Source organism: Falco peregrinus, chromosome 2 (assembly GCF_023634155.1).
Source record: "Falco peregrinus isolate bFalPer1 chromosome 2, bFalPer1.pri, whole genome shotgun sequence".
NCBI classification, from domain to species: Eukaryota; Metazoa; Chordata; class Aves; order Falconiformes; family Falconidae; genus Falco; species Falco peregrinus.
Window position 1 is genome coordinate 2,220,989 of NC_073722.1, and position 1,153,433 is coordinate 3,374,421.

At 36.1% G+C, this 1,153,433-nt stretch overlaps 1 long non-coding RNA gene across 2 annotated transcripts; it reads left to right on the forward strand.

Moving 5' to 3' along the window:
- Window positions 1-325,880: 325,880 nt before the first annotated feature.
- LOC114010315 (uncharacterized) lies at window positions 325,881-957,719 on the forward strand. 2 transcript variants are annotated; one of them, XR_008745521.1, is made up of 7 exons: window positions 325,881-326,231; window positions 386,042-386,158; window positions 530,779-530,831; window positions 682,309-682,374; window positions 797,531-797,570; window positions 865,556-865,721; window positions 886,278-886,364. It is a non-coding gene; the product is annotated as an uncharacterized LOC114010315 (long non-coding RNA). The 2 variants fall into 2 exon arrangements; XR_008745520.1 differs by lacking the exons at window positions 797,531-797,570; window positions 886,278-886,364 and adding an exon at window positions 957,637-957,719.
- The last annotated feature ends 195,714 nt before the right edge of the window (window positions 957,720-1,153,433 follow it).

The window sequence follows — 1,153,433 nt, forward strand, 5'->3', positions numbered from 1 at the left end:
TCTCAGTTTGTGGTTACACATAACCATCGATCACAATACTGTGCTACCTTGCCTCAAAGCAGCTATCCTCATTTTAGTCATAAAGCAACTGTTCCTGGTAACTATTCAAATCGTGGGCTAATAACGTTTTAAGAAGGAATTCCCACAGATTTTCCTTTAACCAGAGATTAAACCTGTATCCAGAAGTACATGAGTTTGGGGGCATGAAAGAACGAAGGCATGTGTCTGTTATAACTTCATTTAATGAAATTATAAGAAACTTTCTGTTCCCTTCTGGAAAGGAGAGGTGGGGGAGAAAAAAAGGAATAATCACTGAAACCCTTCTGTGATAAAAAAACTAAAGCAAACTAAAAAACTTAAAAAAAAAAACCCAACGGTAGAAATCTGCCACACATGCTGCCATCATATCATTTGGCATCTGAGGGATTTTTCGCAGAACGATCCTTGCAGGAACAGAGGCAGGATGCTGAGCCGGATTCACTCGGCTTGGCTGCTATATTCTGGGTCGAACCGAGTGCCACATCTCATATCTGAGGTAAAGGATGAATCCAAGTCTCACACAGTCATAACCACTGGCATAATAAATGCCATCTCCTACCTTTGCAGCTTGGAGAGACCTGTCTTGAGGATTTTGTTTGTTGATTTCATTGCCCTCACAGGTGACACTATTCCATAGATTCAACATGAATTGATTACTGCATTTGGAAGAACAAAACTGTATTTTCAAACAAATATGCCATTCATTTAAAAGAGAACCTTCAAATCTGGCTGCAAGGCTTACATTACATTTAGACTACCAGAACCCTTGAATTTCATGGGTTTTTGTTTACCTACAAGCTATTTTTCCTTATTAAAGTGTATGATAAGACTTAGAAGAAGAAGGAATAGGTGACTTAGGTATAAGAAAACAAGGAAATCAAAGGAAAAAGACCTTACCAGAAAACTTTCAACCTATCTCTACTTTTTTTTCAGCATCTACTGATGTTTCTCACTGTTAATTCATATTGCAAGGTGTAAGTCAATACACTGAATAAGAAAACAAAGAATCAAAATTAAATACTCCACTACTATAATAAAAACTCAGGAAATTGAAAGAACGGCAAAATGGTAATCTCTCAGAACAGCCATTTTAGCTTCAGCAGCATAGACATCTCTTGCTAATTGACCTTTTCTGATAAGGAAAGAGCTACATTGCTTTACTAAAATGACACTTTGGAGCATTTTGCAATGGGTAATTACAAGAATCCAGGCATCACTTCAATGAGGCTGACAATCTGTGACAAGGAGATGAAGATTTTTTTTTTTTTTTTTTAAGCTAGAAATCAAAATTCAAATGCTTGATTGATACATATGATACCTTTACAAAAGTAGATTAATTGAATTTTGATTACAGTGCAGATTAACAGTCCAGATGAATGATATCAGATGAACATCAAACATTTTTAGATCACTTATAGGAAAAAAGTTTCAGAAGAGACTAAGAAGGGGTTTTTTCTGCCATACACTTACAAAATATCATTTAATTCTTAAGGCTAAAGATAGCCTTGCTGTTTCAGTGACAAGGTATAACACTGGGCTTGCAGCAAATGATTGTCAAGCTGCTTCTAGTGTTTACTGTCAAATTCTGTAAAACACAAGTACATTGTGTCTTACAAGTCTTGAAAAGAAACAACTGTGAAATGTCCAGAAAAGGAAGAGGTTTTCCTTCTAGACTTACTAAACATCATCACTATGTGAAATTTTGTACTGAAACATACACATACTAAATTTCTCCATCTTCCCGCTAGATGTTAGGCTAAATAATTACAATATTATGCTAAAATCCTTATTTAAGCTTTCCAGAACTGGCCAGAATTTTCAAGAGAAAAACATATAATGTATTTACAGACTATATAGATGCCCAAAGATGAAAAAGAGTATGTTTATTACTTTCCTATATATACTTCTAAATTTTATTACATAGTGAAAATTGTTTTGAGTCCTTTCTTATAGAAATCTTTTGCATGTTCAAGCATAGCACAAGATGGATATCAAATATGAGTAGCTAAAAATATAGATACTTAAGGCCAGACTAAGTCTGAAGGTTTTCAGAGCAAGCAAAAGAAACCTATTTCCCTTTCCATTCTGGAAGAGCCAAAAAAACCAAACCAAACCAAACCAAACCTCACTTCTTTAAATTTCCTAGGTGTTATACACCTGGAATCTACATTTATTTCATCTAACTCATGTGTATAATTTCATAGTTATGGGATAAATATTGGTGAAAAAAATGCTATTGTCATTCAAAGTGAACAAAGTGACTTCACTGTATTATTGTTTGGGAAATAACAGCATCACATACTCGTTTTAACAGTATGATGCAAAATAAGATTTATTGCTTTGTTTTCTGGTAAGAGTAACTGCCCATATTTTTACTGAAATCACTGTAAATCTAGATGTTAAGGAAGCAACAGAAATCTGGGCAAAGGTAGAATTTAGTTAAGGGAGTGTTATGGTGCCAAGTTCTCAAAGACAAAAATGTGGCAGCCACAGAGATTTTTTTTTTCATTCTTGAAGATAATTGAGGGAAATAATACAGCTCGTAAGAAGCTACAATAAACTCTAAAGTTCCATTTGTAACAATTATCTTGGTATCAAAGAAAATCTTGGAAGCTGTCATTCACTCTTTCTTTTCCTGCTCTTTCTGATGAAAAAAAAGTGTTAGAAAAAATAGTGCAAACATGCAGAAAATAACTACATTTCTTTTTTTACTGACAATCAATTGCACAGAAGATACTTATTTTCAAGGGGTATTTTTTTAAGGAATGTTTAGAAAACACATCTCAAACAGCAAAGGAAGGTGTTTTTTTCTTTTTCTAGTTATTAATGGATTTTGAGTATCACTAAGAGTGAGTCAACAGAAATATCACATTTCCAAGTGGCAAATTAATCTCATCTTTACAGAATAAATATAAAGCATCCATAAAAACTGTACATATAACACAATTCCATGAGAAAAAAGGAATACTAGATCCTCTTATGTTGTTAGAGATCAGATTAAACTTTGTTCTATCTGAAAATGTAACCTCTATGTGTCACACAAAATAACTAAAATAAATCAGTAAACTGAATGAAGATGAAGCCTCCACCACAAAGATAGGCTGACATCTTTGGTGAAACAACAGCAGGAAGGAATTTAACATAGAATTTGAATAAAAAAACCTTCCTTAACTAATCTTTTCCTAGCTTTGTATATTTAACAGAGTCAAACACAGTAAACAGGTTAATAGATAAATCTGTGGAAGCGCTAGCTAGTAGTTTTGACCAAGTGGTAGTATTGCTTACACAATGTTAAAGACAAAGACATTTAAAAAGCAAAGACTTTTGCAAATTAAGCTATATAGAAAAAGCTTGGCAACAGCTGGCCTGGATCCACAGTTAGTATTAGCTAATGTGCCTATTCTAATTTACAGAAGCTGAAACTGGCTGATATTAAATTTACCTGTGCAGTGATTCTAAGGGCAACCTGATGTCTTGGTTTCCAAATGCAGAAGGCTGGATACTATGAAACACCCTTTTCATCCAGGAAAATTCCTATTCAGTCTATAGACCCGGACCTGGGACCTCAGAGGCTGTTTGGAAATATCCTCTCTATTCTGAACTACAGAAATCTCAGAATATTGTTACTTTTTGGACAAGGACCACATATATCATTTATGGCTGCCTTTTTAATATTTTACTTTTATGCCAAACACTTCAGAGGAATCTGCTACCAGTAAGTTTTCCCTAGTTTGTTACAGGCGATGTCATTGCCTTCCTTTAAATAATTTTTTTTTTAATCTTATCCTCAAAGTGTATTTTTGCACAAGCTAGAAATGTGTTATTAAGCTTGTTGATCCTTTAAAAAGTCATTATCCTGATGGTCTTTATCACAAATGAGAAATCTCACTCTGAAGTCTCCCTATAAAGTTTTAAAATACTGGATATGACAACAGCCTTATTTATTAAAATTTCTTCCCCTCTTCAGTGGGGCTCTGGGTGGATTCATGAACTAATCCACTCAAAATCAATTGCATAGCCAAAGCATAAGACAATACACAGTAAGAATGGAGGGAAATATTAAAATATAGACATACTTTACAGAAACAATATCTGTGTAGTAGATATACTTATAAATTATGATTCACAGGAACATTTTTTGGTTATTTCATGTATAATTTACAGGAGACAGACCAGATGAAAGGAAGTATTGAAAGTATCTTATCCAAGTTTCAGGCTCATGGATAAGAATGGGAAAAAAGTATTGTCTTTTGGTTTATCACTAATGAAACAGAAGAGTTGCAGCATACAATAATGAGTGTCAGAATCAGAGAAGTCAGAAGAGCAGATTTCTGAGGGATTAAAGCTTTTCATTGTTTATGTATAAAGTAAGCGATTTATTAAAAAGAGTTGCTGAAGAACAAAAGCATAAAAGACCCATTCTTTTGAAATGCATTTTCCATAGCCACCCTAAAAACATATTTGTAGACCTGTACAATAAATAGAAAGCTAAGCAAAGAATAACATTAGTATGTGCACTTATAAAAAAGAAAAGAAGTGCAAAAAAATCTGGCCAGCTGGTAAAAAAGTAGAATTAATGTGCCTTTGTGTATCAGATTTGCAAGAATGCAAATATTGCAGCTTTTGGTCAGCTGGTTTAAAGATTAATTTCAAACAAGTAATTTTTTTTTCCTTAAGGAAATGGACTAATAATAGACAGGTCATAAGTATGCAAACAGGGCTGACTCTGCCATAAAAGCAGAATAGGTTGCCAACTTGAGCAGCAAAATATTGAGGCCAGCAAAATTAATTGTGAACATGGTTTGTGTGTCTTCAGGTCTTTTTCTGCATTATCTTAAACAGCAAGACTTTTGTATTTGTACATAATTTTATCGGTCAACCAGTAGATCCAGTGAATTCTATTCAATTGGTGTTTTAAAACTATCGAAGTATACCTAAAAGCCCTTAGTATTATTATAAAATATATTACAAGCAATGTAATCTTATTTTAAAATGCATCCTTACCTAACATACTACAGTTTTCTTTCACATTTCCCTAAATTTTTGCCTAAAAGAAGTGTTAAATACAAAACTGTCTATCTTCTTTTTTAAAAGAAGACTTCAGATGAAAAGAAAAGAAAGCAAAAACAAAGTAACACACACACACACACACACACACCCCCCAAAGAAGCAAACCAGATGATTTATCTTTGGATGCCTGCCTTCAAACATCTTAAAGGACTCAAGCTATCAGAGTTTTGATTGACAATATCTTGTCTTGATCAAAGTGCATTAGTTTATATCTGCCATTTACCACTTAGTATTGAGTTTGTTCTGCAACTCTTTGTAATTATTTTTACTTTTAATTTGATATCCTCAATAAACTTTCTTATCTCTAACTTGTCCCCTTTCTAGAATGTATCTCTTGAACCTTAAACCGATATGTGCTCCAATAGCTCAGCGTAAGTCTGAGTAGTATAAAACTTTATTTATGATGCAAGACTTGGAGTAAGAATCTCAGTGTAGGAAATACTGCAGAGGTATAGTTCAGACCATCAAAAGAAGTGTAAAAAGCAAAGTGATATAGAAAAGTGCAATACGTTCCGAGTTAAGGTAGTGGCACCCAGATTCCCGTTGTCTAAACTGAGGATGGAGCAGAAGGGCAAGCTTGGACTAGAAATGGACTCCAGATCTATGCATAAACAGCACTGTGGTTTAGCCATAGAAATAACTCCCTTTCCTTGTAGTTACAATATTTCATTTTCATCTGTTGCCATGAGTTAGTGACAAAAAGCCAGCACTAACCCAGATTTCCCAAGCTTTCTTGCTCTTTTTAGGTCTACGACCTTGAATTTTTCAGCTTTCATAATGGAAATACATCCTTTGATATCTCAAACGAGATGCTACTTTTGTCTGGCAACAAATTCAAATAAATTAACTGGACTTGAAATTAAAAGCTACTGTATTACAAATTAATCACTAGAAACTTTAAAATCACTATCAGCTCACATCATGAACCTTTTCTATTTCCATGTGTTATGACTCAGCCTTTCATAGGATGAGATGTATCTACAACTTTGCAAACTGACCTGAAAAGCTTAAGGTTTACATGATTTAAAGACACACATTCTACTAAACACTAGGAGCTAAAAATCTTTGGAAAGAACATATATGGGATATGAAGGAGAACAGCTGTATGCACATGCATTATTATTTGAGAAAACCAAAAGATGAAAGGGAGGAAGGAGGGAGGCAAAAAGTGGAGGGAAGGAAGGAAGGAAGGAAGGAAGGAAGGGAGGAAGGAAGGAAGGGAGGAAGGAAGGAAGGGAGGAAGGGAGGAAGGAAGGGAGGGAGGCAGGAAGGAAGGGAGGAAGGAAGGGAGGAAGGAAGGAAGGAAGGGAGGAAGGAAGGAAGGGAGGAAGGGAGGAAGGAAGGGAGGGAGGCAGGAAGGAAGGGAGGAAGGAAGGGAGGAAGGAAGGAAGGAAGGAAGGGAGGGAGGGAGAGAGTGAGGAAGGGAGAAAGGAAGGAAGGGAGGGAGGGAGGGAGGGAGGAAGGAAGGGAGGAAGGGAGGAAGGAAGGGAGGGAGGCAGGAAGGAAGGGAGGAAGGAAGGGAGGAAGGAAGGAAGGAAGGGAGGAAGGAAGGAAGGGAGGAAGGGAGGAAGGAAGGGAGGAAGGAAGGAAGGAAGGGAGGAAGGAAGGGAGGAAGGAAGGAAGGAAGGGAGGAAGGAAGGGAGGAAGGAAGGAAGGAAGGAAGGAAGGAAGGAAGGAAGGAAGGAAGGAAGGAAGGAAGGAAGGAAGGAAGGGAGGAAGGGAGGAAGGGAGGAAGGAAGGAAGGAAGGAAGGAAGGAAGGAAGGAAGGAAGGGAGGAAGGAAGGAAGGGAGGAAGGAAGGAAGGAAGGGAGGAAGGAAGGGAGGGAGGGAGGGAGGAAGGAAGGAAGGAAGGAAGGAAGGAAGGAAGGAAGGAAGGAAGGAAGGAAGGAAGGAAGGAAGGAAGGAAGGAAGGAAGGAAGGGAGGAAGGGAGGAAGGGAGGAAGGGAGGAAGGGAGGGAGGAAGTGATTTAATTTTGTATAGAAGGGGTCATATCATACACAAGGTATGAAACAGAAAATGATGCCTGGCTTAAGAAAGAGACTTCCCTACCTGCCAGAGAGAAATGATGACGAAAGGACTGCAGAATGAAAGCAAAAGCAACTGCAGAGCTGTGTTTTTTAAAAAAATCTAGTGTTTACAGTTGTTACTGTGTGGTTTAAGTTGGCAGTGACATATTATTTTGGCACATTGTCATTTTTACTTTCATTATGGTTAAGACTCAGCAGAGATGTTATATCAGTGCTGTAAGGGACTATGTTTATTAAAGGAGCTCCAAGAGCACATTGTAGTGCTGCTGTATAACATGATTTATAAATGCTTTTACATCCATCAGTGTCATCTGGGGTTAGTATAAAACACAGGTTCTGGGATTTGGACAGTTTGGCATTGTACAGACAGTACACCATGACATGACAATACTAATTTGCTAATTAAATCAACTTTATCTGCTTTAGGTTGTAATCACCTTTCCAGACAATGTAGTTAGATGCACATTGTATTTCCAGTTCTATATGTAAATAAAATAAACAACTTCTGCATTTTCAAAGCCCATTTCATCTTTACATATCCACATACAATTTTCAGTGTCACACAGCATGAGTATTCAAAATAATAGAGACTCATAAAATCCATGTGAATATACATTTAGAGTGGCTACACAATCAAAGGTACTTTTAACTGCTAGCCTTCTTTTATAAGATGTAAACCACAATATTTATAAAGAAGGATATTTGAAGATTTATTCCTGGCTTTGATCAACTTGCAGCAGAGTACTTTTGTCTGTGAAGAGCCACAGCGGTACACATGTCAATACAACTAATGGTTATTAATACACATGACTTAGTTATTTCACTTGATGTCAATATAACTATGTATGTGTGTGTATAAAAGAATATATATTTATCTATAGATAAAAAAATCCTCACACCTGATCTGTATTTTACTATGTGAAGACTACATCTTTCTAATAACAGAAGAATTTATGATTTTTTTTTTTTAAAATTAAAAAGTGGGTCTTTTTTTCCCCTGTTGTTTTTAATTATCCTATAAGCTAGCTTTTACTTTCCTCATCCAAAACTGGAAGTAAAATTGCTGGTAAAATTACTGCAGGAAAGAAATTTTCCAAAGTTTCTAACACAATTTTGATCTTTTGTCCCACAGGAAAAACAATTCACTTGATAGATGAAGCACATGACTGATACCAGTAAATAAATGTCAATAGAGTGTTCAGACCCTTCAGGAGTTGTTACTAACAAACATGAGTAAAATATATATGTTAAAACATCAGCTTCTAAGAGCAAGTAAAAATATTACTCCTTTGGCATGTTTTATTTCCTGATGCTTTTCCATGAGAAGAAGTTGTTGTAGTCCATCAAATTATTGCCAATCATTATATCTCTACTTTCATACTAACAACTTCATGCCTTGCCTATGAACAGGACGTGTATCCACTTCCCTCACTCTGCACAATTTGGACAAAAGTTATCCAATTATTATGGGCCCCAATGAAATCCATCCCCAAGTGCTGAGGGAGCTGCAGATGTTACTGCCAAGCTACTCTCCATCCTCTTGGAAAGGCCACAGAGAACAGAAAGGTGCCTGAGGGCTGGAGGAAAGCCAGTGTCACTCCAGTCTTCAAAAAAGGTAGGAAGGAGGACCAAGGAAACTACAGGCTGGTCAGCCTCACCTCCATCACTGGAAAGGTGATGGAACAGCTCATCCTGGAGGTCATCTCGAAGCTGGTGGTGGAAAAGAAGGTCACCAGGAACAGTCAAAATAGATTCGCGGAGGGGAGTTCATGCCTGACCAACCTGATAGCCTTCTGTGATGGAATGACTGGACAGATAGACAAGGGGAGAGCAGTGGATGTTGTCTACTTTGACCTCAGCAAGGCTTTTGGCACCATCTCCCATAACACGCTCACAGGTAAGCTCAGGCAGCATGGGTTAGACGAGGGGACAGTGGGGTCATTGAGAACTGGCTGAACAGCAGGGCTCAGAGGGCCGTGATCAGGGGCACAGAGCCCAGCTGGGGGCCTGTAGCCAGCGGTGCTCCCCAGGGTCAGTGCTGGGTCCAGTCCTGGTCAGTCTACTCATCAGTGACCTGGATGAAGGGACAGAGTGTCCCCTCAGCCACTTTGAAGATGGTACAAAACTGGGAGAAGCGGCTGATACACCAGCCGGCTGCACTGCCGTTCAGCAAGACCTGGACAGGCCAGAGAGTTGGGTGGAGAGGAACCTCATGAAGTTCAACAAAGGAAAGGGTAAGGCCCTGCACTGGGAGGGACAACCTCACGCACCAGTACAGGCTGGGGCTGACCTGCTGGGAGGCAGCTCTGCAGAGAAGGACCTGGGAGTTCTGGTGGACAGCAAGTTGCCCATGAGCCAGCAGTGTGCCCTGGTGGCCAAGAAAGCCAAGGGGACCTGGGAGTGCATTTGGAGGAATGTGGCCAGTAGGTTGAGGGAGGATATCCTCCCCCTCTACTCTGCCCTGCTGAGGCCACGTTTGGAGTGCTGTGACCAGTTCACGAGAGAGATAGGGAACTGCAGTAGAGGGTCCAGCAGAGGGCTATGAAGACGACAAGGAGACTGGAGCACATCCCTTATGAGTAAAGGCTGAGAGAGCTGGACCTGTTTAACCTGGAAAAGAGAAGACTGAGAGGGGATCTTACCAATATCTACAAATACCTTAAGGGTGAGTGCCAAGATGTTGGGGCCAGGTTCTCGTCCATGGTGCCCAGCAGCAGGACCAAGAGGCAATGGGCACCAATGGCAACACAGTAAGTTCCATCTGAAAAGGTAAAAAAACTTTTTTACATTAAGGGTGGCATATCACTGGGACAGGCTGCCCAGGGAGCTTGTGGAGTATCCTTCTCCCGAGGATATGACTCTGTGCAACCTGCTGTAGGTGAATCTCCTTTAGCAGGGGGTTGGACTAGACGATCTCCAGGGGGCCCATCCCACCCTGACCATTCTTTGATTCGGGCTTGTTCCCTGGCTGATCATTGTGTTTCTTGGGACTGAGCTGTTACTTCATGGTCTCTGATGCCTATTTTAGATTTCTGTGAGCCATACAAAAACTTGTCTTCCAAATCAGAGAAGAAATTTTTGCAAGATAGTTGCTTTGTATAGCTGTTGGGAGCAGTGCGTAGCTAAGCTTACAGCAGTGCGAAATGGCCACCCAAGCGCCAGAGGAGTTCATCACAACAGTGACTCAAGTCTTACTGTAGTGGGACAGCTCCCAGAGCCCATGTGTGATTTAGAGAGACGTAGAAGGTGAAAGAACAAAAGTTCACTGCTCTGGGAAAAAAAAAAAAAAAAAAAAAAGAAAACAATCAGTGTGGAAGCAGATATTATTGATTTGGATGACATGATGCATGCTGCGATTTATTGCCCTGTACTGAGGCAGAATGGCAGCCCAAGTTCTGTAATTGAAAACCAAGTGGCGGGAAAATTGCAGGGGTTTCTTCAGTGCAGAAGTGGTTGCTATCACTTTGGGAACTGACTGTCCCAGGCTTTTATAGTTTTATGTTCCAGTTTAACTGTCAAGACAACTGGTGAGATTCTTATGATGCTGCTTATCTCAATATCTCAAATGCATCTAAACTTGTAGCCGATTTTCATTGATTTGAGTTTTCGAATTGTGTTAAAAACAGTGACTTCTATAAGCTGACCTTCAGTCCTTTGTTGCTGAAAACCTTACAGAAAAATAGCACATACGGAAAGCAAGTGATATAAGAACTATTTTTCCCTACCAGTGTGTGAAATGACTAATGAAAAAAACCTTTTCTTTCACATAACATTGTAATGACAATGATGTGCATCACATGATTATCAATCAGTGCTGATATACATGATGTACATGGATGCACACAGATGTAAAGTGATCAATCAGGTGTGAATTTCGTCGTGATCTTCTACATGAAACATTTAAGGACAAAATGGAGCAACATTACTAGATCCCATGAGTTTTGCACAAAATGTTTTGCAGGACGCTCCATAACACTGGTCTTTTGATCATTCAGATCAGGCACAGGACTAGAATATATTTTTCCTCCTTTCACTGATAAGCACAACCACTTTTCCTTAGTGAGAAAAGTGGAAAAAAATGCAGGGCAGGGGACGAGTCTAAGATATGTATGGAAACAAGTCACTGACCCATGACTGGAAAGCTTGTCTGTATCCCACAGGTTAGACATAGTCATAGAAATTTGTCATCATTTTTAAAGAACAATCTTTCTGAATATGGATTGCCTTCTCCTTTGTTGCAGCTGCACAGACTTTAAAACCAGGTTCAACCACTGGAGAACTTTATCAAACTTGCAAACATGAAAAATTATTAACAAGAATGTGGTCAGATCTGCAGGCTGTAACCAATAAATAAATGAGAGGTTTTTAACAGAAGAACAGTGTGCCAGCCAAAGCCCTTCGTCAGACTATAATTACAACCTACTTCTAAAAAATCCAAATATGTGAAGTTAGAATGCAATTAGACCAGGGATAGGAACACCTGCTGATTAGCTCACTTGTCTTATCTTTTCAGTTCTATCACGCATGGTGTTACACAACAGTGATCTTGAGTGAGACACCTGGTTGGCACCCAGCATTCTGTAAACTTCTCAGCTTTTTCTGCTGTCTGCTTTGCAGCTCTCTGCAGAATTCAGGAGATGCTGGAGGAGCTGAGAAGTTACTCCCTTACTAAAGGAGGATGGATTTACATGTGCTGGACCTTTGCAATATACTACTTCGCAATGTTTGCATAAGCATTATAAGTATTTTCTGACTGCCCAAGGGCATCCCTCTACCTAGCCCTTTCTACAGGCACTTGCATTGCTGCCTGCCTGAACTCATAGTGGTTTCTGATCTTGATCCTCCCAGCTACGTGTTCGATGCAGCAAGAATTGAGTACAGTATATCTAGGTGCTTTAAATGTTATTTTTGTGCTTTTCACTGATCTGGGCATATGTAGGGGGGGTGAGGAGAAATTCAGTCTGCAATGGCATTCTTTGTTGTACTCTATAAAAGACTCTCCCTGTTACGGACTGTAATCTTTCTTCAGGTGCAAGATGGAGGTATTGTGACTGGTCTTCTGATGGACCTCGCAGCAATATGTAAACACCTGTCTATTACACAAGTATGAAAAAATGGCAATGATGGGAAATGATAGAAGGTGTGGCTGTAAAACTCCTGAGGAAAAAACTGATCAACCTCTTCACAAACTGGTATTGGTCAATGGGATTGGTTTACCTCAGGAATGAATAATTACAGTCAACTTAGGCTTTCAGAACCTTCCCATATTAGTAGATGTCAGATGGCAGAACAGCCCAAATAATTTGTAAACGAATTAATAATCTTATTTTATTGAAACACTTCATTTACTTTTCTAATTCAAAGTGATCACATGGATCATAAAAATGTGTAAGGAAAAACATTTAAGTTTTGTGTAACTGAGGGATTCATATGATTATCTGATGCCAATCAAGATTGCAAAGACAAAATTACACAAAGTTTATTAAAGAATTTGAGATGCAAGAAATATTTTCAAAATGCCTTTTAGTTGGTGACCTTTATTTAAGAATGGGTCATGAGTAAGGGAGTAAGGAAAAGTAGTAAGGAAGAGGTTGGTGTGAGGCTCTGAAGCTGAAGTAATATTGAGAGAAAGGTAAAACCCTAATGTCATCCTCCACACCTGTTCCAATGGAGCAAGTCTGAGCTGTCCTGTTTCACACATAACAGCCACTTTAAATGCACCCCCTATCAGCTCTGTCTCGTGTTCTTCCACTTCTCTGTATGTCACATAGCGGCAGCGACACTCACTTCAGAAAAGCTGTTTGAGTTCCCCCAATGAAAACTCATGTGCATCGTGAATATCTGCGGTATAATCCACTTGCGTCCTATTTAATATTCCCTCAGTCTGTTCTCACCAATACAGTGGAAAGATAAGCGAGACAGCTATGCACAATTTCTCTGTAATATCTTCCAACATAATACGTTACATTTGTTTTGAATTTTACTACTGTGTTACATTAATTTTTCAAACCTTATGTTCCTCTTTTTCCTCTCTGCTTCCTTTTTGTCCTTATCCACAGCACCCCAAGAATGAAATTTTCATACCCATGTAATTTGGAAGTGCCATCTACAAAAAACAGTGCACATTAACTTTCTTACTTTACTTCTCAGTGGAAAAAAGAATTAGGAACCAATAGGAAATTCATACCAGGTTTACTATTTCCAAAATGTTTCTCTCTGATTTAACCATCTGTAGAAATAATAGTGTCCCTCTAGGTAGACCTAACAGGTTTTAAAGTTTCTTTCAAATCTTCATGCTGTAGAAAAACCATGATGAGATTACAAAGAGAAGTTCCACACAGAAGAACTTTGGTGCTGCCACTGTTCTTGCAATGCAGGAGTGGACTTATCTCAGGAATTGCTCTAATCTGTCCTTTATATACATACACAATATAAAAAATACGTTGATCTTTGTAAAGGATTTTGTGTTTAATACTTTTTCCCATTATTGTATCATCCATTCATTCACAATAGGTTGCCTTATTCATGTACTGGATTAAAGTGTGTGATGGCATAATTGTTATGCAGAAATAAAATACCAGTTTTTACTACAGTTGACAGCTTTCAGCTAGAATGATGCTTCACTGAATAAATTAAATCATTCAGGATGAATTAATCTTATCATAGTTTGCCTCGTTTCCTCTTTGATGACCATAAATAGATATATCTACGTGCATAAAAAAAAAAGAAGAAACTACAACATACATACAATCTATGTGCAAAACATGAAGAGGTGCACAAGAAGCATTTTTTCCTTACACCTTCCACACAACTAATTAGTACACCAAACCCCAACTTTTCCTCTTTGCAATTAAGAAGACATTTAGATTAATCACCTCACTCTTTCCTGCTTGAGTAGGAACACAGAGAAAACAACAGTTGTGAAACAATCTTAGAAGATCTTTGCTAAATAGTTTCTTTGCAGTTTTTTTAAGGTCTCCACTTTAACGGCATAGAATAAAAATGATCCAATTGTATTTGTCTATTTAGAGAGGGACGATGAAGTTTAATTTTTCTCCAGGTCACTCATATAGGAAAATGGGTGGCTTACATTCTGACCTGAAGTGGGATAGATATACATTCAAATAGTTGAGTGATATCAACTAAAACTGCACTGAATCACAATTATTTTTGTCTTCCTGCCCATAGGAAATAAGTTTTCACCCTGAAAAGCCAGAGGAAAATCAAACATGAATGTTCAAATTTTTTGATGGTACCAATTTGGGGATATGCTTGATGTGATGTACAGAGACATACATGCTTTTACCCTCACAGGAACTTAAGATACCACCATATGACCGAAGCACAACATTCTTGTCTGTCTTGCTGAGCCACACTTAGACATTTGACTCAATTCAAAAACTGAATGGAAAGTAGTTCAGTGATAGCCGGGGATTTCTGAGGAACTTAGGGCTTACTGAGGGCTTAGGTTTTGGTTTTGGGTTTTTTTTCGTTTTTTTTTCTTCTTTTACATTTTCTGAAGTTATATGTTATCAGTGAAAATAACAAACGAAAATGTGATTTCGCATGTTAAATTCCACAGTGTCCTTTGCTTCAAAATTTAAAATATGAGAGAGATTTAATTACTCTTAAGGGACATTTGTAACTTCTGTTGAGTATGTGGAGGAAAACAATAAAAAAGGTCTACAGATGAAGAAATCAAGAATAAAACCTACAGAAAACAGCTTTATATGTGCTAAATATATCTTGATCAAACAAGGGTGACCAGAACAGTCTTACTTCTTTGTCTTGTGATTAAGGTGTCAAAGACACATGTGGTAAAGGAGGCTATAAAGCAGTTAGATACTCTTGTTATCAAAGCAAAATGTTAAATAATAGTTTCGTATATTGCACTGCAAAATAATAATTCTGATTCTATTGATCTAGTAAAAAACACTGTTAGTTTGCATTTTTCAAGCATATTTCAAAGTTACCAGCTTGTCATAAATTGTGAGGACTGATGGTGTACCTCAGAATCCTACAATGAACTCAATGTATGTGTTGCACTTCGTCATATTTTTGGACTGGTAAAGAAGTTTTTAGAGTTTGAAGACAAACACAGTGGACAGAAATTTGGGGAAGACATGGAAATGGCTGTAAGATGGAAGAATGAGAACAAAGATCCCTGCAAATACATGAGGTCTGGTGTCTATTTCTGCTTTACTCACAACTCTGCTTTCTTCAATTTTATGTACCTGTTTGTAGATACTTGAAAAAGAGTTAATTCTAAGCAAAAAAATCCAAAGGAAATCAAAGTATAAAAAATTTAAAAAAATTAATAATTTATATTAAAACCTGTTACAACTCATCAAAATGTTAACATTTATACCCACTTTGCATAGATACAGTTCAGATAAATATACAAAGCATTATGTATGTTGACATTTTTTATCTACTAAACAGTTATTTCTTCACTTATCAGAAACATGACCTGTACTTGTTTTTGGTAATAAATAAATAAATATTGTTTCAATTAATGCACTGTAGTGCCAGGCTTAACCTTTTTCAACAACTCCTTTTAGCAGTATTCTGCTCTCTCCCTTACTTCCTCCGTGCTCTGGCCTCTGAAATCCTTAGATATTTTAAATCTCTACAACCCTAACTCATAACCTTGAAATAAAACTTCTCCCCTCCCCATCAAAAAAAGACAGAGATGGACACACCCACCCACCCTGTGCACCCTCCCACCCCCCAAAAAAACCCTGTTTGGTTAAACCCTTTCCCAGATCCTGATGAGACCCAGCAGCACACATCCACTCAAACTTTTGAACTCTGGATTTCAGCAAGGACCCCTTCCTCGTTCCTGCTCTTCCCCCGTTTCAACAGCACTGGCTCCAAGGAGCCCCCATGCCCCCAGACGCCCCCATCCACCCTCCGGTCTGCCCCCACCCTGCTCACCTGCCCTGCTCTTGCCGAGAGCTTCACACCATATCAAAGACACAGCTTAGACAGCTGCCCTGACGTGTGCCCCTTGCACAGCCCAGCTTGCTCTGCAGGCATAGAGAAGGTTTGAGGGGGAGGCGGACCACTTCCCAACATGTTGTGTGTGTGAAGCCCTCAGCAGCCTGTGCCTTTGGTCGCCCTGCCTCTGTCACCCACAGCTTCAAGAAAATGTCTTCTGGAATGCCAAAGCAGCTGGAACTTCCAGAGAGGTCAGACACAGGGGAAACAGAGAGGAAAGGTGGGGAGGGAGAAGGCAAAAGCTTTGCCTGGTTTTCTTTCAGGCTCTGCAGATTCATTCTGTATTTCCCAGAGGGCTCAACCTTCATTTGAAAATGGCTGTGTAATAGTATGTCTGCCACTTTCTACAGGTCAGTGACACAGTATTAGCACTCAGATTAAAAAAAAAAAATAATCCAAACCGATAGCTTTTTTCAAATTGCAAACAAGAGTTGTAGGAACCCAATGAGACCTGGTAGATTTCTTACTTTTAAACAAAAGCAATTTTAATTGAGACAGGAAAAATTCCAAACCTGTTTGAGTCACAACCTTACAATAAACATATTATAACAGCAAAGTGACAGCTGTTTTGTCAGCATTTATACTTAATACACTTTTTAATGTTTCTGTTAAAAGATTGCTATTTTAACAAAATTGCCACAGAATGAACATATGGTACCACTCTGTATTCTGACCAAAATTGTTAGCCAAAACTTGGGGCCACATAGACGTAAATGTTAAAAAAGTGGCAGTTTCCTCAAAGGACAAATCAGAAAGGAAAAAAAATAATGTTTTCTTCTGCTCAGAGTTCCATTTGCTATTAGGAAAAAACTCAATCAACAGCTCACCTAAATCTCTTCTTTGCCTTTTTTCTGGTATGTTACCAACGGTTCCTCGTGTTACACCTGGTGCTCTCTCTTCAGTTTTGATCTACTGTACAGTTTGCAGTTCCATAGGATTTCCCCAAAAGAACTGGTGAAATAATTTCCCCCACATGTGCCTTGCCTTTACTTAAGCCCTGTTTTTTTCCAAATCATGGTGTCATGGTTTAATGCAAACTGGCAACTAAGCCCTACACAGCCCCTCGCTCGCTCCCCCCATAGAAGGATGGGGGAGAGAATTGGAAGAATAAAAGTGACAAATCTCGTGGGTTGAGATAAAGACAGTTTACTGGTAAAGCAAAAGCCGTGCACACAAGCAAAGCAAAGCGAGGAATTCACTCACCACGTCCCATGGGCAGGCAGGTGCTCAGCCATCCCCAGGGCAGCCGGGCTCCATCACACGTAACAGTGACTTGGGAAGAAAAACATCATCACTCCAAACATCCCCCCTCTTCCTCCCCCTTCCCCCAGTTTTATATGCTAAGCATATATAAAACACCGCTTCACCAAACCCCAGATTTCTCATTTTCAACAGCCTTTTCATGAGTTGGCCAGAAATTTAATGTCGTTACCAGGCTTCCTCCTCTACAGCTCAGGGGTAGGCTTTCTGGGATGTCACAGCTCCAAAGCAAGCCCCATAATCCATTAAAGATTCTATAATTTCCAGAACCTCAATACAATTGATGGTTCCTCTGAGTCAGACCCCTGACACCACACACCTAGCAAAGCTGCTAAAGAACTGCAAACCCCAGAGATACAACAATTGCTTCATGCAACTGCCTTACCAAATTTCATCAGCAGATCCCCTTCCTACTTTCCCATTAACTTTTCTGTGACTATGAGAAAGGTTTCACCAGTCTAATAGCATAACCTTCAAATAAAAGCAGGTTAGCCTAAATATTGCCACTGCAGATGCCAGTGTAAATCCAAATTTGATTATGTCAGTAGATACCTTTTATGTGCACTCCTGTGCTAGTGAAGATTAGGGTTGAACTCTCTCTAACAAAGACAATCCATTTGTGCTTTTGAACATTTTCATTTCTAAATCCTTGCCATATTGCCTAATTCTAATTCTTCTGTGGACATGCATGTTGCACTTCTGCCACCCAGCTTTGATTGCAATTTTTCTTATCATTTGCCAAGTACAGCTCTGATTTCCACGTACAACCTTGCTTGGTCAGGACATTCAAGCCTGTTATTATTTCCATTTCAAAGCACCTTCAGCAAAGTAGCAGCAGCAGCAGCAATTCATCTCTGCACAGGATGCCATCTCTGTCTGTAATGACTGTTTCATCAATGTCCAGGACAGAACATCTATAACCCCGATCAGTGTTTTTCTTTCCTTCTTCCTTCACATTCTCCTGATCCCGAATTTTTACTTCCCACCTGAATTCATATTAAAGATACGGTTTTATTCTAAAGGTCTTCGCTTTGCTAAGATACAGAAACTTGCTTGTTTTAATTCAGCTTTCAATCAAATAGGGATGTTACACGTGATGTTTGGTACCAGTATGATATTTTTTAATCTGCTAAATGTCCAAACAAATGTTACTGCTTCAGTATATTTTTTCCCTGCGAAAGGTATGAACTCTGACACACCGTGCTGCTAATACAAAACAGGTACAAGCAAAAATTTCAGGTTCACTAAATGTAATATATATTTTTTTTGCTTTATTAGCTTGATGACTTTCCTTGTAATACACTTTATTAAAATATTATCATGTTGTGATGATATTATATTTTGATAGCACACATTAATCATAAGAGGTTTTATTTATATCCATATTTACACGTATAATTTCTAATTTAATCAATAGGTGTTTTGCATATTATACACATACACTAACATATTATTTTAAATGCTATCATCACCACTGATTTGTACTTAGCTGGGGAAAATGCATTCACTGGTTCTGTCTTGCAAAAGTGATCTAACAGTTGAAATATTTTAAAAGATGTTCCACTGAATATGAATATCTAAAAGTGAAAGTACAATGACTGTGAATATATCCTATGATACAGTGGATACAGCAGTGAGGATTAGATCAACAAACTGTCTTTTATATTCTAAATCTAAATGTCTAAATATATTCTAAACAGGAAGATTCTTTATCAGGCGCTTGAGTTTAATGAAGTAAACACATCAATGACAATACCATAACAGTGTCAAGGGTCAGTTGTATGCTTATTGTCTTTTCTGAAACAGAAATGTTTCCTGCTACTTTGTTGGGGTGGGGTGGGGGGTGGGGGTGTTGGTGGTGGGGGAGGGACAGGATGGGACAGCTAGTTTCTAAGGATTTACAAGGTGCTGCGCTGGAAAGAATGAGAAAACAAGATTTAAGGAGACAAAGTGGGAGGGTCTCAGTCTGGTGAGGGTACAGATAAACCATGTTCACAAATATTTGTTCAGGGCAGCTATTTGATGCTAAAGGTACTACTTACAAGCCACTTTCCTCATCAAATTGTCAGGCCTGCATTTGCAGATGTCACCTTGTGAGAATATCACGGTGTAGAATTCTTATGGGATAGTTAATCAACACATTTCAATGTAATTAGTCATTGTAATATGACATATTAATGTATATTTATAATTGAAGCACTTGAACTACTGTCAGGTCAATGCATGTCATCTACTATTTCTCAAACCATTCATAAGTCTCAAAAATGACAATAGAAAAATGTTACTGCCTAGTAGAAAAATTATGTTAATCAAGAAAAACTTTGTAAAGATCCAGAAAAAGTATAATATAATGTGATTTTTCAGGCTTTAAAACTATTCAGCAGCAGGTTTAAGTATTCATTGTCACAAATTTAATTGACTCTCCAAATTAAAGCATAACCAGAAGTTTTTCCCAGTGTGCTGGTTCTGGCTGGGACAGAGTTAATTTTTTTCACAGTAGCTAGTATGGGGCTCTGGGTTCGGTTTGTGCTGGAAACAGGGCTGGTAACACAGGGATGTTCCCCTTATCGCTGATCAGCGCTTACCCCGAGCCGAGGCCGTTTCTGCCCCTCACCCCCCACCAGCGAGCAGGGGGGGGCACAAGGAGCTGGGGGGGCACAGCTGGACACAGCTGGCCCAAGGGGCAGCCGATGCTCAGCAGATACACCTGGGGGCAGGAGAAGGAAGGAGATGGAAGGGGGGGATGTTTGGAGGTGATGGTATTTGTCCTCCCAAGTCACCAGGATGCATGGTGGAGCACCTGCCTGCCCATGGGCTTGGTGAGTTAATTCCTTGTTTTGCTTTCTTTGCAGAAGCAGTTTTTGCTTTACTATTAAACTCTCTTTACCTTAACCCACCAGTTTTGTCACTTTTGTTCTTCTGATTCTCTCCCGCACCGTGCTGTGGGGGGAGTGAGCAAGGGGCTGTGTAGGGCTTAGTTGCCAGCTGGTGCTAAGCCATGACACCCAGTCATTGCTGAAAAGGATAAAATAGTTAAGTAAAGAATCCATGCATGTAGTATTTTAGCATATTCATTGTAGGAGTTACTAATAAAACATCAGCATTTGCCAACAATTTTCACAGTTACCAAAGATACTTCAGTTATTTGTCATTCTAAATTAAATTAAATTAAATTAAATTAAATTAAAATAAAATAAAATAAAAGTCTTATAAGTGTTAGGAAATATTGACATCTTTATTGATGACTATGGACAAAATCTTACCCCTCTGAAGGTCAATAGAAATTACTCCTGTTAAGTTCAGTGAGGCCAGATTTTCACGCCACGTATGTGACATTTCATACAACAGACAAAATAAATTACTTCAGACTATAAAGTCTAAAACCTGAATAATATTTTTTGTGTGATGAATGAAACTTACAAACACATGAAATAGAAAATTGTTGACTAAAAAAAAAAAAAAAAAAAAAAAAATCACCAGTTTTAATATAGTACAACTACAAGGGAAGATTAGTACGTTGTGGGTAGTGAGAATTTACCATTAAACAGCCTCCAGGAAAGTAAGTACCCAGAAACTCATTTGATGATTCTGTAAACAAAACAAATCTTACTAGAATCACATGCTTGGGAATCTTTGAAGGAAAGATACAGGCATCATTTTTTGGAATTGTATCTTTTGATCAAGATACTATTTCTATGTATCTCCTTGTTCTGTAGAGAAGAATAATATTTCACTCTATTTTTAACAATATTAGCATAAATTATACAGTCTGAATGTTTTTCAGTCATGCAACTGATCATAAAAAAACCTTTTTATTGGAATTTTTTTCTCTTTTACAGTTGTCTGTTTTTCTTTCTTGACTCCTTCTATTCAGAGCTATGTTGCTGGGACATACTTTCACTCAGTTTTTATGAAAATAAATATTGCTAATGTAATCTGTCCCTCAGAAAGAAAAAAAAAATCAGCATTATTTCCGTACAACTCTCACTTGAACTTGGGGACTTGTATTACACACTTGGCAGCAGAACCGTAACAGATGCCATCTGTAAGGTCTTGAACCTCAAATTTTGGAATTTATGCCTTTCCAAAACAATAAAACATTTGGTTTGTCACTACAGTTTCATACGGAGACTCTTTTTAGCCAGTTTTTCAAGCAATAAACTAGATATTCTTTTTTACTCTGACATCCATCATCTTCATGTAAATCCTCTGCAGTCTGTTCTTAAGTAGCTCTGTGCTGTAAATTTGAATCCACTTCAAGTTTGTATTGATCTTTTTACACATTTATTCCCCGGAACAATATTGAAACTCATGCTGGAACTTCATGCTACAGCACATAATAAATGTTTGAAAGGCCTCAGATCTCCTATCAATTCTTCAGTTTTAGGTCTACATGTTACTAACCTGCATTCTAGTGTGCTTCCTACTTTATGTGAACTTTGGAGATAGGCCACAGCACTAATTGAAACTGTAGTTTTACCATCTGGACATGATTTGTTTAGAAGTTTAGGCAAAATTAAGCTGTTAGGAGTATGAGACACAATCTCAAAGGTTAACCTGTGCCAAGCAGTAGAGGTTTGTCAAAGAGCTCACCAGCTGGAGCTGCCACTTCCCTACCTGTTTCATCCCTCTACCTCCAAGACCTAGTCTCAAATTCATTCACAGAGATAGAAATTTGCACAAGGTTAAAACACCCCTTTCATGACTTCTTCCCCCTATCTCCCGACAGTTTTATGGAAAATAGATGTCAAGTGTGTGGTCAGCTCTTATTCTGGAGTCCTCTACTATTAACAAATCATTTCTATTTCAGATCAAGCTGCTTGTTACCCAAGTCAAAATATAGCTATGCATATCTCAGGTTATGGTTCCAAACTCAGCAGACACACCATTAGAAATTTGTAAATCTGGTATTCAGTTTTTATCCTGTAAAGGCTGTATTTCAGGGCACAAGGTAATCTGTCATGAGTCCCAAGTAGTGGTGAGATTCCTCTAATTATGTTTCACTGGAACAGCTCAGCAAGCAGATGGTAGATCCTTACTGAGTCAGTAATGAAACACTCATTGACCTCAGTGGTGCAAGTAATGCACTAAATTAACTTTTAAAATCTATATATCCCTTGTAAGATTCTGCATCTTATGCAAAAAATGGTCCCAGTTTTGCAACATATTTTAGGACCCACAGATGTTCAATACTGATTATAGAACTGAAATGTATTCTGACAGCCAAGGGATTGCCATACAATGCATTTAGAAATACTACCAGCTCATGAACGTTGTCTATATCTGTAACTTTCCGAGGAGGTAAGGAATGTTTTCAGTGCAGAAGAACACTTGTGTAATGTAAAAAACCCTCTGTGTACTAGGTCATACTTAAATTATTCTATGTCTGCATCTAAGTGAAGGAGGGATCTATTTCTCTAAACAGACAAATGGCATGCTTTCTTTCATGGTTTCTGGAGCTACAGTGTTACAAAAGGGCTTTTGTTTTCACTTTTAAAAAATTCCTTTAAATGAAAAGGAGCTACCTGATATCTGGCAAGATGGGTTTAATATCAGCATTTACTCCCAAGGGAACAGGTGAAGTAGAGAGATCATAATAGCCAATGTCTTTGTAGAAAGTGTAGCTTGAGCAATACTAAGACAACCACTACTGTTCAGAGTGTATTTGATCTTGGCCTGTTATCCATCACGTGTTTCTGCTGTTTCAGCATCTAGTCTCAAACATATTGTAAGCAGAGTTTGAATGAATTGGATATATTTGCTTGAAGAGTAGTTTTGCCAGCTCATTTTCATACTGCAGCTGGGTCAAAATGTTTTGGCTTTCAAATAAGGGCTGAAGTATCAACAGATTCTTCAAACCAGATCCAACACAAAGCAACAGCTGCTGAGTTTATCTACTAAACCATGGAGCAAGTGGCAATTAAACTACCAAATTCCTGCCATTCAGCTGGAAAGTTAATGCACCAAAACTATGTTAGTATCCAAGCAAAAGAGAATTATACTGGAAAGGACATTGATAACTTTGGCATGTTGAGTTTATCTGAAAGCAAAAAAAAAATCACAAGAGGCTTCATATTTCAACAAGGGTGGTTTTACAAATAGGAAACACTGGTTGTTCATAGCTCTGCATATTTTCAGCTACATTATCCCTTTTATTATTCTCAATCACTAGTATTTTAAAAAGAACTCAGCATCAATATTCTCAGCCAGAATTTTCCTGGAATTTGTGTCTCCTTTTTAGCATCAGAATAAGTGGTCTTCAGCAAACTGGATGTCTAGCAATTTTGAGAAATCAGACCATAAAAATCTAGCCTATAATAGCATTGAATCATTTCAAAATATTTTCTCAGAGGATAAATCCAAGTAATTGAAAATCTGTCCCAACCATTTCAGAAGATACTTCTAACTATCTGGTGCTGACTTCTAGCATTACACTTCTACAATTAGGGTAATAGTACAGTAAAGGATGGAAGTGAAAAACCTAGGCGACCAAGATGTTTAGCTATTTTCTTAGTAGCTGGAGAAAAAAAAAAAAAAAAAGAAAGATTGGAAATAAATATCTTTTAAGTTTGCCATACAGCTACTGAAGATGAGATTCATATCACTTAACTTTGTCTACCTTAGGGATACATATCTGGCTCCAGCTATAGGTGGTGAAGGGAGATCCACCATAGTATAAGTGCCTAACATAGAAAGGTGGTATAATGTATCTCTGAAAGTATTTTTTTCCCTGTCTTGATTATAGAAGGGTCCTAGACTCTGAGCTTCTATTTGACATTTAATTTTTGGATAGATGATGTCAGAGAAAATAAACTTGTATACACTGGTGAGCAGGTTGCCCCTGTGTTTTGTTCTTGTCTGTTCACAAAAGTGTCACGGATTTTTTTTAATTAATGTTTTTAAATGACTTAAGATTTTTACATGAAAGTTGTTAAATAGATTAGGAGGAGGAGGAGGAGGAGTACACAGCTATTACATAGTGTTGGTATTATTACACTAAATTTACATTAATGCAATGTTTTGCATCCCACATTACACAAACAGGTCTGAGTTGCCTAGAGAAAGTCACTGAATTTGGGATACTATAATATGTGATAATGTACAGAGCTGAAAGACAAAAACCTGACGGCATTCTGCAGACATGTTTGTCCTCTGTCAAGTGAGATGGCTGCTGACCTTTCTATACTACTGATTTTTTTCCTACTATGCTCTTTTGTAGGAAGTAGTTGCATATATATGAGCACTAATGAAAAATGGTGCCATTTCTGCTATTCTCTTTTCCTAATCCTCATTTGACAAATTCAGAGTCCTCCCATTCATTTTTTTCCCAAAGCTCAAACACAACGAGAAAATTATGGAGATTGGGGTATTTGAGTGGAATAGGTTCTAGTGGTGGTTAACAGAGAATAATGTGGAAATATAAGAGAAACTTTCTACATTTATACTCAATTTCTGAATATCTGTACTGACTTAAAATATATATATTTTTTTTACTTGTATCTTCTCCTTAAGATTCACTGTGCGTTGAAAACAGCATTGCTCTCACATCATTGCAACACCTCCACAGTCATGACTTAACACATTAAAAATTAAATGGAAAAGGGAAACTGGAAGTAAATGAGAGGAGTGCATTGTATACGTTCCCATTTCTTAGGGAAAATTTTAGCTAAGCCTTTTCAAGAAATCACATCCTCTTCTTAAAATGGAGGACTTTTCTATGCAAAGGAATCATTCTGCCAGAGGGAGATGTGCAATATTATACAACCTTTAGCTTCACTTGCTATGGTCAGCTGAAACTAAAAATTGCAAAAAGATAAAGTGCTCCATTAAATCCCTGTTTTATTGTGTAAGTGCCCTTATGAAATTGTATGACTATACAATAGCATTATATCAGGCTAGAATTAAGGCTTACAACAGACGTTAAACCACAGCATTACAGTGACCAGATGTAAGGCTTATTTAAACCTGATTTTAGAGTGAAATATTTATGAACTGATTTAAATACTAATGAACAGACACTCCTACAGCTGTCACAGTACCAGAATGATAAATGTGTTACATAGGAATCTCTATGTCATATAGCTGGCCGTTTTTCAATAGTCGTGGACACATGTTTCTTAATAATACAGACAGAAGACAGGCAATGAACTAGGCAAAAGGAAAAACAGTTAATCAATTGGAAAGTTTCCTTCCCTTTTCCTCAGTGATGTGGTAGGCTTTCTGAGGATTTTTCCACTGCTTTCTTATTCCACTCCTCTTTTTTGGCCTCTTTCAGAAACTCACAGTTCCATCTGCGGAGCTGTCAATATCGTCAATAGGACTTATCCCTGGGTTTGGTCAAGGCTGAAGTTTCCTTATCCACAGCGCATGTTAGTTCACTCACCATCTCCACTGGGACTTCTTCCCTCCAAGAGGAAACTGGCGCAGTGGACAGGAGAGCTGTCTACTAACTGCTACCATGATTTTTTGGTATTTCCAAGAGGGATAGTCCTCCGAAATCCCAGAAAATCTTGCACTTCTCCAGCAACATCATAACCCTTCATAGCACGCCCCACACTTCTCTATACATACCTAAGATTTCACCCTAAAAGCATTTCTCTGGACCACCTCAATCCTACCTTACGGTTATTGCTGGCATTTAGTTCTAAGCCACTTGTAGACTAGTAATTATGCCTCAGGGTCCAGGGCAAGTCACCTGGGACACAGAACAGTCTCCAGTCTACATTTTATAAAGTTTTCAGGCAGCCAGTTTATGCTAGAGAGTGTTAGGGAATGAGACAGCCTGCCCCAGTTTTCCGTCAGACGCAGTGCACAAAGACAATATTGACATAGCAGTAGACCAGCAAGAACAGAAAGTCTAGTACAGCTGATCCAGCGGCTCTACTGTAAATCTCATCTTTGATTATGTTCCACTGTGGTAGGGGTAGGTCAATAAGGCCAAGTCTCCTTTGTCTTTTACTGGTTTTACTCTTAATCTTACTACTCTAAGTAAATATTAAGGTGATTTCTTTTCAGTTGTAAAAGTAAGCAAATACATAAAATGTAGTGTAAAGGATAACCTCTATGTGCTAAATTATTCAGGGAAAAATTTCAATTAAACTTATCATTTTTTCTGCTGTCACCTCTTCAACATTACCCATCTTCGCATCAAAGATCATTATTCTTGAATTATAAAATTAAAGTTTTTTCTTTCAAAATAATGGAATATAATTAAGGAATCAGCTAAATATTACAGCTGCTATTAAATGCTTCTTCAATTCTACGATGCATTCTACTAACAGAAACTAATGAATTGCTAAAAATAGCAAAGTAAGCAAAGAGTTTACAAAACATATGCATGATCTGTCAAAAGTGCTAGCAGACTAATTTAAAAATTTTAAGTCACACCTGGTGTCAATGACAATATACTTATGATTCAGAATAATTTATTTGTCATGTCCAGATCATTTCCATCGTAAAAATAGCTACTTTATTAAATAATGAATATATGTAGTTAAGAACATCATCATGAGGATAATTCTTAGTGATAGATATACTGGATAAAGACTGTTAAGGAACCCAAGTGCCTTCCTAAGAGGAAGGTAATATCCCTGCTTAAAGAAGGGTATAAAAATGTTTTAATTACTGGATTTGAAATATTGAGCAAGGTATTTTTATATTGATCGTCACAGAGATTTTGAAATAGATTTCCATAGTGCACAGCACTGCACGCAGACTGTGTGCAGGTTGAGAGCAATGTGACCTTTGAGCAGATGTAATACTAAAGTCAAAATCTCTAACAGGATGGTTTGTCTTCAGCACTCTCACTTATTAATCTTATGAAATTCAGTTTTATTGTTTAATAGAAGAGAGTGGCCTATGATCAATAAAGTGCTTGTTTCACTTTAATTGTTGAGTTTTCCAGGTTCCTATTAACTCAGCTAACAATCTCAGGACGAGTTTGACATGCCTTACCATTCTGCTAATAGCATAGGTTACATCAGTACCCTTACAACATACTTTGTTTAGACATTGCGGAAATGCTGCATTCTGTTGTCTCTCCTGAATATGGTATGAATGCACTTTCTTTATGCTAATGTTTTGCCTTTAACAGTTTTTTATCAGTCAGTAAGCAAACACATCTTTGCGCAATGCGCAAATGTCCATATGCAAACACTTTAATGGCATCGTGCAACCATTTGCATGGTTGCAAAATGGATGTGAAATAATATTGTTTAATATTATTTTGGCTATTCTGTTTACAGGTGTGAATGAGTATGCAAGGGGCTTAGAAACTCACAGACATAGAAATACCTACTTTTATAAATCCTGATTTTACAAACCAGGTTTATTTAATCTTTCTGATACCTGCATATTTAGTGAGTTCTTATTAATTTCAGGTTAACTTCTTTGATCTCATGAAGTGTTCTTGTAACCATTTCAAATCAAAACTGCACACAGACTTCTCTGAGCAAGTCAGTCCCTATCTCCTCTGCTAACTGCTAGAGTGAAAATAAATGTAGTGTTGGGAAGGAGACTTGTGAGTTTCTTTGCTTTTTAGGAAGAATGGTGATGCTTCCTTAAGTACTGTTATAGAGGAAGGGGATAAAGTACAGTGCACCTGTGTGAAATGGGTCTATCTGAACAACAAAGATGAGAGGATCCATCAGGAAGCTGAATGTCTCATCTAAAGGAATATGGGAAGGAGGAACCAGATCTTAGGATTGGAAAAGTTTGAAGGATGTAAGAAAGGACTAAAGGTAGAGAAATACGAGGAAAAATAGAAGTCACTACTGAAGAACTAGTTAACAGGACACTGAAGAAGCATGGAAAAAAGAAATGAGACATCCAGCTCCTGAAAGGTCAAGGGATGCTTCAGTGGAAGCCACTCAGGCTGAAGTGCTCCGTTGTATTTATATTGCTTTATCTGCAAAGTATCCCAAAGCTACTCATAGTGCGTGCTGAACAGTACATGTTTTGGCACTGACCCCCGTCAAAAACACCCATTTAGCACCCTCAAGGAAAACACCTCCTCTTGTACATGGGACATTGACATGCCTGTTTCTTTACCAGTCTTTGAGAAGAGCTGCCGTCCATCACCCACTTTGTCCCACAATGGATGTCAAGCTCATGTATGTGGTTGTGGTACAGCAAGAGGGACTTCGAGGAGCTTTCAACAGAGGAATGGGAAAACTTGTCACCGCTGAAGCAGGGTCTTGATGCTCACAGCAGAACTATCAGGCTGCCTTACATATTTTGCTGTACTCAGCCTCATGGCAGTCAATCAACAGCAGGCTGTGAATAAAGTGGAACTGCAGGCACAATCCTTTCCAAGATCAGGCACACTGCCACAATGGATTCGTATCACCATCCAGTGGTGGAATTACATTGTCATTCCATGTAGGGTGGCCAGCAGCTGGCCTACTTATTTCATGGCAGAAATGGGTATTTTTAGTTACGTGAGACCTACGTGGATGTTGGACACTTCAGGTAACCAGAGAAATGCAGCAAGTTTTCCGTTAACAAATCCGTGTTAGCCACTGGCTGTGAGAAGACACGAAGGGCTACATGTTAGCTGGCTCACTTGAGTCTGGTTGTCACCTAGGATGTCTGAACAACTTTCGCTGCTTTCCACAGAAATATTGCACCAAGCTGTGCAGAAATCATCGAAGTACACACACAGCATCCACTAGAGAGGTTCAGAACTGTTACAGGTTTAAGGGGCATGTAAGTTACCGGCAGTTATGAATGGGCAATTTATAGAGAGCAGCATTAACCCTGTGGCTTTTTCAACGAATGAGATATGTTCTGAAAATTTATTCAGTTCCTTGTTCCATGCTGTCACCTAATTCTGATGCAGTGATAGATGGCTGTCAAGGCAATTCAGTGGAAGTGGATCTTGTAAAGGAACTGTCATATGTAAGGCCATCTGCAGCTACACTGTTACTATAACCTCCCTCTCCAGATCCAAAGCTATTTTCACCTATTCATGCTTATTAATGTGAATCTCAAATCCTCTTTACCACCTTTTTTACATCTCTTTCCCTCCCATTTCTATATACTACTCCGGTGTTCTATCTTCCTCTCCTTTCTAAATTTATTCTGCTTCTATAACTGTATGTCACAGTTTGGCCATTACGGCTCCTTTTGTCTGTCTTAAAGGTCTAATGTACACTCCATAGCTTAAGTGTCTGCATGGCCTAAAATCAAGTCCTACCGTGCTATTTCACTTACACACACACACACACACACACACACCCCTCCCAGCTTTGGGACATATGTTCAGTTGTTATTTTCTTTTCTGTAGGGACCAGGGGCAAATTTCAGATTTTGCAGCTGCTCCTTATCCAGGGAAAAAGACCTAGGCAAATCAAAATTCACATTCCAATAGAAAAGCTATTGCACTGCAGCAAGTTCTGCTGGTCAGGTGCTTCATATCTGGCCGTTTAACTATTTATCTGCTAAGCATATAAAAGTGTTGTAAGCATGTACAGGATTATGTCCAGGTCACTGGGGGATAAATCTTTATCTTTCACTAAGTTACTGCACCTGGCTTAGGATCACATTGCAGGGACGGCATATGCTGAAGTAATGCAAACAAGGAAGAAGTCAAAACATGCTGCCGCCTTATCTTAGCTGTAGTTCAATCTATTGCAGCCCAATATAATTAAAAGAAGTCTCCCATAAGCAGTTAAATATTTATGAACAAATTCTGGGAGCGTTACATTCTTGTTTTATTTGTGAATATTTCCAGACTTGAATTCATTGAGTAATTATCTTTATTAAAAAAACAAATATGTTTTGTTCATTATCTGTTTTTCTGGAAGTATACCTAAAGCTTAGAAAAGAAATTGTGTAAGTAATATACTATTATAAAATGGAAACATTGTAGTTTCCTTGCAAATCTTCTGTTATAAGTCAAACTAAGGTTCTCACTTAATTTTTCTGTCAGTGTCACACTATTTTTCTCACCTTATAACTTCTGGTATTTTTGAATGATGAATGCATCAAAACAAATCTGTGTTGGATAGAAATGAAATAATTTTCATAATTTTATGTGTCAATAGGTTTAAGGGCAAATGTCCTTTCTCATTTTTTTTTCAATTCCTAAATGCTAGTTCTTAAAGAATATTATTTAACTCAGCTTCTCTTATTACAGTTATTCCACTATTAACTGACTCCTTGAATTTAACACAAATTTAGCTCACTGCACAGCAGATCTGACAGTATCTAACTTGATCCCAGCTGAATTCAGTTCCATTTTTCTTCTCTGCTTCAGAAGAATTAGAATAACAGCTACTGCAACTTCTTTAGCATCTAAGATTTCTGTGAGTTAACAAAAACCTGACTCTGGAATCAACTCCATCAAAGAGAAATACATTGAGTACTTCACTGTTTCTCAGCTACTTGGTGAGCTGCCTCACCCATGAATACAAAAGGCTGTGGGACAGAAGACATACACTTCATGAAACAATTACTAGGAATATCTAGTGAAAGGGAGAAATAAGTGACTTATTTAGTTTTCCAGATTAAGTTTTCAAAGATTATCGCAATGCTGAGTTGTATATCAATCACTTGATTATTTTTCAAGGAATGCATTTTAAAATGCGTTCTTTGACGTCTTGTTCACTGAATGTATATATCTCAAATATTCATGAATATATATGGCCTTTGGAAATATGTCATAAACTATCTATTTTTTTCCCTCCATTTTATTCATTGACTACAAGCTGCTCTGCAATGTCATTGGAAATCTTATGATCGCCAAAAAATGACAGGTCATAATCTTTGAGTCTGAATTACATTCAGCAAAGGACTAGAAGATTGAAAGAGGCGAAGATCAGCAAAAATAACAGAACTCTCTAGGTCCCCCAAGCTACCAAGGAGTCTGTCACTCCTGCACAAAGCAGGGGAACCTCTGAAGCTGCTCTAGTTTTAGAAATCTGTAATCATTGGTTGTTGGGAGTCCACGGGGAATGCGGTGCTTCTGACACAGTATGCCCTCTTTACTAGGGAACCGTAAGGCACGGGTAGCGTGCAGCCCGTTGAAGATTTCAGCAGAGACACTGTTCCAGCACAGATGCCTTTTCTGGTCCTTTGGGTTGGACTGCATCCTTTTACAGTAGTGCAAAAGAATCCTATCAGGATTAAAGACCTGCTTCATTCACTTTAGTGTGTCTTTATAGTTTACCACATTTCATCCTTCCCAAGCTAGTACAGGTGCCTAGGGCAGAAACTATATCTTTCTGCTCCATTATGTCATTTTCCTGTGCTTTCAGCTGTTCTGTGTTGTTGATATTGATTGCTGCCCCTGCCAGCTAATACTCTTTTTCTAGTTCTCTTAAATGGCTTTTTCTGTATACTAGTTGGTTTCCATTGACAGCTTAATTGAGAGTGGGTATCCTAGTTCTGTAGTGCCCATCCCAAATGTTTTGTTTCTGTTGTAGACACGGTGGTAATTTTTTAAAACTCTTCATTAGTGACTGGTATTTTCTATATGATGCTCAAAAAACTTTATTGATGCTTCTACCTGCAGTTGTCTCCTTTTGTCCTGAAACAGAAAACTTGCAAACATTGCACATCTCATACATTGGCACTGAGATAATATTTAGGGCATGTAATTTTTTTTTTCCATTCCTAAAATCTCCATTGGCTAGCATGCTGCAGAACAGGTAGGTGAACTCTTCTGCTTTCTCTACTTTTTTTTTTTTTTTCCTTCCACTGGGATATTGGTGCTTAATCTGCAAGTTGCAAGATCTGTTTCAACTTAAATGATTTAGAGCTTGCTTGGTCTGTTAGTCGTGTCAGATTGTCTTTGTTTACAACTTTTCAGGGATGTCACTTACTGGCGTAACGTTTTCTAGGCACTTGCCTTTGGCTCTGCCTTTCCTTTCTTCTTTTTTCTTCTTGTTTTTTAAAAGCCTACACTCATCTTCATTAGTCACTCTGACGGTTAAGGGTGACATAGTCCTATTAAAGATTTCTTTGTAACAATCTTACCAAATTTTTGCTGCTGTTATGGTTATGTCTACCTCAATTCTAGGTATTTGTTTTCAGTTTTAGGGTTTTAGTCACCTGATCCATGGTTTCCAGTACTGAAAATACACTGGTTTAATTGTGAAGGCCATAATTTTTTTTTTATATTTAGTTTTTTCTTATCACGTAGTTTTGTTTTCTTACTCCCTATATGCTTTCTCTAGTATTCACTTATTTTTTTTAACATTTGAAAGGCTTCCTTTTAGAAGAGAAGCATCTTTTCATATTTTGCACATTTACAGCTTAGCCTATTTTAATACACGTTGTTTTTCCTGTAGCCTGACTCCTATCAAGGTACATGTTAAAAGTTATGTGTGTAATAACAGGATAATTGTTGGCTTTTCCTTAGCACCTTCTCCACTCCATAAAACACCTGTCTGTCTAATTAAGAAATTAACTAGAGCACAAGCGCAAAACAGAGTCTCTAAATAGTTTTCTGACCAGAGGTAGCATATATATTGCTTTATTTTTGGGTCTGGATGGAGTTAGCTGCCACCCTGTACAAGGTATCATGGGTTGGGTCTCTGAGGAGTATTTTGGCTTGTTTTTTTTTTTCTAATTTTAAACCAAATTTCACCTTTATTGCTAAATAAAAAGAGAACACCCACCCCTGGTGGATGCTTACCATATCTATTTTGAGAAAAACACTGCAGTAAGTTGCTTAAAAGGTTATGACTACATAGTGATTTTACTGTGACTGCAGAATTTCATATGAAGAGCAGTAGACAATGGAAAAGTTTCACATACAATAAACGAGCTTTGGATCTACTCTTCAAATGGACTGAGTAAAATTATACTGACTTACTAAGAAGCTAAGGAATATAGTAATAAAATTAAGTACAATGTCCAGTTAAAAATTCATTAGGTACAATTTCTCACTTTTTAAAATTAAATTCTCTAAATTATCTGTGTTAAAGCTGGGGGTATGCCATAAACTGTATTTATGTAGATAGTAATAAAATTAGAATTATCAGTTTTCAAATGAAAGTAAAAAAACCCAAAACACCCAAACATCATTCAAAATATAAAACTTTCATTAAAGAACTCAGCAGGCTGGGCCTCTTTCATGTACAAGAAATCACATAAAGAAGCTTCTAACCATCCCAGTTATTTAATCTCACAAAAACACCTCAAATATTAAAAATTGGTTTTGATAAAAACACTTCTATGAGTAAATGCTTGTCCCTACGGGTTATACTTTGTTAGGGACGGGTTCAAAAAAATGGTTTTTTATTAAAGAACTTGTGACAAATACAAACTTTACATTGTTTTGTCTTTCTTACTGCTTTGCAAAGTGGAACTGATTAATTTGACTTTTACAAGCAGTTAAAAAAAATAAATAGAATTTGTTGCAAAGCAGTAAACTGTTCATAACATAAAACTGCATTTAAAGAGCTTACAATAAGAATATCTTGAGTAATTCATTAAAAACAATATATCCTTTGAAATTGGCCTCTGAGTATGGTTGCAAATTTTTTACATATGAATATATTTATGCATATAATTTATTTGTGAACTCCCTGATGTATCAATTTATTCAAATGTTCATGATGCAGATTTTTTTTTTTCCCTTTGGTCATTTACAAACACCATTTCCTGTTGTCTTTTATTATTGTTGAACAGCATTATAATTTGACGTGCATTTTGGAAGATTCAGAATCAAACTGAATGAATCCATAAACCTCCTGTCTTATACATCAAGGAAATTACTTACCTTGTCTGGTTTGCTTATTTGCTTCTGTATTTTAAAATTAAAGATAATAAAACTTCTTTACTACGCAAGGTTTACTTATGACAGTGACAGAATGCCTGTATTATTTTTTAAAGAATAAAAATACTTTAACTATAGTTGGAGTGAAGATGCCAAAGAAATATGCTGCAGTCTTTTCTCTTTCATGAGAAGATGGGAAGTAATATAAAAAGATAGCTGTAATATGGCAAAAAATATACACACAAACATAAAAAAAAATAAATATCCTCAAACCCACAAGTGATGGGATTTCCTGGTATGTTTGCCATCAACGTTTGGAAATTGAAGGCTGTAAGAAAGAAAAAAGTATATACATGTCTTATGTATTCTATTTCTGTGAAACTTTCAGTTTCTTTTTGTAAGAGCAATACAGATTTGCACCACTTATGTGGCAGACAGCCGTTTGCTTTTGTTTCCATTTGCCCATTAATGTGAATATACAGTCTCGTGGCCAAGACGATAATGGAGCTACAGACTTTATTTTTTCTTACAAACTTCATGAATTGAAATGAATTTGATTTTTTTTTTTCATTTTTTATACTTTCACTAACCTTTTGCCACAGTCATTCATCACATAAAGTTAAAGCATTACTGTTTGTGAAAGCTGTGCTTTCCTAGCCTTCTGAACATCCTTGACTGTCGTACTACCAGCAAACAGGGAGCTGGGACCTCGCTATGCTGTGTTGAGCAGTGACCAAACAGGATTTCAGACGCTGAGCATTCACTGAACTTCTGAAATTCTACTTTCTGTCAGTATTCTCTGTATTTACTGTGAGTTACAAATTTTGGTTGTGTTACGGGTCTTAGTTGAAGAGTAATGTAATTCTTTGTTAAAAGCTGTCATCTAAGCATTCGAATTCATTATTTTCATATTTTCTAACATGGTATAGTCATGACATTGTGTATCTCATTAAGCAATTAAGTTTCCAGGTTTATAAGAAACTTCTGATAAACATCATGTGTGACATATTTCATATTTCTACAAAACAACATTTCTTTAACCAATTTATCTTTGCATTTGCCAACATCGGTCAGTATTATGTCAAATTATCAACACAGTGGCTTTGTCTGTTTGTCCATTTGTTTTGTAGAACCATTGGATTTATAACACAATTAGCCTCTTTTAAGGGGTTCTGTCCCAGTTTTCACGATCATTCACAATGCAGGTATGCACTTGCTGCTGGATCATATACATTGTCCTGTTATTTGCAAGTCATCAGAGGAAAGACAAGAATAAAAAACTATTTATTTATGCCCTCGATAGACACTGTCAAGTCTCTGTGTTGCTGTGTGAGTACTGTATATATTGATGTTTATATTGTTTATATAATACTGCAGTTAACTAGATAATATTTTAAGAATTCAGGTCTTTCTTAGTACAAAAACTGAGTACAGAATGAATCCCAGTAAAAACCACTACTTAGTCTATACAATTGCTCTAGTCACTTTAGTGGAATCAGTCCCTCCAGAGATGGCCATATGGATGTCTCTGGTATGTGCATTGAATGAGCACTCTTTCCCTCCCTCATCATAAGTACATGGCTGAAATAGAGGTGAGATATACAACATACGTAAGATTTTGTGTATACTTTCATTATATCATACTACAACAGTTGCAATTTATTTCTGCCTGGCCTCTCTAACAAATGTGTGGTCTCCTCACCTTCTGTTCAGTACACTGCCGCCGCAACAGGTAACGAGAGCTCCCTGCCCTCCATGGTTAAAACTGCTGAACTCAAAAGAAATAACAGAATGTCATTTCCCAGCCACCACCTTTAAATTTTTGCTAGTGCTGGGATGTTTACAAGATATTCTTTGGGTTTTGGTTTGTTTCTATTTTATTGTATATTTTCCAAGATATTTGAAAAGTACTGTGTTCTTATCAGAGGATCTTGGGTCAGGTTAGAATTACCTACATTATGCTGATTTTAGGAATTGGAGCAGGCATAATGATTCCTGCATTCCTTCTTTATCTACACTTCCATTTATCTGATTTTAGTTTGCCTTCCTCCCTCCCCACTCTAACATGTTCACAGTGACCTGGTGTCACAGTCACTCCAATCTAAATATTTAGATTTGTCCACAGTGTTTTCTAGCAACTGAACTGTATTCCTTACTGATGCACTTACTCTGCACAGGCATAAAATAAAATTTATAAAGTGTTTGGGGTTTTTTTTTTTCTGTGAAAATAGCAATTTGAATCTTTTTCTATCTAGCAGTTTTTACTTAAAAGCAGAAAATAAATTTGGGAAATTAAACTACCCGGTGCTTCATGGAAGACTTTGATTTTATGGCCATCTAGCATTTTTTAACCTTTTTTGTTTGTTTGTTTGTTTTTCTTGCCAAGTCTTTCCCTGAGCCACAGATGCCATTTTCTATTCAGCTGTTGCTCTGTTTCTTGCAGGCACCCTGCAGATCATATGGGTAACATTCCAAACCAAATTGGATCATTTGAGTAAGAAATAGCTTCTCAAAATCTGTTACTGTTTCCTTTGCATTCTTTACTTTATTCAGTTTGTTAGCTGTTTTGTTGGTTTTAGGGTTTTTTAACCTATAGTTCAGATCCTTAATACACACTAATAAATAAGTTTGATTTTAAAACTGTAGACTCAAAAATGGTGATGCATCTAAAATGATAACCAATATCCAGCCCAGCCCAGGCATTTCTGACTTTTATTGTTTCACGCATGATGCTATTGGAGTTGCTTATTGCTTTTGTTCATTGAAAATAAATAAATAAATAAGTAGAAATCTCAATATATTACTTCAGTGGTGATTTTTCCTTCTTAAACAAACTGAATATTACCACTGTAATGTTCATTGTAAAGGAAAATCTTTGAGCTTTTCCCCTTCACAGTACTTAGAATTTAGAATCAATAGCACCTTCTCATGTGGCCTGAAGACAATTTATTGGAACCTTTTAAAACTCTCAATGCTTTTTTCAATGCAAATAAATAATTCAGTGTGGTAGAAAGGAAGCGATTGAAATATTGCTGGCCAAGGGCTTCCAATTATCTTAGGGCAGGCTTGAAAACTGGACTTGTGCATACTACTTTATCAATGAATCTTTAAACCCAGCAAAGGTTGACGTAAATAAAAACACCTTAGGTCTTCATGATTTTGTTCATTTTACAGTGTTAAACAAGTTAGGAAAGAGATCTCCCGCAGTACACAATAAGGCCAAACATGGTGGTTTTGTCATTGTCTTTCACAAAAGCCTGCTCCTTCCCCATCATGCACACATACTTTTTCACACATCGTTATTAGAAATATTCCCAGTGCTAGGTTGTATACTTAAACTTTAAACAAACATAAGCATATTTCTTATCTTATAAAAAAAAAGGGTTTTTTCTAGCCTCCCCTTCGATGATTTTGAGCCTGCCCACTTTTGTTGTCTGCTAGAAACCCTAGAGGGCCTCTAAAAGAGAACACGACAGAACTTTGGGGACCTGAGCAATCTGAAGATTTGTTTTCCCTTATTTTCTTGACTTTCCAAGAGCTTCTAAAGCAGTGAAGTTGTTCAAAGGCCCTACAGAAAATGCTGCATCTCAGAAGATTCCTGCTGTGCTTTAATGGCTTAAATTTACCACAACAGTGTCTGCAATTAGTGAACACAATCTAAAATGACCTAATTCCATAAAACTGTCTGATATATATAAATATTTTTCTAACAAACTGACCTCTGATCTGCAAAAATCATATTGCACTCCAGTATGACACATAATAAATGTTGTTTATACTCCTCGTTAGACTTTTAAGTACAGTATTTTAACTTGTGCACTTTTTACTTGTATGGACATGCACTTTAGATGAATGAATCCTTGTAGGTCATTTCAGCTTTCTGGTCACTGCTCTGTCACGTAGTATCCCTGGATTTCACCTATTTTCTATATCCTCCTTCTGGCTAGGGTTTTGTAAACTGGAGAATCCTTACTCTCATCTGCTCATTTCTTTGCTGTCATAACAATCCCACTTTATTTTGAAAATTGATCTACTCTGAAGCTTAAATATTGTTTTATGCTTTTTATGGTTTCTATATTCCAGGTGAAAACCAAGATTTATGATGCCCCGGAGAGACCACTTGGTTTCAGTCCTTCAAAGAGAAATGTTACATTAAAGACAGTGTTGGTACCCCTGCAGCGTATCAGGAATTTATTATGGAGTATAAACTGCACAAGAAACAAGAGATAAGAGTGAACAGGGGCAAGAAACTGACATAGTGTATTTATTTTTCGTTTTAATGTGGAGTTATGAATATTTATTGCATTTGTGGAAATTGCCGTTTCTGAGCATAAAACTATTTTTAATAGTAGAGCTACTTTTGCCAAAAAGTAACCCTCCAACTCACATCAAGTTCTCGAAGCATCCTGTGTATATCACCATTCAGGAAGTTGCTAAATACCTCCAGGGTGTTCATCAGCTGTCTTGCAACAGAAAGATTTATCTTTTTTTTTTATATATATAATGCTTTAATAAATTCCACTTAATAAAATGCAGCACATTTTTTAGCATCACTGTAAGCAAAAGCAGCAAAGATTTTAAATCAGTTGATACTGTGCAGTTTATCTTTCTCCAGCAAAGACAGCTGCTCATGAGCATTCTTTGATTAATATGAGAAATCCCTGATAGGGAGCTTTCATCTCTGGTATCTATTAAATTACAGGGCCATGTAGTTGGAATTGTGTCTCGTCATCTGACGCTCAAATCTGGGCTCTCGGCACTGCATCTACAGATGGACAGTCAACAGGTGCACAAATAGAAAATATCAAAGCAAATGGAAAACAACGGCCAGGCCAGATCAAATTGGCAAGTGCATCTGAAAAGTAACATGTTAAAGTTTAGAGAACAGGACGGCTAGGCATCAGCAGAACAGCCACAAAGAGAACAATTGGACACATCCGTGTAACATTTTGGAAAGATCCGACATGGCACAGTCACAGCAAGAATCGCAGCTCAAAAATGTTGATGAGGACAGTCGGTGAAAACGGATGACTGACAAGAATAGGCCAAACTGTGTCTTTTATAATTATGTGAAATACTGATTCAGGCATATATGTAGGAAGATAACTGTCAATGAATTATGAAAATGAGCAATCTTTAAAAAAATACCACAACAGCAGTCTAGACAGCAGAGGATGTTGAAAGCCAGTGCTACAAGAAATAAAAAAAAGACATAAGGTAAACAGACATTATTTTTAATAGTATGGGAAAGAATAAGAGGGGACTGTTTTGTAGATATAAGATTTTAAAAATCTTATTACACTACTAGCTCTGATTATAGTAAATTACTGTATTCAACTAAACCTGCGTCAGCACCGAAATACCCAAAAAGCTTTCTGGAATGTAATCATTGCAAGCTGGGTCTGTAAACTTCAGCACCCCCTGAGGCAGTCTTACAAAAAAAAGGGTGTGCGTAGTTTTGATCATCACTAAGAAAAGATTATTTGTATATTTGACAATTGTTTCTTACATTTCAGAGATATGTTTATGAAGTAATGATGACTTTCACATAAAAAAAGCTGAATAATGTAGCCTAATATGATGTGACCAAATAGTACCAGTCTGCCAGGATTCTTCACCTGTTATCCCCTTGCTATGCAGCTATAAAATGTATCTTAAATCAACATCACTTTTAACTAAGACATGGTTTTCCTACTAGCGTTATTTTATTTCTTTATTATAAGATTAGAACTCCACTGCTTTCAGATTCAGTCATAATGCTGTGAAGATGCTATACAAACAAACAATCGTTTGCCACAGTATGAAGAGATCCTCTGGCCTAAAGGGGTCCTCCAAAACCCACAATGAACTTTTCTGGTTGAACACTGATTAGGGCCTTTATATAAATGCAGTTATGCTCAGTGAATCAGAGTTCAATTAAAATAGCAGACAAAGGATTACTTTGCTACAGGAAGAATCTAAAGAGAGTGCCTTTTTTTTTTTTTTTTTTTTTTTTTTAGTCTGGTTTCTTCCAAAAGTATCTTTGTAAACCTGGACAAAATGGAGTGATGCTAAAGAATCTCAGTTCTGTTAAAATACCTCTGATTAGCAGCCTTACAAATCCCTTGCATAATGATAAACTTTCCCAAGATAATAACAAAATACCCTGATGGCATCTGGTCAGTCAGCTTTTACTCCCCGGATCTGTTCTGACTCACAGAGGCACTGTGAAAGTCTTCCTTTCTGCACTGGAGTGCAATTCTGGAACATGTTTCCATTATTGCAGAACGAATTCTGCACACACAGTGCCTGTAGCCAGGCTAACATTAGTATTTGTAGCAATTAATCACCATGATATTTAATGTCTCAAAATAAAGTGTTATTTAGTATCACCATCAAAAATACAAAAGGCAAAAATGAAGAAACCAGGCAAGATTGTCACAAGACTGTCCCCACACAACCTTGTATGGCTGCAACACGAAAGTGTTTTCTCACAAGAAAAAAACAGGACAGGACCTGGGTCAGGGTAATTCCCCTTTTTCCAAATGCTGGAAGCAATCCCCTGAAAAACTGACGTGGCCCTAGGACTTTCCTGTTTGTGTCCCTTCTGAGAAGATGCAGTACCTGAAGGGCGCAACAAAATCTCTAGAACTGGTTGAAACAAAGGTGCAGAGTAACAGTAGGAAATTTCAGTGGTTTTGCCACCTGCTGTCAATCAATAAAGCAAGCAGTAACGCTTTCTTGTTTGAGTGATTACATGCCTCAGAATTCACCTTAAAATGTTCTGCTACTTTCGCCAACATGCTATTTGTTTCAGAGAATTTTAAAAAGCTGTATTTTTTTGTTGTTGTTGCATGTTTGCAGAGTTTCCTTTAATTTCTCATCATGTTTAAATTCAGATACTACAGCAAGCACAGACATTTTGCTGTTTTGTATTATTCATATAGCCATTCAACTGTTTGAGATGATGCTATTTTGTATGACCTTACTACATCTCATGACTCAATACTGTCTTAAAAGCAGTTACAGGAATTTTCATTTAGTGAAGAAGTGCAGACTGTATTTCTTTTATTTGACTAAGCTGTTTCCTATTACTTATTGCACTCTCTTGACAGTAATAAATTTCATAATGGTTGCTAGATCTCAAATCAACTATTACACTATCTAGATGGAACAGTAAATCAATAATGGATGATTGATATACAAATCATATCTAATAGCTGGAACGGGGGGGGGGGTGTTGCCTTAAGGTGTCACACTCAGTAATCACTAATATTTATTTTAAAATAGCAAAATGTTATAAAATCAATAATAAATTGGCTTGAATATATGAAGATATTTTCATAAACAAAGAGAACAGATCTGGGAGGAGAAAATGTACTGTTGTTATGCATGCACTTACAGATCCTCATGTTGAAAACCAGATTAATTATTGTGCTTTATCACAATTGTTTTCTACATTTCTTTTAAAGCTCCCACTTTTGAAACCAGATAAAACTGGATTACAACTTGGTGAAAATACTTCAACAATAGATGTCAACATTTGTGTTTCAATAGATCTGGCTTCTTCATAGTTTTGCTTAGGAGAAGTCTCTAATGTGATAATTTCTCATGTATTCATTTTTATATACGCAAAGAGAAATAACTGAACAGTAAACCTTGACATTATGGTCAACAAGACTAGAAAAATAAATATTGGCATAGACACAATAAAAAATAAAGCTCAATTCTGATTCTGTGCTTCATGCTGTGTTTCTTGTTCTCATTGGGTAAATAGCAGATTGGAATTTAAAAGTCTTGCATAATTAAGCCCTAGATTGCTTAATGAAAGATGATACCTAAGTATAACCCACTTTCACAAGTTCGTATAACCCTAGCTTGAATTTTACTGAAAAGTATTGAAAATGCAGCAACATCCTATGAGGTTCTGTAGTTAATTGAAGTTTTAGTCATCAAATGTGTATCTTTTCTTTCCCTTTTTCTTTTCTTTTCTTATTTTCTTTTTAAAGGAATAATAGGTAGAGGTATAATACTTATTGCTTCATTTTCCACACATTTTGATCAAATAAATTTGGTAACAAAACCCACAAATCAATCAATCAGAAGTTAGTTGAGGTATCCATGAGGTATCCAGGGAATGAACAGAGAAATTTTTCATGTCCTTGAAATGTTTTCTTCTCATCTGGCTAAGGTTCTCCCAGCCTCCCAGATTAGTTAGCTGAACAAAATGAAATTAGGATGGATATAAAGCCTCAACAGCTTTCTGCTACTCTTCAAATCCCTGTTTCTCCACAAAGAAAGAAGGAAGAGGTGTGATGCGTATGTTTCTTTTTGTGTCTGGTCAGAAACGCCATAGAAGTCAATGAAAATCTCTCAGCACAACCTACAAGTTTGTTTTCTAAGACACAGAAAAAAGGAGGGGATGTAATTTTTGCAAATCATGAACTGAAACATTTTCATTGGTATGTGTCTTGGAGAGGTATTGGTCTATTTCAAGGAACCATCGTTTTACCCTTGCTATTCTGTTCTAGAAGCCAGTGACTATTATCACATACTAGCATCAGGGAAATTAAAGCAGAAAAAGGCACCTGTGACTAAGCAAAGAGCAGAAAAAGTCTAATTGTGCATTAAATTGATTAAAATATATCTAATTTCCTCAAATATGAAATATGTGCAGAAATTTAGAAGTTCAATGACCAGTGATGACTTTGTGGGGTTTTTTTCTCCTTTAGGGAAAGTAGAATAAGTATCTGCTAAATTGATTTTTAAAATTATACACCTATTATTGCACAAGATAAACAAATACCATTTCAAAGAGTTCTTACATCATTTGATTATTACCTTGTTAGTCCTTTCAAAATATTTTATATTGAAAAAATGTATGCAAAGTTCTGTGTATCATATTATACTTGATAAAGTCTCGGAAGTCTTTTTCTTTGAATAATCTTCTTTAGATTGCACAAATGAAAGCTGCGTCTCACCTGGCAAAGGAAGCTTTGAATCCTTAAGTATACATTTCTGTCCTACAAGTATCATAAAAAGAATCTGCTTTTGTAAATTGTTTGCTTCATGATATAATGTACCAAATGGCTTGCTGAAAAAATTGGACACATTCCAGTTGAACAGCCACTATTCAAACTGATAGTGACAGCTCATTCTGAAAAAAACCCCACGTTATTTTCAAATGATTGATATGAACTCAAAGGGGTGTGAAGAACTGTGGTGTTCATATTGCTCATGAGCTGTTGACAGTTTGGCACATCTCTAGCGCTGATTAGAAACAAGCCAGGACACCACAGTTTGCATTCCCATTAAGCTTACAGACCACATTAAATTATTTGATTCACAAGAACACTCAATATACTAAAATATGCCAAAAAATTCAAAATCAAAGGACCTTTGTATCGAGAATCGTAGTATCCATGAGGACAGTATTGAGTGATAAAAAGTTAGGAGAATATTAACAGATATTAATTAAACTCAGAAAGTAACTTGGTGATGATATTCAGTTCTAGTGAACTGCAGACATTTTCAGAGATACAATATGTTGAAAAATGCGTTTGAAAATGGAGTTTCCAAAAGCTTGTCTACATTCTTCACATCTGACCTGTAAATAGAGGAATTGGTACTTGAGAATGCTTTTCTGATGTTTATGTATTCCTTATTTCACCTGTGCAAATGTTAATGCTACTAGGATTATTTTTTTAAAAGCCCCTTGTCTGTCACCATCTCTCTGTGACAGTGCTGGCATAGGCAACGAAAAGGAAGTGTTAATGTAACTTCTTCATCAGGCCATTATTTCTCACGTGGGCTCTGCAAAATGTCATCGTCAGGAAAGGCAGCTCTCGCATCCACCCTACAAAAACTTCTAGGATTTCTGTGGCTGAAGGCCACTGTGACATATTCCTGTAAGATACCCGCTAGTTATTAACAGATCACTACCATTATTTCACATTGCCCATGCACCCCCCAAACTATGATGATCGCTTCCAACCTGCATCTGAATTCCAGGCTATTCCACTACTAACTCCATACCAGAGAGGTTCAAAAATATTTATTTTTCTAGATGCCAGTTTTTCTAGTTCTCAGTCATACAGGAAAAGAAATACAGAGAAAATGAGATGTTTCCCTAGGCTGAGAAAGAGAAGAGAAGCAATCAGTAGATAGAAACTAGTCCCCAGGAGTTAGATGACAAGCACAGGACCCTGTTACCAGATATTGATAAGAGTTCAGGAAGAGAATCTCTGTCTTGTCTTCTTAGATGCCAGGTGGTGAAGGTAGCCATCTTTCCATCTGTCAAACCTTCCAAAAAACCCCAAGTGTACTTCTGTGTCCAGAGAGACAATGAATGGAGTATACACTACAGGACAGCAAGCTTGCACACTTTCATTAAGTAACAAAAGTCAGTCTGATGCAGGAGAATGCAAGGGAAAGTGGACTTCCCTGCTTGAACAAGCCAGTATCACAACCATGTTCTGAATGTCCCCAGTGCAAAATGTGCACTGTATTCATTATCAACTTCACATTTACCAGTAAAGGAAGGTTTGGTTTTGTTTGTTTGGTTTTGCTTGTGTTATGGAGCATGAAACATGGACTGATCTCAGCGCTGGCAGACAAGGTTCAAGTTGAAACTGGCTCACAGATTCACCAAAAGGGGAAACTATTACAGAATAGGAATGCTCACTCACAGGTCAAAATCCAGAACTAACATTAAAAGGATAGCAGGCATGTTACATTGACCCAGGAGAAAGTTTAACCTGCATTTCCAGTTTTTATGCAGCAGGTAGCTCAAGCTCTCACTGACCCCGGCAGAATTACATGGGCGCTATGGGCACTAGGGTGAAGAGCCAGAGAGTATTTTTCAAAGTACGGTATTGTGGTTTCCTTTTCAACATTAGCTGTTCTATTGCTTCTCTGAATATTGTATAATTGAGTGAATTTATACATTTTGCCACTGCATACACAATGCGTGCACACACAATCATATCTTGGCTGAATTCCTTGACATAATGTCCCTCAGGTAGAATATAAAAGCAGTGGTGAGACACCGCAATTCCAGATCTTATTAGTACCCCTCTGTACTCCACTAGCAAAGAGGAGCTTTGAGTGTAAAGTGACCTTCTACACCAATACTTCTGTCTTGAAAGCTGACTTTATTAACTTTATTACATTAAGATTCAAAGTACATAGCACTCTCTGCCACTTCAGTCTGAACAGTAGCTCCAGCTTTCAAGGATATGTGAGTAGCAGTGCAGCTTTTGTGAATTTTGTGGTGCAATATCTTGAGAAGCAGGAACAAACTGTTAGGACAGGAGCAAAGAAATGGTAAGGCCAGACTGTTCCTATTTGATTCAGTGCCAACCACAATAAAGTCCATCAGAAAGATCTCACAGTAAGCATTACAAAATCATAGATTTATTTGTAAAGTGTTATCACTTCACAAGATGAGATCTAAATATTAAAAAAAAAAAAGGTAGCTAAAGCCAATTTAAAATTCTCTCTTTTTCCTTCATTTAATAATTGCTATCATCTCTTTATGGCAACGGAAGATAAGTAGTGGTAACAGGCAGGTTACTTCTCTGAGAACGCCTTTGTGTTAGATCCAGGTGCCTAAATAAATGTTTGGCTCTCAGGTCCCACTGAACCTTCAGTTTAATAGGTGATCTGCGTGTGATGACATTCTGTAGCTATTGTCCACCTAGGCTGACCAGTGTATGTGGTGTACCACAATGCGTATGGTGGTCCTAAGTTGTGTAAACAAACTACTTTTGATACAAATTAACATCTAACATCTGCAACAAACTGCGACAGACTGCAACAAACTGACATCTGATATTGATGATTGGACATCTGATATTGATGATTGTTGTCATTTATGGCTCAATCAGATTTATGAGGGTAAGTTCCAAGAATAATTTATATAAGGCTTCTTGTGTATACAGAGAGTAAATGTACATTTGTATTTCAGCCTATTGCATCCTGAAAAAAATGTTACTTTTCCAATCAGGTGTGCTTATTCAAAAAAAAAATAAAAAATAATACAGTTAACTTACACTTTGCAGGTAATACGAATTTATTTATTTATTTATTTATTTTTGCCTCCTGCAGATTCTTTCATTTTTCAGTAAGAAATCACTCTACAGCTTTTTTCAAAACTGAATGAAAACACACAGAAGCTGTAACTAAACACAGACTACAAGAATGGCTGATAGCTAAATATACCACAGCTGCTTTTATTTGTTGCTAAAAAAAAAGAAAATAACAGAAGTCTTTTGACTGCCTTGAAGATATCTGATGTGTAAAAAAGCAAAATAGGTCATAAAAATGTGAGGTTTATGTTTTCTAATATTTTTCTCTCTTATTTCATAGGTAGTGGGAATATTTTCCACAATATTTTGTGCTGAAGAGTCCTCAGATAATATTTCATCCTAGTTTTTCTTTTTTTGCAATTTTTAATTACTTTTACTTATTATCAAAATATTTTTGGAGTGGCTGGGGAAAATAAATTAAGTATAGAAAAACACATATTCACAACTTTTTAATGTTTCTCAAGTTTTCCTAAAAAGAACACACCAAGAAACCTTGACATAACTTTTCCCTACTTTGGTTGTTTACTCCCTGCTTTCTACAGGTTAAAAAAAGAACAAACAATTTTTTTTTAAAAAAAAAAAATCAATCCCCCATACCTATTCCCTTAATTAAGGAGAATGACAATTTTTATTTCTGGTGGTTGTGTTTTTTTGGTTTTGTTTTCTTTTAGAAGTGTTTATTTATTTTATCATATTTCCTGGTAAGGGTTTTTATTTGTATTTTGTTTGTTTGTTTTGTCTGGTAATAAATTGTATTAACATTTTTTTTTAATTCGTCTTGAAAAACTAGTTGTTTCTTTTCAAAAAAGTGGAAAAAGGCTTTCTATATTTATTTATATTTTTAACACAAAAGTAGATATAATTTTAATACAAAAAGAAAAATGGCTTTCTTTTGCTGAAAAGAAAGCGGTTTTGCTGGAGAGAAGTATTTCAGTGGAGACTAGTTGTCTCCAGCTGACAGATTAAGATTGTTTCTGTGTTTGATTACTGTGGTGGTTTGACCTTGGCTGAGCGCCAGGTGCCCACCAAAGCCGCTCTGTCCTTCCCTTCAGCCAGCCCCTCGGGGGAGAGAAAATGTAACAAAAAACTCCTGGGTCAAGATAAGGAGAGGGAGATCACTCAGCAATTGCTGTCATGGGCAAAGCAGACTCAACTTGGGGAAATAATTAGTTTAACTTATTACCATTCAAATCAGAGTAGGATAATGGGAAATGAAAGCAAACGTTAAAACACCTTCCCCCACCTCTCCCTTCTCACCAGGCCTCAGCTTCACCCCCAGTGTCTCTACCTCCTCCCTCCAGCAGCGCAGGGGATGGGGACGGGGCTGCCATCAGTCCCTCACACGCGGTCTCTGCCGCTCCTGCCCCCTCACGGGAGGGCTCCTCACACCCTGTCCCTGCTCCAGCGTGGGGTCTCTCCCACGGGACACAGTTCTCCATGAACTTCTACAACACGAGTCCTTCCCATGGGCTGCAGTTCCTCACACACTGCTCCCGCCTGGGTGCCCCACAGGGACACAAGCCCTGACAGCAAACATGCTCCAGCGTGGGCTCCTCTCTCCATGGGGCCACAGGCCCTGCCAGGATCCTGCTCCAGCAGGGGCTTCCCACAGGGTCACAGCTTTCTTTGGGTGCATCCACCTGCTTTGTGGTCAAGGTTCTCCCCGGGCCGCAGGCGGGTACCTGCTCCACCATCAACCTCCCCAGGCTGCAGGGGCACAGCCTGCCTCACCGTGGGCTTCACCACAGGCTGCGGGGGAATCTCTGCTCCGGCGCCTGGACACCTCCTGCCCCTCCTTCCTCACTGACCTGGCGGTCTGCAGGGCTGTCGCTCTCACACACGCTCACTCCTCTCCTCTGCTGCAATTTGTTTAGCAGATTTTTTTTCCCCCTTCTCAAATATGTTACCCCAGAGGTGCTACCACTGTTGCTGATGGGCCCAGCCCTGGCCAGCAGCAGGTCCATCTCAGAGCCAGCTGGCATTGGCTCCATCAGACACAGGGGAAGCTTCTAGCAGCTTCTAACAGAAGCCACCCCTGTAGCCCAGTATAATGACATACAGTACATGGCAATATAATATTCCTTTAAATTATCACAAAATATTTATTGCAATCTGAATGCTTTTATACCCTGTTATTTCATCCAGAACTATCACAACTAAACATCTTAATTGTACATTTTTCTAGGAAGTTAAAACAAAAGAGTTTATAAATGATGACCAAAAAAAAAGTATGTTTGTAGATCAGATAAGAAAATTAATTTTTATAACACAACATGCAATTTCCTAAAAAGTTATCAAAAGATAGCCAGCTATACAGTGACTCTTCTGTGGTTCAGCATTTCATAGGAAAAAGAGGTGTAGCAGCTTTAAGGCAATATGAAACATTTTCTTTTCATTGTAATTCAGTTATGTATTACCTAGCACCTTACTCAAGCACTACTCTGCAGTGGCACTACTCTGCAGTGGGCGAAATGAAGAGGCAAATTGAGATGTCACTAATAGTTCCAATTACTGTTCTTTATGCTCTTCATTGTTGGGTTTATGTCTTGAAGTGTGTCTTTAAAGCTGGACTTATAATAATATGGGGGATATATGCATTTTCATTAACTAGAAGTCCAAACAGATTTACAAATATATTGCTACTTTTTTTTTAATTTACTGTACTTCAGAGTTCTCTATGCTTTAGAGTTTGTGTATATGATTTCAGGTGCTTTTATTTTGGGGATTCCAGCTTTAGACAATTTACCAATACATTAAAAAAAAAAAAAGGAACATTAAAAATAGCAAGTTTGTTAGTATAAACGAATATATTAGCGCCATACTGTGCCTAGTGGTACCTGATCGAAACTCATGTCTTGAAATAATTGTAGTGGCAGATTTCTGGAGTGAAGGAAGATCCTCTCTTTTGTTGATGTCTTTCAGTCTGGAGACAGACAGAAATTCTTGGAGTCTCCAGAGCATGGGCTGCCCTAATTTCTGTACTTGTGGCAGAAACCATAAAACTCTAAAATACAGTAACAGCATTTTAACTTTTGTTGTAGGATGTACTATAGTCTTGACACAGAAGGAGCCTCACTTCCTGAATCATGATTTCCCATCTTACATTTGGCTGTTGCTTTTAAAACTCCTCAGATGGAAGAAGATTTTTTTGATTGACTTCACCTTAATAACCAAAATTTTGACACCACTGGTGACTTTGAGCCAAGAATACGTGTACAAAAATAAGGACTAAATAAGATAGGCATAGTAACTGCTTCTCAATGGTGGTTACAACTAAGGGAAAAAAAAAATAAAAATAAAAAAAAATGTAGTGGGACTTACCTAAATATGTATGGCAATAAAACATTGCTATTACATCAGTTTCAGAATTTTTCACTTTTATTTATTAATAGCTGGGATCATACTATGCATAAGACCTATCTTTCTTCATGATGGAGAAAAACTTATTATTTCTAATTTAATGCAGAATGAACCACTTTCTGCTTTCCACATTGTTCTTTCCCCTAGTTAATTATTTCCCAGGCACAATGAAATTACATCACCAAGCAAGATTTTTCTCACAGAAGTTGTGTCTAAATGACAGCTTGTCAGTTTTTCTGAGAAGGGTCAGACCACACCTTTGATGATAAGGTTTATAAAAAGTTTTCTAAACAGGTTTAGTATAAACTTATTGTATATAGGGTATCTAAGGTTACTTGACTGCTTCTGTAGTGCATCCTTAGTATGTTGTTAATGCCTCTACTCATTGCTTGTTCACTTCATCCACCCTCCTACCGAGAAACTCAGGCATAGCTTGGAAGGAAGCTGTTGCATTCTGCAGATGTGAGCTATGTGCGGCTATAGTTACTGAATGGTCTAAAGTGGAAAATGGAATTATTCAAATATTGTGAAAGCTAATATGCTTAATTGCAGTCATGTTACTTATTTACAAATAAATAAGAAACTTATTTATAAAGAAATCTCAGCATACCCCTGCTACTGATTACCACACTACTATTAAGAAGTAGTTGGGACAAACTCTTGCTTTTTTAAATGTCCTTGAATACTGCTGAAGTCAAAGGGAATTAGGTATGTAACCCAATACCCCCAGAAAGGAGTTTACGTATGTTAAGAGCACTTTAACAAGAAAAGTTTATGGTCTTTAGGTTCACAAGGTCTGTAGTAGTTTCAAGCTTTGTCTAGTAATGCTTCTGAAGGACAGTATACAACGATCCCTTCCCTGTCTTAAAAGCACAGGTTTTGGAGAACTATGATTTCCAAAGTAGGCAGTCTTCTTTCTTTCCCTCTAAAAGTTTGATCTGTTAGACTGCTCTGAGAACAAATACAACATCCTAAAAGCACTGAACTCTGGACAAAACATGCAGCTAAAGATACTTGTACTGAAAAAAAAAAAAAACATCCTAGGAGTAACTATGCGATTTCCCTCTTCTGGTTAGAGAATTTGACCTGGCAGGAGACAACCTAGATTCACTGTTTTCCTCAGCTTTGGACAGTACAGACTAACAGCTGCCATCTCCCCAGCTGCAATGCCTTCAGCTGCTCAGCCGTGGGGAACGTAGCTAACCTGCCTTCATCTAGCAGGGAGATCCTTGGCCCCAAACTCTAAGAGTCTCAGCTTTTGATTCTTCAAACAAATGTATTTTGGTCTTTTATCAAATGTATATTTGATGAAAAATCTCACAAACTAGCTTTGGGGAGAAATCCCAATCTAAATCTATCCTTCTCGCAGGTAAGCGTCCTACTCACTGAGCTAGAAAGTTATGGTCTGATGAGTCTTAAATTATTTCTGCACAGTGGCACATCTTTCAGAGGAAAATCACCTGAAGTCTAATCATTAAGTACTCTCCTAGGAATTGACAGACTGTTTTTTTAACATCCTAACACAGAGAAGGGCACTGAAGTGCATGTGAGAATGGCCTGACACAAGCTTGTTCTGCAGAAGGGTAAGTTACACTACCATCCCTCAAAATCTTTGAAACAGTGACTTTCTGCTTTCCTGTGGAAGAAACAGATTTACATCAAGCCCCATGAAGCTGTATGAACTCTGAGCTAATCTAACAACTCTTTACAAGGTCTTGCAAGGCAATAAAGTCAGCCACAGGAAAGTGAAATTGAAAGCCTCCTCTGCCTAACACCTGTTCATATTTCCAGATAAGATAGCTTAGACTTTTAATGCACTGGATCTGAATAAGAATTGCCTTGTGAGGTCTCACAGTTCTCTGCATGAAGGTCTAGGACATTTGGAAACTTAACCTGGATGTAGAGATTCCTTTTTGGATAATGTTTGACTGAGAGTCAGCTGTATGCAGTGCTGAAGTAGGTAATTTAAAAATGTTGAGAGATGCTAATCTCAGATGACTCCTTTTTACAAAATCTGGTTCTTCATTTTCTAGGAAATATTTCCACTTGTTTTTGTAGTTCTTCTACCTTGAGTGGGACATGGTGTTTATTTAAACAAAAAATAATTTCAAGATAATGCTATTATATAATATTTTATTAGGCATCTTAGGTACTTACAATAGGTTAATGAATGTGTCCGTAGATACATTTCAATTTCCTCTGACTATAAAGTACCAGGATGAAATTAGAGGCAGGAAGAGATCAAGTCTTTGATCTAGTAATGATTTAAGTGCTGTACTTTCAAATCACCGTGTGAGTTTTCTCATTTTTTTCCAAAGGTTACTGTGCATTTTATGTCTTCTTAAAGTAGGAGAATATTTCAAGAGAAACAGAATGTGAGTTAAAAATGTGCTTTTGGGAGAAGAAAATAAAGATCATTAACTACTGTATCATTTGTTCTATCATATTTCCAGAATCTATTGCAACTAGGGAATTCATTTCTAGGAGGACAAAATCCTGCAAGAGGGTTGCCATATTGCTATATACTTGCAAAATATACATTTTGCCTTTTCCTTAGAAATAATGCATATTAATGTTCCTGATTATATGCATATGCAAAGACACACAGATCTATACAAAGAAAGAGACATTTCCTGAATAAAGGTTAAAACAAGGAAAACAAGATCAGAGTTCATTAGAGATAAACTGCTGCTGCCTGATTTAGGTCTTACTTTTATAGTTACAGCAATTGGATTATTTTAAAGCCTAAAATGGACCCACAACTTCTTTTTGCAGATTTCTTTAGTATTTATGCTCTTTGCATTTTCTTTTCTACTAAGAACCCTTCCCGGCTAAAGCCGGCAAAAAGATACTTTCTCACATACTCTATCATATGGGTATGGCCTCACACTTGCCCATGCCTCTAACATGAGTGTTATCTTGTTGCCTTTCACACCTCTTCAAAATAATATATAGTTGTACTGTTTGGAAAGTGTTCCTGAGTTCAACTTTAAGAATGCTACATAAAGTGATGAAGTTCTCTCTTAATCATTTACCCTGAAAACTTTTTCATACAAAAGCTAACAAATAAAAAACATTTTAAAATGTAAATTTACAAATTAGGAAATAGTTAGCCAGACCTAAGCCACACCAAAAAAAACAAAAACCAAAACCAAAAAGCAAAAAACGAACAAACGAAAGCAAACAAAAAAAAACCCCAAAAAACAAACTAAAAACAAGGAAAAAGAAAACTGGTTTTATTCTGCTTACATCAAGATTTAATTTGAAAATATTTATTTTTCTTTCCTTTTTTTGTACCTTGCTGACAAACTGCACATGCTTGCCAAATGTAGAAGATAAGGTTTAGGTCTGGTGTATGTTCAAATTCTCCTCTATGTCAGATTCCATTTAAAGGAGATAATTTTAGGCTAAACCCATATTTTAGGCTGAAAACCACAGTAGGAAAGGCACTGCTGATTTTGTTCTTTTAATATAGTTACAACTTTGTATAATGGTTTCTGGTGATTCACATAAATGCAAACACCTTCCTCCAGGATCATTAATCCTAACTTATCCAAGAAGCAGTTTTGACCTTTTCTTCTTGGTCTAGACATTATTGCGTTTACTACAATGTCTTTCCAGCTATGTGAAGTTATTTCTTGAGAGTCATTTAAATATTATGAAATTGTTAATCTGTTAAAATTTCAATATCATTTCATAACTATTAAGGCAACAGTCAGCTCTTAGCATGAAAACTTTCCCTATAATAAGTTTTAATTTTGAGTAAACATAAATGGCTAGCAAACACATGAAATGTGCCTGCTGCTCATTACTGATTTGCAAATGATACAAGGTACAATGTCATAAACATCAACACAGATATCAGTCCTTTGTGGTAATGAAAGTCTAGAAGTCCCTGGAGATGTTCTGAACTGCAATAACTTTTCTTTGTAGTAAACATTTTTAATAAAGAGCAAGAGGATTTTACACCTGAGGAAATCAGATGCTGTGCAAACATAAGTTAGACTATTACATATTTTTCAAAAGTCAATTTGAAAGAACATTGAAAGACAGAACAGAAAAAAAAAAAAAAAAAAAAAAAAAAAAAAAGAGTTTAAATCTGTTTCCTTCCAGGGAGGGCCTATTTTTCAAGGCCTGGTTTTGGTTAACTTGTTGACTTTCTGAGTTTCAGAAAACTCCACAGAATCCTCCCTTGTTCTTAGGCACTTTTCTTTCCATCATAACTGAGGTCACTCTCTGACACAGTCTTCTCTTGGCAAGGATGCTGCATAAACTTCTGCTTCCAGCTCTGTACTCTGCCATCCTCACACCTATCAGTATTTTGAACCTTTTCTTTCCAAGAATGTGCAGCTGCTCACGGCTGGAATTTCTCCCTCTTTCCACTTGACCTAATCAGTCTTCCTACTTTTCTTTTTCTATGTTCCCATAAGGGAAAAAAGAAATAAATACTGGTAGCAACCATCACAACAATACAGGGATACCATGAAATTGCCAAATCTGAAATCTAATCTAAGATCCATGTATTCTGTGACTAGAGAAATACAGATTGTGTTGCAGTAATAGAAAGTTAAATTTTTATTCTATGCTAAACCAATTTTTTTCACCATTTTTGTAGCTAAACACATGAAATTATACATTGCTTAGAAGATACATCTTAGGAAGTGTGTTATATTTTAATTTTGTTAATAAAATTTGCTTTAATACAATTCAGAGAATGTTTAAGTAACACATGTAGAGACAGAAGTAGTGAATATTATGGCACAAAGGAGGTGATACAAAAAAATTTTGGAACGAGGTGGTTTTGGTATCACCAAAACAATGTATGTTGTTTGCCTAGTGCAAGAATCCCCCTGAAAATATCTGATCCACTAGAAATATAGTGCTATAACAATTCTGTATTATAACACAAGAAGAAGACAGTATGTATTGTTCTTAGAAATGCCTATTCATCTTTGTATTTCCTTCTTACAACAGTCTTAGCTACATTTTATATACTCGAAAAGGAAAAAAAAAATAATTTCTTTATTCTCTGGTAAATGTTCAATCTGTAGTGTCACCCACTGTGTACAATGACTGGTAATTTCATGCGCTATTATTTGTAACAGTGTGGTGGCATAACAGTACAAAAAGTTTTTCAGCCAGTAGAACATCCTTAACACAAAATCCAAAACTTACTGTGAAGAATTCTTCTGTCTGTTTAGAATTCCATATTTCAGACCATACTAAAGTTTTACACAGCCTTCTAACACACTTATACTCATTTTCAGAGATACCTCTCCTGTGAACTTGCTACTGAAATGTTCCTGTGTATCTCATCCTTGACAAACTCCTGGCAAGCTTTCTGGAATGAGTATAAAACCATAGGAGTTGGGTAGATATAGGCAATATAAAACTGGGGTTTGAAGATACCTTGTGCAAATGTAGCTGCTTTGTCATGGCAGCTAACACACAGATCATATACAGAGGTTACATGTCATTGCCAACCTTTTCCAGTAACATCTCTTCCCAGGAAATCCCAAATGGTGCCATTATTCAACTATAAAGACAACATAGGTACTGTTGGCTAACACAACTATTTTAATGATTATCTGAACATAATTTCATAACACTTTTAGGCACAATTACAGTTGAGAAGCCAGGAAGCACAAAACGCGTGCTTGTAGTAATGAATTAGGAAATACATCATCAGACTGTCTTCTGCTGCTCTGACAGATGTCATGTAAGCTAAGAAACAGGCTATTTTGTAATATCTTACAAACAGCACATTTAAAGTGTATGGCATAGACAAGGTTGTAGTAGCATGGAAGGGGGGAATTGTAGTAGCATAAGGATATGGCAATGTGGAAGATCACGTGTTGTGACGGAAACATAGGAACTAAGCAGAAAACCGCCCACGAAGGGGCTGGCTCTGTTACTAGTATGTAAGTGCCTGTGTCTTTCAATAAACTGCCATTTTGCCTTCCTCTCCCTGAGAGTCTGAGTGCTGATGGTCCCTCAGGTGCTGCGCTGAGGTTTGGACACGTCTTGAGCTACAACAAGTGGTGACCCCAACGTGAGCCTGGGAGGCAGCACGCTGGATGACGCTGGACCTCCGGAGGGGTGATGAAGCCCGAAAAAAGATGTCGATGTTGATTTCGTGGTACAGGTATTGAAAAAACGGGTGAAGGAGGCAGGGGAAAAATGTCTGCAGAAAGATATAACAGAAATCATCCTATGGATGAGGGGCAGAGGGCTGATTGTTAACCTGCAAGATATTATGCGTTGTGAACTGTGGGAAAATTTTGAACAAGAAATTTGGGAATCTGAGAAAACGGGCACGATGGCATGGGGTTCAGCCTGGGGTAAGATATGTCGTGTTATGAACAAAAAACGTGAAGGGGCTCAAATATGGGCTGCGGTGGGAGCATCTATGTTTGGTACAGAGTGTCTTTGGCTTCTGGGAATAAATCAGGAAGTACAGGTGGGCACTTCATTAGCAGGGGACTCTAAACCTTTTAGTCCTCCTCCTAGTCCACCGGGTAATTTACCAGACAGCCCACCGTCAGAAAGAAAGGCGGAATGCTATCCGGTAGAAGATAAGAATGCAAAGCGGGATCAAAAGAACTTATACCCGACAGATGACCTGGCAAATTTACTGCGGAGATTAAAAGTTGAGGAACAAGAACTGCAGGAAAGGGATAAGGCAAAAGAAAGTAGTGTGAGGGAGGCTATTAGGCAAGGTGAAGACAGATTGCACAGAATAGACAAAGCAGGGGACAACACCCAAACATGGCGCTGGCGAGAACAGCTGCCGAGTTATTCGGACGTGGCAACCCCCCCTTCATCTAGTTCAGATGAAGAGGAGGATTCAAAAAACTGTGATAACGCAGCCAGCAATGAACTACCTGACACAAACTGGTTGCCTAAATACATCAGCCCAAGGGGGGGAGGAAATTGTAGAATTGTACGGAACAGAGACAGTGGGTTGTTTTGACATTGATGTGCAGTTTTGGCCTTGCTTTGACGATGTGCAGCTGAGATCCTGCAGCAAAGAGTTAAATAACTTTAAGGGAGTGTGAGAAGAAACTAGGATGAGACAGAAACAAAGGAGGAATGTGATCTCACCTCTAGAAGATAAGGAAACAGCATGAACAGTAGAGAGTAGCCTATAGTGAACAGCACTAAGGAAAGCATATGAATTTGACTGATCACTCAAACTGTATTCATAAGCAGCTTGCTGAGTCAAGAAAAAATGTACAGGCCATAAAGACTGCGAACGGGTTAACGGACTGGCTACAGAGTTTTGGAATTACTGGATGGTTAAAAGATTTGTTTCTGCACGGGATAACGGTACTAATTGCCATTGTAATCTTTTTAATGATATTGGGCTGTGTGTGGAATTGCTTTATGAGAATTATGAACAGAATAATAAAAGGGGTCTGGATCGCTCAAAAACAAAAAGAGGGATTTGTGGAATGGCTGGAAGTCAATGGGCATATTTTGAGCAATTCAGACCAAGTAACTTTGTTGTAATAGCAGGCTGAGCAGGCCAAAGGTGTAACAAGCTGCAGCTGTTATGAAGGACGTATGCAAGGCCAAGGGAGACAAAGAAACTGTATTCGCAGAGAGATAAGAGAGTTGGACAGAAAGATGAGAAAAAACAGGATGCCTGCACAAGGGGGGAGCAGCATGTGGGCACCACACCGGGACCAAGCACAGGGGAGGTGGAAGCGTGTGAATGAGTAGTTTTAACCTATCACCTTTTACATAACAAAGCCTGCGTAGCGTGTGTATTTTTAGCTGGGGGTATAAATTGGTGTGAGTCTATTAATAAAGTGGCCCTAACTTGGGAAAAAAAAAAAAAGGGAATGAAGGGAATGACCCCAGAGGCACGATTAAAGAAAGCATGTTATGTTTTGAACTTTCTGAAAATCTCTGCCGACCATGTGGTGCCTTCCATTGTGTGACATTTTGTGTCAATTGGTAACAAGGTGTCTTAGTACGCATGAAAGACCCTCGTACCGGACATTGGTCGGGACCGCATGAGTTGTTAACTTGGGGGAGAGGTTATGCTTGTGTTTCTACAGATGAAGGTCCGCAATGGATGCCTGCTCGCTGTGTACGGCCTGAGCTTAGCGTGCCGGACCGTGGGAGCGCTGCTGCCGGCAGTCAGCCCAACAACTAATGTGTGGCCTCCTTGCTGAACCAGTCCTTGTTTGGTGTGCCCTTCCTTGAAACTGACTTGCAGACATTGTCGCAAAAAAGTGAATGTATGCGGGGAATGAAGAATCTTACCGAACGTCTTGATATTTTCGATAATTGATTACCTCTGTATAATGTTAACCCAAAAGAAGTCAATATTGTTTGCACTTTGAACGTCGATACCTTGTTTGTTAGGCAGTTAAGAATGTGAGTCAAATTTGCCACCATTATATACAAAACAGAACAACTATTGGTTTTTATTGTTGGCTCAAGAACATGGCTATGAGAATTTTGATGGTATGTGCTGCATGGATTTTAGGCCCCCCATTGCAGCAACATGTTACCAAAATCTGAGAAAATGTCAGCCTTTTGGGGATCAATTCACTCAATTGGCAGTATTGCTTGTTTGCTATTGCCTTGGTTGCTGTCATGTTTGCAAGGGCCCTGCAGAACATGACAAACCTGGTACTAGCTGTTCAAAAAACAAAAAGGGGGAATTGTTGGGGTCTGCAGCGGGTCTGCAGACAAATTAGTTGACTTCAAAGAGCTTAGGAAAAACTACAGGGATATAATTTTCAAAAGCTCGAGAAATTGTGGCAATGTGTCCACACTGTCAAACATCACCACTCTGGCAAATGGGAGTCAACCCACGGGGATTGGCTCCATCAGCGGCTTGGCAAACAGATGTTACAGTCTATGAACCTTTTAAACCTAATTCTAATCTGTTTGTAACTATTGATACCTATAGTGGTGTCTTAGTTGTTACATCTAAAAGGAGAGCCCGTGCGAAAGAAACGATAACACATTGGCAGACAGCTATGATGTGGCTAGGAAAACCAGATAACGTCAAAATGGACAATGGACCAAATTTTGTGGCCCAATCTGTAAAAGCATGGGCAGATCGTTGGAATATCACTATCACACATGGTATCCCCTATAACACAACAGGTCAGGCGATTGTAGAGCGTGCTCACCGTACATTGAAAGAATCTTTAAATCGCATTATAGAAAAGAAAACACATGTCCCTTTAGATCAACAGGATGTTGTCTTAATGAAAGCGCTGTATCTCTGGACTCAATTTGATAGGCATGGAACAGATTGTACACCCATGAGAAAACACTATAATCTTCCCATGACTGATGTAAAAGCAAAAGTGTTAGTGCGTTTTCCGGAAACAGATACATGGTTGCCTGGGTGGTCACTGGTAGTTTTTGGTCGGGGATACACAGCTGTATCTCATCCTGATGAACCAGAAGTTAGGTGGGTCCCCGCGAAATGTATCAAACCTGACCTTAACCGTGATAATAATGCATGATTTTAGATCCTTTTACAGGGAGAAGGAAGTTTTTAGCACTGCTACTGGTTTTGGTGTCCTTGGTCAACGCTGATTGCCCGTACAATGGGACACTGATACAACTTCAAGAATTGCAAATACCACAATCTATAGTGACTCTGGGTGCTCCCTCCTTCAATGTCATGGTCTGTCAGCTGATGGGCCCAGATCTACTGGACGGTTGGCGAGCCCTGAATTGTGCTGGTAACAGTAGCAGATGGGACACTGGGGGTGGGAATACATATAGATGCCCAAGTTCGAATCCCGGTAGAAGTTATTGTAATTCCCCTGGTTATTTTATTGTGCCTACTGGGGCTGCAAAACTATTGCCATAGCGTGGACCCCGAGTCAACCTGATAGATTTCTTATGGTAGCGTGGGGTCCCTTTGGCTGTAAGACCCCTTCTAAAACTGATGGTGGGACAGTACGGCACCGTGGGACTTGTAGGTACCTCTAGATAAACGTCACTAACCCGTCCGATCCAGCTTGGTTTATTGGCAAAACTTGGGAAGTAATGCTTGGGACATCAGGTACTGATAGGGGCACCCTTATTAAAATAATAAAAGAACGCCCACGGTACACTCCTCAATCTCAGCCCCTAGGCCCCAATGTAGTAATCTAAGGGCTTCTACCCCCACAGACCCACACCCCTGAAACAACTCCCGAAGCGACTAAAGGTACAATTCATGTCCCTCAAAGGACTCATACCAAAAGCCCTGACCCTTATCCCCTTTGGTCCGTAATGCAGATGATGTATTTGACCTTGAATGAATCTAATCCGAACTCACTAACCCCTGTTGGTTATGCTATGGCATCAAACCCCCGTTTTATGAAGGTATTGCTTGGAATGGCACCTATAATTTCTCTATGGTGGATAACCCCGGTTCATGTAAGTGGGAGAAGTCTAATATTGGCCTCACGATGTTAATGATCGGGGGCGGGGGGGCAAATGAGTCTGGGCCGGGTGAAAAGGAGCTGGGTCTCATTGTGTGCTTATAACGTCTCTCAACAGCCCTTTAGTGGAAATGTCAGATGGGTTATTCCCAAAGAATGAGGGTGGTGGATTTGTTCCAGGAAGGGCCTCATACCGTGTGTATCACTTGAACCTTTTAATAACATCACTGATTTTTGTATCCAAGTCTTAGTTATGCCAAGGATTCTGTATCGTCCTTCGGAGGACATATATGCACACTGGGAAAAACAACCACCACCTGCCTGGGTCAAGAGGGAGCCGATAACGGCCATAACGGTCACAACCCTCATGGCACTTGGAATCACTGGAATGGCGACTGGCGTCACCTCCCTAGTTCGACAACGGAACGGCTGGACCTCTTTGCGCGCAGCAGTTGATGAGGATTTAGAAAGTCTTGAACGATCTATCTCGGCCCTAGAGAAATCCCTATCCTTGTTATCAGAGGTGGTCCTACAGAATAGGCAGGGCCTAGACCTTCTTTTCTTACAACAAGGAGGCCTCTGTGCAGCCCTGCAGGAAGAGTGCTGTTTTTATGCGGACCACATGGGCATAGTTAGAGATTCACTAACAAAATTGCATGAGGGTTTGTTACAGCATAAACGAGAACATGAGGCACAGCAAGCATGGTATGAATCCTGGTTTAACCAATCACCCTAGCTAACCACTTTATTATCTAGTCTTGCTGGTCCTCTTCTTATTCTAATGTTTCTTTTAGCTTTTGGACCTTGCATTTTTAATAGATTAGTAGCATTTATTAAGTCTCGCTTAGGCACAGTAGAGGGATAATATGTTTTGTTAGCTCACAGGACTGACCATCATCACCAATGCACTTAATGTTGTATCTTTCTTAGCATGGAAGGGGGGAATTGTAGTAGCATAGGGATGTGGTGATGCGGAAGATCACGTGTTGTGACAGAAACGTAGGAACTAAGTAGAAAACCACCCACGAAGGGGCTGGCTCTGTTACTAGTATGTAAGTGCCTGTGTCTTTCAATAAACTGCCATTTTGCCTTCCTCTCCCTGAGAGTCTGAGTGCTGATGGTCCCTCAGGTGCTGTGCTGAGGTTTGGACATGTCATGAGCTACAACACAAGGTGCTGTATTCATTAATGATTATTAATCTAGTAAATGAAAATCTAATCTTTAGACAGTTCTATCATGGTAGATGCAATGTGCCTTGTCTCCTCTTGACTACTAAGATTGTTTCCCCTTTTAGATTTTTGTCCCTCTGTATCTTCAAAGCCAACAAAGCCCAAACATCTGAGTCTGTCTTGGGGTTAGAAGCTTTTACTTAAACCCCATGCTCGGAGTCATAGCTTACAAGAAAATAATTTTATTTGTCTCATCCTTCCTTAGTCGTGGGTTGTCTTCTGACCTGAAATAATTCTTCTTTTCAAACGGCTACCATATTGTCAGACTAACCTTCTCTGAGGAGCATGAACATACATGTATTTCATGTTTACAGTGTAGAGGTTTTCAGATACACAATATCAGAAGTTGCCTAATATTACATACATACTTAGAAAAATGAGATCTTATTACCTTTAAAAAAGAATCAAAGAATGAAAACATATTAAGGGATATGCTGATAAAATTAGGGAGTTCTGAAATATTTTTAAAATAATCAGAATTTTGCACAAAGTAGCATCCTCATGGTTAATATCTCTTCGTAGTGCATTACAGTGCTTGGATTTTAAGGCCACAGACTGAGCAAGCTGATGACTGACAGGGGAAAAGGAAACAAGTACACTATGTCATGTTCTGTGATAGCTGTCCACATGAACTTGTATACGTACATCAAAAATTCCTTAAAGGAGAAAAAAAAAACATTTTAAAAGTTACTTTTATTCCCTAATGCCATCTCCTTTACTCAAAAATTTCAGTCTTTAAGAGTACCTATAAAGAAATGTGATCAAAAGACAGAAAACACAGATTTACTGGGTCTAGGAAAAGTAATAAATATAAAAAATGTGAAAAGAATAAATATACAATAGGTAGAAACTCAAGATGCAGTGAGCTCAGCTATGATGGATAGACTTTTTTGGAAGTCTTTTCCATCTGAAAAAAGCAGCTTTTTTTTTTTTTTAATAGGAGCATGCCAGATGGTTTAGCAGAACATCTATTAGTCAATCTGATAGCAGACTGTGTAATTTACTGCCTGTGATGCTAATGATAGTGCCTAGATCTATGAAAAAGGTCTGAATCATTTTTATGCAGAAGCTTGGTGGGCACTGATTCCAACACAAAGAGAGGAAGAAGTCTTGAGATTAATCGTGTGTACCATTCTGTTCTTTCAAGAGATAATATGACCAGTGTGGTCCCATTGTACTATACTTAATAAACCAATTTATGAATTAAAAAGTTGAAGTATGAAGAAGCAGTTATTAAATACAGTATGTGTTAATCAATGATTTAAGAAAACAGTTGTGCATGTGTAGAGTTCCATTCATAAAGAGCAAATCATTGAGGTTGAGTTGTCTGAAGGAAGAGATAAGTATCTTTACATCTGAGTATTCATCTTTTCTAAGATGCAGGAAGAAAATGCAAAATGAATGTAGGTACACTCTGTCAATCAAGTGATATTCAAAAACCAAATAAAGCGTGGTCTTGTTCTAGGAACTCCACAGTGTGGCATGGTAAAGTTGCCTACATGTAATTGTTATGAAAGCTTCAGCCCCCATTCTCCTCACTTTGATCAGTCTAACCTCAGGGCCAAAAAGCGAGGGAAGGTATAGATGCTTCCCACCCCCGCTCGCAAAGGCCCATGAACAGTGTCGGTTGGGATTTGGTTAGACCCTTGTCTGTTTTACAGCTGTACAGTAATAGCTATAAGAATACCTGCTGCGGAAAAAAAAAATAAAAAAAAAAATAAAAAAAAAAAAATGGATAATTCTATTGAGTAATTATGAGAGTGGGAGACTTATCATATGATATACACCTTCCGCTACTCCCTAGGAAATGAAGGAATCTGTCCTGCCTTAAACATCACAAATAATATAATATAAACAAAGATCAGCTGTGCTTTAAAATATTTCAGTTCTTTGCAAAATTGGCAAATCATTGCAAAAAATCACAAATATTTTCTCCTACTCATCAGTATTAAGTCAAAGCTCTTTTTTTCTCAAAAACTTAGTTCAACATTAAAGATAGCCATAAAGTGAAAAATAAAAATTAAAATCCCATGTCATCCATCTATTTCTACATATATGACTTCTGCTGAAGCGAATAAGCACTGTACTTACATAACTGATAAGGTAATTAAAATTCTGCGCGCTTTTTTTCTGCCTTTTCCCCTACCCCCTCTGTCTGCTGGTTTATTCTAAGGTTAGTGTTCAGTTTCATTTTGAGCTTCACACAGCATTCATGCTGTAGAGAAATTGTTGGAGTCCTAAACATTAAATCAATAGGTCTTCTGTCTTGTTCAAATAATCAAGTTTTCCTTTGGCGAGACCCATGCTGATCCCCAGTGTGAAAGCCATTATGTTTCCTTTGGACTAAAATATGACATGTTATCTAATAAATTATTAATATCACATATCATAAATACAAAGGCGTTTACTTAATGAAAGAACAGTTCAATTTTTTACTCCCTTAGAATCCAGTTATAGGTAAATATTAACTTAGGACAATGAAAGACATTTGTATTAAAAAAATAAAATAAAGTAAAAAAATTAGAAAGACCAGATTGGATAATGGAAAGTGGCTTACAAGAAATATATGTAAAATTTAGATGTGAAGATAGTGGTTGTGCATGCAGATTAAAATATTCCTGTATGGAAAGCAGGTAGAAGAGAGAGAGGAATGGAAAAAATTACAGCTAGAGGCAAGCTCTCATGCTGAACTCCAAATCTGGCACAGACTGTCATGAGTAGTGCTTACTGCAATCAATAAATTTTGAAGAATCAGGCCCTAGCAGAGTAAATTATTACTTCAATTATGATTAAAATAGTACTCTAGGGAGAACAGACTAGATTCTTCACATTATTGCTCCAAGTTGGAATCCATTTGAAAGCCTGAATTTTGTCAGTACTGCTTGCTCTGAACTCTACTAAAACTGCACTATCACCCCTCAAGTTTTGACTTGAATATATTTATTTCTTCAAAGTGTGAAGTGAATAAGATAGTTTCATGGAGAGTTGAGGGTATAGAAGAGAAACTACCCACTAAAAATTGGGAAGATGGTTCAAGAAGAGAAGCCCTGCAGAGAGGTGATTATCAATCAGAAAATACATAACTGAAAAGTAAAGAAGCTTTGTGATGATATTTGGTATGGAAAGAAACCTTTTTTTTAGAGACTGCTCATAATGAAAATCTGTGTGAAACACTTCTACATCTTTTTCTGCTCTATTTAAGAAGTAAATTGCAAAACAGAGAAAATTATCCATAGGGAACTATCAATTCCCTATGGAAAGAGAATCCTTTCCACAGGAAAGGATGTGCATCCTTAGCAAAGACTAAGGATAAAAGGAAATAGCTCACAGGAATCAATGGGAGGTAAGGTCTTATCCTTTTACCGAAATCACTCAGATTTCTCATGCACCTTACAAAGCCTACAAGAATTCCTGCCCATGCTCGATTCTTAAATGTGTTACATATTCAAAACATCCAAGGAATTATATGCATATTTATCATTCCATCAAGGTAAAGTATATGAAAGGACAACAAAATATTGTTTTAGTTAAAATCAAAACTGTTAAGAGGCTGGATATTGTCAGTGAAGATCACCTTAAACAGCCACATATATGAACAGATTCCTCCAATGTTTTTCCATGTCTCCACCTACTAAGTACTAGCCCAACAGCTATGCCCTTCATTGTAGTCTCTGACATCCCTTCTAAATTAGTGACCACTCATTTTCATCCAAGAAGCCATTGTGAATGGATTTAAACTGTACTGTATATTTTCTAGTAGACACAAGTCTCACAGCCTTTTTCGTCCCCTTGTTTCCCTCCTCTTAAGTTAAAGACAATGATGGACAATTCAAAGTTGGGACTGATTTTCCAATTAAATGGAATTATTTTGTCTGAGTTTCAAAAAGAGAGTTGTTTGGTACAATATTAAGTGTGATACATGGTCTGTGATTTCTTTTGCACTTTATTTTTGTTTACCTTTAAAACAAAAATGAATGTAGTGTACAGTGTTTTGCTCTCACAGGAATGACTATAACATTTTCCGTATTACATAATGCCTAATGAATCCTGGGTTACATTACAGATTTGATAATAAAACCCAGTTCTGCCAATTGCATGCATGAACAACCCTATTAAAGTCAATAAAATTATTTAGATTGAATTTATACAGAAATATTTGGAGAATGACAGCCATAGACTGCAAATCTTATTGAACAGAAATTTCACAAAGGTTTCCTTTTGCTTCTACCTTAATTGACTGCTGTCATCTTAAAAGTCAAGCTGGTAATACATACTACTGTATTTCAAATAATAAACAAAAGTCTTTGATGTTTTTACTTCTCCTCCATGAGCAAACCTCTAAAAAAGAAACAGTTCTGTCATAAGTTTTCCACTTTTCATTTAAAAAGAAACAGAAATTGTCTGAGATCAACATGAAGGTTGTATTTGCAAGCTGATACAGGTCTTTAAAGACCCAAATGATGTTGCCTATGCCGAGTCAAAATGCTGCCTTCAGCTTCTTGCAATTAAGTCGTTATGATTCTTCCTCCCTGCTGATGTGTGACTTCTAATTGTTTTCTGTCCATTCTATGAAATACTATATTGGTATATGGAGATGCTGGTGATCATAATTGGACGTCAACCCAGTAAAGGCAGATGCTGGGTCCATAAGCTGCTTTTCGCCCACTCTGCTGACAGTGAAGGAATTGTTACTCCAATAAGATCTTGTGTGCATTCTCATAGCTTACTGCCTACAGGTCCTTGATGAAGTAGCAAAGGTAGTTGGTGTTAAAAAAAAAAAACAACAAAAACAAAAAAACAAACCACCAAACAAAACAACAACAAAGATAAAACCAACTCTATAGTCACAGAGTCCCTTTAGAATATCTGTTGGTACCAAGCAGTAAGAAGGGGATAATTTATGGCCAGAACAGAAGAAAAACTATTTTCCTTTATATTGAAAGCTTTACTTCACTGTAATATTTTAGACCTTTTTTCCATACAATGAAAACTTGCCTTATCTCAAAATGGCAGTATTTCTTCATACCTTGATAAATATTTACAACTTTTACTATGATTTAATAGAGTGATTGGACTGGGATTGCAGCCAGACTCTGATCAGGATTACATAGGATCAATAGTTCCATGTTGCAAAATAAAACATATTTCAGAATTCTACTCCATAACCTGATGAAATACTTCAGAAAGAATCACCTGTTCACTTTGATCTTTATTTTTTATTGTTTACATTAATTAAATATCTTCACAGAAGCCATCTTTTAATATCAAGGCATTTTTAATTGGCTTTGAAAGTGTATTCTGATGGAATTTTCTCAGATAACCTTTAACAGTTTAAACAGGTTAAATTTTAATGTCATTTATGTTGGGAAGGTGTTCAAAATATTATACTATTAAATATTTAATGATATCATTACAGAAAATTTAGCTATTTCTAAACTAGACTCAGGAGGCCAGAGGTATCATTCCACACTAGTTCTTGAATTGTTAAACAGGTCTACTGAGATTTTCAAAATTTAATAATACGTTATATGTTGCTGCTAACTTTGCAAAATATAGTATTCTTGCACAGATGCAACTGTTAATTAAAAAGTCTCTTGTGAGTGTGAATGAGTTTCAGGGTGGTGTTTTTGTTCCTGTTTATATCATTTAGGAAAATTTTGAGTATTCAAGTATTTGTGTATTCATAAACATAATGTACATGAAAGACTACAGCCAGTTCTAAGTACTGCACAGAACTATAAGAAAATCATATTTACATGTAAGTGCCTTCAGTGGCTTATATCTACAATGTTGCCGTCACTAAAAAAATTAAACTGTGATTTGTGTCAATCAATTCAGTAATAACAGTTGTACTGTAACTCCAGTGAAGTACTCATTTTTTGAAATAGCTTCAGACTGTATCGGGTATCCCAAAGGGGGGAAAAAAAAAAAAAAAAAAAGTAGTTTATTTTGTGAGTGATCGAGAGTACTTTAAACAAACCTTCCCATTTTCAAAAGGGGGTGGAAATTGACACGCTGTTAGCAGAAATCGAAAGAACACAGCTATGTTATAAGCAACCCTCCATTTCCTTTGAAGTGAAGCAATATTAAGATATTTAAAATCATAATATAGGAATGTGAGTTAAACATGCATTGCCACCTTAAGTAATTATTGTAGAATACAGAAACACGTTTTATATGTTACAGTGATTGCTAAAGCAGAAGAGAGAGATGACACTAGTTTCTTACCTCATCACAATGTACTCTGAATTTTCCTCAAAATTTACTTCAAAAGAACAATTCATTCTCTAGGTCCCACACTACTATGTTGAAGCATAAATCAAATGTAATAATTGTAAGGCACATTCTAGTTTACTCCTTTCAGATTTCTCCCTTCAAAATTTATAGACAAAAGCACCGTAATAATAATACACTGTTTAAACTCATCTAGGTAAGTTCTCCTATGTATTGATCCTTTTAACTTGATCCACTGCCAAAAGATGTGATTTTCATTCCACTACTCTAAAAATAAAAATCCCCAAACACTATTTTAATCACTATTTAGGGAAGTATTGAAGTAATATAATGAAAACTATATAGAAGAAAATATAGAACTCATGGGACTAGGGAAATTTTAGCTATTTACAAACTCTCTTTTCCCCCTTTTGTATTTCTTCTTCTCTAAGTTGAACTGTAGATTTTAGAACAATTACACATAAACCAAGTTTGTAGATTTATATAAATAGTTAAATCAATAAAACATCTGTGCTTAATATGCTGCCAAGTAATATACACTAAATAATAATATATTATCAACTGCAAATACAAACAGAAGCCTGAGCAGTCTCTGAAAAAGTCAATTTATATCTGACAAATACTGGAACAAGGGAAATGAAAATTTTTCTGTAAGTTTTCTGTTAACCACCAGACTGATATTCCTATTGCTTATACTTTAGCACCACTTAGATTACTATTTTAAAAATATTTTTTATTATTTCCCCCACATAACCTTTGTGAGTCCAGAAATGAAACAGCTTAACCTCGTCAGAAGAAAACATAATTGAAGATGTATTACTGATACTCGTTTTACTTTGATAACCACCATTGTGTCTACATATGTGGGAATATGTATAATTCAGGAATTGATGACATGGGCAAAAAATGCACATACCTGTCTGTAAAATTAGTGCACTATTTTCAGTGATGGAAATCTGATAATCCCATACCAATGGCCAAGATCAAAGAAAGAATATGCCATATACAAAAGGATGAAGTCTATCATCACAACCAATAAATTTATCAGATACATGTCTCAGCTAAAGCTGCAGTCCTGTGTTATAGAACCGATAAGCTGATGACAATCTGCAAAATTTTCTCATCTTTTTAGATTACCTTGCAAGGATTCCATCTGCAACACAGCTTCCTCTTCCTTGCTTCAGGACAATGATGTGTAGATCAGTACTTTTGCCTGAAAGATTTAGTTACAGGCCACAAAAAATTAAAACATTAGATATCTTACTACAGCCGTCAGATCCGAAAATCTGGTTCTGTTAGAATGTGTTACCAGTGGCAAAAGTTTTTCTTCTTGCATATATTTATATATATAATATATTTGATAAATTAATAGAAATCCCCAAAACAGAATAATTTGCAAGTAAAATATGCAATCATCCCTTCTTCAAGGACAAAAAAATAACAAAGACAATATTCCTGTGGGTTTATCAGTAATTAAGGTGTATTTGTTTGACCTTTTGTTGCTTTTTTCTTTATATAAGTAACCAACACAAATGTCCATGCTAACTCATATATTTTATACCAAAATTATACCAGAGAGTAAATGAGAAATTTGGGGATTAACACAGAAAGAACATTTACCTTAGAAGCCTCAGTATCCTTTAATGTGTTAGGTGTCAGTTGTATAACTACATTAACAGTTTGATAAAATACATTTTAAAAAATTACCCTGAACAAGATGCTGGCAAAAGATAAAGCAGTCTTATTAGCCACAATGATTTGTTAGTCTTAGATTCATTAGACTCTTTAGAAGTACAGAAAATAGAAAAGACTAGAAATATCTTTCACTCTGATGTGCTTTCATATAATATTTTAAAATTTATTTTATTTTTAATCTATTTATCCACAATAGAGCTCTAATCTCCATTGAAAAGTGTTGATTTATGTCTCCCAAAGTGTTAAATCCAAGGCTGTATAAGCATTTGGTGGTGACAGTTCAAGATTTGACTATTCCTTTTTCTCTAATTCAGTTGATCACAAAATAACTGAATGAAAAAGATGAATAACCAATATTGCAATTGATCAGGAATACATGAAAAGTGTTGAACAATTTTGAAGTCTAGTGATAGTAAGAATACGGAATTGTAAATTGGGGCAATCGATCAATAAATAAAGCAACCATACTATTTCAGACAAAATTAGCCAATGCAGACAACTACAAAACCACATGAGAACTAAAAGATGACGTTACTGATGTATAAAGCAGAAATATAGCTTTTGATTTGTAGTGCCTACAAAGGCAATTAAATGCTAAATGAGTGATCAAGGTTATACTTATGGAAATATGAGGGCAGATGTTAGACTGTTATTTACTATGCAAAAAAATACAATGTTTGCATGAAGCAGACCCAGAAATATGTAGGATTCCAGTTCATGTAGCACATTGAAAACTGCTGAAGAAAACTAAGCCATAGTCTCCGGAAAATAAAATTAAAGGTATAACTGAACTGGGGAAAACCTGGGAAGAAGTTTAAGACTGGGCAGGAGACTAGCTTCTAAAGAAACTCTCTCTGCCTTTTTGCCCTACTGCCCAAGAAGAAACACAGCAAGATAAAAATTTCTGCAGAGCAGTGTAAACAGAGTGTGTTAGACTGAGCCCACTGCATGATAACATTAAAGTTTCAGTACTCTGCTACAGATTGTTTTATTTATAAAAAATATTTCTGAGATTTAAATTATTAAAAGCAGTAGAAACAAATTCAAAGGTATTTCCTTTTGACATTTTGGATAGATAGGAAAATTCTGCGGTTGCAAAGAAAGGTAATACAGTTTTTTGGATAGTGATTCTCAATTTTTTATCAAGTCTGCAGGGAAAACTACAATTGTTCCCAACCTATTCTTCAGATGTTGATATACACTGTAATGACTGCACAACTCTGGGCTAAAAGATAGGAAATGTATCAAAAGACTATCTCATCAGAACCCTTAAGCAAACAATTTCACCAAACTTTCACAATAACATTACCCAGTCCTAAAAAATTACTGACTAAATTTATGAGTTCGTTTGGACTTTTTTTTATGTTTTTTTTTTTTTTTGTTTAGTGAACTGGGTAATTCCATTTTCTATAAGTAACCATCGAGTAAAACAGTGCAATTTCTGCTATGTTCTAAATGTGTAACATTTTTTTAGCAATGGTGTTCCCAGGTGGTGAGGGTGAATGAAAGGACCAAAAGTCCTAACCCCAGTCCTTTCAGATAAAAGAATTGAAAGCTCTATCAGGACATAAAAGGCCAGTGTTAATACATTTTACTCAACACTGTACTAGAAGGAATAGCTCTAATGAGTTGACCAAAAACAGAGCAACAGAAATGTGCCATTTGTCCCTTGGCCGTCCTGTGTCGATGGTATTTCCCCACAACACACTTACTACATCTCATGGAGTGGCTAATACTTCACTGTGTGTCTGCACAGCTCCTCTAGTAAGTGCTAAGGGTTTTTTTTTCTGCCTCTGTCTTACTAGTTCAAGAGGCATTTTTTCTTCCAGGGTCAACCATCATCTCAAAAGGGCTAAAAGTCACTACCCCTGACATAGCTCGGTAAGAAGTCTCGCTTCCTGACCCTAAGTCTTTTTGATGTAACACTTCTCATTAACACTATCATAATTAAAGCCTAACTGTATTTCTCTTGTAAACCTTATTTCAATAATTTTATATAAATCTCCATTTACCATAATTATTTCTCTGAAGTAAGGTAATTTTCATTTCCTGTACCATCCAACAACTTGACTTTCCAACTTTCTCATATATTTCAGATAAAGTTCCAGCACTGTGTGCTAAAGCCGAGTATGTAATTTTAAGCCTAATTGAGTGAATTGTATATTAAAATCTATAGATCTTACTCCCTCATAACAGAAATTGGTTATATATAGCTAGCATATATTAGAAGGTACAATTACAGAGCAAGCTAAGATGCATTGCCACATATCAAGAGGCAAATGTTCTTAATCTGCTCTTGAATGTGGGCATAGATTTCCCCAAGAACTGTGAGAAAAAAAACATTGCCTCCACCTCACTATCCATCCAGGTATAGAGATACATAGTGGTCATTGGCTTAAATAAATGTTTATCACACATTTTTACCATTTTACAGACAACACCTTACCATTTCAAATCAGTTAGTTGAAAGAAAATTGGGAGGGAAATTCTTTCAGAATTTTAAATTATAGTTCCACACTGCTCCTCCCTTTAAGACAGATGTTAATTTCAACAATACTGCTTTTGTGGAGTTCATCTGCCATCAGTCAGTGGTGTATGATTATTTCTGCTTTTAGGTCATGCTCTTTTACTCGGCTCTCTCTACAGCTCAGTAAGACATTACAGACTTTCTGTTGCCATTCTTGCATCAAGGTTGTAAGACTGCATTGTAAATCCACACAGAGTCTAAAATTGGAGGTGAAGACATCCAACGTTTTAAACAGCTTCACACCATGTCACATTCATTTCTTAAATTACCACAGGGTTTTTTTTTGTGAACATTGAGTATTTAGTATAGATTTAGGATGCTGTTAGGAGCTACGCAAGTGTATATGTTTTGAGAGTTGCCTCTCTGAGACCTGTGTCTTTACCAGCATGATGCTTCTGGAGCTAACATCAGCAGAGTTGTCTAGAATAATCTTGGCAGAAAAGGCGTCTTACTAAGCCATTTGTTGGTAAAATCTTTATGCATAACACCATGCCACAAAACAGATTAAGAAAGTGAGTTCTGGGGACTACGTGTTACAAATTTCAAGTACCAGCATCACTGGCTAAAATATTCTACAAGGATAGTTTCTGCTGCCCTGTATTCACACTCCTCTGGAAAGACTGGATAAACTCCAGCATCCTAGCTTCAAATTCTACCATGTCCCATTACTTGGGCCCTGCCAAGAATTGACAAAATAACAAACATAAATAACATGAAACAAAGCCAGCTTCCAGAACACAGCAATGTCTCCCAGCCAACCAGAACTAATAGAAAGCATTACTTTGGAGTGCTGCTTTGCCTTATGTAAACCTTAAATGAAATTAATGAGCTGCTCCTTGTGCTTTCCAAACAGGGTTTTAGGCCATTTCTGTAATTTTTCTTTCCTTTGTCTTCCACTATAATCACTGTCTTGCTGGGTCAGTGCTTCAGTCTGCCATTCTTCATCAAGAAGAGCTTTTCAAGCACTTTTAACCATTCTTGTGATAGTGGCAGTCTTCTTGTGAGATAAAGACAAAGCAGAGTTATATGTTATCATTATAATGTGGGCACTTGACTGAATGTCACTTGAATAGTTCTTCTACTGCCTGCATGTAGACATTCAATACAACAGCCTAAAATCATCAGCCTAAAATCAGATCTCACTTCAGAGTCCTACAGAAGAGTCTAGTGGTAGTTTTGCAATTTCTCATACCTGCACTCTCCTCCCTCTAGGGAGGCAAAACTCACAGCGCTCTGTAATATTTCCCAGGGTCTTGGACAGGGTCTGAGTCTTTCAATTACATCACAAGTACAGCTTGAACAAAATTGTAAAGCATAAATCATCTATGATCATCTAATATTGTGATATTATAGCATCTTGTATGCTTTAATAGAAATTTGTTATATATATAAATACATATATATTGAAATATATATAGAAAATATATATTTCAATAGAAATAAAAAGTTGATATTTTGTGGCAATTAGCCAAAACCAAATACCACATCCTTAATGTGCATATCAGTTTGTACTGGAAAGAAGGGTCAGAGGAAGAGGAAAACCACCATCCCTTTGGGTTGAACGAACAACTCTAAAAGAGGGAACGAAGCCGGTCTATTTGGTTTCCAGTTTAGGGAACTGAAACAGATCTTTGTCAAATCTTTTCCATTCTGTTCAGTGAAGTAGAAAGATCAGCACCAAAGATTCACTCAGCACCAAAAACTAGTAGTACAGTTTAACCCTATAGTTCACTGGCAGGTTTACTTGAATGGCGAGGGAAATATTTGTAAGGTCTCAAGAAAAGTCATAGGAAAGGAATGTGCATGATTTCTTCACATTTCGCTACGTCTGTATCAACCTTTTTCCATTAGCTTGAATCCAAATATTACCCTTCTTTGTTCTGGAAGGCATAGCCAGCTGGCTTCTTGCATTTAAAAACCCAGTGTACAGAAAACAGAATAATGGCATAAAAATAATTTCTTGATTTGCAGTGTCACATTTCTGAAACGGCTCATCGTTTTACATAACAGTTCCTTCCTCACCACATGTTTTCGAATAGAAATCTGTTCCTCCTACAATAAACTGAGGGTCACTTCTTTTGTTTGAATTTATCTTTCTACAATCAGGAATAAGAATGGCTAATTTTAAATCCTCTCAAAATCAATTGAAATTGTCTGTTACTTGTTTCAGCTAGTCTGTATTAGCTACTTGCAGCAATATAAAAAGTGGATGAAAAACCAAGTCTGAGCAACAACATCTAAAATCATTTTTAAATATGAATGACATTTTATGTGATATACAGCATAATTACAGTATATGGTTACACAGTATTTTAAACCCCTACTTGCATTTACATTTTTTAAAATTTTACTGGAAACATCTATATTTACAAATTACAAAACCTAAGGTACTAAACATGTGTTTAACACACACCATACAGAACACTTGTCAGTTTAAGGTTTGAAGCCAATTTAAAGCATGTAATGAATTTTATATCTGGGGTACAAAATAGATATCTAAAGTGACATCCTGAGGCACAGTTAATGAGATTGTTTTATGTAAGGATATCTGGTAATATGATCATCTCTAATGACATTACTCTGAAGTAATCCCTTTACAAATTAAATTAATGAATGATACACTTTCACAGTGCAAGAATACAGAACTGAAATGTGCTCACAACATTTTAAGGTTAATATCAAAGGCTTTCTCTAACCCTCTTAGGGCCAACTTACGTATGTAATAATGTATGTTGTTAAATCAGAGGAGGAAAAACCAAGAAGACACACAGAAAATTATTGCCAAGAATAATACACTATTTTTGTGCTTATTGCATGTCTTTTGAAAATGATAACCAAATAATCAAACAGAAAACGGCTCCTGCCTGGGTCCCAGTACTGGATACTGCAGGTACGAGAATCAACAGGAATACTAAAATTTAGTATTGAAACTGCTGAGCTGGAGAGGAAGGGCTAGGGAAAATGATTTCCCAGCCTGCTGAAAGGCAGGCACACAAGTGCAAGAGAAAGCCTCAAGTAAGTACATTGTAATGAGAGGCTGCATTCAGCTCTATAAATCAGAAATGGAGGTAGGTGGGACCCTTAAAATGGAAGGTTAAATTGGAGGTAAGGGGAAATAGACGTAGGTTATTACTGGTTTAAACCTTTTATCTACATGCTGTTTGCTGTTATGAAAAATAAGCCTGGCTATAAGTAGCTCCTTTCAGCCACTTGATTGTTGTGCTATTAGAAACTGTAGAAGATACCAGGCACGCTATGATAGGGATTTTCTGAAGATCTTGTGTTTATGTCATTGATAAACCCAAACAATCATTAGGGCACATAGCACAAAGCTTATCTCTTGTATGTTTTCTGTAATAGCATTCAGTGATGCATTTAATTGCCATAAAGGCAGAAGCCAGCGCACTGTGAATAACCTGACTTGCCTCCAGTTTTGCCTTACTGGGACATGTTTGGTAGCAGTGTTGTTTTTCCATGAAGTAACTGCACAAGAGCATTTCTGCCTTGTTGGATAATGTTTATTCTCTGCCTGTTTCTCTCAGACTGATCCAAAAGTGCTTGGTACTAGAAAATGTTTTCCCCTAATGCTAGAGGCATTTACCTCAGTGAGTAAATTAATTTTCCCTGAACTTGAATCGTTTGAAATATCATTTAATCTGGCTTTGAAGAACTTAAACCTGAAGTGTTGAAGTGACCTGTATCATATAGCCAGATTCAGACATCTAACAATGTTTTGCTTCCTAGGGTACAGATCCCTCTTTCTTCTCCTTGTCTTCCTCCCGGCTACTGCAGAACCCGTGTTCTTCCCAATGCAGGTAGGAGCACCGACGACAAGCAGAAAGCCTTTTTTGCATCCACTCAAGATGCATCCAAAAAGGATGATATTTTGCATCCCACTCAAGAGCCTCTATGTAGGTGTCATTGCCCTGCCTTTGAAATAACTTTATCTTACATCCTCTGGTGACTGCTTGATCAGAGAACATTGTTTGGTACTACAAAAAAATGGAACGTTTTAAAAATCTCCAAGTGAAAGAAAAAGTAGTTAATAAAAGCAGCCCAGGGTGACAGCAGAAAAGAATATATGGGGGATAGTACCTTTTTTACGTGCCAACTTCTATAGAATTTGATATGTTTAATCAGTCTAAAGGGCAGACAGAAAAGGCTAAAAGCAACACTGCAATTTGGGAAGCTGAAGATACTGTTCTCCACATGAAGTGAGAGATTACATGGAGGGAAAGTTGTGAAATCTGATGGTGACTCTGAGATGTAACTTATCCAATTGGGCAAGAGACTTTAAAGCCTTTGTCATTGTGGAATACCATCTGAAACCAGGCAGTAGGCAAAGAACATTGCTTTTTCACACATTGGCATTTGGTAAAAAGGATTCTAAAAGAATACTAAAAGCATCAGATTTTACCATGTAACTATGACACCAGAGAGGAAGCATTAAAGCCAGTAAAAGCATTATAGTGAAAATGGACTCAAATTAAATCAAACTAATGCCTGGCTGGTCCTGTGGATGGACTGCCTGTCAAAGCACATTAGATGTGCTCCTGAAACATTTCCTCAAGTCCAGTTTCTTCCCAGAAGAGTCCGGTGCATGTGCTCTCCGGCTTCTGGGTAAGGTGAGACAAAACACAGTACATGGGATGGTGGGGACAATTGCTTCGTAACTGCACTCCTAGTCTCAGCTAAAACATGAACAACCAGTTAGGTTACCTCCTTTTCTGATTTCAGTGTATTAGTAGAAAAGAAAAAAAGCACAGCATTACTCCTAGGAAGGGGAAGTGACTGACTATACTCCCCTGCAATTACAGAACTATTCTGAAGTCAGTTGTGCCTAAATGCTACATTAAGCAATTTTCAGACCTCTAAAGCTGACTCATAAACCAATTTTGTATATGATTTTTTTTAAAAAAGAATCAGTCAACAGTATTAATTTCAATTAAAGAAGAAAGATTATAAGAACCAAGGCAGAATTTTTCATGCTTTTAAAAGGATGTTTAATATGACAGGGTGGAAACATCTCCCTGAATAGCAGGGGAAAGGACTAGGCACACGCTCTGTGTGTCTGCAGCCTATTAATAGTACTTGTCAGTCATGACTCTGCAGATGATATTTGTATCAAGTGAACTCAGTAGTCAGTAGATTTTGTTCTTATTCAGTCCTAGGCAATAAGATACTGAGTAACGGATTCTGAAGGATGTGTTAGAAAATGATATGACCTCTCTGCTCAGCTTCCTTATTTACTGCCCATTCTATAACAGTAAAATCATGGCAGGCATGTAACAAGACTTCTTGTCTGAGAGCTTTCTCTATCCAAACTATTACAGCTTGCCACAAAGCAGTTGCCCAAACCAATTATATTTTACTTCATTTATTTCCCCTTGCAACTACACAAAAAAATCTAATGAAAAGTGACTGTAAAACAAAAAATATCTGTGAATGGCAAAACAATAGATAAATGGCTCTAGGTAATAATCAAGAATCATCTACTTCTCTGAGAAAATCCAGGTCAAATCTGCATTACTGGGAACCACAAAAAATGTGGTCCATCCTGGTATCATACTGGGTTAAATAATTACAGATACCTTTGGTCATATTTATGGCTACTGACCATTGACGTAAGGATTCCTGCACTTAGAGAGTGGCCAGAAACAGGGCTGTATCTCAGTTCTCATTGACTGTTACTATAAAGCAGTCGTGATTAGAGAGCAAATGCACGTCCTATAGCAACTGGAGAGCCATTCAACAAGTTGGGTATCTTTTGAATAAACAGAAAGCAAATGGCATGCCTATGTTTCTTTAGAATGAACTAATGTTACACATTATAGGGGTTTAATCCCACTTGCAGACGTTTCTTCTCAGTAGAAACTGAAATCAGGAAAGAAGGGGTTTATTTCAGTGTGCAACTTGATGACTGGTGTCCCCAAATTTCTTGAATGTTCAAATGGTACAGCAGTCATCTAAACAAACACTTTACTGGCTCGTATATACTGCTAGAAATTTGTATATCTGATAAATTTTCCATTGTTGTGCATACAAAAAACATTTACACTCATGGTTCTGCCCAAAACATCACTTGCCAATAATATTGGAATCATGGATGGAGTGATCAAAAAATATGACACTCAAAAATACAAGTTACATTAAAAGCAAAATGGAATAATATTGTTTTCTGCTATAGTTACAGGTAGCATTCATGCCTTTAATACATATTTGCTAGGTGTTCATCACTGTATGATGAATTTTGTCTCATTCTTGTGCCCACCGCTTTGGACAGGAACTTGCAAGCTGGTTTTGAATCGCTGTCCCCAGGAGGTGTCTGAGAATGCCATCATCAGACACAACAGAAACAGAAGGATTACGAGTACCCTCAACAGACTGAAGGTTGCAAAGCCTTTCTGTAGGATGTTGGTCATGCAGTGTGTTACCCAAAAAGGAAACCCCACTACAATTCTCCTTGCTCTCTAAATTTCCAGACCACTTCCATGCTGGATTATTGTCGCAGCACTCTCCAAACTATCAAGCTGAAACAAGGTCTTCTACCACCACATACCAACATACTCTTCATACCAGTCCCTCTACTACCTTCTCCTCACCTCATCCACGGCACATGTTCTCTCTTGTCTTGCTTCTTCCTCAGCTGCTCTCTCTTATTGGCTCTCAACCACTTAACTTAACCAGCTACAGCTGCACCTTATCTACATCGACCAACCCGCTGCCTCTGAAGCCAGCCCACAGCTGTATATTATCAATGCTAATTAACCCAGCTTCATTCCTTTACAGATTATTCTCTTCAGTACTCTTGGAGAAGACTCTGTCTTCCAATGTCACAAGATTAAGCTCATTCTATGACTGTCTGGACACTATGTTGGGATCTTGGCTAGCTTCCTGCCATCCTGAAAGCAAGGTGAAAGCATCTGCTGTGCCATTACCCAGTCTTGGCATATGCATCGCTTAAGAAAGGATATTGTGACATAATCAGTGGAGCACAAAAGCCCTTACTGACTTAAGGACCCGCAGGGTTATTGCCATCTGTTTATTAATTAGGTGCACTAGGTTGTGATTGTTACATATGGAATGAACAAAGCTGTTGGTGGCACAGTCCACCAGAATGCTGTGGTTAAAAGGAAAGGGTTTTCAAGAAATAGGAAATGAGTGTACTTCCTGAATACCATGTCTCCCAGTGTTTTAAATCCAAAAAGTTATTCCAATCCCTCTACTAAATACAGAGGGCTCAAATAAGCCCTCTGTTCCTGTCTTGCTGTAAAATCTATATTACATAAGGGACCACCACTATAAGGTAGATTGATAGGTTTCAACATTCTTCCTCATATTTTCATGTTTTTATTCACCATGACATGTTCATGGTTTTATTTTGTTTTAATCAGTTGAGGCCATCATTACTCCCTGTGTGGAATCTCCTATGAAAGCAATCATTCAGCAAGCGAAACATAAAAACTCCCTAAGAGCATCATTGGATATTTTAGTATATATCATTATATATTCTTTGTTTGTTGGAAAGACATGCCCAGCAAAGCCACAAACAATCTCTGTGTCTCTCCTGGAACACTGTAAAACTGGCAGTGTGATTATTGTTAGGCTGATTATTATCAAATTTTAATTCATTATATAAGAATATAATTCCCACAGTTCATAATATAGCCCCTTGGAATCTTACATCTTCTATCCTTTAGAAGAGGTGATCCTCTATTGAAAAGCATGTATCTTGACTTTTGAGTCTTTTTAGGAGCACCTTTTAGTACAACAAGAAGGTAGTGGGAATTTCCAGTTTGCTCTTCCTCTCCACCCCGCCAGATCAGACAAAACTTCCATGTTGCCAGAAGATAGATCATAGAATCATAAAAACATGGAATGCTTTTGGTTGTAAGGGACTTTGAAACACAATCTAGTCTGACCCCTGTGCCATGGACAAGGACATCTCTAGCTAGCTATTGAGTATACCTCTATCCTACAGTATAAACCTAAGAAATACCACATTTTTTTAATACTTTAAATAGTACTTCCTTAACACACTTCACTAGATCATAAATAGATGTGATCCTCAACTACAGTTGTTTAATTCCCAGGCATCAGCTTTTCCAGGAAAAATATTTCTACATCTGAAAAAATATAAGTAATATGTCAAATATCACAGAAAACATACATGTTACTGTAGAAATCCCTAGACAATTCCTTCAGAATGAAGGCAATTTTAACTATTTCAATGTAAAAGCATTCTGTCCTCTAAAAATGGGGTGGTTGATGACTCTTAAAGGTGTTTCTTAACTACCCCACTATATTATTTCAGGTAGGACAGGTTATTGAACAAACTGAACCATACTGCTACCTACAAAGGGGTTATTTTTTTTCAAGATCTAAAATAGTTCCATGGACCCTGGAGCAAAACAAAAGGAATTTTGCAATGCAGCAGGCTTGAACTTTTAAACCTCTATGGAAATGAATTATGCATATGGATTGTATGTACAGTTTAAAGCTTCAGAAATAGTCTTGTATACTGCTATTTATGATAGAGACACTGCTCCAAATCATTAATGTGAGTCAATATGAGTCTAAGGGAGTTAACATTGCTAAGGAAAAGGATGAGACAAATAACGGAAAACTGGTAATAGACAGGCATAAGTTTTATTCCTTGTAATTGGAATAGGAGATACGTGAAAATAAGGAGCTTTAAACAACATATCCTGCTCATTCATCAGCTGCTCAACATGAGCAGGGAAAAGTCTGAACTATCCAGTCAAAAGAAACAGTCAACATGCACTCTAATTTCGAAAAAATTATATTACCAATAAAGAAATAAAATACATGGGGTTTTTTTTCTGGAGATTTTTGCAGTGAGGGAGATAAAAGTATCCTCAACAGATTTGAATAATGCCTTTTGCTGTAAAATGGATGGAACTGAAATTTTTGCTTTCTAGTAAAATATGAAAGCTTGTGTATTGTTGTCAGTACATTGAAATTTGAATAATAAATCCTTTCAGGATTAACTGTCAGCCTCTCATTGCTCTATTTAGCAGGTGAAAAGGATTTTTGTGCAGAGAAAGGTTGTTGTACAAACTGCTTGTTCAACAACTTCCTTGTCCTAGTATACATTTAGAAAAAAATACAAATGTTTGGTTTTTTGAATGTGAATCAATGCCTCTTTTAATCAATGTGAGACTTTTTATTTTGTAAAATAACTTTTGTTCAGGGACCAGGAGTGATTTTGTGCAAGGAATAAAGGCTAGGTGCCCACAGCGTACAAAAACAGTTGTCTCAGGATGTGCATGTCAGTAAGAATGTGGCACTGATTTATTTTGTTATGATGTACCTGTAGATGTACCTGTAGACGATGTTTTCACTAGTCATACTTGATCATATACTTCCTATCTGTAACCTAACTACAAAAATCCATTAGTGCTCAAGATTTGTCCCCTGCCTTAGACCTTTTCCCAGACAACTGAAGATTGTTCTGTGTCAAAGAAACTTTCCATCTTCAAAGTACTTTTAAAGAAACATTCTTAATATCCAGCAATGATTACTAATTAAACAAAAAAGCCTTATATGGCCATGTCATGATATGTTTGAGTATAATGTTGTAAATTTAAAGGCATATTCTACACCATTGAATGCTTTAGGAAGACTTAAATTATTAATTTTACTTGTAACTATTTATGCATTTACACACATATATATATATGACCCCTTGCTGTTTTAAAGTAGACTATTTATAAAACATTGCCACCTTAACACAAACTAATGATTCCAGAAAAGTACATTTGCAAACCTTCTGAATAAGGAAAGCAGTTTTAAAAAGTGTATTGATTTGTCTAAAGTGTTAAATGACATAATAACCATGCACTAAAGCATTGAATAATTTAAGTAAATCAATGTTTTCTGAATTTCATACAAGTACAAACTGTCTTGGGTGATAAAATAAATCAATATAATAAAAAAATTGAGTAGTATATAATGATGAATGTATGTGCTGATAATAACCAGAGGTAAAAACTAATTTTATCATTGTAACAAACAACTTCCAGTCATCTTTTCTCTATTATTCCCATCAGAAAATATGATACTTTATAGTCAATTGATTTTAGCTCTTTAAATAACTTTTCATTTGAAAGACACCTTACTGAAGTATAACTTTTTTCAAATTATCATCCTGGACATGGAAGAGTTATGCAGATTTACTGCTGTTAAAGTTATTACATACAGTTTATGGTTCCTAAACAATGGCTCATTCTGTAGACCTAAAAGAAGCATTGCTTCCATTCTTGAACGACTTTTTTTTATTATTATTTTAAAGAAAATAACATTTTCTTTAACTAATGCCTGCAGGGCAGAAGGAGACTGTTTCAGATGTTATGACTTTTTAAAAGTTACAATTTTTTTTCCTTTTTTTTTTTAATTAACAATACTTCTGGCTACCTTTCAGAAAGTTGAGTTACAAAACAAAGCATTAAAGCATACATTCTAAAACTGTTCATGACATTTAACATAAAAAGGTGCAATTAATTTCTAAAGTGAACAGAGATAGTATAACTGTAGAATACAGTTCACGGTGTTCGTTATAGCCGTAGTTATGAAACCTATTCTTGTTCAGTGGTAAAAACACTTAAAGGAAACTTCTAATTATAAATTGCATAATACTGTATTCACTCAGAGATTTGTGGATTCAAAAGTCTTCCAGAAATGTTATGATGAACGTATACACCTCTGAATACAGGTGGGCATGTTACCAGGATAAGCAGAGTATCTTGCCTTTAAGACCCACATCTGAAACCATGAGAAAAACTGAATATCTTATTCTGGGAAACCATATGAAGGAGAACATTTAGTTCATTTGTTGGTTGTTTTTTTTAAAAACAGACTAAATAAAGAAATCTTCAGTATTAATAGTAGAAGTAAATATAATAGCTAATCAGCCGTATTTTATATATTTGCATCCCAAGCTGTATAGATGATATAAGAGGAATAGGTGGGGTTTTTTTCCCCCAGTAAATTTTATTTTACAAAATTCTGATTCAAAATTGGTTTTACAAAAATCTAACTCATTCACAATAATTGAACGTTACTTCTAAATACGGATCATACTTTCTGCATCTTCTGTCTGTTAATCTTACAGGATTCAGCAGTAGCTAGTCACATCAGTTTGAGGAAAGAGCTCAGTTTTGGCTTTGTTTGAAAGGAGGGGAAGAAGTACTATATAAACACGAGGTCTCTGCATTCAGAGAGAAGTTACATCAGTAAAGATGTTATATAAGAGGCAAGATAATGATTCCGCTTGAAGGGCTTTGAAGTTTATGTTATATGAAATGCACTACCTATAAAAACACAATACTTGTATCTACCATTACTTTTATTAAAAAACACTTTTAAACAAAATACCAAAAAAGATAATGCTAACCATGTATGGCAAAGTGTTTTAATCTATAATCTACTTTCTATGTAGTATTATACAAAATTTTTATTGCCTTCTGAATAAGGAAATAACTCTATTTTTGAAGTTGAGGATAGTCAAAACACTCTGTTACAACCTTTCTGCTGAGAAAGATGAACAAAGTAGTATTAGTTACTTCTTGGTTTAAATTCTTCCTTTAGCTAAGTACATTATGCTATGTATGGCTTTGAGAGGTAGATGAACTTTTTCTATAGATACGTAATTGCAAACATATTGCTGAAGGATCCTATTATCTATTTTCCCTGAATGTCATCATATTTACTTGTAACTCTATAATATGATAAACTGTGAAAAGCATTTCTTGTTAGTTTTGGATTATTGCCAGCAAATTGCCATTCTTCCATTTTCTTAGCTAATTCTGTAGCCAAGTTCATGTAATTATATGGTGAATTTCATGCAGTTACCTCACAAGGATTTAACATATGTATGCAAATATGGAACTCCATTGCAGAAAAGGTAGAAAGTCTGTTCATTGGACCCAATTGGCAGCAGAATCAATATTACAATTGTCAAAAAAGTTACGTACTTCTTCTAAAAAGGCAGCAGAAAATCAAGGTGTTTCAGAAGTGACAGATTATAGATCCTACTTGCTTTACCTCATCATGTAATCCTTCATAATCTAGTGTTTCAAAATCAGTTTTTAACATGGATCTAACTGAAATTCGCTGTTTAAAATAAAATTTTAAAAATCTGTAAAAATCAAAACGTCAGCATTTCCAAATTAGCACAGACAAATGGCTTCCCTGGAGACCCACTATTGTAGTCTTCAAAATATGTTTGTCCTCGACAATAGTGGGGCCAAACATTAAGATTAGTGACAGGACAGAAAAATGTGAACAGTAAAGATTGTTTCAAAGACAAAATGAGCCATATTTCTTTGTCACTAATTTCCATACATTCTAATGTATATAGTTTATGGGTTTTTTTTTACTTTGCATGTATTTGTATTACAGCCTTAAAATGGAATTTGAGTTTACCTTTGTTAGAGAAATATCTAGATTAAGCAGCCGCAAATAGTAAGAAAGTCCATCAAAAACATCAGTTTGAAATAACCTAGGACTCCATGCAAAGCAGAAATGTACTTGAGTTATTTGCTGAGAAATTCCCTTTTCAAGTGAAAGTACTTGGTAGTAGTAAATGAGTTAACATGGAAAAGCAATGTTAATAAGAGAACATAAAACCATTATATCTATTTTATATGCCTTAGATCTATTTTTATATGCCCAACTGCACAGATAAGAGTCAAATCTGTAAATATTTTTTATGAATATGACACAAATTGGACTAATAAATTTTACATTTATGATGTATGGGTAAAAAACAGGGATGCGAACTTTACCATTCTAAATGAAAGTGGCTACACAGGAGGTCTTGTCTTCATTGTCCGGCCTGTTCTACAGCTACTGACGAAGGCTGTGTATGCCTTGGACAGAACAGGGGAAGTACATTCTGACACAGATCATCTTTGGAATATTCTGCCTTGTTCTTTAATTAAACCAGCATAAAATTACCAGACTACTATATAAGATCTTCTTCACACTGAATGAAAGACATTCTGACTGGAGATATGCAAATGATGCTGGTGACAAAAATTCCTCTGAACATTCAGGGCAAAATTTTCAATGCACTATAAAAAGGAAGTGTGCAAACAGAAGTGAACCTTTCTGTGAGGTCACTTTCACTTAATGGAGTATCTAAATGCACAGAATGGTAGCCCTAATTTATTGCGTTAATGCAATTGCTTGATTTCATGAATACACCTCTTCACTCAAGGAGTAAACCTGTAGAGGTCAGTTAGTGTTTCCTATACTTAACTTTCTGTGCACAGGCTGAAAATTAGCACACCGTGTATATGTTCCTGCTCTGTGTTAGGGAAAATTGCCCCTTTGCATTTTCCTTCCACTTCCTAGGGCAAATGCCTTTCCTCCATGTTTCTCCTCAGCTTCACCAATATGTCCTAGTTCCCTGCATTTCGGTCCTGAACTAATCAGTGTAGAAACTGTTACCTTAGTAAGGGGATGCTGCTTTAATTCTGTCTCATTTCAGCCTCTTTCCTTGGTTCATGCTGGTACCTACTGGAACACAGTCTGTGTAAAGGACAGTCAAAACCATCCAGAATAAAAGGAACAAGCAGTACATGGCTGGCTTAGAAATACTCTGGAACTACGAGCGTAACTACAATAACATGAGTAAAGTTCTCAGTTCATATAAAGTTGTCTGAGTCCAGAGTCTTCCCACTAGGAATGCAAGTTCCGAAAGGATACTTTGAAAAAAATGAGATGTGGGCATTTTAAAATGTAACCCCTAATAAGTATTCATTGACAGGCTTTGGTGAAAACACTGCCATATGTAATGATCTATAATTGCCAAATTTTTACTACTTTGTCATTTAGTTACCCTAACACTGAATTTTAGCATTTTCCTCTGATTGGCATGTAGACTTCCACCAGGAAAATCCAAATTATTTTGGTACCTTTTGATGTTTGACCCATAATTTTGGTATATGCTGTATGATACTAAAGTACTGTGCAACAATATTCCTTCAGTCTTCAGCTATATGTCGTTCTTCTATTAATGCTAGAGTTATTTTTGAAGTGGTACCTTGAATTTGAAACTTCTAAGTGGGGAACTCATAAGCCTCTGTTTCATGAAATTCCGAGTTTTGGAATCTTCAATTTACCACGTCAATAATAAAATGTGTGCTAATTTGTGATTAGACCCTAAAATGACCACAGTGATTAAACCCTAAAATATTTTAAAATATTTCATTTTTCCTTTTTCATTTTTTTCTCCCAAGGTTAACCCAGTTCTCATATCCTGGGTTTGGGTCTCATAGTAGAACTACACTGAGTTACGGTCATGAATTTTCTCTAGAAGAAATCTATTGATTATTATATTCATTCATTACATGTTCAGGTGTGTCTAACCGAGGTGGTCTACGAACATGTGTTCACACAGCTCAAAATTGATCTAGGGAATAATTAAGTTGACTTCTCAGAGGCACCGGTGACATTGGGGGCTGACAATAAAAGTGGTGCTCAGTAGCAGCTTTGAATCTTTTAGTAGTTGTTAGAACAGATGAACTATCAAAAGCTGCACTAATAGACAAAAAATTCTAAACCATATAAAACTAGGAATGGGCACAGTTGTAATTTTTTTTTTTTAAATATACCAGTCCATGGATGAAAGAGGGATTTGTTGCCTGCAAAATGGAGATTTGCTTTTTTTTTTTTTTTTCCTAGCCTTTTCCTAGTCCCTGATTGTCAATGAAGGTTGAGTATATAGGATATTAAAGCTACTGGAGGTTCAGGAGGGTGAGAATTGTTAAAAAGGAGTGACATAAAATTCAACCTTTGTAAATAAACCCAAGCCATAAGCAGCTGACAATGACAACAGGACAAATAGACCATGTTAGTGTTAAATATTCAAGAGGAAGTGTAAAGGAAATTCATATCCAAAATTGTAAATATATGCTCAATAGATCACAGCTATAAATCAACATTTGCTTACTCAAATGTCTTTTTTCTGTCACAGATTATAACCAACCATATCATTTACCATAAGTTTCTTTTCTTAGGAGTGGTAATGGCACGAGCAGTTGTCACATAGAAATGAGGAAATCCTGAACTGAAACTTGTATGAAAAGAAGTAAGGAGGTATGCAGGAAACAAAAGGAGTTCTCTCAAGAAAGCATAACAGTTATGGCCTGTTGCCAGTGGGAGTGTTGCCCATATTGTTCTGGTACTTTGATTAGGTTTAAAGAAAGACTGTAGAGAAATAGATGAATATTAAATTATCTAAGCACATTCATATCATTCAATTAAGGGAGACTTCTAATGATTCCCAAGCGAGCAATGAAGGAAATAAGTATACTTACGATTTTTCTTCAGTGAATAAAAGAAGACCAGTTTAGGGCAGGAACTTTTGTTGCTGCCTTAATCTTCAAAGAAATCCTTCAAAATATTCTCTGAATTTACCAGGTAGAAAAAATGCATATGGGGCATACCAAGAACACATTCAGTCCATAAAATGGCTTATATGAACATACACAGAGGTTAAACTATTTTTTTCTGGTTGTACTCAATGATATTATTACAATCCTCAAGAAAGGGATTCTGATTTTATTTTTTGGTGCCAGATTTTCATGAGAAAAAATAATTTATTTTACAATACATATAATTCCTAGTTTTTTTATAACCAAATCTATCAATATCATTTAAGGTAGGTTAAATATTTGGCAATATTACATCACAGAAGAAAATGCATGCAATATTTTCCTGCACTGCCACAAAAAAACTTTAAAATTTGCATCGTTTAAAATATGATTACCAAATTGTTTGTAACATAACACAGCAAATTGAATCCCTGATGTCTGTCTCAAACTTTGCTGGAAAAGAGAGGTCAACGTCTTCTTTGGAAATATTGAAAAGATGCTAAGACATATTTAATTTTTCTGTCTTGCTTGGATTTTTAAGAACATTTGTCATTTGGCAAAAATTCTTTGATGACTAAGTTCTGAAAAGGTTAACATTTAATTAGCTCATTTAGTTTAAGAATAATAATATGTCATTAACAATATTGATTTCTTTCTCATTTTTCCATTTTTTTCACATGGCACATACATTATGTTTTTCTAAAGAATTATGTAGGTACCACTGACTTTGTTATATGAGCTCTACAGTTATTGGATTCTTCAGATGCAAAATTACAGTGTTCCTTTATCTATACTAGATAAACTTGATAGCAATTCTGTCACAAAATTCCTGCATTCAAACCTAGACATACTTTCCTATAACTAGTCATCCGTGTGACTTTGAAAGTTTGTTTCGGGCAGTACTCATGGATCTTGATCTGGTTGCACTGAAAGGTAAGATGTGATCATTTTATGATAATGAAACCAATTACAAAAATAATCATAGGACAATGTGAACAATGATGTAACATTTCATATAGAAATAAGAAAAAATATTTATGAGCCTTTATGCACCTGTGATGAACCCAGTATCTATTGCCTTTTAGAGAGTTTGTCATTTATTTTTCACAATCCCTTTTCTGGTACTTTTAAGTACAGAATCATTCATCAACTGATTTGACTTCTTATTATCTTGGATTTTCAAATCGCACATTCAAATATGTTATCCTAATATTTTTTTTAAACAGCCATTTTAACACAAATACTACCAAAATCTTTCGGCTTTGTTTTCCAAATTTAATCCCCTTAAATGCTTATCACATCTTCTTGTGCATATCTAAACTTTTTCTGCAGATGAACATGGAAACAAAAAAGGCTGCATGTTATGACCATAAAAGCTTTCTGGCTCCCTTTTTGTTTGTTCTGTTATGCCTTCCCTACTTATTCTTTGACTCTTTACTGGGGTATTTTATGACTTAACATTATGAATATATATTATGAGTTAGAAAAAGGATTGTAAATTATGTTATTTACTTAATAGTTTTTCACTTCTCAGTCTTTTACATGAAAAGTTGAATGTGTCCTTTATGACTTTCTTTCCACAGATATTATTATCAAGAGGATAAATATGCAAGAGCATACCTGGGTGCTTTTTAGGTGCCTTTTATGTTTATAGATTCCTATCTGTTGGTAGTCAAATGATAAAGACAAGCTAGGTGATTAATTTTTCCACTGTGGTAATCACATTGATTTAGTTCATATTCATGACATTTCATATTGTTAACAGTCAATGACCCCAAATTAATATAGCAACAGTTTTGGCAAACCAAAGCACAATCTGACAATGCATTTACAACTGTGATTGTGTTCTCACTGTGCTGAGACTGAGATGTCAATTATACTGGGAAAGAGGGAATAGTGCATGTATAAGAGAAAAAAAATTAACATATGTGATTATACCTGAAAGTTAAACTACTGTCACTGACAATCAGCCTTCTAATCATAGTGCATACAACCACTGAGAAGAACAAATAAATACTAAACACAGGTATTTTAGGAAAAGAGAGAGAGCATAGCACAAGTACAGAACACCTATCAAAAGCTGTAAAATTAACCTTAAAGAACTAATGAATCAGGGTGCCATCACTTATCTGATGATTTGCAACCATAAATCACACTAATGATGGTGATAGTTCCACTGTTCAGAAATAATCTTTCTGTTGAAAGTTTTTGGAAGTTGAAAACTGAAATATTCAGTTTAGAAGTTTGGTTTTAGAGCAATGAGTCAATCCCTTTGCAACCAGCAACTGTAGAGCAGCTACACCTGATTTTTGTACATTCCACTGTGGCTGCTGGTTGAAGGCTGAAATAATGTACTTAGGTTTTGTGTGCATTACACACCCATCTGTTCCTCCATCTGGCAAAGAAGGAAAAAAAAAAAGCAAGAAAAGAAAAAAAAAAGCATAGAAGTGCTTTATAAACTCTTTTCACCAATACACCAGTTGTTAGCTTCCTTCTGGTAGCCCTGGTATAGGCTTCATTGGGTAATTATTTCAAGCAGGAAACAACCAACCCACATGTTTAAAAGTAATTACTAGTTCAATTACTATCCATAAGCAGGTAAATTTTTTTCCTAGTATGCAGAAACAGAAGTATTATAATATTTGTTTATCTTTAATGTAAGTGTTAACATCTGTGCAATTTTATACCTGCACATATTTTTGTAGTTGAAACAAAAATTTGCTAATAGAAATGCTTTATAATAGATAATAAATCATGAATAATCACATGAACTTTCCTAGGTTCTTTTTATGTTGGGTCTAAGACTAGGTCATTGTTATTTAGCGTTTTCATTAATGATTTGAAGATAAGCAAACATCAGAAATAAATTCACATAGGGAAGTACTGTATACTCAACTGAGGACAACAGCAGGGACACAAGCAGTCTGAGAGGCCCAGGCAGAAAATAACAAAATAGACATAGAAGAGCACAGGCTAATACATCTGGGGAAAAATAAACCAGAACCAGGACAGCTTGCTGGGGAGGAACTGTGAAAGCTGGCACACTGAAAGAGATTTAGGGGTAGTAGCGGACAGCAAACATGAAAACAAATCTGAGTCAGAGACAGAACTAATAAAGATGCACCTTATGAAGGGCTGCAGTAATCTACTTTCCTTCTTTGAACAGTTAATTCCCAGAAGATGCCAAGTTTCTCTCCATCTACTTACTTCTATTTTTTGCATATTACTCTGAAGGATAAAGTAGCATTATTAGCAGAATATATGTACCCATAAGGCCTTGTCTTGACTGATTCACACCATTTTAAATGGTGCAAGCTTCAGTTTGTGGAGTCTGCCCCAAACAGCAGGAGAATGAGCCAGATAATTGTACGGGGTCTGGCCGAGCCCCACAGCAGCCCTCCCAGTGCCGTGCTGGTGCTGGTGGCTAGAAAGGCGGTGACAACACAGCAGCGTTGCGATGCCGCTGAGCAGCGCTGGCACAGCATCACGGCTCTTTCCAACCTGCCCCCGCCTCACCTGTAGGCTGGGGGTGGGCAAGGTCTTGGCAGGGGACACAGCCAGGGCAGCTGACCCAGACTGACCGATGGGATGTTCCATACCGTATGGCATCTGCTCAGGTAGAGAAGCTGCGAGAAAGGAGGAGGAAGGCGGGGGGGGGGGCATTTGTTATTCACCATGTTTGTCTTCTGGAGCAAGCACTATGCATATGGAAGCCCTGCTTCCCGGGAATTGGCCAAACATCGCCTGCTGATGGGAAGCAGAGAATAACATCTTTTGTTTTCCTTCGCTTCTGCATGCCTGACTTTTGCAAGTGCTTCATTAGACTGCCTTTATCTTGACCCACAAGTGGGTTTTTTCAACTTTTCTTCTTCCCCTGCTCCTGTTCTGCTGAGGAAGGGAGTAATAGAGCAGCTTGGTGGGCACCTGACACCCAGCCAAGGAAAACCCACCACAATAATTCACTCTAAGGAACAATGCACTATCAATAGAGATGGTCTTATTAGCCTATCTCTGAAATCTACAGGTCTTCATTCAGCACTTCCCCGCTTCAGAAACCTGAAAATACTGTTCAAATTCATTTGCTTTGCTCAGATTTAAAATTACTTTCAGATTCTCAATCTCAGAAAAAAAACTTTTCTAACTTCTAATATATTATTTGGGTTGAATAAATATAGAAAGACACTCGGATGTGATGCTGTATGTGGCACAGAGTCGAAAAAGTTTTGATCCTTGAGAGAATTTCCCTTTTCAAAGCTGTTTCTTTCTAATTACTATACAATTATTTAAGCCTTCCTATTCTGCACTTCAGCCAGCGAGCAGTCAGCACTTCAAAACACAGTTCCATGTCTTGGTATTTTTTGAACATTTAATTTCTGTGTGATTATATGTAATATATTCATTGACCTTACCTTCCTAATACTGTGTAAGATAGAAAGCAGCTGCTCCAGTTACAATATGCTTTTATGGTGCTCTATGCTGTCTATCAGGTAAACAGATTTAACAGTTGATACACACCAAACCAAACAGTATCCCATAGAACAACCTATTTTTTATTTTAATAGGTGAGCCAAAATATAGCTATGGGACATGATTTCAATGAGATTTGTTCTATGACATTAGGAGAAAGGAGTTTCTTCATACGTCTTCTAGTAATAGAGAAAGCTAGTAAATGTCTGAATAACAGATCTGGTGCAAGCTACCACAATCATCCTATATATTCTAAACCCTCTGAATGCAAGCAGCCTCTCATGCAGGAGGTGATTAGATTACAAGTATGTAACTGTGCCCATAATGGTAGATCATGTCTCCCTATAAATGATGAGAGATAGCTTACTATGGACTAAAATTCACTTCCTAGACATTTATAAGACTTGATTCACACCTTTCTCATGTGAACAAAGAATTTTATAGATAATTACACTAATGCTTCTATGAGCTGAACAAGTAAGTATCTGAAATCTCACTGCAGACATGCCTAAATGTTTGGCTGCAACATAATGTAGGAAAGTCCAAGTGGCTTCTAGTGTAGCAATTTAACTAATTTGGTTACTAGATGAAGTTTAGCTATAGGACTGCACAGATTCATGTGAGATATTCTAGTGAGAAAGAACAGAATTTCAGCTGTAACATCAATAGCTTATAACCCACAAGAAAAAAGATGAAGGTGAAAATGTCTTCTCAATTAATAAAAAAGTCCATGGTGGAATGAGAAGATGAAATTGTCATTATTAATTGGTATTTTAAAATTTGATTTTTAGCTCAGATATAAAATCTGAAATGGACCTTCTGGACTAATATCAATCCTGAATCAGAAAAAGAACCCTTTAATTTACTGATGCACCTTTCTTGCATTCTGAACCTTTCTAGAATGTGTATGCATGTGCGCGTATGTGTTTAGAAAGACATGGGTTTACTTATATATTCATGTCCCTATTTTTCCATATATTTCTTACTCTGGGAAAAAGGAGTATGAATAAGAAAGGTGAAAACTAAAAAAAAAAAAAAATCTTTCAGATAATAAGAGTTTCAAAGGGATTTTGAGAAGGTAGGCTTGGAGAGAGGGAACATTTGGAAACCAAATGCTAACCGAACACTTGCAATAGCTTTAAAACAGATCTAAGCTAAGGTTCCATTCTCTTGCTTTCCTTTCTCCACATACAGATTAAAAAACATTTTCATGTACGAGGAGAAGCAATACAATTTTTTGGTACATCCATCTTTATTTCTGGCTGAGGTATGCTACTACATCCTAATGTGAATTCTCATTTGAGAGGTGTGCTGTTCCAAGAACCTCTCTGTTTTTGCGGATTCATTTGTTTTTCCATAAATACTTCCCTTCTCATCATAAAAGCTTCCTTTAGAAATGGAATCTCTGATCTTAGGACTGAAGGTTTTTTTCTATTCTGTTTATTACTGAAACTAGGTTGTTAATAAAACATCTTTTGTTACTACTTTCACTGTCAATTTCTTTGCAAGACTTCACTATGGATTTATCTTTCCTGATGAGAAAAAATACTTTGTAAAAAATCTCATGTTGCAAGCCACAATCTAGCATGGCTTTTTTAGCTGATGAAGCCAAATTTGAATCTAAGTTACCATCTGATGCTTTTAGTGTTTTTTAATAATCTGTAGGTATAGCCCTGCTTTTTGCCCTGCTTTTCCAGTGGATCTGAAGACATAATTACTGATATTTCCAAAGTTGCATAGAATATGTATGTGTCTGTGTGTGCATGAGAGTGAGAGAGAGAGTGTGCATGTATAATTTCAAGTTCATCCATTCATTTTTTGTTTCACTTGAAACAGGCAGGTCTTTGCAGAAATACAGAAGAAGGTAATGCTAGAGAAACCATTTTCATCATAATTCCTCCAAGAACAGACAATAAGGACAGCAAGTATATCCTGCTAATCTGTTCAATTAATCCAGGTTGAGATTTAGTTATTGTATAATAAAAATGGCAGCCACAGTGAGACATCATCCTTGGTTTAATAGGCTGGTTATGGCATGCACCACATTTTGGGGCCTGAATAAGCAGACTTGCTTTGCTCTGTTTCTTCTGAACTGCACATTGGGTTTCTCTGGCTGGTTTTGTCTGAGTCACCATGTATCTTGCAGCAGCAGACAGAACATATCCCTGCCATGATCTGTGCCCTGGGAAGAATTCAGTGTGACTGGACTAGATGCCATCTCCTGTCAGAGAACAGTTAGCTCTTGCCTGAGCATCAGCTTTTCCTCTCCTGTCCTTTCCCTTCACACCCAACTGGCTGTTCCGTTGCCAATTGATGATCAGATACAACATGAACCGGTGGCCAAATTCCAGTCTTCATATACAGTGCCCACAGGGTGAAATCTATAGCTTTGTAGAGGAACCTGAATGAGACCCTTGTGAACAACCTCAAAGAAAAGGCCCAAGACCAATTGGACTCAGAGGTTAGTCTTCCCTCTGCAGAGAAATTGGCCTCAGCTCTGGCTGAGGAGGGAGAAGGTTTCATTGTTAGTGCTATTGGACTTTATTTCTTACAATGTCATTCTTCTGACTTCAAGGAATTGATTTGAAGCTCATAGTGCCTTTTCAGAGTCAAGATTCTATGCATGGATTGAAACATGAAGAGGTTTAAAGTATAAAATAGTAACAATATGAAGAAGGAAAAGATACTTAACTTTTGAAAAGTGCCAATTACCTTCAGCTTCCTCTCATTTCACAGGGAACCTTGGGTCCCTGAGAAATTTCATCAAGGAGGCTTTGGCTTTGGTGCAGGAGATAACTGGTCAAAATAGACAATATTTTTAAATTTAAAGAAAAAAGGAAACGTATGCTCCCTATTAGTTGGTATCACTACAGTATCTGTTCAGTACTTCAGTTGCAATGCTCTTCCCTTTGCCAAATGCTACATATCATATGGTCCACCTTGATGAGGTCGAAACAGAACATCATAAAGAAAGTTTAGAATAGTGCACTGAAAAAAAGCATAACATTGTATAATTATGAAATTGCTTAAAAATTTGATTGTGTAATTGAGTAATTGAAATTTTATTTGTGACAAATTTCAAAGCATAAGTAGTGAAATTCATTGGCTTTTTATAAGGAAATTTATGAATGGTTGTTATTATATATGCTTTGTTGTGATGCCTGAAGTGTTAAATATTGCAGCTGGCAAGAACAGAATGTTTAAGAAGGCATTTAGAGAAGACTAAGTGCATTTAAAGTACTGTTTTAGCTTGACACTACTAGGAAGATGGCTTAACTGGAAAAAATTTTTTCCACTTTACAAAGCGTTTACAAATTCTATTCAATTGTACTGCTTTCTGTGCCTATCTTGCACAGAAAGATTACATTCTTTCTCACAGGCTTACAATTATTAGTGATATGTGAGTGAACTGCCAATGTGGTGAATATTCTAAAGGACACAGCTCCTGTTCCAAAGGACAAAAAATCTCAACATTGTATTGCACCTTTTAAATAAGCTCTCCGTGGAAAAATGTCTGAGTGCACACAGAAGCAAAGCAAACTGAGATGACAATGAGGGTCTGTGGAAGCAGCTCAGCTGGACCACAGTCCCTCAGCTGGAAAGATCATGCTTCAGATTTCTTCAGATCATGTGGAATGTTTCAAAGGAGCAACTGAGGACAATACTGCAGTCAGTTCTTCCACTGTTAAGGTGAATTTAAATAGTTTCTATAGTGCAGTCTGCTGTAAAACAATACATGTCTTGATCTTAGCTCACCGTTAGGAATGTACTTTTCACATCGAGGGTACTGCAGCAATGTCCAGGTTGCCCAAAGTCTGTGGAACCTCTGCACCTAGGAATTTTTCAACACTCATGTGCACAAAGGTCCAGTTGACCTGCCTGGTGTTGACAGTGCTCCCACTTCAGGAGTTAGTCTAGAATAGGAGACCCCAAAATGCGCCTTCCAAACATTTATGGGATACCATAATCCTTAAATACCTGCCTTCAGGGTAGGTGTGCTATTCCAAGAAGACTGAAATACATGAACCATTCTTTTTTTTATTTCCTTTTAAGTAGGGGGAAAAGAGAAAAAAAAGAAAAGAAAAAAAGAAAAAAGTAGAACTATGTATTTGTCAAAAAATATAAAAATACAGATTGCTTTTACTTCAGTGTCTTTAGGAAAGTCCAAAATAGCATCCAAAGGAGAATTCTGACAAAAAATGTTGAATCAAAACAATATCTATTTTACAATCACAAAACAATTAACTCTTTCATTAGTGTTAGTAGTGCTTTATGGTTTATTACAGTGAGACAGATACCTATTTTAATAATATTTCCTCTTTCTAACACCACTATTGTGGGATTAAAAAAAAGAGTCATACTTCTTCTGCCTACAAAGATTTTTTTTGAACACAGATAAATGCAATGTCTCCCTGACTGGACAGATGAACACACTGAAACTATAGTTCAAATGACTCTTTGAGCTATCTGAAAGGATTATCAAGTCTATTACTCTAAACCCTTGGACATAGCCATCTTAACTTGCATTGGCTGAAGTACATTTAATTGTGGAGAAAACAGGTGCAGATCCTACGAATCTGCCACTGTGCTAACTATGTGATCCATCCACTCTTTACTTTATGGAAAGGAAAAATATAATTTGACAACAAAGATTATAGCTACAACTGTAATTTCATTCTATATCAAAAGAGTAACCTTAAGGCCAGATTCTTCCTCCTACTCTCATACTCAAAATAAATAGATGTATACCCAATGGCATGCACAGTGATCTACATCTAGATGACACCCTTTACAGCATTACGTTAATGACAGCCTTAAGCAACTTTTTAAAAAGCAACTGTCAAATATATGATTTAAAAATAAAAGTATTTCTTTTTCTTCTTGTGGGTTTTTTTTTTAATTTTTTAATTGTAGATTGATGGATCCATCTGGGTATATTAGAAGTTCACTGGACAAATAAAAGAAACTCTTTTAGATGAAGCTGAAAGTTTTGCATAATGTTACAAATTTCATTGGCAACGTGCAAGTTAGGGAAATAATTAACTCTACCTCTAGCCTAGTCTGGCAAATAATAATTTTATTCTTTGTAGTGTACTAATTTTATTTTAACTAATTAATTAGATTTAATATGAAATTTAGGACAGTAACATTCATGCACATGATCCACTGAATCTGGTAAGATTAACTATTTCTAATTTAAAATTCCTTCAAAAATCATGCTACCAACATGTCACTTTACTCTTTATTGCTCAGTAATAACAGACTGAAGAAACACCTTTTCATTTATAATTCTAAGGAGGCAACATTTAAAATTAGTATATTATTTGAAAATTACAATTGAGAACACCTGGTAAAATAATGCAGGTGGATGTGACATGATAATAAGGTCAAAGTTATAGATTTTGCCATAAGTCCTTTATATCAAATAAATATAGCATTTATTTATATATAGTTTAAGTATAGTTTAACCTATGACTAAAATTTACTGTATCTTAATACCTTTTGAACTTTGCAAGAAGGCTACCATGGTACAGGAGCAACTTTGAAAATAGTTATGCCAAACTTTGCATAACATTACAGACTGTATGATTTATCATGTACTATTGTAACTTGTCTTTCTATGCAACAAGTATAAACATTTAAAAAAGAAATCACTGGTCATCTCCATTTTTATCCAGAATTATTAGAATTCATAAAATGACTAACCAATAAGCTTAATTTATTATGATCCAACAATATGAACATTTGGCATACACTAGTAAGCTTTATAAATAAAACTTTGGGACTTAGCAGGAAAAATTGGTAATTAATTCTCAAACCTCAATATATTTTTTGTGCTAAACAAGAGCTGGTATTTGGTTGATTATGAGATCAAAACCACAGTTTTATGACAGCACAGGTGACCACGTTATGACCATACTTCACTGATGAAATTTTAGCATTAAATAAGAGGGGAAAAAACCCAAACACTTCATTACCACCTGCTGTTATTAATGTTTACCTAACAAAAAAACAGCCGTAGCTAAAAATAACTTTTACCTATCCAAAGCTATGTTATTTTTAAAGGTTAATTTTCATGGAAAAAAATCAATAAGTAGAAATATATTCAGCTGTGCTTGTTAGGTTCATGCTGTCACTTTTTGAGCAAACTGCTCAATAGGAAGTCCCTTCTTACAGAGATCATTATCAGCATGAGCTACATGTTGTTAGTGTTGTTAGCAAAAGGTTAAAGTAATCCTTAACCTTTTTGGTTATTTAAGTAAAAGGAAATATTTCATACAAAGACAAGGTTTCCACCAAAAAAAGTAAATCAACATACTTATACCAAAACCTAAAAAATATGCCATTCTGTTAAAATTCTATCCATTTACAAGATACCTAGGGGTTTCAATATTTTCAATGTACTGTTATGAGTAACGGTAAAGCATATGATTTTTAAATGATTTAGTAGGAATCCAGAGAGACAGGAAAAACAAAGGATGCAATTAGAGGTGGCAACTATTGATTAAAAATCTTTATCCAGTTCACTTAAGGAATGAAAAATGATAAATGACATGATCGTATCATTGGACAGAATGGCAAAAAAAGTTGTTGTTTCTCATATATCTCCAGTGCGAACTTCTCTGAAGAAGCTCGATAGGCTTTTTGATGTTTGAGAAGGAGGATAAATAATACCATTAGTGTTTCATAATGGAGGTGTGCAACAGTAATGTGAGATATAAAAAGAGGGGAAACTAAAGGCACAGTGAAAAATCCATCTGATTCTATGACCTTCTCTGTTGCGGCCCCTTAAATAATATTTAAAGAAATATAGTGGTGAAAAGATGGATTTTGCAAAGTTATAGCTAAATATTCATTATTTTATTCTATGTTACAATTTTACTAAGAAAGGTGTACAGTTCCAAGAACACAAATCTTAATAATTTATTTTCCTTGCCAAAATAAGAACTCAGGAGGCCAAATTAATCTCTGGCACAGCACTAATGAACACAGTGAAATCACACGAGGGGTGATTTTAGCTCATAATGTTTGATGGATTTCAAATTCTGGCAAAATAATTTCTCCCAAACCTCATTATTTAAACTGCAAAGTGGAAAAAAACCAAAAAACAGAACAACAACAATAAAAAACCAACCTCCAAAACCCCCACAAAAACAAGGGAATTAGGAAATGAACCAAACCTTTATTTTTTTGACTACATTAAAGCAAAACAAACAGAACAAAACACGAAGCAGACAAACTCCCCAATTCTAGCTTCTAAACAACAACAAAATGGTAAAAGAAAAGAAAATAAGGAAAAAAAATCAGGTAACTTTAAATAGAAGTCTCGATACAGTGATTCTCTACTCTAGACTACTGTTAATCATGAGCAACTGCTTTGCAGCCAAGCAATAAAACCAGTGTAGTAGGGCAATAATCCATAAAAGAGGTGAACTGTAAATCTCTTATGCATAAGTGAATCAGCTCCAGATTAAGACTGTCAAAATATTTCTCCATGTCTAGCTTATTAATAGTGAAGCAACCTTTTTCTGGTTTTTTTACGTACCTCTTCTGCATGACAAGGAACAATGCCAGAGTTAAAGCATAACCTGCTTCATTTCCACCTCATCTAGTGCCAGAAACCAGGCAGTCACTGGAACATACAACAATCCACTCTTCCTTGAAACCTCGGTTTGAAAAAACACAAAATAATATAAAAATAATCGTGGTCAAGACTTACGTAGAATGAAATAAGGTTTGTTGAGTGGATCAGCATTGGGTTGGAAACTAGATTTTGTATTTGCAGAGCAGCAGAGGAACCAGTTTTTCCATACTGTGCATCATTCTTTACATAGTTTATATCTACTTTCTTTTTTTTTTTTTTCCTGATCCGGACCTTGATTCTGGAGACAATGTAATCTGACACCACAATCAATGCAACTCAGCACACTGATTTGAAAAATAGTTGTTAGTGGCACTGAAAAAGCTAATGGAGGACTCAAAAAATCTAATTTTAGTTTTATATTCTAGCAGGGGGTTATGTATCATTTCAGCAAAGTGTTGGTGTTTCTGTTATCCAATTGTAAAATGGAGATAATAATACTTCTTTGTGTCCTTAGAACATTATGCAAAATTCTGAAGTGCTACTACACTAAGGAAAGATATGTTAAACCAGTTGGGATTCCTGTTTTCAACAGGCATTGCTGTTAAGCAAATAATATGGGAGTCTGAATATTACTCAGCTGGGGCCAAACTTTTATCCTCCTTCCATCAGAATTCAGGAAAAGATAGAAACATCGATTTTCACCTGCTTTATATTTGCCCTTAAGAGATGTACCACTTCTTATACCCAAATCTGCTAAAACAGCCTCCTGGCATCTCTGTCTAAAATCAAGGCCTCAATATCCATGAAGTACAGTGACCACCAGAAGAGGAGTGAAATTTAGAAATCTTTCATGTATACAATGTCAAAATGCATTATGTCCTTTTAACTCATGCTTAAACTACCCCTTTCCCCACTGACAGGGAGCAGAAAATCATCATAGCCCCTGTATTCAGGGATAAAATTGTGTGGCACTGTAACAGGCCCTAGAAAGAGAGCATATTAGGAACCAGTGTTCGTTGTACTTTCCAGAAGAATTTTCAACATGATCTAGTCAATGTTTTTAAGTGTATGAAAGTAGGTTTAAATGCATATAAGTGAAATGCTTATGGTAGAGTGAAAGTCAGTTTTGATCTTGCGTTTACCAAATTTAAAGTATTCATAGTGCTTTTCAGGGAGAGGCTTCAACAAGAATAGGAATGAAATGGAAATATTTCAAAAAGGAGTAAGTTGCTATATTGAAACCTTGAAAAATATTTCCTCCTCGTTGTTATCTTTAGTACTTAACTAGGATCAGGAAGAGTTTTCAATGACTTAGAACAGAATAAAATTAAACTACTTTCATTATAGTTAGAAAAAAATATTTACAATATTTGGTACCTCTAAAAATATTTTTTTAAGTACTAGGTTATTTATTATAATAATCTATAAAATATGCCATGTGTGATGTAGTCATATAGTTACTACACCAGTTATGCTGCTCAGTAGGTTTTACAGTCAGATCCTTAAACCTCAAAACGTTGTCCACAGGCAAAGAAGCAGCACACTCTCTATGCGAGTAAAGGCCAAAATTTAGTTAGAATAACTGAAACCTGAAAAGTCTAATCATTATTAGCACAGATATAGTTGTAACAAGAAAGAATAATAATGCAGTTAAAATTGTTGTATGCATTTTTTTGAGTTTCTAGTCTTTTTCTTGGTGTTATGGACCCTGTGACTGTGCTCCTTCGTGCCAAGCCCTTGGACTCCTCAAGGCAACCGATATCGTACCAGGTCTGTTTGTCTCTACACTACATCGTTGCGTTAGAGCAGTAAATCCTTTGTTCTGCCTGCCACAACCGCTTGTTACTGCTGCCTGCATAAAACTAACTGCATACGCTGTTAACCATATAAAACCATGTACGGCTGTAACATACACAGCTAAAAAGTAAAGGAAATTAGCCTTGGACACCTGGCCAATTAGCGGAATTGCTGTCACAGCTAAACCAAGTAAAATGAAGCTGCAGGCAGGTCAAGAAAAGTTCACATGGAGCAAGACTAACAAATGCAGTCCTGAGGGCTTGCAAACTCCACAAAAACCTTACAAAAAACTTACCTTACATAGCTTATACCAAGCCATGGCAGCACTGTGTTACGTACGGCATCACATGGTTACACATTGCGTATTTTTTCAGGGGCTATGTCTCTCTCTGTTCTTTACACTAGTTTATTAGAGAACTTCCATCACATCTCAAATGGTAAATTGATTTTTTAATTTTTTTTTATTGTGTCCCCAAATACTGCAAAGTTGATTTGGGTTGGTTGTTGTTGATTTGGGTTGCTGATTGTTTTATTTAAAACATCAAAAGGAATGTATACACTTGTCTGTACACTTGCCTTTCGTGCCTATACAAGAAATCTTTATCCTCAGTCTCTGCTGATTTTAAGGCCCAGGCCAATAAGTTTAAAAGAGTCAAACAATCTTAAGAGTACCAGAGGCATCTTTGCTGAATCTAAAAAATAGCATGACCAGCACTGGAACATAAATGCTACTTAATTAAACTTTGAAAGGAAATTTTGCTGCCAGCAAGACTATTAACTGTTAATAAGAAAGGTGAAGGAGGAAGGCAGCCGTGAAATACTTCACAAAGATCTGCAAAATAATGTCCACTTTTGGAAAATTCAGGTTTTCTTAACTTGAATTAAATCTGCTTCATTAGTAACAATTCTTACTTGTAATGTGTAGGCTAGACAGTCATGCTGCTCTGTATTTCAGAAAGAGAAAAAACAGTCACAAATCATAAAACTCTGGAAAATTTGGTGAGTGCTTAAGTTCTAAAGAAAGCAGTTTCACCACACAGAATCAGAAAGATCTCTGCTAAACTGTCAATACAAAATGCAACCAAAAAAGTAACTTTTTCCTCTTTCTTCGCATAATTTCTTTTTTAAAATGAATTTATGATAAATAATCATTTAGTTTTGACTAATTTTTATGTGGGATCTTTATGCCCTATTATGTCACAAAAGAAATTATCTACCTGTAGTTTAACATGCCAGCCTTTCCCCCGCAATCAAAATTCTTTTTTGTTCTCATTCTTCTTCAAGCCTAGAAGACCAAGCAGAACATTGACGGCCATCCTTTTTTCCTGTCTAAAAAACTTATCTTTGAATTTCCTGTAGCACCTAATAAATTTTATTTTGGGCACCTTCCTCTTTCCCAATCTATCATCTGGTTATCACCTCTATTGCTAGCAGTTTATTTCAGAAAAACAAGCTAAAGAAAAGGACATATCTGCTAGTAAATTGAACATATTTTCTAATTTCAAAATATATACACAAGGTAATCTCAATATATGCTTTACTTCATCCAAGGATAAGAAGCAAAAACCATCTTGGAATAAGGAAATTAGCCTGGGAATATGTGCTAATATTCAGTCTTATTATATGTTTTTATTATTTCTATTCTCCCAGGTGTGCACTGCCTCTTTCAGATAGAAAAAAACTGACAGACCTCTGTCATTCAGAAGTTAGACTTTAAATTAAACATGGCAAAGTTTATACTGCATACTAGTGTTGAGAGAATCTATGGGGAAAAGGAACATGAAGGTTAAAGCAGTGATAAATTATGAGCTAAGAACTTAAAAATCATTCTCAGGAGTATATTGAAAAAAAATGGAAAAAGAGAGATCCTTTTTACTTCTATCATAATATAGTAAAATGTCCTAGGCATTAAAGAAGAGTAGAGGTTTCAAAGGACATATTGTAAATGTCGTATTCATAGGTTTTTAATAGTAATAACATTAATTTCTTAGTCTGGCTACTCTAAGATTCTCTGACAATGCAGTAAGGAAAAGGCTGGCAAAACTGGGTGGGCTCAGGTACAGCAGGCTGAAACTGAGGAATGCAGTGTCATGACACCTTCTGGTTTCTGATAGAGAATCCTCCCCAAGTCAAACAGATTTTCTATCAGGAATACTCCTTTCAGCTTATACAAAGTTTCTAAAGAACAGAAATCCAGATCAGCATGCACAGGATCTGAACACTGCTGTGCTGATCAAACTGAGCAGCCAATTTACAGAGGACATCATGGCAATATAATAGGATCTCCTACAACAGGGCATCATTAAAGGTTATAAACTGGTATCTGCAACATTTGACTGCCTTTTTAGAACTCTCCAAGTAATTAATAAGAAGTAGTTTAATTAATGTGGTTCAGTGTTAACAATTTATGTGTTTGCATTAAGGAATAATCTAAGATAATATATTAATGGTCCAAATTATCTTCTCAGGAGTATGTGTGGTTATGCTGGCATAAACCTGGAAGACCTTGATTGACCTGACAATTTAATAACTAATACTTGCTGAAGTATATTAAGTGCAGTTATAATTTTTGTTAATGTTTTCCTATGTCTACTTAGAGAATTCTCATGCATTCAGTCTTAGCTCTCTTTCACATAAAAATCAAATGTCCCCAGTGTGACCAAAGGACGGGGGAAGAGGCCCCAGCTGAATACGAACTGGAAAGAATACAGCTACTCCATGCATGTGTTTCTTCCATTGTGATGGCTTTGAGAAATTGTAAGAGAGCTTTTCACAAGAACACTTTAGGCCTCATTTTTATTTTCAAAGTTTATTATTATTGTCTTAATTTGGAACTAATGTTACAGTGAAAGAGAAATTATGTATTTACGTCTAGAGATAGAAGTTGCTTTGGCCTATGCTTATTCTGGAAGGTACAACTCCACGTATCTATTCCTCTGTCTCATTCAGCATCTTTTTTTAATAACACTTAGCAAGCATCATGCAAACAGTCCGTCATCTGTATTGACTATAAACTAAATGAGTTTATTAACTAAATATAACACAACAGAATTTTAAAAAGGCATTAATGCCTCAGTGTTACCTGGAGCCCATTTGACAAGTAGCTTCATAAACAAAAGCCTCAGCTGTATTGATCTGAAACTCAGAAGAGGGGAAAAGAAAGGTAAACTTATCGGAGATTTCCGGTAAAAAGATGAAAAAGAAAGGCTAGCTAACCATTGGACAAGTATTAGTTAGATACATACAGCCTGAGCCTTTCCACAAACAGAGTTGTAACCTTTTCCAACCTTGACTGTAACAGAAGAGAAACAGAACGCTGGATCATCCTGCAGAGCAGCTTGCCATCCTTGGAAACGGGAGCACCCATTCTTTCAGTTTTAATAATACCTCCAGTACAAACTCCTCCGCTTTCCAAAGGCGACTTAAAAGGCTCCTAAAAGCTTGACTAGCTTGACTTCTTGCTATTAAATTTCTGTCTAGCTTGAATTTAAAAACTTGCAAACTAAATTATAACCTGAATAAATCTAGAGTATGAAAAATGTTTTGGTCAAATCCCTTTTTCAGAAGAAAGAAAAAGGTTTACAATGCTGAAAAATTATCTTATTTTGTTCTGATTTTCAGTTGTGTTTTATACGGGATTGATCAAGGAAAAGGAAAGAAAAAAGAAGAAAAAAATATGTTCGTGTCATTTAGGTTTTTTGGTTTAAAAAACATTTAAATGGGAAAATAATATATTTGGAGATTATTATCACACTAATAGTTAAGTTAAATTATACAATTATACAATAAAACAAGAAGAATAAAATATAAATTGAAAATAATTAGATTAAAATATTATCATCAAAATTATCTAATGATCCTAAATATGAAAAAGTAAATGGGCTCTATAAAATATTTCATTCAGCTGCAGTCTATTTTACTAAGGAAAAAAAAAATAAAGAAAATACTTTGGATTAGCCTGAAATGAATGTTTAAAAACATTTGGAGCTATATTGAATGGAGTTCCACAAAAAACAGTAATAAAAATCTATATTTATGGAAGGTACTCCTCTAATCTGAAACATGAGAGCTATAGGAGGTACTGCTTCTGCACGTACTCTAATATAAAATCAACTATACTCTCAATCAAACTCTAAATTTGTCTTTGCATGTGTGTGGCTTCATCTGCCTGCCAGCTGTCTCTGTTATGCCTTTTCCTGCTAAATTAATGAATCTTATATTTCCTTTTATTATCACCTCTGAAAATATGTATGGATTGTAATTAAATCATTTCTTCACTTTGACAAGATAGATAACATGCTTTCAGTATCTCCAGATCCACCAAATTAATGTCTGTATGTCTTCTTATTTACCTCCATTTATTCTTTTAATGGTAATCATCACAAATACTTTTCAATATTGGCCTGATCAATACTATATAAATGTAGTAAGCCAATATATAGTAAATATTTATATATATAAAACCAGCTAACTGCCTTCCTGTTTATACACCCCAAGATTGTGTTAGGCCATACCTATGCAATGTGACACACAAACTGTTCTATGTCCTGGCTGACCCTTAATTTAAATTTATGTTATCTTCACCTCTAAAGTAGGACCACCATTTCTGTGCATCACAGCAGCTGTGCATTCATCTGCTTTAGACGTGCACTTGGGTTTGTTTGGTTCTTTAATCAAAAAGATGTCACATGAGAAGGCCCCTGACATTGCTGTGAATGTCATGTCCCAAATAAGGTTTTTGTCAACAAGCAGTCACAGCCCAAAAAATGGCAAACTGAAAAATTTCACAAACTGCTGCCTGACCAATTCTCCTCAGATTCTGAGAACAGAGTGTTAATCCCTGAAATGCCATGGTTGATAATCCAAAGGAGTTACAGACAAATACTTACACATCATCTGATTTGCAGGAAATTCACCATTACCAATGCAAACTCCCTTCTGAAGATTGCTTACTGACATAATTTGCTGACATTTAAAATTACAAGCATAATACAGAATTGTCACTCTTTTTCACCAAAAGATTTCAATTAGAAAATGCAGTAGGAGGGAGAGTGGAATCTCAGTACGAAGAGATAATATGTGCTGCAATGTCTCAGAACAATAGAATTCAATCTGAATAGTCTTTATTTAGAACATTCTCCCTTTTGTGTGAGTGTCTTAAGAATGTTATTTAAATGTTCCTCCAAAAAAAAAATAATTAAAAAAAGCTAGATTGGGCCAAAGCCTATTTATTCTATTCACACAAGGATAGTTGTTCCTCTGGAAGCCAAGAAAACTCCTCAGATATGAATGCCGAATACAACATAGTCCATAATTAATTGATTTGTTTTATTATGGTCACCTTAGTGTGCAAAGAAGTATGTTTTGGATTTAAAAAAAAAACAACAAACAAACCCCACAAAATTCAGTGTTGTTGCATAATCTGCTGTAAATGCAGAAACCGCACTGAAGTCAAGGATCTCCTCTGGGTTTTACTTAATGTAGTTCTGGACTGGTGTAACTGGCCTTCCATTTCCAAAAATGTTTGGTGGAAAATGGAAAGCATCAATGATAGAAATAGTGGAAGAAACAAAGAGAGCAACTGAGTAAACTTAATCCAGTAAATTGAAATTTCATTAAAATCTCTTTTTCATTACCTGGACACATAAAAAGTTCAATTTTCTTTTTTTTTTTTTTTTTTTTTTTGGGGGAAATACTGGTACCTCTTTTATGGAGAAGCAGTTAAGTGACATCTACCTACGTAGGTAAAGCACCATTAACTGGAAATTATTGGCAGAACAAAACTTTCAGCCTGTTTCTCTAAAGCTGTGTCTCCAAGACCACTGGATGGTCACTGCAATACTGACAATTAGCTCTGTCTATATGGAGAGGGAGAAATAAATGTTGGGAACTGTGGCCTTTGTTTTTATTGAAACAATCTTTACTTCAATACATTTCAAACTGTTCTAAAATATGGTAATTCACCTATTTAAATATGTAACTTCAGTAGGCCCTTCCACATTCTGTGTTCAGATTCTTCTTCATTTTTCTCTTTCCAGTGATAAATAAAACTATGTAACTTTGTATGTCAAAACTACGCTCTTTGTTATGTTTCTGTTTTTCTCACAAATATTTTGCTATTTTATTCAGGAAGGACCTGTTGTCTCATGCTTTTTTCTTCAGAAGAAAAACCAGAATGAAGTTATGATGAAGGTGAGGCATGAGACCAAGAAGCATGGGACTAAATCTCACAACTGTTTCGCTGGAGAAATACTTTCTGAGCTTATGTGAATGGAATGTAACTGGGGAGGCAATGCAACACTTCAAAAAGTTTACATGATTTTGGCTGACTGTCTTTAAATAAAATTAGCAAGGAGTTATTTGATGCTTTTTAAAGTTTTATGAGCTTTTTTTGGGGAAAGGTGCAGTTATGGTTTTTTGGAAGGGTGTATAGAGTCCACTGAATCTATTTTAGCTGAATTTTTCAAACAGGTAAGATCCTGCAGAAAATCAGTTAAAAGCTCAATGGCTGACTTCTCTTTTTAAAGACTTTTGCAGATTTTTCATCACATGCTGATACTCACTGTTCTGCAAACACTTCAGCAAGTGATAATTACATCTTTGTTAGGTAGATCCTTTAAATATAGAAAAATAGGAATGCCCGCATCAGAGCAGAAGTTTACATGACCCATAATATTATGTTAGCCAATGGGTAATGCCTAGGAAAATGTGCAACAGGACAAGCATGTAATTATATTCCCTCAGAATATTCTCTCAGCCTCCAGAAATTCACAGTTCATTGATTCCAAACAATGTCATCCTTTTTTTTTTCCTTGAGAGATTCTTCTTCCATAATTTTAAGCTCTGTAGACTGCTAGCATCCACATTGAGCAGCTTTACATTTCAATCACATGTTGTGTGAAGAACTCCCTCCTGTTGTTTATTTTGAACTTCTCCCTTGCTATTTGCATTGCCACATAGCTCCTGTATTGAAGAGTCAATAAACAGTACATCCCTGTTCTCTTTCTCCACAGCTTTCACGAGTTTCTAGCTTTCTATCACGCCCTCCCGTTAATCATCTTTCTCCATATTGAAGAGTCCAAACCTATCTATTCACTCCTCACAGAAAGGTCTCCACATTTGATCATTTTTATCTATTTCAGCACCTTTTTTTTTTTTTTAAACTATTATTTCTGTTTTGTCTTTCTATATGGCACACATTAGTCAAGCTGCAAATGTACTATGAATTTATTCAGTGATATAATCTGTTTTCCTGTACTGCTCTCTATTTCCTTCAAGCCTTAATATTACATCAGCTTTTCAGCTACTATTAAAAGCCAAGCCTATGTTTTCAGCTTTGAATTGTATATTATTCTTCTGTCATGAAGCAGTTAGTGTTTTCTCACTTTTCTAATATTTGCTTCTCTTTCTCCATAATAAATTTAAATTAATCTCAAAACAACAGAGGCTAAAATTTAGCTAAATGAAATCACAAAAATTGTCTCTTGTTAACCCTGAATAATCCTCATTTTAAAAAAGCCCTAAAATATAGTACTGAGCTAGAAAGTGCTACTTTAAAATTATGCATTTGGATTATTAGAAGAACACACCATGGTAATAGGTTTACTAAGTATAAAATTTTTTTTCTCATTAAGTTTGCTTTCAGATGTAAATGTCCAGAAGTTATGCAAATGGTTATTTATTGAAGATACTTCGTACAAACTTAGTTGAAAATACTTTTAGAAAGCTTTTTAAATTTTCAACATTATTTAATCACTACAAAAAGAAATGACAGTCTGTTTTATTTGATATGACAGTTATGGCACCTTAACTTAAAATTGTTGGTTTATTCCCAAGTGCGATCATTGTAAAGAAGGACAGAAGAAAATCCCACACAGAGAATAAACCACAGGCAAAACGTTTAATCTGATACCACTGGCTTCATCGTTAATTACCTCTCAAGGGGCTAGGATGTCAATAGATAGTGATCTGGTATCTTGGAGTCTTTGCTGTTAAATGCATGATCAATACTAAATAGAATTTTAACTGCCCATGATTTAATTAGAAGTGGTTCCTTTTATCCTGCATACAATACCAGAATCTCGTTCAAAAAAGTACGAAGGAAAATTGCCACACTGGTTGTGTATGGATTCACTACAGTCTGGGACTTTGCAAAGAAATTGGGAAAGGAGACTGTGTTGTTACGAATTAGCAATTGGCCTATAAAACAGGAGGAGTCAGTCTTCCCTTCGATCTAAATTAATCTCGACTTTTGAAAGTACAAAAGACTGAGACCTACAGTTTTATATCCTTAATACTTTGCAGCCCCAAGGGAAAAAAAAGTAAATCAAGTGGTATTTTAGATGGTGATGAATTTTAAATGGAGATTAGATGCATTTTTAACTGGAAATAGCAGATGCCCTTGAATATCCACCCTGTTCCTCTGCCCAAATGGGCACTGGAAAAATAAAACCATATTACTAACTGTGGAACATCTTGTCTTCTACCCTGAGTAATACAAATACATCTAAATAAGTCATTTCTCTCATCCTGCCATATGACTTACCTAAATACCTAGACTGTTTCTGTATAAGGTAAATGCTACAACCAAGCAAAAAAGAAATGAACAAGAGTTACAAAAGGGAATGTTGTTATCACTTCAGAAAATTGATTAAGGGAGCACATGCTACCAAAAAGAAATCTATGGACTGGAGGACCATGGAAAACAGAGAGAAGTGTGTGAAGAATATGACAGCAAAAACATACTAACAAAGACTAATTACTAGAACGTGATGGTAATGCAGTTAATGATGGAAGAAAATAGAAGAGTTCAATATATGTTTCTATTCTTTAATCAGAGGGAAACAGCGTGATGAATCCTCTTATCACACAAGGAAGATAAAGTACTTTCTAGTTCATTAGTAAGTAAAGAGGTATAAAACAATATCTAAAAATTGTAAAACATTTAATGACAATATAAATTTTTAATAAATCTTGGAATACCATGGAATTTCCCGCAAAGACCTATGGTATTATACAACAACTTAAAAAAGAAGGCAAGTGACCCAAGTAACTGCAGGCTGTTACTCTTCCATCAAGTCTAAGGTAAAATGATGAAAAAAATGGATCTGAGATTCAATTAACAAAGATTTAAGAATAATAACATTATTAATCTTATTCAACAATGATTTTTTTGGAAAACAGCTGAAGTGAAACAAAGCTAAATATGCAATAGACTGAGAATGCCACAATGCACCTAAAAACATTCTGATTTAAAAATAAGTACTGTATAGCATTTCCAGAACATTAAAAATGTAAAATCTGTTAAGAGCTTCTGACAAAACTTAACAATTTTTCACAGTTATTTCAATGAATTTATATCCTAAATCTTTTAAAATAAAATATAAAAAATCTAAACTGACTAAAACTATATTTTTTTTTTCATAAAAGTACCCACAATGTATTTTATTTTGAACAGAACAAAGAAAAATAATTTCTAAGAATCTAAATTTTTTTAGGTCTGGGGGTTTTTCTTAAGCTTTTAAGATTTGAAAACTTTTCAGTATTTCGTGTTCTGTCAGTGAAGGTGGTACACAAGCAGCCGGGAGGGAGCAGAGCCAGGACAGCTGACCCAAACTAGCCAAAGGGATATTCCATACCATAGAATGTCATGCTCAGCATATACATTGGGGGCAATTAGTTGGAAAGTGTGGATTGCTACTTGGGGACTGATTGGACATCAGTGAGCAAGTGTATTTTGCATCACAAGTTTTTCTTGAGTTTTATTCCTGTCTTTCTGTTTGTCAACTCCTTTTCCATTACTATTACTATTATTATTACTATTATTATTATTACTATTATTATTATTACTACTATTATTACTATTATTATTTTAGTTTACTTCAGTTCTTAAGCTGTTCTTGTCTCAACCCATGGATTTTACCTTTTTTGCCAATTCTTCTCCCCAGCCCACCAGGGGATGGGGGAGTGAGCAGCTGCGTGATTCTTAGTTGCCATCTGGGGTTAAACCAGTATGTTAGAACTTTATGTTAGAATAACTTCTGGAGGTTAAACAAAAAGTAAGAAAACAACAAACTTTGAGCTACAATGTGGCTCATGATTGATTAATGTTTTCTATACCTTTTCTGAACTACTGGAAAGCTTTTATTTTTGTATGATCCCTCAATGGAACGGCAATAGTTGAAACCTCTAGTTACAGTACACATGGAATATATTGTAGGGCTGCTATGAAGTTACACTTAACAGGATTAAGTTATACATAAAGGAAATTACTTTTTCAGATAGCATTTTGATGCATACAGGAAAATCTGCAAACCTTTTAAAGGAGTACTGAATTTCTTGACACCTTGCAAAAATGAGAGATACAAAAATCACGAGTACTGTTTTTCTGCTACTCATCCTTTTACAGTTATGAGATAATTACTTCTGTAGTACAAGCAATTTTAAATACCTATTTCAGAATCAGATAAGTCACTTGGGATGTCTATTTTTTCAATTAACTATAATGGAACCCTAAGATAATTTAGTATCTGCAGAGGTCAAAAGAGAGTTAAGAGGACCCCTACCTGCTCTGCCTGCCTGAGGTGTAACCATTAGTGCTCCCTTATAATAATAGTACAGGAGTACACTGACTGTTAGAGACATACACTGCTCTTAAATTCTGCATACTGTCTCTCCATGTAAAATCCTGAAGTTATTTTTATTGGATGCTATTGAATATTAATAGGAAACAGCTGGTCTAATTCTATTGAGATTTTTCATGAGATTGTGTTCCTCACTTCATCTGTCACATTCCCCACGGAGCCAAAACGCTAGCAGCAAGCACTGAGCTCCACCTTGGTGGTTCTGGAGCACTAGGCACTATATTAATATTATTATTATGGTTTTAATAATATGAAGCACCTGGGAGTCCTAGTTATCACCACGTACTTCAAAACAGGAGAAGGAACTCCATATTTCCAGCAGACAACTGCAGAGTTACTTCTTAGCTTTTTCCTAATTTGTCAGGGATCTGTGTGACCGCTGCCTACAAATTCTTATACATTTTCTAATTTCTTTGCAAACATTATAGAAACAAAAAACAAATCAAACCAAAATGACAACAACAACAACAGTGTCCTATGCTCTTTAGCATATTTTGAATTAAAATAAATAAATGATAATTTTAAAGAAATCACTAGCATTGTACACTTTTAAGAGAAGACAATGAAATTCTACTGTTTATCACCAAGACCTATAATCTTGTAAATTGGTTGATTCCAATATTAGGGACTGAATGAGAAAAAGGATGTAGATTGCTGCAATCTCTTCATGTGAAAACATGTTATTTCTGTGTAGGTCCTGGTATTTATCGTTTTTAGCAAAGCGTATTTGTTATTAATAAAAGGAAAATTTCTTTTTAATAAAGACTTTGAGAGGAGCTTGAGCCTGGAAATCACCATTATTGTTGCAAAATGATGCTATCTACTTCCAGAAGGTCACACCAGACCATTTTCTTTACAGATACATTAGCTGTCGGCCAGAAATATTATTCCTGTTAAGAAAGCAACACTGCATCCACATTAACAGCCTGCCCTCCAGATCACAGATACCAGACCAAACTCATGGACAATTTTAAACAAAGTCAAGAATTTACTGTTAGTCCAAGTCTAAACATTCTAATCATAGTTATTAGCAGTCTTGTTACAATTACATTAACATTTATACTTCGGATTGCCCAACTATTTGGCTCATTGCCAGTAGTGGCACAATGAAATGCACAGACTTTCTAACATTACCCCTTTCTCCAAGGTTTTCACCGTTCCTGCACTCCCGGGTCCCAGGAATGCTAGAAGGAAGGGCAACAAATCAAAGTCCCAAGTTCTTCTTTGAGGAGTTTGCAGTGAAATATGCTATGGCTCAGGTGGCCTCTTTGCCAGGAGGAATACGCTTTAATGTTAATGGTTTCTTCCTTCTCGCTCTTGAAGTCGGTGTCACTCAGTCTCATCTTTTGACAATGGCTACACAGATGGCATAATTGCTTTGACTTCATTAGTACATAATTCCATGTTGTATCTGAATTTTGTGTGGCATGGTTTACATTTCCTTCCTCTTTACATTATAAAAGACCCCAGCACTAACACCCCCACCCCTACTTCCCCTCCCAAAACAACCCAACCCCCCCAAACCCCCAACAAATCCAACAAACAAGCCAGCCTCCAGGGTTTTATTTCTGTAATGACACAGTACTGACCATTTTTGAGCTACTTATATCCTTGGGGCCCCTGACACTACCATGTGCTTGCACTTTTGTTTTGTGCTATCATTTAATGTTTGTACTTTTGGAGATCCTATTTGCAATGGCCTGGTTTTCTTCAACACCTTTTCAATCTGTGGTTTTCCAACAGCATAAATATTATTTTTTACTAGCACAGCCTCATCATACATGCATCCTTTCTCTGAAGCCATTAATAGCTCCCTCTACCAGAAATGGTGCACTACAAGACACCCATACATAAAACGAGCACATACAGACAAACTCACAGTGCTATCAGCATTTACTACCAAAATGTCCTGTTCTCAGTTATGTCTGTTATATGACCAAAATGGCTCGACACCGGTAATTATGACTATACACCCAATACTTATGACTCTATATCTAACGTGCAGAGCATAATGTTCAAGGCACTTTAAATGTTTCTCGGGTTTCATAGCTTTAAAGAAGATGCATACAGGAGGATGCTGACTACATCAATATAGAAGATCATACAAGATTCATAGCTATATATCTTTTACTGGCAGTCACCTCGAACCAACATACTGAAGTAAATCACATTTTCCATTGGTGGGGAAATTGTAAGTAGATTGTGAAGACTATTTGAGAAAACCTTATCAAATGAACAGTTTTAATGAAATGTACAAACTTGGTTTCTCATAGGAGATAAAATTAACTGCAACGTTACTCTTGCTGATTGCCAGAAATAAATTCTATATACTATAAGGACTGGCATTTCTCAGAGGAGGGCCTACTCAAAATGAACTCTCTCCATGGCAAATACAGTGCCAAACCCATTATAAATTTTATTATTTTATTATGGTCACACTCTTGAGTGAAAAAAAAAGTTTTGAAAAATAAAAATAATTTGAATTGACAACAGACTCATATGAAACAGAAAGCATTGCATACCAGTAATTTAAAAGCATGCATCATAGTGGGTTGTTGTTTTGGTTTTTATTTCAAAAGAAGTAGGATTATGTTTAAGAAAGTGAGAAAGAACAGAACAAAGTCCAGGAAGGAAATGCATGAGAACATAAGTTGAAGGCGAGAAAAAGAAAGCACAAGTGAAAAGCAAAACTTTGTGATTTGTCACATTTTGTTATTGAAAGTTTCGAAAACCGCTTCTGAGTACCAGATTAGCAAATTCTGTATGTAGCCTTGTGAAAAGACAAAGAGAAACCTGTAACTCTGTTTAAACTCTTATTTCTTCTGGGCGAAAAGAAAGAAAGAAGAAGCAAACAAAATTATTTATATTGAGGCATGGCTTGAAGGCTGAATGATTTTATCAGAGGAAAGTTATGATAAGATTTAACTAAAATAGAGATGAAGTATATACTGGAAGAAATAAATACAAGTTAAATAGAAGAAATCTTTATTGCTGATGTATATATGACTGTTTTTATAGTAATAAAACAATAAGTGCTCTGTAATAAGTGCTAAAGAAGCTTTAAAAAATACGTTTTGAATGATGGTAAAAATTTCAATGATTTTTCCATTAAATTTGAAAGACCTTGGTGTTCTTAATGCCATTCATGATATTTGATGAAAATGACTCATCCTGCACACAGCATTTTGTAATATCATTATGCAGTAACCTCATTACACCTTTGTAGGGAAAAAAAAGCCTGTTAATTAATTAGGTAAGAGAAGTTGGAATTTTAAAGTCGAAACTATGGAGAATTTAATGAGCTTAATCTATTTGGGAATTCCATTGCAGCAGAAGCAAAAATCTGCTGAATAACTTCCACCTAAACAAACCTGATCAGGAAGAAGTCAATATATAATATGGCAACTTGGCTTTGAGAAAGTAGTGCTTATTATGGCAGCTAGCATAGTTTTTCTTTACCTATTCTCAAAATCTTCTTGGAAGATCTGTTATTAATACTTAAATTTGCAATAGATAGAACACATAAAACTATATATGCCTGCTTCCCAAGATTCTAACAGACTCTACTGATATTCCAGAATTTTCCCCTGGCTCTATATCTTAAGAACTAATTATGACTTTTATCTGTTTAATTAGTTCCCATCCTTATTACAAAATGAAATACCCACTTGAATTAATTTGTTCCATTCTCAATATATTTTCCAGTTCAGGATATCACAACTTCACTTTGCAATTTTGTTACTAATCAAAAGTCTAACAAGCCAAAATTCCAACTTCAGAAAAATATCCTCTGTTTAATTTCAGTCAACAGAAAAGATAATAACTTTTCTGGGTAATAGACTTACGTTTCAGTCTACCAATATCTCAATTCACTTAGCTCAAGGAAGCTTTTCAGAAATAGCAGCAGTGAATTGTGAAGGTTCAAAGTCAGTAGAACTCAGCAGCCTAAACATACTAACAATATTTATGCCCGTAGATGTGCTTACTTCCATTTTTCAGTACAGCCTGTTTTGTTAGCAAAACTTTCAAACACTGCTGCTGTTTAGAAAATGCATCTTCTGCTTGAAAGTACATGGAAAGGCAGCTTTCACTATCCTTCATAAGTTTTGGTTGGAAAGAAAGTTTTCTTAACTGCAGCTGGTTTTGAAAAACACTGATAATAAAAGCTTGCTTTACTTTTAATGGATTGTGCATCTGGTTTAACAGTCTGCCAGTCCCTTAATTCTTCAAGACAGAAGTGGTTTCAGTTTTTCCTCTAATTAGAATTCTCGCATTTTGCTGGTTTTACTGTGATGACAATGAAAGAAATGCAAAGAATTCTTTGGAATAGGATCTACCCTGGCATAATATCTGTTATTCTATGAGTGTATTCCATCCAAAATTGAATTATAATAAATTAACCAAAGTTTAAGAATTATACTCTGGGAAAAAAAGTATAAAGTATGAAAATTTTTGTCAAGAATTACAGCCATGCCTATAGTGTCAAAAAATACCTCATTCATACTAAAAATTAACACATCTGTTAATGAACACAGTACAAGCAACTGACCGCTCTCTTACTGCACAAATAAGCCTGTAAACCCACTTCATTGTACAGTTTACAAAACAGATAGAAATAAACACACAAAATAAAAGTGGGAGAGAACATCATTAAACAGTACATTTAAGAAGTATGCATCACATCAGTATGTCACCTACTGTCTCACCTAAATTTATTTTTTAATACAGGCCAGTATTTGTGTAATTGCACAAGTAGAAGAATTCATGAAAAAAAGTGAGTTTACAGCGAGTTTAAGTGACAGTCCTCAAGAGGTTAAAGGGCAATTTAGTTACAGGGTTCACTGCTAGAGGTCTCTGTAGATGACAGGAAGGTGAGAATGGGTAAAAAGCTACAAAGATTACATAGACAAGTAAGAACCATACCGTAGAGCAGTGTACAACTTAGTGATTTTGAGAGCCTGAGGGTATTAGTATTTAACAGAAATTCAAGATGGTAAATATATTAAATGAGGCATGAGAAACCGGGTAGAATTCCCAAGAAAAAACACTGTTGTTTTCAACACCTACACCTATCATCACCAAAGCAGGAGCCTGTGACTGCTCTTTTTGCAGATGCAGAGAACAGAGCATATAGAACACAGGGGGTGACTGGACTGTCTCAGAGGGGTATGTAACAAAATTGGGAGAGGAATGCCTACAACAAAATGGAAAGCTTTTACTTTCAGGCCATCCAAAATACCAGGTTTATGTAAAAAGTTGTGTTTGACTGATTTACATATTTTCTAATAATTCCTTTTTTTGGTCAGTGTACATTTTGCAAGAGAAGTGCGTGCTACATCACAAAGCATATTGATGTGATGGGAATGGGAAAGACTGATGTAATGACAGGACACATTCTAAAAATGTTTTGTTCTTAAAAAAAGATTTTAATTCCCACAGCTTGTACCACATATAGATAGATAAATAGTATCATGATATATGGTAAGATATTTCAGAAATACGGAGAGAAAGGAAGATTTAAAGTACCTTAATTGCTTTATGCTCTTGTGTTTGAATACCTTCCATACAAAGGAAATAATTTACACAGTCATTTTCATGTGTAGAGTCTGAACTATACCCACAAAGTCTAAAAGTCCAAACACAAATCTACAGAAAGCATTATTTCTGCAGCCAATGATTTTTAGAGATAGCCAAATTTCCAGGAAAGCCTTTGCAAGTATTAAATCATAGAGGAAAAAAAGTTCCTGAAAGATATGAAAGACATTCTCTACAAATGAAATGCTTTTTCAAGATAGAATGACAGCTATTTAAGGAAAAAGAAATTAGTCTGAATGAGAAAGCAAATGAGGCTGTGCTATTTTAACAGAAGCTCAAACAGAAGTTGAAAATACAAAGAAAAATCAGATCTCTAAACTCAGTAAAGAATAGCTTCAATAGAATGGTAAATAGAAAGCTTCAAACTTCAAGAAAACAGTCTGGAAATACTGTGAAATGAAAACATTTAATGGAATGAGCTAATTCACTTCATATTAATGTATATATAGAAGATATTTCAAGATACATAAAAAGGTATGAAATCCCTGTGTAGATTTCTATGATGTTTTGCTCATCCTTCCAGACCTGTTTTCTGGACTTTCAGACCTACTTTCTGGTTCTAAAAGTTGATGGTCTAGGAAGGGGTTGTACAGTGAACTGTGAACATCCCAAGTCCTTCACCAAAGGAGTATCATGTCAATGGTATCTTCTTCTTCACTTTAGGACTACTTGGAGTTACTTTCATATTTTCGCTGATATGCTCTATGGCTTGCTTTTTTCCGTTTGTAAGTCTTTGTTGTATCCAAATTTATGTATGATGTATATGTATGTGTATGGTTGGGGGTGGTGGTGGTAATTTTTTTTTTTTTTCTGACCTTACACAGCTCTTAACACTGCATCTCTTGGACGACTAGTAATGTCCATTGGTGAGGTCTTGGGTCCTCTGGTATTTTAAAGTTCCAGCAAAATCCCACCATGCCTGTACTACTCAATGCTGTATGGTACTCTAGCTTACACAGGTAAATACTTGCTATTACTGTCTGTTCATTACAAAATATATGTAACGAGTCATTACATCACAAAGTTATACCAAAGTAAGCAAAAGCTAAAAGCAAGTCTGCAGTAATCACTTGGTCATTAGCTCATTGCTATTACAAGCTAAAACACAGCTCCAAGCTCGCCAAGACCAGTCCTGATGCATTTGAAGCCTGTGGTCTCAGTTCAACACAATCCTCTACGCTTGTTACAATTGTACCTCAATATTCCCTGGGTTACAAGGCTATGCCTGTGCTCTTGTCAAAATAGCAAAGGTCACTAACAGCAAAGGAGATAACAGGAACAAGAAGAGAAACATCAGCAAGCCTGCTTTCCTCAGGAATTAGCTCTCAGTAACAAAAGTCTCACCTAATGCTATACTGCATTACACTCAGAAACACGACTGCAACTGAACATGAAGAAATTTATTTCAGAAAAATAAAGGGAAAAATTCTGATAAAGTTGTTTCTCAGGCCAGCAAAACCTATAAACCAACAGGCAATATTTTTTAAAAAAATAAATTCACTGTCATATAGGCAAAACTATACCAGATGACTGACTGATAATAATGTTGCTACTTCATATATATATATATATATATATGCCTGAATTTTTTTTGGCTTTACGACACCATCACAGTAAACCTACTAAACTGACTTTTCAGTTGAAGTCATTTAAGACTTGCTTAAATCTAAAGTGGATCAAAACTTTGCGGTGAAAGTGAATAAATCATTACAAAGGTGCGTTGGAAGGATTTACCCAGAAACTTAGAATTCCTAGAAAAAAAAAAAATCTTAGAAAACTGGTTGAGTTTTTTGAACTCTGAGATAATTAATCTAACAGCAAAGACTGTATTATAATCTTAGTCTTACAAAGATAATTTACCTTTGAGAGTTTTATTACATCATCTAAAGAATACTAATCTCTCATATATTTACTCTCAAGATTATTTTTTTTTTGTCTGAGAATTTCAAAAGTGACCCTTCTGTTCATAGAAAAAGCATTTCCCACATATCCACTCAGTGTCTGTTCCATTCTGAACACACTTCCCTTTAGTCAGCTCACCAACCAACTCCTTTTAAGGTTAAATTTAATTTCATAAGAATGAACACCTTTCTTTGAAACTTTAATAATAACATTAGCTAAACACAGCTCCTTTCAGTGCTTTCTAGAAATGTATACAACTTTGCAAAGAACTGTCAACTTTGACATGTGAGTTTCCTTTCACTCCAACCAGTTTTAGGATGATTGGGAGTATTTTTTACAAAAATACTGCCCTTAGGTAAAAGCGTATTCTCCAAACCTTGTCGGTCATATTTTTCAAAGAGGCTGGGTGCCAGTGCCTTTCCCTGTATGCAGCATCTTCTGACTCTTCATATCAGAGTTGTGGGCAATGCTTCAGTGCTCTAGATACCCATAAACACTGTTCACAGTTCATAAGCCTGAAACAAGGCCACACTGGGAAATGACACAGTAGGGCTTTTCCATCTTTTACCTGTGCAGTTCATCACTTTTCTATCTGTCTTGTGTTGCTGTCCTAAGTCTAGTTTTGCCTTCTGCCTCATCTTAAGCCTCCTGAGTCTTTACTGGTGTTCAACTTAAATTTTAAAAGCCTGAATTTGTTAACACCGGAAACATATATAATTTCTTCAAATTTCTATACAATATTATCATATTTCCATACTCTAGAACATACAATGCCCCCATCATCCTCAACTGTATAACGCTGATCTTTCAAAGTTATTTCAAATGTATGTGTAATAATTTTCCTCTTACCCTAATAACTTGGTTATTCATACAATACCAAACCTTCAAAGACATACAGGCTGATTGAATGTATTGTGAATCATTTATAAATCCAAAGTGAAGCCAGAGTTGCAATGCAATACATATGAATGTTATCTCTGTGTGCACAGGACTCAAGCAATACATAAAAGCAAGAAACACCAAAGAAACAAAGACCTACAGTACGAAATAACATGGAGTTTCTGCCATAGCAACATTGACGATGTTGCTTTGTCAGAGCTGCCAACAGTTTAATGATAAAATGGTGACATTTCTGGTGGCAAACCTTTCCCCTCAAAACTCAGTTTTGTTGACTGCAGGACCACAGTCATGGTTAAGGGGAGGACAGACCAAAGTTAAAAGACAATAACACAACAGTAATTAAAATACACAAACACAATCCAGGGTAACTTTTGAAATAACAGTCAAAGGTTAAAAACCCCCATCAATATAAATGTTGAACTAAATGCAGCTTTAGCTCTGATAAAAAAATGTATTCACATGAGTATAAATTGAGCTTTATCTGACTCTAGCTAAACAGGATGCCTTGAATTTGGTGGGGTTCTCCACTAAATCAGAGTTCACTGTTGCATGATTTCACAAAAATATTTTCTACTGCTGAATTGTATCAAGAGGAACTCAGAGGCATTCTTATCTCTAAAATCTGCTATCTTGAAACCACAGATGATGAAGTATGTTATAAGAATTTATAGAAGAATTCTATGAATCTAGAAATTAAATGCACAACTAGTATAAAATTGAAATTTGATAATAGCTGATGGGTTTATATTGCCTCTTTGGATTTTGATAAATACACTAACAACTTGAAAGACCTTGTGATGTCTCTACACTCAGTGAGGAAATGAGCAGGAATCGCATTGCCTGAAGGGAAGTATCAGGAGTTATACTGCTGTAGCAAAGGGTATAGTTCCTAGGCCCTAAGAAAGTATGATGAGTTAGTGAGTTTTCTACTCTTTTTTAAAGAATATACTCAGGTCTTGCTATTTTAAAATAAGCCTTCCTCAATGCCCTTATTTCAACTTTCTAAAGCGTTACTTTGGAAACAATATACCTTGTAACACAGTTGGCCGGACATTTTTTCTTCTAGTCCTGTTCTCCTTTTGTCTCTACCTTGAATTCAGTTACAGCTCTTTCCTTCATGGGTGGGTGGAACACCAAGTACTTAAAAAATATCTAGACCTCTGCTTTGCACATATACACACACATAGACTCGTACACACATGTATACATAAGATGGGTTACACTAAGAAGCAACAAAGAATCATCCTTAAGTTGTATTAACAAAATGAGGAAAACCACAGGGTGCTTAAAACTGAACGGAACTGAAAATAAAGGTCTCAGCTGAAAAAGAGTGTCCATTGGAATGTATACTATTACAGGTTGTGCACCTGCTATATTATTTCAGTGATAAGCAAATGGCTATAACAATATCCCAGATGAACTTCAAATCTGGATCAAAGCTTTGACAAGGAAAACGTACAGTGTGGCACTTCATGTACCGCAAAAAGTTAGTCCCACCAACACAGAGGATTGTCCTTTGGCAAAACAGTAACATGTATGTCACATGTATTTTCTGAAGAAAGGCAACAGAATTTGTCCATGAAGGAATAAGCAACTGTCAAGCTGGCTATGTAAATTATGACTTTCATATTGTCTACCACCACATGAAAATAAATGCTGGTGGTTTTGGGGTTTTTTTTTGTTGTTGGGTAGGTTTTGTCATTTGCCTTTTTTTTTTTTTTTTTTTTTTTAATACTGTCATTAAAAAACCTTACCAGTCAGAACTTACATTAGATTTATAAAAGATCCCTGCTGGATAATAATTTGGTATCAACAGTACAAGAGAAAAAAAAATGAATGATGAATTCTGAAGTGTTTTGGGTGCTGAAAATGGATCCTCTTTTATGGTATTCAAAGATATAACTCATTTTTCTTTGAAATATTTGATTACAGCTTTTGCTTTTTGGCATTTTTTTTTCATAATGGTATATTTTATGTGAAATTAATAACATGAGTTGTCATGGATAAACAAGCACCATCACATACGCTAAATGAACCAAGCTGCTCAAACGGATGGTAAATGAAAGTAAACGATGAATGAAAGGGAGAATCTTTGCAGGAGTTAAAAACAGATGATGTGAAAGCCTTTGGAAAGCAGTATAGCTCATATTTAGCAACCTGAAAATACTTTTGATCAAAAAGACCAGCACTAAGATATAGTCTATTATTAGGTGTTCTAAACTAGTTTCAGAATCGGATAGAAATTCAACATTCTGCTTATCTGTTTCTGGAGCATCTTCTTTCTTCATAAAAAAATGCTTTTAATCATTTGGCACACTTATCTCGAGTACCCAGTAAATGCAGAACAGAATGCAACTCAGACATATATCCTGTGCATGTGCTTGCACTACAATTCCACTTAAGTAAGTAAGATTAGTTCCATGATTTAGACCACATGTCTCAATAAAGGAGCAAAGCGGTTTGAAGCAAAGGACCATGATTCTTGAGTATCTAAACAGTATCCATTATGGAAGCTTTCGAAATATGTATAATGAGGCTAAAACATTTTTGGTGCAGTAGGTTACCATATAATTCAGACAAAGTCATCATTCTGTCATTCTGCAAGACATAAGCAGAAAAATACTGAAGGGAATTAATTGTATAGAAGATGTGTACATAATATACATTATACATTATGTACATAATATATATATGTACATATATATGTATATATGTGTATATATATGCACATAATACATTATGTACATATAGTACATAATGAAGACACAAAAATATCTAATTTATTTACTTTTCAATACAGTAAGTTGTGCCCTATTTTATTTTAGAAAAAAACATAAACTAGCCCCAGCAAAAGAAAACAACCATCCATAGAGGCACAGAGGAAAAAGTCAGTGTTAGTGGAGCTTGACTCACAATGCTAGCAATGAAATTTGATATTAAAAAAAACATATGCATGTGAGATAAAAAATTCATCTAATGTGAAAAACCAACTCAAGTCTTTCAGGTTACCTACAGAAATATTAATCATAAATGGCTCAAAACGATTTTCAAAAAAGCCTATAATTTTTCATTAACTCTACAGCCATCATTTTTCCCCAAGGTCAGTCGTTCTTATGTTAATAATTTATTGTCAACCTCTAACCATGGAAACCAGAATTAGTGCTACTTAGTTATTTTTTCATGAGGGTAAAATAATAATAATAAAATAATATAACAACAACAATAATAATAATAATGGCCATTTGCTTTCAGTATAAACCAAGGATCAAATATGAGTTTCTGAAAAAGGAAATGAATGTGCAGTAAGCAACATGATACCTATAAACTATTTATGAAAAGAAATTTAACCCACAAATGAAAAGCTAATGGGTCAAACATTGCTAAGCTTAGTCAGGTGAGTAATGTCATCTATTTCAGTATAACTCATATAAGTAGAGCTATACAATTTGCCTAAAATGAAATCTTAAGCAACATCCGTAACAGCACTAATGTGTGATAGATGCTCACCACAAGAGCAATTAAATACTCTGCAGATAATCTAGTACTCTGAATATCTGCTTTATGACTAGAAAACAAATGCGTTCATTTTTGTGGTCCATCTACTTTTTTTTTCCCCAATTGCTGACTCAATTGTAAAGGCTGCACTAGTGTGGTTAATTTGAGTACAAGTCGTTTTCCCACTCTCTTCACCTCTGTAATTACTTTTCAGGATAGAAACCTTTTTGTGTGGCTCTAACATCAGTCCCGAATGGTTGCATGTTTGCCATCTTGTCCATGTTAGACGTGAGGTGTTAATTACAGACAGTTACCACTAGCACACTTCTAGATATAAATCCAATCCTATTTTTGCCTAAAAAAACCCACCCTCCTTTGCTACTTTTCCCAGAGATTTTTCTGTGATTTAATTTTTTAGTGTCATTATAATTTCATTGTATTGTTTGATAAAAAATAGTATCAAGCACCTGACCAATAAACCTGTAGTCAAGCTTCTTCCTCTATCTGCTTTTGCTTAAAAATACAGGATAAAAACCTAATTTTGTTGCCAGTGTCACTCTTTTTACTGCTGAGTTAGACCCACTTTCCTGTTGAGCTCCTTATCTAATGGTTCTATTATACTTACTTAATTTCATTTTTGTTTATGTACAGTTCAGGAGTGTTTTGAGAAATATCGTGCTGGTTTAGTTTCAGTGAAATTAGTGGTTGAGGATTTTGAGACCTCAACTGAAATTCTGAAAAAAAAGTTTTTAAAATAACTGCTAATTTCAAGTTTGCTTTTTTAGGAATCTTCAGGTCCGTGTACAATATTAGTTTAAAGATTGCCATCAAACTGTTCAGACGATATTATCCGGTCACTTTAAACCACAAGAACTGTTCTGCCCAGTCAGTTTCAACTGGATTTGTCATTAGTGAAGGTCCTCAGAACCTAACTGGCTACAATAATATTCTGATATGACAATTACTGTCCTTGATACGTGACAAGTTTAAAGCAGTCACTCCTGTAAAAAAATGTGTAAAAGCAGATTGGAACTTCAGGCAGCGTGCACTAAATTTTGTAAACAAAACATAGGCTTGTAGCATGAGAGGTTGCATTGGTTGTCTAAAGGTTAGACGGACACATCTACATGGTTGCTCGTTGCCTCGATAAGCTGAATGTATCTATTACTACCCAAAGGTATAGTGTTTGAATAATCATCCTTTTTCTTTAGAGAAGCAAGAATCACATTCTATATATAAAACCAACAGCAATAATAATAATAGAAAAGATAACCACAAAAAAACCACCACAAAACCCCCAAACCCTAACAACACCACCCCCAACAAACAAACAAACAAACAAAACAAACAAACAACCCCAAACCACAAACCAAACCAAACCAAACCAAAAAAAAAAAAAAAAAAACCAAAAAAAACCCCAGAAGCAAAATACCAAACTGTTAGTTTCTAATATATTTGGAGAATCAGCACTCCAGGACATATTTCACTTTTAACTGACCTTAGTGCTCACAGTGTCTCTTAAATAGCTTAAATATTACAGCGTCTAGTGCATCTTCTTTTCTTTATTTTCCTCATGGCTTTTATTTTCCTGATGACTTTTATCAAAACTATTCATTACTGCAATACAAACCAGAAATCTATACATAATAGCAAGTCAGACTCTCACATTAATGCAACAGCAAGATTTCAAGTGCTCTTGCTTGTGAATATTTTAAGATGTCTTTATTGTTTCCTCACTTTTTTGATAGTTTTTCACAGGTGGAAGGTACAACCTACAGTACACCACCATTTGTGCGTAAAACAAAACTTAAAAGATGAACCCCCCTGTAACAAGCCTGGATAGTTCTCTTTTTAAGTAAAGCTGTGACCTCTGAGAGATAAACATTAGTTCTACGAAGCAATTATTTCCTGACACCTCAGCCTGAGTGTTTTCAATTCCCTCTTCAGCCTGCATCTTTGTCAGTGCCAAGGTGTCTGCTGCAAAGCCAACTAAAAGTATGAGGTTTGTTCAGTTTCATGAAACTATATTGTCCTCTTATACAAACATTTTTTTAAATTGCATGTATTAAGACAATGCTGCCCTTTTCTTCATTTTAACAGATGCAACATTGTAGCCGATATCTAATATATACACATAACTACACATTCTGTGAAGTTTGATGGCTGTATTTCCCTAATATTGAAGTCAAATAGACAATTTTACTGCAATGAAAAATTATGACTTCTTGTTGTGAATTCAAAATATTGGCATCTTCTGCATTTGGTTTATCCATGCATGACTGTTTTTGATAAGATGGCTGTGGATATCAAGCTGACAGGTGCATAAATCTCAAAGTGCTGATTGAGACCACTCAGACACAGAGTAATTCAGAGGCAGCTTGCCCCCAGCTCACACGCAGTAAGAAGTCTGGGAACACAGGACATTGCAGGGAGAGGACTCAGAATTCTTTTTTCTGCACTTCTGCCTTAGACTTGTTCATCAGTGACACACCAGGTTTGTGCTGAGCTAAGCCTTTGAGACCTGGAGACACAATTACCCAAGTAAGACATCCCACAAGCATGTGATGCCCAAATATTTCCATTTAGTGGGCTTTAAAAAATTATTCAGAAATAACTTTATCAAGTAAGAGATTATGGAAACTACTTTGAGTTGCATTTCCGATCTTCCTACCTCAGGGCTCAGATACTTTTTGTTTAATAATGCAGTAAGAGTCTTCATGATCAAAGAATCAAAGAACGTCTAACTGCAATGAACAAAAAGGTTTTCAGTCTGATAATACTGAGTCATTTACAGTTTGGGATTCTAGAGGATCAGGAACTTAATGTCTGAACCAAAATTTTTGAGAAAACAGATTTCATGCGTCATCCAGATTCTTATAATTTTTTTTTTATTATTTTGTAAAACTAAGAAATACTTTTCAAAAATTTTCAATGTTGACTTACAGTGAGGCTTATTTATTTATTTATTTATAATCAGATTTTTAGGGTGGTGTTTTATTAGAACTTTTAGAGAAACAAGCATTTATTAGGACTGTGGTATCCTGTTTAGTAGGCATAACTGATTTCCCAAGGTCAGAACATGTAATAACCACAGACAGTATTCAGTGATGTCAAGAAATTGTCCTTTTAAAATGAATACTTATCACAAAGGATTAAAATTACCAAGATAAAACCTTCCTGCATAAACTAGAATGCTCTCCTTACACGTCAGTTGCTGCATTTTGTGTAATTCAACACAGAAGCGTTTTCTTACACCGTGTCCCATAAACAAGAAAACGAGGAATAAGCAACAGGTAGTCACGGAGAGGGGGAAGGTTTGGGCAAAGTACAAAAAGATTCTAGTGGGACTTGAACCACAGGAAAAAACTTGGAGGGAAAAAGAAACCTATAATATTCAGAATATGAAAAATCTACTGCTATCGAGTTTACATAACAGTATAATAATTATGAGTAATCCTCTATAGATCGATATCAACATAATGCATTTATTTCATACCTACATTTCTGCAAGGCGAAAATAAATTTTTCTGGTGTTGCTGAGCTGCAGCTCTCCTTGGACCATAATTGGATTATTAAATGTATTCATTCATGAATGATTCGTCACAAGCTGAAATCACAGAGCTGAAACCCAGCTCCACAGCCACATGTAAAACCATTCTTATATTATTACTTTCAGACAAAACATTCAAAAGGTGTCAAGTGGTTGTAAATTTATATTTTATAGATATACATCTTATCACATATTTATGTTCCCCTTTGTACAAGATCTCACCATCTGAAGAAAAAAATAGATTAATATAAATATGATACATACGATAATGCTGTGCTTTTCACCATGAATTTTGGCCACTGGAGTTATTTCTGTTTCATGGAAAAAAGCCAGCCCTTTACTTCCTCTTCCTCATTTACTCTGCATGTCTGTGAAAAATTTCAAAAGTCTTGTATTAATTTTTTTGTTTGTCATAACAGAATTTTATTACTTTAGCAGGACAGAATCTGAGAAGAGTAAACATAGAAAGGTTACTGTCACTCTTTTCAGAGAGATTCATAAATCTAATGTTGGTCTTTTAAATGAGTAATGAAAACTGCTTCTGAATGCAAATCGAGGTTCTTCTTTTCATTAGGAAAATGATTTAAAAACAGTGGTGAAATGTGTTGCTTTTCTTTGTATATAGTTTCATTATAGAAACAGTATCAGCATAGGATTTTTGTTTTATTAGTTTTACAAGGCATTTTACTCAAAATGATTTATTAAAATCTACAGTACAAAAAAAAGAAAAAAAAAAAAAAAAAAGAAAAAGAGTGCAAGCTGTGACTTAAAGAGATAGAACGGAATGTGTCCTAATCTTTTCATTAGATGCTCAGAAAGTAGTTACTGAATGACTACAGCAGTCAGGAAGTTCAGTGTGAGCATTGTTAATGGAATCAATCTTCAAAGTATTCATGAACAAGTTAATTTAGGTGTCTGACAAATGAACAGACAGCCCCAAATCAGAGGTAGAATTTTATAGAGAGATCTGATCAGAAGATATCTGAATTAACAGCATCACAAAATCTGATGCATGTTTGTGGTCATGGGTTACCAGTACTGAGTTCATGGTTTGCTCTTTTGGGCTTAGGTCAGGACTCACGCCCCTGCCACTACTAGGCACTACATTGTTGATTAGCGTCGCTTCTTGCACCGCAGCCACTGCAGTTCAGCTCCTGAACTGTGACAAAAGGAAGTTAGGTCAGTCTTCTTGAAGACAAACAGAATTTCATTCCTGCTGTTTTCTTAATCTAGACAACAATTTCAGCTACCCAAGGAAACTGGCCCTTTAGAGGCTTGGGCTGAATTGAAATAAAGTGTTTTGACTGAGACACGGTTCATTGGTATGTGATGGAAGTGTGAGACTCTATACATCAAGTTGTGCAGACCAATGACAGTGGCTCTGTTGAGACAAACACAGTGCACATTTCAGGATTTTGTTTGCTTGTTGCTGGGCTTCATTTGTTTTAAATGAGCTATACTCATTGACTGCCTGCCCATTTGCAACCAGCGTGCAATGCGCCTTCTGGAGCACAACCCAGTTAAGTTTCACACAAGACATATCCAGTTCATATGTTTCAAGACTGTGCCATAACGTGTATCAAAGCACAGAAAGTGAGAAAAATCAAGAAATCTACTTGAAAAGTGCTCTCTGAACAGTAAAGACGCATCCTTCCCATTTAATGCAGACATCCTTCCTCCTTCACAAAGACATTTCTTTGCTGTATGCTAGGTTTACATTATATGACTAGAATGAGTTAGTAAGTACCAGCCCACAGTTCTCATTGCTAACTGCCTAAAACCAATACTGAGTTCATTACGGAAACAAAAGGAAAAGTCTATTCAGAAAGGAATCTGGCACTCTTATTTTTCAAAATACTTTTAGCATTATTTTCCAACTTTCTCAGCCCATAAAACATCCCTAAATGCCTGGCGCATTCAGATGTGTAAGAACTGGGCACATGAATTCTTTTGCCAAGGGCTGAAATGGAAATCTGTGCAGACTGTTACGACAGAATGGATACAAGTGCCAGAGTTGCACCAGTATCATAGAGACTGGTTTATTTTCAGATTAAAACAAAAACTTTGGCTGGAAGTTTGGTGCTCACTGAAAACAAACAAACATATGTAATCACTCCCTGACACATGCTAAATCCCACTGAAGAGTTTTGTCACCAAACTGCCTTTTAACCACAGAGAAAAAAGTGTCTCAAGACAATGGTTTAGGTCCAATGTTTTGGAGTGATATAAATACTTACAGCTTTTCTGGTTCTGGAAAGTAGCATGTTCTCATTGCATAAATTCTTACTGTTGCTGTTCTAGTGCTGCCTTTCACATCGTGCCTAAAGCTGATCTCTCTCTCCATTCTACTTTTCACCCTCCAGCACACGCTATTGCCCTTGCCCAAATCTCTCTCTGTTCAAATGTATTCCAAAATCTAGCTGTCTTCTCTTTTGTTCTCTGTATATTTTCTCTCAAGCACTTGTTTTTTAAACCCATCCACTGACCTCAAGGGTATAAAACAGCTGGTTCCCTCCCCAGACTTTTATTAGGAACTTTCCCCCTCCTCTTATAAGAAAGAGATTTGACATCAGGTCTAGTAATCAATATTAAGAAAAGCAAGTATGGTGAAGAACTGCAACATGCTCATTGTGCCTTCCCACCCCGCTCAATGAGACTCAAAATGCTCAGGAAATACGGGAATTGTACTGTACTCTAACACCTACTCCCAAAATCATAAAACATGCTTACATTTAAGTTGTGTTCCTAGCATGTTCTTTTCTGTTGCAGCGGGTGCCAAGAGAAAATACTGGTAAGTACTGAATCCCTCCTCCAAAATCTGAAGCTGCATGCTTTCAAAGAAAGATTTGCATACATACATACATACATATATACATACATACATACATACATACGCACACATATATTCCATTCATCATAACAATTTCCCTCTACCTCTTTCCCAGAGACAGAATAATCATTCAATACTATATCCTGTAAATAAAATGATTTATCCTACTTGGTAAAGACTACAGAATGAAATATTTACAGAAGTTTTAATGTTTGACAGCTAATTTACAAGATATATATATATTTTTTTTTTTATAATGCAGCAGTTGGATAACTTACACTACAGACAGAGCATAACCCCCAGCCCCTCTCAACCCCAGCGCCACTTCAGTGCAGCGCAGCCGGATGACCTTGGCCCAGCCTTAGCGAGAAGGTTGTTGTTAGCTTTGAGAACGCGCAAATGGGAGCCGCATGAAATAAGTAATAACACAGGCAGAAGAGAAATTGTTGCAATGACGATAGCTGGCAGCTCAGGGAATCACAAGAAAAAAACACAGACATTGAAAATGCAACACCTTACAGAAAAAGCAGGCAACTTGAACACGAGAAATCAGCAATATCAAAGGTCAGGCGTTTCCACGATTATGGGAGGTGACGCTTTGCAGCTGACTGACCACTTTCTGGCCAGCACAGATTGTTCAGGAGTCTCAGAACTGATAACTACATTAATGCTTAACCTGGTATCGTGTCTATCTACTATACGTATTAGACACACACACAACTGCTGTGTGTTTTTAAGCTGTGCATATCCTCCTTGCACAGGGCCTCTTTGGATGCAGTGGACAAAAGCTCAGGAAGGCCTAGAGGAAAGTGTCTCAATGTGAAGGGCTACGGAACTGGTAGAGAAGGATTACAACTGCTTTGGGCTGAAAGCTCGAAAGTTCAGAAGTAGAATAATGCAACTTTAAGGAAATTCATGTTTTGGCAGCCTTCCTGCGCTTGTGCAGCATTATACAGCAATTTGCCTCTGTGAAATTACCAATCTCTATTGTCTTAAATCAAGACTTATTGGAGAAAGGGTACAAAGAAAAAAAAAATCAATGTAAATACAAGCTAAGCAGATTAAAACACGTCTGCTAGATGCTATAAGGATTTTTGCTAGAGAGGAAAAATAGCATAATCCTCCTGTGTTGACTAAAGCACAGTTTAAATTCTTGAATTTCAAACACCCTTTATCACATTCATGAAAGTGAGTCCCTCCAGATGCCGACAAGTCATTAGGCTGCCATGTTTTACCCTCTTGGATTAAGTATGGAAATTGCTGAACACTAATCCTCCTTTAATTTAAGTATCACTCACACAAATTATGCTCAAAAAATACTGAGTTTGATTTGTCACCATTCTTTTCAATCCTAATAGAGATTATCTTGCAATATTGTATTCTGTTCTTTGTACCAAGCTTTTTGCTGAGAAATAGCCTTGCTTTGATAAGTGGTTATGGTTTCAACAAGACTGTTCTATCATTTTTGAAATGTCTAATCACTTCTGAAACACTAGTATACACAGTTACTTTAAAGAAAAAAACCAAAACTAAGCCTTTTTCTTCTTGTCTCCAAAAAGAATTGTGTTCCCCAGATTGCTGAAATAAGATATGCCTAGGCTAAATGGTTCATCAAACCCTGCCAGATCTTATACTCAGGGAACACTAATTAAGTTTTCACTGGGTATCTGCAGGTGAGAAAGAAAGATTCCTGTCCATCTAAGAATTCCCATTCTAACTTCTTCACCCTAAAAGTAAAAGTGCTTGTTATACAGGAATACTGGATAAACAGTTGGGAAATTAACCATTTAAGGCATATCTTTTCATGCATTTACAAACTGATTGCAGATTTTGCAATATCTGACACCAAGGTAGAAGTAATGAATTCAATAACAAAAAAGAGTTAGACATATTTTGTATTCTTTTTTTGATTAGGAAGTGAAATTTGGGAAACAAAAAAACCACCACAAGAGGTTGTTTTGTTTTGTTTTGTGTTTTTTTTAGCCTTTCTTAGAAAAGATAGGAGTTCCTTTGTTACAGAAACATAATTCTGTCCAACAGAATACACGGAGCCTCAGAATTTTACAGTTTCCACATAAAGTTTTACTAACTAGTGAAATAAAAATATGCACAAAAGTTCATTGTTTCTGTGCTAAACAAAACAAGGCTTTAAGAAAATTGCTTTCTGGCTTTACTAAATGAGAAGTCATTTACTTAAAGTTGTATAGGAAAAGGAAGTCTTATTGACTCCAATTTCTAGACTCTCCTACATGTTTTTCATGCTTCGGTTAGGAGATTTGTTAGTATAACAGACATATTCAGTCTGGAAGCATGTTGGTAGCGCTTCTTACTGAAGAAAGCTGCAATACTATTAACAGTTACATAATAAAAATTCCCAATAATTAGTCCAAAACAATTAGGAGGCACTTAAGATTAACACTTACCTGGTCTGTATCTCCTCTTTTTAAATTTGGCTTTCTACCAGAACTAATGTGTTTGACAAACATGGACTAATTATTTAAATGGAGAAGTCCCCTACATAATGTGCCCTTTGGAAGTCAATTTAATTAATGCCAATTAAAACTCCTGACTGAAAGCTATAATAGTCCGCTTATTTTATTCCACCCTAATCACTAAAGCTTATGGCAGAAAATAAGCTGATGTTAAGCAGCTGCCTAATGCTTCTTGGCAAGTGCAGAACTATGGAAAGGACACAAGACCATTTCAGTATGTGTGTATCTGAAGTTTGTGTGGGTGCTTACATGTGTATGCACACATGTGCGTAACTGTGTATGAATGTATATATACATATACATGCACAAATATAAAGCATTTTGTCAGACTGAGAGTTCCTGTAAACCAGGACACTTGAAAGTACACAGATCTTAAATCAAAGAGATCTTCATCATGCATACTTTCTTTCTTATTTTGTTAATATCATATTTTAACTATAAATGAACGATATTTTTCAGGAAGAATCACTGTGTATCTGCTTTTGAATATTGTTCTTTTAGAGTGTTAAAAGGTTTAAACACCAGAAAGAAACTGTGGCAACATCGTTAGTTATAACCTTGTTTCCTCTGACCCAACTGACATTTACACAAGGTGAAGTGAGTTGAATGAGAGAGCTTATACGCAAAAATAAGGGTTTGAATCTCTGCTTTTTCACATCCCAGGTGAGACCTAACTATTAAACCATTGGCTGTTACCCAACAATTTAATGTTTACCAGGAAAAAAAATAAATACCTGGATAACCTTATTCTTCAATGATATTCAATAACCATCTATATAGTATATATAGAAACCTCACTGCTCTTAGCTATATATTATTCCATAAAAAAATTTCTTCTAACTCATCATCCTTATTCTTGTTTATCCAAATGCCACTTCAATTATTTTGGCTATTTAAAGCATACATGGAAATGCTTATATATTAAGCTTGTTCCATTTTAAAAATATCTTTTCCTTATAAGAGCTGTATAATTGTCCTTAATGGTGATGAGAAGTCAATCCCTATAAAAATGAATAGAATGAGAACTGGTTTAGCACAGACCCATAGACTGCAGGTTCATCACTAATTCATACAATTACTAAATACCTGATTTCCATAGTGCTTAATATTAAGCCACTTTAACTTTTTTCACTAGGTTATCCGGAGGTGGGGAGAGTGGGAGCCTATATTCATAAGAAAGATGATTGTGTATATTGACCCTCCAAACAGAGCTTTAGAGACACTGAGAACAAGTATCAAACCTCAGCCAGCAAAAGTATCAGAAAATTTGTCCATGAGCTTAAATAATATTTGTCCATCGATTTAAATAATTGCATTTCTGCTTGATGTGGTAGCTATGTGTATCCACTGACAGGTGGGTGCCTTTAGCTCAGGTCTAACTTTTTGCTTGTCTTGAAAGCAAAGGAGTGAGTCAGCCATCCTGCCTACACAATTATCCAAGGCATCTAAATTAGGAAGAAAAGATACCATCAGCTCCATCCCCCTCTTTATTGGAAATAGATAAATATCTCTAATAGTTAGTAGAGATCTTAAATGGGCCTCGTTGTTCATGTATATATTCCATCCTTTTTCCATTAATTATACAAGAAGTAGGCTCTTAATTTAGGTTAGCTACATCAGAGTCCTAAAACTGAATGTAATGAATGAGGACCTAAGAGTCCCTTCACTACAGTGGAAGGAGTGACAAGCAGTTTCCTTAAAAACAAATCCATCTTGTAAAACACTTATAAACAAATGTGCTTCTTCTCAGTCTTGGTTTGCTCAGTGCCTTACATATATAGACATAAAAATGTCTACATGCATACATAACAATGTCTATGCTTTGTATCAAGTTATTAAACTTAAAGAAAAAAATATATAGGCAAAAATATACCTATTTCTTGTTCTAATTGGGGTGTTCCATTGTTTATGTTTTTATTTGAACATTACTTTTCTCTCAAATAAGACAAGTCTGAGATGTAAGAATATGGAAGTAAAGTTTTCTTCCCCACTCAGCACAAACATTAATGAGTTTGTCAAGTATTAGAAAGTAGGCAATTTTTTTCTGTAACAATGGTGTCTACTACATTTTTCTGTACAACCAAAAGAGGAAGCAATTATGCTTCATAATATGAAAAGCATAATAAAAGCAGGTGAATGGATTCAATCTTAGGTCAAATAATATTATAAGCTTACATTGCTATTCCTGCTGCTATCTATTCAGTAGGACCTGATAAATTTTATAAATGTGCCCTTTTTTGTTCATCCTGTTCATTCTGTTAGGGTGGTCACTTTCTCTTCCCTTTCAATCCTTCGAGCGTTTCATTCTTGAATGTATTGGTTTTCAAGGCTCCCCTTCACTCATGCTCCCACTATTTCTCTGCTCCTTGAAACCCTGTTTGTCACCCAGTGTAGGGCTTAACGAGAACTCAAAGCAGTGCTGACGGGCAGGCCTCAAAACAATAATGGTGGCCAAGAGGTCACTGACTTCCTCTTTGACTTCAAATTGTAAGGCCTGCTTAAACTTTAACTTATATCTAAGCAAGTGAACAAAACTAAATCACCATTTCCTACCTTTAAACTGCTTCTGAAGTGCAACATTTCAAAATGGAATAATTTAAAAGTAGAATTATAAATATATGATGATGTACAGAAATGCCTTACCCATAATTTTAAATGCAGTGATCGACTGATATTTTCTATCTTATGCTTTCTACCCAACACAGGAACAACACAAGGTTTGTCCTAACACAAAAGATGTTCCTTTTTGTTTCTATTTTTTAACTCAAAAAGTATTTTTTATAAGTGATCAGATATCTAAAGAACAAAAAGATTAATAATTAAAACATAAGAAGTTAATTAATTAAAAGACTTAACACAAGCATGACTTAAAACGGTTTAATAAAGCTCAGCTTTTTGTAGATTGTCTGACACAAGGAAAATATAAGCCACAAGAAATAATATAATTGAAGTGATGGATTTCTTTTTATATGCACACTTCTGCAACACAACTATTACTGTTCTTGACTCTTCATGCCCTGCATTCTCTTATAACAGCATTAGTCATAGGCTTAGCTGCTCTCCTATTTTTTCCTTGACCTTCAAGCTGAACAAGCACTGTTGTCATTTCTTTATTACTGTCTGCTCCTAACTTTATCCCCTTGGCCAAGCCCTGGACAGCTTGCTCATTTTTATCACTGGCTTGTTTTCTTTCCTGGCTTTGGACACATCATTATAAATGGGATAATTCTATTTACACTCAATATGTAAGGAATTAAAAAAAGGTGGCAAAGCCCTCTAGATTCAGCTATAGGTAGTTCTTTCTTCATTTCCCTTCCTGTCCCTCAAAACACATGGATAAGAAACAAACACCTTAGCATCAGCTTGTAACAAGGATTGAATTCCAATCATCTTCTAGATAAAGCCAAGGCTGTGGTAAAAGAATAAAACTGTGGCTTCAACAAACAGAATTCTGAACAGTGCCATATCTTTCTTGGACAACATCCTGCATTCATGTTCCTCTGTAAAATGGAGATGACTTTTGTGTCTGGATCTTGTGACTTATTTCTGTAAATTAGTTCATGAGGTAGAAAGTGACAGCACCACATATGGTATGGAAAAGGCTTTATGAATGCCTGACGCAAAAACTGTGAATAATTCAAGAGTGGGCACTGGAACATGATAGCCAAATTTGGCTGGCAAGGACACCAGCAAATGAACATTTTTTCATTTGAAGGCAATAGAAACAGCATGAATAAGACCACACCAAAGCATCTGTGGCTGTGGTTATGCCTGTGCCACAGCAGGTATACCTGTGGAAGGACTGTGGCCCAAGAATAAGTCCACAGTGCAGAAGGTACATCATAATTTGAGTTGCATGTTATAGGAATTCCTATAGCAGGAACCCCTGGTTACTAGCCAGACTAGGAGCAAGGGGAGGGCTTCATTGCAATGTTAAACCCTATCGTCTGGCCCAAAGGTCCCAGGGGTGGAGATTGTGATGGATACACCTTTAAATTGTTGTAACCTATGGTTTGAGTTGCATGTTGTGGGAATTCCTATCCCAGGAACCACCTGACCCAATGCAGGAGAAGACTTACAAGAAGCAGTGCAAGCACAGCAGTGACCTGACCTGAGATGGCTTCGGTGCCCAGTAACTCTATAGAACACACCACCTGTCCTGTCCTGAGTGACCACCGTAACAGATGGACCCCAAAGTCATGGACCAAATGAACTCAGTGGACATTTTGTGGAGATTTGTGGGCATTTTACAGACATTTTACAAGGCCAGTCTGTAGACTAAGGGATTGATATCTGTGTATCATGTTAAATAATGGGAAGAGGGGGATGGTTAATCAGGTTGTATTGGATAGCGTGGTACCTGAGCATGACGTAAATGGTATGGAAAAAGGGTGGAAAATGTGCTGGGTTTGGCTGGGATAGAGCTAATTTCCTTCATAGTAGCTTGTATGGGGCTACGTTTTGGATTTGTGCTGGAAACAGTGTTGATAATGCGAAGATGTTTTTGTCATTTCTGAGCAGTGCTTACACATAGCCAAGGCTGCTTCTGCTCCTCATGCTACCCCACCAGTGAGTAGGCTGGTGATGCATGAGAAGTTAGGAGGAGACAGAGCTGGCATAGCTGACCCCAATTGACCAAAGGGATATTGCATACTATATGATGTCATGCTCAATGTATAAAGCTGGGTGAAGGAGAAATGGGGGGACAATTAGAGTGATGGCATTTGTCTTCCCAAGTAACTGTTATGTGTGATGGGACCCTCCTTTCCTGGGGATGGCTGAGCACCTGCCTGCCCATGGGAAGTGGTGAACGAAGTCCTCAGTTTGCTATGCTTGCATGCACAGCTTTTGCTTCACCTATTAAACTGTCTTTATCTCAACCCACGAGTTTTCTGTTTTACTCTTCCAATTCTCTCCTCTACACTACTAGGGATGGGAGGGAGTGAGCAGCTGTGTGGAATTTAGTTGCCAGCTGGGGCTAAACCACACCGATAAGGTAGAATGGATTTTCTGGCCTGTTTTCCAAGCATGAGTGTGGAAAAGGCCAATTAAGACCTAGATGAAGGAAGGGAAGAACACCTGAAGACTGAGATTGCCTGGTATGTTTCACAGTATACTACCCTGATTATTTGGACAATAAACTTCGGGCGCTTTTTTCCCCAAACTCCATCCTTTCTTTTTGACTTAGATGCAGCCAATGAAGATAGTCTACTAATGACAGCAGTATAGTGTCTCAGACACTAAATAATTAGAAAAATATTTTTTAGAAAAGTAGTAGAAGAAAAGCTTGACCCTAGATTGTAGCAATCAGGTATGCAAAACCTGGAATAATGAAGCAGGCATTCTTTATTAACATCTTAGCTTTCACCATCATAGAGATATGAATAATAATGACAAGCTATTTGACTTATTCCCTATGTAGGAACCATTTTTATATTGTAGGTGATGACCTCTGCAATGGACGTTACATTCTATGAAATTTCAGACATTCCAGGATGTGAAAAGTCTTTGTTCATGTCCTTGAAAGAGTATGGTAAATGAAGGCCGAAAAGATATAGGAATCTAACTGTCACTGAAAATTACTGATACTTTTTTTTTTTTTTCCTAATTCCTCATCATCATCACCTATGGTCTTATCTTTACTTTGCATAGCTGCATTCTTGATCTTTCCATGCAATAGTGTCTTCTTCGTTGTTTTAGAGAAGACAGACTTTTTTCTAGCCATATACTTTTTACTATGAAGTAAAATCCCAGAAACAGTGACCTGGCATCTCATCAGCAACATGTGATCTCTTGTTCAGACAGCACCAAAAACTACCAGCATGTCCACTGACTTTGCCATCTTTCTGCTCGATAGAATTCACTGTGGTGCTACTGGAATAGTTTTATTTATGTTTTATGCACAGCACCAAGCGATGCTTTCTTGCTACAGCAGAGGCTAGCCATTTATCAAATGTCAAGCTTGGTCTATGTCAATACTCCCCGAGTCTGCTGTTCCTGCAATTGTCAATAGGGTAAGTTTTGACAACCTCATTTTGCAAAAGTGCCATAACACAGTAACGTTTCTGAGTGTGCTACAGTTGATTTTTTTATGAAAGAATATATAGATTTTGACTCCAACTGTCTTGCCTACAAAAAACAGAGTTTCTCAAACACTGCTGTGTTTTCGAATGTAAAATAGCTATATAGATGGTCCGTGGTAACTTTCAGGTAAGAAATTGTGTCTCTATTTTCAGTGTTTTGGAAATCTCTTGGACATCTGATTCAGCAAGCTACAACAGCAGAGAGTCCTGCTGGCTATCATTTGTCACTTCTATTGCTTCTGTGAAGTTTAAAATTGGCTTTTACTACTTTTCTGCATGTTCCTTCTGATGACAGAGCTTTTGTGACTATACGAAGTCACCAGAAAACTTCATCACGTGTCTGTTTTCCATGGTATTTATAGTTTGCACTTTATGTATCAAATGGCTAATTTTATACACACACTAAGGTACAATTTTTTATTATTATTATTATTATTATTATTTAAACTAATTAAGAGCAAAGTTTGCTGAAATTTAATGAACACTCCCTTCTGTGACCTATTGTTGTCTACCAGAATTTGAGTTAGAATTAGTTAGAATTCATTTTGCCTTTATTTTACATGTCATTATTTAGGTTTCCACCTTCTACAGTGACACTAACCTCTGGAGCACTGTGCTTGCCTTAACTCCCTTTCAATTATTCAGGCAACAGCTGATTAACCAGGCCTCTGAAAGTACATCTTCCATAACACTGTGTCTACTTTGAGCTTAGGTTACATATCTATATCTAAAAACTCCACTAGCTAAATAGATATAACAACTATGTTTCTTATAGGAATTTACTTACCAGTTACAGCTCCTAAGCTCTTTCTTTTAGGTGACTTAAATCTGTTTCTGTCAGTTTAAATCAAATTAGAATAGTGCTACTTCAGCACTGAACTAGACCATCCAGGCTAACTTCTGCAGTGGTTTAAATAAACAGTTTACTTTCAATTCTTCATGGAAATGGGTGCAAATATTCTCATAGTCTTCAAGACAACTCAATAGATAAAGCTTTCAGGAGTTCAAGGCTCTAACAGCAGTCATGAGGAAGATTAAAAAACTCTGCTTTATATATTCCATAATTACTTCTTCCTTTTATATATATTATACCTTTTTCCTAATACTGCTTCCAAGGATTCCCAGCTCATATTTTGAGTTTGATGCTGTTTGTCTATTAACTCCTGATGGATCTTGCTTGAACCCAGGTAAATATTTTGCAAGCTTACCGCACTTTGGCAAGAAGGTCTGTACGGCTATCACCTACTTGATGATAAACCACCTCCTTTTTCTAGTTTTGTGTATTATTATGATGGCACCTAGTTTTAGTGAATGGTTGCTCTGTAGCCTCTAACTCCACTAAAGCCCTGTTTTGTAAACAGCCATGATACCCTGTAAGTCATATCTGTTCCACATGGCAGAGTCTTAGCTTACTTTGTCAGCCCCTGTATGAAAACTCTTCCATTATTTTGTAGCCTCCCTTGGATCATCACTCTTTTCCAGATCTGTTATATATTCCCCAAGATAAGAGGAAAGAATAGTACAGAGTCCTAAAAGTGTAAGCAAGTCAAGAATCTGTGAGGAGGTGACATAAATACAGTTTGAATATGATTCAATAACATTAGGTATGTTGAGCCTTTATATTCTAAAAGCCTATTCTAAAGCCCCGTGAAAAAGTTATGACCAAAATGGTGACGCTGGTCATCTTCCTGTTAGTTTATCCCTGTTAATTTATAACAAAGGTATAAGTCAAACTTTACATTTCAGTATTTTATTTGTATTCCTCAATTTTCCTCATATGCCAAGAAGCTCAGGGTAGCATTTATATTTGTTGAATTTCATAAGCCCATTCCTCCAGCTCACCAAGGTTCTTGTTATGGATTGACTCCAGCTAGCACCTGCACAGCCATTCATCCACTTCTCCATCCCCAGAGGGATAGGGTAGAGAACAGGAAGACCAAAAGTAAGAAACCTCATAGGTGAAGAGAAAGACGGTTTAATAAGTGAAACAAAGAGGGAAAAAAGACCAAAACAAGCAAAACAAATAAAATGCCAACAAGACAAACAAACAGTAAAATCAAGCGATGCAAAAGCAAACACTCACTGTTCCCCACAAGCAGAATAATGGCCAGCCAGCCTCTGATCAATAGCTGCCCTGGAAGAAAGATCCTCCTTTACACATCTTCTTCCTCTACCCCCAGTTTTTATTAATCTACTTAATATCCTAAACAAACATCTAACCACTAGTCAGCCATTAAACTGTTGTTCAGTCCCTAAGCCCAGACACATAGCTAGCCTACACCCTACAGTCAAACCATCCAAGTCATCTCCCTAGTCTGTTATGTTTTGTATGTCCAGTATAACTCCCTAGTTACTGGAATGGTTTCAGCTATATGGCTAAACTCAAAGTAACATCCATCGCTCACCCTTTGCTTACAGGGCCAGTCATCCCAGGGACTGAAAAGCTGACACAGGCTATAGTTCCCTAGATAATCTTTCTTTCCCTTTTTCAAGAGGGGTGTGACATTTATGCCTTTTACTCTCAGTGACATTACAGATCCCTTTGATCTTTCAAAGTTAATATATTGAGAACAGCCTTACAATGACATCAACCATCTCCAACAGTCCCATTCCATCTGTTGTCTTGTGTATGTCCAGTTTGTTTAAGCTGTCCCTGAATCAATCTTTGCCTCTTTCCAACAGGTACTAAAACCAAAGTATTAGCATATTTCAACATGTTATTCCTCTGACTTTTGAAATGCTTCCTCCATCTCCAAGTAGTTTTGGAATTATTAATTGAGCAAAGTATAAAAACATTTTATACACCACAAATACACAAAAATCTTCCTGTAAGAAAATATTATATGGAACATCTCCATCATTCACTTCTAAATTGTATCAAGAACAATCTGTAGATGAAAACAGTTTTGTAAAACGAGAGCCCACTTGAAAATCAAATATAAACAAATGCTGATAACAGTACTAAATTCTTAGCTTCAAAACATATTTTCTTAGAGTAACTATGGTTTACAAATACAGTTCTGTTTACATTTAGGGAAACTTTACATTTTAATCTGTTTAAAAGCAAATAAAGATTCTAGCTGTGGACACCATTCTGAGAGCTACATGATTAGTCACTATATTGATTGCTAGAAATGGACACAGCATGGCAGCCTTTTTTTTCCCCTAAAAGCAGTTTATTAGACTTATGTTGCAGTAATGTACTATTGATAATTGTTGTCCAATCCAATTTTTCTTCTTTATTTCCTTTAAGTCAATAATTTTCATGATGTTTAAGAGTACAGTATATTTATCTTCACATGCAATCTTATTAACCAAAGTGCTAAACCTAATCATCATTACTTCTGTAGATCTCATTATAAATCTGTTTTGAACTTTTCAGCACCATTGCAGCCTGCAGCTACATCAGTGATATTTCACATCACAGCTTCCCCACTTCAAAGTAAACACTTGTAAGTGTAGGTAAAAATCCTCTATGAGAGCGCAAAGATCACTCTTTGGAAGAACATCATTACTTGGCAAATTGTCAGCGGACAAATTAAAAACTCAGAAGATGGAAAGCTAGGACACTGCTGACACTGAAGAGGAAGATGAAAAGTAAGGAGGATAACACAAAATTGTCACTTGGTAAAAGATGCCGGTAAGAAGCCTCAACATTGTTTAAACTGACTAGTTGGACTTCAGGAGCATACCTGTTGTGTCCATACGATTCCTGCGGCTAAGATGTCACAGGAAAAGCATGGACTATCTACATCCAGAGCACTAGATATGGAAATTTTTTTTTGATCTGTAAAAAGACTGAATCAGAAAAAAACACACAAAAAAACTTCCAAAACCAAAGCACTGCTTTCTAGTCTGCAGCACGGTATTTGTCCCTGACATAAAGAAAAAGGGGAAAGTTCATCTCTCTTTCAATTTGCATTCTGCCATCCTATTCTGCCTATATTTACTACAATCTTTTCTGTGAAGACTAGCAAGTAGAGATAAAACCATTGATAGATAGATAAATACATAAGTAGGAAGACAGAGAGAGAATGAGTAGCAAATACTGCAGAGTCAGGCATGTGGTGCTTTTTGTCAATGCACAACTCCTGATATAGTTCCTCAGGAGTTCCAGAACAAAAGAACAAAACATCTTCACAAATCTTACTTTTGATGGAAACATCAGCGAAGGAGATGAGGAATGAAGTAATTTCACCCATCCTCCCCTCCCCCCTTTTTTTTTTGGTTGGGGGGTGAGGGGGTGGGCGAGAACAGGAGGTAGAGGTAGGTGGTAGAGACCAGCTGTTCTGAGCTGGTTTGTATGGGATATCACTATATTACTCTTTTTGTGCTAAATCTATAGACAGGCAAGTTCTTGTCTTCTAGTCCTATGAGTGCAGCACAACTATGATGAACTGTATGCTCACATTTCATTTTGTAAAGCAGCATATAGAAAAGGATATGCACTACTTGTGTAAGGCGTATGTGACTCGAATTACGTTGGCCTGAAAAATCTAGACTGACTGATACCAGTGTTCACTTCTGTGTTTGCAGTTCCAACACCATATAGTAGGGTTATGCAAATAGTTCAGTTGGGACTGGTGCTAATAAAGGAGTAATCTTAATTCATGTTAGACTCAAGACACCTGTAATGCCACTGGAATTCCTGATTATGGAAATACCATTAAAACCTTTAGTAAACTCTATGTGAAACTTAGTTGCTTTATTTCTGAATGTACCTAATCCACATTTTAGGTCAAGTCAGGATTTTCGTTTTGATCATGTCCAAATGCCACATTGGCTGTGATTTTGCAGCACAGAAACAGATCTCTGGAACCTACACTGAAAGCTGTGCTCCAGGAGCTCTTAATATGCTTCAACTTGTGGAACTAAAATACAATTTAACCTGCAGAACTGAAATAGAACGAGCCCCAAGTATAGCTTCCCTTCTCTCCTCCAAAATACAGATATTGTGAATGGGAGTTCCTTGTCACCAAATTCTCTCTCCATAGATTTCATCCTGCTGCACTACCCTACATGCTAATGTAGATACAACCTCACTTTAAACAACTAACCAAAACCTTTCTGCCCTGATGTTTTAGGTTGTTCTTTCGCTGCTTTATCTTCCCACTGTCTGACTCCTTCTCTTGTGGTGCCCGGGGTTTGCCAGATAATGCTTTTTTCCAAGATTTTAGATGCTGATTGATATATGAACTAACTTCAAATATGCTGTCAGAACTCATAAAAAAAAATAGACACTACCTCCCCACTCCTGGCAACAGCAGAACCAGAAAAAGCTTTTTCACATATCAGCAAGTAATTTGAAAAAAAGACTCATGTTCATGTTTAAAACCAAGGAGATTATTAAAGATCCAAAACATTATAAACAATACGAATACACCAACTTTTGGAAAAATATGACAGCAGTGAAAAGGTAAAACATTTTCTTGTAGTTGATTGCAGTAAACTTAGTACATGATCAACTCCATTATGGCAGATGAAAGATGGTAACTTTCTGTTGAAACATCCATCATATTATGAAACAAAAAGATGAATCATATATTTAAAAATTCCAAGACAAATAGGAATGCCATACAATTTTTAAATGGAAGGAAAAGAAAGTAAGCATTATAAACTATCTACAGAAGCAGGAGTACTTGTGGAAAGCCTAAACTTCTGACAGAAATAAATGTTGCCAACATTATTCTGTAAGAGAATAAAACACTGTTTCTTGTGGCTTACGGTCAAATTACAACACTTACAAGGTATCAGCATTGCTTGGATTCTTTAAGTACTTAATTGTATAATTGTTCATAAATTACATAATTGCACATAAATTATCTTTAGGAAATGATAAGCAGATTTAGAAGGTGGCAGGAGCAGTATAAAGGTAGCATCCATGAAGTGAGAGGGTAGGATCAGCAGAATTTTAATTTTGACACCCAGCAGGCCCTTATTCCATCAAAGCGTTTGTAAATTATATCAGTAACTTAAGCATGAGCCATACCTCTAAAAATCGATAGAACTATGCATGATCTTAAAAGTAAAGCTACTTAATTTTTTTACTGTGGATTATCCTAAACCTGAACTTTTCCATATCGAAGTTATTAATGCTAACCTTCTCTAAAACTCCTCTGAAACTGGGAGTGTAGTGGACCCACCAGGTAGTCTTGAAAATAGGTTTTAGCCTGTAATGACTTCAGCAGGAGGTACTGAGTTCACAGAAGGCCCTGTGCAGCCCTTGCTAGCCCAGGTTATCACTGGAAAACTCTGAACTTCCATTGTGTAAATTCCCATGGGATGCATAAAAATACAGATGTGGGGGACAGGAAACGATCCGGCTATATACTCTGAGTGCCTTTCAGTACTCTTTCTACTTGACGATTATAGAGATTTGCAGCTATCAATTCTTGGACAAGAAAGGCTCCTGGAAGCGGTACACAAAGAATTTCCTCCCAAACTGAACACTGAATAAGCTTTTAGGATGTTTTTTGCTCCTGTTGAAGTTTTTTATTTGTTTTTCTCAATTTCTTCCCATATTGTCTAAACAGTCTAGCATTTAACCCTTTGTACTTTGTAACAGAATCAAGAGAATAACGTTTCTTAACCTGAACACTAGCCCCTCTATTTTTTTCTTATTGTAATTAAATAGAGAACTATTTTGCAGCCTGTAATTCTGAAGTAATTTGGTACTTTACATGCCAAAATCCAGTAAGAGTATTCCTTGATTTTGAATTGCTAACTTCCTTTTTCTTACATCCCTGTGATGGTTTTTGTGGAACCCTATTTTATGTTGAAAGTTACTGTAATTAAAAACAGATATTGTAAGATTTTTTTTTGATGCATTTATCCTACTGTTCCTGCATGCCTAAAAATTTGTAAATACTTATCAATTTATGTTAAGAAAAATAGGAAAAACTAATTATTTACAGTTACAGTTAAAACTGTGGGAATTAAATAATGGAATATAACAGCTTTGTACAGACTGGCCCCAGCAAGTAGAAAAAAACCCTGAGATACTACAGACATGAAGATTCACTTCATGTCATATGGCAGGATATCTCAGCAATCTAAAGATTAAATTATAGTTATGGAAAAAAATCCATAAGAAGACTCAAGAGTGTTATGCCGTACTTATAATGAATATATATGTACTACTAAAAATTAAGCCTCAAACCTCATGAAAGGAAATAAAGTTGTAGCTTTGACAAAGATTTAGCTCACATTATAAGGTGATACAGATCCATTGGTAACTAAGTTCTTTTTCATTGTATTTATGACTTTATGCAAGTTTGAGATCTACTGATTAGCTGCATATCTAACCACACTGAAAGAATAAATTTAACAAAATAATACAAGTTTGAAGGTAGTCAGAGAGACAGAATTAAAAAAAAAGATGCTGACTAAGAAAGGTTGAAGGTAAGGATAGCAACCAATAGTACAAGGTGTCTAACCCAACCCAAATCTCTGACACCAAAATAGATCTAGGTGTAAGTGTGATGATACTTTTAGAGTAATTGAATATTAGGCATAGAAATGTAATAAGTTTTAAAGACTTTCAAAAAAATTACCCTATACCAATAGTAGAAACAATCTTGTTACTTAAACACATTTTAAAATATATATTGGCCTTTTTCTCCTAAAAGATGCAGCTCTCTAGGCAAACTTTCACCTGAGGATTTTATATTTTAAGAAGCAATGCAAGGAGCAGAAGACTTCCAGTGCCAGAAATCTATACAAAAATAGTTCTAAATCATTGATTTTCATTCAGAGATGCAACACTATTAAAAAAAAATAAACAAAAAAACCCAAACAAACAAACAAAAAGTGTATGTATGTGTATATATATATATGTGTGTGTGTGTGATTTACCAAAACAGAGAGACTAGATTACTTTTTGCATCAGTATACATCAATGGTACACTGAGATCATGATAAAAGTTATTTTATGTCAATAATAGAGTGCTACCAGAATTGTCTACCAAACATGAAATCATGAGTAAGAAGGCGAAAAAACAGATTCCAAACATTGCACATTTTCCAGCTGGTTTTGATTTGACATACCCTGTCCCACGCTTTGTACACTGCAGATACCCTTTTATGAGGCATATAGCTTCTTATTAAATTTCTTCTCTCCTTTTTACTTGCTCCTTGTTTTCTTACACAATTCTTATTGCAAGAAAATTGCTCATTCGTGTTTAGATATAGTTGGATGCAACGTGTTCAGACATGTTCTGAACATACCTGTATAATTTTTCTCCCCTCCTCACCATTTTTTTAAAGGATTAGACCATGGTCAGCAGCATGAGCATGATGAAGGGCATGATGAAGGGCCTAGGTACAGTTTTCTTGCTGCTCAGAATTTTGTTTGGGGGAAAAAAAAAAAAGTAGAAGAGGTTCTGTGAAACCTGTCATTGGTAGAAGTCCAGTGAAGGAGATTTCAGGAAAGTATAATACAGACAAAGTTTCTTTATTTTCCCATTGGGATGTTTGTTCTTTGTGATTCTCAGGATTATGATTCTGAAGATGTAGTTTGCTATTTGCATACCTAAAAGCTACACATATGACTTCTGAATGCTGAATAATTGAATGCTGAATAATAAAAAGTCTAGACACTAAATGGGGGATGGGATGGGATGGGATGGGATGGGAATCACTGTTCCAAAAAGACCAAAAAAAACCCCCCTTATCTTTATTGGATATTTGTGTAATGGGTTGTCATCTAAAGGTTTATTTGAAGATGCCTAAAACAGTCAGTTGTTGCTTGCTTTTCTCAGCAAGAAGAGCAGCAAAATCAGCAAAGAAGGTGAATTCATATTTGTGTAAGTGCAAGCAGCTTAGTCAGCTGAGATATCTATATTTTTTAGAATGGTGAACTTTGCCTAGTATCGTGCTATGGATCTTTTGGTAAAATACACTGCAGCACTGCAGCAGTAATGGCCAGCTATGAGTGGGAATATTATGACACTGAAGTGGTCTGAAGAAAAGTGGCAACACTAAAACAAATCCTTCAATGCAGTGTGAAGTAGTAATTGACAATCATCTCATTTGGGTGTTTCTTCTGCCACTGAAGTTATCTGTGTTTGTATTTCCCTCCCAAGACTAGAAAACCAAAAATGTTTTTATTTAAAGCTGTTTATGCCTCCAGTGTTTCATGCTTTAATCTTCTTGTCCAAAAGCTCACTCAGTGACAACATCTCTCCCACCCATGCTACTTCTTCACTACCCTTTCACAAGTCCTGTTTTTGTTAGCCTTTTTACACATGATTTTTCCATTCATCGAACTGTTATATCAGTAAAATTTGATAATACTGATCATCAAGGTAGCTTTTTCCTTTGGGCTACAGCCTGAAAATTTGCTTGCAGAAATGCTGAGCTATTTGACATGCATTTGATCATGAACTCAAGGACAAAGAATTTCCAGGCGTACATCCAAAGTACATCCTGTTTGCAAGCAAACCGCATTTTGCTGCATGTCCTGTCATGGTCAACTGGAATTGATAGTCCACCTCTGATGCAAATATACTCAGCTTCTCAAACTGCCACTCAACATATTCAGTGAGATTATATTCTTGCACAATATGCACATAACTGCATGGCTAAGGCTATCCAAATGGCACACAGGTGGCATTGAAATATCTCACATTGAAATTTTGTTGTGTTTTAAAATACTGATAAGTATACCATTTTCCTGAAAGATACTACAGATTATTTATTACTTTGTGTAAGCATCTTGCTTTCAAGGTCCCTCAAAATGTAGTGATTTCCACTGCCAGTAAAATCCTGACTGTTCTACAAAAGATGTATTGTGACTTTTTTTTTTTCTTGATTTGTTAAATTATGAAATAATACAGGCAGATTAATGAGTCCTTTCCTAAACAAAGCCTAATGAAATATTCAAATCCTTCCTCAGTGCTTGGACTGGGACTGGTGATCAATAGAACTAATGCCTTGGGTGAGTTTTATCATGAAGATTACTGACAAATTGATTGTTAATCTACTGTTCTTATGCAAAAAGGAGACAAACACAAAAATATCTGGAAGCTAACTGCAGGAGATTATCTATCCCACCTATTATGCAGAATCAAATATATTTCTCAAAGATGTTTGCTAAATTCCAGCAAAAAATCATTGTTGAAAGACATTTCTCCACCTCCTTTGAAAGTCATAATGAATTGATCTCTTTTCTTATCAGACCTAACCATTTTTTTACTTTAAAAAACCCAAACCCAAATTCCAACATAAAACACACCCTTTCCCCAAAACACCCAACAAACTGACTTCCTCTTGTTTCATTTTTAGGAAAAACAGTTAATCAGCCTCTCCAGAACTCTGAAGGAGTTATCACAGATCCTTCCCCAGACCTAACATTTAAAGAGAAAAAAAAAAAAAACAATCCATTCTTTCTTCACACCTCATGGTTTAAAACGTTAAAATTAATTTCACACTTCTCTGGTGGAATCTCTGCAGCCTGTCTGCCTTACACCTCCAAACCAGGCAGTATTTCAGTAAAGGTCTAGCTCGCTCAATGAGTGGAATCTCCTCTATCTTCTATACTAAACCCACCTTTCAGTGTGAAATGTCTCTCTCATGCAACTGCAAAATAACATTGACTCAAATTAAATGGCTTGCTATATTACCTCGCCTGCTGCCTTTTTAGCTTTTACTCATTTTACACCTGTGATTTTCATTATTTATATCTTTGGGGGATGTAGCATTTTGCATTTGTCCTTGCTGAGTTGTTGGGGTTTTTTAGCAAATTCTCCAGGTTCATTAAAACCACTTTAGTCAAATCACTTAATATTCTGTTCCACAGTGTTTGCCATTCATCCTTCTTTAGTGCAAGGACAGGTTTTATAAGCACAGTATCTATTCCATCTAGTTTTCCCTGTCCCAAGGTTTAGAAGTTGAAATATTTAAGATAAGGGCACCCAAGAAGAGTATGCTGAGGGGGTGTCATAGTGTCATGTAAATTATCTAACAGGAGCTATAATGTTGAGTCACTAAATCTATTGCTTTGCATTACTTAGTTCTCTTATGTGACGTTCCAAGGAAAGCTAGCTTTAAGCAACATTTATAAACTTCAGTATATGCTGAAGTTAAAGCAGTCCTTCGTTACAAGTCACTGCCAAAGCAGAAGCCAGCAGTCCTCTACCTTACATCAGTCACCCAGAATGCATTCATTTTCACTGAGTGAATCCAGATTCCATTTTTATTTCTGCTTAAGAGAATTTTAATGCTTTTTCCCAATCCACAAAGAGTTTCCTACCCAGTAGGTATGCTTTGAGAGTGCCAGAGGTAAAATAGTTGGGGAAATACTTGACAGGATTAGAGATGAGATCCAAAGTTCCTGGCCACACTATATCTGATGCACTTGTGGGCGTAATGAGGGGAAGATCATCAAAGCATCAAGATTTAATGTGGAACTCCAGACATCCAATGACTGACAATCTAAATTTTGCCTCTTATGAGGTCAAATTTCTGCAATGATCTGTTGACATATGCGTGTTTGGGTACCTGCTGCCTGGGATCCAAAGTCTATGCACCATTCTGTGTTACATGACCAACTGACATTATAGGTTCCTCCAATCATTCTGTGATCATGCCCATTAAATCGCATAAAACATAACTGGAATCCAAACTTCCAGGTGCTGAATATGCGTCTTATTAAGTAAGTAGTCAATATTCTCTTAGGGGAAGTGAATTTTGTTTGCAAGTTGCAATCCTTTCTAATTAGCTCTGAATCTAGGTCTCTAACAAATCTTTTGGCTTTTATTTGTGACTAAACTCAGTCAATACATGTTACAGGTTTTTGTTAGCTTATAGCGTACATTTTTTTAGCTTAGTATTATTATTAAAAATAGCAGTTCTTTAGAATGGATGCAGGCTTGCTTTGGGTTACTTTTAAAAAAATATAGTCATCTACATTTATTCAAATACAAAATAGCAGTTTCATTGAATTTAAAGATCACTCTAAGTGATCTTAAATGAAGATCACTGCAAGTCTGGTGTGTTCCTCTTTTCAGATGGCAGTGTTCTTTGATGAGTAAATAAAAATTTTCATATTTGAAATAATAAAAATAATAATAATAATACATCTCATCACTAGAATACTAGGAAACCTGTCAGAGATCTTTAGGCAGACAAATGGTGTACAGAGAAAAGATAATTATATACATCTTATTCAGGATGGGAAACAAATTGTCCTCCCAACCCCCTGTATAGGTTCTTTTCCTTGCATCTCCAAAATGATGGAAAAGACATATGAGACCACAATGCAAAATAAATTCTATGTGATACAGTCCTTAGGCATATGTGGTCCTTCAATATGAAAAGATACATTGTCTAAAATGAAGAGCTTGCCATACTGCAAATATAATAAAGGAAAGGGATGCTGATGCAATATGATAGATTATTACATTTCCTTTTTCCCTAGAATTTCAGCTTAAGTTTTTACTGATACACATACAAGTACCCTTGTAATGAAAAGGCATTACAGAAACTCAAGGTTCATCTTTTGCAATGTCCAAATAGAATGGACTCAGAGGTTCTCATATACTTTTTGGAAACAGAATGCCACACTGTTTATTATCAGAACAATAATATTTAATACACATAAAACACTAAAGTAGTGTTTGACATTCTCCAAGGAAGAGTAAAAAGAAAAGCTGTTAATCTGAAAGTCTGCTGACAGTGACATGGAAACTTCCCACTTTATTGCTGCTACTTAAAGCTCGCAAAGCACACTGAGTTATAACATAAAACACTGAGTTACAACATAAAACACCTTTGAACTTCAATGCAAACGTAGATACTTCCCCTCTTGCTCACCTCTAGCAATTTTTGTTTAGAGATAGGAGCTCAGCCTTTATGATGTTATACTTCAAAACAGTATGTCATTTAGCATCTTTGAACTTTCAGAAAAACTGGAATATACTCCAGAGCTCACAGTTACTTGTGAAAAAGCAACCCAAAACTTCTGTGTGAAATCATTCATACTGGCATCGGTATTTAAAATAAAAAGGTAAATACAGTCTCAGGATCTCCATACAACACTGTCCCACCGCACTCCATGGGACGAAGGAAAGGGTATTTTTAATTCTTCATGCAGTAACAAGGAATAACTACAGTTACTCAGAGACTTAGTGTAATGCAATGACTTTTATGGGTCATTTTGCTTATTGCAATTGGTACACGGCAAAGAAGAGATTTGCAAACATGAATTCTTAAACATGGTATGAGAAAACAGAGTAACCAATAAACTTTAATTCTTTAACTGCAGACATAGGTATCTGTAAATTGAAATAAAATTGAAATTTTATATCTATTGTATGAGAAAATAGAGGGAGGGAGGGAGGGAGGGAGGGAAGAAAAAGTGTTCAGCACCTTTAGGTCCTGTGTTGTCTTGATTCACAGTCTTCTGTGGATCATAGGGAGTGCTCTGATAAGGGACAAGCACCTGCGTCTACATGGGGTGTATTTGTATACCCTCGGTCCCTGCCCAGCTCCTCCTCTGAGGCAGGCCTGTGCGTATTGATGCACATGCACATTAGGCCTTGTGGAAAGTTCTCTAAATGAGTCAGGGGGTGATATTGGATCCAGGGTGGCTCCAAACCAGTGCCAGAAGACACCTTTGATTGACCTTGCCTTCAGAGCTCAGGCACTTTGCCTCTTAGCCGACATGACCCCTAGGCTAGGTTGTGGGCACAGAAAAGTGCCACCCCACCTACACAGTTACCTCAATGTACTTCTAAATTCTTAGTATGCTCAGGCAAGGCGGATATTTAAGACATTCTGAGAACTTTACCATGGTCAATTCTGAAGAGTCCCTCATAAACACTCCCTGTATCCAAGCACCACCTCTTCCTTTTACTCAATTTGATCTCTGATTTCTCTTTCGCAGAAACAAAATCCCCCTTTAAATCAGTCAGCTAACTACTTTCCTGAGTTTTTATGAAAACATAACACTTAACAGTTTCTTCCTTCTTGCACATAAAAACACAGTGGTCTACCAAATAGTCTCTTCATGGAAAGTAACTAAAGCTTTAATAGCAGTTCCCTTTGAGGAGAATGCTGTAGTTCTTGGAAGCAATCTGTTGATGCTACATAAATCAGTTACGATTCCTCTTTTTGTAATTTGCCCTCGGTTCTGATTGACTCAGATCTTAGAAGGTGGCTGAATGTAACTTGTTAGATAATTTCCTCACACTGAGGTTTTTTGTACAGTGTCAACTGTAGTTGAGCTATACTACTTCTAGGTGACTTGAGGTGTACACATGAATTGCTGTTCTGTACTCTATGCAAGTAAAAATACAGAGTAACTGCAATAAAACTAATATCCTGTTTTTTCACATGTTCCTTTGACTCAACTTCACACACTGTTTAGAAAGCATGTAGATCACAGGATGAATAAGATATTATTAGCCAGCCATTACTAAATGTTCATCTTTTTTAGATGCTTTTACAACTCTCAGGGTGCTCAGGTTTTGCCAATAAATTAAAGGCTTCCTAAACTCATTTTATTTTTCACAACTTCTGTTAGTAAAAATGGAAGAAGCAGTGGTTTCTGTTTACATGCCCGTGAAGAAGATGTTCACCTACTTGTTTGGTTTTTGCCACCCACTATGTCAGACATTCCAAATTCAACATTACCAAAACAGCTGAGAATGTAAATTTGAGGAAAGGATGCAAGATTAATTTTTAAATACATTTACAATTTATTTAATTTGTCTACTGTGATATCTTCTATTTTAAAATTTTGATTAACTGAATTTGAGTTGGTAAATTCAGCCTTACTTACAATGTTTAGACTAGAAGCACATGGGAAGATAATTAGTAACCAAACCCAACCAGTTATAAAGTTGTTCAGAATGAATTAGAACTTAAAATTCATATACTAAAGTTTGGTAATGATTTTTTACCATGTTTATACTTTAGTTTGCATACCATGAAGAAGTTTCAGAAATATTTCACAAGTAGTGCTTAAGTTGTTTTTTATTTTAAAAAATCATTTTGTTCTTAATTTTATAGGCTGAACTACAGATGTAGAGGTGGTTTTGCCTTCAAAGTTTTGGTTTTATACACTCCTTCACTGATAGAAACCAATGGGAGAATATTTTCATATTTTTCAATGTGGTAGAAGACAGATTTCCTAAGGTTGCATATAATTGTGATTTCACTGATTCTCACTAGAGCAGAAAATATGAAGCCAACTTTTAAATATGTTTTCTTTTAACATGTACAGAACAACAACAGAAAAAAAAAAGGAAAATATCAATGAATTCTGGAAAAGAGGCTATGGACCTATAGAATGAGAAGTTATTTAAGGAAATCTGAAAGAGTAAAAAGGTGAAAAATGGAAAAACAGTTCTAGAAAAGGTCATATATATAATCCACAGGGCAGTGGTGTAGCATTTGTCTCCATTTACTTTGACAAGACTAATTAATTGGCTAAGTGTTAGGGGGATTATATTAAGGGAACGGTTCATCTCAACACTTAAAATGAGGCTAAACAGTGTCAATAATTGTTAGGGTTTGATAGTACTGTCTAAAATTAGAAATAGCTATATAGATTTCCACAAAAATATTGCGTCTGTATTTGATCAACAAGAGAATTAGTAAAGGAGATAACTGTTTTCTTCTTTTAGTAATTTACATTGCTCCTAAAAATAGTAAAGCCTGATTCATGTTTCAAAACTTTGAACATGAGCATTTCCTACTTTAAATTTAATCAAGTACTTGAAGAGTTGAGTTTAAAATTGCTACAAATTCAGTGAAATTCTACAAGAAGAATGCTGAGTACATATCTTACTCCAGTTATTGCAATCACCTATAAATGTTGAGGATTTAACTCAGATTATTTATGTACCAGATCATTATGGACCTAAAGCGTGAACAATTTCTGTGCAGTATGGTTTTCTGTGCTATTGTACTTCATTAGTGGAGTCTAAGCACTGATGTAAATTGTAGCTTTTAGCTTTTTACTTTGTAAAATCATTCACATTTTCTTACTATATGTGCTATCAAAAGGGTATGCAATAAAAAAAAAAAAAAAAAAAAAAAAAAAAAAGGTATTCATACAGGCTACTCGGCAAGGATTTTATTTTCTGAAATCTTCCCAACATCTTGGTAAGATAACCAAATTAAAACCCAATAAATTTTGAAACTTTTGAAATGTGTTTCTTGCAGTCTCAACATTTCTATTTTACCTTACTTCACATTTATTCGTACCATTTTGACACTAAACAAATGTACTACTGAAAAGCACTGCCAGTGAAAGGATAACGAAGTAAGCTGCTGTAGCAAAAGGTGGATTTCTCTGTTGGTTTTGGTTTGTATCCAAGTAACCTTTACAACGGTTTACTGTTTTGTGTTTGTTCCACAAAGGTGCCAGAAAGAGAAAAAAATCCAATACCAATGCCAAATCCTCCACTTCAGTCCAATGCTTCATATAAAATTTTTGCGGGTGGTCACTTGTGTCCCTTAAACTACCATAAAGAGAATCTGAGATATTTTCATTAAGTATGTCCTGGTAAAAAATGAAAGAAAGGATAAAAAACATACATGGATAAGAGTAGAAAGAAAAGAACACAAAATAATTTGATTAATTTACAATGCTATATGACTACACAAAACTGAAGCTTTTATTCATGGAATTATTCCCTTTAGCTTTTTCTGTTTCTGCCCTTTCTAATATAATTAAGGACATTCATTTGAAGTTATGCTTATTGGACTATTTGTTTAAAAATCAATACCCTTTGAAAATAATATCTCTAGTTTCTGCATAGGTTTCTTTTGAATGAGAATTGCTATTTGTAATAGGAAGAATGAGGAATGGTCAAAAGGCTTACGTCAAATAATGGACACTTCTGTTTTTACAGACAGAAATGGCCAACCAAAAGAAAGGCGGTAGACAGTTTAAATGAGTGATTAAATGCTTCTTTATTTATCTTAATCCATAGTTTTGTTTGAACATGTTAACTCCAGAACATTTCTTTTAAAAATGCATTTTCCCTGCTACCTAGTATGTCTCAGTTTAAATTAAATGAGCTTACTCTATTTGATAAATTTATGTTTACAAGTGAAAACAAATATGCAGAATTTCATAAACCTAAGCAATTGATGATTTTTTTTAAGCTACTGTGTTAAAAAAGAACTATTTGGGGATGGTACAATTAATATAATCTTTCAAGTGAAGCATGTATTGATATTTGTACCTCCTAAAGAACACATAAATTTTTCTTAGTGTTATTCATTATTTCATACTCAAACAGGACTATTTACTCCCCAGGAATCATAAGATTACCTTTAAAATCCATGAGTCACAACCACAGAATAAAGAAGTAATTTATTCTTTGGTTTATTTCTGGTTTAGGACTGGTATCTAGTCTTCTCATTCTTGACATATTCCACTTAATTCAGACCACTTTATAAAGCTTTCCCAATCTATGTTACAAGTATTCATGTCTTTAATTTAGTTTTCAGAAAGAATAAAAAAAATGTATTCATTTTTCACCTAATTTTATGATTTCTGGAGAGGTGATTGGAAGATCATTTATGGAATCAGCTGTGGGTCTATTGAAGCAGTTCCCCTTCCCCAACAATTCCATACCTGTTAAGGTTTTATCCAGTTTTGAGACTCTGGATTGAAAATTGTGTTTTTAATATTTTTTCAGACTTTTTTTTTCTCATACTGACTTGTATGTATTAGGAAGTTCAATAATAGGTTTCCTGCCTCTTATAACAGCATCTTATTCCAATAAAAAAATGTAACTACAGGGTTTTCAGTACCAGTTTTTGAAATGTATTGAACATTGTAATTAATGATAAATAACAATATAATATTCAGTAAATAGAGCGTGTGTTCTGTCTTGTTTACTTGCACAGTTACACAACCTTCAAGCTAAATCATGGTCCTGAATAGAATTATCTATAGATATTGTAATGAGATATCAGTAGTTTAATAGCTTTCAATCGTTCTTGAGAAAATCACATTCCTAGCTGCAATCTCTAACTTTTAAATACTATGTGTCTGCAATTCAGTTACAGAAAACCTGTGACTGAAAGCAATAAGTAAACTACTGTAATACCTACTTTTTTAAAAGCAAAATCTGTTTCAGGTTTATAAGTACTTATCTTACTATCATAAGAATTACCAGGATAAAGATATTAAGAATTGGTAATATTTTAAAACAGTTTTCATTTTCAATATAAAATGTGTAGGTGTTTGGTTCTGAATGAAATGTATGGGGTGTAAGTCTGTATCATGAAGGTACTTACCCAAAATCATTGAAATACTGTGAAGTTTTTGGGCCAGCCAGGGCTAGCTTTTTTAAGTAGGTGGTTTTGTTTTTAAGAGAAAAACTGTATTAGACTTAATTAGAACAAGAAATACAACTTATAACTGTTAACGAACTATACATGAGTCAAATACTTCTGTTTGTAAATACTTCATTTTCTAGGTATTAATTTTAAGTCATCTTGAGGTGGACTTGTGGATGTTCAGAAATATTTGAAATATACAGTTTAGGGTTTTGAAAGTCTCTCTTACTAAGGCCTATCTCATTCAAAAGTGGCGTTCCAAAACCAAATATGGCCATTTTTTGACAGCTATAAATTTGAGGCAGAAATTCCAGGTTCTGTCATGTAACAAGAAGTAGTCTATTGAAATGTTTCTGTGATCTGAAGTCACTGAGGCTAAAATTCACTAGTACTGATTTGAGTTACTTCTGAATAAAGTGATTTGTGCTCATAAGTGAGATATTTTGTCATGATTTTTATAGCATAAATGGTTTTACTGAAAATTATAGTAAATTGCCTGTTGTAAGTCTGCCTGTTGCTAATACAATGTCTTTTATTGGTTTGGAGGTTACTTAGGCTGGTCAGACAGTTGCATTACATCTTTTGCTCAAGGGATATGCTGAGTACGTCTTATTTCATAGATTATCACAAGCATGGGGTTATTATGAAGATGGCCTGTGGAAAGTTTAGCTACATTTGACTTCTGAAGCTATTTCATTTGTTGTTTAAGCAGGGCCATTTGCTGAGATCGTGCATCACAATCAGAGAAGGAAAGCATATATAAAACCACTTGACTTCTAGCTGAACAATTAATCTAAAAGAAAGTGAAAGAAAGTTGGAAGAGATGTCTGGTCTTGTCTTCTGCCAGTCAAAATAGAAATTATCACAGCTAATTTAAAGTGTCTTATTCATTTTTGATTTACAATCAATGGAAGAGCCAGACAATGATAACTCCATCCTAGTAACAATGGAAATATTCCTTCAACAGGAAATAAAAAAAAAACAAACAACAGAGTAAAGGAGCACATCCAATTCTTCCCTTTGGGAGGAATTGGTTGTAGTTACAAGGCACCAGCAAATTGCTACTGCCTACTCCAGTCTGCTTACTACCGTTATTAACTCTATTTTTTAGCATCATGCTTCAGAATAGCATCCTGAGCTACGAAGACAACCTGCAGAACTCCAGATACAGTTACAATCCTCTCTCTGCTGTCCTCCATCACACTCTTCAACTAGAAACCTTTTTATCACAGAAGTCAGGGAAAATCTGTAAAGAACCTATCTGTTTTAAGTTGCAAGTATTTCTTACTACCATCAATGCAAGATTCCATCTGATCCTCTAGTTCCAGTCTTTGCGATACACATTGTAGTTATTTTGCTATTCTTATGAGTCTAGATTAAAAACCAAACAAACAAACAAACTTTTTCAAGTTATTTTTCTATCAATACACTTCATAAACCAGTGGGGCCAAGGATAAGACGGGTCTTTCAGAAGGACCAGACATATGGGAACATCATCAAAGAAAAGATCACCACAGAAAGGAATCGGAGAAAATCAGTCCTTTTTGAGCTCGTCATAAAAAATGAAGTTTCTGCAGTACTGGAAGAGGTTTACCAACACCAGGAGAATATATCCTATTTAAGCCAGTGCTTCTCAAGATAATGAGAGGAACTGGATTATCTGGAGAACCAAGTGGCCCCCAAATCTATGGGGAATATTTAGTAATAAGCCTTAGTTACTTGTCCATCTTTATGACTCAAGAGAGGATTTGGAAAAGACTGTACATTATTGCTACAATGTACATTTCTCTCAGGTTCATAAATTTATTTATTGATCTGTATTGATTTTGGGTTCTCGCTATGTATTGCAGAAGTTGGCTTTGAGTTTCTGTTGTCATTATTTTTCTCAATACTTTTTCATGGTGGACTGAGCCTAAATGCATTAGTACATAAAAATATGTAATTTTAGTACTAAATTATAATCATAGTAGTGTTATTTTTAATGACTCTTTCACCAGAGTCTAATATGGAAAATTATACAAAACACAAAGTGACAAGATACTTTCTTTAAAAAAAAAACCCCACAACTATACATTTTTTCTACAATTTCTCCTGTAACTTTTTTTATTTCTGCTGTCAGACTTTCTGAAGATTGCTCCACAGATCATGCTACTGTCTCATATGTTCTCTCTGTGGAATGAAGAATGCCTTATGTTAGTTTATAGACAGTTGCTTGATTACAAAAAACCTTAGTCCAGACAATGGGCAACTGTATTCCTTAAAATTCACAATAGACTTCCATAAATCAGTAACTTCCTTATAATCTTCCTGTAAGAAAATATACACAGAAATTATTTTATTGACATGTGAAATTAAAATCCTTTACACTTCTTAAAATCTCAAGAAAAAACAGATTCATTGTGTGGAATCTTGTTTGTTTTCAGAAATGTTGACTCATTAGCTGTCTAGGTATTCTGCTCAGGCACCCACAAGCCTGTATGAGGTCCCTCATTATTCATAAAAAAAAATAAGACAATCAGGCAGTTTTAGCAGCATGCAATCATCAGAAACCTAATTTCAAAAAGAATATTGATAGATAATTAATTGGAAATTATTTCTTTATTCTTCTCCCTTCAAAAAAAAATAATCAGAAGGGGAAGGTTAGATTGATTACTAATGAAAGTGACTGTGATTGATATATATACATCAATCATTTAACACAACTGTAAAAAACAATCATGTTTGACAGCTGAAGAAACATCAGCCAGAAAAACTTTTCCAAAATAACTTAAACCAATTGGTTTATGTTAAGAAATTCAAGGTGGGAAAATATAATCACTGACATTTAATATAAGTTTTATTAGTCATCTTAGAGCATATGGATTCTGACTAACTTCCAATAAATTGCAGTAATGGTAGTATATTGTCCTGTATCTGAATGCTATGAATCATATTTCCCTCCTTGTAATTATCACAATGGCATGTTACTGCTTTTCTTAATTTCAGCAAAAAACAACCTTCAAAATTGTTATGAATTTATAAAAGATCAGGTGGTACCTGCTACAAAAGGAAAAAGACAGTGTAAAATTTAAAAAGACAAAGAAAGAACACAGCTCAGCAAAATGTGGTAGTTTCATTTCCAAGAGGCCCTTGTAAAATTAAGCCAGATATACTAGTATTGCTGTATGCTCCAATAGTTCTTGAAAATTCTAGTGAAGGTTGATTTATCTGGCCAAAGTATACTAGAAAGTTACTATCATTTACTTTGGATTATAGCTTCATGAGTTTGTTAGCCCTGAATTTTCCTGACTTGGAGTTCAGAAGTTGAGAGAGTAGTTCACAATGGCCAAGTTCCATTCTGTTTGAGTCAAAGTACCTTTTACATAATTTAAATGAGAAACTATAAATCAGTATTAGTGTACTAAGAAAATGGACCCAGAGTAACTATAAAGATTCCTGAAGCATAGAAAATGTTTTGAGTATGGTCCAGAGGGCCTTTACTAATGGCTCAAAGTGAATAGGCTACTCTGCTAACTTCAATTTGGTGTTGGGAAGGCCAAAGTCATTATATGGGTTTATCACACTAAACATCCTAGACCTGAAAATGCCACCTTGAAGATGATTGAATATTTGTCTGATAGGATTCAGGACACTGTTCAAATACTATGCACAACCTTTTTTTTCAGGACAAACCCAAGCGTGTTGGTGCCCCAAAGTTAACATTATTGTTGGAGCTAGGTTGCATTAGAGACTCACAGCTGCATCTCATTTATCTGCTTCTTAAAGTCAGGCATCAAGTAGAGTCATACATATAGGAAGTTCTGAACCAAAGAATTTTCAAAGATAAAAAGAGAAATCAGTGGAACAAATGACTACCATGAGATACTTATTTACTAACTAGCCTGGGTGATAGATATTTAGACACTTATAGCTGTGTAAGAGTAATATATTGTATAGATCCAACTAGTGACCACACGTTCGCCTTTCTTTTTCCAGCACGCAAAAAAAATCACTTAACCTTTCTTTGTCTCCTTTCCAAACTTGTAAAATGGATATAATGATACTTCCCCTCTTTACAAGAGCTAAAAAATATGCAATATTGTGGCCATGGGACATTTATAACATTGATAAAAGTAACATAAAACTCATTAAAATATCTGTACTAGTATCTTTAGCCATAATCTTTCAAACGATTTATATGTTATGAAAAGTACTTCAGTATTTAACTTAGAATCATACTTGGAAAATGGCTTGCATGGGAAATGTTGTATAAAACTTTTTCTTTTTTTTTTTTTTAATAATAAAAATGTGTTTCTGCTCAGTGTTCATTTTTTTCCTAATGTTCCATTTTTATAATGTTTCCACATTTTGAATTTCTGATCTCTGATGATTTCCAGCAGGAGAAGCAGGGATTTTTGGTTAAGAAGAACTGAAATATAATCATCAGAAAAAGCCCACAGTTTGCCTTGAAGTCTGTTCTCAGGTTTGTCTTTTGGTCTACATTTGAAATTCAAATTACTGTCAAAATGACCTCATGTTCTTATTTAGCAAAATCGTTTGTGCTAAGAAAGTGCTTCCTCTGCTTTACTGTAGGTTGCTAAAGCAACTGTTTCACAAGATATGGTATAACCATATTGGTTAATGGATGAAGATTAGGTTGTGACTGTTCTTTTCTTCCTTTTCATTGTTTTATTATTGAAAATCTGTCATGGCATTTAAATTTCCCATCTTCCTTGGCATGGAAAAGTTTGTGCTAATTAGTTTGTATAGGTAAGAGTCTTGGGTCCAATGGGTACTGTGTGATTCACACAGAAGAATGAGGGAGCAGAGACACATCCCTGACCACAAAGAGCCTTGGAATGCTAGTGATACTAGCGGACAGATTGCCAGAGCACAGAAGAGTCCCCTGTGACACACATTATTACATTTGGGGCCAAAAAATCTCCATACACCATTTGTAGAGCTGCAGTGATACAAAAAAGGCTGAAGCAAGGAGCAGGACAAGCGTTCAGGAAGCCTATAACATTCCTCAAAATGCTAGTAGATGGTATGTGAGAGCTTTAACATTCAGGTCATCAAAATACCTTTTGTGGTTATCACATGTACTCAAAATATAAATGTGCCTCCCCTGGCCTCTGTGTTCTTTGCTTTCCAACTGTTTTATGTGTTCTATGGAGGCACGTGGCATTATTCTTTTAACACAGTGAACAAGGGAATCAAGCATCCGATAATGATCCCTTGTCTACTTCTAATGATCTCCACAGACACAGTTGTGAAATTTCTGTTTTCCAGGTGAGAAGTCAGAGATAACTTGCTCACTAGACAGGATTTAAAGATCATAATATGTTTAGCAAGAAGCCCAGCTTCCTGGTAACAGGACTGTTACCAAACTAAAATGCAAAACACATTAGAATTATATATAACAATAAAAATCTTCACCTTTTTTGGTATGTCAGCTAACCTCTACTTCTCTTTTAGGTTAAGTTGGAATCTTTCTCTAGCAACTTAAGAAATGCCTTCCTCCACTGATTCTGTTGGCTAAAATGGTCATTGACTTTCCTCTTCCCGTCTTTTATAAGAGCAAAAGGTCGAACAGATCTGAGACTTTTCCTGTATCTAGCAAAAAAAGTAGCTTCCTTCCTGGTGTGAAGACTTTCTTCCTTGATCCCTGTTTAGTTACTATGAGGCATCGTGGACTTCCAGGGAATTACATTTTACCTTTCACATCCACTGCTTTTATTGTATAACATGTTATAGTCCTGACTTTGAATTGCTTACCCCATTGCATTATCCCTACAATCCGTGCTATCAGTACAGATGTATCAATAAAACATCTTATTTGACTTCTTGGATTCTTCCTCTCTGCTCGTCAAATAAAGAGAACGCATGATTAACATATACACTGAAACCAGCAATAGGGTAATAGCTACTACTTCCTGGTGTAAATCTTCACTTCACAGATTTGTTTGTTGTAGAAAACTGAAAAGAAAAAAAACTCCTAAACCTTGAAAACTGTTTGATAGAAATGTAACATGCACTAAATAAGTGCATATAGTTGTTTCAACTTTTTCCCCTACTAGAAAAAACTAGTGTGTGGTTTTCAGTTAACACATCACCGATTTAAAAACAAAATAAATAAAACAAAAAAAGAACACTTCTCAACTCCAAAGAATATACAGGCACTTTCATGACACTGATTTTCAAAAGTGATGTTAATGATCATTACTGGCTACAGTACTTTAAGTCAATGACAAGTGAAGAAGCATCAATGCTAAAAAACCAAGTCCTTAAATGTACAAGGAACATATTTTCAACAGCTTTATGCTAGACCAAAAAAAATATTTTCCCAGTCTCCACTTTCTGAACATGCTGCTTCCAACTTTTTTTTCGAAATCAGAAGTTAACAGAAGTATTATCACCATAAGAAAAAAGAAATAAAAGTCCAGAAAAAGTCTAACAGCAGAACTTTGAACAAATCTCAAGTTCAATTAACAGGAAAAAAGCAGGGAAAGTAATAATTCCTTGTTTCACTTAAAAGGTAAACATAGCAGCTGAACATTTAATGCTAACAGCCAAGCGCTAGGCTGCCACCCCTCCATCCTCCTCCAGGATATAAATTCTCCCTATCTCAAAATTTAAGAACAATGAAACATTCAAATGAATAATTCCAAAGGAATTATAGCTTTGTGATCATAATTGGTAATTAATCTATGTCAAGTTTTGGCACTGAAACCTGTTAAGGCAAAGAAATATGAAAAAAAAAAAAAATGTTAAGATACTTATTTAGCATATCCAGAATAGTCAGATATGACATTTCCTGTAGTATTTTTGAAACAGATATTAAGCTACATATATAACTGGTAGATTAATATATAAGCATTTAATCCTGTCGGCCAATTTTACCCAAGTTATTCTCTGAAATAGCAGCTTCTGGTCATTATTAAAGATACGGAACTAGACAAGCTTCTAATCTGCTCAAGCATGGCACTAATCCTGTTCTTTTTTCTCATTGACTTAAAGATGGTATAAGATTCAAAAGAACTAATTGAAAAATCCTTTTAAACTACTCTCTCGAGTTAAACTTTCCAAAATTGTGTGGAGTATTACTCTTTCATACTAATCTACAATGATGTCAGTTTGCTTACATCTTCAAAGCCTATGCTTGCTTTTTTTGTTTTTGCCCTTTTCAAGGGCTTTCTTCTTTTAAGAGATATACGGTGAGAAGATCTGTCAATGTATCAAACACAATAAGTCTATGCAGAAAAATGTGTTTGAGCCTTAGTTCTCTGTGGTCTACATTGTTTATAAGGAAAGACAGCTCATATATTGCTTGTTATTAATATCCAAGAATGCTGAATAGCAAAGAAGGAAACTTTCCACTCACAGAAACCTTTTATCTTGACTCAGCTGAAAGTTAATATACTATAGTCTCAGTTAATAGATGATCAAAGACATAACCTAGTGCGAGGATTAAAGAGAGTTCTGCTGTGACCATCTTCATATATTCTGCACAGCAAGATATTAATGCAAGCAAAGATAAGTCCAAAAAGCCAATATTGATTTTTAAAATGAAACCATCTTTTCATCTAAAATAGGTGAATATGACAAAATGTCACCATGCACTTGAGAAACAACAATGAAAAGATAACAGCAGGAAATTAATTAGTTTACAGAAAAACTGAGAATTTATTATATCTCAGGTTCTGATTTAGGAAGCCATTCCTAGTCAGCAAAATGCTTTAGTGTATGTTTAACTAGAAATATATTCATAAGTTCCATGAACTTTGATGGGCTATAACACATTCTTAAAGTTTAATATTAATCAGTGATTAATACACAATATTGTCCTTGCTAAACTCATATTTTTTGTTATGAACTTCAGAGAAAAAAGAATTATACTGCTTGATTCTTGCTTATTATTTCCTTTAGAAAGCTAGTGTGTTTCTACTGTTTATGCTTAGTCTTATTCTGTTATTATTTCTGTTATCTGGATAGGAAAATAAAGTATTACTGCAGTATTATTTTTTTTATCTTTATTTATCTCTAGATATTAAGTTTCAAAAAATAAGAGCTGACAGGCATGTATGTAATCTTGAATGTGGAATGTATATATTGGCTTGTTAGAAGATCCATGTTTTTAAATAACAGCCTAAAATTCTTTTAGTTCTAAGAATTATTTCCTCCTTTAGGTGTTTTGTAAAGTTTTCTTACCACTTTATTAATAAAACCAGGGAGGGGTGTTGGAATTAATTAGGCTATCAAATACTTTTGATGCACATATCAAGGACATATATTTGAATATGTATATTTTAGAGTAGTTGTACTGTGGATGTAATTATTGTAGAGAAACACTGCTGTGTATGGAAAGCAGAGAAGTCAGATTAGAATATTGAGGGCACAGCGCTATGAAAAAGTTCACATGAAGAAGTTAAACTGTGGATGGATTTACAAGTAGCACTGACTGTGCGTAATTATGTCATGGTGAATGAGACGTTCTTTGAGGCAGTGAATTCCTCACTGTAAGTGTAGTGTGCTGTCTTTCATTACTGAAGAAGATGAGCATATGGAAAGACAACTATTCTGAAGTAGCCAGTGTGCTGGAAATACTTACAAATATCAATCATATTTTCAATGACTTTGTCACAAACCCATCATCTAAGTATTGTATGTCAAAGATTAATACTCTAAAGAATGCAGGTCTTCCAGTCATATTCACGTGACTAATAAAAGTGTTCTGAACAAGTAGAACTTTGTAATTTTTTTCTTTTAATTTTAATGTTTATGCACATTGCATATACATATGTGTAGATATGTATTATGTAAATATTTATGGCTTATGTTGTATCATGATATTACAAAAGATGAGTTTAAGCAAGTAGGAAAATCAAATAAAAACTGTAGAGGTACTTCTATTTGTGACTATATGTGTAATGGGCATTTCAGCATCAATATACAGCAGTGATAGATGGAATACACTAATCAAATAGACAAATTGAGTATACTGAAGAACACAGCCACAAAACAGCTATATCTTGGACCGCCTTTCTTTTTAAAAGCAAGAGAGGCTCAGATTGGTAGTAATATACTTTAAATTAATCATCCTTTGTACTTTGAATTTCTCAGTGATGTGGCAAAGCTTCAGAGAAGTGTAAAAGTTGCTGGAATTTTGCCAGAGAACAGCTATTGGAACAAGTTTAATGTGTATGAATTTCTTCCTCCACAAGACAGTGCAGTTGCTGGAGACTGCCAAAGGAAAGCAGTGTACAGAACACGCAAGGCTGCTTACAGACCTAAACCAGGACACCTGCTGACAGGAAAAGCACAGTATCTTTTAATTCAATCGGCATCCATACTGCTTTTGAATACAAAGGTACCTGGTAAAATTTTTTGCAAGAATTGATTCCTAACAAATACGACTAATTTTTCATTTGATATTGTCCCAGTTGGTTACTTTATTGTAGCCTCCATTTTCTATATCAAGCTTTGTGATTTCTATTATTTCTTTTCAGTTTTTCATTTCCCTTCTTTTACACACATTTACACAAATCATAACATGAATTAATGGGCTTAGATAATCACAGCAAGAAAATTAAGTATTCAGAAACATTTTTTGTCTTCTCTTTAGATAAATATTTTGAGCTGTAAAATACTAGGCCTCATATGTATTTCATCCTTTGTTCATTCTTCTGTTTTGATTGGAGACATGGGTTAAGATGATGAAGATTACGTGAGATATTTTAGTAAAATCATAGTAAAGCTGACTTCTGTTGCATATATGTTGACTGAGTCTTCCTAGGAGTCTCACAAAATTCACATCGTATAGAGAGGCTCTAGTATATGGTGTAATAAGCCTATTCTCTTATAAGACATGTTAAATCTATAATATACTATGTTATCATTCCAAGGAAAACTTACAGTTTTTACTCAGTTACTCAGTTTTGACTTGTTTTCTAATAAAGATTCATACACAGATGTTTGTTCTAGATTTAAATGGGGCAGCTTAAAAAGGATGGAGTCCAACTGCTAGTTGACCTGGAGAAAGCCCAAATTTAGTTAATTTTTACACTGAAATTGATAGAGATTATTCAAATAATTGGTTACTGTGGCTCAGCTGCTGAGAAAGAAATCTTGAATTTAAGTCATTACAGGTATTATCAAAATGATCTGCATCATATCTTAGATTTAAATTATTAAACATTGAAAATATTTTAAATACAGGTTTGTTCCTATACATATGTAAATACACATACATATATATACACATATGCTGCTTGATTTTACTCATGAAACATTTTCACAATTCCCTACTAATTGTAGCTCTGGCCAATAAGATCCTTTCTGCATCAGAAAAATACGTTTAACATATCAGCAATGGAAATCCTGAAAGTTCTTCTATCTAACCTGGTAAGGTAACATATTGACAGCTTTTTCAGAAAAGTTAGATAATTGAACCCATCATATTCTGCCTGTGGAAATCGCCAAAGCACTAGGGAACTTCTTATAAGAAGAACTTACTTCAACCCAAGTTACACCATATGTGGTACTTAGTCTTTTACTGTAATTCTTCAACATAGTTTTCATGTTCCGATTAGAAGTCACAGACCACAAGGGCTTTTCATTTAGTAAATCTGTGAGAAAATAGCTGATGATATCAACACAAACATTGGGAGCCTATTCCCTTTTGTGTGCCATGACCCATGCCAAGCCTTATATAAATGAGATTTACTATAGAAGTCACAAAACTATCAAACTCAAGACAAGGAAAAGAACTATCTGTCATATTCCTTTAAAAACAGTATTGTCCCGCATGAACTACCACTTACTTAATATAATTCTGAAAGTGTGATTTCCATGCGAATAGCATGTCACAGACTATTTTCACAGCTTTTTAGTTAGGGTGCTTTTCTCTAAAAAAAAATCACCTGAAATTGCCCTTCTTTCCTACCAAGACTGTGAAACCTCCATTTAAAGTAATTGAATATAAAGGTTTCGTTTGTCATTTATGATACAATTAAATCACTGTATTGATACTGCGTACTGCCTTTCCATATTTCTAGGTACTTGCGATGTTCACAGAGTTCTGCAGACATTTTGGACCAACTCTCTGTTGGCTGTGTACTAATGAAAATTAGAAGCAAAACCTGACCTCTCGGAATTATTGTGCTTCATAATCTACTGTCTATTCTGAAAATTACTGCAAAAATGAAAAGAATGAAGCTAAAGTTGTCAGAGTGTAATCAAGACTGTATGTGTGTTCTCTTGCACAGAATTTCTTTTTTGTTCCCCTTGTTTTCTTATTCTTTTGCCCTAAAATATGATTCTGACTAAGCCTGTTTCCTCTTTGTGTATATAAGAGCAAAGAAACATCAGCATGTGGCTGCATAATAGAGGTACTATAAAATAAAGAAATCCTATAAATAGTGTCAGAATAAAGAACTAATTGTTTGGATTCAAACAGAAAGAAAAATATCAGGTGACTATTTGCGGGAAATATGAACAACTAAAAATCAAAAAAATATGGCTATATGGGAGCTTTGGATTTTAAATGAATAATCCACCTCCTCAAAGCAGGCCTAGTAATTCCTAGATGACTACCAAGGAAGTTTAGCTAGTATGTAATTGAAAATTCTAATTATGTGATTTCAACAACAACGATAGCCTATCTAGTTCAGTGCTTAGAAGCATTTTCCCAATGTCCAGCCTGAATCTCTTTACAGGAATGCAAGATCATCATTTAATGTTCTTCCTATTTTGAATTAAAAATAAAGTTTTTTGCTTTCTCTTTGAAGACTGCTATCACATCTCTTCCCAATCTTCTCTTCTAGCCTAATATAGCTACAGAAAATTATAATTTTGCACAAATTATTTCAGAGATTCAGAGATTACAGGAAATATGCCTTTTTCAACCGTGATGCAAAAATCATACAGAATTTCAGGACTTAAATCCAAGCATATGCATAAAAGAACTTTGATAAAGATAGGCATTTTGAAAAGTCCCTGTATTGTGCTTGATATTAAGCAAACGCATAGATCTTTTTATTACATAAACTGTATGACGGTAAATACAGAAAGAAAAAAGATTAAGTAACAACTTGTTGTTGAAATTAAAGGTTATTATTAAGAATATAAAAGGGACTTCAACGTTTGCCATAAGCACACCAATGAAAATTATTGTATTTCTGTATATATTTTTATATTTTATTTAATAATGCCTATTTATTGATAAGTATTTACTTTTTTAACACTAAATGCAGTGTTGACAAGTTGTGCAAATAGGGGACAAGAAGACAAGTAATAAAAGCAGTCATACAAGACTGAGTCAAGGGTTATATGTATTTTATTTTCTACAAAGTGCCTTGGATTATCTCTCTCTATTTTATTGCATTTAGGTAATTTATGAAGATTGGGTTGGTGCTAGACTGCAACCTTCTTAGAGCAAATAACTTCTTTATAAGGCTGTTATTTCTCAGTCCTAGTCTTGCAGTACATTTTCCTTACTACTATGCATTATATTAAACACATGCATTTACCTTCACTTTGAATAACCATACATGTAAGTATTAATATATTAAAAATGTCTGCATAACTGTTCACCAGGTTTTATCTTCTGTTATCTTACTATGAGAACAATGATTTGTGGTCAGCTAGTCAAATACTACCTCATTCAGCCCCCATGTTCTCCAGGAGGCCCCTGAACTGAGTTATTGTAAATTAATCCTGTTATTTCACTTCAGGGGTTTTTTGTATAATAAATAAAGCTTTTTAAAAATCACATACCAATAGTTCTTTAAAACAGTTCTTAAAGCAAGACATTAGAATAGCCAACTTAAAACATTCTTCCAATGCAAATTAGGAGCTTCATTTAAAAATTTTGGGCTTAAAATACTTAACATCTTTATTTGCTACCTAAGTTCTACTGTCATATTGCTATTGCAATATGTTGCTAAATAATAGGCATGGATACATTTTTATAAATTATTCACTGCCAATACAGAGTTATCAGATCTTATAATATTATGAACCAATAATTTTGCAGATATGAAATACAAGAAGAAAATATTCTGGCACATACTGTTGACAAATATTACTTCTCTGGAAAGGTGCTCACAAAAATTAGTATTAACTGACATAATTTTGGCTGATATTCAAAAGCTAATATTAAAAACTGAAACTTATATTTTTAAAATCTTAAATCCAGATACTAAATGTATACTAAATGAAACACATACTAAATGAAAATTTCTGTTGTAAAGACTGCATTGAGCGACTAAGAGTGAAATGATTTTCAATAATTTGGAGGTTATATATCTTGCCAGTTGCAAGAGATACCAATTCACTCGAGTCTTCTCTAGATTATGAGGGTACAACTGACTACCTCAAAATACTATTTGAATGTCCTCTCCATGACTGTAGATACTGATCATTTAGAAGCCTGCTGTATTTTCATAACTTGCACTAAAGTACCCATGGAATGATAAAAACAATTCCTGTTTTCTAGACACCTAACAAAGAAAGATATTTTCCACGTAATAACGAGTTTTAATTTAGGGATGAAAATGAGGTTAGAATTCAGACTACTGTTTTGCATTATCAACATAATTCCAAGATTGAGAGCATAGGGTGGACTTACACTGACATGTGACTGATGAGGTGGAAGTATGAGTGTGAGAGACATTGAACACCACAAATTTTCATAATATATCATCATTATGAAAACACCTGTGCTGAAGGACATTGTGCTGATACACAGAAAATCTCTTTTCTTTGGTTGTCAGAATTTTCATTTTGCCCCACAATGGTTAGAAAGAAGGACAGTAACATCTGTTATATAGAGTATTTGTAGACTACGTAAAAGCCTTCTACACTGATAAATCATTGCAGATTTTTCTGGCAAAAATGAAGCTGGAGGAAATCTTCCCCTTCTTTCAAGTCATTGAACTGAAAAAGAGCCACTTCAGCAGCTATTTTTGAATGACTTTGCAGTTCTAATCTTCTGCCTTTCTGAGAGATAAAAGGAGTGTAGGCATTAAAAAAAAAGCTATTAATGATCTAGACGGGACAAAGTACATCCTGAGGAAGTTTGCAGATGATACAAAGCTGCAAAGGATAGTTGTGCTACCATTTGGAAGGACCTCAACAGGCTGGAGAGATGGCCACTAGGAACCTCGAAGTTTAACAAAGGGAAATTTGAAGCCTTGCATCAGGCTGGTAATAACCCCGTATGTGCACGGAGGCCACCTGACTGGAAAGCAGCTTTGTAGAAAAAGACCTGCTGGTACACTTGGACACCAAGTTAAACATGAGACAAATGTGCTCTTGCAGCAAACAAAACCAAGACAATCACCAGCAAGTTGATCCTTCCCCTGTACTCATCCCTGGTAGATCCAAATCTGAAGTGGCTTGTCTACTGCTGGGCTCCCCAGTACATAAAAGGCATGGACATATTAGAGCAAGTCTAGTGAAGGGCCACAAGTACGATTAAGGGATTGGAGCATCTCTGATACGGGGACAGGCTGAAAGCAGGGGAAAAGAAGGCTCTGGGAGGACTTTATCAACATATATAAGTTCCTGACGGGGGGGTAAAGACGACAGAGCCAGACCCTGGCAGTAGTCCAATGACAGGACAAGAGGCAATAGGCAAAAACAGAAATAAAAGAAATTCAAACATAAGAAAAACCTTTTCTGTTTTCAGGGTGGTGGAGACACTGCAGCAGGTTGCCCAGAGAATTTGTGGATGCCCCCTCCATGGAAGCGTTCAAGGTCAGGCTGGACAGGGCTCTGAGTAACCTGATCTAGTTGAAGATGCCCTGCTCATTGTGGGGGGGGATTGGAACTATATGATCTTTAAGGTCTCTTCCAACCCAAACCATTCTATGATTCTGTGATTCTATGAAACACTGGCACATAATCCTGGGAAACCTTTTGTACCTGGCGCTGGTTTGAGCAGGTATATGGAGCTATAAAATCTCCAGAGGTCCCATCCAACTTCAATTATTTTATGATTCTGTGAAAAATAGCCTCACAGGCCAGCATTGACTGGTGCCATTGCCCTGTTTGGGTTCAATGCAGTACTTATGTGGACTTAAACAAACATTATCTACAGCTGTACATGTTGAGCCCTCTGTGTTGAAAAGACGACTATGAAGTATTCCGTTTTCTTCCAAAGTACATTCAACAAAAGGATCACAATTTAGGAAGCCAGGAAGAAAAGTAGAGACAGCAATATAAACACACATATCCATTCTTCAGTTTATGGCTGAACGTGCACATCTATTCCCTATTTGGGTACTACAGTGATCAAGAAACTACATAGCTTCTTGGATATTCTGTTATTTGTAGTCCAGTATCTGTAGAGAGCACTGTAGTGAAGATCACCCACTGCTTTGACACTGTCATTGCTGGATACAATTATGTATTAAGTGAAAATATTGTCCTTTAGACTGAAAAAGTTGTGCTGGTGCTTCATAGAAGGCATCTCCTTTATCAGTCATCAGTAAAAAAGACATATCTTACTTTTGAGGTGTTCAGCAAATACTTTCCAAAAATAATTTCTTTCACAGACTGTGAAACGGATATAGAACACCCTATCCTGGATATCACAGTTTTATAGACCAGGAACTCCCAGCCATAGTACAAAAAGGACACTAGTTTAATTGCTGTTCTATTTTGTGTACCTACTATATTCAAGCAGTTTTGATTGATGAACTGGTCAGGAAAACAGCAGAGTTATAAGGACAACAGAACAAAAATCCTCAAACAATTTCATATTTCATCACTGATAGTGCTTAGCTGTTAAGGATAGCTATAAAACTGGACTGAGGGGAATTAAAAGATTGCCTAGCTTAGCACTGCATGTGTATGCTGAAAGCAAGACAGTAATTGTATACAAGCTCAAAATATATTATGGGTACTTATCAAAAATATTAAAGGATTATAAAGCTTTGCAGTCTAGAATTTAAATGCCAACAGAGATACAGATGACTGTAAATATTCACCACAGTCCAGTACTTAATTAGACAGTGACAGACTTTTTATTGTTTCACCCAGTGCATAGCATGACTGGCTCTAGTTCTAGCAACAAGTATTTCATAGTTTTGCTTCTTTATGTTCAAGGTATAGCCCTATCAATGACAGATAGCTTAATTATTTGTTTCACTTAACTTGTTATGAATATAGAATTATTCACTTTTCGTGGTTATTTTATCATGTCCATTGTCAAAGAACCCAATATTTCTTAAACTTCCCACCAGCTTGAGCTGACTATATAAAATTATCCCATCCTCAAAGCACAGATGTATTGAGGTTGTCTCTATAGAAGCAGGATCCTCATGTAAGACACCATAGATAATTTGTAAAATACTTAGCCATTTTGCTGTTCACAGCTTCCATATTTGCATCATAAGGAGAGGGAGGGGCACACTTCATTGCTATTTCTGACATACTTAGTGACATACGGACACTTTCAGAGGCAGCAATAAATTGCAGTTTCCTGCCAACAATCGGTACGAAGGTGAGAAACTGCCCCTGTTCAGTTTGTTCCATAGCTTGGTAAGTCCAAATACACAATTCCTCCTGGAAAGTCAGCCAGGTGTATTTGACTCCTTTCAATTTAAAATGAGCTTAGCAACCAGGTCCTTCCCTTCCCAGCTTAGTGCTCTAATGACTGAATGCTTGACAAAAGCTAGATTCTGGACTGCAGGAGCCTGCACCCTTGGTGGAAAGAGGTGCCTACTATTTTAACTGTGAGTCAAAAGTTTGTCCTTCAGGGGCTGTTTATAGGCCACCTGTACTTCTACATAGCTGCCAAATTAATATGGATACCTGAGGATCTTCCTCCTGATTGGTAGAGCTCCTTTAATTCACTGTAAATTACTCTATTGGGGCACTTTCTTCCTTTGACTATTTTGGAAATTTAACCTCTTTCCTTTATTTGTCCTACTGGCATAAGTCATTGTGCCCCACGATTTACAAATGCCAGCAAAGTAATTCTGTAATTTTGTGTAAGCCAGTCCTTAATTGTACTACCTGGAACTTCTCTGAAATCAACATTCTGCTAAAGCAGAATCCATTGCTTTAGACAAACATATAGCATCATTCTTCCTGAAACATGGTCAGCAGTGAAGTTATTTTAAAAATAAAAGTTGTCAACATAACTGTATTTGGTGCTACCTGTTTTGCTGAAGCCATGCTGATTGATAGTTCCCCAATTGTGGTTTTTACAATTTAAATACCTCATTCACTCAGAATAGGTTTATAGGTTTAAGTGAAATGACTTTTTTTCCTGTGGCAGAGATCCAGCATATTTTACAACCGATTCACAATAAAAGCTCAGAACGCAGCTCACCCACATGCCACATTTCACAGTGTTTACCTCATTAGTGCCAGCAGACAAAGCCCAAGAGCCAAGGCATTTTCAATATACTACTTTTCAGTAACTTTACACAAACAGATATTTGACTAGTATAACATGTAGAATTAATGCATGTTGATAGCCAAAATATATCATTAATGATTTCCTAACTGTTCCTTCCTTATTATCCTAATGAGCTAACTTCTAGGTAGGTTGCTGACTTTCCTTGCCATCACACAAGCAATTCTAGCATCACAGATTTATATGATTCTCCAGCATGACAAGCTGATTCCATTGATAGGAAGAGAGAAGAAAGATCAATCATGTACCAAAAGATGTTGACAGAATCATTCCCACTTGGTATGAAGGTTATTTGAAAAATAGAATTATTTCTTGGCTGAGTCAACCTACTTCTTTTCAGTTTGTATCTGTAACAGTCAAGCCCAGCCCTGCTAAACACATGTTTTACTTCTCCTGACTTCAATGTTCAGCATGTTTCAGGATCAAAACACCAGGTAATAGAATTAAAGATTCAATCCAACACAAAGTTGCCTTTTTTTCCCCCTTTTTCTGTTTTGGGCTTTCAACAAGGATTTAAATCTGCTTGAACCCATTATTCATGTCATATTTTATATATTGGTATCTCTATCTAAATTAACCCCAGAGTGACATTTCTTAAACACGCATAGATAATAATGTAGATAAGTCCTTGCTGGCTAATACATTGAAATTGCAGTAGCTGAGGAGACCAAGCAAGAACACAAGTCACTCCTGATTTAGACAAATAGTTAAACAGTCATTCAGACAAAAGAAGACTTTTCATTGAAAAGGACTGTAATCTTCTAAATCATATCCATTGTGATAGTCTCAACCCAATTTCTCATTTCAGCTATTTCAACCTTGTCAGCTGACTGAATTAAGCATGTGTCTCCAGGTAATTGACAATAATGACAATAAAAACTGGATAAAACTGCTAAAAACACAAAGAAATATGGATTTTTTTTCTGCCTGACATTAAATAATACCATATATATACTGAACACCTGCTTTATAGAATAATACTTTTAGCATATTACCTTTTACAGATAATTGAGTTTCCTTAGGTCCATGCTTTCTTAACTGAGGCCTCTGAAAATATAAATGATCACATTAATACAAAAATTCATGATTTTTTTAATTTAAACTACAAATCATTGTTAGCCATGTATCTTTTCATTTTTAAGGGAACTTTTTTATACTACACAGAGTCACTACAGAAAGTAGCATGGTATGCAATAAGAGCATCTTTGGGTGGTCTGGTTTTTATGCCACATCAGTAAAACAAAGAAAATGGAAAAAAACACACAATACCCTCCAGAATAATTGTTGTCAGTCATGAATAAATTAAAAAACTTTAACACTGTCCAGGGGAATATGAAAAAAAAAATAAAATAGAGCACTGAAGAGTATTTGGGGTTGTTCTACATGAAATCATACCTGAACAGTTAGTCATGTCTAGTCAACAAACTGGCAACATATCTCAGAGCTTATAAAGTCAGCAGAGAAAAATGTTTCTTTAAGCAGTTTTCATGATAGAGGAGACCCAGACTTCCTCTGTCTCTTTCTATCCTTTTTCACTTTTTATCTTCTAGTTTCAACATTTTCTTAACACACTTACTTTCTCTTTCTTCATCCTTTCCATAAGATCTGCAAAGAAATTTGAAATGGTTGAATATGACTCCGGTTTGTTGAGAACGTCTTTGAATTGCATCTTCAAAGATTAAATTTTCAAGTAAGGGATGCTGACTGCAGAGAATACTTAGTTCCATCAGATCTATGCTCCGTATAAAACCTCAATGATGGAGGGCAGGGGCAAAGTTCTTCCATGAGCAAGCAAGATATTTTCAGAAGAGTTCATTCCATCTTCAGAAATAGCCACTGTCAGACTTCATAGATCACCAATATTAGTCAAGTTAGAAAGTCCTGAATTACACTTATGTGAATCAGTGTGCAAAACAAATGCAAAAATACTTTTGCTCAAGACCAGTCTCAATACATTATAAAAAAGGAATGTACATTCTAGCTCATGTACTATTTCTACTAACGCTAATTCAAGACTACGTGAATTTAAATGGCATCTCGTAGTGTTCTCTGAATTATTTAACAACACTGTTTGGCTGCAGAATGGCATGATTATTTAAGTAATATTGAAATAATGAAGAAATAGCAACTTATTACATTTGGACCAATTAACTTAAATATGCATTCTTCTGTTATAGACTTCTGAATATTTTTTTTTCCGAGTGGTAATTTTCCTAATAATATATAAAATGCTGAAATAATTATGACTTCTTAGAGAAGCCAGACATAAATTTTCTTTCAATTTTTATTGCAATGTATAGAAATAATAGATTTCTAACAGCACTTAAGTATCAGTTACTTCTAAGGATGCATAAAATTTCTCATAAGAACAGCAGCCAAATAGCAGTCATTAAGACAATTTTAAAAAGATGGGTTTGATAAAAGAATTTTAAAAAAAAGAAATTAAAGAGATTGTTTGTATAACTGTTAAACTCTGTTTACAAAATATATATCCTCTCTGCAAAGCTCTTCAGATAGTGTATCATATGGGTCTGAGAACTTATCCACACAATTGCATTGTAGGACAAGGCCTCAAGGAGAAGAGTCCAAGTACTGATAGCCTGATAAATAGAGACTTGTTAGAACTTGTAGGGCACAAGCCCTGGGAGCAAAGGAACAAGCTAACTGCAGACCCCTGAGCCGTTACAGTTGAGGAGGCAACCAGACGGACAGAGAAACAAGTAGCCAGATAAGGGAATGGATGGCGCCGATATGTTATTAAGAAAGCCGCGTAGAAAGAAACTCCCTAACCTTGGAATAGAAATTATTGCTAGGTCAAGATAAACTAGTAAGTATCTATTGTTCTAACGGTGTGCCTTAAAAATTAACCAATTAGTGTTTTTTTACGCTTAAGATTTAACCAATCAGTGTGTAATATGTAGAAGGTAGAAACATATATAATTGTAAGAAAATCACTAATAAATGGACACTTGCTTGCATCAAGCTGCGTCCCGTCTCTTCATTCACCGCATTGCATGAAGCTGGGGAACTTTTATGAGAGAGTTACAAATATTATCTGTATTCTTGTGGACTTTACTGTATTGACTGTAGCATTTAATTAAAAAAAAAAAAATGCTGCTAAAAACCTGACTATATTTTCTAACAAAGGTTGCAATTTTTTAGAATAAATCAACCATGAGGTTTATTCTTTTCTCTTTTTGTTCAGATATTTTTTCCCTCTAGTTTACATGGCTAAGGAAGTATAGTCTTCTACTTCAAATGTAAGGTACAGTCCCTAAAAATGTAATACATCAAAGTAAATAATGTTTGGAATTTTCCCAGTACTCTACTAGCAGCATAGCTGTTGGAAGAAACCTAGAAAATTTGATAAAAATCATTCCATCTTTTCTCTTAATACTCAATCTTATGAAATCTTTCTTCTTTCTGGAAATAAAAATCATGCTAGTATTTTCCTTTTGTAGAATCCATTTTAAGCCTATAAATTTAATTTATTCCCTTTCTTCTCCCCAATATATTTCTATGGATACTGAAGCTAATCTGGAAGGAAATTATCTTTGCTTCAGAATTTTTACAGTTCCTAATACAGGTGCTATACAAGTAAGACAACCATTAAAATGAAGAAAACATTTACAATGCCTGTTGCACTTTTAGCATTATTTTTTTTTTAAACAGATGGGAGGGGACTCCTATGGATGTCCTGAAAGACATTATTTTCCAGTTTCCTAAAGCTCACACTCAAGTGCAGCCACAGAAGTAGCTCCTTGTCAATGTCATTCCATTGAAGATCTGATATTTGAGATTTCTTTATCTACCCATCTTTTTAACATTCCTTGTGGAAGCTACGAGCCATAAAACAGGTGTTCTAAGATTTGTCTGTGTTTGGACTTAAATGCTAGCATGATGCTATATGCATTATATTCTACTTGAAATCCTTCAGGCCTTGAGTATGGACTCTCAGCCCTGTAGAAGGGAGGAGAAACCTATCTGGATCTGTGAAATTATTACACAGATACATGCAAATGTACACAGATTACATGTAAATAACAGAACTTTATCTATAACTTCATGAGAAAGTTTGATTCTGATGTGATTGTGGTTTTGCAGAGCCAGGAGTTAGAGAAGGATTTTGTTCTGCTCAATAAAAATTTGGAATGGATTGTATATCAAGACCTTATTAAAGTCAAGAATCCTCATGTGGGTTTTGTTGATATCATTACTCTTCAGAGACTTACGAGTCAGTGACAGCGCAATCTCACTGTACCAAAACTCTGCCGCCTTTTCTGTGGGACTGGTGAATTAAACATTATATTCATCTCCTATAACAGTCTGGTTAGGTTAAGTCCAACAGCATTTCAGTAAATCACACTACAAACAAATTCACCTGGAATATTTGTGACTTTCCTTTGAATAGATGTTTGCACTGGAAGCAGAATAGCAGTAAGTTTCCAGTCTGACAACTGATCCACATCATTTTTGCTATCTTAATGGCACTGGTTATGGCTGAAACTTAATTTTATGCAAGCAGCATTTCAGTCTCTAATATATTACTAGTAAAATAAAAAATACTGTGCCTTAACAAATAAAAAGATATATCTACTAAATAATGGGTTTAAAACTGTGTATTAAGCTAAATATTAAAACTGGAGCGTATTACTACTCCAGATCTATCACTTTGTATACTGAATAAAACCAAAGAAAAAGAAAATATAAATTATGAAAAAAATTCAATAATAATTGGTTTGTTCATTTTTTTAAATCTGTGCAGGCTTGACAGATTAGTTCTCCAGTCCCAATTGCTGACGCTATGGAAAAGTTTTAACTGTTGGCTTTGCCTCAGGAAAAATACTTTAACAGATAAGGCTGTCTCAAAATTCATTTTTTTTCAGTTACCACTGACTATATATTTTTATAGTCATATAGGTAACACCAAAAAAAGGTTCAGACGTTTAATGGTTAAAAGTTACTTTATAGCAGTAAATGAGCAGGAAGGTTCTTAAGCAGTGTTTACGCTAATAGAGCTCCTGGAAAGGTTGCAGTATGGTTCTTGCTGAAGAGGAATAAACACTGGAACCTATCTATGCAGACTTAATGCTATTCCTTAGTATAAAACCCCACAGTGAGTTTCTCTAAACTTCTAATTAACTGTAATGAAACAGGATCAAGTTTCCTTACATTTGAATACAAAATACATTTGAATGTATTTTGAAAATTTTTAAGAAATACTACATTTTCAATGAGGACCATTTTTTTGGAGGTGTTCACTTTTCTCTTGTGCTTTTGGTTTGGGATTTTTTTTGTTTGCCCAAATGACTTTTTCATACAATTAAAACATACATTGGTCCCACTGCATAGGAAAAGTACTGAGTAATTCCTGATTTATTAAACAAATGCTATGAATTAAAGGGTTTTTATTTTTGCATTTTCATGCAACATCTGCACCATCTACTGCCCTATACTTAACCCTGAGTCATATGAATATGCCTATTAAGTTGTACAAAATTTTTCAGAAGTAGCAATTTAAGATTACAAAAGCACTCAAGATAATTCTTCCTGAAAATAGTTTAAAAAGGAAAAAACAATATTAAGAGACTAACATGTATATGTAGTTCTATTTGTTCACTTCATAATTTTTGGACACTTTGCATAAGGCCAGTTTGTTTTTCTAAAAGCCTCAAGGCCACTATAATATGCACCTTAAATATTATTTCTGCTATGATACCGATCAACCACTTCATAACACTAAAATTATAAGCACACCAAGCCTTACTGAAAATTTATTTTTGCACTTTACACTCATCCTTCTACAATTTCTTCCCCTTCATTTTGCACCTCTCATGATATATTTAGATACAAGACCACCCACATACAGACAGTCTTTATTTTTTAATCCATATAACCAGTACAATGGAGTCAGCAGGACTAACTGAAATAATATAGGTAAACCAATAATCATCCCTTGCTGGTCCGTTGATTGCTTTCTTCTTTGAGAGAAAGTCATGTCTGTTTTGTAGGTGGTTGTTTGTTTTGTTCTGTTTTTTTTTAATCAAGCCCTTATTAGTTTTGCCTACTCTTAATAAATTTGCTATGTTTTAATCTGGGAATTTGAAAATTATAGAAACTGAAAATTGTCCCTTGAACTGATATGTTTGATTTTCTTTCTAAAGACTTATTTCCCACACTGCTTTTTACTGTTTTCACTGTCAAAAACTATATCACTGAGTTTGGCCCAGGAAACACAGAGGGTTTTGTCCCACTTTGTTGTCACTGCTGGAAAAAAGTCTTCATCTCTTGCCTGCTACAGCAATGCCAAAGCAACGGTAACAGCTTGGGAAAGACAGTGGCCACGTCACCAACACAGCAAACTCTTTCAGTGTAACTCTGGCAAGACACACACTCAGATTTCTTCTAGGCTTTCCAAGCTTAAAGCTTGCATTAGGAAACCCGCCTGATCAAAACTGGTGGTAACAGTACCAGTGCCGGTCCTGGAAGCATACATACTCAGGCAGCACAAAGGTAATTATAACCATCTGCCTTGGAAATGTATCTCCATGCATGTACAGCTGCGGGACTGTGTTCAACAAAATTTGGAAAAAAAAAAATATTTAAACGGGTTCAAGTTTTATGCAGCTACAGAATCCATTGAATTGTATTCATAAAACTTTCATTTTTCTAGGTATCTAAACTTCTACTGCTAGAGAAGCACCTTGGGGTCAATCTCAATGTTTCCTAAATCTGTAATGCAAGCATTTTTCCCCATTCTTAAAAGCAATGTGGAGGAATAGTCCTCCACCTCCTTCATATTCTTTCCATTCAGCGCTTCAAGTGGGTCTTACAATGACATTCGCTGATTCTGAGTCACAGCTAGATTGCTCACTTTCACACTGTTAGATAAGGCATATAGAAAGGATTAGATATAGATGGGTACCTCTAGGCTCCTCCATAGGTGACATTCACCTTTTCTTCAGTAGATGAATAAAGAACCAGGGTTCAGAAGAATGTGAACATCTTAGCAGATCTGTACTTTCTCCGCAAACAGGATCCATAGTAGCAGTTTTGGTCAACTCTCTTCTGAGACTGTTTTTTTTTTTTTTTTCTTCTCTTTTTTGGGTTTGGTGGTTGTCTTTTTTTTTTCTGGTATGCTTCATTATGGACCAATAGCCTATGGAAGAAAATGAAAAACTGAAAACTCATGGAGCTATGACAGTTATATAAGTAAAGCAGTACTGAGTCCTTAATGTTTACATTCACTTGTATTTTTTCACAACATGAAATCATTAAAAAAGGATAAAAGCCTGCAAATAAATTTGTATTGTAAAATAGATTTAAATAATAAAATTTAACTACATCTTTAAATTAGAAATAGATTTAGACTATAACATTTACATCATAAAAAAAATTGTGCTAGATCCTCAGTAGCTCTAATCCAGTGTAATTTCAGTACACTATAAGGGGACTATACTTAGATGATAAACAAATGACAGCTCTTAATTTCTTTAGTTAAGCACTTTCCACACTAAAACAGTAATAAGCATCATGGTACATACTGTCTTAAGAGGTGAGGATTTGTAATTAAAACTATGCAAGATGAATAGATCCACCTCTTCTTCAAGTGAGCACAAGTTTTACGTGTCCTTCCTATTACATGGTAATATGAGGATCCAGGTGCTAAGTCACAGAAATATTCTTCCAGCATCCACATCGCAACATCCAAAGGTTTCTAATGTACAGCCAGAGGGTACAGCAAAGAGCAATAATAGTTTATTTAGCTGTCCTTCTGTCATGTTAAGAGTCTGATGAAAGGCCAGATGGGGGCACAGACAGTTCCCTCATTAAGTCACGAAGTTTAGAGAGGATTGCCTTGCTTTCTAAACTCCTCAGAGAGCAGTCTATGTGTGGCTAGATCCATTCCTACTCTCAGACCTGGACAATGGGTTTAAGTCTAAAGGAGTATGTGTGCAGCCACTCATCATGCGTAATAGTTGCCTGTCAGAACCTAGTTTAAGGACTTACACTGAAACAGTTTTGCAAAGTTAAAAAACCAGATTATTTGTTAAGTTGACAGATAAAAATTCAGAATTGCCATTGATATGACTTACTGCAAAGATTGAACTTGAGTTAACAGTGCAGCACTTTTGTTAGTAATATTGTCCCAGGCAACAACCAATGTAGTTGGAGGTGCAAATCTTATCAAAGAGGCATCCCTGCATGGGGGGAGAGAGGTCCAGGCCCACTGAACCATCCTGTAGTTAGAATTTTTGCCCTTCGAGAGAAAAAAAAAAAGATTCAAAAATACCAGATTTTATACTCTTGGCAAGGTGGGACTAAGTCAATTATGTGCTGATCAGGTGTTAACAAGGTGTCAGTTTGGGAAGGTCAGTTGGGCCTGATGGCTTAGCACAGAGTGAGGAGGACTTAGTACAGATACAGATTTACAGTTACAGATGTGGAGAAGCCTTCCTGGCCTTCACTGAAACAACATAAGTCTGTGAGCCCCCCCCACCTCACCCCAGGCATCACTCAGTTGGTTTGCTTGTTAGACTACATCCATTACCTATTCTGTGAGATAGACATGCTGCTGAAGTCAAACCTCCAACTCCACTTTGAGCTGAAAACAGTTGTTCCTTGTTAGGTCAGGGTAGCAGGGGGAGGGTGGAGCACACCACCACACCTTCCTGACAATGATTCCATAGGTATACTTTTCTTCAATTTCAGAAAATTATCATAGAATCACAGAATGGTTTGAGTTGGAAGAAACCTTTCAAGATCATCTAGTCCAACTCCCAATTTCCTATTTTTACCTTCATCAATGAGAATAACATTTTGTTTCAGGTTATAGTAACATATACTAAAACCAGAACTGCAATTTTGTCTTTCTACCTGAATAAAATGTAGAGACATTCCTTTAGTACATCTCTAGATGAATATATTTCAGTACAACATATGAGAAATCCAAAGAAGAAAGATGTTCAGTGTTATGTTTTCTTTTTAAAGTTCATGCAATACTCCTTGAGACAGAGATAAAAATACTGTTTGTATCATTATGGGACAACACTCATTGTTTGCACCATAGCTGGCTAGGAAGAGAGATGTTTTCAATTTATCACAACTTTTAGGGTTTTATTCATATAGGAGAACATGAGGAATTATTTGTAAAATTAAAAAATATGCATAAAAATAAGGTAAGAATTTTTATATCCTCAGGTTATCTTCTGAATTGAGAGAGAGAGAGAGAGAGAAATAACCGTAGCAGTTAACAAAAGGCTTTAGGAAATGAACAAAAGAAAGAAAAGATGAAGGAAGAGGTGAGAACAGAGTCTGAGAAGTGAAGAAATTAAGCAGTTAGTGCAATCAAAAAGGAAAAACTTAGCTGACTGAAATCCAGAAGTGGTGCATGAAACAGAAAACAAACACTTTTAAATGTACCTGCTTAGGTATCTCAACAGACAAAGAGTAGGATGATTAAAATACTGTGCCCCAAGCAGATGTCTTCCAAGATACAGCTCATTCTCTCTTTTCTCCCTCTTATCTATCCATCATCCATACACAAACATATCTCTATTCATCCCTATACAGCATTTTTCAAATTACTATGTGAATATTTTTTGCTTGTCTTTTGAAGTTAAAGTAATTAAATAATAGAGACTATAGTTTTAGAACGCCTTAGCATTCAGGAAGGGGTTAAAAGGGCAGAATCTGGTGCTATTTCTGGGAAGGTAAAAGAAGAGGGAGGAGACTTTGTCATCATTAGGAAACTGGGTGAGAATATTCTAAAGCATAGAATACCTGGAGAATTACACTGAAAAAAAAGTAAAATAATTTGGCAGAAAGTGAAACTACTAACATCTGCTTGGCAGTGTAGCCATAGTCTACTTCTAGTCCTTTAATTATTTAATTCTAAGCTTTATTCTATGAAAAAACCCACAAAACAAAAAAACCCACCAAAACAAAACAACTGTCTCAGTTTTTATTGAGACCAGCTAATACCTGGTCAAGGCAAGATTTCTTGTTAAATGTTATATTATTACACCTGCTTAGCACTAGAATTAGAATTTTTAAGGACTATTCTGTGGATGCTCTGCAGAACAGAATTATCACATCTGTATATTAAAAACACTGAAAATTCTGCAACCCTTATCTTGCAACCAGATAAAACCTATTTTACCACAGTATGTTTAGTGATGTATGGTATAGCTCAGTATAATCTCTTTTTGGTATAATATGTACTATTTTTATTTGCAGAGGTAATTATGTCAGAAACACAGTATCAGAGGGAAAGATATGACTTGGAGACCATCACAGTCCTGACAGACAAGACATGACAGGAAATCTACAAAGTAGATAAATTTCATAGTTCTTTGGTCTGTCTTTCTTAATGCTGACAAATTTCTTTGCAACATTTATTGTTTTCAGGGGATTAAGAACTCCACAAAGATGCAGACTCCACTTCATTGCATGCTGCTGCTAGGACTCCATAATGACATGAAATAATTAGCCATTGCTATACACACATTTTTGTATGTTTTGCTTCAGAACACCTGTTGCAGGCTACAGTACTGTACAGACATTAGACATTTAGAAATAGAATAAATGATAATAGCAATCCAAAAAAGGCTTTCCATATAACTGGATGATGCATGTTCTTTCCAAGAGTAGATAATACAGTAACACAGAATAGTTATACCCTTTTGAGGCAATGTCCTCTCAAGAAGCCCAAGGAATAAGCTCTGAAGCACCAATAAGCTTTGTGAAGTTAAGCAATCTAGATGACAGTCCGTAAGGGATCATATCACGGTGAAGACCCCTCCTGAAAGCACCCTGCTAGCATTCATTTGTCATTTAAGAAGACAAAGTAAATGGCTTGAAGTCACTCCATGGCATTTAGGAAAAACTAGTTTTATTTTTGCATTTATTTTAAATAATGCTTTTTAAAACCCTCAAACAACAACCCCTCCTATTTTTAATTCTCTAATAGGAAGCAAAGAACCCCCAAAACAAGATCATTTAGGCTTCCTGAATAAATACTCACTACTCATTGGGGGTGGGGTACATGACACAGCAACAAACAATACACAAAATTCACTTTCTGGAACACAGTCTAAGAGCTATTGCCGACTCCCTGTTCTGCATCTGTTTCAGAGCATGTCACAGACCAACAGTCATGGAGCTCCCACAGATCCTGCTGAAGGAAGGGATTTCAAGGCGTCTAGACTCCTTCCTGTCCTAGGCCAAGTCCTACAACCTGCAGGCTGTGAGGGAAGCAAAAATTTTGAAAGCTTGTTAATAGCATTAGCTACTTGTTTTAGTAGTATAAATAATAAAACGCTATAATTTCTAGTAGCATTAGTACCAGTGTACTGGTGAAGCTCACCTAAGTCTTGTTGAAAACTCCCTACAACCTATGAACATCTAATAAGATTGTTTTCCCAAGCTTGACACGGGAATGAAAACCTGCTTTATCATTACTTTTTCTTGGCCAGTCTAGATGGTAGAGAAGAACGGAACCAAAAATCATTGTATTTCCAAATCATGCAAGAGAATTTTACAATATGTGATCCCTTGGATGCGAGTAGCTTAGAGTGCACTATGCAAAGAAGTGGCTTCAGATCTTAAAAATAGTATACTTACATTCATTCATATAGATTAGGACTTTCTGCATGTCAAAAGCATGTTAAAAACATCAAAAGCTACACATCAAAGGATGTTATTGTTACATAGAAGTAGGAGGAGACAGATTTAATCTAATGTTTATTAGTTTTAATTTGAACTGAGTTTATGTAACCTTTTTTTTAACCATTACAAAATATTAAGGTATTAAAAAAATGCTTCTGGTTCATCACTATTGGTACTAATTTTATAAAACATGTCATTGCTAATGTGTCTGCAAAATTCTGTGGAGGCTGTGAGTGACCAATAAACTGCTAAAATAGAAGAAGGCTCAGCTGAGATGGGCAAGGGTGACATGCCCCGTGGAGTTCAGAGAATAATGCAGTGTGACTGACCACAGCTGCTGCAAAGAGCTGACTATCTCAACACAGAGGGGACAGGAGGGTGGCCTTTGTTTTAGATAAACAGCTATGTCAGTCAAGTGGAGTAACTGACTATCTCATATCTGAGTGGATCAGCTCATGGTGTAAACACTTCTCCTTGAGTGAGGCCAGCTTATGGGGATAGGGGTGGTGAACGCATGGCTCAGCTGAACATAAGAGTATAAAATGTAAACAGCTAACAAGAATTTTGAAGAGAGCAACTGTCTTGAGCTTACTTCAACCCACATTATTTCTTCCTGGCAACTGTGCTGTGGCAGTTATCACATTAGAGACACCTGTAATGGGAATCATGTTGGTATTGTGATTAAACTGTGTATTGCAACTGCTGTATTTTGCTGTGTAACTTATATTTGCATTGCATTGTATTTTCAGTGTATTTTATATCTCTGCTAAATTGGAAATCCTATGTAACATCATCTATCACCAAATAAGTATAGAATCATAATACATATGATATGAAATATTATACCTTTCACACATAGAATATCTAGAAGAAGCTGGTCAGAGTATTAGACTGACAGAGGCATGTATCTATAGGCTTCTTTCAGAAATGCACCTACTGGCTACATCCAACCATTTGAAAACTACTGTGAAATTTCAAGTTATGTCATTCCTTGAGTGGCTATATTAACCAGACAAGGGAATGCCTACACTTTATCATGTTGCTCTATAGTCATGTTACTAAATAACATAGCACCACTCTATTTTCCTTCCAGAAAAAGCGGTTATAGTAGCATGCATGTTTAGTGCCTTTTCATGGCTTGATACTATGGAGGAATATGAAGCTCTGCATGTAATCTTATTTTTATATTCTGAAACCAAGAAAGTGAAGTGAAAGCTATATCACAAAGTTATAAATGGAGCTTCAGAATGATAGATCTCTCAAATCAAGAAAGAGTTCCATGCTCTTATTTATTGCAAAGGAATATAAAAAGCAAGATAAGTAAAAGGGGGTACTGAAGTTAAGAAATAGTTATTATTATTAGGCACACATTCACATACTATCAGACAAAGATAATCCTGTTAATTCACTTAATGATGTAATATTTTATTCTCATATTTTTGCCTCTTTTTATATTAATTATAGCAGAGCATCAGAAACAATATAATATTTATGCTTGGAATATTTATGAACAGTAGAGGTTGCCAGACAGTATGCAAAACCACTTCCTACAACTAATGATTTAAAGTGATGGAGAATGGATGTTAATGTAAAAATATTTCTCAGTTGCAGCTATGTTTCCTAAGGAAAGAAAAGAAGACTTAATTTTCTGTTTGCTATCTTTTAAATCTCTACAGCCAGCAAGTAAAACCGTCAGATTTTTAGGACATAGATTTCAGACATTTTTGGTGGCTGCATCACCACCTTTTTTTCCAGACATGTTATAGCATGACTGCTTTCTCTATTCTATTGTAACACTAAGTACAGAAGTTACTAGGAACACATAATAATCTTACAACAATGGTTTGTTTCTGTGGAGAAAATACTGGATTCTATGAGAATTGCACTGTAGTCCCAACTGAGATTCTATTTATCTTGCTGTTCTTCCTGGAGATTTTTAAGTCATAAACCCCAATTTTAATACAGAGTTCAAATAGTGTGTGGAATAACTTTTTCTTCTGGAATTTTTAGCCATGCTGAAATCTCCAGGAATCAAGAAACAGAGACCTCTAGGTATTCTGAACTCAAAGCTTTTGGGACCCAAGCTATCCTAAGGGTAATGACTCAGCCTGTTCTAAATATGAACCCATGACCCATTCTAAATTTTTAAGCAATTCATATTATACAGGAGGAGTTCAAGTCAATTTGTAAGATTAAGTCCCACACTTCTCTCTGGCAGAGTAAATTTAGGATTCAAGTAACCTGTGCTGCATGAGAGATATTCAGACACTGTCAATGATACTCCCACAAAATAATTTCTTATTTGCTACGTATGCTGTATCTTTGCCTTTCCTACAACCACTCCTACTCAGTAATTTTATTTTTACAAGACCTACAGACAACTGCTGTATCTCAGCTCTCTACTTAAAATTTGAACATTAAAGGACATTTATTTCTGATTACATATAAACCTTACTTCTGAAGTAATAGTATGGATCCCTCTGTGTTGCTATATCACATGGAATGGAAAAACAACATCCACATCTGCTTATTTTACAACCACAGCTATGTCTATCTTTTCTAACAATCCTTCACCTTTCAGTGTAATTACACTTTACATGAAAGGTATAGGTGTAGAGGGTGCAGAAAACTGCTGGTGACTATTCCCAGAGTGAAATAGGTGAAAGAAGAAGGCAGGGTTAATTTTGTATTGCTATATATTTTAGCTCTAAATAATACAAATTAGATTCTCCATATTTGCCACACATTTTAGAAGATAAAGGTCTGGAGGAGGACATAAAGAAAACATTGATTTGCAAAAAATTATCAGACTAGCTTAATGCACACAAATATACTATAGCAAATTTCTAAACAATCTGTAAGCATCTAGCAGACAATGAGATGATAAGAATCATTCAACAAACTTTAAAATTGTATTGACCTAATTTCTCTTTTTGTGAGGTTATTGGCTTATGGGAGCAGAGGAATAACAAATCTGATTAAAACAGCTTTGTTAACATCAGTGTAATACAATCTGACATAGAATTGCCATAAGAATGAATAAAAATGTGATCTAGATCAAATAACTTTTAAAAGGTTGAATGACTACATAAGAGCTGAAAATGCATTATTAGTAAATGTGTCTCAAACTATTAATAAATCAGTGGGACTACCACAAACTTTAGCCTTGGATTTGTAATATCCAAAATTATTTAATACATTTATAACAACGAAGTTGAAACCTGCATTTATAACATCAACAGATTCTGCTAAGCAATTTGGAGAGCAGTGTTTAATTCAGTTTCTTAATGAGCTTGTGAAATCGTCAGAAAGAAAACTATATTATATAAAAAAACCACATCCTACTAAAATGCATTCTCTCAGAAACAAAAAATTTTTGGAGTAAAAAATGGGAAGTAACAGTTCAGTAGAAAGGTATCTAAGGGCACAGTTATACTGGATCACATATATTAAGAGTTGTATTACGCTAAAAGAAAAAACCCAAAAAAACAACAGATCATGGATTCTGCATCTTTATATACATGAAGATTAACATTCGAGTTTACTTTCCACATGAGGCTTTGGCAAAAGTATGTTGCAAACCTTCAGCCATAATTTAGAAATATACAGGCAATGTAAGGAAAATCCAGAGGAGAAAGAAAAAGCCAGCTAATCTGATCAGATTGATTCATCAGAAAATACACTTTTGAAAAGCAATTAATTTCTCTGAAGCACTGTAAACAATTATTGTTCTATGAAACTGTATGTAATTAACATAACTTCATTGAGAATTATTCAGAATAAAATGTTTAGATTTTACTTTAATGAATTGGTTTCTAAAAGGAATTTTCATAAATGGGTGAAACAATTTATTTCCCCGTTCCAATATCCATTTTTTGTCAATCATACAGCTGATGGAACTCTTGCAATGCAAATTCAGCTTCTTGTTCCCAGACATTCTGCAATAGTGAATAAGCTGTTGGAGGATTTTTTTAACTTTGTTCAACATTTATCATTATTGACTAATGTTTTACTGAGACAAATGTCAGTCTACAATTGACACAGCTTCTGACTGATCTCAAGAACTATTCACTTTTAGGAGTAATTGAATATTTATTATGCATTATTTAGCTTAACAGTTTATTCTTCTAAAAACCTAGAAGTTTATTCTTCTCACTGGCTAGTTTTAATTTTAGTTCCAATAACTTTTTCTTTGCATATTTATTCATGAAATATACTTGCATACACAAATAAGTATGTCCTTTCATGTGTGAGTGACCTCCAAATATTTATGTAAATTAAGTCAAATTGAATTCAAATACTTGGAACCTAAATTTATTTTTAACTGATCTTTATTCTTCTTCTTGCCTTAAATATTTGTCATTATGTATTATTCCTATTGTTAACATGAATTAATGACAACTCCCTGCTATTCAACAAAATTTCATAGATAAGTGTCTATGCACATAAATGTACTTTAAAAGGTTTAAATAATTATAAGGATGGCCAGTTCTGTTATTTATCATATTGGAAACTGAGAATTATCATTTTCACTCTTACTGTTTGAGTTTACCTGTGCCTACTGTGATGGTAAAAGTACACTAAAAAAACCTGAAGCATACTGAAAGTATGCACATTTTTGCTGCATAATTGGCAGGCACAATATCACATTACCAGTACCACATGAATTTTGTACTTGCAAATTAGCTAGATACTATTTCTCACCACAGACATAGAACTATGCTACCAGTTACCCAAAGATCAGGGCAAAAGTCAGGGCAAATGTATGCTGCTTCTAACATGTTCTTTTGATTGCCATGCAGTCAGTCGTTACTTGTTTGAAGCCCATTATCCAAAGTTCATTCACACACACGCAGCCGTTCTCCCAAATGTTAGGAAAACGTGCTGTTACAACAACCCTGCTCCAGGTCTTATATTGATTCACATTCTTTCTATACACATTCACCTTTGTGAAAATCTCCACCCCCACCCCCTCCTACTTTTTTGACAAGTAAAGGGCTTAAAGGTAGAGAGGTAGCTCTCACAGCACGTACAGAAATGTGTACATGCTTGCAGCAAAGTGTAAACCAAAAGGATTTAAGCCAGACACTTCTGCAGGAAGTTGTTTCTTCTGCAGGTGATGCATACTCCCAACCTCCATTATAATACAGGAACCGCATACATGCACTGATTAGTCTCCTATGAACTGGATGAGACAAGGAAATTAAACTCAAAAAATCTATACTTTTTTTTCCCCTCATTAATTCTAAAAATAATTGGGAGGCACTACAGTTAGCATTCTGTGCTCACCTGATTTGCTAGGGGTAGCCAAGACTGGAAAGAGACTTTTCCGAAGAGGTTTGGTTTTGTTATATTTAATCTGTTCCTTCAAGGAAAACTTCAAGAAAGGAAAATGACAAGAAACTCAAAGCTCTTTCCATAAAATTCAAGCAGTTCAGTCAAGCTTCAAAGTGTCAGCATGTTGACTATGCCAGCTGCATACCGGTGCAAATGAAGCTTGAAACCAGAAGTAAACATTCAAGGTGATAAACACAGCATCCTGGTTCATTGGCAAGTACACAAAGAGTGTACCACCTATGAGTGCTATTTTAACACTTAAGCACAATTCCTTTCTGATATGTAAAGACACCCTCTCTAGCATGGCTGATAAATCCCATGGAAGGCTTTCTTTTCTGAATGGAGAGACATTAAATTTACAAATGTATTAGAAATTTCTGTGATGAGATAATGCAAAAAAACCAGGGTGTACAGTTGCATCGTCTATTCTTACTTATCAATTTGAAGGTAACATGGATTTTTGCAATGCCTTTAATGAAACCTTACTCTTTAATCTTTGCTGGGGTTCTACAAATAGAAAGACCTGAAAAAATATGAAGACAAGTATTGAAATTATGAGAGCTTCTGTGTAAAAATAATTTGATACAGGGCAAGAGCTTGTACCATTTAAACTCATAATTACCCTTAACACAACAGTATGAATTGAACGCTATGTTCCGGAAGTAATGATAGATTTATTGCTACTTTAGTAAGCATTTTATCTGAGAAAGTTTACCTTCCCAAGCCTCCGCCCACACAGAAGTGCTGCCTTGCTTTTGAGTTCCTTCCAGACCAACATATTACATATTTAGTGAATAACTGGATTAAAATGTGCATCAGGGCATAACGACTGTAGTCATTTTGATATACTAAAACAATGAAGAGAGGAAAATGTCTGTTATTTGAACAATAACAAAATACTTGTTACGATTCTTTAGGAAGGTACTGCAGGAGAGGTGAGCTCAAACTAAAAATTCAGACTCTGATTCAGATATGTACCAGAACTTCTTCCAGTTATGGTAGCAGCTGAGCCTAAGATTGAGTTTGTCATCTTTACCAAAGATACACAAAAAATCCCAACAATATTCTTTAGACTAGAATGCTTTGTTGCCAGATTTTTGTTCCAGATATTTAAAAAGATCAGAAACCCCTCTTTACTGATATATGACCAAAGAACAGCAGTTGGTGAGGAAGAGATATTTGGCAACTGTCTCAGCTTAGGGACTGAAAGGCCGTGTTTAAAAATTATCTCTGGAGACTTAAGCATTACCCATCAAAAAGGGCACATTTAAAGGTAATTCCTCTGACACTAGAAAAAGCTTAGCAAGAAACTGTATTATAAAGCTTTTCTGTACATTAACAGAAATCTAAAATTCCATGTATAGGACAGGAAAAAGAAAATGCTCCTTCTCTATAACCTTGTGCCAGTTTCAAGCTTTCAACTGAACAGTCTCAATATCTTTCCTGTCATTTGCTGAAGCTATGAATGACAAAAGCTAATTAGTTAGGATATAATTACATTACTCCTGGGCTTTTGGAGGAGTTTCTTCTGTTTTGGATACAAAGTGGGATTAAAGACTACCTCCCTCCCTCCACCCAGCTGCTTTTTTGGGAAGTACAAATGGACAATCTAATAAGTACTTTCTGTGGAAAATATCTCTCACAATTCAGTTTTCATATGACTTCATTTCAGTGCTGAACAATGTGGACTTCTGGACTGAAGTCAATGGCATTATCTTTCAAGTTACATAATAGAGCAACAAGAAGTGCTGATGACTTATGTTCTCAACATACTGACCAGGATGTACTAGTTTTGGTGTGTGGCAGTGTACCCAAGCAGTCTAGAAAAATTGTTTAGCACCACAGCTGAAGAAACATACATAATTAATTCTAAAACTCTGGTTAATATATGGGTGATTTGAGACAGTCCGTTACAACCTACACTGAACTATTTTAACCAGGCAGAATAATAATTACTATTTTTAAAGTCAGATATGCCTGCATAGCATTGCAATGTATATAACATGCAAGATTTTTTTCTTAGTTGAAGTATGGAAGATATATTTTACTGAATTTGTGACTTTTATAAAAAGTTTTAATGATGAAATAGCGACATTAGCAGACAGCAATAAATTATATACAGTAGCGTTTTAAAAGTTTCCTTCTATAGCAGCAGTAATTCAGATTACAGTGATTGTGCTTGTAATCAATTATTTAGAAATGTCTGCAAGGAAATTAGAACCTTTTGCTTTTGAAAGTCAAATCTTTGTGACACATTAGAGTATAGCATGGAAGTACTACCCTTTCTTGAGGAGGGAACAATGAAAAGTCCTGAATTAACAGGAGGAACAAGTAGAGATAGTGTGTAATACAGTTATCAGTTTCAAGAAAATATGTAGACTTTGCTAAACTACTTTGTGGAATTTATATTGTTTCCTATTTATGTAACATTGGATGACATATTTCCTATGTAGAGCGTAAATGTCAGCTTTTGTTTACTATTCATGTTTATAAAAAGCCTTTCATCACCCATTCACAAAAAAGTAATAGCATGTGAATCAACTGATGCTAGTGCTGGTGTCTGCTATGTTCTTTTATCCCTCAGTCAATGACGGGACATCAATTAATGTATCCTCAACAGATGCAGAACTTCTGAATGCTATTGAAAATTAAAACAGTTATCACTGTCTACACACTACATGCTGCTTTTATCTAGCTTTAACAAATCATTAAGATATTAGTATAATCACATGGCTTATTCAAATTATATGGCTTCCATATATTCTAGAATGCAGCTGTAAAAGTGTTTCTTCAGATTAAATTGTCACATTGGATAAATACATACGCCAGATATAGTAACAAGCATCCAAAACATGGATATTTAAGTCAGTGAGTAGCAGTGTGCTAAAATCCGGTACGAGATCTGAATTTAGCGTCTCCAAATCATCATAATAATAAAAATGCTATTAGACTTGAATGGTTGTTAAGAAATTCTCATTGTTCAAGTTGAGAGAAATATGGAAGTTAAACAATCTTTAACTTACCTTTTAGAATACTTTCTTATTTACCATTGGGTAATATTTACAAGTTAGAAAAAACTATTACTAATGATGTTGCTTTTAAGAGTGCACAGTTATAAAAGTAACAGTATCCCTCACAGCAGGATAATTGTGAGCAGCAAAAATTCAGTTGACTTACACAGACCTATTCCATATCTTATTTAAAAAATACTGAAATTATACAACATCTCCTGGGTGGAATATCATTACATATCAGTGTTATTTCCAATTTTTTCATTTTCTTTACCTAGGAATATGTGATTAATCAACTATTTAGATTTAGCTTCTGTTATCCAAGTATAAAGCACAACAGAATGTGATGACCCTGATGTGTTTGCCATTTATTTGTCCGTATTTGTTGTCCAAACCAGTGTCAGATTTGTTTTCCAGTGGGGTCTAGTTTTACATAATTGCTTTTATCAATTTCACAGCTGGGCTGGCTGAAGAACAAGGAGGTCAAACATCTTGTCAAAGCTTACAGTCTGTGGCTCAGTTAGGATTATAATTTGCTCCAGGCAACTGGTGCCTCTGTGGTTTGTACTAAATGTTAGATAATGGGCACCCAGATATTTTGAGATGCCTGGATATATTTCTGGATTGTAACAGGATACTTTTATGCTAATTACTTGCTACTATTGTACAGTAAGCAACTTTGTAGTTGGTCTAACTCCATTCCTACTGAGCTGTAATTTGTGCATACATGCATTGTTCACTGTGACTAAGATTCATGTCAGAACTTCAGTGTCTTCCAGACCAAATAAAAATGAAATTATTCTAGAAAAACATGTCATTTAATAAGAGATTAAAATCCTGCATAGACTACCCTTAGGGGAATAATTAGAAGAACTTATTTTTTCAGAATGTTAGTTTTTATTCCATGTTTGAGAAGTTTCTCAAATATTCAAATAAAAACATACTGCTGCTCAATCAATATTTATAGTTTGAAAACATTATTGTTACATTTTTTTTTTAGGTCAATGAAAAATACCCACTTACAAAGGGAGTACATAATCAAGGGAAACAGAATGATACAATTTATTTCTACCACCAACTGAACTGTCCATAAGTAAGCAGTGTTAAGGTCATACCTCTCTACATAAGAAAAAGCTAGATTTGCCTGGACCATTGTTTTCTGTTGTGTATTTCATACACTGAAGTTTTTTTAAAACTGTCATTCTTGTGCATTTCTGTATTACACACGTCCTAAACCTGGAACATGTATGTGAAGACTACTGCATAGACTTTATTACTCAAGTGGAATTGCATTCTGCAGTTCCACTGAGTCTGCAGTTATGTATTGTATAAAAAGTTATTTATTCTGTTCTAAACCAGCTACTTTTCATATTACCTAATATCCTAGTTCTAGCAGTCTGAAAAATAGCAAATAATTATTCTCTATTTGGTCTCGTCATGCATTTCATGATTTTACAGATTTCTGTCACATCTTCTCTTAAAAGTACTATTGTATTTTTTCCAATAATGTAAATTAAAAGAGAAATGAAAAAATATTTTCTATTAAATTTAGCAGTTCCTTATACTGACACATGATTTTGGGAAAAAATCCTCAGACATATCTTTCATCAGTGGTTGAAACACCTTTTATCTGCTCTCATTAAGTCACAGAATTAATCTAACTTTTCTGGAATGACCTTACCGTTCTTGGATGAACTTTTTATGACACATTGAGACCTATTCACCACTCAGGCCAGCATTCAGCTTTCATAAATATTGCTAATATTTGAAATCTTAGCAAGCAACTCAACTCCTTTTTGATGTGCCCTGCTGAGACTAATTTTATCTTGCTTTATATTCCTTCTTCTCTTGTGCATATGTATCACAACACAGTCTTAAATAGCCACAAACTATTTTCCTCAGAAGGTCTCTACTTCACTCAGTTCGTCCTTCAGCCAGGCCAGTACCTATTCCTCTATACCACCTACAACAGCACGTGTAGTGATCAGCAGAAACTGCTTCTCAGTCCTCAATATATCTTTTGAACTTTTACTTGACTCTAAAGCAGCCAGAAAATGTCAAAAACCTGTTCAGTCCTTGACTGGAGTCATCCAGAGAAGAGCTGTTTCTTAGTTTGACAACTTCAAAGCAGTAGAGTCCAGAAACTCTACTAAGTAACATAATTTGACAGAACAAATGAACAGCAAAACTCGCACCCTTGGTAAACACACTTAATTTTTATTCAGTCCCTGAATGCCAAGTTTCAAATCCTTAATTTATAGTACCATGGCAGCAGTGTCTTTTAAAAAATGATTGCAAGGATTTAAGGTGGACTAAAAAATATTTTCTCTCATCAAGCTTTTCCTGAAAAAATAATATTTTGGTCAAACTTTGATAAAATGTATCTATCCAAATGATTAAATATCTGAAAATGTAAAAGCTGTTGAAAGCAGTTTCCTAAACTGGAAATACCAGACTAAATTTGTTACAGACCATAAAATAGTTTATACCTTGAACTGACATAAAATCATGTGTCCTTCATTCACAGACACAATAATCACCATTAAAAATAGAATAATCATGTACCTCTAACTGTGCTTTTATTGATTCACTTTGTCACTCACACTAACTGGATGAAGGCTAGGCTCTAGCTTCTTTGCTCAGTGATGTCAAAGTAGCAACAAATCTAAACAAAGAAGTGAAAGATAGCACAGAACTGCCACCATCTTCAAAATATACACTTTTTAACCCCCAAATTTTGCAGTATTGTAATTGGGAAAATTGAACTTTTCCTAGACTTTTAGGACAAATTCCGATGCTTGTTTATATCACATGGGGTATTTTGTTCTGTTTGGTTGGTTTTTTTTTTTTTTTTTTTCTAATTTATTTTATTACTTACAGTGGATAATTCTTTCCTTTCTTGGGAGCTTCATCTGTGCTGAAATAGAACTTAAAATTCATATAGCTCTTTATGACTAATACCATTTGATGAAAGAGTACATAAGGAAAAAGGAGTATAGTTAAGCAGAGAATGGCATGGAAATAAACATATCAAAAGCTAGCTTTATTTAAGCTCATCTTCCAAAGTATTTGCTCTGTTGGAGTTATACCCAGAGAAGAGGGATCTGTTGTCTCATAAATCACTGATGAAATGCCAGAAAGACCAATGATATGCTGCATTAATATTGCAATATTAATCAACTCACTAGATTTGTATTTTTGAGTGTAATATGAATAAGTATTCTGTATGAGATGCAAATCAAGTGGATATTAAAGTTGCAGAAAAAAATAATCAGTACTTCTGAAAACAATTTGGAGATATGCTTCAGGAATTCCATGAGCAAGATTTAATACATTATCAAGAATGGCTATTATAAATAGTTTAATTCCCTACAATTCTGTATATCAACATACAATTATCTATCAGAAATCCACTGTTCAATCATTTTGATTGAATACAGTCCCATTAAAAACTAAGGATCTGAATGCAGAGGTTGTATAAATCATCTCAATTCATCCTTTGCATAATTTAAGAGCTTTGAAAAGCTAAATATTGGATATTTACATAAGAATGAATCCCCCTACTCATCCCAGGAACAGTGATACCCTTCATGATGTTCAAATATTTCCTTACTTAATTTCTGATGTTTTGTTAAATTCCTTATTTCTGTAGGAAAAAAATTAGACTGGCAATGCAGTCAGCAACTCAAATCCCAAAAAATCATTGAAGGAAGTATCCTTGACTATTTGTTCTTTAAATTCAGTTTATCTTTTTATGATCACTTTCTGAAAGTACTCAATTGTTCATAGTTAACTGCATATACTTTTGGCTTGATTGCTGGAGTATTTGCTGAAAGTAAATTTTAAACTGAACATCTGATTATCAAATTTGTATTTTGCCTTCATGCTGGGTTGGTTAGTTACCATGAGTCATGTGATATCTGGATTTTGATTGCCTGGCATACATCGCTAACACCTATTATAATCAAACACAGTTGGAAATTCAAACTGAATTGCTTAAGTTAGTCAAAAACATGTGTTGCTGCACAGAAGTTAGAGCACAAACTGATTGTAATATTCATAATTCACAATTAAATGACACACCAAGATTTATTTGCTAAAGGAATTACTGAATCACTCTGAATAATGAATAAATTTGAGAAATGAATCACTCAGAGAAAGGTGGAATTCATCAAATTGTTTGCTCTGAATTGCTTTTAATTTTCAGTATTAAAACTTCATGATAATGATATAGGCCAATCAAATAAAGGGTAAAGGATTCGCTATACACTATGAAGATAATACTTTGAATACTCCAAAGTGCAAGAGCAGAAGGCAGGGGTTGACAGCAGAACCACAGCAAATCATAAACATGATTCCCTGAGCTACAATGTAGATGTTTCAGTAATTATCTATCCTGTAGTGGTACTTTTCAGTGGGGGATGGATGACATTTTGTAGTCTTGTATGCTTCCAAAAAAAATGTATCCGGTGTGTAACTAGTTAGAAATACATGCGTTATGTAGTTTTACTTGATAACCTATAATGAGTGTGTAAATACTCCTTTTCCAGAATTGTCTCATGGAATAGACTAAAAACATGGTAAATACAATCATCAACTACTCGTTGTCTCATGTAATACACTACGTAGATACTTCATGCTATGTAAATATGTTTCAAAAGTATGTAATGGAGGACACAAGATCAGTTATGAATCTCATCATCCTTAATAAACTTTTTCTCAGTCGAACAGACTATCCTAAATTAGATTCCTTCTCTCCACTGCCTAACAGTCACCTACAAATCACTACTGAACTAAAAACCAGCAAATCTGCCATTGCTGTCTTCAACAGAACTGGATAAACTTTTATGATAGAGCATCTGAACAACTGGCAACTTGGCCAGAATCCATAGAAACCTGTGGCTCTGTCTTTCAAGTTTACAGATAGAGCCAATAGAAAGAAAAAATAATTCAGTCTGAATCCAACTGTTAGCTGACAATTTGATGGTTAATCAAAAATATAACACTTTAAAGCAATCCATGCCCATTCAACTTTATACTGAGGCTACACAGATGACAACTTCCTCATCAATAAAAATGATGTACAACATTCTGTGGAGTTATTCAATCAACAATTCCCAGAGATCATCTTTGCTATAAAGTAGGAAAGATCTGGGAATCCTTTTCCAGGATGTTAGGTTTTATGGAGCAGCACCAGCATATTTGTAAGTACTTGATATGAAAATGGTATTCCTTCAGACACGTCAGGGAGCATTTTCAGTGCAACACACTGAGATTTAGTTGCTTGATTCTCAGTAATGTTAATAGGAGTTGCATGGCTGCATCCCAGTGGACTTAACTAAAACGTTGCCCCTTCCAGTTCACATCTGCGTACCACATGCCTATTCAGTGCAGTCTGACTATTCAACTAGTTCTTCACAGAAGATACAATACCAGGACCTTGCACTGCATTAAGTAATTGAACTGAGATAGAGCTCCCATGAAATGAAACGTTAAAAAAATCATTTAGCACATAAACCAAGAATAATGAAATGTAATAGAGACTTCTCCAAAAGATGTAGATAGTTGTACTTTAAACAAAAGTCATTATGTGACTCAGTGATTATGAGTGTATCTTGGCCACTGTGCACAGCAACACACTAGGGCTATTCCTAAGTCTGTGTGACTTGGGATAAATTGTTTCATTTTCTCTGCCCTGGTTTCCCAGTAGTGAAACAGGAACAGTGAAACTCTCCTCTATTACATCGCTCATCAGACAACTCTGTAAAACAAGAATTGTTTATCCCTAACTTAACTGAATGGTTGTGTTCACTGATGTGGTAACCTATGACAAAAATTTAGATATATTTAACATTAAATATACAGAGTCATTGAAACCAAACTGCTTTCCAGTAAAATTCATACACAGTGGACACAGAGTTAGGTTTAAATACATGCTTTTAGCATATCAAACAATTTCTATTTTTAACACAGCACAAAATGAATGTCTCTACTAAAGTTGCACACATTCCTTAATTAAACTGTTTAAGGAGAGGCAAAGCACTTAAAAAGCTTAATTTGGCAAAAGTAATCTGGAAAAATCTAAAAATTGGAGAATTTAGAAACAGCACTAAGTATGTACAGTTCATGGTCTTGAACATATCAATGCCATGTTTGAATTTTTGTAACATTAGCAATGTTGTGTCAAGAATGAGTGCAAATGAACTTTAGACCACTGTCTATTCTTCACCATGTGACTTGAGCCTGCTCTGCAGTTACATCTTTCATTACACATGACCTATTATTTTGACTAAGAAACTACTGTCGGTTCTGTTGGGACTTCAGACTTTCAGCTGCAGCGTATTCTAATTCCTGTTGTCTGTAATAAGTGCCAATCACCATGCACAGTCTGATTCTTGAATATTAATTATTAATTTTTCAGCTTCAGGGAAATTAGGTATTTAGACAGCAATTCAAAATTACATTTATGGACTTACAGCAAGTCCTTCTAAAATAAGTACTGATTGTTCAAACACAGGTCTACCAAAACAAACGATCAAACAATTAAATCATTCATCATTAATCAAATCAATAATTCTGGAAAATACTTTGGGGTCCCTTCCCCCATTTTCTTGGAATACATGGGAAATCTTACAGGTTCTAGTTTATATTAATTTTGAATTAGTCATAGCTTACCATAAAAAAGCATTACCCAATTTGTTGTAACATGATTTTAATACTGGTGTTACCAAGCTTACTAAATCCTGCAGGAAACAGCTGAACTTGAACAGCTACACAATGAACAAACAGTGGGAGGCAGGTATACTTCTGATTAATGAAGAGAACAGAAGTGCCCCAGGAGTCTTTATGAAATGCTGTAAATCTACTGTAAAAAAAACTTCATGGATTGAATAGGACTTTGACCTATCAGATCTCATTATTCCTCCTCAGTTAAACTGTTCTGACTTCTAACTTAATTTGCATCGATTTTCAACTGCTTTTGAACCTGTGCTGATGACCATAGCTGTTCCTCACATGAGAAATTTACAATAAGGATGCAACTATACTAAAATTATTCACAAAAAGCCATGTTTGCTAAATATGCTTTTTTTCCTCAAAATTAGGCAGATTCAGAAATTTAATTTTTCATTCATGCTGGTGTCACATACATAATATGCATTGTATGATATTTTTCCCTTTGCTGACTTGCTGCCTAGAATTCATTGATGAAGCTAAGCAACTATGATCTTCTTTTAGGAACAGAAGAATTTACTCCTGTCCAACTGTACAGGAAGCTCCTCCATCTCATATATCCCCAATTTCCATACACACACCACTTCATTAGTTCAATGGCAAGAGTTATTGTCCAGCATTTAGGTCTCCATTCAATTTCTTCCACTGCATGGGTTCATCCTCCCCTAGAATGCTACCTTGAGGCTGTTATTGTAGGGGCAGCTGCCGTAGTATTATATTTCCTTTTTCTTGTCTTCCACTTGCATTCTACTTGTATTCATTGCATCTTGTTCATGCTCCCAAAACACCCATCAGCTGAAGCCTTCCATGTTCATGTGAATAAAGTAATACCTGCTTTTCTGATCAAACTTTGGCCTGAATGTAAAATAAAACTGCTCAGCTCAGCAATATCATTTCAGGACTGAAATGATTCTCACTTCTTGCCCAAAGAGGACATTAGACTCCTGTAGAATTCTAAATTTGAAAAATAGCACAGAATTACACCCTAGATTTAGTTGCCTGCATTCCACTATTTTTTGGGGGGGTTGGGTTGTTTTGGGTTTTTTTGTTTGGTTTTGGGTTTTTTTTTTTGGGGGGGGGTGCTTTTTGTTTGTGGGGTTTTTTTTAATTTGGTATTATTTATCAGAGTAAGGTATCATTAGGATAGTTAGGATACGCTAAACCTTTCCTATTCCTTCTTGAAACCTCATTGCAAGGAAACACAACCTATTTTAATACCTTACTTGATATTCAGGATAAAGTCTGGCTTATTGTGCCCATCCTTTAATTGTGCATGGAATGTATATGCTTTATAAAACAAACCTCAAAAAAGTTCTGTCTTGACAATAATCTGCCCATCACAGTCACCTTAATACAGTAAGGTGTTAAATAAAATTTTGCCTTTTAATATTGATGTGGACCTCCTACTGTCACATTAGCCCAAAAGACAATGAAGATTTTTGATCTGAAAAATCAAGATACAAAATCATGTGACATATTAACATGTACTCAACATTTAGAGACCTAAACTATTACCAAAATAGAAGTTACTTTTTCCAAATCATTGCTTTGGGAAGAGCATGACTGTTTTCATTAAGTTCAGGTGAATCAAGATATACCAAGAATTCTCCAAAGGATAGGTAAATGTCATATCAAAATATCTCTTCTATTTAATTTAAATGAAAACTATGAACACCAGATCTATAAGACAGTATGTTGGGGAACAGCAAACTATTTTGGCCCTGAGCTTGTACATATCATGCTGTGATGTCACTATAGTATTTTCCCTCCTCAATTTCCTCCTAGTTTAAAGATCTGATTACATTTTGGAGCAGTGTATTCATTTAAGGTCAAGAAAAGCCTTTTAACATGTTAATCAAAGTGCATACTTATTGTCATATCTAAATTCTGACATTTAGAGAAACTTCATGTAAATGAGATACATGACTGAATCACTAGAAAAACACTGTCAAATACTGAACACAGAAACACAATCAACCCCACTGTATTGACTGAAGTCCTTCATGTGCCTCCTCTAAAGTGCAAATTAGACTTAGATTTGTGAATTTTGAAGTTTAGGGACCCTTGGATATACGTTCCTTTGTGCATACTGATGTCTATACTAAATCAAAATTTAAAGTGTATCATTAAACAAAATTTCCTGCTGTTGCAAGTCCTTTGCTTGTAGATTTGGAACTGAAGAGCTGGTAAGTTGAACGGAGTTGCTGATAACCCCAAAGATTGTCTTTTAAAAAAGAAAACATTATTTTGTGGTGGTTTCCTTTTTAATATTTGGCTTTACTACTTTCTTCTTATCTGATTTTGTTGAAAAATAACATTATTTAATTCACAGGCCACTTTTTTCTATTATTGAAATAAATATTTTATCAAATATGGAAGCTAGCCTTCTCATTTCAGGAATGACTATGTACTGAAAATGTAAAAATAATATTTGTAGTAGCTAACAACGGGTGACATTAGTGAAGACATGTAGCATTATACATTAATGAGCTAACTTTACACAATTTTCTTATTTTTAAACTCCAAGAAATTTGAAAGGCAGATGCAATTTGAATTTAGATGGACAACAAATATTACAACACACTCATATTGATTAGTTGCCAACAGCTGACCTCTCACTGTGTCTATTACGGGTTGCAGGCTTTCCCACTTGTCTTGGCTACGTTGGGTGCCAGTTGTTGTAGTCAGAGCCCAACTCAGGCAGCCTCACATGGGGCACCCATTGCTGCAGCACAAACTAGAGGCTGCAACAAGGCTTTTACTGTTGGTCAGATTCTACTGCCCATGCTGTTTCTCCTCCCCCAGAAGTCAGAACACACTGCTCCCCCTCCATCCAACCACCCCTCCCACACTCCTTAGGTCTATTTAACTACTTAGCGGAAGGAGCTCCAGCTGCACATCATCCATGTCAATCAACCCACTGCCTTCGTGGCAAGGCCACAGCTGCATGTTATCAATGCTAATCAACCCACTGCCTGCATTCCTCTACAAAAGGCCATTCTAAATAGATGGAACTTTCAATTTTGATCCCATAGATATTTCATTTGTACAGATCAAATCTGCTGGATTTTTACAGATGCAATCAATCAGTTGACAAAGGGAGAGCTGTGTTTAGCGTCTACCTTAACTTCAATAAGGTTTTTGATGCTCTCTGCCATAGAGCCTTATAAAGAAGCTGAAAAAGTATGGCTTGGATGAGTGGATGAGCAGACAGTGAGGTGGATTTAAAACTGGCTAAATGACTGGGCCCAGATGATTATAATCAGTAGCATGATGTCTAGTTTGAGGCCAACCAGGTGCGGGGTACCACAGGGGTCAATACTGGGTCTAATCCTGTTCAGCATCTTCATTACTGATGGGGTAAAGTGTACCCTCAGCAAGTTTGTGGAAGACACAAAACTGGGAGGACTGGCTGATACACCAGAGGGTCATGCTGCCATACAAAGCAACCTTGACAGACTGGATAAATTATCTGACAGGAACCTCATGAGTTTCTAGGGCAAATGCAAAGACCTGCATCTCAGGAGGAATAACCCTATACACTAGTGCATGCTGGGGGCCAACCACCCAGAAACCAACCATGCAGAAAAGGACCTGATGCTCCTGGGGGACACAATTTGAACATTAGCCAGCAATGTGCCCTTGGGACAGAAAGGGTTAATGTTATCCTGGGCCGCATTAGGAGAAATGCTGTCAGCAGGATGAGGAAGGTGATCCTTCCCCTATACTCAGCACTGGTGAGGCCACACCTGGACACAGAGCTACTAGACAGAGTCCAACGAAATACCACTAAGTTGGTTAAGGGACTGGAGCATGCCACAGATTAGGAGAGGCTGAGAGAGATGGGAAAGTTCAGTCTAGAGAAGAGAAGGCTCCAGGAGTTCTCATCAATGTGTATAAATACCTGAAGGGAGGGTGTAAAGAAGATGAAGCCAGGCCCTTTCCAGTGGTGTGTACTGACAGGAGAAAAGGCTATGGATGCAAAGGAAGGTTCCATCTGAACATCAGGAAACACTTTTTTGTTCGGAATAGGTTGCCCAGAAAGGTTGTGGAAGCTCCACCTTTGGAAATATTTAAAAGCTATCTAGACATGGTCCTGGAAACTTGCTCTGGGTGGTCCTGCTTGAACTAGATGAACTCCAGGGGTCCCTTCCAACCTCATCCATTCTGTGAGTGTGCGTGATTCTGTAACTGTGATCCTGTAATTCTGTTTTACACCACAACTAATGAAAGTAACAGCAATTAAGAACTACCTTGTAATGAACTACAAGTTAAACATAGTATGGTCTGAGACGTGGACAGTCAATTTAATGTCAAAGCCACATGCAGATTTGGTTCTAGATCAGGGAGCAGAGGAATCTAAGCCTGCATTTTGCAAGTCCTAGGTGAATTCTTTAAATTCTGGATTTAGGGTAAAAAGGTGGCAGTGACATTGCATTTGTCAGGTAAAAAGGCAGCAGTGACATTGTATTTGCTCTTTGATAAGATAAGACTGACCAAATTTCTGCTGTTAAAAGCTTACAAACTCCTGAATTGTCAGCAGGATTATTAATGATAATATTCCTGTATCTCCCTTTCTGTCATCTAATCTTGCAGAGTGCAGAAGACCTTGTGCTGAACGTTCCTGCCTTTCACAGGTGCCAGTGGTAGCTGATAGCTGCAGCAGTTCACAGACATGCACAGCGGCAGAAATACTTCACAGGTCCGGCTTCCAAGCCAATTTCAGACAAAACAGAAAAAAATACAAATCAAATAGTTACATATAATTATTTAGGCACCTACTGGAACATTTTCATAAATTAAAGATCCTTAATGCTACTAATGCTCAGGCCAATATATTCAAAGATCTACATTCCTTTGATATATAGACCCTTCTTTTTTGTGCTGCGTATGGACCAAAGAACTATACTGAAGACTTCCACATCAAACAGCTAATTTAACTGAGAACTAATAACTAAGTTCAAGTTTTCTTCAATCGTTACCTCTAATTAATTACATAAATTATTTACTTGTTCTGAAGGTTTTATTAACAGGTAATAATGAATGCCACTCTTTTCCTTAATTAAATTATGCTTTAATATACTTCAATATCAATTGTTGTTAACTATGGTCATATTACCAGTAGTAAATTAATTACAGCTAGGTTTTTGATAATAGTTTAACTTATTTACAAACAGTAGAAAATATCCAATAAAATTAGTGTCAGTTACATAAGAGTGTTTACTATAAAAATAGTTTTCTTTTTCCTCGAGGAATCACAGCTTTTAAATAGAAGACTTCTACTCCTTCAGGATTATAAAAACTTATTTATTAACAATATGGTTGTGACAGAATTAGAGCTAGCACACAAACAGAAGCAGACAGAAGTGAACCTGTAGGGCTAACAGAGGGCTCTGACTTAAAAGCTAACTCTTTCTTCAGTACACACTCACAATCTACACAGTTCAAGATTGTGAATGTGTATACCCTGGGTTTTATCCTAAGTGAGTTATCCATATTTAATAGTTGTTGTTGAACCAAAGGAATTTATTTCTATTAAGATTTACACAAAAGTAATCTATTGTAAATTACAAAACCTATTTCACCAGTAAACACTTGAATTTCAACATGAAATAAATTAGGTTAACAAAGAAGGTTTTGGAAAAGCATTGCACTGAACACATAACCAATAGGAAAGTCATCAAAAACAGAGCTCCAGTATCATTAATAACAGATCTTTCTAGTAAAGCAAGCAAAAATATTTTTTAATATATTCAAAGAACACTAAAGCAATCTAATTTCTTACCAGTTTTACATAATCTAAGAGCAACAAGTATTATTATAGTCCTAATTCTAAAGGGGAAAAGATTTGTATAAGATGAGAGAAAAAGGCCATCACACACACACACAAAAAGTGAGAACATTCCCATGAGTCACTAATCTGCTTGCTTTTGATGAATCTGAGTTGCTCATTTGTACATTTACAATACAAAAATGCTTCATATAAATTCATTAAAATATGGCTAGCAAGTTCCTAGTGTGGTTATCTTTTTTTCCATTCTTTTCAGCCAATAGTTTCAGGAACAGATAAAAGAATTGCAGAGGTGATGGGGGAAGTTAATTTAGAAGACAGAATCACTGGCAGAGACAGACTGAGACTTTAAGGCAATATTACACAGATGGCTGAACATTGCACCAGTATAGACATGTTCTCACCAACTCTGCAAATTGATAAACATGTTCATCACATAAAGATGATAGAAATCTGGGCCAGTATGCCTATTTCACTCAATATCTAGAATGACATAAAATCCTGGCTTTAATTAAGTATCTGAAGCATTCCATTACTAGCACCTTTTTCCTTTTGACTGCCAAGAGCCTCACATAACCTTAGTCATCATGATTTACAATTATAAAAGCTTTTTTTTGTAGATCATTCTGTGATTCTGTAAAAAGTATACATCTACAAAATGTAACATCATGATGTTTCTTGTAATAAAGGCAGAAAAAATCTAATGGTTTTAACTGGGTGTACTAGTTTTGGCTGACGCAGTTAATTTCCTTCATAGTAGCTTGTATGCTGCTGTGTTTTGGATTTAGGCTGAAAACAGTGTTGATAACTCAGGGATGCTTTAGCTGTCGCTGAGCAGTGTTTACACAGTGTCAAGGTCTTTTCTGCTTTTCACCCCACCCCACCAGCAAGCAGTCTGGGGGTGCCCAAGAAACTGGGACAGGACACAGCTGGGACAGCTGACCCTAACTGATCAAAGGGTTATTCCATACCATATGACATCACGCTCAACAATAAAAGCTGCAGGGAAAAAGGAGGAAGGGGACAGGGACATTTGCAGTTATGGAATTTGTTTTGCCAAGTAAACATTACATATGATGGAGCCCTGCTTTCCTGGAGATGGCTAAACATCTGCCCAGGAAACAGTGAAAGAATTCCTTATTTTGGTTTGCTTGCATTCACAGTTTTTGCTTTACCTATTAAACTTTTTTTTTCTCAACTCAAGAGTTTTTGAACTTCTGCCCTTCTGATTCTCTCTGCCATCCCAATGGTAGGGAGTGAGTAAGCAGCTGTGTGGTGTTTAGTTGCTGGCTGAGGTTAAACCAGAACACCATAATAATTCTGGAGTTGTGGGTTATATATGTTTACATTTTTGTATGTGAAAGGTAATACAAGTTACGTTGGCAATAATCAGAAATATTCATAGCCTTCAAAATAGGAGGAAGGTCAGATTTGGTTCTACCAAACAGAAAAATTCTCATTTTTCATTAAATACTTTTAAAAAGTGAAGTCTATAAGAAGGAAAGCAATAATGAGCCAGATCACTAGTCATAAAACTGTATTCTCCATGCACACAGCTACCTGTGAAAATGACATATTGAAATGTTTTATAGTTCCACCTTTTAAAGTTAGGTATAGAACCTATATATAATTATATGTGAACAACTGTTTCATATAAACACTGGATAAATCAAAGACAATCTTACTAGATCCATTCAAGAAGAGGGGTGAAGTAAATGGCTTGCCAAAAAAAGCCCAGCTCCTGTTGCAGAGGGCTTTTAGTGTCTAGTAAACTGATCATTTAAAAAGAACTGAATTACCTTGGGAGTAACTGTTGACAAGGCAAGATTTAGCAGAAAGAGCATCATCTTTGAACTTGTGTTTCTTCATATTTCTGTTCCTCTGCAAAAGAAAATGATACTTCATCTAAGTAACAGATCTGATATCAGTACAATTTTACATCAATGATGAAAAACATTGCTGCCTCAGGAACCAAAGATACTTTTCTTAATTGCTACAAGGGACATGTGATATTCACCTCAAACATTTTCACATATTCCAAGATACTTAGGGGAACTTAGAACTGATTCAGCTGTTTCACTGCAAACACAAAGAATCAGCATTTTAGTCTAGAATATTTTTTCAGTACTAACTAGCAGCTGCCCTTCATGATTTAATAAAAAAAAACAACAAGTAAAAATGACAGAATCTATTATGTTTAATTAGTTGTGCACCATTGCTACTGTCATGTCATAATACAATTTTTGACAATTTATAGTATGACATGATTGTGGAAGAACACCATCAGCTAGATCAAATGCACTGCACAGAAAAATAAAGACAAAACAGCATCACATAATTCTTTAAATTTTTAAGACATAGTGTTATAGAAAGCAAAAAGCCATGATTTAAAAAAGAAATGCTTTCTGCGCAAATTTCAAAATAAAATGCATGGATTTTAAAATGTTGAACATTTTAATGGAAACAGAATTTTTCATGGGGAAAATCTCTAACTTTCTGACACACAAAACCCCCAAACTGCTCCATGAGAACCTCTTTAGGGTTGATATGTTGACTGCAATCAACAGAGTACATGTTGTTTTACACACAAGGTAACATGCATTAATTAGCTGATGTAATATTATGACTAACAGATGGGATGCATAAAACAGTGCCAACAACACTTCAGCAGTTCTTATTTAATACATTCACCTTTAGGAAAGTCATGAAGATTCAAGGATAATGTCATTACCTTTTGCTTTTATGTCTTCAAATGCCCTGCTTTGATACTGACGTTTAACTCTGAGAATGATGTTATTCAGGACATTGCCTTCATTTCTTCAGTCTAGTTGGTAAATTATGCCTGCAGTATAAAAATATCAGTTATTCGGAACAAAAATAAGTGTGTTAATGTAATGCACTAATTTAAATTTATATCTTTCTAAGAACATTGCTTTCCTCTTCATTTCAATCATCAATGTCAGTATAGACTTCATATACAGAAAGGAGCCTGAACTGTGGAACTTTAATAGATGTCTGTGCTTAGTCTACTGCCCCTTGAAGAAGTTTCTGATATTTTTGAATCGAAAAATGCCATGTTTTTACTGGCAGCTATTGTTGCCTTACAGATGGTCAAGGACATGTGTGGGTAACAGAGAATGAAGTGAATTAACAGAAGAGATTAAAAGCTACAAATAAGTACTTTTCTCAAAAGCTGTAGGTAACAAGTAAGCTCCATGGATGATTTCCAAACGTGTTTATCACATAAAATATTTATTAAAATGGTTCATACAAACATTTGGATTTTAGAGAAGTAGAATTCTGAGAAAGTCTGCAAAATCTTGCAAACTATGATCTTACCCAGTGACTACTGGGAAAATCAAGCATATAAAATAAAACCTGGGAATGGAGATCAGATGTTTCCCTTCCAAACTGCAGCCCACAGACTAAATGCACGTTCTGACTGGGCTCCGTGTTCCAGCCCCAGTTTGCACATTGACAGAGCAGGGTGAATGGAATGCTCCTTTGTTTTCTTTTTGCTAACTGAGAAACTATGATAGTATCACCAGCCTCTTGTACCCGAATTACAGAATAGGCTGCTTGAGTTACCACTGACACGTTACATGCAGTCTTGCTTTCAATAGAAGGAATGCACATTTACCTGCAAAGGCACAAATTTATTGTCAGTCTAATTAAAGTCCTGGTAGCCTAATCAAAGAATTCTTATTAATTCTCTTGTAAGAATACTGACATTGATACTTTAAATTACACAGAGTTAAAATGACACAAACATAAACTATCTAGTGTCTACCCCTTCCTCTGATTATATCTTCTATCCCTACAGTATCCCGTTGGATTTTAAAGTAAATGACCAGTCTAGGGGAAACGGCTGTATAGCTTGTCATCAGCATCCTGATTCTACGAGATTACGTTATGAAAGATGGAACAATCTCTATTTCTTTTTAATAAGGTATTTTCTGCATCTAGATATCTTTGTTTCGGGAATCTACTCACATTTAGGTTTGAGCTAGGCACCTGTAACAGCTGTGGATATGCAAAAACGTTTCCAGAAATCTAATTACAAACAAGGATGAAGATATTTTCAGCAGCTGTCAAGTTTTGACTATTTCTTAAATCTTGTTTTAGGCAACTTTGCTTTTGTTGGATCTACTCACCAATAATTTCCTGTCCAAGATAGGGGTGTTAGATGCTGTATAAATGTGTTTAACTCATCCTGCATTTGAATAACAAGCTATAATCAATTGTAAAGATATTCTTAGAATGATAAAGCTTATTTTTTTACTGGTATCAACCGGTACTGCATCCATTTCCCTGGATTACTGCAATCCACAACCAACATTGTTCTACAAAGTTCTGCATGTTTCACTCTGATGTCCTTTTAACATGACAAAGCTATGTTCATTTAAAGATTTATGTGCTTTAGAAAATGTTTTTTCATGAAGACATGCCATAGAACTTCATGCATAAACTAGTTCCATTAAGCTGGTCTTGCACATCGACTTATTTTTTTTAAAACAAAAAGGTAAGGAAACAAACATTTGAGGTGATCAGTATAGTTTACAAATGTTCATTAAATTCTTAGCTTTTTGTAAACCAGCTTTTTGAGCATTTCACGTTGTTTTTCAAATAGAGGCAAATTATTTCAACATAAGTACTGTATGAATGTTAGAATCAGTACTCCATTTCACTGAACAGCCTCTTGAAATACCATTTAGGAACTTTAAATTAGGTAGAATGTAATGAATTACATCATTTATATTGAGTTAAATAACTGCTTTATGTATACATTTGGTTTTTTATCCCTTTAATGCTTATCACATTAATGAGGATAAAATAGCAGATCATTGGGAAAAAAAAAGAGAGGGAAGGTGTTATTTGTCCCTCTTAATGCTGAAGAATGTATGTATTTTAAAGTATAAACCATACTGTACAGCCATAATTTTGATTAATGATTTAGACAGTCTTGAGCAAGTTGAAAAAGTAAGTCAGATGATTAAAACATTTATTTAAGGCATATTTTATGCCTTTTTCTTAATTAAAAAATATATAATTGGATTAGAATGGAAGACAATACAAATCAATAGCTATCATATATTTCATGCAAGTCCCAGTTCAATTTTCTGTTATAACCTGAATCCTTATTTTAAAGGTCTGAGGTCACAGATCATTCCAATTAACCGCAATGTGCAGGACATTTCCCAGTTCTGGCTAAAATTTGCTTGTATCTTTGCAGGTTAAGCTTCTAGCACTGGTTCTATATGAGGGCAGCATTTGGCAATTTCATTGATTAATATGTGAAAAATAGGTCTGCACTTTCTATATACACTTCCTATATACAGGAAGAGAGCTTCAGATGGATGAAACCAATGGAGTTCACAATACGAACTCATAAACAACAAAGTCGGTGTTCTCTGTGCTATTACCAGTGAATACCTTGTTATCTAAAAATTTTATTTACATTCAAAATTATCACTTCTCAGAATTTACTTTAATGCCAATATCTCGCAAGGATTTCTGGATTCTGGTTGATAACTTCTTATTTTGTGCATTTGATTCCTTTCAGTTGTTATGATATCTAAAAAATAAACATATACTTCAGACACCTGAGATACAAAAGTATTTTCATTTTATAGATGCAAGAATGATGCACAGGGAAATTAATGACATGTCTAAAGACACATGGGAAGTATTTGCCAGACATCTGGGAAGCATTTCCCAGACTTCCTGAGCATCCTGCCACCAAAGTAAAATGGTTACTAAAAAATACAAAACAGCCTAGGAGAAGTCACCAGTAGCCTCAAGACCTGAACTTCAGTCCATGGAAAATGCAAGCTTTAGGACTATGTGTTTAGACCACATCATTCATGAAGTTCAGATCCAAAAAGATATAATTCTTTAAAACTGAATTTGAAGTTTTTAACATGCACCACTCCCCAAACAAGTTAAAAGTCTTTAAGGAGCTCTATTTTTGAAATGTGGTAAATACCTCAATGTTTGCTTCATCAGATACATCGATTTGCCACGTGAGACCTACTACGGGACCGAGATCCCAGAATCACATCTTCTTCGACCTTGAGAAAGGAGAGCCGGATCTGAGGGAGCATCAGTGAATGTGGCCCTGCACAAGCATGGCAGCTTCCAGGACACTTCCCCTCAGGAGGATGCCCTGAGGGAGTCCATTTTTTTTCTAACCCAGTTCATTTCCCCATAAATGCCCTCAGTTCTCTTGCTTGCCCAATGAATCTTCCTTATATTTATTTGTGTGGGGTTGTGGGTTTGTTTTGTTTGGGTTTTGTGGCACTGTGAGAATTAATGCAGGCCAGGGGTGAGTGAGAGCTAGTCAGCTCCCTTTGCTACTGGCCGCACAAGCACGCACTTGATCTTTTTTTGCAAAGTCAACTACAGCACTTAAAAGATTTTTTTTTTTTACCTCAGGAGATGCCTGAGACTTGGGAGTATCCAGGCAGAGTAGTGGGGCATGATGCCAGGGGCAGCAGAAGCAGCGCTGCTCTCCGGGGCAGGTGTCCCTGAGGCAGCCAGGCCACCGCCTCCCCCTCAGGCAGGGTCCCGCAGCAGAGGCAGGCAGGCCGGGCACATGGCTGCTGGCAGCAGGGCCGATGAGCCTTGGGAAGGGCGGGAAGAGGCTACATCCATGATCAGTGCAGGAAATCAAACTGCCCAAGGACATGACTAGGGGCAGGCAGGCCTGAGGCACTGCTGGGAAGGAGCTGAAGGCCCTGTCTGGCCCAAGCTGGCGTCCTGGGCCTGTGGGTTTCAGAGCAGGCGCTGAGGGAGGCCATCCAATGCCATGGAGGCTGATTACTGCACTGAGGGTCCTGAGGCAAGAACAAAAGTCTTGCATGTTTATCTCTGCTGGTCCTACCAGAGAATTTATAAAAAGATACAAAGTCGAAGCATCATGGAGCCCATTTGCTCAGCTGGTAGGATTTCTCCTTTAGGTATATGTCTTTTTAACACAGATATTGTCAGTCAGACAATACAGCTTTTCTTCTTTTTTGTCACTCAAAAGATCATTTGCTGAAATAGGGACTTGCCTTACTTGCAAACAAAAACCTTAATTATTTTGAGAGAAATCTTCATTAGAAGTACATTAATGTATTTCCTTCAAAAAAGACTTTTAACAGTCTTACTATTACTTATCATTATCTTTAACTTCTTCGTTTAGTTTTTAGTTTAACAAGCCTATCTTGAAATATTTGTTTCCCAAGGAGTGTTAAGACTAAAATATTTGGCCATGAAATGTAGCAGGATGAAAATGTTTGCATTTTTTTCACCAATAGAAATAACAAAATCACTGGAATGGAGACATGCAAATTTCACATCTGCTTTACTTTTATTTGAGTTCAGAGATATAGTGCAAATTTGAAGATCTTTAAGAATGCATGATTTTTAACTGTATATGTATTAGTGAGTTACTTGTAGATAAGATAAATTTGTAATATTTATTGCTTGTGTATGAAGATGACAAAGCAAATAAACTCCAATGAAATATTAGACCAAAATAAAAGCCATGTATTTTATCAGCCATAAAGAACAGAGCACAGGCAATATCCCATAGCACTGCAGAAAGGGGAAGGGTTAAAGTGTGGTTCTTAATTACACCACACTTCTGTTTTGAAAATCAACATATCAGTCTTTTGCAGAAGGGCCTGTATTCAAGAGTGCTTCTAAGAATTAGACAAGAACTATCATCACAGAGAGAGCTGCCAAAAGGGCTTGCTTGGGGTCTGTTGACTGAAGATACAAGTTGCAGAGGTTCCTGATTCATAGCTTTTGCTGAGGCTCCTGAAGAAAGCAGAATTTATATTCGCTACTGAACTTACTTAAACTGCTATCCTTACATTTCCACCCACCCACCACCACCCCAAATGCCAAGAAAAGGAGGTTTTAGAGCAGGATTTCAGGAAAGAAGACAAGTTTCTTGTTAATTAAACAGGCAGGTTTTGAAATACCATTTCCATGAGGGAATGTTTTAAATTAACAACACTGATTTTACTGGAACTCAGAACATCACCATGTCTTCACATTCCTATTTAAAATGATAAGTGGCTAATTGTATTTCTCTTTGACAAGGAAAACCTTTAAACATATGTATCTGAAGAAAAATATAATGAGTTAGAAAAATCAGTTACTCTAATTGGAAACATATTATTGGTACTTACTCAAATACAATTTTTCTTAATTGCCATATTTGTATTGTAATTTCAACTATTAAATCAGTCATCCAGATTTACAAACATCCCTTTCTGTGTTTGGTATATCCATAATTTATAGTCTCACTTGCTTCTGTCTTTATGCTATGCAATGCTTCTGTCTTTTTTTTTATAGCCTGAATCAAATGGGCTGACTCAACTATTAATCTAAGACAACCCACTCACCTGCAGAAGATGAATAGCTGTCGAAGCTTCTCCACATATTAAGGTTTAAACTTTGATCCTGGTTTAACAGCTCAACAACCAAACCAAGCCAAAAAAGCCTTGTGCACCAGTCTAGGAGGTATGACCCTATCTGTCAACAATTAATGATTATCCTAAATTCCTTCCTTTATCTTCCTAGCTTCAATATGTTCATATTCAGACCGTATGATGAACACTCTTGTCCCAGTTGTTTTACTTCTACATGAAAAGTACTGCCTTACTAGTAGCCAGGAAAAATTCTGCACTGTGACATACAGTATACTTCTAAAAATGAAGATGTTACATACAAATTCTGTAATAAAATTGATTGCCAGTATTTTCATCTTCACACCTGAAGTACTGTGTTATATCTGGAATAATATGTCCAGTTCTGGACTCCCCGGTACAAAAAAAGATATGGAGAAAGAATTCAGCGAAAGACCGGTAATATAAGTAAGGGACTGGAGCCTCTGCCATAATCAGAGATAAATATATTGTACTAGTCTCTCACTTTGACAACTCTACAGTTAAGTGTCTCTCAGTGCCCTTCATTCTGAACACTGATGTGAGAAAACTATAATTCACATTAGGTTAAAAATCTAGCATTAAATTATTTCTACAAGAGATAAATTATTAAAAATATTATACAAACTACTGTATACTTTTAACAACAGGGAGGATAGCAAGGTGGCACCAATGTATTTTGACTCTAAACTATTAAGAAAATCTTGCAAGAACATGTATTTTATATATAATGTACTGTTTATATTAGCAATATATGCTATTAGACAAGTTCCTTTTGATTTTCTTAATGCTTCAGGGTCAAAGAGTTGGCAGGGTGCAATAGAGCTGCAGATCTAATTGTGTATTTTATCTGCTAAAGGTACAGAATTGTTTTTACGTATCTGAGATCGATTTTTTTAAAAAATTCTAATTCTGTGGTAATTGTTCTTCATATACAGTATAAGTGTGTATGTACTGATAACTGCCCATTAAAATCTTCATTATCATGTTACAGTCTTTATACGAGTGGCTTATTCTATACGACCAGTGTAGACAACCTTATGAAAACAGACAGATGTTTATCTGTATATGTATCGTCCAACTGCTTTTAAAGAGGACAATTAATTTGCATATATTCAAGAAAAATAATAAGTGTGACAGAGAAATCAAGATAATTAACATTCTCTATCAAAGGAATAGAAAACCTTATGAGGCCTGGGAGTCTGGATTTCTTTTCTTTTTCTTTTTGTTTTTTTTAAGCAAAATTCAGACTGAGAGGGGCTATGACTGCTTTTTTAAATACATCATTGGGTAACCACTTAGGAGGAAAAAGAGCTGTAGAAGACAAAGCATATTGTTGGCATGAAAACAAATGTGTAAGCACTAACTAAGAATAAATTTATGCTGGAAATAAGGGAAAAAAATCTTTACTCATCAAGGAAGTGATTCTCTGGAACATTCCAAGAACAATACCTGGTGACCCAGCAGATCACTCCTCATCCTCAGTCTTCAGTTTTCATATGTTTAAAATGTTGTGGGCTGTGGTCTCCCAGCCCTCCCAAACAGCTGTGACTTCTTGCTACATTAGCTAAATGTCACTTTAAAGACTACAGAGAAAGACAAAGGGAAAAGAATTCATGCAGTACAAAAGCAAAATATATTTTTAAAATAACACTAAAGCTGAAAACTTCATTTTTATGGATTTCCAACTACAGTTTTTCAAGCTTTTTAAGTATTTTGCCAGTTTGTCAAAGGTAATGTTGTCCTTGAGGATTTGCCCTGCAGTTTTATAGCTACTAGCTTTTCTTATTTACAACTGCATTAAGCAGGTCACCTGATAGTAGCATAAATGGGTATGAAGCAGTGGTGATATTTAGTCATTCCTAATAAGAATGCTGGCTAGGAGGTATGTGTTCCAAGGGGCCAAGAGAATACCGATGAATTACGTTAAGGAATACAAAGCATGGAAAACCCAAGCTATCAATTAAATTCTCACCATTTCAGTGGAAAGAACTGTAGATTATCAACAGGATTAATTATTCTGAAATGCTAATGGTGAAGTCTCTGGTAGACTATTAGCTCTTGTCTGTGTTACAGACAAATTTACTGGGACAAGGAATATGTTTGTGGGAAAAGGAGATGTTTATCCTACACTAGGACTGGCTTTTAACAGGGATGCATAGCTGTTTATGCCTATGTATCAGTAGCTGACACACCAGTCTCCTCTTTATAAATAAGCATTACTGTTATTGTAATCACTACTATTTCTTTTCCGTGGTTTGGTTGCATATTTCTACATAAGAGGACACTTGAGCTCCAACAGGATGCTGAGAAGCAAAAAACCTGAAGATTGCCTGAGCTAAGGCAGCTGCACTGTAAGGGCACTGCAATGTCTCGGTCATTCCAGCTGTCTAGGAAAACACCCACAAAAAATGACAGGAGTGGAGTTACAGAGCAACTCAGTGCAAATCCAAGAAGGACAAAGGCTGTGTGAAAGCACTTTTATGTTCCACCTACATACATTTCTGGCAAGAAACTCAAAAGGATGTTAGCATCACTAGCTTGTTCTAATGTACAGCATCCACAAATTTGACTCCCTGGGGTCATTGTCTTAAAGAATAGTTTCCCCACCACCCACCATGTACTTGTATTTTCAGATATAGAAATGTGCAATAAGCACTGTAGTTGCAATTCTTAATTGGCAGTCTTTCAAGTGCAATTATATCTAAAAGATTGGCCTTTAGTCTTGCTACACTGCTACTTAAAATGCCTGATTTTTTTTTAATACACTGACCATATTCACTCATTTTAAATATCACTCTGACAGCTCTATACAACAAAAATCACTGGGTTTGAGAAGTTCATTCAATAAATGATTTTAACATTTAGAGTAATACAAAGTAGATATTTTCCCTGTAAAAACTTAAATTATTTGGTTCTTTCACCTAATTAGCATGAAGTCAAGGAAAATAAAGAACTGAAAATATACTTTGTCCTTTATCTAGCTGACTTTTGAAAATAGCTATTTTATTTATTTTCAACTAACTTTATCATGATTACCTATTTCAGAGAAGACAGTTGCTGGGAAGATATCTCCTGTGGTTTTTTTTCCACTTGAGGGCAAGACAGATAAAATATGGCTGCTAGTCACAGTCTTGCAGTTGCTAGAAGATCTGTATCTTGGCCAGATAAATCATAAATACACTATCTCTATGTTTCTTGAGTAATATTTACATTGGACTTTCAGTTTTCTTTAAAAGGAAAAAGGACACCTGCAGCCCTGAGTTTGAAGATTTGTTTTCCACCCTAGAAAACATATTTGAAGTAAACAGCTGATTTCAACTGGAAGACAATAGCTTTAATGAAACCAAAATATTCACTTCCAATATTAAAAAAAAATAAGACTATAAATTGGGAAAAGAAAGCATTGCTACAGATCCAAAATACCCTTTAAACATTTTTCAAGTCAGGAGAAACAGTCTTATTTGGGTTTATTCATGAAAATATAAACAATTAAAATATTGCTGAAATTTCTAAAAAAATACAATTTCATATTCTTTAACAGCTCAAAATAATTTACATGACTAATGCTCGGCTATGTTTACAGAAAGATAAACCCCAGCAATTCTGCAAAGTGCAAACTGGCACACTTATGAGTATGTTAATTCCTTAACATATCAGAATTCTTCAACTTATTACAATGTATTACAGGCCTCCATAAAATTCCAATAAACAACCCAATAATGATAAAAAGAATAAAATGAAGATGAGTGACCTGCTTAAACAGCATGCTCATACCTCTCTGCCTTTGCAGGGTAGAGACAAACATGTACACCAGCAGCTGAGAAGAAAACTGGAAGTTCTTCAGAGATAGACAGATGCATGTCTGTGCAAGTAGTATGGTAAGTTTAATTTAACATTTCCAAATCTTCAGAAACTGAAAGAGAATTTATCTATTATCCACAAAGTTGTTGTGGTTGTGTGTTATCACCTTCGGTTCGTTTTCTCTTTTCAGAGGCTTTATTCTGGCATTTTTGTCACACTATGCCCAGTGCAAGATTATTGTGACACCTGTGTTATTTTTAAGCATAGGGGGAATGATAATTTTAATGGACAGTATGCATGAAATAAGGGATCAGCAATGGTGGTTTGGTTTTGTGCTGGTTATTCTGCATAATCCAGGAAGTACTAAGAAATTCAGATTTAAAATGAAGAACCCTAACAGGGAATGGGGGAGAGAAGAAGAAAATAAATTCTATATTTTGAAAGAGCAGGATTATATAAGAATGAAAAGGAAAATACTCTTAATTTGGTAAAAGTGATTTATGAAGTTTTATGAGAATCATTAACAGCCTCCTAACATACTAATTTTGCCTTCCAAATAATGTGTACAATGATGAGCAAGATATGTGGAACCACTGGTTTTACTCCACATATTACCATTCTGTTTCTTCTTAAATCAAATTGTTTAGGGACATAATGAAACTGTGCTAATGGAGTGCCACAATTAAAAATGAAAATGCCACTTTGCAGTTCTACTTCACACATTATATTTTCTATGAAAGTCTTAAACTCTTACTTCTTGTAATCTTATTTATTCCTTTTCTGTGTTGCTTAAAATAATTTCTCCCAAGGCAGACTCTAGTCTGTTTCAAGAAGTCTGCTGTTAGAGATTTTGACAGGAAAGTGGGAAAACTTAAGAAATAATAAGAATCATTAAGCCTATCTGTTCATCTGAGAACTGGCAATACATGATTTTCCTGTGATCACGTATGCTTGTTCTCAGGAATTATGTCTCTCTTGAAAAGCCATAGTCTTTATTAAAAGCACTCGTCACTCTGTATTCTACAATTTAACCATATTTAGCCATATATTAGATATACAGAAACATTTCCTCATAATGATTCCAAATGTAATGCCATGTAATGCTATTATGATATCCTCTTGATCAAAGAATGAATTAGCCAAGAAGACAGGCTAGCTGACTTGTAAATATCTCCAGCTAAGTTTAATATAGAAGCTGTTCTTGAATAGTTTCCTAGAAAGTATCAAAATGTCCTTGTTTTAGAGAGTTAACCAGTCTAATACTGTTTTACTCTTTTTAATTGTCTTTCATTCTTTACTGTTCTTGTTGACATATCAGTAAGAACAGACCTCACATCCTGGATGACATGATGCAAGTAGTATGACATAATGCCTTCAAGGCTCTAAGTGCTCTTAGAGTTCATAAACTCAGGAACAGCAGCTTAAACTTGTCAATGGTGAACTGATTCAGAGAAAACAGAAAGGGTTTTATTTATCTGCAGTACAAAGAGTAAGATGTAAAATGTAATATTTTTATCTTCCTTTAAAAACAAGCAAACTGCACACTGTGATAACAAAAATCAATAAATGATTATAAGATGAAAAAGCATGCTGAGAACCAAAATAACTGGGCAATGTTGTCAGTCTGGGGCATTTCATTTCAAGTTTTCCAGTATTTGACATGTTTCATAAATGTTTGAATCCTGGAATCATGCTGTCATAAGAGTCTCTGTTCTTAAACTTTTTATTTATTGTAAAATAAGCTCTGAAGTTCTAATGATTGTGAAAACAAGCTTGAAAATAGGACCATGAAGGATTAATAATAGAAACTGCTTTGAAAAGAGATGGTAAATAAAAAAGATCTGGACTTTTTTATTGTTTTCAGTGCCATGAGAAGTAAAATGTTTTCAAGAATGCAGGGACTTGCCTTATGTGTTGAGCAACAAGTCAGTGATGTGAATACTAGTAAACTTCTTCCTACGTACCTCTTACAGATGGATAGGTTGGAGGTTCTGTTGAGCTTTTAGGAAACAAGACTGTCTGAAATATGTGGGTATATAAACAATCTCCCACCTCATCCCAGAGCTTCCTGGTCCGATATTTTGCTTCCCTCTTCATCTGTTCAGGAGGTAAATTCAGTAAACCCAGGGAAAGCTCAGAGGATGAGGCTCTACATAGTTTTTTCTAATCCTTCTCCATTTCATTAAACTTCTGAATGTAACAGCATCTAGAATATTGAAGAGACGTTAAAGTTGACTGTACTGAAGCTAACAGCAAAACCGATTGTTTACTGCAGAAGTGATTTCTCCTTGCTTTGCAATTATTAAGTAAGAAAAAGGGTATTTCACAGATTAAAAGATACTGCGATCACTTCACATATTATATTTTCCTGGACAGTGATGATGATGATGATAAAATGGCCTTAAAAAGAGGATTTGCTTAGTATTATTTACAGAATACATTATTTAGATAGTACTGCAATTTGTCATAGAATAAGACATTCGCTTCTAATTAAAAAAAGTGTGGTCAGCTTGGAAACTGTTTGAGCACTTTTAATCTAATGGTGTATTTAAGAACAAGAGAAGGCACCACTGAATATTTTTATTGTCAAAGTATTCAACCTGTCACATTTAAAAACACTCAGACTCCAGAGAGCATTTTACATATGCAATAACTGCTGTCGTTGCTTCTGTTACCTTTTGATTTTTTTATCAATAATCCAACACAATATTTAGCTAGAATGTGAGTCCAAAGGTTACCCATAAAGAAACACAAGATTTTTGTAATAATTACTCACCAATTCAACAGAAGAGAAGAAATAATAAGTCTTTTAAAACCCTGAAAATTTCAATGATGTAATAAACCCAAGTTTATTAACAGTATACTTAATATGTTTTCTTCTATAGCTGCCAAAATTTCTTTTAGAAGTCACAGTACAGTATACTCTTAAAAAGTAAACCACCTGACCATAATCATACCTTTCTTGTCTTGGGAGATTCTTTTAATTAATTAATAATTACAATAATCCATGCTTCAATATTACTTTCCCTCTATGATTAATGAAGTGTTTCTTAGGCATTATTAAATTAAGTCTCCTAATACCCTGAGAGATGAGTAAATACTATTATTTCAGCTACAACATACAGAAGAGAAGTTAGGTATGGAAAGGTTAAATAACTTGCCTAGCACAGTGTGAATAAGGATAAACAGTAAGAAATTGGGAGTAATTCCCACCCCTAGAATTATGAAATGGGTTTAAAATCATGTGGATCATATTTCTTAATGTTATTTTTTAATTTGCTTTTGTTCTCCTGGATTTTAGCCTTCAGTTGTTTTTCTAATAGTTCTTTTTAAAGGTTCCTCCCTACAACCAAAGTCTAGAGACTTTTTTTTTCTTAAACTAGACAGAGAAAGAGATAGATAAAATTCTCACATAAAACTCATCCCCAGGGGCTTAGATTTCAAGCAGAGCAACAAATAATTTAAGATTGAAAGAAAAAAAAAGCAAACAAGAAAAAAACCCCAAGAATCCAGTGCAGCAGAACTGAAAACAAATAATTTCTTAATTTATTTTTTTTCTTGGATAGGTCCTAAAGGTGAGCTTTTATATCCACACTCAGGTGCCTACAGGAGCAACATCACTTTTGCCAGCTAATTATACACACAATAGTTTTCCTTGAGTTAATTAGAATTTAATTAAGGCTTAGAACAATTGCACACCCAGGCCATTTTTAGGTGTATAATTGAAGGGTTCTGGGCTGAACTTTAGGTTCCAGTTTCAAAAAAATCTTAACCTGTATCTACTGACTTTTACTCTTATCTTAATGGAACATTTTTCTTCCTCATATTTTTATTTATATTGCACTTGTCACCATAGCAGATTAGGGCAAATTAAATTCCACAATAATTCACCAAAAGCTGTGTGTTCTATTTTAAGATTAAGAGCAGTTGGTTCATTATAATACAATATTTCCATGTTAACTGCATAGTGTAGGAAATGATGAAATTATTTTACAACAAAATTAACACTTTTGACACCTATATCACAGAAACCATAAGTAAATGTGAAGTTAAATAATAAATGTTCTTCCTGAAGCTGTAGATTCTTTTTTATTTATTGCTTTTTCAGAATGTTCTCTAATTAAATTCACGGTTGTCTTCTGCAGTGTAAACAAAACACATGTAAATTCAGCAGGTTCATAATACCACCTTTGGCAGAATTGCTCAGCATGATGATGTCCTTTAGCCTCAGTATTCCCTTCAGCCATTCTAAGTTCTTGTGAAATGAGGAGCAGATAGCCTAATATTTTCGACCTCCAGCAAAAGTTTGAGTGGAAACTACATGAGCTCAGGCACAATTAAGGACTAATATAATTGTCTTCATATGGCAGAAATAAAGTGTCCTTTCATTGCAATACTTTTGTTTTATACTTGAGAGAAAGGCCAAAAGGAGATAAGGAATGATTGCTTCAATGGCCATATAGATCAAATATGAACTTTAGCATATAAGTAAGCACATATCTAAAGGATTGTGCTCTTTGATTTACTCCCGAACCTAGCACTGTCATAAATATAAGGTCAGTCTCCTTTTCAGTGTCTGAACCAGCCATTACTTCTTACTTTATGAACTGTATACTCCATCTCTGTACTGTACAGGACTAAACCTCATTTTTCTCTCTTTCCTAAATAATTGATACACAACCATTATCACAACAGAACTGTTCCACGAAAGTGTTTTCCAGTGTAGCCTCTCCACAAGCAATTTCACCTGCCCTTGCAAAATAGTGAGTGTAATCTACTGGGGCCCTTTTAAACTAAAATTACTTAAAGACAACATAATCCAGATGAAAAGCAGCAACATCTGGTGGTTAAAAAAAAAAAAGTGCATTATAAATACTTATAATTTCTTGAAATATATATATCTTAACTTGATTTCATTTGGGAAAACATGCTGTACATAATGACTGTAGAAATCAGAGCTGAATTCTTTTAATCACGATTTAAACAAACTTTATTTAGGGATATCATGATTATCTTCTAGAGTTTGGGGGGGGGGGGGGGAAAGGTTTGCATTTCAGGAACTTTTTGCAACTGGTTGATATTCCTAAACCATCTATTTGTTTCTTGAATGTATTTGTCAGTGGGGTTGAAGATCTTGCATTATTATAATTTTTTTTTGGTAGGGACTATGTGGCAGTGAATAGCAAACTGTAGGGGTAAACTCCACTGAAATCAAAAAGATTGTCAGCAGGCAACCTTTCAAATAAATAGGAAGACAATACACTTGAGTGAGTGGCACACATAGCACTCTCTTCTGATCTTTTCCCCTTCCCATGCAGTAACTATTGATTGCTTCTTCCTTTTTTTCTTCTTTCTCCACCTCTTTCCCGCATTGCTGTTGTTCCTTTGGTCATGCATTTCTTCCTCTGCATCATTCTGCAGAATTGTCTACTTCCTCCAAGCTTGGTGATTTACCAAAAGGAATAGTGAAATATCATTATACCTCCATTTTAGAAATTATTCTAATTTCACTGCATAAAGCTCAAACAGGCCTTCCTGTGATATTATAACATCACCATACAACTTGCAAAATCACCTACTACACTGGCATGCACATGTAAACACAAAATATCTTTCCAAGATACAGAGATGCATGCTGCATAATGACCTCAGACAACAGAGTTAAACACTGTAACTTTAAGTTCTGTGAGTGCTACCATAAGGGAAATTTTAAAAGTGAAATATTTAAGTGTCTTTAAAAGTCCCTAAACCATGTTCTTACTATCCATACTGCTAAGAATTCAAATAATTATTCAGCTTTTAGCCATATATACATATATTTGGGTTTCTTGTTTATGTTAAAGTTTCTGCAGTAAAAATCCATGTGTGGAATGGTAATACATGTAACAGCATCAATAACAATAACTCTTGCATTCTGCTAAAGGCCAAACCACTGTCAAAATGAGATTTCAAATTATGCTTTCGTCTTCTTTCAGATAAAAAAAATATCCATTTCATTTCTGTAGCACATTTATTGTCATTCGTTACAGCTCTACTGTATGTGCTACTGGTGCTGTTTAAGCATCATCTTTTACCTCATCAGCTAGAATGGGATATATGTACATATGCTCATAAACTATTTTACTGTGATTTAGCTATAATTTATTTCACCCAGCATAAGAGGAAAAGGTAGAATGTAGGACAATCTTATAGATGTATCAAAAGTCTGAACTAGATTTGAAGCTTATATATTTCTAAGGCTTTTCCTTAAAAACAAAAAAACCCAAAACTTTATATATAGCCCGATCTTCTCTACAGAGGGTAATATCTATTATTAACCATCAGTGTTTTTAGCATGGAGTTATGCACAGATGATTCAATCAAATTAGCAACCTCACTGTCTTGGATGTTGTGCAAATATACAGCGAAGATATACTTCAGTCCTATATAACATAAAACTGATCGTCTATAAACAGAAGGTGGAGAACAGGCAGTTTAGTTAAGCAAAACAGTTGGGATATAATGAATACAACCGGGATGTAATTAATAATTTTCAATGCATTTGTTTTCTTCTTTGCATAATTTATCCATTTATTTTGTTAACCCTTGATCAAGACTGATGGAGGAAAACTGGTAATTGTAATAACAGATGAGCACAGCAACAGCAGATACTGTGAAAAGAGGAAGGAGAGAACCAAGTCTGGCAGCTGGAACTGGTCTGTTGCTGTATATCATTCGAGTTGTAGTTTATATGCAGAGTAAATTTTTCTATTTTTATTATCATTGCTTTTCAGTGTTGCTAGATAAACTCAAATTCTTTGAGATTCTGCCTTAGTAATGTGGATAAAGACAAAATCTATTCCTAGGTTAACCAGCTTTTACCTTTCCCACAGTCTTAGTACACAGACAAATAAAGTTACCCTCCACAGTGTCTAGACAGCAAGGAAATGCTTTTCATGACTACCTACTGTCATTATGGAAGAAATCTGAGATACTTAAGACTTCATATAAACTACAAAGAGTGGTTTCAATGTGGTTTTTGCGGACAATGCAATTATTTCTTATTTTGACCAACTGTTGACATTAAGAGAAATAGCCCTCATCCTTTTCCATGTTATTAATATAAAAAAATTGCTATTTCTTTCTACGACCTACAGCAGATGCTCCTCACTTCACAAACTTAATTAAGCTTCTTTCTAGTACCAGCATGCAACAAAAGCCATTCTGTGCAGCTCTTACAGTATACCAAGACAATGGCATAAAGGGATTATTTCAGAAGCACCAAACACAGCAATACTGGTCAGTTTAAATAAAATTATTAATCATCATATAAAGCCAGAAATGATATATAATCTGATGAGTCCTCATGGATTACATTAATTGTTTAAAACAAGAGGGGAAAAAAAAACCTCAAACTGAGAAGCAACACACAAATGAAAGCTAAAAAGCTTTGATGTGTATAGGTAAAGGTACATATAGGTGTGTATAGGTATAGGTACGTACAGGTGTGTATTGTCTTACTTTAAAAATATGCTTGAATTCACAGTGATAACTCAATCAGCCCATTCGGTGTCACAGAAACCAAGATAGACCAGGCAATCAAAGACCACATTTCATTATTAAAGCATGAACTGTAAAAATTAAAATAGGTTAGTTAGAATGTCTGCTTTTACATGTTGACTTTTATGTAGTGGACATCTTGGAAAATTGTTGGAAGGATATTAATGAGAGAATGTGATTCAAGGGAGAGAATTATGTAACAATAACAGACCATTTCACAGGAGTGTTAGACTAACACTGTCATCTAAAGATTTTTCTGAATTACTCCTATATAGTTTAACAGCATTTACCAGTCACGCAGAGAAATTAGATTGTTCAGTTGAAAACGGATCCAGAAGCAAGAAAAAAATGGCAGCCTTGTAATTTTCTACCACAGCATTTTCAGAACATCTATCATGTTCACAAAAAACTTGTATCTCTTAACAATTCTAAGCTTTTCCAAGACATGGTGGATGTCTTGCACAAATCTATAACATCTGTCAATACTCTCTGTCAATATGGATAATATAATTTCCATATTAATATCTGACATCATGGCAGCATCATTACCTGTCTGAAATACTTGCAAAAGTAAGACCAACCCAACCTTCAGATTTTCAATCCAAACATACTGAAGCCAGTAGTCCAAAATTAACTCACAAATGTGCCATCACCAAGCAGTATTTTCTCTAAACAATCACAGCCGTGAACATAAAGATCGATTCATAATGTGACAGTATCTTCATGAGTTCCCTCAATAATTCCATATACCTCAGTACCAAAATTATTCTGTATGTAAGACACTTAGATGACATTTTCATGATCTGAACTTAAAATCTGGAATTTCTCAGTCCAGTAGAAGTTCAGTAATTATGATTTCCCTATGTAACTGTCTCTGGAGCACTCTTAAAATAATGTGACCTTTCAAAATATCCTAAGTCATATCAAAATGGGAACCTAAAAACTTAAATATATAGCAAAAGTATAAAATCATAGGCCAATAGACGAAATGCAAGATGAACAATGTCAGGAAAAAGAGTACTGTATACAGAAAACATACATCAAAATTGACTCTAAAGTAACTTTTTTGTCTGTGAAAACGTATTTTGGGATCACTGTGGACAGTTCTTTGAAAATGTCTCCTAAATAATCCAATTTGATATCTAATTTGATTGGTAAACTCCAATTTGAAGTGATGACAAAACCACCACCACCAAAACATCCACAAACGAAAGCTGTCTAGATTTGCTTAGCTGGTTTGTTTGATACTCTAGCTAAGAGCTTGCCATGAGTATTTCACAGAACATTTAGTGACATGGTTTTGCAGTTTAAGCATGACAATTTTCAGTTTGTATAATTTCTGTCACTCAGTAAGGTTTGTCCTGCCTTTGACATATATGAAGGAACTAGAATTTCTGCTGTAGTAATAGGCTGTCTTAATAGCTGACATTTAGTTTAGTTTTGTTCAGAATTCATGTCACCTTTTGTCACGACCCTGTCTACACACATATAGCTTACTGGTTCTGGCCCTGGCCAGCCTCCACTGTGGCTGCACCCACACCTTCTGTCCATGTACCCCGTGCCCCATTTCAGCTCAGCCCAGGGAAGGGCTGTCTCTGGTCTTGTCTCCTCAGTGGACCTCAGCCCTGTATTGTAGGTACTTGTCTCCTGGATGTTCTTGTCAGAAGTACATGGTAGCCTTGTCTCCAGCTCTGTCCTTGGCCCCATCTCCTTTTGCTCCTGGCAGGGAGCCCTGGACGTCCCATGGAGCTGTTTCACCACTTGCCATATCAAGGCCTGGGTCAACCTCAGCTCTTGGCTCACCTTCCTTGGAGAGCAGCCAGCCCTCAGGGCTCCCTGGCAGTGTCGGAAGACTGTCGACCAACTTGTATAGATGCCAGGATTCTTTTTCTAGGTGTAGAACCCAGGTATTGAAGAAAGATTTAACACAGTCTAAGAAGTATTTGTATTTATATTTTCAGTTTCATTCTAGTTCAGCTTATTAAACTAATCCTGGATTTATTCAACTTCTCTCTTGAAGCTGAAAAAATAAATCACTATCAAATAAATGGCCACTGAATCAGCAGCAGATTTATGTTCACCTGTATTTGTTTATTTTCAGTACAAATTCTCCAGAAGTCACTATGTTGACCTGAATGTATGCACTAATCATATGTACTTAATAATGCACAATATTTATATGTACTTAGTGTACTCTTATATGTGAATATTAAACTATCTAAAATTTCTGAGGAAAATGTTAAGCATGTAGATGAGTCTTTAGAGTGTTTCCTTGTGGACCATGATAAACCTAGAAGATTAATTACTTTAGTGTGCCCATATCCTAGAAAATCTTAATGTCAGCATTTTTCCCCCCGAGAATATTCCTTTTAAATTGTTATTGCATTTTTTATTCTGTCCTTTCTCCAAGATCCTTTAAAGTCTGCTTTTGTTTTACCAATCTCTACTATTTCATCATCTTCTCTGCAGTTGATACTGACCCTTACAATTCTACACCTTGTAAGCAATATAAAATTTATTTTATACAGATAATTGAGCTAAAGCTGAATGTACAGTTACACCTTTACACAGTTGGAAAAGCTGAGAGCAGGGAGGTGGAAAAATAGCTCTTCCATCATAGTTTTTCGTATCTCATGCCCTTCTCCAAAATATAATGTATTTCAATATTTTCAAAGTCAAATGTAAGCAAAGCCCTTTTGCAGTATCTTTCATGTAATTCAGTTTGTAGTGTGTTGCTAGGCAGGTAAATCAGTTTCCTCAGCCTTTACTTGGTCTAGTCCAACAGTAACAGCAGAATATTTTACCTCACCATCTTCATTACACATACCCTGAATTTAGTCCATTGTTCATCTTCCTAGTCTTTGTATATAATATACTTATCCCCATTAATATGTCCAGAAAGATTTCCTGTGCTTACAAAACATAAATTGAGCAAATTTCTCTCCATCCTCCAGATAATGCCATGAACCCAATTAACCCTCTGAGCAAAAAGGAGGGGGGAAAGAAATCTATCTGAACATTAAATATTATTTGAATTTGTTTCTGACTGGACACACTATTCTCATTAGTTTTCAACTGAAAGGCTTTGTTTAGTTTTAATTATGTAGATATCCAGTTCTACTAACAGCTACTGTATGAATGTTAAAAAAAAAAAATATTTCATTTCACATTTTTATAGGTATTCTACTAATTCTCTTCATAGAAGAATGTTCCAGATTGCACCATTCTCTAAAGATGAGTCTTTTTCCTTTTAGTCTCCTTCCCACTCATTTTTCTATTCACCAGTCAGATGTCATATAATCTACTGCCAGGTTCTGGGGAGGGAAAAAAAAGTGGACTAATCTTTTGTTTGAATCATACTGGGAAATCATTATTGATACTAACAAATTTAATTATCTCTTCCCCAAATAGAATAATAGAAACATATTAAAAATTAGTTGCATACCAGTTATGATTGGAAACAAAGGAACACCAACAGGCCTATAGGCAGATATAATATAAATTATAAATATACTTCTGTAATTAAGGGATGGTCATGAGGTTACAGTTACTGGTCAGGTGGAAAACATGTGCCTTTCACACATCAGGGGAAATGGCTAGATGAATGGAATGCCTGTGCATGATCTACCACACAGCCTTCTTACTGCCTGCTGCCATCACTGACAACTTGGAAAAAGTCATCTTATTCTGTTTCTTCCTATCTTCTGTGACAGAATTTTATGTATTTCTGCAGACATTTTCAAGAATGCAATAGGAATATTTGATCTGCAGTTTTAAAATTAACAAAGCTTATGTTAAAATAAAAATACAGGGAAAAGGGAATGGTGGGCACAAAAAGAAAGTATAGAAAGACTTTTCACAGAGTAGCAGGGGAATGCCTAGAGCGGAAACAACGGACTGGGAAATGGGCACAAGTCTGGCATATGTGACTACATCTGTGAACAAGGATGTTGTCTACGCAGAATTCTGAAGGCCTTTGAAACAGTCCCCCACAATATCCTTCTCTCTAAATTAGAGAGCGATGGATTTGATGGGGGAACTGTTTGGTGGATGAGGATTTGATTGGATGGTCACATCCAGGGGGTAGTGGTAGCACGATTTCCAGATGGAGACTGGGGAGAAGTGGTGTCCCTGAGGGGTCCATACTGGGACCAATACTATTTAATATCTTCATCAATGAAATAGACAGTGGGATCGAGTGCACCCTCAACAAGTTTGCAGACATCAAGCTGAGTGGCGCAGTTGACATATCTGCGGGATAGGATACCATCCAGAGGGACCTGGACAAGCTCAAGAAGTGGACCCATGTGAACGTCATGCAGTTCAACAAGGGCAAAGAACAAGGTCCAGCATGTGGGTTGGGGCAACCTCTGTTATCAGTGCAGGCTGGGAGATGAAGGGATTGAAAGCAGCCCTGAGGAGAAGGACCTGGGGATACTGGTGGATGAAAAGCTGGACATGAGCTAGCAACGTACGCTCACAGCCCAGAAAGCCAATCATATCCTGGGCTCCATCAAAAGAAGTGCGGCCAGCATATCGAAAGAGGCGATTCTGCCCCTCTGCTCTGTTCTGGTGAGACTCCACCTGGAGCACTGCGTCCAGCTCTGGAGTGCTCAGTACAGGAAAGACATGGACATATTGAAGTGGGTCCAGAGGAGGGCCACAAAAATGGTTAGAGGCATGGAGCACCTTTGCTATGAAGAAAGACTGAGAGATGTGTCACTGTTCAGCCTGGACAATAAGGAAAACCTGATTGCGGCCTTTCATTACTTAAAGGGGGCTTATAGGAAAGATGGTGATAAAATTTTTAGCAGGGCCTGTTGCAGTAGGACAAGGGGTAATGACTTTAAGTTAAAAGACAGTAGATTTAGACTAGATATAAGGAAGTGTTTTAGAATGAGACTGGTGAAACACTGCAACAGGCTGCCCAGAGGGGTGGTAGATGCCTCATCCCTGAGCAACCTGATCTAGTTGAAGACACCCCTGTTCACTGCAGGGGGCTTGGACTAGATGACCTTTAAAGGTCCCTTCCAACCCAAACCATTCTATGATTCTATGATTCTAAATGTTAGAGACCCCGAATGAATTGCCATCAGTATTATAGGTCCTGTTGAAATGCATCTAGCAGCTAGCATATCTAACAGCATTCACATTTAAATGGAATTACTTGCCTGAATGCTTAAGAACCTGGTTTTACTTGCATAAATGAGTAGAAGAAGTTTAAATTCTTTAGAAGCCTGGGCTTTTATATTTGTAAAAATGTATTCTAGTAATTATCAATGACTCAGACCTTATGAATAATAACCACTTCAGTTCAATGAAACCATTAACTATGTTTTAAAATTTGAAACAGTTTCATGGATTTGAATACTCCTATACTTTACCTAAAACTTTAAACTTTTGTTAAATTAAGCCACAAATTAAAAAAATCCTTAAAGTCAAACAAGCAAAGAATTGTTTTTAAAATATTTTTTCCAATTGATACAAATTTCTGATATTAATTGAAAAGTCACTTCCCTTAAAATCAGATTCACTTTCTAACAGCACTGCAACTGAGAATTGGTGACATTCCAGACTAAGATGTGTTTGCTGCTTTTTCTCAGCTCACTGTCTTTTGACAGGTTTTTGGTGTAGTTTCTTGGCTTATTTTCACTCACAATACATCGTACCAAATAAAGAGGGTTTTTTTGGTAAAGAGATCACCAGTATACTCCCACTAGAATTGTGCAGGGACATATGCTGTTTAGCATATTCATAAATTATCTAGGGAAGGAGATGAATTGCAAAGTAAGTTTGCTGATGCTAGAAAGTTACTGCAGGTAGTGAAAATGAAACCTGACTGAAATACTGCAGAGCATCTCATGCTATTGAGTGACCAAGCAAGAAATCCAGAGTTGATAAGTGATGAGCATGTGGAAGTAGCTGAAGCCCCCAGTTCTATATGCATAGAATCATAGAACTGTTGAGGTTGGAAGGGACCTTGGGAGGCATGTAGTTCAACCTCATGCTCAGAGCAGGGTCTGCTGTGGGATCAGAGGTCAGCTACAAGATCAGTCACTCAGAGTCACTACCCAGATCATCCAATCATTTGTCTTGCCTATTAGATATTCAAGACAGGAATCACAGTTCTGTTGCTCCTCTTGGGATTCTAGGAGTGTGCTTCTTTTGTCGAACAATGTTGTGTTATTTGAAACTATTGGTTACGTTCTGTTGTCAAAAGGGTCTGACACAACATTGTAGGTTTAAAGTAGGTACATTGAAACTTTTCCAAATCTTAAATAGGATGTGTAGAATTTCCTGTAACTTTTTTCACATTTCCATTTGGATATTAGGGGGGTTGTCTCCCTTTTTTTAAAATTTCATCATGAATTCCATAGCATAAAGCACAATTTGCTACTCATTTATTTCAGTGAAACACTGACTACTAGTGCAAGCATTTCTTTTGAAAGCACATTTGAACCCAGTATGCACAGTGCCTAAATTCCTGTCAGGTCTCAAAAGTCAAAGTATTTTTTAGGAAATCTAACCACTTTAAATATCTGTAACTTAATATTCATAAAAACAGAAAACGTGACAAGGAGCTTCAATATGACACAAAGTGAAACTTCACTCATGTTGTTTCTGCTTTCACCAAACATCTTTTAGTTTCCAGCATCAATGCAATCTATGCCAGTCAATGCCATTGATAATCAGTTGTATTAAAATGTAAAAATGAAGGTCACATCAGTCTGTTTAAGAAAATAACTGAGTGATGTATGTCAAATGAAACGAACACTTCAAAACGTGGACTAAATGTTGCTTGGCAACAAAATGCTTGACTAATGCTGGGTGTCTATGAGACTTATGCAGTAGTTGGAACAGTGCTACTTAAAAACAGGAGGTAAAGCATGATAGTAACAGTAATGAACGCTTCAATAATTATTTAAACATCCCATACCTACCCATTACTACTGAAAAAACACAATAATTATGAAATTACAGCAACTTTAAATCACAGTCTATTTTCATTAAGATAGCAGCTGCATTCTTGGCAAGTATTAAGGTGGACATAATAAGAATTCTATTTTCTTTTATGTTTTAGATTAATTTGATTATTCAGTTTACAAAAATAACTCAAATAACCCACAAACATGAGCTCCATTCAGGTGCAATACAGGTAACTCACTTCTTATCCAAATGATCTAAAGATAAGAAACCTGTGAATAAATACAATATTCTGTCCAGCATTTTACATAAGATACATTTTTAGAGCACACACCCACAAGTTACATTTAATTTCCAGGCAGAGAAAAGAAATCAGGTCATTTTTAATGTCTTGAGCTGTTGGTATATTTGCATTAATCTGAGAAGGTGCTGGGTCACCCATAACCAAAATGAACACTGAGTGAAGTTCTCCTGCAGGTCCAAATCCAAAGGAAAACATTTTTAATGGACAATTTAATTAATTTTAAATTGACTTAGCTCAAGAGATCAGAAAGAATTCACTACAATTTTTTGTAAGACATTTTATCTACCTTGCCTTCTAGAATTTAAGATAAAACTCTAGCCCTAGGGCACTGGGATAGCTGCCTGTGTAGAAATGCTAAAATTAGAATAGTTCTCCTAAAATGTATAATCTAAATTTATCTCCACAATAGTGAGTTTGTGTATTTCTAGCTGCCTGTCTTGAGATAACAAATTATGATCCAATTTAATAAGCTAAGAACATATTGAACAATTTCCCTCTTTAGAGTATTTTAATTTGGGTTAAAAAAAATCGAAGTTGCTTTTGAAATGAGATTGTGTGTGACTTCAGAGTAATGCTGTTCTATGGAGTCGTAAAATATATCAAAACACAATGTGTTCCTATACATGGTAAAAATACGCTTTGTATACTGTGACACAAATTTCAGGGGGGTTACAGCCCCTGAGTTTATTTAGGGAAAATTGTTTTGCACTTCTTAATATCTCTTTAATATTTCTTCATACTTCTTTTATGTATGTCTTAATTAAGGAGAAAAAAAGCATCCAAATGCATTTCTGGAGAACCTAGCAATTCAGGGCTAAAATGGAAAAGCCATTCTTATCTAACGCTACATCATAAACTCTTCTACAGTGATACTTACCTTAGGTGAAGCATTGCAATACCTAGACACAGCAAGATCACTAAAACCTTAAATTTTGGTTTCAGCTCTGAACTTCTTACCTGTTATAGGTTTGTATTAGCCAGGGTTCAGAATTACTTTGATGTATTGTAGGTATTTTTGGTCCTTCAGTTGTTAAGTGACCATATGTAAGTGCATGTATATACAGCAGAACTATCCAGTCACAAATTACACACATCAGTCACTCCAATAGCTTCACTTCCAACATCAGTAGGGAAATGGAATCATCACAGGGAAAAGCAATAATCTGAGGTTACAGCAAATGTTCTACTCTAAATACAGAACTTTCTTGTCATACACACTAATCTCTTCTTTCATAGGAGAAGGAACGTTTTGCCTAGGTGTGTTACCCTCCTTGCTTGGGTCATTTTTCAGGCATTTCTAGCCCTGCACAAAGAGCATCTGCCAGCAAGATATATATAGCTTAAAAGTATAATGCAGTTATTTATTGGCTGATGCACACAGAGATATCTAGGATTAAACAAGCTACTAGACTAAGTATTAATATACACTCTGGCATGATAAGGCACTCAGAGCCTCCGCTGGCCAGGCAGGCACCAGCCTGGAGAGGAAGAGCCAGCTTCCATTGCCCCTGAAACAGATACTTTTTCACTGACTCTAGTTTTTTCCTTCAGGATTTTATACCATTTCATGCTGATGTTCTTCCTCTTGAAACCCTGAGCTACTAATGATCCAGTCCCCACAATCCTACTCTCTGCAGTTTTACCTTTCTTATCTTGCATACCTCTACTCTGCAGACTTCCTCGCAACTTAGCAGTTTCCTCAGAGGTCTGAGCCAAGGTTATGAAGCTGAGCCATATCCAATCTCGGTCGTCACAGGCAGCTGCACCCTGTGGAGAGTGTGGCCGCGGTTACAGAAGGGGTCACAGAGAAAGATGGGTATAGGTGCAATTCAGTTCATGACCAAAAACAGCAGGAAAAGTGGGCCTGACCTCAAAAAGCTGTTAAAACCACACAGTTTTCCAAAGCCTTCTGACTCCACTTTTATACCCTCCAAATCCTCAAAACAATCAATGCTATACAGCACTCCCCAACCTTGGTGTCATCTACCCCTGCACACACACTGAATCTCTTTCAAATGTGAGGAAACACCTTGCCCACAAGCCCAAACCTCAGGTTTCGGCATAGCTGATCTCTTACTGGATTATTGGATTCTATTATTTCTGTTTCAAATAGTGCTATGTGCACTACAGTACCAGAGATTAAAGTCCGTATGGGAAAACATGGTTTCATTCCTTTCCATTTAGAGAAGAAAAAGAGAAAATAATTATTTTTTTTTTTCTCTACCCTCCATATGGCAAAGAAAGACAGTTTGGAAGTAATAAGATCTTTCATCCTTTCACCTTTTTCACCTCTTTCACCTTTAATAGGAGGCAGGGATAAGAACAAAAGGAAATTCTTTTTCTTTTGGCAGAGATGTCAGTCATCTCTGAGACGACTGCCTATGTGGAGTTGCTGCAAGCAGCATAAACATATCACTGTATTTCTTGCTAAAAATTTCTAGCTAGTGAAGGCCTGTCCAGCAGTTTATTTTCTCCTATTAAGTTCTGCAGTGCCCACCTTTGAAAACTCATAAGAGCTTGACCGTGAGGAGTTTAGCAGAGGGGAGGTAAGTTGATCGCATTCCCCAAAATACAGAGTTTAAAACAATCATATGAATTCCATCAGGTAGTTTTCATGCTGATTCACTGTAGTCAGTTCCGGTGCAAACAGAACACTGTGTCCCAGGTATACATGCCTGTCTGGGTTTGAGAGTCAGAATACAGTTTGGAGACTGAAGGAACTTTGTGCAGCTATTGTGCAGTTAAATTACCTTCATTAGATAGGAAGCAATTTTGCTTGTTTGTAGGAATATCTAAGACCACAAAAGAACTACAAAACAGACCAATTAATTTTCCATACCTTATCCCTTCCCAGTTTTAGCAAATGCCAGACACTTCAGACAAAGATAGTTGTACAGACAGTACTTTCCCAGAGGAAAACAGCAACTTTAGTTCATGTGTTTAGCTATTCTTATAGGCAATCAAATAATTATTGTATTACACTTTATTTTATGTCCATCCAATTAGGGTTGGTTTGGACATGAGTAAGTGTTTATTGACTAAATCAATAGTTTTAGCTATGTTACAGTGCACATAAAATAGTTACAAGACTAAAATCAGTTGTTACATTAACCACTTGCAAAAAATAGTCAGGCTAAGCTTTGAACTTAGATTGCTTCATTAGGTTATATTCAAATTAAGAAGTAGACAGGAACAAAAGGAAGTAATTTTTTTAAAAAAATTAGTCTTCCATTTCCTTTCCACACTTTAGATTAATTAGAAGTTGCCACTAAAAGAGCCAGACAGTACAATTAAGTTTTACAGCAACCATATTAAAGTTTTTAAAAATTGAGCTTTGACTTCCCCATAAATCCCAGGGGTACTTACAATTAAATTAGGCTTTGTCATTTGAAATAACAGAATGAGATACATAATATGCCACACACTCTCTGGTACGTGAACCCAGCTGATCAACAGAGCAACCTAGCATATTGCTACTTAAAAAATATAGCAGCAGAACAGCACTAGTCATATATCTGGAATCACCACTCTACAGAGAATGTATGAATGTACAAGTTATTTCTTGTTCCTTCTCCCTGACACAGCACTGATCTACAGCAGAATGAATGATGTATGACAAATAAGTTATCAAACAGATTTTGCCTCTTTTCCTCTTCCAGTTGTGGCATATCAATGAAAGGATCCAGTTTCTTCCACATGTATTAGGTGCTAAACAGAATGTGAACAAAACTCATTGCCAAAAGCCTGCATCGTATTTTTAGTTGACAGCTCTTCTCTTTATGGACACAACTGTTAGAATAATACTGTATTTCACAGACAATATCCACATTAATAACTTGTTAATGGAATCACTTTAGAAACTTGGTATGTCATTTGAGAATCTTTTGGGTCATTGACCAGACCAGAAGAGACAAATCTTCTTGCATCTGCTTTATACATAGTGGGCTGCTGCGGGCATTTCGGGCGAGCGGGAGTCAGATTCAAATACTCACAGAGTTCAAGATCTGATCCGTTTATTGTACAAACCAGGTAGACTTTTATAAGGCATTCTATAAGCGTGCAATAATGTGATTGGCTATTTTACAAGCGTATAATAATATGATTGGTTAACAATTGTTTACTGGGAAGATTTCTGTTTCTGCTTGTTCTGGCATGTAGGCTCCTTTCTGCAGTTTCCCAGCTCCTCTTATCACGTCCCGTTGGCCTTGGTTTTGAGCAAACATCTGCAATTTGCTCCTTTTTCTTCATCCCACTGTTCTGGCCGTAACCTCGTCTTATTTCTTCAGTATTTTTCCACTTGCTTCAGAGTTCAGTATAATCATTCAATACAGCAAGAGCCCCAACAGTGGGCTATAACCTCTCTGAAATAAATTCATATGGATGCTGGAGTATATCTTGGCCTCTACAGCAGAAAATTAGTTATAGGAAAGGATCAAGCCAAAATGATGAGCCCAAGGAAACCAACACAAAGCACTCTAAATTCACATCAAATCCCACTCCCCTCTGGGAATTAGGTGACTTCACCTAGTGGTAGGAATCTTTGCATTTTCCTTCATAAAGACAGCAAGAAACATCAGATATTTCTTTCAAAATATGACCAGAAGATGACTGTGGGGATAGTGAAGCCCCAAATAGTATTTGTTGTTTCCAAAGGTGAAAGCTAGAGCTGCTTCTTTGTCTGATGAGATATTTCATACCTCACAGGAAAGTAATCTACCTTTCAGGCTAAATTATTCAGAAGTAAAGAGGTCTGAGATTAATACGCTCCTGTTATTCAATTAATGTTCTATTGATTAAGCTATTCAGTTAATATTAACTTAGGCATAGAGAGATATGAATGAGAGTTAAGCATGATATACCTGTGGTGACCTGATCATCACAAGCAAATCTAAGGTATGTCTCAGTGTGCCCAGAAATAAACCTTTAAGCTTCTGGACAAATGTAAAGAAATTGCACAGTGACTTCTGCAGTAAATTCTACAAACTTGAAACAAAGCAACAGCTCTGGATTTGAGAAAAGTAAACAGGACTTAGGAGAGACAATCTCCATCTTGAACAATTTCTAAGAAATCAGGAACTGGAAGTGCTAATTAGGTACTGTTTAAATACATTCTGATCTGGTTAGTTGGTTGGTCTTGGGTTGCTGGGGGTTTTGGGGGGTTTTGTTTGTTTGGGTTTGCTTGGGGTTTTTTTGGTGAGGGGAATGATTTTTGTTTGTCTGTGATGTTGTTTTGGTTGGGTTTTTTTTCTGAATCACTAACATTTATGCTTGTGATATTGGTCACGGAATATTTCTAGTGAATCATTTCCAAACTTTTGGCACTATGTAATTGCACATTGTCGAGTGCTCATGTCCACAACCTCCACTCAGCTGCCTTTCTAGGCACTTTCCTTTTGTCTCCAGGTTATCAGGAAATAAGCACTCAAATCATGCATTCCTTGAGCATCACTCTGTTATGCATGCTTCAGAAACAACTATTTCCTGAAGTTGCTTTTGCTGCTAATGCAAAATAAATAACAACAGGGCACAGCAAAGGTAAGTTAGCTGCCTGTGAGCTGTTAATATAAATTTCCCAAAAAGTTCTTACAAAAGGACATTTGCTTGCAATTTAGATGCTAAACATTTTAAAGACAGACGGTTGCAAAGAAAGTTTTCCAAAGCTGGCAGTGGGTGAGTGAAATGATAGCTAAAGACAGCAGAGATTCAGTGTGTTTGGTTCCTCACAATGGCATTATAGTCCACACAGATGCAGATACCTGATTGTTTTAAGTGGAAAATGAGAGATTTATTGCTATGTTACATATTTTTCCAATTCCATAACTTGGAGCACAAACAGTTTGACCTAGGCAGCTCTCATTCCCACAAAATATCAGCAGAAATCACTGATTATTGGTATTAAAATTTAAAGAAAAAAGTTATTGTGATCCCTTCTTCAACAAGAAAAATATAGAATATATGCATCTTTGTTTTCATTCATTTCAGTATGAATACTTGACACGTCACAGATTATGGATTTTTTTAAAAACAGTTAATATCTATCACCCTTGAAATTATATTTATCTTATGGCATCTGACACACCTCTCATGCTTTTCAGTAGCTATTTTAATTTCTGTAGTCTCTGCGATGGATGGCAATATACGATCAGTAATACGGCACTTTCAAAAGAACCATAAACAGGCACTTAGGAACTCAATGAAAGATTATACCATTTTCTAGTGGACAGAGTGCTTAACTCCATTAGTGTCATAGGTTGATTAAATCATCCTACATCACATTTCAAATGCACTGCAACCAGTTAAGTCAGCCTCTGGTAGCTCACTACACCCTTACATTTGTATGGTCCTAAAGATGTGAAAAATTTTCTGAGCTAGCTAGCCTGTAAGTGAAATGAGTTATTGTGCTACAGTTATGCCTAACACAATTTGCTTAACACAATCTTCAATCAGGTGGACTTTGTATAGAAAATAACTGTGAAACAAGTCTTAATTGCACACTTCAGAGGGTTTTTCTGAACTATAGCAAGAAAGTAAAGGACTATGTGAACCAGCCAACTGGAACAGAGAAAGAAACAGGCTACACTCATTTTCATTCAGGTCTCTATTGTGGCCACATCTCCTTGTAACTTTAATATTTCACCCAAATGATAATATTGCCAAGAAGACACTGAAAAGGGTGAATTTGACCCCTAGTGTAACATCCAACTCAATCAATCTAGCCAGAACATTTCAAAAGCATTTCTGATTATTTGGTTGTTTGGTTTATTGCCACATTTCTAACACCACACAGATGCCACACTAGTATCAGAGAAATTACTGAATGCTTTCAGCAGTATCTCCAGGATTCAGCACATGCTCACAATGGCTGTTATTTATCACAGGTTCCTGACTGAAATAAAAAAGCAGGTCACATCTGTACACCCCAGACAGCAAAGATAGAAAGTTTGGCACTAAGAAATGTTCATTTTTCTGACAAAAAACCCCACCCAATTCTTACACTCAATAACCAAATTTTTATGTGGGCTAGAAATGTTTGGTCTCTCCACTCTCTCACCTCTTGCCATTTTGCAAGAATCTGTGAAGAATCAGCATCTAAGGCATATCAGGACACTATACCTCCCCTGCTCAAAACAGAAATAGAATAAATCCTGTCATTCCCCAGTCTGACTTGCATTTTCTTATCAGTCTTCCACCATTATCCCATTATTTTTTGAGGTCTTTGCAGTAGGATCGCTGGAATATACTGTATGCAGGCTTTTCATTCACAAAGTTCTTTAATCTTATTTTGACAGAAACTGGATGTTGCGATGGTTAAAATGCCATTGCTTGATTCACATAAATGCTTTTGTTACACCTTTGCTTTTTATAAGTAAAAGTTTGATAGATGCCAAGCATACTGGGTCTGGCTGGGATAGAGTTCATTTTCTTCATAGTAATCCATATGGTGCTTTTTATTTTACATTTGTGGCTATAACAGCACTGATAATACCCCAATGTCTTAACTGTTGCTGAACAGCACTCACACAGCATCAAGACCTCTGTTTCTCACTGTGCCCCCCCAGCAAGCAGGCTGCTGGTGTGGAAGAGGTTGGGTGGGGACACATCTGGGAGAGCTGAGCTGAACTGGGCAAAGAGCTAGCCCATGCCATATAACATCTCTCCTAGGAATAAAACAGGGAGGGAGTGAGCAGCTCACAGGGGCTTAGCTGCAGACTGGGGTCAAACCAACTGCAAAACTCCTTAATCTTTGCACCATATTACATAGTTCTGTATTTTAGCAGAGATGTTTACTAGGAAGATCTTATCCTTGGATTACATCATACCCTACCCAAACCCATCACATTCTCAATTACATTGTGGTAGACATATCGTTTTACACATTAACAGCAGAAATGAAAAGGATGAGGAAATATACAGGAAAGTGAAATATGCATGGATTAGATCCCTGATACCATCAAAGTGAAATGCTATCATCCTTAAAGTTAATGACAACGTTCAAATGGAGTTGAATGAAGCCAATATTTCAGCTATGAAATTTCCCATCATTCCTATAATTCTATTCAAATATTATTAGAAGCAGACAAATAGGGGGAAATGTCATGTCTACTGATGCTAATTCCTGTGTCCTGGGTGAGAACAAGTAATCATCTCAATTTCCGAGATGCACAGTAGCTTGGGCAATATTGGGATTTAGTAATATGATATTGCCTGACACTTTAGTGGACACAAAAAAGTATCCGATCAAAGTATCAGTAGTCAAGCAGAACTATCATCAGGAAAGGACATTTTCATGTTTTATTTAAGTACTATTGTGTCAGTAGTGTATAAGGAGGTCTTGGTGGAAGCTAAGAATGCTGGAAAGTGTGTTCTTTGTGGAGAAAGGGCTTTATTCAGCCTGCCCATTTTCCCCATGATTTTTCTGGTTTTATGACTGGATGTGCACAAATGAATGTGCTGCAAAGGTAGTGACAGTTTCAGGGCAAGACTTTTTTAGTTTATTATTTACAGTTTGCACTGTGGGCCAGGAGAGAGAAGGAAAGAGAACTTGCATACCAAAATCAATACAAATAATAATAGCCTCTTACAAGAGAAGCCTCAGGGGCTGAATATCTCTGGGTTCCTTTTTTTACATAAATGATCTCAGTGGATTATTGTTTCAATGTTTTGTGCTGTCAGTCACAGTCAGCTACGAGCTCTCTTTTTGTCCCATGGAAATCTTCTCACTTCTGTACGCCAAAATAAAACAAAATTACATAGCAGCAGGTAGCCCATGATGGCTTTTCTGAATGTCTTCAGCAGAAGAGTGTTACAACAGAAGCAGTAACCCATGGTGTTCATAGGCTCTTTTTCAGGCACACACTCTGTCAGTCAATGCTGAAGCGGCCAAATGTGTCCCTACATTATGTCTGAACTTTCTCATTCCAGAGCAATTTGGGATTGTAGCTAAATTATATGTCTCTCTTTTTTTCACTTATTTTTAGCAAGCAAAACAGATGGAAAAACCAAAAAGATATTAATTTGGGCCATAAGAACATTCATATTTAATAACATTACCGTCAGTTTAATAGGCATGTGCATTAGGATTCTAAATACCTTGATATTAGGTAAACCAAAGACATTCAGATATCTCTGTATTTTTAGCGTGTGCATATAATAACAATACTTAGTGCCTATATTTTTCCACAGACATTTTTTTTTTCCTGAGCAAACCACTTACTTTTGTTATTCTACTTACTATTGTACTATGTACAGAGGAATGACAATTTTTCATATTTTTTGGCGTTATCATAATAGTTTTTTCCTATTAGTCATCTTCATTTGTCTACAAAAATATCCAGTGAATATACAATAAAATATTTTAAATGTTTATAATTTTTATAATTGTACAATTTATTTAGAGGGTACAAAATCTTGCATAAAATAAATTACATCTTTTTAAAAAAAAATAGATTACCATAACCCTGTTTACTGATTTATTCAGTGCTTATAGAGAACATGTTACAGTCTCTGCATTTTTGCATTTTTATTTTACTATTTTACTAAAACAATAACAGTATTTTGCAAGTAGAAGCATATTTTCGTTGAATTCCTTTTGATTTTTTTGTTCCCTTTCATACTCAAATAATTTAGGAACATAGAAGGGAAATTAGTTATGATGTCTGCACTTTCTGGATCCTGAAAGAAGCTGAGAACTTGGCATTTTGACTCATTTTTGACAAGTAAAAAGGTGTTTTCTCTCCAGGGATCTTTTCATAATAACTATTCTGCTTATTGTGCAAGTTGTGGGTCATATGCAACAATGGCAGTCTTACAAACCTACCTTAACAGAAAACGGACAGAAGAATAGAGCTTTTGACAAAATCCAGAAATGTTGCTGCGAGACAATAAAATAAATAAAACAACGACTCTTACTGTATCACCCACCTGTACATACTCACACAGTGTTACTTCTTTAAGATCACATCAGCTGCAGAAACGAGGAGTTTACTGCCAGCAGCTACACAATCAAACTAAAAAGTAGGGAACAGACCAGCACATCAAAGAAATTTTGGTACTTTTGCCTAGCTCCTCAAAGCTATTTTAATACCTAATTTCCATTGCAAGCAGTACCTTAAAAACAAACCCAAAAATCTTAAAGCAACAGAGGTCCTGAATGTGTTTCAAGAACAAAGGTAGGAAACTAAAAGTTCTAGCCCTTAATGTTGCAGTGTTTAAAGATTAGTATTTTCCTTTCTTCCTTAAAAGGATCCTTGCTTAGTTCTAGGAAAAGAAAAAAACCCAAACCTTCTTATCATTGCTATGTGACAGACTATACTGATTGATGTTTACGTCAGTGTCTGCTTTGGCAGAACTGCACATGACTTTTGAAACACATGATGCTTTTTCTGTCTACATTATCATTGTAGCTAATTACGGAAAATCTATTTTTTCTTGATATTCAATTCCTCTTCCACTTACTGAAATCTTTTTTGCATGCAGTGTATTTTGTGCTACATTCAGGAGTCATGACAGACTTTCTGTATTGTTTATAGTAATCAAAATTACTAATGTTGTCACAAACTTTTCCTCTGCAGCACAGTTTGTATTTTATGATTATATACTATTTCAAATTATTGATACTTATGTATTTGTTTACATTTATGAGAAATCCAGTTTGTCATGCTTTGTACAATATTATGGAAGTTGTATGTACAAATCAGTAAAAGGTAAATGTTGTTTTTTTCTGACTTAATGACAATATTAAAAGTAGGAAGAATAGCATTAATTTAGAGACATGATTTTAGCCAAGCTAAAACTAATGACTGTTACTGTAACTTAATTGAAATATGAGCTAATGGCTTTACATTTAAAGCCTTTAGTTACATATTTAACACAATAAACACAATTTTCTTCCAGCACTTTAATTTTTAAACAAGAAGTGATACTAATTTACCTTATCCCAAGATCAGAATACAGAATGCCAAAACCTTATTTATTACAGTAATATTGCTTTTAAAATTTTTGTACTCTTACCAGTAAGTTAGTATAACTAGGTCATCTCATTTCCTAAATCTGTAACACTTCAGGTTTGTCAGATGGGAATTTAGGAGTAAGAGAGGCACAAGAACAGAACCACACCACTTACTGAGAAGTCGTTTTCGGATGCTGTAGCTGAAGTCCAGTTTCTAATGTATCACATGCACACACATATGATCTGTACAGAAACACACACTAGTCAAGGCCTCCACTATGTGACTGGCCCCATGAACTTCAGGGACATCTGCAGATGCATCTCAGCCCACTCAGGGTTATTGTTTTCATTACTTATTGTTTACAACTGAGATGGTTGCAATGAACTGCCAATAGCTTTGTCAGCCCTATCACCCCAGGACAGTACTATGATGTTTTCCACATTTCAAGCCAATTTACCTGTTGTTAAACTTAAATTAATATCACCTTCTGGCTTCCCGCCTCAAATGCATTATAGGGATGTACTTGTCAGAAGTTCATCTGTACTTCTTTGGTTTTTCCCTGTGCATAACTAAACCAATAGAAATGAGCAGATGTAGTTGAGAGCTTTTGGACAATCCTCTACCATAACCACTGTATTTGGTTTGTTTTCCCAGTCCATCCTAGAATCACCTGATGAGTGAAGAGGTGGGCAGATGTAGTCAAGATACCACTTACCTGGTAGAAATTTTAGCTGGAGTTTGCCCCCTGCAAAGCCTTTGCCAAATCAAGGAACAATCTGAATAGTTTGAACTTATAAAACTATTGGCCTTGGAATTTGAATTTTTTTGCTAATAATTTCTTTAGAAAGTTCTTTTTGTCTTAATTGTGGGTGTCCCAATCTGCACCTTTGAAAAATTAATCTTTACTCAAAGGTCTAGATCTAGACCAGGTCATATTTTATATACCTATGAAAGAAATAGTTATAACAAAGCATCATGGTTTATCAACTCTTAACCTCAAATATTTTGCAACACAGCTGAGTGTGGCACAGCCATCCTCCCTGGTGGCTGCGTGACTACACGCCAGGTTTCAGCTGTTATTTTGCATCTTCAGTCAGGGCTTTCTATGGGTGAAGAAACAGCTGCTCAGGAGATTATTTCAGTGAAGGTCACTTGTGCGGACTCTTCCTCCTGTTTTGCCTGATTTTGAGGTACCTGTGAAGCAAGATTTCCAGGGGAGGTCTCACCCGCAGACACTGACCAGAGATATCTACAAGGCACAGACTCTTCCTACAGCTCACTTCAACTAATACATTTTGTATTCAGCTGTGCTTAGCAGACAGATGCCTTTTGCTGCAAAGGCTCAACAAGTGGCCTGACACAGCTTGTTAAACGTATGAAGTAAAATGGAAACAGGTACCATGCTAATTACACTGACTGATGGCATTAGGCTTTTCTGAGTTCTGGGCTATTTAGGATACAGTCCGCCCTGTGTGGGCTCCGCCATCAGCATGTACACACTGACCTGCTGGCAGCTGGGGGTTCTGGGCCTGGTGTCCCCAAAGGCGACACACAAAGTCAGAGCTGCTGCCTAACAGTTACTGATGAAGTATGCACACACCAACGTTTGGGGGGAGGAAATGGGACGGACACAATATAATTGAAATTTTATATATTTTCTGCATCAACAACCTTTACTTTTCCATTTTCAGCACTCAATGAATGTAAAATACTTGTCGCTTAGGACCTTTCATACTCTTGGTGACAACACAAAAGCTAATAGTGTACCAATTTACACTCTACCAGAAGAAAGACTTCAGAAAGAGCACATTTTAATCTAAAGTAGGAAGAAAACCTTTTTTTCTGTCTCTTCAAGACTTTGAGGTTTATGTATTTGCATTTTTGACAAAGAAAGATAAACACAATGACTGGAACACTTTAAGAACGAGGCTACTTGGTAACCTCATGCAGCTAGTTCTCTGCTAAAGGTTTTAACTTTTAACATTTTTTGTGCAGTTTATACATGAATGGAACTGAAGATGGTAGCTGTCTCCTCAGCTCCCACTTGTTTCCTGATGTCTAAGAGATACTGAGTTCCTTACCACTAATAAAGTGGGTAGCATTCTTATTTAGTCAATACCACGTATTTAGAAAGGTAAATAAATATTAGACAAACTGCCTCTATTAAGTTGTGTCTCTTAAGTAGCCTGCCTGCATGTTTTCCTCTTGGCTTACTGTCTGTCCTACTTTTACTCAGAGAGTTATTTCAGATAAGATTATAAACCCTTAGAGAAAACGTCTTCATTTCCACAAAACTAATACAATGAATCTCTAATCCTAACTACAGTTGTTTATTTATATATAACACAACAGTTTTAAGCTGAAACATGCAATTCAGCCACGGATGGCTTAGCACTATCTGTATATAGTATCTCTTTATTTTCACTCATTATTCTTAATTCTTAAAAGAGGTCTCGTGACATGTGGAAGCAAAGGTAAACAAGGAGAAAAAGTAAGGAAAGAAGCCTCACCTGAGCTATCCTAAGTTGACATTTATTATGATAGTTACATGTGATTACAGCCAGCCACCTGTAAATAGATACTTTGGTGTTATTATAATGTTTATTGTGGATGTACAATTCCAACTTAGTATTTGGATACTCTTTGCTGGAGGAAATACTCTGTGCCTCAGAGATGACAGTGTCTGGCCCCAAACATGGGACAGATTCATACTTCCGTGTTGTGGCATACAAGAAGTTTAAGAAGTTTGTACACTTCACCCTTTCTTTTTTTTTTAAACACCATCCCTCCTAAACATTTTTTCTTTAAGATTTCCTCAGGATTTCCCATCAATTATCTACTGTTTTGTAATTTTCACTTTCATATTAAAATTTTCTTTCCAAACTTTAAAAGGGGTAATTAAAATTGCATAAATAACGAACACCTTTGTCTAAACATGATCTGTTATGGATGATTTAATACAAAAATATATTTAACAATAAAAAGTAAAATTAAAACTGAACAAATAGTAACATATGCTCTTCTGAGCAGAATAATAAGAAAACTGAACCTATAGAAATATGGTTGTAAGGTGGAATGACTGGATGTTTCTCCTTAAGGACATTGCAATGGGCTTGCTGTTTTTTGAATTACAAACAATTAACATATTATAGAAAGCAGTTTTCTTGCTGCACCACCTTATCTCCAAGTGTCAATAGGATCCATATCTAATTTGAACCAGTCTGTAAAGTTATACAGCAAATTCTTTCTAAATGATAAAATGTCACTTCTCATGACATTGGAAGGCTGCTAACAAAGAAACTGCATAACAGTTCTTTCTTATGCAGTTCTCAGCCTTTGTGGGTTGCTGAATTCAGAGGAAGATGAGTTCTAGAAGCAGGCACTGGAATTTGCAGATCTTTAAAAAAATAAATCAGCAATTCAAACAGTTGTTTAGATTTCTATACAATCTGCTGGCTCAGCCTTGCAAAGTTTGAAGTTCACCCAGGCTCCTGTTAGAAAGCTGCAGATATGCTATTGACAATTGCTTTTTTAAACCCCTACCAAGACATCATCAACACACTTTCATGCTATCCTTCGTAACATTTTGAACTTAGAGAAAATATAATGAGAATAATAAACTATTTTATTTCCTGAATGCATTTTTTTCCTGTACTGTTATTTTTTCTTTAGCACAGTGTACTTGGTGTAAGTGCTACTCTTATTAGAGCATAAACTAAGTCACACAAAGCATATTCTTTTTTACAGGATAAAAATTCAAACTCAGTCATTTGTTGGAAAAAGTCTTGTAATGTATTTACTATTACCTCATTGTGACCATTTATAAACTGTGATCTAAAGTATTTCTTTCCATTTTAATTCAGACTATAATCGTAAGCATGAAAAGCATTGTAATACATCGCATTTAGCACAATCTTTACAGTGTATTAAGTCCCACTCTTAAGTCTAACAATCTTTTTTGGCTAACTCATTTGTGAGTATGGTTTCTGTGATCCCTACCCTTTCTGCCACTCAAATTACAGCAGGCAATATTTAGGTGTGTATAGATTTTCTTGAGAATTAAAGCATTGTGAAGTTCTAAGAAAATGCTCAAGCGTGATTAGCAGAGTTATATTTACCCCTAATAAAGACAATTTTAATTAAAAAGAAAACAGAATATTTGAAAAAAAAAAAAAGAATAAATTATTAGAATGCAGTGGATATTGTACTTGAAAAGGCAAAAAAATAATTCCGTAGAATTTTTCACTATTTGTAACCATTTACCTTGAAGACAGGATGTCTACATTTCAAATGAAGATAGAATATCATTTTTTAAATGATTGTTTAAAAACAAGCATTTTTAAGTTCTGTGTTGTGTCCCTTCAAGCTCTCATCATAAAGGCTTCTGGTTCCTCTTTCAAAAATACCAGCACTAATGAATTAAGGAAAATTTTTGCTTAGGAAGCAGAGAGCTGGGCTAATAAATTGATATACTAGCTCATGTCCACAAGTCTTCTATGAGATCAGAAGCAGCACCTACGCAGCTTAAACATCTATCCTACTGTCAGATAAAACCCCCATTTTTCTCAAACCCATCTTCCCCACCACCTTTCCCACCACCTTTCTCAGGAAAACTAGAATTATATCACCAGTGATTACAAAAACAATTTCCTTGACTTTAAGAAGAAACTTTATTAAAATATCCAAACAATTTAAAAAAAAGTGGCTTTAAACACAGACTAATAATTTTTTTTATATTTTAGATTGAATATTGAATGAGTAGTCAGTATGAATACTGAATATTTAAGTTACAAAACACTGTTGACAAGAAGGTGCCAAAAACATCTATTTTTTTTTTAACTATTGTTTCTGAAAAGCTTCTTTCCTGATGAAATGGGAATTTTCAGGAAACCGGTTACCCATCCACAGTAAATCTGCTAAATCTCAACCGTGTCCACATATGGCATCTGTAATTACTAAGGCAACTCATTTCTTTATCACTTCATATGCAATGCCAAGAGTCCAAAATGCATCTGATATACAAGTAACTACATTTGTCAGATACGCTTTCAAATGAGCGTATTCACTACATACTAAGTATAAATTCAGTTTATCTATGCCCAAATTAAGTGAAAACAAAAGATGCAATAGGTTACACACAGTACTAACTAGACTGCAAATGTGAAACTCAGAGATTGGGCATCATTGCAGATAAAACTGGAAACCTATGGGAAAAAGAGGATGATTGAACTATACCTGAATTTTAACCTTCTGTAATTCATACAGAAGCAAATTCAACATGTGCAAACTTCCACCCAAAAGAAAAAACAAGTGGAGGGTAGTGCAGATATCCGGCAAATGACTGTTGTTCTCAGCTTTCAGATGTATCACACGTTAGTTGTCTTTCTTACTTTCTCCCCAGAGCCATTTCTTTCCTATTCCCCCAGACCTAATCTTCCTTCAATTTTTACTCTTGTTATTTTCCTCAAATATTAATTCTGTACAATTAATTTAAAAGTAAATTTTGTCTGCTCTCTGTACTAAAATAGTTACAATTTACCTTTTTTCTGAAATACCTCCTTTTCCTTCACAAATTAAAGATGCAACATTCATCTACTTCAAATATATTAATGAACAAAACCTTATCCATTATGCCTGCCTGTATTTTATTATTTTTAAACTTGTAGTTATTTACGAAAGTACATTACTCAGGCAAAATGAAGGTAAGAGAAGGAAAGCTTGAATGCAGGCTGGGAAGAACTTTGGAAGAATGGTTGGTTAAAGTGATCTCATACAAGGTAAAGGTGACACCCAGAAGTTTCCCCACAAGACAAGAAATTAAATCCATCTTATATTTCTCATATTACAATAGTGTTCAACCTCTTGCACTCAGTTTTATGAATAAATGAATAGAGTACTTACAGATTCATATAGACATGGTGATTGGTTGAGAAAAAAGTTTCCGCACAATGCTTATGTAGCTTTCTTCCACAGTTCTGCTTATGTTCAGGAAGTGTCTCCACTGAGTGCTTACATACAACTGAAATGCGAAATATATCAATTCATGCAATTATTTCAAAGAAGTGAAGTTTTCCTAATTAATTCTGAAGATAATAAGTGTTCAGATATTGGAAATTTGTATTTTTAAAAATAATTTCCTATTTTAATCAATCTTTGCTACCAGAGGTTAAGATTTAGAATTCCAAATTCGCGGGGGACAGTTTAGAGAAAAGTAAGGGAACCAGAGAGTCTAGATCACCTTGATATAATAATGATTCAGTGGACAAATCATATTCTGAATTGCAATAGGAAAGAGTTTCTTTTTAGTCTCAGTTTTTCCATACATGTCTACTAGCAATATCAGACATTCTACCTGTTGCAAGAAAAGTTACAGTTAAATTTCATTGAGGAGCTGCAGTTCAAGAAAGATTTTAGATCAGAGACAAAAAGAATATAAAAGCATTACAAAATTTTTGCACTAATTATTTTATGTTCACAAAAAGGAATTTAATTTTTACTCAAAATGGAACAGGTGTTTTGTTTTAGACTCACTAGAAGAATTAAACAATAACTATGCATCATAGATATAATATATGGTTAATGTCATAATGCAGATTAAATATGAAATCAGAATGAGAAATTACTACAGCTGAAGCTCTGGCTACATTTGGAAAAAAAATCTTAGTTGTAAGGAAAGGAAGGCAGAGACCATATGAGGACACAGAGCCTTCATCTGCTGCAAGGGCAAGTCTCAGTACCTGTATCTGGAGTAAAATGAAAGCCAGACTTACACATTTCACATGATGAATCCTCTCAAAGAGAAATTTGTAAGGCTACCCTTTTCTCAGCTCTTTTTAGTTTATCTAGGCTTACTAGATGTAGTAGTATCTTTTTTTCTTGACAAAATATGTTCCAAGGAGAAAGTATTTAATCCTTGCTGTTAACATTTAAAAAAATAAACGGTAAATCATACACATTTTCACATGATAAAGCTCAGGCTCGTAAAAATCTGTAAGATATACTAAAAGCCAAGGATCTTAACAGGTCAATAGTTTGATTTTGGTAAGTCATAAGCACCTAATTTTTTAGCCAGATATTTATACGTAAAATAATTTTATCCAATTGTATCCATCACCAAAAGATGACAAACTCTAAAGTAAAAGACAGCAGCTACTGCTCAGGATAACAGTGTATGAGATTTCAGAAAGGAAAAATCTTTTTTAAAAAATAGCCAAATGACAAACAATCAAATTTGCGTATAAACCACACTAATGAGGATAATATAAAAATTATACGAGACAAGTTAAATATAGGCCAAAAATATGTCATTTTTCAAATGCAACATTAATCAGGATTTCATGGCTAGAACTTCCAGTTTTTATTAAATGTTTCAAGTACTCTTACAACAAGAGGTCTTCTTGGTTTCAGCTGGATAATCAAGCAGAAATCATCTTTAAGACCGTGTAATAGCATGCAAGCATAGTAACTCAGAAACGTTATTTTCTCATTGAAATTTCATTTCTTGAGACATTGTTCTTCTCTTGATTTTCTCTTGGTTTATTATGTTCTGTAAGCCTCTATTTGTATTTCCTTAATCAGTTTCTAGTTTGCAGAACAAAAGCCATTGTCAATACTAGATTTTTCTATACATTGTGCCATTTCTGTCTACTACTTAGATAAGCAAAATGAAGATAAATTGTCCCCATCTCAGGATAGCCTGAGATATAAGAAATTATCTTCTTTTTTTCTGGAATTTAGCTTTTGTTCATTTATTATTAATAAAATTCTCTGAACATTCTACAAATTATAAATGTGATCAATAAACCTTTACCGGTATTTTAGGAGAAAAGGTTAACTTTCCTTTATAGGCGTAAAACTTTAGGACATTGTTTGTAGCCTGTATTGGCAAAGGTAGCACAGGAGCCCGAGAGGACAAATCTAGCTTGGAGCATTGATGATGATTTTCAATGGTATTTTACTAAAAAGTTAGTGCATTAAAAGTTTATGGCAAGTAAGATTGCTTAGCGTATCAGGATACTGTATTATCCTTAATACATTCACGGAGGCTACTTGAAGGGCACTTTCAGTGCATGGACCTGTATACATAATACAGCTTTTTATTGTTGACAGAGTATAGAGCCCTGTGAGTATTTTTACAGTACATTATTTTTTAGAACCAATAAATTACTCATCTGAACTATCAAAGTATAAACATGATGACTTTTTGTCAGGCTTGACTATGATACTATTACAATGAATTATGGATTTTAGCGGTTATCTGGTTTTGATGTGGTGCAATAAATCATGATCACTTATGATTGGTTCTAAACTTCATATCAGTTTTTCATATAGTCTGTCCTGAATTTGTAAGGTTCCTCAGAGTTATAGTTTTAAAGATGTCAGACAATTTCAAGATAGCGTTGGACCAATTTACAATTTTTTGAAAAGCATAGACGATAAATAAATTTAAACATATTTTCAGACTTTCTTTCTATTCCATATACAATTATAAGAAACTCACAAATAGTGAACTCAAAATTTATACATTTTTGTTAAAGGACAGGAGAAAGTGAAATTTAAAAAATGAAGAAATAAAAATTGGCCTATATGCTTCAGTTACAGAGTAAATTGGCAGCTACTGGCGGATGATTAATCTAACAGCAGCCTCCAGAATTTTTAAAAAAAAACAACCAAAAAAACCCCCAAAACAAACCCAAAACATATAAAAAAAAAACACCACCAACATGAGTATACCTATACTTCATATCACAAACATACCCCAGAGGGAAAAAAAATAAAAATCTCTTTATCTCACCTTCTTTACATCCAGTCTGTCGTCTTTTCCTATATCCTCTGTATTATGCAGAAATGGCATCACTGGATAAGGAGTTGAGCCAGTCCCCCAGTGGAACTAAGATTTTACCCTAATTCTCTTTCATCCTAATTAATTATACTCCTGTTCTATTATCTACCACTGAATTTCTGGGGTTTTTTTCTCTCCTGACCTTTTACATAACTTCTGTTTGGCAGGATGTATCTTTTTTTCTTTGCAATTCTTCTTCCTCATTTATCTGTCTTCTCTTGTGTTATACTGTACTTTGTTATGAATTGCTGCTGAGGCTAGGCCCTTCCTTCTCCACAGCGCTGAAGTTAGATTTAAGGGATACATCTGGTCACTACACTTGATGAAAGATTTTTTTAAAAAAATCTTATTTTAACAGTTAATTATTCATAATAAAAATAATTACTTAAAACCTTTTAAGAACAAAAATTGTAAAATTTTTCCCGCCCCACCCAAGGCTGAGATTGTATGTATTTAAAATCTTGTATGATAATCTTGTATAAACTTGTCCATATTTAAAGTTATACAGGACACATAGGACACAAAAAGAGTGACTTCTTTCCCTTAGGGAAGCATTTGTGCAGGCACAAAACAAAATAGTTGTCTGCTTGTCTGGCATCTCAGAATTTGCAAGAAAACTTGTGTTTTTACCAGCACCAGTAGTATCCATCTCAGGTGTTTTGATGCTTTTCTTTTCAAAGAGTACTGGCTGACTCAGTCACCATGACAGTCTCATTGCACACATCTGTTCAACACAGCTAAATGCATTGAATGCAGATTAGCAGCTTCTCAGTTACAGTTTATTCCTGCTTTACTTCTACTGTACATTAGCATAAGCTATCCATGGAAACGTGTTACCTACAGGTTCTGCAAAGCACAATTCTTTAAGGAAGAAAAAAAATAGGATTGAAGGAAACCAAGTAAAGGCCTAACTCAGTGAATAAGCCTCTTTCCTGTTTCCTTAATGTGATTGCTCTAATAATCAGAGATACGTTCTACACTCCAGAGAATGTGTAGGCTGTAGATATGCCTGGATCCTACATCAAAGGGAAAGGAGGGAAATAAAATTCTTCTTAATGCTTCTAATACACGTACAGGGTGGGGTTTTTCTACTGCTAAGTTTGAGTAGAAAATTGTGTGTTGGTAACCTTTTGAATTTTGTTTCATGCATTTTGTTTCACAGTAACAGAATGACAGATCTGCAGTTTTCACTTCTCTTTAGTCATATATTTCAATAACCCTTATGAAAGAAGGGTTTAGTTTATTGAAGAATCTCAGGAAGAATCCTCTCTAAACAAGGCATTACATTAAAATTTACCCCAAGGATCCAACTAGGTCAGAAATAGATATTAACCAACAAATGCTTAATCTCCTTAGTTACGCATTAAATCTTATTTGTTAATATTCCATCATTACAATAGGAATGCTTCTCTGTGTTGTGTCTTACCTTAGTTTTCCTTACCTTTGTAAGGTAGTAACACTCCTTGCTTGACCACTGCCCTCCCTGCCCCTCACCCACCAAAAAACCCCACAACAAACCAAAAAAACCAACCAGTCAAGCAAAGGACCACAGTCACAAGCAAGGAGAGGAATAGCACCGGTACCAGGAGAGGAACAGCACCGGTACCGTTATGTACCATTCTCAGCTGGGAGTTAGAGACAGTGCAAGAAGAAAAACCAACTAGTTTCTACCTGGAGCCTGTTTCCTGGCAGGATCAAGCATAGCAAAAGGACTAGCGCAGTTAAGCACATTCCCCGTTCTAACTCATTCCACTGTTGAATACTTAGCACAAAACCACTGAGAAAACAAAACATAGCAAAAGGAAAACTCATCCAAGCAGACCCCTGCCTCAGCAGAAAGCCAGTCCATATGACCATCGCCTCCAGCCTGCAACTGATACCCAACTACAATGTTAAGCTAAACCATCTGGCTGCAGGGAATAATCTCTGCCGAGAAATGGCTGAGGCTATGAGCTTCTGCCTCCTAGTGAGCCTGGTGTTTGCTCCTTCCCAGCTGGAACACGAGCCCTGCCAGAGACCCAGCTGCTGTATGTCAGGCACAGGCTAAGAAGGCAAGTCAAATGCTCAGTGGGAGTGGATGAGGCTACTGTAATTATTGGCAAGCTATTCAACCTCTCACCTGTGTAGGCTTGAAGTCTGTTAGTGGTTCAACAGCCCGAGATTCCAGCCTGAGGAATGCAATGATTCTTTTAAAGTGGTAAGTGCCTGAACAGTCATTGAGCACTTTGGTTGTGGTTTAGATTATTCTACAGTATTTTCTCACACAGAATCTGCAAAATATTGTTTTACCAGCTTGAATGGAACCAAGTAGGACCATTTGTTAACCGATAGCCCTTCTCAGTGTTTCCTTAATATGATTTAGCTCTGTCGATACTAATTTTAGCAGTCTCCAGGATTTAACTCTGCATTGTCAGGCAGATATATGTAGATGATTAGAAATGTATGTGATACTTACAAAGCATAATAAGCACTTTTTTATTCTCTTCACGATGCCATCAGACTTATTGCAATTTCTTGTAGTGAACTGATGGGTTTGCAAAGCATTAATTTCACAAAAATCTGAAGCTAGAAAGATAGTGGAATCCAAATTTAATTTTAAAAATCCTGTAAAACTGTTTACAGTACCCCTGTTTCTTCATCCATATAAAACAGACACTGCAACAATTTCCCCAAAGTAGCACTCAAACATGTGACTTGCTTTGGCTCATGATTTTATTAGATTAAATATTTAAAGCTGACAATAAGCTACTGTCAGTAATTCCTTAGAAAGCTCAGATTTTATATTATGGTTTGTATTACCAGGACCTCTGATTCCCAGCCTGAGCCTTCCTGACATCCATTGCCAAATAAACAGCACCTGTACCTCTAATAGCCTCCAACAAAGGTTACCAGCAAAAATTGCTTGCAGCTCACATCTAAGATCCAGTGTGAGTTAAGAAAAGAGCTGAAAGATTCTTTAGCATTCTGTTGGCACTTGCAAAATATAACACATCTAAATCGCTATATTCCCTTTGGAAGAAAACATGTAGATTATTTCACAGTTTTCAGTGGCTATTGCAATATCTCAAATTCGAGTATAAAACTAGGAAATCTCATGGCCATGGGCATTGTCACTTCACACACTGTTAAAAGATGTTTACTAGCTCTTAAATAAATACAAATAATGAGATTTGTATTATACATAACTTTTGTATGCTGCTCTGAATTTTGTTCTTATTTGCTAGCAGGTAGCCTAAGGAATGTGAGTGTGCCAAATCTACTTCATCTCCAGCTGATGGATGCTTCTACCAGCTTTTCTTTTTCTCTGACTGGAAATAAGTAAAAAAAAAAAAAAACAAAAACAAACAACGCAACAACACCCAAAACCAACCAACCAAACAAACAAAAAAACCAACCAAGCAAAGAAACAAACACATCAACATCTGAATCCCATATGGGGGCACAGAAAACATCACGATGATTACATAGTTATGGCACATATGGAAACAAATTTAATAATCCATGACTAAATGAACTACTGGGTCAACGTATCTTACGGCCATTAGGGGCCCTCTATGGCACTACAGACTCACATTAAGAGCCTGGGCCAAGATTTTAGTTCCTTTATGTGTCTGCAAAACTGATGCAGATGGGAAAGGTTGTTTTTCCTCCCCTTACAAAAGAGCTGCTCCTGCTTTTGGAAAAATGTCAAAACCTGAAAGCACACCTAATAAATATGAGCCAGAACAGCAGCAGCCTTGTCTTCTAAGAATCTATCAAATGTCAGTTTAGGCCTGTAATGTATGGCTACTTCTTCAACAGGTCCTGCTGATTTCAGAGATGTGCATACATTCCCAATTGTACCTGTTGTGGAAGCTTAATTTTTTCAGACTGCGGCCTGAAAATAAGCTTATTCTGTGTGCGGTAAAAAGATTATATCAGGCACATCCTGGAAATCATAGGGTGAAAAATATGCAATGCATATAGATAATAAAATCCACTCTTTTGTGTTGCTTTTATATATATTAAAAAAGTCAAGAGTGATACTATTTCTTTATATTGTGTATCCACATGTACAAAAGGTTAATAACTGAACAAGCTCTAAACTATTCTAGAACTGTAGATATAATAAACAAACTTTATTATAACTCTATAAGGACTTCAAAAGAAGTTTGGAAACTCAAAGACATTGCAGAATGCATTAATCTCAGTTGTCAAAGGCATAAACATGAGTTTCCTGGCAAAGTATTTCCGACTCACTCATCAACACTTGCCACTACACAGACAAACAGCTTCTTGATGCTAAATTCAGCAGTGCTAAAGCTAAGAATAGATAGACTATGCTCTTTCCAAACCATCAGTGCTCAGAAGTTCTTGCTCAATTTGTACTCATCACCTCTCCTAGTCGTTTACATGGAAATTATTTCAAGTAGGGTGAGTAAAGACCCAACAACAAGTTCAGAATAATTAACATTTCTCCATACTGAATGGCAATGATATATTATGAAGAAGAGGAAATGCTCCTTCTCCATGAGTCCTTCACGGACTCATTAAATAGAAAATGTTTTGCAGATGAGCAGAGAACAATAATGCATGCAAGCACAGGAAGCAACAAGAAAGTACTGCATTAGAAAGTTTGAGAAAGGTTGCAGCATACCAGCAGCACAGCAAGCGAGGTTACAGTAATTCTGCTTTTTTTCTGTTACCAAAACCATGTTCTATCAGAACAGGATTCCATCTCCAAGCTATTCTTCATAAACAGAAAGCATTTCAGGACTTTTAGGGTTACAGTTATGGCAATGTGGACTGAAATCCTAGAGATATTAGACACACTGAATTCTCAGGGGTCAAGGTACATGCCTACCTAGCAATTTAGTACCTTAAACAATTTGCATCCAAGCTCATACAGGAGAAAAACAACAATGGCTTCCACATTTGTGGCCTTTTTCCTTCAGGAAATACATTGTAAAACCCCAAAAACAAACAACAAAAAAAAAAAACAAACCACCCCAAAAGCCCACCTCATAGAATAAGTAGGTAAATAAGACAGTACATTAACCATTAGTCATTTACAGGGTTTTTTTTTAACTTGTCCTTTACACACACACCAGGAATCCACTGTGTTCTACTAACCATACATTTTAGCTGACAGCTGTTACATTTAGTCAAACTTGCTTGTGATTTATTAGTCATGTTCTCAAACACCCTCAGAGAAGCTCAAAGATTCATCTGAATGGTTGCTGAAATGACATTTGATAGTATAAGGAGTGTGTTGAACATATATAGATAAATCGGATGCTATGTTATTATAATGCTCTTACAAAACTTGTAAGATATTTTATGACTAGTAAGATGCATTTTATGCAGACAGTCATCAAACATAATTATCTTTGGAGGAAAAGGTAAAGGCCAAAGTATGACAGAGCAAGCTGATTTGCTGCAAAATCTGACTTAAAACATATTGCCCATGGAGGACTGGCAAGATGTTCTACAGCCCAAAGTCATAGGAAGCTGTCTTATCAATCAGAGTTAGTAAGTGATAGGGAAGGAAGCAACTCATATGAAACAAAACAAGCTGTTTATATTCAGTGCTTATAGTGTGAAGTGGTATGAAAAAGTTAATGTCATTTCTTTACTTGCTCTCCCTCTTTCAAGGCTTTTCTCTCTTTCTGTGAAATGTTTGTCTCTAGCCAGTAACTTCCATGGGTAGAATCTGTAAGAGTATCATGCATGTACAGAGTTGTATCTCATGTTTCTGTCCATACAAGCCTGTACAGAAGTGTAAGTCTGTATCATGCTTAAAGGGTAGGAATTGAAAATCTCTCTAAAAGACTGCAGAATTTTTTTAACTTTCACAGGCCTCAGGTCTCTAATATGTTCAATTTCTTCAATGCCCAGGATAATCTCTGTGTGTCCTCTTCCAAACATGCATGTCTGACCTTACTTATACATATAAAAGCCTTATTTCCTGTTAACATAGATATGGATAAGCATATGATTCAGTTCAATCTTTGAACAATTGTTCTCGTTATTACTTCCTGCATCTGCAGATGAATCATGGCCCTTGCTATTCCCTTGCATTGGACAATGAAGACTGGGAAGAGCTTTTAGTGTGGTTAATGGTCTAAGAATACAGAAAGAAGATAGAACTTCTGCATATTTGTGGATTTGAAATTTCCTGAATCATCACCTCGAATATGGCAAGGAAACGTGAGCAGTGAATACGATGGCAACCTAGGGGGTGCAGCATGAGAAATCACAGCATGCATTTTATGTAGATCTATTTCTTTAATTACATAGATTTAATAGTATTGCAAGATAATTATATATCAGCAAAGTAATAATGGTAAATTATATAAAATTGGCCTTTTTAATGTTATTGGCATGACATAACTGTAAGATTCAAGAAGACAAACTCTTCTTCAGCTACATATTTCAGTAACTTCATACTTGAAATTCTTTTTATTTTAGAAATTATTTTGGAAATATTCTAATTTTGAAGTTTAATGGGCAGCTGGGGTTTGGACTACATTTAGTTGGACTCAGCCTCCTTCTGAAGTTTGATCTGCTATAGCAGAACTGTTTTTAGCACTTTATAGACCCAACCTTTTCAAGCAGTTACCCAATAGATAACTGCATGAGGAGTATTTGCATGTATAATTATATATGCCTATCTACAATTGTATTTCTATTTTGAGCACCAGTCTAGAAAAATTAAAAAAAAAAAAAAATTCTAAATACTTCAGGGAGAATTGTGCTCTTCTCCTATTGGAAATCTGTTCCGTGTAATTTCTTTACTCCCTGCTACCTCTTATATATCTCCATGTTCTCTGCTTGCAGCACAGGAAAGCTATTTTCATTTAGTTTAAAATTCATCTGTTAGCAGACAATCTTAATTCCCAGCAATATGGCTTGCAGAAGCACTGTTGGATGTATACTTCTGTCAAGTCACAACCAGTTCTGCCCTGCTTCAGATCCCACCATTCAGAGCCAAAAAAGAAAAATAAGAAAATCTATGGTTCATGTGGATTCATGAATAAACCATCTTCAAAATAGTTTGGAAATCATCCTGTTCAAAATCAATTTAAATTTTAGTGTACAGAGCAAGGCTGCTAAACCCAGCTCTCCAAGATCAATATATCACTATTAATCAGCACTAGAACACATGCTCCAGAGGATGGAACATGTTTTGAGTGGTGCAATGTCTGCTGAGTAATGGTGAAACTGTAGGTGGATAATAGTAACTAGGTATCTTGGGACAATCCCTCCTCTTTATATTGTTAAAAGGAGAAAGGTGCAATAGAGTCATTAATCTGCACTAGCTATGGAGTCTCGCAATACCCGATCCATTACCAGAAAGGGTTTTTTTTCACAACAATGATCTCTAATGCTACTAGCAACACTTCATTGTGTATCTCCAGACAAATGAATTATGAGCATACCATAATTGCACTAGTAATAATAAACTCAACTGATAATCATACAATAGTCAAAATTACTTCTAAAGAAGCTTCATTTTAATTCAAAATTCATTAAGCTGACATAGATGGGCACTTTGTGTAAAGTACTTCTGCTTAATAATGAAAACAATTCCTGATTTTGACCAAGCCTTTTGCCAAGAGGGTTTTTTTTTCAGAAATTACTGGTTTTCTTATACTGAACATGTTATTCAACAAGATGTTGTTAGTAAAGTGGTAGATATTTAGAACCTCAGATAGACATTTACAGAAAAAATCCTTGGAATTTTGCCAGAAAAATATTTGTCTGAGAGAGGAGGATGGAAAACAGAAAAAATCTAGATTCTCTTTGGTCACACTCCATGCTAAGCAGCATCCTAACAGAAAAACAATCATTAAAGGCACATAATTAAAAACAGTTTTGATATTACATTATGTTATGTTACATTACATTATGTTATGTTACATGTTTGCCTATGCAACCTATGCTACGTGCCCAGTAGAATAGAATTTATTTTTTTTAAGCTTGAGCTAAAAGCATAATCTTTAAAATAAGGAAACTATCTATAAACACATCTGGTTTTGCTGGCACAGGTATATTCCTTAATGGAAATATCTGCTCGCGAAAGGAGCGGCAGCCGTGAAAAATATATTACAAAGAGAGTTACTAGCCAAACAAATAATTTAGTTATCAAAATATCTAAACAAGTTAACTCTGACACACTGAGCATAATTAATGATTCTGAAACTAGATAGGCAAATGTACAGATTATGTCTGGTTAGAAACTAAATTGCCTGAAACCCTTCTGGAAGCTAACAAGTCGTAAAGTGTTGCACTCTTTTTGGTTTAATCAAGCAAGTAGAAGTAGCTGTCTGTAAGTATTTATGGAGAATATTATTACAATTTGCTCTGGTGACAGACTGAAAGTACAAGGATCAATTCTGTATTGATGTATTCAAACTATATCTAGTAACTACCCTTTCAATGGCAATATAACTATCTGCTTCTGTTGATAATAGTGTTTCTTTTAACCTTATAATGAAACTCAGCCTAAGCATGAGATTATAAACCTGGTTGCATACGACTGTATTGTGTAAATTAAGCTTAGGAAATTATAATATCTTATATAAATGCAGAGGTGGAAATGTTTAAGCTTAGGCAGAAGCCTTCATGGTTAGCAGATTTTGGGCAGGGACGGATTTTTCCTGTTCCTGAGAAGTTCTGGAGGTAAAAAAGTCTTCTGAAAGTCAGGCTGACAAGACAAAGAAATATTTTATTAGGAATAGTAAAATAAAAAGAAAGTTTAAAAAATGGATAAAAACTAACTCTTTCCCACAAAACACTGTTTTTATTAATTTAAATCTCAATGTAAAAAATTCTGGACAGTTAGCACAAAATAGGCATTAAACTGTAAAACTTAAAACATTAACTTGTCTCTAGGTTCTTTTCTTAGAAAATATATTGGATTTACTTTGAACTTGTACTTAAGTCACTAATAATAGAAGTAAAATGTAATGGTAGCTGGGATATGAGAATGAACTGAAGACTGAAAAGTCAAACACTAGTGCAGTTAGTGGTTTATCATTTTGTACGGGGTCTGGCCGAGCCCCACAGCAGCCCTCCCAGTGCCGTGCTGGTGCTGGTGGCTAGAAAGGCGGTGACAACACAGCAGCGTTGCGATGCCGCTGAGCAGCGCTGGCACAGCATCACGGCTCTTTCCAACCTGCCCCCGCCTCACCTGTAGGCTGGGGGTGGGCAAGGTCTTGGCAGGGGACACAGCCAGGGCAGCTGACCCAGACTGACCGATGGGATGTTCCATACCGTATGGCATCTGCTCAGGTAGAGAAGCTGCGAGAAAGGAGGAGGAAGGGGGGGGGGGGGGGGGGGGGTGCGCATTTGTTATTCACCATGTTTCTCTTCTGGAGCAACTGCTACTTGTTCCGAAGCCCTGCTTCCCGGGAAGCGGCCGAACATCGCCTGCTGATGGGAAGCAAAGAATAACATCTTTTGTTTTCCTTCACTTCTGCACGCTTGACTTTTGCTATTGCTTCATTAGACTGCCTGTATCTTGACACGCAAGTGTTTTTTTCCATCTTACTCTCTCCTCCGAATTCTGCTGAGTAGGGGAGTGATAGAGTGGTATGGTGGGCACCTGGTATCCAGCCAAGGTTAACCCACCACACATTTCTTTTTTCTAGATTTGTGATGATCTTTTTTTTTACTGAAAACACTGTTGCCTTAATGAGATCCTTTGTTCACAGAATCACAGAATGGTTGAGGATGGGAGGGACCTCTGGAAGTTTTCTCGTCCAGCCCCCTTGTTCAAGCAGAGTCATTTAGGACTAGTTGCCCAGGACCATGTCCAGTTGCTTTTTTAATATCTCCAAGGATGGAGACTCAACAACCTCTCTGGACAACCTGGTGCCAGTACTCTATTACCCTCACAATAAAAAGTGTTAGCTGATATTCAGGCAGACTCTCCGGTGTCTCAGTCTGTGCCCATTGCCTCTGGCCCTGTCACTTGGCACCATTAGTAAGATCCTGGCTCCATCTTTTGTATACCCTCTGTTCAGGTATTTGTACATATTGATGAGGTCCTCCCATAGCCTTCTGTTCTCCAGGCTGAACAGTCCCAGGTCTCTGAGCCTTTCCTCATAGGAGAGATGCTCCAGTCCCTTAATTATCTTACTGGCCTTTCACTGGATTCTCTCTTGTACTGAAGAGCCCAGAACTGGACATAGTAGTCCAGGTGTGGAGTTATTAATAGCAGTTTCATGAGATTTGACAACTTTCACAGGCATAAATGCTTCACAATATTATCTGATCATTGAGAAGATTCAGGCTTTTTACCATCAGTAGCTTACCCAGCAGTTGCAGATTTGTACCATTCCACCTTTTCCTGTTCAGAAATAAAATAGAAATGAACCAGCGCAGCAGTAGAGCTGAAGCATCTAGTGTTGGGCATGGATGCCAGAGGTGCAGTGCCAGAGTTGGTACAGCAGTGGTCTCATCACCTGCCTGACCAGCACAGCATATCTTATCTGCTCCTGAGGCTAGCTGACTGTACAACCAGATCTGAAAACATTTTTATGTTGGAAAGGTCACAAAGACACTTTCAGAGTCTATTGCATCAACCTGAAAAATCTGGAAGTATATTGATGGAGGCAGTCAAGGACACTAATCCTTTAAACTGGGAAGGTTTAAGTGTCTTTGGTTTACTATGGCAAGGAAACAAGAAGGCTTTCTTCCATATTATTTGGGGAAAAAAAAGGGGAAAAAATATTCAGGAGCAATGGAAATATACAGGAATTAGGATCACCAAACCTAGCTCCTGTTCCTGTTTGCAACCATGAAAAACATTTATTTCAGAAACTTAGCACTTTCTAAGATTAAACCTCATAAGTTTCTTCCCCTGGAAGATTACCGTAGAATGATTTTCAACTCATTTGTCATTAGTTTTAACTATTGCTTCACAGAAAGAAACTCCTTATACATTTTCTCAGGGTTCCTTAACTTGAAGAGTTGCCTCATCCCCAATGGATTATAAAAGATACCCTTCTGAACTCCTACCCTTTACTTTGTGAATGTAGTTGTGTTCTATTAGACCCTTCATATAAGATATATTTTCTATTCCTCTTGTCATCGTAGCAGCATCTATTGAAATTTGAACTTGAACATCAGTAATCACAATTTCTACTTGATATTGTAATTATCAGAATAGATAGGCCTGAAACTAGAGTGTTTGGGTAAGAAAATCTGAATTAAGCTTTTAATATGCATATAAGAATAGATGAACTATTCTGAAAAAAATCTGAAGCACCAGCTTTACAAACTGTGGATTACATTATTAGTTGTTCTCTCTTCAGCTATAGACAGCGTATGGAAAAGCTGTGACTAAGACCTAAGTAATTAGTGAGAGACAAATTAGATGGCAAAATGGTATCAAAGGAAAATCATGGCTGTAATAAAATCAACTTCCATAGGTTCAATAGTGCATAAATGTATCACATGATCATAAGAACAGTGAGGGCATCAGCACAGGATGGCACAAAATCTGTCAATAGCGCTAATGAGCTCAGCATAGGTGCTGTTAAGTTGCATATTGTTAAAGTGAAAAAAGGATAGTTAAAACTATTTAACTTTTTGACATTCAAGCTGTTAAAGATGATTAAATGTAATGTAGCAATAGATATAGGGCATGTAAAGATCATAAAAAGATGAAAGAGACATGGCGTGATAACCCAACAGTGCATCAGCAGTAATGGCAGAACAGTATTAGTCTACATATTCTTCATACAGCTCTCTTGCTGCTCAAAATCCTCTCTGTCATGGACTAGATTGATGAAACTGAGAAGAACTTTATAAAGGTAGCACTTTGCTGCTAAAAACTGTTAACTATTTAATCTTTCTGTGACACTAATCCTACTTTTTTACACTGTAAATTCTTGCCTGGAAAAATTCTTCATTTTCTGTGTACCTAGAGACCTTGGTTGTTATACATTGCTTATGCTGTTTACTTGGTAATTTTGTTTAATCCGAGCTACTTATTAATCTTTCAGTTGACATGAACATGAACACCTGCCCCACAAAAAAAAAAACCAAAAAACAACCACCAACCCCCCACAAAAGCAATGAACAACAACAAAAAAGCCACCATGAAACCAAAAACAACTGAAAAAAGACCATGCAAAGGAAAAGACACATAGGGCTGGATTCAGACATCTTTTTCCCTTTTAACCAGAAAGTCGCAGCCTGTTTCTGTGCACTGATTTGAATTTTCTGGACATCTATTTCCTCCTTAGAATTTATATTTGATTGAAAACACTATGTCCCTATTGAATTGCTTGAAACCGGTCCCCCAACATTTCTGCAAAAACTTAAAAACTTTAATGTTAGAAAATTATTTGCTCACAAAAGTTTAGTGGATGGCATACATGAATTTCATAGATTTCTCCAAAATTAACCAGATCTTCTTTAAACATTATTAATTCTAATATGCCACTGTGGTAAACAGGTATTTTATAAATCTGTTAAAAGTCCTGTAATACTTCCTCAAAATCTATATATGTTCATGGACTCTGACATGAGTAGTCCATTTGACAACAACGGAATTAGTAGTGTAAAGGCACTCTCAAGAATCCAAGTTTTGCAGTGCCAGCCATAAATTCTTGTAATACTAAATCTCACTAAATACAGAAGGCATTTAAAGGATTGACCTTAAGAATAAAAATAGAGAACCAGAATTGTCTTCCATGAAGAACTGAATGTCAGCATTTTGTTTTCACTTAATTCTCTCTTAAAGCCAGAATCTTTTCTACCATTTTTTCTCTATGAAGATTATATCTGTTAGAAGCTTCTTCATTTCTTGTGTCCTGTTCAACCTTCTCTACCCCAGTATTTGACTTTCCTGTAAAAGCCCTGGTTACATACATATTTTCTTAGGGAAGCATGTCTGTTGTTTCCTCGTAAGGACTTGGCTGTACTGTAAATCACTGCCAATTTCAGCAAGTATTGTGATTCAGAGGGCACACTGCTGAAGGCTTGAAGGAACTCTGGTCTTCCACTAATTTGTCTGTGAGTCCTTGCCACATCTTCTTTCATCCACAATATTATTTTTCAGTACCTAATGGTACTATGCATGAAAGTGCTTTATTTTGCCAAGTCTAAGCAATGCATTACATCAGTGCTACCGGAACAAGAGACTGTCTTGTAGTTTCTGAGTTACCTATCCAGTTTAGCATGATAAACATAGATTACTGAGGGTTTCATTCAGGTTTTAGAAACAATGAATATTTTGAGTTCACAAATATATAGTAAATACATTCCCAAAATATGTTCTTAGAATTTCTTCTCAGAGGCCAGGGCCACTAAGACAAATCCTCCATTGCTGCCTGCACTTACAAGTCTTGAGACTGATAGAAATATCTACACAAAGAGGAAAAAAAGTCCCCAAGGAATATAGCAACATAGGAACAAGGACATGAAAATAGCTGTATGATACTTTGCACAATGATACACTGCATAAGGATTAAATAAACGTACAAAATTTAAGAGTATCCCTTTGGATAAAAATTCCAAGTTATTTACTTAGTCAATCTTATGGAAAAAAAGTCATTATAGGAACACTATTTCCATCATTTTTTGTTTCAGAAATTTATTACTGAGTACCACGCCTTTACTGTAGCTAAAGCAGTAAGAGAGGGTTCTGGGAAATGGAAATGTATAAAACCATTACAGAAACATGGCCAAAGCATCTGGTCAGATAGGCCCTCTGATTGAGTCATGTCAGTCAACAGTGGTACAAAGGGTAAGTTATCTGAAAATCACAGAATTTACTCTAAAGTCAGTATGTATGAATAGCAAATGCATTTTACATTCCAGACCTAATTGTGTACACAACCATACAACTGTAAACACAAAAATGTAATTTCAAACTTAGAGTGGTTATTGATGTTTGCTTTTTATGAGAAATTAAATTTTCCACAAATGTTTAAATGTGTTGTACATGTTTGATTAGGTGAGTTTTATAGCTCCTGGGTGAAATTTCTGGATAAGAAATAATAGTACAACAGTATGATGTTTTAGCACACGAAATGCAGGAAATCCAAGTTTAAGTCTTTGTTCCAGATCCTGTAAACTCGGGACTCTTTCATATCTCAGAAAAGGTGTCTTTACCCAATAGGCTACTGCAGAATGGATTATGGTTTTGAGGGTGTAAAGGTATAACTATTTTGGAAAGATCTTGGATTTCACTTTGCTTTAGAATAAAAACAACCCCCCCAAAAAAATCTGAGGGCAAGTTTCACACACACAAAAAAAAAAATAATGCTTTTTTTCCCGAAAACACCTTCTTCCCACCACTACCCCATTCCAGCCAGTATTATTTACAATTCAGAAGAAATTAGTTTTGAAACACACGTGAGGGCAAGGTGCATATGCACAATTCTAAGAGATTAATCATTATTCATGCAAGTGAAGTTGGCATAATTACTTTCAGACTTGATTACTGCTCCTAGAAATCCACCGTTTGATACAGAAAAGGGTGGGAGGTTCATTAGTTTTCGTCCATTCCTAAAACTGTAGGAGTGCTTTGGGGTTGGCATAATATCCTTTCAATAGGCCATGATTAAAATATTACAGAAGCACAATACATGGGTAATTCTATATTTAAGATTGAGATGAGGTTTATGCTCAAGAAAGTATACAAGGACTTTCTTTAGTTATGAATGAAGCATATCCTTCCAAACATTGCATCTTTTATACTACAGTACACAACAATCTTTTTCCTGAGAAGTTACAAAATAAACCAGATAATTACTCTGAGTTAATAGAATTTAAAGAGATTCAGTACTATTTTGAATCATTTGTGGGTCCTACTGGTATTTATAATAGAATAACTCGATCTTTAAAAATAAATGTTTACTGAAAGTCTGTGCTATGGCAACCCCTCTCTCTTCCACTCCCCCATCCCCCATTCTCCCCATCTCTCTGCATTTATATTAAAATGACTGCTATTCCAAGCTTTACTTGGAATGAATGAAAGTTTTTTAAAGAATAGAGAGCAAACTGTAAAAAACAAACAAAAAAAATAATTACAATTTTGCATCATTTTTAGAAAGTTATCAATAAAAACAGAAGGTTAGGAATTCACAGAGATCTTTTCTTCCTTCCAGAGATAACTATTTACAATCATTTGGAAATGAAGTAATGCTTTTCATCTGAGACTGAAACCTGAACTTCTGAAAATATCAGTATTTTAAATCAGTTTATTTTTGCCTTCTATTCTATATTCCATGTAATAAATTTCATTGTGAAGTAAACTGCAAAATGAACTTCTAGTTTAGTAAAAATCATATCTGAGCTTGCCAAGGTAAAGGCTATCAGCTGCAGAACGTGGAGGCTGGCCAGAACTAAATAGTAACTATCACTTTCATAATTTTTTCATGTTTCACAGGCTGTAATGCCACTGTTTTGCTTACAGCTCCAAAGTTACCACTTTGGTTACACTTTACTTTTTAGATTTACATTCTTATTAACTTTTAACATGAAAACCTGTAGTTTATGGTCTTTTCTAAGAACAATTCAAACAGTAGGTTAACAAACTAAAGGGATAAACAGAAGCTTGTTTGGACAGGGAAACTTACTATTGCTGTTGTGCTACATTTGCTTTGTTGCATTTTAACGTTAGGTGGCTAACAATGTGTAGCCATGAGATACTGTCCTGCATTTCAATTACATATGCTGAGCGGTATGAATCTGGATTATGTTTAGAAAGCCAGCCTCTAAGACTGGACCTACTTTCAGGCTTTATGTTTGAGAACAAATGTGCATATCATATGAAAAATTCAGAGCAGACCGTTACTATTTCATCAGCTGCCACAACAGTAAAGTATTACAGATATTTTACACGGGAGGACATGCTGCTGTTGTGCGCAAAGTGCTGAGTACAGTGAATTCTCCGTTTGTTTTATTTTGAGCGAAACCCATTTTTTGGTGTCAAAGTAGCCGTGTACGTGTTCACCTGAGGTGTTGGTTAGGCATTTCCATGCAAGAGTAAAACTACATTGTTACTACACATTCTAGGAGGGGGGAATTAAAATGCCATGAAATGTAAAGAGCTTGAAGAGTATGTGTTCCAGCTTCATTTGACAAGGGAGATTTGTCAAGCTGTCGATTGTACTGATTAACCGAATGACCACACGGTATCACTTTTTACCTTTGCTTTTTTTTTTTACCTAGACTTTTTTTTTCAGTAGTATTTTAAACCAATACTCACTGTTAAAGAGTTTGCACTGAAGTACATGAAAAAAACCCTCCAGATATTACTCAAGAACTGTTTACATGTATTTCTTGATGTTATTTTCCTTCAGAAATAAGAACTGTTTCACTTTGCACTTAAACTGCAGCAAGTGCACTCAGGGTGGCATACTGCGCAATTTAAGTATGAGATGCAGGAAGATAGAGAAAGGTGGTGTTTTCAAAATGGAAAACAGATAACACAGAGTTTATTTATATTAGGTAATTATGCTTCTTATTATCTCTTCCTTTTGGTGCCAGATTGGCTGTTACTCCACAGAGAATATAGGTAAGCACTGTATTTTCAGAATTACCAGTTTGTTATCAGGTTGAACGTCAAGATATGCAGAGCCTAAGCAAGGAATGTTATATTTCCATTGCTTAATAAATGAAATATCTTATTCCCGTTAGTCCTCCACACATTTATGCAAAAAAAAAATTGCTCTTTATTCCATAGCTATGGCTGCTGTCAGTTACCTCGGTGTTTAAGACTTTAGGAAAATTGCAATTGCAATGAGCCAGCGGCTACCCAGAAGCTGTCTTCTAACAACCAGCTAACACACTTATGCCCGTATTAGCTAGTCATCCCACAGACCTAGCCGAGTACCCTTTTTAAGAATTTCTAATACCTATTTTTAGAGACGTAGCAGTGACAGACAATATAGGTCATTTCAGAATCCACGTCTGAAGTCATGTTGCTAGTGTTTTCAAATTTGATGACCTCAAAGCTGGTGGATGTTTCTGAACTAAAGTCAGCATTTCTTTTCCTTCTGGCCTTGCTTTCATGCTGATACTCAGGCACGTTTCCTGCACGCTGGGAAACCTGCACTAAGACAAATTTTATAAATCTCTATAGCGGGTCATCATAGTTGTTACAGCCATAATGTGCAGCCACTCTTTGGTAACCCATGCACCCTTCAGCAATTAGAACAGTAATAATAAACAGAAAGGATTCACTTTTCTAAAGTCCCCAAAAGTTTTGACTTCTAGCATCATTAAATGGCTCAAAAAGATGGAAGAGGTCTGTAAAATAGAAGCTACAGGTCAGGAGCATCCAACCAGTGTACAGGTGTCTAACTAGTGTTCATTTCAAATTGAGTTAATTGCCTAAAGTGTTTTACAAGCATCTGGGAAAATTTTAGTTTCTTGCTGTTGTAGGCTACTTGATCTATGCTAGTTTATGAAGAGTCACTTGAGAGACACATCAGGTATGTGGATTAGAGAAATGAGAATTAGCTCAATTCTAATCAGTTCCAGTTTATCCCATCTCAAACTTAGTCAAAGTTTTAATAATATATTTTCATCCAGCACACTACAGAAGAAAACAATCATATAATTACTTAAAAGGTTATAGCTTCAAGGGGTCTCTCAGCCTCAAGGCCCCTTTGTGTCAGAGGCAACAAAATGCCTTCTAGTAAATATTTTACTAGCATGCTACGTGCAGTCTTATTTTTTGTCATGAACAAAGCACAACCTTAATTTCTCAAAAGGAATCATAATTCTCTTGTTTACATTTCTGTCACTCAAAGAAAAAGTTTTATCTTCCTGCTCTATTTTGTGTTAAGAACAAATTATAATAACAAATACAATTCCCCACTGACTTTTGCCCTCACTTTTTCCTCAATTCTTTCTTGCTTAAAATGCCTGTCAGTACTTTTAACAGTTCCTTCTATCTCCAACAAGACTGGCCTTAGGCTGTAGCTTGACAAAGGCACCCAGGATACCTCCATCACTTCATAGGTGGCAGCTGTCACCTTCCCAGTGCTCCTTTTGTTAGGAAAGTGTGTTGCTATTTGGCCTCTTCTAGCTGTTGTAAAGTTGTATAACCAGGATGCTTCAACATGTTAGTATTACATCATGCAGCCCTTTCACAGCTTAGAAATAACATCAAGAGATGCTCTTAATATTATGTCAACTTTGTTACTTAGGTTTCTGACACTTTTTATAAAAATGTTGAGTTTTAACTACACAATCATTAACGCAGGGTAAAATAAAAAAAGGTGCAAGATGTAGTGTTTAAAAGGAAATTATAAATGCCACTTATACCAATACTACCTCATTTTCCTCACAGCCACCCTTACCGTATATTTGCATTCTTGGAATGACTCACTATGTCATCAAACTTAAAAATAAACAACTCGAGGTCTTCCTGAAGATAAATTTAGTCTAACCACCTAATCCAGCATTAAGAATTCCAAAAACCCCATCCTAAATTATTGCAATTTCTCTAAGACAATGATCAATAATGCCTCATCAATGTTTTAAAAAAGAAATCTCAAAAAAAAAAAAAAGTAAAAATTTGTGGAAAATATAATCATCCTTAGTAAAACAGTTTTCTAAATTAAAATAAGGCAGGTAATTTGAAAAAAGAATATATCCTTGTTTACATTTTTTTCCACTACTTGTGAGACAACCAAAGCTGGCAATGGTTGGAGACAGGATGTTGCCCTTAAAATAGTAGCACATAAGAAATCTCTATTTTCTCACTTTCCCACAGATACACTTAATTATGGGGATATTTAGCAGTATAATTCTTTGAGATACACTTCAGACTTCAAAACGTGATTAAGTTAATGATCCTTAGACTCCATCCAGAGCTGTTTTGTGGAAGAAGGTTCCTGTTATTTATACTTTTAATACTAGAAGCAGATTTATGGCTGCTTATGTTTTAAGGCCAGACACTTTTGTTTTATTATTTTATTGCAGATGTTTGTATTTGTCAACACAAACCTTAAAGGCAACCATATTATTGACAAATAGATGGCTTAAGCTCCTTGAGATCCATTCCATGAGGGTCTACAGACCAACCAAATGACTGTTTTGCCCATGCTACTCTAAACTACAAAAATCCTTACTGTTTCAGTTTAACTTTGAGTTCCACATTCTAATCACTTCCCCCCAAATTATTATTTTAATTGAAAATTAAAGCTGAAGCCCAGTCCTGTAAATCCTTCTGAGAGAATTCTGGCTACAAAGGCTCCTGCCTCCACTCCAGCTCCTCTGTATTCCAGATACAGTCAACTTATACCACTGTTTCTTCATTTAGTAACACTAAGGCATTACTCAAAAGTCAATAAAATCCACAAGGAGAAATCCATATTTGCCCATCTGTGCATTTGGTAAGCATGATGACAAACTTGTTGATTTGATACCATGGGGCAGGAGTGAAATCGGACTTGCCAGTGCAGTCTTTGTACATAACAGACTATGCTAATTATCTTGTAGGACCAAATTTAAATGTGAAGTATTAACTCTTCTTCATCCTAGGTGGGAAAGATGAAACCTTTTTGTAAAAAAAAGAAGCATAAATGAGTAGGTTCCACAGAACAGAAGCACTGGATTTGTAACACTTATTATGTGCTTACAGCTGTGCATCCTCAAGGGGCTGTATACGCCCACCTAACTGAAATAATTGTTTGATGACATCATTCTATAGGAAATGGTTTTCAATAGACACACTGTACTTCTGTGGATGTCATTATGGTATGATGCCATCAACACTGTGTGTTGCTGCAAAATCATACCCTCAGCTGTAATAAAAGCCTTAGAGAACCCCTCATTGCACAGCTTCAGGGTCTTTTTTCCCCCTTTCCAAACCATAATGAGTTACATGCCACATACAAGCTAAAAAATTCAATTCCCCTATTTCAAAAGCATAGGACACTATTACCTGAACTACCACATATTCTCATTTCCATCATGCTACTGGGATTTTAAACACAGAAAGTAGACACGATAGCAGGCACAATGTCTGGACCAGATCTTTGGCCTTCAGCTGTACGGGAGAGTTATTAAACTCACAGCAGTCTAGAACACCTCAAGCTTTGGCACATTGACATTTTCAGAGTCAGGAGATGAAAAGTAATGCCTTGTGGCTTCTGTCTTCTTTCTCCAGATCCTGTGTTTGCCAAATACTTGGATCATCTTAATTTACTGTCTTGTTTCTGTTAGCTTCTCCATTTAAGCCTTTCATTGGCTTTGGTCTTGAAACCCTGAAAAGCTCTTTAAAATCTGTTGTATCAGCCCTCTTTTTAGGTGTTTGGGGAAAAAAAAGAAAAAGAGGCTTAATTTGCTAGGCTCGTGAAGTATCTTGAGTGATTGAATGTGGCTTGATTTGTGGCAATACCTGTAGAATGGAAATAGCAAGGAGGAGAACAATGAGGGAAGGAAAAAGGAATATTCCTAAATTAAGTAATCAACTAAAAGACAAAGCTCTAGCTGTAAGGATGAGGGATTTTATGTGGTGTAGAAAACGGGGACGTATCTTTACGGACTTGCAAAATTATGCATCAATATACTCCTCATTTACAAAACTTCTTTCAGCTGGCCTTGCTGACCTGCCCTATGGCTTTCATTTCTCATGCCATCTGTATAATATCTTTAATTAGATACACTGAGGCCAAAGCCTTACGCTTTTAAAGGATTAGACATTTATATAGATAATGACAACAACTATAGTTGCATTAGGTAAGATTAAACACTTTTTCTGAAGAGACATAAGCTTCACATTTTATGGAACAAGAGAATTTCAACTGACAGAAGGAAGAAAACTTCCCAAAAGGCAAATTATTCCATAATTGTTCACTAAGGGGATTCTCCTGCCTTCTTTAAAGTACGACGCTAGACTGCATCACAGATAAAATACCAGACTCCATGGATCTGTCTAAGTCTTTGATCCTATATTCCAAACACGAACAAGGACTATTTTAACTAACACTAACTTATTTCAGTACTTGATCTCTCAAAACTTTATGACTCTTCTTTTTTCTGCATTGCAGCTAATTAAGGCTGTAAGATCCATTGCCTGAAGCCTATTACTATTTCATTGCCTAACAGTGTTACACTGGTAGTAATAATTAAAAAGTATAATCATGATACTAAAGCCCCATAGATGGTATTTCTACCCATAAACACAGGTGCATAATTTGAGTTTTTAAATATATTTACCATAATAAAAGGTATTAGTAGTAATTGTAGTGCATTTAAAGTGGGATTAATGTAAATGTTAATTATGTTAGTCATGTTAATTTTTGGAAAAAATGGTAAAGGTCACCTCATTTTTCTCTTTCCACCTCTTCCTAAAAACTTTCTTTTGCCAGCATGTCATCAGCTGTTAGGTAGTTGCTTACTGCACTGATCAGGTGTAATTATTATATAGTGCTTACCTTTGTGGCTTTCTCACCTAGTATGTTCAGACTGGATCGGTATTATGAAGCACAGGACAGATCAGTTTACGGATCTGTAATCTGTACTGATCAGGGTTCCAGTACACGTTTTTTTTCTCCCAAATTTCAGGCACGTGGCCATGAAAACAATAAGAAAGCAATGTCTTACTGAGATCTACTTTTGATCTGAGATGCCAGATTGCATACAAGAGAGAAAATGATACATTTCTTGTCTTCAACAACAGGGAAATACATACATCTTGTTAAGTAAGCAAGTATTGGTTACCTGGACTCCAATTTCTCTTTATTTTAAAAAGTTCTGAACTCAAGAAAAAAAAAAAAAATTGATAGAAATAGATCCTGCTTTCCAGGAAGAGAGATGTAGGAGGCTACAACATCCTTAAAAGACCAACTTTCCAAAATTTATGTGGAAATAAGCTGTCATGGTTTAGCCCCAGCTAGCAACGAAGTACCATGCTGTCACTTGCTCACTCCTCCTCCACTCCCACAGTGGGATGGGGAGGAGAACTGGGAAAAAGGCAAAACTTCTGGGCTGAGATAACAACAATTTAATAATTGAAATAAAATAATGATGATACAATAGTAACAATAATGATAAAAATAACAATAATGATGAAAAAGAGGGAGGAATAAAGCCCAAAGGGAAAAACAGTAACACAAGTGGTGCACAATACAATTGCTCACCACCCACTGACTGATGCCCAGCCAGTCCCTGAGCAGTGATCAGCATGCCCTGGCCAGTTCCCTCCCAGTTTATATACTGAGCATGACAACCTATGGTATGAAATATCCCTTTGGCTAGTTCAGGTCAGCTGTCCTGGCTCTGCTCCCTCCCGGCTGCTTGTGCCCCTGCTCACTGGCAGAGCATGGGAACTGAAACCCCTTGACTCAGAGTAAGCTCTACTTAGCAACAACTAAACCAGAAGTGTGTAATCAACATTGTTCTCATACTAAATCCAAAGCACAGCGCTGTACGAGCTACTAGGAAGAAATTTAATTCTACCCCAGCTGAAACCAAGACATACGCTCACTGATAATCTTTTAAACTGAGTTCATCATGCTTTTTCGTGTACTGTTAAATTTAAGAACAGTGTTAGTGCCCAGAAAGATCCAGGGTTGGAACAATTCTCTGTAAGTTTTGTTCAAGGGGCGCAGCTGATTTTAACCGCCCAAGATGGGAGGTGAGCCTTCCCTTACACAGGCCTGAGAAGACAGATGGAGCGTAACTCAGTGGCAAACAGTTAGAGGCATAGCTGAGCTTTCACAAGATGGAGCCTTTAAAAATAACAGATACAAGTTAAGGTCTATGAACACAGTAGTTTTCAGCTTAGTTAAAGTAGAATATAAAAGTGTGGTTTTCATTTTATACAGTATTTATTTCCGTTCCAAGCTATACCATCTTTGTGGTAAAACCTGCTGCATTCAGGTTAACAGTTTCCAAGATCAAGGATACCAGACCAAATACCACATGCAATTTATTTCATCTGAAGAAACACACCTTCTACTCAAAGCCAATATTTCAGTTTCGGTCTTATTAAAATCTGAGCAATCTAACATTCATAATCCAAACTATCCAATTATTACAACTCATCACCAAAAATCGTACAGGCAAAACAGATATACACAAACTTGCTAGTATTTCTTCCCCTTTTTCTGGAGTTAATACTCACCCTTCCTGTGCTGCCTGGGTACTGAAATGGAGGGGAGAAAAGGGCATGTGTTGTGGATGGAGTCATGCATATCACTCATAGAATAGAAGCAGCAACCTACTTTATTGATATTAAAAAGTGAGTTAACAAAGTTTAATGGTAAACGCGACAGTGGTTTAACAAGATTCAATAGCAAGGTAAACTTGATTATTTACTGTGTGGAGGACGGGGTCAGACAAAACTGTCAGTGAGAGCCTCCCTGAGTCATGAGGTTCAGAAAGAACGCCCTTGCTTTCCAAACTCCTTCTCAGAGAGGAGTCTAGGTAAGGCTGGATCCAGTCCTACTCCCAGACATGGTCAACGCTTTATGTCTAAACGATTATACATGTGCAATCAATCCCTTAAGTCACTTAGCTAAGATGTCAAGTAGCATGCATTTAATCACTTAGCAAGAACCTGTTGTGGCAAGGAATCTCTCAGTCTCAAGCAGTAACCTGGAGAGGTGTCCCTACTCATGGGGGTATCGTGGCGTGCAGCAACCGGCCCTGGGCTACCCACTGTTTATGGAGTAAAATGATTGCCTTGTAGTCATATCTGCATACTAGCAAGACATCTGGGTCACCGTTTCAGACAGCCGATGGCTACCATGTTGCCACCCATCCCCCAAAGTCCAGAGTAAGCTGGATGCTGCAATAACAACCCCCACAAAGGGCAGGGGAGCACGAGGGAAGCGCACTGCCAGAGCATGACAAGTCACCAGCATCTCCAGTTCTTTGCAGGATGAGTACGATGATGTCATTGGTTTCTTCCTCCCGCGTACTGGAATAATTCTTGTACATATCCTAACAGGCAGCGTACCCTGCTCTTTCTTCATAGGTTTACAACTCCACATTATAGTAGTGGGTGTAGGGGGACCTGTTGCAATGTCCTGTTAATTCTTCACTAGCCTTCAAGTTGTGGTTTTCTGATAACATAAGTAGTGTTTAAATAAATAGAACATCACATCCATGCATACATCCTTGTTCTAGGTCATTTAAATTTCAATGTACAAAACCAATAATCTCACAGAGGTATTAAGGCAACCTCTTGCCACCAATATCAGCTAGCTAAGCAGTATCAGTTACCAATATTATTTTGCAGAAGGACATTTTTTTATATAGAGAGTGTGGTCTAAAATAAGTGGAATACGGAGATAGCGACCTGGTTATGTTTCGATGCTCTCACAGAAATCTAGTGTCAGGGCACTGAGAGCATTTCTGTGTCACTGGGGAGGTTTGGCTGGCAGATCTCAGGCCCAACATGGAGATAAGTGAAGCCAGCAGCCTTGAAAGAAAGAGAAGCTTCAGTGGAGACTCCCCATGAACAGCGCTGCTAATAGCTGCTGTTAACTTAGGCTTTTGGGCTTGCTCCTTGCCTGAATGACATTGGAAGTGCACTGCAACCATGCCCATGCCTGGCCGCATATCCTGCTGACTCAAAACCTGACTCAAACCTTAGAACTGATCCCCCAGCTTCACCTCAGAGCTGCGTTATCACTATGAACTTCCTCAGAAATCCGATCTTTTGGCTGAGCCTGAATACTTTTGCTTGATCCTGCTCTTCTCACGTTGCTCAGGTACCATCACCTCTGCTGATAAGACAACTGCCTCTGCCTACCTTGCTATGCTCAGCTCCCAGCACCCCTTACCTTTGGAGCAGCCTGCCCTTGCTGCCCCTTGGCAGCTAGGTGTGAAAAAAACCCACAAGATTGCACAGTCTGATGTGTTTGGGGCACCTGCTTAATGAGCAATTTAGCAGATTCCTCTCCCAGCCCAATCTAACGCTTAAACTAAAATCTGCAAATCTTAACTGAAGGACTAAAACTTAGGTTCCCTTTTTATGCAACCGTACTTACCACAAGCTAGCAAGTTCATCCTTCTCCCCCTTCTCTCCTGTATCTCAGTACATCTTTAATTATTCTCTGTAAAGTAAAATGGTTGCAGAGAGCAAGGTTAAGACAGTCCTATAACGTTATTATAGGAGTTAGAATTGGCGTACAAGATAGGATTGGCAAATTCAGATCCCTTTAGGCAGGTATAAGAAACTACAAGTGAATTATCTACCTTTAGCTAAAATGGGAAGGCATTTATTCTGTCTCTTGGGATTAGTCTATTAGATGGTCTTTAAAAATACCTATTGGATTTGAGTTTGCAGGCAGGAAGCCCAGAGCTCTACTTCTATATTCTTATATTCCTAGTAAGATGTGTTTTAATGGAGCCTGACAATGTTTCAGATTTACGTACTCATGGGCATGCATAGGACCAGAATTTCACTGGTTAGGCAACTTTATCAGTAAAAGAATACACAATAATGGGCTTACAGCATCTCCAGGGTTAGATAGTAACTGAAGAGGACTTGTGGATATTTCATACGTGGATTTTATTTTGCTAGGGAAATTGCTAGGGAAGGACAGAAATTAATTAATACACTTTATTTCTCATATGCTTCGCAAAATTGCCCCGGATGACTGCTGAGATTTAAAAGACGTCTGCAGAAAGTAACTTTGCAACTGTAGAACTGTTTCAGGGTCTTACGAATTTTCTTGCCAATACCAAGTATTGAAAAAATATCAAGTTATGTCCTGCAAATCACAAGATTAAATTTAAATAATCAAAATTATACTATACCATTAGCTATTATAATGAGAATTCCTTTATTTCTTTCTTACCGTCTTTAAACTTTTCTGTGTATTTTTGTTATTTTATAGAGATACGAGGACAAAAAAGTTACTTTTTTCAAAAATAACCACTTTTGGAAAAGTGGCAAAACTAACAATGCAAGACTTCTGATTAAAAAAAAAAAAAAACAACAACAATGAGTTGGAGAAATAAAACTATATTCATAAAAAATAATCACATTTCTAAAATGTGGGATATAAAAGTGTTTTATTTATTTTTGGTGACTAAGATGAAAGGTAGTACTACTGACAGAAATAGCACATGATATTTTTAGGTAGAATTTTATTACTGAAGCTGAGGTTTTGTCAGTTGAGCATACTTAGCACTAGTACAACTGCTAGTTACACAGCAAAGCTTCTTAACCAATTATGTTGCACTACACAACCCTATTTGCTTCTGCCAGAAGATCTCTGGTCCTTCAGGGCATGTGCTTTGAACAGCACAAACTAGATGTTTCTGTTCACAGTGGGAAAAAAGAGGTTTTAAGCAACTAGGTTGGGTTCTTGTTTTTTGGGTTTTTTAGGGGTTTTTTTTTGTTTTGTTTTGGTTTTTTTTTTTTTTTAATAAAAGAAAAATAGAAGGATATCTCTCTATGGCCTTTTCAGCCCCTGGGAACTCTACAATCCTTGGATAGGTTCAGCCGAGTTTTGTCTTTGTATGGCAGTACACTGTTCCTGCTCCTTTTCCTTTCCTTGTTGCCTGTTACCCTGCACACCCACTCCAGCAACATGTATGGAGTTTTCTGTAACTCATAACGCTGGGTTTCTAAAAGGAAGAGGAATGGGGCTGAGGAGGAAGGTGCTTAAGTGCATTGAGTTTTGCTGAATTTTGGCTTGCTTCAGCACAAAAAGCTAGGTTTGAGGTTCGAAGAGATTACATACAATCAATCTCAAATTAAGGCCGTAAGGGTGCTAGGCAGAAAGCTGGAAGATTGGCAGGCTGAATGAAAGGGGGAATTAAATCAGCTTCTCAGTAAAAGTGAATTGCTACTTTGTGTTGAATAGTTAAGTAATAGAGAAGTGTGAAAGAAGATGAGGAAAAAGGGAAAAAGGTGAGCCCAGAGTTCAAAGATCATCCAGAGCTAGGGTCTCTCTTTCTCTCAGCTGATAGAAATACGTTGTCTCTGGTAGGCAGAGACTTCAGGCTCCTACCAGTCATCAATACAGTCCAAACTGGGAAACAAAAGCTGGCTTTTCTCACAGGTGAAAGATCAAAGCTCTGTCAGAGACAGGTTTCCCATTTTCCAAATAACTGACTTCCCCAGAAGATTAAATAAAGGGAAACTAGAAATTGAAAGGAACATATCAGATTCCCAGGCAAATACTTTTCACCCCTTCCTGCTCCATACCATGCAATATCCTAGGGTTTCCCTGTGAAAAAAAAGAGCTGTTCGTCCTTTACACTTCTCCCATCACAGTCTTTTTATGCTTAGTAGAACATTTTTCTGATTATACGTCTGCCTTTCATAGTGATCACAACACAGCAAATAGAGAACAGGTTTCTATTAGCAACTTCAAACACACACACACACATCTTTTGTGGCAGAATCCAGGAGCCCTTCAAATACACTGCTAAAGACAAACCAACCCAAATTTCAGGGGAGTCTGATCTGTAATTCTGTTTTGGATTTCATATGAAACCAAAGCTTTTAGCAAGTCTTTGCATGTTAGCCTGTCAAGGGACCTGGTTTACAGTACTTTCAAGAATAATTTGCATCTATGAAGTCAGTACTATTTTCTTCAGCTGCAGGAATTGCCTTGGAGATTCCCCATCCAACTAGCAAGCAGATCCACATATTCAGTGTGTCTGAAACAGTAAAAGAATCTGTGTCAGCCAGCAGGGTCAGCCTCTCTTAACAAACAGCTAACCAATTTTAGCTAACCAACCTTTTGCAGTCCCATCTTTCTGAAGGTAGATACTGCCGTGATCAGCAATGTTCTATTGACCAGCTACAAGTGATGCTCCCTTTCATTTATGGAAGCTCACTGAAGAAAACTGCAGCGCAGAAGTAAGTAGGAAGTGTTTAGAGACCGACATGGATTCTAGGGCGACTTTATAACTGAAATAGTGACATAACCCAGGAGGGACAAAATCAGCATCCCACAGTTCATGACTTTTCAGGTGACATCTGATAGAGCCTTCAATAAATGCTGCATATGTATATTAAAAAAACAAGGCCACTGTATTATTTTTACATCTAGTTTTATAAAAAACCCTCTTTTTAACATCCCTACCAAGCATTGTCCACATGCTCTTCCCGAAGAAGTGTCTTACATGAGTGAGTTAAATGCACTGAGCTATGCTGCTGTTAAACTCAGTGTTATAATTAGCCATTTAAAAATCGCTACTGTGTATGCATGTTTGGTCGTGATATACTTCTTTGTAAATATGTGCGCACACACATACAAAACCGATAATTATAAATAAAAAAGAGATAGAATCCTTTTTTTATGACATGCTGGAGAAAAGTAGACTGTGTGAATGACAAAGAAAAAGAAGAAAGAGAGAAGATAACTCTATTTTGGTATTTATTAAAACAGTTGTGCCTTTTAGTTGCCCCCTTGCACTTTACAAAACCAACATCCTTCTGTTTAGAAAAAAGAACACCAAAACCTGATTTGTGCTTGTTACCTGAGCTAGCCAAAATACATAACAAACTGAGATCACTGCTGTTCAAAGGAGATTAGGATAATAAATTCCAAATTCAAGATTGGAGTTTTGCTGATAAAATTCTGGGTTTTTTTTCTTTGAACGACCTGCCTGTCTCTGAACTGGTGTGCACTGGCAAGGTATTAGGGTGGTTCTGTGAGTCATCCTATTCCATAAGGAAATCTTTCTGGCATGAATATAGAGGATCCAATTATCTTTCACCAAACATATATGTTATTACATCCAGAAAAGAGCAATTGTGATAAAAACCTAGAAACACTGTAGAGCCAAGTCAAAATAGTCACGCAGTGACAAGAATAAAGCTTTTGGTTAAAGCTGTATTTGTTCCCATTTAATGCACACCATGTGACAAGGTTTTATGTTCACACACTGGTTATTCTGAACTGTCACAATGATCATGGGAGCTGGACCCCAGCCAGGAACACAGCACCATGACATAGCCTACATGTAACCACACTGGTGGTTTTTTTCCCCACAAGATAACTGTTTCAGTGGGGGTTTTTATCCTGCCCTTTCCCTTGCTGATAATTTCGTATTTCTTTTAATGCCTAAGTCACTTAAAACCTCTTGTATTTGGTTTGTGTGACAAGGTTTTGGTAGTGGGGGGGGCTACAGGGTTGGTTTCTGTGAGAAGCTGCTTGAAGTTTCACCTATTGTCCACTGGAGCCGATGCCAGCCGGCTCCGAGACAGACCCACCGCTGGCTGAAGTTGAGCCCATCAGCAATGGTGGTAGCACCTCTGGGATAACCTTTATTGGATGTGGCAGGCAACGAGCCCATCAGCAATGGTGGTAGCACCTCTGGGATAACCTTTATTGGATGTGGCAGGCAACGTTGCCACAAGGGATGAGGAAAAGGCCGAGGTAATTAACGATTTCTTTGCCTCAGTCTTAAATAGCAAGACCAGCTTCTCTCTGGGTACTCAGCACCCTGAGCTGGAAGACAGGGACAAGGAGCAGAATGAAGTCTTCACAGTCCAGGAGGAAATGGTCAGGGACCTGTTGCTCCACTTAGACATGCACAGGTTTATGGGGCTGGATGGGATCCACCAGAAGGTACTGAGGGAGCTGGTGGAGGAGCTCGCTAAGCCACTCTCCATCATTTATCTGCAGTCCTGGCTAACTGGGGAGGTCCCAGAAGACTGAAGGTTGGCCAGTGTGACACATAACTACAACAAGGGCAGGAAGAAGGATCCAGGGAACTACAGGCCTGTCAGCCTGACCTCAGTGCTGGGGAAGGTTATGGAGCAGATCATCCTGAGCGCCATCACATGGCACGTGCAGGACAACTGGGAGATGACGCCCAGCCAACATGAGCATGGTAGTAAATGGAGTTACATCTGGCAGGCAACTGGTCACAAGTGCTGTTTCCCAGGGCTCAGTACTGGGCTCAGTCCTGTTTAATATCTTTATTGACTATTTGGATAAGGGGATTGAGCGCAACCTCAGTAAGCTTGCAGATAACATCTAGTTGTAGGAGGAGTGTTGATCTGCTTGAGGGCAGGAAGGCTCTACAGAGGGATCTGGACAGGCTGGATCAATGGGCCAAAGCCAATTGTATGAGGTTCAACAAGGAGAAGCACTGGGTCCTGCACGTGGGTCACAACAATTCCATGCAACACTACAGGCTTGGGCAAGAAGAGTGGCTGGAAAGCTGCCTGGAGGAAAAGGAACTTCGCATGCTCATGGTCAGCTGAACATGAGCCAGCAGTGTACCCAGGTGACCAAGGCGGCCAACAGCATCCTGGCTTGTACCTGAAACAGTGTAGTCAGCAGGAAAAGGGGAGCGATCGTCCCCCTGTACTGGGCACTGGTGAGGCTGCACCTTGAATACTGTGTTCAGTTTTGGGGCCCTCACTTCAAGAGGGATGTTGAGGTGCTGGAGTGTGTCCAGCAAGGGCAACGCAGCTGGTGAGGGGTCTGGAGCACAAGTCTTATGAGGAGCAGCTGAAGGAACTGGGGTTGTTCAGCCTGCAGAGGAAGAGACTTAGAGGGGACCTTCTTGTTCTCTACAACTACCTGAAAGAAGGCTGTAGGCAGGCATGAGTAGGTCCCTTCTGCCAGATAACTAGCAACAGTACAACAGGAAACAGCCTCGAGTTATGGCAGGGGAGATTTAGATTGGATATTTTGGGAAAAAAATAATTTAAGGGGTGTTGAACCATTGGAACAGGCTGCCCAGGGAGATGGTGGAATCACCATCCCTTAAGGTATCTAAAAAATGGATAGATGCAGTGCTTAGCAACATGGTTTAGTGATGGACTTGGCAGTCCTGGGTTAACAGTTGGATTTGTTGATCTCAAAGGTCTTTTCCAACCTAAATGATTCTATGATAAGATATTTAAGAAGGAGAAAAAAACCCACCCTGCTGCACAACAAGAATAGCAGTAAAAGGAGTGAGAATGTGGGAAAGCAATCACTCTGCAGACACCAATGTCAGTGAAGGAGGAGGGGGAGGAGGTTTCCCTGCAGAGATTCCCCCACAGCCTGTGGTGAAGCCCATGGTGAGGCAGGCTGTGCCCTGCAGTCCATGGGGGTTAATGGTGGAGCAGGTACCCGCCTGCAGCCAGGGGAGGACCCCACACCAGAGCAGGTGGATGCACCCAAAGAAAGCTGTGACCCTGTGGGAAGCCCCTGCTGGAGCAGGATCCTGGCAGAGAGGAGCCCACACCAGAGCAAGCTTGCTGTCAGGGCTTGTGAGCCCGTGGGAGACCCAGGCTGGAGCAGTGTGTTAAGAACTGCAGCCCATGGGAAGGACTCTTGTTGGAGAAGTCTGTGGAAGACTGTCTGCGGGAGGGACCCTATTTTGGAGCAGAGGAAGAGTGTGAGGAGCCTCGTCACCAAGGAGGAAGGAGCAGCAAAGACAGCATGTGATGAACTGACCACAGCTCCCGTTCCCTGTCCCCCTGTGCCACTGGGAGAGAGGAGGTAGAGAAAATCAGGAGTAAAGTTAAGTCCAGGAAAAATGGAGGGGGTGGGCGAAGGAGTTTTTAAAATTTGGTTTTATTTCTCATTATCCTACTCTGATTGTTTTGGTAATAAATTAATCTTTCCCCAAGTCGAGTCTGTTTTGTGCATAACAGTAACTGCTGAGTGATCTCCCCCTGTCCTTACCTGGACCCACATGCCTTTTGTTACTTTTTCTTTCCTCTGTCCAGCTCACGAAGAGGAGTGATAGAGCAGCTTTGGTGGGCACCTGACATCCAGCCAGGGTCAACCCACCACATCTCCCCTTCCTTTTCTGTTCCAAGAGTTGCCTTCATCATCTCTTCCTGTTGGACCCATGTATTTTTTTCGCAGTTTCGTCTTTTATCTACTGATACCCTTAGCTTTCACTCCTTGCTGCCCTCCTTTCACATAGCAGGAGAAGCCTTATAAACACAACTGGAACTATGCACCTCATTTTAGTCCCAACTTTGGTGCCAAAATGGTCTCCCAGTAGCAAGCAGATGGAGTGGGTTTTTACTTCTTTCCCTTTTTGTGGCTTCCTACTTGCATATGTTTGTTTGGTACAGAGAGAATCCTAACTGACTTCAGCGCGTCAGAGTCCTATTACTCTCCTTTGATGCACCGAGATTCAGGCAAGGGCATGTTTTCCCAACAGTGGCAAAAGACATCATATGTGATTCAAAACCTGCAGACAATGGAGACAGTAAAGGTTCACAACAAAACAGTTCTCAAATTTCATTACTATTTGATGTCTAGTTAAAGCAGTATTTCCCTATGATCCCTGGAAGCAAACAATGAGTCATTTTGGCAAATGAGGATGGTCTATATGGAATTTCCACGTAATTTCACCTTCATAGATTTTCATCTTCACTTTCTGAATGTTTCAGACCAAAGGTGTCAGGTAATGCAGAAAAACAACCAACTGAAATCATATTCTTATAAGGCTACGTTAACAAGCAACCTTGAAAGTAATCAATCAGTGCTTCTCCAGTCACCTTTGGTATCCCATATGTGCGGAGAATTTCCATGCAGAAGACAGCTTGGACCATCTGTCCTGATGTCCTTCTCTAATCCGTCATTACTTTGCCGCTTATGTATAGTTTACAATATTATTTTCATGCCAATAAAATCTGTAGACCACATCATAAAGCTTTATTCTCTATATATTGATAGAGAAAGTGATAGCCACTGGCAGACTTAAGCATTTTCATGATAATAATCCTTATTTCAGTCATAAACCTTTAACAAATTTTTTCATCCACTTTTCCTAGTGTAAACTAATAATCCTGAAAAATTCTCTCTACATTTTACTATTCATGAGCACGGAAGAATCTGAAACAATGGGTCCCTTCACTTCCAGAAAAAGTGAATTGCTGTCGACATGCAGAAGCCCAGCGAACAAGACTCTGTCTTGGTTCTGCTTAGTTAAAAACAGCTACTTGTGTTAACAGAATAGTCAAAATAGAACTAATGTTTACTTTTCACCAGACAACTATCGACCTTCCACAATATTTGATCTCTGATTACACATGTCTTCAATAGTAGAAAAGATAGCTAATAAAAACCCCATATATTAAAAACTGCTTGCCTGAAAAATATTTGCAAATTCCTACTGATAGAATAAAAAGTTAATTTAATTACTATATTACTCACTTTTATCCATGGTTCCACTTTTCGTTGTAATTTTCACTTCCATGGGTACTAAAACAATGCAAGAACACAGAAAAACAAAGTTAAATTATTTTTTTGTATTGATTAGAAGTCCTTTCCTGTCCCTTTCACTCTCTTAGTATTTATCTAATAATGAATCAATGAAATATTATGTAGTAGGGACTGTGATATTTATCAGTACGTTGCACATAAATAATTGAAATGAGGCTTCACGGGTTGTATTGGAAACAGCCTTCAGAAGTCAACAGCAAAACTTCTGTTGATTTTGATGGGAGCAAAACGGATCCCACGCTCAGCAACTTGCATCAGAAAGTTATCAAGATTGTACCACAACACTGCTACCTTGTGGCATGACATAGAGCAAAATCATTATTGCTTTTGTGACACTCTTCTCACTTCAGGAACGGGGATGTCATATGTCACAAAATGCTAATGCCTCATCTTACACCTGAATGTATGATTCCCTTTCCATTGCAAGCCTTTACACGATAATTAGTGGAAAGCTATGCCCATTTTACTCATGTTAAGACTACAGAGTTTTAAAAGATGATGCCAAATTACTTTTCCGTTACCGTTCCAATTCATAATGTATTCATTCTTAGAGATGCTAATCATCTGGCAAAATTGTGTAATGCTGATGTTAGGAAAATGGATATAGTTTTCCATTAACGACCTGAACAAGTTTGGAACTAGTTTGTATACCGCAGATAAAAATACCCTTCCCTACTCCGTTATATTTATGTCTCATTAGTTTATGGACCTAAAGCCCTCCAGGGATTGTCACTCACAAATCCACCTAATGTTTATGAGCTCTAGATTTTGCATTTGGATCTCTAATTTAGCCAACAGATATGGAAAATCATATAGATAGAAAACTCCCTAGTGACGACAAAGCTCTAGGTTTTAATAGAGAGGGCAGAAATAGTATAAGCATAATGTTTAATATAAGCCTAATGCTTAGCACATTAGTGGTAAGCTAAACGTATCACCTAGGAGGAAAGACATTCACTGTATTTCTGATAAGTGCAACACTATTCCTTCCAGGACTGTTGGCTTCCAATGATACAGAGTTTAATATGGTTGTGTGTTGATCCCAGCCAGTCCCTGTTGAAGGTTTTTTAATGGAACATTTTCAACAAAAGCAAATGAGGATCAGCTATTTTCTAAAGTGGTAGCCCTAAACTTTGGGGACCAATGGGCCACTGTCATTTCTCCAAATTCTTAGAGGCCATCACACATTCTTTACCAACACTCTCTTGTTTTGCAAACCCTGTACAAAGAGCTCTACCATAAATTACAATAGGAGTGAAGCACACTACTCCAAAATTGAAAGCTGTGTAGGAGAGTGAAAATGCTGTACAGTTATTACTACTCTAGTCTCTGAAACTTCTATTAAACATACATAAATTTAACCGTTTCACTTTTCCACAGCATAACACATGGTGCAGTTGATGGATCCTAACACACGTAGAGAACTATCATCTTTCCTACTGGTACATATATAGCTTCAAAACAACTATTGAGGTACCTATGAAGTAAAATATAAAATCGGGTTTTTTCATCCGAAAAGAGAGCTATGTCCTAAAAGAATGCACATGCCTACAAAGTACAGTTTGGGAAACTGAACGGGAAACATGGGATTTTCCTAAGAGAAAAGATTTAGGAATGGATAAAAAGATAAAAGACAGATATTTAGCAAGACTTTTTAAAACGATGGATAGTCAGCAGCATTATCATAACAGTAAATGCTAAATAAAAACCTCCCAATATATGCTACAATTCTGAAATTTGGCTAAACTAATAATGCAGTTTTATACTTAAATCAGCCTGTCCTGGCACGAGGAATTTAGTGAGATGGTACTGTCTCTACCTCATGATTACTTTGGCTTTAACTGTATATCAGATGTTTTTTCATGTCAAATAAAAAATTCAAACTAAATGGGAGGACCTCATAGAAACTGTTCTTTTAAGAGAGTATTATTTACTACAAAGGTGATATATGTTATGTTTGTATTCAGTAGTATTTAAAGATATTTTCCCAACTAAGGTCTCCTCTTCTTTGCTTAAGACCATAATGCCTTATTACCATCTCTTTACCCACCAAGACGTAACTGAGTAGATATTTCCTGAGTGATTAAAGTTCATATTTTTAAAGGGCTTGAATTTTTACAGGGATTATTTTATTCACCTAGATATTTTGAGGTAAAAAATGACATGCCTGGTAAACTGAAACGTATCACTTGTACTCTCACTTGAGGTCTGTGAACCAGTAAATAGATACTTACATTATTGTTCTGCCTGCTCTGTGTTAACAGGAACTCAAATATAGTATTACGACCCTGATAAATATATTCTGAGTTGCATAACGTGCATAATATACACATCTGTACCATAATTCTTTGAACTAATACCAAAGCTATTGGATTAGGTATTTTATAAAAGTAGTATTTGTAATAAAACTTGCTGGCACTAGCAACCTAACAGCAGATGGGGTTTTATAGAGAGCACATAATGATGATTCATTGCAGTAAGTACTCATGGATCCCTCGGATCTTCTTTCAGTTTAGTTCTTCCTTTGGTTTGTACAGTGATTACCTGGCTACGTAATTATTTTAAAAAGCGAGTAAAAGTGATGTCAGCATTCTGCTAAATTATTAGTAGATATAAGCAAGCTTTATCTTTCGGAAGCAGAATTTTTCCTGTAATGCCACTTACTGATGTGAAATTAAATACCCACAGTTAAAATGTTTCACCAGATATGCTCTCTATTGTGAAGTCAGCAAGTGATCCTTGACTGATAAAATATATTTCAGAAATGTATCAGTGGGGAATAGAGGAAGACAATTTAATGATTAAAATACTGAATGGAGTTTGAAAATCTGGGACTGGTATTCACAAACTCCCTATGTGTCCCTAAGCATGCATATCTCTCTCTGTCTCAGTTGCTCCAACGAGGAGGTAAGTCCCATACAGCTCGATGTCACAGAAGTACTGTGAAAAAAACCACCAAAACAACCCAACATAAATAATTGATACTTTAACCTTCAATAAATTCTACTTCACTGTGTTGATCCCACTCCATCGCCTGATACAAATAAGTAAATCAGTTCCCTCTAATTAAATGCAATCACTTATCTCTAGAGGGGAAAAGTAGGAGGATTATATGAAAATGTTACAGTAAGCAAAAGTTCACTTGCACTCTGCATCCAGACCCTCTCATCCTTGAGACTCGCTTTTAACTTCTGAAGCAATGGAAAGTTTCCTGTTGAGCCTCGGCTCCATGAGTTCTGCGGTGGATGCTCTTCCAGACTGCTCCTCATCTACCCGAGTGCTCATCAGTTTTCAGCTCAATCAAACAGGCAGTTTCCCAAAGCAGCTTATACATCCCCAAAACATCTGAAGAAGTCACCTATACAAGACAAACTGTAACGGGAAGGACCGTCTCAAGCATATGTTGTTTTTCTGAAAGAAGTGGAAGACCTTAAATGTGGGGGGTTTGCAGATGCTTGTTTCACTTCAACAGATTTGTGTGCTACCTCTTGTGGGGCAGCGTTCATGGCATCTGTTTCTAGAGTGAAAATGTTCATAAACATATCTTTTTTTCCTCCAGATTAAACACCAGTACATTCTTTCTCTACTTCATTTTTACAAGCAGTTTTAATAGCATGTTTGAATTTATTAAACAGATCTTCCAGACTAAGCTTGTTTTACGTGTGAAAATAAACAATGGCAAGTATGAATAGCGCTTACCATTTTTCACATTTTATACACAAGGCATTAATCAAATTAAATGAAAAGGATTAAACTTGTTGCTAGCTTAAGAACACTGATGTCACCAGATTTAGAGGAAAAGGAGATTGCTCCCAAATTACTACAGTGGTATACTTTTCTGCTTCTGATTGATTCCCTGTATCTCGCTCTGTTTATCTCAGTATAGGAGCATATCACTGAATGAAATGGTAAGTCAATCACAGATTAAAGATTTTATCTGAAGACACAAGGAATGTTTGTGACTTTACCGTGAGAGTAATGTGTAAGAAGGAATACATCTATCCGGAGTCAAATACAAGAGGTTTACATAAATTTGCTCAAAATCATGACAGGTGTCATCCATATAAGATTCTTCAAGTTACAAACTTCTATCTGACTAAGAAAAGATTTTTATGAAATATATATATATTTAAGAAGTATTACAAGTTTAAGAAATAATGGTTTTTTACTAACCAGCATCCTGCTCAGGTCAATAGGACCATCCATCTGAAGCATATGAAGCAACAGATAGGAGAACTGGAGCCAAAGTTAGATCAGGTTTGAGGGTTTAACATTATAGTTTTAAATCTGCAGGAAATCAGACATAAAAATAATTAAATTAAATATCTTCTGCTACTATCATACCTGAAAAAGCTTTTGAAATTCAACTGAAACCCCCTAAAAGAAAGATTTTCATCAAGAAGTAAGTCTGAGAAAAGAAGCCTATTAAAATTCTATCTACACCAACAGTTACTTCCCAAATATTCTAGATACAGCTGGTAGCGTTTCTTATTTTGAATCATAATTTTTCCTCCTGACTGATAAACAAACATAGTGTGATCACACGCTTCTGCTACCAAAGATTTTGCCACAAAGATTATCCCAACATCCCCATTTCATTTAATTCTTGATCTCATAATATATCCCCTTTTATTACAGCGTAACAAGCTCACTTAAGCTAGAAGTATTGCCAGTTTTCCAATGCAAAATAAACAGGGATGCGCACGTAATATCTACACCCCTAAATTACTTGCAGTTCAATGTACAGGATGCCCATAAAATGGTGCAGTACAAATCCCAACTAAAAGACTGTTCCTGTCTCACTTGAAAACTTCACAATCAAACCCACGTATACAGAGCTAACACAAAACCAGAGCTCACAAAGTGATTCCAGCACGACGGCTAAATCATCACGTTAATACCATATTAAAATATTCATATGTTTATTTTTGCATGAGTCCATTTCAGGAGGAACAGGAAAAGAAGTTAAGCTGAGGAGGGAGGAGAATAAATGATGAAGGCGGAGGATGAAACAGAAGTACATTATCTGTGGGGAGGGGAATGGGAGGCAACGGATCTGAGAAAGCAGCATCAGCTGGCACAGGGCACAGAAAATCTACTTAAAGCTGCTGAGAACTCTGAGCAAATCCTTCATAGGGTCCTCAGGACTGCTGCCTCCAGCTGACAGACCAGTTTCTGCTCAGAAGACTAAGTATCAACTGGCTCTAAAGCTCTTAAAACCTCTCCTATATATCTCTGGATCCGTAAACAGTGTGGCCAAGTGGAGAAAACATGGCCCTGGAATACAAAGAGCAGCACTGTTATAGGTCACTGACTGCGTAAAGACTTTGACACGGCTCTTGGTAATAGCTCTCACTTACCTGCCTGTAAAGAGATCTGGTACTATGACTGGACTCATACAGGAAAAAGAAATAGAGTTAAATGTTATTACTATATATCAATAGGCAAAAGAAAAGGCAAAACAGTGCCTGAATTAAAAGGGAGAGACTAACGCAAAGAGGCTTTTTAGTGTTCTACATTAGAAAAAGGAAAAATAAAAAGTTGACCAGGTCGGATTAATTTACACAGTAATCTTCCAGGCACAGCTTCAGAACTCTTCTGCCTCATGGACTGAGCTTTAGGCCACAAGAGACTGACAAATATACAGCTGTGCTGCCAGAACACTGAGCATTCAAGGCATTAAAATTCTGAGGCTGACTTAAAAAAAATACTGGAATTAAAAAAAAAAAAAAAAGTAAACCAGATACTTATGGGGAAAGGGGTTTAACTTACTTATTTTTAAGCAAGTATCTCACGTCCCTACAGAAATCCACATTAACTTCATTTGCTGATTGACTTCCTAAATACCTGGCAGCCACAAAGTCGCAGAGAACTCAGTGCAGGCATGGGACTTACATTCCTGTAGGAACACAAATTATATCCAGCATGGGGTTGTGAGTAGTTGTCTATAAAAACAGTGTTCCGCTATTGTCATTAAAAAGTGCACAAATTAATTCTTCTTCCATGGTAAAGAAATTTTTGGAGTAGCGGCTCTATGGAGACAATCTACATCCTGGAACCTTTTTGCATCGATTCCCTATAAATGAAAGATCCTGCATATGTGTTTGCAGAACTGCTTGCAAACAAGCATTAGCAGAATGTGGTTGTGATTTGTTTCTACCCTCTTAAGAGAAACCAGTGACAATATTACCAGAAGAGGAACAGGCCACCACACGTAAGTCCATGTGCTCTAGTGCACAAGTCTCAGCTGCCCACCCTCAGCCGGACAGTCCAGAGTGAACGGGTAATGTTCCTTAGAGAGGAATGCCAAAAGTGTGATGTTTTAAAATTCTCCAGGGAAATTCAGAACAATGCACATTTTTGCTCTCCAAAACAACTATGACTCCTATAATATTTTTTACAGATTATGTCTATTACACAGCTTTAATCTCCACCACCTTCAACTACAAGTTTTGCCTAAACCATCTCTCAATAAGTCTAATTAAAAAACATGAAGCTATGCAGTTAGAAAATGTATCTACAAGCAACCAGAGAAAAAGGGATTTCCCCATAAATGCATGGCATCATCTTTGTAACTAGTGTGAAAAGGCATTTGTTTCAGCAGCTCTGTAAGCTCCAGCAAAGTAATGGTTAAAGATCAAAGTCCGCATCACATGAAGTGATTGTATATTTAACATTATGTCTTACAATGTTTTACTTTGTGTTTTGGTATGGACTTGACACTTTATTTTCCTATAAGTGTTTTCTGTGAGGTAAGCCTATGGTAGTCTAGCTGTACACTACTATTTGTAGGAGCATTCCATTCTACCCTTACCTTAGAAAAACATAAGCACAGAGTATATGAAGTTTGATAATCAAATAGTAAACCCATAAGTTTCTTAAAACAAAAATGTGCGTAATTGCTTTTTATCAATTGCTATTTTGTTTCCAGATTGAAAATATAAAATGTAGAGTACACATACTTTTTATTCATATCATAAAATCTACAGAAACTACTTAAAATTTTTGCTTTCAATAAAATGTCTCTTTGTAGTAATAAACTTAAACCCCTTCTTTGTTCAGGCTACTTTGACTATTTTTAGTAGTAGGCCTTTTTTATTTACTAATAAGAAAATTTCCCGTACAAAGTACTAGTAGAGCTGATTACAGCTAAACACAGATTAAAAGTTTTACATGTAGAAGTATTTCAGGATGTAATAACAGCTTCTTTAAAACTGCCTCTGTATTTGGGAGTGATAAAAATGTTCCCATTTCCAGTTCTCCTGCACTTCATGGTAAGAAACTGGTGATGCATTCTGACTTGCTGCTTTGGACAATTCATGTGTACTGAGCACAATCCATCACTGCAGAGGGATATGGGAGGTTTTACATCCCTTTCAAACACCGAGTTTTGTGGTGTTCTGAGTAGCAATTGCAGCACTCTCACTCTATTTGGCTAATAGAGATGTGTTCTTTGCTGTACATAACAGCTGAGTTTAGAAACTGAAATATGAAATTTCAGTTTATGAGGAGATATGTTACAATTTCTGGCAGAAAAGTCAATGGTAGCAAAAAGATACCATCCTATTTCAAAAATTTATGTGTGTGGTATATAGAAGTCCATTAGAATGTTTGATTCTTCCTTTTTTTCGTTTTGACAGATGCAATTTTCATAGAGAAAATAATCCTCTGAAGAAAAGAGATGGAGATGAATCTAGTGATTCAAGAATGTTTAGGAAATGTCTTGTGCAATGGGAGTAATTCATATAGATAGGTCCTTAAGGAGAAATCCTTAGAAACATCCATATGTTTAGAAAGACGTTATAAACACCTGTTATAAGAAAAGTTGGAAACAGGATTTTTTTTTAAAGCTACAGCTTATATTCTTGTAAAAAGAATTCCAGATTGTTTCAGGTCAACTGCTGTCCTCTGTTGCCACATGTTTAGTGTCCACTCTCAGCCAGGCAATATGAGCAGGGAAATCTCTTTCTGCAGTTAAAGGAGAAAGCCTGATCTCCACAGGAGGGAATATTAGTGCACTTCAGTTTGGTGCTTTCCCCCCTTCATCTTAATGTGTAACCTTAGTCCCAGTTCAGTTAAGCTGCAAGGTCCAGATCAATCCCCTTGTGAATACAGATACACTATCTTACATATTTCAAAGCATCTGGTAGCTGAGATCCACAAGTGAGAAATACAGTATATGCTTGCATGGAACCTATGATTCAGGAGGAATCTAACTCCCACAGAGACCAATAAAAGTGAAGAATTTAAGTACTTTCTTTGCTTCAGATCCTGTGAGTTAAATCATGACTTAGCTGAAATCTTCAGGAATTTCAGCAAAAATGTTCTCTATCTAAGTAAAAGATAACCACTAACTTCTCCACTGAAAGCTAACCTGCTCTGCAGCAGCTTTCCTTCCTGAAATCATCTATATCAGGATATTTTAATGTCTGTTTTTAAGCAGAACATGAAATCAGGAGTGTTATACAGCTGAAAAACCAATGGACATGCAGACATTTCTTCAGCATGTTACGATTTTAACTTTTGTTTTATTATTACTCTTGCAAGAAAGTACTAGAGTACACTGTCTGTAAAGCAGAAAGAATTTTAGACACTGTAGTTCTTGTAAAAAAAGCCAAGTAAGACAAACATCTGTCAGGAACAAATTGGGTATGACTGACCTTGATTTGGAGGAGGATGAGAGATGCATCGACTGAATAGCCACTTGATGTCTCTACTCATTGTATTTTTCTATGATTTCTATGAGGAAAGAAAGTGAAGCAAACTTTAAGCAACTGCTTGCAGTCATAATAATACTTCTCTACATCTAAAAAGCAGCTGTTGTAGTATTTGAATTACCATCATAAGGCACATGGTTTCAAGAAAATGTAATAAAAAAGTCATCAAAAGTCACCCATAACACAAAGGTTTTCTCTGGGAAAACCTGTTCCCATTACTTAAGATGTATTACTCTTTAGTGTGTGTATATTAAGCTGTTTATATTCACTGAATGTGAAATCTTTTCTAATTCTGGGCCCAAAATACATTAAGAGAATGCTAGGCTTGCAAATACAACATAACTCTGCTTTCTTGAATACCTGCACACAAATACAGGACAAAGTTTGAATTTCTTACAAAGGGACATTCTTCTAATTTCCACAGAGACAGAGTAAGCCACTCAAGCAGAGACTGTAGGCAACTGTTCTGCATCCTTTATTATGTGTCATGTAGGGAAGAATAAAGCAATAGATAAATACCTATTATCTCTCAAAGTATTTCTAATGATTATTCACTTATAACAGCTTACTCACTGGAATGTTCTATTCTGTTTATAAGAGATGCTCACAATGTGATTTATCCCATTACACAATGAGTTTTCTTACCCAAACCCACAATTAAACCGTCAGTGGTGGTCTTGGACTGAAAGGTCTTGTTTGAAAAGTACGGCTAATGTTTGTCAGACTCTGAAAACCCCGTCTAGTAGTGAGGGATATTCAGGTTTTGAAGTTAATACCGAGTTTTTCAGCCACTCCATTTCTGGAGCAGTCTAGAAGTTGATATAAAATGCCAGTAAATGGTCAGAAGCTTTAAACCCGTGACCCCAGAGAATTAAGAACCTTGGGAGGAAAGAGACTGTGCTCACAGTACCCATTTCTGTCCCTGGGGGATTCACGGGAAATAAAGGAGAAAGATCTCACCAGCTCTGCTCCGTGTGCTGAGGACTTTCAGCGCAGGTTAAACTCTAAGCAAATCAGTTCTCTGCCCAATTTCAAGCTTTTTATTTCTTCCAGAATCAGCAGTAGCCTGAGGGGATCTCACAAAAAGAAAATTAGAAGGCAGTGTCTTGTCAAGCATGCAGGACAGGAAGGGGGAAGAGGGAAAAGAGAAGGAGGAAAAGAAAAAGGTGAAGGGTGAAGGAAAAATGTTACCAACTAGCTCTGTGAATTGTACACTACATGATCAATGTGAAGTACGCAAATGCTTCGGGAAGATACATTTATCAATGCATTTTTAAGGCATTTTTTATTTTTATATTATAGCATAATTTATTTTTTTCATACACATAATTTTATGGACTAGGTTTGCCTGTCTTAAACAGTTTATAAACAGAAATAAATTACCTAATATAAACTGAGATAAAATACTTGATCATAAAGTTGAAAATTGCCTGATAATTTCAGTGGAGAACAAAGTAATATATACCTTAACTTCCCATTTCTGCACTTTATACTCACCTTTCTATCAATATAGTTCTTAAACAGAAAGTCAGATTTTGCTTTAACTATTAGAGTAAATCACATAGTATGTCAGAGTAAATAAAAATCTCTATTTTTCTTTTATTACTAAAGTACACAAACAAAATTATATATGAACTATGAAATAAATGCTTACCAAAATACCAAAAAGGTGTAATTTAAAGGGACAAGCTATAAGGAAAAAGCTAAAGAAGACTAAAAACGGGTTCAGCATCTTTTGTGTTCCAGGATTTTCCAAAGCATACAGAAAATGGCTGCAATAGCTCTTTATAGTTTTTATAACTGTTCTGTATCTTGATAGACAGACTCAGCAACATGGACAGTAGTACAAAATGAAAAAAAAGTTTTGGGTTTTTTTTTTCACTATGTGAAACACTACATCTATGCTGTATATAGCATGAAACACCTTTCTTAGGATCTTTTTGGATCTTCCTTAGATTTCACTGCCTTCCTGCTGTCTAACATGCAGTTACCTTGCTAATATTCACTTTATTGTGCAGAAAACTTTCTAACATACAACACACTACAAAACATTAAAAAAATCACCATTGATAAACAGGTCTGAGTAAAATGCTTCACCTTGCCAGTAGACACTGTAAGAAGCTCTGCTGTTATAGATGTGGTAAGCAGTTCATGTTACAAAGACTGTAAAACCAGTAAGAGGTTCCCTTGGTTTAAATTTACTCCACAAAGATTTGATCTTTCATAATGCACTATAGTGAATGGCTATCTTAGTCATAAAAATAAATATATAAATAAGTAACATAGACTTCATTTGTCAAATGAATTGAAAACTGATCAATGAACAATAAGTAGAGTTGCTCTGGATTTTTCCCACATTATCCTGCAAACTTTTGGAAAACTTGGTAAAACGATAAGGTATCTCATGGTTGCTGTCCCATAGTGCTTGAAACTTTTCTATTCCTTCCATGGGCCCTGAAACACTCAGCGTGCCTCTAAGTAGGCACAAATGCAAACTTTGCAGATCACTAAGCAAGATTTTGTTACCATTGCCCTTGAAGATCATCACAAAATAAGACAGAGGTCTCTTGGCAGGCATTTACACCTCTGTGAACGCTACTAGTAATTTTCATTATAGCTTAAGTTAAATGTGCATTTACAAAAATAAAAGCTCAGTGAGGCTTACTACTTGACAAATACTAGCTTTTTACTTCAAGTTCTTTTTGGTGGTGTAGACTAAAAAAAAAAAAATAAAGAAAAATGCTGCAAAACCTGTGTCACACTGTGAAAAGTCTTTTCCTTCACCTACATTGAACTGGAAATCATAAGAACTGCTGTTATGTCAAACGGCACCAGGGAGGGACAACAAACATCTTAATTTCTGAGCAAATGAGAGAGACAGACACAAATATTCCTAAAGATCAAATAATGGGACTGAAAACATGGACTTGAAAGTACCTTCTTTGGCAATGATGTGGTTTCAGATCTGATTTACAATACATCTTTTGATTATATTAAAATTCTTACTGAATGAAATTAGACGCTGCAGAGCACTGCATTATAGCAAAGTGATATACTTTATTTTATATATGTTAAATGAACGGAGCTCTGTTTTTGTAAGGAAGAATGAGTTCCATTCAGTTGTGCAGTATTTCAGGCTGATCTTCAGAAGCACTGATTAAGTAATTGCACTGTAAAAGAACTCATGTTCTGCTTCTGACTCCAAATGAAATTTTCTTCCTAGACTGAGAGAAAGTTTTTCGAAGAGCCTGAAACCTCTCCTAATGATTTTTTCCTCAGAGGTCATTTGAAAAGTTTTTGTCCTTGAAAAGTAACAAAGCCAATATTTTTCTTATTTAAAAAAAAATTGATTGTGCTCTCCAGCACTTTAGCTATCACTGTTTTTTGTGTCATGTTAAAAGGCTTTCATGGAAATTCTAATCCATCCAGTACAATATCACATAAGAATCGCATATAATCTATTATTTTTTTTGCCAAAGGGTATTTTGATTCTACTGAATGATGATGGTAGTCTTTTAAACATTTAGTGTCTTTCTGTATATATTTCACCACAAAGTGTAGACGGCGATTATAGAGAAGCTTAAAAATAGCACATAAATGAAATGGCAAAAAAACCCCCCTCCATTAAATTCTTTTGTATGATTTTGAGGATAATGGGGAAAGCTAAAAGCCATAGCTATGTTTATGTTTTCCATACAGCCACAGGAAATGGCAGAAAGTCACACAGTCTCACTGAAGATTCCGAACAAAAGTGCCGAAATGGGGAGAAAGGAGCAGAGGAAACAATTTTGAAAGGCACAACACTCTAGATAACAATCACGGTAAAGTTAAGCAACTGTGAACCCCATTTTCAGGTGTTAGAACAGCTGAAAGCAACTATTGTTGCACCCCTGGTAAAGGCACTTCCATATATAGGCTCTTAACGCTTAATGGCAATTATTAGGATGGTAGATAGAGGAAAAGAAAGAACAAAAAATAATCAGTCCTTCAGCTACCTGCCCTTTAAGAAGCCACTGTTCTTCGGTGTGTTGATAATCAGAACGGCATTGCAGGGACATATTCCAACACAACAGGGTAGTCACCGCTAGAAGAAAAGTAATCAGAAACTGATTTGACTCAATAGAGCAAATCCTTGCCCGATGTTCCTTCAAACCACTGGTCTTTTCAAAAAAACCCTCATTCGCTAGAAATGCATGTTCCCTCTGTCAAGTGAACATGGCCTACCTGCAGAAAGAATTTTCACAGGCTTATCTCAAAAATAATGAGGTACAAACATTTTGTTTTCCCAGAACAGAATTTTAGACGACTCTTTTCCCAGATGAAAAGAAATAAATGTCGTATAAAACGCGGGATGGGGAGGGAGGCGAAACCGCTGATAGGATTGCAAATGCTGTAATGAAGGTAACAGGACTTCTCTAAACTCAGACCAGAATCCTATTTAATCCCACAAGGCACTAACTAGGAACTAACTACCTGTGAGCTCTAACTTGTATTTTTACCTGCTAAACTGAACGTAAAGTTCTAATCCTTACATAATGGAAAATAACAGGGCAAGTGCAAACACCTGAGCCAGAGTAACTTGTCCGTTGCATGGATGGACAGAACTCATGCTTACATGTGAGCGTACACCGTAGCACCAGCCGGAATGAGACATGAGGAAGCGCTGCGTGTTTACTGGAAGATGACTTGAGTGCTCTAAGTCCGTGGGAGAAACAATCGATCCAAGTACTGCCAGATACTGCTCATGTTTTGCAATACATCAAAACTCTTCAGCTTCATTTAAAAAAAAAACAAGCAATGAGGAAAAAGCCAGTGCAGTCACAAAGCAGCACACTATTAACAGGATATAGAATATGTGGAACGTAAAGGCAGTTCTAGATATTTCCAGTAACAAGGAAGGAAAGGGTTCTTTTAGATACACAGATGAAATACTTCATGCTCTTTAGCATTCTTCCTCTTAAAAAAAAATATTAAATATATATATGCTATTTATTAATTTAGTTATATATTTAAAGCATACCTCTACGCTGTCTCTAAAAGCACATATATATGTAAATACATATAGCTCTGTATGTGCAAATATATAAATGCATATGTATATATGTATATCAATTTAGTTATATATTCATATCCACCTTCATTTTGAATCCTCTGGGTTTTAACAGGTTTTTGCTTATTATTTCTTCTTATCCTTAAGTTACTGATATTCTTCACTAATTATAAAACTAGTTTAATCTAATCACTTGTGAATGGCAGGGGCTGGAGAATTTGAGAAAATTTTTCCTTGATAAATGATCTGCTCACAATGAATGCAGAACACAGTCAAAAGCATTACATTAGATAAAATATATATGCAAACAATGTATTCTTTTTTATGATGGATCAAATCTTACTTCAAATCATTGACCTATGCCAGGATATTGTTCTAAATAGAAATGATTTAATAGAACATTCAGCTTAAGATTGAAAAATACTAGTGTGTTCATAATTACCATCATATAGAAAATCACCCATAAACCAAATTGTGACCATAAATACTATGAACATATAAAAAAAATCTTGCTATTCTCTGTATTTGTACACATGAAAGATTCTAATAAGATTTATTATACAAATTATTCTGCATACATTGTACACATCGTGTGGGAAAATATATTCAAGCTATTTACAGAAATCAGAGATTGATTTAGGCCATTGTGATTTTCCAAGGAAAATGTCTTCATTTAAATACATATATACATACATACATACACATATATATATATGAATAGTAGATTGCGAAACTGAATAATTCAGTCAAGTATTATTGTTCAGAGACAAATTCAGAGCTCTCTAAATGGTCTATATTATCAGCTGGCTGCTGACTGTTAATGCACTCCATCCACAAGGCAGCTTGTTTTTAAACTTAAATAATTTATTAAACTTATTGGTATTAAACATTTTTTTATAAAAAGACATGATAAAATTCATCATGAAAAGACCCCTTATAATACATTATATTTTACAGGAAAAAATAATTTTTCAATATTTTTTCAGCTGGTTGTAAGATTTATAAATAGGACAAATAGATGTGTGAAATATTTTGCTTCTGTCTTGCAGTTTTCTTGTGCAAAGTTCTAAACACAAAAGATTTGAATGACAGTAAGCAAATTCTGACCTATAACATTATCCAAGAATCTGAAAATTATGTAGAGGAATAAATGTCTTGAAAAGTATTGCATACTCAGTGTTTTAATTTACATCTTCAATTTTTGCCTATTTTATTCTCACCAAAAAAAGACAATGGTGATGATGCAATAAATAAGGAAAAATCTTACTCCCTTCTTGACTGAAAAAAAAAAAAAAAAAAAAAAAAAAGGTGAGTGATAAGAGGAAAAAACTGTCCTTTCCCAGCCCTTTGCCACATGTGGGTGTGCTCAGGGTTTTAGCTGGAGTTGACAAGTCACCATTCACTTTCCCTATCTCACTTCAAGACATCTCTGTTGGGACAGACAAGCTTTGAAGCTTCTTTATTTTCCCAAGACGTGGTAGTCCAGGTTTGAAACAGGCTACTCCTGTCAAATTTTAAGCTTGCCACCCCTTGACTGGTAGCTATAATATTATGATGAGATACTAAAATAAATGTTTCATCTTTCTGTATTTAGTTAAAAGTAATACAGATTTTAATTTTTATTCAATTTTCAGACTTTAGCTTACTAGTAAGAGCAAATTTATCTCATGTTTCTTCCTGAAGTTATTATCAATTACTTATTTTGGACCCTTATTCATTAAGAACTGTCAAATGTAAGTCATATTTTACAGACTGGTTCCTGGTTTTGATAGTCATTATTGATCCATTCCATCCATTATGAATTATTTTCCACCTCGTACTACAAATGTTTTCTGTGTGTTTTCATCATTTGCAATCCAAGAATTAACCATCATCTGCTTAGCTGAAGTATTCACCATTCATGGTTTGCAACTGGTCACTTAAGTTGCAGGGATTTGAACAGCTTTCAGAATGAGTGAAACCTTTAAAACAAGACTAATGAAAAGGGAATAACAACAAATCAAACATTTGTGTTTACATGGAATATTATGTTTTAAGATCATTTGGTATATAGCCAAGGGAAAGATCACTGGCACCAAAGGTCACAGAAAGCTCGGTTAATATGCTGGACAAGTACCAGTATATTTTTTTCCTACTATCATATTTTCCCCTAGACCCTATCAGAAACAGGAGACTAGACTAAGTGGATTTGTGCTTTGCCTTTACAGGTATTTTTGTGTTACAATTATACCACCACCCGTTCCCAAATCTTTGTGTTGAACAAATGCCTATGAGATAAAATCTCTAAGTATTGCTGAATAGCAAGTAATGAGTAAACAAAGTAAAACTAAGCAACAGGTAAAAAATGAGTAATTAAAAAACAAAATTTCTCTATGATTTTAAAGAGTTTTATCTCCTCCTTTGAATCTGAATTATTGTGGTACAAATTAAATAATGCTGTGATGTTCACGTGCTAGTTCACATGAACTATCCATGGAAGAAGAAGTGGAAAATATACTGATTTCAAATTATTAAAGATGCTAATTTAATAAGCTAGAAAACTGAATTTTCATATTGCAATGAGTTTTGTCTTTTTCTTAGATAAAATGTTTGTTATTATCCTCTGGGTGGCATTTCTGTAACTTCTGTTTTGATATTGAAGTTATTAAACTTGCCTTTTCTATTCTCATTACCAGAATATTTTATGGGTAAATCCACTTAAGGAACCTATTGTGCTTTCTGATCAAAGTGGAAAATGAAGCCAGGTTATAATAAGCAATTTAATTTTTAATGAGCTGATCGAGGCCCAAGGTCATAACAAAGAGCACAAAACCAAAAAAATACAAACAGCAACAAAATTTCTAGCACAGAACACTAATGATAGCACCCTACACATGACCTGGGCAAAATAGTATTTGGCAGAGTGTATCTAAAAGCTATCCCAGCTGTATTTTTTATTTTCTTTCAGAACTCTGACTAAGTCTAAGTAAGGTGTAGCATATTAAATAATAGAGAAGCACATAAAAATGCATGAGACTTGTTTTCTGAAAAGAACTTAGCTAGGATGTTTACTGAATTTAAATTTCCCAAGCTCAAGTTTAAATGCTACAGCTACAAGCTGAGCATTTAACCCTCTAATATCTCTTATAAGAGCTCAGAAGGTAGTTAACTACCATTCTGGAGTGTAATTCTGCCAGAATCCTGCACGTAACTTCCACTGAAGTCCTTGGGATTTGGCCTTTCAGTCTTCAGAAACAATAAATCAAATGTAAGTAGAATCTTTACATAAACATGGTGTCCTTGCTTTCTTTGCAGTTTGTAAATTAAGTCATGAAACTTTATTATTTTGGAATACAGCCTTGTTTAAGATCTTATTTAGCATATTCTTCCATTTTTACTGAGGGACTTTCTTACAGCTTTCTCTAGCAGCAGAAATATTTATGCCACTAAGCCCTCTAGGAAGCGCTTTATGTCCAAGACACACATCATTTTACCCTGACAAAACTGCTACATGCATTGCAAGTAATGCCCTTATGAAACACACTCTGTCTCATTAAAGGAATATAAAATTTAAAATTAAATTAGATATACCTTTATATCTAGCAGAATATAAGCAATAGAGGAGATGTTAATGAGTTCTGCAGGTTCTACAGGTAGTCCGTGGATCAAGTCCAGCCCACAGGATGCTTTCATCTGCTTTACTAGCTTTTCTCTAGGGAACAGAAGCAACTGTTTGAGCAGTTAATTGCTGCTGGCATAGCCAAACACTCCATCATGGTACTGTCACTGCCTCTACTCTCCCAATGAGAGAGGAAAGAAGCAAAGACGGCAGACGTACCTTTTGCGTTGTGCCAGCCAAAAGTGGTTGGCAGAATGCAAACCTGACCCCATTCAAAGAGGAGAAAGGGTATTCCTGCAGAGCTCCAAAATAGCGGTTCTTCCTAAGTGGTGACATCATCAAACACAGAAGGAAGCACATGCTTATGCCGGTACCACCTCGCAGAGCTGTGAGTGGCAATTTTTACGACAGTCAGAGAGTCTGAATGCAAAAACTGAAGTCCAGCTCCCATGGGTGCTGCACAGACAGTGACCCTGCTTAGAGGTTTTGCATACATCCTCAAAACACTTATATGTGACAATAAAATGTATTCTAATCCCTCCCTTTCTTCCCATTAATAACAACATATGCCATTTCAGTTCCACCAATAATTGGAAAATACAACAAATATAAGAGCTGGCTACCTGGTGAAGTCTTATTAGACAAGTATCTAACGCGTCTCAGCTGCCCTTAGGTTAGGATTGGAGGGCAGGGGGACAGCACCGTTACGTGATAAAGAGGCTTTCTATGGACCACATGAAAAAACTGAGAACCACTGACTTGTGTGGTCACATCTCAATCATGTAAACACACGCTAATGTGGAAAGCATGAAAATAAACGTCATGTTATATCCCATTTTTGTATTATGTCATCCATTTCAGGTGTGTTGCAGAAGTGCAATCCCACTTGTTAACTGTCCAGGAGCTAGACATGGCCCTTCTCTCTCCTGGTAACAAGAACAGCTTGTCATAGCGAGTGCGTACTCTGAATTTTATCAAAAGATGTTGTTTGCTATTTCTTTGGATGTTCCCCAACCCCCCGCCTCTCACCCCCCAGTTTCCTTTAAAAAAAACCTTGTGGGTCGGTGCCCCTGAGATTTTGTCTACAAAATTTCTTATTTCCACTAAAATTGAAGAAGTAGGAAAAAGAAGAAGGAGGAGGAGAAGGAGAAGGAGGAAGAAAGAAAGAGGAAAGGAAAAGGAGAGAGGGAAGATGAGAGGGAGATTGATTCTCAGTGAGGGTGCTTGGTCTGTGGAATCCAAAACAATGAGGGAAGTGGAAATGATAGAAAATATAAAAAGTAGATAACAGAAGACTGAGGACTCAGAGCATCTGGAGATAATAGCAAGTTAACCTATGCCTTTCTATGTTGTTTCACTAGGAAGGGTATTGCGCAAAGAGGTGTTGGGATATGATTTCAATATGATAAACATGCAGACTATCCATTACCTGCACAGTGCAAGCTTCTTTACTGTATTCTGTCTATATGTTATTGTCATAATGTGTTACTCTGCTGCATCGGGAAGGGGCATCATCAGTAACTCACCAGCAATCCAATAACTGGATTGGAAGACTGCTTCAATTTCATTCTTCTGAAAGTGCACAGAGATGGACACTTTGCTTTATACCTTTTGGGGGAAAATAATATAGATCAGACGACTCCAATATAAAGCACAAATGCATTTGTTTTTGCCGAGGTGCTGTAAGAAAAGCTTTACAACAGCTTTACGCTTGCTGTTGCAAAAGCTTTGAAAAACTTTAAGAAAATCAGAACTGATCAGTTTTGAATTGATTAATATTTGAATCAACATATATGGATGATATGTATTTTTATTTACTTTTAATTTGTGCTACATATACTCTGATTTTTCGTTTGTTCATTTCAGCCTGAATTACATTTTGCTTTATTTTGGGGGACTTCAAAAGAAACTCCTTTCCCATTTTGTTTGGGTAGTTATGTAATTGTGGTAAAAGAACCCAGGCGGCTTCCTTAGTCTACAAACCTAAAAAGCAGTACACTGCTAGCTGATATTTTCCCCTCCGATACCTTTAACTTATCCTGAACACTGGTCAGTTTTCAGGAACTGTACCTCTCTTTTCAAGCCCTGTCATGAATTTTGGATTGTCAGCTGAAAACACAAGCAAAACCAGCAGCTGCAGGTAATAAGATTTGATAGTAGCACAAATTATGAACAGGACAGCTGCCCAAGACAGTACTGGACATGATGGAAGTAGATGTCCATTAACATAGAATGTAGTCACAAAATGGTATAAATACACTTTAAATTAACATAAAGACAACATAACTCCTGAAAGAACTCTGGAATGGCATTGAATCTAGAGAAATCAATACCATTTACTAGAGATAAGAAACTCAAAGCTCAACCTATATTTGTCATTATCAGCCTACTCAATGTAGTCTCTGTACACCATTATATACTTCTTGCATGAACAAGAGAGTGACAGCATGCATACCTCTCCACCTATTACAGCACGTAAACTCAATAAACTCAATAAAATATTTTGGCAAGAGAAGTGTAGAGAAAAAAATCCTTAGACACAGTCCTGGGAGTGACTGGTATCTGTCATAGCCTGAAATTTGTAGTCTCCTGTGTTCAAAATGCGAGAGGTGACTTGTTTAATTTTTCAGTTCAGAATGTTCATTCTTTTACAAAGTCTTGACATTGAATCAGTACACTCAGTGATGTACTGCCTTTGTACAATACAGCTATGGAAAAGATCTGATGGCAAATCACATTCAAAAAAGCAACACGAACACCACGTGCTTTTTTCAGATTATCTGAAAGCAAGAGTCAATTTCACAGCAATTCAGACACCAACGATATCTATTACAAATCATCATGATGCAAACTGTGATAATTATTGTGGCATTTCTCTTCTCTTATGCTAGGAAAACCCTAGCATACCTAAACTGAACAACTCAATTTCTGTTTTCTGTAATGTGTTTTACCAAAACTTCAGTGTGGAGTTATTAAGTAACACTACAGACATGACCCTTTACAAATAGTGTCAAGTCAAATTACAGTCTTTGCTTGCTGACCGTTGACCTAACTAAAGGTTTTGACAATGTAAATTATAAGGAACCCTTGAAGCTTTTGCAGACTTGTGAATGCCCTGCAAATTTTATTTCTGACATATTTAAGTCTTCTGTAATAAGATGATGGTTAGAGAGGTGGAAAATAGCAAGATCTCTTTCATATCATAAACGGTTCCCATACCCCTTTCCATTTTGTCTCTGTTGTCCAGATGGAAGCACTCTGTGCCATTGGCAGAGCTATATTTATTCAGTTTCTTACTGATGCAAGTTGTTCAGTCTGCAGACACGTGTGGCTGATTTCTTCATTAGTGAGCTTCTTTTTGCTGATGACTGTGAGTTGGTAGCTCAGTCAGTCAATAACATTCAATTTACTATTGATGACTTTCCTTGTGCATACTATCCCTTTACTTTTTCTGTGAACTTAAAAGACAATGGAAGCACCAAACCAACCAACACAGAGGCATGAGCACGTGTCACGTTTTTGCACTCATAAAAATTTTCACAAGCCTTTTTTCACAAGAATGCTTTTCTAGCTAGACATTCAGATACAGACATATCGTGAAACTGCTGCCACATTGCCAATTTTAACTCTTAATTTGAAATATTAGCATATAGACCATGTAGCCACAAGAAGATCAGTCCCCAAACATGCACTGGGCACTTCTTCTCAGAACACTCCAGCATGTTGGTAAGACACAGACAATTTACTCTTTCCACATGGGAAACTCCGTTTCAGAGGCAGTGCCTCTAGTGTGTCTGGAAAATTAAATGACTACATACTTCTAACAGCAGAATCCTTAAATAACAACAAATGATGAAACTGATGTTCTGATCCCAAGAACTGGCCTAGGGCAACGATTAGACAATATGGCCCGACTCTCAAGTAGTCGTGATTACCTGCTGGTGCTGACTTCTGAGACAGTCAATGCAAACTGCAATATCCTTTGAAAGGTAACGAGAGCATGTGATGCAAAACCAAGCACAAGAAAGCAGTTTACCAAGCAAGAGATTCAGTATATTCTGGCTAAATCTAAGAGCCTATGCTGCCCTTCTGAAGTTTCATAATGATATTTTGTATCACAATGCCATAGACCTTCCCTTTTCCTCGAGAGGAATTGAATAAATTTTCCGTGCTCAGTGGGGTGACCAGAGCAAGGCAAGATCTTGCTGGCCTTTAGACAGCCTGGAGAAAAGTCCAATAATTCTTCCAAATGAAAAAGCTGCACAGAAGCCTGGACTGTGTCCTACTCCTGCAAGTACTTTCTCCTGCTATGATATCTTTCCCGTGACACTGATATGACTTCCAGACCAGGCCGTGGGGTTTTGTTTGGAAGTTCTGGGGTAGCCCAAAGGCTCCTAGTGACCAGCAGCCAGATGCCCAATCATATGTGAAAGTTCTAAGCCATACAGAAGCGCAACACAATGTTCAGTAATTCCCTTGCAGCTTTTCTCCCTCCACAGATCAACCCCTAAGTAATAAACCTTTCTGCTAAGAACAACAGAGCTAATGAGCTTTACTACACCATATGTCCATCAGCTAGGCCGTAACTACCTCCCCTGTCTACTGCTATTAGTGGCTACAAAGCAAGAAGGAACATTATATTTTTTACAAGCTTGAAGATTTCATTTCCCCTGGAATAACTCAGCTAAAATCCATACACATTCTTCTGAGGTCTGTGAGAAAACTCCCATAGTTTAAATGAATAAAGTAATTGTTTTATAAGATCAGACCATTGACATTTCATGAGAAAGGATTTTTATCCAGGTTTATTTCCTAACACTTTTCCGAGTGATGTAATAACATCCATGTCTGATGGATCTCCTTTTTTTTTAAATTTTAAATAAGTTCCCTTTTATTATATGACTTGTCACACCAACTTAGTGACTGACCGAAAAGCTAGATTTTTCTAGTAAGGAATCAGTTTGTCTGGCAGTACTTTTAACTATAACTTTACCCATTATTTTCAGTGAAGTAGAGCCACTTAGGAAAGCAATATTCCTTCATAGAAGATATTTCAGATGCCTGGAAATTCCTAAACAGAAATACATAGAGAAGTTGAAATTCCAAACATTAACATTGCCACATTTAGTACTGTATATTTCATCAACACCTGTTTGTTCAGACTTCAAGATCCAGTACTTGCTGGATACTTCTTAAGTCATTGCAATACCTTTGAATACTGTTTTATAACACTTGAAAATTTGCAAAACGCTACAAAAAATGAAATACCGTTAATGACGGAATTTATATCTTTCAAAAATTAGAAAGACTACAGCTTTCATTTCACAAACAGTCAATACAACCAGACGAGGAGCAGGTAAGGAGCAGGGCTGTACTCGCTGCAGAACAGAAGCATTATTCATGCGAAAACATGCAGGAAATCAATAGAAAATTCAGAAACAGAATTCTTAGTTCCTAGTATCATGTCAGTGTTAAACACATTTTTGCAGTACGTTGAATAAAAGATAATTGTTACATTCTTTAACTTGTATTGACTTGTGTTGACCAGCTAAATAAGTGGACTACAAAAACATGTCAACTGATGGAAAAATAATTTATAAAAAAATTTCCTCCTATAAATCAACTTACTTTTTGCATTAAACAATGAAGAGAAAGACATTATTAAAGTTGTAATTTATAATATCCGTTTTTAGAACAGGCATTTTTCACTTTAATCGCTCTATTCTGTTACAGACTGGTCAACACTTCTTGTCTGATCAGATTTATGACAGATCTTACTGATAGCAAAGATTTGAGTGTGTATTCATTATGACATGATTTATAAAAATGGCATGTTACTTAAAAGTGTTTATAGTAATATATATTCATATATTTCCTGTTTTGAAAAGAGATAACTATTTGGACTTCAAATGTACTGAGAAAATGCTTTCTGAATCTGAAGCTACACTTTGGGAAAAATTACTTACATGAGTTGAAACTGGTGTTTGTTAAGTATAAATGATCTTCAGAGGAAGCATAATCCTCATTTTTTTTGTGCACTAGAGAGCGTCACACAGACAATAAAAACTTGTAAAATATATACCAAAAAGAAAACGGAAGATATCTAAGGAGATGTTTTAGATGAACCTTTGGAAACAACATTCATTTTCCAGTTCTACTGTAATCATATTATTCCATCAACTCTCCAGAAGCAAACCCTAATATTTTCCCTAGTTTTTTGGAATATACTCCCACTTGGAAGCAGAAGAGAAAAAGCAAGGGAGAGGGAATTCCTTACTATGATTCCATTTCATAAACAGAAACTAAAACCAACAAGAGAAACTTCATAATTCTTCCTTTTGAACTCAGACACATGGTGAAATAATAGATTCACACAGATTTTCTTTTGTATTAATTTATATCTTTTCTTTAGAATTTTGTCCTCTGGCAATGTATTTTGGATTGGGGAAAATGTTTTCTTTTGCTAAAATATTCACTTTTTGCTTATTGTTCTTGCAGTCAAGACGTGACATTCCATTGAAGGAAAAACCAAATGACAAAAAAAAAAAAAAAAAAAAAGAAGAAGAAATCAGGGAAAAATTCATTCCATCCCCAAGGTTAGTTTTCTTGTCCCCTTTAGCTTTATCAAAGGCATTTTCATTACAATTGAACATGCGATAAACATTTATTTCTGGATGACTCCCAGCCACAGCCAGATTCTCTGAAGATTTTTGAAATTTTATTTAAATTAACAGCTGTCTGTAAATTTCTGTGAAGATCTCTTTTTATAAGGAACAAAAGTTCAATTGGTAGTGCTTTGGAATGTTCTACCACTGCCTAGGGATGTTCAGAGAAAAAAAAATCCTTCTGATTCTTTGATATTTTTCAGTAAGGAAGGAAGGGAATCAAATTGCGCAGGGGAATTTTTAAACAGACACTTGATAGTCAGGGACAAAAAAGAAAAAAAAAAACACCCCAAAACAACAAAAAACAAACAAAACCCAACACAAACTCCAAACCACATTAAAAAAAGAAAGCACTGAAAAAAGAATCCTACTGAATCAGAAACATAGAATCGAATAGTCTTTCTTACAATCTGCAAAGTGATGACATCAGAAAGCAGACAAGCAATTAAAGAAACATAATCCTTCACATTGTGATGTAGAGATCTAAACCCAGCAGACAGTCTACAAGAAATTATCTGCTTCTAAAACATATATGTATATAGTAACTACTGCACCTTGAACAATCCCTCAAATCTAAGCACAGTTGTCTATTTTTTTAAAATTTTTTTCTATTTCATAAGTTACTGTATAACCTCTTTAATATTCTTCCCTTTTGGTAGGTGCTCCAAGATTTGAACTTTGAAAATGTCTTCTTTTCATTTCTTTCTGTTTTAATCAAACTGTTCTAAAGAATCTTTTATTCTTAGTCATTAAGAAAAACAAACAAACAAACAAACAAGGGCTCACTGAAAACGATATGGAGAAAGTAAGACATATATTAAATGTTAATAAAGAATTATAAACCTCTTTCTAATGAGCTCACATGCAGCTCTGTAGCTCCCCCTAGAGGCGGAGCTCCACCTAGGAGGAGGAGCAGTAAAAAACAGAGGAGGAAGATGAAGGTGTCTTAACACCTGTAAGAACTTGTTTTAGATTGTCTTTTTTTTTTCTTCTTAGTGCGTGATACACTCTGTAGTGTTCCCTATTCTGTGAAGGGAAGAAATACGCTGAAAAACATCAATTCCAGTGGAGACAAAAAAAAAAATCCCAGAAATCTTAAGTATGGTTTCTAAATTCTTAAATGTTCTTAATTATACGATACTTTGATACATTTTGAAAGACAAGTGTTGCAAATTTCGGTCTAAAATCTTATGTAAAAGTAAATTAAAAAGGTTTTAGTCAATAGCACTTTATCTATTGATTTAGATTTGTATATGACTTTGCCCTTTAGCCACTTCTAAAATGGAAAATGTAATATGTAAAATATATACACTTGTTTTGACATGAAGATAAATTATCTTATTTCTGTAATCTATCTCAGCCTTGGACAGATGCAGAAAAAATTCCTGGGAGGCAGACACTGGGTCTTTGAGGCAATGTGCAACATTTTGAAAGTCAGAACACAAATAACCTTGATATAAGGAACAATAATGGTCTCTGCCAATTTATTAAATTGCATCCCTTTTCTACTCACATAACTTCATTGGTCTGGGTTAAGCTTGAAGTGGCTCTTCCCTCAAGTTCTCAATTCATTAGCACATTTGGTCATTTAGTGACAGCTTTGTCTCTTCTTTACAAGAAACACAGAGCTGGGTGTCAATATATACATTTAATATGAACCTCTTATTTTTGTTATCTTGGAGATGTCTGAAGGGTATTTTGAATTGGAAAATAGACAGGTTCAATCACCATGTGACAGCTTTTGAAAGGACTCACACTTCTTTTACCACCTTTAAAAAACAAAACAGAGAGCAATGAAAAAAAAAAAAAAAGTGCATATGAAATATACTGAAAAGCAGTTATTTGAAGGACCAATGTGTAGGACAACGACCAACAACTAATGAATGTGGTAGCTTGAAAATGCTTATACATGTAATGATTTGAGAAAAATCTTGGGGTAAGCAAGAGTGTTTCATTATACTCTGCATGATCATCTGCAATAGTACATTTTTCAATATGTTTTTTTGATATATTTGAGTTGTCTTAACAATATGCCATACAGTACTCAGCAGCGCAATACTCCCATTGTTTCAGAGTACATCTCAGCTTTCAATTTTAATTTTTTGTTTCTCTTGCTGATGACAGATTTTTTCAGAGGCTTCAACACAGTGGAAAGGTGGCAAGGGAAGAAGGGGATAAAAGCAATTAACTTGCTGAAATAATATAATCAACATAATACCGAACAGCAAGGGGTTTCTTATGTAGCTGCGGCATTACCAGTACCTGAGTGAGGAACCTCTAAGCTATCTGTTGCCACATCGCCAAAGTACTGATTGTATTAAAGATGCATCCCAGATGCTTCGTGCTCCACTGATGCAAAGCGGTCAGATGGAACAGTGTACAGCAACTGGGAAAGACACATGAAAAGAGATCCCTCCGAGTGTATATATAAATTCCTGACCTGATAATAGCGGTAGGTGTAGAACAATCACAGCCATTGTAATTACTCCTAAATCCGAGCCTGCTCTTTTATTTCCATTACTGCCAGGATTTTGTTATATTCTCATCGCAGTATATTTAGGTATTACCACAGGGCCTGCTTCTGTAGAACAATAGGAAGCAACAGGCATTGCCAGTGCACTGAAATTTTCGACTAGCTGATCTCAACAGCTTGTATGAATGTTAATAGGGGAAAAGCTTAACAATGTTGTGGGTGATGTACATGTGACACTCCTGCAATTTAAATATGACATATTTGTCTGATGAGTTTTGTAGTGAGACTGAGAAACCTGAACTGCACGTGGAGACTCGTAGTATAAATTTATTTGCATGTTAATACACTTTTATCCTATATGTTTGTTTCAATAGCAATACTATCGCATTGGATCCAGCCAAAAGCTTGGGTACATTTTAGATGAATTTTCTGCTTCGATCTCATTTGAAGTTCATTGCAAGAAAACAAATCAAAAAATCATCAGAAATATAAATATACATATACATATGTATTTCTACATGCATAAAAATATAAACATACATTTTAGAAAACCTTAAATCATTCTCATTCATAGAAAGATCTTACTGTACGAGTACAAACATTTCTGCAGAAAAATGATAGTACGTACCTAGAAAACGTAATTTGTATAAGCAAGTTCTGAATTACAAAATGCAATAAAATTAATTTACGCACAGATAATATCCATAAATAGTGCCAGCTTCTTGCACTTCTCTATGACTATTGAATGTTTGCCTTGGTATGAAAATATATATATTTTAAGCGGTTCATTAATTCAATTTAATATATTATATTCTATTCTATATGTTATGTTTCTTGATTCTAAAGAATATTTATCTATCTATCTATCAATCTATCTATCTATCTAAAGAATACATATTTCGTAAGGTCTATATGGCATAATCCTTAAGTATGGACTAAACAATGTTGATATTTTCTAGAGCTAACATGATCATTAGCAGAATTTCCACTTTTCTCTGAACTTTACCAAAATGTTCTTTAATCCCTATTTTGCTGCACATCAAGCACTGTTCTACAGATGGAGATCAGCTCAATGGAAAAGACATATGTGCACAGGATTATAAAGAAATTGACCAAGGGGAGATGAAAAAGAAATTATTTCTATCCCACAAATGAGGAAAAGTTGTGATACTGCTGACTTTCAGGTGGTTTTCCTCACAAATAGGAGACCTACCTGAAACCCAACTTGCTATTGAAATAGCAAATATCTCACAAGATGTTCTTGTAACTGGCAGACATTTTTCATTTTAGGTTTTTTGAAGTTCTCTTAAAAAACTTTAAAATGTCAGTCCATATAATCTAAGGACAGTTGTGGAAGGATTAGATTTGCACACAAGCTCTTAGGGTACATTACAAACTTTAGAATAATGATACTATATGAATAATATGACTTTCTTAATGCAAGTAAAGATGAATTTACCACATTTTTACTCTTTTTCCAGTACAAAAATCCTGAAGTGAAGCTGACTTAACAAAGTCGGTGAAATCTGAAACAAAAATTCCTCTGATACCTCCTGGAAAAGTCATTTTAATAAGGATGTTCCACAGCCAGATACACACACACACATCTTAATCTAAAGTAAGTTTAGAAAATCACTGGATTTTTGGCAAGAATACCTTATTATTATAAATCAATGAATAAATATGCTGATCCATATGCTATAAGGCATAAATATACTATTTTCCTCTCTCAGTGACAGATACAATCTTTCTTCTGTATTATTCAATCCTTCTTCTCTAGGAAGGAGCATAATTTCTGGCAGGTTAAAAATGTAAGATGTAAATTAGAAGGACTCCAAAGCACACCATGAAAAGTGAGTAGCCAAAGACATAAACAATTCTTGAAAACCTAAATAAAGGATAAAGGAAAGTTAAGAAAGAACTGGTGGAATGGCTGGATTTTAAAAGACCACAACATTCCCAGAAGCAGGTAAATGCTTTATTGTGTCACTTTTCTCCAGAAGACGGAAAAAGTAATGTACAAAGTTTCTGAACATTAGTGGTAAGAAAATACTGGAACAAACAGATAAATTGAAAAGCTGTACTTCATTAGGCCTGCATACGGTTATTCACGAGTTCTGCTGAAGCCTCGGAGTCATCTGGCTGAACTGCGAGCTCTAATGCAGTAGTTAACGGAAAAAGAAAAAGGCTGCAGGGTAGGAAGTCTAGTTATCCTGTGCTAGCTATGACTCCAAATTCATGGATACCAGCAGTCAGAAATGATTGCTTTAAAAGAAGATGATACAGAAAAATGTTAAAAACCATTTATGAATTTCTGTCTCATTTGTACATGGTTAGTGCAACAGGAATATCTTCTACTAAGGAGAGCTAAAATACATACTTTCATAATATAAAATACAAAAATATATTATATTAAAATGTAATTGTTTATTTTCAAAATTTCTTAACAGTAAAACCTGGGAATGCTCATGGGACAAGAGGAAAAAACGTATCATGGAATAAGCCTTGGTTAACTGAAGAGTAGGAATAGAGAAATCAAATAAACTGTTTTAATTCTCTCCAGTGGTTAGCGCGTTAATTAGCATGTTATTTACTATATATTTAATCCTGTAAAGGGTCAAGCAGATACTGAAATTTGCAGGGGACATAGATTTGTACAAGCTGTAATGTCAGGATGGTAGGTGAGTGGAGAAAACAAAACCCAACAACTTACAATGCTCTTTGATGTCATTCTTCCCTCAGCACATGAACTTCAGAACTCATTATCCCATCTTGAAAAAGGTAGGCAACGAACAGAAGGGGATTAGAACTGAAGGTTGCATATTGAAACATTTTTCTTCAAGGAGACACGATAAAGACTGTTAGTACGAGGGCATACAATGAAACCCTACAGAATGACAGACACCACGCAGGCAGAGCAGCATTTCCAAAGACTGTAACCTTTTAAGTTTCATTTTCAAGTATCTAAGGAATTTCAAATGCAAGATTTAAGACTTCTAATTTTTTTTAGGTTCTCTGGCAAGTTATACACAAGAAATCAGGTGTTCTTTTCCAGAAAGAACATGGAAAGATTCACTGACATTTAAGGGCAACAAAATGAAAACACACGGAGCCATTTATATAAATACATTTATATTTACATACGTATGTGTCTAAACAAAATGCATAATTGACTTACGTGACTCAGTGTGTTAGAAATTCATAGTAGAAGAGTAGGAATATACATAAAAGAACAGGATAAACCCAGTAAGATGTAACTATGGATAATGATATTTGTCACAGTTACCGTAAGAAAGGAAAAATATTGTGTGTCAGCCTTGTAATCTATTTAGTGGTGAGCTTGCACAAGCAAGCTGAATCCTCTGGCAAGCAATACAGGCAGAAACTCAGCAGACGACAAAATCCTGTACGCTCAGGGAAGGAGAAAAGGCACCTTCCTCCCTCCTCAGCAAAACAGCTTGTTTCCCCTCAGAGGTCACTACCAGGAATTCCTTCAACCAAATGACACACTATTTCACATGGAACAAATTGGTGACATAACATTTAACATGGCAAGGGTTTCTTTTTGGTAGCAAAACCTCAGATTGCTAAGATTCATGGAAAATGTAAGTGGAAAATTAATGTTTAAGGCTTGGAAATTGACTATGTTGGATTAGAAAATGAAAAATAAAAATTCGAAGCATTGCAGGTTAGCCATGGGGGCTGGACGTCAGGGGTTATCTAGTTCAGTCAAGAAGACCGTCTAGGTAGAAACTCATTTTTTGCTGGTTATCTTAGACCGATTAGGACAGGTACAGTGCCCAGCTGGGTGGTATGAAGAGCAGAAATTTAGAAAATGCAGGGCAAAGATATATTAATAGGAATAAGAAAGAAATACAACTGAGGCAAAGCAAACCACAATTTCACACAGGGCTATGGGGGATCCTTGGCTGTTCATTAGTGAGGGCGAGGTATCAGCAGAATAAATAATGACCTTTATGGGGAACTTACTATGCAACTATCCAGTATGATATTTCTCACTAATGGAAAACGAGAGTGAAAAAAAATCTTATGATGATGATGATGATCTGATCTAATACTCTAATTTTTACTTTCATATTATTAAAAGGGAAATTATAATCCTCTAATACAAGTCCTTGCTCTAAAATTCCAAAATGTAATAAAGTACCTCTCAATTTAAAACTTTAACATATCTATAAAACAATTTAGTATCTATTCTAATGCAGAATATTTAGTACCTCTTTTAATGTAATATTAGAATATATGGACATAACTTTGACCAGTTTTATACATACGAAAGGTTTAGAATCTTCTAAAATCTTTAACAATTAGGTAAGGGAATATTAGAAGCTGAAAGGAGAACATGAGGTGAAAATACTGGTAACATGCATATCAGTACAGGAAAAGTGTGTTACATGCAAATTTGGTGATAAATACCATGAGTTAACACCTTGTTCTACAAATCTGACTCACACAGCCTTATTCTAAAACAAATAAAATTGTTTACTTAAAAATCACATTGATCAAGGTACTTAGGGACAGAAAGAAAGAGGTATATCTTAAATCTATTATTTGGGTAAAGCATAATCTGCACCTCTTTTTATTTGAGTACCTGAGAGAATGCAGAATTTCTCATTTTTGGGGGGAGTTTGTTCTTACAGTTGATCTCATCATGAAAAATACATACTGTATTTACATTTTAAACAGTTCTGATGGCTGTCTCCAGGAAGAAAGACTACAAAGTCTTCCTTCATTAGACTGGAAAATTCACTAGTATATAGTATTTTCCTCTCTTACCAGATAACTAATCTGTTTAAATACCCATTCTTAGACATTTTTTCCAGTTTCCAAGCACTTAGGGATCTTTTCTCTAAGCTTTCTACTTTTCAGCTTCATTTTATTGTCTGGGCACAAGAAGCTGATATAACATTCTCCTATCAGCTTTATCTGTACCGTACATGTGAGAAGTTAATCTCTCGTCTCCGTACCACTACTCATTTCTACATATAACAAATGAAGAGAAAAACCCTTTTACATGGAACATCGGGGCAGGGGGTGGGGGGGACAGGACAGGACAGGGACTTAACTATCTGTTATATGACCACTTAATTATTTTCAGCATAATTATTTTCAAGTGTACAATCCCAATTTTGAAAGTCTCACTTATGTATCTAATTTCTCAGCATACAACCATCCAGGCAGCTGTACAAAAGCACTTACTTTTATCAGCCAAACTTTTCACATTCTGAAAGAAAGAATTCACATTTGTTTGACAGGACTTTATCTTCCAAAAACCTTCTGCCTTGAATTCTAGCAGTAATGCTCTGTATTCAAAGCTTTTGATCAGTTATGTATAGAAACCCACCTCACCATTCTATTAGCTTCTCTTTTGCAGCATGGGTCACGTTGCTTGCTTTTTTTTTTTTTTTTTTTAAGCTTTAATACTACATTCACTGCTTCCAGGAGTTTCTAGAGAATTCCAGGATTCCTCTAAAATGAATAAAGTATGTATCTACTTCTGAATTCAGTCCATATGAATCAGCTGCTTTCAAATATTCACCATAAAAATACTGCTTAATGTTTTCCTTAGAAACTAATTGCTTGGAAAGTACTTCACCATCATTATGGAATATGAGTTTGGTCTCTTACTTCTTTCCAGAAAGAGAAAAGAAACAGATATTGAACATTTTATTTTCTGTCATTACTAGCAATTTGATTTTTTTAAACTTTTAACGGTGCCATTTATATATGTAAGGAGATATTCCTTTTCCCCCCCTAATATAATGTAATACATGTTCTATTGTCCTTTGCTAAGCCAAGGATTGTTCCTTGGTCTCACTTCCACTGTACTTCACAGCTTCTAGTCCATATCAAATTATATTTGCCTTCCCACTTTTCACACTGTGATAGTATATATATTTTTTTTTTCTAACTGGTGTCCTCATATTGTCTACGAAACAAAGTTGGGTTTTTAGATGCTGCTTTTTCCAATCGTGGTAGAGTGGTTATGTGGCTAGTTACTAAGCTTCCTCTTCTTTAACTTACCTTTCGGTCACAATCTCATATCTATTTACACTATTATCTCCAAAGAACGTAATCCAGAACATGTTTAACTTTGAGAAATTAGCCTTTTTGAGGTATCAGCTCTCCATGTTGTTGCTAAGGTCCTTCCTCTGTTCACCAACAGTAAGTACAAGCAACGTAAAACCACTGGTCCCTAGGCAACTTTAAACTTCCATTACAATGATTAATTCATCTTTATCTAGCCCAATAAAGTACAAAATGGAATGAGTGCATGTAGAATATCTAGCTATCTATTTCCTAAATTGAATTCCCAGATAGCAATTCCACTTTTCTGAAAAAGGAAAGAAGTGAAGCAAGTAAATAAATAAATATTCTAACCATCTTTTTTCCCCCCATAGCTATAAATGAATTGTCTAAATATAAAATTTGAGGTTTAAAAGTTGAACATGTGCATAAATGTTTGCGGAGTGGGAAGTTCATGAGCAAGGGATTACTAGCAACTGAAAAACAAAGTTGTTCTGAATATCAGCATTATGCACATTACAGAATGTAGTTCCTCTCTGTGGTATTCCAGTTTTTTTAAAACTTCACTATATACATGGCTCCTGTGTGTATATATATATAATTCTGCAAACAGTTCATTTTAGCAGCTATTTGCCTACATACACTGGAGTAATACAGATACAGACCACAACTCTGTAAAACTTAGTAGTTTCATATCGAGAGTGCTGAATGTAAAAAGTGTAACAAGTGGTTCAATTCCTTGATATGAAGCCAACAGGTACAATAATTTCAGAAGGCAAACCAAAATAAACTCAAATGAAAATTATAACATCTATTTGAAAAGCAGTAGAAACCCAAACATTTTCTTTTCCACCTATAAATATCAAATATCTATCATTATATCAAAACTCCAGTTGTGACATATATTAATTCAGACAAATACTATTAGTAAAGCTCTCTTTCAGATATCTCTATTATATATGAGCTTTCATCTTTAAATTTTGCTTGTTAACATCAGTTCTTACTATTACAGTGACATTTTCCATTGCAACTTCTTGATTTCATAAATTCATAACCCTATGAAGCCTTAAAGCTAACTTTTTATATTTATTTTTTTTTCCTGAAGTGCGTATATTATTACAAAACACTCAGTAGGACCATTACAACGAAATAGTATCATTTACTCCAGTATGAGCTGTAGAAGAGGTTCCAACACCACGTAAGAGCAGACAGACTGGACCAAATCAAAGATGCCTCTCACCCAGTACCCCTCCCTGTCAGAAAGCTGTTGTCCATGTAATGGGATCTCTAAGCATATGCGAGTGCACAGTAATGATTTCCTTGAAAACTCTCCCAACACCTGGCACTACATGGCTGAAAAGAGCTCAAGTCAAAGATGTTGTCTATGTTTTTATACCCTTCACTGTATTCTTCTCCCTAAAAACATTTAAGCACCCTCAAGCTGTCGACATTCACCATGTCCTATTGCATTATATCAACTAAACTGGAACTTATAGCAAATGTCTTTCGCTTTTGGTTATTTCCCTATTCCAGAGAGTTAAAAAGGTTAACTTCATCTTCCCTTAGACCTTTATACCAATTAATCTTTCCAGGTGTGAGACGGTTTTTGTGCCTTGCTTAATAGAGTGTGAACCTTTATGTCAATATTTACATGGCCAGCAGGAAGTACCTGGGTGCCGATTAAAAAGTACCACCAGAAGAAGGCATGGTTGTTTGAACATCTATGGTACCAAATATTTTTAAAAAACAATGTATGGTGGAAAAGACTCAACTGGCAAGACACTGTATAAATATCTGCCCGCCATGCAGGACTGCCAAATCAGAGGCAAGTCATGACAGAAACTGCTGTTCTATTACAGAGAGGATTATAAGCATTAATTCACTCCAAATCAGGAAAAGCACGCTGCTCGGGATCAGCTGAACTTTTCTAATCCGGCTCACATCAGTTTCAGCTTCAGCACTTCAGACATGTTTTGCAGCATTAGACCACCCATCAACACGCTCATAAACACATCACTTTGGAAGTTTTTTGGTTCAGCTAAATAGCTCTGACCCAGGCAGCTGGACAAGTGCCAGAGAATCATGCAAATACAATGTATTGCCACAGTGAATGGTATTCAAGCATCCTCCACATATACATAAATGACTCTTTTCAAATCCCTTTATGAAATACAGCAAAATTTACCAATGCCTTTGACACAGATGAAGAAACTCTTCATGGCTGCTGAGGGACACAGGTGACATGGGGCCAGATGTGAATGTTTTAGTGTTGCAGTAATGATATATCTTCATGTTACATCTCTATCTTTCATAGAATAGAATCACAGACTATCTCAAGTTGGAAGGGACCCATAACGATCATCAAATCCCTGCTCCTCACAGGAGTACCTAAAAGCACATCGTATGACTAAGAGCATCATCCAGACACTCCTCGACCTCTGACAAGCTTGCTGCTGTGACCACTTCCCAGGGCAGCCTGTTCCAGTGACCGACCGCCTTCTTAGTGAATAACCTTTTCCTAATGTCCAACCTGAAACTCCCCTGATGCAGCTTCATTCCATTTCCCAGTGTCCTGTCGCTGGTCACCAGAGAGAGGAGATCAGCACCTCCCTCTCTGCTGCCCGCCTTGAGGAAGCTGTAGATTGCAATGAGTAGAAATAAGACTGTAAACAACTCCCACAGCCAAAGGCAGCTGCTCTTTCTCATTTTCTAGAAGCCACTGAACTCACCTGTGGTTGGATGTTTCCTTAGAAGAAATCATTTTCCCCTAACCAAATAGGAAAAGTAAGCAGTGGTCAGACCCAGACCTTACTATTACAATATATTCACATCACTTCAACTTAAGGGTTTAATTTAGGGGGAAGCAAATCATCTCTACTCCAACACAGTAGCCTGAGGGTATCAATATTTTCTTAAAAGGCTACAAAGTTTATTTCTATTTTCCAGTCTTTGTGATGGTTTTCCCCTCTTCCAGATCTGTTTATTGACATGCACTTCTTTTAAAATATGCAACATTAGCACACTTCTCCTAATCAGTTAAATATATTCACCTTTGGTTACAGAAACTAAAGAACAAGCCAAAGACTGAATTCTCTAGAAGCCCTTGGACCGGCTACGGTAAAATCAGTGCTTTGTCTGTTGTGTCTGAAAAAGGGAAAATCCCTACCTTTTCTTGCTTTTGAAATGCTCACAGTAGTAAAATATTCCCAATTCTGGCTAGCTGAAAAACCTATTCATTAAATCTTCATAAGATTGTAATAATTAGGTAAGATTTCATAATATATTAAATGTTATCCACCCATAAATTTAACATGCCCTCATGGAGAACTCTTGATTCTTCATAATATTACACCAGCATATGATTTTTGACACAATTTAAAAACTCAAACTGCCTGATATGTTCTTGCTAGTATACTCAGAGCTTTGCCTGACATATTTATAAATTGTGATCAAAAGCATTTCAGCTACCTGAAAAGAAATTGAAAAAGGACTGGAAACTTGCCTGTTCAGCTGTGGAAGAAAAATCCATCTTTTTTTGTAAAAAGCCTCCTGCACAGATAAAATAGCTAGGGGTAGAAAACAATGTTTGTTTTGGAGAAACTTCTTACTGATGAGCTGTCTCTCTTGATACTTAAACAGAACTTGCTCAGGTTTGACTGATGCGAATATTTGAAAATATTAACACATGCATTTAATTTTCTGCTGAGATCATTAGATGCATTTCTGAAATACAACATACTGCACATGACGCGTATTAGCAGCTCCATGTAATATTAGCAGCTCTTTAAGCCCTTAGAAGCAGGATTTTAAGTGTGCAGGAAGAAAACAGGATGTTATATTAGAATAAAGCAAGCCAGTTGTAAGGGTGTATCGGTGTTGGTGGGTGGCAGTGGGGGCTGCATTTTTTTTTTTTTTTTTATTTAGCAATCTCAATTTGAAACATTTAAAAACACCAAAATGCCAAGTGTGAGGTCACAGGGACTTAGTTGCTGAAAGAAGCCAAATGAAGGCAAGTCAACAGTACCAGACGAAATTTTAGAAGACGTAGCTTTGCTTTTTCTTTCTTTTTCCTTTCTGTTTTTATGCCTTTTTTTACTCCTGATATTCTTAATTTCAGCTATTTATTTGTAGCTTTCTTGTATATTTTTCAGCTATGACTCCAGAACACGGAATGCTATTCTGCTTGCGTAACTATGGTGAACAGTCAATATACTAAGCAGCCACTAAATTCATTATTAGCTTGACATAGTCATGTCCAAGTCCTGTTGAGGTGGATCCACTTGCCTAAGGTCTTAATTTTGATGGTATGTGATCAGTTTTGTTAGGGGTTTTGCCTTTTTTAGGTAGAGCTTCCTTCTCTTAAAAATCCATATATATAGATAGATAGATAGATAGATAAAAGAGAGTCTTAGTTTACTCATAAATATATTGCTTTTTAAGATCTGTGAAACAGTTGAGATATCAAATTGTGTATTACAGTGTGTCAAAGTATTTTTAACTGAAAACGCTGAGGGTCTTCTCACTGCCTTTGACAAGTGGTTATAGGCCCATCATTAGTAAAGCAGTATCTTCATTAATCTTCCATATTTTGAAAATACAGTAGTTCATTCCAGTGGAAGACACTCTGTGCTCTTCTGAACAAATACTTGCCAAACACTCAAGAGTTTACAGATTAAAATAAGTCAGACAGTCAACTTTTTAAATATTGCTCACAAAATGTTACTTCAAGTTGGTGGCACTCTTTCAGTCATGGAACACATCTGCCATTTGCATTTCATTGACCTTGAAGCTTACTGGTTAAAGATGAAACTTCACCTATTCAAAGTAAGCTGTTTAAAACATTAAAATAGATTTTTTTTTTAAAATATATTCCATTTTTAAATTTCCTACTGTTCTTCTTCCATTGAGAAAGCACTGTCTGAACCCAAAGGGATTTCCACATCTAGCTTTCATGCTTTTTGTTGCTCCATGGTAGTGACCGCTAGATTGGCAAATAAAATAATTGCCTTTGAGAGATTTCTTTAAGGACATTACGAGCATGAACTTCATTCTTTTTAAGTAGCTTCTTAAATAAATGCCTCAAAACAAAGTCAACTATTGATCCAATTCTTTGAATAAAAAGTTCTCCCCATTTGACAACAGGATTTACTACTGAAGACAAAACGTACATTAATCTTTCTAGTTTATCGTCTTCAGTTGACAAAGGTAGAATTACAGAGTTGCTGCACAAAGAGAGATTTGTGCCCTCTGTTTGAAATGACAAATCTACATAAATTCATTGACTGTCCTAGGATAAAAGCAATCTTTACATCTCTACGTCTTGTCACCTGAAGAGAAGTAAGGATATAATTTATGCTTTATTGCCCAGTAATATTGTTGAATAACTGTTTATTCTCTGAGCACATTTGTGATTTCCTTGTTTGTTTATTGTAGTGCTGTATTTTTTTCCCCCCTGGAAGCGAAAAAATTACCCAGAATGTCTATTTACTGTCAGGGTAGAAGGGTGGGAATTTTATCCAGGAAACAAACAAACAAACAAAGAAACAACACCCCCACCCCCCACCAGAGCATCTGGAAGAGTTGGTACCAACTTTACTGATTTTACGCCTCTGCCTTCTACCGCTGGGACATCTAATTCGAACCCTAATTTCTAAAGGGAGAAGGATGGGAGAGAAGACAGGAATGTCAATATTCTGTCTGTCACGTGTGTGTACAGCGGGATAAAAACAGCCACTGTGGGACAGAAACGTTTTTTTCCACTGACAGCTGCAGGGAGAAGCTGAGCTAGGACGGATACTGCAGGCACAGGGAAAGGGATCCTTCATGCAGGCTCACCTCCGCAGCTCGCACCTTACATTCCCTTTCCTTACGATAATGGTAGCGGTGTACTTGGCCCTAAGGAACGGACAGGTGAGACCTACTGTGTTGCTCGAGTTGCATGTGGATTTGGGGGACGGGGGACGAAACGGTCAATAAAAGCAGCAAACAAAGGTTCAGCGGCCGTTAAGACAGGTGAAATAAAGCTTGCTCTGCACCGCTCAAGCATGAGCTACACCGAAACGTAAAAGCGCTGCACACAAAGTACACTGCGGCTGGCGAGCCGGGAGTCTCCTTGAAAACATGCTCCGCGCAGCGTTACGGGAGACACACGTACGTAAACACGCATCACAGCGGCACTTACACACACCCGACCGTGCCCGGAGGCGCCCGCGGCCACAGCCGTACCCCCGGGGCGCGCCCCCCCGCCGCTGCCGGGCGCACCTTCCCGGCGCCGCCGCACCGCGGCCGCCAGGCTCCCCACGGGCGGGGGCCGCAGCCTCGCCGCAGCCGCCCGGTACGCGCCGGCCGCCCTCCGTCCCGGCCGCGGTCCCCGGGCGCCCCCCGCCCGGCTGCCCCGTCCCTGCGGCGGCCGGGGGCGAGGCGGGGGTCGCCCTCCCTCCCGCTCCCGCAGCCCGGCGCGGCGTCCGAGGCGTCCGGGGCCACCTCCGCCCGCTCCCCGCCTTCGCCCGCCCGCGGCGCGGCGGCTGCCCCGCTCCCGCCCGCCCCCGCTCCCGCCTCCCCGCGGCGCGCCCGCCCCTCGCCCGGCACCCGGCGCTGCCGCCGGCCGCAGAGCAGCCGCGGCCACGCTGCGCGGCGCGGAGGGACCGGGGCTGGCGGAGCGGCGTGCGGGCGGGGAGGGGAGGCCGGGGAGGGGGGAGGGAATGGGAAGTAGAAGGGAAGGGAAGGGGGGGGTGCGTGCGGAGGGGGAGGGGGGGGAAATCAAATAAATAAATAACCTCCGCACCAATAAGAGAGGCAGCGGCTGCCGAGCAGGCTGGGATCGAATGGGAGAGGTCTTCCCTGGGCTGTATTTGTTTGTTTGTGACTGGAGCCGCAAAGTTCAGAGCCAAACGTGTTGCTTTCCGGCGGCGGCGGCGGCGGCGACCGCCCCGCTTCACCTGCTCCGCTGACGGGGCGCCCGCCCGGCCGGGGCCGCCCCGCCGCTCTGCGGGCCCGCAGCCCGCCCGCCTCCCCCGCCGCCGCGGCCGCAGGACGGGAGAGCAGCGCGGGGCTGCGCCTCTCGCCCACCCGCCCGCCTTCCCCCCGCGGCTGCCGGGGGGCAACGGACAGGTGAGTCCCGCGTCCCGCACTCCTGCCTCACGCGGCGCGGAGGGTGCCCCTGCACCGGAGTCACCTGTCGCTGCGGGAGCCGCTCGTCTGTCAAACTTTGCCTCCCGTCGGCTCCCGCAGCCCGCGCCGCCGCCTTGCCTTCCGCGGGAAGGGAGCGCTCGGGGTGCATCGGTTTTGCGCAGCGGGATGCGGCGGGGGAGGCGGGGGGTCCCGCTCTGCGGAGCGCCGCTCAGCCCGTAGCGGGAGAGCGGGGTCACCGAGCCCCGTGTCCCCCCACCCCCCCGAGCCGCAGCGCGGCCGCGGAGGCGCCAAGTTCGGGTTCGCCCTGGTGGGAGGGGGCCCGTGGGGCCCGCGCAACAGGCGCCGTCCGGCGGGGGGCGCGTCGCCCGCCGGCGCGGGGGTCCCGGGCCCCCCCGTCGGACCGCTGCCCCTGCAGGTAACCCCGCTTGGTTCCCAGCGCCCCCGGGGGCGCGCCGGGCTGGGAACCGGTGTCGCGGCTGCTCGGGAGCGCCGGGCGGCGCGCTCCTCCTGCGGCGGAGAGAAACTTGCCGATCGGCGCGGGCGGCGGGCGCGGGGCTGCTGTCAGCCCCCTGCGCGGAAGGGGCGCGCCGGGGCGGCTGTGCGCGCGGCGGGGGCGCCCCCCGGGCGGGCGGCGGGGAGCGGGCTGCGCGGCGGGGCGCGGGCGCCCGGCAGGTGGAGCCGTGCGGAGCGGCGGCGGCGGCGGCCCCGGGTCTGTCTCGCCCCCGCCGCGCTGGCGGCCGAGCCCCGTGGGCGCGGTGCGAGGCGGCCCCGGTGTCCCCCCGCCGTGTCCCCCCGCCGTGTCCCCCCGCCGCCGGAGCGGGGACCCGGTGGGATGCGGCGGGCGGGTGCGGGAGCGGGCGGGGACGGCGGGCTGCCGTGTTGACATTGTCCCTGGTCACGCGTATTTTTCTGCCGGTGATCGTCTGCCCGTTCGTCACTCCGTGCCGGGAAACTGATGAGATTCTAGGGGTAGTCTGTCTTAATTATCACAGAATGTATAAAAGCGTAATTGCTAAAATTATTCAATAGCGGTTAACAATTAAAAGATTATCCCGGTACTCGGCAGCTAGCGAGGAGCAGACTGTACTAATTGGATAGTTAATGACATTTAAATAGGCAGGCTTTCTCAAAATAGGAAGTTCCACTCTTCCAGGGAACTGAACAGGGTGTATAGAATATTTAATAATTAGACGGCAAGGGTTGGAACGCTTCGGAAAGGTGTGGTAATTAAGTTGTTAGCTTGGCCGGCAGCACTGGGACAGACTTTGCACGGTTCTAGAGCGCTGGCTGAGGGAAGGCTGGATTTTCCTCACTTTTCCTTGGATAGGCACATTCAGCTTACACACCGGAGAAATTTGTGTGAAGCCAGATCGAAGGGGAGGCAATATTTTACATACCATCTGCTGAAATCTCCTTCTATCTCCTGCTGACGTAACTTGACCGAATTGATAACGGAACCTGAGTTTTAAGTCACTTTACTGCTGGCTACTCGAGTTTTATGTCACTTCATGCCACTTTACACTGGCTGGAAATAGTTACTGTTTAATATTGTGAAGGCTGCATCAGGGATGGTGTAACAACAAAGTCCTCCTTTAAAAAATAAACAGCTGAAGTAGTGCTTTATTTTATTTATTTTTTCTCCCAATAATAACATGCCAGTATAAACACTACTTCAATAACAGAAGTGATAAATAAATAAACTTCTGCAGGGTTTATTTTATAAACTTATTCTCCACACCTATCATGTTCCTCCCATAACTTGAAAACATTCTATGAGAACCTCAGGCAGTAACTGCATAAACTTGTTGCGTTTTGCTTTAGAAGTTTTCTCAGTGTTATGTGTAGTAAAGTTGACATAAGAAGCAGCACAATGTGATCTTCTGCTTGCTGTGGTTTTTTTTTTCCCACTGAAGAATTGTTTCCCACTAGCTTAATCAAAGATGTATACTTAAGGAAAACGCCAGAGTTGGAATTAAATAAGAGAGTACATTAACAAATTAAATGGGATATTCCATTTTAAGACCTACTGTAAAGAATAACACGTAATTAAAATTGCAAAGTGTGCATGGGCTCTTACATACCTATGCTTTACTCAATCAGTGTTAAGTTTTGTCATCAACATAGTTTTGTCTTCCTTTGAGGTAAAAAAAAAAAATCCAGAAAGAAATAATCTGTAACACTGGTCTGCATACTGAAAGGGCTAGGAGCGTGTGTCTCCCAAGTCAAGTCAATGAAAATGCTGAGCTTCACAAAAGTTATATCCACAATTGTAAAACCGGTCTGTTTTCTTCTTGTGCTGGATGCTACAGTTCAAAATCTTTTTGTGTTATACCCCAGTCTTGCTCTTTTCACTATTACAGATATCTTTCTCCAACACTTCCTTTATTCTTGCATGCCAGATTATTCAAATGTTTATGAGCATTGCTGCTGACTTCTGAACCTGAATTCCATGCTAGGCTTTCCCAAATGAGGGTTTCTAAAAATCAGAATAATGGAGCTTATTTTTTTTTTCTCTGTATAATAAAAAAAATCTGTATAAATAAAATCCTATGTCACGTAAAAATGTCAGCTTGAGTGAAGATGGAGTTTAATATTAAGGTTGGGTTTCCTCCAAAACAAAGTATGACTTTCCACACGGCTGATAAATAGATAGCTGAATGTGTTATCAAAGATTTACAAAACACTGATGTCTTGACATCTGGATTTGTGGAGTGTCTTTGATAAAAAATGGAGTGTGAGAAAATGCTGTAGAGGGTTTTTTGAGAAGAAAAAAACCCCAACCCCCAAATAGAAGTAATATTAAAAAAATGTTTTGCATGACATACTGGATTGTATAAAGCTGTTTTGGGGAGTTGTGTTTGTATATATTTTATTATAATGATACCAGCACAAGTTTTCCAATGAAATGAACTCTGCTTGAAAAATCCTTCTAATGAAATACAGATAACTTTTTTTCTGTAACATATACGTATTTTTTTTCCCGATCTTTCCTAACTCTTTAGTGGTAAATCTATGCAACAAGATTCCCCAGCATTAGGAAGCATACTCTTCTGTATTGCTTCCAAACTGTACTGCTTGAAGTCTTTCTTTCACCCTAACATTTGCAATACTAACGTTAAACTTAAATGTCCTTGCTGGGTTGAAAGTACCTTTCTGCTCTTCTGACATTTCCAAAAGATACATACCAATGTTTTACATGTCATCTATCTAGAAACGTTGTATTTACTAAACTCACAGCTCCATATGGATAAACTTAAAAACTTTCATCTCGGAAAATACAGTTGTAGTATTGGGGGTGGGGGGTGGGGCAGGGAGGGAAAGGAGTTTTAAAATCCTGTGTAATTACCATACTCATATTGCTTGTTAACTAAGGGAATGTCAACTTCTGGGCACATGCCTCGGTCATAACAGTAAAATACCCTATGGCTGACTTTGAGGCTTCAGCATACGTTGCAACTCATTTCAGGTAAAACAAATATTTAAGAAACGGATGCAAAATATTTGTTAAATCACTGAAGTGAACAGGCTATAAAATTCAGTATCTGAGAATATTTCCAGTGTAGCTAATAATAATTATGACCTGTGATAGATACCGGAATAAGACTTCTGGAAGCCAGTACTTCTGCTTTTTAAAAAATATGTTGGCTTCATAGAGGCTGAGGGATTTTTTGACGTTATAGTAGCATTTTACTGTATGAAAGATAGCAATTGAAGTTATAAAACAATGAATCCTATAGGCTTAGCAGAATCATGGTCTGCAAATTATCAGAATGACTAAAGCATTAAATTACACTTTTATTTGTGCAATAAAGATAATTTCATACAAGACTTGACTTGCAGTTCTGTTATGTTATGAATATGTTCTTTCTCCTGAAATTGCGTTCTTTCATTCTGCAGAGAAACTAAGTTTTGCTTGTGGACCTGTTACTTCTGAACTATGATGGATGCTCTAGGACTAGGGTTTCTTGAGGACTAACATTTTATCAGACAGAGAAGACTGTTGTTGGTTTAGCACACACGCTGGCGCTGTTACGTATCCAAATGTGCCTATTTCTGTGTGAGAAGCAGTCTTTCATTTAACAAATCTTAGCAAGAGAGAGAATCTGTCTGCTTTACAAACTACTTAATTAAATTAACAAAGATTATCGAGATTTAATTTACCTAGTGCCTGGTATCCCAAACAATACATCTATTATGAAGTGAGATGGAATTTGCAAAGATTCTTTTAAAGCATGGACCTTGTTTTAACTGTAGCACGTAGAAAGATCAGCTTGAAGTATTTGCAAATACTTTTCCTCTGGATACAGCAATGAGTCAAAGATGATGTTAGTTTTGTTAATTCAAATTGCATCTGTGATCTTAAACTGTTGCACTAGAGGCAGTCTGCCTGTGAGCTCTGCTGAAATCTAGAACTCTTGAAAATGTCTCTTCTAATCACTGCTAAACGTTCCACTGTTAATTAAGAGGTAATGTAAGTGGAATCAAATGTTACAACAGTGTAACGGTGTCCTGTTGAATATAAGTTCCATGGCTAAGCTGACACACTTTCAGAAAACAAGCATATTTCAGCATTGTCTGTTCGATAGGAAGTGTTTCTGCAAAAGCCTTAAATAATCCCTCACAGATGAATCTGTTCATCATGTTTCTATTGTGGCAGTCTAATGAGAGCGGCATCACTTTCCTTTCATTAGTTGAATACGGGGATAGCTCACAGAAACCTGTAGGGTCACACACACGGTGGTTGTCTACTCCGGTTCTTGCCTGCATCAATACCCAAGACTTCTGCCAGCTGAAGCTTTTACTTGCTCTGAGGGGAAGAGAAAGCAGAAGTCAGCTGTATTCCAGGATGCGCCATCACGACCCATGGCTGTTCAACCGCTCAGATCTGCGGAGGGCAGCTCCCGGCCATCCCTTGTGTGCGATCCTGACCCGCAGGGAATATTTGGAGTAGGAGCATTGTGAACATAAAAAGGGATGAAGTCAAGCTGCTCTTCCCTTCTGATAGACACCTATGAAGTGACAGTTCTATTTATTCAGGAGTCATTCCATCTTTCAAGTAGTGTAAAAAAATCACATTGATTTAATCTCTGAAAAAATACGTGATAAATCATTCTGGCTGAATCACTGTTCCCACACTGATCTCTACCTTTTTATTGTAAACCTGTTCTCCCTTGGGACAGGGTAACATCGCGATGTAGTCATAATGATGTTCAAAAGAACATGGGCCATTTCCAAGGGCCAGGGAGCAGGGCACCATCGGGGGAGGGCAGGCAGCCAGCAAGGATGGAGCTTGTATTTAGCCCCTTTCAGAGCAAGTGGGGTGAGGGAAGAAAGAAGGATGAAGCATGTGCTAATTGACAGTGCCCCTAGGTCACAGCAAGGGTGAAGCTTGTTGAAGTTTGGACTGAAATACCTCCAGTTTAGCTCTTGAGAGATGGTATTTTGGCAGCTACTTTCACTTTATGGTAGACTGGCCGTTATATGTAGAATTTCAGATGAAAGCATTTGAACTCTTAACAAAATTATCTGAAATTGCGCTGATTTATGCAGTGACAACCAGCTAATATTATGAGTGATAAAACCCATTTAAGCACTGTTCCTGCGGACACTACATACGTGTTTAATCTGACGACAAGTCCTGCTTGTATTTTTAGGACTACAACTTGATATAACAAGAGATATGAAGCATAAGCTTTTAACGGGAGCCAAGTCTGTTTAATACTTTTCTTTTTGGAAACTAAAAACTTTAATTTTGATGGATCTCTGGCAAAGCATCATACCTCAGCAAGTGTACTTAGTACTGTTGCAGTTATATGGTAACACCTGTAAATCATCAGAGTATAACTTGTTCTTGGACAGCAGAGATTGCTAAACCTATTCTTATGTTACACTGAAGTAAAAAACTACACTCAAAGAACATACAAGTCTTGCCACGGTGGTTTTTAAGTATTTCTGTTAGCTGCAGTGAAGGGGATAAACTACAGGGATGAGAATCAAAATGGACTAGCTGGTGGTCTAAGGGGAAATCAAGCTTTGGAGAGAAGAGGTGATAGTTAATACATTCATCTTTTTTTTTTTTTAATATATTAAATTTCAGTAAATACGCTGCTAATTTAGGGTATGGCACAGGATAGCTTGTGAATTAGATACCATGGGTAAGAAGGTACTGTCCAATGACTTAAAAGTGCCTATTAATATAATTGGATTTTTAGCTGCGTTTCAGATTAAACTGCACATGTATTCCTAGTCCATTGCCGTAGGAAGTAAAATATGTGCCTTTGCAAATGCAAGACTAATTAATTTTGCTTCACTTTGCAGAAGATTTATTGTGGCTTATGTGTCCCCAGGAAAAGGAATTGTGGATTGTTGTAAAGTGCTCTAGAATGGAGATTTTATTTTTTTTTTCTTTTTTAATAAAGATTGACTAGTTAAGGCTTATTTCAGTGAAAGCTAGGATTAGCAACACTAAGGCACAGGTAGAATAAGGGTTAGATTTTACCACCATTCCTTAGACTCACTGCTAAATACTTCTAACTTAGTCTTTGCTCAGATACGCTTTTTGATTCCTCATGCTAAAAATGGGGAAGGAACTACAAAAAATGAGAGGAGACTGCATTGGACTGACTGGAAAACCAGCAACAGCTGTTACAGCAATCAAGGGGGGTGGCAAGTAGTTACTCTTTAGTAGGAACCAAAGGAGTGAGGAATGGATTTAACATAAAGAAGAAAAAGGGGTGATGAGAAGAGAGAACAGCTACAGGAAGCCTTAAAATACTGTCTTGTCAGAAGTTCCTGGGACAAAGAGGTTAGTCAACAAGGGGGGGAAATGATTTTTTTTTTTTTTTAATTAAAAAAAAGCCTTACTCTTTTTCTGGGTAAGAAGTTTGTCTCTTGAAGAGCTTGTAAGGTGCTGTAGGGGATATGGAGTGAGTGAACCTCAAACAGCACACAGATTCTTTGGGTTTAAGCCAGATGGGGAAGAACTATTCTCTATATGCACAGAGTTTACTCCATGCTGTGTGGACTCATGTTCTTGGAGGACAGGAAGAGCTTTCAGCAATTTCTAAAATTTTCTGCCCTTGTTTCCTTTATAATAGACTCTCATCCTACTGACTTTTCCTCTGTCTTTGTTTTCTTTACTTCTGTGATTGAAGAACATGAGGATCTGAAGATAAAATTGACCTAAACTGAAAACTTCCTGAACCAGTAGAATTGACTGGGGCTGTGATCACACTCAATTTCACACTGCTACTAGTGTCACGTAGAGTAATACTGTGAAGGATTCTGTCAATTTTTGGTTCAGCTGCTAGTTGTCATAATGGTAAAGAATCACAGAGAGAGCCACTATCGTCAGTCAGTGAATGAGAAACTTTATTAGAGAAAGGAAAACTGGTATTTTTTCTGAAGCTTTCTTTTTTTTTTTCCCCCCTTATTATAAAGCTTCACATAGAATCTTTTCATTTCCTGACTGAATATCTGCAGCTGATTTTCAAAAACTGTACATGACATTTGAAGCCTTGGTTCCATACATATTTTTCCTGTTGGAAAAGTTAAATTGTTCCAACTCTTTGGCTATTCATTTCTATTCTCTAACAACCTTCTCGGCTGAATTATTTAGAGGGCTGCACACACAACCAATCTAAACTGAGTAATTCTGTGGTGCAAAGGGAAAAAAAAAACCAAAGCAAAAACCCCAAGATTTCTTTAACCATATTGAGTCACCACGCTGCCCCCAAATAGTTTTGCTGGTGCCCATGTGGGTGCAGAGTAAGGACAGGATTTTCTCCTCGAGGGAGGAGGAGGAGGTGGGATCAGCTTTAGCCAGCATTGTCACAAGAAGGATTTGTAGAACTTCTGCCTTATGCTTGATATCCCCTATACTCTGTAATTAGAAGGTTTTGCAATGATTTCATTATCATCTTTAATATTCTGTGTTCTGCCATAACAACTACAGACCTACTTGAGATTGCAGGACAGGACTCTCTCATGCTAGGTGGCATGTGCATTTAATGAGTAGAGATTCTGTTCTGTCCTTGTAATGGGCATAAGGTTCCACTGTTTGTCAAGATATATGCACTTGTGTATGCAGCATATCTAATCAAACGTGTAAGAATATTTGTTCCTATTTAGGACTTAAGAAAATGTATCTAAACTTTAAGCTTACTCATGTTTGGTTTTGGTGGTGGGGTTTTTTTTGTTTGTTTTTCGCTAACTCATGGAACGTTCTGCCATCTGTTCTTCATGGGCAATTTATTGGCTTTCAGATCACAGACTGAAAGTGCTGTTTTCTATTTATGTATTAATAACTCCTGGTATAGCATAAGTAGTGTGCAGCTATCTATTGTAAATAATTCTTTGCTAAGGAAATCTTTTATTGCTGCTTTTCCTTAGTCAACTACAATGACAGTCTCCACCCACCCAGCAAGTCTTCCTTTTTGCTCTTCTATTTTGCCTCATCTGTTTCTCTGGTGTGCCTGCATTTCTGCCGTCATTGTAGTTACCTGCGTTTACAACTAGTCATTGAATTCGCTGTGCACAGCCCCGAGTGCTGTATCCTGAGCTTTGTGAGCGGCTCTCCTTTCCTTTCAGTCTTTGACTGTCTCATTGCCCTTCACCTCCCCACAGAAATGCTGCGAAATTGATGCTTCGGAAGCCGAGTCTGAGTCTCAGAAAATCCTTTTTGTGAATAACCTGTAAGCCTGGAAAAAGATCGGTTGTGAAATCTGGGTATCGGCCCTTCTGCCGTATCTTTCTTGTAGAAAGAGGAAAGCATGAGGGAAAGATGCGGTAACGCGATGGTATTTTTAAGAATAAAAATACGATCTATTGCCCAAAATTATACCTTCATTAGTGCAGGTATTATGATCCACTTAAGAGTGCTCAGCGGTCACACCTGCTCAGAACAACACAAGGAGCATATCGCTTGGGTTTTTCTGAAGGCAGGTTGAAGCCAGCGAAAGGGAAGTGAAAAGCTTGCCAACTTACCCAGTGAAAAGCCATGCACTGGGTGCATTGCTATAAGGCTCGATTTGGGTCACTATTGTGGTAATCCATCTCAGTCTTGCTTTTGGGAGGCCGCTTCTGAGTTTAATGTCAATTTACATTTCAGTGAATACCTGGTTTCAATTCAGTTTCTTCGCTGCAGTGAAGGTAGCCTTACTTATTACATGACAGCGTTTCTGAAAATGCCTATCATGGTTGTAAAATGCTTGCAGTGACAAAACACACAGTAAAATATAAACTGTAGAAAATAATATTGCTCACTGAACTGCCAGTACATTCAGCCTCAGTAAAACAAAAGACGCTCCTGAAGTGATCCTACATTTCCCTAACACTCCTTCAGTACTCCAAGATGATGAATGAATGTCTCTATATGTTTAAAGCCTCCGGAGTCTAGACTCTGAGGGGACCCTCAGTAGAAGTTTAAATGTCAGTAGGAATTTTTTTGTTTAAATGCCCTCAATAACCTCAGTAGAAATGTTGCTTCATGGGGAGAAAAATGCATCTCATAAGCAAGATATTTCAGGAATTATGCATTCAAACCACTATCGTGAACTTCATTTTTACAAACCATAATTATTATTATAGTATTATACCTGCAGTTCCTTGAAATCAATAATCATTATGTTATCTAATATAATTTTTGCAAGGAAATATACAAGGACAGCGTGTGACACACTGCAAAGTAAAAATTGTACATACTTTGTTCTCTGCAATTTTGCTACTGCAGCTTGCTCTCTGTTCCTCAGAACTCTGACAAATGCTACCAAATATACTGCATATTATAAGTACAACAGTGATAGGTCCTCAATATTTTATTGTTATCACTGCTGTGGAAATAACTAAACACAAGTATTTTTTTATGATAATTTTAGATCACTGATAACTTAAAGGTTTACATAATTCAAGGCTTTTCAGTGTGTACAATGTATGTACTTTGACTCTGGCTATGCCTGCTGATGGAAAAACTGTTGAAAACATCCTTTTCTTCACGTTTGACACGATTATCACATGCCCTGCTCTTCTCAGTTTCTTTCGCAGAACTACTCTTCATGAAACCATCTCTAGCTAAAAGAAACATCACATTTACTCCAGGTATATAATCCTTCCCTTCTAACGGTAGTTCATAATTAAACCAAAACAAACCCAGAAAACAAAAAAAGTCCATTTGTCTCTTAAAAAATTGTTTTTATCTGTATGTAAATATTTTCTTAGCGTATTGGACCTGAAATCCACTATGAAAATGCTGAATACTAAACTACATCAGACTTGAAGCTAAAGTTTTAGTTTTCTGCTGGACCAGTATTTTTTCTTGGTTATTTTAATCTTGTCAACTTCTAGTTTTTCACATTTTTATCTGAAGTTATTCAAATGTAATTAAATAAAAGACTTGAAGATGTTCTTTAAGTGGAAGATTGCTAGAGATTTAATGCTTTCTTGTTGAAATTCACATAAGCTTTTCTGCACAGTTCTGTAAACTGTAATGTTTTTGTAAAATCAACTCCTAGTTGAACTGTATTAATTTAAAAATTAGCAACTGTGCAATACATCAGTTTCTTGCACATAAAGAATACTATTTTTGAAACAAAAATCTGCTGTTTCTAATTTTGTGGTTTACAAAATGGGCATTCTTCAATTCTACTTATTTATTTTGTATCACTTGTCAGTTTCAAGCTGGTTTAAAAAAAATACCCTAGGACCCAGTCTTGCTAATATTCGTGCATATTCAAGCTAGAGTTAAAAACATATAAATGAGAGCGTGCATAAAATAACTTTCAATGCTGTAGCTCCAATCTAAATCTAAAAATGCATAACTTTCAGACATCTGAAAAAATCAGGTATTTGAAAAAAATGGCATGATGCTAACACTTGTTTTCTTTTACATAGTACATTCTCACCTCTTTTGATAGTACCCATAATTTTGCTGTTAAAACTAAGATTATCATGTGGTTCCTTTGCATTGCAAGATATTTCTTACGACGCATTTGAATAAGTTTAGTTTTAAATCCTTCGTATTTATTTCTGGCTTTGAGTCTTATTGTGTCCATGCAGAATCACAGAAAGGCTTGAGTTGGAAGGGACTTTAAGGATCATCTAGTTCTAAGCCCCCTGGTATGTGCGGGGACACCTCCCACCAGACCAGGTTGCTCCCAGCCCCATCCAGCCTGGCCTTGAACACGGCCAGGGATGGGGCATCCACAGTTTCTCTGGGCAACCTGTGCCTGTGTCTCACCACCCTCACAGTACAGAATTTCTTCCTCATATCTAGTAGAAATCTGCCCTTTTTCAGTTTAAAAATGGTAACTTGTTCTGTATCTGCAAGCAAATGAGGCAAACATTTTAAAATATTAGCTGGCAAATTGGAAAAAGTGTAAATTGCTCTCTACCTGAAGACCCTTTATATAAAGAGCAACATGGAAAAAAGTAATACTCTAGTTTTCCATTGAGAATTAGCTCTAAGGTGTGCACTACTAAGTAGATAATATAACCTGCTGAATACTAAAGGGTTATATCTCCATTCATTGCAACTAGAAAAAAATTATAAAATATATATGAGAACTTAAAATGCAGGAATAGCTGGTAAAACACTTAACTGAATTTCCTCATTTGTTAGCATGTGTTTTCTTAAATACTGAAGAGCTCGTTATTCTTATAAAATAACTTTGACATCTTAGCCTTGTCTGGTTCTTGTGAAGCATGTCTAGGTCCGATTTGGATTTAAATTCAAAACCTTTGTATAGTTTCAAGGTGATAAGTACATTGAAACCCGTTTTTTTGACTCAGTTGTGATTGTCTTATTGTCCCATTTATCCTCCATATTTTAATTTCCTATAATAAAGTTAGTAAAATTTTCAAGTAAATAATATATAACAGTCTTTAAATTGGGGAAGGATCTTTTTTTTTTTTTTTTTTTACTTTTATTTGAAATAATTTTATTTCTGATTTATTTTTGCAGTCAACTTAGCAGAAATTAATGTATTAATTTCTTATTACTTCATTGAATTTTGCATTTACATTAACATTAAATCTTCATGCTTTAAAGTACATGTGGAGCTGATGAGAAACTTAATACTGTCAGTGAATTCCAGATTCAACTAATTTTATTTCCAGTGCACTTTTTTTTTTTCTTTTAATTATCTTTTGGACAGAATGTGAAAAGCTATGGAAAAAGTTTTATCGTTACTTAATTTTCTTGCCATTGTTTGATTATCTGATATACAGGAGGCCAGTGGAAGCCTCATTCTCTTTTACTGTGGATTAAAAGAGCTAAATATAACCTTTGTCACTGGCTCTGGAGAGCTCTTGCACAAAGTAATATTCTACTAAATTGAAAGCTTCTCATAGTCAATAATCACTTTATGTAATAGGCATATATCTTATCTCCTAGCTCAATTATCATATAAAGGTGCTTTATTGGGAGGAATTTGCTTAGGTAGGCCGGTTATTTGGTTGAAATCCAGCAATGTGGTGAATTAATTTCTTGATAGCCACGTGCAAAGCTTGTAGACTGTAGTGACTGGCTCTGTAGCCCTCTTGGTCTGTCAATGATACTTACCTATGGATTAATGGTAAAAGCATTACTCCGTTGGTTTGGGAAGCTAATTTAACTTTGCAATCTGAATGGCTAGCCTAAACAAGGTCTCTTGTTTGCTAGGTACCCTTTATCCCTTTATAGTGCCACTTAACGCTGATTTATAACATATTTTTCTTCCTGTTTGTCTCTGCGGTCGGATACTATGCTGAATTCAACGTACAAATGAGCTGAAGATGCTCTTTCCTAATAAATACGTACTTGTCACTGGCTACCTTTGCTGTATATGGTCTGGATTGTTCTAGATATAGCAGGTACGGTCAGGCACACAATTTAATTCAGGGAACTTTAACAGAATGATCTAGTCCGCCTGGTTAGAGCGCTTTGGCTCTCTGTGCTTCATGGAGAAACTGCCTTTTGAGGTACGGTCAGAGGAGTGCCTGCTCAGTGAGGGGCTGCGGTCAGCCGGCCAGTAGAAAATGCCAGGTGTCCAGTGCTTTGTGTGAAATCTCACGTCTTCAGGGCTCGAAAGGCTGAAGCAGGGCTGTACATCAGGAGCCAGAAATCTGGAGTTCTTTTTATGGGAGTAAACACCTGAGTGCGAGGAACTTACTCGCTCTAGGAGGACAGCAACAGCCACCGCAGGCAGCTCTTGGTGCTTAGGGCACTAGCACACACAGCGAGAACGCCAGTTCTTTGGGCTGCCTGCCATCTTTTGAAGGGACTTCAGTTAATAACTCCTGTGTCCTCCAGAAAACAGCAGGTTAGTTTATTACTGCGCAACAAGTAGTTCTGAGAGGAGTGGGAATAACCAAGAACATTACTCTGAAATGCAGTGAGTGTGAGAGGAGAGAGGAGGTCTTGAGTGTGCCATTAGATTGCTTTTGCTTTTTTTTTTTTTTTTTTTGCATTACATAGTTATTGGGTAAACAGATGAAATCCTGTGAGCAGGAACTAGAATCTGGGTCTCAACTCTAAAGTTTTAAAGCTGCTGATTGCTAAGGTCATCGACGCACAGACATTCAGTGTCAGAACTGGATATAAAAGATCTGGCATTTAGGCATTGTTAGCGAATGTCAGCTATTGTAGATGGAGAATGAATAGCTTTAGAAGTAAGTTTACTGAAGTATATAAGCCACCTTTCTACTATCACAATATTCTTATGTGCTTTACAAAAGCAGAATGTCTTTTTTTATTTAATGTGTTAGAGGGTGTCACAGTTAAAATTTCAGCTAGCAGGGCACTTGAATGGAATTCCAGGATTCAAACTATGTAGATCAGATAACTGTATTGTACCAGATAAAACACTGGGGAAACATTTCTCTACTGTTTTACTGTCAAGCGATAATGTTTAGCAATTTGCTAACAAAAAGAAAATTAAGACTGTGTTTGGGAGCCTGTACAGTGGCAGTCCTAGCAAAGGCTTCTAAGTATTCAACAAAATCACTTTAAAGAAAAAACGCTGAAAAGAAGATGTAAGTCTAAACTCCATACCGCTAATATGTGTCCCCCCTACTAATGAACGCCTTCTGTATTTTGAAAATGTATATTTGGGGGTGAAAATATATCTCCAGTTAACTCTCAGTCATGGTGCATACAGTAGAGTGTCTTACCTGATTTAATATGATCATTTGTTCTGTTACTGCTCATATATTTTTATTAATCTTTAAAGTATTTAGGTCTTAAAAGCTCCTTGGCTTTCTGCATCTGTATACTGATTTTTCTTGTAGTGCCAACATAGTTGTTCTCAATATTATCCCAGTGATGAACAGATTAAATTAAATGGCCAGCTGTCGTCTTCTGTACATTTTTCCTTATTTAATATTCTTATGAATATTCATAGAACTCCTAGATTCGTTCTTTATCCAACTGTTTAACCTGAAACTAAGAGTTCTTTAGTTCACTAAAAACTTATTTGTGTTTGTTATTTGATGAGAGAGGTGGTATGGCTAAAGATTGGAATGCTAATTGTGCTGCATTTCTTTGTGGTATAAATATCTAGACATTTCTATATGCTTAAGCTTCAGATATAAAGCAAGATGATCTAATTACGAAAAAAAGAAAGAGGTTCAGCTCATAAGCCATAACAAAAATGCTAAGTACTGTTTATTTTTCTTTGTAACAATAACAGGCTGTATGCTGCTTTTAAGATGGAGTGTAGTCTTCATAAAATTCATCTGTCATGCTACAGCTGAATGTGTGTAAAGTAAAATGACGACTTGTATTTGTGTAGGGTATTGTGTATTAAAGAAGGCTTTTGAGGCATCACTATGCTATAACCAGAATTATTAGTATTCGTAAGGACAGTGGAATCAGATTTGGAAGTCTAGAAAAGGGTTAGTGTTTCAGATCATGCTTTTTTCTTACATGAACATTACTCTTTGCATAAGGGTTTAGTTAAATGGGGGAAAAAAAAATACCCTGAAACACAGCCAGCCTTAAAGTGTTGCCACCAGAAGTGTGCCAGCCAGTTTACTAGAAGCTTATGTATGTTTTGCAAATGATGAGTGAGGACTGAAAATACAGTGATTATCGCTTATAATCAATAAAAGGATCAAATGCAAAGTGTCCTGGGTATTAATGAGACTATTTACTATCCAAAGCTCCCTGCTTCACGTATTTTTAAAAGTGGCTTTTTCAGGAGCATTTGGAGAGCGGTCCCTAGGTACTTCTGCTTCTGTCACGGGTTAGTTGTGGAATTTAATAAACAGGGAATATAAGGAAAATTCTGTTACGCTCTGTGAGGAAAACATCCAGTCTGTTGTAGGGTGGAATCCAAGTAACAGACTTATAGTTATGGGAAATTCTGATGTATTTGTAGGTACCTACTTTGGAATAGCCAGTGCATGTTCATGTGGAAAATCCACCATTATATTAAGTTCATCTTTCACAAAAATTTGTACCTCGTGTAACTATTTGCAGTAAATAACTGAGGACATGAGGATCTAGAGCAAGAAAGTTTGTTGGTTCAATTGGAACTAAAAATATTTTACACTATCAGTTCTGTGTGTGGTGTTCAAGTGCATCTAAAAATATTTTACGCTATCAGTTCCATGTGTGGTGTTCAAGTGCCTAAATATAATAATATGTAATATTAATAGTTATAATTAATAACACATAGTATTATTGTGTATTGCATAGTTGGCATTTTGCATTTAAAATAGTTGAACATGGGCAGTTTTTTTTCTGAAAAGGTACGTTAGGATTGTTGGGTCAGGATTACGATATGGCACTTAAGCCTCCGGCTGTTTTGTTGCTTTGTAAAAGTATCCTAATAGCATTTATTGTGGATTTCTACTTTATTAGCAGAATCCCCAATGATGTTGGTATGTGCATTTAATTTTACTGTTTGGATGCAAGCTACTCGCAGTACCTCTGTAAATTGGTATAGTGTAAATACCTGCTTTATCTAGCGTCATGTGTATCATTTTGGGATCCTGTTCAGTACAGTGGTCTACAGCTCAGCAGATCTCAAGGAAATGACAAGCTGGGGCAGAAGAAGAAAGGACTGCACTTTCACTTGTTATGTTTTATGGTTCTAGGACAGCATATCTACATTCCATTTTGTGCGTCAGAGGGGAGCTTGTGTGTACTGCAGAACTGCAAGGCAAGATGAACTTGTACTAAAAAAATGTGCTAACTTGGTAATACAGGTGTACGAGAGGATCACCCTGTCCTTACACAGCTGGTAATGCTAAAAGATCAGGAAGACTGGAGAAGGAAACCTTGATGGATACCACTGGCTCCACTGACTCTCAAAGTGGTTTTGGGTGGGGAAATTGGCTGAAAATTTAGTGGTTCTGACTCAAGCATGTAGAATGAAACAAGGCTGGAGCATGCCGTGTTTCAACAGAGCTGAAAACTCAACATCCAAAGAAAGTGTTGCCAGATGATTATTATTATTTTTTTTAATCCAGCCTAGAGAAGAGGCTTAGATCCCAACAAAGGGGAGCTAGACACAGTCTTCCAATACCTGAAAGGTAAAGAGAATGGAGGCACTCTCCTGATGACGATGCATAGTTACAGGACAAGGCAACAGGTATCTAGTGCTTCAGGGAAATATTCTGTCTGGATACAAGACCATGAGAACAAACTCGGTAATAGGTTGCCCAGAGAATTGGTGGGATCCTTCTTACTGGATATGAAATCCAAGACTCGGCTCCGACCTTGGTAGGATTCTGCATAACCTAATCTAGGTTCTGCTTTCAACAGAAGGTTGCACCAGATGATCTCCAGAGGTCCTGTCCAACACCAGATTTTCTGGGATTCAAGACTGCAGTGAAAGCCTTATGTGTTCCTTCCAGATTTCTGCCTAAGGTGAATGAGGAAATTCCCTCCTTTCTCTAAGACAGAAAACACTGAACAGTAGCTAGAGTGTTGAATATTTTGTTTGCTGTTTGCAGTAATTCACGCTCATCTTTGACAAATCTAGATGTGACACAATGTTGGATCACGGTGAACTCTAAAATAGATGTTGTGTGTAGTCGATAGTTCTGCAGTATATGCCAGTATCCTATCACATACACTTTATCATTATTTGGATACTCTTTATATGAGTATATTGAGGGGTGGGGGGAAAGGAGACAACCTTGATCACGTCATGTCCAGTTGCAGAACAGGAAGTGGAGACAGCAAATAGGCTTATAATCGGGTATTTTCTTATCCATAGAGCAAACTGTATATATTTATTTTATCCTATATCTCTGTTGCGGTTTACCCCCACCCAGCAACCAAGCACTATGCAGCCACCCACTGGTTCCCTGCCCCCCACAGAGGAAGGAATGTAAAACTGAATGGTTGAGATAAGAACAGTGTAATAATTGAAATAAAATCAAAACCTGTAATAATTATAATGAAAAGGAGGAAGAGGGGGAAAGGAACAAAATCCAAAGGGAAGGGAGAAAAGTAAGTAAGTGATGTGCAGTACAGTTACTCGGAACCCACTGACCGATGCCCAGCCAGTCCCTGAGCGACATAAGCGAGTATCGGTGGGCTCTGGCCAATTCATGTGTGTGTCCCTCCCCCAGCCCCCCCCCCCCCCCCCCCCCCCCCCATGTATATAGCGAGCATGGTGTCCTATGGTATAGAATACCTTTTGGCCAGCTTGGGTCACCTGTCCTGGCCGTGCCTCCTCCCGATTTCCCATGCCCCACCCCAGCCCTCTCGCTGGCAGGGTCTGAGGAACTGGAAGGTCCTTGATTTAGCATAAACATCACCCAGCAGCAACCAAACCCCTCCGTGTGCCATCAACATTGTTCTCACACCAGATCCAAAAGACAGCACTGCACCAGCTACTATGAAGAAAATTAACTCTGTCCCATCTGAAACCAGGACAATCTGGAAGAATTAAGCAACTGCATGTAGTGACTCGGAGTCAGTATATATAACATTTGGACTGATGGGTAACTCTCAGTTTAAAAGAAATGTATTCTGTATAGTTGTAAAGAGTACTGTTTACACAGTGTACTACTCTAAGGAAAGAACAAGGTCCCTGAGCAGACTGGTGTGTACTCATGTTCCTGTGACACAAGAAAAAACATGATTTTTGGTGGGGGGTGGGTTGGTTTGTTTTGAGTAGCTCTGAGCTGTGGTTTTATGAGTGGGTTGTGGTATTTTGGGGAGTTTGGGTTGGTGTTTTTTGTTTGGTGGTTGTTCTGAAAAAGTGTCTGAGGGTGTTTGAAGGTGAAAGGACTGCAGAGACGGGCAGGATTCCATCTTGTGCTGGCTGCCTGGGGTGGTGTAGGCTGTGCTTGTGTGGTGTGCATAGTCACCGCCTGTCTACAGCGGACTTTGGAGGGATCTTTGTAATGGTGACTGCATTTCCTCTTAGAAGAGGCTAGAATAACCGGATTACCCTAAAATGAACTCCATATGAACATGAAGGTCATTTTCCCACACCTTATCATCACAGCAGACTTTTCCTTTGGCATCCTAAATTTCAAACGTACTAAAACTGTTATAGGTGCATGTTGCGTACTGTGGGAAGGAAACCCGGACTAACTGTTGAGGTCCAAGCGGTGTGAAGCTATGTGTGAACATCTGAAGAATTAGAGTAGGCCTGGTAAGTTATTTGTAGAAATGTTTTTTGGTTTTGTTATGTGTGTGTTTTTTTTTTTTTTTTTTAAACAAAGAAACAGTATGTGTCGTTGCAAGGAATTAAAAATGAATGCGCTGATGAAACAAGCAAAAGATGGCTTCAAAATTATTGCTAGAATTAATCAAAGATCTTTTAAAGATCAGTACATTTATCTTTTAGGGGTTCAGATGATCAGCAATTCAATTTCCTTTTATCTGGTCTTTATTTCTTTTAATGAATGTTTTTTCTGAATTGGGGCACTTGGTTTTCTTTGTTTTCAGCCTCTGGAGAACTAGTGAAAGTGTGATTTATCCACTGTTTCTTGAATGGGTTAACTTAGGATGTGATTATGCATGATAATGTTCAGATGCATTATATGAGAAGGTATGGTCCTTTCATTTCCTTCCTCTGAAATTATTACCAAGTGGTTGACTGATATTATTAATGCATCTGCTGGTTATTTCTTATGTAAATGTCTTAGATCATCTTATATTAAGAAAGGCTTTAATATTTACTAGCCATGTTAATCTTGCTGCCTACTACAGCAGCGTTATATATGTATGCTTGTGTGTGTATATATATATATACGCTAAAACTAAACCTACTATATACAGTTTTATATAATTTGTGATTATTCCTAAAAGATGTCAACAGTTTCTGCCAGCAGTCAAAACTAGTAAAATCATGCCATATGCTTTCAACAGCCTGTTCATAAATTCTGCCATTGAGAGCCTTTAGTCAGTAACAAGTGATATACTTCATGAACATATAATCAATGAGCATTGAATGGTTCTTGCATAAAGCCAACTTGAGTGATTCATGTGAAGAACTACCACTGTATGTGCCTGCATCAGAAGTCCGTTTTCTTCTGCTGCCTCTTACAATTTATTATCGTATATCTGTAAAGCAGAGTGGAGTGATCCGATGTCTTTTGTCTGATACCATGCAGCTTTGCTGGTCAAATTCAGGAGGATGATACTATAATTTCTTTCTGACAGAAACATCCTGAGGGTGCACACTTAATCCATTGCAGTGAGAAATTGGAGTAACTTTTTCCTGAGAGATTGTAATCTGTTTGGACTGCATTAATGTTCCTCAGTTCCTCCTTTTCTATGTCTTCGGGAACTCGGATATCTGTCAGGATTTTGACAGAGCTGTGTATTATGGTCATTGGAGGAAAGCCTGAAGAGGATAGGCTGCTCATCCAGTCCTGATTGACTTAGCAATTAAGAAGAAAAAAAAAATGTTCTTAAATAAATGAGGTAGATGCTTAGCTATGGTGGGATCCAAATTAATGGTAATTTCCCAGCTAGTTATTTAAAAGAAGGCGGTTGTAAATCTGCTGCTGTTTAGTGGTTGATAGTGTTGTAAGTTGCAGAAGAAGATGGTTTATAGGAAGGGTTGCTTATCTGGGGTAAAATAGAAACCCAAAGAAGTTAATTATGCATGAGAAGTATTTTTTTTTAAACAAATAACCCTGAAACCCCAGAGACCAGTTTGAAAATATCCTTCTGAAGATACAGATTTTGTTTCTTATAATATAATATGGAGGTATCATATGAAAAGGGAGACGAATTTGACCCCACTAGCTGTGGACATGCATTGATTTATTTAGCGATGGAAAATAATTGAAAATTTTGTTTAAACAATACTGTTTGAAATACAAAATAAGAACATAGCTTGGCAAATATACATGTGACTTGCTTCAATAATTTCACTGATCTTAGTTGGAATTCTGAAAAGCTTATCTGCTTGGTTATCTTTTCCTTTTAAATGTAGAAATTAGAAAAAGTGTAGTGTTGTTTTTGAGGGGACTTGTTGCCGGTTTTATTTTTTAAGCAAACAGGAGAAATTCTATAAGTACATCAGGAGCAATCTAGACTGGCAGGCAGATCTGAAGGGCTACTTCAAAGTTGATTGAAACACTACCTTCTTTGAAGAGTAACAGATAGTTACTGTTTATCTGTAACATCCGAGGGCTTGAAATGAAAAAAACTAGTGATACTTTTACGTAATTCTGGATTTAAATATAAGGAAGTTCTATTAAAAAAAAAAAAAAAAAAAAAAAAAAAAGGTTTGCAACAGTACTGAAGAGACTACTCAATAAATCAGTTAATATAATAATTCTTTAGAATTGCTAATGTGACGTTTCTAGGTAACTGTGTGTGGAATTACTGCTTGATGAATCAACCAGATAGAACTTTAGTTAGGACTTGGCACCTGCGGTTTGTCCCACTGAATGTGGTGGTGGCTTCTAGCATCGTAGATAAAAGCAGTACATAAATATTTATAGAATAATCAGACACTTGTACAAAAGCTTTTTGATTATTAGCTTACTCTTACATGCAGAAGCTCTCTGAGAACTCTAAAACTTGCTCTCAGTTAAACTTGCTGCTCAGATGTCTGGAAAAAAAACCAGTTTAAACTTTGGCATATGCTAACAGTACTTATGCTTCAGTAACTCAGAAATTGCCAAGGATATGACTGTACTGACCTGGGTATCAGTTTAGTCGTTAGTGATCACTAATACCTTTTTTTTTTATTACTGCTCATAATGTCATGTGCCAGGATTTCAGGAAAAATGGTTAAATGTATGTGCAAGATTCTAGCCCCACTGAATTCCACAGGAAAATTCATAATAACTTCTTTGAAGTTGGACCCATGTATTAACTGTTTTTTCTCATATCTATTGTACTTTCACAAAGAATTCTCAAAATATGAAGATAGAAAATGCTGCAGTTACATAATGGACTTAATGTGGAGCACAGCTGGACTATTTTGATCTATTCATATTTAAGTTACAGCTGACTGCTAAATTGTAGGATGTTTGACTGTGGTAAGCTAAGTGGCAGTTACAGTGAATAATGTGCCTCTATCCTCCAAGTTCTCGTAGTTTCCTTCATCCTCTCTAGTTCTTCCTTTCCTTCCTTCCTTTTTCTTTACCAGAGGCTTGGCTTGCTCAAACAAATGACAATAATGTTAGGACAAATCAAAGGAAGTAATGTTGTCTGTTCATTAAATAATGTCAATCCAGACATCTGGGATAATTTTTCATGCTTTCAGGCAGAAAGATCAATCAGTAGTCGCAAGTTTTTGCTGCCATAGTTTTTCATTTCCCCTCCAGATTCTATTCTGCTAATAGCACAAATGTGTGTTATTGTTTTCCTTCTTTTGTTTGTAGGAAGAATAAAGTGTTTGGATTGCCATTGTAAGTTTCCTGAGAACTTGGAATTTTTTTTTTTTTTTTCAAACAGAAGAGGTCTTTTGCCTAAACTTATTTATTATTTTTTGTACAAGTTAGCTGAGTAGGAAGATGTCTTATCCGTTTATCCATTAAAGTAGAAAAGATGACACTTATGACAAATGATGGATATTTTTGTCTAATAAAAGAGTTTAGGAAGCACACTGCAGTATTTTATATATATATATATCTTCTAGGACTAAAATTTTTCTCATTGAAGGAGAAAGACGGGTGACAAATTTGATCAGTCTTTTGTAGCTTTTTGTTCTGTAGAAAAGCACGGAAGGTGCCTAATGTTTTCAGTTTTTGATCTGAAGAGAGATGTTTGAGTTGTGAATTGACATCACTATTACAAGTATTCATCCTAGAATTGTCTGATACAAAATCAAGATTCAAATCCTATGAAAGGCCAGTGCTATCCAAAAAAAAAAAAAAAGACTGAAGAATGCAAAAATATGTAGTAGAAGAAACAACTGGAAAAACTAAATATTTTGTAGAATGTTACTCTAGGAAGCAAAATACTGAAGCCTTAATTGACTGTAAGGTCTGTCTCAAAGTTTGTATTGTTGCTTGTCAACAAAGCCAGACCTGCTGGGCGGATGGAATCCTCATTATCATGTACTAGTGACACCCCCACTTTTTTCCTATGTTCTGATTTTTTCACCTTTCCTGTACCTCTCTTCCTCACCCACACCCATTCTGTTACTAAATTCAGAAAACAGGAAGGAAAGGTAGAACTTTGCTATGAACATATTTATTGATTGTAATCGTAACAGTCATTCCTCCAGTAAGGCATATCAAATACGCTTTCTCCCCCACTCAAAAAGCCAGCAATTGATGCACAAATACTTTGTTGTGGGTTTTTTTTTTTTTTTTTTCCTTCTGGTTTACCCTCGTGCAATTTTTTTTTTATGATAAAGGCTTTAAACAAAACAAAAAGGCGGGGAAGAAATGTTCCTTGTATTCGTCTTTCTAACATTAAAGATGGGATTCTTTTCAGACTTGAACAAAACTTTAAACTCAAATACAGATATATCTGATTAGTCAATATTTACAGGATTAGAGATGAGTAAAGTGTGTGTGTGGGGGGAGTTGGGGGGAATTGATGGTAAATGCAAGTTTGACAATAATGAAACCCTTTCATGTTGCCTACATGAAACATGGTTGATAACACCAAATTAAATCTTCCTAGCAGGACAAATATGATAAGTCCAAAGTCTGAATTACTTTTGGGCAGCTTTGGTTTTATACCTGTTTTGTCTTGAATGTATTGCCCATGATTGTGATATATTTCTTTAGTGAATTGGGTTTTTTGCTTATTAATTGTACACAAAGGAACTTTGCTTAGTATTCACTTAATCTATTATACAAGATTATGTTGCTCATAAATGCAATCTTGTCTCTATGGAATTTTTACAAAAATACATGCTGTGTAGTTTAGGAAGCTTTGTTCTTCTGCCTTTGGGAGTAAATTGGAGAGTTCAGCCAGCAGAGGTTACTTTCTCAGAGGACGTAACAGGCATTGATAAGGTACTGTAAACTGTAATTCTGTAGTGACATCAGACTGCAGACTGACAGCAGTCTCTTGGGTGCAAGTGCCAAGGTTGTAATGCTTTCTCAGTGCAGTGACGGATGTCTTTAGAAGGTGTGTTTGATTTCAAAGGACATTTTATGTTTCTTTAAAGATGAAAGCACTTTTTACTTTTCTAATTCAAAGTTACGGCTGTATAATAACCGTGAATAAAATTACTACTCTTTTATGAGATTTATTGTTTGAATGTAAAGTCCATCTTGATTTCAACCTAATTACTACATAATTAAATTGGGGTTTTGTAAAAGGAGGCTGCCTGTTTTCTATTAATAAGAATTGAGAGCAAAATTATAAAAATTTGTGTTAAAATATTCTTTTTATTGGGATTTTTTAATAAGCTTAAACTATTCTATAGGCAGCCTTTATTAAGAATTGAAAGACGAGTAAAATTTCAGTTAATGATTCATTATTATTTTAATTATTCTCTAAATGTAAGGGCTCTTGTATGTGGTACACACAAGGAAACATATTTAGTCACAAATACTGTTCTTGACTGTTACAATACACAACTGTTAATAACTAAACGATTCCAGAAATAGTTTCACAAGTAATTTTATTTGCAACTTGAAAAAAAAAATGCAGTGAATGACACGATTGGACTCATAGAAACTACATGATCAGATCTTAGTATTTGAGAAACCAAGGCCTTTTTTTAGTCCAGCTGAGACAAAGCAAAAGGTAAATGGGTTTTTCATAAACTTTCCAAGTATTTATTTGACCTTTACTGCCATAGTTCATGTTAGCACATTACAATAGCATTTCCTGTTTACAGAATGTTTGTTTTCAAGGGGAAAAAACACCAAACCCAACACCTAGATTTCATTATCACTTCTTCTTAAACGACATTCTTCTTTATTTGGTACCTAGTTTCTATCATACTTGTTGAGTAATGTGACAGTTTGTGGGTTTGTCTGAGCAGCATCAGGCTTTATACCAGGTCTTGAGCAACTTTAGTTAGTCTTTGCTTAATATTAAATAATATTTGTTAAGATGTTTTAGAAAGTTGTTTTTCTTCCATAAGAAAATATCTGCATGTTCTGACTGCTTCAAAATTTTTCTTTTGTTTCCATATCTATTCTTCTCTATGGGGCTAAAAGACTTCAAAATGGACATCTGTTGGAATACATTAATCTCAGTTCTCTATACCCTTTCTCAACTGTTTTTTGACATTCATCATCAAGCTGAAGACAAAGCTTCTGTGTATCCCTTTGATATTTTCATCTCCACAGAGAAGAATAACCTGTGTCAGACCTATATATCCTCCTAGCTTTTTGTATTTCTGTGGCGGTTTTGGTTTTTGTTTTTGGGTTTTTTTTTTGTTTTTTTTTTTAAATAATTAAAATGATGAAAATCTGTGTGTTCTGGCTCGGTTTGTCCAAAGCTTGGTCATAAACTAATTTTTGTAATATTTACTGTAAACTTCTGCATGGCAACTGCTCAAAAAATGAATAGCAAAGCATAAAAGGAAAGCAGATGAAGAGAACAAATGAAAGATTTATTGAATAAACATTCATTGAAAGAAATCAGTGAATGTAGACTAGTAAGTACTGGTTGCAGTGTGAACAGCTAGAATTTAATACATTCAAATCTGAGGATGAGAAATCTATTTTCTGGTATTAATAACATTTGTCCTAATCTTCTAGAACCAGCTAGTCAATTAGTGTTACGTTTCTTTTTGCTACCCTGGAAATCAAAAATTCCTTGTTACAAATATATTGAGCTTCTCTGTTTCTCTGTATGTGAAAATCTTAAACAGAAATTATAGGGGCACAAGTGCTCTCTCTATGTAAAAGTGTTTAATCTAATTTTAAGATGGAGATATTTCTAGAACCAGAGAAGAAATCAAAAGATGTCTTCACTCTCTACATTTAAGGTGTTGTCCCTTTTTGTCTTAAAAGATGATTTTTCTTGACGGGCAGCTAAATGGGAATGTATACTATCTCCTCAGAAAGAAGAAAGCAATAGGGTCTTAATTTAAATACAAAAACACAGGGAAAAAATAATATGCTCAGACATTTAGGCTGACTGGTTTTCATGGTACAGATTGCTTTTCAGTGCTAGGAAAAATCTGAAGCTTACCAGTGACCAACATAATTGTTAATTGCTTATTTTTAAATAGAGGTGGATATTTTTTTGTTCCTGTCACTTGTCACTAAGTTTATTACTCTGTTATAAGAATAGAAGATCTTACTTTGGGCTCTAATCTTCAAGTTGATTGATTGTAGGTGCTTTGATTGATTTGCTGTCCATCCCTTAAAACTGTCTGTTTTCAATTAAAATGCCACTTTTCCTCCAGAAATTACAGAGAAAGCATTAAGAATACTCTGAAGTTCAGACTGGGCTGCTTTTCAGATCTCAGTGGTTCCACTACCAGAGTTAACTAACGTTTCTGGAGAGGGAAGAGCCAGTCGGTCCTGGAAGCTGCACCAGTGTACGTAATTGCACTGGTGGCAAACATTGTATTCTGGCAAGATTGTTTCTTCTGTCCCAGTCAAGTATCCTTCTGTTTTGCTTTGTAACTACAAGAAATGCATTAAAGGCAAGTTTCAGTAGTGTAGAAATCGGGACAAGTAAAAGGAAAGGTGCTTACTGATACTTCTCTGCAACAGTATTTGTAGTAAACTATTTCTATAATCTAGATCAGTTACCAGCAAGCAACTTTCCTTTTGCCTATCTTAATTCTTCATTCACTCTCCTCTTCTGCAGTTATAAAGAAGTTGTAATAGTTTCTCCTTCCATTCACAAAGATTTTTTTTTTTCTCTAGGCATACATGTTGATTTATAGCCATCCTGTACTTAAATACACGCCCTGAACAATATTCCATATGCTTAGATTTTCAGAGATGCAGAGGTCCTTCTTCTGCTTTAGTTTTCATTTATTTCACTGATCTGCAATCATTTATCTCTGCAAGTTTATACAGACCATGTCAGCATTAGTCATTTCCAGAAGATTTGTACAGCAGTGTAATAAATACATGGAAGTTCAATAGTTTTCATCTAATTTGTTGAACATGGTGTTTTTTTCCTTCAGTTACTATGTTCAGAGCTGTATTTTCACTCTCAGCATCTCTAACATGTTTTTCAGAGGGAGGGGAAAAACTGAAACAGTGCCTGACTGTTTGAAACTAAAAAATCGTTAATGAATTGCAATCATGCACTTCAGAATTTTTTGAAGGAGGAGTGACATCCAAAACAGAATAAAAAGCTTAACATTTTTAATAGTAGGAAGCTATAAAACAGAAACCTATGCCGGAGAGGATATAGGAGATGCTCATTAAAAATAGGTAATTTATCTGTAAAGTTTATAGGGATCATGTTTTCTTGGTTTAAAAACTTGTATGTTTCTTAAATCTCCACATGGTAAGGTGTATAGAACATAGAGGCAGCTTTCAGGATATTAAGTACAGTCATAATGTATTAATGGGCTGTCATAGCTGGAGAGAAAAGTTTTTTCATCATAAGGTAAATGAGAAATCAGTTAAAATTTGTTTTATTGTTCCATGAAAGAGTAATCTATCAAGTCAATTTGCACTGCTTGTTGCATAACTTGACAGTAATTAGGATGATAAAGTAAAAATATCTTTGCGTTCTGCCAGTGATTATTAAATCATCTTACATTTTTTACTTTAAATGATTTAGGTTTGTTTACAGATGTATAATAAACATAATATAAACTCCAAGCAATTTTATACATGTGTGGCAATTTGGCAGCTTGAAAATGACTGTAGTTCTTAATGAGAGGTACGCTTGAAATTTCTTTTGAAGATAAAGAATTTGCAAAAGAGTTTGAGAATCTCAGGTGGAATAACCATAAAGATGCATTTCCTAATAGTATTTTAATTGATTCCTGAAGACTGGAAGAATCACTTTTTTGTAAGATTTCGAAGAAGGTCTGTAGTATAGCTACATCCGTTGGGATTTGTGCCAATTTTAGCATAATCTTGCCTCTCGGGGGACTTCTAAGGAGGGCTTTGAATGAAAAAATAGAGCAATCTTTGTCAGCTGGTGGGAGCACCTCAAACGAAAAGGGCAGCCTGGAAGGCTGCAGTACCTGGTCAATGCAAGGCGTGACTTTACTTTTCAAAATATGGAAGTGTGGGTTGATTATGAAAATGAAGTTTCTGTTAGATGCACTAGAGAGCCTGGCTGGAACGTTGGAGGGGATAACCATAAGCAAATGTAGAATAAAACAGAGCAGAATCGAGAGTTTTAGGAGATCTGATTTCCAACAAAAGTTTGTCAGGATATTTGAAAGAACCTAATAGCAAAGATATATGGAGACTGAGTAGTGGATTTTTTAAACATTCATAATAAATAGATCACTGAAGATGGTGAATAGAATGTTTTCAATAAATTGCATGGGACAGAAGACAAATCAGAAGTAGCTGAGGATCAGAATAAAGCCCTCTCTATAGTAATTGTAAACCTAATAATTTTAGCTATGAGAGGTAGATGGATTATTAAAATGGAAAGTAATTGAGATTAGGATTGCTTTTATTTTTTTTTTTAAAGGCGATTTTACCTTTATGTGAATGGTGAGAAGAAGAATAAAAGGAAGGGCTAATTAAGGAAGACAAAGACAAGGTTTCTCACATAAATGACTGTAACTGTGTTTATAGCTTTTACTGGGACCTTTGAAATGGGCTATGTCTTGATCAAAAATCTTAACCGGTCACCATCTGATGGGTGTTAATGGGAGGAGTACCCTCCACAAGCATCCTCATGGAGGCTTTGTAAGATGAGTCAAGTGGTGTGAATCAGAGGTAATTGCTGAATAACAGACAGAACTTAGAGAAAATTCAAATAAATCTGTAAGTTGTTATGAATATTTGCCAGCAGTTAGTGATAATGGAGGAAATCTGATAGCTGAACTTAATTTCAGTATCTAAGTAAGTCACACTGTAGTGCTTCATCTTTAAATTTAACAGTGGCTCTCTGCTAGTGTTGGTGCACATGAACATTGTCTCTTTACACTTCTGGAAAATAAGCAAGTAGACTTGGTGAGGGACTTTGAACTTCAGTCACAGCTGAAGTGCCTTCAAGACGCTAAGTTTTGTTCCTTGGGTAGTCTGTGTTAGATCTCTTTTTATTTTTTTATTTTATTTTATTTTTGGATCCTGGACTTGGAAGGATGAGGTGAATTCCAGAAGCCTGGAATGATAAGTGTGAATGAATCTCAAATTATCACACGTCTGATTTTGAGCAGAAAGTGGTTCCTTAAGACTTGAAGTGAGCCCTCCTCTGCTAAATCCAGAAACCATTTTTACTAGCTGCTTCTCTAATGTGTTTAGAAATTTTAAGATCTTTTCTGAAGACAGTTGATGTACAGGAGGTCTAGGAATATAATTTAAATAGTATAATTGCATTAATACTTGTCCTTATATTTTAAATAATATATAATATTACACAAAGGAAGAGAAAAGGTGTACTATAAACAGTATAAACTGCCTCACATGCACAAATTGAGCTGAAAGATTCATGATGAAATGCTTGAGGGAATATTCATTTTCTCTGCATGCTTCTGTAAAACTCCCATTTTTCACTGGCAGTTCCATATAAACAGAATGGCACTTAACAGGATGGCACTTTTAGCCACTCTCCGTGCCTCCTCTCCCTGGCTCTTCTGGCTTTTGCAAATAAAAGGATTGCATCTGAGCCAGGCAGTTTGTAACACTGGGGCAAATGGAACCTGCAGAATTGGAGATAATGAATCAATAAATATACCAAGTAACAAAACTGTTGTCCTGCCAGTATTTTCATTGCTGTATGCTTTCTGCCTGACAAGTGGCCGCTTGGGTCCATTCCTGCTACATGATAGGGAATAATAAAAGTATCTCTAGAGGTATTAATGTGACAAATCCCAATACTGGATAAATAATGAGACACCCATATTAATCCTTTATGACCTTTTGTAATAAAGCTTCAGTGTATATCAATTGGCATTTTATGGTGTTTTCTCAGAAGATAAAGATCTTTTCTCACTGTGGCATTTTACAGCAGTGACAGAATCCAACCCATTCAGCACAGAATAAACATGTAGTAGTTTACACTATTAGAGCTTTGTTGGCAATTTTAATAGCACATACTAGATTGAAACACTTGCAAATAACTTCCAAGAAAAGGAATAACCTTGTACTGGTTCAGTCTGTATAACATAGGTCTCATGAAAATCAGGGAGTATCTAACATCTGGTTTTACATAGTATCTAACACAGCTGTAAGGTCAACCACTTTCTTTGCTCATTTGTTGACTCTTTAAATGGATGTCAGCCTTAGTACAAGTCTGGGGGGCATACTGGTCTTCCGCAATCCCTTTAGAGGAGAGCTAGAAGAAAATACGTAAAGATTATGACAGAGGAAAAGTGAGAAATATTGTGTCCTGCCGTGACTTTCTGTTCTGAAATACAAAAAAGGAAGCCTGGCTGTGCTGCGTTGCTGTCCAGCAGGTGACTGTTTGCTGTTATATGTGTTTGCTTGTATGTGGTGAGTCATATTTGGTCTGTATCTCTCCCTGCCCTCCTTTCCCACTATGCTTAAGATGTGATGAAAATGGAAAGTGACGTTGTTTTTGAGCATATAAATACACTTACTAATAATAATAATAAAGAAGCGCCAATGAGGCATTCTGATATATTCTGACATAGTAGGATGTAGTGATTTGTACACCAGGACCTCTGAACAGTGTAACAGTGTAAAACTGTATATTCTTCAAGAATAATATTTCTTGAAGATGTAGTAACTTGATTTTTTTCTGGAGTAAGTTATGAGGACTGAATCAAATGTGTGGTATTTCATAGAGTATAAGTAACAATGTCTTCCCATATCATTTAAGGTTTTTTTAAGAGGGAGGGAGGCAAGAAAAGCTTTTAAAGAGTGATGATTCTTTTGTCACATGGTGACATGCCCAAGGACTCCGAATCTTACTGATTCTGTAGATTGTATTGGTTTATCTTTTTAAATATTTGTAATCTTTAAATGCTCTATATCAGAGAAGACACCAGTTTCAGACACTGTAATATTAGGCACACAAGAGTGTAGTGGGAATTATTGACTCTGTGATAGTGATCAAAATTTGTGAAAGTAATTTGCTGCTTTCACAACTGAAATGTAAATATATTTCAGGCACGACAACTACTCTTAGTACACTTACTTGGTACACTGCAAAGATGATTGGGGGACTGGAGCATCTCTCTTATGACGAAAGGCTGAGAGAGCTGGGCCTGTTCAGCCTGGAGAAGATAAGACTGTGATGGGATCTTATCCATGTATATAAGTATCTTAAAGGCAAGTGTCAAGAGGATGGGGCCAGGCTCTTGTCAGTGGTACCCAGCGACAGGACAAGGGGCAACTTACTGCTTACTGCAACACAGTAAGTTCCTTCTGAATATGAGGAAGAACTTCTTTACCCTGAGGGTGGCAGAACACTGGGACAGGCTGCCCAGGGTGTGGAGTCTCCTCTGGAAATGTTTAAAACCTGCCTTGATGTGACTCTTGTGCAACCTGCTGTAGGTGAACCTGCTTTAGCAGGGGCTTGGACTAGATGATCTCCAGAGGTCCCTTCCAGCACCAACCATTCTGTGATTGTGTAGTGAAATACGCATTTACCAATATATAAGGCCATCATGAAATGATGTAATCAATAATTAAAAAAAAAAAATACAGTTTTGGGAGTTTCTGGAAGCTGTTGGGTTCCCTCAAATTTCAAAAATAATCTACAACATTAGTACTGCATGTTGATGTTAAGGCAATAAAATAGTTTAGTGAGGCACCTGCTGTATTTGGGAGTCTATTTCTGTTGAATGGAGGATACTGAATGTTCTAAATATCTTAATGCTTTTCTAGTGTTCCTGAAATGCTGTTTGTGTTGTGTTGTGCACAGTAAGGGGGGGGGTTTCAAACTGAGGCTATTGAAACAAGCAGTTCCTGCAATAAAGAATCATAAAATGGTTTGGGCTGGAAGGGACCTTCAAAGGTCATCTAGTCCACCCCCCCTGCCATGGGCAGGGACACCTTCCACTAGATCAGGTTGCTCAGAGCTGCATCAAATCTGCCCTGGGGGCAGCTGCCACCTCTCTGGGCAACCTGTTCCAGTGATTCACCACCCTCACCGCAAAAAAAAATTGTTCCTTCTATCTAGACTAGATCTACCCTCTTTTAGTTTAAAACCATTATGCTTTGCTTTGCCACAACAGGCCCTACTAAAGTCTGTCTGCATCATTCTTACAAGCACCTTTTAAGTACTGAAAGGCTACAATAAATTCTCCCCGGAGCCTTCTCTTCTCTAGGCTGAACTACCCCAGCTCTCTCAGCCTTTTTTTCACAGGAGTGGTGTTACAGCCCTCTGGTCATTTTTGTGGCCCTTCTCTGGACCATCCCTAACAGGTCCATGTCTTTCATGTGCTGAGCACTCCAGAGCTGGAAGCAGTGCTCCAGGTGGGGTCTCACAAGAGCAGAGCTAGGGGGGCAGAATTACCTCCCTCAACCTGCTGGCCACGCTTCTTTTGATGGAGCCCAGGATACAGGTGGCTTTCTGGGCTGTGAGCACAGCTAGCTATGTCCAGCTTTTCATCCACTAGTATCCCCAAGTCCTATCTCTGCAGGGTTGTTCTTCACCTGAATCTCTTCACCTCCCAGGCTGTATTGATACCATGGATTGCCCCAACCTACATGCAGGACCTTGCCCTTGGCCTTGTTGAACCACCTGAGGTTCACATGGACTCACTTCTTGAGCTTGTCCAGGTCCCTCTGGATGGCATCCCATCCCTGGCATGTGCCAACTGCACCACTCAGCTTGGTGTTGTCTGCAAACTTGCTGCAGGTGCACTTGATCCCACTGTCTATGTCATTGATAAAAATATTAAACAATACTGGTACCAGTACGGACCACTGAGGGACACTGCTCATTACTGATTTCCATCTGGACATTGCACTGTTGACCACTACCCTCTAGATGTGACCATCCAACCAATTCCTTATCCATCAAAGGGTCCATCTATCAAATCCATAGCTCTGTAATTGAGAGGGAAGGCTGTTGTGGGGGACTGTGTCGGAGCCCTCACAGAAGTCCAGATAGATGACATCTGTACCTCTTCCCGTATGCACAACAATATAGCTTTGTTTGCTCTCGTTCCAATAAATACTTAACAAATCTCATATAACGCATCCTATATAATACTTTATAGAAGTAAAACGGGGGGGGGGGGGGGGAAGCTATCTAGTTAATTCTGTACTTGGTATTCAGAAGAAATTTAGATTTGACTGAAAATATGCCTACAAAGAATTGAAGACTTTCTGATGTTTATTTTAGTAGGTGGAATGATCCCAGTTGCAGTGTGATTGCCTTCCTAACCTCTTGCATTTTAAGGTTTTATAATAGCTAAACATAATGATCAACACAGGACAGAGATAGCGACCTGGAAATGAGTCTGGGGGACACACGCTGCAGTAGGGGATGAAACACAAAGATCTCCCTTCTCATGCTTAATATTACTGCAATTGCCAGGGTTTTGGTATAGATAGTCCTGTCATATTTCTGACTGTATCCAACTGCAGACTCCAAGACCATTTGGTTTGCAAACTTTATCTCTATTCCTATGTAATAAAATATATAGGAGAACGGAATACTTAGAAGTCAGATTTTTACCTTACCTTATTAAAGACATGTGTAGCAAAGATAGTAGCTGCTACACAAGTTAATATTTCATATGTCTTGGAACTCTAGCTAAAATTTCAGACAGCTCGGATATCTCATATTCAGCAGCAAAAGTATGCTTCTTACTGTACAAAACAAACAAATTCAACAGAACTGAGGTTTACCAGAGAGATCTTGAACTCTACCAAGACATCAATCTTTAGCAAAACCGGCACTACAGGTAATACAAAATTAAGTGAATAACCCCACAACACTCATTCTGCTGTCTTTGAAGGAGACTTACTGCACACAGAGCACATCTCTATTTGTCTTTAGCCTGTACAGAATAAAAGCAACATATAAATGATATATTGTCAAATTATAGTCTGCTAAGTTTCATAACCATTATGTTGTGTACTGTGTAAAGTCTTTCGTTTCTGCACATTTAGCATCATCCAAGGTTATTTATTTTATTATTATTTGGTGATAATCCTCAGGGCAAGCTGTGTCTCACTGATGACATGTACAGTGCAACGTTGAATACTCTAGTATTCTTGAAGCATGTTTGGTTCTGTCTGGTGATCAGACTCATAGGAATCTGGTAAAGGAATTAACCCAACTTAAACAGTCTGATCTGTTCAGGCTTTATAATACAATCTTCATGAAGTTGCTTGAGCAATTCTTCCAGGACGCACTTACAAGCAGGTTATGTTTTCTGTTTGTAAATAGTTCCCATGGTATTTTATAAGCCTGAATTCCAGGAATTTGATCTCGAAATACTCTAGTTCTTCGTCTTTCTGATTTTCATAGATCTGAATCCAGACTTAAATTTTTCTGAAGTTAGCTAAACTTGTAGAGAAGTTGGAAAGGCATAATACACTACAGAGAAAATGTAAGCCTGAGGTCTGGGTTGTTTTTTTAAGAGTGGTGGTGGTGGAGAGGTTTTTTTTTTTTTAAGTACTACCAGTACTTAAAGAAGTACTTTTTACTTTAAGTGAGGTTTTGTCCACTGCTGTGTACCTATGTTGAATATGTTTGTTGCAAACAGAAACCAGACAAGTCCATATGAACCAATAAAATGCCAGTATCTAGGAAACTTTGATCATCCAAGACCTCTAATGAAATTTATAAATGTCAGTGGAAAGACTGCTTATTGACCCCTGTAGATTTTTATTGTTTGGGTTGAACAGTTTTCAAAATTGTACTATTTGATAAACAGTAACTGGTTTTATATGTCATAATATAATTCCAGAATATTGTGCTGATATTCCAAATAGAACAATTATCTTCTTGGGTTTTGTTTAATGCTTCTGAGAATTGATATTTTTAACTTCTTTATTTTCTTCTCATATTTTTTTTAGGTTGCTTTCTAATCTTTAATGAAATGTGCTTTATTATACATTCAACCTAAATGTTTATTCAAACAGATGTACATAATTATAAGTGAGAGCAAACAGCGGCATTTTGCTATGTTCTGACCCATTTATGCTTTCAAATATAAGCTTTCTGTTGCATTTAGTTGATTGTTGATTTAAATATTGAAAGACATTAAAGTTTATTCACTATAGAGTACCTGTACTTTTAGTATGATAAACATTAAATAGTGTTCCCTGAATTTTTTAAGAGACAAACTGTAACACTGACAACTTTTTATTATTGCTTCTTGCCTAAAAAACCTCCCAGTTTATCCGATGTAGTTGATACATAAATACCCATACATTGCAATGTATTAAATGAAACATGATATTGCAATATACTTTCTGCTATTTACCATCTTGAAAAAAGCCCAACCCAACCCAAATGTATATAATATGCCTATCATCTACTGATAACGTTACTGGTTTATCTATTTCATTTCAGTTGTAGTTGTGGAAACATCTCAAAGAATGAGGTAGGGAAATAATTAGTGGGAAAAGAAGTATTTTGGACAGAATATGTAAAACTCCATAATGATTTTTGGGCCTAGGGGAGTGATCAGAAGTCCAGGAAAGTACATCAGTATAAAAAGAAAAACTGTTAGGGCATGGAAAGCAATTAGGAACTTGGATACAAATGTTGCAGCCTGGGGAAGAACATTTGTCTTTCATGGTGGATTAAAACAGCTTGAGCCATTCACGTACTTCCATGTTGTGTTCACGAGTGTGGAAAGTGACTGCATCTAACTCACGAAAAAAAATACCATGTTACTGAAATTAAATATTTAGGGTAGGCAGAAACAGAAATAATAGTAGTACACAGTATAATATAAAATATGAGATTCTTATAGTTGTTTTTGAGTGCCTTCTAATTTTTTTCTCCTATATCTACATTGTGAGAGTACACTTGCCTTTGTTACATTTATTCTGCAGGTAAAATAAGTCTTCCTTTATGGTATTATCTGTTTTTAAGTGCCTATTTTCAGCTTAGGTGGGTTTTTTGTTGTTGTTGTTTTTGGGGTTTTGTTGCTTGTTGGTTTGTTTTTTTTTTTTTTTTGGGGGGGGGGTGTTGGTGATTAATCATAAAGTTCTTTTAAAATACCACCATGTGAATTGTGAGCATTTGTGCTTGCCAATTGGCATGCTTTGTCGAGTTTATTCAACTTCTTAAAAGAATCAACAATTTATTTTTTAAATTATGAAAATCTGTATAAAGCTGTGTCCTGCAATAGAAAACAAAACAAAAAAAAGGCCATAGAATTTTGTTAAAGAATTAGCATTAAGTTGCTTTAATACTTTGCTTTAAGGTCTGTTCCTAGAGACCCCATCCTGTTCCAAGGCACTGTCTGAACAAACAAAACAGATTTAAAAGATATTTCCTCATTTGTGGACAGTGAATCTAACAGTGCAGTTGAAAGAATTCAGGTAATGGTTATGCTGTACTTCTAAGTATCATGAGTAAGACTCTAAGAAAATTGATACTAATAAAAAATTACAGCATTCTAAACTGATTTGCAGTGGAGAACTCTTATAGTCTGCTTCCTGAAAATTTTGTCTGCGTTATTTCAGCTTGAAACCAAAATCGATAATCAGTTTTAGAAACCATGCCTAAAGTTAAAAAAGAAAACCAAGATTTCAAGGCTCACAATACAGTTGGGGTTTAGGCAGAACTTTAGTGACATATCTTTCTCAATTTAGTAATGCTTCTGAAATTTGGAATTATATGTATATGCTAAATCCAAATGAGAACACTGTCTTAAAATGTAAATCTGATTTTATTACAGCATTTTGAGTGCAGTTGAGTCAAAACATAGCTGAAGTTATTTACTAGCAATGCTGTTATGCTGAAGTTGTTTTAAAAGCTGAATTATTTAATTATTTTAATACCCTAAATAAGCCACAGACTGATACAGGGAATGCGATTGTGTCTCCTTGTATTCTGTTATGTCACTTTGTTTTAATTTCTGCCATTACAGCATGCTAATAAACAATATCAAGAAGAATGCATTTAGTATTTTGTGACCATTTTTTCAGATGTACCAGTAACGGAGTCTTTAAGACCTTTAGCTAAGACACTGAGACTTTTTTCTGCAGTATTTGTCAGTGTTTGTAATCTGAAGTGGAGAAAATGTTAAAAAAAATAAGAAGCATTAGAAATAGTGTAGTATGTGGGTAGTAAAAACACTTTTCTTCTGAAAAATAAAGTTAAAAATTTACTGATGCATCAGTACAGTGTTGTCTAGGTTAACATTCATCTCGGCTGCCTTAGTCATCTTAAGCTTGCATATCTAACAAGTTCTTCAATGGAAGGAGGCAGACACTTCTGAAAAGGCTATTTTTCTTACCTCGAGAAACAGTCGAAGGAATTCCAAAGTCACTTATCATTTGATGTTGGAGCTGTTGTTGGGAGTCTTAAGTTCTCCCCCAAGGTCTACACATGCCCTGAGGTCCAGTGGCGAGACTCTGGCCAGCTCCAGCATGGGTACAGCTGCCCATGAGCTGGCACAGCTGGCTTGGGTTAGGCAGTGTGAAACAGCTGTGTTGTGAGACAGCTGGGAGCTCAGACCCTCACCCTCCATCTTTTCCTAAGTTACGTTGTAGGTAGGACTGTGCGTAAGCCTTTGCCTTGCTCATCCTGACCTCACCTTGCTGACTTGATGTTAGATATGCCTCATTACTGCAGACTTGTCTACTGATCACAGGGCTGTGATTTTTATTCTGAATCCTTGCAATTTGGGATCACGATATACAAATGTCTGTTTGATTAATATCTTCTTATCTGCAATTCTGTACCTGATTAATGGATATTAAAATACTTGGTTTCTAGTCAAGATTAAGTTGGCCCCCGTCGTTATTACAAAACTATATGATTGTGCATTATAACACGCTATTTATTATTTTTTTTCTTAAATACTGAGACTAATACTAGTGTTGAGCTTAATGTCAAAAAACCCTATGAGTTTGCAACATACAGATCTTTAGTTTAAGTTCACTGGTATTTTTCAGATTCTTAAAGGAATGAATGAATAGTAAAGTGCTTTCTGGAACTTAAGCACCGCTATACAACTTTTTTATGTAACCATGGAAAGCTAGCAACCACAGATCCTTAATATCTTTATTCCTTCGGTGCAGTTGCTCTGTCTTGCACTGAGGATAAGTGATGGATGTCTGGTATGGTTATCTTCTGGTATGGTTATTGTCCCTTACGAGGGTGCTGTGTAGCAGAGTGCGTTCTTTTCTTTCTGTTGTGTATTTCTCGGAGGGAGGGGGAGGAGGCCTGTTCCTCTTAATTAGCAAGAACAGACAATACTTTCTATATACTATAACTTGGGAACAGAAAGAATCCATTTCATGTGAATGCTTTTTTTTTTTTTTTAAGTGCTTTAGCTACCTTCAGTTATGTCAGGGTTTCTGCCAAAATTGCTATAGAGGAAGAAGGCTTTGAAATGCTGTAAGAATTCTGGTACTGCTTTTAATAAATGAAAATAGCTATCAGTAATGCATTATAGGACTTTCAAATCACTGCACCCAGGCTGTGATGAATCACAGTATGAAGTGAGGATAAATGTGCTGAAAAACACAGTGAGAGTCTGTTTGCTCCTGCCTTGTTAACTTCAATTGAAAATAGTGTTTTAGAAACTTGAAGTTCTTACCTTAATTTTCAAGATATACTATTGAAAGGGGGTTGTAAGTCACCTAATATAAAGCTTCATTGTAATGAGCAACTATATCCTCTGATACTGTTAAAAAATTCCCTTTATAGCTTTAATCCTGAAACCTTTGTGTTATGTGTACATGTATAAAGTGTCTTTCCACCTATAGATTAACTGTATGTACTACATATCTTTGTAGTTACAATATAGTAACGAGAGTGCTAGGAATTAATTCCTTTAGGTTGCAATGGCAATCAGCAAAGAGAGAAACTATGGAAGAGGATGCTTCCCTGTTGATGCTGGAGTCCTATTACCTTTCAAGTTCATGGCAAACTCCATAGAAACAGAATTATGATATATTTTCTTCTTCATTTTAAGTCATTCATCTGAAGGGATTTGATTGATGCAGATTTGCGCATATTGAAATAAGTTCTCATATGGACAAAATTTGGACACTTGTGAAAAGAACTTGCCTGCAGAACATACTGCACACAAACTGTTATACATACCTGATTTTTCTGATATCAGAAGCCTGCTTAAATACTTGAAGTAGTAATTAAGAGGCATGATTGATAAATAACCAATAGCTTTGTGTCATCTATTGATATAACATACTACAGTACAGAAACATATTCATAGTGATTTCACTATGTCATGTTAGTGACCAGACCCTAAAAAAATAATTGTTCTATCCAGAATAACTAAAAATAAAATTACAAATTTAAAGTAGAATGTACATCCTGAAGTATAACTGATTATCTTCCTATTTCTCTGATTATTTAATGGAGGAAAGCCTTTTACTGAATTTGCTAAAGTAATTTATTAAAAGCAGACAAACTGCATTTTTTTAGGAATGCTGTCTCAATGATAATGTAGAGAGATCTGTACTAGCCCTAAGACTATGTCCGTGAAACAAAATATTCCACACTGAGCATATCATTAAACCTGGCTTGATCTTGTAGCCTGACTTGGACAATTTTTTTATTTGTGGACCAATTCATTCTAAACACAGAAGGTTAATACAATGAAGGGTGACATTAAAAGCAGTTCCATTGTTCTTGGCTTAATCATTATTGATTATACAAAAAGCAATCACAAGAAAGAAAAATAAAATCACTCTAGAAATTACTGGAGTTTAGATTATCAAAAGCTATGGTAACCGAAAGACATTCTTCTCAAACCCGAAGGGAAGGAAAAAAACCCCACAAACAAACAAATAGAGAAGCTGACAAGAAATTAAGGGTATGAAACCATCGTAAGGAATATGAATGTTGCAGATTACCCTGGGTTGTACCACTCTGTAAAACTTAGAGATAAGGAGATGAAAATCAGGATTTCAGGGGAAAAAAAACGACAACCAAACCCAAAGAACAAACAACAACAAAGACTCCTGAGTTGTTTCTTTACTCTGAGGAATATAAAAATCCCTCTGACTGGGTAGTACCTTTTTTCCCAAACCCATACATTACAATCCCATCAGAAGAGTTAGACATCTGGTGTGCAAAATGTTCTTTCCTACTTAACCTGCCAACAGTGGCACATACTGTAGAAACGACTTGATTATGATGTCAAAGCAAAACCACTTTGATGTAAAGAACATTCAATTTATAATCTCCTTTTTCATTTTGCAAGATCTGCCAACTCTAAAAAAAAAAATAAAAAAAAATAAAAAATGCCTTTTTCAAAAAGGTTTGCTAATACTAGAAATATGAAATCTTGTAGTAACTCATTTTCTCTGTTAATGCAAATCAGTCCTCTTCCCAGGATATTTATGGTGCCATTCTTAGCTCAACATTGGTCTGACCAAAAGTACATGGGCTATTTTAGGTGCTGAAAGACGGACTGAGGGCAGAGAGATTTATTGCAGGTTCAAAGGTAGAAGACCAGGAAATAACTTTAGAACAGATGAAATACCTGTTAAGTACAGCCAGTTCTCTGGCTTCAAACATCAATTAGCAATCTAATGTTTTCCCGAGAGATTGATGTAATCTTATTTCAGATGCATTGATCTACTGCAACTTTATATGATTAACTAATATTTGATTTGTAAACAGTTAAATATAGATATCTTTTATAATTTGTTCTATCTTCAGCAAATAAATAGGAAACACAGGTAAACATGACCTGTTAATTTAATATTTAGATTAATAAACAGTATAAAAATTCAAACAGTAAAATTTAGTTTTGAATGTTTAATATTTAGATTTCTAGTTTATCAAGAAGAAATAAATATGCTGGAACAAATATAAATACACCAAAAATGTGGACTAAGAAAGAAGTCATTAAAAATGTTTTTAAAAAAATTAGATTAAATTTTCCTAATGTTATAATTTTAAAAGTTATGATTCCCACAGAAAGTTAAGCTTCATTACAGAAAATAGTAAGTATTATCACGTGTGGGTCTTTTGTTTTTCAGAATGGAAATAAAATTCATACAAGTATCATCCAGCACTTTAGAATCAAATGTAAAATATGTGTGTCAGGCAATTGTATCTTTTTTGGCACTTGGGATCGTAACTAAAAATTTTCTATGTTTTAGGATTTGAGATGGAAGATTTGTAGTTGACATGGGATTTTTTCTTTAAAAATAATTTGTCACCATGTTCATACAATATTTATGCTTTAATTTGTTTTATATTTAATGTAGTGAAGTTCTCTAATAAAATGCATGTATGAATGTGTGTACTCTGAACTAAGGGGGTTTTTTTTAATATTGAGCAAATTGGTGGCTTATTAGTCTATCCTTTTAATTGCACATTGCTAAGAAGAAAGCCATTATCATATACCTAAGTTGCTTATCAATATGTTCACGCATTTACAGTCAGCTCATATACGTAGCTGTTTAATAAAATGATCCTAAATAAGAAATTATTGTATATAGATGAAAAAGATACAAGAAACATGCCATAGCTCCTCATTAAATGTATTCAAATGTTTCTTAAATAGATGTGAAATAGGAATTTATTATTGTGAATGACTGATTTTGGAGTAAGAATGAAGGATATAATTTCATCAAAGATTAGTTTCAGATCAATGAAATAACTTCAGTCTGAAATTTTCATTGTGCTATGACTATACTGTTTTCTTTACATGGATTGATTTACTTTACAGCTCCTAATGTTCATGCTGTGCACTGGCAAGAAGACTTAGACTTATCATTTCATATGAAGGAGTTGGACTATGAAGATTCTTTCCACAGCTTCTCCCAGCAGTCTGTTCTATTTTCACTTATAAGTAGGTTGTTGAGGTAGTGGTTTTCTTGGACCAATGTTTTGAAGATTTCTCTCTTGCACAAACTCATTTGAACACTGGCTTACTATCATGAGGAAGAGAACTCAGGGAACTGTACTGTTCAAGAAAATAGTTTATAATAATGCTGTTTGCCTTGGTAGAAAAAAATGCTTAAAGGAACTTACAAAATAGATTTGTTTAAAAATTACTTTAAGTTCCTTCAGTGCTCATCCTTGTACTATTAAGGACTGAAAAATTAAATTATTTCACTCGGGGATTTCATAAAACTTTGTTTTTCATTCAGCTTCTTGGAATCTTTATTTCAGTCTCACTGCTTTCTTTTTAATTAGAGAAGATACAGGGGGAAAATATTTTTAAAAGGTAGTCAGGCAATCAGTGTTTACACTGGTTAAGGCAAGATTCAGTTGTGATCTTCTCTATAGCTCTTGCAGATCAGCTTTTCTTATTTTTGCATGGATACTGTTAGTGGCACTGTCGTAGGGGACTGTGACTATGGTTGCTAGTCACGGACAGAGATTTGTTGTATGCTCTGCTGTACTGATAGCTCTAAAGACTAAGGGGTCGGAATCTGGAAGAAAGGGTGTTAGACTTTTCACATTAAGATATTCTGTATGGCATCAGTATTTGTCTCAATTATGTTTGTTCACTTGAAAATCTTGTTTCCTGCAAAGCATTTTATCCCCTAACTGTGTGCGTGTGTTTACACTGGATAAAGTTCCTTCATGGAAAGGGCTGTCTAGCATTGGGACAGGCTGCCCAGGGAAGTGGTTGAGTCATCATCCCTGGGGGTATTGAAAAGATGTGTAGATGTGGTGCTTAGGGACATGGTTTAGTGGTGAACTTGGTCATGTTAGCTTTACAGTTGGACTCGATGACCTTAAGCATTTTTTCCCAACTGGATTGATTCTATGATTTTATGATTAAACTCCTGATTGAAATATAAGATCCCTCACTGAGAAAGAATGACTGTTGAAATCATAGAGCAATTAGACCAAAAACAGTCTGCAAAAAATAATGCTGCCAGTATTTTAATAAGTATACTGCCAAAAAAGTTATCCACAAATGCAACGAGAGCCTTGGTTCTTGGAGAAGTTACATTCTGTGAGATAAGCGATTGAAAGATATGTATGTGGTACTCATCATTTGTAGTTGCACATTTCAGAAGAACAAAGGCTGTATTGTGATGTGACAGAGAAACCTGCATACTAAAAGGATTTTTTTTGGAACATTAATATTTTGCCTTTAGAAGACTATATTCAGCAGAAAGAGAAGTTGTGATCTGACAGCATGAAGTATCAATCAGCTTGAATACTTTGTGAGAAGTATTAGAAGTATCATACTAAGAAAGTACTCTGAACCACCTGAAATCTCATCATTTCCTGGGGCATTCCTTTAAGGACTGTATTAACAGATAGGAAATGAGTGTTTATTAAGGGAAGACATATATATATATATATGGCTCATCTTTTTGAAGTATAAATAAGAATTTGTAATGTGTGTGTATACTGCTGTGTAAAAAATGTGTATATATGTTGGCAATGAGTACTTTTGGTACCCAAATCACAGGAAAGATATCAGAGGTGCTTGAGAGAATGAATGCAGAGAGCAGATAATGCCAGTAATGCCATACTATTCTCTTCTCTCCCCAACTCCTGTTCCAAGTGATTAAGCGCCAGGTTCTTAAGTACTCTTACATGGCTGAATAAGGACAGAGAGAAAAACAACTTTATTTCTTGCATTTGAAAACCCATTGTGGTGAGAGGACACTCCAATATATTTACTCAAGTCACCACATGGGTAGAGACAAAGCTATTTCAGGTCGACAGGCACAGGAATCCGTTTTAGTAGACGGTGTATATGTCCTGGCAAAACATAGATTTTTCCCTGCCTACCTTTTCTAGTAATGCAGATTAATAGGATTAGACATTACATTTTTTAAAAGGAAATTATTTATTTAATCTTCAATTTATAAATTTATGGCTTTTTCCCATCAATTGTTTTATACTATCATAGAGTAAAAGACAAGGAAGAACTGATTCTCGTTTTGATGCTTAATAACCTGACTGGAGTGGACTGCTATGTTTCATATTAAGCAAAATTTACACCAAGTATGCATTATTTGGCTATCATCCGGGTATCTTTACTAGAAAATGTAAGGTTGCCTCAAATGTAGTTTTGATGCCGAATCCAGTTATCATAAATTCATGGTTGCCTCCTTTAAACTTTTAAGACTGGATGCTTTTATTATCGACATTAATGTTAAATTCTCTTGGGTTTTTTTCCCCCTCTAAACTACCTGCAAGTGCTACAGATTAAATAATTAAACTTGTAATTTCTCCTTTCTGTACTTTTTCTAACTCTGGTGTATTTTAGTGGAGGTAATAAATACTGTGTAGCAGATTCCAGAGAGGGTTGTATCCATGATCCGTAAGTGTGACACTTATGACATTATCTGTGTAATTTTTAATGTCATTCTTCATGCATTCTAATATGCTCATTGCTTTCTTAATCATATTCAAATACAGGAGAATTAACAGAACAATTTATATTATTGTCAGTTAATTTAGATGCCTTTTAAGTGTGTTAGTAGTCTAAACTTTTCCTGCATTAATTTTCGATAGACTTTGATTCAGTGTCTATGATTTTATCACAAAATATTCTTGAACTGGCATGATCAGATTGGGGGGAAATTCCAAAATCAGCATGCTGCCAAGCACGTGTTTGCCTTTCATATTGTATGATAAAATCCATTTAGGTTTTTAGCTTTTAAAATAAATAACATCCCTATTAAAAAAGAAGTATTGATATTCTTTCTTGGAATAATGAACTCATCTTGAGATCACTGTTGGTAAAATAATATGGTGCTAAATGTTCATTATTGCTTTTCATGTGGATTACCTATCTAAAACACACATAGCTATTGCATCATTTGGAAGTAATCACAGCCGTCTGGCTTTTGTAGACCAATATATGGCATGTTTTTAAGATGTTAATGCTAGGACACCTGGGATCCATGTTAATAAGTAAAGATTTTTACATTTAGGTCTATTAGACTATTTATTTTTCCTTCAGCAACAATGGTTCAGTTTTTTGGTACTAAGTCTTTCTCTTTTGTTCCCCGTCCCCCCATCCATGTCTGTCCCGTCCCCGTCCCCCCCCCCGCCCCAAAGTATTCAGTTAGCTGGTCTTCAAAAAGGGAATACTTACGAAAACAGTTTCTGCTGAACTATTTGTACAGTCAGTGTTCTTGCAGTGTTCCTGTATACAAGCCAATTGACTCCCTAATGTGAAACTGCATGAACTTGGATACATCTACTTCTTAGACAGTGAAAACATAAAAATAAAAACGTACATATAGAACTCTTAGTTATTTCAGCGTTACTTGCACATGAATTCAGTTTTATTGTGATTTCTGTTTTCTTTCCAGTGTTTATGTACCTGTATTTTCCTTCATAATATGAAGATACCAATACAAAAAGTGTGAGCTTATGACTCAACAAATGATAATATTTTAGGCAAGAAGGCAATGCCTTGAGTAAAGATAGGGATTTTGTCATGGTATTAAACACTAATTGCCAAAATATATTTATTTTTAATTTTAGATTGATTGTGCATATTCAGACTTCCCTTGTGGCTATATATAGCCCAGTGTACATACGTTCCCTGCAGAATCCTGATTAGGCAACTAATATTTTAAAGGCAAAAATGGCCTGTCCTTAAAGAAGACTCTACCATTGAGACAACCAATTTTGCAGCTAATGTAAAAACTTCATAGGGATAGATTATAAAAAGAACAAAAATTCTTGCACTAATATATCACACTTGAAACTAATGATTAACTCCATACTTTATTGGATAATTTTAATGAATTTTAGTATAGCTTCAAGACATAACACATACAGTCATTTTCAGATTTCTCATTTTTATAGCCATCAGCAGACTATATCTTAATGGCATTTTGAAAAAGAATGATAAAGGAGTTATAAGAGTGGCTAAAATGGATTTCCTCATCCACATACTGTGGTATATGTGACTGGGAAATCTAAAGAACGTATAAAGCACAAACCAGGGTAAGTCAAACATCCATGAGTTAGTAATGCCCTATGTGATACAAGAACTCACATAATAAGATGGAATTGTACAGATACATGAGTTTGGCTATATAATGCCATTTAGCCTCAACAGGTTTTATTAACTGTAACAGATTATTTTGATTAGTAAAATATGAATAAACATGAGTATTTTTCTTCCAGTTGTGGAACTAGCATGGGTGTTCAAAGCATGTGCAGGTGACACCCACGTTCCATTGACCAGCCTTTAGCCTTTCTTTCTTCTTCTCACTGTAATATCTCCTCATCAGAATCTTGTAGACTTTCATCATCTGATCTTTACCTCTTACCACATCACAGTTTCAACTCTGAGCACAATGAGTCTGTGGGTTGTTTTTTTTGTTTGCTTGTTCGGGGTTTTTGTTTGTTTCTTGGTTTTTTCCCCACAGCAATTGAATTTTAGATTTTGGTAGAGATAATAAGCTCTCCTTCCTATTCTCATAATAGAGTATTAACGTGTTAATTTGTCACAATGAAAAAATTTAATTTGGTGCATTTCAATCATGTTTTAAAAAGCCTTATATGTGTATGCTGAGCTATTAAAATTAAGATAACTATCTAGAATGAACACTCATCTAAAAACTACCAAAACACTGGTCTGGTTCCCCCAAATTAACTGTGTTGGTAATTTTTAAAATAGATAAAACTTGGTAGTATGGGCATTTGAAGTAATGTTATTTATCACTCGGGAATAACATCTGTATTCTGCCTCTGATTCAATTTCTAGATTCAGTTTATGCAAGGGAGCTCAAAGAGTTTATGTCAACACAAACACAGCAGTGTATCTCTATTGGTACTTGGCCAAAACTGTCTGTTATGTTTTAATAAAAAAAGAAAACAACCTTTCTTTCATACACCACTAAAAGAAGTGATATTGATGGAGAAATATAATAATAACTAGAAGAAAATCTGTTATATTATTATTGATGTATTCTTTGAAGTAGAATAGACAAATCAGTGGGAAACAATTCACAGAAAGTTCATGTTGTGAATGATAAAGTGTGATTGAATAAATCAATTTTGCATTTTAAATAGAGTTGGGACAAAGGATTTTATATTCAGGTGGCTTTATATCCACCTGTTTTGATGTTATTCAAATGGTGCAAGGCTGCTAACTAAATTACTTCCTATCTTCCCCTCTAGTCTTACTACACCTTTTAAGTCTAAAAGAAAATGAGCTTGGGTGTTGCTCTTGGACAGCTGCAGTAGTATTGAACCATTCTACCCTGTTTTAATGTACTGGTCAATAAAACCTCACATTTTTGAATTAAGCTCTGTGAAACATCAGCTGGCATTGAGAGCAAGCTTGACTTGATTATGTTCTGAATTGAACAATGTTCAGGAAAATCTGCTTTAGTTGTGTGACTTCTTTGTCCATCAAGGGAATAGCCACCATCCAGTTTCTTACAGCTACTCTCAAAGATGGAAAAGAGAGAAGAGAAACATCCTCCTACCCCTTTTAAAAATGTATGAATATAAACTTGGTAGGAACTGGAAACTGAACAGGAAATCCCTGTTCTCTTCCCAGGCTGAGATCACCATAATGGGCACAGGGATAGTTTAAGAGTTCTACATTCTTTTCACAATATGAGGAGGTTATTCTTTTCTACTGTTCTCCTTGTTCAAAAGATTAGAGTGGTCTTCATGAGCTGGATTCAGAAACTAACCATTGCTGCCAAAAAGAGGTTAAGAACAGGCATTTTGCCAGCCTTCGTGAGACTACTTTCCTCATAGAAATCAATTTTTCTTCTTAATTCACAACTTTCACATTAGTGTATAAATGAAATTACATCAACATTTAGGAAAATTTAGGAAATATTGATATTATGAATTAGCATATGATTCCTCTATTACACATTGTATTTATTAGAATTAGAAATTAATTTAGTAATGGTTGTTTACTTGGTATCAACTTGTGTTAATATAGAAAAGCTGAAAAATGGATCAGGGGATTCCAAGTGAATGTGTGATAAAATGGTAGTTGAAATTAAAAAAAAAATATATAGGACAATAATTGAACTGGGGAGAAACAAACTATAATTTCAAATGCATAGTAAGAGGCTTTAAAGGTATTGACTGTTAGGAAGGTATCTTATAGTCTTTGTCAGAAATCTATTCACAATAGTAATTGAATGTTTAAGGTAGTTGTAGCCAGGCAGATAAAAAGTTCTGACTCATGGAAAAATGGAAAAATATCATCAACTACATATGCCAAGTATGGAATAGCATGTGCATTCCTGGTCACCCAATGTACAAAATGCAGTTCCCTTAGTACAAAAGAACGAAGGGAACTGCAGAGACTGTTCAATTAATTAAGACTGAAGTAGCAAAAGAGCTACATAACACATTTCTATTTACCTAAATGCAGCACTATCTGGATATCTTTTCTACATTTCTAAAAGCTTGGTTTATATTTGAACATCAGCTAAAAATTAACTATCAGTAAGGTGATGCTGAAGGATAGAGGAGGCAAGTGGACAACTCTTGTGTTGGTGAAATAATCTAAGAATACGGGAATAAATAAGGACAGAAACTATGTGGAAGCTTTACGTTATTTATGATAGACTGTTTCGTTACAGTATTGCAAAATTGGCTTTTTTCCTGTGTGTACACTAACTGCTGTGTGATCTTTGCTCTTTCATTTGGATTTTTTGCCGTATGTACGTGTGTGTGTGTGTATCCCATTGCAAAGGTCACATTCCTGCCATATTTGACAAATTGTTCATAAAGAACTACATGACCTTAGCACATGATCCTTAAAAAAGCCCTATTTACCAGCTGCATGTGCGTGACATATCTGCACCTTTGCATAGCCTACAATAACTCTTTTTACAAAAAATGTATTTTTTTACATAGCTTGAATTGTGGCTAACCAGACCTCTCGTAAACAATTATGATTAAATCTATGTTGTGCTTTTATAAAGCCAACATCTGTCTGTATCTTATTATTATGTATAAACTGGGGATATGCAATCAACTAGGATGACCTGTCTATGAAGTATAGCTGAGCTGTGAGTTCAGAGGGCCAGGAGAAAATCCTGCTGTATATCTTCCCTGATGGACCACTGAAAGCAAACAGGTGTAGAACTTAAATTACAATTCTGCTTTCTTCCTGTGGTCTTAGAACACTTGATCTAGATACCTAAGAACCTGCCCCCCAGTTTGCACTCAGTTCTGGGATCCTGTTTCTGAACAGCATGAAGGATGAATACTCTCAGTGAGTTTACTGCTTGACTAATTCTCAGTTTAGCCTGGAGTGAAAAGGCCTTCTTTAAACAATGTTCTAACAGAATATCCTTGCCATATCTTCAAATGACCTTTGCCTACCTGTGAACTGCTCCTACCTTGCCATTCACTTACACCTTACACCCATCTCTACGCTCATTGGTGCCTATAATTTTGTAAGCACTGTCCCACTGTATTTCCAACAGTGGAAATCTCTGCTGCCACTTGATGCCTCTGCTGCTTTGTATGGTTGCTAGACATTTCCACTGCTGTCCTGTCTATCCTGTGTATGCATTTCTGGATATGTGCATGGGAGAAAGAAAGATGGTTATGGAAAGCAACTGTTGATTCAGCCTTAGCAATGCAGATCTTCAAGATACAAAAAGTGTGTCCAAGGAGGATGTGGCTAATTTGTGGCAGCTGCACAGTAGGGAGTGCCTTGTCACAGGCATCCCTAAAGTAAATTAATGTGAAGGATCTGTGGAGAAAAAACAGTGAAGATCAGTGACCCAAATGACCCTTCATACTTGCTTTCTATGCTTTACTCTGCCTGTTTCCACACATCCTCCAAGTTTCCTTTGCTGCCAATAGAAGTCAGTAATTTTTGAAATTTTGGGGTGTATTAAGATTAATGAAAGGGCAGAAGATCCAAGTGTGAAAATCCGTTGCTTACCCTGTTTATTCATAAGAAGTATGATAAGGGAGGAATTAGTTCCTTTGACCTCTTACAGTTTTGCTTCCCTTTGACCAGTATATCTCTATATCAGTCCTGTTGGCTGAAGGGCAAGAATCATATGTTTTGCCCTTACTTCACGCTTCATGCCATATTCATGACAGAAGACTTTCACAGCCTTCTATAATTTAATTGCATGGTACTTTCAATTTACATGTATACACATGTAGGCCAAAAACTATAGTTCTGATCATCTAGATAACACAAGCTATAGAATCTTTCTGTTTGCACTAAATTCTTGATATTAACATTTGAACATGAACATTTGGGAAAATCTTAAATCAGAGAATCACAGAGTATCTCAAGTTGGAAGGGACCCCTAAGGATCATTGAGTCCAACTCCCCATCTTGACCTAAATCTTGATCTAAAAAATGGCAATACTGGATATGCTACCAGGTAGATTTGTATGCACCTGTCACTGTCTCTATCACTGTTCTCATTTATTTTTACACTATCTTGGATGCCATCCTCCCCATCTTAAATGGTCCAGTCCCTGTTTTCCTTATTTGGAACCAAGTACTTCTTTTGGTAATCCCTATTCTAGAATACTTATTGTCCAGTCTGAGTTGCCATAATCTCTTCAACACACTTGAAAACAGTCTTTTAAAATTGTTGGTGTACTTGTTTTATGGAGATGACACACACATTTTTTTTCCCTTTGCAAATAGTATATGATAAAAAAATAAATTGAATAATACTTATTTTTCTTAGAAGTCAAAGCTGGATCTATGTGGAAAAAACAAACAGCAAACAATCCCGCCCCCTGTTTTTCCAGTTGTCTAAAGGGAGAATTTTTCTGTGCATCTCGTTTTGTAACTTCAAAATGGGTACATTCAACTGATGGGAAAATATAATTACTGTCCTTAAGATAATTTATCACCAAACTACATTTGTGACATCAGTCATTATGAGGTCTAATGCATGTAATTGGCAAATGTGTTTGCATCTCATACTTTATTCTAATTGACATCTACCATATTGCTGCTGACAGCTTTTCAGCCCAGATGAATGCTGTTTGCCAAGAGCTATTACTACTTTGCTGAGGTAGTCATACATGGATACGTTATAGTGAAGATACAGAGAAAAAAAAAAAAAAAAATCACTATGCTTTTTTACTGCTCAGGTGTCTAGGTTCACTAGTTCTGAATAGCAAGACTTTGACATGCATCGAGTAGATTCTTGACAGTTTGACGATGTGTCACTTCTGAGTCTTTGTACAGTACACCAAAAAAGGACCATTGAAATACTGAAAGGTTACTATGTGCTTTGGAGCACTGAATATAATTCATGCAAGATGAAACTTTATAAATTAAATCACTGAAGAAAAAATGTTTTACTAAAGAAACTATCATTAGACATTTTCTCTCTTGTAATAGGGTTACATTTTGTCATCAGTACTCATGCAAAAGGACAATGAAAGTTAATTTTATGAGTTAGTGAAGGCCATAAGAGACCTTGTAGAGACATTAAATAGTCAGCATATCTACTACAGTGACATCCTGTCAAATTATAAATAGTGGCCTGTCACTTTGTGGACTAAATTGCAATTGCTGTTGTTTGTATGTAAAGGACTTGGGTAATAAAGATAAAATAATTGTAGCTCTAGTGAGATCAAAATGTTTCTGTTTGGTATCTTGGCTGTAATTATTAACCCAAAAATTTTTAGAGGAAAAAAAAAAGTTAATGAAACACAGTATTACTGTATTAAAGTTGTTGCACAGTTCAGATATAATAAGTATATTGAAAGTGTAAATAACATTCAGTTGACACAATATAAGCAACATTAAAACGTGAAAACTACATGTTTAGCCAGTTTATGTAGACATTTGTACCTAAAAACCAAATCTTTTGGTATGAACATTTGCAGTAATTCTTTTTTATTGTATATTAAGGCATATTTTTCCCTCTGCCAGAGGTCCTTAGAATTTCTTGAATATGAAAGACTACATATGGTACAATTGGACCAAATTTTAAAGTTAGATTAAAGCAAAGTCTGATTTCAGAATTTGAAGTGCTATTAGATTCAAGTGTATTTTAAGTTGCTGCTTTCTGTGTTCTTTGCTACTTCCAATAATCGAGAACTTCACTTCTAAAAAATAAAGTTTAATTTCATTTTAATACACCTTATACGTTCAGTAGCTAAAAGCCAGCCAAGAGCACTGTACTTGAAATACGTTGTTCACAGTAGATAAACTATTCTGAGTTCATGCAGATATATCTGGATTTTATTAAAAACCCTACAGTTTACAAGGGCATGAAATAACTAGAAACCTTCCTGCTTTTTTTCATAAAAGAAGAAATAATTTAGAATAACATTTTTAGTTGTAGTAAGCTTTAAGTGTTTACAAGTAAGTATTGTTCAAACTTCTCGGAGTGTTGGGTAGCAAGCCTTTTTTGCACATTCTTTTCTGATACCATGCTTATAATAAGGTACTGATTAAATTGCTATTGCTTTAACTCATTCCCTTCCTAGACAGCATGAATTGCATTGTGAACTCTTCATGGCTTCATGACAGCTTACAACGTAATTATTGTTTAAAGAATTATCTATATAATACTTTCATAGTATCCAAGTGTGAGGCGTGTAGGCTTTCACAGATTACATGTAACTTATTAATAACATAAATATAAAACCTGGTGAAATTTCTTTCTTCCTTTTGGCAATTTCAAAGTCAAGTTTTTAAAACTTCTTGCTATCAAATCCACATTTTCAGGAAGCGTGACATCTAATTACGCAGCAGTGAAGACTTATGATTAAATTCTTCATAAATAAAGTGGTTTGATATTTTCAAACAATAAGCTTACACACTACTCTTCATCTCAAGCTGACTATTTTTTTCAATTTGATGCTTCTTCACTGTCATTTTCTCAAAGATCTTATTGGAAATAAGCTTCATATTTTTAAGATAGTAGTTGGACATAATTTTTCTACAAACTCTGTGTTTTCTATAACATACACTTTACAAGAGATCTGTAATTATACTTATAGAAATTGAAATCATATCTTCCATACTTTAAAAGGCAAACAATTATGCCAACAATAAATATGACAATCTCATTTATATAAAATTTTGAAAATGTGTTACTTACACTGTAAATAATAAATCCATAACCGAAGGGAACGCATTGAAGGTTGCTGTAATTATCTGCGTGGAAGATAACTGAAAAAAATGTGAGAAACCATCAAAGCAGATATTTCTAAGAAATCTAGGCAAATTTTTTTTTAGCATTGTGCTAGACAATATTTAGCAACCATTCTCGAACTTTAAATGACACATTTTCTTATACTTTGCACCATTCATCTATACCCTCTATGTGTCTGTTTCAAATAGCAATACCTATTTTTGAAAAGGAATTTAACTTTCCATATATTTTAAATACATGGTAAATAATCATGTTATATCATTTATTTATTTAAAAAAATCAGGTTTTCAAAAACTATCTCAGTAAACACACTGCAATTTTAGGTTTCATCAAAGAATTATTTTTTGTGTCAGGAAGGACATCTGGAGGCCATCTAGTCCAACATCCTGCTCAAAACAGGTATAATGACATCAGGATGGTTGTCAAGTCTTGAACATCCCCTTAATGGGTTCCACCACCTCTCTTGACAGCCTGTTGACTTATTTAAAAATCATCATGGTTATCACCCCTTCTCCCGGAGTATCTAATTGAAATTTCTCCTCTTCCCATTTGCGTCTGCTGCCTCTTTTCCTATCACTGTGCACTGCTGCTGGGAGTCTGGCATCATCTTCTCTGTCTCTTCGGATGAAGTAGCTGTACATAGCAATGGAGTCTCCCCTTAGCTTTCTGTTCCCCAAGCCCAGTTCTCTCAGCATCTCCTTGTGTACCATGCTTTCCAATACTCTGATCTTCTTGTTGGCCTTTTTCTGGAATCACTCTGTGTGCTGATATCCTTCATGTACTTGGGAGCCCAAACCTGGGCATAGTACTCCAGATGCGGTGTTACAAGTGTCAATAAAAGGGGAAGGATCACTTTTCTGGACGTGCTGCCTATACTCTGTCATACGTACTAGGGTGCAGTTGGCCTGCACTGCACAGGCACAACCACTGGTTTAGGTTAAACTTGTCCACCAGCACCCCTAGGGCCTTCTTTGCAGAGCTGCTTGCCAGAGAGGTGGCCCCCAGCCTGCTGCCCCTTGCTGCATAGGGTGTTTCTATCCCAGATGCAAGGCCTTGGCTCTTGCTCTTGTCGCACTCCATGAGCTGCTTCTGGTCAGCCCGTTTACCTGGCCTGTTCAGGTTCCTCTAACCTGCAGCCCTGCCATCCAGTATATTGACTCCCTCCTTCATTTCATGTCATCTGCAGGCTTGCTGAGAGCGCTCTCTGTCATCCAGGTTGTTGATGAAGACATTAAACTCAACTGGCTGCCAGCTGGACTTTGCAGCACTTATCACAGCCCTCTAAGCCTTGGTGGTCCAGCCAATTTTCCATCCACCTTTTGATCCACTTGTCCAGCCTGTTTCTCACCAGTTTCATGGTAAGGAGACTGTGCCAGAGGCCTTGCTACAAGGAAGATGCACGATATCCACTGCCTTCCCCGTGTCCACAGCGGCCAGTCACCTCACCACAGAGAGTGATGAGGTTGGTCAAGCTTGATCTGCTCAGGCAAGAAACCACTTCTAAGATCTGGTCCACAACTTTTCCAGGGACAGGGTTAAAGCTGACCAGCCTGTAGTTCCCTGGATCCTGCTTCTTACTTGTATCGAAGAGGAGTGTGACAGCAACACCCTTCCAAGTCATCACAAACATTTCAAAAAGGACAGGCAGCAGCCTCTCAGGTACCTCTGCCCGCCTCATGAACACCTCTGGGGATGTCTCCCACCTGGGCCCATGGACTTGGATATGTGCAAGTGGATTAAGTGATCCACTCCCCCTTCCTCTCCTTCATGCCCACAGACTCTCTTAGGAGGCTCGGGGGCCTAGGAGGCTTGAGGAGAAGCCTTTACAGTGAAAACCAAAGGGAAAAAATGCATGGAGTACCTCAGCTTTTTGCCAGTTGCTTGTCGCTGGGCTGCCTGCCCCACAGAGCAGCGGTGACAGCCTCCCCAGAGCCACCTCCTTTGTCTGGCAGCAGCACTGGCAGCCTCCCCCCAGTAGCCTCCCCAGCGAGGACCCCAGCCCCGCCGCTTCTCGTGGGGCCAGGGGCCTGCCAAAACAGCGGGGGTGGCGGGCAGCCGCAGGCGGGCAGCGCGGCCTCCCAGCACCTGCCTGCTGGCAGAGCGCTGAGGACGCAGTGGCCCTATAAGTCCTGTGAAAAGTCTTGCCCTGGTTCCCCTCCAAGCAGAGGTTGGTGTCGCACACTGGGTGCCGCTGAGACCCGGAGCATCGACTGCTGTTAGTGCGCTTCATTTTATTTTCTTGCTGAGGTGTAGAGTGCTCTGAAGAAGTAGGGATGTTTTCAGAAGCATTTTATAGGCCCTGGAGCTGTTCTTTTTGTCCTTTAAAGGCTTTTTCTTTTCAGCCTTAAGCTGCATAGTTGTAAGAGAGGCAGCCGGTGGTTAGGCATAAATTGTGCATAAGGAATGAGAAGTTCATGAGGGCGCATGCGGAGGCAGCTGCCACCGTCGGGAGGAAGAGGAACCAGGCCGAGGGAGGCTGCAGAGCAAGATTAAGCTGATGTGAGAGGCGAGCCTTCAGCTTTCTCGCTGAAAGGGTTTTAGGAAATGTTTCTAGGCAGGTTACCATTTTGTCGTGGGAAGAGAAATAACAGAGTTTAAAAAGCCCAGCTTTGGAAAGGGAAAAGGGTGGGGCTTTATTTTGTTTTCAGCTTGTTTGTTTGTTGTTTTTTGTGTTAAGATTTTTTAATATATAATTTATTTATTTTATTTATCTATAATCTTTGTGAAGAATGTAGGGTAGAAGCCCAGGCACATGCTGCTTGAAGATAAGAAAAATAAGTGAAAAAGGAGACCAGAATGAACAGATGAATTTCTGGCACTGTTTTGATTGGTATTCCTCATCTGGGATGCTATTATTACAGAAGCAGTAGAATTACGGGGCTGAATGTTTTTTCTTTGAGTCATTTTATATGTTAAGGGTGGGATATTGAAGAATGGATAGGCCAAAGAAAATCTTATGAAAAAATTTAATCTAGTACTTAAAATGAGGTGCAGATGTTAACATAGTCTTCTTGCCAGGGATAGCTGATATTTGTCATTGTTTTTATATGCCAAAGAGATGACTATTCCAAAGCCTTGTTTAAGCAGGATGCTGTGTGTGGGTTGGGGAGATGGACTTCGGTGCATTAGTGTTAGGCTTACCTTCTTGTGTGAAACTTGCCTTATGCAACGTGCTACACTTTTGCTCATAATCCTGCACTAGGTTTATATGGCACATATTAAGCTTTGTGGAAAGTTGTAGTCCCTAATTTCCATCCTGATATTAAAGAAAGCAAATTAAGCTGATAGACCAGAGAGGACCAAGTGTTGAGAAGGAAAAAGAAGGGTGAAACTGAGCCAGAGTACCAGAGAAGCTGAAAAAATACAGGTGAGAAAGGCATATAAAATCATTCATTTCTATGAACATGCAGTTCAATAATTTACTGAGAGGTAGCCAGATCAATGTCCACATCCTTCACCAGTTTCTGTGACAGCATAAAGGAACACTAAACAATGTGACACTCACTATTAAGCTCAATTTGTTAAGAAGATCAAGTGAGGGATAGGCTGTCAGGGAGATTTTTGTGCACACATGTACAAATGTGGTTAACTGAGACCTGCTTCTGTTAGCTCCCCTGGGAGCTGGCACAGGTGAACCTGGGGAAATGAGACACTTGCTGTGAGTGGTCTTGGTTTCATCTGGTTTTGTCTTTGTGCGAGGTAAGTAGTGTACAGGAAACAGTAAAAAATTCAGGGGGCAGTATTGGAATCTAGGACGAGCAACACCTTAGAATGCAATGATTTAGCTACTAAAAACAAATTAATTACACAGAAAGTTATGCCTTCTCATAGAAAAAAAAATCAGTACAAATTATCTAACTGCAAGGCTATCTATCTCAACTAGAAGCAAAGAACTGTCTTCGCTGAGGTCTTGATTTTGTGCAGAGACCACTGCCTATATGTCTGGTGGTTTGACCCTGGCTGAATGCCAGGTGCCCACCAAAACCGCTCTATCACCCCATCCTCAACTGAACAGGGGAGAGAAAATATAACAAAAGGCTCATGGTTCAAGATAAGGACAGGGAGATCACTCAGCAATTACTGTCATGGGCAAAACAGACTTGACTTTGGAAAAATTAGTTTAATTTATTAGTATTCAAATCAGAAAAACAACTTTCCCCCTCCTCTCCCCTGTCTTATTACTGGGTTTAGCTTAATTCCTGCTTTCTCTATGTCCTCCCCCTGAGCAGCCCAGGGGAATGGGAAATGAGCATTATGCTCAGTTGACCACATGTAATTTCTGGTGCTCCTTCCTCCTCCCCCTCTTACCCTGCTCCAGCGTGGGGTCCCTCCCACGGGAAACAGTTCTCTGTGAACTTCTCAAATGTGAGTCCCTCCCATGGGCTGCAGTTCCTCACACACTGCTCCAGCTTGTGTCCCTTCCACAGGGTGCAATCCTTCAGGCACAGGCTGCTCCAGCCTGGGTCCCCCACGGGGTCACAAGCCCTGCCAGCAAACCTGCTCCAGCACAGGCTTCCCACAGGGTCACAGCCTCCTTCAGGTGCATCCACGTGCTCTGGCATGGGGTCCTCTCCAGGCTGCAGGTGGATATCTGCTCCAGTGTTACATCTCCCTGGGCTGCAGGGGCACAGCCTGCCTTACAAAGGTCTTCACAGGCTGCAGGGGAATCTGCAGGGAAACCTCCTCTCCCTCCTTCTTCACTGACGTTGGTGTCTGCAGAGTCCCCCCGGCTACCGAAACCCACTACAAAACCATATGGAAACCCACTACAGTGTGATTTGTAAAACTGGAAGATATGCATGCATAGATAAACCCAAATATTTATGTGATGCATAGTAGCAATATATTTCAGAACTTAGGAACGATGAAATTTCAAAAGCTTAGAAAGTGACTGACAGTAAGACCTGAAGAAATATCCAAAGAATTGTAGATAGTTCTCCTGACTGAATTTCCGTGAGGGGTCTTAAATTATCAAACAGTCCTTTCTAAGCATCTGTAAGAGATGGTTAGAATGAACAGCTAGCATAGATTCATAAAGAACAATTCAGACCTACCCTATCTCTTGAAAAAATACTGCAGCAGGCCTTAAGGGGAAGAAGAGTTACAATATAACTTGAATTTACTAAACTGCAGTTTTGGTATCTCACATAGCATTCTCTTAAGCAAGCTAGGGAACTCTGGTGTAGATAAGACTGGTCTAAAGTTAGCATACAACATTTTTGGGGAAGAAAAAAAGTTTTTTATTTATTCACAGTCCTTCTTTTCCTTAGTAACTAGGGGTGCAGGAGGACTGTAATACCATAAGAGTCTGTACTGGGTCTAAGGTTATTCCATAACTTTGTTGGTAGTTTCAGTCTTAGGTTAGATGGCACTCTTGCTGCAGTCATATTAGAAGGCAGAACTCAAGTTCAAAATAATCACAATAAATTCCAGAAACAATAGAAAATAATAGACATACAGTTTGGTAAGAACAAGTACAGACACTAAGCAGGAGTAATTAACTGTACAAATACAAGATGAGGAATCCCCTCTAATGCTTCAGGAAATAATATAGGGACAGTATATTCACTGTGCCATACTGTTATATGTGTAGTTGGTTCTGGATTTTTTGCTTTCTTACTGAAGTGTTTGCCCTCTCTTCATATTGGTGATAGCAGAGCTCAAGGAATGTTGAAATACCTGGTAGGTGTCCTTTGGCAGATCTGAAAACATGTAATGCCTCTATCACCCTTTATGAATTTGAGGCATGGCATACTACTTTCTACCTACCCGTTTACAGGGTTGATAGTCCGTGGCAAAGTAACAAAGGGTAGAATATCTGAAACTTCTAAACCACGATCAAGTAGAGCTCTTTCTCCACAGGTCTTGCGGAGTGTAATGTGTAAGCATCCAGTAAAAAACCCCAAACTTGTAGGATCAAGTTATCTTAAATTTTCAAAAAGGACAAACAATACAATGTATCTAATTATTGATAGTTCATGAAATGATTAAAGAAGACTTAGAATTGGGTTTAATTAACCTAGGAAATGAGAAGAATGAGGATAGGTGTAGTGGAATGAAGCTGGGTGAATTACCATTGATAATATACAACTGTGGGCTGGCTTCAGAGGCAGCGGGTTGGCTGATATAGATAAGGTGCAGGTGTGGCTGGTTCTGTTAAGGGGTTGGGCAGCCAATGAAAAGACAGCAGCTGAGGAAGAGAGGGGAGGAAGAAGCAGAGAGAAGAGAAAGAGTGAACCCTGGATGAGGAGAGACTAGGAGAAGGCAGCAGAGGGACTGGCATGAAGGGTATGCTGGTATGTGATGGTAAAAGACCTTGTTGCAGCTTGATAGTTTGGAGAGTGCTGTGACAGATATGTATATATAAAACTGAAAAAGGACATCAGCATAAACTGCTGTCTCTGGTTTAGATATGACAAGAAGTAGCAGGGTTTAATTTGCAGCAAAGCCTAGATGCAAAAGTTAAGAAAAAAGGTATTAGAAAAGTGAAAATGGTTAACTCCTGGGGTAGATTTTTTTTATCTGGAGAATAGTCCAGCTTTGACTTAAGAGAAGTTAAACTGGCACTTGTCAGTACTGTTTTAACTGTGAAGCAAGATACAGTTGAACCCTTCTTCCTATAAGTAACCTTATAAAGATCCTCTTTATGCCTTATTCCTATCACTTCAGAAGTCACTTTCTGCAGAGTATGCAAAATAGGAACCAGGAGAAGAAATAGAAGTGGCAGCTTCTATTTCTACTGAAAGAACAAATAAAGATTATTAATTAATTATACTGTTAAAGTAAACATATCTCTTTATTTCATGTATTCTGTATGGTACAGTTGTTCTGCATGCTGAATGGAAACCTGGTTGTGCTGTTTTGGAAGGCTGGACTGGTTCCCTCAGTGGTTGTTATGTTTCTTCTCTCAGGCCACCAGATGGCTGTTTAGGTGTAATGGTAACAGCTGTTTGATTCTACTTGCCAGCCTTGAAACTGAAGAACTCTGGAATCACTTGGGTACTACAGGATTAAACAAAGACAAAATTTAAGTGTTTGTCTTCTATAATGTGGTGATTGCATGATGATGACTAATGGTACAGATTTTGCAGTAAATAATCTCTCAACATATTCTTACTACTTATTTCTAATAATTTGGTTTATTTTCTATAGGTATTTGTACTTACTCTGTACTGGTCATTTCCTAGGTGTATCTACAGAAAGACAGAAAATTAATCAGAGGAACAGAACAGTCTCTGGATTTTCTTCCGATGTGCAGACTACACTGATTGAAGTATTGAATCCATTTCCAGCACCGCCTTCCTGTAAGTAGGCTCAATCAGTGTGAAACACATGGTATAAAATTTTGTTGGGTTCCAGGGTGATTCAGTACTCTACAAGGAAATTTGCTAATTTAGTATTCTGTCAGAGAATCACTGCCATATATTTATGTCCACACATAAGAAAGAACAGTGGAGGCATATCTGTCAGAGGATGCTTAAAGCCATCACATTGTCTTTTCTGAAATTCAGGTTGAAAAAGGAAAGTCAAGAGTCACAGACACTATTATCCAGTTTTCAGAGATGATAACTCTGTACCCTATGGGAAATGTAGCAATGAATTTATAAGGCAGGAAATGCAAGAAATAGAGTTGCAATATGAAGGGGCTGTAAGTGTAGCTGTATTTGCTTTGTTCTTATCACCACCTCTCTATGTTACTAACAACCAATCATAATATCTTCAAGCTTTTAGATTAGTATTATTTGGTAGCACAGCTTTACAACCTCAGCACTAACAGACATAGCATACACTTATTGTCCATGGTTACTCCTGGTTATGTGCCTCACAGTTAATATTGAGGGACACAGAAAGATAATTCTGAGATAGTCAGAATGACAGTCAATGAGTTTGTTATGATTAGTACATATTGCATATTTGTTCAATTGCATTTTATCACACTGCTACAACCTGAGATATAAACCTCCTTATTGTTATGGGAGTTAATGGCTATTTTGAGCTATTTTGAATTCACAAAGCATCCAGGTGTATAAATTTAGGTCTTCAGTTATTTGTAGCAAGTATTTGAGTCGGCATACTAGTTTTCTGGATTCAGAGTTATTAGATTTTACATACAAAATAACACCATGAAGGTTTTGTGATTAACTGGGGGGTGGGGGAAGAGAGAGACTGTTGTAATGGCTTATTTGATAGGTTGTCATTTTCTATGGCTGAGATGCATAGACTTGCAAATTCTTCTAGATGACAAAAACATACTGTATTGATTAGGGGATAATATACCTATATTCTTTGTAAATTTGACTCTTTGAAATAATTGCAATGCAGACATTGATGCTAACTGGAATATTCAGTGCAAAGGAACTAAAATATGGGTCCAAAGTTATGAAACGAGAATTTTTATTGTATTGAGCATGTAACACTGTCAGGATCAAACAGCATAATTCCTGCAGTTTATTTTCTGTCGTATAATGATATCTGCATCTACTGAAAGGCTATTAAATATGCAGTAGTATTGTAAGTTGTTTTGTATGATTTTTTTGCTTGAAGTTGACTTTTTGCAGGGATCTAGGGATTGTAGCTTGCCATCTGTTGCTTAAATCTCTACATTTCCATTGCACTGAATGGATAGTCTTTTTAGCCTGGCTTCATGATTTAGCGATAGGAAGTGATGCTTATGATATCAGGCAGTGTAAGGTTATATTAGCGCTCATTTGTTTGTAACTGCACTCATTACGTTTGAACCTTCTGTGTGTGGCATTTTAAAAGATGGAAAGGTCTCGATACTATGTTTTCTAAAACTTACATGGAAATGCATGGCTGAGCAGAGGAGAGGGAGTCATGTCCTGACTGTCTATACTGTGAGTTCAAACATTACCTTTGTTGTGGGTGAAACTTCAGACAGAGCTTAACGCTTACAGACTAAAAGCATTCAAATACAGGTTGAAAATTTGTCAGAAACAAAGTATCGCATGTTTTCTTAGTGAAATTCCTTGCTTCCAACAGCTATGATAAGCAGTGTTTACAGAACTTTCAGCTTGGATACTCAAAACCTGATGCCCCCTGCAGAAGGCTGACATTATTTATAAACACATGGAGATGTAGCTGAAGGAACTGAGCTCCATATAATGCCAGAGTACAGTCAAGTGAATTAAATGGTTACCTCTTGTTCTCAGCTTTCTGTTTGGTGTTTTAGGTATGTTTGTAATACTTCAGCATGCTTTTAATGGCAGAGCTGTTTTCCGGTGGTAACCATTTATGTATGCAATAATTGAAGTTCATACAAAAAAGCATAGTTCAATTTACCTGAACATGTAAATTGGCTCGTATTAGTTGCTTGTGTGTGACTGGTACAGCAGTATTCAACATGATAAGTTAGGAAGTGTACAGTAATTGACACATAATAATATTGAAACAAATTGTCTAATACATTAATTTCTTGGACAAAACTGGATCGATTTTAATTTGTCAAATTCTGTACTGCGCTCTCATTGAAGTGAAAGTATATTTATTAAAACAGCAGTGACTGTGAAGTCTGGTGTGTTAAAATTTGATAATTTCTTTTGTCAAAGAAACAAATCATGAGATTAACTCAGAAGTCGTTCAATTTAAAGTGCAAGGTAGTGGGAACACAAAAATGCTTTACGATGAGTTTTTGTCAATCTGTATAATTTTTCAGTTAAGCAGTCATAAATCAAGGAATATTGTATTTTTTGAGGCTCATTAAAGAGACATTATACATTAGAATAGTGAAGCAGTCAGCATAATGAAATGATGAATGCCTATAACTATCTGTATGTAAATGATGTGAGACAGATTTGCTGGTGCTACAGAGGAGAATAACAATCTATTTGACAGTTCCCTGTAGGTGCTACTTCTGGATACAAGTGACAGATGTTGAATGTAAACCTCTTCAACAGCAAGCACTTATTAGCACTCAGTGGGGAAAAAATGGCAATATAGAATAAGACAAATAGCAGATAATGCCATTTAAATAACTTTGTTCTTACAAAGCTTTATTGCCAATGCGTTAAAATCTGGGAGGTCGGTTTTGTTGTTTGTTTTTCATTGACTGAGATTAGGTAGGTAAGAGAACATTTTGGAATTTAGAAATTTGTAATTTGAAACATTTAAGAAAATTAACTCAGTATTATGGGAACTCTTGATGGAAAATATATGTATGTGCCCTTTCATCACCAAACTTTTTAATGAAAAGTTATTTGGTAAATATTTATCAAATCATTATTATCTGTGATAAATGTCAGTACTGTGTGTGTGCTGCCATTACTCGATTTACTAAATTACTTTTAACTGTTTCCTTTTTTTTTCCCCCCTCTCTTTTCCCATGACAGAATGGAAAACTGTTTGTCTCTCAGATTTGTAACTTTAATGGATAAAGGGCAGAAGTAATTAATGAAACAAGGTTAACAATAGCAAATACTTTTTAGGATATCTTATGGTTTTATTTCTAGGCCGTTTGTCACAGTCCTAGCCTGAGATGCTACTCCTAGAAGTATAAAATATGTGAAATTCACATTTGGTAATAATCCAACTCTTCAACTGAGATCAGCATTAAAGTAGTTTAGAAGACTATAAAAAAAACCCACTTGATTTATTTCTTATCCTACTTTGTAATAGATTAGGTTAGGGATTTATATTTCTTTAAAGTATGCATCTAGACACATGGATTGATTTTTCAAATTGTCAAAGCTTACTTTAAAGCTTTTTCTTTTTTTGAGATAGCCTATCCTTAATATTTTATTTTCAATCTGCCAGCCAAACTACTGCTTGAAAGGGTAGAGATCGCACCAATGCTGAGTGATGCAGTATCTACATGTTTAGATTTCATATGGCCTTATGTCTTCTAGTATGATGAAATCTGTGACACTATTTGTGCTTTTTCTTTGTTATCTCTTGTCAACTGTTAAAGCTACCTTGTGTTGCTTGCACTAAATCTCTTGGGAACTTGGTGTTTCATTGCACCACTGCAGATTTGTAATCCCCTTTCATGGTGTTAAATTATCAGTCACATATGCATTGTGTCTGACTTACTGGACATGTTTATTGTTCCCCTGGCTACTGTGCTTGCTAATTTGTTTCTTTATTGCTTTGCCTTGAGTTAGGGAATACTCACCCTCTGTCCTGTGAATTCTTAAAAAGAATAGCTAAAGTTCTTTCCTATGTATTTTTTGCTATTAGTTCTCACTGTTGCAATTCAAATCCAGGTGATTTTCCTCATGTAGCTCTTGATCTATGTTCATGTAGAACAGCTGAGGTTCAATAATGTAGAATGTGAGTATCATCTCAATGGGGAGAGTAAAGACAGATTTTATGAGATGATATAAGCCATAATCTATGATTGTAACATATTTCACACATAGAAGGACTTTTTTTGGAAGTAAAGAGAAGTTCATAAGTCCAGGAAATGTATTTTGATCCTATTAACCTAGCCTCTTTAAATGATCACAGGGCTTAAAACTATTGCTGAATTTTATCTCCTCTTTGCAACACAAGAGTTATAAACGGGAGGTACTTAGTCACATTTAGATAGAAGAGCTTCCTGTGCATCTACTGGCTCAACATTTACTCAGTTTCCTTCTATTCCTCTTCTGTTCTCAGCTGCCCTATAATCTCTCTTATGTGAGATGCCACAAATTTTTTAAAAACTGTTTTGCCTATCTGGTTGAGCAGACCTCTGAAATATGTTGAAGAAAGTGAAAACATCTAACATCTATCTTTACATGACAAATCAACAGAATTGGTCCATGTGCTATACCTTAAAAAACCCCATAAATCAGCAACAAGTGTTCTATAGAAACTTCCTAAAATTATTTTTAGTAATAGTATATTTTTAAATATTTGTAATTTAATAATTTAAAATATAGTGTATATTTATGTAATATAAATACATAAAATACAAATTGTCTATAATTTAAAGAATAATAATAGCAAAAACTATAAACGTTAATAATAGTATGAATATTCTTATAACCCAAAACAGAAGAACGAAAACGGCCTTTTTCTTTCAACAATTTAGAGCTTTCATGATGCCAAACACAGCAACTGGGTTCAGAGATCACTGCATCTGAAATTAAATTCTGTCTGTCCCTCTGAGATTGGTACTATATGATCCTGTACGTTCCTATATGACACAGTATACATTGTGAGAAATTATTCTTTTACTGGCATTTCTGGTGACAACATTTATTTGATGAGTCAATGCTTAAAAGTTATTAATCTGTTAAGTAATACATTTTATACCAAAATATAGTTATAGACTGTATAGACTATGCGTAGTGTCTAAATATATGTAGGTATACACAGTATATACATGCCTATAAATATAGACTGCAGAAATATTTATTATATTTTGATTTTTAGGAAAATAACTAAAGGTTAATTTACAGTATAATGTAACTGCTTGTAGTACTTTGACAAAATTACTTTGAAATTATTCATTGAACTACTTTGGCTAATCAGAAAGCATACTGAAACATAAATGTTTCATTACCTCATTACCTTTGCTTAGTGTAAATAATAAATATAATACAATGACATTTATGTAAACTGCTGAAGAATGATGCATTTTTTTTTTCAAATGTAAGTCAAATCACCAAGGAAAAACCATAATAAAGAAAATTAAAATGAAAATACATGTATATGTTAGATTAAGACTTACTGCACTGCCATTGCATTTTAAAATTGATTTACTTCTCAGTTAAACTAGACTACTTGAGTAATTATTAACTAAGCTTAACATTAGATCTCATCAGCATTATTTCTTTTTATATTGGTTAAATCAGACTGGTAATCTACAAATAGTTAGAATTATAATTTCAAATCTAATGTCTTTGTCAGTTATATTTATCTGAATGTATGACTTCATTAATTGCAAAAAAATGAAAATCTCTTGGATATTGTTTCTCTTGCTTAAAGAAATCCCTTTGCAGAATGTAATAAGGAAGTGCTACGATGCTCATCCAACTATTCAGCTATTTTTTGTTTGAGCTGGATAATAAATTTAAATGATATTGAATGATAGCTGTACGAGCTGAGTTCTGCTGTGTAAATGTGCCAGAAGAGTACAAAATTAAAATATAAACCCATGATACAATAATGTTTCATTAATGCCTACTTCAAGTAATCAAATAGTTAAACTATTTTTTGTAATCTGTAATTTTTGCTAGTGGCAATATTTTTACACAATAATACTTGGGGTTAACAGAACTGCTACAAACAAAGGGATTGTGGATTTGTCAAACATGAAAACAAAGAGGTTTCATGAGCCCATTCCAGAAGGCCTGGCCTCTCTTCAGGTTTTACAGAAAACGTGTAGAATTTTGCTTGGATAAGGGCATTCTGTTTGAACTGAAACCTCAATCTTCACAAGTGGTGTCAAAATAAAGAATAACAGTGCTCAAATGGGAAAAAGGGTGAGGGAAGGGGAAACCTGTCTTCAGGCAACCTGTTAAACAGTTGTATTGGATAAATTTTCTTTATTTAATTGGTTCTATTACATATCATTACAATCCACAAATACAGACCTATGTATGGATCTGCTCATACATAGTGTCTGGGTTTTAATTTTTAGTTTTGAGATCAAACTGAAAAGAAAATAAAATCATACATATTCAGCAATAGATCCCAGTCATGCAGTGCTGTCCGGCTGCAGGGGGCCTACACATCAATCTAGATGAGAGTTCTCCTTGGACAGAAAGCTGAAAACTGTTCTTTGGTTGTCCCAACATACAAGCTTAATTTTAGGGTAAAAATGAAAGGAGACTCATAGGGATTGGTTTGTTCACTGATGATTTCAAGATTTGATACCCCAGCAGCAGGAGTCACTGTAAATTGCCATTCTCTCCCATTTGTCAGTCTGTGCTTTGTCTTTTTAATGTGGGACACACTTTTAGAACTTCATTGCGATAGATGAAAGTTAGGAGAAGACTATGGAAAATAAGGATATGGAAATGAGTGTTAGTTTTATCTTAAGGCTTTTGGAGATTTCAAGAGTACAATGTATCTTTAGTAGTCCCAAAACAGTCTTTTGTTTTTCCATTTTGATATGTAGAAGAATTTTTGCCATAGTGGCTTTTTGTGGAGAGAAAATAGAAAGACAAAAAGATTTATGACTGTTACTGAAGATGCTGTGGGCTGAGCAATTGGATTGCAACATATTCTAGTTTCCTCTTTAGCCATTGTAAAAATTTTGACATTCAAAACTGAGGCTGAAGGTGAAGGACTGTGGGGAAGGCAAGAACTACAATTATAAGGAAATGCAAGAAAACAGTAGAAAAGAATAAACAATGGAGAAAGTATGACTTTGGACACCATCGAAGAGGATGAGATGAAAGGATGCTTGAAAGGGAGAAAGATAATGAGAGAGAACTTATTTTTTCCATCTTAATTTTAGAGGCTGCCATAACCTAAGGCAAACTGTTTGACATTGCAAAGCAGAAGCAATTATCTGTTTTACTGAAATGATTTTCACCTGAAAGGGATGGAAATTAGAAAATGAAAAGGTGAAAAAACTGGCATAAGAATACTGTACTAGAGAGTATATATTTAAGTGAATCCAAATGAGATACATAATTTGGTAGCAACAGTAGCAAAACTGACATAAATACTATTTTTCTAAAAATATCTTCAAATATAATTAATGATATAGATGTATCTATTTTATGTCCTTCTATATTTACCTGTCTATACATCCATTTTTATAGATTGGTGTGTACACATTAGTAACAGAGTTTCATTACCCTCATTCATCTTTCTCTGGGGAAAAAAAAATCCAAAACTTTAACAAAGTTTTTTCTCTTCACAATTGCATTTTATCATTATATCTGAGTGATAAACCTGTCATAGTCCCCTTTGATGCCAAAACGGCACAGAGTAAGTGCTCAGAAACGAATTTTGTCTTTAAGCATCAAAGGTATTTATTTCGTGCAACGTTGGGGAGCTAGCTGGTTCGCATCAGACAAACTAGCTCCAAAGTTTTCAGTGAGAAGTTAGGTAATTTACACAGATTTCCTGAGATGTTATGACATCTTTATGTACATACTCATTTGATTTTGACACCTAATCATTCTGTTCACAATAGGTGCGATCTAGGTGGAGTAAACCTTTCAACCTTCTTTGTTCAACGATTTCCTGACTCTTGGTCTCCTTGTCTCCTTCAGGTGCCCACCTTATCTTTTCTAATTATGCAGAGCACCTTCCTTTAACATTGTCAGTGGTACATTCCTTTAACACCATCAGTGGAACCTTTTCTTATTCAAAGACCTATTCTTGTCATTCAGAGTACGTACCTTTAACATCATCAGTGGAACCTTTCCTAATTATTCAGAGTACATTCCTTTCTCAATACAGAGCATCACCCAGAGCATTGTCCCAAACTCATCCTGACCAATCTTTTTAAGACCTTGTTCTGTTTCACCTTGCCGCATGTTCCTGTAGTAGCCTAAAATACCTCACTTTTCCTCCCTCTTATCTACTGCCCCAGACAAAGCTAGGTTGAATAAATACAGACTTTTAGATGTTTTGAAAATAATTTGAGAGGTAGACAAGAAAGACAAAAATTAGCTTAAATTAAAATGAAAAATATAACCTTTTTATTTTTAAGAGGAGTAGAATTAGCCTCTTTCGACTTATTGGAACATTAAAGAGTTTGCACAAATTATTTTAAGAAAAGTAGTTTTAGATGCACAAGATTCTGGAGTGAGTAGTTTACATAAACTCCCTGCTAGCTATTTTTTATTGTAGTAGATTTATTTCTATAGTAATTGGCTGAAGAAAACTTCTGTTTTGTGTTTGAGAGGATTTAATTCTTCATTTTCCTCTAGAGTAACCATGTGGCTGCACTTTTTTTCTGGAGAGGGTAGTAAAATTTTTCCTAAATCCTGTATTTTGCTACTCTATGGTTAAAGCTTAATTTTTTACTGGAGTATAATCAATAATTAAATATTGATGCTGCTAGTAGTTAGTGTCCATATGTTATATATATCTCTAATGTTAGTATCTACCAATTTTTGAAAGTGAAGACAAAAGCTTGGGAACAAAAAACTGAAATAACTTTCCTAGGATTGCCATTAGTTTAAAATGAAAGGTTAATTTCTGACTCTTTCTGGATTGTGTCCTATTGAGGATAGAAGAACTGATAGGTTCTTTTTCCCTCTGCTGTGTAAAGCAATACAAAACAGAATGAAAAACACGATCAGCATCATAAGTAACTAAAAAAAAAAAAAGAAAAAAAAAAAAACACCAAAAGAATCTAATTTCCTGATCTCCACCTCATTCATTTAAGTTCTTGAAAAATAATTTAACAGTGTGGTGATGGTCTTCCAAGGATAACAATAATCCTAGATAAAATTTCTCTCTGTCACTGCATTTCTCTATCTTTATCAGATCACTATTGTGTCATTTTTATTGCTAAGCGGATAATATATAAATATTTGAACAGGCTGCTCAGACCTACTGACTAAAAACCAGAGCTGAATATTTCTAGTTGTGGCAAAGGTTCCTTAGTCTCTTGTCCTGTTTCCTTACAGACAGGTTATAAGCATTATTACTATTTCAGTTTCACAAGTTCATTCCTGGAACTTCCTTTCCTAAACGTTCTGTTCCTTCTAAATATATATTTGCTTATAGGAAAGCTAGTAGAAAATGGAGATTTCTGCCTTACGGCCAACAAAATCTTGGATTAAATGGTTGGTAAAGGTATCTGTCAGAAATTGCTACTATCTACAGTCTGCTATATGAAGATTCTAAAGAAGAAGTCAGTATAATAAAAATGTATGACAGCTCTAATGATATCTATCACCTGGGTTTCAGTAAAGACTTTACACCATAAAAGATCTGCAAGAGAGAAAGGGAAAAGCAGTTAATATGACTAACCTATTCATAAATGATTTTAAGAGCAAACTTATTTCTTAACAGAGTTGGAAACATAAGAGGTAAGATCATGATAAGGAATAATTTGAAGTTTATAAAGTAAACAAAAATACAAAAGCTGTTAGGACAATGGAATTTTGTGGATGTTAAAGTTGAGAACGCTGTGTTTTATAACATGGTATAGGTTAAACACTAATAATATTAATTTCATACTGTATATATGCATGTATGTGTGTCCATATAGATTTAAAATCACTTTCTCTGTGGTGAGATTCGTTTTATGAGTAGGAAATAACACAATCATGCAAGAAAATATTGAGGTAGTGAGTTGTATTACTGTTACTGCAACAGACAAAACCAGGAATAATTCAACCCCACAAGCTTCCATAATTGATTTGATATCTTGAAGATAAAAATAAAATTTTTGAAAGTTCATTATTCAGAAACTCACATTAAAGAAAAAATTGGTTGGTTTTTGTTTTGATTTTCTGTTCTCCATATGTGCCTATCATTTTAATGAAAGACTTAGCTTAAGTTCCACAATCCTGTAGGGACATGGAAACTTATCAATATTTCTGATTTCACTTTGTATTATAACTGTTTTGTATAAACTACTTTGACATCTGACACTACCACTTCTCGAGCAGTTTTTCCAGTTGTTAGCAGCAAGATAGGAGCTCTCATCCTGTGTTAATGCTAAGCCATTTAATAAACAAAGTAGGTTCTCCTCTTGCATAGTCCTGTATGTTTCACTAGGAGGATAATTATTACTTTCATATTACTTTCTGGTGATGTAAGGATGAACACATATGTGTAGCGACATTGAGGCATGACAGTATGTATATGCACATGTGTACATGTAGGTACTGTTTCATTTGTTTTTCATTTAGAATGTAAATAGGGCATGAACAAAAAATAACATTATATCTCCAGCTAATTACGCCGTAAGTGGTGGAATCAGATTTTTTTCTTGTATTTATTTTGGTTTTTTTTTGTATTTTACTGCATTTTTTAACACATCTAATTAAAATCTAACTCTGATTTCATTGGGACCTGTTCACTTGAAAGTGCAAATCACACTGATTCATATGTACCTGTTTACATAACATAGTATGTATAATACTGTTTCTTAGAATTCAGTAAGACACTGTTATCTTGAACAATAATCAATTAACAGAGCTATACAACATGTATCACACATTGGCTCATCATGAGAGATATTGCTACAGCTTCTCACTACGCTTGGCTTAGTGCACCCATACAGTTTTTGTAAATTCTGTTAGTTTACAATTGTGTGTTTTAAGAGTCAGACCTAAGGCACTCTTACTGTTTTCCCTTGATCATTGCACTTGAAAAACTGGTCTTGGTGAAGTCCTTGTCAAAATTAACTGTTTATAGACAGTTGTTTCTTAGTTCTTCAAAACAATTCCTTTTCTCCTCTTTCTCCTACACTTCAAATTTGTGATGTTTTGAAGTTTTTAAATTTCTCAAGCATTAAGTTATTAAAATGCCTGTAAATGTTACATATTTCAAGTTGTAACAGAAAACTTCAAATGACTGCAGAATCTGCGGACAGTTATCAAATTTATTTGAATATAAAAAAATCACTATAATTGGCACTGCAAAATTTTTCTGGTAGTGCTGGCCTACTGGGATATACTACATAGCTTTCTCTTCTGCCTGATGATTGTCTGGGCTGGATAATGGACCAAATTAATTACTAAGATTTCCTCCAGACCCATTTTCTATGGTTCATTTTCATGGTCTTTTCAGGCAAGAATATAACCATTCAGAAAGTACCACTGAGCTGCAAAATCTAAAACTGACTATAAAAATGGTTGAATTTAATATAGATGGATAAAGCATTTGCATTTTATTAAAGAATAAATACTGCTGTAGTGCCATTTACTTTATAGTGTATACATTATTATCTATATTATATTAGTCAAACCAAAAATACCACATGCTTTAGGTCCTATTAGACCTCTTGGGAACAGGATAAGGGTTTTTGTCCAAATCAATGATTTGGAATTGTCAGTAAACTGAAGGGTAATAGCATTAGAATGCTAAGGAATAAGGAGGTGGTTAGATGGTACTGGCAGCCATTACTTCGGTGGCTTATTATTTGTAATTAAACACCACTTGCTCAGAAATTTGGAATTTTCAATCATTTCTTTCCCTTCAAGATTTGTTTTTTATGATAACAAGTGTTATTGTCTATTAAATTGTCAGCATTAATTATTAATCTGGTGACCTATAGATGCAACTTGTCAAAGTAGGAGATTGGAAAGACTGTATATAATTAAGTTACACACAATGTATTTCTACTTTTTTAATGTATTTGAGAGATTTCACACTTTTTTTTCTTCCTAAATTTTGTCAAAATAAGTCAAACACAATCTCATCCACACTCAGAACTGCCTGTACACAATGGTAGCAGAACAAATCTTAAAACCCACTCTCCATGGTTGTAACCCTTGCAAAATTTGGTTATCAGCCACTTATAGTGATTCTTTCTTGATGTATTTATACAAATTTTATACATAAATATATTATATAACTGTTCCAAAATGTGCTCATATAATACAGTCATATTTTCATGACATCATAAGGACTCGGATCCATCAAAAACCCCAACAGTATGTGTGGAATCAAGGCTTTAAAAATGAATCACCAGACAGGATATTTTAGTATACAAAAAATAGAGCATGGTAATAGTAGTAGCTGACCTACTGTTTTCTGTTTACATGCAGATCATAAGAATAAAATCAAATTGCATTGACAAGACATACATTTTACTTTTTCATGAGCTGAAAGTTCAAGTTTGTTTTCATTTTTGAGCATTTCAAATATTTATCTATTTTCTTCCTCAAATTAAATGTTCTTTGAAAGATGAGTTTAAATTTAAAAGATCTACATGTCTTGCTTTAAGTTTTCCAAATATTTTATGACTAGAATTAAGATTTCAGATACTTTGGGAGAGAGGCACAAAAGGAATCAATTAGCAGTATTAAGACAATTTCATAAAATTTTTTTCTTTATCCTTCTGTAACGCTAACCTTTATGTCCCAGTAGGGTACAATATGTTGTGTTTTCTAACCTGTCAGGATTAAACCATGCAGTCTACTTTTTGGAGAGAATTAGAAGTAGCTAAAGAACTGGGGGGGGGGGGGGGGGGGGGCGGCAGTTTAGTATAGACCAAAGAGTTTGTCCTTTTCGAGTGCTTCCCTGGCAAGTACCTACATTGAAAATTTTGAATTTTCATATTTTTGCAAGTGACATGCATTAAAATATACGTGCTCTAGGATATTAATCACTGCAGTGGTGATGTAAGTTAGGGTAGAACAAGCATTAGTGGGAAGAGGGAGTAATTAAAATCAGTCTTCTGTACTGGCATTTCATTACAAATAATCCACACATTTCTAATTTCAAAATTAGGATCTTCATCATTGTTTTGGACCTGTATGATAATGATGATACTGAAGTTGGCATTACCTACAACCTGTAGGAAAAGTTGTTAATCACAGTAGTATTTATAGACTTCCCTGCAACTGATATTTTACTTCCTATGGCATGGTATGTATGAGTCAAGTTCTGGGGCCTATCTGTGATGGCTCCCAATACAGCAAATAAGGATCAACAAAATAAAGTGTGTTACCCTCCCTGGGAAATTCAACAGACCTCTTTAAACCCTGTACAGCTTCTAAAGGGAGTTCCTCTTGTCTTATTGCTCAGGCTCCATTTTTTAGTTGAAACATATAACATATCTCTGTGTATGTATAAGGTGAGGTAACTGTCTCTTTAGGGAGATTCTTCCAGCACAATGGAGTCTTATGATCTTCTCAAAGTGTGTCTGAGGAGGAAATGCAGGTTTAATGACAAGCAATTGCATCTTCAGGCTGTGCTTCATTATCTGTCACTTTTTCATCACTTCACATTAGATGATGACAGTTTGGGTGCAGTGCTATTATTGAAGGAGTTTCTTGGAGAGAATGTTTGATATTTGAATAATCAAAGAACTATACTGCAGCACCTTTTTTCTGAGAGATTGTGTGATTTTCATGTGAGGTGACCCAGTCCTTGATACTATGTTAGATCAAAATACATAATTTTTTTGATCTTTAAGATGAAAAAAGGCAATATTGTTTTGACGTTAGTATGTACTTATCCAATATCTTAAGTAAACATTGGTTATGATTATTTAGAAGCTGATAGCTCTAAGAAGAGAAATTAAATGTGAGATGTTTATAACTATATTTATACTGTATGGGGTTAATTAAATGAGAGGCAAAAAAGCCTTAAACTCAAGAATTTTAATACCTTAAAGCTGGTCGTATTATGCTGTATATGCCATTTTAATCATGGAAAGCACATTATCATTTCATATGATTTGTATGTGCATATGCAATTTGTATAATTTCATGTGTGTACCTGTTTTTCACAGGCGGGATTAGACATAAAGTTTTAGCCTAGACACTGCTTCTTAAAAAGCAGAACCGTAGTTGACCTGACTGTACCTAACTAATGAGGTTAGGTGGTGATAGAACTTTCAGATACGTAGGCTGGCCCACGTATATCTTCACTTTACCTCTCTTGCTTGGTCAGAGGGGTCTAACTCATCTTGTCTCTAAAGAATTTATTTATGTTTCTTCTTTTTCTTTCAACTGTAAGTTTTAGTGTAAATACAGTTTTCTATGTGTATTTTAATAATGCAGCTTTATGTTTTCTACCACTAGGATTTGGTGATTTACAATAAAATATAACTAAATCTAAGTTAATGTTACCTAATGCTGCATCATCATGCTATTTAAAGTAGCACATATGACTATGGTAGAATTGGATGTTACTCCAGTTGGAATCTAATTGGAATAATAATTTTTGTAATTTGGAGGCTTGAGGAGTGAGGAGTAAAATTCCTGTTGTTGACCATCAGCCCTTACATGAGAGGTACAAGCATCATATTAACTACAGAAAATGTCTGGTTCTTTTCAGTGCTTCTAGGGTTATTTTTGGATCCTGCTTACGCAACATTCATATACATTGATGTTAAATATCAATTCCATTTGTCTTCTTTCAGTAACTATGTGTACTTCAAATATGGAAAGATTTGAAAGAAAATAAAGCATACAAATAAAATACTTATATTTCTGTCTTGGAAAAGAACACCATTCTGATCACACTAACATACTTAGCTGTTAAAGGCAGGGAATCAGCTCCAAGAGAAATGGGAATTCAAAACTGTAGTAAGTTCTGGGCTGTGTAGCTAGTATGTATGTATTTGGTGTACTTCAGCCTATTGTCTTTTTTTTTTTTTCCTTGTATCTGATTCGTCATACTTAATCATGTCTGGTAGCTTTCAGTGAAAATATGTCACTGTAGAAAACAACATTTCTGTTGCAGGATTGACTCAAAATTTATTATCAAATAAAAATACATATTTTTTCTTGACCTAAACCGTCTTACAATGCACGCAGTAAATGTAACAGTAGACTGTTATCAGAATAATTATAAAAGTGTCTCTTGTCCTAGTAACTTTCCTTAGTGATTGAAAGATTATCTTCTGCTTGACATGGCCCACTTGCACACAACAGTTGTGTGAGTGAAGGAAATATGTACAGCATGTGAAGCCTTTGATTTTAAACAAGTAAAAACTGCAAGTTGTTTTCCTCGTAATGTCATCTATACTACACCTTGTATATTGATATATAGATACATTGATCTATATAGTCAAATACAGTTAGATATATTTAATTTTTGATTTGCATTTCCAATTATGTAATCTTTCCAACATTTTCTTTCATTAGTATTCCAGGAAGTCCCACATCTGTCTCTATGACTTACCTTCCCTTTATACTTAACCTTCTTTAATCGTATTGATGCACTTCCTAGTAAAAAAAAAAAAAAAAAAAGAGGAGGATGGTTAGTGTCTTCTGTATGTTAATGCTTAGCTCTTTTTATTCTGATGACTTTTCACATGTTTTTGGGCCCATATGCCATCAGAATTTCCTTGCATCTTCTGCAGGCTGAGAAAAGTTTACTGACAGCATTCAGATTCTGGTTATACACCTGCTGCGAGCAGTATTTGCTGTCAGCTTGTGGTGTTGGTTATAGTATGACCAAGAGTTACGAGGTTTGAATAGTAACGACCTGCCACTGACTGTGTAGCTGTAGAGTTTTCTTGCTCATTTTCAGGAAACATGTACACTCCCCCTGATGTTTAGAGGTAGAGTAGCATTTTATATTTCATGGTTCAGCATGTAGCAGTTAGTCTTTGACTGTTTAAGCAGCACCACACCTCTTGAGATTCAGACTGCAATTCAGTCCCGGTGTTGTCAGTCAGAGAATGTGTTTCAAATATATCCTTAGCCCAGGGAGCTATATTCAGAAGATATCTGGATGAAATTCAAGAAATACAAGCAGGCCAGGAAAAATACCCACAACTGCAGTGCTATTTTAAGAGTTTCTTTACCTGACCATGAATTGTACTGGCAGGAAAGTAAATTACACTGATTATTTCTGTGTGCCACAAACTGGACTTCTCACTGTATTCAAATTAAAGGTAGCTAAGATGTCTGTATACTACATATGGGATATACATATGTACGCATGCTATTTGGTCATCTGGAGTCATTATAAAATTGAAGAATTAACAAAATATTTTTGTTGTAGTGCCATGAACGTTGTTCAGAGATAATACTGTGCAAAATCTTAATAAATGCAGTTTGAAGCAGAAAATATTATGGATACACTAAATGTGTGTATTCTATGCTTCAGTAGGGTAACAATACTGCATGGTTAACACTGCAGAATATTAAACCAACTGGTACTTAGACAATCCAGAAATGCAAATGTTCTTGTTGTTATTATGTATTTAATGGTTCCACAAAAAGATGAGTTTTCTAGTACTTTCAAATTTCTGAATAGTAATCAAGAAACATCCAGGAGACAGAAATTCCAGAAGAAGATACAAAACACAAAAGGAAATAGAAAGGTCCTGACACAGTTCACAGATCATAGGATGTATAAGTTATGTACCTGTACAGCTTTATAATCCTGTACTGTTACAAATACAGATTATATTTAAAAAGAAATTGCTTACATACAGAGCAAACCTGAAATTTGCTTAATTGTTCAGATTTTTGCATGTAGTAATTCCAAAATAGTCAAGAATTCATTTTACCTTTTTTTACCAGAACTACACTGTATTTTGTAATGATTACTGAGGTTCTGATTTAAAAGTAATTTTGAAGTAATAGACAAATCCTCTAGCTCCAAGGATAAACAGCAAACAATAATAATAGCAATAATATCAATAACAATAATGTAATTTGAAGCCCAGACAGATAATAACCTGTTGCCAGAAACTTTTAAAATACGTATCAGTCATCCTCAAGTATTAATGTGAACTAATCTATTTGAAATATCAGTGGATATTTATATTTGGTCTCAATTTTGTGGAGTTTGGTACATCTCACAGTATTGTAATAGTAACCTAGGCTATTTTTAGTTGGGCTGAGTAAAGTAATTAGACCAATATATCTTCTTGTCATTCTATGTTTGTTTTCTAATACCAAGTTCTAGTCGAATACTTACTTTTGTCACATGGAAGTATGATACATCTAGGTATCAATTTTTGTCCTGTCCCTGAACACCACTGGGCTGAAAGGAGCCTGAATTTGGTTTTTTGTACCTTCCCTTGAGATATTTGTGTTGAGTCTTCTGATTTTTCCTTTGTATTGTATAATGCTACGTATTGTAGAATATATTGTCAAATTTCATAAAGAATTTTCTAATCACAAAGAACATAGGAAAACTGTATCTGTCTTTAATACTGAATTGGTCTCAATTTTGTTACAAGTGCTTTCTTGGCTTTTTTACATGTTTCAGGTGTTCTTGCTCATGATAATAAAACTGGAATTTATGCTCAAATAATTAAAGGCAAGTAATAATTTCCTAAGTATAGTTAGTCATATCAGGATTCTAAGTCACTCATATACTGTTAAAAGACTTACTATGGCTCTCTTCATTTTAAGTACTTGTTAAAATAGATAGGAAATACATTTTAATTTAAAATAAGATTGGCTAATGATTCATTTCTAAATCTATTTTAAAGCTATCAAGGTAATTTAATTTTTTCATAACAATTCATTCAAATATAGACCGTGAATCAGGTGTTGTTTATGGTTCTGTTATTCAGGATTTTCATTATCTCATTATCATGGTGGCTCAAGTACTTAGATGCTTCAGAGACTACTTAAAATTCTAATCTTGCTGCAGTCCTGTCAGACATATGTCAAGGTCAAGATTCTATCCAAGCTAAGGTGATTGATCAGGCTTGTATGTTTAATAAATACCATAAGACAATGGAATAACTGGCATCATAACCAGTTGCACTTGATTACCCAGTGTTGATGACCAGCCTCAAGTTACAGCTGAGCAGAACCACAATCATCAGTGGGAGGGAAAGGTGTAGCCTGAGACTATGAGCTTTGATTTAGAACTGATCTGTTCTTATAACCCTTCAAAAAATAGGTAACCCCAGGATTTTTAGTCTGGCTCTTAAGGAAGCAGGGTTGATAAAACATGTTTCCTATTTTGTCTAGTAATTTTTGAACCCATTCAACCACATGTCAAAGTGAATCAGAAGTCTTAGTTATATTCCTTCAGGTTTCAAAAAGTTAATGGCTGCGCAGAAAGATTGGTCAGACATTTGGATCTGCCTGCCACACCACCTGCAGTCCAGTTTTACTCCAGAGCAGCTTGGTCTGAATACCTGGTAGCACTTGGAATGCATTTAGTGCTCTTCTCAAGGACGCTTCCTGGTTTAATTTCATCCTGAAGGATTTGCATGCACCAAGACTTTTCTGTAAAGGAAGCCAAAGTGTAAGTAGTAGCTGTGATCAGGAGATGAGCTTCAAAAATGCACTCCTGATCAAAATTAAAATGCCAGTGTGGATGCACGTTAAATACGCTAGATGCCTGTGAGGCAATTTATTTATGTACATGAGAAACTAAAGGCTGGGAGCATAGGAAGATAAAAGTCATGAGCAGGAACTGACAGATTCTGGGGTAACAAGGAGATACAGAGGACCTCAGTATTTTGTGCACAATCTGAAGGAAAGAACAGAGTGTTAAAATAGAAGAGAAGGATGCTTGGAACGCAGGAATTCATAGAGCAAGCTATACATAGGGCAGTTATTTTCTCATAGAGTTTGTAGTGACATTTTCCTTTATACTTTCTCAGCTTCAGACAGCATTCCTTAACTTACCTGTTTGAACAAAGTTTTTCCAAGCTGGTCTTTGCCCAGGTTCAGTCATGCTTGCTTCCTGCTATCCTGAATGACTCTGCTTTTATTTTTTTATACACATTTATACATGTTCCTTCTATCTGAGGAATCTGTCTGACTGTAAAAGATGAAACGCTGACAATCTCCTTACCATTATGAGGAGGATAAAACTTGGATGTGGCCTTTCTTTCCTGTTAGTGTGAATGCTCTGCGGCACCTGCACGGTACAGAAGACGCAGTAGCTGTGAAAATTCTTTCCGGGTTTTAGTTATTAGTGTTGAAAAACGTGTGCATTTTATTTTGGAAAATACTGATGAAACTGAACTGTAGGTATTACTGATTCTGCCTCTAATATAGGATAAATCCAAGTTGTCTTAGTTAAGACTGAAAAAAAAAAAAAAAAAAAAACCATCTGCTTTTTAAAAATAGATGTTTCCTGAGGTTAATTTCTTGTGTACACTTCAATTCTACTCATACTAATTGTCAGGCATTCCAAGGCAATGTCAAACGGTAGCGTTAGGAAAGTAGCAAATTCTGTATATTTTCCTTTAAGTCTGAAAATTGGATCGCAGTACTACAATGATTTCTAAATCTTTTGACTTGTCTGTCATGCTTTTATTGACTCTAAATATGCAAATGATCCAAATGTGTGGTGGCTTAACTTTATCACCTATTTATGTAGGTTCCTACCTGTGTTTGTTTAGAAATAGAGGTATAAATGTGTACATATACTATCAGTTTCTATATAAGAATTAATATCCAATTCATCTTTTAAGTTCTTCAGATAAAGCCTGTGATTTTTTTGAACCTAAACTTTCTTGTTGTTGTGGGTTTACTGATTACAAAATGGAGGCATAACTTTCTTGATTTGTTGGTATCAGCAAATGTTCCCACTGAGTTAAAGAACAGGTTTTAGGGTACATGAAAACTACATGAATGCTTTGTTTTTTCCTCTAATATTGAATTATTGTCAAGATCCAATAATTCAGTCATGTTCTTCTGTAGATACGGTGACTTGTGTATCTTACTGTATCACATCACATGTTTTTTTGTTTGTTTTTTTTTTTTTTTAAACTGATGTGGTTCTCTTTCTTTTTTCTTTCCCATAAGGGTTGTGAGGAGTTTTTGAAACACATTCAACACAGATTTTCCTGTTTATTTTTTTCATGCAAGTATGTTTCCATGGAGACAATTCTGGGGTTCATTTCTGCTGCAGCTCTAGACAGTCATTTATCTGTAGAACACCACCACAAATCAACTTTTCTGCATGTTGTGACAGTCCTAAGGCGATTAGTTCACAGGCTATATCTAAAGTTGATTTCCATGTTTGCATTTACACACACAGGCATAGTGTGCTTCTCCTGGAAGAATAGTACAAAACCACCATTTGCTTCTGGCAAATTTAGACACAAGATTTGGGTGCAGTTACAGGTAGATCAATATTAGGGCATGTTGGAGTACTTCTGGTGAACAATCCTGGTCCCATGTTGTCACAGAGACCCAAGAGCCTAGGTTTTTCCTTCAATTCCTTGCTCCTTCCCTGACATCACAGCAAAAAGAAAACTGCAGCACTCCCAGCAGGTTCCATGCTATGGACCAATACTGTGAAGTTTGCTGCTGAGGGAACTTTGCCTCTGGCTGTAAGTACATCACTTTAGATTTTCAGCACAGATAGTGACTCATGGCCCTCAGGCAAAGTGGGGAAAAGTGGCCCAGGCTGCTTAGTCTTATCAAGAACAGATTGACCATATCCAATTTCACTATAGTTTTATCAATATTGTGTTTTGTAGTGTGCTGCTGAGAATATGTATTACTTGACATAAGCCATGTAGAGCATGTTTGAGGATATAAAGCTGGCTGAAGTAATATTGGTGTGCTGTACAGAATGCTACAAGTGGGTTCAGTAAAATGATCTGACAGGCACCCTCATATACCTTAGGTTAGGAACCTAAAGATTCCTGTGTGTTCAGTATAGTTCTGTAAACTCCATGGAGGGATTTATGTCCCCTGTTTTATCAGTATATTTTAATATAGTTACGATGTTTTGACTAAGTAACTTTTTTTAAAAAAGTATTGACTATTCACAGTTAAGTATACTTAATGGAACTGTGGATGTAATTTTGCTTGAACTAAGAAAAAAGAGTATTTCAGAAAAATTAAAGCTAAACATCAGAAGACCAAACACAGAACTGTAAAAGCGCAAGGAACTCTACCCGTTTGCATTTCTTTCTTCCAAATTAATTGAAATTCAGCAGAGATTAAAAAGTCATCCCTAGTAAAAGCCAGGGAGATAGCCAGAGCAATCACACTCTCAAACTTCCCTAAGAAATACCAAGTCAAAAAAAGACAAAACATTTTTGTTACACTTATTTATCAAATATTTTGCAAAATGAAGATATTTGCCAAAAACAGTAAATAGAAACCTAGACAGTAAATGAAACATCACAAAAAAGGAAAATAAAAAATTAATAAGGTGAATGCTGGTTATGAGATTGTTTCTTACCAGTGTTATTAAGTATATTCTGGAAAACTTTTTGATGGGCAGATTTTAGTGGAACTCCTGTATACTGCTCGGCAACAATGAAAGCATTGGGTTTTTTCACTTGTCGTTTCACTAACCAGCTGCTCCATGATTATTTTCAAGAGTGTAGTTTCCAAGCACTCTGGGAAGTGTGTTGTAAACTACAGAAAGAAATGATAAAGTTCTAAGAAAAATAGTTTTATTATCTTGCACTATTTGAAAATAAAATTTACACGTGTAGTAAAAAAATAAGCTGCAAAGCTGAAGTGATATCTTTATGCTTACATTTTGTCTTCTGGATTTTCTGAATGTCTTATTTACTTTGTGAAATTTATGCTCATGCTACCTTGTAGCAGGAATAAAATACTTCATTTTGATTTTCTTAACCTGTCTCCAGTAAGCTTAGTTTGCAGATTTTTTTTTTTTTGGCTTCATCCATTAGTTTTTAGGCATTTTATAACTAAAACGTGTTATCTTTCTTTCCAATTTAAATGCTGAAAAGAAACTAGAAGGGTTTTGCAATCCATCTGTCTGTATAATTATTCTATGATTTAAATTGCTTGGTAATAGCAGTATTAGTAGTCTGCATTCCTTGAGGCACTGATAGAAAGCATAACCTGTCTTACTTGTGTAAAGTTGACCATATGTCATCATAATACATGTCACATTTTCCTTATAGTCTTTGGGAAATTGTTTTGAAGAAAGTAGAGATACTTGTGTTGCTTATTTTGTAAGGTTTAAATGAATATTCAGTATAGAATACCAAGTATTTTAATCCATTTTCAGATATTTGCTGTTTCTCTTAAAGTGTAATAATTGAATTCCATGCTTCATGGTTACAATTTTTCACTTTCTTTCTTGTTAATTCTCTCCAGACTGACAATGATCTTTGCACTTGTTAAAATGCAACACAAAATATATTTGGTATAAAATTAAGAGGAACAAAACATTTTATTCATTAATATATTTTACATTTGCATTATATTACTAGGATTACTTTTTAAAAACATAATTGGATAGTCCTGAGCTATTCATAAAGGTGATTCTTGCCTTACTTTAACTCTATGAAGATGAAAGGGTCTTACTGAAAAGGATGGTCATTGTTTTGTCATTAAAGCCTGAAGATGGAAAATTATTAGGTTATTCTAGACCAGTCTAGATGGGAGAAAACCAGGCCACAGTTTGCTAAACTCTGTGTCCTGGGAGCCCTAACAACGAATGATAATTGGGTAACTAAATTGGAAATAGATCGGGTTTGTAAGCTTACACAGTATCACAATATTTTCCGACTCATATGCATGGTCTTAACAGAACTAAAAAGATTTTACCATCTTTATAAGAGTTCTAAATATTTATACAGCTTACACTAGGAGGCACTTACAAGCGTTAAGAATTTTTAATTGGTTAGTATAATTTACAGAACGACTGTTACATTGGTATCACTTGCTAAAAAAACCCACAATTTTTTGTTAGTTAGTATACAAACTTTGATTCTTCAACTAAAAGTTAATAATTGTTTTAGGCTTTATTGGAAGAAAGACGTATCACATGGCAAAAGGGAAGAGTATGGCGTATTTCCAAATACATATGTATTTAAAATTTAAAAAAAGGGAAATGAAACATAACACTGAAAGGCTATAGATTTAGTGGATTCTTTCTGATTTGTCACATTCTAAACATTCAGATTCCTGCAGTTTTGTGAAAGAAAGCAGTGATATATCAAATATATTGTTGGGTATAAATTACATATGGTTAATACTCTTATGAATTATGAGGTTTGTAAAGAAACTCAGTAATTAAGCATTTTTTCATAATCATGAAGTTAGACTGTACTAGAGTACTAAATTCTCTTAAGGTAAAAGCTAAAGTAGAAAACCATAGACTAGCATACGAGACTGAAGTAGCTGATGTGAGTGTTGTAAATGCTGTGGTGGATGTGTAGAGAAGTGGTAGACACAGTATTGTCCTCTTTTCATTTTCTGTGCCTTTCACATGAGCTAAAAGCAGGTAAAATTTCACTGTCCACAAGCCACACTGAGACTTTCTTTACTATTGAATGCCATCTTACCATTTTTATACATTTAAACCTCCTCCAAAACAGTGATTTTTTTTCTTAAAGTATTTTTGACTGGGAATATATATTTTAACAAGGTTTTTTATAGATTGTTCTCAATAATTTTCTAGTATTGATGAGTATATTTACTAAAATTTGTGGACTAGCTTTGCCATTTAATATAGATAGCTCCAGTTTTGTATAATATTTTATTTCCATTTGGAGTAAAACCCAATTTTTTTTCTAATTAAGTGCTTATGGCGGTGGGGGAGCACTTTAACAGTGAGGACCTAGGCATAACACTGTCAAGAATTTCAGAATACAGTCTTAAGATAAAATGTCTGAGCAATGTATTGCAAGAGAGAACAGATTGAACTCATACTCGTTCAAGCCATTTCTTCAAGAATATTGAACACTGAGTAGGAGATCTAATGTATCTCGGTGTCTCATTACAATTCTTAAACAGATGTGTCATTTAGTCAGATCACTTTTAATGAGTGGATGTGGAAGTTTTCTAAAAAATTCCCTGCAGGGTGGTTTCATGGATGTGCTGTTACTACTGGACCAAGTGAGACAAAATTCTGATTTTTTTGCTGCAAGTATGTCATATTTTCATCACAAAACTAAACACAAACTATGAAGATAATGCCTAGTGACAGTTCATCCTGAAATTTCTTGAAGATGTCAAAGAGGTAGAAGCTAGATAACCAAGGAAGGAGTGAAAAATCAATGATAAAGCTTTTTTGTATCTGTGCTGTTAGAGTGGATGTTGCACCTGTGGCAACAAAGTGAGTATTATAATTTCATGCCATTGAAAAAAAATAAAATCTCACTGAAAGTCACTTACTGACTTTCATTTGCTTTATGAATTTTGGAAATGGGTATGTATCATGTGGGTACCCATTGTATTAATGTTAAAACAGGAAAAATGGTTGGGGTTTGGTAACTTATTTTGAAAAATTATTAATGTCTTTTTGAGGAAGTAGGGAAAGGTATTGTTTTGAGATTAGGGGCAAACTGTTCATTTTTCTAACAGAGATGTTATTATTAACTGAGTGACATAATTCCAGAGAGCTCTTGTTATCTGCTTTTCTAGCTGTCATGAATCTGTATGGACTATCACGAATCTATGTAGGACTGCTGCTCACCCAGGAACAGCCAGGGCCTTGAGGGCATCAGAAAAGAATGGGTTTTCTATAGCATTGATGTTGTAGGTCAGCAGTATGGAACAGCAATCACTGTTCAGGTCTGGGCTCCGTGGGGCATTCCCTTCACAAGGAGAAGCCCCGAGTGAGAAATCAAGCCAGCCTCAGAATTGCCTTGCAGTCAGAATAGTTTAAAACACCTAAAGCACGATTTTTAATTGTACTTTCCGTTTTGTTATGTGCATGTCTAAGCAACAAATCACCGGTGCTACAGTGTCAGTGATGGCCTTGCATGTGTTGCTGACATGAGTGTACTAAGTGGGGTCAACTGAGTAACTCAACGAAGGGTTCAAATCACATTTCTTCTGAATGCTGAAAATGGGTGGTTGCTCTGACAGTCTGAACCAAGCCTTCCTCTGTGTGTCAGAAAATGTCTCCATGGAAAGGGTATTAATTCTGTTAACTTTAATTGTGAAAGGGAAGACAAATTATCCAATTACTAAAGACAGACTTCCAGGCAATACGAAGTAACATGTTGATTAATCTAACCATATAGGGAGAAAACTTTTTTTTTATACTTCAGGAGACTGTTTTGAGAGAAGATGATTGAATCTGTCTAAATCACAGATTTTTTAAGCTAGCAATAAAGTAATAATGAAAAGTTACCTGCAATAAACTCAACTAGCTAACATACATTCAGCTTTAATATAGTATAAAAATAAAGTAACTCTTTTAAAAGCAATTTTTAAAGGAGCTTTCTTCTCACGTGTCTTGAGTCCACTTTTTCTTAAATCATCATTATGAACACAGCTTTTGATATACAGAAGGAAGGGAAATATGTTGCATAAAAATATATCAATCGCCAGAAGCAGATTTTGTAGTGTCGGGACCACACTGTTGTTTTTGAAAGTTCACGTTGACTGTAAAAACTTCCCAGTGAGTGGAAAAAGGCAGATGTCAATCCCATCATCGTGAAGGGCAGGAAGGAGTATGGGAGAACTACAGGCTGGTCAGCCTCTCCTTGATTCCAGGAAGATAATGAAGGATGCCTGGGGTGATCACAAATTCTCTGGGAAGACATTTTCAGATACATCAAAGACAAGAAGATACCTGGAAACAAGCAGCAAAGATTCAGGAAGGGCAAATTATGCTTCAGCAATCTGACTGAATTTTGTGATTAGGAGGTAGGCACAGTGGACAAGGAGGATGAGGGAGCAATGGATGCCACTTACCTTGACTTAAACAGGCCTTTTGATATGGTATGCCATAGCTGTGGTTCCTTTTAGGCAAATGGGAAAGAGATGGAGTGGTTGGGTAAACTACACAAGATGTTGCTGCAAGGTGTGTGGCAATCAAGGTGTTTTCCAGTGCATTGCTCAGAGCTGTCTGCTGCAGCCAGTGTTATTTAACATCTTCATCAACAACCTTAAAGCTGGGATGCGCTGCAACTGGAAGAACGGTGACAGATGATGCCAAACTGGGGGGGGGGGGGGGGGGGGCGGGGGGCTGCCATTCAAAACGATCTCATGAAGCTGGAGAAATGAAATGAGCTGCTGGAAACATTGTGAAGTCTGATAAGGGCAAATGGGAAATTAGGTACTTGGAATTAAATAATCTTATGCAACAGCACAGCCTGGGTTTGGACTGACAGGTTTGCAGAAACAGACCTGAGTATCCTCATGGACAACAGGTGTGAGTCGGCAGTGCACCTTTGTGCTTAGCTGCATACTGGTCTGCTGTGGGCGAGTGTAGCCAACAGATCCAGAGAACTGATGATTCTTATTGATTCTGCACTTGAGGCTGCATCTGGAGGAGTGTGCCCAGCTTTGGTCTCCCAGATGCCAAAAAGTGAGTCCTAATAAACTCCCATCAAGCAGTAGGAGATACATGGTATGCCATATATAATTTATTAAAAATTTAAAATTTTAATTTTTAGTGTCAAAATGCATCAGGTGGGTATATTACTGACAACACATTAAATGCAAAAATCTTACATCTTTGATACCTTTTTGATACATCTGTGACTTAGAATCTAAATGCAGGAAGATACACAGCTTTTTAAAGTTATAGGATTTTTCTCTCAATGGTGTGATACATTCTTATAGAAAAGTAACTTAGAATCAATTAAATAGAAATATATATAATTTTCTAACTAAATCCCTTGAAGTTAATTTTGAAATGCATTATAATTCCTTTTTTAATGAACACATTATGTCCTATTTTAGTAATATAGGTGTCTCTCACTTTACATCTAACAATGCAATGTTAATATACAGATTTCAGAATTTACAAGTTCAAATAATTTAAAAGAATATTGTTGTATCTCCTTCTGGAAGGTGCTCAAAGAGTACATTGGATGGGTAGAGTAGGCTCTGAAGAAAAGAAAAATCTGTTGTTTTTTAATTAAATGTCTACTGCCAGATAATAGACGATCTCTCTATAGTACAACCACAGTTAAGAATACAAATTTCACTGGCTGTTTTTCATACTTTTCAGAAAGCAGTATTTGTAATTTGGTTGTATCTGTATACATCTTCTAGGTCAGTCTTTGTTATGTCTCCACTACATCAGTAGTTTCATATAGAGCTTGATTCTGGGTAGGAGCTAGTGATGAAGGACTTCATTGTTTTGGAGAATAAAGTAATGCAAGAAAAAACCGCAACTGTTTTCAGGGCATTTTTGTGCACTTTTGGCCTTGTTGAATGTGTATCGGAACACACATGACAAGAATTTTCTAATAATCTGTTTGTACTCTTGAACAGATACCTGTTACGAGCATGGACAAACAAATGTGCCTACCGTATGCAAGTAGAACAACAGTTTGGGGGCTCTACTAAAACAAGAGCATGTTTTTTATGTGATTTTATCAGTGTATGTTATGGTAAATGCAAGGCTACTTACCCACCTTTAGATATTAATTATGGGATCGTTCTGTTTGATGGCTGTGGGCAGTTATTCCAAGTTGGTGGGCTTTGTTTTAGCTTCCAGTACTCAGTGTTATGTACTACTTTGTGTTGGGAGGTGTTCTGAAGAAGGCATATACATTACATCCTAAAATTACATAGCACCCAAAGTGATGGAATAGTCTTTGGGAGAGCTGCATAGCATGCCAAATTAAAACCTGGAGATTGTGCTATCTGGATGCATGCTTATCTCCAGTGCGGATGGGTCAAGCCTGCTGACTTAAATAGTATAGTTACAGATTTGATTTCATAATGCCTTGTGGAGTTATCACATGACTAGCATTGGAAATAAATTTGGTTTTTGAAAAGGTCTAGAATCATGGAATACAAGGGACTCTGCCATTGCTAGGTGGCCCCAGCTTGAGAAATAGGGTTGCCACAAGCAAGCAGAGGCTATGGTCAGGAAATATGTTGTGTGTTAGCTTAGTCTTGGGCTAGTACTTCTGAACTCAGCCTAGAGGTCCAAAGCTGTACAGAACACAAGAATTCAGAGTCAAGATGTAGTTGTGTCCATGCTAATATGTAAACTTTCAGTATGTCTGAAACTCCATTGCTTTAAGTGTAATGTTCTGAATTTTACTGCTAGAACCTCTTCTTTTATTGTCATTTTATTCCTCTATTCCTTTTATAAATATTACTGAGTAGTGTCAGGCTTTACAAATGCTTCTAATGTTCACGAAGTAACCAGACTTCAAATTTTTCAGAATTTCTTATTTTGTAGGTTTTGTTATTAAATCGTATCTTGTTATCGTTATTTATTCACTCTTTGCAATTGTGATAGTGTGGAGATTGTCACTACAATTTTCTACGTAGTGAATTTCTATTTCAATAATTTCTATTTCTCCTCAAAGATACCTTTGCTTATAACCCTTTCTTGTATTAAGTTCCAAAACATACATAAGTTTTCATGTTTTAAGAAACAAGGGACTAAACTATTTACTGTGAAAAAAAATTTGTGGGAAACAGTCCAGACCTGGAAGAACACAATTAGATAGTACACTCTGAATTTATATTAGGAAAAATATAGAAAATATAGGAAAGATGAAAAACTACTCGTGCAAAATAGTTTGTCATAGTAATAATTACCATATTAGTTAGTATTTAAGGAATGTTCTTTCAATCCAGGTTGTGGCAACAATGACCTTCTTTGGAATGATTTGAGATGAAGCAGCATTTTTTAAAATATATATATATGCACTAGGATATGTCACAGGAATATTAAATGCTTATTCATGCTGACTGGGTTATTTAATCTGGGGATATTGTCTTCCTCTCCTGTTACTAGTGAGCTCTGGTGTGATGTTGCCACTTTGTTATCATTTTATCTTATTCCTGCTTTCAGTCACTGAAAATTGGCCTCTTTCCTTATGCAGCATCAGCATATCCTTTGTATGACCTTTGGAAAAAGGGTTTGCAGCTCAGCTAGCTAAAATAATGTGAAATGCAATGATAAAAAGAAAAAAAATAGGAAATAATATTATCTCACTCCTTAAACCTATAGCCTTTATTTTAAGTCTTTTGGCTTGCTTCCTTGAATGTAGTTACCAATAAATTCAAGAAGCAAGGATTTGTACAAATTAGGTACAAGTATATTCAAGTGCACAGTATATAATTTTAAGTGTTGTCTCTTATGTTATAACATAATATACCGGAAATAATTTTACAATTTTTGTGTTAGTATCTGAAAAGAACACAAACATTTTTATGTGTGCGTATTAAAACTTATATTTAGAAAATGAAATTATATATGAAATTTATGTAGGTACAGTCTGTTTTATGCCTTGTACACTCAAATGTGTTTATGTGCCTGTATGGAAGGTCTTATATGAAAGTTATCGTTATGCAAAGCACAAAATTGCAGTGGAGGAGCAAGAATGGTGCCCTGGTTATGTAGGTAAATTATCTTTTGAAAATTTTGCCCAGTTGAATGCTCCAGCTCCACTACTGTAGAGAAGTGCATACGTAACAGTTTTGTGCCATAAGCCTATTATATTCCAGTGATGGATTAGTGCTATGTTAGATTTTTGTTTGTGATTTTGAGTTTGTAGTGTGATTTTTCAAAATTGTGTGTGCTGTTTCACTTGAGAAATACCTAGGCTAGTGTTTCTGTAACATGAAAGTCTTAGAAATTGTTGCTCACTTGGAATTTATTTGGGATTGGATCCTTGTTTAACTGTTGAATTCCTAAAGCCAAATACATGTTAGAAATCATTGAGGAGAGGACAGGCAACAAACCACAAATCTGGGACAAAGATGGCAACACCACATTCACTAGATTGCAAGGCTGCAATTGTTTTGCTTACCCTGTTAAACCAATTACTTTGCTTGGGCTGTTAATCCTTTTCCTCAACTGACTTGTTCAGAGATCTTTTGAGCATTGGTTCCTAATACTGCACTGCATACATAGACAACAGAATAGTTACTCACTCCCTTCTAGGAAGTTTCAGATTGAAGGGGGTCAGGAGAAGACTTCCTTGTGACTTCTGCAGTAACTGTCACTAAAGTAAGTACTGCTCAAGAGAGGATAAATGATCCTGTGACACCTTCGACACTTAAACTAATTTAAAGAGGAAAAAAAGTACACAGAAACCTTGATTGTTTAGAGAAAATTATTGCTACTTAGCTAAGAAAAAAACCCCCGCACCCTGTAATGAATTATAATGGCCTCAGTTGGGTGCGAACAGTGGTGTGCTAAAGTCTGTCACTTCCATCAATCTATGAAGCAATTTATTTCCAAGAGCATTAACTGTAGTATGTGCAAAGCATAACAAGTACCGTAAACTTTTGAAACGTATTATGAGATTCCATTTAGTTCAACACAACTGGACCTTGAGTAAGGCAGCAGTCACTCAAGTGTCATTAGATCACCTAATATGTAAGAGAAAAGCCATCGAAGAACTCTTTTGCTGTAATGTTTCTTTATGAAGTTTTTGTTAAAAATTTAGAATTATTTCATGGAACGCTTACTGAAATAGTGGTTTTGCTCCATGATCCCCAAATGATCTCAGCGAGGTTCTGTTATTTTGAAAAAAAATGAGTGCAGAAAGATCGCACTGAGAAAGAACACCAAACATCTGAACTTCTGGTTGTGCAATGCTGTTATTTGAAATTAACCGTCCATCTTTAAAATCATGCCTCATTTAAAGCCAGCATGGTCTAAACTGCCTTCATTCACAAAGTATTAAATATATTTATTATTGGAAAAATCCTAATGTACTGAGAATACAAGTTTCATAGGTACACTTATGAAAATTTTGAGGACATTACATACACAGTAGCAGGTATTTTGTAGTAGAAGTTTTTCTCTTCTGTTGGATGCATACCAATATAGTCTGGCCATTCAAATAATCTGTAGTACTCAAAAGAGTTTAGAAAAGTTCTACAAGTATGCAAGAAAAACAAGCTATGGAAGCAACAGTGAAGATCCACAGCACAAACCCAGAAAGTGGCACAGTCCTGGGTGGTGTCTGACAAAGAACTGTATCCAGAAGAGGAAATTTTATTTAACCACCATTGTTACTGATCTGTATAGATTGTTTTGTGCACATATGTACTTAAATGAAATAGGATTTTGAGAATCTGTATTGGTACTTATTATAGGGATTTTTGATTTTTTATTTATTTATCCTGTAACACTTCAGGACTGGACTTCATGTTTTGAATGTAAGTAACATCGTAAAATCATATATTTACTTGGTAGTGAAATTGAATAGGAAATAGCTGTACTGAAACTGAAAATTCCACTGTTATTTAAGTTCATAATTTACTTTCTAATTCAAACAGAATTCTAGTTGTATATGCTTGTAATTATACTAAGAAATTTGGTAAAGGTAAGTAAGGCTAAAATTGCTTAGTGTGCAACGGATAATCATCCTGTAATACAGAACAGTTTTTAACTAGGAAAAGAAGAAAACTCAGTTGTGATTTTGATAGACTTTCAGTGATATTTCCTTTTAGCTTTTCTGTGCTTAGTGCTTAAGTTCATTGTAGACATTGCATCTCAGAGAGTGATAATTCAATGCAAAGTTTGCATTTTACTCTCCCAGTTGAGCTGACCTTCACTAACTGCTTGTATTGCACTTGCGTGGTTCATATCATAGTGTCAGCAGAATCCTTTGACTGAAATACAGACCTTAATTCAATTGAGGTCATCTGTGATCTTATATACTCATTTTCCTCTGTTGACTGCATATTATCAGGTGAAATCAATATTAATTGCAAATGAAACAATCAGAATTCAACTATATAAAAATGTGTGTATATGTTGGATATTAAAATTATCAAAAATTGTTTTTCATCATAGACACAACTTCAATTTAATTTTTTTTAACGAATGTTTTACACTCAAGTTTTTACATGCCCAAATTCTATGAATAAATTTGGTTTAATTGTTTAGGGCTTAATCCAAACTGCATTGTGGTAACAGTTTGTTGGTAACAGAGTTGATGAGGATAACGACTCAATATTTTTCCACATAAAATGTGTATATTTTCAGAATGTAAATACATGTACACCTGATAACTTTAACATTTGAGCAATATTTGCAGTTTAAGCCAGTTCAATGACCTTAGCCAATGAGGTCAAATATCAGCTTACACTTTATAGTAGTGCAATGTGCATATTCAGGTAGCTAAGTGGAAATGAACCAACCCAAAACCAAGGCTAAAATAATTTTATGCATATGTCACTGAATTAAATCTTTGCACGTAGGGTTTAGGTATATGAGGAGGCTAAGATGGTTGATTGTCACATTTTCAAGTTTTGGTGTATGATATAATTGCTTAAGGGAAAAAGTTATCTACTAGTGTACAGTTAAGTTGCTTAGCAGAGGACAAAATTTCACATTGAAGTGTGGTTTCATAGATGTGTTATGATACAGTATAAAAACCAGATATTGACTGTGATCTTTCTTACTGTATATTTCTCCGTAATGATGATGATAAGAATAAAACCTTCAGTAGCTGCAAATACAAAATAGGTAACAAGTTCAAGATGTATACTAATAAAAATGCATGTGTATTTTGGTTCTTTTTCTAAGTTCTTAGGTAAAATCTTTTGCCACAGGGTCTGTATTTAGTTAGTACGCTCTGCTGTTGAATGGAAAAGATCTTTTTAAAAAGCACAGGCATTTTAATATTGCTAAGATACTTTCTTTAATAAAGAGTATGCCTATATCTTTTGGCTAGTTACTTCAGCTGCAGAGGACATCATGCAACTCTTTTTATCATACATATATACTATCAACAAAGGCTTAAGCTTGAGACTGACCTTTCTAGAGGCAGATCTTCAGGGGCGTCCCTCTACTTTGTGCATTTAAATACCAGATACTAATTCCGTCGTTTCCTTTTGTAATTTTCATAGTAACTTACCTTGTGGCTGAAAGCTTGTATTCAATTAGCTTTAAAACTACTGTTCTCATTGGCATAGTTGAATATACAGTATTAATACGTATTTCTTCTTGATAAAGTAACTTTCACTATTATGCTGTATTGAAACACTGCTGAAAATTTTATCTGTATTGGTTTTTTTAGCTGCTAAGCATATCTGATGATTTAACTACAAATCTGTCCTACAAAATCTTGGTTTTATTCCTCCTATGGGGACAAAAATTAGTATGTATGCAGTTCTAGATAATAAGCAATTCAGCCTTGTACAGTGATCTCTTCTCTTCTAGAAGCTGACCATTGCACTATGATGATTCATGGTTTATTCTAAGTAGTTACAGGATATGATACTGCTTTATCATGCATTCAAAGGACATGGAATGGAATAGAATAATTCACCATATGTAAATGCAGAGGATGTGTGAAGTCTAGTGTGACTATTGAGGCATGGATATACGCTTTTACAAACTTGAAAATTACATTCTATCTCTCTGTCAGTGCTCAAATTTTAGGAAGCTGCAAATCTATCATTTTACATGCTCTTTGTTTACATAGTTCCCATTGGTTCTTTTTTATTTTGGTGGAGTTTTTTCTGTTTTCTTTCAGCCATGCATCATCTGCTCCTAAATTTTATGGGGAAAAGTAATAGTAACTAAAGAATACTGTGGGTTTTCATCATTGTTTATTACTGTTAATTCCTTATTGCAGCTTGCAGAATAAAACCATAGAATATTGTACAATCATCACTGAAGTACATCTCTTAAGTACTGCAGTGCATCATTTCTTACGTGTTCATCTCAGTTCCTCAGGAGATGAATGAAAATACAACTCTCTATTTGTTTTCTTGGGTTGGAGTACTTTTTGATACAAAATCCCAGTAGTAAAAGAAATTTGAAATTTACTGTCTCCTTTGCAGTTCACCTTCTCTTTTCCCAGTTGTGTGTTACCTTGGTCTTTGATTTTTAAACATTCATGGTAAAGCTGAAATTACATTAATCTTTTCATAGTTTATCTCTTGAAATCCATTCTGAAGTATAACATTATTTTCCTATACTAAAAGAATTCCAGGCAAAACAAATAAAAGAAAACTTTTCACTAAGCTGCAATTTAGCTGTTGGTATATGCCAATAGGTTACGGGAAGTTATACTAAAGATAATATCCACTTCACCTTTGTGGCTAACAAGCTCTTAATTGCAGCAAACCTACTGCAATTTTTGAAGAAATTAATTGATTTTGTGCAAAACCTACTTTTGGAGTAGATTTCAAAGACAGAAGATTTTGATGCCACTAAGCATGGGACATGCATAGGAAAAGTATGCTTTCACGACAGCTGCTCAGTATATGGACTTTATTATTATTATGCTTTTGTTCTTTTATCTTACTAATAGTATGTAAAGCTTTAATTTAAAATTAAATTTTCATTAAATTTTATTTTATTTTAAAAGGAAGCTAGAATCTATATTGAAAACAGATTTTTAAAGCTATTAGATGTGATGCATTGTTAAAATTGAATTTATGAGAAATACTAATAGCAAATAGCTTCATATTCAGCATTGCAGAACATGTGCTTTGCTTGTATCACCTGAATGCAGACACATAAGACTTCTGTATTTAAAATTATGCTACAGAGCTACAAAAAAAGTTGCTGACTTGAAAGCTTTCATGGAAGGAAGAACAGTAATTAAATCTGTTATCCTCCAGAAAAAGTTAAGAGGTAAGATGTGCATAATCCTTCTATTGTATATGGAATGGAGAAACATGGGCTTAAAGGAGATTAGAGAGTGAATGATGGGTAAATGGAATAACTAAAAGCAACAAGTACTATACTATAAGTGATAGTTTCTGTGCAAAAATGCACATACATTTGCATTTGAAAGTTGAGCTTGGAATTCTTTTACTTAGAAGAACATTGTGGGTTTTTAAGCATTCACATAGATGAAACTTTGAAAATTAAATGTTTATACTGCTTTTATGTAGAAAGGCGTCTTTGCATCTTTCCAGTTTTTAGCATATTTCTAGACCCGTTGTTTCATCTATTATTCATATTTAGTATTCATAATTACTATTATGAATTCATGTCTTTTTTGACCGTGAGATTTTGAATCACAGTAAAGGAAGGGTGTTTTTTGTATTGATAACCATGTTTATGCTCTTATAAAACCAAATTGTCACTGCTGAAGGGAAAAGCTTTTGGTTTTGTTTTATAAACCAAAATAGCTTAAATAGCTTTATAGCTTAATCTTTAAACTATCGACCTTTTAATTTGAGCACATATAAGAAGGGTAGTACCAGATTTGACAACACATTTCATATAATGAAGAATATTGATATCTAATTCTTTTCAGAAAATTTCAAAGTTAATGTATTACTGTCCTTAGAAATACCTTGACGTAAACTGTAAATGCTGACTTTTCAAAAATGTTAAGATACATTTTAAAGGTATATAAGCCCATTCTACATGACTGTTATAGAAGTACAGTTAAAATAATTGAATAATTACTTAATGAAGGTTCTTTTATTCATTTCTGTAAAAATTGTTACATGTGAGTTCTGCATGCTAGAGGCTCAACATAATATTTGTTCTAAATCAGATTTGTCATCACAGGGACATTGCAACTGACTAGTTACTTGAGATTTTCCAAAAAGTGCATAAATACAGACAAGATGAGCAGTAGTTCTACCCTCTGTGGTATAGCAGATGTTGAGATGATCCTAGCTTGGCAGGTTGGGACACTTCACTGGAACACTGTTGGGTCCTCCAATTTGTCCATCGCCAGGCCAGGTTTAGGTGTAAGAGATGTAAACCTGTAGCTGAATGAATCTCCTTGAAGTTATCAAATGCATAGATCAGAGTTAAATGGGTCCTAGGTATACTGGAATTGCAGCATGTGTAGATTACTGATGTAGCCTGTGTGCAGGTCTGAAACATCTGACATGCCTAGGAACAGTGCCTGGTCTGTAATGCAAAGTAAAAATATATAAAATTGCAGTGAGTCTTTTCCAAAGTCCTCTATGCTAAAATTACACCAGCACCCTAGTGACTCACAAATTCCAAAGAGATGTTCAAAATCTGGCATGTATTGTCTTGCTTTGAATGACTTTAGGACATGGTAAACAAAGCACTTTTCCTAGCAATTTCTTTAAATGCACTTTACCCCACTTTGGAGAAGAATACTAATGTTGGTTATGATGTATAATATACTGAAACAGCGTTTGTAAATGAAGGTGATTTGATAGTGTCCTGAGCCTCCGCCATCAAACAATCCAGAAAATCTTTCCAAACCAGTCTTTGAGATGATGTTGTATGGATGCTGAGATTAGTAATGTAAAGTGTTTATTTTTACTTTTGCTTGGTAGCATGAGTGCTTTATAGAAATATAAATACTAACATTTAAGACATATTTAATGCTGTCTCTCTCCTCTTAATGGAAAGGATGTCTTCTGTACTCTGATTTTTTGGTGCAAATATTTCTCCTTGAAGAAATTTTGAATTTTTTGAAATTTTTCTCCTTGAAGATTGCCTGCAGTTGTAGCATAATTTATAACATTTCCTATTTACCTGTGTAACATAATTGTATAAAGTCATTTCCTTATTACACTTCATACAGATATTCCCAGTGTACACCTAATGCTTAATTATCAGTATTAACACTGCTTTTTGACACACTTTCTCCATCTCTCGGTGCCTTTTCTATATGCAGATATGCAACATTCTCTTTAATACTTGTACGTTACATATGTCATTGTTTTCCCCGCCCCCACTCTTTCAAATGAGTATGTGAGTTCTACATCTTAATTTTGTTTTTTTGTATGAGATGAATACTGCTTCTGATAACTTCTGTTTGCACCTCAGGCATTCAGTACCCTCTGGCTAGTCTAGATATTTTTTTTCCCTAGTGTCTAACTGTCTATCACATGTAATTTTGTATTTCTTAGCATTTGATGCCTTAAGAATGAATTCTTTGGCATGCACCCATGGTGGTGAGTTACTCACCATTTGTTACGCACATGTTCTCCACTTGTAGATAGATAATTAAGCTCTTAATTTTTTCTCACCAGAGCTTTTTTTCATAAAGAAGTCTCATCTCTCAAAAAAAGTAAACAGAACCCAACCTGCAAGCAGACACCTTCTCCTAGTTTTGATGTCAGAATTTTCTTTTCCAATAAGATTTTTGCTAATATTCTTTGGAAAAGAAAACTTGATTACACATTGAAAATTAGCTACACCATTCAGCTTAATCTAATTTTCTGCTATTTTTATTCCAGAATCTATTGGCATTGTATTCCTTGTATTTTTTTGCTCAAACACTGCATGGTTCGTTTATCCTGCTTGATATTACTTTGGCGTTGATTTCAGTTGTTGATGGGAAGAGGGAACCACATAAAACAGTCAGTTAAACAGGTTTAGGTATTCAGACTTCTAAAATACACTTGATTCTCAGTAATTTGGCTCAGTACACATACCTGAATATACCCAGAGAAAGCCACAAAGAAATATATGTTCTTGAATTACTCCCAGTATCTCTATTAGAAAAACGGAGAAGAAATTACCCAGATGTATCATTCAGTGTAATGCAAAGGCTGACATGAACTCAAGTAACAGAATGTAACTGTAAATGTTTTTTTAGAAAAGGATAGAGGAAAGTCTTATTTCCTTTAAGGAACTGATGTTCTTAGAAGGTGGTAAGAAAAAATGGCATTCTGTATTGCAGGTGATGTGTGAGATAGACTGAGAGCATCTGGAAGGCAATGGACAACAATAAAAAAACATTTTAGATTGCAAATGTATTAATAAGGTACCGAGCATCTAGACAAAGTCAGGATGTGGCAAAGAGACCAGGTAGAAATATGGACAGAAGTAAATAAACTGCCATATTTAGATGCTGTAGGAGTCTGAATGCAGTGAGTATTTTCTAAACACAGTTTTCTTAATTTGTGTTCAGTCTGGTGTTAGCCAAAGCCCGCTGTGTTGAGAACCTTCAGAAAGGTTAATTACTTACATATAAATAAGCAGTACTACTGACATATTTTAACTTAGGTTTATTTTATGAAGGGAAAATATGTTAATGCGTATTTTTAATCTTATTTGAAAAACTGGAGGTACAGTTTTGAGTCTAACTCAAAAAAAAAAAGCTGAATTCAATTAATTGTAGAGTTATGCTGAAAATACTTAAGAAATTATCATTTTATCTGCACTAGAAGTTTGGCCGACTGGCAAGTAAGTACTAGTTAGTTGATGTTAAAGTTTAAAAAATTCATAGATATTAATTTTTCAGTTTTCTGGTGATACATAATTAATTAATGTTAACATTATTTTAATTAAAATTTTTTTAAAAAATACTTCATTAAAGATCCAAGGTTTTTCATAATAATTTTGAAATACATTGTAAATTTTGGTATGTTTGCAGTTTATCTTTTCTACAATACTTTAAGTAGATTATAAGATTAGAATTGCAAATTTGGAGAAAAAACACATAAATGAAAAAACTTTCTGATCCTAGATTTCTGATTAATTTTAATGTATTTAAGTAAATAATTTGGTACTCTGGTCATACATGTTTCTGTATACAAAAAAATATGATTTCAAGGGTCTTGATAACTTAGTAGATTTGAAAAATAAAATCTTCTGGAAAAATACTTTTATGTGGGATTACATTTTTGCAGCAGTATTTTATGTGAAGTAAATCTGCTTGCTATAAGCATAGAGGAATACAGCTGAATTCTGTGTCTATTGAATTAAAATGTGAATTTTAATATAAAGAATATTTTAAGACTTCCATTTGAAGCTAAAAAGTAAATAAATTTAAAAACCAAACCAACCACCAAAACCAAACCAGATTGAATTACTGAATATTGCACTGATCTAATTTAAATCATTAAGAAACTGGAAAAAGTAACCTAGAAGGAGAAGAACAGTGAAAATAAGATCAGACGTTTAACAATTTTTAATGTAAAAAGTTGACACTGTTTATATAGTGTATGAGAACAAATACAGATTTTACAGAAATGATAGTGCATAAATACAGCTTTCTGAAAAAAGGATAGGCTTGTATTTTTTCTGCTATAGACTTCACATAACTTAAATATTCATGAAGCACAATAGTTTCACAACAAATCAAATTTAATTAAATGATGCATTTTCAGCACTTACAAAAGGTTTATTAAAGGTTTACTTGTTCATGCAAATTAAAGTGTTAGAGTAAAAATCCACATGAAACTTGGCCCTAACAATTAAAAAAAAATAAAAAAAATGGAAGATTTCTTGCCTCACTGCAGTACCTTGCCATGTTTAAACTGCTCAGCTTGTCATTTAGAATCTTTAATGAAACCAGGGAGGAGGCTATTTATTTGCATAATAGGACATAATTTGCTGTGGTGAGGTTTTAATTATTTATAGGCTGTCTAAAATATTTAAAATGGCATCACTAAGGAGCATGAAATGTTGGATAATGCTTTCATTTCAGGTTTCCTGCCGATTCTTTTATGGGTCAAGCATTTTATTTGTGATTAGCATATAAGCATAGTAGCTTTAGAAACACAAGGAAAACAAATTTGTTTGGGTATGTTTGCAACCCGAGCAATTCAAATCTGGCAAAGGTCATTGGGAGCAACCAAAGGTACAGCACATGATAGAAAGGTGCAGCTAGAAGGGAAAAGATTGATCAGATGGGCAAAATAGACCTAATGTATAGTTCTACTGAAATACATCTTTATCACTACATGTTTACCTCTCCTCCTTTGTATTTAATTTTCTTCAGTATTTACCTGTGTTTCCTCATCATTTAGATGCAGTGTATTATTCCTGTAATGGATATAGCAAAGAAATATTTTTAAAAAAATAAGTTCTGTGTTGTTCCTGTTTGTAGCTTGTTTTAAATCACTCCAAAATATTGATGCATTTTGAGGGATTTCACTCATATAATACAGAAAACTGCCTGCTGTTGGAGTCGTCGTTATAAAGTGTTGAAAGCAAGGACAAGAGGGAGGAATGGGAATTTCTGCTTTCAGGGAGATTAAATCATAATAGAGTTGATTTTCCCTGTGGTTTGAACATTCATGGAGATACATATAGACTATCAGGTGAAATTTAATCCAGTTTTAAAAAGTAACTGGACATGTTTCTCCATCAGAGATACATGCAGAAGGACATGAAGCCGGTATCCCAGACTGTGGGATAAATTGCATGGCTCAGAATTCTTCAAGAGAATTCAAGAGTTCTGTCCTTGGTATATATCATATGTTATAGTTGGCCCTTTCCTTTAGCCAGGTTAGAACCTTCTGGATGGTACCTTTGCCCTCAACCATATTGGTTGCTCCCCCAGTTTGGTGTTCTCTGTAAGCTTTTTGAGCAGACACTCTGTTGCCGCCTCTGCTAATAAAGATGTTAAGGAGGAGGTCCTACAATAACACTTGCTATATGCCACTCTTTGCTGTCCTCCAAGTAGTCTGACTCATGAAGCACCCTTTGAGCATGATCAGCCAGCCAGTATCATAACCACCTGCTTGTCATCCATCCAGACTTTAACGTTGTAACTTGGATACAACAATTTATTTAATCCTCCATAATTTAACCTCACCAGACATGCAGGGAATCCTGAGACTACAATTAAGACATTAATAATAGTTGCAAAAACCATAAAATTTTTCTTCAGAGAGCTACTTCAGGAAAAATAATTCAATACTTCCAATCTAATATATATATCTATATAAGATGAGAAAACTGTGAGGAGAACAGGTACACACTTACTTTATGGAACTACTAACTATATGACATCATACAAGAATAAAATTAACATTTATGGAAGTATCATACAAGTGACTCAATTAGAGACAATCTATTATTAGAATGTTTATTTTCAAAGAAATTCTCTTGTTCTTCTGCAACTGCAGTCTCCAAGCAACTCCAGATTTTAAAATCTGAAACAAAGTTTTGATGTTTTCTGCCTTTATGTTTGAAGCCTTGTAGCGTGGCTTCCTGAATATCACATTTGGATCTTAAATTGTTTCACCTGAAAACTGTTCTTCTCCTTCTAGGTTACTTTTTCCAGTTTCTTAATGATTTAAATTAGATCAGTGCAATATTCAGTAATTCAATCTGGTTATGGTTTTGGTGGTTGGTTTGGTTTTTAAATTTATTTACTTTTTAGCTTCAAATGGAAGTCTTAAAATATTCTTTATATTAAAAGTTTTGTTTTCACATGTTATATGATCCTTTCAAGCTTATCAGCTTCAAGCTATTTTCTGATTGTTTTCTGCCATCTTATTAAAGTAGAAGCAGAAAACCATCTTGGAGTCAGCATCAATTTTATGTGAAGCTCTTTCAAAGTTCAGTTAAAGTTGTTACGTATTTAACAGACACCTCAGCAATTTTTGTAAGAGCTTCCGGGCTTTCTTTAATTACAGACTTGTCCTCAAAAATCCAGTTGTTTTATAGTTTAAGGTATGTGAACTTTTGATATTGGGTTGCTCTAAGTATATGTACTCTCCTGTAGAAAAATATGTGAGGCATATGTAAAAGTAACTTGTTGGGAGTCCATTTTCACCATTTTTTGAGAGGGTGTCGTCTGCTGAAGGAAGATGAGCTACTTCTGTAATTTCAAGGAAATTTTTGTCTGTCTTCATCCACAACCTCTCAGGTTGCCCAGAGAAGTTGTGGATACTCCATCACTGGAAATGTTCAAGGTCAGGTTGGAAGGAGCAACCTGATCTAGTGAAATGGTTGGACTAAATGACCCTTAAAGGTTCCTTCCAACCTGAACTATACTACGATTCTGCATCTGTGACTCTTTGGTGAGTTTTCTGGAAAAAAATGTGAGCAATTCTGTTAATTTTCATTATAAAGCTATACAATTCAATCTTGATCTCTCTAAAAGCTTAAAAAAAGCTTTTTTGAAAGAATTTTACATGTTTAATTTTATTCATAATACACTCTTCCTTCAAAGACAGAATTTAGAATCACAATAACCACAGGTGTGCAGCAAAAGTCAGATTTGGTTGTCCTGATTTCGAGAATTTTTTCTCTACAGAGTAACAAATTTTTCTCTAGGAAGGTCAAAGAACACAATAATTTCTGAAAAAATCTGGCATATAAATTTCCCTAGTTTGTTACTGGGTTTTATGTTTTGGTTTGGGTTTGGTTTATTGTTTTTAGTTAGCCATGAGAAACATGTCAGTTGTGGCAGATCATGGACAAAATAGCAACAGTAGGAAACCAGCTGTCTTACAGGAGATGAGAGACTCTTTGTTGTAGCTGGGCAACTGACCCCAGCTTCTAACTCCAGATCCTCCCCAGCAGTCAAGAAATGTTTCAGGGCCAATTTCATTCTTAACTTAATGGCAGCAGTAGTTTTGGCTAAATAATTACACAAATTTAAGAAAAAAGAATGTACCAGGCATCAAGTTTATTGCTATGTATTTTTATTCTCTTTAAGCATACTGATACATACCCCAAGTATTTTGAATATTTTTATCATTAGTCATAATTAAGGAAGTTGTGATTACCCTGTTAACAGATTTTTTTTTTATTTCAGCTCTGCCAACTTCTAATATTTACTTCTTTACAATAAATATGATTATTCCAACAGACTTCTATACAAACCATTGTTGTTGTGTTTCCTGGCAGAGGAACTCCTCTGATGGTTGGTTGTCTCTCCTTAACATGCTTTTTTGGCTTAAAGACCAACCTTTTTCCCACTCTAGAGAAAATGGAATATATCTATGGCAAATTTGGCATCACTCAAAAAAACCCCAAACAACCATAGCATATTGGCAATTAAAAAAAAAAAGTTTGGAGGCAGGAAATATTAGAATGCACATTTTCATTGTTATAAGTTTATTAAAAATTGCTATTGCTTAACTGAAGCCACTCTGAAACAATGTAGATGTTACTTAATATATTATGAAATTTTACCTTATTATTGTATCTACACTTTCTCTTGAAAACCGTTAGTACTTTCCATATGACTTTTCCTTTCTTTGTCATTACTCTGCTGTGGGCTGTCCCATTTTTTTTCTTTTTTTTTTTTTGTGTTTGCATTCCCATTCTAACTTTGAAATTACCCATATAAAATTCTGGAACATGTACCATTAATAGGTAAGTTATATCTCCCCTTTCCCCTTTTTTTCCTTTTCCAGTGAAGAGATTTTCTCCAGATCTGATAGGGAAAAAAAGTATTCTTTTGAAATGAGAATCTCAGTGAATAACTGTTTTTTTTCCTGGATACTTTTGCAAACAGATACAAACCCTTGCCATAGTAATAACTAACTAGGCACTTACAAATACTGTTGATCAATAAGAACCTTTCTTACTAAAGATTTTTTTTTTTTACCTCTATAGTTTGTCAAAGCCTAAGTTTTACATTTGTCATAAAGTGTAGAGGAATGCAGGCAGTGGGTTGATTAGCATTGATAACATGCAGCTGTGGCCTTGCCACGAAGGCAGTGGGTTGATTGACATGGATGATGTGCAGCTGGAGCTCCTTCCGCTAAGTAGTTAAATAGACCTAAGGAGTGTGGGAGGGGTGGTTGGATTGAGAAGGAGCAGTGTGGTTTGACCTCTGGAGGAAGGAGAAACAGTACGGACAGTAGAATCTGACTGATGGTGAAAGCCTTGTTGCAGCCTACTAGTTAGTGCTGCAACAATAAAGGATGTTGTCTTTTTTCTTATTCCAGTTATCACACAAAAATATTGTGTAGAATAGTTTTGACCAGCAGTATTATTGAATTTATGTAGTGTGAAATGGGTTGAATACCTTACACCTTACAGGAATAACAGAGCTTTGCACAATTTATTTTGCATTGCAGAAGTTGACAGTCATTCCATATTTGAGAACGCGAATGCTAACCCACACAGTTTAACTCTGTTGACATGGTGATGGTAACTTGCAGAAAAATTGAGCAGAATGGATACTTAGAAATATAAAAAATTCTAGGTTTAGTTCCAAAATTAGTTCACCTTACTTGACCAAAAACGTCTTCTCAAGTTGTATGGGAAGTGGAGCAAGAATTTTCAATGTGCTATTGCGCTATTTGCTTAACATTTAGGAAATCAGAGAACCAGGATGATAAACTGATATTCATTAACATATTCAGAATGAACGTAGCAAACATTTGCCTGCCTGGATTATTGTGACAGCACTTTGTCATTTATATTCCTGATTCATGTGACTTTTTTTTTCTTTATGGATTTAGAGATTTGTTACTATAAAGTGTCACCATAATTAATATCTGATTAGGTGAATGTAAATCAGACACCTATGACAATTACAGTTTTCTGAAACCTTAGAGCATATGCCAAAATCAAGATCATGATGGCACAAACTAATACTATGGCTGTATAGAAAAGCATTAAAACACCAGCACTAGATAGTTATAAACTTACAATTAAGATAAATATTAAGGTTTTGTACTGTTAATTAAATGGAAGACATTATGCAGCTTTTAACTTTGTGGATTGATGTTCACAGGACTTTAAGTCCAGTGCATTTTTTCTTTTGAGATACATATCCAAAAAATTCACTCCTCTTTTCATTCTGTTATCACTTTGTTCAGAAGCACTATGTTGCTTTCCATTTGAGCCTTTGCAACAAGCTTTATTGTATTCTCTTTCCATTAAGGTAGCTTCATTTATATCAATTACTTCTTCTAAAAAAAAAGGAAAAATGACATTTCATTCCTTTAGTTTTTCAGCTTATTCTGAAGATCAATTACTGCTCCTCCTTAAAACTTTGTCTGGAAAAAAACTTTCAAATGCGCTCATTTTTTATGCAAACCTCAAAATTCATATGTTAAAACTGTGTGTGTTCTGATCACATTTTGAGGTTAAACTTTTGCAAATGTAGGATTTTGTTTTATCTGAGCAGTACCATTAAAAAATCTGTTCTGTGTGAAAGTCCAGAAAGAGGGATTAACTACATCCTGAATTGTTTTGTTTTGATGAATCATAATTTGCCACATGTGAGAGGATTATAGATTAAAGGCTTTCTCTGTCTGGAGCTATTTCTGTTACTTGGTGAGGAAACAAATTACAGAAACAAAACCAATATGATATTACTTTGCATTCATATCCTTACTGAACATTGTACAGGGGCATAGAGATATCAACGATTAATTTTGATCATATTTTGTAAGCAAGCTGCCTTTTGAATTATATAATTGCCAATTTAAAGAGCTTTCTGCAGTTCTTTCCCCTTATCTTCACTGTTTATATCAGTCATATGTAATCTGGTGATTCTGGGAGTTTTTCTCATTTTTAAATTGTTATATTTATCTCACCAATTCAGAAATTGTCTCTTCCTCTTCAAAGAAGAAAAGCAGGTAACTGTTGCAGAAGATTCACTAACCTACACTGATCCCATAGTGTAACATTTGATTGCAGAAAATATTTTATTAGAACTCAGTGAAGGAAATTTAACAGCAGCTTTTTTCCTGCCGAGAAATATACTCTATTGTCAAGGTAATACACTTATAAAGCGATCTATACCTATCTCACACTTCCAGTACAGTGTCAATATGCTTGTCCAAATGTTATGAACTATTTTTCCATTATTGTCTAAACATCTTTTAAGTAATGTTCTTTCCCTAAATTATTTAAAACAAGTTTCAATTTAGGGTTCTTAAAAAAATTAAATCCTTTCTAGTCTCTAATGATCGTATTTATTATAAAGGTCTAAAACTTGTTTCTGATGGCTTTATTACTATTTTATATTGTCATCTTTTCCCTGCCTCTTCAATTTTGTTTATCTGAAATTGTTTTGATTTGAATTTCTCTTCAAAGATTATTATAGCTTTGCTGTTCTGTGCTCACTGAACAGTAGTCATTGCTCCTCTGTGAAATCTCTGTGGACTTAATGTTGTAGGCAGATTTCCTACAGCAAGTCTTATCTTCTGTAGTTTCTTAATTATTTAAAGGCAATAACAGCAATGAAGAATACCATGAAGAAAGGAGATTACAGGCACTGCACAGCGTTACTCTTAGTGGCTCTTTTGAAAGAAAGGTGGTACCCAAAATAATTGTACCTCCTGAATAAATCATAGAAATTAACTGTAAATAACACCAAGAAAAATACATGACTGCCAGTGTGACACATTCAGAAATCATGAGTCCACTCTAAATTTATTTTAATTTTGAAATTTAGTGTTATACATATATATGTATCTGTGTCTATATATATACAGATAGTCTATATATACATACATATTTGTGTGCCTCTGTGTGAGACGGAGTATCTTTAGTTTATGCAAATTTTTATTTCCATTCTACTATTGAGAAAAAGAGGTACAGTTGATCCATGCTAGCAAGTATTTTTAATGAAAAGCTAATTTATATATCTTTATGGCTCTAAGGGTCTAGTCTTATCACAAATACGTTATCGGTATAGATATGTTTATCATTATCTGCTATCACTGTTACATGAATGAGAGGTTATTTTCTCATCTCTGTGTGGAGGAGAGTTTATTTGAATATTCTCTAGCAGAATCTACACTGTGTATCATTATTCTAAAGTTTCCTGGGCAGTGGAAGCACCTTACCGATTTATAAACTTATTTCTATAACCTGAATTCATATACCTCTGCTCCAGCGGTACAATGAAATATCAATTTAACTTTCCTGCAACAGGAAGGTGTTATACATCTGAGAGGAATTACTGTTCAGGGAAGGTGGCTTTTGGAGTTGGAGAAAGCCTCTGGCTGAAATGAATTCTAGTCTAAGTAGGTACTCCTGGTTGTACAGCGTGCATAGTGGATATAGTTGACATACCTTGTAGCCATCTTGTCATGTTCAGCTAGCAGCTAGCCCGTTGTTCTCTGCAGTGGATAAGCCCTCTTGGCTATTTATAGAAAATCTGTAGCATCTTTCTGTTGTTGTGGCTTTCACATGCCATCCTGATTTTGGCAAGCTGTGTCATGGGTATAGACAGGCATCAACTAACAGTGAGCAAGGAATGTAGGTGAGCTGGCTGTGTATCCCTGGTGGGCCATGCATGGTGGTTTTCCTCGGCTTTGGTGGGGCTCTTGTCCTTTAATTCACACCATTGCTGAACCTGGCCCTGGGTATAGAAGCTTAGTCCCTTTAATGCACCCTTGCAGTAGGTTTTGGTTACCCATGCTTCAGTGGTTTATAGCTACAGCTATAGATAAATACTGTCGTCCACTGGTGAGATGCGTACTGTTAACTTACCCGCTTGGAAGGCATAATTCTGCAGCCATAGTGTCACGGTCCATTTGGATCTCTCAAATTTACATAATGTACACTGTGAATTAAGCTTTATTTTATGAGCTTATTAAGAAATATAACAAACAATAGCAAACAAGGGCTTAATTCCCTTTACCCAGAGTAGTATCTCACACAAATTCACTTCCTGACCAATTAGCAAGGCTGTGTAACTTATAACCCATAACTCTTAATTCACGCACCTATGAGCGATAATTAGTTACCTAGCTGATGGTGAGTGTTCATCTTTCCTCCTCTGTCACGATGTGGGTGTCCCCTGTATCACACTGGGAAGCTGGAAAGCCTCTGCAGTCCAGCTACTGCTGGATCTGCTTCAAAAGCTTATTTGGGTAAAGCAATGCTTGACGCCTTCTGGCTGGGGAGTTTGGATTATACCATTTCTGTAAGTTAACAGATTCTGAGGAAACTGCCAGACAGTCTATGCAAAGATGATTGCTTCAGGTGACAGCAACCTGCAGGTGAGAATGGCTCTTTCTGGCCGTGTGTCCTGCGTACACGGTGCTCTCACTTTGACGTAGTGGTGCTGCTCCCAGCATACATCAGGTCTTAGCACGAGCTGTGTTAGCAAGAATGCGAGCAGGTGTTGGAGTGAGCACTCGCTCAGTCATAGTTCCTTTTTCACTGATGTCAATGAAACAAAGCAATTCGGTGTCTTCAGCTCTTTGAATCAAGCATATAGTATCATTTCAGACACCTGGAATACCAAAGGAACCACACAGGGGTGGGGGAAGTGATGCCAGTTTATGGGAAATTAAGACATTTCTGTGATCATCGTCATAAAAGGGTTTTACAGTAGAGTTTTAGTTAGGTTTTAGTTTACATTTTTTCTTCTGAAAAAGTGCTTTTAATTTTTCTTTGCCTTCAATTTCACTGATTAAAGCACTTAAACATGAGCCTACCTTTAAACATAGTTAAATACAGTGCTGCAGAAAATGTTAGCAACAAAATCTAGCAGTTTCTGTAACAATAGGAATCACAAAAACACTAAACTGAGAATTCCATATGCCAATTTGTTATTACTCAGTTCCTCTCCAAATCCCTTAAGCTGTTTCTGAGTACCTGAACTTTACTCCTTAGTTTCAATGTGCCCTATACGCACAGAGCTGTAAAGCTTATACACCCATATGATATATATCATAAAAGCAAGAGGTATAGCTGTTAATCTAAATTTCTTTAAGGCTTCTTTTAAACAATGATTCTGTTTTTCTTATTTGCTAAATTTATATCCTGGCAAGCAAAGATATTTTGTCAAAATGTTAGTGCACTGCATCTTTCCAGTTAGATTGTTACGAAGTACAAAGTCTTTTTTTTTTCTACTGAAATGGAACTTGTTGCCATTTTTAATCTCATAAGATTGCATTAGTTATGTCAAAATAGCTCACACTTGGAACAAAATAAAGACTTAAATAAAAAGGTCTTTATGATCCATGGCACAGCTAAAGTGGTGGCATAAAAACACAGTCATGGTTCTCATAATCTCTGGAAAGTTTAATAAACATTAGAACTGCTGGAGTATAAATTAATGTAACAGCAAAGAGTGTGCATATATATGTATGTAAGTTTACAGAAAAAGAATTTACAGGATTAGTGTGACTAAATGAAATGGTGAATAAAATACTTGCATTCTTATTCTATTCAACTTTTACATATTTATCTTAATGCTCTCTCTGTGAAAGTGTAAAGAGATGTGGATGGCAATATTATGAGAAAGATCAAATTATCTTTATGTGTAAATGATTAAGGTCTTTTTATTTTACAGTTATTCAATTTGTATTATTCTGTGTCTTTTCAAATAGTCTTTGTTCTCAGTATTAGCTGATAATGTTTTTGCACTATGCTTAGAGGATAATGACGTATGGAAGCTTATTCAGAGTTCACTGGCTGATTTGTCAGAGAATTGTGGCTTATATGCCGACCTGTTAGAGTGGGTTTAGAGTGCTTAGCTAACTAAACAAAACATAAGTGACTTGCATTTATTTGAATTAAAGCTCCTTATCAGTGTAACTACTGCTGTGTAAGATCTTTATGTGATCATGACTAAAAGAAAAGCAAGAAAATGTGTGTTTTAACAATAATTAAACGAATAGGCAGATTTATATTTTCTATTACTTACTCACTGGAACAGTTACAGTGCAAAATTAAGCTTGCATTTAAGCTCATATATAATTAACCCTCTTGTCATTTCTTAGTGGTGGTTGTAAGGATTTAATTTAGATGCAATCCTGAGAAAATATTATTTTGACATAAAACTCTATCGTAACTTTCTTTGTGAAACGTGCAGAAACATGCAGGTAGTCCTTTCAAGTGTTAAAATCTTTCAAAGAAAAAATGCCAAATATTTTATATTTGTGGGGAAATTGCTAAGTCAGACAAGGAAATATAGGTGAAAACAGGTATTTTATACCTTTTTCAGGAATATGTACTGCTTTTGGGTAAGGGTCCGTTTTGTTTTTTTTCAATTACCTGTTACTTTTAAGCAGTATAACTTACATGCATGGAAAACCCATTTTAGTGCCACCTTATTGACTGGGCTGAACATTCACTGTCATGGACTTAACAGTTCAGTGCCACAGCGTCAGCCCACGTAGGATGAAGAGTCTCAGGAAATGGGACTCTAAAATCAATTTAGTAGGTAGACCTTTGGATAGATCACTCAATGTTTCATCCTTATTTTAGAACCTGAGTGGATCCGTACACTGTTATTGATATTAAAAATCAAAATGCTCTTGTTACTCAAGGTCAGGTTTTTGCTCCATTCTTACTTTCTTCCACAAATACAGTTTTGACAATAATGCTAAAATTTATAAAACCAGAACGTAGAAAGACTACTTATAGCAATAAAGTACAATATGAGAAGCGATGAATAGATAACTTTATAATTCATGAGCTGAGGTAAGAAAATCTGGTTTTCTGCTCTTTCCCTTGAAAAATTCCACATTTTTAAGCCATTTATCTCTGGAGACTACAGCAGCTATGCAATAGAGATCTCTCTGTTCCAAAAGTTAGAAATGCTTTTCCTTTAGGTTTTGCAAGAGACCACTCCCCTAACAAGTTTTTGAAAATTCATTTTGTATGAGCAATGTTCACATTTTTAGTAAGTCAATACTGCTCATTGTAATTACCATTATGAAGAAAATAGGTATTTATTAATGCTTGCCATGATGTAATCTGTTAGATACTTTCTACTCTTTAAATATTGTAACAAGTTACTGAAGTTATTGAATAACAGAGAGATATATATACGATTCACACAAAGATTTCTAAATTCCATTCCTTACATGGGCAATATTGTACAGTTGGATAACATGACATAAAGCTGTGTTAATGTTAACATAATCTGAAACTGGTTTTGCCAGGTTTATTAATGCTTATTTTGACAGTTAGAATATGTTGCCCCCTTATCAAAGATGCCTCCAGAAATATTACTATCCTCTGTATAAATAGTTTTATTAAAATTTAGCTGGGCTGGGAAACTGCTAGAATTAAACTTATGAATACAATTATTTCAGCTCCCCTGTGCATGTGCATTAGGAAAGTTTTTAAATGAAATTTCTCTCTTTTTTTTTTTTTTAAACCAGGCATAAAACTTAATTTATGTATAAAATTACAATGTTTACTTCAGGAAAAAATATTCATTATTCAACTTTTGGTTTCCTTCATTGCTTACTCTGTGTCAACCTGTCATATTTATTGTGCATTATGTAAAGACTGCTCTGAATACGAAATGGTTGATTCCTTAATAGGGTAAGCGTGGCAGTTGTCATGCAAGTGCTGCAGTACTTCATGAACATTAATAACTCTGTAATACAGATAAACATTAATAAACACATTAGTTATGAGGCTAAGGTCTATTTTACGAGTAAGGAACAAAGAAACAGGGAAATTAAATGCAAAACCATCCTCCAAATTTGGTTAATGAATTTGAACTGAACAGAATTTGCTTTTTTACATTACTTCATATATGTTTTCATTTGGTCATAGTGAAGCTTCTGTTGATTCTAGTTGTTCTTCTGTTGCATTGCTGTTTCTCAGAAATCAAAATCCCAAGTATCAAGTGCACTCTATGTGCCCTGAAGACAGGAAGTAATAAAAGAAATAATGGTATATATTAAGTCTTCACTGGTACAAACTGTGCCAATGAGGAGATGACTGTAGAGCTCACTGGTAATCATTTTCCCTGTCATGGGCAGCTATTGATAAAACTCATAACATCTCACTGATAGTTAATTTATTCAGTTAGCTAATGCTGTGAAAGAGGTGAAATTTTTAGTGAAAGATCTGGAAATGTTCGCTAGCAGGGAGAGACCAGGACTTTATTATGTGTGACTTCTTTTCTTCAATATTTTCTCTCTGGCACATGATTTCAGCTACCATTAATGGCTGTGGTATCACACGCAGATAATCCAGTTCTCAAAAGTCAGTAGCTCAATGCTTATACTTGAGGACCCTCTCAAAACTGAATACAGTTGACAGTTATGACTGTGCGCAGTGGAGTTTTTGTATAATCCTGGAAAACACAAAAATTTGCTAAAGTCTTGGGATAATTCGAGCAGCTCAGGTTTAATCTTGCCAGTCTTGAAACTGTCATAAACTGTCTTGGAAACTACCTTAGAATCCTCACTTTGAGCAGGGTATTAAAAATTAGGTGTTTTCCTATACCTTATGTTGCTTTGTATGTATTGGAAAAGTGTCACTAGACTTCAGTTTTTATTAACCCTGAACTTTATCTGTAGATTAAATTTTGATCTAAGAATATGACATATGACTTGTATTAAAAACAATTGAATTACACTTGCTTTCTTTGCTCAGAAATAAAACACTCTTTTAAATATGAATAAGAGATTGGATAAGAATTATGGTGATTGCTGTGTTTTGCATTGCCATGTAGGTGACTATATCCCCTCAATCAGTTTAATCAGAACTTAACACTAATGAATTTTCTTATGCTTTGTTTGTGGTTTTTATAACAGACTTTCAGAAAATACTGACTCTAAAGTGCCAGTAGAGTGCTACAATACATAATGATCTGCCACAGGCAAATAAAGAGTAATATTTATCTATCCTGAAGTTCAAAACTAAAAAAAGTAATAAAATAAAAAAAGATATAAAAATCATGTGCTATGTATATTTTAACAAGGATATTATGTCTTTTTTAGTGATTAGATAACCACTGAGGCATTTAAACTTAATTTTCCTTCCTTAGTTGATAAAACTTTTGATACAATTTTTAAAACATGTTCTATCACAGGATCTTCAGCCTCTTTATTTTTGTGTGCTTTATTCCAGAAGCTTTTTTTTTTTGTCTGACTCTCTTAGAGTAGTTATTCTAGATCGCTCCTGTTCTACTCTTTACCATTTGTAGCCCTACGAAGAAAAGTCAGGCAAGAACTAAAAGATCAGACAACTGCTTAAAGGTGCTTAATTTTTATAACGTTTATGGTGTTTTACAAATTCCTTAATGGTTGCATTGCTCTGAAAGTGTATAATAATGCTAATATTTATAAAGTACAATGTTACAAGCATCATATTCCTGATGCATGGCTATGACATTTGTGGTAACGAAACTTCAGTGCAGATACCTGCAAGAAATTACATGGGGTAAGCCAAAGCAGAGTTTTTTACATTGCAGTTAAGAGTATTGATTTTCATGCTACTGCATTAGGGAAAGAGTAAAAATATGTGTAGAGTTTTGAAATCTGAGATCTTGAAATATAAAGCCCATTCATACAGGAAACAGGAAATCTTTAGAACTAAATTGATTTCACTCTTCCAAACAGGAAGATTATATCAGATACTATGTGATAAGAGTATAATTTATGGTGAATAAAGTTATATTAGTTAAACCCAACAAATTGATGATAGTAACATGTACAAAACTATTTTAAGTGTTCTTATTTGTGTCACAAATTGTTTTTAAATAGTTTACTCAGCCAAATGTCCAAACTTTACATTTAGTTTCACTTCTGTGTTAATGGCTTCTTGAAAATCTGCAATATCAAGACATATTGTGCATTAATCATGTTAGTAATTTATAGTGCCATATTTATAATTTGCTGTGTAACATAATGTAAATCATTTAAAAAGCTCTGATGAGTGATTTATAGATAGTATTTTGGTCTTTGTGGCATAAATAGGTAGTTACATTAAAAAAAAAGTGAAAAGAGCATCAAACCCTCAAGTCAACCGTTTCAAAATTAGAAGATACTAAGACTGGAGCTGTTTTAGCAACTGTAGTTCAGCTTTCTGTGCTTCTCGGTTAGGGAGCATCTGTTGCTTTAGGAGATTCTCTACTTGTGAAGAGTGAAGGCTGGAGGGAAACGTACAGACCACTGAAAATCTAGTGAGAGCTGCCACCCATAGCAATCTGAGGTCATCTCAGCGACTGAGGCTGAGCATTTCAGTGCTGAAGAAAATAGACTAGCTTGACTAAATGCAGCAGTTATTAAAGATAATCTGTCAGAAACAGTGCCTCAACTGCAGAAGTGTGAAGTATTAGTGGGGGGCAGAAATGAACATGTATGTTCACATCATTTTTCAACATCTGTCTTTTAGCTCCTCAGGGAATGTAAGGTTTCATGTTAATTCACCCTTTACAAGATCCTTTCCTGAATAAAAAATAAGTTTCAAATAGACCATTTTAAGATGCCTGTATTACGCAATCTGACTGTTATTTTACAATGGTAATATTATTTCCAAAATGTATAGAGGCATTGCAGTGAAAATTACCAAGCGTCCATTCACTGTGGAAGTTCATATTTAAAGGATTAGAACGTTATTTTTTTTAGTTATTCCTAATTTTATAGCACTTCATATTCAAAGCATCTTTTTAGGTGCAGTTGTAAATACTGAGAAAATGTAAACGCGCAATCCAAAAATCTTTTCAATGCATCTGCTCAGGTTCTACTCTTTTCCTCCTCAGTGCCTGTTCTTTCCATCTACCCCTGCTCTTTGGCCTTTGTACTCTGCGTGTACTTTCAGCATTCCTTTAAGTCCTGTGAATCTAGCAAAGCATTGTCATCCACACCCCCAATGACCTGGTGGGTTTTGCCTTTCCTTATCCCTTCTCTAACATACTGCTTAGTTGCCAGAACACACAGGATTTTATGTTTCTGGTTTTAATCCCAGAGTCCAATGCCTTCTGAGTCACAAGAAGAAATGTCATAAAAAGCGAGAGCTTTCCGTGCACATGTAGAAAGTAGCATGCTTACCTCTTTCATGAAGAAAGAGTGTATTTCATCCGCAGCAGGATCTGTAGAGAGTTTGACTGACTTCCCAATGGATAAAGTAATTGAAGAATGTAAGAACTTAGCCATAAGACTAACTTCAGCTGCCAGCTAGCACCTATGTAAACTGTGTCCTTGGTATCACCGCAACAATTGCATGCTCCAAAGCACTAGTGCTTCTCAGGTGAACAATTTGTTTGGTTGGTTGGTTGGTTTTTTTTTTTTTATTTTTTCCTCCAGACATTGGAGAAAAACATTCTTTTCCCTTGGATGAACTGAATTTTCTGAATAATGCCAGCCTTTTCTAATGTCTTAGAAATTAATACAGTTACAGTAGTTCAGATAATGATTAATGAAAATTGAAGCTTGTAAAGAATCTTTTACACAAGGACAAGTAGTTTAAATAAATTCTCAGCAAAAGGAGATAGTTTCTTATGTTGCTAACATCATTTTATTCTCAGAACAACTGCTTATATTCAGAATCTACCAAAAGGCATTATATTTTAACTAAACTTCAACAGGTTGTCAAATAACTTACAGTAATTAAGACTCCTAAAGTAATTTAAAATCAAATGGATCACTCAACAGTATCGGTTAGTCCCTACATAGAACTCCTTTGTCATGTCAGTCTCTGATATGTCTAATGGTTTTTAATCAGAGTGGTCCTCTACTTGGTCCGTGCACATCTGTTAAGCTCCTCTGATACAACTTGGCTCCCTACTTTTCCTATGACCTGTTGTGTATATAATTGAGATCTTTTCACCTTCTTTTTATGTTAAGTTTTAACAGTCTTGTTTACGCTGCCCACAAATCTGTTACTGTAGGACTGCAAGCACAGCCCACCCTTGGCAACCAGAGATGTTAAGACAAGGATGTGAGTGTTGAAGGGTACGTGTGAAGGGAACACCCAAAACTGTCTGAGGAGGTGTTTGCCTGAAACTGGTGATGTTAGAGTAAAACAAGCCTCAGATTGCTTAAATGGCAACCAGGGAACCATAACGATGTTTTGAAATAAACAAGTCCACTTTAAAAGACATTTGTAAAAGGTGTAGCAGGTGGGAAGATACCTTGCAGTGGAAACAGTGGCAGTCAAACCTCTTCTGACACTGCTGGAAGTTTCCCATCACCGCAGTATGGGGTGTGACAAGTAGGGGCTCACACCTCGGGGGTGGGGGGGTGAGGGGGTGGGGGGACTGACATGGGGTGCTTTTGCACTGGCATGTGGGTAAGCGACCTGTAGGGAGAGGCACAGCTTCACACAAAGCTAGAGCACTGCTCAGGCAGGGTTTGTGTGGGTAGGTAACCTGCTCTCCCAGGGGAGGGGGTTGTGCTTGTAACCCTGCCTGTGTCTGCAGTCCTGGAACTGCGGGTGTGGGTGCCCTTGGAACTCTGTGGGAGTGTTTAGAGAAGGGTATTTAAAAATTAGGTGGTGTTTATCAACATTTATAAAGTGTCTATTATTGTAGTTTATCTGTTGTATTGTTAATAATGAATATAAAATTCACTGATTGCTAGTTAATTATTTCTCATTAATAAATCAGAAAGCTGCTGATTTGCTCCTTTGAGCTATTATCAGCTATAAGCTGATTAGACCTATGTAAATTGAAGGGTTTTTCCTGCAACAGTTAGCAATTTTTTTTTTTGCATTGAAATTACATCCTAGCAGTGGTTGCAATATGATTTGCTGTTTACGTCAGTCAAAGAAGCAAATCTTACTTGTCAAATGAAAACTTCTTAGTCAGTCTTAGCAGTCTAATCAGAGAATTATTAGCCCAGTTAAGTGATGTAACTTACAGTAAAAAATTACTCCATTTTTACAGCTTATTTTTGATAAAGCCAATTAACAATTTTCCAGTGTCTGCCCCATTTTTTGGGTTGTGCTTAGCATTCCACTGCCTTTTTAGGTCCTGAGGGCAGTGGCCCCGGGAGGTGGAGAGAGGGAAGAGAGTTGTTTACAAGGAGTCATTAACATTCTATAACTTTTAATTGTGATTGTTCTGGGGGATGTTGAAGTTTGTGTATTCTTCCTGTTCATTCTTCAATACACTTGGGGTCATTTTAATATGCTTAGTAACAATCTGGTTACTTGTTCTTTCGTTGTTGGTTGGTTCTTCGAGGTTATATCCAGAGCCACTGCATGCGGTATGTTTTATCTAAACTGGATACTTGCTTTTTATCTTTGTTGTCCTTAACACTGGCTTTGCCCAGCTCACGAGATTATCCTCCTTTGAGTGTAACTGACCACTGGCAAGTTGCTCATAGTCTTGGGGGGTGTGGTATATCATCCTGTGCTCACACATTTGTACACTGCACTTTTTTTCCCCAGCATCATAGATTATTCGCTGAATACAGAATAACTGCTCTTTATTACTTTCTGTTGGAAAACAGATGTGTTGGAATCAGCATTACAACACAATTGTTCTTATTTGTAGAAAATTGCTATAATAAGTAAAATGTCTAGGTGGGCCAAGACAAGTCTAAAATTCTTGAAGCTTCAGTTTTTCCCACAATACAAAGCCTTGTTAGAAGTGATGGTGACACCATACAGAAGAAACTGGACAGCGATCCTGTATTGTCTTATGTGATTATCTTGTCATCGCTTTTGTAAAGAGTGAGGCAGAACTTCACAAAGTACTGTTATCGTTTGTGTCCAAACTTTTAAGCTGTAAATTTACACTATTTTTCACTTCGGCAGAAGGTTTATCCATGTAGCATTTGTTTAACATTTGTTTTTTTCTTCATGGTGTCTAAGAGGTTTCTGATAGTGATAGGATCAGCATTAATGGAGACATAGTCAGATAGCCTGATTCTGAACATTCTATGTCAACAAGCAATGCTTCCATTTTTAAATGTCTTGCTCTGTAAGTTGCTACTGTCAAATAGGGATCTAAATCTGATCATTAATATTTTTCACCATTGATTAAATAATTTTGATACCATTTCCACAAAATTTGATTTGAAACATAGAATCAAATTATGCTTTCTTGGGGGGGAAAAATCAACTCATAAAAGTTTTATAGTGTAGTCATATCATTAGCATAGCCAATGAAAGATTTTTATAGAGCAGCTACATAGTATTCTTCAGAAATGCCATGTCTGGACAATCAGAATAATCAATAACTAGCTGCTTCTCCTGAGTATATGCAAGCAGAACTATGTCAGTATCAGTCCATGTACTCATCGGTGCAACGGTTCCTTGAGCACACTTGTACTACAATAGAATGTGTATTACATTAGAACAGTTTTTTTCTAGCTTTTTTTACCTCTGTGTGTGGAGCCTTCTCTGGTTTTCTTCACACAGTTGTAGGCTATCAAACTACTTTATTATGCATGACTCTGTGATATTAAGTAAAATACAGCTATATTTTTTCAAATTCTTTTTCTAGCAGCTGCACTTGCCTCCATCAAAAAATAAAAATCTTTGAGCTTCTTCAAATAGATATTACATTTTCAGAGACTGGGCAGTGTCAAAATCTTCAGCAGCTCTCATGTTCTCCACCTTACTGTCCATTCCTATGCTCTTTTGTTGGACATACTCCTGGTTTTACTTAGCATCTAGTATTGTGGAATATGTTTGGTGATATTTAGTGATAAATCTAGAGTGAAAGGTACATCGAAGTTGATTTTTTTTTTTTTTTTTTTACCGCAACAACAGGCTGTTAGGAAAGAAAACTAGAATGTATGAAATTGAGAGATTCACACACCTTCCTCTGAGTTGGTAATAGCAAATGTTATGGTTTAACCCCAGCCGGCAACGAAGTCCCACACAGCTGCTGGCTCACTCCCCCTGCGGTGGCATGGGCGAGGAGAACTAGAAGGGTAAAGGTGAGAAAACCTGTGGGCTGAGACTAAGACAGTTTAAAAATTGAAATAAAATAAGAATTTTTATTACTATGTTATTATATATACATTACTAATAAAAAGGTAGTAAATTTTTCATTAAAAGGAAAATGCCTTGGATTTTATTTCTCTCAGTTAGGTGATGGAAATTAAAACAATTGCTCACCACCAACTGACCAGTGCCGCCAGTCCTGTGCGGCGGTCCCCTGGCCTCTTCTTCCTAGTTTTATTGCTGAGCAGATGTCATATGGTACGGAATACCTCTTGGTCAGTTGGGTTCAGCTGTCCCAGCTCCTTGTGCAGCCCCAGCCTACTCGCTGGTGGGGTGAGAAGCAGAAAAGGCCTTGACTCAGTGTAAGCGCTGCTCAGCAATAGCTAAAACATCCCTGCATTATCAACACTGTTTCCAGCACAAATCCAGAACTTTGCCCCATACGAGCGCCTATGAAGAACATTAACTCTACCCGACCCAAAATCAACACAGCAATTTAGTGTTGTGGTAGAACAGTCACTTCACCAGAATGTTTTTGAGAGCATTACCTTCATGCTGAACACCACTCATCTACAAAATGAAACTGGAATTCAAACTCGCAACAACAAACTACTAAAAAATCACATTCTCGCAGATTGTGAGGATCCATTCTCCCAGAAAACCATCTTCATAAAGAATTTTTGAATATTTGTTAATAGATACGTATTTTCTTGGCACTTTCTCAATCTGTTTGCCCGCTTAAAGTTTTTTTAGAATTGTCTAGCATTAAAATAGATTAGTAATAATATTACATATATGGCATATGCAAAACCAAAATATTAAATACAAAAATATAGTAATATTTTTTTTTAGGCTCAGCTTGCAGGTACTTCCATTTTCAATTAATTTTATGTTATATTCTTTGAAAGGGAAATTTCTTGTGGGGTCTCTGCCATGTTTTTTATACCAACTCACTCAAAAATAAGAAAAATATAAAAATGTGTGCCTCGTGATTTTTGTCTAACACACTAGAAAGAATGAAATCATATTTCAGGCCTTCCAGTTACTTTTAAGAAAAGAACAGTTCAGATGAGTGGATTCACAAGGGAAAAGATTTTAGTATTTCCTTGACTCATTCAGCAAGACTCATAGTTGAATCCTAAATCTTTCTGAAAGATGACTTTCCACCATTTAGTGCTTTTTATTTCCTACTTAAGAACTGCTCAACTAAAAATTGCTCCAAGCACTAATAAAGCTGTATTAGAAAATGTGTTACGTATTTATTTATGCGAAACATGTTAATTTGGTTTGTATAACCTGGAATTGCAGCCAATTCTTTTATTCCTAAAAAATTTAAGGAGCTAGTAACAACTACAAGGACTAATAGGCAAATAAGCTAGCATAGAGAAGATGAATATGAGGTAGATTTCCACTGCTATATTTAGTTAATAAAAGGAGTAGTAACAAAATTTTCCAAATCTAACAGTCAATAATTACATTGGATCTCTGGCTTTATAACATAGTTGACAGTCTTCATCAATGTAGTATTGTCACATCATACATTTAATCTGTGAGCAGTAGCTGGCTGAAGTAATTAAATATTTTTTTTAGTAATGCATTTTTTATTAATTCCCTGTAAATACATAAGTCATATAGTTCAGAAAGTTTGAGAATAACTGCCTAGGCAGTTGTGTTTTCTGAACTTCACTTTAAAGTTGTTGTCAGTACCCTATGACTTGGGTAACTTATTTCACATCATAAGTTTATTTTCTGAATAGTTTGCCCACACTAGGCTATAATTTGTCATCAACATGGGGTCATAACAAAGTCTGACATAATTTCAACACATCTTCTCAGATTGTCACATCATACAGATTTAAGAATTTTTTTTTTTTTTCCTGAGAATTTTACAGCAGCAACAGAAATACTCGGCTACTTAACCTGGACAGAGATAGATGTTGCCAAGTATATTTATTTATTTTTCCTTTAATTCAGATATGATCTTAATGGGTTTGGGTGTGTGGAAGTTGCTCAGCCTTCTTTGTCTTACCTTTCACAACATTGTTTTCTCTGTTTCACTCTTTTCTTTGAGCTTCCATGGGAAGAAGCTGCCACTCTCTGGGATATGCCCACACAGATATTTTCAAGTTCACTTGTCTAATACTTTGGGCAGAGAGTTCATTCTGCTTGTGCGCTGAGCCATGAAACCACATGGCTGCAATTAACCCAGCACTGAAATGAAGTATGGTATCTTAGGCTCTGCTATGGGATAACACCATGTGGTTTCCTTTGGCTCAGAATACACTAGAAAAACTTTGTAAACGTTCCCTTAGATGAACTGTGTGGTGTAAGGTACTTAAATCCTCCACACCTGCTGGCCATGCAGAAATCAAAAGTACCCTGAAGGGGGAAAAAAATCAGAGCTGTACAGGACTGCATAACTGAAAACTGAGACGTTCTGGAAGCCCAGCAGATTGAACTGAACCAAACCGAGCAAAAAGGAGGGGCAAGTTATCTAGATGCCTATAATCCATCTGCTTCTGGCAAAGAAGTAATAGGTGAATGGTAAAGAAAATAATTTTTCTTTAAACTTTCCGGTGCTGTTCTCTCTACTTTGTTTCTTGCTCTTTATATTCAGGGATTTGAAATAAATCCAACATCACTGCTCTCTATTGAAGGCAGTCATCTTTTACAGACTAATTATTTTTAGAAGCTATCCAAATATTTTATATGATTATGGAGTTTGTTATTTTGCTTTCAATTCAAAACAAAAAGGCTAACTTTGTCCTTTACCAACTTGAATTAGTTTTATGATAAAAAAGATTTCTGTCAGTAAGTAAATACAAAACCCCATTCATTACCGAATATGTATTTCCTCTGTGCCCTCCTTTTGGTAGTAGAAATTGCCATCTTGAAGGCAACAATTTATTTAAAAAAGCATCTGGGATTTAGGTTTTAACTACTGATGAGAAAAAATACCTAGTAAAAGTATCACACATAGAAACCTATCTTTGCTGGGTACGCTACTGAGGTGTTTAGTAAACAGCTTCTATTAGAGATCAAAAGACAAATATGGTATTTTATTTGGTGGAGGGTGCATTCAGGTGTCTGATTACTTACCTGTTACTTACCTATATAGTTTCATGTTGTTATGACTACATAAAACGTGAAGCTTTTTGTCTTGTTTTATATGAGATTAAATAAAGCCACAGTTGATTACAGTTTATAAATTGACCACACACCAGTTATACTGAAGGTTTACAAAAGGTAATGAATAGCTCATTGACTGTGTCTGTTTACTGTGCACTCTGCATTGATTTCTGGTTTGTTAGAACATTTCACACATCAGCACTGGAACCACTAGACATAGTGTTCTCAGAGGAACCAGAGAGTGCTATGGGTCAATAACTGAGCCATATACCATACATACCCTACTTAGTTCAAATTAATCACTATGGACCAATTTCAGTCCTAGCATAAGTGGGTAGAACAGCAGGACTTGTTTTTGATAGAGCTTTATTGACATACTAGGATATCTTTTTAGAAATTGGTATCATATTTTTGTTTGAGTTTCTGAAAAATACAAAGCCTTTTTCTGTATTCCTTACATTCCAATATTAGTTGGGTCCTTCATTTCAATTGATAATTGGTGATTTTGCATTTACTGTCGGGTTCTAATGTCAAAATTTTGATGTACTGAAAGCTTCCTGGAGATTTTTGTACATGAAAGGCCACAAAAGTCTCTCATAGTCTGGAGTTCAAGTGTTAAAAGCCAAACCGATCACGCTGACCAAACTGGAACATAAAATATGACAAAAAACCCCGTTTCCTTCATACCATTGATAGGAGTTAATTCCTTGAGCTATTCAGCTGATTGTCAGGATTTCCTAATACTAAGCCTCTGTTTCTTTGGTCAGAATATGCGCATCTGATACTGTTTTGATATATTCTTCTCATTCACACCTTTGTCGACTGTTATGCCCGTCACTTCCCTTATTTATGTATCCAGGGACAAATTTGCTAATGGGAGGTAAAGCATTTTCACTTAGTGTCCCTCTGTTTCTGTCACATCCTCCCATTTAGGTAGGAACTGTATCTGTCTCCCTCGCTGGTAGGGTTTTGGATGCGTCCTTAATAGTGCTGGCTTTGTGCATTCCTACTATGTGTATATGTGCAAGTCTCTTACTGAATTCTTCTTAAAATCTTTCAGTGTGATCTTGCTTAGCTTTCCATCAGCCTGATTTGCAATAATATTTCCATTAGTAGTTATAGTATATTTTCCTAAGAAGTAATCTTTTTTTATTTATTTTTTTTTTCTTGGAGGAGAAGAAAGGACTGTTTACTTTCTCAACTTTTTCACATGCAGTCACCCTAATTTCTTTTTTAATAGTAAAATAATAATCAAATCAAGTAAGTAAAGATATGTATAAGGTTGTTATCGCCAGCTTAAGAAAAGGCCTGAATTAATTAAGCTTTCTAAAGTTCCTGTGCAAAACTGAGGGTGTCAGAGGATATTCTTTATACCGATAACAAACCATACAACAAAGAGATACAGCCTCTTACAACTTTCAGCCTTTAAGTTTCAGAAGTTTGTTGAAAGCACTGATTGACTAGATTGTCATTCTTTCTGTTCCAGTTTGTAGTATGCTCATTTGGCGTTGAAAATGTCTGAAAGCTTTTTGTTTCTGTCATTTATTTTTGTGAGGCACATTCATAGCCTTCATTCAGTTTGGAGTTTACACTGGCAAGCCGCTGTTAGCATGTGGAGTTGCTGCGGTTGGCAGTAGTATTTTCATGCACTATGGAAGATTCCAGTCGGGTTTTTTGCCAAGTGAAGTGCCAAGTGAATCAGCAAGTGCGGGTGGCCATCACTCACCAGTAAGCTGGTCCTCATTCATGACGGGGGAGAGCTTTTAAATGACTCACTCGTTGTTCTTAAAGGAGGAGGCCAAGGGAATCCCTCTGCTGAGGGCAAGGAGTTTTTTTTATCACCATGGTGGTACAAAGGAAAGACAGAATAAGATGTCATGTCACAGAAAAAGCGATTGTAATACAAATTAGCTCTATAAATTTAACAAAAGGCAGAACGGTGTTTAGGTAAGATTTAAACAGACTTTATGTAGGTCCATGGGAAGGTCCTTCCCATATTTTTCTTGTGGAAGTCCTCATGATATTCCTTGATTTTATGCTGTTCCCTGATGATGTTAGGTGAGGACATTGTTTTTGGTGGTTGTTTGGGTTTCCTCCCCTCCCCCCCCCCCCCCCACTTTCTTACTCTTTCCATCACTCTTAAAAATCTTAGGCACACTGCAGAAATAATTTCTTATGTATAATGTAGGTCTTTGTGACATTTGTCACAGACAGACCCTCACTTCACCTTCCCTCCTACTTCTTGTAGTCTTCCAACTGCCAAAAACTATTTTCTACTGAGTTAAGTTTAATGCCAATAACGTATTTTATGTTACAGTGACAACTTTTCTCAATTTCTTGTTTACCAATTTATTTTGTCAAATGAGAATCAGGGTTTATAATACTACCTGAATAACAGAGTCTCTCACTGAATATGCAAAATGAATTTGTAATTTATGATGTGCTGCAAAACATGTTGAGGGATATGCACTTACAGCATAATGGCATTCTAGTTGGGAACTTGGATTAATATGTTAATGTTTTCTTAGTTACTGATTGTACTTTTAAATTAACACTGACAACATGGAATGTACAGAAAAACAGAAATCTGGAAGATCTTCCTGGAATTGAAACTGAGAATTTTCTAACTCTTAGACATAGTCTAGAAAACATATGTAAAACACAAGGTTTTTTTCTGCTTTTTTGACCCAAGTCCACTTGATTTACTTGTAGATAATTTTTCTTCAGAGATTTTTCTTTCCATTTCTTACCCATAGAATATCACACCCATGTTGTAGCAGACCATACATTCTACAGAAGTGAGAACTGAGACATAAAGCTCAGGTATTTCCACTGTACAATACAGAATTGGACTGGCTATATGACAGACAAGTAAATAGACCAAGTAGTCTTGAAATACATTGTTGTGATTTAACCACTCATAATTTCTATCTTAGCTTGTTACCGTGTCTGTATGCAGCAAAGGATGGTGTTTTTAAGGCATCCCAACTTTCCCTCCTTAATCAGAGATTTTATTTCTTCTTTTATATCTTGTTTCTTCAGGATCTTGATCTTTTTGTCTTTGAGTAGGTGAAAACTTGTATTTATAGACAGCATTTTGGACAATAATATTCCCAGTTAATCAGAGAGGTTTACATCTAGTTTTCGTCAGTATCTCTTAACAAACAATTTTCAGAAGGTAAGAATTATATGGAAGTGGGAAGAACACTGAGATAATCCTGCCTGTCTGTTAGTATAAAAGTGGCTCATTCTCTTATTTCAAGAACAGCTCAGTGCAAATGCGGATGTAGTTCTGCCCTGTAGCTTCTCCTTTGGAGAAATAGTTGTTTCCTGCTCTATGCTTAGATCTGAGCCCAAAAACTTACTTTAATGCGATGAAAATATTAGTATTACATTATTTCCATGTAATTTCTCTTTTAATATAAATTTTCACATGAATTCCCCATATCAAATAGCAGTAGAAGTTTTTCTGAAATTACACATATGAAAAATATCACATGAAAAATCTGATCTCTTTAATTACCAATGAATGTTACTACAACATTTTATTCGGTGAAATTTATGAGGGAATCCAGGTGCATTTTCCTTAAATATTGCCATAACATCAGGTAACACAATATAAAAATTAAACAGCTTCCAATTTGGTCATTCATTGGGTATTTCTCTTCTAGTCAAGCCATTCTCATTTGTTGAAATGCCAGTTCCTAATGTATCTCATAATGTCTGCTGGAGGATGAAATTACTCACAAGAGAGGGCCCTCAGAGAAGGATCAATGTATTTCTATTAATGTAAATTACCACTGATTAATGAATGTTCTAACCAATAAGGAATTAAATCCTTACTGTAACCCTTTTCTGGCACCTAACCTTCCTGTCAATTTTGCAAGTTAGTAGTAAGATTAATTTATCAAGTACAGAAAGCAGGAATAGTAAAAGCCTAATCAATAGTCTCTTCTCCATAAAAAGAGATACTATTTTGGAGCAGAAAGTAAAATGGAAGTTAAGGAATATACTTTAGTTTTTACAGAAGAATGCATGTAATAGTGCTTATCCAAATCAGTGGAATAAATAAGTATTTGTATTTATGAATGATTAGACTTCATATAAGATTTTCATCGGTACCTGTATATGAAACATTTATTGTGATGTTAGAACAGTGTGAGCTCATGGAAATAGTCATATAGTGTTTGACTGCTATGTGTACAATTTCAAAACCATAGAAAACTACAATTGTAGACACTGAAATAAAATGGTAAAAAACCCTCCACGTCTATATGTACCTGTGTGTCAGTTTGGTTTTCACAGAATTCTTCACCACCTGAACAAAGAAAAAACATGCGGGTGTTGGTGTGAGTATATGTGTACACCGCTGCACTGACAAATGTGGTTGATGCTTGTGTACTTGGATTGAAATCACTTGGAAAATGCACAAGAACATATACTTCAGGAAGAACAAAGATGACAGAAACAAGTTGCAATACTGTGAAAAAGCATGGGAGAACAAAGACTTAGTGTCTGTCATGAAAGAAATAGTTTGACAACTGCTTTTTAGCCATCAGACTAGGAACGAAGTCCCAAAGCTTCAGAATGGAAATAACTCCTACTCATACTGTGGGTTTGGCAGAAGAGAGAATATGCAATGCACTCTCCTAAGGGTGTATTTCTGGGCCAAATGCAATATTATTCTGAAACCCTCAAAGTAACCCAGATAATGATCTCCTTATCTGATGTTTTTTTTCTTGATTAAAGCAGAGGAAGAGAACTGAGGTCTGTAGTGTTGAAACCATGATTATCTGAGTAAAATTCTGCATTTGAGGGTTCAAAAAATGCATATCCTTTGAGGGTCAGGCATGTATTCTGTAATACATACTCATCCATCATTTTCATTAACAAATTATTTTTGTCAGAATACTAAGTAGGTATGCATCATGAAACACAGATAGGTAAAACTTCCTTTATCACGCTGTATAATATGGTGTATGTCAACAGTAAGTACCTTGGCAAAACACATTGCTTAATTCATCATAGGCATCATAGTCATTCTTTTCAGTTTATCAGTTTGAGAAACAGTATCTATTTGTTCATAAATGCTCTGAGAAGACTTTCCTGTACAGCTTTTTGACTAGTTTTTATGTCAAGAGGGAATTTCACACATACACGTCTGAATTGTTCTGTTTGGTGTTGACAAAACCAATGCAAGTGGTGTGTGGTTTGAGCGTATATGGAAGTCAGATGCCTGCTTGGTATACTGGATTTCACTCATTTCAAAATGATTTTTGTGGAGATATAACCACGTGACTGTTTTGCACCCACAGTACATATGTGGGTGAATAAACACATTTATAAAGCTAAAAACTATAGAAACAATGAGAATTGTTTTAGCTTTCTGGGCTGTTACGTTATTATATACTATTAAAAAAACTTCCTGTGCACATGGCTGAGAGAACCCAGAAATCGGGAAATATCCCCAACAGATGCAAATAAAACTAATGGAATATAGCTGTAGTGTGATCTTTTCTACATATTCTTGTCTCAATTTAACAGTTGAATATATGATGCTTAGTTTGTATATAAATTTCACAGTATAATTAATGTGTCTAATAATGCAAATAAAATACTATTTCTTTTAAGGTGAAGGTTTGATCTTTATCTTACTGATACAACTTCTTGTCTTTTAGCCATTGAACATCTAATGATACTTAAAACTTTCAGAACAATTGCAAAAATGTAAAATGTGGAAATGTTAAAAGATCGGTTTTATTAGTATGTGAATGAAAACCAGAGTGACACTTTTTTATTATTTTATTGATTAGACTGCTACAATTTCTGTCTAATCACATATTTAGCAAAATTATGAAATGGCCAACACTCTAGATAGCTAAAGGGCATTAGTTCGTACACGTGTTACGCATCTTACTAATTATGTGAACTGAGAAACATAAATAAGGAAGCAGAAGCTAAGATTTTTTGATGCCTTTCAAACGTACTAGGAAAGAGTCTGTAAGTAAGAAAAGCTCTGATCCTCAGTCACCCAGGGAAAAAGAAGCCATCTGACAAGGGAACTGATGAGCCATACGTTTTCCTTTCGGTAGTTACGATACTGCTTGCCAAAAATCTCATTAATGTTTTGTTAAATAAACCTTTGAATTTGCAGATGAGATCAATTCTGATGTCTGGAAGCTGATTGGACTGAAATAAGGTGCAAAGGTGTTCAGAAATTCAGCTTTATTAATAGCTTAAGGCAAAGCCTCTTTTCCCATTTCATGTTTCAGTTGACTTCTCAGTAAAGGTCAGAGAAAGGCATTTTGAACCTTCTACTTCTTTTTGACGCTTACATGGACTTGTTTTACTCCTGCTATTTCTTTATGTATTTATTAGTAGTATTGTCTGTGTCATTTAAACATGCTGCAGTGCCAGATTAGAAATTACTAAAGCAATACTCCCAGTGAAGACACAATTGTATTTTCTAATTTTTCATGGGAACACTTTCCTCTTTATTAGCCACAAACTGCATTTAAAATTTGCTTTATATTTGTTTAAACACTGCCAGATACTTTGACTGTTTTTTGTTAAAGTTGTTAAGTTTGACTACTATCCCTGGCCTTAGGAACAGAAGGTGATTCTTAAAATTTCTGGAGCAATATTCCATATCCTTACCTGATAACTGTAGCTGCAATGCACAGGGCATTAGCTTCTGGTGATGAGTGGTAAATGCAGCTTCAATTTGATGAGTTCGTAAAATTTCTGTTTACATTAGAGTCTCAGCCTTCATCACACGTTCACACCATGCATATGTGTAAAAGAAAATAAGCATACCCTGCAAGGCAAGCATTGAAATGGTTGATGGAGGAGAAACGGTTTAGTCTGTTGGTTCTTTCTGTGCGCACATCTCACCTGACTGAGACTGTGACTGACTCAAAATGAATTTTTCAGGTAATGTCCACTACAGTGCCTTTGACTTAATTTTCATCTACTGAAGGAATATAATTTCTCATGTCTTATATTATGCATTATTAATTTTTTTACCACTTTTTTCTCATACTTTCTCAAAGTAAAATCTATAGGAGTTAACATTTTAATAAGAAAAGAGCTTTTTGGGAAGCAAAACATTTTGACTCTTAATGAGCCTTCCACTTCTGTTTTTAGCTGTATAGTGATGAGTAGGTATAACACACATAATTTGTAATGCCAGGGATTCCAAATTACAATAGTCACTTTGGAAGCAATTCTTTCTGAAAGTGTGAAAAACAGGGAAGGCATCAAACACATGAAAATACATGTGTTATGTATTGCCCAAGAACAAAGATACACTTATGTCTGTTTTCCATAAGAGGAATGTAACAAGGTTTAAGAATTTAAGGTATATGTTTTGTGTGATATGTTAAGTCTGCAAACTACAGTGTAAGTTCCGATTTTGTACCTTTTATACTGCTAAATTCATTCTTCCATTTCTTATTGTAAAAATTTACTTTTGTCTGAACAGTGGGGGTTTTTTTGTCCATGTAGACAGAATCATTGAAAGCTGTAGTTCTTCAAGGGCATGAGAAGTAACCTATCACATCCAACAGCAAAATCAGTGGACCAAGGCAGTAGAAAGAAGTTCAAATTCATTCTATAGCTGAAATGAATGCCTCTTAAATATGAAAAGTGTCACTGTTTCATATGTCATTTTGACTAGAAGACCAAAAATCTTATAATCAGAAGTGCTGAGCATTTATAACTTAAACTACGTAATTAAATATGCAAACTGTCTAATTTAGTGATGATCAGTCTTTCTTTCTTTCTTTCTTTCTTTCTTTCTTTCTTTCGTTCTATGGTATTTTGGTTCTTCCGTTACCTGATGGATGGTTTTATCTGTAGTTAAAATCACAAGTATTAACTTAAGCCAGCGCTAGCCTGTTTTCTAATGTATGTCCAGATCTAAACTGACACAGATTCATAGGCTGTAACAGTATTTTTGCTCTGGGTAACAAACTCTCACAAGCCAATAAAATATACAAATCTACATGGAGAACTAGAATGGGTTGCCCAGAAAAGTGGTGAAATCTCCATCCTTGGAGATGCTCAAAAGCAGCCTGGATGTGGTCCTGGGCAACCTTCTCTAAGTGTCCCTCACTGAGTAGGGCTGTTGGACAGTAATGACCTCCAGAAGTCCCTCCTCAGTTACTCTGTGATTCTGTGGTTAAATATTTGTATCTGCTTAGCACTATTTTCTTTAACCACAGTAGTGAGGGTGAACCTATACCTCTAGTATGTTATCATTTGATTTCAGAATCTTGTATCGTTTTATGAACTCCTTCAATATTTAGCACTCAGCCGCCTGTGCTTTATCTCACTGCCCCTTCTCCAGACTCACAGTCATGAAGTTTCCTGTGTGGTATGAAGGAATTTTTTAGGACAAAGCTGGGAGTTTCTCTCACTGGAGGAATTTGTCAACATTGCTGTGCTGCTCCACTATTTGACCGCTGTAAGCACCAAGCCTCAGTTGTGAGATTGCAAGTTAATCAAGAAGTTTTCACAGTGCTGATATTACTAGAAAAATATATATGATTCATATCCCAAATGGCTTAAAAGTTCCTGGGACGAGGCACAGGAACAAGAAAAAATAAAATTATGTAGAAATGGTATTTTAGATGTAGTACTAGAAAACCTTCAGTTTGTGCAAAATATGTGATCTACATCTGGGCCCTGAACTACTTGTTTACAGAGCAAGTCCTCTGCTTCAGCTCCTGGTTGTCTGAACATAAGTTTCTAAGCAAGCAAACTTCATAATTTTTTAAGCAACAGATTTCAATTTCTCCCCTACATGTGAAATTTTCTTGGGTTGTACAAATCTGGTATTGCACATGCAAGACAGTGTTTAAAAACAAGAAGAGTTGACATATCTCTTCGATCAAGAATGTGGGTTGGCTACTTGAAATCACCCCACTGCTGGGAGATGGCAGCTTCTGCTATGAAAGAGCCTAGTTATTGCTACACAACAATATGTCAATATCTATTCTAGCTATGTTTATTTAATGCCTGTAGTGGGAATATTTAGAGAAACCTTAAGCAGTCTATAAACATAAAGTGTACTTGCAAACTGAGGTTCTGCTGCAACAGTTACAAATAACTAAAAATTTATGGGATTTAGTGGAGCTACACACCCAGCCTTCTGCAGGTCCTTTGGTAGTGTGAAGACCCACAAATATTCTTATTTTCATTATTAAATAAAATCCAAGGGATTAAGGGTCTGAACCCAGTGCAGCTAGAGACTCTGGTAGCCCCTGGGAAAACAAACAGAACAAACAGCCGAGTACAGACAACGTTTTAAGTTCAGATGAATGGCCTGACATTTTCTCGTAGACTTTGAGACAGTAGCTGGGCTTGAGTACTGGAGACTACATCCCATTCTAGAATGGAGACATCCAAAAGCACAGAGTTTGCATGTTCTGTTCTGCTTTCGTGTAACTTATGTATAGATTGATGTAATTTAGTTTCACATTAATTAATTTTGCCTATCATTCATCATTACAATACAAGAATTGTCATTATGTACTAAAAGTCTAAAGATGACCGACATGCTTGTTCCAGGAATCTGAGCAAGCATATATAATTTTATTAGGTTGTATTTGTTATCCTGGGAAGTTGTTGGGCTGGCAAGAGGGGTGACAACAGTAAAACCTGTTTGAGCTCTCTGTACATGTAGCCTGTTATTTCAGTGCATTGACAGCGTCATTACTGGTTTTGTGTGTAATCTATGAAGGGTTTTCAGATACTATCAAGGAAGTCTGTTCTGTCTTGTAAGGTAGTATATCATTTTCTCCTGTTGCTCATACAGTTAATGAAGAAATCCATCCTTCCTCCAGTGAAAGTAATTTATCTTTTTTACATCCTAGTATAACTCATTTAGCTCATATCAAGCTAACTTCATTCAAGATTCCAGTCTCACTGGCATTGTGTCTCACCATAAATACTTTACATATTTTTATTTTTTTGTCTATCATTACTAATTTCTGAGATTGTTTGCCAAGTTAAGTTCAGTACATGTATCAGATCCTAAACATCTTCCTCCTTTCCTCAAATTACTGGATAAAATCTACTGGCTTATCACTGTATACCAAGTCATGGAGAAAAAAAGGAGTAACAACACTACAAAAGACAGTACATTTTAATTGGCAATGTAGATTTTGTATAACTTTATAGCATTGAAATCTACCTTTCCTTCAGAGCAGGACATTAAATAAGCAGGAAATATTGAAGATTAAAAATAAAATAGCTAATATTATTTTTTAATAAATACTGCAATGGTCAAATTCCATGACAAGTAGCTAGTGTTGTATTAATAAAATAGAGATATAAGCTGAACTGTTAACTATATTGCTATGTGTAATGGTATGCATTTATTCTTACAGAATTACCAAGTGGGAAAATTTATTTTATTATTCACAAAAGAAATAGATTCAGTTTTCCAGAAGAAATGGCTGCTAAGCATCAGCATGTTACCAGTAAACATACTATCAATGTGAAGCTCTTGATTACCTATCACGGACATAAATCTGTTTCCAAAGACAAATGCTGAGGACTCTGAATGACTAAATAGTGAACACAGGTTGTCTAAAACATTGGATGTCTTTGTGCCAAAGGACATTTTGTCACTCTCCTAAGTACATATAATTGTATGTACTTTATTTCTGGAGGCCACATTTCTGGCACACTAATTAAAATACCCATTAATACTTCTTTTCATAAAGAATGGGTTATTATAAAGTCAGTTACAGAAATCCATCCAGACACCTCCAGATTTCAGAATTAATTTCAAAAATGCTTTTCATTTTGTGTAGATTTTTTTAAAAGAAGTCTTCCCCTCAAATATAAATAGAACACATTTCTCGTGTGTGTCTCTGTTAAAGCACTGCTTTAATTACTATGCACAAGTTAATAAACAAACCTACCATATGCTGCCAAATTAGTCAAATGCCAGGAAAAGCTAAATAAAAACAGGGAGACAAACTTTTAATTACACTCTCTGAAAACCTTTGGCAGTAAGTAATATTCTTTACTTGGCATTCTGCTTCAGTGTGAAAGGGCAGAAAATATGACCCAAGCTAATATATCAAATGGTAATCAGAGAACTTTCTAAGAATGAAGGAAAAAAATATTGAGATAGAGGGAAATTTGGAGCACAGAATGTTGTTTTTTATTTATCCTCAATTAAACATCTTTATAAATATGCAAATGAAATGGTTAGACTTTGAATGGTGTTTGCTGAGAAGACATTAATTCAGAACCTAAATGTAATAAAATCACTTTTTAATAAAAAAACTATGAAACAAACCCCACACACAATTAAGCTGAAAAAAGTTTAGCTAATGTAAGTATTGGACTCAACGGAGCATCCAGCAGTGTGGGTACATTCATTGAGGGGGGGAAAAATCATGAAAAAAATAAAACATGGTAAAAGCATAGTTTCTTCTCCTCTCTTATGGCAGTAGAGGATACTCCTACACTATAAATAGTGTCAGTGAATTGAAGAGGACTGACCTAAGCCCACTGCTGCCTTCCTACTGAATCTGATTCCACAAGAAAAATGGACTATATACTTATTCCATAATGTCACTGTACCAGTAGTTAGGGTGGTCTTACAGCTGAAAGGAATGAAGTTCTGTCAGGTAAATGAAAGAACTGAAAGATTTGCCACAGTTGCTAGGTATTTGGACGATTATTGTATTACAGAGGATGTTGTGTCACTTTCTCATCTTTTTCCACATATCTAGAGGAAGACTCAATCCAGTATTAGCTAAATGTTTAAATCAGTCATCAGTGGGAATGATCTGCTTAACAGCCTACTCCCTTTTATTGTATTTATTTTTCATTTAATGTAAATGTCCTCCAAATGAAATTGACATTTAGAAAGAATATATGTTATATTGCATCCTATTCTACATCTAATGCAGTATTTTTCACTGCACAACATTGCTGTTTTAAACTAGTAAAATTTAAAGGCTGTTTATGCAATGAGAATGATGGGGGGAAAGCAACTGATATTATTCTGTTAGAAGGTAGCTGCATGCAGACTGTCTGTTGGGAATGGTTTTGAACCCATGTGACCCAGAACCATTCCCAGGAGTCAGTGGGAGAGTGGCTGTGTTTTTTTCAGAGTTCCAGTGCCTAGGAAAATTTACAGGTGTAGCCTATGTGTTCATGAGTGTTGCTCATTATGTTAAAATTAGACTAAGAATGACATTCTTGATGTATTTACATCAATGACTTTATTCCTCTTGCATCAATAAAGCAAATATTTCAGACCACAAAGACAAACTGCAAAAAAAAAAAAAAGAAAAAAAAGTCTCCTGATATAACAGGTTAATACAATTGCATGTGTTATCTTAGAAGTATTGCTTTGTACAGATACATAAGCTGCCTGCCAACACGATATTTAACAACTTAACACCTTTGAAAAATTCTCCCATGTAGAAATAACATCAGCTGTGAATTCTTAGTCCTTTAGAATACTTGGAGCCAAGTTCTGAAAAAAAATATTTTTATAATTTGTCCTAATACTAGTATTATGCAGAATCACTGAATGGTCAGAGTTGGAAGAGACCTGTGGAGATCATCTAGTCCAACCCCCTGCTAAAGCAGGTTCACCTACAGCAGGTTGCACAGAGTCATGTCCAGGCAGGTTTGGAATGTCTCCAGAGAAGGAGACTCCAGAGCCTGTCTGGGCAGCCTGTCCCTGTGCTCTGCCACCCTCAAGGTAAAGAAGTTCTTCCTCATATTCAGATGGAACTGCCTGTGCTGCAGGTGGTGCCTGTTCCCCTCGTCCTGTTGCTGGGCACCACTGACAAGATCCTGGTGTCCCATTCTTTTGGCACTCACCCTTAAGGTATTTGTAGACATTGACAAGATCCGCTCTCAGTCTTCTCTTCTCCAGGCTACACAGCCCCAGCTCTCTCAGCCCCTCCTCATAAGGGAGATGCTCCAGGCCCCTCATCATCTCTGTAGCCCTGCACTGGACCCTGTCCAGTAGTTCCCAGTCTGTCTGGAACTGGGGAGCCCAGAACTGGACACAGAACTCCAGGTGTGACTTCACCAGGGCAGAGTAGAGGGGGAGGATCACCTCCCTGGACCTGCTGGCCACCCCTGGGTTCCATTGGCCTTCTTGGCCACCAGGGCATGCTGCTGGCTCATGGGCAATTTGCTGTCCTCCAGAACTCCCAGGTCCTTCTCTGCAGAGCTGCCTCCCAGCAGGTCAGCCCCGGCCTGTACTGGTGCCTGGGGTTGTTCCTCCCTCCGTGCAGGGCCTTACACTTGCCTTGGTTGAACTTCATGAGGTTCCTCCCTGCCCAACTCTGCTCAACTGGCTGAATGGCAGTGCAGCCAGCTGCTGTTATCAGCTGCTCCTCCCAGTTTGGTATCACCTGCAAACTTGCTGAGGGGGCACTCTGTCCCTTCATCCAGGTCACTGATGAGTAGACTGACCAGGACTGGACCCAGCACTGACCCTGGGGAACACCGCCGGCTACAGGCCCCCAGCTGGGCTCTGTGCCCCTGATCACGGCCCTCTGAGCCCTGCTGTTCAGCCAGTTCTCAATGACCCCACTGTCCCCTCATCTAACCCATGCTGCCTGAGCTTACCTGTGAGCGTGTTGTGGGGCATGGTGTCAGGCTTGCTGAGGTCAAAGTACACAACATCCGCTGCTTTCCCCTTATCTATCTGGTCAGTCATTCCATCATAGACAACTATTAGGTTGGCCAGGCACGATTTCCCCTTGGTCAATCCATGTTGACCACTCCTGATAACCTTTTCCTCCACATGCTTTGAGATGACCTCCAGGATGAGCTGTTCCATCACATTCCCAGGGATGGAGGTGAGGCTGACCGGCCTGTAGTTTCCTGAGTGCTCCTTCTTGCCCTTTTTGAAGACTGGAGTGACACTGGCTTTCCTCCAGCCCTCAAGCACCTCTTCTGTTCTCCATGACCTTTCCAAGAGGATGGAGAGTAGCTTGGCAATATCTGCAGCTCCCTCAGCACTTGGGGATGCATCTCCTTGGGGCCATGAATTTGTGGGTGTCAAGTTTCCTTAAGTGATCTCTAACCCAGTCCTTCCCAACTAAGGGAAAGTAATCCTTTCTCCAGACTTTCTCTCTTGCCTCCAGGATTTGGGATACCTGAGGTCTGGCCTTGGCAGTAAAGTCGGAAGCAAGAAAGGCATTCAGTAACTCCGCCTTCTCTGTATCTTTGGGCACCGGGGCACCTGGACACCAAGGACATGTCACTCCAACAAAAATTTGCATAGTTTTAAAGCTGAACTTTTTCCATGAAGAAAATGCTGTATTGAAAATCCTGTGGTTCTTACAAGTTATGCTTTGTTTATGCAGACAGATAATCAGTGAAAGAAGCACTCAGTTCAGTCTTGATTGCATTGTCAATAGAAACAGAAGTGGAATATTTCTCAAAATACTACCTAGGAAATGTGATTTGGTTACTCCACATAGATGTAACTTTAAGCTCTCAAATAATGGAGGAACTGTATTGTAAATAAACATCACTAGAAAAGTTAACACTTAAGACTGTGTTTTTAACATTATTTGATGAAACAAATACATGCAATGTCATCATTGTAATCTGAGATCTGTAAAAAAAGAATAACAGAATTGTAGTTTCCTTGAATGCAGTTCAGTTATTTCAATGCTACACTGTCTGAAATGGAACTAAATTATTGCTCCTTCATCGCTGTCTAAAAAACATTAAGATTATAAACAATACTGCAGCTGACTGGGCTATTACCTTAATAGGGTATTCATCAAAGTCTTTGCAGCTTCACAGTGTAATGTTTCTCAAACTGAAATCAGAGTACTATTATGTAAAATTTTAATTTAAATCATGTTTTATAAGAACTTTATTGAAAGCTGTGATGGTTTAACCCCAGCCAGTAATACCATGCAGCCAGTCATTCACTCCTCCCCTGCCTCGCCCCATAGGGATGCTGGGTAGAACCAGAAAAAGGTAAAATCCATGGGCTGAGATAACAGTTTAATGTAAAGTAAAAGATTATAATAATAACAGCACAGCAACAACAGCAAACAACAGAAAAAAAAAAAAAAAAAAACAAACCCAAAAAAGAGAGAGAGAAAAGAATAATAGGAAAAAGAAAAGAAACTCAGGTGATGCACACTACAGTTGCTCACCACTGACTGATGCCCAGCCAGTCCCCAGGCAACGATACAGCTGCCCAGCCAGCTCTCCCCAGTTTATATACTGAGCATGACAACCTATGGTATGGAATATCCCTTTGGCTAGTTCAGGTCAGCTGTCCTGGCTCTGCTCCCTCCCGGCTGCTTGTGCCCCTGCTCACTGGCAGAGCATGGGAACCGAAACCCCTTGACTCAGAGTAAGCTCTACTTAGCAACAACTACACCAGAAGTGTGTAATCAACATTGTTCTCATACTAAATCCAAAGCACAGCGCTGTACTGGCTAGTAGGAAGAAAATTAACTCTATCCCAACCAAAACCAGGACAAAAGCAGATCGTTACATTGATTTTTTTATTTGCTTTGTCAGGCTGATGACTTGGAGACACAACATACATGCGCTATATGCCTTTCCTGTGTATAATGTTACACACAGATGGAAATTATTGTGTATTTTTTCAACCGATGGAGAACATTTCATGTGACTGTAATATCCACAGATTGGTGGTTGCTATACATCCAGAGTTCTCTCTATTATGGTTTGATTACCGACTTCATTAGATTTACACTTAACATTTGTTTGGACTATGAGGAGATACCTTGAAATTATTTTCCAGTTGCAGATGTGAAAAGCTAAAAAAAAAATACTTTATTCCCTAAGTGTATGGGATTTTGTAGGGGAGTCTGAAGTACTTGATCTATATATAGTTTATAAAAATGGATCAATCAAATTTGTGGGCAAAATTTCCTTGCTACATATATGTGTGTGATTCTTACTGATGACCAGGACAATTATTTACACAGGGAGAAGACTACCCTGAATCTGGAGTTTTCATAACACTTTTTTAATTATCACAGATGTATTTTATTATTTTTTTTTACATCAAAAATGTTTTTGCTTTGGGGCAGATTTCCCCTTCAGCACAGTGTCTTAGAAAAACTTTTCCACATGCTGAAATTAATGACTTTTTTTTCTGACCAGTAGATTTTAGTGTTTTCTTAGCTATTATATGCAGAATAGATTTGAATGATACTAATTTATTTTGCATAAGATGTTTCTGATATCATATAGTCAGTAGTCACTAAGCAAAGAATATTGGCATAGTTTAGGCCCACTTAAAACAGCTTTACTGATCTACTTAGGAACAGAATCAAATCTGGGAGTCTCATTGTTCAGATCAATGTTTTTGCTTTCCTGTAGTTTAGTAGTCTATGGTTACAGTGTGCTGTTTCTCTATGACAGCTATATTTATCTAATTTTTTTCTCAAATGACAGTTTTAAATGCAGGCTATGAATAGTTTTGTTACCATTCTTAGCCTTATGAACAGTCTTTGTATCAGTGATACATTTGATACTATTATTAGGTTTCTGCTCCTATCCTATGTGTATTCATCTGTAAAGTATCATTTTTGCATCCTAAATTCTGCAAATCAGAATTCTGTAACTGGTAGTATGTAGAAGAGTTTTAGGAAACCTACATTGTCACACATAGTTTACTATTGTGCACATAAAGGTTTGAGATTATCTATTCAGATCTGAATATCTGAATTATAAAATGCAAAAATATCAATATAAAATTTTATATATAAATATATCTGAATATTTTTAATATATAAAATATCTGAATATCTGAATTATAAAATATAAAATATCTGAATCTGAAAAAGAACAGTTATTTTTTAGACATGTATGAAGTTTTGGTTTGTTGTTTTTTTTTTATTGGATAATTTAGAAAACCTACTCCTACATAATTGTGGTTAATATCCATTGCATGTATGTGCATGCCATATTGCACTATAGTGTTAACTGGAACCCTATGTCGCACAGCAGTGGAACAGGATCATAAACCCAAGTATATTCTGCACTGATACTGGCTTTTCACTGGTTGAAACTCTTTTACTAAACTCAACATGATTGTGTGTTTTCTTAGTATGACAATGTAAAACCAGGGTTTTGAATTTAACCACCCAACTTTTTGTTGTGGTGATGAACAATTCTCTCATCACTTTTTTGAAAACATAATACAAGCTTGATCCAAAAAAATCCTTTTCTAAGATTTCAAGTTGTTTACTCTCACTCCTACATAATCAAATCTTATGTACATAGCTAAATGATTAGTTGCTTTAACAAAAAAATGGCTGTGCTTATATGACAGTATAAGGAATATGTTTTAATATGTAATATTAATATGTAATATTGAAAAACTACAAAACCTCCTGCATGTAATTTAGCAGTTGCTTAAAATTATGAAACAGTTAGGACAGTAAGCAGATTAGTTTCAGTCATTCATAATTATTGTTCAGTATAAAGTGAAACGCATAATAAATACAAAACAAAAATGAGTGCTGATCTGTGCTTTTAGATTTATAATATGTAAAATAGTTTGGACTCAATAAAAAAAATTCAGTACAGGTAGATGCTTTCAAGGGTGAAAATAGCTATATCTATTTCAGGACAGCTGCTTTATCCATATTTTAGGAAATTTTTATATTACATTTCTGAGAGGAATGTAGCTTGTAAAACTTCTTCAGACTTCTCAAGAAACTCCTTTCAATAAAAATGAATTTTAAAAATTCTCCTCTATGGTAAAGGCTCACCTTTTCCCAAGAATTGGTAGGTACGATTCAAGGTCACAATTGCATATGTGCAATTGTGTGTAAGAATCTATAGTTTATATGACATAGTAATATTAAGATTCTGATTTTTTTTTTTTAGTTTGTATTTAATTTTACTGTTCCTGTGCCAATGTTACAATTTTGGCTTGCTTAGCAATGCTAAGATGTTTCTTTTTGTCTGGGAGGCTGTGAGTTGCTATAAAAGTAAGGTTTTAAATATATATTGAAAAATGGCTCGATATTTAATAACCAGAAATCACTTATCTCACCTCTACACCGTGTAAAACCATCTGGTTATCAACTGTGCTTAGGGGTTCATAGTGTGAACACATAGAATAAAACTAGTTTCTATAGGAGGACAAGTATCCTTGTTGATTATCCTTATTCCTTATATCCTTATTCTGGGTTGAGGACAAGTATCTTTTTTTTTTTCTCTCAAAGTGGATATATTTTAAATCTTATCAAAGATTAATATTAGCCAGACAGATTACTTTTGATTTCTTTCCTGCCCCTTAATGAAAACAAGCTGGGTTGCTTTTTCCTGTGATGCATAAAGGAAGATTGTTTTCCCTACATACAATCACAATAAATACATTTAAACTGAATTTTATCATTTAACTTTTTGTTCATATTTTTAGCCCAGCACATCATTGCAATTTAATTTAAAATAAATTATAATTTTATTTAAATAATCTCTGTAAAATGAATAACAACAATTATATATTACAGAATATCCAATTATTATTTCTTTCAGTATTAACTATGTTGCAAAATAAACTGATTGCATTAGCAATTCTTTAATGCAGAACAAGGTCAATGTGCTTCTTTTAATGCTGAAAAAACCATGTCAAAAATCACATATTAAAAAATCATTCAATACCTTCTCTGACTTGTAATTGCAGGAATCAATGATTTACTTCAAGCTGGAAAATATATGTATTATTCATCAGCATTCTATCTCTCCATCTTTGTTGAAAGATCTACCCTCATCAGGAAACTGGAATTAAAATTAATATGCTTACATTGATTTCTCTGTATTCGTTTTTCTTTTTTAAGACTGTGATACTGTATTAGACATAGAGGCTGGTTTTATTTCTAGATGGTAAGAACCAGTGACTTCCTAAGATGGATATAATATTAGACAAATATTTTAAGTACAATATCCATTTACTTTTTCTTAATTCTTTTGTTGTTCTGATACTGTGTATTTTGTATGATTTTTACAACAGGTCATGAGATCAGAGTGGAGCACTTCCAGTTTTTCTGTCATGTCTCTTATCCAGTTTTCTCCTTATATATTTTGATAAATCTTTTTTTTCTTCTTCTTCATTTTTAACTTTTGTAAAAGAGGAGTGTCACTGTCTTTATCTTTTTGTCTTTAACACATTGGCTTACCACGATACCCTGATAACGGTCATTGATTATTCCCATACACTGTAATTTGCAACAGGGCGACAAAACCTATTTTATTAGGAGAGCACTGGAAGGTAAATAGGGTGTCTTGGAATGAAACATACTGTGACATGTGACATGATATATAGTGTACCCAGGATGTACATGAACAGTAACGTTAGTGGCTTCATTCCAGAGCCATGGGAAGTCTAGCTGCAGCCTGCCTTTTGGTGTCGGAGCAGGGCGAGGGTAATGACCAAGTTTGTTTCTTTTTTCCTCCCCCTCTTTTCTTTTTTCTTTTTTTTTTTTAGCTTTTTATAGCAGTCAGTGATACCAGTTCTCAGACTAACTTTTGCAGCCTCTAATATCTGGCGTCCTTGAGGTTTGTCATTTTCAGTGCAACTTGGATGGTCTATTGCAAGGAAGCCCTAGGTCTGTGAGATTAACGCAAGTCCGTATTACACTGGTGTGAACTGCAAATACATTTATTCTAGTAAACTGAACAGGAGAAGTTTGCGGCTGTAAAACTGGAGAGAGTGCTGTGAGAGAAAACCATAAGTAAGAGGTTACAGACTTAAAATTTAGCTGACACTTGCTCTTAGCCCTGTCTGTCACTTGAGGGGTAATCCTCAGGCTCAATTGTTACTAAAGGAGCCAGAGGTTGGACTGCTTCAATGTGGGTGAGTCCTTAAACAGCAAACTGATCACTTTTATTCTAATTAGACATAAGGTTTGTCAGAATCTGTCTAGAGCATATTTAATCTTTAAAGCTCTACCAAAACTGCTTTGAACTACTTATGTTTGTAAAATTTAATTGTTGCCATGGATTGCATTTCGGCTATGTAAAAGGCAAGTGAAATACTGTTCTTGATTGTTTGTAAAGCTCATCAAATGTACAGATCCTGTGATAGTTTGACCTGTCTCAGTAGAATTTTCTGTCCTTCATATGATACTAAATTGCTTACTTTTTTATGTTGGACAGTGTGACTAACATTGCAACATATTTTCTGGCTCGATTACAATTTACTGATTGCATATCACTTACAGTATTTCCTATGGTTTTAGTGAGAAGATGTATGAAAAGCAATTTTTTAGTCACTGAATTTACAGTGACTTTATAGCACTTAGACCACAGAGCAAAAACTATGCCAGTACTGCAAAAGAACGCACTCTGAACAGTTTAAAGGCATTTAAGAACAGTCTTTCTGGTTTTCCTTTGTTTGAGTGGTCTCTATATTATTATGACCACGAGTCATAATAATTTTACAAAACAAAATAATATTTTTTTTTCATTTCAGCAGTACAAGAAGTGGATATGTTTTGTTCTGTGGGTCATATTAGAAATAGGACTTCTGTCCTTTGTAAACCAGGAGACAGTAATTTCTATTGGGCATCCTCAAAAACCTCTGAATTGCATCAGTCTTACATGCCGTAAACCGCATTTAAGATCAGTGTCAACTGATTTTATTGATAAGACTACTTTTACGTTTTTCTCTTTTCTGGCAGAGAAGTTAGACAACTGGCAGCTATGTTAAATGAAAAAGAAGAATTAAGAGTACTTTTATTTCTGTACGTGTGATCTCTTTGAACTTCTGAAAGTGATTTCTGAGGTTAAGCAGTTCCCACAGATGATTGTTGCCGTGAGCTTTAAATATCCTCTGTTGAACAGATCGTGTTTTAAAGCAGAACTGGGCTGACAAAATATGTCAGTTTTGAAGAGCAGACATCAGAGTTCTTTTATTGTGAAACACTTAACCATTAAACTTTTTAAAGTAATTTTAAGTGAAAAGCAAAGATTGCCCCCCAAAAGTGCATCAGTAAAGGTTTCTCATACAAGGGGATTTTGTTAATTTCCAAACACTATATGCCAATAACACAAAGGTAAATTTGACATGCCGAAGCATTTAATGACGTCGCCTACACCTGTTTTCTGAACTGCATGTTTTCAGTTTTGCTTTCTCAAGCTTCCTCAACACAGTGCACACTTCTGCCAACCTTAGCAGGAGTTCTGACTTCACCTCAGCCAGCTTTCCCATTGTCTCTGCTAAAGATAGGGACAAACATCACAGTTCTGAACATTTCACCATGTAACCACAATCACTGAAGTGCAGCATTGTCATTAATGACACCTTATTTTTTGCAAACAGTGGTGTTTCACAGCTGGTTTTGAGATTTGAGAGGTGTATCATTAATACCTTTCTGCTCTGGCAATTCTTTGGTGGCTTCTGTCAACTCTGAACCACACCTTCTTTTTACATTTTTGAATCTGATCTTTTTTCTCAGTCATACAAGACTGCCTAGTAATCAAGGTCGCTGCTGCTGTGGTAGGTGTAGTTTTTCTGAGAAAACTGGATGGCAAAGGGGGTTGACTATTAGCAGCTGTAATGTGGAGTACTCAGGCATAGTCAAGGGATTTGAGATGTTATGGAAAACATGGTTAAGCAGCTTGTTTGGAGGACAGAAAGAGTTTTAAGAATTTCTGCTGCTTGTAGATGACAAGTGTGTGCTTTTCTAAAAAATTGTTTATCGTGCAATAAAATTTTATGGTAAGAAGTACGAATTTCCCCCTGAGTACTAATGCTGTTCTGGCACTACCTTCATATTCTTCCTAGATGCTTATGAAGTGTGCATATCAGAGAAGTAAATCCCAAACCCTTAATTTCCACACATTTAGCAACAATGTTGATTTGTATTTTTCTTTCATACTTAAACAAAATTAACTATAATTTATGTATGATAAACCTGGAACTAAGATTCTTGACAGAACATACATTTTTAGAATGAAGTTGCATGTACAAACAGCGTAGGCACCAGAAGAAAGGATGTGATTTCTCTAGTCCTTTGTGAATATGGAAAAGGTAACTGGTTAGGCATTATAGTACTACTGCTGCAATAATATTTTAGTGGTTTGTGGTAGTAGAACATTTGTTCTTGAGTTCCAGGTAAGAAGCCTAGCTGGCTATCAGTGTCAGAATAATTGTATCGTTTGACTATGACTGCTGTTTTGCATAGTTTGCTAGGTATTAGTTTTGGTTTTTTTGTTGTTGTTGACTATATTCGTGTCAGCATTTTTAATGTTTGCTTTTGATGATACATGTTATGATCTATTACACAAGATGTAAAATTTCAGTAGCATTTTTGATCCATTTTTTGGCTTCAGATTTCTGCTTTTCTGTGTATTTGTTGATTATAGGTTTGAGACAAAATAGTTTTGTCCTAATTGCCATCCTCTGTTGTTTTAAAATGCCTGGTAGCTACAAAGAACTCTTTGTTTAGTAAATAAAACCTTGAGATACAGACTTTTAAAGAGCACATGTTTGTTTACTTATATCATCCTTAGTGAATGTCCTTGGAATCTGGTGTATGTTTTTTTTCTTCTTTTTCCTGTTTGCTATCTGGTAGAGTCCTGACAGCCTCACATGCATTATCATTCTTTTTCCAACTCCTTGTAAATACTGAATTTTAGAAAGACATAAAAGCTTATTGTCTGTTTATTATGTTTTGAATCTGATGGGAGGGGAATGCACAGCTAACAATCTCTAGCAGAAGCCAGTTGTCACACCAGATTACATGAGAGGTCCAGCTCTGCAATGCTAATCATTATTAGTAAACAAGAACAAAATTATTGTCCAGCACTAGATTTTACATGGCTGATTGTGAAGCAGAATTTGATGTTTCATACAGAATCTTGTCAAGCTGAGGAGGCATGTTGCTTTTCTCATGAAAATTCATTCATTTTATCCTAGTTATAAGCTGAAGAAAATCACAGGGACAGTTAGACTCATTTATACCCTGAAAATAACATAAAATAAGGAAAACATGCATGGAGTTGACCAGTTGTTCAACAGTAATAATAAGTGTTACCTTCTTGCCTCTTGATGAATGAGGTTTTATGCCCTTAGTAGAGAGGCAAATAGAAAATGTATATCCATTTTATGGAAGACTGTACAAAAGACAAGTTTCTTCAGGGCCTCTATTATGTATTGCTTTTATGTCCTACTGATAATTTCAATAGTATTAATAGCTCCATTTAACAATTATTTTTAATAACAAACTGAAACATGCATCTAGAAAGACAATTCTCCAGCCAAACAGTAGTGTATTAAGTAAAAAAAAAAAAAAAAAAAGCTACACTGCAGACGTAATGCTACTCTTTCCAGAGAGAAAATCTGCATATGTAAATTCAGGTTGTCAACAATAAATAGCACATTACTAAAATATTGAAGAAATTCTGCTAAGGGAAGCTTTTATAGAACACTATACCTAGGCCACAAAAACTACAGAACAATAATATGAAATCTATTCTACTGTACAGAAAAAATATATTCATAATACTAATTAGTATTAGTGCTTACAAAATATTCCTGATATCTCTTTTTTTCCCCTCAAGTATTTCTTAGAGTATCTACTTTATTAGAATGTTAAAGGAATAGATAAATCAAGCAGTAATACATTAAGCAGCAATGCCAGAGGAACAAAATAAAAGATAAAAATAAACCCAACCACTATAATATTATACCTATATTTCATTATAGTGGGCTTGGTATGACTTCAGAGTATTTAAGGTGTCTGCATGTACATTAGATTCCAGTTACTAACTGATTTCCTTCACCCTTACCTTTACAATTGCTTTCTGAATGTAAAGTTAGTTTGAAGTGTATTTCTTATGTAGTAGCGGTTTATAACAATTAAGTCTGTAAACTTGTTACTTTCTATTGTGTGTTAATGCCTTGATCAGATTTGCATACTAAGCTAGTCAATGAGCCTCAGCAATGGCTCCATTTTTTGTATTTCACCCCACTTACCTTAAAAGCATAATTGAGATATGTTTGGAATAAATACTCAGTTTTCCAATTTAGATATATTCACTAGAAAGATGATGTTTAAATTGGGAAAAAATAATTTTTTAAACATGCAGTCCTGGAAGCACACCATGTAATTGTTTTTTATTTTTTAAATATTCTTAGCTTTGAATTTTGTGGAAATTGTCAATTTGAAGTGAGATTTTAAATTATTTTCACTTCAATTGCACTTTATGTATGAGCTCTAGACTAGTGTTTTCTTATTTTCCAAAAGAAAGTGGACTTCTATCGCTCCTTTATGTAGGATATATGCCAGTGGGAGAGAATTAAATTATTACATGTTCCTGTCATATTCCAAGCACAGCTGCCACTTTTATATTCATATTAAAAGTTTGTTCTGTGTGTGTTGTCTGAAAATTTATTTTCCATGAGCTTTCTACCTGTATTTATGTAGCCTTAAGTTTAAGGTGATTAGATCTGAGGGGCACTAACTTAAGAAAGCACATGACAAATAAAGGCAAAGTTGCAAATAGTGATCAGATACCAAGAAATAGTTTGGGACTGTAAATGAATGAAAGAAATGTGCAAAGATTAGTAGACTAGAACAAGTGAAATGCAAAAATAAAATTAACCAAAAAGAAGCAGAGAAAGGAAGAAAGCGTTGTGCCTGCACAGAATATGTCAGCAGCATTATACAGTCTGGAGCACAGAAATTAAATCCAGCTGACATTACTCAAATCATAACTTCTCTCACTGCAGAAATGGAAAAGGGTGAGAAGGCTGTTGGGGAGTGAAATACAGAACCAACCTCATGTGACTAGGACCTGCAATTTTGTCAGCAGGTTAAAAACAGTCAAGAAGACTTATAATGAGAAGGTGGAATTTGTTGTCTTTACATACCTCTACAATTCTAATTTATTTGAATTAATACTGAACTTGCTTTTCCTTCTTTTTCCCTAGATAATAACTTCTCCAAAACCTGCTCAAATTCTTTTTTTCCCTCCAGATGTCAGAATTAGGTTCAGTCCTCTGCACAAAAATGCTCCTCACCTTTTCCCTGAACATTCCTTGGAAGCGTATCCTTAAGGGTTGATAATTTTATACCTTTTTTTTCATTCTCGCCTGTTTGTTGGTTTTTTTCGTACTGAACTCTGTCAATATAATCACACATAAATAATCTAGTAACCAGTTTATGAGACTCATAAATTGTAGAACAGGTGAAATCCTTCAGAACAGATTTTTTTTTCATTGAAAATAAGGTACTTAATCATTACAAAGTAAACCTTTATTCTAGTATTTAATCACTGGGCTGAGGCAGAAATTTTTAGAAGCTGTCTATCTGAAGTTTGTGAATAGCTTTTTCCTAGGGCCAGCTTTTCAAAACCATCAAACATACACAGTTGTAACTGATTCAACAAAAATTTTGATGTTGCCAATTACCAAACCTGGATACCCCAAAGCATATTACACAGAAATATAGACCAAACTGTTCCTTTAAATACCTTTAGTAATATTAGAAAACAGTGTATATATTTAAATTTTAAAAAGTCTTCAAGGTTGAAACTATTGTTTCTTGTGATTCTGTGATTATGTAGTGATTCTAGAAATGTCTGCTTCACTTGTGGTAAAAGTTCATAGTAAGAGACTGGTCAGTTGTGAGCTGTTCTTTGAAGTTTTATGTTTTAATAAACTCTGCTCAACAGTTTGTTCCCTAACAGTAGGAAATCAGTTGTGGAGGAGCCTTATTCACAATAACTGGATTGATGCAGAAGTGTTCTGCGGTTGTAATGTACATTGATGTGGTTTTGAGTTAGCTGTATCAAGTGTAGTCCCTTTCTTGACGATCTGTTGCAAGTAATTTCAATTCTGTCCACCATTGCCTTAGTTTGACCCGGTGCACTTTGATATTCAGAAGATTCCTTTTGGACTTACTGAGCTATCTTCACAGCAGCAGTGGTTATGTCTCCTGAGAAGAGAGAGTGTCACTGAGAAAACCCCTGTGTTAGTTACCAGTGTACTTTAGAGATACTGTAGCCAATTTCAATGAAAAGATACGGAAAGGAGCACTCACTACTTACGTCTTGCATTACCTGCTCTTCTTACTATGAATTCCAATGCTTCAAATAATAGAGGTGACTGAAGAAATCTTTTTCATCGTGATTTTCTTCAGCTAAAGTTTGTGAAAAGTTCAAGATCATTTGTTGTGGTCAGTTGTGTGTGGAGGTACTAAGAAGCCAAAGTTTGGCTTTCTGAATGTAACAATGAGGCTGTCATGGAAGGACATCAAGAGAAGAGACTCTTGGCGTTCAGCTCTGATTCACACTGCAAGTTCTCATAGGTCTGATGACAAGGCTAATAGGCTGGGACTAGGGCCCTGCAAGTATAGTATAACATACAGTTCACATAAAGTCTTTGGCCTGTTACTACTAGTAATGGCAATACTATTTTTACTTAGGCCGTGAGGTACAAAAGCGCTTATTTTGGTTTCAAAATAATAATAAAGTTTATAGCGTAAAAGCTCAAATCTGAAAGTACTGCCACAGCAAGTGGCATAGAAAGTTCTGTCAGAAGTGGAATGGAGATGAGAAGGGCGAACGTTTACACCAAAATGGTAAGGACGAGATTCTGCTGAGAGGGGTGTGTGATACAGCCACTGAAGATGCAGCCAACATGTTGCAGTTAGCATCGGCAGCACAGACTGCTGTTACTATTGCTCTAGGTTTATTGCTGTATGGAAGTGTACTCATACACTTGGTTTCTTGGACACTTTATTATCTTTCAATACTGTTTTTTTTCTGGTTGTGAGCATCATACAGATTCAGCCAGGTTGTTGATAGCCTCTTCTCTGAATGTGTCCAAGACCTTCACAGAATCATCTGAGTAAGAAGGCAGACATCTTCATTTTATAAACGTAGACCTTACAGGGTGTACAAGGGTGACAGTGGGCAGTTGGGGTTACGCTGTGTTCCTACTGTGCATTATGTTCTAGTGCATTCCTAGGCTGTACGCGAAAGTCTTTATTTTGTTCATTCCAGAGAAAATTCCTCATCATACTAGTATTTTTCTAGTTGTGGCATTAGGATTCTGGTGTCAACCAAGAGACAGAGAAACAAGGTGCATGAGGCCTTAATGTAGTACTTTAGGGTTTAGCCCTCCTAATTTAACTTCTAACTACCTTTATGGTTACTGAATACATGTACTATCTAAACCCAGAGTTTAGCAGGTAGCAAAAGAATACTTTATAAAGTCTGCTATGGATGTCCAGTTTACAGAGAAACCATTTTAATACTATTGGGATGAATACTATATACATTTCTAAAAAAAGCTTTTTTACAATTAAAGTCCTTGATAATATGTTAATATGTCAATGTTAAACGGCTCTGCAGGAGCTGACAGTGAATATCATTTTGGAATAAACTTCAGTGATTGCTGTCCTAATCATTAAGAAAGAGAAAGGTATTTATTTTTAAGTTTAGTCACTGCAACTTGCATGTAGTATAACATTCTAACTAGATGCCTATCATAAATAAGTAATAAATATCATAATTTAAAGGACAATATTAAACAGAACCAATTAGTACTGAAATGTCTACCCTCTCATCTTAATATATAGTTCTTTATGTGACATTTAAAGTTTCTGTAACTTGATTCTCAATTATAATATGTTATGACCATTCTCATTAAAACCAGCTTTTCTTATAGCACTTACAAAGTTGGACTCCTACGGATAACCTAATGAGGGTAGAATGCATTTTGATTGAGTTACCACTAGGGAGAAATTTAATTTAATTAAACTGGTCTTCATTAAAGTATTAACGTTGAAGTAAAGTAATTATAAAGGCATGTACAGTATTAGAGAAATCGTGCTGTTTAAAAGATAGAGAAGGCTCATTTTAGAATGATCATAATTTTTTTTAAAAAAAACCCTTTGTTCCAATAATTATCTCAAGACATCTAAAGCATTCATACCTTGTAAAATCTGGTGATACATATATGCCATTTAAAGCTAATGCTATTCCATCTAGTTGTAATTTCTGCCAATCTGCCTTTGAAAACAAACTTCTGTAGCACCGTTCTGTTTTGTACAAATATCTTCTAAAACTTCAACATAAAAACGTGGATGTTGAATATATTTACATTTTGAAAAATAGATAAAAGCACAAGGAGATCTCAGGTTTTTGAAAGTGAATTAGTTTAGTCTTTGAAAATATACTGCAACACAAGTTCTCATAGGACACATTTTCTCTTATGCTTTCATTTTCCATAAATATAACACCCTATGCAGTTGTCAACCAACTAATGCATGCTCAAGGTACAAAGACAGCACATCTGTTTCCAGAAGTCCATAAGGAGGTTAGGGCAGTTTTCAGGTAAAGTGCAATGACATTCTTGCTCTTTTATTTTTATTTTTATTTTTATTTTTATTTTTATTTTTATTTTTATTTTTATTTTTATTTTTATTTTTATTTTTATTTTTATTTTTATTTTCATTTTCTTAACCCCATTCACTGCTGTTGCTTTTTTGTTTCAGGGTAAATTTTCCCATTTGGTTGATTTCACTTTGTTTTGGCATTGTGGCTGTCAAATACATGGGCAACAGCATGGGCTGGATTTTGGACGGAGCATCTGCTCTGAGAGATAGCAATGACTTTCCCAAGCAGCTGTCTTAGCTTCTCATCATGGTGAAGGCAAGCTGAAGGTTATGGAGCAAAGTTCTGGTTGCTGGTGCAAACAAATTTGCCCACCAGCTCAGGTATCTCAGCTGTCACTTACTTCAGCGCAGAGACCAGGTATGGTAGGCACCAATTGCAACTTTTGAGTGGTTACTTTTGCCCGAAAAAGGGTGATTATGGTCCACAGGAAACAGATTTGAGTTAGCTTGGGAAGAATTTGCTCTGGCCTTGCTGCCCTGCCTTACAATGCCTATCCTTGTGACCTGTTTGCATTGATTGATTTGATTTGCCTTTCTGTGTATGACTGTATGTATTGAGTTTGTGTGGCAAGGGATTGCTAGCTGGGGTACTAAGGGGTGGCTTATGTGAGAAGCTCCTAGAAGCTTTCATGTGCCTGATAGAGGTGATGCCCAGCCAGCTCCAAGATGGACCTGCTGCTGGCCAAGGCTGGGCCCATCAGCAACAGTGGTAGCACCTCTGGGGTAACATATTTAATAAAGGGAAAAAGCCCCACAAACCTGCACAAACAGATTGTAGCTGGAAGAAAGGGGTGAGTGTGTGAGAACAACAACCCTGCAGACACCAACATCAGCGAAGAAGGAAGGGGAGTAGGTGCTGCAGGTGCTGGAGCAGAGATTCCCCTACAGCCCATAGTGAAGCCGATGGTGAGGCAGGCTGTGCCCCTGCAGCCCGTGGGGAGGTTAACGGTGGAGCAGGTACCGGCCTGCAGCCCGTGGGGGTTAATGGTGGAGCAGGTACCCGCCTGCAGCCCGTGGGGGTTAACGGTGGAGCAGGTACCGGCCTGCAGCCCGTGGGGGTTAATGGTGGAGCAGGTACCCGCCTGCGGCCCGTGGGGGTTAATGGTGGAGCAGGTACCCGCCTGCGGCCCGTGGGGGTTAATGGTGGAGCAGGTACCGGCCTGCGGCCCGTGGGGGTTAATGGTGGAGCAGGTACCGGCCTGCGGCCCGTGGGGGTTAATGGTGGAGCAGGTACCCGCCTGCGGCCCGTGGGGGTTAATGGTGGAGCAGGTACCCGCCTGCAGCCCGTGGGGGTTAACGGTGGAGCAGGTACCCGCCTGCGGCCCAGGGAGGACCCCAGGCCAGAGCAGGTGGGTGCCCTAAGGAGCCTGTGCTGAAATAGGCTTGCTGGGAAGACTTGTGTCCCTGTGGGGCACCCAGGCGGGAGCAGTGTGTGAGGAACTGCAGCCCATGGGAAGGACTCGTGTTGTAGAAGTTCATGGAGAACTGTGTCCCGTGGGAGAGACCCCACGCTGGAGCAGGGACAGGGTGTGAGGAGCCCTCCCGTGAGGGGGCAGGAGCGGCAGAGACCGCGTGTGAGGGACTGATGGCAGCCCCGTCCCCATCCCCTGCGCTGCTGGAGGGAGGAGGTAGAGACACTGGGGGTGAAGCTGAGGCCTGGTGAGAAGGGAGAGGTGGGGGAAGGTGTTTTAACGTTTGCTTTCATTTCCCATTATCCTACTCTGATTTGAATGGTAATAAGTTAAACTAATTATTTCCCCAAGTTGAGTCTGCTTTGCCTGTGACCATAATCACTGAGTGATCTATCCCTGTCCTTATCTCAACCCACAAGATTTTTGTTATATTTTCTGCCCTCTGTCCAATTGAAGATGGGTGTAATAAAGCAGCTTTGGTGGGCACTTGGCGTCCAGCCAGGGTCAAACCACCGCAATATAATATAGCCTTTAAATTCTTTGTCACCTGATACTGTCATTCTATTCAATTCAGACTTCTATGTTTTTCTTCAATATGTGGGATTTGAATAGAAGTGTATGTGTTTCTGAAGTGGAACCTCTTCTGTTCCATTTCCCTGAAGTCTTTATCTCATTTTGGCAATTAGATGTCCAACTGAATCAGCCTTCAACAATTAAAAAAAAAAAAAAATCATTAAATCCTCTTTGACAGATAGCTCCTGCATAGATATATGAGGTCTCCATAGAACACACATTAATACAAAAAATGAACAATATTCCTTTAGTCTTAAAAAAAAGATTAGGTCTCATTAGTATCTTTTGGTTTCCATTTTTTAATTATTCCTGTTACTCACTTTTTCCTTTACTTTTGTTTAGCTTCTTTGCTTTCATTTTTTTATTTCCCTTTCTACTGAAATAGCATAGTAATTCCAAAATGCAAAAAATAGATAAGAAATTTTTCATACTTGGACCATGTAATAACATTTATTTCAACATGTAAGGTTTTTTTTTCCAGCATCCTGATATAAAAATCTGTTGAACACGATAAATCATATAAAGAGTGGCGTGGGTGGTAATTTGTCAACAAATCAGAGTTAGGTCCTACATCAGATGCTATCCTCTTAATGTGAAAGATGTGTAGCTGATATTTTTTCTACCTTATAAATTAAAGAAGATATAATTTAGAGTGGTTTTAATGTATATCTAGTTAAATGACCAGACTAACTTGACACTTCTTTCCCTTAGCATTTGAGGCAATTTTGCTTATTAGAAAAGTGCTGGCTCTGTAGCCTATTTTCAGAGAGAGATGAAACCTATTCCTTTACCTTTTCACAATGGCATTTTCAGCAAAATTGGAAATTAGGTGTCAAGATTGTTACAAATTTTGAGTCTTCAGGGTGATCTACAGGGGCTTTAATGAAGATTGAACTTTTGTTTATGAATTCCCCAAACAGAGAACTATATCAGTACTAAAACACAGGTTTGAAATGATGATTCAAAAGGTTATAAGCTAATGTCTCTCTCTACTGCGGTGACTGTTCCCTCTTTACATATATGTGTATGTGTATGCCTACTTGTGTTTATGTTTTTGTATGTGTTGGAAGAATTAATTTTAGAACTTGCTTTCTACCACTTTGGAATTTTTACTTTCTGCTAAATTTCTCATGATACTACTTTTTTTAAAAAAAAAAAAAAAAAAAAATCCCATTCTTTTACAGTTTTAAGAAAATAAAACTTATGTGAAATTTTCCAAAAACCCCCTTAAAAAATGCTATTTAAAAAAAAAAAAAGATCTTTGTACTCATTCATGTTAATTCAATACTAACATTTATCCTGAGGTGTCTGAATTTATCTTTTCAGTCAAATTTGGATTAATATAATCAGTTTCTCCCCGAAGATTAAAATGTGAATGCAAATCTGCACAATACTGATGTTTTAAATTATCAACTACTGAACTAACTTCTTTTGCTTATCTCAAAGTACATGCAGGTCAATTACACTAAATCCCTCTTTTAACTATTTGAACTATTTTAGCAGACCAGGGGCATGAAGGATGATAGAGAAGGTCCCTCTGGGCATAATGGATGTGCATTTGAGTGTAGTGTGGTTTCTTCTTCAGGGGAATGGAAAGCAGAGGCAAAGTTAGAAAACCCTGAGGAGAGCTTGCCAGAATATTTGGAATATGAAAAACCCTTAAAACTGCATTGTCTCTCATTTCACATCCATTCAACCCCAGTTGAAAGTGCAGGGACAAGCATGATGGTTCAATTAAGCACTTCTGTTGCCTTGTGGTATAATACAGGCCTGACCAGGTTTTTATTCTTTCAGAACATGGCCTTTAAATAAAAACAGACCTTGAAATATACAACCGTAGGCCTTTCCCTGGATTTTATTTTTAATGGAAGCTCCATTTTAACGTATTACATGAGCTGTCCAATACAGCGTATTGTATGTTTATTCCAACTATTTATATATAGGTCTGAGAATTTTTGTTCTCTTTTTTATTTGTTGTAACACCTCCTGCTTTTTGCACATCTTAAATATAATCCAGACTTCACAAAATTAAAGATAGAATTGGTACTACTGATCCTTGTCACATATTTGATCTTCCTGCTTAGCCTAATAGGATGGAGCTGGAGATTTTACTGTATAGTGATCATTCAAAATAACATATTTTGTCCTTTTGGCAATTTCTTGTATTTTATAGTCTACATAACTCTCAAATTGCCTGAAGGATTCACTGAATTCCTTAAATAAGGTAGTTTTAAAATATTTCCTGATTATGGATTTAGAGTCTGATTCTTCATTGTCTTACAGTCTCTGTAGTAATATTAAACACCCTGTGTAATTTTGTGAAGACAGGCTAGATATACAGTGTGATCAAGTCAGAATATGACCATAAGTTGTGGGCAATGAGACTGTGCCTGTATATAGCTGCTAAATTCTGACAACAGGGAGGCTACTGCTGAGCTGCTACCGGGGGTCCTCACAGCGACCCCTACTTCATCTTTGAAATTTCCTCTGTGTGATTATGTCTTTGTTAGTAAATTAAATAGTTCCAAGGAACGTTCCTGGGCACTGGAACTGTATCACATGTACTGCTGAAATGTTATTACGGCCTCTGAAGTATTTTGGGATTGTGGCCTTCATCTTGCACCCTCGCATTTGCTCCAGGTGCTGCATCACAGACGTACGGCTCTGACCCCTGGTTCTACCCAAGGGCTGGTGCTTGGTATCACTCAGGTCTGCCTGGTCACTGGCGCCCAGGATCTTGTGCTTCTGTTCTCTGGGCATGGATATAGGCCTTTGAAGGACGGATGGCTCCTCTGGTAGGCCTGGGAGGAGCCCAGCAGGGCATTATTTGGGCTGCCTCGACTTGTCATTGTCTCCCTGGGCTCATTTGTGGGCATGCAGCCTAGCTTTTACCACATAACCTAATGATATTCTTGAATGGTACATAGTTTTTGTTGTGTAAATTGCTTTGGACCAATATATGTTTGCAGTATATAATAGGTTGAAGGGACACACAAATTTATGTGAGCTTTTCATGAGTGTGAAAAGTAATCATTTTGAATCTAAGTAATCATACAAATTCATGTGACAGTCATTTGAGTGAAACGTGAACTAATTTATCAGTTCATTGTATCAATGGCTGACAACTTTACTAGATCCAAGATATAAACTCTTACATGCTGTGAATTTTTCTACTGAAAGTAGAAAATGACCTTCTGAACCCAGAGCTCTACAGCAGGCTTTCACACAGTCTAAAAAACCTCATGTCACACTTCTGCCAGTGGCAGATTCACAGTGGGGATTTGGTTAGAGTCTGAAAGTCCTACATCTGAACTATATACCCTGTTGGCTTCTCTGTAATAAGAACCTTTTCTTTTTGCTTTGTTATTAGAACCAGAGAAAAAAATACCCTGTTGCATGCACACTAATACACATACACAAACATTCATTCTCTCTGTCATACTAAAACTGCAAATTCCTTCTGAACTTTAAAAACCTTTCCTTTACTTATCCTTTTTTTTTCTTTCCTACAAGACTTTCCTACAAGTCTTTCCTACAAGACTTTCTGGCAGTTTCACTTCTAGTGCGTATTTCCAAATATCTCTGCTGGTCAATATGAGTTGTATTTATGCTGACAGAAGCATAATTTTAGAGTCACAGATAGCACATGATGTTGAAGTCAGAGTTAAAATCATTGTGGTGGGTTGACTTGGCTGGATACCAGGTGCCCACCAAGCCGCTCTACCACTCCTCTACTCAGCAGAACAGGGGGGAGGAAATAAGATGAAAAAACTCACTTGCAGGTCAAGATAAAGTCAGATTAATTAAGAAATAGCAAAAGACAGGCATGCAGAAATGAAGGAAAACAAAAGATGTTATTCTCTGCTTCCCATCAGCAGGCGATGTTAGGCCACTTCCCCAGAAGCAGGGCTTTGGAACACGTCGCAGTTGCTCCAGAAGACAAACATGGTGAATAACAAATGCCCCCCCCCCCCCGCCTTCCTCCTCCTTTCTCGCAGCTTCTCTACCTGAGCAGATGCCATACGGTATGGAACATCCCATCGGTCAGTCTGGGTCAGCTGCCCTGGCTGTGTCCCCTGCCAAGACCTTGCCCACCCCCAGCCTACAGGTGAGGCGGGGGCAGGTTGGAAAGAGCCGTGATGCTGTGCCAGCGCTGCTCAGCGGCATCGCAACGCTGCTGTGTTGTCACCGCCTTTCTAGCCACCAGCACCAGCACAGCGCTGGGAGGGCCAGACCCCGTACAATCATTGAACTGACTAATAGAAACTCTTACAGAAGTTGTTTTAAGATCCCACTGTGATCACATAGTTAGTGTATGAACTTCATGGCTGAAAAAAAGTTAGCTCACATGATACAACTTTTAAATACAAACCAAAACAATGCGGGTGTAAGTGTAGGATCCTCTGAAGAAAAGTGCATACTACCAGCTTTTCTAGATGGAGATATGTGTGGGTCCTTGCCTTAGTACATTCCTGCTTTAGGGGAAGATGTTGCCATCTTCAGATGTAGGCATTCCTGAGAATTCTCAGTCCCTTTACACCAAAAATTCCATATTTTCACTTTTTCCTCTGATACTTGTGTTATCTGTGTTCAAACTAAACGCTGTTGGGAACATACTGAAACAAGCTGGAAAGGATATAGTGGTATCATTTTGCTAATACATAAAATTTGGCTGCCATCAAAGAACTGCTGATGCCTTGAATGGCTTCATTTAATGAACGTTTTCAGATGAGCATCTACTGGTTCCAGTGGAAGAAGCACTGTGTGACTTGTTGCCACTCTTGTGATTTGGTTTTTTGGTATTTTGTTGAAATCAAGTAGCATTTTGCCTATAGATAGCACATTTGCTGAAAGTTTAGATCTGATCTACTGTGGGTTTCTAAAATGATCAGATTATAGCTGAAAAGCACAACTAGACATATCTTAACTGAAATTTGATGCAAAATTGGTAAAATATTTTATATAAGAGATGCAAATTATTTCTGTGTGTGAGATGCACAAACTTGTAAGATTTTTGTAAAAATACACTATCTATATGGATTTGTTCAGGATCCGACAGGTGTCTGATATCCTACAACAAATTCATTAAAAATACAGATGTACCCCTACATTTCATACATAATTTAAAATTATAATTTTTGTTAAAGAAGGCTTATTTTCATTTTTAGTTTTTATGTAAAGAACCTTGAGACAGCTATCTTTTCTTAAAGTAGATCGGTGAAACAATAGTAATATGATTACTTCAATCACCTCAAATTACATGCTAGAAGATAATATAAGAAAGCATACAGAGTACTACACTATCGTTAGTACAACTTTACAGTTCTTAGTTGTTACTTATGCTGCAGCCTGCTTGTTCTCCAGGCAAAACAGAGCCATGGCCCTTCGTTCTTCCTGTTTCCAGAAAAGTAAAGGTCTCCCTGTGTCATACTGTTGTCTCTCATGCTAGCGAATGCAGGGATTACTTAATCCTTATTTATAACACTTCTGAAAATGTCGTACAACAAACCAAGCAAAGTACCAAAGTACAAAATAAGCACTGAATCTAAGAAAGATACTTCTGTAGTGCTTGGATCTAGCATATTAAGCCTACAGAGAAGAAGCAATTTTAAGGCTCGGTCTGGTCTCGAGTGGTTTAAACTATTGTTTCAGCTTGTTTCAGGGTATTGACCCTTTGTCATTTTGCATTGGACTTTTATGTCTGGCAACCTCCTGTTACTTGGTTGGGTTTGGGTTTGGATTTGGTTTTTCTGAGTGGCACCATGTTTTTCATTGGGTGCCTCAGTGGCTGCTTGGTTTTTTGTTTTGTTTTTGTTGTTGTTGTTTTTGTTTTGTTTTTTGTTTGGTTTTTTTTTTTTTTTTTCCCATGCTGATGCAATCCAACTTGCATGTCTCTCAGCTTGTTGCTTCAATTAACTTCTCAGTGGACCCCCTGGCAACTTGCATTGTCTCCCACTGCTGTTTCCTATCTCCCCACTGCTTTTTATCACTTTGCTTGTATTTTAGTGATCACTAACCAGCTGCTTAGACTATTGTTTGAAGCACTAGTGATTCCCTGCTGCTTTTACCACTTATTCCCTAGAGATCTTCTCTTAAACTTAGATTTTGTTCTCTATCCGATTTTGATACTAGATTCTGGCTGTGGGACTGTATAACCCAAGTCCAAGGTGCCTTTCCCAGAAACATTCAATCTGTTTAGAAGATAACTTATTTTTATTTGAATTTCAAATGTTAAAAGTGGTTAAAAAATCCAATTAAAAGAAATATGACTGACAACTATTCTTTTAATCTATGACTCTATTTTTTCTGTAGTTCATTTTTGTATTTAATTGCCTGTTGCTTGTAAATTATAACAATTTATAAGTAAACAAGTAGATAGCACTGTATCACTTCTCTGTTTTACATTCAAGACACGTTAAGTATATGTCCCTGCTTGCAAACTTCACTTAATCCCTTACGACATTAATACCTTATTTTTTAGAGTATTTCGTATTTTCAAAAGTTTGCAGGAAACTTACGGTCTTAAGGGAAGGTCGGAATAATGCTATGCATAAGTCAGGAACCGGAATTGAATTGTATAGATCACAAATATTTTAACATTATTTATTTAAAACATTATTATAATTACTTTTTTTTAAATTAGTTTCAGCTGCTCTTCATCATAATGTACACGTTTTTGAAGCAGCTCCAACAAAGAATTCCTCAAACAAACAAAATATAGTGCCTGGTAAAATCTGTTAATTGAGCCATTGGAGGTCTTTTTTTCTTTGTGTTTTTAATAAGATTCAGCTTCCAGGTGATGTCTGGACAATGGCTAAGGAGGTACTTCTCGTGTAATCTAACAATAGATTGATGCAGCCAGTTTTCATCCAACCCTAACAGGATTGTATGTGAAGTTGTGCTCAGTTTAACAGGTTTACTGTCAGCTTAGGCTTCCATTAGCGCATTTATGTGGAGATACTCATACATCAGTAATGGTCCCTGATCTAAAACAGGTAGATGTCAATGTGTTTAAGACAGTATTTTTGAACATCTAGTTCTATCAACTATTCTTGTTGTTACTTACTTCTTACACTTCATTTTGATTTGAGTTTGTTTGAGAGTGGACTCTACAGTGGAGTATGCATATCCACAGCACTAAGGAGACTCGTAATTCAGACTCACAAAATTTCTCAGAACTTTGTTCAATTAAACCTTTTTTCCTACCTACATCCTATTTCTACCAGTGAAATATACTCCTTTGTGTAACTGAAGTTAATTCCCCATCATATCTAAGTGTTTCCTGCTTCATTTCTTCTCCTTGTTCCTCTCTGAACTTCTCTCAACATCCATATCGTTATTGGATGTTGGAAGAGAAGACATAAGTGGAGAACACTTGAAAGAAACAGAAGGCTCAAATAATGGGGGCTCAAAAAGTCTTGCACTTACGACCACTTGTTTAGTTAGAGGAGTGTTTGAGGTTTTATTGTTTGTATGTTTTCCTTGGAGCTGTGAAAACAGATATGACTTTAGCGTGAACTTCAGCGTGGGCTGAGTGTGTTAACACAGCTACAGCGATAATGGTTCTGATTTTGATTTCAAAATAATGACATATCTGGAGTGAATCCACTGAAACAAGTGAAATTAATATTGGTTTACACCATTGCTGAAGGTGAAGTTAGAATACTGATTCTATTATCAGTCAGGCTGCACATTAAATAAGAAGAATGTGGACGGAGAATTACTGATTTTCTCATTAGCTTAAATATGTCAACAGATATGTGATAGGACTTTCTTACCAATTACACTAATGCAATTGGTGTATCTTACATTGTACCTTGACTGTAACAAACAAACTTAAATTTCTGTATGTTTTTCTTTAAGATTAGCCATACAAGTATATACTTTATAGTAGTAATATTTGCATTAAAACATGCTGGTTGCATATAGCAAGTCTCACTCATCATAAATAAGGCTTAACAGAATTCTGATACAGAACATCATATAGAACACAAATTATACCTTACATTGTACATCACATTTTTATGGCATGGTTTATAATGAACTGGGAGTAGGAAAGGGTTGTAATAGATACCTGTTTCAGCATGGATCCATTGAACTGTTGCACTGAATGCATTTTTTTTTTTAATTATGTAGTTTACATATATTAGTTAGACTGAACAAATGTTCATAAAGCAGCTTTTAAGAAGACATTCCAAAAAACAGATGTCATTATTCACTTCCTCATACTGAAGTATAGGAAAGAATTAAAAACCATAGTGATCACACATATAAACACTGTCTAGGCATGACAATGTGACTTGAAAACAATATGTTTATATATGTAAGGATAAGTAAATTGAATACTATGAATTAATTTTGAAATGGCTATAATTGCAGAAATAAATTGGTAATTCAATAAAAATGGGAAAGTTCCAGTTTGGAAGAAATAGAGGGCATATTTAGTCTTTCAGTGTTGCTATTATTATATAAATGTTGCAGAGCTGCTGCCAGGAATGATAAGCTACAGCCACATTTTTATCATGGTTCTTCTGTCTTGCCCTAGAAAATACAGTTTTGTCATATAATAGCCATGCATTGCAGAACTGCAGATTATCCCCTATAGTTGCAAAACAAAAAACTAGGATTCTTACTCTGGTTTTCCAGAATAAGAATTTATCTGTTTTTTTCAGCAGAAGTATAGCTTATGCTGCAGGAAGAGGAACAGAAAGTGCAGACAGGTGCCACTCCTCTAAAGGAAAATAGAACCAAGCCATCCGGTCTCAAGTAAAATCACAAAAATCAGAACTTTTTTTTTTTTTTTTCTTCTTTTTTTCCTTGTAGAATAAATGGAAAAAGAAACCTGCAGAACAAAGGCATGATAGTCAAGTTGTTACTTTGTTACTTTATTGCAGCAAGAGCAGATATTTGGATAACCCTAAGGAAAACTTACTTAGTCACTTTAAGAATTCTTTTGTCTGTGAAAGGGAACATGCAGAGAAGTTTTTGGTTCTCTCCTCCTTGAGCTTCAACTTCTGTCAATGTATCTCCATACATTAAGATAAAACTCAGCTCCCAACCAGTAAGAAACTTGTCTAGCTCAACAGCTAGGATTTTCCCTTTTTTTTAATTGAAAAGTGTTTTCTTGAGCACCATCTACTTTCCCAGTGTCATTACTCTGGAAAAAAACTCTACTGAATGAACATGGTACAAATGCCTCATCAGGACCAAGCTGAGCTGAAGATGCATGCAGCCTGCAACAGCCGAATTCTTTGTACTTATAAAGCAACAACCATTTCAAAGGATCTGTTTTTTGAAGATAGATGTATTTCTGGCTCAAATAAATTAGCTGAAAAAGAGCATATAAGAAAATCTGTATCAAATTACATACCTTTGCAGTTTCACGCAGATAGTGCTTTGATGGATGCTGTAGAAATATCTTTGAGTTTCATCAGAATAAAGTTGAGATAATGTATTTCATCTACACAAATTTTCATGATCAAAATTTTCTGTGGAACTGCATGATTCTTTTAGGTATGTGATTGCACAGTTATTTTCTATGTAAACGGTACTACAACATTCAGTTTAATGATTTTAATAGAATGCTATTTCCTTCTCAGTTTTGTATCTAGAAAATAAATAATCATAAACAGTTCAGTATTTCATTTCACAGACATAGGTAGGGCATCAGCTTTAGATCTTTTCCTTTTTGTCATTCAGGTCACTCTGTCCCAAAGATGCTTCTCATTCCTACAGCTTGTATATGGACAGAAATAATCTTATGATCCTAAACTTTTAATAGCATACAGAGCATAACTGATATTCTCTAAAACTTCGGGTCTAATGGTGGAATTTGCTAAGGGCAGATATCAGAAGATTCCAGCTGTTATTACAGAGAGTATTACCATACAAACAAGCCCTCCACCACTAGCAGCAACAGAAACAATTAAGAGACTGTTCCAAGGATGGATCAGGCTGCCATGTAGGCCTGGTGCATATTTCTACAGCTTTGATAGGTAAAATAAACCAATGTATTAGTGCTGTTCCTCTGTGGCAGCAGTCATGGAAGATAATCTAAGGATATAAGGGGAATCAAGAACTCAGACATGCATATTTTTACTCATATTTACTATGTTCTGAGAGTATATTTTACTAGAGTGGTTTCACATTTGTCTTGTGCACTTGTCTACTCTGTCCTCCAAGGTTTGGTGTTCCCTTTACAAAAGCTTGTGTTCCTGAACCCTAGCTAGCACATAGATAGGTTTATATAGCTGAAGAAGGTGTTCATATGCTTAGGAAATGTAAATTTTATTTAAATTTCTTATAGATGATGGCTGAGACAACTTAGTGTGTTGGTGTATCTGTTTGACCCCTTGTCCTGGTTTCAGCTGGGACAGAGTTAATTTTCTTCTTAGCAGCTGGTGTAGTCCTGTGTTTTGGATTTGGGGTGAGAACAATGTTAATGGCACACTGATGGTTGTTGCACACTTTGGTTGTTGCTAAGTAGCATTTATACTAAGTCAAGGACTTTTCAGTTTCTCAGGCCCTGCCAGTGAGAGGGCTGGAGGGGCACAAGAAATTGGGAGGGGACACAGCTGGGACAGCTGACCCCAGCTGGTCAAAGTGATACTCCATATCATATGACAACATGCTAAGTATATATAAGCTGGGGGAAGAAAAGGAAGGTGGGGGACACATTTGGCATTATGGCGTTTGTCTTCCCAAGTAACCATCATGCGTGACGGAGCCCAGCTTTCCTGGGGATGGCTGAGCACCCACCTGCCCGTGGGAAGTAGTGAATGAATCTTTGTTTTGCTTTGCTTGCATGTGTGGCTTTTGTTTTACCTATTAAACTGTCTTTATCTCAACCCACAAGTTTTCTCACTTTTACTCTTCTGATTCTCTCCCCCATCCCATTGTGGGAGTAGTGAGCGAGCGGCTGCATGGGGCTTAGTCACCAGCTGGGGTTAAACCACGACACCTATACGTGTTTGAGAGTAAAGTAGCAAATTGCAGTAGTGGAGTACGTGGCACAGAAAATTCTCACATTCACCAAGATTCAACAAGTCATTTCATCAAAACTATTTTTCCAGCTTTTTGCCTTTTTTACCTTTGGCATGTTATGTGTGAAATGCTTTGACATTATCTGATAGAAATCATCATACTTTCATTGGAATCATTGTGGCTTTTAAATACTAAAGATTCAGTTTTTATTGTAATTAATGCTCAATAATTAGTTGTATAAGAACCAGTGCATGACTGACATCCTGGCTTAAGAAGAAAACAAAGACAACCTGTACAATTGACCAAGGAATCTTTTTACCACAAGTGGTTATAAACTGGCTGATGTGAATTATTAAATGTGAAGCTTAAAGACATTTTAAACCCCAGAGTGAGGAGTATAAATGTAGTAATATATTAAGAGCAACATTCATGGTTTGCTTTAGCCAATGACTAATTTGCAAGTCTCTGTCTCTTTTACTAGGTTCTTACAAATATGTTAAAATGGAATCTGATTTTCTATCCATCTCATGAGGTCCTGTGGCTGGATGATTTCAAGTCCTACAGTCAAGTCATAGTAAAGATAAAGGCCAAATTAGTCATAAGAACAGAGAGGGAGAGAGGGAGTTCTGCATCAGAGAATGGTAATGAACAGTGTCGAGGTCCCTACTAACTTGTGAAGGGACAGCTCAGTTTATCTCCAGTAATTTGGTCATGGGAAAGTCTCTAGTCCCCACAGAAAACCCTCTCTTTGTTCTGAGTCTTAGTGGACCCAGTGAACATAAATCATACTTTTTATCTGTGTGTGTGAAAAAACAGTCACTGGGTCCACAACTCGGAAGAGAGACCAATTTTAAATTGAAGGAGAGTTGAAAGATAAAAAAACCCACATATTTGATACATACGATAAAACCACTCCTGTCCTACTGTAGAGTGAAAATGACATATTGATAATAGCGAACTTGAAAGGTGGCCCTTCTAACAGGAGAGAAATGAATACCTCTTTTTAAGAGTTGGGAAAAATGCTCGGAGCGTGCAGATGTAATAAAATGCAAAGACTGAGGGAGATGATCAAAAGTAAATGGAATCTGTCACCTGGCTATTATTATTGTATAGTTAACACCATGTTAATCCTTTCACATGAAGTTTTATGAACAAAGTGTAATCCTAGTTACTAGTTGAATATATCCTTTAAAACATCTGGCAGATCATTGCTTTGATGAACAAAACCACAAATCATCTTTATTTAAACAACACAGTAGTAATAAGAACTTTTATTAGTATTTATCACAAATAAATATTATGTTTATTATTAGATAACCTTAAAATCATTGCAAATCATATAGATAGCTCACAGCAACCTACTGATGTTATTACAAATCCATTTGGCTTGTAGGTCTTTCCTGTGGTTCTAAATACAGATCTGGTGTAAACTTTATTAGGATCTTTGGAGAAGAATTAATGAAGAGGAGTGAGACCTGCCCCTGTGCATGGGGGCAGTTAGAAAACTCAATTAGGTGTTATTAGTTACGGAAAAAATAGAGAGCTGCTAGGGAGAGGAGAAAGAACTGGCTGCTCCAGGGACTGCTGTTCTACTTACACAGATCTCTGCTTTCGTTGAGAAAGGCAGTCACTGTTTTCTGCCTCTAAGTCTACCTCCAGTGGCAGGATTGGGCTGTCCGACCTGGTGGTCGTTCAGTCGGGTTTTCTAGCCAGGCTCTGCCCTTTTCCAGTTTGCTGATGTACCTAAAGCAGAAGCCTGGTGGTAGGGATGTGCCAAGTACGGAAGGGAAGAGAGTGGGAAGCTGAAGGAAGCACTGTGGCTTTGTGAGTACTGGGGAGGAATAGGCGAGGTATGATGGAACAATAGTAGGTGTGGACGGGAAAAGAGGAGTCCTCCAAAAGCTTCCCACATCCCCCATCATAATTACAGTTCCCAGTGTAATCAGCTTGATCTCCCTTAAGCCCCATTGTTCTGGAGTCCTCTCTCTACTTCCCTGGTTGCCCTTGTACCCTTTCTACATCTCTTAAACACCTCTTCTGTCACCCAGCTCCTCAACATGCATTTTGAGGCTACTGTCAACCCAGGTTTCTCAAGATCTGGACGAATCACTCCTTTCAGCTGTCTTTCTTTTCCTTTACTCCTAGTAGTTATCCGTGCTTATTCTAATATATTGATTTTTGACTGCATGGGGCATGACCACAGAGATAAATCTGAGGCATTACTGGACCTGGCCGTCTTCTAAGTGCAGTCTGAAAAAAAAAAAAAAGAAGGCTTGTTAAAGCACTGATCAGATTTTCCCTTGTGACTTCCCAGATTTGCCCAGATTTGTACTTTTATTCTGTTGCTTTGTTGTTTTGCTTAAAATTGAAGTTTGTATCTGTAGGGTCATATGGTCATTTATCTGATTAGACTCAAAATCAAGTTTAAACAACAACAAAGAAATTTTCTTTCCTGGGAGCAGCTAAAAATTCACAGTGAAGGAAAGAAGGAAGACCGTTTTAAACACAGATACTATATTCATTGTTGTAAGAAAATTAGTATGATTCCAGTTCAGGCCCAACAGTTTATTCTAGCCTTGATGTTACACTGCAAGAAATTATGCATGGTAAAATGAAGAGTCTGTAACTCTCACAGGGCTCCTAGCAAAAATATTTGGTAAATAAATCAAGCATTCTGTCATCTCTAAAGGAGCACACACAGGATTCTAACATTTTTAATGTAGAGGAGTGTAACTATTTTTACTAAGTTCACTTTCCTTGAGGAAGCTTGTAAAGAGAGCAGTTGTACCACTAGAAAAGTTAATTTTCCTAACTTCCTAGAGAAAGTTTTACAGTTGTTGAAAGTAATTTTTGCTGAATTGTTGCTGCCCATTAAGAAATACAACCAGGTTGTGAAAAATCTGCTTTCTAGATCTGTTATCTAGAGTCCAACAGAATGATAAACCAATTTTACAGGAATACACTATGTGATTCCAGAATAAGTACATTTGTGTTGCAACATAATTCACGGAGTATCAACAGAAAAGCTTGTAAGACTAATGTGTTAATGTCATATCTTCAGCAGTAAACCTAAGTGTCAACATGAAAGACTATTCTAAAAATAATGATCTAAGTAACACATAATTGGTGTCTTAGCGCTACTGGCAATTGAAAATGATGCAGGAAAACAGTTTTCTGACAAACCTGGTTACATTTTTTGCATAGCATAGAATAATTCTTCCATATTTAGCAACAGGAACTCAAATTAATCTTAGCAATTATAATGTCTATGTACGTGCTGGTCTTCCATGTCACGGTTTTGGTAGTGGGGAGGAGATAAGGGGTGGCTTCTGCAATAATATGCCAGAAACTTCTAATATGTACAATGGAGCCATACCAGCTGGCTCCAAGATGGATGGACCAACTGCTGATCAAGGCTGGGCCCATCAGCAAAGGTGGTAGCACCACTTGGGTAACATGTTTAAGAACTGGTGAAAAGAAACTGTGGCAGAACAGCAGCAGTGGATGAGAGGCGTGAGACTGTGTGAGAGCAGCAGCCCTGCAGACCCCCAGGTCAGTGAGGAAGGAGGGGCAGGAGGTGTCCAGGCGCCGGAGCAGAGATTCCCCCGCAGCCTGTGGTGAAGCCCACGGTGAGGCAGGCTGTGCCCCTGCGGCCCGTGGGGGTTAATGGTGGAGCAGGTACCGGCCTGCAGCCTGGGGAGAACCTTGATGGCGAAGCAGGTAGATGCACCCGAAGAAAGCTGTGACCCTGGCAGGGCCTGTGGCCCCATGGAGAGAGGAGCCCACGCTGGAGCATGTTTGCTGTCAGGGCTTGTGTCCCTGTGGGGCACCCAGGCGGGAGCAGTGTGTGAGGAACTGCAGCCCATGGGAAGGACTCGTGTTGTAGAAGTTCATGGAGAACTGTGTCCCGTGGGAGAGACCCCACGCTGGAGCAGGGACAGGGTGTGAGGAGCCCTCCCGTGAGGGGGCAGGAGCGGCAGAGACCGCGTGTGAGGGACTGATGGCAGCCCCGTCCCCATCCCCTGCGCTGCTGGAGGGAGGAGGTAGAGACACTGGGGGTGAAGCTGAGGCCTGGTGAGAAGGGAGAGGTGGGGGAAGGTGTTTTAACGTTTGCTTTCATTTCCCATTATCCTACTCTGATTTGAATGGTAATAAGTTAAACTAATTTCCTCAAGTCGAGTCTGTTTTGCCTGTGACCATAATTGCAGAGTCCTTACCTCAAACTACAAGCTTTTTGATATATTTTCCCTCCCCCGCATAGCTGAGAAGGGCAGTGACAGAGCAGCTTTGGTGGGCACCTGGCATCCTGCCAGGGTCAACCCACCACGATGTTTCTATACTGTTTATACAGCAGGAAACAAATGTGCATGTTTTGCTGAAGGAACATATTTTGTGTTGCTGAAATTCATGTTAAGATTCTTAACCTACCTGGTTTTTAAATTAGTTGAGATGTGTTTATGGTATTGGAGTTAAAATGATGCAGTTTATAGTTTGAAAGTGGATTTGTAATTTGAGTGTGTCACCTGCGATGCAGATTTGATTTGGAAAATGCTTTTTCTAGTTTGAAATTCTGCCCAGAAATTTACTTTTTGCTTTCATTTCTGGTCTTATACTTAACCTGTGTAACTATACAACCCACTCCTGATATCTGTGCTCTAATTCTCTGAATCCACATTTTTTTTCTGAATTTGCATTCAGGTCTGGAGAATAATGATTTTCTCTGTGAAGAGCACAGATTTTCCTTGTGCTTGAAAGGCTTTTTTTCAAAATGCGTTGTCAAGCTGTTTCTTCAAACTTTTCCTATGCCCTCAGCTTTTGTAGTTTTATACCTTCAGTTGCCATTTGTCTTGCATGCTTTGTCTTCAAATACGTTGCTTAGAGAGCCACAACCAATGTTAGTCGGATTCTACTAACTAAAATTTTACTTCTGTATTTTGATATATAATACAGTGGGATGTTAGTATGATTTTGTTGGAGTGTAGAAGGGAGGTGCAGAAACCTCTGTCAAATTATAATATTCATACTGTAATGGGCAACTAAAGATTTTAGGAAGCTGGAAAAGGGTGATGTAAAGCTCAAGATACAGCAACTACAATGTTCAAGAAAGATTTCAAATCATCACTGGAACAATGTGATACATTTTAGAGCTTGAAAAAACTGTATGTTACAAAAAAATATATCAGAAATATATTTACATGTTGGTAGGATATAAGAAACTTATAATTGTCTTTAGATGATCTATGTCCAGAAATACTCTGTGAGCAGAACTAGAATCAGTCTTGATTGTGTATAAGCTATTTTAGTATCTCTGTTAATGAAATTTCAAATTTGTTAAATACATCAGGATGATTCCTCTCATTTCCATTTCTATTCCACTCAATACAGACATTATCAGATGCTTTATCAGACCCATTAGTTTTGAATTGAAATATGAATCAGCAGTTTTTATCAGTATGTCAAACTTTATTATCAAGACTGATAATTATATCTTACCAATATCGGTCATGTCACCTATTAATGCTCTTAGTCATCCCTCAGATTACTTAATTTCTGTCTTGATTCCCCACCCCCACCCCCAGTGTGAGGAGTCCAATGAATTATCTTACTGCCTTATGTGAAAAGGTAGTGTTCGTGTTTTTTGGTTTTGCCTACAAAATTGTATACGGTAGCAATATACTTAAAAATCTGTATGGTTCATCTGTGACACTGTGTCTGCTGTAAAACTGGATGCAAATACTATGGAGCTCATTCTCAGAAGCATCTGAATATTTCAAGTTTACGTAACACGTATCTCTTGGCTGAGAAAGTATGGAGATATAGGTACTTTAATTTAATAGAATTTTAAAGCGTTGATGTGCAATTATGGTTTTGTCTTTTCACTTTCTTTTTGTAGTTTGTGTTTTTTTACACCATACTGCTTTCTTTTCAATAATTTCATCACTCCCTATGTGATAGATATTTATCAAAGTACAAAATTAATGTTACAAGTTGTGAGAACAACAAAAATGGATCATGACTATTATGTGTTTAACATTCTATTCTATTCTAAATTCAAACTTGTTTGCAAGCCCTTGCTGAGGAGAATAATTGTGTATCATTTCCAGGCCATCCACTCAACATACAGTTGACAACTATCAAGACCGGGGCGGGGGGGGAAGCACTTTGATTTTCAGTAATGGTCTTGCATTCTATAAGGGTACATGCTCTGACAGAAACGGTACAGGAAAGTAGCTGTTCTCATGGAGTTTGACACCTTCTCTTAGCTAGGTCTATTAGATCCTGCTTTTCTAAATGCTGTGCACAAAGCAACAACACAGTAAACGTGTTAGAAATAGAAATGCTGCTTATTTTTCTCCACGGTCAATTCAGACATAGTAGTAAGTTACAGAAGTACAAAGTCAAAATGCAATAAAATTACCTCATTAGTTCTAGGCAAATATTTTTCAGTGAGTAACGTTTTGTTTGTTTTCACTAATGCTGTTGGTGAGATTGTTTTTACAAATACACATTTGTAAAGTTCTTTGTTCTTTTTTTGTTGTTGGAAATTTGATTTACTCATATTTTCATATTTGAAATATATGTTGAATACAGACATTTTTAAGTTTTGATTTTTTTAAGGGGAGTTTTGGGTGGAGGAGAAATTAATTGTCCATTGTTTAAACATCATCATTTTCACCAGATTTTTTTAAATAATGCTGTAAACACTGAATGTTGATGCAAATACACCAAAAAATAGAAAAGAATGCACATGAACATGTGATACCACTTTTATTAAAAACGTTTGCTGTTTTTAAATCATCACTTTGCTAGCATGAGAATGAGATCTGTAACTCTTTGCCGCATTAGAGGTCAGGCATAGTGTTTCAGGGAAACAAAAAAAGGTTTTTTTTTATGATCCTTCTCATTTTATACTTATAGAGAAGAACTGCTGTAATTTTTCTGGCATTAATATATAAAGCTAAACTGAAAGAAAATTTATGATTGAGAGAATCTTTGTACATGGATGTCTTCATCCATTCATCCATCCATTTTGTATTATTTTTATCCTTTCATTCTGTTTCTCACAAGTAGAACTACATAGCTTCTTGAGTTATGGTTTAACCCCAGCTGGCAGCTAAGTACCAGCCAGCTGCTTGCTTGCTGCCCACACCCCCAGTAGGATGGGGAGGAGAATCAGAAAAAGGTAAATCCCATGGATGAAGACAACAGTGGTTTAATAATTGAAATAAAATATAATAATGATAATTTTAATGAAAAGGGAGATAACAAAAAAAAAAAAAAAAAGGGAGGGGGGTGCTGGGGAGGTGAGGGGAAGTGATGTACAATATAATTGCTCACTACTTGCTGGCTAATACCCGGTCAGCCCCTGAGAAACAATCCACCCTCTGGCCAGTTTGCCCCAGTTTATATGCTGAGCATGATGTCATATGGTACGGAATGTTGCTTTGTCCAGCTGGGGTCAGCTGCCCTGCCTGTGTCCCAGCTGTGTCCCCTCCCAAGTTCTTATGCCCCCCCAGCCCTCTGGCTGGCAGGGCCTGAGAAGCTGAAAAGTCCTTGCCTAGTATAAATGCTACTTAGCAACAACTAAAATTACCAGTGTGTTATCAAATTTATACTGATATTAAATCCAGAACACAGCACCATACTAGCTACTAAGAAGAAAATGAACCCTATCCCAGCCAAACCAGGACAGCGAGTTCACACTTCACTGATTAAGTGTTGTCTATGACAATAATGTCCTCGTGGGTCCATATATATTCACGTAGTAGACAAATTAATTTCCTTAGATGAAATTTCATTACGGCAGTGGTTGTTGCCATATGAGAACCCCATGTTTATCTATGAATTTTCTGAACTTCGGTAACATGAATAAACTTTATGTTGGTATTTTGTATTTACTATGAGTTCTAAAGGTTGAGTGAGAGAGATCAATTGAGCAGGACGTTTCAAATGTTTAATCTATATTTATTCTTCCTGAACATTCTTTCTGCAGAGCTTTTTTAAAACTTAGTTCTGAGTTTTCTGTGAAGAATTGAAACACATATGCAGGAAGAGTTTGGGTATCTAATGTTTTCCTAATGACTATTTAGAAATGCAGATAGTTAGATTTCAATTTCTGCTCAGTTTTGTGGCTACAAAAGAAGCGATCTTTTGTGCATTTATCTGTCATATCTCCATCACACCCAAACCTTCCTCTTGAGTAATTTTGACAGAACAACTTTGGCTTTATAAATAGCTAAGATTCAATGTGCGTCAGCAGGGAAGTGATGACAGAAGTCTCATTTTCAGCAAGTATAGCCTTCACTTGGCAGCATGCTGAAAGGAGGTGAAGGAAGTTGCTGCTTCATCTTCATACATGTCTATCTACTCCTTCAAAGTGACCAAACCCAATAGCAAATTATTACAGGCATGTCTGAACGGCTAAAGAGCTTGATCAAGCTGGGAAATAGATCTATTCTTGCCCAAAACAGCTTTCTTCTAATTTGTTTTAAAATTAGATTGATAGACACAGAAGGCATTTTAAAAGTGCATTAGAGACTGATACTGTATACAGTGTCTGTTAATTGTTAGTCAGACCACCTTGCTGAACTGGCAATTAGTGTTTTTCTTCTGAGGTATCTGAATGTTTTATAGCAGCTGAAGTTGTATATAAACAACATAGCTGTATGTGAATTGCAGATATCTACAATAGTTTTGCCCAAATAAAGAATCATATAAGGGAAAATATGTTGGCTTTTCTTTTTCCACTACTAGTCTGTGAGGCAGCTCTTGTGCTATGAAGCTGAGATGGAATAACAAAACTGTCACTTGGAAAGGAAGCTTCTTTTGAACATGAAAGTGCTTCTGAGAACAATAATTGCAATTCTGGCCTTAAATCAGAATGCACTTACAGTAACTGCATTGAAACACAGTGTTTACCATGAAGGATTGGTTGAGTTGGGGCTTCAGCAGGTGGCACTATTCATTCAGGATAGTTTAGTAGGAAAGGGCACGCTTTTGAACCTTGTTTTCATTCAGCAAAACCACATATTGAAGTTCAATGCAGATTCTCAGCTGGTGAAGCCAGCACAGTGCCACTGACCAGGGCGGTGACACAAGGCAAACTGGTTAAGGGTCTGCTTGGTATTTAAGTTTGGAAAATGGCTGAATTCCACACTAAAAAAAGTGCCAGTTCCTGTACTCCCCTCATATTGAAACACCCTTCTTTCTTAGTGATAAGGAGAAAAAGGCATTTTAAGAAGAGAGAAATTTCTCTTAATAATGCACAGAATTTTTAAGTGTATGTCAATAGAAGAATTATTTTAGTTATCATTGAGTTTTCCACTGAAAATAGCATTAACTCCAAACATTTGAGGTTTTCTTCAGGAACTGCTGTTACAGCTACTATGTTTCTTTTCAAAGCATATGTCTTTTTAATAGTTAAATATTTTTATATGTATACATATTATAAGCATGTCTCTACACATCTCTTAGATATATATACATGTACACTGCAATTTTGAAGAGTCAGTGTTCATATACAGCCTGCTTTCACTGGTAAAAAAATAAATGAAATTATACAAGTTTGCCTACACGTAACAAAAAAGTGTGAAAATAGCATTTGCTTTATTCAAAAGGCCTTATTTTTTTATTTTTTAAAATAAATATAAAAGACTGGCTTTGGTGTGTGCTGTTGCACTTCCTGTATTTGTGCATCATGTCATAAAAAGATCTCTGCATACACTTAGTAACTTGTCTGAAGAAGAAGCTTAAAATACATTTCTTCATTTTAGCTAAATCAACATGTATCAAAATAGAGGCATTTAGTACATTGACCTAATATTGAAATTTTGCAAGAGTGCTTCCCAAGTTAATATTTGCAATCTCTTTGTAATACATATGGCACTGTATTGATTCAGATCCCATCACTTGCGTCGTCAGGCACCTGAGCCTGCTATATAACAACACTGACATCTGCAGCAGGTAAAAACCATACGGAATGTGTTTCCTTCTAGCATCTCACTTCTTGATCACTAGTTGAGTTGTGTGCATTTCTGTATTGTCTTGGGACACCAAGGAATGTTTCAGCTGCAAAGTAGTTTTTGGAAACATGCTTTATTTGTATATATATATTAGTATTTATTCAGTCTGCTAGACTGAAGTGGTACTAAATACAGAAGCGGGTATTTTTTATTTAAGATACACTACGGAGAATAACTACTGAATTGTATTTAGTGCTTAAAATGCTGTATTATAGCATAAACAGTAAAATAGCCTAATCGTATTGTAAGGATTTTATGCATATCCAGTTCAGCTTTGCAATTAATTATATCAGGTGAAAAATTCACATTTATTAGTGTTTTAAAAGCTTTTTATCATTTTTATTACTTCCTTAGCACAATTAGATTCATGTTATCATTCTCACATGAAATTGTATTTTAATTGTATACAGTATATAGAATTATGATAGGGAGTTCAACATCACTTTGGCAACAAACTCTACTTATAAACGGGTAAAATATTTCTTTGTATGCCATGTTTTGTAGAACGCCAATGAAATAATTTTAAAGAAATACCTGGATTTGTGCCAGTGAATATTAGGGAAAATATGTTTATGTATCTAGAATCTAGAACATTCTGATAGAGATCCTATAGAAATTGAAGGAAAATAAAAATTGATGAGTTACTGCAGAACCTTTGAGTGGCATGCACTAGCACTCTTGTTGTTCAGTTCACTATCAGATATCATATGGTTAGGTTTAGTTAACTAGGTCTTCTATGGTACTTGATAAGGATCCTTCCAATGTGTTTGAAAAGTTTCTCAAGAACAGTTTGTAATCTGAGCTGTATTGACCTGTGCAGATCCTATTTTGTTGCTCTTCTTTTTTTCTGAACTTCACTTACTGTAGCCAAATCAATAGTGAAAGAACTCAGTAATTTAGAATATATTTTAGAGAATAGGATGGTACTATAGCTGAAATTTTAAAATATGGGCAAAATTCTTTCCTTAACATTAAAATCTACCCAAATGTCAGAAGCTTATAAATAGATCTGTCTGTTTAGTGTCTGTTGAAGTATGTCTTAAAAGTAGCTTTTGAATATTTTTCAGCACAGTTGGATTTTCAGTCCAAAGTTGTCTTAAGTCAGTAAGAACTTTCATTCGTAACATTCATTCCATTTACATGTTTATGATCAGTATTTTGTATCAACTTAGTTTACGGCCTTATGTGAACTATACTTAGTGAACACAGATTCTTCATGCTGAAATGTATGCAGAAAGTTCAGAGTCAAGAAATCACAGCTGAGTACAGTAAATGGCACCTGGTCTTCAACACTTCCACCTCCAGAGAAAAGATGATTATCCACAGTTAGGTGCGGAGAGTGCCAGAACTCAGGAAGGAATTAGGTTTGAGGAGACGGCATGAATCTTAACTGCCTCGGGTTTGAAGGAAACAAAAAGGAGTCTAGGAGAGAGTTGGCTACTTTGGGTAGAAATGGGAAACTTATGGGAAAATAGTCTTTGAGAGTGTGAGTCAGGAATTCAAGTAGGCTGGCCGTATACTGGAGCAAGAGATAGCTGATCCTAAAATAAGTGTTGTAATGTATGGTCTTCTTTCATCACTGCATATTAACATCTGCTGTTACCCTTTTTGCAAGTTGTAAACAAACACCTGAATTTGCATTTGTGTTAAAAACAGTATCACGATAAATGAGCATTCGTTTCCCAGAGATCAGGGATCAGGAGTAAAACTGTCTGGAAAGTGGCTTGGGAGCACATATGAAACAAAGATCCTGAAGGAACGCTTACACTTCATGGAATACTGAAACTTCCCCTGATACATGGAGAATTTCTGCATCTTACTGCCATTCTTTTCATGGCAGCATGGTTATCCTGGGAGCTGTGATCACCCTGGGCTTTCTGCTGACAGATTGTCATGAAAATCTCCGTGACAGCAGTGCTCCATGGTAGGGAAAGGGATTACAGGAAAATTCCACCCAGTCTGAAATAGGAGGTGCCTTTCTGCTGGACTGAAAGTCTCTTCTTCCCAGGCTCTGTTTCTTAAAAAATGATGCAGACTTTGTCTTGTTAAATATGCTTCTTTATTTAAAAGCACTGGTATTTCAAGCTACTGTCGCTGCTTGTATCAGCCATACATTATACTATAACTAATCAGATATTTTATAATAGGTTTTACAGTTGTCTGTAGTTAGCCAGCATATTCCCAAAAGCTGTTGCATTATTCTTATTGCCCTGAGAATATAAAATGTAACTCCTGAATATGTCTTTGGACTACAAATAGAGTCATAAAAGTAAGACTATGAAATAGTTAAAATAGCCTATGTAGGCTTGTTTACCTATCTTTCTTTCCTTCTTTGGTCCTTTTTCTCTTGCTTTCATACCAGTTGTAAGAGACAGGTAAACATGAGCTTTATGCTTAAGGATAACAGAAAAAACAGATGGCAGTTTAATATAGGATGATAAGAAATCTGAAGTTTTGATTCTTATTCCTTCCTTTTCCTTGGTCAACAGCATGCCAAGAACAAGTCATGGTTTCCCTGTGTCACACCTTACTGGGAACTCATATTATAGCTAGAATGTCTGCCTACTTAGCTAAATAAGTAGTATAAGTAATAACTACTGCCAAATAAGACACTTTTAAACTACTTAGAGATATGTAGAAAAAATGTATCAAAGTATGTTTTCATTTGCTTTTTTTTTCTGGACAAGTGATGAATTAAATTGACTTAATACGAAATACATTTTAAGCAATGCTAAATAATTATGGCTGAAGAAGAATGTAATAGTGTACATGCACAATCTTTAGGTATACATTTACTGCAACAACAATTTCTATTGTCCTGTCACTCACAGAATGCAAATCAGGATCAAGACCTTAGAACTCATTAATTGCTATAAATAAACATGTTACCATCGCGTACTTTTCTTTTAAGGATGCAACTACTTCCACCTGCTATAGGACAGAGACCTAAGGTCAGAAACCACATTCCTTTCCTTCTAATATAACTGACAGTCCTCTACTATACAATATCAGTGTTTCCTGAAAACATAAGAGTATTGAAACTTTTGTGAAAATGAGCAGCTTGCCCCCCCAATAATCTGCTTTTTTTTTTTTTTAGATTTTTACTAGTGTGATTTTTCCCTATATTTTATAAAGCTAGACACATATTCTAAAAAACCCTACTACTGCAGTTCACTTTAGATAGTATGAATCACAACACTGTTTTCTTCACTTATATTTAATAGATCAGTGTATTTAAAACAGCCTTCACTAATTATTTCCACGCAAATAATTTAAAAAAATAAATAAATAAACAACCTCAACAGGGACTGTACCCAAACATTTAGAATACAGTTCCCGCTCTCTACTGTTTTCCTTTTTTCTAAGCATTCAGAAAAGTAATATTCCTTCAGCCTTGTTAGATTCCCCCATTCTCTGCCCTCATATTAGGTAGTGGAAAAAAGCAAAATATTTTCCTCTGAGCTGTCAGTGTCTTTGGCACTGTTTGATATTCCTCTTCTTAGTCATGTTCTTTAGAAGGACTTTTGGAGCAAATAGGTTTTCTATCCTCTTTAAGAAATCCACTAAACCTGCTATACTGGGAAGACTTTATGAGATTTCTCTTTAGCCTTGATGGTTCTTCAGCTTTGAAGTGTGACATATACAATTGATTGTCTCTTCACTACTTTCACCTGTATCTGGAATAGAACTGAAGTAAGAATAATTGAGGAGTCAAAGTGGGAGAAAACTGGGAAGAGAGAATTTTGTCTCAACCACCCTCCATAATCTTCTTTTGCCCCTCTAACCTTCATGACACAAACCAGCTCTTCCCTCTCAGTCTTCCCAACCACCTAAATCTATGCAATTTCTCCAGTCTTCCTTTTGAAATATCTTCCTTCTTAAAATACTAATCTTATCTAACAGCTTTCACCTGAAAAGTTACGTATTGAGGATTTACTACAGGATCCTAACCATGTATCTTTATTGGGTCGACATTCTGCTAATACTTGCCCTGTAGTCTTAGTACTAGGTATTTGGAAGTAGTATTAACCCATAGTCCACTTCAAGGAAGCAAGACTCATTTCTTGTCATTTTCATACACTTTTTTTGGTAAATGCTCTGAAAATGTACTGTATGTCTGATCCTGTAAAGTCAGTCTTCTATCTAGATAATGTAAAAGTCATGTCTGCTAAAAAATTTAAAATAGGAATACATAGAATTGTGCATTTTGCGTGCTGTCAAAACCAAATCTTTTATGCAATAATTCATGTCATATCAATGCATTGCAGTACTACTATCATTTTAAAACACATAGTATTTGAAGAAGTATCACAATTTAAACTGGAGAGACAAACTGCTTGCTGCAAAACTGATTTATGGGGTAAGCGTATACTTTAAAATACTATTTTAAAAATAAATTTTATTGCTAACTTCAGTAGCTAACATTCCCAATAGCATAGCAATTCAATTTAATTAATGACTGACCCATATATTGCTCACATTTAGTTTGTGGGACATTACAATGACATCATATCCCTATATTTTACTATTGTTGATATCTCTGTATCTATTGAGTGCAAAGATATATCAATACTAAATACTTGTATTAGACAACTTTTCCACAAGAACTAAACACAAAAGATACAAACAGCAGCTGTATTTAGCAAATGTATAATATTTATCTGAAAATAGTATTTTTACTTTCATGTAATCAATTAAGCTTATTCAAATTAATCAAAAAGAATGGATAACATTTTAAAAAGAGGTCACACCCTATGTATAACAGTAATCTACTTTTGAAAGTATCATTTGCTGTTTCTGCTACAGAATTTATAAAACACTTGCTTTGTAAATATATTTGCAACACTTCACCTTGTGCCCTTCTGTGTCTTTAGAGAGAACGTTATGATATACGTCATAGTGGACGACAATTAAGTGTGCATGACACACATACTTTCAGGTCAGCAGTTTCATGTTAGTCCATTTAGAGTATAAAGGTGAAGCTGAAGAATAAACATGGAGTGCTGTCCTCTCCAAGAAAGCAACACAGCTTTTCGGGTGGCACTACAAGATGAATAGAAATTAATACTTTCAAGGAAGAGCAACTGCTGATGTTAATAAAAATAACAGCAGTGAAATTGCCAAATGAAATTAGTATGATCACAAATAAAGTATGCAGAAGCCTAAATGACAAACATGTTTTGGTTTTTATTCATGTTAGAAAGCCAGAAGTCTCATGGTTTTATGCAGAGGTATTTGTCAATCTTTTATCATTCACTGAAGAATTTTTAAATTGCCTAGGGAATTAGCTCCATCATTTCAATTGCTTGGAATGCTGCTCTGCAGCACTTTAAATCAGTGGCATGTCTAAAGTATTATTTCTTTGAACTGTGTGTAATATACAAGAATTCCTGCCCACCCACCCCCAACCCCTTACCCCCACTGCAGTTTACTGTTTTATTAAGTAGGAGAAGTGTAAAAGGAATGGAGACATGGGATCAATTTAGTAAGTCACATCTATGGTAACACTGATGTGCTTCCTCATTCATACACTTTGGAGATGACAGCAAAATTTGGTACAGGATTCTCACCATATTATCAAACCAATTCAAGATATTGTTGCCCTGCTCTACTGCTCAAATTGAGTTCAGTAGCAAAACTTCACTATTCTGAGGAGCCCCAAGTGATCTTGCTGCCACAGAAGAGTCAGTTGACTAACTTTCCTGCTCCCTAATTTAAGTTATGAATAGAAGACCTGGGCAGAGGAGAAAGTTCTTGTCCTATACATAGTTTCTGATGTGTTCATTGCTAAGGATTCCTCAATTCCAATGTGTATAGCAGAAGATAGGTCTTTGACATCCTCTGTTATTAATAAAATTATGTATAACATCTATGTTAATTGGTAACAGAATCTTATTCAAACCCAAACCTATAAATGTGCCAGTGGTACACAAAAGGAGAAACTAGACAGTGACTGGGATGTGTTAAGCTTAGACTATGTTTCTTAGTCTTGCCACTTATTCCTTCTGAAATAAATAATGCAACAAGACATCAACTTTTGAATTTAACTCAACCATTTGCCTTTTCTCCTTGTGTACTTATTTTTGTCATGTCACATCAATTTTGATTTGAAACTAAGCCTGAGATGCTGAAAATACTAGAAAAGTGTTTGTTCCCTTTGGAGATCTCAGTTAAGTGTAGAAATTGAGGTCTGTACAGCAAGAATACCTTTTGTGTCTTCTAAAGTAAATACTAAAGCCATTAAAGTTGTGGACTTACTTTTTTGTTTGCTTGTTTTTTCATGGTACCTATATCGGTCTGATTAGGAGAAGAATGAATTCCCAACCGCCTGCAACCTATTTTTTTTTTCCAGTTGTATTCATTTCAAACTGTCCTAACTATAGGAAAGAAAGAAACTGATGGTTTGAATTATATTAATTAATTAAATACCTACACTAAAATATGTCTTAAAAAGTATGTGTATGTGTGTTTCACACAGACCTGTAATCCCATAAGTATATTTTTCAGCAATCTTCCTTTTTAAAGCTTCTGGTTTGCTGAGAGGAGAAACTTGTAGCAATTAACAGTTTTGGGAAGAAACTGCAATCTGCTTTCGTTTCTCACAGCCCAGGACAAAACTGGCAAACTGGACCCTTTTTGTTACACTTCCTGGGAAACTGATGTTCTGCAGCAAGGCATTTCATCATCATAGCTTAAAATTAAAACAAACGACGATCTTGTGGATTTTACACTCTGTAAACTTGAATTCATTTTGGAATTGCACTGGGCTATTAAAGCAGTGCAAGTCACTCTTCTTTCTCTGATCATTGCAATTGCAGTGTAAGCTGCTACCTATCCTGCCCCAGTTTGTTAATAGGGCTCCAGACTACTGCATCTTGCTTATGGGAAATGTATAAAACAAAAAATTGTGACATAACCCGTAAACATTCCCATCTCAGGTAAAGCTTAAGTGGATATGAGCAAAGGGAGTCTTCTTCACTATCAACTGGCAGAAAACCAGACAAATTATTCCCAGCGTTCTTCAGAGCTTCCCTTTACTCCATTTGTAACTCTAGGTTATTAAGGAACAGGTTTCTCTGGGAAAAGTACTAGCAATGAACACCTGCCAGAAGGACAATCCCAAATTACCTTGTTAGACTCTAATTTCAACCTAAAATTAATTTAGAACTTAGACACTTAATAAATCTCTCTTTCAAACCATCTGTTTGTTGTTCCCAAACAACTAGGGGTATGCCTGCACTGCAAAAACAGAAGTCCCAAACTGTTTAACCTAGCACAGCTTTAGCCAGGAAGGTTTAGACAGAGCTATTCAGTTCTTTTCCTCCAAAGGTGGCAGCGGAATTCACTGAAAACTCTGGCTCACTGATATCGATCCTGAAACCAGTTGAAAATAAGGAGAGAAGAATGACTCGTATTTTCAAATATTTCAGTTCATATCTCAAATAATTCCTGTTTTCCGTTCCTTCTGCACTGCCCCACATCATGGAAGACTAGCTTATTTTTGGATACCACCATTACAGTTTCTGATTGCTGGGCAAACTTTCCTTTCTGTGTGAGTTTTAATCACCAGTGCTTTTCTAAACCTTTACCATCACCGATTTTTAAATTACGCTTTGAAGTGACTTACGTTGTCACCTTTAGGCCAGTATTTCAGGTATCACATTCCTTAACCCTGCCTTTGACAAGAATAGAGCACTTATTATTCCCTATATATGTATACATATAAATGCGCATATTTGAAATATTTACATATCTATGCAAATATTTCAGATAGGAGTACGTGTGCAAAAATGTATGTTAAAATTGTATATGTATATGTACACTTTTTTTCACTCTTCCTTGTTGAAAGCTACTTTATCTAAATGGTCTGACCTCTTCCTTTATGAAGAGCAGAAATTGCAGCCAGAAAGTACCCTGTCATAAATCTCATCTGAGTACTCAATTCTCCTCTGCAGAAGAGAGCAATACATAACTTGGAACTGAGCATCCTCAGGGACTGCTGACATTTTTCCCAGGAGACAGATTGCTATATGACCTAGTGTTGTTTAGAACACAGCCTCAGCTTTCTTTTTGCAGCCAGATGTATGCATTTTTAATGTGAAGTTTCTTTGCCATTAAATAGCATAGTTCATAATTTTGCATCCCGTCCCTCATATTCTGTGAGAACCATAAGCAAATGTGATTCACTCTGAATTTCTTGTGCCCTAGCTAACTGTTACATCTTGATTGTCGTTAGTCTTTTTGCAGCTCCTGACACTCAATTTTTTTAATCTGTGGTTCAAGCTACATGTGATTCCTTGTAAATATACCAGTTTTTGTTTCTTTCTTCTGTGCCTAACACTTACCTGCATCCTGATAGTATTTTTTTACTGTACTAGAATAACATGCAGGTTTTAACTCAAAAACAAATGTTAATACTGGGCAACTGTACTGATGCTTATATCAGTACAACTTCACTGAAGTGAATAGATTTATACCAGATAACACAGCTGAAGTATGGTTCTATTTTTATTGCAATTAAGTAATGATTAGCAAGAACTCATCTAGGAAATAATTGAAGAATATTAGGTTGGATACAAAGCTGAAATAGAAGTTGTTTCTTTGATGACTAGTTTGAAAATGCCTACATGTACTGTTCCAGTAATCTCAAAGCTTTGTTCTAATACTGTCTTTTTATAATAGAGAAAGGTGCAAGTTAATTGTAGCTGAAAGATTTACTGTTATTGTTATAGCAAAAGCTGAAAAATGAAAAGCTATCATTAAAAGGTGTCATTCCCCTTTATAGAAGCAGCCTGTAATATAATTAGGTTTTAGATTCTGTTAAAGGCTGAGAGCAAAAGTCAAAACATGTGCCTGCCCACTCTTGGCCTGGTAGTTCATGATACCTGTTTCATGTGAAGTGGAGCAGTTTCAAACTAAATAATGTTTTCACCTCTGGCTGTGGGAGTTCAGCTCAAGGTCTAAATATTTTATTAGACATTAACTGAACATTTTAAATCTGTTTTTAGGTAGGTTTTTTGCAAGATAAATTACTGCTTTCAATACTTCTTACTATGAAAATAAGTAATTTAATATTGAAAGAAGGCTTATTTCAGTATCAGGAAAAAATTGTCAGAAAACATTGCATAAAGATTTTTTTTTCCCTCCATGGAAAGAAGAGGTGATAGTTTAAACTAAATAAACATTTTACATTTTGTTATTAATGTGGTTGTTTTTTAAACCACTAAATACTTTCAATTATGGTGCATCTGAAATGAATGTTTTAAGAGTAAAACATGAAAACTACAAGCAATAAAAATAATAAATGCAATCATAAAGCAATTTCCTTGAATCTAACTAACCTGCACTTCAGATTAGATTGGACTTCCTTGGGCCAATCATGTATACAAAAGTTATTTTTTCCTTTGTCAAATGTGTTTTAAAAATGTGGATGTTGGCAATCTTTGCATCCTCGTTCAGCATATCTATTTGACATAGATAATAACATACTAGGCCAAACCCAAAAAATCCTCCGTGACTGGCAGATGTTAGTTTTCAGCACTGTCCATTTTGGAAAAGAGACTTGGTTTTAAAAAGGTTACCTGGGTGGAACCTGAATTGATTTCAAGTTGATAATGCTCTAAAGCACTTCATTTGATTTTGCCTTTCATCAACTTGTGAAACCTGTTTAGAATACAGCAGCAAATTGGGGAATGCTATAAATGTGGAAACAGCAACCTTTGAATAGTAAGTACTTAAACCCATAGTTGCAACAAAGAGTTTCTAAGTAGTACAGAGGTGAAATGGATTTGAATGAATTGTTTGCCAAGTCATTTTGAACAGGGTACACATTTGGGAATATCAAACATTTAGTGGTCAATTGATAAACAAAATAAAGAGACACATTCTAACAATTTGAATTCTGAGATGAAATTCTGAGCCATGAAAAATTTATGTTTGGCATCCTTGTTGAAAAAGTATCTTTTAAGTAAGAATTTCTAATGTTCAGAAACATATAAGTATGTGCTTTTCTAGTATACAGAACTTCTCTTACCAAGGATTTGTCTTAAAGTAATGTTTGCTAGCTTTTCTATAGCAGTGCTTGTGCATCATTCATTGTGTACATTAACCACATTTATATTTTACTTTTGTTTCACTTGCACTTTTTGACAGCATGAAATTTTTTACGGTATCTTGGAGTTTCATTAGGAAATGCCTGCAGGCTACAGACTGATAGTCATAAATAAGGGAATATCATTCTGACCTTATCAGACTGCTGTGGACAAATTTTCTTCTACAGCAGTACTTGATACCTTTAATCTGATGTCTTTTATATTAAAAATTAGAATATCTCCTGGAAAAAGCAAAGCTGTCTTGAAATAAGAAATGTTAAACTAAATAAAAATTTCTGTGTATTGTATGGTATGTGTTTAAGGGCTAGCAAGATAATAATTGAGATATCCTGAGTTGCCTTGCAAGTACTCTTTAACATTTTTAAGTTACTGATATACATTTTTTACTCTGGTAACCAACCATAATACCTGCAGTAGAAATGAGTCCTTTTCACAATGTTGTATGGCAATGCCTCAGTAGAAGGAAATGCATAAAACGTAACACGCTATGAACAGAAGGAAAACTGTATGGGAATGACTGTTACGAGGTGTACGGTTGCGAGAGCAAAGAAGTGGTTTTGTTTTACTAAAATTCTTTAAATAACTATGCAAGGGTTTGGGATTTTTTATTTAAAAAAACCCCACACACATGTAAGACCATTTAAGCTAATTTAAAGCTAATAGTAGTAATACATGGGTTTCTTTATGCTCATAATTCACTGTTGTTTCCTTTAAATTCACCACAATCAAATTAATTTCTAAGCTCTGCTGTTCAATTTTTTTTTGGTAACATTTATTAATATTCAAGCAGCAAATGCTTTGGAGGCAGTACACTGATTGTAATCATTCTGGTAGCAGTCTTGATAACAGGTACCTGGTTCAAGGCCATAGATATTTTAGATTTAATTGAGTAAGAAGCATGGAGCTTCTATAACTCATCCTATGTGTCATTTCCTTTATGCAACATCCCTTTCCCCCCGCTTCCTCCATGGTCATTAGGAAAAATTGCCAATAAACATTGTCATTACATAAACTAGGACTAGAAAGAGGAAGAAAAATATCATGTTACTGCTGCAGTTTTTAATGTGTAATTCTAGCCAAAATCTAAGATGCGAGTTGTACATTTGATTCTTTTTTTATGACTGGGCAAAATTTTGTGCATATAAGAAGCTTGAAAATGCATTTTATAGTCAGTGCAATGCCACTGGTTTCAGAAATACTGTACTGGTATGAAAGAGTGGTCTAAAACATTATTTGAGATAATAGATTTAACCTTTGATTAACTTTGGTGATGTCATAAAGATTAGTTTGTCATGACCAGTTCAGAATATCATATCTGTGATAAAATATATACCATATCTATATTTAAATTGTCCATGGAGCTGATTCCAATTAAATTAAACCCCTGAAATATACAGGCAAACTATACAAAAGTTTTAAAAACAATCTTCAGTATTTTGGGTGACTTATGCCATGTTTTCCTAGGAAAATACTAAAAATTTAAAATCTTTAGCACTGCAAAACCAACAGTGGGCATAATCAAATTTCTCAGATTACTGTGAATTCCTTCCTTCAAATCTATAGTGAATGAATCTCATTTAATTATGTGCTGCATCACTATTACTTGGTGAAATGAAAGCATTTTTAATATCAAAATGTGCCATCTTCCTTGTAGGAATTTGATTTTCTTTGCAGTTTCCATGTGCTAGGGACAGTGAACAGAAAACTAAGTAGAAAATCTCAAAATATGATTCCACAAATATGATGTTTTAATAAATCTTTACCCAAGAATAAACTGTTATGTTTTTATCTATCACAATGAGTACCACAGTGTTTTGATGAAAAATATAAAAAGAATATAATTTACTTCATGTGTTATTAAACAAACATGGAAACTTATATAGGGCAGCATTAATTCAAAACAAAACTGAAAATGTAATAAAACAGGCTGATACAGGACAAAAAATAATGCAATGTGGCATTTACAATTTTTTTTTTTGTTTCTCCTGTACTGAAGAAAAAGAAGTCATTGATTCTCTTTGTACTTGTAATGAGCTTTTAAATTTTCCTTGGTTTTGGCACACTATCTGTATGTGACATATATAATGCTTTATTTCTTCTAACACTGACAGCTTCTAAGACTAGTTTTGTGATATTCTGAAAGTCATGTTGCTGCAACAAGCTATGTGAAAGTGGATTATACTATAAAAAATAGTTCCATAACATATCTGTAATTAGCATAAAAGTACTTCAGTACTCCTTCAGTTCAGGAGACTTCTGCTTGTAAATCAGTTCAGTCCTGAATCTGTTGTATATACCTGATTTTCTAAGTTTTTTACTAGACAAATAGTATTTAGTCATACAAAACTGAAAATTAGTAGGAAAACTATCTCTGTTTGTTATCCCATATGAGTTACAATTTTTAGAAACTGTTTAGATAAAAAGATTTTGAGTAAGGGAATTCAGGACAAAGAAACATTGTGCTGTGTTGCTGATGTAGTAGTGCATATGTATATAATGTGTATGGGCAAGTGTTTGTAGAACATGTCAATGCAAATGATGTATTTTGTCCAGTAGTCCACCATACGGCTGATCTATTTTGTATAACTACATTCAAAAAAGAAGGGTAGTTGGTAACATTCATAAAAAATACAGGAAGCACCTCAAAACTCTGTCACTCACATTGATCTTGATGTTTGAATGGTGATGTCAGGCCACACACACAGAAGTTATGTTTTAAATACAGGTTATCATTTTTTAAAATAACTAATACCCATACTAGTAAGGAAAGAACTGTGAACCTTTTTAACATAATTATAGCAACCTGTGTTATAGCGTGATCTCTTAAATATATGTGGCTGGTCTGTAGTTTATTTTCCTGAGTAAAATTTTTACTTTTATTATTGTAATTATTGCCTCAGAATACTATCCATGAGAAAGTACAGCATTCTGAATTGATTAGCTTACAGGAAGACAGTGGTGCAGTTATATATACAAGGGACAGAGAGCAATCCTACAGCAACACATATCACAAGCAATACCATGTTTACCTTACCGTATTATATATTATCTTAAATTGATCTGTTTATCTTAAACTGCTAAGGATATGCTGTATCAGAAAAATTATGAATGAAATTGCATTACAGTGATGACTCCAGTGTTCTGTAGGGCGGTATTAACTTAAAAAATGCCTCTCCTCCAATACCTACCCTTTATTAACAAACCCCTTATTTTTCAATATATGATTTTGAAATAAAATATTTAGGCATTTTCTCTATCCAACATTCTCAGTGCCAGAACTTTAGTCTTTATAGTTTATTTCAACACTTCCACTGGATCTTTTTTCCATATTTCACGCACCACATTATATCTTTTCATGTCTCAACAGCTTTTTTACAAGTGCCAATTTTTAATTTAGGTTAGAATCATTCAGCTGCAGTACTGAAGATTTAAGTTCAAAACTTATCATTAGGCTAACTTTACATTAATATTTCTAATAATATTTCTGTCATTCAGAAATATATCAGGTCACCATTATCTGCTGCCACACAGGCATAAATTTTACATATTTTACATAAACTTCACAAAAAATGAAGTTAGAGGAAAGTCATTCTGCTGTGTGGAACTGTAACATTACACTCAATGTGCTATGTGAACTTCTAACAATGGTATTTCTCGTAATTATTAATAACACCTTTAAAAAACAGATGAAATGCTAAGGTGTTGAGATTGCATACATATTTTTCATGTCTTGTATCTGTAGTTATCTCCAAATAGCAGAATAACATAGATTAACTACAGAAGTTATAGAAGAAATTGGTTGCACTTAATGCATCTGTTGCTGTGTTGTTACTCTACACACAAATGTAAGAAGAGCAGCTAGCTCCAGTCGTACATCTTCGTCTCTCTGCTCACTGCCTTCCCTATATGCATTATAAATATTATCATCTATCCATGCTTTGTGTTGGTTTCTTCTCTAATCTTTCAATGCTCTAGTTAGCTAGTAACCCAATGAGGCTGAAGGGGAGCTCCGAAGGGTGATAGTTAGGGACTGTGTGTGTTTCTGTGTTTCTGTGGGGAATGCTTCCCTACTGGTGTCTTTCTAAGTCCTCTGCACTAGAGCTGTAAAGGAAGGGAGTAATAATGCAGCCAGCCAGAGAGCAACAGCACTGTGGAAACTGTAACTACTGGTCCCATCCCTGAAAATAGAGGCTACATTTCCCATAGATTATATTTCAAAAGGTTTGTGTCTGCAAAAACTATCTGCTAGATTTAAGCTTCTTAGAAAACCTCATCCCTGGAGAAAAAGACAAACTTCATTGTTCGTGCATTTGATAGAACTAATATATCTTGTCAGGCTTATTCTTTTTAAACATTCTTTATCAGTCACCACCTGATTCCACTGATTCAACCAGATCAACACTATGAGAATGGCAATGCAACCTTATTATCAGGAGACGAAGAACATTCATATGGTAGAAGCAGCAATTCTGGATCATCTGCTTAATGCTAGGCAGCCTCAGGTGCGGTATTGCCTATTTTTGTGTACTTTTTGTGATATTTGAAGATACACAGAAAAATTTATACTCTAGAGTATCCATAGATATTTTCCCATGTAATTGCTTTTGGGGTAGTTTTCATCAGTTTTGTAAGGTGAATTAAGACATGCATAGAATAACTGCACAGAGTGGAATAACAGCACTTTAATAGCAATGAGATTATGACTACAAATATGGTTCTTAGAGTAATAGGCTATTCTTGTTATCAGTTATGAATGAAAACTTGAGACCATCGTTGTTTGCACCATCTCCTTGCATAGCATCTCTCAAGACAAACCTTATGATTAGGGAAGTCATGCTGCTGATTATGGCATTGGCAATTGTCTTTCATAACTGTGGGTAAGGAAGCTATATATATGTACGTTCCAATGACAGCATGAATCAATCATTCTGAAAATGTCCTTTCAGAAAGAGACACTTAGAACAACCAAACCAGCTCATCTCTGGGTGGTTTTGCTTGCTTTTTTTTTTTTTTTTTTTGGTGGGTTTTTTTTAATTCAAATAATATGTTAATTTCCTAACCTTTTTTTTGTTGTTGTTGTTAATGAGAAATTTAAGCTGAAAGATGCAGCTTTACTGTTGTGAAGTTGTGGTGCCTTAACCCTGGCCTGCCATTGAGCACCTACTAGCTGCTCGCTCACTCCAGCAATTTGGGGGAAAGAATTGGAAAGGGAGAAGTGTGAAAAAATTGTGGATCAAAATAAATACAGTTTAATAAGTGAAGGGAAAAAAAGAAAGTGATGCGAGGGCAGTTGCTCAATACTTCTGACCAGCAGACTGATGCTCATTTCTGTATCCTCTGCAAATAGTATAATATGTTAATCAACATGGCATATTTCAGGATCTGCACTTTTAAAATGAACTCTGTGCCAACTTTCTCATTACATTTTAAGCTATTTATGTAAACCTTGTCTCATAAAATAACAGGTATTTAATTCCGGGCTCCACTGAACTACAGGGTGCTTGTATATGGTTTTGTTGCTTCTGGCTGATGTACTCAGACCTATCACTTCTAAATATCTAGTCTATACTAGATATAGTATAGACTCCCATGCTGCCTTTGTACTCTGCCTTAAATATCTTGCTTCTTAGTAAATTCAACATTTAAGTTATCAGTAAATTTCCTTCAGTCTGTTAGGCCACTTTTTCATTTGAGCTCCATAGTAAGCTGAAAGCAAATAATTGCCAATATGGAGATCATATGTGGAAAACTTTAAAATTCTTCAGTATCTGAAAAAAGGTACAATAGATGACTTCAATACAATATTTTCTCAGTTTTTGAATCAGGATACTGTGATTTTGCACTTTTATTTCCACATATTCATTGTTAATTTTTTTGTTTGGTTGTTGTTGGTTTGTTTTGGGTTTTTTTTTTAAGGGAGATCTTGCAATCCAAACAAATGAATTAATAAACATCTGCATAACATTTACTGCCTTGTTAGTGCTGCTCTGCTTATCACCCTTTTACATATAATGACTGTTGTGAACTAGATATGAAATATTTCTTAGGTGCTTTTACACTTACTCTACTTTGCCTTCTCTAGCCATTCAAACAATGTCAGAGCACACGGTGAAGATTACACGGAGCCATAAGAAAGAGTGTGAAATCACATTGGCTCAAATTAGTTGAAGCATGAATAGGGTGAGAATAATTAGCTTGGTACCCTAGCTGTATTTTAAGAATCATATTAAAGCTGGCTTGTACTACCACACTAAATCTTTCCAGTGCAGAATTGCACTGTGCAAGAAAATTTCTTGGTAGAATAGGATGCTGTACTGCCTCTTAAACCTCCTGAATCCAGGCGTGTAAAGAAGAGTCTTGAATGAAGTTGTCTCAGCAGATCAAAATTTTAAGGATGCTAAGATTGTCTATTTAAGGTAAAGAGCATTGTAAAAGATATTTCCAAAGCTACTTTACCAGCCAGTTCAAGCCTCTCTTACATTTAATTAGAATCCTACCCAACAATTTCAAAAGAACCAATTTCACCAGGTGGAAGCCAGGCATTTGATAATAACTCAGCAGGAATAGCAAAGGTCTCACAGCCATGGCAGAGCAACTGTCTTTGTTACCTTGCTTCAAAACACAGCCTAAGAATGATTTACTGACCTCATCATCTGTCAAAACTAATTGAGAGAAATAGGATTTTCTAATTTTTTTCCCCAAGATCAATAACAGTATTAAAACCAAGTATGTGATATGTGTCTAGATGCAGAACAGTTGCTCAGGTGATAATAGTTTCCAATAATAAAAATCCTTTTGTTTGAATTGTTTCAAAATTTATTTTAAGAAAGAAGTTTCCATTGTCAAATGCTGTAAAAAATAACCTGCTTAGTTTTGGCCTTTTTGGTTTTGCTGAATAGCAAGTTCCTGCGGCCTTTCGAAAAAAGTATGGAAAAGTGTTGAAAAAAACCATTTTCTACTACTTTATGAGAATAATAAGTGTGCAATAGGATGCATATTATTTTACAATGGTCAGAAGAAAAGCCCCACATCAGGTATCCATATCAAGACATTTCTAGAAATTTCCATCCTCAAAATTTGACATAAAAAGGTAATATTTAGAAAGCTAATGCAACCTTAAACTGTTCTGCTGCTAATAGAGCTGATATAGTCAGATCTTGGCCTAAATGGGATTAGAAGTGAGGTGATCTCAAAACTGTGATGGTAAATGGATCTGTGAATTTCCCAAGACCCTTCCCAGCTTTTAAAACTCTGTGGGCTTGGCTTTCTAAACTCTGTGAACGTCAGGAATTCTCCTTGTTCTGGGCACTTTTCAATCCATAATTCTTGGCTCTAATGATGTATTTTACATAGGAAGGAAAATCTAGTATAGGAAACTGAGGAAAACCACAGCACTGACAACTGGCTGATTCTTGAAGCCCATAGGTGGGGTCCTGGGCTTTGAATGCAGCTGGTGAATCTGATATTTCCATTAATTCCACTGATGCTGTGGAGATCACTTTTACAAATTCTCAATACCAAATAATGAAATAGTAGTTATTCTATGCTTACTTTCGTTGTGAGACAATGCATTTTAGACTTTATTCACCAGTTTCCACTTGAAACGAATACTTCATTCTTCTTATTTCATGTCTTGGATATCCTATTAGTTGATATCTGGAATTCCTGAGCACAAGTATATGCTCCAAAATTCGAAAGATTCATTTTCTGTTCAGGCTGATCACCTGCAGCTGTTGAACTAGATGATCTGTTTTGAGTCCTGATACGAGCAGTAGGGAGGGAATAACCATAATATAGCTGTAGCAAGGTTTGGGTTTGGGTTTGGGTTTTTTTAGATTTCCTTTAAATTTGAAGGCTCCCAATTAGAGCTTGCTGATATATTGCCAAGATGATTATTCAAGTTATTTTTTTTTTTCTGAAATGTTTATGATAAACAGTATCAACTGTGGAGAATCCTTAGTGAATAAAAATGAGTTCCTGTGCTTAAAAAAACACAAAACATTCTTGTAAGACAGGAATAATTCTAAGGATCATAAAGTTTTAGTTTGGATGCTTTGGTTTTATTTGTTAGATGGCAACAGACATTTTCTATGTTCTGGTAAATTGTCAGCTCCAATTGTATTGGGTTTGCATGGCAAATTTCTGGTAGCAGGGGGCTACAGGGGTGGCTCCTGTGAGAAACTGCTAGAAGCTTCCCCCATGTCGCATGGAGCCAATGCCAGCCGGCTCCAAGATGGACCCAGCACTTGCCAAGGCTGGGCCCATGCGCAATGGTGGCAGTGTCTCTGGGATAGTATATTAATAAAGAATTAAGAAGGAAAAAATAATCTGCACCAGCAAGAGAGTAAGAGCAGCAGCCCTGCAGACCGCCAGGTCAGTGAGGAAGGAGGGGCAGGAGGTGTCCAGGCGCCGGAGCAGAGATTCCCCCGCAGCCTGTGGTGAAGCCCACGGTGAGGCAGGCTGTGCCCCTGCGGCCCGTGGGGGTTAATGGTGGAGCAGGTACCGGCCTGCAGCCTGGGGAGAACCTTGATGGCGAAGCAGGTAGATGCACCCGAAGAAAGCTGTGACCCTGGCAGGGCCTGTGGCCCCATGGAGAGAGGAGCCCACGCTGGAGCATGTTTGCTGTCAGGGCTTGTGTCCCTGTGGGGCACCCAGGCGGGAGCAGTGTGTGAGGAACTGCAGCCCATGGGAAGGACTCGTGTTGTAGAAGTTCATGGAGAACTGTGTCCCGTGGGAGAGACCCCACGCTGGAGCAGGGACAGGGTGTGAGGAGCCCTCCCGTGAGGGGGCAGGAGCGGCAGAGACCGCGTGTGAGGGACTGATGGCAGCCCCGTCCCCATCCCCTGCGCTGCTGGAGGGAGGAGGTAGAGACACTGGGGGTGAAGCTGAGGCCTGGTGAGAAGGGAGAGGTGGGGGAAGGTGTTTTAACGTTTGCTTTCATTTCCCATTATCCTACTCTGATTTGAATGGTAATAAGTTAAACTAATTTCCTCAAGTCGAGTCTGTTTTGCCCGTGACAGTAATTGTTGGGTGATCCCTCCCTGTCCTTATGTAAACCCACGGGCCTTTGGTTAAATTTTCTGTCCCTCACCCAGCCAAGGAGGGCAGTGACAGCATCCTGCCAGGGTTAACTCACTACAGTAGCTTTATATAATTCAAAAAATGTTGTTTAAATGATTTTACCTAAAACCCTTTTGTTTGTTAGGTAAATTGTTAATCTTCCTGTTATTTACAGCTATCTTAAGATTTCACCGAGTCTCAAAAGTGTAATTTTATTTTTTACACAGTCAAGTTTGCTAATAAACTAGCACCAGAATTAGTGTACTAGAAAATTCTAGTGCAAAAAATGCTATACCCTCATCAAGGAAAGATTAAAAATATTTCCTAGATTAGGAATATCCATCAGTGAATTATTTCAGAATAAGATAAAGAGTGATCAAATGTCTAAAATATATATATACCTTGTAAAGCAGGAACCATATTTTAGTAACTAGGTATGTAACTGACTGGCGTGGTTCCAATGAGTGGCTTCACCAAGTTATTAGACTTTCATCAAAGCCATGACTCTATTCCCAAGGTGATCACCAGTGACAGGATTACAACTGTGCTCTGTAAATTCCTCTCTGACACTTTAAGCAGTACACCAATGTTGGAAAGCTTCTACATAAAGGAGCCAAAGAACATAATTCCAAAATCCCCAGAATCTGATGCTTGGGATGTTAAAAAAATATTGGATTCATGTCTACTTCTTTCATGCAAGGCCCTGAAGTCAGTTTCCCTTTCCTGGATTTTCCAAATAGCTGGGATTTCAGTGAGTTTCATATGTGTTTGGGCTGTAGTCCAGCCCGGACTAATAAAAATCCAATTATGTGGCAGGTGGAGCCAGCTTTTACTCTGGAATATCAGGTCGTGTCTGCCTGATTGTGACGGGAATATCCTGAGCTGTTTGTCGTGCCCTTGTGTTTAACCTACTGGTCTCGGGAATTGATTTGTCCGATGCTTCCAGGGTCGCTTTTTGTTCAGCCTCAGAAGAAATTGTATCAGCATTATATCTTTTTCTCAGTCTTTAGGAAGATCTGAATAGAGTCTTCCTTCACACCACTGAAATTACACGTTAGTAGTCAGGTCTGGCTAGTAGTCAGGTCTGGCTATAGCTAGCTCTGAAGTCTACCATATCCTTAAGGTGCCTGCAGATCATGGGTTGAGTGCTTGAAAACTATGAACTGAAACAGCTTGTGGCAATGAAGCTTAACTGAAAGCAGGCATGCCCCTGCTGAGAAGCCCTAAGGGGTGTTTGTTTAAGACTATTTTTGGTGTTATCTTTTGACAAAGGTTAAGCAGCTCCCTGCTAAGAGTGTTGGCTATTACAGACCATAGTTTAGGCATTTTATTCTTTCTTTGCTAACATGACTGAAGAAGAGAACCACCTAGCTGCCTAAATTGGACATAATTATCTTGCCAGAGAGACAACAGAAAAATTAATACTCCTAGACAATCAGTGAACAGCAATTAAATCCAAAGTTTTAAGTTTTTAAATATCAGAGATTTTTCAGCACGCTTAGAAAGCTGCAGAGAACTTTCTGGTGATTAATATGAATGATATTTTAATTATCTTTATGGATATATCTATTTTTTAAATACAGCAGATGATGTTTTAACTATACAGTTAGCAGGAATGCTGCTCAATTTTTATAAAGCATTCTAATATTAGAAAAGCATTAAAAATCACTAGCAATGTTGGTGAATTTAGATGCATCCCTAATGAGTTAATTAAAATGACAGTGTTTCAATTTTAGTAAGAATTCTGTTTCTGTGAAAGAGATGAAAGTATTTGGGCAGATTTTTAGCATCTTACCTCAATGCCCAGTGGACATAACAACAGAAATTAAGCCTAACTAGTTAATACTAACAGAAAAAAAAATAATTGTTAAAAGCAATAATTGCCATCTGTTCTTGTCAGTATTATTAATGTGCATAGAATGGCCTTTATTACAAAATAGCTTACAACTGTAGTGTTGACAAAATTTGTTTCTTTCAAAGTAGCTGGACTTGCATTAAAGAAGTTAAGGTGGGCAAACAAATTCAAAATGTTAACACAGCCTAATAGCATTGGTGTATCAGCCAATTTATAATTAGTTGTAGTTTGCAAGGAATGCAGATCTCACTGGAATAAAACCACAGTATCTGATACTTGTGGATAAGGTTCTGAACCATTTATGCATTATACTTCCATATTCTTTAACTGGTATTCTTAAGCTGGCAATGTAAATTTGATTTCTTGTATTTTGAGGGAAAATTATTTCTTGTTTCAGTTCCCATCCTATGTAAATGTTAGGTCTTATTAGGTTTGTAAATTTAGTATACTCTATATTGCAAGATTTTTGACTCATTTTTCTAGGCCTAGAAGGACCAATTTAATGCTGTTAACCAACGTGATATTTTAGAGTTAGTTATTATCACTTTATTTTTTAATGTAGTTTCCTAAGGCTCATTTGTTTTCTCAGGTTATCGCTAGATCCCTGCTTCTCCTGAGTTGCTTTCAAACCCTAATTTCTGCAAACCTGGCAGAGGAGTAGAGGTCTTTAAAACATTAGATTCTTACCAGATTCATAAAGATTGGGGTTTAGATAAAAAAAAGAGGGATTTCGCCCATTATTCTTTGTAATAGAGAGGGAGGGTGTTCTGTGATCTGAGGCAGGACTTGTGTTTGGCAGCAGAGCGAGCGAGTTGCATATGGCCAGTGCTTGTAGCTCACGGACCATCTCTTGTCCCGCCATAGAGAAACAAATGCTGTCAGTTCTGGGGCTCACTGAAGAATGTGTGCTGGAACATTTTTATTAGCACAAGATTTAAATAGACATCCCTATTCAGGATAGTATTTAGACAAATGTATAGCTTTAGGCAAATGTTTATACTGAGATTTTTCCCTTGCTGAAAAACGTTTGCAATACTTTCTGAATTGGGGCAATAGAAATTTGCCTCTTGAGGCAGTGAGCTCTGCAGCTTACCAAATTCAGAGAGAGGTTCACAAAGCTGTCGGTTTTGACAATGAGATGGAGAGCCTTGGTGCTACGTCTGAACAAATAACAAAGTCAGCCTTGTTGCTAGCTCTGCCCATTAACAACTTCTGTTTCAAATGTAAGGGAGTTTGGTCTGATTTGTATTTTTAGTGTGTGTCTGACTTGACTTCTATATGCCTGTTTTATTATCCTGGTCATACATTGCCATCAGTAATTAAAAGTTTCTTTTTTCAGCCTAAATTTTGTTTTAATGCCAACAGCTTAAAATAAATGCTTTTCAACAGTTAGATCTGTAACAGATCACCAAATGTGTCTTGAAATAAACTGCTCCTATACTCTCTTATATGTTTTCCTGTCTTAAACTTTTGGTTTTCTCATAGTACATTTAATATTTAATCCTTCAAATTGTTGAGCTTTGGGAGATTACCAACCACTTCAATACTTAGATAATAGATAATACTTCTTTTTTTCTATGATGATTCTCACAGGGCTATTCAATTGCTGTTCCTAAGGAGCAGTTTCAGGAACATTAAGTAGAACTATGGGATGTTCTTAGGTTTAATTCATCTCAAAAGCATTCCGGATTTAAGAACATATAGTTCAATATACAGAGAGACTGATGAGCACAGATGCTCCATGCTTCTATAAATACTTTCTCTTTGTATACCAATTTCAGCCAAACAAATAGAATTTCAAATTTCGTGACAGAAATAGCGATGTTTCTCTGTTCAGCATTCAGAATCTGTGGACATAAATATTTTCCTGATGATGACACAGAATTTATATATTCCTTTTGTATTTGTCATCTTGAAAGGCAGCACTAATCACTCACAGCAAAGTTTATAATTCTTAAAGCTCTGGTCTTAAAACTCTAACCAAGAACATTTATGTGATAAAAGATCTTAGAAAACTTTAGCTTATTGCACTGTTCTGTCTCCTTGCACTGGAATAAGAGGCTTTTCTTTTATTTGTGGTATCGAAATAGCAACTTAAGTTGTTTGATGTGGCTCTGTTGTATGTGTCTTGTAATTTCCATCTCACATAGTTCTTTTAAAACAAATAAGGTGCTTATTGGTCTTATTTATGATCTGTTTGGTTTTGATTATTTCCCATTCTGCATATAGTTGCCATACATAGGGTTTTGTGGGTTTTCTTTGACATGATTGACTTTCAGAAGGATTCCGGGACTTTGGGGGCTTTATTTGTGCCCTTTGAAGATTGTTACATTTTGTTACAGCTAAATTCATGGTATAATTTATTTTCTGTGGGATCTTAATATTCTTATTGTCATCCTTTCTATAGAAGGTATGCATAAGTGTCAGGAAACAGCTGCTGACAAAGATGTTTTCAACACTCTTGTATTTGAATAGGGTTATTCAATTGCATATCAAGTTTTAAATGATGCTACCTCATCACAATTAACTGCTTGGAAACCAAAGACTAAGATACAAATAATAAGAATGCTCTTGTATACCTCAATAGTATTTAATATTTCATCTATCACAAATGAATGATTTTTATATTATTCTCAAGTATAAAAAAGTAATGGTTTATGACAAAAATGCTTGCTATGCCATCTTCGGGAGATTCACTTACACATTTTTGTGTCAATATACTTATATAGCTCATGGTTCTTGTCAACATTGATAAGAATCTGAAATAACAGAGATGTATTTTTAAGTAATTGTAAAATAATAATAATTAGAACATAGGAGTGTAATAAGAACAATATAATCCTGTTTTATGAACAGAATAGATGCTGAAACAAGATGCTATGTTTTACTTTTTAAGGACCTTCAGCCCCTGTTATGTATAAAATCCCAGAAACAACATGGTTGTCCTTGCCTGTAAAAGCTGACCAACCATTCTTCATTAGTAAATCACCATACTGACTTTCAAAAATTAATAGGGAAATAAAAAACCCTAAACAACTCCACACCCAAGAAGGGTGAAACGAAGAACAAATGCACTACTTTAATCACAAAATAGATGCTGATGGCATATTTGTTACGAAGTTACACACAGAGTAGATGTCAGTATAGACTGATGGGTGTAACTGATCCTAATTATAATGGCATGTACGCAGGTTGTGCCCTCTACCATAGGATAAAGCTTACCCCCACAGTAATTCTGTGCAGTAATTCTGTAATATGGTGCTATATTATTTTCTTAAAACCTACGGCATTTCTAAGTAGCTAGGCTTTATATGTTTATAAACCCATGTACTAAAACCAGCACAACTAAGAAGTCATGTGAGTTTAAGGCATACCCTGACTAGGGTCTTCCAAATAACTGAAGATGTCTGTAAATGGAAATGCCCAGGTTTTCAGCTTGGAATTCCATTATAAAGTTCTTTGCCTAAAAGCTTTGTTCTCATGGTAAGTGTGACACAGAACCTTGGTTCTTTAGAGCAAAATTCTCTGCTTCTGTCTTGAAGACTAGGAATATCACTGGATGATCGCTAGATCTTGTAAGATCATCTTAGTTTTGATGCTCTTACAAGATGATCTAGTTTTTCTGGAAAGAAGTATGTCTGTAGAAGAAGTTTTTATCACTGGGCCAAATTCAAAATTAAGAGAGAAATATTGAATATTTAACTTCTTAATGAATAACATGTTAGACTAGATTTGTAAAAATTATTATGCCATTTGTTGTCAGACCATACTTTTTGTTTCTTATACTTAGTATAAGTACAAAAATAATAAAAATACTTGCTTTTGTAACCTAAGCAGTCCCTTGTCTTCCCCAGGAAGCTCTCTGGTTGCTGGATGTTACTGACAAAAGTGAAAGAAAAATGATCAAGCTTTTTCTATTTAATAGGACATTAAAAAATAATTTAAAGTTTCTGTTTGGGCTTTTTTGTTCCTGCTGTCCTGAACTGGTCGATGGGGAAACACCCAGGAGGAGTCATCTCTGAAGACCAGAACAATTTTGTGTATTTTTAACTTATGCAGTTGTCCATTTAACATTAATTTTCTTTGTTATTCAAGTAACTTTCAAATTAATGTAATCAATAACATTAATGGCCTTTAAAACCCAAAGCAAGTAATGGCAATGGAAAATAAATATAGAAACCTTCTGTGTTTGGTATCAAGCTATCAAACTACAACTTTTTTGAAAAAGGTGGCCTCTAAGAGAGATATTAAATTCTTTAACCAAATATTGAAAAACTGTGTGTGGCAATAAAATAGAATTAATATTAATTTCCCTCTCTTACTTCCTTTTTGTTTCTCCCTATATACAAATTTATTTTCCCCTATTTTTTGTTGTATATACAGATACAAACAACCCTTGATCATAATTTCTTGTGTAGTGTATGAAAATATTTGGCAGGTCCTGGACTTAAAATTATCACGTCAGCTGCCATTCAGACAGGCACAGGAATGCAATTTCATCAACACTATAAACCCTAATGCTTCCATTGTCTTTATGCAGCTGTCTTGAGCATCATATGTATGTGTAATTATAAATCTGGGCTGAACATAAGAAATAGATCTTGGAGCAATTCTTCCCGTATTTTTTGTTTTCTTCTTTTGAGTGTTGCAGTCACTTCATTTTTTCCCTGATAACTCTTTGTACAAACTAAAGTCAAGTAATATGACTTTTAGAGGGAGACATGGATGGAGGCATGATGTGATACTGAACCAAGACTGGAATATGGGTTGCAAAAAAAACCCCAACAAAACCAAACACCACCCCCCCCCAAAAAAAAAAAAAACAACACACCGAAACCCAAAACATGTATTTACCTGTATATTTAGGTTTTTAAAACTATCCTTATTGTCTTATATTTCAATCATATGAGTAACAGTTTTAAAGGCTTCAGAAGGATACAAATAATAAAATTACAACACTTGCTGTAGCATAGAGAATGTGTCAAATTGTAGTGACCTGGCTTCCTACGAGATACCACCTTTACTCATTCCTCATCTCTAAGATATATTTTCTAGCTGCTAAAGTTTTCCGTGCATTTTGACTAGGTTATAATATTTATCACTTGGCTGTCATATTTGTGCTATCAGTAATGTATAGATATATGTTCTTCTGTAAGTCTGATCCTCAGCATTTACATACTACTTTGTGTAATCTAAAAAACAAACAAAAAATCCCAAACAAACAAAACCAAAAAAACCACACCAAAACAAAACAAAACAAAGATGAAAAACCAGCATAACATTCAGAAAGGTTATTTTTCATTGTGTTGAGTAATGTTTTCTTTTTCCTGGTTTCTGTTGGAACTTGATGATTTTAAGTTTTATTTGAGATGAAAAATTAGGAGATGGGGAAAATGGCAAGAATGACTTCAATGGAAACCTTTTCAATTTACTGGTAAATTTATGGTAGTGTTAGTGTAAGGAGGGGTGGCTTTTTGTGTTTTCTTTGTTTTGAGACTTCTAACAGAAAGGGATTGAATATTAGTTATTGTATAATAGTGATGCAACTGCAAGTGTTATGATCATAAGGTTGGGTTTTTTCCGGAATTGCTATTTTTTTACCCTAAAGCTGCAGTATAAAGAAATTGTTTCCCATTATCTTAGCTTTTCAATAATTTAGACAGGTTCAGAAAATTTTGTATGATAGTATTTGCAAGTAGGCTTCTTGTAGTTTTTTTAAGGAAAAGCAGGGAATGGTTTATGTGGTGTATTTATCATTCTTAAATTTTGTTTTCCATTTAATATGTAAACCATTTTCCAGGGGGAATTATAATTTAATTCCTTTGCTTTACACTTACTTCTTCATTTCAGTTGTAAGTCATCAGTGCATTTGGCAATTCTACAGCTAGTTTCTCTGTCTTGGTAATTTATGTAGATTAGAAGCAATAAAGATCTGAGAACTGACTCCCTTGTGACCCTTTTCAACACTTTACTTTCTAATCACTTTACTTTAATCAGTTCTTTATTTGTTCCCATGTTTAACCTGAATCTTTCCTGCTTTCAGTTTAAGAAGAAGACTATCATTTGAGACATTATCAAAGGCTTTATGTAAATCCAAATTATGGTGCTTGTACTATCATTATCAATTTTATTCCTAATCTTTTCATAAATAAAAAATGGCTGGCTGTCAAGATCTTATTTTCTTTAAATGTCTTATGATGGTAAACTGTATTTGTTTTAAATTATTGACAGTTATTTAATGTTCATCATCTTTAAATAAGTTATATGCTATTGTGTAAACTGAAATTTTAAGGCCAGTTCTCTCTGCTTGGTTCCTTTCTGTGCCACAATGTGTCACGCAGTGTGTGTGTATGTTCACACACATATATTGGCTGTAATGGGGCAAGCACAGCCATCAGTAGCAATTCTTCTGCAGTTTCAGTATATACAAAGCAAATTACCATAGAACTATTGAAGGTTGCAAGGGAGTTGTGTGGCTTTGGTCCTGACAGATCAGATGAGACTGATTATTTAGAAAGTTATAGAAAGAACTACAAAGCTTTTCTCCTCTGCTCACTGCATTTTAGGAAATGCATTTTTAAAAGCATGAACAAAACAAAACAAAAAACCCTGTCAGGTTTGGTTTTTTGGTTGTTTTTGTTTGTGTTTTTTTTAAATTGCAGTACTTTTGCAGAAACTAAGGTAGCCCAAGAATAAAAATATTATTTTGTGTAGATTGGCCACTCTAGTAAGACTCTGTAAGAACTGAACAACTGTATCTACCAGTAGGAGACAGTTCTAGAGAGTAACCAATAGAATTCCTCTTCTTTCCTCCTGATTGAGGCATATGCATTTTATTTTTTTCTTAGGAAGATAATATTTTGAGATATTACTTATATTTACATGTATCATTTAATGACTGAAAAATTCTTTTTGCAACTACCACTGTATTTATTTGCCACTCTTCATTTTACAGAGGTATTAAGGTCATGCCAGATGTCCAATTTTTAGACTTTTTTAAATGAAAAAATCAATACCCTACTGAACTTTGAATATGAGTGATCTTCGGCTAAGCCTAAAACTGTTGCTAAAAGATATTAATATAATATGACCTATTGCTATTCATTTTTTTTCATTTCCAAATCATATTCTAGACAGTCATGTTTACAATAATATCTTTCTTACAGAATACCTGCATTTTTCATTTATAACTCAGAAAATTTAAGACAAAAAAACTAGAAAGCTAATGCAAAACCAGACAAAAAATTAAGAACTGAAATTAAATAGATATTCATAGTTTTCAGCCTAATGGTTAGTGTCTGATCTATCAGAAAAGATCCTTCTGTTGGCAGCTACTGAAACGGGTTGATTCTGATTAGTTCTGTCAGAAAGATTTGCCTCTTTAATCTCACCATAAATATAAAAGAACTAGAATTAATATTCATCAAAATGCTGAAGAAGCTATGGATAAAATTTAAGATAATGGTTATTTTCTTATTTTGATTATGAGAAAATTAAATGCATGAATAGATATGTGTTAGATTCAGGATAGGCATGGAAGTCAGGATATTGTGCCACTTGTTTAAATGATTCTGATGAATCCAAAGCAAAAGAAAATGTAAAATGCAATAAAACGAATACAAGTTTATTCAAGCTCTAGGAATCATTAAGGAAACTATTAGCATTGTGGTATATACAATGTAAAGGCCAATATAGTTAGATACATGTGGAATTGAGGACACTGGCAGCATTCAAATTCTACTGTCTCACAGTCACCTTCCCTTACAGATCCTGTGATGCACTCTAACTATTAAATTAAATACTATTTAAATTGTTAAAGACTAACAATTAAAGAAATCCCACCAAACTGCATATTTAGTGGAGCTGTAGTTCAAAAACTGCCATTAAACAGAACAGATTCTTTCACATGTAGAGGTGCCTGATTTCCTGGTGTTTTAGTATGTCATCATAGAAAATCTGCATTCTGAAATACATTAGTATACTTTGCATTTCACAGTATGTAGAATGAATGCACTTGAGAAGAATAACATAGATTAACGGATTCTGAAATAACACTTCAAAAACTCATCAAAATATCTAAAGATGGAAGAACTTGGCAATGCTTTGGAAATGTCCTCTTGTCTACTCAGCTCTGATCTAGTTTATAGTGAGCAGCTATCATAGTAACATATCTAATTTAGCAATTTTCAGATCTACGCTGGCCCTCAATTCTATGAACATATTTTTCAATAGACCAATGTTAGAATAGGAACTTTGCTGCCCATCATTATACCTATTAATTGCCTTAGATAATACAAGGATGTGTTAAATTACTCTTTATTTACCTAGTAGCACACATTTGTATAATACATGTGCTCAAGTCTGGAACAGTCATATTTCCTTACAGTGAGAATGACAAAAGATTAGTCATCATTTACAATAAAAATATCCTTTCCTTTTGCTATAAAATAAACCCAAATAATACCCCAAAATGGAAGGACATCAATGACAGTACCAAATAGTAAAAGACACAGCAGGCAAAAAGTTAAAAAAATAAATGGAATTGACAGTGCTTTCAGTATGCCATTGAGCAAAAAGAGAATGTAGCTTTTATTAAAAAGACTTTCTTCCTTTTTAATAAATGCCCCAAAAAAGTGTTAATTTCCCAGGCTGTCTATTTTTCACCATATGCTTACATGATTTTCTATTTATTATCCTTCAGATTACAGTGTATTACTTTAGCATTCACTCTTTGTTTCCAACTGGGAGTATATGTAACTATCTATTCTGTGATCCCGTAAATAAGCAATTATCTACTCAGAAGCCATTTCAGATGATCATTGCTTGCACAAAAGAACTTGTAAGGCTAAAGGCAGACTGATTTTAATCAACAAACAAATGTATAGTATTTTTAAAAGTAATTTTTTTAAAATTCATGAAAAATGCGTGATCACTACATTTCCCATTGCTGTGTCAGAAAACATTTATTTTTGAAGGTTTGCAGGCAACAGAATACTTGTTGATCTAGAAGTACTTGCATGGTTGGCTTTTTGTTTCTTGATTGGCCTGGGATAACTATGGAAATCTGCTTCGGAATGATGCCTCTAGAGCAAACTAAAATCTAACACTTGACTTCACTGTTTGTGCATATTTGAAGATTCAGCCCAATGTTTTCTTGTTATATTGGAGTGTTCAGTACCAGGTAAGTATGTTATGCCATGAATACTCCAAAGATAAGGAACAAAACCTATTTTAGGTAATGGGGAGGTATAATACTGAATGTCTTTCTGCCAAAATATGGTTCTTACGCTTTCTGAACCTTTCTCCCACCTGTCTGAGGTGGGAATTTGGGACATTTTTTTTTTCATGTCATTCCAATTAGTAATACAGTTTTTTATGTGAAACTAAATGGGGGGGTGTGCGTGTGTCATATTTTTCCTATATTTCTCAGCCTTTCCCATTATCAAGGCTGACATATTGACACAGAACAGTTTTGTAAATCTATCCCATTTTTACTACATCATAATTCCTGTATTAAAACGTTACTAACTTAATTTTAAAAGAAATTTTAAACATAAAATGTATTTAACTGCAATTTTCTTTGTTTTGTATGTATTTCTGAAGGCATCATGGTTTTTACAAGTAGTTTTAAATACTGTAGGGAAGAGTGAAAACCTTTACCTTATCTTTTCAAATAAGAATTTTTTTTCCTCACCTGTCCTTGTACTTTCCCTCTCAAGAACTTAGTGTTTTTTTCTGCAATGACACTTTGGGAACACTTTCAGTAAAAATTTTGTTAGTGGCAGAAATGAAACCAGCCTACTTTTTACCAACAGACTCCTGAAAATTATGCTTTCAGGACAGAGTGAAACATTGCTATCATAGACATATGCAATCTTGGGGGTATTAGTTCACATTTTCCAATCAAAGACAAAAGAAAGCTTCAGTTATCATTCCTGTACTTTTGCAGTGATGAAAATAAATGAAATACAATAGAAGCAGTGAAGTGAGACAGTAAATTTGATGTGCTCCTATCAAAAAGCTGCATTTATGAGACTTCCACTCTATCGGGATATACCTCCAAATGCTACAGCCTAACAGGAAATAAGGCGAGATTTCAAAGAAATATGTATTCTGTGATTATTTGAGTCATGAAAAGAATGAGAAATAAGTTGATTTTAGTCCTACAACTCTGGAAACTGTGTGGGTGGTGGTGGTGGTGGTGGTGGGTGTTTCCTGAGTTTGTAAATTAAACTTATTTGATGCAGACTTAATCTTTGTATGCACCAAACCATACTACCATATACTAAGTGGTATACAGTATTTATTTTGTCTGTTTATTGCCATAACACTGCCAAGTCAGAATTCGGTTGTCCAAGATATTGTTCAATTGGAGAAATAATAAGTGGCCTTGGAACTTAAAACATAAGTGCTAAACAAGAGGGAGTGCATGAATAGAAAAGGAATGAGATACGAGAAAATGCTGGACAATTTTCTTTGTACGCATAGTCACTTGGATCCCAGAGGTTGTAGAAAAATCTGTAGGTACATACGTAAAACAAGTACTGATATATGCTCAGACTAATAAAGGTGGTTTGCCTATAAATACAAAAATAAGTAGATCAGCACTTAAGATCTACTTGAATCACATCGAGCATAATTATTTTAATTTTTTTGCAATTCTAAGAGCATATCACATTTTTCAAACCCTGAAGTTTCCTTGATAAAAATTATAGAAATACACTGAGGGGAACATAATTAACATTAATCTCTATATATTTAACCAATTAAGGTGATTTACTTTATCTGTGGATTCTGAGATATCACTAATAATACCTTACCTTCTTTACAACAGGTAAATATTCCATTTCAATAAATTGCCAAAAGGAACTGCAAAATACTTCAAAGGTAAGGACCTCCTTAAAAATAATGCTTCAAATGATCATTCTTTCTGGTTTATCAGTTAGAAAAGAAAATGGAGAATGTTAATTCTTTCTGACTATCTGGCTAATAGCAGAGAATTACAGATAGCATTAATTGGCATAAGCCTTGACTTCCTGTTTTTCTTTATACATTATATATATTATTATGTCTTTTATATATAAAAGAAAAAAAATCACTTTTCTTAGAAAGGATAAATATAATTATTTTGATAACTGTAGAAAAATGGTTTCATTTCTGGAAATAAAATAAATTAAAAATAAAATAAAAATAAATAAAAGGTTTACTTCAGTTCCAAACAAATAATTTTGAGAGCTCTTTTGTTTAGGAATACTTTTTGTTTTTACTTTCAGCTGGGGAGAATAACTCAGTGTCATACCATGCCCAGACTGTTCTTTGTGGTACTTCATTGTTCTTTAGCTACCTTTCCTGTAGCAATAGTTGATTTTTAAACTCTACTGTCCACCCTTATGGAGAATATTCTTTTCTTCCAAGGACACAGGTAATAGGATACAAGGTTTCACTGAAATTGTTATTTTTAAGTCATCAAGTTAGAGTGGGTAATACTGACATTGTGGTCTGACCTAAACTTGGGTTTGGTAACCAAAAAGAAAGCAAGAGCAATAATTTATTTTTCTAGTCATTGTGTATGTGCCCACTTCATTTTAAAATGCTGGGGACTTTAAGAGCCTACCATGTGTCATTTATACATATGCTTTAATGCATACACTGACAAGGACAGGAGATCCTGTATTAAATAATAATTAGCCATACATTGCAATATTGTCTTAAAAAAAATTAAAATGTTCCAAAATTGCTTCAGCCTTCCAAAAGATAACTTCTGAATTACAGGATTTATTTCATATAGTTTTATTCCTGTGTGCTCATGGAAGAGAGGGAGAAGTTTTGAAAAGGTTCCACAAGTTTCTGGGAATTATGCCAGATGTGATCCGAGTACTGGACTTTTTATGGAACAAAAACATGTAGGTGGAGATTTTCACAAGACAAAATCCTAGGGTTCAGGGTGGAGTATCTATTCTGAGTGCAAAAGTCAGAGGCTCGTCTCAGAACATGATGTATTCCTAGAAAGGGCTCTGATAGACCAAGGACTTTAAGCCTGGTCTTAGGTCCCAGAAGAATGCCTTGAAATAGTCAGCCTTTCGCTATTTTGGTTCTCGTAGTCTTATTATTTTTTTATGGTTTTTTTTTTACTTTCTTTCAAAAACTCTTTTAGAAATCTATTTTTATTTCTCGGGTGAAATCCCAGAGTCTTGTGGGACGTGGGAAGCCATTCTTATTATACCTCAGTGTGCTACCTAACCTTCTCTGTGTTATTGCAATGCACCCGCAATCCTCAGATTCAGCAAAAACCCTCCAAATTTTCAGTGGTCTATTATACTTTGGAAATTATGAAGGAAATAATAATATTACAAAAAGCTGACTTTTTTGTGTGTGCAGATGTGTTGCCAAGTTTGTTCCATTTTTCACTTTTCCTTCTTAGGTCTTGTCTTTATATAGTAATATAATTGATGAAGTAATTTGTTACTTTTCCAAGTACCTCAGATAGACTTTGATCATGCCAAGGTTTAAATAGTGTTGCATAAGTGAAAATATTTCAGTGAAAGTAGAAAAAAAGAAAGAAGTAAAAAATATGGGACAGTTAGCAAAAAAAAATGTACTTAAGGAAAAGAAAAAAAAAAAAAAAAAAGACAACCAAAACTCTTAAAAGAGAAAAAAGAGAAGTTGCTGTACTCCATGGCCCTATTTGAATGCCGCAGAGGATGCCTAGGAGAAATATTACTAAAGGACATAAAGTTTCAGGATAAGAAAATACATGCCACATTTCTGACAGGTACAGCTAACTATAAAAAAAAGCAAACAAATCCTATTCAGCACAGGAGGTGAAGAGAAGAATAAAACTAATGACATTACAATCCTCTTGAGAAGTCTTGTTTTGTTTATTAAATAAGCCAGTCTAGTAAGATAAGTAAGAAGAACTGCTTAGTCTGGCAGTGTTAATTGATGCTGCCCTGGGAGTTTATTGTTATGTATTACTCTTTTTGTCCTTTTGGGCAAAGATGTCAGCACATTGTACCTGACAGGATGTATTGTATGTTACAAATTATTCTAAAAGGGATAGAAAAATTGCCATCAATTCTTGTCAGCCTGTATATCTAAGCATGACTGTAATTTATACATAACATTGATTCCCAAGTATCATGTTTATTGTAGGGTATACTTTAAATTAGTACTGTTTCTATGAAGCGGCCTCAGATGAAAAGTAGTTTTATTCCATCCAGTTAAGTTCTGACCCATATGGGTATATTTCTCCACACAAATACAGTGAAAAACGTGGATACAACATGTATGTAACAGGAAACAAGGACAAGAGATAAAAGGAATGGAGCATTTCAAGACTGACATGAGGTACTTAAAAAAAGAGTTAAGCACAATCTTGCACTCCTCCTTGAGCAGGACTAGTATTGACAGCAGTCCTATAAACCAAAGACAGGGACAGGAAAGGGCAAGTATCACTTTATTCTCTCTTCCCTATTATCTCCTGAGTGCATGGAATGCAAGGACAGGCACACTACACCTTGTAAATGTGGTTACAGCAACCTGGGTTTTACCCTTTCTTCTGTAATTCTGGGGCATGCAAAGTTTTGCAGAAATTTTAAAGCAAAATGAATAAATTTCATTGCAGTGAATTATTCCAGTGATGCTATTTTAATCCTAAGAGCAATTACTTCCAAAGAAGATAGCTCTCTATGCTTCTGAATTCCATTTGCATAGTGAGGCAATTTGTAGCCATTTCAGTGTATGAAACAGTTTGCAAAAGTTTGGTTGGTTTTTTGTTGGGTTTTTTTTCCTACTTTTTAAAAAATAATACTGGTAGAGAATTTTTCTGAATTTCAGAAAAGAACTGAAAAATAAAAATAAATACTATTTTTAATCCTGTTGTCTGTAGCACAACTGAGTAATCAAGTGTGTTCTGTTTTGGGTCAAACTGCTCTATATGGAACACTTCAAATACTGCTCTTCCTGGTAAAATGGGATGGAAGTGCTTTGAGGGCAAATATACTAAATATTTATTTATGACATGGCTTATTGCCTAAGTTTTTTCTCCCTAGAGGCACGTATATTAAGTACTACACCATTTCAGTTACTTGTTATTTACGGTCTATGCAATAGGAAGAATTATGATTTCAAGCAAGTGCCATCCATTTTGTTTAAAACCTCATTTGCCAAGCAAGTATGTTTGTATTTGGAAAAAAAAAAACAAAACAAACTATGCTTCCCACCACTGCCATTTTCAGTTATGTGACTAATTCTCTTTCTTTAAGACAGAAATAGCTGTTGTGATGGGAAAGAGATAACGGGTCTGTGGTTTAGCGAATAATCTCTTGCCAGCCTTATATAGCGGTTTTCAAAGGACTGAAGTGACTTGGGAGCCTAGTTTCAAGAAAAATCAATGTGACTTAGGAGATGATGTCATTTAGCAGGCAAAATGACTTTGGGCAAGATCCATAAACACACTTAGGCATTGCAATGCCTAATATTCAAAACCAGCTGTAGGCACCTACATTCCTTATATATAGTGCACAATAAGAGTAAGCACCTGGGAATGACATCCACAGTCCAGAATGTATGGAGCAGAGGTTTACCTCTACTTAGTTGTTAGGAAATCCTGGGGTATAGTGAAAATGATAGTGAAATTACAGGACTTCTAATCCTCTCAGGGTTCAGGCTTAATGCTACGAAGAGATTCAGGTCACTAAACCTTGCTCTTGTTTCTTTTTTTATGAAATGGAACTCATTACCTTTTTAAAAATGTAATAGGTAATTTTTCCCTGAAGGACACAATTAATATGGATTCTATTTACTGTACTCCAGAATCTTATAACTGTCTGTATCAGGACCCTTGCAAGTTGTTTTAGTAACTCTCATATGTTTTTAAAATATTACAAAAGAAGATTCCTTTTTATATATTCCTTCATGAGCAGAGTATGTTATCTAATCAGGAATGTTGTAGGATTCAAGTTTGATTCCCTTTCTGTGTCCAAGAAAAGTAAATTCTTACTTTCTATCTAGTGAGAGCCATAATCATTAGCAGTGAATTATACTGGGCATCAGTAATTTTCTCCTGTCCTGTTGAATCAGAATTCCAGACTCAATAACTCAAAGAGAAAGGTCTGGTTTGGGCTCAGTGGTTAAATTTGGAGATTAGAGTTCGTTTTTACTGCCATGTGTATGAACCCAATATGTAGTTTACATGAAATATGCGCTAAAATACATAAACATTTACTGGTTAAAAGAGTCATATGGGACTTATTTTGACCTGCCTTTGAACACTCAATCCTGTTCTAAAAATCTAGATTTACAAAAGATCAATTACTTTCTGGTTTTGATGTCCTTACATGCAGACATTACTTGATTCAGAGTCATTAGTTCAAAATATTTACACTTAAATTGTTTTATCTTGACTCATGCAGAGAGGAGAAATACTCTGGTTTTGTTTGCTTTTGTTTTCTGAACTTCACACAGTCTAGCATCGTGCTAACACTGAGGACTGTATAAAAATTTGCAAATATTGTTTCATACCTTATCTATGAAATAAGGCTTCTTGGTGTGAAAATGACTTCTTCTTCTGAAATTTTATAAAATAAGAATAAATTCCAAATCTTCTCCTACGTTTCCTTTGGGGGGATTTCAGACTGTTTTTTTCAAGTGTAAACAGCTGCTTCTGACATGTTAACCTCCGCAGCTGGATTTACATGAACAAACCCTCTAATAGTCTCCTGCTACCCACAGTTGCCCAACAGCAAGAAAAGACAGAAATCTATCCTGCCTTTTCCCGTTAGCATTTGGCATGCCAGTTGAGAGATTAAAATTTAAGTTGCTACAATACATTGGGAGAAAACTAGTAGCAGTCTCTGTCAGTACACAACAATACATTACTGGTCTTTTCTTCTTGAGTTTTCCCATATTTCATCTCTCTCTGTATATTTATCACTACCAACCCTCCTGTCTTTGGGATTCAGGATGTATGCATTTGTACATAGTCCTGTCTGCATCTGGTTATGCACCTGAGGTCCAACAAGCATTATGGAGCAGACTGGTTTGGCAGTGGCTGTATGCTTCAGAGGAAAAAAAACAACCATGTGTAAGTCTCCTGGCCCTTCAGTTCTTTCTTAAGGGTTATCAAGCTCTGGAACAGGCTGCACAGGGAAGTGGTTGAGTCAGCGCCCCTGGAAGTATTTAAAAAGATGTGTAGATGTGGCACTTAGGGACATGGTTTAGTGGTGGACTTGGTAGCGTTAGGTTTACGGTTGGACTCAATGATCTTAAAAGTCTTTTCCAACCAAAGTGATTCTGTGATTCCTATTGGGTCCCACTGAAGCAGGAAACTCGGAAGAGAGCCTCTCCCAGAGGAACTGTACTCTAACCACTCTCCGTTCTGCCCTCATCCCACCTCTTCTTTCCTCCCCAGTTGGAGGTAAAAGTTTTCAAATTTATTTGTCAGTACAGATTTCCCTCCCCTTCGCTCTTCTTTATCTTGTGCAGTGAGGGTTCCTCTTTGAAATGCTGTGCTATACTCAGGTATGGGCACGTCTTGGAGCTTTCTATTATTTCACAATTCAACCTTCTGGTACATAATTTTAAGATGCCATATAATAATTGCTAGCACAAAAGACTTGAGAAAATGACTGTCATATGTTTCAAATTATTACATGATTTGCAGACTGTAGCTGTCGGTAACCTAAGAACACACTCAACAATATATCAGGAGTAAATGACAAGCCGTGCTTATTTTATGGCACATAATTTAACAGTTTAACTGTAGACTCATTTAAAGGTATTGCATCATTCTACCTGGAAAAAAAAGAGCAGTATTTATATTATTGCCAAATGCTGTGATCTAGTAAAAGTAATTTAAGGAGATAGAATAATATACCTAATTGGCAATGTTTAATTCTGGCACACTCAAAGATGGAGATCAGATTTCTTATTGCCAAAACAGCACTCTATGTAACTGGATGCTGCTTAATAACACAGGTAATGAAGCACCTGAAACTTAGCTGCATTTCAACACCTCTATATTTTCCAGTTTATTTCTTAAATGTCTTTTTGCAGAAGTGAACTCTTCCTTGCAGCCCCAGTTTTACTTTGGTAAACCAGCCAAGGGAAGTTTAATACGCATGCCTGGGCTCTTTTGTTGCAGGTTCTTGACTTATGCCTCGACTACCTTTCCTTATTCATTCTATCATGTATTTCAATTGAGCAAAACAAATTAAAGCTGAAAACAAGTTTGCTTTTCCCTCTCTTGTTGTTAGTACCTGGAGGTCCTCTTTTCAGAGTTGTGTGTCAGTTTCAGTTCACTGATTGTAGTAAGAACAACTTCAGGTTTTGCATACACACTGTGTAAGCTGTCAGGAGCATCTGTCAAGAAGAAGTGGAGCCATAGTGCATATCTAAACAGGAAATATAAAGCAAAGCAAAGCAAAACTGGTTTTCTCTCTGAAGGGAGTTGCTTATTCCATACATAGGGTGGGATGAAAGTCCTCAACGTATTGCCTAAATATGAGGCTTAGGCTAGCATGGTCATGTGTCGTGTGCCCCCCCCTTCCCAGGATTCTAATTCTGTAACACACACACACAAAATAGTAATATCAATCATTCTAGCTTCTGAAGCAGTCTTTCATGCCTCCTGGTATCCCAGGCATATTGCTTTGAATCAATACTGGGGTTTGAGATTTGGTCATCAAAGTGTCTATTAATTTCTCATTTCATTATAATTTACTTCTGCCAAGAACTGCTTTCTGTTGATACATTGCATGGTGTTTCCTTCTAGTAACTAATGGAAAATGTTGTACAGAACATCAAAATTTTTGTGGTCTTGATATTTTAACAAGCATATTTTCATCTTATAATCATCGGGCTCTGCTAGCTTTTTATTAGTTTTTATAAAATTCTATTTTCATTGATATAATCTGATTATATCGCATGCATTGCATGCATAGCCTAAAGATCACTTCCTCTCAGCAGTCTGTAAAGGCACAGTTCACATTTTTTTGGTGATTGGTTTACTTCAGATTTTTTGTCATTTATGTTCTTGCCTCTTTAGCATTAAAAGCATGAGCCTCTCACAGCTGACACACTTCGCAGTTAGGTGGACACTTTTTCCCTCACTTCTATACTCAAGCTTTGTCCACAAGCTGATACTTCTTTCCTTCTAAAATGTGTCTTTGACGTCACAAGCAGTTCGTCGTCTCCCAAGACTAGGCTGTGTGACTTCTCCATCAGACTTCTGCCCTATAAATGCTGCAGTTTGTGTGAGGCTGAAGGAGTACAACCTCTATGAAAAGCAGAGAATTTATTATCTGTTCAAGTTTTAATTTTTTTTCAAAGAATTGTTATTAGTCCATTTATGATGATAGCAATGGTTTTAGTATTAATTAATTTGCTTAAGACTAATAAACAAAACCTTTCTATTATCTACCTCTTTCTCGGTGCTACATTCACCCTTGCAGGGCTGCCCTGGCTCCTGAGCCCAGTGGCTTCAGGCTGAAAGGAAGAGGTTATGATGAGCTGTCATCATCCAAAGTCCTCCAGGAGGAGAAGGCTGATTTTCATATGGGGAAGTTCCTTCCCTGAAGGTGTTACAATTTATAGATTCTTCTCTTCATGGTCAGCTTGGGGGCATTATGTTTTCGTTAGCATACTCTGCACCTTGCTCTTTTGGCATGAGTTTGCAATATCCACTGAATGTATGTGCTGTGATTTAGATCCTTGGGCTCTTGCTCTTTCTTCTCCTTGTTACCCTTGAAACTGTTTTTCCTCTTTCCCAAGGTTTTGTTTCCTCGATAACCATTAATTGACTGTGGCTGAGTTGTCTGTAACCCTCTGGTATCAATCTGTGCCTCTACTTCAAGGCTTCTGCTAGCATCCTGTGTCTTGTACTCCTCAAGCTAACATTTTAATGAGGGGCCATAAACAGCTCTACACAGAACAAGTATTTGATATTATGTTCTGTTAGTAACAAAACATAGCACCCTACTCACGTAACACTAGGCATTGTGTGTCGCAATTGTGCAAAGCAAAGCAAAAGCTCAATCAAAGTAGGTAGCAGCCACTTGGTCATTAGATAATTTTGATTATAGCTAACAAGCTAACACAAGGTTATAGGCAGGCCAGGACAAGTCCAGGCAAAGCCTGACAAGGCCATGTGGTCAGCATATTGCAAAGCTTGCAGCCTGTTATCAGAGCACTGTGTTTGTGGGACTACAAGATGACACTTTCTTACCTTATGCTTTGGTTGATGAGTATTTAATATATTGACCATAGTCCTTTTCTTTTTTTTTTTGTTTTTTTTTTCTTTGTGTGTGTGATGTTATTGCATGTTATGTTCTGGTTTTACATTAGGGATTGAAAAATGTTTTCAAAGCATAATAATACAATTTCCCTGTTGTAGGATCTATGCAATTCTGCTGTGGCTAAATTTGATAGGCTGAACTGCTTCATAAAACTGGCATTTCCTCTGACCCTTTAGTTATGTGATTTTGACATTTTTTTTTTCTTTTACTGACACTTTTACACATTTCTAAATTATCATTTCTTTGAAACATGTTGCTGAGAAATGCAATTAAATAAAATCTGGTCATGCTTGTCTGGAAAATTCATGCTATCACAAGGCATTTAAGTTCTGTGTTAACAAAGGGATAATCTTTCCAGTTAAAAGTACATGACAGTTTATTACGGAAGCACTGCTGGGAGGGGAACGTGCTATTTTTTGCACTGTGGTAATTGCACTGTGAGATTTGGATTAGGCAAGGATTCACTTTAAAAAAATGTTGCTTCAAACCGAATTCCTACATCTATATGGTGTGCCAGAATAACTGCACTTATATTTGGAACTGTTAAGAACTTGGTATCTCCTGCTGCAATCAGTGAAGGCTGCTGAATGTATTCTAGTAGTAACAGCAGCACTATTGCGATATGGAAGAATAACAGCATAGTGGTCTGGGCTTTAATCATTATTTAGACAGATATTTATAAGCATTAAAGAAATCACTGGTTTTTACCAATATCCTACTTTTAAAATAGAATCAATATTTACTACTCCCACCTTTAAATAGAAAGTCTGGAGAAGAAAAAATTTGAGAAAAAGAACTGTGTTTTGGCACAGGAACATATAGTACCTTTTTGGCTTCAGGACTCCATAAGGAATCAATGCTCTTTTTCTCAAATTTTAGTTCTCAAATTTACTTCTGATCAGGTTAGTTGGGTTTGGTTTCATTTTATTCCTTCCTTTCTCTTCCTTCCTCCCCTCCACTCATGTCTGTAATATTCTTTAATGGACCACAGTTCAATTATACCAGAAGATCAGCTAATTATGATGAGGGGATGGTGGTGGGTTTTTTTTCCACTCTAACAGGAATTTTAACATTTCAACTGTTCAGCTGTAGAAAAGAACATCTATGACTGAATGCTGTTTATAAAATGTTTTTAAAGAAATCTGATGTGTGTGTACTGAAAGTGATGATGATAAAGAAAAGTCACTTTGGTGAGTGCAAATTTTAAAAAAGTAAACTTGACTCTTAAAATTCAGTGTACAATGTTGATTCTCTTGGCATTTATCAAAATACTCTAATTTGTGAGTCTTTATCAGCATCATTTACCACCATCATCTGCAGCATAATTTTACTTTTAACCCTTTATCTGCACGCACTTTTGCCAGAGTTTTTTGACAGCTTGCCTGTTACGCAGCCTTTGAAATATATTTCACAGTGTAACTTACTTTTCAATAGAAACCATCATACAAAATTATTGATTGCCAACTTTGAAGTATAGTATTTTTTAGGTTTTACAATAGGAGCTGGAATCCATTATTGTAGATGTTTGAAGTCCTGAAGATAAGGGCCAAGAACTTGCTCTGGCTAGTTGAATGCCCTCAAGATCAGGTTAAAGAATCATGCCCTTTCTTGGGCTCTCTTTCTGGCCGACCATAAATTGAACACTGACAGCACTTCAAAAGCACAGGTATGTGAGATAAGCCTTAAAAATGCCTCTTATACTAATTCAGGAGAGACACAATTGTTTTCTGGACTTCCACAACATATCTAAGTGTATTTCTCCTCAGCCTCTGTAGTATCTTAGAAAATCAGCATTGCTATGGAATGATGTGTTTGAGGAACCATAACATTAAACAGAGGAGCGCTTTGGAGTCAATTGAAAACTGAAGTGTGATTTTTCAGGACACACCTACTAGGAAATATTGTTAAAGCTCTGTAGAATTCTTGTTTGGCTTTGGCCTTCCTTCTTTTTGGAGTCTTCATTCTGATTGATTGCATCTGGAAGCATTTGGCAAAAATAAAAAATGATAATCTGAGGCACAAAATTGATTTGCTATTGTTTTGTGGTGGTCTTTGGGGGTTTTGTTTTGTGTTTGTTTGTTTGTGGGTTTTTTGTTGTGCATTTTTTTTTTTTTTTCGTTCAGGTGCACCTTTGTAAAAGGGCACCTTTGTAAAAGGTTTGAGTATATACATGAAGGAAATGTCCTCCTGCTTTTGCTTTTAAATTCCTGACTTGCCATTCTTTTTTCCTGCCCTTTCAAGGATTGTGTTGAGTTAATGTTTAAAAACTATTACATCACCGTATAAGGAAACTACCTACAGATGGGGATGTCTTCCCCCATCTGATGACTATTTTTAATTCAGGAAAGCTGCTATAATGCAGCTGAAGTTGAAAGTAGGGGGAAAAAGACCATCACTATTTTCTATCCAGTGCAATGGGAGGGAATGTAAAGCCTAGTATAACATTACTTTCTATGTTATTCTAAAGTACTGGAGAAGTTTATCCTTTCTTCTTTTTGTTTAAATTTTAACCCATGCAGATGTAAGGGTCCATCATGTGCACCATAATACAGGTATGCTTTTAATGAGACAAAAGGTATCACATCCAGATTTTCTACCAATTCACAGAATTAAAACATCACAGAACAATTGAGGTAAGAAGGGACCTCTTGAGATTGCCTACTCCAACCTCCTTCCTCAGAGGATCAACTAGAGCAGGTTGCTCAGGGTCATGTCTAGTCAGGTTTTAGATATTCCTGAGGATGGAAACTCCACAACTTCTCTTGGCAACCAATTCCAGTGTTTGATCAGCCGTCCAGTGAAAAAGCTTTTTGTTCTGTTTACATGGAATTTTCCGTGTTTCCATTTTTTACCGTTGTCTCCTGTATCAGGAGACAGTGTGGAAAGACTTGCTGAAGCATTGCTCAAGTTAAGACATCCACTGCTCCCCCCTTGCCTACTGAGCCACTAATGACATTGTAGCAAACTATCATGTTAATCAAAAGCGATTTCTTCTTCTTAAATACATGCTGGCTTGGATTTATTACTTTCATGTCCTTAATGTTTATGATTCTAAGTGTTATTTCTTCCAAGACCACCTCATGAACTGAATTGAAGCTTACTAGTCCATGCTTCCCTGGATCATCCTTCTTGTCGTCCTTAAAGACAGGAGCGACATTTCTTTTCTCCCAGTCCTTGGGAACACCCTCCAATTGCCACGACTTTTCAAAGGTAATTGAAATTGCCCTTGCTGTGACATCAGCCAGATCTCTGCACACTGGTGGTAGCACACTGATAGAATCCATGGACTTGTGTATGCCCAGTAGTTTAAGTGTTCTCTAACATGATACTTCTCCTCTGGGAGTGAGTTGTCATTACTCCAGACTTTCCCACTGGTCTCAGAAATTCATCCAAAGAACGTCCTTACCAGTAAATTCCAGAAAGAACATCTTGACCTTTTCCATGTCCTTTGTCAGCATCCTAATCTTTCAACAGTAATCCACATTTTCTTTAGTCTTTCTTTTGCTGCTGATATACCTGCAGAAGCCCAAATAGTTGCATTTCTTGTCCCTCACCAATTTCAACTCTAGGTGGGTTTTGGCTTTCCTAAGCCTATCCCTGCATGCTTGGACAGTGTTTCATCATTGCTCCTGGGTCACCTATCCCTTCTTCCAACTCTTGCATGCTGTTTTGAGTTTACTCAGAAGTTACTTGTTCATTCATGCAGGCTTTCTGCCACCATTGTTTGATTTCCTGCTCATCAGGATGAGCCATTCTTGAGCTGGGAGAAGGTGATACTTGAAAATCAACCAGCTCTCCTGGACTCCTCTCCAGGACTGTATCCCATGACATCCTCCCAAGTGGGTCCCTGAACAGGTCAAAGTCACCTGGAGTCCTGGGTTGCAATCCTACATTTTACCTTGTTCCCTTTTCTCAGGATCCTGAACTCCACCATCTGATGGTAACTGCAGGCAAGGCTGCACCTGACCATCACGTTCCTAACCACCTCTTCTATGTTCGTAATTATGAGGTCCAGCAGGATGCTTCCAATGTGGGTTATATGCATCAAGCTGAAATACAGAATTTTGGAGCCGATAAAGGTCTAAAATTCGAGATTCCAGACAATTTTATGGACATTTATGGTAAATCCTATTGAAAATAAAGTCAGATGAGAAAGGATTTAAGTACATGCCTTTTCTAGGAAATATTAACGGAGATAGAAATGTATTTTGATCATAGATCTGTAAGAGCAAAGCAGAGACCAAAGTATGGACTTATGAAAATTAAGAGATTTTGGTATAATAAATTCATATATAGATACTTACATCTGTTGGAAATGAGTATATATGAGTGGGTATGTATCTGAAAAAGATAAATTCACACGCTTAACAATAAAATCCTATGTGGTACTTTTTGAGTAAGCCAAAACCTTTTTTTACATTGTCTTGCAAGTGTATCACATTTTAAAATGATGGATGGTATTGTAAATTAAAGTTGTTCTTTTCTTATGGTGAAAGTCTGCCAAATTCTAAATATATTTTTTTAATCTGTCACTCGACCTCTAATAATTTTCTTCAAAAAAGTGGACAAACAAAGCCATACGTTTTTCAGACACTAATAAAATACACAATGCTTGATACTCGTCATGTTGGCTTTGCAGCAGCAGTTAATTAACAAATGCTATTCCCATGGCAAGTCTGCTATGTTTGATCTTCATGTGCTAAGATATTTGACAAGATAGGTGCTATACCTACATTGAAATATTTTTTTTTAATCAAAAACATCAATTTTAATGTCAGCTTACTCAAAACAAGGGTTGAGGAGAGTCTAATATTTGCTAAGTGGAAAAAGACAAAAAGGGTATTGGGAAAATGATTATTTTCACGCTTCTAGTTATATACTGCAATCAATGGAGGTTTAAAAAAAAATAAACAAGAGAGCTACTGAGACATCTGTGTCGAAATACACTAATGCTCCAAATTGGTATGGATTTCGCTAGGAAAATTTGTAAAGCTATTTCATACTCAGCTATGGTAAGTAAACTAGATCTGCTCCTCCCCCTTCCCCCAGCACAAGCCTGAATATTCACTGCTGTGAGAGAATATTAGCTAGGAATGGAAGGACGATATGTCCGTGTATTTCCTCTGTTTCCAAATGGACCATTTAATTATGTTCTAATCCTCAGAAATTAGGTGGTCAGATAGTTGATTGGTACATAATAAGTGCTATCAGTTTTCAGGATGGAACATTTTGACCAGTGTTAAAGGTAAACTAGATGGGAAACATTTCAAGGAAATAGGTTGCTCCTTTTTATTTGAATTGTGATGTCTTCAGGCAAAAATGTATTTAGAGAAATTTTGCCATAATCTTTTACAATAGCAGCAAATAACATTGATAAGGGTATTACCCCTCAGCTTAACTTTAATATTTGCACTTAATATGATGGAAAGGATAACACCTGTTGCAAGAAGATCTTTCATGAGCAGAATTTACAACAGTAACCAAAAATTGTGAGCTCAACAATGGCCTAAAAAGCCAGTTTATTCATGCTGTTTCTGTATTCCTAGTTCATATTCCATTCTTGGGTTTTATGCTTTTAAGTTATTAATCTCTTTTTTCTTATGCAGCACTTACTAGTTACAGTAATAAGAAATATAGGAAGAAGTAGTCATGTTTGCATCTGTGTGTAATTTCAGAACATCGTTTGTAGGATCTGGGAATATTTTCAGTTACCCTGAGAAATTTTGGTTGGCTGGTCGGTTTTGGTTTTGTTTTAAACTCCAGTACTTGGATAAAAGAGCAAGATTCCTCAAATCTTATTCCTGTGAGGTATTTATTTATATGTCAGTCTAGATGCAAAATACATGTTTGTTTTTTAATTCACAAAAAGAATTCTGATTATTTTACAGATCTATTTACAAATATAAAACCATCACGGGCATGGTTAGAATATACAGGTCAGAGAGGTAATTCAAAATCATCTGCTGTGTAATGTCCAACATATTTAATTTATATCTTCAAAGGTGCACACCACAATTCTTGTTCCCTGGTTATCCAGGTTAGGACACCAATGATAACCACTCCCTCTGTCCTTGCTCCATGAGATAGATCTTGGTTCTTAATTTTTTGCAAGACATACCCTAAACCAGGTCTATCATAGGAATGCAGATTAGTAAATCTGCAAATGCAGATTAGTAAAAGGAGTTGTAATTGATTCAAACTGAAAGAAACCCAAAGAGGTACTCCCAACATTATCTTCTCTGTGTACCCATATCCTCAGAAACTAAGGAATATTTCTGGGAAGGAAATGGAGTGCACTTTGAATTTTATGGTCGAGACTGAGAAAGTTGATCATTTAAGTAGAATTGCTCAACAAATCCCCAATACATTACACAAAACAGTACACGGCCAAGGCCTTTTATCAGCCTGTTTTCCTAATGGAATGCCCTGACTATATTGATTCAACCAAACCCAAATGAACTGAAAGTAAGTCTGCCAAACTGCCCATTTAACATCGCACTCTTCTACATACTGAACAGCAAAATACAGTAAATATCTAAGAGAGACACCTAGTCTTTTTACTTTGACGTTTAAATGGATCTGCAGGCTTGTCAGCCTTTCAGCAGTTGTTTTGTGGGAGCTTAATGCCATAGCTGAGGAAGTGTCTCACATCTATATGATCTTCCAAATGGGCTATTGAAGTGAGTAAAAGCAACTGGGACCCAGGGCATTCTACACCTGTGAGTTTCACTTTCTATTTAAATATTCATGAATTTGATGAGCTACTATGTCTACAACTATTAGGTGGGGCATAGAAAATGCTTTGCTTGGAACAGGTCTGAATATCAGAGAATGGGGTGCACATTATTCTTACTTATCCCCTGTTTTAATCAAAATTGTTCACCAGGTAGCCAATATTTTGAGTAAATCACATTCCTATTTTTGTATTTATACTCACCAAATTTTCTTGCAGAAAGAAAATAATGTGTATATAAAGAAGTTAGCTTTGAAAGTGTCAGTAGTGTGTTAGTATGACAGGTAATGAGGCAATTTGGCAGAACATTAGAAACTAATTGAGCTCAGCTCACATCAATGCAGCTTTTTCAGCTGAGGCTGTCTTCTAAAATGAACAGTAGAATTACATAAGACAATACAACATGTACAATTTTAATTGGAAGCTCTAATTTAAAATATTTAAAGCACGTTTAGAATAATTTGTGAATCTACACAGACATATTCTTATCCAATTAATTAAGTCTCTTCAGTGGGTCATATAATGACTTAGTGTCAAACGTATAAATTATGAAAGTGTCTGCACATATAAATATTCAAGCAACTTTTAAAGAGAAGGGATTTAGCTTTAGAAAGAAGGTCTCACAACTGCATACTGGTATGTAAAATTAACATGGAATTTTCTAAGATAGCCATTAAAATCTTTTACTACTGTTAAAAATACTTTAATTTAGAAAGAGCTTGATTGTCACACAATAAAGCAAGATTGTAACACATAATTTCAAAACATTTCAAAGATCATTAAATGATTTTGTTAAGACTGATTTTTTAAATATTTAATATTAATCTCTGGGTGTATGGTGTGGTGTTAGCAGAACATTGCCATGCATGGTGTTTTTCTTTTAAACTAGGGTTGAAATTGAGAATCAGTTAAGATGAAGTTATAAAGCATAACTCTTTTTGATAAAATGGAATACTAAAAAAAAAAATCGACATAAAATTGTTGTTTAAATAATTTCCATTACGGTTCACTTGTGCTATTTTTAAGTTCCATATTCATTGATGAGTTGCTTTTTTGGAAACATATACATATAATAACATTTCCTTTCTGCCAAATTGTTCAAATTACAAATGAAAGTATGGATATACTTAAGAATATGTAGCATAATATATTAAAACACTGTAGTAAGAAGGCAAAATATTTTCTCTGGTTTTATGGGTAGCAAAGCAGTTGCTTAATAGACTGAATTGATTTTGCATCGAAGTCACCAGCAATGTCAGTGGTAACAATGGGAGCAGAAACAGGACTTCCTGACTTACAGGGTAGCATCCTCTTCAGTGCCTCAGATTCTTTCTCTCATTCTCCTTTTTCTTTTTTTTTACCATCTCTTTTAGGAGATAGGAATGACAAAATGTTTTTATTCTACTGTACAAGTGGTCTGAAGCAATAGGATTACTCGTGAAAAGCACCATGCTTCCCTAATACAAAAATAAGTCTTTCTTGGTAGTCTTTTGTATTTTGTAACATGACCGGTTTTGAAACAATGCTATTTCTTTAGTTCATTAAGGTAAAATGTCTGGGTTTCAAACAGTATGAGTTATTTCACAGATTTTTGTTTCTAAATGTAAATAAATACATTGTTTCCAAAGTAAAGGCATTTTAACAAATTGAATATCATGCAATAATTAGCTTAATCCCTTATTGGTATTACTAAACCTGCAGTATTTAAAATATTAACTCCATCCTAACTGGTATCTGCTGAAAATAAGTTCTTGATATCTATATGGAATCCTGGGTGCTTATGATATAAACTATGATATGTCAAGCTTATTCTTATAATTAATAATTCTGAAGTACAGAATAATCTTGTCTCACAACCGCACAACATTTTGAAACTGGGAAACCATAAGTGACTTTTTAATTACAGTTTCTGAATAGACTCAATTTAGAATGAAATTCAAAGGGAGTTGTCAGATATTTTTAACATTTTTGTACACTTCTTCATAATACCAGAGGAGTGCATCATTAATTATGTCTGGGTTTGATATTACCAACTTTTTCCCAAAAAAGAAGCATATATTTTAGCAAATTCAGGATATATAAAAGAAATTTATGACCACCTATTCACAGCACAGAGAATTGTGCTTTACTTGTTTTGATTAGCTTCTTTGACAATTTTTCAATAACTGTTTACTAGTGACTGCTGCTATGAATATCAATCCTCCTTTCACAAACCGTCTCCAGCTAATTTCCATGATTGACTATGAGGGCTTGAATGGCATGGAAACTGGAAATCTGCCTAAAAACATTGACAACTTGAATGATTATCTTGCATCATTCATAGTAACTCTGTCAGGTTGTCTGAGAATAATTGTGAAAGAAACGCAGGTCATTACAGAATGAACATGATGTGTCCATAATGGTTCCCTTGAAGCTGTTGGAGTTTACTTGGTCAATAATCTGTCATGAAAAAAGTGATTCAATATATTTCACTGAAAGGCTGGATGAATAAAGTCTACTGTACTCCAGTATATTTTCAGAAATAGTATCTAGCTTCTTCTTTAAAATTCATTAAATTATTAAAAATTTAATAAAATTATGACATTCTGAGTTGATATTACTACTCTTCTGAATTGCCTTTTATCTTAAATGGACATACAATGATATATAAAGATGTTAAACATAACATTGTGTGATAATTTTTTTTACTTCCTGGTATGAGATTATTTGTCTTGATCCAGAATTTCATTTATTGTAATAAATGTATTCAGTGTCCCAGTGTTATTTACAAATGGAGTTTTGTCCATTGATTCTAAGAAGTGAATTTTTCAGCTTATTCTCTTTAGAAAATTTTCCCATGTTCTGGATCTAGTATTTGTAATTTTGTTTTTATTTTAAAGCTCTTTTTAAATTAGCAGTAATTTTAATAAAGAAATACTTTTCTCAACTCAAGACATACGTAATGATGACTGTCACCTCTTTGGCTTATTTTAGCTTACATATTGCTAGATATGTAGAGAAAACTTGTTATTGTTGCATTTTTTGATACTGCTTATCCATTTCACTACTAAATCTGAAAAGGCCTGTATATTTTTGACTTCTAAAATTAATTTGTATTAAGGAGAAATGTAATATTTTAAGTCAAACTACTCTCTAAATCCAATGCACCTGACACAAAGTAGCAAATAAGATGTGCTGAACTGTTAGAGTTCTGGTGATTCCGGTGTGATTTCATGATTTTAACTAAAGCATTTTAACTAGATAAGCACAATCTTATCATGAATGCTTAAAAATTTGTAGACCAGTACTGCAGATTAATGATACTTTGTAATATGAAAGCACTGGCTTTGCAGCTAAGTGATTTAATGTTAGAAACCATAAACTGTGTCCAGTGAAAGATGATTTGTGTCAGCTAAAATTGTAGCCTGAAGCAAAACTTGGTGGGTTATTACTTTAATCTAGTTATTGCAGCCTTGAACTGTATGTTAGTAAGCTGAGGGTAAAAATGTCAAAAGCACAGTTGAGACTGATCACTAACAGTTTCTCAGAACAACAGAAAATTGTCCCATGTATTATTCTTCTGAAGTTGGTCAACAGAAATTGAAGTCATGTTGACTGTGGGTTATTTTAAAATTATCAGTTATTTCTAGAAAATAATGCTTTTCCTACATGAAAACTTCCACAACCAGGAATTCACATGTAAAAAAGTTTATTGACTTTCAAAGAATTGAAATGATGAAAAGTAAAATTTGCCACTGCCATCTGTTTATCAAATGAATGACAGTGTGCTGTGTTTATGGACTGGTAGTACAGCATATTATTAATTCTTTAGTACATTACTAATATATTAAACTATACTTAACGGGGGGTGGGGAAGGTAATTTTTTCAAAAGAGGTAATCACATCTCTGATTACTAATACCTGCACTGAACTGAACAAATTGATTTATACGACTTACACTATACAATGCTTGTCATTTAGAATGTATTACTTGCAATATGCTAAAAATAGGTGAAGTCTAGGTTTCCTTTATTTCACTTAACTGGAAATTGTAAAGAAGTTACCTCTGAAAGTATATTGATATATTCAGTGTTATCTTTATTTTCATTTTAGAAAAGTAAAAAAAAAACGACAATGGGGATTGGACTGAAATAAATGTTAAAGGTTTAGGAGGTAAAACTGAACATATAGGTATGTATATTTCTTAGATATGAAGGGTTTTCTAGTCTTGATTGCAGTGCCATTACAGACAATTTGTGGGAGGGGGTTTGTTATGGCTTTTAGAAGCTATTGTATCTAATAGCATATATAAAGAGATAACATAATGTGAGAATTTTCAGTTTGAATTACTATAATAAGATACTGGATTTAATATGTTTCATGGGCTGCAATAATTCTATCTCATTCATATTTCAAAATAGTTATGTCAGTCTGCATAAATATCTATGTATTCTTCACATGTATGTTTATTCTAGACATGGTAATTATTCTGGCTAAATTGAAAACCTTTAGCTGTGTTCAAAATTCATAAGTACCTACTAATTTACTATATTTCATTGCTCTCTTTTTTAAAGGTAGTTGCAGCACTTTTTGCACATGTAGCCTGTGTTATTTTCTCACATGTATTTTTAAAAGGGGAAAAGAATGCATGTTTGCCTTGAACTGTCAGTGTCTCTTTTCTCCTGCTTTACATTTGAGATGTCTTCCTTCCTTCCATGGGTGAAGAATACTGTTGTGCTCCAAGAGATGATGCTTACTTAATCTGAACTTTCTACCACTAAATGTTGTGAGGCTGTAGTGGAACCTGGAAAATTTTATATTGCTCTATTGGTACTTCTAGTGACACATTTTTTAAATGGCATTCTTTCTGCATGATACTTCCTTAAAAGTATGAGGTGGAACCACAAATCCATTACATTTCCCGATAACTCACTGTTAATTGCCATGAAAGTCATTGCACTGCACGGTTCACGGAACTTACTGAATGTGGACATAAGCTTCTGGAATAGAACCTGAAAAGCACAAGCAGCAAATTATCAACAAACTGATTTTTTTTTCAGAATTTGGTGCTGAAAAAGCGCTCACACTACTGGAATATCTTTTCCACCCCGGAACACTGACCCTGATTTCAGAAGCGGTTGTACAATTTACTTGATGTGGCTCCATAAATTAATGAGTTCTTTATTGCATATGCTGTGAGATAGCTTGTCTAGAAATCTAAAAGCTGCTGATTGATATTGAATGTAGTATAGAAAAGTGAAATAGTACTTTATTCATGATACAAACAGTATGCCTTCTTCTACAGGCACATGCAAGCATCTTGTAAGGTTTGGTATTGTTGCTGTAAAATTTTTCTGGTTTAAAGTAGTAATACTGTAAAATAAAAATCTTAAATTGCACCATGTTATTAAATTTAAAAAGCAGAGCATGCACATGTCAGAGGATATTCCAGCCATGTAGATAATCCAGCCATGCTTCTTCAAAAAAAAAAAAAAAATCTTGATTCACATAATTTTAAGCAACTTCTTACATACAGATTCATAATATGTTTTCATGAACATACAGATTCATGAATTAGTATTTATACAGTACATAAACTTCTTGTATGGCTTTGTATATCCTAAAAAAGAAATGCAAACTTTGAAGCACGTGGTTTGGTAGTGAGCACTTGGTGTTCTGCTGCTTATAACATTTGTGAACTTTTTTATCACATTCATAGTGATACTACAAGTTCATGGTATTACCGTTTCCTTCAGGCTCCAGTTACTGTTCTTTTTAGTTTCAATAATTGCATAGAAACATGAAATGTGATAGGTCACCTTCTAGCCAAGATTTCTAAATCTGCTATAAATATATATAGCTTGCAGAAATTACAGTTAAACTTCAGAAACTACTGTAAGATCAGGTGAAAATAAAAAGTGAAACTTGTGAAGGCTATATGAATGAATGAATGTAATAAAAGCAAGAAGGTTCCAAAATCCATGGAAGGAAACTGAAAGATTTATATTGCTTTCTTGGGACTTTGCATTAGGATTCCTTTTCATCGTTATCAAGGTTGCCCTTACGTATTTCGTCTGTTACAGTTCCTAAGTTTAATTCCTTTCAATATCACAGACATGTAAACAGTACAGTCTCAACTGCAAAGTTACTTTATATACTGGACGGTTGAAGAATGTCTTTACAGCAATGGCAGTTTATTTCTCTGATTATCCTATAGTTCTTTTTCCCCAGGAGAAAAGAATATAAACTATTTTCATGTCATCCTTTTTCCCTCAGACCAAATAAATATGTATAATCCTCATGCATTTCCTCTCCTGGTGACCAGAAGAAAAGATGAGCCCTAATATGTAGACGTTCTAGGTCCACAGAAGGGGCAAGCCTAAAATGGAACTTCAGCTTTAACCTTTGTTCAGTACTCAACATCAAGTTAGGTGAGGACAGATTTTATTTTTTTTAAAGACAGGAGGGGCCATTTTGAGGGCGAGAAGTGGACATGATTGAGAGTGAACTTCTCTTTACTATTTCTAATACATAGGAGCTTTATAGGTTTGACATGTTTTGACAGTGGTCTGGAACTGAACATTGGAAACAGACCAGGACTCAGGTGAAGTAGTTCAAACCAAGCCCTTCTGGGGTTTTTTTGAATTCTGAAAAACGTGCAGTTGTGAAAGATTACTGCTACAAAATAACGGTAGGGAGCATTTTTGGCAATGCATAATAAAAGGTAAATAAAAAAATGAAATGCATGTATTTCAGAATGACACGCAAAGTTTGGTTTTTTTTTTTTAGCTTGTAGCAGGAGAATTTAGTTATGAAGCAGTAATGGGTAGTAAGACATAAGGGAAAGCCTTACCATAACATGACCAAGATTATATGAAGGTCACCCTCAACTGAAAAAGCAACACGTACTTTAATGAAGTGCAGTAGAAACTGGCCACAGCTTTATTAGCTATAGCAAAACAAATTAAATAATTGAACAACTCCCTGAGATTCAAGTAACTAATTTTTGTTATTTGAGTTCATCTGAGTGTCACCTTGGCGCAATCTTTTTTTCAGCACCACATCAACCTCCGTGAAATCTCATCATGCTAGCTACTGCTCAACTGGGAATTTTCAATTCCAGCTGAAAACCAGATAAAGCATCCTTAACAGGAATATTTCTTCTTCTTAAATAAATTTCACAATTAATTCTACAGCTAGAGTGTAAACAGCTTCATTTTGCCACTTGAATTATGGCATTAGAAGTAATCAACACTGGCACTGAACTACTGCACATAGAGACTGTGAAATAAAAGTCAAGTCCTCTTTTAAAATAGGTATGATGGTTTCTCATTCGTAGGTCTGAAACTGACCACACAATATTGTTAATAACTGAAGGCTGCCAAATAGGAGTGTGAGGATGAAAAGCAATGTTGGTAAATTCTTCTACAACCTCTCCAACATGGTGATTCACTGTAATTCACACCTGCTCTTCATTTTTGCAAGTGGGGACTTCATCAAAAGTTGAGGATGACTTTACATTAGGGATAATTCCAGTTCATGAAGGTGAATAGTCATTATATATTTCAAAGTTTAAATTTTTAAAGTTTTAAAACTGATCATCAAAAATTAATCATTTTGGGTTGGATTTTTAGTTTATTAAGAACTATTACTTTCACAATAGTTCCAGTAGTATTTTTCATACTTCAATAACAGGAAAAAGGTTAAATCCACATTAGCATAGCCCACCTTCAAATGCAGAAAGATCCTTACCCACACATTTCAGTAAGGGTCTAAAGATCTTGAAAACAACATGAGAGAGTCAGCTGGTCAGCTGTAGAATGTTCAGGTAACTCTCATGAGGAGAGTTTTATTGCTCTGCCCAGTAATATGTTTCAAAAGGGAGACAGAATTTTCATCTGAAGGGGAGAAATCACCATTTATGCTAACATGGTATTCCCTAAATTTTCTGTTGCACTTTGTCCACTTTTATGAATAACTAAACTCCTAAAGTCATTTGTGAATCTCTGACAATATTATTCTTGGTCCTCGTACCCATTAACAGTGTTTTCTTTTTTGACTTCACAAGTGTGAAATTGTGTCCACAACAAAAATGTATCAAGGAATGCTTACTTCTGTGAGAAGTGGTTTGGAGATTTGTGATAAATTCAATATAATAAATATATTTCAAGTATGTAGTAATAGAATTTTGTTAGTATTCATACTGTTAAACAGATGGTGTGGAAGAAAATATTTAATTGGTCATCGTTTGTGTCATAATGAGTATTAAAACTAAATGGTTCGTGAGAACACTCAGAGTTATTAGATGTTGATAATAATCTGACAATCGTCCTCTTGTTCGCTACTCTTTGGAGTTGTATTTTATAGAGTTCTAGCTTTCCTTTTTGAAGTCTAAAAGCTATTGTAAGTTACAACTATTTTATGTATGAATACATATTGTACATTAGTTTCCTTAAAGTACACAAAATCGGGGCGGGGAGGAAGGAGCACTATATTGTAAGGAGAGTTAACAATTGATTTTGAATGATAACTCTGGCAACCTGAGTCAAATAAGTCTGGAAGATTCCAGCCCTTCCCTCCCTATTTGTAATAAAGCAAAAACAATCCCAAAAGTTCTTGCGAAGCACAGCAGGTAAGCCTCCCCTCCAAAGCCAAGCAGAAGCAGCCCACTATGGCAAGGAGAGAGCACTAGAACCCCAGCATCAGTGGTTGTGTGTGCAAGGTGCATTTTAAGACTTTGTGGTGTGAGGAACCAAGTTTCAGAAGTGCCATGTAGTTTGTGAACTACATTTGGAAGACTGCCAACAGCTGCTCTGCAGAAACTAAAAGCCCCCAAATATCTGAAATATTTATCTGAATGAGAATCTGTCAAAGGCAGAACAAGACTGTTTACAACTGCAGCATTCATTCAGCCAAATTACATTTCCAAATTAGTGTTTTGAAGCTCTAGACCTAAAAATAAAATAAGTTAATGGATTGAAATAATTTTTACTAAGGAAAAATGTATCTATGCCAGCAGCTTGTATATGAAGTTACAGCCTGTTTCAGCCCAATGCGTTTTGAAATGACCGAGATATTAAACTCGCAAACAAGGTTGTCAGACAACAAATCAAGCTGCAAATTAGCCTTCTAATCTCATAATCTGGTTACAGCTGCCAAAGTACAACTGACAATTGATTTGCTGTTGGCTGTCCAGCACAAAATGTCATATATTCTTTTTGATGAGAGTCAATGAGTGCATTAAGTGTATAGCCCATGTCCTCCTGACTCCGTTGCAAATAGTCCTAAATTACTAGGGTTAATATCTGTATGAATGAACCTACTACTAGCAAAGTGCAAAGCAGGATTTATATGTGACTCCTCTGCACTTCTTCACTTGCACAAAATGTGTATTCCTTTTTCAGCTGGTATACAAAGTAGGTCTGCTTGAGGTCATTCAATGTGCTAGCTTTCATGACTGTTATTAAAGTACGTATTTTCGGTTATCTACTTTGGTAGAGTATCATGAATTATTAGAGTGGTGTGTTTACTTGTAGCATTACCTTTGGTAGTTATCCTTAATTTTCTATGCAGTACCTCTGGTATGAATTAAATTAAGTTTTCATAGAGGATATATGATTTTTTACTTGTTACAGACTATAAGACTTCTCGCTTAGAAGAGTCAGGACATTTACTTGTGTTGCGTGGAGCTTTTCAAAAAAGCAAGGAGGAAAAAATATGGAAGGAAAACATTTGCTGGTATAGTGACTGAAATGAAAGAATAGCACTAAAAACCTTAACACTTCAGTTAATGAAAATAATGTTATGTGTGGGAGTAGTTTGTCCTTCCTGTCCTGGAAAAAGGCTATTAGGAAAATACTTCTGGGTAGGACTGTGATAAACCTCTATCTATGCACAAAAGAAATGTTCTCAGCTGATGACAGTACAAATAGAGGAAAACATTTTTATTTTGTACTGTATGGGGACATTGGATAATTAGCTCTAGGGAGACTAGGTAGAAACCTGTGAAAATTCAGTATCTCACTGAACTTCTACCTTACTGACTTTTCTTTGAAATTTGACAGAATGTTCCTAATGGGAAAATTGTCAACAGAAGAATGTCTGTTAATAGAAACCTGATTAGAAAAAAGTGAAATTGAAGCACAGTTGAAGTGTATGATTTATCAAAACAAAAATGAGAAGACATAATAAATAGAAGAGCATTAAGAAATGTTGCCTGGATAAATCACTTAAAAAAAAAATAAAATAATTGTTTTCTTTTCAAATATTCTAAGAATAAATTAATACTGCCAGACTAAATTCTTAGACTCTCTGTAGCTAGTTAACCATGGAATTTTGCTTGTTTCACTGGTTTTGTGGTTTTCTTTTATTTTTATTTAAAGTTATAAAACCTTAAAGGCAATGGTTTATGAAATGCTGACATAATTTTAGCTACTGCAGCATAAACGCTGTCACTATATTAATGGATTGCAGAACAACCAACTGTCTGACTAAGGAGATTTGGAAGGAATGGTATGGTATCAAATATAGTGTAGGAATAGAAACACATTCATCTATACACAGAAATATTTGCCTATTGTTTTTGCACCACTTTTTCCATATAAATGTATATAAATATTTAATTTTAAAGAAAAAGAGTAGCACACACTGTATATTATATTCTCTAAAATATAATTGTTTCTTTGTTACTACTTTTCTACCAATACTCATGAATAATAAATATGTTCTGTTGGTGTTTGTAACTGCTTGCATCACTACTTGGCCATAAAGACTTTAAGACAGGTAAATACTTATGTTACTTTTAGAATAATTAGGGCATGAGTGAACGTATGGTCTGTTTGGTGGACAATTTTATAAGACTTTTACTAAGAATAAGAGCAAAGAAAAACAATTGCTCGTAAACTGAGCATCGGAGATTACATGCATTCTTTGATGCAGATAGACTTTTAGAAAAACTTAGGAGAAAGGCTGCCAAAGGTCTAGAAGATAATCCAGATGGAAGATAAGAAACTGTACTTGGCATATGAAAAGCAAATAGTTGGAATCTAGTGGAGTAATAGAACAGAGATCATGGCAGTGAAATTCAAAAGAAATAGTAATATTAGGGCACAGTAAGTGGCAGAAAAGGAGTCGTGCTCATATGTGTAACCTTAATGCAATCATATGCTGCTTCAATTAGCTCTAAACAAAAGATCACGGGAGAAAGAAATTTATATTTGCCCTTGAAATTTACAGCTCAGGCATATCTCTGGCTAATATTCACCAGTGTTAACAATGAAGTTAGGTTAGGGTCTATTCTTAATGCGCTCTATAATAGGATCTATGGTAGATCTGGCAAAAACTCATGATATACTGAAAAAGTTTTAAACTGCTAAGAACAGCAACTTGATTCTGAAGTATGTTAGTAGCTGGTTTTGTTTGCAGAGTGGTGTATAAAGAGCATTGTATCAAAGCTTGTGTGAAGTCTAGAGTTCCTTGTGAATCTATGTTCCCGGGAAACATTTCCTCTACTTTCACCTTCCCCTCAACAGGATTCCGAGGTTTTCTTTTTGATAGTAACATGGAAAGCTCAGTGGGCTTCTCTCTTCCTGCAGTTCTTTCTAGAGCTAATTTTTATTCTCATCTGTTGTACTTCAGAACACTACATTGTTTAAAAAGTCATTTTCATTTTTTTCTCCTCCCATTTATAACACTGAAAGTACAATAAAACAATGTTCATTGTTTTGAACTCTGACCCTCAGTCATTAATTTACTATTCTCTGCATGAATACAGGCATTTTGCCTACATATAGAATGCATATGATCTTCGACATAAAGAAAGTAGTATTTTCTGTATTATTTTGTCTCTACCTCCTGTAAAGACTTAATTGAAGCCAGTCAGCCCAGGTTCTGCTTTCAAATTGAGAATAAATATGCACATATTTTACAAAATATCATTTCAAAACAATGTGATATATTTCCTTCTTCTAAACAATAGTAGCACAACCATTAATAAGACGCTGTGGGATTATATTATGCTTTTTCTTTTTCTTTTTCTTTTTCTTTTTTTTCTTTTTCTTTTTCTTTTTTCTTTTTTCTTTTTCTTTTTCTTTTTCTTTTTCTTTTTCTTTTTCTTTTTCTTTTTCTTTTTCTTTTTCTTTTTCTTTTTTTTTCTTTTTCTTTTTTCTTTTTCTTTTTTTTTTAAGAATCATCAAATTAATGTCACCTGCCACAGCAGAAAATTGTGACATATTTCTAGTAAAGAAATCTATCTAAAACAATAAAAGAAAAATTAAATAAGAAAAGGACCCTCTGTATTCAAGCGGCAAAATAAGTGTTTAATTGTATATACTGTATGATGTCGATGGTGGAAATTATGTCAATGTTTTGACTTATTTCAGTAAAGCCAGAATTTCACTGAATAGCATGACAGTCCTTTGACATAAAACCATCTTCCAGTTACTAGGTAATCAGTATAAGTAAAAAATCCTTTGTTTTGACTGATCAGTAGGAGTACTTAGCATTTACGTAGCAGTTCCAGTGTTCACAATGAAAGATTAGAGGTCAGAAAGTATGTCTTCCAATAAAGACATGAAGGACAATCTTACTTTAGGTAAGAGAAGATGTAAGGGACACAAATAGTTGTCAGATACCTGAAGACTTCCTTTAAGAAAAATAATAAATTTTTCTTTGTATTAGCGGTGAGATGAGAAATAATAATATAGAATTTAATTACAATTTTATCTAGGTAATAAAGAAAACCTTCTCTTTTTGTGGACTAACAAGGTCTGGAATAGTTTAGAATCGACACTGTGGGATCTTTGAATGAAAAGTTCAGCTAAATATTCCTCTGAAGTATTTTAAGTTTGGCCAAATGGTGTGGTAATGGCAAAAAAAAAAAAAAAAAAATCAAGATACATTAAGACACATACAAATCCAAGTTCTTTTACTGCAGAAACTTTTCAGTCTCAATGACAAACAGGTGGATAAAAAGAAGCGGTAACAGGAATGGTGAAGGTATGATTAACCTTCTCTTTTTCTGTATTATTTCTCAGTATTATTTTTTTTCCCTTTCACAGTCATGTCTGATGTCCCAACCTGAGTGTAAACCCAGTTCTCAGATCCCTTTATTAAGGAGGGCACCGTGGTGTCAGTCATCTAACAGTCCTGCATCCAGTGACACCATTTGGTAGAGTGGTGGTGCATCCTACAAGCTTTGAACTTATGCACAGTTGATCTCACGAGAAAAATTGTTGAGAACCTCTGGTTTAACAGCAGTGACACAATGAGGAATAGCATCCAATAAAATGTGCATTTATCATGAAGCAATGTGTTTCAAGGAACAATGCAACAGAGCTGAAAAACAACAGATGTTGGCCCTTTTTATGTTTGATTTTTTATTAGAAACTTTACAACTCAGACTAATAAGGAAGGTAGGATAGTTTAAATGTACAGTACCATAAATAACAGGACCAAATATAATATATCGAAAAAATCTTTCTGCAATATGGATAGTATATTAATTTCTATAATCAGGCTTTTTGTTATTAAGAACTCTGTTCCTTTGACAGAATTATAACTGTATAAAAGAAAGGTTTCTTGAAAATATCTTGAAAGCAAAATTAGCTAGTAGTCCACAGCAAGAAAACACTGAAAATTATTTGCAGTATTTATATTTCCATCTATTAAAATAGGTGTGAACAGCAAAATTTGAATACTGTCTTTTGAATAATAATTTTTAAAAGTTTGACCTTCACAGATAAAGATTACAAATTTCATAACCTGATGGTCCTCTCTATCTTTTTGTTACTGCTTGCAATACTGAGCAAGGCATAAAAAGAATTGTGATTAAACCATTTTTGTTGCCTTGGCATAATCTAGAAAGTGCCTACTGCTCTTGAACCTTCATGTCTGCTTCTCTTATGTTTGCTTTTTGCCTTCTAGAATAATTTTGAGTGAAGTGTTCATTGGAAACCGTACCACTCTTGTTTGTTTGTTTGGGTGTTTTGGGTTTTTTTTTTGTTGCTTTCCCACTTAGTATATTTGCATTTTTAATTTAATTTTTGGCTACACTAGTGCTTGTGTTGTAATAGCAGCCTTATTCTGATGTAACAGCCTAGAAATATCAATGTACAAAAATGTTTCTTCTATGCTAAAAAGTTTTTTTAGTTCGGTACTCTAGTACAAACGTACACAACATAAGAGTAGAAAGCCATTGCATGTAGGCCAGAGGAAATGTCCAAAAAACCCTAAAACTTAAGGTGCTTTTTATGAATATAATCTATCAAACTATTTTATTCCTAGTTCTTTATCTTAAGCTCGCTGCACACTTTGCAGTCTGAGACAAAAAAAAACTTCTGAAGGGCTTGACATCTTTTTGTTTAGACCTTGGGTGTATTATAGCACTGCGTCTGTCCTGAAGCAGGCTGCACACACACACACACACACGTACATTATATATATATATATATGTATATATTTTCTAGGCTTGTAAGATGAATTGCCAATGAAACTCAAAGAAGGTATAAACATCTATACCTTTATAAAATACATTTTTTAACAAACTATGCAATATTTTCCATGGGAGATTTAAATGAAAGGTATTAAGCTAGTAACTTCTCCCGTACTGTTAGTTATGACAAAGTATTTTGAGATGGCCCTAGCAATGACCAAAGTGCTGTTTTCTGGAGGGAAAGGAAAAGGAGTAAAGACTGTTCTTAGAAGTACCAACCTGTGCTTCTCTTTGTCCTTCATCCTTTGCATTTCTCAGTAGGAATATGCCTTTCAAGAGAAAAGGAGAACTTTCCCTGATTGCATACCAAGTTTCAAAGGCAGGCTTAAGGACTTTAACAGCTTCAGATTCCCAACCTAAAAGAAGCCAGAATGCATACCTGAAGTTCTAGTAGCCAATTTTGTCATTGCTTTTCTGACCTGAATGTAGTTTTTGTTGAACCATCCAAACCCTCAAAAATTCAGGACTATACTATTTACTTAAATAAAACTGAGGAAAGGGATTACAAAAAACCAACCAACCAAAACAAAACAAAACAAAACAAAACAAAACAAAACAGTAAAGGATGATGGGATAGAGCATATATTTCTAGTTTAGATTGTTTTTCAATGAATGAAGGTTCTGTGACTGTTTTTGTCAATGGACTTTTTATTCAGCACTTTTAAGTTCAGATTTACATTCTGTAATTTATGACAGAATGTTGCCCAAGGAATGGGTGCGTTCCCTCAAACATAAATTTTGTTTCAGCCCAGTGAATAAGAATGCTCTCACTCTCTATACTGTCTCAAACTTAAAGAGCTGTAATGTTCTACTTATCGTAAAGGTTGATAATTATCCACGATGATTACTGAATACAGTAAATATGGATCTTTATAACATTAAGTAAGTCAACCTACTGAACAAAACTTGTCAGGCTTCCAATAACCATTTCAATTCAGACTGAGTAGTGGCTGCACTCTTATTTTTCAGGTGAATTTGATCTTGCATTTTAGTTTCAGCAGTATCAAGTAAGTATTGTCCTTACTCAATTTTTAATTTTATTGGTGTGCATATACAAATAAAAACAATCTTTGCAAAATTGCAGTCACTGTTTCATTTAGTGTCTTATGAATAGAGTGCTTTCTGCAATTTGTCATGTATTTGAATAATTAAAATGTAGTATAATGTGTGAATAGTTAATTTGAGAAATATGTAATATTTTATGGACAGTGCCATTACTTCTGTGCTATGATAGATCCCCTGCTTTTGCTATCTCTTGCTTGCAGTTTATCATGTGACCATAAATTTTATGCTGGGGGAACAAAACAGAAACTAAAGCTGAGGAAGAGGGAAAAATAAGTATGTGACCTGAAGCACCATCATTAGAAAGGATGCTGCTTTATAAACAGTGTTATTAAGAGGAAAATGTTATGAGTTTCAAAAATTGTATTAATAATCCATGGTATTAATGAAATATTATTTAACTTCTGGATATATTTTTTTTTATTAGTATGAAAATAAGGTAACCATATCCAGTATTCAATTTCTGGTTAAATGTTTGTCAAGATCTATAATTCCTCACAGAAAAAGTCCTTTTGAGGGTTTCAAGCCTGCTTTTAAAATGTGTTCCTGTTTTCAATGGTATTTCTAGAAAACTGTTCACCAAAATTTTCTGTTATCAACATTTCAAAATACAAATGCCGCTTTCAGAGGACAATTGGCCTTCCAAAGTCTTTGTTCTGCTCAGTCAGCTGTAGCTAAAATATCTGCCTTAGAGTACATCTTTTCTACTTGCTAAATGTGCATATTTACATGCAGAAATAAAGTAATTCTTAACAGTATATAGCAAAAGCATGCAAGTAATTATTTATTAGCTGAACCAGTCTCAAACTAGTTGTCTACAATGTTTCTTTCTTGTTTCTACTTGTTTTCAGGCTATGCCTGGGACTAAGGAGGTGGAACATTAGTGTTACATCATAGATAAATCTTAATGAGAATATTAGTAGTTATTGCCCACTTTTTCAAATAATGGGGTAGCTATTCTCGTCCAAGACATCTTCCTGCACTACAGTATTGGTTTGTTTCACTCTTCTGGGGTCAATTCCAGAAACATTCAGCCTGCAGATGTGTGAGCATGAGTGTTTAGTTAGTTTTAATTTGGCTAGCACTTTTTACTGTTATATGACAGATAAATGGCATATTTTTAAACTACTCCCTTTCTAAGATAGACAACCTTGTAGTAACTTTCCAGAAAAAATAGTGGTTTTATTCCTAGGTGAATAAAATCACTTTTTTTTTTTTTTTTTTACTGCTATAGGTGGACAGAGACAGGGAGAATGGGAGACAATAGAGAAGAAGCTGGCTTCCTCTGCCATATGCAAGAAACCTGTTGTCTTTAATTCAGTATCTGTCCATGGTATATGGCTATTCAGCTTTTCACCTTTTTGTCCTACCAAGTCTGCGGGAAATAAGAAAGAAATAAGAGAAAACTGATATATTGACATAAATCGCACAGCATCAAAAGCATAGAGAGCTGGACTTTATTTCTACTGGTTTTGCAAACAGCTTCATAGTAATAATAATTACAATTAAATAGTTCACCAAAGCCTGGCTCCATTTCCAGCTCTGCCAATGGACTTTGCATAATGAATGTTGCAGGACTTTTATCTCAGCTATTCCATCTATAATACCAGATAATGATATTCATCTTTTTACACTTCTTGAGTTGCTTAAAGTAGGAATTGTATAAATTCCTGAACATTATTATTTTATTTTATGTCATTATGCCTTATATAGATTTAAAACCAAAGTTGAAATCTTCCTTTGTTCAGCAAATGCAAAATTTCTTATCACTTGGTCACCATAAATCCTTAAATGCCAATTTTGTAGAATCACATTTCTGATCATTATCACTTCCAATGCATATGTTAAATTGTCTATCATGTAGAGCAGGAATAATTTAATTCATCCCAACATTGCTTTATGGTACTCAGAGTTCTCCAGCAGTATTGTTGGAATTTTTATTGCTTTAATTTCTACGTGTTTGGGTTTTTTTGGGTGTTGGGTTTTTTTTGTTTTGTTGGGTTTTGGTTTTTTTTTTTTTAGATAATGTATATTTACCACTTACTGACATGTCACAAGAAGAAAATGTAATTTTAAGTCAGTTCTTGTGGAAGTCTGGATAAAACTTGGACGCTTAATGTTAGGTTTTGGTGCACTTCGGTAGTTTCCTATACGTAAATTCTAATAGCATAAAATTAAAGGTGAGCAAACAAGATGTTTTATGTGAATCTACTGTTGTGACGTCTGAGCTGTCTCTTTTTAACTGCTTTGAACAAAATAAGTATTTTCTGTTCTGTTTAGAAAATTTATGGTAGTTTTTCCTTGAGTAGTACAGTCCTCTGCTCTTGAAGATGTGGTTAAGATTCCTGCCTTTTGATGGTTTTGTATCCTGTTACGTGAACCATTTGAAGTAAATTCTACCCATTCTTAGTGAAGGAGATAAAGTGTAGACTATCCGCTTTTTTAAAACTCTTCCTTGACAAAGAATCTGTTCCACTTGAGCAATCAATGATTGTACTACACACTGGATAGAAATAAGAACTCCACTACCCAGGAAGCATTAAGTAAAATTAAACCAAATAAAGGAAGGGTAACTGCAAAATAACAGTAGGCAGAAAGAGAATGGGATTGAAGTCGTTCTTGTCCATCTAAACCAAGTCCTATTGCAGATGCCCTGCAAGGTCATCCTCGCTAATACAGAACAGCAGCACCAACATGTTCTTGTGGATAGTATATCACACACAGAAGCAACAGGTGAGCCATAAGGTCTGAGTTTAGTTTTAATGGAATCGCTACCAAAGCAACAACTCAAACACACGATGGGATTCCTCTAAGTGAAGAGCTATATATATCTTCTCGCAAACACTTACGAAATGTCTAAAGAAGCATGTTTTTAATGGAGGAAAGAAAAATCTTGTAAGAGAAATGAATAGGAAAATAACAACTGATTTTTGAACTACAACAGTTGTACAGTTTTTTTCCTAGGAAGAGGGTTTTAGTTCATCTGTAGTGAACTCCCTTGAGAACCTTCATTCACATGTTAAGACTTTCCAGGTAGCTACATCAGGTTTAATGTAATTTTTTGTGGTTAGCTGGCCTCACTTTGTCAAACAGCTGATTCTTTACCATCAGCTGTATCACCTACTTCATCACCTGCTTCCTGGCTGATAAATAAGTGTTTTGATACAAGATGTGTATCTTACTGCTTAACCTAGCTGCAATTATGGCAAATGGTCATGCAATCTAAGTAGCTTCGTGACAAATAGAACTTGTGTTGGCAGTGCTTGTGTAGCAGGGGCCCAAGCATGTACATGTGGTTTGTACTCAACTCCTGCAAGCCATTCTGTGTGACTTGGTTTTCGGTTGTTCATGGTGCTTTGGTTGTGTGGCTCCAACTTTAAAACCCTTTCACTTCTTCCTTCTGTCTTACTTTCTTATCTTTATTTATTATTATTTTTTAAATATTGTTTCTGCTGTGGTCATCCCAGTTTTCTAGGGCTAAACTTGTAATTTAATTTTAGAGGTTAAAAAAAAAGTTACCTTCATATGTCAGCCTTCCTAAAGATGTTTCTCCTCTCCAGAAAAGTATAACTCAGAATACTTGTGTTTTAAGTGACTTTGCTTTGCTGTCTATGAAGATTTACTGGACTCTATTTTAGTCTGTGAACTATAAATTCATATATTGCTGTTCCAAAGCTGCTTTCTTTTGTGATTTTGCTGAACTTTCTCATCTACCCTTAGAATCTGGCTTCAGGGAGGCTGTTTCTAACGTTTGCTTTGTTGTCATGAGAGCAAGTTTAAAGCCATTGTCACTAAGCTGAAGAGTAACTCTCCTAAGATGCTGTTCTTGATTTTCTTTCCCATTTCTCACTGTTTTTTTTTTTCTTGTTCAAATAAGCCAATACACTGATTTAACACTATCTGTGTATCTGTGTTACGTTTTCATGCTGTATTCCAATGTTTTACTCCTCCAGTATCACCTGTTTATGATCGTATGTTTCACGCATAACTGGATAGTAACAGTTGCTCTCCGTAGCACTGCATTTGTGTTTTCTACACCTCGTTGTCACTCCTGATCTTATGGTCACACCTTTAGTAACATTATTGCCTTGTCCGAGTAGAGTAGTGACAAGAAAGTCAGACAAATCTCAGCAATATTTATACAAGCAAACCTACCCTTTGACATTATGATAAAAAGCTGGACTGGCAAATGGAAAGATAAGGTATCTATTTCCATTACATGGTAGTCTTAAAATTACATTTCTAAATGTAGAATGTTATTCGTTAGTTAAATTATGGACAGCATCCATTATTAAATATTGATTTTTTTTTCTTGCAATTTCAGATTACTACGGGTAGTAAATTGTGGATGTTTTTTTTGGATTGGCTTATTGCTGCTGGCAGATGCCTTCTCTGTGTTCTTATCAACATTTAATTCTCACTTTTTAATGCAAAGTCATTGTTGGGCACTAATTATTTTTGCTAATGATGGATGTGCAATGATTTACTTTCAGAAATATTTTATTGGTGAATATGGACGCTTTTCCTTTTTACCCTTTCTTATAACTGACCCCTGAACCTTACACAATTTGAAGGTGGACATTTCTTAAGGCCCTTAAATGCAAAATGATCACACCAGAAGTCCATACACGGCAGAAAAGGTGACAATACAGGATATATAAGTACCTTTATAGCGTCTCATTACTTTTGCAACTCTGTTTTAATGCTTTGTTAAAGACAGGTTAATAGATGAAGATATCGCAAAACTGAAAATCACAGTTTTGGCAGAAATGATCAAACAACATCCTCTGGAATCAGCTGTATATTTGCCTGTCCAAACCAATCAGGAGTCCATTTTTTATGTATAAGAAAATCTATGTTGCAGTCAGAACTGACCATGCAGTACAAAAAGTATTGTGTAGGAAGAAACTCAGACCAAAAAAAAAATTCTGTGCTGTTTGTATTGTCCTTTCTGTGGAATCTAGGCAAATACAGGACGTTGGAAAGCACAGTAAGGAAGTTGTCTTAGCTCCACTGGTGACTTCGTTATTTGTCAGGTGATTAGCTTCTGGGCAGACGTGAGATTCACACCCATGCACATCTCTAATCTTACTGGGGAAGTACCATGGCTGTGACCATAGCCTGTGACATAAGAATGAATGGGGTTGTTGGCAATAGATTACTTATATTTAATGTACAGTGTTGTAAGGGCAGGTGGTATAGTTGCTTTCATAATTTCATTCATGCCAAACACTGAACGGAGCATAATAGCTTATTTTTGATGAAAGCATAACATGTTTGCCCTGATGTATTTTTCAGAGGGCTATCCCGTCGTGTTTTAAGTCCATGAGGAGGCAGAGAATCCAAGGGTTTTGGTAGTTTGATCCAATGGTCAAATATTCTACTTCTGAAATTCGTGCCTTACATTCATCTTTCAGCTGTCTGTAACTCCATACCTTGGTTAGAATTATTTCTGCTTAAGCCTGGAAAGCTTTATTATTACAGGCACAGAGCCAGATAATCACAGTTTTGTTGCTTCCTAAACGAACTGGTATCTTTGAATATCGTTCAAAGAAGTGGAATTAGTGGCCAGCACTGTACAGAAACACATCAGCAGTTCCTGGGGGACATCATGTGGGCTCCTCTCTGACACGCAGACTCCAAGCTGGTGTCCCCAGAAGTTATCACATCTGCACCCCTTTCTTCTCTTCCAGTGAAGTCAGAACAGGACAGCAGTCACATCCCAACTGAAAAATTGTTCCCCCAAGAGCATTTGGAAGTGGCACTCTCTTACAGAAACTATTTTGGTTCTGATCACGCTGCTATTACAGCTAGCTGTATCTGTGCTTTCTGTGCAGGGTTCTCTAAGTGACTGAGGCTCTGCGTTATCAGGGCTTATGTTTCCAAGAAGACAATTTTACCTTAATTAGGTTAAAATGCTCTTTGGCATACAGGCGGTGTTTGTTTATGGGGGAAAAGCACCTCTGTGTTTCTTAATAAGCTGAGTTAGTCAGCCATTTAATGTTTCCTTTCTCTCACCCTAAAGCAGGTTTTTTCCATCCTTCAATTGCTTTTGTGAGTATTTTTACAGGTTATCTAGGTTTAAAATACTAATATTAAGTATGCATACAGCATTTCTGATTTACTGTCACAAATTTGTTATTTATTGATTAAGTCTAAGCATATCCGCTTTTTATATATTTTTTTAGGAAATAAACCTTTTACCTGCAGTTTTATGTACACTGATTTGCCTTTTGTCTGAGTCGAAAAAGATCACAGCCTTTCCAGAGCATGGGCATTTATACATAATACATATTCTTTCTGTTCTTTGGTAATCGTTTCTTCTTCATCATTCATTATTTCTTTTCTAGTCTGCTTCAAACATTGTATTTTACAACAAATTATTGATGATAAATGCATATAGCACTGCCTAGATCTGGTGGTTTAGTGAGGATTTAATCCCATGAAAGTGTGCTAAAGATGTTGCTCTTGGTGATGACGCCTCTGATTTGACATCTGTCGGTTCTGAATTCATTCCATGCTCACTGCTCAGTGTTGGTTTGTTTTCATGATTAATGTTATTAAGCTCTATCCCTACAAAGACCTATTGTATATAAATGGTTAGCTTCATCAGAAAGATCTGTAATTTTATTAAACAATTTGAAATAATCTTATTATATAATTATCTAATTAGGGATTATCTATAGAAAACCTTCTGTAGGCTGTCTCAGGACTTTGTGTAATGTGGGGAGCATTTATGAAATACAACTTCGAGGACCATGAGACTGAGTATGATTTGCCTACTTTTAATTTTGTTTTTATCTGAGTTGCTTTTAAAAAATCAACATAACCTTAAAGAAAGGAAATAGAATTCAGATTTTGGAGTTTCTTTGATGCTCTTACTGGTGTATTGGTCTTATCTGCAGTATACAGTGAACCATTGATTCTTCCAAAACAGAAAGTTCACAGAAGATGAACTACAATGTTATTTCCATAAAAATATGTTCAAAATAAAATTGAAATCCACGGATATATTTTTGCTAGAAGTGCTTAAGCACTCATCCATGGGTGAGGTATCTTACACACAAAAAAAATAAATAAAAAAATAAATAAAATAACATCTTCTGCGCATAGGTCTTGAGGAGTTCCCTTCACGATCAATTTACAAGTTACAAGTATCACATACAGGAATTTGGCAAATGGTTCCAGCTAATGACTAAATCAGGGAAAATCATGATCTGCTTGTATATATTGTGAAAGTAGAAAAACTGGCTCAATTTTCTCAATAAATTATTCAAGTTACTCATTCATCACTAAAAAATGCTGTCTTCAAATTTTTCAACTATTTGGTGTTTCATATGCAAGAGAAAACTGATTTTACAATCTGTCATTCCTTCCGCTGTTCTAGAGAAAGACTCTAAAGAAAAGCCCTTATTCTCACAGGAAAAGGAAACCTCTGTCCTTCTATCCAACAAATAAAGAAAAATTATTCTAAATTTAATATACCCCAGATTTTTTTTTCGGAGGAAAAAGCAAATCCAGTGCAAAATCTGGCAATGGAAGACTAGAAACCAGGAAAGTATTTTGTAGCATACAGAAAATACTGGGGTGAGCATGTTGTCTCTCCCTGCTGTTTCAGCATATTTGTTCTCATTTAGTAACTCTTTGAAAATGCTGTTAGCTCTAGGAAAAGGATTTTGGAGCAGTTAACATATCTTCCTTACTGTGTGAATTTTCCCAACGTGGCTTTGAACAATATTTGAAGAAAAGTAGCAGGGAGAACTAGCAATTAAAGGACTGTCAGTGTTATCAGAGCCAGTTGAATGTTTGGAGCAGAGTGACAGTAAGGGCGATATAACTTTCATCAGAAGACAACTTCCAGGCTCAAGAAATCTGGAACTTCTCCAAAGGGATCAAATATAACTGAAAAAGTAGTTCACAGGAGCTGGTACATGTTATGTGTGCCACAGCCTCTGGGTGACTTACTAAACTGAGGGGGAAAAGCCCACACATAATAAAACAGAGAGAAATAAACTCTTACTTGGAGCAGTTTACACATCTAACTGTGGAGACTGAACTGCTACAGGAAGCTAGTATGGTGGACAAGAAGTCCAGGAAAACATAATGTTGGCATAATTTTTTCTAGCATTCAGAAATAATCCACGAACATTTTCTTAAAGCAAAAGAATTTACACGAAAACTTTTTCAAGGGTTGTTCTGTAACTAATGCTTGAACTGCAGAGGTATACTACGTGCAAATAGAGAACCTATGAATATTGCATAAATTAATCTCCTCAGTACTAAATAGCATGTGTGTTTTCATGCTGTCATTATGAAGCTTCCTGTGTTCATTTTGTTATGTCAAATTACTAATAAATCAGTGACAATTTTATGTGTCTCACAATAAAAAGGGACATTTATTTCTTTAAAATATACCACATTTCTAATTAAGATGATGTTTAAATGAGGCAACACAATGCATATCTTAATTCTAACTTGCGACAACAAAAATATCAAAGAAATTAAACAGTCCATTCAACATCTGAGTATGCCAATGGTAACATTTACCACTACCTGTTTTGCTAAATCAATAAAATTATTTAATTATTTCATACTATCTATTTGCTTATATGGATTTTTCTATTAAATACAAGAATCATTTCCCCCCCCCCCCCCCCCCCCCCCAAACAAATAAATGGACTACTTTAATGAACATGGTATTCATTGGTTGGTGTTTTTTTTTTTACATTTTGGACATGTAGTGGTCCATTAAAACCTTGAACACCATCAGGGAGTTAAAGACTTCACAAGGTAAATAATTTAAAAACTAAAGATGTCTTCAGTTTTTCCTCATTCCTTCCCATTTACTGCCTAGAAAGATCATACTTACTGAGTGCCCTGCCAGTTCTTATTTGAACTAGGAAAATATTAAAATACCTTCATTTTCATAGTGGGACAGTTACTTTGAAGTAAGGATGTCTCAAGTTCCATATGATTTGAATATTAGTTTGGGTATTATATAGTCTAAGGCACATGTTAAGGATATAAATGGTAGAGAATCAGAAGGAAAACTGTTGCGTTGTTGTGTACAATGCAATGTTATTGCTTTATGGAAAAGTTTTAAGCTCTTTAAAAACTAGTAAAAAATGCTTCCATCATTAGCTTTCATGCATTTATTCTTTTTCCTACGCAGAGATAAGCTTGACTGATAGCTGCGTCCTTTTATGCATTATTTTTAAGTCTCAAGGTCAAAGCGAAGCAGTTAGGCTGAAATAAAAATTGGAAAGTTAGCTAGTAATAACTTTCAGGAACCTATATATTACAATAGAAGAAGATTGGAGTAGTTATGAGATACTGAAAGTAGTAACTGAAGGGCTTCATCTGAAGACTCATGAAACTGTATTCACAGTGTCAAAACCTGGGAATTTAGAAGATGTTTCTTCTCCATGGAAGGAGGGTAAGATGGTTCTGATTCCAAGTTTACACGTCTTTCCAAAATAGTCATAGAGCATAAATCATAGCTGAGTGGGACTAATGAGAGGAGAAGAGCTTATTATTCCGATTGTTCACCTGTCACTGCCCACCACTGCCTGATCATAGCAAGCACTGTAAAGGAGTAATTTCCTTAGGACGGTTTCTCCTTTTTCCTTCTGTTGTCTGTGTAGATATTGTTATGCTAAAGCTTTAATAATTTAAGATTTTATTGAAAAAGGAAGCTAAAATTAAAGTATATTAAAACTCTTGAAAAATTAATAACTAATGTTTTCTGATATAGTTTTTCATATCATCTGATACAAATTTGGTATAATCATTCAGATAAAATGTATCTCAGTTTATACTGAATATTTGGGAAATATTATTTTTTTGCCTAATTGTATATTCCTGTTTTGCTATGTAATAAATTAATTGATTTTGATCACCATATAATAATGATTTAGTCATAATGTTCTGCAATTTTTTGGAAAAAAAAAAAAGACTAGTAACTTAGAAGTTACATGTCAAATAAAAGTCTTATTTTGGTCAGCTTTTCAAATCTAAAATATATGTAGCAATAAATATCTAAGAGTGTCCAGCTTTGGAGATGTTCAAAGCACAACTGCACAGAGCCCTGAGCATCCTGCTTCTGCTGACCTTACTTTGAGCAGGGAGGCTGGGCTGCTCAGATTTCAGCCCTTCCAGTCTCAATGATTCTGTGAATGTATGATTTAATATTTACATTTAATACTCAAAATGTTTGCTTTTAAAGATTTAAATAATTTTTAAACTATTTTCAAATATAGTTCAGTTTCCCTAATAACAGAATTTTAAAGAAACAGGGGAAAAAAAAGAGTTATTAAGCTTATTTTTTCCCCTCCAGAAATACAGTGACATGACAACGTGAGGTTGAGGACTGCTTTAAAGAAAAGCTATTTCTCAGATTTAGAATCAAATCCGTAACATTGTAATAATTAATGTGGTAATAATAGTGTGGTAATACAACCTTACACAAAATGCATGCTTATAATATCCTGACTGAAGTAAAAAAGTCTGCTTTTAATAACTGTAGTTTTTGCTTAAAGTGTAAAATATTGGGATTACTCTTAGTTATTTCATATTAAAAAGAAATATTTTGCACATCTGTGATTTCCCTCGATTTCCCTCTATCATTTCAAATATTTGCTATTGCTGTACTTCTAGAATTTCTTTCAGAATAACACTATAAATGCAAATCTTATTAGCATATAATATTAAATGACTATTAGGATGTAGTCACAGAAAAGCAATGGCCCTGTGCTGCATGATAAAGTGTGTGACTACAAATAGTTTCAGTTAGAGAAAAGCAACTGGAGAAAAGTACATTAGGAGCCTGAATAAAATAGCTGCTCACAATCAGTTACAGCTGAGTGCAACAAAAATTACTTTCTAGGGATCAAAGGAAATTAATGACTGACCAGTGTAACCAGAACATCCCACAGCATGTTAAATATTTAAAACCATGCTACTTGTGCCCAAAACAATCTGAGGTTTGGCATATATCCACCAAAATAACTCATCACTAATTAACTTGGCATGACATTTTGCATAAAATTAGTAATTAATACTAGTCAGCATGTACAATAGTGAACTTTTTTGAGTTAAAGATTCAATCTCAGTAGTTTCAAAAGCTTGATGAAATGGTCATTTTTCATTATTCTTAGAAGAGAACTTGCACACTGAAAAAGGTATTGCAGTCAGAAGGAAGGATATATCAAAGTTTATAGACCAAATTTATTTGAGGTTGTTCAAGGTCAATGAATTTTTTCTCTTCACTTCCTTGAAATTATGACTAATAGAATATGAATAACTGGTACTCCAGCTGAAATGAACTACAGTGATGTGTAACGCTATATTTAGCTGTCTTTTAAATAGTTGCAGTCTCATTTAACAGGCTCCAAATCGAACCTGCATTCTCCAGTGTTTTAGAGGCAACATTTACCCCGAGGTTTTGCAAATTGATTTGAAGAATCTCCAGTAATTATTACTCAAGATGCAGAAATAATGTGATCTTTGAAGAAGCACTTAGGTTAACCACTCTAAGCAGTAGTTTTGAATGATCAAAAAAGTTTGCTTTGTGAAATAAAAGATTGTTATATGAAAAAAGTGGGGATTTGAGGTAATTTTCCTAATATGTTTATTCCCCGAAAAATGAAGTTTTTACTGTAGTAAAATACAATTTATTCTGAGCAATTCTGCAGTCCCAAACCCCAGGCATTGAAATCCTATAGTTAAAAAGCCCAAATAATCATTGAAAGCTAACATTACTCTGTGAAGGTCCGCAATGAGCAGGAACAGCCTTGCAGCAGAGAAGTCAGAGACTGGAAGATCACTAGTAATTAAATTAATAGCAGTGAGCCCAAGGCCGTCTTTCTTCATCTTCTGTTTCTCATATTGCCTCTCATTTTTTCTGTGATACTCTTTTCATCTTTCTTATTCCTAATTAACCCTTGTTAACAGCTTTGGGTTTTGTTGGGGTTTTTTGTTTGTTTGTTTGTTTTTTGGTGTGTGTGTGTCCCCCTCCCCCCCCCCCCCCTTGTTGTCTTTGATTTTTTTAATTCTTTCATATAGTTTTGTTTTCATTCGTCTTTGTATGTGTGATTTTCCTGTTGTCTTACCTCTCTGTTCTTTTTCTCTGGTCCTTTCTTCTATTACCTTCCTCCCTTCACTGTTACCTTGTCTGTCTCCTTTTGCTTTCTGGTTCTTTTCATTCTTTGTGCCACATGTCTAGCTTCTCCTTCCTTATTTGTATTGGTTTTCTGTCAAAAAGGACTCTTCCAGCACTTCTGATAATGTTTCTGTGTTCCATGTGACTCATTTTAGCAGTGGTATTCAAAGGAATGGGGTTTTTTTCTATCCTACCAAATATTTTCATATCCTTTTCAAAACTGTGTAGTTCAGTCTGCTCTAAGCACATTTCAGGATTGTAGCTGCAGTATAATGTCACAGCAGCAGCTTAAACGATGACAATAGTACCATATAAAATGTGACTGTTATACAGTGGATCTAAATCTCTTAGCGTAATTTAAGATCTTTTTACTAACTAGTCATCCACATGTGCATTCGTCTGTTCTGATTTCTCCTCTTTAGAGGGGTTGATGCAATGTCATATAGTGATATGCAACAGTTTTACCAATTTAAACGTGTTACCATGGAAGCTCCCAATCTAATTTATTGGAGGTGGAATTGTTGTGGGGTTTTTTTCCATGTTATCCCTCCAAGACAGGCAGCGCAGGCCAATGTACTGAAAACTGGGTCTTCTCACAGAGACTGAGCTTACAGGACAAGGTTATCAGTCTGCCTTTGGATCATTCCTTTAAAAAAGACTAAGCAGACTCAGTCTTCTAGGGTTTCCCCACTCAAGGGAAATGTTGGCATGAGTAGGTCTCAACTTCTGCAAATAGTGACTGTAGCAGGAACTTTTCTGATGGGAAATTGGCATGTAGATGTTGTTCTGAGTGCTGGATGTGATTCTCAGGGTGTGAGTAAGCAGGATAGCCTGGTTTGAGAGCCATGGGATAACATAACTTCTCTTACAGCTTTAGTTTCAAGCAGATGGTTTTTTAAGGGAAAGTAAACTGTGATTCTCTAGGTTTACATATCAAGATTTGGACAGCAAGCAACGGAGGGAACATTTAATATTTCTTTCATTACGCTATTGTCAAATGTTTTGCACTGGAATTATGGTATGTAGTGGGTTTGCATGGCAAGGTTTTGTTAGTGGGGGGGCTACAGGGGGTGGCTTCTGTGAGAAGGTGCCAGAAGGTTCCCCCATGTCCAATGGAGCCAATGCCAGCCGGCTCCGAGATGAACCCAGCGCTGGCCAAGCCCAAGCCCACCAGCAGCAGTGGTAGAACATCTGGGATAGCATGTGAAGAAGGGGAAGTTGGGGTGGAAATCTGTGCCAGTGAAAGAGGGGAGTGAGATTGTGTGAGAGCAGCAGCCCTGCAGACCGCCAGGTCAGTGAGGAAGGAGGGGCAGGAGGTGTCCAGGTGCTGGAGCAGAGATTCCCCCGCAGCCTGTGGTGAAGCCCACGGTGAGGCAGGCTGTGCCCCTGCGGCCCGTGGGGGTTAACGGTGGAGCAGGTACCCGCCTGCAGCCCGTGGGGGTTAATGGTGGAGCAGGTACCCGCCTGCGGCCCAGGGGGTTATTGGTGGAGCAGGTACCCGCCTACGGCTTGGGGAAGACCCCAGGCCAGAGCAGGTGGGTGCCCTAAGGAGCCTGTGCTGAAATAGGCTTGCTGGGAAGACTTGTGTCCCTGTGGGGCACCCAGGCGGGAGCAGTGTGTGAGGAACTGCAGCCCATGGGAAGGACTCGTGTTGTAGAAGTTCATGGAGAACTGTGTCCCGTGGGAGAGACCCCACGCTGGAGCAGGGACAGGGTGTGAGGAGGAAGAAGTGGCAGAAACAGCATGTGATGAACTGACCATAATGCCCATTCCCCATCCCTCTGTGCTGCTCGTGGGGAGGAAGTAGACAAATTGGGAATTAAGTTAAGCTCAGGAAGAAGGGAGGGGTGGGGGGAAGGTGGTTTTCTCATTTAAATGGTAAAAAGTTAAACTAATTTTCCCCATGTCAAGTATGTTTTGCCCATGATGGTAATTACTGAGTGATCTCCTTTTCCTTATCCTGACCCACAAGCCTTTCATTGTATTTTCTCTCCCCATCCAGTTTAGGAAGGGAGTGATAGAGTGGTTTTGGTGGGCATCTGGGATTCAGCCAGGGCCAAACCTCTACAGATACTGTGAACTGCAATGTTACACATTGAGGGATTAAGGAATTTCTGTTAGAACTTGTAATAAGCTTTATATTTTGGGAATATAAAAGAAGAAAAGAAAGAAGACCTGTCTTTATGAGTCAGAGGATATCAATAAACAGCTACAAAACAAAAAACAAAAAAAAAAAAAAAAAAAAAAGAAAAAGAGGAAAGAAAAATAATCAGTGCATGAATTGAGAAGGTATTTCCATTAACGACAGAAAGAAATCCGTGCAATGAAGAGGAATATTTTTTTTAAAAAAATAAATTATTTTCAGTTTGAGAACAGAAACAAGTTTCTAATTTCTGAGGAGAGGGTTTAGAACTGCTTTCCATGAAGGTAGGGTAGCTAGAAATGAAGATGAACACATGAGTTCGATTTCTAAGCAAAGGTTGCTTATCACAGGCAATAAGCTAGTGATCTCTTCAGTGCTTCCTGTGGAACTAGAGGTGGCCACTTACTAAGAAATATTCATATTTCCATCCTCATTATTCCCTGTTATTCACATTTTAGCTTACTTTTTAGAGTTCACATTTGGAGAAGGTCTCAGCTCTCTCCATTTTCTTGAAATCCCTGATACCCTGACATAAAATCAATGGACATAGATTCCCTTTAAACTTAATAGCACTCTTTACAACTTGGATAAGGTTAGTAAGAAGCAGTTTATTTTGTCCTGCTGCATCACTGAATGGTTTGCAACATTGCCTCCTAGTTCCTGATACTGCAGGGAAATAAAAAGCCAAATTCTCATATCTGTGTAATGTAGAGTTCACTCTACCACAGCTTGAATTGCCAGGACATGGGTGGTTTTTTTTCTTTGCAAAAGGAGACATTTTATTTTTTGAACTTTAGGTGATTAATTATATCATAGTACATTAAGACAGTGCTTTATTCCTGACTAAGCTTCATTTTCACTGAGGCGTTGTGATACACAGACAAGCTTGTCTTGACATAAAGTATGATTTAGATACTGTGACAATGTAACTATAGAAGGGAAAATACTTTCTGTAGCCTAAAAGTCAGTTTTCAAAAATTCATCAAGAAATAAACTTTTAAAGTCAACTTTACAAGTGAACAAATGCAGATATGGATTTATGCTGAGCTAGCAGAACAGTTTGCAATTTGGGATTAATTTAAATACTAGTAATAGTACTAAATGATTTTTTTTTAATCCAAAGAAATAAACTCAATCAACTACTAATATAGATGCCACATAAACGTGTTAATGAAAAGATATGAAAAAATGCCCATGTTAATTATTCACACACAATTGCTTTATAGAATTATAGATTCATGGAATCATTTAGGTTGGAAAAGACCTTTAAGATCTCTGAGTCCAACTGTAAACCTAACACTGCCAAGTCCACCACTAAACCATGTCCCTAAGTGCCACATCCACACATCTTTTTAAATACTTCCAGGGATGGTGACTCAACCACTTCCCTGGGCAGCCGGTTCCGATGCTTGACAAGCCTTTTGGTGAAGAGCCTTTTTCCTAATATCCAATATAAACCTCCCCTGGCGCAACTTGAGGCTGTTTCCTTCCATCCTGTCACTTGTTACTTGGGAGAAGAGACCAACACCCACCTCGCTACAACCTCCTTGCAGGTAGTTCTAGAGGGCAATTATCCCTGCCCCCACCCCACCCCCCACCCACCCTCTGCCTTGAGGCTCCTTTTCTCCAGCCTAAACAACCTCCATTCCCTCAACTGCTCTTGATAAGACTTGTTCTCTAGACCCTTCATGAGCTTTGTTGTTCCTCTTTGGACTTGCTCCAGCAACTTGATGCCTTTCTGGTAGGGAGGGGCCCAAAACTGAACACAGGATTCAAGATGTGGCCTCACCAGCGCTGAGTACAGGGGACAATCACTTCCCTAGTCCTGCTGGCCACATCAGTATTTCTGACACAAGCCAGGATGCTGCTGGCCGCCTTGGCCACCTGGGCACACAGCTGGCTCATGCCCAGCCGGCTGCTGACCAGCGCCCCAGGCCCTTTCCCCCAGGCCCTTCCCAGCCGCTCTCCCCCAGCCTGTAGTGCTGCGGGGGGCTGGTGTCACCCACGGGCAGGACCCGGCTTTACTGCTTGTTCAGCCTCATACTGTTGGCCTCAGCCCATCGGTCCAGCCTGCCCAGACCCCTCTGCAGAGCCTTCCTGACCTCAGGAAGATCAACAATCCCACCCAGATTGATATTGTCTGCAAACTTTCTGAGGGTGCACTTGATCCCCTTGTCCAGATGGTTGATAAAGGTATTAAACAGGAGTAAGCTCAATACTGAGCCCTGGGGTGACACCACTTGTGACCAGCTACCATGTGTAATTAACTCCAGTCACTACAGCTCCTTGGCCCCAGGCATCCAGCCAGCTTTTTACCCAGCACAGATGCACCCATCCAAGCCATGAGCAGCCCCTTTCCCCAGGACAACGCTGTGGGAGACAGTTCAAAGGCTTTACTAAGGTCCAGGCAGACAACATCCACAGCCTTTCCCTCATCTGCTAGGTAGGTCACTTTGTCCTAGAAGGAGCTCAGGTTAGTCAAGCAGGACCTGCCCTTCATGAACCCCTGCTGGCTGGGCCTGATCCCCTGGTTGTCCTGCACGTGCCATGTGAGGGCACTCAGGATGATCTGCTCCATAACCTTCCCCGGCACCGAGGTCAGGCTGACAGGCCTGTAGTTCCCTGGATCCTCCTTCCCGCGCTTCTTGTAGATGGGTGTTTAAATAGGTAGATAAGTGAAGATAAGAGAACGTTTGGGGGAAAATATTATCCCAAATGTGTAAGTAAAAATTTCTAAAGAAAATATTGAAGAAACATTTATAAACATCTAATTCCAAAAGGTTATCATTCTTCAGAAAATTATTAGGATTTTAAAGCAGAATGTAATTGGTCTGGAGAAACATGGTTATATTCCTTACCAGTCATTACAGGCTTTTTTTTTTTTTTTTACTAAGTTCTGGAATGCTTGATAGGAATGACTCAAGATTAGAGCACCTGTCATGGCTATGAATCTTATATCCACTACTTCACCTTAATTTTATTATTGATGTACTAAACCCTGTTACTGTAGAACTGTAGCATTTTCTTGTTTTTGGAGTAAGCTGATTGGTGTCCGTTTACTTAGAGTCTAAGGGGGCATTTTAAAATCACAACTGGATTTTCAGGTACCAAAATGCAATTATAGATTAAAATTCTATCTTTAAAATTCATTTTCATATTCACACTGATTCTTTTTTTTTTTTTTTTTTTTTTAAAGAAAATTATCTTATTCTAATTATTGTATTCTCTTAGAAAGGAAGTGGAATATGTCCATTCAAGAGCCCTGTCTTTTGCAACTTTAAAAGCAATCGAAATAAAAAACTAGGAAGCTATGACCAGAAATTAACTCTACTTCAATACTAAAAGGCTCTCTGATGTCTGACATGTCCTACGGTGTAATCCTGGAATATTTAAGTATACATACATGCAAAGTCATCTTCATATATAGAAAAAAAAACATAATTAGGGAAGTAGATTTTCTTCTATCATATTCTATTCTCCTAAAAAAAAATATGCATCCAATATTTTAAAAAAGCTCTTTGCCTGTATTAGTTCCACATGTTTCTTACTTTTCTTACCTTCCCTTGTATTCCAAATCAAACATACTCACATACTTCATTTGGTCTGCAGAATAATTTTGAAACAGGTATTAACGTAGCGAGAGACAAAACGTACCAATTTTCCCAGCTTCTGTCTATAAGGTGGATCATACTTTTTGGTTTCTATTTTATTACTAATACAATAAAATCAACCATTAAGAATCCATGATACCATGAAAGTAACAGCATTATATAAAACCAACAAACTTTTTATTAGGAGGAGTTTTTCTTCCTGCACCTGAGTCTCTGGAGTATATACAGTTTGTCTTTTCAGTCTTTTTCTTACAAGCATCTTTACTTGTTTATATTTTTGTAAAAATCAAGGTGACAGCTAGATCAAGGAGTGGTACTTGTGAGAAAGTAAGGCATTAGTACTTTTCTGATAAAATATGAAAGTTTACCACAGCGTTATAGCTTGTCATAATCAAATAACAAACAAAGAAGCAGCTATGAATAATATAATCAAAATATATTGGTTTGGCCTTAGATGTTAATTGTGACAAAATATTTGGTGTCCTTTGCGTATGAGCGTGGAAGTAATAGATGACAAAACATTTCTGACCTCACTGCATCTGCTATTTCCACCAAGAAATTGGTGTTCTGAGGAATTAACTAGTAGGGAAAACATGCTTTGGCTCCTAATTTTGCTAACCTTTTCATAAATATTTTATTCTGTTAAATTTTAAGTGTAAGATAATTTATAGACAAAAATTTAGTATCTTTCTCCATTTAGAGCCAAGATACAGCCTCATTGAATATGCAGTGTGAATCTTGGAATACATAAAAACATTATACACCAAGTATGTTATTTACTGTACTTTATAACAGAAGAACATTAATGAGTTTACTTCAGAGTATACTCACAGATAGTAAAAGTTTCACTCATGACTACTCTTCATCAAGGCAGTATAGACCAATTCACAAGCTTTTATTTTAGGAAGGAAGTCACATCAAAATGAAGGCACAAAAGCATAAAATAGGATTAATCAACACAGGCTCAACATAAAGGTCAAAAAACAAATAAAACCATGCACTGTACTGTTCTGTAAGGACAGAAATAGAGAAATTACAACAGAAGCATAATATAGGCATTATCAAGTTGTTTAAATGTTGTATATGTATGTGTATACGTATCTTTAAAGTTGTACATCCATACATATCTTTAAATCTTCTTAAAAGTCGGGCCCCTTTAATAGCCAGTTTACAACCAGGCCTGCACACAAGAGGAGAGAGAACATTGTGTCCTTAATAATTCTCAGCACTGACACTTCCACTGGAAGAAGTTGAAGATTGTGCAAAACAGTCTCCTCTAGTGCGTTTACAGATCTTCTTCAGTGGCCCTGGCATGTGGAGAAGGTAGATGCTTTCCCTCCCCGTAGGTGTTTAATAGCACAGTTTATAAGCATGGTTTCCAAGAGAACTGTCTTGGGAAGTCTGTTGTACTGAGCATTTTTACCTGAGACTAAAAAGGACAGCTAAAGGGAGATTATAACTTTTGCACCGTTCTTCTGCTATGCTATCAGGTTAGCAGGTGTTGCCTTTGCTTGTCTTTACTCCAAAGCAGTCTGCAGATTTAAAGCAATATTAACTAGTGTAAAAAACTAATTCTCCTTTCTTAGAGAAGGAAGACACAAAATAGATGCCCAATAATTGTGTTTTTTTATACAGTGCTCGAAGTGGAAGACAAAATAATGAAAAATGAGCCTGTAGATAACTACAGCTAAACATAAGTAAGGATCTTGCTGAGCTCAGCAGGGGCACTAAGATAGGGACTCTTGCCTCACATCTACCATTTAGTTCGGAAACCTTCCCTCACCTGAGAGGCAGCAGTTTCCTCCCATAATTGCAAGTTTTCACTTAAAAACTCAGCAATATCTTGCTGCTATGACAGGAAAGACCTCTCAGCTTCCACATCTTGCTGAGTTGTGGGAGTTGGATGACCCTGGGAGATCAATCTTTCCTGAATGGCATGACCTCCAGGCTCCCCATGAGCTCAGAACTCAGACTGATCTTGCATTGTGCAATATTTTGCACTGGCAGTGGCAGCTGGATCACAGGTCAAGGAGGAAGATTTCTTCCTTTTTTGTTCTTCTTGGCTCCCATCTGCTGTTAGCAAGAAACGGTCAACTAATTTGAAGTAGCTTTCTCTTACTTCTGCGGCAAGCTTCAAAGCCATCCATGGCTCTTAGAGCGGTTGAGTGGAAGCAGAAATGCGGGAGAACAGAGTATGAGAGCACTTCTGCTTTTAGTGGAACTGGCATTTGTAGAATGTAGTGATATGGTGCAAAATAAGCAAGTGAAGCCCCAATTTTAATAGCGTGTATGTATGTATAATAAATCTCTTATTTTCCTCAGAGTCTCAACTGTCCAAGACTTAAATCTGAATTATGGTGTTATTGTCTATATGCTAAATTTTGTAAAAAAAATGACAGTAAATGTTTAACAGACTGTTCATGGGGCCTTGATAACACCAAATTTGTTAACAAACCCATTTTTTGTGTTGTTCAAATGCAAACTCTCCATAAGGATTCCATGAGGGTTGTCTGTCTTACATTAAATTTCAATATTTGATCAAGAATTTAGAAGTTATTTCCTTCAAGGTACTGAATGTACATCACCTTAAATAGCAAAATTCTTTAACGTGCTAAAACTGACACATGCATTTACGCTTTTGGCTTTAATGGGTGTGTTTCAATAACCTAAATCCAATATGCTATTGCCAGAGAACAATGAAGGGACACGTTGCAGTCATACTTTACGTCTAACTGAAGACTCATGAACATCGTTACCGTGCAATGAAAACAGCACGGCATAAGCAAAATTCAATACCAGATGTGTGTGGAGCTGGATTATCAGCTCGAATGCATCTCTCTAACTCTACTGACTTCAGAATAGTTTCGTAAGACAAATTAGTAAAAGGTGCTTGATACATTGATACAGAAATAACTGTTCTCCAGTTTTAATCTGAAATAACATGATTTTTCTTTAAGGTTTTGTAGGTTGTTATTTTTAGTAAGTGTATTACATCACTGCAAGATAAATTCCTTTTCTCTTTATTTACTCTTTTTAAAGTGAGGCACCTTCCCTGAGAAATCACTAGTAAGAAAGAATTCTGTGTGCATTCTGAGTTCTTATATCACAAGAAATACATGGAATTAGTGGTAAATGACTTGTGCAATTTCCTTAGGATTTTTGTTGTAAAGATAGGACTTGAATACTCAGTCTTACTGCATGATTTCAATAAACGGATTAAAGTGTTTTACTAGTGTTATGTAATGGTGAAAAAACTAAAAACATGCTGAACTTGTTTCCTTTTTGCCTTTGATGTGCTTGAAATCAGACATTTTGGATAATTTGTGTAAGGCTTTTTTCTTTGTAGTTTTTAAGCGTGAGCTTGTAAAAGGGGAAAAAATAAATTAAAAAAAAAAAAAAAAGAAAGAAAGAAAGAAAGAAAGAAAAAGAAATCCCATTTTAATGGTTTCATGTAGGGTTCCGTGAATCAAAAGTAGGATGTTGAATGAAAAAAGAGAATTTGGTAGCACCTTAGCTCCTACCATGCTGTGCTATCCTTTAAAGCCAGGCAGAAAAACCTCCTCCCCCTTCTGTGTGCCACAATCAGGAAAGCCTTTCAGCCACCTAGGAGGAATTTGAATTTCTTTTAGGTTTACAATAAACATCTTTATTGTAAAGAGCTTTTCAGTGTTTGCTTAATATAAATTGTCTCAACATTTCTTTCAGAACTAAGGCTGTAAAACAGAGAAGATTTTGAATTGTGCTTTCAGAGTCATGAGAGGACTGGGTGTAATCTCTTAGGGAGAAAGAGCACGTAACATAAGAGGGATATGGATGAGAGCATGAGCCAACTAGAATGTGGTACGTCAGGAGTAAAACTGTAAGGAAGATTTTAGATGTAAATATTGGCTGCAGATAAATGCATGTCCAAAACTGAGCATTAAGGCTCCTGAAGGGATATTGCCAATTTATTCCAAAGAAGGAAATCTGTTCTTAATTTATAACTTATTTTAATTTCTGTGTGCTTACTAAAGGAAACAAAAAATGAAAACATTCCTTCAAAATAACCAGTTGTTAATTAAAGCTCATATTTTATCTTCATACAAAAAAACCCTTTACATTACATGCTTGAGTTTCCCAGCATGCATGTTTCCTCTTTTTGATATTATCCTTAAAGTGCATTTTCGTTATTCCATCCATTTTGTACAACATCAGAATTAACTAATTAGACTTAAGAAATTCCACAGAATATCTGAATTGCTGTTTAGGAAGCGTCTTTCAGAAGGTAGCCCTCTCTGGTCTTTTTTTCTTTTGAAACCTACCTGTTGCTGAAGAAGTCTGGTTTTAATTGAAATGAATACATGTATATGACATTTATTGAAATTATTCAGGTTTTCAAATACAGTATGAGAAATCCCATATTTGGTTATTATTATTATTAATTGATACCAGCCTCCCAGTTACTTGCTGTTTGTGAAATTGGGTTACTTTTTCCCTCCTCAAACATATAGTGTTGTAATACAGAAGTGCATGTTTATAACAAACTTCATTTAAAATTCTGGATTGCTTTATGCAATTAGTAAGGTACTGTTAAAAATTATCTTTGTCTCTTGTCTGCTAGTTTGAAGTGTTTTCAAGTCCATTGCACTTCTGTGAGACTTATTTTTCATGGTTACATACTTAGTCTTTTTACAAGGTCTAGATTTTTGTTGCAGGGATTTATGTTTCATATTTATTTTGAGATGTTGTGTTTTACTACTTGCTCCACAGGAATTAGCATAAATAGCAGGGCTAACAGCCTGAAGTCATGGCAGAGAGTGTTCTTTGTTGGAGTTCCCCGTTTTCTCCGTGGCATACATCCAACTATCCTAACTTTTTTTTTTTCTTTGCTTTTAGATCTCTTTTAGGACTAAAATTAGTAGTCTCCTAGAGTTAGTTTGTAAATGACAGAAATATAAGGAAATTATGTAGTTGTATCTGAAGTTTTTAGGGTATAACACTCACTTGAGATAAACACACTGAAGTTGTGTATCATGGAGGGCTTTTCATTGTTGCTCTGTGTCTTGGGTGTATTTGTACTTTCAATGAAAATCAAATTTTCAGCTTCCAGGAACTTTCCTACATCAGTAGATGTAGATAAGCTACTTTCTCCAATAGGACTTGTATCTATGCATCAGTAAATAGTCAAGAACTGTATATATCTGAACAGCTTACAGCATCCTATGTGAATTAACTATTGGTGGAAAATATCATTCACATTCTGATTTGAATTTTCTTTGTTTTCTGTCAAAGCTGTAAATTATATTTCAGAAGAAAAAAATATATTACTGATTATGCCAGGATATTGTAGGCTAAAACCTTGTGGAACCCCACTGGCTTCAAACAATGTAGCTACTATTTGTTCAAGTTGTTAGAATTAAGAATTTGTATCTTAGGTATATGTCAGGCCTCCTATAGACCTATGACATTTAGAAGAAGTGTCTCGATGTAATGACTGCTAAAATAAAACCTGCGAGTGATAAATGAACAGATTGCTACTGTAAAAGTGTTTAAAGGTTTAGAACTCCTACTGATAAAACCACCAGAGAGAGTTTGTAGAAAATTACTCTTTTCTCACCTTTAATTGCATTATTTAAGTTGAACATTTTCTCTGCTGAATGGAGTGCAAATAATAATAAAAAAAATCATTTATTATGCAAAGTCCTTCACAATCGAAGTATAGAGACTATAGGAGTTAGGCTTGCTTTCTTGCACTAAATAACTGACTATCTGAATATCTGCATAGAAGTTCATGGTAGAATGGAAAATTGCGAATTAACTAAACCAATGATATATTAGGACTTGATCAAATGGAGATGTTGCAAATATCTTCAGGAAGGTATTATTAACAAATTCCTTGTAATGCCAAAATAAGCATTTCCAGTGGAGAAGCAAAAGTCTGTCTTACAAAATGAATTGTCTAGAAATACTAGAAGATAGTTCGGCTGATGAAAAGACTGATATTCTTTAAGTCTTCTTTTCTACCTCGTGCTATTTCTCTCCAACAACTTTTTTAAAAAAAGGTCAGCTTTTTGAGTTATAGAAACAACTTTTGACAGGCAAGATTGATTATGGAAAAATGTAAAATATTGTCAAGGAGAGCCGCACAGCAAAAGAAAAAGTATCATTCCTATACACTTATAACTTGCTAATAAACATAAACTGAGGGATACTTTCTAATTGATTCCAATTACTTCAGAAAAATAAGATTCAGTAATGACACTTTTAAATGTAGAGGAAACACATAAATTAGCTTGGTTGTACATTGCATTTTTCAGATTTGCTCATATGTGAAACTCGTTCCATGAAAAACACTTGGGCACAGAAAAATAATAAGCCATGGATGGAAGGATGAAATATACCTTATATGTACAAATGTAGAAGTTCCTCTGAGATAAGGTCTATGAAAACACTCGTCACACACCTAGTCACAATAATGCTGTATATAGTCCAGAACATGGCTTACTTTTTTTTTTCTTCCACCCATGGGTTCTGCCTATTTTGGTTTATTAACTTTGTTTAATCACTATTCAAGCTTAAGGTAAAACAAAATGGGGAAAAAATCAGAAACATTCTATTTGTTGGCTTTTTCTTTACTTTTTGTCAGTACTGTTTTTTGAATCTTGCAGGAGAAACTGATAGGAGAATACTTTGTGAGGAAACAGAAATTCTTATAGGACACAGAGGGGAGAAAACGATTGCAAATTGTAACAATATATCAAAAATTCTCCATAAATTGATTAGTCACACTTTTATGTGCCATATCTTGCACAGCACAGATTCAGTTTCATTGATTTCTCTGTAATTGACGTAAAATGGTACACTTATTCTTTCAAGTTATTGCTTCTCAACGTCACCATTTTTTTCCATTATGTGACGTACAATCGGTTCCATTTCATGACCAGATATTCTTTTTCTGATCATAAAAATAGGAGGAGATGATATTTTTGGAGTGAGATATGTTTTGCCATCTAGATAAATGAGGATAGTGTGAAAGTAGAGAATGCTGCAGAATTAAATATACTCAAAGAGAAATGTAGCATCAATCTCTTCTTACTATGAATAACAGCAGAAAAGGCCAATAACCCTGAAATCAAATGGGCAAGATCACATAGCTGTGAAGTGTAACCATTTTGTCTCTGATTTAGAAAATGGTTTAACATGGACTTTCTTGTCATATACTTGTTTTCTTTAGTTGAGAACTTGGTGCCTCCTCTCTTCAGCTACTAGCCCAGATCCTGGGGTCCTAAAAGTACTTAAAGTTACTAGGCTTTCTCAGAATTAAAAGCGTGCCGAATAGAACACTGCTTATTTTCAAAACTTGTGAGAAATCTATCTTCTAACAGAGCATGTATGATTTAGTTTCATTTTATTGTGCTATGTGATTTCACAACCTGGTATATATATTCCATTTATTAGTGAGCTGTGTCTGTCCCGGTATATCAAAATTACCCATTCCGTGTAAATTTGTCAGATACAGGTAGGAAGGGAACTCTGTGGTTTGGTTATAATTATATAACGGGATCAGCAGAATTAAAGGACTTGCATTTTGATGGTTTTCATTAGATTTTTTTCTTAGGACATGCAAAGATTTATGTTTTACATTCATTGAGAAAGGTGATGCTTCCTATATAGGAGTCATTGCATTCTAGCACACTAACAGTCATCTTGCTATATTTCTTCATTAGCCAACCAGGCACGACACTTGGGGCAGTCCGATGTATTTCTTGTGCCAGTAGGTGAATTTTATTTTCGCCTTTAGAAAGTTTACTCTGAAGACAGCTTGCCTCATAAGCCAAGATCCCAGGCGAAGGTACAAGTTCAGTAACAAGGCGGGTGGTGTGCCCTCTTCCCCCTGATCTCATCACCAGCTGATGAGCCAGATCATCTCAGATGATGGAGCTGTGTTAGTGGAAGCCTTGACTAAGAGTAAGCTTATTAATGCATGATACACATAGGTTGTTAGTTGTAGTTGAGGGTGGGTGTCTAAATATGCTGGCAAACCCTAATAGGTTTTATTTTCATTTTAATGTGATATTTCAATCTTGTAGTAAGTTAGTAATGCAACTGATATACTGATACGATTTTTCCTCCCACGCAAAGGTGGAATCACTGGTTATATACCAGTAGTAACTACGGAGTACCCAGAGCTACCAAGAGCAGTTCCTTATTTTCCAGGCTTCTGTGTGTGTTTACAGAATAAATAGCTATTTTTGTCATTGAAAGTTCCTGACAGAATGAACTATTTTTAACAAAGGTTCAAGATCTATTCAGCCAATAGTGTACAATGTATGAAGAAAGTAATCTTCCCCAGATGCATACGTTCTATGAAAGAAACACCCATTTATTTTATTCAGTAGTCTATTTTCAAAGAAGGCCATTTAAGCAAGTTATTGTACAACTAGAGGCTAAAGAATGGAAAGAGCCTGTAAATCTTCTCTAGTCACACAACTGTGGATTTTTCCTACTAAATTGGATAATATAAACAACCCCTTGAAAGCCGTCAAGGTTTCTGAACTTTTGCTGCTTGTGTCATGTCTGAATAAGGTAACTGGTCACCAGGATCCAAGATCTGAAGCTACCAATACTTTAATGCACAAGAAGTCACTGATAGCACATCATTCATTTCTTTCCATCACCTGCATTTACTTTCTCTTTCGGTATGACCTTTTGAGGCTCTCAGTAAGATAGTGAGTGCAGATAGCAAAGCTTCCAATCAGTGAGGGACGAAACTTATCTTAGCTTTAAGTTGTTCTGCTCCTTTACATTATGAAATTTTCTCTCATGAGGGAACCAGAAGGAATGTAAGACCATTTTATGCATGCTGATGTTATCACTCACGGGGGCTCTAACAAATCGTGTGATTTCTATAACTGAGTATTTCTGTATGATTCAGTGTAATTGACAGTGCCAGAAACTAGCCCTAAGCAAATGAAATGCAGCACAAAATCTGCTGTAAGCAAATTAATCACAGTCTAAGTGATAGAAAACCTAAACTTCATTTCTTTTCCAGGATACATTTGTAACGGAGAAATAATTCCTTTTTCTTTCAAAAGACTAGGAAGGCTGTCAGGCACTCTGGGGCAATGGAAATAAGTAGTTTATGCCTCCCATAAATAAAGATATGAAATGTTTGTATTTGTGAACAAAGGCCAGAGTAACCTCATAAATTTGATGTTCTAGGCTTTGACTCATGGGCTTAGACCACTGACAAATGGGTTACTGCCCCACCTGTCTGCCCCTGCGCTTCTCGTACAGGCACTTACCTTAATACCCTGTGCTATAATTTAAGGCTACCTCACTAGTAGCATTTTTGAAGACATCTGCTTAAAAGGTTGTTCCCTTCTTATTGCCTGGAAGCATATCTGCTTAATTAATTATCTGTGTTTCCCAAGATTTTTATTAAGAATGCAGTCTCTTGGACTTCGTACAGCAGTGCCCCTGGCCTTCTTGTTCAAGAAAGGAGTTTAGACATGTTTTTTTCTGGATATTTTACCAACCTCTGGATAGATATTTCATATCCTCATCAGTCCTTATTTAGTTGTCTTCTTCTAGTGCATCCTACAGATACACTTTGCACTTTAAATACCTTCCTTTAAATGATTGCAAAGGCAAATAATGGTTTTGTTAGCCTAATTTTATTCTGATGCTTTTTATCACAAAGCTGTTCAACACCTCTGGTCACTTTGATTGTTGGCTTGCTCTTTTCCTTCAGATAGAAACTTCATCTAAGGAGGTCATAAAAAATGTGGTTTCCAGTGAAAAACTCAGTAATCAGGCATGTGACAAATGGAAGTCTATGAAAACCATACTTTCCAAAAGTAATATTGACACTGCATGCACCATGCATATCTTGCTAAGGATGCTGGTGGTAATCCCAAGAAGCATGTGACTTAAAAACAAAATAAAACAAAAAAACCCTTTGCAAACAGCCTATATTATCATATTTTCCTCTTTGTAAGACAAGCAGCTTTTTCTGAGCGGCAAGCTCAGTTGAACTGTCATGCAAAGTCCAAGAGATTTTGTTCTTAGTTAAAAGCTTGAAACTTAGCTTTTCTAAAGGACATAGAAACTAGGATGGTTTTATATTTTTGCATTTTCCATAGCAAGTGTTCTCAGGCTCTTCTTCACTCAGATTAATTCCCTTCCTCTGCAACGACTTCATTTTTTGGATTAAACCAGTGGCTGGATAGACTTTAAATCAACATGGGTACACTTTTTCATTATACCATTACAAATCTTATCTTTTCCCATTCTCTGTTATCTAATTATTGTATGTCTTCAGAGGAGGTAAGGTCATAGTCCTAACTGTTTGCCTTTTAATATCTATTGCTTTCATTTGCAGGCTCTAATGTTGTTTCTGGTACCATAGCAGCTCAGGCACTAGTATCCAATGAAAAACCAGTAGATATAGCATTAGCTTTAAGACTGCTAGTATAAACACCTTTTATTGTGACCTCATCCTTTGCTCTCATGAGAAATTAATAAGAACTAGTCAAGCTGGTCGTCATGCCCCCCAGCCCCGCCCCCCACCCCCACCCCACCGTATTTGCAAACTGTTTACTGCCATTGTTTTATATCCAGAAGTGCAGCGTTGTTTTTCAGAGCAGATCTGTCATAAACTTCTGGATAGTTTCACATTTTTTTTCTGTATGTCCTCATCAAAAACATATTTTTCCTCTTTCTTGCTTGTGTAGGATACAGTAGTTCTCAAAAAATTATTCTTTGGTTTCATGTTTGACTCTGTGTCTAAGCTAATCAAATTACTTAGAACTATAAATGCATCAGAATCACTTGTTATAAAAAAGCAACTTTCTAAAGCATATCTTTCCTGATTGGTACACATTGCATGCAATTTTAAATCGAGGCATAGTTTGGATTTCATCCAGCTGTTTAGAGTGTTTAACCCTTTGGAGCGAAAAGCTTTTCCATTGTGCTACTCCTTACTTTTCTTATTCTTATTTCTTAATTAATTGTAGTGTGCTAATGCCTAGTATTCAGCGATTACTCCACAATTACAGAAAAATGGAGACCTGCTCCTTTCAGTGTCCCAGTTCCAATTTTTCCATTGCATGACTGACGGTTCATGTACATGCAGCCCTGGTCAGCCCTGTGCTGCGTGTACTCTGCAAGTCCGAGCAACCACAACAGGGGCTACAGGCTTGTCTTCAAGAATTGCTACAGAGCAGCAGTGCTACAGAGTGGCAAAAGTTCATTTGGACATTTGGTTTACTGTTATAGTATTTATTTTGATGTGGTTTCAGAGCTTTATTTTTAATGCTTTTCATTTGAAGTAATTTTTATGTCAGACTTGCCATAGTTGTTAGATAAAATATAGGTTTAATGATCAAGCTGTATGTATGTGTTCACCATGAGCCTCTTGAAATTGCTGATAGGAATCCACTAATTTCAGTTCTGGAGGAGTGTTTCTTTTTTAAACCCAGAAACAATCTCATATAATTGTAAAACCAAATTCACTAATCTTCCTTTCCTTTTAAAACTGGAGTATGTATCAAATGGCAGAAGATTACAAATCAATGGGATATTCCAAACCAAAAGTTGGGAGATTGCTGTATCTATTTCTGAAGGTAGATCAGAATTCATGTTTCAATCAACTTCAAGATATAAGACAATAATAAAAGAAGCTGAAAGACTGGTATTTCCCAGTCCGCTGTCACATCCTGAATGAGGAGCTAATTAAATGTAGTATTTAACTCCTTCTTATCAGTTCAGGGATGGTCAGCAGGGTTTTTTTCATTGTATAAACACAATAAATCCTGCCTCTGCACTTTGGTAGCAGAAGAGCTTTGTAGGCAGCCCTGTGCAGGGTTCAGTGAGTAATCCAATCTCAGAGTGATAAAGGCAGAGCACTCAATCTGCAGGTCAGCACGCAACAGGAAAGGCTGGAGTTTAGCAAAAGTCTATAAATGATAAAAGCTCTCCTTGACCACAGGCTACTTCCATTGACCAAAATTCACTGTAGTCCCAGATATGTTAAAATAGTATAAAGATACAGTTTATTTGTAAACAAATTGAAGTATTACAAGTGATTAACTTTGTATATTAGATTTTTTTAATAATTATTTTTATTTCTACAGCTTTGTCTCCTCTTTTTAACAAGGTGCTTTAATGTGAAGAAAGCGCCATAATTTGGGAACGGTCAGACAAAACAGAACTCAGATTTTTCTCTGAACAGTTGCTTCATCTTTCCTCTACCACCCCCCCACCCACCCCCCACCCCACCCCCCCAAAGAGATAAAAAAAGGTAGGGGCAGGTTTTGCTACTGTACTGCCTTTTTACTCAAACCTTTTATTTGAAAGCTATTTTTAACCCTTTGGATTTCATATTTGGTATTTTTCCCAGTAATCTGGGATTAGTGGATGCTGTAATAAACTCATCAAAAAATAATTCCTTGAGGGAGACAGCAATAGTTCTTTTGCCTAGAGGTAACATAAAGAAAAAATTGATGCCATGATTGAATACTTTCACCGTTGCCCTTTAAAATTACCTTAATCTTAAAACATAATTTGACATCCTGACTACCTGAAATGAAGCTAACAATGGAATACTATATTCATTAAAAAAAATAAAAAATATCCATGACTGATAGGAAATCATGATTCCTTTACTGAAATGATGTTGACAGATCTTGAAAGAGGCTCAGAAAAGTTTTCTTGCGGTTCTTGGAAGCAGTAAAGAAAAAGGCAGGTAGTAAATACAGGCTAAATCGGATCAAAACAGTAAACAGCAGTAAACGGAAAAAAAAACCAACCCACACACAACCCCTGTAACTTCAAACGTGATGTTGCAGCTGATATCTCCCTGCTATTATCCTTTTCCTCTGTCTAGCTATTTATTGCTCCGAGAACATAGTGTTGAAATACTTAAAATCTCTTGATAATGTCTTGAATTAGGGAGGCAGAGGAAAGGGGTGATGGGGATATGTATCGCGTGAGGAAATCCAATATAGTTTTATTTTTTAAAACTTTCTTAACAGTTACTAACTTGCTCTGGATTGACATTAGTTTATTTTGCTAAAGTATTTTCTGTACTTGAGAATATGAACATCACAAAAGCCTCATGAAAATAGATTCATAGAACTGTATACAAGAAGTTGTATGTTTAAATCTTTATTACCTTCACTGTAGGTAAAGACGCATATTACAGAAATTCACAGGCAAAGAACAATCACAGCTATAAATGGCTGAGAGCACATAACCATAGTTACCAGTTCTTATTAAACATGGAGAAAAAATTGCTTTTATGAACTGTTACAGAAGCTTAATCCTATCCATATAAAAGGCAACTATTTGTCTATAGAATGAGCATAGACAAGAAAGAAGCTAACTGGATCACTAATACTGCAGCACGTAATTCAGTCTGCTGCACTCCTAAGGCTCAAATCAATGACAGTCATGGCAGCCATACAAAGTCAAGCTTAGCATATGTAGAAAGCTGTTATTAATATACTGTGCTCCAGTGTGTTCACAAAATCTACAATTTCCCTTCTGGCATCATGCAACACAAACAGAGGAATTAGGCATTACTCATTCTCCAATATTTAACCATTGCATACGGATATCGCACTAACATTGCCAGAGCTATCTTCCCACCTTTGGAAGTTAGAGTAGTACAATCCTCTCCCACTTACTACTAACTTAGAGAAATATTCTACGTGTGTGCTCCGTTCAGGGTTACCCCCAAAGCTTGGCCCCAGACGGGCAGGCTGTCATGGTCAGCTCCTAAGCTCCGTTTGGTGGGCCCTGGGATACATATATGGTATATGCAATCCAGGCACACGCAAGGTTATTTTCCACAAATGGGGCAGTATGTACACCTAGGAGACTGCGGGTGTACTGGCAGGTAAACCTTACAGACACTTGTAACTAGGACTCAAGTAGGATATCTTGGTGTGGCCATATGGATGAGTTTGTAAAGATGAGAAGATGCTCACCTCCCTCTCCTAATACAAGATGGCTGTGGAGTAGGCAGAGGGAATTTAGTAAATTGTAAAAGGTTAACCATGTCAAGGTAAGAGGCAAAGTAACTTTCAGAGTGACTGGGAAGCAGAGAGAATTGTAAGTTAGCCACATCTTAGCCTCTTCCCAGGGAAATGAGCTAACATACCGTATTTCATCCTGGGCAGACTGAATAATCTGTGTAGTCATTGGCATGAAACAATAATATAATAGTAGACATTGCAGTAAGTCCTGCCTGAAAATTTCAAAGTATCTTCTATTGAGGATATAAATCTAAAGTAGCTATCTTTCTTTTCTAATGCCTTAGGTCTAAATATATTCTGTTTTCCATAGAGAGCATCTATAATTTAAATGATTTACTCTGTGCATAAAGAGTGTGAATTCTCCAAGTGTTCCTGCTTTTATTTCTCAAAGAAAGCCCTTGGAAAAAAAAACCTTAAATATACAATCATTCAAGATGTGAATTCAATCTCTGAAGTACTGCTTCACCTTAAAACTATCAACATAGAAACACATTTTGAAAACAACAAAGTGACTGCTGAGTATATGAACAATATTGAGATGGCAGCATAAGATCAGTCACTTTTCCCAGATCTTTAATATCAAACCAAAGACAGAGTTTGACTGAGATTAAGGTTACCACAAATAACAAGATACAAACATTTGTATTTGCAAGTGGTGACTAAATCAGCGTGTAAGGGTTATATTTTATATCCACACCATGTTGGAGCAGTATTTCCTTCTGGCATTGCACTGCACTCATTTCTCTTGTGACACAAGCTTTTTGGGGTATGTGCAAATGCCTCCCGTTATCTATGAATTCATAGAAAATCATAGAATTATCTATGAACAGAACATCACTAAGTGATGCAAAATATGTAGATGCTGTAAATTACTGACTTCCAGCAATAATTTCACTAGTAACTGGGGGGAGGGCTGGAATAAGGGAGCTAGAAGTAGAACTCTGCTAAATGCTTTTCATTGTATTGCATTTGCTTTTGTTCAAGTGGCTGTTGAGCTTTCCCCTCTCTCTTCTCTTTTCCCCTCTAAAATGGGACTGCAGTTTTCTGAGAGTGAATTACAACACTCCCATAAAAGAAAGATTGTTGCATCACTAATTACATACTAGGGTAACTTACTTTACAAAATGCATTTTTTTGTTATTTCTCCCATTCTTTTGGCTACACATTCATATCTTATTTGAATAGAATGTTCTGAGAATAAGCAGCTAAATATTTCAAAGCATTTTGGAAGAAGAGTCCTAAGGATATTGGATTAAAATGAACAGTGGCAGTAATTAAACCGTTAGGGCTTTCAGTAAAAGTGAAGACCAACTCCTCTCATGCTGGAAGTTTCAAACAGAATTCAGTGTGATCCAGACAAAACCTGCCCTAAACTGGAGACAGATTAACTCAAACGTAATTTAACCAAATCATTAAATCTAACCTAAGAGCCTTAGTATTATGAGAGAAGTCTATGTCCTTTTCCTCCTCGTTTACACCACCATGTAAAAAGGAACAGCTTGATTTCTAATGCCCAATGTTTCAATGGACTCGGTATTATTGTCCAAGTAAATTCTCCTGTGTTTACCTGCTAGCTGTCAAGAGTTCCCTAGCATTTAGGGAACTTCCATTAACCACGATATAGCTGTTGCAATGCTCTTTTTAACTTCCCAAGAGGTAGCCCACTGTATGCACACTCTGTAGTGGATGTGTTGTTTTCTTCATCCCCTGTGGATCTCATATGTACAGGAAATCCACTCCTACTAAAATTGTTTCTAGAAAATTTCCTAAAAATCTGTGAATAGAGAAAACTATGCAGCTATGCATTCTGTATGTAGGTCTACATCTATGCAGTAGATGCGTTCTGTATTGAATGGAGTTCTATCTTTTGTCTCATTTCTTTTCTAATGGTGCACATGGGAATGCTTACCTTTGGACAGATTTACTCTCCATTTCTTGTACATATGGTATATAAATGAGCAAATGTGATAAAACTTATTTTCCGGTTTCTTTGTACCAAGCAGGGCTTGTAATTGGCTTTCTTTTAAGAGTAAAGTATCCAAAGCATACATTTGAAATGTACATGTAAACTTTGCATTTGAACATGCAAAACAGAATATTGCTCAGGACATTATGGGAGCAACCAATGGCCTCAGGCAGGTATTTGAATTAATTAGCTATTTTTTATTTTTATTTTAACTTCTGAGGCTAAAATATATTTGCGTTATCTTTTTATTTAAAAGTAATCTGCATTTATTTTGTAGTTTTCCCAAGAGGTGATCTGTTAGAGTTATTTAAATAAAAATGAAGGCAATTAGGTGATATCCTAATGACTTCCACATAATTCAGAGCTAGTCTGTCATGTAAACGAGGGGCCTCCCTCACAGGTTAGGTCTTATGTACAAACCTGTGTCAAGGATCTTGCTCATTATTCAGTGTTCGCCTGTTTTCATTCATTCCTAGAACTAATTTATCTAAGCTTTTAGATTTTTAATTTTTGTGGGTCATATTTTGGCATTGCTTTTACTTTCCAAGTTATGAAGTGAAAAATTCGTTAGGAATTTTTATCTATTAAAGCATTTCTTTTTTTTTTTTTTTTTTTTTTTTTTTTTTAACTTCACCTGTTCTTTCCTATGATTAATGGGCTCTAACTGGTTTTCTTTTAGTAATAAGATGAAATTTTCCTCTGCCATGGCTGTCTTATAAAATGAAGCACACCAAGTTATGCTTCATTCTCTTTCTAATCATTCATATTCAGCTATTGATATTTAAAGTCCAGATGGTTGACTTCCTGACTATCCTAATTCATTCTTCTGGATAGCAACAATTTGCAGATTTGTCATGTATTTTCTCCATGTGTAAACACTTTTGTTATTTATTTGCATTTACTGAATAAGATTACATATCTATGGCACTTGAAAAGATCTCTGACTTTTAAAAACATTTCTTTGGATGCAGTGGCAGGGTACCTGTGTAGGTATCCTATAAATTATTCCAGGATATCTCCAGAAAATCTGACTGGATGGTATACTATTTCCTCCATTTCTTTACTTCAATAAAGCCATTTCAAATATAAAGTCTGATTAAAATCTGCAGAATCTAGTGAAAAAGCTGCTGATATTAGTGGACTTGAATTTTATATTGGCTTTATATGCCAAAGGAGATTAAAGAAAGACTATAATCATAATCTTTAGTTGCAATGAAACAATAATTGCATATTCATTCTTGCTATTAACTTATGGGTGGTTCTACCATAAGCTTACTTTATGTCTCAGTTTTTGTTTGGTTTTGTGTATTTTGCGATTTACATGATATTGTGCCTTTTATTGCACTGCCTTCATAAAGTACTCTAAGTACACCTTTAGCATGAAATGTGCCATATAACTAAAGGTATTACTAGCTGTCATGATTTTACAGAGTATTTCTCTCCCCTCAGAGACAGAAGACTGAGTGTGACAGTAGAAAAATATATCTTATGATAGTAAATTCCTAATACTGTCAATCACAGCAGTTTCCTTTTATCTCATTGGTGAAAAACTTGATAATTGTCTTTAAAGTAATTTACTTAAGTGCTAAATCACAGTGTAGATGTTTACATAAGATACTTCAATAAATAATACAGAATTCATTCCATATTCTCTAATACGTTTCAGACTTTCTCACAATAGCTGTGCAGATGAGTGGGATTGCATTTTGGGAGTCCTACATCTGGGAACACTGTGTCAGAATATAATTATGGGTAAATGGAGCATTTTTGAGCTACCAAAGATATTCTTAGAATGAGGAAGAATAAAGAGATATCCTATATTTAGTTTCTTCAAATGAATATTCCGTCCTATAAAGTAAAATGATACTTTGAAATGATAGTTTTAAAGTGAATTGAAAATATCCTTGATTATGAATTCTGATTTTATTTAAAATTTCAGTGTCAAACAAGGATCTCGATATCTTTAAATTATAGTATATAAATATATATAAATTCTATTTTATATTTGTCAGCTGGGTATTACAGGATATATTGTAAACTTCAATTATAAAGCATCACAGAACTCAAATTTGTGAAAAGATATTTTAAAGGTAGCTTATTTTGTTTCTTAGTCTTTGGTTTGTTTTGCATGAGATTTCTAAAATGGTTTATGCTGCTTCCGCAAAGCTAGATATATTAAGTTTAATTCCCAAATGTAGAATTGTGTTTTCCTGACATCAAAGCCTCCAGATAGGATGTCCGTCATGAATGTGCATTTGTGTCAAAACAAAATTGGGAAAAATGAATTTATTCTCATGTTAAATTTTTATGGAAGTATTTGTTTTCACTAATTTACAAAACCTGAATAATATATTTATGGCAAATGTTTGTAGTGGTCCAAAATAATTTAAAAATACATAATAAATATTTTTGTAGTACATATTATGGATGCTAGCATATTATCTAATATTTTTTTTAAAATAATATAATAAGACTCAACAATTACACAGGGTTATGGCTATTTCCTGTGCCTTGGGGAAAAAGTTCTCCTCATAGCTAAGTTCTTGATATGTATGGGGAGTAGGGGAATTAGCGTCATGGCTAAAGTTTTATGGTATATTTTACAAGCCATTTAAAGCAAAGTAGATAAGCCTTTAGATCAAAGACTATTACTAATGACTCTACCAACTATCTTACAAATATTTAAGTTTTTAAAACACAGTAAAAAGTGTAATTTACATGTGGTAGGGCTTTTAAAAGAGTAATATTTAAGTATTTGGGTCAAATAAGCATAAATCATTATTAAATAATATTTTCTGGGAAAAATGTCCTAAATTGCTGATGATCTGAGGTTCTTCAGTTGGTACAAGCGATACCAGTACTGATGGCAGGCATGGACATATTTGCAGAAATTTACAAGCTTGATCACTGAAGACAGTGAAACCAAGTGTCTGTAAGTCTTCAGTTACATGTTTGCAAAAGTGCTTTGAATGAGACTTTTCAGTAATTCTTGTATCCTTTACATAAAGCCTTGCCACGGTTTTAGAATGACAGTATCCTTTAGCAGGTTCACAGATCCCAGAGAGTGATGCCAAAAGCCTACAGCTAATGTGAAAATCTCATTTCCCATTTGTTTTTCAATCACTAAACATGCAGTCAAGCTACTGAATTATTTTCAAATGTTTACTGACCAGGAATCTATAGTTCAAGTAATATTTAAAGAGAGGATAACCAACTGTCTTGTTCAAGTTAATTTGATCATGATTTATTAACCATTTAAAAAAAATCATGAATGGAGAGTACCTTTTTTGTAAATTATATTAAAAATATTAAATAAATAATCTTGTGAATTTATGCCTGGGAAAATTTTTGTATGAGGTGTTTTGTTTCCTTTCTCCGTCGAATTACAGTCTAACTGTATTAGCACAAAAACTAACATTTGTTTCGCTGACCTTTTTAATTCATTACATTCAGGTTTGTACTGTTTTTTTCTACAGTAAATACAGCATTGCAGTTACTAAAATCAGCAGTTTCAGTGGAAACACTAGTGAACTCATTAAGAGTGCTGCCAGGTGTTGACAACCCCAGGTGTCAGCCTACTGGATAGTGAGATATAAATAAGTCTTTATGGAAAAAACGCAATCTAACAAATTACCCATCTAAAGTAAAGCCAAACAGTATCCTGTGATTTGGTTTGTTACTGGCTGCTTACATGTAGGCCAAATGAGAGGAGCATACACCCCATCTTAGAAGATATAAAAAGAGATTAATGACTGCCTCATTACCAAAAGGCTGTTCCACAGGTATCCACGCAAAATAGAATTTAAGTGCAAGAATGCACTCCAACACTATCTTCCTATTTCTTTTTATTTATTTATTCCTTTCTATAACCAAGCTAATTACAAGAACTGGGATTCCTTGACTACTAAATTTTTACATCCTCTGGACTTTCTTTGTTACTTCCTGTGGGTTTGAAGGGGCATCAAGGTGAGGAATGATTCAGAACAGCAACAGCAAAAACTTCACGTGCAGCAGCAACAACAAAGTGGGGGAAGAGAGGATGAGAGAGAGGTTTTACTCATCTCCCCTTTTTCTCATGAGTCAGTATTTAGAAACTCAAAAGTGTAGGAAAAAATCCTGTCAGCCGAGGAACTACAATTTTAATGCAATAAATTGCATTTGATAAGCTTTGCAAAACATTTTGAAAACTACAACTTTTACGAATTCTAATATTCTTTTATGTAGTACGTAATTTTTATTTACCACAAGCCCTTTATTTTTGCTTGGAGGTTAGAATTTATTTCCTATACTTGTATCTTTTTACAACCGAAGTCTAAATCTTACCTTGACTTGCACAGTCCTGCCTTAGATGTAATGTAAGAGCACTGAGTTTCAGGAAAATAACGTATTTTAAACGTACTCTGTGATAGATAAATGTGAATGTTCTCAGCAAGCATGATCTTGTAGCATAAAGAAGCATGAGCGGCAGTCCGTAGTGTTTTGAACATTGTAGAAAGGTGAAAGCGGCTATATTTCAACTAGGCAGATGATTCAGTTCAGTTATGAAACATCTGACATAATATTCTACAATTAAATATTCATACAGATTGGAGAGCTATCTCAACTCTGGCCTGCCAAGGAAGCATACCTCCTTTAACAAAAAACATTCACGTGCACTTAGAGGACTGTGGTCACACTGAATGACAGGCCATGACAAATTATTTTTCCACAAGTTGTTTCTGAAGTTCTGTGGTATTAGCCTCTTTTCCAAATGAAATACGAGAGTTACAGATCTTCTTTAAGGACTGTAAGTGACTTAGACATGCAAAATGCTTGAGATAAGAAATTCTTAAGTGGGACAGGTCTGAAATGGATGCTGGTGTGGGCTTTGGCTTAGTGTAAACTCAGTAGGATTAACATAAGCTTGTTATGGCTGCAACCTCGTTGTGGCTGCAATAAGCAGCTTTGGGACTATCGAGTAAGAGTTGAACCTCCAAAACAAGTGGCTACAAAGCAGATCTGATGTCAACAGTTTTGATGTAATAAGTAATAAAAGGCAAATTTACAAAGCATAAAAGGAGTAGTCTTGAAAAATCATGTCAGCAGAAATGTTGAAATAGCTACTTAGTGTTACACTCTCTTTGTATAAATTGCAATTAATACAGTACTACTACCATTCTTTGCACTCTCCTGTTGGCTTACTTCACACAGATCATAACTACTAGTTTTAGCACTTGTCTGAATTGTCATTCCCTGTGTTCATTTGGAGTTTTTGTCTTGGAAGATGCTTAACCATGTACTCTGCTAATTTTCAGTGATTCTTGTATGAGTGACACCATGGGCTGTTTTGCATTTAAGTTGTTTCAACATACAGAATCAAAGAATCACTGCGTGGTCAGGGTTGGAAGAGACCTGTGGAGATCATCTAGTCCAACCCCCTGCTAAAGCGGGTTCACCTACAGCAGGTTGCACAGTCACGTCCAGGCAGGTTTGGAATGTCTCCAGAGAAGGAGACTCCACAAGCTCCCTGGGCAGCCTGTCCCAGTGCTCTGCCACCCTCAAGGTAAAGAAGTTCTTCCTCATATTCAGATGCAACTGCCTGTGCTGCAGGTGGTGCCTGTTCCCCTCGTCCTGTTGCTGGGCACCACTGACAAGATCCTGGTGTCCCATTCTTTTGGCACTCACCCTTAAGGTATTTGTAGACATTGACAAGATCCGCTCTCAGTCTTCTCTTCTCCAGGCTACACAGCCCCAGCTCTCTCAGCCCCTCCTCATAAGGGAGATGCTCCAGGCCCCTCATCATCTCTGTAGCCCTGCACTGGACCCTGTCCAGTAGTTCCCAGTCTGTCTGGATCTGGGGAGCCCAGAATGGGGCACAGCACTCCAGATGCAGCCTCACCACGGCAGGGTAGAGTGGGAGGATCTCCTCCCTCAATCTGCTGGCAATGCTCTTCCTCCTAATGCGCCCCAGGATACTATAGTAAAATTCTATTAGTCTTGTGGTAATTACAGTAATACCTGAAGGTTCAGGGCTGAACTTATACGTAATGTAAATGGGGAAAGAAACAGTTACAATACTACTTGCAGAATGTAGTTTTAATGTCATTATCATAGAATACCTGCAAAATATGCATGTTGGCATATTTTATATATATAGTTGGCAAACAGTTTCCACAGCATGATGGGGCAATGAACAAAAATCTAGGGAATTCTGAGGTTTGAATTACACCTAGAATCATGAGTCATCTTACAAAACCCTTTTCCATTTGTCCATTGACTCATTATAAGGAAACTGAAGCTTTTCCCTATGTGAGAACTGGGATCAACCAATATGATCAATATCATCAAAATGTTCAAAGTCTGTTACTTAAAATTGATAACATACTTGCTTTTACCATATATTGTCATTAACTAGTAAATGGAAGTAAAAATATATGTCTTTCACACTTCTACCTCAGGGTTAGCTTATCTTCTATATTGGCATTTAATCTCTGACATCTTGGCTTGTCTAAGCTTTCTAAATGTCTTAGAAACACGTTGGAAGTTCAGATACCTTTACCCTACCTCTTACTGAGACTAGTCCTCTTTAATGGCTGTTGCCTCCACCAAGAAAGCTGTGGAGCTCTAAATCCTTACATCTAATCCTTACTGTATCATCTTTTCTAAGAGTGATGTTCTGATTGCAAATAATGCTTGCTTCTTTCTTTCAAATTAGTTTCTGCCTGTTTCATCATGTTTCTATCAGCCATCCATCATTATCTTTATGAATGACCCAAACAGTGCTTGTTCACTGAAGCAATAATGAGCTTTCAAACAAATGAATCCAAAATAAATACTATCTATGTGGCGATAACGTGATATTTTTTTTTCCTCTTGGAATTTCAGTTGCAGTAATTTCTGATAAATGCTTCATTTGGCTTTCCATACATAATGTTTTGATAGAAATTGCACAGTTTTGGTGTGTTTTTCAGTAAGTCTCATCCCAGATTTTAGCAGGGAAAAATTTTGTGTCTAAGATTTGAACTAGGTTTTTAAGAAGTATGTCATGTTTAAGGATTAAACTGTGTAGCGAGTCATTAATTGAATATACATTTTCGGATTTATACACTGTTTCAGCATCATCACAGCCTTTGAAACTTTACTAAAAATACATGGGTTTTGATTATTCCAATTAGCACTGTTGTGTGAACTGTTTACACATTATTCAGTAAAATAGTTTCAAGTAACAGGTAGGCATGAAGAAAGATAATAACAGAGTGGAGGGGTGAAATAAACTTCCATATTTTCATATATGTAAAAAATTCTGCACTGTTTGGCTTGCAGACAGAGTGTCTCCTAAAACAAATAATGGAGACTAAAATTGGTAATTTGGGATCCCTGACTAGTTCCTGCAGCCTGTCTCAAAGTAACATACCAGAATACACAGAGAGACATATGAAGTCAGAAAATACTCAGTACGGGGATGTATCTGAATTGTTATACCTGAAAAGCATTTAGTGGCTCCTCTCATACAGAATCTGGAACCTGCAGTATGTTACTGGGGACAAGCAGCTGTGTGTATTCCTTGAAAGAACAAAGTAAATCTTACTGTTTTATTTTAAGAAGCAGCCATTATGACGGAGGTAATACTGATTTACATATTTGTTATATTTCAGTGATTCCAGCATTTATCTAGCATGTGGGAAACCCAGATTGAGCATCTTCTTAATCTTTAGGTTAAAATCCCTATCTTTCAGCGCTGTAGACATAGTATCTCTGTACTGAATATTGGTTGTTAGCAGATACTTAATTTAAGGTTGAAATAACCACATAACCAAAACATGGAAAATGTGTTTAATTTCTCTGTCAGAAGGTTACATTATAAGATAGTTAGTTTCCATAGAACTTAGGTAATTTTTAAAAGCTTACATGGTGAACTTCACGAAGTACAAAGAGAAGTTTTACTTATCAATCAGATTAGCAGTACTGGCAGGGATGATACAACAAGTAGCGTTATTTATTGACTTACAATGTGTGATGGACTTCACCTGGAGAAATTGAATTTTCATAACCCAGCAGGCTATTTTATTTTTCTCGTGCAGGAAATAATAGGTTGGTTACAGCAGAACTAGGCTGTGGCAGTAAAAGACCTACAGTACCTATAATGTCTACAGTTGTAGCTGTGACTATTGCAGAAATAGTTTAATAATTATTTTGGCCACAGCTAGATTTATTTGCTAAAAGTTCTAATAGTCTAATACCAATAGCAATAACTGTTTCATCCACTTGTAACTTTTTTTAAAAAATCATGAAATGTATTTAATTAGATTCATTCTTGTGAGCAAAATGAATGTAAGATTGAAGTTCACAAATTAGTAACTCAGTTTCGCCTGTCATCACTTGGTGTTATTGAAGATAGTATTAAAAATTAGCCTCAGTAACTCCGCTGTCTCTGAAAAACAGTGCGTTTGTGTTGCAGCTCAATCTTCACAATGTTGCTTTCAAGTAAATAAAAGGCACTAAAACTCAAAATATAGTTTGTTTGTATAGCTATGTAAGGTGTTATATACTGTGCTGATAAAATTGGTGATGTGTTGATAGTCTGACTTTTGTATTTTTAAACGCACACCAATTCCTTAATGAAAGATATTTCTTTTCTCGGTATGTTGGTTTTATTTCCATCCTTTTCTTTCTGCTTTGTGAATTCCTTTCCTTAGACGATTGATCCCTAGCTTGTTTAGATAGACAGCAAGAAGAGCTAAGATTAGAAGTATTGCAACATAGGTTTTTTCTGTCTTGAAATTATATTCTATCAGGTAGGGTTAGTCCACTCTGTCTTAGATGGGCTCATCCATTTCAGAGAAGCCCTGAAGAGACCTTTTCACCCAAAGAACACTTATACACTGTGTAGATTTAGTTTGTTGTTATAGAAATAAATAAGTTTAATATCTGTTTATAATGAGCTATGGTTCTTCCTCTTTCTTTAAATATACATGACTTTATAACCATGAATTTTTGAAATCTGCTTAAAAGGTTTAGGGCTAGTAAGTTTGTCCATAGGGCAACACATATTACTGCAGGGAAAAAGCCACAAACCTTTCCCTTCTTTTTTTTAAACTGCCTACAGACATCTCGGGGATGTACAGCAGTGTTCCCAAAATCAGCAAAGGCACCTCCTGTGTTTTGTTGTATGCTCTTCAGAGGGACAGCACCAGTCCCCGTGCTGCTGAAGGGCAGTATGAACTTACGCCTCTCCTTAGCTTGGGCTTTACTAGTACGTCATGTAGAATTCGAAGTAGCTTTTATCCAAATTTTGGCATGAAAAAAAACACTGCTCACCATAATTGGTTATTACAATACAGCAATACAAAATATCTGAGCATTATGTATATCAGTTGCATTTAAATCAAAGTAGCCTTTCAAATCTTTAGACTGCTGTTTGTAGACACTACACAGTGTAGGTTGTGATAAGGCAATACCTCACCATGATGTTAAATATAAAGACTGGGAATATCTCAGCTGCCAGAAAAATGTCGATATCCTGATGTGACATTCACAGAGCAATGTCCTGTTTGAATCATTAAGCAGCTGTCTGGACTGTCAATGACACTGTTTAAAATATTTGATAATTATAACTTCAAGTCCTTAAAGAATTTAATGATGTACATGTACCTTATTTAGGAAGTTTGTGCTTGCACTAATGAAATAATGCATATATATATTTTAAATCCACCTCTCAAAATATTTGTGTCAGAAAGATATTATATGTATATATGCTTTTGGAAAAGATATCAAATATAAAAATATAATGTCACCCTTTATTGTTTAGCAAATTAATGGAGTAATATAAAGTGGTAAAACTGTAGTCCGTGTATTTTTATGCTAGTTTGACATTTTGTCTTGGCCACTGGTATTTTAGACCATGCCTGTCAAGTTCATTATTGAGCATTACTTTTGTTTTTCTGCAAATGACAGTATGGTTACACTTGTTCTGAATTAAATATTTTCTTACAGTACAACAGCAGATGTATTGCCTTCCCTGTTGAGGGAAATTTGTGTATTGAGTTTCCCCATGTTGATTTGCATCAATGTGTTTTGCTTTAATTTTTATTATAACAGCTTAGAGTGCAACCACAAGACATGCTTGTAAAACACTTTAATCCTAATTTGAGACAGTCCAAATAATCTCAGCCAGTAAATAACACCACCGTGGCATGGACCACAGAATGTTGTGGGAAAATATTCACTGTGGTTTTCATATTTCGCTTACAAAAGTATCATGTAAATCTAAAAAAATAAAAAATAAAAAAATGAACGAGCACTGTATCTTTGGACTGCAAAATGAGAATAACTTTACCATTCTACAGTTTTGAAATTAGCGGAATTTAATAAAAAGCTTTAACAAGCGTCTCAAATCTGCAGATCTAAGAACTCTGATCCTTCCACTTCAAAACCATGGGCCTGGAGCACTTGATACAAAGGGAGAGCTTGTTAGCTCTTGGCAGCAGAAGTTCTTTCCGAGCTGCAGATGGTCAGTAGAGGACAATTTATGCAGACGGGCATTATGCATAAGCCGAATGCCATTGAAGGCAATAGCAAAACACTGTTGTGACATTATGGTGATGAGCATAGGGCACAACATGATTCACAGAAGTGGTTGCTGAGCAATTATCTGTTTTCATGATTTTTTTCTGGCTTGTAAAATGAGACCATTTGAAGAGATGGTAATATCCTGTGTGTGAACTAAAACAAAACAAAACTATGTTTGAGCAAGCTAGAATATCATATCATATTAATGTGAATTTTCTTCATATTTAGACCTTACTTCAAGTAACTTTCTTATGTTTTAAGACAAACAAGTTTTCAGCCCAGACATAAATGTTGCCAGTACAGGATTCCTTTCTAGGTAAGTGCAGATGCTATTGTGGACAAGAACAGTCCTTCAGGCCTCATAAGCATAGTAGTAGGAGGTCTTGAATAACACAAAGAAACAATAACAACAATGTTAACACTTACCCTCTTATCAAAGGATATCCTTAAAGTCAAGGTGCAACTATTTATATCATCAGGTGCAAATGCAAACCTTGAATTTATATTGTCAGAGGTAATTAACACTTGTTTAAAACTGTTCATACATCTCCATTTGTAACTATTTACTGATAAAGCATCCAAACACTCTTCTGGGGTTTAGGCAAAGGAAATCAAGAATAGATAAACCCCTACAATTTCCTGTGAAAAGGTTACTTCTCTATGTATATTTACAAGCCATAATTGGTTTAACTCATGTTAGGAGGCTATGATTCACAGCCATATTTACTTGTTTTCTAAAACAAAAGCTTTAAAGCTTATTCAGCAAAAATACATAGAATAACAGGTTGGCATTTCAGGTTGTGTTTGCTAGTTTATCATTTTTTTTCCTTTAATAAAAAATAAATTTTATAGCTGCCAATTAATTTTTTGGGGTTTTGACAAAACGTGCTTTGAGAGTAAATGTCTTACTCTTATGTTGAGTTCTGTAGTTTTAAACGTGTAAGTAACAAGATATGAAGACAGAGCTTGCTTATTTAATTTGTCTCATAGCAGAAATTTATACATGAATGAAATTTTTAGTTTCTGAGGGTTTATTTATCTTTTATATAATTTTGCATTTCCATTTCAAAATTGTCCTTACTGTTAATAAACTATTCATTGTGTTATCAGTGTTGCTTTTGGAATAGTGAAGCTCTTTTTGTTGAGAAGCCAATGGCAGGTTTGACTGCTGTTTTCATTACTTTTTGAAAATCAGTTTAAGAAATGAATGAAAGATGTCACAAGAGAATTGGAAATAATTTCAGTACCTATAATGTGAACTTACGTATTTTAACTTGAGTATATATTGAAACTTAAAAAACACAGGATATGTTGGACATACAATTGCTGAGAATGCTGTGTAGGTAAGAACAAGAAAAGCCAGCTGTCCTTGGTTCTGCCTGTTGAGTATATCTAACACAAACAGGGATCCAGTGGTCTGATAGTATTCAAGGTTTTCACAATCTAACAGGTTTAGAGTGATTGAAGTAGACTGGGATCAGTCCACAGATGGATCCTACTGCCTGGCTCCTGTAGGAGGGAACAGAGCCCCAGGGTCTGGCCCTGGGACAGTGGCTGGCAGTGGGGAGGGCTGGGAGCTGGGCTTTTCCAGGGACAGAACTGGGACAAAACAACTGCAGTGGAAGGGAGGCAACTGAAAGGGGAGCAGTCTTGTCTTATCCACCTTCCTGTGTTATTAAGTCAGAGATTCTTCTCAGTATGCTTTTTTGGTCACAACTTAAAATCTGAGCGTAAACTGCATGGGGACTGAGTATTCATGGTAGCTAGAAGACTGACAGGAGATACATAAACCGTGCAAATTGCTGGAGAATGATGCTTTTCATGAATCCCACTTGGACATGAAACTAGGCTGTAGCTTTGTATTAGACACATCTGTGAAATAAGTATTCATGGCCTGGAAACCTTTCTAGGATTCAGATGGAGATGGTCAAATCACTTTTTACTGCTTAAAATCTAATTCTATCCCTACTGATGCCAAATGCAGAAATCAACTGTCACAGGTGTCTTCAGATTCATGAGAGCAAAGAGGGAGCTAGACTATGTATCTTCCTGATTAGGATGAAAGCAAGAGTTTATGTGATTTGCATTGGAGAGAAACTGAATAAAAAGAGACAATAAGTATTGAGAACAAGTGCCAAAATAATTCTAGGGTTTGGACTCACTGTGCGGCTACAGTCATACTTCTTTCTCCTCCCCAGCCTATTTCTGCAGTTTCAGATCTTGTAAAGCATTACATAATTTTAATGGAAAATACAGGAAAATACTGTTTTCATAGATTTGTAGAATAATTGAGGCTGGAAAGGACCTCGTGAAGTTTAGTTCAAGTGCCTGCTTAGAGCAGATCTTAAAAAATTAGGTTTCTCAGGTCCAGGTCCACTTCAGTCTTAAACACTTTCAGGAAGACTCCAAAGCCACTCTGGGCAAATTGTTCTGCTATTTGACCCCCCTTAGTGGTATAACATTTTTTGCTAAAATCTAATTCAACTTAGATCTGTTGCCCCTGATTCTATCTCTGTGAGCAGACAAAAAAAAAAAAAAAAAAAAAAAAACAAACCAGAAAAAAAATCAGAAAAGCTTTAAGAAATACAGGAAATGTGTAACTTTAAAAATGAAGCTATAATTGGGCAAAGAAATGCAATTAGACGTGCGTGTGCCTGTGCATGCTGTTTTCATAGCTTAATACAGCTGGTATGGGGAAGAGCTAAGTTCTAGCTATAACCAGCGAGACACTTCTCTTTGCTCTTGATGGGAAAAGGAACGATTAGAAAAGCCTGAGACCAAGTTAAAATAATGAGGTTCTTAAGAACAACATGGATGTTCTGTAGCTTTGTCCCCACTAACACCCCGACCCCAAGCGAGGTCTTGGTTTGACTGGGATTATTTTCTCCTTACAGAGATGGTCTTTGGGTGACTCCTGAAGTTTCCCGAGCCAGGGAGAGATGCATGGAATGAGCAGAAGGCAGTTAAAACCTTGCAAAGCTATCAGCTTTCTGAGTACTCATTAAAACCACAAGAATGAACTGTAGATACTGCTAATTCAAAATTTACTTTCCGCTCACTTTATAGTATAACTCCTGATAATCCAATGATGCCAAACTAGGTTTAATTACTGTAGCCCCAGAATTGGTAGGCTAGAAGAATATCTTCCTTTAACAATGAACAAGAATGTGCATATTTGCAAAAATGTTTTAGAACAATAATTATTGTGTATTTTTTTTTACTTTTAAAATTGCTTATGAAGTATATTTCCTAATTACTTCAAAGTATTTCAAGTCTGCAAAAATTATGCATACAAAAAATTAGCTTTTCCAGAGGAATAATTCCCAAGCAGCCGTTTTTTTCCTGCAATGTACCAACGAAAATTTCTATTGCATTTCATTGATTGGATTTTTTTACAACTTGCAACATGAAAATTCTGTTCATAGGTTTGAGTCCTCACATTCTTTTCTGAGGACAGGGAATCTTCATACAATCTATAGAAAGGCAAAAATTTGATGAGGGATTACTGCCACAATTTTATTTCAGGAAAGAAAATTCCAGTGGCCATCTGATAATAGCTCCTTAGTCAGAGGATAAGGCTTCTCTTTCCTTTGGCTTGTAGGTAACCCTCACCCCTAGGGCGAAGCAAATGTAGAGTGTTCAAACACCTGAGTCCATTCTCCAAGCCAAGTTCTAGGTTATTCAACCCTGCAGTGTATCCAGTCTGTCCAGACCCATGGAGAGAGGGGTAACATCCCACCCACCCCAGTGGGCAGTGGTGGCGGGTGGGTGGACTCACACCCACTCTGGAAACCAGGGTTCTGGGAGCAATGAAGCCACCCAAGTTAAATGCTGAGGAAGAGTAGTTCTTGCTGTTGTAGCTTTTAAACTAACGTACCTCGTTATTCCTCTATATAAAATACATAGAGACAGAACTTAGCAGGAACTCTTTATATCACCTCAGTGTGACAAAAAAGATCTTAAGACGATACTTCAGTAGTGTGCTGTGCTGTATATACAAGCAAAATTTGAAGGGTTCATAAACCACCACACCAGACACAGCTGATGCTTTCAAATCTGAGAACTAAAATGAATAAAAATTAATGCAAGCATTAAAAATATATATATTTTTTTATGTATTAACTATATTAGCTTTTTAAATATTTGCAATTAAAATCTGCTTTGGTCTAGGGATAACTTCCTGGTGAGGACTTGTAAGCTAAGGGAGAGAGGATGGGGATTAGCTGGCTGGAGAGGTTGTTCTTCTGGGAGTCAGGAAAGTTAACAAGGGCAACACACACCTCTTTTAGACAACTCTGGGCTTTTAAAACTATTAGGTGGACAGTGTGACACATATTTTCAGATGAAAAGTTAAATATGTAATTAACTTTGTTCTATGTGATTCAGTTCAGAGTTAGACTTGTTACCTGTTGTATATTTATTAGTACATCTAAGTTTAAAAGCTCCTGACATTATATTGCTTTTTTAATAACACATTTCCGATGAAAACATCCATTTATTTATTTATGTATGTATTTATTTATTTAGTTAGTTAGTTAGTTAGTTTATTTAGTTTATTTATTTATGTTATTACTGGTCAAATAGAATAGGGGAGACAGGTATCATCAGGTTGGGATATTTCCTTCTTTAACACCTGAAAAAATGTAAACTGGCACTGTCTGTGTAAGAGGGAAAACCAGAACAAAAGTGATTGCACGAGACCTTTCTGAAGTGAAAAGAAGCCAGTTACTACTCTACCTTGTGTATCTCCTGAGACACAGGAACTGACTGTGTGTACAGTCTTAAACAGAAGCAATACAACAGAAAAAAAGTAATTTTCTGTCCCTTAGTTGCTGTCTAAATTAACTGGATTTGCTTCTCATCTGCTGTGCAGACAGTTCCTTCAGCTCAGCTGATCTGTCATGTGTTGTTAAACCAGTAAATTATTTACATACCTAAGCCTGCAGGCTAATGTAGACCAGTGTAAGAGGAGTTGATTCTACCCAAGATGAATTTAATTACAAAATAATGTAAAGGTTTTGAATTCTTACCATAAGCCAGCTGATTCTGAGGCTGAGCTAACATTTAGAAGGCATAACAAGAGCGTGGGTGCAGATTATTAAAATAATCTTTTAGACTATTTCATAGTTTTGTAGAAGTGTGACTTGCATTTGAATTTAATTTCGTTACATGCCTGTAATTCCATTGTTCTTTCCAAAAAGATTTGTAGAGAGGAGGAAAGAGCAGAGTTTGATACTAATGTAAAAGTCTCTATATTCAAAGTACTTGTTCAATATTCCTAGGTGTGTTGTGGGAGAAATCCCTCCTCATTTTCAGAAAGAGAAAAGATTTTAAATTATATTTAATTTAGAAATTATATTTCTATTAGAAATGGCACTGTACTTGATCAACTTTTAGAAAATTCATTACTATCAGAATAAATGCAGAATATTCACCAAGAAAAACACATGATCCAAGTCTTCATCTTACCTGTCAGGGTGTGTCTACCTGACTTCCAGACTTCTGTGGCAGCACCACAACTCTTTGTTCTGAATCTTGCAGGTTAATTCAGCATCTGAGAACACTAAAGAAGAGTCACCACATTTGTTTGTTTTTTCCCTCCCGAGTAGTATGTGAGCATTATCAAAGCAAGCTCGAAGTAATATATCTGTTACATTTTGCCTTCCTGGAGAATATTTGTATCAGTGTATCAGCAACTGAACATAACCTTTTCCCCAGGCTATAAATTCCATCAACTTACAGATAGATAGATAGATAGATAGATAGATAGATAGATAGATAGATAGATAGATAGATAGGTAGGTAGATAGATAGGTAGATAGATAGATAGATAGATAGATAGATAGATAGATAGATAGGTAGGTAGATAGATAGGTAGATAGATAGGCAGATAGATAGATAATTTCCCACCATTTTTTTCATCAGGTCCTGGAAAGCTCAACTTAGCAAACTTACTTCAATTGGGGAAAAAAAAAAAATTAACTGGAATCTAAAGAAGAAAACATTTCTAGCTTTGAGATAGCTGAAAACCAATTATATAGAAAAAACCTGAAACAACATCGAGCTTAAAAAAATACATATATGTGGAAGAACTCTTCTTTGCTGATACAGTGGCCAGATGATGTTTCATTTTGCATTCTCAGATGAGATCAGTAAGCACAGATAGAAACAGGAAATTACCTGATTGGCTTGTGCAAATAAAAGCTCTTCCATGGCAAGCTAGTATACACGTATATTTAGTTTAAAAATAGTATTGAAGTTCTGTCACCTTTTTTTTTCTCTTCAGTTATTTAAGCAACTGTTTTTGTACTGAGATAGGGGGAACAGAATTTCCCATCTAAATTCTCCATATTATAATTTTTTATCTTCTCATATTCTTACATAGTGTCTTTGATCTCTGATCGTCAGTGAGTTTTCAGCGTAGTTGGCAATTGTCCTCATCATTTTCTGAATTGTATAGTCTGATTATTGAAATTGAGAAACTGTAACTGCAAATGGTATTTTAAATTAAAGTTGAATATATATAATGGTATTGGAACGTACTCTCTATTATTCTCCATATTGTTTTGCACACATTTGTACATCTGATTTGCTTCTCTGGCTGGGCCTGCGTATTGAATTAAGATAATCATCAAACTCTTTGAAGTCTTTTCAGGTAATTTAAAACACTAGAAATATTTTGTATAGTTTATTTTCCTTTCACTTCTGAATTTATCAACTTTAAAGGTTATTTATTATTTACCTCATAATGCACCTTACGGTTTTGTGACACTGAAGTACTTTATGCTATGCTCCTCTTGAGTAATTAAAACTAGCAGTTACAAGAAACAGAGATTAAGAATAGTTGTTTATGGCTTTCTAGTTTTGTCTTTTGGTCATTTATGGCCAGTTGAAATCCATTTTCCTCAAAGACTGTACATCCAGTACCCTTTTTTTTTTTCCCAGTAATAACATAATTCTGTAAGAGTCTTCTCACAGTTTTGCACATAACTTTTGATTAGATAAACTGCTCTTCCCAAATACTGTGGTATGTCTTTAGGATTTATGTTTTCTGAATTCTGCTGAGTTTCCACATTTAGGCATTATTCCCATTCTTTATTTATTGCTAGCACTCTGTTTCCATTCTGCTTAAAACTAAAGCCATCTCCTCTGCATTAAAAAGAATAGGAAAGCGAAAAACTGTCACCGGCTGGTCTGATGGAACATACAAAATGGATGATTATCTGCAAACCCATCTTATTTATAGGGTAGCCTTTCTAAAAGAAGCTGGGAAGCCTTTGCAATAGAGCATTGTTCACCTGGTTTACCTAGTTCATTCCACATAGTGACTTGGCTAATGATCTTATCAAAAAACAAATAAGCCCCAACCTGCTGTTAGCATTATTAAAAACAGCTAAATGTTACTCTGAAGTTCTTCAGAAAAAAAATCGATGTATCTTCTCACAGAATGCAGACTCTTGATTACAAACTCAGTAGTTATCATTCTATGTCTAGTTCTTTTTAAAGCAATACGAATTATTATATTTTGACAGCTTTGTAAAGGATAAAAAAGATCTTTAAAAACAGCAACAACCGCAAAAAAAAAACTTTCAAAGCAGAAAATCTCACTTTTCTAGATAGAAACTATTGTTGGAGGAAACATTGGATGTGACCATAAACTGTTGTTACTAGAACCTGATAGGAAAAATAAAAAAGCAGAACTTCACTAAAGTCTAATCAGTGTCTGTAACAGATCAAAGGTACGTGCAGCATCCTTGATGTATATTTCTTTCTGAATTCTACAAATTCAGTGGATTTATTTGCATTTGCTTTCATATTGTGAGATGTATACAACTCAGGGATAATTAGTAATAAAGAAACATTAAGTGCCAGAAATTAATCTCTGCAATGGATCCTGAATTTTTTTTTAGCCTGGAGGGTTAATTTTATGGCTTTAGAGCAATCATTATTTATCATCTCTTGGTTTACGGGAAAGAATTAGAGTTATTAGCTATTAAATTATCCATGAAAATTTGACACTATAGTAGACCAAACAAACCCTGGGGCTTGCTGATTTTCCCAGTATGAAACATCTGTGACTTCAGCTAGAGAGAACTTAACATTGTCTAATTAGATTTCTAAGATTTATAAGGCTCAAATACTCTATTATTAGAAACCTGAAAATTGGAGCAAAAGTTGAAACTTGCATTTACTGAAGAGTATTTAAAAACATTTTTAACAGCACTACATGTTGCTAAATATTACTAGCTTGTAATTGGTGAAGATTACCAAATAATGTATTATAGTCTGTAACAACAGGAGTTCAGGAGAAATATGCGCTCCCTACAATAGTAATAGGTTCCAGCTTTCAACTTCAGTAATTAAAAATACTTTATTGAAAATGCTGCATTAATTATATGTTTATTTTTATATTCTAATTTAAATACAATTTAGATTCTCTCATGCGGTCTGCTGAAGCAAAAAATCAAGTTGGCATATTTTCTGCTTTGCAATATTATCACTCGTGGACAGTGAGTGATAATCATCACTCATGAGCATAGAAGTGGTTTTGTATTGGCTCTGATTTCAAGTCTGAGAGACAATGAATTAGCCGCTGTTCTATCTTTTTCCTTGGAATCTATGACTTTTTAACATGGTAATTAGATATTTCAGTGAATCTTCCATTATTGAATCTCAAATCGCTTCAGAAATTTCAATCTGTTAAAACAAAAATAGCATTATAATTGTAATTGCTATATTAAAAAAAATAAGAGAACATTATGTCTTCAAAACCCACAGAAGTTAGGAAGGCTAGGAATCAGAATAATTCCTCCAGTCTTAATTTGTACCTTTTGCATTTTGATTACAGTTTCCTTTAGTTACAGGATCCCTTTCTTATTAAGTACATAAAAAAAAATGCTGCTCAGCTAATAAGCAGCTTTTTAGTATTTTGTCTTCTCCTCATTGTTCATTGCATTGCCCTCTATATTATTTACTGTAGGGTATTCAGTTCCTGCTCTAAAGAAGAAATGATTAATTTCCTCAGGAGTTCTTCGGTGGTGCACATCACTATATTATCTGAGTTTTTTACAAACTCTAATTAATCTTCATAACATCCTTGTAGGTGAGGGGTGGAATTAACCCCAATTTGTAGAAAGGAAAGAGAATTACTGAGAGTATAAGGTCACAGATCTCTATAATGTGGGTAACATTTACTACTTAAGTTTCTTAGAGTCCTAAGTATTAGGTAAGGCTTTATTCATAGAAAATTTCCTCCACTTCCATTTCATTTGTGAGAAAGAAACATTTCTGCTACCTGGACCACATCATTGAATCAGGTAGTAAGCGGGGGGAAAAAAAATAAAGAATATGCAGTATTAATTAAGCATGAGATATCTGTTTTCCTCAATTACTGAAATCTCAGGAAGAAAAACTGTTTCCGTAGGTTAGAATTCAATAACGTGAGCCAGGAAGCCATCATTTTTCTCTCAGCAAGACTGTATTCTATTTATTATATAGTTCCCATTTCTGTAACAAGTCAGACAGTGAACAGCCTCGTTAATTACTGTGCTTTGATTCCATGGGAGGTCTATTCAGTGTCCTCCAAAAGTTGAAGTTCTTAAAAAATGGTGTATGTGATGTTGTAGTTAAGGAGTGCATTATAATTGGTCTGAGCAATGTAGGTTAGTTAATGTTGTGCTAGCAACCATGGCCTCAGCTCGAGTGCTTGACTTCATGATTTCCACAACAGTCTTTCCACTGCTGACTTCTTTGTGTGTATACTTGGGGTTTTTATTGGTTTGGGTTTTTGTTTGGGTTTTTTTTGGCGGGGCGGGGGGGGTACCAGGAATAAAGCAAACTCAAAAAAAAGCCGCAAAATTGTGACACAGGAATATTTTCTTCTGAAAGCGGGTATTTCATTGATATGATGGTAAACCAGAGATTCATGATCTGCTAGTATCACAAATTTCCAGTATCTAGCTCCTCCCTCAGTGAGAGTAGCTGGGAAAGACTGTCATGGGAGGGTTTCTTGCTAGACTGTTCCTCACCACTCTGTGGGATTACTTGTGTTCGCTCTTGCTTGTCTATGGAAGGATTTGTGAGAGGTCTGAAAACACTGCAACAACAAACTCTTCTGAGATGTTAAATTAAATATTCCTATTTTTGAAAAGTAGTTTTATAAAAGTGTATGAGAGGTAAATTCTGTAAGAATTTTGCAGCCCAGATATGGGGGATTGACCTTGGCTCGATGTCATGTGCCGACCAAGCTGCTCTGTCACTCCCCTCCTCAACAGAATGGGAGGGGGAATAATAAGAAGAAAAACTTTGTGGAGCAAGATAAAGGCTTATTAATGAATCAATTGCAAAAGTCAAGCGTGCAGAAGTGAAGGAAAACAAAAGATGTTGTTCTCTGCTTCCCATCAGCAGGCGATGTTCGGCCGCTTCCCGGGAAGCAGGCCTTCGGAACAAGTAGCAGTTGCTCCAGAAGACAAACATGGTGAATAACAAATGCCCCCCCCCCGCCTTCCTCCTCCGTTCTCGCAGCTTCTCTACCTGAGCAGATGCCATACGGTATGGAACATCCCATCGGTCAGTCTGGGTCAGCTGCCCTGGCTGTGTCCCCTGCCAAGACCTTGCCCACCCCCAGCCTACAGGTGAGATGGGGGCAGGCTGGGGGCAGGCGTAATCAGATCTCATTCTAAAATGTCACCTTGCTGCTTCAACCAGCAAGCTATTTTTGCTTACAAAATAGTTTTGTAAAAGTACAATTCCCAAAGAGATAATGTCCCATTTGGACCTTGTGCAGTTCCAGTGCTCTTTGTCTATCTATCTCCATCAGTTGCAAAAAGATCCTGATCTTTGAGTCCACCTGCATACAAGGTACATTCCATTTGACAGTGCCCTTTGACATTTGTGTCACATTTGTAGTGCGTGGATGTCTTTCCTGACCATGTTAGAGGCTACCTGAGAGTGCATAACACTCAGACCGGTGTATTCAGATCTGAATTCAGTTTCCAATAATGTCTCTAAGCTTGCAAGTAGGAAACAGCAAATACTTTAAGCAATCTCTTTTGCTTTAAGTTTACTCCCACTTTCCGACAGCTTCCAACTTACAGAATTTCTTGAGATTGATGTGGTTTGACGGTAAGTAAATAAGGAGAACCTAATCTAGCCATTACAAAACCATTTGAATATTATCCATATTGGTCCGTGATTACTTCTTTGTATGCTAATGTTTTGCTATTATCTTCTAGGTTTATATACAAATATCTGTGAAATTATTTTATTGTTCTTCTTTTTTTAATATAAAATTAAATGGTACGATTCAACATAATTTCAAAATACTTTTGGAAGCCAGTAATGTAGTGTGGTCTACTCTAGGAAGGGGATTTTGAGTGGAAGCATTATTTTCCATAAAAAAAATTAATAGCACAAGTGCTAAAGCATTTTTCCAGTGTCACTTCTCTGCTCACTCTTGATACATCCAGCAGAAAATAACACATGTATGTGTGTTTGCTTGCATCACTGTCATTTGCTCTCAGACTCCGATGTATTACTATAAATCTATGCTGAGCCTGGTGTCTGATTTCCCAAATTTTACATCAATTTTCCTTCCAGGTGAAATATGCCACTTATGCTGCAGTTGAAGTTCTTGAAGTGATGAAGCAACAGTTATATTACGTGTTGATCTTAAAGAGATACATTAAAATTAACAGGTTATGCCCTCTGCTTGCTGGCATGCAACAGGGTAGGATAATAAATGCGAGAATACTAAGATTTTAAATTTGCTTTATAAATATGTTTTAAGAAAGTCTATCATCTAGAACATAACTTACATTTATTATTCAAAAACTATTATTGAACACCTATTGCGCATGATTCCAACAAAATAATCGTAAAATTATTTTAAATTAATTAGTATAACCCATTGCCCTTCATCCCTGTATCCGTTGAGGACCTGCTAGTTCAACTAATCATTTTTAAATTGCAAATGAAGTTTATTTTTAAGAGTAACTGATGTTCTGTTTGATTAGAACTGCTAATTATTAGCATCTTGATGCTGCCACCTTCAGGCGTAGAGGAAGACGATAAGAAGCAAAAACATCCTTAGTTAACTGAAGCTGAACTTCAGCTACACACAGTGGGGAAAAAAACCCTACACGCTACTAGTTACTAGATAAGAGGTGCTTCAGCAAGATCTCTAGTTTCATGGCTTATGTGTTTACAGAGTGTCTCGAGGAAACATGTATTCAGGCATATGCTCAACAAAAGAAGTGACAGCTAAGTTTTTGTTTACTGGGGAGATGGCCACAGCGTCTTTTTATCCATAGTGAAACGATTCCTGGGCTCTGCAGGGTGGGCCTGCTTGGGTATATAAACTTCCAGTAGTAAAAAAGCAATGGAAAAGTGTACATTAAAAGGAATCAACATTTTACCGGTTCAAATATTGTCTGGTTTACTCTTCAAAAACATGTAAGAACAGATAGGCCCTTAAGTAAGACCAGAAGTCAGTCTTGTCCGCTATCCTGTCCTGGGCAGTAACCGGTAGCAGTTGCCTAATGAAGAGGGCAATCACATAATGGTACTGCCCTAGGAAAATATCCCATTCTAAAGTGTTCGAGATGCAGGAGACAATGCTTAGCTGGAATAGATTTTTCTGTAAAACATTTGTCTTACTGCTTTCATGATTGTATAAACTTTTAGCATTTACCTTTCCAGCTCCTTGTGCTTTTCTAGCTGGTTCCGTACCTTGGCTCACCCTTGTTACTGCTCCATTTCTTTGCTGTTGAGTGCCTCCTCAGAACCAGCAGGAACACAAATTTAATAGCATTTGTGTGAATTTATGTGAAGGCATAGTAATCTTTTCTGTTTGATTCTCTATTTCTTCCCTAATAGCTCCTGACATTTTGAGTTATTTCTTTTTACTGAGTATTGAGAAATGTACAAAAACAATCTATAAAAATCTCAAGATCTCATTCTGGAGTAGTAATAGTCAATTGATGGCCTATGTTGGGTTTGTTCCTTTTTCCTCTTCTTATGTTGCATTGCATTTCTCTGCATTTAATCGGCTATGCCATTTTATTGTTTCAGTTACTCAGTGTTGTAAGGCTCTTAACAGACAGTACTTATTGTGATTCTGTGTAACTTCGTCACAGACTTCTCGCCTCACTAGTCACTCTGTGGGTCATTTGTGGTCTAAATCTCTTGAACAGCATACCTCTTATTCCTGACTCTTCTGCAGCTCAATCAGTAATCCTCTTCCCTGTGATAATTCACCATTACTCCATACTCTCTCTTTACTTTAATCAAATTACTGCTCTGTGTAGGAGACTTCTATAACAACAGCCCGATTTCTTTAATGGAATGTGGTTGATGGAACTTATCACACTTGATAAAAAATTTCAGGTAATCTGCAAGACATGTCTTGCCTCTCAAAAGCTGACTCTTGTCCGTAACATCTTATGTGTCTGTGTGCCTGCTCGTACTTTTCTTCAGAGTAATTTTCACTAGTTTGTTTGGTACAGATGTCAACTTAATGGTCTGCAGTTTTCTAGATCATTCTTGGACCCGTCCTAAAAATTCTTTACCAGGTTTATTATTCTTACTCTGGGGTGGAGACAGTGTTTTACATACCATCATTACTGGTTAAGATCTTTCATCGTTAAGTTCCTTTGAAACTCTTGGATAAATACTGTCTGGTGTTAGTGACTTGTGACTACTTATTTTGTCTGTTTATACCATGATCTCTTGCACTGATCCTTAGCTTCACTTTTCTACCTTCTAAGTCCTCTATAAAAGGACCCCCAGTATAGACAGCTCCCCAGACTGCTGGGCACCACGGATGCAGAACATTCATTTGGTTGTTTGTTCTTCTTTGATTCTTTAAGCCTTTGTTGCCCTTAAAGGCACTGTGATGAGCTTCATGTTTCTGATGTGCTTTAAAAGGATTTATTAGTGCTTTTTGTGCTTTTTTTTTTTACTTCTTCCTAAAACTTTTTAATGATCTGTTTTATTTGTATTTCTTAAAGTGCCAGAGCTTATGCTCTCCCCTGTTTTCCTCACTCAGACACAGCTTCACTTTTTTTTCTTATTTCTGATCGTCATTTTAATCCTCAGTCTTTAGCCACACTGGTTTCTTTTTGGAGTTCCCTCATTCTGTGTGCTTTTGCATGTGTTCCGAGTCTGGAGAATTTTATCCTTGTACATTTTCTACAACATCTTTAAAGATTCAACTTCTAATTTGCATTTTTTCTTCTCCTGAATATGTTCTCAAATTTTACTATGGTACCCCTTTTGGAAATGAAGCGTAACCATAATGACGTTTTAATTATTATATACTTTTGGGGTTTTTTTTTTTGCTCCTGCAAGGATATATTGAATGTGTGTACACTATGATTACTAATAAAGAACATCTGTTCAATAGTAACATCCTATTCTGTCTTCCCTATACACTGCATTGTAGTATTAATGTCCCACTGATTGTCATGCTTCCCTCCAACTTCTGATCTGATTATTATGTCAATAAGCTTATTTAAGAACAGTTTTTTTTCATTTCATCATTTTATTTCTCAGACTTCATGTGTATCATTTCTTCACTGTCCTCTGTTTCACTGTCAGTGTTTTCTGACAATCCTCTTTTGCTTCTTGCTTGAATATTTCCAACTTCTGTCCTATCCTTCACTTGAAGATACAGGGTATTTTGATTTTGTAATTGTCTGGTACATCATGAGCACAATGAACTTCAGCATATCTTTGTTGAAGGCATTCTACAACATATATTAGTGTCCCTCATTTTTAGCTTTAAAAATCTTGTACGAGCCTCTTGATATGAAAATCCAGCAGCCTGGATGGAGTAATATTTTAAGGGAACTCTGGACCTTCCTGCATGAGCTCCCTCCCTTCCAGAAAGGTGTCCTGTTTCTAATAATCTTTATATACCTCCTTTTTTTTTTTTTTTTTCCCCACTGTGAATCAAACATGTATTTTAAATTCAGCTCCCCAATAACCTTTCTGTCTTGTTTTCTGCACTCTGGAATCAGTTTTAAGAACACTAGTGGGGAGAGCCTGTTTTCAGCTTCTTACATAGCCTGATCCAATTTTGTTTCTGTAGCTTCTGGTTTACTTTTTCCTGTAATGTGGGATCACTGACCAGGACACCAGGATTTTCTGCAAACCTTTTCAAAATGTCTGTGTAGTCCTCTTGTTTTGCACCCACAGCTGTGTCATTGTGCATTTCTCTGTGAGATTGCAAACCAAACCAAACGTTTAAGAGCTGAATTATTCACCCTGGCAGCCAGCCTTCTTTCACATGGGTTCCAGGTTCAGCAGGGCTTTCCCTTGTACAAAAGGACACATGGTCATCTTTTGAGAAGGACCTGCCACCATTTCCCCTTCCACCAGATACATATTTCTATGTGACAAGACAAGGACTGCTGATTTGGAAATGGGACTTTTCTACAACACCTTGGAGAGACTCCCTTATTCCTATTATGTCTTCATTTATTTTGCTTGATGTAAGAGAGAAAGTGGTTGCATTATTTTGTCTTGTAGCTGCACTGATCTGTCGACTTTTGCTTTGCCAGTTTGTCCCTTCAGTGTCCCCCATAGCTGAACTTGCAGTATAGTCAGTCAGCTTTCCCTCTCTTTGCTGAGGGTCATGTCACCCAGGTCAAGGGCTTTGCTCACCTACTTAGCAGAAGCCTCAGGTCAGACTGTGATGAACAGTTCCAAGGAAGAAAGAAAAACATGTTCTCCCAGAAGCTTACAGACTACCTAAAATATATTTCTGAAAATTCTTTAACTTCTCAAGCACATACATAAATTGCAACAAAACCAGAGTGGAAATTGGCATCTAATGTTGGGGTAGCTGAAACAGAAGTAGGAAAATGAGTACTTTTGAACCTGTGTTTATGTCTTTTTTATCTAATAGGAATGTTTGCAAAACCACTAAACACTGCGAGGTGAAGGTATGAAAAGAGTATGTAAATAAAGGAGTGTACCATTCAGTTATCAGAAGATAACCACCTAATGCCATCTAAAATTCCTTGTATCTTGTCTGGCTTCTGATCCAGAGGCATTTCAAAATGCAATTGCTAAAGTTAGTTCCTGTTGACATGGAAACACCTGTAGCAGTTGTAACAACATCCCCTCCATCTTCCCACAAGTTAAGTATTTCAAGCCTTTACTTTATAAACCTCCTTAGAGTTTGGGTCATCATTACTGTTGGGACTTTTTTCTTGCTGCAAGGCTACCCTCAGCTTTTCATCTTCTTTTATGACAGTCTCAGTTTTTTCAATATTTAATCTACACCAAACATGTATGACAGCCTAGAAGAAGCAAATAGAAAACACTAAGAAGTATAATAGAGGTGGAATTTAAGCAGCTGGAGCATGCATTTCTAAACTTTCTCCATCTCACTTCATGTTTGAGAGATATAACCAATAAAAACTTGGAGCGTGATGGTTCTAATTTTCTAAACATCAGACTGTTTCTTTGAATGCTTCTACTTCAACCTATAGCATGATTATAGCAGTTGGTAAGTTGTGAGAAGAATTGCTGATGATCTAAGAAAAAAGCTCCTTAATGTTGCTTTACATTTTCTCTTCTTCATCTGCCATGCATGATGCATTCATTCGACTGCAACTGTGATGCTGTCTCTCACGTTTTAGAATAGGGAGTTTTGTTTGGCGAGTACCCACAAAATAAAGGTTTTAAGGACCAGTTTTAAGGACCAATATTAATTAATGAAGCTAAATGTAATAAATATTGAAGGTAATTATTTTTTTTTTTGGCTTGTGAATTTATTACCCACCATTGTTTCAACAATATGATTAAACAATAATAAACAGTATGTTTTTTTCTAAACAGATATCATCAGTTCTTTTTGTTTAGATTAGGTGCATTAAGTAGATAAACTTCTTCCCTCCTTTGCATGTTCTAGTATTGCTGAATGGGTTTTGTCTTCCTTTCACCTTTTGCTTTTGTGTATTCATGCTGTATATATAATCCCTGTGGAGAAAAATGATAAATTGGTTGTTAACATAAAGTCATTTGTGATGTTGAACGCGGTTAGATACAGGTCATTTCAACATGTAGGAAGAATTTAATTAAAATGAAATTAAATTCTAAATTAAATTCAAGTAGTAAACGGATGTTATCCAATATAGTAAGAATTTAATAAGAAATTAACACTGTCCAGTAAACTGATTTTAGGTCTTGAGGCTAAGTTTTCTAAAAAAATAATTATATGACTACAGAATAAAGCAAACTAAGTTTACGAGTTTGTAGATACCTTTCTTTCAGGAGTGTAAATTGCCACAATATAGAAAAATTAAATTCTTCTCCCAGATTCTTGAAGACTTCTAAAATTCATTACTTCTTGTAAAATAAATTGTATTAAAAAATGTGGCTGTAGAGAAAAACACTGTCCATATTAGCAGACAGCTAAATTGGCATTCCATTTACAATGTTTTTGCTTCTTATAGACATCTCATTATATTTATTTCCAGTCATGATTTTGTGTAGAACTAGAAAGTAGCCTAAAATCTATAAAATATGAAGAATAAATAATATATTACGTATATTTTATCTGCATCCTTTTACTGTTAAAATAGCTAGGCAAGAGAGTAGTTGGATTCTAATGCTCTTAGGAGTAGTGTAGGAAACTAAATTATTTCACGGTGGAAAAATATTAACTTTTTTGTCTTTTCATACATAAGAATTAGGAAGTAAAGATGGAAAAATAATGCATTTTCTAGAGCTTCTACTTGCTCTGAAGTCAGTAAGTGAGCTGTACTTAGAACAATGGCAGGCTAGTCTGATTTGTAACCAACTTGCTGAAAAGCTGCTTTAATCTGGAGGAATACATTTATTGCATTCTAGTTCTGTTCTGCAAGTAAGGACTTATTTACACAGCATTATTTTATCCTTGAGAAAGGAGTGGAAATATCATTAGAAGACAATAACACTATGCATGTCAGTTTAATATCATCAGTGTGCTTTACTTCAGGCTGCAATGTGGAATTTTGTAGGTGGCAGAATGTTCAATTTAGATTTATTTCCTCTTAATGCAGTGGATTTTAAATTGCTATTTTCTTGTATGTGCTTTTTGGATAAATGATAACAGGACATAAAGTCTCATGTTCGTTATATGTTAAGCCATATTTTCTGTTATGTAAAACATGTTATACTTACCTCTTTACTTTTATATCATGGGAATTGTTCAGAGACACAATCACAGATCTTGCTCTAAACAAAGAAAGAATTACAGAGGAAAAGACTGGAAAAATTAGGTAGATTAGGTAAAACATTTTTTTTTTCCTTTTGGGTCTCTAAATATTTTATATTGACTGACAAATCTGGATTATATTTCTCATGCTAACTGATACATGTTAGGAATACATTCAAGTCTGTGAGAAATAGTTTCATATTTTGTGTAAATAACAGTCAAAATGTATGTGTGCTTTCCTAAGTAGTCCTCTGCAGAAATGTTTTCTCTCATGATATACCTATATATATAAATCTGCATTTTTTAATAAGCAGGTATTTGTTATCGTGCCTTGAGGGACCAAAATTGGGCTGTTAGACACTAAGAATAGGTGAATTCAAGTCAAGGACTTACACATCCACATTTAATAACAAAAAATCTGGAAAATTATATGAAATCATGAAGCTACCCCTCTCAACAGGAAAAAAATCACTAGTTCAAATGACTGTGACTAGTTTAACTAAAGCCTATCAAAATAAGGAAGGTGCACACTGAAAATATTACAAAAATTACACTACAGCAATGTGTTCCTTCTCGAAAGGGACCAGAGGATCCCATAGAATGCAAAAAATGTCTTAGTTTTTGTTCTGAAGCCTTCCCCCCACTAAAGAAAAAGCACCAAACTAAGCAGTTGACATAAGTTGAGTGAATGCTTGCTTCCTCCAAAACACATTTTAAAGATAATGTATTTACTGCATCTTCTTCCAATGTGTTGGGTGTTTGTTGTTGTTTGTTTGTTGTTTGTTTTGGTTTTGTTTTTGTTTTTTTTTCCTGTTGTTTTGGTTGGGTTATTTTATGATTCAACTAGAACTGTGAAACTCCAGGCTATTTCTCTTAATCAAACAGTAAATGGGATCTGCTCAGTTTAGAATATTTACCAAAGATAACTTCATAGAATTGAGATCAGTCATCCAAAGACCAGCCCTTAAACTGACAGTTTAACTGAGCTCTTCACAGGAAGGAGGTTGAGGGATTTTATTCAGCTTCAAAACAACCATAAGGACAACAAAACCAACATACACTCAGATTTTTATTCTGCTAGAAAAGCTACTTTGGGGATGCAATTTTTATAGTAGTCTGCTTTAATTTGCGATAAATAATGTCAGCTGTATGTCTAAGACCTAACTGCTGATACCTAACTATATATCACTTGAACAACAGTCTGACTACAAAGTGTACTAAATACAGAATACCCACATTTTAACTGTATATGTCAGAACCAAGGCTATAATTCACTTTGTAACACAAAATTGATTGCTGAAAATTTCCAGTGCCTACAGATCTTGCTGACTTCATAGGCGTTGGTGACTGTGATATCTGCAGTCCTCTTTGTTGATAGTTAGGTCTTTAAATGTCTTAATGTCCTGGTTTCTGGTGGCAAAATACTTCTTCCTTTTCCAGATGTGTAACAGAAAAGAGGTTCCTTTGCAAACCAAAGAAAGGCACAAGCTTTCACAGAGAATGGTTTGCCATAATGATATTTAATTTCCGTGCAAGTGCAGGAAGTTATGTTTATGCCGGCAAGAAATGAAAGTGCATATGCATCTTAAGGGGACGAATGAAAAATAAAATTTGGTTGAGCATTATTAGTATGTTAAATTCATTGTGTTCACTGGTGATTGGTGCAACTACCTCTGATTTCAAAGACAAACTTTAGATCACGTACAACTTACAAGTAAAAACTAAGCCTAAAAAGTGGTCTCTAAAAGATGAGAAAAGAGCTACCTTGTAACCAGAATGAACCTTAAATGAACCTTCATTAAGAATGTTAAGCCAGCTCCTAATAGACACTGGTATTGATCTAATTAACAGGAAGTACATAGCTGAGCTGAAAGGTCCGACAGAATAAATCCTTTCTTGTTGACACAGCGTTGGCACATTTAGGCAATGGGCAAATTCTCTCTCGTCTGTTCTTGCCACACCCTAATACTGTCATTTATGGTCAGATCAGCTGGGAATGCCTTTCAGCATACATACTGTACACTGTGCTTTCAATGCAGAGTAATTTAGAAGAAAGAAAAAAGAAAAAAAGAAAAAAAAAATATGGCATTTAGATTGCCTTATATTTTGAAAACAAGTAGTCAAATATATTATTACAAACATTTTATTATTTGATATACTTAACATCTTCTGAGTAACTGAAGCTCTAGCAGGCCAGTAATATTACTAAAAGCCAGAATGTAGGTGTACATGTAAATCTCCTTTATCCAGTTAGAGCTACATCAAGAGTTTTGAAGACTAAATACCTTGCTAAGGTTAGCAGGACTCAAGCTTTTTCTAACTTAAGCAGATTTGATCCTAAAGTTTGAACAGCTAATCCAAAGGAATTTTTAAAAGTGTGTATTTTCATCTTTACTTTTTACAGGTTTCTGTCTACTCTATTAACTTAAACCTGTTGTGATGATTACATTAAACAGCAAGCTGGACTGCAGCAGTTTAATCACAGTTAAGATAAAAATGGTCACTCTGGGGACAGTTTGAATGGTAAATAGGGAGAAAATTTCTGATAAAGAGAAGAAAAAACAATTTAAATACATATCTTGAAAGTAGGACTATATGAGATTATAATACCAGTCTTCTTTTGATGGAGCCATGGAAATTTTAGTTTTAGAGCATACAGTTACATTTTCACCTCAGTAAGTTGTATAATTAGAGAAGTACGCTAGCTGAGTATTTTGAGTTTTACCAAGTGTGTTTCCATTAGGTGAACAGAAAGATTAAATGCAAGTGCCACCAATTTTATACCATTTCAGAACAGTCTTAAGCTTTTCATAAATCCATATTTTATTCTTTTTATTTTTTAAAACATTTGCTAGCTCTTGAAAGAAAATGAATATAAAATATATTGTTTCCTGCACTGTAAGTATAAAAAATGAGGAAATGGCTAGATATTTCTGCTTGTGTAGATCATGGCAATGCCATCCATTTCAGTAAAAATGCACTAGTTCTGCTAAAGAGAACATTTGACCAAACAGCTTATTCATCTTGCAGCTAATAGACATTTTATTCATCTATCAGCCAATGTAAGGACTGGAAGACTATAACATACTGCTTATAACATAGTACTACACTCCCGTTCATATTGATTGGTGACTGTCTATATTCTTACAAGGCAGAGGATTAAACAGCACTATTTTTTAAAACTATTACTTTTGTCATAGTAAGAAGGTGAAATGTTTATTTACTGGTTTTCTTTTTTTGACTTTCACATTCCTCTTTAGTTTTCCCATTTTTATGTAGTTTATATTGTTGCTGTAAGTAACAACAATCAAAGTGCGTGCTTTTTATATACCCACCTACCCACATGCACACACATATGTATACTATAGAATACAGGATACAGGGGAGACAGCCACAGAGGTGTGGAGTGTGTCTAGAACTCTGAAATCTGGATGAAAATGAGAACAAATTGCCTTCAGGTGACAAACAAAAGTAATTCCAAAATCTGTAGGACTATAAAATGCTTTCAAAGATTTTGGGAATTACTACTTACAACAGAAAGTAATTCCTGCTTTTAATCTAAATGAGGTTTGCTCAGAAAAAAAGTATTATGAAAAACCTGTAGCCTAATTGATGTGAAGAGATAAGACCCATCCCCTCCCTTTTTATTTTACTCAAACCCATCTGTGAACTCACAAGAAATAAAAATAAAGCATTGAGACAGTTTATGATGAGCATTTTGTTCTGTCAAGCCACCTACATTTCTGTTTATTTGTACCAAAAAGTTTCAAGGACAACCATTGTAACTGCGTGTCTCAATTAAATAATGTACTTGTGCATGCATTATTTTTGACTCCTGAATTAATAGCAAAAAAAAAAAAAAATATCACATAACAGTTTACAGGAAAATGCTTCAGAATTCATATGAAAGAACAAAAAAAAAGAAAAAAAAAAAAAGATGGATTCCTGTTAGTTTGCTGCATTGCAGTCCCAAAACTGCATTTTCTTTGGGATACATTTTATAGCTTTAATTTGCTACCCTTCGCTACCTTTTTGGAGATATTTCCTCAAAGTTGTATATGCTCAATATTACTAGAATTTTCATCCAGGGTAGGTTTTGGATGATCTGAAGTGTAGATTACAGGTTTTCACAGATCAATTGTATTTCTCATTACATTATATAGTAAGAATGGATTTGCCAGTTTTCATCTTTGATTCCTAGTACTGATCAAGATCCTACTTTCACAAGTATAATTCCCTCCAGAGTGAGGTAATTCCAGCCTTCAGTGAATATTTTGTCACTTTGGTTTCTATCAAGAAGAGAAAAAGATATTTTGTTTTGTTATTTGTATGCATATTTTTGGCCATTCCACCGTTGCACATTGCTGATGTAGAATAGTGATAATAATTATGATAACACATTTGCAATAATTTTAATTTATTCATAGCTAGGCATTACTATCCACAAAGAAAACTTTCATGTCTAATGAACTCAGTTTGTTTACTCCCCCTTAGCAAACCTAATTTCAATCTCGTTTGAAAGTTAAGAATGCTCTTTCCATTATTATAGGAAAAATGTTGATTCATCGGTCTTCTCTACATTTCAGAATAAATAGGTTCATATCTACAAAGCAATGTGTCTTCATGCATAGCATTAAAGGATGATAATTTTTTAACATGATTTAGGCCTAGAGTATGAAATCTATGAGCTGCATATATAAAAGTATTTTATGGGTAGTTGTTTCCTGTAAAGTCAACAGATTTTCTTTTAGTATATGAAGATTTTCACTGAATTTATTAACTGTCTAATGACAAATGCAACCAAATTATGGTTACATAATTATATTCTTATTTCTGTCAAGTGAGTCAGTGGCCAACCTTTCTGTCTTGTTGAGAAGAACCTCCATCTAATGTATGTGAGGTATTTTTGTAGTTTATTAATCTGAGATAAAATTTTAAATGTCCTGAAGCCCAACTGTTTAAAATACAGCTTATAGCAGATTATTAGGGCAGTATATGGAAGCTTATGTTTCCTCTATGTGTCTGTAAATAGTTTGTAGATAAAGTGTCCATTGTAAACCTAGATATTTTAAGGAGTACCCCATTTCTGGCAGGAGTAAGCACACAAATATGACCGATACAAAATCGTGATTTATGATACTGATATATCATTGATTGTGTATTTAAGACTATATCCAGTAAGAAAATGGTCAGTAAAAAACTAGCTTTTCTGTCTTAACAGCTACCCTAATATACTGAAAGACTCGTAACAGAATTTCCAAAGCTTTTTTTCTGAACTGTTACAATTGCTTTGAGTCACCTCCCTGGGTGATGCTGAACCAGTGTGAATGCTGTAAATAGATCAGTTATTTTTGCTGCGTGATGAAAATATATAGTGCATCTTCTGTTTGATTCATGATTTGTATAGCTCAGGAAAAAGGAGGATGGCAAGATTCAAATTTCCTCTCTGTTTCTGATGGATGTACTGATCTTGAGTAGGCTCTGAAGATTACTCATATGTTAATTGCTTAGAACTTTCCTAGGGAAGTAGAAAATACAGGAGAGGGAACCTTCCAGTTTCTCCTTCAGAGGGATGCTAGTCAGGGGGACCTCTGGTACCCCTACCAGTTTCCACTTAAATCGTGGGTAGGTGTGCAGCTCACCTCCTGGGTATTTACGTTAATAAGCATAGTTTACCACTTAAATCTACCTCTTCCATCGCAGTAGAATCACAGAAACGTAGGATAGTTTAGGCTAGAAGGGTTTTTTGTCTGGGACACTACTCAGAGCCCAGCCCATGCAAATGTTTGGTCAAGTAACTCAGAGTCATTTCCAGAAAAGTTGGATTTGTCTCCAAGGGTGGAGATGGCAGAGCCTCTCAGGCACCCTGCTCATTCCATGCTTAAGGACACTTAGGGGTGTATTTTGTTTTCTTATGTATAGTTAGAATTTCCCTTGGTCTTGAGCTGCAGAGGCTGAATTTGTGGACATCACTTTCAAGTTGCTTTTCTGAATTTTTAAGTAAAGGTGGTGAGGTTGGCTTTTCAAACCTCATAAAACATGAGACTGTTTCCTATTACAAACTGTATTCTTGCAGTATTTGCTTCTCAGATATTATCCTGTACTTTTCAGATATTATTTGACATTCGTGATTGAAACTACAAAATATTGCTTCTTATCTTGGTGTGTTCTACTTAATCTTTTTTCTCTAAATCATAACTCTGGGACCCTTCACCCTTCATGTAATACACTGGCAGCAGTTTTACACTGATCATAAAATAAATTCTGAGGGCAAGAACACACATAGGAATGAGGGAAAAACAAAACTGTATGTAAAAAAACACACATAGGTGTTATGTTAATGCAATCTATCCTAGTAATTGTGTCTATAGATAAGTAACCTGTATATCAGACAGAAATAACTTCTGAGAGAAATAACTGAGAGCTAAATCTAGTTGTGAAAGATCAAATTCATACACTGGAAAATTAAGAATGAATGTGAGTGTTCTATTTACGATCCAGGAAGACATTTGTTTTTCTTCTGTTTTTTACTGATTCATTTACTTATCAGAAATATTTCTGGCCAAGTCTGAGCCTTAGAGGGTTTTAAATTGTTATAAGCATAATAACTTTATAGATATAGGCTCTTTCTTGAACAGCACTAGTTCCAGGTATATTAGAAGCTGATTTTCCACTTTTCTAAGTACCGCTGTGCTTTTCCATTTAGATTCAGTGGGTCCTGAGTTTTCGGTAACACCTGATCTGGTACAGGCAGGAACATTCCTAGTCAAAGGAGCTAAATTGGCTTTTCAGAAGGAAAAATTATTTTTCAGAGAAAAAGAACCAGCTGGGAAAAGATAATACAGGACAATATTGCATGATCTGTCTTATGTCCTGAATCCTCAAGAACTACAGCTCATGTAAGTCAGTCCACTGGCAGGCTAAGGAACATATTGTATTGGTTTAAGAACTACACTGATTTAGGTTAAACTGATTAAAAAAGAGGATAGCTTAATGTCATGATGAAAATAATAAAATTTTGGAAAAAATCAAGTTTTTTATTTTTAGAAGCTGTACATCATTCTGACAGTAAATAATAGAAAAAGAAATATTGGTATAGGAACTAAAGTTTAATGAAAATCAAATGTTCACATGAAAGTTGTATAATTGTCTGGATGTGAAGCATTTGCAAACAGTTCTTACTACCTCGACCTTCATCTATCTCAAGAAGGGTAGTTCATACAAAACTAGGTGTTTCTGATCAGTTATAGCCTCCGTGAAAAGAAACCAAAACAAAGTCAATTTTCTTAATTTCTTGATAGCATCTTCAAGGTGGTTTCTTTTTCTAATGCTGAAAATTAGCTCCAGCTGGACTTGAGACACTTGAGTCATTGCTGAAACTGTGTATTTTGCTTCCTCATAGAGTGCAAAGAAGTCCTTAAAACTCTTCTTCTCCGGTTTTCCTTCAGTCGTTATTGGTCTCAATATCAAGCATCCCCTACAACATCTGATACACTTTGGTGAATTGGTGAAGCTGTTTCTGTACTTCCGCCTGAAACTGGATTACATGTATGAGATATCATCTGAGAATGAGATACCATATTTAATGTCTTAGGCACTTTTTGTATCCAACCCCTCTGCCACAGGTAGGCACATCTTTTACTAGATCAGGTTGCTCAAAGCCCCATCCAACCTGACCTTGAATGATTCCAGGAATGGGGCATCTACATCTTCACTGGGCAGTCCTTGACTTCCTACTCCAAAAAACTATATACTTGGTGAAAGATTTTAACTAAACTGAGAAATGCAGAGGAAGAATGTGAGCATAGCTATGCGATATCCTAGGTGTCATTCTTTCACCTTCCTTTGAAGAAAGGTATCTTCTGGAAGGAGAAGAGCAGTTGTGTGTGTGGCTATGCACACTCATTCATGTATTGCATGAGGATTTTAGCTGGATGTTTTGAAGCCTGTGTTTTAAAGGTCTGGTTTGAGAAATAGGCAAAATAGGGCATCTGGTTTTTCTGAAGAATTGAAATGGGACACGTCAGGATTTTTTTGCTAGTTTAGTTTGATTTGAAACTGAAAAGGGGGGGGAAGGTGTTGTTCCGTATCTTTTGACAAGTCAGAATTGAGCATGTCTGAGATGGTGGGGGGTTTACACACTCATCCTTGTCTAGCTAATGTTTGCTGCTTTCCATCCAGCCATCTTTAAAGATGAGAATCTCCCAAATCAGTTTTATGGAAATGTATTTAATTAATTTTTGACAATGTCTCAGTTATTTGTATTTTACATTGCTTTTCAAATTAATTCATTTGAAAACTTATAGGTGATAACCTCAGAAATTATCACTATGTACCTTAAAATCAGAAGGTGTATCATTTTTTTATTTATTTTTTTAATATACCTCATAGTAGCATTTGAGTATTGTGAAGAAATTGCTCAACAGACTGAGTTATTTGAAACGTATGGAATCCAACCAACCAGTATTTTTTAAGAGTGGCTTTCAACAGATGTTTTTTCACCTTTTACCTACAGGTAGAACCTGATAGCAGGTATTAGACTGTCAGCACATCTCTAAATTTACTTTGATGCAGGCTAGCAGAAGCAATAGGTACTGAAAAAGTAATCTTTCCAATAACATATGTCTCCTAGAAAGAGACAGGACTGTATGTATTAAAAATAGATTGACTGAAGGAAAAAATATATTGACTAGGATTTTCTTATCTGATATTTACTTTTATGTACTGGCAGCCTTTCTCTCTTCTTTAGTCCCATGAGGAACAAAAAGAGGCCTGTGCTACTAGTATCTACGTCTATATTTATCTTTTTATCTTTTTCATTTTTTTATTAATAGTGTAAGTAGTATCTTTAGAAAACGGAAGAAAATTTTTGGTTTTATTTTCCTCTTCCAGTGTTTTGGATCAAAAAGTGAGCTATACCTACTTTTGAAACAGTCATACTTCTTTCTACCTCACTGTTGACTAGTGTCTACCTCCAGAGTAATACGGTGAATAGTTCTGTAGAAGAACTATTTGAGTTACTGCACATGTGCCTTTTAATAAGCCTATAAAATATGTAGTTTATCTTCCAGATACTGTCCTATTCATTGGAGGTTTTTTTCTCATTTATTAATATGAATACAAAAATATTTTTGAGACAATATTTTTAATAGGAAAAACTTGCTTATGTATATGTAGAGGAGGAATTTCTTAGATCAGTGGTTTTATTTTAATATCAGATTTGGCTTAACTAAAACTAAATTACAAATAAAATATTAATGAAAACGTAATTACGAGGACAAGTAAAATTTCGGATTGTTAGGAGGACAGCACAGTAATGTTTAGGAGTCATCCATTCAGTTATATTGTTGTGTTGCAGTGATCTAAATTGTAAGGAGGATGCTCTTGTATGAATGTTTCATGCCCAGATATAGATCTTTCAGGTTTCCCTACCACCCAGATGCCTGAACTGGCTGAATGGGAAGGCATCTGTCTCCTTGATAGTACTTCTGCTATATACAGGTTCCATCTCAGCTGTTAAAAACCTGGGATTCACTCAAAGCAGGCAGACAGCTGTCTGGCCTTCCCCCTGCAACTCTGCTTGTGTTTCCTCAAAAGTTCATCCAGCCTGATTGTATTTCTCTCTTTATCAAATGGCTGTCACCTGCCCCAGGTAAACCCACAGCTGAACAGCTGAGATTCCTATTCCCATCAAAGCAGAAAACATATTAACTACGTAAAATTGGCACTTAAGCCTTAAACGTTACTTCCAGAATTTGTTTATTTGCTTTTGTGCTTTCACATCTATTATATGTGCTGTAAATATTGCTAATGCAGTAGCTGGTCTTTCTGCTTTTTTTGCTCTGAAGCAGTATAATGGTGTTAGACAATGGCAGGCCACTCCAATTCAGTGACCACATTAATTCAACCTCTCAACATGTTTCTGAAGTAGCGAAATATTATTCACATATTTAGAGATTTCACCTCTCACAAGAGAGGTGAAATTACTTGTCATAACATTTGAAGCAGGAAAGAAACAAGCTCCTGTAATTTTTTTCTGCATTTGGTTGGCTGGGTTTTAAGCTCAGCTGTCCCCCTTCACCCTGAAGAAAGACGCCGGTTTTAAAGCCAGTGTCTGTCTGGCACAGACATCTGCTGTTTAACACTTTTGCCAGGTAATAGTATAGACACAAGATTGTTTCTCCATTCATGGTTTCTCCAAAGTAGACGGCTTCGCCAAACTAGAAATCCAACTCAAAGAGCATGTTGCCTCAGAGTTTAATACAAAATATGCCTTTTCCCCATCTTCTCTCTGCATCGCTATTTTAAAGGAAATAGTAAAAATATGAAAGAGCATCATTCATGCTTCAGAGTGAGTCTGGTTGAAAGTTGAGAGTAAAAGCCAACCCGGTTCTCAACTCTTAGCTCATGAGTATAATTTTCTTTAAATGTCACCTTTTTATCACAGTCAGTGAAAGTGTCAGTGTAAGTGATATTCCAAGGCCTGTACATAACTCAGGCCATCACAATGAATACTTCCCCTCTGACTCGGGCAGCCCTTCGCTGGAATGTCAGAAACAGGATCATATACCAGATACGAGCAGTATACAAAGTAGCTGCGTGGCTTGCAATCTGCTTAAACTCCTTACCTGGTTAATGTAGGAAAGAACAGACCCCGAAAACCTGAGAGTTATCAGAGGAACTGAGTCCACCCACATTTATACCCTTTCGTTCTCTAATTTGTGCTGAAGTAAGGTACTGCCAAAAAGTGTCTTCCTCTTCCACTGGAAGTAGACGGAGGTAGCAGGAGATGTCAAGCTCTTGCCTCTCTCAGTTTAGACATCCTCTGAGACTGAGACAGGAGTTGTGTTCACTTATTTTTCATAATAACCTGGCAGCTGGAGCAGAATAACCTTGCATGGAGACCCGAGCTCTGAATGCTTCATAGCCCAAAGCAGACTGATTCCAAATTCCAGGGGAATACCAAAGAGTGTTCTGGTTATGAGCATTTCTGTTCTTTCACTGAATCTGAGGCAGGAAAGCAAATTTATGGGTCAGAGAAAGTACAAGCAGTTTGGAACCTGATCCTCACCTAACTCAGCTGGAAAGAGCACAGATATCTGTACACTCTTTAGAAGGGCTTGTTTGTTTGTGTGTAGCTGTTTGGTTTCCCTCAATGGTAGCGTAATGCAAAATTTACCAGAAAGCTGTGTCTGATGCTTCAAGTTTCGCTGATGTCCAAAAGACTCAGAAGTGTGACTGGGGCAGGACCCAGCCCTGCCCTACCCTGGGGTGCCCCTTTGCTAAGACATCTTTTACAGCAGCTGCCTCACTGGGGAGCAGCCACCAGCAGGGTCCCACCAGCAGCTGACCTCTCCCATGATGGAGATGCACAAGGACCTGATCCTGGAGATGCTGGCAGGTATTTATGTGAGGGGTTCAGCCTGAAGCTGGGCTCTGACAACAGGCAGCACACGGTTTGCTTTGCACAGGATCAGCCTAAAATCACTGGGTAATTCCTGAGGCTTATCTGACCTGTCCAGAATAATATCCTGGCTTAAATTTTAAGCCAGCAAGATACCGAACATGAGGAGCCACTTGCTGTAAGCGTGTTTCAGCTGTGGGACCAGCAGACTTTTAAGCCAGAATTGCTGTGATATGATCATCAGCCTGCTACATTTTGCCACACAAGAACCTGTTCCATTGTTATCATCACTCCTGGCAGCTGTATCATACTGGATGCAAAGGTCCAGGAGACGAGTCCCAAGTTGGAGAAGAGGGACATGGAGAAGCTTCAGCAGCTGGCCAGTGCTTAACTGTGTGCTAGGGATGCCATAATTCACTGAATCACAGTTTCCTGGAAATGGGAAATGGAGGAAGAGTAGCCATGGCTGGAGGTCAGAAATTATGTCCCAGATTCCTGGTAGAAAGAATGAAGACAACTGATGAGTACAAATTTGATCATTGTGTCTGCAACTTACGTGGGTTTTAGAAAATATGAGGTCTAGACAACAGGATAGGGTCAGTCACACTGTCATGAAGATTTTATCTTCACAAAGTCTTTTAGCAATACTGTTTGGTAGTATACAAAGCTGAGAAAGTTTAGGGTAGGTAAGCCCGTTATCTTCTGAACACTGTGTTTTGGGATGAAGTTCAATGATTACGCCAAAAACTACCTGGACACTGTTCGCTTACAGTTTGTTAATGAAGTAGATTTTAGTGATTTGAATGTCAGGTGTGGATAAGGAATTCTTCACCAGAAGGAGTTCTCTGACATGCAGTAGGTACCTATAGGCAAGTAATTTTGCTTGAATATTTTTACTTGCTTCTTGGAGAGAAGAATTAGGGGATGAGCCCTACAACTTCAGTGAATGTTTAGGATCTTATAAAATAATTTGAGTAATTTAGTTTGTAAAATAAATTTTAGAGTGTTTCAAATATATTTGCTGTTATTAAATTAATATAAAAAACAAACACAGTTTTAATGGCATGAAAGTACTTTTTAACAAAAGAGAGTTGTACGTTCAGCTAGTTGAAAAACATCTATCTTGATACCTAGATTATATACTTCATTCCTTTGTTATAGTCTGTATTAAAATGATACCTTCCATGCATGAATGCAGTTGGGAATCAGTCTATTTGGCAGTCTAGCAGAGATATATCACCATCTTCCTCACTGAGTTGTTCCTTATAACCCTCTAGTAGCAAAACTGAATACAATAGAGGCATGTTTATAAAATCACATAATGGAGTAAGGAAAATTTCTTATATTCAAGTGTCTTTTTTTTTCAAGTCAGTTATTAACAACACGTTTTTTGTTGCACTCAAACATTATTAATTTCTGTTATTCACAGTTTGTAAGCTATCTCCTCAGAAGGCAAGTATTAGTGTTTGCACAAAACCGTTCTTACCTCATTACTTAGGCTACACTGAAAAATCTGGTTCTCCTACTTATCTCTCCCTCCTCTCCCTTCAGGAAGCTTTAGAGCATGTAAAAGGAACACTTTTATGGGTATTTTTTGGCTCAATTGGTACTGCAATATATTATTAGCTTAGTGTAACTCTCAAAATTTTATGAGGCTTCACAGAGTAGCTGAAGTGAACATAGGTTTTATGTTCCATACCTAACAGATCGTGCAAGTTTCTGTCATTATCAGTTAGGATATGCTTGATCAAGTTCAGAGAGTTCACAAATGATGGGGTGTTTTTTTCTTCTCTGGGTGATACATCTGAGAGTCAGAATATTAAGGAGACTGGTTCACGGTTTCAAAATACGGACTTATTATTGTTAACAAAGGTAGATGAAGTTAAATACTAGCAAAAATTATGCTTCCTTAAGTTTACTCACATCTGGGCAGCTGTTTCCTGTGTATATCTATGTGATCCTGTCTGATTGCTATGGATCAGTACATCCCCTTTCACAGAGCGATGATTATTTTTTATTTATTAATAGCAATGAAATCCTATCCTCCCAGAAAATCTTTATATCAACAAAAATTATGGCAATTGAAGTGGTGTTTGGCAAAGGCATTTTTACTCTAACTGTATAAATTTCTGTACTGTGTTTCCTTGTGAACCAAAGTATTAGTTTACAAAATAGTAAACTCTCCCATTCTTCTATTCTGTAATTTCTGTCCCTTTATCAAAAGTATTTAACAAGATACTCAATTACCTGTTAGATATTAATATACTCACTGAATGGAGGAAAAGTAAGAGAATTTTGAAAAGTTCAGTAATCATGTAAATATTTTAGATGTATATAAAATATAGGTAGCTAAATAGATGATAAATAAGGTATAATGATTTATCTGGAAAAAATTAACATATGGACAATGAATACTACTATAATTGAAGATTTTAGCAATTAAGAATTTAATCTTGCTAGATAATGTATAACCAGTTTTGAAACAATGCCACGCAGGTGCTCTTTGTGGGACTACTACTAGCATAATTATGTAAAGAAGTGGCGAATGTGGCTGAAAACAGGTTTTCCAGTTTATAGGTATTCTTTCACTCAGGATGAAAGCTTACTTTCTAACAAGGAATAAACCATGAAGCAAATCCCAACTATATTTTATTCTTGGCAAACAAATATTTTTAGCAGAAACATATGAAATGAAGAGACTAAAAACCCATTTGGAATAAAAAGCTATAAAATCTTACATAAAAATTTTAAATCAGAGGTAAAAAATAACATAAGGCTATAATTCTTTAATTCCTTGAATCTTTTCCATGCAAACACCCAAAGGTAGGCAGCTGCAGTTAAGTTAGTTTCAGTGAAAAAGAATGTAACAATATTTCTTTGATCCTTATGCTTTTAAAGGTGTATTTAGTGTACAACGGCTTCCCAGGGAGACTCAGTATGTTTTAAAATACAGTTATTTTACTTTTCTAAAAGTATGTGTGCTACTGATAGCAATAAGCATATGAAGCCATTAAGGCAGCAGAATGTGTCTTTTCTTCTTCCAGTCTTTCTCCATTATGCATTTCTGAACTCATATTTCAGTTTTCCTATGAAAAGCATAGTAGAATCCCCATGATCAGTTTGAGTACACCAGAGAAATGACTGTAAGATATTGCCTTTGATTCTGAAGGAAATAAATTTGCAAAGAGTCACTATGCTTTATATCTACGCTGTTGTTTCCCCCTCCTCTGCCCAGCTGCACCATTGTTCCTAAGGCTGGTGTACCTGCTAATACCTAAGAATCATCATTTGAGAACTGAACGGGTGGCATGTTTCCCCTTCTTTATTAAAATGACTTTATGCTTGGAATGTAACCAGAAATTTCACTGTAACATGATAACAGGAATAACTGCAAAATAAATGTATGCAAGTCAGTGTACAGAAAAAGTGAGAACATTTAATGAACAAATCCATTATTTAAATATATGCTATTCCAACTAGGACATGTTAAGTTATACATTAGTAAATTGCCTTTTCAAAAGGTTAGTATACAAATACATACACTTTGAAGAAACAAATGTTAAAAAAAGAACTTTAAAAGAAATACTGTGGTGACCATGAACGCAAAATCTAAGATAAGACTTCTAAAAGCAATGTGCAATATAGATATCTTGAGGGGGAAGCTGTAAATCTGTCCTGCACTACTTATACAATGCTTACTACTCCGTTGCTACCAGAAGTAGAGTACAGTGTCCAAAAGGTGGATTCACAGTTGCTGAATTTCAGCAGGATCCATCTTCAGTGTCTCTCATCTCTCCTAAGCTAATAGAAGCACCGCTTAATTAAACATTTTCAGAAAGGCTCCTAAAGGATTATTTACCAAACCCTTTCTTTCTTAGGTCATTAGGCTTCTTCCCTAGTTTTATGGAATAACCCATGTTCTTCCTCCTGGGCTGTCTTCCATTGTCCAGTTAACTATGGATGGGCTCAAAGTTCTGCAGAAGTGTTTCACACAACCCCAATGCCACGTTTTGCTTTTTGCTGGGGATAGTGGCTGAAAAAGGAAAGCAAGTGGAATCAGGAGCTCAGATGACAAATATTCAGGGAGGTATTAAAAAGCAAGTCACATGCAGCAAAACATCCTTAGCACATCCACTTCTCACATCTGGCAAGTATGGTGCCCTCAGAGCCAAGTTTTGAATCTTTACCTGTTCTGACTAACACTGTATAACTTAAAGGCTATGAGGTATGTTTTAAACAAACATGCTCATCATCTTTCCGCTTATTTTCCTTATTTTTCCCTTAGAGCTTCTATCCTCAAAAGAGGCGGAATGGTATCACTGGAGCATAGAGGAGGAATCTTAAATGTAGGAAGTGAGCTTAGAGTAGAGTCTTCAAGAGAGAAAATTATGCAAAGAAGACAGGTCCTGATGTAATCATTCTGTTTATCATGAATCAGTGCATTTACTTTTTACTTCACAAAAATGTTTCTGATTCCTTGGTACCTTACATTGGCATTGGGATTTTGGGTAATAGCTCACCAGGGAATAAACGAATTCAGCCCTAGCCAAGCTTTAGCAAACTACCCTTCTGTACATACATCCTGCTTTGTGAGACCTGTAACTGTCAGGACAAAGTAGTTCATTCTCAGTGTCTGGTCTGTTCTAGAAGAAGAAATGGGGCGGGGTGTGTGTGTGTGTGTGTGTGTGTGTGTGTGTGATAGAAACTGGGAAAGTGATACATAGGGAATATTGGGTCATAAGCTGCTATTTGCATACTAAGATCTTAATTATAGGTAAGTGCACTTTCAAAAGTGATGTTAATTTCAATTATATGCTCCACTTGGTCCACTTAAGATCCCATTACTTTGTTCACTCAGTTATCACCATCATGAGGATAAAATTAGGTTGTCCTGTGTCATAGAAACAACTGTACCGCCCTCGTTTTGTGCGAGGCAATGCACAAATACTGGAGGAGACCCACTGCATCTTTTACCATGGAGGGTGCAACAGTAGCAGTGCTTTGTTCGGTGTTGGAAGTGGAAGTACTCAAATGTGCAACATGAATGACTGCTCAAACAGTTGTCTCTAATGTCTTTTTACTCTATAGCAACAGTTTCCACTAGTGTGTACGCTAAGGTGTGACTTGCTCACAGCACAGGTACTGTACAAGACAGGATGTTATTTACTAAGAGCAACTTTTACTTGTTGCCTATTTTTATATGCCTATTGTTAGTAATATAGGGAAAAAACCCCAAACTCCTTTTTTAAAATTTCCCTGAGGTCTAAATATGTAACAATACAATATGAATGAATATATTTAGATTAGTTGGATTGAAGGTAGAATTGTTATTTTTTCCAGTCCAGAGCCGGGTTTATACTGAAGTTCAACATAAATGACCTTCCCAAATGTATTAAATATCTGAAGGATCGAAAACAGAATTAATTGTGTCTTGAATATCTGACTATTTGCATGTCAATGGCAAACATATCTAAGGTGAGTTTATTATGAAAAAGGAAACCTTTATGCCCTTCAGCCAAGGCATCCTCCACCACATGCATTTACATGAAGTAAAACATCCCAGAGGCTTAGGAAACATCCAAGGTAATAATCTTAGTTGCCCTGTCCAATACATTATTTCTCGGTAAAATAGGAACAATTAGTTGAGATCTCTTAGTGAATAAAATGAACTCCCTTGTTTGCCTGCTAATGAATTGGCAAGCCATATTTAACTTTGTGAAGTACATAGGAATGATGCAGCAAACCTAAGGTAGAAATGAATTTTATTTTTTTAAATTATACATTTCCTAAACCTTTTAATCAAGACTAGACAATAAAACAATCTTAAAAATCCACTCCTACCTTTAGTGTTGTTTTTCTTTACTAATATTTCAACAAATATATTTTCACTGTAATAAATTATGGGCTTAAGAAGATCGCATTTACAATTTTACACATAAATGATAATCTCATCTCCCAGATAAGCAGTTAAATAGATAGCTTTCTTATTAATAGCACAATGATACAACCAAATGATGGGTAATCTCTATTATCTTTATAAATAGATATGAAGTATATAGATGTGAAAGAAGCATTGATGTGGAAAATGTTAAAATAACAAATCTTATTAGAAGAAAGAATTTAGAAATAACTTGTCAGGAGGGTAATGACCTCAATTTAATTTTATGTGAAATTATAATTGGCATATTTAATAAAGGAATGCTATTGCAAATTACATATTTGATATAATATTACAGGACATCTTATTTCCTCTGACTTGTATTTATATTAAATAAAAATCTTTGAGATAATCAAGGAAGATAGATAATTTAGAGTTTGGGTAATCTGCTGAGATGATAGGTTTACAATAGCTTTCAATTCAAAAGAGGGAAAGTGGGGAAAGTTATCTGAAAGTGTTCCTTTTGTTCTTTTGCCCCAAAAGATGCTGGTATTTAACATAGTGTGGTACATGTTCTTAGATGTAGCCCAGACTGTAGCATCTTCAAGATGTAGTCAAACGAGCTCTGTGGTTTTTTTAAGACATCTCGTCTGAGGCCAGAAAATTCATTGTGTGCAAACTGTCTGAGAAATACCTGAGAAAGTTCTAAAAATGACCCAGTTTTCATCTCTTGCACACACATATATAAGGAAAGTATAATGTCTGTCATTATCATTCTGTCATGTGCTTGTTTCTAATCCCAAACTAATATTAGACTAGTAACTTCAAAGTAGCTCTGCAAATAATATCAAAGTTTATGTTGGGGAGGAGGAGGAGAGGGTGCCTGTGGAGTCCTCCAAAACATCGCTCAATATAAGGATTTAGTTACAATATATCCCAAATTCAACCTAGATACCCTTAATGACATGAGAATAGTGAAGATTTCAAATCTGGGACAAATATTACAAACAGAAAAGTAATCTGAAACCATCTCTCATTGTTTAATGTTTCTCCTGTGCTCGCATAAAATAGTACTAGGAGGGCTGCAATTCTAGACATAATAGTCTCACCAAGACAGGCTCACCAAGAAAAGTCACTATCACAAGTGACCTGTGAAACTGAATGTGAGTTATTTTGGAAACATTTCCAAAGAGGGAAGGAGAACTGTGGCCATGAGGAATCCCTCAGCATTTACTTTTTAAATTCTGAGCTGATACATAAATGTAAAAACAGATAAACTGATGTTGTTGAAAAAGAAATGCTTGTTCTTACATGGTGTCATTGAAATACTGTCATATGTATGTAGATATGTTCATAGACATGCTTGGGTTTTACTGTAACCTAAATACTAGATTCTGATATAGTTTTGAAGATGAAATGTTTTATGGATGGAGAGCAGAGTACTGCACCATCAAAGCACATTCCAAAAGACCACTCTGGGGAAGAGCCCCTATAGCTGTTTTGCAGATTAGTTGACATTTGGACATATAACACAAAAATCAACCCAGAAATCCTATGTCTCACCTAGCTTTGGAGATACCTAAATGGTTCTTATATCCACATTTTGGGCAACGGTTTTTAATTCATCTAAACTGAAGCTCCTTACAATCCTTGAGGATAATGCTTAGTTCTCATAAAACACCTTTGTGATCCATTATGATATTGAGAACTACCTAACTAGAACTAACTCTAGAGTGACCTTATACATGAAATAGTCATAGAAGAGTTAGTTGTAATCAGGATGAAACATACCAGCTGACCTTGCAACTGAGTATTCAGTTGGTTCACTTTTCTTCACACATGACATTGACATTTAATTATTTACTTAAAAAAATAATCACAATTCTCAAAATGTTAATGAAGGGATTAGGTTGTTTTAGCAACCCAGAGGTCTAAACTGATCACCACAGTCCACTGTACTTTCCAAGGACAGCACATTTTAAAAAGTTTTGCCAGATTTTGTTTCTTCTTTCTTCAAGATTGTCAATAGAGTGCCATTTGAAGTTTTCATTTATTCATAGAATAGAATCATAGACTCATAGAATAATTTCACTTGGGAAAGATGTTTAAGATCAACAAGTCCAACTGTTAACCCAAGACTGCCAAATCCATCCCTAGACCGTGACCCTAAGCACCACATCTGGGCAGTTTTTAAACACCTCCAAGGATGGTGATTCTCCAGTTTCCTTGTGCAGCCTGTTCCAATACTTGACCACCCTTTCAGTGAAGAAATTTTCCCTAATATCCAACCTAAACCTCCTATGGCACAACCTGAGGCCGTTTCCTCTTCTCCTGTCACTTGTTATTTGGGAGAAAAGACCCACCCCCACCTGCCTGCAGCCTCCTTTCAGGTAGTTCTAGAGGGCAGTAACATCCCCCCTTGAGCCTCCTTTTCTCCAGACAGAACAACCCCAGTTCCCTCAGCTGCTCCTCAGAAGACTTGTGCTCCAGACCCTTCAGCACCCTCATTGCCCTTCTCTGGATATTCTCCAGCACCTCTGTGTCCCCCTTGAAGTGAGTGGCCCAAAACTGAAGACTGTTTGAGGTGTGGCCTCACCAGTGCTGCGTACAGCATTTGCCTTGTCCTGCTGGCCACACTGTTTCTGACACAAGCCAGGATGCTGTTGGCCGCCTTGGCCACCTGGGCACACTGCTGGCTCATGCCCAGCCGGCTGCTGACCAGCGCCCCAGGCCCTTTCCCCCAGGCCCTTCCCAGCCGCTCTCCCCCAGCCCATAGCACTGCGGGGGGTTGCTGTGACCCAAGGGCAGGACCCGGCACTGAGCCTTGTTGAATCACATACAGCTGGCCTCGACCCATCGGTCCAGACCCCTCTGCAGAGCCTTCCTGACCTCAGGCAGATCAACACTCCCCCCAAATTGGTGTTGCCTGCAAACTTTCGGAGGGTGCACTTGATCCCCTTGTCCAGATAGCCAATAAAGATATCCTGCAAGAGTGGGCCCAATACAGAGCCCTGGGGTGACACCACTTGTGACCAGCTACCATGTGTAATTAACTCCAGTCACTACAGCTCCTTGGCCCCAGGCATCCAGCCAGCTTTTTACCCAGCACAGATGCACCCATCCAAGCCATGAGCAGCCCCTTTCCCCAGGACAACGCTGTGGGAGGTGGTGTCAAAGGCTTTACTAAGGTCCAGGCAGTAACATCCACAGCCTTTCCCTCATCCGCCAGGCAGATCATCTTTGCACAGAAGGAGCTCAGGTTAGTCAAGCAGGACCTGCCCTTCATGAACCCCTGCTGGCTGGGCCTGATCCCCTGGTTGTCCTGCACGTGCCATGTGAGGGCACTCAGGATGATCTGCTCCATAACCTTCCCCGGCACCGAGGTCAGGCTGACAGGCCTGTAGTTCCCTGGATCCTCCTTCCCGCGCTTCTTGCAGTTATGTATCACACAGGCCAACCTCCACTCTTCTGGGACCTCCCCAGTTAGCCAGGACTGTTGATAAATGATGGAGAGTGGCTTGGCGAGCTCCTCCACCAGCTCCCTCAGTACCTTCAGGGTGGATCCCATCCGGCCCCATAGACTTGTGTCTAAGTGGAGCAGCAGGTCACTGACTGTTTCCTCCTGGACTGTGGGGACTTCATTCTGCTCCTCATCGCTGAATTCAATGCAGTGTTTGAGGTTAAAAGTAAACTTTTTACAGACCACATGTTTGACAAGTGTTTCTTTGCTGTATAAAATTTGCTGAACTTGCCTGGAACAAGCAATCTGTAGGAAGCAATGCTTCTGGAGAAAGGAGTGCTTGCGGTTGCAGGAAACTGAAATGAGTAGAGACACTTTGAAAGCTGTTCTGTTTCTTAGTGAAACTTTTCTCGTGTTTTCTGCATACTCACTCAGAACACTACATCACTGAGCAATATCTTTTAAATTAATGTATATTTTGCTATTAATTCAAACTTATACTGTGTTATATCAACAGTTTTTCAAATTTAAGATACCTTACAGCAATATTTTTTTTTTTTTTAATACCGAAAATACTGTTACTCAATATATGGCTAGGCAGGTGGTCACCAACAAAAGATGTATGTTATCCATGTCAGTCAATGTTTTTCTACTTAATTTATAGTACTATAAAAATCACTATTATATAAAATACCACAAGATAAATAGCAGCAATATTTATAGAATCATAAAATCATAGATTCATTTAGGTTGAAAAAGATGTTTAAGATCAACAAGTCTTTTTAAGATCAACAAGATGTTTAAGATCAACAACAGCCAGGACTGCAGTCCCTAAGCACACATCTATGTGTTTTTTAAACACTTCCAGGGATGGTGATTCCACTGCCTCCCTGGGCAGCCTGTTCCAATACTTGACCACCCTTTCAGTGAAGAAATTTTCCCTAATATCCAACCTAAACCTCCTATGGCACAACCTGAGGCCGTTTACATTTGTCCTGTCACTTGTTATCTAAGAAAAGATGCACCCCCACCTGCCTACAGCCTCCTTGCAGGTTGTTCTAGAGGGCAGTAACGTCCCCTCTGAGCCTCCTTTTCTCCAGACTAAACACCTCCAGTTCCCTCAGCTGCTCCTCATAAGTCTTGTCCTCCAGACCTTCAGCAGCCTCATTGCCCTTCTCTGGATACACTCCATCACCTCTGTGTCCACCTTGAAATTAGGGGCCCAAACTATTGTTAACTATTCTAATTTACACTTTGGGAAGTTATTTTGTATCTCAGTGCCTTATTTTTAGGTTTTAAAAATATTTTAAATATTGTTATAGATATGAAATTTATAATAAAATTGCGTTTCTGCCCCTTCACATACCCATGATGATGCACTCATGGTCAAGCTCTGGAAGAACTGGGGGATGAAATCTTTTGGAAGGTATTTTGATTCACTATCACTACAGCCTACAAACAGCCTGTCAAGAGTACTTCTAGCACTGAGGCTGTGTTGAATTTGTCTTTGTCAGTGAAACTACCACTTTCTACTAGCCTAGTATGAGACTTATCAGATGTTTTTAGAGCTTGAAGCAATACATACTGCTATAAAAATTCTGACTGCCCAACAAAATCCTGAACAGAGGCTGCTATAACTTGGAAGCCCTGAATCTTCTAAATAGTACCTAAAACATTTCGAACTGACTAAAGGCCAAAAACTGGAGGACAGAAATGTAAATCAAGGATCTGAGTGTCCCCTCAGCAAGTTTGCTGATGATACCAAACTGGTAGGAGCCGACACACCAGAAGGCTGTGCTGCCATTCAGTGAAACCTGGACAGGCTGGAGAGCTGGGCAGGGAGGAACCTCATGAAGTTCAGCAAAGACAAGTGTAAGGTCCTGCACCGAGGGAGGGAAAACCCCACACACTAGTACAGCCTGGGGCTGACCTGCTAGAAGGCAGCTCTGCGGAGGACCTGGGACTTCTAGGTGACAGCAAGTTGCCCATGAGCCAGCAGCGTGCCTTGGTGGCCAAGATGGCCAAGGGGATTCTGAGGTGCATTAGGAGGAAGAGCGTGGTCAGCAGATCCAAGGAGGTGATCCTGTCCCTCTACTCTGCCCTGGTGAGGTCACATCTGGAGTGCTGTGTTCACCTCTGGGCTCTTCAGTTCAAGAGGAAGATGGTCCAGTGCAGCTACAAGATAACTGGGGGACTGGAGCATCTCCCTTATGAGGAAAAGCTGAGAGAGCTGGGCCTGTTCAGCCTGGAGAAAAGAAGACTGAGAAGGGATCTTATTGACGTCTATAAATATCTTAAGGGCAAGCATCAAGAGGATGGGGCCAGGCTATTTTCAGTGGTGCCCAGCAACAGGACCAAAGGGAAACAGGCACCAACTCCAGCACAGGCAGTTCCATCTGAATATGAGGAAGAACTTCTTTACCTTGAGGGTGGCAGAACACTGGGACAGGCTGCCCAGAGAGGCTGTGGAGTCTCTTCTCCGGAGACATTCCAAACCTGCCTGGGCATGAACCTGCAACCTGTCAGGTGAGCCTGCTTTAGCAGGGGTTTAGACTAGATGACCTCCAGAGGTCCCTTCCAACCCTGACCGTTTGTTGGTGATTCTTTGATTCTGTAATCCACATATTATCCTTTGTTCATCATCAGATTTCAGTTATAACTTCCAGAATTGGGGTGGGGTGGGAGGGTGAGATGCCTTATGCAAGAATAGTAACATAATTGACCTCTGTTTACATGAATGAATTACTTCTGATTTCTAAGTGGCTAAACCCTGAGACCACAGGCTAAGTATTGCATTATGATAACATAAATTTGTTATGTCTTAGAACAACATTGTAGCAAAGATACCACTACACTTCTAAAACAAATGCATATATTTCAAAATAAACAAACCTTTCTTTCACACAAACATAAAAAGCCCAAGACCATTCACCTTTTCTGTGGTATCTGCAGTAGACCTGAAGTAGCTTGTAAACTCTAATTATCTCATGTCACCAGAGTGTAGACTTGAGGGAAGAGTGACTGACATCATCTGCTTGGACTTGTGCAAAGCTTTTGACGCTGTCCCACATGACAGCCTTGTCTCTAAACTGGAGAGATGGATTTTATGGTGGACCACTTGGTGGATAAGGAATTGGCTGGATGGTCACACTCAAAGAGTTGCGGTCCATGGCTCAATGTCCAGGTGGAGACCAGTGACGAGTGGCATTCCTTAAGGGTCTGTACTGGGACTGGGTGCTGCTTAGCATCTTTGTTGGCAACATGGACGGTGGGATTGAGTGCACTCTCCTTAAGTTTGCTGATGACAACAAACTGTGTGGTGACACCAGAGGGAAGGGATGCCATCCAGAGGGACCTTGACAGGCTTGAGAAGTGGGCCTGTATGAACCTGGTGAAGTTCGACAAGGCCAAGTGCAAGGCCGCACCTGCGTGGGTGAAAACCCCAATATCAATACAGGCTAGGTAGATAATGGGTGTAGAGCAGCCCTGAGGAAAAGAACTTGGGGACACTGGTGGATGAAAACCTCAGCATGGCCTGACAATGTGCACTTGCAGCCCAGAAAGCCAATCAAATCCTGGGCTGTGTAAAAGGTGTCACCAGCACATTGAAGGAGGTGATTCTTCCCCTCTGCTCTGCTCTGCTCTTGTGAGACCCCACCTAGAGTACTGCATTCAGCTCTGGAGCCCCAAAACATAAGAATGACATGGACCTGTGGGAACGAATCCAGAGGAGGACCATGAAGGTGATCAGGCAGCTGGAGCACCTCTCCTATGAAGCCAGGCTGAAAGAGTTGGGGTTGTTGAGCCTGGAGAAGGGAGGGCTCTGGGAAGACCTTACAGCAGCCTTCCAGTATCTAAACAGAACCTACAAGAGAACTGGAGAGGGATTTTTTTACAAGGGCATGTAGCGATAGGCCAAGGGGTAATGGTTTAAAACTGAAAGAGGGTAGATTTAGACTAGATATAAGGAATAAATCTTTCACCGTGAGGGTGGTGAGGCACTGGCACACTGGCACAGGCTACCCCGAGAAGCTGTGGGTGCCCCATCCCTGGAAGTTTTCAAGTCCAGGCTGGATGGGGCTTGGAGCAACCTGGTCTAGTGGAAGGTGCCCCATGGCAAGGGGGTTGGACCCAGATGATTTTTAAGGTCCCTTCCAAACCAAACCATTCTATGATTCTGTGATGATTCTATGAACCAAGAGTACATAAACTGATATACCTTGTTTCTGATACACCATCTCACCTAAATGAAATTTCGTAAGAAAGAATGACTGCCCTGATATACTTATTTCCTGAAAATATAATATGAAATTGTAACCTGGGAGCCATCTTCTAAACAAAGGGCTTTGAGATGGTCAAGCCATCAAAAAGTATGCAATATGAAATAATTGACATGTTCCATTAAGTGTCTGCATGAAGTCTATAGATGCTCTTCAGTATTCATTACTATTTTAGGATTTTCCTTTTCTGTTCTTTCTAATTGCATGCTTAGGAATTATGTTTGGGGCTTTTTTTTTTTTTTTTTTTTTTTTTTTTTTTTTTTTTTTTTTTGCTGGTTACTCAGAGGTTTTTTTTCCCATTTGCAAAGAAACTGCTAGCAGGATGTACACAGTGTCTAGCTAGGACTAATGAGCCTGCAGGATAAGCATCAATATGCTTGCCAACCCACATGTAAGCCTTATGTCTGTGTTTACTCAGACTGATCTTTGATGCTGCTGCCTTGTAACTCTTTCAGTTAACTTCAGGTTTTCATACCTTTCTCTAGCAGTATTTTTCTTCTTGAATTTTTGGGCAGCTATTCCTATCTCAACAGTCTAACCTCTGCTTGAAATATTAACTTTCTTACCATTTGTAGTTGTTTCCTGTGGACTTTGGCAAAGTTGTTCATAATTAAACAACTTTCTCTGAGCTGAGCTTTTGCAGCTGGACTGCATCAAAAAGACTTTGGAGTAGGCAGTGGAACCTTTTGGAGAACAGTTACAATACTACTTGTAAACAGACAGTACTTTGGAGGGGGTAGAAAAAGAAACACTAGTAAAAATAAGCAGAGTAATGCTTTATAATAAATTTAATGAAGTCATTAGGTGAGCTTCACCTAATTCTTGGTTGTAATTGAGAGCAGAACAAACATAACTTTTTATGAGACTGGATTCTTTAGTTAACACAGCAATATGGAGAGGACAGGGGGCCTGTAAAAAAATTCATGTTCTTAGTTCTGTAAAAGTAAATGATCATTTTAGCTACCACAGATGAGAAAGAGAGAGGAAAAATTCTCTTGTGATGCTTAAGAACTTATAAAGAGAGAAGAGAATAAGTTTGCCATGGGGAAAACCCACAAGCTTCATCTTTTGTTGTTGTTTCGTGATCCTCAGATTTGAAGAAGCTCATCTTAGAATTTAGGTTTATGCTAAACCAAGCTAAACCCCTGTTTTTCTTTACTAGGATTATATTTTCTGTTCAGTAAGTCATTTGCAAAAATATATCTTTGTCCCTCTGCTTTCTTATAATCTTGGCCAGTATACCTTTAAGTTGCTCATCCATCACAGTCAAAAGCTGTCTTCATGAATCACTTCTTGGTGTCAATGATTATCACTTATTTTGCAGGCAACAAGAAACTGGATACTTTTTCAAGGTAGATGTTTCATTAACAATTTATCCTTTGACAATCCAGATTATTCTCAACACTTTATAGAGAAAATTAAACATTTTTAAGAGAAATATTAACCTTAAAATAGCAAACTATTCTCTGCTACTTCATATAAAAGATCCATATATTTAAGTATAAACCTACTTGTAAAGGGTTTATAATTTGATTAGATTTATATTGCTCAATTAAAAGTAACAAAGTCCTACCAAATGTCATACTGAAGTTGTTTTCAAAGTAAACTCAGGATTAGGCAGAGCAGAGATGAGTGGGGAGAGTTGATTAGTTACACTGCATTATGATGCAAAGCTATAAAAAAATCATTTATAATATTGCTGTTTATATTCCAATAAAATCTAAAAGGTTCACATTAAGATCATCCCTCCGGCGCTAGACCTTGTACAATCAAAGAATAGTAATCAGTGTTTGCTAAAGAAGCTCTCAGTCCAAACAGATTAAAGTGTAGGAGGGAAAAGATTATTTAAATCTCTTCTCTCATAATTGTCTCCAGGATGATTGCTAAAGTATATTTCAGGTATGAGAAAAGTCAGTTTGATAAAGGGAGAGCATCATGTTATTATTATTAATTTCCCACATCCTATGTGAATATATCCTTTGGGCTACTCTTTAACAACTACCCTATTTTGTCTGCAAGTCATAAGCTGTGGTCTCAGATCTGGTCTGTGGTTCTTAAAAAAATGGTGTTAGTGAATCAGTCAGGATAGAAAGGACGCATGAAAGTATACTTTATATATAATCTGTCTTCAAAGTCTGACATAGCTGTCATTGGGTCTGTTGATAGACTCCCACTGTCAAATCAGTGTCTATAAATATAGTAAAAGAATTGGCAGTGCAAGTTTCTGTACTCTTAGTATTGTGTCCCAGTTTTTCAAAGATCTTTTAAAAGAATGACTTAGTGGTTTAGTTTTCATCCTTATTCTTCCCTGTCTAATCGCTAAGGCTACTCATAAGGAAGAGATTTACTTATGCTTGCTCCTAGACTTTAGGAACTTAAACTGATATCATCATCTTTCACTTGAAATTCTGACCAACTATTAGAAATTTTATGTCTTTAGTGGGATGGGCTAGAATTGATGACTTCTATTCCTGCCACTGAAGAATAGTACTGAATAATCCTTCATACTGAATTGGTTTTCTCCTGCTCACGTCTTGTTTCACATTAGATGTGTTATGTGCAAATAAACACCAAATCCCAGAAAAATCAGGTTTTCAGTATGCAACATCTTACATACTGTGGGTGTTTAAAAATGTCTAAAGAAAAAAAAAAAAAAAAAAAAAAAAAAAAAAGCCAAGCCACAACTAAGAAGTAAAAAGTGAAAAGTAAAGTATCCCTTTGGAAGTATGAATTGATAGGCCCTTATTCAGGGCCTATGGAGAAAGTATTTTATTCTGCTCAGTTGGTTCTGAAACTGGTGCAGGGATATCAAGAAAATGATCATATTCATAGCACCACACATGCTAGTGAGTCAGTGCTTATTCCACAGCAAAGCTGGGTTTCTCTGCCCACCCCCCAAAAAACAAAACACCAAAACCAAACCATTATTCTTTTTTTTTTTATAGGAGCAATGCTGCGATGTTTAGAAAAGTTTTCACAACTTAACTGGCAGAAGATGCTGACTTATGCAGAAACATGCACATATATTTCTTTTTAAACTTTGGCGTAAACCCATGGACTTGAATGAAACTACTCACATAAAACTGTGTTTAATACTTTGATGAATGAGGAACATAGTACTATTTTTATTTCTGCTGTGCCCTAAAGCTGAGCTTAAATTTAGAAAAGAGGGAGGATAAGAGTGTGAAAATAAAACCCCCCTTTTCTGTAGTCTCTATAGAAGCAAGAAAAAAATATAATAAATGGCTTATTGCTATTGTGTTTTTTCAAACTATTACATTTTAATTTATTGGCTGAATGAATCCAAGCTGGCATATTGTGTGAAGTATTTAAACAGAAGTAATATGAAGTGATCTGAACTTAAAGTGCTTCACTTGAAGTTATCAAAAAGTTCATCTGTATCTTTTTCAAAGTCTTGTTTGACTGTAGCATCTTCAAGATGCCCTGGTGAAAATTACCGTGTCCCTTGTTAATAGGTAATATCTTCAGACTTGCCATCCAGTCAAAGCTTTTTCATGTACTCTTGTTCTGAGTGGAAACTAGCCTACAATTCATAAATGGTTGTGAACCTGGACATAATCCCAGTTAGTAGGGGATTTTTGCATTGTGATCTGCATGATAATTTACAGAAGCTTACAATTCTAAATCAGATTTTGTTATGGATATTTTTTGTTAGAATACTTTTTTTTTAAGCTAGATGAGTAAACCCCATCTTCTCTGCTCTGATCAGTTTTCTGCATTTTAGTGCTATAGGCAGGAATTTATATGTATTATAGCAACTCTTAAAATAAGTGTTGCTTTTTTAAATATCCTAAAAGATCCATGAATTTTAAAATATGAATCATAAAGTAAGTGTGTGTATATATATACACACACAGATGCATGAAATTGTACTTGCATGTTTTTCATTACTGTGTTCTGTGATATTAACCAGTTGTATTAGTTTATGAACTGCCATAAACTCACTGAAATGTAAGACATGCAAAATACGGTCTTAAAATGAAAAAGAATAATGCTTTCAGCTATAGCTGGGTTTAGACCTGGAGACCCATCATTAAACTGCAATAACATGAAATTATGCACACATCTGTATACACAACATTTATTTGAACCAATTTCTAGATCATGCAAAAACGATAGATCTTATCAATCTGGTCTTCAACAAAGCCTTACTGTAGCGATGCCTTACTGAATATGATGAAAGTGTCTGCTGATAGAAAACTAGCAAACATAGAAGTTAGAGTAACTGTAATGTCAATAAAGTCTTGAGCAAAAGAAAGGGTGAGACAACACTCCAGATTTTTCTCTTGCAGTGAAGAGAAGTTAACCAGCAGAGTTTCTAAAGACTTGGATGGTTGGTCAATATTTTCATGCAGGATGACACTAAACATAGAAGGAAGCTAGTAATGTTTTGTAATAGCCCAGGTTTGAGAGTCGTCCCTGATAAGGAACAGAATTAAAATGTTGTACAGGGAGACTGAATAATCTGAGGAGTTGGATTAGTGTATATGAGTACACAATGGCATAGAGTGAACCTTCATGTATCTAGGGACTGAAAAGAGTTTCTGCAGTTAAATAGGTTTTCAACAGATACAATAAAGAAGAGAAAGTTGTGTATGTTAAATGTAGTCAATGAATGAATGCAATGAAAAAAATTACAGCAGACAACATACTCCTTGTACAAGTGGACAAATGGACAAATAACCAGTGTGCTTTATAACACATTGTCTGGAATATAAATTTCAGTTATAATAGATGTGAAGGTCTGAACCCGTTTTTCAGCAGAGGACAGGGAAATAAAAATTCTAGTTATACCTAAGGTAAAATTTGATATCGGGATTGCCTGAGGAGATGCCGTCTAGTCTTTTCTTTTTTCCCCCTCTTATTCAACAGTAACTCCACGCTGCAAATTTGTTTTCTTAGCTGCAGTTAGAGGACTGCTATCAGTGTCTGACACCATCATCCCTGGTTCTCAGTCAAATACTGACTAGATGTTATTCTGAATCAGTGTGTCAAGAATAGACTGATAAAGGTTCAAATGAGTGTAAGTTACAGCTTGGGTACAAGTTACAGGGAGACTGGGAGGCAGATATACAATTGCAGCAGAAGGACCTTTTGGGTATCTGCTACAAGAAAATTCCAGGTGAACTGGAAAGTTGGTGCTTGAAGCAGTGGGGAGGGGACTACCATGAGTGTATAGGCACAGCTCTTAAGCAGCAATATTTAGATCAAAAGACATGTTCACATGTTCATGTTCACAGTAAAGAAAGAGGATTTATAAGCTAAAATACAACACTGCAGGCGTGCTGCTTCCAGACTGAAGCAGTGTGGTGACATGCTGCACTAACTGGGCCAGGGAGAACTCAAGGATCCGTGCCACACTCAAGTGGCATATTCGCTTTTCATGAAAGTACAAAAAAAGAAATACTATGTTATGATTCCAGCTTCTATCATCTTCTTGTTACATTTTCAAACCATCACTTCCATGCTTTCTCGCACAGAACTTTCTATAAATATCCCCACTACTATTTACTTGACAGCTGCTAATGTCTTGAAAGCACTGACTAACATCATGTATATTATAAGAATACTAAATATTTCCTCACACTTTAGAGTGTTCCTTCACACTTTTCCTTGCCTTGTCATATAAAAATAATAATAAAACAATACAAGCCAGGTATTTTTTCCTCTATATTTGTTTACTGCTTGCCAAAATGGGTTTTAGTTCCATTACTTTACAATTAAAATGTGTGCTACTGGGTAAAAAGCATTCGTAAATATGCAGGTTATAAAATGTCTTTTGGAGGTTCTTCTGGATTTACTCTTCAGTTTAACACTTTTGTAATCTTTGCTACAGAATATTGCAAACTGCAGAATGTAAATTGAACATTCTTGCATAAATTCCCTTGCAGCTGGATAGAAAAAGGCTGGTCATTTAAGAACTGTGTTAGACAGAGGGGAAAAAATGTTCACTCTCTTAAAATGTTTGTAGTTTCTTCCTTCTGTATCTATTTTTCAGTTTCAATACTTCCAGAATTTTTTTTAGACTTCTTCATTTTCTAAAATCTAATCTTATTTTACTAATTTAAGTTACATGTAGAAGAAAAAGACTTATATTTAAAAACTCATTGTGTACACTTGATGCCATAAATCTTGGAAACTCAATAGCTTCCAATAATCTTGGAGTCTCCTATATGTATGGTCTCTGTCAAATACATAATGTATTTAGTTTCTTTATTTCAAAACTTCAATATATATCTATGTTTTCCTTCCTGCTGCAAATGCCCAGAACAACTTATTTACTTGCTGACAGAACGTGCAACAGCTTATTTTTTGCTCACTCCTTTAGAAGTGAACTATCGAATAAAATTGGATCCTTTGCAAAGGACTGCACTTCGGGAGTGCAAAAGAATGTGCATCACTTAAGCCTCATCTAAGATTTAAAACCAATGATTTAAATAGATTTTTAGATGAGTCATAATTACTATACAAGCATTCTGCACGGAAGTGAATGTGATTTACCTGCATATTTTCACTCAGAATGTAATTACTTGCCAGTGTATTACCTCTCAGTTTTGATGAGTCTATTTTTAAAATTAAATCATTATGTGTGCTTCTCCTCTCACCACACGGAGGACCTGTGCTGGGATGTCTGTGCTGCTGAACTTCCAAAGCCAAGGCTCTTGGAGGAGTCCTCTGAAATAAGATAAATTGCCCATAAGACAGGATTTAGAGTAACTGAAGTGATTTTATACACAAATCGTTTTATGAGAGATCCTGAGAAAGGGTGTTTTGGTTACCGGAAGTCATGTCGCTGGATTAAATATTAATTGTCTCTAATAGAAGCTTCCTTGGGAATCAACGTGCCAGAACGATGCAGCAGGCAGAACTTTATTTCAACTTTTAAGTACACGAGGGCCCTTGGCTATGAGGTGGCCCATCCCTGCCCTCATCTCAAGCTTTTTTTTGTACTAGAGAAATAAGCTAGTCCCATTCAGAGTGTCTAAACCCAGCATAACTTCCTAATTATTTTATTTGAGCTAATGAAATGTTAAAAAGATTTCACCTTTTCATCTTCACTGCCCTATTTCTCTCGCTGTGCTATTTCACATGCTCTTTTTGGGCCTCCTGAGCCTGACCTTCCTTTCCATTTCTGGCAGCAGCACCCTGACTGATTTTTATCTACAGAGCCAGAAGCCATCACTCCATTTCTGGACTTCTGCTGGGGGTCAGTGCTCTAATTAGCATGTTACTTATTCTCGTGTGTTTTTAATCAAGGTTAAGGGGTCTAGCTCCCCTTTAGGAGCTAGCTAGGAAAAATTTCTCGATTCCCGAGGTGCTCCTGAGCATTCGATAACATATCTATGACCTGGATTTCCCAAACCACCTTCTCTAAAATTCTCATCTTGTTCTCCTAACTGCTTTGTGCTTTGCATCTTTCTTTTTTTCTTTTTTTTTTTTTTTTTTTTTTTTGTCCTCTTTTTGTTTTTGTCTTTCCTGTGTTGCTATGGTCTTGTCTGCATCTGATTAATTCAGGCACAAAGAACAGTGTAAATAACTCCAGAAACTGACCTTAAATTGCCTTTACCTCATCAGGCTTACCATGAAATGTGTTATTTGCAGGGAAACTTGTCGAGTTTAATCTCAACATTGATTTCGTTAAAACAAGGAACCAGAGAATAAGGCATCATCAACTTTTTTGTATTTGTCATTCTAAGGATTGACAATATGAAGCAAAATATTTCTGTACTTCAGGAAAACATTCCAAGACACTTTCAGTAATGATTATAATGGAAATACAAATTTTCTGGAAAAAAAAAATATATTCTAATTTATGAAAAGAAACTGTATTGCAGTTTTAATACAAGGCCTCAGCTGTAACAGGTTTTTTTCTACTGGCTTTATAATCTCAGCACTGAAGATAACTTTTTCCACCAATATAGAATATCTAAAGTGGACAGCCAGCCTGGTGCAATAACTCAGTGTCACTGCACTTGTGTAAAGCAATTCCCCTTGCCCCCTGCCCCATATTTCTAGATCTTAGTGAAAAAGTACCTGAAAAATTAAGTGCTTTCAATCCTTTATATATATGACAGAAAAGCTGTATAAAGAATGGGCTACAGACAGCAAATTATTTTACCATTGCTACGTAGGTCTATTACAGAAAAACAACTTTCCACTGGAAATACAACAGAAGGGCTTCTTTGATCCATAAATATACAGTCTAAGCTCATTTAACACAGCAAGTAACCCAACCTGATTTCTGATCTGGCACTAAATGCTAGACCAATGTACTCAGAAATGGTTTCTAAGGCTCCAGGTATGATGAAATAAACCACCAAGATGGAGATAGAGGGCCGTACTTTCCTGGGTATGGAGAAAAGAGCAGAGAAATCTGAATTGCTTTGTCACGAGAAGGGTTTCTGTTTGATTTTGTCCAGCAGTAAGTATATTTTCCCACAATAACAAAATGTTCTTTGCTATAAACACATGCATTTGTCATTTGACCAGCTTAGTTTCTCCACATGTGAAGACGTCTTAGGTATCAACATTTCTATTCCTCTGTTGTGCCACAAATAAAATGTTTACCATAGTCCTGTCTTCACACTGAGACCTTCTTCTTTCCCATACATTTCCAGATTATCCATTCCCAATCCTCCCATATTATTTCAGTGATACTATGTTTCGTTTTTTTTTTACATCCAATTCAGAAATCACTTTTTCTTCTTTTTTTTTCCAGTTTCAGAAACTATATGAACTAGTACATTAACTTCAGCAATTTAACAAAAGGAAAACCCTTCATCTTGTCTAATTCTTCCATTCTGCTTTGAACCAGAAAAATACTACTATTTGTCAAAGCTTTAGTTTTCATTTGGGCAACTGCCTAAATATGACTGGCTAAAGCATGTTTATTTAATTTTACTGCAATGTACTATTCAGGATGTGCCCCAAACTGTTCCTTAGCATTGCCTTGAGGAGCAAAACTCCAAGTATCTGAAAGCTACTGATAACCTCTAGCCAAATGAATAAATGTATGTTTATGAATTTTCTCTGCAGATGAATTGCAAAAGGGACAGCACAGCAATTCCAGTTGCTGCTATAAATGAATAAAGTTAGTGAGTGAATTATTCCTAGTCTAGTAGGATAACCTGGAAAAGTCTTCATTAACTAATACTTTTCCCCAAGAGAATCACTTAAATTCTGTTTGGATTCTAGCATAATCAAAATGGATTCTGGTAGTGCCTGACTAGGCATGTACCTCGAAACATTTATTTTTCAGTATTTCAAAAATATAACAAGGGAAGGGGATATGCCAAGATGTATGCAAAGTGACTACATTCACCTCTGAGATTAAAATTACATCGAGTGTTATATTTTAATGTCAAGTGAACTTTGTCCTAGGAAGTGTTATGGTTGATGAAGGGAAAATAACAGATCTGAGAACTGGGTAGAACAGCTTAGAATTGTGAATTCTAAGTGTATTGGTCTTGCTAAGTGAGATTGTGGGGGTGTGTGTGGGTGTGGGTGTGTGGGTGTGGAGGGGTGTATGGGTGTGGGTGTGTGGGTGTGGGGGTGGGGGTGGGGGTGGGGTGTGTGGGGGTGTGTGGGGGTGTGTGTGGGGGTATGTGGGTGTGCGTGCGTGCGTGCGTGTGTGTGTGTATATATAACTGCTGTTTTGGAATACTAATTTAATGCATATTACTTTAACTTAGTTTTCTACTGGTATGGAGAGTTTGATTTCAGAACTTTTTCTCCCCTTTTGTGAGGTGCTAATGTGTGACAATGTTCTCTTGATTAGAAGGGTGACTGGATGTACTTCAGCAAGAAGCAGAGCTTTATTGGAGTGAAGAAATAATGATATATACCTCTGTCTTATAAAAGATAGTTTTGAAGAAGAGGGAGACTTATTTTCTGAAGCTGTGAAAGGTTTTGTTTCTCTTGAACGGGGCCTGATTGCTGGAAAAAACAAGGGCCAGCCATTCCAGTGCTGGTGGTTGCTTCTGTCTGGCAAGGCTGTGCCTTCCACCTTTTTTTAGTTGTGAATAACATGCACATTTGGAGTATGCTCTAAATTAAAATTGCGTTTTGAAGACCCAAATATATCCTGCCAGAGGATTATAAGAAGCCATTCTGTGGGCTTTTTTGTCAGTGAAGTGACTTTAGAAGACCCAAAAAGCAGTCAAGGTTCCTTGGCTTTTATTTGCTTTGGTCCTCTACTTTTCCTTCCTTGTCACTATTCATAAGCCTTTAGGAGAAGTTCCCTGGCTACTTTCTGGCTCTGAAACTCTCCTTAATAAGAGCTCAGGGAATTCCTCACAGCTAACACAGTGAGCTACTGCAGTCGAGCTCAGTGCCACTGTGTGTTTCTGAGCTGGAGCTGCTCACATTGCTCTATGCCTGACAGTCCTGGAGCCACAAAATAAGTGCCACAATGTGGGGGCAGGGGAGGCTGCTTTACATTTGGCCAAATGACAACAGCTGCTAGTTGAGGTTTTGAAATGTGTTTTCATATTAGGACATGAACAGCATCCTTTGAATACACTGCAAATTTTGTGTGCGAATGCTGCTTTGCATTTGAGTCAAATATTTCTCATTTCTGAAACATGCAGTCTCCTTCTCACCTTATACCCTAGTATATATTTTTTCGAAGTCAGTTCATCTCCATTAATATTTTACCTTGAAAATGGCATGCTTTGTGATTTCCCTGTACATATACTAGATATAAGGAAGACACAAAGATTACAGTTCTCCTATTCTCATAACTCAGTGGCTGAAATCCTTTTCCTTCTGTCCACGGGAATGGATCTTACAATCAGTATCTGTATCCATTAGATTTTTAAAAAATAATACAGAGTAGTCTTTAGCTCTCTCTCTGAGTACTTACAGCTTCCATTTTTATTCTCTTTCATGGTGGTTTTCATACAGATGTTAATATTATGACACTAACAATAGTGTCAGGAAAAATATTTTGTGTGAATTGGATTTCCTTGTGAGTTTTCGATATACATTCATTTTTTCCATACATGCTATATGATATGAAAACAACTATTCTAAAAGATTCCAGACAAGGAAATTTTATATCAGCTATATTTAAATATTTCAAGAGGAGGCGATAGACTGGCTACACTTCCAGCTGTGTCCTTCTCTTTTACATCCTCTTACTTCAAAGTATAATCTGCCTGGGTTTTCTGAATACTGCAAAGAAACTATATCATGTGAAACTGCCACTAAGAAAAATTACCTGAGGGCATTCTGACTTTCTGCTTAAGCTTTATTTTTTCATTTATTTATATTAACAATCATTAAGCAATTTAATAATTATAAGCCTCATTAGCATTTTAATGAGACTAGTGGCCATTGCTAAGTGTAATTAAATTAGTTTTATTGTATGGTATTTTGAAGCTGTGATTAAATTAAGTTTTACTGTGCTTTGAAGACTAAACCTATAGAGATCACTCTTCAGTAACAGTCTTGTTAACTTATGAGAAGTCTCTAAAATAGACATACCCAGAAAAAAAGGCAAAGTGTTCTCTACTGGAGTTAATCATAGAAATAGAAAAATCAAATGCTCCTGCTGCTACCAGCTCCAAGATTACCAATATATTCTTAGTGATAATATTAGCTTGTTAAATAGCATTCATTGTGTAGCTTTGTGTAATCTATTTTTAATTTTTCAAAATAGCATCTAGATGCTGTGGTGAATTGTTCTTTATAAATCAAGGAGAGAATCCCATAGTGCTTGCTCAGACAAAACTCCCATTGAGTTCAAATGGAATTTCACCACAGTAAGAACAGCAGGGTGTGTAAAAGCTAAGTATTATTAGTGGTTGTTGTTGTTATTATTATTATAGTTTTAAAAAGATAAATTGGGTAGTGAGGCAAGACAGTGAGAAGAGGAAAAGAGGTGCTACAATCAGAATTAGTTAAATTCCTACAATCTATCAGTTAATTTCCTATTAAAAGATGCACAAATGTAAGATTAGGCAGACCTCTGTCCATGTCCTACCTCTGTGAATTCTTTAGCAGAGTGCACCGTCCTAGAACAGGTTAAGCAGTGGGTAAATGTCCTCACCCATCTGCCAGGTAAGAACTGCTGTCTGTCTTCCACTAGCTAGTTCTTGTCTTCTCTTGTCATCACAATTGTACCTGAATGTGCTGCACCATTTATGTGGACTTCAACTAAGATAAAGTTTGTTAAGAAGGAAGTTTCCATTTGCTTATTATATTTTGAAATGTTAAGTGTGTTTATGGATGCATAACTTTTTCTCCATTTTAAAACCATTCTGTCAATGCTTGTCAAAGTTGAGCTGTTTGAGATTACATTTTCCAATTGCAATTCCAACTGGAATATCTGGGTTTTTTTCTTTTAATCAAGATGCTCTGCAGTGAGACAAAAATGCACAGTTTCTCTATTAAACAACACAGCCATGTCCTGGTAAGGTTCATTCCTGAGTGTTTTGAAGCAGTGACTTCATTTTGGACAAGTTTCCTCATGAAATGTCCTCACGGTGTTGCAACATCATAAAAAATTCCAAATTCGTTCCAGTTTGGGAAAAGATCATTATATACGTATGTACAGTGCATCTTTGTTTCAGTTTGATTATTGCCAAAATTAATGTGTCCTGAGTGTGTTCTTCATAGCTTCAGTATTGTATCTTGTGTGTGCCACGTTTCTAGAGTGACATGGGCTTAGCAAGACCTGCAGTTTCTCCTAGCAACACTGTGATGTCAGCCCAGAAAGTAAAGGAGGAGAACTGGAGACAAAAGGCAGGGAGTTCAGGAAAAGCACATAGAGAACAAGAGCTGAAAGAAGTAAAAGGAAAAAAAAAAACCCAAACAAAAACCTGGGGAAATAGTAAAAGTCAGAGAGGAAGAATGGAACAGGCATGAGGGACAGGAAAGAATACAAAATTTGAGCAGGAAAGAGACAGAAGAGGACCACTCGCATACTAGAAGATCAATGAAAGCAGGAGGGAGAAGCATGGAGGGTAGGTACAGAGACAGAAACATGCAATCATAGAATGGTTTGGGCTGGAAGGGACCTTAAAGATCACCTAGTTCCAACCCCACTGCCATGGGCAGGGGCACCTTCCACCAGACCAGGTTGCTCCCAGCCCCATCCAGCCTGGCCTTCAATACCTGCAGGGATGGGGCATCCACAGCTGCTCTGGGCAACCTGTGCCCGTGTCTCACCACACACACAGGAAAGATTTTTTTCCTAACATCTAATCTAAATCTGCCACACTCTTTTAGTTTTAAACCATTACCCCTTGTCCTGTCACTACATGCCCTTGTAAAAAGTCCTTCTCCAGCTTTCTTGTAGGCTCAGTTCAGATACTAGAAAGCCGCTATAAGGTGTCTCCAGAGCCTTCTCCAAGCTGAACAACCCCAACCCTCTCAACTTGTCTTCATAGGCTAAGACATCTTTTCAGGTTTTAGATTTGTTTGGGCAAAGATTATTGAAAGAGTGTAATTTTCAAATAGTACTGAAATGTAATGCTGAGACTCCAAAATCTTTGGAGCAGGAAAATCCCTTCATATTTGTTCACAATATTTATTAACATGTTTATACTTATTTATTGCTCTTCATTGTTTTTATGCTATTCTTCCTTTTGTTATTACTCAGTGCAATGGGAATCATTCCCATCTGTCTATGGTAACGGTAACTCAAACGAAAGGACACCCCCCGCCCCCATCCCACCAGATTCTCACATCTCAAAATTAAGAATTGCAGAGATCTGATTTATGTATATTAGTACAATTAAGTCAGTAACATTTAACAATTTTCCATCCACGCCCATCAAACATTGGAATGCTACTGAAGTGGTTAAGAAGCACTGTAGTTTAATAAGAGAAGGTTAATTTAAACTTGTAGGCATGACTTTAACACCTGAAGAGATGACAGTGGAAAAGTCAGTAAGAAAAACAAAAAGTAATGAACACAGAGTAGAGCAGAAATAGGTAATGGGCAGTGCCCATGGACAGGGTTTTTGAGAAACAAGTAGTCTGTAACTCAGGAAGACCATTGCCTGTATAGGAACCAAATTCAGGATCCCCGCTAGTTTCATAATTTCAGGCATAACTGTGTTTCCTCTGCCAGTCATGTTTGGTTCATGTTTAAAAAAAAAAAAAAAAATTAAAAAAATCTTTGCAGTTTTATGTTAATATGTTAGTTCAGATAACAGCAGGCAGCGATGCAAATCTAAAGGTTCCAGTCTTCTTTATGATCAGTAATTGTTAAGTATAGTCAAAAGGTTACATTGCTTGGCCATTTCCTTATTTTTCTTATTCAATAATGAGCGTGTTATTTATTTTTGTGTGATTTTACAACTACAAAGCTGAGAAGGTAAAGGTTAGGAAGCTGCTAGGATTCAGGTAGCCCATATGCATATACATTAGCTGAGGCCAAGACAGCTCTTAGGATAGTGCAAGTCGGGGAATCCTGAAAAAAATTGTTGTTATCAGATCAAATAACTGTAAGCTGTAGAAAAATGTGTCAGGAAAGCGACCAAAGCAAAACGGTGATAATTTGTAATATTGGGAAGTTGTTGCTATTTTCAACCTCAGATTTGCACTCCTAAATCAGGGGTAATACATATTTGCTTGTACTTTTACCTTATCTGTACTTTAAAGAAGGACTATTTAGCATCTGTAAAACTAATTACGCTGTGATAGCTGACAGAGTATAGACCACACAGGACTTCTGCCAGTAAGGCAGATGACTGACTAAATCACAGATCAACACTATTAGCAGCTACATTATGAGCTGGGAGAAAGTCTCCAGATTGGATATATGGGTTATACAAAAATACTTAACTTGTGACTAGTCTCATGTATTTAGAGGGTTTCATCCCAGCCTGGATGAAACATTTCTACAGCAAGCCGAATTCCTAATTCTTTTCCTGTCTCTCTTCTCATAATATGCCCTGAATCTAGTCAGGCTTGTACATTTAAGGACAGAAGTGCTTCTGCGTTCAGCTCACATGTTAAGGATAAAACATAGCACTCTATTTTTAGCGACATTGTAACTTTTGATGAACTGCAATTCATCAAAATTAGGGGTATTGCAGTGAGTAAGTCTTTTTATCGTCTCTAGACTGTTCCAGTAGTATTTATGTAATAAAGTAAAAGTTCATAGTACATAAAACCACTAAGAGTGTCCTTAGTGCCTGTGAGAATAATAGGAGAGAAGCAAAGATTTTACACTGAGAAAAAGCCCTCTATCATTTATTACTCATCTCTGACACTGTAAGCTTGTTCCCAGAAAGTTTTTTCTAGATCTTTCTGTGTTGTTTTAATAGCACTAAGAACCATCTTCTCTTCACTCAGGAGATGTTTCCGCAAAGTCATCAGTGCTGAGTGTGGAGGGAACTCCTCCCATTGCAAAGCCCAACCGTTCACTCTAAAATTGTTTTTTTCTCTTTCTGTTAGTTACAGATAGAACAGGGTTTAGGAATTCTGTTCCTGTGATGTTTGTTTATTGTCTTCAGATACCTGAAGAGGGAACCATCACATCTCCTGCTTGCTATTGTTTGCTCTTAGACCTCGTTTTAACTGATACTGCTGGTATTATGGAATGAAGTTTGGAAATACCCTCAAGAGCATAACAAGATAGTTGTGTTTTCTGATGAATGGCTTTACAGAGAATGTAATTATGCATTTTACAGGATAGCAATTTGTATACCACATAAAGCACATGTTTGCTTGTGGGAATTGTGTGGTTTTGCTGTAATTATTAGAGCCTATTGATTGTCTTCCATTATGTTAATGTTTCCAAATTAAGCAATATGAAACAATTTTCTGCCATGCTGTAACTCAGAAGCCTTAGGGATATTATCTGCAACTTTTACTGCAAGTCTAGAGGCCTCTGTGAATAAAACTTATAATTCACTTCATTGTAAGTTTTTCTCCTGATTGTAATCAATGAACCTTATACTGTGGAATATAAATGAGGTGACAAAGGAGGAAATAACCCTTCTGAGGTAGGAAAAGGGTGATGGTAAAAGGCACAATGAGCATTCAATTGACTTCTTAAACAAAAATACTTTTGCCCTTTCTTTTGAAGACTGGCTACTTTCGGATAATCATAAGCTGTTTGCAGCTATGACCATTTTAGAAAAGAAGAATAATTTTAATGATGAGTCATTACTGTAATTGCTTCAGCATTTCCTGCACTAGTTAAGATAGCTTATTTCTGGCCATATAGTACTTTATTGGCTTTTGAAATACTGTATCATCTGTTCAATTTGTGGAAAACTATCAAAGGAGAATAACTGAATGTTAGGGATGGAAGCACCAAAAGATTTCTGGCAATTATTTCCAAGATCAGCTGCAGTCAACTTGTCCTGATTTTACTTCTTTTAATCTTACTTTAAAAATACAGACATGTTCTCTTTTCATTTTTGGTTCTACAAATTTCTATTAGGATAATTCCTGCCACTAAGTATTCCTGGTTTATAGGTTTGTATTTTATTCTCACACTTTGTATTATTTAATTCGTTCTCAATTTTTGCACTTGATTCTTACTTGACTTTTACTTCATTTCCTATTTTATGTATCTCTACTTTTATTTGTTTCTTCCTCTCTCTCCTTCCTAGATTTGTTCTCTTCCTTACCATCCTAGCTGTTTTATTTTTTTGCTTCTCGTTACTCTCTTTTATATTTTTCCCTTCCACTTTTGCATGCATTTCCTATTTTCTTTCATGTAGTACCTCATATAAGAAAGAGAGAAGCACAACCTGTAACATCACAGACATAATTATAAGGTGAAAAGGTGGTTTTTCTTTTCTGTGTGTCCCAATGTCCTTGGAAATTTAAGGAAATAGAAACATTCAAAGGTGTCTGTGTGTGTCATATGTTTTTGTAAATGAATGTGTAAACACATGCACCAATATTTGTATATTGCTTTTGAAAAGGGGAAGAATTGCCTCAACTTCTTCAAGTAGTCAGAGGATGAGAAATAAATGTATTGGTAAATTTATGGCCATACAAATCTGTAACTTCCCAACAGTTATTTTTTAAGAAAGGTAAAGGAAATAGTTGTGCATTCTGAGCCCTTCCTAGCAAGAATTTTAAATCTGGGAGTTTGCTGGTACATCAGGGAAAATATGATTTTTCTTTTTTTTTTTTTTTTTCCCAGAGTGATCATTACCACAGAGCAAAGTTTGTACTCAGAATCCAAAGGCGAATATCCACATCCTTTGTTTAGAAAATGTAGTAGTGTAGCAATGTATGAGTTAGCTAAATAGCAACTTCTCCCTTGGTTTCTTTTGTGAGGGGAATTGTGGTCATTTTGTTTTCTTTGGGTTTATTTTGCTAATAGATTTTTTACATCATCCTTTAGAGTGATTGACCTATTTGAACTGAAATGTTCTATCTCAGTCCAGTTCTAAATAAGCTAGCTTTGACAGAATGAACAACCACCAAACTGAAAGGAAAAGGCTGAATAATCATAGAGATTGACAGGAATATTTTCACTGAACCTGTGGATGACAACTTACATGCCTAGGATCAGTGGCTTGTTTCCCTTAGTTGCTTCTGTATTTGGGATGAAAAGACAGGCACTGTCAGAATGATTTAAAAAAAAAAAAAAAAAAGCCAACAAAACCCAACAGGATAAAGAACAGGACCACTCATTCACAAGTTCTTGTGTTTGTACACAGAAGACTGTAACCTGTAGCCCACAAGAGGCCTGAACCCTGTTCAGAGTTTGCCTGGTTACAGAAAACATTCCCTGCCTGGAAAACATCCTCACAGTGAAATGAAAGAAGCTTGAGTACCACATAAATCTACACAAGAGATGGGATTCAGCCTCACGACTTACCCATTCTGGGATAGGTTTAATGGTGTGTGTTGCAAGGAAGCCACCACAGAGCCCATTGCTCTGTTCAGCCCTGTTTTCTGTTACAGAAAGAACACTAAAGTAGATTGCAGTGCTGCCTTTACACTTTTCAGGCATACGGAACTGAAAAAGTGAACACAACAGGATAATTATGTCTTAGGTCCATAGCACACCACAGGGTAGACGCAGGGCCACACCACCACAGCAGCTTGATCAAGCATTTTATTGCATGGATGTACCAGGCTGCCTTAGAGAAATAACCTTTAGCAATATGGACGTGAGCCAAACTGTATCACTCTACTGGAGCAAATGCATTGATCAGTGCAGACACAGCCTGTATTTACCAGGTCTCTCAGTCCTAAGCAAGACTTTGAATCCTACTGCCAGCATAGGAATGTTCTGAAGAAGCGCCAGGAGGCAGCTGAAATGTATTACTCTTTTGGAAACAAACATGACAATAACTGAACTTTCATGGGTATGGATAAACACTTCTGGACAGTAAAAGTTTTTGTTTATTTGTACTAAATCAAAATTAACTTTCTGTTTGTTGAGTCATTTCATCAGACTCGTTGCCTTTTATATTGCTTTATCATGCACTAAGAAGGAGTAAAACAGCATACAAGGTGACTGATGTCGGTTTGCTTTCATAAAAGCAATGAATATCAATGTTTCTAAGATGTGCTACTTATGATGAAATCTTCATAGAGGAAGCAGACTTAAGAGGACACTAGACTTATTACCAAGCAGATGGACACACCCTGACTCTGGGTTTTGTTATTCTTTTTTTAAAAAGGACCCCTTCCATTCCAGTTTGGACAATGAGGGGTAGTAATTTTTGTTTTAGTATAGTAGTATTTTTTTAACAAGTGCAACGGTAGGATATGGGAAGCATGTATCCCCCATTCTCACACTCAGGATGTTAGGAGAAGAACTGGGGGTTTTTTTGCTATCATAGAATCATAGAATAGTTTGGGTTGGAAGGGACCTTTTAGAGATCATCTTTCATTAGGTCAGGTTGCTCAAAGCTCCTGATCATACAGCTGTCTTCTTGGTACCATCTTTCACATTCAAATGAAAGAACTTATGTTGAGTCCTCTTACAATGATTAATTGGGAAGATTTGGAAATTTTGGAGGTTTTCCTGGAAATTGCAGAATATTTTGGTATCTCCTAAAGAAGAAACTCAGTGAACATAAACACAATCCTTCTCAGTATGGTTTTAATCCTGTACTAGTGACCGCGCTTGCACAGCATCCATATGTCAGATTCTCTAATCTGTGATAAGGATTCACCGACTAAGTGTCCTGAAGAGGTGTAGCCGTACACAAGCCCCGAGATTAAATAACCATTCATATGTCTGACATCTGGTAAGGGCACTCTTTGGGTTATAACTGACAGTGAGTGCATACATCCATTTCAGTGTGAAGGTCAAAGAGAGTAACTGAAAACACTGGTCAGTATGTTTCAGGTAGGCTACGGTAAGGAACAGAGTCTTAACCTGCCTTTCACCAGATTAATCCACTGCTGCTACACCTTGGTATAAATTCATGCTTCTGAGCATGGGGCATTTCAGTCCGCATGATGAGAAAAGGAATTAATTTTGTTGGTTTACCAGAATTCTTTCTGTTCCTTGGCAATACTAATGGTCCAGGTATGTACTAAGCTACTGATGTGGAAGCAGTTAGTTGATGTGTCTAAATCCAGGATTAGATACGTAAATTAAACGACTCTCTAGACATGACCTCTGTTTTTAAGGTGGTGTTCACTAGAAAAGCTCCTGACAAACTCTCAGACTTTGAACACAGAAGTTCCTTTCAAGTTAATAATTAAGCCATTTAAAAATAAAGTAGTAGAATGCATTTGATCTAGCTTTTCATTCTTTCTGAGTATGATAAATAGAGTGCCTTGAACAGAGCTGCTTAATTCAAAAGGTTATAGGTGTGAAGTAAAATAGTGCCATCTGGTTTAGAGGAGGAATTCATGCAAGGGAATGCTCAGCCAGCGTTACTCAGAACCATTTACACCAAAAGATAGAGACTACATTAAGTATTGTTTAAATCATTTTTTAAAAATAAGCATACTTTTCAAAATTAAGAAACTAGATTTTTTTTTCTCGTAAAAGACATCAGCAATCTTCATTCATTCTTTTCTCCTAATATTTGGTACTATTTATTTAGAAATTACAGAAGGACAAATATGAGGGGAAAAGACTGAGAAAGCAAAAGGGATTCTTAGTTTAATTTAAAAATTATTCTTCTAAGTTTAAAAAAAATACATTTTTGCAGCAAAGCTTATATAACATTGTCAAAGGCAATTTTAATTTGCAGAATTTAAAAATTATTATTTATGTTTTGAATAAATGCAACTACAGCATTTAGGAAAATCACCTTTTCATTACTTCACTACCTCCAAAGCATACAATATAATTTCAAAATCCTGTTAAATAGGCAAAAGTTACCAAGTACTTTCCTAAAGTCCAGGTGTTAGAAATAAAATTTTTGACATATTTTTTATTAAAACTCTGCACTGTGCCTTGAAATTTTCTCATTAAAATGGTCACTTCATGTATTTTTCACTTGCTTACCCAAGTATTTTTTCCGTTTTCTTTCTTTTCAGTCTCTCTCTAATACAGAAACTACATACTGGTTTTTAAAATCAAAATTATTATTTTTATGATACAGAAGAGACGTTGGTAAGAATGGAAATAGAGAATATTTCCATATAATAACAACAAAGTCCCTAGAATTGATTTTTCATGTTTCTCTATAAACAAAGCCCTCAACTAGTATCATTTAATTTCTGATCATACGATTGCATAGTGGCTATCAGCAGCTATGATAGACAATTAAGACATTTTTAAAACTCTTTTCAGTCTCAGAAAATACTAAAAGTAACACATCTCTGAATACATTTTAACAGCTTAGTAGTAATATTTATTCAGTGTAACATTCTATTCATTGTCACATTCACTGTAAAGAAAGAATTCTGTGATAGATGTAGGAAGTGATGTTACTGTAGTTGCAATTACTAATCTTATCTCAAGCATTAAAAAATAATCTTAAGCATCCTGCATTCCATGAATGTAAACATCTTTGAACCATTGTACTAGTGGTGTTTAATTTTCAAAGGTAAATTCTCGCATTTTGTACAATCATAAAGGTTTTGAAATAGGTCCATGGGAAGTAGTATATAGAAATTAGGAAAAACCTAGAAAACACAATAGAACTGCAAAAAGATAAAAGTTATAGACCTGACCCTTCTACGTTACAGACGGTCAGAGTACGTAAGATGAAATATTGTACCTTACATAACAAAAAGTGAACTTTTACTGGCACTGATATTAAGAAACGTTCGCATAAACTACTTCAGAAAACATACCGAGATTTTTTTTTTTTCATTAAATCTATTTGGAAGAGCAACCTATGTTGAATTTTCTGGTTCTAATGGGATATTATAAAGTTAGGTAAGATTAATTTCCTAGGAAATACATAATGTAGTCAAGTAAACAGAGCTGGATATGAACAAAGGAATAAGCATAGATTATGATAACCAATTTAAACCTCTTTCTAGTAGTGTGTCAATGCCAGTGTGCGGATACAAAACCTGAGGTCACAAATTGAGGGAAAAGCAGAACCAGTAGCAGTTACATGTGCAAGCGTCATGAATCTAGAGATACTTAGAACTGCCTTTTCCTCATTTTTTTCCTGTTCAAATACATGTCCATGTTCAGCCTAAGTATTTTTGGCATATATTTTATAAACTTCTATCATTGCTATCACTGTTACCTGCAAAGATAAAAAGCTTCCCGTGAACACTCAGAACTGCTTGAGCATTACGACAACTATTCTACAAAATGTAAAACCATTTGAACTGATTTTTTGTATCATACTGACATTTACAATTAGAGTTCTTTTCATCAAGATTAAAGCTTGAATAAATTCTGAACCCAAGCAATTTCTAGAAACTATTTTTTCATTTGACTTTTGAGCTCTGAGAGAGGAAAAACTAGGAATCCACTTTCTATAAATACTACAGAAAAAGGAAAGGTGCACACAGCTGCATATGTGACATTGTCAGGGAAGCAAAGCCTCAGCACTTTTTTTTTTTTCTTTTCATAACAATTAAAAGAAGTAGTTAAAACTTTATAGATTTGAATTGTTTTGAAACTAGAATTTTGTTTGGAGAAAGTGTGAATAGAAGTCAGTCAATTTCTTCTAATTTACAGGAATGTAGTATGTTTACATGAACGAATATGCGGTCTTGGAGGGAGTTTATATACATGAATAACCTATAACAACTCAAACCTTACATCATAAGCAGCTTTCCACAGTACTGAACGCACATCCTTAGTGTTGTCTGTACATCAAGGCTCTCCTAATTCCACTATTGAGAACTCCAGTAACTGTCTGAAACCACAACCTTCCTACATCCAAAGTAAAAGAAACCATCTTTTTAATAATGTGATGAGCTATGCTGCAACTTTTCCTGTCATTACTGTAATTCTTTCCTAACAATATATTTTCACTTTGTTTAATGGTAAGCCATGCTTCACATTATTGTTTGCATTTTCTCAGGAAAGCATCTGGAGATAGATATGTAATGGTGTTACTCTGGTTATAACTGTGTTAAATGACTGCAGAAAAAGAGATAGTACAAAACTATTATTATAATTCTGCTGCTGTTGCACTTCAGTGAAGATCAGGGCTCCAGTTTGCTATATAACAAGATGCAAGGACTTAACAGTGTGAATACCCAGGTGAAAAAAGGGTTGCTAAAACCGAAAGTCATGGAGTGCTGACTTAAATATACCATATTTTTTATTCCTTTTATTTTATTTTATAAATAGTTTAAGCAATACATAGAAAAAAACCACCAAACTAGGAAAAGCATGGTGAGAAGAGAAAGTAACAAAAAGATGTAAGGAGAAAAAAAGGAGAAAAGATTGGAAGCCTGGGCAGAAAGGATGTTCTGGAGCATTGTTCAAGGTTTACAGTCAGTGGTACATCTGAGCAAAAAAGTGTCTAAGACCATCCTGGTAATGCACAAGCAATCTCCACAGCTACTTCTGCTGGCTACACCCCGCAGCTGATGCCCCTAAGAGTACCTTTCCTAGTAGATTAGGAAAATTATTATTCTGCTACAGGAAACATGCTCACCATATTAAAATATTTATTATAACAGTGACAACATATTTTCTATATTAAGCCCTTGCAAAGCAAATCTAGCATGAAGCCTTACTTCACTTTATCTGTGGGGTCCATTTTTTTTTTCTGCGCAAAGTCTTAGAACCAGTGCACTTGAGCAGTGGTGTGGCATTTCAGCAAAGAGAAGGCTGGGTCGGGCAGGTGCGTTGCATTAGAGGTCAAGCTGGAAAGTTTGGAGCAGGGAAGGAGGAGCAAATGCAAGACCAAGAGAGAGGGAGAGTAAGCAGGGGATACTAGTTAAGGCTGATTGAGCACACCTGGGAAGACCACTTCCCAGTACACCTTGGGAGACCACTGAGGGCTTGCTCTGAGGGAGGCACATGTCTGGGGTTTGTTGCTTTTATTAGTTAGAGGAATAAGGCTGTTTGAGTTACTTTGGAGGGTTTTGTTTCTAAATGAGGTCTGCTATATTCTGAAAACAAATGAAGTAAAGTGCTGACCTTCTTTAGGAGAACAGGCAGATGACATGGTTACAGGCTGTCCGTGATTTGTAGAGATGGCTGCAAAACGGGGAAGAAGCTGAACTAGCAGAGAAGAAAAAGGAGAAGTTTGGAAGAAGAGTCATTTGAAAGGAAGATGTAGATTGCACTGTAGTAATGAAAAAAACCTGTAAGAGTAGGTATCTGTGATTGAGGGAAAAATCTCAATAAGCCTATGTGCTCCTCCTGTAAAGTCAGCAAAAAGCACCAGGGCTGTGTTACTTGTGACTGAGCAGAAGACGGTATGTCAGCAGCAGAGTACTTGCAACTTGTGGAGCAAAACAAAAAGAGCCTGATGGATTTGGAACTAGGTAGGTAGGGGCCTGGATGATAAATCCAACTGCTTAAAAATAGTCTTATACCTTGCATGAAAAAAGGAGCTGATGCTGTGATGACTTGACTGAAGTGGTCCTATCTTTTGTTTTGTAAAACTTAGTATGTAAATCCTGAAGAATTCTGGAGGAAATTTTTGCATCCTCGTTTTACCCTGTGCCCCTGACTAGTCCTGTCAGAGGGGAAGACATTGCCTATCCAAACTGCAGAAGATCTTGACAGAAAGATGAGTATGCTGGCAAATGAAGCACACCAAATACAAACGATTCGGGACAGGAACAGTTTTAATAGTGTCTTAGTTGTGCTCAGTGTGAAGCAGGTGATGGTGATTGGCACTGAAATGCTGGGTATAGCAAAGAAGGGAAGTCCGTGTGGGGATGAAGGTAAGGTGTGTTAAGTTGTCCTGCTTTCCTCTATACTCTTGTAACTGTTTGCAAGACCATTCTGGTAAACTAACAAATGTTTTGGGAATAGCAAGGCAACTGTAAACAGGACCTGTCAGAGGTAGTTCTGACTGCTGGCTTAGTTACAGGAGATGAAGGTTAAAGGCCATGTTTCTTCAACGGGCTGAGCCACTCTGTGCAGTGTTCTTAAATTAATAAACATAGCTGTGAAGGAGTGATGTTGCAGGAGTCCTTCCCGGGCTAGGGTACTCTGTGGAACATTTCGCTTCCTCTGGTGTAGTGACCTCGGAGCCTTAACAAGTAGCTAAAGCATATTGCTTGCTGCTTCAGGTACTATTCCTAGCATGCGCTCTTTTATTCTCGCACTGTATTTGCGCTGTGCCTTGTAACATTTGCCATTCTTTCCAGCCAAAGTCTAATCTAGTCCCTTTTCCATCCTGTTCCTTAACTCGTTCTTTCCCCTATATTTTTTAATTTACGTACTTTTTTGACGTTTTCCTCCTTGAGCACATTCTCATCACCATTCATTTTTACTTCCACCTCACCTCCCAATTCCTTCTTTGTGTCATTTTCTTTCTACTCCCATTTTCCCACATCTCATCTTGTTCTCTTATCTCATTCTGTTCTTATTATTTATATATATATATATATCAGGTTTCCTAAGGTAAGAAGAAAAAGAACTAAATACTTTCCCATTCCCTTCTAAAGGTCTTTCCTCTTATTACTAGCAAACCAGTTGTACTTGCTAAAACAAATTACCAAACCATGTTTTCTCCTGCGATTCGCTTGTACTTCATTTATGTATGTAATGTTAATGATGAGCTGGTTTACAACATACTCAGGCCTAAGTGAAGACATCTGTGTGAAAGCTTGCAAGAAGCCAGTATTTTTAACATTAAGTGATTTTTGGTGGGCACAATTTCTAATTGCAGGTGTCCATATGGAGACTGCAGAAAAGCCGATTCCTTAGTCTGATGACAGCCACTTGGCCAACAAATATTTGCCTGGTGGGAAGCAAACTGAAATATGTGAAACACCTGAAAGAGTGTGAATTAGGAAGTTACCTGTAAATAGTGTGGGGGTTTTTTTCTTAAAAGGCAACTTCAGTGATAAAATTAGAGTAAATATCAATTCACTGTTATGTCTATGATTTTAAAAGTTATTAAAACCAACTGGCAACAATGGAAAGCTTGGTCACTTCAATTAGTCCTTCCTTATAAGAAAACTTGTTTCGGTCTCTCTTTAATAAAAAAAAAATCAACATTCTAAAGGTATAGAGACACTGTTGGAAATGTCAGATACGTGAGAAGTGAAAGAGAAATTTCTTTATGTATTCTTTTTTGATGTTTTTAAAAAATGAACTTTCCTCTTCTCACTTCCCATTTCCTCCTGATTGTTGCTAACCATAACTCCGCTTCTTGTAACCCTATTTGAAATGACACACTATGGATCTCTAACCTATACAATAGAAAACTTTTTTTTTTTAGAAGTATTATTTATGTAATCAATCCTTCCAAGTTTTCTAAATTAGTGGTGGGTTGTTTTCTTTAACACATTTATTGCACTGTATTTGGCTTGTGTGACAAGTTTTTGGTAGCAGGGGGCTACAGGGGTGGCTTCTGTGAGAAGCTGCTAGAAGCTTCCCCCATGTCACATGAGCCAATGCCAGCTGGCTCTGAGATGAACCCACCACTGGCCAAGGCTGAGTTAATCAGTGATGGTGGTAGCACCTATGGGCTAGCATATTTAAGGGGGGGGGGGGGGGAATGGTGAAACAAATTTCAGCAGAAGAAAGGAGTGAGACTATGTGACAGCAACAACTCTGCAGATGCTGAGGTCAATGCAGAAGGAGGGGGAGGAGGTTTCCCTGCAGAAATTCCCCTACAGCCCATAGTGAAGCCAATGGTGAGGCAGGCTGTGCCCCTGCAGCCCATGGGGAGGTTAACGGTGGAGCAGGTACCCGCCTGCAGCCAGGGGAGGACCCCACACCAGGGCAGGTGGGTGCCCGAAGGAGGCTGTGACCCCCTGGGAAGCCCCTGCTGCAGCATGTTTGCTGGCAGGGCTTGTGACCCGGTGGGAGACCCACGCTGGAGCAGGGGCATAGCGTGAGGAGCCCTCCCGTGAGGGGGCAGGAGCGGCAGAGACAGCGTGTGAGGGACTGACCCCAGCCTGGAAGTTAGGCCTGGTAAGAAGGGAGGAATTGGGGGAAGGTGTTTTAAGATTTGGGTTTATTTTCTTATTATCGTACTCTGATTTGTTTGGTAAGAAATTAATTGTTTCCCAAGTAGAGTCAGGCAAGCGATATCTCCTTGTCCCTCAACCCATGAGCTTTTTGTTGTATTTTCTCCCCTACCCAGCTTAGGAGGGGGGTCACAGAGCGGCTTTGGTGGGCACTGGGCATCCAGCCAGGGTCAACCCACCACATGCGCTTTGATGGCTGCCTACTTCAGGACTGAAGAGATTCTTTTCATTTACAATCCTTGAAGTGTTGCTGTCCTCCGAGGCCTCTTTTTCTTTCTCCCTTTGGGAAAGGAGCACTGGTGGAAATGTGAAAACCTGGGAAAATAAGCAATAAGCTTGGTCTTGATGGTAGGTAATGTGGTTTCAATAGCAAATTAATAAGCTGCAGATGTGATTTAGGGGAGAGGGAGAAAAAAAACTGGGGGCACAAGGTGTTACTTATACCCATTAAAAAAAAAAAAAAAAAAAAAAAAAAGAAAAACCACTAACCACCTCACCACAAGGCAAGGATATGTTGACACCATTCAGTGGAAGGTAGATGGGCATGTGAGCCTTTACTGTCCTGAGTTCCTGCACCTTGATGATCCTGTGCGGTATGATTATATTGCATGCTGATAATACACCTGCCTTACTGATGTGATGGATATGTAGTAATACAAACCTTGCCCCTGAAATGTAGGATTTGTAGATCTGCACCTGATCTAACACTGAGATTTCTATGCTAATATATATCTTTGGATTTGGTAACGTCCAGGAGATGCATTTCTCTTCAGTACTCTACGTTGTACTGAAGATGTGCTTGCGGTTCCAAGCCCTTTTCTAGATAGTTTGGCTTAAAAAATTGTTTCTCTGTCATATTTACTTGGTTTTGTTTATCCATATTTAGTTGCTTCCATTTACCAATGTGTGTATTTTCAAAAATACCCAAGAAATTTCTACCCAGTCAGTTCAGCTTCTCACTACCCTTGTGTTTGAGCTTTTGTGAATTAATTTAACTGTGACTGAGGCACCGTATTAAATGAGTAGATGTAAAATATGACTGAAGCACAAGTGGGACCTGTATTGAAATAGAGTGAAGTTTTCCTTTCAGTGTGCTATCACGTAAGGACATACCTTTGTTCGGACAAATGTGATAAAAACTGCCTATGCATAATAAAAGTTTCACTTCTTTATGATTTACCATATAAAACTAATTTCTATAGAAGTTTTTTGCTGACCCTTGCAGGCTTTTATTACTGCTTTTTAGATTTAGTTCATTGTCCCTTAAACCAGTATTTTTTCTGCCTTTGTTCTTCGTGTGTTTGTACAGTTGTCATGGAAGGGATCTCCCAAAAGTACTAAATATCTGTTAAGTTTTTATGAAGTGATAAATTAGTAATGTTTAATATTATAATAATTAGCAACTTCAAATGGATATGAACTAATTCTTATTCTGCATGATTTTTTGTGTATGTTTTCATATCCACAAGTTCAAGATTGGATACGTATTAACTTGATACCTTTTGACCAGCAACCTAGCAAGCTGCCTGCTGCAAAGTCCTGCCAGCAGCAGACATGAGGGAAGAAATTGATTTTTCTATGGTTAACTCCTTCTTTTAAAGCACATTTTTATTGTGTTTCAAGCCTGTGTGAACAGCATGCTGTGTGCACCTTGGTATCTTAATACATATTATTATTATGTTATGTCTTAATACAAAAAACCTTGCTGTAATCTGCAGACTTACAGCTGCCCTAGGTGAGGAAAGTCTTGGCGTTCATGTGGCTGTGCAAGAGTACTTTTACGTAGGATTCAAAATAGACAAGCCAGTTACAAAGCTTAGAAAATGTAGAAATTAATAAATGGTTTTGATGGAGTCAGGCTGAAGTTCTGTTGAAAGCCTCATCTCCAGGGGTCCTGCTTTCCCTTTTGGGCAAGGGGCAATGAGGGATTTGACCCAATTTTCCTCTTCGGTCTGCTCAAACCTCACAGGCAGGTTCAGTCTTTCAGTTTAAGTTCTCTTTTTATATTGGTTTTTGTCCTGGAAATAGTCTGGCCATTTAGTTAAAGTAACCATTGTTTCAGTCTTACAAACGTGTGTATCTCTCTACTAGAGCAGTGCTATCAGCTCTACTTGGCCTGTCGGTAAATAGTGCCTTGCTGCATCTCTACCAGCAAGTTGCAAGTTTTACGTTGTGCTTTGCATTCCACATCAAGGTGTACGTGAGCAATTTGTCATACAAAGGTTCGAAAAGGGTAACTCATTACTAACTAGATATTGTGATAATTAATTACTTTGGAATACCTGATCGCCAGCTGGTTTCTTCAAAGCAGACCTTCAATATTAACATGTTTTTCTGTTGCACAGATTAGTTGTGAAAAGCAATTATTTTGGAGGATATGTATTGTAAAATTGGAAGTAAGTTCTTACAGTTCAGCTTCTAATTTTCTGTTTTGGCTTTTTTTTTAGTTGAGAACTTATTTACAGTGTATGTATCTTCTAAAAAAACCTGAGTGTGAACTTTTTTTTGGTTGTTTTACTTTATATGCTGGTTAATGAGTTAGTGATAAAATATATGTTTGGAATAAGAGTCCAGACATGGTCTCGGAGCAATTGATGGCTCTTTTTTTACTTACATGCTTGTGTGCATACTTCTGTTCAGAGGTGCACTGAAATGACCTGTGACAGCCACAAAGAGCAAACCAGAACTTCCATATCTTGCAGAAACTAAAGTGGAAGAGTTGAAATGCAGTTGCAAAGGGTTTGGGAGATGAAGGAAGACAAATTAGAAATGTGCCAGTACTATCAATTTTACATAATTTAGACACTCATGAATTGCAGCTGGAGAGCTGTGAGGTTTGAGGATTTATTTTTACAGCTCTACATAGAACTCTCATGTGGTAACATGTCTTCATTTGGCAGAGGTGTGTTAAGTAATGACAAAATGGCCCACGTGATTATCAGAGGAGTACCCTGAGTAATTCCCACGTGAAGTTCTAGCACTGAGTTGAAGCTTAACTATGAGAAAAGATCTCATATTGATGTAAGTTCCAGATGGATGGAGTACCTTCTCAACAACTTGATCAAACACTCCGGTCGTTATTATCCTATTCTGTTGGATCCAGGTTTTAAACTTCATTTAACTTCTCTTTCTAGACATAAATGCTTTAAGCATATCAACAATATTAGTCATCTTTTCTTATGTTGCTATTATTTTTCTCATAATCTTATTGATAGGCAAAATAGATTGAGCTTCTATTAATGCATAGTGTGTCTTCTAGTCCTTGTGTACAATTGTGTTACTTTTAAGATTTTTTTTTTACTCTTTTTTTTTTTTTTTATTATGGTGAAAAGGGGTAAATGTAACATGGCACACATTATACTTCTCTAATTCTTCTTCAGCTGGGTGTATCTTGTAATCAGGCCCTTATACCACATGAAGTCAGTCCCAGGTAGATACAGCTTGGATGCTTTTAAAGTATGTTGGATTTGTATATTGTTTGTCACTTATATAGCTTATGGAATTCTTGGCTGTGAGCTATTTTTTATTATTATTCTGCTGTAATAAGGCAGCTATCTGTATGTTACAGTCCAAGTCTATAATGCAGTCCAAAATGCAAAGTAACTATATGTACAGGTCCAGAATTTCACTAAGACAAGTAAACAAGGAAAGCTTTAGCAGTGGCTTTCTTGAATCAATAGAGTAGAAGATATTTGCAAATACCAGTCATATGGTTGCTTTGCTCTGACACCTGCTGCAGGTCTGAAGCTTGTCAGTGCAGGAGCGTAAGCAGAGATCCATTGTTCCAGCCACTGGGTTAGCAGGAGAAATGTTCGAAGTTATCAGGTTTGAACAAGTTGATTTCTGAGGTTAATGTTGAGCATGTCTTCTGGGATAAACATCTTTGAAAGGTAGCTTATTAATATTCCTATTCAAGGCAATAAACTGATGTTTAGCAGTTACTGCAAAGTGTTTTGATTTCCAAGCGTGATTTTTAACATCTGCTTAGCACAGTTTTGATGTCATGCTGCTCCTATTCAAGCAGAAAGCTTTTATTTGGAAATCAAGGTTTAAATAGAATAACAAACTTAATTGAAAACTGAAAACATTATTTTGCCAGTGGGTCAGGTCCAGCTTCTAGGCTGTATTGTTCTCCTTTTCTTAGTAAAGACTTGTTAATTTTGAATCTTGAAGAAGTAAGGAGGACGGTCAGCAGAACTGCTACCCTGGACTTTTGAATAGCAGACTTCATCCTGTTCAGAAGCCTGGTTGGCAGAGTCCCATGGGAGGCAGTCCTGAACGGCCAAGGGGTCCAGAAAGGCTGGGCATTCTTCAAGAAGGAAACCTTAAATGCACAGCAGCAGGCTATTCCCATGTGTAGAAAGATGAGCCAGTGAGGAGGAAGACTGGCCTGGCGGAACAGAGAGCTTTGGCTGGAACTCAGGGAAGAGAGTTACCACATTTGGAAGAAGGGGCAGGCAGCTCAGCACGACTATAAGGATGTTGCGAGGTTATGTAGGGAGAAAATTAGAAAGACAAAAGCCCAGCTATAAAATGGGTTGGCCAGTGCTATAAAAGATAACAAAAAATGTTTTTACAAATACATTCGAAAAAAAAAAAAGGAGGGCCAAGAATAATCTCCATCCTTTATTGGATGTGTGGGGATACGTAGTGTCAAAGGATGAGGAAAAGGCTGAGGTACTTATTTATTTACCTCAGTCTTTAACAGCAAGACCAGCTCCTTCAGGGTACTCATGTCCCTGAGCTGGAAGACAGGGACAAGGAGCAGAATGAAGTCCCCACAGTGATTTCCCCCTATACTCTAAGGTATAAACACTAAGATTTGAGAGACAGAGGTTGTTTGTTTTTCATTCAGGCATCTTAACCCATACCACAACATCTCCTGTTATAATGACCTAGCAAATCTGGAAACAGTGATCTATTAATTGGCTGAATTGCATGATCTGAATGAATATCACTGAGTAATATTTGAAAAAAGCACTGTGTATGATGTGAGTTATTACATATTATATGTTTTTTCAACATGTACAAGAAAATAAAAGATGACTTCACTTTTATGTTTTAGAAGCCTAATCCCTCAATACTCCTAGCATTTAAAATGGCCTTTCATTTTGCAAGCTGTTTCTAGGTTTTCTCATAGTGGAAAATGTTTAAAGAAAAAAAAAAAAAGAGAGAGAGAAGATTTTAATTTCACTGCTGAGCATGTTATGACTTTCATTTATTACTTCTTACTATGCACTTATCCTGACACTCGCCCAAAGTTCTGCTAGTCTATACTTGGTTGCAGTCTTTTATCCAAGCCTCTCCTAGTATAACTTACTGTTTTCTCCATTTTGATCTGGAGGCCAGATAGAACTTCATGTTTTCTTTCATCTCAGTTATATTCTTGATAAACCTTCCAATAAAGTGTTTCTTTTGCAGGATAACTGTATCTCACCTTTTGTATTGAATCTCAGCTTAAGTGTTATATAAAGTATGTAACATGCTGGTGAAGTTTAAAGCAAAACACTATTCTCTCTAAATAATCCTAGAACTCTCACGAGGAGGCAGGAAAATGGAGTAACAATTGAGCTAAGATATCTTAATAGCTGTAAATACATACTTATTATTTTAGGTCTAAAAATAAAAGATAGTTTTCGTCTAGAATTACAACTTACCTTTTTATTGGTTGTATAATTTTGGGGTCTTAATAGCTGAGGGCACATGGCCATGGATTTTTCATTCTGTTGGAGCATGTAAGGAGTCACTTTAAGAATTCAGAGGCACTTTATGCATTACAACAGTTATCTGTGGGCTTAACGGCTTTCAGGGATCTTCAAGGCCCGACTTGGTCAATGTGTAAAAAAAATCATGATGTTTGCTATTTCAGTTACTAGAAACTGATATTTCCATATAAAGAAGGGAAAATACAAGTAGGATTACCTGTACAATAAATGATACGAAATGCTTTTTCGTTTGCTTCTCTTTATTTTCTTTTTGCTTTAGCGATACCCTTTTTACATCAAAACTGGAATATAACAATGGAAGAGAACCCATTTTTGCAGTATTTGATCACTAGCTTTACATGTAAGAACTGTTATTGGCAATCTGATCAGATTTATATTTTTCTCAGATACGATATGTTTGATAAGTCTAACGGAATAAGTGATGAACTGGTGGTACTGTGACCTTGATTTCAATGTTTTTAAACGTCACCAGAATTATGTCCAATGCATATCTTTATTATCTGGTCCTAATCTTTGAATTTTACTTTGCCAGGAATAAAAGAATGTGTCCTTACTGTAATAATTTGTGTCTACTACTGGAGTACTAGAATGAGTTAGAGCTTGTTTTTCATTTATTGGGGTTTTATTTGTTCACACTCTGAAATACTGTTATTTTTTTTCCTATGGTCCCAAGGCAGCATTTCTTAGCTCATTCTGTGACAGTGTCTCTATTAAGACATAATTTCCACTTGTCCTGCATTTGTGATTCTTAATTCATGAGGGGAGAAAAAAATAAAAGGAAATATAGATCTTATTGTGGGTATATTTTTTATTTATGGTACAAAAAGATTCTTATTGCAATTAAAAGTTTATTTTATATTAAATTAACATATTCATGTTGTTTTGACTTCTCAACAGGCAATAATTTGAATTCTAACTTCATGCTTTCATTGAGAACATAGATTCTACAGCAAGGAAGTAACGGTAAGTGTTTACATGTTATAACTTCTCTTTTTTTTTTTTCTTGTGTGTGGTTTTGTTTGTGTTTTTTTTTTAATAAATACGTTTTTTAGAAGTCTTTGATGCTTACTCTAAGTGTGTCCTGGAAAACCATTATGACTACCAGCTACAGGCAATACGGAAATTCTACAAGTAGGGTGTCTGTTTCAGATGATTCTTCTTCAGAATATTCATTTATCTTTCAGGAAAAGGAAAACCAAATCGGAGTAAAGGCTTCTATTTCACTTGGCTGTGATTCTTAGTGCTTTCACTGAATACCATAATTGTATTTTTTATAAAATATTTTTTAAGTTATTAGAAAATAGTGGAATAGTCATTATATCTTTACAAGAAGTTTTACTATGTTTTAATGGGTAACAGGAAACCTGGAAAGAAGAAAGATGTTATGTTTGTAGTGTCAGTGTTCTGAAAGAGTAAACAAAGGTACAGAACTGGTTCATGATAAGTGATTTCCTGGTTATTGCATTTGTTTTTTGCAGCCAGGGTTAAAAATAACGTTGGACACGTGTCATCAACTATCATTTTTAAGTCTTCATTCTCTTTCCTGAAAACCCTATTCTTTTTAAGAGCTGTTAACAGTCTCCATTCAAAACAATGCACAGTGAAGTTACTGTGTATGTTAAGACTTTATATCCTTTGTAGATGAATTTTAAACACATACCTGTTGTACTATTGAACATAAAAGTAAATGCGTTCCGGTTGCTGTGTTTATCACCAAGGGATTGATTTGGGAAGTTTATCTTTTATTAGCTTCCATTTTGGCTTCAGATTTTATTAGACATCAAATAAGTATTGTTGGAGGGAAACAGGCAGTCTTGCACTGAGAAGCAGAGTGGGATGTTGCTAGTTGGCGTTTCTGGCCTAAGGACATCACAGCCTGGGGCAATGTCTGGACAAGATCATAAAAATAAGCCCTGTAGTATTTGGAGGGGTCTGTAACAATCAGTGTCATTACAGAACTGTACTATTCAGTCTATTTTTGGTGGTGGGTTTTGGTTTTTTGTTGTTGTTGGTTTTTTGGTGGTTTTTTTAACTTAATACTAAATCTCTACCTGTGAGGTATCAAAACCAATTATACTAATCATCCACCTCCATAAGTTGTGGTACGATGAGTTGAGATAAAAATCTAATTAAACTTTTTAAGGATGCTTAGTATATCTCTTTATTTAATAAAATTATCTCCAGCAATTTTGGTGTGTATATAAATTGATGTAGAATCAATGGTTCGCTGTTTTTTTAACGGAAGAGTCAGTGGTATTGGGAGTGGGGGACAGTGCATGGAGGGATCAGAAATCAGACTAATCTGCAACATGAAAATCTTGGACTGATGTAAGATGCAGCGTTTTAGGAAAGGCTTCATAACCTTTCCCACATCAATTTCTTCTTATAGGGTGGTGGGTTTTTTTGAAGATTTATTATTTGTTGCTGATGGTCTGTTGTACTTGAAAGCAGCAGAGACCTTCTGAAGGATCTCTACAAATATTTACATAAAATGCAAACTGCATCTCTCCTGATCATCGCAAACTTGTTTAAACTGGCTTCCTGATGGCAGTGTGGTCTGTGCGGCGAGCAATGGTCTTTCTGCATGACGTGATACTATTATTTTTTGTAAATATGCTGAGGGTGTTCAGGCTTTGTTTTCTAATTTGTGTAATTGAAATGAGATTGGGAGTGAGCGGGTGGGAGCACATAACCCTACCGTGACAGTGTTTATTGAAGTAGTTGAGTTTCTTCCAAAGAAAACCTGGGACTTGTCTTGCGGAGAAATCGATAGGAAGAATTAGGTTTTCATTTTAGAGCTTTGTGGTACCTTTTTTTTTTTTTTTTTTTCTTCCTTGATACTAGCTTTTATTTTTAACGGGGAAATATGTTTGTCACCAAATGTTATGGCATGATTGAGCCAAGGCATACCACTTGTCTGTAAGCAGTGAAGAAATACTAAAGATGAAAACATCTGCTAGATGTAGAGGTGATATTTTGTTCCAACATGGGGACAAATGCATTTTCAGGGTTCATAGGAGTTGCTTAACAGACAATATTTGATCTTGGGTATGAAGATCCATATTCTGCTTAATGGCTTACAGGTCTATCCCTTGAATATTTTTGGATAAAAAGGGAGGACTCTGTTGCTTTCCTACAACATGATACTGAAATATTCTTGCCTCACTACCAGTAAAGAAATCTTGTTTTGTGGAAAAAATCCTATTATGCATAAATATTTTAGGTGGCTTTTCAGGAATATATTCCAATGTCTAATGCATAGACTAAAAAAAAAAAAAAAAAAAAAAAAAAAGGAAGAAATGATAGCGAAGCAATTCTGTCCCCTTCTTTCCCCGATTCTTAAAACATCTAGAGGCCCAGTTATAGTTTATCCTGAAAACTCGGCAATTCTAATCCATTTTGTTTAAAGAGACCCTTTGAGGATTGCTCCAGTAACTAAGGTTAACTTTTATTTGTTTTCTGCATTCAGTTATATTTTTTGCCTGTGTAAAATACCCTATGACTTGAAGGAGATGAACAGCGGGGAACCCATTATCTAGCTGTCTCTTTAGATTACTATTCTTATGCATACTCATTGTTTAACTAAAGAAAGTTGAATACTAGAAGGGATATTGCATTTTCAGTATGTTACGCAATACTGTAGATGGTTGGCTTTCATTGAATCAGTAGCCTTATATTCAGAAATAAAGAGAAAGCAACAGATTATACTGTAATCAAAACCTCAAAAAATCAGTGGGTTTGGATGCTGCCTTGGAAGTTTTCTCAGTGGGAGTATAATTGAAAAAACAGTTTTAAATACTTGAATGGGCAAATTCTCTGTATCCCCTGGAAAAGGAAACATGAAATTTTGGTAGAAATGTCAGAAAAGGATACCATCCACCATTACTGCATTATGCTAGTAAAATTACTCAAACTTTTTTCAGTTTTTGTATCTTCCATGTTTTAAAGTTCTATAAATTCTGATCTTTCTAATGCCTGGTTTTGGTGGGTTTTTTTTGGTTTTTGTTTTTGTGTGTGTTTGTGCGTTGTTGTTTTGGTTTTTGGGTTTGGTTTTGTTGGGGTTTTTTATTATTTATTTTTGGTATGTACATCTCTCAGTTCTATTTGTGTGGTGTTTCAGGTATTTTTCCTCTCCAGTAATTTGCTATATTATCTTTGGTAAAATGTGTAAAGAATTCTCTGTAGTTCTCAGCTCACCCTGAATCAGAGCCAGGGGAAGGGGTGGGAATAATTCATGTGAGATTTTTGTTCCTTTTTTTAATAGTACAGATTTAGCTACCAATAAAAAAATTAGAAAGATTGTTATCTCAAGGTTGAAGAGTCACAGTGTGGACATGAAAGTGCTTCTCCCTTGATTTTTGCATCTCTAAAATGTGAGGAAACTGGGTAATCCATTTTGTTTCTACAGAATGCATTTTACTTCTGTCTGCCCATGTAACCCATCTATTTCTGGTGCTTGCACAGTTCAAAACCCTGTTGTTACATGTAAGCCCAGTGTACGGAAGCACAGGCCCCTTAAAAGGAACACTACAATAATTATAGAAAGTTTATTATTTAAATATAGTAATGTCAGTCATTTTGGGGACATTGCTTTTATTTTACTTAAAAATGTAAAATAGTGTATTCCAATTCACTTAGGTGAGACTTTTGTAGAGCAATAACTGATAAAAAGATCCTGTGATACTATTGAACCAGATGAGCTTTGAGATGAGTGCATGATGCGTGTGGATTGGGGGGGGGGGGGGGCGGGGATTAGCTTTTTTGCATAAAAGAAGCATTGTTAGCATGGAATCAAAATTATGGCGATAGTCTGGAAGATATGCTTTCAAGGGTTACTTTCACAAATGAGGGTCATAACTAAAAGGCTCTTCAACTAGCACAGAACACATTAAACTGGAAGAACAAACAAAAAGCTGGTGTTGGCAGATCAAAGAAAATGAAAACATAAAAGATACTCTTAGAAGATCAGTTGGCCTTAATATCAGAATTGTAGTAATATCTTTTCTGTCTTATTCTCTTCTGGTTTACCACTTTCATGTATACCTTGATTATTTTAGCCACTGGTATAGTTTCCTTCAAAACGTTGTCTGTTTGCTGCCTGGAATTTAATGGGATAGTGAGCATTCAAACTTATGAGAAGATACTTGCATTCTTGTTTGAGAACAAAGTGTTATCAGTCTTAGGAGAATTAATTAAGTTCATGTTCTAACGGGAATAACATTTTTGGCTGATTCTCTTTTACTTTGTTCAATTAACTCTAGCAAAGGTAAACCAAACATTGAGGAGTGTATCCAGCACATATAAAATGTACTTCTCTGTATATATGTAACTATACGCACAGGGACTTTAGCACATGATAGCTGTAGAAAGTGAGGTGATACCTGGCTGTTTACTAATAGTGCATTTGTTCAGATCAGTCACAACGTGCATTTCTGTACAATCAGTAATTTAAAAGGTTTCAGGTGTAGGTGCTTCTAGACTAATAAGGACCATCTATGGTCTGAAGATAAAATTGAATCTGTCAACCCACAGACCATTCTTTACCTCTCTCCTTTTCTTTTTCTGTTTTTTCAACTGAAATTCTTTCAAATAGATAGTGAATGAGAGGCCAGAGTAACTGTTCTTGCTGTGTTTTTTTTTCTTTCATAAGGCTTTTTCACTCATTCATTTGACTGAAAATAGGTCCACGCTATAAACAAGATAGTCCAATGTGTAAGCACTTTGTATCTTTTGACATTCTGATGAACTTACTACTCATGCAACTGGCTTTCTGCATGTGACTTGGGCTAGGTGCCAGCCTCTACGTTAAGCACAAATGTCGTGTGTAAGAGGGTTGGCCTAAGCTTTGATAATTACAGCTGCGATTCTGGTCACGCAGGAGTTGAGGGGTCAGGCTTGAGATTGTAAAATGCCTCTGTGAGACTGTAGCCTATGTCCTGACTAAAGCTGGGCAGACGGTCACTCTTCTAGCAAGGGAACTTTTTCCTAATTAGGGGGCAATGAGCTGCTCCATTACAGGGAAATCTGTGTCAAAAAGACTGAAATGAAATATAATTAATTTATCTTTCTATCTTGAATTAAGATGGCATTAAGCTACCACAGAGCTTCTACATAGCAAATAGAAAAAAACACCCACGCAAACAAACCCCCACCTTGGGCGGTCCCCAGATTTTTAGGAGAGAGATAGTAGGGAAAAGCGCTGGTCCAAAAACCATATATGTAAATAGTAATAAACTCATATAGTGAATGTTCTTGCTCATAGTTTATGCATGTAAAAGTACATTTTTGCTATTACAAATAAAGTCATTCTTGTTTAGCACAAAATATTTTCCTCTTGTCATCGAAATGTAGACTGGAACATATATATCAGTGAAAATTTTCAAAAGACATTGTTGTCGGGAGCACTGCTTGTTGTACCATAAAAGCCGCTGCTGGCTGCAAAACTGAATGGGACACAAATGTATTACTCAAAATATTACCTATACAATTTAAAATTAACATCAATTTCTGCTTCCATTAACATGTACAGATTAGCATAAAATAAACTTTGCCTTAAGAACTGTGAGGTAATTAACACAAAAAACCAAAACAAAAAAGATTTCCATCTTGGGAAAGGCTCTAAATGAAGATGGCTGGTGGCAAAGCAGTAAAGCAAGCATGATATATATTTTGTTATGCACTTTCCAGGCATCTACTTTGGGCCAATTTTTCTTTTTTTTTTTTTTTTTTTTTTTTTTTTTGGATGGGGGAGAGGACCATTTGCTGGGCAAGGCAGGCCTTTGATTTGCTGCATATGAATATCACCGCAGAAAAAAAATTAAAAAAGCATTATTTCAGATTGCTGTAGTAAAAATACATTTTAATTGCTGCCTCCCTTCTGCAAGCCTTTTGTTACAGAGTGGCAATTATGGGAATCATGCTACAGTGTGTGTTAGTTGTCACTTTTAATGCTTAGCCATTAGCTACAATGTCAAGTTAAATTATGAGATTTTGATATTTTTCAGATCATCTGACACTGCTTTTCCTCAAACATCAAATAGGTTCACTATTGCAGAATACCCAGAACAGTCTACAATTTTCCTCTTTTTTCTAAGTGGGGAATATTTTTACGACCGTATTCTGGTGGAGAGCACTTTCCTGTTTAGTGCAGAAGGGTTTTTTTGGTGTCAAATGGATAGAGAATCCTATCAAATCAAGGGATCATAAAAGCTAGTTACTTGACACTGTAGTATAAAGTATAAGATGGGAAGTACAAAACAGTGGCTTTGCCTGGAGAGCTCCTAGCACCTCTCCTGTACCAAGGTCCTGAACTTCACCAGGAAGCATGAATAAATCCCCTGCAGTCACTAGAGACAGATTTATTTATTTCTTCAACAAATTAGTCCAACAGCTGGACATTTTAGAAACTATTATACCTTTCTCTCCTGTTAGTAACAGGAAATACTGCTTGTGTGGCATTCAAATGTGTGGGTTTGCCTTGTTCATAGTATGTAGCCTAATAATTTTAAAGATAACCTCAGCAAATATGCAATATGCAGTTCCAATGATTAGTATTACATACAGTATATTTTAAAATGAATCAGTATAACGCTGCATCAGCATTTCAAAGACTCCTCATGATTACTAGGGCCACAGAGGGGAGAATAAAGTGTGGAGAAGGTAATTAGAATGACCTTGCATTACTGAGCTGGTGAGTGGTACTGGATCTTTGTCCGCAGGTAATGCAGTTTTTCTGTAAGACGCTGCTTATCAACAGCGTATGCATACAGATATCAATGAAAGTTAGTGTGAATACCTACTTGTGAATATAAATAACCAAGTATTGCTTATATTTTCCAAAAGATTTACAGTTTAACTGAGCTATTAATGAAGTATTTATTTCTTATCCTTATTTTTGTTTTCAGCATATTCTTTAATTATTACTATGTTAACAAGATTTTTACGTTAGTGGTGCTTTAAATTGGGCAGTGTGCCTTCTCTAACAGTTAATAGCAGAATTCAGGTTACAATTCACTACTATGTGTTTAGGTTAATAATGGTTTATAACTTACCATGCCTGAAAATTTCTATAGAGGTAACACTAGATCTTGGTTATCTTTAAAATAGATTATTAATATACATAATCTACAAATGCTTTTTTGCTTCTTAGTTTGCATTTTGTTTTTAGAGTTAGAGAAATGCTAACATTTGTCTTAAGTGACTTGTTTAAAAGTAGCCTACAGAATGCTGGCAGCCTTCTAAAATACATGTAAAGGAACACTAATTTTAGTTGGGCATTGAGTTGTATTTTCTCTTTCCAGTATTTTTTGCCGTTTACTGGTATTGTAACCATGGTAAGCTATGCGGAACTCACTGTGAAGTGGTCTACTCAGAATGTGCCAGGTTGTCTGTAAGCAGCCTTGGGACACGAACGTTTGCTTTGCGACTACATAATTGCTGCACCAACATTTATTTACCCAGGATACGAAGTGATGTAATAATTGTGTTAAACCTTACAGTTTCAGAATTATCAATCAACTTATCTGTTGACCATTCATTAAAATTTTTTTTGTTTGTTTTTTTCTTTTGGTTTCAGGTTTTGTTGGGTTTTGGTCTGGTGTTTGTTGGGGTTTTTTGTGATTTTCTTTTTTTTTTTTTTTAACTTCTGATCGCTGTTTGTATATTGACTCAGTTTTGAATACATTAATCTTCTAAAGAACAATTGGACTTTTTGTCTAAAGTACATTGTTTAAGATAATTGTCTAAACCAAAACTGATGTGGCCTCTGGTAAGGGATTTTGAAAATTAAACCTTGTAGAATGGATTAAATAGAAAAAAAATCCCACTTTTCTTTCTCTTCATGCAAGTGGATTTATGTTAGCCCACTTCCTACCCATATTTCACAGTCTTGGCGGAAATGAAGTATCAGCAATGCAATGCCTAACACATGTTTTTATGCATTTGTTATTTTTTATATATTCTATAAATGCATATTTATATATAATGTATTCTGTATATTATGTAACTCACGGATATAAAGCTGTCTGCTTTATATCCGTGAGTTTTCAATGCTTTGTACATTGAAGATCCATGTATACCAAATAACTTAAAAATATTACCTGCATAGGAAAACTACTAACAAACTCCCAAAGTATTTCAATACATAACAACAGCAGTTACCAAGAACAAGAAGCTGCTTCAGCTCCACAGAAGGAAAAACTAATTGTCAGGTAGAGGGGAAAAGGTCTTAGGAGACAAATACATTGCTAAGGGCAGAATTTTCACCTCAAGTCTATGGAATTCTATGGAGGATTAATGTATGTCCCAGTTTCAACAAGCTCCTCTGGAATTAAAAAAAAAAAAACAACAACACAAAGGAAATATTATTATAGGCTCTTTGGAAGAAGAACTAAGCTAAATATGAAGTCTACTGAAATATGAGGTCCCTGTCACAGGGTGATTTCATCCTATGAGCTGGTGCAGTTTACAGGGAAGGGAAAAGATCGACAAACTGCCTAGCTTTTCATTTGCAAATAGTTATTGAGAAAATGCATCATTTTGACAGTCTTCTGATTTTATGCTAAATGAAATGTTCACTTGGGATTTATCATCCAGTTTAAAAGATTTAAAGGCTTACTGGAATAAAAACGAAACCAAACAAACCCCACTTAACTGTAGAATTAAATTAGTTTCAAATAAAGCAAAAAGTAATGTTGTGGGTATTTCATTTTGACTATTACAAGTTCCATTACACATGCACTGGAGTTATCTTTGTTTTGTATATCTCACTGGTCAGTTGGTGTGCTGAATAGGAAAATTTATCATTTGTAAATCTCTAATTTAAAATCTATTTATGAGGAGACCGGTGTTTACAATACAACAAATATAAGCCTCTTCTCAAAGTTTTCAAGTAACTATTGTAAAGGGTTTTTTTTACCACAATTTAAGTGGACATGTCTAGGCTTGCAAATGATGTATAGAGCAATCCATTTCTCTTTCCTTATGTCAAACAAGGTGGCATTATGGTTTGGCAAGGCACTGTACGCATAGAGGTAAAGACCATCTCGAGGTGACAGTAACAACTGAAGAGGAGCCACTCCTGTTAGTGGTTGTAACCTTTTAACGGGGACTTGTCCTCGTTGTCATATTTGTTCTTTTAGCTGGTACTGTCCAGTACTACTTATTGCACCAACTCACACAATTGTGGAGCTCGAGCAGCAAAATAGTCCTTGAATTGCTTCAGCTGTGATTTGAACCCCTGTTGAAATGTTCCCGAGTACATTTCCCTGCTTCCTGATCTCATGTGTTGGGCATTACAGGAAGACTAGATTCAGATTCACACCAAGTCTTGTGGATTAATTATGAGATTTGTGAGAAAGAAATGTCAGAGTTTAAATAGATTTTATTTAATTAGATTTTTGCAGAAAATATATACACAAATTAATTCCCCAAAACAACAAATTTGGTTCTTTTCTTCAGTGTATATAGACTTCTAGTTTTACTCAAAACTGAGAAACTACACAAGTTATTTGCTTCTACTGTTTAGTTGGCTTTCTTTAAAGCAAAGTTGGAAGAAAAACAGTGACTGAAATCTAAATTTTCTCTAAAAGTATTTCAAATGTCAAGGCTGTTGGGGTTCTAGTACGTAAAAAACCTATAATAGGATGTATGGGTATTAATTAGTGCGAGCCAAGCTACAAAATCAGGTACCTGCACCTGTAACACGAAAAAGAAATGTTTTCCCCTAAACTCAAAATACTGTAAGGCAAGTATTATAAAGCTTAGTATAAATGCAACATAGATCTCTACCAGGTGTTTTATTAAAAAGACACCTCCTAGACTATACTAATCCATTGTCTGAACTGCAATCTTGAGGTCTTTTCTTCTAAAACCAGGAAACCACTTTTTTCTTTCTTGAGACTTAATCTTTAAAAATCATCATGCTAGGGTACTCCTGAGTTCATGTTTGTTACACAACATTAAGTGCATTCTTTTGTAATCCTTCACTTGACACATTCAAGAATTTCCAACAATCAATTCACTATACTACACTTAAAAGCATGTCTTGTAATGTAGCATATTCCAACAGGCATTAGAAGAAATGTTTTCCAGGACAATTCAAAACTACATTCAGATGAGAAAACTAAGAGGTATAATATAGTGTAGTGTTATTTTTCATGGCTGGAGATATTTTTTTATTATTTTTTTTTATTATCAGCTGAAGTGTTCTGGGAATCTTAGAGTAACTATGTACTAGTAGAAATGATTCGAGGAACAATGAGGCACATACTCATAATTGCTGTCCTAGTTTTAAATTATTTCACAAGAATTCCCCAAGGACTCATATTGCTTTTCATAGTTTTAATATGGAAGTGGTCCTTCCTAAGGAAAAACTTCTAAGTATAGACAAATTAAACTCCTGTTCTCTATTACTAGCTTGTTTTGCATCCATGATTTTAACTTTTTTTTAATCATCTTGAAAAATTCCAAACTTGCATGACACAAAGACAACTTTTGTGAATTAATGCTTTGTATGGTACCTTAGTTTTCTCTTCTTTGCATTTATTCTCTCTTTGATATGTGGTGAACTCCATAAAAATGTGATCTATAGGTGAATTAGCAGGGGGGAGGAAGTAATAATTTTAAAATCCTACAGCTTCTTTCTGATGGCTCTAAGAAATACAAGAGGAACTGGCAACAACCCTATGATCTGAAAAAGCATTTTATCAGCAGTTTGACGTGGATCTATGTAAAGAATTAGCATTAAAGCAAAGTCTGGCTTTCTCCTCTAAGAAATCAATTACGTTCTTTGGCCACAGCTGTGTAATGGCTAGAGATGAGTATGGCAGTGTTGCAACCTGGTTAGTTTGAAAAGGACGAGAAATCAGGATACAGATTTACTCAGTGTCTTTTATTGGGTAGCAGTTCTGCCACTGGTCTTCTGTCCATCACTGTTCAGAATTCACTGAAGTCTTTGGCTTCACTAGCTCCCCCTTTTCACTCTTTGGTGGCTTCAGACTGTAGATTACTCCAGGACTTATGGTGAATATCTCAACCCAGCCCCAAGGTTTCCTGTTCCACTTATGTCTTTCAGCTATGTGGCTAACTCTGCTTAAGAACTTCTGGGACCTACAGAAGGGTAGTAATTTCCATTGTAGAAATTGCACTCATGAAAACCTGAAATATGAAAACACTCCGTATTTCATATCCAGTGAGGAAGATTTTCAGAGGTTTTGAATTCTGAAAACAAAGCAGACGCAACATACTGGAGATTAGTCATTACACAAGCTAGAATGACTTTTGGAAATATATTAAAAGCTTGCAGGACCATATTATATTTTCAAATTTGTGATGCTTTACAAGCCTAGGTAAGCTTGGGAATTCTGTTTATTACAGTATGCTCCCTTTACACAATTTGCTTAATAATAGATTGTGCAGATTTTCAGATCACTTTCTTAAAACCTGGAATTGAAACTGATTCCACTAAATATGACTTAAATGTGTTTTGTGTTAAGTTTGTTAAAGTAAGAATATAAAAGTAGGAGCACGGAGGTCTTGCTAAACTCCAGGTACTCAAAGTGAGAACAACCAATATGTAAATTATTGAGTTTTCAGGTCAAATGAAGCTGAATGTTTCTTGAAGCAATTCGCATGCAGATTGTTACAGAAGGCACAGATTCTGAATTAGCAAAAATCAGGATCTCAAGTTAGCACTCTATTACTCTTCAAAATCAAAGAAACAATAAGAACTATTTTTTAATAACTCTAGCTGTGTAGAAGGAGTGTTAGGTGGTTCTCTTTTTTTAACAATGCAAGTTCTAAAGAAACATGTTAAATAATATGTTCATACTTTTCATATTTGGTTTCATATTTCTTCTCATTGTTAACCTACATGGATATAATTCTTAATGGTTTTACATACTGCAGTAATATTGGTTCTGCAAAGTAGACCAGAAAAGAACCTTGTTGACCTTTCTTTTTGATGAGGAAGTTAATAGTTAATAACTTTGACAAGTTCTATCTAAGTGTACATGAATACTTCATAGAGCTGAATGCAGCTCTTAATCTTAGAGCTATTGTGCCAAACTTTCTGCAGAGCAACTTCTATATTTTTTTAAGGATTTTGTCAATGTGAAGACTGAGTCTAAAAACAAACGACAAGTGAGGTGACTTTTAAAAATATTCTATATTTTTTTAATACTTGCAAGTTGTTAGTGTTGCATACTGATTCATACAGATTGCTTCAGAATTCTGCTAATAAAAGATTCGGGGTGACTATTTTTGATGTAACAGCGTGTAACACTTCTGTAACATGTATCATCCTTTGGAGGGTGGGGAGAAGTCTTACTTTCATGAAATACAAATACTGAAAATATCCTAGGTAATGCTAAACTGAGGTCTGACTCAACATCTGTGGGTAACGAGTATTTGCACTAATGCAGTATGCATCGCTTAATGTACAATGGAGTTGATCTAGACATACAATATTATTCCTTAAAATTGTCATTTTTACAATTGCTGTTTCTGATTTTCTTTCAGTTGTTTGCCATGCAGTTCCCAAATGTATGCTGTCATATCTCATTTTCTTTAGCAAGTGAGGGATTTGAGGTTTTATGAGTTTATTGATCTCTGATACAAAACTATACTTTTAAACCAAAAAATCCCAATATTTTTTTTCTATTCAAGGCTATGTCCATGCTTTGTGTGTTATCCGATAGGCACTTAGTAAGGTTTTTCACTTAAGAGGTAGGGAGAATCCTTCAAGGAGCCATATATTCCATGTCTGAAGAAAATTGATTTGGTATAAAAGCAGGTCCTCACTGAAAACAAGCTAAATAACTGGCACTGAATATTCTGGTTTGTGTGAACTTGTTAGCAGTTGTTGTTTGTGTACTGTTAAAGTTTTTCAAACCAACCTAACCCCTGCCCGCCCCAGCCCAAATACAGTAAGGATTTTATGCAGTACTTCAAAAAGAGTTGTGTGATTACCTTTTCTGGTTTTTTTCCCCCTCCCTCAATTCTCCACTTTCCCAAGTCAAAGAAAATATTAATTCACCTTTAATATGTAACAGTAATCTCTTTTTAGAGACACAGATCTATATTTATCACTATGGATGCAGACACATGATCAAACTATAACAGCTTAATGAGCTGCGAGGCTTAGGCAACTGTGGTAGGTGTTGTGGATGTGCCTAAGAGAGGTTTCTGATGGACAGAAAGGGACATTTCAGAACACACACAGTCAGAAATGTCTGCTCCCTGCTAAGTTTCAACTAAGCCAGTTCTTGTTATGCTGTGAAACTGATGGTGTTGTATCAAATTCTTGTGTTTTGCTGTTGGTCTTGCTTTGGGCGAACACCTACTGCTCTGTGTTTGTTTGCCTGTGTAAAAACCCACATCTGTTTACTTTGAATTGTTAGGAATTGTTAGTATAGGGTTTTCTTTGAAGGTTCAAACTCTTCTGGAGCAGGATGCATCCCTTAAGAATGCAACCACCCTTTTCCTACTCTGTTATATGCAGCCTGGCCTTTTAGGGGAGTAAGGGATGCTTGGGAGCATCAAAAGCTCCCTTTTATTTTTAATTTTTAAAAATTTTTATGTTTTTTTTTAAATATTTTTTATTTTTTAAAAGAGCCTTTTATCAAAAGCACTGCATGGCAACACCTGAATTCAACCTGCAGCTCTCAAAACATGACAAGCATGACAAGGCAAAGAAATGCTTTTTGGATACACTGGTCATAGGAAGTAGAGACTTCTGCGCAGGGGCAATCTATTATTTTGGGAAACTTGCCTGACGTTAGTTTTACAGGGGATACTAGTAATTGCTCACAAAGCAACTGTGACTTTGGGGGCTGTTATGGCCAACAGAATAGAGTGCTGGAATCAAGTAACAGAAACAAGACAAGTTAAATGGGAGCCTGTTAGCTGTGTTTTGGGGAAAAAAACGACAGAATCCAAATTTAGATCACTTTATTTAAAATGGCTACTGGGACACTTACTAAACTGCTCTTACTTTATACATGCTTTTTTTCAGGGATCCTGCTTCATGTGCATGCACAAGGATGTATGCAAAATGTGCTTATTCTAAGTTTAATATTGAAGTACTGTATTTGGGGTGGTATTATCTATATTAATTGAAAAGTTAACACCCACAAAATGTATCATTTTATAGCTAGAGAAGACTAAATTTGTTTTCTCACTGTGATCTTACTCATTATTCCCTTAATCTGTGATTCTCAGATGAATTAATAGGGTTTTATTTTAAGAATGGGAGCATAGACCTCTGAACAGGGGCCCTGGGATAACTGAGTCTTGGACTTGGTTTTCTCTGCATATTTTCACTGATTTAAAGTTCAAGTATAGTTCTAAAATACAATCAGATTCCTCAGGAGATATGTACTCCTACCCTTTGAAAAGGGGGTTGTACTTTTGAAATGAAGTGGTATAAAAAACAGGCATTTCTTTCTAGTATATGCAAGACAATCTTATTCATAGCTTTATAAGTGAACCCATGAAATGTAAAGAAGGAATTCTCCAGCCTTGTTAGTTTTGTAACCTCCTTTAAAAAGGAAAGGGTCTTTTCCTTTTAGATAAGCATGCCACACTAGTAGTTTGTTTTGGGTTTGTGTAGTGAAAAGCAACTTTTATTTTGGGAGGTGTAATAAATGTTAATTTGTTTACTGTTTTCTTAGCTCTGCAGAAATTGAGGCTAAACTTCCAGGGTAGGTTGGGTATATTGCTGTAGCTCAAGGAAGCCAAGCAATAAAACAATTGTATACACTCCTTACCTGTGAAATTACTGGCAGTGTGCTTTACATTAGCACAAATTAAGAGCCACAAGAAGTAAGTTATTGCTCCTACTCCAAGTCTTTCCTTTCTGTGCAGTTCAGCCTCCGTGGAGGGCAGGCAGAACAGCTGGGTGTCTGCAAATGGGCTCAACAGGAGCAATCTGTGGCTCAGCGCGGTGCTGCAAGCGTGGTGTGCTGTGCCGAGGCCAAGGTTCAACAGCAGGCTGAGTCTGGCTTTAGGGCTCCCACTCTAATCAAGAATGTTGCAGCTACGCGATGATAAGCACTGATCCAGTACAAACATATTCTGCTAACTCGACGGTTTTCTGGGAATTTTGACAAGTTAATGTTATTGTCAGGCTTTATGCCAGATTGACTATTATCTGTTCTACTATAGCTGTCGTGTAACCAGTGTAGAGAATAAAGCTATCACAGACTATATTGTCTGCACCATCTAATTTGAGGGGAAAAATGCAGTTGTGTTCTCATGTCTAACACAAATCAAATCTGTTCTGCTTTGCACAGATCCAGTATTAATGGTTATGGAACTGTAGCTTGAGAACATTTATTTTTTTTTGACTGTGTTCTGGCTAGGTATAGGCAGGATGAACCTGTCCTTGCAAAATACCTTCAGTGCAGTGTGAACGTACATATGCACATAATACAAAAGCATGGGGATGACATAACATTCTGCACATTTGAGTGGGGACAGAATGAGTAGTGTGGCATTCATTGTAATTCACTGCCTTTAATCCTGGGGGGCTTTTTTGTGTGTTCATCGTACGTAGCATACGTGTGTAGTCACAAAAAATATAATGTTTGGTAGGTAAAAATCAGAATGAAAATATGCTCATTCATCTCAACAGTTTAGAAATTAATACTTTAAAAGCATTGGGTTCCCTATACTAGTAAAGAAGTACTGGGAGGGGAAAGGCAACTTTTATGTTGCAAGAGATATTTTTTTATATATATCAATGCAGCATAACAATATTTAGATAATACTGTGGGGATCAGTAAAATAGAAAATTCTTACCTTTAGTTGCAATTTGTTATGTTTGATCTAAAGGATAGTACACTTTCCCTTCTGTTTACATTCAATTATGCTTGTGTTGCAGACACTACAGCTATAATGCAATGTTGTGTTTACCGTCCAAAATGATACATAACCGTATAACATGTCACGCTGAGTCTTTTAAAGTATCAAATTGAGTCAAACATGAACAATCTATTTTTCCTCAGGTAGTAATGAGATTTACAGTGCAATGTAAGTTACAGAATGGTGGAATTTTCTTCTTAATCTGTACACAAAGAAGCTAATAGCTATGACTGAACTGAAAGTATGTAAAGGTTGTAAAGAAGATTCCTCTAAGCAAAAATTATGTGATGGTAAGCCAATGAATGTTGCATTTTTTGTAAATATTTTATGGAAAGCTCTATTAAAATGTAGATACGTAATTTCTTGTGAGTACAACATGCTAAGAAGTGATGCCCCGATCTTAAGGATGAATAAGGGCTTTATTTTCTCCATCTCTCCCTAGCAATTTTGAGACATCAGATATGATTTCAGCTTTAATAATTTCATTCCTCCGCCCCGCGCCGCCCCCCCCCCCCCCCCGTCTCCTCTCTTCTTGCAAGAAAAGGCCTCAATGAAATCTGGTTTCTGATGTCACTTTTCCACTTCTTCTCTCCCCTTCCTTCCCTCTGTAGTATAACCATGGCTTACTTGCAGTTTAATCTTTTTCTTTCCATGATTTGCTTTATTCTACCTTGGGGGACAGGGATGTAAGAAGAATGGCAGCATGATGGGGAACTGAACTGGTAGGACACCTCCTGAATCGCCTGTGGAAGTTACAGACTACTGCAGCCTTGTAGCAGTCTAATCTGTTCTCCTGGTGCTCCTGCCTTGAATTTTTCTAGACTGAAATAGGAACAACAAATTTAAACACTGTAAAATGATACGCAAGTGTAAAACCACACTTGCATAAACCCATGCATGTATATATACACACACACGTGTGTATATATATATTTATTTTCTTCCCATGTCTGGAAAACCATTGTTATCATCATTTATTTGTTTTAGCATTGGTAAGCATGCAAATCATAAAATCACTGGATTTGTTTTTCTCATCCCATCAAAACTTAGTGGGGTTTTTTTGTTGTTGTTATTTATAATATCTAATAAACTCTTTTAGTTTACTATTTTTTTTTTTCCCAAAATTCATAGCTAGGCATTATGCACAGCCATGTCTTGGCAGAGGAAAATATTTCATAATGGTTTTATGTGGCAGGTACAACTATTTTCTGTTGGTTAAAATTTGGAAACATATCAGCATCCATTCTGTATACTTGGAATAGAAACTCTTGTGTTTTGACTGAAAGGCAAAAGACTAGCATATGTATTTCTAGTTTCCCTAGTGTACTTTGTCTGCAAAACAAGAGTGGTCTTTAAAATTGCCACAGTTAAGGTTTCATGACTAAGTATGGGAGCTTCCAAAAGCTGTGATGTACATTTCATCATAACGTGATATAAAAGACTAAAGAAAAAAACCCAAAGGTTAGTTAAGAGCAGCTGATTATTTTTTTTTTACTTAATTGGCAAACTATGAATTAAATAGGGATTTGTTTTCAGAAACATTTTATCTCTTGCTGTGAAAATGTTTTCATCTTAAGTATCTGTAACATGCTCTTTGGTTGAAAGATTTACAGTAGATATCAGGGTCACATATTTCAATTTGTGCCAGAGGTCACAAACATATGGAGTGAGGGTATACTTTCAGTGGCTGGGGTTTTGATATATACATAGAACTCCATGATGATTTTTTCTATTGCAGTGCCCCCCTTACAAAGCCAGGAGAAAAAACCATATTTTGGCAAGTACTAAGAAACTTATTTATAGTAAATTGTGAGGTAACTATATCCTTCAAGAAGTAATCATGAGTACTTTTCAAAGTGGGTAACATTCTTATTTAGATACAAGAGGAAAATACTATTAAACAAAAGAAGAAAAAGGCTTCCACTGAATCAAAGGTAATGCATTCATAAATATTTGTATTTCTTTAAGGAACAATCTCTATATATAATTTCTCAATCTATAGTAGTACAGGGGTAGACAAAAATACATGGAAAAATCCTGGACACAGACCTTTGAAAATAATAAAAAGTGTAATCTGACCATTTCTTTGTTGTAATATAACTACAGCAAGCCAACATATGCATTAATGTCTTGTGCTTTTAATGAAAGAAAAAAGAAATTGGGAGAAATAAATGATAAAACAGCATGTATCAGTATTCAACATAATGTTTTACAGCATCAATAAGTGAGAAAAATCTTGAGGCTTTCTGATATTGCAAGCATGCCTACATCCACCTATCAGCAACCTTTACAGTCAAACCACATCACACCTGTTTCAAATAATTTCTAATATGACCAATATAAAAAATTCTTTTGCATGTAACTTCACAATTTATTTGTACAGTAGATGCATCCTAGCATTCTTAATTGAGTTTTGAATGGTAACCATGTTTAGATGTGATGTCTCCAAGGCACTCAAATTTCTCATCTATAGCTTTTCTTGTCAAATATATATCTTCTGTAAATTCAAAACCTGAGCATCTGTAATGTTTTATAAAACCTTTGTGAGGAATTTTAAGCACAGGGTGTCACTTACACTGAGCCTTATTATCTAATGAGCTTTACATTAATAGAGGCTATGTTGATAGGAACATTATTGTTGAAAATTGTGTTCCTCCTGATTTCTGCATAAATAGCTACAGTGAACAGATAGGTAGTATTTTGATGAAATGCTTCCCCTGCACAGCGCGTTATGTTGTTTCATTGTTGCTGTTGAATAAACAGAAGTTGTAACATGGCCAAACTACTTATGAACTGAACCATATCGACAATGGCAAATTTTAAGAACACTGGTAGCTCAAGACTGATTAGGAAAGGTGGTATGCCATAACTATTATTATGAAATTAGTCATATATGAAGATATCTGATACTAGTAGTAGTAGAAGAATCTAAGTGACTCTTAACCCATTGGTTTCCCAAGTTTTCTTCCAAATATGCCATTTAAGGATGTGTTTAAATATATATGTATATATCTTTGAAGCTTTTTTTATAATGCAGCTATCACTGTCATCTCAACTGGAGGGTTCTTTCACTAAATGCCAGCTCTTACATAGGAGTACTTCAAGTTGAGAAAAAGTGCTAGTGTTTCTGAAGTATTGTTTTACCTTCAGAAAAATGTCTTCAGATTTGTTTTTCTGTTATTGTGTGTATTGAACCTGATGTGATGCGAGTCAGATGAGTGTAAAATATATTAGAAATGAATAAACTATAGCCACAGAATTCAAAACGTTTTTTAAAAGTGTATGGGTAAGACAGCTTTTACTGCAGTTGTATTTATTTTTTCCCGAAACAGTTGCATTTTAGACTTAGCTTTATGAAAAACAGTACTGCTTTATATTCACAAAATTCAGAAATGTTATCAAAATTGCTTTTTGTAATCCTCTACAACACTGATGCTTTTACTAAAACACCCCGTCTATTTGTTTACTGGAGATTCATCAGACCAGCTACAGATGCTAGTTCTACAAGATCTTCCCTAGAGTAGAGTTTTAATTAAAACAACTGTTTTTACCCCAGCTGTCAGTGCAACCCATATAAAAAGCAGGAAGCTTATTTTTAGAGAAGAGTTTGAATGCTTAGCTTGTCCTAAAGTCTATAACCACACATAAAATGAGGCATTGAATTTTCTACTTCTCTGAATTCGTTTTTTCCTTAGCAGTTTGCAGTAACTTTGTTTTGCAGAAGTTGTTTTAACCCTTTTTAAAGCTTGCTTGCTTCGTAAACAGAAGTTCACAACACACATGCATTCCATTCAACTGGAAAATAGTTTGCAGGAAGACTCTAAACCTATCTTACAGATGGCAGGAGTTGTACAGCACCTTGTGCAACAATTTTTAACCCCTTGTCACTTTCATATGAAGTACTATTTCAAAGATTCGCATCCTTATAGAGTCAAACCATCCTTCAAGCTGGAAGTTAGTTGAATGACAACTTAAAAATGCAGGACAAAGTGGAAAGTAGCTTGGGGGGTGGTGGTGGTGGAGGGGGGAATATCATTTACCTGCTTATGAAAAGACCTGAGTTGAAATGAGTCACGTGATCTGAACCAAACCTAGGTAGCCTAATTCCTAAAATCCTTCAATCCCAAAATCCCTTCTGATCTTCCCCCCCTCCCTCTAATGCCAGCCTTCTGCTTGCTCAGCCCCAGCAGTTGCTAAGCGCCACAGGTGAGCTTGTCTTCAAAAGTATTTACCACAAAAATGAATTACTATAATGGTACTGAATACCTGTATTCTCTGACATCTTTCAACTGCTTTTACAGAGTTTGGCGTCAGTTCTAAAAAACCTGCATGAAAAAATTTCTAGTTATTTTGTCATTATTTTACAGCCATTTCAGAAGTTAAGAACTTTAAATAATTTCTCCTTTGCTATTAGTTTTTAATCTTTGACCATAGAGTATGGGTCTACCCAGACTCTTTTTGGTTCTGGGTTTTGGGTTTTTTTTTTGTGGTGGTTTTTTTTTTTTGTTTTTTGGTGGTTTGTTTTTTTGTTTGTTTGTTTTGGTTTTTTTGGGGGGTGGGGTGGTGAAGTTAGCTTAAAGGATCATTCTCTCATACGTTTCATCCTATTCTTCTTCAACCACATATGCCTGTTCTGCTGTTTTAGCAATAGATCTGTAGTTCCTTTGTAACGACTGCTCCGTGACAGCCTACGTGACTGATGTATGTCTGCCTTCAGTCTTCTTACCGGAGATGAATGGGAGTTGTGTGTCATCTATAAATGGTTTTCTACCCCTGTCCTTGGTCTCAGCTGCTTTAAGGCAGATATCTTAATCCATGCTAAGGAGGTTTTTAAATTATTACCTCTATCTGTAACAGCTGTGCTGACATAGCATGTACTTAGGAACTAGTAAGTCCTAATATAAAGGAGGAAGAGAGGGAAAGATAGTAAGGCAGAACATTTACACTGGCTTAGACTGCCGTAGAACTACACCACTTGTACAGAGCCATGTTTTAAAATCAATCAGTAATCTGGTTCAAAATACAGTGTTGTGGGGGTTTTGTGGATTGGTTAGCTTTTTAATTTGAGCACGTTGTAAGCTGGATAGCAAAATAAACTTGTGTATAGTTGTAGCATCTTGAGATTATGATAAACTGGTTCTGAAGACTGGTTTACAGTATCTGGAAGCCAAAATATTGTGGGAAAAACTGACTTTCTTTTGAAAAGGAAGGCAAAGAAGTTTGAATGACAGACTTCACACTTCTCAATGAACCAAGGCTTTTTGTGGTACCTATTGCTTTGAAAACCTGCTCAATATTTGACCCTACAAATGTTCTCTCAGAGTTCAAATCCTCTCTCTAGAAGACACCTGTAAAAGTTGGGTCTGTCCTTTGATGGTAAAGGATATTCTAAGTGTACACTATTCAGAAGCCAGGCTGTTTTACAAAAAGATAAAGATATTCATAGTCCTAGAAAGAGCGTGACTTGTCACCTAATTGTGAAGGCGCTCCTTTGTGTTAGAGGAGATGGATTTCAGTCCTTGCTTTCAACATATGCACTTCACCCAATAATTCAAACTAAAAATGTGTTTGCAAATTGTTAAAGACAACTAAAGCATTGTCTTTGTGTCCACTAGACCAGAGGCAGTGCCGGCACTGCAAACACTAAGGTACAAGATCTTACATGGTTGTTGTCCTTCAGTTCTGGGTCTGTTCTTTAGAGAAACTTTGGGGGGGGGGGGGGGGGGGGAGGGGTGGGAATAGTAATTTCAGTTGGGTTTGGGACAGGAATTCTTGGTAGCAGAACTAGGAATATATGGAATTACTTTTAATGTGTTTTGGTTGTCCAGTGACTTCAGGGACAAATTTTACCTTCAACATCTATTTTGGCATGATTAAAGTACTATATTATTGAAGGCTACTCTTTCTCTTTGGGTTACGTGCAGAAGCATATGCTGCAATAAGCCCAGATCCTTTCTACATCTCTCAAACTCCTTAGACTTCTCTCTTTCACAGTACCTTCGGGGTCCTACCCCTGCACTTTGTAAACTCCTGACAGTGTGTTTAGCTACTTCGCTTACGCCTTCACGACCAGATGGATGAGGGGAAAGTGTATTCTTAAGCTGCTTTGGGACCCTTCATGGACCAACCAGCAACCAAAGCACCAGAGCTAACTTTCAAGCTGTTCCTCAATAGGGACTGCCTCTTCAGCTGGTGATGTGAGAAACCTGATATCATAAATATTCAGTAATTATTAAAAATATGCAAAAGGTTCCAGACAGTTGTGGAGGGATTAAAATAAAATGATTGCAGAAGCCTTACTTCCACAGGATATAAATCCCAGCTTTCAAGCAGTATAAAACAAGGCCTATATTTTCCAACACAAGTACAGCTAGTTCCTCTTTATAAAATTAAGGTGGTCATTAAAATATACTTTTAAATACATATTTATCTTCTGTTGGAATCGCTAAGTTGTCTCTAAAACACATGTAAGTTTCTACTTTGAGGAAGGACCATGAAAGCCATTAATAGACTGGAATCTCTGGCTTGCTGTAGTGAATATCCCATTTTGGGGCTATTTCAGAGTCGCACCAGAACTCCTAGTATGAAATCCAATTTGTTGTGTAAAGGTCGGTAGGCAAATTCAGGCATTTTAGGGGAAAAGAGGAAAAATTCATTTCTAAGTTGTAAAATGAAGAAGCACACGCAGTGGGTTAGCTGAGTAAATTCTTAAGTATCGGTGCTTTCTAGACTTAATGTATTGCTACTAATGATACCTATATTTTTTTTCTAAATCCTGGCTATACAAAGTTTTCAAATGTTGCAGAAATTAGACAAATCAACCTGAAAGGCACTTTTTTAAAGTTTTCACACTAATTCTTAGTTTACGCTATTCTTTTAGTTTGGTTGTGTTTCTTAGCTACCTGCTTATCTTTGTGGAGCAGAGGACAGGCAGGGTAATTTGCATGATAAATATGGATAACAGCATTTCTAGACTAGTCAGTACTAGTCTATTATATGGATACAGCATTTCTAATATGTTGTGCTTAAAGGTTGCTAGAAATGCTTAGTAAGATCTGCCCAAGGGATTTTCAGTGGTTTAAAGTAACTTAGGGTTACCAAGAATACGCTTATGTCATGTTTTAGTAGTTTTTAGCGATAATACTTATACAAAGCTGTCCTAAAAAATTTTTGATTTTGACTTGAAAATTTATTAACACAAACCATGAAATAGCTAGGTATTTAGAGAACTGAAAGATTTTTTTAATAGCAATGATCTTGTTTTCAGTGGTTGCTAATGGATAAAGAGACGTACTGTGGGAAAGATTTCACTAATTCATAGCCATTTTTACACTTATACCTTTAGATATTTTGTAATTTAAATGCAACATTCAAAGTAACTTTATTATCCTTTAACTATATGAATGCAAATTTTGTTTTAGTGCGGAGAACAGAACATTTGTATCTAAGCTCCTTTTAAGTAGGGCAGTAGTACTCAGTTCAAGATCAATGTAGAGGAGACAGTCATGATATAGCAAAATACAAAAACATGAACGTTATGTAAAAGAGTTGGTAAAAACTGAGAATATAAGAGTTCTGATAATTTCATTACTAAGCTGCCTGTTTAATATTTTTTTTTACACCTTCAGTTTATCTGAATATTACAAGAGGATTTTTTCATATGTTTGCTTTATGTCCTTAGTTTTGCTTTCTAGGCAAATTTTGTTTGTGTTTTTTTGTACGGTTTTGGGTGGGTTTTCAGACCTTGTTGTGTGGTGCTTTTTTTCATTTTATTAGCTTGTTTTATATATTTTGATATTTTTTAATGTAATAAATTTTTTCTAATGCAATTTTTCTTGGTTTCTGCATATCATAGCATCATTTAGCTTGATTAGCTATGCTAGTTTGTGTCGTAAGATTACTTCACATGATTATCTTTATCATCATTTAGAGAATCTGATAATAACTATTTATGGAGACATAAACTGAAACTTCTAAATGTGGGGATCTAAGGCTAGGTCTATGGGCCTATCTACATCAGCATTTTCATTCAGGTGGGATGTGTGCTTGTGAATCTGCTCGCTTAAGACACATCAGTCTGTATCCTGGAACAGTCTTGGAGACCTTGCAAATGAAAGTGAGCCAGAAGGTGCCTTCCAGGGGCAGAGGAAATGTACTCCAGCCTCTGCTGGGCATTCACACACAGAACCAGGCTCGGATGGTCTGGGGTAAACCCTTGTGAAATGCACACAGTGGAGGCAGGGTTTCTTCAGCACCAGCTGTGAATGCATTGACCTGGTGTCCTGCTAGGTATAGAAAGAGGAGGCGTTTTCCCTCCCTCAGTTACAGACGTCTCCTAGGAAGGCTACTCTCTTAGTTAAAACAAGTGTTTCTGAATATTATCTCTTAAAAGCACCTGTAGCTATGGAGAAAATTGATTTATTTATTATTTTTTTTAAAGAATCTGGATTTAAACACGTCTATGTCTTTTGAAATGTTTTGCAGTATCTTACTGTACTGCTGTCAGTGGCCACTGGTAGAAAGTTGGCAACAGAACCATTACTAACTTCCTTTAGCATATTCTCCTTTGGCTTGTCTTTGGGCGGGGTGTAGAGCAGGATCAGTTATTGGGGGAAGCAGACAGCAGTGTTGCCCAGGAACACAGATCTTTAAATGGGATTCATTTAAATCAGTAGCTGGATCAGGTGGCACAAGTCTCTTCTATGAGTTTGGTTGCTGTCTCATTGGCTGCTTAATACAAAACTCATGACTAACTCCACGTGCAAGGGAATGGATCACAGGTAGATATTATTTTTTCTTCCTTACCTAGCACATATCAGCTTTACATCACCATGGCACAACTTTGAAGAGAGAATTGTGATCTACAGCGATTGCCTTTCCTAAAATTAGCCTCAAGCACGGTTAGGATTAGAGAAAGGAACTCAAACCTCCACAGTAGTAGGGAACTGCACCAGAAGCACTGTATGAAAATTGATTGTCAAAGCTGATAACTATTAAAAGAAGGAAACAACAATTTATTGGGAGTGGTTTTAAAGCAAACTGATAGCAGCTGAGCAGACCTGCCATCTAAGTCCTTGAAGACTGTATAAATTTAAGTGAACAAGGAACTGGGTCACCTCAGTTTTGTCTGCATATTCAGGCCCACTCAAAGTACCTGAACATTCTGAGATGGGTTGTTTTAATGTCTGCCACTGATATTGTTCAGGAAATGGTTTGCTGGGTCACTGGAAACTGGCACCAGCTCTAAGTTGGAATGCCTCAATGGAGAGCATGGGACACTGGCACCTACCAGATTTCTGTCAGGCTGCAGTGGAACTAAAACCTAAGTCTAATTTTTAGGTGCCAAAGTCATTTATGGATGTGTGTGTCTGTCAGGTGGAGTGTTGTAGAGAGAAAAAAAACTGTAAATGCAACTGCAATGTCCTCCCACCCCTAACCCTCCCCAAAAACTCTAAAACTTCTCAATTCACATGGTTTCCATCAAATGGGTACTGAAGATTGTAATGCCACAAAAGTGCAACTTCCCATGACAACCAGCCGCCCCCCCCCCCCAGTGGTGTGCACCTTCTTTCCTCACAAACACACCACCCTTTCTGATTTGATGTTTCTTTTATTTATACATGCCTCATGTTGGAGATAAGTATTTTTTGTGTGCCTGTGCTGTCCCTGAAATCCATGTGCTGATGAGAAAACACCCAAACCTCCACATGTACAGACCGTGGTGGGGGGTGTGTGTGTGTACCTACATATTGCACAGTGTGTGTCACTCCAGCTGCCGGAGGCTCTCCCAGTGCCTGGCAGGGAAGGTGCACCGAAGTGGACATGGCAAGGTCGGTGCTTTCTGCTCTGACAGGATTCGAACCAGGCTTTGTCCTCTACTTGTTTTTCTTCGTTGTCCCTTCCATTACAAATATTTATTATTCCTTTTGTTTTTTTGGAGATGACTTTAAAACCTCTTTGTAGACTCCTGGTTAGTTTTTAATCTGACCAAGGGTTGTAGTCTTCTCTAGCACTATAATTTTTGGTCAACTGCACTCACAGACAGTTCTGGACGTTCCTTTCACACACTTTTTACACTTGCACCCTTGCCATATCAGCTGCTATTATCCAAACCGTGTGGGTATCCCCACAGTGAACTGAATTTTTTTTTTTCTCCATGTGTTATATTCAGGAAGAAGAAAACTTTGAGAATTTAATTACATAAATATCAGGGAATTGACTGAACTGTATGGATAGTGGTGAGGGTAGATGAGCAAGAAGGCAGAAAAAGACCTCTGTATTTCAGTAGTAGAGACGTTTTTGATCTTTCAATTCTTTTTTTTTTTTTCATACCATACTGAGCCCTGATACCCAAGTCACCTTTCTGTCTCAGTTTTATATACCGCTGTCTACATTTCCAGTTTGTTTTTAGAGGGTTTTTAGGGTGGTTTCTTTCCTTGCAACATACTAAGTCTAGCCATTTTTCTTCCTTAGAGCTATTTGTTCACATCATACATAAAACAGCTGCAAGGATTCTTCTTGCCTTTTAAGGGGCATTTGCATATACTCCTTCCTTTCAGTTTTCTAGTAGGCTCTTGCTTGACCGGTTAGTCTCTTTTTTTTTTTTTTTTCTTTTCTTTTTTTTAATACAAAAATATCTGCATTCTTTTGTTAAATAGGCAACAACAACAACAAAAGCCACCCAAAAACCCCCAGACCTCCACACCACCAAAAAAAGCAACCCAAAACACCCTAACCCTCTAAACAAAACGATGCATAATATTAATTTCATTAAAATGGAAACATGTAATAAGTCTTAATGTTTTAACAGTAAGCTTCTAAGGGTCTAGGCATTTTGGGGGGAGATAGGGGAGAAGACAACAGTCTGGTTGCATAGAAATAAATGACTGAGTTATGTTAGAAGTTAATTTAACTCTATAGTGGACCTTATTATTTTTTAATGTTTATAACCTGTTAGAGTATTCCAAAGACTGAAATCCTCAAGGTCTCAGCTGGTAGTTACCTAATTTCTGTGTGTCTTCATGCACACACCTGTTTTTATGTTGCTATCTCTCTGTCAGGAAATGGAAGGGAATCAACCCCAAATATATAGGTTTTCTCATGGACAACCATTGGAATGTATATCAAGGTACCCTGAGCTGTTAACATTATAGAGAAGACATTCCTGTTCACTTTAGAGCCTTAAGCAACAATGTTAACTAGAAATGTTGGTCCATGGAGGAGGAAAGAAGATGACTGAGTTCTCTCTACACTATTGTTGGTCCCTAAGCTGTCTTCTCACATCTGAGCTGAAATAATTGGTTGAGAGGTTTTACCTTTCTTTTTCATTTGAGTTGAAACTTGCTTTCAAAAATATACATTCTAGCAACTATACCCCCCAAAATGGGAAAAATAATTCCTCTCTCTTCTTTACCATCTTTGTTTGAGGCTGTACTCTTACAATTTCCATGTTGGGCTACCTTCAGAAAATCAGTAAAATAACTCACCAGTACTGCATACAACTGCTTGTAATTTGGGGAATTCTTTGAGCCACTCTACCAAGTGAAATCAGCTCATGGAAGAGATTCAGTTAGTGCTAGAAAAAACACGAAGAATGGAACAAGGTTAGGTACGGCAAAGAAGGAAGAAAAGAATAGCAGTATAGGAGTGGGAGGAGGAAAGAGGGATGAAAACTGCTTCTTTTCACAATATTAAATTGCATGTTTGTTACATATGTACTAAGGTTTCAGGGACCTGAAATCAGTTCAAGGAAGGTTTCAGCGGGGCTATCATAAGGCAGACTTGTGTGGCCCAAAGAAGAGATGAGAGGAAGTAACTGAGGTGCTATCCTTTCAGTATGGTTGGGCTGCTGTCAGAAGCACCATATTCTTGCTTTCTCCATCAAGAAGAGTATAGCATAGATTTGCCTTAAATTTTTTCAGTATTAGCACTTATATCAAGATTATTCAAAACTTCATGGAGTAGATAGCAGACACTATGCACATGACCTAGAGTAGATTAATCAAAAACAATCCCTCCAAAAAGTCAAATGCAACTTGAAGTCTGTATTTGTAAAGGACAGTATCTGCTTCCTCTTGCAGAGTTCATTTCTGCAATTCTCTCAATTTTCCCTTAAAGAACTAGCTTACTAAAGAGCAGTGATTTAACTCACCCTGACTATGTCTTTGAGGACATGGTCACTGTTTTCTTTAAGGCTACAGTCCTAATGCTGCCACCTTCAAGGTTTTTGTGTCCCTTGTACCAATGAAATATGAAGTTGCAATGCAAACATGTCATGCCATTCCCTCAGCCCTGCAGAGACAATGAAAGTAAGGATAGTCTGTTGTGTTTGATGAACGGAGGACTAAATGTACTCTTTTTATTAAGATGTAAGATTAAAAGTAAGTAGACTTTAAAAATAGTTCAGTTCCATATCCTGCATATATTGGTCTTCATCTCCCTCTCAATTCACCAAGTATTTGGAACATGGAAAAACTAAGAACAGTTTTATATAGCGTTTATGACTGAGTAGCAACAAGCTTAATACAAAGTGTTTGGAGAAATTGTCAACCCTTATACCTCTGTATGCGGAATCTGAAGTTTTTTCAGGGCTGTCAAAGGAAGATGGACTGTATTTAATTTTTTTTCTTTCAGTTTTGTATGAAGTTCAAGCAAACCTGTCTAATCGCAAAGCAAGTAGTCACCCCACTGTCCTTTTAAGAGATTGTTCAATCACTGTATTTAAGTAATAAACCATTGCTTTCCTCCCCACAGCTAAATATTTCTGCAAATGGCCTAGACTTTTTTTTATTTTCTTCAGAAGTGTGTGAAGGCAGATAGTAGCATACAAAACTTTAAGATGAAAGATTAAAATTTGACAAAGTTTTGTAAGCACCTGGGGGGTGGGGGTGGGGGTGGGGGGGAAGGGAGGGAGGAGGCAAACCCCAAATTTGTCTGCTTTTGAAGCAGAAAGCGGGCAATAAATGAAATAGTAACACAATCTTCTAGGAGTTACATGTATGCACAAAACCATAATTCATAAAAAACCAGAAAATAAGAGGGCTGAATTAAAAAGTAGTTCTAAATTGTCTAGTGAAATCTGTTTAGTTAGGAAATTAGTTGTATCTTTCAGTAGGTGGCATTATAAATTGTAACTTCTTTACTAAGTAGAAAACACTTATTTGAATGTATTTTAATAAGTAAACCTAGACTTGACAACAAAATATTTAAGCAAAAAATACTAGTAAACTATGTCTGGCAATGACTAAGGTGGCTTGAAAGTTTTCCAATTCCTATTTTTGCTCTGACGTGTCTGTAAACGTGAGTTCTTATTTATCTAATCCTGTCTCACTTTAATATTTTTTTTCAGTATGGCTTCAGAATTCGTTCACAAAACCATCAATTTTGTAAAGGGTCTGGAGGACATGCATTGTTGTTGTTGTTTCTGTGAGATTGTGATACTGGTTTATATAAATCATAGCTGATATGCACAACCTTGAATATTTAACTGATTAAAGTGCTGATTTTTTTGGTTTTATTCCTTTTGTTTTGCAATGCAAGTAACAATAAAAAACCATGAAAGTATCTACCTAGCCTTCTTCAGGCACTTCAAGTGACTTTTTATATTTACTGTTCCTTGTAAGCTTCATTAAGACATTTTTGGTCCCAACACCCCCGTTCTACTTCAGGGACTTAGTCTAGTATTTTAAAATGCTTTGAGTTTTTCCACTTCTGTATAATTTCTGGTTATTCATTGAAGACAAGTGGAGTCATATTGCCCTCAGCAGGGAAAGTGCAGAACATAATTTTATTCCTCTATACCAAGCCCAAAACACAGTGCTGGATTCAAGGAATGTGCATTAGCAGAGCAATTTTTCAGGAATATATAAGTGTAGTATATAAACAACCAGTCTAAATTTAACATGTTTTAATAACAAAATTTATTTTTTCCTTATCTTCCTGAAACTTGTAGCTTGTTTCGGTACACAGAGCAGTAGTTCACATAGAGGAAAAAAATTAACTTTGCTTTCTAAAATGTGTTTTCAAGACTGGTTAATACATTTTTCAGGTTTGTTTGTTGTTTTTGGTTTGTTTTTTTTTTAAAAAAGGATCTAGCTTGACAATCCTTTGTTGTGGTTTAACCCCAGCTGGCAACTAAGTATCACTTGCTCACTTCCCTGCCCCAGTAGGATGGGAAGAAGAATCTAGAAAAAGGTAAAACTTGTGGGCTGAGAGAAGTTTAGTAGTTGAAATAAAATATAATAATAACAACAATTTTAATGGAGAAGGATGGAGGAGAGCAGCAAAACACAAAAGAAGAAAAAAAAAAAAGTGATGCAAAATACAGTTGCTTATTGTCTGCTTGACGGATGCTCAGCCGGTCCCCAAGCAATGATCAGCCAGCCCCAGCCAGCCCCCACCCCAGTTTATATACTGGGCATGACATTCTATGGTATGGAATATTCCTTTGGCTAGTCCAGGTCAGCTGTCCTGGCTGTGTCCTCCCAATTTCTTGTGCCCCTCCAGCTTTCTCTCACTGGCAGGGCCTGAGAAACTGAGAAGTCCTTTGCTTAGTATAAATATTACTTAACTTTTTTTTTCTTAGTTGTTGCTATCAATATTATTCTCATACTAAATCCAGAACACAGCATTGGACCAGCTACTGAAAAGCAAATTAACTCTATCCCTGCCAAAACCAGGACACCCTTCCATAAGTATATACAAAATTCCTTTTTGTCATAGTAACTAGAGTCTTTTCAATAGAATAAAAAAGATAGAACAAAGTACACAATGAGGTGGTTCTTTTTAAAAAGGAAATATTTTTTTTTTCCATTTAGGAGGCAAAAATCTCCTTCTTGGGTATAATTTATTGAAGAATTGTAGATATAATTGTTTTAGTTCACTTACAATTTTTATTAATGCTGATTATACTGTTTTGTGTGTAAAAATTCTGTATCTCTGGTCATTACGTTCTATAGCCATGTTGACTTCATTCTGTACTAGAATCCTATTCAGCATTCCTGTGTCATGATTAAAAAGCATATGAAACATGGCATGATTTTTTTCCTTACCTTGAGTAAGATAATCTTTTGATACAATCTTTTCAACATTTTTCTGAAACTGGTAAAATAAAGAAAAGTTCACATTGATAAGTCCTCTGACATATCACTTGATAAAATGGGATAGAACTTACTTCTGTTAAACCTCAAAAAACCTCTTTGTTGCCACATAACAAAGAATGTTACTTTAAATTACAAGTTTCATTGGACCTTGTGTACCTTCTTTGGACTTTAATATAGTTAGAATACTTGATGTCTGATAAGATACTCAAGATTAAACATTTCTTTCTATTAACATTAAAGTAGCTGCATCTGTAAGACTTTTAAACTTTTCTTGGGTAACCTTCTAGATCTAAAAGCTTATTTAAGTATAGGTGGTTGGACAGAACACTTGCTGTGCTTGATGGCAGGCTCAGGTTGATTTTCATCTTGTTTGTGTTAACAGAGACGAATAGCTTAGTTATTTCTGAGAGTGTAGCTGAAGACAACTGCTGATTTTGTATGTTTAAAAAAATCTGATGGCACTTTGTGACTGTGGTCACTGAGATTTAGTAGGTACTTAAAAGTGAGCACAGTGCTGGGATTTGTGCCAGGCTGCGTGTCTTGCCATTTTGTTGCTATAAGCCTTGGGAAACAAAATCATAGTTTGAACGTGCTCTGTTGGCATGCCGGTGGGACAGTGATGGGACTGAAAACTGCTGGTAACTGAAAGTACTTGTAAATCCTACTGCTGAATGGTTTTTCCACGTGCTCTTCCATTCTATCATAGCATGTGGTCAGCCAGACTATGTGCTAACCTCAAACACCTGCTTTTTCCCTGAAAAAAGGCAAATCCACATTGTGTTTGTTAAGGGTTTTTATGCTGGGCAGCATGTTCAAGAAGCAGAAGTAATAACTGGGACTGTCTCTCTCAAGATCTCGTAGCTTTTTTAGCTCTTGTCAAAATAAAGAACTTGAATTGTTTCATGCAAGAGTTAAGGGAAAATGCATTGGGAAGTATGTTAAACTGGAATGGACTGTTTTGGTGGTTAATCCAAGAGAAGGATTGATTGCAAAGGTTAGAATGAGTTGTCAAATTACACTGCAACAAGTGTGGGAAAATATGGGAATTGGGTCATTTTCAAGTCATGATTTGTTGTTCAGCGTTTGGCACATGGGAACAATTGAATGACAAGGCTGTAGTATAGTCTGCAAAATAATCACCAAGGAACTCTGTTTCTGTAATTGTCTTGTTTTTCAAAAAATAAATACTGCGGAGGGGTGGATAAAATTGTGACCTAATTGCCCCTTACACTTGGTATTCCCAGTACGAGTACCTGAACTTACATGTTTTTCTAGTGCTCCTTTTAACTTGTTTTATGAAATAGTAAGAATAGAGCTTTAAAAGAGAAAAATGTTATTATAGAAAAGAATACTGTGTCCACTTACACAGATACCCACACAGGGAGATAAATACAATTTAAATACATGTGTACCCTCTCTCCGTGGTTGTAGTGCTTGAACTCAGACTGTCGAGGGCTCATCTACACATGACTTAAATGAGCTTGGTTGCTGAGATAAGACACACAGATTTCTCTGTTTATAAACAGCCACAAGGGGCCAAGTTACACACACACTATTACAGTTAGGTGCAACTTACTTTAAAACTAATTTTCTATAGTTACTGACTAAGCACAAATTTCAAGGAGATTTAACTACAGACAATTTAAAACTGCAGATACAAATTGCTTCTGCGCAAATGCAATAAGCAAAAAAATATTAGAGCCTGGAACTGCAAATTGGAAAATTTTTAGTCTAGTGCTTCTCTGAGATTTTTTTTTAATAGCACCTGGGAATGATAGAAAAATTGAAAAAGCCTCAACAATTTAGTTGTATTTTACTGATTTATACATGCTAAAAGAAAAGCAGAATACCCAATGTCAATTGTGATATTTTTCTGTCCTCCTAAATAGCTGGACAAAATAAACCTAAATAAAATAAACCTATATAAGCCTAATAAATAGACTAAATAGATACACTGTGCTGAACAGCCTTTCTATTTGAGCTTGGTCATTGCAAGTCAATTATTTGAGCAGAGATGATTGCTGAAAGACAGAAAATCTTATTTCATAATCCATTTCTAAAGGATAGTAAGAGATTAATTTCAGAGCAAAAAGGAAGGGGAGGGAATCACTCTATATACTCCGTAATATTTTAAATAAGTTGCATAAAACTACAGAAAAAGTTAATATCCACTGACAAGATGTTAGTATAGAAAATGTAGATTCCTGAAGATGAAAGCAGTGTGAAGTGTTTTACGCAGAAGCATAATCACTGAATTGTAGTGAGGTGCAATGGGTAAAGTCTCTCACATCAGGTTTTTGAGACACTGAAATATAGAAGAAAAACAAGAGTTAGTGGCATGCTGACTTATTGAATATTAAGAAGCAGTTATTGGTTCTAATTTGGTTGCAACAAGAAAAAAAAACCAAAACAAAAACAAAACAGAAAGCTCAAAAATATTACGGTTCTGAAGATTATTGTCATGCATAAGAAAAGAGAATTGTTGGGAATGTGTTTATCCTGAATTAGGACAAGGTACAGTCGATTTCTGTCTCAGCATCTTCTTTGTAAATATGATTGCAAAAGTGCAATAGCTGTTGTTTGATCCTGCAAAGGCTGGTTTCTTTGAACTTTGTACATTGTTCAGAACTGACACAGAATAAAATTTTAGGAGATACTGAGTTAGGCTGACAACCCAGGTCAGATTTTGCATGCAGTTTTTACCCATTCTATTGAAATCCAGCACCTGATGCTTCATGAGTTTTTTTCAGCTGTGCATTTGTTGTGGTACTTTAACACTTTGTTTAGAAATGTCCTAAAGTGAGAGGTAATGCAAGTAAGTGTACTTAAATTCTCAAAAAGTGTGCAGAGCCTTAACATCTCCAGCAACAATCATCTACTACTATTCACACTTATTAAAATATGTTTTAAGATAATTTTGATAATTTACTCATTTTGGAAAACTAGTAATTGGACCAGAACACGTTTTCATTAAACTTTGGACATGTACCACTTACATATAAAAAACTTCAACACTATTGTACATAGACAGGATGAAATTCACACTTCTATATAGTACTTGAAAGAGTAATGACTATACAAGACAGTCTCCTGTACCTTCTAGATTGGCTCCTTCTATTACATTCCTTAGCAACTACTCTGCAACTCCTTGCATCTTTGAAATGTTAAGAAAAACGACCCCCAAAACAACCAAAAAGCAATAAATCTCAAACCCTATGAAAATTTTAGATACTCCATATTTTTAAAAGCATTTAAAAAAAAAAAAACAACAAAACAAAACAGTACTCTCAAGCATATATTTTTTTAACTGCAAATCACCAATAATAAGTGTGTGTGGGAAATATCTTAAATTTCCTCTCCTGTCCATTCCCTCAAGCAAGCACGTTTTGAAAAGCAGAATAGTTTTCTTAATTTGTATCTAATTTCTTGACATTTACCTGGAACTATAGGTTCTAAATGCTACATTTAGAATATTTCTAAGTCCTTAAGGGCTTAATTTAATGGAGAAGGATTTTAAAGTTTCATGGATATCATAACAATATTCACAGATAACACTTAATATACTGTCCAGCTTTATTTGAATAGGATAAATGGAGAAAATATTGCTGGTGGGAGAGACCTATTTTAAATACATCACGAGCATCAGCATACAATGTTAGCCTGACATTCACCACTCACTTTAAAAATACAGATTTAATTTAAACAGTGGGTTGAACAGTAATTATTGTATATTAAAATGCCCAAGTTTAACTGTATGTAATCATATGTTTTCCTAAATATTTTTTTTATTTTATTTTTATTTTCTTCCCTTCCTTTCCTGACACTCTTCACTCCTCCAGTATTTTTTATTCGCTAACCCTTTCTGGTAATGATTAGGACATAAATAGGTACTTCTAAATATATATATATATTTTTTTAAAAGCTCTTTACTGGATCTTAGCAGAAAAGGGACAGTTTTGTTATAATTAGGGAACAGAAGCAAAACTTGATTTACTTAAATTGGCAATTAAACCACGTTGGTCTCAATCAATTCTCATTTTTATTTGGCTCAGGACAATGAGAATACCCTGTGGAGGAAGCTGTGTTTGTCAGTCCTCTGCAACCAGTAGAAAACTCCTCACGACACACAGAGCTCATGGGAGTAATGTGGTTATGGTGGGAGAATATAAAATGAAGGGCACGTTGTTGCTGAATTCAGCAAGCAAAATATCATCATATCAAAACACAGTGTTATTCAACATTAAATTAGTTCACTCACAGGGATAAACTGAAACTTTGGGTTTGTTTTTTAGTTATCTAGATGTGGAGGAAGAGAATTATACAGGTATATTTTAATAAGCATTTAATACAGGTAGTGAATTAGACACTACATTCAAGCCCACGTTCTGTTTTCTTAGGTAGTGAAAAAAACTATGTAGGGAAAATTTTCATCCTGAGGATGGATACCCCAAAGTAGTACCTTTTTCCTGGTAACCTTAATAAATGTATAAATGCTTGCCAAATGGCAGAGTCGGCTCCTTCAGCACATTAGTACTTTTGTATGTCCTGGGTGGTTTGTTTTTTTTTTTTTTCTTGTAACCAAGCAAGTCAGTATCTTTCTTTTCTAAACTTTTAACTTTAAAAAGTTGATAGTTTGCTTTTACTAAATTTTTGAAATATTGTTTAAAGATGGAGCTAAATCCTTTATATCGTAACAGATCTTTTCCTTAATAATCATATTTTGCATGCTATTTTAAATTACTCAAGTAGAATATCAGTTAAAAAAAAAAAAACATAAAAGATTTGTTAGCTTCTTTTCCACTAACGGTATTTCACAGCAGTGGTGATTTGCCTGATTAAGAGATTAGTCTCTCAGAAGAGCATATTTGAATGAGAATGAACTCCAAATGCTCAGTGGTACCAAGAAGATTATTTTCCACATGATGGAGGTGGTTCTAATTATTTGCACTCACTTTGATTGCTATATTGTGTATTCCTATTTGGGTTACTGTATTATTGACATAAAAAGTGCTGCTGCGGTGGCAAAAATATTATTTTTTGATACAGAGAAGCGCGGAGATGCAGATGAAATGGAGAGGTATTATAGGGGTTTTAAAGGAACATATGAGTTACATGCTAGTTCCTGAAAGTCTACAGACTTGGTGACAGCATATACATTGAGAATTATAAATCATCTTGAAAAATGCCATCAAATCTATAACAAAAATTCAGTTTGTTTATTTTTATTTTTTTTTTTTAGCACATGAAACTTTATACAACTTCATTATTTTCCACCGTCAGTCTCTAGGTCCTTTTTTACATTCTCAGTTGTTTGTTTTCTTACAACCAAAGAGAATTCTGCCTTGGCGGGGTGTTTTTAATTCATGTTTTTGATGCAACAATATTGTTCACAGTGGACAGCGTGTGTCCACAATAGCTCAGGGAAACCTGGAGAGTGCTCTGTAGCCTGCACTGCAGAGCTCCTAGGTCTCTGGACCAAAACTAGACTATTAGTATCCAGGCTACAAGCTTCACTAATACTGTGTGGCATCAAATTAGTAACCGTAATCTATATTTGTCTCACTTGCCCTAGGAGGAGCTCTGGTAGAATTTATTTAAACCTGAATGATCTTTTATTTCCTAGGGGTAAAATATGAAAAGAAAACAGCTCTTTTTCCTTTCATAATAACTTTGGAGTTAAAAAAGATGTAACTTACTACAGGGAAGCATTCTCTCTTTTTCTTAGATCTTCTGTATGGTGGGAACTTCTGAAGGAAAAATCTCTTTTTTTATAACACCCCTTCAGTTTAAACTCTTAAGAGCAACCAAACAGAAGTTACCTTCTGATTTATGTAATAGCATGGAGTAGAATGTCCTGTGCAAGCACAATTTATATGAAACAAGTTAACACTAAATCAGTATTTTACAGACTGTGAGTGTGTGGTTAAGGGATAGAAACAGCATGAGAAGTATTTCTTAAGTTATTAACTGTCTCCCAGAACCAAAACCAAATAGCTGTGTCAGCACAGGCCTATGCCTACACTAATTACAAATAGAGATATGCTTTCAGAAGTGATATGGGAAGAGAATGCAGAGAAAAGCAGCTTGGGAAGTGCAGCATTAATAATATCAGACCATAGAATGTTGCCTGAGTAAAAATCCTTGCTGAATCTATCGGTCATACTGTAATACAGTCTCTATAGAGTAGTCTGAAACCTTCAGGTGTTGCAAGAGATGTAGATCCCCAACTAATGTTCTTGTCAAGTGTGGAGAAGTAAGGTGTTACTACATTACAATATGCAAACCCACTGGAAAAGAGTATCCAGTCTCTCCAAACCATTTGGTCTATATGACTTTTCCTAGGTGCAGGAAAGCTTTATAACATAGAGCTGTGGGAAAATGCATTGATGTTCTCAGGCTACAGGCCAAAGGTCCCAGGATCACCCAGCGACTGCCCAGCTTTGTACAGAACAGGGGTGGGGGTGCTTGCTCATCTAGCTATCTGCATGACTTGAGGCATTTGTCTGTCCTTCCTTTGTCCGTGACTTTTTTCATTGTTAGTGTAGTGTACTGTGTATAATGGGTGAAGGTATTATTTTTTAATATATTAGTATATTAGTATTCTATATCAAACTGTTTACAAAAGAATATACTGAGATTTAATGTCTAATATAATTAGCTGAAACTTAATCTTAGAAGCTAGATGAAGTGGCCATGTTTTTCTAGTGTTGTCTGTGCAGTTCTGCATTTTAAAAATGCTTTTTATTACTGCCCTTCTCAGATTTTCTCTCCCTTTTTTTTTTTTTCCTCAAAGCAAAAAAACCCAATGATTATTTTAAGGGCTTTAAAAATAGCAGAAAATATATGGCTATGTATTACTTGCTGTGCTCATGTTTCTGCTTTTGCATGGTTACAACATGGCAAGATTATTGAAGTGTAAGTCAATGTACACACCAACACAATTTTCCATGCATAAAAGGAATCTAAATTAAAATGGAAGCTTTTAAACTCAATATGGCATGTGACAAGTTGACAAATAGTAAATAAAACCTAGTAATAAAACCCAGTTAATTTTAAGTCTGCAAATGTATTGAAGTAGTTGATCTGGTAAACAAAGTTATTGTCTCATCCTCAGAAAATGAGAAATTAATCTGAGAATTGCCCAGATAAAAACTGGTGTCTCTGATCAATTTATAGAAAAAAGAATGTGCATACTGTTACTCTGAGAACTGTTTTATGTATCTGAACACGCAAAGTTTTTCAGAGAGTTTGAGATTAAAAAATAATCAAGCCTTTCTTAATTGACTCGGGATGAATACTTATAGTTGCTAGCTAATCCTCCATCCTTTGAAATTAATTCTTAAATCTGAAGAATAATGTCTAGACCTTCATGTTCATTAAGGCATAGTAATAAGCTCTTAAAATCAAACTCCTTTTCTTTAAACAGTAAATGCTTACATATGTGCTCTGTAACCGCTTAGATTTATTTTCTGTTTTGAACTTCAGTTTGTTTGTTTGGCGGAGCACAGGCACACCACAAGTACAGTCTGCAAAGCACTCTTCCTGCTTATTACTGTAGCTGACTTGGCAATTGTTTTTCTTTTTAGGAATTATTCAAAGTGTTGTAAATACTTACTCAAAGAGTGATCTCATCTGTGTCACAGCTTTCTGTGGACATATTCACAACATTAAGAACTGATGTCTCTTCTTTTCAAAATGCAATATACAACTTGAAAATTACCTTAGGAGGGGAGAGGGGAAGACCCTGCACCTTTCAGAAATAGGTGGATTATTGCTGAAATATTGAAATATTAATTTGTTGAAAACCTACTTGTGTATTTTTTAGAATATTAACAAAGCAAGAATATGCCTATATTTTGTGAGCAATAGCACCTGAAAAATTCTGTGTTTGTGTTTCAATGTATAAACCTTTTAATCCATATAAATACAATACTTGATGATTCATACCAATAAAGAAAAAGCTAGCTCAATAATGCAGACTGGTTGCAGATATTAAGCCATGTTGTATTACTGCTGGCAGTTAGTAGTCTTAGAAATGTTCTTCCTTAAAGATTTTCTTAAATATTATATAACAGCTTCTGACTTGATGAACCCCTATGTGTAAGAATATCAGGCAAGCATTATACTTTCAGTGTAGATGTGATTTACATTTAGTGCTTTTTTATAGTTTAAAAAATTATGGGGTTTGTACATGTCAAGCAGACTGATTTTTCTAAAAGCCCTTTTTAGTCTTAAACTGCCCTATGTAACAAAGGTTATGGAGGATAAGAATAGCTACAGGAAAGACTGAAAAATTCTACACTACTTAAAAAGAAAAAAAAAACCAAAAACAAACGAAACAAAAAACCCCACAAAAAAAAACAAACGACCAAACCCAACAAATCCAACAAACAAAAATCCACATCAAAAACTACACATGAACAAATCCCCAGATATGTAATGTTTATACAGTGGTGCATCAAAGTAAGCAATACTAATGTATATGATGCTTATAGTAAATTCATTAAAACTTTGAAGTGTGTTTTTTTAGTTTCACTTTGTCTTCAAATCTAAAATTGGAGGGGGGTGCGGGTGGTGACAAATACATGTTAGTGGTTGGATGATTAGCTGGCTAAGGTTTGTGAATAAATACATCATCTGAAGTTATTACAACAATTCACAAATTCATCACGTTAAGGTGCTATATGACCACGTGCTTTGGATTTTATGCATCTTATACATTTTTCTCCTTTCCTGTTACTGAGAAATGTTAATGAGGGGTAGACCCCAAAAGGGTAAAACTTGATGTACAATTATCAAGGAACAATCCTATTTTACAGGATATGCTTTAATATGATGACCAGTGCTCCCCTTTAGTTTGCTATTAGGTATTGTGATACTAATGCTGTTATTCAGTGAAATAAAGAAGTATGTATTTTATCTGATGCCGTTCAGAATTACGAAGTGCTTAAACATCCACATAAGCTGTAGCTGTAAGAAAGGGATTGTGTTAGTCTTAGTTTTAACCCTGATTCAAATAGTTATCTTCTACATCTTGTCTGGCCTTCTCCCTTTTACTTTAATTTTGAGTTTGGGAGTTTGTCTGCTGTTCGAGACTCCCACCACCGTTCTGTGTCCAGAAGCAAAGCGATTCCAACGAGGCATGAGACATAGTTTCATTAAGTAGAAAAGTGCTGTGCTAGAAATAACACCAGCCCGTTTCATATGCTTTTCTTGTAAATTAAACATTTTAAACAACTGCCCTGGGAGGGGGAAAAAAAATGCAAGCTATTCGTCCATGTTTCAACAAGAGAATAAGATATGGCAAGCATAAAGTGAAGCCACGAATTCCTGACGCTGCCTTGCTCTGCTATCTTTGTGTGTGTCAGCAGGTGGTGCTGAAAGGCAGTGCTGTAGCTGAAAGTCACATACACACGGTCTTCATCGCAGCATCTTTTAAGTCAGGTTATAAAACTATTTTTATTTCTAAATGTTAGCAAATTGTGTAAACTGCAGTGCGTTTTTCTGTTGCAGCTGGCCATACGGAAGTAGTCTTGTGAAATGCAAATCACTGTCAAACGCGTGCTGGTTTTGTGACATCTGTGACAGCAAAGGACACATAGGCAAGCTGGGTGAAAGATGAGAGGGGTGTATGGGTTCGTGAACGGAATAGTTAAAAGCAACAGGGACAGTGAACTCATTCCCATGATGCTTGCCACAGACCCATTAAGAAATTGTGCGGAAAAACCACCATCGCTATTCTGTCCCAGACTAAGGAAGGCTTCGGATGGTAAAAATACAGAGGACCGGTCTATCTGGGGATTCATTTTCGTAGTGCTCTGTCACCACTCCTTTGAGTGGGGGCAGCACCTGAAAAGTGAGCAGTGCTTTTAAAGTCTTTTTGCCAATAAGTGACACTCCTGCCTTATGTGTAGCTCCCGAATGTACATATTGAAAAGTATCAGTTCCATTTAGGAAAGGAGGTACTTAATTTCTTCGGAATTGTGTCTTTATTTTCTCTCTCTCTCTCTCTCTTTTTTTTTTTTTTTTTTTTTTTTTTTTTGGCCAGAAGCAGCTCAAGAAGTAACTAACTAGAAGCAGTGGAGTTTGGGACGCTGTTGGCAAAACGGCACGTGCTGTTGATACAATAGTTAATTGCACCATTCAGTAGCATTTTCCCTTGTCTCATTCAATACGCTGGATGATTTAATAGGAATATCAGCTTTCTAGTGTATCTTTTACTGCCATTGCATTGTAAACCTTGAGCAGAAACTCTTCCCAGCTGTGGTCCCACGCTCCAAACTTAGTATGGGATTACTGGCAATTAATCAAATAAGAGAAAAAGAGGTAAAGCATTTCCTCTTCTTGCCACTCCACATTTTTATATGATCAGTGGTATTACATGTGAGTGTTTTGTTCAGTGGCAAGACAGTGATTTTAATACATTGAGAAATGTGAACATAGAGGCTAAAGTCGAGTGATGCTTGAGGTTTATTGGCAGGACTGTGAATGTATATATCATTAGGGTTTGGTTTGGTTTTTGTCCAGATAAAATTATAAATGGAACTATAAGATTTATTATCCTAGGTAAAACATAGGCAAATTATACAATTTATGATTGGCATAAATTAATACCTGAAAAATTCTATTTCTTTCCTGATACTGAGTTTCATTACATTTTGCTATAGTTGTTACATGCTTTGTTTGCTGTAAGTGCATTGCTCACAAATGAGCAGGTATGATTCTTGTAGAGGTTGTGGCTTGCCCGCTGGCCAATTCAAGACTGACAATGCATGTGTTTACAGACTTTTGTCTCCTGTTTTTCAAATAGTGGCAGTCTAGAGTGATAGAAGGCAACAGGTGGCATATACTAAGAATTAGCGGTGATTTTTGTGTTATGTAGTTTGGATGGGTCTGATTTTTGGTCTCACTCAAGCTACCTTAGGTGTTGGCTTTTGGAGGGTGACAGTCAACAGACATCAAATTGCCAACGTTTTCCAGAAGGAAAGGAGTTCCCCAGAAATGAAGATGAGAGTTCATGCAGCATGATGAAGCGGAGGCCACGTACATGTGCTTCCTGGACAGGCTGTACTATTGCTAAACTATTTATTCCCACCACAGATTAACACTCCTGGTAATGTGTTACTTTTCTTCCGCTGCTTTGTGTCTCCTTTGTCCTCAGCAATCATTCCTCCATGCACTTCATTTTCCCCCAATAAGAAGAACTCTATGTTCTACTTACCTGGGATGAAATACAATAAAGAAACTATAAATTCTAAATAGTATTTAAAATTTGTTTCCTTTCTTCTGAAGTAATTTCTTGCAGAGCATTTCCAGGCTTGTATCAAGAGTCAGCAGCTGGCCAAACTCCTGTTGAATAAAAGTAGATGGCCACAGCCTGATATTTCATGTCACTTGTTTTGATAAGAAATCCTGTGTGTTACTTGTGAATACATGCATGTTGCAAACCATTGGAGAAACAAATAGAGAAATAAGCTCTTTTTCAAATATTTTCTTTTTTTTTTTTTTTTTGGACAGTTGGAGTGCTGTGAACCATCTAAGATAAATGTCTATGTAGAAATCAAAACGTTATTTGAAGAGATGTGAATATGAGGAAGATATTAAGTGGAGATGAAGAAAGATTAGATGCCTATAATATAAATAAAATAATGCAGACTTTAAAAGAAGTTCTGTCATTTGCAGTTCTTCAGCAAAAAAAGAATCATAAAATTGTTATATGCAAGCTTTTTTTACTCAGGGATTAATTCTAGTAAATAGTTTAAGGACTGTATCAACTCTCAAATCAACTCATATCAATTACTATGTCATGTTTTGAAAGGAACTAAACACCCCAATGACAGAAGAATTCTTACCCCATATTTCATACTTTAAAGAATTGTTAAAAATCCAGCTGCACATTAACCACGCTTCTCATGAAACACGTGTTATCTACTTTACCACTCTTGACCTTATCATATGGTAATTTTCTAGCTTTTAAGATGTAATTTTTGAGATTTTTTCAGAGGTACTCCCGGTTTCTTCCTAAGGTGCTTTTGCTGTCTTAAGTAGTCTTTAAATGATTTACTTCTAGTACTTTCACTTTATATTTCATGTGTTGATTGCTTGCTGAACTTTTGCCTTGATGTATGAATAGTAAACGAAGCTGTAAAAAGCTTTAAATTTAATTTGCATCAGCTTCTGAAGTCAGATTATTTCATATTGTGACAATGTGTTTCCTTGTCTTTACTATATAAACTATACAGAAGGTTTAATAAAATTAAAAATAACTCAAATACTTTACTACTTAAAAACCATATGTTGAAAAGTCTTTGGTTTACTAATGATTTCTTTGAAAAAATACTCTTCTGTTTACTTGGATGATTTATGTATAAACATTTTCCTAGAAAGGAGGAAAAGAACTGTGTTTCTTTTTCAAGGTTTTCAGGAAATTTGAAGAAGGCATCTCAGCCTTTAAAAAATTAAAACATAACAAACAGCAGCAAAACCTTAATTGAGCTGATACGTATTTAGGATTTTAACATATACTAAATTTCTTGTTACTGCTTTCTTGAAAAACTTCCTATGTAAGGCTTACAACTTGAATTCTCCCAATGGACAGCAAAAGTTTTGATAAGCCCAGTTAGTTGTGTGGCAACGTTTTCAGTGAGCCCAGTTAGAACCATAGAATCATAAAATCATATAGGTTGGAAGGGACCTATGGTCGTCACGTAGTCTAACCTTCTGCTGATGGAGGGCCAGTTGTGGCAGGTTGCTCATGGATCTGCAGAACTGGATTTTCAGATAACTCCAAGGGTGAATGTCACACAATCTTCTTTTAGCTCCTGTTCCAAGACTAACTGCCCTCACTGTGTGAATAAGCTGTTTTCCTTTATGTAGAGTTAAAATTTCCCACGTTCTCTTGTCTGTTTTAGCTTGTGCTCTTGCATCTCTGAGAAGTGCTTGGCTTAATCTTCTCTATGTAGTTGCAAACATTAACAAGTTTTCCTCTTAACTTTAAGTCTGAACAAATTTATTTCTCAGTTTCTTGTACGTTGTGCCCCTGGCCAGCTTGGTAGCTTTGGCTTGGACTTCCTTCAGTATGCCTGTGTTGTTTTCTGTTTTCTTAATTTCTCCTCAATTACTACTTAAACTATCACTATCTAGTCTGTTCCTGGGCCAGTTCATTGGGACTGCTTTGAGTTCCTCCATCCAGAATACATCCTAGTCCCCAATTATTATTTTTTTTCTGAATACTATGTCCTTTCTGTCTATGTAGTTGAATTGCCCATAGGGAATGGAAGCTTTAATGTCTCGGAAGCTAGATGATCATGGGTATGGCAAACATGATTTTAGCCCTGCAGATAGCCCTTCAAAATGCTGTATTCTTCTAGCCAGCTGTTTAACTGGCTTCTACTTGGAGCTAATCCCCCTTTCATGATCATTCACATTATGAAACCAGCATGCACAAATGATTGTTACTTTTTGGTTTTTTTTAGACAAGTACTTTAAGGCATTTTCTCATGCAACCTGTCCCCTTGGGAAGAGTTTTATGTAAACATATAAACATCCTTAGCAGATCCATTGCTCTTCTTTAAATCCCTCCTTAAAAAGTTGTTTCTGGGATGCTTAAAGAAACATGATAGCTGTTAGCTGTGTGTCCGCTAAAACCCGTCCAACATTATAAGTGAAATGCTCTCAGTGGGAAGTGGCTAGAGGTTACTCATACCTCTAGCTCTTGGTCTGGATTTCCTGCTCATTTTTCTGACCCAAGAGCTAAACATCCTAAATGACAGCAGAGACAGAGTACTTAAAGTGTCTAGTTGCTTCATGGGATTGGAGTTTTGGACAGAAAGGCTACTCCAAAGAATAATTTGAGAAGAGCTACATTCATCCTTCTTTGGAGGAAGTGTATCTTTTCCCTATTGACTGTACAGGAAGTCAAAGCAAAACACCTCCCCGAATGGGATGCTAAAGGTATTATGATGTGTTCTCCAGGGTTGGTACTAATCTTTATAATGTTTTATTAATGATCTCCTAACATTATACCATAAAGTTTTTGAGCCAAAAATGGGCTTGTTTTGAATTTATTTACGAACAGTGCTTACATAACCTTATCAACTTATTGGCTGTTTTTATAAAACATAAGTATTTCTAAATTCAGTCAGTTATTACAGTGTGACAGGGAGAAATTCTGCACATCTGATTTAGTTTGTCTTATTGAAGTTTAGAGACAATTCTGTAGAATAGCCTAGACCATGGTGTAAAGCTATATACAGGAAAAGTTTCTTAGTCCTAGATGGTCTAAGAAACATCAGTGAAAAGCAGAACAGAAAAAAAAAAATGAGCCTGTAAGAAGTGATTATAGGGGCCTTCAGAGCAACCAACAGAGACCACTTACAAAGAGTTAAAAACAAAAACCCCAAAACCAAGTATGAAAGATACCAGACACTCAAAACATGGAGTAATAAGCATCAAGAAGAAACTTCATTTCTTCAAAATAGTGTGAAACTGCTATATCTAAGTGTTCTTTTATTTGTGTAGTCTCAAAGAATAGAAGCAAATGAACTGTAAAATTATATGCTTTCTTTTAATCCAATATATGCCAAGGGTTGTAAGGGTTGATGTCAAAGTATAAATCAAGGTAAATACATAGGGTTATTTTTGCTTCTCTTAAATTTTGAAGGGACATTTGTATTTAATATTATTTTATAATGCTAAGGGCTTAACAGAACTTGATCAAAGGAATTCACTAAAGGTATGGTCTCTCTTAATGCTGCATCCTGTGGACCATAAAAGCCCAAGAAGCAGGTAGTAAGTCCCATGTGTCTTGTAGGTACCATTTGAAAAATTCTTCAGTGTAGTCTGTTAGTTTTTTTGAGATTGGGTGTTAACCCCACTGCAGTGGCTGCAGGAGATTAAAAATAATAACATTTCCCCTTGGAGACACTGGCTGCTAAATGCCCCATATGTAAAGATTGCTGTTTTGTTACAAAATATCTTTTAATTGTTTTGAAGGTTTTTTTTGAAGTTATATTTCAAAGAAAAATGTCTGAGTAATAGTTTGGATAAGAAATATTATCTTATGCCCTGCAGATCCTTGAATCACCACTATGAGCATGAATAAGTGTTTTCTGTTTTGGATTTTTGTTTCATATTTAAATGTACCATTTATTTACTTTCAGAACAAAGGAAAAAAAACCAAGCCCCACAATTACCACATTTAGCCAACCACAGTAAAAGATAATTCAATTGCATTTATTATGGGGACTTCTAGACAAATGCTATGCCACAATAGATCAAAAGGAATATGCAAATTTTGTTTCTGTCAATTGAAGCAAACATCACTTTTACTGTATGAATTGTCATCATTTGTACCAGTTAAAATATGCAAAGGTTGCACCAGAAAGTATTTAAAACAATATATTTAGAAGTTTAAAACAGTAATGAACAGTCCACTTTTTTTTTTTTTTTAGTTCACTACAATTTGTCAACTTATAATTTAGCTAAACACTTCTGAAATTAACTTGTCATACAGCAAGGAGTAAAATATCTGTGTAACAATAACAAAAGCATGGTTTCCTTTACTATGTCTACTAAATCTGGTCTCGATCAGTTCTTCCAAAGCAGTTCCAGCTACTAGGTTACCATGATGCATTCCCAGTTTTTCAGCATTCATACAAAGTTCTTAAACTCATTCTGGACACAGATGTGCAATTACTGAAAGTACCTCAGACCCTTCAAGTCTTGTTTTGCTTATGAATTTCTAACTGGCTTGTTCTTTTTGTATTGATGTTGCTCTCCTGACATACAGAAATATTTATATTTATATAATTCTTTGTTGCTAATCATCAGTTTTACTTTTCTACAATTCATACATCACTGATGTGCAAGACCACATGCTGTTTTGTGTGATCAGCAGGGCCGTGATGTAGCCTGACTTCAAGTATCTGTATTTCTACTGTAACTGTATTTCCAGGAAGTAAATACAGTAAAGCAGGCACTAAAATAATTTTTTATCCATAATTTTATAGCTGAATAGTTCCCCTTTCTATAATAGATGGCTGTTTGTGTGGAGCTGAGACATCTACTTTGTAATCATAAGAAAGGGAAAGGAACAGCTTTCAGGTCAGTGCAAGGTCACGTCCCTGGGCCTGGTAAAACCCTCCGGAGCCACTCAGCCAAATGCCACTTCACGGCCCAGTTTGGCTCCTCACTGTAACGAGAAGTTCCTTTTGCCCTGCACTGTTTCTAGAGCAAGATTTGTCCTTCTGCTTTCCCCTTCTACAGCTTCTTCATCCCTTCCTTAAATACAATTTAAAAATATTTTTAGGAGTGACAGCTGTAACATATCCTCATGCTGGTTTTAGGAAGAACACCTATAGAATAGAAACATCAACTCATTCTGACAGGAGTCTCATCTGAGGTTTCCAGCAAATAGACACACACACACAAGAAACTAATTACTGCAATAATTAGGCTGGACCACTTCAAAATACTGCAAACCTTTGGTGTTGTGCAGCAAATGTGCTAGAAATCCCTGGGGTTTCAGCAGGAAAGAAAATTTAGACAGAATACTGTTGCAAGATATTTCGGCAAATAAGGTATTCCAAGAATTAGTTATTATTAACCATTAAATAATAATAGACCTATCACACTTCTTCACCTAACTTTTTTTTCAGTTAGACAAGAATTTCATAAAACATTGAGTAGTATTTCTGAGAAAATGCAAATCCCTAGCTACTGTTGCAGAGTTAAGAAGAAAGGGAAAAGGCTGGTGCGCCCTAAACAGTGGCTTACAAGAGCAGCAGAATCGTTGGTGATTTTATTTCTTTTCAAAAGGAAAAATGTTATTTCCTGACCAACTCTTAACAGGAATTTTATAGAAGAAGCAGAACCATTGTGCATGTCCACTGGTAGTTCACTTATAAAACCAGCGTGTTTTGTAGTCCCTTGTTACCGTATTGTTATCGTCCATAGAAGTCCCTGACAGCCACTCACTCAGAAAGCGTCACAATACAAAGGAGAAAATAAAGAAAGAAATAACTGTATTAAATTTGTCTACCCTTTAAATAAAGTTGCCATTTTCCCCACAATCTGTCACAATATAATTGTTTTGCTATCTAGCTGTAGCAAATTTTATCAGCAAGAAACTCATTATTAAAAGGGCTTTTAAATTTCACATTTTATCTCATTCAACAGTAATCTTTCAAATTCTGTTCCTTTATTCTGCTAATACCACTGACTAAATTGCTAGCAACATATGATTTCTCATTTGGGTTGATGTTGAATGCTGAAGAAAGCTGTAGTCCAACATGCTCTTGTTCTTGATTTTGTGGCATTTTTAGCACAATATTCTTGAATACTTTTCACATACACTTAACTCCTTAAGGCAATTTGCCTGTGAGGGAAGGAGAGAACAAAAAGTCTACTTCTTTAGGTATGGGGCTATGTTGAAAAGCTAACTTTCCTGCACTAAAGTTTGAATTTTTTGATTGATTTTTTATTATTTTTTTTAACCTATGCATACTTTACCTGGGAAGTCTGCATTGCTCTGGAATGAATCTGGAAATGTGTGGGTGTGGGTGGGTGGTGCACAGCTGAGGCAACAGGCTAGGTTCTTCCTTCAGGTCATGGTAAGACAATAATGACCATTAAACCTGACTGTTTGTACTTTCCAATTCTAAAATAAATACTGATTTTATGACACATATACAGTGTTCTAAGTGTTTACGTGCATCTGGAAAAAAATAGATTAAATTAAGTTATAATTTAATGTGTGGGAATTTTTATAGCACTGAAAAGCACAAATACCACCCTTTGATCTTGTATAATTATTTGTCAATACCTTCTGTAATATTTTATGCATTTATGAAAAAAGCACATACCCACTTGTACATCTCTCTTGTATTCTGCCTATTTTGGTGTAGTTTATAATCAATGTGTCTTAGAAAAAATAATTCCCTCATTTCTATGTTAAGTCTGAGAATTATTAGAATTATATTGTTTTAAGTAAATGACACTTAGTGCTTGGAAAGTTTTCTGAACAGCTGCTTCTAGCTTCTGCTGAGAATGAATAATTCTTTTTATCAAACTGTAAGATTTTGGGCACATTTTTATATACCATTCTATATATATATTATTTACAAAGCAATTAACCCCATAATATCCTAACATGTTTCTTACTGAACATTCATATGACTAAAGATATTATATAATTAAACTTTGCTATTTTTTATTATTTGATGCAGTTACACATATCTTTATTTTTTATGTCATCAGTATGCCTTCATAACAAATATAAAAACCTGTTAGAGCCATTAAATTTTTATTAAAGCATCTTGTACCATGGTTAAGTGTTAGAAAGATTAGGGGGTTTTATTAGATGTTGGGGGCTTTTCTCATTATTAGGTATGGGTTACTGTCTCAATAAAAAGGTTTCAGCCTTCTCTACTTCCTCCCTGCTGGCAATGAAGAAATCCTTTTAAATACTTGGTATTAGTTCCCTGAAGACTTGAGTAAGTTTCTGGAATGTGCTGCTTGCAAGCGTGTAAAGGCATTTTGCAGCTGCGTAAGTCCAAAGGGAACGTGTGGAGCTCAGTCCATTGGAGTTACTTTCATTCTCCTAGGTGAAATAAAAATCTGATCTGAGACGGTTTAGGTGGGGATTTCTGTATTGATTTTTTTCCTGAGAAAAATATATTTTAAACAAATAACCTAGTGTTATTCTCAGAATGGGTTGACTTACCAGACCAAGGCTTGGGGGGGGTGGGGGGGGTGGCGGGGAGGTGGGGAAGGGGGGCAGGTAAGAACCAGCAAAGTGCTGGAATAACATTTATGCCCAAAATGGGAGGACAAATTAACATTCTAGGAAAATATCATTTTGAGGTTTAAAGCTATTAATCAAAAGTGATAACCTTGTACCTTTTCTTCTTGGATCGGGAAGTTAATCCATACACTGTAGCCTTTGTATGGCAAATGAGATACAGATGCCTTTTGCTGAAAGGAAACAGTTTTTATCCACATTTATCTAAACCATCTGCAGGAGTTTGTCAACTTAATTGAAGAAGAAACAAATTATCAATAAGATATAATTTACTTAGCACCTAACTTTGCTCAGAGGTACGTTCTGGTAGGGTTTAGCTGCTCTATTAGGTGAGATTATATATAGATAGATACGTATATATATATTGTATAGTTTTTGCTTAGGCAGTATGTATTTTCAACATGCATGTGTAATGTAGCTACAAAACCATAGGCAAAATATGCTGCAGAATCAGCCCTTCAAGGTGACTTTCTTTCACGCTTTGGTGCTTCTTGCATTTCCATTCGTCTATGTGCCATATCTTGCTTCATATCCAGCTGGATTACACAGAAATTGATCGTGATTTTTAAGATAGAGCCAGAACTCCCAGGAGATCGTCTTTATGCAAATCACATTCTCTAGAGGAGTGAATAGATGCTTAGAATAAAGGAAAAGTGGATAATTACCTGTTGGGTGGTAAATAATCATATGCCTAAAAGAAGACAAAAAAATAAGCACTCTGTGTGTTTGATATTTTTCCCTTTGATATAATTTAGAATTCTTGGTATAGTACTTAATATTTAGAGACAAAATGTCATTTTACAGACAGAAGAATTTAATCCGATTATATTTTCTCGCTCTATTGCACATCCTTAATTTGTTTTCCCAATCTGTATGTTAATCTCTGTAAATGTGCTTTTTTGTTGGTTTGTTTTGGGGAGGGTGTTCTTGTTTCACTTTTTTAAGAAAAATAGATGTATTCCAAATTTAAAGCAGTTTGAGACTGGAAAATCCTGCCTATCAGACAAGAGTTGTCCTAGTTTGGGTTTCTGTTTTTTTGTCTGTTGTTTTGTTTGTTTCTTTATAAGAGGCAAAGCCATTTACAAAAGATTTCATTTTGAAAGCTTAAGAAAAAAATAATTATCAAATTATAAATACTTTACACACTGACTCTACTTCTAATGGCAAAGTACTAAAGATTAAAATGGCTTCTTAAATTTCTACTCTATTACAAAGGGATTATAAGGGGGTTTGTATACGTAAATTGTATATGTAATACTTGAAAGAATTGATAATCTGAGGTACAGTTTCAGATAGATACTTTAGAGGATTTATGTAAATTTTAGCTTCAAAGGAAACAGTGTCGCTCTTTCCCCTGACCGTTCCTCAAGTACAATGTGCATGTGTGTGAAGAGTACCGCTATTACAGAGTGCAAATAGAAGTGAGAGGTATGAGATGAGTTTACTGATTTTTAGCAGTTGCACTGAAAAACTTAGGTCCAAGTTCTGAAAAATTTTATCAGTTGCTTAACACGTATCCATATCTCTCTATGTAGGCCTAATACCTGTATGTAGGCATACATATATTCCTGGTTTGATTACTTTGATTTTAGGAAGATTATTCCTATGCTTCAAATTAAGCAAATATATAATTCTTTTCAGGACCGGAAATCTGTCTATTTCTTATAGGAGCTTATTAATAAAATATCTATGAAAACAAATTCTACAAATCTGTATAAATTCTGAACAAATCTTTGAAGTTGCAAGAATTGTACTGTTGGGTTTTACTATTTGTTTTTATGCTACTATTCCTAGTTGCTTTTTGTTTCTTTTGATTACTCAATGACAACTACAGAGACCCAGCTAGTGTAAATTCATGCTTAAGCCAGTTCTACAGATTTTTCTTGTGAAATATGACTAGGTACACATGTAAAGGGTAAAACAGATACCATAAATAAAGGTAAAATTATAATTATTTTTTTTAGAGGAAATGGCAAAAGATTATTTTTCCCCCATGAAATAATTATCAATCTCTGCTGGTAATGAGTAAACTCTGATTTCCATGGTAGATAAATTTCCTCATGACAGGTTTCACAAACCCACTACTAATTAAGTAAATGATTTTTTTTGGTTCTTAGATGAACAAACTCACCGTTTTCATTTGTAAAGATAGTATTACAGAATCACAGAAGGTCAGTGTCGGCAGAGACCTCTGGAAGTCATCTGGTTCTATGCCCCAGCTCAAGCAGAGCCACCTGGAGCAGATTGCTCAGGCTCATGTCCAGACAGCTTTAGAATATCTCCCGTGATGGAGACTCCACAACCCTTATGCTGAGCAATTTGTTCCAGTACTAAGTCACGCTCACAGTTAAAAAGTGTTTCCTGAAGGACCTCCTCTGTGCTGCAGTCTGTGCCCATTGCCTCTTGTCCTGTCACTGGGCACCACTGAAAAGAGCCTGGCCCTGCCCTCTTGACACCCTCCCTTCAAGTTATTTATATACGCTGATCTGATCTCCCCCAGCCTTCACTTCTCAAGGCTGAAGTCCCAGCTCTCTCAACCTTTCCTTGTAGGAGAAGTACCATTAATCAACTTGGGAGTCTATGAGAGTCCTTTAATCATTTTAGTGGCCCTTTGCTGGACACTTTGCGGTAGTTCCATATCCCTCTTGTGCTGGGGAGCCCAGAACTGGACCCAGCACTTGAGACTTCACTTCTGCAGTGGTGAGTGGAAGGATCACCTCTCTCAACCTCCTGGCAGTATCTAGCCCACTGCAGCCTGGGACATCATCTGCTGCCTTTGAGGCAAGGGCACATAGCTGGCTTGGGGTCAGTCTGTCCACCAGGAACCCCCTAGTATGTATCTACAATTTTAAAATTTAAGTGGACTTAAATTTCCTAGATATTTTTTTCTAAACCATTGATGGGACTTACTTAACTGTAATTTTTCTTTAAAAAGAAAAAAAAATAATTAATGAAATTGGTAGTTAGTTAAGAACTGTCTGGTTGTATTTTTTGGTATTTGTAACTTTGCTGTTATGTTTTGCCTTTTCAATTATTCTGCTTCTGTACTGAAATACTTCCTAGGTTATTGTGTCAGGCATGATACAAAATTTAGGTTGTTTTTCATATAAATTATTTTCAAAGAATATTAAATGCAGTATGGTCTTTATTTTGCAAGATATCAGAAATGGTGTTTATTATTGTGTTAGAATAGTTCCCGGAGCGCAAAGAGTAGATACAGCTACAGTAAAAATTGAGCAGATTGCTTTCTGTAAATCAGCTTGTGGAACTCTTGCTCATATTGATAAACACTTCACAGATAATTACATTCTACTAATCTGCTATTCAATGTGAAGAGACTAACAAGGCATGACCCCCCAAACTTCCAGTGCTTTTGGAACCATTGAAACGGATGTTAACAGGTATCTCAGTGATAAAATTCTTGACAGACAAGAAAATTACAAATATGTTGTGATAGGTAGCTACTTCAATCCTCAGTGTAATGTGGCTGTAATTAAATGAGCTGTGTAGGAATATTATTAATTTATTCTTTATAAATATTCACCAAACATTAAAGATAACAATATTTAATAAAGGGAACTTCACCCCACACTATGTGACTTAAATATATCCCAGGACCACCTTCTCCGACATACGGCTGGAATCGCACGGGTCTGGGTCAGTCAGTTAACCCCACTGTTGACATGTACTGTATAATTTTTCACAAGTTCTTTGAGCACTAGTCAAAAAAACAGTGATTGGTCCTTGTTTCTCCAATTTCATCCCCACCTTCTGATAACTTATGTGTTCTGTACATACCTCTTACCAACATTCAGGGCCTCTCTCTATAGGATTCTGAGTAAGTTTTCTACATTCTAATCCTGTAGCCTTACAGACATTTTTACTGGGGGAAACACGGGAGTTAAAAAATAAGGAAAACATGGTTCCTCTTTTCTGGATCTCCATCGACTGATCTAAAAGGGTGCAGCCTTGAAATCTGTCTGCAGCTTGTTTTTCTTTTCTACAGTAGTTATCGCTTCGTTTCCTATGAGGGAGCAAAGATATGATAAGATAAAAGAAATGAAGCTTTAAGTTATCTTTTTAATCCTCATTCCTGAGATTACTTTTAAAGAAGGCGTTTTCTCCTATCTCAAGGGATGCTCCAGTGTAACTCCTGCTAAAATTTATTTTCGAAAACATATTTTTTGTAGAGATTGTGAAAAATAAGACTAAGAAAAAATTCATATCATAGTTGAGAGTTATGCAGAATAATACAAATGTTATATATTGTAGTCAAAGCTTGGTTCTTTAAAAGGGAAAAAGCAAAATATCTCCACCATTTTTTCCTAACAGTTTCTTATGTAAACTTTGTCTTTATACCCTTCTATCTTAAGATTCAGCTAAAGTAATATTTTGCCACTAAAAAGGTCATCTGTTAGGCCATCAGTTATCTTGTTAGAAGCAGCATTAAGCTTATCCTATGTTTTTTAATATTTCATAGGAATTTCATGGGCAGCTTATCTACTCATTTGAAGTAGTAACCAAAAAGGGCCATTTTATAATGGGAAAGGTTAGGATCCCAGGCATCAGATTTGTGGATCGGTGTCTTTAGCTTTAGACTGGAAAAGGTTGGATTAGACAGTTGATATACAGCACAGCTGTACTTTCTATAGGAAGGTCTTATAATATACAGAAAAAAAATCAAGGTAAAAGCTGGCAGAAATATGGCATTAAGGGACAAATAGGCATTCAAAAACCCTAAGTAAAGAAACTCAATATCTGGAGTCAAACTCTGCCCAGTTGGAGACTTTACAGTTATTTTCTTTCTTGAAAGTAACTAATAAAAATAACTGGGTTTCTATTATTTTAAAATGAGCTATGCTTTAGGCACTTCTACAAGCATAAAGACATTTGATGCATTGTTCTTATCAAACTCACATGCTGTCAAATTCTGTGCAACTATTTCAAAGCATAATTTACTACTTTGAATGATAGAGTTCAACCATGATTTATCAGGTTTGTCTTGTTACTTGAATAAGCTTTCACATCTGAAAAAAATTACAGACATGTCTTCTTTTTTTTTTTTTTTTTTTTTTTTTAAATCAGGAAGATTTGCCTAAGGCTGCTAATGTTAAATCTTACCTCTTACCCTTTCAAAATTTATAACTTCCCTCTTAAACAATTCCAACTGAACTATCACAAAGCTATGAAATTCTTTTGCTATAAAATTTATTCTTTTGTAAGAAGCCATCTACCAGTTAGTTGTAATAACATTTCTTTTTATTATTTATGCTATATCTTATATTAAAAATATACAAATACAGCAGGTCATTTCTTTTATGGATGAATAGTTTTTCTTTGCAGCAATTTCCTAAAATACCTTCAGTCTTCTCAACTAAATAGAAACCTGTTCTTTATCAAAAAGGAGTATCATGATATGGCAACATGTGTGACTGAAAATTTAAACAGTGTCAGAAAAATTCTAAGAAGTGTTATTGGAAGGAAAGTACCATATTACAATGCAGGAAAAAAAAACACATAAAGGAATTCAGAATTCCTAGGAAAACTGATCATTAACTATTTCAGAAATGACCAAGAACATCACCGTTATTTTATAATATTTTATCCATAAAAACCTTTCTTTTATGTTCCAAAAATTAGTCTGTAATGTTTGTGAAGAAATTGCAAATGTAAACTTTATCTGAAATTTAGAGCTTGAGAAATTTGGTTTTGTCTTCTGTTTGGTTCTTCATTAAGGCACAGTACTTGCTTTATACTTTCTTGTCTCAACTGCACCATCATCCTTCTGTAAAGAAAGGTTATCTTTAATCATAATAAGATTATGTACAATTTTAGAATAATGCTTATTTTTAAGTTCTAGTTCTTTTTAGTTTTCTTTCATTATTTGTTTTGCAACCGTCTTTCCTACTTCTTGTGGACTTTGCACTTAATCCTGTATACAAAATGAAGTTTTTTATTACCTTTTATTTGTTTCCCTTTTAAAAACGTGTTTGTGTTTTTATGAAACATCTTTAGACAGAAAAAATTAGAAGACTGGGTATAAATAAAGTCAGCTTCTGCAGGGCATTTTTTATTTTTTTTTAAATCATTTCTCTCACTTCTACAACAGTCTAGAATGCTCATTTATAAGCATGTTGGGAAAACTGGGGGCAGCTTGGATGTGTCTTGTGTGCCCGGAGGAAGTAATCCTTACCCAATGTAATAAATTCATCGCCTCTTAGCTAGAATCATTTCTGTAGTCTGACTAGTCGGTATGTGAAGACAGAACAGCTCAACAGGTAAACCTGATGCTGGTCTTAAAAGGAAAAGCAGGCAGGAAGGAAGCGGGGGTGGGGGAGCACTAGAGATGCAATCAGAGGTAGCAAAAAAGCTCATCATTGCCGTTTTCTGTAGTACCATGGTGGAGCTGATCCTTGCTGAAAGAGGCATCACCAGTGCTGTGAATGTTTTTGTGATTGCTTGTATCAAATGGTGAGCAAGAGTTCTGAAGGTTTCTTCTGAGGGGTGTTGTGTTTTTTCCTTCCTGCTAACACACTGACCAAGCCAGCTTATTAATGATCCTTCCCTTTATGGTGAGTTCAAAAGTGAAAGGAATATGCAAGATGTATTTGGATGCTAGAGAACAAACACAACTCCCGTATGCATAATATAAGCAGCAAGCAGGTTTTGTCTTTCAATATGCACATGCTATTAAACACCAGCTGGTTTTGTTATTTTGAAATGATTTTAGAAATCCTTGCAAAGTCTTGTCTGAGATTTCCTTTGTGTTATGAAACAAGCATCCCTCCCATGTAATCGTGTCCAGCATCTTAAAACTTTGGCTGTTGTTACAAGAGGTCACAAGGATTTTATAGCTGCTTTAGAAATCCATGAGAGAGACTAAAGCAGCAACCTGTGAGTGGAAGTGCCTTGGGTTTGTATTAGTAAATTACAAATTGTCACCAGACCTAATAAAGGTTTAGCAAAACTGGCAAAATATTGACTGTAGGGAAGTACTGTATTTTGTAATTATAGAGTACATGAGATAATCTTTTAAGAGGGTTTGGTGAGAGGCTGTGTGAGCTGTATTGTTAGCTGATGATGCTTGGGTGTTGGGTTAAAAAGTCAGGAGGCCACTGGACTCCCTTAAGAAAGCAGTCATATACAGTTTCAAATGTAAAAAGAAATTACTTTTAACCTGTTCACTGAAGTACCCGAGTTTAAAATGTAAAACTGCTGTATTTAGCTAAATACATCTTGTATATGAAATATTTCTGACACTGCTTTCCACTTGTGTCCGAATTTGTGGCTCCTAACCCAAGTAATATAGACAAATTGTTCACGTAGGTTTGACAAGTGCATTTTCTGGCAAGCTTTCTGATCAGTGCATGGGATAGATTTCAGTCTGAAATTTGTATTTTTAGATGTGTTCAGCATCTTTTTTAGATTCTCTGTTTTTCGTTGGTTGTTGAGCGTGTAATTTGAAACATTGTGTTTAGTATAGAATATGTTTGTTGCCCCCCTGTATTTGGAGAAGTCTGTCTTTATTTGTTAGGTCTGTCTTTTTTTAAGCTTATCTTGATTCCAGAGACTAAATGGAAGACTGAATTGATTCAATAGAATAAGTTTTGGCATGCAGAAATCATTAATAAATCATGTAGTATTGTAGTAAGTAAAGGGCCTGAGAGCATAGGTTGAACCAGGAGGCCCACCATGTAACAACCTGTTAGATTAATTCAGTTAAAATGTGTATATATATGCATATATATTTGGTAGTTTTCTTATTATGAGGTTTAATCCTTCCTAGAGGAAAAGCTGTATCAGGGAATTCTGTGTGTTGCATTGCTTTTAAAAGCTGATGGGAGAAAATGGAACTAAATATTTTTAAAAGCTTCAGGTTTCCAAGACTGTTACTTTAAAAATGATTATATTGTTCTTGGAAACCTTATTATAACATCTTCGTTAATTCACAAGAAATCTCAAGTTTCCTATCTGTTACCTCTTTACCTTCCTTATTGACAATGAAACAGTAAATAACCAGTGAGAGATGTCAAATTCAGAGGAAAAAAAAAAACAAATTGGTCTTTGAATAACAAATTCCTTCATATAGACATATAGTTACTACTTTTTCAGTCTTAGGGGGCAGTTTCATTTAAAGTATAATCATAACAAATATGTGGAATAGATTGCTTTCACCTCTATAGTAGCTAATAAGCCCCCTTAACACCATGACAGCACTTAAATCTAGAATAGGTTTGAAAGAAGAAAATAAATTTGTGGGTTTTCCACCATGGGAGATTTGGATAGGCTTTAGAAGTTCCCAACAGATGAATGTGTTTTTCTGTTGATTGTTTTGTGCTTATTTTGCTGCTGTGAATAATGCTGTGTTCTAATAGATATTTGGGGTCAAACCCCTGCAGGCAAAAAACACGATGAAACTCTCAGCAAGTAGTAAATTCAGTTGCTGAGTTACCATGTTACTGTACTACTACATATGTCTTGATTTCATCTGAGCAGTTTTTTTTTGCTGTATTTAGTGGTGTAAATATACTTTTACTTCACTACATTTAGCGTTGTAAATACACTTGATGTTCTGTATAGGATGTTCTTTGCATGTGCCAAAAACATGGAACTGTATAGAGAGTACCCTGTTAATTTCTGCAGATTTGGGATGAAACCTCTAGATACTACAGTACCTTGAAGTTTCTTTTCTAGCACTTCCATTTGTGAGCATTAGCATTTGGTATCTATTCTGTTCCTTGTGGACAGCAACACAAAACCCCCCAAATTACCTTTTTAAAAATATATTTATATATATATATATGTAATGTAAACTGAGAAAAATCTTGTTACGTACTAGTTTTTAAAAAAAAAAAAAAAAACACCTGTGTTTTGAGCAGATCCTTACTTATTTGAATATTATTAGCTAGAAAGTGTGAATTCTAATTTTGTTTTGCCACTTTTTGGTGAGGCTGATCACAGCACTGTTTTTTCTTTAAAAAAAAAAGTGAATTGATAGTCCATAATCAGTGCTTATTGATTTCTGATAACTACAACGTTTATATCCAGCTGGTACAGCAGACTTTCTATCATTATCTGTATATATTCTCGGCCAAAACCTGTTGTGTTTCATCTCAAGATGTAAATGACTGAAACAGCAAGCTCAATTACTAATTAATATTAGTAATTAACAATATACAAACAGTATACATTGCTCTTGGCAAACAACTGGGAATGCAAAGCCCCTGCCTAGAAGAACTTACAGCTAACAAAATACAAAATGGGTATGATCTGTATACCAAAAAAAAAAAAAAAAAAAAAAGAAAAGACATATTTATAAATAGGTGTGTCAGCATGGGTCTAAAACGTGTGCAACTCTAGATGTATAAAAAACTTGGCATTCTTTTCATAATCTTGTAAAAATTTTAATTTTGGCCTAACTACATGTACGTATTGACTAGTAACAAGAGTTTTCATTATTGTATTTATAATCATGTTTGTGGCTGGAGCAGAGTTTGTCCCAAGGAATATTAGATGAATAAGTGTAGAAGTAGAAACAACTATCTTGAATGTGACAGTTCTCCTTGTGACACGCAAAAAGGGCACATGTATATATATATATATATATATGTTTCCTTCAAATGCATTTTCACATGCAGTCAACATGCTTTTCTTTTTAAATAGTTTTGCCTTTCAGCCTTTTTCCCTACCCTCTAGATCTTTGCATTTAGCCATGCATATGCTTGCATGTGCTATATTTAGTTTTCCAGTGTATACAGTGGCATTTATAGTCATTATGTGATGAAGTGTCATATGCAAAGTTAAGTAGCAACTGTCTTGGAAGTTTGATTTGCAAGCTTGAGTTTGCCATTTATGGTTCCATGCTTTCTGTACAAATGTTTTAAACCTTAAATTCAGTTATTCCAATTAGTGGATAAAGATTTTGAAAGATTCTTATTTGGACAGTTCCATTAGAGTTGTGGCCTTTGTCTCAGCCTTACTTCAAGCCACCACAATTCTTTCCCTTCCCCCTCTCCCCCCTGCCCTTGCAGCTCTGACTCATTTATCTCCTTCATTCCATGCCAAATGAGTTGTGCACCTTCAGAATGAATTCTCCATGCAGTCTTCCCAATTTCTAAATTAATACAGCCATGTATATAAAGTGGTAGGACCCAATTAAAAAACTATTAACTCTGAAACATTATCTTTACATCATTTTGTCCCCATATGTTTAGTTTTCTCTTCTGTTTCATTTCCTCTATTCTTTGAAGTCTTCTTGCAGTAACAAGAATTAACTCTTTCTTATGCCTTTGAGTTTTTACAGTCCCCACCCATATAATCTATGGGGCTGGAGCCTCAATGGCAACAGACTTCTTTAGTTCCATGTGCTTGTGACAAGTTGTAGTCGTTACTCAGAGTTACTATAAGTGGCAAAGCCTCCACCAGTGACCTACACGTCACAACACCTGTCTAGAGAACTGCATACACTCTGGTCTCATCCTGAGCTACCTGAAAATCTGGGGATATGGGCACTGCCTGTCTCCTGCGCTCCGCTGTACCCTGCGCAAAATCTCTACAAGAGGAATCTGACAGGCTGCCTTTCTCCCAGGAAATCAGTACACGGCAATAACTGTACGAATTGCATCTCAAATCACAAAATACTGCATTTAGTGTATCCCATCAGCCACAGCTTCTAGTATCTCTAACGTACCGGAGGGTTTCTTCAGGGGGAGGCTCTGCTTCCCAATCAAATTGGTGTGTCAGAATTAAAGCTAGTTGCTACATTGGAGACAAAGATGCTCCATGAACCATACAGACTCACAGAACAGGCAATAAATATCAGCTATATGACGGTACCTTGGGACTTTTCTGTCATTTAAGAAATGTCCTTTGGTCTTTCTTCCTACCATGCACAGCTGCTTTAGCCGCTGCTTTGCCTCCCTGGATGAGAGTAGTTTTACATTAGTGTTTCCAAAGGCTTTTTACTGTTGTTTGTTTTTTTTCCCCTCTTAATCTGGACAAAGTAATTATTGTGATCTCATCACTTTCTTTTTTCTTCCTTTTTTTTTTTTTTCACTATTTATGAAAGAAATTTTCCACTTTTAAATTTGTGACTTTTTACAGTGTCTTAATTAAGGAAAGCAGCTGACCAAGATCAGTGCTGCAGCAAGAAAGCTTACCAGCCAATGGTTTGATATACTGTATTAAACCCTGGAGCAGCACAATTCATTAACTCTCTCTCTTTTCAATACTGCCATCTTGTAGTACTGTCTTTAAGTCAGTTAATTTCAGTGATTATGGTTTCTCTGATTGGTGCAAGGTCTTTAGACATGTTGACATTACAATTCTATAGTGTTGCCAGAAATATCAGCAGGTGTTGCGTAGAGAGCTAAGCAACAGAGGTTTAGGTAGGACTGACCCTATCTCTACAGGGAGAGGGATTTCTGAGTCCAAAACTATGCAAGTATGTGAAGAGGTGGTACAACTGCTGGACACGGGTGGTTTGGTTCTCAAGAGAAAGGCAGCCGGTCTTGGGAGTGCTGCTTGCAGGAGGCTGCTTTGAACAGTCCAGTCAAGAACTGTCTAGGTTTTTACTAGCTGCATTTAATGAATTGAACAAAACAACTTCAAACACAACCTCAATTTTAAGGGCAGTCTGTTGCAGATAAAGGTGCCTTAAGGTTGAATGGAAAAATTCAGCATTCAGTAGCAGGTTGAAGGATAAATTGATTTAATCTCTGTACTTCAGAAGTGAAATGTTACAGCAGTCAGGATCAGGATGGCCTCAGATTAGACATTTCTGCAGGCAAGTCCAAATTGCGCTCTATCCACACAAGTTTTATCTCTGATTCCATTAAGAATCACCTTGCTCTCTTCAGCCCACCGCTCACTTGCTGTTGGTTTGTGGCGGTGATGTTCATTTCTCCACAAATGCCTTTGCTCTGCTTCAAGGCTACCCTGAGGCATCCTGCTTCCCGCCCCTGTCGTGGCACCATGACACGGCTTCAAAGTGGAAGTCTTGAGGCATCCTGGAGCACAGCAAAAAGAGCTGTACCTGGCTGAATGAAACAAACACACTTCAAATTTCCCAAACTTCGGTGCCCTGGGCAAACACCCTGTTGGCTTTTCCATCATTCCCCTTCAGGGCCAGCTTTGAAGGAAACAGTGCTGTGCTAGGCATCGACCTAGGAGGAGCAATGGTACTGCATGTTGTGGCAGATCTGAAGGTTTTTTCAGTGATTAGAGGATTGATCTTGACCTTAGTGTTTCAAGGGCTGAGCATGTACATAAATCAGTGAAGGCCTTTGCAACTGAGGAAATAACAGTAATTTGGAGTCATGCATTTGTTTTAATGCCAGTTGAATGATAGAGGCAGTAGGTAAATATTTTATCTTCACCACTGACCAAAATGTAGACCTTAGTACCTGGAGCATGGTTTTGTATATTTTATTTTTTTTTAACCTGAACAATCCAATAATAAAATAAAGATATTCTAAAATATCCAAAATAAAAGTCATCAAAAGCCAAAACAACAAAAAATTCCCCCTGTACTTTGCGAGTTGCAGTATGTGGAGCTAAAAGTGTCTGCACATTGCTATAACCACAGTAAAGTTATGATTCAAACGACAATGTAGTTAATTAAAAATTATTTAGTCATTTGCCCAGCTACAGAATTACAGAATTCATCATAAGCTGCAAAATCCAGCTAAGAAACAGTACATATTTGGATAGTTAACCCATCTCAAGTCTATGTTTAATTACATTGCTGACGTGAACTTGAAAGAGCAGAGGCAGAACTGACATACCCCTAAGCTGATTAAGTTGCTAACAGCTGCTAAAACATGTTACGCTGCCATTCCACTCCTGCCTGCAGCTTAATGCTTTTCTTGCACTGACTCACGCTGCATCCATGTTAGCCAAATCAGAAAGTAAAATCAACACAAAAAAATCAACACAAAAAAGAAAGAAAATGACAATAGATAAAGGGAAAAAGATGGAACAGGGGAATATTTGTTATTGCTTTAGATTCCTGAAGTGGGACTACTTCAGGAAAGAAACCAGTGCTGGTGCAGAGGAGGGAAACATGGGAAAAAAAAAAAAATAAATCTACTGAGATTGACTTTAGAATAACAGCTTGCATGCGTACCAGCATAGCTGTTGTATGAATTGTACTCTAGATTGTTTTAACAGTGCTGGGTGTGCTTACAGCATAGCCACGGTGCTGGCTGCAGCGGACACACACAGGGGAAAAGCTCAGGCTTCACCACAGTTCATTTTCCAGCACTTTTTTTAAAGAGCCCACTTCTTTTACTGGAAAGTGACTTGAATTGACAATGCTCTAGGTTTACGTTTACAACGCTTAACACCCATGAATTCATCTCTGCTGCCCTGAAAAAGAAAATATGTTTTGCCATTGTCACTAAGCACTGTAACACTGACATGCCCAGAAAGAAGCTGAATTTTCTTCTGTGAATTACAAAGTCTGCAAAGGGTTTTGTTTCATTCCAAGTAAATGGTACATAGGGTTGTGCAGTTTAAACAGTAACCTTGAGTGCTATTAGATATCACAGCAAAAGATTTCTTGAGAGTACAAGAAATCTTATGAATGATCTAATGTACGTTGCAAATACTCGATTCCCTGCTAAGCTGGAGTAAACAGAAAGGGTGTAAAAACAACTGCAGAAGAGATCTCAGTATGAAAGACAGCCATAGCATTTCATCAGAATCACCCTTTACTTTCAGCATTAAGGACCACAGTAGGTAAACTTACCATCTTTAAAATAAAAGCTAATCTATGGAAAAATGTGGTTAAGGGGCATGAATTCTTTATTTGCATTACTAAATGAAGGAAGCAGAGGAGAATAAATTGCACACCAGATATTCTAGAAGGAAATACGTTTTATTCTCATCCCATTTTATCAGTCATACTTTTTTCCCCAAATAAAGTTGATTTTACTAGTCAAGGCTTTGTACTGAATAATGCAAACATGGTCCCATGTTTTTTCAGAACTGTTTATTATCTAAAGCTCCTATGGACTTTGACTGGACCTATGCGTGTTTAGCACTCTAGAAATCAGGTCTGTAATAGCTGCACCCCTCTCTACTGCTCATATTATTTTAAAAACACTTAGAGAGAGACTGTCTGAAAGGAAATTACAAATTCAAACACTTTTCTGAGAAAAATGCCACCAATTATAATTCTTTCTCACTCTGTAATAAAAGTCACAGCAATATTTTCATTTGCTGCATTTTGTATACACACACACGTATGAAAATATATACAAAGATGCATGACTCAAGCTGTGCAAATAATGGATTTTTGGTCCAGCTCGCAAACAATGTAAAAGACCCAAAGATTTATTCTTACTGAGCCCAATTTTTTCTTTCCAAATTCATAATGAATAGATAAGTTGAAAAAAAGGTCTTGTGTGAAAAGAAGCCTCTCAAATTAAAAAATAATGTATGTGAGGGAAGTGTTAGTTGTCTATAATTTAGAGACGATGGATAGCATTCCTGAAAGTAACAGAATGGTATTAAAAGTGAGAAAGGTTTTAAAAGTGAGAAAAATGCAATTACAAATCAGTCAGTTTTAATGAAATAAATAATTGGGAAAAAACCTCAACTGTTGTACATTGTTAGAAAACGGAGACATGAATAACAGCTGGAATAGCTTTATCAAAAATAATTCATACTCAAGCAATTGATGTTGAATTTGTTACAGAATAATGAGCTTTGTGGATTGAAACGTACCGCTGGATGTCACATAGCTTAAATTTATTGAAGTTGTTGATACTGTCTCAGATGAGATTCCTATAAGCAAGCTGGGAGATGATAGTTTAGATAAACCCCTGGTAAGGTAGGTGCAAAACCGTTCAGCAAACAAGGTGTTTTCAGAAAGGTTAGATAGTACCTGCCTTCTGGTTAGATAGTATCTGACTTAAGAAGGGACATAGGCTACCAGATTGACTTCTTATAATCCCTTTTGGTCCAATTTTCCATTTGCGTATGGTCTTGTCATTTGTTGATGACATTTCTAATACGCACACATACACCCGTAAAGACATATTTAAATGACTAAAGATATTCCAGTATTCTCTGGCAGCTCAAGAGAATGGGAAGTTACATTTTTGTTTGCAGTTCTAAGGGTAAATCTAATCATAGTTAATCAAATTGTAACCTCTCTTCATCTTCTACCTGTGCTGTAATTAGGTTCTCTGGCTGTTATTGCAGTTTAAGTTTTTTCTCTGTAAGGCTAATGCTGTAGAAAGATAGGTCAAACATCACTAAATTGAAGGAGAAACACAAACAAAAAAAGCTAACAGAAAAATACTATTTTCCATTTTGCCAATGATAAATAAATCTCAATATAAAAGGCAATAGATAAACTTGGTAGACTGTCTTAAATCTATACATACAGTTTCCTAAATAAACATTATTTCAGTAAGTTTAAACTTAGTGTCTTTTTTCCTCAGCTTCTGATACAGTTAATATTTTTGGTAATTAATTGTGTGATTAACTGTTTGACACCTTTACCCTCCAGACATGTTTGACAGTGTGGAAGTTGTAAGATATTTAGCTATGGCCTTTCATTTTCTCTTTATTCTTTCATTTCCTTAGTATTTGATAATTAGTATTCTTTCTGTATATGTACATTCCCAAACACAGTGTATTTCGGTATTAGAGAAAGCAACTTTAATTTACCTTTACAGCTAGATTATTTTTTGTTTCTTCTATATATTCTCTTGTATTGTAATGTGTCATTCAGTAATGAGACTTATCAAATCTAATGGAAATTCACAAATCGTGTTAAATTTTCTGAAGAATTTACAGGAATTCTTCATAAGGCAGTATTTTTTGTATTGCAGTAGGGCAAGAAGAGGCATGCATTGCACAGTGCTGGTTTTTAATTGAGAACATTGTTAATTTAGGTCTTTCATTATTCAGTACTTGTTTTAATAATGGTATTACATCCTTCATAGTTTTTTTCTAAATATCATAGTTTTTAAAGCAGGGCATATATTATAAATATTGAATTGCTTGCCTGGATATGTCAATAGTCTTTTAGACTGTAGTCCTGGCTATGAAATAAGTGTCTAAACCAGTAAACTATATGAGGAGGTGGGGTGGGAAACAATGGAAAAGCAATTATTTGCTCTCAAAACTTCATAATGTCAGGGCTAGCATGTTGCACCTTTTGGCTCCTGACTCACTCTCCTCTCTTGTCCAGGAAACATTAAAAAGAAATCTAGATGAGCACCAGTATTTAATTTTCCCCATGCTAAGTTTCAGACTTCTTCACAAAGCGGTTCAGCTGCTGAGAGTAAGAAGGGAATATTAGATTTTTGATTGTCTGTTCCAAACACCGGAGGCCCAGGATTCCATTTAGTGACCCTTCTGAACCTTCCTCATGCAAAAAGTGTTCAAGCTTTCCCTCACGGCTGAAATGCACTTTTCACTAGGCTCGGAGTTTATTTTCAGGATTTTAATAGAGCAAGTGCCAGACATGGGATTGTTTTCCAGACCTATTTTATTTCAAATTAATTTGTCCAGTTATAGGTGAATATCTCTTCCTTTACACGAGCAGGCGGAACTGCTGCATACCATCATCGGCTGTTTGATGATTTGCAGTTTGCACTCCGAAACTGAAGTCCTACAAACTTTCTAAAAGGACGTGTACTTAGGGATTCCATTTAGACTTCATTTACGGCCGCTACAGGGTAAGCTGTAGGCTTTTATCCTTAGTAATTGCTGCTTTCCTTATCAATGTCTTTACATTTCTACCTCTTTGGTTCCTAAATTATGTACAAAGAATTCTTATAGCCCTTTTCATTGGGTCCCAATTCCCCTCAAAACAGTTAAACTTTTTTATAATGATAATTTTCTGTTCCAGAGATGGAGACCCTGAAACCAATAATGTGATTCTCACACAGAATAAAATATTTAGGATGCATTTTAATGTAGTACTACGTGTTTTTCCAACATCTAAAAAATAACTAATGACTTGACTTTTGCAATTTATTTATTTAGTGACTGCTACTATTTTATACCTCTAAATCAAGAATGAGAATTAATCTTGAAACTTTCAGTCATGGAAAATATCCCTTTGTTGCTAACTCTGTGTCATCAGTAAACAAAATTTCAGTGTTGGCTTTTCAAACTAAAAGGCCATGACTAAATCTGTGAGAAAAAATATCAGAAGGTCCTTTATGTCCTGTGGCAGTGTGAAATTCCATCCTACAAGCTGTTCAAATTAAAACATCTCTAAATCCATATTTGACCATTCTAGAATAAATATGCATAATCAACCCAACTTTGTAAGTACTATTATTTGTCTGTTGTTATTGCTACTTATTTTGCTTGAAAGAAACACTTCCTACAGTTAATTGGATGTCAGAGCAAAAAATATATGTCCTGAAGTCTGTGTAATCTCTCAAAGTATTTAGGTAGGACTTACCTCATCTTAGGTCGATACTCTAAACATCACCTTCATATGTCTCGTAAGTGAAATATATTTAATTTGTATCATTACAGAGTAGTGCTGGTTACTTTGAGAGGAGTAGTCGTCCATGAATTTTTACATACAATCCATGCAGGGGTCCAGAATCATAAAACAATCTCACATCTTTCTCAGCAGGAAAGCTTTTCTGGTTGAAAATGGTGTTTTAATTCTTGACAGTAGGCTCTATTAATGTTTTAGCATGTAATAATCTTAGACTCCTGTATTTTAAGACATTCTGAACTTTGTACTTTGAGTAGCATTTTAATTTTGTTATCACAATTGTTATGCAGCAAGTTTTTTCATCTTCCAATAGTGAATCAATCAAGTTAGATACTGAGACACTGCTTTGTAGGGTGGGCTAAACATGCAGAAATTGTATAAATCAAACTGCTTAAGTGCAGAATTCTGACATGCTAACATGAACTGTTATAGTAAGTCTGTTCATTTACCTTAACGAAAAATTTACCAAGCTTTTGTGAGGTATTTAGGCTGTCAGTAATAGGTCTACAGGGGTGTTTGTGTGAAATGAGGAAGTTTGCTGTATGCAGGTCTCATAAGCAATACGTATTCAGATGGGTTCCTCTCTTCATATATATGTAATAGAGGTTGCTGTTCATGAAAGAGGGCTTCAGGCATCAATCCAGGAAACTTGTAAAACTGTCGTGCAAAAATGCAAAATGATATTTCATACGAACTGAAACTGTGTTCTGCTGAATCAGAAATTCCAATGGGTTAAATGTCTGGCTGTCATTTTTCCCTTTGAAGGGCACTGTAAAGCCAAGAGAACTTTTTTTTGGAGCATCTAATCCTTGAAGGTTAAAAATTTGTTGTACTCTGTTCATATGCAACACACAAGACAGAGCTTCAGTCCTGAAGGATTTGTTATGCTAAATGTAATATTGAAAAAAAATCCTTCCTCTGATAAGATATTCTGAATGCATTGTTGCATTTTAGATAAATAATTAAGACTGTCTGTTCTGCTATTATGAAAATGATGATCTGAGTGGAAAACCATTCTGCAAAAATAAATATATATATTGCCAAACCTAACATGAAGAACATTGCATTCTTACTGAGGGATTTTATCAACATAATCAATATGCTTGCTTTCATTTCTATCTATTTCTAGTGTCCACTAAACTTGTTGTTATGGCTAAGCAGCAAAGGTTTAGTTTGCTGGTAGTTCCTGTAGCATTAAAACTCTGAAACCCAGTTAATCACTGGTTTCCCAACTAAAGCCTGAAGTCTGAAAGGTAACAGTAAATCTGGATGATGAGTGAACGTGAGTGAACCTGATCTTACTGGGACAGATTTCAGAAGGCAATATTATTTTTTTTTTTTTTTTTCTGATATGACATAGCTGTTTTTGCTTTCTGCTGTGGCGTTTTCAAGAAATTTCAGTATAATGGCTCTTACAGCTGGTGAAGAATACAAAAGGGAGGAGAAGGATGTGATATCCAGCTGTGCAGGCAGAGAATCGATTTGCCATTTAGGGAAGTTCTTTTGACCTTACTGTCGATTGTCATGTGCAAAAATTAAGCTCATACATACAACTTCATAATATCAGCCTTATGCATTGACAGCCATATTGAAGCCTTTTCGTTTCTGGGGCAGGGTATCAGGATTTCGCCCTCCCTGGTGCATGCAGGGAAAGAGGTAAATAAGGTGTATTTTTCTCTGTTCCTACTAACCATAGTTGCCTGCTTAGGTGTTGACCTTACAGTGCAGTGGATTCTGTTCCCAGAATAAATGGGATTAGTGATAGAAAAGTAAAGGCGATTTTCTTTGCTGTCCTCTCTTTAGGCTTTAAGATCTCTAAACCAAAAATCTTTATTGTTCTGCTATTGCTTATGGAATTTATTTCATATCATGAAGTCTGTGTGTGCTAGCACTATGTAAATCCAGTCGTTTGAGGAAGTATGTAGAAATATGTGAAAGGACATAACAAAGAAATGCCTTAGAATAACAGCTGTTACAATAGAAGTAGCTGGGTAGCTCCTTTATCTGGTTACAAAGCTAATGCATATTATTTTTTTATTTACCATTACTTGCCATTAAGGTAGAAAAGAAATAAATTTCTCTGTTCTTCTCCCTTCACCCTCTCATTAATAGAGAAAATTAAGAGATGAGGGCACTGCACATGCCTTTTTTTTGAGGCCTATTACGCTTACTAAGGAATTAGAAGCGTACCCTTACAGACAGAAAACCTGATCACAGTGCAAACTACTCAATACCACGTTAAAATTAGTATCTTACAGCTGTACCCTGGGGAAAAAATATAGATTCTGTACCTGAGGGCTACATGCCCTTTCCACAGTGCACTTCACTGTGGGTTTTGTCTTTTTTTACATTCTCCTGTTGCGTAGTTCAAGACAAAATCCACCCCCCCCCCCCCCCCCCCCTTGATTTCTTTCCCTAAGGCTAAAGAAACCCAGTTCTCTCAGCTTCTCCTAGTACATTGTGCTCCAGTCATCTAATCATCGTGGTGGTTTTCTGCTGGATGGAATGTACAGAGGGCAAGCAGAAAACCAGAGGCTACTGACAGTAGAAAGCAGAAAAATAGATAATCTTTTTGTAGGTAAACTCAATAAGAACCTTTTCATGTTGCACACTGGGGCAAATAGAATTACCTGTTGAATGCCTGAATGCATTTTCTGTAAAACCTCAGAAATCTGAATGGACGTGAATTACAATTATCTTGGGGAAAGTCTCATACAAATTGCCTAAATCCTGTATATTAATCATCTCAAAAATTAATCAATTTTTATGCACAGAATTAATCAATTTTTCAGACTTCAGATTGTAATAGACTGTTTAAATAAAGTCCATTCTAAAGTTATGCAGAGCAGTTTGTCTTACTCGTAGCTAAAAGGTCATTCTCATCATCTATTTGTCACATCATTTGCAGGGTATCTGAGATACCCAGCAAGGAAAGCAGCGTACAGTGCAGTACACAAGGAGAGTGCATACAGTACCAGCTTCACATACAAGAGCTATAATGGGGAAAATTTAGTTACTCAGTATATTGTTACTTAACACTGAACCCATATAATTCATGGCATTTATCAAATGCAGAGATTCTGCAAGTCATGAGTCAGCACAGGTACACTGAAGTCTGTATCTACACTCTTGATTCTTCCTCAGCCTAAATCAATCTTGAGGGAAAAACAGTGTTAGCAAAAGAGTTTTTTAAATACTTATATACTTCTACTATTTTAGTCTTTTAATTTCTTTCCATTTTTATTTTCTGTGTAGATTAATCCACACAATTGTACTAATGATTGCCTATCCAAGAACACTGAGGATATTTGAGTTAAAATTATTATGTTTATTGAAGCCGAAGGGGGAGAAGAGGGGATGGAAGAGTTTTCTGAATTATTGCCTAGTAAAGTAGCACAAGGTAATCAGTTTAATGATAGTGGAAATTAATATGGTGAATTCTGATTCATAAGGTAAGCATAGTATTTTCCACTGGGAAAGTATAAAAAAAACACCCACAAACAAGAAGCTTTTAGACAAATGGATATAGACCTGGATAAAAAGAGGTTGCAATATGGCTTCATATGCAAATTTGTAAAGTTAAACTATTCTGTCCTTTATTCATATGCTTTTTATCTGATGTTAATAAACACCTAGTAGCTAAAAGCAGATTGTGGACTGGTGTATTTCATATTTAGCAGTAACTTAAAAAGTGATTACTATCAGAAATATTATTTCTTCTTATATACCTACAGGAGTCTAATGAATAGAAGTATCTCAGAGGGGACAGTTTGGGTCTCATTATTGTGTTTCACCTTTATCAACATTCTAATGCTCACAAGCTGAACTAAGCCTTGTGCACCTCAAAGAGACGGCTCTCCACCTTCAAAGGGTGATTATTTCTTATTTGAGCCTTCTATTTTCATATTATCAGTCATTCTATCTGAATGAAGATCAGCATGTAGGCTTGGTTTGAGTAATTTAAAAAACAGCTACTGTTAAAATTAACAAAAGAATCTGACTTTATCACCTTTAAGCTAACTTGAAACAAACTTTATGTATTAACTGAAACGCTAGCAGAATTGTAAGTGTTCTATTCCTATTCAGCCTATAATTTGAGACAGTAGTTTAGTAAATCTGATCCGTTTAGAAGATTCAGTTTAATGACAGATAATCAACATTTTTCATTGATACTAGCTGGTTTTTATTTATTGTATTATTTAATATTGTTATCTATATATGTAATAATATGTGTTATATATATATATATTACATATAATACATAATAATTCAATATTATTGTGTTATTTAAATACATTAATACATTGCATTTAAAATTCAATATAATTGTGTATTAATATGATTAATGCATAATTACATTGTGGAAATTTTAATATGCTACTTGTTTGGAAAGTTCTTTTTCAGTACTCAAGATCAGCCCTCAGTCTTGTGAAGGAAGGTGCCTGTTTCTCTTCAGATGGTTATTGTACATTACCTCATAATTCAAGAGGAATTTATGAATGCTTGCATTTACACTAATAAACAGTATTTACTGACATGACTTTGAATGTTGTCAGAAAATGAATTTATGATTTTTTCCATAACATTGGTCTCTTGAACTATATACTTTTGCATCATCTGTAACAGTGGATGATTTTTGGTTTTGTGTCAGCTGCATATTTTTTTGTCTCTAAAAGGGTTGGTTTTAATAACTCGTTCCCTTCGACAGGTAGCTGACAGCCTTTGAAAGACGTACAACATGCAGTAGGTTATGTTGAAGAGTGAGTTTTTGCTTAGGAAGTTGGTTTGGTAGGATCTAGAGATATAGGTTCAAGACACACTAGATTACATTTTCAGTAAACGTCAAGTTAGCAGTTAAAACTGCTGTCAGGGTTACCTTGATAAAATAATTTGAATATGTATTAGTGATATATGACTGCATATAGAATAATATCTATACAATAAAGTTTGTTCTTGTAAAGCACTAAGTACTCTCAGGTTCCATTATAATCAGCTTTGCAGAACTCAGAAGTGTAACTAGAGAAGAAAAATGTATTTCCTCTTCTTGCTTAAGTATGGTAAGAAAATACTTTTTAAATTCTATGTTTTGCTTCAGAGATAGAATTGCTGCAAGTGAATTTATCTAAAAAAAATCTTAGTTAATATCTTTTTGCTAATGAAAAAGGTTTCATGTTATTTCAATTTAAATAATGATACAGAGACCTTTCAATAAGAAATTTTGGAAAAAACATAAATGAGAAATAGGTTTGTGCCTAGAAGTATGTAGAACATTAGTTCTTGTGCCAACAAATGTTAAATCAGAAGTTTGTTTAAAAAAAAGAAAAAAGAAAAAAGAAAAGCCTATTGGTAGCTAGGGAACGCCCGTAAGCAGAAAACAGCATCCCGACCAGTACCTTCAAGTATGGCAGAAGTAGATATAAAATTGAGCTGAAGAATACTTTATGATTAAATATTTATCCTATAGAATATATGCTGTATTTAGATTCTGTATTGGAGAATATCTTTCTCAGCTTGGTTTATTTATTGCTGAAATTAATAGATCTTCTTTTATATCTTAGAAGTAACAGCTGAAAAAATTTTGTCCTGAAAAACATAGGATAAGATAGAAAGTGTAAGGAGCCAGCCATTTGATTGGAGGAAAATTGAAAAAAGATTGTAAAAGACAAAACTGGAACTTCATATATGATTTACTCATCCTCGTTAGTGAGGCTCAGAAATTATCTCATTTTATAGTCTAGTGAGACAGCAGAGCAATATTCAGAATTTCTGATATAAGCGTAGGACCAAAAATGTATTTGCTTTAAAGCAAGCCCGCTGGATGGGAATAGCCATTACAGTCAACAATGAGGCAATGAATCTGTGCCTAAAGCAGTGTAGCAAGGCTTTTCATAACTTCTTGTATGCATAGGAAAGAGTAAATTTGCTGGAGCATCCACAGAGAGTTAAATTAATTTCAGAAAGAAAATTATTACATTAATTTGTTTTCTACAAATATAATTTTGAATTAGTTATTCAGTATGGTTTTCCCAGTTGCCTTTAATAAAATGATAGAGATGGGCTTATGGGGAGAATCTTAATTGTTCAGCTTTCCATTTCTGTTTGAGTCATTTTCAAACTTAGTTATTAGTGGGAAATAGCTGAAGTAAATGAGTGTTTGTGAACTGTAGTGCCTGACTACAAGCTTTTGGTTGGGCTTGTTAGAAGGTTAGTAGATGTTTAAGAACACATTTTAAGAACATTAAGAACACAGAACATTTTAGTTTCTCTCGAAGTAGTGTTCTCCATGGAGCTCTGTTTAAGAAAGAATTTCACTTTAGGAAGAAATTCCCTGTGTAATGTCGCATAGTCAGAGTTTAAAGTGAAGTTTATAATTCTTTTGACGTTAAGAGCAAAGTGTGATAATTTAAAACTGAATATTGCAGCTCATGTTACTGTGACTCAGTTATGAGCAACAGCGGTTAATATTTTTGCATAGTATTTCTCTATTATAGCATTTAAACTGTGCAGGGCTTATGGTGCAGAGGAGAGTAAATGAGGAATACTCAGCTGTCAAATACAAAGGAAGAATCAGAATGATTATAAAGAGATTATTTTTCATTAGTAATTTTCACCTGAAGGACATAATTATACAGACCACTGATAGGATAATTTCTCATCTCTTCAACAGATTAAAAGTTGTTTATTCATTTGCTTTATGAAGAAACTGTGTTTCTGTAAAGGTTAGGTTTGTACAGTTGGACATAGGGAAAATCAAACTGTGAATCCAGAACATTATGGTATCAACATGATACAACACTATTGCTTAAGATGAGAAAAGGGTCTTCTAGAGCTATCACTGTAATTCTGCCTGTGAATTCAATTTTATAGGTATAGAATAAAAATGTAATGATTACCTTATTACTCATATGATTATTATTCCTAATGCTACTGATTTGCCATAAAAAAGTTACAGGTAGTTTATTCCAAACTGAAAACTCAGAGGATTTACTAATCATGTTTTATAACAGAAGTTATAATAACAATAATTTATAAATAGCCTTTTATTTTATCTTTCTTTCCTGACATGACTGTTCGGAACAGCACTGAACACTTTCAGCTTGCTGCAAACCGTGTATAGTTTGTCAGTTAAGGTTTGCATTAGTCAGACGACATAGAAGCGTTTGAGGTCATTAATCTCATTTGAGTAACTGAATAGAAATCAAACAAGTGGCAATACAGTAATTATACAAGGGGTTTTCTGTAGGATATTGTAGGTTGGACGTATAAAAAATACCTTTGATTGCCTGCAAGAAACAGCAAAGGCACCATAACCTGTAAGTTGGACATCAGCATGAATAAGGTCGCGTGCAGTTTAAAATCGCTTACTTTTTTTTTTTTTGTTTAAGTGCACTTCCTGTATCTGCTATTCCATTTTCATACTGTAGTGCAAATGAGAGGTATCTAGTATGAGTGCTGAATAAAATTTACTTCTACTTGTGTACCATTCTAGGTGGACAGCACACATGTGCATACGGCTAGAGATTACCGTATGCAGAGATGTTCTGCTGATTATGATCTATGACATACTTCTTATAGTATTTGAGATGCCAACCTATCGAAAATGATGAAAATCCCATGTATTAACACATATTGCTTTTGTACTGTTGCACTCTATATTTCTGGAATTCTAAGTTTTGGAAGGAGAGACTGTCTATGTGATTTTTTTAGTTTGAGTTTTTTTTTTCCCGATTATTTCAAAGCCTCTTAGAAACATTGGCTGCCAGGGATCTCAGAATGCAGGTCGTTCTGTCCAGCCTCATACTGGGAGTGGGACTATTGCCAGCACTATGGCAGACTAGCTATGCTTTTGTCTAATCAAGTCTATAAAACCTTTACAGGTTGGAGATTCCACAACCTCCAGCACTATGACACCTTCCTAGCGAAAAGTCATGTCATAGAAGAAAACTTTCCTAATTTCCTTTATGAATCTCCAAGCTGCTGGGGCTGTTGTCCTTTATTTTCTGTTGCTGTTATGAAGAGCTTAGCTTTGTCTCCTCCTCCAGTTCATATTTACTCAACTACCAAATGAGAATGCTTTTGTCATATCATCAAAAGTTTTGCTAAACTTGAGGCATATTACTTATGTGGCTCTCCTACCATCCCTACGGCCGATCATTTCACCCCAGAAGGCAGTCAGGCTGGTGATGTGTGATGTTCCTTTGGTTAAGTACGTGTTGGCTGTTCCCAATTTTCTTCTTGTCCTTCATGCCTTTAGAAATGGATTCCAATAAAATGTGCTTCATAATCTTTCCAGGGACTAATTGCTTTGTTCAAAGCTGATGATAAACACTTCAGTAGACCAGTCGTTCTCAAAATTAATATGTAGTACCTTGAAAATCTGCGTCCCATCATAGTATTAGTATATATTATATTGCTTGTAGTAAATTAGCCACCTTTGTGCTGGTGACTGGTGGCATAATAGCGGGAGGGTATGTTTAGCTTTTCAAGGAAAGATCTAATTGTTTAGTTCCAGCCTCTGTATAGTTGGGACTGATAAAGCTTAATTTCTCCCTTATATCTAAGGCAGATTTTCAGATGAAAGTCTTTACACAAATAGGAAATAAAAATTCCAAGAAAGGGGAATAAAACCATGATCATAGTAAAGGTTAATATTGCTCTAATTATAATTCATATTCAATAATGAACACCTTGTTCAATAATATTTAATTGAAATCATGATGCTGAATATAGAATTACATATTGAGAGAATTCATTAGAAGTTTTTTAAGTAAGCTGAATAAATGTGCCTCAGAGAATGTATTTGATGAATCTGTAAAAGTATTTAAATTAGATCTGTAAAGTATTATGAAGAATCCACAAGGGATGCACAATTAGGTGAATAAGCTGTTCAGGGCCAGGAGCTATTGTGTATTTATTGTACAGTGTTCTCTCGTATACTGTTTATGCAAAACAGGTGAATGGCAAAAAAGTAACACTATGCAAAGTTTAAAAGAAACTAAGCGGAGGTGAGGGCTTGAATAATAATAATTAAAAAACAAACAAACAGCTACCTTGTGTAGGCAAAGACTGGAAAACTAATTACATTATTGCTGTAGCACTGAACTAATTAAATGTAGGATAAATTATTAACTTAATGTATGCACATTTTGTAAAGCATATAATTTACTGGCCTTTTGAGTTAGCCCATTCATAAGCTGGTTGTCTTTTCCTAAACATATATACTGGCCTTTCTGAATCAACAAATATATATATATATATATATGATGGTTGTAATACCTTTATTGAAAGCATTGCTATCTGTAAATATACACCATTTTAAGAAGGCTATTTTAATTCTTGCACACTTTGTGTGGTATTTATTATTTGTGTGCGAGAGATATATTTGCAGTAGTTGACCAAGTATGATGCGTATATAGTATTTGTCTTTTCTCAGGGTTTTAGTGGATGTTATGAGACTTGCTGTCTTATTCTCTCCTACGCTTTCTTGATAGGTTTGCAACTCAAGATAAGTATCTGTAAAGTGAGTATGCTGTGGTAGCATGAGTGGGCACAATCAAGCTAACCATATGGTAGTTAACTCATGCCACGAAGGCTACAGCACAGGGTTTCAGCTGTCGTTCAATACTGAGCATCCTTGCTAGAAGTGTGCCATATCATGTGCTGCTGCTTTTTCTCAGTCTTTGCTACCAAGCTAACTAGCAAAAGGCCAGTTTTTATGCCTACCTACATGCAGTCATACCTACTAACTCTTGTAGCGACACAGCTTGAGAGCTTTCCTCTGATTTTTGTTCACAACTGTCCATCTTTTATTTTCCATGGTGCATACTACGTCATTACGGCTCAGGGACTATGAGTAATTACATCAGTCGTAGTGTTCATGGGTCTAGTTATTTTTCAAGTACAGAATGGCTGAAAATATATTAAACTGTGAAGGCCTATGTTTAGATGTTATTTTTTGCTCCTGCAACCAGATTTTTGTAATTATTTTTTTAGTAAGAGGTATGTATTTTTCCAGTGGCTATTACCTAATTGTCTGTGTGAGCAGACTTAAAAGCAAACCCAGCAAAGTGTGTAGTGTAAAATCTGTTGCTAGAGATTAGTCACTATTAATAGATTATCAACAAAATGCATCTGAAGAATTTCTCCAGGCAAGGCTGTACCTATGCTTCTTGGGTAGGAATGGTTGTTTCTAATCCTAAAATCCTGTTGTTCCCTAGGGAGCCACTCCTACTCCCTTTCATGCAGCAGAAGTGACAATCCACCTGCCTCAGTGAATCAGCAGTATCCACTTAACCTCTTCTCAGCAGGATAAGCACCTGCTAACAGCATGGGGTATTGCTGGGAAAATTATGAGCCTGCTAGCTTATATGTTAACAGTGATTAATATTTGGTATTACTGTTTCAATATGTAGGAGGCATTACTGCTATTGAAAAACTGCCTTAACTCCAGCTGCTATTCCTACAGAGATCACTCTCATTTAGAAGATGCAGTTATGGAATGCTTCGACCAAGAAAGGAACCAGAAACCTCTGTCAGGGCTTAGAAAACAGAGACACTGTTAAAATACTAAGTGTTACAGGTAAAAAAAAAAAAAAGAAAAAAAAAAAAGAAAAAGACAGGGTTTGAATGTCTTTATGAAACATTGAAAGGAAGGAAGGACTCGGTGTCTTCTAAAGTGTGGTGGTGGAGGGGGCATTAATACTTGTCTACTTCTGTAGTTTGAACTTTTTTGGTAGTCTATGGAAATACTTGTTTTAGTTTCAAGAATATAAGCACACTAAGATCATGAGAAGCCAGTAGTGTTCCCTATTTTTATCATAACCACCCATCTTCCTTCACTAAAAATAGTATTGCCATTTCCTTAAATACTATGTTGTATGTAAATGCACCAGGTGCCCAGACAGTCATGGTCATTTTTTTTAATAAATTGGTTGCATATTGCAGCTAATCCACCCAGTTCCTATGTACAATTAGTTTGACTGGACAGTTTCTCAACTACATAGAGCAAATAGAAGTCATGAAAATATGTCAAAGATTTGTGTTTTCTTTAACTTTAAGGATAATGCTATGAGCCCTTCAACTGGGATTTTAATATCTGCACTAGCAAATATCAAAATTTACAGGAAAACTGCAAAACTTGAATTGTATTTGTCCTTATTATATCTACAAAAAGAAAAAGTTATGATTTAACCAAGTTTCAAAATGATTTTGTTAATTTGACATACATGCCTTAAAAGGGCTTTAGTTCAAATGGAAATAAAACATTACATGTTTATTGTTGTAGCAAACTTCTACTGATTCTTTTCTAAACCTTTTTCCCTCTGTTTTATAAGTGCAACTCCATTTGTATCTGGGTGGGTTTTTTTGTATATGTGATTGCTTCAAACACACACCAGAATGCATTCATTCATTTCTTCACACACACCCCCACCACACACCCCCTCCCCCTGCTTTTTTGGTGTTTCTTTAATTTCCATAGTGCTAGGCAGTCTTTATCACCTCCTGTCATCCTTCCCTTAAGTCTTCATTGACTTCATATTTTGGTAACATAATAATTAGTAATACAGAGTTAGCATTACCTTGAATATTCTGTAAGCACTAAAAAAAAAAAAAAAAAAAAAAAAGGCATGATTTAATGAATATAGACATACTTAAAATTATACAAAAATCTTCTGTAGTCCAGTTCTTACTTTCTTGTTATAAAACCACTCTATATCCATGTTAATTGGCTAGACCATTTTAAAATAGTACTACATTTATTTAAAAGGCCATCATGCTCCAGCTTTCAAATATGCCAGGCTGATTTTGTTTTCTCCATGAATCTCCATTCCAGATTTGGTTGGCTACCAGAGGCAGAATTATCTCAACATATGGACGTTTTCCTGATACTTCTGGTTTCTTTGTCAGTCTAGAAGTATGCCCAGCCTTTTAATGGGATTTGTGTATAGATTGCAGTGATTGGCGGAGTTGCAATGTGAAGAAACACCGCCAAAATGTATCATAGTTGTAATACATGAAAACTGGCAGTAACATTTTTAATGATTAGAGGAGCTGAGGGCAAAATTGTATTTGGAATGCCAATCAACCTGACCGTATCCTCTGAGGAGTACAGGGCAGGTAACGGATGCTGTGCTGATTTCAGCTTAGTTGAAGCGCCCTGGCTCCTTGATCTTACGTGACTTTGCTTTAAGCCCGTGCTTCTGGGAAATGTCCACACTTTGGAATTGGTTTCTTTCTCTCTTCGTAATGTACTCCATGGAAGAACTAACAAATTAGGAATGTACTGACAATATACACATATGTGATTTATCAGCTGATAAAATTCTGGCAGCCCTGCAGCTTCTAAATGTAAGTAAGATGTAAAACCTAGAGAATTTCTAAGTATTTATCTAAGAGGAAAAGTAATAGTGCAAGAGACAGTGCAATTTTCGCACTTTGACATCTGGAAGAAAACATTATATAGCCCTTCATTGCAATTTTATAAACCAGTGAACAGGAAGAAAGACTGGGGGGAAGAAAAAAAAAAAAAAAAGCCAAAAAACCCAACTCCCAAACCCCTGCTAATAGTGCTAACATCAATACTTGGCAAAGGAATATAGTTTGTCAGAGTGGCTGGGAAAAGAAATAGATTTTATTCATTATTAGTTTTTAGAGCATAAATTCAGCATGTGCTTGTATGTTGTTTGATGGGGTGATTTCTAACAAAACCTGCTGTCTAGTTAGGAATAGAGCAGCTACTGGGGAGAGGAGGGAAGTGTATACTCTTGGATACTTTATAGATAATTAAATACGTAACAGAGAAAGAGTCCGGTTGTGCCTTAGCTTGTTATGACCTTTCTTTGAATTCTTTGCATAAAAACCCTTTAATATTTTGTTATTTCAGAACTGAATTATTTTCAAAGGTACAGTTCATTTATAATGATATTGAAAACTTATAAAATCACAAAAGTGTATCTTTTTGGATCAAAAGTTATTAAGAATTAAGCTGCTGAAGTAAAATACCATCGCTGCCCACAATACACTACCCACACCCTCATATTAAAGTTTATTTGCTTCCAAACTTACTGCTAGTGAATAAGTCAGAGTATCAGTAAGGTCCTCTAGTTCAGTTCTTTGGCTTCTTTCTGTTGGTGTCACTTCCATGGAACTTCTGTGTGTCTTCCAGAAATATTTAAAGAACTCTTTTATGTGGAGTTTACTAAAAGGGGTTAAGGTATTATCTTTTCAAACAGTTTTGGGTTTTTTTTTCAGAGAAGAAACTTGGGATAAATAAATGCCGATCTTAGTGGCTCCCTATGTAAAACAGGTGTTCATCACTGTGTAATTTCCCTTGGTGATACGTAATATTGCTACAATAAATACGGAATATATACATACTCATAAGCACTATTTGCTGGCACACTGCTAATTAATTTCTTATGCATAGATGGAGCACTCTTGAAACATGCTCTAGGAATTGTCTTTTGTGACTTTTGTCATCCTATTGTGTCTAAATATTTTGCATATTTTGTCATTATATGGAGTATGCATTCCTCAAGCAGAACTGTCAGGCAGCTGCAAACTTAAAATGCACGTAGCTTCTAGCCAAGAGCAATGAAATTCAATTATTATTCATACTAAGATGGATAATCTTAAAAGGCAACACTTTTTTCTTAAATAGGAAGGACTGTGTTTTAATTGTAAAGTTACTGCTTGGTGATGTATATATGTATCTTATGAGCAAAACTCAGGTACATCATTTTATAAAATATGTGATTCTGCTCAGTTTACCTCCAGCACTTTATTGTGAATGTACACAGACTTCATTTGGATGCTCACATTGGTACAGTTTATACTAATCTAGCTCTATTAAATGAATTACTGGGAAAAAGCATCTTCTCTTTAAACCTGTGTTGTCTTTTGAAAAATGCAAGCTGTTTGTACATACAGTGAAACGTGATTTTGGTTCACATTAACACTTGTACCCTAGCTTCTTTTATTTATTTTTAGCTAAGCTGGAAAGCAGTTTTTCCTTGTCTTAGTATTGTCCCCTTTTTTAAATCGTTAATAAGACATAAGTTTTTATTTCTTATTAACATTATAAGGTTGCAAATATTTGTCTTATATAGTGAAACATAGAACTCTCTGTATGTTAGCACCCATTAATAAGGTTACTGATCTTTCTTGCTCATCTGTCTAAATCCTGACATTAGGGCACTCATCGACAGATTGTGAACATGTCAGGTTGCGTCAGTTCAATACAGTTTTGGATAAATCATAATTGTTTTCAGCTAGAATACACTTGTTTACAATAAGATGATCCTAGAAAGTTTAGAATGGATGACAGTTGTACTCAAAAAGAGCTCACTTTATGTTTCATCTTACTGAATTAGTACTAAAGAAGCATAAAAAGGCTTCCTCTTGTTAAAGAGAGCGCAACATGTCAGGGAGCCTTTAACACATACTGTTCCTTTTCTCAGTTATAGAGTAGTTCATATGTCATGGCACCAAGGAAAAAAGTACAAAATAGTGCCACTGTGAAAGTGGGTGATTACCTCTTGCCATTTGTTAGCCCTGTCAAAATAGGGTATAATACATTTTTTACATCACAATTTTGAAGTTTTCTAACCATACAACTGGTAAGGATAATATAGTTTCTTTACTATTTATAGCAAAAGATTCGTGTTAGACATGACATGGAGATTAGATTCAAAATACTGCTATTTAGCAATTTGCAGGCATCAAGATGAGGAACCTATTTACCAGCAAAGTCTAATTAGAAATGTTCTCGGACAATCCAGAACAAAGCACGAAGACAAAACTAGGGCAGTGGACACAACCACACCTACCCAGTCTTTCACCTTCCTTTTATAAGAGATGTGAAACCTTGGCTCTTTCTCAAATACGTAGGGATAATCACAGAATGAAGAAGGTCTAAGTAATATATAGTTTATTTGTAGTGGCATTCCCAGACGGTTAAACTTGCAAGCTCATTCCAATGTGAGCTGGAGGATATGAGCTGCACGAGGACATTACAGCAGTACAACTAAATGTCTGACACTGTGGGCTAAATGATTTTTTAGCTTGATGGGAAATACACATCTAATCATTACATTGGGGAAACTTGTATTGGGCCAAGAAAAAAGAAAGTGTGCAAGCCTATTAAAATATCTGCAACAATAAGAAGCTAAAGGCATGTAACCACTATTAGATTTGAAATAGAAGTCTTGAAGACATTAATGTGATGAAACTATTGCAACTAGGTTTGGGTTTTGTTTTGTTGGCTCTTTGTTGTTTTGTTTTGTTTTAATTTATCAGGCATTGAAATAAGAATCCGCAGCCTTCTCTTCAATTTGAACTGTTTGGATTTTGTAAAAAAAAATTGACACTGCTATCACATATTTTTCTCAGCTGAGGTTTAAAAGAATAAAAATATGTAGATCTTATTTTACATAGCTGTTTGAATGAATTCATTCCTTGTAAAACTGGAAAAAACAACCTTTAACTAAAGGTCAGATGGATGGCATAATATTGGGACTTTATGACTTTCTTGTGCAATCCAAACACCATCTGATTGGAAATAATAAAATTTACATGCCTATTTAACTCCTGATAACTTCGAGTTAGCAACAGAAGCCGCACTTAATTACAGGTTTGCTAACAATCTCTGTAGCACTGATGTGGATCCACATACTTTACTCTCCATGAATTCAAATCAGCATGGACGATAAAACATTTCATGATTGTTCAGTCTGTCAGGAGCCAGTGCTAGAAACAACCCTTTCTTCATATATAAAGACTTGTCCTTAATAACAATAAGCATCACTCAGTTTCGAGTATTTGCTACAGAAGCAGAACTAAGGGTCACTGCAGCTAGGTGGACACCCAGAACTGGCACTTGCTTAGGGATATAGCTCCAAATCCATATATGAGGTAAAGAGAGGAAAACAAAATGATATTAGTCCTCAATTATATTATTTATAGCTGACCATACTTCATTGCAACATAATAAAGCCTACTAATCCAGAAAACCGTTTCTTCTCCGCTAGAAAACAGAATCTGTGACAAATATCTTTAGAAACCATGGTATATAAATTAGTTATCTCTATTTAGCAGTTACAACAGTGTGTGTGTGTTCTGATAAACAGGCGGTGCATAGCACGTTTATTGTGGATGCAGGTCTGGCGGATGCTGATTAGATGGTAATGGATAAAATACATTTTAGCATTGTGTGATGCCTATGCAGTGTAGCCCATAACGTAGCAGCATATTCCTGCATGCTAGAATCCATTGCTTGTTGAAGGTGCCAAGACTCAAAATCCACTTTTTTCTCTCAGCTTAAAAATACAAATAAGTAAAAGTTGTTGGCGGGTAAAAGAGCATGAAGTGGCATCTGTGCTTTAAAACTTCACAAAATTCAAGTAGTGTAGCCTTATCCTGAGTATATATGACCTGCGAAGCCATAGAACAGTTAGGTGGATCAGAAACAATTTCCCTAGCCAGTGTTATCAAACCAAGTGCTATGACAGGTTTCGCACGGAGCCAGCTTTGAATATCCAACTCCAATGACCATTGAGCGGTGGATCAAAAGGCAGTCACCATCTGTGCGAACTCAGGAAAAAGCGATGAAGTGAAATCTCGCAATCTTGAGCGTGACTCTGAGCCTACCTGTTACTGTGCAGGGGCAATCTGCTCACAGGAGGTGCGGTGTGGAATCCAAAGATGTGGCCACTCACCCAGAAGCACCGAAAGTCTGCAGCGAGTGCCTGGAAGTGTGTTTGTCCTTCAAAACAAAGGAAAAAAGCCAAACAATTGCCACATGTTCAAGGAAGGTCACAGATACCAGTGTTTCTAGGTGGCTTTGCACTTCATCCAGTACCCTTTAATGGGTACTGTCTAGCCTTTAAGGAGAGTCAGGTTTTTTGTCTATTGTTGAGAAAGAAAAGAAGCAAAATTGGAAGAAGCTTCAAATTTGTTTCAATATATGACAACACTGTGTGGTTGGGGACACGGACAAATTGGTTTCTAATAGTTTTTCCTCTTTTCCCCAAACACAGTTTATGCTTTAAAAGTATTTGAAACTAACTTGGAAGGAAATTGCTGACCAGCAGTTTTACGACCTGATTTGTTTTAAAGCCTAAATGGCTTAAGGAAATGTTTTACAGAAGATATAATCCATCCACGTGGAATAAAGCCTGGAAAATTAGGTGGCATAAACCTAAAACACAAAATATATTCTCATGACTTTGCACTTAAGCTATTGCTTACTGAACTAATTTAACTGTGGCTATGTACTGTTTATTGCCTGTAATGACACTTTCTGGAAGTTGGATGATATTTTAAAAGTGCTTTAGTCAAAACCCTTTATTAATAAAGTCTTTGATCTAGTTGTTAGAATGTCTGTCTGACATACGACTTTGATCAGCATGTGGAATACTTGCAAAGCCAGTAACAGTGCTACTCTCTGTCTTCATGTAGCGACTTCGTCAGCAGTGCTGTAAAATTATATTTCTGTGTCCTGTTGATTCCTCATTTTATAAATTGATTCTAAATTACTTCCTGCCTTTGTCATCTTGCCCTCAGACACAGAAACCTATACACATCTAGGCAAGGGAGGATATTTTGGAGTGCTTTGTAACCTTTTGTTTTTCACAGTTTTGTGTATATTTTTAAAAGTGGACCTGCTAATTAAGCAGTTACCAATACAGCTTTTTGCAGACTTCAGAGCTCCTAAAACTGAACAAAGGCAGTGTTGATTTTTCGTCAACAATGCATATTTACAAACTGAGTCCTTTGAGTTATAGATGTACATCTATATATATATGTAACCACCATTTTTTACATACTGATATACTTAGTCTCAGAATGATGCTGGGGAAAAATATTAAGTGTGGAGAAGTGATGACTTATCTGAAAGCAGCGTTAAACAGTTGCTTGCATCTGTGTTGACACATCCTCTGATACCGAAGTTTTTTGAAATGGTCCGCTAGATGTGTTTCTAGATTTGGTATATAGTTGATTTCAAAGGGGGCTAGGATGATTATTAGTAGATAATCAAGTGCTGATAAGGCAGGTGAGGGTGGTCAGTTCCCCAGCTGCGTCTTTCACAGAAAGACAGCTAGAACATGGTGGGACAGCAGGCAGCAGAACTTACAAAACCTGGACCAATTGAGGTATTTGATTATTTGCCTTGCATATTTAGTTGGGCTATTTGTCTTACTGATTTTCTCTTGTGAAAATGAATATAACCATTTAAAATAATTTGAATGGGCTAGTGTACAATTGTGTAATTTAATTACATTGCAAAGCGTCATGGATTTGTATTTAAAAAATGGATATTTATATTGCTTTGTGTTGATAGGAAGACTGATGCATTTCTTATGTGTTTTCAGTACTATACCTGTGGACAAAAGAAGTTGGTTTTGCATAAGCCTAACTGCCTAATTATTGACAATTAACAAAGAAAACCTGTTCTATTACAAACACTTAGTGCTCTATATGTGTTATTGAGCAATACATATTTAATGTGCATAAATTTCTTAATTATTTTAGTGGTTAACTTGTTACAAATCCAGGGAGCATCTTAGAGATATTGTCATGGTTTTACCCCAGCCAGCAACTCAGCCCCACACAGCCACTTGCTCGCTCCCCCATCCCAGTGGAATGGGAGAGAGAATCAGAAAAGTGAGAAAAATCATGGGTTGAGATAAAAACAGTTTAATTAATAAAAAGACACAATAGTAATAATAATAAATTCTAAGGAAATGGGGAGGGGGGGAGGGGAAATAATGGAGAGGAAAATAAAACCCAGGAACAGACAAGTGATGCAAAAGAATAATCGCTCACCACCCACCGATGCCCAGCCAGTCCGCAGGCAGTGGCTCCCTGGCCAAATTCCCCCGGCTTTATCTGCTGAGCACCAGGCCATGTGGCGTGGGCTGCCCCTTGGGCCAGCTGTGTCCAGCTGTGCCCCCCCAGCTCCTTGTGCCCCCCCCTGCTCGCTGGTGGGGGGTGAGGGGCAGAAACGGCCTCGGCTCGGGGTAAGCGCTGATCAGCGATAAGGGGAACATCCCTGTGTTACCAGCCCTGTTTCCAGCACAAACCGAACCCAGAGCCCCATACTAGCTACTGTGAAGAAAATTAACTCTGTCCCAGCCCAAACCAGTACAAGTGTCTATCAAAAGCTGCCTTAAAGCCTGTGATCAAAAAACAAACCCTACCAACAAGTGAGGTGTTTGTGCTGCCTATGACCAAGTCCTTTTGGAAGGACTGACTGCAATGCTCCTAAAGCTCAACCTCAATTAATCAGGTTCTGGTTTTAAGTGAGTTACAAACAGTGGTTGAAAGTAAATTCAGAAAGCTTAAACTTGAATCTATTAGCTGCCTTTCTTATTTAGAAGACAAGTTGTTTGGGGGTTTCTTAGAACATGCATAAGCACTGATGTTAGTAGCTTCTAAGAAACACATATCACTGCATTGCCAAGTCAGTATATAATAAGGCATGGAGCTGGTTTCTTTTAATTCTTTGATTACAATTGACTTCCTTTGAATATAAAATGGTTATTTAATATTTGTTCAAATAGGATTATTTTGTTCAATTTTTGTAACTATATCCTGAAGGAGATCACACTCTGTATCAGTATAGCCCTCTCGTTCCAAGTGTTTTATTTTTGACTCTGGTTTGTTTTATCCTGAGCTTTAAAAACTGCTTTAGCTCAGATGTGCAGTTTTCTTAGTGTGTCACAAATGGGTGACATGGGTATTTCAGTAGTAAGTTCTGGACTATTTGAGGTCCAAATATTTTAAAACAATTAATAAAGAAATACATAAAAGCTCAAAAAAATCTGGGATACATTATACTTTGTCCATCGTCTTTATTTTAAATGTGCAGGGGCTGTTGTCAAATTAACTAGAGAGGAAGATGACTAGTTATCTGTAATAAAAATAGAAGGCGTATTAATGTGCACAAGCAACACGTCAACATTAAATAACCCTGTAAAAACTATTTGGTTATAGTCATTAGGATTACCTTGAAAAATGAGTAATATATACCCTAGCTATTTAGAGCACAAAATTTCTCATGAAAGAGTGACGTCAAATATATAATTGTGTATTTTTAAAAATAGATAAGTTGAGAAAAGCAGCGCTGTTTGTAACTAGATGTTTATATTCTTGTTATCTCATTGTTATTTAAAATCAATGTAACAAGTTGCTTTTTGCTTACGTATCACTTGCCTTTTTCGGATGTGTATATAAATGTATATATGCAGACGGTTAAATTTCGAGACGATTTCGCAATTACAGCAATTTCCACGAGGTGGTGCTCAAGCAATAAATTTCAAACTGACAGTGTAATAACTAGGACTTAACAAGCTGATTTTGAAAATATGGCTGTCAAACAGATGTTCTCTTTGATGCTACATCTAACTTAAGGAGGGAGTGATGAGGTCGGGAAGGCTAATTGATTTATGGGCTGGAAAAGTTGTTACTTCTTGCCCAAAAGACAGAAACAATGTGATTTAATTTTTTTTTTTTAATGGCATAACACTAGGCGTTTGTGTCCTTTTTGACATGGAATTCTCCTAATCCTTTTCATAGCTCATAGTTTTGTTATTCTTTATATGCTGTCCACTTCTGGTTATAAGTAAAGGAACTAGCATTCATAAAGAGGTTATAGCAGGTGCTCTAAGCAAAATGTTAAGAGTTCAATATATTTAAATAAATCTGTCATAGAAAAATACGCTGGATGCCGATTCACTGATCATTCAGTAGTAAATAAAGAATGTAGACAGTGCAATAATGCAAGGAGGCAGATGATGTGAGAGAATGGCAATGACTATAAACAAAGCAGACAGTTTGGTGTAAGTGTTTTTCCCACTTTGATCAAATAGAGCATCCGTAGTTGTTTTGCTTGCTAAAGTGCTACATTTAGGTTTTAACATCCTCTGCAAACCCCTTATTCATCTCCTTCTTCAATTTATACAGACCATTTATAATTTAAAGTTCACTGTGACTACCTCTGAAGAAGAGTCAATAATTAACGTTGCAGGCTTTGCTGTTGTTTCATTCTTAACCATTGATATGGCAAGAACCCTATCTGCAGTGAAAGCTTGTTTCTGCCTTCCACTTTTGTTTCTCTTCTTTTGGCTGGTTGGTTTGTTGCTTGCTTTTTTCTTTTAACTTGTGGCCTTTGTTGTTGTTGTTGTCTTTTAACTTAACTGATCAGCACAAATGGCCTTACCTGTACAGCAAACATTGGTCTTGGCCAGCTGGTATGCTCATCTTAATGTAATAGCCACAATTCTAGTAGATTTTTTCTTTGTAACAATAGTAACATATTTAGAATACAGTCTACTTTCCTTTTTGTTGATTGCTTCTAATGCTTTCTAATAGAAAACTATTTTTAAAGAGCAAACAGGTCTCTCCTAGTTATTTCACTTTGACAGCTGATAGAGCAGTAATCATCCTATTTGAAAAAAACTTGAGGGGTCTGTGAATAAGGAAGACTCATAACACTTCGATATGCAGCCAGTTGGGAGTAAAGTGATGACAGATCCATGAAAAACAAATCAACCTTCCCCTTCTACTTTTATTTAGATACTGCACACGGAGGCCGCCTGCTCCTGCAAGGTATTTAGTCACCCAACTCCTACGCACATGTGTTTGAGGATCTGAGTCCAAGTTCATTGATGGTCCGTTTTACAGATATTTGGCTCAGCCAACTAGAAGGAATACAATCATTTGCAAGACTTCCATCTCATTCAGATGTTGAGCAATTTCATTGCTGGGATCAATTTGCATCCCATATGTAGGTTTTACCTTTATTACCATATTATGTCTGTTCATTCACTGGATCTTTGTACAGGTACATTCAGTAACTCGTTTTGGCTGGAAAAATCACTTCCGGTAGTGACTAAACTTAAATATTTATCTTGCTTTCTTTTCATTATTTTCTAACTTATATTTACAGCGAGTAACTCCTGACAGACAACATTGATTAATTGTTTAGCTACTGATCAATAAATGCAAAAAGGAACAGAGCAAAAGTTATACCTTAATATCTTTGTAATCCATTGTGAATATAGTATAAACATCCATTATAAGTATAATGCTTCCTGGCTTGCCCATAACATTTGAGAACAGCTAGAACTTGTTCTTTCTTGTTGAGTCCCGTTTGGGAGTCTGATTAATATTTGTCATTCTGAAGCTCTGTGATTCCTTTTGTCTTTGAGAAATGGTAGGTAAAGAAAAAGGTTTTATAAATGCACTTTGATTATAATTAATTAAATTTGAGGGTCTCTTGTCTTTACATTTTTTTCATGACCATTTTTGTTAATCTTTGACAATGCTGTAAATGTGCACTCTTGTGGATGAAAGAACAATATGGACTGTCTGTGAGTAAATTAATTTCATCAGGACTCATCTCTTTAGAACTTGCTTGTTCTGTCTTCTAATTCCACAGTCACTGTACAAAGGTAGAATTACAGTTTTCCCACTGGTACTGTTAAATTGCTTCGTTACAGGCTCCTTTGTATCTTTCAATGTTTTAACAGCTCAAAAAATGGTTTCATTCACTTATTATCTTATGCTCTGCATTAACTGCCTACACATTTGGTTTTGACCATTTTAAGTTTGTGTATTTGTATTTCTTTCATCCTTTTCCAGTTCTTGTGGGCATCTGCCTTCACTATCATGCCAATTGAAAACTAACTAAAATGCCTAGTTGAAGTATATGCAAAGTTGACTTGGCCACTGTCCCCTGGGAGTTCACAAAGGCTGTATGTGTATATAGGTTTTGAACACAACCGAGCAAGAACTTGAGCCCCTCCTTCAAAAATCTCAAATAACTGTGGTAGAAGGCCAATAGTTCTGACTGAGCACTGAACTATTGCACTAAGTGAACAGCCAGCTCAGAATCAGTTTAAAGTTGTGGCTTAATTGCAAGTGAGAAAAGGTTAAAGGGCATTAAATATAAATATATATATAAAAAAATAAATAATCAGTGATTTATTCTTAAGATGGGAGAAAATAGCCAAAGAAAAATGAGTGCAGAAACTTCCTAATTTTACAAATTTTACACTGTGGTCTGTAATTCTTTTTGATTCACAAGAGGTGAATTTTGAAAGCAGGTGGAATAGAAAAAAAATCTCAATATAAACATTGAGAACTGTCCTTTTGTTTTCTAAAATCACTTTAGTACTTGTATTTCAACTAATGAAAAGTTATACTTATTTTCATTACATTTAGCTCTTTTTTTTCAGTTATCAAAAAAGAATAAGAAAAGAGTCGATATAGTAGAGATCCATGAGAGGATATATCTTTGTAACAGGTAATTGGAAAATTTGTTAAGTGAATGCTGACATAAATGAAGTACATGCTTTGAGTATTTATCACTGATGTGAGAGTGCAATATTTTTTGATGCAATTTGACTTTCTCAGAAGAGCCTGGATAAAATCAGTGTCATTAACACCACAGCTCCTGAAAGCCAGGATGCACTAAAGGATAACTAATAGGGCCAGTAAGGCTTACACAGAGCTTTGAGTGCCCAGCATGGCAGAGGAGTGGGTTACTCATTCAAGGTATTCACCTCCTAGTGAGCTGATATTAATTCTTCTAAAGGAAACAGAGGGACACCTTTCTGTTTTTACCTTCTAATGAACAAGTGAATGTGAATTTATTACGGGTGTGTGGGTGGGAAGGTTCATTCCAGTTCCTGGTATATCTCCTGAAATTCTTGACAGCCATTGGTATCGTTTACTTACTGCAAAAGCAGTTGCTGAAGTCTTTAATTAGGTAGCAATTCAGGAAAACTAGCAGAGTCAAGGCAGCCTGAGGAAAAGTTTCCCATGTTTTCTCCACCTGATAGTTTTCCACTGTTCACAAGAGTGAAAATGTGTCAAGAGCTTTAAATGACACGTTGCCTTGAGAGCATCCCCTTGTGCAAGTATCAGTGTCTTCTCACTGTTAGTCCTTTTGTCTACTGCTTTACATTTTTTGCAAGAAGAATTACAAAAATTATTTATTAAAATACTTGTTTCTGTGGTTTAGCATCTTTTGATTCCCTATACTGATTTAACAGGAACTAGCTTTGACTACTGATCATATCCTACCATATTTTCAAATGCATATGTAGATGTATAGATATGTGTAAAAGCTATGCGAATTTGAATGTAAGCAATTGCATTTTAGTCTTCTACAGTAGGCTTCTTCCCGGCAGGTTTAGCAGAAAGCTTTTAACACTGCTTTGTTTTAAAGTGTTTAAAATAAATTAAAAAAACCCAACGTTTTGCAGATCAAATGTGAGGCCCTTATAAGAAACAAGCCTCTTGTCTCGGGAGTTTGAAGCTTCCTTGGCTTCAGGTGGAGAGGGAACAATTCACCCACTGACACTGCACCCGTTGTACAGGCTGGTAACAGGAGCTCCATATCTCTTATTTGTACACAGACAGTTGACTGAAAGGGCTTGCAGGTTCAAGAATGGGTCAACCATGCTGTTAATTCCTCTCTCTAAATCTTGTGAGCCCAGTGGAACTTTTTAAGACCGGATTAGTTTGAATTGTTTACCAAACAGAAGCCTGTTTTCTTCAACGTTCCTGACCCAAATATGTCATGATAACAAATATATCATATAAAGACATAGCGAATCACAATCATTAAGTGGTGTGCGAGGCTCGAATAATTTTTCCTTTTAACAATTCAAAGACATCTCTACTTTAGTATGAAAAATAAACTAGCTGAAACTGTCGGTTGTCATATTGACAGATTGATCGTTACTGTTGTCATTTTTAATCTGTACGTTAACAATTTTCTTAGACAAAAGTTGTGCCTTGTTTTAAATTTACCTTTTACTTTCATGTTTTCTCTCTTCTTCTTAATCATTCTACTAATCCTCAGAAATGACACAAAATTATAGTCTCCTAAATGCTTCTGTGACAGCCGCCTCTGAGTCAAGCCTTTCAAAAGCACCCAGAGCTTTACTGCAGCACCCCACTGACGGAAAGTCAGGTAGCTTTTCTATGTCTCCCCTTCCCTTTTACACAGAGCTTCATTTTGGTCATGAGTTAGTAATATAAAAATCTCTTTGCTAAAGCCATCATTCACAGGAGACTCTATGATGTAAAATGTGTAAACATTACAGAAAGCCAGTTCAATGATTCAGGCACAGTCCTTCAGGCTCAAAAAGTCCCGTGTTCACTTTCGTCCTTCTGCAGATGTAATTTGGAAACCAAACCCAAAATTTTAAATATGTGGAAGGCCAGTGTCCCCAGATGCAGTCTGTTAGTCTTTGTTGTTCATGTGTTTAATTGCTGCCTTAACTCTTCATCAGTTTCTTTGTTTGAGGTTTGTTAGAACTTTAAGCCACTGAAATAGTGTAAACATTAGCGTTCTGTACTGTATTATACATGGGAGAAACAAAGATCATGAAAAACATCTATCTTTTCTACTTAAAAGATGAATCATATCTATGGAATAATTTTTGCTTATGTTCATTTTTACTTTGTAAATGTTAGAATGGCATATAAGTACCTCTTTCTAAATTAAAACTAAACCACATGTATTTCCTCAAAATGTCAATAAGTAAATCTCCTGCTCATCTAACTATGCTCTTTACCTCTGAAAATCATGCATGAGGCTATGCATGTGGAGTCAGCTGAAAACCATCTCTTGTGCCTAAATAATCACTTTAAAAGGAAAAACTTTGCGTTCTTTCTAGCAAAGCATAATTATATTCCTTCTAGGAGGAAGATTAGAATGGTAATTCTATAAGTAGGTAGTCATTACTTTATCATTTACTATTAGCTATAATAATGTTAGTCGTGATGAACTAATATGGTATTAATATGGATTTCATATGTACTCTCTTAGGAATGTGTAATTGCAATTTACCATTTTATTCATGTTCAGATTTTCTAAGTGTTACTGAATTAGCAGATCCACTTAGCTTTAATCACTACTCACCTTATTTTATATCAATAACAACTTTTTCTTATGAAGACCTTGTACCACTGATAAAACTGGAGTGGAACCAAGAGATTCCAAGTATTTAAAACCAGAAAACAAACTAATAGTTGGGAAAAACAGTTGATTTTTCTAGCGCTTTTGCTGCGATGGAGTTAAAAGGTAGCTGCTTTGCAAAGAACAGCTAAACTTAGAGTGATCATTAGCCTAAGGAGAGTCTCAGACACTCTAAATGTAGCTGTAAATCAGGAAGGAATGACTGAAATGAGGAGCAGCTTAAGTAACGTGAGAAATATGAACCTTGTTTGCTTACACCACTGCAGGGAACCCCCTATTTTTTCTATTGTCTGAATCTCTTCTAGTTTGGTTTTGGTATTAGATTTTGGGGGTTTTTTGCCTTTCCATAAATGTAATCTGTTTCAAGCTATGGGTGTTTTCGTAGTTCAAACTTTTAAAGCTTTGCGATATGTATGCATAAACAATTTACTTTTTTTAAAGCACTTCAGGACACATCTAATAAATATATAAGTAGGTGCCGAGATAGCTGATGTTATGCATCTGGTACTACCTATCAAATTGCTGGATTAAGAGTCTAGATTGGTTCTATAATGGATAATTAGAAATTAAAAGGATGAAAAATCTCCAGGTTGAGTAAAGAGCCTTCAAGAGCTAATGAGTACGAAATGTTTTGACTTGGGGACTGTAGCAGAAGTCCAAAGTTACCTTTGACATGAACGAATCCTAGGTCCATATTCTTCTTTATTTTGGCACTTGTTTGATGTCCACTGTTCATAGTCAACACTTAACAGAGCCTTGCAGCTATTCATTCCAATAAATTAACAATGCATTTCAAATTATTTTTTTCTCCTTTGGAAACCTAACAAGATACTAAGGATTATCAGGAGTATTAAGTTCTTTCTGGACTGTATTAGGTTTTGTTCTACAGTGGTGCATCCAATGTTACTGAGTGTTAATAGCAAGCTATAATTTGCCTAAAAAAAACCTGAGTCAATCTACCTGCAGGCTCTTGATATCTCAGTATTATTTCAGTAGCCAACATACTGCTCAGAATCAGATTCCTTTATATAATTTTGCATATTTTACAAATACATTATACTGAGACCAAACTACATTATGAACAAGATGTATAGGCTCTCTTTATTTTAAGAATACAGTTTATTTTGAACTACACCAGTTTGAGTTCAAATGCTTTAAAAGGAAACATTCTGTAGCATTTGGGTATGGTTACACAAATTCTGGCTGTATCCACTCTAGCAGACTTACTATAAAATTATTGAAGGAATATCATGATTCAGCTTTGTACTATGAAACTTTGGCAGCATCTGTTATTTTACTTTAAAATGCAATTTCTGCTATTCCATAAAAGTTCAGCACTTTTGGGGGTGATTTTGTTTCTCTCTCACTCTTTTATTATTAAAAAAGGATTAGGAAAAAACAAGCCTTTGAATGCAGCAGGAATTACTTTGTGATTTTATTCTAACAGCTACCAATAATAAGATTTTGAACTAACAATCTTATCCTTTATACTACTTACAAGGAGAAAGGATTGTAAGGGAGCTCATTATTAGCTGTAGAGGTGAAAAACATAGTTCATAATGTCAAATCCTATCGTGGCTGGACATTAGCTAAATATAGCAGAATAGTATGTGATACGTTAACTGGAGCAAGGCACTTAGATACTATATCTTATCAGCAAAATGAGAAATATAAACTAGCTGCTACTAGAATAAGCAACCAGTTTCCTTTGTAAAAGCACAGGCAACTTAACACCAAAATTTATTTTGTCATGTGAAACCAGTTTCAAGTGATTTGTACCATTTTAGTGGCTATTTTGCTGTTTTCCTCCTAATTATATGTTTAGCTTTAAAAAAAAAAAAAATCACAATAAAGCCACGAAACTAACCTCAGGCTTATGACACATCTGCAAATATTTTATAATGCTTAATTGTTTACATTCAAAAGAAATTTTTCTTTTAGTTTTATTGTTAGAAAAGACTATAGAATAAGCTATTGGCACATTTTATTAGTTGAATTAGGTTTTCATCAATGTCTTTTTCCATGCACAGCTTCAATAGGAACAACATCTGGCTCTTTTCCCATAATCAATATCATCTCTGGAGTTCAGTTTCAAAATCAGCTGCAGAGCGTAACAATTAGAGGGTAGTAGACTTGATAGGTTTTATAAGAAGCAATTATGTCATTAACAAATTATCAGGTTATCAAGCTGTCTCGGAGATAATATAGGAAAAGCTGAAAGCTGCTGATTGTACAGAAAAAGCGATGTGTCTGTGATAGGAAGAACATGTTATTAATTGAAGTGAGCCACACAGAGTTAACCTTTAAAGCTGGGAGTCAGGTGTTACATCTGCTGATGTATTTTAAAAGCAAATCATAGTGATCCTATTTTGTTACCTAAAACTAAAGAGTTTAGTTGGACAAGGGGAACCTAAATCTTCCATTTATGTGATGAAAACCCCTAGACTGCTATTGCCCGTCATTATTATTTACAAGCTTCTCTGGCACAGAGTCAGGAGGTACCTTCTGTGGAAAGCTGTAGGTTGTGAGCTGTGGGCTGCCTGTCTGTGCTACATGAAACAGAGCTCAGACAGACTTGATCCTTGAATTCTGCATGGCCGATGGAGCATGAGATGTCTTAGTTTTACATTCATGCCAGTATAGTGACTCTTGAGGGACTTGGGAAAGCTAGTTGTCCTGGGGGAGGAGAGTCACTCAGCGGCATGTTTCAGCTGGGATCTTAGTAGTTTTTTCCTCTTCTGTTTCTCAATTACCCGTAAATCTGTCCCTAACTATCTGAAAACCTGGATAAGATGCCCTCCAAGGAAATAGAATCTCTGGATTTAAACCTTTCAGTTACAGCAACGATCTGAACTTTCTCTTCCACTTTGAATAATGCTCCAGCTGCTATTCTAAAGGTCAGCACCTCAACTACAAGTACCCGCATTGTAAATGAGGAAAAAAAGCCCTGTTCATTTCTTTAAAAGATGAGAGTGCAGGTATGGAAACATTGGAGAGTTTAGAACCCAGGTGGTTGACTATGTCTCCCTAAAATGCTGAATAACTGTTCAAAACCAGTTGTGGATAGCTGCTTTCCCCAGAACTACCCTCTGGGCTAGTTCTTGGAGACTCTTCTTCAAATGGCTCTTTCGCTGCTCATTCTGCATGTTGTTCTCTTGTGTTCTATGCAAAAGTGTCTGGTTTACCAGCTTGCAAATGAACAGAGGTACTTTGCTAAAATTTTGGGTTACATCTCTAGTCAGGTGTCTACAAGACTAAGGATGTCTTATGTTAATGCACCCCAAATTGTACCATTAGATCTGTTTCCTGATGTAATTATTAACAGGTGGGGCTTTTTTTAAGAAACTGAACAAATGGAATCACCATTGTATTTTCTATCCTACAGATGAGCTAGAAGAGCCAAGCTGACTTCTCAGCTCATTAATTTCTGCCTTCTCTCCCACTATTTTTTTCATTTTTCAAAAAACACAAACAAAACTTCCAGTCATATCCTCCCCTTGAGATACTGATAACTATTTAGATACAGGAGAATCCCCCTGCATGGTACTATTTAGTATTTGATCTTTCTAACTAGTTTGCTCCCTTCTCTTTGAGAAATATGACAAGTTTTCTCCCCTAAACTTTTTGGTCAGCAGATTGTTTATGCCACTAATGAATTAACAGACAAAGCAATATTATATTAAAACAAAACAGGCTGCACATTTTTATATAAGAAAATGCACTTTTTTTTCCAAATTTGAGGGTGTAAACAGCAAAGCTATGGAAAATTATTTAACAAGTTATCTAAAATCATTGCAAAAAATCTGAAAAAAACGTTTAAAAGTTACTTATGCTACTTACCTTGTAAAGAGGTATGATGTAACATTCAGATACTTGAGATTCTTTTCTGAATACCTAGCGAGTGATTTAAAATGGGCGTAGGACTAGGGTGGGTCCTTATAATTTACTACACGCAAAGAAAAATGATCAAAAAAATCAAAATTTTGGTACCATATAAAGCAAAAGTCAGAAAGGAACATAAGATTACAAAAGTAGAAGAGAAGGGCGATTTTAACTTGACTGTTTTGGAGTAAGATATTTGGTATGACTAAGCCACCTGAGCAGAATTGACTAAAACTGCTTGTGTGTATTCAGTCTACGAATTCATACACTTTAATGAGCACTGCAGGGATCTTCAGTCCCTATGAACCGTAGAGGTAAACTTTTCAGAGAGTATGGAAAAATAAATCATGTATATGTCATACTTTCTGTTATATCCCAAGATATGTATGTCACGTCATTAAAAAAAAATAAAATATCTAAAATCAGAACCGTGTTAAGCTTTGTAAGAGAAGTCATATGTAGCTTTAAGGATAGAGAGAAAAGGAAATGACACAGATATCATCCGTATCATGGGATATTCCCATTCCTAGCTCAGGACTGTACACAAAGCAGAGGTAGGAGAAATAGGGAATTCCATTTAAGGTATAAAAGGAAAAAGGTGTTGAAAATGGCAAACATCTAAGCAACTGAAGCAGGAAAGTTTTTTCCTTAAGAATTTTATAGTTTCTGTCAAAAGTTGGGTAAATCACAGGGGCAAACTAGAGACTGCCTGAGCTGCTAATTCTTGCAGCTAAGTATAATTTTAAAAAAAATATGCATTTGGTCACTTTATCCTTTTGAAATTTTGTTTCATTATCAAAGGTTATGTTATCCGTGGATGCGGCAGAAAATTAATTATATTATTGTTCCTATGGATGTGGCAGTACTTATAATTCAGGTTCTGAGGAGCTGAAGCAGACTGCTGAGCTCTGAAAGACTAAAGATATCAACAGAACAACTGGATGCTCCTCTATTAATCTTTATTGTTCTTAATTCTAAGAGCAGGTAAAGCAATTCACTAAGTTTAGAAGTAATGGCTTAAATGAGACTATCGTAGGGTAATTCTTCAGTGTACTGGAGAACAGTGTATTTCTTGTGCAGAACCCAGATTATCTATAAGTGAATACTGCTTTGCAGCTCATTATTTCCATCTCTCTTTCTGATTTCTAATTCTACTTAATCACATAACACTATACATGAGACCTTACAGATGTTTTTTTCTAATCACTGTTTGTTTGTTTGTTTTTTTTTTATTATTTGTACTTAATTGCTTTTTTTTCTCCTTACTTTTAGAAATTTTATTCTTCTAATTTTAATACAACAAAACTACTAAAAATTTTCAAGTAATGCTTTACTTGTGTTCTCTAAGTATTGCAAATGATTCATTCAAGCCAAATATATGCTGCAGCTAACATGCATTATAATTACAAGCTTTTATATAACTTTGAAGAGTGTTAAGGATACTTAATCTTTGAGTGACATCAATATGGACCCAATTAGCACAGTTTTCAGCCACTTCATAATTCAGAAGAATGTGATCACTCAGCTGGAAGCATATTTGACAGAAACTCCATAGTCATGAAGGTAAAAGCTTGCAAGATCACCCAGTAGGATGGAGAAGCTGTCATTCTTTCATCAGTGCTGTTGAATACTAATGTCAAGGTCAGAAGAGTGTAATTTTAGGCTGCTGAAATATTGTTGGATTTGATCTGCTAGCAATGTTTAAAAGAAAGTAACAAAATAAAAATTTATATACAACTTTGATATGACAGCTACAAAATTTCAGGTGCTCCCCCACTGTAAATATTCTGAATCATTTACTGCTTTGATTGGCACTTTTGTATGTATTTTTTCTAATTCTAATATTTGCTTTAAATATCATCCTCCTTGTGTAACATAAAAATTGCAACTGTATATGTATTTTACAAATTCTGCATGTTATTTTAAATGCTGATGTGGGCGGCTTTGTCTTCAAAATATTTCACAACTATAGTAAAGACTTGGATGTAAAAATATCTGAATGCTTAATTTAGACATACCAAATTGGCGTGTATAATAAAATGACAGTTTTGTCTTTACTCACACTTTTCATTTACATAGCATGATCATGCTAAGCCGGGATTCTTACTGCACTTTCCACCTACCTAATAAGCACGTATAGACAAGAGAGATCCAGGCTGTTCCCAGAGTATCTTCTGAATCATGAAAGGATGAGAGGCAGTGACCACAGCTTTCAGGAAGGCAAATTCCTACTAAATACCAGGGAAAACAATGTCACAGGGAGGATGGTCAAGCATTGCAGCAGGCTGTCCGGAGAGGCTGTTAAGCTTTTATCCTTGGAGACAGATGCTCAGAACCCAGTTGAGTGGTTACCCGCAAGGTGTCCTGAGCAACCCGACCCAAGTTGTCTCTGCTTTGTGTGGGTAGGCTGGACAAGATGAGCTCCAGAATTCCCTTTTTCCTTCCAACCTCCAGTATTCCATGATTCGGTCATTTACATTTTGATAAAGCAGTTGTTTATGTAATTGATATAACATTTTAAAAGGTTATCAAGTAGGAGTATGTTTTTGAAAATAATTAGAGCCTTTTTTAATCCTTAGGTTATGAGAGATATTTAGAAACTAGAAAGTTACCCCTTTTGTGAAAGAGTAAACCTCTTCCATGTCACCCTTCAGGAAGTTTGCCTTTAATTCTCAAGTTCACGGTACGTCTTTGCTGCTACCCATATCCACTCTTTCTTAATAAGCTTCACTTACTCCTCTACCCAAATAGAAGGGTTCCCAAATGAAGTTAATGGAGTTAAATCTACAAACGGATACCACTGTAGTAGTTCAAATCTTTACATAATTATACCATGTTTGATTACTCAACTTTCTCAACATGGAAGTTCTAGAAAAACAAACTGACACCTTGTATTTTCATATCAAGTAGGTAGCTATTTTTTGTTCAGTTTAGGGTTTATATTTAAGTGCTCTTCGGTTTTGATTGATTTTTACATTACATGAATATGTCAATGAGCAGTGGCAAACAATACCTCAGTAGGATTGCTTTTCAGATCCAGATACATCTTTGAAAGATGTCTAAAATGACATGTTTGCAGTAAAATATACATGGCCGGGTGAACTTTTCTGGTCTTATCTTGCGCCTCAGTAATTTTAAAACAGAAACCAAAGCCTTTGTTCTGATAAATTAGACATTCTCCTAAAATATATTTATTGAAATGAAATATTCAAAGATTCCAAGGAGCAAGTATACGTACAGCAAATGTGTTATTCTCCTCCTGTGCATGGTTAACTTTCATTCATATTAATGGGGTTATGAACATGCTTCAAGCAGAGAAGACTATAATTTTTAAAACCTGTCTATTGAATATTTGGTTTGGTTAAATTTATGTTGTCTGTTTACTACAGTAGGGAAAAATAGTTCCTGGAAGGTAATCCTTCTTTTGAGTTTAAGTCTTTTATGAATATCCTTGTTTCTGAATTTATTAGTGCATGTTTTGAGAAAGATTTCAGAGCCTTGAGAATATTTGAGAAAAAGATAACTATATGGCATTTTTATAATTAAAATCTTTTCTACTCCAGAAACTCCACTATCTGACACTTTTTGCTTGTTTTTTTCTTCCTCGTAGTCAGACGAGTTCTTTTCTCCAAAAAGAACGAGCAAAGTTTATGCAAATCTAAACCCAGTATGCTGATCCCCAGTACCTTTAAGAGATATTGACACCAAATTAAGAATATTTCAAGAATATTTCATTTTTTTTTTTTATAAAGGAGAGTTATTAAGGAAAAAAAAATACAAACCCATACCTAGTCAGCTGTGAATAAGGACTGAAAAAAGACTGATGCAATTTGAGACTTCAGTCAGAAGTTGAGGTTGCTTACATGTTGAAAAGAAACAGTTACAGAGGTTGGCAAAAATATGTGTCTTCTCTACATTGTCTAATCATGTTCATAATGCAAGCCTAATATCTAAAGTCACAGTCTTCAAAATAGTTCTTCTGTTTAAAAAGCTGTTTGGCCAAAAGATCATTATGACTGGTGTCCATAGTTTATTTGAAATAAAACTTGTTAGTTTTATTAAGTGCTGAGCCATTTGCTGTGTTGCTGAACAACAGACCATGCATGTTTGTTTCTTATTGCTTTCCTGTCTAATGGAGATCAAATTCAACAAATCTTTAGGTTTTACGTGTAGTTGAAAGACATCTGGAATCATATGATTCGTGTTTTAGGTTTATTCCTTAAACTGTATAGTTTAGGGTATGAATGTTGATATTTTATTGGTATTCTGAATGTTGGATAAGCACCAAGGTAATTGTCAGTGACAAACACACTATCAGAAAGACAAATTCTCGAGTGATTTGTGAGACAGTCTCAAAAGGGTGTCTTGGTAACAGCCAATGCATGTGTGATACTGCTTTCAAATGCAGTTACGTGTTTAAATGAGTTGAGGGAAAAGAAAACTGACTCAAAGGACTTTATTTTATTGAAAATGTAGTGGAATTGTTATATCTATATCTTTTCAATTCACAGTATCTTAATAGGATTCTATAATTACTCTTAATACTGTATCTTCTGCAGTGAGCTCCTCTGTACAAAGAAGTGACTTCATACAAGTCTGACACCATGCAGTGGACATTTTTTTAGTTCAGTATCCCTAGCTGATCTCAGAAATGATGATACTCTAAATAGTTTATTATTATAATTTAGAAGTGTTCATCATTCTTATGAATTCAGTGTTTCCATAGTTAAAGTGGTTATCAATCAATTAATCTCTGTGCTAAATACAGAATAATGAAGAAATATACCACAATTGCAGTGTAAATTCTGAAATTTTCCAGGAGTTTTCATGCAATTTTGGCACTCTGTAAATGGAACACTTTTACAGAACCGTTGCTAGCAACCTGCTTGTACATTTTAATGGTTAAAAACATGCCCTTGAACTCTATGGTGCATGTCTGAAATCAATGGCACACATGCATTTCTTTTATGCATCTGTGTAGGGATACACATATGTATTTTTAATGTTTGTATAAATGCGCTTAGTTTTAAGAGTTCACATATATTTTCATATATTCAGCTTTCCTTTCCATTCCCTTTGGAAAGAAGTATGATTTCTGGTTTTATTCTAGTTTTAAAGATTACACTTATTGAAAAGATTACAATAATTTTAGTTAGTTTTATGTAATTAAAGCTCACTGTTACCTCTCTGAAAATCTGAGGTGGTTAAACATACAGCATGGATGATACACACACGACCCTTTGGCACAGTACATCCGATAGTAGCTGTTTATATGTGCAATAAAATCCTGATCAATCTCTGACACTTACTACAGACTTCCTGCTGCTTAGAAATGTGTACTGTAATAGCATTTGTATGTTTTCTTTTCCCCTAAGAGTTCAGTATGCTGCTTCACAGGAGCAAAGAAAATTAGAAATAACATCACAGACACCGTGATAGAAATAAATAAAGCAGCAATTTGTAAACTCTCCCAGACAGAGCTTTCCATATGAATGTAGGAGTCTGTCTCTGTGTATAGGTATAATGTGAATATAACTTAAGTAGGGATTAGATTTATATTTGTGTTTATAAACACAGTTATTTCATTTTACACGTTACTGTTTACATTGTAAGAACCTGACCTTTTTCTGTCTTACCAATAACTAGACCACAAGAGACACCACTTAGTACACCACTTGAAGATGAAATGAATATCTTAAAATTTTAGAAGGTTTTTTGGTTTTGGGGTTTTTTTTAAGGGTTTAGGTTGAAAGAATAAAAATCATTAATCATTTGGTGAAAGATAATATGCTGAATTTTAATAGGACAAAAATGAACAAAAATTTTCAGTTTGTCATTGATTTTACCTTCCTAGTGTGACAGGCAGGTAGTACAGTTTTCTGGTATATGTGAACATACAGAAAATAAATATAGAGAACATAAAACCATTTAACCGGTTTAGAATAATACAAATTAACTTGTAGGAAAAAGAGTAAATCAGGGGAAGGGATGGGGAAAATAACTTTGGAAATATAAAAAAAAAAAAAAACCAAACCAAAACAAAAAACCACCATGTTCTAGTATCAGTACAAATTCAAGTAGAAGAACCATGTGTAAGTTTATCCCATCCCATATAGCATCAACTGCTTTTTCTGACTTTTCACTAATACAAAGATGATTATATGCACCATAGAAAAATATATAATTCATTAATCAAATATTTTAAATAGAATTATTAATTTCCATTCTTACTAATAAGCTATGTCTGAAATCCTGATGAAATTGAAGTTACTGAAAGCTTCAGTATTGTTTTTAATGGGTAGAGGGTTTATTTCTGTGAAATATAAAGTGAGTATTCAAGGAATATCTAATGATCCTATCTGGCTTCGTATCCAGTCTGAAATCTGTGGATGACAGAGAATTTTATGTTCATGTTGCAGATGAAGAGCTGCTACAATGCTCTACAGTGTTTATTCGTATAGTTTTGTCCCATAATTTCCTTTTTATTTTTTATTTTTTATAAAAATGTTCTTTAAAAATTGTATCTGTTTAAAACCAGAGAAAATTTAAAGCATGTGTACAAAATACCATTGCAAGGAATTATGCCAGGTATTTTTTTATCATAAAGAAATATTAAGCTGAAAAGTTAGCTGCTATAATTAGCTGTGATAAATATACATACAATTTGAAACAGATCAAGCTTTTAAAGTATATACAATATCCCTGTACTAAATCCTTCATGCAATTTATTTCAGTTAAAGTATGCTGGGCTCCAGTATGGTTTAAGAAGAGCCATTTAGGGAAATATTTGATTCTTTCCCCATCCTAATAGTGTGATTTCCATGTAACTGAGGTTTAAAAGACTGCTTATTTCCAGTGCTAAAAAGGGAATTTTGTACAGGGAGGCTCTTCTTCGGTTTATCTTTTTTTATCTCCCTTAGACTGCCATGCTTCAAAACCCTGCCTAATAATCATGATCTCTAATTTAAAAATTAAATATGAAGTAATATCTAACTTTTGTTAACATGCCTTTTGGCTGTATGAATCCAATCCACATGAAGATCACTGTGCAATATTTCAGTACTTCTCTCTAGTATACTCTAAGGCTCATTTACAAATAAGAAATAAAAAAAACCTGATATAACATAATCTAATATTTTTGGTTTTCCCGAAAAGAATACATTTGATTAAACTTTCACAAGTAGGATCAGCTTTCTAGAATTATGGCTTGCAGTGGGAAAAGCTGCATTTCTACTCTAGGCTATTGCTGTTACTACAGGTTATTGCTACTGCTAAAGACCCAGCTGCATGGCACACTTTAAAGTAATGTGAAACAGTTATAGTTAGTCTACCCCAGACGTTTGATTTAAAAATACTCGTGGATTTAATATGGTAATCTTTACTACAGTACTTTTAACACTGGATGTGGTATCAACTTTGGTCGGTTAAACAATGTATGTGTAGCAAACAGGCACAATTTTGTATATTTTTGGGAACTATTGTACAAATCCCAGCCTTTTATTTCCCAAATTCCCACATTTTTTTTTCTCAATGAGTCACTTGTAGAGATTGTTGGTTCCTTGCCTTTGCACAAGAGAAACAACACAGGGTAACACTGTAATAAAGCAAGCTGGAATATTTTACTACAAAATCTTTATGAAGTGTTTAAGTTCCTTTGGGGCTTTTTTATTTTTTATTTTTTTATTCCCAGCATTTAAGTGTCACTTTTCATTGGTTACAGGAATCTGTTCTGTGGTTTCTTTCTGTGCTATAATTTAGTTTTATCATTTTATTGCACTTTGCAAGGCTGTTTTCCACTCTCTTTTTTAATACAAAGTTTAAAAGAAAGTGCTTATGTACTGGAAAAGGCTTCTCTGAACACTGAGTTTCTGTCGTTTGATACCAATCAGGTCTTCTTTATTTGGGAGTGTGTTGGGTTTTTGTTTGTTTTAAATCTTCTGGTAAGTGTCTTCAAATTCTGAGTGACGCTGATGAAGGAGAATCCAGAGGAAAACACTACCAAAACATGTAGACAAAAAATGCACGTGTAGAATGTATGTTTGCAACCACTACTAGGAATTTTATCAAGGCTTTAAATATTACTTTATCAGCACGTGAATTAGAAGAAAACTAAAAAAAAACCCAAATAAACTATGTTCTAATATTTGCTTTACTAAAGGAAGCAAATGCCTGCACCTTCAATATCAGATCTATACAGCCTGTGGGCAGTAATTTTATTATTCATACGGGAGTCATACTCATTCCTCGTTCCTAGCTATTTGGAGTACTCCCTAACTCTTCCTGTTTTCCATTCATGCTTTATGAGCAAGTGGAAGTTGCCTTTTTGTGATATAAGCCTAATTATTGTCATTCCTGATTGATCATGTTGTATTCTTACTAAAGTATTATAATGCATTCTGCAAAGGCTATAATGAAACAGCCATACATTATCGTGTTCTGTTAGTTTTATTTATTAAGTAGCATTTTACAAAGTGCCTTGTCCCATTGCACTTTAGTATGCACTGGCTTACAGGGTGCTAGAGAATGGGAGGTTGCCTGTGATCAACAAAGCATTAAGTAACGTAGTATTTGGCTGTTGAGACCTTTCGTTGTTTAAAATAATTTATAGTCACTGTGAGTGGCGACAGAAACTAAAGGTGCTAAAATAATGTTATCAAATAAAATGTGCACATCTCTTAATACCTTTTACCTACAACTGTTTCCAGAAACACATTCTTTAAAACTCTAATCTGCACTTGCTAGCAGTTTGAAATTGATTCTAGTTGAATGTACTAGACATAAATATGTGATTACAGTTACTTTAAAACCAGTATATTTAGATGAAAATAACAGAATCATTAAATCCGCAATTATTTTATGAACTGAATTCATAAAAATGGATCGGGCCTATTTCATTCAATGAAAAAGCTATTAAAATAATCAGCTCACGTGTCAAAAGGGAGGGCAAATCTCACTTGAACCTGCATCTTCTCTCCTTTCCTGCAAGTACCTTGATCATAACACCTTCAGACATTTTCTTTGTTGATATATTTCCAGTGTATATGCCATATATACATATTCATTAGCATAGTAATTAGAACTTGGGTTTCCCATGTAAATTGCTTCAACGGATGGAATAGAATCATTTTTACTGTCGCTGGCTCATTGAGTATAGGAATATTTATTAAAAGTAGTAAAAAGTTTCATCAGAAGAGACAGAAACATACTTATCAACAAACTCCCTATAGTATTATAGTTGAGAGAGTTTCTGGGAAATAGAGATTAAATAACATTCAGGTGGAGCTGAAATGTAAAGGTGAGATCTCCATATAATTGGTGCTTGTTTGAAGAACCATGTTATTAATCAAAAAGCGAGGGACACATTAGTGGTATCTTTTTTCCCTTGTTCCTGTGAATGGTATCTATGTTGAAGTTTACCATGTCAATGAAAGGAATTGGGGGGGGGGGGGGGGGGGGAAGAAAAGTTCATTTGATTTTCTTTGAGCCATAGCTCACTGATGAAATATGTAGAAACTCATTTGCACAGTTCCCTAATCTCATTTCATTTTTGCCAATAAGATATTTGCTTCCCCTGTTCTTTGTAGGGAGTATTTCTGTACACAGTAAAAAACACAGAATATATTAAGCTGGAAAACTTCAGGTAACAGGTAACAGAAGGCATCTTATATCCTGCTGCAGCATTAGAAATGAGTATCACAACCTTTTAAACATCATTTATCTTAACATAATGGATGTCCTCTCTAAAGTAGGGATCATTATCAGACCATTTTTTACTCTAGTCTCATACTACATTATTTAATATTGTTTAGACCAGTTATACTGGCAGAAAAAGTACAGCAATTTTGTTTTTTTAAAGCTTTTTAGACCGAGGCAAGATGAGGAATATGGGAGTGGTTGACTGTATTCTGGACCCTTGCAATTTTTGGTTTAAGTTATAAATGGAACCCAGTGTAGCCCTTTGAAGATTTGGAAAAAAAACCCACATACAACAAGTATATTCTTAATCAACAAACAACAGATAGAGGAAACTCAAAGATGGAAAAAGAAAACAGAACAAGAGGATTTTGTATTTGTGACTATAGGTATTATACCTTTTTCTTTTATATATGTATGTAAATCGGAAAGGTAACTTCTGATAGTTCATGGTCATGACATTGATATATATATATATATATATATATATGTATATATGTATATACCCGAAGACCTGCAGCTAAGTCACAGATCTGGCAGGATCTTTCACATTGACAGAAATGACACATTTTACCCTTAAAAATAAAATAAAATAAATTTGAAAATATGAGTAATTACAGAGGAACAGTCAAAAGCACTGTTAAATCCTAGGGGAGAAAGAAATTCTGTAAAGATGATTAATGGTTATCAGCCATAAAAATAAGTGTTTTTAAGCTCTGTCAACTTTGCTTTTCTAATGAGGACTTAACTGCTCCTAAAGTAAAGCCTTTATCCAAGCTGTGTTTTGTATTTCATTTAATCAATGCTTTGTATAGACACAGCTACTGTCATCATAACTTTTCAGTTCTTGTGTTTTGGCATCGCAGAGATTTTGTATGCAAGTTTGAGGCTCAAGGGAAGCAAATTTAGCTGAAATGTCCAAGTACAATTTAATGTGTGATGTGGAGCCATAGAACTCCTCTCAGACTTGCTTATTGTTGCAAAGAGAGCCTTTGTAATTACCAGGGGATTATGGCAGAATATGAACGACCTTGAAAGCAGCTTTCTTGCAGATCAGGAATGTTCTGCACAAACCCTGAAACAATCAGCTAGACTAGTGAAGCAGAAGTATATTAAAATGTGAAGAGTTCACTGAAAAGGTCCCGATAGAAATTCCTAATTAAAGAAATAAAAACCGACGTTAAAGATTGTGAAAGATTCTCTCCTCAGTAAAAAAAGGGGTCTTGTGAGGACTGTAAATGAGATGACAACAGAAATACAGTGGATCATTCCTTTTTTTTTTTTTCTTAGCAACAAAAGTAATGAAAATTGAGTTTAATGATACATAAATAAAAATAATTAAATGGAAGCTAGTTGTAGTGGTACATTACCTGAATTAATATACAAGATTAAAAGACCAATAACCCAGAAACAATTTAGTTACTTTTCTGTTGTTATATAAAGTAGTGAACAATTTTGGACAAAAGTATGGTGCAATGTAGGACCAAGCTACTTATCATATAAACTTTCACTTCTTAATTATTTTTCTCTAATTATTTTTTAGTCACTAAAATGCACTGTATTGTTTCTGAAGTAATTTCTACCAAGAAAAGGTTGCATATTGTCATACTGAGCCATAAACTTTTGTGTTGTCCTTTCCTATTTCAAAATTCAAAGCCGACAAAAGCAGTAGAGTATTTTATTTTGTTAAGTGATGAAACTAGTCTGCATCAGTGTTGTAGATGTGATTTCTGTTGTGTGTGGGTTTTTTTGGTTGGTTTTTTTTTGTTGTTGTTGTTTCTGATAAACTCATGCACCCAATCCTGATCGTAGAGGATTTAATGATAAAATTCCTCTTCTATGATGGAAGCTGCATTGGCCTGCATTTAGTTTTCCATTAGTGCTTCCTTCTCTGTGATGGTGAAATTAAAGCACTTTAAGGTGAATTAGCATTCAGTAGTGAGCAGGCAGGAAAATCATATGGTGCTTTTGGAAAATTACATTTCTAAATTTAACTAATACAAATCCAAATATTTTTTTTTCATGAAAGTAGTAAGTGAAACTTGAATCTTTTTCCATTTTGCCTATCTATTGAATGCACTAACATATTATCATTTTATGAGTATTTCTGAATAACATCATAAGAAATGGTTTGTTAGGATTTTTTTTCTATGCTTTAATCAATAACAAAAAAATAGTTTCAGCCCATTAGGCCATATTTTTCTTTTCTGAAATATTTGTCATATAGTTCACAGGCAAAATTCTACAAATGTGTCAGGTTATTGTTTATGTGAAAGCACCTCTAGATCACTGTGTGTTTATCAGTAGTCAGTGACCTGTTACAATAACCTTTAAAACCTAAATAACAGACTCCACTGTTATTGATACTGACACTTGCTCCATCTGTTTGTCATATGAGGATGAACTTCCCCATAGTTCCAACTGGTTTTCATTGAATATTTACCCCATGAACGTATCTGAGATACAAACAACATAAATTTTATTAGTATACACCATTTAGCAATAATTCTTCATTTTCCATTACAGATCTTATATATTCATATCAAAGCAGAATAGTATTAAGGTGACTGTGTTTTTGTTGGAGTCAATTAAAAATTAGGAATTTCCTGCACTAAAACATTCTTTTTCCTCCCCTGAGAAATTTGAATTGAAAAACGCATGAACTTCCTTAACTGGAAAAGAAGTTTAACTTTTTTGGGAATGTTGGTGGGAGAACGGAACATGGAAAGCATAAAATATTAGATTTCCCATGATAAAAAAAAAAATAATATGCAAATAAGCATGTTCATTTGCAAAAAGCTAGACTGGAAAAAGTAATTTACCCATGTTATTAGCAGGCAAAATGGAAGATTGTACTGGTTTTGCATGCACTCATATTTTGAAAAAATAAGGAAAACCAAGCACTATATGAAAGCAGCAGCATGTTCTGACATTCTTTTTAAGAACTGAATAGTGAATGTGTGTGCTATATAGAGGCAGAGACCAGCAGGCAATAATACTATATAACAGTGGCCTAAGAATGATTACTTAACGTTTATATAATAAGCAAATCAGAAATTATTGAAGTAACATTATTAAGCTGAAAACACTCCTTTATCCAAAGTCATGCCGTATTTCTAGCTTAACATTTCAGATTTACCAGCCTTTTGCTGTTTAAACCCACTTTCTGTTTGAAAGATTTACATCCAGTTAACTTGTCATTGATATCCCTGGAGCTTCTGAATGCTGTCAGAAAAAAAAAACCTTGAATGTTTTAGGAGTGAAATAGTGACAATGAAAGAAAAAAAAAACCACCACATTTAAATACCGTAAGTGATTTTTTTTTTGTTTAAATTTAGACAGCAACAAAAGATAATCTGTATTTAATCTTCAGGAAATCAAATGAATTCACAGGTCAGTGCTGGGCAAGTAGTAGGGAACTCAGGTACACTTTTCTGTTATTCAGTACAGTGATATTTTTTTCATAAAACAGACTTGGTGTGTTTGGAGGCAACACATAATAAATGAAATATAAAGTACTGCATTAGAATAGGAGGCTTACAATGATAAGATCATAGAAATCCAAGCTAATATTGCCAGATGAACTATACTGACTTCTTTATGTCCAAAGACGATCTCCAAAAATGAAAGTGTGACCATTCCTTTCTCGTTTACTAAAAAGTATGATGAATATACCCTGCACAATTTGAAATGTTACGTTGATAGAGCTGCTGTAATATCTCCCTTTTGCCCCATGAGTTCTGAGAACGTAATCTGTAAAATAGTTCTTAAATGGCAGTCAATCCTAGCTCCACAAGGGTTAGTAGTGTATATTACAAACATATATTAACAGAAAGTTCAAATTCATGAGCCAAAAAAAAAAAAAAAAAAGGGGAGTGGGGGATGGGGAAGCAGCTTAATATATGCAAAAAATTTAATCCAATTTTTAATTGCCAGTCTAATCTGAACCTGCATGGAAGACCAAGTGCTTTCACATCAAATATCTGAATATATTTCTGGTAAAGAAATTGATAATTAAAACTTAAAGAAATTGTCAATCTAATTTTTTTCAAAATTCAAACTGAATTAGAATGACTTTAGTTTTTCTTTTTGTAAGAGGGAATAGATTCACAAAGCTAGCAGTGAGGGGATGACAACAGTTTCTCCTCATTGTCTTCCTCTTTCCAACCCACTCACTTCTACCCGCACAAAGCTGAGGAACTCACCATACGTTTTTTACGCCGTAACCGCTATATATATAAGACTAGGTTTCAACTCCTTCCCCCTGACTGGGATTTAAACCCTTATTTTCTACCTTCTAGGGAAATCACCTAACCACCAGCTATGCTGCAGCGCTGTGCCCTCACCTGAGCTATCTGAACTGCTTCTTTGACCTAGCTGTGTGCCTCCCAAGTGAACGCTTTAACCACCAGACCAAAGAGTCATTCTCTCTCTTTGACTTAGTATTTAAATAATCCATGCAGAACAGCTTTTTTCCATGGGGATCAAGAGAAGCCAATTATAGATTTCTCACTGGTTTAAGAATTCTTCTGGGAAAGTGAAAATGTGGGTTCAAGAACATGCAGACAAAGAGGGTCTTGAACCTGATTGTCCCACATTGTGTATCAGATGAGGCCCTAACCGCAGAGCTATTGAATACATGAAGGGTGTGTGTGTGTGTGTGTGTCTATTTCCATGAATGATTTACAAAGAGTGTGTAAACCTAATCTTTCATTTCCAGTTACTTATGTGTGTGTTTAAATAGCTTCTGCAGGGTTGCCTATGTCTCTGGCAAGTGTATTAATGATTGGACAATGACACTAATTTTAGGAGTAGTGAAGGGTAATTCTTCTCCACAGTTTTTTTTCCTAAATATTTCCTGAATATTTCTGTCAGTCGCAAATGAAATCAAAGTATGGTTTTCTTTGGTTTAAATGCAAAATTTTAGTTAAATTGGGGTGTGGGAGTGGCAGAGGAGGAAGACGACTGACTTATAATACCCCTTTAAAATCAAACTGGAAAATTTATTAATACACAAAGCCCTGCTGCATATGCTTCCGTGTTTCCTAACACTTCTTAATTCAAGAACCTGCACTGAACTAGCATGCTTTCATTAAGAAGGTCTAGTAGAACTTGCTAGCCACGAGAGTGCTCGTTTAAATTCAGAGACAAAGACCAATACAAAACCAACAGTGCCTGTTTATGAATAGTGAGTCGTATTTCTCTACCGCTTACACTGCCAAAGAATGTGAGGAAAAGCCAAAATAAAGTATAGATTAAAATTTTGATAAGGAAGGGGAAAAAAAGCCAACAAAGTATTTCGGGCAAAGGTCACCTATTGATCACTTGCAGGAAAATGTCTCAGTAGTGTGTAGATACAGAACAAGTTGTTAAATATTGCAAACCTGCCCGGAGTCACACAGCAGATTTGCTGATACCAGTTGTGAAACCCAGAGCTCCTGAGTCTTAATTCAGTGAATGGTCATCCCTTCCTTTAGGGCTGTAGTAAAGGAATAAGAATAGTAGTGTGCCATCCCCTAACTATAAAGAGAGCTTGGTTTTAATCTTTATTTCCCAACCTATCTTTTGCTTTAAATCAGTGAACAGATGGTCAAGAACGTAACGTATTTTCATCTCCAGGAGATAAACAAGTGAAAGATCAAGACATAATCCAAAGAGCTTACTAAAACTTCATAAATTTGTTTTTTCAGCTCTCAGTTTCAGAATTTTACCTGGGAAAATGAAGAAGTTCTTTTCTGGTTACATGTATTCAGAGAGCTCCGCTGTGCATTTCATGGGGGAAGGGAACAGTCTTTGCACATTTAGCGTCCTAGATACCCAGATCTGCTGTGGAGGGCAGATATACCATAGCAGGCATTTAGGCAGCTCTGGTGCTCTCACTTTAAATTGCAAGATTTTTATGAAGTATCTAACAGATCTGTTGTGTTGCTGGTGCTTCTTTTTATTAAATGCTATTTATATGAAAATGTTTTCTGAACTACAGGGGTGAAAACAATCATAAAATGCAAATAATCAATCTTTATTTCTTTCCTCCAACTCCCACCCCCTTAGAATTGAACAGCATATAAGAAAAATGGTAATAAAACCGCGTAATAATAATTCTTAGACATGTTCTGTATGTTGTTTCTTATGTAAGAATCTTACCTTTATAGATTTCACAAAATGAGAAAAAAAACCCCACGTAGTTAACAGTATACAAGATAAGCACCCAAGATATAAATCTCTAAGGTGAATATCCATTCTTATAAACTAAATCCAGATATGAAGCATTGGTACATGGGCAACTTCTGAACAGACTTCAGGGTTTGAAGAAACCTGTAACATGTCTGAAACCAGCAGGGCACGCGAACAGGGGTGTGTTTCTTCTGTAGTGCCTATCCAGCACAGCTGGGGAGCTAACTGGCAGCAGCAACCAGACGCAAAGTTAACAGGAACAGAGCAGGAGAAGGTGCTGGAAGGATCAAAAAGTGAATTGTTGCAGTGATTATTTTTTTTTTTTTTTAGAAAATGTCTTTCAGGATATCCCTCAGTTATCTCAGCATGTCTCTTTCAGGATTTCCCATGGTTAACTCCCTCCTGGTACACAGTATGTATTCTGTATCAAATCTGCTTCCCTCAACTTAAATACTGTGCTATCATTGAGATAAAATCTTCAACAACGCTTGCCCCCTGAAATTGTTTTCTTTATTTTACCTGGTATCAGAAGACTAAAATTAATATTTGGAAAAATCTGAGAAAGAAAGAAAAAAAAAAATAAAACAATCCCACAACCACCCAAAAAACCCAAAACTGAAACTTGCAAACATGTGACCCTGTCCTGGCTTATTTTCCTCAAAAACAAGCAAAATTTAAGAATGTAAACTAAGAAATATTTTATTTAAATTAACCTAATTAACATAAAGCCTGCTTTCTTCACAATGCATTTATGTTGAGCACATATGAAATTGCAGTTCTTTATGTTCTTCATTAGTAAGTAAGCTTTTAAAAATGTGGTGGTTGACTTAGTATGTATTAGATGATCAGATGCCTCGAGCTTTCTGCTTCAGGGCCTCTGTCTTCTTGAGTCAAGCCTGTACTGAAGCCTTAGTTATTTTTCTGCCTGTCTTTATGTTATTTAGTAGATATAGTTAATCACCAATTACATGAACGATGCTTTGCAAAATGATTTTCAAAATCCGTAAATATTTACCAATTGGAATAATAATGCTCAGTGCTTAAGGTTTCAGATATGGACTACTGAAGTACATATTTATTTTGTGTGAAATTATGCTTACAGTCTATGGGATGTCCCTTCATTCACAAAAAATAATTAGAAAGTCTGGGTTTATGTTCTTGCTCAAACAGTAAATTATTTAGGTCCCAAACAAGGAACTGGAAATATATGACAAGTGCAACTTTTAATAAAATATTTCTAATGATGTTTTAATTTGGTTTATACAAGGCAGACAAATGTTCACTCTTTGTAGAATTGATATACTGCAGTTAAAATCATGGTTTTTTTTTTCTTTTCTTTTTAAATTATTTTTACTTTTCCTATAAAAATCCACAATCTCCTGAAGCATAGCTATGTAGAGTAGAACTGAATCTTTCTACTACATATCCCCCGCCTGGGTGTCACACCAAGGCCACTTAAGTCACTTCAGCACCAGAGATGTTTCGAAACACTTCCTCTGAGTACTTTAATTGTTCATCAAGATCTAACCCTTTGAACATTGCTTTAAGGCATTTTGCCTCTGCTCTGAGTCACCGAAGCAAAATTGGAGCATCTGGATGCAGTGTCAAAATAGCCCAGGCAGCTTCAGTGCAGCACCCAAGTGGATAATCTCAACACAGAATACAAACACTGCATTAGCGATTGCCGGGAGGCTACAGTTCATCTTCCTCTGAAATACAATACAAGAAAGTACAAGAAAAGTTAAAGGATGATACTTTTTTTTCTTCATCTCTTCTGTTGTGTGAACAAAGAATCAAGCTGTGTTTCGATGCTTTGTCAAGTGTTTGGCAGGATTTTCAATCCTCGTTTGCCCTACTAATTCACTGATTTTTCTCTTTGGACAAAGCAGTGAATGATTTCTAGCTACAGTTTATGCTGTATTAGATATGTCAATGCAAAAGAGGCAAGAAGGTATCTAGTAGATGATCTTACCTCTGAATCAAAGTAGTTGAAGAAAAAGTATGATAATATTTTAGTTGTCTATTAGTAAAATAACATCTAATTATACTCTGTGAAGTTGTACATAAAATTTCCATAATTCTGTGGGTTATGTGAAATTATGTTCATTTTGCTTTGTTTGCTTTCACAGCTGGCAGCAAAATTTTATTCCCTTGATTGAAATGTGCATTGTAAGTAACTCTCTTTGTTTCTCCCGTTGAATTAAGATTCACATTTTATTCTTCCGAATCTGCTAAAATCTTATGGATAAAACTAGGTTATTTCTTGAAAACTGGTGCACAATTAATACTCTATAAGAGCCCATGAGACATCTGGCATGTGGCTACAGGTACAATCCCCAAGACAGATTTCTTTTGCCATAGGCAAGAATAGTTTATGTAAGGCTTAGGCCAACAGGTCAAGAAATATAAATGCAGAAGCATGCTAAACATACCACCTGACATCAGGCTCTGCCTGGAAATACTGTATTCCAAGTCTCTTACGTGGTTGATCTGTAGAGTGCATACCAGAATGAATACTGGAGAGCAGAACTGGGGCACAGCAGCATATATAGTCTGTTTCCCAGCTACTTAGTTTTCTGACTATACGTTTAGGATTTTATATTTTATATGTATATACAGTGGAACTAAATGCAAACAGAAACATCAGACTGATTTGAAGCCTTGTTATTTTTATGCAATTGAGGTAATACATGTATTTTGTGTATATTTATAAGAAAACAACATACAAAAAAATCATTAGTTTTTCAATGATACTAAAAAAAACTCTGCTAAACACACTGCTTCACATTGCTATTAAAACTATTCACACTACTCTTACAAATGCAGTACCCAAATATATTACACTTGGAACATGTCAAGTAAATGGGTGACACTTTTTCTAACGTGTCTAACTTCTATTAATTTAGTTAGTATTCATTGTAATTACACTGATCATAATGAATTAATTTAGTGTTAGTGTGAACATTATACATCTTTTCGGGAACACCATTATAATTCAGCAATAATTAATGTACATATTAAATGGAGCCTTACTACTCAATGATTTTATAAAGCCATGTTGTTTCATTTGGAAAGCTTTAAAGCAAGTTGTGTTTAATCTGATTGGTATTCTGATTGTTGCCAAGAGGTATTCAGCAATGGCAAAGGGCAGTTCGCATTGAAAGACTTGTTAACTTTTCAGAGAGATTCCACGTTTGCACTTGTCTACTGATCCACTTATAATTTAGCATTTGAGGCAAGATACTTCGTGGCCATGATGGTGCAAAAAAACTGTCTAACTATCCCAAACCATGAAAAATTTCTGATGCTTCAGATCTTATCTGATAAAGAAGACCTGTGTGAAGCACTGCAGAACCTATGTTTTATGATTTTTCTTCCATTCTACCCTCCAAGACTAATCCAAAACTGAGAACCAAGTATTTTCCATATATCACACATCAACACAATTAGGTGACTCAAAGGCATCTGTGCCTGCTTCAGGGAGCTACATAAAAATAGTGAGTAGAGGAAACATAGCAGAAGAAAAATAGCCATATTGGATTAGGATAAGAATTGTCTGTCTGGTGTCCTGTCTCTGGACAGAGATTATTAATGCCCACAGAAAGGTAGGAATAAGATGATAAGTTTCCAAACATTCCCCAGCCACCAACAGTTTTAGCCAAAGATATTTCGTCACACGTATATGGTTTCCAACGATTAAGATTTTATTGGCTTTCTCTTCCCTTAATCTAGTCCCATAAACCTATTTAAACCCTAGAATAGTGCGCTTTAACAATGATTCTGCATGGGTCTGCTACCCTGTTCATTTTATGCATTAAGAACTAATCTTTTATTTATTTTTATTGTGACTTCTTTTAGCTTCATTTGAGTCAGTATTGCATTGGATTTGATTGAGCTGGAAAAACAGTAAACAGTTAACACTTATCCATTCCCTCTTTGCCACCAATTGAGAGTCTCATCTACATCCTTCTTTGAAGATCTTATTTTCAAGTTAAGTATCCTACTCTGCTGCTGTACAGAAGCTGTTGATCATCTTTGATACCCCTTTTTGGGTTTTGCAGTTTTCAAAGTATGAAAGGTTCCTAGGTTTATACTGTTTCAAAATTATTCCCACAGATTTTCTTCTCAGTTTCTTACTGAATACTGACATTGAACAGTTATGCAACTATTGGCTCATTTCTCCACAAATTGTCAGCTCCCAGCCCACTATGTTATATGCAATGTTAAGTTCCCCACCTCCATCTCTCTCCCTCCCCCGCCCTTCCCTTGTGCATCACTTTACATTTATTTACAGGGCATTTAATCTGCCATGGTACTGCCTTGTCACTCAGTCTTGTAAGTAATTTCTGGAATTCTACATTGTCTGTCTTTTTCCTGACTATCCCATATAATTCTGATCAGGAACATTCTTCGCCAACTCTCATGCTGTTTCCTAGATCATTTATGAATGTTGAACAGCACAAGCCATAGAAAAGGTCTTTGCAAAAAGTCTGAAGGCAATGTCTCTCAATTTGCAGGAACTAGATATTTACTCCTAACTTGCTACTACTTGGCCTTTAAAGTATGTTATACATGCCTGCCTTCTTATCCAGTTACTTTTTTTAGTAGACCTTTTTTTAATGGTTTGTTGAGAAACCTAAGCAAAAGCCTTTTGTAAATCCAGGATAGACTCCAACTAAGCAGCTCCAGGCAACCAAATCATTAGTATTCGTGTGTCTGTTCAGCAACACAAAGTACTTCATTAGGTCTGCAAAGTAGGAATTTCCTTTCCAAAAGCCATCTTTACCCTTCCAAAGTATAGCATATTTATCCAAGGTCCACTCCAGTTTTCTATTACAGTTTCTACTAACTTGCCTAATATGGACTTAGTCACACAGACTGTCTTTGTTTACAACTACTATTTAACTTTTTAATCAAATTTATTTTCACTGCATTTTACATTTTCTAGCTCTCAGTACCTTCGCAATTTTAGGTGAGAGAGAATGCAACATCAATAGTCAATAAGTTGTTTCACCTGTAAATTCTCTAATAAATCTTGAGTGAATACTATCTTACCTAGTGATTTGTTACTATTAATTTTCTCATTGCTTCCCTTCTCCTTCAAGTGGATATTCCCACTGAGAGTTATTAGGCTACATACATTATTACACAGCAAGCAATCTTTACCTGTAGTTTTACTAAATATGTCAATGCAATGTTAATTAATAAGAAGTCAGTTGATCTACGAACTTCCGACTTCTGTTCTACTGATATATATGACATTGGGCAAATCACTTAACCTCTGCACTTCTTTATTGTTTCCCTTCCTAAAATGGAAATAACAGAATTAGTGTTCCCTTTAAAACTGTTGAGCTTTACAGATTACGTTGTCTAAGTATTCTTATTTATTTTTCACACTAAAATTAATTAAAATTTGGAATATGATAGTGGGTAAAATAGAATAAATTTTAACAGTTATGAAATAGATACCCCTATGAAAGAGAGAATCAGAAACTAACTGGAACTGCCCTAGAATTAAAAAAAATAAGAAAGTTCTTTGGTTACTTCAGAAAAATAAAAGATGAAAACAAATGGTTTTTTACACTACATGCTGAATTTCCCTACTTACATTTATAAATGTCCTGTTTTGGAGTGATGCATTAAGGTATTAATTCTCCTCCTAAATCTTTATTGTGGTTTTATGTCATATAGACGTATACATAGAAAATCAAGATGTATCCTGTCTTAATTACTCAGAAATATTGAAAATACTTGTTGATATAGTGGAATAAAGTAGATAGACCAGCGCACTTGCTGCAAGTGTTGCTTCTTATTGAACTCTGCAGCTGCCACATGTGAAGTGTTGATGAAATTTTTATCCTCCTCTTGTATTAGAATCTTCTCTGTCTTTCCAGTTTTGAAGTATCCTTCTCCCTTTCTCAGGCAAAATTAATTCATCCAGTAGCTAGCTTACTGCTTCTATATATAGGAGACTGCAGCATTAAACTTCAAATAGATCCAAATCAAATCTAGTTACGTTCAATATGTAATGTTTGAATGTGTGTGTTGAAAGCTTGGTTTTGTAAAGTAAATCAGACAAGCATGTTCTCAGTACTGCTGTTCCAATTGCGGTATGCCATCCAGCTTTCAGTGTCATCAAGCGCTTTTCTGTTCAGATCTGATCTTAGACTCTATGGGAGTCTTCTACTAATTCTTTCTTATAGTCTAGTGATGGTTAAGAACAGTCCTGTCTACCTTAATGTTGTTCCATATCGTGCTATTGGATTTTTTATTTTTTTTAATAAATAACAATTTAAAAAATCATTAAGATTTTAATCATTAAGATGCATTTAGCTCCAGTTACCATTAGTGACTCACACCTGTTTGCAGAGGTACTGAACTCTTAACACCTATGGCTGAAATGCAAAGGAGATGTTGATTCAAAGTACCTGTAGGAATAAGATTGCTAACACACAGAGCTGCTTAATGTTTTCTAAAAATTGTATATCTTATTCTAGTTTTAAATTTTATTAAATATATGATTTGCTATTTCTGTGAAATACTATTTTGTTCTTACTTGAGAAGGATAAACTGTTTCTTTCTGTCTTCAGAGGTGACAAAAATATTTAAAAAGTTCAATGACAAAATTAGTGACATTTGAATTTTTTGTTGAAAAAATGCCAATATGTAGGAACAATTTAATTTATTGTTTTTCATGCATGCTTTGGAGACACACTTGATGTGATTTTTACTCATGCTTATTTGGTGGCCCTAATGAAAGTGTGGATTAGGCTCACTCCTACCTATCTGGTTTGGCCTGGTTTGGATAGATAGTAGGTTATTCTTCCTTTTTAATCTGATACATTAATCTATAGTTTCCAGGCAATTATACTGTCTCTTTTCTTTTAAAAAGATACTCCACATTCTTCCATCTTGTTTCCATACATCTTCATTTTGGATCTGACTCTATTAGCATTTATTCTTTTGTTTCCTTTTTCTTTCAACTCCTTTGTCACTTTTTAAAGGCCTTTTTTCTGACTCACAGTTTTTCCTTTCCTGACCAGTCCTGATGTTTACCTTTTTAAGTACCTGTATGATAGCTGTTGTGGAGCTGTTCTTTGGAAATGCAAATATTTCAGTTTCATCAGTCTCTCAGTGGTGTATCTAGTTCTTTTACAATAGCATAAAGGAAAGATGGAGAAATGACTATGTGGGAATACTCATGTTTTCTCATGGAAATACATGAAACCAGATATTAATCCAAATATAAATTGTCTTTAAACTGTGCTTGTCTTGAATCAATTTAATTAAAAGGAATTTAAAGGAACCAGGAGATTTTTTTCTTTCTGACTGGGAATCCAAGCAAGGAGGCTCAGATTGCAAGTTAGGTGTTGTGTGCCCTGCGCTGAGCACTCTTAGGGATTCTGTTCCATTGCTTTCACCGAAGCTTTGCTTTTAAAGGTGATGATTAGGACCTATCTCAGTATAGGAATTCAAAGAAATAAATACCTAAACGCATGCTGTCTAAAAAATACATAATACACCATGTTTTGGCTCAGGGCCCCTTTCTATAGTGTTATGTAAGCACCCAGAAAAATGGTATTCGCAATGAAAACCTTTAAAAATCTTTTCCCGTGCTTGCTTGCAGGCACTGATTTAATGCTAATGTGACAGCTAAGATTTTGGTGAGAGACATTTTTATTTCCTTGATAAGAGAAGTGTTACACATTCTGAAAACCAGACAGATTTTTCTGGCCAGTGTCTCCTCATGTTTGTGCCAGTAGGGATTTGCTGACTACTCAAACTATCTTTCACAGGTTAACACGTGTCTATCTTATACAGAAATGTTTATCTTCCTTTCTGACATTTCTCTAAATGGTCTTACTTTTTAAAAAATGAAAACAGACTTTGTTGTTGTTAATAAGTGGCTACCTAATGCTCCCCCCCAAAAAACTGCTAGACTTTTATAATGCAAGACATCAATTTAGGATGAGCTTGCATTCTAGCAAATAAAATTATATTTCTTACACAATATATTCACAATTTGTAGTAGACTCTTTTCCAAAAATAACAATGAAAAGACAATATTATAATCTTGATAATGTTTATAATATTAGAAAAAGGTTTTGATACATTAAATTGAGCTCCACTGTATTTCAACTGTGATACTGGATGAAAAGTCCTTTATTTTTTATTTGTTCTATCAAGGCCCATTTATACATTGATACTAACCACAAAACATATTATTTAATCTTTCCTGTGGTAATTCAGAAATTGTTGTCTATCACACCAGATCTATATTTTATATATCGTGTATTCTAATGCATATATTCAAATCTCTGTGCCACCTTAATATTTTTCATTTGTATGTAATTTTGTGGTTTTGAAATTTATAATTGAATTTATTTCATGCCTTTGCCAATTTTTTTAACCTTTGTGGCAGGACTTTCATATAATGGTAATTGCAATTTAGGGGAAATCTTGAAGAATCTGAATGGAGGAAAGATAATACCACTCTCTCTCTACCTTTTTTGAACAGGAAGTGTGGATTTGCTTCTCAGTTTGTGTGTTTCAAAGGTGATGTATTTGGACCAAAGCAGAAATTCCTAGCAGTAATTTCTAGGTTTGGGCCCAAAAGTTTAATACTTCTCTATGTTTCACTCCAACATTTAAGTCCTTAATTGAGTAAAATGAACTTCTGAACTTACTATATGCTGATAGATCCAGCAATTGTATTAACATGTTTCTACTAAAAGTGATCACTTCATTCTGATATTTAGATGTCAAACAGAATTCAGTTACAGGCCCACAGAAATATATGGAACTTTATAGTTAAATATCCCTAGATATTTACAGATAGAGCAACTGATTATTATGAATTAAAATCTATTAATATTTTCAAAGTTCTTACAACTGTAAGAGCTATAGATTGGATTTCCCTTTTTGAATGAAAACTGGGAATTGGAAGACCGGTTGTATTTCAGCTAAAAAGAACTTCTCAGTTAGGCAGTGATTTGTGTATGAGGCTTCTTCTCTAGTATGACTTTGCATTGTTTTTCAGAAAACAATAAAAAACAATAAAACCCAGAAAACAATTAGTCATTGCTTGGTTTGGTATTTTGGTCAGGTAGACAGAGTATTCCTACAATTGTCACCGATATCATCCCATATGACATTTTCATTTCTCAATGCAGCGTCTAAAGCCAGTAATCCTGAAAAGTGTGATGAAGTACTCTTATCTGTAATGATTCTGAATCAAAAGAAACATGTTTTCTGTGTGTTTAACCACTGTGCCAGTTTTCCTAGTTTGAAATCTTAAGAATTGTTTTATAAATGTATGGTTTGTTCAGATAAACATTTTCAATAGGGGTAATGATAGAAGTGATCCATTGATCTGGAAATGGCCATGGTTCTTTCCCAGTTTCTGTTGTTTCTCACCACAAGAGACTGTGAGAGCAAATATTTCACTTGGTATCAAATTCCCCCATTCAGTTCACTATACTGTTAGAACAGTACTAATTCAATCCCCAGGTCATTATCAAGCTGTTAGTGTTACCTTGATGAGATAAGGTGTCCTGAACTGTGGATACCATGGAGTTCATACTGGTATTACAGCTTGCTTCCATTACCTGAAAGGCATTTTCTTATGCTTAAGTTTAGCTAAACAAGTATTATATTTTGGAAATAAAAAGTATCACAAATTTTAGACTATGAAACAAGTGCAGCATTTACATGTATGAACAAGAAAATACCAGCAGCTTCCTCAGGTTAGCAGTAGTCATACATGCTCACTGTTTTGTGTTTCAGGTAATGCATTTGCATCTGAACCTATTTCTTATTTGAATTCACGTGAAAGAGATATTTCAGATGTGTCTGGAGTATCATCTACTACATTAGATGTTACTCTACTAGCCCTTTCTTAATACATAGTTACGTGTTTAAGCATTTAAATGTACTGTGGAGTTGGATCTACCCTGTCGTTTGTCTTAGTCGTTAGTCTTCAAACAGCCTCTGTCTCAGACCATGGTACAAAGCAAGTGGTTGGAGTTACAGTATCGTTTTCCTTTGAAGCCTTCAGCCTAACATGATATTTTTATCTTCTTCCATGTGCCAAAGTAGAGGTATTTATCAGATTTTTGCAGAAAAAAAAGATTCTGACATATGTCATCCTTTTGTGCTTTGATGAGACTGCCTTAAACAGTTTCATTTCAACTTCCACACAAATTCACAACATAATTAATTAGACCAAGAAGCTCACTGGCCAAGCAAAGTCTATTTTAAATGAAATCAGAACTACCAAAGGAGAAAACTAAAGCATTTCAGAAAAGGATACTGTGTTTGCAACAAATTTCTTCTGGAGGAAAAAAGCACTTCCCAGTTAACTGTGGCTTTGTTATAGTTCAAATGGCTTTCTTACTGAATTAAATATGCTTTAGACAAACTGAAGATCTCTTAAGAGGGAATGTATACGGTTAGCACAGTGTAATAACTTAGACTGTTTTCTGCATTGCCCTCTAAGCCAGATGTCAGAGGATAAGAAGAAAAAGGATTAAATTTCATGACCATCACTGAAATTCTTTTCTTCTGAGAGGCAGGAAATAAGCAATTAGATTTAACAAGTGAGAGAGCTTCTGTTATATCTGGTTATAGTTATTCAGTCTCTCTCGATATATTCATTACCATATATATTTATTTAGTAACTAAAATGTGAGGCTATTAATACAATAACTGACCACATAATCAAAGTAAAATGCCCTACTTTCATAAAGTTTTGCAATTTCAGTTTATTTTTTTAAAAATATAGTTACATTAAAAATTATGCAAAATGTGTATGTATATTTGTATGTATAAAAGAACAGTTTTCTAGTTCTCCCCTTTTTTGGTGGGAAGGGATTCTAAATTCTGTTCATACTTCTGTACAGTGGTAATAGAAAAGACAAATAGTCTGAAATTTATTTCTTGCAAAGTTAAATACATTAGTTACATAAGTTACTTTAGCCACAGGGAGCATTTGACCTGCTTCATCTTATTCTTAATGAATAAAGCTACTAGTGATGAAAGGATCTGAAAAAAACCCCAAATAATAATATCTAGAAGGATGACTTTCTATACAGTGTTCTTTTTTTGTCCGAAAAAATTTCCAAATATTGTCTAAGGCTCTTTTCCTGCATGTTCCTGAAGATAAATTACTATACCACAAATTGCTGTAATCTACATCCAAAGATAACTGATCTGTTAAAATTCCTTAAATGTTGCCAACAGTACCAAAAAAATAACTTCTAACTGAATATTGTGGACAGCGACACAAACTGAGTGCAGTATTTCTTGCTCTCCTACAGCATCTGAGATGTAATAACGCACATTGCTGAGAGTACACCTTCACATAGACTATGTTTCTACTCTATTAAGCCTGTTCTCATTAACCTGCAAGGGTTAATTTGCATGCATTTAACTCAATACATGCCAGTCCACATTTTTTAAAATGCCTAATTAATTGTGAAGAAAGCTTGTCTTCAATATTATCCCTTAAAAATAACTCCAGTAAACTGTGACTGAAAATGATGTTATAGGCTATTAGGTATAATGTGGAAAAATAAGCGCTTAATCTGTATTATTATATTACTCTAAGTGCCGATGGCTGAAAGACTTTTCTACAGTGCCAGTATTCTTACATTTGTTGACAGTTTATGTGCACAAGCTGTGTAGGTGAAAGGGAAAATTTCAGCACCTCTTATAATCTGGTATATGTTTAAATTTCAGTAGAAAGGCTGTACAGCTATGATTATTTTTTTACGTGTTACTTTAATTACATGTAAATCTGCTTGAGCATCTGCTTTACCAAATTTGGAGGACAAATGTTAGAACAATTATTAGGCCCATCTTATCCCACACATAGGTAGACTCATGCCCTTATATACTGATCTGTACAAAGCAACTCTTTCCCTATCAATGACTTGAAAGTGTAATGCTAAGCAAGTTTTATTTGACCTTAGTTTTGATTTCCACAACTTTACCTCCTGTCCTTTCTTTGTCTTCATCTTGAGCAGCAAAGGTAATTTACAACAAATTGTTCTTGAGAGCAGAAGCAAATTAATTTTCTAAAGCATTGTCAGCACCACTGCAAATCTCTGCCAGTACTAAACTTGGTAGGGATGCTAATAGTTCATAATTTCTGATCTAGATATCATAATCTGAGGGTCTACAAAACGTATTTCCTAGTTTGTATATTAAATTCTTCATTATGCTCAGCTCATTTGTCTAAGACTGCAACTTTACCTCTGGTTTTTTTGGTTTTGGGTTTGTTTTTGTTGTTGTTGTTTTGATCAATTTATTTAGACCTCAATTCAAAGCAAAACTTCATAATCTGCATATAGACACTTGTAATTTGATCTCAGGCCGTTCCTGATGCAGATGATAGTCACAAAACTTTTCACATATTGCATCTTATTATAATTGCTCAACACTTGTATTAGCATAGCACACACTACTTTGTAGTCAAAAATACAGAGAAAACTCACTATCCAGAGTCACTTCCAGTAAAGTCTAAGACATAAACTTAATCTATAATTTACCATGTGTGATGGTTAAGGGAAAGATTATGGTCAATGGCTTCAAGACAACTGCTCAGTCTTCAAGTAAACAATTTTTCAAATAGCAAGAATCTATATTCTAGTTAGTTATTAGAGCTCTTAAGGCTTAGTGCCTATATTCCCTTCTACCAAAACCCAGTCCAACCTTACAAGCCAAGTTCTGTTAGCCATGTGTCTTTCTAGAGCACTCAGTAATGACCTTCTGTCCAACTACTCTTGGTTCTCACTAGATTTGGATGCAGCTGAGGTAGATATTTGTTGTTCTCTTCTACCATTGATTCTGGGCCAGCAGAAGAGCCATATGTCTGTAGGGTATTAGAGGACTGCTTTTCAGTGGGAAACCACGTTGGTGAAATTTTTAGCTCTACTCTACCACAGTATGATTATGTGTCACTAGTGAATTAACTGGAAATGCAGTCCTGAGCAAAAGAGTGTGGATAACCCGATTCATGTTCCTACATGCTGCTGTTGTAAAATACTGTGGTACATAAAGAAAATTGATAAGTGAATGTAAGTAGCAATTTAGAAAACAACTACTATGAAAAAGGAGTCAAATCATAGATCCATTAAAGTAAACAGTGTAACTCCCACTGATTTCATCCGAAAGAGTCACCTGATAGAACAGCACTGGTATATACTGTCCTAAGATACTGGTTTTTACAGCTTATTGTTGATGCTGCTGCCATTTTTAGAATAGGTGAAGCTTTACAATTGTGTTATTTTTTCATACATCTTAAAGTGTTTTTGCATAAAGATCCTGAATAGTAGGTAGCGTATTTTCTCCATTATACATATTTGCAAATAAACTAAAGAAGAATTAACAAAACCATTACACTCGGTTCATATATTCTTTAAGAATTGTCTGAATTAATTAACTCAGTATGAGAAGATTTTTATTTTCTTTTTCCACTTACAAAAAAAAAAGTATAAAGTGCAACACTACAGAATAATAATAGCAACATTTTCTCTCAATATTTAGCTCTGTCAGCATTAAGAATTGTGCTAAAACTAAGGCCACTTTTATACCGCTACCTTCTTGCACAGTTACAGATTTTCAGGTAAAATGCACTAGATGAGACTTCCTCGATAGAGGAGCAGTTTTAGTGTTGTCAGCTGCAGTTTTCAGAATCCAATGGGAGATTGACCAAAACTTTTCTGGTACTGAAAAATGACATTGCAGTATAGATGTATCTGTCTGCGTGTGCATGTACGCATGTAGGCACGTGTGACAGTCAGTGCTGCTGTCTTGTCTAAATGCATTAAGAACTGCAAATTTTTTTTTGTTACAAAAGCGCTGTCATCCTCCTCGTCCTCCCGCACTTTGCTCAGCAATTATTCCCATCATCCGAATTCCAAATCAGTCTAGTCTGCTCCACCTCCACATGAGTTCTGCCCTTCCCCAACTCACGTCTAGGCCTACCAACAGTCCTCATGTCTGGCTTGCTATGTCTGAATTCCCCTTCCCTTCTGTCACTACCAGCTTCTTTCCTGGCTATGGTGCAACAGCAGCTTGCTGGCTGAGTTGTTACCCTTCCTTTTCCATTTGTTGTTCCCTCCTGTGCAAGGTGCCCAGGAGGAAGCTGGGGTACTGGTCCATTGTTCACCAGGAGGCGAGGAAGAGGGCGGGCTGTACTAAGCAGTTTTCACAGCTTTAACGTGGAAGTAGACTGAAGGAGCAGGGACAACGCCATGCCTGCTTCCTGCGCTGGCTGAGAAGATGGAAGGTGGATAACTGGACAATGTTTACTCAGGCAGGGCTAAAATTCATCAGATTACCTTAGCTCCCTTTGTGGCACACTAAAAACTTAGTGGTTGTGGTTTGGGTTTTTTTGTTGTTGTTTTTTTGTTTGTTTGTTTGTTTGTTGGGTTTTTTAATATTAAAATTAGTGTCTTTATAAGAGACTTTTTCTACTGGTATTAGTTAACAGGTCACCTGTGAGGAGAAGAGATTTTTGCCATGAAGTGCTCAAAAATTTCCAGTCAGTTTCCATTGTAATCGAAATATTTGCTACCTAAAGCCAGTTTTAATTAATCTGCAGGTATAAAACATCCTTATTATTCCTTCTTACTTCCCATTGTGTAGTTTCTGACTTAAATCTATCAAAAAATGTCCTTTATGTTTTCAGTATACAAATTCTCAAAATGTATCATCAACAATATCAGAAATGCATTGTGTTGCAGTAAAAAGGCTCAGTATGTAATAAACATTGCAACTCTTTCACATGAGCCACAGGAAAAGAAGAGGCTAACTGCTACTGTACTTTATAATTTCCAAGCAGGATATAAACTCCAGCCCTGCAGAGTTGTTAAATCTCACTTATCTTGTTTATTATATGGTATTAGAATAGTAGATGGTTCTACCTTCAGATATCCCCTGCAGGAAAATTCTCTTATTTCCACTAAAATCTAAAAACTTTGACAATGTAGGAAAATAATTCTTATTAGAGCAGAACATTTTTTTTTATTATATCCTAATGTAATATACCGCTCTATGTTATTAGAGCATTTAAATTCATTTAGAGTTGCTACTGCTATTTTGTGCTTGTTGTCATAGGTGGTCTTTTTTTTACTGTCATTGTGAAAAAAAAAGGAACATACAGAGAAGTCAATAGGGTAATACAGAAAAAGTCTGAATCTGTAAGTGATCCTTGCTTCTTTTTACTTCTTGGAGCAAAGCACTGCATAATACAGTTAAGTCTAAACCTTTGCCCTTTAGTCTAGTATAACGGAATTTTCCAAATGGTGAAAAAAATAAAAAGGAATCCTTAAAGAAATGCAAACCAAAATCTAGAAATTAACTAGCAGCACTGTATATTTTTTAAAAAATTAAAAATAATAACATTTCAACAAAACAAACACCACACACATATATCTTCACACTTTTGATAACCAAAACATACAGTTATCTCAAAGTTTGGTGCGTCTGTTGGGGCTGCTTCAATACATCTGTTTTTTTGTGTTTAAAATATTGTGTACGGAAATGTTTGAGCCTGCAGAGTTTACTTGTTTCTCAGAAGAAGGGCTCTGCAGGAAAGAGTTTCTGTCCTGTGGAGATTATATACTCTGCAGGATCTTTTGCTCAGTGACCCTAGTTTATCCACAATTCATTTGTGTGAGTGAATCTTATGTCTCCCAGACAAACAAGTTTCAGATCATTAAGGTTGTACTCTCCTTGTTAGCAAGAATATATTATTGGCCAGAGGAATGCTATAAATTCCTTTTCAAAAACAGGGAAATAATGATTATAGAATTTGTTTTCAGTTTCGTTTACAACTTACTTATGAGTTGCTCCTTCTCCCGACTCAAGAATAAATTATTGATGAGGTTTCCCATCTCTGGACACAATTTTTTGGTATTCTCTTTGATCTTAAAGAATTTGCAGGCTTTTATGCAACATGGGGTAAATTTGGATGTCAACTTAACCTTCATAAGAGAAGACATAAAAGATAGCAGCAGTATCTATATAACTGTGAAATCATAATGATTTAGAAATAAACCCCCCCACATATAAAACAGGAGATGTCTTCTATCTAATATATTGTGTGACTAATGTATAAAGTTTACAGACTGGAAATAATACAAGAAACTAAAAAGAAAGCTTTGTGGTTGAGAAAAAAACACAAAACTACTTTCTTTTTTTTTTTTTTTTTAGATCTTTGGCATATAATATCAGAAAGGCATTTTGTTTTAAATTGCTCAGATTTACAATTTATCTTTGCCCATATTAATTACAAAAATTTATTAAATTCTAAAAAACAGGTTGTCTAGTAATGCATCATGTCAAATACACATTAAAGCCATATATATCAAAAGAAGTGTATGACTATTAACGTTATGGAATACTGAACAGCAGCAATTTTTGAAAAGACTATTTTTAACAAGTAAACTGTCCGATGAGTGTGTCAGTGTAATACATACTGTGCATACTCATAATAGTTTTGCAGTCAGTATTATGTATTCATTAACAAGTAATGTAATTTGTTTCATATTGAATATATCTCCTGTGCAGAAAACATAAAACTGGATTAGTTTGATTACTAAATATAATGTGTGAATTTAAATTCTGTTATTGTCATTCCTCCTATAATATGAGACCTAAAGCGAAGACATACTGATTTTGTTACTCATTGTATTTTAAAATTTTCGTAGTTTTCTGTACAGTGAGCAGCAAAGAGAATCACCTGCTTCAATAATCAGATTTTTAAATTCACCTATTCTTATAAAATATGTGAAAGACAATCAAATCACTATGAAAGCAAAGATACTCTCCAGAAAGATTTCACTGTTACTGATATTCAGCTTGATTAGGCATACTCTCTCTGTTTACCCTAGTTCAGAAGACTGGGTTCAGCTTGAGTATACCAAATCTAGTTGTTTTAAGAAATGTCTATAACTAGAATTACATGCGTGAGAATTAAATGACTGTAAATAAATAACCATTTGCTTCTATTTAAAATGGTCATGCATGCATATGACACCACTGGCCAAAATGCAAGCCTTCAAAATATATGGTGTTCTGTGATTAAGAAGAGCGAAGGAGTATAGGAGATAAATCTGTAGTGTAAGATTTCATCTCATGTTGCTGGTGTTATTTAGATCTCAGATTTCACCATGTATTTGGAATGATACAGAAAAGGAAATTTTCAGAGGTGCGATTTATTGTCTTTGTATGATCATTCTATTTTTCATTCGCTGTAATTTTTTTCTTGATTTGTCCCACTTCATCAGTGACTCTTTATTTTGACCAGTACTATATAATAGCAATTAGGGCTTATATACTGCTGTATTTTCTGAAATTCTTAAAAGAATTCTCATTTCTGACTTTTGCTCACCTTTTTGTTCTCCATTTCTTGCAATGCAGTATTGCAAATACAATTTAAATGTCAATCATCTTTTGTCCTTCCATTCTTTCACATCATGTCTTTGAAGATAAAAAACCTCACAGTGACTTTAGACTTGCCAGGATTAGCTCCTTGGTGTTTCTGGAAAGCAAAACAAAGAGGCTGGGGAGGGAAAAAACGGAATAAGATTTTCTAATGCAAGAGTATAATAGTCATATAGTAGATTGTCTCTTGACTTTCTGAGCTCTTTTTTTTTTTTTCCTTTCTTCCTTTTTTTTTTTTTTTTTACTTTGTCTACAAATATCTCTAACTTTTTTATGTGCTTCATATACATGTTGTTGCCCAGCAGATGCTTTTCTCAGTTTCCAAATGGCATTTTCAACTTCAGGGAAGTCAAATTCCAGTGAAGTGCCACTCTTTTGTATGCAGGTGCTCATTCATCAGAAATGAAATACTTCAAGGAGGCATGTCAGTTCCTATACATTTCTGCCAAAAGGTAGAAAATTTCAAGTGGCAACCTGTCTGGTTCCCTGTCATCTTACACAGCAGTGGCCGCCCTGGTCAGCTTGAGCACCCCGAGTACCTGACTGCTTACGGCGGTATGACAGGGAGTGCCCTGTAGCTTAAGACCTGGGGCTTCCTCCTGTTTTTTTCAGTAAAAGAATATGTTTGTGGTCTACTAAGCCCCCAGCTAAAACCCTTCAAGCCTGGAGTCAGTGAAACACTGTTAGGGATGCCGAAGGTTTAAGGTCTCCTCAGTTCTCAGGAGGCTCTGTGTGTGTCCCCTGGCCATTACCCTCAGCACCACGTGGCCTCTCCCACCCTAGAGGGGTCTCGGCCAGGTCCCCCCACAGCTAGAGGATTGGGTAATGAATACCCAGCTCTGATTGGCTGAAATTCCCACCACACCTGGTGGCTGGTGCTTGCTGTGAGGGCTCTCTCCGCCCACCCGCTCACCCTTCTGGAAAGTTCCCCATGCACCAGCCATAGTGGAGCTATTTGCAGGTGAGCGATATAAGGGTAAAAAATGTTTTAACCAGTCTCAACTCTGCCCCAAACTGCCACCCCATCCACCCTCTATCCCATACAGAGTCCTGTAACTGTTCACGTAGATTGGTTTATCTGTTACATTCCAAAACTTCATGTATGTTCATTATAAACTCAGTGCCTCATCCCTGCGGACAAGACAATAGGAATTAATATCCTTACTACATTTCACAAACTTCACCCTTCTCCCTTGAGAAATAAATTATTAGGGTTAACATTATACATATTTTGAAGGAAGTGTAATTAAAAGAATTCTTACTTTCAACAACTGCTATTTTATGGCATGGTGATTCAGTCTTGATAAAGTTTATAGTGGCAAATAAAGAGCATTTTCAGTGGCTTTTAACATAGGCTTAATCAAATTACTAAAAGGTGAAAATTGATGAGAAATTTTCTAGGGTTTATTCTGAAACTAACTCGATTTGTTTCCAAGAATTAAAGGCACAGCAGAAGTCTTTTTATGCAGTCCTTTGTGTGGCAATTCTTCTCATGTCCTTTTCATGTGAGCCTGCACAGATGTACGTTCTTTAACTGAAAAAGGAAGGATTGCTTAGTGAAGTTTGACAAGAAGTAACATGTGCTACCATATGTGTTAAAAAAATTGATAGTGTCTGGATTATGAATAAACAGGTATTTAAGTGCATAAATCAGTAAATTGATAACACAATGATTTTGAGGTTGTATTGTGCACGTAGGGCACATCCTATATTACCTACAATTTAGTAGTCAAATATTCTGTCGCTGTTTATAGACATTTTCAAGACATGAAAGATGAATATTTATTCATAATTAATATACCATTCTCTTATAATAGTAATAATATTATAATAGTCATACTATGGTTATAATACCATTCTCTTATAATAGTAATAATAAAGCCAAATTGCATGAATCATCTTCAGGTTTTTTTCTCTTTACAGTTAGATATTTCTAGAAACTAACAGAATAAGATGTATTTTATATCTCATGTGTGTTCATGTGAATACATGTACAGATACATACTGCATGTTCTTCACGTCATGTAAACGTTTTTACAGAGAGACACATGTTCATGCCTCAAAGCTTGAAACAAGGAAGATTTCCCTTGCAGTATCCACAGAGGACTTTTTCTGACGTGCTCTGTCTGACTACTCAGGGTTTGGCATACAACATGGAAACACCACCACATCGCAGCTCCTATTTTATTGTTTGCCTTTCCTGCTGAGACAGAGCCCTTCTGCTTCTGTTGTACCTTGCTGTTCAGCTACCTTTCCTTCCTCCTTGGCATTCGGTGACTTCACTAAAGGCCTTTTCGGCCCTATGCTATCTGGGACAATCGCATCCCATTTCAACCTATATGGCAGGTGTTTGTGCTGCCTCAGAGTGCCATGGCCAAAATCCTGCCTGTGGTGCAAGCCTCAGGCAAGATGAGCAGGCAGCCAGGCTCTAGAGCTTTTTCCTTTAGCAGCCACAGAGCTCTCTTCTGACATCAGAGCCAAACAGCTGCTCTACGTCAGCCAAACTGCATTGATCTTTAAGGCATTGATGACTCAGAACTGTAGGAACTACCAGAACTGTAGCAAAAAGATCATTTCTGATTAGGTGCCTACATTGTTTCTTCTCTTCCCTGTATCATGCTGTAAGACCTGAGCTTTCCTGGGCCATGCAGTCCCCGTGATGAATGAGGCGATCCTCTTGACACCATTGCATCGAAGTCGAAGCTAAAGAGTCGCATCATCCTGAGAGACAGAATTATCACCTGAAGACTGCTTTGGCACTGTTCTCTGTAGCATTAGTTGTGTCTTTTCTTCTGTTCTTGATACAGTCATAGATTAGCTTTTGTTAGCTGGGCCTATACTCAATTATAGTGTTCTATCAATTCCATCATTCATGCTATGTACTGGGAACAAAGATTTCACTGTCAAACTTCTCTATCTTGTAAATAGTGATACTGGCTACTGGAATAGGCCTGATACGCAGATACTGCACATCAATATATTTGATTCTTGGCTCAGATGAAAGAGAAATGTAATCTCTGTTTGACCCGTATTCTAGAACCAGGAATGAACATGGACCAAGTTGCATAGATGATCAGAAGGGCTTTTAAGACCCTACTTAGAAGTGCCTGTCAGGACATTTAAGTCCATCCTCTTCAGAGAAGTGCCTGAAATTTATCACAGGTTTATGGATATCCTCCACTGTTTTATTTCCCCTAAAGTTTCTCTTCCTATCAGGGGAGTCTCCTTGGAGTGAGTGCATCCGGTGTTGCAATTGCAGTCATCACCTTAACGAGTAGCAAAGGTGGTGGGCCACAGGAAGATGGACTCACATGGGCTCCATTGTCTTTTTCCATGAGCACCTACCATCTTTCTTCATTGCAGCTGAGGGCCAGAAATGTGCTGCTTTTCAGAATGAGAAGAGTTGGGGGGTTGGGTGTTTCATTAAATTAATGTGTTGTTTGGTTGTGTTGTTTATTTTTTTTTCTAATTGAAATTTTACGTGCTTTTTCTCTCTCAGAATTCACATCATCTTCCTGTCAAATGACCCCTCTCAAATCTCATGTCTTTCCTTGTTCCCTCTTAGCTGGTTTTATTACTTAAAGAGAACTAATAATCTACACACAACTTAATAATACAAGGTATAAGCAAAGTGTCATTACTGTATTGCTTACACAACAAGGCAGAAGTCTGAGTGTAAGGAGGAGTAGCTGAAATTTTCATTGCAAAATGAGTGACCTATAAGAAGCTTTTTGTCTTCTAAAACCAATGTATTTAAATCCACCAGTGAAATATGTGTTGCTGACGCCAATGTCTAGGCTGTTTTCTAAACTAATTAAGCAATATTAAATCTTGTAGACATAGACACACACAGGTAGGCATTGAAGTAAGGAGCTGTAAATTGAAATAAAACTCTCTCAGTTCTGAAGTATTTGCTTCAGTCTGCAGAATACATCAGGATGGGACAGAACAGTGGCTCTTAAAATTTTTAAAGAGGTCAAAACTTGGATTAAAGGGGATGTTTTGAGTGAATAGAGTTGGAATCACCAGAAACTCGATTTGATTTGCTATTACAGTTAGAGAGAAGAAATTTGGCTATCATAGTGGGATATAGAATAATGAGAAGCCATATTAAGTCCTTGTTGCCTGTCATAAGGAACAATGATTCTTCCCCCTTTTACCACTTCTTTTCTAAACCTACAACCTATGGGAAACAGAGCAAAGGCTCTGCTTTGTTAAAATTCTCTCTTTAGAGCTATCCAAAACCCAGCAGTTTTCTTTCTTAGTACTTTGCATCTGATGTAGTCTTTGCACCTCAGGCAGAAGCAGTATCTTTCCTGTTCCTATTTCTCCTTCATAAATTCTAATTCAGTGTTTTAAGTCTCTTTGCTTTTAAACATTTGGGGGCTCTTTTTATGCTGAAACATATTTTAAGACTTTGAAAAAAGTTAGTGCTTTTTCTGGTTAGTTTAGCTACTGTTACTTGTCTGGGAGGTAACCCTAAAATTCTTTACTTGCACTGGGAAACATTTACTCTTGTACTGTGGAAACATAAGATGAAACAATTGATGTAGCTATGTAGATTACCTCAGCAAATATTGATATTACTTTCCTACTTTTTAGACTAAATTAAAATCCCCTTTTTAGTCATTACAAAAGTGTCTGATGATCTGTCTTCGTTTCACAAGAGGTTCTAAAATAGAATATGTAATTCTAAAACAGTATTACATATACAAATCATTTCAATCTCCATTATTATTGATTTTATAATTTATAAATAATGAGTAGTCACCTAAGCATATCTTTTGTGAAGTAAAATGAAGACAGAAATTCTAACACGTTGGAAAAAAAACAGTAATTACTATAATTAGCCATTTTTCTTGGTTTGTTTTGCTTTCATTTTTTTTTCTGCTGAAGTAACATTCAAATCAAAGTGAAATAACTTTGTTGACCTTAATATTATAAAGCTAAGTTGCAATTTGGAAGTAGGGTCAGCAATAACGTATCGTTTCTTTTCAGTTTCTGGCATACACTTGGTTGTGCTTTTGGTTGCACTAGACTTGCTATTTCCAAGTCTTCTTTTAATTGTATGGACTACATCAAGTATATATTGAAGAATTATCTTAAGAGATAATTTATGGGAAAGCCGTTTATTTCCCATGTGGGTAAAATCAAGCCTGAAACAAGGGTGCAAAAAATGTGATCCAAAACATACTTAATATCATTCATAAGGAGATATGTCTATTTTAGCAGTAACTAATTGGAAGAGTGCTTTACTTATGCATTAAGATGGCCCCGATTTAATGTTTTGTTTACTTAAGGAACTCAGGTTTAAATTTGTGTTAAATATTTAGAAATATAAGTATGTTGATTATAGATTATTAATTACATTTGTTGCCCTGAAAATAACTATATTAGATTGATGTTAGTTGTACTAGTAACATAAAATTGAAATTAAATTATAATTTTGTTACTCAGATAATTAGTTCACTATTTTATTCCCTGTGTATTCAAAGTGCCTATTTAAAGTAATAAATTAAGGTACTTTTCAATAGATAAGCTTATGTGCAGTCATCTTTTTCTCTCTAGGACAGATCTCTCCTTATGAAGGGTCTAGTGGCCAACCCTACAAATGCATACCCAAATTAATTTCTGTTTTGTGGTCTTTTACAGCATAGGCATGTTAATCTAAGTGCAATTTCAAGTGATCTTTCATCCTATTTGTATTGAAATATTTAACTTTTTTCCTCCAAAATGATGTTGTTGCTTTTAAGACACAGTTAAATATAAGTGGTATCAGAAAAATTATGGAACCTACATTTCTGAAAGTTTTGAACATGTGTGTTATTCAGAATTATTACATCACCTCAGATATTTACCGTGCCCTGCCCTCTGGTGTATTCCTTATTGCTATGAAACACAATTTTCTCAATCATTCTCAGACTATGAACAAGAAAATGACAATGTAGAATAGTGTTCACCTGGGTTGTAGTTCCTTCTCTGAAACAGTGAGACTGTCTAATGAGACCTCAACTTAGAGCAGGGGTCCTCAAACTATGGCCTGTGGGCCGGATACGGCCCCCCAGCGTCCTCAATCTGGCCCCCGGTATTTACAGACCCCCCACCCCATCCTGCTGGGGGTTGGGGGGGGAAACCAAGCCGCCGCAGATGACCTCCTGCCACTTCATCCGCGCTCCGGCCCCCTGTTTAAAAAGTTTGAGGACCCCTGATTAAAGATACAAGAAATAACTAGAATGATAATAGAGAAAAATAAGATGAATGGAATCAGATTTTCTCTGTATTGTTTGGACACTTGAAATAAATTTGTGGCTTAGCTACATTTTTTCAATTTTCTTTCATTTCAGCTTTTCACAAAAGTATTGATAATATAAAAAATAAATAAATAATATTTCCACTTAGGATAGAAAGAGCATTTTTCTGTGCTTTCTGAGTTTTGACAGTTTTTTAGTGAGAAAGGGGTGGTTATAACATGCTTATTTATGTACTTGTTTTACATCATATATAGAAACACGCATGCATAGGTGCACAAGTTATGATGCAAAGAAAAAAGCTTGTACAAAGCTACCCAGTATCACCGTAAACCAAAGGCACTATTTAAAGTAAGTCAGATAATTTGATGAGTTCCTTTTTGGCACTTTTATTTTCAGTGTTTTCCCACTATTTATGTTAGAACTGGAATTTATTACTAGATAAAATATAATAATTATGTCCTCAATTTCTTTTTTCATTTAGCAGTTTTCTTCTCTTGAAAAATGACTACTTAAATACATTTTCCTGATTCTCCCAATAATTTTTAGTATTAAGTTTGAGAAAAGGAGCTATATATAATATCTTAAGTTTTAAAATTAAAAAACAAGCACAAAGTAGTGTTTGATTGAGAGATGTGTCTGGGAGGACTCATGATGTAAATTCAGTCTATTTGGAATCTCAGAATTTGGGAATTCTGATGATTTATTTGGACCAGATTAAATTCTGCTCCTTTTATTTATAATACTTTCCCAAATCAAGAGTAAATTCTGTGCTAAGTGTGGACTACATTCTGTGCTGATGGTAAAATTGTTGTTGGCTTTTATAATAAGGGATGGATCTATGAATAAACATTCAATGTCAGAGCAAAATTGTCCCTCATTTAATTGTGCAGAATCAATTCATGTTCAAAAGAAAAAAAATCATCTAGAAATCTAACAAAACAATCTTGAAAATTCTAGTTAAAAAAACCCAAACAAACCTTTTTTAATGTAAAAATTGACTATTGAATAATTGCATTATATAAAAATTAGTAACAGAGAAAGCAATGGGCATTTATTCGGAATAAATACTGTTTCGAATGACTCTAGGATGGCAATTAAATTAATTATATATAGCACTTAATACCCATGTGCCATTTTCCCCTCAGTTAATATAGTTTGTTTTTCCTACTTTGTTCATAGATTGTTTGTGATCTAGTTTGAAAGAAAAGCCAGAGGAGGGGAATTACAGCAAGGATACTGCAGAGATGACAAATGCTGTTGGATCAGTTGCAGGCTTTGGTAAGGCTGTGCTGTAGGGAACCTGCAGAGGTATCACAGCCTTTTTCTAATCAGAGGATAGGTCTTATGCTGAGAACGTTTTGTCGCTGAGTGAAAGAAGGAAGAAAGGAATGGAAAGGGAAGTGATTTAATTTCTACACAGAATCTTATAAGTAAAATACTTTGGATAGACCTCAGAACCTTTGGAGAGCATTCCTATTCACTGTATATGATTTTAAATTTTATGTACACAATGAAACTTTCCCTATTTTTCTACATCTTTGGGTTTTTTAATCAGGTTTATTGTCTATTTTTGCAATCTCTTACTGCTCCTGCATGGTTATAATGATAATTTAGTAAAGTATTGTCTTTCTAAAGAAGTGGAGAGAACCTTTATTTTTTATAAGAATTGCACAGGAAATTACTATGGCTGGTAGCAAGTTGGTAAAATACAATCCTTTTATTTAATATAGTAAAAGAATAACAGTTAATTTACCTTCTAAATTAAATTGCTGATAACTACACCCAAGCTATTATTTTTTAAATAGTGTTTCTCTTCCATATATCAAATCCTGATACAACAGAACTAGATTCCCCCAAAGACCACTATAAATGTAAATATAGCATATTAAAAAAAAAAACAACACCCAAAGAACAAGCTGACGGGATGGCTATCTTTTCTCCAGTAATTTGGTTTCAACAGCATAACATGATTAAGTAGTTATTTATAATTCATTATATTTAAGGTGACAGAATTTGCAAGAGATTTTAAAGAACATATGCTAAGTTGCCAACGTAAGGAGTAAAAGAAAGTGTGCTATGAATGGTTTAAAATTCAATCAGCCTAAGCAGCAGTGTTTATTCAGACTCAGAAATAAGAATAGGTAGAGCACAATTTGTTCACAAGTATGCCGAGTTTTAGTTCAACCTATATTGTAGCAAGACTTTTCTAAACTGTCTAACACTGTAATAGAAACAGTAATAGAAATCTCCAGATTGTCAAAATGATCTAAAGTTATATCATGCAAATTTTCTCAAAAGAAAACTCTGAGAAGATCATTGATTTTGGTTTGAGGGTCGAGGTTCTGAATGATTGTACTAGGCTTAATTCTCTGTCCTGCAGTTACAAGCAGGTTTCATCTCCCAGCACTTCTGTTAACTCACATAGAGAACATATATAATTGAATTCTTTACTAATGTAGAATTAATATTCTAAGAAAAATTAAAAATAAGGACAAACCCGTATACTACTTAGAATTACTTATATTAGCAACCCTGAGTAAATAAGATGGAAAGGAAGTGAAAAATGGTGATGAAAGCTCCATGAGAGATTGATGACTGTGTTACAAGAGAGCTTGAGAGTCTGTTACCTTGCAGTTTAAGCAAATCAGATTCCTGAAATAAGATGGACATTGCTGTTTTAGAGTCTAATAAGATAATGAAACACCTACAATCCTCAGCATTAACAGGTTTTGAGCAGAATGATTAAATCTTTCAATCTTCTGAATAGGTATGGAATTATTCAGTTAAAAGAGGTAACAGAATGAAAGCCTTGGCACAGTCACTGAATTGATTGCACAGGACAGTACACTCATAGTTTGCAAGGTAGTTTTATTATTAGTGTGGTTAAAAATTATATTCAAAATGTATTTACTCAAATGTGTTAAAAAAGTAATGAATGTGAAACAACTCTTAGGGGAACTAAAAAAATACATTATTACAGAACAGCTACTGACAATGCCCCTCATAGTTTTCATAATTATATTTAGGAAAGCCTAGATTTCTAACAATTATTCGAAACAGGAGTTTCTGTACAAGTAGTATAGCTGCTGGCAGTGGGGAAGACGCAGGTTATTTTTCTACCCTTTGAAAGATATTTTGGTCCCAGCACTTCTGAAGTTTTCATTTCCTCATCTGTATGCAGACAAAGATGTTGCTATGTACTCACTGGTCCTTCTATGCCAAAGGCAGTGCAGAACAGAATATGAAAAGATCCTGAAGGGCAACATTTTTGTATTTTATGTATTAGTTTATACTGTTGGTGATCTGTCTCATAACTGTTGTCCATAACTGTAGTGTCTGACAGAGTAATTCTAAAAACTGAATTACTTCATGTATGATGGAATGTTGATGGGAGTTTCCCAGAGAATTTGCTGGTACAAAAATGAATATTCATGATTCAGCAAATGTCATCCTTCCATCTGGGTCAATATTGAACTAGTTATGTGCCCATGACTTTGGGTCACAATGTTGCTGAAGATAGATCTGAGATAAGATACAAAGCTAAAGACTTTGTATTGATTATTTGATTTTCAACCTTGAGGTGAAGGCACGGAGGGAGCCAGTGTAATCTTTACAGAATGTTTCTCTGTCCCTGTTCTGTGTCCAGTCATCTGATGTTTGGCCACAGCTACCAAATGTTTTGACTCACTGAAAAATAAAATGGAATAAAAAATTACTTCAAGAATTAAAAAGAAATAGTAACATTATGATATCAGTAATCTCAGGTTCAAAAAATAATATAATTTAGCTATGTTCCAATAATTCAAGGTTAAATTTGTTTCTATATTCTTTTAATTTAATCTAAATTGGAGCGTCAAATTGACTGATTGAACAACCTTAGCAAAAGACAGAAGTTTATCGTAAATTTAGGTTGAACAGTAGGTTCTGTCAACTACTTTAGCAAACACTGGGGATATGTGCTGTGTTTCATATTTTCAACAGTTACAAGTTTCATAGCAAAAACCTACAGGATTTGTACTATTTCGTTTGACTTTTTTTTTTTTTTTCCCTAAACCAGTTGTAACAATTTTTTAAAACACCTCCTAAATTATATGTTTTAAAAAGAGATAAAACTATAGTATATTATAAAGTAGGTATTAGCATGTAGCAAGATATTTTGCTGACCTTCAGGCACAGAATATTTTTACAAATTCTTTCATTAGAAAGCTCAGGTTCCTTGCACTAAATCTTCTAGAAATTATCAAAATCCACTGAGGTAAAATCTATTTTGTTTATTCCTCTAACCCAGCCCCTAGAGGCACTGTTTTATGGATGTCTTACCCACTACATTAAGAAGCCCATTCTTGTTGTTTCATGTGTGCTGTGTTTAGGCCATCAACAATGAACATGGAAATGGTGTTTTGTAGCCCTCCAGGGAAGTGGAGACTTGCTAAGTACCCACCCAGTGCACTTATTTCAAGTGATAAATTAAAACAGAAGTGGAAAAACACAGAAGCCACAAAATGATACTGTCAGTCTGAAAATCCACACTGAGTTGAAAATGCTAGGTGACAAGAAACCTGATCAGCAGACTCATCTTAGGCCTCTTGGGCTCAATTTGGAAATGGAAAAGAGGAGCAGAGAAGATATCTTGCATTAAAGCAATATCTGCTAGCAGTGCGATGTATGGTGTTGGCATTTCCATTAAAAAGCAGTATCTTCAGGGAGGTTCCCAGGTCTCAGTCTGACCCAGAATGGTGGGATTTTTTATATTTATTTTCTGGTTTTGCTTGGTTGATTCGGATTTTTTTTGTATTTGCAAGACAAGGAAAAATATTGCTTGCATTTTTTAAGCTGTAAAGAATCATTAGAGTGTACAGTTTAGGTTTAGGTGTTGTTCTGGTTCACCACTGAATTGAAGGACTGGCTTTGCAGGCATTTGATCTTTTGTGTAAATTCGCAAGATTACATATCTATTGCTAAATGAACATTAAGCTAATTCTGTTTTAGTTTCTTTAGCATTTGATTTCTTTATTTCATTAAGTAATGTAATATTAAGGTTTGTAAAATGAGATATTTTAATACTGAGCCATTTAAGAACTATAACAGAGATCTGTACCACAGATAGCTACACAAATATTTTTGCTGGCTGCCCTCTGATTCCATCTTCAGTGAAATGACCTGTGCATTCCATACTATTTTAAAGTGGCCACTATCAAAAGTGGCTACTGATCTTTTGTGCTTTTGATTTCTTCTGTGCCTCAGCTTAAAAAGATACAAACATGTATGTTTATGGAGTCACAGTTTGGAAAATCTGTTTTACATGACATTACCAAAAAACGGGAACAAAAAAAACCCCAACAGAAACTGAAGTGCAGCAGGAGAAACAGATTGGCTTAATTATTTTACAATATTAAAAATACAGTATAATTAGTAATATCATTAATTTCCCATCCTGGCATAGTAGGTGATATTTAGCAAAATAACATTTAAACTTGTATAATACATGAGCATGAAAATAATATGCAGCTCTGTTTATTTTTCATATATGTATGTGTATGTATGAATATATTTGCAAGAGAACATCTTCAGAATTCAGTGTCTAAAAGAAAAGAAAATGCTGTTTGAGCAGTTATGACAATCCAACACAGCAGCAACAGCAGCATCCGAATATAAAGGAATCTCCAAAACTCACAGCATAACTGCCTGTGGAGTCTGTCATGGAACCACATGCTGCTACTCGAAAAATACCTTCTACCTTGCTGAAAAGTGGTGAGATGAAGTAGCAATTAAGAATAGCAGGATAGTTTTGTTCACCTGCATGCCTGGGCATTTTCAATATTTTTTTACTGTGTGGGTGCATAGAAAATGCCCATAAAATGAGCTGAGGATGGTCCTTTCCTTTCAGTGATGATTCTGGTTAGTTCTCAGTGCCCTTTAATAAGATTAAGTGTATTTTCCAGTCTTATTTTTAGGGACTTGCTGTCTTTGTCTTACATTTTTATTTTTCATACCAATTTGGGAAGACTGGAATTAATTATATGGTGTTTTCTAGGTGATCATCCAGGGCAATGTGAAGTTAACAAAACCACTCTTTAACTGCAACAAATGCAGGCTTCTCATCAGCAGAATACAAAATCTACCATCTTGTTATTATATTTTTAGTGTTGCAAACACAATCAAGGATAGAAGTAGAATATTCCGGTGTGTATTTAATATATAGTTATTATCTCTGGCTTAGAGGACATTCCTCATATACAGGTCACCATTTCCCGTGGAGGGTAGGACCATGAAGCTTTGCTTTATACGTGCCCTGGTTTTATGCTACTCTCTAGACACATCACTGGCCACTGCTGGAGACAGGATACTGGCTATATAAACCTTTGATGTGATACACCCACCTTTATATTTCATAGAATTCTGTAGTTTGAATTCAGTTGATTGACAAAATTAAATCTTAATGACTTGAGCAGCTTCTACAGCTGTGGAACTTGTCCTTTCGGTTTCTCTGTGTCCTGGAATACTGTGCAGTATTCCGTTTTACATCCTAGCTCTTGGTGATTTTTTAAAAAAACTAGTTGGGAACTCTTTCATTATAAACATCATTACATTGATTTAAACTCAATTTTCCAAAAGTACTTGGTTGAATTGAAATTTTCTCTTCAAAAGCATATTGTTAAGGAGTTACTGCTGCTAGCTTATAAACACCTAGTGGATTACATGGCATTTTTTGCTACCACACGTAATTACAGGAGTTTCCCTTCATTTGTCACAGGTCCTTTTGACTGCATGTGTCGGAGCACTCAAAATGACTCATTTCAGTGGCCAGTCTCTCTTTCATATGTCCACAAATCTTAAGCCTTTTTTTGCACATGGATATATTTTGGCCCAGGCCTTTGTGCATAACACATACCATGTGAAAGTTAAGGGATGCTGCGTTATCGGAATTTAAACCAGCATTCAAATATAGTTTCTAATTTTCGGTAGCCAGCAAATTGTAGTGGATTTTTTTTCATACACTGTGAGTAATAACTTTTATAGAAATTAATGGTGTCCATTAAAAGTATTGTCTGTAACACATGTGCATTAAAGGATAATCATTAAGGAAAATGCACAGAGTGCAAAAGGTATTTTAGCAAATAATTTTCAAAGTCTTACTCTCTACACTGACACCATGTGAATATTTCAACTTTCTTTGTGTTCTTTTTCTTCTGAGTTTTTCTTTCATCTTTTGATCTGTTTTTTTCTTTTATTTTTTTCTTTATGATTCATTACACATTTTTCCCAAGGTTAGCATCTGTTCATTTTTAGCATGAGTGTGCTTTAGCAGTCAACTAAGTAGAACTTTCTAATCCCCAGTAGGTAAGGTTTTATCTCAAGTACAACATATCTGTAGTATCTAAGCTATAAGTTACCTACAATAGGTGTATCTCGGGTTTGTTCATTCTTATTTTACAGTAAAAATTCCCCAAAACCGGGTTTGTGATTCTGTTTTAAAAATTCGGTCTTTAAAAACCATACCTTTTATTTACTATCCAGGGTATGATAGAGTATCGCTGACTATTCTTTTTAATAAGGCAGTGTTATAATTTGTGTACTATGACCTAATTAATCTCTCTGATATTGAGGTATTTTCTAGGTTTCCATCACAATACAATACTTCTGTGTCAGTCCAGTTTCACTTTGAGTCATTTTGAATTGTTTATATTTCATTTGCTTTAAGACCATCCTGTCCAGGAGTTTTCCTGTAACACACTCTGGTGATAGAGAAGAAATGTTTTAGTTCCTCACTAAGAACCCAGATGGTTATTCTGATTGTCGCTAGGTCAGAAAGCATGGCCTTGATTTCCTTCTCTTGATTTTTAATGGAAACATATTAATACACTCAGGAGGATTCAGTTATTAAAAGATGTTGGAATGAACCAAACCAGAAGTGATGACCAAATCCTATTTTTGCATGTGTGCACTCTGATATTTGAGAGAGAGGGATCATTCATTCCTCTTCAGCCATGTATTTTCAGCATTAGCTAGAAACAAAAGGCTGATTTTGGGTATCACGAGAGAAAAGATAGGTTGGTGAACATGGGCTTGTGATGTGGGAGAAAAAAGTGTCAATAAGTAGATTATCTGCCAAAACCTATGCAAGTAACAAATGCTTCATTTTTCTTCCCACGATGCTTTCTGTTTGGAGGCAGGTGGTATTCAGTTTTGCAGCTCAAGCAAGTTCAAGCATTGCATTATTTTAAATACATAGGCATAGAGGTCTAGTGGAACATTTTATTAACCCAGACCCCTGTTACCTATCCTTGCAAACAGTAGCATGTCATTTCTTGCAGAAACAGGCCACACACCCCCACTAAAACTAATTGTGCTTATTTCTGCACTATGACTAAGAGGTTGTAACAAGAATACGTGAATCAGCTGTTCAGAAGTTTTCTCATTTCCAACATCAGCATGTTAGTGGTCTGTTTATAATCATTATTGCTTTGTTTCTATCAGTGCTTCTTATACTTTTTCCTTACAGTATTCTTAAATATAGTAAATAGACAAGATGGCTTTAATTTTTCTTCATCGTTTTTTGGACAATTTAACCTTTTGAGTCTTTACCCTAGAACTTTTTTTTAAAAAAAATCTGGAATACATACACTATATTACATAATTACAAATATATATGTTTGAGTATTTATATTTTAATATATATCTGTTTACACACACTCACCCCTGGTCCGAAAACACTTACTAATGAAAAGTAAATTCAATAACTTCTGTTAATATTCAGGCTAGATTTGGGAAATAGTTTTCTTGTGTATACTGAGAGAAACCTGCCCGTTTGTGTGCGTAATAAGCTACTTGATCATTTTCTTTCTTCCTTCAAAAAAACAAAGGTTTTGGGAGCTGCTTTTTTGTACGTCTTTATTTGCATACAACAGGTATAAGATCTCATCCTCATTATTGTTAGATGATGGAATGTGTACACTGTATTGCTAAGCAGAATAAAAGAGTTCAGTAAGTGCAGAGCTTCTTCAACTCAACAAAATTTAAACTATCTTGAAGATGCAAAATAAAACAATTCTCATCTCCTAATAGCCTGCTTATTTTCTTCTGTTAAGTTACAGATTAAAGGTATTTCAGTTTGTGTGTGTGTGCGTTTCTTGTATGTTACGGAATATAGATAATGAACTGTAATCCACATGAACTGCAAAAAAAGTACTCATTGTAGAACTGCAGAAGTGCTCTTGGTTATTACAACATGATTCCTCTGTTTGCTTCAAGTAAGCTAACTCTAAAAACAAGCGAGCAGAAAATGAAGTAGCTGCTTGCATATGAATTCCCAAAAAGTACTATAGAAGTTACAGATGGCAAAAACTTATACGGTCATTTTGCCAATCCTCCTGCCTGTAGGAGATTGTTCCCTGTGGTACATTAAGAGTTTTATAACTTTCCACAAGATTTCCTGGGTTCCCCAGGGAGAGGATTTTGGTCTGTCAGGAGTGGTAGATGAAGAGTTCTTTTACTGTATTTTACAGCTGGAAAACCTATCTTTTACTGACAATTGGCATTGACACTAGTCTGAGGACCACAGTATGTTCCTGTAGATGTGAGAGTTTGGCAGAAGCATTAGAGTGACTGAAGTTTGATTTAAAACAAGGGAAGCTGGAGTCAGAGATTTTTCTCTGTAGCTTCAGTTAACTATATTAATCTTATCTTATTGATGCACAGAAATATTTTTTTTAACAAATCCCAGGTGTAGGAAGAGCCACTTTAAATGGTCCCAACATGCAGCATGAAGAATGCAGGGGATTAAGTATTTCTGTAGTCATATCTCCAGAACCTATACTAACAAAAGTAAATATTATAAAAGCTACTTCTCATTTGGAACAGATTGATTTATATCCCTGTATAAATGCACAACAAAGATGAATATGTATTTAAATTTTGAGAAGGCTTAGTCTCTCTGAGTGTAAGGGATTACTCACTTGAATGAGGGTGAGCAGGTAAAGAGGTCTGCAGGATCGGTGCCAAACTTACCAATTTATTACAGGTCTGCAAATAATTTTGCAGTATAAACTTAAAAGTATTTCACCCACTTTCTAAGAAGGACAGTGAGTGAAAGATGTCCTCATTTTGTGATATTTTTTCTACATATATATTTTATTAATATTCAATATATTTAAATAAAATATAGAAGTTGAAATGGATATGGCACTGAAACAACCCAAACCTGTATAGCAGTTTATGCACAGCACCCTTCTTTTGCATTCTTTTGGCAGATCCTTGGTAGCACAGTTCCAATACAGCAATGAAGTCAGAAACTTTCTTACCCGAAAGCTGTTCTATGAGTGAGAGTTGGAAGTTTTTCTGGCTAAATAACAGTTAAAGATATGGAGTACATCAGAGTGCATCTGCCAACTGCTTGCTTTAATCAGCTTTCAATACTTTCTAAAACTGTCCATAGAAATTCTAGAGAAACTTTACATCTGGAGGTAGAGTTTATGCTACAGAGGTATCTCTTCATGTGGGGTTACAGAGTTTGCTCAGGGCCAATAAAATTGTCTTACCTGATTTTGGGGGGAACGTGTACTGACTGCTTACAAGCATCGACTTGGGCAATTTGGCCTGGGGTATGAACTTTTAACCTAATGTTTTTCAGGAGTATTCAGCTTTTAAATACAGTGGTGATTTATGATAAGTTTTTAACTTTGCAGCTTCCTGTGAAAGGGTAAATATGCAGACTCTTATATTCCTTTCACCAGAGAGAAAAGGGAAAAAATAATTATAAAAAGAAAAGGAAGAGTGGAATATCTTTCACATCTCAGACCAAGATAAAACAGTAATAGGAATTTCTTGCATATTCTCTCCTTTGATTGTGTTCCCTTTGGCTGTTGCCTTTCAAACTTTCCTTCGGGTAGCTAACAGAACTAATCTAAAATTAGTTTAGTGTTGGTCTAGAATAAGGTCCTGTTACTCATTTTTGTGAAGTGGATTCCTACTAAATATCTTGCTCTAAGGTCTCAAAATTTTAATCACTTTGAACATCCCTGCAATTAGTTTTTGTTGTCAGCTATGATATTAGTGACAAAACTATGTCAAAACTGAGAAGACATGAAGTATAATCCATTGTATTCTGTTTGAAAAAAAAGTTCCTGTTCATTTCTACCTACCTTCTTATACCTAGCCTGTACACAGTAAATTCTTCCTTTAGAAGCTTTAAAAGTTTACCCGTTTAATCCTTAAGAGAAATGACTGTGTTTATACTTTCATCCTTAATTAGTAGAATGCAATATAAGTTCTCTTTTTGCCTCATGAAACACTCCTATCACCATAACAATGCAAATCATCCATAGTAAACTGGAATATCTTTGTCACAAACCAGTGTTATTTTCATCTGTGTCAGTATTTTTCATCATGGACTTCCCTGCTATTAAATGTGCTATAAATATTCCAAATTAAATTTCTTTTAACTTTTTATACTTTAGACTCAAAATTCAAAGTCCCATTTTCAGAGAAATAATTATCTGTGTATGTGCCTTGTCAAACTGGATGTTTTTAATAAGAGTTATATTTTTAGTGATATCTGGCTTCTTATGGTTGTTTTTTTTCTTTATAGACAAAAATCTAGATTAGCTGTGTTAATGGAATGATGAACCATCCAATAAAATTAGCAATACTAAACTTTCAGACTTCATATTTCAATTTTACATCAATGTTATTTTAAAAAATGTGTTTAGTAAACATATTTTGTTAACCAAAATACAGAATATATTTCTTTTACACATGAATTATTCTATAAGTAGTTCTGTAATGGACTAATGAGGAAATAAACTGCCTGAAAGTAATCGTCAGCATATCATAGCTATTGTTGTGGTTTGAATTTGCCATTATAAGCTAGCACTGTTGATGGAGACTGGGGATTTTTTTGGTTTTGGGGTTTTTTGAGAGAGAAAAATGTGTAGGACATTGAAGTGTTCAAGTAGGACAATCTTATTTCTAGGTGGAAAAGGTTTGGAGATGTTCCATTCGTTTCACTGGATGTACGCACATGAAAAAGTGAATTCAGTTCTCTTGGAAATTAGTGGTTCTTGTTTAGGATAAAGAATGTCTCTATTATTTCACTTTTCTTGCTGCTTATGTATTGTGTTGAATTTTTTTCAAACATGTTATTAGACAGGTTTATAACATACTATGAGGAAAAGATTAATTTTACATAGTTTTGATGATGCTAAAACTGTAAGTGCTACTTTACTAAGGTTCTGTAAGTGCCTCATGGGTTACTCTGTTGTAATAGCCTTCAAAAATTTAATGTTTCTGGAATAAAGCCAAAAACCTAGATATAACCTGAAGCTCATGAAGTTTGTCCCCAGATATGGTATGCTTGTTTGGACCATTCAAATTTACACGCTTTTTCAAAGCTAGATTATGTAGAGTCTTCAATGGTTTACCTTCTACAAGTGGTACACATTTCTGTATAACATCAATATTTTGATTGCATCAATTAGAAAGGAGATTTGGTTAGAGACTGAAGGTGTCTGAATACATCACAAGGAATTAATTGAGGAAATTTTTGTTCATAAACCTAAGAAATATGTAGAGATCATGCTGAAACAACCACAGTGGCATGCTACCTTCTTTGATGTTTGCCACCGAATGCCTTACAAAGGCACATTGTTATTATTCATCAACTGTTACTATGTACTTCACACAAGAAAATTATTTCTAGAAACAATGCATACTATCACACTCTTCCAGGCCAATGAAAATCAGATTTTCAGTACTTAATATGAAACTTCTTTTAACAGGGTTATCAATTATTATTTATGGTAATTAATGCTTTCCTTCTCTAGATCTTCCTTTTGTGTAACACCTATCCACTACCCCTCCCGTTACATTAGAAGTCAGGTATGTTCATTGCACTCTTAGGGTCGTGTTAATTTTCTTGGTATACCTAGATAGGATTCCATTTGAAAATATATTTAATTTCTCAAAAATAACACAGCAATTAAAATTAATAAAATATGCAGATGTGCAATATATGCACTACCTATTGTCCTTGTAAATCCTTGAGCAACTGTTTATTGGGAAAATAATATGAGTACCTGGGTAAAGACTTTCAAGCATATCAATATTTTGAATAAGTCCCAAGTCAACTATCACAAATCAGCTTGGTTCAAGGCTGATTTACTAAAACAATCTCAAAACACATGCTAAGCAAGTGAAATCCATAGTGTCTGATAATCACATAACAAATTAAAGATTATTCTGCTTTCCTCTGAGTTCATAAGTTGTCCTTCTAGGGGCATATCCTTTTGACTATTTTTATTTAGGCAATCTCGCTGTGGAATGCAAGGATTGATTCAAGTCTTTTCAGATCAGAACTCATTAAGAAATTTGTTGTTAATCTCTTGCTACATTAAAAGAGGCCTTCAGTTCCTGAATAAATATTTTTCTGAGGAAGGCCTTTATAATATTAATGGGCTTCTAGCTTGAATTTTCAGGAAGAGTAGTATGTACTGATACAATATAAGTTCCTGTAGAAACTGCAGAATTTTAAGAAACCCAGTTTGTATCAAAAGATATATTAATATGCTTGACTGTGGAAGTGACACGGGTACAAGCACACAGTATAAAGTTTGCCTTTAAGCATCATGACTGACTCAACAAATTGCATAATGTGTTTTATTTAAAAAAATTTGAGCATAATTCCTACCAGCAATTCAGCGGAATTATAGTAGGACTACTCACATATAAAGAGTCAAGCATATAGCAGAGTGTTTTGCTGTATAGTGGACACAAGTTCCTAACAATAGAGTATATCAAATGCTTAGTATGCTGAATATTCATAGTTGGTGAAAACTAGTAGTGAGTCCAAATTCTACATATTAGATGATGATTGCAATACATATGCATGTATTATAAGCCAGCTCTGGTTGATAGCACAGAGGTCTTAATGTATTCTTAGCATGGCAGACCTCGACACGTTAACTGTAGTGTCCCTCTGTGTGTTTTCTGTGAATTTTACACAGGAAAAGCACATCATACTTTGGATGTGAGTATTCACCACTGTTGCAGAATGTATGCAAGTCTGACACATACTGTGCTGTCACACCGGCACTCCCCAGTATGTTCTCAATTTTTTTTTTCTAATACTATGATATTGATACAAATTATAATTACAGGGTTGTCTACCCTTTAGAATATCTAATGAAACAAAAATAGGTATGCATTTTACAAGATCTTTTTCTTTATAATTATGTAACTATTATAGTAACACAGTATTTGTTATAGCATAATGACTAGCCTTTTAGTAAGTTAATATTAGATATTATTGAACTGACCATAAGAATTTTTGTTTTGATTAGTATTGTAGAACATAGATTTCTGACTTTTTTTTTGTTCCAAATTACCTGCTACCTCTGCACCTTCATTATTAAATATTATTGCCATCTTTAGATAATTTTGCTATTCTCACCTACCTTTATTTTGTGGTCATCACCTGGGTTTTCTTTTACACCTTTCCTAAATATTATTATTCCAAACACTTGATTTATATTTCTGTCTAACCTTATCTTCCTATGGTATCACTCTCGTTTTCCACACATGTCGACACCTCCTTGGCTTTATGAAAATCCTAAATATGATAACATTTTTTAGAGGCTTTGTTGTACTGGTGATGTCACACAGTTAGCAGTAACTCTTTAAACTTTTACTAATAGCTCAACTGCTGCACAGCAGTGTGGAGAAAATGCTGTCCAAGTGTGACTTTCACAATTTTGAAGGAACAATTTTTTTTGTAACGCAAAGCCAGTAGTGAAAATATTTTTAAAAACCTGGGTCGTTCTCCTTTGTTATTTCTATTTTGCTGCCAAAAAGTGAGCTGAAGATGTTCTTGTTGGGAATAGATTTATTTCACTTCATTAGGTTTGTTTTAGAAAGGCTTCCAACACAAAAAATTAGACTTTAAAAAGAAGGTTGAGAGTGAGAAGGATGAAATTTTAAAGTTGTAACGTCAATCTGGGACTGTTTTGCAGTATTTAATGGCTGACGGTGTGGTGTTATTAACCTCTGTTATCTTACTAAGAAAGTAGACACTGCATTTCATGACTACCTTGAAGCTTAATAAAAGGTTTCTTTGTTACTGTTGGAAGATTCCTTCATCCTAAATTCTTGTGCGGGCGATTCAGAATTCAAATAAGTATTACCCTTGGTAGGTGACCTCATGAAAACTTCATTGTTGATTTTTGGAGGATTTGCATAATTTCTTATGGTGTTCACTAGTTCAGTATGGGCCTTTCACGCATGTAAATGCAACTTTACTGCTCATAGCAGCACTGGTGGTAGTATAACTCACTTAACAAACAAGTATTTGGAATAGTTTCATAAACTCAGTTCTCACAAAGCAAACTATAGGTGATGTAACTTAAACGGTATCAGGAAATTCTGCTGGCATGACTATATTTGGTTCGAAATTGTGAGAAGTATGCGATGCAGACCACTTTTCCTTTCCTGCAGGGAGGGAATGGAGTATTATTCTGCACAATTTCCTGTCACTGGGAGAATGGAAGAACACCCTAGATGGGGTCATCCCTGAAATGTGGCACTGCTGAATGTGGTCTATTGTTTTCCCATATTTCACAATACCGTATCAGTAGGATTAAGTAGGACAACTGCACAGTTCTTTTAAAGTGAAGTACAAGTAACCAGTCTGAGAAAATTGCTAATAGCAAATAGAGCAGCTGGGCAGTTTAAAGGCTGCTTTGTTTTCCAGGCTGTTCTCTGAGCTTCCAGCCTCATCTGTCACCCCTTTCACACAAAGAAAATTATTAACTATTATTATGGTTTTTAAATAACTATGAAGAAAAAGCCAGCCTGGTTCTTCAAATGCTACTAACACTTACAGCTATGCTAGAAAGAAGTCATAGGTTTATTTGGAAAATACTTCCTGACTGGAAGATCAGCCCAGTAGATGTTAAAAGGAAGAAAAACGCTGCTTTCCCTGGCAGCTAAGCTAGCTTAGACTCAGCTTTCAAAAATCCCTTAAAAATGGCAAGCAAAACCAAAAATGACTGTATTTTCTGTCTTCTTTTCCAATCCGCTGAGACATTAGATATACCACTAGCAGACTTTAAACAGCAAACTGATCTGATAGGTCAGAGTAGATATTCTGTGTAATTTTACAATGATGTTTCATTAGACTTTAAGCTGCATTTAAAAATTGACAACTGTAGCTGAAACACAACAAATAAATAGTTAAAATGCAGTGAATATTGTTGTTTTCCAGTTAGGAAACAAAAGCTGCATTTGATTATTTTGATCAGTCAGTATAGATTTTTAAATGTACAGACATTTCTTTTTCAAGTGAAGCCATTTTACACGGTTGAAACCACACACTACGTGCTAGAAAAGCTGGTGTGAATTAACCCTGTCGTTACAAATGTATACATCTAGGGAGAAGGAAAGGTGGGTTAAGGGAGTTAGCAGTGACACTCCTGCTTAAAATTTGCTTCCAACTTTTCACTATCTTGTGGGTCATATTAAAAGTAGAAAGTTGATATTGGAGTTACCATTTTGTGTAGATGGTATCTTTCATGAGGTCAGTTTTCTCCATAACTTTTTTCCTGTCAAATCAATTTCAATGTAGTAATTGTGTGTTAAGGTTATGTAAAGGAAGTTTGTGTGTGAAGTGATCATTTTATTGCTCTCTTATTAACAATATTTTCCCTAAATCCATTTTTTTGTCTTCCAAAAGACACAGGTGTTCTACTAGGGTTGTGGGACATATTATGTGACAAATAGTCTAACACTTTGAAAACCAAAAGTCTAATTATGGCTCAGGAAGAAAAACTAGAACTTGAAGATACCAATAATTTCAATTCTGTCTTGAAAAGCTTTGCTTGCCTAGTTGATTTTTTGAAAGTGCCATCTACCATCAGTCATAGTAAGGCAATACTGTTGACTTTAATGGATTTACTCCCATTAGTAAAATATCAACCATAAACTTCTTTCTTGTTATGGTGTGAAAGTACTCCCTGCTCCTGTCCACGGTAATAGATGAGATTTCTGTTGGCATCACAGGAAGTGCGACAGTAAGCTACACAAATACTGGTGTTTACTGAAGCAACAGTCAGTAGGAAATGTAGACTTATATTAATTTAATAACTTAGCAATTTTTAAGGTAAATTGATGTTTTGTATAGTATATGCAAAATTAAGATTTTTTTCAAAAATCTCAATATCTCAGTCTCAAAAATATTAACTTTTTATGCAAGAAGAAAAATAGGGTATATTCAGTTTGATTAAAACACCCCTTAGTCCGATGCCCTGTCTCTAATGGTAGCCAGTCAAAAATGGCAATAAAAAATAAGAACAGATCAAGCCTAACATGAAACTTTCCAGCATGTGGCAGTCCACAGCTTAAAGGATTTTCCAAGCTGAAGGATATATTGTGAAGGCTTCATTCCATGTATTTCTGATAGGTTTTCAAATCTATCAGTAAAGTTTTGACTTCCAGAACACACAGCTACAGTGATTTTCTCAGTTTAACTGTGACATGTTTACACTAGTACATATTTATTTTTATTTTTTGGCTTTTATGTGATAATGTTATCTGAAAAAAATGGTGAATATCATTATTGACTTCCCAGAGGTCAGTTATCACCTCAGTTACCATTCTTCTGGGCAGAAGGGTCCTAAACTACTGAGTTGGCTCTCCTGCAGAAGTGTTATCTCCTCAGTGACATTTTGATGATCCTGTGTTTTTTCTTTTTCTTTTTCTTTTTTTTTTTTTTTTTCAAATGGCACAGCTACTATCTATTTAGTCTTTGTTATGAGGGTAATTTTCAACAGATTTTAAAATCTGTATTCCTAGCGTAAAAGGGTTTCATGCAACCAGTTAAGTGCTTTTAAAAGGACACAACAATTTGACAAAAGCCTTGGGACAATGCGTTGATGTTTAGCATGAAATGGTGAATATTCTTGCTACATATGGTAGGATGGGCAGAGATTTGGGCCAAAGACCCCGAAGGCAGAGGAGCTTATGAAAATTTAATCTTTCATTTTCTAAAACAGAAAGGTCTTGGATTTTGTGGATGAAAACTATACTGAAAAAATTATTTTGTGTGCTATACAGATAAAAAGTGAGTGAGTGTACCCTGGGTGAGGAGAAGGTAGCAGAGGGACTGGCATGAAGAGTATGCTGGTATGTGATGGTAAAAGACCTTGTTGCAGCTTGATAGTTTGGAGAGTGCTGTGACAGCCAGGGGGTTAGGAAAGCTTTATAATTATCCTGGGATTCTTGGAGTTGGAAGTATTTTAACAACTTAAATCTTAAAATATTTCCCTGAGGAACAGAATCTTTTGCTACAATTTACTCAAGGTATGTGAATTTATTATGACAAGTTTTGGGAACTTAAAGTGTAAAATCACAATGTGAAACGTGGTTTTGATTGATTTGAGATAGACACTGTGACTTTGAGAGGCAACTCAGATACACGCTCTTGCAAAGTTTCATATACCAGATGAAGTGTAACGGTACAGTTTTGCTGCATTTTTAAATGGTTCTGCATCTCTAAATATTAATATTGTCCTTGTTTCATAATTTTACATATTTCTAGAAAGATTTTATCTTACAGCAGGAGCCAGAATGTTCCTCAGTGGTTTGGAAACTGCATAACTGTTGCTGTTAACAGTGAGAAAGTTCTGCATAGCCTTTGTAATCATAGGTCAAAACTCTCTAACAATAATTAGGAAAGATACTGTTTATTTTAAAATTAGCTGTTTTAAATGCTCTCAAATTTGTACATTTTTTTTTCTTTTAGGTTAGGAGACCCAGGCTCAATCCTTTTTATAAAAAAAAATAATCTTGAATTAAATAAAGAGTATGTACTCCCTAAGAAAATGAAAATCTGCCTTTAATGTAATAGCACCAATGGATTCACAGAATCATTTAGGTTAGAAAGGACCTTGAAGATCATAGACTCCAACCGTTAAACTAGCACTGCCAAGTCCACCACTAAAACAGGTCCCTAAGCACTAGGTTCACACAGCTTTTAAATACCTCTAGGGATGGTGACTCAGCCACTCCCCTGGTCAGCCTGTTCCAATGCTTGACAAAAGTTTTTAAGTTAAAAAAAATAAAAAGAGAGAGAAAAAATAAGTAACCTTACTGAGGAACACAAGTACGTTACTATTTCTGGAACCTCTGAATGCATGTGAAATGCTAAAAGAAAAAAAGACAAGCATAACAAAGTTTGCCTACTGTTTCTGCTGAATTTCTTTTGTAAAACAGATGATTTAAATGTTCATAGCTTAGTAAATAACTAGACGTGTACTTGAACAATACAAAAATTGTACCTTTAAAAATACCACACAAGTAACCTGTAGTATATTTTTAATTTTTGCCAATCATGTTGGTGAACCACATTAGGACTTTTTTCACCAGAAAAAAAGTTTAATAATGATTTCTCTGTTAAAATATTTGTTTCCCATTATCAGAGCTTTTAGTATAAGAACCCCACAAACCAGTCTTTGTTTCCACTTCAATTTCTCCTACAGCTTCTGTCATTGCATTGTTTAAAAATGGTTCTTTGGTGACATGTGTTTCCTTTTAGTGGAAAAAGAGAACTTTTTTTTTTCTTTTATGCAATGTTAGGATTATTTTTTATTTTAAATTTGGGTTTACTAGCTTTGTTAGTAACAGTAGATTTCTGAAGGTGAAAACCAGACCCCAAAAGTTTCAGTACACATCAAGACCCAGTTTTCTAAGTTTTGTTGAACAGTAAAAGGTATTTTTGGATAGACTAAAAAAAAAGAGTGACTAAATTTGCTTTTCCTTTTCTGTAAAGGTAGATGTACTACCAGGAAAGAGGCTGAAATTAACGGAGTTCAGTAATAATTAATTCTCAAAGATAGCACAAGACCACAAATAGCAAATATTAAAAGTAAATGTATTCAGAAAAGTAGGGGCAGTGATGACAAGTTATCTCTTCTCTCCCCACCTCCCCCTGCCCAAATTATGCTGGATTATTTTTTTATATTAATCATTATTTTACATAAGCAGTTAGCCGATTGAAATACAGTTATAAAAACTGGATGAAACTTAAGGAATATATGGCCCTCATATCAAATAACATAGTCTTAGAAAGTAAAGTACTGAAACTTCACACTGTCACCTATTCAGCTTTAGTAGTCCTTTTACAGACCCTTAAGTCTTACTGTGTTTTATCAGTTGTAAAACTTCCTTCTGACTGTATTCTTTTTGCTCTCTCTGAAGAACTGTCTTCCAAACATGTATTTATGGAGTATGCTGTTTCCTGTATTTCTGAAGAGCTTAGTTGTTTGTGGTTTCTTTTCAAAGCACGTTTCAATTATAGATTTCTATGAAAATAATGATAATATGTACTGGTTGTCTTAGTGGTAGGCAGTCTGTGGACTTCTTGAGTGGCTGAGTGGAGATGTCACCGTTGTCCTCTCCTAGATAATTCATCCAAGGCATATATCAGTAATCGGTTGCCCGGTATCTATTGCTGTGTCGTGCTGGATATTTTAAATTATTATTTTTTCTCTTCCTTGGCTCATATGTTTTGTTATGTTATTATATATAAACAAACTTACAAATTTCTAGCTCCAAAATCTGAAATATGACAAAGTTCAGAAAGATTAGTTTTTGGTTTTGCCTGATTTTATTTTTCTTCTGGGTTATCCTATAATATCTTTGAAACATTGTTGAGACTCTCACAGAACAAAAAAATCATCACGATAGTATGATAGTAACGGAAAGGCTGTATAAGCATCATGAACATAACATCATGGGGTTTGATCCCCTCTAGCGGTTTGTAATCTTCCACTTCTTGGGTTTAATGCGAGTTGTTTGTACCTGCTGCTCACTGTCTGCCTCTCCCTGTGCTGAGTCAGCATCTGAAGAAGCAGGGCAGCCTTTGTCTCCTGGGCCCTCAGCATCCCTGCCCTGAAAGGCACAGAAATGTGGGCTAAAGGAAGAAGAATTAGTGGAAATAAAAAATGCAGGGAGAAACAGCAATATCTGGAAGCTACTATTGTGAAAAGAAGACTCAGTATTATATACTATATATTATATTTTCATTAATTTTACTTAGAATTTTATTTAATTAATAAAATAGAAATAAAATATATTTATATTTAATTATACACTACTATTTATCAAATATATACTACTTGATACAGAATCGTGCAAGAATCCAAACACTAGTAAAATACAAAGTACAAATTTTTTATATCGTGGAGGCCAGAGGGTGAAATAGTTTACAAACCATTTAAATTCCTTGGTCCCCTAGAGCTTCACAGTTTCATACACTGTGACACCTCTCAATGACTGTTGTACAAGTTGCTTAGCTTTTCTGTCTCTCATTCTTCATGTATCAAACGAGGATTATCTTGTTATAGATACAACAGGATTATATATATATTATACTACATATATAATCGTAAATTCTATATAATATATATATATATATATATCAAATTCTCTAGAACTAAGTGGGGCAGAGCTGATAGAGAAGATAGCCGTCTTCTGAGTTAGGATCATTCTCCAAATCATCCTCTCGAGTCTAGATCTTCACAGAACTTGGAAGATTACCTTGCCTCATCTCTCCTCTCCATCCAAAGGGCTGAGATTAGCCTTTGTGAAACTTGTGCCCCTGAAATAATGTTTTCAAATTTCTATTAAGATTTTTTCATATAACAGCAGTAGTGGAATTTATTTCCATATGACAGCATTTATTTTTAAGATCGCCTTCACAATGTTGATCTAGATGAATTCATGGTTGACTCTGATGAGCAGGGGTGTGGCAGCAACTCAGGTTTGTGTTCACACAACTTAGTCACGATCGGCCAGATGCAGCCTGGAAGCCTGACAAACCTTAATATTCGGTTACAGAAGAGCCAACATAAGTTTATTGTGACATACTGGTCTTCAGCAGCCTTTTAGTTCCTGTGGGAAGTGTAAGTGGTAGTAATTTTCTAGTGTAAGTGTTCTTAGCATTTTGGTAGACATGGTGGTAGGATTTCCACCACTGTGTGTTGAGGAAAATAAGTGCAGGTTTCAGAATTAGGCTATCTTTGATTGAACATGAAAAAGAACACACACTGGATTTCTCATCCACCATTTCAGGACACTTACCATAGATAAAAGTACATAGAATATAAAACATGAGTAATATCTGTTTGGTGAGGCTTGAAATCACCCTGCTAGGAGAGAGCAGAAGACGAGGGGGGTGTGAGTGGAAAAAGAATGAACACAATCATTGTAAAATCTGTCCACAAAACACACTTTTCACTGAACACAAAATAAAACAGAAATTTTTTAGTGGGTCTGAGCAGTCTGCCCTTTTATAGTCTTGGTTGAAAAGGATATTCCCGAGAGCAGTATTACTGATGAAAGTAAGTGGATAAAAAGGTATATATTTTCTCAGATTGAAGCTTAAAGATAAGAAGTGTAATAAAATTATACATAGTTTCCATTTTATTGTTGTTCCTCTGTAAAAAACAAATGCTAAGTAATAACTGAAAAATTTTCCTAAACTGAGGAAAAGCCCCTATTATTTCCTAAGTTCCTGTTCTGTGTTTGACTGTTCTTATCTCTGTTGATTCAATAAAAAAGAGTCGGTTTTATTTTCAGAAAGGTCAAATGACCTGCAATCTCAACATCAATACAAAAGCTGTCATGGTCCTAAGGTTAGTGAGATTAAAGCTGACATCTTCATATTCTGACTGTTTATGGTAAATAATTTTAAAAGTAGAATGGTAAAACAGTCTGTAATAAAAAAAAAAATCTAATTCTTCAAGCTAATTTGCTTTAAAATACAATTTCACATGCTAAAAGATGTTAAAATAACTAGATATGTAACCTGTTTGCGTTTGCATGTCAAATGTAACCAACATTAAAAATATTAATACCAAAACACCAATGAAATGTAGATTTGAATAATTTAGCTCAAGATTATCTAAACAGAAACAAATGTATTTCCTTCTCATTCAGTACTGAACATGCCAGCTTAAGCATTCTTCCTCTAACTTTGAGGTCTGGGAGAGATGTGTTAGAAAAAGTTTGTCTCGCCCAAAAACCAAAACAACAGGAAGGCTGGTGTCATTTACTATTTGGACTTGCCACCACCTCAAACCAGAACTACTACATTATTGTACAAGATGCTATTGTTCTGAGATTTCAACTAAAGATTTGCATGGAAGGAGTCAAACTATTCATAATTTTTAATGCCTATTTTTGTGGTTTTTGAAAAATTAATGAATTATAAGTGGAAGAACCATTACTCAATTAAGAAAGAGGGAACTTTGTCAAATATGGTGAAATGAGAGCAAGGAGGCAGATACAGGAGAGGATAAAGAGAATTACAGGGTTGAGGAAGGAAAGGTAATAGTCAATGACAGTTCGTGAAGTGAGGAAAAATGTCTGAGTTCAATACTTTGAGTGCTAACATAAAGAAATTATAATGATTCTTCCTGGGTATTACTGTTTTTTATTTGAAGTGGTTCGGGAAAGATTCCATTTGAAAAAAGTGTCGGTGACACAGGAAGATGCTGATTTTTCCTCAAATTTGGAGTTACCTTTGCTTCTTTGAAGGATCTCCAAGAGCCCAGTATTAAAGCAGGGTTTCTAAAAATCCCACCAAATTTTAATGCTGCGTTCCATGCGAAACTTGAAGATATCACTGTCTCCAAGTTTAGGCTCAGGGCATCATATTTAGCACAAAATAAATGAAAAAGGAAAAATGAAAAAGGAAAAATGAAAAAGGAAAAAGGAAAAAGACTTTTCATGCTTTATGTAAGTCAGGTGGTTAAGGAGCTCAGAGCAGATGACTTGGGAATGAGACTGAGAGAGCTGGCTTTTTTTTTAATTTGGTGAAAAGGAAGTGAAGGGGCAATCTAACAAAAGCTTGGAGCTGTTTGATGGGCAGCTTCAAAGCTGGTGATGCCAGACTACTTACTCCCTGTAGTGCTTGACTATGAGGTATTATGATCACTGTTGGCTCGTTGGGTGATTCAGAATAGGTCAGTAAGAAATATCTCTCCCTCACAAAGGGTAGTGTCACACCACAATAGGTTATCTTCTGAATTTTTCAAGATTTGACTAGATAAATCACTAGATGAGGTGATAGATATCAGTATTTCTGCTCTAAGCAATAGATAGGAGTAGGTGACCTGCACGGATCCCTTGCAACCAACACTTCTGTAATTCTGTGGTAGTCTTCTCCTGCTTCTACTGAAGTCTTGTATAGTTTTTTCCTTTACTATGGTTAGAGTAAGTTGCCACTGTCAAAGATTTGGGGCACAGACTCTCCCTGTCACCATGCATACTGAGCATTTTGAAAAATACAGCCATGAGGCATAAAATATGCAAAGAGGCATCTTTGAGTTCACCACAGAAGACCTTCAAAAAAATGGTGATTTGCTTTTCATTAGTAGCATGTACAAGAAGCAAGCAAAGTAGAATAGTGATCATCTGAAAGATTGTGCTAAATAGTTACAGTAGTAGAAAAGGCATTAGTATTCTGTCCACACATCTAGGGTTAACTGTTTTCTGCATCCTTAAAAAAGGGTGAGAATATTAGCTACACATTTCCTGACACACAGTTGTTTCCTCTGTTAGATTCGTGAGCTAACAATAATTATATTCACACATTTTCAACCCTAGGAATCGTTTAGATTTTTCAGATTTTTAAGGTGTTTAGAAAGAGCAGTGTAGTTTTTGTGTGCTTCAGTGTGTGTCTGCAAAGCATGTGGATACTAATAATTTCCAATATTCAGAATGGTCGCTATTTGAAAAATATCAGAAAAAAGACTGCAATAGGGCATTTTTTTCCTGACTATCTGACACTGTTGAACTTTCTGATTCTTAAACTAAGAAACATAGTTATCTATTTAACATATTAGAAAATGTAAATGTAATTTAACTATGGTCTCTGTTTTAGACACATGCCTAAACTTTCCATAACTGAAAACCAACAGTGAGCAAAATTCCCCAGGATTCATGCAGGTGTGTTCTAAAACAGTAGTTTATTTTGAACCGGGGCAAAATGTCAGACCAAAATAGTATGAAATTGTCTCCAGACAGCTACATAGAACCATAAAATCATTTAGATTGGAATGGACCTTTAATATCATCAAGTCCAACTGTAACCTAACACTACGAAGTCCACCACAAAACCATGTCCCTAAGTGCCACATCTACACATCTTTTAAATATCTCCAGGGATGGTGACTCAACAACTTCCCTGGGCAGCCTGTCCCAATGCTTGACAACCCTTTTTGGTGAAAAAAATTTTCCTAATAGCCAATCTAAGCCTCCCCTTCTGTGACTCTTATTCTATCACTTGTTACTTGGGAGAAGACCAATACCCACCTCGCTACAACCTCCTTTCAGGTAGTTGTCGATAGTTATAAGGTCTACCAGAGCCTCCTTTTCTCCAAGCTAAACTACTTCAGTTCCCTTAACTGCTACTCCTAAAACTTATTCTCTAGACCCTTCACCAGCTTCGCTGCCCTTCTCAGGACATGCTCCAGCACCTCAATGTCCTTCTGGTAGGGAGGGGCCCAAAGCTGAACACAGGATTTGAGGTGCAGCCTCACCAGTGCCAAGTACAGGGGGACAATCACTTTCTTAGTCCTGCTGGCCACGTTGTTTCTGACACAAGCCAGGATGATACTGGCCTTGGCCACCTGGGTACAACAGTGGCTCATGTTCAGCCAGCTGCTGAGAAACACCCTCAGGTCCTTTTGTATCAGGCAACCTTCCATCCACTCTTCCCCAAGCCTGTAGCTTTGTCTGGGGTTGTTGTGGCCCATGTACAGGACACAGTATAGCAGCAATATTATTATTAGTAATAATAATAATAATAATAGTAATATCAACATAAGAAGGAACCAGCCTCTATGGAGAGGAGGTTATTTTGTCAAAGATGGAGAAAAATATTCTGTTCTTAGTGTTATACTTTCATAAAGATCAAATCATTGTAATAATCAAAAATATCTTCTTTAATTTACCAAAAAAATGTGGTTTTGATTTATCTGTATTTATATTATGAAGCTTCGGCAAGCCACATAGATCAACTTGTCCAGCATTAAGAAGTAGCTGGGGCAGAAAACCTGAGAGTTTGTTTGCATATAGTGTTCTGTAAAAGCGAACTTATGGTTGTACTTGCAGCAAATAGCTTGGGAACTTCATTGTAACAGGCTGAGACAAAAATAAAAATGTCTATAAGCTCAGGCAGTGCTTATTTTTTTCCATTTCTTTGCTTTTCAGCCTGTATTTTTCAACGGATCTTAAATTTTCTGCATTTCTTTGTCCCTCTAGAATTCATTAACTCTAGTTCTAGAGCATAAAGGAGACAATTTAAACGTAGCAATGTTTGTGTTATTTTCATTTTGAAAGAAGTCGTCCAATCAACACCTGCAGACTGTGTATGTATTAGTTTACTCTGCATGCTGCCTAAAAGTGTAGTCTAATGAAGTTTTTGATAGAGTAAACATTTGGAAATGAAATTTTTATTGTATATATTTTCAGTGTTGTATTAATAAAGCAAATTAATCACCCTGGCACCTCTTTTCTTGTGAAATTAACTTATTCTGAATTTCATTTCTCTTTCACTCTATATTTAGATCTCTTGCTATTCAGACTGCTCAGTCACATATGCATTTATATGTAATATGGATTATTTGTCATGGTATTTTAGCTTTAAAGCACTTATTTCTAAAAAACCACTTTCATCTAAATATATTGTCATGGCATTGTCCCTATTAATGTAAGCAGTGATATTTATGAACATTGTACATAGCAAAGATTATAAGAGTGTTCTCACCAGGAATGTGTTACAGATTTTTTTAAAAAAAATGTTACAAAAAAAACCCCCATTCTGTTAGATAAAACCATTTCAAACTTCTTTCGTTACTTGGAAGACGTAACATTGTCTTTACAGATCTTTTGAAGTTAGGATTTTTTTAGATGGTTGAAAAAATTCGTCCAATATTTGAAAAGATCAACTTAAAGAGATGGCTGGTCATAGAACTTCAGGGCAAACCCCAAGAGGGTTTTGATCCACGATCCCTTAAGGTGCTGTACATTTGTGTTTTCATTCATACCACTGCCTTCAAATACTTGACAAGTTTGAAAAATACATGTCTTTGTTTTATTTCTCACGAAAGGTTTCATTCAGAGAGGCACTGTAAAATAGTATATCCTCTTTATGTTGCTCTTCTTGGGAGTCAAGGAATAGTATGGCCTAATGAGGTACAACATAGGTTATCAACAGCATTATATGATGGACTTCAATAGCTTTACATCAGAAGCAAACTTAAAGGCTTATAAGGAAAAAAAATTAAGTGAAGAGTTAGTGCCCCGTGATACCATTTTCCAGGAAGAGAAAGTTCAATAATAATACCAAATAAAAAATACCAATTAACAAAACCAAATTCTTAATGAGATACTGTGTTTGTTCTGATTTGGTTATGATTGCTGAATAAATAATTCCATGAATTAAATATTTAAATATTTCTGTAATCTTCAGAGCTAACAAGTATTTTTTAGAAACTTCAAAATAATTTATTTGAAGTAGTTTAAGTGACAATTTTCAGAAGAGCTAAGGAAAATGGTATCATTTATGAAAAGCAATAAACACAGTTAAAGTTTTACAGCACTTGAAATGTGAACATACTATATTAATAGAACCAAAACTGATTACCTGACGCATATATTGTTTATTGTCATTCGGCATATTCCCCGTAGTTATTATTTTATTTCTGAAGAATGCTTATGTCATTATTTGTGCTTATTTGAGCTAGAATTTTATGATTTAAATGTGGTGGGTCTAGAATGCTGGAATATAGGGATTTTGCTGCTTTTAATTGGTCTTTTACTCTGTATATCCTTAGATGGCATATGAACATAGGACTGAGCTTAGTCTGGTAGTTCTGATTCAGCTGCGATCTTTCCTTTTTGAAATGAATCTATAGTTATGTGCAGAATGAAGTAACAAGGACGAATAAATCATAAACTTCCTCTTAATGATAAAATTAAACCTAATCACTCATAGCTTTTAGACCTAATACTTTATGAAGTCTTACATTGTTAAATATATATTGAGGCAGTTTGGTTTACTATTAAATATCTGAGACAATATAATGAGATTTGATATGTTAACGTGTAATTTTCACCAAGTCCCTGTTGTCTCTTGCCTGGAACTGCTAGTACAAACAAATAGATTTTTTTTAAAAAAAATAATAATTATGAAATGGAGTATCATTATAATATTCTTTTTGATCGTTATCCGTGGCTGGCATGCAAATGAAGGTAATGGAACAATGTAACCAGTGTAAGGGTATTCAGACATTCTTGGACTACAAGATAAAGCTTATTTACTTAAGAAACCAGAAATGTGAATTGGAAAATTTGCACTGGGTTATGTTTGATGTCAGGAAAAAATGAATTCTGAGTATCCAGTTTAGGCCAAATCTGTTGTTTAACTCTGCTCAAATGCTGCATCTGAAAATACAGCTAAAATAAAGTGGTTCAGTAAAAAATGTTCTTGCATTCTGTCAGGATCCCACCAGAACTGTGCCTCCCCTGGTATATCTTTGCAGTTTAGCTATAGGAAAAACTGAGTTACAGCATAAACACATGAAAAAAACTTACAGTACTGAGATCAGATCAAAGCTCTGTCTTGCACAATATTGTGTTTGATCAATTATGAGTACCTAGGGAATACTATGAAAACAGGGCAAGTATATATTGATAGCTCCCAGCCTACTTCCGCATAGGTGTATGAATCTGCTTCCAAATCCACTGCCATCCAATTTTCCCTGAATGGTTCTAATTCATTCACAGCTTAATTATTTGTGTGAGAAGAAATACCATCTTCGTTTTGAGCCTGTCACCTGTGGCTTCATTTAATATCCCCTAGTTTTTGTATTAGAAAAGATAAGGAATTGGTTATTGCCAGATTACTTTCTCTATACCACATGTGAATTTCTAGATACCTGTGAAAGGGATTCCACGTTTAGATTTTCCAGGCTGATGAGTTCTGGCAAACTTAGTGTGTCTGGTGCATTGCGCTTGCAGGGAATATAGAATGATAGTATCATAGAATCACAGAATGGCTTGGGTTGGAAGGGACCTTAAAGATCACCTAGATCCAACATCCCTCCCATGGGCAGGGACACCTTCCACTAGACCTGGTTGCTCAAAAGGCCATCCAACCTCGCTTTGAACACTGCCAGAGATGGCGCACCCACAACTTCTCTGGGCAACCTGTGCCAGTGCCTCACCACCCTCACAGTAAATAATTTCTACCTTATCTGATCTAAATCTACCACTTTCTGGTTTAAAGGAATTGCTCCTTGGCCTGTCACTGCATGTCCATGTAAAAAGTCCCTCTCCAGCTTTCCTGTAGGCTCTGTTTAGATACTGGAAGGCTGCCTTCTCCTCTCCAGGCTAAACAACCCCAACTCTCTCAGCCTGTCTTCACAGGAGAAGTGCTCCAGCCCTTTGACCGTTTCTGTGGCCCTCCTCTGGACCCACTCCAACAGGTCCATGTCTTTCCTGTGCTGAGAGCTTCAGACCTGGACACACTGCTCCAGGTGGGGTCTCACAAGAGCAGAGTAAAGGGGCAGAATCACCTCCCTTCTCCTGCTGGTCATGCTTCTTTTGATGCGGCCCAGGATTCAGTTTGCTTTCAGGTCATGTTGAGCTTCTTGTCCACCAACACCCCCAATTCTTTATCTTCAAGACTGGTCTTAATTCATTCTCTTCCCAGCCTGTATTTGTGCTTGGGATTGCCCCAGACCACATGCAGGACTTTGCACTTGAGATTCACATGGACTCACCTTTCAAGCCTGTCAACATCCATGGGGATGGCATCCCTTCCCTCCAGCATGTCGACCATACCACTCAGTTTGGTGTCATTGGCAAACTTGATGAGAGTGCACTCATTCCTACTGTCCATGTCACTGACAAAGATGTTAAAACAGTGCTGGTCCCAACAGCAACCCCTGAGGAATGCCACTTGTCACTGGTCTCCGTTTGGACATCAAGCTGTTGACCGCAACTCTTTAAGTACGACCATCAAGCCAATTCCTTATCCACAGAGTGGTTCATCCATCAGATCCATGTCTCTCTTGTTTAGAGACAAGGATGTCGTGTGGGACACTGTCAAAAGCTTTGCACAAGTCCAGGTAGATGATGTCAGTTGTTATTCCCTCATTCGTCAATGATGTAACCTTGTCATAGGAGGCCACCAAATTTGTCAGGCATGATTTGCCCTTAGTGAAGCCATTCGGCTATCACCAGTCACCTCCTTATTTTCCATGTACCTTAGCATAGTTTCCAGAAGGATCTGCTCCATGGTCTTACCAGGCACAGAGGTGAGACTGACTGGCCTGTAGTTTCCCAGGTCTTGCTTTTTTCCCATTTTTAAAAATGGGGGTTACATCTCCCCTTTTCCAGCCCATGGGAACTTCACTGGACTGCCACAACTTCTCAGATATGGTGGACAGTGACTTAGCCACTTCATCTGGCAGTTCCCTCAGGACCCACAGATGCATCTCATCACGTCCCATGGACTTGTGCATCTTCAAGTTTCTTAAATGGTCTTGGACGTGATCTTCTCCTATACTGGGTGGCTCTTCATTTTCCCAGTTCCTGCCTTTGCCTTCTGCAACTTGGGCAGGGCGGCTGGAGCAGTTGCAAGTGAAGACTGAGGCAAAAAACGTATTGATTATCTCAGCCTTCTCCATGTCGCAGGTAACCAGGTCTGCCATTTCCTTCCAGAAAGGGACCACATTTTCCCTTGCTTTTATCACTGACGTACCTATAGAAGCTTTTCTTCTTGCCCTTGACATCCCTGGCCAGATTTAATTCTATCAGGGCTTTAGCTTTCCTAACCTGATCCCTGGCTGATCGGTCAATTTCTCTGCATGCCTCCCAGGCTACCGGTCCTTGCTTCCACCCTCCGGAGGCTTCCTTTTTGTGTTTGCGTTTGTCCAGGATGTCCTTGTTCATCCATGCAGGCCTCCTGGAGTTTCTGCCTGACTTCTTCTCTGCTGGGATGCATCACTCCTGAGCTTGGAGGAGGTGATCCTTGAATATTAGCCAGCTTCTTGGGCCCCTCTTCCCTCCAGGGCTTTTTCCCATGGTACTCTACCAAGCAGATGTCTGAAGAGGCCAGAATCAGCTCTCCTAAAGTCTGGAGCAGTGATCTAGCTGTGCATCTGAATTTCAAATAGCATATGATGGTGGCTGAGGCCATAAAGACTAACTTTTAAGTGTTCGACAAATTGTAGAGTCATAGAATAGTTTGAGTTTGAAGGGACCTTTAAAGGTCATCTAGTCCAACCCCACTGCAATGAGCAGGGAGTCCTATTGAGTAATTCCTTGAAGAGGTGGAGGTTTGCTTTCCTAAAAATCAGGGCCCTAACTTTACTCTTCGCCTGACCCATGTCCCTCAGGATTGAGAACTCCACCACCTCAGCCAGGCTGCCTCCAATCTTGACATTACGAATTAGCACACTTGTGTTCATGACCAACAGGTCCAGTGTTGAATCCCCTCTGGTAGCGCTGTCTATTACGTGGTTTAAGAAGTTATCCTCAATGCATTCCAGGAGTCCCCTGGATTGCCTAAAACTTGCTGTGCTACTTTTCCAGCAGATGACGGAGTGGTTGGAGTCCCCTAGCAAGGCAAAAGCCTGCAAGTGCAATGCCTCCTGTAACTGGAAGTGAGAAGGTTTCATTAGTATAGGGTGGCCTGCAGTACACACCAACCACAAGGTTCCCTTTATTGCTTGGGTCTCTAGTTCTTGCCCAATATGACATTCTGATTTGGATCCATTCCTTCCGCAAAGATTTCACCTTGATTGCATTCACATCTAATAAGGATTAAAGGAAATTACTCAAAATATTGATCTCCTGTGAAAGATTTTTTTTTTTTGAAACCATATTCTGCCGAGAATAAAAGAGATAATTTGGATAATTTTGAACTGGTTCTAGACATGAGGAAGACAACAGAGACATTTCTCTTTCTTAACTGTACTGCATCGCTAAAATCCAGATGCACAGGCACTGTCGTATTTATCATCAAGAACTATGGCAGGATCACTCAAGCTGGGCTGAGTTTTGAGTAAAGAGTTATATTCAAAAGAATTATTGGAATTTTACATGTGTCTATAAATAAATCTGTGTATATTTCTATCCATAGACAAAATACATATAAAAATATAAGTTGGGTGTAAAATTTATTTTGTAATTACCCTTAGAAATTCACCTTTTGCTTAAAAAAGACCATTTCTCACCTACTTGTAAAAAGATATTTTTGTATTTTGTTTTATAGTTTTCTGACTTTTAAACTTGATATCATGTTTGGAAAGCACATGCAATATCATGGTTTATCACTTTTTAGATTTACCGCTTCCATGGCTCTCATAAAGCTTTTCAGAACATTTTATATTTCTTCTACATAACTGTTTTAAATCTAATGATGTATTTAAAGATTAATGTCATTCACTATTAGAAAAATGCATGTATTTTTAGTTTAAAATATTATGTGATAGTATTTAGGAATGTATTTCATAAATTGCATTCAGAGTAAATGATAATACTAAAATAGTGAATTTAATAACTTTTATATATGTTTAAATTTTAGGAAAAGGTCATTAGAGCTGTTGCATGTCTGTCTGTGTTTACCTTAGTGAATAAGGAATTTAAGTTTAAAAGTACATGTTGGAATGTGTTTTGATTCCATTTCAGTGCAACTGTATATTTTGGAAGAAACTGCTCCTGAGGTGATGTGGGACAGGTTACGTTGCTAATCTCACAGCTGTCCTCTAGCTATCAGTACTCACAAATCACACAGTCTGTAGTAAAAAGAGTAAGTTGAAGAGGTTAGAAATCCAGAGAAGACTTTGACAGAGGTGATAGATTATATGAAATTACTGCAATCTGAAGATTTTGTATGAAAGGGAATATCTTACATTTGAAATATATGCTTGTGTTTGTTGCCCTTAGGGGTCATGTACCATATGCTAGGTACACGGAGTATTTTTTAATTGTTATCTGATAATTTTTATAATCTTGTAATAGAAAATTATGAAAGTTCTCCTAAATCTCATGGATCGCATTCTTAGGTTAATTCCCACTTATAGGAAAAGATTGCTTGGTTTATTTTTTAAATCCCAGTTCATCAATAAGGGGGGGGAAGAATCCCAATACCTGATGTGGTAACATGGTTACAAATGCTTTTATATTTGCTGAAAGAACTCATGGCTGATCTCAGTCAGTGAGTAAACTGTGAGTTCATTCCTTAAACACCTTATGAAGCCATGAGAAGTGATTCTGCACCCATCTATTGCATATTAAATGTGTGTGATACAGCACCATATTTACTAAACAAAACTCAAGAGATAGTTTGAAAATTCTCATCTTCTGAAAACACTAGAAAATAAGTTTTTGCTTTTTTTCATACAAGAAATAGTTATATATGTAGCTGGCTGAATAATTTACAATGTTCTATTGTAATTTCATAATTAGTGTCCACAGCATGTTTAAGAGGGTCTGAATGGTCTTGCATGCACAGATTATTCATTTTTTTTCTTAATTTCTGGAAATAATTCTTTATTTGTATCTTACTTACATTTGTCTCCCAAATACTGAGCTTTCATTCTGAACTAGGTTATAATTGTCCTGATTCAATGTATGTAAACAGTTTCTCATTCTTCATTCAAGTTTAAGGACATAGAATATTATAAAGCTTCTATGCATCGATTACTTATTTTATTAAAATAAGAAAATAGTTTTCATGGCTATTATGTAAAATCTAAAATCCACAAAACATAGTTCAATCAACTGTATAAAATTAAGAATATTAATATAAATTTTGCAGGTTTTGCCTAATTATAGAAATGTACATTTGAATGACCTACAGAAAAATTCAGCTGTATGTATGGTATGAAATTCAACTTTATCATTATGTGGAATAGATTATAGAGACTTTTTTCTGTATTTTCAGAATTTTTTTTCTATAATTTGTTCTTAACAGTGCACCTTGATAACTTATAAGCTACCCATTACATTGAAATAGTACACTGTGCCAATTTCTTCTTTGGTTGAGGCCTATGATGTATATTCAAGCTGCCAGGAGAAGCAAAAATTAATATAAAATTTATGAGACAGATTGAGACATTGCAATGTTCTGAGCCTCAAACTGTCTAAGCACAGATACAGTATACACTTCTGTAAAACTGTCTTTAAAAATCTTTGATTAAAATTGGATTCAGTTCTGTATGTGCTGAAATAAAATACTGTGATGAATCTGACCATTTAAGTGCACACACGTCATAGAGGAAAAGGATGTTTTCTTGCAAGTGATTTTTTAATTGTAAAACCTTCAGCAAAAGGAAACATTTCTAACATAGATATATGCCTCAATTGAACAAGGAACTTTTCTACCTTCAAAATCAGAGCTGTAGTTATTAGACATACTTTTAGTTTACTTACATATGTGGCTATCTAGCAGTCTTTTTTCGCTGTCTTGTTTTCTACTTTTTTTTCTTTCTCTGAAAAAGACAAGCATGTATTACTAGTTTAGGAAGGATTTTCTTGGCCTGAAATTGTATCGAAAGACATTTCAACATCAGCTATGAAATGGAGACAGGGATATCAGGTAGTTAGTAGCTAAAATGCAAGGCATGAAGAAAATAAAACAGTAGAATATTACGGCTCTAGCATATATAGGTTTATGTACTTGCTATTATTTATTATTTGTGACATTAAAGTATTGGAATACTTGAACCATGGTCTCTGATTCTTGCATTGGCTATAATAAATAAATAAATAAATAAAAGCTCAATTGAGCTCATTCAAAACTACCACTGATCTCAGTTAGAGCTCTGTGTGTAAGCAGCGGCTGAACAGAGTGTTTCAAAAATATAACACTTTGTGTTGAAATATTTTTTTTTTAATAATCCCTACTGTTGGATCCTGAATAGGAAGGGATATCATCTTTCAGCTGTCTCTAATTCAGGAAAGACAATTTAAACCAGCACAGACTACTTTAAAATACACTTTATAGTCAGTTTAATAATGAGGTGTTAGTCTTCAAATACATGTTAGTCAAAAGAACAGATGTTGAAAATTAGTGGCTCATTTTTTGGTTCAAAACTTGTAATTTTTCAGTAATTTCTTATCACATGTAATGACCTCTTCCATTGGATATTGCTGGGGTTAATGAGAACGTTTATCTGAGAGTTAGCAATTTCTCCTTTGCACTTTTTTGAAAGGGAATAAATCAGCTCAGATTAATGCAACTATTATGATTTAGTGTTTTAACAACAAAACAATTTTAAATGTAGGAAGATTACCTGTCAATAATAGTTATAAGCTGCTGAAAGATGGGGTGCAGTTTCTAGTCTTAGGACACCTAGCTAGCTGCCTAAATATAAGCGTTTTCTTAGTAAAAAAACACGGCCATTATATCCTGGCAAAAATCTTTGAGGTTGACAAAGTTGTTTAGTAGTTTGAATTGCACTTGCTTTCAGTGTGACTAAGCTCTTTCAAGAATTTTGGGTTTGGTGTGGAGACAAAGACATAGGGTACATGGAACACTGCGCAGAGCCTTAGCGCTACAAGGATCTGCTTCTGGAGCCTGAAGCAGTATAGCTGCAGTGATGGACTGCAGCCCTATTACGGGGAATTTCCTTCGCTAAGAGCCCACACTGATTGGCCTCTGTACAGCGCTAGGTTAAAATGATGGGAAATGAAAGCTGATGACTACAGTGAGCATGCACTCTGCCATGTCGGTGTACCAGCTCTTGGAGAGCTGACTTTGGAAGCTTGAACACAGCAAGCAGTCTGTTACGTCGTGTAGACAAGCCCTGAGTAATTCAATGAATAATGATCTAAATTGGTATTATAGATTCTTCAGCGTTTTTATGGTGGCTTTATTTTGATACCTGTAGCTTTTAGAAGTGCTTACTTTTGGTTCACCCAGTTAATGGCAATATCAAAATGCTTTCAACACTTAGAAAGGAAAGTAGAAAAAAACTGAGTATTTTTTGGTAGTAGTTTTTTACAGGTAGTGTGAATGCCCCATTTTTTTCTTTTAGAAGTTAATGATCACAGTGTAAGTGTTCTGCAACATAACCCTATTATCAATGGAGCCATGAAATTCTTGAATGAAAAGAACAATATGAGTTAATTAAGGATACTACTATCTCTGTAGTTACTAAAACGTCTTTGTATTCTGTAAATAATTCACAGAGTTGTTCTGTTCTGTGTTCAGGGACTGAAATTTCTCATATGCTTACATTACGTGCATATAGTAAGTGGATGAATACTTATTATTTATACCACCGTGGAGTTGCTCTGACATTTAGAGTAAGTAGCGGTAGTGCTATCACTCAGGTATTATAACTGAAATATTTAACTTTAAGTAAATCAGTATCAAAAGGCTAATGACATCATGTAGCAGCTGTGCTGCTTTCTAATTCAAATACTTCAAGTATGAGGTATTTCTAGTCAGAAATCATTTATTTTTTATCAAGCCTAGTTCTTCTAGGCTCCTGAGCTATACATAACTAATTATTTTTTCAACTAAGACAAAAACAAATAGTACTATAAATATTTTATACTATCTACAGTACAACAAAGATGACTACAGAATGTATTTGCAGTCGTTTGTTCACATGGGGTTTGCATTGTTTTTCAGAAAGTGCTGGGGAATATGAATGAAAAACTCTACATGTATAGATCCAAATAGTCATTTGGAGTTTTACATAAAATGACCTGCTCTCTAGACATGGCTCAGTAGAATATTTCAGGTGTACTTTTAATTATTATTTCCTTATAGTCTACATATAATTACTGCCACAGAGGTGGTACTAACTAATCACTCTTCCTCTCTAAAACCAGTGCATATTTTCCCAGCTGGAGATTAATGCATATTAGGACACTTTACTGATATTTTGCCATTGGAATAATAGCTATTTATCTGAATTAGCATCACTAGCATATTGATTCCTTAGCTTGGAGCATTTGTAGTCCCATGCAGTTATGAAGCATGAGAAATAACAATACTAAACCCTCAGTGAGAACCCTCGCTACCTTCAGGTTTCTGTTTTCAAGAATACACATAAAACATTTTAAACTAACCTTTGATATATGTATTAGGTTTTGCATAATCTTATAAACATTTCAGATTATTAGACCCAACAATTAAAATCACAATGGGCATTTAACTCTGAAAAATATTTGAAGAATTCATTCTTTTGTGTCCATACAGTCTGAAGTCCCGGGAAAAACCCACGACAGTGAGCCACCAGAGACGTAGCAGACTGGGGACTCTGGAATTCCATCTCAGATATTATGAACATGTACAGGGATGAAATATTGAAGTTCAGATAATAGTTTTATAATCAGTAACTGAGTATAGTCCTGACTGTTCCCTGCCTGTTAACACGGTCACCAGATTAGGGTCATGGTCTGACTTTACCCAGGTATGCTTTCCTAGGCAAATAAGTCTCAGTAACTATCAGTACTTTCATACTACCTAGTTTACAATGGAAAGCATCGGTCTTCCTGGAGCAGCGGTCAAACTAATCAGAAGGAAAAAAAAAACCCAAAGCAAACCAAACCCCCAAAAGCAACACCCTAATTTCTCTTAAATGGAAGTTTAGGAAAGGGATTTGATATCTGTAGAAGCAAGTGACTGAACATGATAGTCCTAAAATCCTGCTTTGTATTCTTTTGATTCTGGATCCCATAATAAGAACTGGACTGAGGAAACAGGACAGTGTATTAGAGAGACTGATAATCACAGGTTCTAATTCCAGTAGTTCAGAGTAAGGAAGTGGTTTTCTGGCTTTATGTGGCTTTAGAGGTTTAGCATGGTGAGATGAAGATGGAAAATGAGCAAAGAATAGATTCTGACAACATTTTAATGCTGTTATTTTGGAATAAGTAAATTATTCCAGTTTTCCGTAGTTCACAGAGATTAATTACTAGTGAGGTTTGTTTACCTTTATATTGTATAAAATAATAAATTGCAATAGTTTCTTAAGTAAAGTAAAATTAAGAAATGTGGACAATTGACAGCAGGTTTCTTAGGATCCTAGTCTATCCTCTTTGATGCCCTTTCCTCCTAATAGCCTTTCCATGACTTATGAAGCTGAAAAAATGGTCATGTAATCTGCTAGTGCAAAGTATTTACTCACTAGAATGAGGAAGAGACTATGTACTAGTTGGATTTAAAATTACCTTCTCTTTGGTCTGCTCTTGGAATAGAATGACACACATTACATCTTACACAATCGACTTCTTGACAATCACTTGAAAATTTCAGGATCTAGGTAAATTTCAGGAAAATCTTGTCATCAACCTTCACTGGTATGTTGGATTTTACCTTACTCATTAAGGTATTATATAAGATCAACCTAATTTAAAAATTAAAAAACAAAAAGAAACAAATTTTCCTTCAGACTCTAGTCAGATTCTTCTCTATATCATAATTCATCTCTGCACTCACATCTTCTTCTTAATGTCCTGTGGAGCCAATGCGAAATGCTTTAACAAGATACAGGTAATTCAAATTAGCACATTTTTTTTAAAAAAACCAACTATTTAGCTTACTTTAAAACTATCAGATTGCCATCACATAGTCTATGAAAATGTCTTTTTTTTTTTTTTTTCTTTTTTCTTTTACCAAGTCTTTAAATCTTCTTTGCTTCAATATTCGCTAAGGTCTTGTTTATTCCATAATTTTATCCTAATACCATAGGAAAAAATATAGCAGATTTCTTAATATGTTACAGTTATGGAGGTACATACTGAATTACTGTTCACACAAGTAGCTTCTCAATGTTTTTGTTTCATGATCCCTAGTACATCTGCTGATTTCAGAAAAACAAAAGTAAGTACTGTAGTTCATAATCATAAAGATCTGATGAATTGTACTTAGATTTAATATGCTTTATTTAGAAAGTTATTTCAGGTTTTGTACAATTTATAGAATAGAAAGTATTTTGAAGGAGTGGAATTTGCATAAAAACAACATGCAAATCACAGGAATGTGTGGCAGAAGCTGAGCTGAGGTTCTGAGGGTAGTCCTCACACTCACTGTTACCTGTGCAATGCACACTGAGTCCGGAAGGCTCTATTGAACGTCCAGTCTGATTCCATTCATCACAGGTCACAGAACTCTCCAAACCTTACAAGAAAGTTTTGACTAAATACCTCACTGTAGGATGTTTGTTTTCCAGTTATCACATAGAGCACAGCATGCAGTTATGACAAGCATATTACATTTATAACATGTCAATAGATTATACTTACTGCCAGAAAACTGAGCATATGCATACCTAAAACAAAATGGCAAACTGAAATGAAAACAAAATGAATGCCAAAATAATGCCCATGAGCATCTCTACCATATGTGAACCTGAGCAAGTTATATTATGGAAATAATATCAAAAATTAAAATGATTAGTAAAAATACTGACAAGTAATTTTCTTTATGTGAATAACAGCTTAATATTGTCATCTTGAATCTTTTTTTGGAACCCTAGAGATGCTAATGAATTAAAAAATACGTGGGAACAAACCACCCCAATTGGTACATTGAAAGTCATTTAAATCGCAAGAGGATTCTTCGTTATTGCATTGATATAGCAAATAAGTTGTTTCATGAAATGGCAAGCACGCTCTCAGTGAAACATACTCATGCTAACCAATGTTGTGTGTGTTTAGATGTAGACAAAATTCATACGGGACAGTAGAAGTGGTAAGACAAACTGTATTTACCTTGTGCTGTGATCAGTTTCAACTTGTGCTTGTAACTAATCCACCCGTACTGCAGCCAGTCTAACCTTCAGTGTCTAAGCAGCTCATTTAAAGTAAAATCTGTTCTGTCATGCCAAGCCCCTAAATAATATAATGGAATTGCAGAGTTTTGATGAGCAGTTACAAAGACATAGTTATGCTCTGCATTTACTCCACAGGTGGAACTTAAAACTTATTTTCAAGGTTCAGAAATTCTCTTTCACTAGAAAATGAAGATGTTGGTTTGAAATCAAAAAGAGTATCCAGAGAGATAAAAGAAACAAATTTTAAGAAACCTAATTGTACAGGAGATAATATTACCAATATATATCCTATGAGTTTAAAAGATCTAAGGTATTAAACTTGCCATTCTCAAAAAAAGAGAGAAAGTGTATAGATGTCATTGTTGCGTTATACAGCAAGTCAAGATTAGTATATATGAATTTTTTTCTTTGTTGATTCTCTGGGGCTAACAAGTTTTTTTAAGGAAGTTTCTAAATAGCTGGCATTTGCTTAAATTAATGACTCTAGGAATTCAAGAAATGAGAATACTTACAGTGTAGTAACTCCAGGTAACGTGAAAATACTTATTTTTAGGAACTGACATCCAACTTCTGTAAAGTAAGAGATTACAATGACACTGCTTTAAGAAATTGTATCACTAAAAACACTGTATGAGCTATCCATGTTACGTTAATTGAAAATAAGAACTTCACAAATTCTGAATTCAAATGTAAAATATTACAAGCTTTAATTTACCACATACAGCAGTTCTTTATGCTGATGTATTATTGAATACAAATATTAGCATTACGGTATATAATGTGATCATTTCAAAAGGTGTTTCATTTTCTCTAAATTTCCTTCAAACTTAATTCTGTCTGCAAAGATATTTCAGAATTCAATTTTTTTTTATTGTGGCTGTGTTTACATGAACTTGTAACATAGCATTCTAACACTATGCAATAATCAACAACATAAATTTCTGTCCTGGTATAAAGTGTTTGCTTATCATAACTATGTTGGTTCCCTGTTCTGTTCTTCAGCACTGAATCTGACAGACGCACTCTGTGCCATCAGTGGCTTACACTGAACTGTGTAAGGAGGAAGCTGCCAGAGCATTTTGTTTCAAAAACCTTCTAAATTGACTTCAAAAGTATCAGAATATATCCAGGGAAAAAGATAAAGAAATCATGAACTTCAAAAACTACACTGGTTGCTAATATTTATTAAAGAGAACAAACAAAAAAATATATGTAATATATTTGACGTGTCTGTATATTCCTTCTCTGTAAGCTGTTTTTCCATTTTGCCATATTGTGACTATGAGAATTAATAACAGCGTAGAGACTCAGTGTGTGAGAACCTTTCACTATTGATTTTTATCATTTGAAGAACATTTATATCAAAAGGGTAGATTTCAGCTTCCCTGTAAGGTGCCGCCTGAGCTAATTGGGCCTCATACAGAAAAACCCTTGAAAATCCTGCAGGTGACATGGGAAGGGGCCGTTCTCACCCCGTTCGCCATCTCAGGTGCAGCACAACACCTTTTTTGGTGTTTTTCTTAAAAAAAAATAACTCTTTGTTTTTCTTCACCCTTTTTGAAGGTTTTCTGTCCCAACAGACTGACAATATTTTAAGTATAATAAATAATCCTATCATCTAACATTACGAAGAGCTGGAAATTATTTATTAACAAAGTAGATTTTCTTCCTGACAAATGCAGCAGAGACTTACCTGTCAGGCTACTCTGCTTTCACACCCAGAGTACCGTTCCCGTCACTGAAGTGATACAGGCTGCTTTTGCCTCAACAGAAGCGCTAGTTATTGTCAAAGCCCTGCAAGGATCTGACAGCTGTTAGCTTTCAGGAACAGTGCAGAATGAGACAATGTAGAATACATGGATTTTAGCAAAACATGGAGCAAAGAAATTTAGCAATAGGAGGAATGAGGGGCCGCATAGCTCTAATACAGGTGATAAGGAAGTATTAGTGTATTCAAGAGAGAATAGCAACCCAAAGAAAGCAGCAAATACAGCACAATATTATGGAAATGAGTTACTTTGACACAGGCTTACCTTCTTCTGTCAAGTGTTATCAATTCCTTTCTTCCCTTTTGTGGCAAAAAGGGCATCAGACTTTCTGTACTCTATAATATGCACCTGCTCATGATGGTATGCTCACTTATGGGATCCTCTAAAAAATCATCAGAAAGATTTCACTCAGATTTTATTCATATCATTAGTAGTTACTTTCAATATTGTACTTTTACATCCTGACAGAATAACAAGAAAAGTATTTTTTTCCTTTCCTACTCTAATCTTGTTTCTAAGACATTAGGCCTAATAGCTGGATTAAGTGCATGATAATTAAACAAGGGTCTATTTTACTGATTCTCTATTGTCCTCATTGCCATCTGCTAATATCTCAATTCAGATAAATGGTAAAGCAAAACTTTTGAGTACTTCAGATAATTTCTAATATTTCATGTTTGGGGGGAGGATCATAGTGCCTACCTCCAAGGGGGGGGGTTGGAGGGGAGAAAAAGCAATGTGAAATAGTTCTTGAAACATTTTTTATTTTGTGATTACTACCCCATATGGAACACTAAATTTGGTACTGATGTGAGTAATTGAACTGTTTATAAGGTTAAGCATATCTTTTTAATGTTTTAATTGAATCTACACAGCTTGTCATATGGTAGCAAACTTCACTAAGGGGTTCCTTCCTCTGTCCCCCCATGGTTCTGGTTTAATCTCTGATTTAAATCTATCATTTAATGTCATGGTTTGTTGTAATTACAGAATATAGAACCTAACAGTGCGTGAAAAAGCCATGAATCTGTATTAATCTAAATACTCTAGACACAGGAATATTAAGGAGGAACATTTCAGTCACCAAAATTTTAGAATTCTGATGTACGCTAACTTTGTACAGTATATATCTTAGGAAATGGAAATCAGGCTATTTTGGAAAAGAGAGCGAGCAGCTGAGATATTATGCCTTGCTGTTATACTTCTCATTGAACTCATAATTTGGGTTTACATTCGCTTACTCCCTCTTCTGCCATCTTCTGAAATAGCAGTACCTTATATCAAATAATTGAGGCAACATCTGCCAACAGTTTTGTCTACAGAACGTTGAACTACTGGATCAAAACTACACCTTGGAGAGTTTTAGTATAGGTATCCTAATTTTCTAGCCAAGTTAGATATTCGTTTTATGGCATATAAGATGTAGGTGTTTATAAGCAGTAAGTGTCTTTTGATGCAATAAATTACTTGCATTAACCTCTTACGTGACAATGGTGCAAAAAGAGATTTATTTATTTTTTCTCTGCCAAGAAAAAAAGGTGTCTGAGATCCTCAAGATATGTAAGAATGTGCAATATGGCTGTATAACTGTCATAGTATCAGCATATGAGTGGAAACAGACATTGGATAATTTTTAATTTATTACAGCTCTTAAAATAATTTTAGGTTGGAGGGGAGAGGGGAATTAATCTGAATTTATCATATTGTAAATGTGTTCTCAAATGTTATAGAAATTATTTCAGCTGCTGCTGCTTAGGAAAAAGAAATCAATAAAGGAAGTCAGACATGACAAATGAGAATTTCAGGCCCAGTGACAGTAGACAGAGACCTGGGTGCCTTATATCCGCACACCTTTCAATCAAGTAAGATGTGTACTGCAGTGGAATAAACTGAAGACACTCTGGCAGCCAAGTAGACTTTGATCACTTTTGTTCATAGATGTGACTCATATTTCAGTAGCCTCTTTTTTTCTAAGCTACTGATCTTCCCTAAACTTTGCAGTGAGCGCTCAGTGAACTTAAAGAAACCTTTACTCATTCTGCAAACAGACTTTAAATACTCATGCTGGGCCACACTGTTTTTTTCTTAAAATATCAGATGTAGTCTCTTTGTTACAGTTTTTCGTCCAATGTCCTTCACATTCTACAGGGCAAAGTATTGTGAAAGACAAGTTACTTTTTATAATCCAGTGCTCTCATTATTTCAGTTTTATAGCAGAAATTAAGTTTGAAAATACTCATTTGCCTACATTTATTTTATGGGGGTTTGTTGATTCATGTTTTTTGTTGATTATGCTTATGGTTTTTGTTGATTTCATGGCACATTAAGAGACACAATTAAAAACAAAGATGATAAATATGCTTTCATAAATCACCCTAGTATGTCTGAGGGGAAGACTAAGAAGAGTTCATTTTTTCCCAGTAAGGATACAGGGGTATAGAAGGTATAGTGGGGACTGCTTCATTCTTTTGGTTGGTTTTAATGGTAGACTGCACCCTGGAAAGCAACACACTGGTAGGAACATATGATGTAGGTTTTGGTTCTGCTGTTCTTGTGCCAAAGTGCCAAACCTGGTGCACTGTTCTCTGTATTACCTGTTCAGTATGGCCTCTGGAACGGGCTGTGCCCTGTACTGTACAAATTTTAACTTTGAAGGCCAAAAAACCAAAAACAAAACAAAAAAAAAAAAAAAAAGAAAAAAGAAAAAGAAAAAAGAAGGAAAAAAAAAAGAAAGAACCTAAGAAAGAAATAATGCCTGAGTTGCAGATCTATGACTTGATAGTGTAATCAGAGCCTTGCTTTGCTCTTACTAGATCTACTTTGGCATTGCCTTTTCCAGTGGTGCCAAGTCTTTCTACCTCTCTACCCATGACAGCAATTGTTGACCTGCTGCAGAACACACACTGCGCTCTCCCTGCCCAAGAATGAAAAGCAGCAATGTTAGCTACGTTGTCTCAGGTCTCCCAGAGGCATTGTAACTATCAGAAGTAGAGTGCTACCCAGAAGTTCTGGGAGTAGTGCTGCCTTGCTACACCTTTCTTTTTTTAATGCTGCAAGAGTCATAAATAACTTTCCTTAAACCATCTCAATATCCGGTCTCTCTAGGGAAAAACCCTAAAAAAAGTACATTTGATACGGTCATTTATAGCCAGAAGTACCAGTTTAAGAACACAGCATGGGAAAAAACAGGTGAAAACTGAAGCTTTTTGCTTTCAATAAAGAGGGATGGTGAACGTTATCCTAAAAGAGATATACAAAAATATTTGGTTTAGATTTTGAGCTCTCTAGGAAGCCACCTTGGAGATGACTTTCTGAAACACTGTCTTGTCTTCTACTGCCCTTTAGTTAATGTTGTGTGATAATCCCTGGTATTCAAATCCAGAGAGAGAGTTTATCATTCCTTTTATATTAATTTGAAATTATTCATTATATTCACACTTGCTCATTCCTTGGCAATATCAAAAATAACTATTAGAAGTAATCATTACAATGGTTTACAGCAATAGTGATCAAAGAAAATCAGCATTCTATGCATCATTAGATTCAAAAAAATTTGCAGTTTTACAGTGATTTGGATAAAAGAAAGAAGCTTGCCAAGAAAATACAAATTCTTCAATAAATACTTTAATTTTTTAGGGGCTATATAAATAATGATTTTGAGAAACTAAGTATACTTTCTGCTTTGTTCATATTTTAGTAGTATACTCCTTTTTGCTGTTTCTGTAATTAAGTCTTATGACATTCCAGAAAGCATAAATCCTGCTGAGATGTTTAAGTTTGGAGCAACCTCTTGATGTACAAACAAAATAAATAAATTAAAAAAGACACCCAGGATCTTAACAAGCTGTTTCGCTTTTACCTTTGAAACAAAATTGAATGGTAAAGCAATATGGCCTACTGAAACTGTTCTAGTGTCGTTGTTAACTAGAACCTTCTTTTGAAATTCATTGCCTTCAATTACATTTTTTAAAGAATTTTAATTATGTGCCTGAAAAGAATAAAGATGCTTCAGGCTCCATTTGTTTATCATGGAAGGCCTAAAAAAAATGAGGACAGAGCTTCCCAGCTCATGCAGAGGTTGCAGAGAGAAAGAGAAGACTTTTAATTCGACAAGTTCAGAGAGATTTCTTAGTTTGACGTGCACAGCAGGGGGTCTTTGAGTGCCTGGCAATACTTCAGCATTCTGAGCTTTGAAAGTCTTTCCCTGCAGCAGAAATTGTATCAAAAGCCAATGATAATATTCCCTGCAAGGTAAAGGACCCTATTGAAGATTTCTAGAGCTGTTTATTTATTCATCACAGTTTTTTCTTTTAGGATGTATCAGCCATATAGGTAATAATTCACACAGATGCTAGGAAAATGAAATAAATAAATACATAAGTAGGAATCCTTCATTAATCCTTCACCTTTCCCTTTAGTTTTCTATGGGCCACGTTCACCTATAGCTGTGTTCACCTATAAAATTTCTTGTTATTCCCTGCCATGTATTCTGCAATGTTCACTTCAAATCTCAGCTTTTCCTTATTTTTAACAGAATTGTAATTTCTGTCTGCCTTCTACCACCAGCTGAGTACATAACATGTTTATGGCCATTTCTTTCCACTAAACCCTCAAAGTGATTGATTAATTTTACAGGAGGATATTCAATTTCTTAGTGGTCTTTTCAAATCATTTTTAAAGTAGATTTGAGGTAACTGTTTCAAAGCCAAGATTAAAGTGCTATTTATATTCTAGACATTGGAGTTTTAATGTTTCAGCATTACTTTTGTTTGAAAAGTATACACATATTTTTTCATTCTGTTTTTGTTTTGTTTCTGCAGTAGAGCTGGGACTGTGAGACTACGACAACCTTTCCCTTGAGTAATGTCAATATCGGCTATCACTTTGGCAGAATCAGCCAGCTCAGTGAAGACAGAAAAACCCTCCTTCCCTCCTGTTTTTTCATCTGCTGGTGGTATTCAAAGTGACCTTCCTTTATAAATATTGGTGAGTGACCACATGGGGAAAGCAGTTCCTTGGTGCAAAGAAACTTGTTTCAAAAATCTGTGTTGACTAAGGGGTTTCCTTTTTTTTTTTTTTTTTGTCTTTTTTAAGCATAACCACACACACACACACACGTGCAGGTGTTTGGGATTTGAGGGGTTTTTTGTTTGCTTGGTTTTTTTGAGGTATTTAACAACACTTTTTATTTTAGATTTATAAGCCTTTATAGAACACTAGCATGTGCTACCTATTCAAACTATATGAAACAATCATCCAAAATACTAATTTAGAGAGAGAGAGATACTTCCTGACAGCAAAGAAGGACCTCTCCCCTCTTCCTGCTACTTTGTGTTGGCTAAATGGTGTGGAATGGTATAAATTTGTCATAACGCCCCAAATATGGCAAGACAAAACTTTCCCAAGTGTAGGAGTTAACTAGAGGCTGTATTCTAGGACTCTCTGGTATAGGAAGCATGCCTAGGGTGAAATCATAACACTGCAGAAATTCTGATACCCACAGGGCAGTCCAGGAATGATGTAGTAACTGTAGCAGTTCTATAATGCTGTCTAAATTACATAGTTTGTTACTGGAAAAGTTTTCAGGTCATTTAAGACTATATCAGCCGATTTATCCTGCTTGAGATATCCAGTATGCCTAAAGAAATTTTCAGTGTTGAAAACAGGTGTGAAGATAGTGAAATAGCCAGCCACCCATGGCTCAGGAATATTTACGGTCCTGTAACACAGAACATTACAAAGTACATACCCAGATACAAAACATACTTAGCCTGGCTGGGAACACTTTGGAAGCTGTAAATGTAAATATGTACAGGATCTAAGGCTGGAAATTATTTAAGGATTACATGTATTTAATCTAAAGATGTTGCCATAAAGAGTCACTTAGCCAGCTGCCATTCAGTATTAACCACATTATTGCAATTATCTCCTATTCAGACTACAGTCAGACAACTGTGATGTATGATTTATGACTATATGATAAGTAATGTTTGATTATATTTTAATTATTTTTCTCAACCATATGTGTACTTGAAGTATGTCAGTTTAAAGGACCAAAGAAACTTCAAAAGAAATATTAATAGGAGCATTATCATGGCACCAGCCTAACAAAATAATGCCTTTTCATCAAAGGAACCCTTCCAGCAAGAGGAAAGGCTGGTATATGTTGTGTATGTATATCTTGCTTAAAGAATGAGTAGGTGTGCCATTTAGACATTCCTCAGGTATGTGTTAGCATTGTCACTGATTTCCTTGGCTACTAGTAATCAGGGGACAGAGCAGAGAAGAGAAGGAAGAGGGCAAAAATTCAGCAGATTTGCGTAAATGGCTATGCTCTATCAACGTTCTTTCCTTCTGTATCAACTATGTGACAGTCTTAGCAATTTTGGGGGTAACATTTGAGTATACAGGTAAATTAGTATCAGGCTGGGTTTTGAGGGTTTGGGTGAATCTCTTAGAACAGAATTAAGTGTTCATCTTGGTCTGGGATCACAGTAATAATTTCAAAAAATGAAGGAATAAATGCATTGGATGAAGAATACCTTTACTGCACCTTTTCATCTAGTAACATTGTGGTAGTCATAACCACATACTGCAACATTTAGTTCAGTGATGTATGATGGTAAGGTTGCATTTAAACCGTGAGGGCAGGGTAGACTTTCAAACCATTCATCTTTTGAGAAACCACTTTAACTGTGTTTCAATTCTAAGGTTGTCTGTCAACTCATTTTTATATCTTTCAAGGATAGTGCGTAGCTTTACAGTAGCTGTATGGAATAACTTGCTGTTTGATCATATATTTTGTGCATGTAGCTGCTTTCCTTTAAAATGGATAGGGCAGAACTTTAGACAGTCCAACAGTTAAAGACTCAGGATTTCTTGTTTTCCATGCAAGATTCCAAGTACAGGCATACAGATCAAACTCATTGTTTTAAGTTATGATGATATTTTTTTGAAATCTTGCAAGAGCAGCTGGTATACTAATAACAGGTGATTGGATGATCATAAGCTCTGTTGGGACCACAGCAACTGCTCTGTCCTCAATAAGAGAGTGTAGCAATTTTGTAGAAGTTAGGATGTGACCAGAGATGATCAGATACAATGGTTACCATTTCTCAGTGCTTCTCTGGTAGCTCAAAAAATGGTGGATTTTTTACTTTTGCCTACATCCAGTTTTAGAAAGACGTGACAAAGCATGCCAGTAATTTGTGATATTGTTTTCCTGTTTTATTGATACAGCCATGCATTCACTGTCATCTGCCAGATGGTTCTATACTCAGTAATATACTGTTTCCATTTCATTTTGTATGTATTTGGTATTTTGTTCAATTCTGACATTTTACAAAGTGGAAGGGGACTTAAATCAAGAAAATTGAGAAGCGTAAATTGATAAATAAATATAGTAAATGTTGTATGTATATGCTTATAAATCTTCTCTCTACGTGAAGGTGAGATTGAACGCAATCTTGGTTTTAGCCTATTGTGTCACAGTGGGATTAATCCACCTCTGAGTGTTTTATTGGGGTTTTTTTAAAGCCTCAACTATTTTTCAGGAGTTGCGTGAAAAATCCAGTGTAAACTGTAACACAGAAAGCCTTAAAGGCCAGTTTACCCCTCTGAAGCCTGTAGCTCTGAACTAGACACAAAGGCTATAGGGGGACACTTCCTTGCAGCTTTGTTCAAAAGTTGATTGATTGTGTACATGGCATTAACTTCCAGAAGTATAAACTATCATTAAACAGTGTTGCTCTGGGCTAAGTAAAGGACTTTGCTCTAAAAGTATATATATTTTTTCTTTGTATTTATAAGTTGTCCCTTCATTTTTATTTCATTTTCTTCTTTCTAAACTCAAGAGCATGCTGAAAATAGAATCTTGGATTGTAAATAAAAGTCACACAAACTGCCAACTAGCAGAAACTTGATGTTTCAGGAGCTAGAACTAATAAAGCCAGCTTTCCTTTGGAAATCTTGGGGGTTTTGTACTGCAAGATCACCAATTTCAGCTGCAACCCCAATTTCCCTATTTCTCTTGTCTTCTGTTACCCTCTTTGGCTGAGACACGAGAGCTATGCTTAGTCTGCAGCTCCATGAATGCCGAGTAGCCCAGCCAGCTCCTTTCAGAATGCTTGGATTCTACCCACATTCTTCTCCCTGGGGGTATGAATTTGGTTCTCCATCCCTGAAACTTGTAGGGTCTTAATTATCTTTTAGACTTGCTTTTTTTTTCTGATTTGGTTAACCAAATCAGTGGAGAGAGATACAGGACACACATACAGACTGGGATTTTAGCCTTAGGTAAGGCTAAAATGTTCAGACATAATAAAAAAGATCCAAGAAGTAACTGGAATCCCCATGCTGCCATTGGTACTAAGAGACAACTCAACAAAAAAAAGTTTACAGAAATGTTTTTCTTAATTAAAAAGCAAATTTTTGTGAACCGTATTTATGACTCTTAATGACTTATTTGATCTTTTGCTTGGTAAAAAGCAGTTAAAACAAAACAATTCCCCCTGCCCGATGTTTTTAACTTAGAAAATACATAAAAGTGATTTGCTGATGTTGAGATTTTACATTGATTATTTAGCTACATCATCTCCACTGCTCACGTGTAAGTCTAACCAATTAAAATAGAGAACACTAGTCAGTGATGGTTTACATAAAATATTCAGAGCTCAAAGATACTCACAGATAATTCTCAGTAATCAAAATATTCATATAAAAATCTCAAAAATGCTGGTAAATACTTGAATAACATCTGCAATTTATCAGATGTGACATTAAAATTGTTAGCACACTGCAAACAGAAATGGAAAAAATAAAATTATATATATACATGTAAATCATGAAGGTAATTTATTCCTTTTCAAAAGGAAATATAATTTTGATAATATTATTTGTTTGAATACTTTAAAATACTGAACTACTTTAAAATATGAATGGTGGTACTACTTCCTCTACTAAACTATGGGGCAATCTAAGCTTAAGTGTGGAAAGCTGCTGTGGAAAGGAAGTAAATGAGAGGGCTCTGAAGAGGTGTCAAAGCCTTTTGAGTGACAACATTTAGGAAGCACTAGCTATTCATGTGGCAATATTTTCAGGTAACTAAGTAGCCGTCTTGTCTACTATTCAAACATCTAGGTCAAAGTTATGCATATATTCTTGTTACTTTATTACAGTTATGCAGCAAAGTTGAAATAAAGTTGGCGTTATTATTTTGCAGATATCTTATAGCAAGAGGAAGGAGGAAAAGATATTTCAGAAATTTATTTTCGTTTCTATTGTTCTGTTTCTCTTTCTTTGCTTTCTAATTTTACAATTTTGTAGTGACTGTAATAAGGGACTTCTGTGCAAGCACCACAGAGTACAATATCACTTAGCTTTCAAGCATCTAATACTTGGACTGGCATCCAACTCTTTTACGTACTGAGAACTAAGTGATGTATTTCAGCATAAGATGCTGAAAGGAGTCAGGTGAACTGGTTAGTAGAAAGTGTGGCATTAAGACAGATGCCACAAATCTCATGTTCCTGGCCTAGGAAGATGCATCTTTGTCAGAGTAGGAGTTGCAGCTGAGTAAGAGTGAGAACATTAGCAGGGTGAAGGTGTCCAGATTCATAGCTAAGGCTGATCTGTAGCTCACTAACCGTTCCTAATCTCAGATTTCTGGCCCGTGCTGTGTTACTCTGCGTGTCCCTGGCTGCAGGCACAGGCCTTTCCATCATGAGGATTGTGAGGGAAGCAAGCTTCCAAATGAACTCCATAGAGATGCACAGTCTAGTCATCATTGTTACACAAGTCTCCTGTATTTATCACTAATGTTGAGAAACTTTAGAATATGAAAGGCGATAGAAGGATCAGGAAAAGCTCAACCCTAGCCTCATGGTTAGTATAGGCTCCACGGAGAAGAAAGGAGAAACCCCAATGTCAGTTTTAAGGACAGCTGCTGAATTTTTTACTGAATAGTCATTGGTAAAACACCTTTCAACTTAGGAGTTTAACTTCTTGTAACAAAGAAGATGCTGACTTAATGAAAGTTACTGAAAATTCACATAAAATAGAATTCATGTTATTTGGTTTTGTATGTTATAGATACAAGTCTTTGGAAGCAAATAGTCTTTTTCAATATTTTTTTCCCAGCAGGTGGGGGAGGGGGGAAGGTATCTTATATATCCAATATACTTTGCTTCATATTCATCCATTGGGATTTCAGAGACAGCATTTCTTCAGTACTTCTCTTTCTGTCAGGTGTACAGGTTTTCTGTGTATGCTTTTGTGATTGTTTTGCAAAAGCATGTTTAAAAGGCATTCTGGACCCTTGACTACATAAGATAGTTAAAGAAACCTAGCATGCATTTTATCAGAGTGCACTGTCAATAGTCAGATTTGCTGTGAAGTAGGTCCTGTGACTCTGGCACAAATGTTATCCTGAGTTTGAATGTATGCTAGTAAGCTATACCGAACCAGCACAAATATACAAATGAATGGAATGCAATTACTGAGGTTTAAAAAAAGGGAATTTAAGGCCAAGGAGATTATTTTCTTTTTCATTACCAGCTTGTTGCTTTTATTCCTGGTAAATATGTTCTGACCAACGCTGCCATTGCGTTACTGTTAAAGAAACCAAAATGAATAGAGCATCAGTCTGCACTTGCAAATCGTCAACAAGCTGTAACCAATTGACAACAAACAGCAACCAAACTGAAGGTTTGCCAGCCAGGAAGATGTACATCAATTAGTTTCTTGCACAGCTAAATATTCAAGTAGTCCAAAGCCGGTATCAGAGATTAAGGTAATTTAAAAGAATTATATTCCTCTTTAGCCACTTTCAAAGGTTTTGTGATTTACAGCTTTATTCATCTCTGTGTCTGTTACACTGTTCCTTACTACATTTTTTCAGGAACTGACCGCAGGACGCACTAAGGCAACTTTAGTCCTTGCAGACATAATGGGCTCAATCAAAAAGGTCTTCCTCCCTTCTGTGTCCACAGCAATATATGCCAACAAATGACTTCTCCACTAATTTAAAGCATGAATTTGAACATAACTGGCAATCTGATTTTCCTTCAAGTAAGGTTCTCCATTCTCCTGGTGCTAGATTTATCTCCAGTATAATCCAGTATGTGTCCAGATTTTGTGAGCCAGTATCAAAGGCAAATCGAGACAGACACCACAGGAGGTAAATTTTTTTCTTCAGGGCCAAGTGCATGATCTTGTAGGTGCTGCCCTGGCAGTGTGGTAGGGTTTCTGGCACAAAGGTTAAGTTATTTATGCTAAATAAGCAAATATTAATTCTATAATGGAGAATAATAAATTTCTACACTTTAGGAAAAAGATAGAAAATGGACATTTCTCTTTCAGTTAATATTTAAACATACTCACGTGCCAGGCACAGAAAAATGTAAAATGCATTCATACTAAAGGTATTTATATATTATCAAAGAAAATTCATGCTTCTGCTTCAGCTTGTGGGGTCTGATCTACTCATCAGAAACTTCTATGGTTATAGATATTCTTTATGCCTTATTATTTTCTTGTGCCAATATTAATATTGATTTTTAATGCATAATTGATTTGTCTGCCAGCATGAAATTCTGAAACTAAATGTACTTAGTTTTCAGTTGAAAAAAGTTTCAACAATAGAAAAATTAGATGGAGAAATTTAGGTCTTTAGGACTAAATGAGCTACAAGTCTCGTTTAAAACTTTCAAAATTATACATACTTAGTTTGAATATGAATATGATTTTAGACATATTTAGACATGTGGAGTCTATAGTTTGTTTTCAGATTTAAAAAGTCACCTAGCTTTTTTGTAAAGTTCCAAAAATATTATCAAGGTTTTTTTTCCATACGATATGTTAGTGAATGTTACATTCATAGCAAACTGAGATCCAAATCCTGAAGCTATCCTAATTCCTTAAAGACTTTCATGCAGGTAAAGTAATTTTCAAGATGTGGATGGTTATAAAGGCGAGGCCTTTGCTCTATTGTGAAGTGCCCTTACTGTGTTAGGGCAGAACTGTACCAGGAGAATACTGAGGTCAAACTAGCTTCAGGCATTGATAAATGCTAAGTTACCAGGAGCTGAACACTGGGAGGACGTATTTTCCCATCCAAGTATTCTTTACTCTCTAACAAGAGAGGTGAAGCTGGATTCAAATGAATGCACACTTTTTTTTATTAAAAAAAAAAAAGCCAACAAAAAAAAAAACCAAACCCAAAACCAAAAAAAACCCCAATAGCTCACCCACCCAGCCAAAAATAAAAACCTCACCCCCCCCATTCTTCATCTGAAAAATTTGGTAAGTGTTTTATTTAACTGACTGCTTCCTACAATCTCCTTTAAAAAAGAAATTAGCTGTTAACATCATGGGAAATATTTGTGTTAAAGGTCATATTAAACAAAAGTCAAATCTAGACTATCTGAGGAGTCTGGAGAAGATGTTTAATGCAGATTTTTTTTTGAAAAAAAGATATGTGTCACTGCAGGTCATCTCTGAATATTCTTGTTGGGGTTTCTCTGTTGGATATGCAATCTCAGCTAAATGTTTTGAAGAGGAGGAATCAAATAAATTGCCCTATTTTGGGTCTTTCTCATCTGTATACAGTTGTGCAGCTCTAGTAGACCTGAAAATTGCCCAAAGACAAACTTTTAAAAAATAGAGTGCTTCTGAGGCAGAAAATTGCTTTTCTGCAGCATGGTTTAAGGGACAGGATGTGACAGGAGGACCAGGAGTTGTCACTGTGTAGTGATATTATAAAGCATATCTTACATAACAAAAAGGATCATTTGTTTCTTTTTCCTTTCATTTTAAACTACAAGAGATTTAATTGCAACAGCTGAAGGTATGCCCTAAATCAAGAAAAAGCCATTATAATTTACAATTAAAACCGAAAGTTCCTCCCTTAACCCACCTGTAATAGCTATTCATTGCAGAGTGCATGTGGTATGGGTGTGTGTCCACCACTTTAGAAGCCTTATTCTCAAAAGGAAGAGTGAAAAAACCCCAAAAGCTCATTGTACATGCATGTCAAATATTAGCATGATTCTTGTAGTATAATAAGAAAAGAAAGTGGTTTGTGCTTTTGATTATCCTCTTGATGTTTCAGAGTAGTTTTGCATAGCTTAATTTTCATTTTTATGGCAGTCTGTACATATAAAACAAAATGAGGAAAGGAATAGAGGGGGAAAGAAATGTGCCATTTATATACTAAGGATATGAGGCCTCCTTTGGGCCCATTATACATTAATGGGTCAGCTGAGATTTATTAGGATATGTATATTAATCTTTATACACATTCACATACTGTAATTGTTCCTTTGGTACTATAATGTGATTAGCTGTGAATTTGTGCAATATTAACAATAATATGGATTTCCATATTACAGAACAGTAATAACAAATGCTTATTAAAAATGCATGTAAAGTATGGGATGTGAAAACACTTCCGAACTCACAGTAATCCGATTATGTTCTGTTGTTTTTAAATACCAAAATGGTTAAGTCTTTACTGTAAAGTAAAATCTTGTATGAGAAAAGCAAGAATTTAACATTCCACAGTACTGAATGAATGAGTCTGAAACTGAAAAAAAAATTAGTGTCTGATCCTCATGAAGAGCTAAGGTGTGGATTTTTGCATTACTATTATTTAAAAATATAGCAAAAAATAGAATATCAAAGGTAACGATAATGTTCGATTGTAATGTTTCCCTAGTAGGTTGCTCTTGTATATAGGAATGAGGTGCAGTGTGGAAGGAACTGTCTAGGATCCCTGCTCCTTCCCAGACAGCAAGTTCAGCATTGATCCTCCACACTGCAACACCGAGATCAGTTTTCCTCCCGTGTCTGGAATGGTATGAAAACATTTCCACCCATAAGGCAATTGTTGTGTGATACACAGATATAGTACAGTAGGAATATAGAAAGGCAAAACTATTAGTTTTAATCTTGTGAAGCTGTTTGTTTGTTGTTTGTGGGTTTGGGTTTTTTTTTTCTCCTTAAATGGTGTAATATAGAGAAGCCACTTTGAGTTCAGATTTCAGTTTGCAGCAGTAGTAGCTCTATATGGGAAGGGGTTGTACACCCTTCTCTGTTACTCTGTGTCTGCTTTCTGATCAGAAGTGACAGGCGTCCCTGAACTTGGCTTATGGAGAGACAAACAACTTCAAAACCTTTTTATATTTTTCTTACAGGATACATACGCCATCCTTAAAACATTGGGAGCTTTTCTCTCAAATTATTTTCATAAGGTAGTGATGTTTGTTTAATGAAAACTAGTTTACCTTCCCTTCATGACTCCATAGTTGGAGGGTGTCTTTGACCCCTCTTTCCTGAATTTTCCTGTTTCCTGTGTTCACCTTTTGTACATTTGGGGTAATAGAAGGAATTTCTTTATTATACCTTCTACCATTTGCCACATAGGCTTAAGATTATTTTTTTATTATTTATTTCCAAAGCTCTTACTAGCATCACAGTTCCAGCTTTTCATTCATCTGATCTGAGAAAGTTTCAAGATTTATGAATAGATCACATACTGTAAAACCTGACCATAATGGAGGAAGGCAATCACTCATTTTTGGCTTCATCTTCTAGAAATACCAACTTTAGTATTTTTTGGTCCTACAGGCCCCTGTTCTTCTGATAGGATGTGGCCTCGATATGCACAAGGTAAAACCAGGACTATTTTTTGTTACACATTTAAAAGGTGTTCCTTAGACTTTCTTTGTCCTGTATATTGTGTCATTATATGGAATCCAATAACCTGGTAATCTCAAACCTGAGTAAGTTTTCATGGACTGGAAAAGGCTACTCGCTGACTTTGTGAATGCTATTTTCCTGTATTTCCATTATCTGCTTCAACATTCAAAAGTCTTACAAAATAAACAATGTTAAGTAACTTCAGTGTAGGGTTTCTAGCTGGTTCATTGTTATACAAACTGTAGAAAAAAGACACCTACCTTATCCCTACTCATGGCAATATGCAATTTAAGTAGAGGTACTTTTGTCATGCATTTTACATGAAGCTGATGAGCATTCCATTGTATTCAGATGCTTGTGGAATTGCTGTAAAATGACATACAGCAGGTGGGCCAGTGTCATTTCTGGAAAGTCTCTCCGAGTTGCCACTTGAGCTGCTGATGTCTCTCATTGACATACCATACTGCTGCAAGGCAACTACTCTTTGCTTGCTTATCTATTGAGTTTTATTTTGGTGGAAATTGGTTCCTTACAGTCAATTCAAATTTGGCCTGCCATTTGCTTCTGCTTATTAATTTGTGGCTGCAAAAGAGAATAAGTAAAAGGCAATCATTAAAAGCACGGTTCTGTGCAGTATAGTTTTAACAGCAAGGTGGTATAGTCCAAGGCCTGTGTTAAAAGTGCCTTCTCTCATGGCTGATTGGACTTGAAGGATGTTTCTTTGAAGTTTGTGGCAACCTATCTTAATATTTTGTGCATTTTAGCTATGTCAGATTCTCCTGACAGCTGTTGTGAAGTCTTCTTCACTATTTTACAGTACTTCCTCATAATTTTACTGACATCTTCGGGAATGTGTATAGCCAGACAATGTATTGATATGGATACTTACATACCATTATGGGTTTAACACTAATAATATAAATTAATCTCAACTTAAAGTGTGCATACGTATTAACAAATGCATTGGAGAAACAGATTAAGAGCATTTTGAGCTGTTTACAGAACTGACATAATTAACACTGTAGAAAAAACATTATGGATAATGAAGTTACCTAATATCTGCTTTATTTTGGACAAATTTTCATTATCTTTTTAATTTAGATTTTCAGTTATCTAATCTAGAGAAGACCATTTTATAATCACAAAAATATTGGTTTAAATAAAATTAAGTAGAAGATTAAAACTCCTCATGTTAGAATATTGATTACTCCATCACATTCCTGTCATGCTCTTCTCTTCAACTATGGAATCTTAAAATAAATTATTCTTTCAGAAACTTCATGGAAGTTACATTTCCAGAAGCTATAACAGGATATTTTCAACTATCTATGGTACTTTTGCTGATTCAACCTCATGAAAACACTTGGGTTGGATTCCCTTGTTTGCTATCTATAAATATTTAATAATATTTATGGAATTATAAAGCCAGTCAAAATACGTCTGAAATTAAGCCATTTTGTTTTCCCTGGAAGGGAACACACTGAATACTTTGCAAGCAGTGCAGGAGGTCTTGAGCTTAGATCTTCAGTGGAACTCCACTGCTTCATATCTTACCCTTATACAGCAATTTCAGTTCACAGGCAAGGTCAGGAATGGTTTTTCTTGATTCAGCTTTGATTTTGAAAAGTTTATGAATCCAAACTTTTATTATATTAAATAAGAATTATGTATAATAATAATAATAAAAACTAATAATAACAACAACAACAATAATAATAATAGCACTGACATATTTTGAAAATATCTTTTGTCTGCTGACAAATTTATTCCCCAGTGCTCCAGCAGGCTTTTGTCTGTTGAGTTGCCATTTCTTAGTGAAAGGAAGTGACATTTCTGGATGATCCAGAGAAATTGTGTTTAGAAATATTTGTTAAATGTTAGAGATCATACTTTCAACCAATTCTACTTAAAGTGTAGTTCACAGTCTTACAGTGTGGTTAGTATGCCATGACATTCTTCTTCAGGGGTAATTTTCGAGGCAGCGGGGTACTCATTGGGGTACATCCTTCTTCGACACACGCTACAGACCTCTGTTAATTATCTAATATAGGCTAGAGTAATCCTTAAGGTTTCTCGAGCTGCGTCCCATGCTGCTGCAGCCCATCAGAAAATGTGAATCCAGAAGATTGGGGTTGAATGTATCCTTAGCTGCCATAGCCCAGAAGGAAGCTTCAGGTGCCATCAGCGAGGTTAGAGATACTCCAGTTTCTTATGATCTCAGAACATTCTGGCACATCACTTGCACCTGGTAAACAGACCTCATGTTCTGATGTTACTCGCTGTGTGTGAGAACTGAATACATTATATTTATAACCTCTGGCACAGCCCAGCCGTGTTCAATTACTACTAAAATTCACAGCAGTCACTTACTGATGCTTGTGAAGCATAATTTATACAATGATCACCTTTTAAAATGTGTGAACTTTCCTCGATGACAAAATTACAGTTTCTCAGTATTCTTAACAATACTGTGAATAGGCAGATAGTGTTATCTAAAGTATAGCAGGAAAATTCTCGTACGTTATTTGTATAGTAGTGTAATTTGAAAATGAGAATTCTCTGTTTTGTATAATAATGTTTTTTTAAAAATTTTTAGAACTCACTGCAGATGTTAATGTGTCTGATAGAGTTCAAAACAGGTTAAAATTAGGCCACACACTGAAAACTAATAATGTTTATCTCTGACATTTAGATCTGCAGGTGTGACTGTATTCAGCAAATTAATCAAACTGCAGCAGCTTTGCTACAGAACATAGTTTTGATACTTTTACAGCTTCGGTAGAAAGGACAGAGGAAGAATAAAAATTCAGAGTACTGAGTGCATAGACATTTCCATTGGGCAAATCTGATGTACTGCATCTTACAACTAAGAAGGTACCTTGCTGCAGTGCTGCTTAGAAAAGTACTTCTTGTTTTCTTTACCTGCCCTGCTTCTTATTCTTTCTTCACTTCCTTTTTCTTTCTTTTTTTTTTTTTTTTTCTTATTTTGGCTTTAACTACTTTGTTTTAAAAACACTGACAGTTTCTGACCTCTACAGAAATAGGAAGAAGACAGTTCTGTGCTACTGATGGACCAGATTTTCTGAATCAGTGACCTATTCCAGTATACAATGCAGATTTAGGAAATTACTTTTCAGGAGACATATGCACTATCAAAGTAACAATAAAATAATCAGTGCATTTCATGTGACAAGGTGCATTAACTTATTTCCAGCAGAAGTAATTTGAGATCTGTATCAAGTCAGCTTTATAATTATATTTTCCTGTATATGTTTGGTCATTTGTCATGCTTCTAACTAGTTAGCAGGTAATGTCTTCTACTTGCCATTAAAACAAGATTACTTCATGACTGAAAACTAAATGATACATCTTTCCATACTTCTTGCATCTATAAATTATTTCTTTGGCAATAGGGGCGTAAGCACAGATACATTTGACTTTTAAGTTATTTTCAGACTTCTCCAAATACTATAATTTATTCTTTTTCTTTTAGCCTCTTGTGGTCTTGTAGCCTAATTTAATTATTTTTTTACAACATTTATATTATTTATAGCAAGGAACAGACTGTAATGTTTTTAGCAGAGAACTGTAGGCTCTCAGGGTGAACAAAAGAAAGATAAAATGTCTTTGGATTTCTCAACTCTTTTCTATCAGAATAAAATTTGACTCAGTGTGGAGACAACGTACGCGCAGCCTTTCTCCACCTGACAACCAGCCCAATGGAACTTTCTTTTGACTCAGCTGGATATTGCTGCTGCTTTCATATACAGAATGATCATCTTTGATTTTGTACTATATTACTGGATAAAGAGCAGGGAGGGAGAGGTGAGGCACACAGTAACTATATTGTTGTCACAGTTACAGTTTGACCATGGTCTTGTGGATACAATCAAGGGTTTGCTTACTATTAAAGAAAAAAACCAAACCAAAACAAAACACTTTACATCTACATTCTATTGAGTGATGCTAAAGATTCTAGAGTATTTAATCTAAAGAATCTGCATCTGAAGTGTGATTTCAAACTGGTCAGAATCTCAATTGACCTTCGCTTCAGAAAAGAAAGATTTGGCTCTGCCCTTACTAATGGAGAGAAGTAGTTCAGGCTTTCTCTGTTGGTGATCTCCTTTGTCAATTACATAATCTTTGCAAGACTCAGTTTCCTTTATGCTATATGTGATCTATGTTCCCTGGGTGCTTTTAGCAATACAGTGCTGCTATAAGCTGTAGTACCTCAATATAAGTTCTTAAATAATTCAGCTTCCATAAAAATATAATTTAATTTTATACCGTTTTTTGTTTTTCTTGTTGCCTGGCCAGCAGAAATGTGAAGGTGGTGCTCCATGCAGCCTCTCCAATATTTGGACATGAGAATATCCATGGACAAATACGGTTTCCTCCTGTAGTGAAATGAGGAATGTCCAGTTTCTCTAGGAACACATAGACTGTTGACTCCTTAGGTCCATGTCTTCCCCAACAGAGGTCCCTGGAATATTATAAGAAGCATGTACCCTCATATTCTTGAGGTAACAGTGGACTCAACTTACCAGAGATATCAAAGAGAAAGTCTCTCAAATGAGGCTGGTCTCACATATCTCTCTTTTGTCTCTAATTTGTGAGCCTTTTGGGCAGAGCTTTTTTAACATGGGCATGTAACACCTTTAAATAGCAACAGAAGTAGTAATGATACACACGTGACAGACAGGAGTTCTTTTAATCCATAGCAGAGCAGTTCTTTATGCAACTCTTTTTCAGTGAAAGTGAAAGTCACCCATTGTGCCTTGTGCTAAAGGCAACAAAGAAAATGCAACCACCTTGTTAGAAAGAAAAGGTTTGATGTTTTACTATCACCGTTCTGATGAGATTTAAAGAAAATAGCAAATAAAATTAAAATCTACCAGAGGAGAAATTGGCTATTTCAGTTATTGTCCACAGTTGTGTGTTTTTCAGTTATTTAATTTCTTTCATTTACCCAATCCACCTGCAAAAGTGAACAGAAAAAGGGAAATGTTTATTTTTTTTCTGATCTCTGTGCAGAAGGACCAAGCTTCATGTAATTTCAGTGATTGAAAAGAGAGGAAAGAAAACTCATTTTTCACCTAAATGTTTCTGTAATGTTATAGAAAGGAAATAATCCTTATGATATGAGTCTTTTCTGCAAGCAAAAAAAAATATTACTATTGAGATTTAATTTAATACAATTTAATTTAAAACTGTTTTTGGAGTTTATACATTTTCTTTTACAAATGGGCTTTAAGTCACAGTTTTTCTGGCTTTCCTTGGAAGCTGTGTAAGTGAAAACAACAAACGATATTAACCATATTAAACTTGCACAGAGAGGTGCCATTACCAATGGAAAAAACGTTCTTTTACAAAACAGGCACCTCTCTGACTTCATTCTCATCGTCTTGATGGACCCACACACGAATTTCATATCACAACAGTGGGAACTGTAATTCACTTATTTACCATACACTAAAAATCACAGATGTGGATATTTGGTTGTTTCTAAGACATAATATATATTTTCACTTCCTTACAGACTTTTACAAGGGAAGCTGCCAGTCCGTTTATTGCATGTCCTACTACCTCTATCCCTTGCGAGTGTTTTTCTCTGTAGTACCAGTTCCAACTTCTGTCAAATCTTCTAATCAGTTATGATACTGAAGTTAAATTCATCCATTTAGGTCCATACTTAAAGTTTTCTTTTCTGTCTCGGAACTGAAAAATGCTCTGTGCCCAAAAGCCTGTAGTTAATGGCATGACACAGAAACGGGCTGAGGTCTAAGCGGTTCCTTTGTCACCTGACTTCAGGGCATTCGGTCTCTTTCGAGATAAGACCATGAAGGAGACAAAGTCTGTGATGTCAATGAGGAGGAGTATTTCTACAGTTACTGCTGTTAGGATTTTAGATTTAATGTTCATAAGATCATACACCGACTGACTTCATAGAAACTTGCAACTACAGTTTCAATGGAGCTGCTACAGAATTAGAACAAGCATTGTTTGAAGAACCAACAAGGCAGGGTTTCCTTTGGGAATTTCAAGTGCTGTAGCAATTAATATATATGCACCAAACTGAACTCCGTTAAATGAAGGTCTGTAAGTATATATACTTTATTGCAGTTCTACCCTGCAGTACAAGAGTTTGATAAATAGCAAGAGCATCAGAAATGGAGTGATTGTCCCATTACTGCAATACAAAATAAAACCTAAAATCTAAATATAAACCAAATATAATAGGAAAAATTACCTTCAGGAGTTATTAACATTCACCAGACAAAAAATAACTTGTTTTCCAGACAGCTGTAGGCACAATTTGTGCATCACAAGCTTTGTCAGAGACGTTCCGTATCTTGTAGTACCAGTAGTAATGTTTCGGCATTTCTTTTTCTATTTTTCCCTAATACCTTCTATATAACTCTTCTCTAATCAAAGAATAGCTCTGAATTGATACATTTTAAATCACATAAATCTCTTTAAACGTGAGACTTTGATACAGTTTTAAATAAAAGTAGGCTACCTCTTTTAATCCCTTATTATATGAATTCATAATTTAGTGGTAGTAAATTAGAAGTCTTTGAAACTAAAACCAGGCTCTGTAGTGCTCTATATCATGTTGTTTACCACTTCCTTTAGAAATAATTCTGTCTTAGTTGCATTTTTCCTGCAAAGTTGCTGTGACCTTGAAGAAGTCACTTAGCTTCACTCTGCTTTCACTATGTATTAAAAAGGATAATTTTTATTAAAACAACCCACATTATTAATGAAAAAATACAATGCAAATAATATGTATTCCGTTTTCTTACTAACATATGCATTGGTTGATATTCCATGTTGTAATCGGTGCGTTCAGAATTCAGCCTTAGGCGAAAGAAAAGATGTAATGAATTCCTTATCACACCATTGTCATTGACCTTGGTTTTGTGTCAACTTTTCACAACTCCACTCATCAAGTTGTACTTCAAAATGCCACATCCACAATGCAGCACAAAACTGGTTCAGCCCAGTCTACCACGTGCCTTCCATTTCAAATTAGCTATGATTTGTCTGAATGAGCTGCATTAGTACTTATGAATGTAGTATAGACACTGGTTTTATGTAGCTTTTGAAAATTATTTTTAAAAGTTCTATGAAGAGCATATTAGTCATTGCAAACACTTGCCTTCTTACAGTCTTTTTGTAAACACACTGTGAACTAGTTATGTCACTGATATCTGTTGTTTAAATGCTGTATATAGTTTGTTGGTTTGTTTTTTTTTTTTCTTTTAACAGGCTACTCAATGGGAGCATTGTTTTAGCACATTTTGAGAAGTTTAGCTAATGTCTCAGCAGTGTTTATTTGTTTTGGAATGTGGTCTTAAATACTTGTCACTTCCAGGAACACACAGATACGCGTAATGTTGCGAAGAAAATCTGTTCAGTCTTTACAATCTAACTTACAATTATGATTTGCTAAGTGTTATTATGACAAACTGTTGATGTGGCATGTGAAGGAAAGGAAGGAAATCTTAAAATCAGACTTTTGGAAAGATGGTTTTAAAAATGTGATTAGTTAAGGCAAAATGTGGGAATAGTTCTGAAGGAAACAACTGTGATGACAAATACGCAACATTCTTTTTTCAAATTCAAAAGTCCTTTTGTTTGCTTATGCTGGACTCCGGGTAGTAATGTGCTAGTTGTGTGATGGAGTTTTTATGTAAGCTGTATCCATGAGGGAACTCTTCGAAGCCATGTCCCTTTGCACACTGTCCACATAGTGAACAGAACTCGTTTAATCATAATTCCTTTCATTACTTGGCCAGATCAGAGCTTTTCTTCTCGATGTTCTTGAAGTCTGCTGTAGTCCACTGTATCTTTGTAGCACATTCATGATTCTGCATTAGCTACCTGCTTTTCCTTCCAAGTCTTGCACGTTTCTTTTCCTATCTTTGCTTTTAAACCAAACTGAATTCCTAGCTTCATACACATGCCTTTGATGCTGTTTGACTCTTTGAAGCCCTCCCCCCCAAAACCTGCTCCAGTTTCTTTGAAGGAATCAGGGAAACTAATAGTGTCTCTTGACCTGTTCTCTTAACTTTGTCATGCCATCTTTAGAACAGGACATGAAGAGATGTTGGCATCTGAGCCACTTCAAAAGCCACAAAAAACTCCTCAGTTAAGTTACTGGCACGTGGGAAGAAGAAACAGCATCAGGTATTAAACTCAGTTTCCTTTAGTAGCAGTACACCCTTGTAGTTCTTCTGAGACCACAAAATTCCTCCAATGGAAATCTCAGAATATAGCCCCACTGTGTACAAGTTATAGTCCCCCTGTATGCACGCGCAAATATTTATCATTCATCTGTCAGTATGTCACTGTCTAAAAATTCAGCAGTGCTGATTCATTGAGTACCCTGGCATCCTCCTTCAGACTCCTTAGCTGCTTATGAGGATGCTGCTCGTTCATCAACTGCTAAACTGTTTGAGCACATCTGATGTGGAAATGGAGTGGAGGGTCTTGTTCCCTATGCTTTTTCCCTCCTCTAACTGTATGTCTTGGAGAAGAGCAGACTGCCAGTGCCGAGAACCCTGTGGAACTCGGGTCTCAAATACAGGAAAACTACAAGCCCTTACAGGAACGGGAGAGTTGTTTCTTCCTTAAGCTTTGCTTGGAATCATCTCACTTGTTAATGGATATTTTCTACCACTTAATTTTCCTTTAAAGGTAAGACCATTACTCTGAAGACAGAAATATTGATGCTCTCCAGGACGCTGTATGGGTCATTTTGTAAAGCTCAGTTTCTTGTGGGGCTAGATCTCAAAGAATAGATAGACTAAGCCAGGAGAAAATACATGCATTTTCTTTCTTCATTTTCTACAGTAAGCTCCTGCTGCAGGAAGAAGTTAAGCTGACCTATTTCTTTCAGGTCATCTAAACAAATTAATATTTTTCTAATGTATATTTCCATTTCACTTCGATTAATTTCAATTCCATACTGGAAAAGGGTTTGCTAATTACAGAAATAAAAGTTACTATTCCAAATAAGTTCTTCTCAGATCTCATCCTACCAGTTTTTAGGCAATATTTTGATTTTGTCTTACTTTAAAGTAAATTTGTCTCTAGGATCCTGCTTCAGAGTATAGTTGGTGCCTTTGACACCCCTGGGTCGTCAATAGTGGCAGCAGTGCCCTGAGAAGACACTTCCTCAGAATATGCTATTCTCTGTAAAAAGTCTCCTCTTTCATGTTAAACATCCATTTAACACACAGCAGGTCTGTGTTCAGCAACAGTCTCTACCTAAAGATCTTATGCTGTGTTTCCACCAAGAATCGTTTCTCCTTACATTATATCTATATGGGCTATCGCTCTTCTGATATAAATTCCGCTCAGACAAAGCAATCGGAATCCCATTGTTCGTTAACTAAGGGTTGGTGGTGAGTGTCCCTGGGACCTACACTATTAGCACTACAAACTTTGCCTTCAATTTATAAAATGTGTAAAAGTACACTGGAGAAACTTCTCCCTCTTACAGCAAGCACCGTTGTACTCTCTTTTTCTAGTGTTCTTCGGGTTTGCCGGTCAAAATTGCACCACCTGTGAAAGCCTAACATACCAGACAAACAGGCGTTGTACGCTGTATGCAAACAGCTGTAGAGTCCAGTTTCTGGCATATTGTTCTCTAGTGCTCGCTCCGAGTCTTTTCTCACAATATACTTCAGTACAGGTACAATCTGAACTGTATTTAGAGACTATATAACCAAACCCCTTAAGAGATAAAAGGAGTTTTAAGACAACAGCCCTGTATAAATTTACCAAAAGTGATTCATGCTGAATACTTATTTAAAATAGAAGAGTCTAAATGCTTAAACTAAAGTTCAGTAACCCCTTCGCTTCGACATTGGATGTTGCTTTGCAGCTCTCGCTGCAGGACTTTTCATCGCTCGGTTTTCACATCAGAAATCCCTGCAAATCATGCTAGGCTACTAATAGTTGGCCTGTTGTCAGAAAAGAGCAATTCCTGTCCTTTATCTTCTTATGTGACATCCTTTTGAATCTTTTGAATGCCGTCTTCTGCATTTATCTGTGAAAATAGTCTTTACAATCTCTTCTCTACAACAAAGATAGCTGAAATTCAAGCTCTTGCAGTTAATTCCTTTGCACTGTTTTCCATAAGGACAAGTGGTAGGATCCGTCTGAAGCTTTTACCTAAAGAGAATTCTGATTTTCATGTAGTGAAGGTAGTTAACTTGCCTGTATTCCTTCTTAAACTTCACACTTCTGTGGAAACAAATCTCCAAAAATTAGATGTTACAATGACCTTACAAGAACAGATTATTTTTTATCAGAAGCTGAAAGACCCAAGGAACTGCCAGTCTTCTCTCAAAGGCATTTTGTGTGTAAAAGAACACTACCAAAATCACTGTTTTTCTTATTAAAGGTCCACTTGGCTGCAATTCAAGCAGAATCAATGGCTTTCCCATGAACTTTCTCATATTTGATATTTGCCGTACAACCACCTGGAGCCTCTTTTCCCACTTTTGCTAAATATTATGCACTTCCTGAAGTGTCTAGAAAATTTACAGTCTTTGAGAAGTCCAACTACAAGTCTTAACTAGAGACTGTAGAAGAACTCCTTCAGGTTTTTTGCAAGGGATACTACTTGGAGTTGTTACTGTGCAAGTTTGCAAAGGAAAAGGTATTGAGAAAGTCATATTACCTCTTTGTAGACAAAACAGGTATATAGGTACTTCCCTTACATTAGCAGAATTTCATAGCCCTCCATCTGTCCATGGCATAGGTCAGGTTACAGTCCTCAAAGTATTAAACCAAAACCGTTTTTAAATGTTTGGTGTTTTCACCCACTAGGTAGATGTTAAAGGTGGCCTGTCATTTTCAATAAGAGATTTACATCCCAGACCCATATTATTTCCCCATCAACAGTCCTCAAAGCAGGTAAATATATTTTACTTATTGTATTTTAATGGTTCTACTGATCTATAGTTCAGATTTAAACATCAAGTGAAATACAGAATTAGCTCCATTGCTCATAATCCAAGATCGTACTTCTGACATACATTTCCAGCATCAGACACTTCAAAGTATTGTGTAATACACATTCAGAGTGATGTGTAAGACTGCTAAATTTGAGAGGAATCAGTTAACTTCGGATACAAATCTCTGTCAAATTCTAATTTGTGGTACTTGATATGTGTTGAAATATTTAAGATGGTTTTCGGGTTGGGGTTGGGTTTTTTTAATGTTTGCTGTGGAAGGCAGGGAAGAATTTTTTTTTTTTTTTTTTTGCTTTTCTAAAGAAACAGATACTTGAATTTATAGTCGGTGAACAGAGTGAACAGTCACAATAGGAGAGCATTATCGCTGCCTGATCCACTACAGACCCCACTGCTCTTCATTGATTAGTATAGTAGAAGTGATTAGTTGATTAGTGGTGTAGAAGTCAGGTCTAATTCCTCCATTAACATCAAGCCATTGAGAATTTCACTAGAGGAATTACATTCTCAGTTATTTCTCTCCAGGACCCCTCTATTTTGTGTTGCCTGGATAGGATAGGATGCACAGATGTGTATAATCTGAGAATATCATTTACTGTAGAATTTATTCTTTGCTCTCATCTTCTTTGGTAGCTCTTCTAAAATGCTCCATAGCTATGACTATCACAGGTTCATAATAACAAATGTGAGAAAGGTTGATGGTTATAAGCGTTACAGTTAAAAGTACTACGTCTGTAATCAAAGTTTCTCTGTGTTCTTGAACTGAACAAATAGCAATGCACAAATATTTTTTTATGTGTTTCTTTTTTTTTTTCCTTGTTTTATGTGTTGGTTTGACAGTTACTGTTTGATTGAAGACATTTTTACAAGAACATTTCTTTGTAAGAAGTTACAGTTGGCTTTAAATTGAGCAGAGAGTGATTAAATCCTGTTCTTTTTTTCCATTTACATTAATCTGGAAACGAGGGGTTGGGATGTGGTTTCACAACTGAGTTTCATCTGGCGTAACATTATTTATTTGCATAGATTTGTTACAGAATTTTGAAATTCCTTACCATCTTCTCTGGCTGCAATATAAGCAGTTGTACAAAAATTTAAAACAGGTCACAATTTGCCGGCATAGTCTCATAGGACTTGAAGACCTTATCTCACAGATCTCAAAGCATCTATTTCAACCTGATTTTCCTATACTGAAAGACAAAACAGTGCCTCATGCTTTTTAAAATCAGCAAATTGTGTCCAGGTGATTCTAGTGGTTCTATCATTCTGCATCCAGTGTAGGAAAATTTCTTTTCATCCCCAAGTCTCACAATCTAAAGAGGCGAGAAAGGTATCATAAGAAAGCAGATTTACCGTACTAATTTTAAGCACATCTATCTTAACCGGTACTATGGTTCTAGTTCTAATGCCAATGTATCATGATGGTTTGTCTGTCTCCTTAACAAAGATGGCATCTTGCTACACGTAATTTAATTACATCTCCAGAATTACAATTTGTGTTACATTCAGCAGGATGCCTTTGACCTGCATGATGTGTTTAGTGTTTTCCTGTCGTATCGTTGATTAATATTTTTGTCTTACAGTAGTGGTGCTTTCCAGCTCCCGAAATGTCATATGTTAAAATACAAATTCAATAGATTTCAATTGAATTGTATCTCCTATGAATACTTAATTTGTGCCATTTTTTATTTACACAAAGTAGATATAAACAGGACATTGAAATCCAGAAAACTCATTTTTAAGTCAGTGGTTACTACTTCATTGTTCATCAAAGTGAGTCAAATGGTGAATTCACTGAAATTGGAGGACAAAATTTTAATAATAGAAATTATTATCTGTTATTTGCAAGAATTATAAGGGTATTTAAATCATTGCTTCAAAACGTTTTTCACAGATATCTTCCAAAGCTGAAATAACACATGATTACATATTACAGACACAGAACAGTTTGTGTTTAGGGGTCAACTTTTAGTTCATAAGCTAAAGCTTTAAAAAAAGTCTCTATGCTTTTTTGTGTAGGTTTCATAGATTTAGATTCCCACTTACTAAATGGAATTATTTAACCCTGAATTTAATTTTAATAGTTACCTCCTTTCTTTCCTTTTTTTTTTTTTTTTTTTTTCCGGGGGGGGGGGGGGGGGTGTTGCTTAAGGGTATGCGTATTTTTCTGTAATTCCTCCACAGTGTGTGTGTTAGAAACTACAAGATAAATCTGGATAATTATATTATATTATTTTTTCTTATCGTCTCCTGACACATACAAAAACTGAATTACAAACTTGCCTCTGAATTGCCAGAACCAATGACCTTGTTTAATATGCTTATTGCTGAATATCCCTAGTATTCTTATTTGCTTCTGACTCAGATCTAGTCAAGAACAGCACCTCTGCTAGTGTTGCAAGTCATCCATGGATTATCACAAATATGAGGAAGTGCTAATATTTTTTTTTCCCTCACCATGTTGCTGTTTTCATTCAAAGATGGTGAAACATTCTTTCTCGTGGTTTATATGCAAAGAGCAAAACCTCCTTTAATATTTAAACTTCTGACATTACTGTACTTTCACTGGGAAAATATGTAAAGCCTTCTGCATGTATCTGTTCATTTTCTTGGTGATCATAAATAGCTTCTGTATGACTTGACAGCTTGGATATTCCCTCCTGAATTAAGTTCAGGCCATTTGTTGGGTAGCAAGGGGAAACTCATATGACAGATGCCTACACTGGCAAGCCTAGAAAAGTTCTAACAGCATAAGTTACTCTTCAGGAATTATTTCTCTGGTAACAAAAACCCATTTCCCCCTAGATAATTAAAAGAGCATTATTCTAGTTCCAAAGTTATTTTTAGATAAGTTGTAATGCAAAAGCTGTCCAAACAGACTTGCATTTTAAAATATTTAAAATATTTAAATTTTTCTATAGGTTTAAGTATTTGAAAAAATACTATACTTTTATGGCACACATTCAAAAATGCAATATTAAAAAGCACAAGCCTACATTACTGCTTATTGATACAAAATTGTACACACTTCTGCTATTGCCCATAGCTTCAGACATTTATTTTCCAATAAAATATAAACCCCTCATCTCAAACAATCTATAAGAATAATCTTTATCTGGACTGTCTCCAAAACTGAATATGTATGTTAAACAACAGCAAAAGGTTTCTGCCAGAATGTAAAAGTCTTCTTGACTGTAAGTGGCCTTTTAAAGTTTGACAGTATTGTCCATCTCAAATATCGTTTCCCAATTAAAGTGAAAATGTAAGCAGTTAAAAATAAGTTTGTAGGAAAAATGCAAATGCCTGCACAAAATTCTTACATGCTTACTTTCACAGGAATAGAAAATAATTTACATAGGCTCTTCATTCCTTCTATCATACAACTGAATGGCAAAATTAATAAATGCTCTTCCCCTGTGAGGACTCAATTACCAGCGTATCAGCTGAAACAACGTTCTTCCCGTGTGTGTGTCTGCAGTGCTCCCTGACTACATTATTAACATGCTGGAGACTAGATTGCACTTTGAGACTAGAGCCACCTGGTAAAAGAACAGACTGTAAAATGGCTACAGCTCTAAAGAAACTAAAACTTTAAAAAGAGTGGAGGGTGGACTAGGTCAGATGAGTCCTTTTGTGAAATACCAACCTGCCTGTGAGACACAGAGAGGAAGGTTCAGCAACAGAAGGAAAAAAGGCATAAAGCAAGTAAGATTTGCTCATATGCATTCACAATGCCTACCTCTAAGTACAACTTTAAATTCAGATAGCCAATGTGTTTGATTGTATTCTTGTTATAGATATATTTATTTATTTTACATACACATATATATATGTATTTCTATATATAAAATATACTTTGAACTAGAGGACCAGGAACTACTACTGTCACTTTTATATATATGTGTGTGTGTGTGTGTGTGTGTGTGTATACATATAGATCAGTATCATATATATCATATATACATATCTATCAGTATGCATGCTTCGGTGGTACCTAGAAACTCATCTGTTCTGCACTCATTTTTCTGACAGTGTTCATCTAGTACAAATGAAATAGCTCCTGTATAATTTTTTCCCTATGAATTGATGACATCTTCCTGAGCATCAGAAAATCTGTATCACTAAGTTTTCAGTGAATAGACAGATTGCACGTGCATTTTTTTTTTTTTCAGTAACACTGGCCTATCTTGACATCTTTCCCACTGATTCTTGTTTCACAAAGAAAACAGGAGAAAGGACAGTTCATCTTTTCCATGCCACTCATCCGAAAGCTGTGATGTCAGACCCTGCTCTGGGGAATATAAAAAGATAACTCTTTCAACTTAAATTTTCTGTGTTGTTTTACAATAAACTATTAATATATTCTAAATATTCTGTCATCATTGTTTGGTTTTGGGAGGGAGGGTGTAGAATAATGTGTTTCTTCAATAGCTTCTGATCACTTATTAAGGCTCCAGCATGTTGTCTCGCTCACTAGCCCTCTTCTGTGCCACCTCATTTTTTCATTCTTTTAACCTTAAATTCTTTGAGGACACTCACAAAAGCAGAAATAAGTTAATTTTTATCAGCATCTTTGATGGACTGTTTTGACAAACTTCTGAAGAACTGATGAGGTTTAAATTTGCTGTCCTGAAATACAAGGCATTTATGTACATACAGTAGAAACCTGTTCCAAAGAGTGAGCTGTGTAGGTAGCCCCTAAAAGAGTAAAGAAGAGCTAAAATATACTCACACGCATTCATCTATTGCTATTGTAATTAAAGATATACTGTTCAAGTAATACAGCAGAGATTTTGCTGTTGCTGCTTTCAGACATAAACATTCAGATAAAAGGCAACACAGGATCATTTTGAGACAGTCAAGTTGAAATCAAAGAGAATTTTCAACAGGTTGGCTATCCTTGCATCTAACTAAACCCAAAAGCTCTGGTCTGATGTAATTTGGATAAAGAAGTGTTTGAGGCTTTTCTTGACAAAAAAGCGAGACTAAAGCTTTCTTGTCATATGAATAAAAAGGTTTCTGTAGCTCAGTAAATAACGTGGTAATACTTCCTTCTCACCCCAGCTCCTCCCCCAGCCCCCAATCATGGGTGAAAATTGATTTTAAGAATTTGGTGATCTTGAAGGTGGTCTAGTACACAGGAATTTAAAAGAGAGAAAACCAGTGATTTTACTACAGGCGTTTCTACCTAAGTAAGTAGCAAGAGATGCAGCCAGATGATCACAGTTAATTCAGCATTTGTCACAGTCGTCCTTCCCTACTGTTGGTGAGACCCACACCTGAGGTAGTGGAGGGTCTGAATCGACTCTCCAAATTAGAGAGAAGCTCTGCCTCTGCATGAGTATTAGTGGCATATTTTGCAGTGCATTATGGGGAAGCTCCTTTGTAGCTTTTTGTATCAGGCGTAGGTTGTGAATAAATGGAACGTCAGTTTTCCAGCTTTTACCTGGTTGAAGTAATATAAAAATATGTCAGTTGTGATACAACAGAGGCTGGCTTTTAATAGCAGAAATTGTGTGTGTGTGCACCTGGTTTTTTTGCTTGCTACATGTGATCTCAGCATTACCGTGAATTCTGTGTGTTGCCTTCACGTGGGAAAAAATGCAAATCTTCAGTATTTAGCTATGGGTGTGTCTTTTCCCATACAGATTTTTATTGAAATCTACTAAACATTGCTTCATATTTTTAAAGGCACATCCTTTTTACCTGTAGTAATTCAGTGCCATATATTTTAGAGACAAGACTAAGAGTCACAATTTCATGTGGGGTTTTTTTCCCCTGTTAATTTCAGTCTTTCTTGGAAATGGGAAGTGTTACCCCTGTTATTGAATTGCTGAATATCGCTGAGCCAGGCATCTAGTCAAAAAAGCGCTTAATTTTATTTATCATGTCCAAATGCAACTTAAAACAGAGCAGTTGTACACTGGTGAATAAACTTGATGTATTAAGGAGTACCCACAAAACAATCCAATGTAGTATTTGGACTGTGAACCAACAAATCAAATAATCAACATCCACACTTAGTTCAGCAGTAGCAATGTTTTACATTTATGGTAATTTCAGAAATATCAAATGGAATTTGCCAGCTTACTGATAAAGAAAAAGCAAAAGGAGAAAAAAAACAGCGTGTTCAGAAAGATCATTTTTTCAGAGTTTTCCACATTTTCAGTCTTCAGAATTATTTTGAGAGGAAACACTTCAGCTAAACAGATCAGCTACAATATAATCCATTATGGAAGCACATAAAGATCATTACTGTTTTTCAGCTGACTGGCTGACCAGTGCTGAGGTTTTTGCTTCATCACAGGCAGGCTATTGTGTCACTGTCAGCAGCATTAGTAAAAATAGTAGCCCATGGCCATAGCCTTACCTTGTGGTTTTTAACAGAAATATCTTTGTTTCTACAGGCCTAGTTCATGCACACTGCCTTTAAAAAATGAAAACAGGGTATGCTGTGATATCCAGCTTGAGAGACGAGAAAACCATCTAACTAATAAGAAGTAGAAAATCCAGGCTAGATTAAATAGAACAAAATGTCTGCTGGACTTAACTTTGATTTCTGTATTAATTCAAAATAATAAGATTAATTAATTGCCTCATTGGGGACCCCTGCACAACTCCTGGAATTTTCAGGTGCCAGGAGTTTATTTCAGGTGAATAATTAAATTCCGGAATTTATATTTCAGGTGAATAATTAAATTCCTGAATTTAGAAATGAAAGCTGAAAAGAACATATTTTTTCACCAAGATTAGTATTTCTGCTTATATGTGGAAACCAGCTGACCAACTTTGCTTACTCATTTACAAGTTTCAGCTTCAGCCTCAAGAGTGGAGGGACTTCATACAGGAGTATGTATCTTCATGCTGTTGTGTGTACATTGTGTGCAGCTTCATATACTGTTATACTCGAGTCTGCACGGTGAGGGAACTGCCTTCCGTGTAGGGAAATTCTGTTACCTCTGTGAAACCATCTTTTCTAAATTCAGACTAAGGAAATGTATTTTCACGGCATCTGTGCAGGGCAGCAGTTTTGATAATGGAGGTTGTAGTGCTCAAAACTGTGAGGCACTCATCTTCAGAAAGGGTAATTTTCTCAAGCAGTAAGATTGTCCTTCAAATTCTTTCGCTGTTAGAGAGAAATCCCTAGGATGTCCAACACAATGGAGTCTTGCAAGAAGGGAAATAAGCCCACCTCATTTGGAAGCTCATAGGTAGAGTGGATCCCTGGACTTTAACAAAACAACATGTTCAGGAGCTTTCTAAATCTCAGAGACTTCAGAGAAAAAGAATAACTGAGCTATTATGAGGTATTTTGAACTACCAGAAATTAAACAGCAGAAATATTCCTTTCACTGTTTCCAAAAGACATTCCCTAGTTTTGACCTGGTTTAGTTTTGATAGCTTAGCTTCTCATAGGCAGCCTTGCTTCATCCCTTGAGTTTAATTTTACTTGACAAGTTGAGATCTTAATATTTGTTAATTAACAGTTCATTGTCTCATCAAAACTGCAGAGCTCCCAGATGATTGGCTAGTATGTCCCTAAAGTTGTGCCAGACATAATTGTTGCACCTGTTACAGTGTCTTAGGGCCCTGCAAGTCCATGGGATTTTGTTCATTCTGAAGTTCAATATATTAGTGCTTTATTTTTCTCTGTTTAATAAATTCTTAGCCTTGATATTCCATAAGTCATTCCTCTGCATCTCAGTTGTCATATGCCAGTGACAATTTTCTGACAGAACTAACTGAATTGTTACACCGTAAAGAAGTCTATCGTCCTTAATTAATAAATTAGAGTAGTACTATAATCTTGTTATTCAACTTTGATGATTTTGAAGATGTCATTTATTTTTGCCATGTTCCTCAATCTGTTTTCATAGATATTAATGGTGATATTGAAAAAAATATTTATTCTTTCTACATGTTTGTGTGTGCAAGATTTCCATCAATTTTCAATTGCAGAAATGTAGTTACAGAAAGGCAATTATATTGTGTCAAATTATGCAGTAACATTTCTATGTGACCATCCAAATTAAACATTATAAATGAACAAGGACCTTACCTGAATTTGAAAATGAGATATTGGTTAGGATATGTATGAAGGAATAAATGAAGACTCTCAAGTTGATTTAACTGGCAGCTTGTAATTTAATTAACCATTAACCAGGACAGTATAGACTCCCTCCAAGTTACCTCCCAGGTTTTTAACCAGCTCCATTTAGAAACATCTAGAGAAAAGAACAAAAAACTAAATCCCCGTGAGAGAGGTGAACTTCATTTGATTCATGCCCATTTATAGCACAGGTATGGTTTTGATTTTGTTCTTTTTGGTTGCAGAATGATGCTTTCATCTTTGGTCTGACACATACTTAGTAGATGGGTTATACCTGTATGAGATCCCATTGCTCTTTTTTCTGGAAGCAATACATTCTACAGTCAATCCAGCTGAGACAAGGGTGGGAACAAATTTGTACTAGTTAGCAGAAAAAATTAATAGTCTCAAAAAATGAAGCAAAAGAGTTTTTGGAAGTTACTCTAAATGCTTATAGCTACAATCTCTATTCACTGTGATCACTGCAATTGCTGTTATCAGGCAGTGAGATGCATATAATTAAATTTGAGAAGTGTGTGATTCAGAATTTGTGACTCACAAAGATGTTTTTCTAACAAACAAGCCACAGAAAAAGTAAGAAGACATGGTAGCAACATCTCTGAGATTCACAAAAGGTACATGTGTACTGAAGCAACTGTCATTTAAAAAATAAGGATTTCTTAAGGGTTTTTTCTAGATTTGTCATTGAGGAAAACTGAACTCTTGAAACTACAGGCAATAGGATGCCTTAGGCAGCCAAGCATGTCAAAATATGGTGCATGGGGTGACTTTTACTATGTCTGCTATTTTAAGTCCTATTTTCATGAGCTTATTAGTGACTAGTAATCCCTAAGGAAAAATACAATTAAGACTTAATCATACCAAAAGCTGAGGTTCTTCTGATTCAGCGAACTTGTAATCTTTTGCATTTAGTAGTTTACTTGTAAATGCCTTAGTACTAAGAATCCAAGATGCATAAATTAACTTCAGTTTGCAATAATTCTGCTCCTCCAAACTCAGATGGCAGATTTTGTCTATGTGTCTGAATACTTCAAGGGATTCTGACTGGCAGCAATATTTTATTTTTTTTTTACATCAGAGAAGAACTTTTATTCCTTGAAAAATCATATTGCACAGCCTCCCTATACATAGTCCTGTTCTCCACAGACCATTGAGGCATTTAAGAAAAGGTAAGTGTGAAGAATACAAACAACATTTAAAGAGAGTCTGTGCACACAGTTGTGAAAATAACTGGTTGTTGTGGCTTTATTTTTTTCCCCCTGAACTGAAAACTAAGTGAAAATTATTTGAAACAGACTTTTTAAAAAGCTTTAATCTCTAGATGAAATCCAAAATGGTGAAAAATATTTGAGGAAATTAGATTTTTCATTTAAAAACATGGAAGTCAAATATTTCTACTGGAAAAAATATCATAGTTCAGTCAGTTCAATGTAAGTACTTTCATTAATGTTTTTATATTTTTTGCACTCAGAAAGTTTTTGCAGAAAGCTATTTCACACATCTCTTCTGCGGTATGACTAAATTGTAGAATGATTGTAAATGTACAGAACTTTGCAACATTACTGTGTAACGATACAGGACACATCCCCTTTTCCTATGTTGGCTCTTTCCAGCCAACCTCTGAATAGAACCTTGGGCAAACCCTACTCCTGCTATTGCTTTGATTACTCAGTAAATTAAAAAAACAAAAAACACATACAATGAATAACACTGTATTTCAGTTCTCTTGTGTGCAATACAGAATTTTTTGTCTCTTGGATTAAGAGAAAAGCAGTTGCACAAGTCACAGCATTCTAATCTGAACCTTTGAACTTCTGACTAATTGCACTAGACTAAGTTAATTATGTAGTTGTCACTTACAACTGCTTAAATTAAGAAAAGAAATTTAAAAATTGAGAAAGTTATTTCACTTACTGTGAAATGTTCTTGTTTCAAACAAAGAAGCTTTTTTACAGTGATTTACAAGATTTTTGACTAATTGGAATAGGAATAGGAATCTGAGGTCTCTATTTACTTTCTCTACCACTTTTCCTTAAATTCTGGCCTGTTTGCTTCACATTTAGATTTCCATGTTCAGTCTCAATAATGAGCAAGCATAAACAGTTATTTTCAGAAGCTAAACATCTTCTTCACTTACTCTTTTTAAGATAAAATTCTGACAGGCCATTTTTCAAGGTACAAACTGTTCACAAGACCAAAATTCCAGTAGAGTCTGATTTTGTTCATCAAGGGAGTCACGAGCTTTATAAAACCTAGAATTTTTAAAATGGGGAAAATAGTTCAAAGAAAAAAATATTTATTATTATTTTTCATAGTGGGAGTTTATAACAGCATCCTTACTAGCCACACTCTAGGAAGAAATACAATTAAAAGACTCAGAGAGAGTCTTTTACCTTTAGTAATTTTAATCAGTGATACATTTCCATAAACACATTTTTTTCTGTAAACAATTTGCAAGGGAATGTATTTCATGCTGTTTTAACATGCTGAGACCAACTTTATTCTGATACATTCAGGTCTTTTAAAACAACTGAAATAGGACCCATTCTGTGCTTGCTGGAGGGCACCATGTCACGAAGATTATAAAACTATAAACTGCATTCTCCCTATGACTGGCCTTGAGACATCTAAAATTAGTTATTATTAGACAGTTTGCAAATAACCCTTTCAAATTTTTCACCTCATTAAAACCGTACATTGTTGGTTACCATACCAGCTGTACCCTACAGTTTATCCTATCTTAAAGAACTGTCTGATTTTTTCCACTGGTATGACAAGACAGTTCTTTTAACTCTCCTGAAAGTCAAAACAGCTTCGCCACCCTGTGTGTGGTCTAGTCCTGAAGTTCAGGTGTAGGATCATAGAGATCATGATGTCAGAGATGTTCTGACATACATGAAAATCTGGTTTTCCCTAATCAGTAGACTCATTCCCCCTAGCTAAAAGAGAACAGAAGGGATGTTCTTACTTATAAAAAGACCCTTCTATCAAGACTTATCTGATCTTCATCAGAGATATTCATAGTTATTCATCAAGGTATTTAGTAACACTGTTTCCTGGCAAAGCCATTTGATACCTAGAAATTCCATATAGTAAAGGAAGGAAGAACTTTTTAAAATCCAGGGAAATCATGTTCTTTCATTCAAAAAAGTGTGTCTGTATGAAGAATTTCAGCTCTAGTGATGGTAGGAAAGAGTTCTTTTGAACTGGTTTGGAATTGCCTGTTCTGTTCAGCATTCAGACCTTCAACTATGAGTTTAAATATTGGCTTTGCAATTTCTGTTAGGTGATATGTCCCCTAAAAGAGTATCTACAAAACAGATACGCTTTCACAAACTTATATGCGGTTAGTTTCGTATTATTCTTGTATCAGCCATGCCTGCTTTTCTTTAATCTTTGATTAAATCCTAAAGCACTGTTCTATCATAATAGGTATCATGTAAGTTACGCTCTGGCAGTCAGAAACAATTTGTACCTCCCAGACACAGGCAAATAAAGAGAGCAAGAAGTGGGACTAAGCTGCTAAATCCATCTGGTGACTCAAGATTTCCAAGACTTCTTTCAGGTGCAAGGAACAACCCAGTTTCTTTATAGTATTAGCATTTTTCTATTCTCCTTGTATCACACAAGCATCAGGGAGGAGAAGGGAGGAATTCAGAGACCACTAGCAATATAGGTAAATGATCTGATAGCCCAAGTGCACAGAGCAGCAATATCCTTTCTGCATAAAAAAACACAAAGAAACATCAACCCTCATTACGAGACACACTGTTTCCTGGGTTACATTAACTAGCAATAAGAGTGGAACGTGCTAATGATTGTCACTTTACCAAGCTCCTTTACCAAGAAGTTTCAATTTCTTATTCAAAGACAGTTTAACAGGATTACATCTTCTTTTTTCTGTCTCCCATTTATATTAGACTTAAGTGTCCCATGACTTCTAATTGCTGGAACTTACAGCCTTTAATTTATTTTTACTCCTTTTTTTTTTTTTTTTTTTTTTTTTTTTGATATGGCTTTGTTTAGGCTGTGGTGATGACCTGTTGGTTATAATGTCTTACTGTTCTGGCTTCCACTAAAGTACCAGCACACTGTTTTATCTGTCTCATTCTGGTTTGTGTGTGTATCATCTCCCTCATCCTATTATATTAAAGGACCATTTACAAATCAGCAGAATTCCTGCTTTTTCCATCAAACCCACCAGTTTAAACACCTGCATCTCCCTTCATTGTCCCATAGGTTACCACACATCCACACATACATACACAGACATGTGTATATGTACACATATACGTATAAAGGATACTCTGGAGAATATCTGGTTTTGTATGTAGCAGTGTAGCAAGTGGATCAGTGAATGTTTTCAAACAGAGTAGAAACAAAAATAAAGGTTTTTTTTAAACTAACAATTGTTAGTTTCTATACCTTTTCTGTTGTCATCTCTATAAATATCCACAGAATATTTACAAAAGTAATTATGTTTTTAATGTAAAGGTTCTAAAGATGAGTCAATTTAACAAAACCTTTTCTTTCACAGGCTTATCCTGTGCCAAAATATTATGCTAGGAGGTGTGTGGGGGGTTATTGTTTTGTTTCTTTATTCTTATGACTAATTATATTTTGTATCAAGTTTGACATTTTGCCTTGCATTTTGTCTGTCTGTGACTGCGCAGAAAATGAATGTGCTAGTATTAATACTGTAGTGTTACATACTTTGTAAAGTAATGCAGGAATGAATGACAGGACAAGATTTAAGACAAAGGAAAATCAAGAAATATCATAGTGTCAGTTGTAGTTCCATGTCAATGTATACAAGCAAGGGTGGCAGTGAGGGGTATTTTTAATAATAAATTTTGGTCCATTGCCATGTTTGTTGAACAGTAGAGAAGAATCAGTAACTAGCAACAGTCATCAAATAAAATAACTTGGAAATCAACTTTTTTTTTAATGATTTTTATTAAATTAGTGACTCAGTCATTGTCGTGGCACTGACTAGGCTCAACTAGGGCACAAGCTATTTCACTTCCAAACAATCTGATTGGAATGATTTCTTTTGTTATACTAGTAGATGTGATCTTGTGTCCCAGCGGCTCGTTATGTTCTGTGTGAGTGACTTCCTCCCTCTCCCTTTGTGCACGTGTGCATAGTTAGTGATTCTGTCTATTAGACCAACCAAGTAAACATTGTTTGCCTTTTGGGAGCAGAAATGTGACACTGGCAGTGGTCTACAGTTGCTCCCTGACACTGGTTTTTGGGGGGTTGGTTTTTTTCCTGGTTTGCTTACTAAAGTTTTTGTTTGATGAAGGAAAACATTTTTTACCTGGGATAAGATATAATAAGGCAACAGCTATACCATCTGTTTTAATATATTTTAATTAGGATCAGAATTACAAAATTCATATTAAAAATTATTCAAAATATGTTTTTAGCTTAGTAGTTAAATGTTCATTCAGTAAAGACCCTGAAAAAAGAACTTTACTATCTTTTTCTATATGTGAATACTAAATTTTCTTGAAAACTATAGGCATGTCATGAGGTTTTTTTGAACCTTAGGTACTTAGGTGTGTACTTCTTGCCAGGGAATTTTTCTGTATGTCATGGGTGGCTGGAAAACTCCTCTTGTGGTCCACATCCTGGTGATTTTAACTCTAAAGGAGTACATGAGGCTGCTGTGGTGACTTCTGAATGCCACAGAAGTGTGTTTTGAATTCAGATGTTTGCTAAGACTTTTACTGTTCTATAGTCTGTTAGGTGAGAAACACAAAAAGATAAAATAAAATTAATTCCTGGGAGTGTGCTTAACAATAAACATTATTCCTTACCGTTAATTAACCTAAAATGTCCTATTAACTTAAGCTTGAATTCTTTGCCTAAGATATTTCTTCCTTTTACTTCACCTCTAATTGTTTACCCCCACCCTCCTCTGAAGGGAAGATAAGGGCAAAAGGGGCTAAAGACCCTTCTCTGCTGTTCTCATGCATCAGTCGTGTTTATTCCCTTCATGAAAACATTCCCTCTTATTGTCTGTCTTTTGATACCCAGCACCAATTTTGTGGAGGTGAACAGTACCCTTCTACTCACTTCTCCCCTTCTTCTTAAGATCTGGTAACCAATATTTCATTTGAATGTCTACATTCCTCCCCCTCCTCCTCACGTTAAGGCTGCTTGTCCCTCTAGAGGCTCCTGAATGTGTAGTCTTCATACCAGATTTAGACCAAATCTTATTCTATAAGCATTATTGAAAGACAAAATATGCCTTTACAAATGGGGAAGGTAGAAATGCAGTGTCTAATGAGAGTTTTTCATCTGCACTCTTGATTTTCCTGTTCTCTTTTCAGATGCTATACTGCAGTACGGTGATAAAGCTTTCCCATGAAATCTAAATCACTCTCTGTACCTTGATTTTCCATCATTTGATTCAAGGTCATTTCCTGTGGTCTTTATCTGTCCAATTTGTCTTCTGTTATTCCATATGCATTTTAAAAAGCTCGTCTTTTCCACATAGCTTTCATGTGTGTTTTTTAATGTACCACATTTCTGTAAGTCAGTTAAATTCATTAATAAATACATTATTGTTCATTAAGTGAAAGTTTCTTTATTGCTATCCTACTGCTTATATATTTGAGAAGCCCACCAAGGACTGAAACACAACCAGTCTACATTGCAATGCAATTCTACTGTTCAAAATGGTAGCTTTAAAAAAAATATATATAAAAACATAGATATTTTTTTAAATTGCACATTTACCTTTGGTAAACATTGTGCTTATTTACATTTAAATACCAAAGAATATATTTTTTAAATAAAGAAAAAGACAACAAAACTTTCAAAAACACTGGCTGTTTTTGTGGAGACAGATCCTGTCAAACAATAATTGATTATTTATTTTAAGAAAGGTATATATTTACTCATTAAGAAAATAAGGAAGGTCAATTTGCTTGGCTCCTGACTCTTGCAGTGAGGTATCTTATTCATGTTTACTATAGTACAAATAGTATTTAAATCACATGCACTGCACATTAATACAATAAATATCTTTTTATTTGTATATGTGTACATATTGACCAACAGAGAACTCTTAAGGTGCTCCTATATACACACCTGTAAAGTGGGCAGTTTGATTGTTTAAATAAGTGAATAAATGTTCCTTTGTAAATAGCTTTGATATTGACCAGCTCCTAATTTTTTTTTGTTTGTTTCTAAATAGTTAAAGCTTTGTGTGTCAGCTATCTTTTCAATAGTAGGGGTAGGGAAGTGTTATATCCTACATAGCAAGGAATCTTGTACAACAGCTGGAAGGAAAGCAAACACAGTACTTTTAGATTGCACATATGAGCAGTTTAACAGTAGATTTTCTGCTTGCCCATACTGTGCAAATATACGTTAGGAAATTGGCGTGCCATGCTAAAGTATGTAAAGTAGAATTATTGCCAAAAATAAGTTAAAATATGCCAGAGTTAAAACTGCATAGAATAAAAAACAGACTGATGACAAGATCCATGTGATTTAAAAATAATTTTGAGTCTAAAGCATCAAAATCAGGATAATTTTTTCACCTCCTTTTAATAAAACCTTTCCAAAATGTGGAGCTGTTTCCATTAGAAAATATACAACTTTAAAAAAAAGAAAAAATAATTTCCTTGTATTTGCTCTTGCTGTTTTCAACCAAAATTCTGATTTGTCTTTTCTAGTCACTTTGTGGTCTTTTCTCCCAAAACTGTATAATGAGAAAAAACGTATTGCTGTTTACTAAGACCAGAACAATTACAGTCAAAATAAAAATAATGCTGCAAACTTCATTAGAATTTGAATACTTTGGATAATTTGTCTAACTGACCTGTAATAGACAAAAGAAGAAAACACTGATAAATATCTGAGGAACATTTTAGTGCTAAGCATGGACTAATAGATTTCTACCCCACTCCATGAGGTTAAAGCAGTAGTAGTTCGGCAGGAATTAAAAATAAGTATTTAGATTTGTGCAAGATGGGAGATTGTTTTTTCCTAAGTTATGAGGGATATATTGTTCATCTTGCTTCAGGATATGAAATAATTGCCACCAAAGACTGAGAGGGAATTCTGTCCTACTCTCGTGGTACAGCAGTCTAGGTACATGGTGGGCTTTTCTATCTTCTTAGGAGACACCAGGTAGAAGCCTCTGCCTGAAGAAAGGTAACAACTGGAATTGATAGGCCATCATAATTTTCAGTAATTTGCTCTGATTTAGCACTGAAGTATTATGTCAAACGAAGAAAGATCATAGTAATCCATCTATCGGTTATTTTCTATTTAAATCATTTAAGTTCTTTAACTTTACTAGAAAAATTTTGTTTCTCAAACTGGCTTTTGAACTGAGAGAAAGGAAATGGAACAATGCAAAATAAAGCTGCTAAATGTAAATCTGTCCAACCTTCTACTATATTAGCACTTTTACTCAGAGTTTGAATGGCAGTAAAATCAAGGGACTGGCTACAAAGAAAGCACGTTATCCATTGCTATGCGTGTATTCCCAGTGTCCCATTAAGAGAACTGCCTTTTGTCTCCTGAGACACATGTAAGGCAGCTCTATGTATGATCTGTACCTTGAGAGGACAAATCTGTCTTCTTGAATTTTTCTTTCCAGAATTTGGTCTTGCATTGTAACTGCACTGAAACTCCCTACATCCAGGCAGATTGGTTCCTGTCTTCTACCTGAGGTCCATAATAATTCCTGCTTCTCCTAATAATGGCAGAAAGATGATCTAGTGGAAATCATAGCAATTTATAATTTGTAAAACTTTTTTTTTTTTTTTTTTTATAATTTCATAACTGGTTTTGTGAAGACAAATCCTTTAAGAAACAGCAGGAATGGCCTGGAAGGTACTATTTATTGCTTTATATGGTACCTAGTCACTACTTATTAAACAACACTGCTATTATCACTTTTACCTTTCTTCCTCTGCAGCTTATTCCCCAGCATTAAAGCATTAAAGGTATGAGGGTTACATGAAAATGAAGACGAATTTTGTGGTTGTCTGGATTTGATAAGAAGAAAGAAAATAAAGTTGGACTTTTTCTTTATAATCTATTTTTGGTAGAGTATAGCAGTTGCTGTACTATACTGAGTCTATTCCATCATCCTTTCAAATGCTGCACACATAAATATATATTAATGGCATCAAACTGTGAATATAGGAAAGAATCTCCTAAAAAATCAGCATACTTGTTTACACTACCTGTAAATAATCCCTGATTCTAGACATGTTTATTACAAGATCATTAATTCCACATAAAACATTTATCAGTAGGTCTAGCGGTCCTGTATAGAGAATGTCGATGTCATTTACTCAATAATCTGTACATATTTAGTGACAGCAGGTGTATTTTAGGATTCAGTACTTACTGTGGTCTTGACTTTTGAGAAGGAGCTGCTGATTTATAGATCATATATACAATCACCAAAAAGCATCTACTTTTTTCCCTTTTGCTATCACATAATCTTAGAAAATGTTATCCGTATTACTGCATTAATCTTGCTCCAGACTAATTAGTGGCTGAAACAATTGAAAAGAGATGCTGTGCTTCTGAACCAAAGAATAAGTTTTCTGTTGTGCTAGAAGCAGTGGTTATTTTCCTACTTTTTTCCTTTTCTGTTTCTTTTCTGTCTCTTCTATCTACAGTTTTCTGGAGCAATGGTGCATGGTTTCTAACATGCTATCTTACATTCTTTATTCTTGTGCCTGCTGGTACATAACTTTTAATTGCCATCCAGTCAAAACATATATAAGCTTACTGGTTAGTATGAATTTGTTTTCTTGAAGAAAGCATTTTAATTGTACGTAAGTTAGGGTTTTTTTTTTTATATGAGAATTGGTGAATCAACTCTCCAGAGTATACTTACTTAGGAAGAAGGATTTGATATGGGATGGATTTTTCTAAGCATGCTTAAATGTCTTTATGATTTTAACACTGTTAGAAAATTATAAAGAAGCTAGTTAATTGCCAGGTGAATGTTTTTTTAAAACATGAGAATTGAGGGAGCCACACATAATTTTAGACTGTTGGGAAAACACTCAATATGCATACCTTCCTTTAGAAGACTTTAACTTGTTTAAAACTTTCATTGTTACTAATGAAGCTGATTTTGAGCAGTTTTAGAGGAAGAAATTAGGCCAGTCTCTAGAAACATCAGTGCCACTATGTGGAAATATCGTAGTTTTTTGTAGCCAGTTAATGGCAGAGGTTAAGAGAGCTCAACTGAATGATTTCTTTCCATCCCTTATAAAACAAAGAATGCTAATATTGCCCTAATAAGTATATCAAAAGCCAAGCATATAATAACAAATTAGATTCATAACTTTCTTTAGATTCACAGATTTTTTTCTTTAGATTCATAGTTGTTGGTGTATTTAATATGCAGTATGAAAGGAAATTATTATTTTTCTGGGTTTACGATAGAAGTTGGTACTGCCACACTGCAAATCTAGAGTTTATGCTTTTCAACAAATGCTGCAGCTTTGTCTTGTGCACTTTTGAACACTCGTTCCCTTTTAATTAATTAAGCAAATTTTAATTTCCTTACCTTTTCTAAATAAGAAACTCCAGGGAGCACTTTCAGCAAATTTCATTTACTACATATTCCCTGTTATCAACCCCATTCAGACTGAATAAAAGGCAGAGTATGCAGTTTGGATTTCATTACTTTGTATAACCTAGATTGTTAGGTTCCATATAATGGAAGCTGTTCTGTTGACTATGTTTGCTAAAACACTATTTCAATCCTATTTATAAACCACATTCTGTATTGTGTGTCCTCCTTCTCAAATCAGTTTATTTCAACGATCTCTATTGTCTCTGTCGATGTGCACTGTGCTGTCATGCCCTCTTTTCCCTCTCAGATCCACTCTGCTTGAGCAGGGCACTTGGCCAAGATGACCTCCAGAGGTCCCTTCCAACCTCAAGCATTCTATGATTCTATGATCTTGACAGTCAGTGTAAAGCAGTAAGGGGGAGGCTGGAACCTTCTATTGGAGTTCCCAGCTTTACACTTTTAATTCATTTATATGAATGCTCTTGATTCAATATGATTTACTTGATGTTGTGGAGTTAGATTATGGATACATCCTTCCATGAACACCGATCACAAACATAAGGGATGGAAAGAAATCATTCAGTTGAGCTCTCTTAACCTCTGCCATTAACTGGCTACAAAAAACTACGATATTTCCACATAGTGGCACTGATGTTTCTAGAGACTGGCCTAATTTCTTCCTCTAAAACTGCTCAAAATCAGCTTCATTAGTAACAATGAAAGTTTTAAACAAGTTAAAGTCTTCTAAAGGAAGGTATGCATATTGAGTGTTTTCCCAACAGTCTAAAATTATGTGTGGCTCCCTCAATTCTCATGTTTTAAAAAACCATTCACCTGGCAATTAACTAGCTTCTTTATAATTTGCTAACAGTGTTAAAATGTTAGGCTGCTTCCATGTCCTCTAATTCGCTTGGGATAATATCTGGGAGCTAGGCTGTTATTAAACAGTGCCTTAAATTTGGGGGTTTGGGTTTATCATACCCTTGGGTAAGTGCCATTGTCTTCAGATTAATTTTTAGTCAAAGCAGACAATATATTCATTTACAGTGATCCAGATGGATGGTGCAATTAAAATGTTTGTGAAAAATAAAGAAAACCACAATGAATCTAGTTGCATCCAAGAGACTTCTGTCCTCATGGCCATGGAGGAACTACATATGCTTTTTTGATTCAGTTGCCAGGAATTTAGTCTTAGTGCGCGCTTTTTATCTCAGGTTACATACCTGAGAGGTAGGAGCTCTCTGTCTTGGAATATAACCACTCAAGGAATCCTATAGGATTACAATCAGCTTGAATTCACTTTGCTCGTCTCCCTTTCCCCCTGCTAAAGTATTATGTCACTTCTAATTCATGTAGAAAGTAGTCTTAATAGGCTGCTTTTGAAGATCCAAAAGTTAGTTTGCCAAACGAGTTTCATTTCTTGTACTCCATATAACGATTTGATTTAACAACAGGTTAAACTCCTCACTAAACTGAATCAGTGTGTAGCTTTTAAGTGTCTCTATGTACTCAGTGATGTATCTCTTACCTAGCTGTACATCAGCAAACATGCCTGATGAAGTCTCTAATTGTGATTAATAGTTGTAATTCATTATGATTAAAACTGGATATGATGGCCTCTGGTGGAAAATGGTTAGGAAATTATGAGGTATTATATTTCAAAAATCCATCATTTGAAGATGTTAGCTTCACCATTTAGCAAGCAGTGTATTCAGACTGTTTGGCCAGGTGGCCATTGGCAACAACAGGTACATATTGGTCTTTGAAAGGTTTTGGGGTGTCTGGAAGAAGGACATGAGGCAACCTAAAAAAATGTGTATTCCTAGTAATAAAGTCGGAGTTAGAACAACCATAACACATGCCTTAGGAATGTCAGAAAAGGGAATGAAAAACAAACCCACCAAAAACAGCTGGATGATTTACAAAAAGTATTTGCTTGGCCACACTCCTGACTAAGTCTAACTGGTTATTCCCAGGAAGCATGGCATATGATAGCTAAGTCATACGAGATGCAGCATGCTTTATGCAGCGTTTGAAAAGACAAAAATCAACAGGAAAACCAATGGCAGAGCTTATGGTAGAGTACAAATGCATTGACGTAAAAATACCAATTAATGCACACTAGCAAATAAGTAGTTGTGTTCACAGGCACACTGAAGAATAAAACTCACTCAGAAATCAGGGAAATAAAGTGGACTGCAGAAGTCCACAAGTTGTGAGCGCTCTTCTTGGTAAGGGGTGTTTTAGTTTGATTACACCTAACATCATTGTTGTTACCCATAGGCTTTCATATACTAATTTTTGAAAGTCACCTAGCAATTTGGTTCCATCAGCCTTCATTTTTGCTAGCTTCTAAATTTGGAGGCATTTTTATACCTTACATGCATGCAACAATACAGTACCTGACAAACATGAACATCCAGATGTCTTGACTGCAATAAGGTACCATTTGAAAATACTTAATAGAAAACAAACAAACAAAAACAAAAACAAAAAAACCCCAAACAACAAAACAAAACTCACAAACAACTTGAAATTCAGAAATAATCCTGGAGCAGGCTAGAAACATCAGGGAATGTCAGTACTTGTAGACTGACAGATGCTTCAGATTATGACAGAAACAATTCTGTAGACTTGATACCACTGTATGTGTGATGTGTGTACAGTGTTATTTTTTTCTTTCTCTAGTACCCTCTGTTACTGTCTGTGTACCACTGACTTCTCAGGATGTTTCATAAGTCTACTTGAACATATTCAGACACAAATGAAAAAGTGATTGGTGTGCCTGCACAGTTTTCTATTTTTAAAAGCCAGATTTCTTTAAAGTCTTTTGCAAAAGCAACAACTGAGAATACTCACCCTTTCCTTTATGCTCAATCAGGTTTTGAACAAAGACAAAATAATCTTTTCATAGGCTCTACTGGGCAAACATCTTGTTTTAGTTGCACTCCACCATGGGTAGTTAGAAAAAGAGTGTAAGAACAGAACTATTGTCCTCAGCTTCCAGAAATCTATAGCTTAGGGAAAATTGTGAGATAGAAGTTGTGTGTTTGAATTTACTAGCCCCTCATCAATTTTTCTTCCATTAATTTGCCTATGTAAGCTCATCTGTCCTCAGTATTTTCCATGCTGTGGCATGCACATTTAGAGTGTAGTAATGGAGGTTACTTTCGATCTTACTGTTTTTGTGGACTTACTTTTAGTATTTATGCTGTAATCACAGTTACAGTTCCTGGTTTAGTGCACATGTATAAACTACTGTACTTTTTATTTTGAAGTAAAATGGGAGCAAAAAGATCTGTTAGCATCTGGCAACCACACCTTGATTCATTCTAGCCCCCAGAGTCTTGGTATGGTGCATTAATTTTTCAGTTTGTAATTTGCCAGCTGCATTTAATGGAACCAATTTTCATTACATCTGTTCTATGGTTCAAAGAGCTCTTTTAGTTGCCAAAGGGGTCCAGCTTCACACAGATTCAGAGAGGGTGCTAATATACTGTATCTTGAAGTATTAGATAACTAGGGATGGTTTTGTAGCAAACAGATTATTTTTTATAGAGGCAAATTCTATATTCATGACTTGCCAATATTAGAATTCAAGTCCAAAGTGCTTAAGTTTCTTCCTCAGGAACATGATATTGATTTTCATGTAATTTTCTTCATAATGCTCTCTGATTACTTGTCTTTTCAATCAATGATATATTTCTGTTTATTGGTGAAAGAAGACATACATGAGTAAACCCTGGTTTTAAACAAAAAATTGGGAAAAGTTTTCTAATGAAATACTAAAAGATATGAGGGATAACTGTGATTTTCAGCACTAAGACAAGGCATTTTTTTATGCTGAAACAAACTCACATTACCTGGACAACTGCACACATTGTGCATAATTTTAATCTTCATAAAATGTGTAGCAGTTGTATGTTATTAAATTCAAGATTCCAGTTGACAGCAACTTTCAATGAAAAGGTTTTTCCTCATGGGCTGAGGAAAATTTGAAATGTTCTACTACACTTTGAAGTTCTAAAGCATCAGCCATATGAGAATTATAAAGCATTAATCCTGAAGAGTTTCCACCTGACAGTCATGAAATAGCATACCTGTGTGAAAAGTGACTCAGTTTTACTTCCTCAGGCAATACTTTCCTTTTTTTCTGCTGCTTCAGAAATATCATGCATCATGTCATAGTGAGAAGATGGCCTTGGAATGACTGGATCCTTTAGAAATCATTGAAGTCTACTGTATCACTCTATTTATCTGAGACATTTCAATGACATTTATAAAAGTTGTTTATACTAGGAGTTTTATTCTAGTTTGATGAGCCATATGAAAGTTGCTCAAAAAAGTAATCAAGAAGTTATGTGCACTCTGTGCTTTTAAACAGTTGTTTGTAAGGCTAAAAAAAAAAAATTATAGAAGGAGCAAATGTATTAGTAAGAGTTTATTTGCAATTTAAGAACATTACAGATAACATAATGTATGCACAATACTGCCTTTTGCACTAGTTCGTTTGCTTCTTTGATACCATTGGGATTATCTCCTGGTGATTTCAGTCAGAATCAGGGCCTAAGATAACAGGTTTTAATTTCAGGAAAAAAATATTTTTTTTGTCTGTGAAGTATTTCTTTTATGGTTTGTTTGTTTTGGGGTTTTTTTTGAAGGACAAAAGCACACATGTGCTGTGCCCCTTTGACTTTAGTAATACACCTGTTCTGCTTCAAAAAATGGTATTTGAAGACTCCTGGTTTTTTCTCTCTATTGCAATAATACATTGTATATATTTCTTTTTGCAAGACAGCATTCTAAGAAAAGTCTTGCAATTTGATCTGTATCAATTTCATTCAGATCCTAGTCTGAAATAAAGCTGTAAACACGTATTCATGATTGTACTGTAATGGAATGAGTCCTGACATGGGAAGTTACGTCTATATTGTTTCAGCAATAAGCTGAAAGCAACGAGACCTTTCTCACAGCGCAAGCAAGATCAATCACAAGCTTGCCATGTGGCCTCCGTTTGGCCTTTATATGGTCGTTTTGTAAGGTCCACGTTTTAGCCTTTGGGTTGCTTTTTCCAGGTAAGAGTTGAAAAAAACCCAAGAAACAGTCCTCCAAGAATTATCATCTTTCATCTTTTCTTATTACATGGAAGCATAACAAAAGGGTTCTTAGTGTTTATTATGCACTGTGGCAAACAGCAGGACAATGATGTAGCCCCCTTCCTGTCTCCCCCAGTTTATTTTATATAATTGGCTAATGATCACATTTACATTTTGCAAAAGTAAAACCAAATCCTTGCAGTGGCTGGTGGCATTTTCTGTCACTGAAACAGACTGAATGGGGGTTTAAATACGAATTACCCATTATGAAGTAACATTACAAAAATGCTTGGAAGAAGGAAGGGACTTATGGGAGGGGTGAAGGACACTCACTCCAGGTCTGTATTTCAACTGCAAGATTTGATGTCACAGAATTTATACACCAGGAAGCACAGAGAGTGAGCAAGAACAGCCTCAGAAGGGAAATTAAGGCTTCTCAAGTGGTTTTGTGTTGCATTAATTGGTACAGAGGAATGCTTCATACTCACTTTAGATTAAAATTCACTACAAAAGCAACAGCTGGAGGTGTCTGTTACCCCATGCATTGTGACAGCTGGAGACTAACAGAATAGGAAAAGATTATAAAATGTAGTTATGTAAAATGAAGTTTACTAGGTTTCATTGAACAATTTGAGTTTTCCTGTACACAGATGGAGTCTAATTCCTTCCCACATTACTGTACCTTCTATTTCCATTTCCTAATGGTTTGTTATATTTAGATGTATATGGAATTAGCTGTTTATATACAATAAGCGTCAAAATATTTCCATTTGAAAGACACAAAAATACCTGCATGTGTAAGTTATATGGTCATTTGTAAATGTCTTTTTTTTTTTTTTTTTATGAAAAAGCCTGAGTATTTGATAGCATTAAAATTCTGACACCCCACCTTTTCTTGAGATCTGATTTTACTATCAAAAAGGTCAACATATGAAGGCCTTTCCAATCTTCCACTGATTTTCTTTAATTTCCTATCTCAGAACTGCTTTTGCTTCAAGTACTCAGAAGATGCCAACTCAGCTTTTTCCTTGAATCCATAACAGCTGATAAAAAAAAAAATAAATATCAGGTTTTAGCCAGAAAGCAACGGATAGGAACGACAGCAGGACAACCTCAGTCATCCTAACATTGAGTAGATGCATGACTAGTGAAAAGGAAAGCAGAGGGACCAGAATTAAGGGATTCTCAGTACATTAAAATCGACAGATTCCCGTCCATAGATTCAGTTTCACCTAATGTCACATCCTGGGAAAATAAGATTTTAAGGATAGAAAATCCCTTGAAGGATATCTTGTCAAATAAAAATTCAATCTAAAACATTTTTTCACATAAATTTACCTAATAGTATTCAATTAGCATTCAGCTATTTTCCTCCATTTTATATAACTAGGGGTGACATTTGATGCACAACATACTAGATATTAAGTTAAACATTCAGTGTACTGATAAATAAATATTTATTTTGGACTCATGCTGAGAAACCATGAAAGGAATAGAAAGGTATGGATATGTGCTCTAGATTGGACTACTTACTGGTAGGAATAATCAGGTGTTCAAGATGAATAAATGAACAGAGAGACTAAGGACTGTAAATACTGTTAAGAGACTAGTAGAGCACATGAGCTCTCCTTGCTTTTGTTTACTGTTTTGTCGTCTGTTCTTTTAATAGGTTGACTAGTTTGTCTATAGAAATATTCCTTGATAATTCATGAGGGAAAGTCAAGTCATCTAGAAAGGGCTTCTCTAGCCCTGTAGAGAGCACACTTTGCTCAGTGTGCATTTGTGATGGCATGCCTCCTTAGGTGCTTCGTCACTTTTCCAAAGCACATAACTTCTAAATACACATAGTATTCCAAAATGCAATGCTTTGTTCTCTATAGTAGAGACACTTCTGTGCTGAGTATGGCTTAGCCCACATACCCACATACTGACTTTCCACAGCCTGTCTTTTAATTATAATTGAACTCTTGTGATTTAGATACAAAACAAGGGTGGTGTTCTGTCAAAATCAACATGGTGAAAGTTGAAAGAAATAAGTGAAAAGAACTTATATTGTTATCTGATGCTACTTATTCATCAAAAACCTGCAACGGTTTCTTACCAATGGATGCAGTAAATTTAATATCCCTTTATTATTAACTGGACTCAGTGACATAATGAAAGGTACTAGATGCAACCAAGGACTTGGGAACCTATGATGCAGAACCTGAACTTTAGGTTCCCCTTCCTCCATTCTACAGAAGTCAATGCTAACTTCTAACCTACAGCATCGTGTTTCCTCCTGTTTCTATCTTTACTTTCTGGCTCCATCCACCATTCCACTTCCCAACCTGTAGATAGCTTTGATGGCAGTGGCAGGGCTACGGAAAAGCGCATTTGAGATTAAACTTTTAGGCTCTAAATTAAACATCAGAACTATCACATCTTGATTAGTACACTAGGCTGTCTGTAGATGATGTGAGGAAGAAGGGTAGGGGTGGACATGAGGAAGCACTGTCCATGTCTTTGCGACATACCTTAAAAGTGACCATCAAATTTGTTCATTTTCTCTGTTTTAAACAGTCCACTGATTTCAGATCTTTAAAGAATGACCTACATTTTTAATTCAGTCATGATAAGTCACAAATTAAGTACAGAGGTCTTCTAGAGAGGGTTTTCTCTAGGCATGTATAAATAAATGCACACCACAGAGCTGCAGAGAATTTGGGCACTTTTGTGCATACACAGTATCTCTGAGGACATTTTAACTACTCTGGTTTTCTACTAAAATGCAGAAATTTCAACCCTCATCCTTCCTGGGGTGCCTAAGGTTCTTCTGTTGCCCAAGCTTAATATGTTGTTATTGTAGAGATTAAAAAAATGCTGAAAAGTGAATGTTATATAGTAAAAAAGATAGCACCTATACTGTACATTTTATAAGAATGGACAGTCAGATCTGTTGTAGGTTGGTAGTAAAAAATGTAATCCAACCAGCATTTTGGCTCAGATTTTTTGAATATATGTTAGTGATAAAAAATGTACATGTTAAATGACCCACATATCTGTCAATTATGATTGTGACCAGGAGTATGCATAGTTACAGAAGTTTCTTTGTTTCTTTTCAGCCCTTCCTTAGCATTGGTCTTTATTTTCTTCTAAGAAGCTGTGAGCACTTTCAGTTTGGAAACATACAGGAATTTAGGTAGTGTCGTGTGTCTACCTTTTGCTTGGAAAGAACCGGTGTGCTAGCAAAGAGTCAATGCTGTCATTGAGCACAGAGCTGTGAAACAGAAGCTTCATGAACTTCTAATTTTTTAGCTAGAAACAAAATGTTTAATCACTAATCTCTGTGGATTTTAGTCTACTATGTGTTCAGATCATCCTTTTTTTTTTTTTACTTGCATATTTCTGTATCAGATATATGACATTATGCCATCTGATTCTGATTTTGAACTTACACAATTCCATTGGGAAGATTGTCTTACATGCATCACCAAAATCAAACTCCAAACCTTTCTAGGTTTATTTTATTTAACAAAAAAAAAAGTATCTTGAGAAAAAAATTGAATTAGTTTTTGCATAATCTGTAACACATAAACCAGTATCACAATATTTTCACTTTTGTCTGGATCAATCTTAAAAATGTTTAATTATCCAAGCAATTTCCAAGACACTGGAAGCAAATTAACATTCCTAAATTGTATTTGCTTATTTTTCCCCAGCAGTACATACCTTCATTTACCATTTAGTCTTCTGTTACTTCATGTAACTGATAACCATTTGGATACTGCTGCTGCTGTTCTTTTTTAGCACAAAAGGCTGAATTTGTGTCTGCTGGTTTGAATACATTGAAGTTGTCTAAATAGTCTTTAAGGTACTGTCTTTCCCAAGGCTTTCTCATCACTCCTTTCTTTACGTTTTGCCATTATTAAAATCTGTTTTCCATTATGATTTTCAGTCCAGACTGAAACAGAAGCTCTCTTTTGCAAATCTTTCTTCCAAAAGTGACCTTCCATTTAGTGATTTACTTTCCTGATGTCGTCTTATCTTTCATTGTGCTCCCCTTGCTCTATGTGTGCCTGAATGCAGCCTGTGCCTTTTTGATATCTTTTGGAATACACCCTTTTGTGCCTTATTTGACACAACAGTTGTTTTTTGTTAAAGAGTGTGGTCTTAAAATACTCTTTAGTTATCTGTGTTTCTTTCCTAACTTTTAATTTCTCTAACATTTCAAGTCAGTCTACCAGCGCAGAGTAAGATGCAGAAGAAAGACCACAGAATAATGTCTTTAAGGCAAGATTTTTCCCTGATTTATGTCTAGAAAGTATATCACCAGTGCTACCATAACTAGTTGCTGTTCTTGTTTCCTTTGTGCATATGGAATAAAACTAATTTTTCAGCAATGTCCAAGATACCTGACAAATTTACTACTATGAATGTCTGTCCTGTTAGCTTTTTATAAAAAAATATAAATTGTACATTAACATTTTAAAATGGCAGTGCTAGCAGGCATCTTTCTATATTCTTATTACTAGTATGGTTGCATATAAACAACTACAATAATTATGACCAAATATGCAACAAATCTGTTTCTGCATAGTAATACCCTGAGCATCCCATTGACTTCAGGGAGTTAAAGTTGTATTACAACCCAGAATCGGACCAATTAAAAATGAATTAGATTACTTTTAATATAGTTGAATAATGTTGCATATAAGGAATGCTGAAATAACAAAAAATCATTTATTTGAATTATTATATTATGTTTAAAAAAATTAAATTCCTCCCTACTTTGATGGTGCAGTATGTAATGGTGTTGCTCTGCAATATTTTAGTTCAGTTAAATATCTCATTAAGAAAAATCAACTTGCTGATTTATCATTGCTTTGCAGAGTAAATTTTAATGAGTGAAATTTCACTAATGAGTAAAATCCATTTTCCAAAGAATAATTTTTCTTTTATGGAGGCTGAGTGCATTTGTAATAGGCATGTTTAGGTTTAAAATTATTATTGCTCCTACATCGGTTACTATTCAGCGTATATAAGAAGACTCTTTCAAGGAAATTTAAAAAAAAATACTCTTTATTTTAAATTACTTAATTATGTTATATATTTGAAGTATTTATAAAACTGTTGAACTGCTACCTTCCAGAAGTAAATAGGTTTTATGTATATTTTAGTGAAATAATCCACATTTATATATTTATGTCAACTGAAAATTACCAAGTTATTTGGACTTGACATGATACTAAAAAAAAGCCTCACAACCTTTTCCATACTGACACAAGGCATTTGGATATTTAGTTTGAGATTTATTCTTAACATGAGATATCACACTCTTTTTTGTGCACACACAGAAATACATTTCTCTAATTTGACAGAACAACGCCCCTCTCATTGGAGCAATGTATTCTGCAATAGAGAACAAGGAGGTGTGCAAAGGAAAAATTTCCCCCACCATTTAAAAAAGAGGAATATTCAGTTCCGCAGCCTAAAAAAAAAGATAATTTCCCACATGTTTCTGTTTTCATTGTAAATGGGACTGTTTTTAAGACTCATACAGAAGAGAAACATGGTAAGAATCCGTTGTTAATTCACGTTTGTGTTACTGTCAAGATGAGTTTTTAATTATAGGTAGACCACATAGCATTACAGTTGTCTCCAGTTGCTTTAGTTTCATTTCCTTGTAACTTATGACAGTTGTGAATTGTTCATGCAAAAGTTGTCTATTCCAATCAGTTTGAATCAAAGGACAGATAATAAATGCTTGAGAAAGACCAAAGGGTTTATTGGATGGCTGTCTATTCTCTGAATGAAGTAGATATCCAAGTTGCAAATTGTCATGTAATTTCAAATGCATTTGGTTTTTTTCAGTAGTTTAAATGCATGAATAAGTATTTAAAGTTTAGTCTTAATTTTGGAGATTTGCAGTTGTGAATGCTTTGACCATCAATATGTTAATCCTAGATAAATCTTGCTTTTGGTTTCTATTTTTCTGATGTAGTATGTTGTTTTATACTGGCATCGTAACACACTAAGGGATTGGACAATACATAATATATAGAGAGACAAAAAGCAGGGTAATTTTATGCAGAAACACAAATGCGGGTAATAAGAGAACTGAAACATATCTTGCTAATTCTGGTCTATTTTCCACTAACATATCTACTTATGTATCCATCTGCTAATTTTACTCACATGAGGAAGATACATATTAAATAGATACAAATACTGGGGTACATTAATGGGAACAAGAGAAAAAAAGGAGCAACGGGAGCATCAAAGACAGATGCACACCTTAGGTTGAGAGGTAAAGAGGGAAGAAGAATATGACATGATACGACAAGGCATCACCAAAAAAAGTGGGAGAGCAAGTGGCGTGGGAAAGAGGATGAGGGGAACACTGCTCTGTAAGCCCTAGGTATTCCCTACCTGTCAGCACCTTGGTTCTGAGACTCATGAGGCAGAAAGGTCTGCTCTACAGTGCTAAAGCATGGGTTCCTCTTACAGCAGCACAGCAGCAAGGTTCAGGAGCTCATGGAAGAAGTGTTCAGGAAAGCAACGGGGTAGTCTTGAAAATGCCCAGATGAGAGCCTGTAAATTATAAATCCTCAATCACTAATATTTAGCATTTCTACAAATAGCTGTGACGAGTTTCCACCAGCTGAAGGTTGCTCTGAGTTGTTTAATGCTGGTGAGGTCGGTTGCTGGTGAGGGCTCGCAGGTTTTGTTGATCATCTGCTTTAAATCCTGCAGCTCATGTGCCCGCAAGAGATAAACTGTAAGGAGTCTCTAGTTTTATTTGGGTAGATCTGTTCTGTTGCCATTGTAGGTGATAGGTCAACTACCTGTCAATATCAGTGACAGAAACTTATTGATATGAAATTTATCTTTAAGTATCTGGCCCTTAAAGCACATGTAGCTCTTTATCAGTCTTATAAATTCAATACCAAAATCTCCACAGTGCCGTTTTTCTCAAAAGATGCTATACCTTTTATATTTTCTTCAACATAGTATTCAACACCATTTGAAAGACATTGTCATTCTCAAGGATTTCTTTCAATTAAACATGGAGAAAAACCATGAACAAATCTTCAAAAATGGATCAATTTTAGGCATTTTGCATGAAAAATTAGATATTTTTTTTTTCTCTCTTCAGAAATAGATTTTCTTTATTTAAGAGACTATAGATAGCAGTTACTTTAGAAGAACACATTTAGACTATCTAGTTTGCAAAATTCAGGACAAAACATTGGAATTTTGTAAAAATCATGATAGTAAAAGGAGGAGTCTCATTTTGAAGGCCATATGATAATGATACCTGTATGGAGTTTCCTAGTCATTAAGAGCATAATGGCTACTCACATTTCCCAAATGCAGTCGTCCAATGTTTACAAAAATCTTTATTAAGAAAATGACCAGACATAAAAAGTTCTTCTCTTGTAAGTGTAGGCACTTAATTGACTGCTCTGATCATTAAAATAAATTAGACTACATTCTCCACAACTCCCCATGGAACTTTTACCTCAAGAGAGAATTGTAAAACAATTCACTGTTGCGATGCAAAACAGAAAACCATTTCTATACAGCGACTGTGCCCACGTATGTGCATTTCTTTTTTCCCTTGTCTTTGCTCTGTCTTCCCTTAAACCAGATTATTTAAGGTACGTTTGCTTCCTTTCTCTCTCTCTCTCTTCTCCACAAGACAGAGTTCAATGTCTGCTTCAGTCTTGTAAGTTTATTTTTGAAGTTTCAATGAAATATATTTACCAAGATAGTTTTAACTTTTTCATGTGGTGTAAGAGCTGTACTTGGGGTAGCAATTCTAGTAAGTATTGCTTCCAAGATGTTGTGGTTTAACCCCAACTAGCAGCCATTTCAAAAAGAGACAGAAAAAATATAGTATCGCCATATTATCAGATTTCTTAAAGAACTCTGAATATCAAGCATCAACTTATTGTTTTTCCTTTTCATTATGGCTCCACTTGTTTCTTTCAAGGTTCATTAATTTACACTTTGAAATGCAGCTAGTAACTTTCTTACATTTCATACAAATATAATATATAATTGTATTGCTACAAATTAATTACAAAAGGAATTAGACAGGTAATATGCAAAGGAAAAAAAACCAGATGTAGATGCTAATGTAGAAATGGTTAGTCACAGGAAGAGAAAAATATGCCTTTTCAATGGCACAGTTATATTCTCTGTTGATCAAAGTATCTTTTAAGACTTGTCATATGCTGAGGAGGTGAATGAATAGATATAAGGTATTCCTTCACCTTCCCTCCCTTCATGAATTTCATCTCCTTACAAAGGTCTCAATTAGAGGTTGATTTTTTCATTTTCACCAGTGTCATGGTTTAACCCCAACTGGCAACTCAGCCCCGCGCAGCCGCTCGCTCACCGCCCCCCACAGTGGGATGGGGGATTGAATTGGAAGGATAAAAGTGAGAAAACTCGTGGGTTGAGATAAAGACAGGTTAACGGGTAAAGCAAAAGCCGCACACACAAGCAAAGCAAAACAAGGAATTCACTCACCACGTCCCGTGGGCAGGCTCATGGTGCTCAGCCATCCCCAGGAAAGCCAGGCTCCATTATGTGTAATGGTGATTTAGGAAGACAAACGCCATCACTCCGAAAATCCTCCCCTTCTTCCTTCTTCCACCAGATTATATGCTCAGTATGACATTATATGGTATGGAATATCCCTTTGGCTAGTTCTGGTCAGCTGTCCTGGCCATGTCCCCTCCTAATTTCCCGTGCCCCCCAGCCCTCTTGATGGTAGAGCCCAAGAAACTGAAAAGTCCTTGACTTAGCATAAACATCACCCAGCAACAACTTCAAATATCAGTGTTACCAACATTGTTCTCACACCAAACCTAAGCCACAACACTGCACCAGCTACTAAGAAGAAAATGAACTCTATCCCAGGTGAAACCAGGACAATCAGGAAAGAAAGAATAACACGTCTTAGATGCTTTAAGACTATAACATTATATTTAAGTATCATCTGAGCTTTTAAATAATGGTGTCAGGTGTGGGTTTTTGTGATGACCTAAAGTAAGTTGTAATTCAAGACAAGTTGTTATGTTCTTGGCTGTGACCAGTTCTCAATTTAAAATAATTCATTGCTTCTCCCAAATGCAAGCTCTTCCAGGCTAGTGTAAACCAATGAGGAGAGAAAAGTAAAGCTATTTTTAGAAAAATAAGCTAGGGTGCTTATTCATATGAAAACTCTTGAAGTTCTTCAGGCTGTATTCAGCTGGACTAAGGCATGAGTGATTTTGAACTGTTTACTTTGGCCATATCAACATGAGGTTCCAGATTTAGAATATGACATTTTGGGGGTGGATCTTGCGTGTAACTCCTCAAATTCAACAGATTTTTCCCTGGAGACTTGCTTAGTAGCCTGCAACTAGTAGAAATGCAGTTATTTCAATAATGGGTTTGTTTGAAAAACCTAATATTGTTTAAATATAATTAAGTCTTCATTACAGAACTTAAATAAACTGGTGCTTACCAGAACTTAAGAGAAATGCATGTGATGCAAGTGCCTGTGTTTTTTCCTAGCTACAGGTTCTCTCTCTCACCAAAGACAGGAGGGATTATTCTCTTTTTTTTTCTTTCTGCTCTCCCTCACTTCGTGTTCCCATCCCCCATCCCCAGCCCCTGTATCCTTTCTGTGCCTTTTCATTAGCTGTAGTATTTCTATAATCCTTCTCTGAGCCACTGAACACTTTTAAAAGGCAGAAAATCATCAAGGTTGAGTTTTACTGCCATTTTAGTGAATTACATTTGCCTTCCGAGGGGTGCAATGCTAACATGGTAATGTGGAGGGTGGAATAAATGAACAAGAACTCCCATTTTTAATGACTGTGAGGTGTCCAGTTGGTTCTGTGGCTCTCTTGGAGCCATAGTCTCACTAAGATGAATAAAAATTCTGCTTGTCTCTGCAAATCCTGTTTTCCTTATCTCCACAAACAATCATGTCTTCAAAATGCTGATTGGCAAAAAGGCAACTTTTATCTAACCTGTAAATCACTCATTCCTAATATATACTAATCATGATTTACTTTGTTGTTGTCACAAACAAGATAATTTAATCAAATAATCAAATAGGAAAAGTCTTCAGCTGCAAATAATGATTTAGCAGTAGAAAATGCACGATATTGTTCTTTGTGCAATCTTTTCTGGAAATCAAAGGAGATGCAGTCTTTGAATATCTCTGCACAAACGTGCAGTTTGCAATACCAAAGCAGACATAGCTAAAATGTGCATTTCATTCACAAGGTATGACTAAAATTAATGTAAGAGGAGATTGTCTAGTTAATTAGCGAGCACAATTACACTCCAAGAGCACAGGAAGGAGAGACTTCAGCAGTTAGAAGGATGATTGTTTTCACTTTGCATGTTTAGAAAAGCACACAAAATAGCACGGTTTTGCGTGTTTTGGCAATGAAGAATTTTTTTTTTCCCCCGATAGTGGAGATTGGCAATGGGCGGGAGGGGCGTGTTCACATTTTTTCCTTTTGGTGGAGCTTTTCCATTTCCATTTTTGGGTTGTTTAGGGTTTTTTTTTTCCCTTTTCCCTTTTATTTCCTCTGTTCTTCAGTTGTTCAAGACTTTTTGTTTACTTAGGCATTTTTGTGGGTTTTTTTGTAGGTATTTGTGAGGCTGTTGTTCTTGCTCTGGTTTTTCTATTTGTTCTGATTATTATTATTTCATTGTTAACCTAAATTTCTGGTTTTAGTTGCTTCTGGTGCTTTCTAAGGGCCTCTGCAGCTAAGATTTTATTTTAAGCACCTGATGTATGTAAAATTGTGACATCCCTTTTCAGAACGTAGGCATCACGCTTAAATTTAATGGCAGATGACTGTTGATAACTGTTCTGTAATCACACTCTCAAGGAATTGCAACATAGTAAGCAATTGCCACATCATACGTCTGACATATCAAGAGTAATGGTAAAGGTGATAATTACTTATCATTGTAACCATTCAACTTCCAGCAGAACAAGTGTTGTGTTTAAATGGCATTTGTAACTGATACTGGTATACCACATGTTACCGTGGTGGCAAAATGGTCATTTTGGCCTGCCACTAAAAACATATAAGTTGTTTGGTTCCCAAAATAACTCCAAATAAAGCTCAAAACCAGCCAGACTGCCAGACTGCCAGACTGGAATGTAAAATAAGGTATTACAGACCAGCAGCTGGGTTGTTTTATTAACCTATAGCAACCTTCTCTAAAAATGAAACCTTTTTTAAGAAATGCAAATATATAATATAAATCTGTACATATTACTATATAGGACTAATTTAAGTGGTTATTCATCAAAACGTATTTCTTTCAAATGGCCATCGTCTATCCTGCAATAACAATTATCGTTCTTCACCAAACATCAAAGCCATAAAGCACAGAATACAAGCACTGTAGATCAAAGAGGGGAAAAAGTATGTTTCAAAATAAGCACTTGACAGAAATAATGAATATTTGAACTTGAAGTCTGAATTAAGAATATTGAGCTAACTTGATGGCAACTGTCTTGCATTGTTATATAAGACTGAGATTTTGTAGTTGTTTAAAAATCCTATACACTTAGACACTGCTAGAGTTGCCATAAAAATGGTACTCTCCATCACCAAAAATTAGCTGATATTATTCACAGAATTTCTTTTCTCATAAAAAGCAACATGAATTCATGAAGATAGGAGTGAGAAATTACTTTTGCTCTGGGAAAAATTGCAGTTTAAGAGGTAGTGGAAAAACTCAAGACTTCACTTAAAATAAATCAGCAACCTGAGTTTATGGCTCAGAGCAGTGAAAACTTCCCGTGATACATTTCATATCATAGCAATAGATTTATTTTGCTTTCCAAACAGATATTTCAGACCTGTCTAAAAAGTGGTCACAGGGGAACTTGCACATATGATCAGCTGCGTAAGTTGGATGAATCAGAACACTCCACATTTGTACAGAATTTTTCTTGTGTGATGTGACCACAAGGTAAAAAAACCCTGTAATTCTGGACTATATATATAGATATACCTATGATATTTAAATTTATGAAACCTGAAACATCATAGCTATCGTTCATGCTGGAGTTGAATCTGTTCAGGGATGTCAAACACAATGAGAAGGGCTTCTATAGGCACATAGGTGTCAAAAGACTGTAGAAAACACAAGCCTGCTGCTGACTGGGGCAGGGGTGCTGGTGACACAAAGCATGAAAAAGGCTGAGGTACTGAATGCCTCCTTTGCCTCAGCCTTTACTAGTAAAAACTGCCTTCAGAAATCCCTGCTGAAAACCATGGAGTAAGCCTGGATCAAGGAGGATGTACCCTTGGTGAAAGAGTGTCAAGTCAGGGAATACTTAAGTGAACTGGACGTAAGTCCATGGGCCGTGATGGGATGCAACTGGTAAAGCTGAGGGGGGTGGCTGATGTCATTGCAAGTCAGCATTAATTCACAAGGGGAAGTCAGGCATTACCAGCTCGGTAACTTTCTGTGATGAAGTGACAGGCTTGGTGGCTGAGGGGAGAGCAGTAGATATTGTCTACTTTGGGTTCAGCAAGGCTTTCAGCACTGCAACCAGTAACATTTTCATAGAGAAGCTGTTGGAGTGTGGGCTGGAGGAGCAGACAGCCAAGTGGACTTAATGGCTGAGTGGCCAAGCACAGAGGGTTGTGACCAGTGTCACGAGGACTAGTTGGAGGCCAGTAACTAGTGATGTAGCCCAGGGGACAACACTGGCTCCAATCCTATTCAACATCTTCATTAATGGTCTGGATGATCGGTGAATTGCAAATGCACAGTAAAATTCTTTCTTTTAGTTTAAACGTGATATTGTTGAAGTTTATTTTGTTTGGACAATACTGGTTTGCGCTCAGTTAGCTTTCTGATTCAATGGATGCCATAACGTTAAGAAAACTATAGTTTATTGTCTTTTGATTCAGATGTCTTCTGTTATTTATGCAGATTGAGCCTGGAAAGCAAACATACCTGACAAACTCTTTCCAGATAACAAAAGCAAAGGAAATCTTGGCTGCTACTTAAAACATCAGGGATTATTTTTAGGCTTTCAAGATTCATTTTCATTTTTATAATTATCAGGTTTTCCCTTCCCAATTATTTTCCTCTTTCCTTTCCCTTTCCTTTTGTTTCTTTATTTTGTGCTTGTACAGTGTTTGTGCTTGAGCTGGTAATGAAGCACTTTTGATCAACACTAAAAAGGTCTACTGGTTCAGTCCTTAAATGCAAAACTTCTGATGAGAATAAACTTCAAGGTCTTAGAATGCACTTATCAGATCTACTGTATGAATAAGTGTCAGGTCCCAGAGCAGATTGCATAAATCTTTTTCGTTGAACTTGGTGAGTGCAAAGCTTAATACCCACAGGCTTGCAATCTTTTTGAAGGTGATTATAATTCAGCACCAGCTTTACATCCTGGATAAAGGTTCCCCTTGAACACAAAGTATGTTACATGCTTGTGTGCTAGTGATCAAAATACCCAGAAGGTTGTTGCTCTTGCAGTTCTTAAACCTCCAAACTGATGTTAAAGTGCTATATCCAATCAACTACGCTGTAAATGAAATTATTGTAGATTTAAGGTGTAGTTCTACCTCATATGCCAAAAACTATTTTCAGTCATAGTATTTGTTACCATACTCCATGGTGTAGCATAACTGAGGAGATGTACTGAAAGTTTATAAATGTTCAAGATTTTGTAACAGTTGGGTTTTGACTCTTCATTTAAGTAGCTGTCCCAAGATCATCAATTTGACAATTCTACTAAAAGATTTCTATTGTGATTTTTTTATTTTACTGTGAGAACTGTATATTTTTAATATCATTTGCCTCCAACTTCTCACTAGCAAAATACCGAAGAGATTAGTGCTTATTGTCGTAGCAATCTATTAAAAAATACTTTCTGAAACTGTACTCTACATTTTTAACCTCATTAAAAAGATTTTGTTTGTTAAACTGAGGATATGTGTGATCTCAAATTTTATAGCATATACTACTGAAAATTTCCTACTTTCATCATAAGGCATAAATTGAAATATAGCTAAAAATAAATTCACAACATACTATTAGTAATTCTTTATACTTGTTTTTTCTTTTTATTACAAAGTTACAAATGAATTTGCAAAATTCAGTAATTCACATGAAGTCTCATCATCGTGAAAATCTGTGGGATTTAGCTGACCTTTAAACCTTACCGTTCTGTTTTTAAATTCAAAGGCTTCTGTAATTAAGAGTGTAGTAAAATACTGTACAACATTCCTCTCTTATTAGTTGTTGGCCAGCTGATGAGACAGAGAGTCAAAAGGAAATTTGTATTTTAGTGTAATACAGTCTTTTGTCACATATCTTGCAATCAGCTTCCAAACCTTGATCAAACCTAACTTAAACCCAGTTTAACCAAACAGTTTCATCTCCTCTTGGAAGTAAATTCTTAAGATCATTTCCTTTCAACCTAACTACTTTCCTAGAAAAGGAATATAAGCCTCTTCGCTTGGGAAAGAAGCACATTTGACATCCCTGTACACTCTTGGGAGGTACTACAGAAAACTTCTTTCCTGGGTTTGTAGTCACATCCAAATATTGACTATAAGGTTAAATGAAGAGCAAAGTGTGCTATAAATACGTAGACTAAAACTGGTTTCTTGGAGTTGACTCACACCAAAAACAAATAAAATGTTCTTAAGAGTTGTAAGCTATAGAGACACTTTTGGAAAAGTATACTGATATGAGCTACAATGACTCCTAGCATGTAGTTGTATCAGTAGTTATGCCATACTTCTATGTCTTGGTTTTAATTTTATGTTGATTTCAATGAAGCTATACATTTGCTGTAAATGTATGATTAATAATGTGTGACTGTACCATATCTAACACACAAGTGTTACATGGATTTTAGGTCCTGTAATTTAGATAAATAGCGCCAGAAAGGATCTTATCCATCACAACAGCATGATCATAAACACCTAGGTTACACATAAGTGTCTTAATATTAACTGATACTTACATTCTTATGGTTTCCTGTTTATCTCTCTCTCCACATACAGATAAACCTGTACATACACACAAATATTAAATTATATGCATAATGTGTGTGTGTGTGTTCATGTATGCACAAACATGCTGATGTCTTATTAAATGTTCCTTGGCAATTTTACCTTTTCTGTTGACACGTAGAGTTTGACCAGAGGCTAAGAAAATTCATCACTGAAGATGAGTCGTCTCTTCTTCTTCAACCTATCCATCAAACTTATGTACAGTAGAAAATTTTAGTGGCTTAGCTGTAGTCATAACCGTATTTATATTTTAATTCCATTTGGGATGCTGTGAGGAAGTTCCACTGAAGTTTTCTTAGTTTTCACTCTTATGTTTATACTTAAATCAGTAAAAATAATTTTTATACTGATATAACACCAGTTAAAGTAGGGTCTTTATTATTAATTTATTATTAGGGTCATCATGCATTAAGATCACCATTTTCTTAAAAATAAACACCTATTACTGAGTCTGTTAGAACAGCAAAATTTCTTAAGTCCTGATACCACTCTGGAGGTCATGTTGTCTTGCTACTGAGAAGATTTGGATTTCAGCCTAACCATCAGTATTGAATCAATCAATACTCATAAAAATCTTTCACTAGCCATCAATTCCTAGTCTTCTGAGGTTATGCTGAAAACCAGAAGGATCTTTTCCTGGCCAGGTAAATTTTGTACAGCTATGGGAAAACTATGATCTGTACAAAAGAAGTAGGATGTTTTGAGCTGGGGGGGGAAAAGTTGAGTTTTCAAAAAAAAAAACCAAACTCAAATGAGTTTTCACTTTCAGAATAAAGGATTTTAAAAGTTCTTCTGTGTGCTAAAATGAAACTCTGCCTCTCTCAAATGTGAGGAAACCATTTTGCAGAGTTACCAGTACTGCCAATTATGTGAAATTAGGATCTGGGAAACAGAAGGGATTGCCGTTCTTGTGTGCAAATCTTCATATTCTGCTGGGCTTTTAAAATTACTCTTATTATATATGATAGCATATCTCAAGGAGAAACATAAAACTGTACCACAGATTTAAAAAAAAAAATAAATAATAACATTTCCCATTATAAGAAGGAAAAGAGGAAAAAAAAGGAAAAAACAGGATCAGAGAAATACTTTCACGTATCAGCCAGTTATAAAAAAAATTGGAACAATACCCTAGTCTCCTGAGTCCACTGCAATGCTGGCTCTACAGCAAAGTTCAAGAATAATTATGGGGAAAACACTGAAATCCTTTTTTAGATAGTTCTTCCTCCTTTCACCTTTCTTTTATATGCTAAAAGCATAACCATTTTGTGGAGTAAGCTCAAGCAATGAGGGCACCTTTCCATGGAAATAAGATCCTCACTTGACAGTGGTCCTTAGAAATGTGAACTGAGATGCTCCACTCTGGTAAACCAGTAGTAACAAAGGGCACACAGTGCAGCAGAACTGTAGGTGCTTGCTGTCCCTGAACTGTCTAAGGAATGAGGTGAATAGCTGTCTTGGCTCTGAATATGGAAATTCTACCTTAATAACACTTTGTTTTCCCAAATAGTTGTCTCAGTCTCTCATCTAGTCAGTTAATGAGCCCAGAGTCTTGTTTATTTCCCTAAGATCTGTATCCCACTATGGTATTGCTTCCTCTGATGTGACTTTGGGTGCTATTGTTTGTGATAAAGCTTCGTATCAGTTTTATCACTATGTTCTGCAGGGCTTGTCAAAATGTTAGGAAAAGAAACAGGAGCAATATGCTCTGACACTGCGTTCCCTTTTGAAACACTTGGCACTTCACCTCAGAAAGCTAGTAGTGTTGTTTATTTATTTTATAAGTATTTTTAAAACGTCTCATCCTTTGAGAATGGCCATCAGTATATTTTTTTCCCCAGCTGGAAGTGGTGTCAGTAAAAGCATGCCACATTTACAGCTAGTGACAAGTTCTTGACTGACTGTAGCCAGCGAGGGGTGCTTACGAATGCAACAGTCAAACTCTTTTTCCTGAGAGACCGCTTTTTCTTTACGAGGTCCAGCTTCTACTGACTTCGTGATCAATTTGATATCTTGTTTCAAACTCACTGTTTTGAGCAGGTACATTAGACGACATCAAACTAGCCCCTCCAAGAAAGCTTGTTATCTATGAATATCCTTGACCTTATCTGAGATGTTATGGATGTGGTTCAGGTAGCATTTTTGTCGTGTTGCGAGGGGCAAAATTGTAGTTGAACTTAGAACTCCTGCTGGTTTTTAGAGCATAGGTAATGTATTGCTACTGAGAAAAAGGCAGAGGGGAAGACAAATGGGAATAAATCCCACTGCTTGTAGCTCCTGGGTCCTTAAAGCATTCAGATTGGGTTGTTTTGTTTGGTTGGTTTTTTTTATTTTTTTCAAATAAATGGAGCACTTATGTTTTACAACATCTTCATTCAGAAAAAAAAATCCTGTTTTTTTACTTCTTTTTAACTGATAACTTTTTTGACTAGTGTTTGTCTTTACAATAATTGAAGCTAACAGTTCAAAGAATAAAATCAACAGAGTGCATAGGAAGAAAATCCCTGCTAACATTTTTTTTACCAAATTAACATTTGTTCGTCATAGTCCTTCACCACAGTTACCTCATATCTGGCCATGTACTTCCTCCAGTTGCTATCTCTGATAATTTGTCTGACTCTTCAAGCTACTAAACAGCACACCCTTAATAATATCAGTGATTTAAGCTGGAATGCTTATCTCAAAAGACACGTGCCCATTTGTGTGGGGCATTTAAAAAAAGGATACGTTTAGTCATCCTGATGCTTATACTAAGACTGCATTTTTAAAATAGGAACCAGAATTACTGTATGGCTTAATACAAATATACCAAGAACAGTGTTTCCTTACAATATTAGTGGTAACACACATTTTTCAAAATTTATAAATAAATAAGACAAATCTGTTCAGCTATACTCTTAAGTCTGATCTGCTGGTATGTACACATATGGATATACATTTCTATGGCAGTCCTGCCCTGCTGTTTTTGGTGGACTGAAGATGGCAGTTTAGGTAAACGTGATAAGAATAGAACAATCAGAACAGGATCCTGAATATCTGTGTTAATGCAGAATCCTTAGTGACTATAGTAAATATTTTTTCATGTCATTAAACTGAAGTATTTTTATGTGGCTGTTAGTTAAATTCAAATGGAAATGTTACTGCAAATTGCATAACGGTTTCTTATGACAGTATTTTGTGATAGTGGAAAAAAATCCCTGCAGAGACTCACGTGTCTGGTCCACATCAAAACAAGGCAGCTTACACAAATAATCAGTGTGACTGCAAATACTGGTTCATGTCTATATTAATTCTTAACATAATTTACTATAATTGCATTGGTTTAAATGAAAACCAATGTTTTCCAAGAGTTGATTTTTTTAAAAATAAGGAAAATTATAGAGCTTTTGACAGTTAAGACACAATGATGGACACTATCTATATGACCAAGACTTGGATTTGAAAATAATTGAAGGACATGCAGATGAGGGTAGTGGAAGTGTTCAGTATTATTTTGTTTTTTAAAATATAAGTAAGGCATGATGAATTTCGAAGCAAGACAGAAATACATTCTGCCCCTTCTCCTTGGCTTCAAAATTATGGATACTGGTAAGGGCATAGCAAAAATGGGTTGGAACGAGACAGACAGCAGTTCTAATAGCCATGTGAGTCTAAGCGTTCCTACAAGTAGATTTCTTTTGACAAGTTAAAAACATGACTTAACACGGCAGACCTTCGTGGTATCAAGAACAAAGACTGTAAATGCGATTGTTGTGAACAGTTTCACATACTTCTGCAGCAATACTGAAACAGCAGGCATCAAGGAATGTTCAGTATAATTAATGTATCGACCTGAAGGATCTTTCACATGTGTCTGTGCTGCTTATTATCCAAAATTGAGCATCCTCACTGTATCCTCTGTGATTACTCAAAGTGATTAATTTCCCACAGATTCAGAGTGAGCTCCAATTCTGAATTTATTAGTGTATCTATACATATGTGTTGTCTACCCCAAAAAAAAAAAAAGTCTTTTGGTCAAAAATTACAGGAGTCCTGAAGTCTTCCTCTAACATGAAATGAGTACCTAGTGTGTTTTTAGTCACCCAAAACCACAGATGGAGCAAGAAAATGCCTAATACAATCTGAAGTTCTGAGCGTTTGGGCTTCAGTGAAAGTACAGGCAACATAAAGTCCAGGGCTAAGGATCTACAGCTGAGAATATTTTAACACTAACCACAGAATTCAAGTTGTCATAATTAAAGTTGACACAGTAAACGTGATCTCACCCCTTCCTGTCCTATTTCTATTTTTGAGGTATGTAAACTTCAATGGCAGTAAAGAATATTTTCCTTCGATTACAGGAGCGGTATCTTCCTCTGCAGCACATGACAATTTTAGGCTTTTAATGGGAAATATGGGAAAAGGCAGAGGAAAGCATTCTGCGTATGGCTGTAGGAACAAGGAACCACTTGCCATGTGTTTGGTCTTTGGCAGACTAACACTGACTCCTTTAGACTGTCACATCTGTACCTGAGCAGCATCCAGACCTTTGTCTGTACATTCTGGTCCGAAAGCATATTATGGTTTCTGGCTTTGGAATCGTAGGCTTTAAATCTCTGTCCTCTTTGGGAAAGGCATGAGTACTCTGCTGGAAAAATATAGGTATATCTATATATATATATATATCAATATAGTAATCTAATTGTCAAAATAGCATTTCAGTCATTATTATTTCCTAATTTCTATGCTATTCCATGTATCAAGTTGAAACATTGAAATAGTAGTCAAGATGTTTTGAGATACATTGTGAAACCTTCCTATTATTATTTCAATTTGTAAAAATATAGAATATAAAATAAATAATAATAATTAACACCATCATCAATACTCCCTTCCCCCAATTAATGAATGTTCATTGGTTTTTCAAATCCCTGAATAGTATACTATACTTTTAACCTCTACTTCAAGCATAAAATATAACTCAATTTTAATTTATAAAAGGAGGTATTGGAGGCAAGTATAGGAAGCATGTGCACTGCAAAGCAGATTCTTTTCAGCCTTAATCTTGCAATACACTTACTCAGGTGTACTGCAAGAATTTGTCTCCCATTGTATCCGGCAAGATCTCAACATGCTGAAGAGCTCTCAGTAGATTGTAGGACCTCACTAGATAAGTCTCATAAATATGAGAAAAAAAAATGGCAAACAAGTATGGGCAATACCCACCAAAAGACTCCTACAAAATTATTGGTAAGAAGATTTAGAATAGCCATTAATGGATTGTGACAAAAAGTAATACATTTAGCAATTTTTTAATAACAGCAGTTGATTTTGCAAAGAAACAGAAAGGTCTCCATCTGTGGAACACACTGTCTGTACTGAATACTTCAAAGGAATAATTATAAATTCATATTAAGAAAAATATTTCTGTGGTTAGGAGCCACATTAATTCCATGTAAATATATATTTCAGTTTCCTTTCATAACTGGGAGATGTGCTGAAGTTTAAATAAGAGTAATGTCATTTAACTCTCAGGCAAGATTTTGCACTGATGAAAAGTTTTATTCATATAAATCTTTTTGCTTGTCCTGGGCTAAAGTATGTATGATTTCTTTTCAAATAGTTTTAAAAAAAATCAGAGGAAAATTTGAAAGCATACTTGACAAGATTTCATGTCTCTGCACTACAATATGATTATGAACAAAAGTAAATGCTAGAGCTTGCAAGGCCATAACCTTATTACATCTTCTCTCCTAGCTCGGAGAGTATGTATTGATTGTTTCCACATTAGCAACTCTAACTCCAAGACCATTAAAGGATTAATTTATATTCTTAAAATTGTATATTCCATTATATCCAAGCAACAAACACAGGCACTCTAGACAGAGTAACTAAGGGTGATACAGAAGATTTCAGTCAATAAACTGCAAAATTTTACGCCATCATTGGATTTTATCCTTCAAGAATCACTCAAACATTCTTGAAATAGTTGATTTAGAAGTACACACATTTGTTAGATTCCTGCTATACCATGGTCCCCAGGCAAAGATTTCATGGGAGAAAGAATTTTCCTTGGAAGTGGGCAATTAGCTAAAGAAAAAAGATTCAATTTCTTATCACTTGGCCAGAGTCATAGAAGTTACTGCAATCTCTCATATCTATTTTTCATTTAAGGCTCCAAGTTATTTGCTAAGCATGAAAGGAAGAAAAAAGGAAAGAAACTTAAATCCACTGGGTGTCATATGTCAAAGAGAAAGTTTCCACTTGCTGAAAAAACAGGATTAGTACCTCTAAAGAAAAAAAAAAAACAACACCAAAATCCAACCTGTCTGCTAAATGAAGGACCACTGCTATCCAAATAAAGAATAACATTTACATTAAACATCTGAAATGATCACAAAATTGACTGATTTTACTTAAGGAGATGATGGGCATGGGTTTAATATTTTGGGAACGATACATTTACTGTCATGTGTTACGTATGTGTGTTTGTGAGTACAAATGCACATATATAGCAGTAAGATACAATGCAACAAGTAATTAGAACCATCAGAACTGTTTTGGTTAGTAATGCAGGTTTGGTACAATTGACTCATAACACTATTATTTTAAAGAAAAACTTAGTCTTCACTAAATCAGTTGAAGCAATATGCCTTACACTATGATTCTGCAAGCTGCAATAATGCTAGTAATCTCTTACCCCTGCAAAGAAATGCATCAAGTAATTTATTATATTGCAGTCAGGTCATGTAAGCTATCCAGAGCTATTTTATAAACACTATTTCACAGAACCCTGAAACACAACATATATTTCTATTTTGTAGTAATGTAATAATTATTTTCTACTGTGGTACCATTCTGCATTTAGTTCAAAGTAGTTTGATTTGTGTAGCAGAGTATGAACTGTGGAAACACATACATATGCCATATATTTTTTAGAAACTGTCCTAAGTACAGTTCTTTTGAGTAATGAGGATAAGTAGTAAGTACCTCAGGATATCATTTCAGTAATGTACCCTGCTTAAAATTAGAAGTTTTCAAAGTAGAAGTCAACATAATAACGATTTGGGATACACCAGAGTACACTCAGGCCAACGTTAGGATTTGGCACTGAAACACTTGTATTTTGGGGAAAAATTAACAGAGAAAAAGATTATGTACAGTAAATCACATTATGAGTGGACTGAAAGAGATGTATTTAGCTTCATAAGAATTTCTGTTTAAAATAGTAGTCTAAATGGTTTTCTTATGTAAGAACCATTTTTATAATAAAGTAGTCACATTAAAAATTTTCTAATATCTCACAGTAGAGATAAATTGTATGTATATTTTGTTGTATTAAGCTTCAGATACTGGGTTTCAATTTAAACATAAATTATTAATCATATCAAACAAATTACAGAATTTTCTGGCGTCATTAGAAATAATATCAAAAATGTTAGGGGACAAAACCAAGAAATATTCTCTAAATGAAACTATATAGTTCTATTCCAGTCACTATATATTTTCATGCAGAATAGAGTTTGGAGAAGCGTTTGCTAATTTATTATTGGAAAAGCCCTTGCTGGTTTAGTCAAGCAAGAAAATTATCCCCAAAGCCCACAAGATTTATAATGCTTAGAAAACAAAAAGAAAAAAAAACTGCAACAAAAGAAAAGGGCAATTCAAAACCTAATGAGACATTTTAGGCCTCATTTACATCTCTAACCTGATGCATTTCTTCAAAACGTTTTTTCTTACTAATTTGCATACTAAAAGCTTATTCTTCCCTAACCAAAATGATGATGAGATTTCCCCCACTATACTGAAGTAGTTTAAAAGCTATTTATAGTCACTTTTAGAAGATGACTCGTGTTCCATTCTTAAATTCACACTTCTATTAGAGCTGGTAGTGCAACCAAATACTTTTTTTTAAAAAAAATATGATGCCTGTAAATTTAAAACAGGAGTTCTAGAGATCATTACTACAAAATACATTAATTTTTTTAACTGAATAGGCTGTTTTGCTAGACAAGTCTAATTTAATTTTTTAATTAAATTTGAATTTTAAAAAAATCCAAGTATGTGGATAAGTGTCTTTTGATTGGGTAAGCCTAATCTGTTTGATAGTGCATACATGGATTTCCAAAAGGCTTTCAATGAAAACCCCTTCTCAAAGGGTTTTAGGGAAATTAAGCAGCCATGACATAAGGAAGGTCCTTGCATGGATAACTAATTGATAGAAAGAAACATGCCAGGCATATGCTCCCTGTAATCATTAAAGCATTTTGAAAAACTAAGGCTCCCTTCACCAAAGTATACCCGTCCTATGGCCTACATATGTCCTTGCAAATATACAGTTAAAGGATCGGTCTTCTACTTCTGCTTATATTTTGATTTTCCAATTGCAGTTTCACTTTGAATTGAAATTTAAAGAAGAAAGGAGTCCCCTGTGAAAATAATCACCTGGTATTTTCAGAAGTGGAATAAATGCTATTGTTAAAATAGTAAGGGATAAATTAATATCAATTTATTCTTCTTGACTGCATATGCATTTTTAATCTGGTTCAAAGGTTAGAATATTTCCTTTTAGAAATATAGGATTGAGGTGAGTAAAGGAAATACTTAACGCACAAGATAAATAATTGAAAATATGGAATTTGAAGCAGACACAAGATAAGTGTTAGTAGAAAGGGGGGTTGATGAAATTTACATGTTCTGTAATAAAAAACTGTATTTGAATTGGCAAAAAAATCTCACTAATAAAAATCTCACAGCAAAATGACAATTTACACAATTTCTGTAACAGCAGTTTATCTATAATAAATCCTACTTCTTTGCACTAAATAACACAAAAGTAAAGTTTTAATGACCTAAATAACAAAATGGCTGTACTTTTAACAAAGTTTAGGTGCAAATAACAACCATGAGTGTTATCAAATGTTATAAAATGATGAAAGTTATAAAATGTATACATGACATGGACCTAAAATTCCTGCCACAGCATAGTCTTTGCAGAGGAAAGTGCTTTTTAGGATAAATGCTTACCTAAGAATTGGTAAATTTTTCATGCACAGCCCTGAAGCGAGAAATCTGTCACCTGAAATTATCTTATGCTTTGTGTGTTTTCACACTTTTGTTAACAGTGAACTGTTAATTGATATGCTTGGGAGACACTGAATAAAGCAAGATTTTGGATAACTTGCTCCCACTTTATGAATTAAAACCCACAAGGCTTCCTCCAATAAATAATAATAAGTAACTTTTAGTTTTAAGTTAGCTTTTTACATCATGCTCATGCTTGGAATATATTAAAACTGTTGACCAGTTTTAGACAAAGAGAGGAATGGAAGTCTGAAAGAATTTTCCCAAAATGCCCCTGAACATAGATATTTGAGCAGAGGGAAGAGATCCAAATTAATGGCCAGTTACACAGATGGAGTAAAATGAGCTTAACTATATTATTGAAATTCCTTAGATATTAGGCAGCTGGAACGAAAGCCATAGAAAACTTTGATTTTTATAAATGTGCAGCTTATGGAAGCGTGTGTTTCCTAAACAAGTGAGATATTACGATTTTTTTTAAAAAATGCCTGCTGAGTAGTATACGCTAATGTGAGGACCTTAGAAACCTTTGCAAGCTTAACTGAGCCCTTTGACAGATGTCATTATTATCCTAGGGGGGTGTGGTATAAATAGGAGAATAGATAATTTTGTCTAACACTTCCTGAGGCATATCTCTTATCTATGCCATATTAAAAGTATTAGACCAAGGTCCGGAGAAAGGGACCCAAAATGTTCATTAGAAAAAATTTAAGCCCCTGTGTCTAATATGTATTTCTGAAAATCCTTTCCTAGTTACCGCGTGACTCTGGAGGCACCTTAACTCCAAATACACTGGATTTTGCCTACAGTTTAAAGTAACTAAAGTTCATGTTCCTTTGCACAAAAATAAATGCTTTGGTCTAATGCAATGGAGCAACTTTGTATCTAGCTCGTTCCTAGGCATTTTTAGGGAGCCTGTGGTTTTATTCAAGTCCAAGAAGGCAGTAAGTCCAGCGAAGCTTGTAGGGTTAGGTCTGCCTTCTTATAGACATCTAGCCTCACAGGCACTAGATGTCACATGCTGTCTCTGGATTGAAACAACAATTAAAAAATCTTCATCTCATCCTAAAATTATGCACTGCACAGAACAGAAGGCAAGGTTCCTTGGGTCAGCAAAATAGCAAAAATACAAGTTTAAATTCGTAGCCCAAAGCCAAAAACAGTTAGCAAGGAACAAATAAGCTTGGCTTTCAGCACTCTTCTTTTCTGTGCAATAGCTATAAATAAATATATAAATATATATATAAATAAAGGTAGTACAGGTCAGCTCCTTTGTAGTCCCTGTTTCCTCCCTGTCCGCAGGGCAATTCCCCTGAATAAACAGACACATGTCTTTCTTCCAAGAACGTATATTACACAGAAGAGGAGTGCATCCTCCTGAAATAGCACTATGAGGGGGGAAAAAAAGGAACTGTCCTCTTCATCATTTTGGGGAGAAAAAAAAAAGACTTACAGCCTCAAGTTTTAAAGATGTTCTTAGATTCAAGATCCCAAGTTGAAGGAGGAACCTCATTATATTCCTGTGCCCTGAGATTTCAAGCCTCTAAAAGAAGTTTCAAACAGCCTGTCGTAGCAGTTCCCCATCACCTAGCCTTAGATACCTGCACATAGACTGGGTTTCCCCCAGGTGACCCCCAGCTCAGTCTTTGATTTGTATTGTGCTTTGTTTTGAAGAACCAGACCTCCCCCATCCCGCATCAGAAGCCTTTGTTTCTCATAAGAGGGTCTGTATTCCATGCTGCGGACCAGTTGACTAAACATTACCTGTTTACAGTATTTAACTTTCAGCCTTCTAAGTCCCTTCTAGCTATTTTGTTGATTTATGATCATTGTGAAAAAATTAGACAGATTTCTCATCAGTACTACTAAGAACCCTGTCCACTGCAAATTTTCTAAGCTCTTGCGGAGTGCAACCACACCCTCTGTAGGGATTTCAAAATCTTAACTGGCTGCCCTTCAGTGCCAGTGACCTTTTGTGATTCTCATGCTTTATAAACCTCTCTGTCATAGTTATTTTCAGTGCTTCTTACCCTTCTGTTTCTTTCCTCACCCGACTACATTCATGTTGGCGTACAGAACTCATGTTATTTTCTGCCCATATGGTCTTGGTGAGTTAATCCATTTCTAGATTGTTGTACGTCAGTGCTGAGCACTCAAATATTTTCTTGTGCGTTTCCATCTGGAAGTCAACATCTCACCTCCTGTCTTTCTAATATCTTTTCGTAGCAATTTCATAGATTCCTCAGAGCACAGGGAAAATTGAAATTGCCCCTTTTTACATTCTCTTTCTTTTGCTCTGCCTCGTTCTGCAGCACTGGTAACTGTTGTGTTATCATCCCAGATACTTCATTTTATTTGAATTGTATGTGTTAATCAGTGACAATAATATTTCAAAAAAGTAAAAAAATAGGCCTGCAGATGTGTTTTCCTTTAAAAATTAGTTTTATAATTGCTAGGGGTTGGATGACTGAGAAAAGACAAACCTGTATATAGGAATCTCTGTTTATATTCCAAATAGAAACATTTCTCATTTATTAATAATAATATAGTCTTTACAGTTCAGTCTCCATTGCTTTTGGCAGTAATCATTGCATAATTTTCTAATTTAAATGAAATAATTATTTGTAAAATTGCAATATTTTAATTGTATTTTACTTTGCAATACCACAGAACAAAGCTGTTACACTTTCCCCCTTTAAAGAAATCTGACAGAATCCATAATTTCAAGATTGCAGTTGTGCTCTTTTCAGAGATTCTGAAACACTTTACACTTCATTTTTTTTTTTATGCTTTCTTTATTCTTTATTTTAAGAAAATATATTTGATGTCCTGAATTTTTTACAATAAATTGAACATCAGCTTAAGCATCAACAACCTAAGAATCCCTATGGAATTTTTTATTTATTTTGATGTGTAACAAAACTTCCTTAGAGACCTTTGTGGCAATGACATGCATTAATCATGGTCCTGTAAAACTTGCATTGGTTATTCTCATTATAACTTTTTTGTTACCTTTCTCTTTCTTTTTTATAAAGGATTAACTTTTAAATACACAGTTTGAAGTTCTTGTCTTATCCAAATCAAGAAAACATGAAAATATCTGAGGAAGTTATTCATAATAAAGGACAGAGATTCATCTATCACTTTGTTTGCTTATTGACATTTAAACATTAATTAAATGTGTTTACATAAATGTATCTTTTGTATTTCTTTTTCATTGTTACCATGCTAACATGGTAAGTCAGAGAAATAGTACAGTGATAAATTCTCAAGATCAGAGCTAATGCCTCATGCCTTATCACTTGTCCATTACGGCTGTGAAACCAGAGCAGCTAACCCAGAAGTGCGGCTGCTTTTTTTGTCAGCAGAGAGTGTCTTGTCATAAACAGCTGTGGTTTACGGGACTGTACAGGTATCCCGTTGTGTGACAAAGTGTGTACACTGCTTCCACTGCAATGGAAAGTTTGCCTCACCCCTCCCTACCCCCTCACCAACCCCCCACCCCTGATATATCAATGCCTAATCGAAAGTCTGAAGGTATTTTTAAGTATTTCCTTCAGCCCGACAAAGGTTGGAGTTAAAGATTTCTTACGTGCTTCTGATCTATGGATGCTATACTGACCTGTGAAATCTGGTAGCAGCCATCATAAACTGAGTACTCTGCAGCCTGCCATAAATTATACTAGAACCACAGCAGGGTCGGTACTGGGGAAATGCAAAGATCGCAGTTACTCATATCCATGTTCCTTAGCCACAGATGAAGGTTTTCTCATATTTGCTTTCATAACCTTTGTTAAACCTTTTGATTTTGAGAATTATTTTAAAAATTTTCTAACACAAACCAATTGTAGATAATAAATAAATGTATACTCTATGTGTGTTATAAATTGTATGGACATGATTCCTCAAAATTACACTTTGAAGCTTTTTCCAAGCTGTTTCTATGGATTTGTTTTTTGCATGTCAAATGTGTATTCTACATAATACAAAAACAAGCTAGACTTAAACTGAAATACAGCAAGCTTTTGTGTACTCCATATCAAGTTATAGCATGTCTACTATTGCTTAGTGTTACTAAGAAGGCTACTTAGAAATTTGTCATTCCCTTTTGAAAAATAAAATCTTCTAGGTAGATTTATGGCTTTGCATCAAAGTCTTTAAAAGAAGGTAAACAGCATAATAATTGATAAGTAAGCTAAACAATAAGCAGTACAAATCAAAAGAGAGACCAAATACCTCACAACCTGTAATCCATATGATACAGAAAATAATCCTGAAATTTTTGTTCCTCCCAGTTCTAGCAATTGCCTCCACTCTGGTAAAGCAAAAGCCTCTAACGGTAATACAGAAATTTCAGAAAACAGGAGCAAAGTGAGGATGCACCAAACATCGCTATAAGAGGTTTGCATCTTCAGGTCTTGCTACTAAAAAAATCATGCCTGTTATGATAAGATTAGTAAATAGGACAACCTAGCAGGAAGTTATACTTGATAAAATTAGTGCTTAGAAAAAGAAGGGTCTGGAGTATCTGCTGCATGACTGAAAATAACAAGTAGAAGGCCCAGTTTGTAATCTTTCCTGGAATATACATTTCTGTATCTTCTGTCCTAATTAACTTTTATAAATTTTCCCTTCCTTTCCCCTAGCACACTGAACAATTTGTAGATGCTATGGAAGATACTTCTGCTACAGAACTATGAAGTTGCTATGATAACTCACTTAAGTGACTAGTAGAAACATTATTATTATTATAAAGTCATATAAATTCTGTCAGTGAAACAGAAAGAAAAAAACAAGAATTATTAATGCCGCAAAGGCACATTTTCAACTCTGTTTTCCTTGTATTAAATCTAAATTAATGAACCAGTGCTGGATGGAAAAGGTGATATCAAAAGAGCCTAGTAATCTTTGTGAACTAACTTAATTAGAGCTTTTATGCAGAATGTCCAAGATTTAATACATAACCGTCACCACCCCTGCAAAGCAAAACTCAGAAGGAGGATGGGAGGAGAAGAAGTGTGAATATTGTTTACTAGAATTCTGGACCTCCTCAGAAAACTACCTGTACATGGTGCCAGGGGCAACTGGGTGTCAGATAGCCCTGGAGCATGTCCAGTAAACACCCTGCATCCCTTGCTACCTGCTGGTCCTGAGGCAAGGATTTCTATGACTGCTCCCACATCCTGAGATGTAGGTTGTTACATCTGGCTCTGCTATTTAAATGTACACACGATGGATGTTATAAATATCATCTTCTGTAGTGCAAAATAAAAGTTTTATGGACAGTTGCAAGCCATATGTTCTCGAAACGAACTCTTTTCCAGATGAACTTGTGAAGTCAGTTTGGCTTTTCCTCAAAATTAGTATGTAGCTGCCAAATTTTACATGGTATTCATCATTCATTTTTGTCACATCTCTAATTCTATTTCGTATGAATCCTAACGATACTAAGTTTGAGCAAAACATGAATTCTGAGTCCTGTTTTGTTAGCATTTTTCTATTAGTCAAATGGCATTCCAAAAAAAGCATATCTTTACCTTTTATATTTTATTACATTTAGCTCAATGAAATGGACACGTAAATTTACTTAGCACAGAGTTACAGATATGAAGATCTGGGTTGCTTGAATAGGCAGAGTAGCATTTTGGAATCAATCATTTATCATAATTTAATGAATTTGGTTTAGAGGATAACCATTTACTATTATTCTTTACCTCATTCAGTGACCCAGACTGACGTCTGCTTGCTAATTGGTGCTTATTAGGAGGGAGGTTGTGATGTTTTGATGACTTCACAAGGCATTAGATTGAGAAACCTCCAATTTATTTATCATCTTCTGCTAAACAGCTGTCAGATGGCCAAATCTTTTTGTAACTCGATTTGGCTATGTATTTGCTTACTGTATATATGTGAACAGTTCTAGAATACTACATAGGCACGCAAAGTTCAAGCGCTAAAATAACTGTTAGCAAAATTAAGGCTTTAGCAGTGGAAACTTCTGTCTGCCATTGCTTCAACAGACCCTGTGCTGTGTAGTGAAAACTGCATTATGGTGGGCAGAATCACGTAGACCCTAATGGAATTGTTGTTACAAAGGAACAGTATCCAACAGTGTGATTTGCATCATGCTGTGTGAGCCGCCTACACTTTTCAGCAGTTGGTTCTGTGTCTGTAATTTATTGCTCTAGAAACCATTATAATAATACAAGAAATACTGCAGCAAGTGTAGAGGAAAGAACACATCGCAGTCAGACTGTAATGACTATTTAGACTATTTAAACTCACTCAGCTTGTTTTACATTAGAAAAACAAGTCCTTTTGAATTACTTATTTTATGCATTCTATTTGGCTTTCTGGTCTCATTGTGGTTGAGATTAAATACACTATTATGCATTTTAAGACAGTTCATGATCATAACTGCTCAAAAATGCAAAACATGGCCCAAACAGAAAATGGTAAAATCAAAAATTTCCACGTTGAAGAAAAATGATGACAGCTATGCTATTTCCTGCATAAGAAATGGTCTGATTTTCATGTAGGTACTCCACAATATATGGTGGAAGTATGCTGAAATCTCTCTGTACATCAGCTGTACAATTCATTGTGTTAGTCTTTTTAGTATGTGACCATTATGGGCTTCTTCCTCATTAAGTAGGAGGGACATAGCCAGGATGGCTTCTTGTTGCTCAATCCTTCACTGGTATAGTGATCACTGCAAGGGGCAACAGGAGAAAGAAATGCCCTGAGGCTGCTAAGAATCCATCAACAGACCAAACTGGGACTTCCAGCTGGTGGCTCGATATAACCTTTTCAGTCTTGATTTAAGCACAGGACATGGCCCATAATTTTTATCCTCTGGAATTTTTCTCCTACTTTTCTCAGCAAACAGCTTGCTTTTGTGTTTCTACTGTCCTGCAGAATGGAGAACAATTTTTGTCAAAATTGCCCTTTTATCTTCTGCAGGATAAACCCGACCATTTGTAACTGCATACTTCTTCCTCAGGTATCCAAATGCGTTATGAAGAAGTTACTTTAAGCATTGTTGTAATATTCTGGTTTCATTCCTTTTCTTCTCCCTTTCTAATGACTCAGCCAATTCTCTCTCTTTTTTTTTTTTCATTCAAATTTTCTTAATTTTCTGAGACTTGTAAGCTGAAGTCTAGCTGAAAATTTTGGTTCTAGAATCCCTTAAACTTTTTCTCGTGTAGATTGCTATACTGCCCTTTCCCAAAGTTTTCTTTCCTGTCTGTCACTCACCAGTTCCACTCCAGTGAACATTCCTTTTCTCTTTTGGCAGAGCTCATTTACAAACCCTAAATGTTCCTCTCTGTCAGTTTACCTCTTTGTCTCTTCTATTACCGTTGTTCTTCATTCCCAGAGCTCTTTTCTGTCACATCCTTTGCTTCTAGACTGTTACTACCTTTCCCTAAGCTATTTCTGCGTTTCATTCATATTTAATGTCTCCACAGTTCTAACATAAGTATAGTCACTTCCTTAACCTCCCAGCATAAGTAATTTCTTCTGCCTGAAATACTCTTTTTGAAACCACATATTGCTTTGCTGCCATATGCTTACCCTTTTCTTGGGGATGTTTAGCAGCCAATGTACATTTGCTTCCTTATCCCTTACCTGTCATGTGAATTTATAGAAAGCTTCATGTTTTCTTAGCATTCTGTACAAAAACTAGACAGACAAAAGCCTGATGTACCACACAGGATTGTATTGTAGCAAAACCCCCATATGGAAGATAACTGCATGTTTATTAGGATGCTGTGTTTGATTATATTTTTTTCCCCTGGCCTGTTTCCAATATAATAGTACACAGCAATGTGGCAGATAGGAAGGAGTAACTGCTAGCACCAGGCCTAATTTAATTTTCACTGATATAACCCGAAGGAAGCAAAATACTTAAATGTTAAAGGATTTTTACCAACTCAGTAAGGATCTCTTCAGAAAAATAGATACTGACATCAAGGTACTGACCAACTAGAAGCTCCAAGGGCAATATTATGTTTTCATCCTCTCATGTATTTGGTGCTTTGTTTATCTCTGAATTGTTCCCTGTGGCCTGGATATTTTTTATTTTTTTTTTTCTGGATAAAATGCATTGAATAGTCTATTTTAAGCCCTTGAGTGCATATGTGAAATTTGAACACAAAGTATCAGCAAATTGGAAATACAATTAAATTTAACATTTAGAGAAAAACATAGGTGTAGTGATGGTTTTTGGTCTGATAGAAAATAGGAAATTTAAATCATTATTATCTAACTTAGGAGAAAGTTCAGAAAATTACTTATGGGTATGTTGTATTCCTTATCAGAGTCTGACTGCATATGAAGTATTTTTCCTTTGAGCAGAGCACAATTTAGAAGCAGTTTTGTCACATTTTCTAGAACTACTGGAAAAGTTCAAGAAGCTATAAACTACAGAAAAAAGCAATAAAACAGTAATAAAATTGTTAACGTTATCTATATTTAAACAGAATAACAGCCCACTTTTATATTTGTTTTGTGGGTTTTTTTTTTCACCAATGCATTTACCATTTATTTAGGAAAATACAACTAACTATTATAGCAAGATAGTGCTAAGATATTTTAATGACTTTAGAGGTTTGGGCTTTTTTTTTTCCTCTGTATGTTAATTTTTTTATGACTCTTATAATTTACTTTTGGTTTTTCTTAAAAAGTGTCACTGGAAATTTTTTCTTGCCTTCTTTAAATTATTTACATATGCTCCATAAGCAGGTGCTCCAGGCAAGCCTGTAATTTTTCCAAATTGTTGTTTAGTCAAATGCATTACTTGAGCAGAGATGGGCTATTGCATTTCTCTCCGTTAAATTATTAAAATCTTATTTTTATGAACTTGTTAAAATTAAAATACTTGGTTTTCAGCAGTGACACCTGGCTTAGGGTTCATCTCTGGTGTTCTGCTTCTATCCACACCAGGCACTATGCTTTTTGCTTCTGCAGTGTGATCAAGTAACATGCAAAATAATTCATATTGAAATTAGAAAGAAGGCTGCTTTGAGTGTAAAAACACTTGCACAGATCTGGCCTTCACTAGCCATTTTCCCAAACTGTTATGAATCAACCCATGAACTTTTCTTACACATCAAAGCTTGTTTCCAACTGGGCATTAAAATCATCTTAAGCCATAACAGGTCCTGCCTGATGCAGGGCACCATCTGCACCATTTCTAGTACTTTATTGAACTTCTTTTCCATTCCTTTATCGGTAATTTATGAATGTATGTGATATGAAATACAAGCATTTGAATTTCCCACCCAACTTTTACAGGCCACAAAAGATAAAGTTTGACTACATAACTGATTGTCTATTATTGCTATGTCTGTTGCGAGGAAATATGTTTTTTTGATTGGTAGTCCACAGCATTTTGGAAATCTTGGGAATTTATTCTACTACTTCAGAACGTTTTCTGCATTTTGCCTGATTAGTTTTCTTACTTCCTTTCCTGACTTAGTCACATTAGCTCAGCTGTTCTTCCCTCTTGGTCATTACTTTGATCCAGTGATTTGTGCTGCAGCTGCAGACATCTCCAGCACAATGACAGATAGCGACACCATCTCTTCATTTACATAACCCTTACCGCTTAACCTTGAGTGTGAGCCGCACTATACAGAGCTTATGAACAGGAAGGAATTATGGCATCAGATATCACTATGCTTAAGATCAACAGGTGACATTAGAGCTGTAGGATAGAGACAGGAGGCAGGCACCTGCTGTGCATGCTATCTGTGATTAAAGGACGGTCCCTTTTAAAGGCAGCTGGCTTTCAGTAACCTGTGTTCATAGTCCTGCCTGAGATGCTAAATGCTATATAATAGAGACTGTCTATCTAACAGTTTAATCAATGAGCCAAAAAAACCCAAAACAAACCTGTAGTCCCATCCAGCAGTTGCATTGAGGATATAAACAGTTTATGAAGGAGTTTGTGTAAATTGAAATGTATTTCTAATTTAAGGTAAGTGACTCACCATTTTCACAGATGGATAATCACCTTAATGGCAAAATGATATAATGATACAAGGCCACAGAGGCCACTGCATCCAACCTTATCAGAATATTTTCATCTCAACCCAAAACTTTAATTGCAAACATTTATCCCCATCTGTGCACTGATGCTTTTTTTTTTAATCCATTTTATGACAATCAGTAAACACTTTTTAAAAATTAATGGTGAACTCAGTGCAGGTCAGCTGGCTTTTGGCTGACCCTGAAATGACTGACAAGTGGCAGCATATGTTGTGTTTGTAGGTCTAGCAGGAGGAGAAAGTGAATGTTTAATTTCCATCATGATTTGTGGGGCTCAGATTTTTTCAGGCATTCATTTGACAGAAATTGTCAAATATATGAGCATTAAAGAATTTTGATTAACTTTTTTTAGGATTTTATGAAATACAGTAATATGGCAGTGTCTTTTACAGTATACCCCTTTGGGAGTGTAAGTTTAGCTATAACTGTATTGTCAACTTCTTTATACTTCATTTTTTTCTTTTGGTAGAAGGCTCTTTTTTTCCTTTTTTTTTTTTTTTTTCCTGACTCATTTATAATGACTAAAATGAAATAGTTGTTAGTTACTTGTACCTACAAATGTCATTCTTGTCTCCAAGGACTAATAATTGCTATGTCCTTATGTAGCCTGCATCTATCTTAACATCTTCTCCTCACCTTGTGAGCCATGCTGATATTGTTAGGTTTTGTAATGCAGAGGTGTTTAGTGATCCCTGTAAGTTTCAGAGCTCTTTTGCGGTGAATTCTCCAAACTCAAAGACAGTCCATACACCAGAAAGCTTAAACACATGCTAAAAACACATCCAACAGGCAGAGCCAAAGATCACAGCAGAGAGGATAACTTGTGAAAATACCACCTTATTTTTATTATTCAAATAGAATGTGACCAGTTCCCAGCTTGCCCTTTCTCTTCTGGTAATTTTCCATGATCGTTGTAGAAAGTGGGTTCTGAGCAGGAGTTTTATTTACTGCACAGCAATAAGTGCATGGGCTGTTTCTGTAAGGATGCCTTTTATATAGGGGATTCTGTAGAAACAAAGATACAAATGGTGAAATTGAAATGGACAATCAGGTAATGAAACAAGGGTAAGTAAGACCAAAATTAAAAACCAAAAGAGAATTTTTAGTGGTGATCAGAAATAAGGAATTGTGACTTGGAGAGAATGATGAAACAGGTCTTAGTAATGTGGTTTTGATTGACTCAAGTTACTCAGTGAAACGGAGTTTGCAACTAAAAAAGAGCTGAGGAATTAGATCAGACAGATAAGAAACTTCAAATGTAAATAAGGTGAGAGGGGAATATAAGGAAGAAGAAAGGAAGAAAAAAATAACAATTTCTTTCATTTTGGGGAAGGCAAACACACAAAGTGTGTACAGTAAAATGAAGTACTTATTGCTCTGAGGAAATGTGAACTTTTTAACAGTGTGAAAGAAAGGAGTGACTGTCTGCTTTGGAATATGCCAAATTTGGAAATGAAAAATACCGGTTTAAGATTACAGGATATTTCAGGTAGAAAGGGATCTTAGGAGGCCTTAGTCCAACCTGAAGCTCAAAGCAGGGTCAGTTATAATTTCAGATTATTATTCACATTAAAATTATTTATAAAATAGTTTCTAATAATCCAATATCAGAAGATGAGACATAGTACTATTCCTATCACAGTCTAGAGAGTCTATCATTATATATGTGGTGTTTCTCTGGATGTGCTTGCATGTAACAGCTAGCGCATATTACACTGATCTTTTCATTATTAATTTTTCTTGTATAAATGAGACAGGATCTCACAGGCAACTTCTTTAAGTCAGACTGGATTGTTGTGTATCAAGGTATGCCAGATTCTTGAGCTCCAAAAGAAACTCATCGAGGTATCAGACTCTGACTCCAGTTTATCTGTTGGGTTCAGCAGCTGTAATAGAAGCAGGAAATGGTGTGTCATGTCCTGTTCTCTGCCTTCCTTCTGTATCTACTTAATGTCTAAATAGCTTCAAAGTTATTAGATTGTATACCGAGCAAGACACGATGGAGAGAGAGCTGGAAACACGGTAAAGTTCAAGGAACAAGTGAGGCATGCTAGTCAAAGGAAGATGGAGTCAGGTGGGTGGCAAAGTTCAAGGGAACAATGAGGTACCTTTGGTCGATGTGATAGGAGTTAGCCTCAGACAGCTGCAACCTAGCGATTGTCTAGGGGGGAGGGCTGGGTGGGGTGTATATCATGGAATGTGGAAAAGAAATACTTGTAAACAGGATCTTCGAAGGACAAAATGGTATCTACACAGTACATGGCAGACAACAGAGTGGGAAGAGGCTATGTCAAAGTTTTACTGATTTGTAGAAAGAACCCTGCAAGGAACTCGCTTGTCCACATAACTAAAACTCTTAACTCAGTCTCTTTTCACTGAAACTTTTCAATGAACCCTGCCACAGCAAACACAGCAAACCTTCAGTGACTCTCTTTCCTACCCTTTCTAGTGTACCTGGTGTATTAAAAAGATGCCTCTTCCCAATTCCGGTGAAGTCACACATTGTTTAAAGACAATGTCTGTTTTAATTTGGTGAAAATCTTTCCATTGGGCAACTCCTTGGATGTTACTCAGTTAGTTTTGATTGTGTATATATGTCTTACCTATCTTTGAGGAATATTTCCACAGTTATTTGTTTTATGAACTAAACCATATAGCATCCGTTATCATGATGTTTTGATAGAATAATTCTGTATTTTTTTTAACAGTATATCCCACGTGTAGAGCCAACCACTGCTTATCCTGCCAGAGTGTTATACAAATGACAACACAAGGAAAAAAAATGTGCCTCTGTAAATGGGTGACTAGTGCACCACCCTCTTACTTGAGGAAAATTCTTTCGTAAATAAATCCTCACCAGCTCTTCAAAGTAATCTTGCTATAGGTTGTCATTCTTTTTTGTAGACATAGATCTAAAACCCCCGCAGTTACAGCTTAATTCTCCTTATTGTTAGAACTGTAGCAATTAGTTGCACATTCATACAGGCCTGAATTTCCCAGTCTTGTTGATGATTTTAAAGGTCTTGTCACATTAGCAGGTAGATTTGCTGAGTAAATGAGAGCATGTTCATGAGTAGCTTGTTTTGCCTAGTGAAAGAACAAAAGGCGTGACAGCAGCTCATGACATTTAAAAACCAACTTCTCCCAAAAATAACCAACCAAAGAGAAAAGGGGCTTTTCAGTTAAGCGTCCGTACTAAGATCTAAAGCTTTGTTTCCAAAAAATAATTACATTTAAGGAGAAATCAGATGACTTTAAAATGCTGTAACACTAAAAATGTATGTTTTTATGCAGTTTATCTTTATTAGAGTAATCATCCAACAGAATTACAGAAAGATTTGTTTTCTGGTTTTAGCTCAGCATCCAAATACCTTGTAAACCTCTTTACACTTCTATGTATCTCGGCTTCCCTATGTTTAAAATAGAAAGATAGTTCTTACTTGGCTGTGAGACACTTGTAAGGTTCATCACTGTTTGTCAGATGGGTTTGATGACAATCACCATAACATAGCACAATCAAAATTCATGTGAAATTTTAAAATATGCAGCTTTTGGTTGAAGAGAACACTTGACAAAATGGGGAATGTCCCTGCCACATGGCACTGGTCTCCTATTACTTGAATACATATTTAGGTATAAAAAGGATAGATTGCAACCATTATCTAAATGATTGATTAATGCTTCTAAAAGGAAAATTAGTTTTGCTTTTAACTAATGACTGTAAGTCTCTTACACCAAAGAATGATTCATTTGAAATGTCATGGTGTAAAAATTCAAACAATATATTCAACTATAAATGAAATTTTCAGTTGAAAGTCTACATGCTTTTCTGCTGATGGTGAAAAGAAACAGCTTTTTATGTGAATAGCAGTCAATAACAATGAACTTTTGCTTTATTTGATCTTTGCCAGAGCAACTGTAGTTTTTTTCCGTGTGTTTCACTCCTGGGTTTTGTGCTTTGGGTTTGGTTTTGCTATTTTTAATGGGATTACAAAGAGTCTTTATTTGATGGTCTGCATATAATAAAGCAATACACCAAATTACCACCACAGACTATATAAAATATTTCTTCATGTGATAGTGCAATTTAGGATGGGAGATGACTTGGGGACCAATGACTAAAAGCATAAAATCCGAAGAATTCTGAAAGAATATTTTTTCTTGATGCTTAGAAGATGGCTGTAGAATATTTTTTTTGCCATTGAGGCATATTTGAGATGTGAGAAATGTTAACAATGAGGAGGGCTTTAGGTCAGGATCACTCTGCATCATAGATGGCATTATCTGCTGATTTAGCTGAGCTGAAAAGTGCTGAAAAATAATCCTTTTTGTGCCCTTGTCAGTGGCTTTGGCCTAGAGTAATAGAAAATCAGCTTTACCTGAGTCAGATAATCATTACAAAATGAATTTTGTTCTTGACTCGCAGAAATAATTTGGAGAAAAATATATTTTATAGCTGCGATGAATATTATTTTAAGGTAATGCTTACTGAGATGTATAAAATACTAAGTGCTCCTGGTAATTGAGCAACTGTAAATTAGCTGCTTGAATTGAAAATAGATGATTACTGAAAGCACTTTTTCCCCCTAGAAAACTTGCCGTTCTCCTTTTCCTTAGCATTCGCAAGGGGTGTTCAGTTAATCATACTGAGGTCTCTCCCTTGGTGCTGCAGTAGCTGATTACCCAGCAGGAGGTGCAGTTCCAGCAGGGTAAGTCAGAATGGTGTTGGTCGTTCCCTGGGGAGGGACATCCTGTAAAAACACCAAGGTTGAGAACTGTCATATTCACAGCAGTAGGTGCATTTTTCTCAGAAATTAATGGAGCAAGCTGGGCAAAAATGTTTTTAAACTACATCTTCCCTAGAGTAAGATGCAAATTCAAAGCTCTTTTGAAGCATTGGAATGAAAGTTGAAGATAAGACTTTTTAGTTTTTGACATTGATGATATAGGCAACACTAGCACTACGAATATTAAATTGAAATGGAGGATAAGTGGGGCAGATGTTATTCAAGCAGCTCCCAAATGCAGTCCTACCTATTTCAGAGCTAGTTTAATGTGCTTGTAATTACGGTTGTTATTATTGCAGAATATCTGTCATAGATTTCCTTCCTTCCATTTTATTAATTGGTTGGCAATGCTAGATTTTTTTCCTAAAACAAGGGGCTTAAAAGTCATCTTGCCAACTAGACTCCCATCCAACAAAAGAGGGTCTGAAAAAGGAGAGAAGCTTTGAGATGCAGGTTTTTTTCAGCGGCTGTCTGTGTGCTGTTCAGCAGTACGCAGCGATTCTAGGCTGCTTTCCCTATTGTCGGCAATGCAGCACAAAGTGATTGTGATCTGTTTACAGAAAAATTTTATAGAAACATTAAGCACCTTGTTTGCTCTGTCCTATTGAACAAAGGCGTAAGAGGGGTCTTTTTATAATACACAGTTTCTACAGATTTCTTTCTGATAGAGCAAGATAAATCCTCAAGGATTGTCTCTAACAGATTATGTAAGTCCTGTACAACCTGGTCACAAGTTCCCTCCCAAAAGTTTTCAGCCCCTACGGTCTTGCCCTCTTTTCTTTGCTCCAGCTCGGTGTTGCCATTTTGGTCCTTCTGTTTTGATCCCTGTGTAAGCTCTTACGCTGTGTCTGTTACCACTGTGTGTACAAGAACATGAATGGCCATACCTGAAATCCACCTAGCCTGACGCACTCTCTCTGGGTGGCTACCTAAAACAGAATTTAAAATGTCACTCAAAATGTGCAGAGACACAAAGCTTGCAAGGCTTTGTTTGGTTTTCATTTATGCAGATTTTTATTTCATCTGTACAGTAATTACTCTCAAGGAAATAATATTACAAGGTCAAATCTATAGTTAAACCAATGACCTTTAAAGTAATTCTGGTATACTCTATAAATTATTAACTATCATAAAATGTTACCCCCAATTTTACTTGTCACCATATCTGTAGAAACATTTCCATCAGTCTTTTTATTTAATGCATACATGTATCTGATAGCCCATAAATGAAGCCCTCAGTATTAGATATATTTTTAAAGTAGCTTTTATTTCCTATTTCTGCTTGATGTACCTAATATGTTTTCATATCCATAAGTAAAACATAGTCTGATATTTCTAGGAAAGGGAGACAGCATATGAGATGATAAATGTGAAAGGTGACGTCAATTAGGAGTTCTGTGTCACCAAACAGTATACAAATACTGGTGTCATATCTCCGAAAGCCAAGTGACAAGGCCTTCATTGTTCTTTAATAGGACCCAGTTGTTATGAACATATGGGAAGCTAGCTTATTAATAAAATTTTTCTTCCCTAGTCATCTCAATTCTGCCAGATTGTAAATTATGCAGCCAGAGTGAATTAGAGTTAACTCACTATTTCCAGACATTCTGAGAGATTTGTTCGGTAAAGAAATTAACCTAGGAGGTTTCTAGCTTCTCTCTGGACATTTTCTTAGGCAAATTTATTGCGTACTTCTAGCAATGTGCTTAAGGATAAATATACTTTAAAACCCAGTGTGAATAAACAGGAGATTGATATGTTGAAACAAAAAGGGTCTTAGTAGGCAGGAGATCTCAAGTATCTAATCAGCCTACTCACACAGGGAGACGGGTCCAAGTCAAAACTCTAGACTGAAAATTCCCTGCTGCATTTTGCAATGCAGACCTGAGCCAAATTTTGCAGTCTGACATAATCTCTTTTAACACTTTCCAATTAATTCTAATTTCAGTTGTAAAATAAATGTTGTGTGGAAGTCTGCACACACTTTAAATATGCACGCTGATTCACATGGTAAAGGAGTATAGCCTCCCTGACAGCAACGCCCTTTAATATATTGCAGTGTTTAAATTTAGATGTTTGAGGCTCCCACTAGACAACAAGTTATTAAAACATCTGCCTTTCCATAAGCCATTCTGTTCTCTGCCATTCCACATGTCCTTTTCTACTTCACCAGGCAAAATTGCCCAATCTAAATTTCAGCTCAAGTGTTTGATGGCTTTCACGCTGAGCTCAAACTGTTAGTGCTTCCCTGAGAGAATAGAATTGAAACGGGATTTAATCTAAAATAACAAAATAGAATAAAGGTTTTACATATAAATAAGTAATGCCCCGTATATTTTTATGCACACTTTTCTTTTCTGGATTTTGCATGCAGTGAAGGTAAATGTTAAAATGCATAGATAACCCAAAGCTGACAGAAAAAGAATGTCAGTGCATGTTGCCTCTGTGCTCAATTAATGCCTATATTAAAGTATATTTTAATTCAAATCTGTAATAACTGTTACTACAAAATACATTGCAGAAATTGTATTTCTGTTGCTAGCTTTTTCTCAGACTGCTAGGTACTTGTTTACTTTTTCTTAAAAAAATAAAAAATAAAAAACACCAAAACAAACATGGATTTTCAAATAGCATTCCAAAGGCATTACAAGCATGCTGTCTAGTATTTTCAGCAACAATATTTGGGGTTTTATCTGCTCACTGTTCATGGAAGATTCATATTTAGAGCTAGGTATTTTGCACAGAATATGAGCAATTCACTTTATAATAATAAAATAATAATTAAAAAAATTATGAACTACCTGTTAGCAATTGATATTTCAATATTTAATGATGGGATACTAAAAAAAAAATCTGGATTTCTGCAGTAAAAATTATGGGATTGATTCCTATAAGTAATTAAAATCATATGCTTGATAAATGAAACAAAGCAGGGTTAAGCTCTTGTCTCTTACCTTGCCATTTTTTTTCCACATTGAGATAACTGACCATTAATTACAGCTTCTCAGATAACAAAGTTTTTAATTTTATCACCCTCGTGGCAACGAAGGCTTACCACATAGCGGGGAACAGCATAACCAGCAGGCTGAGGGAAGTGATTATCCTCCTGTTTGCAGGACTCGTGTCCAGTTCTGTCCCCCAGCTCCAAGGGAGAAAAACAAAGTATGATCTACAAAAGGAAGCGGAGGAAAATGTGTTTCTTCAGCTTGCAGAAGAGGAAGCTAAGAGAGAAGCTAATTACTGTTTTGAACTGTATCATAGTGAAGAAGAACATGGAGATGCGTCTCAGAGATGCATAGTAAAAGGACAAGAGGTAGTACTCAGCAGTAAAATGAAGTTCCAACTGGTGTAAAGGATTTAGTTTCACCAGGCAGGAAGGGCTAATCTGTGGAACAGGGTGCCTCAGATATTCTAAACTGGACTGGATAAAGCCCTGGGAAACATGTTATAACTTTGGAGTAGGGGGTTGACCTAGATGACTTCCAGAAATCCCTTCCAACCTGAACTATTCTGAGATTCTATTTTGCGATGCATCCCACAAAGAAATTGCTAAGAAAAGTCTTTGAAACCCAAATTTTTCAGTCCAGAATTCACACCATTAAGAATGTCCTCAGTTTTTGATTCCCTTTTTTAACATCACGCTTCTGTTCTGCAGTCTACACGTGTAAACAATCCATCATCATGGTCTTTAGATTGTACAGGTCTAATTGCGTGATTTGACACCCAGGTGTTATGAATGTTATACAGTCATACAAAGGCAAACTTCAAACGTCCCACAAGGCAGTCTTTTTTCCTGGTAATAAGTATGGGCATAATTTTAGGAGAACAAATGTTTGCCTATGCCCGATATGACCTGATGGCTGTGTGTATAGAGGTCCAAACTAATGACTGCTAAACTTACTACAATTATATGTTTCCCATACTACTTGGATAGACATGAGCTGAAACTTGTTTGTTGAATAGCCGATCTTCTGTTTTAACCAGATGAATTAAAGATCTGGCATTCCAAACAGCTATAAATTTAGGAAGAATAACAAAAATAAAATTTTCACTTTAATTTCATTGTTCCATAAGACAGGATAAAATCATAAATTCTTCACCATGCAAAGTGGCAGAACATTTTCACAAGAGGCTGAGACTTGCTAACAAGCTGATCATGAACTGCAATTAAACTTTAAACTGTGCAAGGCTAAGATTCAAATCTGAAATGAAATTTGCTGTCTGAAAGAAGTGTCACGTTTCACCATAAGACTGTTTTAAAAATCTTCTGTTTTAACTTAAAACACCGATCAGTTGTCAATGTACGAACCTATAGCATTGTCATTTCATTAGTTGCTAGATAATCAGACAGTTTAACCATACTTCTTTAATTGAAAGCAAATTTTACAGAACACAAATTAATTATCTCAAACACAACAACTGTGCCTCAGATATTTCTGTAAGTTCCTAACTTCACCTAAATTCCAGAACTGGAAATGTGAAGTCATTTGCAGTTTAGAGAGTAAAATCCAAGTTATGCCATGCATTACTTCTGTGAATTTGAACAGGAAGCCATTTATTTCATCAGTCACTAATATTTTCCACTTACCCTCGCACAAGCAAACGCCCATGAGGAGAGATGGTGCTCCTAGCCTTAAGGAGTAAGCAAGGGAGCCAGAGGAGCAGAATCCCAGCAAGGAATATCTTGTCATGCCCGCTGGGGTACAACATGAAGGTGGAAAGCTGTTATGATAAGGCCTCCTTATGAGACAAAAAGAGCAATTATAAAAATACTCATCATCTGTTCTACCATATTTACTACACATAGCAATACACTATACATGCTGTAGGTGGTATAAAGATACCATCTTTTCTAATCTGGAAAGTTTCATGAGTCATTTTTTCTTATCTACTTGGTGGCTTTTTGCAGCTTGGCCCATGCATCCCACTTGTGCAAAACTCCAGACTTCAGTGTAACATCATTTCCTTCGTAGTCAGTAATTTAACATTCCAGTGGGCGGGCGAGATGAGCATTTCAGAGAATGGTCTGATTTTCCTAATGTGAAATGTCTACGTAGGGCAAATATAGTAAATTACTTGCTACCTTTGGTTACCGTGCTCAGCTGATGAAGCTGAGCTGAAGTATTATTATCTTTCTTGATGACACAAAGTCATTAAAACACTTCTCTGTGGTTTGAGATATAATTTCAACACTTGTAGGAAATAAGAGTTTTAGAAAGTGTGGTGCTGTCAGCTTGTATATTATCAGGCACACAACATATACCTGCATGTTGTAAGGCATGAACAAATCGAAAACCCCATAAAATGTGTTCTGAAAAAAAGAAACAAAACCATAACTGTAGTAAAGATTCAGGTGGCATAATTACTTTTTTGGTAGAAATTAGAATAATGGACATTATTCTTGAAGGAGGATAATTGTTTACCCCTTCATTTTTTTCTAGTTTAAAGTTGATGTTTCACATCTGTCAAGCACAAAATCACAAAAACTATCATTCATTTCCTTAATCTGTGCCCTTTCTTAGCCTACATGACAATATTATTTTTTTTTATTTATTTTTCAATCAACTTTTTATAAATCTACTAAGTTAGCTGTATTAATGAAGAATAAAGTGTCAAAAATTAGACAATGTTTTCATTAACTTTTTAAGGATATCTTAAGACTAATATAATTTTTAGTTCCATATACTGAAATAATGTAAGCAGGTGAGTAGAAAGCTCATAATAATTGTATGTGTGACCCTCAATATAGGCCTTTTTTGATATTTCCTTTTCTGTGTAACCTAGCATATTGCCCATTTCCCCAATTTTATTAATATCCCGTGGATACAGTGCTTGTTTGAAGCTGAATGAAAGTCCACAAACTCCCAATTATTTTCAATTTTGCACTTGTTTGATTAGAGTGCTATTGTCTGTAATTTTTACCTTTTTTTTAATCTTCAAAGTGCATGATTCATGCCTTGAAAATGGGTTGTTTTGTGTTTCCCAGCACTGCTTTTTTTTTATCCCTGCCAGTTATAACCTGATAACCTGATTTCATACTGTGCTTTAGCACAACAATACAGTCATCAAACTAAAGCAACACAGTAAGTGGGCACATTAGCCATCATTTTACTTGATCACTTGGGAGAGATTAAATTTACTCATTTTCAGAACAGATAATGAAATATTTAAAACATGTTAGAGTAAACGGTGGCAGCATTTTGAAGCTCTAACATGCTCTTTGCCAAAGCAGTATACTATATACTGTGCATGTAAGACTCTTGTGCAGATGTTTGGGAAATTTCTGCAGCTTTTGTTGTTGTGTTTTTTTCCATAGACTCATTTGCATTTAGTTTATCTAAAGTGAAATCCATTCAATTTTATTGAACTGTAATTCTGGTAATTTACAATATTTACATGCTGTGGTTAGATTGAAATCAGTCCTTAATTCAAATTCAATCTAAATTTACAGCATAGTAATTAGGGCTTTGTAACTGACACTAGGGGCCTATTGATTTAATGAAAAACTTAACCTTACAGTAAGTGTTTAATTAGTTGCTGCAGTAGATTCTATGCTGTCCTAAATTGTGGACTTCAGAGAATTAGGTACTAATTTAAATTACATTCCTATATAAAGATCAGAACTATTTTTTTAAAAGAGCATGTAGCCTGACAGATGAATTAATTTCTCAGTCTTTGAAAACGATAACAGAAAAAGGCAATAATGAAAGCAATTGCCTACCCTGCCTGAAATTCAGGTAAAGCCGTGCTAGGTATTCTGGAAATTACTACCTACATTGGTAAAATATTGATTTAAAGAGTAAAAAAACAACAATAAAAAAAACCTCAGTGAGATTTTCTTCTTAGATGTTTCCCCCAGGAGATAAAATTTGAAATTATATATATTGAAGGTGTCCTCTTCAAGCTGAGATAAAGAAAAAATCTAACTATAAAAACCAATATGTTTGTGTTCATAACTGAAGAGATATATGACAGAAAATGTGTAAACATCCATTTTAAAAACAGAAAATGATATTTTCATTTACAAAATACTCAGATGTAGTAAGCAGATATTGTGTATTTCTCCAGTTCCATAAAGTGTCTCGACCTAGATCAATACCATAAGTCTGCATTTTCAGAAAGCATGAATTACCAGTAACACCAGGTGTTCCTTTCTTCCTATTTCTCCCCATTTTTGTTATCATGGCTGGGTATGGCATAGACACCCAGTCACAAACTGGAGGTAACATTTTGGCATGATGTATAGCCACTGGAACAAATTACAATTCATCAGCAACATGTCAGTACACACGTGTCTCAAAGCCCTTGCTAATAAGTTTTCCACTCTTTTACTGGTTAGCAAACCATCCAGAAGCCACACTGGCATTATAGTTTTTCGCCTTGCTGCCTATGTGTGTGCTTCTGGCCCCTGGTAAACATGAAGTATTTTGTAGTAGGTACTCATAATATGCAAATTTTTATTGAGTCATAAATTTTATATTCCTAGAGGATCACCTAGACGGCCATCATGGATTTCAGTAATTATGATTCTACTTTTTATTTGCCTAATCAACCTGAATTCATCACCCATTTGCACCCTACGCTTTACTTTTTGGAGAAAGCAGAAGAGATCATTCAGCCAAGCACTACTATACTATATTGTATGTACATAAAGACCAAACTAATGTTAAACAAGGGCCTGTAAATCTGGCTTTCCATGGCTTTTTTTTTTTTTAAGGAGGCCCTTAAAAGGCCTTTTCTTAGGGGACTGGAGAATTTCCAGACGTGAGAAACTGAGCCAGTAATCCTGCTTCTTCAATCACATCCTTCTCAGTTCCTACAACAAGAGGACAGATGCGTTTGCTGGTACTGCCTGCTCTGCCCAAGAACTGCGCACTCAGGGGACAGGGGAGGTGTAGGTAAAAAGAGATAATATAAGGTGAAGGCAACTGAAGATCAGGAGCTAGCCTAAACTCCCTCCAGTCCCTCTCTGTTTGCTGTGCGTGCAGTGAAATATCATTAGGACCTACCTCAGTCAGCAGCGATGCTATGGGAGCTGTTGCAGGAGGAATGAAAAAAAGAGCTGTAATAGTTTGCAAAATTGTATGTTTTCTGGGATAAAAAAAAAAAAAAGAGTAGGAAGGTAATCTGAAAGACCTATCTTTACAGAAAATTACACTCTTTTCTAACACTTGGTAACAAGACAATGATCATACAATGAATTTTTGCAAAGTAATGGTCTGAAATATGTTTTATAATAATAAAGTGAAGCAAGATAAATATAGCAATAACTTAATACTCACAGCACAGCCATGAAGTTTTCTGCAGGTATCATACTGAGGCACAGAGAGTTAGTATTTTTTTTTCCCGTTTCACAGGCAGTCTGTAGCAATCTGAAGCATGTAACTTTTCTAACTGATTTCATAGAATGTGACACAAAAGAAGCAGTGAGGCTGGCAGAGATGTAAAATCCCTATTTTTGTCCTCTTCCAGGAACTACGCTTCTCTATGATAAGACCTTTTAACAATTCTGTTTGGATGACATCTCTGCTGAGCTGCCAATGTGCTGAGCAAGGCCTGGTATGCAATTAAATTTCAATATATATCTGAAAGACTAATAGAATTCAACTAAACTCCATGTCTTTTATTAAAACTTACAATATTTTCACTTAATTTCCAAGATACTGTTTGGTGTCTAACCTAAGGGGTCATAGATTTTCATGTTCCTAAGTCTGGATTTAGGACTAAGGAGTAAGTCTGGACATAGTAATATTCACATGTGAGATTTTTACACAAAAGCCGTGGAGCTGAGTAATCTCCTAATACACTGTTGGGGTATTTTTTCTGTTCTAGTAAGGAGGGGAGAAAAAATTTATTTTATCATTGCCTTTTTTCCCTGCTGGTGAAGAAAGGCATAAAAAAACCACAGGTACAAAAGAACAGGTATTGACCTACCTCAACATTTATTGTAAAAATAAATAAGACCTAATCTTACTTTATTCTTTTAATCAGCAGCTAGCCATCAAAATACACAGAAACAATTGACTTTCCTGTAGTCGTAAAGCAAGACTAGAAAGTCGCCATTTTGGGCCTGGTCTTGGTCATTATAGGCTAAGCTACACTGCTTCTCTTGATCTTTATCATTTTATGAATAGGTCTGCACAGTGTCACACTGAACACTTTCTATATTCAGAAATGATAAATGGCTTCTGCCTGAATTAGCATTACAACAGGGTGACATACATCACCATCAAAAACAGTTCTTAAAGCTAGAAGTCAATGTGCAGTTTATTGGGCAGGTAAAAATCGCAACTGTAACAAGCAGATTAGTTTCAAATCTTGCCATTTCAAGGAAAAGGTCTTCGTCTTTTTTTCTCCTTTTTTTTTTTTTTTTTTTTCCCCAAAGTAAGGAAAAGGAATACAGCAACTGAAGAATTTAAACCCATCTCAAGTAAGTGTACTGTGCTACATGTGAAAAGAAGTAACGGCAGGGAAGGGAAAGGAGATACTGTGTCTGTAACCTGGTACACAAAATTGCAAAATAAAAAGATGAAGCAGCACTGTAAAAACCCAAATAATGTAGTGAAACTTTAAAGAATTATGTGCATGGAGACTAACATCAGAAAAGTCACCAGCTCCATCTTAAAACATCTCAGCCATGTTTTCCCAGTAGTAGTCATCTGTGATACATTTTTTTCTAGAGGGTTATTTAGGCAGAAGGCATTTGAAGAGTCCTAGAAGCAGCTTCCACCAACACTGCTTTTGCCAAGCTTTGCTACTTTTGATGAGCCAGCACAGTATATCAGCAAAAGCAGCTTCATTAGTCAGTACGTTAGGTATGATTTCAACATGGAAACTCACCGTATTTGTTACTCTGTCATTGTTTTACCCTTTAGTAAGTTAAAACATAGTGAAGTACTATATAATGTTGTGGGTAATGCCTAGCAGTTTGCAGCAGTAGACTCAGCACACTCATCCAATTTTGGCTTTCCTGAATAAAACTGCCAAATTAGAAGCCACATTACCAAAATCTCCATAGGTTGATCTGGTGAATATTCCCAAGAAAAATAACTTAACTGTAGAATTTCTGTGTCCTGATGATCCATAACTTCTGGAATATGCTTTTTTAGGAAACACTGGCAGTTGGAGATAACATTTGTTAATCACAAGGTGCTCAAAATTTGGCAGATGGTCGGAGTGATAGTTTGGCCTTCAGGACAAGGGAAGAGGTTGTTTAAAAGCATTTTTTGTTTCTTCAGTCTCCAGGTTTACTGGAATGGTGAATACAGATGCCTTTGTTAGGGTACACAATAAATAATTTTTGAAACAACAGATCATTCTGTTAAAAATTACTTAGAAACTACGAAAACAACTTATTCTTCCATAAACAAAATAGCCTTGTTTCTTTTGAGAGACTTTCAAACATGTAGCGCACCATTCACAAAAACAGCAAGGAAAAGGAAGGCACTCTGGTTTAGTGCATTTTCTTTCCTGTGAGGTCTGATCATCAGGTTGCTCACTCACATTCTGGAAAACCAAGTCATTTCCTTTTCTTCCAACTCAGAAGAGATCTGAATAGATATCTACTCATTCCAGATGAACGCTTTTGACTCCAGAGTTTGCTGGTGTTGGTTGCTGTTGACCTTCACCTATTGCTTTTGCTCCTGGTGCTGAATGAATGTAGATTGCAGATGAGTGCTCTAGCTACAGGCTTCACTATGTGTCGATGAATGCATGCAGGTGTTCTACAGAAAATTAAAAATAATTAAATATGCAAAATCAAGGAACCTCATCCCAAACCTCTTGTAAAATTTCAGGCTAGGTATGAGCAGCCACCAAAGGTACACTGAATTTTCACAGGTGAGACAGTGTAGTTTACGCCATTCCTATATTATTGGTGTACCAGGAGGATTTCTTGGTATGGTCCAGCTAATTTACATACCCTAGATGCTGTAGGAGTACAACACTGTGGAAAGAATAAGGAAAAAATAGCCCTTTTGGACACTGCTGTGTTACGGTTTTCAAAGCTTTTAGATCACGAGGCACTCAAGATGCGAGCACTGTTCAGCTTGGATTTGAGCTACATTTTTATAAACTTTTGTCCAGTTTTATTTGAACCTTTTCATGGAATGAAAGTATGCAAATTTAAAATTGGGATTTTCTTTTTCTAAAAAAAATACTTCTCTGTGTTCTACAACTTAGAAGTGTTCTAATAGGTTGTCCTGCAGCAACCTTCATGTGCTAGCCTCAAAAATATACAGGTTTATGACGCAAGCTTTGGGGATTTTTTCTTTTTTTGTGACTTAGAATCTTATTGTTGTCTGAAGCGAAGTGCCCTTGATGTCATATTGTTGGAGTTCTCAAGAACTTCTCTGTGACTGGAAAAAGGTGATTTTTTTCTTTGTAAATGGATCATTTTTTTGTCATAAAATATCATTAAAGTAGCAAACATTATAATAAATCTAACATGCTTTTCTGCTACTGCCAGTCCCTCCCACAAAAGTACACATCAGTGTGATAGAAGAATGAAAGCAAATGTGATATGGTAGTTTAAGAGAACTTCAATATATAATTCCTTGATTGTAATAGTTTTCATCTAAGATTAGGCAATTTCTTTCTTTTCTAATACAAGAATTTTCCACTTCTATTTGCATGCAGCAAGTCAAAGACAAGGAGAGTGTAACAGTTTCTCTATCTTAAAACATAATAGATTTTTCCCCAACACTTATATTAAGTTAAATAGTATAAAGCTTTCCACAAGATCATGGGATTTCTACTTCAATGGCACCAGAAATAAATGTGATCAAATGATGAGTGCTTTACCCTACATTTTTAAATTTGTGCCATTCCTGCCAAAGGCAGAATCAGCACACTTGAAAGTTCAATTCGCGTAATAGCAAAAAAGAAATATTGCAGAGCAGCTAGCTGTACAGTTTATGATAATAGTCAGTTGCTCTTGAACATCTTTTGCATTTTCCATAAATTTCCACCAGATATATATACACGCACACACATATATATGTATATTTATATATACCCATAAATTTCCAGCAAACATTGCTCTTATAGTGGCATAATGGCTAAAAAGACATTGTCTTATTTAAAATTTAATGAAGATTTTTAGTTCACAGTGATATTCTAAGAACTTATTTTTACAATAAAGCACTGCTGAAATCGTTCCTCCCAGGACAGTGGTAAAATACAGTCTAGATATGCTTTCAATAAACGTGGTGTAAAAACAATTAGTAATCTATTATTATCCACTGTCTTTATGTCAAACATCCAAACTCTGTGCAAAAGGTCTTTTTTCTTGTTCTTTCATCAACTCTTCAGTTGTATAATACTTTCTAATTAACATAGTACAGGGTAGTGGGGGTGGAAATAATATGTAATAACTTTTACAAACTCTACAGTTTACCTGCTTTTCAACTTTGTCTCACTTGATTTGCATAAGGTGAAGCTAGTTAAACTTTTGAAAACAGTAACAGGATTTTTTTATTAATCATCGATGCTTTTTGTCTGACTTTAATTTTTACAGTCTGGTTTATGGCAAGTCAGAATAGTCACTAGTTCCCTGGTCAAGATTGTAATCTTCCTATTTGCAAATCATTTAACACAGCATGGGGTAATATTAAAACATTGAAATATTCCTCCTGCCACACTTATTACTATTATTTTAGTTGGATATAATTTTTTTCTATTAAGGGCTTCATAATAGGTCTAACATCTTCAAGTGATTTTTTCTGAAATTATTATTTTATTAAAGAACCATCTATAACCACTTCACCTGTTGAAAGGGACCTGTATTTTGCAGAGCTGGACAAGTAGGTCACTAAACTACAGAACAATTGCAGATCCTAGGGATAACTGATGTACACCTCACATATTTATTTGTTTCCCTAAGAAAAACTATTCCGGCTTGAGGTCAGGTCCAGTCTGAAAACCAGTTTTTCTCCTAGCGGTAGAGGAGATACACACGTGCTCTAGTTCTCAAGGCCAGAGAGCTGCGGGATTCTCCAGCTGCTTGCCTGACCATCCAGATGTGTAAGGCTCCTGATCCACACTGGTAGGTGCAGCCATAGGCATTCTGTTCACAAGTCGCATGCAACTTGCCTGGCCAGCCAGGCAGCCGGGGAAGAGGTTCATGCCTGCTAATTAAGCGTGGAAACACATTGCCTTCCACACTCTGATTAGTGTATTTCTTTCTGTGGAAAGGCTGGCTTTCCACTCTTTGTAAAGATAATAGGATTTCCTGTGCACAAGAGAAAAAAACCTTTCTTGTACTCATATGTGGTTTTTGTCTGCTTTCCCAGTTTTCTGGCAAATCAATCTGTTCCTTTTTCTAGTATTTGGGAAGAGGGATTTCAGAGTTCATGGGGGTTGCGGAGAGAGATAGGAAGAAAGAGAACAAGTTTCTTGTAAGGAGTAAGGTAAGAAGAAAGATTTAGATACCAGTATAGTATTACAGCAGAGGGCAAGGATATTGCAACAGTAAGACAGAGCTGAATGACAGTGGGTAACAGAAACCCTGAACATTATAGACCAGTGTCAACTCTTGTGAAAATTGTCCTGTTTGACAATATTGACATTCTGTCTTCATGGAAACTCATTTTTGAACAGGGAATAGACTATTTTCATCATTACTTTGGAAATGTTCCCTCTCCATTTGTGTTCTAATTGCATCTAGTAGTTGTTTGTACTGCCAAGATACTGCACTGTTCAAAATCTACACGAATCTGAGAAGAAATCTGGAACTGTTCATTTGGTCTCCAATGGGAAAAAAAACTTGACAGCACTGTATGCTGTACTTAATTACATAAAAACTGTGGGTTCTTTTTGCTATTTATACTAGGTTTATGTTCTGTCACTGTCTGTTTGAAAACTTTTTAGTGAAGTATTGCCACAGATGTACAGTATAACTCCAAGCAAGTACTTTTTATCTCATAGTGCCTTAGTCTTTCATCTGATAAATGGGGTTATTTCTCTTTGCTTCTTCTTGCTGTTTGACCTTCCCATTTTCTGTATTCAGATTTGGATTTTTAGCACTGATAGGAACAGCACCTAACTACAGGAAAGTGCAATATGCATAAAGTAGAGCCCTTCGTGCTGTTGATAAAGCTGGGTGCTAACGCAGTGCAACTACCTAAACTTTCTTAGGCATTTTGTGATTATATAAACAGTTTTTCCACCGTTCAAAATACATGTTGTTTACCAGGTTTAATTAAGCAGAGATTAGAAGCAAACAGTGGACCTAAGTTGAAAACTCTTTGAGTTTTTATTGTACCTGTGCTGATTTGAGTCTCTGCGTGGCATGCTGTCCATACACCTAAAATGGTTATTTTATGGTTCAGGTTAAGGAGCAGCAAAAATTTCATGAGCATAATCATACTTGAAAAGTGTCATCTATGCATGGCAGGATTCTCCTAACAGCTGAGCCTGGAAGATTTCTGCCATTGAAGAATCCAATTTCTTGATGCACCTTTCTCCAAAGATCTCAAATCCAGTATCTTTTTCATGTAGAATACATTGTGCACTCCCAAAGCTATGCAATTCTTAAAACCTCAGAGGTTTCTGATAAACATTCAGATAACAATAAGCTTGCTAAATTCATTTTATAATCTCATTAATCTGTGACCATCTTTCCATTTCAGTTTGCAGAATGGCTGAGAGTATCACTGTGCCTTATTGCTTAAATATTAGTACCATGTTTGCTTTACTTCTTGATGTGAAGAACTGTCAGTGTCTGTAAGGTTTTATATTTTGTACAGATTTCCTGTTTTGGAAAGTTCATATTTTGATCACTCAAGATACTGAGAAGTCAAGATATTTTTACTTGTACATTCTTTCGTTTATTAATTAGGAAAGAGAAAAAAAGAAAGTAGAAATCCTTTCAGTAAAAAAGATTTCAGTAAATCTTTTGTACAAAATGAATCAAAAGTCCTATATATCACAACTTTATTTATTACACAGCTCTTGCTCCTTTTCAGAGTGCCGTACATCCTGTGTGTTGAAGATGTGCATCTGTTGCATATATTATGCTTGGAGCATGCTTCTGCTCTGTCCCAAACCCTTTTCACATCTACATTGTAGAAATATTATCCTGTCACTCAGGCAAGAACTTTAAGCAAACTCATTAGCACACCAAATTTACGCCTGCACCAACATTCGTCATCTGTTTGCAGTGTAGGCGAGTCCAAGCCATCTGCACACTGTAACAAGGATGTCCCGTATACCCTGGCAAAGAAATTCAAAGCTATTTTGAGACAGACAAGAAAGGACACTGCTACAAAGGAAATGTGGATTTATAGTAATGGTGAGGGCACACAAAACAGGTCTGCACATATCCTATATTCTGGCAGCATCAGAAGCTAGTTGGGAAGCAGCGTGAAAACACTTGCAGGATTAGGGATTGTAGTCCTCCATCCAGCCCACTTGGCACAATGTGGTTTATGCGGAGATAATGAGTCCTTCTGATTCCTTTCTATGCCAGACTGTTTCCTTAGCTTTTTCCCTCCCTCTCCAAGAACTAATGAGACAGTTTTACTTCACACCTGGTCCTAGAACAACCTTAACTCGTTAGAAAAGCAACCAACCATACAGAAGGTCTTGTCCAGCTCTTACAATGTAGGATTACAACATTCTTGGTCTATATGGTCTTCAGATGATTCAGCTGCTAAATTCTGAGCAAGTCTCTAGTCAGTTTATGCAAACTGAAATTCCCAGAGAATAGTAATGTCCAAACCTGTGCTGTTTTCAAAGGGTTAATGGCAAAAATTTGCTGGCACACCCCTTAAGATTTCAGTTGTCTCCTTCAGAGAACAGAAGGTGTCTGACAAACCTAATTATACGTATTGCTGCTTAATGATGATGTGAAATACGGCTGTCTATTTTGGGGGGGGTGGGAAGGATCTTAAACAATGGGAAAGTGCTAGCTTGTTAAAATGATCTTTTCTCAAAAGCCATTAAGAAAATGATGACTGAAAGTTTTGAAGTGAAGAAGATCAGAACTCAGTCATTGTTCAAATAAGGTAATGTCAAATAGAAAAACATATAGTTAGACCTCAAGACATATTCTTTACCTCCAGGATATTAATGACTAGTGGTGAAGGTTCAGAAATCATACATTTCCGTTTACAGTATGTTCATCATTCTGGCTGTGTCGAAGAAATTGAGGGAAGGCAAATACTTATTAACTTTAATCGGTACTGCATGACCAGACACTCCTGATTTGTGGTTCTGTTGATGTGTCTGTCTCCATTCTTAAAATAGTTTTATTCATTGGGCCTTCCTTGGCAATCGAATCTCAGAAAAGTCTTGCATGTCAGCAGTGAGAGTCTAGTAGACACTATTTCTTTGAAGTAATTACAAAATTTTTTTACAGCATTCTGCATCCCCTGAGTCACCCAGTAGCATAAAAATGGTATACGGTGTTGTATACATTTCAATAATGTTCTTTAGCTTTCACCTAAAATACAAAAGAAAAATTATAAACTTATTGTGGGAAACATTAGTTGAAAATGTGAGAAGTGCATTTTAAATATATTGCACAGCAGATAGTAGTAGTGAGATAAAAAATTGAATCAGTGGGACCTCTTCTCCAATTGTTTTTCAACCTGAGTTAGGATACTTGAAATGGTTTCTTTTGTCACAGTTCTCAAAAGTGACTAATTTGGGGTACCTTGATTTTGATTCCTGAGACAGAAGAAGGTCTGGAAGTGGAGGAAACATTAATCTTGCGTCTCTCAAAAATTAATGCAAGCCCTCCGAGACAACCAAAAAATAGTGGCGCCAAAACATTTTAGACATTTTCCAGTAAGCATATGCCTATTAGATATGCATTGACTTAGTTTACCTGTACTTTAATATAAGAATAGTATTTACAAATTGCTGTTGATATTACCTTTAACAGTAATTATACCTGGGCATTCTAAATACAGATTTTTATTGTTTTGCGTGCTATTTTTAGGAATGACTACCAAATTTCCCAGAAGTGTGATGCCAGACATCATAGTAGTCCTGTATTCCTTTAATTTAAAGAAATTACTTGAAAGATCCCTGGTTATACTACGCACAGGCCATAAGAAGTGTTTAAAGTTCATCAGGACAGGCTGCCCAGGGGAGTGGTTGGGTCACCATCCCTGGAGGTATTTGAAAGATGTGTAGATGTGGTGGTTAGGGATATGGTTTAGTGGTGGACTTGGCAGTGCTAGTTTAACGGTTGGAGTCTATGATCTTCAAGGTCCTTTCTAACCTAAATGATTCTGTGATTCATCTTAGGAAACGGTTTGAAGCAGGGACTCCTTTGTCCCACCTGAGACTCCCTTAATTTCCGTGGAAACAAGAATATCTGAAGATTGTTACTAGATAGCTAAGGAAATAAGTCAGGAAGTTTCTATATTATAACTACTATTACGTTTTGTTGGAATGATGAATTTTCCAGTTGGGAGTGTTTTATCTAGGACAAGCTTCCGAGCTTGAATTGTTGCACCACCCATGTTTTCAATCTTGCATGTGACATAAAGAGGAATTTCTTAGCACCCGATGGTTCTTGGGAGCGGTGCTGATATATAAGTGAAGGAGACAGTTCCATTGGCACAAACACAGACATTCTCCGTACGCGCCGCTGTAGTCACTGAGTGCAGGAAGAGCAAGGACAGATACAGACATTGCTGCTATAAAGCTGAAGCAGGTAACATGACAACCAATGGCCACAGTCCTTTTCATGTAAGCCAAAGATGTTGACAGGCAGTTTAATTGAAAATATTCCTAGGATATGTGGCATTAAGAGGTTACTGAAGTTCTATCGTGTTCAGAGTTTATTGCCTCAGAACAAGTTACTGCAGAGCTTCACTACCATATGATCCCTTGGTCACTTTTATGCGTTAGATTGACATCCGTGGTGATAGTAATTATTATAAGAGCTTGTACTTGCATATGCCATGTATAAAGTGTGCTGGGGGAAAGACCCTTAACAAAAAGTGTGGTAGGCTAAAAAAAGAACTGAAAGAGAGAGAAACCATTTCAATTCAAGACATCAATTAACACTGATTTGCACTGGAGTGCATTTGAAAGTACATGCAATATTCACGTGCCAAATGAATTCATTAAAGACCAGTGTGATTACAGTGAATGTCAAATGAATTAATAACAATGGGACCTTTAAGTGTTACCATTAATTTCACAGTGTGTTGCTGTTTTATACTTATGGGCTCTGAAGCTAAATGACACTCTACAGTTGCCCTAGTAGATTAATTGTGCATTAATAATCTATGGGTGGGCCAGCAATCTGGTGGGCACTTACATTTCATTGACACTTGGATACTAAAGCTCATCTTCATTTCCAGATTTCAGTCGGGAAAGTAATTTTAGCTTTAAAATAGGCTCACGCCATTTCTTCTATATTTGATTAGAGTTCTTAAACCAGCATTAAGTTTTTGTATTCTAGGTCCACATTCAACATTAAGCTTAATTAAAAAATTAAACCCTTCTTTGGTTTTTTTTCTGTACATAGCTCTCTATCTGGGAAATATGCCAATGATTTCTGCTTGCTAGTAGAGGTCCTGGTCCATTCAAGGCATTTATTTTGCTGCTAGAATTATCTCTGCAAGTCTGATTGTTTCGGTTTTCCTCTTTCTTTTTTTCCATTCATATCTCAGAAAGCGCATACCAGTTTATTTACCCAATATTTTTATATGCCCTGTCTTGAGAGGAATAGAGCCTAACTTAAGCGAAAGGCTGTTGTGGTTAACCCCATTCCATTCAGCAACAAAACTACCACGCAGCTGCTGGCTCACATCTCCCCCCTAACCACACCCAACCACCACCAAGTGTGATGGGGAGGAGAATCAGAGAAAAGGTAAAACTTGTCGGTTGAGATAAGAACAATTTAGTAACTGAAATAAAATAAAATGTAATAGTAGCAGCAGTAGTAGTAATATTAATAATAATAATTGTAATGAAAAGGAGAGAGGGATAAAACGCAAAGGAAAGAAAAACCAAAACAACAAGGGATGCACAATACAATTGCAAATGACCTGCTGACTCATGCCCAACCAACCCCAGAGCATCAATGGGCCCCTCCTGGCCACTTCTCCCCAGTTTATATGCTGAGCATGACAACCTATGGTATGGAATATCCCTTTGGCTAGTTCAGTTCAGCTGTCCTGGCTGTGCTCCCTCCCAGCTTCTTGTGCACCTGCTCACTGGGCGAGCATGGGAAACCTGAAGAGCCCTTGATTTAGGGTAAGCATTATTTAGCAAAAACTAAATCATCAGTGTGTTCAGATCTTAGTGTAGCAGAACTGATTTTATGGTCGTTAGGCCATTACATTTTGAAAGAAAAGTTAAATCGACAAATTATTTTGTCTTTTTGTTCTTCTTAAATGACACACTAGTATTGTAAGCTGTTGTAAACAAGTAGACCTCAGGAGCCATGTGGAGATCCATTGAAATTAAATGATCAACAGTGTAAGTCAAGATTTTGAAAGAGAGACAAAGGCAGAGACAGAAAATGAAATTTTGTTACATCCACAAGTTCCCAATAAAAGCATGTTTGATCAAAATTTTATCTCATTTTTCAACTTTGGTCACTTCTTCCAATATAAGATATTATCCTTCTTTACAAACCTTGCCTAAAGTTTTAGATCTTCATTCCTGCAATAAAACTGAATACTATAGCATTTGAATCTGGACAGAGTTTGCAAAACGGTTGTACAGGCAAATGTTGCTACATACTGAAAACATCTCTCTCAGAGAGATATAAACATACAGATAATCTGATTGTCACATGGTGAACAGGAAATATCTAAAAACAATGAAATCTAACTCAGTTTTGGGGGATTTTTTTGTTTGCTTGCTTGGTTTTGAAGCCAACAGAAAGTTAATTGATCTCAAACCTACTTAGGAATAGATATGACTGCAAAAACTCACTCTATCGGGCATCACCCTTGTAGAGATGTCTAAAGACTCTTTTGGATACTCTCATACAAAGGCAATTTAATTACTCAGTAGTTCAAGTTTACCAAACTAGAATGGCACATTCCCACTTCATTTGTACATTTGTTAACAGGCCAGTATGTGCTACAAGTGGTTTAAATGAAACAGCAGTGAGTATTATAGTAGCCTTCAGGAAAATTTATTGTAACACCTTAAGTGCCAAAAACATAATCGTAAGATCTATGTATGTAATATAAGTCACTAATCAATTTTACTAATTGTCTAGGTATTGCATTTCTTTCTACCTCAGTTTTGTAGGCTAAGACTCAAGCTCAGGATATATACACACATATAAACACTGAGATATTCTATTTGTATCTTAACAGGAGTTGATAAATGGCCCATCAATCACATATTTTTGAATTTCATCTATTAAACATTTCCCATGACACATACTTAAAGAAGAGATAGGAAATCACTTAAGAGTATTTTGAGTTTAAAATTAGAGAAAATATTGTAATCCTGAAGCTGCTTCTAATTCTAGAAATGTTCCACTTGTTAAACACACTGGTCTGACTCAGAAACATTCCTGCATGTTATGCAAGCTCCTACGTACGGGTGAGCAGATACTGCCAGTTTGTGATGATGTCACACAGAATATACACACTTACACACACACAGATACACATGCAGAGTTTGGGCTGCATGTTCTGAGACCATATGTGTGGGTGTAGGAAAGGGAAGACAGATCATCAATCAAAACTTTTTATGTTTGAGATATTTATGATATATTAATCATTGCTATTTCCATTGTCTAAATCAAATATTTACCACACACTCATAAGCCACAGGAAAAAACATATAGTCATGTTTTGCAGTTGCTGAAATGAAATATACATTCACAAATTCCCTATTCTTAACCTGCTGATGCCTTTTATTCACCTAAGTATTTACATTTAATGTTTGATGTAATGAATGGAGGTTGCCACTTGTTCAAGTTCATTCCAGAAAAAGCTACTAACAAAAAATGCATTTCAGTTTCCAGGTTTTCCTGTATATGTTTGTGTGTTTGTATATATATAAATATATATATATATGAATGGCATGAGTTCATATTTGTACATGAACCCTAAGTTGACTTTAGATTTTATGAACACAGCTATATAGCTTTAATTTTCTAACAGCAGTCACAAACAGGAGAGAAAGAAGGAAGGTGTGGGAACTCCTTCACTGCACAAGCCAAGGAATGAGACAGCAGATCCCAGCCCAGACAGGAGCAGCGCCCCATCCACAGCTTTGTGGAGGCTTCTGAGCCCCACCCCCCCCGAAAGGAACACTAATCTCAGCAGGGCTGCCCACATTGCAGCGTAGCCACAGATAGAGATGTTATTTTCTCCATAAGCCAGATCTCCTTCCCATGCCCATCTTAAGGGAAGCTCTCCTTACCTCCCTCTACCTCAGCAGCACTGCTTGAACTGTCTTGTTATGGAAAGGAATATATTAAACAAGATTTGTAGGCTGTGGTAAACTGACTGGGTTTATTAGACCCAGTAACAAAACAGTCAATAAAGGGAGTTAACAAAATATTGTCTTTAAAGCATTCTTATTAGAATTTTAACAGCTTCAAGGTATGAAACAGGCCTAAAATCTTTTTTTTCTCAAAAAGGCTATCAGAGCAGCTAAATGAAATATACTTACATTTGGCAGCTGTCATTTCAGGTAATCTAGGCATTCGAAATTGATACTGAGAACCTCAGGTGGTGTTTTTGTTTGTATGACTTGATTGTTATAGGACTTCATTGAAAACCCTTTCTTTTTAACATCTCTGACACTGCTCCAGAGCCCTTCATCCATAAGATTGCACCAACAGTTCTTCCACAGAAGTTGAGTGGAAGCAATAAAAGCCTTTATTAATCTTATTTTTACATATAGTATCTACTATAAGTTTTCTTGATCAATTACAGATCTATTCATAGTCCTTCCAGCCTAATTTTGTGGTAGTTGACTGATGGCTATCACTTCCCTTGGGAAAGCTCCTTCCTCTTGGCAGAGGAATCTGAAAGTCCAGTCTTAGGACTATCTGTATGGTATTTCATGTATCTGTTAAATAGAAACGTGTTTCACCTTGCCACAGAGATGCAGGATAATGTTTTGATGGGAAGGGGTTGGGGAAGTGAGCTTTTCACCTATTCTATTATTTCATACTACTTTTTTTTTAACATTTGGATACCATCCACCTCCAAACCTGCCTGTTCATTAGCAACAGCTGCGTGCCCACGCGGTCCCTGCACCACTGACAGAGTGACAGGCTCTTTGGAAACTAAATATTGCTCTATGCTTGCTGACAGTCTAAGAAGCAGTAGCAGTGGCATCTCTCTTCCTCTGCAGCTGATAGCAGTGGGGGAGTTCAGCCTACCCGAGTTAAAGGCAGGCAGAAGTACATCTCCAGTTTTGCCCTTAAAACCGAGCACAGTCTTTTCTGTTAGTCATCTGTTCCTTCTCCTCTGGCAGGTCAGTTACCTCAGGATCCCTGTCCTATCACGTAAAACACCGAAATAATGAGCAAACCTAGCATATGCTTAGGGGTTTTCCTCTGAAGCAGCTCTGAAGTGTCTCGTATCGTCTAGACAGCTAGCAAAGATCTGTTTGAGTTCACCTGTTCACGGGGTGTTTCACTTTTGAAGAAGATCAGCTGTATCCTCTGTATATAAGTGTAAGCTACATATTTATATTGCATAATCTGGCTTTCTGGGGGTGGGTGGGAGGACAATTTCTGATATGAAACATGCTGCATCAGAAGTACCTGTATATCCTGATCAGGGAGTTCAGAAGCACTCTGAAGTCACTAATTTTAGGCAAATTTTTAGTTGTGAATGCTTTTTCAGAGGCAGGGCTACAGTGTTGTAGAGTTTTTTGGAGCTGTGGCCATGAGTCATTATTCCTTCTGCATGCAATGTGCTCGTTAAAGAGAAAAAAAAATATAAAATAATTAAAAAAAAAAAAAGAGGCATCTCTTCCCTTGCAGCCAAGAATATCACCCCCAGAAAATTCAGGGTTTATTTTTTTTCTTTTCTTTTTTTTCTACATCACCATTTTTAATTTTATTTTTCCTAGTAAAGTCTTCAATCAATGTTTACTATTTGGATTTTTGCCCTCGCTGCTCCTTAACTTAAAATAGATAAGACTTCCGTTGAGGTAAATGGTAAAAGAGACATAAATGGAAGAAAATCCTGGCTAAGAATACTGGGAAATGATGATAAAATTAACTGAAACACAACCAAATCCAAAATACTTTTTTTTTAAATTTCACGAAGAATTGAGAAAATCCTCGAACTTTTTAGCTTGAGCTGTATGAGATTTTTCAGCACATTGAACTGCTAGATCCTAGCAGAATAGATAAACTCCCTGCAATGTACATATGTTTTTGTCTGAATTTAAAATAAAACCAGTCCTCAGTTATTGGGGGGAGGGAGTGGATTGGCATGAAATCTTCTGCTGAAGAGAGTAGGATACACAGAAGAAGCTTGCATTTTTTATTTTTAAGTGACTGAATGAACTAGAGAAAGAGGAACCCAAATAGGAAAAACTTGCATCTCTTACAGTCCCAAGAACAGCCATGTGCAGCTCTGTTAGAATCTGGATACTCACCAGGGATCTTACTGGCTCCATGCATCAAGAAGAAATGTCTGTCAAGCTCCTACAAACTTTACTTTCCCAAACAACTGCCATATGCCAGAACTAACAGCTTAAAGACGCTATGAATCAAGCCCCAACATTGTGAGATTTAAAGGTGTTTGTAGATTTTGTAAAAGTTTCCATTAAACCTTTTCTCCATTAAACATTTCCTCAGTTTCCCGGGCAGATCACAACAGCGGAGTGCTCAGTAATGCAAGATTTAATCCTTTAGTCTTTTGGTTTGATGATGTTTTGCCATTAGAGGAAGTTCAGCCGGATTCTGATGAATCACAACACTTTATCCTATTATATATATATATATATAAATCAAGCAGACTGACACAGGGCTCCACGCTGCCACAGTGCATCCTGACTGCAAGTGTTGATTCCAAAACTAAAAACAGTTTCCTGCCTGCAAAGCAACTATCGTCATTAAAAAGGAACTGAAACAAGCTGTCTCCCTCTCTCTCTCTTCACTAAATGTCTTAATGATACGAGCCTAACAGTTCTTTGGGATTGCTTTCAGCCGTAGGGTGGAAGAGTGCATTATTCACCCCCTAGCCTTGTCAGACTTCACTTCCCACAGGCATCAGCTACACCCTCTTTGTGAGCCTGCGCACCCGGCAATCCGTACGGAAGAACTGTGTCAAATGGTTAAATAAATAAATAATGTGCAGCAGGCCTGGAGCCAAAATACTCTCCCTTTGCACCAGTGAGAGAGGTAATAAGCAAGGAAGCTTGTGCTCTGATGTTACTACAACTAATGGAAAAGGTAAAGGCAGCAAGCTCGGCATGTTTGTCACCTAATATCACATCACAGCGGCTTATGATGTGGTGTTAAATATGTCTGCAATCTCCCTATTTTTCTGAGCCTATTTAGCATTGCTTCCCAACACAGATGGAACCCTTTCTTCCTGCACATATTAATTCATTTGTTATTTATGCACTTCTGATCTTTGTGACATTTTGTCCTTTGGCCTGCTACCAAGTCATTTTTTATACATGTTGTGAGAAATGGTGGCCCTTGCCCTGCAGTGAGCCTCACAAATCCCTGACACACACATATGCATTTTTTATTGTTCTCACGTGTTGCTTAACAGTCTGCATGATTCCTGCTTTACAGCATAGCAGATGGGTTCCTGCATAGCAGTGAAACAGATGAGATGTTCAAATCGATTGTTTTATCAACAATCAGTTGTAGATAAAAATCATTTTAATGAGAGAAATTAATGGTGTTTGCAAACATGATGTTAATTAAAGAACATAGCTTGGGCTTTTTTCCCTCCTTTTTTCCCCTTGCACACAATTTTTGTTACCCATGACATCTTTCATTATTGACTCATGCCCCAAAGAAAAGGCGATTAAAATCTGCTTTTGTTTGATGTAGCTTTTATTGAAGAAAGAAATAGATCTTTCTGAAGCTTCCTGGTGAGATGAAAGTCTAATTATCTCCACAAATGAAAGGAAAAGCTTTAATTAGGCCTGTGCTGAATCTGCGCACTGTGAATTTGTGCATTGTGATGGATGGAGCCCACATCTCCTCAGTGACTGCAGTTGAAATAATGAAGAAGGAGAAAAGGTAACCTGCTCCCATGATTCAGCTGGCAGAGCAGACTTGGAGGTACACCTGTGTTGTGAGAGCGTGCCCAGAGCAGCTGCCACAGGCCATGTTTCTGTGCAGAGCATTCGGCTGTTTTACAGCCTCCTCCTGAGCTTTGATCTCTTTTCAGACAGCAGGGGTCCTAACAAATCAAGCTTTTCATGTTTCACTCAGTTTCACTCTCTTTTGCTTCACCATTCATACTTGAACTCCAAAGAGGACGGGTAAAATATTGTCTTTTTCTGAAGCAATTAATGATCAGCAGCGGACATGACTGAAGTGGGGCGTTTTGCCTTTTGCAAGGTGTTTTAAAGTTGACTGTGGGGTAAAGGCTGCAAAAGAATCAGAAATCACATTTATTTATTTTGCCATATAATTAATTCACTATGCTTTTAACAACCTTTGCGCGTAACAATTCATCTGCTACGCGCTTTGTTTTTGCAGTGCTGTAGTGTCTACCCAGTTAGGAAAGGTGACATTCTAGGGTAGTGTTAGACTGCTAATGGCCCCCAGGGAGAAATCTGAATTATAATGCACTATCCCAGATTTTATAACATTTCCAATCTATTTTTTCCATGTTGCATGCAGCTTACTCTGTCTTCATGTAGTCCACCTGATATCAGGAAGGTCAAACCACTACTTATTCACATCACTTGCAGCCAGCAGATTCTTCTTTGTGAGTCATAAAGCACCTCTGACATCAAGGGCAGTCAAGGAGATTACCTCCACACCTTTCTGAACAGGAGAGCACTAAAAAAAAAGGAAGATATAATTGAAGACAAAGTTAAATCAGCATCAGCAATCTAATCTTTTATTCTTTTTGTCAGTATATTCCGTGTTGTTTCAAATGTATTGCTTTAATTGTGTACCAGCGTCTGGAACCGAGGAGCTTAGCAGTCAACTGGAAACATGCAGAAGTAGAAGGATATGGGATAAATGGGAATGCATCCCCTGTTGACTTGTTTATTTAAGGAAAGGAGGCACCTGAAAAAAACAGCAATGCTGTCTTTCAAAGCAAACACTCTGGGAAGTCTTTTCATAGTAGATATACAGCATCTATAAAGCCTGAAATTGGTGAAAGCAAATGGTGCTGATTCTGAGTAATTCAACAAAGTGATAATATAGATTTTAATTTAGCCTGTGTGAAACAAACCTCTGCTTGACAGTTCTCTTTATAAACACAGCTTTACGTACTGCTGTTTTAAAATTTTATACATTAACAAGTTACTCACTAGCTGAAACCTTACTATGTATGTTTTCTCATTTGTTTAGAGACCTTTAAGGTAGCTGGCACTTTTCTTATTATAAAATACCTTGATTTGTTCTTTCCACTCTCCCCCCGCCCCTTCCATTTCACAGTTTCTTTGTGTAGATTTGTCTCCTTTGTTTATGCCTTTGTAAGTACCTCCCTATTGTTAGCACTGAGTTCACAGAGCTGAAGTCAAAAAAACCTGCCTTATACAATATTCTAAACCTTAGGCCATCAGGGCCAACATCCAAGTCTTGTGCCCTGGAATTACAGGGATGATGGTAAACATATAAAGGTCCCAAAGCTCAGTATAGGAGAAAAAAGCCGGGGGGGATGCTGTTACACTGGAGCGCAGGTCTGAGCTAGGGGGCACAGCCAGGGGGGAAATGAGGAGGCAGTGGAATTCTTGTTAGACTGCTGTGCAGAGATGAGGAGCAGATAGTAAATTAGGAAGGAGCACTGCAAGAACACATCTGAATCAGACCCTCCAATTAACTGTTCTCTTTCCTTCTTTCAAGTTTGATTTCCTTTTAACCTTTTATTTTATTCTTTTGATCTCAGCATCTTTTTCTTCTTGTTCAAGTGAAGAGCAGTGGTGCAATAATTTTTGTTGAGGAGGTGTTTTCATTGTCAGCTTCTCTTTCCAAGCACAGCAAGTGATGAACAAACACTGGAAAAATTCACGTATGCTATCACTCAGAATATGAGCCTGACCAAAATTTGAGACCTCTGTGTGTGTGTTTATATGTGCATGCACACAAATACATGTATAGAGCAATGGAAGTTTATGAAAGAAAATATTGTACAAAGCAGGAGCAGTAGTATTCAGCAGTTATATGCTGGAAAACAGGAAAACTGGCCATTACTATGTAAAGAACCTTGTAACTTCCTTTTACACATCTCTCATTTGGGCTATGTCCAAATTCACTGCATGATGATCTCTGAGAGCTTGGGGATGGGCAGGAAAATCCCTGTGAGAATCCTGTAACGCACTTCAGCATTAGTAACGTTGGTACAGTTTCTATATATCTCCTATAGAAAGCTGTAGCAGCTCCGTCCTTCTCTAAGGTAAGAGCCACCCCAGCCTTGTGAAGTACCTTGAGGAGCTAAATCGTTGCCAATCTTGTCAATATTAAGAGAACTATTGTCTTTGTTCTGAGTCACCCCTCTCTGCACTTCCAGAGGACTGTAGAAAGAAAAATACATTACAGAGGTATTCTTCTATTAACCTGTCTTCTGCAAAGTCTGGAAGAGCTGTGAATTCCCGTGATGAGGCATGCAGAGCGCGCAAGGTTTGGGCTTGTGTTTTGGTGGTGGTTTTTTTCTGACAATGTTACTGGCTGGCTGCTGCATGTTAAGGCACACACATGGTACTCTGAAATTATTCAATATTTATGATTTTGAAGTTTCCAAATTAAGAAAAACACAGACATGTTCAATTCACTGTGAACACCTGCTGATTTTTAGTTCTGGAATATCTAAATGGGTATTTGTCCTTCTACCTGTATCTTACAGAATCGAAGAATGGTTGAGGTTGGAAAGGACCTCTAAAGGTCATCTTGTCCACCCCTTTGCTCAAGCAGGATCAACTAGAGCAGGTTGTCTAGGACCACGTCTAGCTGGCTTTTGAATAACTCCGTGATGGAGCCCCCACAACCTCTCTGGGTACCCTGTTCCAGCAGTCAGTCACTTTCACAGTAAAAAAGTGTTTTCCTATGTTCAGATGGAACATCCTGTGTTTTAGTTTGTGCCCTTTTCTCTTGTCCTCTCACTGAGTACCACTGGAAAGAGCCTGGCTCCATCTTTGTACCATTGCTTCAGATATTTATATACATTGATGAGATCCCTCCCCCAAACCTCTTCTCTCAACCTTTCCTCATATGAGAGATAGTCCAGTCCCTACTTGTCACAGCACTCTCCAAACTAACAAGCTGCAACAAGGTCTTTTACCATCTCATAACCAGCACACTCTTCATGCCACTCCCTCTGCTGCCTTCATCTCATCCAGGGCCCACACTCTCTTCTCTTGCTTCTTTCTCAGCTGCCCTCTCTCCATTGCCTCTCAACCCCTTAACAGAACCAGCCACACCTGCACCTTATCTACATCGGCCAACTCGCTGCCCCTGAAGCCAGCCCACAGTTGTATATTATCAATGGTAATTACACCCAGTTTCATTCCTCTACACCTGGTCATCTTTGTGGCCCTTCATTGGACTCTGTCCAGTATATCCATGTCTCTCATGCAATGACTAGACATACTCCCAGAACCGGACACAGTACTCCAAGTGTGGCCTCTGCAGTGCCATCCCACTCTCTACTCATCCAGCCCACAGTTCAACAACTTTTCTATGAGGATCTTATGGGAGAAAGCATTAAAAGCCTTACTGAAGTCCAGGTAAACAATATCCACTGTTCTCTCCTCAGCTGCCAGGCCAGTCGGTTTCATCAGAGAAGGTTATCAAGTTGGTCAAGTTTGACTTCCCTTGGTGAAGCTATATTGATAACTTCCAGTGATTTTCTTGTCATACATGTGCCTGGAAGTGATTTCCAGGATCAGGTGCTCTATCACCTCTTCAGGGATTGAGGAGAAGCTGCTTGACCTGTAGTTCCCTGGGTCTCCCTTCTTGGCCTTCCTGAACATAGGAATGACATTTACTTTCCTCCAGTCTTCACACACTCTTCCTAATCTCAGTGATCAATTAAATATTATTGAGAGTGGTCTTGCAATGACATCTACCATATCCCTCAGCACTTAGAGGTGCATCCCATCAGGCCCCCCATCCGGTTTGCTTAACTATTGCCTGACCTGATCCTCTTCTACCAAGGGTGCATCTTCCTTGATCCCAATTTTTGTCCTAGGGTTTGGGGCCTGGGATTCTTAAAGGATGGTCTCACTTGTAAAGACTGAGACAAAGAAGGCATTTCATACCTCAGCCTCTTCCACGCGCCATGTAACCCTGAGCAGTGGGCCCACATTTTCCTTGGGCTTCCTTTCGTTACCTGTGTACTTATAGAAGCCCTTCTTGTTGTCTTTGACATTCCTGGCCAGATTCAATTCCATTTGGAACTACTATATACTACTAAGATTGTATATGCTAGGAAATCATACAGAGTAATTTTATTTACTGGAGTGAAGAAGAAGCAATGAAGCATAACCAAGGTAAAACACATTGGTGCTTTTAAAAGGGCAGGGGCAGGGACAGCTATGATCTTAGGGACTTAGCATCGACCTGAAGTGTTTACAATTGTCATAATTTTCTTGAAACAAGTGAATATTGTAGAATCTTTTTTGATGTTTTGAAGTGTCTTTGGTCTGATAACTGTAAGATTAAAAGAACTGCAAAGTAATACAGCAATTTTTCTTTGCTTCTCCAGCAAATTATTAGTTTACTTTGCCATTCTCTGAATATTATATTACAGACAAGTCAATATTATTCTGGAGTTTATAATTCTATATTAATATATTATATAAATAATTTAGGACATATTTAGTTATAGGCCATATTTAATTACAAGACTTCCATGCAAGATGGAATGTTATGAAGCTATTCCTTTCATAAAGAAAAAAAAAAAAAAAGAAAAATTAAATTGAAACTGTAGAGAAAAACAAAGCCAAATTCTCTATGTATTCTTCCTTCAGGTTGTTGTCCCATTTACACTTTATGCTCTGGCATTTTCCACATTGCCACACAGGTAGGCATATAAAAGTATGGCTCCAGAACTGCCAAGATTTAAATATGTTGTTGAGCTAAATCTAAGCAGTAGGAAACACACCATATTGAAGTTTCTAGAGATTTTGTACTTCTGATAGTCATACTTCAAAGCACTCTTAGTTCAGGGTTTTCTAAAGAAGCAGAAGGTACCCAATCTGGAATGAAAATTACTTCTTGCTGAATTCCAAATAAATGCTGTTGATGTTCACCTCACATTACCCTGATATTTTGGTTCTACTGTCAACATTCTAACATGCTGTTATGCTTGATCTACTTAGTGGGGAATTAGGCAAACTTTTTGTTTTGTTTTGTTCACATTGTCATTACAGGAGGAACACTGGACCTCAGTAAAAAATGAGGTAACTCTATTAGAGAGCCATAAAACTATGTTCTAACTAGAAGTATTATCTTTATTAAGCAGACCGAGTAAGGAGGTAGTTTCTTCACTGTACCATTCATACAGTGACAGAAAACCTTTAACCAGATGTCATTGTTCTCACAAGAATAACAGGTTTCATAGGCCTTGAAATCTTGGTATTCAAAAGTTCACTGAAGTCCCAATGTATGTAGGATTGGAAAACAAATCTTGAAGCCAACCCAAAGTTCCATTTTCCTGGGAACAATTGCCTCTCAAATCCAAAAAACAGCATAGGGATCTTCCATTTGTTATTAAAATTTTATATAACCCTTTTTTCTTCAGCTAGATATTTTATCACAAATGGGTTTTTGATAAGAAAGAATACCCAACACAGAACACACGGTGCCCCGTTAGTTTCAGCAGTCTTTAGGAGGAACACATACAACCCACACCATTCCTCATGGCACTGTGATATTACAGAGAACTGATTTCTTTCTCACAACCACCAGCTGCTGTATGAGAGCTGAAGGGCTTCTCAGAATCCCTTAACCTTATGTTTCCTTATCTGCAGTTCGGTTTCATGCCCGATTTCCCAGAATTTGCTTAACATTTTCAGAAGAACGTCATTCTCCCACTACTTGTAGCTGGATTTGGATTCATAACTCTTCTGAAAAGAGAAAGTGGTGAGATTCTCCATACCCACCAACGCATGATTTAGTCAGATGATAATTTTCTTCTCATCAAAATACGACGGAGGAACTGAGTCCTCCCATCCACCAGAAAACTCTTAACCAGATTAAGGATGAACATTCTGGATGCTCTTTCACAAAGATAAAAAATGGGGCTAGCCATCTGGCAGCTCTTGAGGCTCTTTAAACACAGAGACTTTTTTCTGGAGAAAGCATAGCTGTCTTCTGGTCTTCTAAGGATCTGATTAGGTTTTTTTGGTTTTGTTTTGGGAATTTTTGGTTTTGTTTGGTTTTTAAAGGATTTATTCTATATCTCTGTATTTTAAATTAGTTGCTTTATTCTGAATGCCAGCTGATACTTACTGAAGGTTTCTACTTTACAAGATCCTTGATTAAGCAACTAGCTCCATATTGCAGAGAGGCATTCAGCAAAGGCTCAGTTGCACTCGTTATTGCCTCCCCAACTGCAGCCTATACATGTAGGGACTGGATTCATGCTGGGATCCCTAGCATCTGCCCTGTGCTGGGAATGGTTGTACTCTTTTTGTATGAGGCACCAGCTTTCACCTCTTGTATCTAGCAAGAACCGATTAGTGGTAATGTCTGGGTTCATGTTCAGTTGTTGGTTAAGAATTCAGTGGGAGACAGTGCTTCATTCAGGGGAATGTCTTAGGAAAATGAAAGTTTCTGCTGTGTGGGGGATTTGAAACCATGCCCCCATCCCTTTTGTTGCACTGTTGCAGAGTTTAAGAGTCATAATTGTAAAATAAGCTGAACCGACTATTACAAACTTTTTTTTTATTCACACTGAAGCTGAAAAAAAAGGCCCTTTTTTGTTTCATGCTTTCTTGCAAATGAGAATATTATTACATCTTTAAGGCTGGACAAACAGTGTATGTACAGTACTTATGGATAATACTCATTAGAACTAAGAATATTTGTAAGCCTGTGACTGAGCAGGCTCTACATAAGTACAGAAATTACACTTGTCATAGCAAGTGGTTCGTGCTAACCAGGAGCTGATGGGGGTCATATTTGAGATGTTATGCAAATTCTAAACTCACAAATACAGACTATGAAATAATAATTAATTACATTTGCACTTTAATTAAAGATTAAATCTCATTTTTTAAAAAAGACGTGTTTTTATATTACCTGATATAGAGAGGTACTCTCCTAGATGGCCAAACTTAGAACTGCCTAGTATGTCCTAGCAAACCTGTGGGAAAGCCTGACATGTGTTAGCAATCGTGGGTTTGTGTTCATCAGAAAAAATCATTTTAAAACAATGTGGGAGGGGCAGTCCTTATCTTTAAGGCAACTGTTGGATAATTGACCTCCTTTAGCATTTAATTTCTCAAGCCTCTAGGAAGCTTAATTTTCAACATCAAAGAGGTACCTGTGGAAGAAACTGTTCCAGACTGGTGAGTAAACAAATTAGAGTTAATAGGGTCATTAGCTTTTGTGGTAAAATTTCAAACTGGGTATTCCTCACTAAGGAATGTAAATGTCAATGTTTTTAAGTCTTCTAAAATATAATTAGACATGCAACTTGAATACAAATGTTACATATCCTATTAACAAACAATGTTTTCCATTCTCTGGGCATTATTTTATTAACATTAGGGAATCTGTTTTTCTGGTCCTATGCATTGCTAGCCAGACAATTAGAACAGAAAAAAAGTGCAAAGCTGCTTGGTTGATAATACACTGTAAACATTAAGGATGCTGTATGTTCCCTGTAATATAGAACATGCTAGCTAGCTACCTTTAGAGTAAGAGCTGTAGCTCTGTTTAACCCTTAGATCTCTATGTAGGAGTATAAGAGCTTGAAAAAAACCAGAAACATACACACACACACACAAAAAAAAAAAAAAACCTCAACACACCCACCACAAAAAAAGCAGCTTACATTTCCTCATTTGGATGATGGATGATCTTCTCATCTCTACTTTCTCTTGGTTCTATGGCTACATAAAGGGATAATTGCTGATTGAATTTGGAACAGAGAATGCAGCAAATTTAATTCCTACATCCTCTTATTTCACTTCTTGCACAATACTGAAGTCTTTTATTCAATTATCCTTGCATATGGTAATAGAAATACTGTTCCGTTTCTTCCACCAAACTCTGACAAGTTGCTAGTCCACCCACATTTCCACACCTTTTCCCACATACCTACCTGCAGGCTATGCACTCTCTTATGTCCATTTCCCCTGAAATTCTTGCTGCTAACCCTTCCCAGCAGCTGCAATCTCCTGGAACTGAGGGTTATCAGATCAAGTTCCCTTTTCACTTTGTAACGCCAAGAAATTTTAAACTGTGGGGTTTATTCTGTCTCTAGGAGGTCAGTACTCAGCAATTGCTTCTTTTTAATCCAGTAAATTGACTGCTGCTACAAGTGTCATAATTTAAACAAGTACAGAGGAAAATTTTGTCCTTAAGTAGTGACATCAGATCAGTATAACAGTTTGTGGAATACAGACTGATGGACTAACTGGCAACACCACAAATGCATTTAGCATAGAAGGAAATGAAATGTTTGCTAGAATTGTCAAAGGAGAATTGCAGAAAATTTTTAGACTGGAAAACTGCAGATGGGCAAGCACATCCAGTGGTAAACCACCTCCTCCCTGTGAAAACTGATTTGTACCAGCAGGGTCTGAGTAAGTGCTACAGTGAATTCTACCAAAAAAAAAAAAAAAAAAAAAAAAGGCAGGGGTGGTGGGGAGGAATTTTAAATAATTGATCATAGCTGTATCTGTGATTATAAGCATTGAATTTTTAAGTCATTAGCCTGACAGAGCAAAGACTTTAGGAAATATCAACTCTCCTCACTATATATATAGTAATGAAGTTTAAGAAAAAAAGATATTTTTTCTCATTTGGCTATCATAAATCATTTTGTTGTGATAATCTTGTTTAGTGGGCTGACTTAATCTTTTAATCTCCCATTCTCCCTCTATAGCAACAATTTCTTTTTGCTTAAATAACACCAATAAAAGTAAAAAAACCCAAACCTCAAATGCTTTTTATGTAATGTGCATCATGTTTAAGTGATGCTTAGAAAAAATCCTTGTCTGTCAGAAGGAAGCTTTTTGCACTAGGCAAGTTGTTATGACTGAGTTTTTTGCAAAGTGATTCTAGTTGCAGGTTATTATTGGTCTTTAACAATGTGCTTCAAATAAGAATTTTTAGTTTGCCTCCACGATAGTATCTCATAGAGTTTTAGAAGCCTTCATTTTTAAATAACCATTAGTTTTATTTCAACCTCCTACAGTGTTTTTGATAGAATGTTACCATTTTCACACAATATTAATTTATTTCCCACTGTAATCCAGGTAATAGATGAGTATTACCATCCCTATTTCACTGACTTAACTGATTTTACTCTTGGAGACACAATATCGAATCAAGAATCATGTAATATGTCTATCACAAATTTGGGATCATATGCAGATCTCATGATCTAACTTTCTATGGGTATTGAAGGGTAAGACTCATTTAATCTCACTTAAGCCACACAAATGTTAGGCATCTCGTCCTCCTGCTACAGTCAAGGCTGAGACAAGCACCTCCAGAGGACAAGTCATTCTGTCACAAAATATCAATAAGTGAAGCTTTGCAAGAGAAATAATGGTAAAAGATTATTTACCCTTCCACCAGCCTAGGCAGCTGAGGAGGTAAACACTTCTGCACTGCTCTATGAAAATGTTTCATGCTCCAGTATGGTTTGCCCATGAATGTAGTAAGGGAATGAGACCATTGCTTCTAGTATACTGATTTTTTTACTTTTTGACTGAAATATTGACTGTGAAGTATTCTAAAAAGATTCTTCCCTTCCTTCTTTTAGGATTGTTGAAACTACACTACTCCTCTGGATATAATGGCAAAGCTACTTTCAAAGCTTCAAGTAAAAGCAAATAGAATAAACAGTGTGATTTGCATCTTGGATGGGTGAAAAAGTAAATTTCTAAGATTTTTGTTAATTTTGAAATAAGGCATTTGTTTAAACACCTTTGGCACCATTTTAATTATTAAGGAGTAAAAGAGTAGGCACAAGCAAATACTGATTTTTTCAAAATTAAGTGTAAAACTATTTAATACACAGAAGGACCCCTTTTCATTCAACTTGTTACAAAATGCAGAGTTCAATAACAAGCTGGAAAGTTTTAATCATACATATATGGGTCAAACAAAGTTATGAAGAATGTGACTTTCTATTGCAATTTTTAACCTATTCCCAAATACATATCATGGCTTTTTCTTTCCCATATCTGTTCTTGATCCCTATCTAAGGGGTTATGTCAGACCAGACTAGAAAGGTCTGACACCAGAGGGTGCAGAGGTGCTATTCCATGTCTTCAGCACATCATCTGTAGGGTATCCTGACACATATTATCAGGAGAGGTGGTCTGGCATTAACCTTTTCCACTCTTGGAGGATAAAATGATAATGAAACAACAAAAACAGATAATGAGACAAGGGAGCCCAGCTCTTGTGATGATGGCTAGGGAGGTGGGGGGATGGGGTGGATGTGGAACAACTTAGAGCCGACTTTCAGTCAAGCATTACCAATTCAAATAATAAATGGAGTAGATGTAAGTAGATGTAAACCCAGACAGGCACCTGAAGGTAACACCTGTTAAGGACAGGAGTTGGTTAAGTTTGTTTTTATGACTGGCTACCACTTGACAGACAAACAACTTTCCCCCAAGAATATTCAAAATGTAATGATTTGTTGACTTGATTAATTTGACATCCTTAGGGAGAATCATTCAGTGAAGCAAGTGAAACTCCAGAATCTAACAGTTGTAAACAGCTACAAGATTTTGTGTTTTGCTTAATGCTGTCTCTGCTGAAGCATGGTGCGTCTAACAGCAGCCTACAAACCTGATGTTATGTGGTGGTAGCAAAAAGGAAAAATGCTTGTTCACTTTCTTCCATGGCTTTATGATCTGGGGGGTTTGCCACATTTCTACCATTAAGAAACTCCTCCACAACAGCTTTACAACTCCTAGTAATAAGGCAAAATGTGAAGATCATGTATTTGGTGGAATGACAAAGCAGATAGCTCAAAAGGCACAGATAAAGAAGCAGCCACAACTAAATTTGTACATAACAAATGCAAAGCGAATGAAATACTGGGTACAATGGAATTCATCCCTTGAAAGAAGTGATGGTGTTGGCTAGCTCAAAAAAGCAAAGATAAGAGTAAAGCAAAATTGCTCAGGCAAAAGTCTCAAAAGCTGTGTGTAGCAAAAATGATATAACATTAATAGCTTTCCTTTGTTTTGTCACATTGACAATTTGGGCACATCAAAGGTTGCATTTATGCTGAACTTATGTCCATGCATTTTGCACACCAAAGCCCTGGGCATCTCAAAAAGTTTTCAAGTTTGGTTTGGTTTTTTGTTTGGGTTTTTTTTTTTTTTTTTGATCTGAATAGAAGTTGCACTGTAAATTGTGCTGCGTGTGTTGCCATGTTTTACTCATGTCTCTCTGGAGTTCTTAACAGCTCAAAAAATAGGCTTCTTCAATGGGAAGCGTATGCCACCAGGGTCTTTTATCTGAATGCTTCAGATTCAATCAAAAGGCACAATCTGAGCAGCCATGGGCCAAGGTGAGATTCAGCCGTTTAAGTCTCTGAGCCTGGTGATACACTGCTTGAGTGCCTCTACAGCACTCAGGCTATGTCTGGTAGGACTTAATGTGAAATACACTCATGCACACCAGCTTCTTTTGTGCCAAGTGTGTTCCAGGGTTTTTTCTATTATTCCCTTGTATGAAAATTGTAACAGCATGTCGAGTTACTACTTTCTGCAACAATGTCATAAATACTTTTAGTATTTACTACACCACCCAAACCATGTATATATTGCTTCACCACCCAAACCATGTATATACTGCTTCATTGTACGTAACTAGTTTGAAATTGCTTTATTTTAATACTTCCAAATACTTAATTCAAAAGGAAGGAAACCTGTATGACAACACACATAATGAAAGGAAACAAAGGCTGCACAGAGTCTTTTTGTTCTTCAGAAAAAAAACTGGCACATGAAAAATGAGTACAAAATTCTTGATATTCATAAACTGTATTGTACTGTAAAACCAGATTTTAAAAACTGAAATAGTCGCACTACTCTTTTCAGGCTTAATTATATTTCTTCCTATGAATAACTGATATGGAGAGCTCTATAGGATGCCCACTCAGAATGTCACACAGGCTGAATAGCCTGTGTAAAAGTATAATGTGATCGGCATCCACTCAACTGCTCTGTTCAGATCTCATCATGTTGAGCCTGTGTGTTTTAAGGTACACTGGAACTCTGGAGACTCTAGTCACCAGTTTGGAGGTTTTCCTTCTCTGGCCAACTGACTGGCATAGATGTACTCTGTCTGATGTGATACGAGATGCTGGAAAGCTGGGTTTTTTCTGAAATCTGGGTGCAATGCAGCCTTCTGTAGCACTTCCTGCGTAACTTAACAGAGACTGTCCAGAGCTAACAAGCTTTGTGATCACGCTGATTTTATAGCTCGCTTCTTCAGACATGTCAGTGAAAAGAGGAAGAGCTTTGAGCTTTGAGTAAAAGTTCAAGAAAACTTATTAAAACTTGTTTCGCTTTAGTTCATATAACCAATAAAGACACATCATGAAATTAATGAACACCTAATAGTAAATACCTTCCTACTCAGGTTTCCTTCTTTTCTTAAGAATTTTACATTTAAATTCATATTCCTTTAAGGAATTAAGTAATTTTTCTTTCTTCCACTTTGCTTCTCCAAACATAAGCCCTATCCAAATTGATGATTTCCATTGTCTTTTGTCTAGTGATTCCCTAAACGGTTTAATTCGATAATCAAAGCTTGTGTTTATCACATTCGCATTTAAAATCCATTGATAGGTCAACCCAACAAAAGAATAATTGCTTTGCCCATGCTCTGCATGGTATCCTTTTTATTCCTGGTACAAAAACATTGAAACAACATGACATTGCTATGATTACCAGAGATGTTACTTTCCATTTTTAAAAAGTTGGTGGAAAGAAGCTAACCCCATAGATGACAATTTTATAAGATTAAATAGGCAAATTGAGTCACAGATATTGCTTCTTAGAAGTAAAAATTGAGCTCTGTCAAATTCCTCATGCAGCATAGGTCTATGCCAGTTCTCTTCCCTGCAGGATACTGTTCACTCTTCAATGTATTAGAGAAATGGGGAGGGGTGGGATGATTACTTTTTAACTTAAGCAGTGATTGTGATTTTACATCAATATGTGTCCTGTGAAATCTACAGTAATAAAGATGAGCACATTTCTAGCCTGCAAACATAAACTATGATACCATACTCATTCAGCTTCTTATGTTCAAATATGCAGTTACTACTGTGTAGTCATAGGATGACAAACATCTGTGGTAACCCTTTTGAAAGACAGATGAGGCAAACTCTTGATAGTATCCCTCCGTATGAGCATGAATTCCCTTACAAACCTTGACAAATCTAGGCTTTTAGTGACCTTTGGCTTCAAAAAGCAGCCAGCTTGACTAGTAACACTGCCTCAAAACTACATCTGACCATGAGGTTCCAAAAGGCTGGATTCAGTTCGTATACTTAAAACCATCTATATTCTTTAACTTCTGAAAAAAATATTTAACTGTTCCCCCAAAACATTGTGCTCATTATCAGAATTGTAAAAGTGTGGCATTTATTCAAACTACCAGTTTATACTCACACGCCTGTTAATAACTGGAGGAAAATTAAAACCTAGTCAGACTGGAATAAACCACTTTGATTTTGGATTGTGGAACAGCTGCAGCTGTGGCTGTTCAGTCCTAGGTCTTCATTGCAAGATGAAGACCGAAGAACAATTGAACGAGTGGAGCAAAGCAAAGAAAAAAATATAATTTGGGCATTGATAGCACTACAAATATTCAAAAGTATGCCTAATAAATGAAACTCGGTAAGTTGCCTTAGTGACAGCAATGACTAAGTCTTTTCAAGTGTGAAGCATCGCTGTAAATTTCTTTTGATGTTTATTTTTATTCTCAAACTTACATTTGTAAAAGGATGAATCACCTTTATGATTTATATAGTATGTTTCATCCAATAAGTCTACAAGGTAGGTATTTTCACAACCTTGTCTCATTTTGATAGTAACAATATAATTTCTTCACGTAAATAAATTTTCACTCCAAGCTAAACTATAGGCCAAATTGCCAACCTATTTATTGTTTTACAAAACTATGTTTTTATGGTAAAATATTTTTACCTCATGAGGACAGTAGGCCACAAGCTTTCAGCTCACCAGCTTCAAGGTGACAATAAACCCCCTGATTTACAGTATATAAAATGAATTAGTGATGCTGGTATTCCCAGAACTCCCACTCTGCTAATGTCAGTATCACAAAACCACTACCAGAGGTGCCCCCATGCTAGAAATCAAGAAACTTGTTTGGACCTTGACTAACTGGACTACAGAGACAGACCTCTTCAGCTTATAAAAGTAGTCCCTTCAGGTGGAGAACACGTTGGTTTAATATTGCATAATTTGCACTAGCCCTATTCATCTTTTGAAAGAATTATTTCAATCTCAAAGCTGTCAATTTGGCATTTTCATAAGAACTAAATCAGGTTTTAAAAACTCAGAAAGTTGCTTTCTCTGTTTCTCTTCTTTTGATTGATTATCTATGGTTCCACAGCATATTACTTGATCACAGCAATGTTCTTTGGAGATATAATCATCAAAGAGCATTACTCAGCTGGGGAAGTACATGTGAGGGGTGTAAATAATGAAACAGAACAGGGGGCCATTAAATATATTTTTTTTTGTTTTCTGTGCTTGGAGGCTTGTTTACAAGGTAGGGGGTATGCTGCTTAAAAAAAAAAAAAAAAGAAAGAAAAAAAATACCCAGCAAGCAAGACTTAAATTGTACCAACGAATCCATCTGTTCACATTGGGAGCCCTGCAGACCTGGCAAACCTTGAAGGTTTATCAGTATTCATTTTGGCTTTCAGACATGCGCATATTCCCAGTATTCCCAGTGGCTCAGAGAGCTTTAGTTTATATGTTAGGAAGTATATTCCCAAAGCAGGTGTTTAATTTTTTAAAATTATATGGCCCTTGTAATCCAAGTTATATAGTGCAGGATATTTTATGAAGCCTATTTGTGTGTAGCACATCAAATATAAAAGTTTGGAACTGTTAATTAAAGTCTTCAAACATGTATGCCCATGGCTTGTAGAAGAGTTGAAAAGTAACTGATTTTGTATGGATAATTGCCATGACTCAGTTTGGCAGACCCCTATTGTTATCAAAGTTGCAAGGCTGCCCCCTAAACTGTTCAAACATGGATCTCCAACATTCATGTCAAGAAAGGCCAGCTGCTCTGTTAACATTCATTGCCTGTTTGTTTAAAAATACGTATCTTCTTTCTGTGTCAGTATTCCTGGGATTTTTTAAATAATATAGTTCCACAATTTTCTTTCAAATGCAAGCTTCTGTCACTAATCTGAAGTGTCTGATACAGGGTCACCTGATAATGATCTTCCTTTTACATATCTGTGTAAAATAAGCATCATTAGGAGTAATCCCTACAGAAGTCTATGATTCTTATTTACACTACAGCTCTCTCTCATTCTTTCCGTGTAAAGGAACTTTGTGTACAAATTGTTTACAAATAAAATGAACTTGACCTATGTGAAATAAGGGGATTTCAAGAGTGAAAATTAGGCTCATTAGAGTTGAATAGTAAAAACATTGCAAGTGAGATCAGAATAAAGGTTACTGTTTGGATCACTGCTGTTAATATTCACATCATTTAGAAAACCAGAAAGGTGTGAAGCCTTTGAGGAGATCTGAAAGCAAAATTCATAGAATTCAATGCTTTTTGTCCTTAATAAAAATATTAAGAGACAGGAATAATAGTATGTGTATGTCTGAATCTAGCTATGGGGATGTTTGACTGGATTACTGCTACTATCATACCCTAAAAAAAAACCCGTAAAGTTGGTAAACCAGATTGTATTTACCAGCCTTTGCTGACTGAGATTATATCAGCTGAGATAGATATGTAAAGAAGTTTCATTGTGGACCATCAATCTCAACTTTTGACTTTTTTTTGTTGTTGTTGTTACATAGTTGTAGGGTTTTATATGATGTTGGAATTCTGTGTATGTGAAAAAGGGGTTTAAAATTCTTCAACTGAATTTGGTATGATTTCACATCAATTTTTATAGTTGCTTATTGAAACACTAATGACTAAAAATACCAGGTAATAACAACTCTGATCTTGATATGGACCATGTAATAGTTTTTTTGACACACTGAAAAATGGTACCTTGGACAGAGTGAGTTTAATTCATGTTTTCAGATGAATAGGTACACAGATTTTTTACACATGTACCGTTTTTATTACTGACATGACATTAAATTGAACTTTTATTTTGAAAACAGCAAGTTTCATGTACAGTAGGGAAGTGATTCTAAATAATAAATTAAACCACACATCCTACCAACCAAGAGGCAGGAGTGCAAGGCATAAGAAACCTTCTAATTTAGCATAGAGCAGTCTCTCATGCATAACTGCTGTCCTCTGATTAAACCATGCTTTTTAATCTCAAACAAGGAGGGGGGGGGTGGGGGGGTGGAACCTTGGTAAAAATTACAGCTAAGAACATCCTTTAATGGAGGTGGCAATGACGATATAGAGCTAAAAGAAAACCAAAAAGTAGTAGGCATTTTTTGAGCTACTACAGGTTAAACTGTGCAGCTCAAAAGTACGCAAACTGTGTTCTATTCTGAAAGAATACAGGAAGATCTGCTAACTGGGACAAATACAAAAAAATAATTTTGCGTCTGTCTGTGAGAAGAGCCACATGTGTAGTACTTGTTAGATTGAAACATTTTCTGAAGAAGTATACTCTTTCTGCTCCTCTAATCTTAGCAGATGTGGATGTGAAATTTACCCATACTGATATACTGTAAAAAGTCCCAGCCTTCTTTTTTATAGTAAATGTAAGTTATAACTCACAGTGCTGATGGTATCAAACTGAAAGATGATTAAACCAACAGATAGGCCAACAGTATAGGATGTTTTACTATAAATATTTAAATCTCTTTGTAGATGAGTGAGAAAAATATTTTATCTGTATTGTCCTTGCTGTGGCTTCAAATATTAAAGTCCAGACTAGTATTTGACTGGTTAAAGGCCCTCCTACCAAGGTTAGAGGTGCAGGCTAAGGACCTGTGTTACTAGACAGGGTAGAGTCACAGTCAACTTTCCTTAAAAATGGTATTTTACAACTATTTCTTTTTAGTCTAATACTAGTTTTGTATGACAAGTATAAAGATGAGAAAAGTGGGTTTATATGATATTAATCTTCTTCCTGGGGTAGAAGCCAGGGGTGAAATGGCATTCCTCTTACCTTGAAGTTAAAGCAGCAAAATGAGTAAATTTTGTTCATGCAGCATTTCTGTATGGACTCTGACATCTTTCATTTCCTGATGGCTAACTAATCCAGTGGGAGACCCAACAGCTATAAAAATCTGGCAAATCACCTAAAGGATTGAAGATCAAACTTTTAAGAGTTTAAAGTACTGTAACTGAAAGAACTGTACTCATCTGGTCTTCCTAGTACATTAAGCATCTTTAGTAGTTCTCAAACCTCAGCAAGTTGTATAAAACATTGCGTGTAGTTGTTTCCTTAATTTGTTCAGTGGATAGGAAATAAATAATGATATAATTTTTTTTAATGCTGCATCCTAAATATGAAGCTAAAGTGTATTAAACTATTATTTCTTTCTGTGTGCCCAGAGAAACATACTTCTTTAAGGACAGCAGAATGACTAAATGACCCTACACATATTAGGTAATAAATAAGACGGATGAATAATTGAAATCTTGTACTATGTGGGCATCAATAGATTAATTTTTACTAGGGAACTTATTTCCAGTAATGATCTTGGGAAGTAATCTCTCATCAGCGAGCTGTCACAGTGAAGGAGAGGATTTGGACTTTTGCTTAAAGTTGTACTAACTGTGCTGTGTTCTTGTGTGCTCTGTATAATTTTCTCCTTCAGTTACATACAAAGCCAAACAAGCAATACTTAGGAGCTATGAAAAGCCCCTTTTAAAACCTGGCAGTTTGATAGTTCAAACAACAGCTAATACATTTTGAGATAGCACCAAACTTTTAAAACGTCTTTTTATGCTCCTTTTAATAGAAAAAAGAAAAGCATTTCAGTGTAATCATAGCTTTTCATAACATGAATGAGAAATTGATCTTTGGTGTCTGTTGATGCAAAGAGGAAAAGTTTGTCTTGAAATGCAATATTCTTTGGAAGAATTCAGTTATAAGGCCTTCCTGGAAAACTTGAACACTAAATGAAAAGGCCATGAAGTCACTGGAAAATAGTTCACTTGAAAATATGTAGATAAATTGTTACATTTTGGGCCCTGGTTCCTTAATCTGGATCCAGTATACTGAGTGTTCCTATATTGCTCTTTCTTTCAATGTCTTTGACTATCATTCTCGTTTGAAAACCGTCGCCTCTTCCAGATGCATAGACATATACAGGGATAAGGTTTAGCCTACTGCAGTCTGGATTAGCTCCTTCCTATTAAGATCTCATAGAATCCATTTTTTGTGTATGGAACAAGAAATAAATAAGCATACATTAAGTATCATAAAAACACAGAAGTTCAGCTGGCCTATTATATGGATTAGAGCATTATATAGATTAGAGCATGAAGACTGATTGCAGAGACTAATTGTTAAGTTTAAAAAACCCTAGAGAAATAATTGCCACTGTCTGCAGGTCAAAAATTTGAAGTTGAAACTTATAACATTTACCTGAACCCCAGCTAATTAGATCAGAAGTAGATCCCCTTCAAAATCTGAGGTGATATTATACACAGCAGAGCTGTTAACTTCAGAAAAGTGAGAGCTGAAATAATCAAATGAGGAAGCTGGGTTTTTTTCATCTGTATTTTAAGAAAGATTCAGATCAATATGTTGTTCTAGTTGATTCTCACATTTTTACAGGTAGGGTAGCCAACTCCATAAAGTAATACCCACCTCCACTATAAATCTTTGAAAAGTTCAGCCTTGTCCAGTCTTTTCTGGGTGCTATAAGGAATTGACTAACTTTTAAAATTAATTTTCCATTTCATATGTTTTTAAATTTTTCTAGTTTTGAGTAAATTGTTCAGAAATCACATTTCCACCACTTTAGATCTAGTGTTAAGAAGTCATGTATTCCCCCTCTCAGGCTGTATTTGCACCTGGTTTTAATGTTGTTATTACAGAATTACAGAACTGCTTTTAAGAGAGCCAGAAGAGTCTCTGTCATGCAAAGGTGTTCACTATAATGTACACATCATTTGGCTATTGAAACCACTCACAAGCAAGATTCCTAGGGAGAAACATCCATACCACTAGGAGAGCAAAAGTCAGTGATAATTAGAAACATTGTTGGAACTTCAGTGCAGTAACAGTCACTAGCTGAAGTATCCCCTCAGTCTTAAACGCGTTCCCTCCCCTACATAAGAAATGAGCTGCTTTATTGTATGTGTATAATAGTATGTGAAAGACTCAACTGCTCTTGTACCTGCCCATTCGCAGTTTGATAATTCCGTTCTCCATTTCTGACTAAGCAGATACATTACACCCCATTCTGTGAAACTTGCTGAAGCTATTTTGAACTTACTGGACTAACCATTTCCAAAGAACTCTTGCTTTATAGCTCTTTTCTGATATATTTTGTTGCAGGTTAGAGAGTCTATTAAGGGAGCTGAAATTTCTCCATAATTTTTCCTCACAACTTGCATTGAGTTTATGACTGGGCTCTCATGTTTGTTTTGCCCAAGACCAACAAAATTCAGAGACCATAATCATCAACTTCTTCCTGGTAATTGCTGATTTCCTCCAACTCAGCATGGTAAAAGAGAAAGATTTTATACACTGTGGAATGTTTTAACAATCTTAAACGTGTGCGTGCAGGCAAGAGCACACTTGAGTAGTACCCACTGATTCTTTGGTACAGTTTCCTGTCCAGATCTCTGCATTTGGTGTCTTCTTAAATTGCTGTTTATATGCAGAAGATATGCTAAATTAGCCAAATCTGTAGAGTCCTGACCACAGAAACGTTGAGTATGCCATCTATACTATTGTATCAGAACATTTATGCATTTGGATAAAGTATGCTTGAGGCAGAAAAGGTTAATGGTGAAAGTCTCTTCAAAAGAGATAATAAATATCATTAGTCCTTGGTTTTATTCAGGTACTGCAATTAATGCAGTATGGTCTATTGCAGAAGAAAAATCCAAGTATTTTATGGAAATCTCTACAATAATTAATGTACATATTCCATACTACTGGTATTAACTGCACTTAATTATTCTTTGTATACTATCATCAACACGCATACAATAAGGTTAATAGAAATTATCAAAAAGTGACAGATAAGAGCTAAACACAGTTTACTATTCCAGACATGATTTGAAATTGATTTTGAAACAAAGGAGCTGAAATTATCAACAGCTACTAACAGAAACGAGAAAGGCAAACCTCATTACCACTATGTGTGGGTCCTTTTTTCAACCACCCAAGCTCGCTTTAAATTGTTCTTCCATTAACTCCCTGTGCTGCCTGCTTCTAGCCCTTGCTGAGCAAACTTCAAGAGCTGCACCCAGCATGTATCCTGTAGCTCAGAACAGGAAGCACTTTGGTAGTCTGTATTCATAGGGAGAAATAGGAGGAGGGAGAAAGTCCATGGGAAAAAAAAGAAAGAAAGAACAAAATCTAATGCATAGGTTACTAATAGCTGTTCTTTATTAAACTGAACACAAAAATGAATCATTTGACTTACTGTTTAGATGGGATGGATTTATTTCCTTCACAATCGGTTACTTATTTCTGTACTGTTGGCACTGTTCTGGATACATTAACTAGCTAATGGTTAACACAATACCAAATTCAAATACAAAATAGCTTTTTCTTTGTATGCACTTGGTGACGCATGAAAAATTTAGATCAAACTGTTGCTCATCGGCAAAGTATGGAACCCTTCTTTTGAGTGCAGCAGCAGCTTTGCTTTGACCAATTTACCTTTATTTCCCATGCATGGCCAATTATATTTATTTTGCTTTCAGCACTGAGCCCAAATTTCCAGTCTTCCTTGTACTCAGCTGTGTAATTCTTCCTGAACAGATATTTGACCATTCTCTATTTCTTCATTGGCTATATAGATGATGTAACTTTTGTGAAAGACACTGACTCCTCACAACTCATACATGCAAATGAAAATATAAAATATTTATCTCTATACACATCGTATTAATTTACAAGAAAGCATAGCTTTATAGAAAAAAAACTACAGTCAGTCAGATGGAGGGAAACAGAACTGACAAATGTTTTTAGTCTTATTCCTTCCTCAGTAAGAATATGAACATTTAAATGTATGCAGCAGAAGCAGATGAAATTGCATTCTCTGACACTTTATAACTCTGAAACAGATACGTGATTGATTGCAAGGTGGCGTAGCTGCTGGCATTTTTTGTCGGCACATTTTGATTATACAGATTCTTAGGTGAACTTCAAGTACATCAGTGACACATACAATGTTTTAGACACTTTGAGTGATTTCAAAGCTAATAATTTATGAGAGCTTTTGGAGCTAGTTATTAGGTTTGTCTCAGGAGAGATCGATATTTTTTTTTATTTTTATTTTTTTTATTCCTCAGTTCCTCACTGTATGTTCTGTTTTTCTCATCTTATTTTGCTAGAAAATAAATACATAGAACTTTAATTCAGGAATGCCTGTTCTTACTATGTGTCATCACCTTAACAAGGTTTCTTATATGGGATGCTTGGACTTCAGAATGCCCATGCAGCAGATGAGTCTAGAAAATGGTGAAGAATATCTGGAATGAAGTACCACAGATAAACTTAATTTTAAAATAGCAAAAAACATAAAAGAAAAGGCTTTAACAAGTTTAATACCTTATGTGTGAGACTGTTAGGCTCAGTATGATAATACTGTCTGGCAGACCAAATCTTCTCATATCTACATCAATGTAAATCAGAAAAAAATGGCACTAAAATTGACTGCCTTTATCTAGCCTGTCCATAGTTTTCTTCAGGAGTTCAGGAGTTGATATCAAATCAACTACAGTGGTGGGAACACTCCAGACAAGTATTAGCTGATAAAAAGCTGAAGGTCTTTCTCTTCCAAAATCCAATTTGTATCCAATATTGAATTACTTGACTGGAGAATTCTGAAATATAACTGAAGGAACAGTAATGGAAGGAAGACAAGAAAATTGATGAATTGCTACTGTAGATTGTGTTTGATCACAATGTGATATATTTATTTCAAATTATTTTAGAAATATGGAAGAACATAATTAATGACTCTGGAATACAAAAATTCCACTGCATACATAAAATTTCTGTTTGCTAAGTTTTGCCACTGGAATTATTGCAAAAGAATCATGTTTTATGTCCTTATATTCCTAGACAACTGAATTGGAATTCAATTTCTACTCAAAATGGTCAAATTGAATGAATCAGGCTGTAAAGCTTTATTTTAAACTAGTCATTTCCTTATAACAACACTAACATATAGATCTGCATTATCTTTTATGCATTTCCTTAAGAACCCAAGTGTACTCATTGGAGTGGCAGCTTTTCGATTAGCCAAGAAGAGTAGCATCTCTTCATAAGACATGAACATGTTGAAGGTATTTAAGACAGGTTTAACAGCCATGCTTCATGTGGCTGGAAAATAGTGGAAGACATGAGATTAGCACTATGCAATTGACTTCAACGATTTTGCTGCAAGCAGAAAAGTTATAAATAAAGGATGACTAGCACGTTGTATCATTATTTCAAACAATAATTGAGTACTTGTAATAACATTGTTGTATTATTCACACACTTAAAGTGTCAGATTTGCATTTGGCCTAAATGCAGTGATAGCATTAAAGCTGCTCCAGGGATGAATTTGGCCCACTGCATTTTGATTCCAGGTATTCCCAAGAATTTCACACATAATTACTACACTTAGGATTGAGACCTCTAAACAATGTGTAAGAGAATTAATCCCACAAGAAATCAAGCTAGATAATGAGAAAAAATGGATTATCAGACTTTGTATGACTGCTAGAAGATGGATTACTGTGTGGCAATGAGCCTCTGTGGAAAAGCAGGTGACAGATGAATTGCCTAGGAGTTGCAGTGAAATATGCCCATTTTTCATCTCTGTAGTCCCAAAATACAAACCTCATGGCCACTTGTTTTGTTCTGTAAAAAAATGAGCTTTCTTCTCATAGTTTTGCCTATAAAGTAATTATAATGTTTTCAAAATATTGGTAGAATGCTTTCAAAGTATTCACTAGAATTACTGGCTTTTAAAAGAAGTTATACTTATTTTCACTGTCAAGAAATAATGCTCAGTTATTCTTCTTGTAGATTTTAAATATATCTTCAGAATCTATGAAAGTGAGCTCTCCTAGAAATTACAACAAAATCCTTTGCAGCTGACCCACCGCTTGAGTTGCAGAAGATCCCTCACTTTTTTACCACAAAATCTGCAAATACATGCAGCTGAATGTGTTAGTGCTTGTGAATTTTCAAATACAATATGTGAGCTTACATATTAGTATTGAAACTGTGTAATTAAAAAAAAAAAATATCAGCAAGGTGAAAACACCAGCAAAAATACTGAACAAAGTAAGTGTTGTGAAAATAAGGCTCAACTTTGAAATTTTTGAATTTGTAAAATATAGATGAGAAATATACACACAGTGCTTAACATTAGCTAGCACTCGGTTCTTCCTAGTAACATTCTTTTTGATCATACTAATAATACACTATGAAGCATCACTCTGTGGGATGCAGTTAAAGCCTATTTAAGCCAAAGAAACTATTCTCACTCTCCCAGGGGAAAATATCGGAACATTTTTATTTTTACCTCAATCACTCCAGAAAACTTCATGAGGGGTAGTCTTAACCAGTGTTACAGGGAAATTGCTGCCACCAGTATGCCTGGAAAAATGGGAGAGAATGAAAGAGTAAATATGGTGCTGAAAAATTCTGAATAAGATAATTCAGAATTAAATGCTTAAGGCTTAGTTGAGCTTCAGTTGTGGAAAGTTTATGCAAATTAGGCAGTTAATAGATATTCTTGTCAGTGATCTTTGTAGAAAATGCAGATAAAAAAATCCCACTCTACCTCCTCTCCCCATTCTCTTCCTCAGCTCCCAAGAGCTAGTTTTCTGCCACACAGGCTACAAATTTAGGTCTCATTTTTTCAGTATTTCTGTTCTCATAAAAAAATAATTTAATAGCACTTCATGTAGAAAGCTGCTTCATTTTATTTTATTTTGGCTTTTTAAAAGTTGTGACATTTAACTGTCTGTGGGGTTTGAGGTTCTTTGTTTTTTTCCAAAAGAAAAACAATACTGGAAATAGCCTACATATTAACGGATAGTAGATGTATTCATAAGTAATATGCTTAGAGTCTGGGATTTTCCCATTCTGGGTAAATAAATCAGGTTGAAAAGTCTTCCCTTATGCAATATCTTTACATCTAGAGGGAGAAAAAAATGTGGAACTAATACTGTTAGCAAAACAGATTCTTGTTTAGGCACTAAGAGACAAATCAAGCAAAGAACCAAAGCACTAATATAATGAGCTTTGCTATACTGAACTTTTAGTCCTGAGCAGAGCAATTAGATGAAACAGAAAAATACGATAGAAAATGTATCTCTTTGTTCACTGGAGCCAATTTCTGTTACTCAGTATAATTGTTTAACTTTCATAGACAGATCAGACTCCATCTTAATGGGAACTGGCTTCTGAGTGCTTTATTTTTCTTCACCCTACTATTGCTATTGCGAGGCTGTTCCAGATCTTCATTGCTATCTGATCATTAAGAATACTTTTACCCTCCAGCCTAATTTTATTCATGGACAATTTACAACATTTTTCTTCTGCCAACAGTGCCCTTTAGTTTAAGTACTCCTCCTTTCATGGCATATAATTCTTTTCCAAACATAATTATTTATAGAAAGTGATTATATGTCTTCTTAACCACTATATGTCTTCTTAGCCATTATTTTGCTAACTTAAAGAGGATAACCGCTTTTATTCATCCTTTGTATGATAGGTACTCTATTACTCTGATCCTCTTTTCAGCACCTGTTCAAGCTTGGTTTCCCCTCTGTTATGTTTGACTGGATTGTATATTCCCTGGGATTCACAAATCTTGAATGGAAAGCCAACAGAAGGAATGCAAAATGGTGATCTACCTTTGGAAACCAGCTAATAAATTCTAACGTTTGTGGATCTCAATTGGAAGCATGTGTCATAATTCTTATTATGCTGAAGTAGTCATTGTACAGGACTCTAGACATTGTATTTGTAGATAGGAGACTGTTAAGAATTCACAGCCCTGGAGTCTGCCTTTGCAGGTTAGTGTCTGTGACCATTCTTTCAAAAAATTAACAACTCTAATTTATCTTAAAAAATACTATTAGGCAGGGGATAGTTTTAAATCAGTTAAGAGACTGTGAATGTAATATTTCTCTTTAAATGATGTATGAAGTTTTATGACCATCTTTAGAAGGCTGTAATAGGGGAAGCCAGCCTTAGGTAGGATAAATTAAACAGTTTGGTAGAAATGTTAATTAAGCAGCTTCAAGGAAGAAGAGAAGAATTATGTCTTAATCCTCCACAGTAACCTGTGATATTTCAGTGCTCTATTACAAGCAATGAACATGGAAGCAAAGTATTGCAAAGGAGCAAGTAAACAAGTTCACATCATTCTGTCAGGCTAGAAAAAGTGGAGGTGGCTCAGAGTGGCTATTTTGGTTGCTCTGGTTGCCATCTTTAACAGTAAGAGCACAAAAATATTACTTTAAGAACACTTCAAGGTTTGTAAATTTGGAGGAGTTTTCAGAGACTAATTATGTGGTCACAAAGTCTAAAATCCAGCTGAGATGCATGAGCAGCCAAGGTATATCTTTATTCCTTAGGTTACTGTTTATAATGAATGCATGCTGTTATTTTAAGTCAATAGCATTCTTCCCATTATTTGAAGGTAAGCATATTCTCATATTCTCAAATCTTTTATAGTGGTGAAATTGAGTCTGAGTAATTTGGTTCATGCCGAACGCTCTGTGCCTTTGGGTCACTATTTAAAGGGGAACTAACAAATTTCCAGTCTCCTCTGAAGTATGAGGGCCTCATCATAGGCGGACTTTAAGAATTGCTAGATTTTGTAGAATTATTTTTCTGAACTCTATTCTGAGCTTCCAATAAGGGAGAGGGAGAGCTGCAATTGGAAATTACTCCAAGTTTCTGCTAAAGCCTTGCATAACCTTCTGCATACAAACTCAATTATCAGAAAATGTCCTGAGGAGATGATAGACGGAGGTGTGAGCATTCCACTTGCTGAGCAGTGCTCTAAGTACCAGCCTATGAAATACCCTAAGATAGGAATGCTCCCATTGTCTTGTCTCAGATACTCTACTTTGCTTGAAATAATTAAATATTAATTAGCTCAGAGAGAATGCAGGAACATAAGCAAAATGAGGATGGAAAAGAAAAGAGAATAGAAATATAATTTTGTCAACAACTTGAAAATAAGAATGGAAATACTTAAACTACTTTTTTGTTAAAGGTAACAAATAACTTAAAGGAATAATATGAATGACATGATTAAGATCACTTTAAGAACAGTAATTTGGTTGAGTAAAATGAGAAATGTTGACTAGGACAAGAAAAGAAAAGAAAAGTGGAGTCAAAGAATCAAAGAAAGAGAAAAATACAGTACTGAGAATGACACTGAAGTTATAAGTTTAACAGATCAATAGAAACAGAAAATGCCAATTTGTCAAACACAAATTAGTTACTGAGACAAGGTCTCTTTTGACACATTTCCAGATCTGAAATCTTTAAACACTCCTGTGTGCTGACAGCTCAAGCCCTCCATTTCATACTAGCAATGCAGCATTCCAAGGGGCAGCAATACAGCCTTCACAGATCCTTTGAGCTCAAAAAGTAACCACAGTTATGTTGTAGAACCACAGGAACAGGACATGGGACCCCAAAGCGGTTCAGGAGCACAAGCTTTTTAGTTGTAGGTAGGCTATGCTAATGAGGCCCAGAGTCTAAGATTGCTCATGGGACCCGTTTAATTTATCGGTGTAGGCAGTCTCTGATATTTCAAAGACTTGGTTAGATACAGCCTTAGGACTTATTCCAAAGTGGCAATGATTTCCTAAGGTGTCCTGCTGTTGAAAAGTGTAAGTCTTCAATGACTTCTTGGGTTCTGGACACATATGAGATGGTTCAGGTTTTGAATTAACATCTGGGGAAAAAATGTATGAAAGATCAGTTCCGTAAGTGCTTCATAGGAGCAACAGTCAAATATGAAAATCTTTTTCTTGACACTGAATACGACTGTAGAGCCAAAAATATGTCAAGATACACTGTCTTGAAAACAGAGCAGAAGCAGAATATAGATTTGGGCTTGCAAGGGATGAAATGAGCAGCTGTTCTGTCAACAAAGTGATCACTGTACAACAAATTTTAATACAAATGTAACCAAGACATTTACAACATTTTTACACGATAGTTTTCCTTCAAGCTGTAGCTGAGACTATTTTCATAAGTATAATTTTGTTAAACACAGAAAATAAAAAAAAAAAAGAGAAAAAACATCAGATCTATTTTAATTCTAAATTTTAAGTTTTATTTAGAAGCAATGAGGTTTTCTTCTGCAGTCTGCCTTCTACTGCTGAGTTAGGTAAACAAGTTATTTTTATACTTGGTAGATACGCTGTCATCAAGTAAAGGCCTGATCAAAAATTCTCCAAAGTCTATAGGAGTTAAGGGGATTGTGGAGATCAAGAAGTATAGTTTGGGCCCTTTATGCTAACTTTTGAAACTGTTAGTTCTGTGGGCCTGTAGTAAAGCCTTTGACAATGTCTCCCACAGCATTCTCCTGGAGCAATTGGCTACTCACGGCTTGGACGGGTATAATTTATGCTGGGTAAAAAGCTGGCTGGATGGCCAAGCATAGTCACAGTAAATGGAGTTACATCCAACTGGTAGCTGGTCACAAGTGGTGTCCCCCAGGGCTCAGTATTGGGGCCCACTCCTGTTTATTATCTTTATCAACGATCTGGACAAGGGGATCAAGTGCACCCTCCGAAAGTTTGCAGATGTCACCAGGTTGGGCAGGATTGTTGATCTGCCTGAGGTCAGGAAGGCTCTTTAGGGGGATCTGGACAAGCTGGATCGATGGGTCGAGGCCAGCTGTATGAGGTTGAACACGGGTCAGTGCCGGATCCTGCCTGTGGGTGACACCAGCCCCCCGCAGCGCTACAGGCTGGGGGAGAGCGGCTGGGAAGGGCCTGGGGGGCTGGTCAGCAGCCGGCTGGGCATGAGCCAACTGTGTGCCCAGGTGGCCAAGAAGGCCAACAGCATCCTGGCTTGTATCAGAAATACTGTGGCCAGCAGGACTAGGAAAGTGATTGTCCCCCTGTACTTGGCACTGGTGAGGCTGCACCTTGAATCCTGTGTCCGGTTTTGGGACTCTCACCTCAAGAGGGACATAGAGTGGCTGGTGCATGTCCAGAAAAGGGCAACGTGAAGGCTCTAGATGACAAGTCATATGAGGAGCATCTGAGGGAACTGGTATTGTTTAGCCTGGAGAAAAGGAGACTCAAGGGAGACCTTACCACACTCTGCAGCTACCTGAAAGGAGGCTGTAGGCAGGCGGGTGTAGGTCTTTTCTCCCAAGTAACAAGCAATAGGACAAGAGGAAATGGCCTCAAGTTGCACCAGGGGAGGTTTAGATTGGATATTAGGAAAAATGTATTCACTGAAAGGATGCTGAAACATTGGAACAGACTTCCCAGGAGGTGGTAGAATCACCATTCCGGGAGGTATTTTAAGAATTCGTGGATGTGGTGCTTAGGGACATGGTTTAGTGATGGACTTGGCAGTCCTGTGTTAATGGTTGGACTTGATGTTCTTAAAGGTCTTTTCAAACCTAAATGATTCCATGATTCTATGATTCTAAATCCACCACAGCACTCTGTACCTTGGGAGGAATCATTTCAGTCTCCCACTAAATTTTGTATCTTCTGCCTTAGGTATTCAATATGAATATGCATAGGACTAGCTGCAGGATTTTAAAGAGGCTCAATATGATTCCACAAGGCTTTTTTACAGTATTAGCTCTTTTTGTTAAAAAAAAAAAAAAAAAAAAAAAAAAAAGGAAGCTATTTGGATTATGACAGGTAACTGCCTCTAAAGAAGGATTCAGGGAATTTTTATCTGAACACAGAGGATTCACTGAGCATAACCCACACACGCAATGCCTAAGTGGACTTTTCTTTTAATGTTAAATCATCAGCATCTTTTCTTTTAGTTACTTTTTTTGAAGTCCAGAATAGACAGTCTTGTGTGTTATTTTCCAGTCTTCTTCATGGGTGGACATAGAAAATACATGGATCATCCAGTCTGTCTCAAAAAGAAAATTAACCAATGTTTTTGACCAAAATTCAAATGAATCGCTTTAGCTGCCTAATTAACACAATGACACAATTAAACTTGGCACCAATCAAATTAAGTATCTCAGCTATTCACACAGTGAATATAAAATATTAGACACTTCTGTTGCATGAGTAGATAGCCTGCATGCCAAGCAATATACCTAGAGATATCCAACAGAGAATATACCAGGGCATCCAAGGACTTCTTGGTCTGTATTCTAGTATGTCTTTGAGAAATTTCACACCTTCTTGAAGTTGATTGCCTATGTAACCAAAAATAGAAAATTTCTAGGATTATTATATCTATTATTTAGGTACAAGTTAGATAAAGGTCTAAATTTACATTGCCAAAAAACAGTAAAGCTATTGAAAAGAAAAGCTGCACACACAGGTAAAGATGCCAACTCTACTCAGAAGTAGTGTAAATCATGTAAGAAGATTTTTACATCTTTACAGTGGTGGACATTAAAAATCAGCATGACATAGTTTTTCATTAGAAAGTACTTCTTTATCTTTGAATCCAAAAAACCACAAAATTAATATCTATTAAATCTTATTAAACATTAACTTTGTGATAGTAGACAGTAATTAATACTTCATAGCTGTAGTAAAAAGGTTTATTATTACACAGATGTCTTGAGAACTTATGGTCACATTTAAACAATAATTTTAAAGAACTATGCATTTAGTTATTTTTATAAACTGTCATCCAGAATGTTACTTATTCACAGGAAATTATGCGCTTCATTCTCAGCACATATTGTAAATGCTCTCTGAGTCTTGTATCTTGACCAGGATTTTTTTAAACATGTAGGTAGTGATATTTTTAGAGCACTTCCTCTTTAAAAAATTTGGGTACTCAGAAGTTATTATAATACTTACTTAAAGTAACAATATTTTAATTGTACTATATATTGTAATATATAACATATTTTTTTTCCTTCATATTCTTGTGGTTCTTATTTGCTATTTGTAGAAACATTGTGGCATGGTGTGAACAATCAGTGTGTTGACAGCCATAAAAGCTTATCAAAATGAACATCATTACAGTACAAAACCAAAAGTCTTGTAGAAAATATTCTCTTTGAAACAGTCAGAGATCTGGCCTTTTATATAAAACTGCCAGTGCATGAAAGGTGGAGCTCTGGCAGTGCTGCTTGCTGTATTTTTGTGTTGGAATCAAGGGATGCTAGAGCTGGGAAAGGAGTGCAAAGGAAAATTTTCTGTGCACTGACTTTATGAATATACTTTAAAAGAATGTTTTCCTTGACATTTCCATATCATTTTAAGAGTCAGTTTAGGTAATGTTGCCAGGTAGGCTGTCCTTCAAATTTGAGCTGTAGCTACATTTTTTTAAAAAGCTAATTCACTCAACTTTCCCTTTTGTATGAGGTAGCTTTTCACATAAACCAGGAACATACCCAGACCTGAGAAAGCCTGCTATCTATTTCTGTATAGGGAGCATGTCAACTACAAAAAGGAGCTAATGACTGCTAACGCTTTAAGTGAAGATTTCTGGGGAACAGATTTTTTTTAAGTTTTTGTAGCTGTATAAACAAGTTTGAGAAAAGCTGGAGGAAGTTTGGTTACATGTTAGTCTTATACTTTGATGAATTGGTGCTGTAATATTTTCTTGTTGTTATGCTTATAGCTAATTCCCCATCACGTGCTTGCTGTAGCAGCATGAGGATAAAAAACAGCAGGAAGAAGGAAGCTGAGGATTTTTATCTGTCATTCATGATATAAACACGTAAGCCATGCATGCACTGCTTGAATACAAACGCAGAGCAGCAGTAAGGCGATCAGTGATACTCTATCCTTTAGCACATTTAGAAACAATAGTCAGAAACAGATATTCAAGGATGTGTGCATAAATGAGAGGTGTTAAAATAAATAAAAAATATAGCAAAATATGCATATATCAGATTGAAACCTTGAGTCAACGACAGTTCTGAAATGGGAGAGTTCCAATGCCCCACATACACACTTTTTTTTTTTACAGTGGGCACACAAAAAAACCCTCCAGAAAGCTTCTGTTTGTCTTTTATTAAAACATCCAAACAGCTAGTTAGTGAGAATCCAGGCTCCCTGCAGGCCAGGCCCTTTCCCGCCAAGGCAGGCCCTTTTCCTCTCTGGGCAGCGCTGCCGCCTCAGGGCCCGCGAGGGGTCCCTGCAGCCACCTCCTCCCGCCCAGGGCTCCCCAGGTGTGGCACTGGGCTCATCGGGGGGTATCCCAAGCTCCCAGTGCTGCCTTCCCGCCCAGGGCTTCCCAGGTGTGGCACTGGGCTCATCCAGGGCTATCCCAAGCTCCCAGCGCTGCCCTCCTGCCCCAGCAGCTGTCAGGGACAGCCGCCCGCTTCCTCCCCAGAAAAAGCCACCAGGAGGTAAGGAGATGATTTTCCCTTTCAGCTTCTGGGCTGGGCCTGTGGCAAAACAGCCAGGGACTGATGAAGTTTATACAGTAAAGCGCCAACAATATTTTCTCTCAGACACACAGCAGTGAGGCCTAGTGTCATGGGCCTCTCCTGGCCTGTGGTGGAGGGGTCATGGGGCAGCTGTGGAGGAGCAGGTCACATTCCAGCTGCTCTGGTCACAGAAGATCTTAACCAGACTCTGAAAAGTGTTTTGTACACTGAACAGAGAAAAGTAGAAGTTTATTACGAGTGTATGCAGTAGGGAATTCGCATTAGAGTATTGAAAGTTTGGAAAAGGAAGTCTTTACCCCTTGGATAAGGTAGGGAGATGGGCACGTGTGTCTAAGAAAAAGTCATTAAAGAAACACTATCTTATTTCTGGTTGAAAGTTTGAGGCTTTAGTGAAATGAATTCAGTAAAAAATTAACCAAAATCATAGCATGTTTCAGTCTAGCTTCCACTGAGCCTTAGAGCTTTAGCAACCCCAAACTTAATTCACAGATTTAGTTCTGTATTCTAGTAAGTCATTCGTTATATATGATCCCACAATGTTACTTTTTCATTTCTATTTCTGTTCAAATGCAGAATATTAAATAATTGTCCTATTAAGTTAGCACTGAAAATGCTGTAAAATTAAGGAATTTTATATAGTCAGTTAAACACATCTTGATAGAGTAAGTTAGAGCTCTTTGGAAAAGTTCAAAGTTTGAACTATTACATCTACCATGCCTTTACGTGACCATTTTATTTTGTTCATGAACACGGCCTAGAACTCAGTAGCTATTATTTTATTCAGCAGGAAACAATAAGCAAATATAAATGCTCACACCCATATTTCCACTTCTTCTTTTCCATGGGAGTGGAAAACTTACAAAAGGAAAGTCAACCAAAAATTTATTTGAAAGTGACAACCATAATGATGAGCCACTCTAATGCAAGCCACAGCTAGGTACTGGTGGAAAAAAATGCAGTGTTGTGGATGAGGCCAAAAAATCTCTGACCAATGATGGTTTTAAAGTGAAGGCATTTATTATTTCTGCATTTTTTAAATATTAATTTATTTTCTTTCAAATGTTTATCCAGTAGTTTGCATAATTACTGTTTAATTAGTTAGCATCATACCTGAAAAAAGCATCATAAAAGTTGAATAAATGGAAAACTTTATTAATTTGCAGTAGAGACAGCTTTTTATAACAATGTCCTATATGAGGATCAGGACAGTGGTATAGCAATGAACTTGCTCCTATTTTTTACCCCTTATGTCTTGTTCATCATTATTACTCATTTGAAAAAAAAAGCTGATCTGCAAGCAGTAATGCATCCAGCTTCTGCAAGGAGCTAGAAAAGCAGCTAGCTAGCTTTTCCTTTTTCTGATATAATTTTAATCTTTGATATCTGGCTGTTGCCTCTGAATTCAGATTAGATGCTATCGCACTGTAGTTTGGCAACTCCCAAGTGAAGGTAACATGAGCTGCTGTATTCCAAGACCAATTTTCACCCATTTAAACTTCCAAGGGGGAGGAAATGCACACTTAAGTTGTTATTTCTCGTTCTTAGTCTTAGATCAATGGTGGGTTATTTTGGAAAGGTCGAAGAAAATAACAGGAATCATTTTTGAGTGATTATATTGTGAAAAATTTACATGTTCCAGTTTTATGGAAGTGGTGTGACCTTTTTTTGCTCTCCCATATCTCAAAAGAGTTTGGTGTTAAAAGTTCAAGCTTGTCATGCAGTTAATCCTTGATGAGAACAAGTGCATGTGGCATGTCTGAACAGATCTGATTTAGAAACAGAAAAGTTACTTTTAGTCCTAATTTTTTAACCCTTTCATCTTCACCAATCCAGAATGGAAGTTAAACAAGCAGTTCCAGATGCCTGCATGTGACATCTTTAGCAGGCATGAACATTTTCCTTCATCCTTACCAATAATTCTGTCCTGTCTTACTCTGAGTATAAATTAAAAGAGGAGGGAAAGAGGGTTGCACTTCATGTTGTGTCATTTCTCAAATAATTTAGTCATATTTTACACATTTGATTATTGAAATATATTCTAATTATAACATAAATTTACCAGAATACTTCTAGTTATATTTATGAGGGCAGAACTACAACTACACCAAACCAAAATGTGCCTCCTTAAAGCATACTTTGAGGTATGACACCTAAAACTCTGCCTTAACATAGAACTGTGTGAAAGAATTGATTAGTCTTTGAACCTGGAGCAGGACAGTGGATCTACTCAAACCACATGTGTTAGCACAGTTCTTCAAAAGTACTTATTTCTTATGACACTTATTGCATATAGCCCTGCATTTAAAAAAAAATATCAAAAATTGTATTTTAAATTATGTCCAATACTGAATCTTGGAGAGGTGATGGAGTTATTTATACAGACTTAAATAAGATTTTAGTATTTTCAACTTTCTAGCATGAAGCTTTCTTGCTGTGAAAAATTAAACCCTAGGATTAAACCCTAGCAAACTTTTCTCAAAGCATCCAGATTTCTTTGAGGTACTCTGATTTGGGACTTGGTCCCAGAGAATATCAGGCATGACATTTCCAGATTCTCAGAGATGGAGCTGGCTTTTTTTCCTGTCTTGTTATAGCTAAGCAGTTTTGCTCCTATGACCGTGGGGTACTTGGTTCCACACCTTTCTCACAAATCCCATAATGACTGGACATGAAGAAATGGATGGAGTTTCTTCTTGTATCCATTTACAGGTTAGGGTGCAAACACAGAGATTTTGTATGAGACCTGTAAATGGGTCCAAACAAAAAGGTTTTTTTCTGAAGTTAGAAATAATTATTCAAGTTCATTTTATTTTTGCTGGCAGACTTCTAAGTATACAAGATAACACATATCTTTTAGTGTATTTATTTTTCTGTTAGATGACAACTTGTTCTTTGGTGACATTTCATTCACTTAAGTCAGTGATAGAAGTCAACTTAACTGTCAACTTCATGGATTCCCGTAGAACCATGCTGGTGGGAGTGTAACTGTTTTGTCCACATTTGCACTCCAGTTTCACATCTTTTCCTTCCAAACCTGTTGCCCCCAGTGCAGTGTCGTAACAGAGCTATTGTTTTTCCTCACTGATTTCCTTGGGAAGAAAAAAAAAAAAGACAGTTTGCATGACTGACCTACAGTGATCTTCCAACAGATAGGAGAAAAAAGAATCCAAAGCATCAGGAATCCTTGGAATCCTACAATTCATATCATAGTATAGTCTTACCTAGTAGTTTCTTCGTCTGGACAATTAGAGTATATGTTTAGAATGAATATTGGGTAGTACACTGACTGTTTACAGCCTATAATGAAAAGTGTCTGAAAATCAAAAAGCGGCCATAGTTCCTTCTACTGATCAGCATTGCTCCTATTTATTTGTATGGATTACTTTTATATGAATAAAAAATTTTTCTGCAGTATCAATAGGTATTCCTAAATACTCAAGTGTGCAATAAATGTAACCATCTCTTTTATATTTAAATTAGGTATTTGATATAAATCAACAAAGCTCAGTGGTAAAAGCTGACAACTCCATGCATAATGCTGTAAAGAGAATGATTTCTGAAATATTTAGTGCATCTATAATTTTTTACATGCTGGCAGAAAAAATACCAATTGAGTATCCCATACATGTATATTTTATCTATTTTTTAATTTGTGTCATTTTAATCCTCATCGTACCTCACTTTTTCTTCCAGTAGACTAAATAAGAAATCTATGATTACTTACAGAGCCCTTAACAATGGGAGACTCTATTAAGCATGCAGAGAAAACAAATGCAGCCCATGAATTTAATTCTAGTTTTCATTATCTTTTATTTGTGTATCACACCCTAAAGCTGTCGATTCTATTCTCATATTCATCTTTTTAGTAGAATGTTTGGAGGCAGAGGGGAATTCACTGAACAACTAAGTTGTTGATTCATTTTAAGTGAGAAGAAATCCCTGTATTTTAAAAACAATAATGTCTTAAGTTACTAATGTATTTTTACAATATTTGTCACTGTGGAAGGGTACTAATTCCTGACTGTAAATTAGTAAATTGTTGTCAAAATACCATCAATATTTTATGCAGGATAAATTACCATTAAACTGAGAAATCTTGATAGCTAATGATCCTATTATAATATAACAGCTCAAATTCTGTTAAGAAATGTTCTGTCAGTATGGTGGTGTATTTTGCCTCTGTTCAACCTCTTGAAAACCATTAAGAACACTCTTTATCCCTCCTTTATATAGTCCGCTTTTTACACTTTTTTTTCCCTCAGTTTGTTTACCCAAGAGATAGCTTGACATAGATGCAGCATCTGGCTTCACTGAGGTCCTGCTTTTTTGCGTTTTTAAGCTGCATTGACTGAAGCAAAGGGAAGCTGAATGATTTGCCCGAGGTTGGCTCAGTGGGGATTAGAACCGAGAATCCTCTCGCCCACAGCCGTTTGCTCTGAACAGGAAACCTACCTGCCTTCATATAACCCCAGAAAACCAGAGGGGCATAGCTCACATTTAGTTTATTTTATGAATTATATCTAATAGTTTAAATTCCCTTTTCTCATTCAGCTTTTCAGAGATTTTATTTTTTCTAGTCCAGTCTTTTTTGGAGATAGAACACAAATCCTTTTGTTGGTTCATATTTCAGTTAGGGTTTATCTTTTCAGGGAATGTGGTACATAATGACATTAATAAACCAGTCTTGTTTTAGTATATCTTCATATTTAGGCATGGATAATTTCTTCAGTGCTCAGCTCTTAGAAGGAATTTCCAAATAGATTTATGAAAAAAGAACACCCAAGAAATGTGGGGGTTTTTTATTACTTGTGACACTTAGAAGTAAATAATAGTAGTAAATACTGTACAAATGTAGACTTAAATGCACATATTTATACGTATGCCTTTACGCATGTGCATTTATGTACAGTGCTGTTCTTCAAAACTTAAGTTTTAGATAATGGCCAATGATTATGACATTTTTAGGAGGAAAGTCTCCAATATAACATTTCTATTTCCCCAGTACCAAGACATAAGGCTTACAGCCGATGGAAGGATCCCTAGGAGTTCTAGGCTGTCTAGCAATGAGTTATAGCGTTTCCAATAATTCCCTGTAACAGAGTCTTCCCCCTTCCTAACAAAATCCCCAGAGCCAGGAGTGTACTTGTGAAATTTTATAGGTTGGAACTGTTAGAATTTAGAGCCAAAGCTATGGCAGAGCAAATTTTTCTCATAGATCTTTTATGCCATATTCTTACCAGTAATGTTATAGTCACAGTTGTTTTTCCAATTCTGAATGCATAATTCAAGTGCAGTTTTCAGATCTGGTTGTAGAAGACACACTGGCCTTGAGGGATTGGTAATTATGAAGAGATTCCTAATCTATTATACATGACAGTAGGAAGAGGCAAAAATAAGGAGCAAAAGCTAAAGGACATCAACCTAAAGTCATCTGGGAACAGACAGGGAAGTACACAAGGTCAGTCTGTAGTATGCAAAATTTCTCTGCCAAGTCAAACAAAAATACCTTAAGTGGAATATGGAATAAAGCAGGAAGGCTTTTCTACTTTACTTCTTTCCTCTCTCCCCATAAATGCAGAAGAGCTTCTGTTCTGAGAAGACTTATTCTCCTGGGCAAAAAAAGAAAAACATGTGTCATGTGACATATTTTAGTCACATTTTTTTTATGCATTCAAGTGGAAAACATGCTATAGAACCTAAACAAAGCAGAAGATCTGTGTTCTCTTGATAGGAAAAGAGAGCAAAACTATATTTTTAATGATTTTGGAGGTGAAACTCTCTGTAACCCTGAAAATTTACTTTCCTCAGTGCCTGCTCGTTACTAAATCTAGAAGCACCTTACATTTCTTTGGACCTGACAAGTTGCCCAGCCATATCTCGTTTCCATATCAAATAAGACCAATGGGCTGAGTTTTTGATCCGTGAGCTTTTTTTACATAAAAATGACAGCCAGATTCACAGGCTAGGTGGAAGCTGAAATTCACTTTCATAGTTCCCTCCATCAGAATCATAAAGGACATATTCTTCAAGAGTATCACACTGCAGTGAGTCAGGTGATCCCCACAGAGCCTCCAAGACTTGTTTTAAATGTTATAAAAGATTCCCAAGGATTGTTTAGGTCACTAGGAAATTTCTTAACAAACTGAAGCAAGGAAACCAAGTAAGAACATGCCTAATTTGTAAATAATGTAGAAAATTAGCATCATTCTGACCAATTCAAGTCTACTCCAGCTTGTGAGGCTTAAGGGAGACCAGATGGTGGTAGTGCATTGGAAGGTATCCAAAATTGCTTTTGAGTTAATTGATATAGTGGAGGGGAGATCTCTGGAGAAGTATATTTCCCCAGATAGTTGATTGCTTTGGAATTCCAGCAGAGAAGAAATGTGTCAAAAATGAGGAAGGAAACATAAGCTATTGAGTGGTTTATAACTTAGACTTGGCCCAGTTAGTTTCTAGCCAAACATATATTAAAAAAAAAAAAAAACCACAAGAATTTTGCTAAAGAGAAAAGTGGTCGCTGCAGAACTAGAAGGAAGTGACAGAATAGCCTGTTTACCTTCAGCATTTCATGTATTTACACTTTATTTTGATTGTGTTAGTGCTTAGAAGTAGAAGACTTATTTTTAATTTGAACCTCTAACTTTTAGTCAGAATGGCAATGGTGTAGCTGCTCACCATATGTCGTTACATACTGCTAAATGAAAGTGTCCATGTACTAAATTGGAACTCTCACCGGAGGTTGTTTAAAATCTCTATAAAATAGATCAAATGAAACTGGAAAAGTAATTGATAGCTACAGTGAAACTGAAAGTGAATATAGAATTTAAAATCGCAGAGAAATCAGGACTTACATGGTGAACATTCATTCTCTGAGGCTTCCTAATTGAACACCTTCACTCAGCCCACTTGATAAGCAAAGAATCTACTTCTACCATATATTCAACATCATGATGAATACTTAACAGACATTGAGCATCATCTTTGGTAGCTTGGGCTAGTTTTATTTTTTCATTTTTTTTCATTATTTTTCCTTTCCTTCTTCTCATTTTCTTTCTTTCTGTTTCCCTTTTTCCTTTCTCTTTTCCAAATATTTGTAATTACATTTATTTAGTTTTTAACAATTAGATAAATCTTCAAACATTTTTATTAATTTCATTTTGGAAATGTTTCATCAGGAGACTCAGCATTTTCTGTGCTTTCTTTCACATGATCTCTTTCAATCTTTTTAGTGTGCATAACATTAGAAGAGCAGTCAATGTGACCTTTTTTTATGGGGCTGATAAAGAATGCACAGTTTCATAAGCTTGATTCAATTTCCTTTATGTGAGCATGCTGAATAAGTGACCATTATAGTATTTGTCTGGTTTTCTGTGCTTCAGTGTGCAGTTACCGACCTCTTATATGAATGACCACATCTGGTGTGCATTTGGCCACGTAAGGTGAGACAAAAGCAAAATAGATTTTCCTTAGCATTAAATCAAATTTCCACACAATGTACTCTCTAATATGGATCTAAAATGTATCAGGTCATACATTATTTATCTGCATCGCATTTTGTGCTTTGTTTAATTCCATCCCACATTCCCAGTTTTAATAAATGCATGAGTAAATGCAATATTTGAGCTTTATATCTTAGAAATTCAACACTTTCAACAGATTCTTCAGACTTCAAAAAATTTAATATTAGCATCATAAAAGGTCTTTTGAAGAATAATACTGGAACATAAGAAAAATTACTGCATGAGTGTGCCCCTATCATTTTGAAAGTGTTTTATTGCTTTAATTTCCTGTCTTAGTAAGGTAACAAGCGGCATAATAGAAGATATACTGTAACAGAGTTTGCAATTTATTAGAAGTCTTGAGCTGGCTGAAGACTTTATGTGATGCGAAAAAGAAAACCTCTATTTAGCTGAAAAATGGAGACAAGCTACAACATTAATGTTGCAGCAGTTTTAAATGGAGTACTGTCTCTGACTGATAAGTTGCTTCTACAAGCCCAGTATGTTTGGATAGGATAAATCTATAAGTATAGGCCTCACTGAGTGGTTGTTGTGTGTAGATAGGCTCCAGGAAATGTCATGTTGTTTCATCCATGTGGTGTATATGAGATGATGTTGATATTTGGAATCCACAGAACAAAAGTACTGTTACAGCTATATTGATCCATAAGACGTCTTTTCATTTATATTTTTCACATATACTTCCACTAAATTTAATTCTGGACTTTAGCAATCTAGTGTAGTGAAATTCTAAGCTTTGCTAAGTTTTTAAAGTAAGTTTTACCTACTTTTAACTCACCCTTTATAACATGAATGCTGGAATTCATCCCACACAAAAGTTAAAAATTCGTTTTTTAAAAGTGTAGAATGAAAGGTGTGATAGTAACTAACCTGTAAACATACAATGCAAGATTACTTAATCAGTAGAAGCAGTAATTTCCCTAGAAGAAGCAATAGACTATCTAGTTGCTTTTTACAGTGTGTGTAGCAAGATACGCAAGCATGAATCTGTATGCTTCTGATGGAAGTTGCATGTTTATCAGTGCAAAGCAAGAAGTACAAGAATCACAGGGGCTTCTTAATCCCACCACTGTTCTGCCACTGAAGGATTACAAAACAGCTGGTTGTAACAGATTGCTTGGTATTTCCAGAAAACAAAACAAAACAAAAATTTGTAATACCATGTAGCCAATCACTTCAAAACAACAACAAAAAAAATGCTTTAGCTGGAGATATTATTGATAATACTGTTTTTAGTGGGTTGCAGACAGTGTGAATTGTTTTGAGTAATTTTATTCCTATTTTTTTTATATTTGGTAGACTGTTGAACAATACTGCTTGGGTTTTTTCAGTTGAGACACTCCAAACTATATCTTAAGAAGGGTAAATAGTGTAAATCATATAATAGAAATCTAACTTTAAAAGTTCATGTATTTAGGACTCCTAGGGGCTCGAGTACAGCAAAAGTCCAAATATTACTGGTATCCTCAGTTATCTATGTTAGTCTTTGAAAGAATAATGATTTGCCAGGCTTATTGCTAACTGAAGCACAAAAGATTTCCTCTGGGCTTGCCACAGACAATCCTCAGGCACATTAGAGGAGTCAGCTAGAGTTAGTTCAAAGTGAATTGCTCCATTTTAATCATGGTGACTTTACCCTTTCAGTCAATATGCTGTAATGGCACATTGTCAGAATTTTTTTCCTTTTAAATGACAAGTTTGGTCACTTTATTTTAAAGCATATTTTAGAGTGTTTGTGAGATTTATAGATTCAAGAGCTCTTCAAAGAGACTTTCTGTCTTGCTTTACAACCCTGAAATTTTATATTGCTGCTATTTCATCACCTTGAGGCAGTTCTTAGTTAAAATATGTGGAGATGTTTTACAACTGAATGAGTTCTTAGTATGATATATAACCAATTATATAGCTATAATGAGTCCAAATTTTAAAAACCAAATAAAAAATGTTGCACTAAGGATTACTAAAGACTAACATTACCCACTCTTCATTTATTTGCAAATAGGAAACAGGTATGTAACCACAGTACTCACAAATATTACTGTCATTAAATTAAAAAAAATCAGCAATTTGATTACTTTAATACTTTAGTTAATTAACTCCGAAACCTTGGAGGTTTTTATGCATTTTCTAAATTCAGTGCCAATTTCATATACACTAAGATCACTTCCTAAACTGCTAAGTTGTTCAGGATACCAAATAGTAATTAATGAACAGAAAACATGAATCTGATCTTCTATCTTTTTTTTTTTTTTCCAACACATCTGAGACAGGTTGCTGCTGGGATGTTTGTCTTCTTTATAGTGTAGCTTATTAACACTCACTGAATCTTCCAGGGAAGATGTAACTTCTTTGTAATAATTTTCAAGAGTTTTAAGAACCATCCTTATGACATGAGGGACCAAACACCAAACGCTTCCCTCCCATTTGTGGACTTGAGTCTGAGTTTTGTAGAGTAAAGGAATAGGCTCTATAGTTACACAATCACTTCTGTATTTTTTTGTTAATACAGGTTATAGAACTAGTGATGATGATAGTCTTTCCCCTTAGCCCTTCCTGTATATATGTCTCTGGTCCAATAACCAGAGGGGTCATAGAGGTGCATTTTATCTTCATTTTAGCCCTCTTGATATTGTTTTAGCCCAAAGGGGAAATCAAATGAGATACAGAAGATGCTAAACTTGCACAACTCTCAGGTCATTAGCAACTAATTGGAAACAGCTTATGGATCTCAACGATCCTTTAGGTAAAATGTGAGAGAGGAGTCAGAGGACATTTAACATCTTCACTTCCTTATTCTTTCCAGGCACCGACCAAGTATATGACAGGAGTTGCTGACTTATTTTCTGTTGTTGCTTTTTCTACAATTTGAATATGTATTTTGCAGTGACAGAGTAGGTGAAGTGCCAGAATATACTGAGATATTCACAGAATTAATCTAAACAGTAGGTCTTTCCACTATGATTTCATTTAATATTACTTACATGTTAAGATTCGCTAAATAGATAAAACCCCCAAATGTACCTAAAATACAGCTTATGTCATGTATAGATGTATATTAAAAGAAAAACTGTTGTACTATGGAAAACTTGAAGGATAAAAATTAGTAATAAACACACTGTTAATATTAACAGTTATTTATTAGATGTTATTCAACCCTAGGGTTAGAATGCTAAAGTCTATGAAGTTTGTGACTCTTAGGATAATCTCTGCTGTTACATCTTAGGGTTGTAATGTGAAATAGCTTCCTTTTTGGTGAGCATGGATGGTTTTGTGGTAATGGAATGATCACAGATCTACAGTTGTGTGTTTTGCCTCTTGAAGGTGCCAGGAGCCGCACTGGGATCTAGGTCACTCCATAGGTATTCTTGCCTAAAGCCTGGCTAGCATTTCATATATCCAGCAGATTTGCAGGGGCTAAGCTGTAATTTCTTTCATATAAAGTCTTTCTACCTTTGAGATGCAAGAGGTACTTGCCTTCTCCCTACTCCCAAAACCACACAGTCTCTTGTGCTTGAGAATGTCTGTGAGGAAAACTGCTGACTACAGATGTCACTCACTGACATGCAAACTTAGTAGTTTGATCTGTCCATCTGAAGAAAGCTGACAGTAAAACTAACAATAAACAGTTTTATTTTGGACAAAGTTGTCCTTTATTTAGCACAACACCATTTTGAAATGTACATGTATTCATAATAAATCGAGCTGGGACCCAAAAAGTGGAATTAGTCTCCTGTGGAGAAAACTGACCTTTGATATTCCAGCTGGCCAGTCCCACATCTTAGGGAGCCACAGAACAGTTCATACTCCAAGTTCTGTCAGTCACTAGACCTAAAATTCTTTAATTAACTGTTGATAGTACTGAGATAAGGAGCTTGGCAAAAATAAATAAATAAATAAATAAATCACTCTGGTGTCTTCTCCTATATTTAAGTAAATGTTAGATTTTCATGCCTCTGTTTCTTCTGTTGACTGATGAGAATTTCTGGAGTATCCCTGATCTTTCTTTCATTCATTTCAATCATTATTTGTCTTTCTCTTCCATGAATTGACCTTTGCCTAAAGAAGATATCTTTTATAAAATCATGCAATTTTTTACTCAATTTTATCCTCAAAAGCCCTATGCTAGTTTATATATCACCCTTTCTCTTCCTGAAAATGTTCTGTATCTCCAGAAACTCCTTTCTTTCCAACCAACCTTGACACAGCTAGTTTCCTTCCTAGGATGCTTTTTAGCATGGTTATTGTTTGGTTGTTTAGAAACCAGTTACTAAGGTTAACAGTTCCCTGATGCATTTAGACTGAAAAATACATGTTGCAACCTGTCAGGAAACAGTTGATCCACATCAAGAAAGGACTTCGGACTTAAATATTTTTACAGGCTGCATGTAGACTGATTCCCTAAATCATCCTAAGTTTTTTAATGCATTTGTCATTAAGAATTAATGGATTGTCATACTGAGGTGCATGTCATCCTGTACTCTCTCTCCACCAATGAAAAGCCTCAGAGGTGTTACAGAATGACAAACACGCAATCATTTAGCAATTAGAAACAACTTTTACTGGTTGTTTTCATTGTATTTTACATTCATTAATGTATTTGGTGGATCTTCTCATCCACCTTTATTGTGACTTATGCAAATATACAAAACAATAGGTTAAATCCAACTATCTTAAGGTTGTCTATAAAGGGACACTATAGAAAGATTGTTTAAATTAATTTTAAAAATTAATTATAAAAATAATTTTCAAAGTAAAGAAAGCTTCATCCCAATACTTTCCTGTACTATTAATGGTGCCAAGTATGAGGTGACAGCAAACAAAAGTTTAATATGTATCATTTGGGGAAGCTGAGCAAATCCCTCATGCACAATAGTGAAAGAACAAGAACAATATGGAAGGAAATAGCAGCTCCATTACAAGGATTTTTGATGAATCTATTGAACTGTATGTCATACAATACCATTGGAGACCAGTAAATATTTCAGTCACAGTTTCCATTATCTGAATTAGTGCTGGACTGGAATGCCCCAGATAATGAAAAAGCATATTTCTGGCCACCAGCTTGGTGTTTTCTGGCCAGCACATCCCATACATAGCATCCTTGCATATGAAAGTTTGTTATTTTGAGTATGGCTTAAAGGCTTCCTAGTTTAAGCATAGCATGGAACTAATGCAGAGTCAAATGCAATATTCCTGTGTTCTTGTTTCCTTAAAAAAATAAGCATGGGAAAGTATGAAGGGGCAGTCCAGAGGAATCTTGGCAACACAATGCAGATGTACCTGAATGGACTCTGCATAAAGCTGGTACAGTCCAGCAAAGATCATCAGTTTGTGCCTATTTACCATACAGCTTTAACTACACCACAGCTAGTACAAAGTATAGCTAAATTTGCATAGATTTGTTCAGCTGTCACTGACTCCACAAACTGGGTAGTCTGAAAACTCAAGTCATGGATAATAAAAATAATTACTTACACCTATATTTAAGAAGGTTAAGGAAAAGGAGAAATTACTTTACCTGGGAAACTTTAAAGAATAAGGAAGTGCAGTTCAAGCATGCATGCATGCAATTGAGGATGGGATAAAATGTGATGTGGCTTTAATCTAAAAACCCTTTGCCAGATTTTTTTTTTTCTCCCAAGAGACCTGTTTTGTGTTTGGTTGGATGGTTGGTTTGGAGGTTATTGGTTGGGTTGTTTTGTTTTGGTTTTTCCATAAGGAAAATGTGATAGATATGATCTGTAGGGACTTCAGCATATTTGATGTATTGCCTCATAGGAAACTATTAGTGAAGATGGAGACGATGGGGATCAGTACAAAACCAATAAGCTGGTAAAGAGCTGGCTAAAGAGAACTGTCATTTGTGCTGAAAAGCAGAAGTATGAGTTTGCAGGGAGATTACTAATGTATTTTTTTAGAATTAATGACACTGTATGGATATTGTTATTCCTCAGCCTAATCTGTCCTTCCTGTATAGTTCATAACTAGGTATTACATTACACTACTACTAATTTTTGTTATTCCATCATATTCCCAAAATGCCTTTTATGTGGAGGTTCCCTTTGTTTCCCAGCGCTCTAGGTCATTTCTATGCTATTAGGCTTTTTTCTTTCATGTGTGAGAGAACATATGTATATGATTTTATCTTTTCACAGAAATTTTAATTTGTTTTTGTTTTATTTGGTACCTTTTTTAGTGATTATGTGTGTGTGATTAGCTATGACATCTATGTGAACCCCTATGTGATTAGCTGGACATCCAAGAGCTGTTTTGGACTCAGGTCAAACAAAATGTTTCTTTCCTTCTCTAGCTTCCTCTGGCCCTCTGCTTCCATTTACCAGCAGCTAAAATCGAGGAGGTGCAAATAGGTCAGGAAAGACAGGAAGAAGTAGGAAGTAGGGAATCTGGAGTTTTCAGAGGTTAGTAAATAATGATAAATTAATGGTACTCGCTGCAGGCCTAAGACATACTGACATGATTGGATTCACAGACAGACACAGCCACTTCTACTGAAACAGACACTAGGAAGCAGGAGTCAGATGAGTACTTCCTCTTCAGCCTGGCAGAACAGTAATTCATTACAGCCCTTACTTCAGATGGGAGGACCACCTGGATCAGAGTTCTTAAGCTGGCAAGCTGAATGAAATACTCAAAGAACTTTCTTCTTCTGCTGTGTCCCTGTAGAAAAAAATAATTCATGATTACTGTGTCAGAGAGAGAGGGAGCATGAGTTAGGAGTTCTGTAAAATAATAATTGGGAGACGAAAAAGGAGGAGTCCTGGGTTTCCAATCCTTGTAAGTCATCCAGTGATTACTTAATATAAAATGAAGAAATAATTCTGAGAACACAGGAAAACAAACAGGGAATTACTCAAATTAATTGTCTCCAAAATCATACATACCATCCTTTTTCTTCCTCTTTTGTTTTGCCATTTCCTATAATATGAGAAAAAGCATGCCCCATAACGATTTGGTATTCTTCAAGGGAAAAACATGATTTTGAGATCAGGCTAAAATGTAGTCTCACCATATTTTGGTGAGTGCTTTGGTTGTCAGTCAGTTGGGTTAGGTGGGGAGATAGGAGAAAGAGAAAGGGAATATTAATACTATAATTTGCTCCTCTTCTGGGGGTATTTTAAATAAGTGATCCTTGTTCTGCTCCCGAGAGGACTGATTTATGTCTCTAATTTGAGGGCAGCATCCTTGATTGCAAATTTTACTCTGCCACATGCACAAACACTTAAAGCTCCAAGAGTGGTTTTAGAGTTGTCTGTCTGTTACCTTTCTGAGGTGTTTCTGTTTACATTTTTTACAAGATCTTAGAAACTTCATTTAGACCCACAGATTTTACTAACCAAGTAATAAAAGCCTAACAGTGGCTGTCACGATCCAAAAGGAGATGTTCAGGATGACCTTCTTTCCCTTGGGACTAATGACCAAGTTTGTGACCCTCGTGAACTGAATTGAGGTGAAACGATACCAGCCAACAAATGTTATGATTTATTAATACACAACACAAGGCCTATAGGTAGACAGAATAACTCAATGGCAATTACTTAACTGGATAAGCAAATCCCATGCCATGCATTTCTGAGAAGAGAGGAGGAGAGAGAGATAAAGGAAAGAGATATCACCACCCGTGAATCCAGTGGCATCCCATCAGTCCTCTTCACTGTGAGTGTTTTGGTTGTAGGTGTCCCGCCTGAGCTTCTGGTGGTACCATTTTTACAAAGTACAAGTCCCAAAATAACTGGTTCCAAGAAACTTCATGCATATGCACAGTGGGTGTGATGCTATGTGAGGGTAAGTGTGCTCTGGTTCTGCGCAGGCTCAGTGTATCCCAGGTGGTTGCAGGGGGAATAATTTGGGGTCACATCAGATGAGACCCTCCCCAGGATCGACAACCTAGTACCCTGCACATGTGCAGTTAGCTGTTTACAGGCACCAAAACCACGGGATGAGAGGGCGGAAAAAATATTCTCTCAGTCCTGCATCTGCAGGGTCAGAAACCAGTGTCTAGTTCTTTCCTGTAGTTTCAACACCTGCTACGTGCCTGAGTCAGCAAAGCTCACACCTTTTTGTACCAAGAACACATTTAAGGCAAATGTCCATTCATCCATCCACCGCAAGTGGCACGCAGGATTTTTATCTCTGGGCCTTTTTGTCTTTTGGAAGATCTTATGATGATACTCATTTTTTAAAGCTTATATCTAATGCCTAGAAATACCTGCCTCAAATCATTGGTTGGTCTTCACACATACTATGAAGTACTCACATTTATTGAATTAGCTTCCTTGTTTTCTGCTGTTGGTCATATATAATTTCAAATAACACACCTTGTAGAGACCTACCTTTCTCACAAACAGCTACTCACTGTCCTGGATCATGGCCCCTAATAGTTGTGATAGAAGGTTCTAAGACTTAGGAATTTTGACTTGGATACAAATGCATTCTTTCTCAAGAGAATAACAAACACTAGACCTTCACTAGATACATCCAGGGTCAAACTAAGTTGATATACTGTTAAAAGACATTAACTCATTGAAAATTAGACATTGTAAAAGAAAAAATAAAATATCTTTCGACAAGAAAAATTAATTTAGTTTGATCTCCAAGCTGGTAAGATACTGTCATGTTAAAGTGACTTGAAATTTAGGTTTGCTGGAAAACATAGCTTTTGAAATAGTTTTTGGGAAAGGCAGGATCAACTGATTAGATTGTAGATATAAAAGCACTGCTGTAAAAACAGTTTCGCTTTGTTTTGTTTTGTTTATCTATAACATCTGTCAATACAGGTAGTGTACTTCTATGTCTATTCTGAATTTTCCTTCATATGTTTCACAGGTTGCAGTTATTTATGTGAAGATTATTCATTGCATTTGAGAGTATGGATTTCCATTACTGAGTAACTAGTTCATGCTCTTTGTTAAGATATAATTTTTACATATCAAAGGAGAGCAGTGTATGTTGAGGTCTGAATGACTGCCATGGGGCATAATAACGCCCTATGTTAAAAGCTGCCACATGCTGCCTATAATCCTCAAGTTTACCAAAATGGGCCCGAGTCATGTTTGAAGAACTTTCTTTTGAGAGGAATATTTTTGTTTGTTTTGTTATGAAATTAACAAATCTTTACAGGATTTTACATATCCAGGCATTTTACTTCTTTATTGAAAAAGTAGCAGCCTCACAATAGCTTATCTGAAGGATCCTACTTTGCAGAATCTGTACCTTATTCCTAATAGGAATAACTAATAATAATAGTAATGATAGAAATAAATTCTACATAGTATTCCATGAAACCAGGAACACTATATCCAAACAATAAGCCATATAAGCAACAATGCAAACAGATTAATCATTTATTGTTCAGATAATTTCTCCATCTTCCTGTCCCAGACTTTATTCACAGACACTTTTCTTGTATCTCAAGGACACAGAGGACATTTCTGTCTGGATTTATGCTGATCTTTTTTCAGTCTTTCAAACTCAGCATCACCCAAAAATTTTCTATTTCCTTTTCAAATTTAGTGGAGATTCCACCCATTTCATCATTCTCTTCCTCTTTTGCAACTGCCATCCTTATGTGAACCTAGTTTGATGCTCACCAGTTTTAGGAATTTGCATTTAAACCAATAACATCATTTTCATTTTCGCATTAAGACAGCTTTTCTCATGACAGTTGCTTTACTGTCATTATAATTTACCACTGTTGAGAGTTTTTATAAAGATGAAATTACTTGTAAATTCCATTCTACATTTCTTCCAAATACGGCTTCATATTATCATTTGAGTCAGCTTATCTGTCCCAGCATTATCCCTGAAGTCACATTAATTTCAGGTATGGAAGCCTTAGAAAGATAAAATGATTCATCTGTGGTTTTCTACCTACGTAAAATAACACCACAATGATTTTCCTCTAGGTTTTTTATTTACATTGCAGGTTGATAAAAAAGGCCTGCTCCTATTAGAAGCCATAAAAATCTCATAATGGTCATAATGTTGTAGCAAGTTAACATACGATGTAGCTTAATTGGAGCTTCCTAACATCAGACCATACTCAGAGCTCAGATTTAGCAATCTCTGTCAAAACCTTCCCTTTGTGTAACAGCTATAAAGCTGTCACATATGATGTTCGCGCTTCTGTCTATCACTACTACCTAGTTATTCACATATTATTCGGACGTCCTCTTTGGTACATGTGTTGGACTGCCTTTTAGTAGACTTGCACTAGTTCTGACAAATGCTTTCTGACAGCAATAGGAGACATTACAATTCAAAAGAAAAAGAGAAGCAAGATACCCCTTGTAACTCAGTTTTATGGGACATGTCTGTGTTTACTTTGTAACCTGTTCTCCCTTCCATGCTGCTGTCAGTTTTTTATCAATGTAAACTGAAAGGTTCAAAGAAGCTGGGGATCTGTTAATCCTCTGTACCTATACACGTTTTGGTGCAGAATAATGCCTTACATCAACAGTAAGCATGAACAACAAACAGATGCTGCAACTTAAAGTATTTTAATCTTGTATGGGTGCACTACAGAAGTGGAATGTATGTATAGGCATTCTATATCAAACATTTTCAGCTGTAAGGTCAGTAAATGAATAAGGGAAAAGAAAAAGACTAAGACCCAGTTAGAGGGTAACTGAATTCCAGCATGATGCAGCTGTGAAATGGATAAAACAACTCTTAAGATCTCTTAGCAAGATATTTTTCAATAAAGGTAGGGAGCTATCATTGCATGTTTCAAATTTCTGATGTTGTGTGCAGGTACAGACACATGTAAAAAGAAAGAGATCCAGAGGAAAGAATACCTATTTTTAAAATAGAGTTTTTAAAAGCTCAGCTTGTTTAACCTATGTAAATAGAGACTTAAAGGGAGTATATTTCTTTACTGACATGTGTTGAGGGTGAGTAAGTACCAAGACAGGATGAAAATCAGTTGGATGAAGGGATAAAATTGTTAAAAAAGCAAGAGATGTAAAACTTGCCATGAGTAAGTTTAGATCCAGAATTAGAAGGTTTGCAGCCATCTAAAGAGTGAAGTCTGAAGTTCCTATAATCCTCCAATGGAGCAATTGGTGCAAGATACCAAAACTGTTTTAGATAGAGTCTAAAAAGCATGTAGAAGGGATTATGGAGCTAAGTAGGAGAATTCTCAGAGATATAATTTTACACCCACACTATGAGCTGGGATTTCTAAGGTATCCATACATCCAAAGGCGGTTGACTAGAGACTGCATTATTTGTTTGTATTATTTTCACGTGGGTAGGGCTTTTGGGTAAGAAAATAATTGGGACCATATTTTCTTGCCTCTGAAGCATGGACTTGTCCACAGCCAAAAAACTCCCATATATAGGCTGTCCTGTTGCTCCTACTGAATCCTAAATGTAATTGAATACCTTGCCGATATGGTCTGTTCGGGTTTAAAGCAGTTACTGGACTTGACTTGCAAGGGTTGAGCGTTTTTCCCCCAAGTACCTGTGTTTTAAAGCCTCATCTTTTTTAAGATGTACAATATGCAATATTCCCTAGAGTCATCCAGGAGGTTTGTTTCAGAGATTTTTAACTCTTGCAGTAAATTTCTACATTAGCAATGTTCTGAATCCTTCCTGCTCTCCTTTTGTGTCATAGGGTGTTTGTAGGTTTTAGTCTTTCCTGCAGGTCTTGCATTTAGTACAGGGTGTTGAGAAAGACCCATGGACTCTGGAGAGATGTAGAAAAAATGTGTTTACACAGAAAAAGAATCAGGGAATCATAGAATGGTTTGGGTTGGAAGGGACCTTAAAGATCACCTAGTTCAAAACCCTCTGCCATGGGCAGGGGCACCTTCCACCAGACCAGGTTGCTCCCAGCCCCATCCAGCCTGGACTTGAACACTGCCAGGGATGGGGCATCCACAGCTGCTCTGGGCAACCTGTGCCAGTGCCTCACCACCCTCACAGTAGAGAATTTCTTCTACTGAGTGGTTCATCTGTCAAATCCATGCCTTTCCCATTTAGAGACAAGGATGTCGTGTGGGAAAGTGTCAAAAGCTTTGCACAAGTCCAAGTAGATGACGTCAGTTGTTATTCCCTCATTCGTCAATGATGTAACCTTGTCATAGGAGGCCACCAAATATGTCAGGCACGATTTGCCCTTAGTGAAAGCCATTCGGCTATCACCAGTCACCTCCTTATTTTCCATGTACCTTAGCATAGTTTCCAGAAGGATCTGCTCCATGATCTTACCAGGCACAGAGGTGAGACTGACTGGCCTGTAGTTTCCCAGGTCTTGCTTTTTTTCCCGTTTTTAAAAATGGGGGTTACATCTCCCCTTTTCCAGCCCATGGGAACTTCACTGGACTGCCACAACTTCTCAGATATGGTGGACAGTGACTTAGCCACTTCATCTGGCAGTTCCCTCAGGACCCACAGATGCATCTCATCACGTCCCATGGACTTGTGCATCTTCAAGTTTCTTAAATGGTCTTGGACATGATCTTCTCCTATACTGGGTGGCTCTTCATTTTCCCAGTTCCTGCCTTTGCCTTCTGCAACTTGGGCAGGGTGGCTGGAGCAGTTGCAAGTGAAGACTGAGGCAAAAAATGTATTGATTATCTCAGCCTTCTCCATGTCGCAGGTAACCAGGTCTGCCATTTCCTTCCAGAAAGGGACCACATTTTCCCTTGCTTTTATCACTGACGTACCTATAGAAGCTTTTCTTCTTGCCCTTGACATCCCTGGCCAGATTTAATTCTATCAGGGCTTTAGCTTTCCTAACCTGATCCCTGGCTGATCGGTCAATTTCTCTGCATGCCTCCCAGGCTACCGGTCCTTGCTTCCACCTCCGGAGGCTTCCTTTTTGTGTTTGTGTTTGTCCAGGATGTCCTTGTTCATCCATGCAGGCCTCCTGGAGTTTCTGCCTGACTTCTTCTCTGCTGGGATGCATCACTCCTGAGCTTGGAGGAGGTGATCCTTGAATATTAGCCAGCTTTTGTGGGCCCCTCTTCCCTCCAGGGCTTTTTCCCATGGTACTCTACCAAGCAGATCCCTGAAGAGGCCAGTGTCTGCTCTCCTGAAGTCCAGAGTAGTGAGCTTGCTGTGCACCCTCCTCACTGCCTTGAGGGTCTTGAATGCCACCATTTCATGGTCGCTGCAGCCAAGGCTGCCCTTGAGCTTCACATTCCCCACCAGCCCCTCCTTGTTGGTGAGAACAAGGTCCAGCATAGCACCTCTCCTTGTTGGCTCCCCTATCACTTGGAGAAAGAAGTTATCAATGCATTCCAGGAACCCCCTGGATTGCTTATGCCCTGCTGTGCTGTCCCTCCAACAGGTATTGGGGTGATTGAAGTCCCCCCGAGGACCAGGGCTTGTGAACATGAGGCTGCTCCTATCTTGTCTGTAGAGGGCCTCATCTGCTCAGTCTTTCTGGTTGGGTGGCCTGTAGCAGACCGCCACTACAATGTCACCTGGCCCTGCCCTACATTTAATCCTGACCTGTAAACTCTCGGTTGGCTCCTCATCCATCCCCAGGTGGAGCTCTATGCAATCCAGTTGGTCATTGACATAGAAGGTGACATCCCCTCTCATCACCCTGCCTATTGTTCCTAAAGAGCCTGTATCCTTCCTCCCCAAGACTCCAGTAAGAGGAGCCATCCCACCACCACCAATTAATTGCTCACTACCCGCTGACCGATGCGCAGCCAGTCCCCAAGCAAGAATCAGCCTGCCCCAGCCAGCTGCCCCAGTTTATACACTGAGCATGACGTGCCACGGTATGGAATAGTCCTTGGCTAGTCTGGGTCAGCTGTCCTGCCTATGTCTCCTCCCGATTTCTTGTGCCCCTCCAGCCCTCTTGCTGGCAGGGCCTGAAAAACTAAAAAGTCCTTGACTTAGTATAAACATTACCTAGGAACACCTAAAAACATCAGTGTGTTATGAACGTTGTTCTCACACCACCAAAGCCAAAATACAGTGCTGTACTAGCTACTAATAAGAAAATTTACTCTATCCCAGATAAAACCAGGACAAACCTAGAGAACTAGCCTAGCTACCTGAGTGATCCATATTGCTGCTGTGTTTCTACCACTCACTGGCAAGCAAACTGAAGTTTCCTTCAGGAAATTTAAACTGCCACAGATACTATCCACTCTTTCCAAATCCCCAGAATACATAATTCCAAGGTAAATACTACCTTCTTTAATAATCTAAAATTTTTACAACCTCCTTGTGATTTACTTATGCCCTTGGCATCTGGATTCAATATAAAGTTCAGCAAACTGAGGGCAATTAGCTGCATATCTTGGTGATAAAAAGCTTTTAATGTGGCCTCCATAATCTCATGGTCCTTAAGATCTAGTGATTTTTCTTGGAAATAACTCAACAGGGTTTTCTATACCTGTTTCTATATGTACATCATACAGTCCAGGTTATTACAGTGGTTTTCTGTGTAAATTTTAAAATGCAGTACATAAGAGTGAAAAAAGATACCCTATAGAAGGAAATCATATGTGATCAGTTTTCTTTGATATTTTATATTAACATTTCTGTTGTCTTAAATCTGAAGAAATACAGGTTTTAATTTTATTTCATAGGAAACCATGAAATGTTCTTCTTTCAGTCGTAGGTTAATGTACAGAAAAGCTGACCTTCTCTAGTAAAAGACATACATCTTACATTAATATTACAGTAATGTTTTAATTTGGATGCTTACCTGATGAATTTTATTAAAGTAGTATCATTTGATTGTCAGAGAGCAATGCAGTTATGGTAGTTCCAGTCCTCTGATTAATATAACTGTTTTGATTTTTTGCTTTAAATCAATTTTGCTTAGCTGATTAAGCCATTTAAAAGCAAGCATTTATTATTAAATATTAACCATAGTTAGCCTTATATCTGTGGGAAGAAAACTAGAACATTATGAGCAGAACAGTAGGTAAGAGGAAAACAGGGCAATGTTATTTTTCAAAGCATCACAAAAATACCTGCAATGTTATAGGCATACAAAACAGCCAGTGTCTTGTATCTCATCTTCTCCATTAGTGGTATCTCAAAACACTTTAAGGAATTAAATACATTTAAGAGCAGAGGAAGAGACAGAGATCCTTAAATGCAGGAAGCTATTTTTTCCCCTTGCAAATTTGTGCTGTTAAATTGAAGCTTCATAACTACATAAGAGTTATCTCTGTAATGTAAGGGTTTATTTTCCGGTTGATACAAGTAAGGTTTTCCACAGGTAAGCCACAGGATCAGTGCTGGGTCATGATGCATCTGCTTAAAGCTCCTGACACATCAAGAGGAAGATAGATGCCTGTTGTTGGAAGGAAACATGTTAGACAACTGCTCCCTAAGGCTCTAGTGTTCATAGTAATTGTTAAATCATTTACATCATACATTATCAGGAGCAATATAGCTACAGTAAATGACTCACACGTATCTGCCTTTTTGTATTTACAGTGGAGAGATGGTAACTGCCAAGTTTCATAGGTGCTGATAAAAGCAATACACTGGTTTAAATAATCTTGTGCTACTTCACAATGTCCAGATCTAGTAGAGATTCTCAGAAAAATACTGTAAAATCCACTTAAGAATTAACTCTGCTTTAGTATCATTGGCATGAAAATACAATCTTTTAAGTGAATGCTGTAACACCTCTCTCTCTACTTAAATTCTAATTTCAGTAGTTTAGATTTATTTTATAGTCTATTCATTCTTTAGAAACACAATAGGGACACAATTCATGTTTCATAATATGTACAAGGTTACAATTTCTAATCAGTGTCTTCAGAGCTTTTTCTGGAGAACAGGTAATAGATTTGTGAGAAAACAGAGAAATTAACTACCATGATAATGGTGCCAGGTGTAAAAACTATATATATATTAGCAACTGGCTTTAATTTTGATTGATGCAAGTTTTCTTTCATGAAAATATGGTACTTCAGTACAATTATGAAATGCTGCTTTGTGGTGCTATTCTACCTCTCGAGCATTTGTTTTAAATATTTCAATTTTGCTTACCTACATTGAATAATATAAGTATGGAGAAATTCTCCAATTTCTGCCTTTACTCTCTTACTGATAATTAGACCCAAGGGATGTAGGAGCAATGCAAAAGCAAAGTAGCCTGCTTCTCATGGAAAGAGTCCCACATAATGTTAGGCAGGAACAAAAGATCTGGAGAAAACTAGGCTGATGCTACCTGCCTGGAAAGAAGATAGCTGCAATGCGAGGTTTAGGGTCAGAGATGACTAAAATAAAGAATTCAAAATTCCCCTTAGAGGACCTCTATTAGGGAAACGGGATGCAGAAGTCATAATGCTGTCCCATGTTAATACAAAGTGAATGTAATGGTTTTGAATGAGGTAAACTGGAATGCAAAGGGTTGGCTTGTTGTGGGTTTTTTTTGTTGGTTTTTGTTTTTTTGTTTTTTTTTTTTACATTGGAAACTCACAGTAACCAAAGGCTTTAACTGTGACCTTGAAACCATAAATCCAACTCCTAATCAAAGGTGTGATGTAAAGGAAGTAATGCAGTTTATCATGTACATTTCCACCCCTCCTTGATTTCTGCAATAGAACTTTCTTTCTGGTAACAAAGCATTACACTTTTTGCCCTGTGGTTTCTAAGAATTCAGAACATCAAACTGCAAAATTCCATGTATTCCTCTTGTCTGTGTTGACAGGAGAGGACACTCAGTAACTTACAGGAAAAGTTCTTACTGAGCTATTATGTCTAAGTAATAATACGCTAACGCCTTTGTTGAAGTTACAATCATTTGTTTAGGTGCAGAGTTCCAGTACTTCAAGTAACTTTATATGAGTACAGGCATCTGTTTTCATAGTCATTTCCAGGATGATATCCAGGAACTATTGAATCATGGCTTAAGAAACATTGGTAGCTGGTGCATTTGTAATAAATGCTAACTGTGTTTTCAACACTTTGCAAAACAAAGACAAAAGCCAGCTCCTAGTCCTGAAACTGTCCTTGTGTGTTTCTATTTATGGCGCTTCTCTCTTTGTAGCATCTAGATACTTTTCCTATCCTGAGCTATGATCTCCCAGTATAGATGGCAGAATAATAAGTGGATAAAAAGGGTTTTACTTGTATACAATTTCCAAACCATGTTCTAAACATTCTGAAAGGTTTTGTATAATAGATATATGAATAACCTAACAGAGACAATACCATTCCAAGTCTGATAAGCTGAAAACAAATAGACAATTCTTATTTTTCTGAAGGAACTGTTTGAAGTCTGCATATGGCCATTTAAAATCATTATTGGCAATCATTATCGGCCATTGTAAATCCTAAAACAGAGCTATGGCCATCCACACCTAGAAAGCTGAAACAATAGTATAACTGATGCCTGAATCTGAATTAAAAATACAAAATAAACTAAGGGGTTTTTTATTTATTTATATTATTTATTACAAAATAAACACAATTATTTTTCATGTGAACAGAAATTACTTTGCTCTTCCTAGGAAAATGCTAATCTTGGGAGTTTTGATTTTCAAAAATAAAAATAAATCACTTTGTGGATGGAAAGGATAAAAGTATAACTTTCAAAGTAATGTGTCAGCAAGGTAAGGAATAATAGGTTTCTTTTGCATATGTTTCAGTATTTCTGTAATATTCTGAAGTTAATGCAGCATTTAAAGATCTTGAAAATTATCCTTGGACTACAGAAAATAGGCTACATTTCAGGAAGACCTAAGGAACATTTCCTGATCATTTTCTGCTACTTAACAAGAAGTACAATGTTTAATTGCTGATTTGATTTAGTCTTTTTCACAACAAAATTGTTTTCCAATCAGAATATGCATGCCAGTTCATATTACTGAATGACATGCCTGACTGGAAAAGGTCAAACAATTTATAAGTTGCTTTTAAAAAGTGAAATGAAAAAAAAGCTGTCAAAAGCAGAAGGTGAAGTGAGTTGATTCTTCACCTGCCAAGGTTGAATGCATTGAATTTTAAGCAGAGTTTTAATCTTATATTAAGAGCTGTTCTCTGTTCTTAGTTTATTACAGGCTGCAAGCTGTTATGCTTTTATTCTTCTTGAAAATGTTAGTCATAAGATAACATAGGCTTGGCCTTCTGGCCTCATCCTTTGCCTTCTTTACAGATTCATCCTGTATAGCACCAGCTAAAAGGGCAGATGTATAGTCTGGGAAGTTTTCCAGATTCAAGCTACTTAACACTGAATGCATACAAAGTATGCATTGTGGGATCTTGTTAGTCTTGTCATAAAAATGCACCAAGGCTGAACAGGTATTCTGCTTCTACCAATGCTTGTGTGCATCTTGGCCTGCTACTTTATTTGCTCCTAATCTAATGAGAGGTTCCTTTTTTTTTACAGAAATACAGATTTAGAATTTGGGTTTCATAGGAGTAGTGATAGGAGGTTTAAGTTTTATTGACAAAATGATGCAAATATTCTATTAAAAATTCCTATGGCTGAGGGGACTTCATGTGGAATTATTAGATCCTGTTGTATGCTGAAAGTATTGCCAGAACTGGTGCTCTCTGTCTTTCTACCTAATGATCTAGCATCTTAATTAGACTTAGAAAATTATTTGAGAAAGTATCCCTCAAATCACATGAATGGCCTGAAACTATTCTTCTGCTTCTTCAGAAGGGAGGGTGATTCAAACGCATCAGGTTCTGGATAACAGAAAATATTTTGTCACTGATTCATTAACCTAAATGAGAAAATTAGCAAGCAGTAATGAACTACATATAACCACTGATTTTACAAATAGGATTTAGGGGGTTTTAAGTAGCACTCTTCATCTTCACCACAGAAATACATTAATATGCTATTTTTTGAATTCTTCAGACAATTTAATGAAATCTTCTAGGGGTTGTGGTTGGTTTTTTTTTTTTATTTTGTGCTGTTGAGAGCAATTTCTCAGTGGATATGAATACAGGAAGAGGCTGTGTACGAAGTCCTGTTAACACCAGATTTAAAGACAATAAAGATTTGGTTTTAAACGTGCTGTGAAGACAGGCTGAAGAATTTACTTTTGTTAAGCCTGGAGAATGATGACTTTGGGGAGACCTAGTAGCAGCCTGTCCATACCTGCAGGATGGTCAGTGAGAAACTGAGCCAGGCTGCCCACAGCAGTGTGTGGGGGGATGATGAGACAACAGTCATAAACTGAAGCAGGACCATTTTTGGCTAGCTAAAAATTTCCTTCACAATAATAATTCAGTATTGGATTATCGTATCAGGCCCGTGAGAGCTCTGGCCCAAGTAGAGAAAGCCCTGAGCAACCTCTGTGAAGTCAGTGTGGGTCCTTTTCAACCTGAATAATTTGTGATCATACGATATACAAAAGGCTTGGAAGAGGAGAGAAGCAAGAAGTGTAATAGTCTAACATTTAGAGATATCCTATGTGTAGACATTACTGTTTTGTAAACACAGGAATTTGAAAATTATGAGGAACTATTTTTAATAGAAGAACGGCAAAGCCAATTCTACTGCCTAATGCAAGAGAAAAAAAAATAAAGGATTTGGCGTAGAATTATTACCTTCTGAACATGACACAAATATTATCCTATTTTGTTTTGCATGATATAGTATAGATCTTTATTTAAATTTGATTCATCTTGGTAGTTTCCTTCAATATGATGATTGGCCTAAAGCGTGATGAGAGTTTGTTAGATTTGGCCTAGGTCAGCAATCAAAATCATCATTTAAAATCACTGAAATTGACTTAAATTGAAATGTAAAAAGCAAAAGGCCTGGTGAAATGACTGAATCCACTTTTTGTCTTTTTTAAGAATTAAGGCTTTCTAGAAGAATGGCACCTGCAATTACACTAATAGAATAAAATGGGACAACTTTACAAGGCCTTTCAGTCCTTAGGTTTCAGAATAATGACTGGGAGTTTTCTAGTAGAAGCTTTTAATAATGCTCTATTTATAGATACTTAGGGATATTATACTTTTGTGGCATTTTTTAGAAAATACTAGAAAGAAATCTGGAGTAGATGTCCCAGTATGAAATACATCAAACTCAGCATTTCACACATTTCTTGGTCTCTGGTGTGCTACAAGAACATCTGAAATTAACTCATTTTCCTAATTCTGTAACTGGCTATCCAAGATTGCATTAGGAGTTACAGATTCATAAAAGCCTAAATTATTATCACCATAGGAGTTTCTCATCTTTCATTTTCATGTTCTCTGAGACCTTTCTCTACTGTAGGATATGTTCTATTCTTCTGTTGTGTCTTGGGGAAAGAAAAAGCAAAGGCTTTATTTATGTAGCTTCCCTAGCCTTCCCCATCACCACTACATCTATGTAAAATGCACCAAACATTTTTATATGTCCTTTCTGCTTCAGTTTTCATACATTACATACATTATTAATTTTGATTTCTGTATGGTACAAGGCCTGATTTTTCTTTTACATTTGTAAAGTACCTAGCACACAGCAAAATACAGGCAAGCAACATAAGAGAACAGCATCTAAAAATGTTATATCAATCATTTCCATTATGCAACATTTTCATAGTGGCATATGTTTTCTTATTTTTTTTCATATGCTATTTTATTAATGTATTGGAGAGTAAAATAAGGTGAGAGATGTAAGGGGTTTAATTAAGGATAAAAAGTTTGGCCTTCAGACAGGATACTTCTAATGCAATTTTTTTATACTAAAATACCACCACAGGTTTTACTATATAGCATTGTCCATTTATAAAAATATGAAAATAATGTGTTAGAATCTAGGAAATTATTCTTATTATTGGTTACCAGCATTTTTATGTAATCCAGTACATAGTTCCAGTTATAATTGCTATCAGCATTCCTTTAATTGATACATAACTCCTGACTCATTTTGATTAACATAATTACAGTCTCTTATTGTGTTAGATTTTGAGACTAGGAGGGGGAAAGGTAAGGGTTTATATTAAAATTACTATCAGAGGTTCGATGCTATGCAAATAATTGAAATTTTATGATATCCTGTTTGTTTACTGCTTCCAAGTGAAACCTATTTCACAAGGATGCAAAACGAATTCCAAGCAGAAAAAATCTTTGCAAGTAAATATATGCAAATAAATATGTTGTTCCAGAAAAGAGAAACATGAGTTTGTTCAAAAAAAAAAGAATTAATAGTCATATTGTCTTCAGGTAACTCTTTTATTTTTAACATTAGATTTTAATAATTTTTTGTGATATCCTCCAGGATGTTTGGGGTTAGTACCTAAAAAAAAATTAAATAAACCTAAACAAATTAATTATTGCACAAGACTTCTTTGCTTTATGTTACACAAACATAAGATATCTTCTACTTAATAAAATCTTCATACTTTATTTTAGCTTCTAATCTCTTTTTGTTGTTTTCCCCCCACTGCACATATATTAAACTATCCTGAGGTAAACATATGGAATTTTAAGTATTTTAAGCATATCAGTTACATTTTGAGTGGAAAGCTGTTATCATTTTGACAGGTTGGGCTTGTCTCCGCACAGAGAATTTTTTCCAAACCATGAAGTGTTGCAATCAACTACCTTGTATAGAATAATATTTTACTCCTGTTGCTCTGTTTAACCATGGCCATGCATTTTTTGCTTTTTATGTGATTGGTGTTTCTATTTAAATGAGACACTGTACTGGGAGAGTAAATTAATAGTTTGAGATTTTTTGTATCTCTTGGGTTATAACCTGTCACTGTTGATATGAAACATCAGAGGATTACAATAAGGTACTGAATCCCTCCTGTAAAATGAAAGATGGACATACGGTATAGGCAAGCACATGAGCATTTTTAGAAAATCATTGTGAAGTAAATGAATTTTCCCAATGACTTAGAAGGGATTATTAATATGGAAATGTATTTCTAAGATTGTGTTTTCACCTATTATTTCCTATTATTGCTACAGTTTAAAACTTTTATCTATTTTTTTCTGTTTCTAAAGATTTTTCTTCTTCATCTTGCAGTTACCTTGACCATATCCATAGATCTTCCTTAAAGCTGCCCCTACGTCTGCTCTACAGTTCCTATTATGTTTCTTAGTAGTAGATTCTACAAGGCATGGGAAAAATTTTGTAAATGCTTTTTAATCATAATAACGATTAAATAATAATTAAAATTAATCAAAATAATTTAATTTCAATCAATAAAGGGAGATCTGTCTCACTGCCTTTAGTGAGGCAAGCCAAGATTGAAATTCCTGGATAAATTCCAAAGAGCTCCAAATCAAATTTCTGTCGTCACTCATATAACCAGTATGCATGCACTGAGATGAAGTACAGGATATATGGGATAGAATTATGGTCTTTAGCTGCTCTTCAAATGGCAGCTTGTGCCTTCTCAAGTTTTGTGTAGGCTTATGAGCACTTCAGTCCTGAATCTGAATCAGTGATCATATTTTCTAATGTTCCAGCTATTAGAAGCTACCTGGTCTTTCAAATTATTTATTAGGACTGTAGACAAATGCATTCTATCCTTTAACAATCCTGAAGGTTAAAATAAACTGCTTGACTGTCTTAGCAGAGGAAAAGCTGTAATCAGAGAAGACTGTAATACAAATGGAAACAATATGATACAAATTGCTGCTTATTGACACTGGTTGATTTACAGCATAATAGGCACATAAAAAATTAATTTTAACTTTTCATACATTTTACATCTGGTTTTCTCAGTCTTCATTGTGTAAGTTGTGTTAGCAATCTGTTCAAGCTCAGTAGTGAAAACAATAGGTTTCAGTAATAAGAATTCAAACGACTGTGTGAGGCTGCTTGATTTTCGACGATGCTTAGATCACGGTGCTTATTATAGGCACTGCATGAAGAACACAGTAATTGCATGGGAAGTTCATGAAGGCCAAAGGAAAGTTTCAGATTCTCTGAGACACATTCAGAAAATGTGTCACAGGAGATTGTAAGGGCATGCAAGCAGGGAAAACTCAAGTTTTCAGTTCATTTGCAATGAAAAGTTTGTTTTCAAATCACTATAAGCTTTCCTTTAAGAAGTGGGTGGATGGCATCTACATGGCCCAAAATTTTTAAATTTACCTAAAGATAAAAATATTGATACTTATAAATCAAGGCCAGAAATTACTCTTTTTTTAGTAGTTTTGAATTCTCTCATTTATAAATATTTTATATTGTCCTAGAAAATGTCACAATGAAACACAGGTAGAAATAAAGATCTTATCTCTTCCCCAGTTCTCAAAAACAGTAGTAAGCTCCTATGAAATACTCTTTCTTGACAAAGTTACATGTTCAATTTTTTGCATTTTGGGGGTTTTTTTGGTTGTTGGGGTTTTTTTTGTTGGTTGGTTTTTTTTTTTCCAGTGGAGGTTGACTAAAATAATTTGTAATTGAATATAGGGAGAACATTCATACTTCCAGAACATTGAGCTCGAAGACATACCATATTTCCCAGGCACTGCATATTCAATAAAGCCTGTATCTGGAAGTGATGTCCACTGTCAGCTTTTTTTATAAGAACCCAATATAGCTCATGATTTCTGTTCAGCTATGGAAATAACAGATATACAGAGATGAACTAGTGGAATTGTACCACCATTTCCATATTGAAGTTTAACATCATCTAATTGTGAAACATGTAAATTTCTCAGGGGAAGGAGTGCCTTCCTACTTCTATCTAGACCCAACTCTAGAGGAACATCAGGAAGTTTTCTCAGTTCCATTCAGAGGCAACTGAAGCAATGCTCACCAACTTGGATCATCTTGTAATTGTACCATGTCAAGCACAGAAGTTAGAATAACAAGATATAAAGAAAGCCAGATTTATTTATTTATTTATTTATTTATTTATTTGTTTATTTATTTATTTATTTATTTATTTTTACAAGATTAATTTGAATACTTTAAGTTGGAGGCTGTATTGCACATACATTTTTAACTTGGGAGTTTCTAGAGATTGCTTAGGTTTTGAGCCAGTGTGAGCAGCCTGGATAATACAGGTGGCTTTTGCTTTTGGAGGAGACAGTTCTTGAGAGGTCACACTTCTGTGCTCTGCCAGACTGTAATTTTCATGTGTTTAATAGAGTTAGAGGTCGATTTAAAGATATACCTGAACAAATAGCTTTTGTAGGCAGAACTTTATAGTTTTTGTGCTGCTGTAATTAAAGGAATAATACTAGAATGATTGCTAGCTATTAGAGGCTGTAGAAAAACACATTTCAACCTGTGACTTGCTGTTAAGATTTTTTTTCAGGTTAGTCAGTAATGCATTAAATTGCAAGTTGACATCAAATCAAAGTATTCCTCCTATAAAAATTACGTTGAAAAAAATTCTTTGCTTTTACATCACCACCAATGACCAGAGACAGATGTATGCTGTATTTTTATTAATGCGTTTCCTAGTAATTTGGTTAAGCTTTAAGCATAATGCCAGTTGGTGATCACTTTCCAAACAGCAATGCAAAATGTTCAAGGGAAAACAAAGCCATTGTGAGATTATTTTAAAAAATTAAGCCAATGTTCTAGAAACATGCTTCTAACTTCTGGCTCTAATTGGAAACATTCTAATCCAATGCTGCAGAGCAAAGCTGATTGCAGAGTTAATTGCTCTTATGTAACAACTAATATCTGTCAGTAACACACACTAGATAACACTGGCAGGTTTTGAAAACAGTTTGGTGCCTTTGCCCCTTCTTTCTTTGTTGTTCTGTTTACTGTGCCCGGTTAATGTGCTCTTGTGCCATAATAATCTCTAGTTAAATGGTAATTGCTCTATTGACAGCACTACTGTACATTTTTGACACATCATTATTCATACTTAACCACTTGACCTGGAATAAATGTTAAAGCAATTACTACTGAGAGCTTTTCTATGAGAAAATTGAGGCAAAGTTTAAAGATAATCAAAATGCAAAGCTGATCATGATAGCAACTGGAAAAATGGCAAATCCTATTAAACAGATTTTTATTAGCCAAGTTGATGCCAGTAGATATTATCTGGTAATTTAGTCTTATTAAAAAGAAAATAAAGCAGCTAATTGTTTACTATTCTGGAACTTATTCCAGCTTGCAATTTGCAACTCAAATTAAGCTTTATGTGGCTCATCTATTTTGTCACATTGAAATATGAAAATCCTTTGGTACAAAAACACATCTGCTCAGTCCTTTCCATTTTACTGGCAAATCCTCATTCAGTGTGTTTTATACCTGTTGAGGCATCAAATTCATACATACAGCATCAATATTTTAGATATTTGTCTCATACAAACCTTGTATCTTCAGCTCTTAAAACTCTTACTTAATATTTTTTCTCCATTATACATAAATTTTACAACCACAAAAAATGTGTGAGTATAATCTGTTGTTGGCTCAGAGACTCTAGAGGGATTTTGGAAGTGGAGAGGGACAGAGTTATTGCTATGCAATTGTGTGAAAATTGTCCAAATCTCCCAGACCAGCATTTTATTTTGATAGTTAATTGCATATTTGCTGTAGTTGTGTTTGTGTTCTAAAAGGAAAGTAAATGTTCTCCAGTTTAGTTGTTTAAAAGGTGGCATTTACACTAATCTCAAATCACTTCACAGGACTCAATTGCAGCACAATGCCTTCAGTACAGTGCTTACAGTAAAGGCTGTAATTATAAAAGAATGCCAAAAGACATCAAGAAAGCCTTAAAGGGATAGCATAAGCTTTTACTGCCCCCGTCTGAACTATGAGGCTTGCTTGAAAACCACCATTAGGATGCAGAATACTGATTGTTGATATGTCACAATTGCTGTCATGGGACAACTGTTGTAAAGGCCAGAAAGTTACAGTGGTTTCTATATTAATGAAGCTTTTCCACACTTAATGAAAGCAAAGAAAGATTGGAGGTTTTTAATTAATAAAATATTTTTTAAAGGGCAGGAAATCTCTTTTCATGCCAATCCACATTCAGAACAGCAACAAGAAATTCTGCAGAAGTGATTTATCAGACAGATAAATCCTTTTTTAAAAAAAAAAAAACTCAACTCTCGATTAACTACTTCAGTATACTGCATGCCTATCAAGCTGATAAAAGATTGTTCAGAGGGCATTTAATAGCTTAATTCTTAAACTTTTCATTCACATTATCATTTCTAATTACTGTGTTCTTCACGACCATGAATTTTCTAACGAATTTTCAAAAAATGGTAGGCAGAGTAAACTCATCTACTCATCTAGTTCTCTCCTATTGCTGCTGTGATTCTTATTTATAGCTGAGAAAAGTTTTAATGATATATTGTCTGGAGCATTATCAAGTATGTATTTACTGTTAACATTAATAATTTTTATAAGTTGCCAGCCTTCTAGTGTTAAGGCACTTAGGAACTAGTTCCATGTTTGACTTCTCATTTTTTTATCGAGCTTCTTACCTCTGTGTGCATCAGAATTTAAGCACTGCAAAGCATTTCCACCAGATAAAACCTTTTGTTTGGCTGATTTTTGCACCTAATTTTCCATGATTTTAATTCCTATTTTGTGTCCTTTCCCATTTGTTTTATATGCATAATATTTTAAGCCTTGCTTACTTTATAGCCATGGATACAGAGATCAAAAGTCCTGTTGTGTGCTTCTGCTTTCTTCTTTTTTTGTAGAACAAGCATCTTTTTATCTCAACAAACACTGATTCAGGCTTATAATGCATGCCTTTTATGGTAATGAGTGATTATGTCATAATTTCCAAATTGCATTTTCATTAATTCAGATAATACTTCATAAGGGCTACTTTTTGCTGTTAACTGAAAGACCACCCATCCTATAGAACAGCAAACAATTATCAGCTTTATTTCAGCAAAGAGGGTTGTACACAGTAATTTCAATCAGGCCATATCAATTTCTATACTTTTAATAGAATTCTTCTCACTCCTTTTCTTCTTACCAAACTGAATGGAGCATAGTATTTAATATGTGTTCCTCAGATACAGTAAAAGACAACTACCACAACCAATATACTGTTGTTCCCTTGTAGCAGAGAGGACTGAACTGGTAAAGTGACTAATTTCTGTTCTTAGGCTTCACTGGTTTGGAGAAGAAATAATACGATTGCTCATTAACATCCTGAGATTTTTGTACAAAATTTGTTGTATTTTCCAGCCTTTGAGTCTTTATTGTTATATTTGTTATATTTTATATTTTTATATATTGTTATATATTGTTATATTTTCAACTCCTTATCCTGAAGTAGGTGTGCCAAAAAACACATTAACCTTTTGGAGTTTTTGTCTAGAGTTTTCTGAGGATAAAGGGAGTAGGAGGAAAGGATCGTAAGGCTGAAACTGTCACGTGAATTGAGATTTTTAGGGATTTAAGGAAATCAGCAAGATTCACCAAACTAACTATACATTTGTAACAATTACTGACATTGGAAATAGCCCCAGTTCTAAAATATTACTCTTGTTGAAACACTGTAACCATCCCCAAAAGAGTTCAGATTTTTCGTAGTAATGTGTAGCTAGTACCTAACTTGGCTTGGCAGATTCATATGGGATTTTTCAGTACAGTTTTGGGGAAAATCTGTACTATCTGAGACTTTGCTACAATATTAGAATGGCAAGAAAAGAGGTAATTTCTCAATCTTACAGAAGATTTTGTGGAAACACATTAACACTACTGTGTTAACAGGGATCCTGCTGCTTTTAAAAATGATTGCTTGGAAGACAGTAGGAGAGAATCAAGAAGACAGGGAAATCAGGTTCCCTTCAGAAGAGGACTGAAGCATGACATGGTGTAGCTAACACAGCTTAACACTCCTACCTTTTATTGAGTCCCTCCCTGCAAAAGATGTTGCAAATTTCCAAATAACATTTTTTAAAATTCAATAAAATAATTTGCTGGTATATTTACAGGCTTGGAAATCACATGTGAATAAGAAAGCAAGTGTAAATAAATTATCTTATGTAAGCTATAGATTAAACTGTAAGAACTATGAGACAAAGAAAGGTGATTGCTTGCTCATGCAGCTTGCTTTTTATTGTGAGGTATGAGGATTCTTGGGTATGTCTTTCTCCAGCTCAGGTATTTGGCTGAATTTTTACTTGGGTGAACTGTAAATCTCCATGTGTGTTTTATAAGGGTATTTCTGAATCAGATCTGTTCCAGGTGTCAGGAAATGTTCTAGGTGTCAGTGAACAGAGCCCTGATGGTTCAATAAATAAATAAAACTAGAAGAAGGAAAATAAGTCGCAGATGTGGGTCCCTGCTCCTTGTATAGCAGAGGTATATCCTGAAGCACTTCTGGTGTTGTGAGAGTATCAAAGCCCTCAGCAGCACTCTTTCAATGTTTTTCAGCATAGCAGCCATCGCTTTTGTCCATCTTCCAAACATATTTTTGTCACACTGAAAAAAACCACCCCAACAAACAAGTGTTGATAGTGGGACACCATCAAATCAAAAGCTGGATAAGGATGGGAGTGTGGCAGAAAGTGGAAGGGAAAACCACAGGGTGCTGTGTCCTGGCTAGAGGGAACCCTTGGGTAAAGGTGGAATGGACGTTTTGTTCCCAGAACTAAAGACAGCAAGAGAGTGCGGAACAAATAGAGCCCCTGATTTTAGGGAGATGATAGGGGAACATGCACATGTCAGACAAAGCCTTGTGTTGGCTGTTGTGGGTTGGGTGAATAAGCAACTCTGGACTTTGCTAGAAGGTAGGCAGTATGGAATCCCTCAAGGTGGATAGACTAGCATCTCTGGTTGGATTGGTTAGACACATGGCTTTCAGAAAACCTACAGAAGACAGATCCAGGCAAAGATCTCATATATGCAGTGCACACTGCTACCTCGTTTAACTGGATGATTATACATATGCACAGAGCTTTGGTTTAGAAAAATAAGTCTCTGAAAGAGAGTGTAACTAGTTGATTTGACTGTATCATCTGCAATGTGATTTGGTGCTGTTGTCTCACCAGCTTCACTAGAAATGGAAAAACTTTGAGGTGTAACTAGTCTTCTCCAAGATGGACGAAGTAGATGTACTTCCCCCACCCCCCCCACCCCCACCCCCCGACTGAAATTTTCAACCCATGTTCTCCTATCATAAAGATTGCTGGGCCGGTGTTATTTAGAGGAATGCCATATGGATCTAGTCTAGACCAATCTTTAAAATGCTTTAATCCTCTGAAACGTTTTCAGCAAGAGTACAAATAAAATTCTCCTCCTAATCCACATGCCTCATGCTGTTTAAAGGTTTATATGTGCTGGCTTTTTTCATAACAACTAGATATAATTTCATAAGAGGGGCAGCACTTTTCAGCAACAATACAGTTAATATTACATACATAATCATTTTACTCTTTATTCTGTCTTACAAAAATGAAGATTATTCTAGGATAAGAAAACTAGATTTTCATTTTATTAATGTTTGAAAGTGTTGCTAGGTGGGTAGGCTGCATTCATTGGCTCCCTAGATCATGCATAACGTGGTTTAATTGGAGTGATATCAAAATGCTGATTGGGTGCCATAGTCAAAAAAACAAGTATACAGCAAAACTCTCATTTCACTGACATGAATGCAGCAAAACATTGTCTTTCCTACAGTTACCATAGGACACTGCAAAAGAACTTAATAATCTTACCAATGTATCTAACTTTGAAGAACTCACTAATGCATTACAATCTTTGAGATTATTTGTTACGATGTCTTCTAACAGTATAATTACAAATGTGCTTCAGAAAATGCTGTTCTCAATTATCTAGGCTAGACTCTGAAAATCAAGCTGGAAAACTACCAAATATCTTGCTGTGCAATTGGCATCCAGAATAAGGCACCTTGAACCAATAGCACATTTTTAAATTTAGATACTGGGTAAGTGATTGGCTGAACACTGAAGATGGCAGATCTGGAAGCCTCCAGATGTGCACATCAAGTTCTGCATGAGTAGATTTCCATTGCTTTGCTTGCTTGCAGAGAGGTGCCAAAAACTTGTAGAGGTACCTGCAGATTGCCATAACAGACCTTGAGCCCTTTAATGTTTAAGGGCATTAGCAACAAGAAATGTATCTTATTAATGAAAAAAAAAAAAACCAAACACAACAGTTTGGGGTTTTTTTGTTGTTTTTTTATTATTATTTTTTTAACCTATAAAATATGTGGAAGGCTGAAAGCTTTCATATTAAGAGCTGATATATGAGTGTTTCAATTTCAAGTAAATTGACTGAATTTTTACATTTATACTATTTGGATGAATGAAGCATTGAACACTTGGAGTTAATGAGCAAGCATCTTTATTGAGTATACATGAATACTTATATGAAGGTTGGGGTGCATGTTCCTAAGTTTTATCTTTCAATTTCAGCACGTTGGCAGCAACTGAAGAAAGCAGCCAATCTGTTGCCATGTTTTATTTCCTGATAGTTCAAGACTAGTAGTGCCCCAAACTACAAAATGATACTGATATGTTAATCCCCTCTGAAAAGGAAAGAGATCTAAAATGTAATTTAAGAACCATGTACTTTAGTCCCATCTTGAATTGGTTGATCCTGTTGTTCTTATCACAAACAACAACAAGTGTTAAAAGTATATAGAATTTGTGTAGAGATAAATTAATCAGGATACATTTTCTTTCTGTGAAATACCAGAAATGCTTAAGAAAGTGCCTTGCTTTGTTACAGTGCTAGTATTGTTTTCAGCAGAAATATAGGATGAAGATATTAATTGGTGTTCATTTTAGAACATTAAATACTGCATGTGCTACTTCAGCTTTCAGCACTGATTTAGAAATAGAAACACAACAGAGAGGCCAGGACAGAAAAGCTACACCTTATTTGTCTGTTGTGTCATCTGGTGTAGATCAGGAGTAGTTTCTATAGTGTTTCTGAAGTCTCACCAGTTTAAAAGACAATATAAATGAGATGAGGACTAGCTCCATTGTATGTAATGTAAGAAAGGCAAAGAATTTAAATGATAGTTTTATGCCAGAGCTGCCCTAGGGCAAATAAGAAGTACATTAATAATGCAGTGTTTATTTTGAAATAATATGATTTTCCTAAAAATATCCAAATAGGGGGAAAAATAGCCAATAGTACACATGTTCAGCATTTAGGACATTTTTGCAATAAGATTCTTGGCAGACTGTATGACTGTATCATTTCTTTTAGTACTTCACCTGTGACACTATAAATAATACATATTTGTTTAAGTAGAGCTATTATACATACTATTTCTGTCGTACATAATTTATAGACAACGATCTCCTAACATGTGTAGGTAATGTTCTCTATGAAAAGAAATGTTCAGAATAAAATAACTTTAAAGGAATGAAGCAGTTACTTAAACTAAATTGAATCGAGAGCTGCATTTTGAAGGCACGAATTGATAACTGTTTTTTTAAAGAACAGTATTAACTTCATTTTCAGCCTGTGAACTTTAGCGTTACAATAATTTTCTTTTAAAAATTGGTGTGAATCATCAAATGACAACAGAAAATATAAGTGCTTATATCAGAAGTATGATTACCACTGAAACTTCAGAGATACTACATGTATCCCAGATGATGTCAAGGTGTTTAATTGGAAATGCATCAGTACAGAATTTCTGTATATTTTTATGCAAGTTAAATGGAACCGTGCCCATAATACACTGAGATTGTAAGATCATCATTGCATCCATGACTAAATGCAGATAGGAAATTGTCTGGGAGTTCTACATTCATGTTTCCTTGGGGGAGAATGGTATTAAGAGTATTTTAGCTACTGTACTGCCTGTAATAGCTGTATTTATTGAAATCCCAAAAGACAGTGATTTCCTCTTGAGAAAGCAGAATAGTCTTTATATTGTAAATCTGTTCTAACTTTTGCATCTCATGTGTGGACACATTCCTGTGTGTCTTACCTTTTCCAGGACAGTTTGGAAAATTACTTGTATCAGGAATAAAATTCCACGTTCCCTATAGAAATGTCTTTATGCATAGTTGTCTGTTCCATGGTCTTTTTTTACTATTCCAGCCTGATGTTTACCATATTTTTTTTAGAAGTATATGGATTGTGCTGGGAGAAACATGTTGGGCAAAGTACATCAGAAAGGAACAGTAACGTTTTAAAGTTTAATCAGTATTTTTTACCTCACCTACAGGTACCCTGTTTTTAATAAGCTCCGGTGTACTGTGTATTGGTAGCTATGTTTTCTGAAGTCTGGAACAGGTTACATGGTAAATGTCATTGTGAAGCAGCAGCTATGTTTTGCCAGGTTAGGCACCAGAATAGCATTGCATTCTGTATGCAATCTTTTTCTCTTTGGCAGGGCTGAACTCTGTGTTACGTATTAAAGGACCAATCCAAAGTTCTCTAAAGTCGAGTGGAAGTTTCCTATTGACTTTTTCAGTTTTGGCTCAGGCTCCAATGTCTGTTCTGTATCCTTTCATTAGGAGGATTAAAATGTAGTCTTTCATTAGTTAAGTGCAAACTGAATTTCAAACAAGTCAGAATATATTGAAAGTAAAACTGTCAAAACATTGGTATTGATTTAGACACTGTTAAACAAGGGGCGGTGCTAACACACAAGGGTTTATTCTTTGTTACGACTTGCTTATAACCCCCATTGATGATAATGGGAATTACAGGCATGTCCAGAAGGGAATGCGCCCTTTGTAAATTCCCTATAAGCCTTAGATTATGGAGCTGCAGTTCTGTGAGAGTTCAAAAAGTTCTTGTGTGCAGGCAAAACTATGTGAGCTCTCCTGTGTCCTTCCTTAGCAGTTCTTGGAAGGTAGACCTTTCAGAAAGAAATGTATCCCAGAGCTGTTGTCTTGCCTTTCCTTATCTGACAGGGAAGATGCCAGGAGATAGAGACACTTTTGTCTGAAGTGTGTGGCAAGAAAAATTAACACAGTTTGTACAGGTCCCTGACTGGTAATACAAATTGGTAACGTTGTAACAAGGAAAGGTTGTGCAAAACTGGTGGTAAATAAAACATGTAAGTTTAAGTTTTGTATTTTTTTTTTTTTATACTAGGGTGTACACATCGGAGACTAAAGGGATAGTCAGAATAGGGTATAAGTAAAATATTGTAATAATTTCTGTTAATAATCATATTTTCACTGCAGTTATTGAGGATGCTCACCTTAGCCTTTCTGAAGTAACACACTGCCTTTGCTTGGTATAGCATTATACAAACCATTTCATTCCCCAGCTACTGTCCTTGATATCCAGATCAAAGGCTGTTTGGTTCTTGTATTTCCAAGCATTTTCAGTTCACACATCATCGTGCAAAGCAGAAATGGGCCTGGGGCCAGGGGGAGAAAGGAGGGCAGGGAGGAAGAAGATAGGTAAGGGTGGCAAAAAGGAGCTTAGTATTGCTTCTAGGAGTTTACAGCCTAAATCAGACATACACAAAGAGGTGTAAAATAAAATAACCACAAATAAAATATACCTGATACATTAGCAGAACCTTTCTTTAGCAGATACATGTATTCATCTTGCTGAATAAGTTGTTTACAAATACAAATGCAGATTATCCAGTGTTCCCAAGTATGTTTGTATCTCTACCAAAAAGATACTGTTTTAACTACAAGACAGCATTGGCTATGTGCAAGGTAGATAGAAACTAACTGACACCCTGGTGAGTCCTCATAGGTCTCCAAATCAAGCTCATTTTCCTACCTGTCCCAAAAACCACTTACATGGCAAGCATGATGGCACACAAACGTACCTTTTCATTAGTTTCATAGTTTATGGTTTCCAAATCATTACGTCTAATAACAGTAATACATGTATTTAATTTAAATTTGATGTAAATTTGTCCATCACGATTTGTATGTAGTGATCTGCTGATGACAGACATTAGGCAACTCTCTCTTTTTAAAACTCTATGACTGTAAAGAAAGAGAGAAAAAGAGAAAAAGAGAAAAAGAGAAAGAAAGAAAGAAAGAAAGAAAAAGAAAGAAAAGAAAAGAGAAAAGAAAAGAAAAGAAAAGAAAAGAAAAGAAAAGAAAAGAAAAGAAAAGAAAAGAAAAGAAAAGAAAAGAAAAGAAAAGAAAAGAAAAGAAAAGAAAAGAAAAGAAAGGATGGAGACACACACAGAGGCATACACACCCCACACCAAAAAACAGCTTTGGGCAAGATATACAACTGTAAAACTGCTGATTCCTCCCTATTGACACTGCTGCCTCAGAAGTGCACCTGTAGCCCTTACAGTGCCAGAACTAGGTATTGCTTTTGTGTTGTTCTGCTAATCTTAGGATGAAGGAAGTTTTGAATTCACACCCCCTATCTCTTGGGTCAGTGCTGTAACAAATAAGTCATACCAAATGGTACCCTAACCTCTTTTTTGTACTTTTAAGAACATCTTTCTGTCAGGGCTCTGTGGGCACTAACCAGCCTTACTGTCCCTGGCCAGCCTCCCCAACCCTGCTAACAGGCCCAGGGTGCGATTTCACCCATCCAGGACCCTTGCCTTTGCTGCAACGGTGCCACAGGCCTGCTTGCCCCTCATCCTGTCCCTGGGAACTTTGATTTCCCACACCAGTCTTTGACACAGCTTATTGCCTTGTCCTGGCTGACACTGGCCGGCCCCCCTGCCACCACCTGAGTGCCCTGGCCACTGGCCTCCAGCTATGGGGCCATGCCAGTGCGTGAGGTGATGGTCTGGCTGCCTTGCAGCCACCTGCCGTGGGAATGCAGCCCCACTCCTGCTGCCCCCTGACACTTTCCATCCTGCTGCATTCTCTGCCAGATCTCCTGCTTGAGCTTTGGGTCTTGATCTGTAGGACAAACTTCCTGGTCATGCCCCAGATCTGGCATCAAAGCCTGTCTTGATCTCCAATACACCCAGAGGGTTAGCAGCTTTCTCCTTACCTCCTCTTCATGTTGCTCAAGAGGGTGATTGCTGAAATTTCTAATACTCCCTCAGTGCTGAGCTTTTTGAATCTTTCTTGGAAGCTAGACAATAAAAGCCACGCATCTGCATCCTCTCCTGAGTCTAGATATTTGTTCCAGGTCCTATTTGAAGAAATCTGTCTTCAAGAAAGCAAAACCATGTAGATGAGCTAGTCCAATGCAGTCTGTTCTATAATGGTACAACCTTGCAGACTTGGCTCTCCCTGTACCCCTCCCCAGTCTGTCACTCTCTATGAGTGAAAATGCTACCAAGAGCTATTCTTTGGAGATTTCAGACTACTGAAATAAATAACGTATAAACATATTTATTAAAAACAAAACTTGTTTCAATTATTATCCCTTGTATATATGGTCCCATTAAAGAATGTCCCACCAGACCAGATACAAACAATATGACGTTTGACAACTGCAGGTTTGGAAAATCATGTACTTTGTCAGAAAGTAAAAAAAAAAAAAAACAAAAAAAAAACCCCGTTCAATTTCCTATAGGACTTCAAAATTGAGAAATGCATAAGGGATTGGATCAGAGGCAGGTCAAATGTGTAGCACGCTTGCAGGCGATGGATAGCTCTTGTACTTCGTTTATCAGTTGGCATTAGTTTGTAAAACCAAAAAACCCCTACTTCTTTAGCAGAGCTCTAAGATTGTTTGTCTGCTTGAAAAAAGATTTATCTCTGTTAAAATTGTACTAAAAGGTCTTGTGTTAAAACAAAGGAACTACTCCTTTGCTACATTTGCTTCAGTGCAATGCTGATCTCCAACACATAAACAAAGAGTAACTCCGTTGGCTTGACTGAAAAGAGTGTCTGTGTGATTAGAATCTGACACCTTGCTATTGTACAAACCTTGGAATTTGAATGATGATTTTAAAAAAATACTTACAGATTTTTTTAATACATGAATTATGTTTCATATTTTGAGGAAGACCTAGTAGGCATTGGGGCAAATGTATATCTGTCTGCATCATGTAGACTTGCAAATACTAAAGTAGTGCAAGGGGGGATCTTATCCTCCATTTTCTTTACTCACCTGGATGCTTTGCAGATTTGGGGGAATTTTTTCTGGAAATCATGTTATATATGTTTTATTACACTGAAGTTTGAACATTTTTTATTCCTTAAAAATAGGATTAATATCTTATAATTAAATTCATCCACTATAAAAAAAAAAGCAAAAAACAAAACAAGTGACTGAAACAAATGTTGGTGTTCACAAAATGTATGGAAGTTGATGAATCCAATATCAGTGTTCAAGAAGTGTAATGTATCTGTGAATGTATCAAGAAGTTCAAGAGGTGAAATGTGTCTGTGAGAATGTAACTTTCAGCATTTTGTGATCATACCACCTATGCTAATTTAAAACCACTATTTTTTAATAAATTCAATTGTTTTCTTCAGAAGGATTTGATTTTTTTTAATTTATTTTTTTTTAGGTTAAACATGTCATACAAAAGACAATTGAAATCCTATAAACATTTCCCCATCTGTTGGAGAGTCTTTCACAAATGAGGTTTAGCTTTTAAAATATAGTTTCAAGAGAATTGCTACCATTTATCTGACTTGTCATGACATTTTAGTGACTGAGATTTTTTGTTTCGGAAACAAATGAAAATCAACCAAGTAAAACCACTTTGCATATTCTTCTGAGTCACTCTGCCCTTTGCTGTGTGAGGGCAAACTAGTTTTGCTGTCCTGTGCCGCCTCAGTACAATGAAGTCTACTTTACAAACAAGCTTTTGAACTTAGTTGAGTCCAAGTGGTGAAATGACTCAAATACCAATAAGCATTATGCAGAAATGTTGGCAGCCCAGCTCCAAATGACCAGCATTGTTCTGCTAAAACTTTTCCCATTAAGTTTTTGAACTTTCCAATGCCACTCTGAATTTTTTTTTTACCGAAGTAAGTGTGTATATAAAGAACTTTTTTTCCCCTCTTTCTAGTTTACATATAATTGAAGCATATCTGTTTGGACTTCTTATAATGTGGAAGATTCTTTAGATTTCAAACATACTACATCATCTAATTTGTCAAGGAATTTCTTTGGCAAGACCTCCCATATGACATCTTACTCCACCAAAAAGAAAAAAGAAGTATGCTGCCAACATAATTATCCTTTATTTCCTGATGCAATAATTTTTAAAAAAGAGATGACATATTCTGCAAGCTTTCTGTAGGGAAAATAATGATTTCACCCACTTAAAATGATATCCTCATTTGAGTTCTTATTAATTGACATCTCTATGGCAGGAGGAAGAATACTCTAATACAGCAAGTGGAACTAGTATTAATATACTCACAACAAATTTATAAATAATAATTTGTATGATTTCTGAGGTTTTAAATTCACTTAGGTTTGTTTTTTTTTTCTTTACTGCATTGTTTTTTTCTTAACATAGCAAATACATTCATGTTTTTTAGAAGTATGTTACTCAATTCCACATTCAGATACTCGCAAAAATGATGTTTATTTCCCTCCATGCTCCTTGATTAAGTGACTAAACACTAAACATGATTTCAGTAGTAATGACAAAATGTATAACCCTCACAGAATAAATATTCACATAGATTTCAATATTTTCAAAGGAAAATTATGACTTTACAGAGTGAAATAAGAAAAGATAATAGAAAACCTCATAAAATTTATCAAAAGCTAAAAAATATTAGTTAGAAAATAAGCTGCTCAGACTTCTGCTTCTGTACCATCAGCAAAAAAGTGAAAGTGAAATATAAACCAAAACCGTGTGTATTAAAAAAATAATATGTAGGAGGAGAAAAGAAATGTAGTAATTTGATATAAAACTAGAATTCATAAGGGTTTTTATTTATTAGTATAGCTTGAATTTATGCCGGATATTAAAGGTTCAAATTCATAAATTTTGGAAAGCTTTAAGCATATAACACCTGTTGATTGTGCCTGGAATTCATAGAAAGCCAGTGAGGAAATGAAGGTCCTCATTTCTTATTAGCTTTCTGAAAAGTGATATGTACGTTACTCGGTTAGTCAGACACACTAAAGCTCTTGATTCCCGTATCAGTTCCAGGGAGGCTAGTCCTAACGTTACACAAGTTATGTTACTGGTAGGATAAAGATGGAAGAATTTCCTACATCACTCTTCCTTTACAATAAAATTAATCAGTTCCTACTACTGATAACTAATTTTATTTCACTACAAATAAATGTTTGTTGAATGCTTACACTATTTTTAATAAAGAAAACAATATATCTAAAAGTGCAGGGTTTTCTCCTTCACTAGCAAGATTTTGTTCTTTCTGATCCCTTATTTACTCTTCCTAAAATTCCCCTAGATTCTTTTGAATTAAAAGAATAATAATAAAATTCTTCAAGACAACAATTTGTCCCTGTTTTCTGATCCCCTCATTTCAAAACAAATTATATCGGGTAAGGGCCAGGACTTTCACTGAGTGTCACTGGTGGTCTGTCTTTTATACGAACATGAAGTGATCAGATAATTTCATCCTGTGGAAGGACCAAACAGGCAGCCACAGATTTACCAGCCAAATGGCAGAGATCTCACAAGCTGGGTCACAGTGTCTGACTCTTCTGTGCAGCTTGTCTTTACGGTGCAAATAATACAAGTAAAATTCCAGGACTTTTTTTCAAGTGGATGATAGAAATCCAAAACCTTCTTTTCTCTCTTCATGTTACTGAAATCCCCCAAAGTAAAATTATTTTCTCCTGAGAGAAACCAAATGATATGCTGTATCCACTGGAAAAAAAAAAAAAAAAAAAAAAAAAAAAAAAAAAAAAAAAAAAAAAAGCAGCTTGTTCAGAACCAGTGCTTAGGGGTTTGCTTATAGGTGTCATTGTGTCTCACATCCCTGCTGTGAAAATCAGCTTGCATTTGAATGTGCATCTTGACCCATAAATGTCACCCTGGTCCACTGAGCATCTTGACTTCAACATTTCCTGTTGTAAAATGGACAATGGGATAACACTTCTTTTTCTGAAGGAGGGACCTGTGACAATGTGTGCATGTGTGCAGTCAGGAGAAACTGCAGCACTTGGGATTTAAAAGCATGTCACCAGCCACTGAGCGGGAGATCACAGGAGAACGAAGTTGGCGGACAGTTTTTGAAAAACACAAGGATTATCATTTCTTTTTCCAAGCCACTTCTCCTTTTCACAGCCCTGAATCCTTCTTGGCCTCCCTCCTCAATGGCTCAACGATGTGCCCCATAGTAGAGTATGTCCAGCTGTGTGGTAGAACAAGCTGCCTTTGAACAATGAAATAAGAATGCTGCTGCTCCTGCACACATGTTGTTTATGTTGCTAGCCATTTCTTAATCACACGTATTTTCTGCTATAAAACATCTTAACATTATGCTCAGAAACTGAAATTTGCACTGAGAATGCACTGAAGGTTCATCTAGAACTAAAGAAGTTCCGGCTTTAACATCTTTTGATGATTGTTTAACAGCTGCACATTTTTTTTAAGAAAAAACATATTTTCACTTTTAATTCCTCGCCTTTTCTGTTCCAGAAGATATTTAAAAGTCAAGTTATGTTCTTCAGGACATTGCTTCAACACCAGAAATAAGCACGTTTCTATCAGATTGTCAACCTCAGTCCTTCATATTAAAACAAAAATGCATAATTCTGTTACTGTAGAGACAGATCTTCTTGCATACCTACTTGGAATGTAAGACTTCAGAATTGTAAAAATATTATATTTTTATAATAGTATTTTTAGACATTCCTGAAGACATGGACAGAGTACACTGGTTCTAAAAATGTTCATGACTATGCTTTTAGAAACTACATGTGGCTCTTATAAGTTAAATTACACAAAAAAATTAGATTGTATTTTCAAGATGATTTAGAATTATTAAACAGTCACTTAAATATTTCCATTGCTCAAATATCAATTTTCACCCCACTGTATCAAAGTAATCTAGATTACATTTTTTATATACTTAAAACCATGGGGTCGGGGTTTTTTCCTTTTTCAGTTTTAAAAATACCAAAAGGTGTCTCCATTTTTTGCATGTCTTCATATATAGAGATACCAACCTGCATGTTACCACATCTTTTCTTGTACTCATGTTTAAATGATTTTGAGTGATCTTTTCACAATGATCAATATCATTAACTAGAGAGGTTTTAAATACAAGCACAGGGAAAGATGTTTATTATTAAAAATACGAATCATAAGAACAATATCTAGTGTTTACACAGATGTCTGTATTGGGACAGCAAGACTAGAACCTTGATGAGATGCAGAAGAACCTGGTAGAAGCCCAAATATTGATGCCTCTCTTATCAGAATCTGAAATTTTCTGATTAACACTGGTACTTCATGCACTGAGACATTTCTACAGATATTCTCAAATGCAGCATTGAAGTGTTTGATAGATCTCATCAGAGCACTTTGATGTCTCCATTCTTTATATTCAGAAGGTAAAAAACTCAGATTACGATAAAGTTGGTCAGATGGATATAGAAGAGCATATTAGGGGGAAAATGGTATTGCTTATGGCTAGTTACAAAAAAAACATTCAATAATGAATCAGAGAGATGTAATTGAACTATATGCAAGGTTTTAAACTGCTATTTGTATTTCTAAGAATACTTTGATAACATGTATGAGTATATTTGGCTATATACATACCCTTTTAAAAAATATTGCTCATTCAGATTCAGAGAAATTAATCAGAAAAAGGAAGACAAAATATCCTTGAAAGAGAAAGGAAATAAATTACCAGTAAATCATAGAACAGTGCTAACATGAATGACAGAAAAGGTACTAAAACTTGTGATTCATGTGTTGTATAAAACCCAGCCTTTTGTGGATTGACAGTTAGAGGAATAAGAGATAAAATATTAGGCATAGCATAAAATAGTGTTGTTTTGCCATTGGTTTTTATCTGATTAACTCTAAGAACTTAATTAAAGAGGCAAGAGAGGACTGCAGGACTTTTTTTTTTTTTATGTAACGATTTGTACTTTTAAAATCCTTTCAAAAGAAATTATATCACATGCTCATTCCTTTTAATTCTGCTTATTGCATAAAAGCTATACACTCCTAATAGCACGTTTCTTTCCTTTCCTTGAGGTTTTGCCTGTAGATTAGTTACATCCTAAATGCAATCACTGCAATACAGAATCTGAAAAACAGATGCCAAATTATTAAAAAAAATACTTGTATATGTCACAATTATTTTGACAAGTAAAACTAAAGTTCCTTTTTAACACTGAACATAAATGCAAGTCTCCAAAACTTGTACAGTTTGTAAGTAAGCTATAGGTGCCTACAGCGGTGTCTTAAAAAAATACCAATATTTGTGCGGCAGGTAACTGATGTAGAAATTATGGATTCTAAGCTATTGAGCCTTAATAAAGACAACATGTTTCATAAATTTGACTGTTAAAATCTTTATAAACTATTAGTTGCACTTTTATTTTTCCATGCTGATATAATAGGATGTGTGTACTGTCTTAGATATAATATTACAGGAGATCATTTATAACCAAAATGTTGTCTATCAGAATAAAAGCCTTCTGATCCATTGTAGCTATGGAATAATAAATAGGAATAGTGTACTTCTAAAAAAAAATCTACATGCACATTTTATGTGCAATTTAGTGTACTTGGTACTCCAAGCTCAATTCATTCTCTTTAAAGTTTTACTTCAAAACAACTTCATTGTTTTAAGTGACTAAATTAAAGCTTTTTAGTGTTTCCTGCAATCTCCCAAAGCAGAAATAAAATCAGTTTTAATTTATTTTATTTGCTAACACTGTGGATATAATTATTGCTGCAGAGTCTTTTTAATTGTTTTCAACTAGGTGCTTGTCTGTAAGTTGCAATAGACTTCTAATTCTACATTGTTGATATTCCCCTGTTAATTTTGACAAACCATCATAAATCCAGGTATTTAGGCTTATTGAATTTTGAAATTAGGTGATTAGTTGGAACATGGATGAATGAACTGATGCAAAGCAAAATGAATTTTATGATTTACTGTCATTTACAAGTTCCTTTGGAACCATTATGTGCAAATTGTAAAATGTATTAAGAGGTAAGATATCACAGTTATAATCGACAATGTAAAATTTTCTCAAAAAAAAGTATTCAAGCAGTCCTCCAAAAAGAGTAATTGTTGAATAAGTGTTTGTTATACGCAGTTAGTTCTTAATATAGATCATGCTTTTCCATTTTAACATTTCAGTATGCAAAAAGGTATCTTAATAGACTTTTAGTAGCAGTCAGTAATGTGGAAGTTCCAAAACTGTTACCATTATAAATTGCTTTCAAATATTCATGTACTTTAGAAGAGGCATATTTAAGATTAAATAGTCCATTTATCAGTTTTTACTTAAAGTTTATAATGGTTATTAGCTAGAGGTAACAGAAAACTACAGTAATGTGTGCCCTTGTTATCTGGTCATTGGTATTTCTAGTAGTCTGGTGAATTTGTGGTTTTTTTTCACTAGGTTTGAAAGGAAAGTGACTTCAATAATTTTACCTGCGTAGTACAAAGTGCTAATACACGTGCAAGTATGAACTAAAACATGGATGTGTTGGGCTTTTATTTCCAATTAAATACATTCCTGAATTTAGTTATTAGAAAAGAGAGATAACCTAGATGTACACTCAGAAACTGAAGTTTAAAAGTCAGAGAGCTTGAACTTCACAGCTTCGTAGCTGCTTATGTTTTATTTTAATTTTAGGCACAATCTGAACATAAAGGACTTACAGAACCCCAAGAGCTGTTTCTCTCCATTTGAATTAAAATTCAAAGACCAAAACTTTCCCTGAAATTTGAATGAGTTGCTGCAGGCCTTTAGAAAGGCAAATTATGAGACACGCATGTAGCAGTTCACCTGTGCTGGTGCAGGAAAACATAAAACCAAGCTGTGCCTGTTCTTCTGATTACCTGGGTTCCTATCTGCCCTAAGGTGGGAAGTGCAACAGCTACATGCTTTCTTGCTTCCAACATCGAAGTTTGGGTATATCATTCCAAATTTGCCGTCTGCCTTTTTTTCCTAAAAGCCAAATAAATCTAGATGAAATTTTATAGAGTAAAACTACTTTTTAATCTAGTTAAACAGTAAAAAACTCAGAATCTTAATGTGCAGCATTTGCTAATGAGCTTCTCCAGACATTTTATAAGCATTATAAGAAGTCTTCTATTTTATATTTTATTCTTTTTGTTGAAGTCCCATATAACCATTTGACTTTTCACAGTAAATTTGGTGCGTATAGAAAGACATAAAAGTTTCTGTACAAAAGTAAAAGTAAAATTTTGTTATTTGATATGCTAGTTTTCATGTCTTATGAAAAAAATAACCCACAATTAAATTTGTTCTCTTGCCATATGTGATGTTTTTAATTCTGCATTTGCTTTCTTTTATTTTTTTTTTTGTTTGTTTAGCTCTTTGTAAAACTGTCTTGATAAATCTGCCATACAATATACAAAAGTAACATACAACAGTAACTGGATGCAGAGCAAACTCTGGATGTAGCACATTCAAAGTTCTAGCGTGCCGGATAATTACTATGTGATCTTCCTACCTAAAAACCATAATACCTACTTTTAGTTCTTTTCTGTGCTACTGAAAGCAATACTTAGCAATTCCAAATGGCCCCGTCTCTTTTCCTTGAGATTAACGGAAACAAATTCTTCAGTTCTGTATGGGATGGGACCAGTACTACAGCCTCAGATCTGTAACTTTCATATATGCTATTTAATTAATTATGCTGTAAATATTACTGCCTTGGAATCTGTGCCACTCGTACTCCTGTTCTGGTAATTTGTGGAGACATTACAGACAATGGCAGGATTGTTCCTCTTTGCGGAGTAGGAGGAATCATGAGGGAATAGTACAAACAAGGAATGTGGGGGGTTTATATGGCAAGGAGTTTTACTCTGTGTACATTTTTGCCTCGATTTTGTCCTGCATTTTATGTGCAATGTGAACTTCACTGAACCTGAAGTATATTTATATTGATTCTGGTAGAACAAACCCAGAAGTTTATATGCACCTTTGCAGCAGTGTTCCATTGGAAATGGCCATTCACATACTTTGCATTCTTGCATTTGTGGTGTTATGCCTTCACAGTTCTATATTTAATAAAAAATTTGTGGAGGGAGAGTTATTTTGTCAGTTTAAGAAAGGTGATGGAATCTCTGCCTGATGAAATGATCAGACATAATTCTCACAGGGAACAAAGATGTGTTAACAGGTGTGAAAGCAATTATGAATACTCTTGAAACTGATTTTTGTTTGTTTTGTTTTTCCTGCAGTCTGTGTTGATGTTTTGTCAGTCAACTGTAACTTCAAGGACTGTTTTCAAGCTTCCATTCTGAGTTTCATTTGGTCACATTTACCTACACTAATGGGTAGCTAATGTCAGTCAATACTCACATTAACAGAGAATGTGTTTAACCCTGCTAGATATTTACTGGAAGCTTACCTCACATTTACACAGCTTCGCTACAGGCAGTCTGGTGCTAGTTCAGCGACACTAAAGTTACTCTCAAAACTTCAGGGCTTATAATAACACCATGCACCTTTACAGCAAAGTGCAGGATGCTGAACCACTCTGCTGTTTTTGGATGAAAACGAGATGTACACACTCCAGCTACTGAGTAATGATCTAGTGGTCAGCTGGGTACACAGTTCCTTCAAAGCTGGACTCTTTGGCTTATCCAAATTTAGACCCTTCATTACCTATGTGCAAGGAAAACCTACTCTGATAAGAGTTCCAAGGTTGTATTTTAAACACCTTGACAGAAAACATGGCATTTTTTGGTGTTTTATTCAACCTTTGTTTCAGAGGTGAAAACTGTATCATTATATTTAATTGGCTACCTGCAGTTCATTAGTGGCAGCATCATTAAGTAATACTGGAACATTTGTAGTGGCTAATCTTTCAAGCATTAAGCATTCACGATGACCTCATTAAAAGTAACAAAGGTCAGGCTTCAGTTCAACAGAGTCGCCTGTTCACCAAGGAGGCTGGCATGGTAAAGTAATCTCCGTGTGTCACTTTTCATTAATCATGCTACTTTCCTCTTCATGAAATTCCAGCAGATAATTGTTACTAAATGCGATTTGCAACACCCTATGCTGTGGTTGAAGGACCAGAAATAGGCAAACAGATAAAAACATTGTTTAGCTTGCAGGCAGCAAGTGTTTGCTATTCAAAGGTACATCATGCATAAACATTGATTTAGCCATGAGCTGACACTTATAAAGCTTTTGCTGTTTCCAGAAAGCCCTGTGGTCAGGCTAAGTAATAGCCAAGGGCAAGTACTTTTACCTGTGTAGCAAGGTTAGATGCTATTTAAATTGTCTGATCCTGAAATAAATCAGTTTTCATAATGTTAAGTTGCTTCAGTATTGCCATAGGTCACAACAAAGTACACTAAATGAAACACTTCTGTGTGGTAGGAAATGTATTCCCACGTAAGTTCACCTATGATGATATTGAATAAATATTTCAGTAAGAACATAGTTAAGAAATAATTTACTGGGTTTCCTCTATCTCAGAACTTCTTTGCGTGAGTCTTCTCTATGTTGTGAAATTTCTAGCATGAATTTATCTTTGTTTCCATCTGCACTTTGTAAACTTTCACGAAAGCTGAACAGTTTATAGAAGCATGCCTGTGGAATTCCATAGGAAGAGATGTTTACATTTTTGTCACATGGCCCAAGGATGCAACTTATTCAAAACCTGGCCAAATTCTGTCCTGTAAAAAATGTAGCTGACAGAATTTTTAGACTTTGCTTTGGTGTTCCTCAGCAAAATGCAGGATTTGATTGCTACTAATGAAATGGAATTGCAAAATGGTATTTGTGCAAAATCTTAATCTTACTGACCTGCTTGTTCAGAAAATTAAAGTCAACAGCAAAGTAAACTATAGTTTTAGTGTCCATGTTTTAGCTCTATCACCTGCATCATGAAACAACTGGCAGTAAAAATGTTTTTATTCATGCGTTCATCATATAGGTTTAACTTTTGACTTATAGGAAATAAATTAATGCAAAGTCAAACAAAATTCAGGACTCAAGCCTACATGTGTAGCAAGTATGAATTTACTTCAGTACAATATCTCCAAGATACGATTTTCAAAGGTGACTGGAAATGCCTACATTTCTTTTGAAATAAGAAAAACATTTTTATTCTTGGGCTTCTTATGTTTAGATATAAGTTACAGTAGTCAATTCTTGATTATTCAAGGTAATAGTACAGCGTAATTCAGATAAAGCAAAAGTATTGACAGTGGAAAAACATTTAAACTAAACTCAAAGAACATGTAATGAGGGGATGGAAAAATACTTTATGTATGTGAAGAACTGACATGATAAATTATTATGAAAACATCCTCATTTAAATGAAACAGTATGTACAGTGTGATCATTTATGATCATTTCTATTATAAATGGTGAATAATGGTACCAGACTGTACATTCTCCAGGTATATACCACATTTGACTTGAGTCTTATTTAATCGAGCAATCAGAATCGGCAATAGTGCTTGACATTAATAACTGAAACATAAAATAGCTTTCTAGGAGTGCACAGAACGGTTTATACTATATCTATATGGCATTTCTAAGCATGGTGACAGTATTTTGGTTTGAGGTTATTTTGTTGACGTTCTCTAAGTGCCTTGTTTTCTGAAAATTCTATCCTTTTTCTAGCATTGGGCCATGACAAAATTTACCTTTCCAGTCTTCTGGAGCCAGATGTGTCTGTTTTGCATTTAGTAACCCTCACCTACATGCTAATTTTAAATGTTGAACACGATGCCTGCTAGCTTCATTTGATATCCTCTATTTTTTTCTATTAGAAAAGAAATTGGACAATTAATCTCTATCCATGCCTATGAACTTCTATCACATTTCCCACTCAGTCATTTCTTTTCCAGCCTGAGAAGTCCTGGCTTACTTAGTCATTTCTTGTATAGAAGCATTCATTCTTGAATGGTGTCCAAATGTGATACTGTTGCAGTATTTAATTCCAACTTAAGTACCATCTGCTAGTAGAATATTCTGTGCCAACATTTCTCTCCACCACTTCACAAGAAAGTTAGTACTATCTAAAAACCAAGAATAGGTTGTCAGGTAGTTTGTAGCATGTGTCTCTTGGCTTCTCCAGCAACTGGTAAATTCAGTATTATCCAAAGGGTCTGTGTTTTCCTTTTATTTCAGGGACTGGCATTTAAAGGTTTATCTTTTGCAGCAAAGAACATTTTCTATGAACATTCATGAACTGTTTCTGTTTTCAACCTATGGTCAAGCAGCACAAGTGGCTTTAAATAGAACGCCATATTTCTAAGAGGAAGAAAATGAACAATCTTATGTAGTACAAAAGAAAAGGGTGAGAAGAGTTGGGAGAGTTTGGATTTTCGTTTGATTTTACATATTAAATTTTGAAGGTCTGGCAATTCTCACCTGCTATTCTTCAGAAGTAGTCGAGGTTAAAATAATTCAGCTGAATAGACAACTACGCAATAGCTGGCTGAATAGCTCTGTTATTCATTTATTGCTTTTGACTTTATGGTATGTGGAAGAATGAAGGTCAGAGGTGAACTAGAAAGTGCTTTCTTTCATAAATGGATTGAAGAATAGATTTCCTAAGGCTAATTTAAGGCATCTTAATCTAAATTGAAATGTTTATATGACTAAGGTCTGCCCACATCAGCCCAGCCCAGTATGCTATTTGCAGTTTACATATATCTGTATACATGCATACAGTTCTGCAGAGCTGAACTTTTTCCCAGATATACACCCCAATTACAAATTACAAAAGTATAGTGTCTTTTACTAGTATAATACAGAAGATCAATTCTAAATTATGTGGAACTTCTTACCATGGACTATTTTAGATACTTAAATTTTATATAGTTCAAGAAAACCGCTGGACAGATTTGAGAAAGAAAGGTATCAACATTTAGGGAAATCACTGAGTTATAACTTGCAGAAGGCTAAGATCATATTATAAGATAGTGGTGTTCCCTGACCACAGAAGCAGTTTTTATCTGAGAAGACTGAAAGGAGCAACATATAAAATATAAGTAATGTTAAGATTTTGGGAAGGTGGAGAATGGGCATGAGAAGAGATTATGCATAAGATCTGGAGGGTGCTAAGTGTCAAATATGTGCTCAGCCAGAAGTGCATGGCAGAATTTTCAGCTTAACAGAAGTGGTGGGTTTCATGGAACCTTTTTTTCATTTTCAGGATGGCAATGATACTACATATCCAGGTGAATATTTAAATTTGATAGAGATAATGTGAAGTTTTATTTGTATCTTCAGGATTTATTAAATAGTTATTTACATTTTTAGCCATTTATATTGGGAGATACACGCTTATCGGTAGGAACTACATCTGTGCAGTATTTTGGTTCTCTCTCTATCCTTATAAGGTGAATCTTTCCTGAGAAGGTAAATCTTTCTCAGAAAACCATAACAAGAAATCTTCAACAGAGACAGCTTGACATTTGCACAAGGTGAAACTAAGTAGCTGAATGTCCGTGGTGATATAGTAGTGTCAGAGATACCGTTCAGGAACCCCCCATGACGCAGAACTGAAATCCTAGGTTTCCTGTTACTAATTGTACTGCTGTAACCCTGTCTAGGCTGATGGCCCTGAAGAAGAGAGGTAGGCTGTAAATACATTGATATAATCTTGTTCATTGTACTTATGCAAATTAGTAAATGTAGACAAATCATTAAAAGGCTATTACAGAGTTAATTAAGATTTGTAAGTAACAGGATCAAATTAAAACTCATTTTTAAACACAAAAGGCTCCTCATTCCTTTAATAAAGGTAACACAAATTTGAACTGAATTGTCAAGGGCCTAGAAGATAAATCCTTGGACTACAACCTTTTGTGGCTCAGCTGAAAGAAAGGAACTGAAGAAGTCAATGCAGTTTCTATCAAGACTTCTGTGTTTGAACACATTTTGAATAGAAATTCAGTTTGCTATTCTCCAAGTGAGGAATTTTAAAGGTATCATCTGGAGAAGGAAACAATGGCCACAGCACTGATGAAAATAGGTAGACAGAAAATTATATTTCAAGCTTTATATGTTTTTAAGCTTTTGATTCAGTAATTCCAAGGCAGAAATCCTTTTCTGATTGTTAAATAGTACCTGTTAAAAAAAAAAAATAACCAACAAAAAAACAAACACACTTATCTCCTAGATTTTCTAAAATACTTTCTAAAAAACAAATATTTTTTTCTATCAAATTTTAATAGCTACATCTGTTTTAAAGGGGAACAATATGTGAAATAGTCTATTCTTATTCTCATTAGATGCTACAATCAACAATTTTAACAAGTATTTAGAGAAGCGTTGAAATTTTAATACAAGAACTAACAAAGAGAATGAAGCCTTTCCATAGGGACATTTTTAAAAGACTGATGATCTTATTTGTTTATTCTATATTTTTGTTGCCCTCTCGGCAACCCAAATAACAGCAGGTATCTTCATTTTTAGGATAATACAGTTGGATACTGTAGAAGTTCCTCTATAAAACTCTCACTGTTCACTTATCAGGTGGAATTTTATGCTTTCAGAAGTATAATGGTCCTCAATGACAAAGCAATATACACTGGCAGCCCAAGGCCATATCAGCTGTATTGTTGCAGCAGTTCCCCAGGGCTAGGACAATACTGAAACCTTTTATTTATTCTAGTTTGATAAGTATTAGAAACATAAACTTTTAATAACAAGCTGTATTATTGTCAGACACTGAAAACCTCTATACCTTGGCTTATCTCTAAAAATATTACTTATTTCACTGCAATCATATACGGATGTGTTTCATGTTAAGGACATATTTACTTAGTAAAAAAAAAAATATCCAGGTTTGTGTTGGTTGCAGGGATAGAGTCATTTCAGAAAAGGTAAATTAAAGATGAAAATTACTTTACGACATAAGCACATACTACATTACTTTTTGTGATTAAAAAGCAAACACAAAGTAGTGCATCAAGGGAGAAGTTACCTATGTGATTTAAAAATTAAGAACAGAAAGCCATGGATTTCTGTAAAAGTAATACCTAAAAATTTAAGTATTTTTGCACATGCATGTGGAAAAATGCATTAGTATTACTATATCAAAGAAATATCCACTAAGCCTGTACCTGGGTACATTATTTTTTTAGAATATTTATTGATGTCCTTTGCAAACTAATTTGTGGGTTTGCTTCTCTTGAAAATTACAAGGTTATCAATAGCTTGTAAAAATAAATAATGTCTCCCATCAGTTCACTGGATAGCTATTATTTATCCCAGACCTCACTTCAGCTGTGGAACTATAAAAGGTATACTACTGCAACAACTACAATAATTACTTTAATTATACAGTAAATAAAACAGAACTTACATATCCAGGGTGGGGTTTTTTTCAGATTCCTCTAAGGGCTATAATGGTTTAGGGAGCTTTCACTGTAATGTAGTGGCAAAGTATATTTTATTCATTTAAGCCTATTAAAAAGACAACTGCAGCAGTATAAACATCAGATTTATACAGTATAATAATATTATATAAAATGTTCTTTTCCCCAAAAATAAAATCTATTTTTCTATAGTGTTTCTTTCAGTTTCAGATCATTAACACACATTCTTCCTAACTTTGGTGTATAAACAGACTTGGCTTGTTTAGCCATTTCTGATACTGCGACTTAGAGCTTTGATTTGATTCTGATCCCTCAACACATCATGTGTTCAGGGATGTGTAAATTTGAATCTGGAGGTTGCCTGCTGACTTCTAAGTAAATAGGAATTTATGCAGGCACCAGAATTCTTATAATTATTTTGTTGGCTGTCTTGCTGGCTCACATATAAGAAGCACAAGAATAATCTAAGAAGTAAGGATATATGCAAATATGTTAACATAGACAACTGTTTTGCTTTTATCTCTGTAAACTGTAGATTATAAAAAAGGTTTCATTATTTCAGTGGTTGTGGTAACAGCTTTGGCTAGGACGCTAAAAGCCTATAAAAGTTTTCTTTGTAGAAGTGTCTAAAAGACAACTCAGAGGACTCTGGAACTTTCACCCTGTGTGTGACGTTGCTTTCAGATTCTCCCCTTAAGTTATGAAGGTCGTATGTTAATAATAGTCAATCTTATCTCTGAAATCTGCAGGGATTACAACTTTTTGGTTTCTGGTTCCTCCATAGTTTTTCAAAGTTCTTTCAGTTCAGTCTGCCTTCTTCCATACTAGAATCTGTTTTTAGAGAGTTTGTTTACCCCTGAAGCAATATAAAGTGTTGTCCAAAAAGGACAGTGGAATTTGGATGCTCCCTTCACCCCAGCTGATCATCCCATTCTCCCTGCCAACACCACTTTCTTTTGTGCAACCCACTCTCTGAGGTTCAAAGGAAAATGCTCGTCTTTTTAATGTTATCCTCATCTCTTCTGTGCATCCTGGCTGTCTCTTAATAGAAAGATACATGTTGTCTATGCGAGCTACCTAAGCGGAAGAAAAAAATCTTTATAGCCATCTCCAGAAATCTTTACTACAGGTCCTCTAATGTTCACATATTACTTCTAGTACGTATTTCCAAAAATTCCAGGCTTACCTGCATAAATTCATTACCTTGTGTCTCTGCAGTTGTTAGAACATTACATAAACCTGGAAACATAATTTTAGACAACTACTGGACTGTAACAACACTAAGTTGCTTTAAGGTTTTTCCACTTGCAATTGCTTTTCGAACCACTCTATCATCAAAAGAGCAGAAATCCTACCTTCTTCTATCACAGCTCCTACGCACAGAGAAGCAAAAAACAGGTATGTCCTTCATAGCTTGTCCTACATTACTATGGTGTTTCCTTTCCTAAAGGGATTTCCCTAAATCCTAAAGGGATTTTTCTTTTAGGTAGATTTAAGTCACTTATGTGTCACAGACTTAGGCCAAAATTGCTTTAGGAGATGCTTTCTGCCAAAAAATTGAGAATTCATTAACTAATTTTTTTTTTTAAACAAGCTCAAGAGCTCTAATGACTTTGGTATATAAATAGTCCACTGATATAACTAGCTTCTGTCATCTTGTTCATGACAATTAAAGACCTGCCACAGCTAATGTGGCAGTGTACAGCTTTTTTGTTTCTTCTTTACCTGGATAGAATTATTTAAGAGAAACTTACTATTGTATTCTTTATTTAAACATGCTACTGGAACATGTATTTTCAGATAACCAAAACCCACTATATGAAGAACAGTCTTATTTTATTATATGCAGATATGGAGCTTTGCAGAAGGTGAGAAAGTTTGAACTTAATGTGGATGTGTTCAACATTTTCTTTATTTCTCTCTCTCATTCCACCTTAAAACATTTTTTTTCTTAGAGGACACTTGAAGAAAATAAGATTCTTACTATGTCAAAAGATCCTAGCAATGTTCTCTCTCATTGGTATAATTATAACCCTATGCAAGGGGAAGAATGTTAATGCACAACAGTTTATCACAAGAGACATCAACCAACTAATTCATATTAGGACATGAGTAAATTAGCCCTGTGCATTCCATATGAATAGTGCTGTCACAGGATATAAATATAAACTAGAAATAAATGTGATATGCACTGAAATCTTACCAGGCTCAAACAAGTATTCTAATGGTGCAAGTAAGAACAACTGCTGTAACAAGGGGCCTTGGTGCCTGCAGGCAAGTCTTTGATTCTGTACCTTTCCGTCTTGTAACGTTCTGCACTGAATATCCTTGTAGTCTTTCTCAGCACAACTTAAAAGACCTCTAATAATTAAAAAAGACAAGAAGAGTATCACCTTAGCTACAATTGTAGAACAGATTCTATTACTGTGGATATCACTTAAGCTGAAAAATTAGGTGGACAATACTAACGTAGTCACTCTTGCAAATTTAACTGAACATACTTAAAGATCAGAATATATAATGGCTACCAAAACAGCGTTTTGGTAAATAGATCTGGTCTTTGATAAATTATATAGATTTATTTACAAATTAGATATGATCAAAGCTAAACATAACATATTTGATTGCCCTTAATCAAATGACAGTAAGTGGCTTCCTGATTTCATCTCAGCCAATACAGCCAGAACATCTGTTATGGTTGAACCCCAGCTGGTAATTAAGCACCACGCAGCCGCTCGTTCACTCCCCCCTCAGCCAGAGGGATGGGGAGGAGAGTTGGAAAGGAATGTCAAACTCAAGGGTTGAGATAACAACAATTTAATAATTTAAATAGAATGAAAGCACAGTAACAATGATGACAATAACAGATATAATGAAAAGGTGAAGTGAAAAAATAATATCCAGAGGGAAAGGAAGAAAGGAATGCGTGGTGCACAATGCAGCTGCTCAGCACCTGCTGACTGATGCCCCGGCCAAGCTCTCAGATATATACACCAGACATGACATCCCATGGTATGGAATACCTCGTTGGCTACTTCAGGCTGGCAGACCTGGCTGTGTCCCCTCCCAATTCCTTTTGCCCCTCCAGACTTTTTGCTAACAAGGCCTGAGGAACTGAAAAGTTTCATATCAAAGCCAAAACACAGCATCGCACTAGCTCCTAAGAAGATAATTAACTCCGTCCCAGCTGAAACCAGGACAACATCCAATACAAAAACCAGTCTGCAGGCTGAATTTGAATATGAGCAGCACTGTTCAATGTTCTTTGAACTACTCTCTTTGCAAGGGCAAGACTACATATATTCATTATTCCTTGATAGCTTGGTGGTGTGAAGAGCAAGAAGGGAACCCTGACAGAACCCTGATTTCTTCATTAATTTTTAGCCAGCATACCAGGTTAGTTCCAAAGTACTTAAGTATTATGTCCCTTTCAAAAATAAGATATCAGCATTTTGAACAACAAATAACTCTTAAATCTTCATGATATCCAGTTTTATTCAGTGATGCCAACCAGATGCCATACAACTCCATAAGCATGTAAGCATGTATCAGCTCAAGTGGGATCTGACATAACAGATTTGAACTACATTGACTAGTGAGTAAAAGCCTGTTTGACTGATACAGCACTACTGCCATTTCTCAAGGTTATAAATTATTTTAAATATTTTTTTCTTCTTTTCCAATACGCAGCTTTTCAGAACACAGAAAGGGCCAAGGATTTCTCTTTCTTTTTGTGTAGCTTTAGTTGGAGACCTGGAACCTGCAGGGATATGTAAAGGGTTGTACCCAGGGTAAATGAAAACAGCTAAATATTACTTATGATTCTTCTTGCAACTTCTGCTAGCTGATTGTGGACCAAGGAGTATGCTATATAATTTAAATGGCAGCTGGAGAGCAAGTAAGGGCTGTCTGTGAGACATGACACCACTGCACTGTCCACTACTGCTTCTGAAATACTGTAAGTCCTCCCTGTTGTCTTCTACAGGTGACATCCTGAAACCTCAAGGACAGGCTCGCTTAGGACAGCATACACTGATTAACATGGCTGGTTCTTTGTTGCATTCATTCCTATTTTATACATCTTTTATGCAGGGTGTTTAACTGCACATTTGCCTTTATTTTGTTTTAGGTGCATCCGATATGTCACCTCTTGTTTCTCTTGCAAACACAATGTAATTTCTGTCTTTTAACATTTAACATGTAACATCATAAAGGTACACAGTATTTTCAAAAGCTACAAATTCTAATGTTTCTATACTGCATAGATCACATGCTAAAGGCAGCTCTGCAAGAGCTAGATATCCCCCAGGCGCCTTCGTAGTCGTAGCAGAATGCTGGGTGCTATAGCAGACAAACAACATAGTTGTGTAAAATTCTGTCTTGTACAAGCAGGTACAAGAAAAGCATTAAATGTCAGGTAAATCAAGGGAAACTTTTTTTCCCCAGAAAATATCTTATGCTTCTCCTGATATTGCTGCTATTATAATTTTTTTGGGGGGAGAAAAAAAACCCAAACCCTCTAGTTCAGATTATTCACAGCAAACAGTAAAATTTTTATTACTTTTTACCCAGCTGCTGTGTTTCCACATGTCATTTGTGCTTTCCCTCTTATTCATTATAATCTAAAAAGTAGAAGTCATTATTTTGTTAAGAAAAGGAACAACCAGAAATAAAACATTTCTTTGTGCAACTTAATTTTATATAATAATGAAGAGTGTCTATCCAAATTTGCATCCCCAAGACTAAAAAAAATCAGTGCCAAGAATGAAATTAGCAGTTGCTGTAGGTCCCTGCGTCACATAGTTATGAAGTATGAGTAGTATTGCACAAACATTTTGCAAATTTGTTGTAATATTTATTCATATGTGGGTTTATTTGGAATGTAAATGTCCTTGCATCTAGATCCAATCCCTGAAATACAGATGTAGTATTCTTACTCTGCTGAAACTATATATTTGATTATAAAATATTTTTAAACCGTGTCTTTTTGCTTGTCATCTTGTGTTCCATTTCTTGCATTCCGAAAGATAATTTCAGTGTACTGATTATTTCAGGATTTTTTAATTTATTTTTTTTTATCCAAGAGGTTGGTTTGTTTGCTTAAGTACACAGCAAAACATTAATAATATCTTTCCATTTCCTTCTTCTACTTGCATCTCTTGCCTTCTCTCAGTATGAACAGCAGTAGAAAAAAAAAACCAGTGCACTAGGGAACAGCTCTTCTTCAGGCTTCAGTTATTTATTGTTGCTTAAATATATACATAAATTGACCTTGCAGTATTGAGAAGTCCCATGAAAAAAGCTGTTGCAGTACCCTTTCCTGTAAAGCTGCTGTATACCATCTAGTAAAGTTCTCTGTATTTTTTTTAAACCTATTAGATAAAAATAGTCAACAAAAGAACTTTCATGTTTCAAAATCAAGTGATGAGGAGTTACAAATACTAGAATCAAGTTTTTCCATGTAAGTTTTAGCTAGATGCTTACTGCATATCATATGCTACAGTCTTTAGCTGCACGATTCCTTGCTATTTTTTCCAGATCTTTCCTTATTTAGACCACAGGAGCAGTCTGGGATGACTGAGCAGCTTTCTGGTATTTAGTTGAATCATCCTGGCACTAAGAGTGGCCCAAGGCATTTTTGACTTTCAGAGTTCCGAGTCTGTACTCAGTGTAGTTATTACTTTCTGCCAGAGTACTTACCACTATTGTATGAGTTTCACACATTACTATTAATTTAATTTCAAAACCCACCTATGGGATAGGAGGTTATTGCCCTTATTTTTCATAGGAGTCAGTACAGATGGATGGGGCTGGGTGAGACTTGGCGGGGGCAAAGAGAAGGATTCACAATGCATCCTGGTATAGATTCTTCACACTTACTCCAAAAACTGCAGTGCTTAAAAGTCAGGTTTCCTACAGTTTAATGAATAAGGTCTTCTCAGTGCCCATGTGGACAAGTATGTGTGCCACAACTTTGATTCTGGTGCCATTGCATGGAAACTGGCCCCGTAAGACCCTGACATTTCAGTAGCCAGCTCTTGCTTTTCTGATGGCAGCACATATACTTTGTCCTGATCTATAGATCAGTGTTAAGAGCCTGTCTATCCACAGGCAAACTAGTGAAAAGGTAATGCTTCCCTTTTACCTACTCACAGATAAAAATTTTCATCTGAGAACTTTAAGCACCTAGCTTGGGGTTAAAAACTTCAGCGAGAGTCAGAAATCCAAGAAGTTATTTATATTATTACAAGGGTAAGCCTAAAATCTATAGTGTCAATCAAGCATAGAGAATAAAGTAAAAGAATCCACTGATCTGAGTACACAGTTTAAGATGCTGACCCCTATTGGAGGGGGGTGGGGGGGGGTAATCAGCATCTTATAGGTCTTTTTATACTTATGATACAGCTTACTATTACAGCCACTTCAATGTTTGAAGTTGCAAATGTTCATCATTCTTCAAATAGATGACAAAGTCTCAAGCCAGCTCTCATGGCCCCAGAAACAGCGAATACACTACTTGGTACCAGCTCTAAGAAACAGATTTTAGGGGATGTGCAGTATCCCCTAGGAAGTCTATGATAGGATCTACAATCCATGTCTACATAGCAATAGTTTAATTAATTGAAAAAGCCCTTCTGATAACATCCGCTTTCCTTATTACACATTTCACAACTTCTGCCAGAAATATGAAAGGGGTCTAATAAGTGACAGCACCCTTCACTAAGTGATCCCTGGTCACGCCCAGAGCACAATCCTTGCTCAGTGAGGCAGAAGAGCTGTGGGAAAATGGTATATAATCATGCAAATATAGAATATATCAAAATGCAGATGCTCACGAATCAAAAACCTCATTTCTCAGAGCTTGCTTTTACAACTGCAATAATACTCCGAAAATTTTTGGTTTGGTTTGAGCTTTTCCTGTTCATACAAGAGAGAGAAGTGAGTGGAGGTGGTTAGGGGTTGGGAAAATTCTTAGGTTTATTTTTTTTTCCCTGCCCTTATCCTTTCCTGGTGGAAAGGGGCAGCAAGTAAAGAACAGCTTGGTTTCACTTCTCAGAGTTTCAGTAAAAGATACAGGATGACATAATGTCATAGTCATGCTTTATTTCACTCTAGCTGTCAGAAAAATCTCTTTGAACTATATTGGGATTTATGCCCTGTTTCAACGTGTTGCTGTGCTTTGGTTAGATTAGAAACAGTGACCAGTAAATTACCATTGCCATTTTAAGTCAGCTAAAGACTACAGAAAACAAATGTTAAAACAATAGTATTTAATAATAATTACATAAAAGTGAATTTTGTAATGAACTTAGTTTCTGCTGACTTGCTAGCTAACCATATGGTTAACTTCAGAATCAATCAAGAATTTCCTTGGGCTTTACTTAATTGGGTGACATATGATTTAAGTACATGAAGTGTGATAAATACAAGCTGTCTTGATGAAGATCACTCTGTTGACTTAGATAGTGATTGAATAAGGGAGACTGTAATAACAATATGCGCATAGACATTTTTAAGTAGAAGTCAAGCCAGCCTATTAGAATTAGCAACAGAAAGTTTAATATGGGTATCACTCCTCAGTTATGTACAGTGGGCAGAAGCACTATCATGCACGCAGAAAGACATTATCACACTTGCTATGAGCCACAGAGTATAGGCAATGAAAGATAAATTTTCCTTACTTCATTACTTTTTACACTATTAACTGATGCAAATAAAAAGCTGAATGTTGCATGCATTTAGTCTATTTTTTAGTTTACTCTTCTGATATACAAGGCTGTTTCTGTTGCTTTGTTTTAGTGAGACTGAACACCCTATTAGGCTATTTTTATTTTGATTCTCTGGGAAGGCAGTTTATAGACTTGACTCCAATGATGAGAAGGAGCAGATACTCTTGCAGATCATTGCTTGGCTAAAAGAACAATTTCACCATCATCATTCAGATCATTTTTTTTTAAATCTGTAGTGTGACCTAGATGTTCTACTACATTGTCTAGACACAAAGAGATACAGAAACAGCATACAGAAGAGAAACATTGACTTTCTAATTAATATTTTGTGCCTACATGACTACTTTGCAACAGTGGTGTGATCCTTAATCATGACTCATAAAGCTGGGGTAGCCTCTGAACCAGAACTGTGGTACTTGATCGGCAACAACTGAGATACAGCTATAAAAATAACTGCTATGTTCAATTTGAAGACTTTTGCAAGGTTAGGTTGACAACAATTTTGTCTGCTTTTCCAAGCCTTTAGAAAACTTTCCCACTAAGCACTGATGCTACAAAGACATACAGTTAACAAGTTCCACTTTTACTTTGGGCTGTGAGCAAGTTTACCAACTATAGGTAGTAAACAAAGCATATTTCTGGTTATTGAAGTAATTTAATAAATAACAAAATCCCTTTAAATTTGCTACTAGTTTGTCAATGAAACACTACTGCCAAGCTTTGTGGCATTAACGTGCACGAGTAGAGGACTGTAGCAACAACTTTCCTCAAATGTTTCAGGTTTCACTATTGCTGGGGAAAGGGAATATGTTGTGGTTCATTGAAGGATACTTCTACAACCAGAGGAGGACACGGTACTGCTGGAAGGCTGTGTGCCAATGTATTCAAGTTCCTACAGTACTCAGCTCAAGCAGACTGGGGGGGGGGGGGGGGGGGGGGGGGGGAGGGTGTGTGTGTGTGTGGAAATCCTAAAATTAATTCTGCTAAAGTATTTCAACTAAAGTATTTTTTAAAATCAAGGGGGATTTAATCAGCATTTTCTAGACTAATCATAAAGGCTGGCAGTAAAAGTGCTATGTACAACTCTGCACATTATGAAAATACAGAATTTTCCCTCAGGTTCAACATTCAGGTGAAAAATTGCTAAAATAAGTACAAACTTCTTTATTACTCTGGATGAATTTTTAAAAGTGCAACTTTTTTTTCAATTTCTGAAAATGAATTTATTGCCATTAATCATTTTTCTGTTTATAGTTCTCCACAAACTGTAATATAGATCTTGTAATGAGCTACTCTTTCTTAGCGATGTATCAGGTTGCTCAAAAATCCACAGGAATTAGTAAAGGCTTGTCTGGCTTTTAATTCTCCCAGCTGGTATAGACAAGCAACAGTTTAATTTTTCCCAACTGAACATGATTTATAGCACCCATTACAGTTATACATTAATACTACATTTCTAAATCATTACAGGCTGGTGCAATCACAGTACTACAGTATCAGGAATATTGCTGCTGTGCCCTGCTCTTTATCACATGGTTTTGCCCCAGTCTGTATTCAATCATGCCACCATCCAGACCTGCTACTTAACTAGCTCGTCTCTTTGCAGCAGGGGGGAGAGGAACAGGACAGTTTCTTCCTGGCTTCCCCCAGCGGGTAGAACAAACCTACTAAAACAAACAAAAAAGTAATAGAAGAAAGGAGGCAGAATGTCCATAGATCCCACATAGAGAATACAAAAGGGAGAAATCAGTCACAGAAAGGGAGGTAGGTATATGCTCCCAAGGATGCTGAGAGATCTGGAACCCTGAATTACAGCCTGCAACTTGGGAAGAAATCTCCTATAGGCAGGTTCATTCTTCAAACAAGTTAAATTAGCTGGCAAGTGCGAGAAAAAGATGCTCATATCTTCCCCAACATCCCAATGTCCAGAGGGATATCATTACACTGCAGAAAGCAGCTCTACTGCAAAGTCTGAGGTTTTTTTGGGTTTTTTTACTCTCCAAAAAGACTCCAAGGGTATTACCCTGGCCTGACTTGTATTTGCTGGTGAAGAAAAGTGACTTCAACAAGGTCTTTATTTTCCTCCCCTTAATACCTCAGCCAGCCAACCCAAGTAGGGAAGTGCTAATTTATTACTCTTTTCTGCCTTGCTGTTAAGGCAATGCTTCAACACCAGGTGAAATGATTCAAGGATGCTAAATAGTAACACAGAAAAGCTGTGGTGGCCAGGTTTAATGCCTTTGCTCATTTAGATTACATCCTTAAAACTAAGGGGTGGATTTATGTTTGAAGATATTGCGTTTGTTTTGAAGGTTTGCTCATCTGTTAGAAGATCATTTCTAATAAGGTGCTCTTTTTGTCTGTGAGAGCTACTGAAGGTAAGTAGCAGAAAGTCACCTTTATTATGTGAAGCAGAACAGCAAAGGGTAGGCTGAGAATGGCAATTGGCTGCCATGTTATTAAGCTCTGTGTGTTACAGCCCACAAAAAGATGGTGTTACAGAGGAGATGTATTCAATGTGCAAGGTTTATTAGGGAAAAAACAGATAGCCATAGAAAGAACCACGCTTTTTTTGAGGTTTAAAGTTGAGGCTGTAGCAACCTTACAACTGTAGACAGAACTGCTGCCACAGGAGCTTTCTGTAGTTAAGCAGAGTTAATGTAGAAAACTGGTAACAGGCAGATCTTTCTCAGAGTAGCAAATGTGTCCTGTCACTCATATTCTACATATGGAAAGTTAAAAGGATTTTGAGGCTCTCAGCAAAGCCATCACAATGGGGTGGTGGGGGGGAAGGAACTGGGTTTAATTCCAGTGCTGGTTTCACTTGCACACACGGTAGACTATTAATGTGGTACATAATATGTCTCCAGCTACCTGTCTCCTTCTCAAAAAAGGAATTATACCTGTTGTTTCTTTTCCCATTGAGACATACACAGAGCATGCCAAGGGTGCACTATATTAAAGACTGTTCAGAGACAGAAGTAAAAAAAAAAAAAGATTATTCAGATTTCTGAATAATCATCTTTTAATAGCTTTTGTGTCTACAGCAGAAGGAGCTGGATAGAATGAGGCTACATCTCAATCCAGATCTTGTTCTTTCAGCTGAAATTTAGTTTTTGTCCCACACATAATCCCATGATCAGCTGGATTCACATATATATTCTGAATTGCAAAGTTTAAGTACATACCTTGCCAGCAAGGAAGAGGATAGATGATGGGGTGATTTTTTGTTTGTTTGTTTTTGTGAACTTGCTACTTGCAGGGTAGATTATTATTTTTCTAACAATACGACTTGTTGATATATGGTGATGTAACTAGCTTCTGCTTTAAATAACTTCTGTAAGAAGGAATAAAATAACCAGGCAGTGAAAACTGGATCACTGCTTTCAGTACCAGCCTGCCTTTGCCACAGCTGCTGTATCTAGCATTTTGAAATGTCACTTGTTTTTGTTTTTTAATGTTGTGTATCATCACTGATAAATCAGTAGTACAAAAATACTCTTAATATTCTTCCTACAGCTTCTGCCTGAACATTTACTGTGACACTGCTTTTAACTACAGGACACAAACTATTTCTTACCAAATCAATGTGTTTTTAAGCACTCTTTGTAACATTAAATAAATGTGTAGCATCTATTCAGGACAGTATAAAGTACTTCTCCAGATGGCTTGATCATGACAGATAACCTTATTTATTGTTCAGACAGTACAGGGGCAAGCTGCACCTGTGGTCTCTTCCCTAGTCTGTCTTGCAGGCTTGTCTTTCAAGCGGCAGACCTTACCAACACTTCTGCAGGATTGAATCCAGCAGCTGACCTAACTTTAGACTGTATTCCTGCACTCAAATTCTTGCCCCAGTTTCATGCCAGCCGGTGCCTTATTCATCCTTTACAAGTGCTTCTTCAGATAGTGTGCCACTATTTCCTCTTTTATTTTACTGTTCTTAGTCTTGATCTTAGGACACTGCTCGCTTCTTTGATAAGGTGAACCTTGCGAGCCCAACTGTAAATTTTGATGTTGTCTCAATGACACATTTCTGTAAGGTTTTGTGACAAAGATCAAAGTTACAAAGAGTATCTTCCTATAAAGACATGTGTTATCCATTCCCTGTGGAAATACATCACAAGTACAGAAAAGGTTGAAGATTGTAATAGGTTCTTTTGCCCAGGTCAGTGGAAAATGGCAGCATGACCGTGTACAAGTAAGCACGACATGTTGCTTAAAACATACTATTTTTATATGGGACCTGTGGGAGCGAGTCCAGAGGAGGGCCACAAAGATGATCAGAGGGCTGGAGCACTTCTCCTGTGAAGCCAGGCTGAAAGAGTTGGGGTTTTCAGCCTGGAGAAGGGAAGGCTCTGGGGAGACCTTATAGCAGCCTTCCAGTATCTAAAGAGAGCCTACAAGAAAGCTGGAGAGGGACTTCTTACGAGGGCATGTAGCAACAGAACACAAGGGAACGGCTTTAAACAGAAAAAGGATATATTTAGATTAGAGATAAGGAAGAAATCCTTTCCTGGGAGTGTGGTGAGGCACTGAGGCACGGGCACAGGTTGCCCAGAGCAGCTGTGGATGCCCCATCCTTGGCAGTGTTCCAGACCAGCCTGGATGGGGCTGGGAGCAACCTGGTCTGGTGGAAGGTGCCCCTGCCCATGGCAGGGGGTTTGGAACTAGGTGGTCTTTAAGGTCCCTTCCAACCCAAGCCATTCTATGATTCTGTGAATCTAGCTGAAATCAGACAGACAGAAATTTCTCAATTAGTAGTTCTAATTTTCTCTTAATAAGTCTTGGTATTGTTGTATTAATCTCATTTGAGATAATTGGTTTTGCTAGCAAAACTTTATCCATCAAGCCAGAATTATATCAGACTGAAGAATACGAAGTATTTATAAAATGTTATGGATATCTACTTTGTCCCCCACAAATTAATTATAAATTTTATATTACAATGATATATAAGAATAATACCATAATGTTCTTAACTTCTTCAATTGTTAACAATATAATAATTAAAACAAAAAAAATCCCAATCTATAATAAAGAAAGTACAAATTTGTGATATTTCTTTTGTCATGTTTCTGCTGTGATCCTATGAACTAACACAGAAACTGAGATTAGGAAAGTTAAGAAAAAATTGACATAGAAAGACTAATTGGGTAGCAAAACAAGGCAGCAAAATGCTGAAACCAGAGTTATCACATACAGGTGCATCCTAATTTAAAACAAACTCTTCTGGTATTCATTAAAGTCAGCAGTGGTGGTTGTCTTGACAGTAGAAAACATTGTAGTACTGCTGTCTGATTAATAACTCCATTTGCAATCTGGGTGTTGCTGACTACAATAGAATCATTTTCAAAGTGACTCCAATGCTATATGACAAATGGATGGATTTCAGGAAGAGGGCTTGATCCATAGACAATGCTGGCCATGGAGAAATAGCTGTGTACGGTTTTGCTATTACTGAATTTTGTTTAAATTTACATTCATTTTTCTTTATACTTTTATTTTGCAGTGTCTTATTATACAACTCTGTACAGTTCTTGCATAAATACTTACCTGACATCACTAGCATTTCAGCAGAAACTACTGAAGATTACAAATGTTAATAGGGGTTAAAAGCTACATACTCTCTTTATTGGCTTATCTCCACCCTGTGAGTATATTGATATTTAGCTTTAATTTTAGATTCTTACAGTGCTTTTCAAGAGTAATCAGTTTGAGGTGTCATCAGTTTACAAAGAATGGACTATGATCCTCAAATACCAAACACATAGTCTGTTTCTAATTGAATGGCAAGCATGTATGCCATAGACTCCTCTTCTCTGATCACACACGAAACTATACTTCTTATAGGAAACTATCAGAAATTTTATTGAACTGCTAGTTTAACCAGAGCAAATAACATATGGATGGTGGGAAATGGATCAAAATTTTATCATTGCTCTGGTGTCTTTTTGAGGAAAGAAAAAAAAAAAAAGTAGGATAAAATTAACCCAAATACAGTAATAATGTTTTTTCCCCAAAAAGAGTAAAGTCCTATGAAACTATATGAAAGATGATAAATACACTGAATTATAAATAGAGAAACATTTATAGTTCTTTTGTGTTACAAATTTTGCATTTGGGAACAGGAAAGGCACTGATCAGTAGCAATGGGAATCAGGAGCTCCTCACAATACTGTCCGTCAACATTTGGCTAGTGTTAGAAAAGTTGGGAAGAAGATGGAACACTATCTCCTGTTAAACAATTGTCTGCAAATTTAGATGTTAACGTTACACAGAAATTTAATTACTAGGTACCTCTGAAGATCAGACTGTAGGATGTAGATTAATTGCAAGTAAATACTAAGTACTCACCAACGTGCCAAAGTTATGAACCTTCGTGCTCAATGCTCCCACAATAAGAAGTAGAAAGACAGAAGCTCTTGTAAGCCTGGATTGATCTCTGGAGATGCCTTTCCATTCCTCTGTTGACCACAGAGGAAATTTGGGACAAGATTTCAAACTTTCAACCTTCAATAAAGTGTTCAAAGCTGGCCAGAAGAGTGCCTACAGTGATTTTAGTCTTGTTCCTCTTTCTGATTGTCTGTGCAATATATTTTTTTTTAATTGCTATATCATGCTTTTCATTGTTAAGAAACATTTTGGAATAGCTATTTCTTAATTCCCTTTTCATGTGAATTCCTCTAGCCTTAGAAGTTATTTTAATGATAATACATGATACCATGTGGTTTTCAGCAAGTTTTGTGTCAAATATTTAGTACAACTGTGTTGACGTTCTGCCAGGCTCTTGGTGAGAGCTGCTTGTAAAAGTCTTGTTGTTGAATCTGATTCAGTTTAAGGTAGGTCGCAAATCTCGGTCACAGTTCAGCAGATCATCCAGATTTTATTGTCTGAGTTAGCCTCTTTTATGGCTGGCTTCCAAAGCAGCATACTGGAGTGTGAGTTCAGAAGAGGCAAGCTAGGAAACATGAAGTAAAAGACTGAGAAGGCACCATGCTGCTAACATGCAATCCATACTTTGCTAGCAGTCCTCTGGTTCAGTTCTTGACACTGTCCCTTGTGAATAACAGCAAATTAAACTGTAATAAAATTCATATCATTCTTTAGGGGAACAAAGATTGTCTGTCTGTTCTGGAGTTTAGTGTGTCTATTATCTCTGCCATCCTCTTAATCAAGAGAAGCAGCTGACGAGAAATGTGCTAAATATGACTAGCAGGAGACTGCAGATAACAAGAGTCAGTACTTTGCTTCAGGTCAGAGAATACAAGTGACAAACTTTGGATAAATCCCTTTCCATTTAAAAATACCTACCCATGGTACCAGCCAATATTAAACATGACCTTTCCTGATATCTATCATCATGTGAAAAATAACTAAGGTCTACAGAGTAGATATCAGATTTAGTAATATATATATATCCATAGCAGTAAGTTATATTCTATTTTGCACTGTAATACCTCAGCTTTTATTCTGTGATTTGTTACTGAACTCTTAAAAAGCAAGTTTTAGTACTTGCATGCTCAAGGGCATATTGGTGTGTACTGCCAATACTACATATTTGATGGACTGAATTTACTCACTGAAATCTTCTAGTAAAGACAGTAATACTCCTAGTCAGTAAATTCTGGGGAGTGCTTCTATATCTATTGTCTAGCAAAAAATTCCTGGCTGAAAAAATTTGGGAGAAAGCATTTTGGCAAGAATTATTAGAAATATTTATTAATGACATTAACATAAATATTCTGAATTACATTAACATAAATTATTGTCCACATTTTTCTGATTTTTTTAAAAAGATTGATTGCACCCTAGCTATAGTATTGTTTTCTTCTAAATAACAGCGTGTGAGGAAACTAAACAATCTACTGGCAATTGCTACAGCTTTTTTTTTGTTGTATTTGCTGCTAGATTTCATTACCCCTCAGATATATTGATTAGGTGGGAAATTAATAGCATGTGTTTCTCAAACAAGTGTTTGAGAAAAATATCTGTCTCTTAAAGGTATTTATAAATACCTTAGTAAAAGACAATAGAATGTATTAGCAATTAAGAAGGTCATAACACTGGTATTATAAGATGCATAGTAAATCTTTTCCTTTTGATGTGCCTCCCTATTCTGCTGTTTTTCTGTGCAATAACCTTTATAAATATTATTAATTATATAATGTATCTGTAAGCTTCATCCTTCACTAAACTACACTATTTGTAACACTTAAATCCCATTTTTATACTTCTCGATTTCCATATTGGAGCTTGATTATTTTTTTCTTTGCCTTGTCTAATCCTTCCTAGATCAGTCTGTGGTGTTTGGGGTTTTTTTCTTAGTTCATTATAATTCTTATTTCAGCCATTGACAGAGAAGTTGTTTCTTGTTCTCTAGAACGTTAACTTACTACTTCTCTAAATTTTACCCCTTTTCACGCCTGAGTTGTTAGCTGACATGTTTATTTTCCAGACCAGCTTTTAAAATTTGTTTTCCTTCCTTTAATTTATAAATGATATAATCCATTATTTATACATTATTTCCCTAGTGAGTCCTAGGCAGAATATTTGATTGTCCTCAGATAAGTCATGCCACAAGCAAAGCACTCTCGGGCAGCTGACACCAGTTAGCCCAGCTAGTTTTTAACCCTCCTGAGCCTTGAGATGTCTGAGGCCAGCTAACAACTGCCTGCACACTGTATCGCTCTGTGAATGAAACTGATGCATTGTATGAGCCCGATCATCCCCCTTTTGCTTACCTGGCATTGTTTTGCCTGTTGCATATGCAGTTGGAAGGTAGCCTGGGCAAAACAACTGTCTGTAAGTGAGAAATCCAATCTAACTTCAGCTGTGTAATAGCCTTCCCTCCGCATCACCTCAGAATCAAAAATTTGATGCGAGTCTAATAATCACATTGGCATTCACATGACCTGGCTGAGATCTGAGTGGTATCCACACAGGATTACAGAACTTGTCCATTTTTTCCAGGCAGACTTACGTACACAAAAATACATATGTATTCTGAATTTAGGTACAAGCAAAAGAATCGTGCTCTTTGCATTGTTACTAACAATGTCCCATAGCTGTTCATTTCTTAAGTAAAGAACTAGTTTTATAAGTAGATGACATACTGTCTTCTAGACTCTAATTAAAACTTATCTTTGGTCCTTAGGTGTAATGACTGCTCTTCTGAGATGAGCTCATAATTAATGCACAGAGATCCTGAAAGTCCCACCTCTCAACAGTAATGATTGACATCCAAGGATACATAAATTACACTAATTGAGCTTTCCATTTATACATTTTTCTGCAGCCAACTCATCAGAAAAGGTAGGAGAACAGACCAGCATAAGAACAATTATTTTGCTGTCATCTGCTTTTTTTCCCTGAGGGGGGGGGAAATCTTGCAGAACTATTGAACATTTATTACCAGGGGTGTCAACTCTCTCTTCAGGTTTTAGATGTAACAGTTGCTTTACTATGAAAATTAGCATTTTTAATTCAGTGATATACAGTTGAATAATGAATGACAGTATTCACTATTCAAAAACAAGAATGGCTTCCAAGTCAGTGGGCAATGCTTTGGATTGCAGATAATGTTACATAGCAGTCTATACATTCTGAACAGAAGTTATTTGGTATTAAAACAATCTATTTCACTGTGAGTGGTGTTTTGTTTGTAAGTGTTCTCTTAATTTTGACCTACAGAGTCAGAAGAAAAGATTTTATAATGTTTGTTAAGCAATCGTTTATTTCTAGGATTCAATTTAGTACTTCAATAATAAACTTTACTTTGCATTTAATTTAACCGTCTTATTCTGGAGTCAGTTAAGTAGAAGTCACTGAAGTCATTGAATAAAGTCCAGCATTCTGATCTGAGCTGAAGTCCTTTGAAACAAACAAACAAAAAAAAAAGTACTGATAAGAACATGGTGGATGGAAAGGAACAAAAGGCACTGGCATGTATCGGAGAGATATTTGGCAGAGGAATCACATTACAAATGGTATATAGGAAGTACTAGAAGCAGGCAAGGAAAAAAAGCCTGCAAATGAGGCCAAACAGATGCCTGCATGAAGATTTATCTGTATTTTAAACAGTAATCCAGGGTGCAATAATAACTACTTGATCTCAAAAATAAGCTTTTGTGTGACCATGTTTTTGGCTGTCAAGATAAGTTACAACAAGTTAAGATGAACTTATTTGATCCTTATTTATACCTTTAATTTCTGGTGACTTATAACAAATTTCAGTGAAAATGGGTTTTTTGAAATAGGCATCAGACTTTTATTAAAAAAATTATCCAGTTTCAGTGTTTGTGTGTTATGGTTACCTGCTATCTATACTCTTTTCTAGAAATGGGAAGCATTCAAGCTATGGGGAAAAACCCAAGCTGAACATGTTTCAGAGATGATATTTTAGGATTCTAAAAATGAGCCAATGGTTTAATTGGCAGTGTTAAGCTTGAGGGATAGAGGAATTACACTTCCTTGGGGAATATCCATATTGGGGAAGATTAAAATATGAATACTTATTGACTTATACTTAAATCTGGAATCTAAACAGATCTAGCTGTTTGTATCTAGATGAAAAGTGAATTGATATATGGAAAAAATGTAAACATATATGTGTGTGGATTGGGCACTGTTCAAAGTCTGAGATGTTTTACTCCTCAGCTGCAGCATAAAGGCTATAGAGAAAGGCTTTAAAAGGAAAACTAAAACCAGGATTGCATAAGGCAGGTGCTGGACAGAGAGGTCTCATCAAAGCAGTGCACTGACTTTGCAATATCCCCTTTGTGTACACAAGGTTATAAAAATGTGTATTTCCTGTGCAAGACTACAGAAAAAAGCTGGCTGGGAGTAGGGGAGCAGAATGACCTGGAGTATTTCTTTCAGTAAAAATATGAGGACAAAATGAAACAAAACTTTAAATTTAGAGTTAAGAGTATGGAGATAGTAGAGATGACTAGGGGAAAAAAATGGGGAATAAAGAATAAAGTATAAGAAAATTGGCTATTCCAAATGCCCTTCATATCTAGAATAACTTAGTACTCTTTGGATTAGGGCAAAAGTATTAGTAGATCTTCCATGAGAATGTAGTTTCATCTCCTTTGGTATAACTCTCTGTCCAAAGTAACCCATCGCAAACTTTTATATTTACCTATAATTTGTATTATTACTGTGATTTCCATAGTGCGTGTATGAAGACATAACATCTAGGTATTACGTAAATTTTTATTTTTATTGCTGGGCACATGGAAAGAATGTGCACTCCAATTTGGCTACTTGGAGAAGGCTGAATTGTTTAAAATCTGATCAGTTTGTTAGAACCAAAATGTTTTAACTTAAGAATGAAGATCCTTCTGTATAACATAATACAGCTACTACTCTGTCAAGGTCTAACTTTATTATCATGCCTTCAGAATATGTGTATTTTTCTACTTATGAAATGGTAGATGCTCAGTGTAAGTTTCACTAGACTGAATATATGTGGAAATCTCTATTAACAGGAAACATACGTTCAGAGTGTTGACAGCTATTTTAAACTGTAGTTAAAATGTATTTTGTGCTAATTCACAGTAATAGTTCTAGCTACAGCACTAGCTTTAAAGATCTTAGCAAATGTCAGATCAACTGAGACCAATATATGCCTCTTGCTTATGGTAATCAATTAAACATTAATAATAGGTGTTTCATTTTGAATAGCTGCAACAATAAATTATTCTCAGGGCTAAATGGTGGAGCCTAGTTCCCATTGGCTTTTGGAACCAGTAAAATAACAGAATATCAGTCAAGTTAGTAAAGTGTACCATTATTACACATTCTGCATCTGTACATAAGCTGCCAGCATATGATCAAAGACTGCAGCTGTTTCAGTTATATCACAGTCACATCATAGACATGTCATAGTCACGGCAGAGACATGGTTCCAGGGACAACCCAGTCACCTTGCAGAATACAGAGTTCAGTGGAATCTCATTAAATTGCACCTCAATATTATATGAAACTGGTAGCGCATCTATTGGTTATAAGAGATATATACTTTCCTTTCAAAAATTATTTTATAAATTGTTATTCCTAAAATGCATTTCCTGTATGTCCTCTCAAGAAACTGAGGCTTTTGTTCACACAAAACTTCAGTCCCATGTTTGCATATTTTAATTTTAAATTGGTAGTTCTCAAAAGTAAAGAATTATTAATATTCAAATGGATGTGTTGTATTGCACACATTCAGGCCATGTGAAGGCATTCATAAAATATCTAATGTTAATTAAAATAATTATAATGTAAGCTGGAATATTAAAGTATGTTTTCATAGCTGTTGACACATTTTTCCATTTCACCTCATGGACGAATGTTTCACTTAATTCAATGAGTTTTGCCACTGACTTTTACAAAAGTAGAATTTCACCTAGTCAATTTTTAGTAATAATCATATGTGTTTTAATAACTGATTAGCTCTTTTGTATTATCAGGTTTCATTGTGAGAAACATCAGTGAGGGAGAGATCTTAATAAGAAAGTGATTGAAGGAGTTATTTCTGAAAATAAGTTTTAAGAATTACTTAAGGTTGAACACAGAATAGCTAACTGCTATATTGCAACAAAATTAAACTGGGAACATCTTTGTCTGGAATTTTAAAGACACTGTAACCTCAGCCTTGTTGGTTTAGTTCCACATTAGAATTCACTAAAACAGTATAAATTTACCATTTAGGTAGCTAAGCAATACAACAAAATAGAGGCAGCCAGCTAATCCAGTATATCTTAGTATTTCTGCAGGAATAAATTGCTGAAGCAAAGCGAAACAAAAAAGCCCAAGTTTATTTAAGGAATAGCTATAACAAAAAATACAACCTTCTGTTCTTAGCTACTCTTCCTAAACCTATTTTTCACACTTTACAGTTAAAGAAACATATGTGTATTTTTTCTGGTAACTTTCAGTGTATATACAAAAAAGAATAGGTTGTAAAACTAAAATATGTTAGGTGGGATAATAATCTATTATGGTAACAGTCAAATTGCTTGTCATGTCATGAAGGGTTATGCTTTAATTAAGCAATAAGGCATGACAGCGTGTGAATTGCAGTGTAATAATTCTTGTCTAGTGTATTGTTAGGCAAGAGGCCAAAGGCCTAGTGCCACTGAATGCTGCAGGAATGAATTACTATGCTGTAATTTAAACAATGCAATATCAGATTGCAATAATTGTAAAATATTACATTTTAAATGAAAAGATACAAATTATAATTTTGCTATACCTAATTACTCCCACAATAAACTCTTTTGCTGCCAATGCTATAATAGAAAAGAGAGATTTTCTATTTAATATTTTTAGATGTCAATTAAACTTTTAAAAAGAAATGTTTCTGGGAGATATGAAGGATGCTATTGTGATAGCATTTTTCCTGAAATAAAAAGAAGACATACAGCTCTGAGGAACAAGTGTTCCCTACGTTTTTTCTTCTCATTGGGCAAAACAAGTGTACAACCATTAAAGAGTTTTGTGAAACTCCTCTTACCTAGGAACCTTGCATTTAGCGGAGCTTTGTTATTACCTTTACCTTTTAAAAGCACAATTTTTCTTCTTCCCATTCGTCCTTATTGACAACTTCTCAGAAGAAACCTCATTTATAAAACCCTCCATATTCAACTTTCAGATTATTTTTACTAAACTGTGTTTTCTATGACTTATTCCTGGTAATCAAAGGAGAGGTCAATAAGAAGAATGCAAAAACACAGGATTGAGAGCCTCTATTGTATTTCTGTGCTACAAAGCATAAAATCAAAGACACTGTAAATAGTTAGAAATGTTGAACAAAGTGACGAGTTCTGACTGTTTTCTGCATTTTCATCTCTTATATGATATAGGTAGCAAAACCCACATAGTTAAGTTTTACAATGCATGATGTTTACCACTGCTAGGAAATCATACCTTATTGTCCATTTTGTCAAGTTATTTCACAGTTTACATGTCTGACTGGAAAAGGTTCAGCAGGTTCCATGCCTTAATTGAGATGTGTGTGCAGTTTCCTTCTTGAGAGAAATTGGAAGCCTCATCCATTGATACATTTGTTTGTAATAGGGCAACATCAGTCAGGTTAGTGGTCTCAAAAAAAAAAAAAAAAGGCAAACCCCCCCCCCACAAACCACCAAACCAACCTATTTCTTCTCAGTTGCAAGATTCAATAGAACTGGACTAAAATGTGGAGGTTTTCTATTACTTCACATTGCATTTGTGCCAGTGATGTAAATCAATACATCTTCCAGAAGTCACAGGTCTGCTGTACAGTATCACTCCAATCTAAATCTCTCTGTCTTTCACTTGTATGTCACTTTAATTTTCGTGTTCAATATGACCCTGGCTATTTTCTGATGCACTACTAAAATTCAGATATGAGACCAATTTGCAAGTTGCTGTTTGGCTCCTTAGTTTGTTGTCCTCAAGTAAAGCCATAATTTGCCAGTTGAGTTAATCTTATTACAATTAATATACTTCCTTTCAGTGTTGCACTATTTCCTATGGTAATACCATTACTAGGTAATACTGGGGGTTTTATCATCACTTCTGTACTGTACTGTAGCTGTAATAGTAAAAACAGACCTCATGTAAGAAGAGAGTTAGTGTTTAGGTTGGTACATGAACAAAGAGACAATTATTTTTTTTTCCACAACACTTGAATTAAAATCAGATTTACCTTCAAAGGAATCTTTGTATGCTAAGAAAATCTGTCACTATGACAGAGTTCGCAGGAGGAAACAATTGGTTTAATTTTCACAACAGTTGAGTAGCTTCCTCTTCTTCCTAAGCACAATTCATCAGAAATAAAATATATTGCACTTCTGATAGGGTTTACCACAGCCAGCTGACAAATTTGCTTTTGGTTTCACAGTGATTAGGAGGGTATTTCTACCTGTTAGCTTTCAGCAAACAGTTGTCTTTTATCTAGACTGCAGTCTTGGGTTAAAGTTCATAGTGATCATTCATCACTAGAACATGTTTGATGCCTGTAACTCCTATAAACTGATGCTTTGACTGACTTTCTCCATTTTTGTAAAGTACAAATTTGTGTAAATACTCCATAACTTTAACAGAAAAGTAAAACGGCAACAGAAAATGTTCAGGGCAAAGGATAATGAACGGCCAATTGAAGCTTCTGTTTTGCCAAATAATAATGCTTTTGAGATTTGATTAGCAATGACAGATTATATGACAAAAGAAGAAAAAGGATTTAGAAATGGAAACTAAAAATAGTCATGTGGTAATTTAATAACCTGGCAGATTTTATTCCATCTGCTAGGAAGAGTTTGAAAGCCATTTCCTGCTGCCACTCACACCGCAGAAGCTTCAGAGTTCAGAGATGGAATCAAATACCTGATGTGAAAATCTGCTATTATGATTCATATCCAAAGATTCATATCAATATCCTTGCCTAGAATATTATGTAGGGTTATTTAAAAAAAGAAAAAGTGAATCTAAAAGTTTAGGATTATTATTTAGCTCATTGTTAATACCACACCTTGTGGCAGAAAAGGACCAAAAATATTCATCCCTTTCAATTTATGAAAATTGTTGAAACTATTTCACCTGACTGGACAGCTCAGGAAAGCAGTTTTCTCAGGTATGTGTTCCAGTATTCAAATTCCATGAGCTTACTTTCAGAGTGACAGCACAATATTATATTGATCTGTCGTTTATTGCCATCCAGAATCGATAAGCAAACTGGTGGAAGAGAACATCGTGTTAAATTATGTGGACAGAAGGTATGAAGGAGAACACATGTAGTGTAAACCTGTAGCTGATGAGCTGGCCTTCCACGCCACCATAAATAAGTACTGACATGCACAGTGTGCTGGTGATGGGTTAGCTGCAGCAACCCACGTGTAGCTGTATACAGCTGATTAGGTACTATAATTGGTTATTTCTAGATGATACTTCATAGGTGTTTGATTGATATGAGAAAACATAAATTACTTTTTGTCTGTCATGACAGAAAATCTGTAACACTCCTGGTAATGTTAATCTTGTCACTGGGAAAGAAAGAACATAAGTTAGAACTGAACATGGGCAAGTGGTACAAGCCACTGTAAGCACTATTTCACTTTTTACACAGAAAAATGTCTTTTACATTTGGTTGCTCAGAAAGAGAATTAGCAGGAGCATTGAAACTTCGCTGGCAACTTGACCTTTTCTTTTTCTTTTTTTTTTTTTTTTTTTCTAAGCTGGCCAGAAGAAACAGATAAGTGTTTTTATATCAGAAAATGTAAAAATAATCTACTTTCCTGTTAGATAAAGTTTTCATGAAAAATTAAAGCCCTTATGTAATGCACTTTCTACCCATTCACACATTTGCATGCTTTTTGCAAGTCTTGAAATGCTCTGGCCCAAGATTGTTTTACTTCACCTCAAATAACTTCTTAAAAAAGAAAATGAAATAATCACAATACAAAGGAATACTCACAATTGTAGCTGTGGGGATTTTTTCATTGTCTTTTTTAAAAAGTCATTCCTAATTTCTAGGAATCTTTTCAGGTGTATGATGGAAGTGGCATGATTACTTATTAAGTTCTGAGCCCTATATGAGAGGCCAGTTAACATCATATTGAGTTCTACAGGATGGGCATTTGCTTAGATACTTCTAGAACTGGGCTACAACAGGGATATAAGGATATAAATCCTTGTGCTACGTTATTGATCCACCAAGCCATCAGCTCTGTCAGGATATACTTCTTTCCTGCCTGGTTCATGCAAAAAAAATGTGATATTTACAAATGCAGATCAATCGAAATAACACTGGCATTAATGATTTTCACAAGCATTAAAATCTCTCATTGTAAATTGTTTCATGCTAACAGCTTTTATCAGGCCTAAGATTAACCTGCTGGAGTAATTAAAGCATCGTAATAGGAGATTATGTTGCTAAAGCTAAACTCACAGCTTATTATTACTTGGGTTAATATGTTTTCATGTGATGTTGAAAAAGATATATTTTTTTTTTTTTTGTCCCAGTGACTAGACCTTAGATGTAATACAACCAGCTCAAGCAAAGAGATTTCTTAATGTGCAAAATGTGATTTGTCTGTGTTAGCTGGGCTTCTGGAGAAGGATGCATAACGAGCTGTAAGCAAAAGGTCTGGAAGAACTGGCCTGTGTGCCCTTCAGACTTTAAGTAGAATACAGACTGCAGTCTCAAAAAATGCATTCTTAAAACTAGCATGAAGATGCAGTTTTCCGTGTGGAACAGCAATATTCATACGGTTTCATTATATAGATCAGGCATATAAGCCTTCCTCCTATAAATCAGATCCAATTAATTAAAACTTCTTAAGTTTAACCTTTCCTTTGTACAAAACTTATTCTAAGTGTTCCTCCCCTCACCCTTTGACCCAGCATTAACATTTGGACAGGTATACCATGGGGTAGAATATTTACCTTTGTCACTTGATTTTGGCATAAACAAATGGCTCCCAAATGTGACTCTTTCACATGCATGTCCACATTAGCACAGTGACTGCTAGAAAGAAGCAACAAGAAATTCAGAATCTAAGTATGTATTTATACCTGAAATAGATAAAAATTAATCTTGAAGAAAAGTATATAATTAAGTATTGCTAATGAAGTAAAATATATGACAATTAAAAAATTCTCGGGCATTGCGTTAATATTATTTATCTAATCTTTCTAGCTCCTTTCAGCTGTGTATTAGATCATTGATTGGCTCAAACCAGATTTTTGCCTTTTCATTTATAAAGCAAGGATTTTTTAGATCTATAACTGTGTGTTGTGCACCCCAAGGTGGCTTGAACAGCCAATAGGAGTAACAGGGGTGATTAAACCTTGTCACAGGAGGTTAGATGTGGTGCTTTCTTCCTACATGACAGGCTGTGACAGTCAAACAGCAATGAAGCAGAACAAACGACAGTGGCAGTTTGCTGCAAGCAGTGCTACTGTCACAACTCCCACTAGAAAGCTAAATGCTAGGTATTCAGCTCAGAGAAGTTTCAAACGGACCATGCAAATTCTGGTTTCAAAAATTTCCTTGCAAATAAGTAGTGACATGCATTAACTGCAAGTGATTCTGTTGTTAGGTGAGTGATTGTCCACTGCCTGATGCTGGCCATGATCGTAGTTTAAGAGCGACACTGTTGATCCGTTAACATTTGTGCATAGCTGTTCCGGTTATGGGAAATCTGCCTTCATTTGAGAGAGCTGGCCTACTCATGTAATTAGAATAAAGGTTATCGTTGCTCTTTAATGACTGCACGTGTTTGTTGCTGATTAATTGTGTACAGGATGCCACAAAAACAGTGTACCTAACTGAGCCCATAAAATCACATATATTCAGACATACAAGCTTTCGTTCCTGATATAAACAGACTGACTTCATGAAAACAATGGAAGATTGACCTTTGAATTTTAAACAATTCTTTAAAAGGCAAAAGCTAACCAAGAAACGTGCCCCAAAATTCAGTCTTTTCAAGTGTAGAGTTCCAGGCTTTTGTAACACAACAAGAGAAACAGATTTAACAGAAGGACAAAATTAAGCTTCTTGCTAGTCTGCATAAGGGAGTTGCATACTATGAATATTTTGTTTTCTCATTTTAACCTTAATTTAGACAGTGTTCCAAACACAGAAGAAAAGCAGTGCTGTGAATCTACATACATATATATTTAAATCTATGAAGATGGGTAGAAGGGATTTGGAAAAAGTTCAAGAGCTTCTACAAAGTCAATATACGTAAGAATGTTTTCATTATTTCAGGGTACACTTTTTCTAACTAAAGAGATCTTTTCTAACTAAGGAAGTGTTATACTTAGATTTCTTACTGCTTTACATAAACTTAAGTAATTCTGAATAAATTCTGGCTTGACACTTTCAAGTTGCTGTTTGTTGCTGTTAGCAATAAGATTAGATGAAATTTTCTCACTTAGCTGTGGATGGTTAAGAAATCAAAGGTTACAGCAGTGAAGTTGAGCTTGCATTGAAAATGTCCCTTCTAGAAGGACTAAACACCTCCTTTTGTACTTCCTTAAAATTAATCCAAAATTTTACCATCTCTGTGAAGAGGATATTTTAATCTTGGAAAATGTGTTTTTCTAATACTACTAGTCTTTGCTATGAAGATGGTTAGCAATTAGTTTTTAAACATTAATTTTTTCAGCACATTTTGGTTTTTTTATTTCTGCTAGCTATAGATATTAAATGTGTAAAGCTTTGCATGTGTAGTCCCATTTTCACGTATATTCACATCATGACTGCACAAACAGTAGCCTTTTTTCAATTTTTATAATAAATTATGAAAAATTCTATCTTAGTAGGGTGAGAATCACCAAAACGTATCTTGGATCTGGTCATGTGCATCCATTCTTCAGTGTGCTTCCCTTGCAATGCTGGGCTTGTTGCCTTCTGGCAACTTCTGAGCTCTGCTTCTCCATTATACCCAAAGCAGTAACAGCTGTGATATTTACTGGTTGAAATACTGATATGACACTCCCCTTTTTCAATATAGGGCATCTTTTTCACTCTGTTCTCTTTCTGGCAAATTAGATAATATTTTGCACAAAAGAGATCCATGCTGAAGTATGAGTTCAGTTTCTTGGACATACCTGTCCTTTCATCAGCCCTTTAATGCCCTTGTTCCTGATAGGAATTGAGACATGCTGGGAGGGAAGGATTTGTAGGCAAAAATGCCTGAGAAACTATATAGGGAGCATTGTTTCCATCTGGTGAACATTGTGTGGTTCGCCAGAGAAAAACTCCGACCCATCTGTCTTTTCTGGGTATGTCAGAAGAGGTTGCTCTCTAATAAATATTATCAGTGTTCTGGAGAGCATTGGGAGTGGTTATGAGACGAAGCAGGACTTTCACCAAGCAGTAGTAAATTAGAAGTCTCCTTTCAGAACACCTTTTCAGCTGCTGGTGTGTTTTCTTCTCACTTCTCTTCCCAGATTTTTGCAGAGCCTCAAAGACTTGGTCAGGGGGTGTCATACTCCAGTTAGTATATGTCACTGAGCTAGGACTTCATGCTCATTCATTAGAATGGGGACTTACAAGACAGGAGGAAGTGTGTTGTTGCCTCAAAAATTACATTCAATTTTTTTTAAAAAGTATTAATGCCAACCTCAACCACGTTAATTTGTCTGCTTTATCATTTCTGTCCATGAAATTATTACCTAAAATGTGAGGTTAGACATTTGAGAGACATTCTGAAAAAACAGATGTAAGCATTCTGTTGGAGTAAAAGAAGCCTCTTCTGCTCAAATAACAATCAAGAGTATTTTCACAGACCACTATAATTTCTTTTAAAAGCTGCAGGTTTTCAGCAAAAAGGCTGCGGAGGCTGTCAAAATCAATATTAATTGTTTTTTAATTGCTAAAATTAAGTTAATAAAATTGAAAGCAGTTGAGTACAGAGTAATGATGTTTAGAAAGCTACTCAGCAGTTTGTTTAAAATAAGTCATTAAAGTCATGATTTAGATGTTCTGTCTTGCTTACCACCACACAAGTAGTTAATACAAAACATTCCATTTTATGGTTATGAAAGAAATTTTTTTTTTTTTTAAAAAAAAAGAGCTGTAAATTGGGTTTTGCTGGAAGCATCCATTTTCTTGCCTCCATCACTGCCAACTCCCACTGTTTTCTTTGATATATGATTTGCAGACTACTATTATTATTTATGTGTTTTACAATTACTGCGAATGACACCTCCCCTTCCTCAGCCCTAAACCACAAATCTGAAATGAATAAATGCTGTTTATTGTGACAGTCTGCCTTTTGTCTGTGGAACAATGACAAACTACACCACTGACAGCCAGTTGCTGTTTTTAGCTACTGCTCTCGAGCTCAGTCTTCAAGTGTTCTTCAGAACACGACAACAGTCTGGAATAAAATAAGTTAAAATGTATTGCATTTGTTTAGCATGCCGTGACACCATTGTCCAATACATTGAGTAAACAAGAAGAATAAATTACATAAGTGTGATAGGTTTTAGTTCTCTACATTTCATTGAGAATTGTACAACTGTGGTCATATCAAAATTAATATATTAAATGTGTTTTAGTATTAACATTTTGATATTCATCTAGAGAATTGCCTTCTGACTAGAATGAAGTGAGGGAGGAGAAATAAAGAGAGCACTTTTAATAATCTGTGAAATCTAAGAACATTTTTATTCACTCTGCCTAAGCTCTTCAACAAAGTTAAGGTACCATGGAATGACTTTATCTCTATGAATTTTGTGAATGTCTTCTGACCTGCAGCTAGTCAGTATTTATGAAATATTAGAATGACCTGTTTAATATCTAACTGCACCTAGCAGCAGTGTTAGTAAGTAAATCAGGTCATATATTTTGACTTGACCCTGGCTTCTGTCTAATTGCAGACTTGTAAATGTGCCAGGTATTTATTTGATGTCATTTTCTTTAAATTAGCATTTGCACATAAACGTAGCATTTTGCCTTGAAACTAGATTTATCCCTTTGTTTATGCTTCTTCCTCCCCTTACCGCACCTGGTGCTTGTGTGTGCATGTGCACATGCATGTGTGCAAGCATATGACAATGCTAGCGTACAGTCCTTTTTTTACGTATTTAGGTATGTTTGTATATACATGAGTACTGCACAGGGCTGTTTTGCTTAACTGTCCAAACATAAAAACATCATAAAGGATTTTCTGGCATTAGTAGTATTGTCATAGAATGCTGTGATACTTTTAATAATGGAAAAGCAATGCCTAGTGTTTTAAATCTTTATTCAGTGCATAATGTTACGTGTGTCCAGTATTTCATGAAAAAGGACTTTTTTCTGAGTTACATGTAATATACTGATCAATATAGATATTTTAAAATTCCTCAGTTTGTGGTGTTTAAATTGTTTTTTTCCTTTTCTCAAATCAAAGATAACGGAGAGAATATAAGCAAATTCCAAATCTGCATTGGTACTGCCAGCTTGTAGAAAACATGTTTCTAATTAAAAAGACATAATCTATAGTCTTGCTTGGAACTTCCCATAATTTCGTACATTAAAATCTGCACTTAATTTTTTAATGCAAAACTCAGATGAATAATTTGCCTTTTCCTCTTCAACTATCTGTATCTCCTTTCTTTTTTTTTTTTTTTTTTCTTCTTTGATTTTCTCTTTGATGTCCCCTGTACCTGTTTTATTTCTTTGACTTCCTATCTTCTGCCTTATGGAAACACCTGGATACATTCTTTATGTAGTTTTATGTCTGTTAGAGAGGGATTTTTTTATTATTTTTATTAAAAAAAAAATACGAACAAAACCCATGAAGTAGGAAGCAGGGTAACTTAAGAGTTCACAGAATCTTGTCCTTGCAACAGTCATTCCTCCAGGATTGCAATTTTTATACTAATACCCAAAGAAAATCCTTGAAGTAATATAGAGAGTTATATATCTTTGCATACTGATTAATAGATGATATAAATTGCTACTCAGTTCATCTGTGGGTCCAGCAAAGAGAAATAATATCCTTGTATGTTTGAAGGAACTGTTTTGTGAAAAATTTTCTGAGGGTAAAATATGTTAAAGTAAATTATAATATAGCGTAGCAATATAAGCATGAAAATATTCAACTGGTAGGAAGGTATGTGTGTTTTATGGGCAAGAAGTCAGAGCTGCTATTAGATTCCCTTCCCAAAGTGTCAATCCACACTAAACTCTAAAGGAAAACTCTCTTATTTCCAGTCTTTCTATCTTAGTAATTTTTTATGGGCTTGGACAGCATGAAATTAATGAGTAAATAATACAGGACAACAATACAAGAGATAAAGAACAGGCATACATACATTTAGTAAGGAAAGCTGTTTTGACATTCTTTGCTGGGTACTCTAGTCCCATAGAGAACACTTCATCCTCTTGTGTTGCCTCCTGGCTGCCAAACACATTCCCATTTGAATAAACCATGTTGTGCTCATTCATAGAGCTTAAGTATCCTTCCTAAAGACATAAAGTGTGGTTTAGCTATTTCAGATAATATCTAAGTTATGGCCATTATCTAGCTATAATAAGCTACTTGCCATCAGTAGAGCTATCCAAACATTGAGTTCCTTTCCATTCTGGAATTAGTTAGGCTTACAGGTCAGTTTTTCACAGCTGTATATTGATTTATTTATTGTTTACTTTCGCTACAAATTTTACTAAGATGATTTCAGAAAGTCTTCTCATTAGTCATTTCCTGTGTATTGTAAATGAAACAGTTATTGATAGTTTAAAAACACCAGAAAAAATGTTTACACAAGGACAATGGATTATCTCTCAAAACATCAACACAAAGATATAGTAACCACAGCTTGTGATATTTCAGATGAAAATCTGTCAAACACATGTTCAAAATTAAATCTGTGTTGACTGGTGTTTGAATGTATGCGGAGAGAGGGATAAATACTAGTAGAAAGGTCAATAACGCATATGCAGCAGGTACTTTACTGATCTAACAGAGAGATAAGGCTTCTTGCTTGCTGGCTACTTCTGTTATCAATTTAAAAAACTCCAGAAAAGTAGTTTGGCCTGCAATATAAACTGCCCAAATTTAATCTTTTGTCAGGAGTGTAACAATGAATTCTAATTATCAGGCTTTAGGTTCCTAATGTGATTTTACACATTACAAGCTATGTAGAAATAAATGACAGTTTCACATGAATGTAAAAATCCATTTGAGTAATAGTGATCTGATTATCTTTGCTGCAATTTCTCAAACCTATAGAGAATGTGCAGTTTCACATATATGGAATAGCTGTAAAGTAGCTTGAAACAAGCTACGATAGCAAAGCTACTATTCAACAGAAATCTTTCTCATGCTTGTGAAACTGTTTAGTTGGGGTAGATGTAGTCACTTCCGGAGTAACAGTCCAAGGGGATCTTTCTTTAAAAGCAGAAATGTTGAGGTCCCTTCATTATAAAAGCCATGGCTCTTCCCCAGTACTCTTGCCCAATCATTCCAGCTGCAAAAGCCAGAGCTATTGGTATTCAGCCCTCCTCAGCTTTTCCTTTCCCCTCGCTGGTTTAATTCATTGCAGAGCTGGACAGCATGGGATCAATGAATGAATCCTCTTTCAAGTGACAATATATTAATTTAGAAATAGGAACATACAGCCATTTTGACAATCTAGATTGGATATTCTAATCTAATAGAAAAGCTTTCATGCACTTTACATTGCCTCTTGGCAGCCTAAACAAATCTCCATCTGTGAAAATAGCGCTATGTCGATCATATGACTATGCTGTTTACACTTTAATTTGAATACATAAAGCAAGTTTTCAATTATAAATGTATTTCTCTTCCTTAAGCTTCCTTGGGCCCTGGGGTCACTAGAGATACAAACCAGGAGCAGTAACAAGGAAACTGTGAGAGGACCAAAAAAAGAGACCATTAGTTCAGACCCCTTGTGGCAACAGACCAATAACCATAAAACCATTTTCCTAAGCCAGTCACTTGAAACACCCGCACAGGTAGACTACATTAGTATTTGCCATTGCAATTTTTACTCAGCATTTTTTTACCCATCTTTTTTCATCTGTTACTATGAGTATTCTGTAAATGCTACTCTAAACCTCACGTTCATAGAGTTTACTGGATCTTTAGCACGCAAATCAATAACCAAGAAAAACAGAAGAAATGCAGACATAGGATTTGACTTGTGACTTCCAGGCAGTCTAATTTTGCTGCAAAGTTGCCTTTCGGTAATAAATCAAGAGCTCGCAAAACAACATAGCAAACAACTTCTGAACTGAATGTGACTATAATTAATACAGTTACCGAAATGGCATAAGAATAATTATCTCTCAGACCATTTCAGTTTAATTCCTGATCTTAATCTGTGAAGAAACTACTACATCACGTCCAAATTAACACAGCAAAACAAACCTGAGACAAGCTGCCATTTTATAGACTGAAAGCAAAATGAAATTAAAATCTCAGAAGCCTTATAAAGTTTGCCAGAGTTTTCTTGTTAACTTTCTATACAGAATATCAGAAACCATTGTGAAAAGGAATCCATGCTTCTGGTGAAATTCATGAATTGTCTAATTTGATAATACATTGAGTGTATGCAATGTGCATTAACTTCAGCTGTAATGGGGCACTATAGTTTATGTTTCTCAAAAGGATGTCATAGAGCTAAACACCTGAATTCTATTGATGTCAGTGGAGACTACTAAATATTCTCAAAGACTTGCAAATGTTTTTTCTGTGTGGTCAAGTCAGTGCTTCCTGTGCCTTCACTAGTAAGGAAAATTACAAAACCTAGGTCTGTATGGTCAATAAGAAATGCACCTCAAAAAATGTCATATAAGGAAATGTAATAAGAAATAAAATGTTTATCTACAGATGTTCTTTCTTTGATTATTTTTTCATCAGCACAAGAAGCCACAAAATGTGTAAAACTTGGTTTTGCATTCCCGTGCTATCTTCAGAATGCTAGGGTGTTCTCCAAGCACCAGAGCAGTGTAGAATTTCCAGTGCAAAGAGATTTACAGATAAAAAAATGAGGGATAAGAAGATTATAACAAAAATATGTGCCATTTTTGTAGAATATGTAATTAAATCCCTGTTAATATGTAGCCTTGAATATGAAGCTTCAGCATGGGTCTCAGACTTTGCAGAGGATCTTTTTGGAGTAATTACATAAATATGCAAAGGAAATCTCTTTAATTGCTCATGTTATCTGCTAGAAACTTACTAAAAATAGCAAAAGAAATAAAACTCTGGAAGAAAGCTAAGAATTGCTTTTCTCCAGAATACGCATTGCAACTGCTGCTGCTAAAAACCTAGAGGAGCGAGCAGCTCAGTGAGGAGGAAATATTTGCCAGTGATGAAAGTTTATATGGATTATTGAAGACTAAGGAGAATTGTGAGGAACACCAAAAGAACCTGAAGCACCTAGAGAAAATAAGTTCAATGGTGGCTGTTGAAATTCATCCTCCCTAAGTGGGAAACAGCACACACTGCAGTGAACGAATTACAGTGTCCTTCATGTACTGAGGGACTCTGAATTAGACATAGCCTCTCAGGGAAAAGATCTAGGCATCACTGTAGCAGCTCAACGAAGATACCTGCTTAAAATGTATCAGAGGTCAAAAAAGTGAATAATATTTAGGCTGTGTAGGGAATATTATGGAAAATATTACAATGTTACATAAATTGATGTACATCCCTACCTTGACTGTTAAATTCCATTTTGGTCAACGCTTTTGTGAAAATTATATGGAGAGGAATAGTGAAGGTTATACAAGGGCATATATACTTTGCTCCTGCTTAGAAGGGAGAAAAATAGAGAGATATAAAATTCTGAATAGTAATCAAAATCTCAACTGGATGTTTCCTTTTATTCAATCTTAATAAAGAGATCAACTAGAGACATGTGCTTTTATAAATGTATGGTTGGTCTTTAGTACTTAGTATCTTTTCTTTCTTTCAATTTAAGATTTGTGATAGTGTTTAATTAAATGCTACATGTCTGGGAATAAGAATTGAGTGTTTAATACTGGCAGAAAAATACAGATTAAAAAAAAAAACAACTGAGAAAATTCATGTTTTAAAACACGATACCATCATCTATTGTGTCCTAGAACCGCATCGTTTCTGTGTGGTTTTAGCCAGAGAGTTAGGTATTTTTCATAAATAACCACCATTATCTTCCACTTCTAAACTCTTGTCTGTTGTTTCCTCTCTTCCCAAATTCATGACGTCGTGCAGGTTTCATTGGGTGGGAGAGTGGGGGTGATGACACACACCCAACCACAACAGTTATTAAACATCCCACAGTACTTTGTTAAAAAACTACCAGTGCAGTGGAAAACTTTTCCTCAAATAAAGCTTTGATACGTTTTTACTATTCACAACAAAAATTTTTTTAAGAACTGGAAGTTAGAGGAGATTAACTGTTCAGGATACTTACCTAGACTTCAGTCCGTATGCTGCGCTAGAATGCTTTTCAGATTGTGATGGCGAAGCCTTGTCAATTCTGAATGAACTAAAAGGCAAAACCAGTCGTTGAGTGCTCCTGTAGAGCACTTTCCCAAATACAATTTCAAAGCACTGTAATGCCAATTAGCTGGCAGCGGTTTGAGTTGTTTAGGACAGTGTGCACATGTCTCACTTGTGTAGCATGAAGACTCTGAGATAGCTAGAGGCATGGATTAGTTACTGTAATGGCTGTTTGAACAAAAAACAGCTATCAAATGTTTTATTATGACGTGTCAGAAGGCAAGAAGATCTTTATAAAGGGAGATACAGTCACAATTATCTGGGTAATCAAACATCAGAACATGAAGGAGCAAAAAGAGGAAAAAGCCCAGGGCCCATCTTTCTACCTTCCCTAGGTTTTTTTATTTCCATTTTTCTCTTTTTCTCCCTCTGTTTCTCTCTTCAATTTTCTTGAGTTAAAAAGATTCTTAATCTACTAAAATGAAGACTTCTTGATTTGTTTTGGTTTTTACACTGTTAATTTAGTACTTCTATGTACAATATTTTTTTTTTAGTTTTTTCTTATTTTCTTGTTCTTTGTTACTAGAGGGTTTGGTAGAGTTACTTCAGAGAAAATTACTAGAACTCAGCCTTAAAACAATATCAAAAAAGAATAAAAACTTAGTACGATGTCACTTATAATGTTTATATTACAAATTTCTAACAATAATATTATTTACCACATGCAAATGCTAATAAGAAATATAAATGGAAGTGGGTAGTCCTGAACTCTATCAATTTTTGTAGTATGAAATAAAAATATTTTGTCAATTTTTTTCCTTAAGATACTATTATGCTCTGCATTAGCTAAGTTTTATTGAACTTCAAAAAAATGTTGAAAGAGCCAAATGAAGGAATGAGCTCTCTGCTCAAATACGGGCAGGAAACAGACAGCCACAGGTTTCAGGGCATAAAGAATATCAGAAGAAAATTTGGCGTACTAAGGTGTGCTCTCTGTTGCCTGACAAGCTTTTATCTGATAGTTAACTAGTTAAGTTAAAATGTTGTAAGTTCATCAGTAAGATAGTTTTTGATTACTGCACTTGCAGCAGTTCTCCATTACCAAAAAGTACTAGTACAATTCTGGTGAGAGGAAAAGACTAAACAATTGCAGTCTCATTTCTAAAGTCTTTTAGGGCTATTGTATAAAAATTGGTCAAGAATTATTAGATCAGTTACATAACTTTATTGATAATTGAATCCATCTCTTTTCCCATTTTACACTTCTCTAAAAGAATAAATGTAGATAAGGGGGGAAGTAGAAGTTTAGAAACCATCTGCATAGTAATGACCCTCTTTTTCTCCTTCTAAGATCTATTATTTAACCAGTACTTCCACCGTTAAATATGTGTGAAAATGATTGTATGTGGTCTTAATTTGACTAAGCAAGATTCTCTGCATAATCAAGTTATATGCCTCACTGAAGTCAGAAGCTCTTACATTCACAGTAAAACTCTTATCATTCAAACATCTAAGGATATGAAAAACTGATGGCTTTGTTTTGATAAAACCTGTTCTTCAGAAACCCATCTTGACTAACACCAGCTACGTTATCTTCCTTCTTGTCTTTGATAATCCCTGTAAAATGTTAGTGTTTTACCTGACGCTGTTGACAGGTCACAGGCCCACACTTGTAAGGACCCTCCAACTGATTCTTTCACATATTGACATGATATCTCTGCCACTGTGGTGAAAAAGTTCAGCCCAATCAGCTCCAACACATAGCGGGAAAAAAATGTTATTTTCATCTAGAGAACTCATCATGTAATTCTTTCAAAACTCTTTTACTTTATCTGACATTCTGATTTTAAAATGACAGGTTTAAAAACTGTGTTAAACATTATCTCTAGTTACTGTTGACAGGGAAGAGATTTCATTACCATCATCAAGTATATCATGAGCTTTCTGCCTAAATACAGAATGAAAGTATTTATTGAATATTTCTGACATTTTTATTCATTATGTTTAACTCTGACAGCCATAGGTTTTTTTCCTTTGTCTATATTATTCTTACCTTTCTTGTAACCTGTGTTTCTGTTAATTATCGTTTTTTTCTAGTCATTGCTGACAGTTTCAGTCTAATCTCGATTCCCTAACGTATTCTTCTTGTAACTGGTTTCGATTTCATGAAGTGTTTGTTCTTAAGGGATGAAAAAAATTATATTTCTCTTTTGGACTTCACTTTTAGCACATGAAAATTATATAGTCTAGCAATCTGTAGTAATGTAGTCCGTGCTTTATGACTTATATGGCATGGTGAATAATCATCTATCTACCTATGAGGTCGTTTTTAGGAGACTAATTTATACTTAGAACTTTTATTGTTTTAGAAAGAATTTCACAGAGTGCAGGCAAGCAGAGAAATATCTTCAAAGTAACCAAGATTTTCCTCAAAGGAGTGGAGTAGAGTTTATTGAAGATCAAAAAAATTCAAATCTATTAAAAGTGACTCTATGTGATAGAAATCTACTAGAGAATTACATGAAAGTGGCAGGAGAAACTTCTGAAACGTGTAAGATAAAGCTGAAAAATAAGCTGAACCTCAAGCTCCCATTTATTTTCCAGCTCAGTGATGTCACCGTGCCTGTCACAAGCTGTGCTGCCTTGCACATGGGGCTGGAAGCCTCATACAGTAAATCCTTGTTCCCCCTCTGATTCCTCTATGCCTTATCAGAAAAGAAATGCACACATACAACTCTGCATAATGCAAGGCAGTAATATTTAACAGAGTGTTCCTGTGACATACACAAACCACTCATTTCTTGTTAATATGGCAACAGCAGAAAGCCTCCAGAGGGTTGTCCAACCTTATAATGAGAGGCCTGCGTTATGCGCAGTTCTGTAGCCTCAGAAGTGGCCATGGATTCATCCCCTGCTGTGAAATTTGGCTGCTGCCTGAGGCCCTGTGGAAATCATGTTTCTTGCTATGCCCGACCACATGCAAGCCTCCCCGCTGAGAAAAGCAAAGAAATTTGCTGAACTGCGTTCATCTATTTCTCTACCTCACCATCTGAGACAGAGAGAAAAGAATCTGCAGGGCAGTATTTCCTTCCTAATTTTTTTTCTTCTGAAGAAAGGGAAGTAGGAGGGTTGTCAATATATTTCTGAGGATTAGTTGATTGCAAAAGTCAGTAAAGAACTCAATTGCAGGACAGTCATACACTAGCAGATGGAGCAGAAACTACAAACTCAGCAACCACCAACACATTGAAAAAAAGGAAGCCTTGAACATTCTCTTCTCTTCAAGAGGTTCCAAGACCAGTGTGGGAGGAAAAAAGGAAAGGTGTAGCGTGAACCATCCCTGTGCTTGCTATGATGTGCTGAAATCAGTGAACCAGTAAAGTCACGTGTCTCTTATGTATTGTACACATCTAATCTCATTTTGTTGATGTCTAGCCCCCTATTTTTCACCTTGGAGGTGAGTTCCAAAAGCCAGTGAACTGTATGGGACCAAACTGTGAAGAACCGGCTGTCAAGTTATGTGTTTAAAAACACAAAATCATTACACGCACAGGAAACGGTGCAGCAAATAGTATTTTGTATGCTGCAGCGCTGAAGTATTTAGAAAACAACTAGTAAATAATAAAACTTACTAGCTTCCCCCAAAGTGTACAATTAAAGGGCTTCATCTCAAACACAAGGCATGTTCAATATCTGATGGGATCAGGGTCCCAAACAACAGCAAACCTGGAATGAAAGAAAAAAGATGTTGGACAAGTCTAAATGGAAACTGCTCTTCAGAATACTGTTGATAGCAGCAAGAAAAGGCAGTTTTATTTGCTCTGTGTTCTTTTTCTTAGCTCTAATGTTTCCTATTAAAATCCTGGGAAGAGCTTGTCTGGCATAAATAATAAGCGTACTGAAATGAATAGAGCTGTCATAGTATATAATTATTTGAACTGGTCAAAAGAAAGGTAAAACATTGCTGATAATGCTAATAGCAATGTTTTAATAAGCTAAGGAAAGGTAACTTTTGCACGCAGGCAAAAACGTGGGTTTTTTGTTTATTCAGTTGTGCTGCAGAAGTAGGGAAAAGCAAGCACCAAGGCAAGACTGGGGACAGTGTAACAGGGGTCTATAGCTGGAGAGAGACCCTTCACAAATGAGAAAACTTGGCTTGTTATGGTGGGAGAAAAGAAGGCACTAAGCAAGTACACGTTAAAGAGGTGTGAGCTGAGAACAATTTCAAGTGGACTGAAGGGAGAGGATCACAAGAAGCCAATGCAGAAGTCAAGGATTCCCTTCTCAGTCATTCAGAAAGGAAGAGTGTCTTAGGACTGTTAGAAAGAAACAGAATCAAGCAAAAAGAAATGATGTAGCTCCTACCAGAAAGTAGAAGGCAAGAGAGTAATGTAATAAGAACCAAGGAAGGGAAGGGTTTCAGTTTTATAAATTGTTTAAAAAATATTTTTGTATGTATTTAGCCATGCGTTTAACACAAAGAAGTATCTAGTCTAGTCTCTTTCTCTCTCTCTCTCTCTCTCTCTCTCTCTGTATATACACACACTCACAAGCAGGTGCAGTATAGGTGTTTTCAGTGTAAATGCTTTCTTTCTTTTAAGGAATAATGATGAAACATAATAGGTTTTGTAAGCCATAAAATATTACATTTGCAGATTGGTCTGTTACATTATGTATATATACATACATATGCTATTATGGATCTTTTAAGATGTTATTATTTTCTCAATGTATTTTGCAAATACAGCTTATGACCTAGTTCCAGGCTGTTGAGTGATAACATTTGTGGGAATCCTGTAGGATTCTGAATTATGCTTTTTTGCAATAAGGAACTACTAGAAATTGTTTTGCTCCTGCCAGACTGCTGGGTGTGCAAAATATAAAGCTAGGTGCAATTCGTTTCACGTTATGCGCATAATAGTTTGAGTAGAATGATAAGTATATATAATCAAGCCATATTTGAAAATCTTATTTCCTGTTTCATATGACATGATAAAATATTCTTTTGGGGGGGTAATTTTTTATTGTTGTTTTTTTCAAATCAAATGACGATGATATATCATTACTTAAGGTCAAAAAATTGTCAATAATCAGATGAGCTTTTGTTCTGAGGCAGAAAAGGAAATGTACAGTAAATAAATTGAAAGGTTTTGTCTGGTGATTCTGAATTAGTGAGGCTAACAGTAGGTAGATACAGACAGTGCAACTAATGAAGAATAGTCAAGTGCCTCAAAATTTAGCTTGAAGCATAAAGAGGGGAAAAAATGTTACTCTGGTTGGTAATTGCATGAAAGTTGAAAAAAAAAACTTCAAATATTGCTGGAATCCAGTAATTCTGCAGTATATTTATACAGTTAATATGCAGTATTCTGATTTTTTACTTCCCTAGAGTCTACTTCATTTAGACCACATGAACAAAAAAACAAAACCTTCTTCATTAGCACTTAAAACAGCACACTTAATCACAACAATTGTCAGCTTGGCTGCAATATCTGGATTATATTTTCCTTTTTTTAATTAAGTGTTATAGATGAATATTGACTTACAAATACTACTATAGTATTTCCAAATATAGTAAGATTTTTTTCCTTATTATTTAATATCTATTATTATAATGCTTGCTATTTTTTTGGCTAGTTTTAAACTGCTGTATGAAATAACTTACTGCAGTCTTCCTCAGCGAATTTTTGCTACCTCAAGTGAATGATTTGCAGGGAGGTTCAGTTCAACTGCATAACACAACAGATGAAGGGCACCTTGTCATTGTGACCACCACCTTTTCACAGTGTTTCACCTCAAATTTTAGAAAGAATTAAAGAACGTTCCAGGTAACAGTATAGTCTGATATTATGGGGGTTTTTTTCGTGGCTTTGGGAATAAATCATAGTGTGGGAAAAGCAGCTGAAAACATGGATAAAAGTCAAATGCAGGATTATTGTAGGCCCTGTCAAAATAAATGGGAGAATATTTTTTAGTATGTAATTAAATGTCAAGATTTTTGAGTTAATGGAATTTCTGTAGTCACATCAAGGTCAGACAAGCAATTACTGTTTATGAATTATCTGAAATCTTGTATAGCCTCTTCTAGCTAGTCTTACAGCATCTATTTATGAGACATCTTTGCCATTTCTGATGTTTCTCCCCCATAGTTTCTGTTAACAGCAATATGGTGCATTTTGTCAATTCTGTAGTTGTTTGCAAAACCTTCCTTTATTTCACTGAAGAGCTTGCAATTAGCCCACTTCTCCCTATTGAGAAGCATCTTTGTAATAACAGCTTTCCTGGCAGAGCTTTTGTTAGGCAGATTTTAAAATCAAGAGTCTACAAAGGTTGGGAAAAATCCAATCATACAAAAGTTCAGCAAATCCCTTTCAAGGTCGTATCAGTTAAGATTACATAGACTTCCCACTTCAGCAAACATTAGTTTAGCATTTTTAGGGAGGAATTCGGAGTGATAGAATTAATAAAATAAAACAATTCTAAATGAAATTGTTTGCTAAGCTCAAAGAAAAGCCTGGGGTCTTGCCCCCCTCCCCCTCCTCCATCTTTAGTGGGGTTACCTTTCTCCCCCATGTAGCCTCTTGTATCACTTTCTTTGAAGTCGTTCACAGCATTTGCTTTGACAGCCACTGGGTGTGGGAAGTATAAGGCTATAGCCTTATATCTCCATAGCATAATCCGCCCAGTCACTGTTGGTCACTGATCCAGCTGCATGCAGCAGCTTAATAGTCAAAGGGCATGGTAATTCCCTCCTTCTGCCTCTTCTTTCTTCCAAGGCAAAATCTTCACCTGGTGTTTTTGATTCATGCATTCTAATTATGATGGCTGCCATCATCAGCCCTGTGGGTGACACTAGAAATTCTCTGAGCCAACAGCTAATACCACAGCTTGTTAAGCGACCATGTCAGCCTGATTTTAGGGCCCATTTTGCAGTTCACCGCAGGCCTATCTAAAAGCATCAGGAGTCTCCGTCTAGCAGGACAGGCTCATTGTCTTTCTAAATGTCTCCTTCTGATAAGCAGATCCAAATATGGTTCATTCACTGTGGATTTGAAGGCACAGTGGGGAACTTGGCTCACATAGTGGATACAACAAAATGCTTAATATTTTCACTTGGTATAGAGCTAAAGAACCCAATTTCCAATTTCAGGATAAAAACATTTACTCCCTGACTATGATCAAGAGTTTGAAATTTAAATCAGAAGTCTTCGAAAGCTATTCTAACTCTCAAAGGAGCAGGCTTTCCCATACTTAGCACAAAGAAGAAAATCCTGGGTTTGTATCCGAGTTTCAGTCACACAGAATTCACACGATGACCAGAAATGTCCTTTGTTGCCTAAAGATATAGAAAATTTTTCTCTGAATAATTTTGTGTGAAGTATGCAATTCTAGTGGCTGTACGGTTGCTAACAGCTCTATGAATACTGCAGTCTGATCTGCCTTGCAAACTTTATTTGTTTTTAAATAAGTGCTACAAATGCTTTACTGCTGTATGTAGTTCTTTTTAATGTTTTGGCTGACCCAAGCTTTGGCAATAGAAGGCAGTGAATATCTTTCAGTTGCAGGAAATGAGAATTTTACAAAGAGGATACTAATGTAGCTCCCTATGTTTAACTGCCTCTCTGATCTGCAAACTATTCTTTTTCTACATAGAAACAAGGCTAGGTTTTCTTTGACTACGCAGGCATTTTGTCATCAGAATTAATAGAAATTATAAACTTGTATTAAGGATACAGTGAGTTTTCCATTTTGTGCTAATAATTATATTTCAGATTGTATTAAAACCCGGCTCCATCAAAATGCTGCGGCTTAGTTCCTCTAAGAATCAGTAAAGACAGAAAGAAAACAAATAGCTGGCCTTTCCTGTAGCATAAATCCTTAGTTATAATATTAACTCAACACAGTTTTTGTTCTCTAAGAACAAAATCAGTTACTTACCAATGAGGTATGTAAAAGTGCTTATCTTGCAGAACTATCACTTTGAACCAGTATGCATATGGGATGAGCTAATTTAAGAACTCCACAGGAAATTAGAGTGGCTCTTTTATTATCAACATCCATTTCCTAAATACTGTGTTACTTTTAGCTTATATTCCATTGACCTATAACAATGATGATGCAGACTTATTTCATCTCTTTTTAAGTTGGCAAACTGGCAGCCATGCCTGTCTCTAAGCTTCCATGTAGAGATAACTAAGAAGTCCATTTTGTTGCTGAAAAATCCAGTATTTTGTAGCCTATGTTCCCTTTAGTGATTGTGCTTTCATGTGTAACATGCTATTGGAAAACTTCTTCCCGCTTATAAATTCTCCAGGGACTTATAGGAAGAGGGATTTCCAATGTACGTGATATTTGTGCTTTGGCTAACGCATATATTTTTCTATTTTTAAAGTGTAGATTCACTACCGTCACCAAGAAACTCTGGCAAACGTTTGTTTGTGGCAGCCTAAAACAAACAACAACAAAAAAAAGATACAGACTTGACTGTGATAGATCGGGGTTACACCTCACAAAATTTACATATCTCCCTACATATAAAATTTAACTGCACAGACAGAATTTCCACGTTCCTTGTTTTCCATCCATTTTTTCTATAATATGTCTAGGTGACTTTGTAAACTTAGTATAAAAACCTGAGTACAGGATGGGGTGCAAATTGCAGTGTGGAACAAGAGGAAATATAGCAGGCTACGTGGACTTAAAAAAAATAGAGGTATGTCTAAATGTCTAAAATTAACCAAACGGTACATGATCGTTCAGAAAGAATGTATGAGTGCCATCACGTGGCACATACAGGACAGCCAGGTGATCAGGCGCAATCAGTGTGGGTTTATGGAAGGCTGGGTCTGACTGGCTGACATGATCTCCTTCTATGACCAGGTGACCCACTCAGTGGATGAGCAAAAGGCTGCGGATGTTGCCTACCGAGGCTCCAGTAAAGCCTTTGACACTGTTTCCCACAGCGTTCTCCTGGAGAAACTGGCTGCTCATGGCTTGGACGGGTGAACTCTACACTGGGTAAAAAGCTGGCTGGACGGCCGGGCCCAGTGACTGGTAGTAACTGGAGTTACATGCAGCTGGTGGCCGGTCACAAGTGGTGTCCCCCAGGGCTCCGTATTGGGCCCACTCCTGTTCAAGATCGTTATCGATGATCTGGATGAGGGGATCGAGTGCACCCTCAGTAAGGTCGCAGCCAACACCGAGCTGGGGGGGAGTGTTGATCTCTTGAGGATATAAAAGCTCTGCAGAGGGATCTGGACAGGCTGGACCGATGGGCCGAGGCCACTTGTATGAGGTTGAACACGGGTCAGTGCCGGGTCCTGCCCGTGGGTGACACCAGCCCCCCGCAGCGCTACAGGCTGGGGGAGAGCGGCTGGGAAGGGCCTGGGGGAAAGGGCCTGGGGCGCTGGTCAGCAGCCGGCTGGGCATGAGCCAGCTGTGTGCCCAGGTGGCCAAGGCGGCCAGCAGCATCCTGGCTTGTGTCAGAAATACTGATGTGGCCAGCAGGACTAGGGAAGTGATTGTCCCCCTGGACTCGGTACTGGCGAGGCCCCATGTTGAATCCTGTGGTCGGTTTTGGGCCCCTCCCTACCAGGAGGACATTGCGGTGCTGGAGCAAGTCCAAAGACGGACACCGAAGCTGGTGAGGGGTCTAGAGGACAAGTTGTATGAGGAGCGCCTGAGGGAACTGGGGTTGTTGAGCCTGGAGAGAAGGGGCTCAGGGGAGACCTCATCACTCCCTGCAGCAAGGAGGTTGTAGCGAGGTGGGTGCTGGTCTCTGCTCCCAAGTAACAAGCGATAGGACAAGAGGAAATGGCCTCCGGCTGTGCGGGGAAGGTTTAGCTTGGCTATTAGGGAGGAAATTCTTCACCGAAAGGGCTGTCTAGCATTGGAACAGGCTGCCCGGGGAAGTGGTGGAGTCACCGTCCCTGGAGGGACTCAAAAGATGCGTAGATGTGGTGGTTAGAGATGTGTTTTAGTGGTGGACTTGACAGTGTTAGGTTAACGGTTGGACTTGATGTTCTTCAAGGTCTTTTCCAACCTAAATAATTCTATGATTCTAATATGATATCTTTTATGGTAAATAAAAGACAGCAATAGGCTAAGGATTTGCTCCCATTGCAGTGGCATAGAGCTACTTATGGAGAATTGTATTACATTGGAGCTGCTAATGTGGCTTTTTAACCTTCCGCTTATTTGAATTATATTGATTCTGGTCTAGACAGGGCCTAACAGAGCATAAACTTGAGTATGACATCTTTTTCCCTTATTCTTTATACTAAAACATTAAACATCTCTTCTAATTATAAACATACCATCTATCACTGCAAATATTTTTAGATTAGGGTTAGGAGTTAACACGGTCAATTCCAAAGTGAATCAGACAAAATACTTCAGCATTGATATTTAAGGGTCAAGCAAATGACCTCATGAAAACTTCACAGAGTGCTTCATCCACAGTCAGTTAGCATACCGTTACAAAGAGCAAAGCCCCGCAATGATTATGAATCGGATTTCTTCTTAACGTATAGAGAATCTTAAAACTTCTATAAGCAAGGCTAGTATTTTTCCTTATGACTTTATATGACATATTGTTTATGATTTCAGTACTTGTGGACTAGGCTACATGCTGTCAATCAAAGTAGCCTGTCTGGACTTTGTTATCTCCCTTCATTCTTTCCAGCAGTCTGCAGGCTGCTTTCAGGACTCTTGAAGATATAAACCTTTCCTTTAAAAATAACCAAGAGCTTAGCAATGAATAGTACTGCTTCCTCAGTTCCTTCCGTTATAAAGTCCTGCCTAATGCTTTTCACTTTACCTTTCATTTCCTTTGTAGTGCTGTGATCTGGGAAAATTAAGATCTGTGGTACTCCATATTCAGGCATATATTTGAGACTTGCAGCTTGCAGCACTCTCTCATGATCTCCGCTATTAGTGAATGTAAAAACAGTTTCTATCCATCTCCATCTTCCTATTTGCTGAACTAATAGATCAGTGGGAGAAATTTTCCATGCATAATGTGAAGAAATAGTAGCTTAGCTCAAGGATTTTTTGCTTTTCCGTGTGTTGAGGAAGAGGATGAGAATCCAGAAATTTCATAATATTTTCTTCACAACCTTCAGTCTGGACTTACGTCTCTAAGAATAATATAATGCTTTTCCTGGTGAAGGTGCTGTCAAAGAGCAGTTAATTTATTCTGTAATCTGATTTTAATGAGATAGCAAAATGCATAGATGACTGTAGGAAAATACCATAAGCATTGTTTTGGAAAACTTGGGGGAAAAAACAACCACAAAGCATTCATTTGGCTACAGGTCAGTCATAGAAAGCTATTACATTAGACTGTTAACATTAAGGCTAATAAGCAGGTATCAAAGGAGATACTAGAGATTGCCATGTATGTGCAAGTCCTAAGCATAATATTCTTTATAGAACTGAAGGTTCAGAGGGTGTAACAGCTCTTTGCATTACATCCTGTTTCTTGCAAAATACATAGCTATCACTGAAGGATCATTTTTAGGAAGAAGAAAAATACTTTATTTGCTACATGCTTGAGCTTAGTCTCTGATTCTGTTTGGGACTCCAAAATTCTTTCATTTATGCCACTCATATAATGCTTTGCTTCTTGTTGCAGAGTGATCTAACAACACATGAACTGGATACAGAATCATAGACTCATAGAATCATTTAGGTTGGAAAAGACCTTTAAGATCATGTTGTCCAACCATTGACACAGGACAGCCAAGTCCGTCACTAAACCATGTCTCTAAGCACCCCATCTATGCATTCTTTTAAATGCCTCCAGAAATGATGATTCCACCACCTCCCTGGACAGCCTGTTCCAATGCTTCAACACCATTTCAGTGAAAAAATTCTTCCTAATATCCAGTCTAAACCTCCCCTGGTGTAACTTGAGGCTGCTTCCCCCTTTCCTGCTGCTAGTTACTCAGAAGAGACCTACCCCCACCTGTCTACAGCCTCCTTTCAGGTAGCTGCAGAGAGTGATAAGATCCCCCCTGAGTCTTCTCTTCTCCAGACTAAACCACGCCAGTTCTCTCAGATGCTCCTCATAAGACTTGTCCTCTAGAGCCTTCACCAGCTTTGCTGCCCTTCCCTGGGCAAACACCAACACCTCAACATCCCTCTTGAAGTGAGGGGCCCCAAACTGAACACGCTATTCAAGGTGCAGCCTCAGCAGTGCTGATTGTCCCCCGACAATCACTTCCCTTGTCCTGCTGGCCACATGCTCTTTGCCTTCTTGGCCACCTGGGCACGCTGCTGGTTCATGTTCAGCTGGCCATCAATAAGCACCCCCAGGTCCTTTCCCACCAGGCAGCTTCCCAGCCACTCTGCCCCCAGCTCTGCAGCATTTCATGGGGTTGCTGTGACACAAGGGCAGGACCCGGCCTTACTGCTTGTTGAACCTCATACCGTTGGCCTCGGCCCATTGATCCAGCCTGCCAGCTCCCTCTGCAGAGCCTTCCTGACCTCAAGCAGATCAACATTCCCTCTGCAACTTGGTGTTGTCTGCAAACTTACTGAGGGTGCACTTAATCCTCTGTCCAGATTGTTGATTAAGATATATACAGTACTGGACCCAGTACTGAGCCCTGGGGAACACCACTTTTGACCAGTCATCAGCCAGATGTACCTCCAGTTACTACCACTCACTGGGCCCAGCCGTCCAGCCAGCTTCTAACCCAGCATAGAGTACACCTATCCAAGCCATGAGCAGCCAGTTTCTCCAAAAGAATGCTGTGGGGACAGTGTCAAAGGCTTTACTAGGGTCCAGGTAGACAACATCCACAGCCTTTCCCTCAGCCACTAGATGGGACATCTTGTCTTGAAGGAGCTCAGGTTTTTCAAGCAGGACCCACCTTTCTTAAACCCATGTTGGCTCGGCCTGATCCCCTGGTTGTCCTGCATGTGTCATGTGATGGCACTCAGGATGATCTGTCCCATAACCTTCCCTGACATCAGGCTGACAGGCCTGTATTTTCTCTGATCCTCCTTCCTGCCCTCCTTGTAGATGGGCATCACGTTGGCTAACCTCCACTCTTCTGGGACCTCTCCAGTTTTTCAGGATTGTTGATAAATAATGGAGAGTGGCTTGGCGAGCTGCTCCACCAGCTCCCTCAGTCCCCTCAGATGGTTCCCATCTGGCCCCATAGATTTCTATACATCTCAGTGGAGCAGCAGGTTACTAACCATTTGCTCCTGAACTGTGGGGACTTTATTCTGCTCCTTCTCATCCCTGTCTTCCAGCTCAGGGGGCTGAGTACCCGGAGGGAAGCTGGTCTTGCTATTTAACGCTGAGGCAAAAAAATCTTTAAGTACGTCGGCCATTTCTTCATCTTTTGTGGCAATTGTTCCCTGTCGCATCCAATAGAGAATGCATATTATCCTTGGCTCTCCTATTGTTTCTAACATATTTGTTAAAACATTTTTTGTTATCTTTTACAGCAGCAGTCAACCTGAGTTCTAGCTGGGCTTTCACCTCTCTAATCTTCACCCTGCAGAACTTCATGTCATTCCTAGAGTCCTCCAAATGTTATATATCTTTTGGTTAAAACAAAATTTGAAGATGTGCTTCTAGCAGTGTATCTTATCTGCTCCAATCCCTAGATATTTAGTCTGTGGGTCCATAGCACAGTCTGAAATGTGTGATGTAGATAATGGGGTCTCAGTACCCACAGCTGAGCTTTACGAATCTACTCTTACGGGATCAAACCGGTATGAAGTCATAACCATTGTTTCTTCTGTTTCACATCATTTTATTTACCCTTATTGGTAACTTAGTAACTGTCTTTATGATTATAAATTTCGGGGAATCTGGGGAAAACTAGAAGTGCCCTTGATGGGTCTCTCAGCACCCAATGGTATTGGCAAGAAAAGTCAGAAAAATCAAATCTCAGCTTTTCTCTTTTTTATCCTTTTGTGTTGGTAAACACACTTCAACTGAGAAGAAATTGTAGCTCTTATTTTTAAGTCAGTGACTTTCGTGAACTTATTTAGCCAATGAATGTTTTGTCCTTAATTCCTAAAACTGATATTTCATTTTTGCACTTAGTATGTATGTAGCAACTTTCAAAAATATTTAGAATAGTGTAAGATATATTATATGCAGTGAGAAAGGGCAAAACCAAAATAGTCTGTTCTTTCCAAACATAATGAATCCTGTAAAAAAGCAGCTCATCAAAGATGTAAATGTAACTGCATTACTAAGTTCTCATTTTCTGAGTAGCGGCAATTAAATAAATTTGAAACTGGTGGCTAGAATCCTCAAGGTTGGATCTGATTAATAAAGCAAGTGATAGCCTGCTGATTCTAAAGTAACAAGCTGAATAAATACATGTTGCCATTTTCGGCAATAAAGTAATAAGCAGTTTAGAGTAAATGTGATTGGCATAAAATAATGTTAGAAACAATGTCAAATACACTCATGAAATAGCTATTGATGTCAGATTTGTAAAATAGAATGGCTTTGCAACAAATATATCCACAGTTTAAATCAGAGTTAGGATGACAGATATGGTAACAAATTATTCATGGCAAATTTAAATTATGTCCTAACTAGTGCCGCAATAGCAATATTTATTTAATCAAACCATGATCATTGTTTGACAATTACTTTTTAAAAATTCTGTAAAATCAAATAGATAATATTTGTACTATTGTAATAGCTGAACTATGCAAGCAATTGGAAAGCTTGCGCAGCTGTCCAAGGGACTAAAGAACCTAGAATAATTTGGCATGTCAAATCATTGCAGTATGGTAGCTAACTAAATAAAACACTCACTATTAAATGGAACTACTTGCATGTTAAAGAAATTAGAGATTGATATTTGATATCTCAAACATGAGAACCAGCTCACAAGAAACAATGAAGCTGGTACCCATTGGGGATGATTAAAGAACGGGTAGTTTCCTTTCCAGTATGGCATGTTTCTGGGAGTGCTTTAACTCTTAAGAATATACCAGTGGCCACAGCAGATCAGGCAATAGTTCCATCCAGCCTATGAGTCTGCCACTAGGAATGGCTGTGCATGGATACACAAGGAAGAAGAGCTATGCAGGCATGTGATTCTTCCCCTAATATTCTCCCAGTTCAACTGTTTTACGCTTAGAAACATAGAGGCAGATATGGTTGTATGTGTTTAGTTATTCATTGATCCCTTTTCTGTCTCTCTTTTCCAGTGTCCTTTTGAGCCCATATAGACCTTGCATATACGTAGCTTTCCTTAGCAAGGACTTCCATGAGTAGAGTATCCTCTCCTTTTGTTTGTAATGTACCTTCTCGTTTCATTGCGAGTCCTCAGTTCTTGTATTGTGAGAGATGACCGGTCTCAATGCTCTTTTGATGTCCTAGACTTCTGAAATCCACACAAATACATCTTTTAACAGATGGATGGACCCTAGCTCATGCTGTTCTTCCCCCTAAAGCAGAGCTTCCATAATTTTGATAGTTATTGAACTCCCTTCTGAAATTTTCTGAGATTTCTGAGATGGGCGATATACATGGTATTCAAGGTGTGGCAGAGCAATAACTTTGGGGTATAATGAAAACACTACAGTGATGTTCATTGTGTTGCACTGTGGTCTGTTCCTAACACCTGGATTACTTTTGGACTGATGCTAATCTTCATTTGCCCTTTGGTCATGGATTTTTGTCAAAAGTCATTTGGAGATTAATGTTATCTCAACTACCTTCAAATGGATCGTACACATGCTTCATGATTCTTCCAAAGAGCTTCAGGATTTGCCTTTGCAAAAACTATGCTTCCCAAGTAAAAGATATCTATTCATGTGACCATTAATCAGAATATATATTTACCTGGCACAGACATCAGGTTTACACATAGCTATGAAGTTCCCCAGATTTCCCTTCCCCTCCCTCATGTCCTCTGCTATCAAGACCGATTTAAGGAAGAAATGTTATACCATCACAAACAGTACAGGCACTTCTCCTAGAAACCTTGAGTGAACACCATCTGGCCCCAGGTGTTTATTGACTTTCATTTTTGGCAGTGTTTTCTGTAATAAATTCTACAATCTCTGTAGTGTCAGATCCTCTGATGATTCTCTGTCAGACAGGGTTTAACAAGGGATTGTTCCTAGTTTCTTCCACAGTGAAGACAGGGAATTATTTTAGTTCCCCTGGAACGGCTTTAGCTGGCCTGACACACCTTTTGTACCCGCCTTATCAACTGGCACTATAGAATCTATGGAATACATCTTTCTCCTGACATTTTTGAAGGAAGTTTTATTATTATTATTTATTTCTTCTACTAGTTCCTCCTCAAGATCCCTTTTTAGACATTGATTATGCTTTCACATTTAATCTGCCAGAGTTCATTATTCTTTCCATATTCTTCATTTTAATATGATCTCAAGTATTTGAAGGGTATGTCCTTCTTTGTCATAACCTCCTTAACCCTTTTTTGATTGGTAATATGCACCTGTTTGGGTTTTTTTCTGTTACGGTATCCTTAAATAATTTCCATACTATAATTTCCATAGTGTCTATAAAGATTTACTTCTCTTAGTTGCCCTCTGTAGCTTCTTTTCAATAAGTGTCCTCATATTTATTCTTGAAAAGCCTGGCAAACATGGTTCCTGAAATCTTCAAGATTAAGAAGGATACTGTTTCACAGTGGGAAGCATATATTGGACATATTGCAGCATCATTTTCCATAATTTATGCTGACTGGGGTTATAATGACAATATTATTTTTCAATTCTCTAACAGGAGAAAAATATCAGCATGTACCAGAAGGAAATTATTAAACATTTCCTATCAAAAAAAAATAAATTCCCTGTTTTCTGACCTTCGTTAAAAAGTTTTAAAGTTTGATCTTGTGCTTCAGTAAAAGATCCCTGATAACAGGGAAATATCAGAGTTGTTAGTGTAGCCTGTTGTCTAACAAAGAAATCATTTTAGTTTTCCAGGTCACATGTCTTAGTTTTAATAGTGTGTACATGCTGCCTTGACACCAGGGCAGCCATTCCTTCCTTGGTTTTTAAATTATGGCACAAACATTTCTCATCGATTGCAATTTTACAGCCATTTCAAAGCTCAGCTTTGGCCCCATGATTTTACTGTGCCTGTACAATTGAGGAGAATAGCTTCTGTGGTGGGTACTATTATGGTCGTTGTGTTCCTGTGAGGTGGACCTAAGCCTCTGTTGAAGCTCGACAAGATGTATAAACATCTGTAGTCCTCTGGCTATTGCTGAAGGATTTCTGTGAACTCCCAAGATGTAAAGAATGTGCTGTTTTCCCTGCTGCATGCAGGCTATGAAAGCATACCATTTTTTTAAAGATTTCCTATTTGCACCACCACTTTTTGTTTAACGCTTCATTTCAAGAAGGAGGCTATGTAAAGAGAGGCTTTGCATCAGACTTTATGAGTTTATGTCATTAAATAATCATCCTCTGATTGTTTGAAATCAAGAGCTAAGTGCCTTTTTCCACTGTTACAGTTTCTTAGGTATCCTTCTTACTGGGTGCTTTTTGCCTGAAAAAAAATAAATTCATGAAGTGTATTCTTGTGGCTACAGATTATATTTTGAGTGATTTAGCATCTTATGTACTTAACATATTTAACGTACATAAACTGTATATTGATACACAGAATTTTGGGGAACTGAAAGTTTCAGAAACCTGTTTCAAAGCAACCACTTCTACTTCTGCTGCTCCAAGCAGTATTGGTACTACAGTGTAAAAATCATATTTACTAATATCTCTTTCAGTATGATTTTACAAACTATAGACAGTTCTTTTCCTGACTTTTTCTTTTTTGTTGTGAATTGTTATCTGCTTAGATGTGTTCCACACAAACATTGGTACTAACATAATTCAAGATATAACCCATGAAAATTGAAGAGTGGTTTCTCATGAAAACTGCAGCCCTTGCTAGTGATCCACAATATATATCAAGAAAAGACAGGTTTCTAATAGACCTGTTCTTACACTGTTACACCTGCATGTGCTTTGGGCCACTGCCAAAGACAAAACAATTGCCTAGAAGTACTTGTGTGGCCTTATTTGTGAAACTTTAGGAAAATAGTAAAATTTATGAATACAAAAATCTAGCAGCTGAATGCTTAAGTCAGCTGTCTAAACTGATGGCCTGCATTTTTATGTTTCCAAGCACTTCAGGCGTGAATTCCTCCTTGGCCAAGAAGGGAATCTTTGTTACAGAAGCTTGAAAATATCTGGAAAGTACTTTTTGTTGTGCTGTCTAGGTGTTTCACTTTCAGTTCCCCATTCCTGTGTAGTAGAATATAAACCCATGCAGTCATAAACACTCTCAATTCCTTCTTCCAGAGCAGGTTATACACTTTGCCTATTTTATCTTTGTTTGATCCTGTTTGGAAAGTGCAGAATTTAATACTGGTCTAAATAGGAAATAGTTAACCTCTAGCAGACATACTCCTGTTGGAGACGAAGCTAGTTGTTAGTCTTTTCTGTGTCTTTAGTAAACTGAATGGAGCTAAAATCCTGCTTAAAATTCCAGTTTTGAACTTGTTGGGATCTACTGCTTGCTTTCCTAACTCAAACAAGGGATCTTCCACTTCCTTTCTAGGCAATTTGGTAAAGCTCTTTATCTCCAAGTTCTCCTTTATCCTCCAAATTAAACTCATCTGTGCCTGCAAAAACAGGTGGGGAAATGAAGATTCTGAACTATAATTATTCTATATAAACTCCCCAAAATAATTGGTTTTTATAGGTTACCTGTTCTATTAGGCAGAAACAGTAAGATGTCTGTGGTGTACTTTTTTTAATTTACTTTGTTCTGAACAATCACTTTTATTTAATAATGTTGCTTTCTTAGCCTTGCTACTGTCCCACAAGTTACAAAATCTGCCTTTTAGTTACTTCTTCAAGATCTGAATGTTGTGATCAAATTCTCTATCAAGGAAATATTTTTTTTTTTTTTTTGTAGCCTATTCATTATTCATGCATGATGACTGATTTAATGAAACAGTGTGTGTATTTCCAGGTTATTTTATGTATTGTTTTTCTCCAAATTTTAGTACTTTACTAAAAAAATTATGTCAGCCTAAAAAGTCAAGGAAATCCAGTAGCTATTAATTAACTTCTCAAAGGCAGACGTTAAAGGATAATCATGCTTATCTGCACTCTAAATTCAGATTTTTTTCCAACTTTTAGGCAATTTGTTCGCAGTTTTCTTCCTAACCAAGTCATTATTTACATAAACTAAATTACATGATCTAGTTGAGTAGTTCTGAGATACTCACTGGTGATAATCCAGAAAAATAAATAAAAAAATCATGTGATTTCTTATTTGGGGATGCTGAACAGTTTTCTGTTTGAACTGTATTAATAGAAAAAAGGGTGTAGCTAAAAAGAAATTCGAGAACTTTTAAAAAGTAATCTCAGTTGATCTTATAAGCTCAGAGCTTTGCGCTACATTACTACAGAGTTTCTCAGAGTTTTCTCACATCTAGCCACCTTGATCTTTAGGCCACGTACACCCAAGGTCTGTCTCCAGGCATGTGTGCAGATACGCTTTCAGCTTGTCTCTTTCCTCCGTCTTCTACTATCCTTCTTTCCCTCTCTTTGAAGAGCAGACTATACGCTTTTTCTTCAATGAAGCATGAAATTCTCACTTAATCACTTTAAAAAGGGTACTGGGAATTTACAAATATAACAACCATTGTAAGGCTCATTTTTTTCACTTTGCTTTCCTAATTCCTATCAACTGTGTTACTGTTAATTGAAGGAGCAGGTATTCTGTTCTTTCACACACACAAATACATCCATACTTATCTTTCTGTGAAGACAGTTATTTGCTACTCTCTGAACAAACCTCACTATTTCAAGCTCCTTTCCAAACATTACATTTTCTAGGTCACTGAGACCTCATTAGATATTTCAGAGCTGTGTTTGCAGATTCCTAATACTTGTAAGCCTGAAGAAAGTATTCTATCCAAATGCTGGGAAACAATCTGTAAGCTTCATTCAAATGGCGTGTAGTTTGTTGACCTTTTTTCATTACATGTCAATTTATCCGTAAATCTGGAGGAAAAAAAATGTCTAGCCAGAATGTTTAAGGCTTTAATAAAAAATAAAATCCTCAGATTATGACATTTTTAGAAGGATTCAGACCAAAGTGCTGCAACTCAAAATGAGTATACTCTTACATTGCCCATTAAAGTTTTCTTTTGAGTTATTTTATTAATTTATAATATGCTTTCTAAGGTTAGATTCAGTAAATTGTGTTAATACTGAGTGCACATTTGGATGTCAGTTTATAAATCCAAGCCAGATTATAAATCCAAGCCATAAAAACATTTCAGGATACATCGCAATTTTATAGTTCTCTGGTCACCAAAAATATACTGTTATGAATATGATGTAATTTATGGGGGGATTTCCTCCATAACTGCACCTGCTGAACATTAAATTGAGTATATAGATTATCTTCTGGATTGGTTATAGTCTCTATAGACTTGAAACTACATCATGTAAAAAAAATATCTGTATCCAGACTTTAATCAAAGATGAAAAGGATGAAACAAGCAGTCCCCATAGCTATTCAATAGAACTGGCTATTGTATGTTCAAGAATGGCACCAGGAACCCCCATGGGGAAGTGACAGGATGAGCCTAGGAAATATTTGTGACTAACAGGATACAAAAGAGTTCTTTCACTTTCTAATGTAAACAGGTTCAAATCGGCCATAGTATAGCATTTCCCCTGGGATCCACCTAAATATTTTAACAAGGGAGTTATAGAAAGAGGACAGAAAATCTACCATGCATTCTAGTGTCCAACCACAGGTAAAAAATTGATTACAGTTCTGTTGGTTTTAAAGGTTTGTAGATAACAATTCATACTTCTAAGTCTCAGCATGACGCTGGAAGTGTAAACTGTTGCAACAGGCACTTAGAATTTAGGAGCAGTTCATAGTAAAGTTTATATCTCTTCATAGCGCTGACTTTCATATAGTTAAATGTAGAACAGATTACATTTACTTCTAATACCTCCTATCACTGAAGAACATAATTTAAATATGTCATTGCCAATTGTTCTCTATCCATTTTAATGTATAATTGTTTTTCTGATTATATAACGTCATGGTGTTTTGGAAAGCATACAGTGCTAATTCACAGCGGTCTTTAAAGTATACTGCAGAATTACCAGCCGAGATTGAACTCATCAGAACCAACATCATTCAAAAGTTCACATCTAAATTATATGAATAATTTATATTATTATTCATGTATATCATTATATAATAATATATAATTACAATTCATATATAATAATATATTATATGATAGTATTATTATATAGAGATTATATGAATGAAAATAGATATAAATATATTTATAGAGATTTAAATTCTAAATATGGACAAGGGAATGTCTATGTTTCAGGAATTCTTTTATACAAACTTGTGTTTGGAAATACATTGACTGTTAAAAGCATGGGATCACCCAGTGTCAATTTGTAGAAAAGTACTTTGTGCTAAGTTCTTAGTATTTCTTGTAAATTCATTTCTGTCATCAGAAGGAATGCTGGATGTGGTGGGAGGTAGCCATAACTCCGGATGCACGCTTAGGAGAAACTGGCATCAGATCCAAGCTCTGAGTCTGTGGGTCTTATATGAATATAAAAAGCACAGATTGTCTAGTAAAGAAACAATGCTCTTGCAAACACAAACAGAAATCTCTATGAATCTCATCTTGGTTACACACAAGCGGGGTGTATTCTCCACTGAAGTCTGATGGGATGTGCATCGAGGGGAGAATAATACGTGCTATTGCCTTGTTTGCTAACAGGTGAAGGGTAATACAGATGAAATTGGAGAACTAATGGGCAAGGCAGTTCTCATTAGCATATACAAGGCAATTCCACATTTTGCAGCAAAGTAAAGGCAGAGTAGTGGCATAAACCAAGGAAAGATTAAGTCTAAGACCTGCTGTCGATGTGATGAAAACAACTTGACATTTGAGTCTTTCAAGTGCTGGTTTATCACATGAGTGGCTCAAATGATTACTTTCTCTGCAGAATCTAACAATGAGAGAACCTGAAGGACTTGCACACCATATCAGATACGGTGCAAAAAAAACGTTGAACTGTATGAATTTGGAGACAGCCTGAAGTTGGCATTGTTTTGCACATTTCTAACAAATGACTAAAGGAAGCCACCTGCCTAAAGGAGTAGGAGTGTCATTTTTTGCCAAAAGATGGATAGATCAATCAATTGATCAACTGATCAATCTTTTAAACCCCAATCAATTCAAGACTTAAGTCAATGATTTTTTTTCTGCTGTGAGTTCCAAAGGTTGACAGTGCATACAGACATGCTTCCTCTTCTTCCAAGTCACATATAAAGCAATTTTTTCCATAGACATTTAAGGGTAAATTGCTCTTAAATGTGGCAATTCAAATACATACCATATGATGTTTTAAATGTGTTTCTGAAACTTTTTAATATTGTGAATGGATCTTTGATATCTGCCATCTGGAGAAACACATATTTTTATCTGTGTTCTCTTTAAAAAAAAGATTGCTTTTTTCCAAAAGGTCTTGCAAAACTGCTGGTCAAAGATAATTATGTTCCAAAATCAAAACATCTCAAAAGATATTTGTAGAAATATTAGGAATATATTATATACTGCTCTAAATATGAAACAAACATATAAGACCAATTTTATTACTTCTAGTGAATAGCTCCAGAAGACAGAGGACCTTTAATTTAATTCTAATTGGTTCACAATGAGGCCATGGGAAGTCAGGTATCTTTCCTTTGTTTATTAGAAATAACAGAATACCTGCATAGGGTTTTAAGTATTCACTGATATCAATTAAATGCTTTGAAGCCTTTTCTCCTACAGGAGAATATACTCATAATCATCTGTTTGAAATTTGTCTTCTAATGATTCATCATATATTCTAAAGATCTTTTCTAGACATAACAAGAAGAAATTAAAAATTCCTTGGTTGGAGCAAAATGTTTATTGCGGTAACTTACTGCACTATGTTATTGTAGCAGTACTCAATCTCTATGGAAATGGGTGACAGCTGGATACGTTATCTAAAATATCTATCTGTATACTGGCAAGACCTGTATATTACATAATCATAATTAACACAATTCCTTGAAACTGAATAGTCAACGTAATGCAAGATATATAGACCTCTAAGACTGTGAATCTTTGGACTATAGGAGATCATTTCTATAACTGCACCTCTGCATACACTGAGAGAATGATAGAGTAGATTCTTCTATATAGTGAGCTTTCAAAGAAATGTACTGATTTAAATTGATTTTAAGTGTATCTTACTAGGTTACCATAAAAATACTTTTCATTTAAATATAAAGGATATTTAAAAAAATTAATCAAATCTCAATCCTGATTTAAATGAACATTAATTTTATTAGATTTTTTAGCAATCCAACTGACTTTGGAAATCCACTGGTGCTGAAGCTGTAGTAAACAAATTCTTGAAACAAAAACTCACTAAAAAATTCATTTTATCTTTTAATATTTTTAATTACTATTCCTGTTGTTAATTTCTTAGCTAGAAAAATACTTTTTGTGCTATTTGCACAAAGCTATATGGGGATGGTTTAATTATTTGAGGTTATTTCTGTGCTGCATTGACATTTTAGGCAGTGAAAGACATGTGTGTTAGATTTAGGTTAGCAGGAAGGACTGTAATACATATTCTATGCTCTTGTTAGCAGCCAAAAATATTGCTGGGAAATAATGCTGAAGAGGAAAGCCTGAACAATTGCTTTGCTCTGTAGTGTAGAGCTGGAAGAGATGGGAGATAAAAAACCAGTGTTCCAGGATAAGCTTTCAGAGGCACTGAAACTCCCAAAACTATATTTCGTTTTTTGCTAAGCATTGTGGCAGTTCAGTTATTGCGTGCATTTGGAGGACAATATATTCATAGGTCTGTGCACCTTTTCTTTTGCTCTCAGCTCGTATAGGTGATCTGCTTTATTCACAGAAACTAAAGAAGGGGCAAGCGTGATATTTCCTCATTATCACTTCATGCTGAGAAGGAATCGTAGATCTTTTAGACCTATTTGATTTTGACTCCCAGTTTGCAGCCCCTGTCTACCTTTGCTAGTAGTAGTATTAATACTAGTAGGCTTGTTGTGTCTAAAGACAAATTCAACTTGCACAAAGCAGGAACAGGTTTTTGTCACCATGCATCATGAAGGCTCTATTGCAGAGGACACATTTAACCTTGATTGAGGTTTTTTCTTATATTGCTGGGCTGACACCACTACTAAGCTAGGTGCAGTATACAAATTTTCTGCTATTTCCATGCTCTTTTAATGGTAGTAGAAATAGTGGGCCTGGCCAGGGGGAGCAGAGTGGGGCTGCTGATGGTGGGCACTGAGCAGGTGCAGCTGGTGGGGGTCACTCAGGCACGTCCCTCAGCACTGGACAACTGGGGGGGGTGGGGGGGTGGGCAGTGAGGAGCGAGGTGCAGGGCAAGGTCCGTTGTTCCTGAGTTGGGAGTATTTCCTCTCAGCCATGGGACCAGGTGCTCCCCTCTCAGCATAATCTGCCTCTAAAGGTAGTTTGATTCCCATATTGTGCTGTTCCAGAACTGCAAGTACCTTTTTTGTCAAAGAAAATACAACAATGAAAGGAAGAAATAAAGAAAATGTTCAAGTATTTATTAATAGCAATAGTGTTTTCAACTTACTTTCATTTAGATATGAGGTTTTCTAGGCTGCAAAATTGTATCAAAAGTGATTTTATTTGTTGGGCTACTATTCCAGTGGCACTATGAACAAATTTGACCAGGTGATCTATATTTTCTTGAATTTTTTGTTTCTTAAAACCACTCTTGTTGCCTTGCATGTATGCACAGCAGGACATATAATCCTATCTGCAGTCACAGAAGTTGTATCCAGAGATAAATTAGACCACGTGTTTTCACAGTATGTTATTAAAGGAGCGCAAATCTTCTTTGACAAAGGTAAATACAGAACACTTATAGTGAAAATTAAGATGTTTTATTTTAAAATAATTTTTAAAAGACCTTCAAAACAGCACTGTCAGAATTTTCCAAACTTAGGCTTGGGTTCTGAAGTGCCATTGGTAAAGACAGCTTTTAATGGGCAAAAATTGCTCAGAGACCTGTCTCAATGCATAACATTGTAGGACAGCAGCTACAGTAATTTTTAAATTGTATAATACTGTGCTTATACAGAGTATTTTCACAGGTTTTCTTTAGGCAGCCTCTTTTGCTGTTTAAAGACAGACAGACACAGGCCCCATTGGGTGGCCGGATTTTTAGCTTCCTGCCATTAAGCCCAGTCCCCTGTTATCATGAGCATCCATGTCACATAATCCCTTCCATCAGGACAGAAAGCTAGTCACAGATCCCTAATTCTGAGGTCAGTTCTGCTCCAGTGCCATCCTCGATTAGAACAGCCAGGGGTAGAAGTGCTCTAATTTGTACCTTCTTATCCAGGCTCTAGAGAGGTTAGGCAGCACAGCCCACTGTGGCCACCCCCTGTGGAAGCACTTCTAGCAACCCAACACACGCTACCACGCGTATTAAAGCGTGCTTCATAAAAAACAACTTTCTTTTTGTTCTAACCACTTACCCAGTTTTCCCATAAAAGGCAAACTTTGATTTTAGTGAAGGGAAAGTAAAATAATCTATGAAAACACTTGTGCTATTCATTACTGGCATATTTCAAACAAATATGAAACAGATAGACCTCCCCATCAGAAGGTGTAAAAATCACCTGCAGTTCATTTGGAGGAAGTCAGTTGGTTTTGGTGCATATTTATGTGTATTCCCTGCAATACGGTGCTTTTTTTTTTTTTTTTTTTTTTTTTTTTGCTTTTATGATTTTTATAAATGTATTACACACATCTATTATATGAAATTGAACTTCTGGAAATATTTGTCAGACAGAATTAGTGCTGTCTGCATGCCATCAGCCCCCTTCCTCTGCAACCAAGGGGCTCATCTTTCACTGCCTTTCGCTGCCGGTGGTCATCCACATGTACAGTGTAAAGAGCTGAGTGCACTCCATTTAAGAATTTGACATACCTGATTTGGTAACATGCACCCTGTTTTCATTTGCGTTGTGCAAAATTGAATGATTAAGGAATATCAGAGACATTATAGGCTTGCACTTTCTATTTCCCAACATGAATTTCCGTGGGGAATTTCTGAGCACGTAGTGTGGAACCATCTAAATCTGTGAAGTGGTGATATCAAACTGGAAGGGATTTCTTGACATCAGCATATACTCCATAAATAGATTTTAGCATATTTATGTCTGACAGATTTTTTTTCAAATGGCTGTTTGAAAATTTCTTGCACTTGATGTTCCTGAAAAAGTGGCATTTAAAAAAAAAATTTACATGAGACAGTAACAGAATACCTATTTTATGCAGATAGTCACATACAAAATAGTACTCATTACAAAACCAGAGAATCATATATTTAGGTTGAAAAAAACTGTTAAGAACATCAAGTCCAACCGTTAACCTAACACTGTCAAGTCCACCACTAAAACACATCTCTAACCACCACATCTACGCATCTTTTGAGTCCCTCCAGGGACGGTGACTCCACCACTTCCCCGGGCAGCCTGTTCCAATGCTAGACAGCCCTTTCGGTGAAGAATTTCCTCCCTAATAGCCAAGCTAAACCTCCCCCGCACAGCCGGAGGCCATTTCCTCTTGTCCTATTGCTTGTTACTTGGGAGCAGAGACCAGCACCCACCTCGCTACAACCTCCTTGCTGCAGGGAGTGATGAGGTCTCCCCTGAGCCCCTTCTCTCCAGGCTCAACAACCCCAGTTCCCTCAGGCGCTCCTCATACAACTTGTCCTCTAGACCCCTCACCAGCTTCGGTGTCCGTCTTTGGACTTGCTCCAGCACCTCAATGTCCTCCTGGTAGGGAGGGGCCCAAAACCGACCACAGGATTCAACATGGGGCCTCGCCAGTACCGAGTCCAGGGGGACAATCACTTCCCTAGTCCTGCTGGCCACATCAGTATTTCTGACACAAGCCAGGATGCTGCTGGCCGCCTTGGCCACCCGGGCACACTGCTGGCTCATGCCCAGCCGGCTGCTGACCAGCCCCCCAGGCCCTTTCCCCCAGGCCCTTCCCAGCCGCTCTCCCCCAGCCTGTAGCGCTGCGGGGGGCTGGTGTCACCCACGGGCAGGACCCGGCACTGACCCGTGTTCAACCTCATACAAGTGGCCTCGGCCCATCGGTCCAGCCTGTCCAGATCCCTCTGCAGAGCTTTTATATCCTCAAGAGATCAACACTCCCCCCCAGCTCGGTGTTGGCTGCGACCTTACTGAGGGTGCACTCGATCCCCTCATCCAGATCATCGATAACGATCTTGAACAGGAGTGGGCCCAATACGGAGCCCTGGGGGACACCACTTGTGACCGGCCACCAGCTGCATGTAACTCCAGTTACTACCAGTCACTGGGCCCGGCCGTCCAGCCAGCTTTTTACCCAGTGTAGAGTTCACCCGTCCAAGCCATGAGCAGCCAGTTTCTCCAGGAGAACGCTGTGGGAAACAGTGTCAAAGGCTTTACTGGAGCCTCGGTAGGCAACATCCGCAGCCTTTTGCTCATCCACTGAGTGGGTCACCTGGTCATAGAAGGAGATCATGTCAGCCAGTCAGACCCAGCCTTCCATAAACCCACACTGATTGCGCCTGATCACCTGGCTGTCCTGTATGTGCCACGTGATGGCACTCAAGTTGTTCTGCTTCATAACCTTCCCTCGCACCAAGATCAGGCTGACAGGTCTGTAGTTCCCCAGATCCTCTTTGTAGATGTCCGTCACATTTGCCAACCTCCAGCCAACCAGGACCTTCCCAGCTGGCTAGGACTGCTGGCAAATGATTCAAAATGGCTGGGTGAGCACTTCCACCAGCTCCCTCAGTACCCTTGGATGGATCCCAATCAAGCTCCATAGACCTGTGCATGTCTAAGTGGTGTAGCAGGTCGCTCACCACTTTCCCTGGGATTATGGGGGCTTCATTCTGCTCCCTGTCCCTGTCTTCCAGTTCAGGGGGCTGGGTGCTCAGAGAACAACTGGTCTTACTGCTAAAGGCTGAGGTGAAGAAGGCGTTAAGTACCTCAGCCTTTTCCTCATCCTTTGATACTATGTTTCCCTGCATATCCAGTAAAGGATGGAGATTCTCTTTAGCCCTCCTTTATATGCTAATATATTTATAGAAACATTTTTAATTTTCTTTTAAGACAGTAGCCAGATCAAGTTCTAGCTGGGCTTTGGCCTTTCTAATTTTCTCCCTGCATAATCTCACAACATCCTTGTAGTCATTCTGAGTTGCCTGCTCCTTCTTCCAAAAATCATTAACTCTCCTTTTTTCCTGAATTCCAACCAAAGTTCAGTGAGTCTGGTCTTCTTCTCCACGAGCTTGTCTTTCAGCACATGGGGACAGCCTGCTCCTGCACCTTTCAGATTTCCTTCTTGAAAATGTTCAGTCTTTCTGGACCCCTTGGCAGTTCTGGGCTGCCTCCCAAGGGACTCTGTCCACCAGTTTCCTAAACAGGCCAAAGTCTGCCCTCCAGAAGCCCAAGGTGGCAGTTCTGCTGACCACCCTCTTCCTTCCCTGAGGACTGAATATCATTTCATGATTGTTATGCCCAAGACAACATTCCAACCATTGCTTCACCCACAAGGCTGCCTTTGCTCATAAAAAACAGGTCCAGCAGGACGCCTTCCCTAGCTGGCTCACTCACCAGCTGTGTCAGGAAGTTATCTCCCACATGCTCCAGGAACCTTCTAGGCTGTTTCCTGTCTGCTGTGTTGCATTTCCAGCAGACACCTGGTAAGCTGAAGTCCCCCATGAGAACAAGGACTAATAACTGTGAGACTTCTCCCGGCTGCTTATAGAACATTCCGTCTGCCTCTTCATCCTGGTTGGGTGCTCCATAACAGACTCCCACCATGATATCTGTCTTGTTGGCCTTCCCCGATTCTTACCCATAAACACCCTATCATCACCATTGTCAAACTCTAGACCGTCAAAACACTCCTGAATAGGCAGAGCTACCACACTGCCGCTCCTTCTTTGCCTATCCTTTCTGAAAAGGGATGAAATATATCTAAAATATATATACACACACAAGGAGGCACTGAACACAAACAAGAAATGCATTATATTCTTTAGTTGTGTTAAACTCATGCCACTGTGAATTTTTGTGAGAGCAAAGGACGGAAACTTTCTTTGCTAGACTGAAAAGCTGTTCTAAGGAGGTATATATTCTTTCATATATTTTAGTCTTTTCAAATCCTACTTCTTCATTTTCTCCATCTTTGCCATTTCAGTGTAGGAGATAGAAAAAGCTTTCACAGTGCTATGAAAACTCCAAACTGTTAGAAGAGACATATAATCTTAACAAAGCAAATTCTGTAGGACTCTGTATAGAAGTATTGTATATTATTATTATGTAGTTATTTGTATAATATATGAGTATGTTATGCCAGTTAACTACTGTCTGATCTTTTTTTTTTAATGTATTTTAAGATTCCAGAATTTCTGTATTAAGAACTGGAAAATTGGTAAAATCTTATTTTGTTCAGTTTTTAAAACATAGTTAATGAAAACACTTATCTGAAAAGGGTATCTTCAGCTACATAGCTTCAATAAATGTTAAGGGATTTTTGTTTATTTGCAATATATATAAAGGGCATGTGTTTTTTCTCCCCTTCTCTCCAAAAAAACCCAAATTTTTTTTGAGGACATTAAGAATGCTTATACTGAATGAAAAGCAATGAGAACTAAAATAGCTGCATGACTGAAAACTTTATTTACATGTTAAGATCAGAACACAAAGTGGGAAACTAACTTTATCAAACCATCATACAATGCAGTAAAAATCAGGTAACGTTCTATTTTTCCATTTATTCCCCTTAAATTCTGATTTAATTAGATAGTTTAAAATAAATGTTTTCATACCAAGCCAATCCAGAGTGTAATTCCTTTCAAATGCTAAGAAACTAGAAAAAGTTATATCTTCATTATACAGAATTCTTCTCATCAAAGCTTATTTGCCAGATAATAAAAGGGCCCAGCCATCAGCTTTCTGTTATTTTATTAATTCTTTGGCAGGTAAAGTCAATATTTTCATTTTTTTACATTAATTAGTAGAAGGAGATGTTCCAAAAGAAGGAGCTGAATGTAAATCATCACTAAAATAGAATATAATGGAAAATGGGAAAGGGAAGGGAAAGAATATGCAAATTCTAAATAGCCGCCTTTAAATTATTACACAATGTGTTTTTCCTCAATCAACGTAAATGTTAAACAATATTGTATAATGACACTGTGCAAAATGATAACAGCAATAACAGAATCAGAGAGATTAATGTTTTGAATGTGTGAAACCCTTAGGAAAGCTGATAAATAGAAAAAGAGAAAACAGTTATCACAAATTAAAAATACAAGACAGAAACTTGAACAAGATTCAAAGGTCAGTTTAAAGCATATTTTTAAGGAGTTCCTATCATATTCCTCATCCCACACAAAAAGAATTCACTTACAGGTTCTTTTTCTAATGCTTCACACATATTTCTGAATCCTAGTAGAAATATCATAGTCTGGTTATGCTTTTATAAGCAGTGAAAATAATAGCCAGGGCAAAAGAAGAATGAGAAAGACATGCTATAGGCAAAGCAAAGCTCTAATGTGGTGTTTACCAAGGTCCAGAAGGAGGCAGATAATTCAGATATGGTAATTACTAAACTTGCTTATATGGAAGTACTTGGATATGTGTATTACCTCCTCACTTCTATCTCATCCTTTTTCATAACATTATTGACACCCATATGGCATCTGCTATATTTTCAACTAATTATTGGTCACATGTTATATGATTCTGAGAGGTTATTGCTTTATTATATAATACTACTGCTCGTTATGAAAGACCTGAAAGTCATGGGTTTGGCTTGTACACTTTCTCTTTTCTACAGTCACAAATGTCTGACCTTTTGAGACACAGCAAGTTCTCCCACCCTTCCTACCCTCACCCATACAGAACTACATTTGGAACAACAGCTTTCTTCCGCTGTGACTGTTGTTCAGCAACGTGGCTGAAAACAGTAGAATTACATTGGTACTGAAGTGCCTAATGAGTATAGCTATCCTTACTTTCAGTAATACTTTTTGGGTATTTTTTATCTGTTCTTCCCATTTTGTAAGATTTTCTTCTGCTGTAACCCTCACCAGCACAAAACTGTTCAATCAAATGAAAAGTTCAGCTGCAGCTGAGTGTCTGTTTGCATCCTAGCAGGCCATAGTCCAACCATATTAGGGCCACACAGCCCTAATCATTGGAAATCTTTTTTTTTTTTTTTTAATTTTTTATTTTATCCCCTCAAACACATCAGAAAATATTTTTTTCTATGAAAAACCTCACATCAGAATTTTTTTTTCCTAAGTCTCCATTCCTAGACTTTACTACAGCACATGGATAATGTCCTAGTAAACAATATTAAAGGTAGGGAAGAGAGTGGTGCCTGGTGAAATGGGAATCTGGCATTTCTAATGCTGTGTAGATGTGCTAACACCAAGAACGTAGATCAGCGGTCTGACACAGCCCCAGGTACTGAAAGTGAAGACAGCAAGTGTTTTAGTTAGATGAATAATAATCCCAGCCAGGTGGAGTTTGGGCAAAGCTCATAAATTCTTTCATCTTTTACTGTCTTTTTATTGCTATGAAATCTAACAGTGATTTTTCTTTAAACATAGTGCTAATTCAAGAGCTTTGTAGAGCAGAGAATCACAAAGTTGTGCCCCTCCATCCCTCGCTACGTGGTATGCTCTGCAGTGTGCTAGTGAAGTTCCCAACAGCATTTGTGCTGCATAAAATACATCTGTGGAGGGGAATATATACCTTGAGGTTCCAACATTCCATCTGCCTGAAGGATTCTTATAAATAATGCAGTGATTTTGAAAGGACAATTTAAATAGTTTGTCTTAAATTTCCTTAATCTTGGGTGTCATTCTTCTCTATGCTTCTTGATCATCATAATGAGCACATCATATTTTTCACTTTACGTCTTGCATCTCCGGATATGTGCGCTAGGTCTCCTTTTTCTGTTGTCCAGAGGGTCATTGTTGAAGGACAGAAGGTTTTCAGGGTGAAGGAAAAGATGTCATTTTAATTTTAGGTAAAGGCTCCATTTCAGGCTTCTCAACTGTGACTGTCTCATTTTAATGGGAGTTATATGCACATATCGAAGAAAATAGCTACTTAAATATCTATTTTGATTGGCTGAATCTCTTTAAATAATTTATATACAACTGTGATCACAATATTTCTTGTCTGATGAGCTTATATGCTTGATTCAATGATGGGGAAAAAAACCAATAGGCCAAGTTGTTGATAGTAACTCCCAGGGAAAATATTCTGTACTGAAGTATTGCTACTATAAGTATTGAAAATCTTGAAATGTTACAAAAATTGAAATTATAAAACCACTGAAGGAAACTATTGCATGTAATCACCATAGTCTTTTTCTCACAGCTTGACTCTATGACAGTTTGATGGGTTTATTGCAGTTGGCAAGGATTGCTTTGGCTGAACTAAATGGGAGCTATCTCACATGCCCTTGATTGTGTTCAGATTAATCAGAGCTTTTGAAGTGATGGCTTTTGTGTGGTTTTGAAGAACGATGCATTTTAAAAACTGATATATCAAGACATTTTAAAATAAAGGTATTTCAACAAGACCTGTATTGCCTCAATGAACCCCTACTGGGAACTATCTACTTCTCTCTTCAGTAATATGAGGCAAAGATTAGGTTAGTTCTTTGTTATGACAGTATGAGCCTTTGCTGTTTTTAACAAGTGTATACATTGTTAAAATGACCATCTTATTCTAACCAAATTAGTTCTCAGTCAGATCTAGAGATCCTCAGCACAAAGTCTGTTATGGTGACGAAAATATAATTGGCTTAGATGACAGTTACATAGAGACTGGGGCTCTATGTAACAACTCACAAATGATACAGGGAGAATCCATATTATAAAAAAAGTTTAATGTTAAAGTATTTAATAAAATATTTGTTCTTTTTTTTTTTTTGATCAAAGCTTCTTCTTATAGACAGATAGAAGAAAGATAAAGAGCATGTAGGCAGTACATAGCCTTTGTTAGCTACAGCATAAACCATCTAAGAAGAGAAGGGGTTCCTCTCAGCTACTTCTTGTGAGTTAAATTTATTCAACTCCTTTTTCATTGCCTGATGGGTGACATACATAGTCCCTCAAAAAACAAGGGCAGTATGATTAGCCATCATTTAGATTAATTCCTCTCCATAAATCTATCAGCTCAAACTGCTGATATCTACATGTAATGCACTTAGCATCTAAAGCTTTACATTATACATAGTAAATCATGATGGAAATTTTTTATTACATTGTCTTCTTCCTGCTATAGCAAAATTCCATAATGACATGCCTTAAATGTTTAGTCTAGTCTAGATATTAAATGTGTCAGGTGATGTAGCATAATTGCATTGGTAAAAACTCCTCTTCCTCACTGTAGTGTAATACCTTACCCTGTGACCATCCTTCTTGATCCTAGGGGAGCTAGGATGATGTGCTACTGTCCCACCCAAGCAACAGTCACAGAATGTCATTAACATCATTTTCCTTTTCTTTGTCTATAGGATTTAGTCAATTCCACCTCATAGCCTTTTGCTGTATCCCCTCTAAAACACCTTCAATTTAAAGATGTTTGTTTCTCTTCAGGAAATTCATGTAGGGAGAGTAAGAAAACAAATCATCGTGAGAAGTGTCTCACTTCTTTTTCCTAACCTTCCCTTCTTTCTGGAGCCCCAAAGGTGTTATGGCCTACACAACACAACCCACTTTCATATGCTCCCCTCATACTAGCCCCTCGCCTCTAATTTGTGCAGTACTTGGAGAAAGTCACAACCTTGCTGGCTCCTTCTTCAGCCACTCCTCATCTCACATAGAGATATCAAGGCTGTAGTGTTTCCTGTTCTTTTTCTTATATACCCTTATCTGTCAAGAGTCTTTGTTGAAGATACATATCATGGAAGACTGGACTAACGCTCCCCTGGGTTGCTGCATTAAGTTACCATTAGCCTTTAGTTGAAATACTTAATTTTATAGAATATGCGATTAGATTTTGATCTCTGCAGTGCTTGAATATTTTTTCATTCTCTGAAATCCCTCTAATTTTCAAAAAACTTAACCTACAGCTGACCTAATCTCTCTGCTCATGTCACTAGAATAATTCCAAATCTCTGAAGGTAAGTCAAAATGCAATGTCTATTCTAGTACTGCTGAACACTTCACCAGAGTCCATCTTCCCTGCTACTGAGGACAATTGGTTACATTCTCCCTCACTAGAGGTCAGATCAAAGTGAATTTTGCTAATTAGTGTTCAGCATCTGAGCTGACAGTGGTAAAAATTAAACTGCCAGACAGAAAAAGAAATAAGTAGTGAGCAACTGTCAGTGGCAATTATTTCTTGGTTGCAACATCCATTTTATTAACAGTAATGGAGAAACCAGGGAAAGTGTTTCAGGGTTCAAAGATGATAATTAGGGGGTTTGTCCCTACCCTTAAGAGGCTTGACTTATTTTGCTTTCCCTTTCACCTTCTTCTAAATTTTTTCCAGCTCCCAGCGACTCCTCTCTAAAATCTGCTGAGAGCATCGACGGTCCCTGTGCTATGTCTTTCTTATGCTTGATATTAAAGCAGAAAGTTTCTTCCGTATTGTAGGTTGGAGCTCATCATCACAACCCTCTTTGCCTCAGTTGAGACTTGGCTTTAAAGATGTGTGCTCATGTATAATCAAGTGAACTGGAATCCCTCCAGGAGGAGGTTTCAACAACAACCTACTTAAGTGCAAGGTTTGTATCCATAGTGGATTTTGTAGTGGTGTGACAACAGCGAGCCTGAACTAGAAACAGAGGTGTCACCTACTGCAGCATCAGCAGACACCTTCCTTCAAAAAAAATAAAATAATCAAATTCTGTTCTTCGAGACAAATGAGTATTTACTTCTGTATATTATAGTAAGGGTAACAAGGTAAAAAAAATACATAAGCATGCAAGTAAAAGTTATTGTAAGGCTTGCATCCAGCTCTCCAGTATGACATCCATTTGCATCAGTTACATTTCTTGAGTTTTTTCTCAAGGGTGTTTTTCTCTTGGGTTTTTTTCCTCAGTTGCGACAATGAAGACTGATATTTTTTCTCTCTTTTCTTTCTTTTTTTTAACAATAAACCCCAAGATTTCTGTGTCATCAGATGGTACCAGGAGCAAAGGTCCTAGGCACAAGCTTTTAGTACCACTGTCTGAAACTCATTATATTTCCCTGGTATTTGGGGTAGTCCTCACTTAGATTTTTAGAAATCTCACTGTGAGAAATCAAAGAAACAGCATACAAAAGAGAAATGCAACCACAAGATAAAGTAAATCGCTTTTTCATGGTTGGAGAAGAAATACATGCAGGCTTGTGTAACAGCTCTTCTACAGAATGGAAAGAAGATATCTTAATATTTATTTAATTTTGTCAGGAGTGAAGAAAGCTTGGCTTACTAGGAAAATAAATGAAATACACTTTTTTTTTTTTACTGTTGAATTCTGAATGATACAGAATGATTGGTTTTACAGCATTATTTTTCATTGTATACTGTTATAATGTTTTTGTCATCTGGCTTGAAATCTTCAAATCTAAGAGATCATCATTTCCTTCAGTAAACTGATTCGCATTGCAGTGTATTTCAGTGTAGGAGACATACGTTGAATGACTAGCCATTGCCATTGGATGGTGGCCTGCAGGAGTATTTATCTTGCCCTCAAACTCATCAATTATTTTCTTCAATGTCAATGATTAAAAAAAAAATTCAACCTGAACTTCAGCATTTGTACACTTTTTCTGGTGTATATATTTTTAATATGAATTCAGCATTCATTCTTTATAAGCTTAATAACATATTCTAGGTAGTACTTAAATATTTGAAAATTCCTTCAGATCACCCCCTCCAATCTGCCCATAACATTGCTTCTGTCAGTAGTTGCTCATGCTTTTCCTTTTCTATCACCTTTTTCCTTTGTATGCTTCACTACCTTCTTACTTGTTTATATTTACATTTAGTCATCTTATCTTTGACATTGAAGTTCAGTCAATTCCCAGTTATTTAACTGAGTACCAGACTGACCATATCAGAGGCACAAAGTTGTTTCCTTGCACAGCTGGGTTAGGGTCAGCAGAGCTTTTTAAGTGCAGACACAGCATCACAGGGACATAAAGGCATTACTCCCAAGACCAGCACAGGTGGGTTTCGTTCTGATGGGAAGGCACAGAGACTTCCAACTATTGCAGAAATAAGCTTGAGCCTTGCCACATTCATAAAGCCCAATACAGTGCTGTTCATGCCGAACCTTGGCTGACTTCAATAACCTTTGTTTACCTTGTCTCTGCCATTCCCATTGTTTTCTAGATTTTTCTATTACTCGGGATAGTTCGTCCCTCATTAATGAAAACTGCTTCCTTTCTCCTCTAATTCCTTTCTGTCCTACCTCTGAGTGTTGCATCTACCTATATTCATATTGCATTTGTATTCTGACAGGGTTTCTCCTGTAGGTGTTTCTCTTTTTTCAGACTTTGTTAGAAGCGTCTCACCAACATCTCCTTAAGTCATATTTAAGCTCCTCAGTATGACATCTTTGACTAATAGGATTGTAAGCATCATGGTTGGGAGGACCTAGTAATTTATACTTGTAAAGCACATTCTGACTTCTGATATTTTACATTTAATAAAACATATTCTCTATCTATTGCCTTGTCTCTCCTGAAGGAGGAGGGGAAGACTAAAATGGTAAAACAAAACCAGATCAGTGTTCTCTGTAGATTTATACCTACTCCTGAAAGTTACGTGATGCTTGGAAAGCTGTTTCTTCTTCTCCTGTATTGTATTTTACTCTGCATTGTACACTCTGGCTTTATTTAGAATCAAATGCAAAATTGCATCCAATGCAGATCATCACTTTCAAACTGAAACTCAGCCCCACCACCTTCAGAGTTTACTTTTTTTCAGTTTGGAAGTGCTGACATTTTAATGAAATATCCTGTTCTGATTGTGTATGAGGATCCAAGTGGATTAACTTTACATATAAACATATATGCACTTGTCATACTGGATTGACTTACCAAATTGGTTTTATTTCACCATTCTTTACAAGAGTAAATTACCTCAGTAGTTTCAGCTGCAAGTGAAAACTGTTCTGGGTTTTTTGCTATGGTATAATAACTTGAGACCTGGAGAATATTTGATATGACATGTTATTATGATCATTCATTCTTCATGAAATCACCGACGAAGTCAGTGTTACAGACACAATACAAATCTTCCAAACATGTATCATCTGAATACAATGTGCTCGCTAGGTCTCTATGAATTGAGTTGTACATAGTGTAATGACCTTTCATTGACTTCATTGCTGGACATATTTACAGTTGTTAGTGGCTTAATTTCACACATTTAGATTTCAGCATAATCATTATTGTCATGATGATTACAGTAGTTATGGTAATAATGTGGCTCCACCACATATATTCAATGGTAATTGAAAAACTACTCTAAGGATGGTCAAAGTCAGCTACTTCTAATAACCAAAACGATCAGTTTCAGGTTGCTTGTTACAAGTTTAAAGTTATTATGTGATTATTATTGTGTAGTGAACTGGTTAATTCACTCCCTATTTGACAGGTTGTTATATCCACAAAAGCTGATACCACAGTGGGCACTCTAGTTTGTACTATAGATAGAAACGCTGAGGGCTGAACAGGGTATACAGACCACACTGTTGTCCTAACCATCACAAATAGTGGTTCAGTGGAAACGATTATATACACCGGTGGGAAATTGGGTACCTTTTTTCTAATGTGAACACAAGGCTCAGGATTTGAGGGCTGTCCATTTGGTGCCTTTCGTAAGAACAAAATAGGTTGCAAAAAGAAGAAAAAAAATATTAGCACTATGATTTGTCATACTTAATCACCATATGTTGGAGCGTACCAAGTAAATATACTCAAAGTTGTCAGAAGGATAATATTTTTATTTATCCATATGATCTTCAGAGCTTTCCCAGTGGTCAAGAGGGCTTCTGAGTATAAAATAATATAGAATATATTGATTGTAGTTACATATATTAATATATCAAATAAAAGACATACTACTTGTACTACTCTGTCTACATACACTGCAACTACAGTAGAACTTCTTGTATACTAAAATGTGACACCAGTTTGGGGGTCCCTCTTGTATTAAGCAGGGGATTATATCACTATATCAGTAGGCTTACATAGAACCATTACAGAGTGAATTAAAAAAGCAGATACACAAGACTGTGATTGTTCATATACTAGCAATTCTTTTCATTGGCAGACCCTGACAATTTTGATCAAAACCAGAAGGGAATGGACAGAGATACACGCAAAGAAAAAAGGAAGGCACTCTTTCATATATAAAATAGCTTCAGGATTCATAGACTTATAAAATCATTTAGGTTTTGGAAAAGACCTTTAAGATCATGTTGTCCAACCATTGACACAGGACAGCCAAGTCCGTCACTAAACCATGTCTCTAAGCACCCCATCTATGCATTCTTTTAAATGCCTCCAGAAATGATGATTCCACCACCTCCCTGGACAGCCTGTTCCAATGCTTCAACACCATTTCAGTGAAAAAATTCTTCCTAATATCCAGTCTAAACCTCCCCTGGTGTAACTTGAGGCTGCTTCCCCGTTTCCTGCTGCTAGTTACTCAGAAGAGACCTACCCCCACCTGTCTACAGCCTCCTTTCAGGTAGCTGCAGAGAGTGATAAGATCCCCCCTGAGTCTTCTCTTCTCCAGACTAAACCACGCCAGTTCTCTCAGATGCTCCTCATAAGACTTGTCCTCTAGAGCCTTCACCAGCTTTGCTGCCCTTCCCTGGGCAAACACCAACACCTCAACATCCCTCTTGAAGTGAGGGGCCCCAAACTGAACACGCTATTCAAGGTGCAGCCTCAGCAGTGCTGATTGTCCCCCGACAATCACTTCCCTTGTCCTGCTGGCCACATGCTCTTTGCCTTCTTGGCCACCTGGGCACGCTGCTGGTTCATGTTCAGCTGGCCATCAATAAGCACCCCCAGGTCCTTTCCCACCAGGCAGCTTCCCAGCCACTCTGCCCCCAGCTCTGCAGCATTTCATGGGGTTGCTGTGACACAAGGGCAGGACCCGGCCTTACTGCTTGTTGAACCTCATACCGTTGGCCTCGGCCCATTGATCCAGCCTGCCAGCTCCCTCTGCAGAGCCTTCCTGACCTCAAGCAGATCAACATTCCCTCTGCAACTTGGTGTTGTCTGCACTCAATCCCCTCATCCAGATCACTAATGAAGATATTAAACAGAACTGGTCCCAATACTGAGCCCTGGGGGAAGGTTCCTATCCTCCCTAAACTAAAAATTGAGTTTTATACTTAGATTTAAATATTTTTCGTAGGTTCTTCTTATTACCTTACTTGCCAGATTTACCCCATTATCAGATATTCAGATCTATCCCAAATCAGTAACTATTGATGACTCATGTCTTTACGATGAAAACACACTGCAAGTAGAACAAAGCAAAATATTAGAGATGACCAAGTAGCAAAATTTGATATTTAGTCACTGATACTGGATATTTTCAATGGGTCGTGAAGTTGTACTAAAGTACACAGAAAATACAAAGTAATGTGTATATGACCTTACTGTTCCTCCTGGTGTTTACCTCTTATTCTAAGCTAAACGAGCTGGAGATACAGGTCTGCCAGTTTTCTATTGCTTTGCTATTGCAGACATTCTGGGTGGCAGTACAGGGTCTAGCAAGCATGCTCTTCCCATGAAATCATTCCTTTCTCTCACAACTGAGTTACGGAGAATGCAGACTTTTGTAGCAGACGGAGAATTGTCGGATCAGTTTTATTTTTGCTCAGCACTTGGAAGCAAATAATTAATTATTTTTAAATGCTTTTGAGGAACTGTATGAATTCCTACGCACTTCTGAAGACAAGCCATAGTCCTTGTTTAGGCATATTTTCATTTGCAGTTTAAGAAAAACTGTTTCCCACATTTTTTGTTTTGTGTCTTAAAGTTGGTCTAATAATAATATAACTATTGATTACCACTTACAAGGTTTGTGGGAGGGAGTGGCAGAGTGGCAATGAGTTGGAAAACACAGATTATATTAACTTAGCCTGCCTCATTCATATTTAAAGTAAAACAGAATCAAATAAGAATATTCAAAATGTAGATATACAGCAGCAGTCCCCAAAACCAATGCTTGTAACACTGGTCCGGCCTGAGCACAGATTCTCAGTACTCCCTGGACACTGAAGGTATCCACACCCATCCCACTCCCTACAGTGGTGGCTTCAATAGTGCTTCTGGAGGATCCACATGCTTTCTGAGTAAAACAGCTAAATCAGGCCACATTCTGAGCCCTCCTGGTGGTCACTTTCTCTTCCAGTGGTTAAAAGGGAGGATGGTGACAACAGCCACGTCAGGTTACTGCTAACTCACTCCTCTCTCTACTGTCCTCTACTTAGTGGTGACAAGTAGGATTGCCTAGGGTAAAACCATACCTTATGTGCCATGACTACTCACTCCAGTTTCTTCCCTCCCAGTATCATCCCATGCAACCAACCACGCATCATCCCAAATCCCCCATATCACTTCAGCTCCTCAGCGTCTAATTCCAGTACATCAGTCCCCTCAAGCCAACATCATCCCGCTTACTTTCACTTTCCGACTGCTACATTCCAGTCTCTGTCAGCTTCCTCATTTTTATGTATGTATTTATTTGATGAGAGGAATAGGGAATACATTATTTTTCATAGGTCTAGGGGGAGTTTCTTTTCATTCAAATATCATTAACTAAGGTGCCAATTTCTGATGTAGCCTTTTCTGAAAATGTTAGCATCCTTATTACACTTGTGTTATTGAGCAGTATGATAGGAAGTTCATCCCAGAGGATGAACAGCTGAATACTAGCATCAGAGAAGAACGCTATGGAAAAGGGGTACTTTTCATCAATTCATAGTTGTTTGATGCAAAAGCTAGGAGACAAGGAAATTGTGAAATTGTGCTTTGCTGACACCCAGGAAGAAAATGAACCCTTTAAAAAAAAAAATCACACCAAAAAGACAGCTTAGGTTGTGAAAAGAATTGGATCAGCTAAAAATAAGAATCAGGCAGGTTTAAAAAAAAATAGCCTTATTGTTGCTGAGTAGATTAATAGCTGTATGACTGTACAGTTCTTATATTATGCAGCTTGAGAAGCATGAATGCCGCTTACAGGTAGACTATAAAAAATCAGTTTATTTTGACTGGTAGAGAGGTCACAGCTGAATAAAGCAAAACCTAAACTTGTATAATAGCTACGCTTAATTATTACCACGCTTTTTGATGTATAGGTTGTTTAGGTATTTTATCCATATTCCATGCCCAAAAGAGTAAGTTGCACATCCTATATCTCATTTTGACAATACCAGCTGTATAAAGAAACACCTGTACCTGAATTACTGTGATGAGAATTTTTTTCTGAATTGGAGCCTATGTCTTTAACAGGGGTATATATGGCTATAATGTTGTAATTCTCCGTTTGCTTCCCTGAAGTCACAAGCTACTTGCTGAGTTGTACTATAAAATTTTAATACACTAAATTTCCAGTGAGGTACCTCTAGTAAATTCAGAACAGTATCCATATAAATCTGGGACTGTTACCTCCAGGTAGTACTTTGGATAAGGCATTTTCAGCTTCAAGAGCGGTCAAGGAACATCCCATGGCAATGACCCTGCATTCCCTCAGTCATCCCACCTTAAAACATCAGTGGGCACCCTGGGATGTTGGAATTTCTGTTGCACAGTTTTGTCTCGGCTACATTTTAAACAATCCCTCAGATCTGAAAAGATTCAACCTACAATATTGTTTGCATGGTTGAACACAAGAACTGATGCTCTTTGGCAACGTACTTGCTATTGAATTAATTGTGACTTTATGTTATTAGCTATATGACTGGCCATAAGTAGTAGCAATCTACACACAAAACTTTAGTAATACAAAAAGCCCACACCAATACTTCAATACTTTACATTTTAACAAACAAAAGACCCATCTGTCCCACCTTCCCATTTTACACATACATAGTTTTTCTGCAGATATTTTCAGAGATTCAATAAGACACTGATGGTAATAAGGCCAGAGTTTGGGCCTACAAAACAACAGAGTGCAAAATAACAGCATAAAATACACATATATTAAGTTGAAATCAGTTGGGGAAAAAAAAAAGTCATGCTCATCAAGGAAAATGTTGGCTGCTTAAAACATAAAAGGAAAGTGAACAGTTACCATATTACAATTAAAATACCTTTTACAAGAGGAAAATATTTTCTTCAAATACAATCTCTTAACATTTTCGCATTTTTCTTTTCAGTTCTTAATTTTAGCATACTTAAAATACATCAGATCTTATGGCACCACTAGATTATATAAATTGTGGAATTATATTTAATGGCAAATAGAATTTAACATCTCATTAAGAAAATTCTGATAAAAGAAAAAAAATGATATAATATTAATTATAATTTTCCCTGTGAATGTTCACAAATGTGAGAACATTTCCTATCAGTGCATTTGATACCAACTATATTAAACCTAAGTTTTTTCATGTAGGCGGCCTTGAGAAAATAGAACATCATCTAGCATAGCCTGGTTTTGAACGCTATTTGTGTTTTGTGTTTGTAGCTTTAAATATTTGTAACTCCCAAGAATTTTAAGAAGTAGAACTCATTTTACATGGCCTGTCTTTCAGTGGAACCTGCAGGACTGTCATAACTGTTGAATTCAATACCAGTTTCAGGTATTAGTTCCACATGTCTAGTATTTTTACCTCTTCTGGTTTAAGTTCGTAAACCATAACCTCATGTGTAATTTAAATCAGTCTTTTCTGGAAGTTCATAAATATGTATTTGATGCAAGGGATAGACCAGAACTCACTCCCAAGATGCTGTTCGTGCTAAGTGGAATCTCCTTAGGAACCGCTTCAAAGATCAATTCCTCTTGTCCATAAAAAATAAGTTTAAATTGTCTTCTATGAGCCTGCTGTTAGCAATTGTACTGTTACATTATGTATGATTCTTTGACTGCTCATTGCTTCAACAAACTGCACAGTGCTCCATTAGTGATTTTCAATTTCATGCTAAGCTTTGCAATTTATTAGTATTGTTTAGGCTAATGTTCTATTATTTTGCATATTTTATATCATATTTCATTTGCTATTCATATGACCTAACAGTTAAGTATTGGGGATCAATAAGCCCTCTAAATGTTTTCATATTCATATTAGGGAAAAGAGGGAAATCTTGCAGGCATCCCAATACATAGTTGATTAGTACAAAGTTAATTTTTTTAGCAATTTTCAGTTTCCCCTCCAGTTTGCAGTTTTGACTGCAGATTTCCAAACAATGACATAATGGTCAGATGCAATTGAAAATAATGAAAAGATACATGAAAATAATTTGTTTTAGTAATGATCCACTAATTGTAGATACCTGGACCATGTTTGTGTGGATTCTTTGCCAGTGTGCTCTCTGTATATAAATACCAAGATTAAATTCAGCTTAAACACCACCTACTTCCAAGAAGCAGGTGCAGTTCCACATTTATTTTGGTTTTGATTTTTCTCTTTTGCAGAGCTCTGCACTGTTTCAGAAAGGGAAATATTTACTATTAGTCTGAGGAAAATGTAGTCCTTCTCCCTCGGAAGGTTGTATAAACTCAACATTTTTGTGTGCTTAGTTGCTGTATCTGGTAGAAAAGCATTAAAAAAAATTAACAAGCACCAATTCACATTTTTAAATCAATTGACTTCACACCTTTTAGATTCCCTTTTCTTAAAAAAACAGGTTTAGAAAGCAGCAGTGCTACAAAAATGGAATTTTAAGAGCATTTGTAAATGGTTTGAAGTGTTAATGGAAAATATGTATGTAAACATATGTTAGAATTGCTAAAAAATTGATGCAAGCAAGGAACAAAATGTCAGCTGTCTTACTGGTACATTGCAAAGAGGGAGTAGGACTGAAATTTTGAATGTTCCTGAGCATGTGGATCACGGCACTAATGACCATTCAGTAAAGACTACAGTAGAATTAGTATTTAAGAGAGTTAGAAAGCACTGATACTCCTGTTTTCTTTTTGAACATTTGTCTTTTGTATAAAATTTAGTACATGGAGTTTTTCAACACAGAACCAACGATACAAGAAATTTTGAAAAAGCAAGATATGTATTAGTTAATAAGCACTAGATGATCTCACAAGGTTCTACTACTTTCCATGATCTAAATATTACATCTCAACTGCTAAAAATTCATCAGAGGGTTTTCATTCACATTCAGCAAAGATAAAAATAAAGGCCTAGCTTCAACTAGAAACTTTGCATTTTCCTCATGATTTCATCAGCAACAAAACTTGTATGTGACTTCAGATAATTTTTTTTAAATAATGAAAACTGACTTTAAAGTTTTCATGTTTAAAATCTCTACATTTATAACGGAAACAAAAATACCTTCAACCTAAGCAGATAGTTTTCCAAAATCGTTTCTGTTCATTGACTTCCAAAAGACACATTGTAAGGAAAACCTTCAGCTGGTCTGAAGGCCCAGGATCTGCAGGACGCAGATACAGCTGCTTTTTAGAGTCACCAGGTGCCTGATTCTCCTGCCTGGGATCTTTGGTGTCCTTCATCTCCCCAGCTATGAGCAACCAACACAGCCAGAGAGCTCCAGGAGCAAGATCTGCAAAATCACAGGTATCAAACAAATCTCCATGTAGCCGGTAGGAAATAAGCCCTTTTCCTCAAAGCTGCGTGTATCCACAAAGTATGTCTGGTTTGGCACTTCACCATAGCCAAATGAAATTGCATCTAATTGTTTGAAGCCAGCCATGTGTAAGCACACAGACACAGACTTATAGATTTATAAGCCTAGTATCTTCAAAGCCGTAATTTGAAAGTTCACCAGTTGTTAATTTATAGGCATTTTACTAGTACACTGTCCAGCTCCATGTGTTTCCCATACTTGTATATAGGAATGCAATAGGCATTTGATGACATCCATAGTAAAATCTCTGACTCCTTTCCTTTATATCCCTGTCTTCCTCATTTAGACAGCCACTCGGAGCTTCTTGGCATGCCAGTGGCTTCTTTCTCTCTCAGCATATGGAGAAGATGGAGCTCCTTTCTACACACTCTCTGACACACGCAGCCCTCATTTTACCCATCTGGATCTGCCATGAATCCTCATAAACGCCCAGCACATTTCCTTCCCACGGCCAGTGTGGGGAGAGTAGTGATGTAACGCCAAGTGCTAAAACACCCTCAAGATATCGGGTGAGAGCAAAAGATTCCTTCACAAGGGCATTTTTTTCATGGTATTGTCCAAACTCGAGATAGTCTGATCATGTCAGAACAGCATAAAGAGAGATTAAGTTCCTATTTAAAAAAGGAAGTGTTTTCTCAAAATCTGTGAATAGCAGCAAGAGCTGTGGCTTTGTCAGACTACAGAAAGCATTACAAGTGGTACAGCTATCACAATAATTGTATTTGCAGTAAATTCTTGGTCTAGACAGGGCATAGTTAAACTTAGGTAAGTATTTGGAGATTTGTACATATCTGTAGTGATTAAAGATCTGCTTCAAAGGATTATTTTGGGGGTTTGCTTTCTCTTTCGCTGAAAAATATACACGTATGTATAACAGTGGGTCAAGCAGAGATAGACTATTAAGAATGAAAAAGTAAAGCAGGCGTCTGTGCTGAGAGATAAATGGTTGTGGTTCACAGCACTAACAATCTCTGCTGATGCAGCTGGTAGAGATCGTAAACCCCGTGATGAAAATATCTGCATATCCATATTATGATGCTCTAAAGCACTGCAGGCACAGATGGCAGAACTTGTAAGTTCTCTCAGAAACATAGTTATGGTTCACAACATTTTCAGATTCTTCTGAAAGAGCAAGTATAGCTTGTAAGCCCTGAGGAGAAGTTGATGGCACTTACAAACTATGCCAGTTCAGGTGGCAGACCTCGTAGACATTGAGAGAAAAAATAACTGTGATTCACGATGCCTGTCAGAGAAGTGCTAGCGTTTGCAAGCTCTGATGACGCAGTCAGCAAAGCAGAGTTTTGGCATGTTTATTTCAGGATGGCATCTGAAAAAAAGGGGGGGGGGGAAACCCCACCATGCCGTAAAGTGCCTGTTTAGCCATCTCAGGTAGATAAAAGACTGATTTAGTCTTCCTCGAACTTCCCCTGTCAGTCCTAGGTAGTCTCATTAGTTCTTCTTGTACCTTTAACAACAGATTGAATACAAAGCTATACAGAAAAGCTTTATTATGTTATGCAAAACAGCAAGTTACATAAGACATAAATGAAAGAGCAGCACCCTGTAATTGTGTTCTCGAAATACCTTGTTTAGAGAGAAACATGGATATTTGAATACCTTTGAAAAAAGTGTCCATATCAAAGGCCATTCTTTTATTTGAGAATTTATTCAGGAGAATTCTATTGTGAATTGAATAGGATCTGTAATGAGACAACCTATGAATTTAAGAACTCTTATTTTTTCTTTCTTCATGTAGCCATTTCATTTTTGGGAACAGTTCTAAAATCATTTAATTGTTGAGGTAATATTTTTGATGTGAATAGACATTTAAAACTCCGGTGATTAAAATAAGTAACTGAGTCACCAGTAATTGCTGGTTTGTAGAGCATGTTCAGAAGACTATTGAAGACAGGAATAAGTGAAAACCTTTGAAAAACAAGGGAAAGCCTTTGAGACAGGCAGTATTGCTTTGCCAACCAGACTTTACCACTTGAGTGTTACCCAAGAGCAGATGCCTACCAGTTGGAAGCACTGAGGCAGGAACTGTTGTATGTGCTGTGAGGAGAGTAATTTTAATAATTTGGTGTTCTAGAGTACCTAGAGAGATGTGAAAATTAAGTAGCTGTGACTTAACAAGTGTGAGATTGTTATCTGGCATACTAAAAGAAATATATGTATGTTTTAATGAGACTATATGCAATCTATACATAATACATTTTATGTCTTTCTAGCATTATTTAAAATATACATAAATGCCTGTATGGAACAGCATTATTGAACATTGCCCTTCAACTAATAGGGGTACACAAATGGATATTATGAAATTTTTCTGGTTTTCTTTTGTGTTTGAAGAACAACATCTGAGTGATCCAAATCTTTTTTTGTGACTAAAAATAGATTGAAACTAATAAAACCACTTTTAAAAAATTAAACAAACAGAATGGCCACTTGCCATAATGATTTAACATTTAAAAATAATAAAAAAAAATACACACCCACAAAAAAAGCCAAAACAAAACAATAAATAAATACATACATACATACATACATACATACGTACATGGAAAAATTAAAATATGTTCTCTGGGGCTAGAAAAGAGTAAAGCAGGACAAAGTAGGACATAAGTAATATGAGAAGTATTGGACAATACCAAAAGGAATCATTTAACAGTTAGAAAATTAATTTCTAAACTATAAATCACATCCTGTTGTCAAGCAAATAGAAAGTTTTGAAAGATGAATGTGAAAAACTTACTAGTATGTAGAAAATAATTTATTTTCAAATTTCTAAAAGATATTATTTTGTATCTTAGATGGAAATTTTTCTTTTTTGTATTTTTGTATTTTAGATGTCATTTTTCTATTTTCTCAGCACTGACCCAATCTTCATTATTATTATACAGTTTACATATTATTAGAACAAGATTGTGAAAGTTAGGATGTATTTTATTAGTCCATCTTCAGTTTCGCTGACTTATTTACAAAAATTCAAGTGATAACAGAATACTTGGCAGATACAGCCTTCCATATTTACATTCTGGGGATAAAATTCTGTCTGTGTTCATAGGTACAGATGTATAGAACACATACTGGTCTTCATTTATGTATATCATAAAGCATGACAGTAGGGTAAACTGCTTTCCCCTTCCAGTAGACATCTATTTTTAGAGTCAATCCAAAACTAAAAGCAGTGCCTTTTGAGGCTTGAAAGAAAGGTGCTCAGAGCAACAGTATTGGATTTTGTATAACATATCCAAAACCAAGCCTGAGATAGATTTCTTAGTCCTTTTCCCTGTGACTATAAAACTCAAATGCAGCAAAGAACATACTGAAACAGTTTTGGAAGGAATTAACTAGGAGAGAGAGGAAGAGTTTAATCTCTGTTGTTATTTTAACTAATAATGTATAACCCAAATGAACAGATAGCAGGCTAAATGCATTAGTAGCATTTCAATATACTACTTGTTCTATGCACATACTACAGTTTTTGCTGTCAGATAAATACGGCTTTTCATTCATTCTCTGAAAGATACTTTTATGCTTTAATTTCTGCTCTCCCATAACATTTCTTCATATATTATTCTCATATAAATCTGTTACTAAGAGCTGGAGAAAAATAAAAAGCTGGTTTAATTCCCCTCTCCCCAATAAAATATCTTCATATATTGTTTTCATATGAATATGCTATTTTATTAAGGGCCAATGAAAATAAAAAATGTTGTTATTTCCCAAGGCAATGTTCAGGATTTCATGGAAATTTCAGTTAAGATACTACATTATACTTCTCAAGTATAGCTCAAATACTAATTAATATATTTCTGCAAAATCCATGTAAGCATATTGAATAAATATTATTTTCTTTTTCTCACATCTGTGGAAATTAAGGTGCAACAATGTTAAATGACATGTGTAATGCATAGTCAAAAGATTTAAGTTTCATTGTTGCAACATATTTCGAAACATTCCTTTGATGTTCCAGAGGAAATATTTGTTAAATGGAAATGCCTCTTGTTGCTGAGTCTTCTTCCTATGATAGTCACTACTCTCAACTCTAAGAGATCTCCGGGGGAAAAGATTAATCAGATTTCAATTATGCTACAGAAATATGTACTTTACATACTTACATTCTGAAAAGCATTGTGGTTTCTCTAATGTGTTTAAAAATTCTAAAACATTTTTAAAAGCCACTTAAAAAGTCAAGCCAAATTCAGGCTCATGGAACACAGTGTCATCCTTGCAAGTGATGTATTCTCTATTCTTTGAAGCCTTGCTGTATGGCATTACACACATATTGTCTGAATTTTCTGTGAATCATTATTGAATTTTTTCTAGGAGATTAGTCAAACCAGTTTATAGATGTAGAAGATTATTTCTGCAGTCTTGCATGGCTTTTAAAAAGGAAAAGAAACTTCCACACCTAAAACACTAGGAAAGACCCTCAATTGGTTTTGGTTCTACATACAAAAGGCTTACTTTGTCTCTAAATTTTATTATCACTTACATTTTCTCACAAACTTCTGGTATTTCAGTCTTTTTCTCAGGAGAAAATCAGAAATCTAGGCTTCTCATATATTGTTAGCTAGTACGGTATAATTTTATGACATTAAAACAAAGTTACAAAAAGGTTTTTTGTTTTTATGGTGGGGGTTCAGTTTATCCTTGATATTTTTTTTAAAAAATAAATGTTTGAAGGTTAGTTTGACATACCTTCTCTTAAGTCTCTTTTAAGCAAAACCATATGTGAAATATGACCAAACAGAAAAATTGTAAAGATTAGCCTAAAGAAAAGTTGACTGTTCTAGTTGAGTAATATAGCATTGTGATTACACAATGTGTTTGTGTAGAGATTTATTCTATTTGTCACAGAAGAATGCACCCAGAGTTTACAAGACTGAATTAGCATCTATATTTTAATCTGGTCTTTTTCAAACTTCTGCACCAGGCCTGGCTGATCTGTGTATAAAAGTGTTTATCCCAGAAAACTGATCATTCCCAGTTCCCCTTTATTTATCTCTTCTTGTTGTGGCTTGAAGCTTTTAGCTTTCCTCCTTCAACAATTTTGTATTTGTGTGCTTCACCTTACGCAAGGGGCTAGCATCAAGCTTTTCCTGTTTATCTTTTATGTCTGACATTATTAGAATCTTAAACTATTGTTCAAGTGACAGTGCTGAAGTTCAAAACCTTTCAATCTCTTAGAGGGGTCAACACACTGGTATGTAAAACCAATGTGCAGACATTGAGTGGTTTTGATTTGTTTTAAGTAGGTCTCTAATCTCTGCAGATAATGAGTGTGCATTTGTCACAGAAATTTGTTTCCAGCCTAGATCACAAGATGTTAGACAAGAATTTTGTTCTGTCGTAAAGAAGAGAAAGACATTTATTACGCCTTTATTAAATCATAAGCTTGTTTACTTTAATAGTCAGCAGTAAATGTCTGGTTCATTTCCAAGCAGTACAAAATTGTAGACAGAGCAACTTTAATCATTAATAGAAACAATACATTCCCTTTTTTAAAAATGGCTGTGTTAATTTCATTATCAATAACTTCATCCCAAAGGGGGATGAGTAGTGTAAAGGCCAACTGAAACAAGTAAGTGGAAGGCTACAGGAGTGGTTGTATGAAACAAAACGCTCCCCAAACGAGAGCCATGTCGCCGTGGACATTTGGGACCTTTTGGTTATACAGGCCATTACCTGGAGCTCTAGTATAGAGCTCAACCAATTTAAATGGCTTTATGAAGGCTCTCAAAGATCTTAAAACGATGAGGTCCACTAAAACTCCTGGAATTAATGTACCGCAGAATGTTCAGTGAAATACACTTCAGCAGCGGCAGCGCTAAAGACTCATTGCAGCTCCTCCAATTTTAAGGATATGAGACAATAAAACAGAACAGAGTAGAATAGAATAGAATATTTCAGTTGGAAGTGATCTACAGTGATCATCTCGTCCAACTGCCTGGCCGCTTCAGGCATATTTTCATAAAAATGCCCCCACCCTCCCCAGTAAAAATTCCAGCTAAGATTGATGCTACTCTTAGCAGTACTGGACAGCTCCATGTCCTTAGCACAGAGCACTCTTTATTTTTTTACAGCAATTTAGAAATTTCCTAGTAATTGCTAGGAGAGTTCACCTTTGTACTCTTGTTAAACTCTGTAACACTTCCCCCTCCAGGAAATGTAGTTGACCCCTTCTGCCCCCTTTCACCTGAGTGTACAATCCATCACTGCCAGACCTTCCAAATGACAAATCCCCAAACTGCAAGGTGGCTGGTTCATTCTTCTAACTGTTGGAAAGTTTTCTGGATTCTCTGTAAACTTTTAGCATGTATGAATCCTGTATAAAATTAAGATGACAGAAAGCATGTTTTTCTGTGGTTACATTCCATTACTTGAATCAAGTTGTGTCAGGCTGGCTGCATGCACTGCTGGAGGAGAAGGTCAGCCTTGGTAGCCAGCAGGCTGGCTCTGCCTCCCTGCACTTCACCAGCCGGGTTACCCACCTACTTCTCCTGAAAAAGCCAGGAACTGAAAACAGTTCTGCCTTTTGTTCTCTGACAACAGGGAAAACAAAGCAACACAACTGTTTACGTTAAAGCCATTGTGTCTATACTTACTATGTCCTCTCCCTTCCAAATGACCAGTTTCCTTTTCCTACCATCCAGGCTACTTGAGGCACTTGTACAAGTAAGCCAGAAAAACGTGACTGAATTTATACAGTAAGAGAAAGACCTGACAATAGGATAGGATGTATTGCGAGTCTAGTTTTATACAGTTAATGGACATTTATTATCTATTACTGCAGGGAATGTTAAAAATAAACTTACTGGTTGTAAATCTAAATACTTGTTTAGAACCTTGAAGCTCTGAAGTAAAATTCTAGAAAAGTTTTGCTCTTCTTTTAGCCAAAAAACATTCAAGAGAATTGCTTTGTATTCTCTGTCTATTTTCCCATTGCTTTAAGGCCAGAAGAAGTGTTTGTTTCTCTGTAATTTATATTTTATGCCAAAGTTTTTGGAATAGTGCATTGGAATTGAGCTCACAGAATAGTATATATTTTGTGGAAACGGGGCAGCTCAGAACCTAGAGTTCAAAGGAAGATGTTCTTCCTTATCTTAAATATGAACCTGCCATTTGGAAATTGAAATTGAGAAAGAGGGAAAGAGAATTCTGGGGATGAGCTCAGCTATATCAAGTTGTTGTTACAATATTTTTAATACTTTGTTCAGGTCAGCAGAATCATCTCCTATTGCAAAAGACCTTCCTCAGAGACAAATGTTATAAAAATTCTGTGGAAAACAAAGACAGGTGTTCAGTCCATCTGTTTTAGGTATCCAATTTAAGGTGTATGTGTAAGTTAGTTTCACTAAGCTTGCTCCATAGTCGGTGGAGAGAGGGAGGCTGCTCTAGGAGCCGATTCAAGCACTCCTGCTTCTGTGCTGTACGGTGGCACAGCCTGTCTCTTTCCACTGGCTGCCTGCAGAACTTGGCTCCTGATTTAGAAACCCAAAGTTAAATGCATAAATTAGACGTTGCGAATACCAAAAAGAGCACTTCGTGACTTAGTTCATATCCATGTTGTATATGTATATGTTATAGCCTTTTACTTATGCCTGACATAAAGGTAACTGTGGCAGTTTAGAGTTCATTTTGTCATTAATGTTTTGTGTATAGGAAAAGGCATGTCATTATAGAACGTTTTTCAAAGACTAGATGCTTTTATATATGGTGTCTTTCTACTGTACTAACAAAATAAGAAGCAAACCAAAAATCAGTGAGCTATGGTTGATATTTAATAACACAGAAAGAGGAAATACACATATTTTTAAAGGGTCTAGGAGAGTTAATATGAGTTTCTTCGACAGATTGCTTTACCCAGCAAGTTATTTTGTTCCAGAGCATACTGGCAAATTATGCTGAACCATCTGATAAGAAAATTTTCATTTAAGTGTTCCAAGGATAAAATTGTCACCTTTTTCTACAGAAAATTTTTGTCAAAAGTACTGTATTACAGTCCTGGCAGATCTTTATTTGCTTAGAGCATAGTACAGATTATTATACTGTTGGAAATATTTTAAAATATCCTTAGAAATACATTTTAAAATCACAGCTTGTGCTTCTGTCCCTCAGTTACCCAGGCTGTGTGACATCAGGGACACTACCTTGATAAATTACTGATGGCATGATGATTATGGAAACGGCCATTAACTCATCATCAGTCACAATTTATTTCAAATCAACATCCACAGTCTGAAGCATTAATCAAAGTTTTATCTAAAGATGTTTAGTATGGCATAGCTCTTCCTAGAAAACTTCTGAAGAGCATTACAGCTTTGTTGGGCATCATCTTCTGTGCATGAATGGAAACACTGAAAGACCACATGGCCTCAGGCAGTCCAGGGTAGTTAGAAGATCACTGGGCTACCACATACTCACAGGAAAACTATTGGCAAAATGCAGTAATTCAAGAACTAGCAAATGCCAAATGCAAAATATCTCTCTGGACACAGAGAATCTATTTTTATTTCTTTCCTATCCAATTGGCAATAAATGATAGCATATGAATCTAATTTGCTATTAAATTGCAAGTAAATTGTTACTGAATCATGACATAATGGTCTTTCATATCTCTTAAACAATTTCTGTAGCAGGAAATATAATTTGTACATTTTTGCAGAGACGATGTACTGTTTCATTATTTCTTTCCAACACATTTAATAATTGTAGTAATTTTAGGTAAGTGAAGCCCAAGTAAATGACTCCCAGCGGTATTATTGCTTACTATTTTCCTAATTTCTAGTTCTTTACGATTTGCAAAGGATTATCTACATATGAAACCGTGAATAAATACCCCATGTAAAGATTTTCTTTTAAACAGGGAGGAGGGGGGCTTCTAAGGCTTCATTTTCTTCTTATTTGTCACTTGAATTCAGTTGTTGTGGACCCTCTCCAGCTGATCAGAATTATCTTTGAAGAAAACCACTTCTTTTTTTTATTTTAAGGAAGAAGATGCTACCTCACTTTAACAGGCATCAAATTTCCTTTTGATTTAGCAGTTTGTACTAATAAAAAGGCACAAAAGATATCCAGAACGTGCACAAGAGATAAGGTTGCTATTCTGCTAGGAACTTCTCCAGCTGCGCAGCAAGACATGACATCTTTTCTATGTATTTACTGTAAGATAGATCTGGCAGACAACAGATGGTCAAAAGGAAGAACTAAGAGAAACATTTATATAATGGAATCAAGTAGCAAAGAAATTTTTCAAATTATCACATTTTCATTGGAGGAAATATGAATAGTTAATAGTTTTCCTGAATATCAACAGTATTCACAAACAATTTCCCAGTCAGCGTAAAGCACTTAATTTGCTTTGTGTTTATTATAAATGAAAAATAATATCAATGATTTATTTAAATTTTGCTTAATAATACTAGTTACTTCAAACCTATTATAAATGAGGACAAAAAATTCTTTTTTACAACTTCTTAAATACAAAGCAAGAAGAAATATAATCAAGCATATACAGTTTTCTTAGAGCACAGGTCTGTAAGGAGCTTATCCATCCTCTTTCCCCACAAAAAATATTGGTATTTTGTCTTAAGTAACAAATTTTATTTTCATCCATAACTTCAGTTTCATTCTGTATAGCTAACACCTTTACACAGATGATAAGAAAATTTTGGAATTATTACTTCCTTATTTAAATGGCTTTGTCTTCAGATTTCCCTAAATGTAAATGAAGTAGAAAATTTAATTGAAATTTC